This window comes from Schistocerca piceifrons, chromosome 4, assembly GCF_021461385.2.
Source record: "Schistocerca piceifrons isolate TAMUIC-IGC-003096 chromosome 4, iqSchPice1.1, whole genome shotgun sequence".
Classification (NCBI taxonomy): domain Eukaryota; kingdom Metazoa; phylum Arthropoda; class Insecta; order Orthoptera; family Acrididae; genus Schistocerca; species Schistocerca piceifrons.
The window spans coordinates 292,707,798-293,790,988 of NC_060141.1; the positions used below are offsets into that span (position 1 = coordinate 292,707,798).

At 39.3% G+C, this 1,083,191-nt stretch overlaps 4 protein-coding genes across 5 annotated transcripts; 1 reads left to right on the top strand and 3 right to left on the bottom strand.

The window, feature by feature from the left end:
- Nucleotides 1-59,498: 59,498 nt before the first annotated feature.
- Nucleotides 59,499-626,206, bottom strand: LOC124796280 (integrin alpha-PS5-like). The gene is made up of 23 exons (XM_047260397.1): nucleotides 625,999-626,206; nucleotides 582,609-582,727; nucleotides 535,149-535,261; nucleotides 504,454-504,577; nucleotides 455,097-455,194; nucleotides 416,646-416,694; nucleotides 396,791-396,931; nucleotides 381,284-381,369; nucleotides 350,746-350,952; nucleotides 313,318-313,420; nucleotides 295,888-296,067; nucleotides 260,062-260,235; nucleotides 236,652-236,791; nucleotides 209,965-210,064; nucleotides 199,635-199,785; nucleotides 187,635-187,851; nucleotides 181,404-181,582; nucleotides 181,217-181,280; nucleotides 166,705-166,821; nucleotides 108,754-109,063; nucleotides 87,119-87,203; nucleotides 74,680-74,812; nucleotides 59,499-61,525 (listed from the first exon to the last, which is right to left on the bottom strand). The coding sequence occupies exons 1-23, from the start codon at nucleotides 626,166-626,168 to the stop codon at nucleotides 61,439-61,441; spliced, it is 3,147 nt and encodes a 1,048-aa protein (XP_047116353.1). The 5' UTR covers nucleotides 626,169-626,206; the 3' UTR covers nucleotides 59,499-61,438.
- A 73,618-nt stretch (nucleotides 626,207-699,824) lies between these two features.
- LOC124794793 (DDB1- and CUL4-associated factor 5) lies at nucleotides 699,825-812,009 on the bottom strand. The gene is made up of 9 exons (XM_047258448.1): nucleotides 811,632-812,009; nucleotides 811,362-811,542; nucleotides 774,279-774,418; nucleotides 774,076-774,205; nucleotides 765,573-765,853; nucleotides 765,376-765,494; nucleotides 735,871-735,996; nucleotides 719,094-719,277; nucleotides 699,825-702,254 (listed from the first exon to the last, which is right to left on the bottom strand). The coding sequence occupies exons 1-9, from the start codon at nucleotides 811,825-811,827 to the stop codon at nucleotides 700,735-700,737; spliced, it is 2,877 nt and encodes a 958-aa protein (XP_047114404.1). The 5' UTR covers nucleotides 811,828-812,009; the 3' UTR covers nucleotides 699,825-700,734.
- Nucleotides 812,010-870,316: 58,307 nt separating this feature from the next.
- On the bottom strand, nucleotides 870,317-872,030 carry LOC124795058. The gene is given in 3 exon segments (XM_047258856.1): nucleotides 870,317-870,754; nucleotides 870,757-871,386; nucleotides 871,884-872,030. Coding segments are annotated over 3 exon segments (1,215 nt in total).
- Nucleotides 872,031-911,416: 39,386 nt separating this feature from the next.
- LOC124796254 (abscission/NoCut checkpoint regulator) lies at nucleotides 911,417-1,061,173 on the top strand. Of its 2 annotated transcripts, XM_047260357.1 has the most exons (9): nucleotides 911,417-911,520; nucleotides 911,720-911,802; nucleotides 968,201-968,376; nucleotides 990,127-990,367; nucleotides 990,442-990,624; nucleotides 1,006,007-1,006,110; nucleotides 1,036,632-1,036,722; nucleotides 1,046,547-1,046,624; nucleotides 1,060,746-1,061,173. In XM_047260357.1, the coding sequence occupies exons 2-9, from the start codon at nucleotides 911,755-911,757 to the stop codon at nucleotides 1,060,893-1,060,895; spliced, it is 1,071 nt and encodes a 356-aa protein (XP_047116313.1). In that variant the 5' UTR covers nucleotides 911,417-911,520; nucleotides 911,720-911,754; the 3' UTR covers nucleotides 1,060,896-1,061,173. The 2 variants fall into 2 exon arrangements, with proteins under 2 accessions (XP_047116313.1, XP_047116312.1); XM_047260356.1 differs by lacking the exon at nucleotides 911,417-911,520 and having other exon boundaries at nucleotides 911,604-911,802.
- The last annotated feature ends 22,018 nt before the right edge of the window (nucleotides 1,061,174-1,083,191 follow it).

Genomic DNA, 1,083,191 nt, shown 5'->3' on the forward strand with positions numbered 1-1,083,191 from the left:
GTTCTCACACCTGTTAGCATCTGCTTAGAATTGGAATTATTATGTTCTTCTTGAAGTCTGAGGTTATTTCGCCTGTTTCATACATCTTGCTCAACAGATGGAAGAGTTTAGTCATGGCTGGCTTTCCCAAGTCTATCAGTAATTCTAACGGAATGTTGTCTAGTCCTGAGGCCTTGTTTTAACTTAAGTATTTCACTGCTCTGTCGAATTCTTCACACAGTATCATATCTCCCATCTCATCTTCATCTGTGCCTTCTTCCATTTCCATAACATTGCACTCAAGTACATTGCCCTTCATAGATCCTCTATATATTCCTTCCAGCTTTCTGTTTTCTTTTCTTTGTTTATGATTGTTTTTCCCTCTGAGCTCTTGATATCATGCTGGTGGTTCTCTTTTCTGCAAAGGTCTCTCTAATTTTCCTGTAGGCAGCATCTATCTCACCCCTTGTGATGTATGCTTCTACGTCCTTACATTTGTCTTCTAGCCATTCGTGTCCACAGCTCGTGGTCTAGTGGCTAGCATTTATGCCTGTGGATCACAGGGTCCTGGGTTCGATTCCTCACTGGGTTGAGATTTTCTCTGCCTGGGGACTGGGTGTTAGTGTTGTCCTCATCATTTCATCATCATCGTCATCATTTGTCACAGTGGTTAGACTTGACTGTGTAAAAATTTAGACTGTGTTAACATTGGGACTTTGTATGGGTGCTAATGACCAAGCAGTTGAGTGCCTCACAAACCAAACATCATCATCTAGCCATTCCTGCTTAGCCATTTTGCACTTCCTATTGGTCTCATTTTTGAAACTTTTATATTCCTTTTCACCTGCTTCATTTACTGCATTTTTATATTTCCCCCTTTCATCAATTAATTTCAGTATCTCTTGCATTACCAAATGATTTCTAATTGCCTTCCTCTATTTACCTACTTGATACTCTATCGCCTTCATTATCTCACCTCTCTGAGCTAACCGTTCTTCTCCTACCATATTCCTTTCTTCTGTTGTTGTCAATCAGTCCCTAACACTCCCTATGAAATTCTCTGCAGCCTCTGGTTCTTTCAGTTTATGCAGGTCCCATCTCCTTAAATTCCTATCTTTTTGCATTTTCTTCAGTTTTAATCTTCAGTTCATAACCCATAAGTTGTGGTCAGGGTCCACATCTAACCCTGGAGATATCTTACAATTCAAAACCTGGTTCCTAAATCTCTGTCTTACCATTAGATAATCAATCTGAATCCTTCAAGTGTCTCCAGGTCTTATTAAGATTATAAAAACACACTTCAACATTAAATATTTATATAGTACACTTCATAAATTTAAATATTCTTCAATGGAGTGAAAGCAGTTATGCTCTAAATATGACTTCAAAGATTAATGTAGGTTAATTCTGGCAAAGAAGAAGACAGCAACCAGCCACTATTAATACTGTTATTTATTTATGTAAATAGTGTCATTACCAGTTTTGAACTGGCTAGTTCTTCATCAGACAGCTGTTCACGTGATTTTCAAGGTATACTTTACATGTAAATGTTTGTAAATCTGCAATCTTTGTAATAACTTCACATGTGGCAAATTCTTTTTGGTGTGTGTGTGTGTGTGTGTGTGTGTGTGTGTGTGTGTGGTGGTTTTCACAATATGGTTATGTACAAATTACATAAGTGCTGGATAAATTTTGGAATATTCGAAAAATACAATCCTACAACTTTGCAACAAAATTGCGCGGAATTTTCGATGGCAACAACACACCAAAAATACTGTGCCACAGTGGAAGAATAAAAATTAAAAACAGACAATAATGTGAAGTGTATCTAGGTTCAAATGGCTCTGAGCACTTTGAGACTTAACTTCTGAGGTCATCAGTCCCCTAGAACTTAGAACTACTTAAAACTAACTATCCAAGGACATCACACACATCCATGCCTGAGGCAGGATTCGAATCTGCAATCGTAGCGGTTGCGTGGTTCCAGACTGTAGCGCCTGGAACCGCTCGGCCACCCCGGCCAGCAAAGTGTATCTTGAAAATCATGTGAACAGCCCTCAGATGATGAACTAGCCAGTTCGTAACTGGTAAAGGCGCTATTTACCTAAATAAAAAGCAGTATTAATAGTGGCTGGTTGCTGTCTTCTCTGTAAGAATTAACTTACATTAATTGTACACAGCCATGGTCTCACCATGTGAGTTTTAGACACAATAGCATGACTTCAAAATTTTCCAACTCTTCTGACCTCAGTAACTACTAATATGTTTTCAGAAAGTTTTTGTAAATTTTAACTCCCAATTTGATGTACCATTGGTCACAGGGATGTGTTGATTTGGGTCATATATAAATTTTTGTTTTGTCTCGTAAATTGATCACAGACATCACAGTTTCCTCTTTTTTTATTTTTTTTTTATTTTTTTTTTTTTTTTTTTTTTTTTTTTTTTTTTTTTTTTTTTTTTTTTTTTTAAAATATCTGCTGTCCTTACCTCTTACATTTATTTTGAAGAATACAAGAGTTTCCATAATGTAGATATGTGTTAAAGTAGGAATGCCAGAAATCTCAGACAGAAGTTTATGTGAGTCTTTAGGTTTACATCTGAACATGATTCTAATGGCCCTGTCTTACAGTTTGAAAGTTCTGATAGCTGCTTTAGGGTTTTACCCAGAAAGTGAGTCTATATGTAAGGTGAGAATAAAATTAGGTATGATATGCTTGTTTGGTTAACTTCTGAAAGTTAATGATTTATTTCCACATGTTACATTACATATATATCAGATTGCCTAATAAATGAAGCATGGAATACTAAATTAAGTTGAAAATCAAAGAATAACACAGCCAATAGAATTGTACATGTCACAGAATATTTATGTGCTCTACCACTGTGCTTTTCATCATTGAGTAATGCTCTACATGTGTCTCTGCCACTGTTGACAATATCTGAGGTTGAATTGGACATGACATCCAGCACATGTTGTTACTTTTTCCTGGAAACCAGATATTTTATTATTAAATTTGGTGGTACCAGCTTTTTGGGGGGAACTGCACTTGGCATCATTTTCTTCATTACCGTACCTGTTAATTGTTGTATCTTGTCAGCATCCTGTTGGACATGCGTAATTTCAGGTACTGCCTCTTTATCTTTGGCAGTCACAGGGCTGGCTGTCTTCATTGCATATTGTATATTGTATAAGGCAGGTTTGAGTCTTCCAGTGGATACAGTGGTAGGCACATGTCTGATGTCTGTCTTAAAAGTGTTGTTGCCTCTACCAAGTGCTTTACAAGGTCTCCCATATGATGGGTGCAGTGGCTTGTGCAATGTGTCATTCCATGAGAATACATGGTTGCAGCCCCAGAGATCTTTGAATGTGAACAGCTGCCATCCAATTAGCTCATTTGGTGTCACTGGCTAGAGTTGTCAGATGTGATATCATAATTTGATGACAAACTCTGATGCATGAACTGCATCATGCATCATATTGTGCATGAACCATCCCAGTAGGCACAGTGTTTGTCCATACTCTAATTCAACTGCTGTAGCTTTCAAGATGCTCTTAAATGATTTATGGAGACCAAGAAGCACAATGGGTAATATCTACATACAATTTTGTGTAACATGACACCGAATGGCTGACTTGAGTTAGTAATATAGGCATTCTACTATTACATTTTTGTCACATGATAAGCAGTAGCATTAATGCGCTTAGTGCCCAACAAACTGGCCAATGCTTTGTATAGAGTAGCCTCAAATTGGCATCCTTGGTCTGTTGTAATGTGTTGTGGTACATCAAAGTGGGCGATCCAACCACAGAAAAAAGTTTGTGCTACCATCTCATCTGTAATGTCTTTCATAGGGAAAGCTTCATATCATCTCAAAAATCAGTCCATATCTTTGAGGCAGTAGCTGTAGCTTTCTGATACTGGAAGGGGCCCCACAATCTCTGTATGAACAGGTTCAAAGTGTTGACTTGGCAGCAGAAATGTGCCTAATGATGCCTTGACATACCAAGTGATCTTATTTTTTTGACACCCCATGCAGTTTCAACAAATGTCTTACAGTCTGCATCCATTTGTGGCCATACAAAACTCTGACTAATTTTGCTGTGCTCTGGACCCTAGGATGAACCAGGTTGTGCACTGATGCAAGTGCTTGTGATTGAAATTGGTGGGTATGAATGGTTGTACTTTCAAACCAGACAGGTCACAGTATAACACAATATTTTTTTCTGGTACAATCAGGAACTGTAACTTTAATCCCCTGGGTTATTAAATAATGTGCATAGCTCATCATCATGCCACTGGGATTGAGCTACAACCCTGTAATCAATTGCAGTGTTATAACTTCAATATGTGAGAGAGTATCTGCTGGCACATTTGACTTTCCTTGCACATAGTGTATGTGAGTCATTGATGGAGAGTAGTCAGTAATCATCACAGTTGCAGCATGGAAGTTGGATTGTCAGGTAAACTAACACTTCCATTCCTGTATCTACCGAATAGTGTATTTTTGTGGCACTTTCTGTGATGAAAAGGTGACGTCTGTTATTGCCAGGAGCAGGTGCTGCATATATGCAGTCTGTGTCATGTTCCCATTTACATGGTGGCTTACATTTCCAGGCACTGCTGCTGAACCTTTTATGGTATGAGCATGGCAGGTGATAAAATGCAGCTTCACGACAATTGACAATGTAGCCAGCAAAGAGCTGTACATCATTTGCAGTACAGAGAATTATGTAGTCATTTCAGCTAACTGTGGCTGCAGGGATGGAAGAGCCAGTGTGGGCATGTTATCTTGTTGTGAAACTAATGCTGACACACTCGCAGACAAATATGTTTCCACTAACCAGTCTTCTGTCTGTGCTAATGCATTCAAAACAACAACACAAACTATTAAAATTTCCTGTGTATTTGAAGGTAGGCATGACAACCAGATGTTTCATGGTACATCTTCACTGATGGTATTACTCACCAGCATCCTTAGATGATAAAGAAGCTATGATGGGGTGTCATCACCGAGATCTTCTGTTTGCAAAAGTTTTTCCAAATGCTTCACCTCTGACTGGGATAGACATGTCACTAAAGTGTTTTTAATAGATGAATATTATCCAGTGTTGAGAGCTGCAGTGAGGATGTCTTGCACTTCTGCAGCTACATCTTCATTTAGTGCTGCAACAACATAGCTATATTTGGTGTCATCTGACAACATCTGTGCTGACACAAACTGGCTTCCCAATTGTGCAGACCATAATACAGGGTTATGTTGCCAGAACAGTGGGGGTTTGATTGTAACTCTACTAATCCTGCTCCCTACTGCTGGTTCTACATTTATTATTAAGTCTGTCATTTCATGAATGAAAATAAACATGACACAGCTGGGGTGGAAGAAATGACCCTTCGTCCAGCAATGTGATATGACACGTTGGAGCCGGTTGTGATTGTACTGACATAATATCACATTGAGGTCACCAAAATAGCTGGTTTACTTCTGAGAATTCATGATTTATTTTCATATATCACACAAAATTAATAGTTGCTTGTGCAGATACATCAGATTCCCTAATACATAAGGCATGGAATATTAAACTAAGTTGAAAATCAAAGAATAAACCAATAAATAGAATTGGACGTGTCACAAAATACTTATGGACACTACCACTGTGCTTGTCGTCATGATGTGATGCTCTACACATTCATTACCATTTTCTCACTTCACTAGGATTTGAGTGAGAATAGAAAGCAGCATGTTTTGCTTAGTCTTGAATTAAGGTATTCAAACAATGGAAAATTCAGGATGGAATGTACAATATTATGAAAAGTAAAGTTGCTACTCACCATATAGTAGAGATGCTGAATCGCAGATAGGCACAGCAAAAATGTTGTCACAAATAAGCTTTCAGCCAACAAGGCCTTTGTCAAATATTGACTACAGACTCACACAAACACAGCTCACACACACATGGCTGCAGTCTCTGGCAGCTGACGCCACAATATGAGCTGCAGTAGTGTTGGCTTTGTGACAGTCTTTTTGTTGTGCCTATCGGCAACTCAGCATTTCCACTATATAGTGAGTGGAAAATTCCATTTTCATCATACTAAGGTGTTCAATATGTTTATTCCATTTCCAATGCTTTACAGCTGTAGTCCTAAGAATTTGGTTTCTGTATTGTTATCAAGTGGTTCATCATTGGTAGAGACAAATAAGTTGTACATATTCTTGTCTGGAGCATTGTGGTATTTTATTATTTATTACATGCTGATTTTTCTGTACCCAGCTGTTACTCTGTTTTGTGACAGTGTTGACCAAGTGCTACAATTATTCTTACTTTCTCCTTTTAATAGAGTTGTGGTGTCAGTTATAAATATGATACTGCATCCTCATCCATTGCATAAATCTTTCCTGTGACCCATTATCTGACATAAGTGATTTTGCTACACCCACATTGCAAAAATAATCAATTTCCAGTTTTTTTTCCTATGATTATTGCGTTGGCTTTCTGATTAAGATAGATTTTGACATATTTGGAAAATGTGTCAAAAATAGTTTACAACCTCTACTAGATGATTGAAGAAGATTCTAATAAACCCATAGGAATTAATTCCCTTGGCTCATTAGGAAGAGGTGAATGCATTAGACCTGTACATTCTGCACCAGCAATTTCTACTACTTCACATTTATCACATTGCCACTCACATTTTAACTTTTTACCACAATCTGTTAAATGTTACTCTTTCCTGAATTTTGACTACAATTTTCCTAGTATCATAGTGGTCTTAATTTTCAAGAAGGTAATAAACTAACTTGGCAGCATCTTGTTCTGGAAAGTATAACTTCCATTACTGTTTATCTAAAGTTTTTCTTCTGAATAATAATCCCTGATGTATTGTGTAGTATTGTTTACTTATAGTTCACCATCTGAATTGTAATATTATTTCACCAACCTCAAAGCTGGATCTTCATTTTCTTCCCTCCTTATTTGTTTGCAAATTGTCCTGATTAATTTTTTGTCTTCTATACCTTGTAAATAAAATAATCTAATATGGCTCTCATTATCCTCATTACTGTTATCAATCCTTCTTCTCATCAATGTCCTGGAATAAATGTCAGCTACAATATTTTATTTTCCTTGAATGTAACAAATTTCAAGCTCACACTGCTGGAGATACAAGGCCCATCTAGTCAGCCTGTGTTTCACCTACACTGGTGAATAAAACTCAGAGCTTTATGGTCTGTATATACTATAGTTTTTTGGGAGTGATATAATTGACAGACTGATATGTGACAAGTGGAGTGCATCTTTGACTTCTCAATGTCTTTGTTGCTTTCTGTTCTGTTTTGTTCATTAATGTGCTTGTCTGTCACTGGTATCTTGACTGATATGTAACACCCTGCACTACCTGTTGTTATTTCACAGCTGCTCCAGGGTTTTAGAAAGACAAGTTCTGGATGCTCAAGTCTGCCATTAACTAGAGTTCTGGTTGTAATTCTACACACACCTTTCTAAAACCTTTGAGGTATTCCTAAAGTGACAAAAAGATTGGACTTAAGTGTCTTAGTTGCTTGATAAATAGCTTCCTGCACATTCGTCAACTCCACTTTTGCATCTCAGATCCATCCCCTAGTGGCTGCAACAGTCTTTCCAATATTATCCTAGCATCCACTGCTTGCACTTGTGTCTGGACCACCTCTAAATCATGGTTTAGGGTGCTAGCTGATGCTCTGGCAAAATCCATCCGCTCTTAGTAAGCTGTCAAAGCAGGCATGTGTTGTTCAACATACCACTCTTTGAACTCACAATCTGTGTGGAATGCCCCTCCATAGTTGTCCTGTTCCCTTCTGCTAGTTTCCTTGTTTAGCTCATTTACATTGCTCACATCTGCTGTACCAAAAAAGGTCTTACATATTCTACCTCAAGCATCTGTCCATTGCCCTTTTTTGCCTTCATGACTCAGGCAACACTACTGTTATCATTTTCTGCATCAGCTCCTTCAGTTATGCATATGCTCAAGCAATGTTCTGTATTCTTTTGATACATCCCTAAGCATCCTGTTACTACTTGCTAGCCGGCCGCAGTGGTCTAGCAGTTCTAGGTGCTCAGTCCGGAACCGCGCGACTGCTACAGTCACAGGTTCGAATCCTGCCTCGGGCATGGATGTGTGTGATGTTCTTAGGTTAGTTAGGTTTAAGTAGTTCTAAGTTCTAGGGGACTGATGACCATAGATGTTAAGTCCCATAGTGCTCAGAGCCATTTGAACTACTTGCTAACTACTGAAAACCCATAAACATCTCCCCCAACGTCCTTATCTCATTCCACAGCTCCCATAAATTGAATAATAATCTTAATGGCTATCTGTGGCTAGATAATAACACATCCTGCTGCATGGAAAATGAGACTCCTCCATCCAGGTGATGATCTTGCAGCACCTGCCCTCCACCCCATGTCAAGAGGTACAGCACTGCCAAAACTTATATTCTTCTTTTCTCACCTTCTCCACACAGCAGGCAGGGATGGAGACAATTATCACCTCCACTCCCCTCAGAACCCTGTTTTCTCCAAACAGTATGTCTCATCACACTACAGATAATCCTTATCCTAACATACATATTAAAAATTATGTCAAAAACTTATACAACACACAAAAGAAAGTAACCATCATTGACCTAGTTGGCAAATGTAGATTCACATTCACAGATGTGGTTTCAATTACCTAGTGTGGGCCCTCGTGCTGTGTCACAAGCTTTTTCATCTCTTCTTTTGGGGATATATGGACTTGACAACATCACTCATGGGCCCATTTTGTATTGAGGTAATGTTCCCACATGCTTCACTGCTTTGTTTTACTTTTTTAATGCCTCCAAATCTCTCTCAGTGTTTTCGCAAATTATAATACTGACTCTCCACTCCTGCATCCTTTCTGCCTAATAGTGTGGAACAGTGGCAGTCTCTTCTTACCATTCACAACTTTGAATGGTAGCAACCCTTTCCTACTGTGTATTTTTGAATTATAAATGCTCAGCACAAAAAATAAATACATATTGCAATGTGAGAGATGGGTAATATCTTCCCAACCCTCTGCTGAAGATATTCTATCATTCCTTTTGCTTGAGGATGAAGTGGACTAGTTCTTAACCTCTTTATCTTCAACAATTAACATAATTCCTTCATCAGGCCTGACATGAATTTTGTCCCATGATTAGTTATTAGTTTCTGGTACTCAAAACTTAATACCCTTCTGTTCACCAATGCTTGTGTGACTGTGACTGCTTGCTGCTGTGCCATCAACACCATCCCAGTGTAACAAGAAAAATGATCTATGATGGTCGACACAAAACGATTTTCTGCTGGTATTTGGTTCAATGGTCCTGACACACTCACTCCAATAAAACTAAAAAGTTCTGTTGTCTCCCCCACAAATCTCTGCAATAACACTTGTTACTGACTCAAACCCACATGCTGTTACATTGCACATTATTCCTGACATAATGATCAACCCCATTTATCTGTCCTCTTCACCAGTACTTCTCAGTCGTCCTCCAGTTTGTCGCCCTGTCCTCCCCATTGCCCTAAAAGAGCTGATTATACAATGTCCCTCTGCACTTCTTCCTGAGTTTTGCTGGTACAGCCACTCATGGTCCTCACTTCATCTCCCTACACAATAATATGTCATACATGCTAAATTTCTGTTGCTTGTTATACTGTATACACTCCTTGTCCGTGCTTCATATAGTTTGCCACTCAACTAGGTCTTGGCTCAGTGCTTGTATCACTGCTGTTTTCCTGCTTAGAATCTCTGCATTTCCATGCTTCCTCCCTGGTTCATGGATTACTTAATATTCAAATTCACTGAGTTTTAATGCCCACCTTGTGAAACCACTACAGAGGTCCTTCAAACCTAGTAACCATTTCAAACTAACATGGTCTGTCACCACATCAAACTTTCTTCCATACAGGTACCAGTGAAATTATGTCATACTGTACTCCCAGGATAAGTATCTCTCTTTTAGTTGTGGAATAATATTTCTCTGCTCAATTCAGCTGTCTTTACGCAAGAGCAATAGCCCATTGACCTCCAGACTTAAAACACACCCAAGAGCATGGTCCAACATATGAAAATACAAATTGCTTCCAAAAGTCTGGAAACACCAACACTGGACTTGACATTCAAACCTATTTTAATCTGACAAATACTCTTTGACACTTTTCAGACCACACAAAGGTGATACTGTTCTTGAACATCTCAGTGAGTGGCCATGCTATATCCAGAAATCCTCTCATTAACTTTTTCTAGAGCAAAGTGACACTTCTACATACTTAGTGCTAAATGAGCTCCACATAATCTCTTCAGTACTTTCCTTAGTCATTGCCTATGCTCCTGTATATCTATCAAAACCACTATTATGTCATCCAGATATATCAGACACTGATGAAGTTTCAGCACTCTGTTCAGTAAATGCTGGGATGTTGCTAGTGCAATTTTCAAACCAAATGGCATCCTTCTATACTGATAATGTCCCCAAAGTGTAAAAAATGCAGTCTTCACTCTATCTTCTTGAGCCACTTGTAACTGATGGTACGTGCTTTTCAAACCCATTATTGAGAAGTACTGGCACTGTCCAAAATAATCAGTTTTTGTAATGTTCAGAATACAGTAGGATCTGTTGTATTCCCACTATTTAAATGGTTGCAGTTGCAACAGAATTGCAGAATTGATATTTCCTTGAACCCTCCATAGACTTCCTCAGTACACCACTCCTGCTGCCCTCCCCCCCCCCCCCCCCTCCCTCCCCTCACTATCAGCCAATTTCTGATTGGTGAACTCTTCCAGAATCAGTCATAGAGACAATGGTATTCTGTACCAGTGCTTTGTTCCCCATCAGAATCCTTTGTTGTATCGTGTTGTTGTGGTCTTCAGTACTGAGCCTGGTTTGATGCAGCTCTCCATGCTACTCTATCCTGTGCAAGCTTTTTCATCTCCCAGTACCTACTGCAACCTACATCCTTCTGAATCTGCTTAGTGTATTCATCTCTTGGTCTCCCTCTACTATTTTTACCCTCCACACTGCCCTCCAATACTAAATTGGTGATCCCTTGATGCCTCAGAGCATGTCCTACCAACCGATCCCTTCTTCTGGTCAAGTTGTGCCACAAACTTCTCTTCTCCCCAATCCTATTCAATACTTCCTCATTAGTTATGTGATCTACCCATCTAATCTTCAGCATTCTTCTGTAGCACCACATTTCGAAAGCTTCTATTCTCTTCTTGTCCAAACTATTTATCGTCCATGTTTCACTTCCATACATGGCTACACTCCATACAAATACTTTCAGAAAGGACTTCCTGACACTTAAATCTATACTCGATGTTAACAAATTTCTCTTCTTCAGAAACGCTTTCCTTGCCATTGCCAGTCTACATTTTATATCCTCCCTACTTCGACCATCATCAGTTATTTTGCTCCCCAAATAGCAAAACTCCTTTACTACTTTAAGTGTCTCATTTCCTAATCTAATTCCCTCAGCATCACCCGACTTAATTAGACTACATTCCATTATCCTTGTTTTGCTTTTGTTGATGTTCATCTTATGTCCTCCTTTCAAGACACTGTCCATGTCATTCAACTGCTCTTCCAAGTCCTTTGCTGTCTCTGACAGAATTACAATGTCATCGGTGAACCTCAAAGTTTTTATTTCTTCTCCATGAATTTTAATACCTACTCCAAATTTTTCTTTTGTTTCATTTACTGCTTGCTCAATATACAGATTGAACAACATCGGGGAGAGGCTACAACCCTGTCTTACTCCCTTCCCAACCACTGCTTCCCTTTCATGTCCCTCGACTCTTATAACTGCCATCTGGTTTCTGTACAAATTGTAAATAGCCTTTCGCTCCCTGTATTTTACCCCTGCCACCTTTAGAATTTGAAAGAGAGTATTCCAGTCAACATTGTCAAAAGCTTTCTCTAAGTCTACAAATGCTAGAAACGTAGGTTTTCCTTTCCTTAGTCTTTCTTCTAAGATTAGTCGTAAGGTGAGTATTGCCTCACGTGTTCCAGTGTTTCTACGGAATCCAAACTGATCTACCCCGAGGACGGCTTCTACTAGTTTTTCCATTCGTCTGTAAAGAATTCGTGTTAGTATTTTGCAGCTGTGACTTATTAAACTGATAGTTCGGTAATTTTCACATCTGTCAACACCTGCTTTCTTTGGGATTGGAATTATTATATTCTTCTTGAAGTCTGAGGGTATTTCGCCTGTTTGATACATCTTGCTCACCAGATGGTAGAGTTTTGTCAGGACTGGCTCTCCCAAGACCGTCAGTAGTTCCAATGGAATATTGTCTACTCCGGGGGCCTTGTTTCGACTCAGGTCTTTCAGTGCTCTGTCAAACTCTTCACGCAGTATCATATCTCCCATTTCATCTTCATCTACATCCTCTTCCATTTCCATAATATTGTCCTCAAGTACATCGCCCTTGTATAGACCCTCTATATACTCCTTCCACCTTTCTGCTTTCCCTTCTTTGCTTAGAACTGGGTTTCCATCTGAGCTCTTGATATTCATACAAGTTATTCTCTTTTCTCCAAAGGTCTCTTTAATTTTCCTATAGGCAGTATCTATCTTACTCCTACATCCTTACATTTGTCCTCTAGCCATCCATGCTTAGCCATTTTGCACTTCCTGTCGATCTCATTTTTGAGACGTTTGTATTCCTTTTTGCCTGCTTCATTTACTGCATTTTTATATTTTCTCCTTTCATCAATTAAATTCAATATTTCTTCTGTTACCCAAGGATTTCTACTAGCCCTCGTCTTTTTACCTACTTGATCCTCTGCTGCCTTCGCTACTTCATCCCTCAAAGCTACCCATTCTTCTTCTACTGTATTTCTTTCCCCCATTCCTGTCAGGTGTTCCCTTATGCTCTCCCTGAAACTCTGTACAACCTCTGGTTCTTTCATTTTATCCAGGTCCCATCTCCTTAAATTCCGACCTTTTTGCAGTTTCTTCAGTTTTAATCTACAGGTCATAACCAATAGATTGTGGTCAGAGTCCACATCTGCTGCTGGAAAGTCTCACAATTTAAAACCTGGTTCCTAATTCTCTGTCTTACCATTAAATAATCTATCTGATACCTTTTAGTATCTCCAGGGTTCTTCCATGTATACAACCTTCTTTCATGATTCTTAAACCAAGTGTAAGCTATGATTATGTTGTGCTCTGTGCAAAATTCTACCAGGCGGCTTCCTCTTTCATTTCTTAACCCCAACCCATATTCACCTACTATGTTCCCTTCTCTCCCTTTTCCTACACTCGAATTCCAGTCACCCATGACTATTAAATTTTTGTCTCCTTTCACTATCTGAATAATTTCTTTTATTTCATCATACATTTCTTCAATTTCTTCATCATCTGCAGAGATAGTTGGCATATAAACTTGTACTACTGCAGTAGGTGTGGGCTTCGTATCTATCTTGGCCACAATAATGCGTTCACTATGCTGTTTGTAGTAGCTTACCCGCATTCCTATTTTCCTATTCATTATTAAACCTACTCCTGCATTACCCCTATTTGATTTTGTGTTTATAACCCTGTAGTCACCTGACCAGAAGTCTTGTTCCTCCTGCCACCGAACTTCACTAATTCCCACTATATCTAACTTCAACCTATCCATTTCCCTTTTTAAATTTTCTAACCTACCTGCCCGATTAAGGGATCTGACATTCCACGCTCTGATCCATAGAACACCAGTTTTCTTTCTCCTGATAACGACATCCTCTTGAGTAGTCCCCACCCGAAGACCCAAATGGGGGACTATTTTACCTCTGGAATATTTTACCCAAGAGGACGCCATCATCATTTAATCATACAGTAAAGCTGCATGCTCTCGGGAAAAATTACGGCTGTAGTTTCCCCATGCTTTCAGCCGTTCGCAGTACCAGCACAGCAATCATGGGCATTGAATGTAACAGCTTTTGTCATTGAAAGAACAGATCTTTGAAATTCTGACAACAGTCTCTCTACCTGCAGCCTCATGGGGCACTTTAAATGCTAAATGCTTCAGATCTCATGAAGTGCAGCCCTAGCAGCATACTGGGTCATCTTTCAGCTCACACCTTACATGGGAATCTTCCTCATCTGTAATTTCCAACATTGCCACTAATGTTCCCTTACAACTTAACCTCCCAGCACCAAATTTTGCACACTGACTGTTATCAGCTTGCCTCTATCCCTTCCTTGTATGCATATGATACTCTGTCTCACTAAACAACTTGCTGAATCTAATACCTCATTATCTGTCAGTGGTTCCACAACACTTAACATACCAATCAGTAAGTCAGGCTCCAGGGTCACACATAGCAACTTCCTGGCCCCACTAGACACATATAACCATGTGAATTAAGCCTTGATATCATTGTTCACAATGTAACTAGATTTCCCTGCACAACAGATGCTTCTCACAGCGGATGAACATTGACAGCAGCTTTCCTTAGCCAGAATTTCTTCCTACTAAGCTCCACTATATATCATCTAAGGTCATACATGGTGCTGATGCAGAAAATCTAACCCTAGGATCATGCTGTGTCCCTTGCTTTCATGAAACACTAATTTGAGACACTGCTTGGACTTGGTTGGATGAAGAAAATCTCATTCTTACCAACCCCAGTGCTCACATATCAATATCAGCTGCCCCATACAAATTATAATGTAGTGGTTTCCATCTCATCTCACTCACTAAATTTCTAGAGGCTACTGATACATGAACCCCCATTTCCAACAGAAACTTACACCCTCTACCAACTATTACATCCACTACAGCTCATTACACATCTGCATTCATTTTCACTGCATTTACTTTTATGCAAATGCATTTTGGCAAGTCTGGAGTTCATTCTTGAGTTTTATGGGTGCTTATTACCACCCAGACACAAGTACCATTACCCTTATACCCCTGTTGCTGATCCATACTACCTCTATTATTATTCTGATTAAACAACTGGTAGTTCATACCATTGGCATAACTCCATGGTTAGCAGCATTGCCTCTGCACATATTCTGTAAACACACAATTAAAACATCTTACACTTGATGCAAACATATTTCTCTGAACCCTTACTCATGACAAAACATAAATTTCCACATACTCCAATGCCAACTTAACAGCTCCAAGAGGATCCTTAGGCACACCAGTGTGCACCTGATAGACATCTCCAGTGCTAAGCCATTCAGAAAAGCATCAAGCACCTATTGCTGGGGTTATTGATGTAACACCTTAGTCACCTCCTCATTATGTGTTTACTCATTTGTATGCAATTAAATTTGCTAATCCTATCTGCAAAATCCTCTGCCACTTCATTATATCCTTTTGTAACTATGCTCAACCGTTCACAGAAAAGATACCCACTGCTCTGCTGTCCATGTCTCCATTCTAATTGTTCCCTGAGTTGTCCAAAAGTCTCCACCTTGTGCAATGCCTTTGTGGGCCATAGAAATGATTTTGCCTCTCCTGACAGATGAAACAACTATTTATCTGGCCAGTCCTCTATGTTAGCCAATGACAAGAGATCCTCTACAAATGCCAACACTTCCTCAGATGATCCATCAGAAAAAAGGAGAAACCCATTTCATAACCACCGGATCTGCTTCTATATTCTGTGATTTCAATAATTATATCTCATCATTATTTACAAAGGTATTCTCTACTGTCAACTGAGCTAACTCATTAACCAATGACAGCATAGCTTGCTCAACAGTGACATCTTGTGCCCAAGACTTTGCCATTGCACCACCCTTATTGATTTTTACAAACCTAGTATTAATGATTCAATACTAACACAGATGAAACACACCATAGCTGCTCATAATACCACATTCACTACTTCTGTCTAATCATGAGCAACCTGGACACTCTACACTACCATACCATGTGGCCAAAATGATTACATGTAAAACAAAAAACTGCAGCTGTCCTGACACCATTTGTTGGGTGCAGTTGCACTTGATAGAATGTGTAATGGCGACAATGGGCTGGAAGGACCAGTGGAAACACTGCTGACCAAAAGGAAGGTGTTTTATCAACTTCAACTACACACTTGCCTCACTCTGTTCACTCTGACTGCTTCTGGCTTGTGGCTGGCTGCTTCCACCTAGTGAGGAGATACTCAAGTAAGCAGCCTGCAGTTCTGACGAGAGGCAGAAGGATGGCTGGCAGCCTCAGCAGGTGACAGCCATGGAGTCAGTGGCACTGTGCATTGTGCTGCAAAGGCATTCCACCAGGAAATGACCTCTACCTCAGCCCCACATGTGTTCACTGTGGTCCCAAATGTGTTCACTGTGGTGGTTTGTGGTAATGCTGTGCCTGGAATGGGACCCAGTGCCCTCCAGCAGGAACTGGACAGCAGCTGGCACTGAGACACCAAGTCTCACAATGAATTCAGTGCTGGGAGCAACTGATGCAGATAGCAGATCACAGGTGATATGGCACCAAGTCCCACAAGAAACTCAGTGATGGTGGCAATTGACCCAACCCAGACTCAAACCCATGTCTGTTACCAGTCATGCCCAGTCATCTCATCATCCAGCATGACCCTGGTATTGTGGTGGTGCTGTTGTACTCTGAAGAAGTATCTCTGCCTTAAAATTCAAACCTATTACACCAAAACATGGCACCTAGTCATGTAGCCCATAACAAGAGTCTTGCCTGGTTTGGTGACATCAGTCCACCTGCTGCAGCCATTACCACTGCACGAACAGTTTTCTTCTGAGTACAACTAACCCATCTTGCAATCCTTCTGCATACATTTTGTTCTGGTCCACATCTCACGACATTGCAGCTACCAGCCCTTGGCTGCTGCTGCAATACTTCACATCAGCTTTCTTACCACCTCTTATTCATTTAACTAAAAACTGAAGAGTGGCAGTACAGTTATCATTTCCTGAATTTTGGCTATAATTTCCCTAATACCGAAGTGGCTATAAGTTTCATGAAGACAGTAAATTAACTTATCAACATATTGTTCTGAACCTGTTCTGCACCTGTTTGCCTAAAGATTTTTTCTGGAATAATAACCCCTAATGTATTGGGTTGCTGATGGTCTAGTCACAGTGGTAACACTGGTTCCAATCAGATCACCAAAGTTAAGCACTGTTGGGCTAGGCTAGTGTTGGGACTGGTGACTGTTCAGATCTGTCAAGCTAACTCTGTTGGAAAGTAGGGTGCACTCTGCGCTTGTGAGGCCAATTGAGGAGCTACTTGATTGAAAAGCAGCAGCATCACTCGTGAAAGCTGACAACAACTGAGAGAGTGGTGTGCTGATCACATGCCCCTCCATAACCACATCCAGTCACACCCTAGGCAGACAATGACACAGTCATCGGTTGGTACAGTGGTCCTTTTGAGGCCTGTTTGGATGGAGAAAGAGAGATAAAGAGAGGGATGTATTGTGTAGTGCTGTTTTGTGTATCATATTGTGTATTGTGTATTCAACTGGGGTCCTAGAAATAATGGATAAGTTTCATCCTGCTGTAGCCCTCAGTGGTTCACAATTCCACAACGGGCCACAGCAATCCACCCATCCCACCACCGCCCCACACCGAACCCAGGGTTATTGTGCGGTTTGGCCCCCAGTGAATCCACCCCCCCCCCCCCCCCCCTCCTTGAGAATGTCTCATACTAGATGAGTGGAACCCCAAATGTTTGCGAGATGAGTGGAACCCCAAATGTTTGCGTGGTAGAATAAGTATGGTGTACCTGTACATGAAGACGGTGAGACAGTGTCTGCGCAGCAATCACCGACATAGTGTGACTGAGGTGGAATAAGGGGAACCAGCCTGCATTTGCTGAGGCAGATGGAAAACCACCTTAAAAACCACCCACAGGCTGGCCGGCACACTGGGTGTTGACACTAATCTGCTGGACTGATTTGTGCCAGGGACCGGCTCGCCTTCCTGCTCAGGAAGCAGCACTCAAGACTGCGTGGCTAGCCAGGTGGGCTGTAGTACTGTTTTACCTTTTGTTCACCATCTGAACTGAAAAACTGTTTCACCAACCTCAGACTTGGATCTTCAGTTTGTTCCCTCCTTATTTGTTTCCAAATTTCCCTAATTAATTTTTCATCTTTCATGCCTTGTAAATAAAATAGTATAATATGACTCTCATTACACTCATTATTGTTATCATTTATTCTTCCCACTGGCATCCTGGAAACATCAACTATAATTCTATCTTTTCCTTTAATGAAATGAATTTCAAGGGCAAATTGCTACAGATACAAGGTCCCTCTACTCAATCTAAGATGTTTTAGTCTGCACTGTATATACTATAGTTTTGTTTCAGCCTACACTGTATATATCGTAGTTTTGTGGCAGCACCAAATTGCCTAATTGATATGTGACAAGTGCAGTATGTCCTTCATTTCTCAGTGCCTTTATTATTTCCAGTTATGTTTTGTTTTTTAATGTTCTCATCCATTTATTTTTTGGCTGTGCATAATAAAATGGAAATTATCATACAGATAGTCTATGTAAGCATTTTATATGTAAATGATTGTAGCCCTACATAATTTGAAACACCACAGAAGAAATTGTGTTGTTGTGGGTAGGGTACTTGCAGTGATTTGCACAGATATGTGCAATCATAACTACCATACATAACACACAGCAAGGCATCGATGGCACCATCCAGGACATACAAAATGAGATTTAGGTGCTACAGTACCCATCTCTTGTACTTAATCCACTGGATACTATGCCACACACCAATCCAACTAAGAACATCATTGTAACAGCCATGACAGTTGTGCTATAGGATACAGTGATGCAACCACACAACAATACTTCACACAGACATACAGCAGTGTTAAGTGACATTAGTCCCAATGTGAACTTGTTCTGGCATCCTTCATCTACACTAGTACCACTTCTGAGAGCAACAAACTTTCCACGCATCAGCCCTTGCAGTCTTTCTGCACCATTTTTGCAAATAAGGGGCCAGTCACTTGCGCCTGATCAATGAGAAACGTGATTTGTAATAATGCAATTTTCATCCAACAGCATATCTTTGATTATTTTGAACAGTTTGCCTTGAGCAATAAATTACTTCTTTGGTGTTGGACATTATTTCACCTCCCTCTCCAGCACACCTACAACACTCTCAAGAAGGCATTGATCTCATGCTACACAAAACCAATGGATCAAAAACAAATCCTGTACCACAAGAGTCATAGCGACAAGACACTATCTGAACTCTGGAGACATTTCGATAGAATGATTGAAGCCAGTATCATTTCAAACACATTGCTACTACACATTTGGCAACAACAATTGCTGCCTCAAGTTCAGTTAAGCTTTACTCCTCATAAAGGACAACCATTATACAAGCTGCTCTAAGTTGCCAATAGAGGACACACCTTGCTCCACTCACATGCGAAGGTGGGCACCACAAAAGCTTCTCTCATTCAAGAAGATGTCCAAACTATTCCAGACCGGTCTGATGCATCTTTGCTATGCTGTGATGCTGAAATGTCTGCTTGTGTCTGTGTATGTGCGGATGGATATGTGTGTGTGTGCGAGTGTATACCGGTCCTTTTTTCCCCCTGAGGTAAGTCTTTCCGCTCCCGGGATTGGAATGACTCCTTACCCTCTCCCTTAAAACCCACATCCTATCGTCTTTCCCTCTCCTTCCCTCTTTCCTGATGAAGCAACCATTTGTTGCGAAAGCTTGAATTTTGTGTGTATGTTTGTGTCTGTTTGTGTGTCTATCGACCTGCCAGCACTTTTGTTTGCTAAGCTTCACACGTCCGTCCACATCAAACCCACCAACAAACAACAGTACCTCCATTACGACAGCTGCCACCCATTCCACATCAAACGGTCCCTTCCCTACAGCCTAGGTCTTCGGGGCAAACGAATCTGCTCCAGTCCGGAATCCCTGAAGCATTACACCAACAACCTGACAACAGCTTTCGCATCCCGCAACTACCCTCCTGACCTGGTACAGAAGCAAATAACCAGAGCCACTTCCTCATCCTCTCAAACCCAGAACCTCCCACAGAAGAACCACAAAAGTGCCCCACTTGTGACAGGATACTTTGCGGGACTGGACCAGATTCTGAATGTGGCTCTCCAGCAGGGATACGACTTCCTCAAATCCTGCCCTGAAATGAGATCCATCCTTCATGAAATCCTCCCCACTCCACCAAGAGTGTCTTACCGCTGTCCACCTAACCTTCGCAACCTCTTAGTTCATCCTTATGAAATCCCCAAACCAACTTCCCTACCCTCTGGCTCCTACCCTTGTAACCGCCCCCGGTGTAAAACCTGTTCCATGCACCCTCCCACCACCACCTACTCCAGTCCTGTAACCTGGAAGGTGTACACGATCAAAGGCAGAGCCACGTGTGAAAGCACCCACGTGATCTACCAACTGACCTGCCTACACTGTGATGCATTCTATGTGGGAATGACCAGCAACAAACTGTCCATTCGCATGAATGGACACAGGCAGACAGTGTTTGTTGGTAATGAGGATCACCCTGTGGCTAAACATGCCTTGGTACACGGCCAGCACATCTTGGCGCAGTGTTACACCGTTCGGGTTATCTGGATACTTCCCACTAACACCAACCTATCCGAGCTCCAGAGATAGGAACTTGCTCTTCAATATATCCTCTCTTCCCGTTATCCACCAGGCCTCAATCTCCACTAATATCAAGTTGCCGCCACTCGTACCTCACCTGTCATTCAACATCATCTTTGCCTCTGCACTTCTGCCTCAACTGACATCTCTGCCCAAACTCTTTGTCTTTAAATATGTCTGCTTGTGTCTGTATATGTGTGGATGGATATGTGTGTGTGTGCGAGTGTATACCCGTCCTTTTTTCCCCCTAAGGTAAGTCTTTTCCGTCCCGGGATTGGAATGACTCCTTACCCTCTCCCTTAAAACCCACATCCTTTCGTCTTTCCCTCTCCTTCCCTCTTTCCTGATGAGGCAACAGTTTGTTGCGAAAGCTTGAATTTTGTGTGTGTGTTTGTGTTCGTTTGTGTGTCTGTCGACCTGCCAGCACTTTCATTTGGTAAGTCACATCATCATTGTTGTTAGATATATTTTTCCTACGTGGAATGTTTCCCTATATATATATATATATATATATATATATATATATACACACACACACACTTCAGTTACTTCAGTCTAAGACACACTTACATAAAAGTCATAAATGTGGACTTTATGACTGACATCTGAATAAATTCTACTTAACTTAAAAATGGTAACTTAAGTTTCACTTCACCCAAAACCCTTCACCTTGGCTTTTTACAACTTAAAATTAAAAATTGCATTGTGTGATGATTTTAATGCATACTTTGACAAAGAGAGCAGCACTACAGAGAAAGAATCAATGAACTTAGCAGCTTGTATGGACTGTTGGCAACAAATCATCTACCTACCAGTGGTGATGCTTGCCTTTCCATCATGCTCACAAATCTAAGTACTTGGGACTATGAGATTACTGTAGTTGAACCAATAAGCTCAGACCACAGAGCACTGTTTATTGACCTTGATAAAAAAAAAGTGTTAAAAATCAACTATCTGTTTCCTGGCATTCTAATTATGTATTTAGAAAAAGAATCATTAATAAGGATACACAAATAGTTTTTCAAACAGCGCTATTTGCAATAGAGTGCCAGTTGGAGTTACAGGAAGTGGCAGCAAATAATGCATTTATAGAGTTCTTCCAGGCCATCAAAACCAATTTTGATTATTTCTGTCTATAGACAGTCAAAAACTATTCTGTGAGAATTGAAAAAATTGAAATGTGTTGCATTGCCATTACAAGGTCACTTCAAAGCAGCAACAAATTCCAACTCAAAGGAAATGTTTTGTAGCAAACATTTACAGACAAAAAGATTTTACAGAAAAGATGTAGAAGAATCAATTATAGGACCTATGTAAGGCAGGCTGGGATCTGATAAATGAACATATAAAGAAACCTACCTCTACCCTAAGCTCATGTAGGATACCTTAAATAATTGTTTTATTGACCTGAATATAGACCCTGCAGCTGCTGTAAGAAACAACAAATGATACACCACAATGAACTAGAAGAGAGTACAAAGATGAAACAATGATTATTGTAAAATCTTATAAGTCTTCTGATAATCAGGTTTTAATTGAGATGTCCACTAATATCCTCAAGAAAATTGTCTACAAAATTACTGACTCACTAACTATGGTAACTAATAAGTGTTTCTCTGTTGGTGTACTTCCAGACTTTGTGAAACTTACATGGACTGTGCCAATTTATAAAAAGGCAACCAAGGCATGATGGAAGTTTCAGACCAATTTCCCTAACTCCAATCTTTACTAAAGTCAGTGATTCTGCAATGTAAATGAAAACTCAGCTAACTTTGACATTAATGACCTCTATAATGAAAGTTCAAGGAGAGGTGTTCCACAATCAACACCAAAAACAAATGTACAGTTTGATGAATTCTTTCACAGTGAAAAAAACTGCTGTATGAAATTCATTACCTGCTGTTTATCAAATACATGTTGTAAGAAAAGTGTTCTCTTTAAGTATTATATGCTAATTTGTATCATATTACTGTATATAAATCTTAACTTGATAGCACTGATGCAGCCCATCCATTTATGACTGGTGAATGGCATAGCTACAGTAATAAAAGTAATGGTAATGTTTAGCAGTACATTTGTATGGGCAGGAATGTTGGATCTCCACAAGACTAGTACAGATTTGGACAATATTATGGAAAGGATATGTTGCTATTCACCATATACTGGAGATGTTGAGTCACAGACAACTGAACAAAAAGACTGCTAAACACATAAGCTTTTGACCAGAAGGTGCTCTTCTAAATTAGACAACATACACATACCCAGTCACACAAACACAGCTCACACTCCCATGACCACTGTCTCTGACTGTGAAAGACACACTGTGAGCAACAGTGCATGATGGGAGATGCAATCTGAAAGGTCGGGGTAATCAGAAGGCTGGGGCAGGGAGGGGGAAGGGATGGTAGGGTAAGGTGTGGGGAGGGTGAGGGGGGCGGGGGGGGGGGGGGGGGGTGACAAAGCGGGGCATAAAGCAATGAGGTAGAGAGAGGGTAAGGCAGCTAGGTGCAGCTAGGAGGTGAGTTGGGGAGGGGTTTGGGGCAGGGGTAAGGAGAGAAGTAAATAGACTGTGGTTGCATTGGTGGAATAGACAGCTGTGTAGTGCTGAAATGGGAACAGGGATGGGGGCTAGATGAGTAAGGACAAGGACTAATGAAAGACAAGACCAGGAGGGTTACGGGAATGTAGGATATATTGCAGGGAGAGTTTCCACCAGCACAATTCAGAGAAGCTGGTGTTGCTGGGAAAGATCCAGATGGGACAGGCTGTGCAGCAGGCACTGATATGAAGAATGCTGTGTTGGGCAGCATGCTCAGCAACCAAATGGTCCCACTATTTCTTGGTTGCAGTTTGTCAGTGGCCATACATGCAGGCAGACATGATTGTCATGTTCACATAGAATGCAGCACAGTGTTTACAGCTTACCTTGTAGATCAAATGGCTGCTTTCACCAGTAGCCCTAACTGTGATGGCATAAGTGATGCTTGTGACCAGACTGAAGTAGTTGGTGGTGGGAGGATGTATGGGACAAGTCTTTCACCTAGGTCTATTACAGGGATATGAGTCAGGAGGCAATGGCTTGGGAGCAGGGTTTGAGTAGGGATGGATGGGCATATTGTGAGGATACAGTGGATGGTGGAATATCACTGTGGGAGGTGTTGGAATGGTAATGGGTAGATCATTTCTCATTTCAGGGCATGGTGAGAGGTTCTCTAAGGGAAATGGTAGCCCGAACTAGATTCACAAATTTTGTAGAATTTTACATCAAATCTTCCACATTTGTATCTTTTGTACTGAAGGTATGAAAGTTGCCCCTGAAGTTTATTAAACTTTCATCTAGAGCAATGCCTTGGTAAGGAGAATGTAACTGAAAAAATTTTGAAGAACAATATTCAATGATTTGCCTTGTTTTTCACTTTATCACATTGATCCACTTTTTCATCATCTACATATTGCAAAAAAGTCTCTATCTGCTCAATATTTGCCGAAGAAAACTATTTCCAAGCAACTGTTTCTGCTTCGAAAGACTCTGATTCCACATTTTTGCACTTGTGTCATCAGAATAACTAATGCAAAATATGCCCCAATTTTATCCTGTGTAGTTACAAATCACATACAGTCATCTTTTAGTTTTTTGTCTTTATTGTCCAATTGTTTTTTCATGTAAGGCTTACTCTTGTCACAAATTAGTATGCACAATGTTCCAACATATTCCAAAATGATGTGTAATTCAGATTTGGCTAACATTTATATTGAATTGTGAATTGTGGTTTATTTGTCTCATAACATACAAAATCAAAACCATTTGATTCAGGTACGGGAGACACGTCAAAAGTTTGATAAAATTTACCATAAACATAAAAAGCTAATGTTTACATACATGATCAAAATAATAATACAATTTTGATTTATATACACAAAGGCAGAGATAATAATAATAATAAAACAATAAAAATAGTGTCTAAAAATCTAACACTAAATTATCTTAGCTGAAATAATAATGTCATCCTCTAAAAATTCTTTTATTGAATAGTAGCATTTCTCCCTCAGTATCTGATGTAGCCTTATTTTTAGGATCTCTGGCTTAACATTAAATACATTTTTCCCATTAATTTGTTATATATTGTCATCCTCATATTCAACAAATCTTCACAAACCCCGCCTTAAACATTGAAGGAAAAGGTAACAGGGTTATTATCAATTTTTTTCTAGTCCCATTCCCTGTGCTTAGTCTGCATCATAGTATGAAGATGTCTGATTGAGTTACATAATGTTTGTAGCCTTTCTCCAACATTTATTTTAGTGACTGGTGAATTAGTGTAATTGTGCATGTTTGAAATCTGACATATCAAATGTGTTTCTAGAATATTCTTTAGTCATACTTTGACTTATCCCCTTTCTCCAATGAAGCGTCAGATATTCAGTAATGATGTATTGAAACACATGTGTTTCCTTTAAGTATCACTGAAAAAGGCTAAATTACAACATCAGAAAGTAACAAGTGACAATCAAAATTTCATACTATTTTGTAGTTTATTAGAATCCCATTTCTTCTTTAATAAGAATATATAAGGTATGTCTAACATTTTTTGGATGACATGGGACGGTGTGGTACTGAGGTGCAAGACTCACACACCTCTCTCAGTTGTCTTATGTATTGTGTGCAGCTAATTCTCTTCTCTGGGTAATCAGCTATGTTGATCTCCCAAAAGCAGGTGGATTGGTAGAAACGTTCTCACTCTCCTGCACTCACACCTAAAATATAGGGTGCTCGAGATGGTTGAAGGCCGAGTGTTTCTAGAATTCACACTGATATTCTTGAGGCACTACATTCTGTGTATGAGCTAGAATCTGTATTGCTATTTTCCAGTAGAATGAAGAAAATCATACAATACAATAAAATGGAACATGAGATGAAGTATTTGTGTAAACCAGTAAACAGTTAAATACAGAGCAACCAAAAGTACTATAAGGTGATATAGCTTGACATTACAGAAAAATGACACACTTGCTTTAAGTAACCAGTAAAGGAGTATAGACCTGGGGTCTGCAGGGGGAGGAGGATGTCCAAGCCCCACCCCCACAGGGCCATGAAGGGAATTTTTTTAAGTGGGTTTAAAGTCTCTCATTAGTTGTAATTATTATGAAACTGAATTTTCTTTTTCAACACTTACAATGACTGTTAGGTTTCAAAGTTTGAGAGCAGCAAGAAGTGGAACAATGTCTTTAAGTTATTGACACTAAGTTGGGCTTCGACTCCCAACCTGCTATTTATACATGTTAGTGCACTTCATGTTGGCTGTCTTATGTTTACAACCACTGCCAACTTTGATGATTTAACAGGTGTAGCACTACAGTAGAATAAGAACTCATGTTGGATGTCAACTGAAAAATAAATAGCATAGTGAATGTGTTTGAAAATGAACACTCAGTGATATGCTTTGTATAAACTTCTTATTTTTGTGTGTAGTTTATATCATAGCTGGTGATTATATGTGCATCTGCTTGCCTAAAATTGCATGATTGTAAAATTCTGTATGAAACAGACAACATTCCTCCACTTAGGTCCTCTTCAACATGGCGACAAAGTTCTCCTTCCTTCTTCCTCCATATCTCACACTCCACTGCAGTTGAAGCTTAACTCAGTGTTGATTACTCATAGCTCTTACATTGCTTTCTATCAGTTTCTGTGGAGCAGAACTATTATGTACATAATCACTAAAATTAGATATAAAAGAAACATGGATTAAACAACATTGTAATTATCAAGAAATTGAAGGCTCTTAATGTTTTATTCTTTAGAGTGTGTCAGACTTTCATTCTCAGTGATGTAACAGTGATACACCTAATATATAATTGGACCTATTTCCAAAGGCATAACAACACCCGGTGGCTATGCCCTATGGTCAATAAGCAATCACTGAGTGTGTGTCTGTTTACTGTAGGATTAAATGATGAGCAGAGTGTGTGAAAGTTTAAAACATTTCATCACACTGATAGCAAGAAAGGAGTTCTAGTACATAGCATGACTGAGACTATGTTGTTTGTCTAGAACATGTAGTGTTTCAGGATGTTTGTGAACATGCCAATACACGATTGGAAAGCTGTTGACAAGAGATGCTCGTGAACAAATTGAATAAGAATAAATGTAGTGGGAAAGGGAAACAGTGTTTTCCATTCTTGTACACAGTGAACGTGGAGCAGTTGTGGAGCTGGTGAGAAGAGGACCAGTAAAAAAACAATGGTATTACAGTCACCGGTTGTCCGGGAGTCATTTGTGCCACGGTGCAGTAAGTGCCTAAATCCAAGAGACATGGAGTGAATGACACATCAACAATGGCGTAATGAACAATTGAAAAGCAGTAGTTGTTTATCTGGTTTGCTCTCTCGGGTCCAAAATTATGCATGTACGCACGTTTTTGAATGTACTCAAGAGAGTGGTATTACTGTTGTAATTGTTTGTTGTGTCATTAAAAGAACTACTGAAAATGTTGTGCAAAATATACCCCTGTTTGTGAGAAGTGTGGTTATTTATTTAGTAGCACAGTAAAGAGAACTTGCAGAAGCATTCCAGGAATCTTCACCACAGTTGGATCGACAGGGAGGTGGCATGGAAGGATCTGGGTCACCAAACACCTACTCTGAGAAGAGAGGATAAAGGTAATACTACTTTCATCTGGCCATGTATTAGGATCAGCAAAATATTGACCAGTTATATCAGCATGGGAGGTGACTTCCTGCTACTGCAGGTATAAGACCCACTGCAGACCCTACAAAATATACATCAGCAGGAGAAGAGGGAAAATAACACTACATGTGGCGACCCTAAAGGATAATGCAAATGGAGAATGCACCAGCAAGAAAGTGCAAAAAATTGATTTGAGTTAGAATTATGACTTCAAAGAATAGAAACAGAGAAGTTGTCCCTGGCAACTAGCGATCAACAACAGTGCCTTATAATGCATGTGACAAAAAATCAAAAATAATTCAGAGCTTCTTTTGAATGAATTGTTTGAAAAAGATTAGTAAACATCTAATGAATGGAAACTATAATTTATCATCACAAATCTGAAATGTAAAGAAAGAAGAAGACAGTGGCAGCAGAATGTGCACCCATATTACATTCAGTGAGTGCACGGAAATACACTCCTGGAAATGGTAAAAAGAACACATTGACACCGATGTGTCAGACCCACCATACTTGCTCCGGACACTGCGAGAGGGCTGTACAAGCAATGATCACACGCACGGCACAGCGCAAACACCAGGAACCGCGGTGTTGGCCGTCGAATGGCGCTAGCTGCGCAGCATTTGTGCACCGTCGCCGTCAGTGTCAGCCAGTTTGCCGTGGCATACGGAGCTCCATCGCAGTCTTTAACACTGGTAGCATGCCGCGACAGCGTGGACATGAACCGTATGTACAGTTGACGGACTTTGAGCGAGGGCGTATAGTGGGCATGCGGGAGGCCGGGTGGACGTACCGCTGAATTGCTCAACACGTGGGGCGTGAGGTCTCCACAGTACATCGATGTTGTCGCCAGTGGTCGGCGGAAGGTGCACGTGCCCGTCGACCTGGGACCGGACCGCAGCGACGCACGGATGCACGCCAAGACCGTAGGATCCTACGCAGTGCCGTAGGGGACCGCACCGCCACTTCCCAGCAAATTAGGGACACTGTTGCTCCTGGGGTATCGGCGAGGACCATTCACAACCGTCTCCATGAAGCTGGGCTACGGTCCCGCACACCGTTAAGCCGTCTTCCGCTCACGCCCCAACATCGTGCAGCCCGCCTCCAGTGGTGTCGCGACAGGCGTGAATGGAGGGACGAATGGAGACGTGTTGTCTTCAGCGATGAGAGTCGCTTCTGCCTTGGTGCCAATGATGGTCGTATGTGTGTTTGGCGCCGTGCAGGTGAGCGCCACAATCAGGACTGCATAGGACCGAGGCACACAGGGCCAACACCCGGCATCATGGTGTGGGGAGCGATCTCCTACACTGGCCGTACACCACTGGTGATCGTCGAGGGGACACTGAATAGTGCACGGTACATCCAAACCGTCATCGAACCCATCGTTCTACCATTCCTAGACCGGCAAGGGAACTTGCTGTTCCAACAGGACAATGCACGTCCGCATGTATCCCATGCCACCCAACGTGCTCTAGAAGGTGTAAGTCAACTACCCTGGCCAGCAAGATCTCCGGATCTGTCCCCCATTGGGCATGTTTGGGACTGGATGAAGCGTCGTCTCACGCGGTCTGCACGTCCAGCACGAACGCGGGTCCAGCTGAGGCGCCAGGTGGAAATGGCATGGCAAGCCGTTCCACAGGACTACATCCAGCATCTCTACAATCGTCTCCATGGGAGAATAGCAGCCTGCATTGCTGCGAAAGGTGGATATACACTGTACTAGTGCCGACATTGTGCATGCTCTGTTGCCTGTGTCTATGTGCCTGTGGTTCTGTCAGTGTGATCATGTGATGTATCTGACCCCAGGAATGTGTCAATAAAGTTTCCCCTTCCTGGGACAATGAATTCACGGTGTTCTTATTTCAATTTCCAGGAGTGTAGTTAGAAACTTAACAAAATCGTTTCGAAGGAATAACGCATACAGCGGATGTCGATCCAGTGGGAGTTATAAAAGCAGAACAATGAGCAGTTACATGAGTATGGGATGCTGTATTGTCCAGTCAGTGGTAGTGCGCAGCACGAGAACAGGCGTCGGCATCAACTTCAGCACCAGCTTCAGATATTCTACAACCACCATGCAGTTCACTGTTCTGCAGAAGGGTGAGCCATGAACATTTAAAAAACTAGAGACATTACTGTGAGTGCAGAGTTCAATATTAATATTGTCATTTGGTAATAAATAGTGTATGCTGATCACAAGAAAGATGGAAATGCAAAATGAAGACTTAAGATCGATACTAGAAGGTATAATTAAAGAACATTCAGAGAAGGATGAGGCAATACTGGAAGGTATAATTAAAGAAGAAGCAGAGGAGGATAAGGTGATACTGGAAGGTATGATTAAAGAATAAGCAGAGAACAATGGGGAAGGATGGAGAGTGGAACAAGTAGAATTAGTTAAGTCCATCAAGGAACAAGTTACTGAATCAATCGATGACATACTCAACCATAAAATACAATAGGTTAAAGCTAACTTAGAATCAAACTTTAATGGACAAATTATTGATCAGAACATTAAAATAATGGAAATAAATTCTAGAGTAAATGAATTAAGAGAATCAGTGCCAATAGAGGTGCAACAAGTAAATAAACAACTGCTAACAGCTCATTTACAGGAAAGTGTACACAGATTAACAACCCGACAGTGAATAGACTCTGCAGATAATGTGAATTCTTGATTCCAAGCGGTGCTAGCTAGTATTTCAGACACAAATAAGTCTATTACATCCATACATGGAAATGCTGTAAGAGGGACACCTGATGCTATAAAACGTTTGGGAAAACATTTACAGTTATTCATAGAAAAAGATGAAATAGAAATAATAACAAAATCACTTCTGGGGAAGGTACAATTAACAGTAAACAAGAACTTGATAGAATGTGGAAAGCAATAGAAGATAATAAAAAGAAATTAGAAAATACTAAACCTGAAACTATGACAGAATTAACTAAAGATGTAATAGAGGGTTTATCTATAGATAATGTGTTTAATTTAGCAAAGTAATTTCCGAAGTATAAACCAAATGGTGATACACACCAATTTATTTTTCACAAGCATTTTCCAGAACTTTACTTAAAAATTGCGATGACTTAAAGAAAATACATTTCACATTAGGATATTTAATGCCCCCCCCCCCCCCCCCCCCACAATCCCACCATGAACCATGCACCTTGACGTTGGTGGGGAGGCTTGTGTGCCTCAACGATACAGATAACCGTGCCGTAGGTGCAACCACAATGGAGGGGTATCTGTTGAGAGGTCAGACAAATGTGTGGTTCCTGAAGAGGGCGAGCAGCCTTTTCAGTAGTTGCAGGGGCAACAGTCTTGATGATTGACTGATCTGACCTTGTAACACTAACCAAAACGGCCTTGCTGTGCTGGTACTGTGAACGGTTGAAAGCAAGGGGAAACTACACCCGAGGGCATGCAGCTTTACAGTATGGTTAAATGATGATGGCGTCTTCTTGGGTAAAATATTCCAGAGGTAAAATAGTCCCCCATTCGGATCTCTTGGGGGGGACTACTCAGGAGGACCTTGTTATCAGGAGAAAGAAAACTGGCGTTCTATGGATCGGAACATGGCATGTCAGATCCCTTAATCGGGCAGGTAGGTTAGAAAATTTAAAAAGGGAAATGGATAGGTTAAAGTTAGATATAGTGGGAATTAGTGACGTTCGGTGGCAGGAGGAACAAGACATTTGGTCAGGCGAATACAGGGTTATAAATACAAAATCAAATAGGGATAATGCAGGAGTAGGTTTAAAAATGAATTTAAAAAAATAGGAGTGCAGGTAAGCTACTACAAACAGCATAGTGAATGCATTATTGTGGCCAAGATAGACATGAAGCCCACGCCTACCACAGTAGTACAAGTTTATATGCCAACTAGCTCTGCAGATGACGAAGAAATTGAAGAAATGTATGATGAAATAAAAGAAATTATTGAGATAGTGAAGGGAGATGAAAATTTAATAGTCATGGGTGACTGGAATTCAGTAGCAGGAAAAGGGAGAGAAGGAAACGTAGTAGGTGAATATGGATTGGAGGGAAGAAATGAAAGAGGAAGCCACCTGATAGAATTTTGCACAGAGCACAACTTAATCATAGATAACACTTGGCTCAAGAATCATAAAAGATGGTTGTATACATGGAAGAAGCCTGGAGATACTGACAGGTTCAGATAGATTATATAATGGTAAGACAGAGATTTATGACCAAGTTTTAAATTGCTGGACATTTCCAGGGGCAGATGTATACTCTGACCACAATCTATTGGTTATGAACTGTAGATTAAAACTGAAGAAACTGCAAAAAGGTGGCAATTTAAGGAGATGGGACTTGGATGAACTGACTAAACCAGAGGTTGTACAGAGTTTCAGGGAGAGCATAAGGCAACAATTGACAGGAATGGGGGAAAGAAATACAGTAGACGAAGAATGGGTAGCTTTGAGGGATGAAATAGTGAAGGCAGCAGAGGGAGGATCAAGTAGGTAAAAAGATGAGGGCTAGTGAAATCTGTGGGTAACAGAAGAAATATTGAATTTAATTGATGAGAGGAGAAAATATAAAAATGCAGTAATTGAAGCAGCCAAAAAAGGATGCAAACGTCTCAAAAATGAGATCGGCAGGAAGTGCAAAATGGCTAAGCAGGGATGGCTAAAGGACAAATGTAAGGATGTAGAGGCTTTTCTCACTAGGGGTAAGATAGATACTGCCTACAGGAAAATTAAAGAGACCTTTGGAGAAAAGAGAGCCACTTGTATGAATATCAAGAGCTCAGAGGGAAACCCAGTTCTAAGCAAAGAAGGGAAGGCAGAAAGGTGGAAGGAGTATATAGAGATTCTATACAAGGGCGATGTACTTGTGGACACTATTATGGAAATGGAAGAGGATGTAGATGAAGATGAAATTAGAGATACGATACTGCATGAAGAGTTTGACAGAGCACTAAAAGACCTGAGTCGAAACAAAGTGCTGGGAGTAGATGACATTCCATTAGAACTACTGACAGCCTTGGGAGAGCCAGTCCTGACAAACCTCCACCATCTGAGGAGCAAGATATATGAGACAGGCGAAATACCCTCAGACTTCAAGAAGAATATAATAATTCCAAACCCAAAGAAAGCAGGTGTTGACAGATGCAAAAATTACCAAACTATTAGTTTAATAAGACATGGCTGCAAAATACTAACGTGAATTCTTTACACATGAATGGAAAAAGTAGTAGAAGTCGACCTTGGGGAAGATCAGTTTGGATTCCATAGAAATATTGGAACATGTGATGCAATACTGACCCTACGGCTTATCTTACAAGCTAGACTTAGAGTAAGCTTTTGACAATGTTGGCTGGAATACTCTCTTTCAAATTCTGAAGGTGGCAGAGATAAAATACAGGGAGCAAAAGGCTATTTACAAGTTGTACAGAAACCAGATGGCAGTTATGATTCGAGGGACACGAAAGGGAAGCAGTGGTTGGGAAGGGAGTGAGACAGGGTTGTAGCCTCTCCCCGATATTATTCAATCTGTATATTGAGCAATCAGTAAAGGAAACAAAAGAAAAATTTGGAGCAGGTATTAAAATCCATGGAGAAGAAATAAAATTTTTGAGTTTCGCTGATGACATTGTAATTCTGTCAGAGACAGCAATGGACCTGGAAGAACAGTTGAACGGAATGGATAGTGTCTTGAAAGGAGGATATAAGCAAAATGAGGATAATGGAATGTAGTCAAATTAAGTGGGTGATGCTGAGGGAATTAGAGTAGGAAATGAGACACTTAAAATATTAAAGGAGTTTTGCTATTTGGGGAGCAAAATAACGCATGATGGTCAAAGTACAGAGGATATAAAATGTAGACTGGCAATGGCAAGGAAAGTGTTTCTGAAGAAGAGAAATTTGTTAACATGGAGTATAGATTTAAGTGTCAGGAAGTCGTTTCTGAAAGTATTTGTATGGAGTGTAACCATGCATGGATGTGAAACATGGATGAAAAAATAGTTTGTACAAGAAGAGAATAGAAGCTTTTGAAATGTGTTGCTACAGAAGAATGCTGAAGATTAGATGGGTAGATCACATAACTAATGAGGAGGTATTGAATATGATTGGGGAGAAGAGAAATTTGTGTCACAACTTGACTAGAAGAACGGATCGGTTGGTAGGACATGTTCTGAGGCATCAGCGGATCACCAATTTAGTATTGGAGGGCAGTGTGGAGGGTAAAAATCATAGAGGGAGACCAAGAGATGAATACACTAAGCAGATTCAGAAGAATGTACGTTGCAGTAGTTACTGGGAGATGTAGAAGCTTGCACAGGATAGAGTAGCAAGGAGAGCTGCATCAAACGACGGGTGTTATATGTACCAAATGAAAAAATGGGCTGCACCTCAAAGAAATTATTTAGTTATTAGTATGTCTGTGTATATATTTTGGTCATCAGAGAAATGAAGAATAACAATATACATTGTCGCAATGCAACTACAAAACATTTACCCGTACCTATTGACCACAAAGTGCACATGAACACAGAGGCATGTGACCTTAAATAAAACTGATCAATTCATATTGCTTCACATGCAAATATAAATGATAACATTTCTACATAATCATAATGAGGTAAGTATGAGGTAATGCAAAAACTTTTGCATTACGAACACAAAGCTACATGTAAACAATTATAGGCAACACAATGGTATATAGTATGAGTCATTAATACGTTTCGGTTCCATGAAAAAGGAGTTCTCTGATAAGTGATTTAAGAAAGTACGAATAGCATTTCCTTAGTAATCCATAAACCAGTAGAGTAACATTCCTTATTCCCTCCCCAATGCAGGAGGCTGTGCCAAAGCATAGTTTTTGTGTATTACTTTGCATCAATAATGTTTGAATTTCTGAATATGTTCAGACAGTTGACTGAATTCGTCTATCCCCTTGGTAATCTGGATAGTGCATATGCGGTAATATTCTGATAGCTTTTTATCTATATTATTTCAAAATTGAATTCCTGCAGGTACAAACACCATCTAGCTAGTCTTTGGTGTAACAGTTTACGTGTTAAGAGAAAAGATAATGAATGGTGATCACAATAGAGCTTAGTGTTTTTACCCCAAAGAAAATACTCAAATTTCCTAAATGCCCAAATTACTGCTAAACATTTCAGTTCTGATACGGAATATGATCTTTCTGCCTCTGATAAAGTTCTGCTGGCAAATCTGATGACTTTGGGTACTGTTTTTCTTTCTTCTTCTTGTATCTGGAACAAACATGCCCCCAGCCACTGAGATGAGGCATTCATGCTTAAACAGAAGTCCTTAGACATGTCAGGATGACTCAAAATATTTGCTGATATTAATGCATTTTTAGTTTTGGTAAAGTCCTCCTGGCATCTCTCATCCCATAGCCAAGTTTTATTCTTTCTCAACGGGTTAAGTAGGGCATCGCTATTCGTAAGCTGTTGTGGTATAAATTTTCAAAAAAAGGAGAGTAATCCTAGATATGCTTTCAATTGTTTTTTGTTCCTTGGGGGTGGGCAATTACGTATGGCATCTAGTTTCTTTGGTTCTGGTAATAAATCCTGTTCTGATTATGATATGTCCTAAAAATTTTACTTGTTCTTTGCCAACGCTAGATTTTTTAAGATTTGCTGTTCCTTGTACTCTGTAAATCTCTGAAATAGTTTTTCCATTATATTGATGTGTTCTGCCCAAGTTGATGTGGCTATTAACATATCGTCAACATAACTGGTAATTTTACTTGCGTAATGTAGAATCCTGATGTAAATATTTTTTTTCTATTTTTCCCTAGGTAAATATTAAACTCTCATAACTGATGTATGCATGACTGAAAAATAAAATGTGGATGCATTAAATGCATATATGGTAACATGATGTAATGGAAGGTAAATAAGTTATTTGTATTTATGTACAAAGGATTTTTTTAAGCTAACAAACAAACTATACTATACTAACCAGTAACTCTAATTGAACAAGGAATTTTGTAATGATTTAGCATTTAAGAATTTTCTACATTTGATATGAGTAATGGGTTGAATGTAAGCCTTAGATGTTAGCCATTGTAATATGCATTGATATGTCAAAATGTTTATGTGAATTTTAAGGGTATATAGAGCCATTAGTATTGGAGGGCGGCGTGGAGGATAAAAATCACAGAGAGAGACCAAGAGATGAATATACTAAACAGATTCAGGATGTTGGTTGCAGTAGGTACTGGGAGATGAAGAACCTAGCACAGGATAGAGTAGCATGGAGAGCTGCATCAAACCAGTCTCTGGACTGAAGACCACATCGAGCCCTATGTAAAAGATGAACTTGAAAAACTAACCAAAAAAAGGCAAAACCTCAAGGACTAAAAACAATTCTCACACCAAAGTGAACAACGAAATAGATGGTGATATCCAAACGCATGTGCAATAGTGCAACGAATAAATTGTGGTAACATCATGGTACGCAACGTCTGATACATTAATCAGCAAACTACAATTGTGCAAGCATCACTTACCTTGATGACAGGTATTGATGCGCAGTATCCACCCCACTGAAAATGTGGATATGGTGGAGAAGATCCTTCCTGGCCCATATCAAAGGTGAATTATCTGCCACAGCATTTGTTCTTGGAGAGCAAACGCACATGCACTGCACTCACAATGGAAGACCACGCCACAGCAAATTATTCAACGGATAATATGGCACTCAGTGTGAGAGTGACACTAAAGCAGGAGTGGAAGCACAAACGACTGTACACAATAGTACATGGAGCATTAATGGCTCTTGCACAGCCAACAAACGTATTTCATGCGCATGCACACAGAGACTGGCAATGTTGCCAAAAGGACAACTACCCACTTTCACAGCACTCTCATGTAAATACGTAGTGAATTATCATTCCATAGGTAAGCTTTGTATTTCCTGTAAGATAATGTGTAAGCAAGACAAGCTGGCATCTCCAACCCAATGAATAAAGAAAAATACACCGACAAATAAAGGTCATTGTACCCCTTTCAGCAAAAATTTAGATTTAAGCTGTACAGGTGTATACAAAACACTGTGAGCCTCCATTGCATGCCATCACACAGTGTGGGGGCAATTGTATAGGTACATAAAGGAAAAACCTCAACACGGTACGATAAACACTAGCGTGGCCACTGTAATTGTCGGCAAAGAACAAGCTGGCTGTGAGAGCCTGTCTCAGCTGTGCTCCTCCTTGGAAGAACCCAGTACAGGGTGACACTTCACTTAATATTGCAGTGTGGATGGTTTCAGTCAGCACACCTTTCTTCAGTTTGTAGGAATTGTGGTGTCAGTGCTGTTTACCTTTGTTATTTGTTCATGTTATGAAGGACATTCACAGATTCAATGGCTGTTTGCACAAAATGGTACAGTCTAGTGTTCTACACATCATAAGCCTTTAAAACTGAATGGGAATCGCAGCAGAAAGGGATGATAATTCTCAATATCTATTATGCAGCCAAATAATTGACAGGTACTGCAAATCTGTTATGAAATGACATTCAACACCATGCAAAAAGCATTCAAAGAATTAGCCGACAATAAAAGAGCAAAAAATTACAGCAGATGACAAATATGGTACACTGTTGTAGATGTCAAGAAGCAATCTGATCTTGATTTCCAGGCACTGAGGACATGAAGAAATTGGTGGTATGAACAATGAAATTTCTGAAGTCACACATTATTCCACTATCAGTTGTAACAGTTTTCAATAAAACTGAACGAAGAGAATGGAAACTTTATACACACAATCAAAAAAGTTCTGCATCACCCCAGTTCCTCCTGAGATAGATGTTGATTGTGGATATTGTATCACAGACGCAGTCCCTTTGACTGCTCAGAGATGTCACTAAACCTGCCCAAAGATGTAAATTACCATGCATGAGCAGCACCTGTTAGACAGAAGAGGTCTGACAGCTGATTGGTTCCAGTCATTCCACCAGAAAGGAGGTACATGGCTCAGGTTGCCTTAGTTCAACCAAGCCTAGACTGTCAACACTTCAGTTCAATCACATCTGCATTGTTACTTTGTGCCAGGAAGGGCTCTCAACAAGGGAAGTGTGCAGCTATCTCTGAGTGAACTGAAGTGATGTTGTTCGGACATCAAGGAGATACAGAGAGACAGGAACTTTCGCTGACATGCCTCACTCAGGCTGCCCAAGGGCTGCTACTGCAGTGAATGCACACTACCTATGGATTATGGGTTGCTGGAACCCTGACAGCAAAGCCACCATGTTGAATAATGCTTTTGGTGCAGCCACAGGATGTCATGTTACAGCTCAAACTGTGCACAATGGGCTGCATGATTCACAACTTAACTCTCAAAATACATGGCAAGGTCCAGCTTTGCAACCATGACATCATGGGCACAGTACAGATGGGCCCAGCAACATGCCGAATGGACTGCTCAGGATTGGCATCACATTCTCTTCACCGATGAGTGTCACATATGCTTTCATCCAGACAATCGTCGAAGATGTGTTTGGAGGCAACCCGGTCAGGCCAAATTCCTCAGACACACTGTCCAGTGAGTGCAGTAAGGTGGAGGTTTCCTGCTGTTTTGGTGTGGCATTATGTGGGGCCAACATACGCCACTGTTCATCTCAGAAGGCATAGTAATGGCTATACAATATGTGAATGCTACCCTCCGACCAATACTGCAAACATACTCGTGGCATATTGGCCAGGCATTCATCTTCATGGATGACAATTCACAATGCAGTCATACAAATCTTGTGAATAACTTCCTTCAGGATAATGAACATTGCTTGATTAGAGTGGCCAGAATGTTCTCCAGACATGAAGCCTATCGAACATGCCTGGGATATATTGAAAAGGGTTGTTTATGGACAACATGACCCACCAATCACTCTGAGAGATCTATGCCAAATTGCCACTGAGGAGTGGGACAATCTGGACAAACAGTGCCTTGATGAACTTGTGGATAGTATGCCACAACGAATACAGGCATGCATCAATGCAAGGCAACTTGCTACTGGGTATTAGAGGTACCAGTGTGTACAGATATCTGGGCCACAACCTATGAAGATCTCACTCTATGGTGGTACAACATGCAATGTGTGGTTTTCATGAGCAATAAAAAGGGCAGAAATTATGTTTATGTTGATCTCTATTCCAATTTTCTGTTACAGGTTCCAGAACTCTCGGAACCAAGGTGATGTAAAACTATTTTTTATGTATGTACATTATTGCAAAGTATATTAGTTAAGTAAAGGGGCATGCCTCAAATGAATTTTGATTTAAAACCTGTTATGTTGAACTTATAAGGAGAAACAAGAACATGAATGAATATCAGGACATATGGAATGGATTTCAAATGTTGGATTTTAAATGGATCTGACTGTGCACTCCCCACAGTACCACACTGCAAGGTGAGAAACAACTTATTTCTGATTTTATGGGGATTCACTGAAATCATATTATAGAAGGAATAAAGTCTGGCAAGTGCAGTTGAGTAATAATTCATTGTGGCTTTGAAAGATATGGAAGGATAGTTTTCAAAACATTGTTAGAAGACTACAACTTTTACATCTGCTTTCAAGCAATTTTCAAAACTGTTTGCCCCTTCAGTTGAAAGTTCTTCAGTGCATTTGCAGATGTAATTGATTATTAGGCAGTGTAGTTCCAATTTTAAAGACAAATCCTTTTATGTTAAAACTGTCCATGATATGAGATTGTGAAAATACTACAACATTTTCCTTTATGAAACTATATAAGTCATGATTAGGTGGCAACATGAGTACAAAAATCTGTGGAACTGTCTGTGTCTGTCCACATGCCATCCGTCTGTACCAGATAAAAATTATATTATGTCTTAAGCGCACCAAAAATAATGAAATGATACTGAAAATTTGTTTTGTTTGTGATCATTGTTATTGATGAATATGAAGTAGGAAATCAAATCACCTACAGTGTGACGACATTGCCATCTAAATATGGTGCATTCACAGGTTCCCCCTCCTCCTGTTCTTTTGGATATGTCCGAAAGAACAGATGCCATTGGTGATCTTGCAGCTCTCAAAGAATGAAATCCAGACCATTATCTGCTTACAGGTGCTGATAAATATCAATGGGGACAGTTGAAAATGTGTGCCCCCACCATGACTTGAACCCAGGGTCTCCTGCTTACATGGCAGACTCTCCACTTTTTTTAAAATTATCAACATGACTTGGTATTATCATGAAACTTCAGTAGACCCTAGTCAAACCATCATGTAATATAAACTGCAAATGGGAGAAAAAATTAATTAGATAACAACAACAGCAAAAGGAGAAAGGCAAAAAATTCGAGAACACAGCCGAAAAATCACCACCAAGCCATCATCATATGTAGAAACAATCTTTTATAGTTTTTTAATATTTTATTGTCAATCAAAGAGCAGATTGTACCCTAAATAGCAAACTAATAAAAATTCCAATATGATTTCAAGGATTGTATATGCTCATGTGTATGTATATTGCATTTATACAGATTTCACAATAGAACTGGAGTGATACTGAGTCAAAACACTTAAAAAAACAAGAAAGTAAACTGGGAAAGAACAAACTGAAGCGAATCATATGGGAAATATACATAACAAGGACAACACCTATCATCAAAGAAATGAAGTTAAATAACACCCTGCCGACGGAAAACATGATTCAAAATGTTGGCAAAGAGGTTTCAATATTGAGGCATTTGTAAGTATGTCCAGTAAGCCATGATCATGTACTGAATGAAGTTCATGTCATCTTCCCCCTCACCTTCTATGACATAATAAACAAATTGTCCCAGTAACCACATAACGGTATGGGTTTTTGACCATGGGAAGAAGAAAGAATCTGGTCACAATACAATGTCTGTAGCGTAAAATGTCGCAGAAGATTGAGTAAGGAAGGTCAATTACCTCCTAATCGAAGACCAAGATGCCGTATGACCTCCACAAATAAAACAAAGATGTATCGTATTTATAGATCTACAACAACTACATAAATCCATGTCGCTAAGCCCAATACAGATAAGTCAATCATTCACTGGAAACAAGTTATTTGATACCTTATACCAAGAGGATGCTATGCACATCGGCAATATTGGAAGACTGATATTGTATCAATCTGTTGCCCAGTTTGTTGCAGCGGTCCTCTTTCAACGAGTTTGGGCAAGGGACTGCTTTCCAATGTGTCTGTAGGAATTTCATGGTGAGGATGGGACTCCATAACATGTCAGCCCCTAAATAGCTCACCACAAGATAGAAGTCACAAATATGTTTTAACTTGTCATTTGTGCAACCAACATCTATAGGCGGTTCAGGACTAGTAGGATGGACACAGAGAAATAAACGAGATGTGTGAGTTTCTTGAGTTATCATCAAAACAGTTCATCACACATATAGAATCTGCATCTTCCTTCGTATGTCAGCCAGGCCCAACCCCCCCACAGGAACAAGGCTCCACGACCGCCTCATACCATTAAGAGAAAGATATGTTGTTTCCATAAGAAACAACCAGACAGTAGCTGTAGTTTCTTTGCCATCATCGAGGGAAGCATAAGTGTCCAGTATTCTGACTTTCTGGAGCAGAATAAGAGAATGTCTTTCAAGTTCTAATATCAGTCCCTGAATTTTTTCTGTAACAGACTTCCAGTTGAGCATCGCCACTTTGAGTTGACAACGATCAATGATGATACCGAGAGACGTATGCCGATTCACCACAGCAGCCCTTGGAACAACAGCATCATCAAAACCTTGCAAAGTGAGAAGCCTGCATTTACCTTCATTAAGTAGTGCACCTGAACTCTGACAATAATTATTGATTGTGGCCTGCAGTCGAGGTATCTCCACAGAATGGTGAAGTAGGAGCATCAAGTCATTCGCATATGCACGAACAGCTATAGTCCCTCCGAAAAGCATCCAACCTTTCATGTCTTATTATCAAAGTCTAGGATAGCAAGGGCACAAGGGACAGATGTTGCAGCAGCAACCAAAACCACATCACGACACTCGACTATAGGAGTAAGAATGGTATGACCAGGTATGCAGCTTTGATGTTTTGCATCAGTCATCTCCATTAGAGCTGACATCCTATTATTAACTGCCCTCACCACAGTCTTATGATCAAAGTTTAACAAAGTAATTGGGCAATAGCTATCAGGGGAAGCCGGTCCAGGGCATTCTGGGATTAAAACAATTTTTCCAACTTTGAACAAGGTCGGCACTGCTCTATCCTCTATCCTGTAACACTTCATTCAAAAGACACAAAGGTAGCACACAACAGTGGCCAAAAGCACGCATAAAATTCCTTGAGGAGCCCATCCAAACCCTGAGACTTTTGAGAAGGCGATCCCACAAAAGTTTGTAAACTTCCTCAGGCTGAAATGCAGCTAAGAACATTTCATTATGTTCAGGTGTAATTACTGTATCCAAGATTCTGACTAGTAGGTCATAAGACATTGCACTAAACTCACCGATGTCATAGATGCCTACAAAGTATTGGTGTAAGACATGCACTATATCAGCTTGCTCTGACATGATATGCACATTATTTTTCATCAGAGAATGAGTACAATCACATCGGCAATGGGTCTGATGCCGAAGCAAATGATACAAGAAAGTCAGTTCTTCCGTCACCAATGATTGTGGCTTGGATTGCATTTTCAATCCTTCCTCTTGTATTCTTTTCAAGCTCAACAATTTTGCCTTAACATTCACTAGTCACAGAGGGGCATGATCCGCAGCATCATAAAGTTCATGCAGGATGGAATAGTAATATTCTTAAGTTCTCTGAAACCTCATTCTTTGGCAGTGCAGAAAAGTATCAAAGTTTGCCTGAGCCTCAGTTTTGCCAACTGTGTCCACCACTCAAGGATGGAAGAGTACTTCCATGTGGACCATAGAGTATGCTCCCACATGGCTCACATCACATCATTGAGAGAGGGGTCAGCAAAGTGAGAAACGTTTAACATCAACAGAGTGCAAAACAATTTGACTGGTTGCTGTTCTAGATTGAAGGTTGTAGTCACAGCACAGTGATCTGTAAAGGAAGCTGGGATGACTTCAACATGAAGAATGCAGTTGTGCACGCAGTCTGATAAGTAAAACATATCTAACTGGCTACTAGAAGTTATAGTAAAGTGAACAAATTTAAGTAACGTTGGGTATTTACATACCCAGATGTATTGTGGGCATAATGAGCTGACCAATGCTTGTAATTCATGACAGAAATTAAAATTTGCTGATTGATCTGCAGGACATAACACGCAGTTAAAATCACCACCCAACAGAATACTCAGAGAACTCTTACGCAACAGATAAACAATATCCTCTTTATAAAAACGGAAATGATCCACTGCACGACCAGTGCCAAGGAACATATAAAAGAACCAAAGTAAGATTAAAAAGTTGACAACCTATGCCCCTGCCCGAATCCAACATTTCCACCTCAGAAATAGGAATGTCTTTGTGAAAGCCGTGTACCGCAAGTCTCTAGAGGAACGGAGGGTTCCAAATGATTGGAAAAGAGCACAGATAGTCCCAGTCTTCAAGAAGGGTCGTCGAGCAGATGCGCAAAACTATAGACCTATATCTCTTACGTTGATCTCTTGTAGAATTTTAGAACATGTTTTTTGCTCGCGTATCATGTCATTTCTGGGAAACCCAGAATCTACTATGTAGGAATCAACATGGATTCCGGAAACAGCGATCGTGTGAGACCCAACTCGCCTTATTTGTTCATGAGACCCAGAAAATATTAGATACAGGCTCCCAGGTAGATGCTATTTTTCTTGACTTCCGGAAGGCGTTCGATACAGTTCCGCACTGTCGCCTGATAAACAAAGTAAGAGCCTACGGAATATCAGACCAGCTGTGTGGCTGGATTGACGAGTTTTTAGCAAACAGAACACAGCATGTTGTTATAATGGAGAGACGTCTACAGACGTTAAAGTAACCTCTGGCGTGCCACAGGGGAGTGTTATGGGACCATTGCTTTTCACAATATATATAAATGACCTAGTAGATAGTGTCGGAAGTTCCATGCGGCTTTTCGCGGATGATGCTGTAGTATACAGAGAAGTTGCTGCATTAGAAAATTGTAGCGAAATACAGGAAGATCTGCAGCGGATAGGCACTTGGTGCAGGGAGTGGCAACTGACCCTTAACATAGACAAATGTAATGTATTGCGAATACATAGAAAGAAGGATCCTTTATTGTATGATTATATGATAGCGGAACAAACACTGGTAGCAGTTACTTCTGTAAAATATCTGGGAGTATGCGTACGGAACGATTTGAAGTGGAATGATCATATAAAACTAATTGTTGGTAAGGCGGGTACCAGGTTGAGATTCATTGGGAGAGTGCTTAGAAAATGTAGTCCATCAACAAAGGAGGTGGCTTACAAAACACTCGTTCGACCTATACTTGAGTATTGCTCATCAGTGTGGGATCCGTACCAGGTCGGGTTGACGGAGGAGATAGAGAAGATCCAAAGAAGAGCGGCGCGTTTCGTCACTGGGTTATTTGGTAACCGTGATAGCGTTACGGAGATGTTTAATAAACTCAAGTGGCAGACTCTGCAAGAGAGGCGCTCTGCATCGCGGTGTAGCTTGCTCGCCAGGTTTCGAGAGGGTGCGTTTCTGGATGAGGTATCGAATATATTGCTTCCCCCTACTTATACTTCCCGAGGAGATCACGAATGTAAAATTAGAGAGATTAGAGCGCGCACGGAGGCTTTCAGACAGTCGTTCCTCCCGCGAACCATACGCGACTGGAACAGGAAAGGGAGGTAATGACAGTGGCACGTAAAGTGCCCTCCGCCACACACCGTTGGGTGGCTTGCGGAGTATCAATGTAGATGTAGATGTAGATGTAAAGAATAAGGTGGTCCCTGAAGAATATTTGGGTGCTACATTAAAGATCACATGAAAACCAGGCAAGGAGAAATGCATAAATGTCACCTCTTGTAAGAAGACTATATCCACACTTGAATCATAAATGAACTGATGCAGCAAATCCAGTTTTGATTCAATGCATTTAATGTTTAAGGAAAGGAATGTGTAGGTTTGGGTCATTAATTACAGCTATATGTGGATATACAGAATATCTGAGCAGAATTAGGTAGACAGCTGAGAGCCAAGGTCCACTGTGGAATCCACAGAGGAATCAGACATCGGGTGGACCAGAAGCCCCATCATCACAACCTTTTTTCTTAGATTTCTTACATGACATCACACAGTCAGGTTGGAAACACTGTTTCTGTGGCTATGTGGCATAGTGGCCTCTGCAGACGGATGTGTGGGAGGTGTCAGAGGCACAGCTTCCTGCTCCTCAGAACTAGGGTCATGTAATGCAGTTCCAGTCACTAAGGTGAAAGAATTCTGCCAATGCAACAGGTTATACTGGATTGCTAATTTCATTCTCCTCAGGAGATGCTGAAGTCGGCAAATTCAGAAAACTGTTGGCGGCTGAAGACAAAGGAGCAGAAGGACACTGCTTCATCTCAGACTGTAATGGAAGACACAAAGATGAAGGGGAGGGGGAATTCACTCCCTCTCTGAAGGAGCCACTTTGCGAGCAGTTAGTAGGATACTAGAGATATCTTCTTCGCCACTCACCTTACCATGGACAGGAGGTATTGTAGCATTGAGGGAAGCAACAGACGCAATTGATGCAGAGGAAGTTGGTGCAGAAAGCACAACCAAATCCTCACTATTACCATCCTGAGTGTGATGTTGCTTGTCTGTCACTGTTACAGGTTCTATCTCAGGGGCAACAGGATTTGGAACCTGTCGTGGTGGAGGTAAAAGCGGAAATTCATTAATATGATTATCAGAATTCACTTTTTGTTCATTATGATCTGAATCAGAAGTAGGTCTGATGGTGGGAGTGGAAGGAACAAGATCAACAACCATCAATTTGTGATGCTGCACTTATGATGGCTTTACTACAAAAACCCTCCATGGACAAATAGACTGAGTGTGTCCACTTTCATTACCTAGGAAGCAGGTTCCCTCTTGACCAGTATACATGACATGGATGCGGTAACCACACACTTGTAAATGTGATGGAATATTGAGTTTGATATGCATTTCCCCGAAATGAATTCCACTGTAACACTGTAATCTGTGTTGAGTAGACCAGCATTCATGACGGATATTTTTCACATTACCATAAAGAGTCAATATGTCATTTAGAAAGTTGTCATCAACCTCTAGCAGGAGGTTGAAGACTTGAACATTGGTATATTTGATTTCAGCATCTGTGAGTGACACCATACTAACGGAATTAGCGTGATGCTTAAATGGGACTTGAAAACCATGTCGTGACAGTAATCATTCAATGTGAAGGAGATCCATAAATTTCATGTAATACACATACTCATCTGCATCAACATAAGCAGTGTGGACCTGATCAGAGTTCACATGAATTATATCAACAAGCCAATTGTGGATATCTAGAGACCCAGGCTGCATGTGTTGCATTGTTTTATTGAAAGTATAGCTCACAGTACCTTTTCGTGGAATACAAGTGGAAACCATTGTAGCCATAGCAGAGCGGCCAATGCCACTGCAAGAAGATGGACACAAACAGACAGTAAGGCAGAGCAGAGGTGCTACAACTCGCTTGGCAGCCAGAACAACACTAATGAGGAAAACTTCACACTCAAAGTGGAACTGCCATCAAGGACACAGAGGACAGTGTGACTGCAGGGATCTCTGGCACACTCCCCATGAAACCTACATTTCCATCTTACTATCCACACACTACATACATAGTGCCCCTGCCCACTCACAGGGAGCTTGTCAGAGATAAGTCCTCTGTGTCGTTGATGGCTCAGTCGGATAGAGCATTTGCCATGTAAGCAGATCATCCCAGGTTCAAATCCTGGTTGGGGCACATGTTTTCAACTGTCCCTGTTGATTTTTATTAAGGCCTGTAAGCAGCTAATGATCTGGATTTCACTGTAATTTTATTTTCACAATGCTATGAGCATTTCAAATGCTTCACCATTTTGCAACAACAATGTGTATCTTTAGTTGCATATGACTGAATAAGTTCCTGGATCAACATATTTATCTCCTGATATTCTATTTTCCATTCAACTTCCTTCTCTCTTTCGAGGATTCTATGCAATACTGCAAATTACAAAACTGCACAACTTCCTCCTTCCCTATACCATACAGTCTAGCAGATACTTTCTTACATATTTTATTTATTTATTTATTGAGTCCTTTGATTATATGTTGTACAGTGTACAGGATGATATTGCACTTATTACTAAGTGCAAAATGATACATATTTAAATAATCATTTTTCAACATGCTACCAATTTCAATAGTTGTAGTTCTTACAATGATACAATGTTAAAAATTACAGTAGCTTTAGTTCTTAACAGCTATTCTGGTCCAAGTATTCCTTTACTGAGTAGAAACAGTGGTACTGTAGATATTCTCTGACAGATCTTTCAAAAGCACTAATATTTTGTAAGCATTTTATACTATTTGCTAGTCTATTATAGAGTTTAATACCCAGATTGCATCTACCTTTCTGATACAAACTGGTATTGGCTGGGGGTACATGCAAGTTATATTTTATTCGAGTATTATAACCATGTATATCTTTGTTTTTTAAAGTATTATCATCATTTCCAATCATATACTTTTTTACATACATTAGTGTGTCAACAATAAACATACACGGTAGAGGTAGTATATTCAGTGCTTTAAATATTGGTTTGCAGGACTGTCGAGCACCACTCCCTGTCATAATCCTAATGGCTCATTTTTGTATCCTGAAAGTCCCTTGAGCTGCTGGGGAATTTCCCCAGAATATGAGTCCATACTTGAGATGGGCATTGAAGTATGCATAATAGGCACACAATATTGCCTGTTCATTAATGGATTGTTTGAGAACCCTAAGAAGATAACAGCCCATGCTCAGCTTGGCATTAATTTGTTCAATGTGTCATTTTAAGTCTCTTTGTATCCAGATGCCGAGAAATTTTGTAGCCTCATCATTTGCAAAAGGGTGTTGATTGATTTTTATTTCTGGATATATCAATGTGGTGTTTTGGTGGTTATGGAAATTTAAGGCTACTGTTTTCTTGTAAATTATTATCAACTGATTTTCTGCTGTCCAGTTACTTAGATGTTTTGTAACTGTGTTTACTTCTTCTTGTATATCTTCATTGTTTGCTGCTTTTACCAGTATTGTTGTGTCGTCAGCAAACAGTATTACTTTGTGGGAATCAAGAATTCAAGAATTTCAAGAATTTTATTCACCATAGATCATTTTACAATGATATTGGCTTCGTCATACAAGATGTTCTAGTACATACAGAATAACAAAATAAACTTCTGTCAATACATTATAAATACATTTGAAGCATGGCAGTGTACCAAATTACAAAGGATAGCTTTTAAAAGCTAACGCAACAAGCTATCTTATAATCTAATATAATAAGGTATTTTATTGTTTATAGTATAAACTTTGTAATTACACACGATTAACCACAGCATAAAATAATATGTTTAACTACAGACAACTTTTAAATGCTTATATTCTCCTCAGGCATCTCAAAGAATTCTTTAATGTCATAGAATGGATGATCTGACAGCCAGCTGTACCACTTAATTTTAAAAGAATTTGTATCCATAGACTGAACATGAATTGGCAGTTCATTGAACATTTTGAGTGGGTTAACTTTGTGGGAATTTCCTGTTCTCGCTAATCTGTGGCGCGGTATGTCTAAATTACCGTTCGCCATGGTGTTGTGTTCATGTATTTCCTTTCTGGCAATAAATTCTGAAATATTATTTTTAATATAGAGTACAGACACATAGATGTATAAATTTATAATTGTAAGTATTCTGAGTCTGGAGAAAAGAGGACGACAGTGCTCCCTATGACCTCTTTTGCATATTATACGTATGACTTTTTTTTTGTAATTTCAATACGTTTTTGATGTGAGGGGAGTGCCCCCATATAATAAGACCATATGAAATACGTGACTGGAATAGCCCAAAGTATGTCACCCTGAGGTACTCCAAGCTCACTACCTCCCTTAGTTTCAAGAGAAGATATGCCACCCGAGATATTTTTTCACATACATGATTGACATGTTCCTCCCAATATAGTTTTGAGTCAATGTGAATACCTAAGAGTTTTACTGACTTATTGCCTACTTCATTTGACGTTCCCATTAAAAAGTTGTTGTGTTTTGTCAGAGTTGCATAGGAGCTTATTGGCTGCAAACCAGTCCAGGGCCTTATCTAGTGTTTCTTTTGTTAGGTTATTCAGATCTGAAATGTTCTGATGTGTGGTAAGTAGTGTTGTATCATCAGCATAACACACAACAATATGTATATCCAAATCATTGATATGTAACAAGAAAAGTAGGGGTCCCATTACCAACCCTTGTGGTACCCCGTAAGTGATTGGGCTTTCTAATGATACATATTCTGTGATTATTCATGCTTTATCATCTATATGTCTGATGGATACTTTTTGTTTACGGTTACTGAGAAATGAACGAATCCAGTCATTTGCCAACCCCCTAATTCCATAGTGGTCTAGCTTCTTCAATAGGGTTTTGTGGTTTACCATATCAAAGGCTTTGGTTAGGTCCAAAAATATACCTGTTGTTTGTTGTTTTTCATCTATTATTTTTAATACAGTAGATATGCATTCATACATTGCTGTCTCCATTGATTTCTTGTTTCTAAAGCCATGTTGAGTATTAGATATCACACTATTTTTGCTTATAAACTTTAACAACTTACTACACATAATTTTTTCTATTACTTTTGAGAAACAGGATGTTAATGTAATGGGACGATAGTTTATTACTTCATCTTTGTCACCAGCTTTGAAAACAGGGATGACTTTTGACGTTTTTAGTTGATCTGGAAAGATGCCTGACTCTAGGGAACAGTTGCATAAGTGAGTAAGGGGGTCAATTATATTTTGTATACAGAGTTTTAGGATTCTTTTCGGTACACCATCAATTCCTGCTGAGTACGTTGTCTTTAGTTCTCTGACAGCCTTCAATATCTCCTCCCTGCTTACTTGGTCCACAAACATTGAAAATTTATTACTGTTGCACTTGTTTACCACTTGATGCTGAGTTGAACTAAAATTAGTTTTTATTAAATTTTCAGCTATCCCAGTGAAGTATTTGTTGAATATGTTTGCTGTTTCTCTAGGCTCTAAAATCTTTTTATTGTTGTGTATCAAGGCAATGTTCTCCTCAGTTCTCTTATTTTTGCCAGTTTCTTTTTTAATGATGTCCCACATAGCTTTCACTTTATTTGTAGAATTATTTATGTAGTAATCATTGTACATTCTTTTTGCCTGTTTAATGACCTTTTGTAAGATTTTAGTGTATGTTTTGTAGCAATTATGCATTTCCTCAGAGGCATTATTTTCTTTGCACATTATGTGGAGCTCCCTTTTTTTCTGGCAAGAAGTTCTGATTCCCTTAGTAATCCAACCCTTTCCTCTTGTCTTCTCTCTTATATTTACCATTTTTTGAGGGAAGGCTGTATCAAAATGCTTTACCACTTTTTCTAGAAAAATATTGAATTTCGAATTCAGATTTTGCTTTTCATAGACATCAGACCAGTCTTCAGTATGCAATAGTGATCTTCATAGACTTTATTTTATTTGCTGGAGATCTATGAGTTTCCTCAAGTGAAGATATTGTTGATTTTTGCAAGCAAACAAGTTCATTGTTTTTATTGTGTGCACAAAATTGTCATCATTTGCACTCTCAAAACATCATTGGGTTACACATCTGAAAATATTAAAACATACAGCTTAAGAGTAACTTAAATTTTTTTAATTAAACAAAATCACTGCTGTGATCACTCATGATTTGTGTTCAGTGTTAGGATGCAATCCATTCTTAAGGAGAGAGGGGTGGCAGAAATCATGAAAAAAATATCACAATTTTTTTATTGATTTATTTGAAAGTAAATATAATTGAGATTAATATCTCAAATTTTTTCTTTGAAATTCGAACTACAAACAGTATAAAAAAAACTAAAACTGTAAGCAGTGTAATGTGCCATGCTCACTTTTCGAGGTACACAGTGGAGGAAAAGTTTTCTTGCACAATTTTGCCTGTGAACCTGGAAAATATAGCTTTTCTTTTTTTAATTATACAACACAGCACTGTTGTATAGAAGGCTGTGGAACCATTTTATTGCAGGGTGGTATAGATGGCTATGGAGCTTTATAACCACTTTTGTGCTGTTTACTGGAATCTGATTGAAGCTGGATTTCTTGTGTCTTTCTTTGTGTAAGTTGAATATGTTGTTGTTGTTGTGGTCTTCAGTCCTGAGACTGGTTTGATGCAGCTCTCCATGCTACTCTATCCTGTGCAAGCTTTTTCATCTCCCAGTACCTACTGCAACCTACATCCTTCTGAATCTGCTTAGTGTATTCATCTCTTGGTCTCCCTCTACGATTTTTACCCTCCACGCTGCCCTCCAATACTAAATTGGTGATCCCTTGATGCCTCAGAACATGTCCTACCAACCGATCCCTTCTTCTGGTCAAGTTGTGCCACAAACTTCTCTTCTCCCCAATCCTATTCAATACTTCCTCATTAGTTATCTGATCTACCCATATAATCTTCAGCATTCTTCTGTAGCACCACATTTCGAAAGCTTCTATTCTCTTCTTGTCCAAACTATTTATTGTCCATGTTTCACTTCCATACGTGGCTACACTCCATACGAATACTTTCAGAAATGACTTCCTGACACTTAAATCAATACTGGATGTTAACAAATTTCTCTTCTTCAGAAACGCTTTCCTTGCCATTGCCAGTCTACATTTTATATCCTCTCTACTTCGACCATCATCAGTTATTTTGCTCCCCAAATAGCAAAACTCCTTTACTACTTTAAGTGCCTCATTTCCTAATCTAATTCCCTCAGCATCACCCGACTTAATGAGACTACATTCCATTATTCTTGTTTTGCTTTTGTTGATGTTCATCTTATATCCTCCTTTCAAGACACTGTCCATTCCATTCAACTGCTCTTCCAAGTCCTTTGCTGTCTCTGACAGAATTACAATGTCATCGGCGAACCTCAAAGTTTTTATTTCTTCTCCATGAATTTTAATACCTACTCCGAATTTTTCTTTTGTTTCCTTTACTGCTTGCTCAATATACAGATTGAACAACATCGGGGAGAGGCTACAACCCTGTCTTACTCCCTTCCCAACCACTGCTTCCCTTTCATGTCCCTCGACTCTTATAACTGCCATCTGGTTTCTGTACAAATTGTAAATAGCCTTTCGCTGCCTGTATTTTACCCCTGCCACCTTTAGAATTTGAAAGAGAGTATTCCAGTCAACATTGTCAAAAGCTTTCTCTAAGTCTACAAATGCTAGAAACGTAGGTTTGACTTTCCTTAATCTTTCTTCTAAGATAAGTTGTAAGGTCAGTATTGCCTCTCGTGTTCCAGTGTTTCTATGGAATCCAAACTGATCTTCCCCGAGGTTGGCTTCTACTAGTTTTTCCATTCGTCTGTAAAGAATTCGTGTTAGTATTTTGCAGCTGTGACTTATTAAGCTGATAGTTCGGCAATTTTCACATCTGTCAACGCCTGCTTTCTTTGGGATTGGAATTATTATATTCTTCTTGAAGTCTGAGGGTATTTCATCTGTTTCATACATCTTGCTCACCAGATGGTAGCGTTTTGTCAGGACTGGCTCTCCCAAGGCCGTCAGTAGTTCCAATGGAATGTTGTCTACTCCAGGGGCCTTGTTTCGACTCAGGTCTTTCAGTGCTCTGTCAAACTCTTCATGCATTATCGTATCTCCCATTTCATCTTCATCTATATCCTCTTCCATTTCCATAATATTGTTCTCAAGTGCATCGCCCTTGTATAGACCCTCTATATACTCCTTCCACCTTTCTGCTTTCCCTTCTTTGCTTAGAACTGGGTTTCCATCTGAGCTCTTGATGTTCATACATGTGGTTCTCTTATCTCCAAAGGTCTCTTTAATTTTCCTGTAGGCAGTATCTATCTTACCCCTAGTGAGATAAGCCACTTCATCCTTACATTTGTCCTCTAGACATCCCTGCTTAGCCATTTTGCACTTCCTGTCGATCTCATTTTTGAGACGTTTGTATTCCTTTTTGCCTGTTTCACTTACTGCATTTTTATATTTTCTCCTTTCATCAATTAAATTCAATATTTCTTCTGTTACCCAACGATTTCTACTAGCCCTCATCTTTTTACCTACTTGATCCTCTGCTGCCTTCACTACTTCATCCCTCAAAGCTACCCATTCTTCTTCTACTGTATTTATTTCCCCCATTCCTGTCAATTGCTCCCTTATGCTCTCCCTGAATCTCTGTACATCCTCTGGTTCTTTTAGTTTATCCAGGTCCCATCTCCTTAAATTCCGACCTTTTTGCAGTTTCTTCAGTTTTAATCTACAGGTCATAACCAATAGATTGTGGTCAGAGTCCACATCTGCCCCTGGAAATGTCTTACAATTTAAAACCTGGTTCCTAAATCTCTGTCTTACCATTATATAATCTATCTGATACCTTTTAGTATCTCCAGGGTTCTTCCATGTATACAACCTTCTTTCATGATTCTTAAACTAAGTGTTAGTTATGATTATGTTGTGCTCTGTGCAAAATTCTACCAGGCGGCTTCCTCTTTCATTTCTGTCCCCCAATCCATATTCACCTACTATGTTTCCTTCTCTCCCTCTTCCTACACTCGAATTCCAGTCACCCATGACTATTAAATTTTCGTCTCCCTTCACAATCTGAATAATTTCTTTTATTTCATCATACATTTCTTCAATTTCTTCGTCATCTGCAGAGCTAGTTGGCATATAAACTTGTACTACTGTAGTAGGTGTGGGATTCGTATCTATCTTGGCCACAATAATGTGTTCACTATGCTGTTTGTAGTAGCTTACCCGCATTCCTATTTTCCTATTCATTATTAAACCTACTCCTGCATTACCCCTATTTGATTTTGTGATTATAACCCTGTAGTCACCTGACCAGAAGTCTTGTTCCTCCTGCCACCGAACTTCACTAATTCCCACTATATCTAACTTCAACCTATCCATTTCCCTTTTTAAATTTTCTAACCTACCTGCCCGATTAAGGGATCTGACATTCCACGCTCCTATCTGTAGAACGCCAGTTTTCTTTCTCCTGATAACGACATCCTCTTGAGTAGTCCCCGCCCGGAGATCCGAATGGGGGAGTATTTTACCTCCGGAATATTTTACCCAAGAGGACGCCATCATCATGTAATCATACAGTAAAGCTGCATGCCCTCGGGAAAAATTACGACTGTAGTTTCCCCTTGCTTTCAGCCGTTCGCAGTACCAGCACAGCAAGGCCGTTTTGGTTATTGTTACAAGGCCAGATCAGTCAATCATCCAGACTGTTGCCCTTGCAACTACTGAAAAGGCTGCTGCCCCTCTTCAGGAACCACACTTTTGTCTGGCCTCTCAACAGATACCCCTCCGTTGTGGTTGCACCTACGGTACGGCTATCTGTATCGCTGAGGCACGCAAGCCTCCCCACCAATGGCAAGGTCCATGGTTCATGGGGGGAAGTTGAATACATTGATTGTTTTTTACAGTGCCTAGGCATTACTTGTTGACAAACACTACACCTTTACATGGTCTATTTTCTAATGAATGGTTCAAATTTCTGAGAAATTGGAGAAAGTGGAGAGGCTTACAGCCATAAAAATAACCATCCTCATGAGGATTCAATAGACATTAAACCAACTTTTTGAGGACTGCCTTCAACAAATTGCTAGAGAAATGTCTGTATGGTAAAATACAGAACCCAAATGAAAGTTTCAATGCTCTTATTTGGAAGAGATGTCCAAAGACTGTTTGTTTCCAATTTGGTAGTGAAGATTTCTGCATTTGAAGATGCAGCAGTGTTTAATTTCGGGAATGTGGCAAGACTTCACATCCTCAGCAACTTGGGCTTTACACCTGGAATCTTCACTGAGTAGATACTACAGATATCATGAAGGCGAAAATTTCAGTACAGAATATAAAAAGAATTGCTAGGTAAAGGAGAAGAGGAGCTACAAGACCTGCAGAGGATGATGAGGAAGAACTGGAATATGGATGTGGGCAGTTCTAGCTAAGGCACGATTAAAAAATTTTTAAAACACTTCATTCAATCTTTAAAATGATTTTTCTGCAACTTAAAGTTTTATCTTTAGGAACACATATTTCAGAAACTACTGGAAGGATTTTGATGAAATTTGGCATGGCAATTTTTTTTTTTAAATTGAAGTAATATTTAAGTGGAACAAAATTTTAATCTAGACATTGTAAACAGTTTTATGGTTAATAACAAATGGAAAATTTGTCTGTACAAAATGTCCAAATCCAAAAATCACAGAAAATACTAAAAATAATTTACCAAAATGTTACTGAACTTAATTGTACATTTATTAGTGTAGATTATTTAACCATAGAAAAAAATTGACAAATTTGCCTGGAAATAATGAAAAAAGTGTACCTTAAAATAATAATGTAACAAAACATTCAAAATTCTCTCACAATATTAAAATTTTATTAAAAATTCTGTAAAAGTGATTTGAGGCATATTGGATCCCTCTACAGAAGTGTGCAAAACTTCAGTGAAATTGAACAAAAAAGACAGAAGTATGGTTTTACAAGGATATCAGTGCTAGACTGCCACTGTTTCCACTTAACAATCGGCTTGCTACTTACCCACATGGTTCTCCCGTCTTACAGTTTCATACAGTTTTTCTAGCCCACATGATGTGTTGCTACCCCTTCAGCTTACTGATCATGATTGTGTTTTTGTGATAAGCACTTTCATTACATTTACAGTTAACAATAATCAAACACTCTTTTCCCAGTGAATCACCTGCTACATCTGGCCTTTCCCCCATTTTCTCAGAACTCAGCTCATTGGCTGTCATGTGCAAGCATTTAAGTTACTTCAGTGCCGAATGGAGACAAGTCTCTGATTCATCCCATTTCTGAAAAGACCAGGCTGACTACAGTAGTCTGGTATAATTCAAAGAAACATACTTGTCCCATTCCGTCATAGAAATGTGCATATAGGGTCAAATAAAACTATGGTACTCTTAACTCTTTTTCATGATTTTCTTGACTTCTCCCCTTTTTGCAATGACCAATTCAGTTAGTCGTAAGATCAGTCCAGTTTGACTTGTTTCACATTTGTTCTTGAATAATGTAGAAAAGTCTGGTGTTCTCTTCAGACAGACAAGCTTAGTCTTAAGTCTTTCAAATTTTGTGTGTGTAATGATTTAAGTTAGGTCTGTAACCTTTTAATATCTGTTAAATTTTGTGTGGCCAGCTAACAATTCCCAAAGATGCATGAAGTAGTACCACACAGAATGTTGCTTTTACTCCATGCCACATTTCTTTTGGTATATTGTATAATGGCTTTTACTTTTAATATGCCATAACTACCAACATAAGCCATTCCTAAAACATACTAATTTTGGTATACACACATTCCTTTTGTTAATTAAGGTTTGATTTGATTTTGATTCTACTATAAGTAAGATGTTTAGCTGCCACACATCCGTAGCGAGAAAAATTTTTTTGAACAGTGTTTTATACCATAAGGAGTAGGTACAGTGATCCAAATAACATACAAGGCTGAAATATAAATGTTTTGGTTATGTAAATCCTATCAAATCTGTTTGCTGATGTATGTGCTATGATGCCCAAGGTTGCACTGTCGGGATATAACATTATCCATCTATCTCTCATGTTTTACCATTCAGTTCCATCTATGATAATGCACTAACCTAAGTAAAAGATGACCCCTTTTTTCAAGAGGCTTCTTGAGAAAAAATTATTTTTAATATATTCTGACTAGTCAAAATTACAAACTGTTTTATTGACAGAATGTATCTGCTTAAAAAGTTAACATTATACCTACTCTTATGTTTATGCCATTTATTAGTTGTCTTCATTTTGATAAAACAAGGAGAAATAAAACAAACAAAAAATTGTTTTCTTTTCAACAGTTTTCACTTACTAACTCCGTAATGTGTGAAGTCACTATTTTTAATCATCACCATCATCATTAAAAACAACAACAACACAACAACAACCTAATGACACAGGTGTGAAATTTATATCTTCGTTCTCACAAATATTAGGCTGTATCTTCCAAATATGTTAAGATTTCTGAGGATGCAGCTACCATAGGACCTGAGAACACAGCTGCTTTTATCTGAATACATATCAGATTTTGCATCTATATTGACGTGAGAATGTTGCACTGTTATGAGAACGAGATTTTCACTCTGCAGTGGAGAGTGTGCCGATATGAAACTTCCTGGCAGATTAAAACTGTGTGCTGGACTGTTTCGTGGGCAAGTGCTCTAACAACTGAGCTACCCAAGCATGACTCATGCCCCATCCTCACAGCTTCACTTCTGCCAGTACCTTATCTCCTACCTTCCAAACTTTACAGAAACTCTCCTACGAACCTAGCAGATCTAGCCCTGTTATTTTCTTCCAAATATATTGTCTGCCTGCCACTCTCTCATTGGCTGCAAAGAACTGCTTGTAGCAGCTGACACATCTGCTTTCATTCCAGTCATATGTCACAGTGAGCATACACAACAGTGTAGCATGAAAGACATTAGTATGCCAGTGACCACTATGTACGACTTTTACCGTCTCCTGGAGAGATGAATACTGTTGTTTTATATTTGTCCCATTTTAAAGGCAGTTCAATCCTGAGTACAAATGGATTCAGGAAAGCTGCAATGTAAGCATGGTAGATGTTCTCAAAAAGCCAAAGTATGCAGTATACATTCCTATGTTTGGCTGCCATTCAGTATACCCCTCCCCACACCCAACCAGTTCATGCCCAAGTTGTTATTGATGTTCCCCCTCTAAACCTCCATAGTACTCTACTTGAGCAACAGTGAAACACAAACTGCAATATTTTCTAACAACAGCAACTAATACACAAGAGCACAATCACAATTCAGTCGGATTCTTGCACTTTTTCTCATTCTGTGATTTACTGACATCTATTAGTATTGTCTGCACAATGGGTTTTGATGCTGTAACTGATTCTCACAATGGTTAGTCAGTTTAATGTGAATGATTTTGTTTGTTAGTAATTTCACTTTGGATTTATTTTCCTTCTTGTTTCATCTGAATGTCACCATTTTGTTATAGAGCTGATTAAAAGTTGGCAATCTTTTACCTGGTATTCTAATATGTGAACAGTGGGCAAATTTCTCATTTGCAACCCACTTAATAAATAATTACACTCTCTCAAAATCAATAAAATATTGATCTGGGTTCAGAATCAAGTAATGTTTTTAGAAGGACAACATTTCTGCTTTTGAATGCAACCTTTATTTAAAAATTAGCATTAATGTTTGTTTACAGTATCCATACATGTTTGAGAAGTCTTATTGCAAACTTGTTCAAATATAACAACAGTCTGTAACATGATAGCTAGAATGTACTGCTATTTCCTCCTGTGTTTTATCAAATTCTACACAGAGCAATAGATTATTGTTGTTGTTAGTTAATTGTTTCCTGCATATCCCTTGCACTAGTGGTGCTTGAGCCATATGTCATGTGACTGTGTAAGCAACTTCGACACTGTATTGAGCACTTTGGCATACAGCGAAATCTTGAACCTGTTCAAACATGAATACCATTTGAACTTACAAATTCTTCGAAATAAATCCCTATGTGACCTCAGTATTTGGAGCTTCATCTGTAAATGAAAGATACCCCTATATAATCTATTAAACAACATAAAAATGTTACCTTCAGCAGCAATAGTTTAATCTGTGAATACAAGACAAACTTGTATTTTTTGAATGATGAATTAGGGAAAAAACCTCATATTATAATCGGGTAAATACAGTATCCAGAAATAATAATTTAAAATCAGTACAATATGCTGGTGCATTTTTAAGGTTAATGATGTTTTTAACAAGTCCTTTGTGGCCTCTGTCACATATACATTCACATTTTCATAACAATGGGATCATAATTTCACACTAGAAAAAGCTAATTACAATGAACTTTATTTAATAGATTTTAAAGATTCTTTAAAATTCTTTGTCTCTATTTTATCTATTGACAGTCTGAAGATGATGAACAGTTAATTGACACCATGTGATATGCTACTGTGATTGTGCTGTAATTCTAAAATTAATTTTAATAAGACCTTTTAAAGTCATAAATCATCTCTATTTATGCAAAAACATGTCCCTTCCATTACATCTGAAAACTACAATAAGAAATTGTCCCAGGGTGTCGGTGGGATAAATAATGCTTATATGGCATAATTTGTTAAGTCAACTACTTAGAATATACCATGATAGATTATAGCTAAATCATCTCCCTGAAGAGCTTGAATTGAATAGCACATGTCTGACTTCTATACACGTTTTAGAAACAAGAGTTACCTAGTAATCAGCATTTAGAGGGTTCTACATGATTGCTGATTGTTAATTCTCATGGTTATTACGTCAGTCACAATCATATCATTATTGTTACATACTGTCTTTTACAGGAGTAATACACTGCACTAGCTACTATTAACAAGATCACATAATGTGGCATTTAGACATTTAAAGTAAACACACTACACCTCCTAAACATGGGCATACAGGAACAATCAACAGCAACTGAATTGTAATACTAGGAAAGATTTTATTCTTAAATGAATCAACAATATAAAAGTATTTGTCAGTTTCATATATTCTTGAGCTATTAAGTAGTCCTTATTCGTTTTGTCACTGTGCTAGGGTAAGCATTCTGATCAAATGTTAGTTGGAAAAGAATCTTCAGGGATATGAACTCAGACAATTTACATTACCGATACAGCTATAGAAATATTTTCCATTTATGGAAGTAGGTTCCTTTCAAATTTATGTATCTCAGTTATTAGAGATTGTACATATTTAAATATATATATTTTTACTATTTGATATTTTATAACTCTGTGTTGATTATATATAATACAAATGTGCTACAAATTGTGTCATTTGAGATGAGATACTAAAATAAAATTTACTACATGTAGGTCAAATATAGACACTGTGTATCTCAATTATTTTATGGTATATATAGTTAGTTCCCCCCCCCCCCCCCCCTCCCCGGAACAATCACTTATCACCTAATGACCATGACAAACTTACAATCGTTTGTGACTTTTTTGTTTTTTCATCAGTTCACTGTATTCAACATACTGTTTCTCTGAAGATTTTCAATCAGTTTTCTCTTTCTGGTATTAGACATGGGAGGTTACAACAACATTTTCTACCTTCTTCAAGAACAAATCATTTGATAATATCCTGTTCAAAATTGCTTCAGGACTGACAGCTGTGAAGTAAGGAGAGAGATGAGGCTCACAAGTAAGACATGGTACACCTTCGGCCATCCCAAAAGACCTGTAGCCAGAACAACCACCAGCTGTTGCTAGACCTTAACTGCCCCATCATGACATTTTCCACTTGCACTTTGCTGCAGATTTAGGCAGATTGATATTCAGTGGTATTGTAAGTTGGGGTCTGAGATTTCATTTGTTTCAAATTCTTAATCTTGAAGAGTTATTATTTAATCAGTTATTACTGTTATTAGTTGTGTATTGAATGATGCTGAACAATATCAGAAGGAAATTCATCATATGTTATTTCATGAAAATGTTTTATGTCACTCTCTTGGCCAGAGGATTGGCATACCATGTCAGTTGAGAGGAATGGTTTATGTGTTACATGCCTACACTATCAACAACTGTTGTTGCTAATGTTCCCAAAAAATCTAGTGTGCTGACAATATGTCTACCATTTCAGTTCAGAGAGAGGAGATGACTGTCCCCAGCACCAATATGTCAAAATTAGTATCAAATTTTAAATAATGGAGCTTATTGATCTAATATCTCTCCAAAAACCATAGTTTCCCATACATGACATTCACATTCTGAGAAGTCATTAGGATGTCAATGTGTCACTGCCTTTTAGACCCAACAAAACTGACGCGGAACCAAATCAAATAGCAAAATTACATTTCCATAAACTTTGAACATTAATAAAAAAACCATTATCAAAAACTAAATCTGAATAAAGTTCTTCTGAGTAACAGTTGTAATCACACAATGAAAACCTATTAATTATTTGCCTTATAATTTTTGCAATAATGAGGTGGAGTATTTTGTTATCATTATTGTTCTTGTTTTTCAAACCATTAAGTTCCTTTGGCTTGACTGACAGGCATAACTTTTTTATTATGTTTCAGATAAGTAGAAGGTTGAGCAGAAAACAAAATAGCAGGTTCATTATAAACCAAGCAATCTGTTTCTTGCAATGAAACCAGAAAGGTGACCATTAAGTGAGTGCAGCATCATACATCATATGTCTCAAATTATTTCATGTTAGAGATCTCTGAAAGAGTACCAATTTCAAGCAAATGAAAATATAATGTATTTCATATGATTTCTTTTGAATGGTGTTTTCATCTAAAGTCAGTAACAAAAGGTTTTTTGCATATAAAAAATTCAGTAACATCATCAGGAAATAAATTTTCATAAACTTTCTGTATATCATCTTAAAAATTTGTTGCCACAAGAAAACTAAAATAGAAAGATAACACTGCTCTTGCAGAATACACTGATGCCAGTACAGTCTTTGTAAAGTGAATTGCTTATGAGTCTGAGCAAGTTTAATGAAATGCAAGCATACGTATGTTCCATGCAAGATGTAGCGACTCATTTCCACATCTCCATGTATTCATGCCAGACTGTTGATCCTTAAGTAATTTTGATCAGACTTTAGCTGCATTTACTCATATTTGTGGTTTAAATAACACAAAATGCTGATTTCTTTATAAAGAAATATTAAGCTGTGGATTTTGTTTCTGGGTATCTGTGACACACACTGAAAAATTTTAAACTGAGATTTGTACTGTCACAGTGAACAGAAAGATATACCAATAATTCCTTAAAATAATACAATGAACAGTGTATCTAAATATACAATTATTAAGTTTTGCTATTATAAAAACTTGTGGTACAGAAATGTCTTAGTTGCCCATAGATGTCCTTAAATACTTTCTATTCATTTGCAGTTTCACCTACTGCTTCCTTCTGCAGAGATCCTTGAAGCAGCAATTCCTTCTTTCTTCTTCTAAAGAATCCAGCCTGTAGAAAATATTCATTATATATTACAAACAAAATCATGTATAAGAAAAAAAAACAATGATATAACAGTCTGAGTTGGTCACAGCTGAAACAAATTTCATTATTACTTGGTATCTTTTCCAGTATAAATTATTATGTATCCTTGCACAGACAGAAAAAGAGACAGATAGTACACCTGCATGCAGTAAATTTTAAGGTAATATATGACAATGGACACATTGAACTGAAGTGGTAGGCATGGGAAAGGGATGGAGGTTGGTATGGGATCAGGAGTAGCATAGATTGATGCCAAGAGGACCACAGGATCACAGAGCATGTTGTAATACCATTTCCCATCCACCTGATTTGTAAGAACAAAAGTACAAGTTGTACACACTATTCTATGCAATTCTTATGTATGCACTTACCAACTACTCAGTGATGAAACTACACTCATGCTCATAAATTAAGGATAATTGCAGAATGTGGTGCCACACAACATGGCACTACACAGAACTGGTGCTAATAATGTAGGCACATAGGGAACACATACGACACAGATCTGTAAATTCATGGTATTGGTAATAAGTTGAGAAAACTGTCCCAAAACACATGTGCTACAAAACACCACTGTTTTCTGTGCATGTACCCCTACATCAATATGGGATATGATCACCATACACACAACAGATTGGCATACACTGGATCAGGTGGTCAAGCACCTGCTGGGGTATAGCCTCCCATTCTTGCACCAGTGCCTGTCGGAGCTCCTGAAGTGTCCTAGGGGTTTGAAGACATGCAGCGATACATCGACCGAGAGCATCCCAGTTGTGCTCGATGGGGTTTAGGTCTGTAGAACAGGCAGACCACTCCATTCGCCTCATATCTTCTGTTTCACGGTACTCCTACATGATGGCAGGTTGGTGGGGCTGTGCATTATCATCCATAAGGAGGAAGGTGGGAATCACTGCACCCCTGAAAAGGTGGACATACTGGTGCAAAATGACGTCCCGATACACCTGACCTGTTACAGTTCCTCTGTCAAAGACATGCAGTGGTGTCGTGCACCAATCATAATCCTACCCACCACCATCAAATCACAACCTCCAAATAGGATCCTTTCAAGTACATTAAGGGCTTGGTATCTGGTTCCTGGTTCATGCCAGATGAAAATCCGGCAAGAATCACTGTTCAGACTGTATCTGGACTCGTCCCTGAACATAACCTGGGACTACTGTTCCAATGACCATGTATTGTGTTCTTGACACCAGGCCTTACGGGCTCTCCTGTGACCAGGGGTCAGTGTAATGCACCTTGCAGGTCTCTGGGCAAACAAACCATGTCTGTTCAGTCATCTGTAGACTGTGTGTCTGGAGACAACTGTTCCAGTGGCTGCAGTAAGGTCCCAAGCAAGGCTACCTACAGTACTCCGTGGCAGTCTGTGGGCACTGATGGTGAGATATCAGTCTTCTTGTGGTGTTGTACGCCATGGACATCCCATACTGTAGTGTCTGGACATGTTTCCTGTCTGCTGGAATCATTGCCATAATCTTGAGATCACACATTGTGGCACACGGAGAGCCTGTGCTATGACCTGCTGTGTTTGACCAGCCTCCAGTCGCCCTAGTATTCTACCCCTCATAATGTCATCAATATGTGTTCTTTTCAACATACAGTCACCGTTAGCATGGCTGAAAACATCTGCACTCTTACTCACTGCACTGTACTCTGACATGCACCAACACATTTCTGCACATGTGGAATGCTGCCAGCGCCATCATGCGACGACCACAGGTCAAATGCACCGCATGGTCATACCCCAAGGTGATTTAAACCCACAAACCACCCACCAGAGGATTGTTTCACCATGTATCAGCATTAATCTTAATTTATGAGCATGAGTGTATAATATTTCTATTCCAACCAGGACTTTCTAACTTATCTTTGATGCTTTTCAGGAGACTAAAACTTTGGCCTAACTAGGAAATGATTTCACAATTCTGCTGTAGCATAATTTATTAAAAGTGTAGTACAAAAGCTAAAAAATAATGAATGAAATACCTTCTTTTCAGTCACAAAAATGTAGCAATATCATAGCTGTGACATCTGCTGCAAATAAATGAAATATCCTTGCATATATCTCTTTAAGCTTTTAACCCAACATTATTTATGATATGAAAACATGACTCGGCCAGATAGCCAAGTGCTTTACAACTGTGCTTCTAGGATTCAAGGAGGAGCACTGGCCTTCTATCAAATAAACCCAGTGGATTAGAAATGCCGAATGGTGTGCCAGCAAGCCTGGATGTGGTTTTTAGGTAGTTGTCCATATCCAATTAAATAAATACTGGGCTGGTGCCCATGTCCTGCCTCAGATATATGCTACACAAACACTTCAAAAATGTTCTAATACTTGAATGCGTTATTCACACCAAACACAGACAGACAGGGTACAGTGAAGGGGTTGGTGGCATTAGGAAGGACATCCGACCACCCATTGTCACAAACATTGCTTCAACCCATACAACAATGCCAACCCATAAACATGGGACAAAGCAAGGAGGAAGAAGAAGATAGTTTCATGATAATAATGTTATCTTCTTTCTGACTTAAATTCAATGAGCTTCTCCACTACTCATTTGAAAGGGTTGTAGCTACATATTTTGTGCCTAGAAGTATGTCTTGGAATCTGTCACACTTACTTTTATATGTACACAAGAGGATATACTCTAGAATATGTTGCATTATTGTCTTATAGACATTTTGATATGCAGATACATAGCACTTTCACGTAGTGCCCTCCCTCAACAACTCAAAATTTTGTGTTCACAGTCTTAATTGCACATCCATGCATCAAAGAATAACTTTGAGGTTAAATGGGTATCAATTTGACACTTTACAGCAAGACAGTTTATGAGTATGAGTAGTAGCCTGATGAAATGCCATACAACACAGATCAATCACTTCATGATTTCACTGCTATCATGGAATATAACAAAATGAAAATCTAACTTATAGTGATCGTCTGTGGTCAACAAAATGGTTAATGCCACTCATAAATTATGGGTTTCAGAGGCATAAAGAAAAATTGCAATAGAACTGCATGCAGTCAACTGTGAGGGCAGTGTTAACCAGACACAGCATAAACAGATACACGTGATCAGTTTGGTGTCCACATATTCATTACAAACCACAGTACAGACAGTGCAACACTGTGGTTTGTAAAGAAGGTAGACAAAATGACACCTGGATTGAACCTGGGTCCATAGGGTTAGATTCTCTTTACCAACTAATGCCCGATTTGATTGAAACCTGCTGATCAGAACAGGAGAGTGGTCAGATACTCATACAGATCTCAGGAATGCAGTCCAGTAGTCTTCACAGGGAGGTGAGTCAGTCATGTTTTAGACCCGTAACATTGGGTCTTGGATGCCTCCTATTGCAATAGAGAGTATGTGGATTTGAGGCTTGAGCCAGTTGTCCACCCCTACCACCAACGTTTTAGTGACAGATTCATCTTTCTAGATAATAAACAAACAATCCACATCCACCTGCTGAACATTTTCTTACATGGGACAGAAAAAAAAAAGAGTAGACTGGTCTGCAGACATAAACCAGATTGAGCTTGCTTGGAATCAGATGAAACTTTTAGTACATTGTCACAGGAACTCTCCTGTCACACTGAGTGCCCTGGGGGAGGGCTGCCATTGAAGAGTGGACAGGCTTAAGCATCAAAGATGTCAAAAATAACCCAAGCACATTACAACACAATGAGTGGGGCAACATAGTACTGGAGGCTACCCAGCAGCCAATTTTGATGTCATAGATTAGCATTTTTGAAGCAACTGATTTTATTTTAGTTATTGTTTTGTTTATATATCATAGTAAAGTTCTCCTTGAATATAGGCACACACATAGTCATGGAAATGCAGTTGGTGCATAGCTCTTTTCAAACAGTTTATATTATTTCTTGTACAAATTGCTAACTCATCATATTTGCTCTTATTTCAGTAGTAGGATAAATGGTGTTTGCTAGTGTAACTTATTGAGTTGTTTCTGTGTCAACTCAGTGTTCTGAGGAACACGTCACTTTGATATTCTTCATATCAGCTTTTAGTAGAATGTTAATTTCATAAAACTTAATACACAAGGATTGTGTAGTATACTGATAAATTCTTAGATTAGTTTCATTTTCCACTTAGTAGTTATTTTTAATATTTGCAACATCATATGTCTTTAGTTTGAATTTGGTCACCATCAGCATTGCTTTTCTTTTCTTCTTCCTTGTTCCTGCTCCCATGCCTGCCTATGGTTGTTTGTATTCCCTTGCTTTGTTCTGATAGAGCTGTCTTAAGGGTGAATATTTTGACAAAGTGCTGTTAAAACTCTCTTACTGCCTCTCTCATGAGCTTCTCCTTTGTTTTCTGCCTTGTACTTAAAAATAATTTCTGCCAAGCACAGAAAAGACTTCTCTTGTTTTACTGAACATATCTTCTCTGCCTTTATTGGTGGTGATGATCAAGCTATTGCAGTTACTATTGCTGCTGTCAATGTTTCAACTGTTACTGGTATCGGTGATGCAGTTGCAATTGATGGGGTTGTCTCTTGTGTCCTCACTAGTGCTCTTGGTTTAGTATATAATGTTGGAAATTCTACGTCTTCTTCCACAGATGATTCTGCAGAAATTCTTGTTTTATCACAAATGTCTGCTGTTATTGAACCAGCTCTGTCAACTCTTGGTGCTACCGTATTGCATTTCTTCTATTGCCGGTACTCTCTGCTAACTGCCTAATGCTTTTGGCTCAGAACAGGACAAAAACACCATATGTTCTTTCCCTTGCATTACTCTTAGACATGGCCCATCATCTGCTTTTGCTGGCACTGGTATGATTTAATTTGTTGCTCATGTTTCTTGTCTGCTTCCTGTTGTCAATTATGGTATTAACAGTTTTCCCATACAGAAAGTTTTGGACACTATTTCCTTCTCTGGATAGCTTTTGGAGGTTACACTAGGATTTGTTAGTTGTATGTTGATGCTGTCCTGCATAAATGTGTGTATAAACATATTTATTTATTTATTTATTTATTTATTTATTTATTTATTTATTTTTTGCTTCACTCATTTGTGTTGCAAATTGTGCTACAAACACAAGAAATTGGTAATAAGTGTCAAAAAGTTGAAGACTTACATTATTTTTGCACTGTCATAACCACCCGTAGTTAATTTCTATAAATGTCACTTGAATTTGCTGTTAATGATTTTAATTTAGGATTGTAACTTTTTCAAATTTCATTATCTTTTAATTTAAGCTGGCAGGGGGTCAGGCATAACAAATATAAACGTCTTTATAAAAGAGTTTTTGCTAATAATTTCAGTTATAATGTCTCCATTACTATGACCAGAAACAATAACTCACATGGCAGTCTCTACCCTGTTCGTATTTGGCAGTGCTTTACCTTTTGTTTGGGTAACTTGGTACATTATATTTAGTCCAGGGAAACTATTCTGAGTAGGGAGAAATCATGTTTAGAGTTGCTCAAGGCTCAATCTTAGATCTACTATTATTCCTCATATTTGTAAACAATTGTCTGTCTAGTGTAACACTCAGTGAGGAAATAATAAATGGTACATTATATTTAGTCCAGGGACACTATTCTGAGTAGGGAGAAATCATGTATAGAGTTGCTCAAGGCTCAATCTTAGATCTACTATTGTTCCTCATATTTGTAAACAATTGTCTGTCTAGTGTAACACTCAGTGAGGAAATAATAAATACAGTGGAAACTTCAAAAGTCTTAGATGTTGGCACTGATAAGAATTTAAACTGGAAAAAACACATTTTGGAACTCCTAAAACAACTTAGTTCAGCCACACTTAAAGTTATAATCATTGCAAGTCTTGGGGAGAGAAAAATCAGGAAACTGAGGTATTTTGCACATTATGAAATCTTCACGGGTTATCAGCTGAGTGGCATTGTCTTTTAGTTGCAACATTTTAATGGATTGCATATCCACCATCTTCATATTGTAGACACCTGTTTAAAGAGTTGGGCATTCAGATTACTCCTACACAGTATGTCTACTCCCTCACAAAGTTTGTTGCACATACTCCACTGCTTTGCAAAACGAACAATGATGTACATAATCACAATACCAGAAGCAAAAGTGACATTCATTACTCCTCGTTAAGACCATCTTTAACAATTACTCCTCATTAAGACCATCTTTAACACAAGAAGTGGTGCACAATGCTACAATAAATTTTTTTTATAAACTACCCAAGGATATAAAATGTCTGACATATGTTGTTGTTGTAGTCTTCAGTGGTGAGACTGGTTTGATGCAGCTCTCCATGCTACTCTATCCTGTGCAAGCTTCTTCATCTCCCAGCACCTACTACAACCTACATCCTTCTGAATCTGTTTAGTGTATTCATCTCTTGGTCTCCCTCTATGATTTTTACCCTCCACGCTGCCCTCCAATACTAAATTGGTGATCCCTTGATGCCTCAGAACATGTCCTACCAACCGATCCCCTCTTCTAGTCAAATTGTGCCACAAACTTCTCTTCTCCCAAATCCTATTCAGTACTTCCTCATTAGTTATATTATCTACCTATCTAATCTTCAGCATTCTTCTGTAGCAGCACATTTCAAAAGCTTCTATTCCCTTCTTGTCCAAACTATTTTTTCGTCCATGTTTCACGTCCATACATGGCTACACTCGATACAAATACTTTCAGAAACGACTTCCTGACATATAAATCTATACTCGATTTTAATAAATTTCTCTTCTTCAGAAATGCTTTCCTTGCCATTGCCAGTCTACATTTTATATCCTCTCTACTTCGACCATCATCAGTTATTTTCCTCCCCAAATAGCAAAACTCCTTTACTACTTTAAGTATCTCATTTTCTAATCTAATTCCCTCAGCATCACCCAACTTAATTCGACTACATTCCATTATCTTCTCTACTTCGACCATCATCAGTTATTTTGCTCCCCGAATAGCAAAACTCCTTTACTACTTTAAGTATCTCATTTCCTAATCTAATTCCCTCAGCATCACCTGACTTAAATCAACTACATTCCATTATCCTCATTTTGCTTTTGTTGATGTTCATGTTACATCCTCCTTTCAAGACACTGTCCATTCCATTCAACTGCTCTTTCAAGTCCTTTGCTGTCTCTGACAGAATTACAATGTCATCGGCGAACCTCAAAGCTTTTATATCTTCCCCATGGATTTTAATACCTAGTCCGAATTTTTCTTTTGTTTCCTTCACTGCTTGCTCAATATACAGATTCAATAACATTGGGGAGAGGCTACAAACTTGTCTCACTCCCTTCCCAACCACTGCTTCCCTTTCATGTCCATCAAGTCTTATAACTGCCATCTGGTTTCTGTACAAGTTGTAAATAGCCCTTCGCTCCCTGTATTTTACCCCTGACACCTTCAGAATTAGAAAGAGAGTATTCCAGTCAACATTGTCAAAAGCTTACTCTAATTCTACAAATGCTAGAAATGTATGTTTGCCTTTCCTTAATCTAGCTTCTCAGATAAGTTCCAATATTTCTACGGAATCCAAACTGATCCTCCCTGAAGTTGGCTTCTACCAGATTTTCCATTCGTCTGTAAAGAATTTGCGTTAGTATCTTGAACCCGTGACTTATTAAACAGATAGTTCGGCAATTTTCACATCTGTCAACACCTGCTTTCTTTGGGATTGGAATTATTATATTCTTCTTGAAGTCCGAGGGTATTTCGCCTGTCTCATACATCTTGCTCACCATATGGTAGAGTTGTGTCAGGATTGGCTCTCCCAAGGCCGTCAGTAGTTCTAATGGAATGTTGTCTACTCCTGGGGCCTTGTTTCGACTCTGGTCTTTCGGTGCTCTGTCAAACTCTTCACGCACTATCATTTCTCCCATTTCATCTTCATCTACATCCTCTTCCATTTCTATAATATTGTCCTCAAGTACATCACCCTTGTATAGTCCCTCTATATACTCCTTCCACCTTTCTGCTTTCCCTTCTTTGCTTAGAACTAGGTTTCCATCTGAGCTCTTGATATTCATACAAATGGTTCTCTTTTCTCCAAAGGTCTCTTTAATTTTCCTGTAGGCAGTATCTATCTTACCCCTAGTGAGACAAGCCTCTACATCCTTACATTTGTCCTCTAGCCATCCCTGCTTAGCCATTTTGCACTTCCTGCCGATCTCATTTTTGAGACGTTTGTATTCCTTTTTGCTTGCTTCATTTACTGCATTTTTATATTTTCTCCTTTCATAAATTAAATTCAATATATCTTCTGTTACCCAAGGATTTCTACTGCCCCTCATCTTTTTACCTACTTGATCCTCTGTTGCCTTCAGTACTTTTTCTCTCAAAGCTACCCATTCTTCTTCTACTGTATTTCTTTCCCCCATTGCTGTAAATTGTTCCCTTATGCTCTCCCTGAAACTCTGTACAACCTCTGATTCTTTCAGATTATCCAAGTCCCATCTCCTTAAATTGCCACCTTTTTGCAGTTTCTTCAGTTTTAATCTACAGTTCATAGCCAATAGATTGTGGTCAGAGTATACATCTGCCCCTGGAAATGTCTTACAATTTAAAACCTAGTTCCTAAATCTCTGTCTTACCATTATATAATCTATGTGAAACCTGTCAGGCTTCTTCCGTATGTACAACCTTCTTTTGTGATTCTTGAACCAAGTGCTAGCTATGATTAAGTTGTGCTCTGTGCAAAATTCTACCAAGTGGCTTCCTCTTTCATTTCTTAGCACCAATCCATATTCACCTACTACGTTTTCTTCTCTCCCTTTTCCTACTACCGAATTCCAGTCACCCATGACTGTTAAATTTTCGTCTCCCATCACTATCGCAATAATTTCTTTTATTTCCTCATACATTTCTTCAATTTCTTCGTCATATGCAGAGCTAGTTGGCATATAAACTTGTACTACTGTAGTAGGTGTGGGCTTCATGTCTATCTTGGCCACAATAAGGCGTTCACTATGCTGTTTGTAGTAGCTTACCCACACTCCTTTTTTTTTATTCATTATTAAACCGAGTCCTGCATTACCCCCATTTGATTTTGTATTTATAACCCTGTATTCGCCTGACCAAAAGTCTTGTTCCTCCTGCCACCGAACTTCACTAATTCCTACTATATCTAACTTTAACCTATCCATTTCGTTTTTTAAATTTTCTAACCTACCTGCTCGATTAAGGGAAATGACATTCCACGCTCCGATCAGTAGAACGTCAGTTTTCTTTTTCCTGATAACAACATCCTTCTGAGTAGTCCCCGCCCGGAGATCCGAATGGGGGACTATTTTACCTCTGGAATATTTTACCCAAGAGAATGCCATCATCATTTAACCATACAGTAAAGCTGCATGTCCTCAAAAAAAATTACGGCTGTAGTTTCCCCTTGCTTTCAGCCGTTCGCAGTTAGTGTTACAAGGCCAGATCAGTCAATCACTCAGACTGTTGCCCCTGCAACTACTGAAAAGGCTGCTGTCCCTCTTCAGGAACCACACATTTGTCTGGGCTCTCAACAGATATCCCTCCGTTGTGGTTGCACCTAAGGTACGGATATCTGTATCGCTGAGGTACGCAAGCCTCCCCACCAACGGCAAGGTTCTTGGGGGGGGGGGTCTGACATATAGCAAATTTTACTTTGTCTGACATATAGCAAAGTAAAATTTGAAAACAAACTAAAAAATTTCTCCTTGACAACTCTTTCTATTGTAATATGTAAAATGTGGTGGGCAGGTATTATTAACTCACATCTGTAGATTACTTTTTTTTTTTTAAAGTAGCTGTTTTATAGTTGTTACGTGTATGTAAAATGACTTGTTCCATTTCATTATGATTTACTATGCAAATGTCTATGGAACATGAAACTAACTAACTAGATTGTAGAAGTGTAATGCGGTTGACAGGATATACAGAATTTTTATTTTATTCTTTAATTACATGTTTCATTTTCAATGTATTATTACTAGCTGAGAATTCCAGCTTTGGTCAGGTCACAATATATGGCATGGGAGGAGGCATGAGTACCATTGCAGATATGAGATGCATACACACATATACCTGATCAAAGAAATTATGAATGCAATTATCTTGTTAGTAAGGTAGTTTGGTTGCGGCAAGTGGCAGTAGGTGTACGTGGTGGGCAAGACATGCTGCTGTCCCAGGCATCTCCAGACACATGTTCAGCCTGAAGTCTTGCTGACTGGAGTGTAAAACAATTACACTAATGGAGAATAAGTGAAATGTTTTTCCTAAGTCAGTGTAGTGTACTGTTCAGTCATTCATTTGTAAGTTATGAGTATTTTTATCTTTGAATCTATCTGATTTTTTCTTTGTGTCTCAGTTAGTCATTGGTAAATTGGGATTGACAAAAATGTGCTGAGAGATTAAAAACTGATCTATTTGATATAGCACATTGTTATTAAAGTCTGACTGGCAAAACCACACAAGCATCATATTATGTTGGACGAATGAAACAACAAACATATTTTTACATGTATGATTAAGTCTGTAAGTCACAGAGTACATAGCTTTTCCTAAGAGTGTTTATTGCTTCATATTTCATGGATTTTTGCTCACCACACTCATCCACTGCCACACAATATGACCAGCCTCCCACACAAACAGCGTGAGACCTAGGGCTATCTACCAGCAAAACCATGAGTTGGTCGAAGTGGGTGATCATGGAGAAAAGAGTGTCAGTACCTACACACAAGCTTTTTATATATAGATATAGATTAGCATCCCTTTCTTTCTTTATCTTTGTACTTAGCAAGATAGTGCAGTACTTACCATGTCTGACAACTCAGATTTCAGTTTTCTGTGGTTTCCCTAAAGTACTCAAGCAAATGTAATGCTTGTGCTGTATCTGTTATAAACTCGCTGTCATCAGGATAATAAGACCTAATCTTTATTGGTTTTATCTTTGTACATGGAATTTGCATTTACCTCACAGTGGCAGTCTATAGCAAAAATTAGGACTAGTGTTGATAGTGTTATCAATGTACAATACAGTTTTGGTCCTTAAAAGCATGCATTGCACATATTAATAATTATTCCAATTTAGTGATTTTTTATTACCATCATGTAAGCTCTTTTATAATGATTCCAGGATGTCATTCTTTATGTTGTCACTAACATGTTTCAGGTATAAGATCTCGTATATTAAAAGTGTGATGACCTTACTTATGCACTCACTCCTTTAGAGTTTTTAGCCAAAATGAGCATCACAGTTCACACGTACCAATATTTCCTGCTAACAATTAGCATTCTCACACTTTCAATTCTATTTAAAACAGGTAATGTCCTTTATTGCACATTTTCCACAATAATAAAAGTTTTCTATTACTACATCTTGCAAAAAATCACAACATGTAGTTGATATACTTGTAAACCACATATTTATTTTTCTGCTTTTGCCATAGCAGGATCATTTCAGGCACATTTTTTATCATGTTACTTTAGATATTCAAATTGTCAATTCTTTTCAAATACAGACACTTTTCATAGAGACATGTTAAGAGAGTACTTGTGATCTATTCTTGGCACCATATTAATAGTTTCCTTGTTAATTTGAACTTCAAATCCAATATTTAATTTAAAAACAAAAATTACAGCACCCGGGAAATGAGCATTAGGTGACATACGCAACAACATGTAACAGGTGTTCAATGTTGCGTGAAGCACAGAGTTTCACAAAAAATTAAAATCTGAGTCATTTATGAAGTATAATATAATATCTTCATCAGTGTATACTTTTTCTGCATCATCTCTTAAAATCTGTAAAAAGAGTTGTCCAGAAATTAGGTTCCTCATAGCAATAGTTGGGCTATTTTGTGACATAATCACCACCAGAATTGAGGCACTTGTCAAACTGTGAGATTAAATTTTGTATTACTGTGTTATAGAAGTTTGCTGCCTGGCAATGGAACCAGTGCTTCAGAGTTGTATTCATATCTTGGTTATTGTGAAAATGGTAACTGGAGGCAGACATTTCTTGGAGTGCAAGAATAGATGGAAATCACTGGGAACATGGTCACAACAGTACAGTGGATGATCACACAGCTCCCAATGAAACTCCTACCAAACAGCTGTTGTGCATTGAGCTGTATTTGGGCAAGCATTGTCATGGATCAGCACATGTTCACTGAACATACAACAGCTCTTGTTTTGAATAGCCCATCTTAGTTTCCGCAGTGTTTCACTGTAATGATCTGCTTTTACTGCTTCACCTCTTTGCAGGAAGTAAATCAGCAGAATGCCATTCCTGTCCCAGAATACAGTGCACATCACTTTCTGCCCCAACACAGTCCATCTGGACATTGTCTTCACCGGAGATCAACTATGAAGCTAATGCATTGACTGCTGATTGGTTTCTGGAGTAAAGTGAGCAACTAATATATCTTCACCCATGACAATCCTGGCAAGTAACTCATAGCTTACACCAGGGCACTGCTGCTGAAATGTCAATGCTTCTCAAAAGCAATCAATTTTGTCTTTGGGTGTCAGGGATTTAAGTATCTGCATGGTACACACTCTACTGTACAGCAGGTGCTTCATGGCAATTTCATGCAACAAGGATCACAATATCTGCAAGAAATGGCTGCTGAGCTCCATAGTCATTATGTGACAGTTCTCAATGCTGCTCTGCTGCACCAGTTCCATAAGGTACTCTTTGAAGAGGGATGGTCAACTACCATTCTTTTCAATGTGGACACTCTGACCATCTTTGGAAAATTACCTCCCCCAGTCATGCACCATCTGTTTTTCCATGATCTTCACCCTTACACCAGACACTGATAATGATTAATTTTAATTGATACTACATTTTGTGCATTAATAAAAGTTACTACAGTTCAAACTAGACAGCTGGTGGAAGAAAGACTGCCAGCTACCATTTTCAGCGACTGCCTAGACTAGTTTGGCAATCATGTGATTGGTACATCATAACTCTGTTGTGCATGTGCTACATTTCTAGCTAAATACATACAATGAAACAAGGGAAACTTAATTTCTGGATGACCCTCATACTATCATATTGAAATTGTACTTTATCAAAATATTATTGCAATATTCTTAACTGTTTTCTGTAATTCTAGGTAGTCCATAAAATTTAACAAAAGCTATATTACCTTTTTCATGCCAAATACTAACAAACACAGGAGTAGAATGCCCCCAATGATTGCAAGTATAATTATCCAGACTGCCACTGATTCATAGGGCTTATCTGCCACTATTACTGTGGATACTGATTTTCTGCCTGACCTGAAAATTTATGAATAACAGTGGACATTTTAACATTATACTCCAAACTATCTGTGTATGCAATATCTAAGTACACCAAAGTCCATGGAAATAAATCAAAAGCTGTACAAACCAAGATCTTACTACATTAAATGTATTAACAGTTGTGAATAATGACAACCATCAGCTGTAGAATGGAATGACAACAATGAAAATTTATGCCAGATTGGGACACAAACCCAGATTTCCCACTTATTGTGAATGGTGCTTTACCATTTGGCTATCCATGTATGACTCATGGACAAACCCAAACTTCCATACGTCATCAATCATGTGTCTATGACCTGTAGTCACCGTAGTACCTGTTCCTTTGGACATGCATGCAAGTCCAAAAGAACTTTGCATCATAATCAGAATAACACAGGCATTGCAGTATTGCAAGATCTCACTGTCTCAGAAGCACAATATTTTGGCAAACATACATGTTTTCATCATCAGATGCACTGATGTGATTTACTGACAAAATATTTTGCTTGTAGGATACAGAGATCTGGCTATACACTGTACAGTAATTTCTTGTTGTCTACATCTTAGGAAACTGAAGAGTCACATCTGTTAAACACATAATACTACAGAAAGCTGGAAAAATATTTGATATATTATCTATCTTTGAGGTTATAAATATATCAACATCAAAGACAAACAACATTTTATTTATATACACCAGTAACCTAATATACCACTGGCCAGTAAAACTATAACACAATGTAGGTAACATGCAACAAATGTCCAAGTGGCTACATATTTAGATATGCAAATGATCAGCATTTCAGTGCAACTGCACAGAGAATATAGAAGTAACACAATCTACATTCAGGATATAAGGAAAGAATATACAGAGGGCTTCTCATCAAAAACCACATTTCCAAAACAGAATCATCACAAAGGCTGAGTTGTACGTAAAGCAGGTGGCTGACCACAATTTACTGGTAGAATACTAGGGATATGTAATAAATCTACATAGGAGGGAGCTTACAAAACACTCAGGTGACCCATCCTAGAAATCACTCAGTTTTGTTGGATTCACACCAAATATTACTAAAAGGGAATTTTGAATAGATACAAAGAAGCTCAGCATGAATGGTCACAGGTTGGTTTGACCCTCAGAGAGTGTCACAAAGATGCTGAAAGAACTGAATTGTCAGGTGCTTGAAGATAGCTGAAAACTATTGCATAAAACCCTACTTACAAAGTTTCTAGAACCAACTTCAAGTGATGAATCATGGAACATATTGCAACCACATGTGTATCACTCCCACAGTGATTTTAAAGACAGTATTAGATTAATTACAGCACAAATTAGCATGTTTAAGCAATCATTCGTCCCACACTCCATACCCGAATGGGACGGGTGAAAGCCCTAGTGACTGGTACAATGAGAAGTACCTTCTGACATGCACTTCACTGTGGTTTGCAGAGTATAGATGTAGATTGGAAAAACACATCTGAATGTTATTTGTTTGTGGGAGGATTGCATAATGCTTCACATAAGGAAAAGAAATATCTACCAATACATATCAGAATTCAAGTTTTGCAGGATTGAGGCCAACAAGACTGCAGTTTATCAATCCAAAATATTGCTGCTCATCTTAGTCAGGATCCTGCAACTGTTATGTAAATGTATGATCATACACAACACCATGCAGGATCTCAATAGCCCCACATGAATAGCACCTGAAAGGGCAAACTCAGTGTTCTTTCAGCTGTGGAGGAATTACAGCCACATCATGCACAGAGAAACAGCAAATGAAGTTTTTTGCAGCAAGACAAGTATCCATGTGAAAAGTGAGATAACATCTTGAGTGCCATGAATTGTCAGCACACCAACCAGCATTGTGGCTTCCCCTGATATGAGGAGAGAGAATGGTGCACAGATATGTTGTCTTTTCAGATAAGTCCACGTCCTGTATACAACATCATGATCAACATATGTATGTGGAGGCTCTGAGGAGAATGAAAATTGTATGAACGTATTTGTCATTGTTGTATGTGCCCTGTACCAGGTGTAATGGTATGGGTTGCAACTGGGTCCACAAAATATCATCCCTAGTTCACACAAACATTAATTTAGGCATCAGCCATTACATTTATGATGGAATAATGGTGGCAGCTTTATCCTTTCTTTTGATTTCGGTGACATTATCTTCCAACAAGAAAATACAAGAGTGCATGTTGCACATGTTGTCCTGACTTGTCTCATCAAAGAGTATGTTTCACTGTTGCCTTGAAAGCATATTGGCCAGATCTCTCGCTCAATGAGAACACACTCTCCTGAGCTGCTGAAAGGTGGAATACCACCACTCGCCAGCTACTATAACTGATGAACCTTAGCATAAAACTGAAGCACTGTGGAATGACATATGTCTATTAGTCATCTAAGTCCAGTTTAACTTGATGACCAGCTCAGTCACAGCCTTTGTTGCTGCCAGAGACTGCAGCTCTGTGTACTAAATTTCACACTCCGTATGCCCCCAGATAACCTTCAATGTAAATAATGTAGTCTTTCTACTATACTGTATACTCACAATAAATAAAATTATCTTATTTACCATCCTTGCTAATACTGTAATTTTAATGGCCAACAGTGTATTACAATTACTTTCACATGCCTCAATTTATAAACTTCATGTTCAAGGTTCACTACATTTTTCAGAAGTACTCATACTGTCTTTGTAAACTAGATCTACATAATTATTACAGAACTCATAGAAGTTTTAAGAATTTCCTTGGGTAATTTTTACTCAGTTTCTTCCTAATAATTAACAATATCAGATTTTATCCAAGTTTTGATGTGTGATTTTGTGCATATCAAAATATTTGACATAAAATTTAATACCTTTTGATTGCACCAGCTTGAAATCTTAAGCTTTTTACACCACCAAGGGACCACAGACCTCAGTATATGACATATATTTCAATGTGAAAAATTTATCCATCCCTGAGGGGTCTTGACAGATAAACAATCAGTCAGAGAAAAAAATATCCTTGTGATATAATTATAAATAAACAATTTCTGATTTTTCCCCTTTACTTATACTGTGAAAGCTTGCTGCTTGCTAAATTTAATGATTCTAGGTTAACAGGAAGTAGTGGTACCCTACATGTTTTGAACAGTAAGTTTGCCAGTATCAAAATGTGTGACAATAATGGCCATATTTTTTGACTTCATTTACTTTAGAAGCTCGCATTTATTAGGCCACAAAGGAACCATGTATCTTAGTATGTGACATAAACTTCAATATGATCTATCCATCTGTACCCGAGAAAAAGGGGTCTTAACAGTCAAATGGACAGAGAGACAGCGAGATAAAAAAATTACATATTTTTAAAGTTTTAATTTATTTCATAAGAGATGGTTACAACTTAATAGCTTTTAGATTTCTTTTCCTTTGTGCTGTGAAAGCTTGCTTCTTGCCAAATCTCATGACTGTAGAACCAATGGGAAGTATTCTATGGATTTTCATGATTGAGCTTGCAAGTCTCAAAATATGTGATCTGAATAGCCATATCCTTTGACTGCATTGACTTAGAAGCTGAAGTGTTTTAGAATGACAAGGGGTCATAGACCTTAGTACGAGACATAAATTTCAGCTTGTTTTCTCTATCCATTCCTGAGAAAAAGGATTTTAACAGTCAGACAGAGAGTCACAAGGACAAAAGGGTTCCATTTTTAATGACTGAGGCACAGAATCACCAACAATAATAACAATAACAATAATCATCATCATCATCATCATTATTATTATTATTATTATTATTATTATAGCAATAATAAAGTAATGTTACTGTCATTCATCCATTACAATGGTAACAAACCATCACATGCTTAAGTTAGTGACTAACATTACAATTTTATATCACAATTAATGAATATTTTTATATTACCAAATGGTTGGACAAGTAACTGGGAATACAGGTTTATTCAGATAGATCTTGTACAGTTTATATTTGTTGCTCATAGGTTCACAATTGTTACTTGATTTTACCAGTTTCTAGTACAAGTGTAGGTGAATTTCATGTTGTACCAATGTACATTTTTCTGCATTTTGCTTAAGTAACTAGTTCTTTGTATAAATTAAACATTGTGTACAAGTAAGTTTTTTAGTGTCATTATTTATTGTTCACAAACAAAGGTTTACACAGTCTTTATTTAGAGAACCAGTAATTACCCTAATAGGTTACTTCTTCAGTATTAAGATCTTATCCACACAATTAGTTTCCACACAAAATAACACAATATAATATTATGCTTTGAAAAAAGAAATGCAGGATTTTCTAACAAACGTGTCACGTACAAACTCCATAAGTTGCCTGAACAAATAAATTATTCTAGATAACTTACCACTCAGACACTTTACATGTTGACCCTGAGATAATTTATCATAAATAAACTCCTGAAAAACTTATCGTAACTTGGATGTTCAAACAAATTTCCAGCTGGTCTTCATTTAATTCATTCCATGATATTTTGAATGGGCACCTACCACCCATTTCCATGTGAGCCATCAAATTTGATGGGAAAATTTTTAAATCCACATAATATGAATAACCTGAGGGAAGCTTAACTGTAAAATGTAAAATTTCTCAGACAGAAATGTTACTTTAATAAAATTATCTGGGCTGTTTCGTCATAGTTAGGTGAATTCCACATGAAAACCTAACATTTTCTCCCCATATGCAGAGGACATTTTTGAGGAGGATCACAGCTACTTCAAGTGTCCGATTCACATCCTGGCTTGCTGCTGACTGTACCTAGCCAGGGTGGAAATCAGACACTTAAAGAAGCTGTGACCACGCTTAAAGTTTCCTCTACAGATGGGGTGAATCATTGAGTTCTACTGTGAAATTCATCTGGTCACAGCACAATAGCCCAGAATATTTTATTAACTAGAAGCTTATTTTAACAGTAAAAATCATCTTCTGTGTTTTGTTTTTCTTCAGCAAGAATCCATTTGCTCTAAGACTATTAGATGCTTCAGAAATTGCGTTTTCAACAAAGTTTTAAGGCTACTGAGAACAGTACTACAGTGAAGACAAATCATGTCATTTGTATACGGTACAGTATTGGCTCTAATAAATGAGGTCAGATCATTAATCAACATTAGGAACAGGAAAGGGCTCAGCACAGATCCCTGTAGAACACCAACCTGAACTTGTTCCATACTGGACATTTATTTGCCAACATAGACAACTTGTTTATAGTTCTGTAGAAAAGATTGTTTAATATATGATGTGTGTTCAAAAAATACTAGAACATTCATAATTTTACACCAGTAGTGCGTTAGAGTGAAACGTGGTTGGCATACGTGCACAGGCCTGAGTTTAATGTGTAACTGCCAGAAGCTTCATCGTTGTATGACAGTTATTGTTCAGAGCTGTATTGAGTAGAACATCATGTTGCAGAGTTTGCCTATTTAGAGATGGCAGAGTTAGAGGAGTAATATGTCTGCATCAAATTTTGCATGAAACTCAAGAAAACCTTTACAGAGACACACCAAATGATGCAGGAAGCCTACGATAATGCTTTCTTAAGCCATACTCAATGTTATAAATAGTTCACATGGCTTAAAATGGCTGGATGGAAGTTAAAGAGAACGAGATTTTCCTTAAAAGAATCATAACTATTGATGAGGCATGGGTCCACGGTTATGACGTTGAGGTGAAGGTTCAATCTTCACAGTGAGTTGGTAAAAGTTCTCCAAGGCCATGAAAAGCTCATCTGATCAGGTCAAATGTCAAAACCATGCTGATAGTTTTCTTTGACTTTGTAGGATTAGTTCATCACGAATTCATGCCACAGGGTACTATCAGGATGTGTTGTCATGCCTGTGAGAAAATGTGAGAAGGAAACAGCCTGATATGTGGTGAGACAATTTACAGCTCTTGCATAATGATAATGCATCTGCAAATTCATCTGTGTTGGTACATGACTAGTGCGCAAAAAACAAAAACACTGTACTGCCTCTTCCTCTGTACCCAGCCAGACCCGGCACCTGCAGACTTTTTTTTATTTCGTAAGTTGAAAACTCTATTGAAAGGATGAAGATTTACATCAATAGATAAGATAATTGCTCAAACAGACCTAATGTAAACAAGTGACATCATACTTATCAGAAGCAGTTTAGTTTATACAAAGTATTACATAGTCTCCATCCCAAAGCCTTTGAAAGATTTTGCTGTTGGCAGATGCTGGTGTATGCATTGTGCTTTATTGTTGTTGTAAATGGCACATTTCCTTGGGAACTTAAATTTTATTTTGGTTTTTTCCCTCATTTATGATTTATTGTTGCAATATTATTTTGCAGTAGTTGGATACAGTAAAATTCTTTGTTAGAGAATCAGTTCTTACCAGTCAAAATTACAAAAATTTAAATGAAAACTAATGTAATGAAAAATTCCCGGGTAGCAATTCCCAAGTTTTTCCCAGTTTTCTCCTGGACAAAGAAATTTCCAGTTTTTCCCAGATTTCCCAGTTGTGCTGCGGCACATATACCCTGTCTTAGGCTTACAATGTGCCAAGTCCAGGGCCAGTGCTTCCAAATGTTCCATGGAGAAGTTGGCCACCAGAGGACTACGAGTACTACCCACAACAACGTCTTCTAGCTTGCCTTCCACATGAAGTAGCTTGTGGTGAGACTTGAGCTTTGTGATGTCTTGCAGGAAAATGGAACTGAGTGGTACTTTTGGAAACAAAGAAGCAACATCAAAGCTGACCAGGATGTCGTTTGGTGCAAGTTTTAGTTTCTTCAGTTTCTCAATGAAATGTCCTGAGTCCTTTATGCATGTTTCAGTCTTCCCCACTTGCGGCTGGAGCAGGGAGGCCAAGAGTTTTTGCCAGTTTGTACTTCAGTGAGCCAGGACCACTAACAGTTGGTCTTAGTGAAACATTATTCTTATGGATCTTTGGTAATCCATACAGCCAAGGTAGTAGGGCTTCTGTGCTATGCAGGTTCCTCTGTATGTTCACAGAAAGAGAAGATACCTTGATTAACAAATTCATATTCCATGAGAGACGCTGCGTCAGATCTGCAAGTAGTTTTCATTGCATCATCAGATCTAATAGGTCTCAGATCTTCTGCTCATGACCTTTGGTCTTCATTATGACAGTCACATTTCCATTATTGGCAGGCAGTACCAATATACTCTTATCAGTGTTAAGATTCTTAATAGCTTGTACCTCTTCTTTCTTCAGGTTGCAAGTTGGAGGTTTTGCTTGGTGCAGTATCCTGGCTGTTTCAGTGCAGTTTTCCTCTGCTCTTTCACAAGGAAGGGTCCAAATGGCTGCTTCAGTATTAGCAATGACGTCCTCCATAGGTGTAGTTCTCCAGGTGGTAGCAAAATTCCCTCTTTTTTGAGGGATTGAGTCTTCCTCTTCATCAGTTGCCATTCATTGAGATTGACCACTGTGCATGACATGTTGGGAATTGACTTGTCAGTCTGCTTTTGGTGTCTTGCAGACTTTTTCTTGTGTCACACAACGCAGCACTCAAGTTAGTTCTACGTGCTCCTGTGAATGATACTGTCAATCTTGTCCCAGTCATCTTGATGCATTCTGCTAATTGATTGATAGAACCTTCGTGAACAAATTTGTACAATGCTGAGACACTTGACAAGAATGGATGAGGAACTATTGGACATTTTCTGTCAACTAAACAGCAGACTGCATTGAGAAAACTGGGACAAGTTTGACAGCATCACTCACAGGAGCATGAAGAACTAACTCAATTGCTGCTCTGAATGACATAAGAAACAATTTGCAAGATGCTAAAAACAGACTGACAAGGTGATTCCTGACATGACACACACAGTAGTCAAGCTCACGGAATGACACTTGATTGAAGAGGAAAAGTCAGTTCTTCAAAAAGGAGGGAATTTCACTATCATCCTGAGAACTATACCTATGAGAGGACATCATTGCTAATACCAAAGTGGCCATTTGACTATTTCCTTATGAAAGAGCAGAGGAAACAAGCACTGAAATAGACAGGATATATGGTGGCAAGCAAAACCACCAGCTTGCAACCTGAAGAAAGAAGAGGTACAAGCTATGAAGAATCTTAATGCCAATGAGAGCATATTGGTACTGCTTGCCGATAAGGGAAATGTGACCGTCGTAATGAAGTTTGAAGAATATGAGCAGAAGATCCAGGGACATATTTGACCCCATGACATACTGAAAACTATATGCAGATCTGATGCAGTGTATCACATTGAAAACAAATCACTTAATAAAGGCATCTTCTCTGCCAGTGGACATAAAGAGCAAGACAGGAAACACAGAAGCCCTACCACCTCGGCTGTATGGATTACCAAAAGTCCATAAGAATAACATTCCACTAAGACCAACTGTTAGTGCTCCTGGCTCAACGATATTCAAAGTGGCAAAATGCTTGGCCTTTCTGCTCCAGTTGCAAGTGGGGAAGACTAACACATGCATAAAGGACTCTGGCCATGTCATTGAGAAGCTGAAGAAACTAAAACTTGCATCAAATGACATTCTGGTCAGCTTTGAGATTGTTTGTTTGTTTACAAAAGTACCACTGGAGCACACTGGTTCCATTTTCCTGCAAGACACCAAAAATCTCTTTCATGCTTGTCTTACCATGAGCTATTTTACATGGAATGGCAACCTCTATGAAAAGCTGGGAGGTGCCGCCATAGGTAGTCCTCTTAGTCCAGTGGTAACCAACCTCTTCACAGAACTCTTCAAAGCTCAGGCACTGGACTTGGCACCAAGCCTTAGGTGTGGTACAGATATGTTGATGGTATCTTTGTTGTGAGGAGCCATGGTGAGGAAAATCTCGGTGACTTACTAAGACACTTGAACGTCCTCCACCTGAACATAAAATTTACCATGTAAGTAGAAAAGAACAAAAAAATACTATTTCTAGGTGTGCTGGTCACAAGGTATGGTGAAAACTTGGGACACAGCATGTATCAAAAATTGACACACACAGGCTGATGCCTGCACAAATATTACATCACCACCTGCACCAGAAAATAGCTATGATTAGTAAGCTCTTAACATGAGCAAAATGAATTTGTGAGCTTCAGAAACTCAGAGACATGAAATACAGCACCTGGAAAGTGTTCTGGGGAGCAATGGGTACTCCATAAGTTATATCAGAGGTACAACATAATCAACACTTGGCAAAGTGACACCTCAGAAAAAGAAGTGAGGGTTCTGCCTTTCTGTCATACATTCCCAGAGTGACAGACAGAATCGCCCATATATTGCACAAACATGGCGTAAAGGTGGCTTACAAACCAACAAAGAAGATCAAAGAGTGTCTCAGATTGGCAAAGGATAAAAGGGACCCACTTTCAATGTTGGAAATATACCGCATACCATGCACAAGTGGAAAAGTTTTGTTGGAATGACTGGACAATCAGTCAACACCAGGATCACAGAACATAAGTGACATTGCAGGTTGGGGTGGATGGCAAAATTGGCCATGATATAGCAGAAGCTGTGTGAGACCAAAAAAGTAGTAAAATTCGCCAACATAAAAGTTCTGGCCGTAGAGAAGTGCTATCACACCCACTTGTTCAGAGAAGCTATTGAAATACACAAACAGGAGTACAACTTCAACAAGTAAGAAGAAAGCCTCAAGGTAAATGGATCCTGGCTTCCCATATGGTGAAGTCTTCCACTAATATGGCAACATCAGTGCTCAAATGATGTAAGGGAGTGGTAACTTTAAAGGAAATTGAATTTTCAGCAAACCATTGTTATTGCCAGAAGCTTGTCACTTGCATATTTTGAATCTACATTTTACAATGTACCACACAGAATATTTTAAGTGAAAAGGAAAATAATAGTGTATAGGAACTATACACATTTTTTGAAGGCTTACGTAGCAGCCACTTTTCCCTACCAAGGCCAATGTGGCCACAGCCACGCAACAGCATCCCATGTCTGTTGTTCTGATTCTCAAACTTGTTTTCTAGGCATCTTGATTCTCTAGTACCTGAAACAAAACCAAGTGACTGGAGCAGATCGATGTCAATCAGATTTTTGTTTTGGCCAAGCCTAACAGAACAGAGATAGTTTTAAATAACATAAATTAATTTATTGAAAATCATCACAAAGGGACAGAATGACAGGTGATAGCTTGGTGGATAAAAGGGTTTGCAAGTCAATCTGATCAGTAGTATTATGCATAATATATGGAAGTACCTAACTCTTATTGGGGTAAACACTTTGGGTTTTTTCCCAATCAACAGAACAAATCTCTGACAGAGCATGTTTGAAGATTCATCCTGAGAAACTGAAGGTAATTGCGTCCCTTCAAAAACGTCACCAGTCGAACATTTGTCATTGTAAAGCATGTGACACAAATTTCAATTATGAATTCAATTTCAAAGCATAGTTGGTGAAACTCATCCAAGCCTGCAAAGCTCTGATTTGGTGTTAATTATAATCTGCCACTGCACATAAAATATGAAATATAACACACTACTTTTTGAATTTGAAGGGTATAGTATGTCAGAGAGACTATTTTTCCATGCAGTTTTATATCTTCAAAATGGCTCTGAGCGCTATGGGACTTAACTTCTAAGGTCATCAGTCCCCTAGAACTTAGAACTACTTAAACCTAACTAACCTAAGGACATCCCACACATCCATGCCTGAGGCAGGATTCGAATCTGAGACCGTAGCGGTAGCGAGGTTCCAGACTGTAGTGCCTAGAACCGCTTGGCCACCCTGGCCGGCTTTTATATCTTCAACCTGTTTTATTCAACAGTCAACATTTTACTTCTATATCTTGTCTTTAGTCATGACCTAAATTTTTAGGATAGTGATGACTATCCAAACTACCTTCATAATGCAGAAATACAGAAGATAAAAATATGGCAGAAGTGCTCAATGCACAGTGCTACTTAAAAATGACAGAAATGTTGACTTCCTTTTGAATGTAATTTAAATATAAATATTGATAACTATCTTAAAAATAATACAAACAATGGAAAATCCAGGGTGAAATAATGACAATATTTTGAAAAGATAGTTGCTATTCACCATATAGCAAAGACGGTGAATGAGTTGCAGATAGGCACAACAAAAAGACTGTCAAGCAAAGCTTATAGTCAAACGGACCTTCATCAGAATTAGAACACACACACACACACACACACACGTGTGCGTGCATGCACTCACGCGCATTCGCAACCATTGGTTAGGTCCTTTTTGTAAAGTTTGCAGATTCCCATGTTCACAAAAAGAAAAGATACAGTCTGTACACATCATAATGATGTCTCACCTGACTGTCATGGTGCAAATAATATCCTCCCCCTTGATGGTGTATTACTTTTTCTTTAGGGTGAAACCACCTTGTCATGTGATCAACTCTGTAATTGTGACATCTACTGGTAGCACTAGGTACTTTGTGGCCTGGTGTCACAAGCTATGACCCCAGAAGACACAGGGGGTAACATCAAGTCACTTTTCCCACCCTGGCCACTTTACCCTACCAACCTCTACTAGATATTTTATCAAGTCCAGTAGAGTTTTATTCCTCAGGGTCTTAGTGATTCATTCAATTTTCTGGTCTAAATTAGGAGAAAGGTTTTCTCATAGTACCCTTCTACATAATAATTCCTTAAACAGAGTTGTCAAGTCATTTATGACCATATATATTTTGGAGCTAACATTAACAGCAGCAAATACTGTTGATCAATCCACAACTGTATTTTCTGTGTTATGTCTATTTATCATCCACATTATCTCTTATAGCAATTTACTTGTCTCAGTACAGTTAGTAGCTGTCCACCATGGGAGGCCCCATTCCACATACTTTAGACAGTTATGTCCTTGTATTTAATCTTATTTATAAATATCTTGTTTATTAAAGTGTTGGGACTGATTAATACTCTAAGTGGAGATTCTACCACTGAAACTAAATTGTAGGAGCATATACATTGTTCAAGACCTGCTGTGTTTCCACCCTCTTTTAAGACATTCATAATAAAATAACTCCTTGTTATGATTTCATTAGTTTTTATACACAGAAGTGACAAGAGCGACTCAATGCTTCTCAAAAAGACATTAATATATCCAAAAGATGCATGGTACCATGATGTTCAGAGCAGCACAGTGTAAAAGATGCCCCATCTTCTAGGTGTATTTCCATTAGGTCTATTTTATATATCACACCACTTATATTCTCATGAAATACCAATACCATGGGTATTTACCCTGTCTTACAATAAGAAAGTTATTCTCAATTAGAACTTTAATCTGACTTAGTAACTAGGTCTACTCACATCACTAGCATGTCCTTAGACAATGAAAGCTCAGCATTTGCAGTAGTGGAAAACAGTACTGTACTTTTAGTCCCCATCAGCGGCCCTGTAATTATAAAAATTTAAATTAATTTAAACAATATCTGATAATACTTGGATGTGATTTATTTTATGCTTTACAAGTACTCAAAGAGAAGAATGGCCACATTCAATAGAAAGAACATAATAAGTTTTAATGCAACAGAAAACCAGCAAATGTAACTTATTTTATTTATTCGATGACTAGTTTGAGGCAGGGACCCAGGCATAATAATTTTTAATACAACAGAAAATGTAACTTTTTTATTTGTTTGATGACTATTTTCAGGCCAGGGCCCATTTTCAGATCATCCAGAGAGTCAAAATTATATTTCCAAAAAAACAAAAACCATGCCAAAAATATGTGTGTATTACTAAGTGCAAGTGAGCAGTTACAGAACATACAGATAATTCTCTGTAACTGTATTGAAACAGTTCATTTGCACTTCATAATATGTAAATATTTTTGAAATGGTTTTTTTATTTTGAGGAATACCATTTTGACTATCTGGATGATTTGAAAATGGCTTCCAGCCTGAAAGTAGGCATCAAATAAATAAAAAGAAAAGTGAAATTTGCAACTTCCGCTGGTTTTCCATTGTGGTGGTTAACAGACATTTCTGAGCTGCACTTATTCCATCATGCTGGAAGTTCATAGTACTTTTTACTTTTTGTGGGTTGTGGAAGAAGAAAACATCTAGTATCACATTTAAGGTAAAAATCTCATGTTAATGGATTTATCCATTATTGCTGTTTAGTAGAACTATTTCACATTAAGCAATGAAAACACAAACCATAAAATTTCAACAACATTCTTAAGATTTCAGGAATCAACTAAAAGAAATTGTCTTTTCGATGACAGAATATGAAATATTGTAATTAAAATGAGGGATTTGGCTCAGATATGCTCTAGAATAGAAGAGAAACAAGAAGACTGAGAAGTAAAAACAATAAGTTGATGAAAATACAGACAGTTGTACAGAAGGCAATCGGCAGTGTTGTGATCAGTTACAACAAATACTTCTAACTTCATAAGAAGTGAAGTACACAGAAACTACCATGATAACCACTACGTGTGTCTAATATAAGATGTCTTACATATTGCTACAGACTTTAAAATCTTGAATTCTCATTCTAATTTTCACAACATCTTTTGTTGACATAGTCCCAGTAATTTGAAGTGTGGGATAGAGTTTGTGGTTATTCGTATGCTTGTGTTCAGTAACAGCAGATTTTATAGATTACTAAGCTTGCTGTGATTCCCATATTTGGTGCAGAGCTTGGAATCAGTTTCAATAGATTCTCCCATGTAATTACTATCACATTCATATGAAATATTACTAATGACGATGGCTCTGAAGTTATGACTACAAACCATCATTCTATGGAGCAACATAAAGTTGGAAAAATCTTAAACAGACATTGGATTAAAACTGTCTTTTGATTTCCTAAGAAAGTCAAAGAGATGTTGTGTCCCGTGAAGGGTAATAATGGTCTCTGAATCCTGATAATTTATAACATTCCATGTGAATGTAACATTTGGCAAAATCACATAATTAAGTAGTGTTATGTTGCACTTTCTATGTGCATGTGTTTACAAACACCCCACCATCAAATATTTCATGCTACACACAAGGGCACTGTGTTTTATACACAGGGTGAATCATCAAAAGCATGCACAGTAAATGTAGTGGAAGTGGAAAGTGCTTTTGATGTGTGGTTTTCAGATTATAATTAAAGATAAACTTTCAAAACGCTGTAGAACACCACTGGTCAGAATGACATCAAATTGCAATGGAATATTATCAGAGGAGGAGGAAAATATATGGCAGAAGAAAAAATAATGTGAAAATTGATCAATAGGTAGTGCTGTATGTGTCAGAATGCATAAATGAAATCACCTGTCATGCGCATGTCCCATTGAAGTTGGTAAAACTCACCAGGTGGAGGATCATGCTTTGCTAGTAAAGCTGTATTACAAGAATGACGACAGTGCACACATCACTCTGCAGAAGTTGCGGACACTAATGGGTTTGAAAAAAGGCATTGGTCTGATGACTGCCATGGGTCTGGGGGAAATAATTTGGAAATTTGAAAAGACAGGTTCTTTTGGTGTGCAGCATGGTAGAGGGATGTCAGTGGAAGCAGTGGCCACAGCAGTGTAGGAGGAGATGAGTGGTGGTATGCAAAGGTGTAGTGCTTGAAAAACTGTCAAAATATTGGAAATATCCATGACCATAGTGCATAAAATCCCACAAAACACTCTTCTTTGCTATCCATTCAATATTACTCATGTGAAAGAGTTGCTTCCTGTTGACCTGTGAGCAAGAGAGACCTTTGCTTTAGAATTTCTCGCTTCCTTGGAAGTGGACAATGATTGGCTGTGGAAGATTTTGTGGATAGACAAAGCCAACTTCTGTCTGACAGGATATGTCAATACACAGAATTGCTGAATATGGGCAACAGGAAATACACATGCAAATCAAACGGTACCACTTCAACCTGAAAATGTTGCTGTGTGGTGTGGGTTTAAGGCGCCATTTATCATAGGGCCATATTTTTTGAAGAGACAGGTGCTTCCAGTTCTATTATCTACACCATCACCGGTAAGTGCTCTGAGTATCTTTTCTAGAACCACATCATTCCTACTCTCCAGCAGCATGAACATGTGGACAGGATCATTTTTATGCAAGATGGCACACCTCTGCACATGCAAATCCACTTAAATAGCTGCTAAAATGCGATTTCAGAAATGCTAGGGTGATCAGCCACCATTTCCCTATAGCCTGGCCATCCCAATCACCCGATCTCAATCTGTGTGACTTCTGGCTGTGAGGCTATCTGAAAGGTGTTGTGTTCAGTGGTCCAATTGCAAACTTAACTGCATTGAAGGCACACATTGAGCAACACATTCTGAACATGACCCCGGAAACACTTCGATCAGTTGTGGAACACGCTGTTTCTGAGTTTCAACTTGTTACAGAAAACGGTGGACAGCATATTGAACATGTTTTACACCAGACACATGGAAATTAATAATCTGATTTGATTTTTATTCATGCTTTTTATGCAGTTTTTGGGTTTATGACACTTAAAAATGGTGTGATTGATGGTTTTTATGTGGCCTTTGGCCTCAGGATAATTAGAAACCAATGTGATTGATGCTTTTTTATGTGGTTTTGGGCCTCAGAACATTAAAAAACTGATTTTTTCCATCTCATGTGATATGACCTTGCCATGGTGGATGAGCTTATGTAACTCACAGTATCACACGTGTACACCCATGTACACTGAGTAGTAGTACAGTTTTTTCAACCTCTAACATGCACCTTAGGATGATTCATCTGCCTTTTGTAGTCAATATCTATTAAATTATGATGATTACAGTGCCATCTATTTCTACATTTAGTAATAATTTATTTTTCTTCTGGCATACATTTTTCACCTTCTCTGATAAGCAATTTGATGTCATTCTGACCAGTTGTGTTATTTCCATAGCAGTTTGAAAGTTTAATTATAATCACTGTATAGTTAGCAAAAAAACAGATTGTAACAATACTTAGAAAAGTCCCCCCCCCCCACCCCCCACCCAATATACACTATTTTAAATGGAACAATGCCTGTAGACATTCACAGACTAAAATTTCAGCCATGTTTGTTGCAGGATTCTAGTGCGAGTCATTTATGTGATGTCATATTTTGAAAAGTTTCCTAACTGACAATTGTTTGTGCCATTCAGCCTGCATAGTTGCTAGGTACAATAACATTATGTTTGCTTAGAGTGTGCTTGTTTGTTCCTTGACTTGATAGTCAGTTGTGTGTGGCAGTCCAAGCAGTAAGTTGTTAGTGGATGATGCAAGTTACCAATGCAGAAAAAGCTGCCTTGCTCATGGTGTTTGAATGGTGTAGTAAAAAGGCAGTTCATTCCTGTATAGTGTATGTGGCAAGATATCCCAACAGGTGTCAACCATCTCAGCAATTATTTATCAACCTCATCAATCAGTTATGTGAAAGTAGTAGGGTAACCGAGTCAATGTAACGAATGGAAACAAGTAATGACAGAAGAGGGGCAAATTAATGTTACCACTGCTGTTGCAATTGATCCACATGTTAGCTCCTGTGCAGTCACATAAGAAAGTGGCACAAGCCAGGCAAGTAGCTTACACATTCTCCATTGACATAAGCTCCATCCCTATCACATCTCTCCCCATCAAGAGCTTCAGGGAAATAATTGTGAGAATCATGTTAACTTCTGTATATGGGTATTAAGACAGAATACTCCAGATGTATCGTGTATCTTGTTTAGTGATGAAGTCACACATACCAATCACAGTCAAACAAACCAGCAAAACATGCACTATTGGTCTGCTGACAAACCCTGTAAGCTTTGTTGGGTGGAACATAAGAATCTATGGAGTGTAAATGTGTAATGTGGAGTAGTGGACCATCAGCTCATAGGCCTATTTTTCAAAGATGGAAAAATGTACACACCAAGTATTGCAGCCTTCTAACAGACCATCTTCCATGGATGCTAGAAGATGTTCCTCTGTAGACTAGAATGAAGCTGTGGCACCAAAGAGATAGCCATACAGCCCATAGTTCATGAAGTATCACAGTATGTCTTCAAAAATGATTCCCAAATCATTGGACTGGATGCAGACACATACCTTGGCCAGCCTGTGACCCAGATTTGATGCTTGTAGATGTTTTTCTGTGGTGAAAGCTGAAAGATGCTGTCTACAAGGACGTACTAACTACACCCAATGGAATGCAACGACATACTGCTGCAGTCTGCTAGGATATCTCCTCTGAAATGCTAGTACACATGCAGCAGTCATTCCCTACTAGACTGGACATGTGTATTGCCACTGCCAATGATCATTTCTGAACACAACTTGTGATGGTCAATTGTCTTGTTACTGATCAGAATCCACATAACTAGTGTATGCACTTGTGTTGTTCTTTAGTGGGTGCTACTAATGGTATTGTACAAGTGTCAGTGTGGCAACTTAAAATATAATGATATTTTGTAAAGGACTTGCTCTAGAATCCTGCAACAAACACCACTGACATTCTAATTTACTCTACATTTAGTCTGTCAGTGTTAACAGGCATTGTTCTAATTAAAAAGGTGTATCTCTGGCCAAAAATACACGTTCTAAGTATTATTATGGTCTAGAATGAGATTTTCATTCTGCAGCGGAGTGTGCGCTGATATCTGCCAGGAAGTTTCATTATTATGGTCTGTTTATTGGCTAACAATAGAAGCCCCTGACCGTCAATCCATTCTGTGAAAACCACACAACAACAGCTCTCCAATTCCAAAACATTTTCGGTGCAAGTGTTAGGTAAATCATCCTGTATATGTGTTTTTGTTTTGTTATTCTCTGATTATGCTTTTTATATTTTATATCTTCCATGCATGAAATCAGGAAGTGCATAGTTTTGAGATAACTTGATGTTTTTGTTACCTGCATGTTATGTCTTTTTGAAGTAAAAGCTTGATTGATTGAACAAGCCTTTTTATTTTTCGCTGTCTGCTATGGCTGCAGCTACTGTTAATTGCTGTGGGAGATTTTTTTAGTCTTGTTTCATCTATCAGTAAACACAAGTTCCAATAATCAAATCACAGTCTGCACAGCTTGCACTGACATAACAGTAGCTGCATGAGACAGTGTGCTAAATGCATTTCCCATTGTTGTACCAACCTCAGTGGCAAATGAAGTACAGTGGTATTTTATCTTGAAAATACATGGATTCTAGCCCATTCTTAAAACAACTGGGCTCAATAGTTAAAGAGGCAATGGCAGTTAGAAAGTGCATTATAATTTTCAATAAACATACGGGAAAAAAGAAATTGTGAATGACTTCACATTGCACACACCAAGTAATCTCTGGCCACAGTGGACACTGCTACATCAGTTACATCTGTTTGATTCTATTACCTCATTGATAGTCAGTTGTTTTACTGATGAAGACAATGGAGGATATTGTCAAAAGCCTGGATTTCTGTATGGAACTACTGTGACAAGAAACAAATCCATCATGAGAGACTTCATTGTTTCAGTGTTAAACCGTTATCATATTAAAACATGAAAAGTTACTGTTTATGTGGTGGGAGTAAGTTAAGGACTCAACTAACCTAATAGATGAGAAAGGTTTTATTTAATATAAGCTTAATACATGTTTGGCTAATGATGAAATACACATTTTTTGAGAACAACTTGTCCATGTGGCTTAAAATCACTTTTACAGCTGGTGTTAGACACATTACTGAGAACCACATATACATATGGAAATTGGAATATTATTAAACAAGAAACAAACAAAAATAGTGATGTGATGAAACTGGGCCCCAGAAAATAGCTTGGCCACAAGCCGTGACTCTTTCACATCACTGTCCAACAAATACAGTAGTTTATTCCTGACAATGGCAGGAGATTTTGCTACCAATAATAAACAACCAAGTACAGATACATTTAGTCGAAGAACTTATATGAAACCAAATATAGTAATTACTTCCTGACAACAGCAATAAACATCACAACCACTAATAAAGAAAATAAGTCACATTTAGTTTACTCGTGTAGTCAATGCATGCATGCTTTGGCAGTAGACATTAGCTCAAAAAAATACAACTTCTAACAATTTAACAAAATTCATCAAGTCACTAAAAAGCAATTATTATGATGGTGTTTCAAGTAGAATATTAAAATACTGAACTGACTTGACAGGATCACATGTAAGCTATTTTGTAATATATTCAATGACTCAGGACATATTCCCTGACAGGCAGAATAGGGCATTACAGTCGGCAACACCTATATGAGACAACAAGTGTCTGGCACAATTCTTATATTGGTTACTGCTGCTACAATGGTAGGTTATCAAGATTTAAGTGATTTGGAACATGGTGTTATTGTTGGCACATGAGCAATGGGACACAGCATCTCTGAGGTAGTGATGAAGTGGAGATTTTCAGGTGCATCTATATCATGAGTGTACTGTGAAATCAGGAATCAGATAAAACATCAAATCTCCAACACTACCGTTAGCAGAAAAGATCTTGCAAGAACAGGAGAATTGTTCAACATGACAGAAGTGCAACCTTTCTGCAAATTGCTGCAGATTTCAGTGCTGGGCAACCAACAAGTGTCAGCGTGCAAACCATAAAACAAAACATCATTGTTATGGGTTTTCAGAGCTGAAGGCCCACTCATGTACCCTTGATGACTGCAAGACACAAAGATTCATGCCTCACCTGCACCCGTCAACACTGACATTGGATTGTTGATGACTGGAAACATGTTTCCTGTCAGACAAGTCTTATTTTAAATTGTATCGAACAGATGGACATGTATGGGTATGGAGACACCCTCATGAATCCATGGACCCTGCATGTCAGCAGGAACTATTGAAGCTGAGAAGCTCTGTAATGGTGTGGGGCATACACAGTTTGAGTGATATGGGCCCCCTGATACATCTAGACATGACTCTGACAGGTGACGCATACGTAAGCATCCTGTCTGATCACCTGCATCCATTCATGTTCATTGTGCAATACGATGGGCTTGGGAAATTCCAGCAGGACAATGCCAGACCATACATTGTCCAGAGTTGCTCCAGGAACACTTTTCTGAGTTTAAACAGTCCCACTGGCCACCAAACTCCCCAGACATAAACATTATTGAGCATAGCTGGGCTACCTTGCAGTGTTCTGTTCAGTCAGAAGAGATCTCCACCCCCTTATACTCATGGATTTATGGAAAGCCCTGCAGGATTCACGGTGCCAGTTCACTCCAGCTGTACTTCAGACATTAGTCAAGTACATGCCATGTCATGTTGCGGCACTTCTGCAGGATCGCAGGGGCCCTACATGATATTAGGCAGGTTTACCAGTTTCCTTGGCTCTTCAGTGTAAATATGCTTTAGTAACACCCCAAAGTGAAGATAAACGAACTAACCCTAATTATAGATCTACTTCACTACTTCACTCCTTGCACTCATTTCAAGTTGTTGTTGTTTTTTTTTTTTTTTTTTTTTTAAATTAAATACTGATTAAATTCACTGAGCAGAACTTCCTATGTCCTCTTAGTTTGACTTTCATGATGGATTCTCCACAAAGAAAACAATACTAGTCCTCACAGGTGAAGTCCTGGCAGAGCTAAATAAAAAAAAATTATCCAATTAACATGTTTTGTGACTATGCGAAGATTCTGATTGTGTGGATCATAAAATTTACCTGGGAAGCAAATGTATTATGACAATAGTGATATCCCTCTTATGTGGTTGAAGTCACACTCATAATAGAAATTAGAGAATAGCTTTCACATATAGTGTTACATGCATGGCACAAACCTCAGAATGGGGTTCAACAATGATTGTTGTTGGGCCCTCCCTTGTTCATAACGTACATAAATGATCTTTCAATGACTTCAAGGAACAACTAAAAATTAAAGAATCTGCTGATGATACAAGCACACTAATAAACAGCAGCACTCAAAAATGTACCCAGACATGGCTCTTATGATAGGTAAACATAACTACAAATGTTTCACAAATAACAATTTAGCTTTTGATCTTACAAACTCTCATATTATGCTATTTCAAAAAAGCAAAAATGATCTGCACTCACCAAAAGTAGGCATTAATTGTCTTAAAGCAAATGAAACAACTAAGTAAATGTAAAATTTCTTGGAGTCCAGTATGCTACCAAGTTAAAATGTAATCACACAATGGAAAATACAGGATAGAATAATGGCAATACTATGGAAAAGATAGATTCCTACTCACACAGTGAGTTATAGGCAAGGGCAATGAAAAGAGTGCTGCATATTTGAGGTTTTGGACACAAGGCCTTCTTCTAAAGTAGAAAAAACACAAAAGAGTGCTGTATATTTGAGGCTTTGGACAAAAGGCCTTCTTCTAAAGTAGAAAAAACACAAAAGAGTGCTGTATATTTGAGGCTTTGGACAAAAGGCCTTCTTCTAAAGTAGAAAAAACACAAAAGTTCACACAGGCACAACTCACACATGCTTGGCCACTATCTCCGGCAGTTCGACCTCAGCAGCCAGAGACAGTGGTAATGTATCTGGGAGTTGTGCTTGTGTGAATGTGTGTGTGTGTTTCCACTTTAGAAAAAAGCCTTGTGGCTGAAAGCACAAATGTACAGCAGTCTTTTTGTTGTCTCTGTCTGTATCTCAACTTCTCCTTAGTCAGTAGCAATATATTCTTTCACTCTCATTAAAATGTAATCAGCATACAGATAAACTATGCTACAAACTCAGCTCAGCATGTTTTGCCCTTGGAAGCATATCATTCATTCTTTCATTTTTTCTCATATGTTCTGCAGATGTCATAATGAAGATGAGCCTTCAGACATTTAAAATGGCTTAAGTAACAAACACCACTGGTTACTTCTGAACTGCTGATTATCTCACTAGAAATTTACTGTTGCATATTCCAATAAAAAGTTCAACTATCCACATTTTTGGACGAACTACATTTTCATGAAAATTACCTACATTATGAGAAAGAGCACATTAAAAATAAAACTCTGAACAATAAATCCAAGCCAAACTCATCCTCATTAATATATCTTCTTTATTTACATATGTTACTTGTATGTTAATAATATTATGAAAAGAATATATAACTATTCATCAAATTTATCAAAGTGTAATGAGGGCATGGCACATCTGTTTCAAGAGTCAACATCAGGCACAAGTGATTCAGGGAAGGACAGATGTTTTTGGCCAATGATGCATGGTCTGGAATGCCATGTATCATTACCATTACCATTAGCCAGTAAGCAGATGCCCTTATTATAGAAGACTGGTGAATTACAGTGTCAGCAACTGCCCCAGAGGTCAGGCTGAGAGTCAGAATCACAATACACATGCAGTGCCATCAGAACCTTTGTGCCATTATTCCATGACTTCCCTCTTGTGCTCCTTCCACTATAAGGTAATACGCTACACCCATTTGCTCTTCTTCTTCTTCTCCTTCTTCTTCTTCTTCTTCTTCCTTTTTTTTAAGTCTCCTTTCTCTAAGCATTCTTACAGCAACCATATCTTATTATGTAGGCAGTGGCATTATGATCCCTCCAGAGGTTTTCATTTTACACCCTCTGGCTCATTTCTTTTTTAATGTAACTTATGCATACGTACTTCACAAGTCACCATGGTGAATGATGGAGGGTATCTTGTACCACTAGTAGTCATTTCCTTTCCAGTTCCACTAGCAAACAGAGTGAGGGAAAAATGGCTGCCTATATGCCTCTCTACAAGCACAAATTTCTCTTACTTAATCTTCATGGTCCTTATGCAAAATGTATATTATGCTAAAACAAATAAATCAGAACTGTGTGTGTCCTGTCCTTTCCTACAGTGCTGCTTCATTTTTTGTCACGTGAAATCCTGTGCTCCTAAGAGCTTCTGTTTCATGCTTTTACTCTATGAAGTTTTGCTGCTGTGTTATCATCTTTGTAGATATTAAAGGGAGAAGATCAATGTTAGTAAAATTTTTGTGTTCTTGCTATAAAAATAAATCCTAAGTTCACTACAACAGGTTATGGGCCCAGTTAGAAAGCTTCAGGTTGTGAGAATTATACTATTCTTTCACTAGACTATTTTTCCATTTACTACAACATTCACAAGACAGCAAGATTTGTGGAATAGCAGACACAACACTTCAGTTGAACGATAACAGAGATCTCACAAATATTCCCAAGTCATCAAGTGAAGATCAGTGAAAGACACAGAAATAGCATATTCAACTTTGACTACGGGAACATTCTCTTTATTCAATTAGAATGATACACACCAGTGTCTGTCATTAGCAGAAAGAGACAAACTGTCTGACCCCTATCAGTGCTGACAACGGGACAATGCTTGGGCAGCACATATCATTGGAATGTTGCAAAAGATGTGTGATGCAAAAGAGTTTTGGTACACTCTTACATCAATATATGAACGATCTCCTTGCATCAGCTGTATACTGTGTTCAACTGTTTCTTTGAAACATCAAAAGATGACATCACATCTATAACAAAACAAATATCACTACTCATGAACATTTTCCATGACTTATGCAGTGAACTGAATACAATTAATCCAAATGCAACTTTGCCTCTTTACTGCTTCAGCAATGAATATCAGTTTTACTGGTCAAACTGGTATCATATTACTGAATCTGAATATATTACAAAGCTTCTTATTGAGAATTTACATCTGAGTCAAAATTCCGTATGTACAGACACAGCTGGTGCTTTCTTTGCAAAATCAAAGTCAGATGAGCAACATCAAAAACAAAAGAAATTTGCAACAGAGTGTAATAAGTCCAAGAAGACAGAAAGAAATGGCATTTTACCATGTTTGAAAAGTTTCCAATTTCACAATTGTACAACCAGCTGGCAATAAAGTTATTTCTGCACAAGGGACTGACAGTGCTTATATTGAAAAATTCAGAAACAAAAGGTTGAAACCTGCTTTGCTTGAAAATGTCTGGTATGTTCTTGATGTCAGACAGCAAATTTTCTCTGTCTGTCCAGATGAACAATGTGGATATAATGTGACTTTCGATAACAAAGGTATTATCATTTGGGGACACAGTGAAATAGTCACAACAGGAAGACTAGTTGGTTCAATATACATTATGAACACACGAGTTTGTCATCAGGATTCAAAAATAATGATTAATTGAGCAACTTCAGAAGAACAACTACAATGTTGGCATGAGAGACTCAGTCATCAAGATACACATCATGTATGAGAGGTGCTCTGTTGCTTCGGTATATCACTTGAGTGCCCTGATACCACATCATTTTGTGATGGATGTGTTCTTGGCAAATCCCACCACAAACCATTTAGCCATCACATGGATTGTCTACAAACTGTTAGCTAGTTGATAAATGCAGATGTCAATGTACCAACGTCTACTTACTCAATAAATGGTTTTCATTACTACATGATAGTCAAAGATGATTATTCTCATTTCATTTTGATATATTTCACATGAAAATATCTTAATTGACTGACAAATGGAAAATATTTTTGAAGGAGTGTGACGCTGTTGATCATAAGGTAAAAGTGTTTCAGTCTGACAGTGGAGGACAGTTTAATTGTAACATGGTGGCTGCAGTGCTATGAGACTGTGGTATTGAGTTTTATCTTACATATCCAGACACTTCAGAGCAAAATGATGTTGCCTAGCAAGTAAATTGACTTACTGGCAAATTGACTTATAGTTAAATTAGCTCACTCAATGTTAACATCTAACAAGCTACCCCAACCATTTTGAGCTCATGAACATAACACAAACATTTCTTTAGTCAATCACGCTGGGCAGTCAAGTGCTGAAGGTAAAACACCTTTCGAATTGTGGACTGGCAACATTTTGACAGTTTCTGCTATCAACACATTTTTGGATCAAAATGCAATGTTTATCTGTCAAAGAAATTTCATTCTAAGTTCAATGACAAAGCTATATCTCGCCATTTCAGTTCCTACATGAATGATACTGATGGTTACAAGGTGTGGATTCCATCATCAAAATATCATGTGATGAAATCACACAGTGTAGATTTTTGACCAGAAAAGCTATGTAGAACTGGAAATTTGATTGAGTTGGAATTCAATTCCACATCTGAAGAAATAAAAGAGAAATATGAGTCTACAATTGATCAAATTGAGACTAGTCACCAAGAATACTCAAATGAGGGTTCAACTGGTCAACTGTAGAATGGGATACAACTCATTGGCTTTGACCAATGATATCATATTTTACTCATAGATATTAATTTCTTTATTTTTGAGCCATCAGTTATCTTCTGTGGTGAAGTGTCATAATGAAAAATACACTCCTGGAAATTGAAATAAGAACACCGTGAATTCATTGTCCCAGGAAGGGGAAACTTTATTGACACATTCCTGGGGTCAGATACATCACATGATCACACTGACAGAACCACAGGCACATAGACACAGGCAACAGAGCATGCACAATGTCGGCACTAGTACAGTGTATATCCACCTTTCGCAGCAATGCAGGCTGCTATTCTCCCATGGAGACGATCGTAGAGATGCTGGATGTAGTCCTGTGGAACGGCTTGCCATGCCATTTCCACCTGGCGCCTCAGTTGGACCAGCGTTCATGCTGGACGTGCAGACCGCGTGAGACGACGCTTCATCCAGTCCCAAACATGTTCAATGGGGGACAGATCCGGAGATCTTGCTGGCCAGGGTAGTTGACTTACACCTTCTAGAGCACGTTGGGTGGCACGGGATACATGCAGACGTGCATTGTCCTGTTGGAACAGCAAGTTCCCTTACCGGTCTAGGAATGGTAGAACGATGGGTTCGATGACGGTTTGGATGTACCGTGCACTACTCAGTGTCCCCTCGACGATCACCAGTGGTGTACGGCCAGTGTAGGAGATCGCTCCCCACACCATGATGCCGGGTGTTGGCCCTGTGTGCCTCGGTCCTATGCAGTCCTGATTGTGGCGCTCACCTGCATGGCGCCAAACGTGCATACGACCATCATTGGCACCAAGGCAGAAGCGACTCTCATCGCTGAAAACAACACGTCTCCATTCGTCCCTCCATTCACGCCTGTCGCGACACCACTGGAGGCGGGCTGCACGATGTTGGGGCGTGAGCGGAAGACGGCCTAACGGTGTGCGGGACCGTAGCCCAGCTTCATGGAGACGGTTGCGAATGGTCCTCACCGATACCCCAGGAGCAACAGTGTCCCTAATTTGCTGGGAAGTGGCGGTGCGGTCCCCTAAGGCACTGCGTAGGATCCTACGGTCTTGGCGTGCATCCGTGCGTCGCTGCGGTCCAGTCCCAGGTCGACGGACACGTGCACCTTCCGCCGACCACTGGCGACAACATCGATGTACTGTGGAGACCTCACGCCCCACGTGTTGAGCAATTCGGCGGTACGTCCACCCGGCCTCCCGCATGCCCACTATACGCCCTCGCTCAAAGTCCGTCAACTGCACATACGGTTCACGTCCACGCTGTCGCGGCATGGTACCAGTGTTAAAGACTGCGATGGAGCTCCGTATGCCATGGCAAACTGGCTGACACTGACGGCGGCGGTGCATAAATGCTGCGCAGCTAGCGCCATTCGACGGCCAACACCGCGGTTGCTGGTGTGTCCGCTGTGCCGTGCGTGTGATCATTGCTTGTACAGCCCTCTCGCAGTGTCCGGAGCAAGTATGGTGGGTCTGACACACCGGTGTCAATGTGTTCTTTTTTCCATTTCCAGGAGTGTAGAAATAAACGAATGTGTTATTAAGAGACAGAGATTGTGTGCACTTTTTATCATTTGTAATTTTAAATCCTTAGTGTACATGTTTTGAATTATAGCATTGTCTGATAGTGAGTCATTCCAATTGCTGTTTCCTCTGCAATGGATTCATATCTTGAACTACTTACATCAAATGAAGCTTGGAATACCAGTACTAGCAAAAGCAAAAAAAGCACTGTATGGTACATTGGCATTCTGTACCTCAGCTGAACAATGAAGGTGGAATCCTATTCTTCAGCTGACCTATATATATCAACTGAAGTACAGGATACAAATTTTATGTTTGTCACTTTTTTGCCTACACTGGTAGCAGTATCCTATTCCTCAGTTGCTTATATGGGTCAACTGAAGTGCAAGATACAAATTTTACATTTGTTGCTTTTTTCGCCTCCACCAGTACTAGTATCATATTCTCCAGGTGACTTATATAGGTCAATTGAAATACAGGACACAAATTTTACCTTTGTTGCTTTTTCTTCCCTTCAGTAGCACTAGTACCTTATTCTTCAGTTGACTTACATAGGACAACTGAAGTACAGGATACAAATTTTACATTTGTCGCTTTTCTTATATTCGCTAGTGTTAGTACCCTACTCATCAGTTGACCTACATAGGTTAACTGAAGGATGAGATACCAGCGATAGTGAAAGCAAAAAAAAAGTGACATGCATAACACTCTCATGGAGTACTTCAGTTGACATTATACAAATTTTACATATGTCAATTTTTTCTCCTTTGCTTGTACTAATATCAACTGAAGAATGGGATATGAAAAAGGGAACAAATGCTAAATTTGTATCATGTACTTCAGTTGATCTATATAGTTCACCTGAGGAATAGGACACTAGTAGTAGTGAAGGTGAAGAAAGTGACACACATAAAATTTGTGCACTGTACTTCAGGTAACCTGTGTAGGTGAACTGAAGAACAGGATAGTAGTACTGGCGAAGTAAAAATTATCACTATACCTTAATAGTATCCTGATCTTTAGTTGACCTACATAGTGAAAGATATGAATCAACTGCCGAGGAAACAGCAATTTGAACAGCTCTCTATCAGACAATGATGTAATTCAAAACATGTACACAACTGATTTAAAATTACCACAAGTGACAAAAAACATACACAATATCTGTCTCTTAATATCACATTCATTCATTTCCATTTACAATTATGAAGCTTTGCTGGAGAAGATAAGCAATTTACTATCTATGGTCCAAAAATAAACCAATTAATGTCTATAACTATAACTTGATATCACTGGCCAAAGCCAACAAGTAATATCCCATTCTTCAGTAGACCCCATTCAAAATATGAATTTAGAAGACATATGTACATGATCTGTTTTCTCTGTACTACAGTTGTTTGTTTTTCAACATTTACATCTACATCTACATCTACATTGATACTCCGCAAGCCACCCAACGGTGTGTGGCGGAGGGCACTTTACGTGCCACTGTCATTACCTCCCTTTCCTGTTCCAGTCGCGTATGGTTCGCGGGAAGAACGACTGTCTGAAAGGCTCTGTGCGCGCTCTAGTCTCTCTAATTTTACGTTCGTGATCTCCTCGGGAGGTATAAGTAGGGGGAAGCAATATATTCGATACCTCATCCAGAAACGCACCCTCTCGAAACCTGGCGAGCAAGTTATACCGCGATGCAGAGCGCCTCTCTTGCAGAGTCTGCCACTTGAGTTTATTAAACATCTCCGTAACGCTATCACGGTTACCAAATAACCCGGTAACGAAACGCGCCGCTTTTCTTTGGATCTTCTCTATCTCTTCCGTCAACCCGACCTGGTACGGATCCCACACTGATGAGCAATACTCAAGTATAGGTCGAACGAGTGTTTTGTAAGCCACCTCCTTTGTTGATGGACTACATTTTCTAAGCACTCTCCCAATGAATCTCAACCTGGTTTCCGCCTTACAAACAATTAATTTTATATGATCATTCCACTTCAAATCGTTCCGCACGCATACTCCCAGATATTTTACAGACGTAACTGCTACCAGTGTTTGTTCCGCTATCATATAATCATACAATAAAGGATCCTTCTTTCTATGTATTCGCAACACATTACATTTACCTATACTTCTAGATCTCTGCAATGTATCATCTGTGGTAACTTATGATGTATTTGGTCAAAGATAACGGGTTGTATCCCATTCTTCAGTATTCCCCAAATGAGTTACCAAATCAACATCCAGTTAATAAAACATGGGTGGCACCCATTCCATACCAAGAATTCCTTTCCGTCCAGCCTGGTCACCTGTGTTTGTCACATCTGCATTGACAAGCAGTCCCTCTCAGAATACACTGAGGGTCTCACTGAAGACTTCACTGACCATAATTATTCTCCCAATAAGTAATGCAACACATTTTTTTCTGAAAGCAGATTGGTTTTATTTAGCATTCCAATACACCAGTCTTTTGGATACAAAACTACATTTTTCAATATAATCTTCATTCAATGCATCCGCCTCACACCACCTTCCTGGGAGGGCCTATATACTCACATGGTACCACTTCACTGCTAAACGTTGGAGCAAATATGTATCATGCCACATCAATAACCTTCCTGTCATCCATGTACTGCTTCCCATGGAGTGCATCCTTCATTGGGCCAAACTGACAAGAGTTGGAAGGTCTGAGATCTGGGCTGTAAGATGGATGAGGAAGAACAATCCAATGAAGTTTATGAGCTCCTCCTGGGTGTCCATTGGGTACCCAGATTTGTGTGAGGCCTTGTGTCATCATGGAGAAGGAGAAGTTCATTTATATTTTTGTGGTGATGAACATGCTGATGTTCTTTCTTCAATTTCCTGAGGGTAGCACACCTGTGTGCCACCGGCCAGCATGTGGGAGATCAAACAGATTTGTGTGACATTATTCCAAAGATGACAGAAGCCTTGCCCAAAAATTCACCATGTTTTTGTTCACTGCCAGGTCTCATTAGACATTCTGCTAGTGCATGTGAGTAACTGGAATAATCTAGTTTTCTGCCCAAAAAAATAAAAAAAGTTCAAGAAAGCTCAATTACAGTTCTTGGCTTGGAATGCACCTCCATTACAGGTGCTATTTTGTAGGCTACATATTGGGATACTATCAATTAGAACTTCATGAAACTCTAGAGGGCTGAAAGGGGAAAATTTCGTGATGGCCCACAAGAAATTCCACTTTTTTTTTTTTTTTTTTTTCAAAAGAAATTTCCCAAGGAAAGATTAATTGTATCACTTATTGACTGCCCCTTATAGTTTGCCACTGGCTCATGTTTTCCAAGAACTTGAGTTGTCTTGTAGAACCTTTTCACATTCACAGAATATCATAAACATATTTGTTCCAATACACACCATGTTTTGCCAGTGGTTCACTCTTTTGATAATCAGTCTTCCACTTTTCTATCAATATTTCTACTAGAAAGGGGGATAAAGGTGAGTCCATTGCCAGACTACCTGCCTGCTTATAATTGCTTGATTTAAAGAAGAAATAATTTTGATTTAAACAACATTCCTCTGTGCTAACTATGCTCTGCTGTTCTTCTGGATTACTTTTGTGTAAATACAATGATTATAACATCTACATAACCTTTTACAGAAATGTTCGAGAACAAGTTACATACATCAAAAGTGACTTACATTACATTGTGGTTCTGGAGGAATGTGGATAGGGTGTAGACAACCTTGGTCCACATCAAAAAGATATCCTCAATGAATCTGAACCAGGTGCAGGTTTTGGGATTCTGGGAGGTTAGGGAGGAATCCTCTAGACAGACAATGAATAGGTTACATAGCATGGTGCCAAGTGGGTGCCCATTGACATGCTTCGGATTTGTATGTAGGTATGTCTTCAAACGAGAAATAATTTTGGTTGAGGATATTGTTGCTCATTGTGACCAGGAAGGAGGTTGTAGGTTTGGAATTTGTCACACATTGGTTAAGGTCATGGGCATTATGGATGTTACTGAGGAGGAAGGTAGCATCAATAATGATGAACAGAGTGTCTTGCAGTAAAGGAAATAGGAACTGTGTTGAGTTGGTGGAGGAAATGGTCATTATAGGAGGGCAGGCAATGGGTAATATGCTGAAGTTGTTGGTCCATGAGAGCAGAGTTTCTCTCAGGGGGAACACAGTAACCAGCAACTATGGCACATCCTCTGTGGTTTGTCTTGTTGATGTTAGGAATTGTGTGAAAGGTGGGAGTGTGGTGAGTGGTAGGAGTGAGGAGAGAGACAGATGGAGGGGACAGGTTCTGGAATGGGCTAAGCATATGAGGAGAGACTGGAGATCTTGTTTTATTTCTGCAATGGAGTAACTGTAGCAGGGTTTTTACGTGGATGAATCTGACATCTGGCAGAGTCCTTCAGCCAAATAATCCTCAGACACAAAACCACAGTTGCCGAGTCTCTGTCAGCAGGTAGGGTTATGGGGTTGGGATTAGTATTAGGTGGTGGATTGGGTTCTTCCCACATATGTAATGTTAGCTTCCATATTGAGGGATTTGGGGTACGATGATGGGACAAGGTTTGAGGTTAAGAAATTCTGGAATGTTCTAGGGGGCAATTTGGGGACAGTGGAGGTGGGTCACATCTGGGTGGTAGATGTAATTAGGCCTTTGAGGCAGGGTTTGTCAGCTAGGAGAGTAGGCGAAGGAAGTTTAGAGGCTGTTGTAGAGGTGGTGGGTAGTGGTGCACCTAAGCAGGATTGGAAGGTGAACAAGTTGGAGAGCTTTTTGAGTTGGCGCTGTGCATGCTGCTCTAGTTCCTGGAGGGCAAGACTGTATTGGTACAATCCTCTATCCAATTTTGATCCATCTCCACTGCCCCAAATCACCACCTATTAACATTCCAGAATTACTTAACCTCAAACCTTGCCTCAGCGTCATTCCCCCAGTCGCTTAACGTGGAAGTTAACCTTATATCAGCAGAAAGAACTACAAGTCACCACCTAAAAATTGACCGTGACTTGATAATCATACCTACCCACAAATGTTACACTACTGTCATTTTGAACTGCAGGGATTACCTGGCATTAGGGTTCCTCCAGCTGTCAGATTCATCCACCTACGAACACTGCCACAGTGACTCCATTCCAATAATATAACAGGCTCTCCAGTCTCTTCTCAAATCCCTAGGCCTATCCTAGAAGTTCCCACCTAAGTCTACCTCTCTCCTCACCCTTAACACTCCCCTCTCTACTGCCTTCTATGTACTTCATAAAGTCAATAAGCCAAGCCACCCAGGATTTCCCTGTGCCCTCACCAAGAGGATCTTTGTTCTTGTGGTCCAACACCTTCAGGCTATTACCCATAACCTACCATATAGTGTCAAAGACACCAACCATTTCCTCCAACAACTCTACATGGTTCCTATTTCTTTACCACAAGGCAGCCTGTTCATCATAACTAATGTCACTTCCCTTCACACTAACATCCCTAATTCCCGTGGCCTTGCCCTGACTGAACACTACCTATCCCATTGCCCAACTGATTCCAAACCTACTGCTTCCTTCCAGGTCACAATGTCCAACTGTATCTTCATTGACAGTTACTTCAACTTTGAAGGCATCACCTACAAACAAATCTGTGGTAGGGCAATAGGCATCCCCATAGCAACATCCAATGGCAACATATTCATTGGACGTCTAGAAGACTCTGTCGTAACCAGCCAGATTCCCACAGCCCTCAACTGATTAGATTCATTGGTGATATCTTTGTGATCTGGACTAAGGATGAGGACACCCTATCAACATTCCTCCAGAACATCAAAACCTCGCCCATTCACTTTCTTTGATCCTTCTCAACCCAACAAGTCACCTTCTTTGATGCTGACTTCCACCTCAAAGACGTTTCCATCAGTATATCCACCCACATCAAACTTACCAACCACCAGCACCCTCCAATTGGATAGCTTCCACTCATTCCATACCAGGAAGTCTCTTACAAGCAGCCTAGCCAACCATGACTGTCACATCTGTAGTGATGAGCTGTCCATCTCCAATAAACCAAGGGTCTCACTGAGACCAAAATTACCCTCCCAAATTTGTACCGAATCAGATCTCCCAAGCCTTGTCTCTCGATATTCCCACTGTGCAGCCACAAAGATCACTCACCTCATGACTCAGTGCCACCTGAGACTGCAGCAACTGAATCACATTCTGTGCCAGGATTTCTACTGCCTCTCATCATGCCCTGAAATGAGGAATATCCTACTCAATATCCTTACCATCACATCCACAGCGGTATTCCATCACCCACCACACCTATGCAATAACCTTGTCTACCTGTACTCCATCCTTGCTCCCAACCCCTTGCTTCATGGATCATACCCCTGTAATAGAACTAGATCCAAGACCTGTCCCCTACATCCTCCTACCAACCACCACCTGCCCCAGTCTGGTCACAAGCATCACCCATCCCATTGAAGGCAAGACTACCTGTGAAAGCAGTACTGTGATTTGCAAACAAAACTGCAACAACTGTGCTGTGCCCACACCAACCACCCAGGTTGCTTCACCCATGAAGCAGAGTTGTTCGCAGTCCAGCCTCAGACCCAGCAGTCGTGTGTGTGTGTGTGTGTGTGTGTGTGTGTGTGTGTGTGTGTGTGTGTGTGTGTGGTGTGTGTGTGTGTGTGTGTGTGTGTGTGTGTGTGTGTGTGTGTGTGCATGTGCGCATGTGCATGCACATACCACCTTTTTCATAATATTGCCACCATCACTACATGTAGATGCCTCTCATATTGGAGTCTGTGCGACCTACACTGATCTACACTTTCCTTTTAATCTTTGTCAACATATCTGTGTTTCCTCTCTGAGGAAGAAACTATTAGTTCCAGAAGCTATGTACTGTATCATTTCTACTTTTATATGTGTCTACTGGCTAAACATTTGACCACATTTATTAGCTACATATTTTACCTCCTGAAGTTATGCACTGGCCAGAAATTCTGCCTCGTATGTATTAATGGTCTCAGTTGTTCTTCTTTGGAGAGAATACATCTTATCCTGTGGCATTCTTTTCTCTTACACTGACTTCCATTACCTTCAGGACCTGTCTTTTGTTTAAGATTCACTGAGAAAATTCTTTCTTTGTATATAGTACTAATTTTAAGTGGCACAAATTTTTGCAATAGATTCATTTGAAATTCCTCATTCCACAATAATGTAATTTTTTGAAACATATCATTTTAGGAAGCATTGAGAGACAATATTTAACATAACATAAATCCATCTGAATGTGATTGAACAAAGAGAGATTACTACTTACTTAGTGATGATGCATTGAACACTAAGTCAACGGGAACATCAAAGTATGAATTTTGATTCCACATTTCAGATGCACTGCAGATTACTTTCTGACATCTGACATTTGAAGAAGAACAGTTTAAGAACAATGTCTTATTTTCAGAAGCTGTGTTCATATTTTTATTTAGTGTATGTTCCTCTTGAAGAGTAGTAGATTTCTTCACTCTGACCAATATTGTCTGATCACGTACTGGAACCATCTGTACTGTGTTCCTCATCACCTTTTCTTGATCTGGCTGCCTGCATGAAACTTCTTTGCCATTCTGATAAAACTGTAAGATTTAATAAAAGTTAATTGCCATTACAATTAAATTCAATCCATAATATACAAAAAACTTTCTAGGCAGAGATCATCCTCATTTTTAAAATGTTCATATCATCTTTTTTTGCCCACAATTATTAACTATAATAATTTTCTGAAAGTTAGTCTGATATAAGAAAATTAATATAAAAAACAAAAGTCAAAAATTAGTGTCAAAACCAAGTATGCACAACCTGACACAGAAGAGGGACATCTACTTACATACAGGTACAACTGAAACTTGGCTTACATACCTAGTAAGTAAAATGTACAGTTGTAGGTCTAGAATTTCAAATTTTTACAAATTTAGGAATCATGAATGATTGTATTTCAACTAAATGTTGGTGAAAACAAAGTGTGTATGTTGATTTACACCATTTATTACTTATTAAAGCTAGAAATACAATCTTGTATTATTTTGATCATAAAGAACAAATGTTGCAAGTTAGGATAAAAGCACTAAAGTCAATCTAAATTTATTTGGGGAGTACAACAGTGCATTAGCTGTTAAAGGTTAAGATTTGAGAAAGATTATAGACACACAGGTAATGAAGTTCCCTATTCATAAGACAAAAAATGTCAGAGTTATACCACACTCAGTACATGAAGGATAACAAAATAACATGGAAAGATGAAACCAATTGCTAGTACACCTCATTGTTGCCAAATGATACAATAGAATGGTGCTGCTGTGACAATGAAGGATGTGGACAGAAGGGGCTGTACAAAGTGATGAACAATTACTAGATTCTCTAATATGACCACAGCATACAATGAGCACTACTTCTGCATATGCCTCTAAAGTGCCAAATGGCTTTTTATACAATATGCTGTTGATGCTAAATAAATGTCATCATGTGGCATTTATTTATTTGGCTTGATACTGAAGCACGGGAGCAGGAGTGGACCTGTGAACATTAATGGTTCTTGCATTTACCGTGTGATGAACTTATGGTACTTATGTCACTGCACTGATTTCATTAGCCATAAACAAAAAAGCAAATAAGGATACAATGGTCATATATTAACATTAATGACTGCTTACATGAGGATGATATTCAAGTGACTACAATCAGGTAAGCTGCATTGCTGAGCAACATAATAGACAAATACTAAATATAATGCCGAGGGACACTTTTATATTCAATGTTGTAGTGGTTCTTGCCTGCTTGTCCCTTCGTTTGTTTGTTTGTTGTCTTTGGTGTCAATGTACTGGCTGAAAAAGTAGGTGGTGGATGTGCAACTACTGTCTACTGTAAATGATGTAGCCGACATATGCACAGTTGCGTTTCATAGTCTTTCACTTTCACTTTTCTCAACCCCCCATATACACATTTATATGGTCAGTGCATTGTTTAACTTTCGATAAGCCTCCTTAATAGGTTGCAGGCGAACATCAACATACTGCTACAATACTTTCCTGTTGAACATCTATGAGCAGTAAAACCTAACCATAAGGTTCACACACAGCCTAATTGTATAACACTTATTACACTGATAAGTTGATGCATTGTTGTTGTTCTAACCAACACAGTTTCCTCATCTAAAACTTGGCCATGGACTGACTGTCTTGTGACCAAAAATCCAGCCCTTATTACCAATCCTCACAACAACAGGTACTGAAACTAAACATAATTAAAAGTTAAATTTACAGAAATTACAATTTAAACTTAACTCATTAAATTAACTGAATACATTGAATAAATTGTGTCTTTTTAACAGTTTCTTCTACTGCAAGAGTTAGGCCAAATTATTTGTTTAAATCATGACATTAACATATATATTTACGAAAACAATACTTTTAAAAAAATTGTAAATTACTTTGGAATTAATTAAGGGCTGGCTTTGCTAACATGTTTTCGAATATAGCCAAACAGATACTTTAAGATTACTAGCATTTTGTCTTCCAAATGTTTATAATTAGTATAGAATTTATATTTGTTTATATGTCAACAATAGAATTTAAGTTACGAAACACTTACTGATTTTACCCTACAGCAAAAGATACCAACTAGAAATAGTTAAAATAAATTATAAAATTATAAAATCAATTACATACTTAAAACTAAGCACAAAATTAGATCTGGTGTTATATTCCCTAAAACTGAAGGCGAACCTTTCTCTTTTATGAAAATGCTGATTATACTCACTTCTGTTAAAGGTAATTAGTTAAAATTGAAAAAAATGAATTTTAAGGAGGAAGATGGAAAAACAATAGGGGTTGTAAAAAATACCCCAGCCTGCTTCATCACAACATGCTATCACAAATCCTGCATGAGGTGAATATTCATGTTGTTGTTCTTGTGGTCTTCAGTCCTGAGACTGGTTTGATGCAGCTCTCCATGCTACTCTATCCTGTGCAAGCTTCTTCATGTCCCAGTACCTACTGCAACCTACATCCTTCTTAGTGTATTGATCTCTTGGTCTCCCTCTACGATTTTTACCCTCCACGCTGCCCTCCAATGCTAAATTTGTGATCCCTTGATGCCTCAAAACATGTCCTACCAACCGATCCCTTCTTCTAGTCAAGTTGTGCCACAAACTTCTCTTCTCCCCAATCCTATTCAATACCTCCTCATTAGTTACGTGATATACCCACCTTATCTTCAGCATTCTTCTGTAGCACCACATTTCGAAAGCTTCTATTCTCTTCTTGTCCAAACTGGTTATCGTCCATATTTCACTTCCATACATGGCTACACTCCATACAAATACTTTCAGAAACGACTTCCTGACACTTAAATCTATACTCGATGTTAACAAATTTCTCTTCTTCAGAAACGCTTTCCTTGCCATTGCCAGTCTACATTTTATATCCTCTCTACTTCGACCATCATCAGTTATTTTACTCCCTAAATAGCAAAACTCCTTTACTACTTTAAGTGTCTCCTTTCCTAATCTAATCCCCTCAGCATCACCCGATTTAATTTGACTACATTCCATTATCCTCGTTTTGCTTTTGTTGATGTTCATCTTATATCCTCCTTTCAAGACACTGTCCATTCCATTCAACTGCTCTTCCAAGTCCTTTGCTGTCTCTGACAGAATTACAATGTCATCGGCGAACCTCAAAGTTTTTATTTCTTCTCCATGAATTTTAATACCTACTCCGAATTTTTCTTTTGTTTCCTTTATTGCTTGCTCAATATACAGATTGAACAACATCGGGGAGAGGCTACAGCCCTGTCTCACTCCTTTCCTAACCACTGCTTCCCTTTCATACCCCTTGACTCTTATAACTGCCATCTGGTTTCTGTACAAATTGTAAATAGCCTTTCGCTCCCTGTATTTCACCCCTGCCACCTTCAGAATTTGAAAGAGAGTATTCCAGTTAACGTCGTCAAAAGCTTTCTCTAAGTCTACAAATGCTAGAAACATAGGTTTGCCTTTTCTTAATCTTTCTTCCAAGATAAGTCGTAAGGTTTAGTATTGCCTCACGTGTTCCAACATTTCTACGGAATCCAAACTGATCTTCCACGAGGTCCGCTTCTACCAATTTTTCCATTCGTCTGTAAAGAATTCGCGTTAGTATTTTACAGCTGTGACTTATTAAACTGATAGTTTGGTAATTTTCACATCTGTCAACACCTGCTTTCTTTGGGATTGGAATCATTATATTCTTCTTGAAGTCTGTGGGTATTTCACCTGTTTCATACATCTTGCTCACCAGATGGTAGAGTTTTGTCATGACTGGCTCTCCCAAGGCCATCAGTAGTTCTAATGGAATGTTGTCTACTCCCGGGGCCTTGTTTCGACTCAGGTCTTTCAGTGCTCTGTCAAACTCTTCACGCATTATCTTATCTCCCATTTCATCTTCATCTATATCCTCTTCCATTTCCATAATATTGTCCTCAAGTACATCGCCCTTGTATAAACCCTCTATATACTCCTTCCACCTTTCTGCCTTCCCTTATTTGCTTAGAACTGGGTTGCCATTTGAGCTCTTGATATTCATACAAGTGGTTCTCTTCTCTCCAAAGGTCTCTTTAATTTTCCTGTAGGCAGTATCTATCTTACCCCTAGTGAGACAAGCCTCTACATCCTTACATTTGTCCTCTAGCCATCCCTGCTTAGCCATTTTGCACTTCCTGTCGATCTCATTTTTGAGACGTTTGTATTCCTTTTTGCCTGCTTCATTTACTGCATTTTTATATTTTCTCCTTTCATCAATTAAATTCAATATTTCTTCTGTTACCCAAGGATTTCTATTAGCCCTCGTCTTTTTACCTAGTTGATCCTCTGCTGCCTTCACTACTTCATCCCTCAGAGCTACCCATTCTTCTTCTACTGTATTTCTTTCCCCCATTCCTGTCAATTGTTCCCTTATGCTCCCCCTGAAACTCTCTACAACCTCTGGTTCTTTCAGTTTATCCAGGTCCCATCTCCTTAAATTCCCACCTTTTTGCAGTTTCTTCAGTTTCAATCTGCAGTTCATAACCAATAGATTGTGGTCAGAGTCCACATCTGCCCTTGGAAATGTCTTACAATTTAAAACCTGGTTCCTAAATCTCTGTCTTATCATTATATAATCTATCTGATACCTTTTAGTATCTCCAGGATTCTTCCAGGTATACAACCTTCTTTCATGATTCTTGAACCAAGTGTTAGCTATGATTAAGTTATGCTCTGTGCAAAATTCTACAAGGCGGCTTCCTCTTTCATTTCTTCCCCCCAATCCATATTCACCTACTATGTTTCCTTCTCTCCCTTTTCCCACTGACGAATTCCAGTCACCCATGACTATTAATTTTTCATCTCCCTTCACTACCTGAATAATTTCTTTTATCTCGTCATACATTTAATCAATTTCTTCATCATCTGCAGAGCTAGTTGGCATATAAACTTGTACTGCTGTAGTAGGCATGGGCTTTGTGTCTATCTTGGCCACAATAATGCGTTCACTATGCTGTTTGTAGTAGCTAACCCGCACTCCTATTTTTTTATTCATTATTAAACCTACTCCTGCATTACCCCTATTTGATTTTGTATTTATAACCCTGTAATCACCTGACCAAAAGTCTTGTTCCTCCTGCCACCAAACTTCACTAATTCCCACTATATCTAACTTTAACCTATCCATTTCTCTTTTTAAATTATCTAACCTACCTGCCCGATTAAGGGATCTGACATTCCACGCTCCGATCCGTAGAATGCCAGTTTTCTTTCTCCTGATAACGACGTCCTCTTGAGTAGTACCCGCCTGGAGATCCGAATGGGGGACTATTTTACCTCTGGAATATTTTACCCAAGAGGCCGCCATCATCATTTAATCATACAGTAAAGCTGCATGTCCTCGGGAAAAATTACGGCTGTAGTTTCCCCTTGCTTTCAGCCGTTCGCAGTACCAGCACAGCAAGGCCGTTTTGGTTAATGTTACAAGGCTAGATCAGTCAATCATCCAGACTGTTGCCCCTGCAACTACTGAAAAGGCTGCTGCCCCTCTTCAGGAACCACATGTTAGTCTGGTCTCTCAACAGATACCCCTCCGTTGTGGTTGCACCTACGGTACGGCCATCTGTATCGCTGAGGCACGCAAGCCTCCCCACCAACGGCAAGGTCCATGGTTCATGGGGGAGAGTGAATATTCATACCAAGTGTGACTACCAGGGAAACAGTGGGACACATGGTTTTTTGAGTGAATATTCATACCAACTCAAAAAACCATGTGTCCCACTGTTTCCCTGGCAGTCACACTTATTTGAAGTCCCACACATTAAGAAAGTTTAGAATATAATTTGTAAACAATTTGTTCATCACAGTCCTGCAGCAGTCATTGGCCATTCTTCATGAACTTACAAATCAAATGGCAGCACATTTCTGAGCAACACATACAACCACTATTTGATTCCATACCATGGTGTTTAGAGACTCAGATTGCAGCAGTTTGGACCTTTCGACTACAATGACCTCTAAATTTCACAGGTCATACATAGTTCTGTATTATACTCATTAAAGTAGCATATGATCCTACTGGTTCTATAGATGATGAAGAGATAGTAAAAATGTATGATGAAATAAAATAAATTATTTATGCCTTTATTCCATTTACAAAGCACAATCTTACACAAGCTGTGTAGGAGAACATAGACTGGGAGATTGGAATGGAAAGGGGAATCTGCATGAGAAAATTTTATACAATCTGTTGTTCATAGGATCTAAAATGCCTCCAACAAAATTCTGAAGGTTGTAGAGAGAACTGAATAAACAATGTTTTGAATTGGAAACTGATGTCTGGAAATGTACAGTTTATGTGCTACAGCTGTTTTAAAACATGTTTGCTAGGTAGGTACACAACAGGGTAGTCAAGGTGGGGGAGGAGGTATACTTACATCAGATCATTTGATACCATTTGTCATCCATCCTACTTCTCTGAGCGGCTTTGAGCCAAATTCACATGTCTGTGTGAGAGCAACATGGTTGACTACACACTTACAGAATACACCAACATGATCCTTCCATATGGTGAAGCTCAAGGTGATGGAAGAGCAGCTTATTGTCTTTATCAAGATCCTTATATCCACAATGTATCCTTATCCACAATTTCTGACTCCATTGCATACCCTATCTGCCACAATTAGACAATGGTTTCGAGAAAGGGGTACCTTCCACCATCCACAAATGTGACTGTGGTGAATGAGTTATAGTCATTGCAGGAAAGATTGCAGACACCAGGTGTGATACAGTGTGTGTTCCACAACATCATTTGCAGGTACAGGTCTGCACCAAACTTTATGGCTGCTACATCAGACCTTACTTGTAGTGGATCAGAATGGTAACCCCCCCTTGAAAACAACAAAAGCAGTTTAAGTTTAACTGTAAATGATTGTGTTTATGAAAAGTGATGAAGTTTCCTTTTTTTTTATTTCATTATTAATGAGTAAAATTGTAAGGGAAGTGATGTACTAGGTCCCACCTAATAAATTACCTGTAAATGTAGTCATGCTATAAAAATGTTTTGAAATGGTTAAAGCAGAGAAATGGTACATTTCCGCACATGTGTTCCAATTCAAAATAATATCTACTCAGTCCCTTCTACAAAACCTAGAAGTACATAAGGGGACTTTAGAGCGCTCGGTACAAAATTATGGTCTGTAACTCGAATAAGGATAAATAGAGAGTTTCATGGATTTCTGCATATTTTGTTCCTAATATGTCGCAACTCTTGAAAGAAACTCTTCAGTATGGCAAATAAATAAAAACTAAAATGTAACTAGGGAATGGGATTTTGTAGTTTAAAAAGGAAGAAAGGAAAAGTAGTAGAAGATGGGCTAGGGGGCACGAATGAAAGGGGAACCTGTGTGGTTAAATTTTATGGGGAACATAATTTAACCATTGCTGACACTTGGTTTAAGAACCCTTAAATGAGATCTGGAAACACCAGAAGAGTTAAGATGGATTATACTGGTGAGAAAGAACCAAATTTTAAAATGCTTAATAAGTCCAGGAATAGATCTTAACTTTGACCATGACTTATTATAAAATGGAAATTCCTAAGTGGTCATAGGGGTCTAGTGGGTAGAGCATTAGGCTCCGTCTCTGGAGGTCTTGGGTTCAGTCGCAGATAGGAGTGATGATTTTTCTCTGTTCCAGTAATTCCAAGTTGGTTCCAGGTTCACTCAGCCTGCTATCAAATGAGTACCGTGGGTCTTTCCCTGGGTAAAAGGCAGCTGGGATGCTGGGCCCACAACTCACCCACTCCCATACTGTGACAAAGAAAGGATACCTACAGTCAGGCCAGTAGTTCAGTCAAAGGCTTGTGCCAAAGACAAATTAAGCTGAACAATATACAGAAAGACAGTGAATTATGGAGATGTGATCTGGATAAGTAGAAACACCCACAGATTTTTAAATATTACAAAGGTAGGATTAGGCAGCAATGGATTTTGGCTGCAGTGGGTCACAATATTGGCTGGCATAGACTCTTGGAAAGTCCGATGTTAAAGTGAATGAAATATAGGTGTGAAAGGCGATCTGCAGCTTATGCAGAGAATAGACTGGACTTATAAGGGCTGAGGGACATGAAAAAGAGGCAGTCACTGAGAAGTAAATGAGTCAGGGTTGCAGCCTATCCTCTTCATTATTCCACTTGGGCAAATGGCAAATAGTAAACAACTCCAATGAGACATTTGGAAAATGACTTAAGTTCAGGTAAAAGAACTAATTGTGATAATGTTGAATGGAATGGAAAGTCTTGAAAAGAGGTTATAAATTAAAATTACCAAAAGTAAAACAAGGCAATGGAATATTTTTTGTGTAAAATGCCACATCATGTTGTAAACTACCACTGCATAAAAGAAATGTTTCACCCAATATGATCTTCATCTGAATCCACTGGTTTTCAAATGTTCAAATGTGTGTGAAATCTTATGGGACTTAACTGCTAAGGTCAGCAGTCCCTAAGCTTACACACTACTTAACATAAATTATCCTAAGGACAAACACACACACCCATGCCTGAGGGAGCACTCGAACCTCCGCCGGGACCAGCTGCACAGTACGTGACTGCAGCGCCTTAGACCACTCGGCCAATCCCGCGCTCCACTGATGTATTTTGTTGTCCAGCTGTTTTATTTCATTTCATCCTGACTTCTCCACTGAATATAATATTACATCACAATATTAAAGTTGTTGATATTACAGGTGATCTGTGGTCTAAGAAGTGGGAAACTTTACTTAATGGTTTCCTGCAGTGGAGAGAGTGGGGATCTGCTGTTGTGTACACGCTGTTGTCCGTAGTCTCTTACAGTATGTCTCATGACTGGTAGTTATTAGTGGATGGGGAATTGAATCTTGTTTTCATCATGCAGCACATTAGTCACATAATGGCAATTACTCACTGGTAAGGCTCATGTCTTAAGTCGTTGGTATTACCTGTTTGGCTCTGATTGCTGGCAACCAAGATGTTGAGAGCCAGTCCTCTCTGTTCATATTTTTAGGATATTTTAATACATCAATGTATTCTCTGATATTACATTTCACCAACACTGGGTGACTGGTAAAAATGCAGGTTTCAGGAAATTTTATTTTCTTGCCAAAGTCTCTCTGATCTTTGGCCACTGCAGATTTGTCAGGCTGCTCAAGTCAAACGCTGCAGTCATGCTCCTCAATGCATGTTGTTACTGTCTTCTCAGTATTGCAAGTGTAGACTCCCTTGCACTCAAAGCCAACCTTGCACAAGCCTGTAGTGTGATGATCACCTCTCTTGTCCTTGATGGAGCTTAATATCACATCTTGGGCCTTGTGAATGCTGCAGAAGACAGACTAGACACCAGCTTGGTGACAGTGTATACCAGTTCAGTCAGTGCTAGTCTTCACATAATGTAACCACTTGCTGGCTGTGTTTTGTCAATGCCCTGCTGTCTTGCATTATTTTATTCATTATCGTTGCTGCACAGGCAACTTTTGGGTTGTAGCAATTGAGCAAGAATGTTGTCTGCAGCCTTCTAAGCTCAGATAATATACTGTGAGCATTACTTACATTGATGAGCCAAAATATTATGACCACTGCCAAACATGAGGTTGTGTGCTGCCTGGTGGTACTGAGGATATCTGATGTGGTAAGAGAAGTATATGAGTGGAGATGAGATGTATGGGGAATCATTCTGATGATGATAACTGCACAAATGCACCTAACAAAATTGTCAATAATGATTACAGTGGATACAGGATCATTGAGACTTGACCACAAATCAATGGAATCATGTCACCTGCTGGGATGAATCTCACTTACTGTCAAACCAGGTCAATGGTAGTGTCCAGATATGCCATAATATAGGCAAATGGCTGTTTGAAACATGCAGTATGCCATGGGAATATGCCAGTGGGAGCAGTATTATGTTATGGGGGACATTCATCTGAGTTTCCATGGGACCTGTGGTAGTAACTGAAGCATCATGACAGCTGTGGACTATGTGAACATTATTAGGGACCACCTGTAACCCCTTATGCTTGATATCTTCACCAAAAGTGATGACATCTTCCAGTAGAATAAGTGTCCACATCACAAGCCCATCATTGTGGTGCATTGGTTTGAGGAGCATGATAGTGAACTCATGTTGAAGTCTTGGCCATCAAATTTGGCTTACCTGAATCTGATGAAACCAAAATAGGATGTTATTCGATACCAGCTCCGCGCCCACGAACTTAACTGCCCACAAATTACAGGAAGTGGGTGATCAGTGTGTAGGCACCTGGTGCCACAAATCTCTGGAAACCTATCAAGTACTTGTTGAATCCGGGGCATGAAGAATCACTGCTGAAATGCATTTTAGAGGCAGACCAACACACTTTTAATGTGTTCTGCCTCATCAGCATAGGTGCTTTGTGAATGGTGAGCAAACAGCTGACCGAATTCTTCTGCGATGGGTGGTGGTGGGACTCAACATGTAAATACCTGTCCATATATGTTGGCTTCCAAAACATTCAGTGCTGTAGTGTGCCATACATCTACATCTACATCTAAATCTACGTGATTACTCTGCTATTCACAATAAAGTGCTTGGCAGAGGGTTCATTGAACCACCTTCAAGCTGTCTCTATACCGTTCCACTCTCAAACAGCATACCGGAAAAAAGAGCACTTTAATTTTTCTGTGCAAGCCCTGATTTCTCTTATTTTATCATGATGATCATGGCATGTGGGTGCCGACAGAATGTTTTCACAATTGGAGGAGAAAACTGGTGATTGAAATTTCAAGAGATTTCATCACAACGAAAAACGCCTCTGTTTTAATGATTGCCACTCCAATTCACATATCATGTCTGTGACACTATCTCCCCTATTTCATGATAATACAAAATGAGCTGCCCTTCTTTGTACTTTTTCGATGTCATCCGTCAGTCCCATCTGATACGGATCTTACATCGCACAGCAATACTCCAGATTTAATGATTGCCACTCCAATTCACATATCATGTCTGTGACACTATCTCCCCTATTTCATGATAATACAAAATGAGCTGCCCTTCTTTGTACTTTTTCGATGTCATCCGTCAGTCCCATCTGATACGGATCTTACACCGCACAGCAATACTCCAGAATAGGGTGGACAAGTGTGGTGGAAGCAGTCTCTTTAGTAGACCTGTTGCACCTTCTAAGTCTTCTGCCAATGAATCGCAGTCTTTGGTTTGCTCTACCCACTACCCACAATATTATCTATGTGTTCATTCCAATTTAGGTTATTTGTAATTGTAATTTCTAAGTATTTAGCTGAATTTACAGGCTTCACATCTGTGTGACTTATTGCGTAATCACACCCCCATGAACCATGGACCTTGCGGTTGGTGGGGAGGCTTGCATGCCTCAGCGATACAGATGGCCGTACCATCGGTGCAACCACAATGGAGGGGTATCTGTTGAGAGGCCAGACAAACATGTAGTTCCTGAAGAGGGGCGGCAGCCTTTTCAGTAGTTGCAGGGGCAACAGTCTGGATGATTGACTGATCTGGCTTTGTAACACTAACCAAAATGGCCTTGCTGTGCTGGCACTGTGAACGGCTGAAAGCAAGGGGAAACTACAGCAGTAATTTTTCCCGAGGGCATGCATCTTTACTGTATGGTTAAATGATGATGGCGTCCTCTTGGGTAAAATATTCCGGAGGTAAAATAGTGCCCCATTCAGATCTCCGAGCGGAGACTACTCAGGTGGATGTCATTATCAGGAGAAAGAAAACTGGCATTCTGCAGATCAGAGCGTGGAATGTCAGATCCTTTATTCGGGCAGGTAGATTAGAAAACTTAACATGGGAAATGGAGAGGTCAAAGTTAGATATAGTGGGAATTAGTGAAGTTTGGTGGCAGGAGGAACAAGACTTTTGGTCAGGTGAATGCAGGGTCATAAATACAAAATCAAGTAGGGGTAATGCAGGAGTAGGTTTAATAATGAATAAAAAAATAGGAGTGTGGGTAAGCTACTACAAACAGCATAGTGAACGCATTATTGTGGCCAAGATAGACACGAAGCCCACACCTACTACAGTAGTACAAGTTTATATGCCAACTAGCTCTGCAGATGATGAAGAAATTGATGAAATGTATGATGAGATAAAAGAAATTATTCAGGTAGTGAAGCGAGATGAAAATTTAATAGTTATGGGTGACTGGAATTCGAGAGTAGGAAAAGGGAGAAAAGGAAACATAGTAGGTGAATAGAGATTGGAGGAAAGAAATGAAAGAGGAAGCCGTCTGGTAAAATTTTGCACAGAGCAAAACTTAATCATAGCTACCACTTGGTTCAAGAACTATAAAAGAAGGTTGTACACATGGAAGAATCCTGGAAATACTGGAAGGTACCAGATAGATTATATAATGGTAAGACAGAGATTTAGGAACCAGATTTTAAATTGTAATACATTTCCAGGGGCGTATGTGTACTCTGACCAGAATCTATTGGTTATGAACTGTAGATTAACACTGAAGAAACTGCAGAAAGATGGGAATTTAAGGAGATGGGACCTGGACAAACTGAAAGAACCAGAGGTTGTAGAGAGTTTCAGGGAGAGCATAAGCAAAACAATTGTCACAGATGGGGGAAAGAAATACAATAGAAGAAGAATGGGTAGCTCTGAGGGATGAAGTAGTGAAGGCAGCAGAGGATCAACTAGATAAAATGACGAGGGCTAATAGAAATCCTTGGGTGACAGAAGAAATATTGAATTTAACTGATGAAAGGAGAAGATATAAAAATGCAGTAAATGAAGCAAGCAAAAAGAATACAAACGTCTCAAAAATGAGATCGACAGGAAGTGCAAAATGGCTAAGCAGGGATGGCTAGAGGACAAATGTAAGGATGTAGAGGCCTATCTCACTAGGGGTAAGATAGATACTGCCTACAGGAAAATTAGAGAGACCTTTGGAGAAAAGAGAACCACTTGTATGGATATCAAGAGCTCAGATGGAAACCTAGTTCTAAGCAAAGAAGGGAAAGCAGAAAGGTGGAAGGAGTATATAGAGGGTCTATACAAGGGCAATGTACTTGAGGACAATATTCTGGAAATGGAAGAGAATGTAGATGAAGACGAAATGGGAGATACAATACTGTGTGAAGAGTTTGACAGAGCACTGAAAGACCTGAGTCGAAACAAGGCCCCGGGAGTAGACAACATTCCATTAGAACCACTGACGGCCTTGGGAGAGCCAGTCCTGACAAAACTCTACCATCTGGTGAGCAAGATGTATGAGACAGGCGAAATACCCACAGACTTCAAGAAGAATGTAATAATTCCAATCCCAAAGAAAACAGGTGTTGACAGATGTGAAAATTACCGAACTATCAGTTTAATAAGCCACAGCTGCAAAATACTAATGCGAATTCTTTACAGACAAATGGAAAAACTAGTAGAAGCCAACCTTGGGGAATATCAGTTTGGATTCCGTAGAAATATTGGAACACGTGAGGCAATACTGACCTTACGACTTATCTTAGAAGAAAGATTAAGGAAAGGCAAACATATGTTTCTAGCATTTGTAGACTTAGAGAAAGCTTTTGACAATGTTGACTGGAATACCCTCTTTCAAATTCTGAAGGTGGCAGCGGTAAAATACAGGGAGCGAAAGACTATTTACAATTTGTACAGGAAGCAGGTGGCAGTTATAAGAATCGAGGGACATGAAAGGGAAGCAGTGATTTGGAAGGGAGTGAGACAGGGTTGTAGCCTCTCCCTGATGTTATTCAATCTGTATCATTTCTGAAAGTGTTTGTATGGAGTGTAGCCATGTATGGAAGTGAAACGTGGACGATTAATAGTTTGGACAAGAAGAGAATACAAGTGAGACAGGGTTGTAGCCTCTCCTCGATGTTATTCAATCTGTATATTGAGCAAGCAGTAAAGGAAACAAAAGAAAAATTTGGAGTAGGTATTAAAATCCATGGAGAAGAAATAAAAACTTTGAGGTTTGCTGATGACATTGTAATTCTGTCAGAGACATCAAAGGACTTGGAAGAGCAGTTGAATGGAATGGACAGTGTGTTGAAAGGAGGATATAAGATGAACATCAACAAAAGCAAAACGAGGATAATGGAATGTAGTCGAATTAAGTCGGGTGCTGCTGAGGGAACTAGATTAGGAAATGGGACACTTAAAGTAGTAAAGGAGTTTTGCTATTTGAGGAGCAAAATAACTGATGATGGTCAAAGTAGAGAGGACATAAAATGTAGACTGGCAAAGGCAAGGAAAGCATTTCTGCAGGAGAGAAATTTGTTGACATCTAGTATAGATTTAAGTGTCAGGAAGACGTTTCTGAAAGTGTTTGTATGGAGTGTAGCCACGTATGGAAGTGAAACATGGACGATTAATAGTTTGGACAAGAAGAGAATACAAGCTTTCGAAATGTGGTGCTACAGAAGAATGCTGAAGATTAGATGGGTAGATCACATAACTAATGAGGAGGTATTGAATAGCATTGGGGAGAAGAGGAGTTTATGGCACAACTTGACAAGAAGAAGGGACTGGTTGGTAGGACATGTTCTGAGACATCAAGGGATCACAAATTTACCATTGGAGTGCAGCGTGGAGGGTAAAAATTGTAGAGGGGGACCAAGAGATGAATACACTAAGCAGATTCAGAAGGATGTAGTTTGCAGTAAGTACCAGGAGATGAAGAAGCTTGCACAGGACAGAGTAGCATACAGAGCTGCATCAGACCAGTCTCAGGACTGAAGACCACAACAATAACAACAACATCGCGTAATTGAAATTTAGCAGATTTATTTTAGTACACATGTGAATAACTTCACACTTTTCTTTATTCATGGTCAATTGCCACTTTTCGCACCATACAGATATCTTATCTAAATCATTTTGCAAGTTGTTTTGATCATCTGAAGACTTTACAAGATGGTAAATGACAGCATCATCTGCAAACAATCTAAGACGGCTACTCAGATTATCTTCTGTCATTAATATAGATCAGGAACAATAGAGGGCCTATAACACTACCTTGGAGAACGCTGGATATTACTTCTGTTTTACTCAATGACTTTCCTTCTATTACTATGAACTGTGACCTTTCTGACAGGAAATCACAAATCCAGTTGCACAACTGAGGTGATACTCCGTAGGCAAGCAGTTTGGTTAGAAGACGCTTGTGAGGAAGATTGTTGAAAGTCTTCTGGAAATCTAAAAATATGGAATCAATTTGATATCCCCTGTCGATAGCACTTATTAGTTCATGAGTATAAAGACCTAGTTGTGTTTCACAAGAATGATATTTTCTGAATCCGTGCTGACTATGTGTCAGCATATCATTTTCTTTGAGGTACTTGATAATGTTCGAATACAGTATATGTTCCAAAACCCTACTGCAAATCAATGTTAGTGATATACGCCTGTAATTCAGTGGATAACTCCTACTTCCCAATGTGCCATATACTTCCATGTCTAGAAATGGACCAGTCTCCTAATGTATACATTTTCAAATATTTGTGAGAACTGTGCAGCTCCCTCTTACCATGGGGCCACATAGCAAATTTGTCATCTATGTATTTGAGCCAGAAAGGTGGGCATAAAGAATGCAGACAATGAACCATTGCTTCAAAGGCCTCCATAATATGTTAGTTGCTAATGGAGATAGTGGAGAGCCCATTGCTTAGCCACCTATCTGTTCACAGTATTTTCACTGTGATTTTGTAAGTCAGTGTAGTGTGATCAAATTAAATCAAGGAATTACTTTACGGAATCAGACATTAAAAGTAGTTGATGAGTTTTGCTATCTGGACACCAAAAAACTGACGGTGACTGAAGTAAAGAGGATATGCAATGCACACTGGTAGCAGCAAGACAATGCTTCTGAGAAAGAAATTTTTTTTAAACTGAATATACTTTTTAAGTCCTTGGTGAATTTTGTTTTGTGGACATTAGACTGCTAACAGTTTTATAACTTAAATAACCTCAGTGAGCTGAAATGTTCATCTGAACTGTCCATACATGTCATTCTTGGTGCTACTATTGCCATAAACATTACTGTACATTTTAAAAAATGTTCAAATTCTAGGTGACATCTGAGAAAGGAGGAGAAGATACGTTTTATCCACAGATATAAAGAACAGGAAAAATCTTGTTCCCATACAGCTCTACTATCTGACGGTGACTGAAGCTACTTTCTATCTTTATTTATCATATTTTTATCTTTGAGATCTTTCCTTCAATGCAGATATATGTTCTGTCATGTGTTTATATTGAACCAATCTGTAGTTAGTGAAAGCCATCCTGTCATGTCTACCATAATGTTGTTAATTGAGGCTTTATGTCACAAACAGATAGCAGCATTTTAATAACTTTTATATTTATAATAGTAATATGATGTTTTCCAATATACAAATCCCTGCACATCTAATATATTATTTCTGAATTATCCTTCACACAAGACTATTTGCATGTTCATGGTAAAGTCTCATTATCAAATTGTAATCACGATGTTGCTCTAAAAATATTTCAGTGCTGAATAATTTTTCCTTTGTAAATACAAGACTGTGTTGCACTACACATCCCCAGAGGCGTGCAATTCATTCTCATAAGAAATGAATTTAGAGCAACATATTATTTATTTAAATGGCATTAACCCAAGACCTCACTAATAATGTTGAATTTCAAATCCACAAGTCTTAATAATATACTTAAATTTTACTCAGTTGGTGTCTAGGGTGCCGGTCCATGGGTTCATGGGTATCTTTGAGGTGCTCTATATGTTTTATAAATGAGAAACAAACACTTTGAATAATCTTTATTATTAACACACACATAACCCGCAACAGACTGATGCTCAACTGATTGATCATGTTGACTCAGCAAATCTTGTCAACATAGTCAAATCTATCCTCTGTGAGAAATAAAGAAAAGAAAAGAAAAATCTCTCACACAAGTGCCAGCCAACTATTGTCTGCACGTGCATGCACATTCGTTTGAACGAACAGTATGAATGTGTACTCTAGCTCAAAATATTATTTGTGCACAAGCTAACAAAATCATCATACTTGTTTATATGCCATGTAACAAATCAACACCTCTACTACTTAGTGTGCTGTTACTCATATTCCTTTAAGTCTTTACATTCCCCAAGGACTTTCCATTACCATATTGAGAAATATGGTTAGTGGACATTGAATGGTACAGCATCGAGGAGGTGATATAATTTTATGACAGGGTGTATACGTAGACAAGGCAAAATAACTCCAAGATTTTTCCCAGATTTCCTTGTTAAAAAATTCACTTTTTCTGTATTAAGTGACAGTATACTTCCCCCAGAATCAGAAAACTTATCAATCCTTTGAATGGTCACAGTTTTATACACCAGCGTAGAACCTTCCACCCCTTCAGGAAACCAACCCCACACAAAAATACATCTTTGAAAGATATTTGATTTGCAGCAACATGTGCACTGCATATTTTCATATTATGAATGTATATAACCAAATTCGACCAAACACAGAATGTTAGTTTCCAAAGCATTGAAATCAAGATCATGATGCACATTTATAAACCAATCATAGCTCATGTCATGTGATTTCACCAGCCAATGGTAGCAGATATTCATTGCGTTTTTTTAAACGGATCTCCCAATATCACTTGTGGGTGGTCATATAAACACTTCAAAATCATTTCTGGAAATCCGCTTCTGGTTGCCAGTTTTTCAATTCTGCAGTCTATTTTTGCTCCCATGTAAATGCAGCCTGTATTGAAATGTGCTTGGGATATCAGGTTTCATCTTGTTTTTAAAATTTTCTGCTAATATTGTTGGAGTGGTTTTTTGTACAGTGAAGGATAAGTAGATATATTAGACTGATGCTGTTTATACCTCATCTAATTAAATAGAAATATCTATTGTACTGACTAAATCATAAACTGTATCTGCTGTTTTCCAGGTATCGTAGTTAACTGGGCTATCAAATCTACATAAGACAGCAAAAAACAGATGTGTCACATGTAAATGTAGTGATTCAGAGCATAGGACAAGTGATGTAGTCAGCCTATAGTAACATCAATGTTAAGTAGGAAAAGTAAATGGTATAAATTAATGTACATACTGTAGCTACATGAAAAGCTAAGCGAAAATAATTGTCTGTTATGCGTGTTTTACACTTTGATGCATCGCACAAATCTGCCAGTAAAATTTTAAGTAGTTATGTAAATGTCTGGTCTTCTGGGCTTAAAATTCTTCTAAGTGGCTGGCCCTCAAAGTGTTAAGTTTTAAATGAGAATCAAATGCTCTGAGATTTAAGAAATTCAAAGCTCATTTGGAAATATAACATAAATCATATTGTGTGAAATGATATGTACTTTGAAAGTGATGCTCTTCAAACCACCAATCACAATATTTTCCCGTGACCTATTAGAATTCGTTTCAGCAGTTGTCAGAAAGCGACAGAAAAGGCATTACTGTGCTTGCACAGTTACGATGATGTAGGTAGTCCATATGTTTGTATGTATATAGCGTTAAGAGTCCTTACATAACATCATAAATGAAACAAAACATTATAGGATACTCCAAGAGCACCGGAATTTCATAAACAATAATAAAATGCATAATTTGACTTATATTGTACATTCGTATGTTGAGATTCAAAAGACGTATGCCCCAAGCCGATATTAAACATTTCATTGTGGTTTTCAGGATTCCAAATTTCTTGGAGTACCAGTAACCTATTATTTCATGTTTAGTTCTTTATTATGGCATGATGCCAAAAGTCCACAAAAATAACTTTAGTGTTCTGTAGGGCAATTAATGTCCAGCTGCCAAAAACCTGGAAATAAAATAAAATCAGAAAACTGAAACTAATACCATATTTTAGCCTTCCATAATTATGTGAATGTATGTTAATTCACTTTATAGCTCCTGGCCACAAAAATCCATTTTGTTTTCATTTGACTTGAGAGCTGTAAACACAGTTCATGTGGAGACTACCCCTCATCCCACTACAACTCAGACTGCTCTGCGTATGTGTGAATCTGGCAGCTTGGGCGCACAAGAAAAATGTTTCCGGGTAGCATCTGGCTGCTTGTTGCTACTGCTGGTGCAGATTCTGTCTAGTTACCTTGGATACAGCTAATAGCCGCACTGCAAGTAGCCAGAAGTGGGAGACAGTACTGCTCATACATGGCTCAACGGTGCATGTGCATAAGCCCACTGGCAACCATTCAAACAAACCTAATGAAACCACTGTGACATCATGTCCATCGGAAGCAGTTTGTTGTTATAAAGTATTGCATAGTCTTCATTCTAAGGCCTTTGACTCATTCTGCTGTCACAGACGCTTGTGTGTGCACTGTGTTCTGTTGCTGTAAATGGTGCATTTCCTTTGCAACTTAAGTTTTATTTATTTTTTTCCTTGTTCAAATTTTATTGATTTAGCATTATATTGCAGTAGTGGGCTAATGTAAAATTCTTTTTTAGAGTATCAGTTCTTACCAATCAAAACTGCAAAAATTTAACTGAAAACTAAAACAACGAAAAATTCCCAGAATTGTAAAAAATTCCTGTGTTTTTCCTGGTTTTCTCCCAGATGAAAATATTCCCAGGTTTTTCCCAGATTTACCAGTTGTTCTAATGGTTCAAATGGCTCTGAGTACTATGGGACTAAACATCTGTGGTCATCAGTCCCCTAAAACTTAGAACTATTTAAACCTAACTAATCTAAGGACATCACACACATCCATGCCTGAGGCAGGATTCGAACCTGCAACTGTAGCAGTCACATGGTTCCAGACTGAAGTGCCTAGAACTGCATGGCCACACCGGCCGGCTTACTAGTTGTCCTGGAGCATATACACTAAGTATGATTGAACTGTAGCTTTAAAATCTGAGCTGTAAATGACTTGGAATAGATGAAATAGAAGATATCTGTATCTTCTACCCCATTTTCCAAGTAAAACTTTTATCTTTGATGAGCAAGATAGAGTTCTCACTTTGCACTCAGGCTCTATGGTTCCCATTTATGAGATAATTTTGAAGTTCCCAGTCCTCCAAGCAAGAAGAAGAAGAAGACTGGTCATAGAAACTGTGTTAGATATGTAAATCCACGATTGTGGCTGGTGCACCTAATGCCAAGTTAGGTGAAGTTAAAAAAGGAAAACAAAATAATCATTACACATTAAGGTCATTTACTCCCATTATTGGTGAAGGTGTGTATTTCTTCCCCTCATCCTTAAGGCAACTGGGTACAAACGAGACACACTGTTTGAGTGAAACAGTGAAGACTGGCCTAGGAAGTACTTTGGTTTTGCCTCAAATGGGAGTGGCAATAACAAGTGAGTCTAGGTGAAACTCTATGGCAGCCTGACAGAGTAAAGAATTTCAGTGCTCAGAAAGAGAAATCTCAGATTCATGAATATGTAATGAAGCCAATTTATCATCAAAACATGGAGTGCAGTAAATTAAAATTATCCAGAATGTCAAGGAACAGCCAACAACAACAACTTTTTAATGTTCACATTGTAGTGGAAACTTCTGACACCAAATGTAACAGCAACACCAAATGTAGCAGGAAGAGGTAGAAGGCACCGTATTAAAACTCATCTGAGCTTTCCACGAGATTTAATGTTTCCAACTACAGTGCCGCATACCTCTCGAGCTGCGTCACTGGGTCCTGCAATGCTAAAGACACTTCACTGTCTGCGAAATGGTTTGGCTGCCTCAGCGACATGTGCAGTGCCCTATTGTGTGTACAGCCGCAATGTCAGGATGGACTGACAGTCGGCTCAGCGGACTTCGCCCCTGCTGCCTCAGCGCTGCTTGCTGGGAGTGGCAGTAGGTCCGCTGCACACATCTTCACCATCTTGGGTCAGATTGCAGATGACAACAAGTGCCCATGAGCTGGAAGCTGAATCTGCAACCCTCACTCTGGATGTCTCCAGTGTGTGTTGGGAGCCAAGACGACTGCCCACGGTAGCAAGCTGCAGAGTGCCCTGTCGCTGGTTGGCTATGGACCCTGCGTCAGCCTCAGAGGGTCGAGCCAGTGACCTGCCAGAGATTGGAACACTGGTACTCCATCTGATGCCTTGTGGTGTGACATGCCTGCAATCTAGGAGAGCTGCCACACTTGAATGCATTGTTAGAAAACCAGCACCTATTGTGCACGGCTGTGTGCCTCCGTTTTGCTAAGATGCTGCTCTGAGTCACGTACACCTAGGTAGGCCAGTGGGCTCCTCTGGCAGTAACTTGCGCCATGCAAATCACTGTGTGTACTCTTTTTAGTGGGTCTAAGGCCCCGTGGTCTCCATTCTACTTCACAACCACTGGTAGTGTAATTTACTGTCAACAGGCCTGTTCCTGGCTGTATTTTGTGCGCTCTGAAATATTGCATCAAAAGTGTCTTTTCCTATCCCAAACAGTAGTGCCGCTACATTATCCCCCCCCCCCCCCCCCCTTTGGAAAGACCCAGTCCCTGGGTCAACCTTTAACTAACTCTTAACTTGTTTGGGTTCGCACCTATGATATATTTCCTTACTTGTAGAAAACTTAAATGTGGTCCAGGGCCCCTTAAAACATGACATGAAACAAAACATAAAAATTCCTTACTGGACGACCACTGCTCGATCAACCCCTTACCTAATCATCTCATGCTCTCAGCATCCAATCCACTGCGACTTTGACTACCCTTGGTTCCCTCTTGGAATTGGCTCTCTGTCCGATCAGAATGAAAGCAACACATATCAAAGTTAAGGCTGCGATGACATTTGGCACAGAGGTGCTCAAAATGATCGTTATTTGCCGTTGCCTTTCCCTATCCTGAGCGACATGCTGCACTAAATATTCGGCTGATATGCTACCGTCTTGCTCTAAAATGAACTAGTTTATGAATCTCAACAGACCTGGCTCCAGATTTTGATTTAATAAAGTCAGATTCTGCCTTGGCAAAAACTCTAAAGTTGTTAGATATTCGGCTGATATGCTACCGTCTTGCTCTAAAATGAACTAGTTTATGAATCTCAACAGACCTGGCTCCAGATTTTGATTTAATAAAGTCAGATTCTGCCTTGGCAAAAACTCTAAAGTTGTTTCTGGCCAGTACAGCTGTGGCTGCATAACATTCAATTGTGTGACTCCTGAAATTGATGCTGGCAGGTGGAAGGTATGACCTATTATGTTACATGCAGTTCCATCGATTAAGATTCCACTCCCCTCCAGGTCTATATTTTTTGCTTCTGCAAATACTCCCTGCTCAAAACAACTTGCTACTACTACCAAATTCTCGCAGGTGGTGAAGATCCAATGCATGCCGACCAATTGCAAGCTGAATTTTGGCTCCACGATGTCCCTTGGACAGTCTAATTCTTCCCTTCTGGCTAAAATAACTGCATCGTCCACATGTCCAGATTGGTGCTTATCACTCTGGCTGGACATACCATAACTTTCCTTCTATGACACCTTCGTAATTCCTCCCTTGTCATCTCAGCGTACTGGCCGTTAACTGTGGAGATCAGCAATACCTCCTCAGTTTTTACTTCTACCAACTTGCTCAATGCTCCCCTTTTCAGTGACCTGAGGACAGGGATCACCATCACCCTTCCTCCCTCTTCAAAAAGACTGCTGTCCTTAGCGGGCTCACAATACTCGAAAACACACAACATATGAAAACACAATGCCAAATCAATCTATCCAAACCCAATGATACATAAAAGAAAACAAAAAAAACTACAAATACTTTGTACTCTATCTTCCTGGCTTTCTATGTGCTTAGCACTTCTCTTCACTCTCTCTTAATCTTTCCTTCCTGTGACACACCTGGAATCAAATCCAGGCATCACTTAAATGGCCATAACCACCCATTGTGTACTATCATTGTTCTAGTGGACAGCTGATGCTTAATGTTAATGGGGGATGTAGTTTCAACTACTTGGTATGGCCCTTGATACCTCGTGAGGAACTTCTACATTTCCCCTTTTTGTATATAGGGGCTGGACATCATTACCATTGCCCCACTCTATACTGCGGTAAACTTCCTTCCCACTTCACTGCATCCACCTGCATTTCCAAAGCCTTCATATTCACCATTTGTACCCATTTCCAAACATCCCAAATTGTTTTCACAAATTGACATACAGATTCAGGTCCTTCCTTTCTGTAGCTTCACTAAATCAAATGGTGATGGCATTTTTCGCCTGTACACTACCTTATATGGAGACAAACCGGTATTGGTATGGACTTCTGCATTGTATGCATGTACAATATGTTTCAAATACTTATCCCACTGATGGTGATAAGAATCCACATAAAAACTCAGCATCTTCCCAATTGTTCTGTGCACTCATTCTGTCCTTCCGTTGGCCTGTGGATGCAACATGCTAATCCTCAACTTCTTTACATTCAACAATTTACACAGTTCCTTCATTAAATCCAACATGAAGTTGGTTCCTAGGTCAGTAATTAATATCTCCAGTGCACCAAACTTCAAAATCCAGTTGTTTACTAACGCTTGCATGACCATTGCTGCTTGTTGATTTGGCATAGCCACCATCTCCACATACCTCAAAAAATGGTCTATTATTGGCAGAACAAATCTGTTCCCCAATGGTATTCACCTGAAAGTTCCTAAGACATTGATCCACAACAAAGAAACTGGACATGTCACTTCCGGTAACCATTGTCACTGTATCTGTATCCGACTCAAATCTGCTCTCTGCCCACATGGTACACAATTCTTGACATACTAATGCACATCTCCTTTCCTACCTCTCCTCCAATACCTCTCCGCCATTCTCCTATTGGTCACTCTACACCCTTTGACTTCTACCTTTACCAGCTTTCTACTTAGTGCATCCGCATTACTGTGCTTTTTCCCAGGCTTGTGCACCACCTCGTAGTCGAATTCACTAAGCCTCACAGCCCATCTAGCAAGTCTTGTGTACGGATCCTTCAACCACAACAACCACTTCAACACAGCATGATCTGTCACTACCAGAAATCTTCTCCCATATAAATAACATTTAAAATATATGATTCCATAGATTATGCTAATTACCTCCCTCTCTGTTGTTGAGTAATTCCTCTCTGCTGCATTCAACTGCTTAGATGCATAGGCTGCAGGATGTTCTTTCCCATCAATTTCCTAACTAAGAACACACAATAATGCTTGATTGAATGCATTGCATGCTAGTATAAACTCCTTTTCAAAATCTGGAAATCCAAGAACCTGACTTGATGTGAACACTTCTTTCAGTTTTTCAAACGCTTTCTGACACTCTTCTGTCCACTCAAATTTCACACACTTCCATAACAATCATGTCAATGGCTGTGCTAAATCTGCAAAACCCTTCACAAACTTTCGACAGAAATTGCAAATTCTGATGAATGACTGCACTTCCTTAACGGTTTTCTGTTCCCAAACATCCCTCACAGCCTGTACCAACCTCGTATTGGTTTGCACTCCATCCTTAACGATAGTATGACCCAAATATTTTACTTCTTCTAATGCAAAATGACACTTCTCCAGGCTCAATGTAAAACAAGCTGCTCTCAACCTCATAAAAACTTCCCTTAATCCCTGTCTATGTTGCTCCATATTACTTGAAAAAACTATAATGTCATCCAAATAGACAAGTCACTGCTGTGGTTTCAAACCCCTCAAGGCACTGTCTACCAACCTCTGAAACATTGCTGGAGCATTTTTCAAACTGGATGGCATTCTGATGTACTGGTAATGGCCTCCAGGAGTAGAGAAAGCAGTTTTTGGACAGTCCTCTGGAGCCAACTCTAACTGATGATAACCACTTGTCAGATCCATCATAGAAAAGTACTGAACTGTCCTAAGTGATCCAGTGTCTCCAATATGTTTGGAATGGGGTATGCGTCCATTACTGTCTTATTATTGTGGTATTGGTAATCACAACAGAACCTGTTTTTCTTAGTTCCATTCATAGATTTTTTAGGCACAATGACAATGCCTGCTCCCCAGCAATTGTGAGTATTACTATGCTCTTTAATACCATCCGCAAGCTGCTGATCAATGAAATCCTCCACAATCAGCAGCAAATACCTCAGTATTCTGTATGGTTTATGGTAAACAGGTGCTTCATTCCCTGTTGGTATCCTATGCTGAACTAGTGGAGTTGCTGGAAAAGGGCCTCACGGAAAATAACAAATCCTTAAATTCCTCCAACAATTCTTCCATATGCTCTTTTTCTCCTCCTTTCAAATGCTTAATTTTGTCTTGCAATGCAGTTCTATTGGCATTTGGTGGTTGATCACTTCGCCTACCTCTCAAACACCAGTCTTTGTCATCTGGTACATCCAAATGCGCTACTAAAACTCCTTTTCTCAAAATCACATCTACAGCGCTAAAATTATCCATGTTCAAGGGACCTAATAGCCTGTCATTCCCCTCCTGTATGCGTACAATACTATGTTTCACAAAACAACCCAATGGAGCCACAACTTCACTATCCTGCAATGGTTCAATAACACATACAGTGCCCACAGGCAGATTCAACTCCACTCTTACCCAAAGCAACTTTCTGGTGTCACCAGACACACACTCACACAATTTAAGCCTTAATGCTAACGTGCATGGTTCAATTGGTTTGTTCATTACATTGAATGCCCCTTGTGACAGCTCTGCATTGACAACAGTTTCCCCTAGCTGAAATAACATTCCACCAAGTTCCGAAGTTCGTTGTCCAAGGTCAATTTTGGCATGATGTTGATGCAAGAAATCAACTCCTAGAATCATGTCATAACCCTCGCTTACCCTTGGTACAACCTCCATGCATGCATCAAATCAGACTTTTCCTATGCAAAAGTCAACTGTCACTTCCCCCAAAGGTGTGACCTTCTTATCTCCCACTCCACGCAACCTATAACGTGGTGGGTCTCACTTCCTTCATCCCATTAAACTCTTAGTAGCTACTTCCACTTGCACCCCTGTGTCAAACAAAATCTTAAATGTGTTAGTCCCTATGGATCCTATGACTGAACATTCCTCCTCTCCATACGTATTTGTAGCATTGAAATTAAACAAGAGCTCCCTTAGGTAGGTCTTTGGCCCCTTCTGCCGTTTAATGACTGTTCACCTCTACTAACTCCACTTCTCCATCCTCCACGATGCTGATTTCCACCCCTTCCTCTATTCCTCAGTGACTGGGTACATTGCCTCTGCACATCTCCTGTACAACCATGCTTATAACATTTTACACCCACTGTAGACACTGTCTGTCATGTACCCCCATTGCCACATCTATTTCCCCACACTGGATTGCAAGCTGAATGGCTGAATACAAATCTTTCGGTGTCCCTTCAAGCACTTTCTGCAACATATGCACTGGTAATCCCCTCAAAAATACATCAAGTGCCCTTTGCTCAGCCTCCTGCAACAGAACACTATTTGCTTCATTGCTCTGACCCAAATTGTAAGTGTACTCGTTAATTTCTCTTATTCTGTTCACAAATTTCTCCATCATCACCCCCTGCTTCTTCGTCATCATACTCAACTTCTCCCTAAAGTACCGAGTGCTATTCTGTTTCTCGTACCTTTGTAAAAGCCCCTTCTTCAACTGCTTAAACTGTCCTGCCTTCCTTAAGGCCTCAGAACACCTTACATATGTCTTCACTTCACCCGTTAATCTAATCTTGGCTACATGTAACAACTGTTCATGAGACCAACCATTCACCACCGCTGAAGTTTCCAAGTCCCCCACAAATGAACGCACATCCTTGACAGAAAATGGAATAATCAAACTCGCAGCAGCAGGATCAATCTCCTGCTGCGGCATCCTAGGCAACAACAACTGATTTGATGCAGTTTCTAGATGTTAATTCACTCCTCAACTGCATATTGTCCGCTGTCAACTGTGCTACCTTTTCCAACAAATTCTGTACCACTTCTGGTTCCGACACACCTTACATTCCTGACTTTGGAATTGTGTTGCTTTCATTTTCAATTAGTCCTGAAACAAAACATTTAAGTACAAGAACAACCTGACTTCCTACAGCTCTGTATCATCACACTCAGTATCATCATAAACCAATACAAAAGTAATCAGATGCCACAAAATAAATAAATAAATAAATCTTACTGCCCCAAATACACTAACACTTACTCTTACAACAAAAAAAAATACTATGTCTACGCAAAACATCTACAATGGCCTGCCATGAGCCATACTCAAAAACACAAAAAATTAAAAAAAAGTCTAACAATCAAAAGAAGACTAGTCAAAAGTCACCACATCTTGTGAATGTAATGCAGACAGTGGGCTCAAACATCGTACTGTACAGATGATGTCCACTATTCTGACACCAAATGTAGTGAGAAATTATGACACTGAATGTAACAGCAACACCAAATGTAGTGGGAAGAGGTAGCAGGTACTGTATTAAAACTTGTCCCAGCTTTCCAAGAGATTTATTGTTTCTAACTACAGTGCTGCATACCCCTTGGGCTTTGTCACCGGGCCCCGCAATGTTGAGAACACCACTTCACTGTCTGTAAAACAGCTTGGCGTGGAATGGCTGCCTCAGTGCCCCATGCAGCACCCTGTTGTGTGTACGACTGTGACGTCAGGATGCACCAACAGGCGACTCAGTGGTCTTTGCCCCTGCCACTTCAGCGCCGCTTGCTGGGAGCTGCAGGTGGCCCACTGCACTCTTCTTCTCCATCATGGTTCAGATAGCAGGCGACAACAAGTGCCCGTGATCCGGCAGCTGAATCTGAAACCCTTGCCCTCGATGTCTCCGGTGCATATTGGGAGCCAAAATGACTGCCTGCGGTAGCGAGCCATGGAGTGGCCCATCACTGGCTGACTACGGACCCTGTGTCGGCTTCAGACGGTCAAACCAGTGACCCGCCAGAGACTGGAACACTGTGTGTAGCTGGTGGTATGGCATGCCCTGCTGTTCAGGAGAGCTGCCACACTTGAATGCCTTGTTAGAAAATCAGCACCTATTTATAAGCTGTTGTGCGCCTGTGTTTTGCTAATGCACCACTCTAAGTCATGTACTCATAACACCAAGGTAGGGCAGTGGGCCCCTTCTGCCTGTAACTTGCGCCATGCAAACCACTGCATTTACTCTTTTCAGTGCGTCTATGGCCCTTTGGCCCCATTCTACTTCACAACCGCTGGTAGCGTAATTTACTGTCAACAGGCCCGTGCCTGTCTGTAACTTGTGCACTCCAAAATATTGCACCAAAACTGACTTTTCCTATCCCACACGGCAGTGCCGCTACAACATTAACTTTGAAATTTGCTTTTGTCATTTTGAGAACAACTTATGGAAACTGTATTGTGAACCTCAGAAAGAGTAAGAACTTATGGTCACAGAATAAAAGGAAATCTGTATTTATGGGGCATATGTATATCTAACATGCAGGATACCCATTCTAATTTAGTAAAGTAAAGTTGTCCACATGAACTGATGGCATGTTTGTCCAAAAAAGACAAAAGAACCTGTTAACAAGAATGAATGAATGAGGTTGTGGATTTGCAGCTAAGAGAACACAATATCGATACATACAGGAGAAGTTTCAGTTTGGTATATGAACTGAGAATATGAAGCATAAGAATTAGAGTCCAGTGTGAAATGGATCAGAGACCAATTTTAGCAGAATTTAGAAAAGAATTGTACAGTTATTGTGAATGTGACTTCTTAAATGTTTGCTAATGTGACATAGATGTGTATTTAGGACTACACTGAAAGTCATAGTCACAGTCAATAGCAGACACTGTTTCTCCATAGGATTACAATGTCAGTTGAAGATTACCAGGTAGCAGCAGGTTTAACTGAAATAATGTGCTTTAGGTGCCACTATTCTAGAGGAACAATAATTCTGTAGAAATTTATTAAAAGTACATCATTTTATGGAAACCTTATGATGACTTGTACTAGGCTGAAACTACTTCTGTAAAACAAATCATTCAGCAAGTGGGGCTGCTGTTTAGTTATTATATATTTCTACAGTTGCAACATGCATTTTCAATTTACAATTACCATGGATAAGTTGTCTTCTAGAAGTAAGCCTAAAATAAAATGAATTAGTTCATTCTTAGGTTACTTCTTGTCTGTTTTACTATACATGCAACATAGATTTATCCCATGTCTTCTATTTCAAATGTTTTCCTCTAGTAAAATGGTAAAAGTATGTTGTAGAAAGAGGTGTGGCATGTAGACAACCTCCAAGACAATGTACCCCAGGCAACAGATGCCAAGGCAGGACTATGAAAAGTCTACACCACTGGCAGCCATACTACATGGCTATTTAAGACAACAGCACAAGAATACTAACTGCAACAATGGCTCTTCTGAAACCCTGAACGAAGTGTCCATATTTTACAGATAAACATAGAAGGACTATCAAAAGACAAGTGTGAGTACATGAGCAAACTAGCCATTGATCATAACACTGGCATGACAGCTCTCCAAGAATCCCATCTGAATGAAGATAATGTAACAAAGGGTAAGGTTGCAGGAAACAAAATGATAGGATACCTACCATCATCGTACGTAGCTCTATCATATATGCAAAAAGAGCCTCCATGATATTAAAGGAGTGTGTAAGGATGAGCCAGATAGTTGGGGATTTTACTTTATTTTTACGTGCTTTCAAAAGTTACTTGATTCGCTTGTTATGGTCAAGCCTTACCCGGCTGTGTCGGCTGCCTGTGATTTTTCCATCTTGTGGTCTGGCAACAGGAAGTAAGCAAGCATCTCGATCACGCACATCCCTCATGTGCTGAGGAAGTAACGCTGTCTATGTGACGCTGACCAGTTCACGCTCTGGAAATTTTCATGCTGCCCCTGCAGGTTCCTCGGCTTCTGACCAATCAGGACAGAGGAAGCCATGTGGCCATTTTGGATGTATGCGGCTGCCCACCACTGGGCGTCTCTGTCTTGATCGCGCACCCTGTAGCAGTGAACATCTCCTGCCCTTCCCGCTGGTGCTGCAGCACTGCGGACTTTGTCTTTCCAGACACTGCTTTCCTTAACTATGTGAACTACGGTTCGCCCCTGACTACGCCCTGGCTCACTCTCGCCTCCCTAGGCTTGACTATGTGACCCTTTAGAAGGCAAAAGTGGCCAACAAAAGACTATTACTTAAAATCTTCCTAATGGCTCTTTCACACCCACTGCCTTCCAGTCCGGCTTTCCTACAAGTGAGTTGCCAAGAGATCAGTGGCACTGAAGTAATTACAGTGGGGCTGAGGGGTTTAACTGTTGTTTAAGTGTACAAACCACTTAAAGTCCAGTGGCCCATTCCAGTCTTATCCTTTGTACATCAGCCATGTATATACTTAGGTGATTTGAACAGCCATCACACAACCTGGGAGTATAAAAACAGTGATGATAATGGAGAGAAGTAGAGTACTGGGCAGGAGCAAAAAAACTCTGTCTTAGTTATGATGCCACAGAAATAAAAGCCTTTCACTCTGCTAGATGGCATACTGATAACAATCCTCACCTGCGCTTTCTCTCCATGGATGAAAACATATTCCCTTTGAGTCATACTACAAGAAAAGTCCTAAAAAGCTTCCCAAAGAGTCAGCACTATCCTACAACAATCAGTAGATTGTTTGAGACATGTATCATAAATTCCATTAACAAGGCAAGATGGAATTTCGGGAATGCTACCTGGGATCAGTACACTCAGGAGGTAGACAGCAATGTACATCGGATAGCCCCAAAAGTAGAAAACTATCAGAGATTTATAGGAGTCATCACTGGTGCATCCAAATACAATATACAATGAGTGCTCTGGAAACATTACATCCCTTGCTGGGATGACACAACAGAACAGATGTATGCAGAATACCAACAGACTGAAAGCCCTGATACTGCTAAAGAAATACTAGAACAGTGAAATGAAGAAAGAAAGTGGCAATGGATGGACTTGACTTCCAGCCATTCAAGCAGAAAGGCATGGATGTTATTAAGGAAACTCGGCACTGCAGCCAATGTTTGCAGTCGGCAACACCATAGGAACTAGCATTACACATCAAATCAAGAGCCGAGAAGGTCAACCAAAGAACAACCAAAGAAAAAATAAAAATACTGTCACAAATATAGTTTTTGGCCAGTAAGGCCTTCATCAAAATTGAAGAGGGATACACACATACACACTCATGCAAACTCAACACACACACACATGACTGCAATCTCAGGCAAATGAGACCACACTGAGAGGAGCAGCACCAGTGCATGTTGGGAGTGGCAACTGTACAGGTGGTGGAAAGTGACATGCTGTTGGGGAGCACGCTGGGATGACCTGGAAAGAGGGTAGTGTAGTTATGTGCAGTTGGGAGGTATAATGGATCATATTATTGTTTTTTTTTTCCTTCATTCTTTTCTTTCTATACATGCACAAAGCCAAACGTAAATTAACAAGTAGCTTTGTGGTAGAGACAATATTTGATACAAAAAAAAAGAGAAGTGATATGCTCTTCAATTGATTAATTTCTGTACCTTCACTTGTTTGTTTCTATAACTGGCAGCAGGCAAATGTATGACTAGCTCCGATATGCCAGTATTGTTTAAAAATATGTATTCCAACTGTATATTAGAAAGTGTTAAAAAAGTTACTAGGAAGGCAAGTTTATTCATGTATATATTTGTGTCAATCACACCTATCTGTTCATAATTTCACCCACGCCAAGAATGCTGCATCAGGAGGTAAAAAAATGGACAAGAAAAATTTGTGTGAGCAGCAGAGGGGCGATCCTGTATCAGCATTATCATAATCAGCACTACGCAAGAATGGAAGTAATATCAAGCAGTACATAACTAAAAAATCTGAATATTGCTCTTAAATATATTGACATTGAAGATCTGTTGATATTAGTACCAGTTAAAGTTCACCAGGATATGTGTACAAATGTATAAATTATCTTCCAATTTCTTTCAATTATTCTTTCCAATCATTTTTTAATTATTAAAGCAGCAATTATTAATCAGTTTCTATTATTTTGTCTCACCACTCATATTCAGAGGTTAGAAGAAGTCCAGCGAAGAGGTGGATAGGGTGGGGTGGGGGGTGGGGGGTGGGGGGGGGGGAGGGGGGGTTAGTGGAAAAGAGAGAAGTAAAAAGACTGAGTGCAGTGGTGGAATGAGAGGTGTGTAGTGCTGGAATGTGAATAGAGACAGCAGCAAGTTAAAGATATCACTTTGCAAAAAAGGACTAAAGGAAAGAAGCTACAGATAGAATGAATGGCATTGTGCCTCAACTTTGGGGAGGTGATCAACATATGCTCACATTAGGCCACCGGAGCAAATACACGGCTGGGCCATTTCAGGATGTGGCAAGGGTAGGAGAAGGAAGTGTCCAACAGAGCACAGAGATATTGTTAGGACTATTGGTCATCAGGGCAACAATGTCCTGCTGTTGTCTGTTGGCACAACAGCCTGTTGAGCCAGTAACATCTGGATACTTACACATGATTAATTTGCCTGTGTCAGTGATTACAGGAGAAATATAGGGGACATGGAGACATGACAGTATGACTCACATAGCACAGGTGTTGACAGATTTTGAGTGGAGGGGGGCTTGGCCGCTGAATGTTGTCGTGTTTTGCCGGAGCCAGAGCACTGCTGTCACATTAGTTTGTCGAAATGTTGAGAAAAGCAGGTTTAAGTCACTCAGTGAACACAGTTTCCTGCATGTTACCTTTGGGATGGAAAAGGTTTTTGTTCCTTTTGATATTACTTCATACACATATGGAGGAGAAAGAGATGCACATACAGTCTCATCATGCAGCCAAATATGTATTAAGGTTCTCAAACAATATTGACCTTGCTGCTGTAGCTTATGTGATCAAACTTCCTATATGAGCAAGTCAAGTTTTTGTAAAAAACTTGTGTGGTTACAGGATGGCTATGATGTAGTGTGTAAAGTCTCTAGGAACAAATAGCTGTTTCCCAAATAACACCTGCCTTAGCTAGCAAGACAAATAATCTTTTATGGCTGTTCATAGACTCAGCAGAAGAATATGTTGAAATAAAAAAAATACAACACCAAGAAGGAGTTGTGCAACATAAATAAAAGTTGTTAGGCACTTTCTACATCTTAAAGATTATGTCTATTCCAGTTTTGTACAAATCATGTCACATAGGAGTGGCACTGCTAGTACCACTATGAGGATGCAAATCAGGTTCCTTTTAATACATATACTAATGGTGTTAAGCATTAGTTATCATTGAGATTGTTTGTGGTGAGTTAATGGCAGTCAAGATTACCTTTGAGGCAATGAAGATGCCATTATCAGCATCTCACTGAGTTTGAACAAGGTCATGTATTATTGCAATAAGAAGCTGGATGTTCCTTCTGAAATATTGGAGTAAGGCTTGGCAAGAATGCTGTACATGATTGCTGCCACTAGTTGTCATAGGAATGTATTGTCACAAGGAGATGGAGCTCCAGATGGCCACATGGCACTACTGAGAGGGAAGAGCATTGTGTTCAGCATATGGCACTGGCACATCATACTGCATCTGCAGCTGCAGTATGGACAGCAGCTGACATCAGAGTGACACCAATGAGCTATTACAAATTGTTTGGTTCAAGAACAACTCCAAGCCAGATGCCCTGTACCATGCATTCCACTGATGCCAAACCACAGCTATTTATGACTTCCAGTGCAGCCAAGCAATAGCTCATTGGAGGGCAGGTTGAAAGTCTGTTGTGTTTTCTGATGAAAGCTGGTTCCGTTGCAGTGCCAGTGATGACTGTGTGTTGGTTAGAAGGAAGCCAGTTGAAGGGTGGTGTCTCAAAGAGGAATTCTGTGGCAAGAATAACAGGCACCCACAAGTGCCTTGACAATGGATTCATATATGGCATCTGGAAGTGGTAAAATGATCACTGATAGTAAGTAAGTAATGGTGACAGTACTGTATCTCTGTCATTAATATGACCTGTTGGAATATCTGAGCACCACTGCTGTAGCATTAGAGCATTGTATACTACTAATGTTTGTAGTCTTTCTAAAATTCCCACTAGGAAAATAGCATGGCACTGCACATTTTCTAGCTTTGTGCCCAAACTTTTTGTGGAATCAAGAGGAAGTAGTCTTCTTTTGTGCAGCATTTGCAATGCTGTTACAGTTCAGTTTATTATGTACCCAAAATTTACTGGCAGGTGCAGACCTGCATGAGAACTCTGGTGAACTGGTGTTGACAGCATGGGTGATTCATGGGTGGAAACCACAGCTCTCAGCATGTGCATTGCTGGACTGCACCCAGAAAATGAGGAAACTTCGCTACAAAAATAATGAGGTGAAAGAAAGTTTTTTAAATGTTTTTGTTTAGGCAAAGAATAATGTTTAATCAATGTATGTCTCACAAGAGCATATGACTGGTCGTGCAACATATCCTCAATGTTTTTTATGTGACCATTATATTGTGCCAATACAATCACAAATTTGTTGAAGTCACTATGCACTTGGTGTTTGTGAAAAATTGCTTCCAATTGAGGAAACCACTATTTACAGCTTGTTGACCAAAATGGTGAGTATTTCATATTGCCAGTGTCTGACAAAGAAGAGATGTTTTGCTAATCTCAATCAGAGTGAGAATCAGGTCTCATATTTGTGATTGGAATTGCAGTGGCTAGAGTAGAGAGCAAAGGGTTGTTGGACTTTGATGCAGTAGAAGCTGACTTTGGAGCTGTACCCATTGTCTATGATGACAAAAATGCAAAATCCATTCATTAATATTCTGTGGTGTAATAGTTACAAAGTCACTAATGTAGGATTTATTTTGTGGTGTTACCCTAACTGTGAATGAGGGAATGGCATACAATAACAGATAACCAAAATTTTTTCAGAAAATACAATTTTGAAAGAGGCACTGTTAACATACGCATACAACAAACACAAATTGCAAAAGACACCAGCAAGGAAAAGATATCACTTTGCATCCCACTTCAAAATGCACTTCGATCAGTCAATCTCATGGGCACCAAAACACAAGAAAAAATGTAGTATAGTTCTTTAATATGTACTGTAACTAACATGCTCAGACTAATTATATAACCTGGTCTGAGCAATAATCTGTATGGTTTTCACCTGTGTAATGACTATGTCTTATGAAAAAATAATGGAGAAACTTGAAATTAAAATATTTAAGTGTCTCAGTGTATTAGTCATATAATATCACCAAGTTAAAATATCTAAAAAACACGGGGATACTGATTCCTTTGTTTTTACCGTCTGTAATTATATGAAGGGTTTGACATTAATTGTTTCAAAATTTTCTACATTTTTCTTTTCTTTGAAATAAACCTTTCACACTAACTTTCTTTGCAAGATTACTTTTTACACATTAAAACCATCCATAATATGGTTTCACCTAGACAAACCATGACATGAAGCTCATGAAAGAAACAGCAAAGCTTTCTTTTACCCATGTTAATGACTGAGATAGAGGCACCCATTGCATTATTTTCTCGATGGAGCTATGCTACATTTTGCCACCAGGAAGATTAAACCACCTACTGGGATTTCTTCTGGGTGGGTGGACATTCAATAGCAGGAAATGTCCTTTTACTTTGAATTTTCTTGTGAAACCAACAAAAAGTTAACATTACTTAATTTAGTTCATTGACAAGTGTTCACTGAATGTAAAAATAAATTACCAACCCATCTGTCCAATATACTCTGGGCACCTAATTTTATAAACTCCTGATTTCAAATATAAATGATTAGTGGGTTCCTCATTATATGGGGGAGCATACTGAATCAAGCTACCCCAAGAATAAACAATTTGGATATTAGTCTCTTTAAATAATTTTACCAAATTATAAGAATGTGGCGTCAATAGGTCACATTGACTACACAAATTACAATCTTTGGAACATTAACTGTCTGATGAGCCGTGGTGTTTAATTTAGTCTGCCTTTATACTTCGTGCAGTGTTCATGTGTATCAGTCTTTATGGTAAAATATATGTGTATATAGAAAACTTGGGAACTCTTTTTTACATATATTATGATCTGTATCCAGAATCCCATATTGGTGACCCCACACAAAAAAAAGTTCTACGTCTTCTGCAACTTCTGTGCCATTGGTATAGAATAAACTGGTTTCAACTCTGATGCCTTGGTTTCGTCACTGAACATTCTTTACGAAGATTTGGAGGCCCAGTTCTTATGACCAGGCCAACACATCCCTCCGCCATTGGTTATTTTGCAGCTAAAGGACAATGATCTACGATCTTCGATGAGGATAACCTCTACTTTAGCAACCCCACAATGACAAAGTGTTATGCAGTTACCTCGAACAATGGACTCAGGCTTTGTTTCACTGGATTACACACAACAACAACTGAAAAGTGAAGTGGACGATCTACTAAATAGTGTGATGATCAATCACTCGTACGAAGTTAAAAGGGTCTAAAATTCGCACACATGATTTGATCCTCTGCGCACCACAACATTGGTTACAGTAGTGCTGTGTGCAATGCCACCATCTGTGCAAAACACACACGCAGTCAACTATTACCAAGTTAAGCCAGCCTCGCCTTCCTCACAAATCAGTAACAGACATTTTTATGCATCCAGTTCACCAGAACAAACCACTGGATTGGCGGCCCAGTTTTGCGACCACGTGGGTACAACTGCACCCAACATAGCCTCTTCACCATTGTACTCGACAGTGCAACCACCAACAGGTTTCACCAGAGTTTTATGGTCCTAGGTGTGAAGGGTGCATGGCCAGTCATCATCATCATCATCATCATCATCATCATTTAAGACTGATTATGCCTTTCAGCGTTCAGTCTGGAGCAAACTCTTGTTGTTGCCTCACCCATGGGTGGCCTCAATTCTGACAATACAACCACTCGCTCCTTCCACAGTACTGTCTGTGTCTGCTGTGCCGGCCTTCCACGTCATTTCTGAGTTGGACAATGTCAGTGCTATTCCTGCAATTTCTGGTCCAGCTTACGGGCCTTCATTAAGCACCACTTGCCCATTCATTCCCATGGTACCGACCGTGCCTGCTGCATCGTCTTTTTGGGCATCTTCAGAGAAATTACAACCAGCTGTTGTTCCAAAGTGTGTGGTAGTAACATTTCTGCTCTGGTGATATCGGATCCCAGCACGAACTCTTGTGGAGCAGGACTGCAGGCCTTCCAAGACACGCTGAAGTCACCTTCATCTCCACCTCCAGTTCGCGAGTGTTCCACCCTCATGGGCAAGATTGTGACCTGTGTCACTAACCTACTTTCAGAATACGAGTCAGTGGTGCACCTCCACCAGGAGAACGATGGGTTGAAATAACGCATTGCTCACACTTACAACGAGCTCACTGCAGCCCACACCTTGCTGTTGAAACTTCAATCTAAAGTTCCTTCACCGGATCGAACTTCATTGCCAAGCATCAATTTGAACACTCATTGGGTTAGTTTAAAAACATTTATAGCATGTGATGATTTGCGTTCAGTGACCTGTGCACCGCCCAAGCACCCACTACACACAGTGCCTTGTGTTTCAAACAGTGTCTCTAATAACAGTCGCTTGTGCAGCATGACCATGCCCAGTATGCAGGCAGCTGCCCCACTTGTTGATAAACATTCCCCCTATCCCGTGTGCCAGCCAAGCAACTTAGCAGCCATCGCTGTCCCTCGAGCGACACCAGCACCTCTCTCCCCTGCGCCATTTACCCAAGGCAAAGTTAACAACAGACAGTCACTGCACACCCCACTCTGCTCTGTGCTGCACACACAGCCAACCTCTACAAACAAGCGCACACTGTGCTTGTGTAATAGACATGTTACTTTCATGCTGCCTTTTCCCACTTGTACTTAGAGCTACGCCTCATCGCGCCCCAACCATCCAAAAACTCCACGTCAGAACATTACTCAGCCTCGTGTGCAGTTCTCAGTCTCTTCCATCACTGGCAGAATGACACACAAGATAATTACTGCTGCTGACCCACCTTATAGACACAAGGCTAGATGCCTCAACCCCTTTAAGTTGCGCGTGGCCCAGCAGCAAATTAACGAATTTCTGGAGGCAGGCATCCTACAGCAATCAGACAGCAACTTGTCCTCACCAATGCAGCTCGTCACTGAACACAATGGTTCTTTTTGAATGTGTGGTGATTACAGATGTTTAAATGCTCGCACTGTCATGGACAATTACCCTGTGTGAAACATAAACGATATCACTTGTATGTTATCGGGTGCCACAACCTTCAGTGTGATTGACCTCAAACGTGCTTATCTCCAGATTCCCATAGTGCCAGAAGACATTCCAAAGACTGTGATCATCATGCCACTTGGTTTGCTCCAATACAACTTCATGCCATTTAGTTTGAAGAATGCAGCACAAATATGGCAACGTTTCATTGACTCAATCTTATGACAACTCGGGTTCTGCTTTGCATACCTGGATGACATACTCATTTTCTGTAAATCGTCTGAAGACCACAAAGATAATTTATCCCAGGTCCTCCAGACTTTGGCATCCAACGGTGTCGAGGTCAAAAAAGAAAAATTCCAATTGCGTCACTCTTCTATGACATTTCTGGGCTACACTGTCTCCCAAATCTTGCGTGCAGGCTATCACATCACTGCCACCCCTAGCTACATACAAAGAACTCAGACGTTTCCTAAGTGCTATAAATTACTACCGCCATCATCTGTCTTCTGCTGCCGCAGTGCAGGACCCGCTGATGGACTCACTCTCTGACAAACAAACTTTGGGCATTAAACCAATCCGTTGGACTGAACCCATGCCAGAGGCTTTCAGGCCTCTTAAAACAGCTTTAGCTCATGCAGTCATACTCGTCCACCCTGATCTGTCTGCCGATTTGTTCATCACTACGGGCACCAGCGACATCACGGTTGGGGCAGTATTACAACAGAGCTAAGGCAACACAGTTTCACCACTTCATTTCTTCTGCAAAAACCTGTCTACAGCACAGAAGAAATATTCCGCTTCTGATAGAGAGCTTCTGGCAGTGTGCGAGGCCGTCAAACATTTCTGCACTGACATGCAAGGCCATCCTTTCTTCATTCTTACTGATCACAAACTGCTGACGGACACCTTCTGCAACCTGCCAGAGGACACTTCCACCTGGTCTCTCAATTTACTACAGATGTACACCACATCAAAGGCACAGAGAACATCCCCACTGATTCCCTCTCGCTGATCAATGCCATTTCAAGGATCGTCGATTTATGCTCTACAGGCTTCATACGAGGGTCTGCTCATGGACTCACAGTCTTTGCTCATGTTTACCAAGGCCAAGTTCCCTGTCATTTTGGATGAAGTGTGGTGCAACTCTGCTACGGGCATTCTGCAGCCTTTGCTCCCACCCATGCTGTGCCGACAGGTTTTCGACACCTTGCATAATCTCGCCCACCCCGGTGTCCGAGCCACCACTCGCCTCATCACAGAGCATTTTGTGTGGAAAGATGTGAAATGGGACTGTCAAACATGGGCATGCAGCTGCATTTCCAGTCAATGAAACAAAATAGGACATCACACATCTCCGCCACTTGGCAAGTTTGACATCCCTAAGGGATGTTTTCGTCATTTACATATTGACCTTATCAGTCCCCTCCCTCTATCGGAGGGCCACAGGTACATTCTGTTCACAATAGACCAAATATCTTGTTGGGTGGAAGCCGTCCCCTTACCCAACATCACAGCTGAAACTGTGACCAGATTCGTTTCTTCTTGAATCACTAGGTTCGGCTGCCCGTCCACCATCACAACTGACCAGGTTCAACAGTTTGAATCTGCACTTTTTACAATTCTCTGTAATCTTTGCAGTATTAAAAAGATCCATATGACAGCCTACCACCCACAAAGCAACAGGTTGGTGGAACAATGGAACCGCACCCTTAAAACTGCACTCAGGTGCTAAGACTGTCTCTGGTCCAAGACACTTCCTTGGGAGTTGCTGCACCTATGTTCTACATTTAAAACAGATTTACATGGGGTTATTTCCGAATTTGTTTTCAGCGGAAACCCGGTTTTACCTGCAGAACTAATTCTCCCTCAAGATCCCGGGTATCCCCCTCCTTACTAGACTTTATCGGAAGGATGTGTGCGCACTTTAGAAACACCTGGCTACACCCACCTGTCAGCCATTCTCCACCTGACACTTACTGCTGACCACACTCAGGACTTGCTCACAAGTCATGCTCATGGACGACTCTATCAGACAACCCTTACAACCCCCTTACCTCAGCCCCTTCGAAGTACTCCGGAGGGGTGAGACAATGTTCGACATTATGATAAAAGATTGCCCACAAACCATTTCTCTACACAGGCTCAAGCTGGCCTTTGTAGACTCCAACACCCCTCTGATGTCCCAGTCAGACTGCCCGAGCACATGTTCTTTTTACGAACCCGCTAATGAGTCCGTTCAACCTACGGTTGGGTTTCCTCCATCCAATGAGTCACTACCACAGTTCACCGGTTCCTCAGCCATGTCATCATCATCCAATTCACAGGTTTTGAAGACATTTCAGGTACTAGAGACATGGATGCCCCATCCTTCATTTTGCACTGCAACGTATCACCTGACCGCATCAACAACATGTTGATTATGATGTTAGATAATTGTGTGTTTGTACTGCTCATCTACAGCACAGACCTGACCCTCACCGGGGAACTCAACCACAAGATAGTGCACAGGTTGTCCCTCCCACAAGAGTGCAACCCGTATTGTGTTCAAGCTTCCATTTCTTCGGACAGCTCAGTACACATTCAGGGAAGGCACACTCACACGCCACCTCCTCTCCCATACTGCTACTCCTGAATTGGCTGATGCATCATTCCCCCCCGCTGGTTTTTGGATTACGAGTAGGACCGACAGAGATGGATCTACCTGTCATGTTCCTGCTGCCCTGCACCCATCACACTGATGCTGATACCCACATTCCCCCCCCCCCCCCCCCCCCCCTCAGGGCTCATAGGCCATACTCTGTACTGCGGGGTGAGGGGGGCGGGCTGTGTGGTGTTGATAGGTCGCATTGACTGCACAAATTACAATCTTTGGAACATTAACTGCTCTGATGAGATTTTTCAATTCTCTCCTAATATTACTGTCAGAAAGGGGGGCTCACATTCTTAAAACAGCAGCTTTAAAATAACTAAGCTTTTAGTGCCTCAAATGATTGGAGGAGGAATGTATAACAGACACACTGTTCAGAGTTCATGATTTTATGCATGAAAGTTTTGGATGTACGTGATTAAACTCTTCAGTGAGGAGGTTTATATCTCCTTCAATACCCTTGAAAAAAATGAAAATATCATCAACACAACTTTTATATAGGATGATCTGCTTGCTAATAGGGAACCCCTGTTTGAAAAACTCAGATTCTATGTGATGCACAAAGACTTCAGCTAGGAAGCTGGAAAGGCAACACACCATAGCCAAACCATCCTCACTTGTAAATAGCATAGTTAGCTGAAAAGTAATTGTGGGAGATAAGCACATCTAAGAGAGTAATAATCTCATTAATTTCTTCCATTAGAAGCAACATCTGTAGTTTCCCTTAAGGATACATTCGCATGCAGGTTTTTGATATCAAGAGAAACGAGATGGCAACCTTCTGGAAAATCCTGAGCATGCAAACATGCAACCAACTCCTTATGATTATGTATTGAGTAATCTCCTTCCAAAATTATGTTAATGATTAAAACTTGAAGAAGAAATCTCGAGGCATAACAAGCAAAGCTTCCAATAATAATGACAATTAATCTTGCTTAGTTACCTTCTTTATGAGCTTTTATCTGTGTGTGTAGTGTAGGGGTCCTAGGATTCATTCACACCTGCTGTGGGATATGTCCATATGTCCATCCATTTTGGTAAATAGCAGCCTATCCTTACCTACATTGTTTTTCTATTTCAAGAGCTACATGGCAGCAGCTTTCAACATTGGGTTGAATACTGTCAGTGGGTTCTCCTGTAACACTATAATTTTGTCGAGAAAAAATTTATTACTGCTGAGGCCATGTTCATAAGTAATGGGAAAGTAAATTTGAGAAATGTTTGCTATTGGTCAAAAGGAAACCCACATCACATTTCTCAAGTATTCCACAAATGATAGTGGAATGTGAATATGTGGAGTGCCATAACTGAATAGCACATGAGTGGCTCATTTTTTATTCATGGAACAGTGAATGGGGAATGGCACACACATTTTTTGATTAATATTTTACTCTTACCATTAGAAAATCTGCCATTGAGTTTTATCTGCCCACATCCTCACTACAAGGTGGGTCTCCCTCATCAGGAGGTCTAAGTGACCTACCTTTCCTTTTCAACATACCATCCCCTCCACTTTCCCCAGTCTGTAGCTCTTTCCTCTTTGAAATAGTTTCCATGTTATCCTTATATAAAAGTCATAAACTGGATGACATATACTTTCCTGATGAAAGTACAAGTCATATTAATGTCACAGAAACATTGTTGACAAACATATTATTCCTATAATTTACCAAAGATTACTTGAAACAAGCAAAATGATGTGAATACCAAAACATCTCTACATTACAAAAAAAAGGGTCAGTGACTAAATCACTTAAGTGTATCAGTAATGTAGGAAAAGATAGACTGCTACACCATAAAGGTGACACGTTAAGTTGCAGACAGGCACAATTAAAAGGCATTTAGACAAAGCTTTTGGCTACAGCCTTCATCATAAAAGAGGACATACACCATTCATTCACACAAGCAAGCGCACCTCATGCACATGACCGCCAACTCTGGTCATGGAGATATACGTGATGGTGGTGGTACTGGTGGTGGTGGTGGTGGCGGTAGTGGTGGTGATGGTGGGAGTGGCAACAACTGGCTAGTACCTGATCACTTGCTTGTGTGAATGAATGGTGTGTATTTCTCTTTTTCAGCCAAAGGCTGTAGCCTACGGCTTTCTGTAAGTGTCTCTTAACTGTGGCTGTCTGCGACTTTATGTATGATCTTTATGGTAAGTAACAATCTATCTTTTCCTAGAAATAAATTTTAACTCTGTGGCATAGTGTGCACTGATATGAAACTCCCTGGTACATTAAACGTGCTGGACCAAGACTTGAACTCTTGAGTATCTACATTTTTGGTACTCCTACCTAGCATTTCTGTAATTCACTTAAGAGTATGCCAGTCAGAAATATTATAGAGACACCTCAGGGCAAATTGTTATTTGGTAGAGCTCATGGAGCCAAAATAATAAAAAAAAATGTTTGTAATGAAGATATGAAATTTTTCGAATGTAACATGTTGTAATAATTTGTAAGTAAATTATGGAGAGCAAAGTGGTAAATATAATGAGAGGAAGATGTATATAGTCTGATTTCTGATTTTCAATGTGAGAATGAGAAACCAATTCCTTGGATTTGCTAGTTCCTTGCACATTCTGGGAACTGAGAAGTATATATGTCAACGTGAACTACACGATTGCATGTAGAATTATTGGGTCATTTCTCCATAACATTTTGCTAAATAAGAATTTATGCCATCTTCAGGTAACTCCTGATGACTGCTCCACTGGTCATGTTGTCTTACTGTATACATTGGTCATAATCCGATCCATCACTCTGCTCCCACCATGGTAGGTGGTGGTGGTGGTGGTGGTGGTGGTGGTGGTGGTGGTGGTGAGGACTGGCTGCTACTTGTGGTCTTCAGTACACACAAGATCCATCTCAGTGAACTGTGATAAACCTTACAAGAACAACTGATGATGCAGCAAAGTTTGGGTTTGGGAAAGGACTAAACTTTGCCCTGACCCCAGCATTATTTCCAACTGTGTATATCAGAAGCAGTGTGGAATGAGCCACCTATGCTCTGACAATCAATGAAGCCAAAGAAATATGCCATATAATTTGCAGCATGCTCACCAGGGCCACACCACCACAGAGCAACATTTCAAAGTTGCGAAGAGTTACTTTCTACAAGTTGCATGATGATCTAGATTAATTTGGTCATCCTGCCTGCTGACAACATGAAAACTAGGGTGTTGATCCTGCACTCAGAATACAAACAGAAAATTTTTGGCCTTTCCAGTGATGCAGATTCCAGGAAAATAGAAGGAGATCTGACAAGTCACCTCCAGAAAAAAAACATAAAACTTCTTCACAGTACCCTCCATGCATAAACTGTCAAGAAACTTCAATGATGAGCTGCTGCATACCCACAGCTGTGGGGGCTACTGAATGTTCACGAAGAGTGCATCATTCTGCAGCTCACTGTCAAAAATTTAGGAGTAGCAGCACAGGGGCTTGCCCAAAAACTGACTGCTTTCTGACTCCATCTGTGGAGAAATGTCAGCATCACTTCTGTAATTCCATCCATTTTCTACAGCATGTACAAGATCTTCACCTCAGTGACAATGAAATGTTGGTAAGTTTTGATGTAGTGTCTTCCTTCAGCAGGGTACCACTAAAGGACTCCATGGAACTGATTCAAGACATTCAAGATTAACCTAATGAGAGTTTTCATTTTTATGCACACTGCAACTTACCTCAACTTCATTGGAAATTATTGTGAACAGAGAGACAGTATTACCATGGCATGCCCTCTGTCACTGGTTAAGGTGATTTTGTTTAATAGATTGTGATGTGAAGGCTCTGGAGTAAGCCCAATTAGAACCAATCTGTTTCTATCACTATTTGGAAAACACATTTCTCACTTTACTACATGGACAGGAAACCTTAGGTGAATTGCTCCATCACTTCAATTCAATTCACTACAACATACAGCATACCACGGAGTTGGAATTGGATGGCATCTTACAGTTTCTTGGCAATCCAGTGAAATAGAAACCAGATGGTAAGCTCTTACATAGTGTGTACAGAGAGTCTACACACACTGATATGTATCAACATGCCTCCAATAGTCACCACAACTCCCAGTGTGAAGGTGTTTTAAGCATACTTGCATCCTGTTTGTCAGTAACAGCTCAAGAAAAGTCAACAGAATCTTGGTGTGACACGATTTCATATGTGTATGTCACTCACCTTTTAAAAACATAACACTACCAGGATAAGTAAAGAGTGCTAGAAATAACTTATCATAAGTTGTGCTGGCCTGAATTCCCATGTGTGCTTCTTGCTGAAGTGTGGCACTGGGAGCAGCATAACTGTCGTGCCATCTAGTTGCAACTGTGGCTTAACAGGCATACGTGGGGCACCCTTCTGCATTGAGCCTTCAGGCTGGAGGTAACAAGAAGTAGCCTCACTCTCCATGCAGGACGCTGCTCACCATAACCATTTCAGAACAGTTACTTGGTCAATGTCGGTGATAATGGCAGTTACCATCAAACATTAACATTATTTTGTGTATTAGTTGGGGCCAATACTGGAGAAAGCTTTCACACACGACTTCCATGTTCACGGGCATTGCTACATGGTTTGGCTGATGTTTTCATGTGACTGCTATGGTGGGTTATTGTATTTGAATAGGGACTATCTTTGTGTAAGCCACAGTGAATGAATTGCAGTTGCCTGAGGTTTATCAGGAGTGACCCATTTTGAAGAATAAGAAATGTGTTGAGATATATTATACAGACAAATAATGATTTGTGTCACTGTTTGAACTAGTTGACAGACTTGAATAAGATCATGTTATTCACTGTTTGAGTATATTGCACTATACCATTCAGTCAAAATATTTTATGGTTAAAAGGGGCATATTCTCCAAGATTGCTGATGTTGCTTCTGGGCTTGATGATCAAATCATTAAATTACACCTGACCATTAATTTGAATTCAGAGATTAATGCTGTTTTGTTATAGTTGTGTGAGAAGTCATTTGTATTATGTTTTATTGTATCTGAGTGGGAAGCCATTTGTGATGATTTCATATAATTGTGTGTAAGCTCATCTGTAAGTAACATTTACTGGGGATCTTTACTATCCAAACTCTTGTACTGAAGAAAGTGTTAGTAGGGTTTTAGTATTATTTTCAAAGAAATGTTTGTTGAATGTGATAAATGTGTTTTCAAAACAATGTATCACACTCATTTCAATCTACCCCTTCCACTCACTGAATATGTTATAAATTAGTAGCAAAGAGAGTGACATTGGTGTGAGACCAACAATATTTTTCTTTGGGAAAAAATTGAAAATGTTTATTTGTGTGTATTTGTTGTGTACATTTTAGCAAATATTACTTGCTGTAATTCTGCTTCAGCATGGCTAACAGGGAGGTTTTCAGGATGGTGGAACTCAGGATGAATTAAGTAATGATTTAAAGATTTGTATTGCTGATATGATGGGCAGTGCAGCTGAGTTAGCATGCCATCTATGGGAAGTTGTTGATCATGTGATGGCCCTCTGGAGTTGATGGAAGCTCAGATGAGTGATTTTATGTCACGCATTAAAACTACATTAACAGAGTTATGATCAACAGTTACTTTCTTTGAGGTTAGTAAACCATCTATCTCACAAGTTAGCAGAACTGAATACCATGTTATGCATTGTGTCCAGAAAGCACAGATTTTGTGTAGCATAATACCATCCAATTCCATCTGCAATGCATTGTGCAAATAGTTGAATGAATTGGTGATATGAACCCAGGGGATGTTATTCCAGTTGGAAGAGGTTATTACAAGGAAGTTGTCTCAGCCAAGGGGATACAAACCCTTCATGGATCCCCTTTTTGAGCAATGTCTAATTTGTTCCTTAAGTAATCTAACTCGTTAGAGAGATGAAACTTCCTGGCAGAATAAAACTGTGTGCTGGACCAAGACCTAAACTTGGGACCTTTGCCTTTTGCTGGCAAGTGCTCTACCAACTGAGCTGCTCAAGCACGACTCACACCCTAACCTCACAGCTTTAATTCCACCAGTACCTCGTCTCCTACCTTCCTAAGTTCACAGAAGCTCTCCTGTGAAATTTGCAGAATTAACACTCCTGGAAGAAAGGATATTGTGGAGACATGGCTTTGACACAGCCTGAGGGATGTTTCAATAATGTTGCTTTCTTCCAGGAGTGCTAGTTCTGCAAGTTTTGCAGGAGCGCTTCTTGAAGTTTGGAAGGTAGGAGATGAGGTACTCATAGAATTAAAGCTGTGAGGACAGGGCATGAGTTGTGCTTGGGTGGCTCAGTCGGTAGAGCACTTAACCACGAAAGGCAAAGGTCCTGAGTTTGATTCTCAGTCTGGCACACAGTTTTAATCTGCCAGGAAGTTCCATACCAGTGCGCACTCCACTGCAGAGTAAAATTTTCATTCAGAAATCATTAGAGACATTAGAGAGATTATTTCAGGCAGCTGGGGTATTATCATTAGATTCTATTGATGAGTTACTGATGGCATTAAGATTTTTATTGTAATTGTAAGGTACAGGGGAATGTCTTGGATTAAGTAATGAACATTCTTTTTAGTTGCTGAGCCCTATGGTAAGTGGGGGACTGGATTGGGCATCGATAGATGGTACGTGGTGCAGACTGTCATCCACTGTATTTTACAACTTAATTTGTCATAACTATTGTGCCCAACATGAGCTTGTCAGAAAAGGCTATCTAGAAGTACAACATTATAATGAACCATTAGTGAAGTACATCAAAAGGATAAAAGATGGTGCTAGAAGTTTGTGTTTGAATTATTGCAAAAGGGAAATAGTTGAAAATATTTTGGAGAGAATGCATCAGTTGATTGCTCTAAAGCATGGTTTTATGAGTGGCAGCAGAACTTCCACCAGTTAGGAGAGTTGTTGAACTGTGTGCAAGCTGCGGCAAGGGATGGCAAATATTTCTCACAGCCAGCAGCTGGTGTTGTCTGCAGTGAGGTGCTTTAAGGGTAAAGAAACTGGGCATATTGCTGGGGATCCCAAGGAGGGGCTTTTGCAGAAGAATATGGCAATACCCAGAGCTGACTTCCCATTGTGTATAAGCCTATAAATGAGGAGCTGGTTTGTGCTTTCCCTGATACCAGTAACTCGCCTCTCTCATCAAGCAGAAATGGGTGTTTGTTTAATGCATTGGGGGCATTGCAAATTGTCAGAATTGTCAAGCAGAATTGTGTCCTATCAACTAGCCAATTCTGTGCAAAGGCATCTATTAGGGACAATTATGATAAAGATTTGGATTGATGATTTTATGTGGAAATTTCCCACTAACTTGTCCTGTAATCTATCTGTGCCAGTTATTTTGGAGTTCAGACTTTATTTGCAGAGCTAGATTAGTTCCCCAGTGGAGGCATGGAAGGTTCTCCTTTGAGTTTGTTCATCCAAAGTTTTTTAAATTTTGTAAGCAGGTGCTGAATTGGGGGGGGGGGGGGGGGGGGGAGGGGCTGGAAGTATGTAGTTAACTCAGTGGGTACTGATATATTACCATGTATGATATCAGCCATGTGTCATCCAAAGAGAGGGGGAAGTTTTTACGTCGAGTGAAGAGTTTAGTGATGTACACAGAGATAGGTTAGGGGAGGTTCAAGAAGCTGAGTATAAAACTGATTTGACAGATAATATCCTCCATAAGGCATCCAACATGTAGGTTCTCACCACCTCGAATGAAAGTACTGCAGATAACTACTGATGAAATGCTCTGTGAGGGAGTTATTAGGCCATCTAAATGCCTGTACTCCTCCACTATACTTGTCTGGGAAGTGAAGGAGTAGGGATGCATCTCATTCAGATTAATGGGTGATTCATAAAAAGGTAGTCTTCCAATTTATATTCTTTTCTAATTTGGGTTCACGGTTTTTGTGGTTCCGAAGGATGAAGGTCTTTATGACATTTGACTTAATCCAGGCCTATTACAAAATTCCACTTGCAATAGTAATCTTCTTCATAAATTTGTGACTAATTCTTCCAACTAGCAGCACCATAAAAATGGTCTTCAAAAGAAAGAAAAATATTGAATGGGGTCCATCACAACAAACATCAGGTCTTAAAGAAAGTTTTAACCACTGCCCCTGCATTGGCTATGGCTGATTTATGTAAGCTATTTATTGTCCAGACAGATGCCTCCATGTCCTGAGTCACAGCTATCCCTTTGAAGGAAGAAGCATCTGGAAGACAGCTGCAGCTTTTGCTTCATGTAGCCCTTCCCCATTCAAACCAAAGTACTGTGCATATGAGCTGGACACCATGGCAGTCTTGTTCACTTTGGTAAAATTTAATTGTATCTGGAACACCAAACCTTTTCTTTTTAGAAACTGATAGTCAGCTCTCTGCTGGGTGTTTGCAAGGCCAAGGGGGGGGGGGGGGGGGGGGTCATACAAACCACCAGGTGCACAGTACACATTTCAGCATATTGTCAGATGTATCCATGGCTTGGAAAATATTATGGTGAATGGCCTGAGCCAATGCTTAATCAAGGCTCAGAGGAACAACTAAGGGATGAAGAAACCACAAGGGAAGTCATACCAGAGTCATCAGTTAACCAGAGTTGTGCCATTCTCAGTAGATTCCCACTTCTCTTTAAGGACACTATCAGATAGGAAGATGGAGACCCTGAGCTAAATAGCATTAAGGGCAGGAGAAGGAAAGGAGAAATCATCATGACCTTCTCTTTGAAGGGAAATGCATTTTATTTCACTCATCAAAGGAACCAAGATAAGAATATTATGCTACCAGAGGACCTGGTTTCTTTAGTGATCCAAGTATTATCATAAAACCTCAGTTGTGTGCCATTTGGGAATGTTCAAAACAAGTGTCATAATTGGAGAAAATTTTAACGGGAAAGGCATGGATAAACAGGTCATGAGCTGGTGCTAGGGTGCAAAACCTGAGGGATCAGCAAACCTGCAGTCAACACATGAAACCTTTCTGTCATCTGATGCAGCTGTTGCACTGATGTAAAACTTACATGTTGATTATGTGGGGTTGCTCCTGTGGTCCAGAGAGGGCAACTGGTTTATTTTCATTTTCGTAGATATATTCATGGACTACTGCTTGTTGTTGCCACTTCTAATATTACTGCCAAAGTTGGATAACACCATGCCCATTAAATCTGCTACATTTCATATTTTATGCTTTGAAGTAGGGGTCGCTCATAGTACAATCATGCCCTATTATCCAGACCCTTCCCTTGCAGAGTGCACAATTCATAAACTGATGGCAGCCCTGATTGCCTCCCACTTTAGTGATCATATCTGGTGTGATGGCTTCTTGTCATTGCTAGGTTACACCTTCAATAGGGCTATGCATGAGGCCCACAAGGCCATACAAGTAAGCTTGATGTTTGCATTTAAACCTAACTTGCCACATGCCTACTTGTGGTCACTTAATGATTGTTTCCAGAGAGTGTTGATGCTCCCCAGATCTGCACTTATTGGAAGTGTGCTCATAACAGCTTCAGGGTAGCTCATGAGAAAATTGAAAAACATTACAGTGGTGGAAGGCAGCTGATCTCCCTGACACTAAGTGATTGGATTTGGGTTAAAAACTTTGGTACAACAAGTCCCAGGACACATAAAATTATGGGGACTCTTTTGCCCAGGTTTGTGGGACCTGACTGAATTTTGCTTTTCGTTACTGTTGGTGACCTTGCTGGTCAAAAACAGAACAGAAAAATATTTGGAATGTACAGATCTCAAATTAAACCTTATTTGAAAGAAAAACCATGTAAATAAGAATATACCCTTAGGACATGTAATCTATTGATAAAAATAGATGGTTGTGATTTCTGATCTTTGTAGCAACTGGGTGAGCTCAATTTACCTTGTGTATTTTGATCATATGTTGTTTCCTTTTCTTTTGATAATGATGTCTTATCATTACAAGAGTAATGGAGTTGTTTTCTCTATACTTTATATTGTGAATGATGTTGAGTGGAGAATTTCTGGCTAATGTGTAAGTGCCCCCTCCCTCCACCCCATGTGCTTGAGTTTGGCAGGAGAGGATGTGTCAGACAAAAGTCATCATGAGTGGCACTGCCTTGACTACCCACACGAGCCTATCACTGCAATGCACAGCTGTGAGTAGCACAACTGTGGCACCACTTCGTTGCAGCTGTGGCTTACCAAACACATCAGTGGAGCATCCTTTTGCATTAAGCCTTTGACCTGGAAGTACAAAGATGTCACCTAGCTCTCCATGCAGGAAGTTGCTCATCATACCATTGCAGTGTGGTTACTTTGTCTGCATTGGTTGTTGAGCCCCATACTGGAGAAAGTTGGCATGCTGGACTTCCAGTTTAGCGGGCACTGCTGTTGATGTTTTGTATGGCTGCTGTGGTGGGTTACTGCATGTTATGGGCTGATGGAATCCTTATAAGTTAAGCCACAACAACTGGGTTGCAGTTGCCTGTGGTTTATTGGGAGTGACCCACTGTGAAGAATAGCAGCAGTGTTAATTTGTATTATACAGACAAGTAATGATTTGTGTTGTTATATGAACTAGTTGATGGACAAGCATAAGATTGGGCTGTATGTTTTTTGAATATATTGCAGTATAATGTTCACTCAGAGTATAAGGTACAAAAAAGGCATATATTTGAATGCAATGCTGTGTCAAAACTTCAAAGCAATCGTTGTAGAACTTTTGGAGATTTAAGATTTAGAACAGATTAATACTTACATTCTTATTTATATACATGGTGTGCTAAAATGTAATGCCTCCAAATTTTAAGTCACCCCAGTGATGAACACATTTCCCCCAAGGAGAGACCAGTTTGTTGATACAATCACTGTAGAATGTTTGAGTTTGTTTGATGGAGCCACAATCTCAACTAACCTTGCACTACTTCATCACGAACAAAGTGAACTCCTCCAAGGTGTCCTTTAAGTTTTGGAAACAGATGAAAATTGAATGGGGCAAAGAGGGGACTGTGTGGATAACAGTTGATGTCAGTAAACCCAAGGTGTTGGATTGTTCCTGATGCAACAGTGCTCATGTGTGGTCTGGTATTGTCATGCTGAAGAAGAAGGTACGTCATGTGTGAATGAACTCTTTTAATTGAAAACTCGACTACAGCAAGCTGTTTCTCATGCACCTACATAATTATGTTACACAGTGCCATGTTACATGCTACAATTCAGAGCCTTCTAGTGCAGAGGGCTACAAATATGTAGACATAAAGAATAATGATTTAGAATGTGAATAATGTTTTATTAATGAGCTTTAAGAGTTTTCATAGAGAAAATTTGGAGGCATTGCTTTTCAGCATGCCCTCATAGAATTTCCATTGCAGACTTTGCCTCTATGCATGGTTAATTCCAACCTTTGCTATTATGCTTTTGTAGATATGATTTTTACACTTCATTAATTACTTAAGTCATCAGTTAAGGTTGTTGGCATAATTTATCATATTTTTCAATGTGGCAATGGTACACACGAGTCAGGAAACCCTAACGTGAACACATAAAATTATTCCACAAACTTTTCTAAATTCCTAAACTACCACATTTTTCACAAACCAAGTTTTTATCCATATTTATAGTCCATCCAGAAAAGAAAAATCTAACCTACTCATACTTCAAATGATTGTGTAGTTTCTAAAATAACAATTTATTCATACACCAGTCTTTAAATAGTTGGAAGTCACTCAAAATGATTAGTCTCAGCCCAGTCCCAGTCAAGCTAACAAACATGTAACTCCTTTGTCAAGCTCTGCTCCCAGTATTTGCTCATGCAACAGCTCTGCACAATTTATTTGTGAAAATATGGATTATAATTCACAAAAACTCATGAATGTCACAGTCTAAGAACTTTCAAGTGGTTTCTCTAATTCAAGTTAATGAATATTTTGAATGCACGGTGTTGTTGTTTGTAGGAGGCTGGGACTATCACTGACATTAGAATGAGCACTTGTGAGGGTAGTGACTTCCATCAACAACTGAAGTATTGCAGTATACTTTCATCTCACGGATTGCTACAAGACACTATGGTTGGTTGATTGAACAGGGGGGAGGGGGGGACCAAACTGGCACACAACGGTATGTGAATTGTGACGTTTAGTGTAAATATGAAATGCATCCTGCACCACACTTAATGTCTTTGTCTTAGTGACTTGTTAGAGCTACAACTGATTCTTGCACAGGGTTTCTAAAAAATTATCTTTCAGGAACTTTATAATTTATTCAGTGAATTATGCCACTGGACTCTCATTTTCTCTTGAGTCCCAACCTGATGTATGTGATATTAATTTATCAATCTCTCTCTCTCTCTCTCTCTCTCTCTCTCTCTCTCTCTCTTTCTATTTCTTTTAACATAATCCACCACTCTCTATGCTGGTTGACTAGCCAGAAGGATAGGTCAAAAAACTGGCAATATGGGCACTGGTGCTTCAGGAGTACAATGTCGAAGTCGTATATGAAAGTGGATGCGAACATAAGGATGTCAACTACCTTTCCTTTAATGTAACATAGCATTGTGGACAGATCATCAAACATCACTGCATTACAAAACATTGCTTCTAAACAGAAGAAAGTTTCAACATTGCTGAAAATCATAGAAGCTAGGAAGAAGAATTCCAATTAAAAATGGGTAAACATTATCTAAGAGGACCTATAAATCAGTAGTGCAGAAATGGTTGCTCCTTATGCTAGCTGATCTATGGCCAGCTATCCTGAAGCATTTCCATTAAACTCCAACATGTCATCAGTTGGAATTCATGAAGACTCTAGACATAATGAGACACAGGTATCACTGGTCAGGTTTCCACCAATCCATTAAACACCATGTGAGCCTCTTTAAGGAATGCCAAGAATGGAAGCACATGTCGTAATTACCTCTAGGGTGACTGGTATTCATTGTGTTTGCAGAAACACCATTCCATTAAAATGGCATTGCCCTTCAAAGAAGTTTCTGAAGTTGACAAATGGGAATTGAGTCTGCACTGACTACTTCACACACTCCACTGCCACCAAGACTGTGCCAGTCACCAAGCTCTGAAAATTCCCAGGTTACTTGTAGGAGACATCATTCAGAAGGACAGAGAATTATATGTGATGATCTCTGATAGTGGAAAAGTTTCCAGTCTAGTGGCAGAGAAAATTGCACATTGTGGCATTGCCCACAGGATGACAGGGCCTACCACCCACACTTTAATATGTTGGGAGATACACTCTTGATGTATAATAGTAATAATAATAATAATAATAAAATTTTTATTGTCATTCAGCTGATTACAGCAATAGACAAAGTCAAGAGCACATATTTCTACATAAACTACAATATTGATGTAAATTAGTTTACATAAAATAGGTGCACATTAGAATGCAGTATTTTCATCTTCAAAAAAATCATCAGTGGTGTAAAACAGACTGTTCACTAGTAGCTTGCATAATTTAACTTTAAAAATATTTACAGGCAGTTCTTTAAAGTCAGCACTTAGTCTATTAAACATCCTTAGTCCACGAACTAGGTAGGAGTTCTGCAATTTTGATAATCTATGATATGACATGTCTACAGATGTTCTGTTTCTAGTATTGTGGCTATGAATATCACTTCTCAACACAAAGTTAGAGACATTGTTTCTAATGTACAATAAAACATTGCAGATGAATAAGTTTAATACTGTAAGACACTGCACTTTAATAAACAGAGGTTTACAATGTACTGTTTTATCAGAATCTGTTATTATTCTTATTACTTTCTTCTGTAAAAGTAAAATGTCATTTACATGACAGCAACTACCCCACAGTAAGATTCCATAAGAAATGATACTTTGGGAGAAGGCAAAATATGCTGATCTCACATAGTAATTGGGAACATGTCTTTTTAAATTTCTAATTAGATAAATAACTCTTGAACGCCTAACCAATATATTTTTAATGTGTGGTTCCCATGTCAGTTTACTGTCAATAGTAACCCCTAAAAATTTGACTGTTTCTAGTTCTTGGTCATTAGGAATCTCTTTGAGGCTAAAGTAAAGTGTCTGGGTTTTGTTTTCATTTAGTAAGAAGCCGTAAGCTTTGAACCATAATGAGGACTGAGCAAGGGTATTTTCGGTCAGTGCTTTCAGTGTACCTAGATCAGAGATTTTATGTATAAAAGTTGTGTCATCAGCATACAATATTGTGTGAGAATTTATGAACAAGGGCAGGTCATTAATCATTAGTATAAACAGTAAAGGTCCAGGCACTGACCCTTGAGGCCATCCGTACCTAACATTAACCAAATTTGATTTCTCCCTACCAATGCACACAACTTGTTGATGGTTCTCTAGAAAATACCTGAACATATTTATACTGTTGTCATCAAAATCATAGTAAACTAGCTTATTCAGCATAGTGTCATGCTCTACACAGTCAAAGGCTCTGCTCAGGTCAGAAAATGTAGCCTGGGCACAGTCCCTAGCCTCGAACATATCTAGTACTAATTTTACGAGGGAGTCCATTGCACCGTTGTGGATTTACCTTTCCTAAATCCAAACTGTTTATCACTAATTGTGTTTAGTTTACCCAAGTAGACACTAACTTGCTCAAACATAACTGGTTCTAATTTTTTTGAAAAAACTGGGGTTATGGATATAGGTCTGTAACTAGCGGGACAGTTCTTTTCCCCTTTTTTATATATGGGCACAGCTCTAGAAATTTTTAGTATGTCGGGGAAGTTACTTTCAACTAGGCATTTGTTAATACAAAAAGCTAAGGGATAAATCACACAATCAATAACATCTTTCAACAAATTACATAATCAACACTAACTGAAGGTTTGAAATTTTTCACTATTTTTAGTATATTATTTGGTCTCACTTCTGTGAAAGTGAAGGTGCTTGGGGGAAACTTTTCAAAGCAGCTGTCGATAATACTAAGTGCATTTTCAGGGGGTTTGTTTATTGAGCTACTGATTTCTTCAATGGACTGAATGCAATATTTATTAAATTCAGCTGGGGTAATGGCTATTTCCTCTTTGTGTTTGGTGTGAGCAATGGAGTTTATTACACTCCAGGCCTTTTTGCATTTATTGTTAGATTTTTCAATGTTTATTATGTTATGCAGTTTTTTTGCTTCATTTATTGCCCTCCTATACTTGTATTTGGCTTTAGCATACAGTTATTTATACAGCTCTGATTTACTGGTTTTGTACAGACTAGAATACAGCATAACAGCATTTTTCAGTGTAGTGATGACGAAAAAAGAGACTAGGATACAACACTGCCTGCCATGATATTTGCATATGACACGGTGAAGCAAGACCCTACAGACTTCACACAGTTCTTTCTGCTCCAAAACTGCAAGGTCGAAATGATAATGGATACATTTTTCTTGTCTGAACTGGGTGATACTGAAGATGCCTACCATTCATCAGTACTCAGGAGGCAAGAAAGCTGGCTTGCATATGGACCCTTGTTGCCCAGGAGAAGGAATGAGACTGTTACAATGCTAAACATTGCCCTGAGAGATACAGACTCGGAGACTATTTTTACATTTACAGATTTTTACATCTGTGCTGAAAGTGGGACAATCAGATAAGTTACTAAAGTGATAGTTTGAGCTATATCATACCATTCATTGCTTGCTGGACATCACATACAAAGTTGAGGGTTATGACTCTTTATTAAATGGATAAAGGTGCAGAGAGGTCATCCATGTCAACCATATGGAACCCTACTGCAGATCAGTGATGGAGGCTTTACAGAACTGAAGACACTCTCATTGATCTTGAACCTTTGATAGGTGGGGCCACCTTCAGTGCTCATCATAGTGATGAGGGTGTGACAATATGATCAAAATGTGAGGTTTCATCAGTGCTGCCATGCAGAGGACCATTGACAAGTTCCAGAGGTAGAGTGATGTTATGATCTCCAATGAGAAATTATGATACAGCAGACTGATATTCCTACACCAGAGGGGGCTATGGCACACACTGTGCTGCATGCCTTGTGGAGTAGTAGTTAGCACTGCTGGCTGACATGCTACATGTTGCCAGTTCACATCTCACCACTGACAATTATTTGTTATTTTGTATTTATCATTTCCCTAAATCACTTGTGGCACATGCCGGGCATGGCTGACTTCCTTCCCTAATCTGAGAGACCGATGACTTCGCTGTTTGGTCTCTTCCCCCAAATCAAACCCTAAGCCCCATTTATCATTTCTTGAATGTTCTTGGAAATTCTTATGTTTTTAATGTTTGTATATTATGGAATATTCTGTTTGTACAAATACTCTTCATTCAGGAGTTGACTTATGTTCTGTCTGTACATTCCTTTTTGTAATAAACATCCTGTCAGTGCTAAGTTTTTATTACAATGATGATTGTGGTTGTTCTGGTTACAACACGAAAATTCTGAATGGCAGAGCAATTTTGTATTAGGATGAATAGTAGGCTCTCAGACTGCAAAAGGGCCTTTACCATGCTGCTTTGTTCAGAGGATGTGCAGAATGATTTGCCATCATTATACTGTTACGTCAAAGCTCTAATTGCTGGGTATCAGGGGAATTCAGTTGCTACTAGTTTCATTTATAGAGATGCTTATGTTAATGCCAAAACTAAAATAAAGTCTATATGAGAAAAAGAACAGACTATGTAATAAAATATATTTGCTGGGGCCATTGTTAACAAATGTAATATATCCTGTGAACGCAAATGAGACAAAAATTGTACTAGGTCTATAATGACATTGTGCAAATCCCTATTATGTGTGATATTTTTCCTTTTTGTTAAGGTTGAAACCATGGCACTACCATAGCTGTAATCTTTGTCAAAAATTAAAGTTATATTCTTCTCACAACTGGCTAGTTTTCACTTTAGAACCCATTGTCAAGTACTTAAACTGCAACTGGAGTTAACCATGGAATAAATTTCATTAGTCATTCCTTAAATTACCAAGATCAAAATGAAAAATTCTTACTTGAACTGGTTGGATTCTAAGAAATTCAACACTTTTCCCATTATCTGCTATGTAATGTGTTGGTACATCAATTGTAAAATGTACTTGCTTCACAGGTGTTGGGCCTTCTTTTACTGCCTGAAAGGAAAGGGGAAGAAACCATTTTAGCAGCTGGATACAGAATAAGTTATGTGATACAGATATTACACCAACATTCACATAGAATGCAACACAACAAATCAGAAGTATGATTTGCTTTTACACTGAAATTAAATGACACATTAAACATGGCAGGTCAGAATCCAGGCATCTGTTGTGCTGGGAGAGAGTGCAAATGTCTGCATCAACATCTACATCCATACTCTGCAAACCACTTGTAGTTACATTGCAGAGGATACGTCCTACATTACCAGGTTTCTTTATGTGCATATGTGCACCTGTATGTGCCTATTAACTGTTCAATGCTTCTTCTAAATAGTATATGGTTTTTCTTTCTCACTCATCACAATTTAATGAGGAGCTCACAAAATAACTGATGCACTGAGTTGTCAATGGTCACATAAATAAAACTGAAAACATTGCTAGGTTTCTGATGAATTCACTATAGCTATATAGTAGCCCACACACAAAACTACGTGGCTACATGATCAGTTGCGACAATACAACTGTGCTGATGTATGTGCATTTGTATGTGTACTATATAGCTTTGCAGAACAATTTGCCTGTGCCTCAGCTTTTCAGTAAGTAGCTACTTTTACTTCCTAAATTATTTGCGAATTTTTGTTCAATTAAATTTATACTAAATATTTTTTTTCATATGTATTTCTTTTATTAAAATTATTATTTCAAACTTTTGATTACTGGTGTCTGTTACTTAAGTAGTTATTATTTATTGCATAAATTAAAAAAAAAAACTCATTCTAATAATTAAGAAAAATTCAAAACTTACTTAATGAATTCCCCTTCTTTATTTCAGTCACAGTTTGTAAGATTAAGGGGCAAATAGTCAGGAGTAAGGGATTGGATAGTGATGGACAAGGATACTGCGCAAGTTGCATTGGTCATACGATATGACTGTGGGAGGGGCAGAGAGGATATTTCATATTTCAGGGCACAGGGACCCCACAGATGCCTCATTATGGCTGGTTGCTGCTCCACCACAGGGAGACTCTCTACGCTTGTGCACCAAAATCTTTAGCCTTTTACACCTTATATACTATTCTATATAAAATAAACTAACCATTTCACATGGTGAATAAAATCTTCTGCACTAGCTATTAAAATAATTTTATTAAAAAGTATCTACTGGTTTTGCATCAATAGAGATGTATCTTCAGGTGGCACTACAAAGTGATTGCTTAAGACCAAGTCCCATTGGTCATCATCAAGATAGAAATAGATAGCCTACCAAGAGTGACAATCCATTATTACCACAGCAGCGTGCTGGAGACAGCATAGAAGTGTGTTATAACATTCTGATGACATAAAGTGTGAGTGTTGGTGTGGGTTATACTGATTTATTTCCCCAAACCACATTCCACTTCTTTACGAGGTGACTTACCTGGAATTTTGCAGCACCTCTTCTTTATGGGTTAGTCAGCTGCTGGAAAATCTCTTGACTTCTTCTCCATTGAATAACGCTAGGTACAGGAACTTTCAACCCTCTTTCTACTTATAAAATGAGTAGACATCCAAACTTTCCTTTTCACCAGTTAATGATGTATTTGACTTCCATGCACAATATAATTCACACTTTCAACATAGTCTGTCACCGGTAGCTGAGTGGTCAGTGTGACAGAATGTAATCCTAAGGGCCCGGGTTCGATTCCCAGCTGGGTCGGAGATTTTCTCCGCTCAGGAACTGAGTGTTCTGTTGTCCTAATCATCATCATTTCATCCCCATCAACATGCAAGTCACTGAAATGGCATCAAATCTAAAGACTTGAACCCGGCGAATGGTCTACCCGACGGGAGACCCTAGTCACACGACATTTACGTTTTTCTTTCAACATATACGTGTAATTTCCTGTAAGTACCTCATCTCGTCGAACATTAGAAACAAAATTGTTTCACATTCGAAAGAAAGTCTGCTTAGACACCATGACTTTCAGGAAAAGAGTTTGCAAATATTTCTTGTCTCCAACAAGGCTGAGTTAAAAGTCTACTAGAGTACTTTTTCAACAGCTCTTGTTTCATATAACAACAGTCAGTGACACTATAAGCATAGAGCGGCATGGAAACTCCATGGTTCTTCACTACACACTCACTAACACATCTATGGACTGGCTGACAGGTTCCTGTCGGTGCCATTCAACTGGCATGTCTACTTTTTTCTCGCGACCGATTTTAAACATGCACACACAAACATGGGACACGCAGTAGGTAGGATTTTACCATCCCACAATCATATATAAAATTTCATGTGTTTGAGACATTAGAAGGCTGAGTGGTTCTAGAATTTACACAGAAATTCTCGAATCACTACAGTTTATGGTGTCAGCATAAACTTTACTCAGGAGATGATATTATGAGCCACATATGCAGAGTTATCATTATTCTGACTCACTGGTACAGTTTATGCTGGCACCATACACACTTCTATGCTCTCTACAGTATGGTGCTCTATGGTTTCAATCGGTCTGATCATGAACTATAACTTTTAGTGGGCTGTCTGTTTCTATCTTGACAATGAATGATGGGAGCATCTCTGTTGCTGTGAAACTGGTATTGACTTTTTAATAAAAAGTGTTTTAATCCCCCCTCCCAGACACTGATTTTTTCTAGCATGAGGTTACTTGTATCACAAATTTTCAAAAGCAGTCGAGGTGATCAGAACACTGTTTGTCTAATCCCTGTGAGTTACAACACTTTCATTAGGCCATTTTTAGGCCAAATTTTTCCAAAAGACAGAGCTGCTAAATAACAATAGGGACAAGGGTTATGAAAGAAAGGATAACAATCATAATAATTTTCAACTTTTTCATAAAATCATAATAATCTTGTTAAATATGAAAAATGAGCATCACATCAATAATATCAATTAAGTACTTTGGGAAGTGTTCAAGCAGATGTGCTATGCATAAAACAACACCACTAACTTGGTAATTCCACAAACAACATATCACATTTCTGAGCAGTCAAGAAGTCAGTAAATGTCCTCTGAAAGACTTGAGTATATAGTGGAAATATGCATTTATAAAAGTGGAAATGGGCAACTGATCTCTAATTATATACCCATCTCTTTCTTTCTGGTGTTCTCAGAATGATTTTGAAAAGATAGTCTACAACAGAATATTAAACCATATTTCTGAGGAAACCCTATTAGCAACACCTCAGTTTGGCTTCCATAAAAGCTCTTCTCCTGAGAAGGTAATATATGCTGTCTGAAACTCATTCTACTAGAACTAAACAAGAAAAAATATCCTGCATTCATTTTTTTGTGTTATCCTCGTGGTCTTTGACCATGTCAATCAAAAATTTCTGCTAGGAAAACTAAAATAGTGTGACCTAAAATATAATCCTCTTGTAACGGTGTAGACATGTCTTAACAAGTGTAAAGGGAAGGTCATATTTTCAAGTAATACAACTGGAGTAAATTAAATTAAGAGCAGGAAAACCTTAAATACTGTGTGCCACATGGTTCGGTGTTTGGTCTGCTCCTGCTCATGGTGTACATAAACAAATTACTTATACCACTGATGGACTCTAGAACTGTAATATTTTGTTATGAATCAAATACACTGCCAGACGAAAAAAAAATTGAAGCACCCAGAAGACACTATTGTATGTCAATGTACTTTGTGCATGTCCACATATTTGGCAGGTATGTAAATGAGCAGATTTGCAATTCTCTGTGACAGGTAGAATGACCACCACAGTGCATTAACATTGCTCATTTTTTGTGTTGTTAGCATGTTGGTCAGAATATATGTAAGGGGTGTGAAGAGTGTCAGATATCGCCAGATCACTGTAAAAGACATGGAAATTTGCTTACTCATGTGAGACATTATTATCAGCACCTGACAGACTTTGAAATGGGCTTGGCCTCTTTGTGTTCTTCCATTTGACCAACTAGTCAAATCATGCAGTATCCAGATTTATGGACCATTAAGATGTACAGTGCCACAATATTGAACTGCGTAGAAACCTGAGGAAAGGCATATCCATCTTCAAAGTTCAGGTCAACCACATCTAACCACTACTGGGAAGCTTGCCACATTGTGCACCAAGCACATCATAACTGCTTCACATCTGCAACTCCCATTTAAGAACAAGTAAACAAGTGAACAACATTCTGTGTCACTCTGCACCACTGGTCAGAACCCTGCAGCAGCCAGACTAGGGAATGATCAACCCACTTCTACTGGCTGTTGTTAACACAACACAGACAGCTACATTTGGAGTGGAGCGAGGACCAGAAAGCATGGACATTGATAAATGGTGTCACACTGTGTTGATTGATGAATTTTGGTTCTACACTACCTCATATGATCATCACTGGTGAGAATAGTGGCAACCTAGGGAGACGTTTCATTCTTCCATTGTGTTAGAGAGGCACAGTGAATCCCAGATCATGATGAGGGGAACCCTCAGATATGACTTCAAGCCATGGCTGGTGGTGACTGAGGGAACTAATGGCCCAACAATAGGTCATGGACATCCTAGATTAGATTAGATTAGTTTTTCATTCCATAGATCCGTGCTGAGGAGATCCTCGTGGATGTGGAACATGTCAATTTTTTTTTAAGCTGAAATAACAATACTAATAGTATGAATATATACAATACATCAGTTGTTTCTATTAAAGAATCCGTCAGTGGAGTAGAAGGAGTTGGCCACTAGTAAGTCTTTCAGGCTCCTTTTAAACTGATCTTTATTTGTAACTAAATTTTTTATGTTTACTGTCAAATTATTGAATATGAGTGTTCCTGAGTAGTGGACCCCTTTTTGAACTAAAGTAAGTGCTTTTAAGTCCTTGTGCAGATCATTTTTGTTCCTGGTATTGTATGTATGAACTGAGTTGTTTGTTGGAAAAAGAGATATATTATTTAGGACAAATTTCATTAATGAGTAAATATACTGAGAGGCAGTAGTTAGTATACCCAGTTCTTTGAAGAGGTTTCTACAGGACGTCCGTGAATTTACTCCACAAATAATACGTATTACACACTTTTGGACTCTGAAAACTTTTGTTTGACTTGAAGAGTTACCCCAAAATATTATACCATATGACATTATAGAATGAAAGTAGGCAAAGTATGCAAGCTTTTTCATTTTTATGTCGCCTATGTCTGCTAACACTCGAATTGCAAATACAGATTTGTTAAGGCGTTTCTGCAGTTCTGTGGTGTGCTCTTCCCAACTGAATTTATTATCAAGTTGTAATCCCAGGAATTTAAGACTGTCAACCTCGTCTATCTGCTCTTCTTCGTATTTTATGCATATGCTGGGTGGAAACCTCTTACAGGTTCTGAACTGCATATAGTGAGTCTTTTCGAAGTTTAATGTCAGTGAGTTGGCTTTAAACCATTTATTAATATCCATGAAAATATCATTAGCAGATCTTTCTAGAACTACACTTGACATACTATTTATTGCAATACTTGTGTCATCTGCAAACAAAACGAACTCTGCTTCTGACAGTGTAACTGATGAGAGATCATTAATGTACACAAGAAAAAGCAATGGCCCTAAGATGGATCCTTGCGGGACACCACATGTAATTTCTTCCCATTCTGATGATGACTGATGACTTAATTCACTAGTCCCTTGCACTGACACCCTTTGTTTCCTGTTAGTGAGGTATGACTTGAACCATTTTGCAGCACTGCCCGTGACACCATAGAATTCTAATTTACTTAAAAGGAAGTTGTGGTTCACACAATCAAATGCCTTTGACAAATCATGGAAAATACCTGCTGTTTGTAATTTGTTATTTAATGAATTAAGTACATTTTCACTGTAGGTGTAAATAGCCTTCTCGATATCAGAACCCTTCAGAAATCCAAACTGTGTTCTTGATAATATGTTATTTGTGGTCAGATGGTTGAGCAGCTGCCTGTACATTACTTTTTCTAAAATTTTTGAGAATGCTGGCAAAAGTGAAATCGGTCTGTAGTTTGATGGTATCTCTTTATTCCCTTTCTTGAATAGAGGCTTAACATCTGCATATTTTAGCCAGTCAGGAAATGTCCCAGTTATAATTGACTGGTTACACAAGTGACTTAGAATTGTACTAAACTCACAAGAACATGCCTTAATTAACTTTGTTGATATTTCATCGTACCCACTAGAATGCTTTGTTTTTAAAGATTTTATTATGGAAGTTATTTCTTTTGGTGAAGTGAGTGATATATTCATGTACTTGAAGCTATTTGTGAAGGCTAGTTTCAGATATTCAAGGGCATTATTTACTGATCCTGAAAGTCCCATTCTATCAGTAATGGATATAAAGTACTTGTTAAATAGATTTGCCACACTGTGCCCATCAGTTACTAATGTGTCATCTACCCTTAGTGCTATTTGCTCCTGTCCCTTTCTGGTTCTACCAGTCTGCTCTTTCACTATATCCCATATTGTTTTTATTTTGTTCCCTGACATTGCTATCCTCTTCTCTTAGTGCATTTGTTTAGACGTCTGAATCACTTTTTTTAATGTTTTACAGTATTCCTTGTATTTAGCTAAATCATCAGCATCGGAGCTATTCTTGGTCGACAGATACATTTTCCTTTTTGTCTTACAGGAAATCTTTATTCCTTGTGTAATCCATGGTTTTATTATAGACTTCTGTTTAATTTGAGTAACTTTTAGAGGAAAACAGTTTTCAAACATGGTACTGACATTGTTCATGAATGTGTTATATTTTTCATTCATGTCATGAGCACTATAAACACCTTTCCAGTTCATATCTTTGAGCAGTTTTCTAAAACACTCAATTTTTGGTTGACTGACAACTCTCCTGTACTCAGATTTAGCAGTCTTGATAATCTGCTTAGAATTTACATCTAAAACAAGGAGCTGCATGTCATGATCTGATAGTCCATTTATAACAGGTTTTATGATATGATTTTGTTCCTTTGATTTGTCTATAAAAATGTTATCAATGGCTGTCCTTGAGGAGTTAGTGATCCTAGTTGGAAAGTTTACAGTGTGAGTTAGAGTGAAAGACAACATTACTAACTGCAGTGAATGTTTACTGGAAGATTGTATTAGAAAATCTGTATTAAAGTCACCAGCAATCAAAATTTCTTTGTTTCTTCCTGTTAAATAACCCAAAAGAGCTTCTAGATGATCTAAGAATAGATTATAAGTTCCTGCAGGTGCTCGGTAAATAGTTATTATTATATAGGATCTGTTATGGAACTCTACTTCTGTTGCACATGCTTCTAGATGCTGCTCTAAACAGAATTTATTAATGTCAATGTTCTTGAATTTATGGCAGTTTTTGATAAATGTGGCAACTCCTCCTCCATCCATATCTACTCTGCAGAAATAGGAAGCTAGCTTAAATCCTGAAATGTCTAACACATCTATATCAGTGGTCACTTGATGCTCAGAGAGGCAGATTATGTCAATTTGGTTAGATGAATTCATTTCATCGATACAAATGAGTGGTTCATCAACTTTATTTCTAAGTCCCGGAATGTTCTGTTGTAATAAAGATAACTGATACTGCATACTAATGGGATTGTAACTGCTTTGGCGAAGATGAACTGGCAGTTGCTGATTACTTTCTGTTAAACACTGTTTAAATGGAGGCTGTATGATAAAATCTGACTCCAGTTCATCTGTTTTCTCAAACTGAGTGTGTCTGCCAATCTCTCTTAAGACTCGTTTTCTTTCCCCCTTCCCTATCCTAAAAAAGGCATCCCTCTGACACCTGTGACCACTGGTATTTTACCACTTGTGCCAGTGTCCCCTCTTAAGTTTTCTGCAATCAACCCAGACAGTTTTCCCTTCCCTTTCCAATTGAGGTGAAGGCCATGCCTAGTGTAGTCCCACCTATCGATAGCATCTACAGGAATCAAACCAATATGGGACCCTATATCCGTCCTAAGCAGCCACTCCAATTCCAAGTTCACCCTCCCTACGGAAGAGTTCAAATGAGGCCGATTATAGCGTCTTAACACAGACACAAATCTCACACTCGTATGCTTCGTTGCTGATGCTATCTTCACCAGGTCACTCTCTATGGAATCTAATCTAATCTAATCTAATCCTGTGTCAACCTGTGCCACTTTCCAACAGGACAATGCTCATCTACACGTGGTGTGTGTCTGTATGAACTGTCTGCTTGATAGATACACCCATTGCCAGCAAAATCCCCAGATCTGCCACTCATAGAAGGTGTGTGGCACCAGCTCAGATGTCGACTCTCTTCCAATGCTTATGACATCATTCCCGACAACATCAGTGCATTCATCCATGCCAGTGGGGAAGGAACATCATATGAGGAGGGTTGGCTGTAATAGGGCTGACACTGATAGAACTGATACCAATGAGGAAAGAGTAGACATCTGATGGTGTCAAGGATAAGGGCTGAAATGAAGTGATGATACTGCCACTGTGGAACTCTGTGAACATGGAACTGAATGCTGTATGGTACAACAACATTGCAAACAACCTGAATGAAGGTGGTGCAGCTAGCCACACACAAAAATTATGGAGGATCTGTCTAAATACTGCTCATTAACATGCTCACTCAAATACTGGATGGGAGACTGTTGGGCAGGAGCCCACAACAAAGTCCACACATGCGTCAACTAGAGGTGATGGTCACTACAACCAAAATGCATATCCAATTATTCCCCCTATAACTCATAGTCTATGTCCTCCAAGTGAGTGTCCACAACAGAATGGAAAGCACAAAGAAACAATTACCACACTTGCACTTGCAAGTGAATTGCACTGTGCTGTGGATTGAATATGCTGTAGACTATGACCTCCAACCCCAAGTGTTGATGGTACAAGGCTAAGTCCTCACTCTGGCCATCAAACACCCAAAATTTCACTGCTGAAATCAGAGAAGCATGCTGAGACATGCTTTTGCAGACAAAAACTGCATGAGCTGCTTTATGCCCTGCAGCAATTTCTGTTGATCCTGTGACTAAACGATGTGAGACAAAGACAACTCTGCTGAAGGTACACATATGGTATCATAAAAGGACATTCAAACCATAGTTGGAAATACACTGCCAGTTCTGTGACTTGAACTGCCGCAGAAATATGAAAAAGGCACTAAACATCCACTGAAAACAAGACAGACCAACAGCAACAATGAAAAGAATTCCATTTGCAACCATGTGTGAGGGAAGACAGCAAATGTGACTCACAGATACTGTTGGAAGCTTCACAGAATGCAACTAGCACTGCTGAGTACAGGGTGTGACAACCCCAAAAACAGGAAAATGCTGCCCCTTTGGAACAAACTGACACACAAATGAAACTCTATTTACTTGAAAACTTCTCAATCAGTGAGAAAAACAGTACATTACTCCGGCAAACAAACCAACATACAGCAAGAACCCTAAACCACACATTAAAATACTCTCACTTCAAATGTCCTCTATGGCAGACAAGGAATGAAAAAAAAACTACAACATACTTTAACACACATGGACACAGACTGACACCCACTTTTCTATCCTGCACTCTGCATTAAAAGATGACCCTCAAGTTGCAATACAAAACACTTTACTAGCTGTGGTAATGACAATGACATTTGTCCTAAAAACAACAACTGAAACATTGTTTTTGATCACTTGAAATAACAAACACCACATCTGCAGGATGCTTCATCCCATATGGCTGTAGGGAAGCATCCACGAAGCACCATGTCGCATGGAGTGGTCTACGTGTGCTGGTGATCAGAAGCAGAGTGGAGCATCCTGGCTCATCTTGGCAAGTTCCATTTGATGGACTATGAAGACTGGTGCCTCCTATCTTGGATCTGTAAGAGCAACTGAATTGCACTTTACTGGAACTGGAACCTGAACTGCAACTGGCCTGCTGAAGGCTGTACCTGGCATTATGTATCCAGCTCACAGAAGTAAATTTACATCCACATGATGAGCAGGTGCTGTTTGTTCTTTGATAGCAGCACTGCTGATTTCATGGTGCACATGCTGCTTGAAAGCATAGCTGGTGCCCCCTAGTGGGGCCTGTAACAAACGGTGTATAAATGCACTGTTTGTATATAGCATGGTGCCATGACCTGTGATGCCTGTCTTCACAATCACCGAAGGAGAGAAACTTGAGGGGCAATGGATAGGCAACCCCCTGACGAAATAGACACTGGACTGGCAGTGTAAATATGCAGTCTATGGCTAATATATAACACAAATGATGAAAGGTGCTGTTTGTTCTTTGATAGCAGCACTGCTGATTTCATGGTGCACATGCTGCTTGGAAGCATAGCTGGTGCCCCCTAGTGGGGCCTGTAACAAACGGTGTATAAATGCACTGTTTGTATATAGCATGGTGCCATGACCTGTGATGCCTGTCTTCACAATCACCGAAGGAGAGAAACTTGAGGGGCAATGGATAGGCAACCCCCTGATGAAATAGACACTGGACTGGCAGTGTAAATATGCAGTCTTTGGCTAATATATAACACAAATGATGAAAGGAAGAAAGTTTATTGCTTACTACATTTTCACTGTTTGTGCAATAACACTACTGAATCAATCATGACAATTTATTTTATAACTTCTTTACTGATAACTTTATTTGTAACACATTTTTCATACAGTATCCATATATACCATTGAATGTGCCTGCAAAATTATATCACTGTACGAGACATAGTTCAAGAGATATGTCATAAACACTGAGAATCATCAAAACATTACCCAAGGTATACTCATCCAGTGTTTGATAATTAGAGATTTAGTGACTGCCAGCAAATTTTAAACATAATGTCAAATCTTTTCTAAATTATTTCTCCTTATATGCTTAATGCTACATATTTAACATGTTACCTTATTTGTAAAGTAATCTGAAGTTTGAAGCTGTTCTATGCATGGGAGTTTGATTCTTTAAAAAATTAGCGATGTACTGGTTCAATCATTATGTGTCAAAAATACAGCCTGAAAAGGAACCTTGAGAGACATGAAAGATAGCAAGACAACATTAATTGTGACTAGCAACTGCTAGACACTGAGTCTTTACACTGCATTAACCAAAAATGATTACCATACAGTTATGTCCCATGCCTTCATACATATCTTAAAATGAATGTACAAAACTTTTCAGGAAGTATACTACACTCGTGTCTATAATTAAAGCAACAAACTGCTATTTCCTTGTGTTGTATCTAATTCATGGTATAATCATACCAAATATCAACAGACGTCCATAAAACTGTGTTCTGGATGGACAATAGCATTCCAGTCAATGGACAACCATGATGTCAGGACACCTATCAAACAGGGTAGTGTTTGCTGAGTAGTTCCACATCCACAATTGCTGTGTATACAGTCATGGATGGTGCATTATGGCAAGCAGAAGATGCCTACCAGACTCTCTATGGTGGAAGGCATTAGAAGAATGGGAGCAGGACAATCACAAACTGATGTGACCTGAAGGCTTCATGTGAATCATTCTGTTGTTTCTCAGATGTGGCAACAATTTATAAGAGACTGAAGCAGTATCCTTAAGACCAAGGCAGGGTCAACCACATGTGACATTAAACTGAGAGGATCATTATTTGGCCATAAGGGCAAGACAGTACCACCTTAGTACTGCAAGGCAACTGAGATCTGGCCTAGCAGCATCCACTATACATGTTGTATTGAGACAAACAGTGCAGAGAAGCCTACAGCACAGTAGCCTTTACTGTCAGAGACCTTCTCAATGAGTACTTTTGATGGACCTTCACAGAAGGGAACATCTAGAGTGAAGTCATCAACATGCCACCTGGACAATTGAACAATCAGTCAATGTTTTTTCACACATGAGTCCTGATTTGGTGTGCAGAGTAATTTTTGATGCATTCACATCTGGAGGCAATGTAGAACATGACTTCATAATCCAAACATTGTGGACAAAGATCAATATAGATAAGGATCCATAATTCCGTGTGCTGGGATTACATTGATCACTCAAACACCTCTTCATGAAACTGCATGGGTAAATCGGTGAAGTTCAACTGCTGCCACATATCGCAATGAGATCTTGGGACATCATGTACAGTTGTTGCAAGTTGGTGTGGGCCCAGACTTGATATAGCAATAAATGATTGAAACTGAGCTTAAGAAATTGAAGATATTTGGAAAGACCTTTGCAAAATGTTGTTTATTTACTTTACATAATGTTCATTAGCTGGTAGCTCATTTTTGGTTGATAAATACTTTATCAATTAAATGACATTAAGACTGGAAAAAATGTATATACGTGTAAATGTGGATGGGTGTTCCACATCTCCTAAACCACTGTATTCATTCCAACCAAACTTGGTACACCTACTGCATACTGTCTGAAAAAAGATCACTATGGGGGTAAGAACCACCTAGTTCCTATAGGAGTGGTGGTAGGGATGAAAAAGTTTGGTAATGCCTGACATTTAGGCTGTCTTCACAACTGTCGTGTTGTGCAGTTAACATTGGAATGCCTTGCAGGGGATGTAAGTGAGCAGAGAGAAGGATGCAGGTGTGGATAATGAGAGGGGAAGAATGTGATGGACAGAGAAAATTGAAGGTATAGGTGAACAGAGATAGTAGATACGATTAGATGGACAGAGAGATCGGGAAGAGGAGATGAACAGAGAGAGGGGAAGAAGAGATGGACAAGAAGAGGGGGAGGAGGAGATAGACAGAAATAGGAAGTGGAGCAGATGGTCAGAGAAAGAGGGAGGAGAAGATGGACAGAGAGAGAGCAGGAGGAAATTGAAAGAGAGATTGTTACAGAGAAGGGCAGGAGGGGATGGGCAGAGACAGGGGAAAGGATTGAGAAGTGTTGGAGGCAAGTGGAAGAGCGAATGGGGTTCTGGGCAGGTGGAAAAGGAAGAGGAGGCATGGGGACATGGAGAGAGATAAGTGGGAGGTGGAGATGAAAGAGGCAGGCAGAGAAGGAGTTGGATAGAGAGAGAGGAGGAGTGGATAGAGAGAAGGGGAGGAGGAGGTGGACAAAGGGAGAGGGAAGGAGAAGATGGGCAGCAAGAGAAGGAATGAGTAGGTGCAATGAGAGAGGGGGGAGTAGGAGACTGAAAGAGATATGTGGAAAGAAGGAGATAAATGAGACAAGGAGGAAATGGGCAGAGAGAGGAGGAGGAGCAAATGTGTGCAGTATATTCGCCATACTTAAATGTGGACAAAGTCATGGGTAATAAGCTAAATAGTAAATAAAATGTCTTGGTCATTCCACAGTGTCATTTCAGGCTACAATACATGTTAGTGGAAAATATGGGCATACAATGGGAAACTTCTAATCACCTTTCACATATTAGAGCACAATAACTTCATCGATATGGAAGGATGTTGACTTACTTACTCAGAAAGGCAAATAGGAACACACAAAGAATGTAAGACTGGTAGGGGTATCATCATGGCCCTGATGTCAACCAAAAGGGTGTATGTGACATGTGTGCACTGATTGTAATGTGTGCAGTGAGGGAAATGTATGCTTTAACTCATCATGAGGTATGAACAAATAGTGTAACATACATATTACACCATGTGCCAGAGGATTACATGGTAGCTGTTCAGTACTGCATGTTCCTCTGGGCCTCATTCCCCTTGTGTAATTACTTTTTTATGTAGAGAAGCAACAGTCCCTACACAACACCTTGTGGGGATCCATATATTCTGGTTTCTGATTCTAATCTTAGTTTTATTTTGTTGCTGAATTAATCAATATGACAGTGTTTTCTGTGGGAAAAAGAAGCCCCTAACAATGCAAGAAAGATTTCAAAAATGCCAAAACGTTTTAGTGTCCCCAGCAGAATTGTATTGTCACAGAATGAACAATTTTTACATAGCTACAAAATATGCCCACAGCTTAATCTGCCATCTGTAGCTAATATATGGCTTCTGCATGTTGTACAATCAATGAAAGCACACTAATGTAAAGCATGGAAAACACACAAACACACGCATCCACTTGAATCAAATTAAGATATCATACATTTTTTATAACATTAGTCAGTTTGGTAAATTAATATATGCATTCTCTACTTTTGACAACTTTATTTAGCATTAGATTCACCAAAACTAAAAGAAAATTAGATAAAACTATATATTTCTAGAGTTTAACATTGCAAGTTTTGGATAGAAAGTAAGGGGTTGCTGACACACTCATTAGTCCTTATCACACAATTACCCTTTAATCAGAGAAATAAAAGAAAAGTAGAAAGAAAACACCAAAAAAAGATAGGTAATGTGTAAACAGACTTATAACAAAATTTAGAAAAAATAACTTACTTTAGAATATAACAGATTTAATTTAAGGAAACTAGTTTTAATAATTAAATTTAACAATATGTTTGTGTTTATGTTAATATTATGTATGCATAGGCTTAATAATTTACAAGATTTACCTTATATAAATGTCGCACATGTTGATCTGAATCTTTCAGCAAAAGATAATCTGGTTTTGATAAGCTGAAATGTAGAGCAAAATAAATTGTAATTCTCCAAAGTTGGCAAGCTAATTATATATAAGATTTGTATGCAATTATTCTCATAGAATAATGACAACTTTGGTTCTCACCAAGAAACGCTTACCCTGAGATCTTTATATTTGCTTCTCTTTCCAATTGTACCACAGTTGAGCACTGTGTTGTATTGTTTATGTCATTACTTGTTGTATTTACAATGACTGAAAATGTCAGCAGTGTAGCATTTTCATTTATGAAGGCATATTTCGTTACACTCATTACATCAAATTCCACAGTAAGATTTTTCTGTAGCAACAAACAATAGCAAGTTACACTTAAAGAAATGTGAGCAATAATATCATTATTTTACAGTAATTGTACCTAACACCACTTTAAAAAGTAACTTAGTTATTCAAAGGACCACCATACATTCAGTACTTATTGCTCAATAATGAGTATTGTGTATTAATCCTGTCCATTTGAAACTAGTATCAAAGGTATGGTGTCTGTATAAGGGTAGTATTATGCAATATAAATCAGTTCCTGCAGAGATCAGAAGAAATTCAATTCACTCTGAACAAATTTCTACAAAGAACTAAAGGAAATTAAAGGACAAAAGATCAGGAAATGTTGTGAAAGATATATATATGAATGCAACATGTGGTACTTTGAATAACTGAAGCTTCTGATTGATCAGAAAAAGCCAGATACCACACAGTCAACATAACCAGAGGAAACTGATAACCATAGTTGCATAGCAATAAGCAGAAATGTTTATTTTACTAGTAATACTTCTTGGAACTGTCAAATAAGACCAGATGATCTGTCCGGTGAGCACATGCGTATATGTTTCTGCAACAGTTGCCACAGTATGCACATAATTACACATAACCTTCCAATCAGAATACTTGTTTTATTTTATTTGCAACAATGGTTATAGTAGAGAAATACACAGAAAACAGCACATGTAGAAAATAAATTATGCAGTTCTCCTTTTGTATTTGCAATAAGTTGTTGTTTAGGTTGTGATTTAGGAATCTGTGTTGCAACAAAAAAGCTCTTGATGCACTAAAATACTTACAGAAAAATATCAGGCATGTTTCACCCATTCTGCATAATTCTTGCAGAGCATATCTTGTTTTAAGAAACACGACTTTAGCCTACATGCTAACTTGAAGCCTGAACTTACAGATGTTAGTCCCAAAGGCATTGCACTACTTGTTGTGTTTGTTGTGTACACTTCTAATAGTGAGTCAAAGCTACAAATTAACACTATTTCTTTTCTGTAACCACCAAACATCACAGAGGCTCACTTACAGTGTCACTAGGAGAAAAGCCAAATAGTAATGAGTTTGTCCTAGAGATGGTAGTGAGTATGTTACTAAAAGGAGAAATTTTTGCTCTTTGTATAACAACTGTATTCAGTTGGAAAATAAATCCCTATACATACCATTTACAAAGAGCACATAACTTATTCTATCTGAGAATGCTGCAGAGGCAAGCAAAATATTTTGATTCACTTCTACTTTCTCTCCATACTGTAACTGGGCTTGAATCACAGCCCAACACGTAATAGTTGGTGCAAAATTTAAATATCGCCACAGAGTTTCATAAAGCAAAATACTCAGATCATCTGTTTGTTATTTGAATTCACTAAAAATTAAGACACAGTTAATTAGAATAATTAATCTCAAAACCACTATTCTTATGAGATCACCAACCAACTATACATCCAACAGAATGTCCACTATCATACTGCGACGAGAAGCAGGGATGACCAATGACTGGCAGAGCACAGCTGAGTGCAACATGTTGAAGTTCACTGGTTGCTTTACAACACATACCACCTGCCTTATCCTTTCCAGTAACACCTCCATACATGGGAATTGTTTTCTTGGACTCAGCCTTTGTCAGCCCTATCCCTACATCAAATTCCACCTTGTCCCAATCCTTCCCACTTCACCTTATCAACGTACACTAACAGTTCCCCCTTGGCACTCTCCCTCTTCCTCTGATCTGTCACCCTCTCCAGTGAGTTCTCTACTTCATGGTGTGCCACTAGCAATTCCCTATACTTACACCATGGAGAGCTCATCAGTGCCACATTCTTATTCTTTCCCTTGCTGCCTCTCACTCCCAGCCATCAGCCACCATTTTCTCCAAGCCTCCCTCTCCCAGCCTCCATTTCCTCTTATTGTTACTCTTCACTCCCAGACGACTTGCAGTACTCACACAACGTGATTAGTTGAAACATTGTAGCAGTGTGTGTGTTTTATATTAGTTTATTGTGATAAAGTATCTTGTCCTAAAGCTCCACAACAGTTTCAGTCTTGTTTCTGTCCCTTTAAACTGATTAGTGCCTCAGCTATACTGTGAATGATTACTTTTACTTCTGCAATTATTTATATGCTAACCAGGATTTTTCGTTGACATATTTATTACCCCGTCAATCATTTATTGCTTCTGTTATGAGGTAAAGTGTTGTGTTTTGTTAATTCCTCTGTTCATATGCCACTTTGCTTTTTCTTGCACTGTACAAGGCATATCTAGTTGCTCAGTTTTCTAAAACATGATGTAGAAACCAGTACCTGTCACAACTCAAACATACTCCCCATCAGTGACACTGATTACCATTTTTCCCATTAATATCCCTACATAGATGCTATTTCCATTGTTAAGCACTTCATCAGTAAACAATTACTAATACAAAATCCATATTTTGTACATAAAATTTTCATTCTCCTAAATATTCCCTTTGTCATTGAGGAGATGATACACAGAGAGACCAGGAAAATATTCACAAGCACTAGAACTGTTCTGTTTTGTGGCTATGTTTGTAAAAGTTATTTGTATTAAGTCATCCCAAAAAGACAGCAGTATATGGTATTACTCAAATAAGTGTTTATGGATTTCCAGCATGCTGGGATACTGAATAGTCAACAACATATCATATTATTTCAATAGGACAAACAGCCAAAGTTCCAAAATAGCTCTTTTTATTACTTGATGATCACTATTTTCCAGGTGTTATTCATAACATCCATCCAATCAGAATAAATATTACTCCATATAGCAATCAATCATAACAATCCTTATGCAAAGGAGTAAAATGCAAGTGATCATGAAAGCAGATCCAACCCAGTATTCCTTGGTTTACTTCCATCCTTCCTATTTAAATTTCCCTCAGTATAGTTATGAAAATAATTGCCACATATTTCACACATATATTTTTCCTTCTCTCTTCCAATCCTACCATGTAATTACACTTAGCAAGTAGTTTCTGTCAACATGAATGTCACTACAGTTATAATAACTCATACATTCCAGCTTAACTATTCTCCACAATACTGATACATCTCATATAGTTTTGTGATGTCTAAATTTGATGTATCTCATTGCAAACAACAAAACAGTGTATTTGATTTGCAAAATGTGATTTGTGTGAGACTTTGAAATCAAGAATGTGATTCCCTTAATTTATTATACACTGATGACCCCAAACATTATGACCTCTGACCAACTCAAGGTTGTATGCTGCCTGGTGGTGCTGAGGGCACATGATGCAGTAAGAGGAGTATATGAGGGGAGCAGTGACACTTGGGGAATCATTCTAGTGACAATAAGTGGCATAAATGGAGAATCCATTGACTTAAGTGACTTTAACAAAAGTACAAACAGTGAAGCTGGTCACCTATTCACATGCTACTGTTGTGAGCATCCATGGAAAGTGACTGAAGAATGCTGAAACCATGAGTAGGAGACAAGAAGCTGGACATCAATACCTCATCACAGAACATTTGGACCACAGGCTTGTCCACTCTCCAAAGCAGATGTAGCAGATCTGATGACAGAGGACACTACTGGCACAGGTACAAATGTGATGGAACATGCCGTTCAGCACACAGTGTTGAACAAGGAGTTCCATAGTAGAGGACACCTAATTGTTTCCACGTTAACCCAACAACATTGTCAATTATGATTACATTGGGCATGGAATCATCAAGAATTGACTGTGGATCAATGGAATTGTGTTGGCTGGTTGGATTAATACCATTGACCAGGTCAATGGTCATGCCACCACACAAGTGAATGGCTGCTCGAAACAAGCAGCACACCATAGATGCAGGCAAATGGGAGCAGTATTATGTTATGGGGGACATTCATCTAGGCTTCTGTGGAACTAGCGGTAGTATCCAAAGCACCATGACACCTGTGGACTATGTAAATATTATTAGGGACCATCTGTAAACTCCTTATGCTTGATGTCTTCCCCAACAGTGATGGCATCTCGCAGCAGGATAGCTATCCATGTCATAAGGCCAGAATCCTGCCATAGTGGTTTGAGGAGTATGCTAGTTAACTCATATTGAAACACTCAACTCGGATGCTATTGGGCACCAGCTCTGCACTCACAAACCAACTGCCCATAAATTACAGAATGTGCATGACATGTGCAAAGGCATCCAGTGCCACAAATCTCTGGAAACTTACAAAGTACTTATTGAATCCATGGCATGCAGAATCACTGTTGAATTGCATTCCAGAGGTGGATCAATATGCTTTTAAGCAGGTAGTCATAATATTTTGGTTCACCAGTGTATGAATTAAAGTGCTTTCCTCCTCAGATTCTTTACAGTTTCCGAGTGAGGTGGCACAGTGGCTATCACACTGAACTCGCATTCAGGAGGACGATGGTTCAATCCTGTTTCCGGCCATCCTGATTCAGGTTTTCCACGATTTTTGTAAATCACTACAGGATAGTTCCTTTGAAAGGGCATGGCCGACTTCCCTCCCCGTCCGTCCCTAATCTGATGACTTCGCTGTGTGCTCTCCTCCCCCAAATAATCCAGTACTTTCCAGTTCCCATAAAATCTGTTTCTTCAACTTAATATATATTTGTTTCATTTTAGGGGGATCTTATGAAATCATAAACATTTTTGGCTGTCAGATAACTCATGCTCATCTGTCAACCTCTACACTTCTCTTAGCGAGCTAGTAGCATTTTGCTGTCAGTTATAGCAATGGAAGATGGACCTACCATTTGTTGCTTTGCTTGCAGAACAGGTAGGTTTTGGGATGGAGAGAAATTACAGTAATACATTTATACAATGCAGGCTTTTATGTCTGGTATTTGTGCTTTTTGTGATATTTGTTTTGTGATAATTAGACTGTCATTTGAGGCATAATCTCTGCTTACTATTTACTGTTTCAGTGCTGGAGACATCATCATGGGCCATAAAAACTCAGAAAAGTGTTACAATCTCAAACCAGCTCAGTAGTCTGAAGTGCTACTACATATTCAGGCAATAGCTGGTTTATGATTTCATCAGTCTGCTGCCTAAGATCACTGCGTCATACTGACCTATATTGTAGAGCTTTATTCAGTACTAAGGTCTATCACTTGTCTAGTTTCAATCCTTCTTCTTTTTGATCAAATTGATTTTATGTTTCTGATTTTATGTGGTCTCTCCATATATCCTAACATAGTAGTGATATGATCGATGCAAGTATCTTCTGGCCAACAGGAATAAATTGGCAATTCCTGAAAATGCATAGAAAACAGGGAATCACCAAAGTTGTTTCTCTTATACCATGATTTTATCAAGCCCAAATCATTACTATACTCAGATGTACAGTGGAGCCATAGAAATTCAGAAACACAAAAACATCTTCAACAGAAAATAAGAGGAACTGAAATTAAACAAGTAGTGGGCATTAGTACTAAACAAAGCACCATAAAACAGTTCAACAAGACAGTGTACTGATGACATAACAAACAGCCTGTTGCCTTGATACATATAGAGTGTTCAGCTTGTTGAACTTGGATATTGTAATAGCTTTCCAAGTTGTTATGGCCTCTGATGATATATCTGTTATTTGGAACACAAAATCTTAGGCCATGAAATGGCCTTGTATGACATCCAAATGTCCATAAAAGAAATATCACCAGAAAAGGAATGTGGTGTTATACCAGAAGATTTATTTGTGCATTCTTGTTACATGAAACAAAACTTCAACTTTTAAGTAACGTGGCAACTAAGGTGAAACACTAAATTACAACAAGGCAAAGATCTTGTCCTGAAGAAAGGATTCTACTTTGCAGTCACCAGTATAATCACTTATGTAATAATGTACCATGAGACACATTTCCTACAACAACTTATATTTGAAACTTCTGAAAGAGTGGAGCAGTATCCTAATATGTCCATACTATGCCACCATTTCTTTCACACTGAGATTGTAAAGCCAGAGTAAAAGATATGGAACCAATGACTTTGTCTGAGTCCAACTAAAATAAAAATATTAATAGTGGTTTCAGTTGTTTCTTAATAACCACATAATACAAAAAAATACTTACTGCCACTATGGTATCATTATATACATTTCCAATATCACACACAATTTCTAGATCTATTGTTTGTTTACATAGTTTTGGTATTTTTGCTGGTTCAATTAATGCTTCACTTTCAACTGTCAAAGTAACTGAATAAGCTGGCTCACAACCATTGTGAAGCATCACTTCCAATGATATTAGACCTTCTGAACCAACAATATAAACATTGTTTCCACCAAATCTGAAACAGATACAATTACAATGCCACAAACATATCCCTTTTGTTAATTTCTTGCCTCCTCTGAGTATACATTTTCTTTTAATGTTTAAATAGGTAGACTCTGGAAACCAGCAGGACACTGAGTATAAATTAATCAATGACAAACAATCTTTAAGAATGAATTTAAAATCATGAGCATTAGTTTAAAACATGCATTCATCCATTCACTAATCATTCTTCAAGGATTTTATCATGAATTTTCAGGGGTATGTAACTAGTCCAAATATACATTAGCGAGGAGACACAATTGTTAGAAACTGTATTCATTATTAACTGCTATTTGTAATTATTTCCTCCTCTCTACGTAATTCTGTAGCTCTCAATTCATTCGAGCAATCAATCATTCATGATAGGAAACACAGTCATAGCTCAGTCACTAAAAATGATTCAGAAATTTTACTTGTTAGAATGAAATCAGGCGATGATTCTTCTTCTCTGCAGGCTCGTACTTTGTGGCAGTCTGCTAATCTGTACAAATAAAATGCCTCATAATTTTGGGAGCGTTGTATAATCAGTCGGGAAACCTCAGATCAAGCGGATATTTGGCTTTGATGAAGTTTAACCTTCCGAAGAAGTAATGGAGCTCTTGGATTATTAAATGCAGGTTCGTATCCAGTCTTTCGGAAGTTCCCTACTGATTAACAACCACGCAATATATCGATGAATATCATTAATTCTTAATTGTCAAATACACACCTTTCGTATAAAGGAGCAATATATATATAATAGAGGGAAACATTCCACGTGGGAAAAATATATCTAAAAACAAAGATGAAGTGACTTACCGAATGAAAGCGCTGGCAGGTCGATAGACACACAAACAAACACAAACATACACACAAAATTCTAGCTTTCGCAACAAACGGTAGCTTCATCAGGAAAGAGGAAAGGAGAGGGAAAGACGAAAGGAAGTGGGTTTTAAGGGAGAGGGTAAGGAGTCATTTCAATCCCGGGAGCGGAAAGACTTACCTTAGGGGGAAAAATGGACGGGTATACACTCGCACACACACACATATCCATCCACACATATACAGACACAAGCAGACATATTTAAAGACAAAGAGTTTGGGCAGAAATGTCAGTTGAGGCGGAAGTGCAGAGGCAAAGATGATGTTGAATGACAGGTGAGGTATGAGTGGCGGCAACTTGAAATTAGTGGAGATTGAGGCCTGGTGGGTAACAGGAAGAGAGGATATATTGAAGAGCAAGGTCCCATCTCCGGAGTTAAGATAAGTTGGTGTTGGTGGGAAGTATCCAGGTAACCCAGACGGTGTAACACTGTGCCAAGATGTGCTGGCCGTGCACCAAGGCATGTTTAGCCACAGGTTGATCCTCATTACCAACAAACACTGTCTGCCTGTGTCCATTCATGCGAATGGACAGTTTGTTGCTGGTCATTCTCAAATAGAATGCATCACAGTGTAGGCAGGTCAGTTGGTAAATCACGTGGGTGCTTTCACGTGTGGCTCTGCCTTTGATCATGTACACCTTCCGGGTTACAGGACTGGAGTAGGTGGTGCTGGGAGGGTGCATGGGACAGGTTTAACACTGGGGGTGGTTACAAGGATAGGAGCCAGAGGGTAGGGAAGGTGGTTTGGGGATTTCATAGGGATGAACTAACAGGTTACGAAGGTTAGGTGGACAGCGGAAAGACACTCTTGGTGGAGTGGGGAGGATTTCATGAAGGATGGATCTCATTTCAGGGCAGGATTTGAGGAAGTCGTATCCCTGCTGGAGAGCCACATTCAGAGTCTGGTCCAGTCCCGGAAAGTATCCTGTCACAAGTGGGGCACTTTTGTGGTTCTTCTGTGGGGGATTCTAGGTTTGAGGGATGAGGAAGTGGCTCTGGTTATTTGCTTCTGTACCAGGTCAGGAGGGTAGTTGCGGGATGCGAAAGCTGTTGTCAGGTTGTTGGTGTAATGGTTCAGGGATTCCGGACTGGAGCAGATTCGTTTGCCACGAAGACCTAGGCTGTAGGGAAGGGACCGTTTGATATGGAGTGGGTGGCAGCTGTCATAATGGAGGTACTGTTGCTTGTTGGTACTGTTGCCTGTCCAATGGCCAGCTTCACACGTCCATCCACATCAAACTCACCAATAATTGGAATGAATTGGAGGTGTTGACCAAAAGTAACAATGCCATATCTCCCCAATATCCTTTCCTCCAGGAGTGCTAGTTCCACAAGTTGCACAGGAGAACTTCTAAGAATTGTGGAATGCAGGAGATGAGTTACTGGCAGAAGTAACTCTCTGAGGGTGGATCATGAGCCAAGCTTGGGTATCTCTGTGATAAAGCACTTGCCTGCAAAAGGCAAACATCCCACATTCAAGACCTAGTCTATCACAAAGTTTTAATATGCCAGGAATACTCAAACCAGCACACACTCTGCTGCAGAGTGAAAATTTTATATGGTAACTAAGACTTTCCATAACAGCACAGTAAATGATGACAGACTCTAATTTTATTTATTTATCAGTTTCTGGAGACAATGCTAGCCAAAACTACTTGGCTATTGAATATGTCAGGACATAGTTTACAAGAAGGTGATTAGAAAATTTATATATAAAAAAGAAACAATGTGAGAGATGTGCAACAAGCAAACCTTTCAACTTGGATTTGAATATTTGGGGTTTTCATTTAGTTTTTCAGTTGAGCTGGAAGCATACTGAAAAAGAAACTTGAAGAATAGTATGCATGTCTCTGTATATTGCCAAACAAAGTGTTATCCAATTGCTTATCGTTTTTCCATCTAGTGTCCACTGAATTAATTTTATAGTCTGTTCTGAATTCGCCAATACTGTCAAATATATGCACCAGATGACAGAGGTATATGACACCTGAATGATGACCTACACATATAAGTGAAATGACACCACAGATCAGTCTGGCCATCCTTTTCTGGCATAAGATTATTCTTGGTAAGTACATAAGAGTTACTCCAAAATGTAGCACTAATTGAGACAACAGAGTGCCCTAAATCAAAACAAACAAGTCTCCACATTTCAGTGTCTCTAGTCGAAGAGAACAGCATTCAGTTTCTGGACAAGACCTTGAATGCAAGGAAACTTTTCATCATCCACTAGCCATTACTTCACTAACCTTGACCACCATGTGACAGTAAAATTTTACTTTTACAAGAGGCACAGGTCAAAAACAGTATGCATTGCATTTTGGTGCACATAAATATTAATCTGTTCTCTGCAAGCCACATGCTAGTTTTACCAACTAATACCTTATTAGCAACAGTACTTATATTATATTCCAAGTCTTCCATAATAACACTTGTGTCATCTGCAAAGAGAAATACTTTTGAGTTATATAGTTATATGCCCTGTTTTGTGCCAGATCATGAATATACATCAAGAAAAGCAACAGCTCAAAAACAGAACCATGTGCCCCCCCCCCCGCCACCCCCCACCCCTCCCCCCCACAAACACACACACATATATCTTACCCCAGTCAGATTCAAACCTCTTCCCTATTTGCTGGCACTGGAGAACAACCTTCTGCTTAATGTTTCAATTATACAAAAATATTGCATGGTCTGCATAATCAAATGCTTTTATTAAATAAAAATAAAATCCTGCTGCCTTCAGTCCACCGTTTGGCCCTGCTAGTGTCTCATACACAAAAGAGTCAACTGCATTATTTGCAGATACTGCTTTGCTGAAGTCAAACTGCAAGTCACAAAAAATTATGTTTACTGAGATGTGTCACCATTTTACTATTCATCACTTTCTCAGAAACTTAAGAATCAGCTGTTAGCAAAATCACTGACCAGTAACTGTAGATATTATCTCTTGTTCTCTTTTCATAAAGCAGTTTCATTAATGATCATTTTAATCTACTAGCAAACTAAATACATCTACAAAATATGTGACTGAGTACAACATTAACTGCTGCAAGAGACAACTGTTGAGAGGGAGGAAGTAGAGATAGTTCTGTGTCAGCAGGCACATTCCCAGTTCACTACTTGCCTGTTTCCTTTGGAAGGATGGTGGTGAGTGTTGTCACCAGTATGGACAATGAAAGAAGATCCAGAATTTAGTTATTTATTTCCATGAGTTATGATGTGTCTTGACTCTTTGTTGACATCAGCTGTTGATGCCTTTCAGTCCATTGCTCATTGCTCATGGCCACCAGCTGCTGTGGCAGTTTGCTGCCCATGATGGCACTGGTGCTGGCTCAATTGGGAGGTGCTCTACCCCATCCCACTGTCCAGCATATCTGTTGATACATGATGATGGTTGCTGTGTTGCCCTGTAGTATGACAATCTTGGCCTGCCATTCAGGTAGGCCCTGGTTGGTCTGTCAGAGAGCCAGGAATACTGACGTCCTGACCAGGGGCGATATGAAAGACTCCCGTGTCCCACCATCTGTGACAGCGGCAGGCTGTGATGGTGAGCTCTGCAACTGGTGATTAGGGTGAAGTATCCTTCTATCCCAGAAACAACTATCATTTCTCAGCAACTTGCAACAAATCTACAACGGACTTGTGCCTGTTGTCACTTTACTGTTGTCAGGGAATGTATGTTATGTGTGCTGTTGATCCATGTTTGACTGACTGACTGCCTTACAAGCTAAAACTCTGAGGTATTTATGGAGCAAAGTAGTGGCTAATGTTAACCTAACATCACTTGCCATGGCTGCGTTGGTTGCCACAGAGAAGGTATCAACTGTTCTCACTCTCTAACATGCCTGCTTATTGACTTTGTTATAATATAGGACTGGTGTGTAAAAGCTCTTGGTATGTGTCATTGCATCTTCAGGAGATTTTTAATTTTTCTCTCAACATTTTTTGTTCTGACATACGTACTATGGTTCACAGGGTCCTCATCATCTCAGACCATGAAAGTTTGGTGGTTGAGTTAGTCCAGCTTGAAGTGTCCTTTTCTCAGAATGGTCATTGTGAAAGACAGGCCAGGCATGTGTTGTGTTATCAACCAATTCCTTTTAGTTTTGGCATGTCATATATCCTAATGGCTGGAAGTGTGTGCCAGAATCCCCATGTTGTCATATTCCTTAGCAGAACTGACACCAGTACAATGGGATGCTGATAATGTCAGCATTAAGCACACATAAGCTCCAAAACCACACACACACACCACATGCAAACCCAAATAATACTCTATGGATCCTAAAAGGGCCTTAATTTTATATTATGTTCAGAAAATGCATTTCACATTATAGTTCATTACAGTATGACCAATCCTGTTGGAAGTGATTTAGGGAAAAGTAAAATTACCTGAATAACTAGATTCAAGGACTGTGGAGTCCGGTTAGCTACATAGTAAGTAGCACTATCATTGTAAACCCACATGACCAGCAGTAACGTACTGTAAGCAGGATTAAGTGTTTAAAGATGTAGGTAGCTATTTTCTTTGAAAATTACTAATGTAATTAAGAAATATTAAGCTACCAATAAGATAAAGCTTCTAAGATTTGCTTAACTTTTGTTCATGCATGCTTTAACTTGCTCCACATCACTGAAGGTTTTCCTCCTTGGATGAATGAAAGTACAATAAAGATGTGTATTTCAGTCATTCATTCATACATTCATTGTGTTTCTTAGAAACCAGCAAGAACTACATTAACAAGGGATAAGCAAATTATAGAAACCTGACCTTTATGCTGCATTAACAATAAACTATGATTAAACAGCTTAACAACATTATACCAGCTAAAGGAACCCCACATTTGTGGCTGTCATTGACTGTGTGGATCACCTGATAATAAGGAATTGGTTACAAAGGTTAATAGAACCTTTAACAATATTGTGTAACATCTCATTGCAGTCATAAACTCTTCCAAAAGTGCTAAACAAAAAAATCATATACACTAGCCAAAAGCATATGCAGTCAAAAACAAGGAAAGGGAGATCATGTATGAAATTACGGGCTGATTACTTTGATCTCCAGTTTGTCAAAGGTCTTAGATTGTGTTATACATTATTTGTTAATAGCATTAATCATAAAGAATGATGTACCATCACTATATTATTACTCCAGAAGCAACAAAGTAACAGAAGCTATATATATGATTGTATTTACAATGTTCTAAAACTTATGAAAGATGAAAAGAATGTAATAGGAATATTCCTAGCTTCACAGTAGTGTTTGACATGGTTGATCCCACTGTTCTCCTATAACATAAGGGAATTATCAAATGAATGGATTTGGACATTTCTAAAGCAGTCATAGATGGAATGTAAGCATAAGATTTACATATAGTTTCACTAGGTTAGTCTCTGAGTGCTTATCAAATGATTCATCAGTTCTCTGCCATGTTACACAATGTTCTGTACTGTACTGTAAAAGTATCTGAAAGACAAGTGAGGACATATCTATATGGCATGACAATATTTTGATAACATTTGACAATAATTTACACTTCAATCCGCAACTTAAAAATTAAACGCAGATACATAATAAGTTGTATAATTGTATACAAAAAGTTAAACAATGGAAAATCCAAGATGGAATGTAACAATATGAGAGAAGGAAAGTTGCTACTCACATATAGTGTAAATACTGAGTTGCGATAGACACAATAAAAAGATTCACACAATCATAACTTTCGGTCATTAAGGCCTTTGTCGGCAGTAGACACACATACACTCACGCACACACACACTCATGCAAGTGCAACTTGCACACACATCTGCAGTCTCAGAGAGCAGTGTAGTTTCAGCTGTCTGGTCCTTCACACAAGGGGTAGGTGCTAAGTTCTTCATCTGTTGTATCAGTTTCACTGGAATCCATTCAAATTACATTTGCCATGTCAGTTTCCAAATCACTGTTTTCACCATGTGCTGTATATTCATCTTCACACTTCACAGCAATAAACATTGATTATTATATTTTCTATTGCTTTCCACTAGCCCATCTATGTATCTATATTTGTTTTCAATTCCTTTTACATGTTTGCAAACTTTTCATCAATCATGATGGGTAATATTAGATAAAAATCTATGGTTATTTTTTTAGGAATAAACATTTTTTTCTTCACTCATTATAACACAGTTTTTAAAAACTCATTTCTTGTTAAGCTAAGTTCAAAACTAATATTGTTTTGAATGAGACAATCAGTTTTATATTTTAACTGCAATAGTGGGGGCTTTACTTGTGTGTTAGGATGTTAGGAATCAGCTTCACTTCTAATGTTATTGATATTATCCTGTTCACATCATTGTGATAATCTTATGATTTAGATTTTGAATTCCATTGCTCCTTAGTGTGGACAATAGCTCTTTGACCTGTTCTGTCATTATTCGTTAAACTTGGAATTTATTCATGTTGCCAGCACTTTTTTACGGTATAATGTGGGTGCATCCACATTCTTTTCATGAATACCCTGGTTTATTTGGCTGATTTCATTGTTTCTGATTGCTCTCAAGTATTCTGCATGCTTTGCAACAATGTTGAAATGTTCTGTTAGGGTGGTTCTCTTACATTTAAATCTTTTGACAAGATATCCCATCTCTTTCAAAATTTTCTGAAATGTTTCACCTCATTTTTTTGAAAATATAAATAAGCATCTTTCTCAACACTAGGAGTTCATCCTTCTGCTCACAATGCTTCTTTGGATACGGTAAGTGCTTTAGTGCTTTATCAAAGTCACTTAGGGAAACTACTTTCCTGGAATGCCTTAATTTTTTAGGACTTTAAATTTTTTCCTTGGTTTTCCTTACAGTTTTTCAAAATGTGTGTTACTATTCTTTCTGACTTTCCTACAATTTCTTTCATTTCTGTAGAGGTAACATTACCCTATTCTGCTTTTTCTCTCCCCACTTCCATGACATCTTCTTCAGTTTTCCACTCTCATGGATATTCAAGATTATGGATGACTTGCCTGAACTACTGAAAATATTTCATGAGGACATTCAGGGTTACTTATCAGAATATGCACAATTGCCCTGAATGCAGTGACATTGTGATGGGTTTGCCTTACATTGTAACGGGTTTCCCTTAGTCACTACCATACTTGTTTACTGTAATGTCACAGCATGTTTCTGATAAGGACCACAGGAGGAGAAGTGCTATAATACTGTGACCGGGTGGTACTACACAAGATCCAATGGACAGGTGGCTAGTAAATAAATAGTAAATTAGAGGGAATACTATTTTCAAAGAAATCACTACTCTTTTAGTTATACTAAACAGCTGCTGTTTATCTTCTGTTATTGGCTTGATGTTTACTTTATTACAGTGGTATTTTTAAATAAAAATAGTTAGCTACATTTGTAACAGAAAAGGATGGTCTATAATGGACTATTATTGGCAATGAGGCTTTACAATGTATACTGTTACTTGTTATGCAGATTAAAGGAATTTTCGTTCTTGAATATAGGTTAACAGATAATTTGTGGAAGTAATGGTCAATAAGCTGTCTTTTTAACTTTCTTTTGAATTTACTTTGAGTCTTGATATCACTTTTTTGTCAGGTGGGAGCTTTTTGCATCCATTTGCACAAGAGTATGTAGCTCTACTCTGAACCTTAGATTAAGAGGCATAGTCTATATGAGGTTCAGTTTTATGTCTTATATCATGACTATGTAAATCATATTGTAGCTGAAACTTGATTTGTATTATAAGCAACAAAGTTCTTTAATATCAAATGAAGTGGAAGTGAATGAAACAACTCCATGATCCTCAAGTGACCTCTGCAGGGTGTGTGATTACCTACTTCACATAATGTTCTTAGTGCTCACTTCTGCTACTCAAGTACATTATTTACTTCAGGTACATTATCTTATAAGGATAAATTGTAACTACTAATTAAATATAATAAGAACAGAGTAGCAGCACAGCACAAATGAAAAGCTGACAGACTGCTGAGCCTTTGAACAATTCTTTCTTCAGAAAGCTGATTGAAAAACCCACTGTTCTCATCTGGCTCCACAGACTGACTGGTCTGATTGAAAAACCCACTGTTCTCATCTGGCTCTATAAACTGACTGGGGTGAGTATCTTGATGAAAAATAGTGGAACAGAAAAACCTGAATGACCAGATGGCAGTTCGAAACATGTTTCAATCATAGCTTTTGGTTGGTTGCACACAGATTATGACAATGCCTCATTTTTAATATCTGTAACCAATTCATTGCCAAAAATCTTTTTTCACATAGTTCAGAAAGGAAAGGATATAGTGAACTGCAGGTCTTCCTGAAGTTACAAACCAACATTACCTAGAGCATGTCAGCAAGAAACTAATATCCTGCACCTCTTTCTCCTACATACAGCCAACACTCCTCACACACTAGCTGATCATACAAAAGGGAGTGCATCGTTCATCATATAATTCTATCCAGGACTGGAGTAACTAAACAACATTCTCCAGTTCTTGTCATGCCCTGAAATGAGGACTATTTGCCCACATTTCCCACTGTGTTATTCTGCCATGCACCCAATCTATGTCATCACAACATGAGGTGGTGCAGTAAAAGACAATGGTCTTTCATATGGGAGGGTAATATTAAAACAAATGAGCCCTCAATCACAATTTTTAGTCTTATTAACCAGGTTTCAACACTTCTAAGAGTGACTTCATCAGAATTTGAATGTTTAAAGTGGCCTATAACATAATTACAAATTTATGGGAAAAGAAATTTTTTATATAAAATTGTAAGTACTGTCTAACAACACAAGACAGAGACAGTACTTACATGTCATGTATAAAATAAATGACAGGCCAGAAGGGTTTTAATCACAAAATTTCTTAAAAAGAATGCATGAAGGTAAGCCACTATGGGCTGCTCATACCTTTACAGCCACAGGTTACAAAGGACTCCATGGGGAATATGGGAGAGTGGTGGCTGATCTCTCCATCCAGCCATCCAGATTTAGAATTGCTGTTATTTCCACAGGTTACTTAAGGAAAATGCCACTATTATTCCTTTGAAAAGGACACACTGATTTTTTCCCTCCATTCCAATGAGTTAAGTGTAAAATACATTGATGTGCTAACTTGTTCATAGTTTCATCCTTAAGAAAGTGAAGACTAGATGAAAATTGTGGAAAAATTATTTATTATATATTCATGGAGGCACATCATAGGTACAATACCCTACAAGTATGTGAACAACAACTATATTATGTAAATATGGAAGGAAAATCCTTGATGGAATCTAAATAATGTAAGCACTGATAGTAGTAGCTCACCAAGTCGTTAAAACACGGAATCATATACAAGGTGTATAATAATTAATGGCATAAACACATTCAGTTGAATGTACATGATACTAGAAACAAAAAGGTTTCAATAAACATAGGTTCAAAAATACATAATTTAAGAGCTATGAGCAATTTTTCATCTTCGATACTGTGAAACAAATCTCTTTTACTGCAAGTTTTTCGATTTCCACTTTTTGGGAACTGGTAGTATGGACCAAAACAAGAAAAAAAGTCCAGTAAACATGTGCTGCAAAATGCATTTCTTAAGAACAGTGAGCACTTGTTCATCTTTCCTACTTTAAAACACAACTCTTCTAATGATCAAGTGCTCATAACTCTTAAGGTATGCATTTTAGAGCACATGTTTGCTGGACATTTTTTTCTTATTTTGGTCCATACTACCACTTCCAAAAATATGGAAAGCAAAGAACTTGCAGTAGAAGAGATTTGTTTCACAGTATCGAAGATGAGAAATTGCTCGTAGCTATTGAGATATGCACTTTTGACCCAATGTTTACTGAGACATTTCTCCTTCTAGTATCATGTAATTTCAACTGTGTGCATTTAAGCTACTAATTATGATATCCCCTGTATAGGCACAAAAATGCAGCTGAGGAATTTGCTAGGTTTTAGATCAATCCTTCTTTCAGAGCTACAGACACCCATATACACATATATACACATGATAGTCAACACTGACCTGGATGACTACATTGTGCTAGCACTGCAGCTCAGATGGTGTGAGAGCCTCAGTAGAGTAGCCAAACTATGTCCAAGAGCAGATTTGACTGGCCAATGGCTGAACACAATGTGCTGAATTTCAATGAGTGATTCACAACCTGTGCCATCCAGATCCTTCCCCACAGCACTAGAGTCTCTGAATTGCATTGATGGGGCTTGTTCTTATAACACATTCTTCAAGCCCACCCTCTTTTCCATGGCCTCCATATTCTTCTGTTATACCTCCCTCTTCCAGTGTTCTCTTTTCCTCTCACAATTCCCTCCTCCACATCATTGTGTGTTAAGCACATCTCCTCCTGCCAACATCCAGAGTGAGATTTCCTGTGCCACACTTCTGCACCATGCAGCTGCTGCCTCTCTCTCCCAGTCACCAGCCTCCCCTCTTCAACACTCCATTCCATACCCACTTTCTTTCATTGCTCACTTGCTCCATTCTGCACACCCCTAACCCCAACTGAAACGCAGTGCCTGCACAATGTAGTCAAATGGTTCATTGTAACTGTTCAGATGTAAGTGTCTGTACGGTTTCTCTACAGCTCTGAAGCAGAAATTGCCTGAAAGACAGCAAAGTTCTCAGTCCAGTTGATGTACATATCGATGACTCAGTTCCTGAACTAATTGAAGAGTTGCTAACATTAATTCTTAAGCTATTTAAGAACATACCTACATATAAATTGTTATAAATTCATTGTTAATTGAAAGAAAAGTAACTGCAACAACTTTTGCAACTGACATCATTCCAAGGTTCATGACCATTGCAAGTTACTGGAACAGGGACTTCACTTGAATGTAATTTATTGTTTATCAGCATTAACAGAAGACTTGTGTTACCTGGGATTCTTAACAGAGCATGCCATCTCTAAGCATGCATCACACTTTTCATCTTTTCCACAGGCATTAACAAACTTAACTATTTTTGTATCTTTCAGCTGAGACTGAGAATCATCCACCACTGTACAGTTCTTGCAGAAAGCATCTTTCCCTTTGAAAACAAAATTAAAATTAGGTTTTTCACTAAATCATAACATTTAAGAATGATTGTAGTTCATTTAATCACAGTTTTACTAATTTGAGTATGGTTTCTCTCTTCCACAACTTACAACAGTTTCATTTAAGAATAACACAGGACTATCAAATAACGGTCATGTGAAAATAAAGGAATTTATGACTGAAGCAGTATTTTCAACCTCTGCTATAATGCTCGGTTGCAGATGTTCTGCTGATAGTATTGCTTGTATTAAATAATAATTGCAGCAAGTGATATTTTAGGGACCAATGAAGAATTGGTGTTGGTGGACGACATAGAGTAGTATAGAATGTAGATATGTCAGAAGTCCCTACATGTAGGATTACATAAAACAGTATTACTTTCTCAAGCATATTTAAATTTCTATACGTACTTTGTATTCTAGTTTCATTAAGCCATAATTTGTGAATTACCATTACAGGATGTTACTCTGGCTTAATAAGACAATTGCATCATAGTACATTTAAAATCAGAATAGCATAATGATAATGGAAATTTCTGGATGGAAGAATATGCAAAATCAGGGAAAGGCAACCATACCTTTAGCAGACCAATGCATGACACACAGAAACACATAACAGAAAACACTATTAACGCTAATTTGATTTTTTGTTCTTTTTTCTGGTAAAAGCATACACACATGCATGTAAGCACGCATGCACACACACACACACACACACACACACACACACATGCATTCTTGCATGCAAGGGAAGACTGATTGTTAATGAGTATAGTCACCTAGGTAGATGGAGGTGTGGAAGGAGTAGGGAAGGATGCATGAGGCAAGGAGGGGTAGAGGGATAGTGTGAGGTAGATCTTTTGACAGATGACTCACTGGCTTCACAAGATAAAAGGAGTTCATAGGATAGAGAGCATCAGAGATAACTAAAGAGAGGGGAGTAAAGGAAAGAAAAATGGAGGTGAAGAGGGAGATGGGGAGGAAAAAGAGAAAGAGAGATGAGTCCAAAAGGGGGGGAAGAGGGGAGAAAGGGAAGAATGCCCACACTGAGTGAGGTGGCACAGTGGTTGCATTCTGGGCTTGCATTCAGGAGATGATGGTTCAAACTTTGGTCTTACCACCATGATTTAGATTTTTTCTGATTACTTTACATCATTTCAGACAAATGCCAGGATGGTTCCTTTGAAAAAGCTTAGCCAATTTCTTTCAAAAGCCTTCCAAAATCTGACCTTGGGCTCCATCTCTAATTACCTTTTGAAATGGGACATCAAACACTAATCTCGTCCTCTTCCAAAGAATGCCCACATAGGGAGCAGGAAGAGTTATGGAAGAAGGCAGTACATGATCTGGACAGAGAAGGATTGATATGGACCAAAAGAGAAGGAAAAGGTAAGGTCAGGCAGTAGGGAAAATATCAGCAGAAGTTTAGGCTATGGAAATTGTGATAGGGCAAGATATGCTGGAGAGACAGTTCCTACCTGCATAGTTCAGAGAAACTTGTGGTGGAAGGGAGTATCCAAATGGCATTTGTAGTGAAGCAGCTGTTGAAGTCATTTATGTTGTGGTGCGCAGCTCATTCAGCAATTGGATAGTCAGGTTTGCAATTTGCCACAGTGTGTCATTGGCCATTCAAATGCATAGGCAGCTGATTGCTTGTCATTCCCACATAGAATGCTTTGCAGACAGAGACATATGTCTCCCTGTGTCTGTATGTGTGAGGATGGATATGTGTGTGTGTGCGCGAGTGTATACCTGTCTTTTCTTTTCCTCTAAGGTAAGTCTTTCTGCTCCTGGGATTGGAATGACTCCTTACCCTCTCCCTTAAAACTCACATCCTTTCGTCATTCCCTCTCCTTTCCTCTTTCCCGTGAAGCAACCTTGGGTTGCAAAAGCTTGAAATTTGTGTGTGTGTTTGTGTGTTTTTTACTGTGTCTATCTACCAGCGCTTTCCCGTTTGGTAAGTGACAGCATCTTTTTATATATATATATATATATATATATATATATATATATATATATATATATATATATATATATATATATATATATATATATATATATATATATCCTCCCCCCATGAACCATGGACCTTGCCGTTGGTGGGGAGGCTTGCGTGCCTCAGCGATACAGTTAGCCGCACCGTAGGTACAACCACAACGGAGGGGTATCTGTTGAGAGGCCAGACTAACATGTGGTTCCTGAAGAGGGGCAGCAGCCTTTTCAGAAGTTGCAAGGGAAACAGTCTGGATGATTGACTGATCTGGCCTTGTAACAATAACCAAACCGGCTTTGCTGTGCTGGTACTGCGAACGGCTCAAAGCAAGGGGAAACTACGGCCGTAATTTTTCCCGAGGGCATGCAGCTTTACTGTATGATTAAATGATGATGACGTCCTCTTGGGTAAAATATTCCGGAGGTAAAATAGTCCCCCATTCGGATCTCCGGGCGGGGACTACTCAAGAGGATGTCGTTATCAGGAGAAAGAAAACTGGCGTTCTACGGATCGGAGCGTGGAATGTCAGATCCCTTAATCGGGCAGGTAGGTTAGAAAATTTAAAAAGGGAAATGGATAGGTTAAAGTTAGATATAGTGGGAATTAGTGAAGTTCGGTGGCAGGAGGAACAAGACTTCTGGTCAGGTGACTACAGGGTTATAAACACAAAGTCCAATAGGGCTAATGCAGGAGTAGGTTTAATAATGAATAGGAAAATAGGAATGCGGGTAAGCTACTACAAACAGCATAGTGAACGCATTATTGTGGCCAAGATAGATACGAAGCCCACACCTACTACAGTAGTACAAGTTTATATGCCAACTAGCTCTGCAGATGACGAAGAAATGTATGATGAAATAAAAGAATTTATTCAGATAGTGAAGGGAGACGAAAATTTAATAGTCATGGGTGACTGGAATTCGAGTGTAGGAAAAGGGAGTGAAGGAAACGTAGTAGGTGAATATGGATTGGGGCTAAGAAATGAAAGAGGAAGCCGCCTGATAGAATTTTGCACAGAGCACAACTTAATCATAGCTAACACTTGGTTTAAGAATCATGATAGAAGGTTGTATACATGGAAGAACCCTGGAGATACTAAAAGGTATCAGATAGATTATATAATGGTAAGACAGAGATTTAGGAACCAGGTTTTAAACTGTAAGACGTTTCCAGGGGCAGATGTGGACTCTGACCACAATCTACTGGTTATGACCTGTAGATTAAAACTGAAGAAACTGCAAAAAGGTGGGAATTTAAGGAGATGGGACCTGGATAAACTGAAAGAACCAGAGGTTGTACAGAGTTTCAGGGAGAGCATAAGGGAACAATTGATAGGAATGGGGGAAAGAAATACAGTAGAAGAAGAATGGGTAGCTCTGAGGGATGAAGTAGTGAAGGCAGCAGACGATCAAGTAGGTAAAAAGAAGAGGGTTAGTAGAAATCCTTGTGTAACAGAAGAAATATTGAATTTAATTGATGAAAGGAGAAAATATAAAAATGCAGTAAATGAAGCAGGCAAAAAGGAATACAAACGTCTCAAAAATGAGATCGACAGGAAGTGCAAAATGGCTAAGCAGGGATGTCTAGAGGACAAATGTAAGGATGAAGTGGCTTATCTCACTAGGGGTAAGATAGATACTGCCTACAGGAAAATTAAAGAGACCTTTGGAGATAAGAGAACCACATGTATGAACATCAAGAGCTCAGATGGAAACCCAGTTCTAAGCAAAGAAGGGAAAGCAGAAAGGTGGAAGGAGTATATAGAGGGTCTATACAAGGGCGATGCTCTTGAGAACAATATTATGGAAATGGAAGAGGATGTAGATGAAGATGAAATGGGAGATACGATACTGCGTGAAGAGTTTGACAGAGCACTGAAGGACCTGAGTCGAAACAAGGCCCCCGGAGTAGACAACATTCCATTGGAACTACTGACGGCCTTGGGAGTGCCAGTCCTGACAAAACTCTACCATCTGGTGAACAAGATGTATGAAACAGGCGAAATACCCTCAGACTTCAAGAAGAATATAATAATTCCAATCCCAAAGAAAGCAGGTGTTGACAGATGTGAAAATTACCGAACTATCAGTTTAATAAGCCACAGCTGCAAAGTACTAACACGAATTCTTTACAGACGAATGGAAAAACTAGTAGAAGCCGACCTCGGGGAAGATCAGTTTGGATTCCGTAGAAATACGGGAACACGTGAGGCAATACTGACCTTACGACTTATCTTAAAAGAAAGATTAAGGAAAGGCAAACCTACGTTTCTAGCATTTGTAGACTTAGAGAAAGCTTTTGACAATGTTGACTGGCATACTCTCTTTCAAATTCTAAAGGTGGCAGGGGTAAAATACAGGGAGCGAAAGGCTATTTACAACTTGTACAGAAACCAGATGGCAGTTATAAGAGTTGAGGGACATGAAAGGGAAGCAGTGGTTGGGAAGGGAGTAAGACAGGGTTGTAGCCTCTCCCCGATGTTATTCAATCTCTATATTGAGCAAGCAGTAAAGGAAACAAAAGAAAAATTTGGAGTAGGTATTAAAATCCATGGAGAAGAAATAAAAACTTTGAGGTTCGCCGATGACATTGTAATTCTGGCAGAGACAGCAAAGGACTTGGAAGAGCAGTTGAACGGAATGGATGGTGTCTTGAAGGGAGGATATAAGATGAACATCAACAAAAGCAAAACGAGGATAATGGAATGTAGTCGAGTTAAGTCGGGTGATGCTGAGGGTATTAGATTAGGAAATGAGACACTTAAAGTAGTAAAGGAGTTTTGCTATTTGGGGAGCAAAATAACTGATGATGGACAAAGTAGAGAGGATATAAAATGTAGACTGGCAAAGGCAAGGAAAGCGTTTCTGAAGAAGAGAAATTTGTTAACATCGAGCATAGATTTAAGTGTCAGGAAGTCGTTTCTGAAAGTATTTGTATGGAGTGTAGCCATGTATGGAAGTGAAACATGGACGGTAAATAGTTTGGACAAGAAGAGAATAGAAGCTTTTGAAATGTGGTGCTACAGAAGAATGCTGAAGATTAGATGGGTAAATCACATAACTAATGAGGAAGTATTGAATAGGATTGGGGAGAAGAGAAGTTTGTGGCACAACTTGACCAGAAGAAGGGATCGGTTGGTAGGACATGTTCTGAGGCATCAAGGGATCACCAATTTAGTATTGGAGTGCAAAGTGGAGGGTAAAAATCATAGGGGGAGACCAAGAGATGAATACACTAAGCAGATTCAGAAGGATGTAGGTTGCAGTAGGTACTGGGAGATGAAGAAGCTTGCACAGGATAGAGTAGCATGGAGAGCTGCATCAAACCAGTCTCAGGACTGAAGACCACAACAACATATATATATATATATATATATATATATATATATATATATATATATATATATAAAAAATAGAGGGAAACATTCCACGTAGGAAAAACACATCTAAAAACAAAGATGTAGCGACCCACCAAACGAAAGTGCTGGCAGGTCGACAGACACACAAACAAACACAAACATACACACAAAATTCAAGCTTTCGCAACAAACTGTTGCCTCATCAGGAAAGAGGGAAGGAGAGGGAAAGACGAAAGGATGTGGGTTTTCACATCCTTTCGTCTTTCCCTCTCCTTCCCTCTTTCCTGATGAGGCAACAGTTTGTTGCGAAAGCTTGAATTTGGGTTTTCACATCCTTTCGTCTTTCCCTCTCCTTCTCTCTTTCCTGATGAGGCAACAGTTTGTTGCGAAAGCTTGAATTTTGTGTGTATGTTTGTGTTTGTTTGTGTGTCTTCCCCCGCATGGAATTTTTCCAGAGAGAGAGAGAGGGAAACATTCCACGTGGGAAAAATATATCTAAAAACAAAGATGATGTAATTTACCAAACGAAAGCGTTGGTATGTTGATAGACACACAAACAAACACAAACATACACACAAATTCAAGCTTTTGCAACCCACGGTTGCTTCATCAGGATAGAGGGAAGGAGAGAGAAAGACGAAAGGATGGGGGTTTTAAGGAAGAGGGTAAGAAGTCATTCCAATCCCGGGAGCGGAAAGACTTACCTTAGGGGGAAAAAAGGACAGGTATACACTCGCACACACACACATATCCATCCACACATATACAGACACAAGCAGACATTTGTAAAGGCAAAGAGTTTGGGTGGAGATGTCAGTCGAGGCAGAAGTACAGAGGCAAAGATGTTGTTGAATGACAGGTGAAGTATGAGCGGCGGCAACTTGAAATTAGCGGAGGTTGAGGCCTGGTGGGTAACAGGATTGGATTGGATTGTATTGTTTGGGGGAGGAGACCAGACAGCGAGGTCATCGGTCTCATCGTATTAGGGAGGGACAGGGAAGGAAGGCGGCTGTGCCCTTTCAAAGGAACCATCCCATCATTTGCCTGGAGCGATTTAGGGAAATCACGGAAAACCTAAATCAGGAAGGCCGGACTCGGGATTGAACTGTCATCCTCCCGAATGCAAGTCCAGTGTGCTAGCCACTGCACCACCTCGCTCGGTGGTGGGTAACGGGAAGAGAGGATATACTGAAGGGCAAGTTCCCATCTCTGGAGTTCTGACAGGTTGGTGTTAGTGGGAAGTATCCAGAAGGGCAAGTTCCCATCTCCGGAGTTCTGACAAAGATGCTGTGACTTACCAAATAGGAAAGCGCTGGTAGATAGACACAATAAAAAACACACAAGCACACTTTTTTGAAACTCTTTGCCTTTACAAATGTCTGCTTGTGTCTGTGTATGTGCAGATGGATATGTGTGTGTGTGCAAGTGTATACCTGTACTATTTTTTCCCTAAGGTAAGTCTTTCCGCTCCCGGGATTGGAATGACTCCTTAAGGTATAGATGCTGATCCAAGGGGAAAAGGAAAGTATCGTGACAGAAGTCACATGTTTTGTAGGAATTATTCTGGAAAGTTTGAATTCTATATTTCATTAAGCATTATTATGTTTTCTGAGTGTCAATAGGAACACTTTTATTTTGCCCAAGTTCCTCCAGACTACAGACTACTGCAATTAATGAGGGCATTATGTAGAGGTAGTACAGAGAATTAGACTAAAGGTTGCAATATTCAAGGGTCCATGACACTTGGAATTTACGATTGGAAAAGGAGCATAAAATAAAAATTTTGGTACTGTCGATTTTTAGATATTGAAAGAGCTAACTCCAACATGGATTGAAAGGTTCAAGTTTTATAATTGTAGTAGAATGGAGAAAAGGAATGACCACGCAATAAGAACAAGAGTATTTACAATTATTAATAGCAAGAGATATATTGTTGAGAAATGAAGTGTTGTCCTATGTGATATTAATGTACATGGTAATTATGTATAAAATATCACGTGTTTGATCTAAAGAGGGGGGTATGTTGTGATTTGAGGATTTCCACATAAATTCTGGAACCACTCAACCTTCTGCCACCTCAAACATGTGATGTTTTAAAGATAAGCATGAGAGAGAGAGCCTATTTACTGCACAACACATGTCTGTGTGTGCAGGATTGACATTGGTCCTGGGAGGACAAGAACTGCATCAGATGAGCGATGCCGACAACTGTTTGCCCCTTGCACCATAGAACCTGTATAGAAGGTGCAAGGAGTAACTACGTAGTATTCCTTGGTGGTTACACAATTGTAATTGTTACAGACAATTGAAACATGATTTACCTAGAGGCTCTTACTTAATCTTGGTGTTAGTCTTGCTGGAAGCAAGACCTGTTATTGAATTTCTGGTGGTTATTAAACCCACCACATTGTAATTATAGTTAATAGTATCTGATGGTTATCAGTGTAGTTGACTTACAAGAGGTTGTATGCTTATTTGAAACTTGTGGAAATGAAAATATACCTGAACTGAACTGAAAGTATGAGGGTACCAAGTTATTTCTAGTGAGAGAGAGAGAGAGAGGGCATTTTTTTAGTTCCTCTAACCTTGATTATTTCTTCAGAGAAGATGTTGTGGAGAATGACAGAGCCACATATCCATAGAAGAGGATCAGCTAAGTGTTTCACATGAGCCAACTGTAGTAAGACAAGTGTGAAGTTTGCAATCCAGTTTTGCACCACTTCTCTTGTCACCGAAACCGTTAGACTGCCTTTTATTGGGTAGGAGATGCCTGTACCTGGACTCCGACGGGAGGTGGTGGGTGCATGTACAGGACAGCTCTTGTGCAACTGAATCAACTGCAATGGAATGACCCATGGGATGCAGGACTGGAGTAGGGATGGACAAGGATATTCTGTTTGTGGTGGGTGATGGGACACTATTTTGGGTGACACATGTAGAATTGTGGCTAGCACATTCCTCATCTCAGTGCATAATGACAGGTAGTCGAAGCTGGCCTTTCAAGGGCCAGGGTGATTCTGGGTGATCAGAACAGTGCTGGTCAGTGGCTGGTAAACACGTTTACTGGTATCAGGGGAGGAGATGGCACAAGATATCTGTTTATGGATGAGTTCAATATGATATTGCCAGTCAAAAAAGGCTCTGATATTTAGGCAATCCCCACTTTCCACTTCAAATGCAGCATCCATGGGTGGTGAGGCTGTAAGCAAGAGCTTTTGACACAGAATGGGTGATGACTGTCAAAGTGGAGATGCTGCTGATGGTGTACTTGATATGAGCCGATATATTTACAGAGCTATCTGAGAGGTGAAGATCAACATCTAGGAAGGTGGCACTTGAACTGAGAAGGACCAGGTGAAGCAGATTTGAGAGTAGGTGTTGAGGTAATGGGAGAAAGAACAAAGGTTTGCTGTGAGAAAATGCCTCAATGAATCAGAACCAGACAAAAATAGTAAGTGTTCTTCCAGAGGTCCACAAATAGGTTGGCATAGGACAGTTCCATGCAGGTACCACAGCTATGTTTACAGATTTGGCCTTCAAAGGAGAATTTGGAAGGGTGACTTTGGGTTCTATATCAGGAATATGTTGGGAAAGGTAGTCTTCCATGGTAGCAAGGTCATTGGTATGGAGGATGTTAGCATATATAGATGTCACATCCAGAGTGACTAACAAGGAGTCTAATGGTAACACGACTGGAACTGTGGGAAGGTGGTGAAGGAAGTGAGTGGTGTCTTGAATGTAGGATGGCAGGTTATGTTCAACAGTTTGGAGGTATTGGTCACAAAAAAATTGGAGCATTGTACCCAGCAAAATGGGATGACCAGTGGGGAGATCTGTGGGATTGGATTTGTAGAGTTTGGGGAGAAGGTAAAAGGCAGAAGGTGGGGAAGTTTCTGGGTTGAGGAAAGAGATGGATTCTGGTATCAGATTGACAGATGGACCTAAATCCTTGAGGAGCTGCTGAGATCCTGTTGGACTTTAGGGATGGGATCATGGTTGTAGGATTTGTATGCAAAGGTGTTAGAAAGTTGGCAGAGACCTACAGTAACATCGCCACTATGATTCATTACCAGTGTCATTACCAGTGTCATAGAGTCTTTGTCTCCAGGAAGGATTATAAAGTCTGGATTGACTTTCTGGTTTGGATGGGTGTGTGGTCCACTCTTCCTCTCCCCCTCCCCCACCCCCTTGTGGGCATTCTCGGCCCCCTCCCGGATGTCTCTCTCTCTCTCCCTCTCTCTCTCTCTCTCTCTCTCACTCTCTCTCTCTCACTCTCTCTCTCTCTCTCTCTCTCTCTCTCTCTCTCTCTCTCTCTCTCTCTCTCTCTCTCTCTCTCTCTCTTCCATCATTTCCCCTTTTTTTCTCCCCTCCCCGGCTCCATCTTCACCTTTCTAATCTTTCCTCCCCTCCCCTCCACCAACCCCTCTCTCTTCCTCATTCTATCCTCTGAACTTCAACCTTGTGCAGCTGCTGAGTCATCTGTTAAAAGACCTCTCACCCTCTGTCCCACTATCCCCCCTTGCCTCACACATCCATATCCCCTCCACATCTTTATCTGCCCAGGTACTACTCTTAGTAACTGATAATCAATAATCAGTCTCACTGAACTTTGGGAGTGCACATTTGCGAATTTGTTTGGTTGTTTGTGTGAATGTATGTACTTTTACCAGAAAAAGGATGAGAGCTCAAAAACTAATCTGAGTCCTGTTTTGTTCTTTTTTTATTTTTTTAATGTTCTCACAATTTAGGTATAAACTCACAATTGATCTAACCACAGGTAGTTCTGCAGATTGTCTGCAGTGAAAGAACTACTACGCTTACCTTCTCGTTTATCCTTTCGTATCACGATAGTGTTTCCAGTTTTATTTTCCATTTCAATTAATAAATTGAGTTCAATATCTTTTAGGGTATCTGGATCCTCCTATGACAATGACAAACAATGGTTAACTGTAAGATTATAACAAATTATACAATTAACTGACAATCTTTTGGATATCAGAGCAGAGTTCTACTGAAATGTTAAGTCTCAAGCAACAAACACAAATGACCAATATAAAATGATCTCTAACAAATATTACAGTTTATAGGGTAGAAAGACTATAACACTTGTAACTACTTGGAATGGGGGTGGTTAACCAATTAAACTTTTACATATGACAACTAGATGGGTTGAGATATGCAGCTGCTGTGCTGTGCCATTAATTCTGACATGATTTGCACACTTACACACACCCAAACACACACACACACACACACACACACACACACACAAAACACACACACTTAGTCCTACATGAGGCAATATCATTGTACGCATGAATTAGTTAATTTTTAAACATTATTTCCTTTTTTAATTAATATGACATTCTGGTTCCTTTTGTTAAAGATCTGTCAATGAATAAACAACTGAATAAAAAGCTAACAAACATTAGCTTTATCACTTTAGTCAAAGTAGCATTCAACTCCTCCACCACTGTAACTATATGGTAATTGTAATGGCAGCATACTTTATATTAAATAAACCATTCATTTTCCATGAAATTGGGGTGATCTTTAGAGCTTGGTTTATTCATTCTTTCGGCAGGGAAAAGGTAAGGAGATTAGGATTTTTATCTAATGACTAGTAATGTCACCCTAGATGGAACTTAAGCTTGGATAGCACAAGGATGAAGAAAGAAATCAATCATGCTGTTTTCAAGTGAACTACACTGATGATCAAATTGATTTCTTCAAGAAACCCAACAAAAATTTAGGTCTGTAGACAGGTATTTGAACCTATTTCTCCAAACCAGCACTTTACCCAATGCACCAATTTGATTGACCTAGTCAATGAGAAATTGTGTAAATGGTATGGTGAGAATGGCAATATGGTGAAAAGATGGAAGAGTAGAGAGGATTACTTAAAGTAAAGGAACATGCGTGAAATGCTCATTTGGCAGTTAAAGAGAAGTGTATGAAATGGTCATGAAATGGTCAAGTGCACAAAAATATACAACAGTAGAAAAGAGAAGGAGAGAGAAAGGCATGGAACATGATCCGCATGAAACAAAAATGAAATAAATGTGGTGGAGGAAGTGGACCTACCAACATCATAACGACAATAAAAAACTATGTTGTTGTTGTTGTGGTCTTCAGTCCTGAGACTGGTTTGATGCAGCTCTCCATGCTACTCTATCCTGTGCAAGCTTTTTCATCTCCCAGTACCTACTGCAACCTACATCCTTCTGAATCTGCTTAGTGTATAAACTATATCACAGCAATAATGATAGAAAGAAAGTATGACAAAATCTTCAAAAAAATACAAATAAGTTAAGAAAAGAAATGAAGACACTTACAGGTGAGTAGGAAAGGTAGAGTGGGAGGAAGGGTATCAAGTTATTAATGAAAATGGAATGGATGAGAACAGAAGAAATTGAAATGTTACATCAATGGTAAATATTCAAGCAAGGTACACTGAATGAGCTAGTTGATGACAACAGAGACAGGTTGGGTGGCAGGACTACGAGTATCTCTCTCTCTCTCTCTCTCTCTCTCTCTCTCTCTCTCTCTCTCTCTCTCTCTCTCTCTCCATTCTCCCACTTTTTAACTCACTTTTTTCCTCTATGTATTTATCATTTACTACTATTTTGTATTATTTGTTAGGTTTAAACTTCTCATTAATGGAGTGGTTGTGTAGATATGACTGTAGAAATTGTTGACAACAAAGATTCAAATTTCTTGGAATTGAATGCAACAATAAGGGTCCCATGAAGTAGTAAATAAATGGAATATGTGATATCTCAAGTCTAACTAGTATGAGTGGTAAAAGGTATTTTTTCCAGTGATCAATCAATTTGATTAATTTTTTGTACACAATATTTCATTGACTGATGTAGTCATCTTCAATAGGTTTTCAAAGCAATGCTTAGAGACCTGCTTGCCACTTCAAGCACTCCAATCAGACTGTATACTTTACTGGTTACATTCCACTATTTAAACTCGTTTTGGACACCTGGCACTCATTATTCCATAAGATGTACATTTGTTTTACAGTACATGTGCTTTTGCCGCATATATCTCTTCATTAAGTTTCACTCTGGTTGATGTTATAACCAGAGAAAATTTATGTTTAAGAGTGCCAAATGCTAACATTTCCAGATTGAAATTTTCGTCACTGTTGAATTTCCTGACAAACCTATTGCAATAGACTCATCTATTATGCTGTCCCAGAAGCTTTGAGTCTTTGCCATTACACAGTGTTTCAAATAGATTTATCCATTGTCACAAGACTATATCTTCTTTATGAATTATGCTAGAAACTTGGAGCGAATTTTAAGTTACACATCAAAACTAAAAGTTAACCTGAGCACCAATGTGGAGAAAAATCTTGTCACAAAATTTTAACCATAGATAACAGATAAGATGCCAGTAGGAACCAAAATTACCAATGATTTGTAAGTCAACAACACATAATTTTTAAACTAAAGAAACTTGGTACCACATGCTCCAATTGGCTGTGGGACTGCCCTGTTATTGGATGCTCTGGACAATGCATGACAGGGAATGGGGAATGCTTTGCATGCCAGAGATTGCAATGTATCCAAGGCAGCCCGCACGCTTGGTGGTAGGGCACTAGTCTTCCACTCTGCGGGCCTGGGGGTGAATCTGCCAGGATCCCAACACAAACCCTTCAACAGCTGTTAGTTCAAGTACAGAAAGTCTTTTACAAATTGTGTCAGCCCGGAAAAGGGCCTTTTTTGTAGTTAGGACTTGGTTTACCTAAAGCAGGTGCTCTAACTGGTGAACCTCTGTCACTACACAAGCTTGGTACTGTCAAACTGTGTTTTTCTGAACTCTTTCACAGTTCCTGACACTGCCCTGATGTGATTGGCAGCATGTTGTATGCAATCCATTAATTCCTCTTCGTTTGTACATGGTTTATGTCTGGGTGGGTGAACTAGAACCTTGAAGAGTCCCCAGAGGAAAAAGTATGGTGGCGTGTGGTCTGGTGATAGCAGGGAGCATGTCCTCTGAGCACCTCTGCCAATTACCCAGCTGCCAAAGAGTTCATTTAAATATCTGTGCAGAGCACAATTGTCATGTGCAGGCACCCCATCATGCTGCAACCACATGCATAGCCATATGTCCAGGGGAACATCTTTCAGCAGGCTTGGTAGAGTTTCTTGCAAAAAGTGAAGGTAATTTGCCCCAATAAGTCATGGAGGTAGACGGACCAGCCCTATCAGATGGTCATCCACAATGCCTGCCCAAATGATAAGCAAAAATAATTCCTGGTGTCGGTGGATGTACACGATGTGAGGATTTCTCCTTGACCAGTAATGAATGTTTTGAGTATTGTAGTTGGTAAACAACACAATGTGAGGGAAGACAGGATCTCATGCAACACATCACAGAAACCACTGACAAAACGCTAGCCTGTGTTCATAATCCGCCACAGGATTTAGGTCTTTGACAGTGTGGAAACTAAATGGATGCTGGAATGAGATTTCCACTTTGCACTGGAGTGTGCACTGATATGAAACTTCCTGGTAGATTAAAACTTTGTGCAAAACCGAGACTCAAACTCAAGACTTTTGCATTTTGCGGACAAGTGCTCTGCCATCTGAGCTACCCAAGCATGACTTGCGCCCCGTCCTCACAGCTTTACTTCCACCAGTACCTTGTCTCCTACTTTCCAAACGTCACAGAAGCTCTCCTGCAAACCTTGAAGAACTAGCACTCCTGGAAGAAAGGATACTGTGGAGACTTGGCTTAGCCACAGCCTGGGGGATGTTTCCAGAATGAGATTTTCACCCTGCAGCAGAGTTTGCACTGATATCCTTTCTTCCAGGAGTGCTAGTTCTGCAAGGTTCGCAGGAGAGCTTCTGTGAAGTTTGAAAAGTAGGAGACGATGTACTGGCAGAAGTAAAGCTTTGAGGATGGGGCATGAGTTGTGCTTGGGTAGCTCAGATTATAGAGCACTTACCCATGAAAGGCAGAGGTCCCGAGTTCAAGTCTCGGTGTAGCACACTGTTTTAATCTGCCAGGAAGATTAAATGGGTGCTGGCTGTCATCCCTCAAAACCTCCCAGACTAAGCCATGAGTGATCCCCATGTCATGTCCAACCACTGGAGTATTTGTCATAGGTGCTTGCTCAAGTGTTTGAGAACAGTCTCTTCAAATGCAGCATCCCATCATGTTTGAGGTATTCCAGCATCACTATGATATCCCGCTAATGAGCCTGTTTCACCAAGTCACCAGTGAACTGCTGTAAACATTTGTGGGTGTGGGTGGTGTCTTGCTGGGTACCGTTCCTCATACAACCATCAAGCTTCATGTGCATTACCACTGGCTAGTCCATATACAAAAAACCGTATCTCACTGTTCTTGAAATGAATACCGTGCCACCATGCTTACTGTATGACTAAATTGTAGGAGATGTGTGTGTGATCCAAAGTGGAGCTTAAGTGTGAATACCTCTGATGTGAGGTGGAGACAAACAGCAAGACAGCATCACGCTGGGGCAGTGATGGGGCAAGGGACATCTGTATGTGTGAACTGACAACATAGCACTGCCCATCAACAAAGGAATGGCAACAGGGCTATCCAACAGCCAATCAAAGCATTGTCAACCTACACAACATTAGTAATTTTGATTCCTACTGGCATCAGCTTTCCAGGGTTAAAATTTTGTGACACAATTTTCTCTCTCTCTCTCTCTCTCTCTCTCTCTCTCTCTCTCTCTCTCTCTCTCTGTGTGTGTGTGTGTGTGTGTGTGTGTGTGTGTGTGTGTGTGTGTGTTTTTGTGTGTGTGTGTGGGTGGTTGGGTGGGTGGGTGGGTGGGTGGGTGTGGGTGTGTGGGTGTATATATGTGTGTGTGTGTGTGTGTGTGTGTGTGTGTGTGTGTGTGTGTGTGTGTGTGTAATATGAAAAGAATAGTTTGCTATTCACCATGTAGAGGAGGCACTGAACTGCAGACAGGAGTAATGAAAAAGAATGCTAGAAATTTTTCAACTTTTGAAAAATGTCCTTCTTCAGAAACAGAAAACACTCACACATTACACAACAGTGAAACACACAAAGACACACACTCAGTCCTCCAAAAGCCTGTCCCACATAACAGCTCTTTCCACAGACCTTAACTTTTGCTCCACTTACAAATTCAAATGCACTGTGTTTTTTAAAGAAATTCCCTCCTTATCCCAGACCTTACATTGGAAACACTCTTTTACTGCTAACCCCAGTACTCAGACTTTATACTAAACCAGTACTGAATTCTGAATGACTCAGTTTACTCCTCCATCCAATCATGATCCAGCCCCTCTGCCCTCCAAATCACCATCTATTAACTATTTCCTAACCTTAAAACTTTCCTCACCATGATTCCCCAAATTCCTCAACAGGGAAACCAACCTCACATCCACAGAAAGAACCACATCCCACCATCTAAAGACTGATCCCAGCTTTATAATTCTACCTGCCAAAAAAGGCTCCACCACAGTAGTTGTGGACCACATGCATTAACTGGCAGAAGGACTCTGTCAGCTGTCAGATATCTCCACCTACAAGTCCTACCATAGTGACTCCATTCCAGAAATCCAGCATGATATCCAGTCCCTCTAAAAATCATTAAGTCCATCCCAGAACCTCTCCCATGCGTCTCTCTCTCTCTCTCTCTCCTCATTACACCCAGTCCCACAGTCCTACCTTCTACATGCTTCCTCAAGTTCGTAAACCCTACCATCCAGGACACCCCTTATGGCTGTTTATTGTGTTCTCACAGAGAGAATTCCTGTCCTGCTGCCTTTTTCCCACAACCCACCCTCCTATATGAAAGGCATAAATCATTTCCTTCACCGACTCTCCACCGTTACTGTTCCCTTACCATCTGGCACTCTGCTCAGCTCTGTTGATGCCATCTCCCTCTATACCAACATCCTTCGTTCTCATGACTCTAACAATAATGAACACCAACTCTACCAACATCCTCCAGACTACAAAACCAATACCTCATTCTTCACACTTTAGCAACTATATCCCGACACACAACTACTTCTCTGCTGGGGGAAAGGTATATTAACAAACGTGCAGCATAGCCATATGCATCCACATGGTGCACTCCTATGCCAATCTTTTTATGGGCTGACTAAAGGAAAATCTTCCTAGACTCTCAAAGCCCCAATTCAAACCCTGTGTTTGGTTTAGGATCATACATGCCATCTTTGTGATCTGGTCTCAGGGCAAAGACTGCCTATTCTCATTCCTCCATAAACTCAACACCTTCTCTCTCGTCTGCCTCACTTCAACCTCCTGAAACCAATGTTCCACCTTCCTGGACATTGACTCCAACTCTTTCATGGCTCCTTTCATACTTCTGCCCATATTAAACCCACTAGCCACCAACAGTACCTGCATTTTGACAGCTGTCATGCCTTCCACACCAAAGTATGCATTTTGACAGCTGTCATGCCTTCCACACCAAAGTATGCATTTTGACAGCTGTCATGCCTTCCACACCCAGTATGCTGAAGTTCTCATGAGGGCCTTCACAGACAGGCACTAGCCCCCAAACCTAGTCCACAATCAGATTTGTTGTGCCATATCCTTGTTGTTGTTGTTGTGGTCTTCAGTCCTGAGACTGGTTTGATGCAGCTCTCCATGCTACTCTATCCTGTGCAAGCTTCTTCATCTCCCACCACCTACTGCAACCTACATCCTTCTGAATCTGCTTAGTGTATTCATCTCTTGGTCTCCCTCTACGATTTTTACCCTCCACGCTGCCCTCCAATGCTAAACTTGTGATCCCCTGATGCCTCAAAACATGTCTTACCAACCGATCCCTTCTTCTAGTCAAGTTGTGCCACAAACTTCTCTTCTCCCCAATCCTATTCAATACCTCCTCATTAGTTACGTGATCTACCCACCTTACCTTCAGCATTCTTCTGTAGCACCACATTTCGAAAGCTTGTATTCTCTTCTTGTCCAAACTGGTTATCGTCCATGTTTCACTTCCATACATGGCTACACTCCATACAAATACTTTCAGAAACGACTTCCTGACACTTAAATCTATACTCGATGTTAACAAATTTCTCTTCTTCAGAAACGCTTTCCTTGCCATTGCCAGTCTACATTTTATATCCTCTCTACTTCAACCATCGTCAGTTATTTTACTCCCTAAATAGCAAAACTCCTTTACTACTTTAAGTGTCTCATTTCCTAATCTAATCCCCTCAGGATCACCCGATTTAATTTTACTACATTCCATTATCCTCGTTTTGCTTTTGTTGATGTTCATCTTATATCCTCCTTTCAAGACACTGTACATTCCGTTCAACTGCTCTTCGAAGTCCTTTGCTGTCTCTGACAGAATTACAATGTCATCAGCGAACCTCAAAGTTTTTACTTCTTCTCCATGAATTTTAATACCTACTCTGAATTTTTCTTTTGTTTCCTTTACTACTTGCTCAATATAGAGATTGAATAACATCGGGGAGAGGCTACAACCCTGTCTCACTCCTTTCCCAACCACTGCTTCCCTTTCATGCCCCTCGACTCTTATAACTGCCATCTGGTTTCTGTACAAATTGTAAATAGCCTTTTGCTCCCAGTATTTTACCCCTGCCACCTTCAGAATTTGAAAGAGATTATTCCAGTTAACGTTGTCAAAAGCTTTCTCTAAGTCTAGAAATGCCAGAAACGTAGGTTTGCCTTTTCTTAATCTTTCTTCTAAGATAAGTTGTAAGGTTAGTATTGCCTCACATGTTCCAACATTTCTACGGAATCCAAACTGATCTTCCCCGAGGTCCACTTCTACCAGTTTTTCCATTCGTCTGTAAAGAATTCGCGTTAGTATTTTGCAGCTGTTACTTATTAAACTGATAGTTCGGTAATTTTCACATCTGTCAACACCTGCTTTCTTTGGGATTGGAATTATTATATTCTTCTTGAAGTCTGAGGGTATTTCACCTGTCTCATACATCTTGCTCACCAGATGGTAGAGTTTTGTCATGACTGGTTCTCCCAAGGCCATCAGTAGTTCTAATGGAACGTTGTCTACTCCCGGGGCCTTGTTTCGACTCAGGTCTTTCAGTGCTCTGTCAAACTCTTCACGCAGTATCTTATCTCCCATTTCATCTTCATCTACATCCTCTTCCATTTCCATAATATTGTCCTCAAGTACATAGCCCTTGTATAAACCCTCTATATACTCCTTCCACCTTTCTGCCTTCCCTTCTTTGCTTAGAACTGGGTTGCCATCTGAGCTCTTGATATTCGTACAAGTGGTTCTCTTATCTCCAAAGGTCTCTTTAATTTTCCTGTAGGCAGTATCTATCTTACCCCTAGTGAGACAAGCCTCTACATCCTCACATTTGTCCTCTAGCCACCCCTGCTTAGCCATTTTGCACTTCCTGTTGATCTCATTTTTGGGACGTTTGTATTCCTTTTTGCCTGCTTCATTTACTGCATTTTTATATTTTCTCCTTTCATCAATTAAATTCAATATGTCTTCTGTTACCCAAGGATTTCTATTAGCCCTCGTCTTTTTACCTAATTGAACCTCTGCTGCCTTCACTACTTCATCCCTCAGAGCTACCCATTCTTCTTCTACTGTATTTCTTTCCCCCATTCCTGTCAATTGTTCCCTTATGCTCTCCCTGAAACTCTCTACAACCTCTGGTTTTTTCAGTTTATCCAGGTCCCATATCCATAAATTTCCACCTTTTTGCAGTTTCTTCAGTTTCAATCTGCAGTTCATAACCAATAGATTGTGGTCAGAATCCACATCTGCCCCTGGAAATGTCTTACAATTTAAAACCTGGTTCCTAAATCTCTGTCTTACCATTATATAATCTATCTGATACCTTTTAGTATCTCCAGGATTCTTCCAGGTATACAACTTTCTTTTATGATTCTTGAACCAAGTGTTAGCTATGATTAAGTTATGCTCTGTGCAAAATTCTACAAGGCGGCTTCCTCTTTCATTTCTTCCCCCCAATCCATATTCACCTACTATGTTTCCTTCTCTCTCTTTTCCTACTGACGAATTCCAGTCACCCATGACTATTAAATTTTCGTCTCCCTTCACTACCTGAATAATTTCTTTTATCTCGTCATACATTTCATCAATTTCTTCATCATCTGCAGAGCTAGTTGGCATATAAACTTGTACTACTGTAGTAGGCATGGGCTTTGTGTCTATCTTGACCACAATAATGCGTTCACTATGCTGTTTGTAGTAGCTAACCCACACTCCTATTTTTTTATTCATTATTAAACCTACTCCTGCATTACCCCTATTTGATTTTGTATTTATAACCCTGTAATCACCTGACCAAAAGTCTTGTTCCTCCTGCCACCGAACTTCACTAATTCCCACTATATCTAACTTTAACCTATCCATTTCCCTTTTTAAATTTTCTAACCTACCTGCCCGATTAAGGGATCTGACATTCCACGCTCCGATCCATAGAACGCCAGTTTTCTTTCTCCTTATAACGACGTCCTTTTGAGTAGTCCCCGCCCAGAGATCTGAATGGGGGACTATTTTACCTCCAGAATATTTTACCCAAGAGGACGCCATCATCATTTAATCATACAGTAAAGCTGCATGTCCTCGGGAAAATTTACGGCTGTAGTTTCCCCTTGCTTTCAGCCGTTCGCAGTACCAGCACAGCAAGGCCATTTTGGCAAGGCCATATCCTTACAAGCCCTAACCCTCTGACCACACTCAAGATTCAATTATAAAGGAGCGCACCCCTCATCACCCAAAATCACCCTCGACTTGAGCAACTGAATCTTCACCAATCGTTGTTTATCTCTCATCATACCTTGAAACGAGTGACGTTCTACCAAAGAGCCTTCCCACCCCTTCTAAAGTGGTATTCTGTTGCCCACCAAACATAAACGTCCTTGTCCGTCCCCATGCCACTCCCACTCCCAGTTCCTTGTCATTCAGCTCAATCCCTGGGGCAGACCCAGGTGTAAGACCTACCCAATCCACCCATCCAGCACTTGTCACTGTATTCAAGTCAAAGGCTTATCCTACCCCATCAGAGGCAGAGCCACCTGTGAGAGCAGCCATGTTGCATTTCAAAAACACTGTTGCAATCACTGCATAGCTTTTTATGTTGGTGTGACAAGCAAAGAGCTGTCTGAATGGCCACCATCAAACTGCAGTCAAAAATAAAGTTGACTTCTCAGTAACACAATATGAAGGTGAGCACAACATGCTGTTTCACAACCAAGTCATCTGTTTCCTTACTGCCATCACCAGTTGAACTAGGCAGATGAGAGTAATCCTTGCAACACAAATTTTACTCTCATAACATATCTGTCACCATCTCTAGTAACCTCCTGTCCTCAAACCCTCCATGTCACCTTCACTTTGTGCTTCTCCCACCCAGCTCTGACCCTTGCATCACATGCTTAGCCCATACACCTGCCACCCCTCCCTCCCACATTTCTTGCCAGAAAAATGGCTTCCTCCCTCTGAGCTGCTATCTACCCACCCCCAACCACTCTTCCTGATGCCAACCTCTCTCTCTTCTACCCAACTGACCCCCCCCCCCCCCCCCAACTCCCACTCCATCCAGTCCACCTGCCAAACTGCAATCACAGCACTGTGCATCCAGCTGGTACTATGTATTGTAGGGGCATAGGTGTGTGTGTGTGGGTGGGTGGGTGGGTGGCTGCGCAACTGCGCATTAGCATGCACATGCATGTCTCCTGGCTAAATAAAGGATTGATTCAGAAAGCTGTCTAGTTTCCTTTCCCTAGCTCAAGAAAGGGTTGATTCTGAAAGCAGTCAATTTTTTTTCCTCTTTTCCGTGTGTTTGTTGATGACTCAATGCTACCCCTATTTGCACAGTGGTTTCTTTTATTCTTGCAGTGTTTTTTTAAAAAGATAACATTACTACAGACCTAAATCAGATAATTTTTTCACTGGTCATTTTCAGTTAAGATACCTGTATCATTTTGTAAAGAAGTATGTATGAATAACAAACTAACTACCTAAATTTAAAACCATTTCTCAACTACTACCACAGACATGCTTGTAGATAACGAAACACTAGATGAGTTTCTGAGGCTGTTACTTTGGTCTTGCATTTTCTGTCTTCAACTTTTTGTTAAACATCAGGAGGAGTGACTACAACAAAATAATGTAGCTTCTCAAGAGGAGATGGTCATAGACTACCTGCTGAGAGCGATGATGTAACATTGCACGGTGACAGCTTGGCTGATCTGAGTGGAAATGAGAATTTGGAAAGGGGTAGCACTTCCAAAACTTGTAGTGAACAAAGAAGTAAGTGTAGCTATGGAACTGTTGCTTCGCAGGAAAATTACTCTCTGAGTTATGTCACTTGTTAGAATTTTTATAAGGAAAAGAAATAAAATACCTACTATGTAGCTGAGTATTATGGCCACACATACAGTGATTTGTCATTTTCAACTGCAAGTCAGCAGTGAGTAATTCCAATGAAATGGTGATTGTCTATAGGTATAATGCTCCTGCATGTGGGACTCTGAAGAAGATGTTTCATTGTGTTCACACAAATCTGGAAGACACAACAAGAAGTGTGATGGAGAGTCTCTCATGAATAAACCATGTACTGAAAGAAGCAAAGAGCTGCTGTGGTGAATAATATAACTGTGCACATGGTGATTCATCACTTCTTTCTGTAAGAAAATTTATGACAAAATGGATATCGTGCACTGCTGAGGACAGTCCTCCAGCGAATGAGCCTGTGGAGAAGTGGAAAAGATTGTTCCAGTGTGGTCACACATATCTAGAAGACACACAAAGATGTTGCAGATGGTCTCTGATGGTGGAACTAATCAAGAGACATCTCAATACTTTAACTAATGACAATAATGTTGCTTAAATTTAGCTGAATGCCAATTATGAATGATTACTCAGTTAAACTAACTGATAAGGATACAGGTGTTTCAAAAATCATCTGAAATATCAAAAAACATATCTGTACCCTTACACTGGCTGCTCTTGTAATTAAGTAATCATGGGAATCTGTAGCTAACTTATTCAAATTCAAGAGAATAATTAGTGTATCGACAATATGATTTCAACAACTGGATCTCTGTTTGGAGAAATTCATATGAAATTTTAACATAAAATGAGTGTAACCCATCACAGGTATTAATAAATTTAAATATTGATATAAACTCAAGTCTCACATAGAGAGAACTTAAAAACTTTTGTTTCAGTATGGGGTTAAACATCAACATACCACACCATATTACTCTAACCCCTCCTTTGCAGAAAGAGTCAATAAAAATTTCTGGGTGGCTCTCATTTCCTGTTATCACCAGAAACAAACAGGATGGGAAGAGACATTAAATTGGCTCACTTATGCTTTCAACACGGCTTTCGAAAATAATGCCTGCCACCGGAGATGAATCACTGTGATTTTCTTCTGTGTTATCTATGGTTGGAGCTTTTGCTAGTTGGTGGTGCAGAATGTGGCATGGCTTGTATTGCCCATCTGAATACTCCTGCACATTTGACATTAGCTTATGTGCCTAATTTATGGGGGATTGATGATCTGTCGCCCTCGAAAATTTCTCCTGCTATCATCTGGAACAATGGCAGAAAGCATAAAACAACATAAGAGTGGCACTTCTTACAAGTGAGCACCATTGTAATAATGAAAGGCAACCTTGTAATTTCCAGCCTGGCGACAAGGTGTTCCTCAAGAATTTGACTGCAATTAGTATGGCTTGCACAAAGATTTCTAAGAAATTGTTGCTCCACTGTAGAGGACACTTTGTTATTCAGTGTTTCCATACTCCAGTTATGGTACAACTGCAGGATAACAAGAGAGTCGTATGATGGGTAAGCAGCTGAAGTTAATTTTCATTCCTTCCCTTTGGGGGTACACAGAAGTTTTGTGGGTGGGGGAGGAAGAGAGAGAGATTATGCTACTCAGTCATCATTCCAGCAGTTTGAATTTACACATTGTAATGTTCCCTGGAAAACTCACACTATTAATAAACAAAAATTTAATTGGACCATATACGCCGCTCTGAGCAATTTGTATATACTGTAATTATTTAGCAAAAAATATTATTGAATTTTGTGTAAAAGACATTTGTTATTATTGTAATATTTTTTGTAGTAACATTCTCTCTGTATTTAGGATGGTAATATTTCTATATTCATAATGTAATTGCGAAATGTGTCAATATCTGCGATAACAGAGATGTGAAATTCAGCCAGAGGAAAATAATGTTGTGAGATTACAAAGAAATGTTAATAGTCAGCAGTAGTATAAAAGCACCATGTACTACATATTCTTTGGTCATCCTCCATTAGAGCTGAAAGCGATAGGAAACTGTGACGAAGCGTTTTATGCATGGGTAGACTTCTTTTGTCTGTATCGAGATTTAGCCACCATTAGAGCAGAAATTACAAACTAGTGTAAGTTGAATTATTGTTGTGGTATAAATACATCATAATTTATCAAAAGTGTGTATTATTAATGTAAATTAGCTTGCCCATGTCATCTATAATATTTCTTTAAAGAATTTTCAGCATTTTTAGCGGTGTTGCTGGGCTGCGCCGCGACCGATCGATTTGCAGCGGCGGCACATTTAAAAAATTGTTCCGCTAAGAAAAATTAGCCAAACCCGTAAATCGGGAACAGATAAAAAATTAGCAGTGAATTAAGAAAATGTTCTTCTTTTGCAGCGATCCTGAGACTGACGGATTTTAAAAATAGTTACACATTTGTGCATTCATAGGCGGATAGTTAATGTTGAAATTAACAATTTTGGTTCTTTCAAATAACTTAAATGTATAGAGATGTGTGTTTCATCAGTGATAATTAAACGTTGGCTTGGCAATATTTAACCATTTTCTGCTAATAGAGACAGTCTTGTGTTCCATAGCTAACGCCGGGAAAAAAATTCAGTAAATAATATAAAAAAAAACCACTGCATTTAGAAAATGTGTGCCAAGGCCGAATTATGTAAAGGATTTAATTCTCAACTAAATATTCTTAATCAGTTAATATGAGTTCACGTAATTTTAAATGTACTTAGTTCCGTGTAAATGAATTTTTTTATTACCACACGTAAATGAGAGGTTCTACAACAAAGTACGTTCGTACGTACAGAAAGAAAGAAAGGCAAATTAACTAAAAGCAAAAAATTTAAAAAAGGTAACTGATTATTTACTTTTATTCTTTAATGAAATTCCATTTAAATTGGCAAATTTCATTACATTGGCGCCCAACGTGGGGCTCGAATATGTAGTGGCCACAAAATACCCATGAGAAAACTAGGGAATTATTGTAGTCAAACTTTGTTGGAGAACAACTAATAATTTTTTCCATGTATTGTGTGTATTGCCTAACCAATATTGTGTGGTAATACCTGTATATGATTTTTTGCATGAGAACAGTATATACCCAGAGGCAAGCTGAAGAAGAGAGCTCATTATATCGAAAAATTAATTACCTACCACAATACCAGGGGGCAGCTGCACCCAAGATAGATCACCAAAAGGTAAAGCTACAGTGTAGTTGTCCTGTGGGTAGTAAAGTAGCCTCAGTGCAGTGTCCTCGGATCATTAGTGGTGTGCTTGTTGTTAGTGCTTTTTTTTAAAAAATAACAGGACATTTGAATAGTTAGTCATTGTAGTATATAATAAGTGTGTTTCAACAAATGACCATTTCTTGTGTGATTATGTCAGTGAGACCTGAGAGTTAGGATATTTAGTTCAGATTTTGCTTCTTTTGTTGACTATGGTCAGATTGCGTAGTCAGAAAGATATCAACATGGATAATGAACAACAGTTAGCAAGTAGTGATACCGAGTTAGAAAGTGGGGCACAAAGTAATGTTAGTGGCATAGTTCAGGAAGTACAATGTGAGAATCTGGGGGCAGAAGGGCAAGAAATGTTGCCACTGCCAGCCAGTGATGCAGTTGATAGTAGAAATACTGTGCCACCCACAAGCACTAGACACGTACCAGAGAGTGGTGAGGTGTCAGAAGTGCAATCATTAAGAGTTATGTTCGAGCGCATGCTCAATTTCCAAGCTACGTTTATGCATGAACAAGCAGAGCGTGATCGATGCCAGCATGAGAGAGATTTGCAGTTAATGCAATCTTTGGAAGCTATGCAAAATGAGATTGTTAGTATGAAACAAAACTATGAAACCATACCCAAAGCGGTGCAAGAACTGAGCGATAGAGTAGATAACATCCAAGTGGCTAACGCCAGTATCGTGGGTGAAATCAGTGTACTGGCTAACAGAATCGAACAATTAGAAATTGACACAACTCAAGTAATTGATCAGAAAATGTCCGAACAAGTGCACAAAATTCAAAACGAATTTATAAAAGAAATAGACGAGAAGGTGCACGCCGCGATTGAAGCCAAAGACGTGGGCTCCAATGCGGAAATGCAGGACCTAAAAAAGGCTGTACACACTGACATTCCGCTGTGGCAGCGGAATGTCAACCGTCGTCTTGCCGAGCTAGAAATCAGCTTACTGCACGGCGACGCGCAGGCGTGTGTCATGCCAGCCAGGTCCAACAATGATAGGCATATAAATACAACAGTAAAAAATTGCGACTGCAAGACAGAACAGGCAACCAATGTTAGTGAAACAAATAAATGTCATTCCAAAATAGTGATTGAAGAAAGCCTGATTAGAAACCGACAGTTTCAGATCTTTACAACGGAGAAGAAATCTGTTCACCCTGTAGTGTTTATCAAGGGATTTAGAAACATTTTGCCTAGCGTTTGGAGTCATACACAGAAAATACAGTTCGTTATGTCTTACATACAAGGAGATGCTGCATTATGGGCAACCAAAGCAGCTGACAGTTGCAACACATATGAGCAATTTGAAAAGGCATTCTTGGCCAAATATTGGTCAACATGTATTCAGGAGAGATTACGGAAAGAGGTATATAATCCAGAGCCGTATTCTCCACGATTAGGCAATTTGCGAAAATATTTTGAGAAGTACATTAATAAGACCCGTTACTGGGACGAGCAGATTTCATCCCGGGATTTGATCAGACTTTTGAAATCACACTTGCCGATACACGTAAAGGAAAAACTTATACACGTGCCGGAGAACGACATAGAACATTTCTTGTCTGTTCTGGACTCAATTGACCTGATTCAGGAGGATGTTAAGGCAGCCTCTGAACAGGCTAGAAGTAACGGAAACGGTTACAGAAATGGTCGAAATAACACGCCTCCACCAAATAATGGAAACGGCGGAGGTAACAATAGGAGACAAGATTATGTACAAAATGGGAATAGAGGTAGAGGCCGGAACGGCAATAGTCCGCCGGTGAATAATGACCGGAAAAGGAGGTCAGATGACCGATATGAAACAGGCCCACCAAGCAATAGTAGATGGAAAAATGCCAGGGGGCTGTGGAACACTAATACCTATAATGATGCAAACCGAACTTGGCCACAGAACCAGAGGCCCAGTCCGGACCGGCAAAACAGTGAAAGATATGACAATAACCGACCGCCACCACAAAATGCGCCAATTGCGCAACCGTGGCGGCCGATGCAACACAACTTACACATAGTGGAGGTCAGTGACACAGAGCAGCCACACCCATCCACCAGCAATAATCCAACAAACTATATTCAGCCGAGATACGCTCTCCATCGTCGGCTGAGGTTTGGAGTAAGAGCAGCCCGACACAGAACAAAACATCGGGAATCTGTATCCTCAGGTATAATGACGGGGTACAGATGGGACATGAATTAATAACTGAACCATCCACGTGCATAAAGGAGCACAAAGACAAAGTACAAGCGATAATAGAGATCAAAATTAACAATATTGATGTGCAAGCAATCGTAGATACAGGTGCTACTGTCAGTGTCATGAGTATGGACTTATTCAGAGTACTGCGGAAAGAAAAGCGTATGCTGACTTTTCCTGTGAATAATTGCAAAGTCACTGGAGCCATAAGTGCACAGTGACAAATAATTAAACTCCAAGTGTGGGTAGAGATGTACGTAGGGGAAGAAGCCATAGCGTGCTCATTCCTGGTAGTAAAGGGTTTAAAGGTAGCCTGCATTTTGGGGGTAGATTTTTTGAGAGAAAGGGACGCAGTAATCGACCTTTCTCGGGGAAAATTAAGTTTGATGAACGTGGGTAGGAGGATACAATTGTCCATGCTCAGATCTGAAGAGGTAACTGTGCCTAATTGTAATGCTATTAACATAAAATGTAGGAATCAGTGGATACTACATTTAGACAGTCATTGTCTAGGACAAAATCTCTATTATCCAGACATACAAAGTGATCAATTAAAAGCAAATGTGGACGCACTTGTGAACAAAGTATCACAGTCCGAAAATTTGAACTCAATGCAACAGCAGGATTTGGTACAGTTATTATCTAATTATGCAGATGTATTTTCAGAACGACCAGGAATTGTTAAGGGGTATCAATACAATATCGAGGTGAAGCCTCACAAAACCTACTGTCAAGCCTCATACTCGATTCCTTGGTCCAAGAAGGAAATAGTAGCTAAAGAAATTAGAAAACTGATCGAGTGGGGAATAATAGAACCGTCTTTGTCCCCTTATAGTAGTCCTTTGGTGGTGGTAGCAAAAGCAGACGGAAAGGTACGGTTAGTATTAGATGCAAGAGACATAAACGAAATTATTGTACCTGTCAGGACTCATCCGGAAAACTTAGATGAGCAAATTCAAAAATTCCATGGAGTGCAATATTTGACAACTGTTGATATGAAAAGTTCATTCTGGCAAATCCTGCTCACACCCGAATCGAGGAAATATACTGCATTTATATTTGGGGGAAGGAGCTGCCAATTTAGGGTACTACCTTTTGGCTTAAATATAAGTGCAGGAGTTTTCATAACAGCCCTCGACGCGGTTTTAGGTCCGGATTTGCTGCAAAGGGTAACAGTGTATGTAGACGATCTGGTGATTGCTACTGCCACCTGGGAGGAGCACGTTGAACTACTGGGTAGAGTCTTAGAAAGGTTTAAGCAAGCGGGAGTAGCAGCGAATCTTGAGAAATCCAAATTTGGACGTAATCAGATTAAATTTCTATGTCACATAATAACACCACAAGGCATCAAACCTGACAGCAAAAAACTTGATGCAATTCATGGGTATCCTAGCCTGAGAACTAAGAGACAACTCAAAGCGTTTATAGGTCTTGCATCTTTTTTTAGACGGTTTGTTCCAAACCAATTAATGAATAACGAGTCTTTATTGAGCCTGTTGCGTAAAAATGCACACTGGGTGTGGACAGAAGAATGTCAACGCGCATTTGACGCTATCAAAAATGCCTTGGTGAATGCAAACATACTGCGACACCCAGACATGACAAAAGATTTTTGCATAGCGACAGATTCGTGTTCATACGGTCTGGGTGCTTGTTTATTTCAGTGGGACAGGAGCAACGACCCCACAACAATCAATTTAATCGGATTTGGCAGCCGTACACTAAACAGCTGTGAGAGAGCATATTCCGCTACCGAATTAAAGGCTCTTGCAGTGGTTTGGGCGGTAAAGAAATTCAATTATTACATCTATGGCAAAGAAATCAAAGTATTCAGTGACCACCAGGCTCTGAGCTATTTAATGTCTTGCAAATTATACCATACCAGCTTGCTAAGATGGAGGTTAGCATTGCAGGAATATAAAAAATTAAGATTATGTACCTAAAAGGACAAGATAATGTTGTAGCTGACGCCTTGTCGAGGCTCCCACTAGGGCAATCCTCAGTGTCAAAGATTTTGGAACAATCGGAGGAATATCGAATACTCTTAGTACAAGATAAGGTACATAGGAGGGACATTTTACATACGTGTAAGAATATGTCTATATTGCAGGAAACTGATCCGATTTGGCGAGATATCATTAGCAAAATTAAAGAAGGAACCAATCTTAAAAGTGTTCAGAATTTCAAAATAGTAGATAATATTCTGTATTATAAAACATGTGTGTCAAATGACCATGGAGTCATGTGTATACCGCAACAGGCTATCCCAGCTGTAGTGTGGCACACGCATTTAGCATGGGGTCACGCTGGGATAGGCAAAACAATAAGGATTTTATCCAGATTCTGTTACTTTAAGGGAATAAGCCAGCAGACTCGCACCATTATCAGGACTTGTCCTCTGTGCCAAAAAGCTAAGTTTCAAAATAAGTCCACAAGGTTTGAACTGCATCCTATAGTGCCTCATTGGCCACTTCAGTTAGTATCTATAGACATAGCAGGACCCTACCCTCGAGCCAGGGGTGGATTAAAGTACATTTTAGCGGTATATGACCTTTTCTCTAAATACTTAAAAACATACTGCCTTAAATCAGCCACCGCTTGTGGAATAGTTAAATGGTTAGGGAAGGAATATTTTACACAGGTGGGTAAGCCTGAAGCGATAATATCGGATAATGCTTCCTATTTTACAGGTCATACCTGGAAGAACTATTTACATGAACAAGATATAAAGCACATACTAATATCCCGTTTTCACCCACAAGCAAGTTTAGTAGAGAGAACATTTGGAGAGTTAAATAAATTTTTCAGGTTATACATTGCATGTAAGCACACAAGATGGCCAGATCTGATACCTAAGTGTTTGGAAATTCACAACGCAACCCCGCATGCTTCTATGGGGTATCCACCAAACGAGATTATAATAAATAATAATAGAGTTCTGAATGAGTGGCTGGCACTTTTGCCTAAGGTCCCAGTCATTCCTGAGCCTAAGGAAGAGAAGATAAGAAAAGCAGGGTGCAACCTCACCAGGTGCGCTCAAAAAAGGAAAGAAAAATATAATCGACATGTGACGAATAATCAAAAATTTAGTGTTGGGGACTTGGTGCTCTTACGCAATAATCCTAAGTCCTCGGCATCCTTGAAACAGAATAGCAAGTGGCAATTAGTGTACAATGGACCTTTTAGAATAGTAAGTGTGCCACATGAATGTAGCTATCTCTTAGCAGATCCCCACTCAGGGAGAGTACGGGGACTGTATCCGCGTAAGGATGTAAAAATATCCCTACAGTAAATGACTAAATGTCCTATGTGTTATGTGTAAAAAAGATACACCATTCTTTTGAAAATGAATGAACATTAATGATGTGTGATCTTAGAGATAATGTATTAGTGTAGAAGTATTTAGTTATAAGAATATGATTGACTTTCTCTTTTGTTTATGAATATTTGTGTTATGTCTTCTTTTAATTAGTGTTAGCTTAAACATGCTCTAAATGTCTGCACAGATAATCTGATTAGTGCAACTATTTATAGTGTTAAATTGTCACAGAGATCAGTGAGGAGGAGCATTTTAGTAATGATTAGTTTGTGTACTGCATAATTTTCTATATGTGTGTCAAGCTTGAAATATTTCTTGGTACAATCTTTTCTATTATATATGTATGTATGGATATATGTGTAGCTGTCAGATTGACAGATTCGAACCCAGAATAATATCAGTAATATGAGACCCTGAGAACTTTATTTTCAAACCAGTGTTATCAAAGAGAATAATGCACCCAGTAGTGACCCGAGGGCACCATGGGAGACAAACTTATTGCAAATTTAAGTAACGCAAAGTTACGCACAGAGAAGCTTCAATTGAAGCATGTGCAGATTCAATCAGTAAAAAAGAGCTAGCCTGATACAGTCCAAGTCAATTTTAGCCTACAGAGACTACACTGTAGTTACGTAGGACCTTGCAAGTAAAGTGAGACATAATTTCAAAGGAGTTATTGAACAATATGCCTGAATCCAGCTGGAATGCACAAATAAAATCTACTCGAACAAATATAGATGATTTTTGGGCAAACTAATACGAAATTTTAATATTTGTTACCATGTACGCAAATATCACACACCTTGGTAAAGAGCGAGCAAAAAAGTTACGAATGTGCTGTTTAAAAAAAAATTGCACAACGGACATTGTAAATGAAAAAACTTAAACAAAAGTGCAGTATTGTGTGGCAGAGACAGACAGTGACTGTTAAACCTGCAGCAATACATCACGAAGTTGTTTTGAACAAACAATAAGAAACTGTATCATCGCCGTGTGTGCAAGTGAACAAGGAACTAGCACGACACGAACAGTGAGCCGATAACGGACGGTGGACCAAGTTAGTGTCAAACTATAACTCTCTGTGTGTCAAGGGACACTAGGAAAGCACATTGACTACAGAGATACATTTTGTCCTAAGGTGAAAACTTGCGTGTGACTAATGACAAGTCATGACATGGTGAAAAAATATTGTGTGCCCATAAAACGTGTTACTGTGACAACGAAACATTGTGCAAACCAGACTAGTGAAGGCCTACTGAATAATAACTGCCAATAACTGTGTGCGTTCTTTCCCACAGTAGGAAAAATGCCCATAAGGATAGTACACTGTTTGTGAACTTGTTGCATGTTTGCTGGAGCACTGCAAGAAGTCACACGGGCGAGCTGATATACAACGCGCATCCGGCTAACTCAGCCATGCAACGGCTGCAGCAGCCCATAGCAGACCAGACAGCCACACGCCTCTCTGCGCCGTAACTGTCAACACCGGGGGCGGTGACCTACACGGAGCCGACGCGCCGCGCCGAGCACCGCTCAAAAATTACTCCGCACCGCTCACCAACTACAGCATTATTGACATTTTCCAAAATATTTACACGAACTGCATAACATGTCAATGACTCCATTTTTGATAAACATTGAACATTTATTATGTATACCTGTGAACTGATAAGAGAAAATGAACACTAACAAGTGTAGGAGATGGATTTGTAACACGTAGGTAGTGGGAACATTATAAAAAGTGATGCTGTGCTAAATGATTTCAAAAAACTAAGTGATATATCCTAGGACAAGTGACCTTGCAGTATATCGTTGAACTGTATGTGACTGTGATATTATGTAACCGTTGATGACAAACTGTTAAATCAATTCAAAAGAATGACTGTTAAAGAGACAAGATTAATCATGAACCAACTGGGATGGCTGGGCTCCGGCACAGTTTTGCCCAGGTTTCCTGTCTGCCTTCGCCCAAATGGAGGAGCCATGAACATATATAACAAATATATAACCCTGGGACTAATTAAAAGAGCCATTCCATGAAAAAATACAGAATTGTAAAGAACATTACTGGCACCATTGTGTCAAAGTATAGAAACTCTTTGCCAAATGCTGCCAGGGGGCAATGTAATGTTCCCTGGCAAACTCACACTATTAATAAACTAAAATTTAATTGTACCATATACGCCGCTCTGAGCAATTTGTATATACTGTAATTATTTAGCAAAAAATATTATTGAATTTTGTGTAAAAGACATTTGTTATTATTGTAATATTTTTTGTAGTAATATTCTCTCTGTATTTAGGATGGTAATATTTCTATATTCATAATGTAATTGCGAAATGTGTCAATATCTGCGATAACAGAGATGTGAAATTCAGCCAGAGGAAAATAAAGTAGTATAAAAGCACCGTGTACTACGTATTCTTCGGGTCATCCTCCTTTAGAGCTGAAAGCGATAGGAAGCTGTGATGAAGCGTTTTATGAATGGGTAGACTTCTTTTGTCTGTATCGAGATTTAGCCGCCATTAGAGCAGAAATTACAAACTAGTGTAAGTTGAATTATTGTTGTGGTATAAATACATCATAATTTATCAAAAGTGTGTATTATTAATGTAAATTAGCTTGCCCATGTCATCTATAATATTTCTTTAAAGAATTTTCAGCATTTTTAGCGGTGTTGCTGGGCTGTGCCGCGACCAATCGATTTGCAGCGGCGGCACATTTAAAAAATTGTTCCACTAAGAAAAATTAACCAAACCCGTAAATCGGGAACAGATAAAAAATTAGCAGTGAATTAAGAAAATGTTCTTCTTTTGCAGCAATCCTGAGACTGACGGATTTTAAAAATAGTTACACATTTGTGCATTCATAGGCGGATAGTTAATGTTGAAATTTAACAATTTTGGTTCTTTCAAATAACTTAAATGTATAGCGATGTGTGTTTTATCAGTGATAATTAAATGTCGACTTGGCAATACTTAACCATTTTCTGCTAATAGAGACAGTCTTGTGTTCCATAGCTAACGCCGGGAAAAAAATTCAGTAAATAATATAAAAAAAAAAAAAAAAACATTGCATTTAGAAAATGTGTGCCAAGGCCGAATTATGTAAAGGATTTAATTCTCAACTAAATATTCTTAATCAGTTAATATGAGTTCACGTAATTTTAAATGTACTTAGTTCCGTGTAAATGAATTTTTTTATTACCACACGTAAATGAGAGGTTCTACAACAAAGTTCGTTCGTACGTACAGAAAGAAAGAAAGGCAAATTAACTAAAAGCAAAAAATTTAAAAAAGGTAACTGATTATTTACTTTTATTCTTTAATGAAATTCCATTTAAATTGGCAAATTTCATTAAAACATCCATCCACCTGACAGCAAACTTGGGTGGCGCTGGCCTGCAAATCACCTCTGCATTGTCGTCAGAGTGTCCTCCCTGAGAAATGAGGAGTGCCTGGGGTAAGCAAATAGTGGAAGTTGGCTCTGTGAATTACTTATCATAAGATCTCCTGTTTGTGAGCCACTTACGTGGTGTATTGTAGTATGGCACCAGAGCATGGAGTGTCAAATATAAGTTTTTCTTTTGGGTACACAGTACCAGCTGGCAGTAGTGAACTGTAGATTCCATGTAGTTCTTTTAATTATCCATCTAAAGGATTTTTTTTATTATGCCTGCGGTGCTGATAATGCAAAAGCGGACATTATGCGTTGAAAGAAGATTTTTTTTATATATAATTTTGTGGTGCACTGATGTTTTATAATGTTTTTCTGTGAGAGTTTTTTATGTTGCTGTAGCCATCAGTCAGATTTGCCCAAGTGTGCCCTCTAGGATGATAGTGGGTGATGCATGCAGATGCATTTGCATTGTGATCCATTACTGAACCCTTTAGTTTCACTGTGTATCCATGTGCTCACTTTTGATGTAGAATCGGGCTCAGTAGTGCAAGATGGTCTGATTGTATTACCAACAGCCAACATCTGGAACTGCTTAAACTGCTGAACAGTCAGCACTCCAGATCAAATAGCACTGGGTGCTACACATTTTGTGCAGCATCTATCAAAGCAGAACAAGGTTAGTGTTGTTTGAGTCTGATAAAAATTGGTCTCATGAAGTGTGGCCCTTTTAGTTGTTCCATCATGTCATGTCACTTTTTGTGACTGGTCTGGTTTGCCAAAGTTACAGAAAGTTGTGGTTTGTCCATGTATGCCAGTATGGACTGGCAGTGTTACTTTACATCCTTATATGAGAACATGTGTTGTCTGGGCAAAAGGTGATCCAATTTTGCTAAATAATTGAAGTGTTAGCATCTGGCCCCACATGGGCGATGCAGTGGAAGTATTCTGTGTAATCACACTATTGGATAAGGTGTTATACGCTTTAAGAATTATAGTGATGAAATATTAAGGTTGTGATAGTGGTACCCCATAAGATTCTAAGTATGTGTGTGGATATATATATATATATATATATATATATATATATATATATATATATATATATATATAAAAAATTAAAATCACTGGTGCTTCAAATGGACCCCTCTTTAATCTTAGTGGTGGTGTACCATGGTAATTTAAGTTAGTGCATCAACCTTTTTTTTTTTTTTTTTTTTTTTTTAAAAAGTTTGAAGTAGTTGAGGTCAAGTGTGTGTGTGTGTGTGTGTGTGTGTGTGTGTGTGTGTGTGTGTGTGGGTGGGTGGGTGGGTGGGTGGGTGGGTGTGTATCATATCTGTTGTATTTGGTTTATGTGTACTGTGAGTGATTCTTGCCCATGGGACCAAAGTAATTCAACTCTGATTTTATTTCTGCTACATTTTATTAACTGATGTTTTATGGAGTACAGCTTTTATTAATGATTGGATATACTTTAAAGACATAATTTCAATCAGTCTGTCAGGATATATGTTTCAAAATTTTTGTTGAGACCTTAAAGGAAATGAAACTGTTTTAATTATTTGAATCCAATTTTAACTATCTGCAGTACATTTATAGGCTGCGTGTATCACTGTTGGGTTAACTACTGTTCACTGTGGTTAAAGGCTCTGGGAACATTGTAAGTGGGCAATTACCTTATACCTGTGTTAGTTCCTGGCTGAGATCAGTACTTATGACTGGAAAAAACGTGATGTCTGGCATGGACTACTGACCCAATGGTCCTGCAACCATGAGGCCAGCAGCCCTGTAGCCTGCCAGGAGTACTAGCTTCATCTAAGGAATGTTTTTGTTAATAAATGGTATTCAGCTCAGTTTCATCAGTTATTTACCCCAGTCCCCCACTCCCACCATACAAAATCCTGCACAAAGTTACAGGTGTTTTACAAAACCACTGAAATACAGGTGGAAACATTGAGAATGTGCCAGGACATGGAAGTTTTCAAGCAAATGATCACATTCAATGAATGCTGGGTTCATCATTGTGACTCAGGAAAAGCATCCTGTATGAAAAACCTCACACTTATGTATTGTGATGTAATATTGCTCATTTTTTGCATTTAAGATTACGAAATCTTACCACTTCCATTTTACTCACCACATCAAGTATCTAGCAAAACATTTCTTCCTGAAACCTGAAAAAATTACTATGTGGACATAATTTGTCATTGACGATGAGGTAGTTGACATAGAAAACTTTATCTGTAGACAAGCTGAGGTCTCCCACATCCAATGTTCATGAGCAGTTAGAAATCACAGGAGAAAATGTATAAACTTGTACAGATCTTATGTAAATAATGACTAATAAATCTGCAAAAAGTCAGAAGTCTACCTTTTATTATTTTATTCCTAGAGCAATGAACTCTATAAATGCAGCTCAGAGCAGAAATAATTCACTAGGAAAGTCCATATTCCACCAGACAGTGTATCTACTGGAATCTGTGCCTTTTTCTGTTACAGCAATTTTAACTGTGTTTCAGGACAATTGGTACTGATATCTATTTTACTCAGCTTTGCAATGATACAATCATTAATTATCTTTACTGTGGATGAAGGAACATTTGAAAATATGAGTGACCAATATCACTTTTCTTGCTATTTCAGTTATTGTCTGAAAACAATTTTTGATGCCACAAGCAGGATAAGATATAACTAAGAATTCTAGCAATAAGATTTTATAACATTAATTATGGTAGACTTAATGTACTGTCCTCCCAGCAACCAAGCAAACTCAGATTAATATCTGCTTATCAGTTGAAATAGGTACTGTTTCTTAAGAAGCTTCTCGTAACATATCATGGTAAGACATTCTTTAAGGCCAGGCAGAGAGTGAGTGAGTGAGTGAGTGAGAGAGAGAGAGAGAGAGCGAGAGAGAGAGAGAGAGAGAGAAATTTTTATTAACTGAATAGTTGAAAATGAATTAGATGAATTCAAGCTTTATTGTTAACATTTTTATGATATTACATTTTATAGCTATACCACATTGCATAAGAATAGCTGTGATTTTTACCTTGATAAATATGTCAATGTATGTGTTTTTTGATGAATGTCCTGCAAATTGTAGCTTCTGATTAAATTCATGACTGCTCATTTGCTTATCTACAAATGCTTGATCATATTTTGTATCCACTTTCAGCTTCAAGTTGACTGCTGTATAAAACCACATACAATGATAAGATTTTTGAAATTCAATCTGTAGAGGTATTAATTAAATGCCTTGCAAAATTATATAAGACACTTATGAAATTTACCTGATATTATTTTGATGTGCTTAAAATTAACATCTTAATATGTAGCATTATCTTTACATTTAACATGTGAAATATATCATTAACATTTCAGACACACATTTTACATCATTCTTTCTGTGACTGAAGGTCCAAATGTGAAAGAACTTTGAATTCAATGAATTCCCAATAACTTCTCTGTACAGCCATAAGAACACTAAAAAATGTATTATAAAGCATTCAGCTCCACGGCTTTTCCAGGAGGTAGTGAGTATCTGCATTATTCCAATCTGTCACTTTATTTGTAATTTATGTTTATTCAAGAAACATGTCATAGGTAACATGTTCAACTTTTAAAGAATATAAGAAGAATTTAAAGAACATAAAAAGGCAGAACAATTTCTTCTTATATGCTGCCAGAAGTAAAATAATTTTTTGCAGGGCTGAAAGAAACTCAGAAGGCTACAGTCATTAAATATATCAAGCTTTAGGAAACCAGTATCAGAAGCTAACTACAAATAATTTAGGGAAACTAGAAGAGAAAACATAATGGCACAATATGTACTTGTAAGAAGAAATGTGGGTGAAACCTAGGATAATTTTCACAGAGAGATTCTGACTAAAGCTATTGTTCAAAATTTAAGGCCAATTAACTGCTGTGAGGCCCCTATGTAAGGTCAATTCACAGCTGTGGGGTTATCATTTATTTTACTATTTATTTTATAACATCAACCAATTTTGTATTTACAGTTTCATCCTTCTTTTTTTTCTATTTGGTTTGACTGATGATTTGTGTCATGTCAAATTTCCTAATAAGAATACAGCTGTATTCACTTTTGAAATTGGTAACCAAGGTACCTTTATGACAATTTGATAATCACAAAACAAATGTGCCAGTTGTATTTATACTGAAATAATTCATTGCAAACAACATCATCTACACTATGTATATTGAGTTCATGTTCAAATCACATACAATGCACAGCTATATAATAACTAAATTTTGGGCATTACTGAAGTAGAAGCAGCTCCACTGCAGCTATATGTTAGGCACATAGGCATGCAAGCATGAAGGAGCTGATAGGTACTTTAATGAGTAATCTTATTTGTACACTGCAAGACAGGTGGACTGTGCAATTTTGGTGACATTGTGGAAAGGACGTGTAATTATAAGCTGGCCTGCAAACTATTCCACATCATGGAGATCTGCAGTATTGTTATCAACATGCCCAGGATCCTCCTCACTCTAGGTGACATAGTGCTAGCTCAAGTTCACACTGCTGAAAGGGGTAAACAGTGTCAGAGAAGCAGGACATGGACTTCAAACATGAGCCTCCAGAGGGCATATCCAGGGATGTTGTAGAACTCTGACACTGTAACTCAAGGCAAAATAAAATACATTGTATCTTGCAGCTGAGTTTTTGTATACACCCTTGGTCAGCACCACCTCCTCCACAACCTGCCACTCCACCACCCCTACACCACTCCTACACCACAGTCACCCCCACTCACTCTGGATTGCAATAGAGTGGTGTCAGAAGTACCTGAGGACATTGTCTGGTGTTTGATGCCAGCACAGTTGACATCCACACAGCACAGCTTCATGACCATAGCATGCACTTTCATCAAACAGTGGTGTGTGTGAGTGGAATAGTGGTTTTTGTGGTTGTTATCTCTGTTTTACATACATAAGGCACAGATTCTAACTGTGTGATTGGGAATTATGTTTGTGCAGCCACAGAAACCAGCCAATCCTTTGCAATTCTGTGGTAATACAAATGAGTATGATTTATGACCCGTGAAGTGAGGTCAGTGTAACTTTCCAGGGCATTCTCCCAGATATTTACTTAACCACTGATTGCAATTGACAATACAAAATCATGGTAACTTGAGAAGTGTTCAATATCATGTATTAGTGACACCACTATTATAAGAGTACAAACAGACAACTCCATCAAGCAGATGTAACTAATTGTTCACACAAAATTTAATGGCATTTTGTTGTCACTTAATGTGAGCACATTGAAACAAGAATGCTGTCTTATTTATTTACAAACAAACTATTATTTCTATTTACTGTAAATGATCTGAGTCTTAATGAATGATCACATGATTTATTTTATTTAAATACTGTTGAAATGTATTAGTTTAGTGTGGAAAGTGGTGTAGTTGAGTCACATCACAACTGTAGATGTTAAGAATGAAGTATTTTCATTGGGGACAGCTTTCAGCCAATCTAGAAGCAGGTATGGCGGAACAACACTGGAGTCAAGAGAAGACAGACGTTTGCAGAGGTGTACTCAAGAGAATGATTCAGGTCTCATTTATGTTTGTCCTTGTAAAAGGCAGACCTGACTATCATACAGTGTGTTTTTCGGTCAAACAGGTGGTAGATTCTGGGTGGTGAATGGCCACTACAAGACTTTAAGTTTTGAGACACTTTTATGTTCATTCTGGAAAAAAGCAGATCTGTATATGGCAATGTGCATGATTCAGTCATATAAGTGATTGATTCTTGGCAATGAATGGCCACTATGATATTCTTTCTCTGACTGCAATACAGAACTGTGAATTGACAGGTTATGAACTTCTACTTGTTATCTCACATTTGTTAATTTGTAACCATCATGTTGAAATTTAAATTGTTTTGAACTTCTGAATATTTCATGTATTGTGGCCACAAAATGGACTTAGTTTTCCTGCATCTTGGCTGACTGTTTAGCTTGGGGATTCTGCTGCCATTCTTATAATGCTTGCAGTGCAACTTTATTGCATTTGATTATGCTATTTTCTGTCTGCACCATAGCTGGATATAAAAGCACCACTTTCCCTTTATCTGAGTTTTACTTTCTTGAATAAACATTATTCAAGATATTATTCTATATCAATTGTAGATGTTTATTAGGGCCCTTTTATTAATGATTCATCTATCTTTTATCTTGTATGTTTTTTTTATTTCATTAATTCACAACTCTAGCCAATGCATAGGCTATTGGACTGCAGTATCACATCTTCAGGTTATTGTTTACTGTGAGGTAGCTGCTAGGAATGAAAGGAGATATGCACAGCTTGGCCTACGACATTATCAAACTATTCTTTTCAAACAGAGCCATGCATATCCCAATTACCTAAACTATGAGTAACATCTGGTATATTTGCAATTGGTTAGCTCATGTGGGATGCTGTTTAGAGAGTAACTGCAAAGCAGAAAACCATTAGGTAACAGTGGATTTTCATGAAGTATGCCTCAATTTTCCTCCCCACTTTCCTCTAATTCATAAGTCTGCCCATCCAAAAAAGACAGTCAACAGCCATCTTCCCAGGGAAGGGCATGATCAAACCAGCTGTGGGTGGATCTAATTAAGGAGTAAGTTGCTCATCTAATTCCAATTCTTCCCCCCCCCCCCCCCCCCAGCTGCAAGAACATTACCCAGGTCTGCATTATCTGCTTTCAGATATGCCATTTTATTAACCTATGCTTGAACTGCCTCCCCATTAGTGAAACCCTGTGCTTGAGACACTGCCATTGCACATCCTCAATCTCCATGTGGAGTCTTTGGGTTCAGTAAAGATATTTTTTCTGGTGGAAATGCAGCATTTTAAGCAATGGACAGACATGGCTCAAGTAAGTTATGGTTACTGCGTAATCTTAGGGTTAGACTTTCTGATAATGCTGCATGCCAAAATTGGTATTTAGCAACATGCAACTAAACTTTGAGGGACTACAGTCCAGCTAGGGGAGACAGTCAGCAGTTAAATATGGATGCCAGGTGCATCAATCTTAATGGGTGAACCACTCGAACTCCAGTCAACAAAACTAAGGATTAATTTGGTTTCTGCTGTGCTGCAAGGTACCAGGAAGTTGGTCTGGGTAAATGTATGAGCAGAATGGCCTGTTAATGCATTGTGTGCAGTAGAACCACTGGCAGAAAGTAAAGTATTAACACACATCATGTTGCTTTGTAAGCAGAAGAATAGTATATGTGTGGAAGGAACTGTATGGCAAATTAGTAGCCATTAATTTAGAAAAATTTGCTGCTGATGGAGTACAGCTCACCAAAGGATAATGTGGAGGTCCAAGATGATGCAGGTAAGAACTTGGAGAGTCTGCAGCAGGGTAGTACATAAACTGACACTGCATTGTTTAGGAAGTTGGAGCATCTTAGAGATACAAACAGATTGGAGATGGAGAAATTATAGTCTAAAGATGAGAATTTTTTTTCCTTGAGGACCTTTGCTAGCAATACCTATAACACAACATCATATTCCTACAGGAACTGATTTCTGGTGTATCACAGAACTTACTGTATACTGAGATGTTTGCAACCAGCACTAGAAGAATTCATTTATCAACAGCTAACAGATGCGATAATAGAGGGAAGTAGGGTGTCAGAGGAAAGTACTAGTACATGGAGTGCACCTATGGTAGTTGTGCCAAAAAGTCTCCAGATGAAATCAAAAGATATGGATTCTGTTGTGACTACAGAATCTTCACAACAAAACCATAAACAATCCATATCCAATCGAAAACATTATAGAAATTACCTTGTATCTGAGGAATGGGTGCCACCAAATAGAGAATACCTGGAGGACCATCCAAAAGCAGCGTTCTTTGTCTCCTGTGGTGATTTTCAGTATCATAGGATGCTGGTTTTGGTTAAAATATGCTTCATCAATGTTTCACCACTTGCTGGGTGCAGTATTGAGGGGACTGAAATCTCACCTCACCAGTACATGGTATACTTAGATGATACAACAATTTCTGTGAAGGATACTGCAGAGCATACACAACATTTGAAAGAGGTTTTCAGAAGTTTACAACCAGTGAATTTAACATTAACAATGGAAAATTTTCTCTTTTCATTGAAAGAAGTTACATGTTCAGGGAATTTTAGGTCAAGATGGATCCAAGGTTGTTATAGGCAGTATGGAAATTTCCAGTTCCTTGTAATGTACCAAGGAGTTATGGTCTTTTTCTGGGTTACAGAATTATTAAAGAAAATTCATAAAAAAGGTTTATAGATTTAACAGCATCAATTACAAAACTGTCAAAAGGGGACTAGAGCTAAGGAATGTCATGTTGCATCTGAGAAGTTACAAGGAGAATTAACATCTACTTGAGTAATAGCTTTCAGGACTACTAGAAAGTTTATCTTGTCAACCACACTTTTAATGAAGCTATTGGGCATGTTCTCAGTCAGTTAGTAAACAGAGAGGAGCATCCAGTAGCATATGTCTATAGGCAGTTGAACAGTACACGGAGCTACCTCACAACAGAAAAAGAGATGTTTAGTGTGACATATGGAATCACCAATTCCCTTGTTATTTGTATGCAAAAAAGTTTAAAGTGGTAACTGACCATACAGCTCTAGGGATTTTCGAGGAATATGGACCCTTCTAGTAAGCTGACTAAATGAGCATCTGATGTTAGGTGAGTTCAAGTATGAATTCATACACTTGTCTGGTAAGAAACATACATATGTGGACAGTTCAAGCCAGAATGTAGCATTAATTCAGACACTCGGTCATGACCTATCACAATGGCTAGTAGCACAATGGGCTGACATGGAGTGTAAACAGTATTTGTTTCAGCCATTATTCCCTGCTGGAACAGGTTGTAAAACAATGAGGATGGAGCAGCGGGTAGTAGTGTCAGTGAAATTAAAAGATGAAGCGCTGAAATAAGCTCATGATTACATATTGTCAGACGATGGGGGTTGTAGGAAAATGAATAGACAAGTAGCAGAAGATGTGGATACCATGGGTGCAGTAGGTAGATGTGAGCCATAAGTTAATACCACTGCAGAAGTTACCAGGAGCAATGGAACTCTTTAAAATTATTGAGCTAGATGTCTTTGGACCATTCAACAGGACTCATGCTGGAAATCAAGTTGTGTTATCTATTATGGATAAGTTTTTTGGATATATGGAAATGACTGCAATCCCAAACCAACAGGCTGCAATGGTAGCGCAAGCACTGGACAACAGCTGGGTGCTCAAATTTGGAGTGCAGAAACTCTGATCAGTGATCAGGGGACAAATCTAATGCCAGAGCTGTTAAAGCAGCTGTTTAATTTGTTAAAGGTTAGGAAGTTAAGGATAAGGACACTGCACCATCATGCTCGTTGTAGTATGGAGTGAGTACACTGAATAGCAGGGAGGATGTTGACTAACCATATGAATGTACATCATAATGATTGGGACACATATTTATCCTTCTTTGCAGGCATGCATAATTAAAAAGTCCATTCTCTGACAGGATTATCACCACATGAATTGGTTTATGGGAGTCACATGCTGACATTTGGTAAAATAAAGCCGAGGATTGGCAAGGACAGACACTCTGTCAAGCATTTTGCCAAAACAGTGCGGGAAATTTGGAAGCATATTAAGGGAGCAACCACTGGGCAGATTACCACAATATAAAATCAGTCAGTGGGTAATGTTATCCAAAAGGTAAGAACAGGCCATATCAGATAGTGAATATCAAGCTTCAGTTACTGACTATTACAATTATTGTTCACGGTGCAAGTCTAAAGTTATTTCAGGGTCCTTCAGATGACCTGATGTGAGTGCAATCATCCTCTGAGGGTAAAGCTGTGGGTAGTAGGAAGAAGAGTAAGCACAGAAACCTTATATGACCTGTATAGGAGATTCTGTATGGATTAAGACCAAGGAAGTAGGACAGAGTAGTTTTTATTAGTCTTGGAATGTACATATTATTTAGAAGCATAAGCAATAAGCATATCAGTTGAGGATGAGGATGGGAGGAAGAATTTTTGTCCATGTTGTATGTAGTGCTCTACTTCTATGTTCATTTGTGTGTAAGTTAGGTATTTTTCTACATGACAGCAAACCTTTCAAAGGAAGAAGGGGAGTGATGGGAGTTCCTTGTTTCTGAGTTGCTGGAGTTTGAAGTAAAGATGGGGGGATGTCCTTACCTACGTAATTTTACACCTCTTCACCAGGTGTGGAGTAGGTGTGCTTTGGATGCTACCATTGGAAACTGGAGTACGTTCCACATGGCAAGGGAATGTAGTACCCACAAGCCATCACTGGCCACTGATGCCAATGCTGAACACAGGGGAAATTTGTAATGAGGTGAGGCATGTGGAAGATGTGTTTATGGAATTATGGAGGGATATGGAAGGAAAAGATAAGCTGAAGGAAACAAGAAATGGGTATGGTAAGACGTACCAGTCATATGAGTACTGTAAGGACAAATGCAGCAGCTAGTGAGAATAGAGCACACAAGGTATGGCAACAAAAGCAAAGTTGATAGATGCAGAGGGTAGGTTATTAAAAACAGTTTTTGGGACTGTGGATGGAATAAGGCGACCTTGGTTTGGCACACTACACACTTAATCAGTTTGAAATAAGGGATATTGAACAACACTTGGGTATTATGAAGGTTAACAGTGGAGGTAATGCACCTAGTATGGATGACAGTAAATAGCATAATCCAGGACCTGGAAGCTACTCATGCTCAGAAGGATATTTTGGATAAGACAATGGTGGTTGGAATATTGTGGCAATCTTTAGCTGATAACGCTTGGTACTGCAAATTAGTGGAATAATTATTAATGGGCTGGACTTCGACATAACAGGGCAGGTCTTTTGTCTGTCAGCTTCTATTACAGGTGAAACCGAGCTGAATGTTATGCAGCTATAGTTGTGCTGCCCAGTGGAGCCACTACTGATCCTTCTAGTGAGAAATGAGACCTATCTGAACAAAACATTGAAGCCTAATATAATCCTATCTTTAAACAGGCTAATAGACATGCAACAGGGATGTGTTTGACTGGAGCAAATTTTAGTAGGAAAAGTAGCACATAATCAAGACCGATAGCATCACAATCACAGGTACAATTTCAGTGTCGACTGTTTTGCATAGCTTTCATCTACCTTAGGTAGAGGGCTGCTCCTCTATGTGATCCTCTATTACATCAGATACCAAGGGATTGATTATCCATTCATACATCAGAAGGTACCAGTGGTGCAAGAAGCTTGATACTGTAACAAGAGAGTTGTATTGGTAGTATATAACTAATTGTGATTTGAAAGACAAGGAATTTTGAATGGTATTGAAATAAGCATTGTTGCTTAAAGTAAAAGATTCTGTAAGTTCACAATGAGGGGCTATTCATGCAAACAGTTATTTAATGTTTTGGAGGATTAAAGGTTAAGAGGTAGTTCAAATAGGAATGGAGGTTTTAAGTAGTAGCATAAGGGTGGATGAATGTGTTGATGGGTTGAGAATGTACATGCCCCACCTGGGAAGCTCTGCTGCTTAATGTAATAGGAAAATTGTAAATCAACTACATTTTAATTTTGTGTGTGAAGTCTTCTGTTGCAGATTGGCCATAGATACAGACCAAGGGTCAGGGTATTCCCAAACAGGGGAGGTATGTAATTCTGTTACTACATTTTGAAGGTTACTGATTTAAAACAGCTTCATTGCAGCCATGTGCGAAGCATGCAGCATGCACAGCAGTGCTCATATATAATTTCACTGCGAAGACTATTTGTACACTGCAAGGTGGTAAGGCTAGATTGCACAATTGTGATGACATCACAGAAAGGATGTACAACTAGAAGCTGGCCTGTGAAATATTTCCACACCATTGAGACATAGGGGTGCAGATCTGAATGAATCTGGAAGTAATGTATTGCTACAAAATGTGTGCTTTTAACCACTGCAAATACTCTGTAGTTCTAGCACAGTGATGCTGAGTCTCGCAGCACCCTTCACAACATCAGGTCCACATAAATTTCCATCATACTATTTGACAGCCAGCAGTTTCCAATGGTCAGTCAACTCCATCAGACCAGCTCATGGAACTAAGTGGACTTAGAACTACAAAATGGATGAACTGACTGTCAGGCTCCATGGCAACACCAAAATTCTGCCTTGAAGGGAAGCATTTCGAGCCAGGGTGACATAGTCACCATCCTTCTACACCAGTGCAAGCTTCAACCCAAGAGCAATGCACTTCTAGGAGAATTCAGTGGATATATACGTTGATAGCACTGCTCACTCTGGACCACATAGTGCTAACTCAGGCACACATTGCTGAGTGGAGTAAACAATGTCACTAAAGCAGGATGTGGATGTCAAATAGCCGTCCTGCCACTTCCACCTTCTCCACAACCTGCCACTGTCACCCCTGTGTCATTGTGGCCCCACTCACCCCATCTCACTATAGCACTATAACAAATGAGCCTAACCAGACCACAAGTGTGATACTCAAAACAGCCAGTGCAAAAGCCACCACTGTTTTTGTAGAACTGCCCAATGCTACTGTTTCGGTAACTTGAAAACCAATTTATTCACACACACATTTAGCATCTGATCAGCTTAAGTATATGATGAAGTACTTGAAGATTTGCAGTAAGACAAAATGTTTTTGTATCAACTAAATTACTGACATATTAAACTAAAGTAGCATCCTTTACAGTAAGACCACACATAGTGATGATGAACAAAGAGTAAACTGACGTACATCTCTCAGAACTAGAAATTTTATCTTAAAGCGTGCTGAAACTAAATGCAAGCATGCAAAAGCTTCCCAACAGTATAGTTGTATTGGGGCTATCCTCAGTTATGAAGAGGCTGCAGAGGTCTATGATATACTAGCACCACCACTCTCTAAGGACAAATATAATGTGACCAAAAGAGTATTGATTAGTCAATTAATCCAGTTATGGATTAAAGAATTATGAAAATGACTACGAACATAACAACTCTTTGACTGTACCATTGCAAATTACTCATACAGCTCTACATATTATTTGGAAATATTGTAAATGCAGTATTGGCTGGTGCTCATTCTCTTTGAAAGAGCTCAGATAAGATGTCAATGTCAATAATTTATAACTGAATTATTCTTAACTGTTTTCTGTGCAACCATAATTTATGTTATACTGTTCAAAACACCAGAAAAATAGTAAACATGGTATTTGTACAATTATAAATATAATCCACAATATACTGTAGCCAACAATAAAGCATATGAAGAGATAAACTCGCCAATTTGTGAATGTGCATCTACGTCTACACCTACATATATAGTACAGTGCATAGAGGAGTGTACCCTGTACCAATATTAGTCATTCCCTTTCCTGTTGCACTCGCAAATAGAACAAGGGAAAAACAATTGTCTCCATATGAGCCCTAATTCCTCTGATCTTATCTTCTTGGTCCTTATGCACAATGTAACAGGTGTAGAAGTATGAAACTGGAATTTGTTTCCAATAATTACACATCTGTTCTTCCATGTCTGTTCTTTGAAACTGATAAACAATATTTTACTAAAAATAATCTCCATTGATATTTATACATTTCTCTCCCCTTTCCAGGGGAAAAAAAGGGCCAGTCAGCAAGCCATCTTCATACATTTTCATATGAACTGAAATGTTGTTCAGCAAGAGTGTGTCCCAGTGAGTGTGTCCCAATGACTTGGAGGTTTCCCTGACCCATTTTGCTGTGTGCAATGTGGTGTTACCGTCAAGCAATATGTCTTTGTATTGCTTTATCCCATATTCTGGTCATTTTTCACATAATGTTCAATTTAAATCAATCATGCTGTTGGAAGTGATTTGTGTTAATGGTTTCAACAGGTTTGTAGCAGCTCATAATAGATGACACCCTCGGATCCCACCAAATACAGAGCATTGTCTTCTTTCCAAAGTGGTTTGGTCTTCTCAATGGTTTGCCTGGATTCACCCATGATTTATGACACTTAGAATTCTCAAAATATGTCTATTTTTCATCACCTATCACTATTTGATGGAGAAACAACTTTCTTTTGTACCTGGCAAGCAGCATTTCACATGTGGTCTTTCAATTTGCTTGCTGTCTTTCATTCACTTCACACAGAGCCCATTTTCACACTTTCTGAACTTTTCCCATAGATTTCAACCAAACAGAAAAGGCTTTCTGCATCACATTCAATTGTTCCATGAGTTCCTGATGAGTTTGTGTATTATCCTCATCCAATAAGGCCTGTAGTTCACTGTCTTCAAACATTTTTGGTGTTTTCCCATGCTCGTCATCTTTCACATCAAAACCACCACTTTTGAATTTTTTAAGCAACTCAAAACACTTTGTTTTCCCAAGAGCATGTTTGCCAATAGCTTTCACAAGCATTCAATATGATTCTGCTGCTATGCACAAAATTTGACATGTTTATTGGTTTGAAGCAGATACTGATGTATAGAACTTGGGTTACTGTATGTTAACATTTGTCATCAGCCATTACAGGAAGCAGATGATGCTGCAGATGTGGTCTCACAGGCCCTACACTGATGGCTGGCACCATCTATAGGGAAATTTTGGTTTCATACTTCTACACCTGATATGTTGGCAGCAGTAGAATCACTTGGCAGTGAGCTTCAAATGCCGGTTATCTAAATTTTTCTCAATAGAAATTCATATTCCCTCCAAGTACTCCCATTTGAGTTCCTGAAGCATCTCTGTAACACTTATGTGTTGTTCGAACATACTGGTAACAAATCTAGCAGCCCAACCCTGAATTGCTTTGATGTCTTCCTTCAAACTGACCTGATACAGATCCCAAATACTACGGCAGTACTCAAGAACAGATCACAACAGCATCCTATATACAGTCTCCTTTACAGGTGAACCACTCTTTCTCAAAATTCTCTGAATAAACTGAAGTGGACCATTCACCTTCCCTACCAAAGTTCTCATGTGCTCGTTCCATTTCATATTACTTTGCAACATTACATTGAGATATTTAAATGACTTGACTGTTTCGAGCAGTAATGCTGTAACTGAATGTTACAGGTTTGTTCTTACTACTCATCCACATTAACTTAACGTTTTTTCCACATTTAGAGCTAGCTGTCATTAATCACACCAACTACAAATTTTGTCTATGTCTTCTCATATCTTTCTACAGTCACTCAACTTTGACACCTTACCATACACCACAGCATCATCAGGAAACAACTGCAGATTGCTGCCCGACCCTCTCTGCCAAATCATTTATGTACATAGAGCACAATAGTGATCTTATCACGCTTGCCTGGGGCAGTCCTGTTGACACTCTTGTCTCTGATGAACATTCATTATCAAGGATGACATACTGGGTTCTATTACTTAAGAAGTCTTTGAGCCATTCATATACCTGCGAACATATTCCATTTGTTCATACCTTCATTAATACCCTGCAATGGAGCGCCTTGTCAAATACTTCCTGGAAATCTAGAAATATGGAATCAGCCTGTTGCCCTTCATACACAGTTCACAGTATATCACGTGCAAAAAGGACAAACTCAGTTTTGCATGAGCAATGCTCTCTATAAGTACGCTAATTCATCAACATAAGCTTCTCAATCTCAAAATCATTTATTATATTCAAACTGAGAATATTTTCAAGGATTCTGAAGCAAACTGAAGTTATGGATATTGATCTGTAATTTTTGTGTTTGCTCTGTTAACCTTCTTATATTCTGGAGTCACCCGTGCTTTTTTCCAGTTGCTTGAGACTTTGTAGTGGGTGAGACTTTCACTGGGATTCTATCCAGACCTGGTGATTTATTAGCTTTCAAATCTTTCAGTTCTTTCTCTACACCAAGGATGCTCATTACATGTTCTTTGTGTGTGTGTGTGTGTGTAGGGGGTGGGGGTGGGGGGTCATGTGTGTAAAATGGCTTGATGTTCAGCTAACTAATTTCATACACACAAGGAAGTACATGTCATGCTCACATCACTGCCAACTCCATCATCTCGGGTTGGAATGCTGGACTTGGCAGTCATGTGTGCATGAGATGCGCTTGCATGTACGAATAGTGTATATCTCTGTTTTACTGATGAAGGCTGTGGCCAAAAGCTTTATGTAAGTGACTTTTAATCGTGTCTATCTCCAACATAAAGTGCCTTCTGAATGGTAAGTACCAATCTGCATTTTCCTACATCGTCGATATTTGATTACCTCGAAAATTGTGTAGATGTGCGGACAGATGTCCTAGGAGAGGACAGACACAGCGTGGTCCACTGAGCTGCAGGGAAAGAGAGGTATGTCTGAGCTGGTTTGCCCACTGGGCCCACCCAAGGTGGCCCTGTGCTATGCTATGGCGAGGGGTGAGGTAGTTACATCAGTGTGATTGCAGTTTTTGGTGCCAGGGGTGTACAGGATGTAGTGGCCACCTGACGCTGGCCCTTAGAATTCAATGAGTAGAGTGGCTAAAGGAAACAGGTTCATCATTGTGGAAGGATGCTCTGAATGGAGGAGTGAGAGAGGGGTATCAGCAAGACTTGGTTTGGCTACTGGAAGCTCAGAGAAACATCATGTGTCTGTGCAACAAAGCTGTTAAAACTGGGCCTGATTACTTTTGGTCTCTCTCATTCATACTACACCAAAATCCAGTCATACTCAAGCTGTTTGATATAACACTGAAAAAATTCACAGAATAAAATTACATCACCAAATTTTTGGCCCTTAAGAATGAACTACCACTCTGTAAATAACTATGTTATAAGTGATATGGGTATGACTTAAACATCTCAGGTGAAGCACTGGCTTTTGATAAAGTTTAAAACTGCATATATTAATTCTTTCATTCTTCTGATCTAGTTACTGATATTTTCTCTTTTCTTTGAATTTGGTAGTTCTGTGTTGACTTGTAGTTGGCAAGTTCCATTTTCCTAACAAATAAGTCACAAAGTCCAGACATAATTCCAGTTTGGTTTCACAAAGAGTAATCTATGGCATTGGCCCCTTACTTAGCTTTCATTTATTACAAATCTCTTGCCCTCTGCACAATCCCAAGCGACTGGAAAAAGGCCCATGTGACTCCTGTATGTAAGAAGGGTAAAGAATGGACCCACAAAATTATTACAGACCAGTACCCTTAACATCAGTTTGCTGCAGAATTACGGAACATATTCTGAGTCTGAATATCATGAACATCTTAGAGACCTAAAAGCTTATGTCGTTGAATCAGCACAGTTTTGAAAAGCATCACACATGTGGAACTGAGCTTGCCCTTTTCTCATTTTATATACTGTGAACTATGGAAAAAGGGCAACAGGCAGATTTCATATTTATAGATTTTTGGAAAGCATCTGACATTGTACACTAATGATTGTTAACAAAGGTATGAGCATATGGAATATGTTCACAGATATGTGAGTGGCTCAAAAGAGTTCTTAAATAATAGAACACAGTATGTAGCATTTGACGATGATTGTTCATCAGTGACAAGGGCACCACCAACAGTGTCCTCGAGAAGTGTGATAGGGCCACATTTATTTTCTACATACATAAATGATTTGGTGATGAGGGTGGTCATCAATTTGTTGTTGCTTGCTGATGATGCTGTGGTATACAGGAAGGTGTTGAAGGTGAGTGATTGTAGGATGATACAAGATGACTTATACCAAATTTCTAGTTGGTGTGATAAATGGCAGCTGGCCCTAAGCATAGGAAAACATAAGTTGATTCACATGAGTAGGAAAACCAAACCCATAATGTTTGGATACAGCATTAGTAGTGTCCAACTAGACAAAATCACACTGATTAAATAACTATATTGGAGATGCTGAGTCACAGATAGGCACAACAAAAAGACTCTCACAATTATAGCTTTCAGCCATTAACGCCTTCGTCAACAATAGACACACATAAGCGTGCATGCGTGTGCCCACACACACGCACACACACACACACACACACACACACACACACATACAGTCACACACAAAAATGCAACTCACACACACAACTATAGTCTCAGGCAACTGAAACCACACTGCTACATTACATTCTCGGTTTTCCACTGTTTGATTAAATAACTAGGTGTAATTTAGCAAAGTGCTGTGGAATGGAATAAGTGTTTGAGTACTGTGGTAGGGAAGGTGAATGGTCAACTTCAGTTTACTGGGGGAATTTCAGGAAAGTGTAGTTCATTTGTAAAGGAGGCTACGTATAGGATGCCCGTGTAATCTATTTTTGAATACTGCTTAAGTATTTGGGATATCAACTAGGTTGGATTAAAGGAAGACATTAAAGCAATTCAGAAGCAGGCTGCTAGATTTTATTTTAGGTAAGTTCAAACAACATGCAAGTGTTACAGAGATGCTTCGAGGACTCAATTGGGAGTCCATGGAGGAAAAGTGACATTGTTTTTAGGAACAATATAGAGAAAATTTAGAGAAATAGCATTTGAAGCTGACTGCAGAACAAGACAGATTATGTTGGTGTACTACTATCTTTTTAAATCTTACTGCTAATATTCTGTTGGTTTGTTGTCCTGAGACAGACAAAGCAGCAGGAATACATTCCAAAATGGTGTCTAACACTGAGGTGCAAAGTTGCATGGTGTGTTGACATGTGCTGAATAGTATTCTTTAAGTGTAGCTTTGTCATGGCTAAATAGAAATCATCAAAAACTGGTCTGTGCCACCAGTGGATTGGTGAAGGCTCCAGTCTCACAACTGACAGCTGAGTAATTTTTTGCTAAGTCTGTAAAAATAAGTAAAGTATTTTTATGATTCATTTTACATACCAGTCTTCTTGCTATTGTTTAAAATTAGTCTACTGACATGCATATGTGATACAATAATTGAAGTTGACATTTTACACGATCACATTCTTGTTTTTTAGTTTCTGTCTGCTTCTTCATGATTGTATGTTTTAACTTTATGTATTCCATGATAAAAAGTCACATTTTCTTCAACATATACATTCCACAGATCATATTGTGAGTATCACTAGGGAAAAGAACAAACAACAAATTCAGCCAGTAATTTCCTGTATGATGAGTAGTGTACTGGACAGCTTGACTCTTGACCTGCGCGAAGTTTTAGTGTCAGCTAATGTGCCATAGACTGCACTAAATAATCCTACTTTCAAGGGCTTCCTGGAAAGTATAAGCGAATGCAACTTACCAGATGAGTCAATACTTTGCAAAAATCACTTGAAACGGGTGTATGAAAAGGCTGTTGCTGATGTTGAAAGAGCACTGGTGACAACTATAAATGGCTTTCAATTGACAAGACTACTGAAAATTGTGGTAGATTTATAGTGAATGTTGCTGTGGGAAAATTTGATTACATTACACCAAGAAAAACCCACCTACTCCAGTGTAAAGAATTGAAGAAGGCGAAATACAATACTGCAGTGCACAATGTCAGGGATGCCCTATGCATGTTACAGCTAGAAGATGATACTGATGAAATGTTTTACAGTTAGTGACAGACAGTGCTGCCTATATTTCTTAAAAGTGGCAGTAACACTGAAAGAATTTTCTGTGCCAGTATGACTCCTTGCATTTGTGTTGCCGCAGATCTACACCATGTGGCATAGGAAGTCAGAAAGAATTTTCCTGAGGTTAGGTAAACCTGCATTCGGTCCTTTAAGGAAATAACTATAAACATTCTCTTCCCACCTAAACCCACACTTAGACATTGGTGTACTCAGTTCTTAGCAGCTTTATGTTATGCCAAACACTACCAAAAAGTCAGAGAGGTATTAGACAAAGTTCACTCTTGTGAATCAGATTTTTTTGAAAAAGCCAAGACAGCCCTTAAGAGTAATAATAATGTTGCATCCTTGGCATTTTTAAGAGCTCACTGCCAAAATCTACCTGATACAATTCAATGCCTACCCGTCTGCATCTCTACCGCTGGAAGATGTTGTAGAGATAATCTCTGAGATGCAGATTTGTCTGGAGGAAAAACCTACTTCAGTGGGTACAGCATACATCATTAAATTAAGGAATATTCTTCTGAGGAATCCTGGATATTAAGATAGCAAGAAAGTGCTCACAATTATTCAAGATGAGAGTTTGAATATGAATTGTATTGGGGGACCACTAGCAATTGCATCAATGAAACATTCATTACTGGCCTCTTGTACTGTAGAGAAACATTTCTCAACATACAAAAATATACTGAATCACAATCAAAAAAGTTTCAAAGTATGAAACAGAAATGTGATTAACTGTGTACACTGCAATATAAAAATGTAATATAAAATTTCTCATTAATTGTACTGTTAGGCCACAGATTGTGGTGACACATATGTACACATCTCAAGTGTGTGGTTTTATGTGAGCAACACATCACAATAATTTTTCATAACAGAACTTTTCATTAAAATACTACAAAAAATAAAATAAGTGTAGCAAGGTTAATATCTCAATTGTTTATGCATCTTCCAAGTGTCAATATAAGGAATAAATAATTGTTTATTTTTCACAAAGAAGTAAAATAGCTGTGTCATAGTCATACTAAAATTTTTTTGGCAAAAGACTCCAAAAATTGCTAAAATAATTTGTTTGAACCTAAAAGGGTTATTTCAAAAAAAAATAAAGAACCAAAAAGAAGTCATTTTATAAAAACCCAAAACATTTGGACCCTGGTTATCACAAAGTGTGTGCAAGATAGGTAACACTGATACTTATAAGTCACCAAAAGAATCATCAAATGGAAATTTGTTAGGACCTGCTGAACCAACACAAAGCTGATTGTGATAATTTTCTGGACACCGTCATCATCAGAGATGAGATATGATTCAGAATCCAGATAATTGCTGTGGAGTGTTGAATTGAGAACTCTCCAACAAAGAATAAGTTCAAGGTACAGTAATTTGCAGACAAAGTGATCTGCAATGTCTTCTGGGAGAAGCAGAGACTGTTTCTGTTGAATGTACTGAAGCCTACTGCTCCTCCTACTCCTCCTTCTTCCTGAAACATTTATGCTTATGTAAGTCAATCTCAAAGTGTCTTCAAACCTTCTCTTTTCTCCTGCAGCCTATTGTTCATCATTTACTCCCATTTTAGTCCTTTCCAATTCACATCATCCTTCAGATGGTATTTCTATCATTTCTGTGGTCTATCAATTAGTCTTCTTCCAGATTCTCTCCATTCTAGAGCTCCTGTTGGTAGCCTTTCTTTTCACATTCTTTTCATTTGGCCAAACCATTTCAACCTATTTCTCTCCATAGTTTCTTTTAGGGGATTGATATCAAGCATGTTTTGTATGATTCCATTTCTTATTTCATCCCTTCTCATCTCACTCAGATGATGTTTCACTGTGCAAACCCAGCATGCTACAAGACAACACTGACTATGCTGAAGCTGACGTTTCCAGAGACAGATAACAGGAAAGACAAACTTCTGCCTGCAATGTGATGATGGCAGCTCAAAATGTTGTTGACCATGGAACTCATTGAGAATTTGCTTGGACTGTCATAAGACATCCACCAAACATTCCTGATTTAGCACCTTCAGACTTTCATCTCCTTGAAGCTATGAAAAATGGACTATACAGCCAACATTTTCTAGACTCAGATGCCATTGTCCAAGTTATAAGATAGTGACCAGTAGCAGGTTTTTAAGACTGAAGCATTCAGACTTTTGTTCATTGCTGTCAAAACTGAATAATGAATGGTGCTGACTAAATTGAAAATGGAAGTATGTAGCTGATGTCTTGCTCATTTTAATTGTGCTATTGTGCTTTCTGTACCTGTTGCAGTTTCCATGAACTCAGATGGGAGAGATTAGTTTCAGAATGACCCTTGCACTAAAAGCAGCTGATTTAGAAAGCAAATTGTAGCCTTGTAGATGAGACACTATGGTACAGAAATCAACAGCAGTGGCAATGTTCAAACACCAGAGAGTGATGAACACCCAGCTGAAACAGTTATTTTGATGGCAAGTAAACTTTTCACGAAGCCTCATCAATGCAGGCCACATGTGAAAAGAAAAACTACATCCTGAATCAGTAGTGGGGACACCTAATACCAAATACAACACTCACTGACTCTTCATTACAAATAGCAGGTGTTTCCTTTTTCAACAAAGGTTGTGACCAAAACCTGATCTACATCTAAATCCATACCCCGCAAGCTACCTGACGGTGTGTGGCGGAGGGTACCTTGAGTACCTCTATCAGTTCTCCCTTCTGTTCCAGTCTCGTATTGTCCGTGGAAAGAAAGATTGTTGGTATGCCTCTGTGTGGGCTCTAATCTCTCTGATTTTATCCTCACAGACTCTTCACGAGATATACGTAAGAGGGAGCAATATACTGCTTGACTCCTTGGTGAAGTTATTTTCTAGAAACTTCACCAAAAGCCCGTACCGAGCTACTGAGCATCTCTCCTGCAGAGCCTTCCACTGGAGTTTATCTATCATCTCCGTAACGCTTTCACGATTACTAAATGATCCTGTAACAAAACATGCTGCTCTACGTTGGATCTTCTCTATCTCTTCTATCAACCCTATCTGGTACGGATCCCACATTGCTGAGCAGTATTCATGCAGTGGGTAAACAAGTGTACTGTAACCTACTTCCCTTGGTTTCAGATTGCATTGCCTTAGGATTCTTCCAATGAATCTCAGTCTGGCATCTGCTTAACCGACAATCAACTGTATGTGATCATTCCATTTTAAATCACTCCTAATGCCTACTCCCAGATAATTTATGGAAGTAACTGCTTCCAGTTGCTGACCTGCTATATTGTAGCTACATTATAAGGGATCTTTATTTCTATGTATTCACAGCACATTACATTTGTCTACATTGAGATTCAATTGCCATTCCCTGCACCATGTGTCAATTCGCTGATGTGTACGTGTCTTTTTGTTATGCCTATTTCCAACTTAATGCATCATCTTTACAGTCAGTAGCAATCTATCTTTTCCTTATATTGCTGATATTCCAACATTATGTTTACATTGTTTGATTCTGGACAATCGTAAAGGGATCACATGTTGATTCCATATTTCTAGGTTTTTAGAAAGTTATTGATACTGATCCTCACAAGTGGCATCTAATCATACTGTGTGCCTACAGAGTACATCTCAGCTGTGAGAATGGATTCACAATTTTCTGTTAGAAGGGGCATAGTTATTAGTGACAGGGAGTGATCTACTGAAACAAAAGTTACATCTGTCGTTTTGCAAGGAAGTATTATAGGTCCTCTACTATTCCTAATCTATGTAAATGATTTAAGACACACTTTGACTAGCTTTTCTAAATTGCTTACAGGTGATACAGTCATTTACCATCTAGTCAAGTCATCAGATGGTCAAAATGAATTACAAAATTATTTCAGACAAGGTAACTGCATGGTGCAAAAAGTCACAATTGACTCTGAACGAATACTAAAAAAAGGTTCCATTAAATTTTGATTCACAATGAGTCACAAATATTTAAAGGTTCCCAGTTCAACTAAATACATATGGATTATAATTACAGACAACTTACATTGGAACAATTACATAACAAAATGTTGTCGGTAAATTGAACCAAAGACTGTGTTTTATTGGTAGTTTATGTGTGCTCATTCAACCATGCAAGGCATGGGAAGCTTATCAGTAAAGACTGATGCAAGACATCAAAAAAGTTCAGAGGAAGACAGCTTGCTTTCTGTTATCATGAAAGAGGGAAGAGAGTGTCTTGGATATGATAGATAAGTTTTTTTTTATAACATCGCAATCATAGTTACACAACATGTTTTGTAGGGAAGAGCTTCTGTATTTTAATACCACTTTAAACAACAATAATTTTAAAAATAATCTGCCTTGGTAAAATTCTATTTCATATTTCTATCCTCAAATCAAACACAATAATTTGATATACAAAAAATAACAATAAGTTAAATTATTCTTTGGATTTTCATAGTGAAATTTTTATTTATATGTTCTTAGCTCTTCCATTCCCAGTCAACCAGTTCAATCATGAATAACATACAAACAGAAATGGCATCTACTAAGGATCTTATTTTATTTTGACACACTTAATCTTCCATGTAATTTGTCATCAACGTAAGTTGTAACTACATTAAAAGTCAAATTCAAAGCACTCCCATACTTAGGCAATGAATATAGGAGAGCAGATGGAGGAATACTGCGGGACCACTCTTGGCAAAGCCTTATTGGACATAGTTTGCCATTGTCTTCCTCTGACTTGTTATGAAGTGTTATTACATGTGTATCTGTGTAGTGTGGATGACTGTGACAAGTGCTTGTACAATGTAGTGTAGGGTCTCACTTCATGACACACTGCAGAGAAGTTTTGGATTGAATCCAGGACATTGGCACAGTAACTGATAATCGGTAACTTTATGCCACTACTTCTCTTGGACTTACCAGCCAAATTCTGGCAGTGAAAATTTGTCATCACCAGGATGCAAACTAGCTTACCTCTGAGTTAAGTGAATAACTGACTTTGGCTAAAATAGTCAGGTTTGCAGTTATGTAAATTATCATTATCTAACTTAAAAGCATCTTGTAATTATTATGTATAGCTTGGTTAATACCATAACAATAACATCAAAAGTCACTATTACATAATAAAGTGCACCAGTTGAAGTTACGCAGAGTACTAGAGACTATCATCAGTGTGTGAGATGTGTGTCTGAAGTGTGTCACTTCTGATGTACTGTGTTATCATGTTTTGTGTTTTTGATTCCTTGTAGTTCTTATACTATTTATATTACTTTCGTTTTCCTGTACCTATTTTGCTCAGATTCCAAACATCTTACACTATTTTATGCTATCACACATTTTTCGTAAGCTGATAAATTCCGCAGAAGCATCTTGATTTTTAAGTCTTCCTTCCATTCTCAAGGGTAACATCAGAACTTCTTCTATTTAAATTTACTTTTGCTGCTATTATAATGATACAAACTGTTATGACTTGAATTTAAGCTCCAAACTCACACTCAGATAGTGAACCTTCCTAGTAGGTTAAAACAGTATGCTGACCCAGAAACTCCTGCAGTGCTCTTACATACTGGGATAGCCACAATTAACTCACAGCTTGCCCTCATAGCATTACTTCTGCCAAAATCTCATTTCCCACCTTCCAAACTTCATAGTACTTCTTCAGCATACCTTGCTGGACTATCATTCCTGAATGAAATATATTGTAGTGAAATGGTTTAACTGCATACAAAGAGATTATTTTTCAGAATGAATCTTTCACTCTAAAGCTTCTTAGCAGTTTAAAACTGTATCCCAGACTAGAAGTCAAATCCAGAACCTTGCCTTTTCTGGGCAATTCTTTCACCGACAAGTTATCCAGGGATGGCTCACAGATCTCCTTCACAGTTTTACTTAAACCAGTACCTCTTTTCTACTTACAAAACTTCACAGAAATGCTTCTGCATAACTTGCTAGACTAATACTCCTCATTCACAGAGTGTTTCTTGAAGTTTGTTGTTTAATAAATCTCTTTTCAGCCTTTAATACACCTATCTCTGATAGATTTGTTTTTGGAGAGGGTCTGCCTTGAGCAAAACACTATTTCTTACATTTCTTTTTATTACCCAGACTTGTTTTACCAACTAACAGCACCATAGTGGCTTTTCTGTTCCTGGATTTTATGTAATTCTGTGTAGTTGCTTTGTTTCACTGTTTGTCATCTGCAACCACATAGAACTTAAATGTAGAACAGAAGATAAAATAAAACCCACTGATGATGCTGTAACTTCAGTGAAACATGTCTGGGGAATAAAAAGAAAAATAGGAAACTGTGTTTTGCTCATGACAGATCCCCTCCGAAAACAAATCTATTTGCAAGCAAACACGGGACAAAAGAGCTTCAACCTCAAAATAGTTATCTTTGATTTGGCTACTTTTGTTTTGTTATATTTTCCACAAATGCCAGATTATTACTGTCAATCTGAAGTTGAGTGAGCTTTTCAATTTTAATTTTTTTACAAAAGACAAGGTCTGTCCCATTTTATATGATCAATGGTTAATAAAGTTTCTTTACAAAACATGCAACTGATGTAGTTAATTCTGATCAGGCATTATGTGATAATGCTGATGCAAATTTAATTTTTCATGTTACCTCTCAGTCAAAAAGCATTAATCTCAATGAACATATGCCAGTATGATTGTTTCAAGCAAAGAATTGTCCATAGCTCAAGTGGTTTTGGGAATGATTACAAAATCACAGGGACTAATCAATAAGCTGTTAAGTAGTCTTGCAACAAAAGGAACGACATTAGGGTTTAGACAAGGGAAGACATACAAATAATCTTATTGTTTAAGGTCATCATGAAGTTGATTAATTTTATTTTCTTTGTGGGGAGGGGGAAGGGAGAAGAGGTGCTCATTACAAATATATATTGTCATTCATCTAAGAATTTAGAGACATTAAAAGACAAAACAGGTATGACAATACAGGAAAGGAAGAGCTAAAATACTTACAAAATATGTGAGCATCTTCACAACCAGTGCATTTTATAGCTGGATGCACAACAAATGTCTTTGTTGTCCTTTGAATCAGATATGTAGTTGAGAAAATTTCAGCCTTGAGTATTACCACAGGTGATGCTCTCAGTATTACTGCATGTCCAGATAAATATGACCCAACTGCCACATCTGTAAATCAATGAGACAGTCATCTTTCAATGTGTGGCTTTGTTATCTGTTTACTTTATGTTGGCAATGTTTATGATATAGATATTGTTAAATATTAAAACTCTGAATGAAAGAAATTAGCTAATTTAATTGCTTCTTCTTTCCTGTAAAGTTGTTTTTATTTGTAAAATTGAAATTTTGACACATTGTTTTTGCAGGAATCTGTGTATTTCCTTTAATATTATTTTGTGTTCTCACTGTTTTGTGGAACTATGCAAGTTAAAGCCAGATTGAACTGACACCTTCAAAAATAACAAAGTCATATTCTTTCAAGTTGTCCCACTGTAATGAGTGCTAACAATAGATAGCAATAGAAACAAAAGAGTAATTTATACAAAAACAGTGAAGTAAGATAAGAATTCAATGTTTCATTGACAATAGGGACATACGAGACAGAAAATAAGCTTGGACTGAACACTGACAGGGAGGGATATTTGTCATGCCCTCCCAAAGGAACCATCCCAGCATTTGCTTTAAGGGATCTATGGAAATCACAGAAAAACTAAATCTGGATAGCCTGGTGGAGATTTCAGCCACTGTCCTACTAAAGACAGGTCCAGTGTCTTACCTCTGCACCACGATGCTTGTTGCAATTTTGTCATTATCCACACACTTGCATCTTCTGATTGTACAACAAGTAATGGTTTAAGGCAGCTTAGTTAATACCAGCTTCTGTTGCAGCACTGCTGCAACACCAGAGGAGATCATGGAGTTCAGCTTATGAGCTCATAACTAGAAGTGACTTTATTTTGATTTATCTGTGAACTTTGCAGTTTATTTCTCAAATTTCTTCCATGTTTATGTATTTATTACACACAGTCTGGCATTTTAATAACTGTTAATAATATCAGACCTTAAAATTATAACAATCATATTTTTGTCATTGATTACAAAATCATGTTAATGAATATTATTTATGATGTCAATGCTATGAATGTGACAGCACATTCTGCATCTATATGTCCATCAATACCATGCATGTCAGTACTGTTATCTTTTGTTCCTTTCCTGTTTCACTCCATAAGAAGTCTTGAGTTCTCTGATTTTCTTATTCCTAGGAATTTTACTGAAGTTACAGTTTCTACTGATTTTTTTGGCCAGTAGTATAACTGAACAGGAGTGGATCTATTCACCTATTTATACACAATATGGTACATTTGTTTATGTTCAGGGTTACCTGCCAGCCCCTACACCAAACATTGATCATATGACAGTCATCCTGAATATCATTACAGTTATGGCATGTAGATAACAGTACTATCTGCAAATAGCCACAAAGAGCCTCTGATTTTATCCACTGGATCATGAATATCAACTGTAAACAGTAATGATGCACCATTAAGAACATGTTGAGTTACATCTGCAATGTCTGCAATGAAGTACTGAACCCAGTTAAAGATCTGGCCTGACACTTCGTAAGCTCATATTTTGTTCACTAAACAAAAATTTGGAACTGTATGTTTCTGTGCCAGTATGATCACTGAATGACTGAATAGGGGATTTCAATCCAATTACTGAATTTATAGGAGCAGTCAAATGAAAACAGATCACCTGCTACAAAAGAACCATGGAATGATTGCATTAAAAAGTAATCACTACAAGCATTATGTCATTTATCTCACTGGAAAATGATACAATTAATCCCTTTTTCATAGATTGTGGAAAGTTGATAACAGATCTGCAACTGCACTCACTCTTGCACTACTGGGTCTGACTGAAACTGGCATCCATGATTGTGTTTCTTCAAGTTGCCACAGACATGCAAATGTCACAGTGAAAGGTTTGGGCTGTACAGAGGATGCTCCAGTGTCTCCCAACCATATTGCTGAAGCATATTTTAATCCAATTGGCAGTGTAGGAGCAGATACTATTATGGAACAGGATGTTTCCATCCAATGTCCTGGGCATTTTGATTTTGTGGCACTTCGCAATTTCCATAAAGTGTCTTCACAGTGCTGTGCACTGATTGTGGTTCCCCACTCAAAGAACTCTATGACCAGAAGGGGCCTGCAGTTGAAGGAGAAGGTGATCATGACCTTAATGGAATTTGTATGAAAAGTTATAAATTTCTTTGGTGGGGTGGATGTGGGATGTTCCCACAGCTAGCTTTACCATTTGCCCTTGGACTGTCAGCCTGCTGTTGGAGGGACTCATCCTGTTGCATGACAATACTCGTCCTCATACTGCCAATCACATGAATGTTACATTTGAGCAATTTTGTTGGGAAACTGCAGCATCCACTGTACAGCCTGAATCTTTCACAGTGTGATTCTCACATTTTGGTGACCCAAAGAAAGACATATGTGGATGTCAGTTTCAGTTGGGTTAGGAAGTGCAAGAGTGGATGCTGCTGCAAGTCCATCAGTGGCTGACCATGTTCTATGAAATGGGAATTGATTGTCTCACCTCCCAGTGTGATAAATATCTTAATGTGTATGGTGATTACTTTTGAATGGACCATTCCATCATACACAAGAACAAAACTTTTTGGAGTTTTTACTCAGATTGCATGATAAAATTTTAATATCAAATTCATTGAATGATTTTTGCACTGTCTCTTCACACTTATTTTGGCTTCATTCAGCTTTCATCTGCTTACTAGGCTTTCACTTCATTTAAATCAGAGATGAAACACACTTCACTTTCACAGAAACTTTCTAACGTGGTTACTGATCTACTTTACCATCTCTCACACCCTTATACTGCAGATACTTATCTAAGTCTTACTATACATTTCTTTCAAGTTTTATCCATTTCTGCTTCACATCTAATCTTCAGACATAAATATTTGATATTATTACTCTGGATTTTTTCTCCTGTCACTCTTGATAACCAAAAGTACTTGCCTACATTTTTTAACATACTTAGCAGTATCCATAGTTACTGATGCTATCACAGCTTTATGATTACTGTTTCCCTCATAAATGATAGCTGATTTGAAAAGTTCAAAGACATTGCACTCATGCATCAGTTCTTCAACTACCTTTTCAGACAAAACATTCAGAACAATCTCAGATGAATCCCTGTTTCTGGAAGTATTTTTAATTGCATGACTCCCCCAGTCTTTTGCTGGCAAGTTTAAGTCTCCACATATTAAAATAGCATGATACAAATTCCAAGTTGTCATTGAAGTGATCTACCACAACAATTCCTAATGCAGATGGCCTGTGTAAGCACCCAATTACCATGTCTGGCCTCCTTTTGTTGCTTAACTTCATCCAAATTATTTGGTGTTCAGAGCCTGTAATAAGCACACTTGATACTATGAAGTGCTTAATGACAGTAAGTATGATGCCAACACTGGTGTCTAACCTAGCTTTGTGCTGTACATTCCAATCTAATATAAGATTTTACTGATGTTCAGTTTTGGTTTCAGCAAACTTTATGTTCCTAATATTATGTGGGCATTATTACCCTTCATAAGTAAGACTAATTCCAGGACCGTGTCACGAATACTACTGCAATTTACTAATAGCACATTAATATTTTCTCTTTTCAATCTAAAAGACTGAAAGTACTCCTTCGAGAGTCTCATGGCTGATCTGACTTCAGTTTCAGAGGTACTTCATCACTAACTCTAAGGAAAGGATCCTCCAACCTAATATTGCACTCATGCATGCATACAAGCATGAGTGCAATTTCTGATCTAGCTGCTGTTTCCCAAGGGTCTCCCTTACTGGTCTAACATTTGATTTCCCAATGCCCAACAGCCTGACTATGATTGTCTGAATTTAGCAGGTAAATTGGCCAGTGGCCCAATAGACCAGGCTTCCAGTGCTGGCTCAGATATATAAGCAACACAGGGCAGGAATTAGCACCTGTTGCTAAGGCTTAAGGGGGCAATCAGTACAGTCAGTTCACAATTTTGCCTACTGCCCAGACAGACATGAATCCACCACTCACCATCCTGGTAGCTGAGTTGTCAGCGCGATGTAATGTCATACCTAATGGCCCGGGTTTGGTTCCCGGCTGGGCCGGGGATTTTCTCCACTCAGGTACTGGGTGTTGTGTTGTCCTTATCATCATCATTTCATCCCCATTGACACACAAGTCACCAAAGCAACATCGACTCAAAATACTTGCAGCAGGCATCCGGTCTGCCTGATGGGAGGCCCTAGCCACATGGCATTTCCATTTACCCTCCCGTGAGGACAAACTGTATGGATGATGTGCATAGAAATATGCAGTGACATTGGGGTTGCCAGAGATTTTAACAGCATCAAGGGTGGTACAGATTTTTCTGATGGTGCAACCACATCCCTGCAGTTCAGGCAGCTGCCTGAAGCCTGTGGATCATACCTAATGCAGCTTGTAGCAGTTTCCAAACAACAGCCAAGTTATCATGAGTCTGCATACAATGAGCACAGTCCCCATCAGTTTCATTCTATGTAAAAACTACATCAATTCACAAAAAATACATCAATCAATCAGTCACAGGCTGATGCAGACTGCAATGATCACAGAATTCACACAGGTAAAGTGACACAAGTACTTATAATGATAGGAAACTACAATGCAGATTAGCAACTGAAAAATATGCAGGGACTTAAATAGGACTGCCAAACAGAAATAAACAGTAACTTTTTACTCATATTTATAAGCACAAAAGAATACTATTAAATTAAACAAAGCATACAAATGTGGGCTGCTGGTGCTGAGCTTGGTCTGCTCTATAACTGGAGCTCGTCCAACATAAGTTGACACAAAATAAACAAAATTATTACAGAATAGCAAGAAAGGCTCATTATTTCATAAAAAAAGAATCAGACAGTCACTCTGCTATGCACTAAATTTTCACTTCTTAAATGCTCAGAGACAGGGACCTACTCAGAACAAAATTTTCAAACTTTTGCAGCACTTGCTTGTTATTAGATACAATTGATAGCATACCAGTGCTAAACACAAGAGTTGTCCTCTTGTTAGAAAATAAATAAAAATATAGTAAAATGTGGGATTCTGTTGTGACAATATCACAGGATGTGTCAGAAATATATGGAAGGACATAAAAACAAAACAAAATGATTTAATATCACAGTAAACAGTAACTTTGGTTCTACTATAGAAAATTAATTTTGAGAGATAAATAAATAAGCAAAATAATAAGAATTACAGAAAATAAATATTGCAAACTATGTGTTTACAATAAAGAATAGTCACAATTACAAATGTAGATTTGGGAATATATTTGCAGTTAACAATACAAGATATGCTAAACACTGTAGATCAGGACCTCTTCTATCATGTAAAATGATCCTTATAATAGGAACTGCCTTGAAGCTCTTTTAAACAAGAGCTCATCTTCTACCAAACACTTAGTTCTTGAAGGGAGGGCATTAAAAATCTTGCAGCTAGTGAAATGGACTCCTTTCTGTACCTGTTCATAGTGGAAAGCTAGCTGTGGCTTATGAGACACTGTCCTACTCTGGGTGTAAAGAATACCCCTTCTCCTTCCTTTTAGTTGGTCTCTATTCCTGTTTATTACTCTGTAGTGCCTCAAGAATTTTGGTGTAAGTTCTAGACACACTCGGCTTTCCACCATCTCAAACATCTGATATTTTAAGTACGGGAATGAGAGAGTGGAGATGTGTCCACCTCACCAACAGTTTCTGTGTATGCAAGATGGACATGAATCAGGAGAATACTGCAATAGTAACAGTTGATTGGCGCAGATGAGTGTTTGCAGCATGCACCATAGAAGCTGTATGTCCAGTACAAGGAGTAAGCATGCTCTATTCCTTGATGGTGTAATGACTGTACTGTTGTGCACAAATGAATTATATATTGAACAAAAGACACTTACATTTGACTTTCTGGTGTTGGACTTGTGAGAAGCAAGAACTGGCTTTAAAGTGGTTATTAAACCACATATATTGTAATTGTATCTGTTAGTATTTAATGGACCAAGATGGGGTTGACTCATGAGAGTTGAACACTTGTGTGAAACTTGTGAAGTTGTTTTATTGTGGGGATGAAAATATAATGAGTTGAACCTTGAGAAGAAGATCAGCTACACACAATACATGAGTAAACTGTGAGAGATGTGTGAGCCTTGCACCTCAGTACCACACTGTCTCCCATCATCCAAAAACCGATTGAACGTGGTGACCTAAGTGACAGGACCCGAAGAAAGTGGGAATTTAAAAACAGAAATGGAAAGAAGATATTAGGCATTGCCATAGCAACCAAGCCTAACAACATACAAGAATTGCTTCCAATAATCGTATTGAGTCAAATAAACAAATGAGAGAAAGTTGCAAGTGCAACGTTGTAGAAGATGTGAGAAAGTAATAGCGGAGAAAACTGGAGAGAAGACCTCAACTTTTCGACTAGGAAGATCAGGTGTGGAGAATAAGCAGTCTTCACACACATATATCGTGCCAACACTGACACAGTAACCAGCCACCAATGGCGACTGCACCAGCTGCTGCTCACCGGTGCTGACTCCGCGTCCACTAGCCGACGACAATGCTGAAACCAATGTGTGCCATCATCACCACCACTGCTGTGCACCAGTGCTAATTACACATCTGCACACCAATGCAGCTAGAACTCTACACTGTGTGAGTGAAAACCAATAATTATTTGATAAAAGTTGAGGGGACGGAGGAATGATAAACTATTATTATAGTTATTGTACTCAGTGGTCAATTTTCTTTGGATGATTACTGGGTCTAAGATTAATAGAAATATGTATCAAGAACAACAACTAGCAGAACCAATCACAGTGATTAGAATGACCAGGAAAAAGTCAGACTTGTCTGAATTAGTGAATTTAATTAAAGCCCAGAATGAAACTCTAAGGAGAGAAATAGATTTAGTACATTCTGGATTAGATGATAAGTTAGATGACCAGAGAGCAGAGTCAAACGCTCAAAATGCTTCATCGAAAAATGAACTGAGTGTGAATTTAAGCCTTAAGTTAGATTCAGTGAATACCCTATTAAATAGTAAATTAGATGCTCAGAGTGAAATTTTAGGTAATCAAAGTGAAACCTTGAATAGTCAAGTAGCAAATATATTTTTATTAAAGACTGAATTTGACTCTTTAAAGAAAAAAGTAGAAAATCTGAAGTTAGATTTAAAGAGTGAACTCATTAGTTCTTTGAATACTCATGTTAATCAACTATTTACTGAATTTAACCAGAAACAGGATGTGCAACTTCAAGATTTAACTAAAAAATTAGAGTTTGACATTGAAGATAAATGTAATAAAGTAGCATCTGAATTTAGTGGAAAATTAAAATTTGTGAAAATGTATGTAATGGTAAATTTAATTCTGTAAGACAGGAAATGAATATCTTGAAAGAGAGCACAGATCAATCTATGGAATTAATATTGATTATGCAATCAAAAATTTCAGGTGTTAGTATACGAGCTGTTACTAAACAAGATGTCATTTCATGAGTAAATAATGTAGAAAAAAATTTCAAAGAAAAAATAGTCAACTTTGACACTGTAAATGTAAGTAGTCTGGTGGAACCTTTTGAGCTAATTATAGATCGAGAAATTTCTGAGAGTATAATCTCTGGAAATGTTGTGACTGTTGCTTTTTCCAAACCTAATGATACTAACAAGGTTATAGATGACTTGGGAGAGGAATTCAAACTTGTCTATGACAAGGTAGAAAACAGAATAACTTTACCTGATGTTGTGTTATGTAGTAAAGTGGTAATTGTTTTGTTGTGGGGTGGCTTTCTCACAAAATTTAACAAGAAGTATTGGTCTACAGTTGCTCAAGTAAAGTTAATATCAGATCCGTGGGATCCGGACAGAGTCACATCTGTCCCCCAGGGACGTTAACACTCTGTGTTAATGGGCGGAGTGACGACCGCCAGCTCCCAAGTTGTTTTAGGTGTTCCTTCCGAAATTACTTTTCCTGCACTGAATTCCCTTCATATCTCAAACTATACTAGGATCCTTAGACTATCCTATGGCCCTATTGCTTCACTATCCTTGTCTTTACTTGAATGACATGCAATGGCTGCTGCAAATCACTAATATCAAGGCCATACTGCTTCTTGTAGTAATAGCAATAAGTGATCGTATCACTATTCGTTTTCTCAAAGGTGTTATGTATGCTTCTGGTCCACATTATGTAATCAACTGAATAAATTGTGTTGTTATATTGAGTCAGGACTGACGAATCTATTAGTGGTTTCATAATATGCTCTCTAAAAGCAATTGGATTCCAATTTGATATATCCACAGTTACATCCATAACAATTAGTGCTCAATGTAGATGTAAATCAACTGCATGCTCTGCTATAGTTGGTGATGATCTTAAATCCCGCGATCAACATAGAGTTAGAAGAAGTTTTTGAGTATTTAAGTACCCTTGCGCTCCGCTCTAGTTGGCATTAAATCCTGACATCAGTGTAGTGTTAGAAGAAGTCCTTGTGTATTTAAGTCACCCATCTGCTCTCCTCTAGTCAGTGAGGATCTTGAAACCCAATATCAGAGTATAGTTAGGTCTTAGTTTTGTCTAAGCAATTCTTTGAGAGTTACGAGGAAATATTAGATTAATCTCTCTCTCTCTTCTCAGGGATCACAGGCCCTGTAGACCATGTGCTGCATCAACTATCTGCTTCAATATTAGATTAATAGAAGATTTAAATTTGTATGAAACATTACATAACACATAATTTCTTACCCTTTGTAAGTGGACAGTATAATATGATGGTACTATTGAGACATAGTGATGTCGAGGCAACATGAACTGAATAGAGGATTTTATATGTGTATAAAAGTATAATATAAACTGAATTACTAAACAACTGATTGTAGTATATTATTTTCTAATTTTATAGAATATTTTATACCTTTTATGTAATGTGGTGTAAATGGGGAGGGTTTGTATCACTTTTGGAAGGGGTGGGTGGTGTAAGTACAAGCAGGACTAACGCCAATCACACACCCCACTTTTCAGACAAACCTCGCAGACATGTGTGACTGGTTCTTCACCATTTGCCGTTCCATAGGTGTTGCTATGATTTTTCTTTGGGAGCTTCAAATGTGAAGGTGAGAATGTCCATTCTGTAGGAGATGTTTAACATCATACCTCCTCCGGCTTCTCACTCAAGTACCGGCAAAGTAGGGATCCTGGGGAAGGGGGGTGGGAAGGGTTTTTCTGTCTTTGGGACTATCTTCTTTCTCTTCTTTGATCTTAGCAACCAGTTCTACTTTTTACTTTCTTACTTCTCATCTGAATACCAGTCTATTTTTCCCTCTTTCCATAGGTATATACTTCTATTGCTGAAGTCCTTCTTGTTTTCCATGGTTTACAATATCCTTCAACTTATGTTGTATAAGTAGATCGAAGAATCAGGATACACAAACACACATCTACATATACACAAAGATATACTTAAGCACAGACAGAAGAATTACAAATTAGGAACCTGAATGATGTCAGAACCACCAAGGGATGTAGGGGAATAAAGATATATGTACATCTGAGTCAATACACATATCAAATTGTTGATATGTGACAGTTCTACATCATTAATTTTTGTCGCTCTCCAATATATATTTACATGTGCTGTGCTAGTCTTTGAGAAAAGGCATAGTATCTACTGGGAATTGGTAAATACAGGTAGACATAGCATCTACTATGTGTGTACATGATATCTGTTTATACGGTAAAAGTGAGGTGTGAAAGAGGACTCTAGGATATTAGATGAAGTATTAGAAACTGGAACAGAAGTGTAAAGTAGATTTGAAAATTTACCAGAGAATATTTAAGAACAGTATTCATAAAGATGTATGCTAGGGCAATGAACCAGGAGGTCTACTCTAGAAGGATATGGAGGGCTCACTCGACATTTATTGGATGAGAAAAAGGGTGGATAGGCAGAACTGTGAAAGGCTGACCTATACTGTGCAGTCAGGGGCACCAAGAAGGGGATTGACCTGTACCACAGGAGGATAGGAATAAGAAAGGAGCATACCTACCAAAACAAAACAAGAAAGGGTACTCCTAGGATCAACCTATGTAAGATATAGGTACCGTTCCTATAGGGAAAAAGGGCAGTATTGTGACAGAAGTCACACATTTAAAGGGTTGAATCTGGTAAGTTTGAATTCTATGCATCAATAGCCTTATTACGTTTTAGATTCACAAGTGTCAGAAGAAGAGAAGACTTTTATTCTACCCACAGTTCCTCCAGATTAGAATAAGTAATGAATAACTACATACTCAGGAAAAGTAGTACAGGAAGTAAGAACAAAGCAGTAGAGTATTCATGAGTTATGTACACCTGGAATTTACAATTGGAAGAGGAATAGGAAAGAAAAATTTGGTACTCATTTATTTTTGGAAATTGAAAACAGCTAACTCCAAAATGGATTGAAAGGTTCACGCTTTATAATTGTGGTAAAATATGCGTGGTACTGTTAAAAGATAAAGAATTATCTTGTGTGAGATTATTGTACATAATGAATATGTATAAAATATCATGTGTTCGAGCTAAGGGCAGGGATATGTAGTGCCTCAAGAATTTCAGTGTAAGTTCTAGAGACACTCACCTTTCCACTGTCTTGAACACCCGATATTTTAAGTACGAGAATGAGAGAGTGGAGATGTGTCTACCTCACCAACAGTTTCTGTGTGTGCAGGATAGACACGTATCGGCAGAATACTGCAGCAGTGACGGTCGATCAGTGCAGACAACCTGTTTGCAGCGCTCACCATAGAACCTATATGTCCAGTACAAGGGGCAAGCACACTCTATTCATTGATGGTATAATGACTGTATTGTTGTGAACAAATGAATTATATATTGAACAAAAGACACTTACATTTGACTTTCTGGTGTTGGACTTGCGAGAAGCAAGAACTGGCTTTATAGTGGTTATTAAACCACACATATTGTAATTGTATCTGTTAGTATCTAATGGACCAAGATGGGGCTGAATCACGAGAGTTGAATGCTTGTGTGAAAATTGTGAAGTTGTTATATTGTGGAGATGAAAATATAACAGAACTGAACAAAAGTATCCTGAGAGTACAGAATCATTTCAAGAGTAGAAAAGAAGTCTATTTTGAAATTCCTTTAACCAGCGATAGTCTTCAAAGAAGGAGCATTTGTGAAGATCGACACAGCCATCTGACCTGCACACAATACGTGAGCCAACTGCGAGAGATGTGTGAGTCTTGCACCCCAGTACCACACTGTCTCCTGTCATCTGAAAACCATTAGAACTTGCAACAATGCCCTGATCCATACTTTAGGAGTAAAGAACCACTTTACACTATTTATTATATGTTTTATTAATTCATGCATGCACTGGCGTTAACAGAAAGATTGTACCATCAATTGCTTCTAAATTGTTAGGGATGTCCTAAATATCTGAATCACTCTCTCAGTAGGGTTATTTTCAGTACTAGCTAAAAGGCAAAGAGGGATCTGATCAAATGGGAAATTTCCTGCTAGGGTACTGACGCCACCCAGTTACTGCCCACACTGATATTTACACCTTATGTGTGGTCAATTAGGAAGTTGTTTCCAGCTGTGGAAAACAGTGAAAGATTTTACAGTGGGAGGGAGGGGGCGGGGGGGGTTGATCAAAAGGCCTTCCTGATTTGTCTGAGAAACAGGTTTCACATACTGTCTGTGGCTGAGACAGATGCATTTGGCCTCTTTCAAAAGAACCGTTTCAGTCTACACCATCCAGGCATTCACAAAGGGTCAGATTGCTAGTAGTTGGGAGCTCCAGTGTTAGGTGTGTAATGGGGCACCTTAGGGATATGGCAGCCAGGAGGGGAAGAAGTGCAGTGTGCCTACTGAGGGTGATTGTGAACCTTTAGCACAGAGCCTCAGATGGTTCTCTTCAGAAAGGATAGTTGGTTGACTGTTTGTTGCTATTGAAGTAGTTTATCTTGTAGCAAAATTGAAGTTGTTAGTACTGAGGGAATATGGTATAGTTGTAGGTAAACAACTAGAATTTTCTCATATAAAGATTTATTCACACTTAGCGTCTACACAGATACAAGTCCGGAGGCTAACTGCCGTTAGTGTCCAACATGCTCTCCAAAGCTCTCTCCTCAAAGATAGCACACTTACGCACAGAACAAATATCGATTTTTATGGCGCTCTACGCCACATAGCCCCCCCCCCCCCCCCCCCCCCCCGCGCAGTATGGAGTACGTCCCTGTGAATGGGGGGGGGGGGGGTGAGAAGTTAGGAAGGTAACACACAGTTCTTCTGCGTCAGGCGGAAGCGGTCGACTGTTAGGAGACTGGGGGGTGAAGCCCGGTACGTCGACGGTGAAGTCAGCAAGCGACGCCGGCGGCTGAAGACGACGTCCCGTCCTGGAGTGAAGGTGTAGCACTTTCTCAGCCAGCAGGCGGAGAATCACCTTGCCAGAAGGCCTAACAAAGGCACGCAAATTGCCACACACAGCACTTCTGCTCAATTTAAAGCGGCGCACCACATGAGATTCTGCACTTCCTCCCTCAATATTGTCACACGCGAGTACCACACACACTGTATCGCCATCTACGACAACAGATAATTTATGTATGTCATCAGGGTGCACATGTGTTGTGAATTCTTTGATGGCACCTGTACGAGCAATGGTAGGGAGGCAGGGAGGTGTGGGAAAGCCATGGCAGGGGGAAGCATCTGCTAAGAGGGGGGTGGCAGGTGCACTAGACTGTGCAGGAGACAACCTCGGGCAATCAGCTGACAGACGAGGGAGCGTGACCGAAGGCAACGAGGAGCCAGCGTGGGTTGAACAGTGTGACAAAGAGCTGTCACACGAAGATGGTAGCACAATGGTAGAATCCGAGTGGTTGGCAGTTCGACTGTGAGGGCTGTGATGAGTGAAGCGGCGAAAAGATTGGCCACTCGAATTAGATGAACACGGAGAAGGAGCAGTGCTCGGCAGAGAAACACGCTGTGGAAAATCAATACCCAAATGCATGGTGTGGGAAGATGGATGGCCACTTGAAGCAGGAGTGGGAGAAATAGGGGCAGAATCAGGGAGGTTCACCTGAGGCTCAATGAAAGCTGGTTTCACTCAGTTGAGTGAGACCGTGGTTACAGAGTCTTTTATGAGGAGATCCATGTTATTCTCAGAGCGTTTTACGACCTTGTAAGGACCTGTGTAGGGTGACTGAAGTGGGGCTTTGACTGAGTCGTCTCTGAGAAACATGTACTCACAAGAGTCTAGCGTGTGCGGTACGTACACGCGCGGAGGTGTATGAGCAGCCGGAGGTGGTGGCTGAATTTTGCTGCAGTGCAAGCGCACCCGCTCGAGAAGTGAAGGGAGTTCAGAGGGCCGTGGAAGTGGGGTCAGAGTGACTAATTCTCCAGGCAAAACCAGAGGTTGGCCATATACAAACTCGGCTACGGACCCCTTGAGGTCTTCCTTGAAAGTTGCACGAAGGCCAAGAAGCACGAAGGGCAGTGCCTCTGTCCATAGTGAGTCATGGCAATGCAGGGCAGACTTCAGGGTGTGATGCCATCGCTCGACAAGCCCATTGCTTTGAGGGTGGTATGCAGAAGTATGAATTTTGACAATACCACACATTTTACATAAGTCAGAGAAAACTGAAGACTCGAATTGTCGCCCCTGGTCAGTGGTGAGGCAAACAGGTGAGCCAAATCTAGAGATCCACGAATCTAAGAATGCTCGACTTACTGTCTCAGAGGTAATGTTCGGAATAGGCACAGCCTCAGCCCACCGAGTCATCCTGTCAATAGCTGTAAACAAGTAACGGAAACCCTCGGAGGGGGGCAAAGGGCCTACGAGGTCGACATGAACATGGTGAAACCGGCCTGGAGGTTGGGCAAAACAGCCAAGGGGTGGAGAAGTGTGCCTGGAAACTTTGTTCTGTTGACACACCATGCATGCCCTTGCCCAAGACTGACAGTCACAGTGCATGTTTCTCCAGACAAACCGTCCAGCTACCAGATGGGTGGAGGCTTTGACACCGGGGTGTGCTAATGTGTGTAGTTTGTCAAAGACCTGGCATTGAAGGGGCTTAGGAATGAATGGCCGCAACGTACCAGTCGATTCATCACACCACACTAAGTCAGATATGCCAGGGAAAGTAGAGCGTACAGGTTGGAGAGAGGAGCTGTGATCTGAAATTAACTGCATGGTATCAGGGTCTGCCGATTGCAACCGAGGTAGGTCCGTTAAGTCAATTAAGGTTGTGACAGCACCAACACACGAGAGAAAATCAGCGACCACATTGTCCGCTCCTCGGATGTAGCGAATGTCATTTGTAAATTGCAAGATGTAATCGATGTGATGAAAACGTCATGTGGGCGGATCAGCCACACTATTTTTTATGGCAGGAACCAACGGCTTGTGATCAGTGAGCACATAGAAATCTCGTCTCTCAACATCAGTTCGGAAGTGTCTTATGGCCTCGTAAACTGCAAGTAGTTCTCTGTCGAATGCTGAGTATTTCTTCTGCACTTTGTTTAGCTTTTTTGAGAAGAACTGCAGGGGGGGGTCGTAACATCATTGTATGTCTGACTCAGTACTGCGCCGATAGCATTGTCACTAGCGTCAGTAGTGATAAACACTGTGGCGTCCGCCCGTGGGTGAGCAATAGTGACAGCAGAGGCCAACAGCTGTTTGAGTTCATTAAATGCCTTGTCCATGTCTGGTGTCCATGGTACCTGGCGGGTGCCAGAAGTTTGTGGGCCAGCGAGAGCATCTGTGAGAGGACCCTGCACCGCAGAAGTGGCTGGCAAATGTTTCCGGTAATAATTAACTGTTCTGATGAACCTGCGTAATTCCCTGTAGGTCTGAGGGCGTAGCATCTCGAGAACAGGCTCGATCTTGTTCTGTGATGGTGTCAGACCGTCCGATGACACAACATAACTTAGGAATGTGACGGATGGCTGGTGCAATTGAGTTCAATACCAGCGGCTGCTAAAATATCTGTCATGACTTGAACACGCTCCTCACTCTGTTATAAAGTAGAAGCAAAAACCAATATGTCATCCATATATACGAAACAAAAGTCTAGATGGGATAAAGTTTGATTGATGAAATGTTGCCACATTTGAGGTGCATTTTTCAACCCAAACGGCATAAATTTGTATTGGAACAGCCCGAAGGGAGTGGTTATGGCAGTCTTTTCAATGTCCTCTGGAGCCATAGGAATCTGATGAAATGTATGCTTACAGTCCAAAACAGAGAAGTGCTTTGCACCTGTGAGCACATGATTGAAGTCTGCGATGTGTGGGACCGGATATTTATCAATGATGGTGCGGGCACTTAACGCCTATAGTCTCCAACCATACGCCAAGTACCGTCTTTCTTTTGGTCAAACAGGATAGGACTAGCCCAGCAACCAGAAGAAGGTTCAATTATTCCCTTTTGTAACAGATCGTCAAATTGTTCTTTTGCAATTTTCATAAATTCCAGCTTGAGGCGACGTGGACGTTGCGATATGGGCGGCCCATCGGTTAGACGTAACCGATGAACTGTGCCATTAGTGACTACTACAATACGTGGCGCGGCACGATAGTCAGATGTCCGTGAAGCAGAGCAGGCAGTGGCGGATGGGCCAAGCTGTGGCGCTGAGGGCACGGAAGTACAAGTGTGCCACCCGCTCGTAGGCTGCGTAAAGGCCGCACACGTGTTAACATGGGCGAGGTTGGTACACTGGTTCTTGGTAGCGGGCCATGCCGCTACGAGCACTGTAGGCATGAGTGGGCATGGCCGGACAGCAGATGGCCATAGTTCATTGCCACAAGCTTGGCAAGTTAATTTTCCATTCGGAACGCAAGGAGCATGAGCACTCGGGCATACCCTATCATTACAAAAGGGGGTGCTGACACAGTTTACAGAGTTCACAACATTGTCGTTAACGTGCGCGGGCACGGGAACACCAGACTGGCACGGACTGACCTTGTCTGTAGCCGCCGAGTCATCTGCTTGTAGTGCCGCGAGGCGTTGTTGTGTGGAGGCCAACTCGTGGTGTATGTCGCGGTGATGCCGCAGCATTTCCATACGTTCCATCCGCAACTTAGAAGACCTGGCGCACTCCACTAGCCACTTGTTTCTCCAAGATTGCAGCTCCAAGGATAGGTTTACACACTTCTTAGCACAGCACACATGTTTGGTGTTAGCCGAACTGTCACTCGGCGAAGCGAAAGGAATATGTTTGTTAAGGGAGGGGTAAAACAAAGTATTTTGCACAAAATCTAGTGACAACTGATAGTGCTTGAGGAAATCAATTCTGAGAATAGGTTCTTCAATTGTTGACACTAGAAACGCCCACTCCAGCTTGCACTCGGGCAAAAGTTTCACTGTATACAAAGTGGAACCCGAACACTGTAGGGTAGGCAAGTTCACTGCACGAAGTACTGTTTTGTGTGGTTGCACTTTATTGGTTGCTAGGCGAACCGGCAGCAAAGAGACGTCTGCGCCAGTGTCTACCAGAAAACATACACCTGATCGTAAATCGTGAACATAGACTCGACCACACTTACTGTTATTGTCCGAAACGGAGTGCAACGTGGGATGGTGCCCGTTGTTTACATCGCAGGAGGTGGCACCGTAGCCTACCTGCGGTTGGAGTTTGGGTAAGAACATGGTGACTGGCATTTGTGAGCTTGCTCCCCGAATCTTGCGTGGAAGAAACAGTAAGGTTGGGTGGGCCAGTGCCCTTGTGGGTAGTTGCTAAGTGACGGAGTATGTGCCCCAGAGTCTTCCACAGAGGCCGATGCACTGTCGTTGCGAGGAGTTGAAGGTGCAGGCAGGGCGGCTAGTTTAAAAAACTTGTTATCAGCAGCACCAGACAAGGGCGTGGCGTCAGAAAGCGTCTTAGTGCAGTCACATCCAGAATGCAGTGCACGGAGTTCACGTTGCCTGGCGGAGTATGCTCTGTCGGCGGCGCGTAAACGTTCATTTACTGGCCTATCTTCATACGCAGAGATTGCAGTCTGGACAGGCAAAGGCAGCTTTTCAGTCCAGATTTCTGTGAGCGTGTCATCAGGCATAACTTGCTCATTGACGAGAAGACGGATGCACCGCCACAGCTGGGACGGAGACCTGTCACCGAGACGCTCTTCGTAGATGAGCTGTCGCACATTTTCTCTCCTGGTTTTAGAGACGCGCTCCAGTATCGTTTGTTTCGCCACAGCATACTTCCCTGCTAGGGGGGGGTGCTTTGACCAGATCATAAATTAAATCGACGTGGTCGTGAAGATGGTTCATGAGCGTGCGTCGTCGTCCAAAGCACAGACATTGAATGTTTGCTCTACCAGGTTAAACCAGAACTCCGGGTGAGCGGGTTTGAAGTCTGGTAATTTCGGCAGATTCAGCACTGCAGTCACTGCGGAGGTGCGCCTGTTACTTCGGACGGAAGTAGAGCATGCAGAAGATTGCGAGTCTGGATTATTGGCGTCCCATAATGCGGGAATCGCGAAATTCACTTGACACCGGGGGGGCGGCTGAGAAGCAACAGACGCTCGAACGGTGTGAGGATCGTAGTCAAAATGTGCATTCTCATTGATGTGGTAGCTTGGAGAGAAGCCACAAGTGCTTAAGTACGCCGGTGAATGTCCGTTATGCACACAGTATTCACTCGACCGTGAGTGGTGGGGCTGGTTGTAGATGTCAGAGTAATTACTATCCAGCACAGAATTGTTGACCTGATTAGAAGCAACACAAGGATCCCACACACGTCCACTAGGATGCACACTCGGTGTGATATTTGCTGTTTGGCAAGCATTGAACACCTGTTGACTGCCCGGCGCGGAAGGATACACACGTGGCGGGAACTGATTCGAGTTTGAATTTACTACTGGATTTTCCAAAGTAGCAAAACCTCGCTCGACGCCACGAACTGTATTGAATTGTGTATTCGACACAGGAGTAGAAATGTTCCGACCAACACTCTGTGGAGAACACGTGGGAAGGTCCAGGCTAACAAAGCCAGAGTCCACGACCGTTGGCGGTTGGAAGAAACTGGCGGCACTCGATGAATTCCACTGCATGTTCTGGCTGAAAGGTTGCGAAGATTCTTGTGGCATGTCCACTACAATGGCAGGAGTGCTGGAGAGATGTTGCTGGAATCCGGGCGGTGGCGAATGCTGAAAGGCCATTGTCTGGAGCTGAACAAAGGCCCTCGTGATCGCGGAGAAACCCGACGCGGTAGGCACGTAAATAACCTTCAGGCGGTAACTTGGACACGTATTACACAAAAACGGGGTCACCAGTGAGGGAATATGGTATAGTTGTAGGTAAACAACTAGAATTCTCTCATATACAGATTTATTCACCCTTAGCGTCTACACAGTTACAAGTCCGGAGGCTAACTGCCGTTAGCATCCAACATGCTCTCCAAAGCCCTCTCCTCAAAGATAGCACACTTACGCACAGAACAAATATCGATTTTTATGGCGCTCTACACCACAGTACCTTTGATGTAATACATGCAGAGGTTATAGTTGCCAACCAGAATAAATTAAAAATTGGTTCTTCTAGTGCCCCCTCCCCCCCTCCCCCCACTCCCCCCCACACATGACACAGTTGCTGAAGGTTCAAAGAAAACCTGAGTCTCATTTTAAAAAGGTACCCCACTCATAAAATTTTACTTGATGGTGACTTCAATATACCCTTGATATGTTGGCAAAAATACCTGTTTAAAGAAGTAAAACATCACCTGAAATGGTAGATGACAATAAAATTCCGCAGTACTTGATCACCTCTCAATTCAATCAAACCACTACTTAATTTAGATTACAGAAGTCACTCAAAAGTTCTTTACCCACTAAAGTTCTTGAGTTTCATGGTTGTTGGTTCATGTACTTTCACTTACAAAATGTGCTTAATTGCGGCTTGAGCCAACACCAGGACTGTTCTCAGAACAGATATTACTCATCAGCTTTCAAACCACAAACTATGAACTACCAACTACTTACAGACAGGTGCAAGAATAATTTGTTATTTCATAAATTATGTTATGCTATGAAAATATGCTAGGCTTGATTCTACTGTTTCTGATTAACTACAAGAACTAACATGATTATGAATCACAGAAAATGTTGTAGGTCAGAAATTTAGAAAAATAAATGGCCACTACTATCCTTAAGCAATGTGGCTCCACTTTATTACATGAATGAGTGCCATATTGCAAATTATAGTAAATTACATGAAATTATTAATTAGTGAGTTAATTTGTGCAGTGTGTCATCTCTAACAGAAAATTTAAGGTAGCAAAAATAAGTATTGAAAGTTCAGAATCTAACAGTGGTCATGATGAAACCTGTGATGGAAAGTGGCAGTGACTCTGAACTTGAAGTTTAATTATTTCACAAGATAATTAGCTTTAGGTAACTTAAAAAATTTTACAGGGAAGCTAGAATGCTTAGCTTTCTGTTGGCAGGTGTCCTTGTATGGAATTAGGGTGATTAGCTCACAAAGTTTTTCGCATTTTAAACTAGAATGATAACTTAAATTGAGATGTAATTTTAAATTAAATATTTTATTGTCATGATAATGGAGGCAATGGAAGGAACTTGAGATTTTTAAGTAAGTGTTACATAAAAGTAGATAAATGTATGAAAAATAAGACAAAAAATAGGAAAAAAATTGGTTATTAGTGGAAGTAGAAAGATGTGTCAGAGGAGAAGAATCCACTTCGTATGTCTGATCCTCTTAGAGTGTTTGCAGATGATGCTGTTATTTTACCATATTTTAAGTAATCAGAAAATCAGAACCAATTGTAAAATGATTTAGACAAGATATTTGTATGATGTGAAAACAAAAAAAGGAGGTCATCCTCATGAGTAGTAAAAGGAATCCATTAAATTTTGGTTACATGATAATTCCCACAAATGTAAAGGCTGTCAATTTAACTAAATACATGAGAATTACAATTACCAATAACTTAAATTGGAAAAATCACACAAGAAATGCCATGGTGAAGGTGAGCCAAAGACTTCATGATCTTTTAAATGTGTGTCCAACAGTACTAAACAGTTTTCATTCCGTAGGTGACCAGCAAATTTGTCTCATAATTTCATATTACTGTCCCTGGTCATATTATTAGATGCACCTTCTTTTTTCACAGTTCATTTGTTTCTGGGGTTTGGTTTCGCAAAGCAGTTTGTCTACCATTGTTTAATAGGTTGAATATTGTTAAAGAGCTAATGTTGAATCAGTGAGTACATTTGTTGTGTGGCATCATTACTGTGAGAGCTAAGTGTTGATGAACAATTGTCAGTTACAGTTTTGAGAACAGCAAGAGCTGATGTGTTGGCAGTGTGAGTGCATTATTAATGTTTAGTATTGTTGGGTATTTACCATTTGTGGTCTCTAATGACAAAGTTTGCTGAGGACTAAGTGATTTTAGAGACAATATGATATGAAAATAATGGGCAAAGTAAATGATTTGACACCCTGAAAGAATGTAGAGGTAAGTAATGATTGGCACCAATATGTATTTAAGTTGGGAGATTTCTCAAGGAATGAGCATATCAGAATCATCCTTAAGGAGTGTAAAGAAGAAAATTTATTTTGAGAAGGAATTACAGATGTGGCAGAAGATTATTGTTTTCACCAAAGTCTGAGCACTCCTAGAAAAAGATCTGCCATGGGAACCAGTTTGCTTGTACAAGGGAAATTAAAATGAAACTGAATCACAGTAGTGTTATAGCATCTGCATGAGCTGTAAGATGCAAACTTCCGCCAATGAACTTCAAGGCTCATAGATCTGCCTGAAAGCCAAAATTAACTATTGTGATGATTTCATAATACCTTATGTGGGCAAAGGGGCACAACCATTGATCTTTGTACTTCTGGAAATTGGTTAGTATCATGACAGTATTTCCCTTCACACAGTAGTAATAAACAAATTTTCTGAGTTCAAGGCAACTTCTACAGCAAATCTTCTGGACTGAGACTACATTTGAAATTTTCGTAAATAAATTTCAGTTGGTATGAAGACACCCAAGTGAAAAGTTCCATAGCAACTGTATTTCCCAGACTGTGAACCATCCAACCAAAGTTATGAAATGGCCTATCATAAGTGACAAAGACACTGAACATCTTTACTTGTTTGAGGGAAATGGTTCCCTAAAGGAAAGTCATTTTTGTTTATGCAGGATGGAGCTCCAGGTCACACAACCAAGGACACCTCACTCACACATAACCACTACCTCTGGCCACTCCAGCCAGAATGCAGCTCTGTCAAATGGAAGCAGCAATACAGAATGGGGTGTGATAGGGGGAGGGATAGCAGGATACACATGGAGAGAGAGAAGTCAGTGCTGCCTGGTGGATCATGCAGGGTCTAGATGGTGGTAGGACAGGTCTACCAGGCACAGCATTGGGAGGCTGTGGGAGAGGGATGAGGCAAAGGGACAGAAAATGAGAGCAGCAGAGAAAGGGAAAAGACTGGTGGTTGGGTGCTTTGGCAGAGAGTGGTGCACAATGAGGGTGAGGGGACATTAATTGGGAAGTGGTGATAGGACAAATGGGGTTGAATGCTGTTAAGGGGAGTTGGAATGCCGGAAAATGGAAAAAATTCACATTTTCAGTTTTTAACCTTATAACTTAATTTGAAATTTTCTGCTTAAAATGGTGCAAAATTTGTTAAGAAATTCCAATTGGAAGTATTTTTATTTAATTTTTCAAAATTACATGTGCGCCCAGCAAAGTTACCCATCTTGTGATTTGTACACATTTAAATCTTCGCATTTCCGAAAACATTACATATAGAAGGCTGTGGATTTCACTCTTCAGTTGTAGAATCTTTGATCCTTCCATAGGTACCATTGTTTTTACGACTAGCTGTGTTTATTGTTCAGTTTTTGATCTGTGAGTGTTTGTTTTGAGCCTCGAGTTTAGTTTGTCGCTCATTTGGAGTTTGTTATCTGTCTTGTTTTGACTTTCAGTGGTGAGTGCGTAGTTTCTACGATGCCTAGGAGTGCATCATTATTTAAAAAGCGAAAGTTTCGCGGTAATAGATTTACAAATAACGTTTGTTCAAGTGATTCTGCTTCAGCACCTGTTGATGCTGGTGAAAGTTCTGACGTTTGTACAGCTGAGATGTGTGAAGGAGACACGCCCACCAGTGCATCAAAAAAGAAGTTATCAAACTGTGCAAGTGAAATTACAGATGAAGCTTCTAATGAACAATATGTTTTAGTCGACTTTCCTGTTTTTACTGAGTTTATGAAGAAATGTTTGTGTTGTAATCTTTGTGGAGGTTCTTTTGATATGAACATAACAAAATCTATAGGACTTTCCTGCAAAATTGCTATAGTTTGTGCCAGTTGTGAAAATGAGACCTGTTTTTGGAGCTCTAAAACATGCAGTAGCAATTTGTTTGAGAGTAATATCAGGCTAATGTATGCAATGAGAGCAATTGGTAAAGGACATACTGCTGCTCAAACATTTTGTGCCATAATGAATCTTCCACCTCCACCTGCTAAAATTGACAATTACACTGAAGTGATAGGAGATGCTGTTCAGTCTGTAGCAGATTTATCAATGAAAGCTGCTGCCAGTGAAGCAAAATATATAAATGAAGGAAACCCAGATATCCCTGTTGCTTTTGATGGAACCTGGCAGAAAAGGGGTCACACATCCAAAAATGCTGTTGCTACTGTTACTAGTGTGGACAGCGGTAAAGTTTTGGACTATGAAGTGCTCACTAAACATTGTTACCATTGTGCATCTGGTAAGATAGAAGCAGCTCACATATGTAGCAAGAATTATGAAGGTACGAGTGGAGGCATGGAGGCTGCCGCTGCTGTGAAAATGTTTAGCAGATCAGAAAAAGAACGGGGAGTATTTTACACAAAATTCCTTGGAGATGGGGACTCCAAGGCATACAAAAGTGTTACAGAATCCATGCCATATGTCAATAAGACAATAACTAAACTAGAATGTGTCGGTCATGTTCAGAAACGAATGGGCACTCGTCTAAGGAAACTGAAACAGAATCTGAAGGACAAAATTTTGTCAGATGGTAAAACCATTAGAGGTCGCCTGTCAGATAAAATTATAAATGAATTACAACAATACTATGGTATGGCAATAAGAAATAATGCAAATAATTTGCAGGAAATGAGACAAGCTGTATGGGCCACATATTTACATCGATCATCAACTGATGATAATCCTCAACATTTTGCTTGTCCAGATGGTCCTCAGTCATGGTGCAATTATAGAAAATCTCAAGCTACTGGGGATCCTTATCACCATAAAAATTATATTCCATTGGCTGTTATGGAAGTAATTAAACCAATATATAGAGACTTGGGGCATCCTGATCTTCTGCGAAAATGTCTTCATGGTTGTACCCAGAATCAAAACGAGTCGTTCAACAACCTCATTTGGACTCGTGTACCTAAGAATGTATTTGTTGGGATAAAAACATTGAAATGGGGAGTCAGTGATGCTGTTATTTCATTCAATGATGGTCATATGGGTAGGCTAAAGGTCATGGCAAGGCTCGGCATTGCTCCTGGTATCAACACCATCAGAGGTCTTCAGCTTCTGGACAGCGTGCGAGTAAGGAAGGCTCAGTATGCAGCTGAATTTAATACAAAAAAAGCAAGGGCAGCAAGGAGAAGAAAGCTTCTAGGTGAAGAAGAAGAACTAGAAGATGACCCTGATTACTCTGCTGGACACTTTTGATAATAGAATAAAAGGTATTTGTGAATTTTCATAATAAATTACTTTAATCGCATTTTCTGGCATTTGACATTTTTAGTGTTACATGTACCTTTATCTCATAAACCACTCAACCAACAACATTCAAATTTTCAGAAATGCTGCAAAACAGTTCAAAGAGGCCACTGAACTAGAATCATGACAAGAACTGGCTTATTCTCTGAACTAGGGAAGTTTATGTTATACTTTTTCCAATAAAAAATGGCTTAATGGTAAAAAATTCATAAATACTATACCAACAAAAAGAAAACATTGGTTCTAGTTCAGTGGGCTCACAATATATGCTGAAAACCTCTGCCAGAATTTCAAAGTTCTGAAGATAATAGTTCCAAAGAAAAAGGTACACAAAGTTAGCAAATTTAACATTGGCGAGATAGGGCATTCCAACTCCCCTTAAGATGGAGGGTGTTGGAACAGTAGGTTACTGTAGGTAGGCTGGGATGATTTCAGGAATGGTGACTGTGTTGTAACGATAAATTTTACATGCACAATTCAGAAAAACTGATGGCAGAGGGGAAGACCCAGATGACCCAGGATGTGGAGCAGCCACTGAAATAAAGCATGTTATGTTCAGCTGCATGTTACGCAACAGGGTGGTCCACTTTGATTTTGGCTAGTGGTGGCTTGGCTTGGTGGTGACCAATGGACAGCTGGTTGACAGCTGGTTGGTAGACACACCAATATGAAAAGCTGTGCAATGACCGCAGCACAGGTGATATATGATGTCTGCATTCATAGGTGGCCCAGCCTCTGATCAAGAAAGATAAGCCTGTGACAGGAATCGAATAGGAAGTGCTGGGTGAGTGCACTGGACAGGTCTTGCACTTGCACTTGTGACAGTAATATATTCTTACCACACAACTCATATTCTGTGATTAATAGTGAGAGCAGGTGAAACGCCACATGGACCTCTCAGAGAAATGAAAACAACAAATAAATGGGTGTGAACTATGTTACAACAAGGGAATTCAAGAGTCAAAACTTCCAAAACAGAACACAAGACGCATAACATGTGGTACCTGTGTAGACCAAACAGGAGTTACATAACATCTGGAGGTCCCTTTGTTACAAATTGCTGTTGCAAATGGACATTACATCATGACACATACACAAATCTGTATATAGTGAACAGACACACCAATTACCAGATGGGCATTTGTAATTTTGTGAAAAAAATATGGGTTAGGAGTGAGATTTGAATCCAAATCTTCACCTTTGCAGTCTAATGCCATGACCACACAACCATGACACAATAGTCATTAACACTGATCGAGATTACACAAGAAAGCCCAGCAGTCATGGCAGAACCAACGTTTGAAATGTCAGAAACAGTATCGCTGTCAACAACAAGAGAAATGGCAGTATCAAGTACATTAGCAGCAGCACCAATAGCAACAACAAGGAACTCATCACAGCCTTATTACGTACAGGTGCAGGAAATCCATCCTTCTCAAGGATGATGGGAATCAATATGACAGAACAAAACATAAATAAAAATGTAACCAATTCTCAACCTAGTCACCTGCAGATTTTAATCTGAAATATTCAGTGCCTTAGAAAGAAATCACTAAAACTTGAGGTAGCAATGGATGGTACAAACATTGACTTCATGTGCATCATGGAGCATTGGTGCAGAAGTTTTGAACTAAGTAGCATTAATATTCATCCATATAAGTTGGCAAGTCAGTATTGTAGAAAAAATGCCAAAAATGGAGGTGTATATATACTTACTAAATCAAGTACCAGTAGAAAAGAATGTGTGAAGCTGAATCATTGGGTGTGGAAAATCGTTTTGAAGCAGCAGATAAATAGTTGCATAAAATACAGGGAAAAGTCATAGTCACAGTAATATACAGACTACTCACTGGGGATACAGACATACTTTAATCAATTACAAACACTGCTTAACATTCTTTTTACTGAAAGAGCCACTTTAGTTGCCTGTAGGGATTTCAACATATATCTTATGAACGAAAGTAGGCTAAAAAATCAATTTCTAATCTGTTATGTAAGTTCAATCTGTTCTCACACATACACAAACCCATATGGATAATATATAATACAAACAGTCTTATAGATAATATATTTTCAAATGTACAACCCACAGATGTAGAAGTACAAATACTGATATGCGGTTATCAGACCATAATGCTCTTGTCCTAAAAATTCCTTCAATGCCACTGCAAGAAAAAAAAGTGTACTTCATCTACAAAAGAACTCCCTTTCAAAAAGGCAACTAACATGCATCAGCACATTGAGAAAAAACAAACACGAGATCCCACAAGAACTTTTACCTCTTCAATTGTTTTTCATAATGATATGATGCTAGTTTCGTACATGCCAAAACAAAACAAGGTAGTTATATTACTTTCAACTATGCATGATCTTGGAACCATTGATGAAGTTACAGGTAAACCAGAGATAGTTTTGGATTAAAATATAACAAAGGGAGGAGCCGACACAGTCGATCAACTGAGTGATGCATATTCTGTCGCATGGATGACAAGAAGATGGCCATTTGTTGTATTCTATGCTCTAACAAACATAGCAGGAATCAATTCCCAAGTAATTTTTTATGCAAATAAGACAAATCCAAAAATGAAGAGAAGAATTGTCTTGAAAGATTTAGCACTGTCTTTTATGAAGCCTCAACTAGTGGAAAGAGCTAACATTCATTCACTTCCTGCCAGCATTGCAACTTTCCTTGTGAAATACAAAGAGCAAAGTGTTGAAAAGAACTGAAGAGTCTACCACTGAGAAAAGAGTTTGATGTGTGACATGTGGATGAGCAAGAAACACATCCACTACAATAAGGTGTAACTCATGCCATAGCTTTGCTTGCAAAGGACATATAAAAACAGTGCATACATGTGAGAAGTGTAAAGCATTTCCCAAAAATATGCAAGACAATCAACTGTTTTTAAATGGAAGGAACTTTGTGATAACTGATACTTCTTATAAAGTCTTTGTCCTTTTATATTGCAATGAAAGCGTGTTTTTGTTTAGTATGTGCTTAAAAAAGTGCTGGAAGAGAATGATACGACAGTTGTGGCAATAGAATGATATGAAAGTTTCTTATTTGTTTAATCACATAGTAAATTAGCAATGTAATATAAGTTTCTTGTATTATTATTTAAATAAACTAAACTTAAACTGTGATTTAGTTCATACATTTTTCCCTTGACAGGATAATAACAGCTTTTGACTATATGTGTACAAAGTGTGACATGTGCCCCCCCCCCCCCCCCCCAATGTTACAAAAATCGGAGCGACTGCTCAAGGGTTAACTGAATGTCTGCAATCTCTCTTCTTGCTACCAAGTCAGTTATCACTTGTTTATAGCATTCCCACAGTTCCAGTTTCCCTAGCAAGAGAATCATTACTTTGTCAATACTTGCAACCTAATGTACACAAGACTCTACTCCTCACCTCTCACATACACAGACAGACCCATCAAAACCCTTCCCATAACAAAGCTGCCATTAATGATTACATTTTCTAGTGCCTCACACTCATTGAACCCATCAACTTTTTATATGTTTGGTGGTCAACAACTTTCTGATCCATAACTAATTCCCCATTGGAGGCCTGATCTATGTACAAATACACTACAGTCAATGGTTCTCTCATGGCCCATTTTTATGCCAAATACTTAATGGGACACCTAAATGGTTTATTTCCATTCATCACACACCTTAAATGAGCTAGTCTGCTTTCGATTCAGGGCAAATGTCTTCATATGTGAACCAAAGACAAGAACAGCATCTGTTTCTTCCACCAAACTCTCAACACATACTACTATAGCCACTTAAATTTGGCTTACTCAGGTCAGGCTCCATAAAAATCTGTATCCATATCAAACACATAACTTATAAACAGTGCTTTATATTTAAACTTGTCAACAACTCCACTCCAAAATCTGTTTATATTAAACATTTTTGTATTAGATCTGCAATGGGTAACACAAGCTGCTCAGTATACTACAAAACTTCATCAGGATCTTTAAAGCTGAGAGAGTCCATGACAATTTTCGAATGAAATTTCTTCATGATGCCAACAAATCCATTTCTGTTGTGAACCAGCCATCAATGAGTACTCTCCTTTTCACACAATGATTCTCAAGCCATGAAAACCTCAATGACATATTTTCTCTCAGGCTTTGTCTACCTCATGTAATGTACAAAGATGAGAGATATCCTGTCAAAACCTCTACCCTCATCCCCAAAGTGGTACGCCCTCACACGTCAACCCATGTTTTATCATAACCTGTCTCAACATAATTACTTCTCCCTATCTTATATTCCAGTGACTGTTCCCCCAATGAAGATCCATGTGCTAGACCTCTCTCATACAGTAAGCTACTACCTCCTACTGCAAATAGTAACCACTATTTCCTATCCAGTCAGAGACAGATCTCTGTGTGGAGGCAGCCATATGATATACTAAGAGCTCAGCACTTACTGTGCAGTGTTCTACGTGGACATGACAACTAACCAGCTGTCTACTTACTCAAATGGCTGCTGCCAAACTGTGCCTAACCATTAACTCAGTAACATGGATGATGAACATGAAGCATCACAACATCAGTGACTACAATATTAACAAAATTTCATAAAATGTGTGTTCTGCATCCCTCTACAAGCACATGCTACCTTGAAATGTACAGAGGAGAACTGTCCAGCATTGGCTCTGTTCACATAAAACCTTTTTTACAGACTTTCAGCAGCCTACAATAGTTTTCCAGTAGAGTTCCATTCTTTTATCTCCTTCCCATTCCCTTGCTGTCACCCTTTCCTCTACTATCATTTTCAAACTTCTTCCTCTTCTGTCATGACACTGTAATTTCCTGCTACAAGTGCTCCTTCTCACTCTTTCCCTCATGATCTAATTTCTCAGTTTAGTGAGTGTGTCCAGAATTGAAAGTCATTTGGTCACTGTTGCTAAGATTACTTTCTCCTCATTTCTTGACTCTCAGTACATTTATATTCTCTCCTTGCTCCACCGCATATCCCATGTCCCTATATTTTAATCCCTACCATAATACCTATCTGATTGGACAAAACTGTTCATAGACAGTGACACCAAAGTCACAAAAGTGGGTGAGAGTATCTAGTAAATGCTGCTGCTACTGTCCTCAGGATGCCACATTCAACAGTAAAAATCAAACAATGGAAAATCCAGGATGGACTGTAACCATATAATGAATAGGAAAGTTGCTACTCACCATATAATGGAGATGATGAGTCGCAGACGGACACAACAAAAAGACTGTCACAATATATGCTTTTGGCCGACAAGGCCTTTGTTGAAAACAGACAGCAGACACACACGCACACACACACACACACACACACACACACACACACACACACACACACACATACACACGACTCAAGGCTCTGGCATATGAGGCCACACTCAGTCACACAGTCAATAGTTATGTATTCCTCTATATCCTGGGGTCTATTCTAGTGACATGAGGAGTGCAGCTGACACCACCAGCAAGAGAGATTAAGTCTGTCCTAGCACTAATCATAATGAGTATGCTTGTGTTAATAGTATAACACGTCCCACAGCAATCACTATATGAAACCAACTTACCTGTTTTTGGGATACTCATTTGAATAACTCTGTAACTATGATTCTGTGCTCATTATTGATGTTTTGGCTATAACATGGATTTCATTTTGCAGCTTTTGGAACTGTCTTGAGTAGGCAAGCTTTCAGACTTTTAGGTACAATTTGATATTTGACATTTGGGTTGCTATGTTCTGATCTTTTTACATCATAGTGTTTTTCCCACAGTGTTTCTCCTAAGCCATACATCCCTCTCCTAACCCACATGTTCCTCTCCCCCATAACCATTCACCACCACTCTCTCTGATGCTACACCTCATTTAACACAACTGTTTAGGAAATTAAACATGATGATTGGCAGACAATTAGAAAGCTTCCAACAGCAAGGGTGAGAGGAAATTGTTTTAGAAATCTGCAGATTTGGCACAGACACACTGTTAGCTTTCCCTGTCACTGCTCAGTCTTCTGAAATTTGAAATGTCTAATTTTAGGACTATCAATCACACATCCCAACTCATCCTCATTCCAATTCTCTCCCACTCCTCTTTTGTACTCTGAAGGTATGAACACTTCCAACAACTTGTTGCATCACAAGCCAGTGTGCCAGAATGTGACACAATATAAAGTAGCAGAGCAAAATCTCAAATGCCCAATAGAAAACATTATTTTTATCTCTAAGTCACCCATACATAGTGCATCTTCTTAATAAAAGCCACTTATAGAGTTAGGAAGTGGGACTGTGCCGATGCAACAAGTAATATTGGTGCACTTGACACACACACACACACACACACACACACACACACACACACACACACACACACATACAGCTGTACTCCCTGCAATACAATGTCAGTATTTAACTGATGTACACTGGCACTACATGAGAGTATCGTAAATCATGGTTGAACTTCCATTAGTATATAATGAAATTTTGTATACTGACAAGAATATTCTTTAATAAATATGTAGTTATCAGTGACAGCATCTCTTATTCCAGAAGAACAGCAGTTGATAAGAGCTCAATATTTTCTTCATCATTATGTGGTTTCTTTAATTTTTATGTGAACAGTGCACCTAATCATTCAACCTTGATTCAATTCATTGGTGGAAATAAGAACAGATTTCTGTAAAAATATAACTCATACACACACAATACATTGGTTTTCTGCATACTTTTTCATTGTTTTAGCCAATTTGAGAAAAGAAATAAGCCAACTGAGACCCAGTGTGAGCAATTTTTCCAATATTGACAGTAACGTGGATCACTGTCAGTTCCAGTAAATACTGTATGTTAATTCCTAAATAATCTCAAAAAAATTTTGTTACACCAGATAATTATGGAAATGGCTGAGAGGAGGGAGAGTGGGAGAAACAGAGAGAAAAATGGGAGAGGAGGGCGAGAAGCAGGTGTGAGGCTGCAATAAGATGAGACACGCATGCAGGCACTCGAGAAAATGCACATGTGGGCCTCTCCATATGACCCATTAAAGGCTGTTTGGAACACCAAGCTAGGAGGAATGCCAAGGCACCTAAATATAAAATTTAAGAAGAAGAACCCACAGTTTTACTACAACAGTCACAGTGAAACTTCAGTCTGATATTAAACTTTCATTTACAGATTATTTAAAGTATCTGACATGCTCAGTAGAAAAATCACATATAAAGCCTGATGAATTGAAAATAAGGTAGTATTTTCTCAACAGTGAGTAAGTTAATTTGATATACAAGAAAGGTAAGCTCCAATATGAGTACATACCTGACAAATCAATTTTGTTAGAGGAGCAGTTGCCACCATTTGAAATATTCAAACGATTGCTGTCAGGCAATACTCCTATCAAGAATAGGATTATCAGAGAGCATGCGGTGTGTGGTGGTTATTTGATTACAAGACCCTATGAAGCTACCCCGATTTATATTTGAGGCACTGAGAACCACAAGGGCCTAAAGCCCAAACACAAAGTTTTAAGAAAAATAGATGTTCTTGAAAATAAAATTTGTAGACAAATCACCAGTCTCATAGATCTGGACTGTTTTTGGCCAAGTCTCAACACACCATATTTCATATGAAACAACAAGGTACCCTCCGTATATTATGAAATATTAATTAAAATTTAGGACTATATTTATTATTAATGTAAATTAAGAAAATTTGCATATGCAGGCTAGTGACAACAGTGTTTCTGACAGTTGTAAAGTTTGTAATTAATGTGAAACTAGACTCACAAAATAAAGAGCAGACACCAAATGCACCACATGCACAATTATGACCTATTCCAACACTTTCTGGTACTCACTATCATCATTTTTATGTGGACTGAGCTTCTGATAAAACTGCTGATGTACCCATGACTATGGGGTAATACTACTATATACATGATGTAGAGGTTAAATTATTTTGGCATGGCTAGAAAACAACTGAGCAGTGCTTTGTGCTTAGGTTCAAAAATGGTTCAAATGGCTCTGAGCACTATGGGACTTAACTTCTAAGGTCATCAGTCTCCTAGAACATAGAACTACTTAAACCTAACTAACCTAAGGACATCACACACATCCATGCCCGAGCCAGGATTCGAACCTGCAACCGTAGCGGTCACGCGGTTCCAGACTGTAGTGCCATTAACCGCTTGGCCACACTGGCCGGCTTTGTGCTTAGGGCTCATATGAAAATGAATACAAAAGAAATCGGTGAGGCAGCTTTTCTTGAACATTCATATAAAAAATATGGGCCTACAGATATAGATAAAACTGGTTCATAATAAGATCAACAGATGTAAGGAGCATGCAAGCATACATGCTACAAACTCAAAAGTGATGGCAGTGTGCTTTAGGCCCTTATGGTTCTCAATGCTTCATTTGAAAACTGATGCCTTGCTACTGCCCCCATGTGTTTGAAAACTTCTGTTCACTCTACATACCGGATTCAGCTCTTTATGTCACTCCACCTGATTTAGCGTGGGATGCTTTATTGAAAGCCACTTATATAAAATTTCAGCCCATTGCTAACACAGAACTGTTACAATTTGTTGAGCATGGTATCAGAGACACTGTTTTTTAATGTTCACATAGGTGGGCAGTTGAAAACAACCAATTCATGGCAATTTATGTTAACAATATTTATGACTATTATGTTACATATCTCATCATTAATAAATAATTTCTACTGATGGGCAATGATGCATACACCCTCCCCCCTCCCCTCCCTTTTCAAGTGCCACTGTTGTCATGTAATGCACTAAACACATTTTTGAATTTTTATGAAGTTGATTCTGTATTAATGTTAATATGTATTGCTAAAAACTGCTCTCACTGAGTCTCCACTGACTTATTTCCTTTCTCTAATTGACTCAAACAGTGATAATCTTTTTGTAGAAAAGCAGATGTGGTGAACATATGTATTGGGTTTTTTCAGTGACCTGTTCTTTTTTCTGCCAATGTAATGAATTAAGGTAGAAGGGTTAGTGGCCATGCTGACATAAAAAATAATTGAACCAAGTGGTTTACATGAAAATGTCAAGCTCATAGTAACTGCAGTTATTCTGCCATGAAAAAAGCTTTCAACAGTGATTCCAGATCAATGTGATTATGTATCAGCTACATGTGTAATGTTGCTTTTTCTTTTAATTTAAGCATGGGTATTTACTCATTTGAAATGCAGGATCACACAACGATATTGTGAATGTGATCTTGGACTTCTTTTCTTGCAATGCCTCTATACTGACGTCATGAGATCAACAGTGGAATTGTACCTCAAAACTCCACAGCCTTCCTACTATTTTCTTTGTTCTACTATGACCCAGCTATCTCCCACATTTAGGTTTTCTCAATTTGCCAACTGCTAATAAGTTATTTCTGGCATGGTTACTTCACAAATCATGGCCTATGAAGTAGTCACAGGCCTTTTTACCTATGAGGAGTGATCCATATTGATTGACACTTTATTCATTCCCATCATTCATTGTATGCCATCTGATGCACCATTACAGTCATAAGTATGTGGTACTTTATCCTCTCACTGGTTACAAGACAATCATTATAAGCACACAGTGCAGCCCATTTTCCCAACTGCTTCATTTCAAGAGCAAATATCTTGGAGTGTAATCATCAAGGACGGCACTGGATGATGAAGTTTCTGTTGAAGGAGGGTGTAAACAGTTCAGATATTCACAGGTGATTGGCAGCACTAAGTGGAGAATATGCAGCACCACAAAAAATTCTGTGCAGTTGGGCATAAGGCTAGAAAATTGGCCACATATCAAAGGAGAAAGAACCAGTGCTGGTAGAAAAGAGACTGTGGTAATATCAGGCCGCATCTCAAGAGTGGAAATCATATCTATGCGAATAAATGCATCAGGTCCACGGAACTATTGACGGTCACATGACTTAACTGAAGCACTCTGCACCTCACAATGAACAAACATCTTAAGCTTGGAAAGGTGTCCACTACATGGGTGCCCAAATCACTGAATGCAGCACAAACACAACAGCACAAGGACATGTGCAGTGATCTCCTTCAAAACCACCATAAGGATCCAGAAAGTTTTGTGTCCAGAGTTGTGACAAGACTTGGGTCCAGTGCCATGAGACACAGACTGAAGCACAATCAATGTAGTGGCCACATACAGGCCATTCCCTGCTGAAAATGTTCTGTACGGCATGTTCTGTGGGAAAACACATAATGATAGTCTTTTGGAAGGATGGAATCCTCCTGATTGACTGGCTGGAACCAGGAACCATTATTAACAGCACAGTGATGTGAAGGCTCTTTGGAGGTTGTGCCATGGAATTCAAAAGAAATGCCCAGGAAAATGGGCAGAACAAATGTTCTTGCAACATGACAACACTCATCCCCAAAAACTAGTCAGATGACCAAGGCTTCCATTACCGACATGGTGCTCCAGGTACAGCCACATACACCATATTCTCCTGACTTGGACCCTTACCACCTATTCAGGGCTATGAAAAACCCCTGAGCAGACATCATTTCATATATGTCCACAGGTGTGAGCAGCTGTACTGTGATACACGTGAAAGACTCCGAAAAAAGGTATTCGAGGAGGGCCTACCAAGTGTGTGCAGCTCAATGGAGACTATGCTCAGAAAGTGCATGTGCCTGTTAAAGCATAGAGGTTATTACAGATAAACAATATTAGAGAAGGGAAGTTGATACTCGCCATATAGTGAAGATGCTGAGTCACAATAGGAACAACAACAACAAAATTCACACAATTATAGCTTTCAGCCGTTAATGCCTTTGTCAAAAGGCCCAAACCTATAATTGTGTGAATCTTTTTGTTGTACCTATTGTGACTCAGTATCTCTGCTATATGGTGAGTAGCAACTTTCCTTCTCTAATATTGTTACATTCCATCCTGGATCTTCCATTGTTTGATTATTACAGAGAGAGAGATAATAAACTTCAGCCCTTGACCACCATATTCATGGAATAAGTGAACATAACTTTATTTGATAATTTCTCCAATGTATTTGCAACTACTTTCACATGTCAAGAAGCAAAGTGGTTTTAATGTTAAACACGCAGGAGAAAAATGCCTTGCATGGTGAAGAAAGCTTTTGGAATTGGACTTTTGGATACAACATGCCTCTTGTTACACCGATCAAAAACTGATTAATACATGTATAGAGAATAATTTTAAATTACTTTTGACAGTTAGTTATTTGTCTTTGATGAAGGTTGTGAAGGTGATTAGTGAAAGCTTGGGACAGTACATAAGTTGCTGTAGCAAGAGAGCTGAGAACATTTTATCCATTCATGCCTGATGTCTTCACAGTTCGCTGTATGTATTTGCTCACACTATTTCTGACTGTTAATACAGAGCAATGTTTCATGCTGAGTCACAACACAGACAGAGAGAAATACCATATGTGTGATAACATAATTGCATTGGAAAGTTCATTCTCTCCTCTTATAACTGACAGAGTAAATTGTTATGAATGAATATATTGTGTTGAGGTTCAGGAAATTCCTTTGTAATTATCATATAATTCAGTGGGATAGAACTAAACTAAACTCCTGCTGAACAGGTCATGAAGGCCCAACAGTACCAACTGGCCACTGTGTCATCCTCAGGCCATAGGTGTCACTGGATGCGGATATGGAGGAGCATGTAGTCATCACACTGCTCTCCCAGCCATATGTCAGTTTCCGAGACAAAATTCAGTGAGATGCTCAGTAATTATTCAGTAATTAGGGTTTTCCCACCTTGGGTCAACTTCTGTAAAATTTCATGACCAACAAAACACATCATAATATAATGTATTAAAATAATCTGCGCCACACATTACAACATCATAGTGTTTGCTGAGGCTAATGCAGGAATTTTACTAACAAATACATTCCAGGTATGTAAGTTTTACCTTTAATACCATTACTGTCTATGTCTGCTGCATTTGAAAGACTAATGCCAAAACCTCGAAGATGTGGATAAATAAGGGCAGCAGTAATTTTTTGTGACAGTTTCAGACCTTCATAACCTCCATTATAGATGTATACTGCACCACGTCCATTGTCTTCATATGGAGCACCAACAGCTACATCTGAAACAATACTCACTGTAAATCCTAGGCATCTTGTGTTGTGTATAAATAAACAACATGCAGGAAAAATCTAGGTTAAACTTTGTTAAACTATCAGATTCATTTGCGTTACATCACATTCATAAAATAAGTTGTATGTTAATGATATTATATTTTAGATACAAGAAAAAGAGTGGAAAAGTCAGACTTATTTTACACTATGATAATATCCATATAAAATAGTTAATTTTATACACACAGTTCCCACTCATTTAAACAAATGTTTTTATTTCACTGTAACTCTTACATCAGGGACACATTGTGAGAGAGCACAGCTATTTAAAAGAATCATATAAAAAAAATTCAGGTTCAACAATGAAGTTCCAAAATGTAAACAATAACAGAAAGATATAAAAGACAAATCTATTTTTTAAATGTAATTGATTTTACAAATATTAATAGTGAGTAAGGAAATAAGTCAATAGACTGCCATGGACTGTCAGTGGGAAATTATCTATGCTGGTATCTACACATACATCTACATTTACATCAATACTGTGCATATCACTGTGAATTGGATGGCAGAAAGTACCTCACTGTATCACAATTTGGGACATCTTCCCACTCCATTTCCATATGGAGTGCAGGTCGATAGTCTACTTAAATGCCTCTGTGAATGCTATGACTAATGAGATTTGATTTGATTTATTTCTTAATTTCCATGAAATTTATTTGCATTTTGAGAATTTTGTAATTCTGAATGTAGACTCATGGAAGAGCAGATGACACGATGTTTGACTTAGTGCTGGGAGATGTTAAAGAGGTTTTCTAAGAAACAATAACAGTACACAGATAACATCATGACAGGTGACAAGACTTGGCTGTAGTATTATGATGCACTGACTAAGACTCAAAACAAAGTTTGGGTCTTTGAAGGTGACATAGTGCCTGCCCAAAGTCAACCAGTCTTTTAAGAACCTGCAACCAAAGTAAAGAAAGGACACTTGGTTCCTCCATCACGACAATGCTCCAGCTCACCACACCAAACTATGCACCAACATTTGAGGGGTAAGGACTGAAATTCCTTGACCACCCTTCTTACAATCCAGACTTTGCTCCTTGTGACTTTTCACTGTTCCTGCATGTGAAAATGAAGTTGAAAGGAGTGTAGTTTTCAAGTGATGAAGACCTCCTGAAGGCTTGGGCCAACGAGTGTGCCTTACTTCCTACAGAAACTTGGGAGAACTGGTTTAGGAATTGGTTTTGAAAGATGTAGAGGTGTATTCAGTGTGGCAGAAATTACATCAAAAAACTTAAATAAATAAAGCTGTATTACAAAACTTTCCAAGTACCCCTTGTAAAATTGCGAATGACTGATGTGTTGTCCAAAGGATACTACTCTTTCCACTTTTTAACGTGTGATGCTTTATATTTAAAAACATCTAAAGCAAGTTACCAATATTTGCATTTGAAACTTATCAATATCTGACTAATTATATAATCATCCTTTATCAGACAATACTGAACTACAGGTAACTGCATCATCTGTAAAATGTCTGATTTTACCACTAATATTGTTTGCAATATACAATGCGAACAGCGAGAGTCCCAATATAGTTACCTATGACATGCATGAAGTTACTTCTACATCTGTTGATGAATCTCCATTCAAGATAACATGCCGTGTCCTAGCCTCCAACAAATTCTCAATCCAGTCACAAATACCGTATAATACTCCATGTGATCATGCTTTTGGTAATGAGCTTATGTGAAATGCTGAGTCAAATGCCTTTCAGAAGTCAAGGAACACAGCAAATACCTGACTGATGTGATTCCCTGTTTGTATCAAAACATGTGGTGTGTGATAGAAATCTTCTCAGTGACAAATCTAAAGTGTTCAGTGAGAACAATTTACGTGTGCAACAATAAGAATGCAGTGGGAATGCATTTACATCTGTTGGACGAATATTATGAAAACTGACCCTCAAAACCAACGTTTCATGGCAATTAATCTATAAAAAAACACACCACATGTCATAAAGAAAGTGTGTAAACTGTCTGAGGATGAATCACAATGATTCAAAACTGGTAACGGTATCCTTTGAATAAAGGAACTGAATGTAAATTTGTGGCTGGTTGCTGTCCTAACATCATCAACATTTGTCTTCAAACAACAGCCATGGTCTCCATCATGTCATCATATGACAAAATTACATTCTGCTACTGTCCTCTTGACAGCCAAATGTCTATCATTCAGCCTCTTCCCTTCTATAGGCTTATCCTTTTTTTTAATCATAGTCTCTCTTTACAAGCTTCTTTACAGTAACTGTATACCATGGAGAATCCCCCCAACATGGAGAATCCTTCCCACCATAAGCAGTTTTTCTAATTACAAATCTATCCCGTGGTTTGTCAGCTACTCTTTTAAACTTGAGCCATATCTCCTCTACATTTTCAAGTTATAAAGGGAAGGTAAACATTTAAGGCATGATGTAATCTTGAAGTCTGAGAGGTGGCCGTACGGTGTGGCCAGCACGGGTGATAGCAATAGGGGTAGGAGGATTCAGGAAAGGCGAAAGAGAAAGGGGGGGGGGGGGGTTACTCTTATAAATAAAACATTATTGGAGTCTACATAGGCTGAAATGTCATTTTGTAAAGTACCAGGAGCCACAATGAAGCACTGTAATAGCTTAATGTCTTTCTGGTCAGATGGCATAGAATTGTTTTGAATTTCAAATAAAAAAAGAAAAGTGTCTACAAGTTGTATTTTTATAGAGTCCACATCATAGTCACTCAAGTTCACTTGAAACACTAGTTCATTACTGCTGGCACTCGGAGGCGTGAAGTATAAAAGAGGGGGGCCTTGACTTGCAGAGAGTGTTTGATTAGCTTGTGGAGAAGGGCGAGGACAGGCCTCTGAAGTTTTCTGCAAAACAAATTCATTATTGTGTATGTCGGTGTAGTTAAGGATCCATGCTGGTTTCAAGCGCTCAATGGACACAACAGATGGTTTGTTCTTAAAGAGGATCGTATAAGCATTTTCAGAGCGTGACAGGACCCGGTATGAACCAGTGTAGGGTGGAGTAAGGGGTGGACGCACGGTGTCTTATCTAAGCATCACGTAGTTACAAGAACTGAGGTGTGGGTGAATGAAAACCAGAGGGGTAGCATGCGATCGAGGTTGCGAAATCGTAACTTGGTGATATACTGTCGAACCTATCGTACCAACTCGGGAAGTTGATCCTCGGGAAGTAGAGGAGGATCACCAAGAAAATCCGCCGGAAGTGTGAGGTTTTCTCCGTATACCATCTCAGCAACTGACGCTTTAAGGTCTTCTTTGAAAACCGTCCTCAAACCTAAAAGCACCCAGGGGAGTGCCTCAGTCCAAGAGGAAGAATGACACATGAGAGCAACCTTCAGGGTACGGTGCCATCATTCTATTAGGCCGTTAGATTGCAGGTGATAGGCTGTAGTTCTGGATTTGTTGATACCACACAGTTGACAGAGGCAAATAAACAGATTAGATTCAAACTGTCTCCCCTGGTCTGTGGTAAGTGAAGTAGGGCAACCAAAACGAGAAAGCCAATGGTGGACAAAAGCGTTAGCTACAGTGTTGGCCGTAATGTCTGCGATAGGGATAGCCTTGGCCCAAAGTGTGGTACGATCTATCATGGTCAGTAAGTAACGCAAGTTGTTAGATACCGGTAATGGACCGACGATGTCTAAATGGACATGACGGAATTTACCTGAGGGCACAGTAAATTTGCCTAATGGGGGCTTAGTATGTTTGTGTATTTTGGCTCTCTGGCAAGGTATGCATGCTCTTGCCCACTGATTACAATCTCTTTTTACATTAGGCCAAATGTATCTCTCTGTATGAGGTGCGTAGTCACGTGAATGCTCGGGTGAGCAAGATTGTGGATTGTGTCGAAAACATCTTTCCTAAGAACTTTAGGGACTATAGGACAAGGATGACCTGTTTCAATGTCACAATACAAAGAGCAATCATCATTAGGGAAGGGAAGTAGAGCAATTTGTAAGGAAGTATCAGAGTCAGAGAGAAGGTGCTGTATCTCTGGGTCAGACAGCTGGAGCTCGTGTAAGCGGTGAGGATCAATAGCTGTCTTTAGGGAGGACAGGCGTGACAGGTAAGTCTGCTGCAACATTGTCATTACCCCTGATATATTGAAAGTCTGAAACATATTGTAATACCAAATCCATATGACGAAACCTTCTGAGTAGTACATCTAATGCTGGTTTGCGGAGAGCCTCGACAAGGGGCTTGTGAACTGTGTAAACTGTCACAAGTCGGGCTTCAATATCTGTACGAAAGTACTTTATGGCCTCATAAATGGCGTAAATTTCATGATCAAATGTGGACCACTTTCTTTGCGCTTCAGTGAGCTTTTTTGAAAAGAAACGGAGGGGTGTAGTACCTGTTGGTAGGGTCTGTTGCAAAACTGCACCAATGGCATTATCGCCAGCGTCTGTGGTTATAGTCAGGGAGGCGCCAGGGTGAGGGTGAGACAGGGTAATAGCGTTCACCAAGGCATACTTAAGCGAGTTGTAAGCTCACTGCATGGTCTGATCCCATTCTATGTGTCTGTCACCTGTGGTATTCTTTCCCTTTAAGGCCTCAGTGAGAGGGGCTTGAAGAGATGCCGCATGTGGAATGTGGAGTCTAAAACAATTTACCATTCCAAGGTATCTACGTAACTCTTTATAGGTTTGAGGGAGGGGAAGGTCAAGTATTTGTTGTACTCTATCTGAGGTGGGATGAATGCCCTCAGTATTGACCAAATGTCCCAGGAAAATAACCTCTGGCTTCTCCAGTGGGGATTTGTCATGATTAATCTCAACTCCGTGTCAAGCCAATCTATCAAAAACCTGTTGAAGGTGTTGTTTGTGTTCCTCAGCAGTTGTGGAGAAAATAATAATGTTGTCTAGGTAGGCATAGCAAAAATTAAGGCCACATAGAATGATGTCAATGAATCTTTGCCAGGTCCGGGCGGCATTCTTCAATCCATAAGACATAAACAAATATTCATATAGTCCAAATGGGGTGATGATAGCAGTTTTGAGGATATCTTCTGGGTGCATCGGAATCTGATGATATAACTTTTTGCAGTATAACACAGAGAAAAAATTGGCACCGAACATGGATTGTGAAAAATCATGGAGATGTGGAACAGGGTAGTTATCAAGTATTGTTCTGGCGTTCAAACGCCTATAGTCTCCACAGAGTCGAAATGAATTGACCTTTTTGGGAATGACATGTATTGGGGAATACCACGCACTGTCCAAGGGGTGGACTATACCCAAGCGTAAAAGTGCATTAATACGTTCTTTGGCAGCGGTAATTTTTTTGCATTGAGGCGTCGGGGGCGAGATCGGAGAGGTGGTACCTCAGTTGTGATAAGCCTGTGACAGATGCCCATAGTAATGGCCTTGATTTTGTGAATAGGTGTGTCCAAAATACGTGGAGGGATGCAGGAAGGAGAAATGTTATCGTCGGTACGTGGTAAGTATGAAAGGGAACTAACCTAAAATAAGTTATCATTGAACGGTAGTTCAGTGAAAGCTGCAGTGTTGTCCGCGGAGCTGCGCTGTGCGACAGCTGGTGGGGTTCCATTGACTATGGTGTTACTGCATGAAGGAACCATTGTGCGCGCATGTGTGGCGTCGCCTGAAACAGCTGTCGCCTCTGTGTTTTGATGAAAGGCAGACGGTGAAGTGCAGGGTGGGGGTTTGCTGGGCGGGTTGCCATCTTCGCTGTCCGGGTCGTGGCAGGCGCTGCTGTGGCTGCGTATAAACAGCAGTGCAGTATGCAGGTCCTATGTAGTTTTGTGCATGTTATTACTTTTAATCTTGATCTCCTCTCTAAACCCGCACAATTCATCAGTCAGGACATCACAACGTTGAAGTAGCTTTGCATTGTCTTCGGACAGTTGGTCAATTTCAAGGCATTGTGTAACTAAGTTCACTACAGCAGCTTTGACCTCCTTAGATAGAATAGAAACTGTCTCTTTGTCTTGTTGACAGGACATATTCGAGCTGCATTCTGTCAGCGTGGATGGGGAAAATCTCACCAATAATTTTTGTTCAAAATCCACTGAGCAGAGGGCAGGTGTAATTAAGCCCAAAGGAAAGTTATGAGCAGTTAAGAAGTCCAATCCTAATACTGGCACATTGATTTCTTCTACCGAAAATGTCCATTCATAATTATGTGTATCATCGAGGTAAATGCGAAGTTGCGTTACACCATAAACCTTTAATGAGGAATTGTTGGCTGCTCTGATTTGGTGAGGCGAATGCATGATTGTAGAAGTGACCATTGAACGTGGAATGATGATCACATCAGCACCAGTGTCCACTAAAAACCATTTCTGAGAAGCTATATCCTGGATATACAAACGTCCGGGAGAATAATTCGGAAGTACTAGCCTGTGATCTGTTAGATGACTTGACATCACAGTGGGGACCGGTGCGCCTATAGCGGCCCACCATGTGTGTTTGGGTGCATTGCACAGGGTGAGCAGCAATTCCTGGCTGTATTACCATAAACAGAGTGATACCAGCAGAGAGGATAAACTTGCTGATCCTGTGTTGTTACCGGGTGAAGGACGTCACTTGAAGTTGTGGTATGGGACGGTGAAGGACGGCGTGGAATCTGGTGATCAGCCAGTGTATTCTGTTTGTTGGTTTGGAAAGATCGGCCTCTGCCATGGGGGGGAGGCATAATATCGAGACAGGCACACATAGACAACTTTCTTCTGTTGATTATCTTACATGCAGTGTCGGCCAGCAATAATTTCACCTGTAGAGGTTCCTGATCGTGTGATAGGAGCTGCTGTTGGATAGCTTGCGGCAGCTTTGCAGCCCAGAAAGAAAGTAAAGCTTCATCTGGCATAGTTTTACTATCAAACACTGCTCTGATACGTTGCCACAGTTGTGAAGGAGTTGAGTCTTTGAGATGTACATCTTGCAGTATGTATAACACAGATCTGTTGTCTTGCCAGTGCGTAACGATTTGCGGGGGCCGCTGACAGCATTAAGTCCTGTACCCACTCAGCGTGGTCCTCTAGGGCATTAATAAGTGCAATAAATTTAGCACTGTCTGAATCAATGTTTAAGGTGGTGAATATAGTCTCTGCCAAAATAAACCATGTATGCGGGTTGTCCGTCGTGAACCATGGTAATTTAGAAATTTTCTCACTCTTGTGTTGTGGATGTAACAGATTTGATAACGCAGCAGATGGAAGTGGCAGAGTGTTTATGAAGCTGTCACTCGCAGCGTTCACAGTGGCTGGTTTAAACACGGCTGGCACGGGAGGCGCGGCAGGCGCAGCCGGGGCTGTGGAAACAATCGGGGCACAACGACTGTCCAACCAGTAATTGTTGTCACTGAAATTTGTACCCATCTGTTTTTGTAGTGAGTCTTGTAGTGGGTGGGGAGAGAATGTGTCCAAAACCGATTTATCAGCAATATATGGGGAGCTCCAAGTGACCTGTGGGCTCGAAAAGTCTGTGAGGTTCATAGTGTTGGGGCACTGTTGCACACTACATGTCACAGGAGGTTGTACATATGACGCACTGTGAGTCACAAATTTAGGCACAGCACTCATGATTGGTTTGTTATAGATGAACATAGAAAAAGATTTCATAGCAGGTGACATCACTGACGGTGTTGAAAAACTCCACAACAGCATTGTTGATGACGGAGAGAACTCCACGGCGTTGTACTTATCTTCCAATTTTATCCCAGTTGTTGGTGGCGTTGTGTGTAGGAAACCATGGGAAGGCAGTGTAGAGGCACCATTAGTATCATGTTGTAGTCCAAAAGGAGCAGAAGGTGATCGATGTGGAGATGTCGAAGTAAACGGCCACATTGTCGAATCGGACATATGTTGCATGTCGGAGGTCACCAGTATGGCGAGTGTTATACTTACAACACAGAAACCACCATTTACTTTCACTATGTAATATTTTTACTGGCACAAGATAAATCAAAACACAAAGAAGTAGTTCTCGACAATCACGGTAACAGTCATGACTAATGTCTCACACCAACTAGTCAACAACCAAAGTAAGTAAAATGAAGTACAAAAAAGCAAAGATATTAATATTTTCTGGCAGTTCTGCCACAGGTTAATGTACACACAAGATAAGCCTTTCCAAATGTGAACTGCTGGTACATTAATAACCAGTGTAGCCACCAGAATGTTGAATGCAAGCATGCAAATGCACAAGCATTGTGCTGCACAGGTGCTAGATGTCAGTCAGTGGGATGGAGTTCCATGGCTGTTGCACTTGGTCAATCAATACAGAGGCAGAAAATGCTGGTTGTGGATGACACTGGAGTTGTTGTCCATTGATAATCCATAAGCCCTCAACTAGAGACAGATCTGGTGGTTGAGCAGGCCAAGGCAACATGTTGACATTTTGTAGGGCATGCGTGGTTACAATAGCAGTATGTGGACAAGTGTTATCCTACTGGAAAACACCCACTGGAATGCTGCTGATGAATGGCAGCACAACAGGTCGAACCACCAGATTGATGTACAAATTAGCAGTCAAGATGTGTGGGATAACCATGAGAGTTCTCCTACTGTCATACAAAATCACACCCCACTCCAGGTATAGGACTAGTGTGTCTAGCACACAGGCAGATTGACCGCAGGCCCTCAACTGGCTTTCTTCTAACCAACACACGGCCATCACTGGCACAGAGGCAGAACCAGGTTCCAGTAAAAAACACAACATACTTCTGCCCTGCCCTTCAATGAGCTGTTGCCTGACTCCACTGCACTCGCAAATGATGGTGGTTTGGGTTCAGCGAAATGCCCACTACAGGGCACCTAGCTTGAGCTCTCCTTGAAGCAACCAATTTGTAACAGTTTGTTTTGTCACTGTGCTGCCAACAGCTGCTCAAATTGCTGTTGCAGATGCAGCACAATGTGCCAGAGCCATACGGAGAACATGATGGTCTTCCCTGTTAGCAGAGCCACATAGCCAGTCTTCTTGTGACCATACATTTACATGACCAGCACTGCCAGCACTGTCATGTGGTCATCTGGAGCCCAGTCTTCTTGCAATCAAATGTTCCTGTGATCACCACTTCCAGCAATCATCTACAGGGCCTACATTCCTGCCAAGTCTTTTGGCAACTTAACAGAAGGACCATTCATCTTCTCATCATCCTATTACATGACTTTGTTCAGACTCAGTGAGGTGCTGATAATGGTGTCTTTGTTGCCTTACACAATTTCTTGGCTAACATCAACTTACCACATCCTGTCTCATGCTCATAATTGTTACAGTGTGTATTTAAAGCAAATCTGATTCACATCCTTATACTCATAGTGGTGCTACTAGTGCCACTCCTATGCAAGTGGCATGAAATCTAAATAGACATCATCTTTCAGATGTAGAAACATGCCTATCAACTGTCACACAACTCTTTACTGGTTTTGTCCCCCCCCCCCCCCCCCCCCTCCCCGCAGTGTATTTCCAGCATGAGTGAGGTTCTGAACTACCTGTCCAAGGTAGTTCTTGGAGAATGCATTTAGTAATGTTTTGCAATATGTCTTGTTGTGGGTGAGTCTGAATCCAGTTGTACAAGGGTTGTACCAAAAGTAAGGTTCCCAATGAGCTACAGCCTCGAGGGAAGGTGCTAGGGTAAATCCAACAACAGTGCCGTATGCACTGGTTCTCCCACCCTCGAGCCTGCCCATCCACAGTTCGCTAAGTTGCTCAGTGTTGGCTTGGCAGCCATCAAAGATGGAAGTGTTGATCACTGCCCCCCCAAGTGTGAGGTTCATGCAGTAATCCGGTTTCTCCACGCAAGAAAGTTACCGCCCTTGGAGATTCATTGGCAACTGACTAAGGTTTATGGTGAAGAGTGCATGGCCATTCAGCACATTTGCCAATGGTGCAGGGCTTTTGCTGAGTGTCAGAAAGAAGTTCACAATGAAGAATGGACTGGAAGACCACCAGTTTCAGATGCGATTGCCCAGAAGATCAACAGTGAGCTGCTCAAAGATCAGAAGCTCACTGTCCGTGAACTTGTTGAACACATTCCTGAAGCTTCTCAAGGTACAATTGAAAGAACTTTTACAGAAACATTGGGTTATTGCAGTTTTGGTGACTCTTTTGGGATTATAAGGGGATACTCTCATTGATTTCATGCAACCTGGGATGACTATAACCTTAGACAGATATTGTGAAACATTGACCAAACTGGCACTGCTAAGAGTATCTTACGACTTCCACATCACTAGCAATTGGTTATACACAATGCTGGTGACTACTTTGAAGGTCAGTACAACTTTGAAACATGGATTTATTTTGTACGAGGTGTAAATAAATAGTTGCCACTATTAAAGTTCGAACTCTTATATTTGTTTTTGTTTCATGTAAAGCAGAAGTTGTTTACATTGCATGGTGTTCTGCGGACTTAAAGAGAGCCTAAATTTGTTACTGCTTATGAATCCATGTGTGAACAGCTTGATTTAAATTCTACTTTATTATTGTTTGCATTCATTTCTTGTACTTTCTCACATTTAATGGAGAAATCCATGATAGCTTTTAGCAGAATTGGTATGCAACTTTATTACATCTTGTGACAGAATGAGTATGTAATTCCACTTTGAATGGTATTGCTTCTTGCCACTGAGTGTCACATATTTCACTGTGGTTTGCAGTGTATGGATGTAGATGTAGATGTAGGTGAGTATGCTTTGTACTCTTAGTGACAAGAATGCTCTTCCTTGCAAATACCAGAAATGCACCAGCATTAATACTAATGTGTTCAAACATTATTAACCAGGACTTCAAACAATACATTTTAGCAGAAATCATGTACTAAAAAACACTATTTGCAGCGAAAATTTCTGAGATCACCTTTAAATACGAGACATTATGAAAAATGGATGTGAACAATAATAACATAGAATATGAGCAATATAATTAAAACAAATTTAAATTGAGCAGTTAACACTTTATTACTGCATACAAAAGCAGTAATAAACAGCCATGAGTCCACAGATTACTATGCAATGAAACAAACTCCTACTTCATATGAAACTAAAACAAATATGGAATGATTTACTTCACCCAATATTAAGGATGTGAGAAAAAATTTAATAGTATGCAGTGCAAATGTTATATTTACAACGCAGTTCAAAGAGGGCAATACACACATTAACGTCATAATCAGGAACAGACTGTGACAAAGTCAGCTTATGAGTTGGGTTGTCATGTCAGATGATTTATTTGGTTGTCACATGTGCCAAATTATTTTCACCTGATAATGTCCACATGGTCAAAATTGCAATATGGGATTTACAAATAAATAATTATACAGTCAGAAGGCACCCACAATGTTATTTACAAAATATTTCATGTTGTGAACCTCAGGAGGTCAGGAGTTAAGATTATATTTTGATGAGATTTCTTGAATGTATTACTTTGCAAAGTAATAAAAACTTCACTACTAAACCACCAGGCCCATCTATAAACTTTAAATTAAAAATATTACCACCTAATACTCTTATTTTGCAAAGCAACAACACAAATTTATATGCCATATTTTCCTGTATTGGAACTTCATGTCCGACCACTAGGAGTACTGCTGTCATTTTCTGTTTCCATATCATAACATGGGCCTCATTTGTATTATAATATGGTCTTCTGTGGCCGGCTGCAGCCACAAATAGGTAGACTTTAATACCAAATGACTGTCACAAGTGAGTGTGAACAATGTTTAGGAGTGACAGGAAGGTGTGTGGTGCAGTTTTACATTACGGGACGACCGTGGATGTTGAATAAAAGTGTTGTGTTGAGAATATTAATTCTATTTGTGGTGTGCACATGGTTTTTTTTTTTTTTTTAGATTAGGTTCCTCCCCAAGGGAAAGAAGCCATTAGCCTGAAAAATTACCAGTTCATGACACCGATGTGGATGCACCAACCATAAAAATTGTTAGTTCTTCTGGACTGGTCATTCCAAAGGATTTAAATATGCTAAATCTCATGTTAGTAAATTGACAAAGTGTCTATTGCAAGATCCCTGAGTTACTCTCCAAAATAAAGAGTAGTAATGCCAATATTGTAATAGGTACCAAAAGCTGGTTGAAATCAGACATAAATAGTAGTGAAATTTTCAACTCAGATTGGACAATTTTTAGAAGGATAGGACTGTTGCTATGGGAGGTGGTGTGTTCTTTGCAGTTAAAAGCTGTTTAAATGCAGTTGAGATCAGTACTGGGTCAGACTGTGAAATAGTCTGCATAAAGTTGTCAATCAGACAAGCAGTGATCATTGTATTAGGATGTTTTTATAGACCACCAGCATCCACAACAAGCATTGCAGAACATTTCAGGGAAAGTCTTGAGTACATAGGAAATAAATATCCAAATTATCCATTAGTTATAGGTGGAGACTTTAATCTGGCATCCACTGACTGGGAAAATTGCACATTTATCACAGGGGGCAGAAGCAAAATCTTGTGTGAAGTTATTATAGGAGTGCTATCAACATACAACCTTGAGCAATTGGTTAGAAAACCAACTCAAGATGGGAACATATTAGATATCTTGGTCATAAACAGACCTGATGTTTTGGAGGAAGTTAATCTAGAAGAAGATATTAGTGACCATAATGTCATTGTGGCTCTGTGGAAGTTGCAAAAAAAAACAAAGAAACAGCATAGAGTTTTGTTGTTTGGGAAAGCAAATAAAAGTGTTATTAATGCATATTTTCATAGTCAGCTCCAAGCATTCACCGTGGGACTCAAAGATATTGAGCATCTTTGGTCGGAATTTAAAGGTATTGTCCACCACATGCTAGAGAAGTACGTGCCTAGCAAAAATATAGGGGAGGGAAAGGATACACCTTGGTTCAACAAACATATTAGGAAGTTGCTGAGAAAGCAGAGCATTTTGCACAGTCACTTTAAATGTAGTTGCATCCCCACTGACAAACAGAAATTATGCAAAATGAAAGCAGATGTCAAAAGGTCAATGAGAGATTCTTCTAACAAATTTGAAAGTAATATTTTGTCTGCAGATTCTAAAAATAATGTAACGGATGATGATAAAAAGAAGGCTGAAATTCTAAATTTAGCTTTCAAAAACTCATTTACAGTAGAGGACTGCAGCACCATTCCCCCTTTCAACTGTTGAACAAACATAAGGATGGCTGACATAGTGTTTAAAGTATTTGTGATTGTAAAACAGTTAACATCCTTAGACGCCAGGAAGGACTCTGGCCCAGAAAGTATCCCAGTAAGATTTTATGTTGACTATGCTACAAATATAGCACCATTCTTATCCATCATCTATCAGAGATCACTGTAACAGTGGAAAGTTCCAAAGGACTGGAAGAAGGCCCAGGTCATAGAAATCTATAAAAAGGGGAGAAAATTGGATGCACATAATTACCGGCCAATTTCACTGACATCAATTTGTTGTAGAATCGTGGAACATATTTTGTGTTCAGACATAATGACCTTTCTAGACTCTGAGAAGCTCATCTGCAGAAACCAACATGGTTTAAGGAAACAGTGGTCAGTCAAGACACAGCTGGCCCTCTTTGTGCACGATATACAACAGGCTCTGGATACTGGCTCCCAGGTTGATGCCATATTCCTCGACTTTCAAAAGGCATTTAACTCAATTCCGCGCAGTTGCTTGCTCCAAAAAATGCAAATTTATGGTTATTCAAGGACATATGCGGTTGGATAGAAGGTTTTCTAACAGACAGAGAGCAGTATGTTGTCCTGAATGGGGAGACTTCAACAGAAACAAGTGTAACATCAGGTGTGCCCCAGGGCAGCGTAATAGGTCTGCTGCTTTTTATGATTTACATAAATGATCTGGTTGATGGTAATGGTATTGACAGTGGCATTAGACTGTTTGCCAATGATGCTGTAGTCCACAGGAAAGTAGTATCACACAAAAGTTGTGAACAAATCAATGAGGATTTGCAGAAAATAAATGCATGGTGTAATGACTAGCAGTTATCTCTCAATATTAGTAAGTGTAACCTACTGCGTATAACAAAGTGAAAATCCACATTAATGCACGAGTACAAAATAAATGCCCAGTCTCTAGAAGTGGTAACATCCATCAAGTATCTGAGTGTGACTATTCAAAATGGTCTCAAATACAACAATCCGATTACACAAGTAATGGGTAAGGTGAACTCTAGATTGTGGTTTATTGGTAGAATCCTGAAGTGATGCAGTCCTTCAACAAATAAAATTACTTTCAATACTTTAGTTTGTCCAGGCTTATTGTTCGTCTGTATGGGACCCTTACCAGCTGGGTCTGATTCAAGAGACTGAGAAGGTCCAAAGAAGAGTGGAAAGATTTGTGATTGGTACATTTAGCCATCATGAGAGCGTTACAAATCTCCTAGAAAGTTTGAAGTGGGACACACTTGTAGGCAGACAATGCACTAAATGGAAGGGGCTGCTCACTAAATTCCATAATATGATCATTGCCGAGAATGTAGAGCATATATTATTAACACCAACTTTCAAATTTTGCAATCATCGGCATTCAAAGATAAGGGAAATTAGAGCTTGTACTGAGGTGTTCAGACAGTCGTTTTTCCCTTGCGTGATCCGCGATTGGAACAGAGGGGGAAATATGACTATGGTGCGAATTGTGCCCTCTGCCACACACCGCTTGGTAGCTAGCAGAGTATATACGTAGATGAAACTTTTCTCTGGACAAAACCAGGTAAATGTCATTGGGGCCTGAACCTAGTGAGTGTATCAGTGTGTGTGTGTGTGTGTGTGTGTGCGTGTGCGTGTGTGTGTGTGTGTGTGTGTGTGTGTGTGTGTGTGTGTGTGTGTGCATGTGTGTGTGCATGCATGTGCATGCTGTTGAACATAGATACTGTACTGAGGTGTTAGTTTAAACCATTTAACTTACAAAATAGTGAACAGTTTTTTTGTGGAGACAAAGACCTTTGCTTCCACCAAACATTGAAAACCACACAGCATTGACTGTACTACTTCACTCTATATATAAATTATATTTATTGTCTTTAGTCTAGCATTACTTGTTTTTACAAATTGTCTGGATTAGAGGAAATTAAAAAAATTCAGTCCCATATTATCTTATAATAAAGAGAGGATGACAGAAGCAATTGATCAGGCAACTATCTAGTCCTCTTTGGTATTACTGTGGCCTGCAACATCATTTCATTGTCGTCAGTGGTGTGGTCCACTTAACGACACAGCATACTGCAGCACATTTACTGAGCCAACAAACTTACAACAAAGCTCCTGGATCCGGTACATGGGGGCCAAGCTGCTCACCTGGTTCCACACTTATTGGCTGACCACTGATTGGGAAATATAGAGCCTCATCTATCAGAGCAGATGCACAGAGCAGCAGGTGGCCCCACATCAGGCTTTTTCGTCACAGTCAGCATTCACCAAACCATTGCAACAAGTGCACCTTGACTATTTCCAGATACCATCCACTGTTAACTGTCAAACAACCATTGCAGAATACACAATAATTGTGTCATCAAGGATTTACACCATCGAGGAACTACCACAGATGTTAGAGACCAACAACAGTCCAAAGGTTCAGGCATAGCTTTTTGAGAATTTTTGTGATAAGAATGGAGTGAAAGACATATACTCATCTGCTTTCCATCACCAACCAAATGGAGGGGCAGAGAGGTTCATTTTGACATTCAAACAGCAGATGAAAAAATAAGTCCAAGATGCTTCTGTGAAGATGCCCTGGCATTTTTTTTTTTTTTTTTTTTTAAGAAAGACTTCATACAGGGAATCAGCATTTGCTGAAAACAGCCTATTAGAGATGGTACATGAACGTCAACCCTGTTCTCTCCTGCATTTACTGCTGTCCACATCCAGCTCCACAGTCCCTCCTCCCTCTCCAACATTCCCAACTGGGATGCGTGTGTGAGCCTAGGGGTTCAATCACCATTTTCCCATCCTTCAGTAATAGAAGAGCTGGAGGCGAATGAAGAGCTCACCCACTCTTCTCCATCATTAGCTTTTCCAGGTTACTGTAGCAACAGGAGGAGAGTCCAGGCTTGTATCCAGCTTCTGCACCATGAGGCACATCACCACTTCAGATCATATTACCAGCCAGGGACTTCACTGGAGAGTGCACCAGAGGGGTAGCTGCCACTCTGGAGCCCTGACATCATTACAACATTGTCTCTGGTTTCCATTGCTGACCATATGGCATAGCCATCGACAGTCAGCACATTTCCAGCTTTACATTTGGATTCCCACCCTGGGGAGGGGAGGGGTGTGGTAAACCTACAGTTACCATTACCTTTCAGATCAGTGTGTTGTGCCAGTTGCACCAGCAACTCCACATGCCAACAAACCACACAAGTTACTTCATGTGACAAGCTAAGGTTTGTTAGCTGTGGATGTGGGGATCGACACCTGAGGCTCCACCATTAGCCCCTAGCATGAGTTCACAACACCAGTTGTGCATGTTGATTCAAATCTAGCTTTGCCAAAGCCAGTGACGTCTATGCTTGCCTATATTTAGCCAAACATGAGCTTTCCAGATATAATGTATTTGTGCTGTTAACTGTTAGCTATCATACAACACTGAAGATTTGGAAAACAGACTTTGCATCACCTCTGGGTATAGTTTCATGTGATTGTACATTGTGCTGTCATGCTGTATGAAATAAAGTTTCAAAATCCAGTGTTTGTTTGTGTTATGTGTCACAACAGCTTGGCCATCACACCATTGTTTGCAGCAATTAGCTCCAGTGTTACTCATTCTATATATAAAATGGCAGATGAAAATAAACAGAGGATACTTTGCAATTGGTCATGACTGATCTCAGAAAATAGGATTATGACTTCCTTTCCAAATGTTAAAGTAGTTCATTACTCCTACTACTGTTTTACTGAGATGAAGAGACAACAAACTGCATAACATAGGTTTCCTTTGTCTATATGCAAGCTTATTCCCTCTCCTTCACTGGCAATGGACTTGTCAGTTAAAGCCAAGAATAATCTGGCTATTAAGATCACCCTCTATACTTCACTTGTAAGGCTAATGTCTTAAAATATTAAGGACATGAAACTAAGATAAAAATATGCAATAATTCATAAGTAACAGTTCTTAAAATTAATGTAATGTAACTTACCTAAAATGAATGACTTAATGAGATTAATAATTTAGTTATTTTATTGAGCCTACATTGTTTAGGATTTTTAAAAGAAAATCGCTAAGAAACTAGACTGACTCACCATCACATTCATCTCGATTCAGTTGACCTAGAGATGTAACTGCTAAACCAAACTGACCTCCAGATTTCTGACCATCAATTTTCTGATACAGCTTCATAGACTTCTGTAAAAATGAACATTAAGTACTGGACAGTGTATTAATTAATCAGATATATATGGAACAATCACAGAATACGGCAATTAAAATATCACCTAGAATGTGAAGCCGTATCCCTGCAGTTAATAAACCTAAAATGGTTAAAGTATGTTTTATGTGTGAAAAATATGAGCAGTGAGATGCAAAGAATGAAAAAATGATAAGTATAATGTAATTTGCTTTTACACGCTTTCCCTGAAGATTAAATCAGCAGTGAAAAACACAGAACTGAGTACCTACAAGGTCCAGTCACATTAATGTGACTAACTGCCAAAACCCTGAAAAACTACCTTTTGTGGTGCAAACATGCAGGCAGAGATTGACTGATGTCCTGGAGGGTAATGGCAAGTTTGTGAAGCCATGCCAATTCCAGAGTTGTGGCCAGCTGCTTTAGACTTCTCAGATGTGGATCCATGACACAAACAGCCTGATATAGGTCATGCCACAGAGTCTCCATTGGGTTTAAATTCCGGGGGTCTGATGGCTAGGGGAGAATGGTAAACTCATCCTGTTGCTCTTTTAACCACACATATACACTTGACATTTCAAAGATTCTGATTGAGATAAACTCATGCTGCAGTTTTCTTCTTCAGCATGCCATTGTAGAAATGTGTACAGAATCAACTAAGTGAAAAATCCATACAAAACGTACCTTTATTTATATATAAAGACAGCTTAGTAAGTTTCCTTTATGCAAGACCATGTATACAAGATTGTGTGCCAATTTAAAGTACTAGATTCAGATATTTCACTATTTGCGTAATTTTGGCATGTTTGTATTGTGATATATTCTGAAATTTTGAACATTCACAAATGCCACAACAATCTTGTACTGTTATTGTTAATTCTAGGCTTGAAATGTAATTGTGTTCTTTTAAAATTTTTGAGAATGATAGGTCTATACTCATTCAAAACAATCATTCCCTAGTTTCATTGTGGAATTACATGAGAAATACGTTATTTTCAGTGTTTTGTATACTTACAAAACTATATTTTTGTAACTTACCAGTATGAGTGTTTTGGATATGAAATTTATTTTGTAGCAAATCAGTGTTTGTGGTTCACAGTACTGCCAAAGAATACATTACTCCTGAGCTCTATTATATATCAACACAAACAAGCATGTATTTTTGAGAATTTTCAGAAGCTATCATTGTCTTTTGCATAATCTGGAGGATCTGCCAGGAATTGACGCATGGTACAGGGAATTGCAATTGTATCTCAATGTAGACAAGTGTAATGTGCTGTGAATACATAGAAAGAAAGATTCTTCATCATTTAGCTACAATATAGCAGGTCAGCAACTGGAAGCAGTTGATTCCATAAATTATCTGGAAGTAGGCATTAGGAGTGATTTAAAATGGAATGATCATATATAGTTGATTGTCGGTCAGACTGAGATTCATTGGAAGAATCCTAAGGAAATGCAGTCTGAAAACAAAGGAAGTAGGTTAAAGTACACATGTTCACCCACTACTTGAATATTGCTCACTGGTGTGCGTTCCATGCCAGATGGGGTTGATAGAAGAGATAGAGAAGATCCAATGGAGAGCAGTGCACTTCATTACAGGATCATTTAGTAATCACGAAAGCATTAAAGAGATGATAGATAAACTCCAGTGGAAGACTCTGCAAGAGAGACTCTCAGTAGCTCAGTATGGGCTTTTGTTGAAGTTTTGAGAACATACTTTCATGGAGGACTCAAGCAGTATATTGCTCCCTCCTACATATATCTTGCAAAGAGACCATGAGGATAAAATCAGAGAGATTAGAGCCCAGACAGAGGCATACTGTCAGTCCTTCTTTCCATGAACAATGTAATAGAAGGGAGAACCGATAGAGGTACTCAAGGTACCCTCCACCACACACCATCAGGTGGCTTGCGGAGTATAGATGTAGATGTAGATCTATGAACAATCTGTGGCAAATTAGCATTTGTAATTTAGTTACTGTGGATCAGGGAGGGCTCAAGGTGCTGTACCGATCCCCCTGTCTTTCACTGAAACTAAAACTGGCCCAGTGGAACTCACTTCACCTGTTGTGGAGAAACCTGTTTTGTTCAGTGTCAGGAGGAGGCAAATGCAAAAGGGTAGGAGTTTATTAATCAGTCAGCAGTTCAAATGTACAGCGAATGATTGTAGCTCTTATGGAAATGTCAGCAAGGGACAGGAAAGGACAGCAGGTGCATTCAGTGTGTATGCCTGGGGGCCTAATTCAACACACTGAAGAGGCTATGCCAGTGGCCATTGATGGAACAGGGTGCAACCAACTGCAGACTGTGCTACATGTTGGAACAAATGATGCCTGCTGTCCTGGCTCTGAGGTCATTCTTGGATCATTCCAGCGACTGGTAGAGAAGGCTGAGAAAACCAGCCTAGCACATGGAGTTTCAACATAGTTCACAATTTGCAGAATTGCCCCAGAACTGATCATGGCCCTTTGGTTCTAAGTTGAATGGAAGGGCTGAGCCAGAGACTACAAAAGTTCTGTAACAAGCTAGGCTGTGACTTCCTGGATTTGTGCCTTAGGGTTGAGAACTACAGGGTATAGCTAAATGGGTCAGGTGAGCACTACACATCAGGGGCTGGTACTCAGGTAACTGACTGTGTTTGATGTGGACACAAGAGATTTTTCCATCAGGTGGCACTCCATCCAACTCAGATAACAATAGCTTTAAGAAATTCAGAAGTATCAGTGTAAGTTTGAACGAAATTCCTCCCACAGGTGAGAGTATTAAAATCCTGATGGTAAACTGCTGAGACATTTGCAACAAAGTGCTAGAGATTAAGTGCTTGGGTTAAGCAGTGAGTCTCACATAATACTAGGTACAGAAAGCTGGTTGAAAGGAATTAGAGGTGGTGTGTTTTCCATAATATATGAGAAACTCAAATCCACTAAGGTACAAACTGAAATTGCATATGAGACTGTTTGGGCAAGACTCAGTATCAAGGGTGGGCTTGATATGATAATTGGATCCTTCTATCACCCATCAGACTCATCTCCTGATCTAACTGAAAACTTTAGAGGAAACCTCTGTTCACTTGTATATAAGTTCCTCAACCATACTGTAACCACTGGTGTAGGCTTTGATCATCCAACAACTAACTGGAAAATTGCAGCTTTGTTAGTGGTGGGCATGATAAGACATCCTGTGAAACTTTTCTAAATGCCTTCTCTGAAAACTATATAGAACAGAGAGTTAGAAACTCCACTCATGATAGAATTATATTAGATTGAATGGCAGCAAATAAACCTGCCCTCTTTGAGAATGTACACACTGAAACTGATATCAGTGAATATGACACAGTTGTGGCAACAATGATTACCAAAGTACAAAAGACAACTAAAACAAGCAGAAAGATTCATATGTTCAGTAATCTAGATAAAAATCAGTAGTGTCATATCTCAATGACAAACTTCAAACTTTCAGCACAGGGCAGGAGCATCTAGAGGAACTACAGATCAGATTTAAAAGAGTAGTTGACCATGCACTGGATGGATATGTACCCAGCAGAGCAGTTCATAATGGGAGGAAACCTCCACTGTATACAGTACTATAAAGAAACTTATACAGAAACAGAGAGTATTGCATAATAGGTGTAAAACAAAGTATGTGGCTACAGATAGAGAGGCATTGAATAAAATGCATCTGGCTGTTAAGAGATCAATGCTTGATGCCTTCAGTGACTACTGTAACAGAATACTGTCATGTTATCTTCCACAGAACCCAAAGAAATTCTGGTCATATAGAAAGGTGTTAGTGGCACCAAGGTTAGTGTCCAGTCCGTAGTGATGAGACAGGAACAGAAATCAAGGGTAGTAAAGAAGTTGAAATGCTCCACTCAGTTTCCAAATGTTAATTTGCCAAGGAAAACACAGAAGAATTGTCCCAATTTAATTCTCATACCAGTGAAAAGGTGAACTGAAGAAATATTAGTGTCAGTGGTGTTGAAAACTGCAGAAATCATAACAATTGAACAAAGCTCCAGAGTCCAATGGGATTCCTACCAGATTTTGTACTGAATTTGCAGATGAGTTAGCTCCTCTTCTAACTATAATCTATCGTAGACTCCTCAAAAAAGACTGTCTTCAGTTTTTGGAAAAAGGCACAAGCCATACCCATCTATAAGAAGGGTGGTAGAAGTGATCCTCTAAACTACCATCCAATATCCTTGACAATGATTTGTTGTAGAATCTTAGGACATATTCTGAATTTGGACATAATGAGGTAACTTGAACAGAATGACTTCCTCAATTTATTTATTTATTTTTATTTGTTTATTTATTTATCCATCCATAGACAGTCAGGACTGTATGGATGTTGCCAACATAAGTATACAGGGTGTTACAGAAAGGTACAGCCAAACTTTCAGGAAACATTCCTCACACACAAATAAAGAAAAGATGTTATGTGGACATGTGTCCAGAAACGCTTAATTTCCATGTTAGAGCTCATTTTAGTTTCGTCAGTATGTACTGTACTTCCTCGATTCACCACCAGTTGGCCCAATTGAAGGAAGGTAAAGTTGACTTCGGTGCTTGTGTTGACATGCGACTCATTGCTCTACAGTACTAGCATCAAGCACCTCAGTACGTAGCATAAACAGGTTAGTGTTCATCACGAACGTGGTTTTGCAGTCAGTGCAATGTTTACAAATGCGGAGTTTGCAATGTTTACAAATGCGGAGTTGGCAGATGCCCATTTGATGTCTGGATTAGCACGGGGCAATAGCCGTGGTGCGGCACATTTGTATGGAGACAGACTTCCAGAACGAATGTGTCCCAACAGGAAGACGTTCGAAGCAATTGATCGGTGTCTTAGGGAGCACACAACATTCCAGCCTATGACTCGCGACTGGGGAAGACCTAGAATGATGAGGACACCTGCAATGGATGAGGCAATTCTTCATGTTGTTGACGATAACCCTAATGTCAGCGTCAAAGAAGTTGCTGCTGTACAAGGTAACGTTGACCAAGTCACTGTATGGAGAGTGCTACGGGAGAACCAGTTGTTTCCATACCATGTACAGTGTGTGCAGGCACTATCAGCAGCTGATTGGCCTCCACGGGTACACTTCTGTGAATGGTTCATCCAACAATGTGTCATTCCTCATTTCAGTGCAAATGTTCTCTTTAAGGATGAGGCTTCATTCCAACGTGATCAAATTGTAAATTTTCACAATCAGCATGTGTGGGCTGATGAGAATCTGCAATTGTGCAATCACGTCATCAACACAGATTTTCTGTGAACGTTTGGGCAGGCATTGTTGGTGATGTCTTGATTGAGCCCCATGTTCTTCCATGTAAACTCAATGGAGCACACTATCATGATTTCATATGGGATACTCTACCTGTGCTGCTAGAACATGTGCCTTTACAAGTATGACACAACATGTGGTTTATGCACGATGGAACTCCTGCACATTTCAGTCGAAGTGTTCGTACGCTTCTCAACAACAGATTCGGTGACCGATGGATTGGTAGAAGCGGGCCAATTCCTTGGCCTCCATGCTCTCCTGACCTCAACCCTCTTGACTTTCATTTATGGGGGCATTTGAAAGCTCTTGTCTATGCAACCCCGGTACCAAATGTAGAGACTCTTCGTGCTTGTATTGTGGACAGCTGTGATACAATATGCCATTCTCCAGAGCTGCATCAGTGCATCAGGGATTCCATGCAACAGAGGGTGGATGCATGTATCCTTGCTAATGGAGGACATTTTGAACATTTCCTGTAACAAAGTGTTTGAAGTCACGCTGGTACGTTCTGTTGCTTTGTGTTTCCATTCCATGATTAATGTGATTTGAAGAGAAGTAATAAAATGAGCTCTAACATGGGAAGTAAGCGTTTCCGGACACATGTCTACATAACATATTTTCTTTCTTTGTGTTTGAGGAATGTTCCCTGAAAGTTTGGCCATACCTTTTTGTAACACCCTGTATACAATAGGTACACAAATTTATAATTATCACAATCGGAATTCAGGAATATTGTAGCATAAATATACATTGTCAAACCACTTAATAACACAGTTGATAATTTTTACATGTGTCTATGTATTTACATCATTCCAAGTAATCCTTGAGAGTTTAAAAACTCTCTTCCAAGAGATAATTTTTTTAGAGATTTCCTGAATTTATCTATTTCGCTTATGTCGTTGTTCTCTTGTGGAAGATTGTTGTACAATTTAATTCCATTATATAACATGCTACTTTCAGTTTTTGATTTGTTTCTCCTATAGAGTTATAAGAGTTGTCTCTGTCTGGTTTCATGTACATGTATGGAACTGTTTATCAGGAATTGGTCAATGTGCTTTTTATGTATATTACTGTCTGCAAAATGTATTCACATGGAACTGTCAATATATGCAAAGGTTTTAATAACTATTGGCAATGGGATCTATTGCTACTTTTCATTATGATTTGTATAGCCCTTTTTTGCAACTTAAATATTGCTTATCTGTTCTGCTCTGTTGATCCCCATAAGGATATGGCGTAAGTAATTATAGAGTGGACATACACAAAATGTGCAGTTCTAGTACACGAGCTACTACACACTGAATTTTATTATCCTAAGTGCACAGCATGCTGAAGCTATTCGCTTTCCAAGTAATGCAGTGTGCTCAGTCCAATTTAATTGAGAGTCAACAAGCATGCCTGAAAATGTTGTTTGATTAAGATGTTACTGTTCTGTCATCAGCAAACAGTACTGTTTCACCATGTTTGACACTTTGTGGAAAATTTTTGATGTACATTAAAAAGAGGATTGGGCCCTGCACACTTCTTTGGGGGCTCCCATATTGATGTATTCTGGGTTTGGAAGGTATGAAAAGGTATGATTGGAGTTAGTTTTAATGATCTCCACCTGTTGGACCCTGTTTTGCAGGTATGAATGAAACTACATGTTTGTTACTCCTCTTACTCCTAATGCAGTTAGTTCATTTAGCAAAATTGGGTGGTGTACTTTGTCAAATGCTTTGGTCAAATCAAGGAAGATCCCTGTTGTGTGGTCTCCTTTGTCTATTGCTTTGAGGATAATATTTGAGAAATGAGCTAAAGCTGATTTGTGCTTTTGCCAGCCCGTAAACCAAATTGCTCTTTACTCAGAAGATTGAACTTTGTTAAGTACCCCATGAGCCTGTTTTTCATTATGGTCTCTATGATTTTTGAAAAGGATGACAGTAATGAGATTAGTCTGTAATTTTCTGTGATTTTTAGGTCACCTTTCTTATATATAGGTAGGATTTTTGCATGCTTTAATAATGTCTGGGAAGCAACCTGTGGAGAAGGATTCATTGATGATGTGCACTACAGGGTCTTTAATGTTGTCTATGCAGTCCTTCAGTAAGCACACAGGTACTTCATCTTTGCCTGCAGAATTTTTACATTTTAGGTTACTCACAACATTGCATACTTCTTCTGCTGTGGTTGTTCGCTGCATCATTGTGTGTGGTATTTTGTTCAGCATTTGTAAATGCTTTGTTTTGCTGAACTTTTGTTGTAATTTGGTTGCTATGTTGCTGAAATACTGATTGGCAAAGTTTGCTAGGTTTTTGGGGTCATTTATTTTGGTATCACTGTGTTGAAACTGTATGTTTACTGGCTTTAATTTTGTTCTATTAGTCTTATGTTTGGTGATTTTACATGGTGCTTTCATTTTATTATTACCTTTTTCTATAAATTTGTCATTTTGGTACCTTTTACCACTGACAATACTTTTCTGTAGATCTTTCTGTATGTATGATAATAGTTATGAAATGCTGAATTAATACAGTAGTTTTTCATTGAGCTGAGGTGCTTGAGGGTTTCAGAGGATTTCCTTATCCAATTGGTTACCCAGTTGTTATTGTTACATGTTTTAATTATTCTTAGAAATTTAGGAAACACTTCTTCAAATCTGAATTTAAATGCCAACCAGTATGGATTTCAAAATCATTGATCATGTGAAACCCAACTTGCAATTTTCTCACATGATGTACTGAAAATGTTGGATCAAACAATCAGGTAGATGCTGTATTTCTTCATTTTCAAAAACTATTTGACTCACTACCACACCTATGCCTGTTGTCAGATATATGATCATATGGGGTATCAAGCGAAGTTTGTGACGGAGAGTCATAGTCAGATATAGAAGTAACTTCATGTGTGCCCCAGGGAAGTATGCTGCGACACTTGCTGTTCATTACTGACCTTGCATAAAATATTAATAATGAAATCAGGCTTTTGCAGATGATGCAGTTATCTATAATGCAGTACTATCTAAAAGAAGCTGGATAAATATGTGTTGTGATACTGGTATGCAAGTTCCAGACTTTGTTGGTGATGAAAAACAATCAGCAAGGGCGCATGAAGCAGTCCCCAGCTGAGCAGGCCAATACACAGCAACATTCACTGGAGACACTGCTGGTTGCCCTTGGTTCATTTGGGTGGTCAGTTGCTCAGCAGTTGAACATCTATTGTCCCACACACATCTCCACAGACATCATTCACCTATGTCATCTAAAACTCAAGTTCTATCACAGTTGAGCCAACACTGGTTTTGGATAGCACAATTTTGCCATGAATTATATACTTTAAGCACAATAGTCTGTAAACATTTTGGAAATGCTTCCACCCTTGACCCAAAAGCTGATGATGATGTCCTTTTGAACATCAGATAAATCACTCTGGTACCACATTACAATAATGCCTACACAGCTTCCCACATCCCACTAACATACTTTATATACCTACCACTGCTACTGCTACCCCCTACTGTATGTGAGCAGTTACTTCACACTGATGTCAAACATAGGTGGTGGTCACATTAATGTGACTGGACTGTATAGTTCTACGGCATAAAATTTATAGTACAACTAAGAAAGTTTCAGAAGCCTAGTCAAATACAGTAAAACTCCATATTGCTGAAACCCAACTTTAATAAATTTCAGAATTTAACACAAATTTCCTTAGGTCCAAATGCAACTGTCACAAGAACAATGTTCTTTAACTTTGTTTTTAATTAACTCTACTTTAGAGGAAAGCAAGGAAAAAGTATGAGGCAGTTTTTAAGCTAAAGCCCATTTAATGTGTGTTAATAATAGCTCATGTAAAGGTTTCAGCTACAATAAATTCATCAAGAATCATGCCTCCCATATGGCTATGTGATTCAGTTTTGAGTACTGTATCAATATAAATTAATTGCTTTGTATTTTGTATCAAGAGAGTTGAGTGTTGCATAGTATGGTGAGTGATATATGTGTGAACATAATTTTACATAGAGAAGGTAATAATGGGAGCAGGCATGGCAATAGCACACATTGTCAATGGGTGGACTAAGTATCCAGTACACAGGAATCTGTGCCTTTCCAGGCGTTTTAGAAGCTATGTGACAAATGCAAACCTTTTGTTCCATGATACATGCTATGAATAGCAGGAATAGCAGGAATTTCCTCTGGCCGTCTACAGTGTGTGGCATTGAAATATTGAATGATGTCACAAAGCAGTGGTTTTGAGTAGTTAAACCTACAGTTTGATTAATGTTTCTTTTAATTTTGTACTAAATCAAGAAATGAGGAAAAGGAACTTAGTAGGTTGACTACACTTAAACCAGTACTGTCAAATCATTAGTTGGCAATTGATGCAGTTACACATATGTAGCCTCTTGGAGACAAAAGTACACCCACAGTGTGAGGTGCTAATTCTTAGTCTCAAAGGCAATATGGACTCAATGGTGAGCTCCCATCATGGACAGACATGTGAGCAGTACCTCATAAAGTGCTAAACTGTCTGAACACAGTACTGGGTATTCAGAAATTATTGTAAGTAGTAGTAGAAATTAGATCCATGTATATGTATGCGTTCATGTTCTCCCTCATCTTGCTTAGCTTTGGCACACACTCATAACCTATTGCCTGCATATGATATCAGATTTCCAAATATGTTAGTATTTCCAGAAAAATATAGGCGAGCTCTAGCTTCTAGTGAAAAGATTATGAGTATGTTCAGCTTTGTTGAGAGAATAGAAAGTCCTGTGTGGCAGTTTCAGAGTTTCAGGTTTTTGTTCCATTTCAAGACTGAATTAATTTATGAGGCTACATTCTTTGTTTGTCTTTCGATTGCTTTCTCGATGATTTTCTGAGTACTAGGCTTACATTACATCACAACCATGGTTGGCAGCTACCTTGTAAAGAGGCTTTGTGGAGATGGATGCTCGAGACCAACATTTTGCATGTGATCTTGCAACATGGATGGTGTCAGTCACTGTTCTTACCAAATCTATGAAACACTTACTGAGAGGATCTTAGTTGACAATCTTAGTTACAACATTTCAGCAAAAAACCACCTCATTTCTTCACTAAGGTTTTGCAGAATTGCTTGTAAGGTCATTACAGCCTGTGTTAGAAAGATCAGAGCACCAGGTCCATCCTTTGGTGGCAAAGCTATGATACATGCTGCATTGTTGATGTTAAGGTGCTAAGAAAATTTCTACAATTCCACATCCTGCCTTCACTGACAGAGAAAGTACCAAGGTAACTTCACATCCAAGGTATTGGACCCTGGCAACAAACATTCGGGTTTAGTAATATTGTCATGCAGAATCTGCAATCAAGTTCAAATATGGTATAACACTTATAACCAGAAGCATGTCTACTATGGACACTAATGTACAGCAAGTACAGAACAAACTTCCCCCAACAGAGTGTGCAGCTATTCATACAAACACTGAATATTCCAGAATGCTCATGTTTATACAAACATCAAATATTCCAGAATATTCAAACATCACAACAATAATACACATCAAGAACCTCCTACAAATGATAAATAATGAATATAAGTAATTTCTAATGCATAGATTTGACTGGAAACCTGTAGCATAACCGCCTTCATGTGGACGTCTGACAAGCAACTAAGACTGTGATATGGCCCAAAGTAGTGCTTCAGTAACTTTTTTGATGGTCCTACGTATCACATGAGTAAAAAAACCTACACCATTTCTTCTGGGTTGAATTTCACTGGCTGGTGCTTGGTGCTATAGCACTATTGGTTTTTCCCCTGGATGTCCAGAGTCCATATGTGAGATAGTTGGCTTGCTTATTTGGTCCTGGTGATAAGTTGTTTCACAGTCATCCTGAGTCTCTCCCATTGAAATGGGAAGACCATATCCTGCAGTGTCCTGCTTCGCTCTGTTGCTTTCAAATGTCATGACGGACTGTACTGTATGCCAATGTCTCTGCTCAAAATCAAATTACATTGTGAGTGTATGTACAAGTGTCTTATGAAAGCCTTCTGTGAGGTCATTCATCTGTGGATGGTGGGCAGTTACCATCCTGTGGGTGATGTCACAAAGTGAAATTACCTCTGAAACTAGTCTTGACAGAAAACATTCCCACTATGAGAGACCATGACAAAGGGTGCTCAGTGCTTCACATGCAATTATTTTTGCAATTTACAGAGCTGTGGTAGTAAGCACCTCTCCAGGGACAGGATAGTATGTAGGGTGGTCAGTGTAGACTGTTATCCATCAGTTGTTGTTTGTTGATTTTGGAAAATTCTCCTTGAGGTTAATTCCAATTGGGAATGGTGCCTCAGCAATTGGGGTTGGTACCACATGCCCCAGAGGTAACTGCAGCATGTGCATTCGTCATTGCATCCAGTAAAGTGGCTCACAGAGTGTTTAATTGATCAGTAGAGTTCTAGGCAGTGACACCTACATCTGATTAAGTCTAGACTCAATGAATCCCAGGTGACCAGATGATGGAGCATCATTGAAATACTTGACGATTGCTGGCCTCAGGTGATCTACATCCACATGCATACTCTGGCATCCATCACATGGTGCCTGGAAGAGAGTATCTTGTACCACTACCAGTCATTGCCTTTCCTATTCCATTCACAAATAAAGTGAGAGAATAATGATGTCTAACAGCCTCTGTACAAATCCTAATTTCTTGCATTTTATCATCAGGTTCCTTATGCAAAGAGTACAATGATGGCAGTAGAATCATTCTGCAGTCAGTCTCAAATGCTGGTTCTCTAAGTTTGTGCAATAGTGCCTTGCATAAATAACATTGTGTTTTATCCAAGGCTTCCCATTTGATTTCACAAACCATCTCTGTAATACTTGCATGCTCATCGAACCTACTGGTAACAAATCTATCAGCATGCCTCTGAATTGCTTTGATGTTTTTGTTGTGGCCAACGCAACTCAGTTTGCCTTATCATAAGTCAGCTGGATCACAGATTTGGAGCTAAGGTACAAGACAAGTTTCTGTTGTGCAAGAATAATGGCCAATGCAACTAAGTTCACCCTTATCGTAAGTTAGCTGGGCCACAGATTCAGAACTGAGGTACAAGACGTCATTACCACACCATCCAATATGTACTTATACACTAATCTCAAGACAGAATTAACATGAAGTTTGGCTGCTTCCCAGGAAGATTGCATTAGGCGAGTGATCATAAAGGAAGACATCAGTGATAGGAAATCAGTGCATTAGGCAATTGCTAACAAAGGAAGAGATCAGTAATAAGAAGCCATTACAGTACCTGCATCATCTGTGCAGTAAAGTTGACACAGATATGGCACTGGATGACTTGCTCTGCACAAAAAAATGCTCAAATGTGTGTGAAATCTTATGGGACTTAAGCTTACACACTACTTAATTTAAATTATCCTAAGGACAAACACACACACCCATGCCCGAGGGAGGACTTGAACCTCCGCTGGAACCAGCCGCACAGTCCATAACTGCAGCACCCTAGACCGCTCGGCTAATCCCATATGGCTGCTCTGCACATTATGGAGTAGTTAATTACTAACACCAGTTCAAGGTGTTTGTTGCCTCACAGACAGACCTGTCACTGGACACTGTTGCAAAGCTAGCTGATCACATTCAAGATGCAATCACATTTACACAGGTCAGTGCAGTCCATGGTGCTGAAGAAGGGTGCAACCACTGCGTCAACAGTAGCTTGGGCAGACCATGACTTGCTCATGTTTTGCATCCAGGCTGGTACACTGTTATTGCCCAATGACACGGGAAACAGTAGAGGATGAACCTGACAATGTTCAAGTGGTAGGTCTGCCAGTTGTGCCACAATTCAGTTGAGTGACACACAGATACGTTGTTTCCACCGCCAGTTTGGTAGTCAGGCAAAGAAGTGTTCACCACCTCATTCATTCTCAAATGTCACCAGCAGTTGGTAGTACATTCAACTGAGAGCCAAACATCATCCAAGAGCCTGTTTGTAACTGATTGAGGTTCTGTCATAAAATTCCTGGTAGATACTCGCTTGAACCAGAGTACACAGCATATAACATCTATGCACCATTGTCAGACACCAACAGCTTTTTTTCTGATGGCTGCTAACAACCCTTCAATTGCAACATGTGGCACTCGACAGTCAGAGCTGAACCTAGGACTGTGCCACTCATACATGTGGTATTGCAACATCATGGATGTCACACAGGCCACCATCAGAGCAGACCTCCTTGTGCCCTACCAGCTACTACCTGACATGGCAAATGCCCACTTTGTGAACAGCATCAATGGCCTTGCTATCTCTGGCTTCAAATGCAGTGTTGCAGTCAACAGTGCCAAGTTGATGCAGGCTTCCAGTGGTGAATACACTGTGTTGCACAGTGACTACCCAAATTTGACCACATAATCAGCCCCTGAGGTGGATACTATGATACAGTGCACCATATGAAAACAACAAATGGGCCCTTCTTTGGCGTGCAGGCCTAGAATGTAGGGCTCCAGACTGATTAGCAATTGTGAAGGCATTTGATCTGATGTTATGAGTAGGCCTAATACAGCCAACAAAAAGCCTGTGGTCAGTGGAATCCCACCTGTTGCCAAAGAAAGGTGGAGTCTGGCACCCAAGTGGCAACAATCATGTGCTTAACTCTCAAACAGTTCCAAATAGGTACCCTGTACCACTGTTATGGGACTTTAATCAGCTGTGGGCTCCCTTTCTCTGACTGAGAAGGTAGAAGCAATGCTACAGCTATCTGGGCCAACTACAGTCAAGGAATTATTACATTTCTTGGGTATGCATAATTTCTACAGTTGACATCTTCCCCAGGCAACAGAGTTACAGGAAACTTTGACAGCAGCATTGTGGGGTCCTAATGTTAACAGCAAATCTCATGTGCATTGGACAGATAATATGTGCTCTGTGTTCAAGGCTTCACAAAAGGGCATGGCTGATACAGTGCTTTTAGCCCACCTGAAGCTTGATTCACTGCTAGCTATTGTCATGGATGCAAACCAGACAGTCACTGATGCTGCCAACAGTCGGTTCACAACACCAGGTAGCCACTGGAATATTATTCACACAAACAGTTGCCTTCACAAAGGAAATGAAGTACATATTATGGTGAGCTCATGGCTGTGTACTACACAGTTAGATATTTTCGCCCACGAGTTGAAGTATGAGTCTTTACAATCTATACGGACCACAAGTGCTTAACATTTTCATTCAGGTAGTACAGTGGCAACAACTCACACAGACAATTTATTCATCTCAAGGTTGTGGCCCAGTGCACAACAGATATCAGTCACATATCTGGAATTAACAGTGTAATTACTGACTGTCTGTCATAGGTTACCAGTGTCTCGATTCCAATAGAATTTTTTCACACTTGCACGAGTGTTTCATGAAGACAAGAAACTCAGTATGTCAATGACCCAGTATCAGGCACTGAAGTTGCAGCTCATGGACATCCAGGGGAAGATACATACATGTCTGTACCGTAAAGCCTGGCATGGTTGACCTCATCCTTTTCTGCTGCCAGCAATCAGAAGGGAGGCTTTCAACATAATTCATGAGTTGTGCCATCCAGGTTGTGACCAACCTTCCATGTGGCATCACAGCGCTGCTTGTGAATGGACTGCATAAAAACTGCCATAACTGGGCCAGATCCCATCTCAAGTGGCAGAGATGCAATATTTCTCTCAACATGTACATGCCCCAATTGGTGATTTCCAAGATATCACCACACATTTTTTTGCTCTTGTGCATTTGGATGTGGTTAGCTCCACTTTCCCATCAGGCAGACAGAAGTATTTGTTAACCATGATTGATCATATTACTCACTGGCCTAAAGAAATACCTATGGACAATATCACAACTTCGACATTAGCTTCCACTTTCACACAGACATGATTGGTGAGATCTGGGTGTTCACCACATATCAGTATTGACGGTGGATCCGAGTTTGAGTCAGATCTGTTCACCCAGTTGGCCAAGTTTTTTCAATACACCCATCACAAGACTATGAACTACTACCAGGCCAACAATGGGACAATTGAGCAACTGGCACCATTGTATGAAGGCAGCATTAATGTGCCTTGATGAAGCTTGGATGTTGGCACTTTCCGTGGTACTACTCGGCTTACGGACAACCTTCAAGTTGGAAATGAATGGATCAGCAGCAGAATTAGTTTACAGCAAAATATTGCATATGCCTGGTGATTCTGTTAACATAGAAACAATCGAGATGACCATGCAAGACCACCTACACATTTTGCGTCATTTAAAACAGCACATGTCCAAAATCCAGCCATTGGAGGTTTTATGATATGGTACACCTCACTCTTTTATGCACAAAGACCTTGAGCATTATAAACATGTGACACTCTGTGCACAGGGTGTTAAAGCTCCACTTCAAGCCCCATATTCTGGACTATACCAGATTCTCCAGGGACATGCATGAACAATAGGGAGTCTAGTGAATGGCTAGACAACATCAGCCTCACTTAGCAACTAAAGCAGTACATATTTACCCTGAGACACCATTGCCAGTGGCCCAGCATAGATGATGACAAGCCTCCCTTTGGGAATCCAAGACACGTTTTCTGCCTCATATAGTGCACAGTGTGTATATGCGGATAAAGAAAAAATGGTTCAAATGGCTCTGTGCACTATGGGACTTAACATCTGAGGTCATCAGTCCCCTAGAACTTAGAAATACTTAAACCTAACTAACCTAAGGACATTACACACGTCCATGCCCGAGGCAGGATTCGAAGCTGGGACCATAGTGGTCACGCAGTTCCAGACTGAAGCGCCTAGAACCATTCAGCCACACCGGCCGGCTGGATAAAGAAAATCTTCCCAATTTTTTTTCCACGTTTCCTAGTTAAAAATACACGTTTTAGTGAGTGAAAATACATTTTTACCAGTGAAAATACCTTTTCTCCTTGTTATAAAACTAAGTGCAGCAACATATACACACCATATTTTCTTATTATAAAAGTATAAATACGTATTCCACCAAATTCATCACGTTAGTTTCCAAAGCACTGAAATCAAGATCATGATGTGCTTTTGTCAGTCAATCACAGCTCACATCACATAGTATAGCTACAAAAAAGCTAAGTTTTCACATATAATACTGGTCCTGTGTGTTACACTTTAATGTACACTGCTGTCCAAAATTAAAGTAACAGACAGAAACATAGCAAAGTTGCTTTTATTCTGCTGCAAAACAGTACAAATAGGTGATAGTAAAGTAGAAACAATGTTAAGAATACAGAGCACATACAACTACGACATGCATAATGATGGACAAAAATGTTATTTGCTTTTTCCATCTTAATAGATTTATACACACATTCCTAAAACAGGTTAATATGTTCAGTATGGGATGTGACATCCTCTGGAAGCAGTACAGGTTTGATAATGATGGAGCATGCTGTAAATGATGTTATTAATCTCATGCTGAGGCAACAATGTTCGTTTTTCCTGCAGAGCTGCTCGCAAGCCTTGGAGAGCAATTGGTGGATGCTGACATGATGTGTCCCATATCCCTAGTGTGTCCCATACTCGCTTTATGGGTTTGAAACTGGGAGAGTGAGCAAGCCACATCATGCATGCAATTTCGTCTGTTTCTAACAAAATATCAACCACTTGTGCTCTATGAGGTCAAGCATTATCGTCCATCAGTACAAAGTCTGGGCCCACAGCACCTCACAACAACCCCACATGAAAACCTAAGATCTCATCATGATACCTGAAAGAAGTTAAACCTTGCCAATTCAACTGTACAAATTCATGAAGAGGCATTCAAGTGGTCAATGTAATCCCTGCTCACACCATTAGGGATCCTCCTCGATATTGGTCTCTTTCCACATTTGGTCCTGAAAATGTGTCCTAAATTCTCTCCAGATGCGAACCCATCGAAAATCACTCTCCAGACCAAACCAAGACTCATCTGTGAAAAACCATTGGCCCACTGTTTGACCACCCAGGTAGCATGTTGATGCTTCCATTCTAGACAATCCCTTCTGTGAAGACACATGAACAGTATACATACATCAGGTCTCTGGAAAAAAATGGTTTTGTTTTGCTTTATGGTGCAAAAAACAACTAGGGTCATATGTGCCCAAGTCAAAACTATAGAGCACAAAGACAGAGAGGAGTTAAAAACTGACTGTAGGTCAGTCCCAATTGATATAATAGAAAACAGTTAAAAACAGGTAGGTGGAAAAAGAGCTAAAAAGGCACCATACAGAAATGGAGATCCAAAACTAAAAATTAAATGATCTTCACCATATTGCATTGGCGGATAAGAAGTTAAAAGCGGTTGACAGCCCATGTGTCATTTGCTAAAATGGCCAGTAACTCAGATGACAAACCAAAGTGGGAACATAAACGGTTAAAAAATGGGAATTCCATCAGGAAGTGGCAGACAGTTAAAACTTGGGCACAATGTGACAAAATGGTGAGGTAGCACCACTCATCAAATGACCAAGGGTCAAAAGGCAGTGCACAATATGCAGCCTAGTTAACATGATCTCCTCCTTGTGGGAGGGCCAAGACGAGGTCATCCAAACTGCTGGGGGAGGCTTAATATGCCAGAGCTTATTCCTGTGAAGGGAGGACCGTTGGCAATGCCAAAAGGACACCACCTCTAGACGGCAACACAGAGATCATCAGAGGGAATATAGGAACTCATGGGCTGAGGTACAAAGACTACAGCCTTGGCAGCAGAGTCAGTAGCCTCATTTCCTGGTGGACCAATATGACCAGGAACCCACAGAAAAATCACACTGGCTCCACCAAGAGTGAGCAAGTGACAGTTTTCCTGGATCCGCTGCACTAAGGGATGGGCGGTGTATAGCGCACATAGACTTTGAAGGGCACTGAGTGAGTCTGAGCAGAGCACACAATTCAAAAGGCTGTGTTGCCAGATGTACCCTGTGGCCTGACACAGGGCAAAGAGCTAGGCTGTAAATACCGAGTAGTGTGTCGGAAGCCCATATCGAAAGACCAGATGCCAGTTGCTGTGCAGTACTAAGGCAGTCCCATCGTGCCCTTACAGCCAAATTTCAGTTCTCTCTTTCTGATGTCACATGTGGTCAGCCCTGCTCTGGTCTTTGGGATGTAATTCCAATCTCTATGACCTGTTGCCACACCAAAAAAAAACAGCAGAATGATCCACATTTAGTGATTGTCCTGCTTCCACTCTTCCTATGTCCCTCCATCATATAGACTCTGTTAGGTATCTTCACTGTGCCATACAGCACTGACTATGACTTTGTACTCAGTGATTGTGGATTTGGACTACCTGGGAAACATTACTCCATCTGACAGGTGCCCTGATGTCATCATTGCCAAGGTTTTTCATTGACCGGAATACCATCTTCCATGCAGAACTCAACTGTATCTGTTTGAAGTTTCCATGATTATATCGTGAGTTAGACACAGGACAGGGAAATAGTGGTTTGTTGCTTTAATTTTGGACACCAGTGTATATCAGACACAAATGTGGCAGTAAAATTTTAAATAATGACATAAATTAGATGCAGATGCAGGTGTAAATGTCTTCTGGGTCTGAAAGTTAAATTTTGAATGAGAGTCAAATGCTTTGTGATTTAAGAAATCCATTGCACTTTCTCAATGTGACATAATTCATCTTGTGTGAATAGAAATTTAATTTTAAAGTACGCCTTCTCAAACCTCAATTTGCAATATTTCCCTGTGACCTGTTAGATGTTTGTCTCAACAGCTGCCAGAGAGCACCAGAAAGCAAGCATTGCTGCATATGCTCAGCTACAATGACATTGGTATTTGCTCTGCTCACAAGCATTTTGTCATATTTCAGCTTGGAATTTTGGGTGCAATGGGGAATCACATGACCATACACAGCACTGCACCAAATTGTTCAGGTGGGAATATGGAGTTATTGCAAATAGGGCTATCGTTTTATCATATGGAGTCCAGATAACAAATACAAACTAAGAAAACAGTCCTTAGCGTAATATTCATTCTAAAACTACACTCTACAACTCAAAGTACCCTAATATTTGGCTCTGTGGTGACTTTAACAAGGATTTTCATTATCTGTAGCCCACAATATTATCATGTAGCATTTGCAAGCAGACTTACATCCACACAGAACTGCAAGAAGCTAGTAAAAAGGAATGCAAATTTATTTCAAAAATTAGAAACAGTAATCTGTATAAGGCTAGAATTAAGGACAAAAAGGTTTTCATGACTTTTTCAAATGGTACAAAAAATTAACAAGGTTATCTGTGAAACCAAAGAACACTGTAGCTGGTGGTTTACGTTCTACTCCATGAGTAAATACAAAGCCAAGTGGGGAGTTACAATGATAACACATAATGATCTTCAAGTCTATAATTTAGAAAAGAATGGTGTTCTGTCAATTTATGATGTAAACAACACAAAGTAAGAAATAATGTCAAGCCTAGAGGAGGTACCAGACAAGTGTTGAAACATGTCTTGTGATCAAAAAACATCGTGTTTTACTGAAGACAGATTTGTAAAATTCTGCTAAATTTGTCAGTATATTTGAAACAAAACATTTTATTCAATAGTACTGACCAAATTTGGCTGCTTAGTCATCTTCAAGTGAACATTTACATATGTATATTTCATTAAGAGATCATACATTATATCACAAAAGAAACAAGTCATTGGAGAATACTCCAAGGGGTACACTGTGTGTTCAAATACACTTGTATTCTGCCCAGCATTAAAGTCTGATATTAGATCCACTGTAGTTCGACACCTGTCCTATTTTACCAGTCTGTCCAGCCTTGTCCTATTTTACCAGTCTGCCCAGCCTATGACATCTGAAATCTGTAGTGAGGGCTGGCCGTCAAACCCCACAACGTCTGGACATGGTTTCACCTTGGTTTTGCTACATGTCGAAGACATTCACCACAGCATTACTCAAACACTCAACAAGTCATGCAGTTTCAGAAATGCTCGTTCTGAGCTTCTAGTCCTCTATAAGGTATCGGTATCCTTTACAAATTGATGCATTTGCACAGGTGACCGGGGTCCAGTATACTGTAATATTAGATCAACATTGTCTGTACTGCCACCTCATATCATTCTGTCCTGAAGATGGTACAGCCAAAAACAGTAACCAGAAATTACAAAAAAAGTTACCTTGGGCTATGTTGAGATTAGTATTTCACTACTAGGCTCTGAAGTTAGTGTAGAATAAAATTTTATTGTCAGGTTTTATTAAAGACACTAAAGATCTTGATATTATGTGCCTAAAGACTCCAGTTGCCATTGCCGATATTGAAGTGCATGACCCAGCTCTGCCCAGTCTTCTTGAGCTGTAGAGGGAGGTTTTAGCAGTCAGGGAACAGGATGACTGCCCAAAAATTTCAGCAGACAGTGGAGTCCCTGTTATGATGTAATTCCACCATCATCAAGGCATAAGTAGGTGCTACAAGCTACTGAGCTGTTGTTATTGTTGTTGTTGTTGTTCTTGTGCTCTTCAGTTAGCAGACTGCCTGGATGTAGCTCTCCAGGTTAGTCTGTCCTATGCAAGGCCCTTCTTATCTGCATAACTACTGTAATCTACACTGATTTGAACCTGCTTACTGTATTAAAGCCTTGGTCACCCTCCACAATTTAGATCCCCACACTTCCTTGATGTCTAAGGATACATCTTCACAATCAATCCCTTCTTATCATAAAGCTTTCCCATACATTTCTTCTTTCCTCTACTCAATTCAATGTCTCCTTATTTGTTATTCTACCTGGCCACCTAGTCTTCAGGTTTCTTCTATAGAACCACATTTCAAAAGCTTCTGTGCTCTTCTTGTCTGAACTGCTTATTATCCATGTTTCACATACTTAAATTGATATTGAATCTTAACATATTCCTGTTCTTCATAAGTGCTTTTCTTGCTATTACCACTCTGCATTTTTATGCAGCCTACTTCAGCTATCCATCAACATTATTTCACAAGTGATTTTCTTACTATTACCACTCTGCATTTTTATGCAGCCTACTTGAGCTATCCATCAACATTATTTTGCTCCCCAAATAAATCTACTACTTTCAGTGTCTCATTTTCTCATGTAATTCCTACAGCATCACCTGACTTAACTCAGTTATATTCCATTATGATTTCTTACTTTTACTGATTGTGATCATATAACATCTTTTCAAGACACTATGCATGTCATTCAATTGATCTTCCATGTCCTTAGCTGTCTCTGACAGAGTTACTATGTCACTGCCAAACCTCAAAGTTTTTGTTTCTTTTTTCTGAAGTTTAATTCCCTCTACAAGTCTTTCCTTGGTAAGAATCTTAAGAAATGTTTGCTCTTCTCCAATCACTCCTTTCACCCTCTCTCCCTCTCCCTCCCTCCCTCTCTCTCTCTCTCTCTCTCTCTCTCTCTCTCTCTCTCTCTCTCTCTCTCCCCCCCCCTTTCTCTCACTCTCTCTTTCTCCCTGATTCCATGTTTTCATCCCTATCTCCGAATCTCAGCCAAAATGTTATTTATGTATATTTTTACCATTGTTACACAGTGTGTAAAAAAAATGTATGGCACAAATTGCAGGACACATACCCTACATGTAGACAAAAAAATTATGTTATATTAACGTGGATCTTGAAATGCCTTGTTTCCATGTAACAATTCATTTTCTCCAACTCATTAATCATGGGAAACACACAAACACTGAAAGCACCAGTGTAACACATGCAACTCTTTCTCACAAATGTTCAATATGCCCTCTGTGGGCATTCATACAAGCATCAATCCATCATCATAGTGAATCTTGGATGCTCTGATGTATCCCAGGAGTATTGCCTGTGGTTTCACCGCTTACCATAATAAGGGCATGAAGACTCTGAACATCTTGTACTGGGGTTACATACACAAAATTTTTCAAATGCTCCCAAAAAATGCAAGTCCAGTTGGTTTAGTTTCAGAGAGTGTGGATGTCAGACATTTCGTACATCTCTACCTACCCATCTGTCACTGAATCTGTTATTTAGGAGCTAACCATGAACCATGGACCTTGCCATTGGTGGGGAGGCTTGTGTGCGTCAGCAATACAGATGGCCGTACCGTAGGTGCAACCACAATGGAGGGGTATCTGTTGAGAGGCCAGACAAACGTGTGGTTCCTGAAGAGGGGCAGCAGCCTTTTCAGTAGTTGCAGGGGCAACAGTCTGGATGATTGACTGATCTGGCCTTGTAACATTAATCAAAACGGCCTTGCTGTGCTGGTACTGCGAACGGCTGACAGGAAGGGGAAACTACAGGCGTAATTTTTCCCGAGGGCATGCAGCTTTACTGTATGATTAAATGATGATGGCGTCCTCTTGGGTAAAATATTATAGAGGTAAAATTGACCCCCATTCGGATCTCCGGGTGGGGAATACTCAAGAGGACGTCGTTATCAGGAGAAAGAAAACAGGCGTTCTATGGATCGGAGTGTGGAATGTCGGATCCCTTAATCGGGCAGGTAGGTTAGAAAATTTAAAAAGAGAAATGGATAGGTTAAAGTTAGATATAATGGGAATTAGTGAAGTTTGGTGGCAGGAGGAACAAGACTTTAGGTCAGGTGAATACGGGGTTATAAATACAAAATCAAATAGGGGTAATGCAGGAGTAGGTTTAATAATGAATAAAAAATAGGAGTGTGGGTAAGCTACTACAAACAGCATAGTGAATGCATTATTGTGGCCAAGATAGACACAAAGCTCATGCCTACTACAGTAGTACAAGTTTATATGCCAACTAGCTCTGCAGATGATGAAGAAATTGATGAAATGTATGATGAGATAAAAGAAATTATTCAGGTAGAGAAGGGAGACGAAAATTTAATAGTCATCGGTGACTGGAATTTGAGAGTAGGAAAAGGGAGAGAAGGAAACATAGTGGGTGAATATGGATTGGGGGGAAGAAATGAAAGAGGAAGCCGTCTGGCAGAATTTTGCACAGAGCATAACTTAATCATAGCTAACACTTGGTTCAAGAATCATAAAAGAAGGCTGTATACATGGAAGAATCCTGGAGATACTAAAAGGTATCAGATAGATTATATAATGGTAAGACAGAGATTTAGGAACCAGGTTTTAAATTGTAAGACATTTCCAGGGGCAGATGTGGACTCTGACCACAATCTATTGGTTATGAGCTGTAGATTAAAACTGAAGAAACTACAAAAAGGTGCTAATTTAAGGAGATGGGACCTGGATAAACTGACTAAACCAGAGGTTGTACAGAGTTTCAGGGAGAGCATAAGGGAACAATTGACAGGAATGGGGGAAAGAAATACAGTAGACGAAGAATGGGTAGCTCTGAGGGATGAAGTAGTGAAGGCAGCAGACGATCAAGTAGGTAAAAAGACGAGGACTAATAGAAATCCTTGGGTAACAGAAGACATATTGAATTTAATTGATGAAAGGAGAAAATATAAAAATGCGGTAAATGAAGCAGGCAAAAAGGAATACAAAAGTCCCAAAAATGAGATCGACAGGAAGTGCAAAATGGCTAAGCAGGGATGGCTAGAGGACAAATGTAAGGACGTAGAGGCTTATCTCACTGGGGGTAAGATAGGTATTGCCTACATGAAAATTAAAGAGAGCTTTGGAGATAAGAGAGCTACTTGTATGAACATCAAGCGCTCAGATGGAAACGCAGTTCTAAGCAAAGAAGGGAAGGCAGGAAGGTGGAAGGAGTATATAGAGGGTTTATACAAGGGTGATGTACTTGAGCATAATATTATGGAAATGGAAGAGGATGTAGATGAAGACAAAATGGGAGATAAGATACTGCATGAAGAGTTTGACAGAACACTGAAAGACCTGAGTCGAAACAAGGCCCCGGGAGTAGACAACATTCCATTAGAACTACTAACGGCCTTGGGAGAGCCAGTCATGACAAAACTCTACCATCTGGTGAGCAAGATGTATGAGACAGGCGAAATACTCTCAGACTTCAAGAAGAACATAATAATTCCTATCCCAAAGAAAGCAGGTGTTGACAGATGTGAACATTACCCAACTATCAGTTTAATAAGTCACAGCTGCAAAATACTAACGCAAATTCTTGACAGACGAATGGAAAAACTGGTGGAAGGTGACCTCAGGGAAGATCAATTTGGATTCTGTAGAAATGTTGGAACACATGAGGCAATACTGACTTTACGACTTATCTTAGAAGAAAGATTAAGGAAAGGCAAACCTACGTTTCTAGCATTTGTAGACTTAGAGAAAGCTTTTGACAATGTTGACTGGAATACTCTCTATCAAATTCTAAAGGTGGCAGGGGTAAAATAATGGGAGTAAAAGGCTATTTACAATTTGTACAGAAACCAGATGGCAGTTATAAGAGTCGAGGGGCATGAAAGGGGGGCACTGGTTGGGAAGGGAGTGAGACAGGGTTGTAGCCTCTCCCCGATGTTATTCAGTCTGTATATTGAGCAAGCAGTAAAGGAAACAAAAGAAAAATTCAGAGTAGGTATTGAAATTCATGGAGAAGAAATAAAAACTTTGAGGTTCGCTGATGACATTGTAATTCTGTCAGAGACAGCAAAGGTCTTGGAAGAGCAGTTGAACGGAATGGATAGTGTCTTGAAAGGAGGGTATAAGATGAACATCAACAAAAGCAAAATGAGAATAATGGAATGTAGTCAAATTAAATCGAGTGATGCTGAGGGAATTGGGTTAGGAAATGAGACACTTAAAGTAGTAAAGGAGTTTTGCTGTTTAGGGAGTAAAATAACTGATGATGTTCGAAGTAGAGAGGATATAAAATGTAGACTGGCAATGGCAAGGAAGGTGTTTCTGAAGAAGAGAAATTTGTTAACATCGAGTATAGATTTAAGTGTCAGGAAGTCGTTTCTGAAAGTATTTGTATGGAGTGTAGCTATGTATGGAAGTGAAACATGGACGATAAGTAGTTTGGACAAGAAGTGAATAGAAGCTTTGGAAATGTGGTGCTACAGAAGAATGCTGAAGATTAGATGGGTAGATCACATAACTAATGAGGAGGTATTGAATAGAATTGGGGAGAAGAGGAGTTTGTGTCACAACTTGACAAAAAGAAGGGACCGGTTGGTAGGACATGTTTTGAGGCATCAAGGGATCACAAATTTAGCATTGGCGGGCAGCGTGGAGGGTAAAAATCGTAGAGGGAGACCAAGAGATGAATACACTGAGCAGATTCAGAAGGATGTAGGTTGCAGTAGGTACTGGGAGATGAAGAAGCTTGCACAGGATGGAGTAGCATGGAGAGCTGCATCAAACCAGTCTCAGGACTGAAGACCACAACAACAACAACAACAACAGATATTAACACTAAAATGAGGAGATCCCCATCATGCTTGAAGTACTGTACATGTTTTGTCCCAAGCTAAATGCAAATCTGCTAACAGATCAGGTAGAACATTTTCTACAAAGTAGTGATAACTTTGTCCATTGAGCTGGGTGAAAGGAAGTGAGGCCATACCAAGCAGTCATGAACAATACTGGACCAAACATTGAGAGAAAACTTCTTTGATGACTTGCTTCAACAGTTGTGTGAGAATTGACATGTACCCATACATAACAATTGTGAAAATTTACCACCTGTCTTGCTGAAACAATGCATCAGCTCTGAACTGCACCATTAAAGTGCTGCCAATCTTTACAGTCTACAGTGTGTGGTTTGTGCAGTGCAAAGTATACACATGAGTAGTGTTTATAATTGTTGCAACTGTATCATGCCATATTTGAACACAATAAGTCTTTAAAATGTGCTATCACAAAACCTTTGTTCTATTTACATGTGACATCTCTGTCATAGCATATCCACTGCATGAAAAGTATGTTTTCAGCTCATCACAAAGTGCTTCAACCCTACTTGCACTCCCATCACTGAAGGGTCACTCCCCCTTTCCACAAATCCACTAGGTGAGCTCATTTTATGTGTGTTAGTGTTGTGTGATGGCTTCACTGGTTACTGGGCGATTTAACAAGATGCCAGCCAATAAGAGTTCACTAGCCAGAAAGGGCTAGAAATGTTTCGTCAACTATGACTGAACAAATTCTTCAAGACTCAGTGTTTGAATTCAAAAGGATAAAGATTGATATTGTTGCTGAATACAGTACTACACAAATACATGCAAAAATGATGAGACTTAGTTATAAGTGGCACAAGAAAAGATGGTAGCTGGACCCCTTTATCAAATATTGACTCGGTCCAGAATACTTCGTGTCAACTGTCTTGTTTTTCTATTACTGCTGCAGACTAGCAGTAGTTGTATCATAATTGCAGTGTGAAACTAAATGAGCAGTCCCCTGCTGACATGCAGGGTCTGTGGATTCATGAGGCTGTCTTTACACCTGTACACGTCCATCCACTTGATACAATTGGAAATGAGACTCGTCTGACCAGGCAACATGTTTCTAGTTATCAACAATACAACATCAGAGTTGACAGGCCCAGGCGAGGTGTAAACCTTTGTGTTATGAAGTCATCAAGGATATGTGAGTGGATTTTCGGCTTTGAAAGATCGTATCATTCATGTTTTGTGAAACACTGGCACTTGTTGATGGTCCAGCTCTGAAATCTGCAGCAATTTGCAGAAGGGTTGCACTTCTCTCATGTTGAACAATTCTCTTCAGTTCTCATTGGTCCTGATCTTTTATGATGTTTTCTGGTCACAGTGATGACAGAGATTTGACATTTTACTGGATTCCTAATATTCACGATACACTCGTGAAATGGTCATACAAGAAAATCTGATGGTGCTGGTAGTAATTTCCTACGGAAGCAAACTGCTGAGATCATCAGTCCCTAGGCTTACACACTACTTAATATAATTTAAACTAACTTATGCTAAGGACAACACACACACCCATGCCTGATGGAGGACTAGGACTCGAACCTCCGACGGGGGAGCCATGCGAACTATGGCAATGCACCTCATACCATGCGGCTACCCCATGCAGTGAGAGAATCACCACTTCACCACTACTTCAGAGATGCTGTATCCCATCGCTCAGGCACTGACTGTAACACCACATTCAAACTCTCTTAACCCTTGATAACCTGCCATTATAGTAGCACGAACCAATGTATCAACTGCACCAGACACTTGTTGTCTTATATAGGCATTGTTGACTGCAGTGCCATATTCTGCCTGTTTACATATCCCTGTATTTGAATGCATTTGCCTATACCAGTTTCTTTGGCACTTCAGTGTATTTTACTTCCCCATTTTCACCTTTAGATATGTGATTGGTTTCTAAACAAAAACCTCCCCAAAATCATATTCTGAATTTGCAGTTTTGTTTCTCCACTAGAAAGCGGCACAAGTTAGCCCAAAATCATAACATAACACACACACACATATGTCATATCAACAGGTGTACATCCACCTGACAATAGAGGTTTCAACTTTCAAAACACATTTTGTATATTCATAAAACAGACAACAGTAAACTTTTTGTTTCATTCAAAGACTAGATATATCAGTGAAATTATACAATCAAGTCTTTTGGTTTTCATTCTGTATCTAGTGTTCATTAATTATGAAAGCGAATTCTAAACTGTGAAAGTGTGAAGTGTTACATATTGTACTAACAAGTAACTTATTGAGCTGAAGATACAAAGATGAACAGTTCTATACGAGACATGAGAGAATAACAAATCCAACATGGAACACAGTGCAATTTCAATGTAACAGATGTCAAGTTTTACCACAACAGGTATATTAGACTGTGTTGTGTTTCCCATACTTGATAAGTGCTCAATAACATGCTCAGAATAGGCTTGAACAATTTCATTAACTCAAAATAACAGAATGGAAAGAATCAGTTGCTATAGATAACTTGTCAGTATACAGCAAACAGAGAACAGTGTAAGCATAAAGTAAATGAGCTGCAACTCCAAGAAATATGTAATAAACATTAACAAAGTGCTCCAAGCTGCGAACACAAACTTGGTGGTTGACACCATTCAGATGTCGCTGCACAGTCTTTCACCTTGCACCACAACTGCATCTTTGGATGGCATGAGTGGAATTAACACCCATGGTCACAGCAGTTGAAGTGTGTAGTGGTCACTACAGGAGCCACCTTGGTGAAAGCAGAGTACAGAACATCTCTGAACCAGGCCAGCAAGTGGACATGTCATCCAGAGGAGATGGTGCACGTAGGTCCTGCATCAACTTGTTGTGGCAGCAGGGTTTGAACTCAGGGTGTCACATCTTCCTGGCATGCAGCTATTGACCACAAGGTGGGTGACACCTCCTTGAAAATCTATGTGGGCTTCACTCTGCTAAGAAACTTGGTGGCCTGTTTTCCACTCACTATAATGACACAGTAAGGCCCAGTACAGAGTGGTTGTAACTTCATGCAGTCAATATATAACATGACATGTAAACAGATGTTAAGTTCATTGTACACAAAAGTTGTTGGACAACTGTACCTGGAGGCATTTGTAGGTTTGATGTGATTTACATGTTACTGTAACTTGCAAAGAAATTCCAGTTGGTCATCTGTTTCTGACAGGAGGGTTGCATCAGCTGACTCCCCTGGTAGGTGCAAAGTCTCACCATAAACCAATTCCACTGCCAAGGGCTCAATATCTGGTTTATACATGGCTTGTAGGCACAGCAGGACTATGGGCAGTGCAAATGTTCATGATGTCCCATGGCACACTAGTGCAGCCTTCAGTCCCAATGCCAATGTTCCAGCATAGCGTTGTTGGGCAGATTGGTTGTCTTGTGATGGACGTTGCCACAGAACTTTACCAATTTCATGAACAAGTCAGAATCAAATTTTTGGCCTCTGTCAATAGTGATATTGAGTGGACAGCCGCACTTCACCTGCCAGGTCAGTGTGAAAGCAGTAGCTAGTCTTTTTGCAGAGATGTCATCCGTACATATTGCCTCAGCCATTGTGAAAATATAACTTTCGCCATCTGATGGAGGAAGTGGTTCCACCATGTTGGGGTAAACATGGGCATAGTGTAAGAAGGTCTGGGAACTCTCCTGTTGGGGAATGAATGTGGCAAGTGATTTTGCAATGTTAGCAATGCTGACAAGTTCTCGTCTGCTTGCAGCAGTCTATTTCTACCCCTTGCCTCACAAACTGCTGTACTTGAATGACGACTGGATTCCATGATGACTAAGATTATGTAAGGCCTCAAACATCAACCTACAAAATGCAACAGGGACAGAAGGGCATGATCTGCCATATGACACAATATAACACAATTTCATGTTCTCACCAGGCATTTCGACTAGCTGTAACTTAAGTGCCACACTGTCATCATGCAATATTGTGTGCAGCTTGGTATCTCCTTGCCGTGCCTTGGCAAGTGCCATCATGGTCACAGGCTGTGAGACACTGGTCATTCTAGAGAGACAGTCCATAATTACATTAGTGATGCCCGATATGTGGTCAATGTCCATACTAAATTGGCTAATGAATTCCAGTTGGCTGTACTCCCACAGTGATAAAGTGTTGCTGTGTTCCTTGAAAAGATACATTAAGGGCTTGTGGTCAGTGTACATAATGAACTCTCTCATTTCAACCTGTGTCAAAAGTACTTACTTGCTTGATATATGGTTAAAAGTTCCTGATTGTATGTGCTCCATTTTTGCTGGGAAGGCAATAGCTCATTCACAAAATAAGCTGGTGGCTCGCACACATTATACATCCATTGTTGTAGGGCTGTATCAATGTCTAATTGACTATCATCCACCACTAATGCCAGTGGATCTTTGAGTTCAGGGTGCACCAGCACTGCTGCTCATGCTAGGCTCTTTTTGATCACTTCAAGAGCCACATTCATCTCTTTAGTCCACTACACAGGAAAATTGCTCTTAACCTTGGGACTATTCAGTGCTGTGGTCAACAGTGCCTGTTGTTCTGCAGTGTATGGTAAATGTCAGTGGTAAAAATGGGCATTCCTGAGTATTTATATAGCACTTTTATTGTAGACAGCTTAGACAGCTGCAATATGGCTTCAATCTTCTAGTGAATGCTAATCAGCCTCCTGAAGATAATTGATGACTCAGATTGACATGTTGTCCAAACAAACATTTCACTAACACACATTTTTCTATTTTCAACACCATGCCCTACTTCTTAAAACACTCTAAAACCTCTCTCATGTGCCAGTGATATTGACCCTTGGATGATAAATACACTAACACATCATCAAAACAGGCAAAACAAAATGTCAGTCGGCACAAGACAGTAATGAACCATTGCCATGTCCTCTGTTGCCACAGGGATCTGTTTATACACCTTCGTACAATCTGTAACAATGAGTATAGCAGCTAAATGAAGTGCATGATTATAATCACTTAATAGTGGCACTGGATAGCAATCAGAAATGGTTCATGAGTTGAGCGCTCTGTAATCAGCACATGCATCCCAGGCTCCTTACTTTTTGTGTACTAAAAGTAGCCTGGATGTCCAAGGGGTACTCCAAGCTTGGATGATGCCTTCTCGCAAAATCATTTTGAATTATGCTTTAGCAATGGTGAGTCAATCTTCTTGGCTGGCAAGACACAGGAGCTTGGTCTGTGATTTTATGTGATAGATCGTTTCTCAAAAACTTGCTGTGGTGTACCTGGAGGATTTGTTAAGGTTGGGAACTCATTCACAAGTGGGAGGTACTCCTTGTCTGCAACTTGTATGACCTTCATGTCATATGTCCTGGCATCATGATAGTACCCAGTGGCCGTTACTCTGGCCATTAGGTGCACATTTGCTACATACAGCTGAAGCTGGTAGTGAGCAAGGAAATTAACACCTACAATCACTTTGGCCACATCAGCTACACTAAAATCCCATGTGAACTGATGTTGGAGTCCCAAATTCAGCTCTTCACACTGTGTGTCATATGTCACAATATCTAATTATTTGTGGTGGACAAGCTAAATCCAATAGGCAGTCTGCAACAGCACAGTGACACTCTGGGCAGGAGACTAAGGTAGGACCCTGTGTCTGTTAAATACTTCTGGCCTGACAGACTGTCAGTAATGAATACAGTAATTAATAGGTGCTGGGATGTAGGTGGGCAGTCTGTGTTGCCTACAACTGTCTGCTATTTGCATTTGGGTAGGCGCAGGGGCTAGTGGACTTTTTAACCTGCTCTCTAAATCTTACGTGGTAAGAGAAACTTGACAGGGAGCTGTCTGAGACAGACTGAATTGAGGAACAGCTCCTAAATCACTTGCAAGTACATCCTCCTTAGTGCCTAGTACCTTATGGTGATATCAGTGTGCTGATATATGTACTCAATGCATAAACTTTGGTGGACTGAAAATCGTAATCTGTGTACGTCATGGGAAGGATCATGACATGCCACTGCCAGATATTGTCACAGAACTGATCTCTTGGTTCAGAGAGATAGCTTCTTGGATATAGTCACCCAGTTCTGTAACAGCATCCAGAGACATCTCTGTCTGTGACACAATAATCACCTTTACCTGTGGCAGAAGGCAGCTACTCGATAGGGTGTGCAGGAGATTGTCAGGCACTGCTCTGATGTTCACCTTAATGTGGAGGTGCTGCAGGTACTGGGACAGTTTTCTGTCACCTGTGTCTTCCTGGATCAGCATCTATCTGATCTGGTCTTCCTGTGATGCTGCAGTTCTATGAATGAGTTCAGTCTTTAATTTTTCATAGGCGTTCTCTGCCCGTGGAGCCATGAGTATATCCTGAACTTTAGAAGTATAGTGCTGATTAAGCTGACTCACTATCCATGCAAGTTTAGTTGCATCAGCTGTAATTCTGGCATATCAATAACTGTCCTTGGCCTGTGTAAACCAGAGAACTTGATTATGTGGCCAAAATGGTGGAAGGCACTGAAGGCAATTCCTTTCTGTAATTAACAACATTGTGGATCAGACTTTTCAGTGCTGATCATGTCAGGGACACCACTGATGGGAATATCAGATCATGTAGCACTATCCATACTTATCAAGTACTCAGTTACACACTGAAAATACGCTGAATAGTTTTATTAACTCAAAATAACAGATCTGCCTACATACAGCAGACAAAGCAACCAAGTTACAACTCCAGAGAGTAAGTAATAAATAATAACACAGTGCTCCAAGTGGCAAACACAAATGTGGCAGTTGACACCATTCGTTTGTCACCACACAGTCAATCAACTTGCGCCACAACTGCATCTCTGGATGGCATGAACAGAGCTAATGCATATGACCAAAGCAGTCAAAGTGTGTAGCTGTTGCTAGAAGCACATGACCTAAGCTGTCATCAAATCAATGCATTTCAACATTATGTAAAGCTCTACCAGTGTTACATGTATGTAACAGAATTCCTCACACAATACACATTAATCACCAGTACTTCTGCACTGCAGTTTCTCATTTCAGAATGTTGTAAGTAAGTATAATTATACTGACAGGATAGGCTAATGGGGTATGGAAATGCCATGTGGCTAGGGCCTCCCATCAGGCAGACCGTTCATCTGGTGCAAATCTTTTGAGTTGACGCCACTTCGGCAACTTTCATGTCAATGGGGAGTGTGACAAAACAGTTTCAAGATGGCATCTCCATGGTACACAGTCACTGTAAAGAAACTTCTAAAAGAAACAGTGAATACATCACAATAGACATAAAACACAGGATAGTCTATAAAGAGAGAGAAGCAAAATGAAACACATTGTGCAGACGAAAGAATAATGCACAATGACTACTGTAGAAAAGACATCTCATACAATTCAAAGAAATTCCACTATACGTAAAGGCTATCAGTGGAAGAAAGTTAGTGTCCAGACTATCATGAAACAGGAACTGGAATTCAGAGTAGCAAAGAAAAAATTGAAATACTGAACACTTGTTTCAAATATTTCTTTCCATAAGAAGATATCAGTTTAATTCTTGCATTTGGCAAAGATAAATGCTATAGTTATTTGTGTCAGTGGCATTGAGAAACAGCTCATACTGATAGAATGGAACAAAATCCCATTGGCCCAATGGAATCCTTATTAGATGTTATATGGAATTTATTGCTGAGTTAGCCATTTGTATAGTTATAATATGTTGTAAATCCGTAGCTGGAAGAAAAAGTTCTGTCCACACCTATCTGCATGAAGTGTAGTGGTGGTGGTTCACAAAACTGTCATTCATATACATAAAATAGAATGGCCTTGTCAACCAGCATGCATTTCAAAAACAATGGTTGTGTGAAACCAATCTCACACTTTTCACATAACATTCTGAAAGGCATTGATCAAGTTAGGTATATCAGGGTGTATATGTGGACAAGAAAAAAAAATCCTGGATTTTTGCTGGATATCCCATTTAAAAAATATACTTTTTCTTGGGCTAAAATACACTTTTTACATGCTAATGGACAGTAGGTTTTCCATAGATTTTTCCTTTGGAATTGTAAAACTCCTTTGAATGGTTAACATTTTATACACTAGTGTAAAACTTCCAGAAGAAAAAAAAATATGGGGGAGAGAAGTTTTGGAAAGACTTTTGATGAAAAAAAGGAGTGAAGTTTTGGAAAGACCTTTGATGTGCAGCAACATATTCGCTGCATATTTTTGTATTATTAAAGTATACATTTGAACTGCACCAAACACATTAGTTTCTGGAGTGTTGAAATTGAGATTGTGATGTCCTTTTTATAGGCCAGTCATATCTCATGCCACATGATCTCACCAGCCAATGACAGCAGATATTCAGAGCATAGGACATGTGTTATAGTCAGCCAATAGCAAGATCACTGTTATGTAGCATGAACACACAAAGAGGAAAAGTTAATGGTTTACACTAATATACATAGTATAGCTACGAGAAAGGCTAAGCTTTCACATATAATATTGGTCTCGAAGATTAATAAGCTACAAGAGAAGCTAAGCTTTCACATGTAATATTGATCTATTTTGCATGTGTTATACTTTAAGATACATCACACAAATGTGCCAGTAAATTTAAACTAATTTAAAATATAGCTACAAGAAAAGCTAAGTTTTCACATATAACATTGGTCTCGAAGATTAATAAGCTACAAGAGAAGCTAAGCTTTCACATGTAATATTGATCTATTTTGTGTGTGTTATACTTTAAGATACATCACACAAATGTGCCAGTAAATTTAAAATAATGATATAAATGTCTGGTCTTCCGGGCTTGAAATTCTTCTAAGTGGCTTGTCCTCATAGTGTTCAGTTTTAAACACACTGTGATTCAAGAAATTCATCCCATTTTCACACATGTAACATTATTCATTTTGCATAAAAAGAAATTTACTTTGAAACTAATGCTTTTCAAACCACCATTCACAATACTATCCCGAGACTGTTAGAAATAGATTCCATTTAGCAGTTGCCAAAGAACGCCAGGAAACAGGCATTATTGGGTGTGTGCAGCTGCAGTGGTCTAGGAAGCCTGCATGTTTGTACTGTATATATGTATAAAGCACTAAGAGAGCTTACATTATGCCATAAGAGAAACAGGACACCATAGGATACACCAAAAATCAGAATTTTGTAAACCATAATTTTGCTTGAAGTGCACTTTGGTTTTTCCCAGATTTACAATGCAGTAGATTCCATCTGATATTAAGCTTTTCAGTGTGGTTTTTGGGATGTAAATTTTCTTGGAGTACCAGTACTGTACTATCTCATATTTGATTCTTTACTATGACATAATGCCATACATGGCAAAAGATGAAAATGTGCACTTGAAATTCAGTGAACAGTTGGAACTAGCCAATACTGCAGAATGAAACACTTTGTTTCAAATAAATTGATTGCCTTATCAGAAAGATTAATAAATCCAAATTTCTTTAGCAAACTGACAAAAATAACTTCATTGTTCTGCAAGGTGATTAATGCTTGACTGCTAATAATTTGGAAATGAAATAAAATCAGAAAACTGAAACTAATAATGTATATTTGCCCTCCATAATCACATGAATGTATTACAATTCACTTTATAACTCCTAGCTGCAGAAAACCGATTTGTTTTAATTTGAAGTGGGAGCTGTAAACAAAGAGAAAACAGTGAAATCACTTAACGCAAACAGGGGTCAGTTGGAGACTACCCCCTCCCCACTACAACTCAGAGAACTCTGCACATGTGCAAATCTGGCAGGTAGGGCACACAAGAAAAATTTTTCTCGTTAGTATCTGGCTGCTTGCTGCTACTGCTGATATAGCTAACAGCCACACTCCAAGTACTAGGAAGTGGGAGAAGGTACTGCTCATATGCGAGTCAACTGCACATGCGCATGAGCCCACTGGCAACTGGTTAAATGAACCTAATGTAAATAGTTGTGAGGTCATACTCATAAAAAGCAGTTTATTGTGACTAAGTATTACATAGCCTTCACCCTAAGGCCTTTGGTGTATTTTTGCTGTTTGCAGATGCTTGTGCGTGCACTGTGTTTTGTTGTAAACGGCGTATTTTCTTTGCCACTAAATTTTTTTTTTTCCTCTCATTTTTATTTTATTGCTACAGTATCATTCTCTAGTAGCAGAATACAGTAACATTCTTTGCTAGAGACTCAGTTCTTACCAGCTGAAATTACAAAAATGTAACTGAAAGCTAAAACAATGAAAAATTCTCAGAATCCTGAAAAATTCCCTGGTTTTTCCCCATTTTCTCCTGGGTGAAAAAATTGCCAGGTTTTTCCTGGATTTCCCAGTTGTCCCAAGTTGTATACACCCTGTATATGCAGAATTTCCTAAATTCTGGAAAGAGTTTGGTTCAATTTCACTCTAACAATCATAAAAAATAATATGATCATGAGGGATATGAAGTGAATTTGTGATTGGTTGAGGATAGCTTTGTAGGGAGAGTGCAGGATGTTATTTGGATGAGAATCATCAGAAAAAACAGATGTGACTTCAGGCATTCCACAGTGAAGTACACTGAGACCCTCACTGTTCACGTTCAGTGTTAATGACCTAGTAAACAATTTTAACAGAAACTTCAGATTTTATGCAGATGATGTAGTTGTGTACAATGCAGTTCTATCTATACTCAAATATCCAGTCACAGTTTGATAAACTTTCAAGGTTGTACAAAGGTTGCCAACTGAAATAGTTAGAAATGTAAAATAGTGCACACTACAAAATGTCAAAATGTAGTACACTATATCTACAATATCTGTGGGCAATATTTGGAATCAGTCAAGTACCAGGATGTAAAAATTTGGGGAATATGAAGTGGGCTGATGATACAATCTCAGTTGTGGGTAAAGTAGGTGGGAGGCTTTATTTTATTGGTAGGATACTGGGAAAATGCTATCAGTCTATATAGGAGGGTAACAGGGTACACTAAATGTGTACATAAAAGAGCAACACAGGTTTGTTTGAAGCATGGGAAAGTATGACAGGAAAGGTGAAAAACATGAATTGGTTAACGCTTGAAGGCAGATTTCAAATGCCCTATAAAAGCCTACTTACAAAGTTTCAAAAATAGGTATTCAGTGAAAAATCTAGGCATATCAACACCTCACAATAGATTAATCCTGTAGGTGCCATGAAGACAAGACATGTGCAAAGTGGTACTTACACTGTCATTCTTCCAGTCCTCCATAAGCAAATGAAATCAGAATGAACTCAAAATATTAAGCGGAAAGAAAAGTACTCTCTGCCATGCACTTCATGGCAGTTTGCAGACTGCTCATATCATGCTAGAATGATCAGGCCTCAGAGTAAATTATCCTGCATTGCTATTTGATGTTTAATTCTCTCCATATATGGAGTCTCGAGTATTCTTCATTCACATTTCGTAGTGAGCCCATGAATAAAATTATTATCTATTATAAATGTGGTGTAACCCATTTGCCAAAAATATTTTCTCTGTCTGTGTGTGTGTATGTGTGTGTGTGTGTGTGTGTGTGTGTGTGTGTGTGTGTGTGAATATTGTTCTCTAAGATTTTAAAATAAGTGAGAGCAGGGATGGAAGACTTTGGGCCCAATGGTTCTCAAACCAGGCAAGTAGTACAAAATTTATTTTAAAATATTTAAAAAATCTGTAAAGTGTGACCAACAAACCTATAGAAAAAGACTTACCATACCGTTACTTCTTGTAAACACGTATATGCGGCCTTCATCCTTATTGACAGAGAAGAATGGAGCTCCAACTATCAGTTCATCAAGGCCATCACCATTTACATCACAGACAGTGATGCTTGCTCCAAAATATTCAGTTACTGTTTCTCCTCTTAATGTATCAATAATTTGCTGTTGACTAGATGAGAGGGACTTGAATATGATAACCTGCAACATTAATGTGCTTGTATCAATTTTAAATAAGACATAGTGTTATTATAGTGTAATAAAAGAAGAATGGAACCTCAGAAGCTTATGACCTTAAGAAATCATCCAAAGGAATTAGTGAAATTCATAACTTTAAACCACAGTTGGCCATGGTACACAGAACATCACATGTGCACAATGTGCTACATGTGTTCAGTCCAGTGTTCAGCCTATCTTGACACTTCTTAACATGTCTCAGCTGCATTACATCTGTCTAGGCTTTCCTCAGTCCTTCTCAGAACTACTTCATATGGCACAACATTTCATTTAGCAGTGCAATGCATCATCTTTTCTTCCATTATTTGGTGCAGAATGCTTATGTTGGCATGACTTTTTCAGTTAGGCAGACTGATGTTTATGCCTTCCTATTTGCTCATGGCCAATGGCTATTACAATGGGACATACACTCAAAAAGAAGTGATCTAGCAACCTATCATCACAAGCCTTTAAAAATAAATGGTAATCACAGTTCTTTTTCAAAGAGAAGGTTGAGAATTTGCAGTGTCTTTTATTTAGTCACATAAAAACATGGCAGCAATCGATCAGTGCAGTAACACTTTGATATTCACAAAAAAAAGCATGTGCGCAACACTTCATAATGTAAGGAATGTGAAAAACGTGTTCAGAAGGGCATCATTTGTGTGAAATGTAAGTTCTGATGGCATGAAAGATGCACAAAAGTTAATTTAAAATTTATTAACGATGATTTTTTGTGGTTGTGTCATGACTGTGAATGTGACGAAAAGTTGGAACTGATGAAATCTGTGAACTTGAAAAACAAAACCATAAAGCAATTAAACAGTGATATAGAATCTCTCAAAACAAAATTGCATTATTAAAAGAAGAAAATGTGAAACTTTCTAGTGAAAATTAAACATACTCTGAAGTCATTACATTTAGGCCTACAAGTGAAATAAACAAAGAAAATGAGAAACTCTATAGTGAAAAATGATCATATACTTAACCCTATAAACAAAATATTAGTCATTCTCAGAAGATGACACAAAACACAAGAAATAATCCTACAAATGCTGAAAAACAAAAAAAAAAGACTCAAAGTGTGTGAAACCAAAAAACATATATAAATGTACAAATGAAAGAAACATAAAGAGAACCACTAATTATGAAGAGAAACAGTGCGTCCAAAACAAATTCCTGTTACTTGGCAGTTCTCTTATGAAAAACATAGAAGTCCCAGAATGTAAAATTGATGTTCGACCTGGGATTAGGCTACATCAGATGACTAAAAACCTGAAAAACATTTTGAGCACTAAACAAAATGCAAAGGAAGGTGAAACCACGCCTGGCAACGAAATATATAAAGGTGTTTTTGTGTATTTGAGGATGAATTCTCTTGGCAGCTGCAGTGAAAGCTGATTAATGAAACAAGAATCATAATCAGAATGGCCAAAAATACCTATCCCAGATCCAAGATAGAGATAAATGGAATTTTACACAGAAAATCACTGAGTGATAGCTACATAGACAGGATAAAAACTGGGTGTGAAATCAGTGTGATACTTTAGGGACAGTATTTTTAGATCTTAGTAAGTCTGTCAGCAATAAGTGTCTAGGACAAGATGAACTTCATCTTACTTGCAGCAAACTGTTGGCAGATGTGTGTGCTTTTGTAAAAATGAGAGAAACTGATTTTTAGTAATGGGGGTGATAATTTCAATAAGACTATAAAAATATGAGATGTGTTTCTGCCAGTAAAACAAATCATCCATTGGTACTAGAAAAAATGAAAAACAGAACTCAGAAAGCAAAGCAAAGGTAAGTGGTCAACCAAGTAATCCAGAAAAAATGGTTCATAATTTTATGCTGTCCCATCAGAATGTTTGGTCTCTGTGCAATAAATTAATAGAATTGGAAATAATGCTTTCACATGAATTAAACGATGCTTCTGTGCTATGTCTTAATGAGCATTGGTTAAGAGAGGATATATAACAAACAGTGAATATAACAAACTAAGAATTGGCAGCCTACAATTGTAGAAAGCAATTTCAGTGTGGTGGAAACTGCATCTTCATCAGAAAAGGAATAGCTTGCGAAAATACAGGGCAACTAAAGACACTAAATAGGGAAAAGGATTTTGAAATATCATCCATAGAACTACCATCACAAAAAAACAACTGCAGTATGCCCGTACAGATCTGCTGGTAGAGACACAAAAACTTTCATCAGCTCATGGAAAAAATATTAATTCTAACTGTAAAAAATAAACAAACACTCCTCATATCCAATGATTTCAATATAGGCCTTAGCAAATGCCATAAAATAAGAACAAAACATTGCATCCCTTAGTTTTTTATGACTTGAAATTCACAATACATTCCACAACATGAGAAACTTGCTCTACAAAATCCACCATAGACAAAATAATAATTAACTCTAATCAATGCCATTACAAAGCATATATAATAAAGACTGGACTTGGAGACCACTATGGACAAACCATAAGCTTCAGTATTGGGGAATGTGATATGTCCAACAAACTGACAAAGAACATATGAGACCAGATTTTACAATGATCAGAATACTGAAATATTTAGAAATCATTTAAGAAAAGAATCATGGGAGCAAATTTATGGTGCTCGAAATATATCTGACAGATTTAATATCTTTGTGGATACGATTAAATATCATTTTGATGTAGTATTTCCAATTAAAATTAGGATGTCAAAACACACTCACACAAACAAAGGATCACTACAGGTATCAGAGAATCATCTGAAGAGAAGTGATTCCTCTAAGGATTCACACAAGACCAAAATTTGAAAGATATTTTAAAAACTATAAAATAATTCACAAGAAAGTAATAAAAAGTGGTGGAAAATAACAGATTCATAAGAAATGTATCCAATAAAATGAAAGATGTTTGGAATATTGTAAAGAAAGGAACAGGAAGTAATAAAACAAAAACTAATTATATACAGTTGAATGAAAGTTTGCACACTATCTGCAAACCAAAGGAGGTATCATAGACATTTAACAGTTATTTTGTAAATTTAGCAGAAACACTTATTGAGCAAAAGGTCATCCATAAACATACCTAAAAATAACATCAAAAATTGAACAGGTAGAAAACACAATATTTCTCAACCAACTAACACACAAGAATCACAGCAAGAAATCAAGCTTCTAAAATCAAAACGTTCATCAGCAATAGATAACATACCAGCTTTTGTTGTATAAAAATGTGTAGACTTAGTTTCTGAACCACTGACATATCTTGTAAACCTGTCCTTCTCAACTGGCAGCTTTCCAGCATGTTCAAAAATTACTAAAGTTAAACCACTACACAAAAAAGGAAGGCAGGAAGAGGGGTCAAACAATGGACCATTTTCTCCACTGTTTGTGTTTTCTAAAAGACTGTCAAGTTTCTAAATAAATGTAATATATTAATGGCATCTCTACATGGTTTTAGGAGAAATCACTCTACTGAAACAGCAATGTTTTCTTTTCTGTATGAAACTCTACAGCCCCTAGATAGGCAGGAACATACCTCAAGTATATACCTAGACTTCTCAGAAGTGTTTGATACCATCAATCATGATAAATTACTAGGTAAGATTCAGAACTGGAGTATTAGGTGAGCAGCACATACCTGGAGTAAATTGTACCTCCATGAAAGAAAACAGCTCATAGAGATAACACATGAAGTAAGTGTGACAGTCAAAACTCATCAGTCAGATTTATTAGCGGACAAACATGAAGTTCCCCAATGTTACATGTTGAGTCCAATTCTGTTCTTTCTATATGTAAATGATTTACACATAAACAGTAAAACAGTAAGCTATATCAATTTGCAGATGACACCAGCATCTTGTTTACAGGAAATAGTGAAGGAAACTTTGGAAATGACATTAAGTAATTTGATTCAAACAGTTTGATTATAAATCTGGAAAAATTGTTGCAATGAAAATTTTCACCACCCAGAATAGGACACCAGCTAATCCTCACCAGCTACTCCTGTAGAAATAAGTGGACTTTTTGTCCACATTGAAAAAAGAGAGTACAAAATTTCTCAGTATATGGATTTAAAAAACGTGTAATTGGATACACACATAGACTATGTGAACAAAAAACTGAGCAAAGCATGTTTTGTAATGAGAGTAATAAGAAATTGTATATCGCATGATAACCTCAGGACCATTTATTTTTCCTGTGTTCATTCAATATTGAAATATGATTTAGTGCTTTTGGGAAATTGCAGAGCTAGTCAGAAATCATTTAGATTGTAGACCAAGATTATTAGATTAATGGAAGGGTTAGATCAAAGATCATCATGCAAGTCACTAATTAGAAAAAATAAAATACTACCATTTTCTTGCATTTATATACTTGAAAATGTAATTATTATAAAAGAAAAACAAAACCGTGGCAGTCCAAGCATCACCGATAATGAATCTGTGCATAGTAGTAGTAGTAGTAGTAGTAGTAGTAGTAGTAGTTTATTCATCCAGAGACAATTTACAGTGCATGGATTTCGTCAAAAAATACACAGTATATATATATACACATATATAGGGTGAACAATACTATACAAAATACAGATGTGCATAGTAGACTACATAACATCAGACCACATTGAAATAGCATGTACAACTTTGATTATTTACATTGATGTATGAGAAAGACTTTTTACATGGAACACACAGTTGATATTTAGATATAACGCATACAATTCTAGCACTTTTGTACATATTATTTATTTAGATCATAGCAACAGTCAGATAAAAATTACTATTGGCACAGAGTACATAAATATAATTGTTTAGTATGAAGCTATTCCAGGTATTCTTTTGCACTATAATAGCAGTTGGTCATTAAAAATTTGAATGCTGCTTCTTTAAATGAAGACAATTTTTTTATTTCTTTTATCTTTACCGGTAGTTTGTTATACAATCTGCTTCCTTGTATGTTTGTTTGTTTCTGTGCCAAAGCCTTTGTAACTCTTTTTATATGAATGTCATTGCACTTTCTTGTGTTGTAAGTATGTAGATCCGAGTTGGATTGGAAATTGTTAATATTTCGTTTTACATTAATTATGCTTTTCTGTATATAGAGGCATGGTAGGGGTAGAATATTCAGCTGTTTAAATAATTGCTTTGAAGGAGTAAGCCTTGAACTGTTTGTAATTATTCTAACAGATCGTTTTTGTAGAGTGAAGATGGTTTTGAGATTTTTCTTACTATGACCCCAGAAGATGAGGCCATAGGTAATAGCAGAATGTATATAAGCAAAGTAAACAGCTCTGCTTCATTCCCTACTACATACAAAGCTAATAACGCGTAAAGCAAAGCAAGCAGAGGTTAACTTATGCGAGAGATACAGGATATGGGATTTCCAGTCTAAATTTTCATCTATATGTACACCTAAGAATTTTGTGGTAGCAACTCTCACAATTTCTTTATTTTGTATTCTGAGATCTAGATCAGAGTGTATCTTTGCTTTCCTGTAATGGATATAATTAGTTTTAGAGATATTTATGGTTAATTTGTTCACTTCAAACCAATTTTGCAAATATTCTATAACTCTGGTTGCAGATGTTGGCAATACCCGGTTTAAGTCAGTTACTACAATGTTTGTGTCATCCACAAACAGGGTTATATAAGTACCATTTACTGGAATCTTGATATCATTTATGTAAAGAAGAAATAGGAGTGGTCCTAGAACACACCCCTGCCACCACACAAGAGAAATGAATGATGTACACGTACAACAGACAAACACAGCGCTATTACTGAAAGGCATAGTCCTACCTGGCATCAAATTGTACAGTGCACTACCCAAATCCACAAAAATAATAGTAGACTTGAACAAGTTCATATCAACTGTGAAGCATTACTTGGGTGATCACTGCTTCTGTACCCAGTAAGAGAATACCTAGAAAAACAAAACTACCTCCCCAATTAAGAACATTTTTATAGAACAAGTGGAGAAAGAAAATATTGTATAATTTTATCATTTGTTAAAATTGTGTCAGAAGAAAAAAAAAATCAAGGAATATATGTTGCAATTAATGTATGGTCTAATATCTTTTGTACACTGTACTGTCCCAGATTCACAGGACCAAGAAATAAATAATCGCTAACCACCACAGATTTGCCATAGAACATGCTCATAAAATTTAAAGATTTTGTTGGTGATGAAACAGCTAAAAATTACAATGATCAACAGACAATTTGTACAGGACACATTGTTTTGTTAATCAAAGAGAAGTTACAGACTTGAAGCACATAATGGAATTGGTGGTATGAATGATAAATTTTTTGAAATTGCATTGGTTACTACACTGTTACTTTCAACACTTTATGATAGAATTGAATGAATAGTGAGGAAATGTTATTGAAGAGAATTTCTAGAATCATTTTTTTATTTAAGACCTGCTATTGTTGAATTTAAAATGGAAAAAGGAAAGCAAGAAGCAAAATTAGAAGATCTTTAACTGATTGCAGACCTTGCAGTTTCAGTGAGCTTTACTGCACACATGAATGTCCCCAATATGTTGTTGAAAGGTGATAGCAACTTGTTTCTGATTTAAAGGGAAAAATGGAAGCAATGAAAAAGAAAACTGGAAGCTCCTGGTGTTAAAGAAATTGTAAATACTGAATAATTAATTCAGGCTTTGTGAAAACTTGCAGAACAGTTTTTTGAAAAATTTCCATATATTTTTGAGTTCTTTTCAAGACCATTGCTCTTTCTATTGAGAGTACCCCTGTGCATTTTCACATCGAACTGATTGACCTGCAATGTAATCACTGCTTAAAAGACAAATTCTTTGCCATTAAAACTTCCATAAATTCAACAAAGTTTTCCTGGGAGGAGTTTCCATGTCTCCATAATGATGCTCCAATAGGGATATCAATATTTTGGTCAACATACATGTGTCAACCCCCCCCCCCCCCCCCAATGAACCATGGACCTTGCCGTTGGTGGGGAGGCTTGCGTGCCTCAGCGATACAGATAGCCGTACCGTAGGTGCAACCACAACGGAGGGGTATCTGTTGAGAGGCCAGACAAACGTGTGGTTCCTGAAGAGGGGCAGCAGCCTTTTCAGTAGTTGCAAGGGCAACAGTCTGGATGATTGACTGATCTGGCCTTGTAACAGTAACCAAAACGGCCTTGCTGTGCTGGTACTGCGAACGGCTGAAAGCAAGGGGAAACTACAGCCGTAATTTTTCCCGAGGGCATGCAGCTTTACTGTATGATTACATGATGATGGCGTCCTCTTGGGTAAAATATTCCGGAGGTAAAATAGTCCCCCATTCGGATCTCCGGGCGGGGACTACTCAAGAGGATGTTGTTATCAGCAGAAAGAAAACTGGCATTCTACGGATCGGAGCGTGGAATGTCAGATCCCTTAATCGGGCAGGTAGGTTAGAAAATTTAAAAAGGGAAATGGATAGGTTGAAGTTAGATATAGTGGGAATTAGTGAAGTTCGGTGGCAGGAGGAACAAGACTTCTGGTCAGGTGACTACAGGGTTATAAACACAAAATCAAATAGGGGTAATGCAGGAGTAGATTTAATAATGAATAGGAAAATAGGAATGCGGGTAAGCTACTACAAACAGCATAGTGAACGCATTATTGTGGCCAAGATAGATACGAAGCCCACACCTACTACAGTAGTACAAGTTTATATGCCAACTAGCTCTGCAGATGACAAAGAAATTGAAGAAATGTATGATGAAATAAAAGAAATTATTCAAATTGTGAAGGGAGACGAAAATTTAATAGTCATGGGTGACTGGAATTCGAGTGTAGGAAAAGGGAGAGAAGGAAACATAGTAGGTGAATATGGATTGGGGGACAGAAATGAAAGAGGAAGCCGCCTGGTAGAATTTTGCACAGAGCACAACATAATCATAACTAACACTTGGTTTAAGAATCATGAAAGAAGGTTGTATACATGGAAGAACCCTGGAGATACTAAAAGGTATCAGATAGATTATATAATGGTAAGACAGAGATTTAGGAACCAGGTTCTAAATTGTAAGACATTTCCAGGGGCAGATGTGGACTCTGACCACAATCTATTGGTTATGACCTGTAGATTAAAACTGAAGAAACTGCAAAAAGGTGGGAATTTAAGGAGATGGGACCTGGATAAACTAAAAGAACCAGAGGTTGTACAGAGATTCAGGGAGAGCATAAGGGAGCAATTGACAGGAATGAGGGAAATAAATACAGTAGAAGAAGAAGGGGTAGCTTTGAGGGATGAAGTAGTGAAGGCAGCAGAGGATCAAGTAGGTAAAACGACGAGGGCTCGTAGAAATCCTTGGGTAACAGAAGAAATATTGAATTTAATTGATGAAAGGAGAAAATATAAAAATGCAGTAAGTGAAACAGGCAAAAAGGAATACAAACGTCTCAAAAATGAGATCGACAGGAAGTGCAAAATGGCTAAGCAGGGATGGCTAGAGGACAAATGTAAGGATGTAGAGGCCTATCTCACTAGGGGTAAGATAGATACCGCCTACAGGAAAATTAAAGAGACCTTTGGAGATAAGAGAACGACTTGTATGAATATCAAGAGCTCAGATGGAAACCCAGTTCTAAGCAAAGAAGGGAAAGCAGAAAGGTGGAAGGAGTATATAGAGGGTCTATACAAGGGCGATGTACTTGAGGACAATATTATGAAAATGGAAGAGGATGTAGATGAACATGAAATGGGAGATACGATACTGCGTGAAGAGTTTGACAGAGCACTGAAAGACCTGAGTCGAAACAAGGCCCCCGGAGTAGACAATATTCCATTGGAACTACTGACGGCCGTGGGAGAGCCAGTCCTGACAAAACTCTACCATCTGGTGAGCAAGATGTATGAAACAGGCGAAATACCCTCAGACTTCAAGAAGAATATAATAATTCCAATCCCAAAGAAAGCAGGTGTTGACAGATGTGAAAATTACCGAACTATCAGCTTAATAAGTCACAGCTGCAAAATACTAACACAAATTCTTTACAGACAAATGGAAAAACTAGTAGAAGCCAACCTCGGGGAAGATCAGTTTGGATTCCGTAGAAACACTGGAACACGTGAGGCAATACTGACCTTACGACTTATCTTAGAAGAAAGATTAAGGAAAGGCAAACCTACGTTTCTAGCATTTGTAGACTTAGAGAAAGCTTTTGACAATGTTGACTGGAATACTCTCTTTCAAATTCTAAAGGTGGCAGCGGTAAAATACAAGGAGCGAAAGGCTATTTACAATTTGTACAGAAACCAGATGGCAGTTATAAGAGTCGAGGGACATGAAAGGGAAGCAGTGGTTGGGAAGGGAGTAAGACAGGGTTGTAGCCTGTCCCCGATGTTGTTCAATCTGTATATTGAGCAAGCAGTAAAGGAAACAAAAGAAAAATTCGGAGTAGGTATTAAAATTCATGGAGAAGAAATAAAAACTTTGAGGTTCGCCGAAGACATTGTAATTCTGTCAGAGACAGCAAAGGACTTGGAAGAACAGTTGAATGGAATGGACAGTGTCTTGAAAGGAGGATATAAGATGAACATCAACAAAAGCAAAACAAGGATAATGGAATGTAGTCTAATTAAGTCGGGTGATGCTGAGGGAATTAGATTAGGAAATGAGGCACTTAAAGTAGTAAAGGAGTTTTGCTATTTGGGGAGCAAAATAACTGATGATGGTCGAAGTAGAGAGGATATAAAATGTAGTCTGGCAATGGCAAGGAAAGCGTTTCTGAAGAAGAGAAATTTATTAACATCCAGTATTGATTTAAGTGTCAGGAAGTCATTTCTGAAAGTATTCGTATGGAGTGTAGCCATGTATGGAAGTGAAACATGGACGATAAATAGTTTAGACAAGAAGAGAATAGAAGCTTTCAAAATGTGGTGCTACAGAAGAATGCTGAAGATTAGATGGGTAGATCACATAACTAATGAGGAAGTATTGAATAGGATTGGGGAGAAGAGAAGTTTGTGGCACAACTTGACCAGAAGAAGGGATCGGTTGGTAGGACATGTTCTGAGGCATCAAGGGATCACAAATTTAGTATTGGAGGGCAGCGTGGAGGGTAAAAATCGTAGGGGGAGACCAAGAGATGAATACACTAAGCAGATTCAGAAGGATGTAGGTTGCAGTAGGTACTGGGAGATGAAAAAGCTTGCACAGGATAGAGTAGCATGGAGAGCTGCATCAAACCAGTCTCAGGACAGAAGACCACAACAACAACAACAACATGTGTCAAATGTTTTTTTGATAATTAAACTAAAGAAGTCTCAATTAAATATCAACCTGAGTGACAAAAATATACAAAACCGTCTGTGTCAGACTGTGTGTCCACAACTGTATCACAAAAAATTTACTGTCTCTTCAGTGAACGAAAATACAATTAAATAATAGTAAAAAAAAAGCAACATTTATCTATAGAGGACTGGTGCATAGAGCTCAGAAACACATAACAGAAAAACAGCTAACACTAGCTTTTGAACTCTTACCCTTTTTCTAATAGGAGTACACACACAAATACACACACAGACACACACACAAAACTACACAGACAACAAAACATCCACACTCACTGTAGATCACTGCTACCATGAAGGTGTACATTTGGGTGTGTATGGTTATGTGTATGTGTTTGCACTCCTACAAAAAGAGCAAGATAGTGTTAAATGTTTTCTTTTGTGTTTTTCTGTGTTCCATGCACCAATCATCTATAGATAAGTGGTCACCTTTCATTTTTTAATGTATATTTCCATCTATAAATTTCCATCATTCTTATATAGCAAAAATTTGTTTGTTTGTGATCTTTGTTGTTGAGAACTCTATCCACTACAATGTCAGTAGAGTAGTTCTAAATAGTAAAAATTTGATTCTAATTATATCTGACAAAAAAATATTTATTCTACCCCTATCTGCATGCTATAGAGATTATTTTTACTTATCTTTCCATGTTGAAGCTTAAACATTTTAAAAATTTTACAGGGAACAATGTGGCAGACATAGTATCACTGCCATAACCTAATTGCAAACTTGACTTTACTTTCTTTTTATTTTTGTAGGTGTATTCTCCTGCACCAACAGTCAGTAATAATATAACATCGCAATTCACAATAAGCTGTACAGAGCTTCAGATTTTCAAATTTCCTAATATTTCATAATATGAAATCAAGCTCCATGCAAACTATCCGATGTTCCTTGTGCTACTGTATTACTATCTAATGTGACATGACCACTGTTTTCCCACTTTACTGCACAGTCCACGTGGCATCATCACTTGTGTTTTTCTGTGCCCCATGCACCAACTGTCTATAGATAAGTGGTCATCTTTCATTTTTTTCATGTATATTTCCATCTACAAATTTTCATCATTCTTATATAGCAAAAATTTGTTTGTTTGTGTTCTATGTTGTTGTCAATAGAGTAGTTCTAAATAGTAAAAATTTGCTTCTAATTATATCTGCAATGCAGTCAGATGAGAGAGATACCCATAGATGTGAGGGTTCCACAAGCACGCAGAGTTTTTGACTGTCCCTGCTTTAAACAAAACTGAAAAAATGGTTCAAATGACTCTGAGCTCTATGGGACTTAACCTCTGAGGTCATCAGTCCCCTAGAACTTAGTACTACTTAAACCTAACTAACCTAAGGACATCACACACATCCATGCCCGAGGCAGGATTCAAACCTGCGACCATAGTGGTAGCGCGATTCCAGACTATAGCGCCTATGACCACTCAGCCACACTGGCCGGCCAAAACAGAAATAATGAATGACCTACAGAGAATAAATTGAAGGGTATATATGTCATTAGTTTACCTGTGCAGTTTTACTTGAGCTGTAACCTAATAATGTTGTGAATGGAGACTTTATGATTATTAGGAAACATTTCACGTTGTTGTTTGAAATTGAGAAAACTAAATATCTCAAAAACAACAAACTGTATTAAAAAATGTTTGAGATGAAAAATTGATATAAGTAAAGGGGCCATCTGTCTATTCTACATACTGTTACTGGTCATCTCCTAACCATCTCTCCCACATTGGTAGGGTCTACTTTGTGTTCTCAAAGGAAAATTTTATTGTTGGCTTCTACACCAAAAAGTCATGTGGTTTATTCAAACTATTGTTTCCCAATAATGGTACATGATGCTGTAATCAACAAATATCAAGTGTGTCTATTTCTGCAGTCAAGGCATGATGCATTTTATTCTACATTTCATTTACTATGTAAATGCAAACTTTATGTTCTAATGGCTGGTACGTCTGCCCCCGGGTAGCTGAGTGGTCAGTGTGACGGAATGTCATACCTAATGGCCCGGGTTTGATTCCCGGCTGGGTCGGAGATTTTCCCCACTCAGGTACTGGGTGTTGTGTTGTCCTTATCATCATCATTTCATCCCCATCAACATGCAAGTCCTTGAAGTGGCATCAACTCAAAAGACTTGCACCAGGCGACTGACTGATCCACCCGACGGGAGGCCCTAGCCACACAGCATTTCCATTTCCAATGGCTGGTACTGATGATCAAACATTACTTGAGTGATGTAAATATAACTGTACAGTACAAATAATATGGATAGAGATTGACATTTCTGTCAAATAAGCTACATGTATATTAATGTAGTTTTCCCTAACTATCAGAATGCTTGATTTCAGTGGCCAACTTTGAACTCTACAATCAAGGTGGCTGATATCATTGTGTATTTCCTTCAAACTTCTGTAACTCTCACACTGACCACTATGCCAACAGGCAGAATAGAAACTGCAACCAATGTAATAAGGTAAAACGTCCATGAAGTGATACTGAAAAGTGCACCTCCTATGGATTCTCACCAAAGTCAAGCAACCCAATGGTGGCAGGCAAGGGGACTTCTCCAATATCAAGCATCTCAATGGTGAGATGCAAGGGAACTCACCAAAATTGAGCACCCCAATGATGAGAAGTAAGTGGACTTACCAGTATCAAGCATCCTGATGGGAACAGAAAGACAATTCCACAATTCCACCCACATTGTTGTTCCCAGATCACACTAAATGTAGCTTCTAACAAGCCATGAAATGACTAATCATTTTGTACTGACTGTACAATCAAATTTGCAACACTAAACTAAACATCAAACATAAATATCAACCATTAGAACGCAAAGGTATATATTTACATCATAAATGAAATGTAGAATCAGACTCATCAGTACTTAATAGCAAAAACAGGCACACTTGATATTAGATGATTGCAGCACCATCTACCATGAATGGAAAACAATGGTCCTAGTAAAAGTCAGCTTTTTGTGACAAAGAATCCAAATATCTAGGGTGGTTCCCACTTGAAAATACAATTACCCCACCCATGCAGATTCTTTGGTTAGCAGATTGGAAGCTGTAGCACAGACAGATGTCCCTTTAAAAATCAAACATGGTACTCCAACTTGTCATATCAAAAATATAAGGAAAAGAATGGATTGCTACTCACAATGCAGATGACACATTGAGTTGGAGATAGGCACAAAGAAAATAAGTACACGCGCAGATTTGGGGAATTCTTGTAAATTTCGTGCAGCTATGGGTGGAAGGAAGTAGTTAAGGGACTGACTATCACATTATGGCTGGCACGGACAATGCTGATATTTAGCAAATGATTGTGTGAGGCAGGTTTATGGCCAACCATCCGCTAAAACAACTACCCAACCTCTATTGCATGGATGAGTCACAGGTGTGGCAGGGTGGACCGCACCTTGGAGCTGCACCGGAACTAGGAGTGAGACAGCTGCTAGCCTTTGCTCTCTGGGTGAAATTGTCTGGTGGACTGCAAGCTACCATCCACAGGGGAAGGGCCAGGGTGTGAACTTGCAGCCTCCTGATCACTGACCAAGCTGCCCAGTGCAGATGGCTGGAGCTGCTATGGCTCACTGCAGTGACTGTGGTTGGTGTTTTCCTTTGGTGCTCTACATGGTAGTCATGAGCAGTGCTTGAGGGAGCAGCCAGCCGAGTCCAGGGCTACCAGCACAGCCAACACACAGTGCTACTTAGCCATGGCATGAGAAGGAGAGTTATGTCAGCAAGGCTGGGTGGCTGGTCACTGGTGCAGTAGATTTCATCACTGATGTTGGTGCTGAGCCAAGCATCCACACCACATGGCGCCACCACCAGGATCAGTGGAAGGCCTGACATGAACCTTCGATGCAGTAAAGTCAATGACCACACTTGTTGGTGTTTCTCTGCACACTTCAGCATGAGTCACTCCTCTCTCTTTCTCAGACCATACCTCTCAGTCATTCTGACATATTAGAACTTCTGATTTCAAGAGGTTGTAACAGTTTGGCATGAGCAAGCAGTTGTTTTGCTTTCCAACACAATACATTATGTCAGGAAGTGTTCGTACATGTCGAACACCATGTTTGGAGAGGTTTTGGTGCGTGATGAGTGAGGCAGTGGCACTTGATGTAGGTTTGGTGGTATCACCTATGCACAGTGTGATGTGGTGAGTTTTCTTTATATTATTTTTGATGTTTGCTCTCATTGTCATTGTTTGTTGTTGAGCTAGGGCACACAATGTTTAGAATTACTTTTGTGAAGCCACAGGAACATGTGGACTTATCTTCGTTTAGAGGCAATGGTGGAAATGATAATTTAGTGCCATTGAGGTGTCCTGGGCAAAAGTTGCCGTGTGTGACCTGTTTCTTCAGTATGTAAGACTACTGGTCACCTGTGTAATAGCTGTACTGAGTGTAGATGGATGATGATTTGCTGAAGGAATTAATTTGTGATTACATTTTTTGTGTAGGGTTAAATGGGAGTTTGTTTTTTGGCGGTTGAATTATGGTGGAAGTAGAGTAAGCAAAATGGTGGTAACAAGTGCTTGCTGCTTTACCTCAGTAAGTGCAAGCATTAACAGAGTAGTCTGAGGGCCTGACACAGAGAAATTTTGAACAATCACAAGTTAGAGCCTCATTAGGACAGTCATGATCAGTCACAATCAGAATCATGGGGAAATAAGTCTGGACTGAGACTGTCATCTGTTCTGTACAACCTGGCAGTGATCATAGTGAATAACCCGTTCTTAGGCAAGGCAATGCAGGAAGCGACAATTTCCATTAAGGATGTTAGTGATTCTGCATATGCACATGGGTGGTCAGATGATTTAACCCTGCATGTTGCTAATATGCGTCTGATGGGGGATTCCAAAGCATAAGTTGTCTACTGTGAGACATTCAGTATAGCACATATATTCCACAAGTGGGCAGCTGGATTGTGTCAGCAGTACCAAAAGCAGAACTGTGTGATATTTTTTCAGGAGACATTATCTATTTTGTCAATGCAGTACAACAAGTCTGTGGAAGCATTCTCGGACAGAATCCATAAGCTAAATGCATTGACATACACTATGTGATCAAAAATATCTGGACATCTGGTTGAAAATGTCTTACACATTTGTGGCACCCTCCATAAGTAATGCTGGAATTCGATAACGTTTTTTGCCCACCCATAGCCTTGATGACAGCTTCCACTCTCGCAGACATACATTCAAACAGGTGCTGAAACATTTCTTGGAGAATGGCAGCCCATTCTTCATGGAATGCTGCACTGACAAGAGGTATTGATGTTGGTCAATGAGGCCTGGCATGAAGTCAGTGTTCCAAAACATCCCAAAAGTGTTCTATAGGATTCAGGTCAGGACTCTGTGCGGGGCAATCCACTACAGGGATGTTATTGCTGTGTAGCCACTCTGCCCCAGGCCGTGCATTATGAACAGGTGCTCAAACATGTTGAAAGATGCAGTTGCCATCCCCAAATTGCTCTGCAACAGTAGGATGCAAGAAGGTGCTTAAAACATCAATGTAGGCCTGTGCTGTGATAGTGCCACACAAAACAACAAGGGGTGCAAGCCCCTGCATGAAAAACATGAGCACACCATAACACCTCCGTCTTACAGACGCAGTTCAAAATTATCCAATACCATACACAACTAAGAAGGTACAGTCATTCATTGGCCTCTGTAGTTATTATAGATGGTTTGTGAAGGACTCTGTGAAAATAGCTGGATATGGACCTCAAACAAGCTACTGAAGAAGGGGACACATTTCTACTGATTGCAGGAATCTCAGAAGGCATTTGAAAAATTAAAATACTAGTTTCAAATCCAGTATTGTTTTCTCTGGATTTCAAGAAAGAAGTTATCCTTTCACATGATGCTTCAAATGAAGCAGTCAGTTGTGTTTTTGGACAGATGGTATAAGGTCAGGTCTGGTAGCTTATGCTTAAACAATATGGATCATAACTATTCAATAATGAGAAAGAAATGTTGGCAGTCATATAAGCTGTTATGTATTGTCAATGTTATATGTATGCTAGGAAGTTTAAGGTCATGACAGACCATGCCTCATTGAAGTGGTTGCTTTGGTTTAAAAAGATTCATCTATGAGATTAACTCAGTGGGAACTTAAGCTTAGTTAATTTGAATATGAGGTAAACCATAAGGGAGGGAGATCAAACGCAAATGCAGATTTGTTAAGCCACGGGGTAGTGATATTAAGTACACTATGGACAAACATTGAAGAATGGCAGTGGGTACAGGCAAGGGAAAGGAGTACAAGGCATTTAAGTCACAGGCACATTTCATTATGCCCCGGGTTTGTTGTGTAGAAAGACAAGGTGCAGACTACATGTTGTGGCTCCAGAGGGTTTTTGGAAGGAAGTTTTGCAGCAACCTCATGACTATTTGTTGTCCCAGTATGGTGGGCGACGTGCGACGAACAGACATGTAGCAAAGCAGTTTTGGTAAAGGGACAGGAAGCATGATATGGAGCAGTATGTTAAGCACTGTGTGTCATGCACACAGAGGGCTGACACTATGTGTCAGAAAGTGCCATTGAAAAGTTTCCAGAGGCGTCCAGTCCATTTTCTGTGTCATGGTTGGATATCCGGGGCATTTAATAAAACACCTGCTGTAACTGGGTATGTTCTCTTGGTCACCGATCATTTTTCTCTATTTTTGGTAATGGTACTGATGCTGAACTAATGGGAAAGTACTGTAGCACAGGTGTTAGTAAACAATTGGACATTAACGTGCCTGATACGATAATTACAGGCCAGGGTACAAACTTTGTCTCAGATTTAATGAAATGCCTTGTGTTGCATACAGGGAAGTTATGAATGAGTCCATTTCATTCACAGAACAATGGCAATAAAGAATGTGTGTGCAAGAAAACTGTAAAAATGTTGAGTCATTACATAGGTTCCAGGCATGATGATTGAGACACCTAATTATCTTATGTACAGTGTGTTTATAATTCAAAGATTCATACTGCAACAGGTTTATTACCATTTGAAGTGGTGTACAGCAGGAAAATATCATCTCCCTTTTATGTTCTGATTCCTAAATTAGGACCAGATGTTGAGTCAATGAGGAAGTTTGCTAGAAGAAATAGGGAAGTTGGAAGGAAAGCACAAAAGGAAAAGGGTCATTCCACGTCAAGGGACCAATATTAAAAAATTTCCCCACTCAGCCATCTCCAAACCTAATGAAATTTGGTGTGAAGTTTCCATATGCTCTTTGATGGTTATATACCAAATCTCAGTCCATTATCTTCAGTGGTTGAATTTTTAGGGGCTTTAAAGGGAGGCTACTCATCTTCGCATCACATATGAAGGTGCAAATGTGCCAAGTTTGCTACACATTTTTAAAAGTTCTAGCAAACATTTGGTCATTTGCTTTACTAGACATAGACAACTTTTTGTGCTGAATTGTAGCATGACAAAAATTAGGGATTTTGCTACACCTAAATATAGATACAAGCCTCTAAAGTGGCCAAAAATTTCGTCATGCTATTCTGAGAGCCAAGGTTTGACCAACCACTGCTGCTTCTCATATGAACCAATATGCACAGCACAGGATGCAGATATGTTGTGAAGAACCCATATGTTGCAGCTACAACAGTACCTAGTGACCTGTGTGTATGGGCCAAAGTGGGCTGAGGAAAGCTGACATCATAATTATTAAAGAGTACTACATCTGTCATGTGTCTTTGGGCCCCACCACCTTGGGGAAACACATCAGAGGCGTAGAGCAAAGGCTGATAAAAAAGCGAGCCCAGAGGCTCAAATAGGTGAGTCCTGTCATCATTCTGTCCATGTCTAGAACCAGAGAGAATGACAACTGTTTAAGATGCAGGCCAGCCACGATGACCTTCTGGTGATGGATATTGGTGGCCAACCATCCCACTGAAACTACTACCAACCTCTGCTGCACAGTCACCCTTTAGCTGTGGTGGGGCAGGACATAGCTTGGAGATGCACCAGCACAAGGAACAAAAGGGCTGCTAGCTTCCACTCTCTGGGTGACGTCATCCAGCGGACTGCAAGTTGCCAACCTCAGGGGTGTGGCTAGAGCATGAACTCTTAGCCTTCAGGGTGGACAGCTGACTGCAGTTACTGACCAAGCTGCCCTGGGAAGATGGCCGGAGCTGCTAAGACTCACTACAATGATGGCAGTTGGCTCTTTTCATCTGGCATTCAACATGGGTTCCACGAGCTGCACTTGAGGGAGCAGCCAGCCATGTTCTGGGCTACAAGCACAGCCAACACACACGGCGGCCACTTAGCTATGGCGTGAGTAGGAGCACTATGTCTGCAACACTGAGCAGCCAGACACCAACACAGCAGATTCTGGCATTGGCATTGGTGCTGAGCCCAAGCATGGATGCCACAACATCCCTGGGATCAGCATAAAGCCTTGCCAGTTTTTCTCTGCATGCTTTCACATGAGTCACCCCTCTCTCTGGGCTGTTCTGACGTATTACAACCCCTGAGCTCAAGCGGTCATAACTGTATTAACTGACCTTATCTGGCCAGTCTAAGAATGCTGCATACAGTGCCACTCAATGCCTGTATGTTAGTGACAGCTTAGAACAAATAGCCATATTTCTGTCTAGTTCACCCAGCCACCCTTTAAAGTTTGGATTGTCTATGTTTTATTTTTGGGCATTTGCCTGTATGTCCCTTGATGACATTTTCAACTTCTCTTTATGTTTCTGGCCATTCTTTAGTATAGGCATTAGCTTTTACTCATTGTCATATTCTACACAGATGAAACACATTTCAATTTTGCTCCAAAAACGTCACATTATCATGTCATTTTCAACCACAGGGATTACTTGGCAGTTGGATCTCGCCAGCTGTCAGACTCATCCACCTATAAACCCTGCCAAAGTGACCCATTCCAGAAATCCAACAGGATCTTCAGTCTCTCCTCAAATCCTTAGGCCCATCCCAGAACCTCTCCCCTGAGTCTGTTTCTCTCCTCACCCCTACCACTCCCCATATTCCTAACTTCTACATGTTACCTAAAGTCCATAAACCCCACAAACCAGGATGCTTTGTTGTGACTGCTTATTCTCCCAGACTGCAATTTATAGTTGATGCAAACTTACTAGATGATACTTCTAGTACGTCTTATTCTTCTATCATTTATGTATTTTCATACTTTGATGTGAGGCTGTCTTGTGTTACAGAATGCTGCAAAGAGTGTAAACATTATAAATAAATATATCTGCCTCTCTCAGAACGAGTCCAACTCCCACAAAAAGGATAAAGCTGAGCAATTTTACGTACACTCCTGGAAATTGAAATAAGAACACCGTGAATTCATTGTCCCAGGAAGGGGAAACTTTATTGACACATTCCTGGGGTCAGATACATCACATGATCACACTGACAGAACCACAGGCACATAGACACAGGCAACAGAGCATGCACAATGTCGGCACTAGTACAGTGTATATCCACCTTTCGCAACAATGCAGGCTGCTATTCTCCCATGGAGACGATCGTAGAGATGCTGGATGTAGTCCTGTGGAACGGCTTGCAATGCCATTTCCACCTGGCGCCTCAGTTGGACCAGCGTTCGTGCTGGACGTGCAGACCGCGTGAGACGATGCTTCATCCAGTCCCAAACATGCTCAATGGGGGACAGATCCGGAGATCTTGCTGGCCAGGGTAGTTGACTTACACCTTCTAGAGCACGTTGGGTGGCACGGGATACATGCGGACGTGCATTGTCCTGTTGGAACAGCAAGTTCCCTTGCCGGTCTAGGAATGGTAGAACGATGGGTTCGATGACGGTTTGGATGTACCGTGCACTATTCAGTGTCCCCTCGACGATCACCAGTGGTGTACGGCCAGTGTAGGAGATCACTCCCCACACCATGATGCCGGGTGTTGGCCCTGTGTGCCTCGGTCGTATGCAGTCCTGATTGTGGCGCTCACCTGCACGGCGCCAAACACGCATACGACCATCATTGGCACCAAGGCAGAAGCGACTCTCATCGCTGAAGACGACACGTCTCCATTCGTCCCTCCATTCACGCCTGTCGCGACACCACTGGAGGCAGGCTGCACGATGTTGGGGCGTGAGCGGAAGACGGCCTAACGGTGTGCGGGACCATAGCCCAGCTTCATGGAGACGGTTGCGAATGGTCCTCGCCGATACCCCAGGAGCAACAGTGTCCCTAATTTGCTGGGAAGTGGCGGCGCGGTCCCCTACGGCACTGCGTAGGATCCTACGGTCTTGGCGTGCATCCGTGCGTCGCTGCGGTCCGGTCCCAGGTCGATGGGCACGTGCACCTTCCGCCGACCACTGGCGACAACATCGATGTACTATGGAGACCTCACGCCCCACGTGTTGAGCAATTCGGCGGTACGTCCACCCGGCCTCCTGCATGCCCGCTATACGCCCTCGCTCAAAGTCCATCAACTGCACATACGGTTCACGTCCACGCTGTCGCGGCATGCTACCAGTGTTAAAGACTGCGATGGAGCTCTGTATGCCACGGCAAACTGGCTGACACTGACGGCGGCGGTGCACAAATGCTGCGCAGCTAGCGCCATTCGACGGCCAACACCGCGGTTCCTGGTGTGTCCGCTGTGCCGTGCGTGTGATCATTGCTTGTACAGCCTTCTCGCAGTGTCCGGAGCAAGTATGGTGGGTCTGACACACCGGTGTCAATGTGTTCTTTTTTCCATTTCCAGGAGTGTATATTAACAGTATTCTGCACCCAGTTCATAGAGAGAAGTGATACAGCACTACCTGAGGCATGACCACCAATTCTAATTTATAGCAGCCAAAGATTGTTTTGCCTTGCACACATCACCTTACCAGGATCAACAATTTAGTTAGAACTTACAATTTTGAGATCTCTTTATTCCTCATGACACATCAAATTATAACATCATATTGTACTACAAACATTTGACACATGCATTAGTTTACAAAAAGATATAACAAACTTTGGATTCATCTGCACACTATCCACAAATCCCACAACAAAACTGACAACTAACACACAATCACACATTCCTAAGAATACGTGAAATCATTAAAAGAAACACTTTTTCTCGTTGCTATTCCTTATCCTCTGTTCCATTTTTTTCACCTTGTAATGAAAGAAGAAGCAGGACAGTTTGACAAAATGAACTGTTTTATACCACTTTTGGATTGAAGTTTTAGATAGCATTGGTGGTTTGACAGCAACAACAATTGTGGAATGAATTATCCACTCTGCAGCCAAGTAGCTGCCCATATGAAATTTCCTGGCAAATTAAAACTGGGTGCTGGCCGAAGAGTCAAAGTCAGGACTTTAGCATTTCCTGAGCAAGTGCTCTACTGACTGAGCTACCTAAGCAACAACTCACTAACCACCCTCATAGCTTTACTTCCACCAATACCTCACTTCCTACATTCCAACCATCATAGAAGTTCTCCTGCAAAACTTGTAGGACCAGCACTCCTGCAAGAAAGGATGTTGTGGAGGTATGGCTTAGTCACAGGTTGGGAGTGTTAGAAGAATGAATTTTTCAATCTGCAGCTGAGTGTGCACCGATATGAAACTTCCTGGCCAATTAAAACTGGGTGCTGGACTGAGGCTCAAACTCATGACCTTTGTCTTTGACAGGAAAGTGCTGTACTGACAGCTACCCAAGCATAACTCACAACCCACCCTCATAGTTCCCTTCCACCAGCATCTCATCCCCCACATTCCAAACTTCACAGTTTTCCTGCAAAACTCGCAGGACTAGCACTTCTCCAAGAAAAGCTATTGTGGAAACATGGCTTGGCCACAGCCTGGTGAATGTTTACAGAATGAATTTTTCACTTTTCAGCAGAGTGTGCACTAATATGAAACTAACTCATAGATTAAAACTATGTGCCAAACTGAGACTCAAACGCATGCCCTGTGCCATTCACAGATAAGTGCTCTACAACTTTTGGTCTGCCACACAGATTTGATATGCCAGAAGTTTTGACAATAATTCTGTTTACTGTTGGTGATTAATTATAACATTCCTGTCAGTCCAGATAAATAAATGTAATATTCCACACATTTAGTCATCTTATTAATTTCACTTTAAAACAGAAAAGAGTAAATAGGAACATAATTTCAAAATTAAATGCTTGTAAAAGCACTGTAATTTTTCAGTATTTAACTTACTCAAGTAACAGTAAACATCACTAAAACTTGAAAAATTATGAAATTTTATCTGACTTGTTCCAGACTACAATTTAATATTCATTATTTAAACAGTTATTTTTTATTATGAAAATGTAATTAGGTTTGCAAAAATATTTTTATTTAATGGAAAAACATGCAACAACAAAAACAAAAACAACAATAAAAATAGGCATCATTTTCTGGACCCCTCTATTTATAAATCATAATTATTTAACATATCTATTGTCACTAATTTAGTTCTTTGATTTTTCCACTCATGAAAACATAATTTTGTCTAAATTTATAACAATATGAAACTAATGCAAGTAACATTATCAACATGACTCTAAAGGAATCCAGAATGATCTGACAGGCTATAAATATTGCAAAAATGTGCCAAGTGGAAAGTAGATGTTTGTTGGCTGTTAAACACACAACAAATATATGCCACTTGTCTTTGTGTCAAAAGTTTGCCTTGTACTGGCTGTACTACAGTGTGGCCATTCAGGGTTGTTTAGTGTATAATTGTGAATCCTTTTATAATGAGACCCACTGTTATACTGAAAAATATGATTTTGTTTCAAATGACTTTTATTTTGAGCAAATCTGCACCTGAAAATCAACCAATGCATGATGGAAAGTAAATGAAAACTAAAGCCCGTCATAACATCTACATTCGTAGAATTTCAGTGCCCATTACCCCTAGAAAACATGGCCTTTTTCTGCAGAGATTGTCTGTAAGAAATGAGTATACAATCTATTCAAAATTAAATTTTGACCACTCTTGCTACCCATGTTACCAATGTTCCCAATCCACAGATGGGCTACATCTGACATAACAATTTTTTGCTGTGGCATCAATGCTGGACAATGTCAAACATGTTTCCAGTAGTGTGCTTTCCATCTGCCCCTTTGTTGGAATTCACTAGGTGCATGGCACCACTTAATACAAAGATCTGATCACTGAAAGCATATTATATTCACTAGTTTCTAGTATCACAAGTATCAGAATGGTTGATAGAAAATGTGTAAGTGATTATGAAATTGTCAGGTGGCTTCTTGAAGACACTGAGCATGAAGGACAATTTAGTGATGCAGTGATTGGTAAGAAATGTCCACTACATGGAGTAATGAAAGTTCTAGTGGATCAGAAAGTACTAATGGAGTGGAAAGACAAAGAGATGCAACCTGTAGCAAATACGTGGGAAGTTTATCATGATGGTGATGGTGATATAAAGTTTCCTTTTTCTGTCTTGATCATACAAGGGGTGGAAAAAATTATTCTTATGCCTGACTGAAATTGCTCCAGTGAATATTTATTTTCTTTGCTCAGTAGAAAAAAAAAATGTGAATAACCACTGCAGACCCACCTTTCCAACAGAATGAAATCCAATCAGACAATTAGTCAGCCAGTATAGGAATACAAATTCAAAGAAAAGAGGAAGGTCATCATTGTCTGAGACAAGTGGCGACCAAATGGGAAGACGCTTTTTATAATACAAAATGAAAAAAAATCAACACAGGGTAACATGATTTGCATCATTAGAAAGAGGAGAAACAATTTTCTATTGCAAAACATGCAAGAGGAAGGATGGACTTTACCAGGATAATGTTTTATTAAGTACCATACAGAAAAAAATTATAAACAGCTTTAAAAAACACTAATGTAGTTTCAAAAATTAGTATAAAAGAAAATAAATTTGTCAAGTGTAATACTACTGATTTTTATTTTTTAAAGCAGTAGTATAATAACACATAATCTCTTACATACTTAACTATACAAAATAAATAAGAATAGGGGAGAATACAGTCACTTTAGAAATTGAATTGGAAAGGGTTAAGATTCTATTAAATATTTACATTCAATGGTGCATTATATTGTGGACTTACTTGAAAAGTTGATGAAGGTAATGCTTAATTGGGATGGGACTGGTTTCAACCTTCCTATAAATACCATGGCTATATAAAAGGCATCCTAATACTGCTGTTCACTATCAGACGATTCTTTCATTCGCGGATTCCCTTGCAAGTGTACACAAGATGTTCAACTCCACTCCAATCACGTGATTATTTAAAATTTCTGAATCTTTGGATTTTATGTCATTCTTTACCTTGCTTAATTTTGCTGCTGATACTACCCTTGCTTACTTCACTATTTTTTTTTATCAGATCATTCAAAGAAATTTTTTATAGCAACAATGTCATCTGCTTTTTATTCACTGCAACCTGTCTTCTTTCACATTTTACAGTTCATTTAACATGATATGACTATATGGTTCATCGCAATTACACATATCTGCTGTTGCAGCATCAGTTTCAAGCAAACACACCTATTGTCTGCTTTTTGTTGTGTGCTCAGATAGTCCCAATCTGATTCATATATTTAATTTTAATTATGTAATTTCATACCATTCGTAGTGATTTGGAACAAAATTACTATCTTCTTGCTAAACTTGGAATTATCGCTGTACACTCTATTCTATTTACTCAGCCTTGGTGTTGGCCTTTCTGGCTCCGCAGTATCGGAGAATACATTAATTAATGTGATGAGACCAGGATCAAGAAATGATAAAATAACTTATCATGATCAATGTTCTGAGTGGAAAATAATCAAAAACAATGTTCCCAGATTCAAATGCCACTTTTACAACTTACACTTTCTTACATGAGTGAGCCACTCTCTCAATTGTTCACTACATTAATTCTTAATTAATTATTGTTCAAGAGAAAATCATTTACAATTCAAATGAACTCCTATTGATGTAGCCCCATGTGCAAGCTTTAACCCTGTGGTACAATGCAACTTGTTGATTCATTTCAATGTGATGGCAGTGTGTCAATTCTCAACAACACACTGGATTGCAAGCCCACCCAGGCACATCAATAAGCATGTTATAATTATGAAAATTACAAGGGCAGGTGAGAATGCATTCAAGAAAGTTTTGAAAATATTAAAATGGAAATCCACTACCTATCAAGCCAAAGAAGGTCAAATCTCTGGCAGCATAGTCAGGCTAAGATATAGCAGTCTTGCAAGGTTCAAAGTCAAGGCAGTTAACTACTACTTCACAGGTAGTCTGTCTCCAACCTTAAATACATCTAGGAGGGTGTTCTGTGTCTCATATATCTCACTAAACACTCATTTAGATTGCTTCAGTGTGCACAGATGCACATTTTAGGAAATAGTAAGTAGAGCAAGAATCGTAAACAATTTCAACTGAGAAGTGTTTGTAAGGATGGGTAAGCATACTGAGATATCAAAGGCAGAGAAGAATGATTTCAGGGCTGAAGTGGATGTCCTGTTTTGTATTACAAGACTAAACATCACTTGACAGTAAGAAGAATGAACAATTCAGTTTCTGCAGAAGGTAAACCTTAAAGTGTAATCACACAGCATATTACTTGAACTGAAGTATCTTGAAAGGAAAAATAAGTGGAGAAGTTCTTCTGTTAATACAAAGAAAGATCCTGTGTCAGTGGATTCATTAATGAGCTGGGCATAATCCATATCACTTCAGGCAGGGGGGGTTACCTTCTGAGTCTTGGATGTTATTGAATTTAGCATACGCTAAAATTCAGGAGTAAGTAAGAAACACGTATTTTTCTGTTTTCTCCAAAAAAATTCCTGCCCCAAGAGACAGGCCTCCAAAGATGACATGCAAACACCATTTTGAAGATACCAATTTCAGAAAAAGTTTTAAAATGCTGTATCTCTGTAACAGCTCTAGATATTTTGTTACAGTATTTTTTATTTAAAAGATAATTGCTTTATGATTACAATGGTATCCTCCATTTGGACATATCTGTTAAAGTTCTTTTACTGTCATTTTTTTAAAAAAATTTATAATTTAAGGGATTTTTTTTCCTTCTCCAGAAATGCCAATCCAGAGAAGTTAAGATTTTTTCTGTTAATTAGTACCATGTAGGACTATATTCTCTGTTAAGGAGAGCTTCCACTTTTGAGCTGGACAGGTTTTAAAAAATCAATTTTTTATCTTCCAAGGGTAATGTGTGTCTTCACTGAAGTTTTTTCTTACTAATTTCCTTGTTACAATGTTTATTTCTATTGTCTTTGTTCCAGTTATTTCTTTTCACTTTCTTTGTTGCAGTTATTTCTTTTCTCTTTCATTGTTGCAGATATTTCTTATACTTTGTTGTACTTTCTTGTCATGGTTGTTCATTGCTGGTTTCTGTATTGTAGTTGTTAAGTGCTAATTTGTTTACTGAAGAGGCTTTTAAGAAATCTGAGACCATCAAGTGAGCTCTGTGTTTTCCTGAGGAATTTTCCAATTGACACAGTCGAAAGGACTGTTTGAAATGTCTTCTGACTGGGGCCGCAGGAGAGTGAAGTGTGCTGACTATTTGCATATCCATAAAAGAGTGATATATAAGCAAAATAAAAAAAAACAGACTTTGTACAGGTTGGGAATAAGTGTTCTCATTTGATGACTCTGTTTCAAAGTGAAGATGTGACTTTTTGTGTTCTAAATGTTTTGACAGAATAACACCAACGATAGTATCTGAACAAGATGAAGCCTCCCATGGTGCAGATGATGCAGATTTTGCATCAATAAAGGAAGAATTAAATGCCCTGAATCAGTCAACTACAAAGGCAGGTGTTAGTCCAGTTAAGAAACCATGGTCAGTGAAGTCAGGTCATAAGCTCTATGCATCAAGAAAGTATAGAGAAATTACTAAAGCTATGGATGAATACACTACAGCAAAACTGATCACACTCTTCTAATTAGAAATTCCACCTTCAGAAAAAAATGAACCAAAGCAGTCTTGCACCTCTTGTCAGGAATTTTTCACAGTTATCAATTCAGATATTGAATATTGTGCATCCTATAGTGAAAAGGTGCAAGTTTTAACGATTATTTCAGAGACATTTTCACAAAAAACAATTTTGAAACATGTTCCATCAGTATCAAATCAAGAAATGTGAGGTCTGTAAAAGAAATCTTTGGAAGATCACATCCCTATTGTGGGCATGCTGTAGAAGCAGCTCATGTTTAGATAGTGCAGTCATTTTATCGGGAATATAAGTGGAACTGATCTCGACAGGGTGCCAACAAAAAAGACACTATAACTGTAGCAGTTGAAGGTCAAAAAGTTGTGAAAGTGAAGAAGTACATGACTTGCAGTATTAAAGAAGCTTTTTCAATTTATAAAAGCAACTATGCATCTTCACATATTGGAAGATCAAAATTTTATGCACTATGACCTAAGTGTGTAGGTACACACCCACCAAGAGATGTCTGTTTACTTATATACTGCACAAATTTTGAACTTTGTGTGGTAACTTTGGAGAACTCACTGGATCAAATGACATATGTCACCATGGTTGGTGGTTTGAAGTCATTAGTACACTGTGATGTAAAGTGAGAGACTTGTTTGTTTCAAGAATGTGGTGACTTCCCTGGAAAGGAAGGACTGTCTTTACAGACACTTGGCCTGGAAAATGTAGCAGATAACTCAGCAGAAATTACATATGCAACATGAGAGGAAAATAAACAAATTAAGAAAACTTTGCCTTTGACAGTTTCATTGATGAACTTGGTAAATGGTCAGGGAAAGCAGTAACACACCAGCATCGCAGAAGTGAAAGTGTGTGTACGGGCTGAAGAACTATATTTAGTGCATCACTGCAATTTTACTGAGAACTGGTCTGTAACTCTCCCACAAGAAGTACAAGCATATCATTGGAATAATGACCAGGTGTCAATTTTTCAGGGGTGACATATTTTCGAAACAAGACTACAAGTGTTGCAGTTGTAAGTGATGACGCAGGACATGACTCAGCACATGCTTTGCTAGCAATGTGCAAAATTCTTCAACTAGAAACAGGGGCAGAGAAGATCATCATTATTTCTGATGGTGCTCCAAGTCATTTTACAAATCGTTACCAGCTGTTTGAATTGACTAAGTTGCTTGTGCCAACTGACTGAGTATACAGTGCTACTGGTCACGGGAAGGGGCCTTGTGATGATGTAGGTCTGCTGAAGGACCATACTACAAAACATAATCTTTCCAGACCAAATACATCTGCAATTCAGAATGCTGAGGATTTTATGAGAGTTATGAAATCTTACACATCCACAGCCCTCATTCTTTTGTCCAAAGAGGAAATCAAAGAATTCCTTGAGCATAAAAAAGAAGAATGGTCCAAAAAAACTACTCCTGTGAAAAGGATTCAGAGGACACATTTCTGGACCCAAAGTGATGGGCAAACTCATATTGCATGTACTTTACAGAGCAAGAAACAAGAAATCTCGTTCGTTCAGCCAACACCTCAGAAACAGCAGGATAACATACAGATTCGCAACCTGAGAAGGGGTATGTTTGTGGTGTGTGTATATGGCTGTGACTCATGGATTTCAGAGATTATAGACACCAGTTATGAGTTAAACAAAATTGTAGTGAACTTTTTGCTACCAAATGGACCAGCTACTGAATATAGGTTTCCAGCTGAAGGACACCAACAATGCCATCAGTGCTCACTTCTATTCACAATGTTTTGAAGATTGTAAGTTTTCCAGTTTCAATTGGTTCAATAGAAAGGCATTACTCTATACCAAAGGAAGATACTGAAGCAATGGAATACAGTTTTAGTTCATTGACTGTCTAATTTCATGGCAAAAGAGAGTGCACAGAAGTTGTATAAATTGAAACCTTTAAGTCTTTGGACCTTTCACATACATTTTAGAACCATTTAAAATGCTTGAAAAATGAGTCTCTTACTTGTCTTTCAAAACTAAAATTATGTTAAATAAGGCTAGGTTCTGATTTTTATGAGCCTGTTATATGATAATGTGTGAATAAAATAGGTTTTATGTACAGAAAAAATTTCAAATTGTTTATAAAACCTGTTCAACCTAAAAGTGGAAGCTACTAATCAACAGAAAAAAATCAAAATTTTATGGATCGGCATTAAAAAAAAAAAAAAAAAAAAAAAAAAAAAAAAAAAAAAAAAAAAAAAAAAAAAATTATAAAACAGTTCAGAACACTTTAATAAAAGAACTTCGACAGATAAGTCCAAATGGAGGGTTTCTTTGTAATCATTGAGCAACCATTTTCCAAATAAAAAAAAACTTAGTAAAATATCTAAAACTGTTCCAGATGTATAGCATTTTAAAATTTGTTCCAAAATTCTCATCTTCAAAATAGTATGCACACTGTCATCTTTGGAGGGCTGTATCTCACAGCAGAAATTTTTTTGGAGAAAACAAAAAGTACATGTTCTTTACTTAGCCCTTCATTTTAACACATGCTAAATTCAATAGCATCCAAAACTACGGAGGTAAAATTTTTTTCCTAGCCATCTTGAATTCATATGAACTGTGCAGTTGGTAAAGAGAGGACAATGTTTTGATGTTAGAAATGGACACTGCCATAGAATGTGTCTGATAGGCTGTAGTGAGGAGGAGAGGCAAGTAATTATTAGTGCTATTGACAAAATCCAATTACTTGTATTATCACCTCACAGATGTTGTATCTAGAATGAGAGTTGGTGAGTGACCACATTTAGCATGAAGAGAATTTCTTCCATGACTAAATTAAAAAAAAAGAAACTATGGCTGTATAAACAGAAGAATGTTCCAAAGTCAACTGCAGGTGGCACTGATTTTCATTAAAACCCACTCATAAATCAAACAGAAACCATTGTATAAAATGCTCTAAATGTTAGATTAGGCTGTATACTGTAATCATGTGCATTCCTTGAAAGTATGACACTCAATCACAAATTATTCGTTCTCAAAACTTTCATTGTGGCCTTTATAAACTTGATAAATTATTAATTGAATTAAGAGTATATGCCAGAAATGAAATTTCTTACAGCACCCTTGAGGTAAGATCTTGGAGCACTTGACACGAACAGAAGTTCTGGACCATCAAAGAATTTTCCAGAAGAGACACTGTATCCTGTGGGGAAAAGACAGGTATTAAAAATTTAAAAACAAATTTACTGATATAAAAGATTTCATAGTCCATAATATACTTAAATTTTTCCAAATGAGATTATGTTACCTCAGGAAAAAAACAGTATTTAAATAAGATAAGAGTGAAAGCTTATTTTATGTAAAATAAACAATAAAATATTAAACATGCTGAAAAATTGAAAGCTTGGTAATATTAGTGTAGCTAAAGATACACCACAGATACAGAAAACAATCAATTATTGATGAAATTATTTAATTGGTTTGATAAAATATCTACTCACCAAGTGGCAGCAGAACACACACAAAAAGACTGCTGCGATTGGCAAGCTTTCAGAGTGAGTGGCTCCTTCTTCTAGCAGAAGCAGTTGAAGGGGAAGGAAGAAGGGTGAAAGAAAAGGACTGAAGAGATCTAGGAAAAGGAGTAGATTTTGGGAACGTCACCCACAACTGTGGGTCATGAGAGACTTACCACACAGGATGAGAAGGGAAGACTGATTGTTAGGGACTGCATTGCATGAGATTTGAAAACTTGAGAGTTCAAAAGCAGAAGACAGGATGATATGCAAGACAGAGATTGCTACTAAAGCACCGTGCACAAGTTAATAAGAGTGAGTAAACTAAGTGCATTGTACATAACAGGGGAAGGGTTGGTGAAAAATAGATGGGAAAGACAATCAAAGATGTAGAAAACTAAAATGGACTGAAGCAAAGATTAGTTACAGTGAAAAAAGCTGAGATGAAAGAAATTAATGTAAATTAAGACCAGGTGGGTGTCGAGAACCAAGGACATGTTGTAATGCTAGCATGTCCTTGGTTCTCGACACCCTTCTGGCCTTAATTTACATTAATTTGTTATTTCTCAGCTTTTCTTCACTGTAACTATTCTTCACTTCCATTCATTTTGGTTTTCTACATATTTCATTGCCTTTCCTGTCTATTTTTCACCGCCTCCTCCCACATCCGTTACCTACAATGCACATAGCTTATGCATTCTTATTAACACATGCACAATGTTTTAGTAGTTATCTCTGTCTTGCATATCACCCTGTCTTCCACGTTTAAACTCTCGAGTTTTCAAATCTTGTCCGATGCTGTCCCCAACAATCAGTCTTTCCTTCGCATCCCAAATGGTAAGTCTCCCATGACCTGCAGTTCTGGGTGACTTTTCCAAAATCTACCTCTTTTCCTAGACCTCTCCAGTGCTTTTCCTTCACCCTTCTTCCTTCCCCTTCAACCTGAAGAATGAGCCACTGACTCCAAAACCTTTCCAATCACAACAGTCTTTTATGTGTATGTTCTGATGCTGCTCAGTGAGTTAATTTTCTTATCTATCCAATTAAATAATACTCACAGATAAAAAGACCAACAAACAGTTTCGGATGTTACACTTAGCTTACAACTGCTATTTTCTCCACTCTAATTTTCCACGCAAATCAAAATCTGGCTGTCTAAACTGAATAATTTACCATGCAAAAGACTAAAGTCAGAATTTAATAATTGGATATCAAGAGCTACCTCATGCGGACAATGGCTGAGGAGAAGTTCAGCAGGCCTAAGCTGAGAAGTTTTTATGATACTATCTGGAGTACACCATGATTCATTGCTTGGTCCATTGCCTTTCTCACTATATATCAATAATATTTCAACCAACCTTCACTCTTATAACTACCACTTAAATGCTGACAATATCCAGTTGTATCCTGTTACTTTCCACAAGGGATAAATGACTCATGGAAAGAACAGAATCCTTGTATCAAGAGAAGATGAAAAGGAACTGAATCCCTCTCAGTTTAAATCAGTGTTTACCTGCTTTCATCAGATTCTCATTTGTACAAGGAGAGTCAGCTGGTCTGTCATCTTCCCAATTTTATATTTTTATGTTGTTTGTCACACAATTACCCATACTCAGTGGGTTTTAATGTCTATCTAAGAGTATACACTGAAATCAGCACATCACATATGCACAGATCAGTTTATTACTTCAAAAACTACTCATCACTATTTCAGATGAAAGATTTCTCCTTCACACATGAGTGTAGCCATCATGAAAGTAATAACACTCTTATAGCCAGTCACAGTTTTGGAAATTTGTGGTAAGGTCTTATAGGATCAAACTGCTGAGGTCATCAGTCCCTAGGCTTACACACTACTCAATCTAACTTAAACTAACTTATGCTAAGGACAGCACACACACCCCCATGCCTGACAGAGGACCCAAACCTCCAACAGGGGAAGCTGCGCGGGCCATGACAAGGCACCTCAGACTGTGCGGCCCCACAATTATGTCTTCCCCATTAGTGCTTCCCTATTTTAATCCTCGAATCTGTTTTGTAAGTAGAAATAGTCAGTTAAACATGTTTCATTAATCTTTAATAACAAAGTTTGATCACTGAGCCATAGCTCATTATTAATGCAACAAAGAGAATTCCAAAATGGGTTGCACTCAATTGAATGAGAAATTAAATATGACTACTTACCACATAAATTCTGTGTTGAGTTGTATCTACACAAATTAAACTTATTTTCTTCATGCACACAAGCAGAGAGCAAGAGAGATGGGAGGGGGGGGGGGGGGGGGGATGCACAAGGGGAGAGGGGAGAGAAAGACTCTGTTGAGTTGTTGTCTGGGTCACATCAGATACAGCAAATATAGAAGAGGCAGTGGGAAGAGGGTTGATTGAAGGTTAAGAAGAGGGAGGGACAGCAGAAAAATACAGGGCAGAGACAGTTCACCTAACTGCAGGCTGAGGTTCCATCCCTGAACTACAACCCCTACTTTGATGTGTCACTGTCATGGACAGAGTGGCCTCAAACACAAGTAGAAGAGGTAAGAGAGGGTTTTTGGGGAGGGTAGGGGACTCTAACTAAAGAGTACAGTCTGTTAAGTTTTAAGCTGGCTGATCAGTTCTCTAGTCCTGAATTAGTAAAAGTCTGTAGACACTGGGAGCCTTGAACTGGTAGTAATCTGTTTTTGGCTGCAGCCATTGTTACCTAGCTGACAGTACTGTATGAAGTAGTCTTTGTTGACTGCTTCACTCTATTTTGTACTGTTTTCCTTCCTGGTGATAAGTATACATAACTGTTGCTGTTGGGATCTTTATTCCGTATGTAAATACATAAGATGATTTACATTTTAATTAAGAGAAACATTTAAGAGTTATTTACCTCATATATGACATTTGCTTTTGTGTAAGTAGTAGTAGTAGTAGTAGTAGTAGTAAGTTGTTAACAAAAAACCACTTTCTAAGCATAAATTTTGAATTGCGACCTAGATTTCAGGAAAATACTGCAATAAAGTAATGTGAGCAAGTAACAATTAAAACACATCCTAATGGTCCACTATCAATTGTTGTAACTTAGGTAGTCTAGAAGATAATTATCTTCCATTAGTCATTTTCACTTTACTATAGTATAATTATGATCAGTAACATGATTTCACAATTTCATCAAGCCACTTGAGATGATTATCGTAGCCATGATAATGAGACTTAGGTTTTAGCAATTATGATTACTAATTAACAAAGGGTAGCTAAAGGAAGAAGGAAGTTTTACATGTTCAGTAATCTAGATAAAGAAGCAGTTGTGTCATATGTCAAAGAGAAACTCAAAACATTTATCTATGGGTAGGAGTATGTAGTGAAACTGTGACTCAGGTTTAAAAGAGTAGTTGTTCAGTCACTGGATAAATATGTACCTAGTAGAACAGTTCATGACAAGAAATACCATTCATTGCACATGGTCATTGTAAAGAAACTTCTAAGGAAACAGTTACTACTGCATAATAGGTGTAAAATAAAGCATAGGACTATAGGCAGAGAGATGCTGCACAAAATGCACGTAAAACTGCTTTCTCCATTAAAATGCATGGACCATGTACAAAGGATGTCACAGCAGGATTATTTGTAGTATCCATTACTTGAAATTTGAGGATTCATTGGTCGATAAACAACAGAAGCACTGTGATACAACTAGACTTGTCAATTTTATTAATACTTTTGTCACACAATTATGTATCATGTGCCACTAAACAAGTGCTTAAGAATAAGGCAACTTGCCTAGGTATATTGACAAGGAATATGGTACAAACTGTGACTAACAATAAACCAAAAGTGTGACAGTCCAGGACAACAGTCAACAAAAGTCCACACAAGAGATGATGCTAGCATGCAGTGTTATTTGCCAAATGTGCATTCATGAATTCTTGACACAGCAAATTACTTCCTATATTGTTGATACAAATAAATATGCTCTCCTGTACTATATCACATTATGAGATTAAGCTACATATCTTTCAACTACCCACAGCAGAAAACTCATTTTTAAAAAGTTTTTGTGAAAAAATGTTTTAAAAAATAGAAAATCAAAAAATTATATTAGATTACAAAATAGTCACTTACATATATGATGATTATTAATGAATATTGTTAAATTGTTCTCAAAATCTTAGGAAAGATTACTATTCATACCTACTCTTAAAGCATAATATAGTATTTAAAGTATATAATACAAAATCATAATTCAATAAATAAATTCTGTAAATAAATAAGGATATTAAGAATTACTTTCTCTGTATGCATTTTACCTGATATAGACCAAGTTTCTGAAATAGTCAAATGTATGCTAAGTACATTAACTAAAGTTTTTGCGTGACCAAATTGCCTTTATTTATATGCAAACACACTCATGCAGTTCAATATTTATACTCCCATTTATAAGCAGTGAGCATCGTTAAATATTAAAAATCTTACTTCCACATTATACAAATATCCTAACAAAACACACTATTTTTTTTAAATATTATCCCCAGATTACACATAGTATCAATATCTATTTACTATACTCAGTACAGCATGCAAATTGAGAAAGCATTTCTTCACAATACCATATTCTTTCGGTGTTTAAATATGTAAACCACCACTAGAAAAATGCTCCTATCAGAGCACAAAAATTATATTTCTCTTTAGAAGACATTGTCAGAAAAGTGGAGAACAAGCTGCCTCAATCCTCTTTTTCTCTTCCTCACCAAAAATTTTAGCATGAAAACATATCCACACTCTTTTAGGGCAGAACATTCTAAATCCTTTAGCCCAAACTCTCTCTGTAGCTAGGTCATCACACTTGGCATCTCTTTCACTGTCACTGTCTCTCTCTCTCTCTCTCTCTCTCTCTCTCTCTCTCTCTCTCTCTCTCTCTCTCTTGCCCCCACCTGCTTCTATCTACATTTGTCTCCGCTTACTGCCAGTAGATCATGAATATGACACTTCGTAATGATGTGTCAGCTTTTTTTTTTTTTTTTTTTTTTTTCTTTTTTTTTGATACTTTGCTTATAAATCTTGTTTCACCTAAAACGAGGTTCTTTTCAGGCTTGTTAAAACCCTTCTTACCCCAGTTTTTGTCATTGCAGCACCACTTTTCTCATATTTGTATAGGTGTGAAGGGTTCATTACACACACAAAGGTGTTATGTTGGTGAAAAAAATTACTGAGTAAAAACAAAGTTTGGTGACCTCAGAATCCTTGTAGTGACCCTATAACCTTGACCATGTGTTCACAACATCCATTAAAACTACATTTATGCCTCAGATTGGATACTGCATCCATAAATATGGTAACTTCAAGCCTCTGCATCTCAGTAACAGATAATTTAGCAAAACAAGTCTCAAAGTTCCCTGAGAATGTCATCTTAAAAATCAAATGGTAAAGATTTCAAGGATTTTTTATGAATAGAAATTATAGAAGTGGCCATCCTCACAAATGGTACTATTTGTGCCCAAAGATGATGATGTTTTGGAGGTATCTTAATAATGGCAACAGATTTTCAATAATGAGAAAATGGCATTTCTAGACAAATGTCTACAAAATGTACATCTCAGATTTAAACCATTTGCTATGATTATTTATTTAGACTATTGTGGCTTAATGTGTAATACTGACTAAAAACTGATTTTTGTGGTATTCTGCATCAGTACAGTAACTTTAAACATCTGGATCTCAATAATGGATAATTATACTGAAAAAAGTTTCAAAGTTCCCTAAGAACTTCAGCTTAAGAACATATGTTAAAAATTATGATGATCTGCCATGAAGAGAAATTATAGAAGTGGCCATCCCCACAAATGGATATTTGTACTCTAAAATATTGATTTTTCAGGGTTTTTACAGGAACCACCCACGAACAAATGGTGCTTTTATAAGCCACCTAAGGTCCCCTGTACATCACACTTCATGCAAAAGAACCAACCAACTCGCTCAATTTGTGTGGGCTGGAGCAATTGTGTAATGTAAATTTTGGACCTTGAACTACGGGACAGCTACAGTATGCCCATTCTTTTGATAGGTCGACAAATGGTTGCCAGGACAAGGCCTATTCAATCCACTTGACCCCTTTTCTCTGCGATGAACAGAACGTGGGTTATGACCCTCTGAAAAATTGCATTTTTGTATGCAGATTTTTGGAACATACTGGTACACCCCATGAACCATAGACCTCGCCGTTGGTGGGGAGGCTTTTCGTGCCTCAGCGATACAGATAGCCGTACCATAGGTGCAACCACAACAGAGGGGTATCTGTTGAGAGGCCAGACAAACGTATGGTTCCAGAAGAGGGGCAGCAGCCTTTTCAGTAGTTGCAGGGGCAACAGTCTGGATGATTGACTGATCTGGCCTTGTAACACTAACCAAAATGGCCTTGCTGCGCTGGTACTGCAAACGGCTGAAAGCAAGGGGAAACTACGGCTGTAATTTTTCCCGAGGGCATGCAGCTTTACTGTATGGATAAATGATGATGGCATCTTCTTGGGTAAAATATTCCGGAGGTAAAATAGTCCCCCATTTGGATATCCGGGCGGGGACTACTCAGGAGGACGTCATTATCAGGAGAAAGAAAACTGGCGTTCTACGGATCGGAGCGTGGAATGTCACATTCCTTAATCGGTCAGGTAGGTTAGAAAATTTAAAAAGGGAAATGGATAGGTTAAAGTTTGATATAGTAGGAATTAGTGAAGTTCAGTGGCAGGAGGATCAAGACTTTTGGTTAGGTGAATACAGGGTTATAAATACAAAATCAAATAGGGGTAATGCAGGAATAGGTTTAATAATGAACAAAACAATAGGAGTGCGGGTAAGCTACTACAAACAGCACAGCGAACGCATTGTTGTGGCAAAGATAGACATGAAGCCCATGCCTACAACAGTAGTACAAGTCTATATGCCAACTAGCTCTGCAGATGATGAAGAAATTGAAGAAATGTATGATGAAATAAAAGAAATTATTCAGATAGTGAAGGGAGACGAAAATTTAATAGTACTGGGTGACTGGAATTCGGTAGTAGGAAAAGGGAGAGAAGGAAACGTAGTAGGTGAATATGGATTGGGGGTAAGAAATGAAAGAGGAAGCCACCTGGTGGAATTTTGCACAGAGCACAACTTAATCATAGCTAACACTTGGTTCAAGAATCATAAAAGAAGGTTGTATACATGGAAGAACCCTGGAGATACTAAAAGGTATCAGATAGATTATATAATGGTAAGACAGAGATTTAGGAATCAGGTTTTAAATTGTAAGACATTTCCAGGGGCAGATGTGGACTCTGACCACAATCTATTGGTTATGAACTGTAGATTAAGGAGATGGGACCCGGATAAACTGACTAAACCAGAGGTTGTACAGAGTTTCAGGGAGAGCATAAGGGAACAATTGACAGGAATGGGGAAAGAAATACAGTAGAAGAAGAATGGGTAGCACTGAGGGATGAAGTAGTGAAGGAAGCAGAGGACCAAGTAGGTAAAAAGACGAGGGCTAGGCTAGTAGAAATCCTTGGGTAACAGAAGAAATATTGAATTTAATTGATGAAAGGAGAAAATATAAAAATGCAGTAAATGAAGCAGGCAAAATGGAATACAAACGTCTCAAAAATGAGATTGACAGGAAGTGCAAAATGGCTAAGCAGGGATGGCTAAATGACAAATGTAAGGATGTAGAGGCACATATCACTAGGGGTAAGATAGATACTGCCTACAGAAAAATTAAAGAGACCTTTGGAGAAAAGAGAACCACTTCTATGAATATCAAGAGCTCAGATGGAAACCCAGTTCTAAGCAAAGAAGGGAAGGCAGAAAGGTGGAAGGAGTACATAGAGGGTCTATACAAGGGCGACGTTCTTGAGGACAATATTATAGAAATGGAAGAGAATGTAGATGAAGATGAAATAGGAGATGTGATACTGCATGAAGAGTTTGACAGAGCACTGAAAGACCTAGGTCAAAACAAGGCCTGGGGAGTAGACAACATTCCATTAGAACTACTGCCAACCTTGGGAGAGCCAGGCTTATCAAAACTCTACCATCTGGTGAGCAAGATGTATGAGACAGGCAAAATACCCTCAGACTTCAAGAAGAATATAATAATTCCAGTCTCAAAGAAAGCAGGTGTTGACAGATGTGAAAATTACCAAACTATCAGTTTAATAAGCCACTGCTGCAAAATACTAACGCGAATTCTTTACAGTTGAGTGGAAAAACTGGTCGAAGCCGACCTCAGATAAGATCAGTTTGGATTCCTTACGAATGTTGGAATACATGAGGCAATATTGACCCTATGACTTAACTTAGAAAATAGATTAAGGAAATGCAAACCTACATTTCTAGCATTTGTAGACTTCGAGAAAGCTTTTGACAATCTTGTCTCAAATGCTCTCTTTCAAATTCTGAAGGTGGCAGGGGTAAAATACAGGATGCGAAAGGCTATTTACAATTTGTACAGACACCAGATGGCAGTTATAAGAGTCGAGGGGCATGAAAGGGAAGCAGTGGTTGGGAAGGGAGTGAGACAGGGTTGTAGCCTCTCCCCGATGTTGTTCAATCTGTATATTGAGCAAGCAGTAGAGGAAACAAAAGAAAAATTTGGAGTAGGTATTAAAATCCATGGAGAAGAAATAAAAACTTTGAGGTTCGCTGATGACATTGTAATTCTGTCAGAGACAGCAAAGGACTTGGAAGAGCAGTTGAACAGAATGGACAGTGTCTTGAAAGGAGGATATAAGATGAACATCAACAAAAGCAAAATGAGGATAATGGAATGTAGTCAAATTAAGTCAGGTGATGCTGAGGGAATTAGATTAGGAAATGAGACACTTAAAGTAGTAAAGGAGTTTTGCTATTTGGGGAGCAAAATAACTGATGATGGTCGAAGTAGAGAGGATATAAAATGTCGACTGGCAAAGGTAAGGAAAGCATTTCTGAAGAAGAGAACTTTGTTAACATCGAGTATAGATTTAAGTGTCAGGATGTCGTTTCTGAAAGTATTTGTATGGAGTGTAACTATGTATGGAAGTGAAACATGGACGATAAATAGTTTGGACAAGAAGAGAATAGAAGCTTTTGAAATGTGGTGCTACAGAAGAATGCTGAAGATTAGATGGCTAGATCGCATAACTAATGAGGAGGTACTGAATAGGATTGGGGAGAAGAGGAGTTTGTGGCACAACTTGACTAGAAGAAGGGATTGGTTGGTAGGACATGTTCTGAGGCATCAAAGGATCACCAATTTAGTATTGGAGGGCAGTGTGGAGGGTAAAAATCGTAGAGGGAGACCAAGAGATGAATACACTAAGCAGATTCAGAGGGATGTAGGCTGCAGTACATACTGGGAGATGAAGAAGCTTGCACAGGATATATTAGCGTGGAGAGCTGCATCAAACTAGTCTCAGGCCTGAAGACCACAACAACAACAACAACAATTGGTACTGAGCACGCTGGTACAGTCACACATGGACCAATAGCCTCCAAAAGTTAATCACTTTCAAGCTATCATTCAAACTTTAGAAAATTGAGAAAATATATTCCATCTACTTTCAATCTGTATCATGAATAAATAATAAACATCTGTACTGTTCACAACACTAGCACTTAATATTCACCACGCGACCTCTACAAATGTATATATTACAAGAAAACTATAGCAAATCAAAAAGGATACAATAAGTAACCAATAATTAATTAAATGGCACAACTTACAAACTATTAAAATGAAAAATGGAGTATATTTAAAGAGAAACATATATTACATATGTATGTGGATTTGTTTCTATTCTTTTCAATACGCTGATATTCTTACAATTTGAGCACTTCATTTGAAAAGAGAAAAAAGAAAAAAAATAGGATAAATAAAATTTCTACTCTACTTTTTATTCTTTCTAGTAGGTCTGTAATCACCATCATGCTGAAGAGGCTTTCGGCATTCAGATGTATAGGGCACTGTGGCTCATCTGGCCTTGCTTTGTACAATACTTTCTTTTCCTTTGACACTAGTGGAGCTTTCTCACCCACCATAATGATAATGGTCGTGAAGAACATAGCATTTGCAAATTACAACTGGAGCTCAGCCCCAAATTCTGATGAGGCTTGAATAAAATCAGTCCTCATGTGTCAGGATGTCTGCCATAGATGCCCTAAAGCTCATATTCACATGAATACAAAAACAAATACACTGACCCTAAATTAATATTCATCACTGTTCAATACTTATCAAGCACTTTCCAGTAATGGCAGTACTTCTATTATGGATAAATGCTCCTTCCATGTCACTCTCCACACAAGATTACCTTGATTGTGACCTTTCTTAATTCTTTTTCTCTTACTACTTGATTTAATGCATGCACAAATGCCAACAGTGACGAATTTAATGTAAGTGCTGTCACTTCAAATTGGTATCACCAGTCATTAAAGAAAAAAGCCATGTATTTACAACAGATATGATAAAATTCCAGATGCCAATAGCTGCTTGTTATATCCAGACTATGTAAGTATAAGGGACATTCAAAAAGAAACAAGTCATAGGTATTATAACAGAAACCAGTACGTGTATGTTAGAAGTATCAACCAGGGCTGTTGAGACACTTGTTCCACTGTGGCACAAGGCGGTGAATGGTTGTCTCATAAAATTCCCGGGGCTGCAATGTTAACCAGTTCCATATGTACAGCTGGACGTCATCATCCAAGGTGAATCGTTTGCACCTCAGTGCATTTTTAAGGGGACCAAACATGGCGTAATCTTCTGATTCCCTTCCTGCAGCATGGGACAACAGAGAATGCCCAGTGTTACTCGCAGACCTTGACCACCCTTCACCAAGCGATTAAATCAAAACAACCAGGCAAGCTCACCTATGGGGTCATTCTGCTCCAGGACAATGCAAAGCATCATACAGCCAACATAGTCGTGACACTCCTGCATAAATTCAAATGGGAGGTTCTCGGTGACCCTCCATACAGTCTGGACCTCTCTCCCATGATTATGCCATTTTTGGTCCCCTTAAAAAGGCTCTGAGGGGCAAACAATTCCCCTCTGATGATGACGTCCAGCTGTATGTGCAGAATTGGTTAGCATTGCAGCTTCGGGAATTTTATGAAACTGCCATTCACCATCTTATGTCACAGTGGGACAAGTGTCTCATCAGCCAGGGTCAATACTTCTAACATAAAAGTACTGGTTTCTGTAATTAAGCCTCCAGCTCATTTCTTTTTGAACACCCCTTATATTATACATGTTTGCAATGCAGTCGTTCCTCAAAAATGTCTGACTGACCTGACTGTGGCACAATTATTTCATATAATGTTTGTGTATCAATCACAAGCCATACATCATCATCCTTTTATTGACACTAAATATAATGGTTTACAGGAACCACAATCTGATCTTTCACTTATGTATTCTTTCAGCATTCTTTGAAGTTTTACTTCTGCTGCTATTCTCTTCATTGTACTGTGTATGGCTCTGTATCAAACCATTTGTGTTCTATAACTTGGAATATGCATACACATCTGGACTTCTTACTGATTTTCTTGGAGAATACAGACTGATTTCTCTTCAATACATTCAATAATTTGGAGTGTGGTACCTAAGGAAACTGAGCATGTTGTTTCACCTTCTGCTCAATTAGATCAAGTGTATTTACTTTGTTAGTGACTTTACACTCATCCTGATTACCTTCTTTCCTTCCCTCACCTCACTTTCATTAACTTCAACTGTGTATCTGTGGCAATCTCTTCAGCTTTTAACAAAAAACCCCTTGAAATTACAATTTTATTTTTCTTTGCCATCCTTGACAAATAGATTACGTTTAGTAAAATCTAGCGGCATATTTCTCCATGAGAAAGTCCACTCCATGACCATAACAGAAGCATAAACCTTGGGCAATTAATATGTTTCAAAGCCCGTCTCTTATTAATGCTTGGCCCTTTATTAGTTTACTGTGATTCCCTACAGCACTAATAGTGTTGATTCAATGAACCAGTAAAATTGGAATATCTTCTTTAGCTGATTGTACAATGATGAGCCAAAACATCATGACCACCTGCTTATACAAGCAGCTTATTTGTCTGTCTTTGGAATGATACATCACTGATTCATCACAGATCAGACAGTTTCTTTGTAGGTTTGTGGAGGTATATGGCAGTAGATGTATATGCGCAAGTCATGTAACTCAAGTAAGTAATGGGCCACTGATTTGCCTCTGCAGTGATGATGCCCAATAGAAACCCAGATGGTTTCCATCGGATTCAACTCAGGCAAATGTGGTGGCCAACACATCAAAGTAATTCAACTATGATGCTTGTCAAAGCACTGTAGCATGATTCTAGCTTTGAGACATGAATAGCTATTTGGCTGAGAGATGACATTGATGTCAGAGAAGACATCAGTCAGGTGGTCCACAGGTGGCATGTTGTCTTTGATTACTACCACAGGTCCCATGCAAGCACGATAGAATGTCTACCATAGCATAATACTGCTCCCACCAGCTTGTGTCCATGGCATGGTGTTGTGGCCACAAACATGATTCATCTGCCCATGTGACGCATTTCTATTGATCCACAGTCCAACCCCACAGGTCCCGTCTCCACTGCAATAACAACTGATGATGTGATTAGGTCAACACAGTAACACGTAGGAGCCATCTGCTGCAAAACACAATGTTCACCAATATGTGTGTTCAGAAACACATGAGCATGTACCAACATCATGCTCTTTCATCAGAGGTGCCACAGACCACCACCTATTCTACTTCACCATGCAGACAATCTTCCAAATCCCAAGTTCCGTGAAGCCTAGTGGTAGTTTCACTGCCCTTCTACCACTTTTCTGTAGATGCTCATGACCATAGCACATGGACATTCAACCAGCTTTGCCATTTTTGAAATACCTGTTCACAGGCTATGGGTAATAACAATCTGCCCTTTGTCAATGTCACTTATCTCAGTGGATTTCCCCATTTGCAACCTGTATTTTCACTACAATGATTTCCCAGCTATCTCGTCTCTGCTTACATAATTTCCTCACCACATCACATTCCTGCAACACCACCAGGGGCATCCAACCGTGTGGTGAACAGTGGTCATAATGTTTTGGGTGCCCAGTGTATTGTATGGCTGTGAAACCACTGAACTCATTGCCAGAAACTGTTAAAATACCTACCTTTATGCCATATATCTCAGTTCTGGACCAGGCACCAACACTTCACTATGTATAACTTTGTTTTGTCTAATATATCAGTCTTATGTCCTTTAGTTTTCAGATTTTATAGTCATAATTGGTACTGTTCCTTCCCAAACAGATAAACAAGTATTGGGCCTGGTCCAACAGACATTTTATATGCCAAAATGGAAAAAATACTACTACTGTTGCCATTGAAATTTTTAAGCATTTGAAAATAAGTATCTGGTATCTGTTGTACTTTGAATGCATACCCTTTAACATCCTAGTTGCAAAACTGGAATTTTATAGGATACACAACCCATCTTCAGTTGTATTCAATGTCTTACTGAAGCAACAGGAGTCAGTTTGTATCATATTCTTAGTTGAAAGAAACTTAGATTGGAGTGCCACAGGGTTTGGTCCTTAGTCCATTCCTGTTCACAACTGCAATAAATGATGGATCTTACTATGTAGGTCCCAATTCAATACTGTCTTATGCAAATGGCAACACATTGCTCAACACATGGCATGGCATAATAGAATTGGATCTGGTACCACAGGAAAAATTATAACTGGCAATTAATTGGTTTTCTTCTAATGAACTCCTTTGTAATACAGAACACATGAACTAATTCTGTGGTTAACCAAAGATGTAGAAAGAAAATCAGTTAAACTGTCACGCTTTCATATTCATCCCATATTAAACCAGGAGCAACATATTATCCACATCTGTAAGAGTAAGAGAACAGCAAGAGTGTGTTATCTCATGTGGAAACCGGCAGATGCAGTCACTAATGAGTATCTGAAAGTGGCATATTTTGGCCTTTTTCAGTTGAACATTTCCTACTGTGTACTGATACAGCAACATCTGTAATGTCAGTGAAATTCTGAATTTTTAAAAAAAAAAAGTAAACAGAGTAATGAACAAAGTAAATGCTAAGTAACACTACTGACAGCTCTTTGTAAAGCTCAAGATACTCTCTGCTGTAAACCTACACAGCCCTACAGCATTTCTTTATGTGGAAAGTAATATAAATGAATTCAACACCTGTGAGGATATACACTATACAGCAATAAGGACTGGACTTTGATATACATGACAGAGCCTGACACAGATTGCAAATTCACATAAAATAACATACTCCAAACCCTTTAATAAACTTTCAACATTGCTCATTCCTTGTACTACAATATTTTCAAAACTAAGTTCTGTGTGTGATTACTCAAAAATCCATTTTACAAGACAGTGAAATTGTTTGAAATAAATATAGTCAACATTTTCTTTAAGAATATTTATAAAAGAAGTGGAATTAAGTTGTGAGAACCTCCCTGTAAAAATTGATATTAATTTTGTATTTAATCTCTAAAGCTATTCTGCAGTAAGTAGTGGATGGTGAATAAAGAACTGAATTGAACTGATGAAAAATTAAATGTATCAGAAGGTATGTTTTCAAATTTTTATAAAAACTCAACTAAATCAAGTACTTGTAGCAAAATCAGACTTGTAGAATAGAAGAGTCTATGAACATTTACAACAATGATGATTCAAACTATACTTATGTGATTGAAAAGGAAAAATATAGATAAATTTCAAGAAAGATAAAGCGAGGGAAGACAAACAGAGATTTAATATATACAGGAATATTAAATAAATAAAGACGTGAAACATTACAATATATTTTTAAATGGGAAACAATCTCAGTGAGGTCAATACATTCAGTATATATCATAAATAACACATCATTATGCTCTTCTGCAAAATGTTTTATCCAGTGTGAATGAATTAGTGGTAAAATATTTACGCAAGTACTCTACTCTGGTTGTACCTTCATATCAAACTATTTTTACATACCTCTTATTCAGAATCACACATAACATTTGGATATTTCACTTATATAACACTATGCTTTCCTAATTAAAATATTGTTTTGATTTACCAATGTAAGGGAATGTTTGGTCTCCTTTAAGTAGAGTATTTCTCTTGATGGTATTGCAATTACTAAATGAATTCGGTTCAGCTGCCCGCTTTTGTCTTCCAAAGCTAAAGTCACTTCCATCTTCACAGATTACATTAGTTCCTGTAATTAAAACATTAAAAAAATCCTTACTCATCTGCTTCTGAAATCTTGTACAAGTTTCTTAAAGCTATTGTCAAAAATTAAATTAAGCTAAATGTGGACTGTAGAACTGATAAAATAAGAACTAGGATAAATTAAATGCAAAATCAATTTCAAACAACAATCAGAAGTCTGGCTTTTAAAGCTTTTAAGTATTTTATTTCTAAAGAGGCAGAGAAACAAATAAGACAGCAAAAACAAATGGGATGAAATACACATATTGGATACAGGGAAAGTCACTCCATATCTAGAGTGGCAACAGAAGATGCTGCAATTTAGCAAAAATATCAATAATGCAACATCCAAAATCTAAATCCCATGATAGTAGGAAATTCTTGCAGTGGTCTACAACACATTCTGGAATTCATTAAATATTCTGTATCTGTGGTATTGCCCAAAGATCGTGGTGCCATAAAAAAGTTGTCATCTTGCATCAGTACCACAGAAGTTAACACTGTGTTGCTGCATTCAACAATGAAATGTGCAGAGGATGGCTCAGCCCAGTTGTTGATCTCTGATCAGCTAGAAAACACCATCTACTTAGGATACATGTCTCAGATTGAACTCTCAGTCCAAACATTGTAAACTTTCTACTTCAAGAGAACAGTGTAGCAAATGTGTGCATCAGGTGATGCCTTAATATTCAAAGAAAGATGCAAATATTTGCCGAAATCCTATAGTAAGTTAAATAAATCTTATTTTGTTCTTGTAATAAAGTGAACTGATATTTCATTTCTTGTAGTTTCACTCCATGATCTCCCAGAGCAATCATAGACCCCACGGCTATACCAGAAATCAGGTCACAACTAGTGACAATGAGAAATGGAGCCTAAGTTGATCATCTTTTTAAGTCCGTTCCCCTACCACTTGGTTCTGTTTGCATATTGCACACAATGTTTTGAACACTGCTTTTTCTCTAATTTCGTTCTTTTGTATTCATGTGTCCTATGCCATGTTTCACAATGTCTGAGCTACCATAAGAAATATCTCTAATGACTTTGTGCAGTTTAAGGTGCAACAGACTGAATGTCTGTTGCTCAGTGTCAGCCAGTTGGCATCATTACTGAGTAAACAAGCAGCTTTACCACTGGTAGCTGCAACAAAATTTCACCCAAACTATAGCAAGATAGAAAACTGGTCAGACTATGAGGCACAAGTGGAGGCCAATTTTGCTGCTTACCACAATAGGTATGGAGTGCAATGCTTACTTTTTGTCAGCCATGGGAGTTGACATTTACTGCCTGTATGTACAGTTGTGCATGGGCACTACTCCTAAATCAGTCAAGTGTGATGACATCTTTAAACTGCTTGACAAACATCTGGATAGTTAGGTCCATGTCGCAACAGCAAGCTTTAAATTATTTCATCTTAAGCAGCACCGAAGACAAACACTGAAACAATGGATAGCTGATGAGAATTCTTCCAGGTTGTAAGATCGTGGTCCATGGAACTTTTCTATCCCTGACGTTTCACCAAAAGCTATGTTGGACATATTTGGAGGTGCTCCTGGTTGTGTTGAGTCTTGCTGACTGATAAGTCGGACTTCAAAGAATGGCCCAAATACTGTGGAAATTGGGAGTGGTCTGGATTTCAAGTGACATCAGAGAGAAATGTTGCCTGGGATAAAATATAACTATCGACCATAGTATCTCAAAAATAAAAACTTCTCATCGATCTGTAGCGCCACTGACCATATATAACTGTCGACCATAGTATCTCAAAAATAAAAACTTCTCATCGATCTGTAGCGCCACTGACCATATATCATATATCCCAGGCAACATTTCTCTCTGATGTCACTTGAAATCCAGACCACTCCCAATTTCCACAGTATTTGGGCCATTCTTTGAAGTCCGACTTATCAGTCAGCAAGACTCAACACAAGACTCTTTCTTAGTGGTAGAATCCTGTAACATGATATGGGATAAAATATAACTATCGACCATAGTATCTCAAAAATAAAAACTTCTCATCGATCTGTAGCGCCACTGACCATATATCACTGAGTTTCATAGCTTCTTCTTTTCTGTTAAAATTGTCCACATGTTTAAATATTTTGATGGCTTCTCTATATAGCCATATAGTTCGTGATATTACATAAAACTTCAGTTTCCGAAAATTTCACTACATGATCAACTAACTGAAGAGCATGTTCCACCATGGCTGACTTGTCTGTTTTCCCTAGTAACCAAAGACTTTTATGTTCCTTCAACTGTGTATTCCCACTTCTCTTTGTAGTTCCAATGTAGACCCTAGCACGTTCACACAGAATCTTTTATACACCACTTTCAGATAGAGGTGGATGTTTATCCTTAACAGAACAAAGTGCTTGACCTATTTTCTTAGTTGGTCTGAAAATTGGTCAAACGTTATGTTTCCATAAAATCTTGTGAATTTGATCCATTACTTTTTTGATGAAGGGGAGGAGAAATCAAGTTCTTCCATCACTGTGTTGTATCGTTGTCTTTAGGCCTCCTGTTATTCAGTCACAAAACTCTATTTATTTCCTTATTAGAGTACCCATTATTCCCAAAAGCCTGCTTTAGATGTTTACAACCACATATTGGGTGAACTGATTCTTATGTAAAAGACTCGTGTCATTTCACTGAGAAACTGAAGGGACTAACTTTGGCTACTGAGGATATTCTTGTTAGTTTTGAAATAGTGTCTTTATTTACAATGATTCTGCTTAACGAAGTTATGGCTTACATAGTGGATGTTTTCCCAGCAGATTTGACTCCTCCTTTCACACACTGTCTCACCTCTAGTTAGTTCCAGTGAGAGGATGCATTTTATGAGCAGGTTGATGGTGTGGCCATGGGTAACCCATGGAGTCCTATGATCACCAATTTTTACATGGAAAAATTCAAACAATTATCTCTGGAAAAAGCAAATAAGAAACGATGTCGATGGTATCAATCTGTGGATGATAGATTTGTGGTTTGGTCACATGGCAAAAAAGCTTTAGAGGAATTCTTTTGTTATTTAAATAGTATAAATCCTAAAATCCAGTTTACCATGGAAATGGAGAAAGACAATGCAATTTCCTTCTTGGATGTCTTAGATATGAGACAGACTGATGGCAGCTTGAAACATAAAGTCTTTTGGAAGATTACACATACCAACGGATACTTACATAAGGATTCCAGTCATCATCCACAACAGAACAGAGGTGTAATTAAAATTCTAGTGGACAGAGCTAAAAGAATTTGTGTGCCGGAATACCTGGATGCCAAGATAAACATGCTCTTCAGTCAGGTGATCATGTAGTGAAATTTTTGTAAACTGAATTTTTTTGTACTATGACAAACTATTATCTGCAGTTATATAGAGAAGCCATCAAAATTTATAAACATGGGGATAATTTTAAAAGAAAAGAAGAAGCTATGAAACTCAGTGATATGTGGACAGTGGCGCTACATAATCAACGAGAAGATTTTATCTTTGACGTACTATGATCAATAGTTATATTTTATCCTTGACAAGGTTTATCTCTGCTATCACATGAAATCCAGACCACACCCACTTTCCATGGTATTTAGGCCATTCTTCAAAGTCTGACTTGTCAGTCAGCAAGACTCACCACAACCAAGAGCATGTCAGAAGACATCCAACATAGCTCTGGGTGAAATATCAGGGATAGAAAAGTTCCATGGACTATGGCCATACAACCCTGAAGAATTCTCAGCAGCTGAAACATCCAGTGGTGAAAGCCTTCATTGTATGAATGGATAGCTGAACTGAGAGGGTTCACAAGGCACTGTTAGTTTAACTGTTGTGCTATCCATTACAGAGATATCATATTACAGGATTCTACCACTAAGAATGTTTCAGATGCATTCATTCATGCAACAATTCTAAAGCTGCCAGAACCTGATTTAGAAACAGTTCTGTCTATTGTGGAATCTTGAACTATTCTGGACAACATGGGTTGATTTTAAGGTTCTGCGTATTTCTGTTGTTCAAAGTGCACAAGATATTCAATCTAAAGCACATGATAGTGTTAAAGTGAATAATACAGGGCTCAGACAAACAGCATACGTGTAAAAATTTTCTATCTCTTGGTATGTAATGTGTGCTACAAAATTCTATGAGGAAGTCTTGTCCACAGTGCTTTTTGAATCATGACCGGAAAGCTTGCCCTCATCATGATGCAACATGCTACTGATGCAGACAGCAAGATCACATTCAGTGTGTTTACATGACACACCAGACTCAGCAACCAACCACTGCCAAGCAACAGCACGTAAGTTTTTGGTGAAGCCATGCACAATGATGCATGCCAAAACCTACATTTCAGTATCACTGAAATCTTCCAGGCAGGTGAACAAATATTTTGCCCCTAATGAGTGGAACAAAAACACTTTATTTACAGTTGGATGCTGGTGCTTCTGTTTCCCAAATTAATAAGGACACATATGACAGGTTCAGTAGCCCACTGCTACAGTAGCATGTTCCATTTTGTGTGCGCAATTATAGAAACAGTGCAAACATTTTTGGGTTAGATTTATTTCATTTGTTCAACCTATGCACACAGGACATTGTGTTACAAATCAGCATTTCAGTGCCTTACAATAATGTTTCTGATTTGTACAATAAACACAAGGAACTGTCTGAATGAGGTTTGGGATGGGCTAAAGAATTTGAAGCGCATGTTACAGTGAAAGACAATATGCTGCTGTGATTTTTTTGTGCTCGGCCTGTCCCAAATGCAACACATGAGCAAGTGGCTCAGGAACTGGACAGATGGAAAGACAGTGTGGTTAGCCAATCTGTTTCTGCAAACCACTGGGCATCAGGTTTTGTAATTCTAAAGAAGCCTTGAGGTGGTTTAGGTCAGTGTGTTGATTTTAAAGCCACAGTAAACCCACAAGCTGTTGTGGATTCTTTTCCTCTTCCACATCTGTAGGAATTGATAAAGAAACTGGCACAGGGCAGATACTTTTCAAAGTTTGCTGGGCGAGCAGCTCGTGCAAAACTTTGTGGTAAACACTCACCTATGATTGTTCCAGATTAAAAAACTACCAACTAGAAGTACTTCAGCTCCTGAAATTTTCAATGGTTTCTGGAACAGTTAAGAGCAAAGGTCCCTCCTTGTACAAGTTATTTGGATAATATTACAGTCACAGTTTATGTGCCTGCTGAACATTTAGCAAACTTAGACTGTTTGTTACAAGTTCTTTCCGGAGCTGGCCAAAAGTGCAATAAAGAATAGTGCTTCTTCTTGCAACAACTACTGGAATATTTTGATCATCATTAATTAATGCACAAGCAATTCAACCTACCATATTGAACTTGGCTGGTATGACAGAGCTCCGAGCTCTGCTGTTGCCCCATAACATTAAGGGGCTCCAATCAGTTATGAGTAAGTTTACATATTATGTCAAAGTTATCTATAATTGTGTGCAAATTGCTGAAAGCAGTTCAACAGATATATGTTCCTTTTATGTGGCCCACAGATTCTCAAATGCATTTCAGCAATGAAAGGACATTTTGCTAAATCATCAATATTTGATTCATTTTGTTCCAACCAAGCATGTCATATTAGCTGTAGATGCAATTTCTTGTGGGATCAGAGCCATGTTCTACCATAAAATTGGTTCTTCTGATAGAACTATTGCTTTTGCCTTGGAAACTCTCAAAAAAGTACAGTGTAACTACAGTCAACTTGAAAAAGAGGCACTCACCATTATCTATAGTGTTCCAAAGTTCCACCGATACTTCTAAGGTTGGAAGTTCTACTTCCTGACAGAGCATCAACCTTTGACAGCCTTGTTCAAACCTGGAAAGCCTGTCCCCCTTGGATGGCACAAAAATTGCAATGTTGGGCACTGATATTGTCTAATTATCAGTATGAACTGTTGTACAGGCACACTATCCAACAATCACATGCTGACTTGTTGTCTTGGTTACCAGTCAGTACCAACATAGCATTTGATTCATCTGAGGAGTCATGTTTTCAGACTGATACAAAGGATTTTGAATGTTTCCAAAAATTTCTTCTCAATTTTCAGCATCTTGCCATTGCAACTGCTTACGAAGCTGCTTTGCAGGTTGTTTTGCAATATATGCACCATGGGTAGCCATGTGGTTTAAAAGAAGTTCCCTACTCAAGGGCATGTTGGTACTTTTTGCATCATCACACACTCCCTTCATTGAGAAGTTTTGTCTTTATTCAACTAAGGTAAATGGGGAAGCAACTCACTAGATGTCATTGTATTTGGCAGGCAATGGATGCTCAGATTGAGTAAATAACATCTCACTGCAAAGTTGCACAGAACATCAATCAGTTCCGCCACAACATTTTTCTGAGTGTCCACATTCGGACCATGGGAATGCATTGATATTGATTTTGAGGGCATGTTCTGGAATGCGATATGGTTGTTAGTGGTTGACAGTTATAATAAGTTTACTTTTGTTATACCCATTACATACATCACTACTGCACCCATGACATCCACCATTACTGCAAGTACAGTAACAGCTTTGTCTTCAATTTTTTTGTCCTGAAGGTCTTCCAGAGGTCATTGTCTTGGACAATGGACCACAATTCACATCAGCAGATATCCAACAGTTTTGTGCATTAATGGCATACACCATGTAATCACAGCATCTTTTCATCCAAAGTCTAGTGGTGAAGCTGAATGGTTCATACAAATGTTTAAAAGTCAGATGGAAGACTGCTCCTTGTCACGTGATAGGAAGTCATTGGCAGAATTGTTACAACACCATTGCCTTCATGGAAACGATTCATTTGGCCATGTCAGACAAACTTCTGGCCTCAAGACAAAGGCCTTCTAGAAATAAACAGTGTTGGGAGTTCAGAGTAATTACAAAAACCATCAGACATTCTTTTTACATCATCCCAGGTTCTGCCAGGCTGCAGGGGCACCACCAAAACCAACTGTGGTGCACTTCTGACTATATCAGTGATTCTGCTGCAGTGTGTTTGTCCACAGATCCAGCCAGCACATTGATGGGGTCCACAACAGCAGTTGTTTCTGTCTTTCCATCAGTCATGGCAAACACCATCCACTGTGGGGCCCAAGGAGGTCAACACCCCACCACGGACACCATTGCTGCTCACATCCCTAAAGCCAGTGCCCATCCACCTGCCATATCTGATGTCCATTGTGCAGTGCCCTCAGAACATCATCACAGCACTCCAGAAGATCCCTTTGCAGTTCAGTTAACCTTGGCATCTGCATCTCCAGATGCTGGTATGCATTCTCCAACTGGTTTTTTGGTCAGTGTCCCCAGTCATTCTCAAGGGTGAATATCAGCATACAGTCAAGGATGTGCCATCAGCTGTCATTACCCACCTGCCTCCTCATTTGCATCCACATTCTGTTCCTCTCTTCCCTCCCTCCTGCAGTCATCATGTGCATCCACCCCACATGAAGATGGTGCAGAGGGTTAGAAGGGAGAGGAATGTTGTATCACCAAAAGATCGAGGTGTTGTAACAAAGTTGCACCTTACATCAATACCACAGAAATTAATGATGTCTTGCTGCATTCTGCAATAATGAATTGGAGGTGCTGGTGAAACCATGTCCTCCCTTCCAGCACCACCACACGGAGGCTGATATACAACCAAGCAGAAGAAAGCTCAAGCATTGCTTGACCTCCAGTCAAGCAGACAACATCATATAGTTAGGACACAAGTGTTACTCATATCTTAGATTCAACTGTAAATCTGAACATTGTGAACTTAGTACTTCAGGAGAAGAGTTTAGTAAATGTATGCATCAAGTGATGTTTTATTATTTAAAGACAGCTGCAAAAATTTGGCTCATTCTTGTGGCAAAAGATTGCACAAATCTATGTAAGTCTTTTTACAGTTCTTGTAATAAAGTGAACAAATATCTCGAATGTTGTAGTTCCATTCCACCATTCCAGAGCACTCAAAGAACTCACAAATATAATGGATGATTGTAGTTTTGTAAGGTCATGGCAGTTTTGATCATCCAATTTTTACTTACATGAGAAGATAAGAAAATAAAAAGTACATTCAGAGTGAACACTTTTACATTAAAAAGGAATATTATTTGTAACACAACTAAGTTATAGTTATGATTAACAACAATACAGAAGAACCACAATCCATATCAGAAGACACTACATAAATAGTTACTCAGTACCTCGATAAAAGTAGTACTTCACAGTATACACATACATGCTGAACTAAGAAATTCATAAGAACAAGTGAAGCAACAAATTGCTTAAAAGTCAGGTACTTACAAATGTTTGAAATTTCACAACATATCATGATCTACATGAGTATTGATACAATCAATGCAATATTATGCAGAAACGATGATAACAGTAAAATATTAGAAAGTAGAATTTCAAACTGGCAGATGTCTCTGACAGACACAGTCTCACACAAAGGACAATTCAGAAGCTGACCTTCAGATGTAAATAAACATGTGAATTGCACTTGCCAATTGCCCAATGCCTGGCCCTCATGTTCAGCAGGCATGACACATCTTGATATTTCTTGTGGAGTCTTATCAATGATATTGTGTTTGTACTATACTTATTGGGTTCTCTAGCAGAGCACAGAGCAAATAGCTATGCCACAACTCAACAAGTTACTTTCAATATTCTGCAACCAATTTGGCAAGAAATCTACTTAGGATGGGACGTGTGTCACATAAACAATAGAACTCTAATTCTAGTATAATTATTGGGTGTACAACTGGGTCACATCATAATAACTCTATGACATTTTGGCAAAATGAATCATTACAGTCTTCAGGTGGTTCTTGATGACTGTTGCACCATTCCTGTTGGCATCCTATATATGTTGGCCATTATCCCCTTCATCGCTCCAGTCCTGTCACTATCAGTGCAGCCACAATGATGGTGATGGGGGGAATGGTGCCTGGCTCTGAAGCCTGGTCTCCAGCATCTGCACTATCAATGTCATGTGTGAACCCCACTGTGCAGGAATGCTTTCCTTTTCCTAGACTCAGTGCAGGTTTCCATGCATGACTCGGTTGTAGTAATTAATTAGACTATCTTGAACATGCTAATGAGGAAGATTGTATAAGTGTTTCGATATTCAGAATGAATTTAATTTTGGTATTTTTCTAATCCATAGAATGGCCATAATCATCTGCAATGGCCAGCAACTGAAGCAGTTGTCACCTTCTGGTGACTGATGCAATCCTGAGTCCAGCCTAATGCAGTCTATGAAGTCTTAGCATTTTGCCATTTCTCTCTGTTAGCTCCCACTGCCCACAAAGAAATGTCACAGAAAATGTAAAGGAGTTTAACTAGTGTATTGTTTTTGAGAACTAATACAAATTGTTGCATAAAAATGTTTGTGGGTTATTATTCTGGGGCCATAGTAGTCTAGTGGAAGAGCACTCAAGTCTGGCCCCGGGTTCAATCCCAGGCAGAGGCTGGGATTTTTCCTCCATCCTTTCCCTCTGGTATTGCCACAGCTCCACTTAGCTTGCTGCTAAATTGAGTACTGGGGATCTTTCCTGACGGCACAGGGTGGCCAGGGTGAGGGACCAACCACACAAACAACAGAACTCTAATTCATCCTAGTATAATTCTTGGGTGTACAACTGGGTCACATCATAATTACTCTACGATATTTTGACAAAATGAATCATTGCAATCTTCAGGTGGTTCCTGATGACTGTTGCTCCATTCCTGTTGGCATCCTCCTAGTTCGGCAGTTGATAGAAGGTCTGCACTCTTCCTGCAGGCAGGCTGATAGTGCAGTCAAGTGCTTGCACAGATTTTACCTTTAATTTTCTGGGATTTATTTAATAAATACCAACTTCTGAACAAAAAACAATTTGGTTGCAAGTGCAAAAACAGTTTGGATTTGAATTAAATAGCTGTAGAATAATTCACAAAAATAGCTTTAGAAGTTCTGGATAGACGAGACCTTCTGATATGAATTTCTCTAGACTATGTTAAAGCATTTGACACAGTTAATTAAGAAACACTTAATTGCAAACTTGATGTGCTGGAAATAAGTGGGACTGTCTTAGTCAGTAAAAAGAGTGCAATGGATGTGTGGGGGATCATCCAAATTTCAAGGAACTCAAAATACACAATGCAACATTTTTGATTTCCTAAGTATGTGAACAAATGAGTTCTTCAGGGGAGTCTATTGATCCAAATACTGTTTCTCACTTACATTAATGATTCAAGCAATGGAAAATACAGGATGGAATAATGACAATATCACAGAAAGAATAGTTTGCTCCTCACCATATACAGGAGACACTGAGTTGCAGACAGGCACAACAAAAGAACTGCTACACATTTGAGTTTTTGGCCAAGAGGCCGTCTTCTAAAGTAAAAAGCACATTCACACTGATAAGAGCAAAAATCTCTCTCTCTCTCTCTCTCTCTCTCTCTCTCTCTCACCCACACACACACACACACACACACACACACACACACACACACATAGACACACACATGACCACATGTGCCTGTCTACAACTCAATGTATCCACTAAATGTTCAGTAGCAGTCTATCTTTTCTGTTACATTAATGGTTTCTTTATTTAGGAATTCTCCATAGACAAATTCAGGAGTTATTTTGCATTATGAACAAAACATGATGTTCCACACTAGACTGAACTAGGTGAAACAGTGTTATTTACCAATGACAGCAACACAATAATTTTGGGGTTGACAGTGTAACTCACAAGGCACTTCTGTATCTCCACGTACTATGGAGATTGGTATGACTAGGTTGTGTAGTATGTGGTATCAGCAGGTAATAAAAACACACATTATTAAGTCAGGAATGAAAGCTGAAAATGATAAAAGCATCAATTCAGACTTCTGATCACATTTGATACATCTAATAATTTGTACTACCAGTACTTCAAACCATAAATTTTCTAATTGTGTCTATAAGAATTTGATTTAAATTTACTGAAGTGTAAGGAACTTGTTTGTCATAACATGTACGATTAATCAAAATATCTTCACTGGTGTTTATGCTGGCATTTACAGGAAAGTGTTGCTGCTAGTCAGTCAGTTACAAGACAATAGTCAGTAAAAAAAAATTGGTCATGAAGTATTAAAAAATAATCTAATTGTACAGGAATAGTGACAACATCACAACTAAAGATTTGACAATGAAATGTTTTAATGATCACATGGAAAGAAGTGACAGAATGTGTAAAATTAATGGAAATGTATTAATAATCTGTCCAGTGTATGCAACAGAAATGTCCTTAACTATGTAGATGACACACAACAGTTGTCAATTCAGCACCCAAAGAAAATGATATGGACCTGGTTTGTTCTGGTGTCTTACTTGACATGAAGAATTACTTCCACAATAATTGTTTAAGTATGAACCTAAGAAAAACAACTTTCAGATACTCCACCCAGATAGAGTACAATGGAATGTTGTGCCTGATGATCATACAGAAATAAAACAGGATGATACAACTGCCTTTCTTGGTGTAAGGTAGGCATCTCTCTTTTACAGCATCACTTTAATCTTTTACACCAAAAATAAACAAAATCAAGTTACATAATGAGTACAAAATCACAAGTTCCGAGTTTTGAGCAAATGAGTATGATCTACTATGCTTTGGTGTATCGGTACCCCAAACATGAAACTCAAGTCCGGCAGGTGTGTTTCTGCCAAGCAAATAAACAGGCTATCCACCTTTCAAAAAGTGGGCGTAATGATTCTGTGCAAGCTTAGTTATAATGGGTCTTACAAAGGAATGTTCAAAAGTAAAAAATTACTGAAACTCTCATCAATATGTGGTTATAAAACTGTTCAATTAATTTTGAAGTTCAAACAGTGCAATAACCTGAAAAAGAGATGTACATACTTATAGTACTAGGAGAGACTGTGATTATCATCAGTAAAAACTTAACACAAAAAGTGCAGAAACGATTAGATAGTATATGATAATATAATTTCATACTAAACTTCAAAAGAATTTAAAAAAACTCAAATGTAGGCTGCTTGGAAATGGCTCTTAAGGGGTATTTTACCACTAAATGAGTTATAGTAATGGACCTTGCCGTTGGTGGGGAGGCTTGCGTGCCTCAGAGATACAGATGGCCGTACCGTAGGTGCAACCACAACGGAGGGGTATCTGTTGAGAGGCCAGACAAACGTGTGGTTCCTGAAGAGGGGCAGCAGTCTTTTCAGTAGTTGCAGGGGCAACAGTCTGGATGATTGACTGATCTGGCCTTGTAACACTAACCAAAACGGCCTTGCTGTGCTGGTACTGCGAATGGCTGGAAGGAAGGGGAAACTACAGCCGTAATTTTTCCCGAGGGCATGCAGCTTTACTGTATGATTAAATGATGATGGCATCCTCTTGGGTAAAATATTCTGGAGGTAAAATAGTCCCCCATTCGGATCTCCGGGCGGGGACTACTCAAGAGGACGTCGTTATCAGGAGAAAGAAAACTGGCCTTCTAGGGATCGGAGCGTGGAATGTCAGATCCCCTAGTCGGGCAGGTAGGTTAGAAAATTTAAAAAGGGAAATGCATAGGTTCGAGTTAGATATAGTGGGAATTAGTGAAGTTTGGTGGCAGGAGGAACAAGACTTTTGGTCAGGTGAATACAGGGTTATAAATACAAAATCAAATAGGGGTAATCCAGGAGTAGGTTTAATAATGAATAAAAAAATAGGAGTGCGGGTAAGCTACTACAAACAGCATAGTGAACGCATTATTGTGGACACGATAGACACGAGGCCCATGCCTACTACAGTACTACAAGTTTATATGCCAACTCGCTCTGCAGATGATGAAGAAATTGATGAAATGTATGAGAGATAAAAGAAATTATTCAGGTTGTGAAGGTAGACGAAAATTTAATAGTCATGGGTAACTGGAATACAAGAGTAGGAAAAGGAAGAGAAGGAAACATAGTAGTTGACTATGGATTGAGAGTAAGAAATAAAAGAGGAAGCCGTCTGGTAGAATTTTGCACAGAACATAACTTAATCATAGCTAACACTTGGTTCAAGAATCATGAAAGAAGGTTATATACATGGAAGAATACTGGAGATACTAGAAGGTATCAGATAGATTATATAATGGTAAGACAGAGATTCAGGGCCCAGATTTTAAATTGTAAGACGTTTCCAGGAGCAGATGTGGACTCTGACCACAATCTATTGGTTATGAACTGTAGATAAAACTGAAGAAACTGCAAAATGGTAGGAATTTAAGGAGATGGGACCTGGATAAACTGGCTAAACCAGAGGTTGTACAGAGTTTCAGGGAGAGCATAAGGGAACAATTGACAGGAATGGGGAAAGAAATACAGTAGAAGAAGAATGGGTAGCACTGAGGGATGAAGTAGTGAAGGCAGCAGAGGACCAAGTAGGTAAAAAGACGAGGGCTAGTAGAAATCCTTGGATAACAGAAGAAATATTGAATTTAATTGATGAAAGGAGAAAACATAAAAATGCAGTAAATGAAGCAGGCAAAATGGAATACAAACGTCTCAAAAATGAGATTGACAGGAAGTGCAAAATGGCTAAGCAGGGATGGATAAATGACAAATGTAAGGATGTAGAGGCACATATCACTAGGGGTAAGATAGATACTGCCTACAGGAAAATTAAAGAGACCTTTGGAGAAAAAAGAACCACTTGCATGAATATCAAGAGCTCAGATGGAAACCCAGTTCTAAGCAAAGAATGGAAAGCAGAAAGGTGGAAGGAGTATATAGAGGGTCTATACAAGGGCAATGTTCTTGAGGACAATATTATAGAAATGGAAGAGAATGTAGATGAAGATGAAATAGGAGATGTGATACTGCATGAAGAGTTTGACAGAGCACTGAAAGACCTAGGTCGAAACAAGGCCCGGGGAGTAGACAACATTCCATTAGAACTACTGCCAACCTTGGGAGAGCCAGGCTTATCAAAACTCTACCATCTGGTGAGCAAGATGTATGAGACAAGCAAAATACCCTCAGACTTCAAGAAGAATAGAATAATTCCAATCTCAAAGAAAGCAGGTGTTGACAGATGTGAAATTTACCAAACTATCAGTTTAATAAGCCACTGCTGCAAAATACTAACGCGAATTCTTTACAGTTGAGTGGAAAAAACTGGTCGAAGCCGACCTCAGATAAGATCAGTTTGGATTCCTTAGAAATGTTGGAATACATGCGGCAATATTGACCCTATGACTCAACTTAGAAAATAGATTAAGGAAAGGCAAACCTACATTTCTAGCATTTGTAGACTTAAAGAAAGCTTTTGACAATCTTGACTCAAATGCTCTCTTTCAAATTCTGAAGGTGGCAGGGGTAACATACAGGGAGCGAAAGGCTATTTACAATTTGTACAGACACCAGATGGCAGTTATAAGAGTTGAGGGGCATGAAAGGGAAGCAGTGGTTGGGAAGGGAGTGAGACAGGGTTGTAGCCTCTCCCCGATGTTATTCAATCTGTATATTGAGCAAGCAGTAAAGGAAACAAAAGAAAAATTTGGAGTAGGTATTAAAATCCATGGAGAAGAAATAAAAACTTTGAGGTTCGCCAATGACATTGTAATTCTATCAGAGACAGCAAAGGACTTGGAAGAGCTGTTGAATGGAATGGACAGTGCCTTGAAAGGAGGATATAAGATGAACATCAACAAAATCAAAACAAGGATCATGGAATGTAGTCGAATTAAGTCAGGTGATGCTGAGGGAATTAGATTAGGAAATGAGACACTTAAAGTAGTGAAGGAGTTTTGCTATTTGGGGAGCAAAATAACTGATGATGGTCGAAGTAGAGAGGATATAAAATGCAGACTGGCAATGGCAAGGAAAGCGTTTGTGAAGAAGAGAAATTTTTTAACATCGAGTATAGATTTAAGTGTCAGGAAGTCATTTCTGAAAATATTTGTATGGAGTGTAGCCTTGTATGGAAGTGAAACATGGACGATAAATAGTTTGGACAAGAAGAGAATAGAAGCTTTTGAAATGTGGTGCTACGGAAGATTATATAGGTAGATCACATATCTAATGAGAATGTATTGAATAGAATTGGGGAGAAGAGGAGTTTGTGGCACAACTTGAGAAGCGGAAGGGACCGGTTGGTAGGATATGTTCTGAGGCATCAGGGAATCACAAATTTAGCATTGGAGGGCAGCGTGAAGGGTAAAAATCGTAGGAGACCAAGAGATGAATACACTGAGCAGATTCAGAAGGATGTAGGTTGCAGTAAGTACTGGGAGATGAAGAAGCTTGCACAGGATAGGGTAGCATGGAGAGCTGCGTCAAGCCAGTCTCGAGACTGAAGACCACAACAACCACAACAAGGAAGTCGTTTAGAGTGGTATAATATTTTATTTTGTCCCAAAATTATTTATAAGTTCCAGTAATCAAGATACATAGAGTTTTTCTTATTGTCTGTAATTAACCCACAAAGTTATGACATAAAATGTAAAATATACCAACAGTCCAAAACAAATCCTGTATCTGTGAATAGATAATATGTAATTAAACTCTGAAGAAATAATATTCCGGTTATTTGCCATTTAACCCTTTGAGACCTGGCGTCCAATACACTGGACACTGACTTTTATACACATTTTATAACAGTAAACGATTTCATGCACCATTGAAACCCAGTTGCCTGTTTACTGGACATCTCTAGCATTAAGTTCCATATATCTTGGTGCCCTCTATTGCTGGAACTATGTACTACATCGAAAAACAATCAAGATGGCAGACCCGTTGCGAAATGCTCCAGGTAAGTCATATTTACGTGTTAAATACTGCAGTATATACGTTTTCTGGTGCTCAAAAAAATATACTGGGTAAGAGTCTTCTGTAGAGATTGCGTTTAACGTAAGAGATGTGGGATTATGAACATAATTGAGCTATTATGGCACTAAATTACGTTGTCGAAAATTCTGGACATCAGGATTCGGCTGTAATATTTTTTTCCTAATAAGCTGCAGTGAAAGCATTGATATAGTGGTTGTTTTCAACCAACTGCTGTCTTATAACGTTCTTCCAGTTAATGTTGCATTTCTCTTTGGATTCATAGCATAATATATTAGCTAATAAATTATTTTATCTGTGGTATCCAGTAATTAGCTTTTATGTTATGTCGTTTTCATCTGTTTGCTAAAACTCAGTTTTTGCTTGTAGATCACAGGAAGGTATACAACACAACAAATCCAAATCACATCAAGAAGATCCTAGACCTCTTAGCAGCAGGAGATGTTTCTGATATCAATATCGATGACGAAGATCATCTTGAAAATATTCCAGGCGCTGTTTCCACAACTCCAAGGATAGGAAGTGAGAAAATGACAGCGAACTATGATTTTTTGGTGACAATTTGAATTCACAGAAGATGCAGTGGAGGTAGCATCAGTTCATAATGATGTAGAAGGCGACGAAGAGCCTCATGAGCTATCTGTACTGGCAGAGACTGTATGTAATAGTGAACCAGAATATGACTATCTCACTAGCAAAGAAGAAAAAAGTATAGACGTCACCCTTGGTCACCTCCTCCTATTCATTTTGAAAATCAGTGCTATATTGATCAAGAAATTGAAGAAGAATCTGTCTGTTACTTTATTAAATACGTAACAGTACAAGAATGGGAAATGTTTTCGAGAAACACAAATATATAAGTATTACAGTCTGGTTATACAAATTTCAAACCAACTAACCCAGATGAAATAAAAGCACTCATTGGCCTGCATATGGTGATAGGAAACTTGAAATTTCCTCAAGTGAGACTTTACTGGGACAAGTTTGTTGGAATAGGTTTATTCTTTGATTCTATGACTAGACATAGGTTTTTCCAGTTGCAAAATGCTCTGCATTTTGTCAACAATTTGGAACGCCCTGAAAAATCAAATGACAAATTGTATAAAGTTCGACCTTTGTACAAATCCATTAGAAGAAGGTGTGTAGAAGTCTACATTGAAGAATCTTTATGTATTGATGAACAGATGGTTCCATTCAAAGATCAACTTTCAATCAAGCAGTATGTGAAAAGCAAGCCGTGTCCTTGGGGAATTAAAATATTTGTTTTGGCTGGAAGATCTGGTGTTGCTAATGACTTTCTAATACATCAGTGTAGTGCGACTGAGCATGCTGAATGGAATAAGAAACTATTCAGTTCAGGTGCATCTGTTGTTCTCCATTTGTGTGACAGAATAAAAAGTGAAGGACACAAACTATATTTTGATAATTACTTCTCTTCTTATCATCTTATTCAAGTACTAAAACACAGAAAAATTTTTGCTGCTGGAACAGTTCGTGTAAACAGATTTTTTTCTCCTACGTTGATAAATGACAAAGATATCAGAAAGAAGGAGAGACGATTTTCTGACCAGGTTGTCAGTAGAGACAACATAGTCCTGACAAAGTGACTTGATAACAGAACTGTGGTATTGGGTTCACATTTTGTTGGAATAGGTAAAGATGACACTGTTGGATGTTGGGACAAAACCTCAAGATCATACATAAAAATCAGGCATCCTGAAGTTGTTAAATTGTACAATGAATCAATGGGTGGTGTAGACTTTTTGATCAGCTGATTGTACTGTACAGAATCTTTATTACATCCAGAAAATGGACTCTAAGAATGCTGATGTGTGCTGTTGATTTTGCTTTGGTCAACAGCTGGTTAGAATATCGAAAACACTGTTCAGTGAAAAAAATTCAAGACAGTAAAGTACTCGACTTATTGCATTTTCGAATGAGTGTAGCTGAAAGCCTTGTGAGAGCAGGGACAAACACAAAGAGAAGAAGAGGTAGGCCAGGCAGTGAAGAAGCTGGAAAAGAGGCTGAACAGAAAAGATCCAGAGCAGAGAGACGACCAGAATCAAATGTACAATATGATGGTATTAACCATCTCCCAGTGGTAGATCAATGCAAAGATGGAGGTACATGGAAAAACACACCATGTCAAGGGAAATCAGAAATAATCTGTTCAAAATGCGAATTCACCTTTGCCTAAAAAAAGATGCAAATTGCTTTGTGCCCTTTCATACAAAGTGAATGTAAAGAAAACTGTCTTCTGTAAGTGTTCAACTTATTTCTGTTCTGTAAATCATAATACCAGTAGTTAAAATTAATGATATAACATATAGATTCCTGTATTTTGTAAAAAATTCCACTCTTGAAAAGATTTTGCACAATAAAATTGCTGTATAATTTGTAACTACTGACTTCTTATTTCACATTACCAACACCTCCGAGACCCAATGTCCAATTTATTGGACAACATTTTATTTTTAAATCAAGTATGACATATTGAAATTTTGCTCAAATATACAATAAATAGGTCCATATGGACACGATAAAGGGGGAAAAAAATTTCTATTTTTAAAATAATTCAGGACTGGAGGGGTTAAACATTTAAGTGAACAGTAGGCCTACCTCACGTTAACAACCTATCTGCGTGATGCAGAATTGCAAACTACCATAGTTAATTCCAAAATATTTAAAAATTAACCATTTTGAAGTGAACTTTATTAACAATATCAGCTATTGGTCAACAATTAGCAGTAACAGTTTTATTTATAACTATTTCAGAGACTAATTTCAATTAAGTCATTAACTTTTGAAATTAACAAAAAGAATTAACATATTTTGTTAATTTCGAAACATTTTGTACATGAAGAATTTCGTTTTCTCATCCAAAGATATGACTGATAGTGACATTTTTTCTCCTTTTCCTTCATGATTCTTTATTTCCATAATCTGCAAGTATTCTGTAAGCTGAAACTAAATCCAGATAAGATAACTTGCAAGGGAATTCTGTGTCCTGTGCATGGGGGGAATTTATTATTTTAAACATTCATAGAAGACAGAGTAAGCCCCACACTACATCAAGTTATAGCACATCACAAACTGTTTCAAGAAAAAGCTGTTAAGGCACTTAGCACAATCTACAACTGATTAAGAAATAACTAAGCAACTCCTTAAAATAAAAAAGATCAGTAATATGAAGTGCTATATAGATGATAAACCTATATAATGAGGCAAAAAGTATGTAATGAAGCAACAGACTGAAGTAGTTGTTCAGGAATAGAATTTTACCCTTAATGAGTTCAAATGTTAGATGCAAAATATAAGACCAAATGTCAAATTTATTAATGACACAATTAAGTTTTTGAGGTTGAATATCAGATCTGTAACAGCAACTGACCATCTGCTTGTTGAAAAGAATGCAAACAGTGTATTTAGTTAGTATGTAAGAGATTTAACAAACACAATGGAAAATAAAATTGTGTGTACAGGAAAGTTGCAATGCTAAGAAACTGCAGTAAAATGCAAGAAGAGCTGCTAAGAATCTACAGGACACTTCACATATGCAATGGTCAGCAAAGTATCATGTGGAATGGCATAACAGCTGAGGAAGGGGTGTAGCTCTCTCATTTGCATATTTCACAATCAGTTCTATTGAGGAAATGATGCTATAATGTCAAAAATCGCTTTTTATTTACATATGACAAGCTATAATGGCTTAAAAAACTGAATGCATTGTAGATCAGATTATTGAAAGGAAATGTTGAAACTGTTCAACTAAACAAATCACATTAACAAAGAATAGCACACAAAAAATGGAAAAATTCTACCTGATAGCTAGGGGATTAAAATACTGTTAATATTCTTTAAATTATTTAAAGCTACTACTCACTGTTAAATAAGGTCAATGTCTTTCTTAATACTTGCCTTCCCATGAGTATGCACCAGGTGCACCAATCAGCAACTTTGAGCCATTCTGCAATTTGAAAAGATAATGAAAATGAATTCTTAAATAAAGTAAGTAGACAGGAACATCTATTTGTTTTTGACATAATCTCTTTTTATGAGATTTGTTTTTGACATAATGTCTTTTCATGATACAATCATCACCAGTTTTGGTTCACATTGGTCATGAGTGGGATTTGGAGAGGATCATGACCACCTTCACAAAGAAAATTCAAGCAAAAGCATTTTTAACAGTTTCCAAATTTTACAGTTAACTAAGGTAACATGAAAACTAAATTGTTTTGAATGTGACTAGGCATTACAGAAATTGCAAGCTAGGCACATATTCACAGGTTGACTGTATCTGCTGTCAAAAACAAATCTGGTGTGATTCACAAGTCCACAAATAGGAACAACAAATCATGGGAAGTTAGTACAGAAAAAAAGGTCTGAAACATACATCATCCTCAGTATTTACATGCCTGCATAGCTATACTCTGCAGAAATATGTTCACAACAGTAGTACTTACAAAATGTCAATAATGATGCAATTTCATATTGTGGAAGTTGTAAGAGAATCTCACTATTAAGGTTCTTAAATCAATTGCATGATGTATGTTCTTCCAAATTTTTGAAAGAATATCTTTCAAATACTGTATTTTTAGAATTACAGTTTCTTGGTCCTTGTAATAAAGCAATGTACTGAACACTGGATTAAGCAAATTAGAATAACAATTAATACATTTTGTTGCTATTATCATTCAAATCATAGGCATCTTTTGTACACTAAAAGTGAGCATGATTGCAATTTCACATTTAGTTGTCCAGTAGTATTTGCTGTTGATTTATGTGAACCATTTGATTTTGGGATAAAATTATGTAAACATTGATTAATGTTAATATTAAGAGAGAGGATTACTGATGAGAGGAGAAGAATAAGATGTACTTGTAGATTTAAGTTTAAAATGTATGTTACAAACAAAGATAAAATTAAATATTTTTGTAGAATAAAGAAGAAGAAATTGAAAAGAAGATTTGAAGGGGAAGGCAGGTGGCCTTGGACTTATACTAAGTAAATAAGAAAGGTGGGTCAATAGGGGCATCCTGAGAAGGGTATCATTATGGACTTGTTGATGCTACTGGCATGACATGTTTAAAATGAAATGCCAAAAGCTTATACTAGCCAGAGACTGGCAGCAACTTCCGAATTATAAAGAAAAGTAACATACTGAAGTTACCAATTTTATTTGGAGGGAACTGTTTTTGAATAGATTTGTTAATCAGTTGAACTTGCATTGTTTTATGTAAGGTGGCTATAGAATACTTATTTATGAACACCCCACTTAAACACATGTGCATTAATTATGCATTCACTATGAGAACTGTTTCTTAGTGTTTCCCTTATCTTCCACAGAATCATGGCATACTGTACCACAATCTTTTTATTCAATATGGCAAAAGAACTGATAAACACAGGTATCATCATTTTATTGTGAATTGCAGTATGATTTCTTTTTTAGAAGTTAGCAATGAATTGTTGATGAGGGAAAGAATAGGCAAGGTAGTTGACTAAAAGCATAATTTATTACATGCTAATATTAATATTAAAATTAACAATAATTATGTGTCTTTGTACTTGCATAAATAACAGTATGGAAGACTAATATTATTTTGTAAGAAGTAACTTAATGGCATGGAGTGGTAGTTAAAATAATATACATCCAATATATATATTTTAGAATTGCTAGCTAAAGTGGTCTAGATGGGAACTTAGTAAATGGACACAAGGTCAAACCAGGTGAGTAATAACAGTAAAAATGTCCAATGTAAAAAAAGAGTATAGAAGGAGGCATGAATTTTACACAGGATGTTGTGCCGCAACATATATAGCGAGAAATGAAGTAGGATAGGTGTACCAAGGAAGGAGAACTTTCACCTGTAGATATGGGAAAAATACTGATTATAGGGAAAGAATCTCTGTGAAGGAAGGCAAAAAAGTGTGAAATAGAAAAAGCATGCCTGAGGAAAGAGTTGTATGATGTTGGTGAAATAGAGGAAATATATGTACATCTGAGGAAATAATAGTGTAACATAATTTCAGTAAGAACTAAATAGTAATATTTTTGGCACTTACTCCAGATTTGTGCAACAAAAACAATATATGTCTAAAAGACAAAGGTGTTAAGAGATAAAAGTCATAGGAAGCTTTAAGGTTTCTAAATACTCAAATGTAATTCCATCCATATGGTTATTAAGACAAAATGTTAAACTATTATGGAAGGATAAGGCAATACGAATATTTTGTTTTCTCATCAAAAGCACGTTTTTAAAAAAAAAGTCTTCCTGTAGTTATGCTATGAAAGAACATTGTAAAAACTATACTGTAGGATTATTAGGAGTCAAAAATCATAATAATAAAGCAGTAGTAGGTGAAAAGAGTACAGGCACATTAAAACAATTATGCTGTGCTAGACATTAATGCTCAAATACTTATCATGTTAAGATAATGTTTTGTGTAAATGTAAAGGCACTTTCCTTCAATTAGAATTGAGCCACCACTGTATTGTTAATCATGACAAAACATCCAGAAGAGCAAAATTAGAATCATGTTACACTAACCACACAAAAATGTCAATTAATTTTATAACACATTAGTAATTACTGAGATTTATTAAAATATTTTATGGATAATATAATAGGATAGCAAAATGGCAGAAAGTTGACACAAGAATTAAGAAAAATAGCTTTAGTCACCATGAGATCATTCATCTAACGGTAAGTGAATGGAATCTGGTGTTACACACCACTCCAGCAATGTGATGTATGTCCTTACCACACACAGTTCATAGATAGAGACTCGAGATCATTCATCTAAAAAGACCCAGGATCATTCATCTAACAGTAAGTGAATGGAATTTGGCATTGCACACCACTCCAGCATAGTGATATGTATCCTTATCAGATGCAGCTTGTAGTTACAGGATTTGTGGTGGAACTGCTCAGACTGTATTTTAAAATTCATTTCTCAATACATTAAGAATTTAAATTATCAGATGCATTTTCAATATTTCCAGGTGAATAATGACAGTCAAGGTTTTAAAATTGCTGATATTGAGTGATGTTTTTCGAACAGGTAGTAGTTAGTCTTAGTGCCTTGAAGTGCCAATTAGCTCTATGTAGTAGAGCCTTAGGGTTGTTCCTCCTATGCAGTACAGCTCTTACAGGCCTCTTGAAGGCCCAACTCACAGAGCCTAAGGGTGTCATAACAACTTCCACATGATTTTCACATTCCATTGGTGACATCAGAAGGAAATTAACAGAGTGGCTGGAACTACCCCATTGAATTCCTGTCTATGTATATCTATATTATTCTTTCATGTGTCATTAATTGACATTTAGTATTAATATTTTGATAGTGTCTGAGGTAGTGTTTTGTTTCTGACATTGCAAAATCTACCCATAATAGGTCTCATTACAGAGCACCAGAATACAGCAGCATCGTCTCCAGCTTATGTGAGTTTCATGAATGAATAGAGGAAATACAATGCAAAAAATGTCCAGCTATTATCATAAACCAGTTTCTTTTATGAGTGCACAGTGTTTGAATTCTAGTAAGTTATATTTTCTTGCAAATAACTGCAGCATATCAAGGATATGAAAACAGCACAACAATAATTGAGTGTGGTATTTATTAGGCAAGAGTTTGGAATGTGACCTTGAAGTATCTAAATTTTAATGAAATGGTCATAGAGCATTTTGCAGTCCGCAAGGGGAGATGAGCTGATTTCATCTACAAACAAGTGAATAAAGGTAAGCAAAATGTGCATTAATAAGTGATAAGAAACACATAAATGCCTATTTGGCCTACTTTCAATTGCTTAAAAATGGATGGTAGCATGTTTTTATGCAACATCAGATTTTCCAGTAAATTAGTACAACAACTTGTACTAACATGGCGTATTTTAGCGAGATCTTTAAAGCAAATTATCATTTAAACTACATATATTTTCATAGTACATAAGCTCTACAAGGGTTGGAACTTAAATGGTGGTAACTATTTATTCACAACTGAAACAAAAGAGTTACATTTTTGCACCTGTTACTGTCCTTCAAAGCAGTCACCAGCATTGTGTAGAACCCATTGCCAGTGATGTGGAAGGTGTAGTATACCGTTAGCAGAGCCTGTTCTGTTGATGGTGCAAATGGAGCAGTCTACCACTTGTCGAATCTCTGGAACAGTGCAGAAGCGAATGCCACGAAGTGGTCCCTTCATCTTCACAATCAAATCAAAGTCACAAGGACTTAAGTCAGTGGAGTATGGTGGATGGTACAGTACTTCCCAGTCTCACTTACCGAACAGAGCAGCCACAGCTTGTGCACCTGCACATTATCATGCAAAATGATGGGTGGGTTGCGCAGAAAGTGTTGCCGCTTCTTTCACAAAGATGGTCACAGGTGATGCACCAAAAATGAACAATAATACTGTGCACTGATGGTCTGCCATGGAGGAATGTAATGTGTTAGGATAACACCATTACAGTCATACATGAGAATCACCATAACTTTCACCATACTGGGGCTCTGACACATTTTCGACTATTGCGGCAACCCATAATGATGCCATTTGTTGGATTGGCACTTCAGTTTTGGCTTGTGCAATATGGACCATGTCTCATCCAGTGTTGTGATACGTTCTAAGAAAGCCTCTTCTTCACACTCATAATGCTCCAAGTGCATCTGAGCAGTATCGTAACACACCCATTTCTGCATTTCCGTCAAGTCATGCGGAACCCATCATGGTGCAATTTTTCGCAAGCCAAGGCATTCCATCATGATGCAAAGCACAGTCGTATGCGCTAATCCACTTTCATGTGCAAGCTCATGAATCATATGGCGTCGATCACTGTCCACTAATGTGGCAACAGCATGCATTTTTCTTCAGAGACGCTAAGACGACCTGCCTAATGCATGTCTGCCACTGTTTGGTGACCTTTGTTGAAGGCTTTTACCCAATGTGCCACTGATCTGTATGTTAATCCCGATTCCTCACATGCCTCTTGAAGACTTTGATGTGACCTTCATGCTGTTTGACCTCTGGCACATTCAATCTTGATCTATCTCTGTTGGTCTTCTTTCAAAAACATAGTGACACCTGTTATGTTAGACTGCTCACTCACAAGTGACTGTGTTTCCCTTGATTGTATGCATGCTGGTGACATGGGATGGGTGAGTCCATTTGCTCGGAGGTAAGGTAGATATGTCAACAACGTGTGCTATCAATGACAATAGCAGATTCCACTGCATAGTGTCTCTACAGCAGTGTTGCCACTATTTAAGTTCCAACCAATGTGTAAATACAAAAACCAACACATTTGGTATGCTAACTATGCAAACAAGGCAACATGGCAGCTACTCAGTTTGCTTTCCCCAGTCAATCGCAGCATAAGACCCATAACAAGAGTTTCATCTCACAAACTTGTAAATACAGCAGACTGAAACACATAAAATGTTGAACATATCAAGTTTAGATCTGAAAACATGAAAATCATTAAGCATGCAGCCAAGCAAACAGACACTGCATTAAACATGTTTCTCCACAATCCTTCTTTCAGTAGGACCTGTTGTGTTTAAGTATCGGGAAGCGTGATGTCAGATAATTAGTTCTTATCACGAAGATAACTTTTGGTGTTATTTAATAGTTGATTATGGTATGGAAAGGAGATATAGTATGAAAATATTTGGCTTCCCCTGGTATCCTGGTTGTGATGACAGACTGATCTGTAGCATAGCTTGAGTTGTAGATTACTTTGGATTGATGAATGTTGCCTCCACAATGGAATCTATGAGTCACTTCTTACTGACAAATAATACTTGCAAATGAAAACCAAAAATCAAGTTATCATGTAAGAAGGTATAAATACTGTGCCAGGGTGTATACCTGGACAAGGAAAAAAAATTCCCGGATTTTTCCCACTTAAAAATACACTTTCTCCCGGGTGACATTATATTTTCCCTTATCAACCTTTGTATGGTTATGGTTTTATGCACAGGCGCATAATTTCCCGGCACTTTAGAAAACAAAACTGAGGGAAAAAGACACATCTTGCAAATATATTTGATGTGCAGCAACATGTACGCTGTGAATTTTTGTATTATGAAAGTATACATTGGAATTCCACCAAACACCATATGTTACTTTCCGAATCACTGAAATCGAGATTTCGATGTGCTTTTGTAGGCCGTTCATAGCTCATGTCACGTGATCTCTCCAGCCGATGAATGCGGATATTCAGAGCATAGGACATGTAATGTAGTCAGCCAACAGCAACATCACTGTTAAGTAGCACAAACACACAAACAGGGAAAGTTAATAGTTTAAATTAATATACATAGTGTTGCTACAAGAAAAGAAAAGCTTTCTCATATAATATTGTTCTCAAGCTGCAGGAGAAGCTAAGCTTTCACATATACTGTTGATCTTTTTTGCGCATGTTACACTTTAAGATATATCACACAAATGTGCCAGTAAAATTTTTAATTATGACATAAATGTCTGATCATCAGGGTTCAAAATTCTTCTAAATGGCTCATCATCAAAGAGTTGATTTTTAAATGAGAGTCAAATGCTCTGTGATTTAATAAATTCATGGTACATTCTTGCACATAGTTCAACTTATGTAAAAGGTTATTTACTTTGAAAGTAATGCTTTTCAAACCACTATTCACAATATTTCCCTGTGACCTGTTAGATATAGGTTCGTTTCAGCAGTTGCCAGAAAGTGCAGATAACAGGTGACACTGCGCTTGGGTAGCTATCTTGACGTAGGAAGCCCATATGTATGTACGTGTAAAACACTGATAGGTCATACATTATGTTATAAAAGAAACAAGGCATCAGAGGATACTGCAAGAGCATCAGAATTTCGTGAACCATATTAAAATGTGCACATTTAGAGTGCATACTTAAAGTGCACATTCGTATGTCCAGATTCCCAATGAAGTAGACCTCGACCTGATATTAAGCTTTTCAGTGTGGTATTCAGGATGTAAATTTTCTTGGAGCACCAGTACTGTATAAAATCATGTTTGGCTCTTTATTATGGCATAATGCAATACGTGCTAGAAAATGAAAATATGCACTCAAAATGCAGCGAACAGTTGAAACTAGCCAATACTGTGGTATTAAACATTTTGTTTCAAATACATTGACTACCTCTGCGGAAAAGGTTAACAAAAGTCAAATTTCTTTAGCAAACAGACATTCATTGTTCCGCAAGACAATTAATGCTTGACTGTCAGAAAGGGAAATAAAATAAAATCTGAAACTAATGACATATTTTAGCCTTCTGTAATTATGTGAATGTGTTTTAATTCACTTGATAGGTCCCGGCCACATATATCTGTTTTGTTTTCATCTGACGTGACAGTAAACGAAGGGGAAACAGCAAAATCACTAAACATAAACACGGGTCATGTGGAGACTACCCACTGTAACTCAGACTGCTCTGCGCATCAGCCCTGGATCTACATTTGCGAACTGGGTCAATACTTAAAAAAAATTGAATTTTCAAAATATGTTCATCTTGTAGCGCACATCTTTCTGTAAGGTCTGAAACACAAAACATATGTATTCAAGGAAATGTAAGACATATTCTTTGGTCTTAAGTATGCCAAAGTGAGGTGTCACGCCTCTTCATGAAACATTTTTCTACCGCACATCCAAACTATATTGAGGAGAGTGGAAATTGAAATGTCCTGTGGTGCCTCTCCTGCTCCCAGTCGGCCAGTTTACAGCTTGCCCCTCTTAGAAAAAAATCTCACAATTAATAGCGGATGGGATCATTTGTAATTGAGAGAATAAGAACTCTTCAGAAAATCTGAACTCTTTATTGCCTATTAGTTAATAACTTGCTGTTTTGAGTGACATAAAATTAAATATAGGATGTATAAAACCAATACTGACAAGAGATAAGCAAGAAATTACACATTTCTTCAAACCTTAGCTCCTAGCATTTATTTCTCTCTCTAATCTTGCTATTATCTAATACTGAAAAAGCTGTTAATACAAATAATACGCAAGACTGGTGTGGTTTCTCAAACTGATTACATCTATTTTGTCACTGTCAGCTAGAGAAAATAAAATAGGCCTTTCTAATATGGCAGCAATTTTGTAACACACCAAATAAACGAGAATGTTTTGGCACAAATGGCCATTTTTATAACACGACAGAATATGATCCGTGAAGTACCAATATCAAATGCCTATTAGGCCTACTACAAGCAAAAAGCTTTATGTTAGGAAATTGTTGCACATTTCATTTTTACACACCAGCTTCTCAAGCATGAGATTGAAAAGTAGTATTACGGAATTTTTACATAAATTTGAAATCATCTTATTCTTCCATAATTCATGTGATGTCCCTGTTTCTTCTCCTTCCTCGTTGTAATATTCTTGTCATCACCAATTTCATAGCTATTGCTGCCATTGTCAAAATTTGTTTGCCGATTAACTTCACTAACCCTATCAGAATCACAGGTTTAGTTATCCCGCGATTATTTTCCGGTTAGGCGTTATTACGTGTTCAAACAACATGTTTTCCGCATTACTTCCAGAATAGAACTTACGCGGCTGCTAGCTGGGGACTGTGCAACTGGTCCTTACTAGTGTAGTGATCTGGCCAAAAATTTTCTGTCAAAATTTCATTTTCTTGGATACACCGAGAAGATAATACGTAATCTTTCTCACCTGTTATTCATGTTAGTCATTTATTTCCATTCTGGTTGTCTGAATCTATGGATTTCGCTACTAATTATAACAATGCTCATCATTTGCAAACCCAATCAATCACATATCAGACAGTGATTGGCATTCATCCATTCAGCTTTACTCCCTCATCTCGTATTGCCCCGCTCCCTTTTGTTGCGGAAAGTTTATTTCTAGATGCAACGAGGATTCTCCTGACAGAGACAGCACATACACTACACATGCATTCAAAAGTCAACTTATTATTCATTCAGAAATCAACTTAAAATGTGTTCAAAAATGTTCAAAAACCAACAGGGAAGCGTTTCAAAATCGTATGAATAATCGATAGACAAATGTGCTTTGTGAGACAAGCTTTTTTCCTCAAGAATATGAATTTGGCGCCCCCTTTTCCTGGTAGCATCTAGCTGCTTGCTGCAACTGCTTGCACAGCCAACAGCCACATTCCTGTAGCCAGAAGCGAGAGAATCTACTACTCAAACATGACTCACCTGCACATGCGCATGAGCCCGAGCGCAACTGCTAAAACAAATCGAATGTAAACAGTTGCGACTTCACGCTCATTGGAGGCAATTTGTTGTTAGGAAGCACTGCATAGTCTTCCTAAAGCTTGTGACACATTTTCAATTGGCAGACGCTCGCATGAGCACTGTGTGTCATTGGTGCATATGGCGCATTTTCTTTGCAATTTAAGGTATTTTCATTTTTTTCTCTCATTTATGTTTTATTGTTGAAGTATTATTCTGCAGTAGCGGGATACAGTAATATACTTTGTTAGAGTATCGGTTCTTACCAGTCAAAATTACAAAAATTTAACTGATAACTCGAACAATGCAAAATTCCCGGAATTCTAAAAATATCCCGGGTTTTTCCCGGTTTTCTCCCAGATGAAAAAATTCCCGGGTTTTTCCCGGATCTCTCTGTTGTCCCAGGTCATATACACCCTGTGTGCAGAATTGTTATTTTATATTGCACTTGGAGAATTATGACAAATGATGCCACATGTTTCCAAGACAGGGCTGTGATCACAATAATGTTGCACACACACAAATGTAGCAGCCTATTTTATTAATGAAATGTCACATTCATTCCTTCTGTGAAGTTCTACATAGAAGTTTCATGCTGAAACTTATGATTTGATAGAAGTTTGATTCATGTGATGTCTCATGTTTGTGGGCAGAGCATTGTTAGGTGCTCCAGGAGAAAACATGTTTTGTTGGTGCTGCACATTTTTGTGATTTTGCAGAAATAAACTGATGCTGAAGTGTTCATCTTTGGTGTGTCGATTTAAAGTTTTCACAGAGACAACTAAATAAAAAATCCATGCAATTCACATGTTTATTGATAGGTAAAAGCACATTTCAGAATTTTTTGTTGCGTGACACCATGTGTACCAGATTCATGTACTAATTTGAAATTAGATTCATATAATGACTTTTCATATTGCTACTACATAAGCTTTTGCTGATTTTATCAATATGTATCTGTATTGTGAAATTTCAAACGTTTGCGCATGCCATGATAAACTCATAGTGTTATCATCAATTGTTGGCTTAAACTTATTTGTAATCTTTCAAAATTTTTGAGAACAGTAGGCCTCTCCTCATTCAAAACAATCATCCTCTATTTTTACGGTATAATAAAGGGAGAAATAGGCTATTTCTGAGAATATTCAGACTCTTACAAAATGACATTTCTGACAATTTTCATGAGTTTCAAGTCTGCTGGATAACTCATTTCGTAGAAACTCAGCATTTGTGACCCACAATTACTGCCAAAGAATTTCATTATATATCAACATAATTAAACATATATTTTCGAGAATTTTCAGGAGTTACCATTGCCCTGTACATATTTTGTAGTAAATTAGTGCTTGTGATGTAATTACCATAGCAGATGATGTAGCTAACATATTGTGTGTTATCTACTTTTCCTTTTCAAGAAGAGTAAATATTATTTACATTCATCATAAATTAGTTCAATTTTTGAGTTTGTTAGCAACTATAATTAACCTCAAGTCCTTCTAGGAAACTATTAATTTTTAACAGGTTTTTCTGCTGCCTAACAGAAATGAAGCAGGCAAAAAGGAATACAAACGTCTCAAAAATGAGATTGACAGGAAGTGCAAAATGGCTAAGCAGGGATGGCTAAATGACAAATGTAAGGATGTAGAGGCTTATCTCACTAGGGGTAAGATAGATACTGCCTACAGGAAAATTAAAGAAACCTTTGGAGAAAAAAGAACCACTTGCATGAATATCAAGAGCTCAGGTGGAAACCCAGTTCTAAGCAAAGAAGGGAAAGCAGAAAGATGGAAGGAGTATATAGAGGGTCTATACAAGGGCGATGTTCTTGAGGACAATATTATAGAAATGGAAGAGAATGTAGATGAAGATGAAATAGGAGATATGATACTGCATGAAGAGTTTGACAGAGCACTGAAAGGCCTAGGTCAAAACAAGGCCCGGGGAGTAGACAACATTCCATTAGAACTACTGCCAACCTTGGGAGAGCCAGGCTCATCAAAACTCTACCATCTGGTGAGCAAGACGTATGAGACAGGCAAAATACCCTCAGACTTCAAGAAGAATATAATAATTCCAACTCCAAAGAAAGCAGGTGTGGACAGATGTGAAAATTACTGAACTATCAGTTTAATAAGTCACAGCTGCAAAATACTAACACGAATTCTTTACAGACGAATGGAAAAGCTGGTAGAAGCCGACCTCGGGGAAGAACAGTTTGGATTCCGTAGAAATATGTGAACACGAGAGGCAATACTGACCCTACAACTTATTTTAGAAGCTATGTTTCTAGCATTTGAAGACTTAGAGAAAGCTTTTGACAATGTTGACTGAAATACTCTCTTTCAAATTCTGAAGGTGGCAGGGGTAAAATGCAGGGGGCAAAAGGCTATTTAAAATTTGTACAGAAACCAAATGGCAGTTATAAGAGTTGAGGGGCATGAAATGGAAGCAGTGGTTGGGAAGGGAGTGAGACAGGGTTGTAGCCTCTCCCTGAAGTTATTCAATCTGTATATTGAGCAAGCAGTAAAGGAAACAAAAGAAAAATTTGGAGTAGCTATTAAAATCCATGGAGAAGAAATAAAAACTTCGAGGTGTGCCGATGACGTTGTAATTCTGTCAGAGACAACAAAGAACTTAGAAGAGCAGTTGAACGGAATGGACAGTGTCTTGAAAGGAGGGTATAAGATGAACGTCAACAAAATCAAAACGAGGATAATGGAATGTAGTCGAATTAAGTTGGGTGATGCTGAGGGAATTAGATTAGGAAATGAGACACTTAAAGTAGTGAAGGAGTTTTGCTATTTGGGGAGCAAAATAACTGATGATGGTCGAAGTAGAGAGGACATAAAATGTAGACTGGCAATGGCAAGGAAAGCGTTTCTGAAGAAGAGAAATTTGTTAACATCGAGTATAGATTTAAGTGTTAGGAAGTCGTTTCTGTAAGTATTTGTATGGAGTGTAGCCATGTATGGAAGTGAATTCGAGTAGAGATTTAAGTGTTAGGAAGTCGTTTCTGTAAGTATTTGTATGGAGTGTAGCCATGTATGGAAGTGAAACATGGATGATAAATAGTTTGGACAAGAAGAGAATAGAAGCTTTCGAAATGTGGTGCTACAGAAGAATTCTGAAGATTAGATGGGTAGATCACATAACTAATGATGAAGTATTGAATAGAATTGGGGAGAAGAGGAGTTTGTGGCACAGCTTAACAAGAAGAAGGGACCGGTTAGTAGGACATGTTCTGAGGCATCAAGGGATCACAAATTTAGCATTGGAGGGCAGTGTGGAGGGTACAAATGGTAGAGGGAGACCAAGAGATGAATACACTGAGCAGATTCAGAACGATGTAGGTTGCAGTAAGTACTGGGAGATGAAGAAGCTTGCACAGGATAGAGTAGCATGGAGAGCTGCATCAAACCAGTCTCAGGACTGAAGACCACAAAAACAACAACAACAGAAATCTCATTTCCTTCAATTATTATAAGGAATAAGTAATTTTTTAGCTTAATGTGTTTAAAAGATAGTCAGTAGGCTTAGTTTACAGTTATTTAATCAGGACACAGAGCTTCAACAAAGCTCACAATTTGCAGTATTATCCCCAGAACTGATCATGGCACCCTGCTTCTGAGTCTAGTGCAAGGACTGAGTCAGAGATTTCAAAAGTTCTGTGAGAAGTCAGGCTTTGACTTCCTGGACTTGAACCATATAATCGAGAATTGTAGGGGACCCCCCCAAGTGGGTCAGGTATGCATTGCACATCAGAGGCTGCTAACCATGTGGCTGACTGGATGTGGAGTGCACACATGGATTTTACAGATTAGGAAATTCTCCATCAAGTCCAGACAATGCCAGCTGCAAGAGATCCAAAAGTGTAAGTGTAACATCCACAAGAATGCTCACAAATGTAAGAGGATTAAAATCCTTGTGGTTAACTACCAAAGCATTTACAACAAGCTCACGTAATAGTAAGTATAGAAAGATGGCTAAAACCTGGATTGATAACAGTAAGAATTTTTGGGAAAATTTAAGAGTATATTCAAAGGATAAGCTAATGGGAAATGTAGGTGGTGTATTTGCTGCAGCAGGCAAGACACTCAGATTTAATGAAGTATAAAATAAGCTGCATGTGAGATTGTTTGGGCAACACTCAGCTTCAGGGATGGGCATAAAATTGTAATTTCATTCTGCTGTGAACCACAAGACTCACCTCTTGACGCAACCAAAAGCTTTAGAGAAAACCCCAATCCCCTTAGATTTAAGTTCCCCAATCATACTGTTACCTTTAATCATTCAGCTGCCAATTGAGAAAATTACACTTTTGTTAGTTTTGGGCATGGCAAGACATCCTGTGAAACATTACTCAATGCATTCTCATAGAACTATTTAGAACACGTAGTTCAGAACCCACTCATGATGGAAATATATTGGATCTAATAGCAACAAGTAGACCTGATAACTTTCAGAACGTCCACGTCAAAACTGGTATCAGGGACCATGAAACAGCTGTGGCAACAATAATTACCAAGGTACGAAGGACAACTAAAATGAGTAGAAAAATATATCTGTTCAATATACAAGATAAAAAGACAGTAGTGACATGTCTTAATGAGGAACTTGAAATTTGCAGCATAGGTCAGGAAAATGTAGAGGAACTATGCCTCAAATTTCAAAGAATAATTGATCATGCACTGAGGAGTTATGTATCCTGTAGAAGGGTTTGTATGGAAGGGATCAACCATAGCATACAGTCACTGAAAAGAAATTTCTAGAGAACCTGCTCATAATGGGCATACCACAGTCTAACATAACAGTCATGACACTTAGCCTCGATTTTGTTGCCTTCAGTGCCAGCAGTGCTCCAAATGGCCAGTAGGTTGAACTGTGAGTTCGGCACGATCGTGAAAGCAAATAGTGATTGTTTATTTTGATTTATACAATGGTTTTTACCATCAGGAGCGTTTGTAGCACAATAAATTGCAGCAGCAATAGGAAGAAGACACCACAGCTGTCTTTTTTAGGTTTCCTAAGGATCCTGAGAGGTATATAGCATCATGTTACTAAACTGTATCATCAGGATTCATTTGCAAATGTATGTGTATAAATCATGAATGTTTCATTTTAGGAGCAAAAAAATGGCTAGTTAATAGCAGACGAGAAGACCTTATGAAGAAAGACCCGGTTTACCTGTATAATAATATTAGGTTTTGTTCACTACATTTCGAACAAAACCAGGTCATGAACGCAGACAATAATGAACTCGTGTGGAATGCAGTATCCCCACTGTTTGACATTCCTAATAAGCCACCTCAACTGATGATAAAGAAGAAACTGTCACAAAGATTCGACAGTCAATCTAAAGCTGTAAAACTGTCCTATGACACAGAAGCAGCTAGTTCAACTCTCCATTTATTAGTGCCAGATTCGTGAGAATCATCAACACAAGACCTGCTTTGATGATGAAGTGGTTAGATTAAGTGGAGCTGTTCATGTCTTACAAAAGCGTGTGAAGTGTCAGAATGTTCAGATCGCTAGACTTCGAGCGAAACTATTATGGGACAAGGAAAGTGCTACAGACAGATTGTTTGAAAATTATTCAACTATTTGGTTTTTCGTGAAATGTAATGTAATCAGCTCATTTTGTTTTCAGCATATTTCTCCCACTATTTGTCAGTTGCTTGTCCCACTTAGAATAATATAAAGATGAAGGTCGTGGAAACAAGTGACAATGACAAACACAGTAGGCCTACATAATGATAAACGAGCTGTCCATCACTTTTGCGTGTAGAGGTACATGTCTGTGCTTCTTACATGTGAATCTGTGTGTTTATATTCTTTTTATATCAATGTGGTAAGCTGCAATTCTGTCCAATGTCACAAGTGTTTCTTCACGAATGTGTTGTAGCTTGCCACTCTATTCATGGTTTTTGTCCATACTTGCACTTATTTTAGAATCAATTTTAGAAATATATATGCCTTGTATGAACATAAAGAGCTCAGATGGAAACCCAGTTCTAAGCAAAGAAGGGAAAGCAGAAAGGTGGAAGGAGTATATAGAGGGTCTATACAAGGGCGATGTACTTGAGGACAATATTATGGAAATGGAAGAGGATGTAGATGAAGATAAAATGGGAGATATGATACTGCGTGAAGAGTTTGACAGAGCACTGAAAGACCTGAGTTGAAACAAGGCCCCCGGAGTAGACAACATTCCATTGGAACTACTGACGGCCTTGGGAGAGCCAGTTCTGACAAAACTCTACCATCTGGTGAGCAAGATGTATGAAACAGGCGAAATACCCTCAGACTTCAAGAAGAATATAATAATTCCAATCCCAAAGAAAGCAGGTGTTGACAGATGTGAGAATTACCGAACAATCAGTTTTAATAAGCCACAGCTGCAAAATACTAACACGAATTCTTTACAGACAAATGGAAAAACTAGTAGAAGCCGACCTCGGGGAAGATCAGTTTGGATTCCGTAGAAATACTGGAACACGTGAGGCAATACTGACCTTACGACTTATCTTAGAAGAAAGACTAAGGAAAGGGAAACCTACGTTTCTAGCATTTGTTGACTTAGAGAAAGCTTTTGACAATGTTGACTGGAATACTCTCTTTCAAATTCTAAAGGTGGCTGGGGTAAAATACAGGGAGCGAAAGGCTATTTACAATTTGTACAGAAACCAGATGGCAGTTATAAGAGTCGAGGGACATGAAAGGGAAGCAGTGGTTGGGAAGGGAGTAAGACAGGGTTGTAGCCTCTCCCCAATGTTATTCAATCTGTATATTGAGCAAGCAGTAAAGGAAACAAAAGAAAAATTTGGAGTAGGTATTACAATCCATGGAGAAGAAATAAAAACTTTGAGGTTCGCCGATGACATTGTAATTCTATCAGAGACAGCAAAGGACTTGGAAGAGCAGTTGAACGGAATGGATGGTGTCTTGAAGGAAGGATATAAGATGAACATCAACAAAAGCAAAACAAGGATAATGGAATGTAGTCGAATTAAGTCGGGTGATGTTGAAGGTATTAGATTAGGAAATGAGACACTTAAAGTAGTAAAGGAGTTTTGCTATTTGGGGAGCAAAATAACTGATGATGGTCGAAGTAGAGAGGATATAAAATGTAGACTGGCAATGGCAAGGAAAGCGTTTCTGAAGAAGAGAAATTTGTTAACATCGAGTATAGATTTAAGTGTCAGGAAGTCATTTCTGAAAGTATTTGTATGGAGTGTAGCCATGTATGGAAGTGAAACATGGACGGTAAATAGTTTGGACAAGAAGAGAATAGAAGCTTTCAAAATGTGGTGCTACAGAAGAATGCTGAAGATTAGATGGGTAGATCACATAACTAATGAGGAGGTACTGAATAGGATTGGGGAGAAGAGGAGTTTGTGGCACAACTTGACCAGAAGAAGGGATCGGTTGGTAGGACATGTTCTGAGGCATCAAGGGATCACCAATTTAGTATTGGAGGGCAGCGTGGAGGGTAAAAATCGTAGGGGGAGACCAAGAGATGAATACACTAAGCAGATTCAGAAGGATGTAGGTTGCAGTAGGTACTGGGAGATGAAGAAGCTTGCACAGGATAGAGTAGCATGGAGAGCTGCATCAAACCAGTCTCAGGACTGAAGACCACAACAACAACAACAACAACATATGCCTTCTGATACTACATAAACTCTTGGAGGCAAGAAACTAACTCGAATAATTTGGAAATTACGTAGGAAATGGATGCAAACAAACATTATGCTTACAACGCATCTGACGTTCACCTTACCTGCCACTCTGAGCGCTAGTGTCGCTCCATCTGTCAAACGGCAACAACTTTTACAGCAGTGAGTGTCGTGACTGTTATGTTAGACTGTGGGGCATACACCAAAGTACAGCACTACAGATAGAGACGTGCTGAATGAAAAGCATTTGGTTGTCAAGAGAGCAGTGTATGAAGCCTTCAGCAAGTACCATAGCAGAATATTGTGAAATGATCTCTCACAAAACCAAAAAAAAATATTATGATGATATATAAAGGCTGTTACTGGCAGAAAGGTTAGCATACAGTCACCCATGGATGACGCTGGAACTGAAATTGAGGGTGCTCAAGCAAAAGCAGAGATGCTTTATTCCATTTTCAAATGTTCATTTACAAAGAAAAACCATAAGTGAAACAGGTCTCAGTGTCAGTGTCACTGAGAAACAGTTGAAATAACTAAAACTTAACAAAGCTCCAGGACACTATGGAATTCCTGTCAGATTCTATATTGAATATGCAACTGAGTTAGCCCCTCTGAACTATAGTCTACCATAGATTCCATAAAGAAAAACCCATGTCCAAAAGTCGGAAGACAGCAGAAGTTACACCAGCTTATAAGAAGGATAGTACAAGTGATCCGCAAAACTGATGTCCAATATCCTTGACACTGGTTTGTTGTAGAATGTTACAACACATTCAGATTTCAAACACAGTGAGATATCCTGAACAGAATAACCTCCACCATGCCAACCAGCGTGAATTCTGAAAACATTCATCAAGTGATATCCAACTCACACTTTTCTCACATGGAATCCTGAAAGCTTTGGATCAAGGTAGTCAGTTAGGTGCAGTATTTCTTTATTTCTAAAAAGTATTTGACTCAAATCATATCTATGTTTATTCTTACTGTCAAACGTACAATCAAATGGGTACCAAATGAAATTTGTGACTGGCTTGAGAGTAACACAGTGTGTTATCTTGGTTGGACAGGAATCATCAGATGTAGAGCTAACTTTGACTGTTCCCCAGGGAAGACTGTTGGGACCCTTGCTGTTCTTATTGTATTTTAGCGAGCTTGCAGACAAAATTAACAGTAACTTTAGACTTTTTACGGATGATACAGTTATCTATAATGAAATACTGTCTGAAAGAAGCTGCATAAATATTCAGAATCCGAATATGTGCAAAGATTGGCAATGTGTTTTAAATACACAGAAATTTAAAATTTTGTGTTTCAAAAAATGAACTAACATAGTATCCTATGACTCTAACATCACTGAGTCACAGTTGGAACAGGCAAACTCCTACAAATACCTGGTTGTAATGCTTTGTAAGGATATGAAATGTAATGATCAAATAGGCTCACTTGTGGGTAAGGCAGGTGGCAGACTTTGGTTTCTTGATAGAGTACTGGAAAAATACAGTCAGTCTACAAAGAAGATTGCTTACAAATCACTCATGTGACCCATTCTAATGTACTGCTCAAATGTGTGGGACATGTACCAAATAGGTCTAATAGGGAATGTTTAAACACATACAGAGAAAGGCAGCAGAAATGATTACAGGTTTGTTTGACCTGTGGTAAAGTGTTATAGATGCTGAAGAAACTGATCCGGCAGACTCTTGAATATAGGTGCAAACTATCCCAAGAAAGCCTACTCACAAAATTTGAGGAACCAACTTCAAATGATGACTCTAGGAATATACTGCAATCCCCTATGTACTGCTCACATTGTGATTGTGAGGAAAAGATTAGATTAAGTACAACTTCTACAGAGGCATTTAAACAATCATTCTTCATATGCTTCACATGCAAATGACATGAGAATAAACAATAATAAATGGTATAATGGGATGTATCCTTTGCCAAGCAATTCACAGTGGTTTTCAGAGTATATATATATATATATATATATATATATATATATATATATATAATAGAGGGAAACATTCCACGTGGGAAAAATATATCTAAAAAGAAAGATGATGAAACTTACCAAACAAAAGCGCTGGCAGGTCGATAGACACACAAACAAACACAAACATACACACAAAATTCTAGCTTCGCAACCAATGGTTGCCTCGTCAGGAAAGAGGGAAGGAGAAGGAAAAACAAAATATGTCTGCTTGTGTCTGTATGTGTGGATGGATATGTGCGTGTGTGCGAGTGTATACCTGTCCTTTTTTCCCCCTAAGGTAAGTCTTTCCGCTCCCGGGATTGGAATGACTCCTTACCCTCTCCCTTAAAACCCACTTCCTTTCGTCTTCCCCTCTCCTTCCCTCTTTCCTGATGAGGCAACAGTTTGTTGCGAAAGCTTGAATTTTGTGTGTGTGTTTGTGTTTGTTTGTGTGTCTATCGACCTGCCAGCGCTTTTGTTCGGTAAGTCACCTCATCTTTGTTTTTTTTATATATATATATATATATATATATATATATATATATATATATATATATATATATATATATATATAATAGAGGGAAACATTCCACGTAGGAAAAATATATCTAAAAACAAAGATGAGGTGACTTACCGAACGAAAGCGCTGGCAGGTCGATAGACACACAAACAAACATAAACATACACACAAAATTCGAGCTTTCGCAACAAACTGTTGCCTCATCAGGAAAGAGGGAAGGAGAGGGGAAGACGAAAGGAAGTAGGTTTTAAGGGAGAGGGTAAGGAGTCATTCCAATCCCGGGAGCGGAAAGACTTACCTTAGGGGGAAAAAAGGACAGGTATACACTCGCACACATGCACATATCCATCCACACATACAGACACATATATATATATCATACACATGTTAGGTCCTTGTGTATTATTTAAACAGAACTTAGTTTAGTATTAATGAATTTCCTTATAGTAATAACAGTGCAAAGTTGTGATTAAATCAATCATAGCCTTACCCAAGGCCACAGTCAAGCAACTAAAATGTAATGAAGAAACAACATTAAATATTTGTTAAATAAATTATGTCCAACAAAATGGAACAGCACTGCCATCCCCCAAAATAAACAGTGAATCCACAACTGGTTGTGTAAGTGTTTGGTAAACAATCTCCTTGGTAAACTCATTGTATTTTTATCAGTATCCCCACACTGAGTCAAATTCCATCAATTGCTTTAGTTACAACTGAACCTATGTGTTTATATCTTGACACACTGCCACAAATTGTTACACCCAGGTATTTGTATGAGTTATCTGATTTCTGGTTGTGACTGGTTGATACAGTAGTTATACCATATTAAGTTTTTGAATTTTGTGAAGTGCACAGTAAACTACCACCTGACGGGATTTAGCCATTAAAGTCTCCACGAAGAATGAGCATCCAAGTTTGGTCTACATAGCATCATTTGTGTTCAGCTGCCTGATTAAATTTAAATCATTTCCTGTTGGCACCTCTTAAATCCTTAGTGCAACTAACGTAAGTTTTTTCTTATCCAATACAGTATCACAGCATTCAAAGGGCTGTTTAACGAAATAGTCATTAAGCTGTGGGCCTTGGAACATAGCTCCAAATTTTGTAAACAGAACCACATCACCTTCCTTTTATTATTTATGAAAGTATGATATTAGTTATTCCCTATCTGATCTCAGTGAATTTCAAATGTTGCTCTGCAATACAAAAATTGCTGACATTTTTTGCCATTTGATTTCCCTGTATTATAAACAGAAGTTTTACTTTCTTATCAAAGAGTTTTGTTATAATTCCATGAAAAATTGTAAATGGGTGTTCTTTCATATTTCTAATATAATTACTGCTGCAGTATTCACTTTGTTAGTGGCTACATTTACTGTAAGTATAATTTCTCATTAATTCATTCTGCAGACAACAACAAGAAGCACATTCACGGATGTGGAACACATCCAAATTTACATTAATAAAAGTCAAACAACTCTTAAAAACTCAATCTGTATACCGTACTAACAATAAAATTACATTATATGGCTTAATACTATTTCTGGTTCAAGAAAAGTTGCCCTAAAAGGCTTATGTGGAATTGCTCAAAATAACTGGACTGAACTGACATTCCAAGTTGGGTGGACTGAACTGGATGCTTAAAGTAGTTAGCAATGCTGAATAGTGTCTCCACAGAAGCAGTCACACAAAAGTGGAGGATATCTTCAGCAATGTCTATCATATTCTCTTTGTCTTAAAAATAACCATAGTTCAAATGATACTTATATAACTATAATACAAGAAACAAACAGTCTTTTCATTTAAAATTTGCCTCCTTGCCTAGGTGTCATAATTTGATCTCATATGCTTCAATAAGCTCACACACTCACAAGACATACTGGTGTAACAATAAATTAGGAATTAGCTGCTGGTAAAAGTTTCAGGTTACATGGTCACATTCCATAAAACTTTTTTGTTCCAGACATTTCAACCAGAGATGTATTGGACATCATCAGAGATAATCCTGGTTCTGCTAAGTGTTGCCAATTGACAGGCCAAACATCAGAGAGTGACATAAATATTTACATCCACATCTTTACTCTGCAAATTACTAGTTATTTCCAATTGCAGTAGTTATTATGGTTATTTCTTGTTCCACTCACACATGTGGCATGGAAATAATGATTGCTTCAGTGCCTCTGTGAAATCTTCTCTTCGCAATTCCTGTGGGAGTTATACATAGGGGATTGCAGTATATTCTTAGATTCATCACTTAAAGTTGCTTCTAGAAACTTTCTAAATAGGCTTTCACAGAATAGTTTGTGTCTATCTTCAAACATCTGTCACTTCAGTTCATTGCATGTATTCAAATCTCATTTTATGTGTACCTAGCACAGGCCCCATGTTAGTTGTATCTAGCACAGGTCAAACACACACTTGAGCAATATTCTATAATGGGCCACATGAATTGTTTGTAGGCAAATTCCTTTGCAGACTGATAGCATTTCCCTATTAATTTACTAATGAAACATTCTGCCACCTACTTACATATGACTGAGTCCAAATGATCATTCCATTTCATACCTGTAGAAACTGTTACACCCAGGTATTTGTATGAGTTTGTGGGGGCAGTGAGAGAAAACCTGCTCAAATCTGGAAACAAGCCTTGGATTACTAAAGGCATCAAAATCTCTTGTAAAACAAGAAGAGAACTATATGAGGCAGCTAGGAGTTCAAATGATAACAGTAGGATTACACACTATGAAATCTACAGTAAAGTTCTGAATAAGACCATTCAGGCAGCAAAGAACACGTGCTTGAAGGCAGGAATTAACAACTCAAGCAATAAAGTAAAAACTATCTGGAAATTTGTAAAGAAGGAAATGGGGAACAATGGAGTTTGTAGTGAAAATATCCAAATCAGATGTGAGGGTAATGTTATTAGCAATCCAAAAACAGTTGCAGACACATTCAACAACAATTTTTTAATAGTAACAGAAAAAATAGGTTTACAAAGGTCTATGAAGCAAGCCATCAATCTTTTGAATGCTAGAGTACCTGGTTCAGTACAACACATAAAGAGAAAAACAGTCACTGTTCAAGAAACTGAAAGAGTTATTAAATCCCTGAAAACTAAAAACTCTGATGGAATTGACAACATTTCTAACAAATTATTAAAATACTGCACCAGCCATGTAAGTAAAGTCCTTTGGCACATTTTTGATGCATCACTTAAGAAAGGAATAGTTCCTGAGTGGCTTAAGTACACAGTTGTAAAACCGCTATATAAGAAGGGGGATAAGATGGATACTGTTACTATAGGCCAATATCGCTACTGACAATGACAATCTTTTCAAAGGTTTTAGAGAAACCAATTCATGCAAGGATAGTTAAGCAAAAGTCAGTCTGGATTTCAGACAGGTTTGTCAACAGAAGATGCAATATTTGCATTTACTGGAAAACTCTTGGAATCTATCAATAAAAAACTTAAAGTGATTGGCATATTTTGTGACCTAACAAAAGCATTTTATTGTGTAAATCACCAAATTCTTTTACAAAAAGCTGCACATCTCAGTATAGGTGGTGCAGCAGGGAAATGGCTTGACTCACATCTGTCAAACAGGAAACAAAAAGTTGTAGTAGATAGTCAAGATGGTGTCCCATTATCTTCAGAATGGGGTACCATCACATGTGTAGTGGCACAGGGCTCAGCTCTGAGCCTCAAACTTTTTATTATATTTATAAATTATCACCCTCTCTGTACGGAATACTGTAGATTCACCATTTTCGCTGATGACACTACACTACTTATTGACAATTCAGCACATAAACTTGAGGTAACAGCAAATAAGGTTTTAAATGAAATGGTGAACTGGTTTAACATTAATGGTCTTTCTTTAAATTACTGTAAAACAAACTACATTCAGTTCCACACAACATCCAAAGATGAGGAAAAAGTCGTAAAAATAGGTGAGCAGACAATAACCAGGGTAGATTCATCAAAATACCTAGGCTTGCATATTGATAGCAAACTGAATTGGTCAAACCGCATCCTGGATCTATGCAAAAGACTAAGTTCAGCAACATATGCATTGTGCATTGTTTCTTCCTACAGAAATATGGAAACCATGAAGTCAGCGTATTATGGTTACTTTCATGCAATTATGGCATTTGGACTTATATTTTGTGGAAATCAGCCACTGGCTGAAAAAGTAGTGTGTACCAAAAAAAAGCCATAAGGATCATGTGTGGAGTCCATCCTAGAGCCACATGCAGGAACCTATTTAAGAAGCTTGAAATACTTACATCCACTGTGCAATACACAAGGGCTATCCACAAAGTACATTACATTTTGGAATTAAAAATAAATAAAGTATTGGAAAATTCTTTTATTATATACAGATGAAAGGCACACTTAAATACTACTTTGCTACATAGTTGCCATTTAAATTAAGGCACTTATCATAGCAATGGACGAGCTTGGAAATTCCTTCATTGTAAAATTCGGCCTCCTGCGCCTTCAACCACGTGGTTACCTCTTCTTGAAGCTGTGCGTCGTCATCAAAAGGCTGCATAGCCAACCACTTCTTCATTGCTGGGAATAAGTGGAAGTCGCTCGGTGCCAGGTTGGGACTGTACAGCGGATGAGGAAACAACTCCCACTTAAAAGATTCGAGAACTTCACAAGTGGCATTTGCCTTGTGGGCCCAGGCGTTGTCGTGAATCAGCAAGATCTTTGAGTCCAACTTTCCCCTGTGCTTGTTTTGTATTGCTCTTCTGAGGTTGTGCAGAGTTTGGCAATACCTTTGAGAGTTTATTGTAACGCCTCTTTCCAGGAAATCCACAAAAATCACACCTTTTCTGTCGCAAAAGACAGTCGCCATCAACTTCCTTGCTGACATTGTCTGCATGCATTTCTTGGGTTTTTGGGGGGAATTTGTGTGCCCCCACTGCATTGACTGCAATTTTGTCTCGCAGTTCACCAGTTCATCACCAGTAATGATGCGATCGAGTAATGAGTCGCCATCTTTCTTGTAAGTGTCCAAAAACATTAATGCTGCAGCCATTCGCTGATTTTTGTGAATCTCTGTCAAGATTTTTGGTATCCATCTTGCACAAAACTTGTGGTAACCAAGCTTTTCGGTAATGATTTCATGCAACAAACTTTGTGAAATTTATGGTAAACTCATAGAGAGTTCTGTTATTGTGAAATTACGGTTTTCACGGACCGCGGCATCAACTTTTTCGACAAGTTCGGCAGTCACTATGCTGGGTCTTCCACTTCGCTCTTCATCGTGAACATTAGTTTGGCCATTTTTAAATTTTATGACCCATTGACGCACTCCACCTTCAGTGATTATGTTGTCCCCATACACTTCACAAGGCTGCCAATAGATTTCTATCGGTGTACAGATTTTTACAGTCAGAAACCTTATTACAGCACGCACTTCACACTTTGCGGCATTTTAAATTAACACTGACATTTCAAACTGTCACAGTAACTCAACAGAGTACAGCACGGTGCTCTCACTAGCACAGCAGGATGCCAACTGAGTGGCGGAATGCCATGACACCAAGATGGCCACGCTAGCCCCGCCCCTAACAGACACAAACAAAAACGTAATGTAATTTGTGGATAGCCCTTGTATATTCTCTTTGATGTGCTTCATAAGGAAAGAAAAATCCATCTTTAAGCTGAATAGTGCATATCACAATCACAATACTAGAAGGAAACTTGATATCCACTATGAACAGCCAAATCTAAGTATGGTGCAGAAAGGAGTCCATTTCAGTGGCTGTAAGATTTTTAATGCCCTCGCTTCAAGAATTAAGTGTTTGGTAGATGATGATCTCTTGTTTAAACAAACCTTAAGGCAGTTCCTATTGCAAGGATCATTTTATACAATAGACGAGTTCCTGAACTACAGTGTTTAAGCATTTCTTGTATTGTAAATTGCAAATGTATGCCCAAATTTGTATTTGTAATACCAAATATTTTTATTGTAAACATATATTTTGCAATATTTATTTCTGTGTAACACTTACTATTTTACAATCTTTATCTATCTCTAAAATGTATTTTTTGTAGTGGGACCTAAGTTATTGTTTACTGTTTTTGTTTTGTTATCTCTATCTATCTCTAAAACGTATTTTTTGTAGTGGGACCTAAATTACTGTTTACTGTTTTTGTTTTGTTTTATGTATTACCATAAATTCTGGCCAAAAGCTTGTAAAATTGACATGTTCCATATCCTGTGATAGTGTCACAACATGGATCACCGGAACAAGAGATAAATAAATAAATTAACTAATTAATTAAATAAAATTAATAATGTGGCCATCACCACAGCTCTACCAACTCCACAGTACAATGTACCTGGCATTAATGCATGTGAAATGTACCAACAGTGCAATTATTATGTGTAACACTGACCTGTGATAAAACATGAGTCTACCTCAAACGCGTGTGGAATGTTACCAATCAACATAGTGCCACAACGATGCCAGACAACAGACGACTTTCAACTGGACTTCATACGAGATTCTACAGTGAATACACAATAGGGTGCACCAAATCAAGAGGTGGAACTTAGTTCAAACAGTGAACTGTTCCTAAAATCAATGATGAGACCCATACAACTTTATGGTACTGAATACTCGCCCACCCCACAGATTCCTACACAAACAGTTGGACACTCCAACATGCTGGGTGCCCCATTTATTTTTGTGCTATGACCTCAACAAACTCTCTCATGATTGTAGGTTGATTCTAGGTTGGCTGGCCATAGACATGTGACATGACAGCCTCATTTACCTCACAAAGTCAAACCATAACCAAAACTACCTCCATTCAGACCTAACAGCCAGCCCTATGGTTTGCCACCACAGAATGCATATTTACTTCATTAAGAATATTTTAAATGACACATAATTTGTCACCCTAATATGTCAGCTTGCTGAACACACCAAATTACTCAGTGACATCATCATAGCACTGCCTTCCCACAACAACAGCTGAATCTGCACTGCCACAGTTGTTTTCTCAGACACTTAAACAACAGTTAAAACAAACCAATTATGACAAGCATTTGGACAATAAAATGCCATCCTGGTTTTGGCTATGACCTCCTATCTACTATGAACATTAACCTCATGCTGGGTATCACCCTTTGAACACTCTGAATCATTAAACTTCCAACACAACTACATTTAGCCATGATATTACATGAAGCTGAATAACTGGAAAAATGGTTAGCTCTTGTAGACTTATTTACAATGCTACAACATAGGCATCATATAAATTACAAAGGCATAGCACCATTGCAGTGCACTATCAACTCACTGCCTGTCTGCTCTCCACCTTGGGCTGCCCCAAGATCCAGACAAGAATGGCTGACAGTGATGTCACCACACTGAATCCAGTCACAGACCAGCAAGCAGTGCAGAGCACTAGGTTCATTCTAGGTTGGCCAGCCACACACATGGCCAATACTACATCAACTGCTGTTGCAGCTTGAAGGTCACAACACTGCTGGACCATGCCCAATTCAGCAAAACTGAATGCAACTGCCACCCTCCCTGTGGGTTCCCAAACTTCAGATGCAGGCCACTATCAGTGCACCAGACTGCATAGAGACCAGCAGCCACCAGCCACTATGGGTGACTCAAACACACACGTCCCTGACTGCACACCTGGGAGGCACACTTTACACCTTCGACATCAATTCAAGAAAGCACTTGTCTCTAGCATGCCAGAGGTGAAGTGGGTCCACAACTTTATTTTTGATGAAAGAAATGGATGAAATACTGTTGTAAGATGCATTAAGATCTCTCTTTTATTTATTGGCTGTGACTACTTTCGAGCTTCCATTCATTCTCAAACTATTCGTCTTCATGAGTGAGTCAGTCACTTTCAAAGATGAATTGTTTGAGAATGGACACAGCTCAAAACTAGTCACTATCAATAAATAAAGAACAGAAATGGTACCATGCAAAAGCAACATAGAAGATTTTACTGCCTGTGCCTTTGAATAGTCTTGGATCACAAGATTCAGCAAGCCAGATACATTTAGCATGGACTGAGGTCAACAGTTTGAATCAGCAGTCTTCACCTCCCTGTGCAAACTCTGTGGCATCAAGCTTAACTGCACCACAGTGTATCAACCTCAGAGTGATGGATTTGTCAAGCAGTGGTACCATACCCTCAAAGTATCCAATATGTGACACTGCAGATCACGGACTGTAGCACTACCTTCAGTACCACTCAGGGTCAGAAAAACCTTCAGTGAAGACCTGCAGGTATCCGTTACTGAAATACTGTACAGCAAATCACTAATTCTCTCCAACTTCATCCTACCCACTCAAGGCCATGAACATACAGATCTGCCTGCCTTAGTCCAGTAAATGAAGAGACACATCTGTCTTATCCATGTACCACCTCCTGCTCCCCACTCAACACACAAAGTCCTCAAACATAAAGTGCTAAAAAATTGTGAACATTCCATCCTAAAGGACAACATGGTCCAACCAGCACTACAGTCCCATACTCAGATCCCTTCAAAGCCTTTAGAAGAGATAGCCATGTGTTCAACATTCTGATTAATGACAAACCAAAAACCATCTTGATTGATCACTTGGAACCAGTTCAGGTCCTCAATGAGAATATCAACCATGGTGACACAAACAATGATGATGACTATCACTCCCTACCCAGTACACAGTGGTCACACACATATACGCACTCCAGATCATTTAAACCATGATGCATCACATGCTACCCCTCCAGCACTCTGCACAGTGAAGGTGGGGTCCTGTGAGGATGTGGATACCAATATGTATTGTTTGTGAGTGAAAGGAGGTTTATCTTTCAATGCAGCAAAGATTTCAGTGTGTTCTGTGTCATAACTCAATATGGATGTGTTATAGGATGTGGATACCAATATGTATTGTTTGTGAGTGAAAGGAGGTTTATCTTTTGATGGAGCAAAGATTTCAGTGTGTTCTGTGTCATAACTCAATATGGATGTGTTATACTTCGTAAATAAATATTTCACGCAACTAATCATGTCGACCACATTATTGAGATGTTCATTTTGATTTAACAGGAAATATTCCTTCAACTTTATTGACTCCAACAGTGAGTCACTGATATTGCAATCATAGCACACTATGGTTTTTCATCTCATGAAGAGAAAAATGTTACATTTCCAACCATTTAAAACAACTTACCAATATTTCCACTGCACTGAAATCTTAGCTCTGGCTCAATATTTGTGCAGCATTTTTCAGAGAGTGCTTTTATAGATAACTGGACCATTTGCAACAAGTCTGAGTCACTATTAGTATTGTCTGTAAGGTCATTAATATACAACATGAACAGCAAAGTTCTCAAGACATTTCCCTGATGTTTACCAGACATTACTTCTAGATCTGTCAGTGACTCTTCTTCAAAGATAAAGTGGCATGACCTGTTCACCAATAAATTCTCAATCCAGGAATAAATTTCACTGCATGTGCCATATGTTCATATTTTTGCTCTGTGTCTACCTGACTGGCTTGATCCATGGCTTTTAGGATGTTATGAGACACTCTAAAGTATGGGTTGGGTTTGACATGATCAGCGTTTCCAAAACCCTTGCCGGTGAGCATATTGAAGGTTATTCTGTTCTATACACTTTATTACATTTAAGCTCAGAATATGTTCTAAGATTCTACACCAAATGTGTGTCAAAGGTATTGGATGGCAGACTTGTGGAACACTTCAGCTGCCCTCTTGTAGATGGATGCGTCCTGCACTTTCTTCCAACCACTGGGTACAGTTTTTTGCTCATGGTATGTTTCATATACCAGGTGATCAAAAAGTCAGTATAAATTTGAAAACTGAATAAATCACAGAATAATGTAGATAGAGAGGTACAAATTGACACACATGCTTGAAATGACATGGGGTTTTATTAGAAGCTTGCTTCACAAAAATGATCGACACTGTCTGCTCTGAAATATTGTGAAGGGTTTTCTGTAAATTTTCAATGCATGTTCTTTGATATGTGCAACTGTGTGAAGAGCTGACGAGTCCTCAGTATGGAATGAGATTTTCACTCTGCAGCGGAATGTGCGTTGATATGAAACTTCCTGGCAGATTAAAACTGTGTGCCGGACTGAGACTCAAACTCGGGACCTTGCCTTTCACGGGCAAGTGCTCTACCAACTGAGCTACCCAAGCTCAGTTGGTAGAGCACTTGCCCACGAAAGGTAAGGTCCCGAGTTCGAGTCTCAGTCTGGCACACAGTATTAATCTGCCAGGAAGTTTCAGTCCTCAGTATAGTTCAGGGTTGCACTACATAAAGGAATTGAGTAATTGGTGAGAGAAGAGTTGCACATGGATGTGAGTCACTGAAATTTTTCTGTACACCAACTTAGAAGTATCCATATTACTCAAAGAGAGATGATTATGTCATCATTACTAAGTACAGGAACAATGTATGTCATCAAAGATCAGAATGACAAAATGTAAATATGGTAATAGGTAACTGCATGAGCATTCAAGTAAGGTCCCGACTACTTTCATGTGACGCTGGTGATACTTGTAGTAAATAGAAAAAATATTTGGCTAATACAAGAAACAAGAATTTTCTGAATGTAACTATCTTAATAAGATAAGATGCTTGGAAATGGTGACAATTTTGTTGCAGCAGAAACTACAGTCACTTTAGTATAGTGGTTATGATACCAGGCTGTTGCATGAAAGGTTGTGAGTTCAAAAATAACCTAAATTGTAAAATTTTAATTTCTATATTCAGTTTGAGTACGTTCTAAAAGTATCTACAAATGTCAAGAATCATAGTACTGTAATGTTCTATAACTGTATACATACCGTATGTGTTCTGGCCAGAGGCGGTTCACTCAGCACTCTTGTATGTTCATGTGCTGAATAAACCTTTGTTAAGTGTAGTTAGTGTTCATCATTCATCTAGTTACACCTTCTTCTACTTGATAATATATTTATTGACACAATAAATTCCTCCATCATAGCTGACATTAGTTTTTATTCTGGGCTATTTCATATCTTTATAAAGCAGAGAGGTTAGTGCTGGGGCTTGATCCAGATGGATTGGATTGTGGAGCAGCCACTAAAATTGAGCATGTTGTGCTCAGCAGTGTGTTCTGCCACTGGGTGGTGGGTGGTCAACTCTGCTTTTACCCACAGTTTGACAATGAACATTCATTCAGGTGGGTCATGCACACATAAAAGTAAGATACTCTTAAAGAATTAAGGAACACACTGACACAGCCATTAGCAATTTGATTGTAGATCTAAGAATCAGGTGTGATATAGCTGTAAATCATTGTAGATGAAAATTTGACTCTTTCTCAAACATATTCCTACAGTGCTTTGAGCTTTGCTTTCTACTAAATCATGTTACAGTAAAAGCAAGCATAAGGAATGGATAAATTCTAAAATTAAAGTATATTGTACTGGGAAGAGATTACTCTATATAACTCATGAGGAAAATTGTTGAGTTGAAACTCCATTACCAACACGATTGTAAAATCCTCTAATTTGTTATCAAAAAAGAGAGTCACAACCACTCTGCTCAAAACAGCAACCCAAATAAAACTGAGGTTCCAAAAACTATCTCTGGCAGAAAAGAAGGCACTTTCAAATCACTGGCCATCAAATTTAATTATTGCTTTTCCACAGTGGCATATACGTTGCACCTACTAATGAACAACCAAATACAGGTGAACTATATGTACTTGCACAGACAATGCCAACACCACAAGCAGGCATTTGCTTAAAAAATGCAGCTCCTAAGGAGATTACAAAATTTGTAAGATCATTATGACTGTGTTTCTGGTATAATATTAAATATTTTGTGCTGACCTGATAGGACTACACATAAGTTATTTTTTGTAATCGATCAATGACTGAGGACATATTTCCTGACAGACCTAAATATGCTGCAGTAACACACATCTACAAAGCTGGGGATAAGCTAACCATTTCTAACTGTGGATCTATTTCACTCCTTACTTTATATCCAAATCTGTCTGAGAATCTGTCTGTATGATAAAATACTGGCATGTCTGACTAAGCAGAACTTGTTAAGTGCTTCTTAGTTTCATTTTATCAAAAAAATCTCACGTGGCACAGCTCCACAATACATCTCGAGTAAAGTCCTGGCATAATTAAGGAAAATTATCCTGCCAGTATACTTTGCAAGCTTATCAGAGTCTTTCATTGTGCAGGTCACACTGTTCTGCTTGATAAATTAAATTATAGCATTACTGGTGAAGCATGTAAGGAATCTTACCTTCATCACAGAAATCAGACAGTTGTATTGAGATGCTGTGTCACAGGCATGGAACTAACTGCAGACTGTATGAATAGAAAATGTAGAAAACAACATGTATTGGTACTGGGCCCCCTCCTGTTCATAACATACATACAGGGATTGTCCAGATAGTAAAGTGTCACCTATTTTATTTCAATTTTTTAAAAATTTATTGTTCAGAAAGGTTCAACAACTCAAAATACTTTGAAGTATGATCCTTCTGCATCAGTATATTTTTACCAGCAATATTTTCAAGCATCATAATTTTCTCGAGCTTCTCAATCAAGACATTCTTCGGTGAAGCCATCAAAGTAGTTTCCACATTATCCACTGACTCGGTGCATTCCTCTGGGATCCCTTTTTAGCCAAGGGAACCACAAATATTCCACCGGAGCCAGATGGCTATGGTACTGTTGTCACACTGATAAAGGTCAGGTAGCCCGTGACAACAAAGGTTGTGTGAGCTGGCACGTTTTTGTGGTGCTGTTTCCACAAATCGCAGATCTCCTGTCAGACATAGGCTACTATGTAATTCAGTCTCTGGAGCACTGCCTCGTAAAATTGAGCATGTTGAATATTTCCAACATCAAGCAAACACTCATTTAAGTGTCTGAATTCAATAACTGGTGCACACAAGTCACATAGCCATCCATTGACAATGTTGATGGGTGTCCTGCGCAGGCCTTGCTGGTGATCTCCTCCTAAACTTCTTTACAAACATCTTGTGCCACCTGTTTGACTGTGGTCTGGAAAGGCTTCTTCAAGCATTCCAAATGTTTCTAGTGGTGTCTTGTTGAGCTGCATGCAAAACTTATCGCAAAGGTCTGCTGTAAAGATTTCTCCATCATAAATTCAATGTAGAGATTCATGGAAGAATTTGTCCTAACCCTCCAAGAGCGTGGAGGCAATTAAGCATCCTACCACTGGATAGGTCCTACCCTACCCAATCAGTCCAGCCACTCTGTGAAGTATAGTCTTGTCACAAAAAATTATGATGCATTCCTTTCTGGACATACCCTGTATATGACTTTAAAAATTCTTGCAAAAACCATGATGTTTGCTGACAAAACATGAACACCATTCAAGGGCTCACAATTAACTTATGTGATGATACCTGAACACATCAGCAAGTGGTTTACATATGAGAGTTTAAGCCTTAATCTCACAAAGACTCACATCAAATTATTTCACGCAAATTATAATGACCTGTTAGCACCAGAAGTAGGCACCAACAGACATCCACTAGATGAAACACACTGTATAAAATTCCTTTTGGTCCAATCAGACAAGTTGGAACAATGATGGCAACATACTGATAAACTAATGAAGAAACTTATTTCAGTGTGTGCATCTCTCACTGTACTGATCTACGTGCTGGATTATTTTGAATATTTTGCCTCTTTTTCGTCTTTTGAAACTATCTGGAGTACTACACTTGTGGCAAATAAAGTATTTATTCAACACAAGCAAACAATAAGAATACTGATCCATTACAACTAAGGCTTCAAGCTTCATAAATTCTATTCCTTCTTGTAATGTTTTTGCCTTATACCTTTTGTCAGCTCCATAGTAAGCAGAAAGACAGCTGGTATGGCTTTTGCTCCAACCTGAATGGTGTCGTCACCCCTTCCATAACAAAAAATTACTCCCACATGGCCCTGCTACCTATAGAAAGGATATCTGTGGTGATGAGAATTCCCTTGCCCATTATGCTGACGGTCTCATTAACGCCTTCACAAACAGGCACTAACATTCTCTGCAGCGATGAGAATTCTCTTACCCACTATGCTGAAGGTCTCTCTAAGGTCTTTGCAGACAGGCACTAACCTCCAGACCTATTCCACAAACAGATTTCCCATACCATATTCTCACTCACCACTAATCCTTCTCCATCCAAAATAACTAGCTGCAAAGGTGCATCATCCATGTTACCCTAGATTGGAGCAACTGAATCATATCTCTCACCCTTCACCAGGGAGTTGATTCTCTAGCGTCATGTCCAGAAATGTAGTAGTAGTTGTAGTAGTAGTAGTAGTAATAGTAGTAGTAGCTTTATTGATCTGTGAATCTCTTTTTACAAGGATATAGGACATGTCAAAGAATTTACAAGTATAGACCAATTTAAAATAAACTAATTTGTGTACACATTTATTTACAGGCTTCTAGTTAGACATAATCATTAGATTTACTCCTGGCATACAATACTTTTTTTTACAAATAACTTATTAAATAAAGTAATGCCACACCGTTCACTCATATCTCACTATCAGTCACTGCACACACTATACACACATTGTTTCATAACACTTCACTCATTACACACACACACACACACACACACACACACACACACACACACACTGATGATCTCTGTGCCACTTTCTGTACTGCAACTTCCCATTTGCTATCCTGAAAAACTGAGTTAGCAGCGCTCCATAATGAGTGAGATGTTGAGCTCAGAAAGAGGAAGAGGGTCATCCCTTCCTAGTATCCTTCCAACCCTCCCCAAAGCAGTATTCTGTCACCTAGTAAACCTACACAACATCCTAGTCAATCACTGTCCCACTCCCACTCCCAACCCCTTGCCATAAGGGTGCTATCACTATAGAAGACCCAGGAACAAGACTTGTCCAATCCACCCATTCAGCACATCCTACTCCAATCATGTCACAGTCTTATCCTATCCCATGAGAGGAAGGGCCACCTGTGAAAGCAGCCGTGTCATAAATCATCTATGTTGCAATGACTGCACAGCATTTCATGACCACCAGCTTGGTGTCCACCAGAATGAATATCCACAACTAAACTGTGGTCAAGAAGAAAGTCGATCATCCAGTGGTGTAACTCACATTGAACACAATGTGCTAGAGCTCAAGGACTGCTTTTCAACCCATGCCATGTGTATTCTTCCCTCCAACATCAGCTTTTCTGAGCTGTGTGTGTGTGTGTGTGTGTGTGTGTGTGTGTGTGTGTGTGTGTGTGTGTGTGTGTGCGTGTGTTGTGTGTGAGAGTGTATTTACACTCTAGCTTGTCAAAGAATTTGTTCCAAAAGCTAGTAAATTTTTATTCTCTTTTGTATGTGCCTCTTGATGACATAACACTTCTGCTATTCAGTAAGTGGCCTCCTTTACTTCAAAATATTTACATTTAAAGAACTTTTTACGTATGAATATTATAATTCCAGATTTTCAATACTGTGGTCAGGGTGTATATGCAGACAAGGAAAAAAAATTCCCGGATTTTTCCCAGATTTCCTGGTTAAAAATACACTTTCCCCCAGGTGAAAGTACACTCTTTCGGTGTTAAGTGACAGTATACTTTTCCTAGGAACTGTAAAGCTTATCAATCCTTTGATTAGTTGTGGTTTTACACACAGGTGTAGAATTTCCTGGCACTTTAGAAAACAAAATGCAGGGGGAAAAAAGACACTTTTTGGAATGGTCTTTGATGTGCAGCAACATGTATGCTGTATGTTTTTGTATTACAAAAGTATAAATTTGAATTCCACCAAACACTACAGGTTGCTTTTTGAAGCATTGTAATTGAGATTGTGATGTGCTTTTGGAAGCCTGTCATAGTTCATGTCACATCATCTCGCCAGCCAATGACGGTGGATATTCACGGCATAGGACATGTGGTGTAGTCACCCAATTGCAATATCACTGTTAAGTAGTGCAAACACACAAATAGGAAAAGTTAATTGTTTAAATTAATTTACGTAGTGTTGCTACAAATAATAATAATAATAATAATATGGTCTCAAAGTCCCAAAGATTAATAAGCTAGAAGAGAAGCTAAGCTGTTACATATAATGTTGATCTTTTTTGTACAAGTTACATTTTAAGATATATGTGGGTCTCGCAGGAAGCGTGCAAGGGATAAGTCACTGCAGTCATGCTATCCTCTGTGCCCTTGGTGGCTCAGATGGATAGAGCATCTGCCATGTAAGCAGGAGATCTCGAGTTCCAGTCCTGGTTGGGGCACACATTTTCAGTTGTCCCCATTGAGATATATAAACACCTGTTGGCAGCTGAGGGTTTCGATAAACTATCATTTCTTTCTAGAGAAGTTGCATGGTCATCACTGGTATCTGTTCTTTCAGAACAGTTACTGTCTTCATATAAGATACATTACACACATGTGCCAGTAAAATTATTAATAATGACACAAATGTCTGATTTTCTGGGCTTGAAATTCGTCTGAATCATCATCCTCAAAGAGTTGATTATTAAATGAGAGTCAAATGTTCTGTGATTTAAGAAATTCATTGTACATTCTCGTACATAGTTCATCTTGCATAAAAGGAAATTTACTTTCAAAGTAACACTTTTCAAACAACCATTTGCAATATTTTCCCATGACCTGCTACAAATAGATCTGTTTCAGCAGTTGCCATAGAGCACCAAGTAACAGGAGTCACCACACTTGGGCAGCTATGATGATGCAGGAAGCCCATATGTTCGTACCTGTAAAAGATCTAACATTATGTCACAAAAGAAACATGACATCAGATGTTACTCCAAGAGCATCAGAATTTTGTGAACCATACTAAAATGCATAATTTGGCTTAAAGTGCACTTTTGTATGTCCATATTTGGATGTAAATATTCTTGGAGTACCAGTACTGTATTATCTCATGTTTGGCTCTTTGTTATGGCATAATATCATACATGTTAGAAGTTGAAAACATGCACTCGAAAAGCAGCAAACAGTTGACACTAGCAAATAGTGGGGAATTAAATTCATTCGTTTCAAATAAATAGACTGCCACAGGGGAACAGATTAATAAAAGCCAAATTTCTTTAGCAAACCAACAAAACTAACTTTCTGAAACTAATAACATATTTCAGCCTTCTGTAATTATGTGAATATGTTTTAATTCACCTGATATCTCCCTTCCACAGTAATCCATTTTGTATTCATTTGACGTGAGAGCAATAAACGCAGAGGAAACAGAAAAATCACTATACGTAAACACGGGGCACATGCAGACTACCCACCTTCCCACTACAACTCAGACTGCTCTGCAACATCAGACCCAGACCAATGATATTTTCGAACCAGTGCAATATTAGATCTAGATAGTGCCCCCACCCCCACCCCCAAACCCTCCTACAAACATTTGAGGTAGAAAGCCAAATTTTTTTTTAAAAAAATCGCCTTTTCAAAAATATGTTCATTTTGTAGTTCATATCTTTCTGAACAGTCTGGTACATAAAACATATGTGTTCAAGGAAATGTAAGACATGTTACTTGGTCTTAAGTGTGCCAAAGTGCTGTGCCATGCCCCTTCACACAGCATTCTTCTATCGCACATCACTTTATTTCACTCTGTGGAATTCAAACATGTAATATTTTGTAATGGATGCCATCAAACTATCTTCAGGACAGTGGAAATTAAAACATCCTGTGGTGTTCTCCTGCTCCCAGTCAGTCAGTTTGACATCCTGCCCCTCTTTAAAAAAACTCGCAATGAGATTATTTGTAACTGGGAGAACAAGTATTCTTCAGAAAATTTGCACTCTTTATTGCCTATTAACCAATAACTTCTGTTTTCTGTGTCATAAAATTTAATGTAGAATACATAAAACCAAGTAAATCAAACAATCAAAAATCCAGGCTGGAATGTAACAATAACAGAGAAGGAAAGTGGCTACTCACCATATAGTGGAGATGCTGAGTCGCGATATGCACAATAAAAGATTCACACACTCATAGCTTTCAGCCATTAAGCTTTTGTCAGCAGCAGACACACACACACACACACACACACACACACACACACACACACACACACACACACACACACACAAACACAACTTGGACACACATCTGCAGTCTCAGAGAGCTGAAACTACACTGTGAGCAGCAGCACCAGTGCATGATGGCAGTAAGGAGGAGGCTGGGGTGGGGAGGGGGAGGGATCGTATGGTGGGAGTGGTGGACAGTGAAGTGTTGCAGTTTAGATGGGGGGGTAGGAGAGAAGGTGCGGAGCGGGGTGGGGGCAAGTAGCAGAAAGGAGAAAAATAATAATAAAAAGAATTTTAAGGAATGAGTGTGGCAGTGAAATGACGGCTGTGTAGTGCTGGAATGGGAACAGGGAGGGGTCTGGATGGGCGAGGACAGTGACTAATGAAGGTTGAGGCCAGGAGGGTTTCGGGAACATAGGCAACAGGGTGGTCCACTTGTTTTTTGGCCACAGTTTGTCCGTGGCCATTCATGTGGACAGACAGCTTGTTAGTTGTCATGCCTACATAGAATACAGCACAGTGGTTGCAGCTTAGCTTGTAAATCACATTACTGGTAGCCCTGCCTTTGATGGGATAGGTGATGTTAGTGACTGGACTGGAGTAAGTGGTGGTAGGAGGGTGTGTGGGACAGGTCTAGCATCTAGGTCTATTACAGGGTTACAGGGATATGAGCCAAGTGGTAAGGGATTGGGAGCAGGGGTTGTGTAAGGATGGATGAGTATATTGTGTAGGTTCGGTGGACGGCGGAATACCACAGTAGGAGGAGTGGGAAATTCCCGGGTATTTCCCAGATCTCCTGGTTGTCCCAGGTTGTATACACCCGGGTGGTAATATTTCAAGTGGTGTATCTTAAAAGTATAGTACTGTTTGGTAAAATTTAGTTTAAATAAATTACAAGTACCTGTTTATCGGTGATTCGAGCTAAGTGGACTGATGAACCAGCCTGACCCATACCAAATTGATATTGCTTCACACCTTGTTTTTCAACCAAATAAGGACCTGGAGTAGAAACAAAGAACTGAATGAGAAAAGATTTTGAATTTTGTACAAAACTACTTACCATACAGACACAAGTTTAGGCTCTTTTTATCGAAAATTCTGGTCTCTTGATAAGGGGGGGGGGGGGGGGGGCCTGCATTAATGGTTTTATTACATTTGTACAATCCTGTCATACCTCTGTCTTGGAAATTATGACACTGTGTTATATTGTTGTACTGTCTCATACTCATGTAGGTAAACTTCAACATTGAATGGAAGAACATAATACAGCAACTTCGGGATTTTGAATGAAAATCAGTTATAATGAGACAAACATAATTTTTAATTGACACTTGTCATAGAGCCATATATTGTTTATAGCTACGGCAATGAACACCAATAAACAAACATAAGAGAGAAAATAAACGTAGATGCATTTTATAAAATAAATAAGTTTTCAAAACCAAGCATAGCAAATCATTGTCAGGTGCATGACAGAGAATACTTTCCACTGTAACACTAGGACTTCTTTCTATTCAGTTCCAGTATGGAGCATGGCAAGCCTGTTGCTTAAATGTTGTTGGATATGCCATGCTTAGTCTAATGTTGTCTTTGCATTTCCTGTGGGAGCAAAACATAGGGGATTGTAGTATATTTCTAAATTCCTCATTTAATGCTGGGTCTTCAAACTCTGGGTAGGCTTTGGTGGAATAGTCAACATCTGTGTTCAAGCATCTGCCAGTTCATGTTTTTCAGCACTTCTGTGATACTCTCCCAGGAATCAAACAAACATCACCCATGCTGACTTCTATTTACTGAAGTAAAGACAGCTGATAGCGTTACATATTTGTTTGGTAGAAAGTAGGAAGTACTACATAAAAATAGCATCTGACCATTCATGCTGTTTGCATTTTTGCTAATATAAGTATTAACATTGTGAGTAGATTGCATTAGTTGTAACTGGTTGTTAGTGTAATTTGTAGAAGTAAACTGAAACTGCTGGTTTTGCTAGTTAATGATAGATAAGAAAATTATGATCACTTTGGATGTGGTCCCCTTCTTTAGAAAAAACAATACCACACACCCACCACTACCACCACACTATGGTGTTTCTATGGGTAGTCTATAAGTGACTTTCATGGCAAGCGTATATGGTTACTACTTTGATGCAAACACATTAGAGTCTGCCAAGTTTAAAGCAGCATATTCCTACTGATACATGGACTATATATTTGTGGTGTGGTAACATGGAATGAAAAAAACTGAAGAGTTCCTGGAGTTTTTGAATTCAATCCACCCTAATAAAATTCAGGAAGAAATTTAAAAAAGAGGGTCAGGTAATTTTCCTCAATGTATTAATTTTCCTCAATATATTAGTTAAGAGAAGAACAAGCAGATCCTTGGGTCATCCCTACATCAATCCATCACAATATGGTACAAAGATATTTTGTATAAAAGGCTGTTCCATAGAGTTTGAACTTGGTCAGACAAGGAGAGACTCACTGAAGTGTTACAACATTTAGAAATAGTGTTCCGAAGGAGTGAGTACTCAGATTAACAAACTGAGCAGGTACTGTAGTCAATTCCAAAACCTGAGGAAGACACTGAGAATGAGAGAAAAAGAGAAGCCAAAAATTTCTTTGTCTGCCTTACACTATCTATGTTATATCAGCAAACTTCAACGGAATCATGCCAACTAGAATGTTTCTCACTGCCAACAAAGATAACAGGTTCCCTTTGTAGTACAAAGGCAATCTAGATCTGCAAAATCAGTGTGTGTATTGCATTCCATGCAAATGTGAGATGTCATGCCTAGTGCAAATTACTGGAATAGTTGAGGAGCAGTGCAACAAACATCAGTGACTGACCCTACTACATTAACCAAACAAATCATGTGTCACCAAGCACAACCTCAAATACAATCATGAAAAGAAACACAAGGAGACCAACATAGTGGTTCAAATGTTTAGTTTCTGTGGCAGCAAAATCAAAGAGTCTGTTGAAATGATGATGTTACAAAACCTAACAAAGGTGACACATCTTTGAATTTCAATAAGGCTTGGGTCTGGCACTCAATTTCTTAAGATCTCACTGGCCAATCATCCACCAGAACTAGAAAATGCTGAGAAAATGAGTGTTTTCTGGAATAATGACGAGTACTCTGCAAAACAATCAGTAGCATATTATGTGGCAGGCTCTAGGGGGTTGATTCTGGCTACAAATAGTGGTGCAGCACCAACTACACTTCACAGTGTGGTTGGAGTCCAATCAAAGAGTACGCATAACAACATAGCTCACGACACCTGAGTAAGTCAGTGAAATATTGTACACAAAACTTAATCAATAAATCAGCTGTACACCTGAAAGCCCACCACTAATAGGTGGTATTTAACATACAAAAGGGCATTATGAATGATAACAAATTTGTCTTAAACATGGAAGAGCATCACAGAAATGCTGATAACCTTGAGTTGACAGACACATGAAAATAGACACTGGCAATCCTGTGAAAGCCCACATTCAAAGTGTCAAGGGCCAGTATTACATGAGCCCAAGAATATACTACAAGATCCTACATATTGTCACATCGTAACCACACACAAGTCAAATCTGAGGGCAGGTATGTCAATGAAATACAACACTTAGCATGGAAAGCACATTTACTATGAACACCAACATACAACCAGAACAGAACTGAACTCCTGGGTGGAGAGTGCTGTTATTTACAAAAACATGAAATATTTCAGGATAAACAAAAATTACAAACATGTGATATTTCAAAATCTTTCCGGAAATGATATATACTAAATATGAAATAAGAGAAGTGAACTGGTTACCAGCACCACACCAGCCAGTAATGCTAACCACTATGCCCACTGCATGCATTACATCTTGTAGCATTGCCCCCTCTCAGAGAGAAACAGCAAGCTACAGTTTCAGAAGTTCTCACTAAATCTTATCAATAGTTCTCTATATAGCAGTTCAGGCAGATCCTCAAGTTCTGGTTGAGCTGTCACATCTTCTATGCTATGGCGGGCATCAAAGGTAGCCCTTCACATTGAAGCTTTGTGATTATTAACTGGATCTTCTTCAGTTTTCTTTATCTCCCATCATTGATCTATGCCTCAGGACTGTAGTAGGACTTCATATGGAGGACATGGATGATGTCATCACACTTTTCCCTTCTTGGTGAATGGCTTTAATCATTAGCTACTTAGTGACATCCAACAAGTGATATAGGATATGATATGATCAAAAGTAGTTCTTTAGTAATTTTTCAACAGTCCCACTTTCTTCACAGGCAAAAAAATCCACACCCTGTCTCCCACACTGTATCTCACTGGCTGGAGATTGGCATTATAATACTCTTGGTCTTTCTAATGGGCATATGGGGTCCATGTATCCATTTTTGTTTTGGTCTTACAATCTGGGAGCAGAAGGAATAGCATGAAGCCTGTAGCATCTTGCTTCGCTGTGTTACATATGAATGTCACAATGACAGTATTGTATCCCAATCTCTCTGTTTGACATTAAAGTATATTGACAGTACATGTACGGTGTCTGTGAGGTCATTTGTCTGTGGGCAATAGGCAGTTGTCAGCCTGGGGGTTACACAATGTGGAATTTCTTCTGAAACTAGTCTTTACTAGGAAGTTCCCATAATCATATATCATCACATGGGGTGCTCCATGCTTCAAAATTATGTATTCCACAAGGAACCTTACAATTCTCAGAGATTCAGCAGTAGTCACAGCTTTGGTGACAGCATTGTGGGTGAGTAGTCAATGCAAACTTTTATACATCAACACATATTTGTTGATTTCAGAAATCTCTCCAAGAGGTCACTTCCAGTTCTGTGGAATGGCACTGCTTCAGATGGGATTGGTACCAGAGGCAGTGTCAATAATTGTGCGACCTGCTTTCCTCATTGGCAGTCCTTACAGTGGCTCACATAAGTGTCTAATGTATCAGAACCGACCTGGTCAGTAATACTTGTATGTGAATCTGTCTAGACTCTTCACAAATCCCAGTGACCAGATGTTGGAGCATTGTGAAAATACTGCTGTATGACTGGCCATAGCTGAGCTGGGATAAAGAGCAACAATTTCTGTCCCAATGGACCATTGTTCTTCTTATAAAATATTCTGTTCCTTAACTCTTTGATTGGTTCCTTCTTCTTTAAGACTTCTCTGGTTTTTATCATTGCTGGTTCTTCCCTCTGCTCAGCAGCAATGTAGCAATGGACAATATTTCATCTATGATGCCATGTTCCATCAAAGGAGTCACTGAAGGTCTGGTGACATCCTTGTGTTTGTGTCCACTTTCCTATATCACTGTGAAGTCATACTCCTGAAGCTTTAGAGCACATCATGCCAGTCAACAAGATGGCTCATTTGGGCTAATCTGCTAGCATAGAGAATGGTGATCTGTCACAGTGCTGAATGGTTTGTCAAATAAATAGTCGTAACTTGTTAGGGCCTGTACAAATGCAAGACATGCTTTCTCAATTGTCGAATAACTGAACTCACACTTGTAGAGAACTCTTGAAGAATAAGCTATCACCTTTCCAGCACCTTGCTGAATTTTTAATATAACTGCACCCATTCGACTACCACTAGTGCCAGTGTGAAGTTCTGTCCCGGCATTCTCGACACAGATACTGTTGAAGATGTTAGCACCTCTTTAAGGAAAAGAATAAATGTTTGTGTATATTATTCCAGGAAAATATGGAGTCTTCCTGCTATTGTTCTTAAAAGGGAACTGCCTTGATGAAGAAGTTCTTCATGAATCATGGGTAGTATGTCCACATTCCTAGAAAACTTCTCACATCACGAATGTGCTGAGGAGTTGGAAAATCCTGAAGATCATGTTTTCCTTTTAAGGTGTTCAAGTAGGTTGTTTGTCATAGGTTTGAAGGTGGCTAGAACATTACACAGTTCAACAGCACAACTTTAAACTCATAAAGTGGCAATCAGTAATTATGACAGCAGTCTTTCCTCCTGTCAGCCTCTTCATCCTCACTTTGCCAATAACCTCCCTGCACATTTACAGTCATGAAAAACCTTGCTCCTTTCAAGCAGTCATGGGTTTCATTCATGTTCAGCAGAGAATAAATATCTTTCTTTGTAATTATGCCCCGTCATCAGTAGCTAATGCAGAAATGCCATGTGAAAGTGTTCTTCTTCATAAGGACTGCCACAGAGGACCAAGGACTCTCTCAAGGTTCAAAGTCATCTTCCAACATATTCTCCACTTCCTCCTGGATTAACCATTGTTCAGCTGCAATACTCCATATTTCGGGTAGATGATCCCCAGTGTTGATAAGGTGTTTTAGCATGGGCCACTTGTTCTGCCTACTCTCCATTATGGATTTGAAAGAATACAAAAGTTGATGCAGAATGGCTATCACTCCATGCCATTGTTCCTCTGTCAGACTCCTTCACCAATAACACTAACCTGTCCTTCCTGGACTTGTTTGGCTTCCCCACCAAACATACCTTCAGGGATGAGTTGGGGCTCCTCATGACAATTAGTGATCAAAACTACTCCGTGTCTACCTATTACGCTTCTGATTTTCACTTGTTTGCAAATTTCTTTTGTGAACCTGAATAGTTATCTGCAATCCACAATAGCTTTACTGGTTAACTGAGCATCTTGATTGAGGACTGGAACTTGTTTAACTGATGATAGCCAGGCAACAACATCTTTAACAACAAACAATCGTGCAGAGTAATCTTTGGCATGTTGTAGTGCTTTGAGAATTTCCGCATAAATTCTACAACCACTTGGCCTTCCTCCATCTAGAACCCACTATATTTTAAATAGAAGTGTGAGAGAGACGAATCCAGCCTACTGCACATTACATGTTTTTGTGTGCAAGTCTAAAAACTGTCTCGAGCAAAATGTGGATGTGGCAGCTGAACGGCAGCTGATAAGTACCTGCTGCATGATCCATAGAGTTTCAGTGTATGTGTAGAGAAGAGCCTGTGCTATTCTTTGCTGGTTTAGTGACTGTGATGATTGTTAAGGACAAATGAAGAAATGACATCAGACTTTTAAGTAATTCAGGTGTTCGACTTGCTAGAAGCAAGATATGTTCATAAATTTCGAGTGTTTCTTAAACCAACTTGCTTATGAATGTTAATTTAATGCATTTCTGAACCTAGAAATATGAGAGAAATACACGAAGATGGAGATATTTACATGAGAAATGTGAGAATGTTATTCTGCATAATCCAATACACCATTAATTGATGAAAAAATAAAGTTTGTATATTTACTCCACATGTTCTATCGTCAAAAAACATTAGAGTGTGGTGACCAGTGAAAAGGACTCGAAAAAATGGGAATTTTGAGAAGAAATCGAAGAAGAAGATATAATGTGTTACCATAGCAACCAGATATAACAAGACAAGAGAACTGTTTTGTGTAATTGGATTAAGTCCAAAAATCAAATGGAAAAAATTGTGGATGCAACAAAAGGGAAGATGTAAGGAAGTAATAACTTTAAAAGAACAGGAAGAAGACCTCAATGTATTAGCCTAAGAAGAGACATGATGAGAATAATTCAATTAAGAAGATCCAGTGGGGAGGGTATACAGCTCTCACACACATCGCGGTGTCGCCGACGCAGAAACAACATCCAAAGCCTCCGGTACCAGTTGCAGTTCACCAGTGTTGAACCGCTTCCACAGTTGCCTGCTGATGCCAATGTCAACACCAATGTCTGATGCCGCTGGCTTGCTGTTCACCAGTGCTGACTCGCCATCACTTCCGCTTACCTACGTTGCGAGAATTCTACACCGAGTGAGTGCAAAATAGAACATTAGTACGTTAGGAAAAAGTGATACAAACAGTAGAGTGACTTTTATTGGTGCAGCTATTATATTTAAAATTTTTTTGAAATGATTACTGGGTCTAAAGCTATTAAGAATATGGATAACTTAAGACAAATGGAAGAAACTCAAGAACCAGTTATGGCTATAAGAGTCAGTAGAGAAATGCCAGACTGGACTGAGTTAGCAAATTTAATTAAACCACAAAGTGCAGGTTCAGATACTGAAATTGCAACTTTAAGTGAAAAACTAGATGCCCAGAGTGCAGCTTCAACTGCTCAAAATGCTACTTTAAGAAAGGAACTAAATGAAACCTTAAGTAAAGAACAAGGCTCAGTAAATTCTCAATTAAATTTGTTAAATACCGAAGTAGAATCGCAAAGCAAAGAATTTGGTAGTCTACGCAAAGGCATGGGGGGCTTTAAAGACTGAATTTGACAATTTAAATAATAAAGTAGAGGATTTGAAATTAGGATTAAAGAATGAAGCAACTAACTCTTTAAACCTCCATGTAAATCAACTGTTCACTGACTTTAGTCAGAAACAGAACGATCATATCCAGGATTTGATAAAAAGGTAAAATTTGATATTGAAGATAAATGTAATAATTTGAAAACATGTGTAATGTTAAGTTTGATGCTGTAAAACAGAGACTGCATACTTTAAAAGGGAGCATTGATAAGAATAGCAAATTAATACCAATAATCCAATCACAAATTACAGGTGTTAATACATGAATAGAAAAATGTAGAAAGAAGTTTGATTCAAAAATGGCTCTGAGCACTATGGGACTTAACTGCTAAGGTCATCAGTCCCCTAGAATTTAGAACTACTTAAACCTAACTAACCTAAGGACATCACACACATCCATGCCCGAGGCAGGATTCGCGGTCACGCGGTTCCAGACTGTAGCACCTAGAACTGCTCGGCCACCCCGGCCGGCGTATAAAGAAGTTTCCGAGAGAGAATAGCTAACTCTGATATAGTAAAAATAAGTAGTTTGGAGGAACAATTTGAAGGGATTATAGATAAAAAAAGTCACTGAAAGAATGACATCTGGGAACATTTCGATGATTGCTTCTTCCAAACTTAATGAGCCAGCAAGGTTATAGACAATATGTTGAAAGAAGTCAAACATGTCTAGGACAGAGTAGAATGTAGAATAACTTCACCTAATGTGGTATTGACTACTGAAGGGGTGACTGTTTTGCAGTGGGGCAACTTTCAAACAAAATTTAACGGGAAGTACTGACCTGCACTTGCTCAAGTGAAGTTAATGTCACATCCATGGTATCAAGGTGGAGTCATCTAATCCCCCAAGGATGTTAACTCTCTGTGTTAATGGGCAGAGTGGTGACTGTTGGTCCCTGAGTTGTTTTTGGTGTTCCTTCTGTAATAAAATTTTCCTGCACCCGGTTCCATTCAAATCTTAAACTGTTCCGTAATCTGTTCCTAAAATTAAACTATCCTATAATGTTAGTACTTAGAAAACTAGATAAGACTACAAGATAAAGACTGGCTTAAGAGAATCACAGACAAACAGTGAGCTCTAGATGAAATAAACAGAATACAAATATTATGTCTGTGTAAAATATAATATAATGTGACAAACTGAACAACTGTTATACTGTAGTGTATAATTTTCTATTTTGTGTAGAATGTTTTATACCTTTCACAAGATGTGATGTAGACAGGAGGGTTTGTATCAATTTTGAAAGGGGTGGGTAGTGTAGATAAAAGCATGATTTACACCAACAGATAATCATGACTAATACAAAACACACAACACACCTTACAAATGACCCTCACAAACAAATGTGCCTGATTCTTCACCATTTGCCATTTTCATAGGGTTGCTAAGATTTTCTTTGGGGACCTCAAGGGTGAAGATGGGATTGTCCATTCTGTACCAGTGAGGTAGGGATCCTGGGGAACGGGGGGTGGGAAGGGTTTCCTGTCTTTGGGGCCGTCTTCTTTCTCTTCTTTGATCTTAGCAATCATTTCTATTATTTTTTTTCCTTTCTTACTTCTCTATTCAGGACCTAACTATTTTTTCCCTCTTTCCATATTCATAAACTTCTATTGTAGAAGTCCTTCCCAGTCTCTGTGGTTTCCAATAATGTACAACTTATTTTCACATAAGAAGGCTGAAGAATCAGAACACACAAACACACTTACACACACACACACACACACACACACACACACACACACACACACAAAAATACAAATACACAAACAATGAAGTCACAGATTAGAATGATGTAAGAACCACCATGGGTTGTAGGGGAGAAGATACATGTACATCTAAAAAGATGCACACATTGTTTTTTATTATGATGGTTCTACATCGTCTATTTACATGAAAAGCCATCTCATTATATATATATATATATATATATATATATATATATATATATATATATATACCCAAACTCTTTGCCTCTGTATATGTCTGCTTGTGTCTGTATATGTGGGGATGGATATGTGTGTGTGTGTGTGCGAGTGTATACCCGTCCTTTTTTCCCCCTAAGGTAAGTTTTTCCGCTCCCGGGATTGGAATGACTCCTTACCCTCTCCCTTAAAACCCAAATCCTTTCGTCTTTCCCTCTCCTTCCCTCTTTCCTGACAAGGCAACCGTTGGTTGCGAAAGCTAGAATTTTGTGTGTATGTTTGTGTTTGTTTGTGTGTCTATCGACGTGCCAGTGTTTTGTTTGGTAAGTCACATCATCTTTGTTTTATATATATATATATATATATATATATATATATATATATATATATATATATATATATATAAACACAAAGATGAGGTGACTTACTGAACGAAAGCGCTGGCAGGTCGATAGACACACAAACAAACACAAACATACACACAAAATTCAAGCTTTCGCAACAAACTGTTGCTCATCTCCCTTAAAACCCACTTCCTTTCGTCTTCCCCTCTCCTTCCCTCTTTCCTGATGAGGCAACAGTTTGTTGCGAAAGCTTGAATTTTGTGTGTATGTTTGTGTTTGTTTGTGTGTCTATCGACCTGCAAGCGCTTTCGTTCGGTAAGTCACCTCATCTTTGTTTTTATATATAATTTTTCCCACGTGGAATGTTTCCCTCTATTATATATATATATATATATATATATATATATATATATATATATATATATATATATATATTTCTTTTTTTTCCCCTCATTACCTTAGCCAGCTTCATCCTGACCCACAACTTCTTCACTTTTGGAGGCCAGACATACCAACAATTAAAGGGAACAGCCATGGGTGCCAGGATGGCCCCTTCGTACGCCAACCTATTCATGGGTCGCTTAGAGGAAGCCTTCTTGGTTACCCAGGCCTGCCAACCCAAAGTTTGGTACAGATTTATTGATGACATCTTCATGATCTGGACTCACAGTGAAGAAGAACTCCAGAATTTCCTCTCCAACCTCAACTCCTTTGGTTCCATGAGATTCACCTGCTCCTACTCCAAATCCCATGCCACTTTCCTTGATGTTGACCTCCACCTGTCCAATGGCCAGCTTCACACGTCTGTCCACATCAAACCCACCAACAAGCAACAGTACCTCCATTACGACAGCTGCCACCCATTCCACATCAAACGGTCCCTTCCCTACAGCCTAGGTCTTCGTGGCAAATGAATCTGCTCCATTCCGGAATCCCTGAAGCATTACACCAACAACCTGACAACAGCTTTCGCATCCCGCAACTACCCTCCCGACCTGGTACAGAAGCAAATAACCAGAGCCGCTTCCTCATCCTCTCAAACCCAGAACCTCCCACAGAAGAACCACAAAAGTGCCCCACTTGTGACAGGATACTTTCCGGGACTGGATCAGATTCTGAATGTGGCTCTCCAGCAGGGATACGACTTCCTCAAATCTTGCCCTGAAATGAGATCCATCCTTCATGAAATCCTCCCACTCCACCAAGAGTGTCTTTCCGCCGTCCACCTAACCTTCATAACCTCTTAGTTCATCCCTATGAAATCCCCAAACCACCTTCCCTACCCTCTGGCTCCTACCCTTGTAACCGCCCCCAGTGTAAAACCTGTCCCATGCACCCTCCCACCACCACCTACTCCAGTCCTGTAACCCGGAAGGTGTACACGATCAAAGGCAGAGCCACATGTGAAAGCACCCACGTGATCTACCAACTGACCTGCCTACACTGTGACGCATTCTATGTGGGAATGACCAGCAACAAACTGTCCATTCACATGAATGGACACAGGCAGACAGTGTTTGTTGGTAATGAGGATCACCCTGTGGCTAAACATGCCTTGGTGCACGGCCAGCACATCTTGGCACAGTGTTACACCGTCCGGGTTATCTGGATACTTCCCACTAACACCAACCTATCCGAACTCCAGAGATGGGAACTTGCTCTTCAATATATCCTCTCTTCCTGTTATCCACCAGGCCTCAATCTCCGCTAATTTAAAGTTGCCACCACTCATACCTCACCTGTCATTCAACAACATCTTTGCCTCTGCACTTCTGCCTCGACTGACATCTCTGCCCAAACTCTTTGTCTTTAAATATGTCTGCTTGTGTCTGTATATGTGTGGATGGATATGTGTGTGTGTGTGTGTGTGTGTGTGTGTGTGTGTGTGTGTGTGTGCGAGTGTATACCCCTCCTTCTTTCCCCCTAAGGTAAGTCTTTCCGCTCCCGGGATTGAGATGACTCCTTACCCTCTCCCTTAAAACCCACATCCTTTCGTCTTCCCCTCTCCTTCCCTCTTTCCTGATGAGGCAACAGTTTGTTGCGAAAGCTTGAATTTCGTGTGTATGTTTGTGTTTGTTTGTGTGTCTGTCGACCTGCCAGCACTTTCATTTGGTAAGTCACATCATCTTTGTTTTTAGATATATTTTTCTTACGTGGAATGTTTCCCTCTATTATAACTATATATATATATATATATATATATATATATATATATATATATATATATATATATATATATATATATATATATATATCACCTTAGCCAGCTTCATCCTGACCCACAACTTCTTCACTTTTGAAGGCCAGACATACCAACAATTAAAGGGAACAGCCATGGGTACCAGGATGGCCCCCTCGTACGCCAACCTATTCATGGGTCGCTTAGAGGAAGCCTTCTTGGTTACCCAAGTCTGCCAACCCAAAGTTTGGTACAGATTTATTGATGACATCTTCATGGTCTGGACTCACAGTGAAGAAGAACTCCAGAATTTCCTCTCCAACCTCAACTCCTTTGGTTCCATCAGTTTCACCTGGTCCTACTCCAAATCCCATGCCACTTTCCTTGACGTTGACCTCCACCTGTCCAATGGCCAACTTCACACGTCTGTCCACATCAAACCCACCAACAAGCAACAGTACCTCCATTATGACAGCTGCCACCCATTCCACATCAAACGGTCCCTTCCCTACAGCCTAGGTCTTCGTGGCAAATGAATCTGCTCCAGTCCGGAATCCCCGCACCCCTACCTTCTACCTTCTTCCTAAAATCCACAAACCCAATCATCCCGGCCGCCCCATTGTAGCTGGTTACCAAGCCCCCACAGAACGTATCTCTGCCTACGTAGATCAACACCTTCAACCCATTACATGCAGTCTCCCATCCTTCATCAAGGACACCAACCACTTCCTTGAACGCCTGGAATCCTTACCCAATCTGTTACCCCCGGAAACCATCCTTGTAACCATTGATGCCACGTCCTTATACACAAATATTCCGCACGTCCAGGGCCTCGCTGCGATGGAGCATTTCCTTTCACGCCGATCACCTGCCACCCTACCTAAAACCTCTTTCCTCATCACCTTAGCCAGCTTCATCCTGACCCACAACTTCTTCACTTTTGAAGGCCAGACATACCAACAATTAAAGGGAACAGCCATGGGTACCAGGATGGCCCCCTCGTATGCCAACCTATTCATGGGTCGCTTAGAGGAAGCCTTCTTGGTTACCCAAGTCTGCCAACCCAAAGTTTGGTACAGATTTATTGATGACATCTTCATGATCTGGACTCACAGTGAAGAAGAACTCCAGAATTTCCTCTCCAACCTCAACTCCTTTGGTTCCATCAGTTTCACCTGGTCCTACTCCAAATCCCATGCCACTTTCCTTGACGTTGACCTCCACCTGTCCAATGGCCAACTTCACACGTCTGTCCACATCAAACCCACCAACAAGCAACAGTACCTCCATTATGACAGCTGCCACCCATTCCACATCAAACGGTCCCTTCCCTACAGCCTAGGTCTTCGTGGCAAACGAATCTGCTCCAGTCCGGAATTCTCCTGGTTTCCCACCTCCGGAAAGGCAACTCACTCACCCTTCACAACCTTTCCAGCAAACCTCAACCTCCTCTCATTGCACACAAACCCAGTCTCTCCCATCTACTCAATCTCCCACTTCCAGCTCCACTCCCTCCAAAACCTCAAAATTCCGATCAACACAATCTGGAACCACAACACCCTAATTCAGTAGTTAACCTTTCCTCCAAACCTCTCTCCCAATCCGAAAGCTCTGTCCTATCCAAAGGCCTCACCTTCAGCCCCACTCCCAGATTCAACCAAACAGCCCTCGTCAAAGATTTACTGTCCTACACTCGTACTCTCTGCTGGAAGTATCACTTTGCCACGAAGAAAAATGATCCTAATCCTACTCCTAATGATCCGACTCCTCAAGACACCATCCAAATTGAACCCTGCCTGGAACAGTTCCGTCCTCCGTCACAGCGGGACCCACCTCCTCTTCCTCAAAATCACCCTCTCCAAACCTTCCAGGAATATCTGACTTCCAGCCTTGCATCTCAATCCTTCTTAAAAAACCTTAATCCTACACCCAACATCACCACTGCTGAAGCCCAGGCTATCCGTGATCTGAAGGCTGACCGATCCATCATCATTCTTCCGGCAGACAAGGGTTCCACGACCGTGGTACTTGATCGTCGGGAGTATGTGGCTGAGGGACTGCGTCAGCTTTCAGACAACACCACATACAAAGTTTTCCAAGGTAACCCCATTCCCGATGTCCAGGCGGAGCTTCAAGGAATCCTCAGAACCTTAGGCCCCCTGCAAAACCTTTCACCTGACTCCATCAACCTCCTGACCCCACCGACACCCCGCACCCCTACCTTCTACCTTCTTCCTAAAATCCACAAACCCAATCATCCCGGCCGCCCCATTGTAGCTGGTTACCAAGCCCCCACAGAACGTATCTCTGCCTACGTAGATCAACACCTTCAACCCATTACATGCAGTCTCCCATCCTTCATCAAGGACACCAACCACTTCCTTGAACGCCTGGAATCCTTACCCAATCTGTTACCCCCGGAAACCATCCTTGTAACCATTGATGCCACGTCCTTATACACAAATATTCCGCACGTCCAGGGCCTCGCTGCGATGGAGCATTTCCTTTCATGCCGATCACCTGCCACCCTACCTAAAACCTCTTTCCTCATCACCTTAGCCAGCTTCATCCTGACCCACAACTTCTTCACTTTTGAAGGCCAGACATACCAACAATTAAAGGGAACAGCCATGGGTACCAGGATGGCCCCCTCGTACGCCAACCTATTCATGGGTCGCTTAGAGGAAGCCTTCTTGGTTACCCAAGTCTGCCAACCCAAAGTTTGGTACAGATTTATTGATGACATCTTCATGATCTGGACTCACAGTGAAGAAGAACTCCAGAATTTCCTCTCCAACCTCAACTCCTTTGGTTCCATCAGTTTCACCTGGTCCTACTCCAAATCCCATGCCACTTTCCTTGACGTTGACCTCCACCTGTCCAATGGCCAACTTCACACGTCTGTCCACATCAAACCCACCAACAAGCAACAGTACCTCCATTATGACAGCTGCCACCCATTCCACATCAAACGGTCCCTTCCCTACAGCCTAGGTCTTCGTGGCAAACGAATCTGCTCCAGTCCGGAATCCCTGAATCATTACACCAACAACCTGAAAACAGCTTTCGCATCCCGCAACTACCCTCCCGACCTGGTACAGAAGCAAATAACCAGAGCCACTTCCTCGTCCCCTCAAACCCAGAATCCCCCACAGAAGAACCACAAAAGTGCCCCACTTGTGACAGGATACTTTCCGGGACTGGACCAGACTCTGAATGTGGCTCTCCAGCAGGGATACGACTTCCTCAAATCCTGCCCTGAAATGAGATCCATCCTTCATGAAATCCTCCCCACTCCGCCAAGAGTGTCTTTCCGCCGTCCACCTAACCTTCGTAACCTGTTAGTTCATCCCTATGAAATCCCCAAACCACCTTCCCTACCCTCTGGCTCCTATCCTTGTAACCGCCCCTGATGCAAAACCTGTCCCATGCACCCTCCCACCACTACCTACTCCAGTCCTGTAACCCGGAAGGTGTACACGATCAAAGGCAGAGCCACGTGTGAAAGCACCCACGTGATTTACCAACTGACCTGTCTACACTGTGACGCATTCTATGTGGGAATGACCAGCAACAAACTGTCCATTCGCATGAATGGACACAGGCAGACAGTGTTTGTTGGTAATGAGGATCACCCTGTGGCTAAACATGCCTTGGTGCACGGCCAGCACATCTTGGCACAGTGTTACACCGTCCGGGTTATCTGGATACTTCCCACCAACACCAACCTATCCGAACTCCGGAGATGGGAACTTGCCCTTCAGTATATCCTCTCTTCTCGTCATCCGCCAGGCCTCAATCTCCACTAATTTCAAGTTGCCGCCACTCATACCTCACCTGTCTTTCAACAACTTCTTTGCCTCTACACTTCTGCCTCGACTGACATCTCTGCCCAAACTCTTTGTCTTTAAATATGTCTGCTTGTGTCTGTATGTGTGGATGGATATGTGTGTGTGTGCGAGTGTATACCTGTCCTTTTTTCCCCCTAAGGTAAGTCTTTCCGCTCCCGGGATTGGAATGACTCCTTACCCTCTCCTTTAAAACCCACTTCCTTTCGTCTTCCCCTCTCCTTCCCTCTTTCCTGATGAGGCAACAATTTGTTGCGAAAGCTTGAATTTTGTGTGTATGTTTGTGTTTGTTTGTGGTCTATCGACCTGCCAGCGTTTTTGTTCGGTAAGTCACCTCATCTTTGTATTTTTTTATATATATATATATATATATATATATATATTCCATTTTACTTCATTATCCACAAGAATACCTAAGAATCTAGCAGATTTTACTTCTTCCAGGCTTGTTCCATCAACCTCTAAATCCATGTCTACAGCCTTTTCCTTGTTTTTAAACACTGCATACATAGTCTTTTTTTAGATTTATAATTAGTTCATTTTCCAACAGCCATTGAGCTGTGACATTTACAGATATGTATGCTCTTCTCTCATGCTGTTCCATATTTTGGTCACTATTTAGTATTGTCATGTCATCAGCACACAATATTTTCTTTTCTTCCTCCTCAACACCTATATCATTAACAAACACATTAAATAACAATGGCTCCATTACCAAACCCTGCGGCACTCCATATTTGATGGATTTGGTTTCTGATTGGTACGAGTTTCCTAATGATACATGCTGCTTGTGGTTGCACAAGTATGATTTTATCCATTCATCTGGTTGCCCCCGAATGCCATAGTTCCTTAGGTTTTGTACCAGCATTTCATGGTCAGTGGTGTCAAATGCCTTTGAAAGATCCAGAGACATTGCAGAGATAACCTTTTCTCATCTAAGGACTCTAAAATGTATTCTGTTAGACTGGCAATCGCTGATTCTGTAGATTTACCCTTTCTGAAGCCATATTGTGAGGGTATGAGAATGTTATGTTTGTCCAAATAGTTAACTAATCTGGTATACATAAGCATTTCTAGGATTTTTGAGAAACCTGATATCAGTGAAACTGGTCTGTAGTTGTTGGGATCATCCTTATACCTCTCTTGTACACTGGCACTACCTTCGTTATCTTCAGTTTTTCTGGAAAAACTCCATCTATGAAAGAACAGTTTGCTATGTTCAGCAGTGGTGTTATTATCTCCTCGCATACCAGCTTTATTACATGAATTGTTATTTCATCATCACCAGCTGATTTCCTGGACTTTAGTTTCTGTATAGTTTTCCACAATTCATCTTCCGTGACTGGTCTTAAGAACATAGTACTGCATGATCTTTTTGGTACCTTAATACCCTTCTGTTTTTGGCTATTTCTTTCCAATTTTAAGTTTTCTACTACACTGATATAGTTATTATTCAGTATGTTTGCTATTTCCGTACCATCTGTGACCACTGTGTTGTCTATTTTAACTGACCTAATACCTTCTTCTTTGTTTGACCCATCTTTTCCCTTTCTTTCAGCGTTGATTGCATTCCAAGCTGCCTTTGCCTTGTTTTTTGAGTTCGCTATAGTGGTGTCAATTGCTCTTGCTTTGTCTTCTCTTATTGTCTTTCTATACTTTTTTTTATCATTTTATAGTTTTCAGCTTTGCCCATCCGTCTCACATCCTGAAGCTTCCTTCGCTGTTCTAGTATTTCACTGTTAATTCACTGTGTTTGATCTTGCTGCCTTTCTTGACTCTTTACTTTGGGAAATGCTACATTAGAATGGTACTTAATTGTTGAAACAAATGCATCATATTTTTCATTTACACTCTGGGCCTGTAGGGTTTCATTCCAGGTTTTCTTACTTAACATTGTTCTAAATATGTTGATATTTTGTTCACTGATGATCCTAATTTCTTTGGTTGTTTGTTTTGGTTCTGATACGGTGTCATTACTTCTGCAAAAGCTGATTAGTTGTCCATGATGACCAGATATTTCTGTCAGAACTTCATGTGACTTATAGTTACACATATTAGTAATTATGTTGTCAATAACTGTCTCACTTTGTGAAGTCACTCTTGTTGGTGCACTTATTGTCACTTTCATGTTACGCTGTATTAACAGTTCTTCAAAATCCTGTCTTATTTTTGTGTCTTTTCCCATGTCAATGTTGAAGTCTACACATATAATAAGATTTCTCTTCATATTCATTCTCAATAAACTAGCAATTTTTTTAGAAAGATGCTAATATTGCCACATGGTGACCTGTACACACAAAACACTCTAAAAGCCTCTGCCACTATACCAGTAACTTCAAAGTCTTTTTCTCTAGCTATGGGAAATGTAGCAGCTTCACTGTTTACATTCTTTGATAGAGTACCTGTTTTAATGTATATACAAACGCCACCACCCTTATATTTAGATCTGCAGAAGTAACTAGCTAGTTTGTAGTCCTTTATTGCAGCATTATGTATTTTACTTTCAGTTAGTCCATGTTCATTTATGCATAATATGTCTGGTCTTACTTCACTCAGGAGTACTTCTGCTTCTAATTTTTTGTTACCAAAGTATTGAATATTTTGATGAAGTACTTTTATGTAATTTTTCTTTTGTTGTTTTACATGTTGTGAGCTGTATTCTGGCGCAAATTCTTTAGTATCGTCTTTTTTTGTATTTTTCTTTTCCAGCTGGAGTGTATGATTTTTCACCCTCTTCAGGCCATATTAGTTTCCCTTGCATCTAATGATTTTGCAGACATCTGCAAACATTCTGCTGAACGTTACAGACCCCAGTCTATTTAAATGCAAGCCATCCTTCGCTAGTGAGTTTTCACATATGAATTTGTTTGGGTCTATAAAAATTGCCCCAAGACGATCACATTGTTCTTTAAGAGCACAGTTTATTTTGGCGATATATTTTTCACTCACCGACCTTCTGTTTATGATTCCGCTAAGTATCACGCGAGATCCTGCATACATATTTCTTACAGAACGAATCATGTTTCTTGTTTCGTTTGCCTTTTCTTCCTCACTGCTGCTCCTTAACGAATTCGTTCCAACATGTATAAACACCCCTTTATAGTTATGTCTGGTTTCAGAATCAGGTTCTGTATTATCTTGACTTGCATTTACCATATTTTTAAAATGTTTACTGAGTTGATGCGTTCTACTTCCAGGTCGTACGTCGATTTTGCAATTGGGGACAGCGATATTCTTCAACAGCGAATCGCCAATTATTAAAAAGTCATTTTCCCTTTGTTGCTTATCTGACGCCTTGTTTTTCTTTTTGTTGTATGTCACCACCTTCCATTTATATTCATCTGCCGGTTTTTGGCTTACTGAGTTCACCGAGACATCAACGGGAACACTTGAAATGTTGTTTTTAAAGTCCGACCAGTCACTCGTGTTTTCGGGATCTTCTTGCTTTTCTGTTTGATGGCTTTTACACACACAGGACTTCTTTTCTTGTATTAATGTATCGTTTCCTTTCTTGATGGTCGAAAGTTTGGTTTTTAATGCCTCAATGTCACTTCGTAGTAACTTTATAATTTCGTTTTTTGTATCAACTGCACTTACAAGATCGGCCATTTCGTCATGTAAACAACCGTGACATGTCCACGAAAAATCATCGCTGATGAACTTTAGATTTACTTTCGCGCACTTTTTGTGTAACCAGAAGTTGCATTTGATACACAGAATACCCTTTATCACATGCTTTTTACATTATCTACACGAAGAACTGTCCATTTGTTGCCTTTTTAGCAAGAGAGAAGCATCACTACACTTTCCTATCACCCACACCATAAAGGAAACCACAGCAGAAAATTTTTTAATAATGTATGTATTGTAAAATTAATGTGTGGACCCCCTTATGATTCTACATATATGTAACTATTTTACAGGCTTATGTGGCAGAATTTTTCAGTGGACAGTGGGTAGAAATCAAGTCAATGTTCATCTCTTAGACCATGCACTCCCACATGTCCAATTCCTATAGGTGTCTGTTAAACTGTATGCTACTTCAGCAGCAAAATTTTTGAGAATTTTTCAAGAATGGCTAACAGTATTTTGGCTGTTTGAAGTGATTCCATTTTCTCTGTATCTCATTTAATCCAAACTGAGGCCCATAAAACATTTTACTTCCTCCAACCAGAAGATAATTCTTGGGTTCTTGAAGGCAAGGAATGCCATTCTTAGCTAATTATTCACTAACAAGATATTGCAGTTAATGTACAGTCTGACAGGTAACTAAAGGTTAAAGTTTTACTGGGAAATTCGAAAGAGAAATAAATAATTTTTTCTTTAAAAAGATATGAGTGCCTGATGTGCAGCTGATATACTGTTGCCTTGAAATCCATTTGTTTTCTGAATATATTAACCATGCAAACAATTTGCTGCTTGTTTTCTTGTTCCCAATAAGTGACAACTTTTACACTGCCTAACTGTGAGCCATGATAATATAGATGTGTTGCATGTATCCACCACAGGAGACAAATAACAGCCTAGCAGCAAAGTAAAGTTGTCACTGTAACAAATTATTTTTTGTATTTTCTATGTAACATATTATTACTGACTGACATAAAATGCTAACTATTTACAAAAAAGAAATAGAAATTTAAAAGCAGAAGTGTGAAATAAAAATTATTTTATAACCTTTTACCCCATTTATTCCTAAATTGAATAATAAATGTTGTATGTTATGCTTTTAATTTTTAAGAAAATACTCTAAAATTCTAATTTTTTTTTGCTAGTTCTCTACAACTTCCCCCTGTAGGGGCCACACCACAAGTTCATCCTACAGATCTATATATAGTAAATGCAGATATAACAAATACATATTAATTCATTCACTCATACATGAAGTTCTACAAGGGAGAGCCTTCAAGAATGTGGAATTACTTCTAGACAAACAATATTAAATGGTTAAACTGTTCTCACAACAAGAGGCAGTGGTGAGTGGCTCGATATTATCAGCTATTACACTCAATTCTTTATCAAACACATGCAGCACACAAACATTCACACATGCATAATGCACACACACACATGGCCATTATCATCTCTGGGCACAACTATGACTGTACTGCTGTGAGCAGTGATCTTGAGTAGTATGGTAATAGGTATACAGAAGACGTATGGGTTGGTGAGATGGAGGCATGCAGGATGCTAGTGCTGCCTGTGGAAGTGTGCAGGGACAGGACAGTGGGTTTCTTGGTGCAGCATCGGAAGACTGTGTGGGAGGTGAGGAGACATTGGGGTAAAGAGGTGAGGACAGAAGTAGAAGAAGAAGAAGAAGAAGGAGAAGAGAGTGAGAAAGGTACTGGCAGGTCCTCTGGTGGAATAGAACAAATGTGTATGGCTGAAGTGAGAGCAGGGCAGACAGTAGAGGCAGGTGGAGGACAGGGACTAGCCAAACATTTAGTTCAAGGAGGTTATGGAAACAAAGATTATCTTGAAGAGATCCCCCCTGCACAGTTCAGAAAAGCAGGTGTTTTCCATAAGATTCCAGATGGCATAGGCTGTAAAGCAGTCACTGAAGTCCAGTACATCATGATGTATGGCATGCTAGGTGGCCCAGTTGTCTCTCAGCCACAGTTCGTCAGTGACTGTTCTGGCATACAGGTAGCTTGTCAGTGGCCATGCCTACACAGAAGTCTGAACAATGGTTCCAGCTGAGTTAGTGGTTCATTTTGCTGCTTTCACAAATGGCCCTGTCATTGGTGTGGTAGAGCATACCTGTGACAGCAATGGAGTAGGTGGTAGTGGCAAAATGTATGAGTCAGGTCTTGTACCTTGGTCTATTGCAGAAATAGAGTCATGGGGTAAGGGATTAACAGCAGGGAGGAATGGGGATGGACAATAACAATGTGCAGGTTGGGTGGGCAACGGAATATCACTGTGGTATTTTCCTAGCAACCTACCCTATGCAATATCCCTGTCAAGCCCTATTCCACCCCTGCTCATAACACCTTTTCCCATGTCCCACACACTTGCAAAGACACAGATGCAAGACCAGTCCAGTATACAGGAATTGGACAAAAATACAGAAAAACTAAAAACACCACACACTACCATGTCCAGTATGGTGAAGGAAACCAATGGCATTCAAACAAAACAGCTTCTATTTGTCTCAGAATTGATAAATAGTGGTTCTGTACTGTTTTCAAGTGAATCTTATACCATTCTTCTCGCAAAATAGGACTTGTTCAGCCAACAGTGATGGAGATGAATAGTGGTCACATCTCACCAAAGTAGACCACAAAGACTTAATAATATTGAGATCTGGTGTGTACAGTGGCCAAGGGACATGTGACAATTCATCCCTGTGCTCACAATACCAGTCCTGGACATTACAGCTGTGTCAACAGGGCCGCAGTCATCTTGGAACATGCTGTCACCATTTGGGAATAAACAATGTACAATGGGATGGACTTTATCAAACAAATTGGTTACATAACCTGTGTCAGCAACATGACCTTGCAGGGTAACCATAAGGGCCACTGAATCCCCAACATGTTTCATTCTTGGGATGTAAGCTCTGCCAGAAGCAAGAAACAATGTGAAACAAGACTCATCCATCCAAATGTCTTTCTTCCACTGATCTACTGTCCAGGTTTCATTGCCTTGGTTCTACCTTTCCCTGTTACATGCATTTGCTTCACTGATGAGTGGTATTGGAATTCTAGTTCATCCTGCAATTCCCTGCTTATGGAGTTCACTTAATGTCATTTTGGTGCTGACAGTGTTCACAAGTGTGACATTCAGTTTGGCACTGACTCCTACAGATGTTGTCCTCTTATTTTTCCATCACAATCCTTTTCAGTGGCCACCTGTCATGATTGTTCAGCATATGGTTTCATCTGTGTTGTGAGTTAGCTGACAATAAAATCTTCAATATGTACCTCTTGAAACACCAAACACTTTAGCTCCTTGTTTCTGGCAGCACCCACCATATGAGCATCAACAATTTGCCTACATTTGAATTCATTGAGTTCTGACATAATGTACTCAAAACTATACAGAATACTGTTCTGATCATGACTGATCCTAGCAACGTATTGAGGACATTGTGCAGTTGCTGTTCATGGTCAAATAAAACAGCACAGTTCAGGCTTGGTTAGCATCTGCCAGTCAATGGTTTGGTTCTGAGCACTATGGGACTTAACATCTATGGTCATCAGTCCCCTGCCAGTCAATGACTCCTTTGTATGGGGAGCAGCAATCTATTCATGTCATATTGTTGACATACTGTAAGACCAGTGAAAAAAGCTGTCCAGCTACTGTTTTTATCTACTAACTAAATCTAAGCATTTTTATATGGCACAATATCAGTTTTCTTATGTGCAGGCAAAGTTAAATCCTTTTTTTAATACTAACATTTTTTGCTAAGTTGAAACTACACCCTTAAGTCAAAATATACTGACAAATTATGGCAGAAATGGCTAATAAAATTCACCTTTACTTTTTTTGAAAATCTAGATATTTTCTGTTTCCCACACAATTTTTACTTGTAGTCAGCTATACAATTTCCCACCAAAATATCAAACTCTATACTAAAGCTTAGATATAAGTATATAGTCAACAGAGAAATTATTTTTAGTTCTAAAATTGTTGCAAATTGCACGATTTATCAATAAATTCACTCTAATTACTGAACAATATAGGATAACAAATATAGTGATTACAGAATAGATTCCACTCAATGGGACTGAGAATCATTAATGATCTCAGGAGGAAGGTTTGTAAGAACAGATTACAAGAGGTGACTTGGGATGAAATTTGTAGTGAACCAAATGCTGATATAAAATTTACTCTATTCCATGCTAAACTCTATCATTTTTCGAAGATATTTTCTGATAAACTAAAAAGAAAGAATACATTTAAAAAAAGGAAACACTGAAGGGATTGAATTACATCTTGAATGAAAAGGGGAAATATATTTGTTAGCTAGAGCAAGTAACAATCCCATAGTAGCTGCATACTATGAATTTACTAAGAAAAGTTACTAAATACAAAAAAACATACACGTTATGTAAGAAATCAGTAATTCTGAGAATAGACTTAAATCTATATGAAATGCAGTAAAAGAAGAGACAGTAGAGTACGGCACAGAACATGATACCATTACTTCTGATTTAAATGGAAATGCCATAAATTATAACTGATTGGACGGAAATATGTATAATTGCCTTTTCTTATGTGTAGAAGAAAAAATATGGATAAGCATTTTATGGGAAAAGTCAAGGCATTATTATGAATAAGCAACTTTCATAAAATTCAATGATTTGGACCCACTTCTCCATTTGAAATTAAGAAAATACACATTCTCTCACAAATAAAAGCTCATCTGGTTTTGGTGTTTCTAACATTGTAGTAAAGAATTGTTCCCATACAATAAGTACTGTCTTTCCTAAAATTTGAATCCATCATTACCTATGGCACTTTTGTGGAGAGACTGAAATACGCTATTGATAAACCCCTCAGTAAGAAAGTTGAAGGGACATATGTAAGAACTACCACTATCCTTAGTAAATCATAGTTTAGATTTCAGAAGAGGTACTACACTAAGATAGAATCTACATGTTTACCCACATTATACAAGCTTTAAAAAGCAAACAGCACTGAATTTTCCGTGATCTAGGACTGTGTGAATTACAATATTGTCTTAAGTAAACTGAACTGTTATGGAACTGATGGTATAATCAACCAATGGGTAACATCATACCCAACCAAAAGAGTATAGAAAGTTGTAGTCAATAATTCAGCCCATGTAAGCAGGGAAGATTCATCTGAGTGGAAAGTAATCACTTATAGAATTCTACAAGGCTGACTATTAAATACGCTGTTGTTCCTTTTAAGTATAAAATTTACAGCATTCAAATTCAAACAGAGGAATGCAAAGGAGCAACTTTTATTATGTCTTAATACAAAGCAAAGTGCGTTAAATGGCAGACACACAACAGACAAAATGAAAGCGGGCTTAGCCTGAGAAACATCATTTTCTGTGCATGGTCTGATGTGACATCATCTATTCCAGCACTACAAGTGCTATGTTGCCCACAGCACTTGGTCAGAACTTTTCTTTGAAATTATGTGAAGGATATTGTGCAAGCATAGAGTATGAGAGGCTTTTAAAAATCTATTGTCATGATTACACCTTGTGCAGGTGGTCTAAAGCATAGAACAGTAATTTGTGTACCCAGGTTCCATTCCTGGTGATACTAACATTTTCTTCCTTCTCTGTTTTATTTCTCACAATGTCAAACTATTAATTATAAAATTTAAAAATAATGGTTTAGCCATGTATACGAGTAAATTTGGTAAGAAAGTGTTTTCTGTAGATCTGCTAAACAGGCTCTTTTCCAGTAGATGCTTGTATGAGAAAATGAGATTTAAAGAGTTAGATAGATGTACTTCAAATGTAAATCTAATGGCAAAGGGGCACTGGATGAGGCTCATCGATTTGGCTTACATAACACTGTAAATTTTGAAATACTTGCAAAATATTTTGATTAGCTTCCAACTTGTCCAGAAGCAGTCCATAAGCTTGAATACTCAAACATCCATGACACTCTCAAAGAAGATTTAACCCAATAAACAAAGAACTAAAGAAGTTAATAAAACCTTGTAAAGCTAGTGGAGAAGACTGGTACAGCAGAACTTTTGAAATGGTCTTCACCAAAAATATAAAATTAGCTAAAATTAATCTTTGAAAAGACACTGAAAACAGAAAAACTCTCTGGAGAGTGGAGGTGATCTTGATACATCCACCACGTAAGACATACATACAATATAAACAAAATGTTAACAACAACAGAGGAATTTCTTTGCGACCAACTGCACACAACATATTTTCCAAGATTGAACTAAACAGAGTAGAAACAGTACTGTAGAGTAATTTAGGTGAATACGAAGGTGGTTTTAGGAATAGCAGTTCTTGTTCTGAACAATATTTAATCTAAAGTCAATCATTTGCACAAATTACTGAATTCAAAAGGTCAGTATTTTTCTTTGAAACTGCATGTAGCATATTGTTCAAGCATACTGTATGATGAATTTTTAAGTTATAATTGTAATGACTTCAGTGTTGGTGAGCCGTCTAAAGCCTAGCTGATGATTTGTGGACCTGACTTCAATTTCCGCTGATACTGACATCCTCCTGCCCCTCACAATATTGAACAATTAAATATAAAATTTAAATATTCTTCTACAGTCCAGTTAATATAAATAAAATTAATATATTCAGTTTAGCTACAATTACTACCATTGTAAGCTGAAAGGTTATAGATCACCACATTGCAGCACACTGGTATTACTTTCCACAAGCTGCCACAACCATCAACATCTTAGGAGGGGAGATCTTAAAAGCAAAAATTACGTTTCAGTTTCAACACTACCAGTATCTGAGCACCTTAAAATCTACTTCTGACAAAATTCAGGCTTTTATGCAACATCACAAATGTATCTTTGCTCAGTCATTTGTTAAAAAGTCCGTGCCCTATTTTTCACTTGGAACATACTCAATAATGATTGCTCCCTTCTCATACCTTTCTCTTATGAAATGATACTGGATATCAATGTGTTTTGATCTATTATGAAAGTCAAAATTTTTTATGGGTCTCATTGCACTCTGGTATCCATATCGAGTTTTGCTGCTGGATTGCATTGATGTCTGAAATCATTTAGGAGATTTCTCAGCCATATCACATATTTTACACCCATGCTGACTGCCACATATTCTGCTCCTGTGATGGTCAAGGTCACCAGTGTTTCACACTGAGAAGACCACCTCCTCATTTCTATATCTGCTGACTAATTTGAGTCACTATACCCAAACAATGTTATCTCATCTTCACTTTTTCTGTAACATATATCAAAGTCTTTCATGCCTTCCACATATTTGATGTCTTGGAAATAATTCTCATCACAATTAAGTATAATAAGCTGGCCTGTAGACTACAATAGTTCAAGCTCGATTAACTATGACAAATTCTTAAATTGTTTCTTAGAGGTATTTAATGAATCATTTCCTCGTAGATATAAGCAAAAGAAGGTTAATGGTAAACTCAAATGGATTACAACAGGAATAAAGATCTCTAGTGCCAGAAAGAGAGAGCTCCACAATGAGTTAAAATCAAACAGAAATCCAGATTTTGTCATTTATGTCAAACAGTATAAAGCTGTATTTAGGAAAGTTGTAGCGGCAGCTAAAAAAATGGCAAATAATAAATTCATACGAGAACACAGAAATAAGACAAAAGCAGTGTGGTCAGTTGTTCAGTCTGAACTAGGAGCCAAAGTAAAAATTCATGAGATTTTGAAAATTAGACATAAAAATGAAATTATAGTAAACCCTGTTCAGATGTCAAGTTGTTTCAATGAATTCTTCCTAAACGTAGTAAGATCGGATGTGGATATGACATTCTATCAGGGCATCACAAATTTGGAAAACAGCCAGAACACATCTTTTAAACAATTTGAAAAAATAACCCAAAGGGATGTGGAAAAGGAAATATTGTCTCTAAAAAACAAAACCTCACATGGGTGGGATGAAATAACAACATCTGTAATCAAGTATGTGTATGATATTATTTCCCAACCACTGTCAACTATTATAAATCAATCTTATGAACAGGGATGCTTTCCAGAGGTATTGAAATATGGTGAGATCAAACCTCTATTCAAGAAAGGATCGACAGAAGATATGGGGAATTACCGCCCTATCTCTCTCTTGCCGGTCTTCTCTAAAGTGTTTGAAAAGATTGCAGCAAAACAAATTAATAACTTTCTTACTGTAAATGATATAATTTTTAAAAACCAGTTCGGATTCCAAGAGGGTAAAAGCACTGCGAATGCTATAAATGAGTTTATCCAAAAAATATGCTCCACGTTAGATAAAGGTAGAAAGGTCACAGGTATTTTCTGTGATCTGACTAAAGCTTTTGATTCAGTGAACCATGCATTACTCCTCCACAAATTACAGATGTATGGAATCAGAGACACTGCTTTAAAATGGTTTAGCTCTTACCTGTCAGGTAGGAAACAAAGAGTAATTTTAACTTCAAATGGAACCAATTATTCATCAGACTGGAAAACAGTTCCCCAAGGAGTCCCACAAGGTTCGATATTGGGTCCCTATCTGTTTCTTTTTTACGTAAATGACCTACCACTTGCTATTGATGTTCATTCAGTCTTATTTGCTGATGATACATCAGTTCTAATTGAAAATGAGGTATCTGAAAATATTCCAGAAAAAGCCAAAAACACTTTAGAAAAACTTGAATCTTGGTTCTATCAAAATGGACTAAAACTAAATGTAACTAAAACCAAAATGATGCAATTTGAAGCTAAATCAGTAGAAAGGAGTGAAATAAAGATAACTTGCAATGATCAGGATATCACAGAAGCAAACCACGTGAAGTTCTTAGGCCTAAATCTTGACAAAAATTTAAATTGGAAGGTACACATAGATTACTTAGCAAATCAACTGAACAACTTAGCATTTGCAATGTGTATTTTGTCAGGTGCCACAAACATAGATACCAGAAAGATAGTTTATCACTGCTACTTTGAGTCAGTTATTCGTTATGGCATAATCTTCTGGGGAAATTCAGCAAATGTCACTAGGCTCCTAGTATTACAAAAGAAAGTAATTAGAAACATGTGTGTTGCAAAAAAACGGGAATCCTGTCGACCACTGTTAAAAAATTTAAAAGTACTATCTATCCCCTCACTTTACATATATGAGATGGTGGTGTTCCTATATAGAAATCAACATACACTAGACAATTTCCGTTTTGACCACAACTACAGCACTCGCCACAGAGATAACTTCAAACTTCCAACAACATCGTTTAAAACTTTATGCCCAAATGCCAGAGTATATGGGGTTAAAAATTTTCAATAAAATAAAAGGCAGTAATATATTTAAAATGGAGATTGGTTCACTGAAAAGATTGCTCTTTACTCTTCTGGTGGAAAAGTGTTATTATTCTGTCGATGAATTCATTGAGGACAGCTTCACAATCTGAACACAGGGATTGTAATACATTTATTATTTTATGTACATGTGTAGCTGTAACTTAGAAATGTAAAATATAATGTAAACTTTTGTAGTTCTCTTAAAAAAGTGAAAAAAAGTTTCTTTTGTAAACCTTGACATGTCTCCTGTACATCAAATCAAATTATTTGAAAATTGTATGTAATGAGATGAATAAACCACATAACATAACATAACATGTATCTGCTCACCGAATTCACTGTACAAGCCACATCTGACCAATAGCAGTTGCAAGAAATAACAGTGTCCCAACAACTTACCTGAATGAAAATTTCATTATAACTCATGCATTTTCATCCATTGAGAACAATTTCACTCTTTCATTCACCAAAATTAATACAGGATTTGAATTTTCCAAGTAAAAACCTTTCATGATTCATGTCACAGATACTGTTTGGTACACAAGCAATGTTTTTTTTTTTCTCTTATTTGCTCTGTTTCCATTCTGCAAGGGACAAATATTTTCTCCATTTCTTCTACAATGACCTTGAGGGATTATTTGCTCTTCCAATGAACAGACTATCGTCTACATACAAAGCTAAGAAGACCAGATCTTTTTCCAACTTTCCCAATGAAGTAAATTTACCTGTGCACTCACTTTGAAATTGTTCTTCTCCAAGAATTTACGAAGTTTTTGGTCCTCAACAATGGGAAGTTGGCTTTAAATCATACATTAACTTTTTAAGCATGGATATATATTTGTTCTCATCCAGTATTACACCTTGCAGCACCAGCCTATAAATTTTCCAGCCAAACCCGTAAGAAAAGTGTGTAGTGAGTCATATATTATGGTGAGAAAGTTTTATTGTAGTCCAGTCCTAAGCACTGAGTAAAACCTTGAGCAAAAGTTGAGTTTCATATCATGGGCCATTTTTGGTTTTCAATGTTCTGAGTTTGAAAACCTACTCTGAATCTGTCTTTGTGTCTCTTTTGGCACAATGACCAAAGATTCATTCATTTGATCTGCTCTGAGCTGCTCTTCAATTGCTCACTTCCATTTTTCTTTGTCTGGACCCAAGATTGTCTCTTCGAAAGTCTACAGCTCATGGAATCTAAATAGTTCCCAACACATCTGGCTTGGGGGTTGAATCTAGCTCCTGTTACATAATGTAAATAACTGCTACTAATGTTTAAGTGGTTGTTATGAATCTCAATTTCCCTCTCCTTGTACTTCTTTTTCCTCGTCAGCTGGTGGTTCAGCATTGTGTTCTCCATGTTTGCCTTCAGATTCTTCAATGTTGGAGTCCAAAGTAGACATGTACATCTACATCTACATGATTACTTTGCTATTCACAATAAAGTGCCTGAGATAATCAAGTTGTGAGTGATTTCCATTATATTGAGAAGAAACAAATTTGTACCCAGTAAGTCACACTTAGTGTGTCAGTTTCATCAGTTAATTCACAGTAACAGACTTAACATTTGAGAAACTACAGTTTATATAAAACATTTCCATTTAAATAAAACCCACTTTATCACACTGAAGACCTCAATAAATAAAAGAAGTACTTTTCTTCCTACTATTTTGAAAATATGCCCACTTTTCCTGTAGTTTAGTAGTTCCCGGATGCCACAGGAAAATGCAGAGGATGATCCTTGGCATCTCTCCAAAAGAATATCGAACACCTCGATACACATGATGTCAGCAACAATAAACATAGCATAACAAGCTATGAAGACCAAACAGAAAAAGGGCGGCCATGTGGTGAGGCTGCAAGATGACAGATGAACAGCATGAGCTACCACATGGGACCTACATCAGCAAGAGACTCTGAGAAAGGCCAAGGTGCAGATGGTTGGACTTTTTCAGAAAATAAGCGGGAAGACAGTGGACCAGCATAGCCAGAAACAGAAAAGAGTGGAAAGAACTAGAACTACGACTAAGTGATCAAATGTAATTCAGTGTGTAGTGTGCATTAAGTGTGGTACCCTCCTACTTGTAGGAGGCCTTTGCCATCATTCATTCATTAGTAAGGATGAATGTGGTTCCAGATTTTTTTCAAATCTGGAGATTGTCTTTCAGTGTTCCTTCTCCTCCAGTGAATTCAAGAAGTTTGGAGTACATGGTAACAGCACTGTTTCAAATTATTATGAGCTATAATTCATTCTGATGATCAAGCAATCATTTGGTTGGCCATTCCTGAAGACTGCACATGGGATTGTGTTTTCACAGAAAATGTGGTGTGAACAAGTAGGCTGTCATTCCTGCAGAAAACAGCTGGTGCCGGTGAAGTATAAGTGAACATTTAACTCCAGTGACACATATCATCTTTACACTCAAGATTCAAAATGTATAGTTTCTCTTAAATTATTTCAGATTGTTCTAATTTGTGCTGCATTCAGTTTTTCCATAGGTTGCCTACACATTTTTGGCCCTGTGATGAGACTATATAGTTATTGTACGAAAGCAAGAACCTTCCACTACAGCATCCAGTTTTGGTCATAATGTGGTACTCTTCCTGCCATATGTATATGTTGGCACCAACTGTATTTTGTGGGAACAACTTATAAACCCTGATGATGAGGAGAAAAGGAACATATAAAGCCCTGTCAATGAGGACAAAACAGAAAAAAACTGTGAATGAAAATGAAACTTTTCTGACAACTAAATCATTATGGTTTGATTGGGGCAGTGCACAAATGGTTTAATTCATACTTAACTAGAAGAATGCAGAAAGTTGAAATAAGTGGTTCATGTAATGTTAAAACAACAGCTGATTCCTCAAACTGGGGGCTATCAAGTACGGGGTCCCACAGGGTTCGGTCTTAGGTTCTTTACTGTTCTTGATATACATTAATGACTTACCATTCCACATTGATGAAGATGCAAAGTTGGTTCTTTTTGCTGATGATGCAAGTATAGTAATAACAACCAAGATCTAAGTGATGTAATTGTAAATGATGTTTTTCACAAAATTATTAAGTGGTTCTCAGCAAACGGACTCTCTTTAAATTTTTATAAAACACAGTATATACAGTTCCATACAGTAAATGGCACAACTCCAGTAATAAATATAGACTTTGAACAGAAGTCTGTAGCTAAGGTAGAATTTTCAAAATTTTTAGGTGTGTCCACTGATGAGAGGTTAAACTGGAAGCAACACATGGATGGTCTGCTGAAACGTCTGAGTTCAGCTATGTATGCTATTAGGGTTATTGCAAATTTTGGTGATAAGAATCTCAGTAAATTAGCTTCCTATGCCTACTTTCATTCACTGCTTTCGTATGACATCATATTCTGGGGTAATTCATCATTGAGTAGAAAAGTATTCATTGCTCAAAAACGTGTAATCAGAATAATTGCTGGAGCCCACCCACGGTCATCCCGCAGACATCTATTTAAGGAACTAGGGATCCTCACAGTAACTTCACAGTATATATATTCACTTATGAAATTTGTTGTTAATAATCCAACCCAGTTCAAAAGTAATAGCAGTGTGCATAGCTATAACACCAGGAGAAAGGATGATCTTCACTATGCAGGGTTAAATCTGACTTTGGCACAGAAAGGGGTAAATTATGCTGCCACAAAAGTCTTTGGTCATCTACCAAACAGCATCAAAAGCCTGACAGATAGCCAACTAACAGTTAAAAATAAATTAAAAGAATTTCTAGATGACAACTCCTTCAACTCATTGGCTGAATTTTTAGATATAAATTAAGAGGGGAAAAAAAGGCTTAAACATTAGTGTCATGCAATATTTTGTGTAATGTAATATCTTGTACAGACATCTTTTATTAACTTGACACATTCCACATCATTATGAAGTGTCGTATTCATGATCTATGGAACAAGTATTAATCTAATCTAATCTATAGTATGACATCTGACTATACTGTTTTGGCTGCTGCTACACACATCTAAAAGTCTTACATCACCCCAGTTCCCAGAACTCCTGAAGATAGACGCTGACTGTGGATATTGTATCACAGACACAGTATCATTGACTGTTCAGAGATTGCACTAAACCCTCCCAAAGATGTAAACAACCATGCATGACCAGTGTCTATTAGATGGAGGGGGTCTGACAGCCGATCAGATCCAGTCATTCCACCAGGAAGGAGGTACATGGCTCATGCAGTCTGTAGTTCAATCATGCCTAGACAGTCAATACTGTGGTCCACATTGTTACTTTGTGCCGGGAAAGGCTGTCAACAAGGGAAGTGTCCAGGCATCTCGGAGTGAACCAAAGCGATGTTGTTTGGACATGGAGGAGATACAGAGAGACAGGAACTGTCGATGATATGCCTCACTCAGGCCACCCAAGGGCTACTGCTGCAGTGGATGACCACTACCTACAGATTATAGCCCAGAGGAGCCCTAGCATGCAACGCCACCATGTTGAATAATGCTTTTTGTGCAGCCACAGGACGTTGTGTTATGACTCAAACTGTGTGCAATAAGCTGCATGCTGTGCAACTTCACTCTTGATGTCCATGGCGAGGTCCATCTTTGCAACCATGCAGTGCAGTAAAGATCTGCCCAACAACATGCCAAATGGACCGCTCAGGATTGGCATCACGTTCTCTCCACCAATGAGTCTTACATATGCCTTCAATCAGACAATCGTCGGAGATGTGTTAAGAGGCAACCCAGTCAGGCTGAATGCCTTAGACACAGTGTCCAGTGAATGCAGCAAAGTGGAAGCTCCCTGCTGTTTTGGGGTGGCATTATGTTGGACTGACATATGCCGCTGGTGGTCGTGGAAGGCGCCATATTAGCTGTACGATATGTGAATGACATCCTCCAACCAGTAGTGCAACCAAATTGGCAGCGCATTGGTGAAGCATTCATCTTCATGGACAATAATTTGCACCCCCATCATGCACATCTTGTGAATGGCTTCCTTCAGCATAAAAACATCGCTCAACTAGACTGGCCAGCATGTTCTACAGGCATGAAACCTTTCGAACATGCCTGGGATAGATTGAAAAGGGCTGTTTATGGATGATGTGACTCACCATCCACCCTGAGGGATCTAAGCCAAATTACCATTGAAGAGTGGGTTAATCTGAATCAACAGTGCCTTGATTAACTTGTGGATAGTGTGCCACAACAAATACAGGCATGCAGCAATGAAAGAAGACATGCTACTGGGTATTAGAGGTACCGGTGTGTAGAGCAATCTGGACCACCATCTCTGAAGGTCACACTGTATAGTGGTACAACATGCAATGTGTGGTTTTCATTAGCAACAAAAAGGGCAGAAATGAAGTTTATGTTGATCTCTATTCCAACTTTCTGTGCAGTTTCCTGAACTCTCGGAACCGAGATGATGAAAAACTTTTTTTGATGTGTGAATATTGTCCAAAATTTTATTTTTAAAAAGTGGATTATCCAGGCATACTGCAGCCAATGCTAGTATTGCTACAAAAACTTTCTACAATTCAAGAAAGTTTGGTGGCTTGGTTTTTAAAATTAGAAGCAGAGAAGAACAATCATCCAGGAAATTTCAAGATGCTGTCACCATTATTATTGGCTTTTGAGCAGAACATAGAATCCTAGCCAAGCTATTAATCAAGTTTGGAGCAACATTTCATCACTCACAAATTATCAGTTGATACTGAACTAAAAACTTTTCTTCTTCCTAATATTGGCACAGAAACTTTTAAATTGGTTCAAAATCTATGATCTGAAGTAGATGCAGAAACGAAACCATATTCAAAGATTAAGGATAAGCTAGAAATTTATTTTAAAGCACAAGTGCATGTACCAGCAACCAGTCATAAATTTTTCTGGTGTTTTATAAACATCCAGTCAAGTTTACAAAGAATGGATAGCATAACCACAGGAGTTCACTAGAGACTTCAAATTTCTCTCCAAGAATCAGAAGTGTGAAAACCCTTAAGCTGAGTCTCTCATTGGTGACATGTTCATTATTCACTTGCCCAATAACGAATTAAAGAAAGACCTTCTTAATTTCATTAACCCATCATTGCAGCAATGTTTGCCTTTAATATGGTTGCCTGAACAGAAACTTGTCTCAGCTGACACTCTCCAGTTCAAAGATACTAGTGCATATGCAGTGCATCAACAGGTTGCACAGCAGGGTCTTAGTGGACATAAATAGGCAACAGCAGCTCATAAACTGACCCCACAAAGGAGAATTATGTTCTTATGCATAATGTTGTATTAATTACATGTATAAAGACTGTTCTTCAGAAAATCGCAAAAAGATAGGTCATAAACCTGAGGTCTGCAACACAAAGCAAATTCTGCACGGTAACAAGACATTAAGGCACTCGAAAGTGATTTATAATAAAAATAATGCAAGTGATATTCAGAAAAAACATAAGCAGATCAATAAAATTTCACAAGCAAAGAATAAAATGAATGCTGTCTCCTCAACTAATGACAAGGATTTATCTGTCACGCTGACTAAATAAAATAACACTGAAATTTGAAACTGACAATGGTTACTCCATACCCCTAAGTAATTTTTAGTTGACCCAAAAAGTGTGATCACCAAAACTAACTTAATTTCAAAGTATGCCAACCAACAAATACCTGGTAAAGGCCAGTTCATAATAGAGGTTGCATATAAGCAGTTTACAAAGCAATCCAGAATTATAGTAGCGAAATCACACAAAACAGCAAATTTACTGGATCTTGATTTATTCAATAAACTAGGCTTCACAGTCCATGAAGGAGTGAATCAGATTAACACTGTTGTCGCAATGAAAACCTTCAAAAATGTGATACCAGTTTTCTGAATTAACACCTATAGCACTAAAGCCTACAAATGTCAAAGCCTACAAATGTCAGATTATATGAAACCTAATGCTGTGCCAGGATCCTAATGCTGTGCCAACATTCTGTAAAGAACAGACTATTTCATTTGCATTAAAGGACAAAGTGAAACAATAAATAGATATCAAACTGAATTGCACTGTAGAACCTGTGGGGATCGGAATATTATGTACGGTAATATCGAACCCAACATTAAGTATACACTTGTTTATAATGAATTAACTTTATTTTGATCATGTCAGTACAAACACATCTGCTCAAATACAGAGTTCAGAACACACTGAGAGCAACAGTTTTCAAAGAAGTTCATTCTCAAAGATGAGGCGGTCGACTATTGCAGTCAATAACCACCACAGAGCCCCCCGCCGGTAGTGCAGAGCATAGTAAGGATGATGAGAGGCATGTGTGCTCCTGGCCAGCTGATGGCACAGCTGCGCATGACCAATTGTGTCGTGGCAGGCGCTAGTGCAAGGTGCGATCGGACCATTTCTCGATGTCTTGGTAGCTGCGCCCAGCAGTGGGAAGGAGGCGCGGAAGGCGTCCACAGTTTGACCGTGCCATGCTGCTGATGGCATGGTGGAAGCAGAAGGTGGTAGCGTGTCAGTGGGGAGAACATTGTCATGCCGAGTCTGTGCGGCGCAGCAGGGTTTTGATCCGATCAAAGGCATGGAGTACGTCGAAGATGCGATGCGATGTATTGCCAAATTATTTGCCAGCTAGCACCGCGGTGAGTGCAACGTGTCTGGTAACAGTTTGTTATTGGCCATATAACATAAAGGAGCAAGCATGCTGTGGCTTAACAGGTTGCGTAAGAGATGCCAGATGAGCAACACTCACAGTAATGAAGGAGTTATAGAGGTGCTTGATGTCACAGCAGGGGAGAAAACAGCAAGCTCCACATGACTGACCTTGGTGGCGGATGACTTTGGTGTAGATGGAAGTATCACCTCAGAGCCTGTGAACGGTGAGTGTGTTACATTGGTAGATGGTAGGATGTTCCAAGTGGAGTTGACAGTGTCGATGTTTTGATGTGCAAAACAGCCGTGATCGAAAGTTGGGGGGAGGGGCCGTGAGCCCTGTGCATAAGGCATGGCGACGGCGAGAGGTGGTGGAAGGTGGACGTGGCTGGCAAAACCATGGTCGGAGGAGGAAGGCGGTGAGACATAATGTGAATGTGAATGGGTCAAATTGGTGGATGAACTGCTGGTCCTTGGCGGAGAGGTGACACAGTTCGATGGAATTGGAGCTGTGTGTGTTCTGTCACTGTCCTGCAATCGAGTCGTAAGGCTGCAAACTGCTTGCGCGAAACTGTTGCACCGTCGTGTGTCAGAGCGGGTAGATGCTCACTCATTGAAGCAGAAATGGCAGATGTGTTGGTCGTACATTGCAAAGGTAGTGAAGAGGGCGGCAGAGCAAGTGGTACTGGAATGTAGCTGGTTATGCCGTGGCACAGAAACGAAGTGTCTGGAACTACCAAGGAAAGGTGGCAGCCATGTAAATAAGTTGCTTATATCACATTAGTAATGTGGAATTTCCACTTGAGGTGGTGTGATGATGACAGTTGTGACATCTTGGACGTAGATCCATGTAGCGTGATCGTCAGGGTATTAGTTGTAGCTGGTAGTAACGGCAAAGGATCGTCAGCAGTCGGAGGCGGAACAATGACAGAAGCATCTTGTTGCATGTCGTAGTTGGTCGGTGTCAGCTGCAGCATGTGTAACTGATCTTGTACCAACAAGTTGTATGTTGCAATTTGCTCATGTAGGTGTCGCAGTTGTTCAGGCAAAAATGTATCTCGTTGCATGTCGTGCTCGACCAGTGTCGGCTGCAGCATGTGTAACTGATCTTGTACCAACAAGTTGTATATCGCAATTTGCTCACGTAGCTGTTGCAGTTGTTCAGGCAAAAATGTATGTCGTGAAGCAGTCCACTGTGTCACTGAATAAGATGGGGTCTAAATCAGAATCTGTCTCTATCAAAGGGTAACCTGGCGTACAAGACAAAGTCGACGGCACAGTATTGACATAACAGTTCAAGTAGAAGAGATTGTGTGTGCGATCACAAATGTGAAACTCAGTACTCAGCAGAGTGGAGTGAGAACACGTTCACTGCTCTATGAAGCATTGATACAGCTGAAATCGTATTCTGGGGTGGGTGAACAAGTTGCGGGCGCGATACAGTAGTGAACGGCCTGGCGGTAAGCATGCATAGTGTCGGAGAGTTGTTTACAAGATGCGGGTGCGGTAGCCATGGTGGGCTCATATGTCATGCAGCTGTTTGTTTTGACTAGGTCGAAGTCAGTGAGCCAGCAGGCGGCAGCCTTGACATCGCTGTCGGTAGCGGTCGAGCAGAGTTGGTGTGGCTCGGGTGCTGCGTAGAGGGAGGCGTGGCAAGTTCAGTGTTGCACTGAGAAACAGGCGGCATTGTCATCTGTGTAATTGGTGCATTGTTCTTGATTGGTAGAATGTCCTTGATGAAATTGTTCCTGAAAATTCGACCAGGCATGCGATTTAGCCATAGTTCGGAGTTCGTGCAAACTGGGATTTGCAACATAGTCCCCGTTTGTTGCAGTCCATTGTTTGGCATGATTGACGGTATCAAAGCACCGCACAAAGTTAATGCATTACACAAAAGCAAGTCCAAATTAATTGGCGGAGGAGCACTGCACTGTCCGGAAGTGAAATTACTGACATGTTGAGCGGGTTTCGACAGACGACGTGTACACCTCACTCGCATTGTCGATGTGTGAGGAGGTGACAAAAGTTACCAAAAAGCACGATTCACACAAGAGTCAGGAATTTACACACTATTTACATTTCCTGTGCACTGCATCCAGATACGGTGTGATGCAAAGTTGATGGACGTAGAAATTCGACAAAGGGTTGCTGCATTGTTCGTCCATGGCGATGTTCCAGTACACATTCCTGGCATTGTAAGTGGCGTTTGTGAGTGTAGGGGCCACCAGTGTGGGGATCAGGATATTACGTACAGTAATATTGAACACAACATTAAGTATTCACTCATTTACAATGAATTAACTTTATTTTGATCATGTCGGTACAAACACATCTGCTTGAATACAGAGTTCAGAACATACTGAGATCAACAGTTTTCAAAGAAGTTCGTTCTCAAAGATGAGAAGGTTGACTCTTGCAGCCGATAACTGTCACAAACCAATTACCAGTAGCCATTTGGCACCACCAATTGTTGTGGTACAAAAACTAATGGTTTATTCAGTGTTTTTGGAGATTTTAATGTGACATTTAATACAAAATCTATAACTAATCCATATCCAGTTCCAAAACTGGAAGGATTAATGTCTAAATTATCAAACAGCGTATATTCTGCAAAAAATCAAAATCCAGGGTGTGGCACCAGCAGTCTATGCAGACAAAGGTTTTTTAGTCAACAGGGAGGATTGTAAGACTGGTAGTTAAGGTAATCAAGAGAGAGTCTGTAGAAACATTTTCAGAAGATATAAAATGTTAACCTTTTGTTCTCCATACATCATGCAAGCAATCATATTTGTGAATCTAAATCCAAAACATAATGTTATGAACACTAGTGTGCATAACTGCAACAAATGGAGAGGGGTAAAATTTGACAGAATTACGAGTAATGACAAGGTTCCAGGCCAGTCTACATACAAAGGGAGAATTTTTTAGAATAGATCACCATATGATTTTAAGACAGCTAATTTAAATACTTTCAAGAATAAACTAAAGCATTTATTAGTCAGGAATGCTTGTATTCCACAGCAGATTTCATACTGTAATGTCAACTTGTGAAACTGTTAGTATTAAGGCCATCAGCTTGTCTTTGTAATACAAAATAGAAGCCTCACTTCTACATCAATTTATGTATTTTTCCTTTACCAATAAGAGAAGTACAATTGTTTTTGTAATAGAAAATAGATTATTATTGATCTTCACTTCCACATCAATGTATACATTTGTCCTTTACTGATAAGAGAAGTACAATAAATAACAATAAATACAACCATACACCTCATTGGATATATAAATTAAGACAACGACAATGGCCAAAGACTGAAGAGATAGTTGTTTGGACAGGAAATAAATAAATAAACTAATCATGAATGGAACAATGCAACTTGTGAACATTCTTCAGTCTGTCAATGTGCCTCAAAGGCTAACTTCAACATCAGGCCACACACATGCTCTCACTTTATGGCAGAAGGGTCTTCTGTATACGAAATTGCCAACTGAATTGGCCTACACCATAGCATCAACATTTAAATGTTCAACTGCTATTGTGTGACACAAGACACTGGAGATCAGCATCATAACATTTTTCTGTGGTCAATGTCACCAGCTGGTGACTACTACATTACAATTTGTGACTTGTAAGTACTTTGAAGAAAAAGCATGCTCTGTTTTTTGATGCAGTTGGAAGCACTGTGTTGAGTCAAACAGTATGCAACAATCTTGACACACTCAATGTAGTCTCTATATGGCCATTATGAAGATGAAGGATTATTTTTTGGGGTAATTCATCAAGCCAAGCTAAAGTTTTCCGGGCACAAAAACGTGCAGTAAGAATTATATGTGGTGTGAACTCAAGAACATCCTGCAGAAGCCTGTTTAGGGAACTAGGGATACTAACTACAGCTTCCCAATATATTTATTCCTTAATGAAATTTGTCATTAAAAATATATCACTTTTTCAAACCAACAGCTCAATTCATGGAATCAATACTAGAAATAAGAATAATCTTCACAAGAATTTAAAGTCACTTAGTCTTGTACAAAAAGGTGTGCATTATTCAGGAACACACATTTTCAATAACTTGCCAGCAGCCATAAAAAGCTTAACAACCAATGAAATTCAGTTTAAGAGAAGCCTAAAGGATTTATTGGTGGCCAACTCCTTCTACTCCATTGATGAATTTCTTAGTAAAACCAACTGATTTGTATATAAGTACAACATAACTTCTGCACAATTTCAGTGCAGTGATGTGTTCATTGAAAATTTGTGTGTGTGTGTAAGTATAATCTGACTTCTGCACCATTTCAGTGCAGTAATGTGTTCATTGTAAATAAGTATTACAGTAGTTGTATTACATGTTTATTACCTTATAAATAAATAAAAAACGTTTTTTATTTTAAATTCAGTGCATTAGTATTTGTAAAATGACTCTTAGTGTTCATTAAAAATGACGATCATTCCACTTGGGACCTGTGGAATGGTACATTAGCTTATTTGTTTTAGTTGTAAATATTTGTCATGTATTGTTGTTTTTCTGACATGTTCCACATCCAGGAGGACCTCCTCACTACGGATCAATTGGAATGAAAGTAAATCTAATCTAATCTAAAACAGTACAAAGCCATCAGCCCCATGATAAGCTTAGAAGTATGTGGAGTCAACCAGAAATTAATATACATCTCAGAAATGCAAACCCATATATTAGCAGGGAGGTGGATCAGTCATAAATTAGGCTCATACCATGTGCATATGTTGCACACCTCTCATAGCAATGAATGGTAATTTGAGGGCCTTGCAGTAACAAGACTTCTGATCACCTCTGCAATCAATATTTCAGCAATGGGTTCAACTTTCAAGATGATAATGCACAAGCACTCTGTATCCATGTTACTAACACTTTCCTCCAGGAGGTGGAATCAAATGAATGAAATGGTTTGTGATATCTGCTGACATGAACAGGAGTGAGCATGCTTGGTATCAGTTGACACTTGCAGCACATCATTGCACCTTGTATGACCTTAAATCTGTCATTGAGGGGCAGGACAGACATAAGCAGCACGTTTCAACAGTGTAGTAGGCAGCTTGCCAAGAATGTTACAAGCATGGACGCCAAAAATAACAGTTATGCATAATCCTATCCATATATTTTCATATGACACCCATAAAACCATGCATCCATTTTACTCAATACCACAGCAAAACTTATTACTGAAAGTATGATCATGTGGGGTATGAAAACAAAACCAAAATTTGTGACTGTTTTGTGGGTTTCTTGGTAGGAACAACACAGTGTAGTTATCATGGATGGAGAGTCATCAACAGAAATGAAAGTAATTTCAGTTGTGAGCAGAGAGATTTATTGGAACCCATACTTTTCACACTGTATATTATTGACCTGGTAGTCAATACTATTAGTAACCCCAATCTTGCATGAGATGGTGTAGTTGTCTATAATGAAGTACTGTCTGGAAAGAGTTGCAAAAATACCCATTCAGATCTTTAGAATATTTCAAAGTGATGCAGATATTAGCAACATGCTTTAAATGTTCAGAAATGTAAAACTGCACTTTTCACAAAATGCTAACACTCATGTAAACCATCCTACAGTATTGCTAAAGTGTCTGAAACCCATACCAAATTGCAGTAACAGAAGATATTGAATATATACATATGAAGAAGGCTAGCAGAGATCATCACAGGTTTGTGATTCTTTGGCTTCTCCCAGTGAATTTGTTGAAGGAACTGTCCACTGTTGTACTGCTGGTTCATAGTGTCCAACAGGCACAATATTTTGGTGACCAGGTATTGTCATTGTCAGATTAACTGAGCTGCTGAAGGCATGTGCCATCTTATATCTCCTATCCCCATGAGCCATTCCATTTGCAGTCTGCACCTATCACCAGATATCATTGTCAGCATCTGCAATAGGATAGCATTTATGTAGTTGCTCTGTCTGCCCTGGTTGCCAGAACATTTTTTTTGCTAAGAGTCTTCTTAACTAAACTCAGTGCTGGTTCCCAAGCCTTGTTCAGATTATAGACACAATTTAAGTTGATGAGATCATCCCTGGTGTGAATTTCTATGGCTTCCCTAAAAACTCTGTCCCAATATTTGGAAATCTGAGCCAAGATCATGGTTTATTAGAACTCCATCATGTGATTCTCAGACAGTGCAGAATCCTGTCAGCACCACCACCACAACCACTACCACTACCACTACTACCACCACCACCTCCGGCCACAGAAACAGCAGCAGCAACAATAGCAGCAGCAACTGAACCAACAACAACAGTAGCAGCAACAACGGAACCATCAACAACAGTTGCAGCAACACAACACTGCCTAAGGAGGAGTCAAAGACAAGGTACATCTACATCATTAAATAAGGATTTTTTATGGCTTCAGACAAAGAAAAGGAAAAGATTGTGACAAATCAGCAAGAAAATTTGCAGATAAGTCACAACTACTATGGAAAAAGCAGCACATTACCAGGTAATGGCAAAAGAAAAAATACTTGCAAAACAGTCAGGAAAATGTGTCAGAATCTTCAATGCCTCAGAAAGAAAGTACTAGATCTAGAAGTAGCTTTAAATAATCTTGCTGATGTCTCTTGTATTTGTTTATCTGAACACTGGTGCAAGGCTAGTGAATTAAGTCTCATAAATATAAGCAAGTTTAATTTAGCATCACATTATTGCCGAAGTGTTTTTAAAAATGGTGGGGTATGCATTTACTCTAGAGTAGGACTGCAGTTCAAAGTGATAACAGAATTGGACCATCTAAATATAGAAAAACATTTTGAATCATGTGCCATAGAGTTAAAAACTGAGGAGAAGAGTGAAAAACTAGTTGTCATTACAATACATAGATCTCCACTGGGTGACAAAAACATATTCTTCAAAAAAATAGAAGCAGCATTAAACACTTTTTATAGTAATGAAGTGAAATTATTTTTATGTGGAGATTTTAATATTAACCTGTTAATTGAAAGTGATGAAAAAAGACAGCTTTTGAGTATACTCAGCAGCTTCCACATGAAACCACTCTTTACAGATGCCACCAGAATAACAGAACTGTCATCTTCTCTTTTAGATAATATTTCCACAAATATGGAGAATGGAATCACTGAGCCACTAAACGTAAACTTAGGTCTTTCGGATCACAATACACTATTAACATACATAAATTACTCTATCCCCAAGGCAGTAAAATATAAGTGGGGATACAAAAGGCACTTCTATACAGAAAAAGTGAATACTTTCATCCAGTTGTTAGCTAATGAAACCTGGGAAGATGTCTTTGCACAAACAACAACTGAGGAATCTTTCAATGCTTTTTCTAGTACATTCATGCCCCTATTTGAGATGTTTTTCCCAAAAAAGCTCACAAAGATCAATGTCATGCCTAGGAACACAAGCCAGTGGATAACACCTGCTATTAGAGTATCTAGTCAAACATTAAAACATATCAGTCAACTCAAAAAATATAACAAAGATGAACACTTCACAGATTATGTTAAGACATACAAGAAAATTTACAGGAAGGTGATCAAAAAAGCCAAGACAATGCACAATGACAGTGTAATTGCTGGGTCAGCAAACAAATCAAAAGCTATATGGAATGTAGTAAAAAAAGAAATAGGCCCAAACAAAAATATTAGAAATCCAGATGACTTTGTTTTAAAAGATGATCAAGGTGTGCTAGTCAGAAATCTTACTTTAGCAAATTACATTAATGACTACTTCATAAATAGTCCAATCAATCTGAGTAAAAATTGTTCTAAGATTAGTAGAGCATCAATCCCAGAAGAACAAAGTGTTAATTCATTATTGCTACCTCCCACGAACAAATTGGAAGTTAATCGAATAATAAAAACAATGAAGAATATAATGTCCTCAGGGATTGACGAGATACCTTGCTCAGTCATGATGAGATGTGCTAGTGTCATATCAGACCCACTCTCACACATCATAAACATATCATTTTCAGAAGTTGTCTTTCCACAATGATTAAAAATTGCAAAAGTAAAACCATTGTATAAAAAGGGCAATATACATGAAGTGGGAAACTATAGACCAATAGCTTTATTATTGGTATTTTCAAAAGTAATAGAGACAGTCATGAAAAACAGAATTACAAATTATCTCGAGAAATTCAATCTATTGTCTGTAAACCAACATGGCTTTCGCAAAGGAGTGAGTACAGAGTCAGCTATCACCCAATTCATTGAAAATATTGTAACAGGGCTATATAAGAACAACAGTACAATAGGAATAAATTTGGACCTCTCAAAGGCATTTGATACTGTCCAACATGATATCCTGCTGGACAAATTAGAGCATGTCGGTATACGAGGAGTAGCTAAAAAGTGGTTTCAGTCATATCTCCATAATAGGAAACAGGTAGTAGAACTTGCAACAACAAACAGTAAAAACCAAAGTATTGTTTTCAGATCGGATATTCAGACTGTGCCAATTGAGGTACTGCAGGGGAGTGTCCTAGGACCTCTCCTATTTCTTCTTTACATAAATGATACCAAGATTCCAGTAAATGGTACTCATATAACCCTGTTTGCAGATGACACAAACATTGTAGTAACTGACATAAACTGGGTGTTGCCAACATCTGCAACCAGAGTTATAGAATATTTGCAAAATTGGTTTGAAGTGAACAAATTATCGATAAATATCTCTAAAACTAATTATATCCATTACAGGAAAGCAAAGTCACACTCTGATCTAGATCTCAGAATACAAAATAAAGAAATTGTGAGAGTTGCTACCACAAAATTCTTAGGTGTACATATAGATGAAAATTTAGACTGGAAATCCCATATCCTGTATCTCTCGCATAAGTTAAGCTCTGCTTGTTTTGCTTTACGTGTTATTAGCTTTGTATGTAGTAGGGAATGTAACAGAGCTGTTTACTTTGCTTATATACATTCTGCTATTACCTATGGCCTTACCTTCTGGGGTCATAGTAAGAAAAATCTCAAAACCATCTTCACTCTACAAAAACGAGCTGTTAGAATAATTACCAACAGTTCAAGGCTAACTCCTTCAAAGCAATTATTTAAACAGCTGAATATTCTACCCCTGCCATGCCTCTATATACAGAAAAGTGTAATATTAACAATTTCCAATCCAACTCGGATCTACATACTTACAACACAAGAAAGTGCAATGACATTCATATAAAAAGAGTTAACAAGGCTTTGGCGCAGAAACAAACAAACATACAAGGAAGCAGATTGTATAACAAACTACCGGTAAAGATAAAAGAAATAAAAAAATTGTCTTCATTTAAAGAAGCAGTATTCAAATTTTTGATGACCAACTGCTATTATAGTGTAAAAGAATACCTGGAATAGCTTCATACTAAACAATTATATTTATGTACTCTGTGACAATAGTAATTTTTATCTGACTGTTGCTATGATCTAAATAAATAATATGTACAAAAGTGCTAGAATTGTATGTGTTATATCTAAATATCAACTGTGTATTCCATGTAAACAGTCTTTCTCATACATCAATGTAAATAATCAAAGTTGTACATGCTATTCCAATGTGGTCTGATGTTATGTAGTCTACTATGCACATCTGTATTTTGTATAGTATTGTTCACCCTATATGTGTTTATATATATACTATGTATTTTTTTACGAAATCCATGCAATGTACATTGTCTCTGGATGAATAAACTACTACTACTACTGCTACTACTACTACTGCTGACATGTTGGGATATGTCAGTCGAAAAGGTCTCTGGTATTCTCAGCAACAATCTTCAATAGTGTGCACTGTCTATCCAATAGAAGTCTTTCAACATTGACATGGAATCTGGTTTATGTCAGGCTTCAGCAAACTAAGATCATCTCTGACGCTTCCCAAAAATGCTCATGTTTTACTGGTCATGTAAAGCAGTTTTTACACAGTTCTTCTTCAAAATGTGTCCAATTTTTCGCAATAGTGAACCCATATATGGTATAAAGGCAGTGGCTGACTCTTCCTCTGTGACTTCTTCCTTTTCCACAGGTTTTACTGTTGTGACTGGATGGAGAGTGCACCTAATCTGCCATTCTGGGTACTAATTGTGAGGTGTTAAAGCCCATGGGGTAGTCTCTCTGCATCTGAGATGGGTCATGCCCTGTGCACTAGAGTTTTTAGTACCCCATTCCTCTGCAAAGTGTGGTGGTGGCTGTATGTATGCAAACGCAGGTCAATGTGCATTTTCTTCCAATACTCACTGTTGTCCAGGGCGTCTTCAGCTCTTCTCTTGACCATGACATCCAGGAACGTTAAATTTCCTTCTGTTCTTCTGTTTTGGTCCCCTTAGTGAATTTGATGTTGGTATATAAGAAGTTCAAATGTGTACGAAAGTCAAAGAGTGTGTCCCTTCCAAGCAGCCGGATGACAAACTTGTCATACATGTAGTAGAAAAAACAAGTGGGTTTCCATCTGGATGATGGCAGGGCTTCCTCCTCAAAGTACCCCCTACACAAACGTGTGACCAAAGACAAGAGTATGTTGCCCATTGTGACTTCTTCTGTTGTTCAAAGTATTCTCTGAAAAACACAAAATATATGGACAACAGGACATGCCTGAAAAGGGTGGTGGTCTTCTCATCAAATTTCTGACCAATAAGCTCGAGTGAGTCCCAGAGAGTCACCCTAGTGACTAATAAAATGATGTCAAAATGCACCAGGCTATCTGAGTCTTTCACACTGAAGTTGTTGAGGCATTTTGCAAAATACTCAGAATTGCAGATGTGATTAAGACATTTAGCCACATATAACCTTGGTATCGCTGTAAGGTATATTGCCTGCAAATATGTAGGAACCAAATATTGCTGAAAATGGGGCACAATGACACACCATTTTTTTCTCTAAGACTTGGTGGTATAGGTTCTTGAGGAAATAGTTTCTTGGCAACCCCCTATAGTAAATCTGCCTCAGTCTTATTCTCCACCTTCTTTGTGGAATCAGTGTCGATCTTACTTCAGGGGTCATCATCTAACAGGCTCTGCATCTTTTCAATGTAGTCTTTGTGGGAAAAAACAACAGCAGTGCTGCCTTTGGCAGCAGTTAAAACAACAATCTCAGGGCACTATCTCAGGTCCTGAAGAGCTGCCCTCTCTCTGCTGATAATGTTCGACATAATAGGGTTGGTTCTTGTCAAAGCACAGCACGTTTCATGGTGTACTTCTTCTGCTGCTTCAGGTAGTGCCTGGACAACAATCTGTTCAACTGTGCTGACTGTGTCTGTGACTGGGTGAATTTATGGGCTGGAGCAAAGTTAAGTCCCTTTTCCAGAGCTGAAATTACTTTGCCACTCAGCTCCATGTCCGTCAGATTGATGACCATCTTGTATGAAGCCTCCAGTGTCAGAGAGATGTGAGAATTTTGATGTTTGGCAACCTGTGGCCTCCCTATGGGTGAAATTGGGTGCCACCCAGGTAACACCCTCAATACTGTCTCTGGTCCAGGAATTAAAAGGACAGGCTGGTTGTAAATTTAGTCTAAATAGTTACTGGGAGCTGTATTCAAGGCTTCAGCATACCAATGCAAGGCTGTCCTACTTGGTAATGCTCCTGGCTTCTGTAGAATCAATGTGATGTGGAACCTAAGCAAACGTTTGCACAATGTCTCTCCAGAAATGCAAGAGCACTTAGCAAATGGAATTTTAGTGGTGTTGCTTGTTGAATTTCTTCATGTTGCAATACATCTCCTCCCCATGAAGGTGTATGATGTGATTCTTCAGTTTCTCCTGGTGTATTTGTTGATTGAACAGACCATGAGTGTACTGCCAGTTCACAGTGTCCAACAGGCACAATATTTCAGTGACCAGACATGTCGCCATCATAAGGTGTGCTGACAATCTGAGCTCCTGAGTGAATGGCTTTGTCATATGTTTGTTTAACTCACATACGAGAGGAAAAAAGTGTTGAAAATATGAACTGACAGACAATTAAAGATGGCTGTCACCTATCCTGCAAAAGACTACTTATTCTGTTTCAGGAGACAGCATTAAGTGAGGCATCTACAAATACAGAGTGTAAATTTTAAGTGGACAAACCAGAATAACTCAAAAAACAAGCTTCACACAAAAAAATCTGTAGAATCCAAATTTGATTATTTTCGAGAGGGTAATTAAGTGAAGGTCGTCAGTCACTACAGTGTCCTTGGTGAGGAATAATGCCTGAAATTTGGTATTTGTGGCACACTCTTGACAATGTGGCTCTTGGAGTATTGAATTCCTTAACAATTTCCAAAATGGAATGTCATTCATTTCTAGCTCCAACTACCATTCCAACCTTCAACATCTGCTAACTCCTGTCATGCAGCCATAATCATGCTGGACAACTTTTCACGTGAATCACCTGAATACAAATGACAGCTCTGCCAATGCACTGCCCTTTTAAACCTTGTGTACATGATACTACCACCATATGTATAGCTGAATATCACTGTCCCCTGACTTTTGTCACTTCAGTGTATACCTTAATAGCAAGTATAATACGTGATGAAAAGTGAACTGTGCAGTCTATGGTCATAATTTGAAGGGAAAAAAAGAAAATAGAAAAAAATACTTTAATATTTTCTTTCACAAAATATTTCCTATACTTAACAAAAATTGTGAAATAGTAAAATGCAGGCCAGTTTAATATAAAAAATATATAACTGTTATTAGCATAGTGCTGTATCTGAGTACTTGTCATCTTTCAGTGGGGTAATGGCCAACTTCATGTGGAAATAAATGTGCAATCCTTCTGTGAAAAAGGATGGTACCATTGCTTTCCACTACATATCTTTCTTTTAGACAATATCTGCCTGGTCTTCTCTCTCAAAACTCTCATAACATTGTCTTTATCAGTGGTTTACATTCTTCCAAATGAATGATATATATGGAATTTTTTGCTTTTAAGGCTTACTGTGTACTTCTCTGCCTTTTACTTTTATAGGGAGGGAAACATTTGCATTTACCTTCAAGTTTGGCATTCACCAAATAAATCTAAGCATTTCATTTATGTTGGTCCATTATTAGCAATCTTACACTCATTTTTCTTATGCAGATTCACAGTATAAAGAATGAGATAGATCTTTGAATAAATACTCACGTTTAAGTGGCAAAAGTTTAGAAGCTGACTCATACGGGGACTCCATCCAGTAGCATACCCCAGGCATAAACAATTGTTTGTTAGCCTTGAGAAATGATTGATCTTTCCACCTGTGACCGCATACCTATTAATGAAAATCCATGAGATTCTTCCAATTTGAACACTTGTTAATATGAAACATGGATAAATAAATTCTTATACACTGGGATTTGCAAAATTTCATCTGCATGGAGTAAGAACAGATCTTTGCACCAAATGGCCAATTTTTCCATCTGTAACTGCACAACTATTAATGAAAATCCACTAAATTATTACAACTGGAATGCTTGTTAAGATGAAACAAGAATAAATAAATTCTTATGCACTGGGATTTGCAAAATTGTAGTTGCAGGGAGTAAAATTGTCATTCAAACCACTATGAGCATCAGTGCCAAATGATGTAGATTGTCACCTCATCCTGGAAATATGGCATTAATTTCACATACCTTATAATTGTAGCACAACAAACATAAAGTAAGTATTTTTATCCAAGATTGGTGACATTTTACGGAAGCTCGAAATTTGGCACGGACTTCAACGGGAGATGTTTGTAATAGTTTCCACACTTAAACTCTGTCTCAAAGTGTGGTGGAAAATCAAAATAAGTTCTGGGTATATGTAAAGTACATCAGTAGCAATAAACAATCAATACCTTCACTTTTTGATAACAAAGATCTTAGCAATGACAGCAACACTAAAGCAGAGTTAATAAGCAAAGTTATCTGAAATTATTTCACCTAAGAATATCAGTAAACATTCCAGGATACAAATCAAGATCAGCTGCCAACAAGAGCAGCTTAGGAGCAGATGCCCTCAGTAAAACAGAACATCTTAAGTCACTTAATAAAGGCAAGTCTTCCAGACTGTATACCAATTAAGTTCCTTTCACAGAATGGTGATGTAATAGTTCCATATTTAAAAATCATATACAACTGATCACTTGACAAAAATTCCATATCTAAGGACTGGAAAGTTACATAGGTCATATCAATGAACTAAACTAATCTAAACTCCATCCAAACGGGCCTTCAAAGGTCCAACGGTACCAACCAGCCACCGTGTCATCCTCAGCCCACAGGCATCACTGGATACAGATATGGATGGTCACGTGATCAGCACACCACTATCCCAGTTTACGAGACTGGAGCCGTTACTTTTCAATCGAGTAGCTTCTTAGTTCGTGTCACAAGGGCTAAGTGTGCCTCACTTGACAACAGTGCTCGGCAGACTGGATGGTCACCCATCTGAATGCTGGCCCAGCCTGATAGCACTTAACTTCAGTGATCTGATGGGAACCGCTGTTAGCACCCGTGGCAAGGCAGGTCGCACCAATACCCAAGAAAGAAAACAGAAGCAATCTGTTGAATTACGGTCACATATCACTGACATAAATTTGAAGGAAGATTTTGGAATACATGCTATATTCAAATATGATGAAACACCTCAAAGAAAGTTATCTATTCGCACATGGATAGCATAGACTAGGAAATTATTAGTCTTGTGAAACACACCTGCCCCTTTATTCACACAAAGTAATAAATACGAATATAATAGAGGGAAACATTCCACGTGGGAAAAATATATTTAAAAACAAAGATGATGTGACTTACCATACACAAGCGCTGGCAGGTCGATAGAAACACAAACAAACACATACATACACACAAAATTCTAGCTTTCGCAACCAATGGTTGCTTCGTCAGGAGAGAGGGAAGGAGAGGGAAAGACGAAAGGATGTGGGTTTTAAAGGTGAGGGTAAGGAGTCATTCCAATCCCAGGAGTGGAAAGACTTACCTTAGGGGGAAAAAGGGCGGGTATACACTCGCACACACACACATATCCATCCACACATATACAGACACAAGCACACATATTAAAAGGCCAATATGTCTGCTTGTGTCTGTATATGTGTGGTTGGATATGTGTGTGTGTGCGAGTGTATACCCGTCCTTTTTTCCCCCTAAGGTAAGTCTTTCCGCTCCCAGGACTGGAATGACTCCTTACCCTCACCTTTAAAACCCACATCCTTTCGTTTTTCCCTCTCCTACCCCCCTCTCCTGACGAAGCAACCGTTGGTTGCGAAAGCTAGAATTTTGTGTGTATGTATGTGTTTGTTTGTGTTTCTATCGACCTGCCAGCGCTTTTGTATGGTAAGTGACATCATCTTTATTTTTAAATATATAAAGTAATAAATACTATTGACAGGGGATTTCAAGTTGATTTCATATTTCTAGATTTACACAAGGCTTTTGATACCATTGCTCACAAGTGACTCCCAATCAAACCATTAGTTTATGGAGTATCATCTGAGTTGTGTGAGTGGATTTCACAGTTAAGGTCACAGTTACTAGTAATAGACAGGAAGCCACTGAGTGAAACTGAAGTGATATCTGAGATATCCCAAGAGAGCATTACAGAGCCCCTGTTGTTTTTAATCTATATGTAAATGGTTTAGGATATGATATGAGCAGCCGTCTTAGATTGTTTGCAGATGATATTTTCATTTAACACTCACTGACTGCAATATCAATACAAATTCCAAAATCATTCTGACATGATAACTGCACCATTATCTTAGAAAATAGTTTAAGGAAAGGCAAACCTACGTTTCTAGCACTTGTAGACTTAGAGAAAGCTTTTGACAATGTTGACTGGAATACTCTCTTTCAAATTCTGAAGGTGGCGAGGGTAATATACAGGGAGCAAAAGGCTATTTACAATTTGTACAGGAACCAGATGGCAGTTATAAGAGTTGAGGGACATGAAAGGGAAGCAGTGGTTGGGAAAGGGAGTGAGACAGGGTTGTAGCCTATCCCCGATGTTATTGAATCTGTATATTGAGCAAACAGTAAAGGAAACAAAAGAAAAAATTGGAGTAGGAATTAAAATCCATGGAGAAGAAATAAAAACTTTGAGGTTTGCCGATGACATTGTAAGTCTGTCAAAGACAGCAAAGGACTTGGAAGAGCAGCTGAACGGAATTGACAGTGCCTTGAAAGGAAGATATAAGATGAACATCAACAGGAGCAAAATGAGGATATTGGAATGTAGTCGAATTAAATCAGGTAATGCTGTGGGAATTAGATGAGGAAATGAGAGGCTTAGAGTAGTAAATGAGTTTTGCTATTTGGAGAGCAAAATAACGGATGGTGGTTGAAGCAGAGAGGATATAAAATGTAGACTGGCAATGGCAAGGAAAGCGTTTCTGAAGAAGAGAACTTTGTTAACATCGAGTATAGATTTAATTGTCAAGAAGTCATTTCTGAAAGTATCTGTGTGGAGTGTGGCCATGTGTAGAAGTGAAACATGGATGATAAATAGTTTGGACAAGAAGAGAATAGAAGCTTTTGAAATGTGGTGCTACAGAAGAATGCTGAAGATTAGATGGGTAGATCACATAACTAATGAGGAGGTATTGAATAGAATTGGAGAGAAGAGAAATTTGTGGCACAACTTGACTAGAAGAAGGGATCGGTTGGTAGGGCATATTCTGAGGCATCAAGTGATCACCAATTTAGTATTGGAGGGCAGCTTGGAGGGTAAAAATTGTAGAGGGAGACCAAGAGATGAATACACTAAACAGATTCAGAAGGATGTAGGTTGCAGTAGGTACTGGGAGATGAAGAAGCTTGCACAGGATAGAGTAGCATGGAGAGCAACATCAAACCAGTCTCTGCACTGAAGACCACAACAACAACAACAACAACAGCATCATGTGAAAAGTAGCTATTAACCTTGAACAATAAAAAGTGTGAAGTCCTCCGCATGATTATTAAAAACAATTCTGTTAAATTTTGGTCGCACAATAAATTATACAAATCGAAACATTGTTGATTCAATTTGATACCTAGAGATTACAATTACTTAAGTTGGAACTTCCACATACAAAATGTTGTGGGAAGCAAACAAAAGATTATGTTTTCCTGGCAGCAAACTTATAAAATGCAACAAATCTACTAAATAGACTGACTACAGTACAGTTTCCCATTCTCTTCTTTAGTATTGTTGTGTGGTACAGAATCCTTAACAGATGATAGGATTGACAGAAGGCATTATAGTGAGAATGACCATAGTAACAAAACACGAGAAAACAGAACCCACACAGTAAGGTTTAATTATTCAGTTTTCCCACATGCTATACAAGATTAAAATGCTTGAGAAATATTCTGAAAGTGGTTCTGTGAATCCTCTGCTGAGCACTTGGATGTGAAATGCAAAGTAGTGATATTGATGTAGATATAGATCCACCCTTCCATCAAAGATTTTTGCCATATCTCTAATCTTACAAATATCATTTAATGTAACTTATTCAACTAAAGACATAAACTCTGTAAATGAGCTGTGTTCATGCTATGAGCTTTATTTGTAAAGGTGTGCCTCGATCACATAAACTGTCCAACTCACAACTACCAGTTTTAGCTATTGCCATCTTCAGCTCTGATACAAATAGAAAAACAGTGCTGTAACCAACTAAGTTCAATTTGCTGCAGCAAAATCTATAACAAGCCTAGTAACACGTAAGAAAATATCAACATGATTAAAAGCCACGCATACCAGTCATATATACCATAAAAATATTCTGATGTAAGTATCAATATCAAAATATGTATCTAGGTACACAGTAAGTGCTTCTGATGGCCTGGATCTGTGCAGTACTTATACTAATAACTGAGGCCGCTAGAGGTAGGGAATATGAGTAACCAACACCATAAATCTGTCATTAAAATGCAATATGCATAGTAATTAATTAAAATTATTTCATATGGGAAAATGAGTGTCTCACAATAAAACATGAAGTGAGAAACAATATGTGGAATTAAATCACTGCTTTAAATCCACATTAAACATGTAAAGAGACATTATACAAAGCTAGTAACTAGGCAGAATTAATAACATGTAATTGTATGAAAAGCAAGAATAAAAAGTTTAGAAGTAGCAACTCCACATCTATAAATCAAAACTTTTCAGTATGGCAAAAGAGTTAAACATAACTATAGTGTAAGATAATAAACAAGATTGTGACTATTAATTAAAATCTCAGTGGTCAATAACATAATCAGAGTGGAATCTCAGTGTGCCACCTGCAGCTTGTCTGTAAGAGGTTTTTGCTTTCCTATAGCAGAGCTTAAGGAAGAATGCCCAGTCTCCTCGCCACTGGTGGCCAGTGCACACAACCATATGCCATGCTGCTGCAGTGCTCAACACTCACCATAGTAGTATGTTTCTGAATACATCAAAATAAGCATTCAAATTAAACTCATTCAGTTCACTCAGCACACAGCAACAGGGAAGTATTCACTTTTGTGACATTTATGAGTTCCTAAGCAGGAGCGAATTTTATTATATCATCTGTGTGCTTTAATAGTTTAGTTTCTTCAGTTTCTGCATGTAAATTTAATATCTAATAACCAAAGTTCTCACATTTTCGTTTGCATCAGAAAGTAAACTGATTTTGTGACATATTACAAGTTCCTAACCAAGGGGGAATTATTTTGTTTCACCTGAGTGCTTTGGTACTTATGTTTTTGAATATCTGCATATTATTAGATGATACAGTTCATGTGTTTTCTTCAGGGACTACAGTAGAGTTGCGCAGCACATGACAATAGTCCATTTATCTGCATAGTTTAGTTTTCCACGGTCTTTAGTATGGACAGGGACTGTGATTGTTGTGTGCAGATGTGAGCCAAGTTGGTGACACTTTGCTCTCAGCTTCAGGCTGTGATGGCTTTGGTTACACAGCCTGAGGCTGTAGTAGATGGGCACCACTATTGTGGGCTGGCCGTGGGGATCCAACAGACGTCCAGCACGTCCGAGTCCTCCAATCGGTCCTCACCGTTCACCAGCCCAATTACTGCTCACACTGGGGCTGACCTTTCACCTGTGTTTGAGCATGAGGTCATCCCGGGGCAAAGCAGGAGGTGAAAGAGTTCCCAGGTGGCTGCATGTAAGGCCTCCCCGGTTTGTCTGACACACAGGTTCCAGGTGCTGTCTGTGGCTGACACTGTTGCTGAGCCAGATGCTGTTGCCTGTCCTGTTTCGGAGGAAACCACTCAGCCTGCAAGATCTATGCAATCACAGAGGTGTTATGGGGCCCCTTAGGGACTTGGCTGACAAGAAAGGTAAGAAAACCAATGTGCACTCCATGTGCACACCGGGTGGAGTCATTCCAGATGTGGAAAGGATCCTCCTGGATGCCATGAAGAGCACAGGGTGCAGCCAACTGCAGGTGGTTGCTGACGTCAGTGCCAGTGATGTGTGTCAGTTTGGATCAGAAGAGACTCTCTCTGGTTTCGAGTGGCTAACAGAAGTGATAAAGGATGCCAGTCTTGCTTGCAAGATGAAAGCAGAGCTGACCATTTGCAGCATAGTCAACAGGACCAATTGCAGACTTCTGGTACAGAGCTGAGTGGAGGGTCTGAATCAGAAGCTCAGACAGTTGTGCAACCGTGTAGGCTGCAGATTCCTCGACTTGCGCCAAAGAGTGGTTGGGTTTCAGGTCAGGTGTCCACAATACGCAGGAGGCAGCTACATGGGTAGCAGGGGCTGTGTGGCATGGATTGGGTGGTTTTTTAGGTTAGAGGGTCTTGGGAAAACACAAGAAGGGCTTCAGTCACAATGGGTGCAGGCTGAACACAGGAAGAACGTAGATACAGAAACCATCAGTATAACAGTTGTAAATTGTCGTAGCTGTGTTGGGAAAGTTCCAGAGCTCCAAGCACTAATAGAAAGCACTGATGCTCAACTCTTTATGGGCATTGAAAACTGCTAGAGCCAGATATAAGCTCATCCACAAGTTTTGTGAAGAACTTAATGGTGTTCCGAAAGGATAGGCTAACATGGTTGGCCGTGGCATGTTAGTTGCTGTTAGAAGTAGTTTAACTTGTTGCGAAATAGAAGTAGATACTTCCTGTGAGTTAGTACAGGCAGAGGTCATTTTTGGCAATCAGAATAAAATAATAATTGTATCCTTTTACCGACCTCTCAATTCAGATGATACAGTTGCTGAAAGGTGCAAAGAAAACTTGAGTTTTATTTCAAACACCTACCCAACTCATGCAATAATAGTTGGTGATGACTTTAATTTACCCTCAATATGTTGGTGAAAATACTTATTTAATTCCAGAGGTATGCATAAAATATCATCCCAAATTGTGTTAAACACATTCTCTGAAAATTATTTCGAGCAGTTAGTTCATGAGCCCACACAAATAGCAAACGGTTGTGAAAATGCACTTGACCTCCTAGCAACAAATAATCCTGAGTTAATAACAAGCATCAAAACCACTTCAGGTATTAGTGAACACAGGGTTGTCATAGTGAGATTGAATATTGTAATCGCCAAATCCTCAAAAAATAAGCAAAAACTATACCTATTCAAAAAAGTAAATAAAAATTCACTTGACACCTTCCTGAGAGACAATCTCCACTCATTCCAAATTAATAATATAAGTGTAGACCAGATGAGGCTTAAATTCAAAGAAATAGAAACAGCAGCAATTGAGATCCTCCTTGCTGATCCTCCTTGGCACGCAAAACAGGTTAGAACACTGTTTCAGAAACAACGAAACAGACATGCCAAATTTAAACAGATGCAAAATCTTTTACAGAAGCTTGAAATTTAGCTTGGACTTCAATGCGAATGCTTATATCAGTTTCCACAATGAGACTTTGTCTTGAAACCTGGCAGAAAATCCAAAGAGATTCTGGTCGTATGTGAAGTATGTTAGTGGCAAAAAACAATCAATGCCTTCTCCGCGTGATAAAAATGGAGATACTATAGAAGACAGTGCTGCCACACCAGAGTTACTAAAAACATCCTTCCAAAATGCCTTCACAAAAGAATACAAAGTAAATATTCCAGAATTCGAATCAAGAACAGCTACCATCATGAGTAACATAGAAGCAACTTAAATCACTTAATAAAAGCAAGTCTCCTGGTCCAGAATGTATACCAATTGGGTTCCTTTCGGAGTATGCTGATGCATTAGCTCCATACTTAACAATCATAAACAACTGTTCACTCGATGAAAGATCCGTACCCAAAGACTGGAAAGTAGCACAGGTCACACTAATGCTCAAGAAAGGTAGTAAGAGCATTCCACTAAATTACAGGCCCATATTGTTAACATTGATATGCAGCAAGATTTTGAAACATATATTGTGTTTGAACATTATGAATTACCTCAAAGAAAACAGTCTATTGACACACAGTCAACATGGCTTTAGAAAACAATATTCCTGTGAAACACAACTAGCTCTTTATTCACATGAAGTGTTAAGTGCTATTGACAAGGGATTTCAGATCGACTCTGTATTTCTGGATTTCCAGATGGCTTTTGACACTGTACCACACAAGCAGCTCGTAGTGAAATTGCATGCTTACGGAATATCATCTCAGTTATGTGACTGGATTTGTGACTTACTGTCATAGATGGAAAGTCATTGAGTAAAACAAGAGTGATTTATGGTGTTCCCCAAGGTAGTGTCATAGGCCCTTTGCTGTTACCTATCTATATAAACGATTTGGAAGACAATTTGAGCAGCTGTCTTTGGTTGTTTTCAGATGACGCTGTCATTTATTGACTAATAAAGTCATCAGAAGATCAAAACAAACTGTAAATGATTTAGAAAAAATATCTGAATTGAGCGAAAAGTGGCAGTTGACCCAAAATAAAAAAGTGTGAGGTCATCCACATGAGTACTAAAAGGAACTTGGTAAACTTCAGTTACATGATAAATCAGTCTAATCTAAAAGCCGTAAATTCATCTAAATACCTAGGTATTACAATTATGAACAACTTAAATTGGAAGGAACACATAGAAAATGTTGTGGGGGAGACTAACCAAAGACTGCGTTTTATTGGCAGGACACTTAGAAAATGTAACAGACCTACTAAGGAGACTGCCTAAACTATGATTGTCTGTCCTTTTTTAGAATACTACTGTGCAATGGGGGATCCTTAACAGATAGTGACCGAGCAAGGTGGCGCTGTGGTTAGCACTCTGGACTTGCATTTGGAAGGATGACTGTTCAATCCCGTGTCCGGCCTGATTTAGGTTTTCCGTGATTTCCCTAAATCGCTCCAGTCAAATGCCAGGATGGTTCCTTTGAAAGGACATGGCCGATTTCCTTCCCCATTCTTCCCTAATCCTATGAGACTGACAACCTCGCTGTTTGGTCTCTTCCCCCAAACAACCAACCAACCAACCAACAGATAGGACTGATGGAGAATGTCAAAAAGTTCAAAGAAAGGCAGCATGTTTTGTATTATTGCGAAATATAGGAGAGAGTGTCACAGAAATGATACAGGATTTGGGCTGGACATCATTAAAAGAAAGGCATTTTTCATTGCAATGGAATCTTCTCACTAAATTCCAGTCACCAACTTTCTCCTCTAAATGACACCAATCTACATAGGGAGGAAGGATCATCACAATAAAATAATGGAAATCAGAGCTCGTACAAAAATATATATGTTCATTCTTTAGAGAATTATGAAGGTGTTTTGATGAACCCTCTGCCAGGCATTTAAATGTGATTTGCAGAGTATCCATGTAAATGTAGATGTAGAGTCTTGTTTGCATTTTCTGTGTGTATAAATTTCCATTTCCGCCAGTAGGCTCAATAATTGTCCTTTTGTGCCTTATGCAACACTTCCATATTATCTTCTATATTTCTTGCCACTTGTTTTTCTTCATCCAAGCATGTACCAAATATGCTCTTATTTTGGGTATAGGTCTGCACTCTAAAACGAGTCTTGAAATTCCTTCCCATATGGTCAATATAAGAACTCCTTACAACCTTGGCAGTTGATCTGGTAGACACCTGATTCTAAATACGAGGGCCGTTCAGAAAGTAACCTCCGGTTGATTTAAAAAAATACACCAAGTTAAATAAAAATATTTTAATATATACATCTTACAACTACATCTTTGCACTATTTTTCTACATAGTCTCCATAGCGATTGAGGCACTTATCGTATCTCTTCACAAGCTTTGAAATTCCTTCTGCATAAAAATCACCCGCTTGTGCCTGGAGCCAGCCTGTGACCGCATCTTTGAGCTCTTCGTCGTCATCAAATCGCTGTGACCCGAGCCATTTCTTCAAATGCATGAAGAGGTGATAATCACTTGGCGCCAGGTCTGGGCTGTAAGGTGGATGGTTCATAACGTCCCACTTGAAGGACTCAAGAAGGGTCGTTGTTCTGCGAGCAGAGTGAGGACGGGCGTTATCGTGCAAAAAAACGATACCGGAAGTCAGCATACCACGGCGTTTGTTCTGTATAGCCCGTCGTAACTTTTATATTGTTTCACAGTACACGTCTTGATTAATGGTCATACCACGTTCCATGAATTCAACCAACAACACCCCTTTGGCATCCCAAAACACCGTTGCCATCAGTTTTCTGGCAGAAAAATCTTGCGAGGCTTTTCTTGGTTTGGTAGGCGAATTTGAATGTGCCCACATCTTTGATTGTTCTTTTGTCTCAGGGTTCACGTACTTAATCCAGGTTTCGTCACCGGTCACGATTCTGTTTAACAATGGTTCTCCTTCGTCCTCATAACGTGACAGAAAGTCTAATGCAGAGGCCATTCTTTGAGTTTTGTGGTGGTCGGTAAGAATTTTGGGCACCCATCGTGCACAGAACTTACGGTAACACAATCTTGCTGTCACTATCTCGTACAAGAGAGTCTTAGAAATCTGTGGAAAACCAATAGACAACTCCGACATTGAGAAACGTCGATTTTCACGAACTTTTGCATCAACTGTCTGAACGAGTTCGTCAGTCACCAATGATGGTCTACCACTCCTCTCTTCATCATGAACGTTTTCTCGTCCACTTTTAAATAAACGTACCCATTCACGGACAACTCCTTCACTCATAACTCTTGGTCCGTACACGGCACAAAGCTCACGATGAATAGCTGCTGCAGAATATCCTTTGGCTGTAAAAAACCTTATGACATCACGCACTTCACATTTGGCGGGGTTTTGTATTGCAGCACACATTTCAAACTGCCACAAAAACTAAACTAGCGCAGGTACGACGTTCACTCGACCACGGCTTGATGCCAACTGACCTGTTGAGTGCGTGAACGCACAGACGGCGTCGCTACTCCCCCCACAACCCGCACTGTGACCAATCGGAGGTTACTTTCTGAACCGCCCTCGTATTTATTGCTGTTGTTGCCAACTTTGTGGCAGAGACTAGAATCAACTGCACCTTTTATTTGAAATCCAATTTTTATTTTTGTTTTTCTGAAGGCTTGTGCAATTCTATTGGAAAATGCAGCATTGTATGACACAGAAAGGAACTTCTTGCCCTCTGCATCTACTTTCACCTCCTTGACTCACAATTTTTTACTTACAAATATTCATTGCATCATGGTCCTTATACTCCTTTGCCCAGACTGCTTCTTTAATCACATTTAATTCTTCCACTTACATGTCAATAGATAGTTCAAATGTATGTAAAAATATAAATTAGTGCCAGATCACTCACAAGCATGATCTATCAACATAATGTTTTTCATCTTACTACAAATACTTGAACCAACTGCGCCAATCTCAACTTTCATCAGACTATATGATGATATCAGACATGTTTTATGTGTTCTGAATCTCATCACAAAATGTTACAAACCTAACAAATAATTCCATATCAGTATCTGCTGTGGTTTCATAAACATGTGGTTTTATATATTGTTATAACAACTATATAAGAAGATTCAGGTCAGACTATTTAGTGGGCTCTGAAGTCTCTCCCTATTCACTGAGTAGAAAATTCAGCAGTAAGATGCTTTAGAACACTGACATTGAAGAGAGGCCATGGTAGTCCAGTCAGTTGAATGCTAGACTCAAGTCATAGATCGTTCTGTCCTCCCTCTCCTAGTATCATGGCAAATGAAATGCTACACTCCGCCTGGAGTCAGACTACAGGTTTAGCGTTACATATTTTATCTAGTTTTTTACCTGTGTCAGAGATAACACCAACAAGCCTGTTCTCAAACTACACTCCTGGTTTCAATATGGGATTGTGGGTCTGACTTGATGCAAAAATTTCTTGTTTATTTAATTCACCACATTGGTTAAGGCAAAATAGAGCCATTATCCATGGGTTATTTTATTGCAAAACACAGAATTATCATTGTTGCAAAACACTACAAAAAAATATTATATTTGTCCTGTATGGTTCTAGCTATACATTAAAATAATTTTATAGTATCTTTCTACAATAAATTATTGCATAATTTCTATGTTTGTTACCAAGTTTTTTCATCATATGGGATGTCAGCTGCAGAGGTGTGAAAATCACAGAAATGGCATAACTTTTCACTTTGGCAGTAATTGAAATATTATGCCATCTTACTGTTGATGTTTGTCAAAGAAATTTTGAAAGCTGCAGTGGGAAGATTTCTGTTCCTTACATAAGTTTGCTATTCATAAATTCCTGCATGTTTATCCTCTATACTGGGATTGACAGGAGTTGCACATTAGTTGGCATATTCTTGCACTGCTGAATTTGTCTGAAGTTCTGCTGTGTGACTTAGTCTTTTTTGTGCTGTGTTGTTTGTTCTGTATGCCACTGGTATCCCTTGCTTCTTCATAATATTTCTAATTCTGTGAACTACAAGTAGACACCCCCAATTCTGTAAAGAAGCAAACTCCTATGTATAAAACAACTTCAAGTTTCTAACTACTTTACAAATTAGTTATTGTCTTAAATATTTAACATAAAACTTGGAAACAAGAAACAGTTTAGAAAGAGTTGAAACTATGGTCAAAGTTTATTGGAAGTCACTGTATAGCTCTCATTATCAAACGTTGATTGAGTGTATTCTAGGTAATTTACTCTCCATTTAAAGAAAATGCTAGTTTCTCATGCATTTTAATGTTTATGACTTCATACATCCTGAACCTTGTGTCATACAATGATACAAACTTGCAGGTAGTTCCAGTACTGTTATGTGAGTAATGTCTGCAAAATTTGTTGCAAATATATTTGTTTATAAAGAAGAAATAAATTAAACATCTTGCCTGATGTGGCAGTTTTACTGTGTGAACAGTGAAAATGTAGAAAGTAATAAACTTTTCTCTCTTCAGGCTGAGGGCGATGTTCTTAAAGGTTCAAAATTGTGTGTTAAGTTTGTTACAAATCAATAACTGCTCTCATTCTCAAATACTGGATAAAAGTAGTATAGGGATCTGTGCATGGTGAGTTACAATGGCTCTTTCACATCTTAAACTCTTAATGGGTAGATTATCTCACTATTTATATGATATAGTGAAAATCAAATTTTTGTTGCCTCTGGAATCTCCTACATAGGCAGTCTGCAATTGGGTAACGTTTCTGTGCCCAGGATAGTCAGTTAGTAATATATATTTTATTATTATAGCTTAGTGTGTACCATGCTTTCCTTTTTTCAGTTGTGGTATTGCCTCCTTCATTATCTACATGTTGTACCTCTGTTTTCAGACTCTTTAGTTGGTCACTTCCATTACCTTTCATTTCTACCTTGTTGTTGGACTTCTTTAAACTATCTAATATGTAGCCATTTTGAACAGCAAGGTGTCTGATTATTTCTAGTTTTTGTATGTAGTTTTGGACTTTGAGAAGTGTTTTGTTTAACATCTTGTGCATGTGTATGAAACTGTCACATTTATGTATTGTTGTGGAGTTGGATATGTTATGTATAACAGACCTGATGGATGTAGGTTTACTGTAGATGGGAAATTCATGTTATTGGTTACTTCTCATTATTAATTTCTTGTTTTCTTCAGTTTCCATTGTGAAGTGCATCTGTTACTGTGTTGATGTTATTGTGTAACTCCTACATCTACTTTGAGTTTCATCTGTAGATGACTGTGTCAGCCATGTTTCAGTATTATTTGTACCCTCTGTGTTTAACAAGGTTGGTGAATGGTATGTTCTCTGTATGATCCAAGAAAATATTGGTTAAATTTCCACTGAAGGGGAACCCCTTTTGTTGCAAATAGAAGTTGTTGACCAAAGTAAAGTAATTTTGATCTGTGATTGGCTTTAGGATGAATGTGATTTCATTTATTTGTGTCTTTGGGACTCTCTTGCTTTGCAGTTGTTGTTTATTATGCTTATACTTCTCCTGTGGATATATGTAATGTCACAGTATACTAGTGTTACGAATGTTACTATTAACACTGTCTGCCAGGTCACTGACATACAACATGAATAAAAAAAAGGCTCCAACATACTTCGCTGGTGCAAGTGTGCATTTATTTATAGTTCTTCAATGACTCTCCATCCAAGACAATATGGTGCATTGTCCCTCCCAAGAACCCTCAAAACTAGTCCAAATTTTGTTTGCTACCCATGTAACTGAACTTTGGTTAATAAAAATTGGTGAAGCACTGAGTCAAGTACTTTTTGAAAGTACAGAAATATCACATTCATCTGATTTCCTTGATCTGTGGTTTTCAAAATGTCACAAGAGAAAAGTGTATGTTGTGTTTCAGTTGATCAGTGTTTCAGAATCATTGCTTATTGGCACAGAAGAGATAATTCTATTCAAAATACCTTATTACGTTTGAGTTCAGAAAATGTTCTAGAATTTTACAACAGAGGGATATCAATGAGACATTAGTTTTGTGTATCACTTCTGCTACATTTCTTGAAGAGCAGTATGACTGGTGGTTTCTTCCAATCACTGGGCATAGCAAATCCTTTATAAAATCAGATAATGCTGCCATCATGCCTTAGAGACTTGTTTAACTCTATTGATTGTAGTTGTTTCTCAATGGCACTTACATTATTACCTATATTCATAATTTTTGCAGTCATGGTTGACGTAAACTAGGACAGTACTTATGTATCTGTCTTAGTAAAGGGAACATTTGAAAATTCAGTGCAGCATTCCTGCTTTGTTTTGCTTAGTTTCCATTCCTGTGCTATCCATGAGAGTCTTGACACTAATTTGGTGCCACTGACACCATTTCCACATGACCAGAATTTCTTAGGGTTGTGTGAGAGAGCTTTCAACTAGATTCTGCCATTGTAGTCATTGAAGGTTTCACAAACTGCCCTCTTGACAGTCAAATGTGTTTCATTCTGCCTCTCTCTGATCTACAGCATTATGCTTTGTTTTACCTCAGTCACACAGAAACTGCTGTTTCTTCTGATATAACTTTACAGTGACGATATATCTTGGAGGGACCTATCCTTCATGAACTGTTCCACTAGGTACAATTATTGGCAGTGTATGGTCAACTATTCTTTCAGACTTAAGCTACATTTTTTCTGTGTGCTCCTCCACAGAGGTAAATGTTTTGAGTTCCTCTTTTAGATGTGACATGATAGCCTCTTTATCTACTTTATTGAATATGCAAAACTTCCAACTAGTTTTAGCTGCCATTTGCACTTTATGGCATAGCTTAAGCTGCAAGTAGCTCATCACAACTAGCTGAATAAAATGCAGGTCAACTGCAGCCAAAATGCTGCAGCTGAATGATACAACAATGCTAACACAAGCTCTCATCAGGCCCCCAGAAACCAACAATACTGTATTGTATTGTCAGTGGCTGAAGTAGTGTTATACAGTGTAGCACAAAGTGACATTTCCACTGTTGAGTATCTGGCAAGAATATTACTCCTATTAACAATGCACTGACACATGAGGCAGTATAAATACTCCTGGCTCTGTTGGCAGAATCATTTTGGATCCTGTATTTCCCTGGTGCAGGCTTCTGGCCAGTTACCAGTCAAATGTACAGCTAGATCTTACCAGCTCTAAAGGGAAGTGTTGTCTCTAGTTGCAGCCATTGGTCTTCAAGCCTGGGAAGAGGCCTCTCAGTGGTTGCTATTATCTGATGCAATAACTGGTCTTACTTATTGGTATACAGAGCCACCGGTCAGTAAATAAAATACAACTCCATCACAATGATGGTGCTGTATTGAAGAAACTGTCCCACACACAGCACTGGAGTCAGAAGTGTCTCTACTGCAATGCTGGTGTCGGAAGAGCCAGAACGTCATAAAGTGACCTTGACATGTTGAGTGAAAACAAACTGTCTGTCATGCAGCAGGATTGGGCACAAGTGTCCAATTTTCCAAATAGTAAACTTTGGGACTTAAGGGCTATTTTGAAAGTCCAATTTGTAAAAAGAGATTTAGTCAGTGTTGAATGCCATCATGGCAAATCAGAACAATGGGTCCTCCTTGACTGACCATGGAGATTACCACATCCCAGGCTCTGCAGATGCTTCAGCTCTTACCAAATCCTATGTCACTTGGCAGGGATCACCTACAAAGTTAAGGATAGTGATCCCATATCGACAATATGAAAGTGTAGACATATCATCAATGTTCTTTGCATGAAGCCCTGTCATAATCCTGAGATATAGCTTAACAATAGGGGCTTTTGATACAAAGAAAATGAATGTCTATGCAACAGTCATGATGCCCCAAAGAATGTAGCTCCATTTGAAAAAGACCTGACAACATAATCAGAATGCAAAGATCCACTAGTACTGCTGTGGAAGGGCCACTGACTAAACTGGAACTTAGAAAGCTGTAGTTGACACAGAACAAGAAAGTTGGTGATCTGTCAGGAGAGGTAGTAATTGCTTATTTATTGAACATTTAAATTTGCTACAATATTTGGTATATGTATAAATAATAACCCTTTGATTAAGCAGGCAATTCAACTCCATCTGTATTTACATGTGTGCTCAGTAGTGTGAAGTGTTAGTTCTTGTTGACGCTCTGCCCTTGTAACTAATACATATTTCTAGCTCTGACATGGCAGAGTTTGCTGGGCAGATGCCAGGTGTCTCAGATGTCAGCATCACCTTAGTTTCAATAAGCTACATCTACATCTACATTTATACTCCACAAGCCACCCAATGGTGTGTGGCAGAGGGCACTTTACGTGCCACTGTCATTACCTCCCTTTCCTGTTCCAGTCGCGAATGGTTCATGGGAAGAACGACTGTCTGAAAGCCTCCATGCGTGCTCTAATCTCTCTAATTTTACATTCGTCATCTCCTCGGGAGGTATAAGTAGGGGGAAGCAATATATTCGATACCTCATCCAGAAACGCACCCTCTCGAAACCTGGCAAGCAAGCTACACCGTGATGCAGAACGCCTCTCTTGCAGAGTCTGCCACTTGAGTTTGTTAAACATCTCCGTAACGCTATCATGGTTACCAAATAACCCTGTGACGAAACGGGCCGCTCTTCTTTGGATCTTCTCTATCTCCTCCGTCAACCCGATCTGGTACAGATCCCACACTGATGAGCAATACTCAAGTATAGGTAGAACGAGTGTTTTGTAAGCCACCTCCTTTGTTGATGGACTACATTTTCTAAGGATTCTCCCAATGAATCTCAACCTGGTACCCGCCTTACCAACAATTAATTTTATATGATCATTCCACTTCAAATCGTTCTGCACGCATACTCCCAGATATTTTACAGAAGTAACTGCTACCAGTGTTTGTTCTGCTATCATATAATCATACAATAAAGGATCCTTCTTTCCATGTATTCGCGATACATTACATTTGTCTATGTTAAGGGTCAGTTGCCACTCCCTGCACCAAGTGCCTATCCGCTGCAGATCTTCTTGCATTTCGCTACAATTTTCTAATGCTGCAACTTCTCTGTATACTACAGCATCATCCGCGAAAAGCCGCATGGAACTTCCGACACTATCTACTAGGTCATTTATATATATTGTGAAAAGCAATGGCCCCATAACACTCTCCTGTGGCACGCCAGAGGTTACTTTAACGTCTGTAGACGTCTCTCCATTGAGAACGACATACTGTGTTCTGTTTGCTAAAACCTCTTCAATCCAGCCACACAGCTGGTCTGATATTCCGTAGGCTCTTACTTTGTTTATCAGGCGACAGTGCGGAACTGTATCGAACGCCTTCCGGAAGTCAAGAAAAATAGCATCCACCTGGGAGCCTGTATCTAATATTTTCTGGGTCTCATGAACAAATAAAGCGAGTTGGGTCTCACACGATCGCTGTTTTACGACATGATACTCGAGCAAAAAACATGTTCTAAAATTCTACAACAGATCGACATCAGAGATATAGGTCTATAGTTTTGCGCATCTGCTCAATGACCCTTCTTGAAGACTGGGACTACCTGTGCTCTTTTCCAATCATTTGGAACCTTCCGTTCCTCTAGAGACTTGCGGTACACGGCTGTTAGAAGGGGGGCAAGTTCTTTCGCGTACTCTGTGTAGAATTGAATTGGTATCCCATCAGGTCCAGTGGACTTTCCTCTGTTGAGTGATTCCAGTTGCTTTTCTATTCCTTGGACACTTATTTTGATGTCAGCCATTTTTTCATTTGTGCGAGGATTTAGAGAAGGAACTGCAGTGCGGTCTTCCTCTGTGAAGCAGCTTTGGAAAAAGGTGTTTAGTATTTCAGCTTTACACGTGTCATTCTCTGTTTCAATGCCATAATCATCCCAGAGTGTCTGGATATGCTGTTTCGAGCCACTTACTGATTTAATGTAAGACCAGAACTTCCTAGGATTTTCTGTCAAGTTGGTACATAGAATTTTACTTTCGAATTCACTGAACGCTTCACGCATAGCCCTCCTTATGCTAACTTTGACATCGTTTAGCTTCTGTTTGTCTGAGAGGTTTTGGCTGCGTTTAAACTTGGAGTGAAGCTCTCTTTGCTTTCGCAGTAGTTTCCTAACTTTGTTGTTGAACCACGGTGGGTTTTTCCCATCCCTCACAGTTTTACTCGGCACGTACCTGTCTAAAACTACATGGGTAGTATGAAATCACACTTAAGTGCATCACAGAGAGTTCATCAAACCACCTTCACAATAACTCTCTGTCATTCCTTTCTCAAACACAACACAGAAAAACAAACACCTTTATCTTTCCAAGCAAGCTCTCATTTCTCTTGTTTTATTATGGTGATCATTTCACTTTATGTAGGTTGGCATCAACAAAATATTTTCCCATTTGGAGGAGGAAGGTGGTGACTCAAATTTCATGAGAAGATCCTGACACAACAAAAAAATCCATAACATGATGCAACAAGAAAGTCCATAACACTATCTCCTGTATTTCTCGATAATACAAAATGTACTGCCCTTCTTTGAACTTTCTCAATGCATTCTGTTAATATTATCCATTAAGTATCTGACACCACAGAGCAGTACTCCAAAAGCAGACAGACAAGCATAGTGTAGGCAGTTTCATTTTCTAAGTGTACTGTCAAAAAAAACATAGTCTTTGGTTCACTTTTCTCACAACATTTTCTATGTGTTCTTTTCAATTTAAATTGTTCATAATTGTAATTCCTAGGTATTTAGTTGAATTTACAGTGTTTATATTTGACTGATTTAATATGTAATCAAAGTTTAACGGATTTCCTTTAGCACTCAAGCAGATCACCTCACACTTTTCATTATTGAGTGTCAATTGCCTATTTTCCAACAATATTGATATCTTTTCTAAATCATTTGGCAGTTTGTTTTGATCTTCTGATGGGTTTACTAGATGATGAATGACAGCATCATCTGCTAACAACCTAAGATGGCTGCTCAGTTTGTCCTATAGATAAGGAACAACGTAGAGTCTGTAACACTACCTTGGGGAACAACAGAAATAACTTCTGTTTTACACTATGACTTTCCATCAATTACTATAGACTGTTGTAACCTTTCTGGCAGTAAATCTTGACTCCAGTCACATAACTGAGATGACATTCCATTTGCACACTATTTGATTACTAGGTGCTAGTGAGGTACAGTGTCAAAAGCCTTCTCAAAATCTAGAAATATGAAATCAATTTGAAATTCTTTGTCAACAGTACTCAACACTTTGTGTAAGTAAAGAGCTAGTTGTATTTCTCAACAATAATGTTTTCTAAAATGGTATGGTTCAAATGGCTCTAAGCACTATGGGACTTAACATCTGAGGTCATCAGCCCCCTATACTTAGAACTAATTAGACCTAACTAGCCTAAGGACATCACACACATCCATGGCCGAGGCAGGATTTGAACCTGCGACCATAGCAGCTGTGTGGTTCCGGACTGAAGTGCCTAGAACCGTTCAGCCACAGCGGCCGGCTAAACAGTATGACTTATGTCAATGGACCTTTCTCTTCTTGGTAATTCATAATATTCAAACAAAAAATATGCTCCAAAATTCTGCTGCAAATCAATGTTAATGATATCAGCCTATAATTTAGTGGATTATTCCTATTACCTTTTTCGAATACTGGTATGGCCTGTGCAACTTGCCAGCATTTCATACAGACCTTTCATTGAGCAAGCAGTTGTATATAATTGTTAAGTATGGACCTATTGTACCAGCATACTCTGAAAGGAACCTAACTGGTGTACAGTCTGGACCAGAAGGCTTGCTTTTAGTCCCTCATTTAAGTTGTTTCACTACTCTGAGGATATCTACTTCTAAGTTACTCTTGTTGGTACCTGTTATTGATTCAAATTCTAGAATATTTACCTCATCTTCTTTGGTAGAGGAATCTTGGAAGCCCGTGTTTAGTAACTTTGTTTTAGCAGCATTGTCATCAATACTATTTCCATTGCTATTGAGCAGAGGAGGCATTGATTGTATCTTGCTGCTGGCAACTTCACACACAACCAAAATCTCTGAATTTTCTGCCCAGTTACAAGACAAATCTTTGTTGTGGAGACTATTATAAACATCTCGCATTGAAGACTGCACTAAATTTTAAGCTACTGTAAAATATCATGAATCTTGAGGGTTTTACATTCATTTGCATGCTTTTCTCATTGTTTTTGCAACAGTGTTCTGACCAGTTCTGTTTACCATGGGAGACCAGCTCCATCATTTGTTAATTTATTTGGTATATATCTCTCAATTGCTGTTGATACTATTTCTTTGAATTCAAGCCACATCTGGTCTACACTTACATTGTTAACTGAAGGTGTTGAGATTGCCTCTCAGTAAAGGTGTCAAGTAGAGTTGTGCATGACTGAGTAAGCAAGCACAAAATATAAGACGGAGTGAGACCCTAACTGGATAGGCTGCCTGCACTAGTTCTAGTGACCAAGCACAGAAGCCATGACAGAATACATAGCACATAACTTCAAACACATTACACATGTCATCATTTTTGCAGTAAGACGTAAGATTGAAACCAGTGTTTACACACTGGAGAAATGGGAAGATCTAAAAAACCAAGTATGGAGTACATTTCTGTTGATTTTAGATGAAAACAGTGCATCTATTGGATATGTATCATGCATAAACTGCTCCGCATTATTGTGTTGCCAGTCGGGAACCACTCATTTAAAGAAACACAGTTGCAAGAAACCTCACAAAGATATAGCTCCTTCAGGGATACTGGCAGTAATAAAAAATAGTATCACAGCAAAGTGTTTTGCAATGTGTGTTAAAGATATGAGACCTTTTAATGCCGTTTCCGGTGAAAGTTTCAGAGAACTAGGCCAAGAATTAATACATCTAGGTGCGCATTTATGGAGAAGTTAACATGGCAGATATCATGCTACATTCCACTACTATAAGCAGACATGTCAAAGAACAAGCTGATGCAATATGAAACAGCATAATTTTGTTACTGTGGAAGTTATTAATAAAACATGTGCTGCAACAGTTGATATGTGGACGATTCACATAATCAGGTGCACTATGATGCTTACAACACATTACATTAACACAGATTGGTCTCTTCTGAACAATGTTTTATTTATAACAAAATTCCCGGATGTTAAGAAGACAGGAGTAAATATTATGAAAGAAATTGAAGAGAGGATGGCTGATTGGGACATTTCGCTGGACATGTTGCACAGTTTTGTTTTTGTCTCCGACCAGGGTTCCAATGAAATAAAGGCTTTGGAAAATCACGAAAGGTTGAGCACTTAGCCATACTTTCAATGAAGATAACCTCTTGTTAAATCATGCCCTGAACATCGCATCAACAATAAATATGGTAAAATGCATTGTAAGGTACATTAAGAAAATTGGCCTCTGCTCGTCTTTGAAATCATCGTTGAAACAAGAGGTCTGCACATGCACAGCTTGTACACTATGTTGGAATACTTACATACCCAGTATAATTAAGTTGTTGCTTTGCAGATGGAAAAGGACTCTGCTTACAGATTGCAAGGATATAATAATGAGCTTGCAGGAAAAATTGCACATTTTCTGAGACTATTTAAAGAGGCCACAGATGAATTGGAAGGCAAAAAAGAACTGACAATCCAGTTAGTCCTTCTTTGGTTTCACAAACTGCAACAAATTTGCAGTGTCAATGACACTGACTGTCAGGTGAGTAATTACTGCAGTTAAAAGCACTGTTTCATGATGAAATGCGATAGATTTATAATTCACTAGTGTAATTGATGTGCACTAACACATATGTATTTTTAACAGGAGGTACAAAGGATTAAAAATTGAGCCTTGACTTTCATTTGTGAGACAATTGTGATCACTTCCAGACATAAAATTACTACGTTTCTTTGACCATCTTTCCATGATCTTAATATGCTTGAAATAAATGAAAAGCAGGAAATTCTTAGCAATGTGCAACAAATGTGTGCTACTTATGCAGGTACAACATGCAAACATTAACATAATCATTTCTGCATAGTTAGTGGATAGTAGATTATAGAGAAATGGGAATGTTATAATTCATACAATATTTCATTACTGTAAAACACCTCATTTTTACGGGAACATTTCGATGATTTCAACATCAGTTTTGTGTTACTTGTCTCTTTTGTTTATTATCATAGATCCTTCAAGTACTGTGTCATCACCACCCAGAAAGAGAGATCACTTCAAGGGATGGAGGAACAGCAGGTCATCTGCATCAGATGAAGTAGATCTCTACATTTTAATGCATCCCAAAGATGATGATGACATCTTAAAGTAGTGGAGGAGACATGAAACAGATCTGCCAGGCCTGGCTGCAGTTGCAAGAAGTATTTTATGTATCCCAGCAACAAGCGCACCTAGTGAAAGATGCTTTAGTAAAGCCAGCATGTTACTAACAAACCACCACAGCCAATTAAATCTGGAACACGTTAGTGATTTACTGCTGATAGACAATAACTATAATTTTGTTTCTGTTGCAGACAAGTGAAAAGTACGAAAAGTTACATCTGTAAATGTTTAATGTTCTTTGTATGCTTTCTTTATGAAGATGCTTGTCTTATATATTACAGGGACAGCACTTACTTAATGTTTGCTATTAATGACAGGAAAAATATATCTTCTCGTTTGGCAATGAGACATCTTCTATCTGCTTCTTTATTGAAATATCATTTCACTTTCCAAGTGCTTTATGAATTTAGCTGTGTCATGTACCCATTCTTGGAAATGTTACTTTTGCATTGCATTAAAAGAGAGGGAGACACGGATAAATACATTAGAGAGAGAGAGAGAGAGAGAGAGAGAGAGAGAGACAGAGACAGAGATGCATTGGATTTGTACAGTACAGTGCAGCGAGCCGAGGTGAGATGTCAGCTGTGACCAGTCATGCTCGGTAGCCCGCATGTCCGGAATCCGGACAACTGACATGGGGCAAGTATATGACCAAGCCAAGTCGTGTAGGACTGGACACAAGCAGCTCTGTCCCCACATCAACAGGCAAGCTGTGACTGGTTTAACATTGAGCGTTGCAGTAATCTAGTGTCAAGCAAATTTTTATCGGCTTTTTCTCAATATTTTTTTATTAATTTTTGGAAGAATTGGGTGTTACTGTATTAATCTCACTGTGATAACCCTGTGTTCACTAGTTCCTATATTTGTTTACCTCAGGATTATTTGTTACAACAAGTTTAAGTGTGTTTTTACACAATTTACCATTCAACTGGACTCATGAACTATTGCTCAAAGTAATTTTCAGAGAATGCATTTAGCACAATTTCAGATGATGTTTTAGGCATACCTCTGGATTCAGATATGTATTTATGTCAACATTTTGAGGGAAAATTGAAGTCACCATCAACTATAATTATATGCTTGAAATTAAACTTAAGTTTTCTTTGAATCTTTCAGTAATTATATCATCTGAGTTGAGAGGTCAGCAAAAGGGTACAAAGTTGTCACGCTTACATGCAGGATCTCGAGTACAAGGACTATATTACTCCTATAGCTGACAATATCAAATTACAGTGAAACCTCTATTTTACATTTTCATGTGGTCCAAACTTAAAAAATGCAAAACTGAGAAAAATGCCAAATAGAGGGAAATGTTACAACCCAAAAAATATGAGCAAAAACACATCTAATTGGCATACACAATTAAAAACTGCAATCCTCTCCAATACTTTGTATAAAATCTGTCTGAGTTGTTGTTGTTGTGGTGGTCTTCAGTCCTGAGACTGGTTTGATGCAGCTCTCCATGCTACTCTATCCTGTGCAAGCTTCTTCATCTCCCAGTACCTACCGCAACCTACATCCTTCTGAATCTGCTTAGTGTATTCATCTCTTGGTCTCCCTCTACGATTTTTACCCTCCACACTGCCCTCCAATACTAAGTTGATGATCCCTTGATGCCTCAGAACATGTCCTACCAACCGATCCCTTCTTCTGGTCAAGTTGTGCCACAAACTTCACTTCTCCCCAATGTGATCTACCCATCTAATCTTCAGCACTCTTCTGTAGCACCACATTTCAAAAGCTTCTATTCTCTTCTTGTCCAAACTATTTATTGTCCATGTTTCACTTCCATACATGGCTACACACCATACAAATATTTTCAGAAATGACTTCCTGATACTGAAATCTATACTCAATGTTAACAAATTTCTCTTCTTCAGAAACACTTTCCTTGCCATTGCCAGTCTACGTTTTATATCCTCTCTACTTTGACCATCATCAGTTATTTTGCTCTCCAAATAGCAAAACTCCTTTACTACTTTAAGTGTCTCATTTCCTAATCTAGTTCCCTCAGCATCACCTGACTTAATTCGACTACATTCCATTATCCTCATTTTGCTTTTGTTGATGTTCATCTTATACCCTCCTTTCAAGACACTATCCATTCCGTTCAACTGCTCTTCCAAGTCCTTTGCTGTCTCTGACAGAATTACAATGTCATCGGCGAACCTCAGCGTTTTTATTTCTTCTCCATGGATTTTAATACCTACTCCAAACTTTTCTTTTGTTTCCTTTACTGCTTGCTCAATATACAGATTCAATAACATCGGGGAGAGGCTACAACCCTATCTCACTCCCTTCTCAACCACTGCTTCCCTTTCATGTCCCTCTACTCTTATAACTGCCGTCTGATTTCTGTACAAATTGTAAATAGCCTTTCACTCCCTGTATTTTACCCCTGCCACCTTTAGAATTTGAAAGAGAGTATTCCAGTCAACATTGTCAAAAGCTTTCTCTAAGTCTACAAATGCTAGAAACATAGGTTTTTTTCACATCTGTCAACACCTGCTTTCTTTGGGATTGGAATTATTATATTCTTCTTTAAGTCTGAGGGTATTTCGCCTGTTTCATACCTGTCTGAGTAAAGGTAATTAAATATACAATACAATATGTAAACAAAAATTTGCGGTAATGAATTTCATCAGTTCTTAAAAAAAATCACAGATGTGTAACAGCAAGTAAAAACTTATCAAGAAATTGAAATTGGTATCTGGGTACAAGATACTTGATCTATTTTCTGATACACTACAACAACAAATTATAAATACAAATCACTCGTTTTTGAGATATCATCCTTTGTGTTTACCCATGAAAAAGCAAAAATTGATTAACATGTTGAATTAAACCAACAACATAACAGCCATTAAGTGGTTAAACCATAAACATAAATGTGGACATCTGCTTAGTTACAACTTTGTCACTAATGCTGTTGTTGTTTTTAAAAAAAGCAAAAATTGATTAACATGTTGAATTAAACCAAAAACATCACAGCTATTAAGTGGTTAAACCATAAGTACAAATGTGGACATCTGCATAATGACAACTTTGTCATCACTGCTGTTGTTGTTTAATGATTTTCTTATAAGCTGCAGTTCATATTCTCATCACCCTTAAAGTGTTATCTTTGTCTTGATGAGAGAAACAGAGACTCAAAAAAATGAGTTTACTTCCCCAGTTGACATCACAAGCTTATTAGAAGTTAGCAATGTGAATTTCTGTACACTGTGTAAAATTTAAATTAGAAAGAAATCTCATGTGCTACAGTTGGTTCATGTCCTATATCACTGCTGCCAATCTTTACAATCTACAGTGTGTGATGTGTGTGGTGCAAAGTATATATGTGAGTAGTGTATGTAGTTGTTACAACTGTATTGTGTCAGATTTGAATATGAAAGTCTTTAAAATGAGCTGTCGCAAAACCATGGTTCTATTTCTGTGTGAAATCTCTGTCATACCACATTTGCACAAAAAGTATATTTTCAGGACTTCACAAAATGCTTTCACCCCCACCTGTGCACTAGCACTCCACACATCCAATAGTTGAGCACATTTTATTTTTTTTTAGTGTTATGTGGTGACTGCCTTGGCTAATGGATGACTTAACAAGTCGCCAGCCAATAAGAGTTCACCAGAATTATGGTTTGAATTTAAAAGGTTGATGACTGATATTGTTGCTAAATACAGTACATCATGAGTGGCACAAGAAATGGTGATAGCTCAGCCCCTTTGTGACATATTGGCTTGGTCCAGAACACTTTGCATTTACTGTCTAGTTTTTCCATTACCACTGTAACCTAGCAGTATTTGTACCATAATCACAAGGTGAAGCTAATGTTAGAAGTTGTGTTGACAACATCTATCATGGATTTTGTCAGCATTTCTTCTCTCACATCTCCCCTCCCTAGAATGGCCTAAAATATTCCCTTAACTTTATCACCACTGATGATGCAAACCATCCATCTTTTGTGTCATTTATAACTCGTTCAGTCACATCAACTATCTATAGGAAGAAAACAGGACAAAGTCAAGCAAGACATTGGGTAAGAACTTAGAATCAAAGTAAGCCTTACTAGGAAGAAATGTAAAATCAGGGAGTTTTAAGCACTGATCTTATTGGCTTTTCGAAGGGTTACAAATTTATGGTGTAGAATCACAAAAAATGTAAAATCGGAGGACTTAAAATCAAATTTCCACAGTATGAATTGTTAAAAAAGGCACTGATGTGTCAGATTCACCTCAGACAACTAGTAGTGGTTTTAGAAGGCACTGGCTGTCATTCAACAAAATGGCTAAAGGGGTTTTCACACCTAATGAAAGACTTGGCAGAAGATATCTATGAGCATTTGTTTTAAAGTCTGTCACCATAAGAGATAACTTCATCAATTGGTGCCCCTAAGTAAGACAAAGAACCAGGAAAGACCCCACTAAAAGACTTTCGATAGATTTCTGAAAATCTTAACCGAAGAGAGTAAGGAAAACCATGTATATCTACCACCACAAACAAAGTATATAGTATGAGCAGAAATATGAAGGTTTATGATGCCTGTTAATACAAAAACCAGATGGCCAGAAGTAGCAGTTCTAAGTGTCGAATACACCCAGAAGGATGTAGCATCATTAATTCAACATGATGTTTGTTCGTTACTGGGCCAGTCTCTACAAGGCAGACCTGTGATCTGGAATGCAACTGGAAACCACAGTCATATGCCTCAACTATCACACAGCATCCAACATAACTGATCCTACACAATATCCTCATCCATCCCTACTCTACACAACCCTGCTCCCAACCCTTACCTCATGGCTCATAGCACTGTAATAGACATATATGCAAGACCTGTCCCATACGTCCTCCCACCACCACCTACTACAGTCTGGTCACAAGCATCGGATTTCCCATTAATGGCAGGGCTACCTGTGAAACAAGTCATGTGAACTACAAGCTAAGCTGCAACAACTGTGCTTCATTCAAGGTGGGCATGTCAGTCAACAAGCTCTCTGTCTGCAAGAATGGCCACCAACAAACTGTGACCAAGAACAGCTGCACCACCCAGCTGTTAAGCACTCTGCCCATCAGAATGTTCGTGATTTTAAGACTGCTTCGCAGCCTGTGTTGTCTGGAAACTTTCTACCAACACCAGCTTTTCTGAATTTCATAGGTGGGAGTTCTCCCTGCAATTTGTGCTATGTTTCCATAATCCTCCTGGTCTCAACCTTCATTAGGCACTGTCCTTCACCCACCTATCCCTTCCCTGTTCCCACTCCACAGCCTTCTATTCCACAACTACACCCACAGCCTTTCTACCTCTCTCCTTTTCTGCCCCTCTGTCTAACCTCCTGACTGCAACTAGCTGTCCTTCCCTCTCTCCACCTCATCCCTGTATGCTCCCACAAACATCACATTGCCATCCCCCACCTACACCCTTCTCTCCCTGCCCCAGCTACCTCCTTACCCCACCACCCAATTTGCTTCACCCATTTAGTGCAGTTGCTCACAGTCTGATCTCAGAGGGCAGAGACAGTGTCATTTGTGTGAGAGCTGCATTTGTGTGAATGTGAGTGTGTATGTTGTGTAATTCAAGACAAGATCTTTTGGCCAAATGCATACTTGTTTAGCAGTCTTTTTGTTGTGCCTGTCCAAGACTCAACATCTCCGTTATATGGTGAGTATCAGTATATCCTTTTCATAACATTTACATGGAAAATAAAATAACTAAATAAAGACAATATGGGATATAGTGAAGCAGACTGGTAGAACTAGAAATGAAGATGAGCAAATACCATTAAGAGTAAATGGTACATCAGTGACAGATGTGTGCAATTTTGTATAACTTTTCAAAAGGCATTTCAAAACTGTTAATGAAAATATGTCATTGTCAGGTTCAGTAGATGCTGCTGCAGTATATCTAAGAACAGTCATTACAAATAACTTCAATTGCTTGAATATGATACTCACTACACCAGTGAAAGTAACGTCCACAATGATAAAATATAAAAAAAGTTAACTAAAGATTGTGCTTCTGAGTTTAGTAACATATTAAGTTACTTGTGTAACCAGTCATCCATCTGGGGAACATTTCCTGAATAGCTGAAATATGCTTTGTATAAGAAATGAGGTAATGAAATACTTTCAGTTTCTGTTGAATATCATTTTTAGTAGTATTCTCAAAAATTTCAGAAAATGTGTTATACAATAAGGCTTTTAACCATCTGACAGCAAATAACATATTACACACACAGCAAGAACACTTGATTCCTTATACAATGAATTACAGGGTACTGGTATATCTCTTGATCTGTCAAAGGCTTTTGACTGTGTAAATCACAATATCTTTTTAGATAAATTAGAATATTACAGTGTAACAGGAGAAGTTGCAGAATCGTTCAAATTGCATTTCTTATTACCTTTTAAATGAAAATATTATTAAGATTTTTTTTACCTATTTCACATCTATGAGAACCATTTCACTTGGTACCTGTGGAAGGTAAATTAGCGCCTCTTTTTTCTTTGTAAATATTTAGTGTGCATTCTTGTTTTCTGGCATGATTTACATCCTGGACAATACCTTCACTTTGTATCTATTGGGAAAAAAATATAAATCTAATCTAATCAGTACCAGTACATGCAAGTGTGAATTAAGATGCACACATTCTCATGTGTATTTCTGGAAGGCTTCCTATTCGCATTTTGACAAATATACCCCTGCTGTGGCAAAGGACACTCAAACACATTTCTGGGAGGTGGCATAACTCAGGAGTGAGCAAAATTTTACATGAAACAATGGAAACTCCAGGTAGGAATATCAACACTATAGGAAAAGACAGAGTACTACTTTCTGTAAAGAAGACACATTAAATTGCAGACAGGCACAATTAAAAGAGACAAGAGCAAAGCAATTAATGGAAATATATGAATTCACCACCACCTCAAAAAAGGTGAAGATGGCATCATGGTGATGGCAGTTCTCTCCTTTTTTTTGGGGGGGGGGATTGCCAAAATGTGATGTTAACAGATCTTAAGGGATAAATCATCAAAGGGACATATTACAGGAATCTCTTAATGATGTTATGGGAGGTTGTCAACATGAAGAGTCACAGGAGGTTGTCCAAGAAGGTGGCTTTTGCACCATGACAACACCCCAACTCATTTTGGACAGGACACAGTCACAAATATTTAGCATATTTAAATTTGATTATTCTATGCATGGGGTACAATTCTGATTACATTCTCTATCAAAGACTGAGACATTGCTGAAGCTTGTAGAAATGTTTACTTCTCATTTTAGTTTGTCAATACAGATTAGGACAGATGTGGACTGTTTCTGACTGCTTGGAGATCTGTAAGATATAAAAGTAAAAATTTCTTTCCTTGTTTTCATCTCTATTGCAGTTGCCTCAGAGAATGTTTTTGGGCAAGCCATTAGATGCTATCCTCTTTCTCATTATTAATGTATCTAGTTGTTTCACCTCCTTTAACTACAATCTGCTGACTGAAAGCAAAAATGTTTTAATTGCTGAATTTGCTGTCTTTTAAAATACCTCATGTGTGTGTGTGTGTGTGTGTGTGTGTGTGTGTGTGTGTGTGTGTGACACTATTAAACTGTTATAAAAATACAGAATACACCTTTACATGTGTATATGTATGCATAGCTTTCACAAATCATACGGAGATATAACACTTAAGGCATTTGAAAATAATGAAAGTTGTTATAATAATTAAAACAATCATAAGAGCTTACCACAGTCTTGCCTACATGCTGTCCTTGTTCTATATCCATTGAAACACCTATCCATGCTTTATCTTTATGATCCCATGGTAGTTTCTCACCCACAAAATCAGGTTCTTCATTTCCTGAAAAATATGTTTGGAGTTAGAAAAATATGGCAATCCCACCATAAACTACAGCTTTGATATAGAATATTGTACTTTTTCATTCTGATATCAAACATTTAAGAATTAGAACAAATATATAAACAGAGATAATAAAGAAAATTATTTCATGGCTGATGGTCAAATGCAGAAAAAAAACACTGAACATTAAGTTTCAATTTAAGATTTCTATCGAATGAAGTAACATGTAAAGGTAAAGGGTCATGACAGTTATAAACATAGAGATTTATGGATCATTCAAGACAAAAAATCAGAAAATATTTGTATTAAATAAATTAGGTGCTGGTCAAAAAACAGATTGGGAAACATAAAGTAGTTGATAAGGGCTCACAACAGCTGGTAATCTTACAGACAAACCATCTTAGGCAATCCTACAGCACATGGTTTTATGGTTATGAGTTTATGCATTTGCGTGTCTGTGAGATTTTGTGTGAGAGATTGGTAGCTGGATAACCAGTGACACATCTGTGATATATATATAAGTCAGCTTGAGGTGAGTTGATGCCTCTGCCCTTTTTTGGAAAATACTTTAAGATGATAAATCTTTAGTCCAGTCACAAAATTTGTTTCATGCTCCATACTATTGTACCATTGTTAACAAACGTTAATGTGATTTGGATTCATATGCCTTTCAGAAATCAGCTTGCCTCGATCCATGGTTACTGGATGTCATATGAGAAAATTACAAGCTAGGTTTCGCACAACCGATGTTCACAAAATCCATGTGCGGTGACATTCAGCAGGCCATTTTATTTAAGATACTTCATAATATTCGATGTCAAAATAACTTCTAATATTCTATAACACATGAATATCAATGATACTGTGTGGTAGTTTTGTGGATAAGTTTTGCTGTTCTTCCTGTATGTGGGTGTGATCTGTGCTTTCTTCTGAGCACTGTGTGATTAAGTAAGCTGGGATATTTTTACTTCCCCTCTTGTTTTGCCATATGCCTCCTTAAATTCATTTTTTTCACTTCTGACTAATTAACATTAACATACATGCGAATAATCTGCATTTTCATAAAAGAGTAAGTTTGGCCCTCAGTTTTAAAGAATATAACACCAGATCTAATTTTTTGCTTAGTTTTATGTATGTAATTGATTTTCTGATTTATTTCAACTATTCCTAGTTAGTATCTTTTGTTATATGGTAAAATCAGTAGTTGTTTTGTAACTTAAATTCTGTTGTTGATGTATAAACAAATATAAATTCTGTACTAGTTATAAACATATGGAGGAACAACTAACAGTATTCTTAAAGTATCTATTTAGCTCTACTTGAAAACATGTTAGCAAAGCCAGCCCTTAATTAATTCCAAAGTAATTAACAGCTTTGTCAAAAGTATTGTTTGCATAACAATATCTGTTAATTTCATCATTTAAACAAATAATTCGGACTAACCCTTGAAGTAGAAGAAACTGTAAAAAAGAACCAAATTTTTTATGTATGCAGTTAATTTTATGAGTTAAGTTTTAATTGTAATTTCTGTAAAGTAAACATCAAACAATGTGTAATTTGAGCACCTATTATGACAAGGATATATAAGGGCCCAATTTATGGTCCTGAGACAGTCAGTTGACAGCTGAGTTTCAGATGAGAAACCTGTGCTGTTTAGAACAACAACAATGCTTCAACTTAACTCTGAAACAAGTTTTACACAATTAGGCCATGTGTTAAAACAAAGACAGTGTCTTCTCCATACATACCTTTCTATTCTTCAAGAACTGTGAACTTTGTGGTTAGGTTTTTACTGCTCTTAGATGTACAATAGTAAACTATTGTAGCAGTATGTGGAGGTTTGCCTGCAAACTATTAATGAGGCTTATGGAAAGTTTAAACAATAGTGCACTAGCCATACATAACTGTAGTATTGGGGGTTTGTGAACAGTGAAAGTAATCTATTGTGAAACGCAACTGTGCACCTGTCAGCTACACCATTTAAAGTAGTCAGTGTTGTACTTCCACAACCCATTTTTCAACCAGTTCAACCAGTGTAGTAATGCAGTACGTCAACACATCTCACGAAGAAATAAATAACTGAAGGCAAACTCTCACAACCAGGAAAGTACTTCGTTTGAGGGGCCTATGGAATATTATGTTTAAGAGAGAGGATTTCATCTGGCAATGGGATCTTGTTTCATTTTAATAATTTCAGCTATTTCTCAACATCACTGGTACTAATATCTGTATTATTCATTGCCACAGTGTGCAAGAATTAAATTGGGGCAGTTCTTTTGTGGAGACATTTGGAAATAGAGTTCTACTTTTGCTTTGCTACTCTCAGTTTCATTTCCTGTGCCTTCCATTAGTGTCTGGACACTAACATATGACCAGAATTTCTTTGCATTTTGTGTGAGATCTTCTAACAAGATTGTGCTGTGATAGTTGAAGACTTCACTCTCTGCTGTCTGCATAGCCAAATTCCTTTCATTTATCACTGTTATATCTACATCCCTCCACTTTTTTTTATGCTTACTGTGCAATAGTCACTGTTTTTTAAGAAGTTTCTTTACAGAAACTGTGTACTGTGAAGCATCTCTCCCATCATGAACTGTTTTAGTTTAGTTTAGTTATATCATGTTCCATAGATCATTTTCACAATTATTTTATCGATATGATGTGGAACAAGTCAGATTATAACATATATATACACACATGAATAGTGTTAATATTAATATTACTGAAATTTTTAGTTCTACACATGGAACTACAAGTCTATATCCAGTTATCAGCTGTTCACATATATGCAATGCATTCAGTCACAAATGCAACACATCACTATCAAATGCAATATTTTCAGACAGACTGAAATACGCTACTGACAGATTCTTTTCCAAAAAAGGGAAGGTAAGGCAGATATAAAAATTACTGGCCACTCACAGTACTTACCATCTTTTTGAAAGTATTGAAAAAAAATTATATATGCAAGCACCATGACACACCTCTCTCAAAATAACATACTAGTCAGGCTCAGTTAGGACTTATAAAATGTCTCCTGAGAGAACATGCTATGTTACAAGTCACAAATTGGATTACAAAAAATTTAAATCACAAAATTTACCAAATGATATTTTCTGTGTTTCATCAAAAGCATCTGTGGCAGCATAACATCTCTGACTCGATAAAAGGAAGCTCACTGCCCCAGAAGGCATGGTGATTTAGTATGCTCTGTATGCTTGGAATGATTACACAAGTTATGTATTCTGGGCTCAGCAATAAACAGTGTGGCAATTGTACCTCTATGCTGTGTCACTATTCTGCTTTCACCACTCCAGGACCCCATTTTTCATAGTGGTGACCCCAGATTTCAATGCCACACTGCAATTTTGCTGTTAAATCAAAAATCTGCCACCTCGGTTACACCATGGAGAATGTAGTCATTACAAACAGTATAACCTTATTGTTTCTTCAACAATGTCAACAACCTTCAACAAGTGCTCATGAATTCCATGAACATTCTGTGTGCAGAATTGCTAAATGTCTGCCAAGGCTTGGGTGATACTACAGTGCTGAATGACATAGGAACAATGCATTCACTGTTCACCACATCTTCAGACCAAGCTTGCATCACCACTGATGTCAAGCAGCAAATTGTGTCATGATGAGTGTCAAATTTACTGAGTGACTTCACAATAAATATTCCAGATTTGAGAATGAGTGAATCTATTCATGGCATTTCAGACTAAAGTGTTCCAGAGAATAACATTAAACAGTGGCCACCCACCTCTGTAACAAACATTACTCAGTGCTTTCGGCATTCGCACAGGACAACTTCCGATGTTCCAGTGCTGGTGATTATGCGCATTATGACACTTGCTTTAATGACCTGACTTCTACAGAGGCCTTCCACAGTGCTGTTACGGTTGAACAACCATGACCCACCCCATACCACTCCATCTCTGTTTCATCATCGATCTGGCAGCGAACTGCAGGGTCAAGGTTTGCATCAACTTTCAGTACCTGTGTATTCTGATTTTCCAAATCAAGTTCCAATCGACATGACTAAATGCAAGTTCCGCAAGATAGACTATGATGTCACTCATATCCTAGCTACACCAGCTGTGCAAGGCATCACACCAGAGTCACTTTTGGTCCAGCACCACACTTCGCATTTGCATCACCAGCATACAGCATCAGATCTAACTATGAAATCTGAGAAAGTGTTTTTCATTACCTCACCTTGGCAAGGTCAGATAGCTGCCTCCCAGCTTAAGTGACATCACAACTGAGATCAGCTGCATCACAAACAGCTGCACATCCACATGATTCCATGAGACAATGCATGTGCCTTTTCTTTGAACAGCCAGCTGAGTTCTACATCCATTACCACATAATGCTGATGCCACCCACACCGCAACATGAGTTGCAATGGCAAGGGTGCATTACAATCAAACCACTAATGGCCATCAGTCCAAAACTACCATTGTTCTGCACGGATTCTCCAGCAACATGGTTTGACCTCAGTGAATGTTTGATGTCAGCCAGTTGGTATCAGTGGAGCCAACGAGAAGTTCACCACTCTTCTTAACCACCTCGGAGACAGTGCGAACTTTATTACTGACTTGCTTTTGGGTGTTACAACTTCTTACAGACATGAAATTTCCAATACACTACTGCTACAATGACTAACACACATCCCTCAACAGCAGCTACGTGTCGTCAGCAAGGAAACTACTTTGGGCAACTGCATGCCATCTTAGCTCTGCCACTGCCTGTGGGTTCTAACTGATGCAATTGCTACTGCCTGATAGCAAACTAAGGACACTTTGGCTCCTCAAATTGCCAGAGAACATCTAGACAGTGATGCTAGTGCATGAGGAGGCACCTCTGCTCTGGAGTTTAAACTTTGAATCCCTGATAGAATGGAGGCACTGTCGCAACATCGCACTTAATCAATAATCAACAGAACTATGCTGCAGTTGACACCCAGCACACCTGCACCAAAACCAATTTTGCACGACTTCAGCTGAGCTGACCCGAGATTTCATGCAGCCATGAACTGCCTGACGATGGTCAAACTGACCTAAATCACGCTGTGCCTCCTGCTCTACTACCCGAGTGCCTTTCACAGCTCTGGCATGCAGCAGTCATCTAATGCAACAGCTGAGGTTGTAGCCCCCTCCCTCCCCTCCAGTTGACCACTGCCATGACTCTGACTATGACATGTCTTCCATCACATTCACCTCCACACATCACTTCCGACAGACAACAGCCCCTCCTCATGTGCTCTGCACTAAGGGGAAAGAAGGGGGGGGGGGGGGGTCTCCTGTGGTGGCATAACATCTCTGATTGGAGAAAAGGAAGATTTCTGCCCTTGTAGTGATTATGCGAGTTAAGCATGTTGTGATCATAAACAGGGCAGAAATCGTATTCCTGTGGTGTGTCACTATTCTGCTATCACACCTCTGGTACACCATTTCCCGTACATTAGATTGTGCAGTTCACAGTTTTCTCCTAGAGAAACTCAAATGTTATTGTACCACATGCCTTGCTTGTATTTGCTGTGATTTCACAAATTTTACATGCAAAGAGGATGGCAAAGGACAGAATTCCAAAGAAAGTAATGAACAGTGTGATCCCTTTAGTTAGGTGAAAAGGGAGACCTAGAAGAAAATGAATTTATGACATAATGGTGGATCTCAACAGTATGTGAGTCCAGGGGTGGAAAAGAGCAGCAAACAACTGAAAAATGTGAAGGAAAATTGTTGAAAATTGTTGAAGAAGCCAACACTCGCCAAGGGCTGTAACACTACGAAAGAAGGAGGTATCTTGCTTGTAAATGGTTTTCATCCTGGCTGATTAAAAGGATGGAGAGTGTTGCATTAAGAAACTCATGGAATAACATGATAAAACAGCATCTTGAAAATTAGAAATAATCACTATATGTGTACTATAGGGTTGTTGGATGTTGGATGTTGGTCCAGTTCTAGACTTGTTACACATAAATGATTTTCCATCATGTATTCAAGAAGCAGAAATAATTTTTCTCTGCTTACAATGCTCTTTGCTTATAATGAAGCCTAATTGAGAACCTTCAGTACTTGAAAATTAATTACTGGTACTATGAAAATGTAATGCCGCTGAATTTAGATAAAATAAAACATAAAACACATGCAATTAGATACATCACAAGCTTTAAACACACCATTAGAAATAATTCTTCAGGGCAAATCAATAAATGACACAGATATTCTAAATTTTTAAGTGTTCATACTGATAAGAACCTTAGCTGTGAATAAAAGCTGCAAATATTCAACCTTTAAGGTCCATAACTTTTGTGTTATGGATAATGCTAGTTTTTGGAAATGAAATTGCAAAAATTCATATTTTTATTCACTGGTGTCTTACGGTATCATATGTTGGGATAACTTGTTGTTTAAGAAAAATGTGCTTGTTGCACAGAAGTATGTAACAATGATAGTATATGACATCCACCCTAGAACATGTTATAGACAGCTCTTTAAACAGCTGGTCACACTGATAAAAGCCTCATAGTACATTTACTCCAGTAACTTACGATCTAAAATTAAGCTGTGGTGCATCTATACTCTGCTGCCTAGATCATTTAAGACGCAAAAAAGACATTGAACCACTATACAAAAGGTTGAGTTAATACTGTTATGTATTAGTAATACTTAAGAATGAAGTCTCATTTTTGGCAGGAGGGGGCAGAGAGTCACATTCATAAGTGATATCATGGAACTGAGAATGACTTTGGAGACACTGAATGTGTGGTCCCACAGAGTTCGAAGCTTGGTGTGCTCCTTTCATGGTCTATATAAATGATTTGCCTAGAACAACTGATGTCTCCTTAGGTGAATGGTGTTCATTGGTGGTACGGGCGTGCTACAAAATAGCCAGGCATGTCCATATTGAATACAACCAGGGGTGTAATAGAGTAGGCTCACCATCTGTTCATAGAAAATATGATAGTCCTTGATCTAGCAAGGACTCATACTGTGCAATTCTGACCAAGTGGGGGTGACTTGCAGAGGTAAGAAATTGGGATCAGTGGTTGTTGTATTGGGCTCCATGTCTGAAGGTCTTGAGTTGTTATGTTCCCATAGGATTTCAAATTTTTGTGAATACTGGGAATTATTCTACTTGTCTTCAGTTACTAAGTTGTCCATGAATACAGCAGTCTTGGACTTCTTGACCCACTTGAATGAGTTATCCTGGAAAGTAATGGCAAAGACCAACTTCCTCTTTTCTTGAATATGTAAATGTTCCAACACTTCTCATATACAGGTGCCATGTATTCTTCAAGACTATTACATTAATCTTTGTATAACAAATATTGCACTCTGCACGTCACAGCAGAGAATATACTAACAAGCTCAGAATTCAAAAGGAGACTGGACGGTTCCATATTACACATCAGAATATTGATTAACTCATTTGTTTTACAGAAATGAAATGATCGTATGGCACTGATGGCTACAAGCTCCCACCTGGAAAAGTTCATGTGTCAAGTTACAAGTATTTTCAGTTGAAGCCACAATTGGTGACTTATGCCAGTGATCATGAAATGATGAAGAGGACAACACAACACCCAGTCCCAGAGTGGAGAAAATATCTGCCCCAGATGGGAATCGAACCCATGGCTGCTGTGTGGCAGGCATATGCACTGACCACTCAGCTAAGAGGACAGACTGTTTTACAGAGAATATAGTAATTGTTCTGTTATCTTCTTTTATAACTGGAATGATATCCTACTCCAATGTGGGGCCAGCCAGTCATGGAGCTTACACACTGTGTCCGCACAGTTACTTCCTCTCACAAAGTTGTAGTAATCACTGTCCTATATTGAAGACATGGGTACTCCCTTGGGCTGGTTTTCCACAAGGAAATATACAATAAATCTGCAAAGTAGCTGTACTCTTCCATATAACAATTTGTTTTAGCATTCTTTCTTTCTTTCTTTCTTTTCTTATATCCAACCTTAATGTATACTACTTTTGTTTTACCTGTAATCTGTGTACAACAGTGCTTTATCTCCCACAACATTTGCCACAGTAAGCAATATGGAAATGGAAATGCTGTGTGGCTAGGGCCTCCCATCTAGTAGACTGTTCACCTGGTGCAAGTCTTTCGAGTTGGTGTCACTTCGGCAACTTGTGTATTGATGGGGATGAAATGATGATGATAAGGACAACACAACACCCAGTCCCTCAGCGGAGAAAATCTCTGACCCAGCGGGGAATTGAACCCAGGCCGTTAGGGATGACATTCTGTCAAGCTGACCACTCAGCTACCAGGGGCAGACAGCAAGCAATTATAGTACAGTTGTAATAATTTTTTTTCAAGACATATTTATAATTTCTTTTTCTAACCAACATGTAGCTTTTATGGTAAGATAGCAGATGTGACTGCCTTAACCTTCAATAATTGTTTTACCATTTGGTTTCCATAACCATACAAGTTGGAACAACATTCTGAGCACTTAGGAATCTTAAACTTTCTTACTGTATGTATATTGTGATTCTTTTGTCTGTTAAACAGTAATTCCTTTAACCACACAAACTTAGACACCGTTTTTCATCTTCAGACATTTCCTATTTAGTGTCCACTTGCTTAGCTGTGTGATAACATATTTGCCTACCATTAAGTGGGTCCGAGTTTGAGTCCTGGCCAGGTCGGAGATTTTCTCTACTTGTGGACAGGGTGTTGTGTTATCCTCAACATCATTGATGTGCAAGTAGCCAAATGTGGCATCACCTGAATTAAGACTTGCGACCCGGCAGCCGCACTTTCCCAGATGGGACATCCTGCCCATCAAAGCAACATGATCATTACATTTTTTTCCTATTTAATTATACTCATCAATCTCCTAGAGTTTAGTTAAGTTTCTTTCTACATTACATTCAAATACGAGGGTTATTCCAAAAGTAAGGTCCGATTGATTGCCAAATTGAAACCACAGTGAACATCAGAAATGTTTTATTTGTAACAATTAGCTACACCTTTCAGCTACTTCTCTACGTAGTCGCCGTTCTGACTTAGACTTTTGTCATAGCGTTGTACCAACTTTTCAATAGCCTCATCATAGAAGGCAGCTGCCAGTGCTTTCCGCCAATTCTCCACGCTGGCCTACACCTCGTTGTCTGTGTCAAAATGTTGTCTTCAAAGACAGCGGTTCATGTGACCAGAGATGAAACTCAGGGGGAGACAATTGCGGACTGTATTGTGGGTAATCTCACATTTCCATTTGAAAACGATGCAGGAGCATCTTCATTGCCCCTGCAGAATGCGGCTGAGAATTGTCGTGAAGACGAAACAGCACGACAGTTATGTAATGTTGGCTGCATAGCTTCAGGCGAAATTTCTCACCAGGCCCTCGTACTTGGCGGCAGACACTATTTTCTAGACATCTTTACGCACTCACTGCGAGCTCAGAAATGAGAAGAGCGACGTGATGCTAACTGGGGTTATACTAGAGACACTACCCAACATATCTGTGCAAAGCTTTATCGGATTTTCATAGTCGTTTCCATTTCGCGACCGATCGGACCTTACTTTTGGAATAACCCTCGTATGTCTCAAAATATTAAGTATATAAACACACCTAGTTGCATGGTTTTATTTTATCTCTACCTTTCAAGTACCCATTTAGAGCACCTTTGTCAGCAATCATTATAACCAATTGCTGTTATTGATGTCGTTTTCAACCCAAAGATTGGTTTGATGAAGCTCTCCACACTACTCTATTCTGTGGAAACCTCTTCTCCAAATAACTACTGTGACCTAAATCCATTTGAAAGTGCTTACTATATTCATCTCTCGGCCTCCCTCTAGAATTTTTACCTCAACACGTCCCTTAAATACTGAACTGGTAATGCCTTGATATCTCAGAACAGGTCCTATCAACTGGTCTCTTCTTTCACTCAAGTTATGCTACTTTTTTCCACTACTTACTCATTAATCACATTTCAAACCTATTATTTTCTTGCCAAAACTGTTTATCATCCATGTTTCACGTGTGTACAAGGCTATACTCCAGAAAAATGCCTTCAGAAAAGATTTTCTAATACATAAATTTGTATTTGATGTTAACAAATTTGTCTTCATCAAAAATGCTCTTCTTGTCACTGCCAGTTAACATTTTATATCCTATCAAGCTCCACCCAGACAGCAAAAGTCTTTTCATATCCTAATTCATTCAGCATCACCTGATTTAATTTAACTACATTTCAGTACCTTTGTTCTACTTTTGTTTATAATCATCATATACCTTCCTTTCAAGACACTCTCCATTCTGGTCAATTGCTCCTCCAAGTGGTTTGCTGTCTCTGAGCAAATTACAATGTCACTGGCAAGTCTCAAAGTTTTTATTTCTTCTCCCTCAACTTTAATCCCTTCTTCAAATTTTTCTTTGGTTTCTCTTACCACTTGCTCAATGCACAGACTGAAAAACATTGGGGAATGGCTACAACTCTGTCTAACTCCCTTCTCAACCACTGCTTCCCTTTCACATCAACATTTTTCAACCATTATTTATTAAACTGATGGTTCAGTTACATTCACACATGTTGGCACCTGTCTTATTTGGAACCAGCATTATTACATTCTTCTGGAAATCTGATGGTATATTGCCTGTCTCATAGATCTTATACAACAGATGGAATAGTTAATAGTTCTGTTCTGACTGCATCTCCCAGTGATATCAGTAGTGCAGAGGAAATGATATCTTCTCCAGGGCTTTGCTTTGACTTAGGTCTTTCATAGCTCAGTCCAATTCTTCTCACAGTATCTTGTCTCCCATTTTCACATGTATTGCCCCTCTATATTTTCTTTTTATCTTTCAGCTTTCCCTTCTATCCTTAGCACTGGTTTTCCATTCAGCACCTGATATTCACAATGGTGCTTATCTTTTCTCCAAAGGTCTGTAAGTGGTTTCCATCTTTCCATGGTTATACATACTTCTATTGACCTTCATTTGTCCTCTAGCCATTCCTGCTTTATTATTTCACACTTTCCATCAGTGTCATCTTTCAGACATCTGTATTTTCTATTTCCTGATTAATTAGTTGCATTTTTGTATTTCCTCCTTCTGTACATTACATTATCTCCTGTGAGTCCAAGTATTTATAGAAGGTCTTGTCTTTTCACCTAGTTGATTCTCTGCTGCCTTCACTACCTTATATCTCAAAGGTCATTCAACTGCATTCTTTTTGTCAGAGTTCAACTCTTTAGCTGGGTGGAAACATGCTCGCCTCCCATGTGAGTGGGCCCGGGTTCGATTCCTGGCCAGGTTGGAGATTTTCTCCACTCTGGGACTGTGTGTTGTGTTGTCCTCCTCCTCATTTCATCCTCATCACCAGTGTGCAAGTTGGTCAATAGTGGTGTCGACTGAAATAAGACTTGCACTTGGTGGGTGGCCAAACTTTCCCAGATGGGGCTTCCCCGCCAGCGATGCCATATGCTCATGTCATACACCCCCCCCCCCCCCCCGAGTCATTCAATCACTGCATAAACCTACCTTTGAAACTATCAACAACCTCTGGTTCTTTGAACTTATCTAGGTTCCATTTCCTTAATTTCCTATATTTCTGCAACTTCTTCAGTTTTAATCTATTGTTCATAAACAAGAAATTATGGTCAGAGTCCACATCTGCTACTGGATATTTGATTCTGATTAAAATCTGGTTTTCAAATCTCTGCCCTACCATTACATAAACAATCTGAATCTTCCAGGGTCTCCAAATATGTTCTACAGTTACAGTCTTCTTCCGTGATTCTGAAAGCAAGTGTCATTGATGACTAAAGTATGACTTGTACAAAATTCTACCAGGTGGCTTACTCTTTCACTCATTTCCCCTAATCCATATTTGCCTACTACTTTCCCTTCTCTTCTTTTTTTCTATTAGTATACATGTAGGGTTCAGCACCTAGCAAAACAAGTAGGTATGTACTGCAGGCTGCCACACCTCCTGACTGCTGGAAGCAGCACTGTGGAGGATGTGCATAAACAGTGCTGGTGGTTAGTGTTTAACGTCCCGTCAACAACGAGGTCATTAGAGACGGAGCGCAAGCTCGGGTTAGGGAAGGATTGGGAAGGAAATTGGCCGTGCCCTTTCAACGGAACCATCCTGGCATTTGCCTGAAATGATTTAGGGAAATCACGGAAAACCTAAATCAGGATGGCCGGAGACGGGATTGAACCGTCGTCCTCCCGAATGCGAGTCCACTGTGCTAACCACTGCGCCACCTCGCTCGGTGTGTGCATAAACAGTATGACAATAATAGAATCACACTGTATTGTTGTCAACTGCATCTCCCAAAGCTGCCATGGTAATATGCAGAGCCAGTTTTGTCGGTACCAGTGTGAGAGTTACTGCAATCAGTGCTGCCTTCTTGGGCACCAATGCTCTCTCCCCAGATGATGTGACCACTGATTGTCACAGCAGTATTCTTCCACTGACAGGCTATAAAGGATGCTGCCTGGCTGGTCAGAAACCAGTTTTGTATGGGGAGCTACAGGCTAAGCACTGACCAGATCCTTCCAGTCTCTCAGTTGGAGCTCTGTTTGTCTCAGAGCAGTAATTTGCTACAAGCAGTATCTGAGCTTTCCCTCCAAAACACGTCCAAATTCTCCACACCATCCACAAATACCTTCACTCTGAGCTGCATTCAAGTCTTCAGTCTGTGTTTCATATGAGTTTCTCCACACTGGGCCTGACTCTGGCCGCAACTGTGACTCATCAGTGTGCAATTCACTATCGTCTCTGAAATATGCTGATATGCTGGCTCTGTCAATGGTGTGGCCAATGAGACCCATCTCTCTGCATTGCCAGCTACTAGCTTCTTCCTCACCAAGAACTGTCTCCTAGACTGTTCATGAGCCCCCCCCTCTCCCTTCCCCCCCCCCCCTCTTTCTCTCTCTCTCTCTCTCTCTCTACAGATATGGCCACAATGACAGTGCCCTATTAATGACTCTTCCATTACAAGGCCGCTGACTATCAATGGATTGGAACCACGTAGAGCATATTTACATCCAGATGACTGTTTCATTGTATTCAGTTTGAGTGTAAACAAAGTCCATGTACTCTTGCTAATTGGTGCATGTTAAATGGTGTGCCTCTCTTGGCCATGACACAAAACACTAATATTGAATTCCAGTCCTCCATCACAAGCAAATTTCCCCTCCTTTTACTAATCAAATTTTTTTTTTTTTTCTCATCATACATTCTTTCAACTTCTTCATTATCTGTGTAGCTAGTTGGCATATAAACTTGCACTACTGTGCTGGGAGTAGGAGTCACGTCCATTGGCCACTGATAATGTGTTTATTATGCTATTAATTGTAGCTTCCCTGCATTCCTATTTTATTATTCATTATGAATCCTTTTCCCGTGTTACCTCTATTTAATTTTGTGTTTACAAACCTGTACTCATTTGATCAGAAGTCCTGTTCATCCTGCCACTGAACTCCACCATTTACCACTATATCTAACTTCAACCTATACATTTTCCTTTTTAAATTTTCTAACCTACATATCCATTTAAGTGTGCTAACATTCCACACTCCAATCCATACAATGCCAGTTTTGTTTTCCTTATGATGAAATACTCCTGATGGTCTCTCTCTGGATATCTGAATGGGGGAGTATTTTACCTCCAGAATATTTTCCCAAGAAGATACAATCACCATTTAACCATACAGGAGAGCTGCATATCCTTAGAAGAAGTAATACCTGTAGTTCCCCCTTCCTTTCATCCACTCACATTATCAGCACAGCAAGGTCATGTTGGCCATATCAATCTATTACCCAGTTGCCCTGGCAACTACTGAAAAGGCTGCTGCTCCTCTTTAGGAACCATATTTTTGTCTGGACTCTCCTCAAAACCCTTCCATTCTGATTGCACCTGTGGTTCAGTTACCTATATTGGTTATGCATGCCAGTCACCCCACCTTGACTAAGTCAGTGGTTCATCAGGGCATAGCTGACTTATGAGTATTCCATCCCTATACACCCCACCCCACCTCCCATAATAGCCCCTGCTCTCAACCCCTTACCTCATGTCTCATATCCCTGTAATAGTCCTAGATGCAAGAGCTGTCCCATACATCCTCCCATCACCACCTGCTCCAGTCCAATCACAAGCATCACCTATCCCATCAAAGGCAGGGATACTTGTGAAACTCAAGCTAAGCTGTAATCACTGTGCAGCACTTTTACACATCATGACAACCAACAAGCTATCTGTCCTTATGAATGGCAACCGACAAAGTATGATCAAGGAATAGCTGGGCAACCCAGTTGCTAAGCACACTACCCAGCACAATATTCTTCATTTCAATTACTGGTTCACAGACTATGCCACCTGAATCCTTCCCATAAACACCATCTTTTCTGAATTCACTGCAACTTATCCCACATTGCCATAACCCTCCTGGCTTCAACCTTCATTAGACATTGGCCTTTATCCACTTATCCCCTTCCCTGTTCCTTTTCCAGGACAAAACAGCCCTCTTTTCTGCCAAGTCTTCTTACTTCTCTCATTTTCCACACCCACCCTGCCCTCTGTCTAACCTCCTGGCGGCACCTAGCTTCCATACCCTTTCCCACCTAATCCTTTTATGCTCCCACCAACAGAACTTTACCATCTCCCAACCCTAACCTGCTATCACCCACATCCCCACTGCAGCTTCTTTTGGACCCCCAGCAATCCAACTGCTTCTCACTTCGTGTGCTGCTACTTACAGTTTGGTCTCAACAACTAGAGACTGTGGTCATGTGTGTGTGTGTGTGTGTGTGTGTGTGTGTGTGTGTGTGTGTGTGTGTGTGTTTTGTCTAATTTTGATGAAGGCCATTGTGACTGAAGCTTACTTGTTTGACAGTATTTTTCTTGTGCCAACAGCAACTCAGCATCTCTGCTGTATGGTGAGCAGCAGTCTATCCTTTTCATAATGTTGACTTACAACCATTTTATTTTAGTAACCATTCATTAATATGAAATTAAATAATGTAAAACTTATATTAAGTTGCCAAAATGTTGTTAATTTTGTTGCTATGAAGCCCAATAGTTATCTTTTAAATAGCACTGATCTTTGCTCACCATAAATCATATTCCCAGACAAGTGCCTCACCTAAACTTCCCTCACCAAATAGTGCACACCCTATGTACTAGAGTTTTAAGCACCCCATTCCTCTGAGGTGGGTGGTGGTAGCTGTCTGCGTGCAAATACATATCAGTGTGCGTTGTCTTCCAATACACCCCATGACCTAGGGTGCCGTCAGCCCTTCTCTTGACCAAGACGTCGAGGAAAGGTAATTTACCCTCCTGTCACTAGAATTGATTAGTCAGAAGTTTGACAAGAAGACCACTGCACTTTTTAGGCATGTCTTGACTCCCACGTATTTTCTTCTTAATGGAGAATACTACGAACAAATGGAGGGAGTCGCCATGGGTAGCCCACTCTCACCAGTGGTAGCGAATTTGTACATGGATAACTTCGAGGAGGAAGCCTTGTCATCATCTGATTGGAAACCTACTTGCTTTTTCTGTTACGTGGACGACACGTTCGTCATCTGGCCACATGGTATGGATAAACTCCTTGACATCCTTACACATCTAAACTCCATACACCCCAACATCAAATTCACTAGGGGGCTGAAATGGAGAGTAAATTACCTTTCCTTGACGTCTTTGTCAAGAGAAGGGCTGACGGCACCCTAGGTCATGGGGTGTATCGGAAGACAATGCACACTGATCTGTATTTGCATGCAGACAGCTGCCACCACCCTTCACAGAGGAATGGGGTACTTAAAACTCTAGTACATAGGGTGCCCACTATCTCTGACGCAGAGAGTCTACCCCTAGAATTGGAACATCTGAGAACTGTATTTCGAAAAAATGGGTACTCAGAGTGGCAGATTCAATGTGCTCTCTGCCCAACCACTGCAGTACAACCTGTAGAGATGGATGACATCACGAGGGAGGAGGTAGGCACTGCGTTTATTCCATATACAGGCGCACTCTCGGGGAAAATCGCCCGCATTTTGAAGAAACACTTGTTCGGAACTGTGTTTTGTCCTCCGAATAAAACTCGTGCACTGGTAGGGAGCGCCAAAGATGACCTCAGTTTGAGGAAGGCCGGCGTGTACCAGATTCCGTGTCAGTGTGGCAAGTCGTATATTGGTCAGACAATGTGTACCATCTAGGATCGATGCCATGAACACCAGAGGCACACTCGACTGATGTATCCGAGCAAGTCGGCGGTTGCTGAACAGTGTTTGTCGGAAAATCACACTACGGAGTATGAACACACGAGGATTCTGGTACAGATGTCGAGATACTGGGACAGCGTTGTTAGAGAGGCCAATGACGACCTCATAAACCGTGACTGTGGCTATAATCTTAGCAAGGCTTGGGAACCAGCGATTGGGTTAATGAAGAGTAAATCGAGCAAACGTATAATTATGATGACCACGGCGGACAGAGCCATCACACCGACGACATCTCAGACACTGTCGCAATCTGTTCCACTGCGCGATCGTGACGCGGGGTGTGGGGCGCGGGGTGCGGATGGCGGAGGGAGTGTGCTGCGGGCGGAGGGTATTTAAATTGGCCACCGCCGTGACAGAACCCAGTTGCCCCTGAGCAGCCATAGCGAATGGATCTCTGTACCAGCACGATCACAGGAGTTCAGTCCGTCAGTTCACCTGATGATCGCGACATGTATGACCGCCGAAATATTGTGCCCGTTGGACACTGTAGACCAGCAGTACACCTGTGGATATTTTGATTATCAAATACGCCGGGAGAAACTCAAGAATCATGTCATACACCTTTACGGGGAGGAGATGTACCGCAGCATGAAGAAATTTGAAAAGTTGCGCCACCGTAGACGTCGTTTGCTAAGTACTCTTGCCTTTCTAAAGAGATGTCATTCCGACAATGTTGTTCCAAATTTTGCTAAGGTTATGCATCACATCGATTCTGCAGCAGCTAAGAGAATCAAGAAATGAGCCAGCCTCACATTGGTACATGGGAGAGTGCAATTCACCTGCCGGAGCCTTGAGTTTATCTCACAGGAATTACTCAAACTACATTAGCAACTGTCTAGTAATTTCACTTCTTTTTCCTGGGATTGGATTGATGGTGTCACCTGGGTTGCAGCTGATTCCGCCCATAAGAAGGCAACGGGACATCAAACAGCTAAGTTCTCACGTCTCCTTGACAAACCATCTCTGCAGGTTCCGGGCAAGACTGTCATCAGTTTGAGTGGCTTGGTTTTGAGTGATGATGCGGTCTCGGTTTTGCAGAAAGGTGTCAACTTTTCTCCCTCCCCCAAGTTCACTCCAGTCGCAGAAATTGTTAGTGCTGTTGAACAGGTTGCAGCTCGACTTCCGCCTGAATCAGCCAAGGAAATATGTCGTGAAACTTGTCATGCGTTGACGAAATCCAAGACGATGAAGTCAAATATCACCAGTAAAGAGAGGGAGGCCATTGGTGATCTGAGGGAGCGCTCTGAAATTGTTGTCTTACCGGCTGACAAAGGCAATGCTACAGTTGTTGTCTCCCATAAGGACTACACTGATAAGATGCAGAGCCTGCTAAATGATGATTCCTACCGGAAGATAAGCGTTGACCCTACAAAGAAGGTGGAGAACAAGATGAGGTCGCTTCTCAAGGGCGCAGATTTACCGGAGGGTGATGCTAAGAAATTTTTACCCCAGGGTCCGGTACCACCTAGACTATATGGACTCATGAAGGTTCACAAAGAGGGGGTACCATTATGCCCCATTGTCAGCAACATCAGGGCACCTACATATTTGTTGGCTAAATACCTGACGGGAATATTGAGTCCTCATGTGGGTAAATGGCCTCATCACATCCATAATTCTGTGGATTTTGTTAAACGCCTTGATAGCTTCAGGTTGGATGAGTCATATATCATGGTGAGTTTTGACATCATTTCCTTGTTTACGAGGGTACCCCTGCGAGAGTCACTACAATTGATTAGTCAGAAGTTTGACAAGAAGACCACTAAACTTTTTAGGCATGTCTTGACTCCCACGTATTTTCTTCTTAATGGAGAATACTACGAACAAACGGAGTGAATCGCCATGGGTAGCCCACTCTCACTGGTGGTAGCGAATTTGTACATGGAGAACTTCAAGGAGGAAGCCCTGTCATCATCTGATTGGAAACCTACTTGCTTTTTCTGTTACATGGACGACATGTTCGTCATCTGGCCACATGGTATGGATAAACTCCTTTACTTCCTTACACATCTAAACTCCATACACCCCAACATCAAATTCACTATGGAGACTGAAACGGAGGGTAAATTACCTTTCCTTGATGTCTTTGTCAAGAGAAGGGCTGACGGCACCCTAGGTCATGGGGTGTATCGGAAGACAATGCACACTGATCTGTATTTGCATGCAGACAGCTGCCACCACCCTTCACAGAGGAATGGGGTACTTAAAACTCTAGTACATAGGGCACGCACTATCTCTGATGCAAGAGAGTCTACCCCAGGAATTGGAACATCTGAGAACTGTATTTCGAAAAAATGGGTACTCAGAGTGGCAGATTCAATGTACTCTCCACCAAATCACTACAGCACAACCTGTGGAGGTGGATGACATCACGAGGGAGGAGGTAGGCACTGCGTTTATTCCATATACAGGCACACTCTTGGGGCAAATCGTGTGCATTTTGAAGAAACACCAGGTCAGAACTGTGTTTCATCCTCCGAATAAAACTCATGCGCTGGTGGGGAGCACCAAAGATGACCTCAGTTTGAGGAAGGCCAGCATATATCAGATTCCGTGTCAATGTGGCAAGTTGTATATTGATCAGACGAAGCGTACTGTTGACACCAGAGGCCCACTTGACTGATGTATCCGAGCAAGTCGGCAGTCGCTGAACATTGTTTGTCGGAAAATCACACTATGGAGTACGAAGACATGAGGAGTCCAGTACAGACGTCGAGATACTGGGACAGCGTTGTTAGAGAGGCCATCAAAATTTATGACGACCTCATAAACTGTGACTGTGGCTATAAACTTATCAAGGCTTGGGAACCAGCGATTGGGTCAATCAAGAGTAAATCGAGCAAACGTATAGCTGTGACGACCACGGTGGACAGAGCCATCACACCGACGACATCTCAGACGCCATTGCAATCTGTTCCACCGTGCGACCGTGGCGCGGGCTGTGGGGCGCGGATGGCGGAGGGAGTGCGCTGCGGGTGGAGGGTATTTAAATCGGCCGCCGCCACGACCGAACCGAGTTGCCCCTGAGCAGCCATAGCGTACAGATCTCCGTATCGGCACGTTCACAGGAACTCAGTCCATCAGTTCACCTGATGATGGCGACATGTATGATTGCCGAAATATTGTGCCTGTTGGACACTGTAAACCGACAGTACACCCGTGGATATTTTGATTATCAAATACGCTGGGAGAAACTCAAGAATCACAGAAGAGGTTGTATTTGGTCATGTGCCACTGTGGTTAAAGTATACTGTGCAAGGCAATATGGCCCCATCCAAAACTGGCACCAAGGCAACTGTGTGCACCACAGACCATAGGTGACAAGGGTGAATGATGGCTGTGGAGATGTGTACAGGAAATAGAAATGCAGATGTTGAGTAACTGACCATCCAGATGAATCAAGGAGCTACCAACAGTGTCTCTTCAATGACTGTTCAGTGAACATCGCTGCTTATGGGACTTCGCAAGGGGTGCCTGTGTCATGCACCAATACTGACTGCAGTTCATCGGTGACAATGGCTAAAATTTTCATGCCAGTATTGTGATTGGACCTCCACTAAGTGGTGACAGGTGGCCTTTCCAGATGAATCATGTTGTGTGCTCCATAAGCAATAAATATCAGAGAGTCAGCACTGTACAACAATCGTTAGAAGGGTCCAGGCCTGAGGTGGGAGTGCTATGGTCTAGGGAATGATTTCACAGTATTCCCTGGGTGATCTCATCATTCTGGAAGGCACAATGGATAAACACAAGTATGTAGAGATTCTTGGAGATCTTGTCAACTCTTACATGCAGTTTGTTTTTCCTCAGAATGATGGCACCAATCAGCAGAGCAATGCAAAAGGTCACACAGCTCACAATGTACATGTGTGGTTTGAAAAGAATCAGACAGTGTTTTCCATACTCCCCTGAAAACCAAACTCCCCAGATTTAAACAAAATCAAGAATCTGTGGGACCACCTCAACTGGGCTTTTTGCACTATGGATCCTCAATCAAGAAACCTAGCACAGCAGGCCATCGCATTGGAGTCAGAATGGCTCCACTCCCATCGGTTCCTTCCAGAACCTTATTGACTCTCTCACTGCATAGTTCACAGCAGTCTGCACTGCAAAAGGTGATTATTCAGGCTTTTGAAAAGTGGCTACACTAATGTGACTGGACCTTGTAAAACAAAACAGAAAAGTAATCGAACATTTGATTGATGTAGTTATATTCTTCAATAATCAGGAACTTCTGCTTTTGGGTTAAGCAGAAAATGAACATTTTGCAAATAGTGGAAACTATATTGAATTAGTTTTGATCCTTAGCAAATGTGATGAAATGTTGGGCCAGCAAATACAGATGGTGACAGGGTTCTCTGGACTATCCAGTCACATTCAAAATGACCTAATAGAATCTGCAACTACAGTTCTACTGGAAAAAATTAAGAAAGAGATAAGTAATGCACCCTTCAGTGCAGTTATTGTGGATGAAACAACTAATGTGTCAAAGCAATATCAACTCTCTACTGTACTGTGGTATGTGTCTGTTAGTCATGAAGTTCAAGAAAGAGTTCTTGGTTTCAGTGACGCAAATCTAGACCATAGCGCAACTGCTCTAGAAAATCATGTTTGTCTTACATTGGAAAAGTATGAATGAGGTTCAAAACTAGTATCACAATGCTATAATCGTACCGTCGCATTAGCTGGAGCATTGAATGGCCTTCAGAAGAGAGTAAAGGACAAATGTCCTGAAATAATTTACACATGTTTTGCTCATAAGTTAAAACTAGTGTTTTCTTTGTCTGTATCCTCTATAAAGAAATGCAAAATATTTTTATGAGACTAAGTAGTTTTGCAACATTTTTCCCTAAATCCATGAAGAGAACTGCTACACTGGAAAGGGCATTAAAAAATATTTTCATAAGTGTGCCCCACATGCTGTAACTATAATGGAAGGCTAGTTGACATGATATAAAAAAAAACATATTTCCAATCTTTTAAAACTGTTTGACGGTATTTTTAACAATCCTGATGAATGGGACAGTCATACACACCACAGCGCTTGAGGTTTCAGTAGTATTTGCAAGTGTTCATTAGAATTTTGTTGTGATCTTCAAGTCAGAATAGTCTGTGAACCCCGAACTTGTTAAATATTCTTCTTATCTGTAGAATAACTTAATTTTTGCTAAAAACCAGGACTTGATAACTCCAATCTTTTTAAGCCTTTTATTGGTCCTCTCAATACAATACATATTAGATGATAAGTATCTTGTTCCAGGAGAACTTCTGGGTAAGTACTAAAAAGTGTTTTTTTTTCTAATATAAGTATATACACATTATTGATATAAACTTTGGGTCATTGAGGTTCCTTGACAGCATGACTGGCACTGAAGACTCTTTGCTGCCTTTGACTACTTTGCATGTCATCTCTCCAAGTACATCTTCAACTTTCTTGAAATGCAGAGACATCAGGCAGAATAACTCATGCCAATAATATAAGGGATGTTCAAAAAGAAACGAGCTGGAGGTATAATTACAGAAACGAGTACCTTATGTTAGAAGAATTGTTGAACCTGGCTGTTGAGACACTTGTCCCACTGTGATGCAAGGTGGTGAATAGCTGTCTCATAAAATTCCCAGGGCTGCGAAGCTAACCAGTTCCACACGTACAGCTGGACGTTGTCATCCGAGGTGAATTGTTTGCTCCTCAGAGCCTTCTTAAGGGGACCAAAAATGACATAATCACAGGGAGAGAGGTCCAGACTATATGGAGGATGGCTGAGAACCTCCCATTTGAAATTTTGCAGGAGTGCTGCAACTGTGTTGGCCATATAAGGCTTTGCATTGTCAATGAGCAGAATGATCCCCTGGGTGAGATTGCCTTATCATTTTGATTTGATGGCTTGGTGAAGGTTTGTGAGTAATGCTGGGCATTCATTGTTGTCCTGTGCAGCAGGAAGTGAATCAGAAGTGAGGGGAAAACGATTCACCTCAGATGATGACATCCAGCAGTATGTGCGGGACTGGTTAACATCGCAGCACCAGGAGTTTTATGAGACAGCCCTTCACCATCTTGTGTCACAGTGAGACAAGTGTCTCAACAGCCAGGGTCAATACTTCTAACATACAGGTATTGGTTTCTGTAATTATGCCTCCGGCTTGGTTCTTTTTAAATAGCTGTTATAAAATACACAAAATAAGACTTGTCTCCTAATATATCTTCTTACATCATAATTAGATCTTTATATTCTGAACGATTATTCTGAATAACAAAAAGACATATAGTTCAACTAATAAAGCTTGTTCATTTATATTCAGAATTAGTATGAGATTTCACTACCATTCAACAAAATTATTTATTTCCCAACTTTGACTACAAAATATCTGAAACATCTCATACCCTCACAATTTCTTCAAGAATTTGAGTTTCAGTTCTTACTTCAAATATCTGGTTAAGTATTTGAGATCACTGATATTCTTCCTGACATTATTAAAATTGAAATCCTGGGTGTAAACTTTTGTATGGCTAAGATAACAGAAACTACATTGTACTTTCACCAGAAAAGAGATGGGTTTAATAATAGTTTGATTCAGTTATGAAATATATGAGGGATCCAAGAAAAGACATTGTCATCAATAACATGACCCAAGAACTTGCAACTGACATCTTTACTATGAAATTTACAATGTTGTGAATCAGCAAAAAGAGGTAAATCAGCAGACTGAGGTTCAGTTTGAAGGGCTCGAAAAACTCAAGTTTTTTTTCAATTATTATAGGCTGCAGAGCAAAATAAAAAATTTCCTTAACGAGCTTTTCATTCATTAAAACATAGCTATGGACAACATTTTGAATTTGGTGATCTCAGAAGCAAACTCACTTGGCATATTCAATGGAGGAATACCTTTCTATGGGACTGCACCAAATTCTTCCATACCTGAGGAGTTCTGGTTTGTCATCCTCTGCGTTCATGAACTTTTCTATTGGCATATAATCAAAGAATTCAACAGGAAGGAAAGAAATGAATTATCATTCAAGTAAAACAAAGACAACGAAGCAAAGAACTAATTTTCATACATTATACACTCCTGGAAATTGAAATAAGAACACCGTGAATTCATTGTCCCAGGAAGGGGAAACTTTATTGACACATTCCTGGGGTCAGATACATCACATGATCACACTGACAGAACCACAGGCACATAGACACAGGCAACAGACCATGCACAATGTCGGCACTAGTACAGTGTATATCCACCTTTCGCAGCAATGCAGGCTGCTATTCTCCCATGAAGACGATCATAGAGATGCTGGATGTAGTCCTGTGGAATGGCTTGCCATGCCATTTCCACCTGGCGCCTCAGTTGGACCAGCGTTCGTGCTGGACGTGCAGACCGTGTGAGACGACGCTTCATCCAGTCCCAAACATGCTCAATAGCGGACAGATCCGGAGATCTTGCTGGCCAGGGTCATTGACTTACACCTTCTAGAGCACGTTGGGTGGCACGGGATACATGCGGACGTGCATTGTCCTGTTGGAACAGCAAGTTCCCTTGCCGGTCTAGGAATGGTAGAACGATGGGTTCGATGACGGTTTGGATGTACCGTGCACTATTCAGTGTCCCCTCGACGATCACCAGTGGTGTACGGCCAGTGTAGGAGATCGCTCCCCACACCATGATGCCGGGTGTTGGCCCTGTGTGCCTTGGTCGTATGCAGTCCTGATTGTGGCGCTCACCTGCACGGCGCCAAACACGCATACGACCATCATTGGCACCAAGGCAGAAGCGACTCTCATCACTGAAGACGACACGTCTCCATTCATCCCTCCATTCACGCCTGTCACGACACCACTGGAGGCGGGCTGCACGATGTTGGGGCGTGAGCGGAAGACGGCCTAACGGTGTGCGGGACCGTAGCCCAGCTTCATCGAGACGGTTGCGAATGGTCCTCGCCGATACCCCAGGAGCAACAGTGTCCCTAATTTGCTGGGAAGTGGCGGTGCGGTCCCCTACGGCACTGCGTAGAATCCTACGGTCTTGGCGTGCATCCGTGCGTCGCTGCGGTCCGGTCCCAGGTCGACGGGCACGTGCACCTTCCGCCGACCACTGGCGACAACATCGATGTACTGTGGAGACCTCACGCCCCACGTGTTGAGCAATTCGGCGGTACGTCCACCCGGCCTCCCGCATGCCCACTATACACCCTCGCTCAAAGTCCGTCAACTGCACATACGGTTCACGTCCACGCTGTCGCGGCATGCTACCAGTGTTAAAGACTGCGATGGAGCTCCGTATGCCACGGCAAACTGGCTGACACTGACGGCGGCGGTGCACAAATGCTGCGCAGCTAGCGCCATTCGACGGCCAACACCGCGGTTCCTGGTGTGTCTGCTGTGCCGTGCGTGTGATCATTGCTTGTACAGCCCTCTCGCAGTGTCCGGAGCAAGTATGGTGGGTCTGACACACCGGTGTCAATGTTTTCTTTTTTCCATTTCCAGGAGTGTATTTTAGAAAGTTCATATGGAACAGTCTGTATTTTCCGCTGGCATACTATTTCAGCTCTGCCTCTCAGCTATTTGATAGCACATGTACAGTACCTTATAATTCAGTATTAAAGCAGTGCAAACAGTTTAACAAGTAATTTGCTTCAAAATTCTCTTAGAATAGACTGTCCTTTATAACTTCATCCCTTTGTTCAAATGTCACCACACACCACTTATTGTGTTGCTTAAACATTCCTCTTATAAGAGGAAAAGTATCCACAAAATCTCAATAGAAATCTCTAGGTCACTACTTAACAAAAATGTATCCCATTTTTAAATTTATGCAAGAAGAAAATGTAATTAAAGTACTTATTGTACAGAAACTGAAACATGAAGAAATGCAGCAATCAGTTCAGTTCCTTGTAGGTGTCACAGTCTACAAAATTTACAAAGTATGTGAATCTCCTCAGAACCTGACACATAACTGTAACCACATCATGTCAGTGGCATCAGGGAGTGTATCCCAATACTCAATGTGGATAGTCCTATTGATGCACCATCTCTTTTTGCTTAATATAGGTCCAAAGCCTTCTACTTTCTACCTCCAATTTTCTTTTACCCCTCTTCTTTATTCTCCAAAAATATTTAAATTCATCTTTGTAGCATGCAGTTTAAACCTAGAAGTGCAACAGACTGTTGCTCTTTTCTTTTTCATCAGTTCTTCTGCTTATTGTTAAAATATTAAGCTGTAATTTCAAAATTCTAAACAGAAATCACACACTTCAAATAAACTGGCATCAAATACTATTGAACAACAAAAGCTATTGCACTTATTTCTAAATTGCCCACAAAAAGCATCTGTATATTTGTCTCACAATTTCAGCTCTATCTGTGTACTGATTTTAAATAACTTCTTCCATATTGTTTGTTGATAGACAATATACACTCACGTTCAGAAAAAAAAGAACACCTTGAACGATTGAACGACTAGGGATAGGCTATTGACATGCACAGGACATGAGCATTAGTATGTTCTGCAGAAATGATTAGCATTAGAACCATGTTGACCTTCAGGTTCAAGTTCAAAATCTTTACTGCAGCAGGACATGACTTACTGGTAAAGTGTGCCTGCGGCTCTCACTGTCAATATAAACTGAAGGTAATGGATCAGTATCACTTCAGCAGGGATGCAGGATGCCTCGTGGACACATGCACAAACTGTACTGTCAAATTATGGAACCTGAAAGAGGGTGCATTATTGGCATGAGAGAATGTGATGCATCCATCCACAATATTATAGCTCATATGGATGAAGTGTTTCAGCAGTGCAACGGATATGTGCAGAATGGTTCATGGAAGGCCATAGAACATGACAAGATGAGTCAGGTCACACCACCCAGACCAATCCCTGACAAGAGTGATACCTCATGAGAATGGCATTGCAGGACAGATTTGCATTCTCCTTGGCTCTGGCACAACAGTGGAACAGTGGAACACATTGTACACTATCAGGGGTGACAGTCCATTGGCATTTATTATGGCATGGGTTACATGCTCATCGTTCACCTCTCTGCCTACCTTTGGCGAATGTGCAGAAACATGCTAGATGGCAATGGTGTATGGAAAGATATCACTGAGGAAAGGAATGGCATCAGATTGTGTTTTCAGATGAATCCAGGTTCTGTTCGTTTAAAAATTATGGCCACATTTGGATTTGACACAGACAAGAGGAGCAGCATCACAGTGACTGCATTTGCACATGACATGCAGCACCAACTCAAGGCATTATGGTGTGGGGTGCTATTGAGTACAACCACAAATCACAGTTGGTGCATGTCCAAGGCACTGTGACCAGTGTGACCTATGTGAGTGACATCCTGCAACCCATAACCTTACTCTTTTGCACAACACCCCAGATGCAATTTCTCAGTAGACAATGCATGATCACACGTTTCTGCATGAATACATGCCTTCTTGATGTTACAGGATGCCCTGGCCCACCAGATCATCATACTTGCAGCCAATCAAAAAAATATGGGATATGGTGAAATGGTGGGTGCAGTGCTGCAACCCAATGCCAACCATCACAGATGGAACTTTGGAAGCAGGTGAATGCAGCATGGATGGTTATACCACAGAATACCATTCGCACTTTAAATGCATCAAAGCTGTCATGCATGGGACAAGTTATCAGGGTCCACTTGCCGGACTTTGTACATACCAGGCAACAGGATACATGCTGGACAAAGGTGGATGAAATGCTAATCCTTTCTGCAGAACATACTGATGAGCACATACGGTGAATATAAGCATCTGATCTTTAATTGATTAAGATGTTCTAATTTTTTTTCGGAAAATGAGTGTATGGTGAAAGAGATATATTAACAGTTGACTCTCAAAGTGTTACAGTAATTTTTAGGCAAGAGCAATTACTGCAAAAAATTAATTCCCACTCAATATCATTTTAGGTTGTCATCCTTTAAATCTCCTAAAAATGGTATCAGATTGGAATGGTCTTAAGGGGAGTTGGAATGCCCTATCCTGACAATGATAAATTTAGGGACTTGTCTTCCCTGTATTTCAGGAACCACTGTAGCCATTGACATGAAACTTTTACATGACATTAAACTGCATCTTCTGAGTCTACAGAACTACAATAATTGAATTTCAGTCACTACTTTTGGAAATACAATTTTTTAATTACTTGGTTAAAATTTTGTGTTCTTTCTTTGTATGTTATCCTATATAATTTTAATTATACTTAACATTATGTTCTTCTTTTTGTTCAGTAGACTCAGGATATGTATGTTATTACTCCCTGAAAGTATGAATACTCTACTTGAAGTGGTTTCTGGGATTTATGGAAAAATGCAACAGAAAATGTAAATTTTCAGGAACGGCTTCTGAAGTTTCAAAAGACTGTAACTCACTTAATATATGCTTAAATTTTTTTTATTTTTAGTCACTAAGAAGCACCCTGCACCATACTGTGTATCATCCAATTGATTTTTTTCCAAGTTTTTTCTTCTTTTTTTCTGTCTGGACTCTTTAGTGGCCAACTGTGCTGCATACTTTGCTTTATCAATGCGAACCCTGTTCATCCATTCAAGTTCTCTGATGTAGTTTGCTCATATGCTGTAGCAATTTCACCTTACCAACGTTGTCATCATTAAAAGCAATAACAGCATCACTGACCCCCCACTTTAGTGTCTACATTCCATCAATAACATTTTTTGGTAAGCGAGTCCGTATAAGATTACTGAATGACTCATTGGGATTTTGAGTCTGACCATGCAGACACTTCTTCAGTAATTCAGGATTTGCCAGGTCTCTGTAAATAGGTTTTATGATATCCATGACCGATGTTGGGACAGAATGTTTATGGCTGTATGAACTATTTGAGTTCTGGGCATTGTGGTAATTGCACTATGAATCAGGTCCAGGAGGGCAAAGTTGGTGTACTGCTTTTTCATCAGTCGACTGTCTGTGGAAGAAGGTAGCCCATGCTGCCTGCTTCATTTTCAACAAATCCTCAGTATTATTTCTAATGGCCATCTCATAATACTGCTGCACTTCATCAATCATTTTGTGTGTCAGCCTGCCTCTTACGGTTTTACCATCAGAAAGTTTCTTGCCTCCCAAACTTTGTTTCATCATCCTCAACCTGGTGCACATTCTCTTCTGGACATGACCAACACATTCAAGTTTTGTGATAATCTGCTCACCATGAGGCTGAGTGGCTATTACACTGTTTATGCTTTTATGTCTTCATCACCTAAGAACTTAGTGTAACACACTCCCCTTTCATTCACAGATCGACTAAAAATTTCAATAGTTGCAGAAGCCTCCACACCACCACTTGTTCCTTCATAATTTGTCACAGATATGCCAATCTTCATTCTCTGATTTACACTTATGAGAATGTTAGGATAAAATCTGGAAATCCATTACCTTCCCAGTATCCACACTGGTCACCATAGCAACAGAATTCTTAGCACTGTAGACGTACTTCTACCAAGTGTCATCAAAAGCTACTGGTATGACAGTCATACCATCATATATTTCAACAGCTTCATTTGAAACACACTTCATTGACTCACATGCAACAGATTCCACAGCAGCTCCAATAAATGCTGCATACTTGTTGATTTTACAAGGTGGGTGTGGCATATTCATCACAGCACACATTGTTTCTGCTGAAGTGTGTCCTTCACCAGTAACTGTCAATCCATAAAACCACCTAACATTTACTACAAAATAATTATCTTTACACTCATCAGAATTTCAAACTGGAACAATTAATGATAAGTTTCCTGGCTAATCCATTTGATACCTTACTGTCTTCATGTAAACTAACTGGCCCTCCACATATTTTTACAACACACGCATTTACCTAACACCCCTGTTAGGATGTGTAAATCTATTAGATTATAACCTAACCTACCATTTACATCATTTTTGTTTTGAGAAAACTGTTTATCACAATGTTTTATTTTAATCTTTGAAGCACTAATGGGTGTTTCTCTATATACTGATGGGTTTCCCTGTATTTCATTGTCTGTAACTTCACACGCCATATGTTAAACACAATGTTTCCCTCTATTCGAAAATCTATTACCATCAAACACATATTTCTTAAAAACACTACATTTTGACATCATACTTTATTTTTTGAGAGATTTACCAATCTAGTCACCACTTTTTCTTGAAAAAATGTTAGCACTTTGACATACAACGAGTATTTGTACTATGAAACGATACAGTACTGTTTTTGACAGTGCTACCAATACAAACACATAATTTAACCTTTATAACACAGCAATCCACAGCCTTCCATATAAAAAATTACCAATATTATTAATCTTGAAGTAATGCAACTACAAATTTGAACATTTTCTACCAGTGCAGATTATATTTTAAAAAAATAAAATAAAATACTTCCCATGTGAGTTCCAACTCCCTTAACACTGACAAAAGGCATTTCTAATGCAAGGCATTGGGGCAGGTCTTCACACAAAAATAATGATGGCTCAGAGCAGCTGATAGTAAGTGCACAAAAACATTAATGGTCTTCTTCTTCTTCTTTTCTTCTTTTCCTTCAACGTTTGTCCCACATGCTTGTGGGTCCACTACATGGATCCATTGTCTCCATTTCACTCTATCACGGGCTGCATCTGGATTGATGTTCACGCATTTAAGGTCTTTGTGAACCATATCAGCACAACATTGCTTAGGTCATCCTTTGGGCCTTCTACTGACAACTTCAAGTGTGTAACCTGCCTTGGCAATAGAGTCATCACCAGCCCGTAAAACATGCCCAAACCATCAAAGACGACTCTCACCCATCTTGTCTTGTATCAGTGCAACACCAAACTGTTTCCTAATGCTGTCATTGGAAACACGATCTAACTCAGTAATGCCCACTGTCCACATTAGCATCTTGATTTCCATTACACTCAGGCAGCATTCTGTCTAAACTGGAGTCAACCAGCACTCATAACCATACAAGGTGACTGGTCGATGACAGTGCAATAAATTTTTGATTTTAAATTATCTTTTATTCTGTGGTCACAAGTAACTCCAGTTGTTGCTCGCCACTTCATCCATGCTGCCTGAGTTCTGGTGTTGACCTCTTTGGTGAGTCAGCCATCAACAGTGATCACCGAACCAAGGTACTTAAACCTACTCATACGAGTCAGATCTGCACCATTAATCATGATCATTCCCATTTCATGTCTGTCTGATGTCATGTATTCAGTTTTCTTCAAATTGAGGTGCAAACTGTGTTGGGCCAACTGGTAACTCCATTTTTGAGTTTGGCTCTGCAGACCAGGCTTGTTTTCTGCTGCCAGAATCACATCATCAGCAGGTTATGTAGCAAGAGTAAGTTGATAGAGGAGCAGGAGCGTAAGATCTGTGCCCTTCAGGTGCAGTTGAAAAACGCACAGGAGGAGCTAGATAGGATGAGGAGGGAGAAGGGGGTTGGGGAATGGGAGCTGGCTGTTGGCAAGAGATCTGCTAGGAGAAGGAGATTTTCAGATAGTTTTACTATTGGTGTTTGTAATAGATATGACCAACTGTCAGAGTCTAGTGGAGAGGAATCTCTAGTAGCTGTAGATGTAGGAAGTATGCAGCAGACCTCAGCAGTTACGGTGGCTAGGACAGTTGCAAAGTCTAAGAGAAAGAAGAAGGTTCTGCTGTTAGGTAGTTCTCATGGTAGAGGTGTAGGCCAGCAGTTGCAGGAAGTTTTGGGGAGTGAGTACCAGGTCACCAGCATTGTGAAGCCTAATGCAGGATTGGCTCAGGTGACTTTTAACATAGGGGGGTTATGTAGGGATTTTACTAAAGAGGATCAGGTAGTGATTGTGGGTGGGGCTGGTAATAGTATTGATAGGGATGGGAAGTATGACATAGATGGTGACCTGGAAAAGATAGCCACTCAGACTGGCAACACGAATGTGCATTTCGTGGAACTGTTTCAGCGTCACGATCGGCCTCATCTTAATATAGCCGTCAGGCGTAATAACATGAGACTTGGGGGTGCGCTGATGACAGAAGGCATGAGTCACATTTCAGTGGTGTCGGTGGAGTCTATCAGTAGGACGGGTTTCACTAGACATGGCCTGCACCTCAACAGGTATGGGAAGGGGAGGTTGGCAAAACTTATAGGTGACAGCATAGGTGGGGGTGGTGGGATCACTCATGGGAAAATTCCGGTAGTTGTGGGTGTTAGAGCTGTACCTTTTTTAGATTGAAGTCAGCTGATAGGTATTCCTGCTTAAGGGAAGTCTCTCTAACAAAGAAACCACTTTCTACAAAGCTTGGGTATCCGATTAATGAGGGAATTAGTATATTTCATCAAAATATACAAGGTATTCGAGATAAAGTTAGTGAACTGCTTATAGATGTTGACTCTGAAATTATTGGTATATCTGAACACTTCTTAAATAAGGAGATAATTCAGAGGCTTCCTTTACCAGGATACAGGTTGGCTGGCAGCTTTTCTAGGAGCTCTTTGCGGTATGGGGGAGTAGCCATGTATGTGAGAAACGGTATCCCATTTGAGTCAATTGATGTTTCAAAGTACTGCACTGAAAAGGTGTTTGAATGTTGTGCAGGTGTGGTTAAATTTAGTGGAGCTAAACTTCTTACTGTTGTTATTTATAGATCCCCAGACTCCGATTTCACAACATTTTTGCTAAAGCTAGAGGAGGTTCTTGGTTCACTTTATAGGAAATACAAAAAGTTAGTTATATGTGGTGACTTCAATATTAATTGTATAAGTGATTGTGCAAGGAAAAGGATGCTGGTAGACCTCCTTAATTCATATAATCTTATGCAAACCGTATTCTTTCCAACGAGAGTGCAAGGGAACAGTAGAACAACCATAGACAATATTTTTGTTCATTCGTCATTATTAGAAGGGCATTCTGTTAGCAAAAAGGTGAATGGCCTTTCAGATCATGATGCACAAATTTTAAGTCTAAAAGATTTTTGTGCTTCAACACATGTTAAATATAGTTACCAACTTTTTAGGAAAGCTGATCCAGTTGCTGTACAGACTTTTGTAAACCTTATCAAGGAACAAGATTGGCAAGATGTTTATAGTGCTGATACAGTAGACGATAAATATAATGCTTTCCTCAAGACTTTTCTCGTGCTCTTTGAAAGTTGCTTTCCGTTAGAACGTTTAAAACAGGGTACTAGCACAAACAGGCAGCCTGGGTGGCTGACTAAAGGGATAAGAATATCTTGTAGAACAAAGTGGCAATTATATCAAAACGTTAGAAACAGTCAAAATCTAAATGCAGCAGCCCATTACAAACAGTATTGTAAGGTGCTTAAAAAAGTTATTAGGAAGGCAAAAAGTATGTGGTATGCAGATAGAATAGCTAAGTCTCAGGATAAAATTAAAACCATATGGTCAGTCGTAAAGGAAGTGGCTGGTCTGCAGAGACAGGTCGAGGATATAGAATCAGTGCGTAGTGGGGATGTCCGTGTTGCTGATAAGTCGCATATATGTACAGTACTTAATAATCACTTTCTGAATATAGCAGGTGAACTAAATAGAAACCTAGTCCCAACAGGGAATCATATAGCGCTCTTAGAAAAAAGTGTTCCGAGACTGTTACCTGAAATGCTCCTCCATGATACTGACAAGAGGGAGATTGAGTTAATAATTAAATCACTAAAGACCAAGAACTCTCATGGATATGACGGGGTATCTAGCAGAATACTGAAGTATTGTTCCACGTATATTAGCTCAGTACTTAGCCATATCTGTAACTTTTCCTTTAGCAGTGGTCGGTTTCCTGACCGATTAAAGTACTCGGTAGTGAAGCCACTTTATAAAAAGGGAGACAGGGATAATGTTGACAATTATAGACCTATTTCTATGCCATCGGTGTTTGCTAAAGTTATCGAGAGGCTTGTATATACAAGGTTACTGCAGCATTTAAATTCACATAATTTGCTGTCAAATGTACAGTTTGGTTTTAGAAATGGCTTAACAACTGAAAATGCTATATTCTCTTTTCTCTGTGAGGTTTTGGACGGATTAAATAAAAGGTTGAGAACGTTAGGTGTTTTCTTTGATTTAACGAAGGCTTTTGACTGTGTTGACCACAAAATATTACTGCAGAAGTTGGAACATTATGGAGTAAGGGGAGTAGCTTACAATTGGTTCGCCTCCTACTTTAAGAACAGAAAGCAGAAGGTAATCCTCCGCAATATTGAGAGTGGTAATGATGTTCAGTCCCAATGGGGCACTGTTAAATGGGGCGTTCTCCAAGGGTCGGTGCTGGGGCCACTGCTGTTCCTTATTTATGTAAATGATATGCCTTCTAGTATTACAGGTGATTCAAAAATATTTCTGTTTGCTGATGACACCACCTTGGTAGTGAAGGATCTTGTGTGTAATATTGAAACATTATCAAATAATGTAGTTCATGAAGTAAGTTCGTGGCTTGTGGAAAATAATTTGATGCTAAATCACAGTAAGACTCAGTTTTTACAGTTTCTAACCCACAATTCAACAAGAACTGACATTTTAATCAGACAGAATGGGCATGTTATAAGCGAGACGGAACAGTTCAAGTTCCTAGGCGTACGGATAGATAGTAAGCTGTTGTGGAAAGCCCATGTTCAGGATCTTGTTCAGAAACTAAATGCCGCTTTATTTACCATTAGAACAATATCTGAAATAAGTGACATTTCAACACGAAAAGTAGTATACTTCGCATATTTTCATACGCTTATGTCATATGGTATTATTTTTTGGGGTAATTCTTCTGATTCAAAAAGGGTATTTTTGGCTCAAAAACGGGCTGTTCGAGCTATGTATGGTGTAAGTTCGAAAACCTCTTGTCGACCCCTATTCAATAGTCTGGGAATTTTGACATTGCCCTCACAGTATGTATTTTCTTTAATGTCGTTTGTTGTTAGCAATATTAGCTTATTCCCAAGAGTTAGCAGCTTTCACTCAGTTAATACTAGGCAGAAATCAAATCTGCATGTGGAATGCACTTCCTTGACTCTTGTGCAGAAAGGAGTGCAGTATTCTGCTGCATCCATTTTCAATAAGCTACCACAAGAACTCAAAAATCTTAGCAGTAGCCCAAACACTTTTAAGTCTAAACTGAAGAGTTTCCTCATGGCTCACTCCTTCTATTCTGTCGAGGAGCTCCTGGAAGAGATAAAAAATTAAGCAAATTCCAGTGTTACATTCTTGATTTTCTTTATTTAAACTAACGACTTGTTTCATTTTATGTGTTTCTACAATCATGTTATAATTTCATGTATTGACTCGTTCCATGACCATGGAGACTTCTCCTAAATGTGGTCCCACGGAACAATAAATAAATAAATAAATAAAGTAGGGTCCATGATAATGGCCAGTGCAGGTCAGCTGTCACATTGTCCATTACGAGATTGAACAGAAGTAGAGATAATGCAGAACCTTGATGGACACCAACTGTAATGGGGGAAGTCCTTGGATAGTCCTGAGGTTGTAGGAACATAACTTCTTGGCTGTGCCTAAAGTAACTACACCCAGTTAATAAGCTGCTCTGGCACATAATGTTGTAAGTGCTAGCCAGATGAGACTGTGTGGCACCCAAGCAAATACCTTTTTGAGATCCAGAAATGCTAGATGCAGCGGCTTGGCTTTCTCATGATGTTTCTCAACTAAGAGTCTTGCAGCATGAATCGCACCAATGGTGTCACAGTTCTTCACAAATCCAGCTTGGTTCCTGGAAATCTGGGTGATTTCATGAATCCTTTGGTCCAGAACATGCTCAAAGATTTTCATGGCTCAGCAGAGAAGTCAAATTGGATGGTAATTGGTGCAGTCAGTGGGATTTCCCTTCTTAAAGATAGACATGGTGGTGTTCTGTTGCCAATCAGTTGGTGTGTGTCTCTCATCAATGATCCTGTGGAATAATCCCGTTAATCATTTGGTTGCATACCAATGATGGGAGCACCAAAACACTGCTCAAAGGTCAGCTGGGCTGTTAGCTTTCCCAAGCTTCATTTTCCTCGCAGCAGTCTTGACCTCTTTGACTGCAACTTCTTTTGAGGGCCCTTCAACAGTGTGGCTGGTGGGTATTGGTGGATGGGGAATTCTTATGTTGAGATCTTCTTGAAGTAGCTGCACCATCATTCTCTGGCCTTCTTCCAGTCAACTAGCAGCAACTCATAATTGGCTCTGTAGAACCGATGAACATCTTCTGAATTGCAATGTCTTGCTTTAGTGAGTAGATATAAGTCCCGCTATCCCTCACGTGTGTCAAGTTTTGTGTATAAATCAGTGTAATGTGAGGATTTGGTTGCTGCTGTGACCTGTTTTGCATCTCTTTGGGCTGTTCTGTTTGCTTTGGTGTTTTATCAACAAGAAACTCATGATATAATCATTTCTTTGTGTGTACCATGTATTTGATTGTGTCATTACAAAGCCACATATCTCTATTGATCCTCCGTCATCCTGGTTTTGTTGTCCCAAGAATTGCTTGTGTAGTTTCGTGAGCAGACTCTTTCAGTTTCTGCCAGCTTTCTTCAACTGTGGTAACTGATGGTGAAGTAATTCAGGCTATGATGTCAGCTTCCTTATCCTTGAATTTCCACCATTTCATTCTCGCAGGTCCTGTGCAATCTACATGCTTGTTTGTTGGCAACTCGATTCATATCTTGCAGATCAGTGGACAGTGTTGTGTCGTAACTATTTCATAGGGGATGGCCTTTTCATCAAGCACATCTTTGACATCACAGCATCTCAAAAGGATATAGTTGATCTGCATGGCATTAGTGCCACTGTAATATGTGATTAGATATGAGTTACATTTTTTGAGCTACGTATTCACAATCAGGTTATGAGCTTCTGAGAAATCAAAGATACACTGACCATTGCCATTCTTTTCTCCTAATCCATGCCTGCCATGAGCAGTATGTTCTTCCTTTCTGCACCCTATGTGTCCATTCAGATCACCAGTGATGATGATGTAATCTTCTGAGGGTACTTTAGCAGTCTTTGCATCAAGTATCCTCCAAAAGGCATCTTTAATAGAAGTTGCTTGGTCAGTTTATGGAGTGTAGGCACTGAAAAAGTGGATTTTTCTGTCATCTGAGGTGTACACAATCTTCATCAGGCAATCATCATATCTTTGCACTTCAGGTATATGACTGTCGAACTTGGATGATACTATAATGCCAACACCAGTAACTGTTCTGCGTGTGCCCTTATACATCAGCTTGTAACTGCATCCAATATCATACGATTTGCTTCCACTCCACCATGTTTGTGGAACTGCACAGATGTCTATGCATTGGGTTTCAAGGGCCTTGGATAGCTCATTGTACCATCCAGTCATGGTGCCAACATTGAGTGTTGCAAGATGGGATGTGAGGGTTAGCGTGTTTAACCGTCGCTGCCCATGCGACAGTAACCCTTGCATATTTCTCACACTGACCAAGCCATGCCAACATGCATCACCTGCAGGGAATACCATAGCTCTTGTCCCAGATCCAGAAGACATTTTCATAAACATGTGACAGAATTTTTACAGTCAGCTCATCACATAGCCTGTCAACAACACCGCTCCTGACATGGAGAACAGACACCTGTTGCAGGCACTCCTATCATGGAGTAGCACCCAAGCTGAAGTTGGATCTTCCACCTTCTTCACTGTTGGGTCTCCACACCTCATCCACCATTGAAGCTGTTGACTAACTTCAAGAGAAATGGAGAGAGCTCCGACAATCGAAGAATGAGCTATCGGAAGGACAAGGGCAAGGGCCATGAAAGGCAGAAAGAGGAAAATGAAAGACTCCTTAGGCCTCGCATGCCCTAATACTGCTGGGGTTGGAAATGAGCAAGAGTTGTCTGAGGGTGGTTGACAGGAAAGATAACAGGAGGGACCTGGCACAAGTAAATGGAAGCAATACCAGGCACAGCTTGAGGCCCCGTGCTCGCCACACACATCACGCAAGATGTGTGCCCCTGAGGTTATAAAAACATTAATGGTGTTATAAATAAATTGTTTTCCAAACCATTAAATCAGTTATGGCACTGAAAAAATCAAATTGTTCTTCAATGGCACTAAATTTCTTTGAGTAAGACACCATAATGTCTCTCATCACCTACATGCTCCATTGGCTCTTCTGTCATAAAAAAAGGTGCACTATAGTAATTCCCATTACTCATTTAATTATTGGAGTACAGGTACACATTCCAATGTAAGTGCATTACCAGGCTTTCCAAAGGGCCCACCTACCAATTTTGATGCTAATGAAGCAATTTGATTTCACTTGGTAGAAAATTTGCAATAGTTTGTCGATGACTTTCCTTTCATATCCAGAGAAGTGGTGTCTGCCACTATCATGGACCAAGTCCCATGACACAACATCCTCTAAATTGTGTATCTTCTCTACGTTCCTTTTATATTGCTGTGTCTTACATCAGTGCACTGAATGTCACCTTACTGATGCCTCCTGATTTGGTAGACTCCATGGTGATCATCCAAAAGGCCCTCCACCTCATGGTGTTTTAGTTGCTTCATCAGTGGCTCACATTGGGGCATGGCTTGGATGAATAACTTACATGTATAGGCTGAGTATTGGTGCAGAAGTTGAAAATAAAGTAAATGCAAGTGCAGCTTCTGCACTGAACCGATTGTCTACATCATGCCACAATTATTAAATTAGAGAACATATTAGTAATTTCGATAAGGGAAACAAGTCACAAACTGTCCTAGAAATGGGAATACAAGGACATCCAGGTGCTGAAAATGTAAAGAAGAAAAATAACTTGTCAGTTGGCATACAAATTGAAATGCAAGGTCCATCTAAAACACTCTCCTATGTTGAAGTTGCGATTTCACCTACAGGATTAACATCATCTGCAGAGGAAAAAGATGTGATGCCTACAGGAAAAATGAAAATCCCACTGCAACAAATGGGAAGAAATCTTCATCAAGCAATGCAAATAAAAGGTAGTTGGACAGAAGAAATGCTGAGCTTCCTTCACATCTCAACAATTTTTTATGTGCGGCCTGAAGGAAAAGAAGAGACAACAGCAGGTAGTATCGAGTGTCTCCTCCCTCCTGTCTCAAGGCAAACTCCTGTGGATTCTCAGTCGGGTAAAAACAGCACAAATAGAATATAAAAGCAGGAGGAAGGCATCTCTTTCTTTCATCAAAACATAAGAGGCCTGTTAAGCAAAACAGATCAACTACTTATTAAAATTAATGAAAAGGATTGTATAAATAATGCTAAGATTTTGTGCTTAACTGAGCACCAAGTTACTGATAAATGTGCCTTGTCACCTATAGTAAGTTATAGTTTAGTAACACACTACTGCAGGGAAAGTAAAGACAAAGGTGGAGTAGCAATTTGTGTTAAGGATAGTGTAGCATACAAGGCTACAGATATTAAGAAATATTGTGTGAAACAACAATTTGAGGCATGTGCAACTGAAATAATAACTAATTTCTACACAATAATAGTGCTGGCTGTCTACAGGGCACCTTCAGGTGACAAAAATACTTTTCTACATAAAATGGAACACCAGCTGTCAGGGTTACATGCAAAACCAAAGGATATTGTAGTTTTAGCTGATTTCAGTATAAACTTTTTGACAGAAAATAAGACTAAAATTGACTTTGAGATTGTGATGATCTTGTATAACCTGATATCAGTAACAAACTTTCCAACAAGAATTACATCTAAGTCCCAAACTATGATGGATAATGTTTTTCTAGATGTACGTAGACATCAGAATTATTCTGTCAGGCAGGTTATAAGTGGGCTTTCAGATCATGATGGACAAATTCTCACTCTTTATGATGTTAATCTGTTTAAAAAACAATTTCATCAACGGAAGTTCATAAGATTAATGAAAAAAGATACTAAATTTAACTGTTTTATAAATGTATTATGTGCTCTTTTCGAAGAAACATTTCCTATGAAATGGGTCAGAAACAGTGCTTCCAATTCTATAAGCAAGCCTTGGCTTATATAAAGGTATAAAACAGTCACGTACAACGAAAAGGGAAACTTATGCTGTAATAAGATAATAAGATTACTAAGATGTAGAAAAATGGGAACACTATAGATTATACTGCAAAGTTTTAAAGAAACTAATACAGAGATCAAAAGCCCTTTGTTATGAGAAGAAAATAGATAATTCTGATATTTTTAAAAAAAACATTTGGAGCTTTGGAAAAAAAAAAAAAAAAAAAAAAAAAAAAAAAAAAAAAAAAAAAGCGGAGAAGATGTAAATAAAATCAGATATGAAGGAACCCTAGTAGATAACACAAAATGTATAGCTGAGATTTTTAATAAGCACTTCCTATCAGTAACTCAACAGATTGGTTGCAAGCCCAATGTTGATGAAGCCATAACTCTTTGTCAAGCTGTTGATAATATTTCTAATAATTTATTGAAAAACTCTTGTGTGTGGATAAGGGACATTCTTGTCATATTTTCAATGGTTCCCTTCAAAAAGGTGTTGTTCCCGTAGACTTAATTAAGCCATTGTGAAGCCCCTATACAAAAAAGGTTATAAAACTGAATTAACTAACTATTGACCTATCTCTTTGCTGCTAGCTCTCTCTAAAATTCTAGAAAAGCTAACACATGTAAGGATTACTGATCATTTCATGAAGAACAAAGTTCTCAGCAACAGCCAATTTGGCTTTCAAAAGGGCTGCTCAACAAACTTGCAAATGAAGTCCTAGGAACCCTTAATGAGAAAATTGTTGTCTTCTGTGGTTTGTCTAAAGTGTTTGACTCCATTGATCACCAGATTCTCTTGCAAAAAGTAAAATTAGCAGGAATAAGTGGTATTGCAGGTAACTGGTTACAGCCATATCTCCAAGACAGAAAACAAAAAGTTGACTAGTATAGCTCACGTAGAGTATGTGATGTTTCTTCACATTCTGAAAGAAGTTACATTATATGTGGAGTGTCTCAGGGCTCAGTTCTTGGGCCACTATTATTCTTGCTTTTATAAATGATCTAGCATCATGTACAAGCCTGTCATATAAATTTACTTTATTTTCTGACGATCCCACAATTTTTGTGAGCAGTAGAACAGATAGTAATCTTGAGGAATCCATTAACCATGGATGTGGTTAATTGGTTCAAGGAGAATGGTGTCTCACTAAATTCCAGTAAGACAAGTTTTATTTAGTTATGTACAAAAACAGAAGATGATAGAGATTTAAGTGTGACATGTGGTAATCAGCCAATAGAAAGAATGGAACAACAAAATTTCTTGGAGTGCACAGTGACAAGAAAATGAACTGATCTCTGAATATAATAGATCTCTGTAAGAGACTTAGCTCTGCTATGTATGCTTTACAGGTTGTCACAACATTTGTTGAACCTAAAACTGCAAAAGTGGCATACTATGGCTATTTTCATTCACTCACTGAATAGGGCATTATTTTTTGGAGCACCCAGCCATAGGCAAGGAAAGTGATCATTGCTCAGAATCGAGCTTTAACAGTTATATGTGGATTGTGCTCAAGAGACTCATGTAGAAATAGCTTGGGAAAACTTAAAATATATGCAACTACATGCCAATATTTTTTTTCTCTCATGTGTTTTGTCTGTAAAAATATGGAGATGTTTCTACCAAACAGTAATTATCATGAGAAGTAACACACTGAGAAAGATTGACATCTACAGTGTGAATAGAAATCAGAGCTTGGTGCAAAACAGTGTTCACTACACTAGAACAAAATTCTTTAGTGCTCTTCCTCCTGAAATAAAGACAGAGATTCATAACAAGCATAAGTTTAAGAAAGCATTAAAATATTTCTGCTAGGAAAAGCTTTTTATAGTCTAAATGAATTTTTAAGTAAAGAAATTGTAAGATTTTAATATTATATAATACAAGATGACATAATGCCACTAAGAATGTTATTTAACTTGAGCTCTGAATCTGTTTGTGCTCTGTATCTGTTTTCCTGTAGTGTTTGAACAATTCTAAGAAAATATGTACCTTCTTTTTTCTGTACTGCTACTCAAAGAAATTACTGTATAAATGTTTATGTAATTGTGTACTCAAATGTTTGTATATGCTGTAAGACTATCATAATGTATTTGTAAAAAAACTGACTCATTCCATGTCCTTGTGAACCCAACACAGTTGGACCTATAGAACATGAAATAAAATAAAATAAAATCTAATCCAATCTGAGCTGCTGGGAAGTCCAAACACTCCAGCAGTACTCAAAAATGGGTCACACTAGTTTTCTATAGACAGTTTCCTTTATAGTAGAGATACACATCCCTAAAATTTTTGCAATAAACTTAAGCTGACCATTCACCTTCCCCACTACCATCCTTATGTGCTTGTTCCATTTCATCTTGATTTGCAAAATTGTGATTAAATATTTAATCGATGTGACTGTGTCAAGCAGCACACTACTAATGCTGTATTCAAATATTACAGGATTGTTTTTCCTACTCATCAGTAGTAACTTACATGTGGAGCACCATGTCAAATGCTTTCCAGACATCTAGGAATATGGAATTTGCCTCTTTCCCTTCATCCATGGTTCACAGGATATCATTTGAAAAAAGAGCAAGCTGCTTTCTAAATCCAGGCTGATTTGTGGACAGAAGTTTTTCATCTAAAGGAAAGTTATCATATTCAAACTCAGAATATATTCAATGATTCTGCCGCAGACTGATGTTAAGAATATTGGTCAGTAATTCTGCAAGACCATCCTTTTACCTTCCTTATAAGCTGGAATCATCTGTGTCTGCTTCCATCTGCTTGGTACTTTGTGCTGGGCAAGAGAATCATGATACATGCAAGCTAAGTAAGAGGCCAGTGCTGTAGAGTGCTTTCTTTAAAGGTAAATTGTGATTCCATCTGGACCTGCTGACTTTCAGTTGCTTCTCTGAACCAGGGATGCCTATTATTATGTCCTGCATATGGGAGTGTATGCAACAAGCATTTGTTTACAAATGTCTGCTTGTGTCTGTGTATGTGTGGATGGATATGTGTGTGTGTGCGAGTGTATACCTGTCCTTTTTTCCCCCTAAGGTAAGTCTTTCCGCTCCCGGGATTGGAATGACTCCTTACCCTCTCCCTTAAAACCCATATCCTTTTGTCTTTCCTTCTCCTTCCCTCTTTCCTGACGAGGCAACCATTGGTTGCGAAAGCTAGAATTTTGTGTGTATGTTTGTGTTTGTTTGTGTGTCTATCGACCTGCCAGCGCTTTTGTTTGGTACGTTTCATCATCTTTCTTTTTAGATATATTTTTCCCACGTGGAATGTTTCCCTCTATTATATTCATATATATATATATATATATATATATATATATATATATATATATATATATAAAAAATTGCGAACTTTGCTTACTTTCATTCTATTATGTCACACAGGATCATGTTCATCAAACCGAGCAAAAGTTTTTAGCATGAAAAAGTGTCTAATAAGATTCATTTGTGGAGTAAAATCAAGAACATCATGTAGATACCTGTTCAAGGCACTTTGTATTCTAACCACTGCCTCTCAGTGTATTTATTCCTTAATGAAATCTGTTGCAAGTAATATATCACTGTTTCCAACCTATAGCTCAATACACAATATCAATACTAGGAATAAGAACAATCTACGTAAAGGCCTAAAATCACTTATCTTGGTCCAAAAAGGGGTCCAATATTAAGGAACACACATTTTCAATAAATTGCCAGCAAATATTAAAAACTTTGTTTCAGATAAAACACGGTCTAAACAGAGTTTGAAAGACTTTTTGAGAGGCAACTCCTTCTACTCTATAGATAAATATCTTAACAAAGACTGTTAGGCCAGCTTAAGTAAAAATGTCTGTTAGATTTCAGTTTTGACAGCACTTTGTCACAACAGTGAAGATTATGATAAATTTATTAATAGTGCATAACTATATTTCATTCCGACATTTTGTATGTTATACTTTCTGACATGTTCCACACCCTCAAGAATCATCTTATTTTTTGGGTCTATGGAGCTAAAACTGAATGTAATCTAATATAAACTGTTTACTATGATGACATCATGATTACTAACCCTGTCTCTCCACTGATAAGATCAGGTCAGTTTGTAGCTACAAGGTCTAAAACATATCCATTGCATGTGGGTTGTCATACAAGCTGCTGAATGCATTTTTTGGGAAACATGTTCAAAATTACTTCCATTGACTGTCTGCCCATACCGCCTGAAATAAATCCATAGATGCCCCAGTCTATGCTTGGTAGATTAAAGTCATCTCCAACTAATAATGCATGATGTTGGTACTTCTGTGCTAATGAGTGTAGTCTTTTTTAATAACTCTTCAACTGATATGGTGGAATTGAGTGACTGGTAAAAACAAGTGATAATTAACTTTAGTTAATCTAGGCCTGTTATCACCTCCATATAACTTCACAGTTACATTCAGTTTCAACCTCTATAGATACAATATTTTTGTCAACAGCAATGAACACTGCCCCTCATATGACATCTAATACACATTCTATGCCTAATGAAATATTTTGGAGCTTTATACTTATGGTTCCAGCCAGCTCTCAATTTCAAGAGCAATTTGAGTGCACAACTTCCCTAGAGAATGGTAAATTCACCAACTTTGTTACAAATACTTCAACAATTTACTGTTAAAATTTTGGCAGTCAAAGTATCTGTACTTTTTACATGGTCTGATTCTGCTCTCTGCATGCTCATTGATGAGTTTTCATCACAGGACCTCAGATTACTGCCTAATGTGAAACACTTCAATGCGCAGTCCACAGTTACTCTGCTACCTGAGTTGCAGCTTCCTATGCATAGTGCACTCCTCTCCTATCAAGCAGAGTTCTACAATTCTACACCCCACAAAGGAGGCAGTTATTCTGCTACCTGAGTTGCAGCTTCCTATGCATAGTGCACATCTCACCTATCAAGCAGAGTATTACCATTCTCCGCCACACAAAGGAGGGTCAGTAATCTGCAGACAAGACCATCACAGAATTGATGGAGCATTTGATTGAGACTCTCCATTCAGCTCCAAACCAAAGGACCTGATCAACTCTGGGTACAATGCAGCAAATTATGATTTCTTCTTGTACCCTGTAAGTGACACCAGCAGTCTTCACCACATTCCCCAGTGCCAGTATGAACTGAGGATGGCCTCAGAACCCAAGCAAGAGGCACTGTTGTTGCCAACATGAGTAACATCTTGCACACATCTGCAATTTGGACCCCCAGTAGCCACAGCAGGGCTTTTTCCACATCCCTGATGGGGCCCCTGGCAGACACACAGAGTGCAAATTGAACTTCTTTATCAGCCATGGACACTATTTCCCTAAAGGGCTCCATAATGAGCCTAATATTGAAGTTATCAATAACTAGCAAATCTCTGTCTCCATGTGCATGCCTGGACCCTGCTGAAGGAGCAGCCATTTCTCCAATCTCAGTGTGAATGGGTGAGGCCAGACAGGCAGCCCCCAGAGTGACACTTCATCACAAGCAACACAAACATTTAAAAATCTGCCACTCACTCTGCAGTGAGGACAGTTCCCTCACATTGGGTAAACTGAAAGTTGCCTGCAGCAGAGCCTGTTGGTAAAATAACTGACATCTGAGGTGTACCATGTCATGCACCAGATTCTCCACCACTGCTACACCTCAAGGCAGCATCCAACAGACATCCGACTGTAGCAAATGTGCCTTCAGCTGTCCTTGAAATGCAGTCGGCTCACCCTGCATCCAAACACAGCACACACACATATGCTACTGATCCTAGTATTAATAATTTAAGAATCAAACTATAAAAGCACACAGAAAAGTTAAATATGTAACTTGTTACTCTCCTGGTATATCACAGTGGTGAGTGGTGAAGCTGGCATGTCAGTCTGGGCACAGGTATTTGGACTTAGGAATGGTCACTTATCACTAAGCACATCAGAAGTTGTCTGTGAAATTCTGGTGTACCACATGAGGTCATGACCATCAGAGGATTATTCTACACTGTGTGCAGCACCATATCTGAAGTACGGGCAGTCCACATTCCATACCATCCCATTCTCAGTCATGCTACTCAGCAGTTTAACCTGTACCTTTGAAACCACTGCCCCTTCTGTCATCTCTGAACAAAGCCTTGGTAGCATGAGCACTCCCCCCCCCCCGGCTTTGATGTTCATTATAGGAGACCATCAACAGCTGGCAACACTATCTTTGGTGGCACCTGTCACAAGCCTCTGGCAGGAGCACAGAAGCCTCTGGCAGGGCTCTCTTCATTTTGTCCTCCCTTGTCAGTAGTCTACATTACATCCCAGCCATTTCCATCCCTAAGGGTTGGTTAAAGTGGAAAGGGATTTAGTATCCTCCACCAGACAGTGTTATTGAGTACACAACTATTCATTTGCTGCCAAGGATGCTTGTCACAAGTGCCACTCTCATCACATCTTATTGGCAACAGCTATGGCCAAAATATATGAATAAAGGAGCCCAATCCTTAATTTATAGCTAGTGCTTTGTTAAATCTGAAAGTTATCGGTACCTTCTCAATATGCTAGTTATTCTGTAGCTGCTATGGACTTATATTCTCTTGGAGTGCACTTCAGTTATTTACTCTGAATTTGGTGTTTTACAACGTCCAATAGTTCTTTAGCCTTTTGCAACTATGCCACTCTAGATTTAATATTGTTTGTATCTTTATAAGCAGCCCTTGAACTTTTACAATGCTATTGTGATGAACTAATTTCAGTGCAAGAACAGCAATTGTGGTAAAATTATTGTCTTTATACAGATCAGTCTTAAACTGTCAGTGCCTCACACAACAGCCATGTCCTCTCCCTTCATACAAATTAATAGCTTTGATTTGATGCTGGATATTACTAACTACCTGTACAAAAAAGTGCTTTCTAGTTGTTAAAACTGTCTTTTTTGTCTTTCTGTAGTGTAGCTCATATTTAATATATATATATATATATATATATATATATATATATATATATATATATATATATATATATATAATGGAAGGAAACATTCCACGTGGGAAAAATTATATATAAAACCAAAGATGAGGTGACTTACCGAACAAACGCGCTGGCAGGTCGATAGACACACAAACAAACACAAACATACACACAAAATTCAAGCTTTCGCAACAAACTGTTGCCTCATCAGGAAAGAGGGAAGGAGAGGGGAAGATGAAAGGAAGTGGGTTTTAAGGGAGAGGGTAAGGAGTCATTCCAATCCCGGGAGCGGAAAGACTTACCTTAGGGGGAAAAAAGGACAGGTATACACTCGCACACACGCACATATCCATCCACACATACAGACACAAGCAGACATGTCTGCTTGTGTCTGTATGTGTGGATGGATATGTGCGTGTGTGCGAGTGTATACCTGTCCTTTTTTCCCCCTAAGGTAAGTCTTTCCGCTCCCGGGATTGGAATGACTCCTTACCCTCTCCCTTAAAACCCACTTCCTTTCATCTTCCCCTCTCCTTCCCTCTTTCCTGATGAGGCAACAGTTTGTTGCGAAAGCTTGAATTTTGTGTGTATGTTTGTGTGTCTATCGACCTGCCAGCGCGTTTGTTCGGTAAGTCACCTCATCTTTGGTTTTTTTTATATATATATATATATATATATATATATATATATATATATATATATATATATATATATATATATATATATTTTCTTTTTTTTTTTTTATTTTTTTTTTTTTTTTTTTTTTTTTTTTTGCGTGGGGGGGGGGGCGGGGGAGGAGGGTCTGTGCAATTGTGATTTGTCAAATATTATTGTGAAATATTATTCAATGACAAATCCTCCTCCTACTACTGCTACTACTACTATTACTGATGTGAGTAGCTATGTCCCCCAATCTACATGAATTCCACTGAAGCATGAAAAAATTTAGCCAAGTTATATGGAATTACCTACACTTTTCTAATACATTTGTTCATAATGAAAAATGTCTTTTCATGCTGTCAATTTGTTAGTGCATAATTTGCAGTTTTTTTCAGAATTAACAAATTTCTTAGTGTAGTCCATCATTCATTCTAATTTATGTTAATTTTAGCATTCACCATACACATCTCAAAATTTATGATGACAGAATCTTACCGACACTATCAAGAAGCACTGTTGTACAACTTCCAGCAATGGCACACCGAACAGTTACTCCAGGTTCAGTCACATTGACATAGTGACTAAAATTGGCACGAGGAGCACCAATAAGAATCCTACAGACAAAATATAGTGGTTATAATAACAAAAGCTGGTACTCTATTTGTAATCAATAATACATGTTGTAAGAGCATCAGGAAACATGCCCAAAAACAATTTTCACATTTAAATACTTGGCAAGCTAAAACTTAAAAATTCTAATTTAAATCAAGACAATTAGAGTACACAAATTTGAGTTAATAATTTTGTATGTCAAGTACAAAGTGAGTAATCATAGTTCAAAAATATAAACCATCAATATTGACACCACAAAAAATCAGTACCGCATGGGATTTACACAGAACTTTTAACTACAAATGGTTTTGGTTATAAATGGAAATCAAACAATGGAAAGTCCAGGATGGGATAACTGAAATATGAAAAGAATGGAATGCTACTCACCACATAGAGGAGGTACTGAGATGCAGACAGGCAGAATGAAAAGAATACTACAAGTATACAAGCTTTTGGATAAAGTCTTTCCTCAGAAGTAGAACTATCACACATTCACACACAACTTCCACACACATGGCTATTGTCTCAAGCCACTAAGGCCTGACTGACTCCATCTCACATGGATGGATGGTGGAGCTGAGGGTGAGGCATGGAATGGTGAGGGAGAGGGATAGCAAGGTAGAGGTTGGGGAAGATGCTAGTGCTGCCTGTAGCAGCATACAGAGATGTGATGGGTTTGGGATAGGGCTGACGGTGCAAGTGGGAAGTGGGGCAGGGGGTGGAGGCAGAAAGTAAATGGAGAGACAAAAATTTGAGTAGAGGAAAGAACTTGCAGGTGCATTGGCAGGACAGAAGGTGTCTGTGAACTGTAGTGAGAGCAGGGAGTGGGATAAGCAAGTGGCAGATAGGGACTAATGAAGGTTGAGACCCAGAAAGTTATGGGAACAAAGGATACATTTTAAGGACAATTGCCCCCTGCAAAATTCAGAAAAGCTGGTGTTGGTGGGACGAATCCAGATGGCACAGGCTGTGAAGCTGTAATTAAAATGTTGAAAGTCATGTTTAGCAACTTGGTGGTTAGCTGTCTCTTGGCCACAATTTGGTGGTGGATGTTCACACAGACAGACAGCTCGTTAGCACGAGGGTTGAGTGAAAAGTAATGCCTCCACCTTCATAACTCTTCAACAGTTGGCAGCATTGGTATGTGTCAAGTACAGGCTTGTTCCATAACCTCTTCTCTACAGCTCCAGTTGGCGGGAAGCCTTAACATTGAACAGTTGTGTTGTTACGGTGTAAAGCATGGGACCCTGCGCAGACAGTCAGTCAATGCAATCTAAGCAATGTGCAGTCATTGAATTCTTGACATCAGAAGGTGTCTTGACAAAGGAGATTCATCAGAGAATGAAATCAGTTTATGGTGGCTGTGTTGATGTGAGTACTGTGCATCATGGGGTGAGTAAGTTTAAAGATGTTGAGGTGGGAACATCTGACCTGCATGACAAACAAAGAGTTGGACAGCATATCACAGCAACCACTGAGTTTCAGAAGCAAAATGTTGACAGATTGATTCAGAATGATCGTTGTATCACTCAGAGTGGAATTGCAAGCACAATCAGAATTTCACAAGAATATGTGGGTCACATTATTGCTTTGCTTGGCTATCGGAAGATCTGTGCATGATGGGTACCCCAGATGCTGATTCCTGAAATGAAAGTGCACAGGCTTGAAATTTGCCAGGAACTCCCTTTGCATTATGAGAATGAAAGTGACACCTTTCTCCATTCAACTGTGACAGGAGACAAAATGTGGGTACAACATTGTGACCCAGAGACAAAACGTCAGTCTATGGAATACTGACACAAAGACTTGCTCCAGAAAAAGAAATTCAATATGCAGCCCTCAGCTGGAAAAATCATGGACACAGTGTTCTGGGATGCAGATGGTGTTATCCATGTTGATTTCCTTGATCATGGAACAACAAAAAATTCGAAGCATTACATCACAACACTGCGAACTCTAAAACAAGAGCTAACAAGGGTCCGCAAGGAAAAGGGAAATGTTTTCCTACAGCATGTCAATGCCAAACCACACACTTCATGTGCCACCATAGCAGAACTTCAGAGACTGAATCTCACCACCATAAGGCATCCTCCATAAAGTGCAGATTTAGCACCGTCTGACTTCCATCTGCTCCTAATAATGAAAGACAATCTGAAGGGACATCATTATGCTTCTGATAAAGAGGTTGAGAGAACTGTGAGGCTATGGTTGTGGAAACGGAGTGTCAACTTCTTCCATGACGGCTTCAGAAAACTTGTTCATCATTGGCAGAAATGTATCCAATTGGCTGGTGATTATGTGGAAAAGGAATATTGGTAATTGAAAATCACATTATTATTATTTCTGTATTTGATTTATTAAAATATTCCCATCCAAACCCAATTAATGAAGGTGGAGGCATTACTTTTCATTCAACCCTCATAGTCATTCTCATACAGAATGTGTGTGGTTGCAACTAAGCTTATAAATCAAAAGGCAGTTTCACAGGTGGCCTTCCCTTATATGGGGTTGGAGATGCCAGTGGCAGGACTGGAGTAGGCAGTAATGGGAGGATGCATTGGACAGGTCTTACATCTGGATCTACTGCAGACACATGAGGTAAGACCTTCAGAGCAGGAATGGAGTAGGGACTGAAAAGGATATCGTGTTAGGTTGGATGGGTGATGAAATACCACTGTGGGAGGAGTGGGGAGGATAATAGATTGGATATTTCTCATTTCAGGGCAAGATGAGAGATAGTCAATACTCTACTGGAGAATGTAATTCAGTTATGCCAGTAGTTGGCAGTACTGAGTCATGAGAGCAGTACTCCTTTGTGGCAAGACTGTGGGCATATGGTAGCTGACTGATGAGAAAAGGCAGGGTTCAATATGGAACATGGGATACAGGAATTTTTTGATTGCAGAGCAGGAGAATTTTATGGATGGAGAGGAGGTAGTGCAAGGAGATTTGAGCCTAACTGATATAAATTTGGAGGTCTAGGTTAGTGAGGGATATGGAATGACAGAATTAGAAACAATAGGGGTTGATTCCATGTGAAACTGATCCTCAGACTATTTTTAAATTGTATTTTAACTAAATTTATGTCATAGTTTTCTGAATCTACAAAAGTTTAATTTTAGTGTCCTGAAACTGTTAGCAAAGTTGCAAAATTATTTGAGGAAGTACAGTTAAATGAAATTGACACATTTGTGGATTCAAATGGAGGACATTTTTTATATTACAGGCTATTTAAATTTAAGTTGCAGCCATAGTTGTTGTTTCAATTGTTAAGTTTCAAGAGCAGAATGTTATCTTTCAGGCGAACTTCAGGGTTTAAAGAAAGGTAAGGTATTAAGTATGCAGCTATTCATTTAGTGTCCCACCCATGACAACAAATATAGAAAAAAACTTTACTCCATAACTCAGTAACTACAGAAATTCTGTTGATTTTAGCTTAAGAGTGAGAAAACCCAAGAAACACATCTAGTGACCCATAAAGCAGTGCTTAACATATAAATGACCATGTTTAAATGTTAAAGTAATTTATGTCTCTGCTGTCACAGGTTTTTGCATTGTTGTTGGATTGTAAACCATTTAACACTTCTTGTCATTTTTAAATTATGTTCATTGTTATAATAATTGCCTTAATGTCTTAACTATTATTGGCTTATTATTTGTTCGGGAAATGGGAAAAACAATGTCACCAAAGTAAAAAAGAAAAAATCATGGTGCTTTAGAAGTACCCGAAACATTCAGAAGAATGCAGCACTTGTCAGAAGTGTTGGTAGCTTCATGAAGAATCAGCATCTACTGGCACTGTCATTCCAAAACAGTTGACCTTCCAGTTATTAGCATTGCACTGGTATGATGTGAATGATCAACTGCATAATTTGTACCAAACAGACAGAGAGAACGGAAAAAGACCTAGTGAAAGTGTTTTGAAATTGCTATCAACCATATACTGAAGAGCCATAGAAACTGGTACACCTGCCTAATAGTGTATAGGGCCTCTGCAAGCATGCAGAAGTGAAGCAACATGACATTCCATGGACTTGACTAATGTCTGAAGTAGTGCTGGAGGGAACTGACACCATGAATCCTACAGGACTGTCCATAAATCTCTAAGAGTATGACAGGGTGGAGATCTCTTCTGAACAGCACATTGCATTCTTGTCTGGGGAATCTGGTGGCAAGCTAAAGTGTTTAAACTGATAAGAGTGTCCCTGATGCCACTCTGTAGCAATTCTGGATGTGTGTGGTATCACATTGTCCAGCTGGAATTCCCCAAGCCAGTCGGAATGCACAATGTATGTGAATGGATGCAGGTGATCAGACAGAATGCTTACATACATGTCACCTATCAGAGTTGTATCTAGACATATCAGGGGTCCCATATCACTCCAACTGCACATGCCCCACACCATATCAAAGCCTCCACCAGCTTGAACAGTCTTTTGCTGACATGCAGGGTCCATGGATTCATGAAGTTGTCTCCATACCCGTGCACAACTATCCGCTCAATACAATTTGGAACATGGTTCTTCTGAACAGGTAACATGTTTCCAGTCATCAACAGTCCAATGTTGGTGTTGAAAGACCAAGGTGAGGCATAAAGCTTTGTGTCGTGCAGTCATCAAAGGTACATGAGTGGGCCTACATCTCTGAAAGCCCATATTGATGATGTTTCATTGAGTGGTTCATACGTATCACTTGTTGATGGCCCAGAATTGAAATCTGCTGCAACGTGTGGAAGGGTTGCACTCCTGTCACATAGAATGATTCTCTTCCGTCATTGTAGGTCCAGTTCTTGTAGGAACTTTTTCTGGCCACAGCAACATCAGAGATTTGATGTTTTACCAGATTCCTGATATTCACGGTACATTTGTGAAATGGTCATATGGGCAAATCCCCACTTCAACACTACCTCAGAGATGCTGTGTCCCACTGCTCATGCAATGACTATAACACCATGTTCAGACTCACTTAAATCTTGACAGCCTGCCAGTGTAGCATCAGTAACCAATCTAACAACTGCACCAGACATTTGTCTTATAGAAGCTTTGCCAACCACAGCACCATATTCTCACTGTTAACGTATCTCTATATTTGAATACACACGATTATATCAGTTTCTTTGGTGCTTCAGTGCAGAGTAACAGTTGTGCATCTTTGTAACATTTCAACCTATCCTCCTCAGGCTAGACTGACAGCTACAATATAACAGCAGAAGTGTGTGTGTGTGTGTGTGTGTGTGTGTGTGTGTGTGTGTGTGTGTGTGTGTGTGCACGTGAGTGTGTGGGGAGGGGGGGGGGGGGTTAAGAGTTTGAGAGTTAGAGAGAGAGAGAGAGAGAGAGAGAGAGAGAGAGAAACAGAGAGAAACAGACAGACAGACGGACAGAGAGAATGAAAGAGAGAGAGAGAGTCAATTCTGAAAGATTTGTTCTAAGAAAATTCTTAAGCCCAAAGCCAAACACTAATCACTACTTCCAGCCAACTTTCCTCTTCTAATCACATGAAAAATATGAATTGTGCCCTTCTTTCACCATCATTATCTATATTCTATGAATAAATGATTATCCATGAACATACAAAACATTTTTCTTGAAGTCATGATATAAGTGGCCACTATGTAAAGCAACTGAATAAACTCTTCTTAGTTTTCAAACTGTATTATTTCAAATATCCTAGAAAAATGTTGATTATTCACTCAATACATGAATAAAATCTCTATGCAGGGTCACATAAAGTCTGAGAACAATTTCAGTTGTTTACTGCACAAGAACCAAACATTGAACAGATGGATGTTTAGAACTAAGTACGGTAAGAAGCCACCAACAAGGAAGGCCATTTACCACTAGCACAACAAATTCGTTACAACAGGTTGCTTGTGCCCAGTAAAGAGAAGCAGATGTCCCAGTGTGAGTGAAGTGAATGTGGAGCGCATATGAGAGACTTTCATAAGGAGTCCAAAGAAATAGGTGTTTCGTGCATCCCTTGGACTCAAAATGGTTCCAATAACAGTGTGGAAAGTCCTGCGACAGAAGGTGTCTATGGAACCATTCAAATTGGAGCTAGTGCAGAAGCAGAACTCAATGATGATGACAAAGACAAACATTTTGAGTTTTGTTCATAGTTGTGACAATTGAATGAGGATGGTTATGGCATTGTTGATATCTTAATTTTTAGTGGCAAAGCCACTTTTCACACTAATGGGAAAGTGAACAGGCATAATTGTTGAATCTGGGGTACAAAGCATCCACACAAATACAATGAATTTGAACATGATTCCCTTTTCTGTGCCTTGTCACATCAAAAAATGTATGGGCCATTCTTTTTTGCTGTGAACACTGTCACTGGATATTCCTACTTGGATATGTTGCAGCAATGGCTGATGTCTCAAATGCAATCGGACTCTCCGTTCATCTTTCAGCAGGATGGGCTCCACCCCATTTTCATCATGAAATTTGTGGGTAGATGAATACAGAACTCCCACATTGATGGATTGGCCATGCTACAGAAGGGGACAATTGTTTCATGAAATGGTCTCCCCCATCACCAGTTCTCACTCCGTGTGGCTTTTTTCTGTGGGGACACATTAAAGATCTGTTGTATGTACCGCCTCTATCACGTGACATAGCAGAGCCCTGGGAGAGAATAATGGAATCCACTGCCACAGTTGATGATACCATGCTGGGACAGGTATGGCAAGAATATGTTTACTGTATTGACATCTGCCGGGTCACTCATGGTTCGTATATCGAATGTTCGTAAAAAAACTTTCAGAATTTCTCTTACAAATGCAATATGTATGACATCTGTACAATGTTTAGTTCTTGTATTCCTGGACTTTATGTACACCTTGTACTACAGGTGCAAGGGGGAGTGAGAAAAAGTGTGGGAGGGAAATGGGGGGGGGGGGGGGGGGGCAGAGGCAGCAAGGGCCCCTCTTGCTTGTATTCCTGGACTTTATGTACACCCTGTACTACAGGTGCCAGGGGGAGTGAGAAAAAGTGTGGGAGGGAAAGGGGTGGGGGGGCAGAGGCAGCAAGTGCCCCTCTTGCAGACGCCAATGTTTACAACAAATTGCTGAATCATGTTCATGAGAATAACCTTTTAACAACAGCTCTGTCTGGCTTCCATAAAGGCCTCTCCTCTGAAAAGGCAACAGAGAATCTTCTTCCTAGACAGTAAAGTTGAACTGGACAATAAAAAACACCATGATGGCATTTACTGATAGTGCATGTTTTATTCAGAAGGTTAGATGAAAACAGTAATATAGGGTGAACAACCAGTGGCTGTATTCAAAGTAACTGTTTTGCTCCTGACAAACATACATAAATTAATCTAGAAGTAATTACCATAATTATCAGTACAAGTAGATTAGCACTAGTCAGAAATTGCTGTTAGTATACTCTACAGAAGTAGGCAGAAATATTATCTTCTGTCTGCTATAGCCGGCCAGTGTGGCTGAGCCGAGCGGTTCTAGGCGCTTCAGTCTGCAGCCATGCAACCGCTACGGTAGCAGGTTCAAATCCTGCCTCAAGCATGGATGTGTTCTTAGGTTGGTTAGGTTTAAGTAGCTCTAAGTTCTGGGGGACTGATGACCTCAGATGTTAAGTCCCATAGTGCTCTGAGCCATCTGTCTGCTACAGAATACCTTGACTTGTCCAAGTTTCCTGAAGGCTCTCCTTGAAAATGGGGCTTATGGAACTTTGTTAATGACTGAGTATGCAGTATTCTCAGGATAGTTTCCTGTAGATAACATTGGTCCTCATATATGCTACTGACTCTATTATCAAGCCAGTCTATTTAGTTAAAATTATAGAGCAGCCAGAGGCCACACACATCTTTTTTTATTTTTACATGTTTCACTCAACCAATGTGATCATCTTCAAAAACTACGTAACTAAGGGCTACACGTTATGGTTATCAGGTTGTGTATTTTATGTGTGGCACTGTACAAAGCCCAATATCTGTAACGTGTGACTCCCAGCTATATGTAATTTCTGAAGATGCTCACACTGGCCAAGTGAAACATGTAAAAATAAAGAAAAAGTTATATGTAACTTGTAGTTGTTGTACAATTTTAATTACTAACATTCACTGTTACCCTGCAGACAGTTGTTTGCACTCACTAAAATGGGATATTTAGATTTACAAATTTCAGTTTGAAACACAGCACTTGTGAAACAATGTGCATTAATCTTTCAACAAATTATGATAAATTATACTTGAGTTTCAGTGGAGACTACACTCTGAAGCAGAATGTCGAAAAAGGATAAATTACGATGAAGAACTCTTTTACCGCACAAGAATAATTTTAATGGCATGATTTTCAGTTTGCAGTCATCCACCTGGTTATCAATTATGTTTCCCAAAATTACTGCAGGCCATAACATGCAATGTGAGCTGTAAAGAAAAGGAGGAAAAGGTTATCATACACCAAGAAAGTTTATATTACATTACATTACATTGCTTTAGTTTTATTCCATCTAGCCCAAGGAGTGCCATACAGTTGTAACATCACATACTGTCCCCACAGATGTGAGTGTACAGTGGTACATAACCATTCCATGTGACTAGGGTTTGTTATTACAGTTACTCTTTCACATGAGTGATATAGAGAATTTCATGCCTCTCTTAACAGTTAATTTTTTGTTCAGCCTTCCACACTTGCAAGCTATCCTGCATATATGTGTTTTATGTGGAAATAAATATTCAGTTCTAACAGATACCACATATTTGGTGAACCCAGCAATAACACAACAACACAACTGCATCGGCATCAGTGTTCTGCACCGCATCATAACGTGAATGTTCCTTACTTCTGTGTCAGCCATGCTGTGCTCATTCTTACACAAAAATGGACAATCTGCCTGTCACCACAGAGCCAGCTACAAGCAGCACAGTTAACAGGGTCACAATTAAACCCCACTGTTCTGGCAAGATACCCTGGTGTTGTGGTTACTGCAGCTTGAAAGCCAGTTCATCCTTGCACAGATATCAGCAGAGGAAACAAAGTATAGCTATGTAGTCACAGCATTAACAGAAGACTTAGCTGCTAAGGTACAAGATATCCTTGCTGCACCACCAAACGCCAAATGGTATGCATCAATTAAGAACGCACTAGTGATGCACCTATCACAATCAGAAGCAAAGTGACTAGACAAGCTTTTATGGACTGAGCAGTTTGGTGATCGAACACCATGACAACATTTACACCATTTGCACACACTGGCAAGGAATGCAGTCAGCAATGATGTGCTGTGCATTATTTGGTTGTCATGATTACCCTCTGACATTCAAAAAGTCCTGACAGTGTGAATGGGGAATTTAAATGCTCTAGTGTAAACAGCGGACAGGATCCTTTAGATGTATCCCACAGCAAACATGTCAACACTGACGCCACTGCAAGAGAATATGTCTGCAGTGACACTAGCAGCATTCCAGTTGCAATTAACAGAGCTTACCATGCAAGTAACAGCATTACAAACAACACAAACACATCATCAACCGTGCCTCCAGTCGTCAAGAAGTCGTAGCCCCTCGCCATTGGCACAAAATTTGTGTTGGTACCACAAGAAATTCTACAATGAAGTGCAGAAGTGTACACCACCATGCAAGTGGAAACATGAGGTGGAAAACATAACAGCAACAACTACTCATACCGGTAATGCATGTTGACTTTTTGTCACAGACCACAACATGGTAGTACAATACCTACTGGACACAGGGGCAGAACTTTCCGTGTACCTGGTAACTCGTGTACCATGCGGAGCTGCAATGATTCTTGTCTGTCTATATCTACATCTACATCATACTCTGGAAGCTATCTAATGGTGTGTGGTGGAGGGTACTTTTGGTACCACTATCTGATCCCTCCAACCCTGTTCCAATCACGAATAGAGCATGGGAAGAATGATTGTCAGTAAGCCTCTGTATTGGCTGTAATTACTCGAATTTTCTCCTCATGCGAGATGTATGTGGGGGGAAGTAATATTTTGTTTGACTCCTCCTGAAAAATGCTGTCCCAAATTTTCAATAGTAAATCTCTCCATGATGCACAACATCTCTCTTGTAATGTCTGCAAGTGGAGTTTGTTCAGCATCTCCATAACACTCTCTCATCAGCTAAATGGTCCTGTGATGAAATGCACTGCTCTTTTTTGGATCTACTCTATCTCCTCTACCATCCCTACCTGATAGGGATCCCAGATAGATGAACAATACTCAAGAATTGGGCCAACAAGTGCCTTACAAGCCACTGCCTTCATGGATGAGTTACATTTCCTTAAGATTCTTCTGATGAATCTGAGTCTTGTGTCTGCTTTTCTCACTATCTGTTTTATATGGTCATTCCCCATAAGGTCGCTCTGGATAGCGATACCTAGATATTTTACAGCAGACGCTGTCTCCAGCTGTTTGTCATCAATAGTATAGGTGTACAGTAGTGGATTTCTTTTCCTGTGTATGCACAATATGTTACATTTATTTACATTCAGGGTCAACTGCCAGAGTCTGCACAATTCATCAATTCTCCGCAGGTCATTCTTCAAATTCTTGTCTGTTTGCCACTAACAGCTCTAAGCTTAAAACATACAGTCAGGCCACATTGTTGCTTAACCTTGGACTATGCCGTACATTTGAGTGGCACTTCACAATAGCAGATATATTGAGCCTGTCATAGGAGTTAATTTTTTATCCTTTTATGATCTGATACCTGTCCTCCGATGCAAGCAACTCATTGATTCCACTACAAACCTGCGTACTCCAGGGAAGGTGTGTTGCATCACTTCAATGATGGTACATACGGTAGCATTAGATACACCATGCGAATGATTACTAAAAGAATTTCTCAAAATCATGCAGCAGTCACCTACTCTCCTGCCAGTTAAATGCACAACAGTACATCACATTTTGACCATGCCAGGCCCACCATCTCAAGCTAGGCCTAGATGTCTGATGCCAGAGAAGTTGCAAGGGGTGAAGCAGGAATTCCACAGCACGCTGTCAATGGTCATTTGCAGAGTTTCAGGTAGCAGTTGGGAAGCCCCAATCCATGTGGTACCAAAGAAGAAGAATGGATGGCATCCATGTGGTGATTATGACAGCTCAAAGTGAGGACCATCCTGGATCAGTACCCAGTGCCACGAACAGAAGACTTCTCTTCCAGTGTTCATGGTAGGACTATATTTTCAACTACTGATCTAGTCTGGACATATTATCAGATCCCCATTGCCATAGAGAATATCTCAAAGACAGAGGTGGCAACACCTTTCAGTCTATTCAAGTTCACTAGGGTGCCTTTTGGTCTGTGCAATGCAGCACAGAGGTTTCAACATTGCGCAGATGAGATCACTAGGGACTTAAGATTTCTGTTACGTTTACATGGATGATATTTTGGTGATGTCAACATTTGCATCATATATCTCAGATATTTAATTGTTTATGCACACAGGGCTTAGTAATTAATCCTTCAAAGTGTAGTTTTGGAGTGAGGGAAATGGAATTTTTGGGTTACATGGAAGATGCCCATGGTATTCAACCACTGCAAGACAAAGTGGAATCCATAAACAAGTATCCTCACCCCATTACAATCAGAAAGCTACACCGGTTTTTAGAGGACATAAATTTTTACCAAGGATTTATATACAATTAAGTGTCAATAATGGCTTCCCTGAATGAATTTCTTAAGAGCACTTCAAAGCCAAACAACAAAATACATTGGACAAACAAAGCATATTATGCTTTTCAAGCCATAAAAACAGCAATTGCAGAGGCTGAACAATTAGCACACGCCGTGGCACAGGCTCCACTAGCAGTTATGGTTGGTGTCTTGTCTACAGCTGTTGGTGCTGTACTGCAACAACAGGTTGAACATTGTTGGCAGCCCATAGCATTCTTCAGTCAGATGTTGTTACCTTCACAGCAACATTGGGCAACCTATGACCATGAACTGTATGCAGCTTAAGCAGCAGTCAAGAAATTCAGGCATTTACTAGAGAGCTGACAGTTCACTGTTTATACAGATCACAAGCCGCTAATGCACACCTTTGCTTGTAATACCAGAGAAAGCATTGCTGAGGCAACTACACCATATAGATCACATTATCCCATTCACCACCTGCATTGTTTACATACAAGGGAAGCTGAACATACCAGCAGATGCCCTATCTCATGTAGAGGCTGTGAACACGACAGCAGACACATGCTCACGCGTTGAAGCTGTAATGGCTACTTTCGATTCTGATGCCCTCGCACAGGCCCAGCAACAAGATAATTAGTTACAACATTTGTTAAAACAACCAGGACGACTGAAGTTACAACATGTCACAATGCCTGAAGCAAATGTAGAACAGTATTGTGACCTATCAGGAGTGAAAACATGTCCATTTGTGCCGCAACTCTTTTGAGCATAAGCAACTGCATCAGTACACAATCAGGCACATCCAGTAGTTCAAGCCACTATTAGATTGGTCAAACAAAGTTTTGCCTGGCCTGGAATGCATGCTGACTGCAAAAGATTTGTCAGCAATGGATTGCGTGTCAGAGTAACAAGATTACACAGCATGTCAGAGTACCATTAGGCAGATTTCTGCCGCCTAATCAGTGTTTTGAACATGTGCACGTCAATATCTTAAGGCCCCTTCACAGTCTCAGAAGGCTATAATTATTGTCTTACAGTTGTGGATCAATATACCAAATGGCCTGAAACATCCCCCAATGAAGAATATCATAGCCAAAGCCATGGCGCAGACATTTTTTTGCAGTTACATTGCCCGATTCAGCGTATCATTGCAGATTACCACAGACCAGGGATAATAATTCGAAGCCTACCTTTTCACAGCATTAGCTACTTTATTAGGCATGAAGTGTATACGCATCACAGCCTATCATCCTGCATCAAATGGTATAATTGAACAGCTGAACCAACTGAAAACAGCTCTGCAATGTTACATAATGCAGAATCAAATGGAGGCACTACCTATTGTACTCCTCGGACTACGGGTGTCATTCAGAAGTGATCTAAAAGCTAGGACAGCAGAGCTAATGTACAAGCAAATGCTACATCTGCCAGGAGAATTCTTGCACAGCACGACAGATGAAACAGTCCATGTATCAGACTTTGCTGCTAGATTACAAGAGCACACATGTCAGCTTAGACCAACAGCACCCAGAAATCAGGCTGGGAGACACTCGTTTGTGTTCACAGATCTTGAGAACTCAATGGACCATAGCTGCTGATTAGCAGAGGTGGCCACACACTCCAGATGAGAGTAAATGGTATGCCTAACACTGTTGCACTAGACTAACTCAGGCCCTCATTTTTCAGTGCATTGGACACAGCAAGGACTGCAGGAGGTGATTGAGAAGATACAAATGTAACACCAGAAAATGTCCCAGTACCCCACAGCCACCACAAGACACGATGGATGCCAGGCACCTCAGAGAAGAAAATGTCACCGGAGACTGGCTGGAACCACTGGCTCCAGTGGCACAATGCCAGGTTTCAAGAAAGCAGTGGTAACATGTGCAGGGCAAAATGTGAAATTTAATCTCCTATATGATTAGCACTAGGAGGGCAGTCATGTAGCATCGCATTCTGTCCCTGCAAACACGAGTGTACAGTGGTGTATAAACATTCCATGTGACTAGTGTTTGTCATTATAGTTACTCTTTGATGTGAGTGATATAGATGATTTCATGCCTCTCTTAACAGTTAATTGTTCAGCCTTCCACGCTAGCAAGTTATCCTGTATAGATGTGTTTTATGTGGAAATAAATGTTCAGTTCTACCAGATACCACACAGTCAAAAGATATAACAATATGATAATTTATTGTGTTATAGTGAAGAGCAATAAAGCCAAGACACTACATCATACTGTAAACGCAAGGGAACCACAGCACAAAACACATGGCTGGTTTTCAAATTCCATGATTAACTGCATCAACCATGTGAGCACTTTAAATGCATTAAGTTTGGTAAATATTTGTGTTCTGGTCAATCTCAATGAATCTAATTATCTAACACACCGGATCCACTGTTAAATGTTAATGTGGTTACAAAGGTGCTCATGAGCCATACGGGAGTCCATATCTATATTCATACTCTGTAAAACACTTTGAAGTACATGATCAAAGGAACTTATCATTGTACCAGTTATTAGAGCTTCTTCTCAATCCATTTGCTTATGGGTCACAGGAAAAATTGTATTAAGACCAACTGCAGTTATAAAATGATTTAGAGCACTACCTAGTGCCAGTTTTTATTGATTGATGATGTCATTTATATTACAATGTGATAACAGTGATCCATGGTTACACCATCTGGCATTAATGATTTTATATTTCATCTAACATGATGATGTGAATAACTTTATGAACATGATGATGGTCAGTCGACCGAAAATAATTGCATAAATAAAGGATTTTGTCAGCAGCTGAAGGCAGTAACATAACATTTTCCATATATCTATGAGATGCAGGGTACCACATCCTCAAAATACTTTGCTAGTTTTTCCTGTGAATTGTGGTCCACCCTGTTTATATAATGAAATATTTGTATTGCAATGTTTATAGTTAAATTAATTTCATTCAAATAATTTTGTCCGGCATCATTTCACTGATGGGAATGTCAATGAGTAAAAGCAATGAAGGCAACTAATATCAGTGTCAGAGGCAGGGAGGGGGAGGGGGGGTCAGGAGGGAGGGGCAGTGGTATCCAGCATCAAATGATTCATCACTCACTTGCATGAAGAAATGTTCTCAAATTGGCACTGTGCATAAGTGCTTCACATACCTTATCAGTACCATGCCATTTTTCTTACAATATCTGGCCTCTTGCCAACTCCAGTACATGTCATATTATGAAATAGAAAGGGCACAGTGCCTTTGCAAATTCATTAATTTACAATCACAAGTTTACATAAATTATATGTCATTCACCTTTCAACAGCACATAGTCTGCAACAGTTCACTAGCCACACCGCAACACACTGTACCTGACATTGTTAACTACGAAGTTGCCAAGCAAGATCTGAGTAATGTACCGGTACCACAAATTTGAAAATACACCTGCACGTACTCCAAAAATCCTACAATGAAATGTCCAACTGCACTTTACAGTTGGATCCAGAAACAGTTACTCATTCATGTACAGCCAAAGTTAATGATTGATGGTTCATTATTGTGTAAGTTCAGACTATTTTTGTGATCTATCACAGCAATAAAGTTTATAATTACCAGCATCATACTGTCAGTCATCTCATTTATACACAAGAAGCACAGGTCAGTTTTGTACCATTACTGATGTTTTTCACTGGTAGCCACAAGTATGTTGGTAATACTTCGTATTAACGAGCAGATAACGTAAACAAAAAAATTTTCCACTTATTAGCAGACACTGTACCTGTCCATAAAAATAGTTTCATCCAGTTCTTCACAGTATTCAAACTGCATTACAATAGAGCATTAGTAAAAATGTGACCACTTTCCACATAACATGAATTACTTTATGATACGACTCTGTTCCACCACTTGCTGAGTGACTTGTGTCCATACTGGTGACAATGTCCAGCTCTGATGACAATGACTCACATCAATTACCAGAGGTACATTCTACTTAAATGTTCAAATCTGCATAAGACATGTGTAACTGGCTCCACACATGTCACATTGAAAATCTATTCCATCTTGTAATGGAAAGCCTACTCAGAGTTACTCCTAAAACATTCTTGAATGAGTTTATGTTCAACAGCATTCCATAAAAGTTTTAGGAGACTTTATATTAGATTTTTTTCCCTGAACTGGATTACACAAACCAGTTTCCCAGTACTGCTTCTGGGTGGTCATGTAAAGACTTCAAAATCAGTTCTGGAACCCCACTTTTAGTTGCTGGTTTTCCAATTCCCCAATCAATTTTCGTTACCATGCAAATGCACTGGTTTTGAAACTTACTTTGGTTGTCAAGTTGCATCTTGTTTTCACAATATTCAGTTAATATGGACTTACTGTGCAGTGAAGGAGAAGTAGAAATATTAGACTGAGCCTGAAGCTGTCTACCTGTAATATTTCAGTGATGAGAAATAATGATTGTGTTGACTGAATCAGAAGCTGGATCAGCTGTTTTCCAGATGCCATATTTAATTGGGCTAGCAAATCCACTTCAGGTTTTGACATGTAGAAACAACAGTGAAATGTGGTGCCTGAAATCCATTTTTCATCTTTCAGAAGATGGATCACATGTACATATAACGAATGTAATTGTAGATCCAACTGTGAATCAAACACCAAGTGTTTAGTTTTGTAGCCTGGAACTTGGCTCACAGAGCCATGTAGACATGTTCCTGTACACACCATTAACAATTTATTTATCAAATAGAAACTGCATTGAGCCAAGCAAACAATACATTAATGACGGCAGTTTACGCAGGTTGAGACAAGAATGTGGATTGCACTGTTACCGGTAGCAATCAACAGTTGCGGTATGCACATGCACTTGCTTTGCGCCTGATGAAAACTTGTATTCCACAAATTATGCCTCAATTCTGCTTGTGTAGAATTTGTCAGTCATCACCACCATCAGCCATGAGAGCTCACAACAAATCAAATACAAATTCACTAAATAACTCACTACAATCGCTTCTAATGCTTGCATTACACACATCATTCACAGCAGAGTGTTCAGAACACTACTGAAGGCTCATTGGCTGTCGGAGAACATGTGACTTAAAGGTGTGCAGAATAATCCTAAACCTGACAGCCATCATTCATGACTCCAACTATAGTTATTGAAGAAAAGAGTTACTGAAGTAAAGAATTAAAATACGATGGGATTATGTATAATTCATTTTTACTGGTAAGTTGGAAAACAAATTCATCTGAATGATCTACTTATTTGAATGATTATACAGATAGAAATTTATTTTAATAATGCCCGTCTCTGGTTACCACCATATCCTGCACTTCCTTACTCTTTGCAGCCATTACAGTTAATATTATCAACCATAACAAATTGTGTTAGTTCATTTGCTTGATTTATTCATGAGAGCCTATGGTGAAGCTTGATTGAAATTTTTTATTAATTATAAACAAAGTAGACTATTGTAATCAGTTATGCTCATCTGTTTAATTTGTTCTGTCCAAAACATGTCTCAACATTCCTGCAATTTTAGCTTGAGCTAGAATGCGAGCATTATTTCATCAGCTTTCATTCATGCAAATTTAGACTTTGACAGGTAAATCAATGACCTTCAATAACATTCCACATTGATTATATCTTTATGTTTCAGTATACATAATCATGCTCAGTCGCTGTGGTTATACTTGATGAATCTCAGGTATACAGAATTCACTATTTCCATAGAAAACATGGAAAATTGACAGCTAAAAAGAAATTCTAATCCTAAATGTATTCCAATGCTTCCTGGACCCATTAGTGATGATACATTGTAAAGAAGCTGTATAGCATCCTCGTTTCCTAGCTGTGTGGCAGGACCATGCACCTGTTGCCAGCATGATACTGAGTGAAACTGCTTGATACTGAGTGTAGGAACTGTAACCTCATGCTTCAGCATGTGCACGTGGAGTGAGTGATGGGTAGCAAGTGCCACTCATGCAGTTTTGTCATGCTGATGCACTGCACTAATAGAAGAGTGAGGAAAGGTAGATCACAAGACTGTGGTCATGCATGTTTCTCCTTCTCTCCCCACTTTCCAACCCCCACCCCTCCTCCCTCCATCCAGCCAGACACAAACTCGAAACACATTTAATATTTGTTCTTAACCCATGCGGGTAATGGTAGCATGGGCTAGTACTTATGAATACCATAAACAACAAATGCTGCAGATACATATACATAAACTTTATTAGCCAACATAAATACCTGCATCTGCCTTGGACCAAGATTCAGAACACACCACAGTCTCTCTTCAAAATCCCTCCAGTGGTGGAAGGTCTCTGGAGACTGCATCACAATCGATATTCCCACAGAGTCACCTGCCAAGAATGCAGAGCGCTGCAGGTTGTTGTGTCAATGTGTGCAGCTGGCACAGGAGGGGCTGACTGGCCGTGTTGTGGCTGGCATACAGACGGAACTGCCCAGCTCATTTCTTGTGGTGCTGCATATAGCATATGTTGTTGTTCTGGCATGGTGCCAAATGCAAAAGTGGGTGAGGTGAAGGCACAGGTGCACTTGACCAGCCATGTCATGGCTGTTGCATGAGTGAACACTCAGGTTGGCCCAAGGCAGGAGAGGGAGATTGTTGTGGCTTGCCACAAAGCAAGATAACAAATGTCTGCAGCCCACATTGTAGTACCTGATATGTGCCAGGGCATGGTGGCTCAGGGCTGCCAAAACTTCATCATCCCTCACCACAGTGAATTCACACATAGAAAGCTCTTTGTATATGAAGGTCTTGCGGGTTGTATGGGCAGCAAGAGTAGCAAGTGCTTCTTCTGAATGTGTTGATGGGCATGCTGTATGAGTGCCAGTAAGTCATGTTGATGGCCATCAGTAACAGGTTGTGCAAAGTCAGTTGGTATGTCTAGCAGTTCCCCATACACTGCTTCTTCTTTATATGCGGAGAAGATCCAGAGAACCCAGAGCTGTGCTTCAGTTCACAAATCAATGTGACACATTAGGACTTCCCTCATTGTCCTATGCTACCTCTCTATAAGGCTATATTACTGTCCATGTGTGGGTAATCCCAAAGAGCAAGTTCAGGAGGTTGAATAGACCCAACTTGATCTATTGGCCCTGATCATTGGAGACCAGCTCAGACTTTCCAAAATGAGCTATCCAGGTTTCCATCAAGGCACATGAAACTATTTTGCCAGTGATGTCACGTATGGGAGTTGCTCCAATCCAACGACACATTCTATTGATGACTGAAAGTAGGTGACACAATCCCTCAGCATCTGTGAGTGGTTTAATGGTGTCCAAGTGGACATGATGGAATCTAGTCTTAGGAATTAGGAAGTATCAGAGTTGTGGTTGGTATGGCAGTTAATTTTTGAAAGCTGATATGCAAGGCAACTCATTGCCCAATGACAGCAGACATGCCTAATGCTTGGCCACACAAACCTGTCCGTCACTAATTGTATCAACACTTTGATGCCCAAATGGCAATGATTGCATAATCTGAGAAACTTTTATTGGCACATGGTGAGTGGAACTACTGGCCATGGTCTTTCTTGAGGAACATCACAGAGCAGTGTTGTGTAAGTGGAGGGCAGAGTACAACATTCAATCGGCAGATTTGTAGCTATATCATTGAGAGGATCCTTGATGACTGAGTCTTTTGCTTGACTGGCTGCCATAAGCACATAATCATACTGCAAGAATATGGCACAGATTCAGCACAGATAAATGGTGATGATGTTTTGTGCACTATTAATATATTGCACATGAGTAGTATACTGTGTGATGAGGTCTAAGCTTCCATACTGCTGAGGGCTGGTACCTTGGGAGATACTTCAAATGGCATCAACCAGTGGCTTGTGGTCAGTGTAAGTAGTCACCTGATGTCCTTTGATATCTTCTCAAAAATGTGCAAGGCAAATATGGTGTGTTGAGTCAGCTAAAGTGCCTATTTCAGCCTGTTGGAAGCTTTGGGAACTCACTTGGTTTTCAACATTTTCAAGCTGTCTGTCCAAAGGTGGTTTGAAACCAGTAGAATGGCAGTCACGAAGAGGTCGCTTTGGTAGGTATGTCCTTGTTCCACGGCAGGGGTGGAGTTGTCTTCCTGCAGTGTGTTGGAACCAGATGGTGAAGTGTAACATCAGCCACAGATTGAGTTGAGCTGGCTTGACTGGCAGTGGTTTGCACTGAAGATGATAATGCCTTGTGCCACCTGATGTGTCATCACCCTGGTTGTTTATTAATCAACAGACACATGTGTAATCATCACTAGTTGTAGTTCGGTTGGTACTTTAACCATTCATAATGTCCATAGTACCTTGTCTGGCACATGGGCACAGTCAACAATTGGACAGAGACATCAACAGTTGTGTGATTGTGTGTTGTCATGTAGCTGTTAATTATACATAGCCTCCTATACTTGATGTTAAAATGTAGGTGAGAGGCATTATAGGAGTGTGAACTACACTGTGTTGTACTCATTTGTTTGAGGCAGTGACAGTATGACATCACTGATGGTTTCCATTTGACCCACTAGATACCAGAGTAATCTAAAATATCTAGTCTAATCAATGAGGACTCCTGTTGTAAAAATATTGTCAGTCATTATGAACCACAAGTTGGGATTGGTGAAATTGAAAGGTGGTAATTTGAGATGAATACTAAGTCTTGAACATGATGCAAAGGCTGATTTTTCAGCAATGTCTTTTGAAACAGGCTAGGTGGCCGCTAATTGTCTGTGAAGCCTGGTTTGTTGTGGCAAAATGGTAAATGACTGGACATTTGAATTTCATGACACAAAAGATGTAGGACACATGCAGCTTGTGTCATGTGTATGTTGCACTTGGTTTCAAGCAAGAACATTGCCCACGAAGGCACTAATCTCCATATCTAAAAGTAAGTCTGTAGTGTGAAGCAACATTGCCATGTTTGTGACATGTGAATAGATATTGAAAGGTAGTATTCAAATGTTTGTGTTGCACATGGATGCAGATAATGCAAAAACATTCCTACACATACTCTGTGATCATTGAACACTAGTAACACTGTTAATAGTGGAGTTGTACTCATGTTTGTATTGCACATGGGTGCAGATAATGCAAAAACATTCCTACAAATACTCCATAATCATTTTACACTAGTAACACTGTTAATAGTGGAGTTGTACTCATGGTGTGAGAATGGATTTGTAAGGGGCAGACATTGTTGATATACTAAAGGTTTGATGATGTCAATAGAAATGATCCTGGAGTCATCAGCATACTTGGTTTTCAATATTGTCTGTGTAGACTGAGAACATTTAAAATCTTGTACTGCAATCCTTCCATCACTGCAATCCAGAAGTAGTGCACTGGTCACAGTGTTGCATTGGTACCACATTGTCATGATGAAAAAAGGTTAAAATTCTAAGAATGGTGTGTTTTATGACTGACACAAGGTCACCAATTAGGGTAAATTGTAGTACAGGATCATATTTACGAGTACCATAAATAACAAATGCAGCAGATATATTTATGTAAGCTTTATTACCCAACATAAATACATGCAACTGCCTTGGACCAAGACTCACATTCCCCTACTCTCCCTCTCTGCACAGTCCAAAGAGTTTTATCTTCTCATGGCAGAGGGTCTCTGGAGGCTGTGTCAATATTGATACTCCCACACCCACATAATTTAACAATAAACATTAATATTATACTATCAGAACATCATTTTTAGTATTCTGAGATCTTTACCTCCCCTGCAACACAGATATTATTAGTTCTGGGGAAAAATGAATGGGGCTTTTATAGTAGGACTTTTGTACTGTGAAATATTTTCACTAGGAGTGCTGTTTTTTGAGTTATTCAAGAACAACAACCCCTCCCCCCCCCCACCACCCCCCACCCCTCACCCCCCCACCCCCCACACCCCCACCCCCCACCCCCACCTGCTGACCACGCTCTCACTCCACAGGTAATGATTTTTAGTATGTTGTTCAAGGCACTCTCTCCTCTGTCTTCTTTTATCAATCTTGCTAGGACAGTTAGGGTGTTTGCATGCTGCATGCAGATGCAGGAGGAGCTGGCTGCAGCTGAGAACAGCTGAATGTTGCAGCTGAGTGTTTCACCCCTCATAGACCATACCCTGCATTCACACCTGCTCATATGACAAAAGAGGCAAAAAGACTGTCAGTAAATTAGTTGCTGAGCAAGTTAGATGAAATTCTCCACAGAACAGTGTAAATAAGTACACTGCCATGGAATGATACAACCCACCAAATCAGAATCTGTCACAAAAACAGCCACTACAGGTAAACCTGGGGAACTTGTAAAGCCTGTTGAATAGTTTGGTAGCCCTAAATCGTCCTCTATAGTCCAGCAGGAGAAACTCAGATTTAATGTCACCCATCAGAATTTCAATAATCTGAAAAACATACACAATGATCTGGATAATATTGCATGTCTTGATGAACCTGACATTTTCGTCATATCTGAACATTGGTACACTGAAGACCTAATTAGCATGAGTCAACTACTCTCCATGAAATTCTGTTCTCACTTTAGTAGGAAAAACAAGTCTGTGGGTGGGTAGCAGTCTTAACTGTTAAAGCAAGTAATTTCAGTGTTATTGACATAAGTGCATTTTGCATAGAAGAAATCACAGAATTTACTGCAATAAATTTAAATTGGGTTGGAGAAAATATAGCAGTTATCAGTATGTATAGGTCACCTGTGGCATGTATGGATACATTTTTCAAAAATTTGTCTGTCTTCCTGATATAAATACACAGTACATTTCCTGGCTTAAGTGGCCATGTAAATACTATAATAATAGGGGATATAAAAATAGACTTATTAATCAATAATGCCAACACCAAAAAGCTACACCTCATACTTGATGAATTCAGTCTGACCCCACTTATCCATGAGCCAACTAGAGAGATTGGCAACAGCAAAAAAGTCTGGTTAATATAATAACAAACAAGACCCATCTTTCCCACAGTACATCTATTGTCAAACTAGCCATCTCTGATCACCATGCAGTACAGCTTCAATTGGAGGTAAATGAAATGCCCTCTGTCACTAAAAGGAAACTATATATAAACAAAAGAATTATGTGTAATAATAAGAGCAATAAACTGAATTGCATTTTAGCACACATACGTGGATTGAGAATGATAGCTTTTCCTATGATAGCTTTGATGCTGACTTCTACTACTGTTATGATGCCACATGCCCAGTTGTAGCCACAAAAGTTAAACTCACTAAAAATATAAACAAAAAAGTATCTGGATAAATAATGATGTCATTGAAGCAAGGGGAAAATTAAAATTATTCAGTAGTGGAAAGCTAAATAATAGACAAAATCTCAAGCTAAAGGAAGCCTCCCAAAACTTCTCAATAATATTGTAAAGATTTATTAACATAGACCAGGAGCAACTATGCTACAAACAAGCTTCAGACTTCACACAGTGTTACTACTGGTGTCTGGGGAGTGATAAACAGTTTTAGAACAGGCAGAGAAAAATTCTGTATGAACTTTAATATTGATCACAATGGGATGGTAGTAAAATATCAACATTAAATTGCTAATATACCAAATGAATATTTTTTCAGTAGGGGAAGCTATCAATGACAAACATAAATCACAAACAAAATAACCTGCAGTATAATTTTAAAGGCAGTCCACCTGAGCATAGCATATATCTAGCCACCATACATTGCAAAGAAATAATTAACATCATTAGCTCTCTAAAATCTTCCAGTTCTGCGGGGCATGATGATCTCAATATTAATGTATTAAAAGTGTGTAGGCAAAATGTCTCTCTACCACTGTCTGTAGCAGTCAATGACGAAATAGAATCAGGTACCTTTGCAGACAGACTAAAATTACTCACCTACCACCAATCTTTAAAAAAGTAGACAAACTCAGAATTCAAAACTACAGACCAATCTCAGTACTTACTGTCTTTTCCAAAACAGTTGAAAAAGTCATATACAGGAGAATTATAAACTTTCTCCAGATGCACAACCCAATGTTTGAAAATCAAAATAGATTCTTATAATGTATACCAACTATCACAACAGCTACTCAGTTGATTGAAGAGATAATAAGTGGCATTGAGAACGAGCAACATGTTCCAGGTATATACCTTGACCTCAAGAAAGCTTTTGACTATGTGAAAGCCACAGTCATATTATAAAAGCTATGGAATATTGACATCAGAAACACTGCTAATGACCTAATAAAATCTTACATGGGTAAGTGAAAACAGTTTGTACTGCTTAAAACTGAAAGTGGTGTTCGAAAATCTAAAATCACTAATATAAAATTAGCAAGTTCTGCAAAGACACTGTTGTCCTAAAGGCTGCATACAATGCTCTATTTTCCTTTCACCTGAACTACAGAATAGAAATTTGGGGAGCAGCAACCGAAGCAAATCTAAATAAGCTATTGCTACTTCAAAAAAAGGCTATAAGAATCATCTGTGAAGCAAAATATAAGGAATTATGCCATAGCTTGTTTCCAAATACTGGTGTACTAACTGTAGTAAACATGTTCATTCTAAAAGCCATATTATTTGTTAAAAGACTGCAGCCCAACATTTGTTCTGATTTATATCAGTACAATACCAGAAATTAAAAAAAAATTTACATCAGCAGCCACAGAACAGCCTTCGATGAAAAGGGTCCACAATGTGCTGGTTTCAAATTAGCCAATGCACGCCCAGTAAAGTTCTGATACTACCCACAATGAAGATTAATTTCAGGTAAAGAAAGTCCTTTTACAAAATCCATTTTCACGTTAGAAGAATACCATGCTTACATGCTGAATAAGAAGTGCTTTGAAAAAATATATAAATAGTATTAAGCACACCATTTTATTTGTAATTTAATCATTTTTTTAATCAATGATGTATTCAGAAGAATGTATTATTGTGCTATGTATCAACAATTGTAATAGTTGATGGCACATTGAAACCTGTGCGACATTGTACTATTTGTGGCATCCTGTGTGAATGCTAGCTCAAGATGCCACTACAGCAAGCTAAAAGCTGTGGGCCATATTAGATGTGTGTGTGAACCTGTCACTTCAGTTTGCTTCAGAATCATTGAACAAATTCTCAAATCAAATATATTAAACTTTCTTGAGCCTGAGAAGCTTATGTCCACAAATCGGCATATTTTTAGAAAGAATCATTCATGGGAAACTCGTGTGAAACTCAGCTTGCCCTATTCCCACATGATACACTGTGAACTATGGATGAAGGGCAACAGGCAGATTCCATATTTCTACATTTCCAGAAAGCATTTGAAGTGGTGGGCCATTGCAGGCTGTTAATGAAGGTAGGAGCATATGAAATAAGTTCACAGATGGCTTGAAGACTTGTTAAGTAATAGAACCCAATATATTGTCCTCAACAGCAAGTGTTCATCAGAAACAAGGGTATCATCAGGAGTGCCCCAGGGAAGTGTGGTGGGACCATTGTTGTTCTCCATATACATAAATGATTTGGTGGACAGGATGGGCAGCAATCTGTGGTTGTTTGCTGATGACGCTATGATGTGTGATAAGGTGTTGAAGTTGAGTGTCTATAGGAGGATACAAGATGACTTAGGCAAAATTTATAGTTGGTGTAATGAATGGCAGTTAGCACTAAATGTGAAAAAATGTAAGTTAATGTGGATGAGTAGGAAGAACAAACCTTTAAAGTTCAGACACAGTATTACCAGTGTCCTGCTTGACACTGTCAAGTCCTTTAAACATCTGAGTGTGACATTGCAGAGCAATATGAAATGGAATAAGCATGTGAAAGCTGTAGTAGGGAAAGAAAATGGTTGACTTTGGTTTATTGGAAGAATTTTAGGAAAGAGTGGTTCACCTGAAAAGATCACATATAGGATGCTAGTGTGACCTATTCTTGAGTACTGATTGACTGTTTGGGATCTGTACCAGATAAGATTGAAGTAAGACACTGAAGCAATTCAGGGGTGGGCTGCTAGATATTTTACCACTAGGTTTAAGCAGCATGTAAATATTATGGAGATGCTTTGGGAACTCAAATGGGAATCCCTGGGGCATAGGCAGCATGCTTTTCAAGTAACACTATTAAGAAAATTTAGAGGACAGCATTTGAAGCTGACTGCCACATGACTCTACTGCTGCCAACACACATTATGCATAAAGACCATAAAGATAAGCTCTAGCAATTAGGGGTAATATGAAGGCATATAAATAGACATTTTTCCCTCACTCTGTTTGCAAGTGGAACCAGAAAGGAAATGACTAGTAGTGGTAGGCAGGGTACCCTCCGCCATGCACTGCACGGTGACTTGAGGAGTATCTATGTAAATGTAGATGTAGATGAACTGTATGAATGATCTGTCCACTGTAATTCTTTCCACAGTGACAGAGTGACAAGGAGTTTTATAAACTACAGGTTTCCCCAACCCCAAATCATCTTTAATAGATCCAAGAAGGGAAAATGGATGCCAGAAAAAGAATGCAACTGAAGTTGATATTGCTGCTATGTTGGAAGAGCAGTGCCCTGGTAAGTGATGGAAAAATGGTGGAGTGAGCTACTTGACATGAGGGTAAAATTTTTGTAATATAAGGAGGAGAAAGGTGCAAAAGCATAGATGACAGAATAAAAGAAACAGATGAGGGTTCAGAGGAGCTAGATCTCCAGTTGGCATCAGAAGCTGATTCAAAAGAAAATGATCAGGAAGAAATATTACTTGGTGGGGGTACAGACAGTATAATAGTTACAATATCAGCACAAGCAGTGAAAATGGATGAGAAAGACAAGATGATGAAATTATAACATTTTGTATAACGAGGGAGGAATTAGTCCACACCATAAATCATGAAGATGAGGAGGAAAAACATGAGTTGTCTGAAAATTACAGTTTTGGTGAGAATAACATGATGGGAAATGAAGAGCCAAGAGAAAAAAGCAACCAGATGAAAAGTTAATCCAAGAGGAAAAGAAAAATTGAGACACTCAATCAAGAAAATCAGTGAGATGAAAATGTCCCTAGCGCAGAACAAAGTTGACAAAAATCAGAATGAAGCTTTAGAAAAATATTTACTTGGAGATTTCATTATGGAGGAGAAGCTGAATGTGTGTCAACCCACAACTAGCAAAAAGTGTATGGCAAGCCAGAACATGTGTTAGTCGACTTAGGTAGCAAAATGTTGGCTATTTCAAAATATATGTGTGGGAACTCCATGCCACATAACATTGCTGACAGGTGATTCTACTTTACAATGCATGATCTTTGACTGGGTCACATGCTAAGACATTGTGTTCTATTTTTCCATGTAGAACAGACAAGTTTGTTTTACCATGTACAGTTTGTTGTAAATAAAGCACATTTCTGAACTGTATTATGATGTATCTTAGCTATACCACTCCTGCACCATGCAGATCTACATTTGTGAGCTCTGATGACCACAAATCATGGTAAATATGTGCCAAAATTGATGCTATGCAACAACAATGCCACCATCATCTAGCAATTGTGCATCACAATTTGCAATGTTTGCCCATGAGTGCAATGATGTGGCATACAGTGGTTCACAGCCAGCTCTCCAGTGATGTGCTTTAATTAAAAGGACAGTGACATTTGGCAGTGCAGGAATCTGACAATGCAAGATGATGGTGTCCTACCATAGACTTGTTGTTTGACGGTACCCATAAGCATCTCCCTTGAATAATGATCCTATCATCCCGTGTGAATGAAATTTTGACCTTTTGCTCAGACATCCACTCATGCAGACAGACAGTTTCCTCATGTTCCCAATTGCACTGCATATGCAACATTCAACTGCACTGCTGTGGGACATTCTTCCATGACAATGGCCTCAATTGACCACCAAAATCACTTGCTTGTAACTTGGAACCAAAACTAAAATTCAGCCATTTCATTTGTACTAGCCATCCATATGGTTCACAATTGCTTTCTCACCACTTACAACATCATAAGTTATACTACTAAATATGTCACACTCTTCAGCAACCTGGATGAAGATGCAGATGTAATTAGTGGTATCACCTTGCCACAACCAAGGGAAAATAAATACTTGACAACAAAATCAAAACATCTGCAATGCCTCTCCAGGAAGCCAGAAGAGCAATTATTACAAGTAATCTATGATGAACAGATAGCAAACAGAACATCATCACAACTATGGTGTCAACTACAAACAGCAGTCAACCTTTAGTTAATGCCAAATCAAACATAGTGAAGACTGTGGGTATCAAAACTCCCATCTCAAGTGCAGGTCATTATGATTACCAATGAATGGGAACTGCCAGCCCATAAACTCAAATTAGCAGATAGTATATTTACGCACTCCTCATGGCCAATGAGTCAATTCAACAACTCAAGGACAATGCTAATTACCTACATGTACCACCAGCCACAAGCAGACTCAATCCATAACCCACGAAAATACTTCTTTCCAATACCTCGACTACATCACACAATTCTCGGTAGACATGCATAACATAAAGGATGTGTATAACATCACTGCTGATTATTTATCATGCATTAATGCTGTCTACACATAATCAATTATGATAAGTTTGCAGTAGCTCGACAGCCAAATAAACATTTTCAACACCTACTCAATGACACAATCATGAAGCTCAAGTCTGGAAACAACTCCTACCAGGAACAATAAGACAGATCTTGTGTGACATCTCACAAAATCAAACTTGTTCCCGAGTACCAAGGCAATTTCAGAAACTCATTTTTGACCAAATGCACAACTTAGTGCATCCTGACATCTGACAAATTACAAAACTTGTTACTGACTATTTTGTTTGGCCATATATCAAGAGACACTGCAGTGAATGTACATGTAAGTGTATGCCTTCTTAGAAAACAAAGAGAGATGACAAGCACAACCAGCACCCAGACTATTTACAATACCAAAAGGGTGTCTCACCTTGTCCACACTGACTTGGTGAAAATCCTTCCCGAAACTGATGGTTATTGGTATATACTATCAATCACTGACCGCATCACAAGAAAGATAGAAGCTATCCCCCTACATGCATGACATGTCAGTTGAGTCAACAGCAACAGCTTTCATTGACTCCTGGATTGCTCACTTTTGATGCCCTCTGTCCATTACCCCTGACCAGGATTGACAATTCAGGTCTGCTCTATTTTCTGCACTGTGCTCTCTTTGTGGGACCTACTATTACCATACTACCACATATCACCCATTAAGTAATGGTAGGTGGAACAGTGTCACTGTACAGTAAAGGCTGCTCTACTGTGCCATGGAGGGTACTGGACAGAAGCACTGCCATTGGTGCTTCTCAGTATACACACTACACACATGAAAGAACTCATCCCTTGCCAAACTTTTATATTATGAATCAGTCACTCTCCCCACCAGTTTCATGATTTAAGTACCACCCATAGATACCACTGGACTTATCACACTTGTTGCAAGGGTTAAAGAACATATTTCTCACCTGAAAAGTCCACTCTCACAGCCCCATGATGCCCATAAAATTTTTGTCCATAAAGTGCTTGCAATTGCACCCACATCATGTTCCACAATGATACCACCTGCTCCACTTTACATTCTCCCTATATGGGCCCCACACAAGGTTTTAAAACACAGGATCCATACCACTGATACACTTCTCAATGGCAAATCCACCACAGTGTCAGTAAACAGCTTGAAACTAAAATGGAGTCTTCAGGATGATCCATCCACCACTAGCACATTGACTCTGCCAATCTCCACGACAAAGTGACCATGCATACCATGCCTGTTGCTGATTTCATAATGAATCTTGACACCAAAAATTTTCAAACCTATAACCTGAGCGTCAAAATTATGGACAATTTCCTCATCATTGAAGAGAAACACCCTGAATGTGACACCGAGATGGGTTTCATCAGCCACCACTTCAAATGTTCTTACGTACTGCCTAATGATATTAACAAAGCAGCTATCTCATATCATGGCTACCTTCCAATGGCTTTCTCACCATTACCATCCCTTGAACTTTACTATCCACCATGGCAACAATGATGGAGAAAGAGGACAAACTATGCTAACCCAACCTCAAAGGCACACCTTCACTGCTGGATGCCCCACACCAATCCCATTACAGTGACACATTCACTGACAAATGATTCTACTTTACAGGAGATGATTTTTGATTGAGCCATGTGCTAAAACAGTAGAACAGATGTGTTTCTCTTACTGTGTGTAGTTCATTGTAAATAAAGTATGTTTCTGTACTAGATCATGTCATATCTCAGTTATACCACTCCTACACTATTCAGATATATGTACGTATAAAGTTTTAAAAGACCACCAAAAGCTAGGAGGTGTGCTGGTGACTAATATCTAGGTCACAGGACTGACAGGCAAATTAAGTAAGTCCACTAGCAAACAAGTATTTCTAGAGTTCATTGTAGGAGAAATGAGATTGAAACAATATGTTTTAATAGTTTGTGGTCTTAGGGTGAACATTATTTTAGGAATGGATTGACTGTTAAAAATACAAAGTACAAATTAATTGTTATATCTGCTGTTTACAAATGAAAGGGCGGAAGGAGCAGCTGTGGTAGATTTTAAAGAAATGATAATGAGTAATGGAGTGGAAAAAGGAGTGCTATCACTGAAATTTTTCCATAAATTATGGAAATGTACAAACTGGAAGGTCACCATGGAAGGAGGAAAACTTGGCTGAGGATGAGAGAGAAGGAGAGTTACAAAAAATAATCAGTAAGTGATTTACATCAATAACTGAAGCCCAAAAACAAGACCAACTGAATGTTGTCAGGAGAAATATAGAAGTATTTTCCACCCAACCTGGACAAGTAATGAAATACAAGTACAAGCTCAGTGCTGAACTGCACAATTATTTCAGTTAAAAGCCTTTCCCTGTTACTATTGCTAAGAGGAAGACTATAGATAAAGATTTAGACAGAATGGAGAAATGGGGTGTAATATATCTACACCCACATCCACATACATATTCCACAAGCCACTGTACAGTGCATGGAGGAAGGTACCCCATACCACGACTAGTCATTTCCTTTCCTGTTCCATTCACAGCTAGACTGAAGGAAAAATGACTGTCTGTATGCCTTCATATGAACCTTACTTTATTGTATGTCATCTTCATGGTCTTACACACAATGTATGTTGACAGCAGTAGAATTGTTCTGCAGCCAGCTGTAGATGCAAGTTCTCTAAATTTCCTCAGTACTGTTCATCATGAAGAACATCACCTTCCTTCTATGGATTCTCATTTGAGTTCCAGAGCATCTCCTTAATACTTGTATGTTGTTCAAACACCCCAGTAACAAATCTAGCAGGCTGCCTCTGAATGACTTGAATATCTTCCATTAATCTGACTCGATACAGATCCCAAACACTTGAGCAGTATGGTACCCATAAATAGGTCAAACTAACATCCTATAAGCAGTTTTCTTTACAGATGAACAACACTTTCCTAAAATTCTACTAATAAACCAAAGTTGGCCATTCACATTCCATATTATCATCTACAGCAGTACGTTGCAGAATTCAAGGATAAATTTAGTCCAGCTGGACATGTCCTGTCCTGCCAACCTTGTGGGATAGCAGTAAAGACTGTACAGCAGTATAAACTGGAGGCCAAAATCATATTGCTCAGTTTCATGCCAGATGCAAAAACAATTTCCAATCAGTGATGGAATTCTAGGTTCTTTTCCATGACCTGACACATTTTCAGTTTATTGTGAAGATTTATGTAGGGCACTTGTGTCGGCCAGCATATTTCTAAATTCAACAAATCCAGTGGTAAGGTACCTTCTCTACAAATATTCAAATCTTGACATTCCTGAAGATCCAGTCTTGAGAAAAATATCTTCCAATGTGTCACCAACAAATGCTACAACAAATTCATTCTGCATGTGAAACTCAGAAAATCTGGGTTATGTTAGATGAAACTACAGACCCAACTGGAAGAAAAATTGGGATTGTCATTTTCAAGGTATTAAAAAAGGAGAGAGTGATTTAGAAGAAAGATTTTCTGCTAAGAAAACAAGAAATGACTATTCCTAACCATATGATGACTATGAGTGTATTTGATGAAGCAATGCAAATTTTGCAGGTAGGTAGTGTGAAATTTGACAACACTTCATTGAAAAATAACAGATACTGCAGTATTCATGAAGAAGGCAGAGGCAGGTCTTGTTGTTAGTTATCCTAAAATGATCCATGTTACATGCATTGTGCATGGATTACACAGATGATATGAAGAAATTGGAGCAGTATATCCTAATGTGGATAAATTGATTTGTGATAGGAAAAGGGTGTTCATTAAGTACCAAGAAGAATTTGCAAATTCAATACTAAACTGCCCGATGTACCAATGCCATCAATCCCATTAAAAATGCAGTGGGAAACTTGGATCATTGCAGTTCAGTATTATGCAGAAAATTTTGATGTTTTTACCTCAGTAGTTAATGTACTGAACAAAAATTAAGGAACTTCAATTAAAATCCTTCAGGAAATATTAAGTGACATAGTGTTAAGAAAATGATGCAGCATTTATCTCTCTTTTGAAAGTAAATGTGACCTTTATTTGAATGAGGCCTGTTAAACTGTGTTTCAAACATTAAAAGAGTAACTGTTGATAGATAAGTTGCTGCTTCACCCTATTTTGGGCTTACCATTTTGTATGGGAGCAGACAGCAGTGGATTTGGGCCTGCAATGGACCTCTTCCAATTGGTGAAGGTGGAAGGAAGAGGGATACAGAGAGCTATTGCCTTTTGAAGTCAAATACTTCGTAAATATGGGAGGGAGAGAGGCATTAGCTGTAGTGTGGTGTTTTCAAAACTTTTCTGAACTTGGGGTAGGAAACTATAGTTTTTGCTGATCATAATGCATTGATCTCTTCAAAAGATTGTCAGTTATTGCTTAGCCAGTTGACCAGGGGACCTCTGATACTGCAACGATTTAAGGTAACAGTGACGTAGATTCATGGGAAACAAAATCAAGTACCAGAAGTTCTATCAATTTTACCATTGGAACTGGAAGAAAGATGAAGGGTGTCTGAAAATGTTTTGTAGTAAAGATGTGGTGGGGCAAAAAAAGATAGGAGAAGTTTATAAAAACCTCAGACAAACAAAATGAAGACAAGGCATGGAAATTCATAAAAACTGAACTGGGTTAGAAAAAGAAGGTGAAAATTATATAAAATGAATTCTGTAGCTTTGTTCCAGTGAAGGTCTGAAGAATTTGAACATTGGGTAGTATTCTGGCCTAAAAAGTACATTGAAAAGTTAGTAAATGTAGTATATTTAAGCTACAAATATGTTTGGCTGAAAAAATATGTAGACAAATTATGAGAGTGTGTGTACTTTGATAACATAAAAAACTTTGTCCATGAGTACTTAAAAATGTGTGATACATGCCAGCACATCAAAGTTAGCAAGGTGACAAAGTTGTTGTCTATGCAAAGTACAAATTTAAATGACATATTGGAAATTCTAGTAGGGGAACTATATAGAGCCTTACCCAGATCCAGGGATGGGTATTGTTACACCTTTGTGGTATTGTAAATGTTTTCCATGTTCATGAAGCTGTTTCCTCTAAAGATTCAATAAATTGGAGAAGGAATATTTCTGTAAGTACAGGAAACCAAAGAGGGTTTTCTCTGATAATGGACCACAATTTACTTCAAGAGTCTGGAAAGAGGGAATGGAATGAAATAAGTTAGAAGCAGTATATGTATCTCCACACCCCCCCTGCTTCTAATCCTGTGAAACTGTGTATGAGGGTAACTTGGTGTTTATGTAGGACTTTCTGTACTTGTAAACATGGAGCTTGGGAAAATTTTGTGACAGAAATGGAAGATGTATTGCAGAATGTAGTACATGGCAGCATTAATTTCATAATTTGAGAAATTATGACAAGAGTTAGAAATTCTAAGTAAATAGAAGAGGTAGTGTCTTTCCTCCCAGAAAGCAGTTGTGTATAGAAGGGAAGATAAAATTAGCAAAGACAAACATCAATAAAAAGATAAGGAATGAAAAAAGTGAAATGATAGGCATGTTAATAGGGTTACCTTCAAAATAGTAGACTGAAATGTGGTATGGACACATCAAGAATCTAGAGAGATCTGTTTGGAAATATCAAGACTCTTTTAACATATATCAAATGCCATAACAGATCACAAGAATTACATAACCAAACATTTTTTAGTTTACCCAGAGTCCAAAAAAGTATTTGGAAATTGGTATGAGGTGGAACTGAAACAGTGTAATGTAAAAGTCAAGAGGAAGGTCAAACGAAGAAGAGATGGGCAGAGTAGCCACTATGCCATCAATGCCAGCAGCACTGTGGGTAGTGTAAATAATGGATACCAACATTGGTCCAGAGAAAGAAGCAACTTGTAAGCGTACTGTCATATCGCTGGCTCAGTTGTGGAGTATCTTTGTGGGCAGCCACGTCTGTAGAGCGTCGAGCGCGGGACACGGAACTGTTATGCTGTGTTCTAGGTAGCTCTGCATGTAAGAAGCATTGTTAGAATGGAAGTTGAAGTGTTGCTACAAGTGTTATTGCAGTAAAGTGATAAAATATGTAAAGTGATTCAGAGGAAAGTGCATTAAGAAGCAATTTAAAAATGAGCAATGTTGCTGATAAAGTATTTGTGTACCCTCTCGTTGCGAGTCGTACTGTACAGTATCAATCATCCACGACATTTTCGGTCTCCCAGAATGATCTGATGTGAATTAGCAAAAATTAGTTACCATAAAAGAGTGTAAACAAGTGCCAGTGTCTTGTAGCAAATGTGAGGATGTGCGTTCGATCATCGTGTTTCCGCATTATCAATGATCAGCTGTGCCATGACAGTTACGCGCACGCTCGTACAAGTGAGAACTGAGAACTGAAAAATTAACTTTACAAACAGTGTTATATCATTACTAGTGTCAAGGAGCACAATTACCAGACATCAGTATGAGTAACAAGCATAATAACTTCCGTTCGATCATTCGGCTTCCGCATCATCAACAATCACCCGCGTTGTGTCGGTTACGCGTACGCTCATCTGAGTGATATTGTGGACAGATAATCATCAAGATTGTTAATTGGAATAAACATTTATGAATCAGAATGTAAACAGTGCAATCTGTGATTTCCTTTTATTGTCTCAGAATATAGTTGTTCAGACCAGACGTAGAACAGTGTTGTGTTCTGACAATGAGTGGCTCCCCTGACTCGCTTGCACGATTAGATAGATAATTTCAGGCAAGCCAGCAGCAGTGTGGAGCAGAACAGTATGACCACAGTGGCAGGTACGTGGAGTGGACAGGGCGCACTGTCACAAAATGAGAAGCCAGTTACAGTCACACCCTACCCATTTGTACTCCCGCCTGTGTTACAAACTGTTCATACACATGGAAAGAAATGTCTTCTTTAAATATCCATAGCAGACTTAGGTTAATCAGAATATCAAGTAGACATTGAATCTTAATGCTGTTGTGGCAGTCCAGCCACTGACGGCTGGGCTACTGAACAACCACTTTTCTCCTAAGTGAGGTTCTTAATCACTAATCCGGGAGAGATTATTGATGTTTCATATTATAGTACATTCTTGGGAAACACCAAAGAACTGATTCATACATTTGTAGAATTTAAGGTGTATGATTTGACTTAGTTGTAACTGTTAATGAAAACAGATATAGCAAACAGCATGAGAGGCTACAGTTAAGTGAAGGAGTATGTTACACTTAAACAGTAAGGAAGTAATTTTCCCATTTTGAAGACCATAAATATGTAGAAAGTGACAGTGACAGTGGAAGTAATTACCTATCAAGAAGAATGTAATAATACCAATATGTAGGTGGATAGTAATTGGTAATCATAGAAACCTGAGGAATGGGAAGTGATGTACATTAACTGTGTTATGAGCCACTCCATATTAAGAGGAGAAAGTTCTTTATATTTTATGAATTTAGTAATGGTTGGGTCTAATTAATTCCCAGTAGCCTTTTTTGGGTTTAATTAATGCAAACTTTTCCTTTCACTTTTTTGGTCCAATTAATACCCTATCATTTTTTCTGGGATTAATTAATACTCAGTTTTCACTTGTAAGGGCCTAATCAATGTTGTATCACTTTTTTCTGAATTTAATTAGCGCTCAGTCACTTTTTATACCTATGGTTTTCAATGATTTATGTATAGCTATGGCATCCCCCCAAGACCCATGGACCTTGCCGTTGGTGGGCAGGCTTGCATGCCTCAGCGATACAGATAGCCATACCGTAGGTACAACCACAATGGAGGGGTATCTGTTCAGAGGCCAAACAAACGTGTGGTTCCTGAAGAGGGGCAGCAGTCTTTTCAGTAGTTGCAGGGGCAACAGTCTGAATGATTGACTGATCTGGCCTTGTAACACTAACCAAACCAGCCTTGCTGTGCTGGTACTGCGAATGGCTGAAAGCAAGGGAAAACTACAGCCGTAATTTTTCCCGAGGGCATGCAGCTTTACTGTATGGTTAAATGATGATGGCATCCTCTTGCATAAAATATTCCGAAGGTAAAATAGTCCCCATTAGGATCTCCGGAGGAGGACGTTGTTATCAGGAGAAATAAAACGCATTCTACGGATCGGAGCTTGGAATGTCAGATCCCTTAATCGAGCAGGTAGGTTAGAAAATTTAAAAAGGGAAATGGATAGGTTAAAGTCAGATATAGTAGGAATTAGTGAAGTTCACTGGCAGGAGGAACAAGACTTTTGGTCAGGCGAATACAGGGTTATAAATACAAAATCAAATAGTGGTAATGCAGGAGTAGGTTTAATAATGAATAAAAAAATAGGAGTGTGGGTAAGCTACTAGAAACAGCATAGCGAACACATTATTGTGGCCAAGATAGACATGAAGCCCACACCTACTACAGTAGTACAAGTTTATATGCCAACTAGCTCTGCAGATGATGAAGAAATTGAAGAAATGTATGATGAAATAAAAGAAATTATTCAGATAGTGAAGGGAGACGAAAATTTAATAGTCATGGGTGACTGGAATTCGGTAGTAGGAAAAGGGGGAGAAACGTAGTAGGGGACTATGGATTGGGGCTAAGGAATGAAAGAGGAAGCCGCCTGACAGAATTTTGCACAGAGCACAACTTGATCATAGCTAACACTTGGTTCAAGAATCATAAACGAAGGTTGTATACATGGAAGAACCCTGGAGAAACCGACAGGTTTCAGATAGATTATATAATGGTAAGACAGAGATTTAGGAACCAGGTTTTAAATTGTAAGACATTTCCAGGGGCAGATGTGGACTCTGACCATAATCTATTGGTTATGAACTGTAGATTAAAACTGAAGAAACTGCAAAAAGGTGGGAATTTAAGGAGATGGGACCTGGATAAACTGACTAAACCAGAGGTTGTAGAGAGTTTCAGGGAGAGCATAAAGGAACAATTGACAGGAAATGGGGAAAGAAATACAGAAGAAGAAGAATGGGTAGCTTTGAGAGATGAAGTAGTGAAGGCAGCAGAGGATCAAGTAGGTAAAAAGACGAGGGCTAGCAACCCAGTTCTAAGCAAAGAAGGGAAGGCAGAAAGGTGGAAGGAGTATATAGAGGGTTTATACAAGGGCGATGTACGTGAGGACAATATTATGGAAATGGAAGAGGATGTAGATGAAGACAAAATGGGAGATAAAATACTGCGTGAAGAGTTTGACAGAGCACTGAAAGACCTGAGTCGAAACAAGGCCCCGGGAGTAGACAACATTCCATTAGAACTACTGATGGCCTTGGGAGAGCCAGTCCTGACAAAACTCTACCATCTGGTGAGTAAGATGTATGAGACAGGCAAAATTCCCTCAGACTTCAAGAAGAATATAAAAATTCCAATCCCAAAGAAAGCAGGTGTTGACAGATGTGAAAATTACTGAACTATCAGTTTAATAAGTCACAGCTGCAAAATACTAATGTGAATTCTTTACAGATGAATGGAAAAACTGGTAGAAGCTGACATCGGGGAAGATCAGTTTGGATTCCATAGAAATGTTGGAACACGTGAGGCAATACTGACCCTGCGACTTATCTTAGAAGAAAGATTAAGGAAAGGCAAACCTATGTTTCTAGCATTTGTAGACTTAGAGAAATCTTTTGACAATGTTGACTGGAATACTCTCTTTCAAATTCTGAAGGTGGCAGGGGTAAAATAAAGGGAGCAAAAGGCTATTTACAATTTGTACAGAAACCAGATGGCAGTTATAAGAGTCGAGGGACATGAAAGGGAAGCAGTGGTTGGGAAGGGAGTGAGACAGGGTTGTAGCCTCTCCCCGATGCTATTCAATCTGTACATTGAGCAAGCAGTAAAGGAAACAAAAGAAAAGTTTGGAGTAGGTATTAAAATCCATGGAGAAGAAATAAAAACTAAACGGCAGAGGACTTGGAAGAGTAGTTGAATGGAATGGACAGTGTCTTGATAGGAGGGTATAAGATGAACATCAACAAAAGCAAAACAAGGATAATGGAATGTAGTTGAATCAAGTTGGGTGATGCTGAGGGAATTAGATTAGGAAATGAGACACTTAAAGTAGTAAAGGAGTTTTGCTATCTGGGGAGCAAAATAACTGATGATTGTCGAAGTAGAGAGGATATAAAATGTAGACATGTAGACTGGCAATGGCAAGGAAAGCATTTCTGAAGAAGAGAAATTTGTTAGCATCAAGTATTGATTTAAGTGTTAGGAAGTCGTTTCTGAAAGTATTTGTATGGAGTGTAGCCATGTATGGAAGTGAAACGTGGACGATAAATAGTTTAGACAAGAAGAGAATATAAGCTTTTGAAATGTGGTGCTGCAGAAGAATGCTGAAGATTAGATGGGTAGATGACATAACTAATGACCAAGAGATGAATACACTAAACAGATTCAGAAGGATGTAGGTTGTGGTAGGTACTGGGAGATGAAGAAGCTTGCACAGGATAGAGTAGCATGGAGAGCTGCATCAAACCAGTCTCAGGACTGAAGACCACAACAACAACAACAACATTGTCAGCATACTTATGTTCACAACCATTGCTTGATAAAGAGTAGAACATACTTCAATTTTATTCTGTATAAATTATAACATCATCAAAAGTGTTCAAGTTTGTTGGTGTTATAGAGCTTAAATAAATTTCAATTGACATACTTCTCAAATTTTCAGAAAGTCATGTCTCCATGTACTGATTATAAACAATTATTATTATTATATTAAATATTTTAGGTATATCATTGCTATTCTTATTGAAATCCTAGACTTTTATGACACACTAAAAGTGATAGTTATGGCTCCCAATGAAAAATCAGGTTAATTTTTTTTATAAAATTTGCATCTTGACAAAGACTGCTTCAATTTTTTTTATAAAATTTGCTTCCTGACAAAGACTACTGCTATTGAAATTTTATGTAGCACCTCTAATTACTTGAGTACTTTAAATCACTCATCTGTGGGAATCTTTTAAACCACTACAAGATAGTTTCTCAGTCCACCCATAGCTGTAGAATCTTGTCAGTTTTCTTGCAACTAGGATATCAAAGTGATTTTTCCTATGAAGATGCATCTGGAAAGAAGACATTCCCAAATGTAAAGATAACATAGGGAACACTAGTGCCTTTATCAAAGCTGACACAGTTAAATTATCTAATGTAATGTCACCCATTTCTTGTTTGCCTTCTACAATGGACAAAACTGTATTAATGCCAGTGTCAAGTCCTGTGAACAGTTGGGAAGTCAGGCAGTTTGCACCAGTTTCCATTCTTATTAGTGAAGAATTACATGACTTAACATCAGCTGTACTTTCATTCATAATTATGATATACAAATGGCTTCTGAATTCCATGAGTAATGGATGGTCTTAGGCTCTGCCAAATGTTCTTACCTAGGAATAGAAATTTTCAAGACAGCCATGATTGTACCTAGAGGTCAATGCATAATTTAAATTGCAATGAGTTTCAGATCATAAAAGCAACCTAGCAATGACTGTATTGAGATAAGTAGTTGTCTTTGGAAACAAAGTAAAGTTTTATTTTTTCATAGGATGAGATGGAACTATGAAGCACTTCCTCCAGTGTGTTCTTACAAAGCCTAAAGCACTTGAAATAGGTTGTTTGCCAACAGATTCCCTCCAATCCATAATATCAAAATTATCATTAACCAACTTGTAGCATTCCACTGAGTCTTTTTATTCAGGCATTGCACACGAAATTACGTCTCTTAATTTTGGAATAGAGCTGCTAGGCAAGGTGAACATGCTATAAATCTCTTCTGGAGACTGCTGAACAGTGAGCATTAAGATTAAGACACAATTTGTTCTCACTATCTTTCCTCAATAACTGCTCAATTACTCTGTTTATTTATTGCTTTTTTTACCACATTGTAAAACCATAATCCAAAATGGTATTTGTGAAAAATTTCATCTTATGTTTTATATAAGCAAATACCCAAATATGGCAAGGAAAGATTGGGCAGAATAAATAATTTAGATGTAAAGACTCTAACTCACTGAACAGAAGAAGCACTGAATTTCACTAGCTTTTAGAAGGATCTGTTTCTGAGCTACAGCATACACACACACGTACACACACACACACACACACACACACACACACACACACACACACACACACACACACACACACACACACACACACAAATTGTGTTTGTGTACTCTTGTTCAAAAAAGGGTTTGTCTGAAAAGTAGGAAAGTTTTCATTCTTTTCTGTGTACCTGTCAACAACTCTGTACACAAATATCATCATTTGGGGCCTAGTATCCACACAAACCACATGCTATAACCACGTCTCTTGCTTCTTACATATCTGACTTGTCTATATTGATCTCATCAAAGCTTCATACAAACAGCTACTCTGCTTCACTTAAAGTTTATGCCTGCTTGCTCATTGGGTGCAACACATTACTAAATATTCCAGGTACTATCTGTAATTTCATACAGCAGAAAGAATTAGACACCCATATTTTTAAAAGTTAAAAAACCCAGTTATAGTATGCCCATTAGGTCCCTTGCATACAATAAATGTAACTTTTCCTAGACACAGAGTGTGAAAGTAAGGCTTTGCTTTTATCTTTTGATTTCCACAGGGTGTTTAATGAGACATTTAATTTGTGCATCTATAAAGATTTTTTTGTACAATCTGTTGCACCTAAGCCTTTAGCTTAGTGCTATGGTGAAGCTAAAGGCTTTGGCATTGCATCCTTTTACTGCCTTAAGGCATGAGCTAACAATTTGCTTCTTGTTCTGAGAAAGTTGAGTATTTTTCTAATTTCGTCCTCAATATGACCTTTACAGTTTCTGTATTTTGATCCACTGCTCTCTTCTTTAGTGACAGTGAAATTAGTGTGCTAAATGCACATTTATGTGTTTTGTGGGGTTTTCTTCTACCACTTATTTGTGATACCTGTGGATAGAAAATGGAATGACTGCAAAAGTGGTATTAATAAGGTGCAAATTAGGCACTGCAGTGGCTTTAAGGTCGTCTTTGATGGAAGTTTCAATAACTGGGTCTGAAGATCCAATAAATAGTAATCCTCGCTAAAATGAACATTATAGATAACAGCAGTTTTAATGCTAATGCTATCACTTCTTCGACAAAGCTGAGTTCACTGAGGATGTATCACTGAATTTTTGAAAAACTTAAGATAGGTAATACTATTACCTACAGGTTTCTAATTAGTTTTCACATACAGCCACAACACAGTTCAGCATTTTTAATGTCAAGCAGAATGAATAAACTTGACAAAATATAAAAAAGAGCAATAACACAACACAACACAAAACTTACTTCCTTCAACATGCTTGAAGTGAGCAGAGTGATGTAACACACAGAACTGACAAGGGAAGACCACGACGCTGGAATCATAGATTTACTTCAAACTTTGTGCATCTTTAGTAAGTCATTAAAACAACATAATGTGTAAGTAGTAAGGTACACTAATCTGACACTTCTGATAAATTTGCAAGAGAGGTTTTTAAGCATCTATTATGTAACTGATGCAACTGTGCATTGACAACAGATGTTAGAATTCATTGTGGTCAAGAGGTTAACATTCGAGCTACGTAAGAGGAATGTGTTTGAGGTGAAGGTTCGACTCCTGCTCAGACTTACATTTTAATTTGTATGTTTTCATCACTGGCCATATTATTTAATTTATATGACATTTGAGAGGTACTATAATTTTAAAAACCCACACGTATTTGCATGAAGTGTTAGCGAACTTCACATTATTTGATTACTTACAATTTTTAATTAAATTTAATTATTACAACAAACATATTTATATTTCCTGAAGATGTATGTCTATCGAGATTTGCTAAATTCCTTACACTTGCAATCTGATAAGGTACCTGAACTACTTTGCGTCTCGACATTTCGGGCTGCAGACACAGAGGCAGGCCTCATTTGGCAATCACCCTGCATAGCAGTGAGATGTTGCTAATGTAGCAAGAAATAATAGTGTATGTGCAAGTTTTTTGAATATCACTGAATTTACACTTGTATTACAAAACTGAAGGTTTGAACAGGAGTCGGACCACTGCCTCATACACATTCAACTTATGTAGCTGGGACGCTAACCACTTGACCACCATGAGCTCTTAACATCCACCACCTGCACACAGGTACAACAGTTACATAATAGAAGTGTAAAACTTCTCTTGTGATTTTCTTGTAAATTCCAGGGTAGTGCACCTTAGTACTTTCACATTATGTTGATTTAATGGCCTACTGAAGGTTTACAAAGTTTGTAGTGAATCCGTGATCCCAACATCAAAGTCTCCCATAGTGAGGTTTGTGCATGCTCTTCCTACTTTTAACAATAAACTCTTAAATTACTATAGTTTCCATTTTTCCCACAAATTATCTCAATATACAGAATTCTACTCTGAATATACCTGTCAGTAACATACTTTAAGTTCTATGGGCCATGGCTTCATACTTAGACATACAGTATACATCCTCCAAAAGTTTCAGTATGCATAAAAAAATATTAATATGTAATATATGATACTGGGTGTTGAACACATGGATTGCACAATAGACAATGGCATGAACCGCAGAAACACTGTGAATTTTCTGTAATTTATCAGCCAGTCATGATTAGCTCCCTGAAAGGGAATGTCAGACTCTCCAGAAATACACTATTGTTAACAATGTCAAATTCCTTTTTCTGTGAAACATTGTCTAGATCCTATGTCCCACCTGAGAGGAAAAGATGTGAATTTATATTGGATTCATAGCTTATGCTGCTCCATGAAATGTGTTTTGGAGAAAAACAGTGTGAATTAATTAATTTATGATCTGTTTGATGTTTCCTTTTTTCACAGTGCAGGTGTGTTTTTTGCTTTCAATAGACCTCAGCAGGTTTCTCTGTTAACATCTCATGTTTCTCTCTGTTAACACATGTCATCTGTGAATACTGATTGTAGTCACTAATATTGTACAATATACCCTAAAAAGTTCAAAATTTTAGGAACGAAGTATTCCAATGAATTGTTGTTTCTGGCTTTCTTTTATGCATATACACTCCTTCTATTTCATTGCAGTATATGTAATATTATTTTAAATGATATATTTATGCATTTATAATAATAGTTTTTTATACTAACCAGGGTGGAGATCCAGAATCCAGAACAATACTGTACCCAAAGTAGCTGCTTCTTCCAGATCCTTTGCTCAGAAAGTCTTCATATACAATTGGATTTAATGTATCCAAATTAAAGCAAAATACATTCACAAATGCTGTAGACAAAATGGCGAAAACTGCTAGATACATCATGTTCTCTGTTACATAAAATGTCACACAACATTCACTTTAGTCACACATTAATGAGTGGGTAACATGAATGAAGTTGCCTGCAGGAAGACTGTGGTTAGCTGAAGAAACCACATTCATCATCTTTTCTTTCCACTAGTGAAGTAACTTCCTGTCTTCTGAGACTTCCTGTGTGAGCACTTCCCTTGAAGTTCTCACAGTGCATTTACACATATTTCCATAGAAATATCGTACTCATACTAGACTGTTTAAAATTTGAGTGATATCTTTCAAATTTATTATTATCTAACAAGCCTAATAAGCTAACCAATGTTTTCAGCTGTGAGCTTGAGTCATTATGTTAAAATTTAAAGCTTTATTTATGTACAACACAACACATTTTATTTTTAATCCCTTTAAATGTTACAGTGAATTTTTCTATTCAGTACAGACATGTATGTAATGAAAAATATAAAACAATTGCCACTCCAACAAGTTTAAAAGTAAGTATGGGACTGCATACCTCTTATAGTCTTAGAAAATGGAAAGATGGTTCTTTTCATCTGCAGAGACAAGTCAGATACAGCATATGCAACAGATGTTTACCTATTTCTTTATATGAATCTCACTTCCTTTACTGTCTGTGTAGCTATTACAGATACATTACTTTTGCTCTAATTTTACATTTGTTTAACTCACTGACGCTCATCTTCGTTATCAACTTTATTCTCCATCTTTCCTGCATCTTCAGCAGTATTTCGATCACTACCATTTTTACTATTTCTTATTATGGAAACTTATAGTTCTACCTTTTTGTTTCCACTTACACTGCATTTATCTTTTGCTGACAGTTGCAGTAATCCTACTGCACTTCATAAGTTCTCTGGAATATATGAGTTATTTCAACAACATTAATACCCTTTTGCCTTCTACTTTGTGTAAGAAGCAACATTAACATCCTTTGTAAATTCTGCTCATTTATGCAGTGGTGATAGCTTTGGTTTATCTTTTCCTATCCCCCCCCCACACACACACACACACACACACCACACACTCACACACACACACCCTCACTGAACCTTGAAGAACGAATCTGAGTTCTTCCAGCATGTAATTCAACATTTAATTCTTACAGTGTCTGGTTATCTTCCTATACTTTTGCATACTTTCTGCCATTCCCATTTATTCACATAATGCATATGAAAATGATACTACAATGTACAAAACACAGTAAGGCAATTCAGCCAGTTAATACAAATAGTGCATTTTTACAATATGAAATTAGTTTTCTCTGTCAAATGTTAGAAGCTGTGTGCCAAAAAAATTCACTTTCTAGTTTTTATTATCTGTTTCTCCATGCCACTATAGCGCTGTTGGGCATTGTTATTATTATGTTTAATTCCAACCAATACCTTATGTATAAGTATGTATAACAGCCATATTATTGATAGATGAAATCAAAAGTTGTAATGGCACCAGGAAACTCTGTGTAATACCTTTTTATTTTCTTGTGATATGAATTTATATGAACGTTTTCAATAAATGACAAATGCAAGGAGGATATTCATTTTTTTAACAACTTTTGTTTCGAATCTCGCTTGAGAGTACTTGTGTTTTAGATCTCACATAAGAAGGACATATAATTTTTACTCTTATGTCAACAATGACTGTTGTAAATGATATGTGTGATAAAAATGCAAAAGGAAAAATATGTATTATGAGTTATAAAAGATCCAAGATTTTTTTTAAATTTCTATGTAGGACTTAAACCTTCAATTGTAAGAAGACAAAGTTATTTCTCCCATCTGGGAAAATATCTGCTAATCATCAAGATTTAATGGATGGACTGTATGACCGGCAACCACAGGACCATTAGAGGTAACTTAATAATGATGTCTATTAAATATATATGTTTGTAATAGCCAGAATAATTGACTTTTTGTTAAGCACCAAGTTGCTGCAAAATACGGTTTGTGTGACTTTGATAAGTTAAATTGTATTTTTCTTACATTGTGAGGAAGACTGTTCATAGCAGCAAATTTAGTTTCAACAAGAATTCATGCTTTAATTCCAGTACTGCAAGCATTAATTATCTCTCATTATGTAAATTTCATACCGATTCATACACTTTGTGTTAGCTTTTGGGCTGCCTACCAGCACAGTTATTTTAAAATTGACCAATATCGAACTCAACTGGTGACCAATTTTCCAGGACCAAGTCATAGCTAAACATGAACAGATTTTTTCTAGTGAATGTTAAACATACAATCGAAAAAAAAACTTGTCATTATTGTCTAAAAGAAAAACTAATTTTTGTCAATTTTCTTATTGCATGAATACAAGTGTAACAAAAGCCATTTGATATGAAAATGTGCATAATATAAAAAACAAGAAGCAGAGAATTAAACAGACCAATTTATCGCCAATGGGAGATGTAAGTGAGTTGCTTGATTACACAAAGAAGGTAGAGAATTTAACCAATAGCTTGTGTGATTATGCTTAGTAGCACCTCTCTTGTCGTATTTAGCTTTCTTTCCTGTTTCCTTATCAATTCCCTAGCAGAAAATTTATTAATCAAAAGGAATCTAAAATCATGCCTAACTTCGACTCTTCAGTGTAGTATAAATTATTATGAAAATTTCAATCATTTGTGTCATAATACTTTTTGACAAATTAACAAGAATTTATAGAAACAAGATTTCATAGGAAATCGCAGATTTCAGGTGTAAAATTTATTTGCATAAAAATATTTCTACTGACTTTTGTAAAATTTTTTGGTAATTGCTAGCATGACAAAAATGGCTGAGCAAAAATTGTCTATTGTTGATTGTAATACAGAAGCTGCAATCGGCCAAGATGGCGGTGCATTGTACAAACAAATAAATGAAAACGAAATGCCGACCACGCAGCTAGCAGAAAGTCAACATGTATCAGAGAGAGATGGGTAGCATTCCTCTCATGCTAAGTGAGGAGAGACCTACGTCATTGTTACGGAGGCACGTGTCTTCATGAGTTTCACGAGTTGTCCTATCGACTGTTGTTAACAAACGACAGCACAGATACACAGACAAACTAAGACGTTACCATGATGACTATCAATGAGACCATTTCACAGTATCTCCCAAAGCGATAAATCGCTGCAAAATGAAACAGAGGAACGTGAAACAGCAGTGTATTTTGACAACATAGGACGGACACCGATTATCAGTAATCTGAATATTAAAATGCAAAGTACATGTTATAACAGTGATAATAGTACCACAAATGTGCTGTTCCAACAATTACTGACAAATATGAACACGAAATTCCAGGATATGAGGAAATTCAATACAGTTACACAACAGCTTAGTAACCTGTAGAAAGCTTAGAATTATAGTCTGAATGTGCCAAAAGAGAAAGAACTCAGATAAGGAAAAATTTGTATGATATAACCAAAAGAGCAGAAGCAAATACCTTAGATTAAAGTAGTACATAAGCACAGAAGATAGTATCTGAATGTAAAGCATATGTTGACCCCATAGAAGAGGCCGTGAAGAAAAGGGAAATCAAATCATCAAATGAAGTAGGTCAGGTTGCTAATATTCAACACTAACTGTGCCCAAGACAGATGCACGTAATAGTTATACACATCTTGTCACAAGCCTGATAGCGAGCACAAGTGAAGATTGTACAATTCATAATTTACCTCCAGCAGCACCTACAACACATGCACAACCGTCACACAATACTCCGCACAGTTGTGATAACACACCAAAGTCAGATAATGCCGCATGTTTAACAACCATCTTTGCTGATGAAGGGTTGCTTAGACACAGGCAGTTTCCCATGTATTCAACAGATGGAAAGTGGATGAACCCGATAGTTTTTATCAGTGCATTCCGCAATGTATTTCTTCATAAATGGACAGAGGCTCAAAAGATAAGATTTGCTGTTGGTTACACCCAAGGTGATGTTCTTTTGTGGGCCACTGACATGGCAGAACATTGTCACAGTTACGAGCAATTTGAATGTGCTTTCTTAGACATGTACTGGTCGGAAGCCATTCAAGAAAAGTTAGGATGTTAAGTCTTTAACACAGCTCCAACTCATAGTAAGCATGGAAGATTGCAGGGTTATTTCAAAAAGTATTTGAATAAAAACAGATATCACAGGTGGACGTAATGAAGATATTAAAGAGTCGGCTTCCACCACACATTAGGGAAAGATTAGTAACTATAGCAGAACATGGCATTGAGTACTTTTTGTCAGTTTTGGATTCCACTGCCCTGATTTATAAGGAGGCACTATGGCAACAAAAAGCAGCAGATAAACAAACACCTCAACCCATCTTTGGAAACCAATCTGTAAATAATAATGTTAGTACCCAACATACATGGAAACCGTATCTGACACAGTACATACAGAAAGGGAGTGGATATGTCAATGGGACAAACAAAAGATTCAAGTGAGGTTATCAGAACAAGAACAATTACAATGGACAATCCAGTACAAGGCTATTCGCTGCCCGTAAATAGTAACAGCCAGCCGTTGCACTGGCACGCTGTCTGCAACAATCAAATACCGCATGCTGTGCCACAGCCAACCTTTGGACAACATAATAGCGTGAACTATAATTTCATGCAAAAATGGGTCACGCGCAGCCAATGACATGAATTGGCATAACACAACACACACTGTACAGCTCACTAAAATTACTCCAGTCATCGAGGTCAATGCTCCTGCACGAGCAGAAAACTCCAATGGGTCACAGTGAGGCTCCACACTCATAAGCAGGTAGGGAGATATGACGAACAATGTGACATGATAGATGATTTATACCGACATGAGGAGGATGTTCAAGAAAACTTGTATGAAGAGTAGGTACAGGTAGTTACAAAGATAAAGATATTTAACATGGAAGTACACTTAGTTTTAGACACAGGTACAATGACTAACTTAATGTCAACTGAATTTTTCCAAGAGTTAAAGAAAAGAGGTAAAATTCCCACATTCCCAGTGCAGAATTGTAGAATACAGATGGCCACCGAAAAGAAATCAAAAGCAGTGAAATTACAAGCACTTATTCCATTGAAAATTTCCTCACCATTGACAAATTAATAGTAAATTGTTTGATTGAGATGGACACCTGTAGGACTTATAAGACGCAAATTGATATAGAAAGTGGTAAGTGCTACTTCACTGTAAACGAGCACGTATTTGCTGTTTATTTAATAAAAACCTCAGACAAGAAGGTCAAGCAGAAGTAGGAGTCTGATGTAACAGTTCAGTCTGTATTTCCTATTGTAATGTTTGGAAACACTCACTATAATGAACAAGTGCTAGAATCTGATGTAAACTATGAAATGGTAGAACAAAAGGTGAGTGAGCCCAGCACCTTAAATGAACAGAAGCAACAGGAACTTACAGGTCTGTTATTAAGTATGCACATGTATTTAGAAAACAACCCAGAGTTATTAAGGATTATCGGTACAAAATGGATTTATTATGCCTCATCATATTCCATTCCTTGGGCGAAAAGAGAGGCAGTGTGAGAAGAAGTAAATCGAATGATTAAATGGGGAACCTTTCAACCTTCCTTTTCACCTTATTGTAGCCCCATATTGCCCTTGTAAGTAAACCAGGCAGGTCAGTAATATTGGTTCTGGATGCTCGAGGTATTAATAAGATCCTAGTACCAGTTTGAATCAGATATTAATAAGATCCTAGTACCAGTTTGAATCAGACCTGACAATCTGGACCAACAACTGTTGAAGTTCCATAATACATGGTATTTTACCGTATTGGACCTCTGAAGGTCCTACTGGCAAATCCAACTCCATCCAGAAGGTAGAAAGTACACAGCTTTTGTATGTGGTGTTAGAAACTTTGAATACTGCATCCTGCCATTTGGTCTGAATATAAGTGCAGGTGTTTTCATTGCAGCATTAGATAAAGTATTAGGACCAGAGCTATTTCGCAAGGTTATGGTCTATGCTGATAACTTGTTAATCACAACGCCCACTTGGTCAGAACACATTCAGCTGATTGAGAAAGTTTTACAGCGTTTTTCAGAATATAGGGTGACAGCCAATTTCAAACAGTCTGACTTTGGCGGGGGAGAAGGTAAAATTTCTTGGTCACATTATCTCCGAACAAGGTATCCTCTCTGATACATAGAAACTTGATACCATATGCAATTGTCCTGCACCGACGAACAAGAAATAAGCTTATTTAGGATTAGCATCATTCTTCCATAAGTTCATACCCAAACAACTGATGAACAGTGACACCCTGTTTAATTTATTACACAAAAAAAACCATGGCTATGGGATGACAAGTGCCAAGAGGATTTCAATAATGTTAACGAGGCAAATATACTTAGTCACCTGGATCAGGAGAAAGACTTCTGTCTGTCCACAGACACCTTCTCGCAGGGTCTGAGGGCATGTCTGTTCCAGATGAGAGAGGAAGACGTTAAGATATTGCCAAAGGTAATTAGATTTGCTACCCGCACATTAATTGATGCAGAAAGATCATCCTCTGCATCAGAATTAAAGTTTGGCAGAATTAGAAAGTCTGGGCATTCAGATAATTTGAGTACTTTTATGGGGTAAGAGTACAAAAGTATATCTTGATCACCAATTCCTTTCATTATTGTTGACATGCAGATGACTGCACAGGAGATTGGCAAGGTGGTGTCAATATTTGCAAGAATTCAACTTTGAAATTATTTATACCAACGGCAATCAGAACATCATTGCTGATGCTCTATCAAGGTTGCCTCAAGGTCTAGATGAATTTAGTGAAGTTTTGGTACAGGATTCTGAAATAAGAACTCTTCTTATGCAAAGTAAAATACCGCAATCTGACTACAGTAAGTTTTGTAAAGAAATGAAAACCATGCAACAACAGAACCTAAGATGGATCAAAGTCAGACAAAAACTAACACAGGAAGGCAACAAACAGGTAAAATTGTGGTACAGGGAATATAAGGGTGTTTTATTTCTTCGCAAGCATCCCGACTCACAACAATGGTGCATTTGTCTTTCTGAGAAGTACATTGAGGAATTCATAGTGTACATCCATGAAGTGTGGGGACACTACAGGGTAACTACATGTACTGATGAGATAGGTAAACATTGCTACTTCCCAATTTTGTGACGACGAGTACGTCAGGTACTACAAAAATGTATAGTGTGTCAGAAGGCAAAACATTCTAACTCTTCCAAACATATTGAGCTTCACCCAATTTTAACTTAGAGCCCTCTAGATTTAGTGTCTCTAGATGTAGCGGGCCCCTATCCAAGATGCAAGGGTGGAGTAAGATACATAGTAGCATTATATGATGTTTTTACAAAGCATATTGTGATGTACACTGTACATAGCACAACAGTGACCTCCATCAGGAAAACGATCAAAGAAGATTACATGAGGAGAATAGGAAAGCCACAATTTATACTTAATGATAATACCTCATATATTATAGGATAGAAATGGAAGCAATTTGTGACATCACAGGATGTAAAACAAATCTTAGTATCAAGATTCCACACCGAAGCATCACCTGTAGAAAGAGTATTCAAGGAATTTAATCAGTTCATAAGGATATACACACCGCACACACACATGAAATGGGTAGAATATGTCACACCGTTCATGCCAGGTCATTAACAAACTTACAAATTCTTCCACTGGTTTCACAAAAATGAATTAATGTTTTATGCTAGACAAAAGGACAAATGGGAGTCACCACTACCAAAAATACAAGCAGTGGAAAAGACCTTGGAGAAAAAATTAAACAAGCAGTAATCACACTGGAAAACAGGGCTGAATATAGGAAAAAAATCTCTGATTGGAAGCTGAAGGGTTTTACACAATTTACTGAGGGCCAACAAGTTCTGTTATGAACACATCCTAGGTCAACAAAAATAGGGAAGTTAAACAAGAAGTGGCAATTACTTAAATCAGAACTGTATATAATTTCCAAAGTCTCATATTCCAGAGCTTATCAACTGATTTATGAGAGGACTGGTTGAGACAAAGGTCTCTATCCCCACAAGGACTTAAAGGCATTTGTGAAATAAACATTGCTGACATAAGTATTTTAACTGAAAATGACTGTACATAATAGTAATTTAATTTCTGTTTTCTTTTGAATACTAGTGTTAAGGAAACATGTTTGGATATAAGAGACTTTTACTTGTATTTTGATAGTAGCAGCTAAGTGAAATTGAGAGGGCTATTATAATAAAGCAGTGATTTGCTTGACATGAAGAGTGGCGAAGCAGAGCATAACTTGTGATGTATGCTGTGGTGTAATTATAATGTTGAGGCAAAAGCAACAACTCACACGAATGCACATGTAAACACAGCCACAGGAGATTTAATTATTAGACAGCTGACATGATAAAAGACTGACAGTTAATGCAATTAAATGCAACTTGCCCACACACATATTTATAGGAACAGTATACATATAGGAAGAAAGAAGGAATAACTATAAATTTAAGGTTGACTACATCTATGTTGAACTAATGAAATGTACAAGAGACTACGAGTAATATCTACATAAAATGATAATGCTAACCTACTATATACAGGTATGCACAGATGTTTACAGAAACTGAACTACAGGACATATAACAAATAATTAAGGATATGTGTGATGACAGCTGAGATGACAGCAGGATACGGAGGTAGGAGCACAAGTATCTCACACTTTATGGAATTTTGTAGATACTTTTCTTTGCAGGGTATAGGTAAGTGAAGCTGGTGATGTACTGGGTGGAACAGGCAAATAAAACGGTTGCATACTGACATAAAAGAATGACTGAATCAATGTCCACTGAGCTACTACACATTTAGTTTTAAGTTTTTCTTTTCAGCAACCTGTGGAATGACACGGTGTGAAAGAAGAGATGATAAGCTTTGAGAGTGGCATGGTACCATACAAGTAACAGGCTACACCTCAAGCAAATAAAATTTAGTTGTAACAATTGGCGTGAATGAATGATTCAAAGTATCAGCAGTAGCAGTGCGGTAAGTGACAAGTGATATAGGTTTGATGCTACCGAACAAATAAAGGGCCATCTACACACAGGGTACAGGCCGACCTACTCACAGGGTACAGTCTGCTTCAGAAATTCACAACACCCATTTTTCTCTTTATAATATGTATATATGGATATGAAGGTATTCATCAAAAACAGGATTATTCCTACACATCGAATGACAACAACATTTATGGCAATTAAACACATTTCATGAGTATTTATGTTACCCGTCGTCTGAAGTAAACAATGTCTATTTCAGGTAGTAGGAACATAACAAGAGTCTATCATGAGAACAATGCTGATTGAGAGTCTCCTTGTAATACGATATAGCCAGCTGGAGTGGCCGAGTGGTTCTAGGTGCTTCAGTCTGGAACTGCATGACTGCTACGCTCGCAGGTTTGAATCCTGCCTCAGACATGGATGTGTGTGATGTCCTTAGGTTAGTTAGGTTTAAGTAGTTCTAAGTTCTAGCGGACTGATGACCTCAGATGTTGAGTCCCATAGTGCACAGAGCCATTTGAGCCATTTTTGTAACACGATAAATGAGTTCTACATCCGTTCCATTGTAATCCGATGGGTCTGTACTCAAATAGATTCCTTCCTTCATTGCTTGAGGCAATGCTAAACGTAGTTACACAAGCAGCGCATAGTGTATTCAAAGTAAATGAAGAGCTTCCCATCTGCCCCATAAATAAAAAATAAGCTCCCATGAATAATGTGAAAGAAATTATGTATAATATTTCTTATCCAAAGTTTTGTGGTACACAAACATAGGGATGTATATATATATACATAAGAATGATCGATGTAACAGAGGTTACACATATTTATTCCATAATGTGAATGTAAATAAGCCTATTATTTACAAACTAAACTTGTTCGGCTGTTTATGAAGTAAGTGTGATAGCAATGTCAGCAATGATATGTAATATATGAATGAATTAAAATTCTGACTCTGTAAATAAAGGTTTTTTGAAGAGTAACAGCACCCCCATGAACCATGGACCTTGCCATTGGTGGGGAGGCTTGTGTGCCTCAACGACACAGATAGCCATACCGTAAGTGCAACCACAACGGAGGGGTATCTGTTGAGAGGCCAGACAAACATGTGGTTCCTGAAGAGGAGCAGCAGCCTTTTCAGTAGTTGCTGGGGCAACAGTCTGGACGATTGACTGATCTGGCCTTGTAACACTAACCAAAACGGCCTTGCTGTGCTGATACTGCAAACCGCTGAAAGCAAGGGGAAACTACAGCCATAATTTTTCCCGAGGGCATGCAGCTTTACTGTATGATTAAATGATGATGGCGTCCTCTTCGGTAAAATATTCCGGAGGTAAAATAGTCCCCCATTCGGATCTCAGGAGGACATCATTATCAGGAGAAAGAAAATGCGTTCTACGGATCGGAGCTTGGAATGTCAGATCCCTTAATCATGTAGGTAGGTTAGAAAATTTAAAAAGGGAAATGAATAGATTACAGTTAGATATAGTGGGAATTAGTGAAGTTCGGTGGCAGGGGGAACAAGACTTTTGGTCAGGTGAATACAGGGTTATAAATACAAAATCAAATAGCGGTAATGCAGGAGTAGGTTTAATAATGAATAAAAAAATAGGAGTGTGGGTAAGCTACTAGAAACAGCATAGCGAACACATTATTGTGGCCAAGATAGACATGAAGCCCATGCCTACTACAGTAGTACAAGTTTATATGCCAACTAGCTCTGCAGATGACGAAGAAATTGAAGAAATGTATGATGAAATAAAAGAAATTATTCAGATGGTGAAGGGAGACGAAAATTTAATAGTCATAGGTGACTGGAATTCGGTAGTAGGAAAAGGGAGAGAAACGTAGTAGGGGAATATGGATTGGGGCTAAGGAATGAAAGAGGAAGCCGCCTGACAGAATTTTGCACAGAGCACAACTTAATCATAGCTAACACTTGTTTCAAGAATCATAAACAAAGGTTGTATACGTGGAAGAACCCTGGAGAAACTGACAGGTTTCAGATAGATTATATAATAGTAAGACAGAGATTTAGGAACCAGGTTTTAAATTGTAAGACATTTCCAGGGGCAGATGTGGACTCTGACCACAATCTATTGGTTGTGAACTGTAGATTAAAACTGAAGAAACTGCAAAAAGGTGGGATTTTAAGGAGATGGGACCTGGATAAACTGAAAGAACCAGAGGTTGTACAGAGTTTCAGGGAGAGCATAAGGGAACAATTGACAGGAATGGGGGAAAGAAGTACAGAAGAAGAAGAATGGGTAGCTTTGAGAGATGAAGTAGTGAAGGCAGCAGAGGATCAAGTAGGTAAAAAGACGAGGGCTAGTAGAAATCCTTGGGTAACAGAAGAAATATTGAATTTAATCGATGAAAGGAGAAAATATAAAAATGCAGTAAATGAAGCAGGCAAAAAGGAATACAAACGTCTCAAAAATGAGATCAACAGGAAGTGCAAATTGGCTAAGCAGGGATGGCTAGAGGACAAATGTAAGTATGTAGCAGTGCATATCACTAGGGGTAAGATAGATACTGACTACAGGAAAATTAAAGAGACCTTTGGAGAAAAGAGAACCACTTGTATGAATATCAAGAGCTCAGACGGAAACCCAGTTCTAAGCAAAGAAGGGAAGGCAGAAAGGTGGAAGGAGTATATAGAGTATCTATAAAAGGGCAATGTACTTGAGGACAATATTATGGAAATGGAAGAGGATGTAGATGAAGATGAAATGGGAGATATGATACTGCATGAAGAGCTTGACAGAGCACTGAAAGACCTGGGCCGAAACAAGGCCCCGGGAGTAGACAACATTCCATTAGAACTACTGACAGCCTTGGGAGAGTCAGTCCTGACAAAACTCTACCATCTGGTGAGCAAGATGTATGAGACAGGCGAAATTCCTTCAGACTTCAAGAAAAATATAATAATTCCAATCCCAAAGAAAGCAGGTGCTGACAGATGTGAAAATTACTGAACTATCAGTTTAATAAGTCACAGCTGCAAAATACTAACGCGAATTCTTTACAGACGAATGGAAAACTGGCAGAAGCCGACCTTGGGGAAGATCAGTTTGGATTCTGTAGAAATGTTGGAACACGTGAGGCAATACTGACCCTACGACTTATCTTAGAAGAAAGATTAAGGAAAGGCAAACCTATGTTTCTAGATTTGTAGACTTAGAGAAATCTTTTGACAATGTTGACTGGAATACTCTCTTTCAAATTCTGAAGGTGGCAGGGGTAAAATACAGGGAGCAAAAGGCTATTTACAATTTGTACAGAAACCAGATGGCAGTTATAAGAGTAGAGGGACATGAAAAGGAAGCAGTTGTTGGGAAGGGAGTGAGACAGGGTTGTAGCCTCTCCCCGATGCTATTCAATCTGTACATTGAGCAAGCAGTAAAGGAAACAAAAGAAAAGTTTGGAGTAGGTATTAAAATCCATGGAGAAGAAATAAAAACTTTGAGGTTCACCGATGACATTGTAATTCTGTCAGAAACGGCAAAGGACTTGGAAGAGCAGTTGAATGGAATGCAAAGTGACTTGAAAGGAGGGTATAAGATGAACATCAACAAAAGCAAAACAAGGATAATGGAATGTGGTTGAATTAAGTTGGCTGATGCTGAGGGAATTAGATTAGGAAATGAGACACTTAAAGTAGTAAAGAAGTTTTACTATCTGGGGAGCAAAATAACTGATGATTGTCGAAGTAGAGAGGATATAAAATGTAGACTGGCAATGGCAAGGAAAGCATTTCTGAAGAAGAGAAATTTGTTAGCACAAGTATTGATTTAAGTGTTAGGAAGTCGTTTCTGAAAGTATTTGTATGGAGTGCAGCCATGTATGGAAGTGAAACGTGGACGATAAATAGTTTAGACAAGAAGAGAATAGAAGCTTTTGAAATGTGGTGCTACAGAAGAATGCTGAAGATTAGATGGGTAGATCACATAACTAATGAGGAGGTATTAAATAGAACTGGGGAGAAGAGGAGTTTGTGGCACTACTTGACTAGAAGAAGGGATTGGTTGGTAGGACATGTTCTGAGGCATCTAGGGATCACCAATTTAGTACTGGAGGGCAGCGTGGGGGGTAAAAATCATAGAGGGAGACCAAGAGATGAGTACATTAAGCAGATTCAGAAGGATGTAGGCTGTAGTAGGTACTGGGAGATGAAGAAGCTTGCACAGGATAGAGTAGCATGGAGAGCTGCATCAAACCAGTCTCAGGACTGAGGACCACAACAACAACAACAACAGCATAAGAAATCAGACACTTATATACAAAATAAGTGATTAATAGAGTTGGATGGCAATTTGGCAAGGAACCTGTGTAAAAGTGATTTTTTTTTTTTTTTCCAAAAGTGAAGTACGCTGATGCTTAGTATGCATTTGCAAACCTACAAAAATTTTTACTAAACTACACTCAACTCTGGTCAAATGAAGAAGTGCTTTATAAGGAACTTAGCATATCATCAGGGGCTGATTGATGGATTTCCTCTCCACTGAATGAGCACATTACAATGGCTAAACAATGGTCCCAGGCCATAAAATTGTAGTCTTCTGTCATATTATCAAAATTACACCAAGCGTGCACATTGTTTCCAAGAAATGAACAAATTGTTTGTGGAGGAATGCATGGTGCAACACATGATGACTTCACTGTTTCACTCTGAGTGAAATGGACATGCATGAGTTAGAAGTATTCAGTGAGGACAAAACAGTTTTTAAATCCCAGTGTGTGGCCACAAACTACTTGACATGTGCATGGGCACAATAATGAACGAGACTGGACTAAACCAAGCGTTGTTGAATACACACACTATTTGTACCCCTTTTTTATAACTTGTTAAGTCTATCTAAAAGACTGAGAAATAAAGGGCATTAAGGCCCCTCACTGGTAATAGATGACAACCAATTAATCATGTGATACTACCTAACATTGTTGGTGTACTGTTGGGGGCAACTGTGTAATACTTTTTTTATTTTTCTCGCAATATCAATTTATATAAATGTTTTCTTTTCCTCATTGGTAATAAGAAATTGATACATCGCCAGAGAAGATGGCAAACACAGGCTTTTAAAATAATTTTTTTAGCAAACGAGAAATGCCAGGAGAATATTCAATTTTTAACAAATTTTGCTTCAAATCCCACTTGAGAATATTTATGTTTCAGATCTCACACAAGAAGGACATATAATATTTACTCTTGTGTCAACAATGACTGCTGTAAATGCTATGTATGATAAAAATGCAAATGGAAAAAATATATTATGCATTATAAAATACACAAGGTTTTTTTCATTTCTAGAGATGACTTTAACCTGCAATTGTAAGATGAGGCAGTAATTTCTCCCATCTGGCAAAATGTCTGCAAATCATCAAGGTTTAGTGGATGGACTGTATGACCGGCAACCACAGAACATTAGAGGTAACGTCAGCGTAACTTAATAGTGACTTCTATTACATATAAAATGGGAAAGCGCTGGTAGATAGGCACAATAAAAAACACACAAACACACACACAAAATTTCAAGCTTTCGCAACCAACGGTTGCTTCCTCTGGAAAGAGGGACGGAGAGGGAAAGATGATGTGGGTTTTAAGGGAGAGGCTAAGGAGTCATTTCAATCCCGGGAGTGGAAAGACTTACCTTAGGGGGAAAAAAGGACAGGTATACACTCGCACACACACACATATCCATCCGCACATATACAGACACAAGCAGACATTTGTAAAGGCAAAGAGTTTGGGCAGAGATGTCAGTCGAGGCGGAAGTAAAGAGGCAAAAATGTTGTTGAAAGACAGGTGAGGTATGAGCGGCGGCAACTTGAAATTAGTGGAGGTTGAGGCCTGGCGGATAACGAGAAGAGAGGATATACTGAAGGGCCAGTTCCCATCTCCGGAGTTCTGGCAGTTTGGTTTTAGTGGCAAGTATCCAGATAACCCAGACGGTGTAACACTGTGCCAAGATGTGCTCGCCATGCACCAAGGCATGTTTAGCCAGAGGGTGATCCTCATTACCAACAAACACTGTCTGCCTGTGTCCATTCATGTGAATGGACAGTTTGTTGCTGGTCATTCCCACATAGAAAGCTTCACAGTGTAGGCAGGTCAGTTGGTAAATCACGTGGGTGCTTTCACACGTGGCTCTGCCTTTGATCGTGTACACCTTCCGGGTTACAGGACTCGAGTAGGTGGTGGTGGGAGGGTGCACTGGACAGGTTTTACAGCAGGGGCAGTTACAAGGGTAGGAGGCAGAGGGTAAGGAAGGTGGTTTGGGGATTTCATAGGGATGAACTAAGAGGTTATGAAGGTTAGGTGGACGGCGGAAAGACACTCTTGGTGGAGTGGGGAGGATTTCATGAAGGATGGATCTCATCTCAGGGCAGGATTTGAGGAAGCCATATCCCTGCTGGAGAGCCACATTCAGAGTCTGATCCAGTCCCGGAAAGTATCATGTCACAAGTGGGGCACTTTTGTGGTTCTTCTGTGGGAGGTTCTGGGTTTGAGGGGATGAGGAAGTGGCTCTGGTTATTTGCTTCTGTACCAGGTTGGCAGGGTAGTTGCGGTATGTGAAAGCTGTTTTCATGTTGTTGGTGTAATGGTTCAGGGATTCCGTACTGGAGCAGATTCGTTTGCCACGAAGACCTAGGCTGTAGGGAAGGGACCTTTTGATGTGAAATGGGTGGCAGCTGTCATAATGGAGGTACTGTTGCTTGTTGGTTGGTTGGTTGTTGTGGGGAAGGAGACCAGACAGCGTGGTCATCGGTCTCATCGGAATAGGGAAGGATGGGGAAGGAAGTCGGCCATGCCCTTTCAGAGGAACCATCTCGGAATTTGCCTGGAGTGATTTAGGGAAATCACGGAAAACCTAAATCAGGATGGCCGGACGCGGGATTGAACCGTCGTCCTCCCGAATGCGAGTCCAGTGTCTAACCACTGCGCCACCTCGCTCGGTGTTGCTTGTTGGTGGGTTTGATGTGGACGGACGTGTGAAGCTGGCCATTGGACAGATGGAGGTCATTCAAGTTGCCGCCGCTCATACCTCACCTGTCTTTCAACAACATCTTCACCTCTTTACTTCCGCCTCGACTGACATCTCTGCCCAAACCGTTTGTTGTTTGTTTGTGTGTCTATCGACCTGCCAGCACTTTCGTTTGGTAAGTCGTATCATCTTTGTTTTTAGATATATTTTTCCCACGGGGAATGTTTCCCTATATATATTTTCTTGTTATTACACGTGTGTGTGTGTGTGTGTGTGTGTGTGTGTGTGTGTGTAATAACCAGAATAATTAACTTTTTGTTCGGCACCAAGTTGTTACAAAATACGGTTTGTATTTATTCTGTATGTTACATTGTATTTTTGTTACATTGCGAGGAAGACTGTTCATAGCAGCAAATTTACTTTCAACAAAAATTCATGATTTAAGTCCAGTACTGCAAGTATTAATTATCTCTTGTTACATAAATTTCATGTCAATCCATAAGCTTTGTGTTAGCTGTTGGGCTGCCTCCCAGCATGGTTATTCCAAATCGACCAACAGGAGGTAACACAACTAATTGTGAAGCTTTCTTCAGCACCTACAAACAGAGGCAAGGAGAATAAAGAGAAATAACACTTAGGAAGCCAAATGGAATGAAAGTCACTTTTATGAACTAAACACTCATGTAACACTTATTAAATTTTAAGCTGCTATTCATATTCTGAAGGCAGGGGCAGCTTTGCAGCTTTACCCCTGACCCCCCCCCCCCCCCCCCCCCACTTTCTGCCAATGGAGTATCATATTACACAGGATAAAATGACTTCAGAAATCAGCGAATATATTACTCCAACAGATTGAATAGTTATTTTGTAATTATGTAGCAATATAGGTTGCAAAATATTTCAAACACATTTTAACAAAAGAATAAGAGCAGCAAGCATCTTACTATCTAAACCAATAAATGTCATTTAACCTAAAATGGGCATCTTATTATTTATTAATACACATCTTTTACCCTGAACTCCAAAACAGTTACCAAAAACTACTCAAGCAACACCAAATTTTACCAATTCGTTGGTGGCGGACCCCAACTCTCCTTTTCTTAGGCGATATCCCATTCCACCAAAACCCCCCTTCCCCTCCTCCTCCCCCCCTCCCCCAATTAGCTCACCCCTAGACTGACTTCTAGAATCGCCACTGTCTGAAGGGTGTTGCCTACAGAGATCCATGTAGAGGACTCTTTAAGGAGCTGAAAGTTTTGATCCTCCCTTGTTTATTCATCTATGAATGTTTGTTTCCTCAAGTCAAATCAAGAATTCTCTTCTCTAAACAGTGAAGTACACAACTATCAAACAAGAAACATGCTTGATTTCCATATAAACCTACATTCAAAAGCCCTGTACCAAAATAGTGTGGTGTTTCTACCTAAAGTAACGTTCAATGCCTTACCAAAAGAAATAAAAAACATACTAAACTTACATATATCTAAAAAGAATTAAAGAGGCTACTATTAGGTCAAAGTTTCTGTAATGCTGATGAATTTCTTTACTATCGAAACAGATAGTATTCATATTTTGATTTGTATAAACCTTTGTTTTTTCAACTTGCATGGAAAAGGAAGGCAATGTATGTAAAGTGTAACTATGAAAATGTTAAAGTGTAATTAAGAAAACAGTATTTCCCTTAATGGATTTTTCTATATAAAACTTTTCTTGCAGGCCAAAAGAAGACAAAATATGTAAAGTGTAACTAAGAAAATGTTATTTCCCTTCATTGTTAAAAATATAAATCATGCTGTCTCTCTCTCTCTCTCTCTCTCTCTCTCTCTCTCTCTCTCTCTCTGTGTGTGTGTCTCTCCCCCTTTCCATATGACAATTCCTGTATCATGTACATGATAAAACGGATGATAATAAATTGAAATGAAGTTAATTGAATTGAATTACATAAGATGATTCCAGGATTATCTTGTACTGCACTGCAAAGCAGGGCTTGTAGTAAAAACAGTATTCTTTTTAGTATTTCACCCATCTTCAGCAACTGTAGTCATGTATAATGAAATAATAAGCAACCAGTTGCAGAAATGAAATTTAATTTATTGACTAGTTTAAGGCACTTAGTAACCTCCTGCAGAAAGTTATGCCTGATTGCTTGATTGATTTATTTATTTATTTATTCATTCATAGAACAGTATACACTGAAGGGATGTCATCAAATGTTTGTACAATATTTCGTATAAAATAAATATGTCTCTTTACAGTATATACAGCTCCTATACTTAGTTCTACTTTTCTAATCATGTCAAGTTAAATTTGTTACACTGTACAATGTTCATGAACATTAGTCTACAGTTATTTTAAATATTTATCTGCAGTGTAATAGCTATTGTCTAGTAAATATTTTTTAGCCTTTGACTAAAGGTGTGGGGATCATTTACATCTTTTATTTCTGTTGGTAATCTGTTGCACAGTTTAATACCATGTTATAATACACTATTTTGAGTTTTTGACTTGTTTCTTCTGTTTAGATACAAACAGTGTCAGATATCACATTATTTGTGAGTGTCTATAATAACGTGCATACAGCACAATGCCATGACGCTAATAAATATATGCAGGAGCAATAATAATAATAATAATTTTGTTGTCATTCAGCTGATTACAGCAATAGACAAAGTCAAGAGCATATATTTCTACATAAACTAATATATTGATGTGAATTGGTTTACATAAAATAGGTACATGTTAGAATACAGTATTTTCATTTTCAAAAAATTCATCTGTGGTGTAAAACAGATTGTTCACTAGTAGCTTGTATAATTTAGCTTTAAAAATATTTACAGGCAGTTCTTTAAAGTCAGCAATTAGTCTATTAAACATCTTTAGTCCAAGAACTAGGTAGGAGTTCTGCGATTTTGATAATCTATGATATGGCACATCTACAGATGTTCTGTTTATAGTATTATGGCTATGAATATCACTTCTCAACACAAAATTAGAGACATTGTTTCTAATGTACAATAAAACATTGTAGATGAATAAGTTTACACTGTAAGACACTGCAATTTAATAAACAGAGGTTTACAATGTTCTGTTTTATTAGAATCCATTATTATTCTTATTACTTTCTTCTGTAAAAGTAAAATGTCATTTACAAGACAGCTACTACCCCACTGTAAGATTCTATAAGAGATGATGCTTTGGAAGAAGGCAAAATATGCTGATCTCACATAGTCATTGGGAACATGTCTTTTTAAATTTCTAATTAGATAAATAACTCTTGAAAGCCAAACCAATTTATTTTTAATGTGTTGTTCCCATGTCAATTTATTGTCAATAGTAACACCTAAAAATTTAACAGTTTCTAATTCTTGGTAGTTAGGAATCTCTTTGAGGCTACAGTAAAGTGTCTGGGTTTTGTTTTCATTTAGTAAGAAGCCATTAGCTTTGAACCATAGTGACGATTGAGCAAGGGTATTTTTGTCAGTGTTTTCAGTGTACCTAGATCAGAGCTTTTATGTAGGAAAGTTGTGTCATCAGGATACAATATTGTGTGAGAATTTATGAATAAGGGCAGGTCATTAACCATTAGTATAAACAGTAAAGGTCGAAGCACTGACCCTTGAGGCACTCCATACCTAACATTAACCAAATCTGATTTCTCCCTACCAATGCACACAACTTGTTGACAGTTCTCTAGAAAAGACCTGGACATATTTATACTGTTGTCATCAAAACCATAGTAAACTAGCTTATTAAGAACAGTGTCATGCTTTACTCAGTCAAAGGCTCTGCTTAGGTCACAAAATGTAGCCTGGGCATTGTCCCTAGACTCGAACACATCTAGGACAAATTTTACGAGGGAGCCCATTGAATCCATTGTGGATTTACCTTTCCTAAATCCAAACTGTTTATCACTAATTATATTTAGTTTACCCAAGCAGACACTAACTTGCTCATACATAATTGTTTCTAAAATTTTTGAAAAAACTGGGGTTATGGATATAGGTCTGTAACTAGTGGGACAGTTGTTTTCCCCTTTTTTATACCAGGTGATCAAACAGCCAGTATAAATTTGAAAACTGAATAAATCACGGAATAATGGAGATAGAGAGGTACAAATTGACACACATGCTTGGAATGACATGGGGTTTTATTAGAACCAAAAAAATACAAACGTTCAAAAAATGTCCGACAGATGGCACTTCATCTGATCAGAACAACAATAATTAGCATAACAAAGTAAGACAAAGCAAAGATATGTCCACCATCATTCCTCAACAACAGCTGTAGTCAAGGAACAATGTTGTGAACAGCACTGTAAGGCATGTCCAGAGTTATGGTGAGGCATTGTCATCGGATGTTTTCTTTCAGCATCCCTAGAGATGATGGTCGATCATGATACACTTGCTACTTCAGGCAACCCCAAAGCCAATAATCGCACGGACTGAGGTCTGGGGACCTGGGAGGCCAAGCATGATGAAAGTGGCGGCTGAGAACACGATCATCACCAAACGATGCGCGCAAGAGATCTTTCACACATCTAGCAATATGGGGTGGAGCGTCATCCTGCACAAACATAGTACATTCCAGCAGGTGTTTATCAGCCAGTCTGGGGATGATGCAATTCTGTAACATATCGGCATACCTCTCACCCGTCACGGAAGCAGCTACAAAACCAGAATCACACATTTCCTCGAAGAAAAAAGGCCTGATAACGGTAGATGTGGTAAATCCAACCCATACCATGACTTTCTTGTCATGCAATGGAGTTTCCACTACAGTTCTAGGATTTTCAGTAGGCCAAATTCTGCAGTTCGGAGCATTGACAGACCCTCGGAGCGTGAAATGAGCTTAGACGGTCCACAACACATTACTCAACCAATCGTCATCTTCCGCCATCTTTTGAAACGCCCACACCACAAATGCCCTTCGCTTCACTAAATCGTCAGGTAACAATTCATGATGCCAATGGATTTTGTACGGATAGCATCGAAGGGCACGCCTAAGTGCCAACCAAACAGTAGTGTATGGAAGGCCGGTGCGACGTGCGACTGCATGAGTGCTGACTTCCCCATGCATAGATGAACCCACTACAGTCTCCATTTCTTCCTGAACTGTCTCAGCAGCATTACGCCTTGTGCTCGGTCGGCCACTACGCAGTCTATCCTCGAAACAACCCGTGGCTTCTAACTTCGAAATCATTCTCGCCACAGCTGCATTTGTCAACGGACCTTTACCCATTCGAATCCCCTTCCTATGGTGATAGGATCATAATGCTGAACTAGCACATTCCCCATTTTGATAATACAGCTTCACTAAAAGTGCCTTTTCAGGTAACGTCAACATGCTGTGACTGCTGGCTCATCTGATTCTCTCTCTCATTACAGCTCCTTTTATACACAATTGTCATGCACAGTCACTGACATTTTGCTGTCCAGCGCTATCTGTCAGACATTTTGTGACCTTTTTCTTTTTTTTAAAAATAATAATAATAATAAAACGCCATGTCATTCCAAGCATGTGTGTCAATTTTTATCTCTCTATCTACATTATTTTGTGGTTTATTAAATTTTATTAAGTCTTCAAATTTATACTGACTTTTTTATCATCCGGTATATGGGCACAACTCTAGAAATTTTTAGTATGTTGGGGAACTTACTTTCAACTAGGCATTTGTTAACACAAAAACATAAAGGATAAATCACACAATCAATAACATCTTTCAGCAAATTACATGACATATCATAGTAATCAACACTAACTAAAGGTTTGAAATTGTTCACTATTTTTAGGATATTATTTGGGCTTACTTCTGTGAAATTGAAGGTGCTTGGGGGAAGCTTTTCAAAGCAGCTGTCCATACTACTAAGTGCATTTTCAGGGGTTTTGTTTATTAAACCACTAATTTCTTCAATGAACTGAATGCAATATTTATTAAATTCTTCTGAGGTAATGGTGATTTCCTCTTTGTGTTTAGTGTGTGCGTTGGAGTTTGTTACACTCCAGGCCTTTTTGCATTTATTGTTAGATTTTTCAGTGTTTACTATGTTATACAGTTTCTTTTCTTCATTTATTGGCTTCCTATACTTTTTTTTAACTTTAGCATACAGTTCTTCATACAGTTCTGAATTACTGGTTCTGTACAGACTAGAATACAGCATAACAGTATTTTTCAGTTGCCCTAACTGTGGAGTATACCATTCCTTCATTTTCCTTTTCTTGTAATTACTACTAATATTCACTGCAAATTTTTTCAGAGGGGTGTTATTTTCAAATATATTTAAAAATACAGAGAAAAACTTGGTGAAAACAATATCAGCTGAACATTGAAGCCTAATAAAATGTGTGTCCCAACTGAAATAAGTGGGGTATATCTAAACCTATCCATCCTTTCTCTGCTCACTGGTCTAGTAATCACAATTTTAGACTCTGGTTTGGTGCAGTCTGAAGTTACATTATTAAGAGTAAGATATACTGCATCATGACCTGAGAAAGGGAAACTAATTACAACAGTGGACATACAAGTTCTCTTAATATTTGTAAGTATATTGTCTAGACAGGATGAGCCTCTGGTAGGTTCGCAGTTAACATAGTACATGTTAAATTTGTCAAAGCACATTTTTAAGCTCTGTCACAGTTTTTCTGTCCAGCAGGACATCAAAACTTGAATTGATATCCCCTCCAATGACAATATTGTATTTTTTCCAGTTTGGTATACATATGTACATTAAGAGTTCCTCAAGTTTCTCCAGAAGGATGTGGGGGTCACCACTAGGTGGCCTGTATGCTACTATTACCATTACCTTAAGGCTCTCAATTACTAGACCTGATATTTTAAAATGCATTTCATCACAAAGGGAACTGAGATGTATCCCGCCACAGTTTGGTGCAAGAGGTGTTTTTGCATATATTGCTACCCCACCATGTAAGTGCTGTTTTCTGCAACAGCAACTAAGTAGTATGTAATCATCCAATACTTTGTACCCAAGCTCATCCTCTTTACACCAATGTTCACTTAAACATAGAATATCTACCATGTTTTCATTTGAAAATTCATTGACTATTAAGTTTTTATCTGCCATACCCTGAATATTGAGGTAGAATATTTTAAAATTTTCTTTAGGAATTTCTTTTTTTGCATATTCACTTAGTTGGTTTGACCTAATGTTACCATATGAAAGTTGACCAGGTTGTGTCCCTATGTTACTAAAACACTCAGCCTGGTCTATGCGTACAAGTTTTTTGACATCTCAGTTGAAACATAATCCAAACACATTACTGGTCTTTTTTCCTTCTCTAGCTTATCCAATACTATTTTGAGAATTGTGTCGCTTAATAATATAGTACTGTTTTACTTACTGCTACCACTTATATTTGTGCTGCATGCTTTTATTATTGACACTCCCAAATAATGCAATAGGCACAACCTTCAGAATGGCATGAAGTGCACAAAACTGGTCAAGAAATTAAATTTTGTTATGCAACTGGTTGATTAGTATTTCATTATAGTATTCTTTTTAAAATAGGGAGAACATGCTGGATTGTTTTAAGGTGGTAGCTGAAATAAAAGCACTATTACAAATTTTAAACAGGAGGACAGTGGACAGTGGAATACCACAGTGGGAGGGGTAGAAAGGATAGTAGGCCGTCTCACTGAAGCCTTCACTGACCGTAATTATCCTCCCTACCTTGTACAGAAACAAATCTCCCGTGCCTTATTTTTCCGGTCCCCCACAACCTCCCAAAGCCCCACTGTCCCACCACAGAGGAGCATTCCCCTCATAACTTAGTACCACCCAGGACTGGAACAACTGAATTACATTCTCCACCAGGGTTTTGATTATCTTTCGTCGTGCCCTAAAATGAGAAATGTCCTGTCCGCTATCCTTCCCACTCCTCACACAGTGGTATTCTGCCATCCACCGAACCTACACAATATACTCATCCATCCTTACACAACCCCTGCTCCTAATCCCTTACCTCATGGCTCATACCCCTGTAATAGTCCTAGATGCAAGACCTATCCCATACATCCTCTCACCACCACCTACTCCAGTCCGGTCACTAACATCACCTATCCTATCAAAAGCAGGGCTACCTGTGAAACCAGTCATGCGGTCTACAAGCTAAGCTGCAACCACTGTGCTGCATTCTATGTAGGCATGACAACCTACAAGCTGTCTGTCTGCATGAATGGCCACTGACGAACTGTGGACAAGAAACAAGTAGACCACCCTGTTGCTGAACATGCTGCCAAACATGATATCCTTCATTTCAATGACTGCTTCACAGCCTGTGCTATATGGATCCTTCCCACCAACACCAGCTTTTCTGAACTGCACAGGTAGGAACCTTCCCTGCAGTATATCCTATGTTCCCATAACCCTCCTGGCCTCAACCTTTGTTAGTCGCTGTCCTCACCCATACAGCCCCTTCCCTGCTCCCATTCCAGCACTACACAGCCATCATTCCACCACCACACCCAGCCTTTTTTCTCTTTTCTTATTTCTCTCTATGTTACTCCTTTTCTGCTACCTACCCAGTTGCCACTCCCATCATACACTGATGCTGCTGTTCACAGTGTGTTTTCAGTTGCCTGAGACTGCAGCCATGTGTGTGTGTGTGTGTGTGTGTGTGTGTGTGTGTGTGTGTGTGTGTGTGTGTGTGTATGTGTGGGCGCGCGCATGTATATTGTTGACAAAGGCCATTGGCCTAAAGCTTTAAGTGTGAAAATCTTGTTGTGCGTATCTGCGACTCAGCATCTCCGCTATTTGGTGAATAGCAACCTTCCTTCTCATAATATTGTTACATTCAATCCTAGGTTTTCCCTTGTTTGACAAAACTAATTATAGACATTAAACAAACTCATAATGCGTCCAGCTGGTAAGGACTGTTTTGGCAGATGCTGATGCACAAATAAACTTTTGATGATGTAATTTGAGAACTCCATAATTTAAACATTAACATTAATAAAATTATATTGAAAAGTGGAGCTTACAAATATTCAAGTAAAATGTTAGTATTTGCAGAAGGGCAGAAAATATTTGACATAAGCAGACTTCTGATAAAGAGTTGATTTTCCGTGGAAAATTTTACATATCATGATCTGCAACCAATTACTTCCAGATGACTTTAAATTACTTTTTAATCATATAACTATTTAAATTGCTAAATTTTCACAAGATCTCATTTAGGAGTTGTACATCTTAGTTTAGATTGTTCCTTATTTTTTATTTATAAGCTATACTATTACAAAGAACTCATCATTGTGTCATTTTCCTATAGCTTTCAAAATATTAATTTTACATGAAAGAAGTCACTTCACAACAGTGAAATAATACACTTTTAATTGTGACTGCATATACAAACTTGCACAATATTAAATAATGAATGACAAAATGTGGACTGTAGTTATAAAATATCAAATACATATGGCATTGTGTTGCGTATTACATTAAACATGGTGTATTCAACATGATGTGCTCCTCAGTCTGTTACACAGGATTAAAGCTTAAATTATCTCACACAAAAGACAACTGAGGAGAAGCTGCAGAGAACGTTAAACAACCCCTTTTCATTGTACCTAAGAATTATGTAAATTTTAGGATATTACTAAACACCAGGAGACTTTATTAGTTTATTGAAACAGACACTGAGTGACTTGAAAATATGCATGAGATTTTGCAGTAGTTTACAAGAGCCATGTTTACACTAGTCTTGATTCTAACTGGTGGGTATTGGCAAGTTACTTTAGCAGAAGAAAGCAGAAAATACAGAGCATTTTTATTCAATGGAAACTGTTACCAATAACCCATTTGGATTAAATATATCAGTATCATTATTTTTCAAAACTTTGGAAGCAGTGACGAGAAAGGAATTAAAGTGTAAGATTACTACTTATGTGGATGATACGTTAGTAGCTACTAATATGTGAGAGGAACATATCAGATTCTGTGTGAACTCCTTTCAAGTCTTAATAAAAGGACCAATGACTTTCAGATTATCAAAAACTGAATTTTTTAAAGCAGAAGTAAAATTTATAGTGTGTAGAACATAGGTGGTCAAATCAGACCTGATCATGAGAAAATAAGAGCAATTAAAGAGTTCCCAAAACCATATTGTCGAAAACCGTTAAGTCATTGATGAGACTTTGTGAATTTGATATGGAATTTGTATATGAACAAATGTTAAATAACTACATCTACATCTACATCCATACTCCGCAAGTCACTTGACAGTGTGTGGCGGAGGGTACCTTGAGTACCTCTATCGGTTCTCCCTTCTATTCCAGTCTCGTATTGTTTGTGGAAAGAAGGATTGTCGGTATGCTTCTGTGTGGGCTCTAATCTCTCTGATTTTATCCTCATGGTCTCTTCACGAGATATACATAGGAGGGAGCAATATACTGCTTGACTCCTCGGTGAAGGTATGTTCTCGAAACTTCAGCAAAAGCCCGTACCGAGCTACTGGGCATCTCTCCTACAAAGTTTTCCACTGGAGTTTATCTGTCATCTCTGTAACGCTTTCGCGATTACTAAATGATCCTGTAATGAAGCACGATGTTCTCTGTTGGATCTTCTCTATCTCTTCTATCAACCCTATCTGGTACAGATCCCACACTGCTGAGTAGTATTCAAGCAGTGGGCGAACAAGCGTACTGTAACCTACTTCCTTTGTTTTCAGATTGCATTTCCTTAGGATTCTTCCAATGAATCTCAGTGTGGCATCTGCTTTACCGATGATCAACTTTACATGATCATTCCATTTTAAATCACTCCTAATGCGTACTCCCAGATAATTTATGGAATTAACTGCTTCCAGTTGCTGACCTGCTATATTGTAGCTAAATGATAAGGGATCTTTCTTTCTATGTATTCACAGCACATTACACTTGTCTACATTGAGATTCAATTGCTATTCCCTGCACCATGCGTCAATTCACTGCAGATCCTCCTGCATTTCAGTACAATTTTCCATTGTTACAACCTCTCGATATACCACAGCATCATCCGCAAATAGCCTCAATGAACTTCTAATGTCATACACAAGGTCATTTATGTATATTGTGAATAGCAAACGGTCCTACAACACTTCCCTGCGGCACACCTGAAATCACTCTTACTTCGGAAGACTTCTCTCCATTGAGAATGACATGCTGCATTCTGTTATCTAGGAACTCTTCAATCCAATCACACAATTGGTCTGATAGTCCATATGCTCTTACTTTGTTCATTAAACGACTGTGGGGAACTGTACCGAACGCCTTGCGGAAGTCAAGAAACATGGCATCTACCTGGGAACCCGTGTCTATGGCCCTCTGAGTCTCGTGGACAATTAGCCCGTTCTGGGTTTCACATGATCGTCTTTTTTGAAACCCATGCTGATTCCTGCAGAGTAGATTTCTAGTCTCCAAAAAAGTCATTATACTCGAACATAATATGTGTTCCAAAATTCTACAACTGATCGACATTAGAGATATAGGTCTATAGTTCTGCACATCTGTTCGACATCCCTTCTTGAAAACGGGGATGACCTATGCCCTTTTACAATCCCTTGGAACGCTACACTCTTCCAGAGATCTGCGGTACACTGCTGCAAGAAGGGCGGCAAGTTCCTTTGCCTACTCTGTGTAAAATCGAACTGGTATCCCATCAGGTCCAGCGGCGTTTCCTCTTTTGAGCGATTTTAATTGTTTCTCTATCCCTCTGTCATCTATTTCGATATCTACCATTTTGTCATCTGAGCGACAATCTAGAGAAGGAACTACAGTGCAGTCTTCCTCTGTGAAACAGATTTGGAAAAAGACATTTTGTATTTCAGCCTTTAGTCTGTCATCCTGTGTTTCAGTACCATTTTGGTCACAGAGTGTCTGGACATTTTGTTTTGATCCATTCTGACATAAGACCAAAATTTCTTAGGATTTTCAGCCAAGTCAGTACATAGAACTTTACCTTCAAACTCATTGAACACCTCTCGCATAGCCCTCCTCACACTACATTTCGCTTCACATAATTTTTGTTTGTCTGCAAGGCTTTGGCTATGTTTATGTTTGCTGTGAAGTTCTCTTTGCTTCCACAGCAGTTTTCTAACTCGGTTGTTGTACCACATTGGCTCTTTTCCATCTCTTACGATCTTGCTCAGCACATACTCATCTAAAGCATATTGTATGATGGTTTTGAACTTTGTCCACTGATCCTCAACACTATCTGTACTTGAGATAAAACTTTTGTGTTGAGCCGTAAGGTACTCTGAAATCTGCTTTTTGTCACTTTTGCTAAACAGAAAAATCTTTCTACCTTTTTTAATATTTCTATTTACGGCTGAAATCATCGATGCGGTAACCGCTTTATGATCGCTGATTCCCTGTTTGGCGTTAACTGTTTCAAATAGTTTGGGTCTGTTTGTCACCAGAAGGTCTAATATGTTATTGCCATGAGTCGGTCCTCTGTTTAACTGCTCAAGGTAGTTTTCAGATAAAGCACTTAAAAAAAATTTCACTAAAATTTGCATGCACTCTTAAAGAAGTACGTTTCAGGGAAATGAACAAATTCATGTCAAAAGTCTTTTAGTAGATTGAAACAATCATTTGATGGAAATAGAATGTTATTTCATTCAGATATTAATGAACCTCCAACTATCCACAGACATTAGTTTATGTGTAATTGCATCAGAGCTTTCTCAGCTGATTAAAGCAGGTAAGGGGTACAGGGCTTAAAATCATCATATTAAAAACTTGAACACCACTTTATATACAAACTCTGTATTTATTACGAACACTGTACACAATACACCATCACATGCCAAGTGCCAGAATAAGGCTATAGAATAAACCACAATGGCAGCACAAGTTTGAAATGTCAAATATTTTCTGGTCCAAAGCTAGCACATTGTGTCAACACTCAATTTTGGAGATCAATGATGACCACAGAGCCTCCCCCCCCCCCCCCCCTCTCATCCTCTTCACCAGTGCAGATCATAGGGAGAGGTGGTGATATAGGTTGGCATGGTGCTCGGCCTGTGGTCATGTCTAAAGAAGTCCCCATGCGGAAAGAAGTCCCATGGGCATAGATTCTGTCAATGGCAAAGTTGCGTTGCCACTTTGATGGAAGGAGCTGGCGGCTAAACCAGAAAACCAGGATAGGTTGGCTCGGCAATGAGGGATCATGGCATGTCATGAATGGCACTTGAATAGAGAGGTGGCCATTGCTGTCAATTGAGATGGTGATGGCTGTCTCCCCTGAATCTGGGGGGGATTGCAAGCCCACTGAGGAGCATGACATGGGTGATTGAATTGTTTGTTTGTGCATGGAGGGTCATGCAGGATGAGCAATGTGCTGTCGCAAAGCTGCAGAGAGAGATCCTTGATGAAAAAGGATGACATGTTAATATGGAAGATGGCAATGCAGATTTCACATCACATACAACCTTCAAGCTGGGTGGAGCACAAGAAGCACTAGCATCACACACATTGTCACACGCACTATCAGAGTTGGAAGGAGAGGTCAGCTCATTTGGAGGACTGGGAATCAGGGGTTGCATGGAAGCAGCATCATGGGAGAGGGGGGAGGGGGGAGTCATCCTCTGAATCTGCATCTTTATCAAGTTGCCAAGCTGGTTTGAGACACAAGCCAGACACTGCTTGTCTTTTACCATGGAGCAGAATGTTAGAGGTCTGCAGTGAGTGGCATAAAACTTTATGTGGGCCTGACTAGGGGACATGGGGGGATGCAGTGCTTGTTGCACCATGTCCTTATGCAACATTGCATAGTCATAAATGTGTAGGTCTTTGTGCACAGAGACGTGAGGGCCCATGTGTGCCCTTGGCAGTGGGAAGCATACCTGCATAGTGAAGTCTCAGACATGTTCTACTAACATCAGAAGTTTGGACTGCGAGGGACATTTGGACTCCTTGACAAATTGTGCTGGAAGGTTCCTCATACAATAAGTCATCTAGGGAGCTTTTTAAATGCTCTTTGTAGTCCATAGAGATGCCATGTAGGAACAGGAGAGAGCCTCTGACCAAGATGTGTCATGGCACATATGCACAGCTTTTAAAGTGTGGTGCCAGTGCTTGACCAACCTGTTGTTCTGCAGTTGGTAGGCTGTTGTTCAATATTTGTTTGCAATGCACAGATCACACAACTTGAAGAAAGGAACAGCCTCAAATTGTCATCCCTGGTCCACCATGACCAAAGACAGGCATCTGAACTGTGCTATCAAGGAGGCAATAAAAGCCCGTGTGACAGAGTCAGCTGTTATATCTGACTGTACAAAATCATGACGTGTAGTCAGTGACAATGTTGTCCATGACCCTGCCCATGTGTTGGAATTATCTGGGAGGAAGGTCAGCTATGGGGCTGTACATTGCATTGGCCAGCAGTTTGTGGTTCATAAATAAAGTCACTGACCCACCCTCAGAGCCCTTTCAGAAATGTTGAACTGCTTTCTAAATAGCAAGAAGTTCTTGGTCAAAAGTGGGCCATTTATGCTTGGAGGAAGCCAACTTTTGCAAGAAGAAACGATGTGGTTGCATGGAACCCTTGACCTGCTCAAGAAGCACAGCACCGATGGCTGTGTCACTCATATCTGCTGTGATCTGAGATCTGAGCAAATTAAACATTTTGGACCGAGAGTACAAGCATGGATCCTAGAGCTAATGAATAACTGTATTATAAGAATGCAAATTCCCAAACTGTGGAGAAAAGCTCGGGTTGTTGCGTTACTAAAACCAGGGAAAGACCCAGCTGAAGCTAAAAATTTTCGGACTGTCTCACCGCTTTGTCATCTATTTAAAGTGCTGGAGCAAATGATCCTCAAATGCATAGCTGATTATGTGGACAAAGTCCTCATTAACGAACAAGCTGGATTTCGACCAGGAAAATCATGCTGTGGCCAAATCCTTAATCTCACACAGTACATCCAAGATGGCTATCAGAGAGGAGAAATAACTGGGGTCACATTCCTGGATCTCAGTGCCACATATGACACAGTTAACCATAAGCTGCTTAACCAGAAAGTGTATAATGTCACTAAGGACTGCACCCTTTCTATGTTCATGCAATGCATGCTACAGAACGGACACTACTATGTAGCCTTACAATCTGAAAACAGCCAATGGAGGACACAGAAAAATGTACTTGCACAGGTTAGTGTCTTGGCTCCAAATTATTTAACATCTATATGAATGACCTTCCCATCAGCCACCAGACATGAATGTTCATTTATGCCGATGATGGCAGTGTCCACACAGGATAAAACCTTTGAACAAGTGGAGGAGAATCTCACAGGAGCCTTAACAGAACTTGCTACCTATTACGAAGGCAATAATCTCAAACCAAACCCTAGTAAATCTCAAGTATCCACCTTCCATCTTAGGAACAAACAAGCCAAATGGAAACTCCGAGTCATGTGGCAAGGGGAAGAGCTGAAGCATACAAACAGCCCAAAATACCTGGGAGTAACATTGGACAGAGCACTTACTTTTAAGCAGCACTGTCACAACACTTAAAAAAAGGTCTGTGCCAGGAACAACATACTGCGGAAGCTAACAGGTTCATCGTGGGGAGCTCAACCACATGTTTTGTGCACCACGGGTCTGGCGCTGGGTATCTCAGCAACGTAATACGTGGCACCAGTTTGGAGGAACTCTGCTCACACTAAGCAAGTTGACGTCGCCATAAATGAAACTGTATGTATTGCCACAGGATGCCTCAAACCAACTCCCAAAGACAAAATTTATCCCATTATAGGCATAGCACCACCCACTATCTGCAGACAAGTAGCCACTGAGATTGAGATATCAAAACAAAAGAATGATCCTCGACACCCAATGCATATGCACCAAAAACAACGTGTCCAGCTGAGATCCTGCAGGAGTTTCATTGAAACTACTGAAGAGCTCGCCACCAAGCCCATTGCAAGGTGGCTATCTTTTGGGAAGAAATGGTGCCACATTCCACATATTTTAAAAGTCAATGACAAAGCAACCTATGTTGCTAATTACTGGGAAGGGAAGATATATTTGGTGCATCCGGATACGGAAGAAGAAGAATGAAAATAATATCACTCATAATAACATTTCATATTTTAACAGTAACGTTTCTTACATATGTTTATATACATATCTTTCCTTTCAATAACAATTCTCTGTCCCCTCTTGAACAATCTTTCACTTATTGTTTCTCTACTCTTTTCTTATTTTACTTTGATATTAAGACATGAGCATTTACTCATTGTTTTAGTCACCTTTACTAATATTTAGGAATTGTGAGGACTCTTTTTCTTTTCTTTATTTCCTTTTTTTATTTTTTAATATTTTTTTTTTCAATCTTAAACTTCAGGTGTTTATGACACATGAGTAATCTATTTTCTATTCCTATCTTTTGTACTACCTTTTTCCTAGTATGTACAATTTTCATTATTTGTAGCTTGGACGAAATGAAAGTGTTCTTTTGACACTAATTTCTTTCCACGAAACGTAATAATGCTAGTCATTAATAGAATGCACACTTCCCAGAATAATCCCTATAAAGTTTGTGACTTTTGTCATGATACTCTCCCCTTCTCCTAAGATCGGCACCTATCTCCTGCTTGTGGGTTGACCTTATGAGAGCACTTCCTCTTTCCGTTCTGGTAGGTACTCCCCTTACTAAACATCCCTATTTTTTTAGGCCACAGATCATCCTACCTCCAAATAGGTACACCTGCCCTTTATACTTAGTGAATGCCGGGTATGGCCCCCTTATCCTATCTGAGTAGGCCTCACGGTTCATTACCCTTGTATACATTTCTATGTATAGCATAATTAAGTACCTTCTTGTAAAGATAACTTCACATTCATTCTTTAATATAAGTAGAGGAGGACTCCCTAGAGTCCTCCTCTACTTATCAACTTCTATATTTTCAGTAGATACTATGTCTACATATACTATTTACGTCTCACTATCCTTCAATTCATCAGAGTACTTGTTACACTGACATTTCTTAGTTATCAATATGACCAATTCCTCTCCTACTTTCATTTTCTTTCTTTGCTCATGCCTTTTTCTTATTTAGCCATTACTCATTACTACTTTATAGTTGCATAGCATTTTCGTTCCATAAACTTACATGCCTTTGTGTCTCTTTACACATGAATTCATTGTGCCTATTCTAATCTCTATTGAAAACTGTCACTGTTCTTTGTTTATGTGCACCTCTTCTTATGTACATTTGATGCAGAACGGTCATAGCTTCCTATATATAGGTGCATATTTCCGTATGCACACAGATTTTCCCCTACAACACCAGGCGGTTCTCACATCATGAAAGACTTTGTCTTATGTAATTTAATGTTTGTGTAGAAGTGTATATTTGTGTATATGTGGATGTGTGTTCATGTAGTCTGATTATTAGGCCTTCTGATCTAAAGATAAGATTCAGTTTTCTACTAAACACGGAAACAAGAAAGGACTTCAGCAATAGAAGTTTGTGAATATGAAAAGAGGGGAAAAATAAACAGTTCCTCAAATAAGAATTAAAAAAGGAAAAATAGATGTGGATGCTATGATTGAAGAAGAAAAAGAAGATAGCCCCAAAGACAGGAAACCCTTCCAACGCCCCGCCCCTTTCCTAGGATCCCTAACGCTCAGGTACTTGAGTGAGACATCAGAGGATGTCTGGTATTAAACCGTCCCCTACGGAATGGACTTGTCCCACTTTCGCCCTTTGAGGTCCCAGAAGGAAATCCTAGCAACCCTATTGAAATGGCAAATGATGAAAATCAGGCACACTTGTTTGTGAGGGTTGTTTGCAAGGTGTGAAGTGTGTTTTGTGTTAGTCATGATTTATCTGTTCTTGTAAATCATACTTTTAGCTACAATACCCACCCGTTTCAAAATTTGTACAAACCCTCTCATCTCTATCACATCTCATAAAAGGTATAAAATACTCTAGACAAAATTGACAGTCTATACACTATGGTATAACAGTTGTTCAGCTAGTCACATCATATTATATGGTCCACAAATATAATACACCATTCAGTTTATTTTGTCTAGATATCACTTTTCTCTGTGATTCTCTAAAGTTGTTCTCTATTTTACAGTCATATCTAGTTTTCTAAGCAACAAGATTACAGAACAGTTCTAGATTTTAAAGGAATTTGGTGCAGGAAAACTATTTTGGAAAAAATACTGAAAACAACTCGGGATCCAACGGTCGTTACTCCATCCGTTAACTCAGAATGTTAATGTCCCTGGGGGACAGATGACAGAATAGTTTAAGATTTTAAAAGAATTTAGTGCAGGAAACTATTTTGGAAGAAATACCAAAAACAACTCTAGATCAGTCGTTACTCTGCCCCTTCACTCAGAATGTTAGCGTCCCTGGGGGATATACAGGGTGACCACAAAGTCTTGCCCTGATCATAAAAATTTATTACAGAATAACCGTTTGACATAATAAGTAACATTTGATGCCATTAAATAAACCTCAATGTGTGCTCCCTTCGTAGCTTGGAGAATGTCAAGGCGGTATTCTAGTTCCCGCCAGGTGTTTCGTAACATGCGCTCTGTCCCAGTACCATCAGCAGCTTGTATCCTAGCCTTCAGTTCGTCAACATCAGAAATTGGTGTGAGGAAGACTCTGTCCTTGATATATAGCCCCAGAAAAAAAAGTCAAGGAGTATGGCGTCTGGAGAGGGGAGTAATGTCCGGATCGGTGGATTGGAGGGAATGGTCCAACACCCTGGTCACACCGCTCTCCAAACATTACGCCCCTTGACCTTTTTTTTTTTTCTGGGGCTATATCAAGGACAGATTCTTCATCACACCAGTTGCTGTTGTCGATGAACTGAAGGCTAGGATACAAGCTGCTGTGGGTGCTATGACAGAACATATGTTACGGAACACCTGGCAGGAATTGGAATACCACCTCGACATTCTCCGAGCTACCAATGGAGCACACATTGAGTTTACTAACATAAGTGGTCTTAAAAAAAACTAGTTACACTAACTTATGAAATGGCATCAAATGTAACTTATTATGTCAAATGGTTATTCTGTCATAAATTTTTATAATCAGTGCAAGACTTTGTGCTCACCCTGTACAATTTTACATCATTTACATTGTATTTCCCCTTCTCTAATCCAGTTGTGGGATCTACTAAAAAAAACATCTTAGGATGGAGCGCCGTTTGTACCCAGTATGGTCCCTCAAACTTTTGGAAAAACTTATGAGTCTCTTTCTTCAGAGCCGAGCTGTGAAGATGAAGTTTTATAAGAACCAGGTCATCCACTTGGTAGTGAGGTTCCACAGCCTGTTCATTATGTTTACTAACTCCTTGTAGCGCCTTTTCAATTAAATTCTTAGAAACTATTTCCTGATTTACTTTGTAATTGACACTAGTTGTTCAGGCCAATTAAAACACTTAATTAGAGGTTCTCCTATAGAAGATTTGCCTGTAACTTCTAAAGGTGTCAACCCAGCCAATAAATGGCATAATTCATTTAGGATAAGTTCAAAGTCCTTAATTTTCATTGCCCATGAAGTATGTTTTTTGTGGCAGTAAGTACTATATAACTTTACAATTTCCTTTATTACTCATTCACACAGAAAGTATTGTTATAAACAGTGTATAACTGTCTGTCTTTCTATTTATGAAATAAGTAGACATACAGACTTTACTTTTCATCAATTAATGGTGTATTTGCCATCCACACACAATAAAACTCTCACTTTCCACATAAATATGTAACTTCCTGTAAGTCTCTCATACAGCTGAACATCAGAAACAAATTGAGTTACAGTTAAAAGAAAGTTGGCTTAGATACCATAACTTTTCTTAACATGAATCAGAAAATAAATCTTGCCTATAGCAAGGTTACATCAAGAGTTTCCAAGAGTTCTTTTCCAACTGTCCTTGTTTTAATAACAATAGTCAGTGACACAATAAGCACAAAGCTGCATATAAACTCCATGGTCCTTCCTTACACACTCATGAAAATGTCTATGGATTGCCCGACAGGTACTTGTCGGTGCCGTTCGTCTGCCACATCTACTTTCTTCCCACAACTGATTTCAAGCCTGCACACACAGACATGTGATGCACAGTAGATAGGATTCTACCATCCCACACTCATATCCAGAATATCGTGTGTTTGAGGCAGTAGAAGGCTGAGTGGTTCTAGAATTTACACAGAAATTCTCGAATCACTACGCTATTACAAGAAAGGATCAGAAAATTTGATGGCAGTTTTGAATAGTTTTGAATAGAGGAAGAAGGAAACAGAAGCACATGAATATTAAGGATGAATTCTTTGAAGGGAGTGAAATATGAAAAGGAAACAGCACTGATTTACAAACAATTATGAGGATTCCAAAATGAGGATGAATTCTTAAGCATAGTGGTGATAAGCTCCCGTAGGACCAAACTGCTGAGATCATTGGTCCCTAGGCTTACACACTACTTAATATAACTTAAACTATCTAATGCTTAAAATAACACGCACACCCATACCCAAGGGAGGCCTCGAACCTCCGACATGGAACTGCGCGTACCATGGCAAGATACTTCATACCATGTGGTTCCTTAAGCATGTTTAAGTCTTATTTAGGAAAGCTGGGTTATGATAAATAGAAAATTTCAACAAAGTGCAACACTAAATCTTGTTTAGAAGAAGACAAGAGAATTCACAGAATTGGAAAATTTGTAGATATTTTGGTGGTTTATAAATATGGGCAAATAGGACCCAGGAAATGTTTGGATGATTTAAATAAAACAGTAATTATGAGAAAAATGGCCATGAAAGTAAATGCAAGAATGTAGTCCTGCAATAAATGCTGAATGGAGAAAGTGGTAGGTCTAATGTTGAATACTTTACCACAAGATGTTTTGAAGTTGGCATTTGTGGACCGTGTAATTTCCCCTCCCTCCTTTGTTGTTGTTACTGACCATTATGGATAAGTCTTTTATAAGATTGGAGAGGGGTAAGGTTTACAACTTTTTACTTATCTTTTCTCATGCAGTTGGCTGCAGTTCTTCAAGTCTACAGGTCTGATTCTTGAAGCTGAAATTTCTATATTTTAGGTTCTCAAGGTCCAATTCGTCTAAATAAATTTGAAGAATGTATGTGCAGACGTTCTGTTTTTTTTTATGTTTATTTGTGTCTCATTTTACTATATCACATTGTCTTTTGAATTTTCACATTAACAAAGCTGAAATTAGATTGTTCGTCCAAAATACAAAAATACGTTGGATCACATCAAAGGCATGCTTACTACTAACTCACTCTGCGGTGATAACAATATTCCAAAGGGTTTATAATTTTTCTTGTCATGAATTTCTATTAGATTGTTATTTCATAAATGAATCTAGAGATAAATGTGCAGTATTGTGTAATTAATGATAGAAATTTTAAGTGTGCCAAATATTTTGTAATTTCAAATATTTCTAAAAAAGAAAGTAATTTTAATTGTTCATCCAGAGCTAGTACATATTGATTGTAACAATAAAAACAAAGTAATTCCTTTTCATAAATTTTAGCTTGAAATATGACATATTTTATATAAAATTATATGAAATTTTTTAGAAAAACTGCTGAGATAATACTGATCTGCCCAAAATTCAAAAAATATTTCTGGTATCAACGATTTCTGTTGAGGAAGAGTAATGCTAGCAGGGGATATCCCTTTACAACTGCTAGAAAGAGTAATTGGAAATCTGTGTTAGTTATAATGAATGTATTTTCAAAATATATGACATTATATGGTTTAAAGAGAGGTACTGCTAAAGAAGTTTATGGGAAACAGTTATTTTCGTATGTTGGAAGGCCTGGAGCATTTCTTTCTGACAGTTGTGTTTAATGTACTGAAAGGGTTTGGAAACAAGGCACAAACACCATGCAGTTGAAGTACAATACATTTTGGTTTACCATCCAGCTACTAACTGTTTTGAAAGGTGTTTGGAAGAGATTGGACATCATTACAGGACATACACTAATGGAAGAAAAAGTTGCAACACTAAAAAATAATTAACGTACTTAAATGAAATTTCAGGAATGCTTTTTCTGGGTAACATATCAGAGTGATTAATACTGCAAGATCACAGGTTAATGTAGGTATGAGGTAAGCCATTGCAAATGTGAAATGTAACCCCACAATTGTTGAACACAAGCATGCAAATGTGTATGCATTGTGTTGTACAGGTGCCAGATGTCGGCTGGTGGGATGGAGTTCTATGCCTGATGCATTTTGTTGGTTAATACAATGATGCTTAATGCTGTTGGTGGAGTTGTTGTCCAATGATGTTCCAATTGTGCTCAGTTGAAGACAGATCTGGTGATTGAACAGGCCAAGGTAACATGTCGACACTCTACAGGGCATGTTGAATTACAACAGTGGTATGTGGGCAATCATTTTCCTGGAATGCTGTTCATGAATGACAGCAAAACAGGTTGAATCACCAGATAGACATACAAACTTTCAGTCACAGTGCATGGGAATGAGAATGCCAGGTTATTTTGGGAGGAGTAGGCGTTCGCATCTTACAGTTTTTAAAGCAATAGACAACATTTCTATTACTACCAATAATTACATAGGCGCCCAAGTCATCTTGCATGGGCCATCGGTGTTTTGCAGTGCAGTTTTAAACTTCACTCTCGCTAACAAGGATATGAATGAACACGGTAATGGCTGGGTCACCATTGCTCTAGTACATGGACCAAAAGTCAAAAAAGTAAAAGAGCTAGATAATTTCAATTCACGTGATGAGAGTGTCACATGAAACCACACCCCAGACCATAACTCCAGGTATAGGTCCAGAATATCTAGCACACAAAAAGGTTGGTCACAGGCCCTCAACTGGCCTGCTTCTGACCAGCACATGGCCATCACTGACACCAAGGTAGAACCAGTTTTCATCAAGAAACCCAACAAACGTCCACTCTGCCCTCCAATGAGCTCTCGCTTGACACCACTAAAGTTACAAATGGCAGGGGTTTGAAATCAGTGGAATGGATGCTACAGGGTGTCTGGCTCAGAGTTGTCCTTGAAGCAATCAATATGTGATAGTTCTTGTGTCACTGCGGTGCCAGCTGCCACTCAGATTGCTGTTGCAGATGCAGGATGATGTGCCAGAGCCATATTCGAAACACGACGGTCTTCCCTCTCAATGAAGTGTTTCAGGTTGGCGTGGGCTGCATGGTGGTTTGTTATACTTCACCTCATACAGACAACACTTATTTAAGTTGTCATCTGAACACTCTTTTTATATACAATGAATGTTTGGTCACTGTTAATTGTTAAAAATGTTCCAGCTAGTCTGTGTCCTGAATCCATGTGCCTTCTTCCTCCAACTTGTCTGACTTTGCCTCCTTATAGGCTGCACATAAAACTGCTGAAAATTAACTTCTCATTCTCATCCACTCCATCACATAAATAAGAAGTGAGATTCAATTCATCTTATTTTATTATCTTCAAAATTACAACTCAATACATGATAAATGACGACAGCTACCAACTTTATTATCTTTGACATTTCATGTTCTTAGATTTCATGGAGCTCTTTCTTCCATAATTCTCACTCCTTGAACCTCCTATCTCCACCTCAGCAGGTGGACTGCTATCCATTTCCATAGAGTTACTGGATTGTTAGCTCAGATACCAGCACCTATCATTTAGAACACATACCAACAGTAGGGTGCTAACAACTTATCAACTACTCTCAGTCACAAACATCTTTTCTCTGACATATATATTTAGTGACATGATACCTCTTATTCAAGGAATGGGATGTATCACTACATACCCCTCCACTAAGAGAAAAGATATTGTGACCACACATTCAACTTAAATTATTATACAAGTGTTACATAACCAGACACAATAGTTCCACTATCACTTTCAGTTTTTCTTCACATTTATAATTGCAGTACATATTTCTTTGCATTTGGTCTTACCATTAACACAAATTTCATTGTACCTTACCATAAAAACCTCTTTCTTCTTTGGAGAAGGTAAATATTATCTATAACTCTAGGATCAAACATTAGAGCACTCTGAGATTACATTGTGACCTCAGAAACTGATAAATGACATAACTTTAATAGTTTTATTTAATCATTCAGAAGGAAATGCTCCATTACCCAAGGTCTCTATGCTTGTGCAAATAATAATACTTGTAAACATTTCTCAACACTGCCCATTGTAATGGAACCTATTAAAGGCTTTATTATAACAAAGTATGCGATACCCTCCTAATTCAACCAGTTTAACTAGCAATTATGATAATAGTAAAGTAATTGTGTATGTTAGCAATGATTGCATAACATGCCTACATAGACTTTCAACCCATTAAAATATAATTAATAACTGACCCACACAAAAGTGAACATCACTTGAACACTGATACAACTGATGTCATCATGTAAAAACACTATATTCATCTGAAATAATTAATATGAAATACGAATAATATTGTTCAACTTACTTATTTTGGATCTCCTTAAATAAAAATTACCCAGGGAAACTTATTTATGCACTGGGACTGTTTTCACTCACTATTCACATAAACACATCTATTTTAAAAGAGAACCACTGCAATTTTTAATAATTTACGTTATTTACTTATGTATGCAAATGAGAGAAGTCAATAGATGTACCTTTGAAAAAAGGCCTTTTTGCAACAAAGAATTGTTCTGGCAAGTTGACAAATCTGTCTGTCATTTTAATGACCTGTTAAATTATGTCACTCGACATAAATTAATAACTTTTTTGCACAAATTACGATAACAGATGGATGCCTGACTTATAAACCACATCTCTTCTTAGTAGTTCTTTGATGAGGTTATAAATACAATCAGCAAGAAGCCTTGTCAGCTCAGTCTTGATAGAACTTTTGTAAAGTGTGTATGTTTTTGTCTTATGTGGAAAACCAATGCAAAGATGTTGTAAAAGAAGTGTAACTCTGTCCTGTGACAACATCTTTGGGTGGTCAGCAGAGTTAAGATGGCTACCATGCCAATAAATAGTTGAAGTTCACTTATGCTGTCATTCATTATTTATCAACAAGCACATCAACAACACGGGACCTCATCTTTTTACCCCTTGACGAATACATATAGAGCCAACATTAACATCAAGATACAGCTGTGAACCCGCCAGCAGCAGCAGCAACTGCTACAATACAATTTAATGGCGCCAACCCAATTCTCTACATCAAGTGCTAACAAGCTTTGTATATTGGACTGATATAGTGCGAATATAGGAATATCAATGATTGGGTGACCATTATACCTTCCAGGGATTAATTACTCTTTCCTCTAATATTGTACCATAGCTAATGTGATGTTCCAATTGTGCTCAGTTGAAGACAGATCTGGTGATTGAACAGGCCAAGGTAACATGTCGACACTCTACAGGGCATGTTGAATTACAACAGTGGTATGGTTCCCATAAAGTGGTTGGGGTCCTCCCTTGCTTGGATCCAACCAAACCTGGTAAAGTTCCGTTCTTCGGGGGCAACTTACCCATAAACTCCGACGAAGTGGCTGGGGTCCTCCATTCCTTGGGTCCAACCAAATCTGGTATAAGTTCCCTTATGTGGGATAACTTCCCATGAACTCCCACAAAGTGCATCACATAGCTTCTTTATTATTATTTTGAGTACTCCAGTACTTCTCCCTTTCATTTTTCTTCTCCCTATCTCTATATCCCCCACCAGACTCCTGATTTTCTCCAGGCAGTTCTCCTGCCTGATTGTTTTTCCTATTGCTACTCTCCTCCAAGACCCTTTTCCTTCTATATGTTAGCTTGTCAACCTTATCTTTGAGTCATCCTGACACCTGGCCACTTTATGCCTCCCCTCAATAAAGTGACAGGACTAACATAAAAAAATTATTTTGGCTCCTATAATGTTTCCCACATCTTCTTGAGATCATGTGCATTATTTCCTTAAGTGATAGGCCTGTAGTTAGATGTGCCTGTGGCACTTCATTGATCATTTGAAACTCTGGAATCAGTTGAGCCCAATCCTTATCTTGCTTTGAACAATAGGTTGTACAAAGTTGAACAATTCATGAGGGTTACTTAGTGCATGGTTTTTTGAAATAGCAACACATTTAATGTTTTCCCATCCTAAAAATACTTTAAAGGTTTGACTGGTAAACTGTGGTCCATTGTCTTCCAGTATCCTATGAGGTTTTCCTGCATCATTGAAATGTTCCTTCAAATGGTATTACGTATACTTTGTCTCTACAAATACAAGCTAAAAGTTGTATGGAGAAATCAAGGATTACTCTGTATCTCCTCAACCAATCCACCCCCAATAGCAGTTGCAGATTCACATTAGGTACTGCTAAACAGGTCTGCATAAACATAAAATTATTCAATGCTATTGGTAATCATACTTCTTGTTTAATCTGTCTAGCTTTAATTCTTATAATGCCTACTGCATATACACTAGTTACTGGAAGAAGCAGATAAACTATTTTCAGTCTTAAAAAATCAAATAATGATTCTGATACAATGGAAACTTCATTTCCCAAACCTATATGAACATTTACTTCACAATGGTTTATCATAGCTACACCTATCAGTTTTGGTCATTTCAGTTCATTTCTGTTCACTCATCTTCTGCTAATAGCCAATTTTTTAATGGTGTGGTTTTGCTAAAAGCTATAAATTTTTTCCTATGTGAACGTATATTCAATTTTATACATCCTAGATCGTAACCCTTTGACCAGGATGTCAATAATTTTCCATCCCAAATTTTTAGGTTGACATAAGGGATTGTACAATCATAGCCCCTTCCTTTTTGTCATTATTATTAAATGTTTGTGTGTCCGAATTTCTTAAGTCACATTGCTGTTGTTTTCAATTTTCTCCTGGATATTTGATGACTTGGCAATAATTTACTTCTCATTTCTTTTGAAACTTTTGGTTAAACTTGCAATTCATGGCCTGTACTTTTCTGATCTATACTATTCTTTTCATTGTTCATGTATTTAGATTTTTTACAAATGGTAACAACTTGTTTACAGTAGCCTAATCCCAGTACAAAATTTCTTCATGTACATAATAAGGGTAGTGGTCTCCCTAATACTTTAGCTAAATGGACTTCGGCCAGTGGTTGGTCTAAATATTTAGATCATATTACCTGTTACTCAATATACTTTCTAAAACTTCCCCAGAACTATTTTAGTGCTTTGGATCGAGTAATTCTAAAGTTAATTTTTCTTGTATCATCTAAATTTCCTTTGTAAATCCTTCCACGAAATAAACTCTTCCAAGAGAGCATTCCTCCACTCAGCAGCATCCCCTACTAGAGAACTTAATGCCAAATCTATTTTCCAAAAATATTCCCATTTTTGAGGGAAAGATCTCGCAAAAACTTGCAAGAAGTATAAATATAATAGAGGGAAACATTCCACGTGGGAAAAATATATCTGCCAGCGCTTTTGTTTGGTAGATGCAAGAAGTATAAGGTGTACAACTTTTCTTCTGCCGTTTTTCCCCAACATTTGAGGGTTTAATGAAACAAATTGGTTACACATGTATAATTCAAAGTATTTTTCATCACTGGCCACTACTTTTTCCCATCTTTCGGGCAGTTTACGAAACCCGTATCAAAAAAATTGCTCACCTTTTGAAGCGATCCACGAATCAATCCAATTTGTGACTTCTTCATGAGATCGGAAGTGTTGGTCAGCCAGGCCATGCGCCATTGATCTAAACAGGTGATAGTCAGAGGGAGCAATGTCTGCAGGTGGGGTAGGACATCCCATTTTAACATTTCCAAGTACGTTTTGACCTCTTTTGCAACGTGGGGTTGAGCATTGTCATGCTGCAAAATCACTTTATCATACCTCTTGCTGTATTGTGGCCATTGGTCTTCTAATACTCTGCTCAGATGCATTAATTGCTTTTGATAACAAGCACCTGTGATTGTTTCACTTGGTTTTAACACCTCATCGTACACAATGCTGAGCTGATCCCACCAAATGCAGAGCATGATCTTGAAGCCATGAATATTCAGTTTGTATGTCGATGTGGAAGCATGGCCAGGATAGCCTCATGATTTTTTCATTTAGGGTTATCGTATTGAGCCCATTTTTTGTCCCCGCTCACAATCCGATGCAGAAATCGCTTCCGTTTTTGCCTCTGAAGCAACAGTTCACAAACACACAAATGCCGTTCAACGTCTCTTGGTTTCAGCTCACACAGAAACCAAGTTCCTTCTTTCTGAATCATGCCCATAGCCTTGAGACATTTTGAAATGGCTTGCTGTGTCACTTTCACTAATTGTGCCTATGCTTCTTGAGTTTGATGCAAGTCTTCACTCAGCAATGTCTCCAATTCTGCTTCTTCAAAAACATTCTCTCTCCCACCACTATGTCAGTCTACAATGTTAAAATCACCATTCTTGAAGTGCTGAAACCACTTACAACATGTTATTTCACTAATATCGTCATTACCATACGTAGCTGAGGGAATTCGATGAGACTCAGCTGCTGTTTTCTTCATATTGAAACAAAACAGTAACACCTCCCACAAATGACAAGAATTAGGCTTGTAAACTGACATTTTCAATCAAGAACAACACTATGAAGCAAACACAAATTGACTAATGTTTGAATGTTGACGAAGGTCCAAGCTAATTGCCTGACGTCTTTGATCTGTTTTTTTCGACCGCTACTTACCTTTGTCGCCACCTGTCGGCAAATGGCAGAGGCAAAGGTTTTCATCTTGTATGTTGGGAGTAGATATCCATCATGTTTAAAATTTGGGAAATAACTGTATAGTTTCTTGCAGCTGCCTAATTATAGTTCTTCTAATAAAGTATTTGTATCAAAAGATTTCCCTCTACACTGACTTTCTGTGATTTCTTGCCTCATTCTTGCTAACTCATCCCTGTTGTTGTTGTTGTTGTTGTTGTTGTGGTCTTCAGTCCAGAGATTGGTTTGCTGCAGCTCTCCATGCTACTCTATCCTGTGCAAGCTTCTGCATCTCCCAGTACCTACTGCAGCCTACATCCTTCTGAATCTGCTTAGCGTATTCATCTCTTGGCCTCCCTCTACGATTTTTACACTCCATGCAGCCCTCCAATACTAAATTGGTGATCCCTTGATGTCTCAGAACATGTCCTACCAACTGATCCCTTCTTCTAGTCAAGTTGTGCCATAAATTTCTATTCTCCCTCCTCATTAGTTATGTGATCTACCCATCTAATCTTCAGCATTCTTCTGTAGCACCACATTTCAAAAGCTTCTATTCTCTTCTTGTACAAACTATTTATTGTCCACGTCTCACTTCCATACATGGCTACACTCCATACAAATACTTTCAGAAACGACTTCCTGACATTTAAATCTATACCCAATGTTAACAAATTTCTCTTCTTCAGAAGTGCTTTCCTTGCCATTGCCAGTCTACATTTTATATCCTCTCCACTTCAATCATCATCAGTTATTTTGCTCCCCAAATAGCAAAACTCCTTTACTACTTTAAATGTCTCATTTCCTAACCTAATTCCCTAAGCATCGCCCGACTTAATTCGACTACATTCCACTATCCTCGTTTTGCTTTTGGACTCATCCCTAAATTGTTTAAATTCATTATTTTGATGAGTTACTTCATCTCCAGAAAGCTGTACGTGTTCATGCACCCTCTTGAATTTTTTTTTATATTTTAGGGCCTGTAATTTTCCTCCAAACATGTGAAAATATCACTTGAAGAAACAGAATTCTCACCCCTTTGGTCTAAAAGTTCAATACAATTATTTGCATCTGATATCTGAGCATTTACAAAATTACACTCCCTTCTGAAAATTCTTGCAGGCTACATACATCAATATGAATTTTCCTCATATGTTCTTGAATTTCATTATGTACAAGGCCACATTGTTGAAGCATTTCAGTAAGAATTTTGTTTTTAAAAAATTAATTTATAATCTAGTTTATTTGCTAAATGTTCCTCCAAATACTCAAGTTTCTTATCTAAATGAGCAAATCTGTCATTATTACTGTTAACTACTTCCTCCTTGAATGTATTTTATTATTATGGTCTTTAAATTGGTTTTGTATCTTCTTATTATTTTCCTCATTAAGAGTTTGTATTTGCTTGGTATATTCATCAAATTTTTCCAAAATTATTTCTAAATTCATTTCTCCTGACATCACCATCTTTCTTGTGAAGACAGCCGTAAACATATATTTTATTGCTTATTTCAACATGCTTATTGTCCATATTGATGTTCTTAATTTGAAAATTAATTGTTTTCTACTCTTGTCTTATCATATCACTCACAAAACATACAACTTTTTAAATTGATCCCAAGCACAGCTCACCATTAACTACATATAGTGTGCTGCTGATGGATTGCTCTTCAACTGCTAGTTGCTCATTCCTGCATGCTGCATGTGGTCTGCAGTCTATGAACAAATGTGTGCCATTGATGAACTGTATGTAGGCTGCAATGTGTCAGTGAATGCATGTGCACTGCAGTCTTTTGACAACTGCTTGTAGATTGTGACCTGTTGTTGGATGAATACTGGTTCATTTCTCCCCAACAGAGTTGAAGTGAAGGTGAAGCACACCTGATTTTCATCCTGACACAGGCTCTAATAAAGTCACTCTTATGCAACTGGCATGGAATTTTAATAGACATCATTCAGATGTAGAAACACATTTACTAATGTTCATTTATTTCACAAAATTCCTTATTGCTGTTGTAATTTTTTTTCCTGTCAGTGTATTTTTGTACTAAGCACAATTCCTGGGATAAATATTTGGTAGAATTGGAAGATATCAAACAATATAGTCCATGAGAGCACTGGATTAGTGGTGTTGGAAGTAATGAAGAGAGACTAAGTGCCAAATTGGTTAACCAAGATAGTTCATTTTCCACCTACATATGGATTCATTGTGGATTAAATGAAGATCAAATGAGAAAAACATTCATAAATAGGCAGGAGCAAGAAAGAAATTTTAAACTGAATATTTTGTTCCTGTTAAGACAAAGGAAAAGTCTGGGGAAATTGATTGAGAAATAACAATTTTTCTTTCTTTCTCTCTCTCTCTCTCTTAGATTTTCAAGGGCCCCATCTTGTGTCAGAGAAACCCAGTGTGAATTCCTATTGTCTGGTCTTCTTCTTCTTCTTCGCAGATGGATCACTTAGGACCACGTGTAATCAACATTTGTTGGCCTTCCTTTTCGCCCAGTATTCCTTCATAAACAACGAATGGGCTAGCTTTCATTGCGTAGACCATGTATGTTGGTTAGTTTTTCTCTCTTCTTCCTCAAAACCCCGTGTGTTTGTGATTTTTCTGATTTCATTTCTATCATGTAGATTTGGAGACTCAGGTCTTTTACCATCTGTTTGTACCAGTTTGGTCTTGTAGTTTTGTTCTTTAAAAATGTATGGATTTTGTGCGTTAACCTGTTTGAGTCCATTCTTTCTAAGTGCCCCATGAATTGGATTCTTCTCATGAGCATTGTGTCTGTTATTTTGGAGATATTTTTATATATTTCTGCATTGGGTTTTGGTCTATTCAAAGTCTAAAAAGAATTTTGCCAAAAGGTGTCCAGGAGATCTGAAACTGGACAAGAATCCTATAAACATTATTTTAAATGTAATATCATATTATTTTTCATCTTTTTCCAATTAGGTATCCTTTTCTCTATTATCAGTACAATTTAAGGTTTTGGGGATAATGTCTCATTAAATGAGTAAATTCATGTAACATGAAAGTTATAATAGAAGGAAACATTCCACGTGGGAAAAATTATATATAAAAACAAAGATGAGGTGACTTACCGAACAAAAGCGCTGGCAGGTCGATAGACACACAAACATACACACAAAATTCAAACTTTCGCAACAAACTGTTGCCTCATCAGGAAAGAGGGAAGGAGAGGGGAAGACGAAAGGAAGTGGGTTTTAAGGGAGAGGGTAAGGAGTCATTCCAATCCCGGGAGCGGAAAGACTTACCTTAGGGGGGAAAAAGGACAGGTATACACTCGCACACACGCACATATCCATCCACACATACAGACATGTCTGCTTGTGTCTGTATGTGTGGATGGATACGTGCGTGTGTGTGAGTGTATACCTGTCCTTTTTCCCCCCCTAAGGTAAGTCTTTCCGCTCCCGGGATTGGAATGACTCCTTACCCTCTCCCTTAAAACCCACTTCCTTTCATCTTCCCCTCTCCTTCCCTCTTTCCTGATGAGGCAACAGTTTGTTGCGAAAGCTTGAATTTTGTGTGTATGTTTGTGTTTGTTTGTGTGTCTATCGACCTGCCAGCGCTTTCGTTCGGTAAGTCACCTCATCTTTGTTTTTATATATAAAACATGAAAGTTATGAATTTGCTAGTGAGCTTATGTACTCAGGAAAATATTTTTCTCAATAATTTCATATTTCTTCTGCAGCCAAATATCAACTTCATTGTTATGTATCTTTTAAGCACAGTTTCATTATGTATGATATTTTTTAGATGAAATTTCAAATATGATAAGGATACTGTTGTACACTTTCAGTGATGGCTAACTAATATTTTATTGTTCTACATTGTAATTGAGGAATGACTATTTTGAAGTTTACTGAGTGTGTTCTGACAGTGTATCTGTGAGAGAAGGTAATTATGAATATGGCTGTATAATACAGAGTACATAATACCCTTGTCCTGAAACCTCCTGTTGCCAATATAATGCCTCCAAGGTCTTTAGGTACAAAACATACATAATAAAGTCACAGTCCATTCATAGCTAAATAAGGTCTCTGTGAAACAACAACAAGGAGTATCTGCCTGCCTGCCAGTATTTTTTTTTTTTTTTTTTTTTTTTTTTAAGTCTTCTGATTGTTTTGATGTGGCCTGCCATGAATTCCTCTCTTATCCCAGCTTCTTCAGTTCAGTGTCTCAACACATGTCTCATCATCCTGTCTCTTCATCTTGTCAGTGGTCTCCATATAGGGACTGATGACCTTAGCAGTTAAGTCCTGAACGATTTCACATGCATTTGTTTGGTCTCCATACATTCTTTTCATTGCCGAGTCTGTGGAGTTTTCTTATGTTGGAAGTCCATATAATTTTCTACATCTATCTATAGCACCACATCTCAAATGCTTTGGCTGTCTTCTTTTTCAGCTATTCTGCAGCCTATAATTCATTACCACAAATTGCTGTATTCCAACTACAAATTCTCAGAAACTTTTTCCTCAGATTCAGGCCAATGTTTTGATACTAGTAGACTTTTCTTGACAAGGAACGCTCTCTTCACCTGTGCTAGACCTTTTTAAATCATCCTTGCTTCATCTGTCATGTGTTATTTTTCTTCCAAGTACTTTAATTCTATCATTTCTCTTACATCATGGTTCTTAGTTTTTATGGTAAGTTTCTCACTAATTTCATTTCTGTAACTCCTCATTTTCATATTCCTTCAGTTTACTCTCAATCCATCAGTGCTCAGTGAATCGTACATCTCATTCAGTATGTCCTGTATCATTTTCATTCAGGATAGCAGTGTCATTAGCGAATCTTATCAATGATATCCTATCACTCTGAATTTTAATCCCTGAATCTTTCTTTTATTTTCATCATTGCTTCTTTGATACAGAGATGGAACAATAGGGTAGAAAGACTGTATCCCTTTCTAGTATACTTGTTAATGTGGCAATTTCATTATTAGTCTTCTATTCTTATTGTTTCTTCATGGTGCTTATACATGTCACACATTATTCATCTTTCCCTACAGCTCGCACCTATTTTTCTTATAATTTCAAACATCTTGTATCATTTCACATTGTTGAACACTTTTTCTAGGTTGACAAATCCTATGAACATGTCTTGGTTTTTCCTAAATCTTGCTTCCATTATCAAATGCAACATCAGAAATGCCACTTTGGTGCCTCTACCTATCTGAAACCCAACATCTGAAAGATCCTGAGATTTATTTTCCATTATTCTGTAATTTATTGGTGCAAGTAACTCAAAAGCATGAACTGTTAAGCTGGTTATGCAATAGTTCTTGCACTTATCTGTCTTTCCTCTCTTTGAGGTCACGTTTACAAAAGTCTGATGCTAAGTTTCCAGTCTCATAGATTCTACACATCAACTTGAAACATCATTTGGTTGCCACTTCCCTCAATGATTTTAGAAATTCCAAAGGAATGTTCTCTAACCCTTCTGTCCTAATGTTTATAAGTCCTCCAAAGTTCTGTTGAATCCTGACTCTAATATTGAGTCCCCTATGTCTTCCATACTGAGCCCCATTTCTTCTTCTATCACAAGTGGGGAATAGGTCTTACAGTCATTGTATTAATAACCTGAACACTAATTTATACAAAATTTGGTATCTATTATGAACATTGTGTACAATACAACATTACATGCCAAGTGCTGGAAGAAGACTCAGGAGCAAACCACAACGGCATCTCAATTTAGAAAAGTCAAAGAATTTGGTTAGTTCAAAGGTAGCATGTAGCGTCGACACTCAATTCTGGTGGTCAATGACCACCCCATAGCCCACTCCCCTAGTGCAGAGCATGAGAAGAGGTCGTGATGTAGGGTGGCATGGTCCTCCAACTGTGGTCACGTCTAAAGATGTCCCCAAGGGGTTAATGATGAAGTCGCGTTGCCACATCAGTTGGCGGAGCAGGTGACTGAACTGGGAAATTGGGATTTGGTGGCTTGGCACTGCAGGGGTGTGGTACCCTATGAGTGAAATACAAATAGAGAGGTGGCTGTCTCCTCTGCATCTGGAAGGATCACAACCACATGGAGGAGCATGACCTGGGTGATCGAATCATGTAGTGTGCATGGAGGGGTGTGCAGAATAGCAGTGTACATTTGCATAGCTGCAGAGAGGTGCCCAATCAGAAAGGATGACACATCAACATGGAAGACAGCAATACAGGTGTTTCTGGGCTGTGTTGGCTGGTCAGTGGAATCAGTGGGGTAGGAGGGAGGTGAGGGGAATCCTTCACACACAGCATGACACACAACCTCTAAGCTCAGTAGAGGACACAAAGCATAACATTACACACATTGTCCACAGCTCAAGGTCTAGTGGCTGGCATTCCTGCCTCTGGAGTAGGGGTCTTGGGTTAGATTCCCGGCCTTTTTCCGCCCAGGGACTGGGTGTTTGCATTGTCCTCATCATCTCATCATCATTTGAGACATGGTGAGACTGGAAAGGGAAAGATTGGGAACTTGTATAGGCACTTATGACGATGATGTTGAGTGCCCTGCAAACCAAAATCATCATCATCATTATTACACACATTGTCACATGCACTATCAGAGCAGGAAGGAGAGCTCAACTCATTAGGAGCACTAGGAGTGGGGGGGGTCGCACGGAAGAGGGATCTTGGGTGGGGGGGGGGAGGGGGAGTGGGGGAGTTGTCATTTGAATTTGTATCTTTCTCAAGTGACCAAGTCTGAGATGCAAGATGCACACTGTTTGTCTTTTACCATGGAGCAGAATGCTAACGGTCTGCCGCGAGCAGCGTAATACTTTAAGTGGGCCCAAGTAGGGCAGGTGCAGTGCAGATTGCACCATATCATCATGCAATATCATGTAGTCACAAACGTGTAGATCTTTGTGCATGAAGACGTTTAACACCACCTGTTCCCTTGTGGCAGGGGGCATAAATGCAAGGCGAAGTGTTGAACGCATTCTACTAAAGTCAGAAGTTTGGGCTGCACGGAAGTGTTGGAGTTTTTGACGGATTGGGCCACAAGGATGACAGGTTCCCAGTACAATAAGTTAGCTAAGGAGGCTTGTAAATCCTCTTTGTAGACTGTACAGACAACAAGCAGGGCCCAGGGGAGAGCCTCAATTCCAGCAGGACAATGCAAAATGCCACATGTCCAGAAATGATACAGAGTGGCTCCAGGAACACTCCTCTGTGCTTAAACACTTACACTGGCCACCAGACTCCCCAGACATGAACATTATTGAGCGTACCTGGGATGCCTTGCAACATGCTTTTCAGGAGAGACCTCCACCCCCTTGTACTCTTACGGCTTTATGGACAGCCCTGCAGGATTCATGGTGTCAATTCCCTCCAACACTACTTCAGACATTAGTTGAGTCCATGCCATGTCATGTTGCAGCACTTGCAGCAGCCCTATATGATATTAGGCAGGTGTACCAGTTTCTTTGGCTCTTCAGTGTAATAACTGAGTTTTGCACATCAGTATCCTGGTGCAGCCCATTCATATATTTAAATAAGAAAAACATATTTTTGTAGAAGACATTTAATCTTGTATCTATGTATCCAATGTAAAGAAACATTTCTGTACTGTGTACAACTTCTTTGAAATGACAGCATGAATGTAATGTGCAGTGAAGAGGACACACATCAGGCAACAGTATGCAGATCTTTTACAACTTTTCCATTCCTGTAAGCACAATTCACTGACAGAAATTCCCATTTTTACCCTCTAAAGAGTCTTTTCTAAATTGATAATTTTTATCATTAGCAAAAGATACAAAATAACCTACAATGCCCTTGATCTGCAACTGTGAAAAGACATCTGTACTCTTCACCAACACCAGCCATTGGCATTTATTGCACCGCATCAGATGGGTTACATGAGGTCTTATCTTCAGTCAAATAAATCCAAACTGGATATGTCCTGGATGTATAAATGACTTCAATGTTAGGATGAAGGCAGTAGATTTATGCAGCTCACCAGTCTGTCTCTTCACTATGTTTCTAATTTTCATTGTGCCTTCCATTTCCCACTAATTTTGCAATATAGCAATATCCATACCCATGATAAGTCTACAGCTTATCATATTCTTAATGAAGTTCAGTAAATTCTGTTTCTGCCTGCTTTGGCATGTTGTTGTTGTTGTCTTCAGTCCTGAGACTGGTTTGATGCAGCTCTCCATGCTACTCTATCCTGTGCAAGGTTCTTCATCTCCCAGTACCTACTGCAGCCTACATCCTTCTGAATCTGCTTAGTGTATTCATCTCTTGGTCTCCCTCTTTGATTTTTACCCTCCACACTGCCCTCCAATACTAAATTGGTGATCCCTCGATGTCTCAGAACATGTCCTACCAACCGATCCCTTCTTCTAGTCAAGTTGTGCCACAAGCTCCTCTTCTCCCCAATTCTATTCAGTACCTCCTCATTAATTATGTGATCTACCCATCTAATCTTCAGCATTCTTCTGTAGCACCACATGTCAAAAGCTTCTATTCTCTTCTTGTCTAAACTATTTATTGTCCACGTTTCACTTCCATACATGGCTACACTCCATACAAATACTTTCAGAAACGACTTCCTTACATTTAGATCTATACTCGATGTTAACAAATTTTTCTTCTTCAGAAATGCTTTCCTTGCCATTGCCAGTCTACATTTTATATCCACTCTACTTTGACCATCATCAGTTATTTTGCTCCCCAAATAGCAAAACTCCTTTACTACTTTAAGTGTCTCATTTCCTAATCTAATTCCCTCAGCATCACCCGACTTAATTCGACTACATTCCATTATCCTCATTTTGCTTTTGTTGATGTTCATCTTATACCCTCCTTTCAAGACACTGTCCATTCTGGTCAACTGCTCTTCCAAGTCTTTTGCTGTCTCTGACAGAATTACAATGTCATCAGCGAGCCTCAAAGTTTTTATTTCTTCTCCACGGATTTTAATACCTACTCCAAACTTTTCTTTTGTTTCCTTTACTGCTTGCTCAATGTACAGATTGAATAACATTGGGGATAGGCTACAACCCTGTCTCACTCCCTTCCCAACCACTGCTTCCCTTTCATGTCCCTCGACTCTTATAACTGCCATCTGGTTTCTGTACAAATTGTAAATAGCCTTTCGCTTCTTGTATTTTACCCCTGCCACCTTCTGAATTTGAAAGAGAGTATTCCAATCAACATTGTCAAAAGCTTTCGCTAAGTCTACAAATGCTAGAAACATAGGTTTGCCTTTCCTTAGTCTTTCTTCTAAGATAAGTCGTAGGGTCAGTATTGCCTCACGTATTCCAACATTTCTACGGAATCCAAACTGATCTTCCCTGAGGTTGGCTTCTATCAGTTTTTCCATTCGTCTGTAAAGAATTCGCATTAGTATTTTGCAGCTGTGACTTATTAAACGGATAGTTTGGTGATTTTCACATCTGTCAACACCTGCTTTCTTTGGGATTGGAATTATTATATTCTTCTTGAAGTCTGAGGGTATTTCGCCTGTCTCATACATCGTGCTCACCAGATGGTAGAGTTTTGTCATGACTGGCTCTCCCGAGGCCATCAGTAGTTCTAATGGAATGTTGTCTACTCCCAGTGCCTTGTTTTGACTCAGGTCTTTCAGTGCTCTGTCAAACTCTTCATGCAGTATCTTATCTCCCATTTCGTCTTCATCTACATCCTCTTCCATTTCCATAATATTGTCCTCAAGTTCATCGCCCTTGTATAAACCCTCTATATACTCCTTCCACCTTTCTGCCTTCCCTTCTTTGCTTAGAACTGGGTTGCCATCTGAGCTCTTGATATTCATACAAGTGGTTCTCTTCTCTCCAAAGGTCTCTTTAATTTTCCTGTAGGCAGTATCTACCTTACCCCTAGTGAGATAAGCCTCTACATCCTTACATTTGTCCTCTAGCCATCCCTGCTTAGCCATTTTGCACTTCCTGTCGATATCATTTTTGAGACGTTTGTATTCCTTTTTGCCTGCTTCATTTACTGCATTTTTATATTTTCTCCTTTCATCAATTAAATTCAATATTTCTTCTGTTACCCAAGGATTTCTATTAGCCCTCGTCTTTTTACCTACTTGATCGTCTGCTGCCTTCACTACTTCATCCCTCAGAGCTAGCCATTCTTCTTCTACTGTATTTCTTTCCCCCATTCCTGTCAATTGTTCCCTTATGCTCTCCCTGAAACTCTCTACAACCTCTGGTTCTTTCAGTTTATCCAGGTCCCATCTCCTTAAATTCCCACCTTTTTGCAGTTTCTTCAGTTTCAATCTGCAGTTCATAACCAATAGATTGTGGTCAGAATCCACATCTGCCCCTGGAAATGTCTTACATTTTAAAACCTGGTTCCTAAATCTCTGTCTTATCATTATATAATCTATCTGATACCTTTTAGTATCTCCAGGATTCTTCCACGTATACAACCTTCTTTTATGATTCTTGAACCAAGTGTTAGCTATGATTAAGTTATGCTCTGTGCAAAATTCTACAAGGCAGCTTCCTCTCTCATTCCTTCCCCCCAATCCATATTCACCTATTATGTTTCCTTCTCTCCCTTTTCCTACTGACGAATTCCAGTCACCCATGACTATTAAATTTTCGTCTCCCTTCACTACCTGAATAATTTCTTTTATCTCGTCATACATTTCATCTATTTCTTCATCATCTGCAGAGCTAGTTGGCATATACTACTGTACTACTGTAGTAGGCATGGGCTTTGTGTCTATCTTGGCCACAATAATGCGTTCACTATGCTGTTTGTAGTAGCTAACCCACACTCGTATTTTTTTATTCATTATTAAACCTACTCCTGCATTACCCCTATTTGATTTTGTATTTATAACCCTGTAATCACCTGACCAAAAGTCTTGTTCCTCCTGCCACCGAACTTCACTAATTCCCACTACATCTAACTTTAACCTATCCATTTCCCTTTTTAAATTTTCTAACCTGCCTGCCCGATTAAGGGATCTGACATTCCACGCTCCGATCCATAGAATGCCAGTTTTCTTTCTCCTGATAATGACGTTCTCTTGAGTAGTCCCCGCCCGGAGATCCGAATGGGGGACTATTTTACCTCCGGAATATTTTACCCAAGAGGACGCCATCATCATTTAATCATACAGTAAAGCTGCATGTCCTCGGGAAAAATTATGGCTGTAGTTTCCCCTTGCTTTCAGCCGTTCGCAGTACCAGCACAGCAAGGCCGTTTTGGTTAATGTTACAAGGCCAGATCAGTCAATCATCCAGACTGTTGCCCCTGCAACTACTGAAAAGGCTGCTGCCCCTCTTCAGGAACCACATGTTTGTCTGGCCTCTCAACAGATACCCCTCCGTTGTGGTTGCACCTACGGTACGGCCATCTGTATCGCTGAGGCACGCAAGCCTCCCCACCAACGGCAAGGTCCATGGTTCATGGGGGGTAAGGGTCATGAGAATGGTAAAAGTGTCAGACATTCAAAAGGCGAGACAAGTCCACACCAATGTAAAAGTCACACTGACCATCTTCTTTTACTCCAATCGTGTGCTCCATCACTAGTACCCCCAACCCCCCCCCCCCCCCCCACCCGAAGAGGTACTAATGTCAGTAAGGGGTACTACCGAGAGGTGCTGCGTTACCTCCATGAAGCACTGAGATGCAGATCACTGGACTTGTGGGCAGTTGGCACCTTCACCAAGATAACACATCTGCTCATCGTTCCCATTGATGCAGAGTTTCTTGGCCAAACACAACATGGCTGTAGTTTCTCAATCTCCCTGTTCCCTTGACATAGCGCCAAGTTGATTTCTGACTTTCCCCTAAACTGAAAAATACTTTGAAAGTGTCAGATTTCAGATCAGGAAATACATAGTGCAGAATTCGACAGAGCATTAGCACACCATGACAAAAGAGGCTTTCCATCAGTGGTAGCAGCATCAAGTGGTGTGTAGATGGTGAAGGGGACTACTTTGAAGGTGACTAGTGTCAAACAATTGTATCTGAATAAAGATTGACTTTATAAATAAAACTGAGATGATTTTTGAACAGCCTCATATCATGAGCCCACTTTTTATTGCAATGGCAGTGGGTTTTTTTTTTTTTTTTTTTTTTTTTTTTTTTTAACTGCATATTTCATTATACTGTCTCCAAATAGGCTATGATTTTATTCTCTCTATACTCTACTCTTTTTGCCACAATAGTCATGACTTACTTTGAGATTTCTGGTTCGTTTCATCCATAGAATTTTCTCTGTGCCATCAATAACATACAATGTTCTGCCATCTCACTTTTTATGGGTGTAAATAGTGCTACTCTTCTTTCTTGACCAACCCCACCACCTCTCATTCCTACTTACATATTATTATGTGAAACACATCACAGTACAAAACTTTCAGACTATGGCACAATTCTGCTCTTGTTAGTATGAGGTTTAGAGTACATAAAAATCAATGTCTTGATCACATGCTACTCTATTAAACTTGAGAACTGGTTTTGCAGTCATCATCAGATCTAAAACTGAGAAAACATAAATAAAAATATATCAATAAATTACATTGTTTGCAGATGATGAGAGTTTGACGTCACAAGTGCTCAATGCCAGGGTTATCAGCACCCTATTCTTGAAAATGCTGCTGAAATTTACAATACTGCAAAGTCATCAGATGATCAAAATAAATTGCAAAATGATTTAGACAAGATATCTGTATGGTGTAAAAAGTGTCATATAGACTCTACATAATGAAAAGTGTGAAGTCATCCACATGATTACTAAAAGAGATTTATGAAATTTCAATTACACAATAAATCACACAGATCTAAAGCCTGAAATCAAATAATCAAAAATCCAGAATGGAATGTAACAATATTAGAGAAGAAAAGTTGCTACTCACCATATAGTGGAGATGCTGAGATATGATAGGCACAACAAAAAGATTCACACAATTATAGTTTTCAGCCATTAAGACCTTTGTCAGCAATAGACATACACATCCACACACACAAACACTCACACAAACACAACTTGTACACACATCTGCAGTTTAAGACAGCTGAAACCACACTGCAAGCAGCAGCACAAGTGCATGATGGGAGCGGTGGCTGGGTGGGGATAAGGAGGAGGCTGGGGTGGGGAGGGGGAGGGATAGTATGGTGGGGGTGGCGGACAGTGAAATGCTACAGCTTAGATGGGGGGGCAGGATAGAAGGTGGAAGGTGAAGACAGATTGAGGGGGGGCGGGGGGGGGGGGGGGGGGGGTTAGTAGCAGAAAGGAGAGAAATAAAAAGACTGGGTATGGCAGTGAAATGATGGCTGTGTACTGCTGTAATGGGAACAGGGAGAGGGGCTGGATGGGTGAGGACAGTGACTAACGAAGGTTGAGGCCAGGAGGGTTACGGGAACATAGGATTTATTGCAGGGAAAGTTCCCACGTGCGCAATTCAGAAAAGCTGGTGTTGGTGGGAAGAATCCATATGGCACAGGCTGTGAGGCAGTCATTGAGATGAGGGATATCATGTTTGGCAACATGTTCAGTGACAGGGTGGTCCAATTGGTTTTTTGGCCACAGTTTTTTGGTGGCCATTCATGTGAACAGACAGCTTGTTGGTTGTCATGCCTACATAGAATGCAGCACAGTGGTTTCACAGGTAGCCCTGCCTTTGATGGGATAGGTGATGTTAGTGACAGGGCTGGAGTAAGTAGTGGTAGGAGGATGTATGAGACAGGTCTTGCATCTAGGTCTATTACAGGGGTATAAGCCATGAGGTAAAGGTTTGGGAGCAGGAGTTGTGTCAGGATGGACAAGTATATTGTGTAGTTTTGGTAGATGGTGGAATATCACTGTAGGAGGGGTGGGAAGGATATAGGCAGGACATTTCTCATTAAAGGGCCCGATGAGAGTTAATTGAAACCCTGGCACAGAATGTAATTGGTTGCTCCAGTCCTGGATGGTACTAAGTTACTAGGGGAATGCTCCTCTGTGGCCGGACTGTGGGACTTTGGGAGTTGGTGGGAGACTGGAAAGATAAGGCATGGGAGATATTTTTGTACAAGGCTGGGAGGATAATTATGGTCAGTGAAGGCTTCAGTGACACCCTCGGTATGTTTTGAGAGGAACTGCTTGTCACTGCAGATGCGACGACCATGGGTGGCTAGGCTGTACGGCGGGGACTTCTTGGTATGGAATGGGCAGCAGCTCTCAAAGTGGAGGTATTGCTGGTGGTTAGTAGGTTTGATATTGACAGAGGTTCTGATGTAGCCATCTCTGAGGTGGAGGTCAACATCTAGGAAGGTGGCTTGTTGGGTTGAGTACGACCAGGTGAAGCAAATGGGGGAGAAGTTATTGAGGTTCTGGAGGAATGTGAATACAGTGTCCTCGCCTTCAATCCAGATAGCAAAGATGTCATCAATGAATCTGAACCAGGTGAGGGGCTCAGGATTCTGGGTTTTTAGGAAGGATTCCTCTAGATGGCCCATGAATAGATTGGCATACGATGATGCCATGCGGATGCCCATAGCCATACACTGAATTTTTTTGTAGGTAATGCCTTCAAAGGAGAAGTAATTGTGGGTGAGGATATAGTTGGTCATGGTGGCTAGGGAGGGGGTTGTTTGTTTGGAATCCATAAAGCATCTGGAAAGTTAGTGTTCGATAGCAGTAAGGCCATCAGCATTAGGAATGTTAGTGGACAGGGAGGCGGCATCAATAGTGACGAGCAGGGCACTGTGTGGTAAAGGGACAGGAACTGTGGAGAGTTGGTGGAGGAAATGGTTGGTATCTTTTATACATGAGGATAGGTTCTGGGTAATAGGTTGGAGGTGTTGGTCTGCGAGAACAGAGATTGCCTCAGTGCAGTGGAGGCACAGTAACCGGCCACAATGGGGCGTCTTGGGTGGTTGGGTTTATGGACTTTAGGAAGCATGTGGTAGATGGGAGTGTGGGGAGTGGTAGGGGTAAGTAAAGAGATGGACTCCGGGTAGAGGTTCTGGCATGGGCTTAAGGATTTGAGTAGTGACTGGAAATCCTGCTGGATTACTGGAATGGGGTCACTGTGGCAAGGTTTGTAGGTGGAAGCATCTGACAGCTGACGAGTCCTTCTGCCACGTAATCCTTGTGGTTCAAAATAATGCAGGTAGGATTATAAAGTCGGGATCAGATTTTAGATAGTGGACTGCAGTTCTTTCTGTGGATGTAAGGTTAGTTTGCTTGTTGATGGATTTGGGAAATGATGGTGAGGCAAGTTTCAAGGTTAAGAAATTCTGGAAAGTTAACAGGGGGTGGTTTGGAGACAGTGGGGGTGGATCACAGTTGGATAGAGGAGTGAACTGAGTTAGGCAAGATTCAGTATTGGGCTTTGGTTGAGTCTGATTGGTCAGGTTGGTGGTGAAAAAGTGTATCCACTGTAGGGACCCCAAGAGAAGGAGAGAAGGTCTTTAACTAGTCCTGCATGATTGAATTTGGGAGTGGGGCAAAAGGTGAGGCCTTTGGAAAGGATTGATATTTTTGTGAGACTAGGGCTTCTGTAGGAAAGGCTTATGACTGTGTTGCGGGTCTGTTTAAATTCTAAGTTCTGTGTGGTGGTGGGAAGAAGTTTTGGGGGAGGGGGAGGGGGGAAGTAGGGAGTATTAGCTCTGTGAGACAGGGTTTGTCAGCTATGAGGGGACATGGGGGAGGTTTGGAGGTTGTTGTAGAGGTGGTGGACAGTGGTGCTCCGAGACAGGAATAGGAAGTGAGCAGGATGGAGAGCTTTTTGAGGTGGGATTGTGCATGTTGCTCAAGTTCCTGCAGGACAAGAGTTTCAATGTGTGTTATGGGTTCCAGGAATTGGGGATTACATAGCAGGAGAATTTTTCAGATGGAAAGAAGATACTGCAAGGAGCATTGGGGCTTGGTTGATATGGTTGTAAACTCAACTAAGTACTTAGGGACCACAATTACAAGTAACTAAAACTGCAATGATCACATAAATAACATTGTGGGGAAAGCAAATGAAAGACTGCAATTTACTGGCAGAACACACAGAAATGTGACAAATCTGCAAAGAGGCTGCTTACACTACACTTGTCCACCATCTTCTAGAGTATTGCTAGGCATCATGGGATCTGTATGAGACAGGATTGATGGAGGACACTGTAACAGTTCAAAGAAGGGTAGCTTTTTTGTATTATCACAAAATAAGAGGGAATTTGGGGGGCTATCATTAAAACGACAGCATTTTTCACTGTGGGAGTACCTTTTTATGAAATTTCAGTCACCAACTTTCTCTTTAGAGTGTGAAAATATTTTGCTAGAGCCCACCTAGGGAGAAATGATTATTATAATAAAATGAGAGAAATCAGAGCTTGCACGGAAAAATTTAAGCATTCACTTTTCCCGTGTGCTGTTCAAGGGTGGAATGATTGAGAATTAGTTTAGAGGTGGTTTGGTGAGCCCTCTGCCGGGCACTTAATTGTGAACTGCAGATTAATCATGTAAATGTAGGTGAAAATAATAGAATGGACTTACTAAATATGCAAATAAAGTGAACAAATTACCTAATGACAAGTAGATGTGTAGTCAATACATAAAAGAAGCAGAAAAAGACGAAAAAGAAGAAGAGAATAAATAAGAAGAATAAGAGCAGGAAATGCATATTTAACACACTGACTGTCATGAGGTCACAGCAGAGTTTCACGGCTGACATTGCTTGCCTGCTAGTGGCCAGTTGCTTCAGTTAGAAACTCATGAGCCTCAGACAGAGGTGGGTGTAGAGAGGGCACAACAAACATACAGTAGAAAATTGAATAAGAATGTAGGGAAGTCAGCAAAGGGAAAGAAAGTTTTGTTGTTAGGTAGTTCACATGCCAGAGGTGTTGGCCAACTTTTGCAGGACCAGTTAGGATCAGAGTACCAGGTCACAATTTTTTTTAATCCTACTGCTGGTCTGGGTCAGGAGACAGTGGATTTAGGTTCACTCTGTAAAGATTTTACCAAGGAAGACACTGTGGTTATTGTGGGTGGGCCAGGCAATAGTATTGATAGGGATCCTGGGTACAATATAGAGTGTGACCTGCCAAAGATTAAAACAGCAACGAGACATACGAGTGTTGAGTTTGTGTCTTTTCTGAGATGCCATGACCAACCTCATTTAAACTCTGCTGTCGGGAGAGTTAATTTGGTGTTGGAACAGCTACTTGGGTCGGGTGCGGGGTCACATATTGGTTTGGTTCCTGTCGATTCCCTCAGTCAGTTGGACTGTACTAGACATGGCCTACACCTCAACAGGAAAGGGAATGGTAAACTGGCTGGGCTAATAGCAGGAAATGTAAGGGGGGGTAGGCACTGCCATGAGTGGTAATATACCAGTGGTCATAGGTGTTGGAGCAGCACCTTTTTTAGGATAGGTAGGACAGAATGCAGTCAAGTTCTGAGAGAAGCAAAGATTGAAACAAACCTTCAGTTTTAGAAAGAAATCAAACAGCATAATCATGTCACATTAGATCATTGAACACAGCTATTGGTTAAAAATTTACAGCAATCAGCAGAAATTTTATTTCCACCCGATTTCATCTTGGTAAATGTGAAATGCTAACTATCTTTAGTGCATCAAAATATTCAAGGGCTTAGAAGTAAAATTAATGAACTACTTATGTGTATTGATGAATTAGAATCATTGAACCCAGTTGATATAATCTGCCTCTCTGAACATCATGTGACCACTGGTATAGATATGTTAAACCTTACAGAATCTGCAAAGCCTCTTACTTCTGTAGACAAGATATGGAGAAAGAAGGAGTTGCCACATTTGTTAAAAACAGTTTTAAATTTAAGAATATTGACATTAATAAATTTTGCTTAGAGCAGCACTTATAAGCATGTGCAACAGAGATAGAATTCTATAATAGGTCCTTTATAATAGTAGCCATATACAGAGCACCTTCAGGAAATTTCAAACTGTTTATAAATGGTCTTGAAGATTTATTATCTCATCTAAAATTAAAAAACAAAGAACTAGTGGTTGCTGGTGATTTTAATAAAGATGTCCTGAAAAACACTGTCAGTGAACAGTTACATAAATCAGTTACATTGTCATTCAATTTAATCTCTACTGTAAATTTCCCAACTAGCGCATACAAATGTTCTAAGACTGTCATTGATAATTTTTTATAGACAGTTCTAGGCAACTAAGCCACATTACAAAACCAGTAGTAAATGGGCTATCTGACCATGACGTGCAACACCTAACATTAATGGATGGATGTTTACAGCATCCAAGACACAAATGGAAAATACAAAACATTCATTAATAAAGTTAGCACCTTATTTGAAAATTGTTTTCCCCTGGAGGTAACTCAAATTAAGCAGAAGTCTAATAAGAAACCATGGATCACACAAGGGATAAAGATATCATGTGAGACAAAAAGGAAACTCTATCTGACATTTAGGGACACTTTTGATACTAGCATTATAGCTCATTACAAAAATTACTGCAAAATATTGAAGAAGGTTATCCAGAAATCTAAACACCTGCATTATGAGAAGAAGATAAATACATACAGCAATAAAATAAAAACAATATGGGAAATAGTTAAGTCAGAGACAGGTAGGACCAGAAATGAGGAGGAACAAATAACTCTAAAAATAAATGAAACCATGGTAACAAATGCATATTGTGTTGCAAACCATTTAAACAAGTATTTTTTCTCTGTTACTGATAGCATGGGTTTGTCAGGTTCAGTAAATAATGCAATGGAATATCTGAGACCAATGCACACAAGCAATCTCAATAAAATGGAATTGACACTTACTTCACCCAAAGAAATAGAATCCATCATAAAGTCATTGAAATCAAACCATTCTAGTGGTTATGATAACATATCAACAAAGTTAATAAAAGAGTGTTCATATGAGCTTAGACATGTATTAAGTTATTTGTGTAGTCAGTCACTTATCACAGGAATATTTCCGGACTGGCTTAAATATGCTGAAGTTATACCTCTCCACAAGAAATGGGACAAAGAAATGCCATCAAATTACCAACTGATCTCACTTTTTCCAGCTGTTTCAAAAATCTTTGAAAAGGTTATGTTCAAGCATCTACTTAAGCACCTTAGTGAAAATAACCTACTGTCAATGTCACAGTTTGGGTTTCTTAAGGGTTCTGATATTGAAAAGGCTATTTACACTTACAGTGAAAATGTTCTTAATTCATTATACAACAAATTAGAGGCAACTGGCATATTCTGTGACCTGTCAAAGGCTTTCGACTGTGTGAATCACAGCATTCTTTTAAGTAACTTAAAATATTATGGCATCACTGGTAGTGCTGCAAAGTGGTTTCAGTCATATCTTACTAATAGAAAACAAAGGGTATCATTACATAACATTTCAGCAGTAGGAAATCAGACATCATCTGACTGGGAAGAAATTACATGTGGTGTTCCCCAAGGTTCCATACTAGGTCCACTACTTTTTCTTGTGTACATCAATGATCTGTCATCTGTTACATTACCAGATGCAAAGTTTGTCTTATTTGCACATGATACAAACATTGCAATAACTAGTATATCAAATATAAATTTAGAAAGGGCAGCTAATCAAATTTTTACTGACATTAATAAGTGGTTCATAGCCAATTCACTGTCATTAATCTTTGAAAAGACCCATGATATGCAGTTCAGAACTTCCAAGAGATTTCCTTCTAGTGTGTGTATAAAATATAACGACATGGAAACAGGAGACGTTGAAAGTGTAAAATTCTTGGGATTACAACTTGATAATAAATTCAGTTGAGAGCAACATAGTAATGAACTACTAAAGTGCTTAAACAAGTCTGTGTTTGCAATGCGAATGATAAGAGACATAGGAGATATAAATATTTAAAAAAAAACTGGCATTTTTTGCTTATTTTCACTCCATTATGTCATATGGTAGCATATTTTGGGATAAGTCCACAACTGAGAAAAAATTTTTAAGAGTACAGAAGTGTATAATAAGAGTAATGTGTTGTGTAAATTGAAGGACATCCTGTCAAAACCTAGTCAAAGAATTGGACATACTAACCACAGCTTCTCAGTACATTTATTCCTTAATGAAGTTTGTTGTAAATAATACATCTCTTTTTCCATCTAACTGCTTAGTACACAGTATCAACACTAGGAATAAGGACAATATACGTGAGATTTAAAATCACTTACTCTTGCCCAGGAAGGAGTCCAGTATTCAGCAACACATATTTTCAATAAGTTACCAGAAACCATTAAGAGTTTAGTTTCAGACAAGGCACAATTTAAACATAATTTAAAAGAATTTTTGGTGGCCAACTCCTCCTATTCCATCCATTAATTTCTCAACAAGTGCAGTAGACCATTTTAATGAAAATTTATTATACTTCGGTTTTTGACAATACTTGGTTGTAACAACCAAGTAACTACCTACTGTGTGAATGATAGATGTATGGAAAGCAGATGTAAGTCTTAAGTCTGTTTAATTTTAAATCTTGTACATAATTTGACTGTTCGTAACTGAGGATCATTGAAATGAATAATTTGCTTTAATTTTTGACAATACTTGGTTGTAATAGCCAAGTAACTAGCTACTGTGTGAATGATGGATTTAATGAAAGCAGATGTAAGTATTAAACCTGTAAATATTAGAAGTTTAATTTTAATTCATGTATATAATTTTGCTGTTTATTGACTGAGGATCTTTAAAATTAATGAAACCCAAGTTTTTCTAATTACATTTTTGTAATGTGTTTATCTGACATGTTCCACACCCAGGAGGATCCCCTCTTTTGTGGGTCTATGGAATGAATGAATAATTAATCTAATCTAAAATAGGCTCCACTTTGTTTAGTGCAGTATATCTTCAGATGGTGTCTTTGTAATACAATCACAATCACATTTGGCTTGATGATGAAAAACATACATGGATGAATATGGCCCGTAAATGCGATCTTGGGTTGTCACTGTTTTATCAGTTTAGGCTTGGTCACACTTCTGAGTCCTTACAGATCTACTTGCAGTTCTTTGCAGTTCTTGACTTAGTTGATGCCGGTGTACAGGAAACTGGGTACAACACATTGTTCAATGTTCTCTAGATGCCAATAAAGGTTTTCACAGCCCCACTGTCCAATAACAGGGGCTACAAAAGGCAGCTGCCCGAGATACTTGTAGATTTCTGAAATTTGTGAGGAGATCTGTAGCATTGAAACAATTGAAGAAAGTTGTCATATTCTGTGAAAATTGCGATACATGCCTGTGAGCTCCATGTTATTCACAATGCAGTTACTGTTATGCACCTGCACGTCAGTTATACTTGTCTACTCAATAAATTGTATAATGTGTCTGAAACCATTTCTTTCCATTTATAGTTTACCTATTGTTTGCAACTAGTTTTTGTTTCTAATTCTCATTGTGAAATAACTGATGCAGCAACTGGTGTCCTCATGGCGGGCGGAGTTTAACTGTTACACGGGGATGCGACATATCTGTAGGAATCATAGATTCTTTAAAATAATTTTGACCTGCAGAGACATGTATAAATAAGGATGAAGTGAAATAATTTAATGTGATTTCAATTTTTTGTTAATGTGAACTGGTCTGGTCTGCTCTGGTCTGGTCTGGCCAGACAGTGTGGTAACCATCAGCCAGGTAGCATCAGATGCGAGAGACTGCTATATCCATTGGTGGCCTTGTGGCAGTCCAAGTGTTAAACACAAAATAAAAGTTACACCACCACTGGACACATCATGAATGGCATCCAGTCAGAGTCAAGAGTTCTACATCAAGACAATGAGGTGCTCTACTCAACACTTAGAAGAGACTGAACTCTGTGCTAACCACAAAAATCTGTAGACACTTGTTATGATAGAGTACATCTAGATGTTGTCTAGCCACCAGATAGCTCATTGTAATTGCTTCAGTCTGTATTGTGGGAACTGTGCTTCATGCCAATAATACCCTCATGATCCACCGATGTCATCACAAGCTGATGGACTGTCTGTAATGCCACCTGGTCAGCTGCTGGTGCTGTCTATGATTAGTCGGAGGTTGTCTGACTGGTGTCATCATCTGGACAGTTTTGCATACTTCTGCATTCAGAGGTGCTGCATTTTCATTCAATATTTATATCACTATTTACTTTCTTACATTTTTATTAAAGCCATCTTACATTTACATTTCATGCATATTTTAAATTTTCATTGCATTCAATATAATGTCCTATATTGTATGTCACCACATACAAAATTGTGTGGCAGCTGCTATGTGATGAACTACCCGCCATGTTACGTATCATTGTGCAGAGTGGTGTGTAAACCTGTTTGCCTTTCTGATGAGTGACACAACAATATGATATGGTAGAATATTATATAGGAGTTCATATATTTATTGCTTATTTTTCAAGGGGCAAGTTATATAAAGGAACAACATGTTTATCCTATGGGAAACAGCAATTGCAGTACCTCTGCAAGAAGATGTACCTCCAGGAGTGTTTTTGCACCCTCCATGTATTGTTGGCACAGGTTTGAGTGACCCATCAGCTCTGGAGTCAAACAATGCTGAGGTTGATTGGAAAAACAAATGAAGACTGTAATTGTATTATTCTAACCCTGGAATGTCAAGCTGATATTTCCTTAGATATTATGAGTTGTAAAGCTGGTCTAATGTTCCTGTGGAAATAATTCTTTGTCATGAAAAGTTAATTTCATTGTACTTCAAGAACATTTGTCACATGGATCTGAGAAGCATTGTATTTATTTACGCAAATGCATATAGTACTAAATTCTTGATTTCCAGCATGTGCTGCAGACTCAGAAGACAAAGTCCACCTTTTTTAAGTATCATTCTATTAAGATATCGACAGGTAACTGAACATTTTTAAAAATCAGTACTGGGATCTAATTTCAACTTTGAGTTAATAACCAATAGAAGGTAATGTTATAAGCTTTTCATATGATACCTTTATGATGCAACTGTATAAATACAGCCTTTAGGCACGTTTTAAATTGTTTTTATGTTTTTAACTTTTATATATATTATGTATAACATACTCCTATCACTCGTGAAATGAGGTGATTTATAGTGCCGTTCCATTCTACATCTTTTAATACATTGTGTCCCAGAAGGAGTGGTTAATATTTAGGAATATGGTATGATCAATTGAAGTAAAAAAAGTGCAGTAAAACATGGGGTCTAAAACATATACCTTGAGAGCTATCTGCTTTAGTGTCTTCAGGACTGCATGGAGCTCTTTAGTAAATACACTGTATTCAGCGAGAAGGCGTATCATGAAGACACAGTTGTGGAACACTATTCAACAGCCAAGCTCCTTCTGGAGTTCATTGAGTTACACAGCTGTAAAATTGGGAAGCCTATCTAAAATGTTAAACATCAGAGACTGAAACTTATGAGTGGGAGTGCCATCTTTCTTGTAATGCGTCAAGTATAAATTAATTCTGGGCCTCTATAGGAGCCACAATGGTCATCTGTTCCAACCTTGATTTAAAATTTTAAAATCAGCCATACCTACCTCTAACAGGCAGTCCTATGTGCAGATCCTGTAGGAAATCCTTACTCATCAATTACCAAAAAGCCTTACCACTGGTGGCAGAGCAAGGGGGTATAGTGTGCAGGTGTGTATGGCACAGACAGTGTTTCATTGGCCTGTCAAGTCATGAGGATTCATCACCTGATGTGAAGTGGCAGCTCACTAGCCTCTGTGCAAGGTCTCTAGATGGGATTGGTTCTAAAGGCCACAGTAGACACCTAAATTCATTCATGGTGCACCATGTCCAACATTTTTAAATAAGACAGTGATGCAGACCCATGCACCATGCACCCACAATCAAGTTGTAATTGTGTGAAGGCTCCATAAAGTAGACAAATTTGGCATGTAAGAGTCAAATGTGAAGCCCAGAAACCTCACCTTGTCTTTAAAATTAAGAACAGTGTCCCTCATCCTCAACTCAGGACTGAAAGTGAGTGGTAAAAGAGAGGGAGGAGAGAGAACAGGGAGGGAGGCAGGGGGAGGATGGGGGAGGGGGGGGGGCAGAGAGAGAGAGAGAGAGAGAGAGAGAGAGAGAGAGAGAGAGAGAGTGAGTGTGTGTGTGTGTGTGTGTGTGTGTGTGCTTTCGCATTCCGCAACTATCCTCCTGACCTGGTACAGAAGCAAATAACCAGAGCCACTTCCTCATCCTCTCAAACCCAGAACCTCCCACAGAAGAAACACTAAAGTGCCCCACTTGTGACAGGATACTTTCCGGGACTGGATCAGACTCTGAATGTGGCTCTCCAGCAGGGATACGACTTCCTCAAATCCTGCCCTGAAATGAGATCCATCCTTCATGAAATCCTCCCCACTCCACCAAGAGTGTCTTTCCGCCATCCACCTAACCTTCGTAACCTCTTAGTTCATCCCTATGAAATCCCCAAACCACCTTACCTACCCTCTGGCTCCTACCCTTGTAACCGCCCCCGGTGTAAAACCTGTCCCATGCACCCTCCCACCACCACCTACTCCAGTCCTGTAACCCGGAAGGTGTACACGATCAAAGGCAGAGCTATGTGTGAAAGCACCCACGTGATTTACCAACTGACCTGCCTACACTGTGACGCATTCTATGTGGGAATGACCAGCAACAAACTGTCCATTCGCATGAATAGACACAGGCAGACAGTGTTTGTTGGTAATGAGGATCACCCTGTGGCTAAACATGCCTTGTTGCACGGCCAGCACATCTTGGCACAGTGTTACACCATCCGGGTACTTCCCACTAACACCAACCTATCCGAACTCCGGAGATGGGAACTTGCTCTTCAATATATCCTCTCTTCCTGTTATCCACCAGGCCTCAATCTCCGCTAATTTCAAGTTGCCGCCACTCATACCTCACCTGTCATTCAACATCTTTGCCTCTGCACTTCCGCCTTGACTGACATCTCTGCCCAAACTCTTTGCCTCTGTATATGTCTGCTTGTGTCTGTATATGTGTGGATGGTTATATGTGTGTGTGTGTGTGTGTGTGTGTGTGTGTGTGTGTGTGTATACCCGTCCTTTTTCCCCCTAAGGTAAGTCTTTCCACTCCCGGGATTGGAATGACTCCTTACCCTCTCCCTTAAAACCCAAATCCTTTCGTCTTTCCCTCTCCTTCCCTCTTTCCTGACGAAGCAACCGTTGGTTGCGAAAGCTAGAATTTTGTGTGTATGTTTGTGTTTGTTTGTGTGTCTATCGACGTGCCAGCGCTTTCGTTTGGTAAGTCACATCATCTTTGTTTATATATATAACAAGTGATGATGTCACAGGAAAGCCTACTGTATAGCTGGTTCCAGGATGGTCAGGTTATCAAAGGTGCAGCATTATTTCCTGAACCCACAGTGAAATTAACTAAGGAGCTGCTTGGATTTTAAGATCCAGACAAAGTGACAGTTGACCATCCACACCAAGGTTTCAGAACAGTTAGTGAGGACCTTCTAGGTTTCAAAAGTGGAATTAAAATTGCCTCTAGCCCCAAGTCAGGAAAGTGTCCTGATGTCCAAATGCAGTTAAAAGTGCAAGGAGGATTTCTTTGCTCCACCTTGTGAGGTGCCGTCACTTACTATAATGGGCATGGTGACATGTCAAGAGTCACAGATAATGCAGAGTATAGCTCCCAAATGAAAAAGGGGCAGTTCTATTCTTCATCATTAGTGGAACTGAAATCCTAACTGCGCCTCTCAGCAACCACTCTATAGTGTTAGAAAGCTGATAACTAGGAAAAAAATAGGCTGCCATTGTCTGGGTAACGTCTTGTGGATTAGTCTGGAAACTTCCATTCCCCATTACAGTGGCCACAAGATACCCCCCTCATGTCCCATATGACTGTACTTTTAGTGTTCTGGTTGATGATGCTCAGGTGCTATTGCCAAAACTCTTTTACTGTGTCAAATAATTGACAACATTTTGCCCTTGCTACCCAAAATACTGCAAGATTCTCTTCAGTTGGCCAGCACTTCAACATACCCATGGCTGTGCACTGGCATTCGAAGTTACAGGCTGCCTTCTCAGCTGACCTGAAGACTGCTTCAGTTATGTGTGGAATAATTTTTATAATACAATCGACTCATTCTTGGACACTGTCATCGTGTCCAAACACAGAAATTTGGCTGTAAACTGCCCAGTCTACCCAAGGTGTGCACCCATAATGGTGGTTTTCTTTTGGACACCACTCTGCCTAGCAGGTGAATCCAGCTTGGAAAGTGACACTTGAGTGCAGCTCATTGACCACTTCCCATGGAGCAGCATGTGCAAGGGTCAGGGTGTGTACCAAGAGATTGATATCAGCAAAAAATTCTGTTGCAGTGCTGCAGCATGCACTTGGTGGCATTTTCAATGAAAGGCTCTACATCGTTCTACCCCTGGGGTATGTTGTTTTAGACCCCCAAAGCACTTTGTGTGCATCAGAATCAACAAAAGAAGTAGTGTTGGGGGAGCTAGTGAGTAGTTCATTGAGAACCCCTTCGTCAAGTGCCTCATGTGGGAACAGGTAGAGTGAACATATTGTCAACCTATGATACCCTAGGCAGGCAGAGGACAGGGACAAGCAAAGGCTGTGACTAGGAAGGTTACAGGAACAAACAATATGTTGCAGGGAGAGTTCTCATCTGTTCTGTTAAGAAAAGCTGGTGTCGCTGGGAAGAATACAGGTTACACTGTCTGTGAAGCAGTCACTGAAGTTCATCACATTGTGTTGCGCAGCAAATTCAGCACCTTGTCAGTACAGCTGTCTCTTAGCTATGGGAACAGACAACTTGTTAGTTGTCACATCCATGAAGAATACAGCAAAATGATTGTAATTAATTTGGTGGGTCAAAAGGCTGCTTTCACAGGTGGTCCTGCCTTTGCTGGGTATGAATTGCCTGTGATTGGATTGGAATAGGTGGCAGTGGTATGATTCATTGGACAGGATTGCACCTGGGTCTATTGCAGGTATGTGAGCCATGGGGCAAGGGGCTGGGAGTAGGGGTGGAGTAGCAATGGGCAAGGATATTGCGTAGGTTCAGTGCGCAGTGGAATAACACTGTGGAATGGATGGGGAGGATAGTAAAGAGGATATTTCTCATCTCAGGGCACAAAAAGAGGTAGTCAAAATTCTGTATGAGAATGTGAAACTGTTTCTGGACAAGTTCGAGAGGGCAGTTTCATTCTGTGGAGGCCTCAGTGAGATGCTGGGCATATTTGGAGAGGGTTTGTTTTTCACTAAGATTTGATGACCCCATATGACTAGGCCACATGAGAGGGACTTCTTGTTGTGCAATATGTGGCAGCTGTTGAAGCAGAGGTATTGTTGGTGGTTGATAGGTTTGATGTGGACGAGTCACTGATGTGGCCATTCTTGATGTGGAGGTCAACAGTGAAGAAGATCACTTGTTGGGCTGAATATGAAGTGAATGGGGAGAAGGTGTTGCAAATGTGGATTGTGAATAAGGCGTCCTCGTCCTCGATCCAAAACATGAATATGTCATCAATGAATCTGAATCATACATGTACTTTCCATTATCTGCACCTGGTATTCTGCTAGTGCCACTAGTGCAGTCATTGTAACTTTATCTTTCAGTATGCACTCCCTATTGTTTTTCTAGGTATTGGCTACATGCTAATATATTGCTGCTGCAATCGTTTGGTCAGTTGTTCACTTTATTCACACATTTAATAAAACCATTTTCTTGTTGTAAATTTATGATGCCTGAAAAGCTAAAGCCGGAATAAATTTTAATAAAGTAGCATACGATGAAGACATTGAATTTTATAATCTAATCCATTCCAAATGTCACAGGTCCCCAATGCAGGACAAAAGGCCTCATTTTGCAAGTATCATATTTACTGTAACCCAAAAGAAACTTTTTTTTCAACAGTTTCGAAATTTATTCAAGACACTCAGTTCCCTCTCCTCTGCTTTGCAGTGCTGTATGTCTACCTATTTTGCACCACTTCACTTTTAATACTAAATTAATTTTAAAAGGTACATCCCATATCTTCTAATTTTCCAGATCTTGATGGTGTTTGTTCTTTCTTCCTTAAAAATATTATAAATACTGCACGGCAGCTCTACTGAAATTCATATCATCTTTCATTTTATAAATAATACCAACAAAGAAACTGGAGAACTGTGGAGAGACAGGAAGTGTTGGTGTGTGTGTGTGTGTGTGTGTGTGTGTGTGTGTGTGTGGGAGGGGGGGGGGAGGGGAGGGGGGGAATAGGTCAAGGGGCTGGCACAAGCAGAATGTAGGAGTATGCAAGACTGCAAGAAAGGAGATTGGGGGTAGGTTGCAGGGAGTGCAATAGCAAATACCGGGTAGAAGAAAACCAGCAAAAGGTAGGAAGGAATGTTGTTCAATTTCACGTCTGGTGCCCGAATGTTCATGGGACAATTTGCAGTAAAGACACTAGTGGTAGCAAAAGCTAGAAAAGTTTTCCCTCTCTTTTGTGTGCGCCTATTGATGACTCAACACTTCTGCTACTTGGTGAGTGATCTCCTTTACTCCTAAATCATTACAAATATAATCTGTCATTTCTTTCAATGGGAGCAATGAAGAATAAAAAATGCTCACACTTCTTCCTAAAAAATTACTATTACTGGAATGATAACTGATCACTCTTCTTTACTACCCATGCACTAGACTAATACATAAACTAGAACAAAGATGTATTTTCAGTTGTCATCCAACAATGCCACATTGAAGGTGTGGTATACACTTGTGATTTCAAGTTTCAGAAATTTGATTCTTACTTCAAGTTGCTCTGCCCACACACCATAAGGCATATGTAGATACACAATAATGAGGCACTATCTCTCTTCAAATTTGTTTTCATTCTAATATACCAGCTGCAATTGAAATAATTATTTCCTTCTGTCTTCAGAGACCACATAAATTTTTTATTAATCACTCATGAAGTGGTTTAATACACTTGAATATTCATTTGAAGGAACACTTATCTAAAGCAAATCATCGGAACTACCAAATGGCAAAATAAGGTTTATTACAAAATACATAAAAATGAAATCAGCATAAAATATGGTATGTAATTGTCTCTATCATATTTTGTGTGGATACAACTTACAAGCTGACACTTAACATTATGTATCAGTAAAATTTAATTACAGAAAACTTTGCAAAGTTTACAGAAAAAGAAGAAGCTTCATATTTTTATGGAAGTATAAGTTTCAACATATATCTCTTTACAATATATGATCAGTCCTTCACCATACTGACTAGATTTACATTTAATGCTACCCACAAAAAGTGACATTGTTTGAACATCTGAAAGAACACGGACTTTACAGACAACTTATGTAATTAAAAAATACTTCTTCAGTAACTTTATGTCACTAACAGACTCTCAAAAATGAAAAATAACACACAATAAATCATAAATTAGAGCATGTTAAATAAAATGTACTCAGAATTTTAGTATTTTATCTTTCAATTACAGGAGGAAGATCAATTCGCTCTAATATGCTAAACTGCAATGATAATCCAACACTAAAAAATGTACTAAAACAAAACAAAAGAACAATGGAATTAGTTCATATGATCAAAATGTTGTAACACATGCTAGACTACTTAACACTGGTTATAAAACCATTTGTGAGGTATTCCTGAAATTACACCACTCAAGCCACTCAATATGGAATAATATTTCAATGGTTTATGAAGACTTTTCTACAACAGTAATTCTCACGTCGTTTCACCAATAAATGTAATCAATCAAAATATTTTAGGCACCAGTGGCTGACTATCAACTCCAAACTGAGGGTGGCAGCAAAATTTGACATCTGATACAGCACAAAAATTGTTGAGTACTTTCTTGTGTAATGCTGGCAGCCCTCTTAATAGCCTACACAAAAAATAATGTAAATTATGATGATATGAGCTCACAGATCCTTTAAGGAGACTCAGAATCATCATGACGACTTCTGAAATTTCTTCTAATTCTATCTTTGTTCTTTATTCTAAACTTCTTAAAAACTGTCCAATCTGCACCCCTGCTCCCAGTGCTATGAGAAGCTTCTTGCACATGGACACTATCTCTACTGCTACAGCTAGGTTGACAAACTGTATCTTGAATAGATGTTGCACTTCCAGTACTTGTACATTCTTTCACAATTATTCCACTATCTGGTGTTTCATATTCTTCCACGGATTGATTATTTTGCTTTCCATTTGGTGTTGAATAAACTGATGCATTTTCTGATGCAAGGTGACTCACTACAGAACTTTCAGGACAATTTTTGTTCAAATGTACATTGGAAACATCTGATTTTGAGCAATTAACATCAGAAGCTTCAAAACATCTACCATATGGAACTGACACTGAGATTAAGGCCCCATTGTTTTTTGAAATAGGAACTTTCTGCTTTGCAATCAAACCAGACTCTGAAACACAAGAGACAGAATTCTCTTTTTGTTCATCTTCAAAGTTTGAGTCAAATGTACTGTCCTTGCTGCGATTAGTGAGATTCCCTGTACTTTCTTGTTCCAACCCTTCTTCATTCTTTGAACATTCTGACTTACATTCATAACTCCTCATTACTGGATCAAAATTATTTGTCTCTGCATCACCACTAGAACTAGTTTCCAAAATATCAAAATTTATTTTTCTTCTCTTCTCACCATGCAGTTTTCTCCTTTTCCTATAGAATTTTCTAATACGGTTACTGCTAATGTCTGAAAATTGTACATTGCTAGTGCTAGCTTCAGTAGGTACCACAGTGACTGTTTTCTTTGAGGTAGAATCACAATTCTGATTTTCCAAAGCAGAAGACTTTTTGGTACGCTTTACAGTTTTTGTCCACACTTTGCGTCTTGTTTCATATGGTTGCCATGTTTCCTCGTACTCGTCATCACCACCATCATCATTATCATTATCATTATTATTTTCACATTTATCATCGTCATCATCATCGTCATCATCGTCATCATCATTATTATTGTTGTTGCTGTTGTTGTTGTTATCATCTGAAGAGTCACTATATGCTATCATATACTTTAACCTATGTTTTCTAATATCACAGTTATTTTTCAGTTCTCTTTTACTCTTAGCTTTAGAAACAGATATTTTGCACTTTGTATTATGAAACAAACTACCATTTTTTCTTGAGTCAATGCCTTTCGAGTATTTTTTTCTGTATTTTTCATCATTTTCTGTTGTACGCAGCCTTTTGGTTGCAACACTTGCCTCACTGTCACTAGTATCACTGACAAAACCACCTGGCGGCTTATGAAAAGTGTTCATGAACCGTCCATGATGTCTGCCATTTTTCTTCAGCCTTAAAGTTTCTTCTGAATTCTGAGATTTTGCATGTCGCATCAACTGAGATCGTTTCCTGGCTATCAGCTGTGATATCCTGTTTTGGGCTTCCTGTGGTTCACTTTCATTATGCTCCATATTATTGACTGGTGATACTGAAAAATAAAAAATAAAAAATTAACGAATGGCAGTGAACAATGTTGAATTATCAAACATAATCAAGCACTGACACCACAAAATCAGAAAGATGTTTTTAAGTACTATTACCACGTTCTTTAAGACTAGTAAAAAGAGAAAGCTAAAAGATTTTATGATCTGTTACTCACTAGTCAAAAATCAAATACTAGATGGTCAGTTTTCAAGGTAACCTGCATAAAAACAATACTTATGGTGTAGCAAATCCGATATAACTGGCATTACAATACTCCACCATCAATATTGCTTCAAAATTCTAAATTAACATCCAAGTATTTTTATGTGGTAATAATGAACATTGGTGGCCTCTGTCTTACAGAAAAATTCAGAATACATTAAATCTTCATGTTCACAACTTCAGAAGTATATATTTACTACATACATAGTGTGGAATACATCATTACCATCTTTATTGTGACGTAGCTTGATAACAACCTACAAGGTGAAACCAGTTAATTGCTAAATAAAGAAAGTAAGTGTTTGTTACATAATAAAAGAACAGCCTACACAGGAAAAATAATTTCTTTCCAGCAAAAAGAGGGGCATTATTCAAATTTCTCTCTCTTCCTTCACAACTCTGAAAGGGAAAATGGAAGTTATGTTCAACATCCTGTTGATATCATTAGAGAGAATATAACCTTGGACTGGACAAGTAAACTGACTGGACATTACGTACATATGTATGCCACAGCACAATGAACTTCTGTTTGTAATTTAACGGCAGTTCCCTAGCCTTGACAAGACTGAGTATGAGAGTCACTCTGAAGGCAACTATTGGCTACATGTCATAAGGGTTCGCTGGTTATCACTAGCTCCAACATTAAGCACATTATGGAGACCTTTAGGAAGATAGTGTTCAGGGCTGGAAAGAAAGCTGATGTGAACTCAGTATGTCTGCTGGGGGACTTTATCTGAGATGTGGAGGCAACTTTGCCTGTGTCTATCAAGCATGTAGGGTGAAGTCACCTGCAAGTAGTGGGTCACACTGGCGCCAACAATTCCTGTCGCATTGGTTCTGAGGCTGTCCTTAGTTCACACAAGTGACTGGCGGATGTAGTGAAGATTGCTGGCCTCGCACACAGGGTGCAAGCAGAGCTTGTAATTTGCAGCATTGTTCCCAGAGTTGTCTGGAGTAGTATGGTTTGAAGCCAAGTGGAGGGTTCAACAAAAGGCTTTATTGACTCCGAACAGTCCTGGCTATGGATTTCTAAACTTGCATTATTGAGTGCAGATTTGTTGGAGCTCCCTTGACAGGTCAGGGGTACACTACACAAAGGAAGCAGCTACATGGGTAGCAGAGTACTTGTGGAATGCACATGGGTTTTATTTTTAGTCTGGGCAGTAGTTTCAGGTACTCTGGTGAACAGTCACCAGTCATTATGCAGAAAGGGAAGTCAGACAGTGTTCAGAGTGAAGACACTTTGACTATCAAAATTTTATCAGTAAATTGTTAAAGTATTCATGCTGAAGTTCTCCAAATTCACTGCCCTCCAGGAAAGATGTAAAGCTTGAATTATTCTTGGGACTGTGAACAGGCTGATATACTGAAATTTCTGAGATATTTAGCGAGTTATGGAACATATGTTGGAAATATAGATTAGAATGCCATATGAGGGGAGGTCCATTGCAGTTGACAAAAATATTTTGTCTATTGAGGTCAAAGTAGATGGTGACAGTGAAGTTATCTGGTCGCATATAACAAATCTGCTTAAAATGATGTTAACTGTTGGATGTTCTTACTGGCCACCAGATTCTGCTGTGACAACTCGAAGAATCATTCAAAGAAAGTTTATAGTCAACAGTGTGTAAATACACAAATTATGAAACAGTAGTAGGAGGTGCCTTTACCTATCAAGTATGGCTGCGACATCTAGGACATTTATGGATTCCCTGCAGAGGCACAGAGGGGGAGGAGAGGGGGGGGGGGTGTTACAGACAGCAGACAGTCTTGCTAAGTACTTTTAAACACATGTTCTGAAAACTGTCTAGAGAAGCTAGTTTAACAGCCCACACACAATAGAAATCTTTTAGACCTTGTAGCTACAAACAGGCCAGGCCTTATTGACAGCATCAGTACGGAGATAGGGATTAGTGATCACAATGTCATTATAGCAACTACAGTTACGGAAGAGAATAAACCAGTCAAGAAGGTTAGGAGAGTGTTTCTGCTAGAAAGACCAAACAAACAGTTGTTAGCATCTAAGTTATGTAGTGAACTGGCATCACTTAATTCTGGTGAGACGGGCGTGTATGGTATAATGTTGACCTTTTACATCAACTCATGAAGCAAGCTTTAAAAAGTCAATTGCTGCTTTGTGTATGAACACACTAAATCAAAAGGTATTAGCAAAACACGATATATGCATTCTTACAGTTACAGAAAAGTCTGACAAATGCAATAAAATTACTTTCTGGTGGCTTGGATCTCTCTCCACAGCAAGCAGTTAGCAACAATGGAATATACTGGTTGTTTTATGTGATGTTACTCATTACTGAACAATATTTACTGGCAGGAATAGTGTTGCAACAAGCCTTCATTGTCGTCGGAACACCTGCAAATTACTTTCGGACAAGTAGTTACTCGATGCTCACATGTTCATCTACAAAAAATTATTGCAAGCAGAAGCAGAATGGATGATGATTCTTATGATTCTGAGAACAGAATACAGGTCGAAGTACGTTCTGATGGGGGAAAATCCAAATTCAAGAACAGCTTACATCGACCTGAAATGCAAAGCAAAAAGTATAAAAAGGAACCTATGATTAAATGCAATCATGGACTTGAGGTTTTGCCTTGAAAAGCTAAAGGAATGAAAGAATACAAAGTTGCTGAGCTCTACTATGAAAATATTTCCTACTATGAAGACATACTTCCATCATTGCATAATATCATTAAATAAAATGGATCAAGATAAGTTTTTGTTAAAATTTCTTAATATTTCTTCACCTTAGTGCAGAGTGGTGGACACCGTGAATGCAAGCACGAAGAAAACAGTGATAATGAAGAATATCGTTAGAAAAAGGAACGGTGAAGTGGTGCATGTTTGTGCTGCCTCTTTTCAAGGAGTATCTGGCATGTTAACGGATATGTTATCTTACCTAGCACACAGGTTCAATAAAGAAGGGATGCTACTAAAAGAGAGGAAAGGAGAGGAGGTGACACAACAGTAAAGGATCATAAGGAGGTAACTACTGCCATTTGGAATGATATATAAATGCAGAGAGAGCCACTATGAAAGGACAAAGTCTACAAGAGGTTATTTGCCTTCACATAACACAGTCAATAAAATGTTCAAGAGATTCTGTGAAAAAGGAAAAAAATAGGACTAAAACAATGGTACTTATCAAAATGCAAGCATATATTTTACAAACGTTTAAATTTATCATTCAGGACTCCTCATACCGATACCTGTTCCTCTTGTAAAGTTGGTTTAATGGAAATAAAAGTCATGCAAAACAATTTTATGGTATAATTACGTAAGATAATCTTAAGTCATAAGATTTGCTTTGATGTGCAGCAAAACCAGCCTATTCCAAAACTATCACTCAGTGATGTGTTCTAAGATAGACAAGTATGGTTATACAATCAAGTTCATCATAATCACACTTAGGAGCCAAAAACAGAAAGCACCAATTTTTACACCTGGTTGGAGACAGAATCTTCAAGGGGATGCAATCAAGTTTCTTTGGCTTTGCTGGACTTACTTCCTGACTTAGACAAAAATCCACCAATACTATACATCTATTTTCAGATTCTTGTAGCAGCAAAAAAGGTTGTATGATGGCATTTTTAAAAAGGAGTACAAAATTCAATAATATTTGTTACTTCTTCCCTATTCATGGCCGTAGCTACATGCCTCCAGACCGAGTGTTTGGTAGACTTGAGATGTCTTCCAGAAAAAAAGAAAGCATCATGTCTCGTAAAGAATATTATGATATTTTAGAAGAGTATGGTGCTCTCAGAGTTCAAAAGACAGACTGGACTGTTGAAAATCTAAAACATAGTGCACAGGAAGTACTAAAATCCAAGTTACCATTCAAAATGAATAGACTGTGTGTCATCTCATATAAGAAAGGAAAAAGAAAATTGTTAATGTGTCACTGAGTGATACATTCTCTGGAGATTCAGTAAGAGTTGACAACCTGAGATGAAAGAAATCATGCCATTCAACATTACTAACACCCATCCGTTTACCAAAACAAAATATGGCAAGCATAGAAAAGAAGAAAGACACGTTTGCCTTGCTAAAGTATTTTGAAATTCCAGATGATGCAAAGGAGTTTTACAAAGATGTCCTAGACGAATAATGTATAGATGTAAAATGAAAACTTGACAACAAAAATGTGACTGTAATATGTAATACTTTTTGTGTAATTCATTTCATACTTCAAGTAGTGTTGATAATAATGATGCAAGCTGAACAATTATATTAAAATAGTTATCACTGCCATTAATGTATTATGCCTCTGTATTCCTGTTATTATTGCCTGTATTTTCAATAGTCAAAAACATGCAAAAATTTGTATTTTACAACAATGCAGGCATCTAATAAACACAACAACACATAAAAAATAGTTCTGTAAAAAATACATGAGATTAAAGAAGGAAACATAACTGATATCAGCAGTAATTAGAATCTTTTATTGACTTTTGAAGAAAACTGGAAGAATCACATCAAAATATACTGTTATAAAAATTAGATTTTAATATATTTCATTAGAACACTTTATTAATGTCATCGAGATCTAGTAGTTGTGTAAAAATACAAATGCTCGGACATATCTAACTAGGTGAAAACAGAAAAACTCATTTTCTGAAAAACTGTAACTGTTGCACTTATAAAATTTTGAAAAAACATTCTGCAATAATCAGCAAAGTTTAAACATATTGTAACTCATGATCTGCAGAAGTATGTGACTAATAATTGGATTTAGGACAGAAAGGATCCACAATGGTTTAACAACAGAATTCACAAAATTCTGAGGAACAAAAGGTTGTTGCAATCTCAGTTCAAAAGTGTGCATGCAAAATGCGACAGGCAAAAGATAGTAGAGACTCGTGCATCTGTGAGAACGTCTATGCCTGAAGCATACATCTACCACTGTCATACCTTAAGAAAAGACCTGGCTGAGAACCAAAAAACCTCTGGTCATATGTAAAATCACTAAACATGTCTAAAAGCTTCCATCCAGTCATTCACTGACCAACCTAGTATGGCAACTGAAGATAGCAAAATGAGAACTGAAGTTCTAAATTTTGCACTTAAGAAATCAATCAAGTACAAGCATGATATACATACCGTCGTTTGAACATTGAACAGACTCCTGTATGGATGACACAATAATAAGCATCCCTAGCATTAAGAAACAACTCAAAGCATTGAATACAAATAAGTTGCCAGGTCAAGGTGAAACCCCAATTCTGTTTCACAAAGAGTACTCTATAGCATTCACCCCTTAATTAGCTTGGATTTATTGCCAATTTCTCACCCAGTGCAAAGTTCCAAGCAACTGGAAAAAAGTGCAGGTGACTCCCATATACAAGAAATGTAAAAGAACAGACTCACAGAGTTACAGACAAAAATCCCTAACATCAGTTTGCTGCAGAATCCTTGAACATATTCTCATTTTGAATATAATAAATTTTCTTGAGACTGAGAAGCTTATGTCCATGAATCAGCATGGTTTTAGACAGCATCACTCGCGCAAAACTCAATTTGCACTTTCCTCACATGACATACTGCGAACTGAGGATAAAGGGCAATAGGCAGATCCCATATTTCTAGATTTCTGGAAAGCATCCAACACGGTACCCCATTGCAGTCTGTTAACGAAGGTATGAGCATAAGCAATAAGTTCACTGATATGCGAGTGGCTCGAAGACATCTTAAATAATAGAACCCAGTATGTTGTCCTCAATGGCAAGTGTTCATCAGAGACAAGGGTATCGTCAGGAGTGCCGTGTGAGAGTGTCACAGAACCGTTGTTATTCTCTATATACATAAATGATTTGCTGGACAGGATGGGCAGCAATCTGCATTTCTTTGCTCATGATGCTGTGTTGTACAGTAAGGTGTGGTTGAGTGACTGCAGAAAGATACAAGATGACTTGACAAAATTTCTTGTGTTGTCGACCTGGCTGCTTCTGTTCATCTGCAATAATTGTTTTCACTAGTGCTGTCCATCTACTACCTGATTTGATGAAAATATTGCAAAAACTCGAGAGCTTGTGCTCACAGACCTTTTAAGAAGATTGCACAACTGTGTTCATAAAAAGAACTGATTTGTGGTGACAGCAGACTGGTTCTTTCACCAAGACAACACACCTACACATACAGCCATCTCTGTTAGACAGTTTTTGACTAAGAATGGCATAGTTCCACTGCCCCACAACCTTATTCGCCTAACCTGGCTCTGTGAAACTTTTTCTTATATCCATGAATGAAACTGGACATGAAAGGTCACCAATCTGCCAACACTGGAAGAAAAAAAAAAAAAAAAAGGGTGGAGGTGACATCCATTTCTAGAGATGACTACATAAAAAGGTTCATACAGTGGAAATACTGGTGGGACAAATGTATTAGTTGTAATGGAGAGTATTTTGAAGGGAGAAGGTTGTTTTGTAAACAATTTGAAAATACACAGCTTTTAAAAAATAATTCCTTGCTTTTTCTTTGGTTACACCTCATTAAGCTCAGGCAACCAATCTTAAAACATTCAACCAAAATTATGAAATTAAATGTTACAATAAATTTTGATGCTTTTTCTAACTTATCACTGACTCTCCTCATTATGTCAATGTACACTTTTGTTCTCTCTCTCTCTCTCTCTCTCTCTCTCTCTCTCTCTCTCTCTCTCTCTATCTATCTCATATTGTGTGCAGTCTCTACATTTATTAATTCTCTACAATTAACAGCTTCCTTACTAAAATACAAGGCATTTTTCAATTCATTTACGCAGAATAAACATCTAAGGTTTTAAACTTACAGATTGTCACCTTATGTGATGTGTGTTTCCCAATAAGAAATCTTCGGTTTGTCGTATTAAGTACTCAGAAAACCAAACTGGTAACCTGGCCACGACAGCAGCATCAGTGTGTTCCCGAGAATCATGGAGGGGTGGTAGCAGTAATGTACACTTCACTATTATTCCAAGTGGAGCACTGTGGTACACCACACATCGTCCAAGCACCACTGAATGCAGTGCCCATTATAACAAGAGCAGAAATAAAACATGCATATTTCTCACATGGCTCACCTACTCATCACACTTTGCTGACAGTATCCATGAAACTACATTACCCTATGATGCTATTATCTACCACTGGCGTGACTCTTTACATGCTGTCTGCCGCTTCAATTACAGATGATAATGCCAACTCTTTGTTTGAATCCATGCCAACTCATTCCATTACATAGTCAGTTTCCTTGTCCATCGCACTATTTGTCAATCAGTAGTTGTCACACGTTTTTGGTGTAATGCACATCCTTTCAAGACTTCTAATGACACAATATAAAAGCTAATGTCACAGCTACAAAACCAAAATGACCACATGGTGTACAGGTTAGAGTTCTTGGTTAGCATCACTGAGATCGTAGGTACCGTGTCTGATGAACACTTTAAAGTTTTAAGATTCCTCTAGTCTTCTCAACATTATCCTAGGTACAAGATTTTAATGTGTGTATACATGGTGGTTGCTTCATCTTTGAGTCTCATACAGATTCCCATAGTGATAGACATCCCTGGGGTTGTGAAGCAGCTGAATGGGTTGAAGATAAATAAATCGCCAGGTCCTGATGGGATTCCAATTCGGTTTTACAGAGAATACTCTACTGCATTGGCTCCTTAGATAGCTTGCATTTATCGCAAATCTCTTGCCCAATGTAAAGTCCCAAGCGACTGGAAAAAAGCACAGGTGACGCCTGTGTAGAAGAAGGTTAGAAGGACGGATCCTCAAAATTACAGACCAATATCCTTAACATCGGTTTGTTGCAGGATTCTTGAACATATTCTCAGTTCGAATACAATGAATTTCCTTGAGACAGAAAAGTTGCTGTCCATGCATCAGCACGGCTTTAGAAAGCATCGCTCCTGCGAAACGCAACTCGCCCTTTTTTCACATTATATCTTGTGAACCATGGATGAAGGTTATCAGACGGATGCCATATTCCTTGACTTCCGGAAAGCGTTTGACTCTGTGCCCCACTGCAGACTCCTAACTAAGGTACGAGCATATGGGATTGGTTCCCAAGTATGTGAGTGGCTCGAAGACTTCTTAAGTAATAGAACCCAGTATGTTGTCCTCGATGGTGAGTGTTCATCGGAGGTGAGGGTATCATCTGGAATGCCCCAGGGAAGCGTGGTAGGTCTGCTGTTGTTTTCTATCTACATAAATGACCTTTTGGATAGGGTGGATAGCAATGTGCGGCTGTTTGCTGATGATTCTGTGGTGTACGGGAAGGTGTTGTCGTTGAGTGACTGTAGGAGGATACAAGATGACTTGGACAGGATTTGTGATTGGTGTAAAGAATGGCAGCTAACTCTAAATATAGATAAATGTAAATTAATGCAGATGAATAGGAAAAAGAATCATGTAATGTTTGAATACTCCATCAGTAGTGTAGCGCTTGACACAGTCACTTCGATTAAATATTTGGGTGTAACATTGCAGAGCGATATGAAGTGGGACAAGCATGTAATGGCAGTTGTGGGGAAGGCGGATAGTCATCTTCAGTTCATTCATAGAATTTTGGGAAGATGTGGTTCATCTGTAAGGGAGACCGCTTATAAAACACTAATACAACCTATTCTTGAATACTGCTCGAGCGTTTGGGAATCCTATCAGGTCGGATTGAAGGAGGACATAGAAGCAATTCAGAGGCGAGTTGCTAGATTTGTTACTGGTAGGTTTGATCATCACGCGAGTGTTACGGAAATGCTTCAGGAACTCGGGTGGGAGTTTCTAGAGGAAAGGAGACGTTCTTTTCGTGAATCGCTACTGAGGAAATTTAGAGAACCACATTTGAGACTGACTGCAGCACAATTTTACTGCCGCCCACTTACATTTCGCGGAAAGACCACAAAGATAAGATAAGAGAAATTAGGGCTCGTACAGAGGCATATAAGCAGTCATTTTTCCTTCGTTCTGTTTGGGAGTGGAACAGGGAGAGAAGATGCTAGTTGTGGTACGAGGTACCCTCCGCCATGCACCGTGGTGGATTGCAGAGTATGTATGTAGATGTAGATGTAGATCTTTTGTTTCCCAATTAAGACACCGAAGCAGCACTACATGAAAAGGCTTGCAGCAGGCAAGTTGACACTTGTTTGAGACAACAGAAGTATCAGTCTTTATTGTTTCAGGTTAGAGTCAGCCATTATTGTTTCAGGTTACAGGTTTCAGGCTACCTGGTATATTGCAACTACGGGTCTTATTCTTTGCCAGATTCTAGACCAGTTTTATAGGATTTGGGTCTAGATAGTATGGTGGCAATACCTAGGGAACAATTTTCCTGCAAAATTTTGTCAGTGGAATTGAAGAGCAGGAGGCTGATGCTCCTCGTTTAATGCCAAAAGTCTGGCTTTCCTTGTCTCTACTTATTTTTAATTTTTTTCTATCCATTTCTGCATGATAGTCATTGAGGAGAAGTTACTACGAAACAAAATTCTACATTCACAAAAATTAAACATTGTCTTGAATCATTGCTTGACAACATTTAATCAGTGTGCAGTGTGTATGAGAAGTAAATAAACTATAGGCCACTTTCAATTTGATACTTCATTTTTTGTACAAATGTGTGTTCTGTTTTCTACTATACCTGCCAGCACATGTTAGTGATAATGGAGCAGAGGCACTACAGTTATACTTAGTCATGCACCACTGAGATGCAGCCACAGAGTCTCATGGTCTGACCCACTGAGTGTCACAGGGTAAGCGGGCACCCACAGCTCAGACTAGTATCATATACTGCAGGCGCTCAGTTCTGTCATGCCTAGTTGCTATTCGGTGTTCAACCATGCTTTAGGTTTAAACATTCTGACTTACATTATTGGTGTTTGTCCAGTGCTCTGCTCACAACAATACTGGTTTTGTTCACAGATCATGAGTGTGTATCAGGTGTAGATTCTTTACTTCTTATCCCATCATTTTATGGTGTTGTCTTCATCTTCGGTTCCTGTGTTATGGACCCCAAATTTATGGAACTGTGGCTGCAACAGCTGTCATTCCAACAGCAACAGTTTGCAGCTCAGCAGAAACAGTAGTCTGCTCTCCCGTAGCCCATGTCCCAGCAACAACAGCACCCATGTCAGTCAGAGGTGGCACATGTACTACCATTGACATTTGCTTCCTTTGATGAGATTTCTGAGAGCTGGGACATCTATCTCCAACATTCTGACCTGCTTTATTGTGCATTCAATATTTCCAGTAAGCAGAAATGTGACTCCTCTTTATCTTCTAGCAATCATTTGTACAAAGTAGTGCAGAAATTGCAGGCACCCTTGGAACCTAGTGAACTGTCTAAGTTATCTTTGTGCTCTGTGAACTGAATACTATGCTCAGCAGATGTGCCATGTTGCTGCTAGGTTTCAGTTTGATCAATGTCATAAACAAAGTGGACAATCATATGCCACTTGGGCCAATTTGCAGCATTTCATACACAATTGCCGTTTTCTGTGCCAGAACTGTGGACAATTGCCGTTTTCTGTGCCAGAACTGTGGAGTTTCATTTGTGGAATTGTTGATTCAGGATGTGATTTGTGCCTGGCCCTGACAGGGAGGTCAGTGCTAAAGTTTTGGTCAAGTATGATCCTAGTCTTGGTGAAATGGTTGAAATTTCTAAATCCTTCAAGGTAGCTTTGGAAGCTCAGCATGCTTTTACTAATGGCATTCACATTTGCCCAATAATACCAGCAACAGACGCAAATCAGGACAGTATTTCAGTGGTTTTGGCTTAAGTTGTGAGATGGTATAGAGGTCCAATTGCCTTCACATTCAGCAACTCAACTACTTCCAAATTGAGAAAGAGTGTTAAAAAGTTTTGTGAATATTTGTAAAGCAGCAAATTTCACCCACTGAGTGCCCACAACCCATTGGTTTCCTCATTTGGGCATTGATTTGAGCTCTTACGTATGACAGAACAGCATCTGCAGTGCTGGGCATTGTTTTCAAATGGGTATCATAATGACGTCCATCTTCACCCCATCACCCAATATGCTAACGCAGATGCCCTGTCCCATCTCCCTCCTGGCCCCACTGAGGAACTCAACTGCCATGAAACTGTTTGTTTTGCATTAGATTAACAGCAGCAAATAGCTTTGGACAAATACCCACTGGCACACGAGGTCACTGCAAAGTCATCCCACAACCCCAACATGTAAAAAGTTTTGTCAGCAGTCCAAAAGGGTTACCCGGAGATTGGGTCCTGCCAAGCTGACCCGGTTCTTCAAAAATATTTCACACTACATCACCAGCTCAATACCTCTTGGTGTGTCTAGACGTTGCTCATGGAAAACTCTGACTGATGGGTTGTCAATCTGGCTCCATTCTGGTCCTGCATTGTCCAGCTCTTTCATCCATCCCATAAGGGGATAAGGCACATGAAGGCATTGGCCCGGCAGCACATCTACTTTCCCAGCATCAAGCTTACAATGAACACACATGCTGCTTCTGCAATGCCTGCTCCTCCAATTAGGAGTCCGCAGTCTAAAGTTTTTTGTCGTGGCTCTGCCTTGACCACCCATGGGAGAGGGTTCACTTCAATTTTGCTGGTTCATTTCAGGGATCTATGTGGCTGTTGGTTATGGATGCCCTTTCAAATTTCTCACATGTCCACTACCATCCTTGGCACCTTTCATGCCCTTGACAGGATTTTCACCATTGAGAGCACAACTTGCACCATAGTATCTGACAATGGGCCTCAATTTGTGTCAACTCAGTTTGAAACTTTCTGTTGCCTAAACAGTGTCAACCATCAAACCACCATGCCTTTTCATCCTGCCTCCAACAAGGAGGCTGAACAGCTGAATCTGTATATTCGAAATACAGATTCAGAAGGCCTTACAAACATCACCGACTGAGGAAGCATTGCACAACTGCCTTGTGAGATATTGGTCCATCCCCAACAATGATGTTACTCCAGCCAAACTTCTGTATGGCCACAGGCATCACACCCTGTTAGATCTCCTGCATCCCATGCTCTGTTTCCCTCCTACATACAAAGTGCTGGTGCCTGGACTTCATGTTTGGCCAGCATCTAGGGTGGGCCATTGGCATTGTCACCAGCCACAGAAGTCATCAGTTGTTCAACATGGAAGATGGGGGACTTCGTCTGCTTGCCATTGCAACCAGCTCTGGCCACCACCACAGTTTCAATCAGCGCCCCTGTACTTAACTCCTCCTCCACCCTGCAGAACAGACACAAGGGTCGCCTGAAACCAGGCCTCTTGTCCTCTCCCACATATCCTGTGCCATGGTCAACCTCCATCCTGATACCCCTGCTCAGAGACATGTGATGGGATCACAATTTGGGAACATAAGGTGATGGAATGCTCCTTCCACCCAAACTGCACCTTGCCCCCATGGCACTGGATCACTCTCAAGCAGCAGATGCACTCTTGCCTCCTCCGCTACCACAGCCCTCAAATGAGCTTCCTGTTGGGGTTGACACCATGCCGATGGTCCTCAATCCACTGGCAGCAGGCGATATCCCTCCCGTCACCCACCTCCACCATCACAGAAACCATCAGGGTAACTTTTGATCATACATAGCAATTTCAGGGAGGAGGGATTTAATATACCCACCAGAGGACATTAGCAATAATGGAGCAGTGCCACTACAGTTAAATTTAGTCAAACGCCACCAGGGGTGTGCCTACAGTCACATGATGTGACTCACTAATGGCCATGGGGTAAGTGATCCACCACCAATCAATCTAGTATCTTATGCCTCGTGTTTAGTTGCATGATGCCTAGTTGCTATTCAACACTGGAAAATCCAGTATAGAATGTAATAATATTATGAACAGAATAGTTGTTACAATATAGGACAGAGATGGTGAGTCACAGATAGGCAAACATAAAGATTGTCAGAAAATGAGCTTTCAGGCAACAAGGCCTTTGTTGGAGATAGAAGAAGAAGAAGAAGAAGAAGAAGAAGAAGAAGAAAAAGAAAAACACACACACACACACACACACACACACACACACACACACACACACACACACAGGGGTGTGGGATAGTAAAGTGCAGCTTGTGGGAGCATACAGGGATGAGGTGGAGAGAGGGTAGGGCAGCTAGTTGCAGTCAGGAGGTTAGAAGGAAGGAGGAGAGGGGGGGGGGGGGGGGTAGCAGAAAAAGGGAGAGGTAAAAAGACTGTGTGTGCATTGGTGGAATAGGAATAGAATACAGTGTAGTGGTGGAATGAGAACAGGGAATGGGCTATAGGGTAAGGAGAGAGATTAACAAAGGTTGAGGCCAGAAGGGTTATGGGAACACAGGATATATTACAGAGAGAGTTCCCACCCGTGCAATTCAGAAAAGCTGATGTTGGTGGGAAGGATCCTGGCACAGACTGTGGAAAGCAGCCACTGAAATGAAGAACATTGTGTGGAGGGGGTGCTCGGCAACAGGTCCAGCTATTTCTTGGCCACAGTTTGCCAGTAGCCATTCATGTAGATGCAGCTTGTTAGGTGCCATGCCCATGAAGAATGCAGCATGGTAGTTGCAGCTTAGTTTGTAGACTGGTTTCACAGGTAGCCCTGCCTTTGATGAAACAGGTGATGCTTGAGACTGGACTGGAATGGGTGGTGACAGAAGGATGTATGGGACACGTCTTTTTGTTGGGCCTGTCTGTGACTCAGCATTTCCATTATATGTTGAGGAGCAACTATCCTTTTCATAATACTGCTAGTTGCTATTCAGGCCTGCTTTTTTAGACTTGGGCATTCTGGCTTAGGTTTTGGTGTTTGTTCAATGCTCCACTCATGTTCAAGGATCACGAGTGTGCTTTGGTGCAGATTCTTTATCTTTCCATATAGAGTGACTCATTTATTCAGGCACCTACATCTACATCTACATCTATGTGATTACTCTGCTATTCACAATAAAGTGTCTGGCAGAGCGTTCAATGAACCACCTTCAAGCTGTCTCTCTACCGTTTCACTCTTGAACGGCACACGGGGAAAACGAGCATAAAAATTTTTCTGTGAGAGCCCTGATTCCTCCTATTTTATCATGATGATCATTTCTCCCTATGTAGGTGGGTGCCAACAGAATGTTTTCACAATCGGAGGAGAAAACTGGTGATTGAAATTTCATGAGAAGATCTGTCACAATGAAAAACATCTTTGTTTTAATGATTGCCACTCCATTTCTTTTAGTACTCATCTGAATAACTTCACACTTTTCTTTCTTCAGGGTCAGTGGTCACTTTTCGCACCATACAGAACCTTATCTAAATTATTTTGCAAGTCATTTTGAACATATAATGACTTTAGAAGGCGGTAAATAACAGCATCATCTGCAAACAATCTAAGACAGCAACTCAGATAGTCTCCTATGCCATTAATATTATTTTGTGCAATTCTGCAATAAAGGTGCAACTACAATGGAGGGATAGCTATTGAAAGGTCAGACAAATGTGTGGTTGCTGAAGAGGGGCAGCAGCCTTTTCAGCAGTTGTAGGGGCAACGGTCTGGATGATTGGCTGATCTGGCATTGTAACATCAACCAAAACGGACTTGCTGTGCTGGTACTGCAAACGGCTGAAAGCAAGGGGAAACTACAGCCATAGTTTTTCCTGAGGGCATGCAGCTTTACTGTATGGTTAAATGATGATGGCGTCCCCTTGGGTAAAATATTCCGGAGGTAAAATAGTCCCCCATTTGAATATCTGGGCGGGGACTACTCAGGACGACGTCATTATCAATAGAAAGAACACTGGCATTCTACGGATCAAAGCATGGAATGTCAGATCCCTTAATTGGGCAGGTAGGTTAGCAAATTTAAAAAGGGAAATGGATAGATTAAAGTTAGATACAGTGGTAATTAGTGAAGTTTGGTGGCAGTCTTACAGGATACACCATCAGATCTAATTTTGTGCTTACTTTTATGTATGTAATTAATTTCCTGATTTATTTTGACTATTCCTTTCATTATAGAGTAATGGTTTTGTAACTTAAAATTCTATTGTTGACCTATAAATAAATATAAATTCTGTACTAATTATAAACACTTGGAGGAACAACTACTGTAATATATTCTTAAATGATGTATTTGGTTCTATTCGAAAACATGTTAGTAAAGCCAGCCCTTAATTAATTCCAAAGTAATTGACAGTTTTGTCAAAAGTATTGTTTGCATAATGATATTTGTTAATTTCATGATTTAAACAAATAATTTGGCCTAACTCTTGTAGTAGGAGAAACTGTTAAAAAGAAGGTAGATTTTGATGTATTCAGTTAATTTGATGAGTGACATTTTAATAGCAATTTCTGTAAATCAAACATCAAAAAGTATAGTTTCAGTGACTATTATTGTGAGGATACATAAGGGCCCAATTTTTGATCCCAAGACAAGTCAGTCCACAGACGAGTTCCAGATGAGAAATCTGTGTTGGTTAGAACAACAATGCAACAACTTAACTGTGAAATAAGTGTAACACAATTAGGCCATGTATTAAAACAATGACAGTGTCTGTTCCATACATACATGATTATTCTGAAAGAACTGTAAACTATGTGGTTATGCTTTTTAATGCTCACAAATATTCAACAGTAAACTATTGCAGCAGTATGTGGATGTTTGCCTGCAACCCATTAATGAGACTTATCGAAAGTTAAACAATAGTCCAATGGCCATATTAACCATGTGTATTGGGGGCTTGTGAACAGTGAAAGTAAAGAACTGTGAAACACAAATGTGCACCTGTCAGCTACATCATTTAAAGTAGTCAGTGTAGATTTTCCACCCCCCATTTTTCAGCCAGTGTAGCGACTCAGTATGTCGACACTGAGGACAATCAACAAAGAAATAAAGCAGGCAAACATCACATTCTCTGAACAGGTAACTACAAGTCCTGTATGGTTTTCAGGGGAATCTTATACCATTCTTCCTGCAAAATAGTGGGAAACTTCAGGTACAGATGATGGAGGTGGATAGCAATCATGCACCCTTCTCTCGAAAGTAGATTACAAAGGCTCAGTAATATTGAGATTTGGTGACTATAGTGAACAGGGGAGATTTACCAATTAATCCTCTTGCCTTCAAAACCAGTCCTGGATGATGCGAGCTGTGACCAGGGTCCCTGTTATCATGGAGCACAGCATCATCATGGGGGAATAAACATTGTACAATGAAATGGATCTAACTAGCCAAAATGGCCACATAGTTCTTGATGGTAATGCAGCTTTGCAGAGTAACAATGGGCCCTATGGAAATACCATGTTATCGCTGCCCAAACCATCACTGAATCCCTGCATGTTTAAATCTTGGAATGTGAACAGGGCCAGAAGTCGGAAACTGAGTGAAACAAGATTTATCCACCCAAATGACTTTCTTCCCTTGCTCCAAAGCCACCCTACAAAAGCTCAGCAAAATGTGGTACTCCTGTTCTCTCAGATTCCAAGTGAAACAAATGTCCCCCTCTCTGCTTCTGAGGTAAGTATTACTCAGTAACATGACGCATAATTTCATTTCAAACTTTTTTTCCTTTCTTGACTGGTTACATAAGCCTTTTACTTGGCAACAAACACAAAATATATACAGTGGTGAATATAATTTCATAAGAAACTTATTTCATACCTGTAAATGCAGATTCAGAATCAGACTGAGAGGATGCAACTGCATAGGCAGTAGTAGAGACATCAGAACTGTGAATGTCATCAGAGATCCATCCTTCAATTTCACGTTGCACAAGTGAGTCAAAGAATGCCATCATCCGTGGATCTTCTTTTGTTGACTGATGACTGTAGTCGTGAGTCATAAACTGCATGTAAATGAATACAAGTTCTCGGATAAATACTGAACAACAACAACAACTACTACTACTACTAGTATTAAATAGTGTATCTTACTCTACATGATGATTTAAAATTCAAATGTGTGAATAAAACAAGAGTAAAGCACAATGCTCCCCATAATTATGTATTACACCACTGATTCCTACTTAGTAGCCTATGGTATCAAAATAATAATACTCAGTGCACAAAAATAACACAAATTTCTGATTTCCACAAATGCATTAATGAATTTAAAAAGTGTCAATTCCACATTCGAGTTTTAAACAGAACATTTGTGCCAACATACCAAGTCCACAGAATGAAAAATATGACAGAACCTCACAGACTCTGACTGACTCCCATACATAAAACAAAGGTAGTTTTATCAAAACCATTCAAATGTGTAAAGTCAATAACTGTCCCTATTACCTCACTGCACCGGCTCCACTACTGCATAGCATCTCACTGTCTATACTCTGAAAACACTGTCAAGTCTGTGTGGCAGAGTACAACTTTCATTTCATCACATACTAATGTTTTTTGCTATGTGGCAGAATGACAGCTTATACGCCGCTGTTGGAGGTGCAATTATGACTATTACTACTTCAGTCTCTACGAAAGAAACAGATACAGTGGAAATAATATTAGTTCATTTTGCACTGAAGATCACATTGGAACTTACAAGGTGTTTGCAGAAATTCTCTTACATTCTCCTACAAGTCAAACAAGTCTAATGCAATGTAGCCCGTTTTTGTTGGTGTCACATGAGGTTCCTTATATCGAACCTGATATTGATTCCACCCACTGAAGAATTATTCCAGTATAGGTTGAACAAATAATTTCTAAGAAAACTCTAAAGATAACACATAGCTTGCTTATGATGCAAAACCTTCTCTCCACAAATATTAGAGAGATACATTCCATATTCCCAAAAACTGCTACTTCCAACATCTGCATGATATTACTGACTCAGTGGGGCTTATTAACAGTTAGGTGCCGGCTTACTCAAATCTTGTCCTGATCCAAATGGATAAGAGAAAAATGTTTAATGGCTAATAATTTCACATAGATTACTGCATCATCTATGACTCCAAGACTGCAACTATCCACTCATTCATTAATACCAAGTGAATAGGGACAACTCAACCAAACTTCCCTTGATCAGATGAAATATCACTACTGTGATTGTGTATGACCCCTTCTCCAGGACATGAGACATGATCTGCTTGTCAAACCATCTTCAGTCCCATCACAAGAGTCAGTTTCTCTGCTTTTCTAAGCATTTTCTGAAGCAGATGTCCATGCAATACAGAACTGGAAGGCTTGAGGGACCAAATGTACTGTGCTTGAGGGATCAAACATCCTGTGTTCCCACATGACTGCCAGTCCGCACAGGTATCTGATTAACTATATCCATCTCCTAACAATAATTTGAGTAGCAAATCTTTTGGGTTTCACATGACTGGCATTTTCAGAAACAACATGGGTTGCAGATAGGTTACTAGTTTTCAACTCAGTAATATCTTAGAATTATTCTACAAAAACAAATAAAACACATCAGCTTTCTGTGGGAAATTTTCCTTCTTCTTCTTCTTCTTCTTCTTCCAGCCTTCTTTTAAAAATAAGTGCGACATGTCCTCTTGTTAATTACTCTACTGTACATTGCTGTTAAAATTACTGTAAACATACAAGCAAATACATGGGCATCATCACACTATAAGGTGTAGTTGAATTTAAGCAATTTTAGTTACTTTTCAATACTGGTCTAGCTGATATTGTATCATTCATCTTTGCAATTGCACTGCAATTAAACAGCTTTTATATCCTCTGTTTTTTTAACAAAGAAAGCTTCCACTTTATTTTAGGCATAAGTTCACGGCATTTTATAAGAATAAACAGAGCTACAATACAAAGGCTGATTTTGACCCAATTTTCTTGTATTTGTCTAACAAATGATGGCAGGAAACTCTGAATTGCCACCTTGCACCCAGTGGCAGATTTGGCCTGTATGAACACAGTGTTGTCACATGACATTTTACTTCTGAACACTTGTTCATTTCAATACACTCAGGAATTGTGGAACACCTGTCTGGTAAACACACTTTACCACTAGCCCAATTTATTTTGCTGCTGTTACACCCATGAGTTCCTAGCAACCATATGAGCCTTGGTTTTCTGTGCCAATCAACGTCTGAGTGAAGTTTGGCTAATGCTGATTTCCTGTGTTTCTGCAGGAGTGTGTAGTGTTCATGCTTCAATACACATGTGCTTACTGGTCACCATTCCCTCAAAATAAATGTCATCACACTCATATCTTACATTATACATGTCTGCAGTGTGGAAACGTCTACGGAATTACTTGTGAACCCCAAAAGATTGCAATCTTGGTGCCACTATGAAAGTTTATTATTTCTGAGATACAGCATTTTGCTTTTCTTACATATTTTGTCGTCAATGCATCTCATAAATTTTGGCAGGAAATGTGGCAGGAGCTCATTTTGCCCACAACTGAGGTTATCAACGTCAATTACCATGTGAGCTTACACTATCAGTCCACATAGGCATCCGAATGATTGTTTTGATTTCCAGAAGACTTAATGTACTAGATTGCCTCTTGTGGTTCTAAACACTTAGACATTCAGAAAAAGAATTGTGCCATTATTTTCTGTCTCCAGCAGGTGTACATTTTATATGTCAACTGTTGGGGTACCAAAGAAACTTGCCACTTCCTCATAGGCCCAAATGATGAATGGGTCACCCACATATTTAATAAAAAAAATGATAGCAGCAGTGTGGAATTTAATGCTGATTGTTACAAGGCCTCCATGAACATATCAGTTTTTCCTTTCACAAGCTCATCTGTTGTTACAGGTGAAAATAGAGAATGGAGGAACCACCGTCATTCCATCTACATGTTCATGCAATATCTGACCTGCTAATTACACACAGTTTGTATTGGGACACCCTCCTCTAGCTTTACTTTTCCCCAAGAGTAGTAGTTGATACCAGTAATATTTTTCAAATTTTGGACAGGTCAATACTATCTCAGCTGGTTTTTTTTCTGAAAAATTTCATATAATTTTATACACAATACATTATATTTCAAGCCAAAATTTATGACTACAAATTATTATTTTGGATGTTATAACTGATAGATACTAGTTCTGAACGCACAGTTAGAATTATTTTTTTTTAGAAACACTTGAAATTATGAATTATTTGGCACACTTAAAATTTCTATTAATAATTGCACAATCTAGTACTGTTTATTATGTTTATTTCTGAATTCATTTATGAAATAATATTTGAAACTAATATAAATTCAGTTGTCAAGAAATACTGTAAACCGTTTGGAATATTGTTATTACAGAAGAGTGAAGCATGCCTCAGATGTGATTGGATGTATTTTTGTATTTTGGGTGAACAATATAATTTTGGCTTTGTTAACATGAAAATTTCAAAAGATTGTGAGCTATACTAAAATGCGACAAAATAAATTAATGTAAAAACAAAAATTCTGCAACAAAAATCTTCAAAATTATTTAGATGAATTCAACCATGAGGGCCTAAAATGTGAGAATTTCAGCTTCAAGAATCAAATGCCTAGACAAGAAGAAATGGATCCAATTCTACAAGAAAAAATAAATTAAAAAGTTTATTCTAATCTTACTCCTCTGACTTTTCAGAAAAGACTTTACTTATTGCGTTAGGAAGGAGGGGGGAAATTACAAGTAGAGGCTCATCGGGGACTAACTGAGTAATAACGAAGTTTTGTCTGTTGCAGGAAGTGCTTTATCTTGTTAATTTTTGAAACTTATGCACAAACAAATTTTTGATCACATGGAGCAAAAATCTGAAGGCTGCCCAACAAAGCAAATCATGACAACAGTGACAATGTACTACCAATAATGACGGACCAAATGGCTCTGAGCACTACGGGACTTAACTTCTGAGGTCATCAGTCCCCTAGAACTTAGAACTACTTAAACCTAACTAACCTAAGGACATCACACACATCCATGCCCAAGGCAGGAATTGAACCTGCGACCGTAGCGGACACGTGGTTCCAGACTGTAGCGCCTAGAACCGGTCGGCCACCCCAGCAGGCAATGACGGACCAGTTCGAAAGAAAGTGATGAGGAATTTACAACTACATCCAAGGACATCAAAAAGGAAAGATACATAAAAACTATTTGTGAACTTAATTTGTTTGAGGACTCATGTTGTTGTTGTTGTTGTTGTTGTTCTTGTTGTTGTCATGGTCTTCAGTCCTGAGACTGGTTTGATGCAGCTCTCCAGACTACTCTATCCAATACAAGCTTCTTCATCTCCCAGTACCTACTGCAACTTACATCCTTCTGAATCTGCTTGGTGTATTCATCTCTTGGTCTCCCTCTACAATTTTTACCCTCCACGCTGCCCTTCAATACTAAATTGGTGATCCCTTGATGCCTCAGGACATGTCCTACCAACCAATCCCTTCTTCTAGTCAAGTTGTGCCACAAACTCCTATTCTCCCCAATACTATCCAATATCTCCTCATTAGTTATGTGATCTACCCATCTAATCTTCAGCATTCTTCTGTAGCACCACATTTTGAAAGCTTCTATTCTCATCTTGTCCAAACTATTTATTGTGCATGTTTCACTTCCATACATGGCTACACTCCATGCAAATACTTTCAGAAACGACTTCCTGACGTTTAAATCTATACTCGATGTTAACAAATTTCTCTTCTTCAGAAATGCTTTCCTTGCCATTGCAAGTCTACATTTTATATCCTCTCTACTTCGACCATCATCAGTTATTTTGCTCCCCAAATAGTAAAACTCCTTTACTACTTTAAGTGTCTCATTTCCTAATCTAATTCCCTCAGCATCACCCGACTTAATTCGACTACACTCCATCATCCTGGTTTTGCTTTTGTTGATGTTCATCTTATATCCTCCTTTCAAGACACTGTCCATTCCGTTCAGCTGCTCTTCCAGGTCCTTTGCTGTCTCTGACATAATTACAATGTCATCGATGAACCTCAAAGTTTTTATTTCTTCTCCATGGATTTTAATACCTACTCCAGATTTTTCTTACTGCTTTCTCAATATACAGATTGAATAACATCGGGGAGAGGATACAACCCTGTCTCACTCCCTTCCCAATCACTGCTTCTCTTTCATGCCCCTCGACTCATAATCTGGTTCTGCACAAATTGTAAATACTCTTTTGCTCCCTGTATTTTACCACTGCCACCTTCAGAATTTGAAAGAGAGTATTCCAGTCAACATTGTCAAAAGCTCTCTCTAAGTCTACAAATGCTAGAAACGTAGGTTCACCTTTCCTTAATCTATCTTCTAAGATAAGCCGTAGGGTCAGTATTGCCTCACGTGATCCAATATTTCTACGGAATCCTAACTGATCTTTCCCGAGGTCGGTTTCTACTAGTTTTTCCATTCGTCTGTAAAGAATTCAGGTTATTATTTTGCAGCCGTGACTCATTAAACTGATAGTTTGGTAATTTTCACATCTGTCAACACCTGCTTTCTTTGGGATTGGAATTATTATATTTTTCTTGAAGTCTGAGGGTATTTCACCTGTCTCATACATCTTGCTCACCAGATTGTAGAGTATTGTCAGGACTGGCTCTCCCAAGGCTGTCAGTAGTTCTAATGGAATGTTGTCTACTCCCGGGGCCTTGTTTCAACTTCGGACTTTCAGTGCTCTGTCAAACTCTTCACGCAGTATCAAATCTCCCATTTCCTCTTCATCTACATTCTCTTCCATTTCCATAATATTGTCCTCAAGTACACCGCCCTTGTGTAGACCCTCTATATACTCCTACCACCTTTCTGCTTTGCCTTCTTTGCTTAGAACTGGGTTTCCATCTGTGCTCTTGATATTCATCAAGCAGTTCACTTTTCTCCAAAGGTCTCTTTAATTTTCCTGTAGGCAGTATCTATCTTACCCCTAGTGAGATAAGCCTCTACATCCTTAAATTTGTCCTCTAGCCATCCCTGCTAAGCCATTTTGCACCTCCTGTCAATCTCATTTTTGAGACGTTTGTATTCCTTTTTGCCTGCTTCTTTTACTGCATTTTTATATTTTCTCCTTTCATCAATTAAACTCAATATTTCTTCTGTTACCCAAGGATTTCTAATAGCCCTCATCTTTTTACCTACTTGATCTTCTGCTGCCTTCACTACTTCATCCCTCAGAGCTACCCATTCATCTTCTACTGTATTTCTTTCCCCCATTCCTGTCAATTGTTCCCTTATGCTCTCCCTGAAACTCTGTACAACCTCTGGTTTAGTCAGTTTATCCAGGTCCCATCTCCTTAAATTCCCACCTTTTTGCAGTTTCTTCAGTTTTAATCTACAGGTCATAACCAATAGATTGTGGTCAGAGTCCACATCTGCCCCTGGAAATGTCTTACAATTTAAAACCTGGTTCCTAAATCTCTGTCTTTGCATTATATAATCTATATGATACCTTCTAGTATCTCCAGGCTTCTTCCATGTATAAAACCTTCTTTCATGATTCTTGAACCAAGTGTTAGCTATGATTAAGTTTTGCACTGTGCAAAATTCTACCAGGTAGCTTCCTTTTTCATTTCTTCCCCCCAATCCATATTCACCTACTACATTTTCCTTCTCTCCCTTTTCCTACTATCGAATTCCAGTCACCCATTACTATTAAATTTTCGTCTCCCTTCACTATCTGAATAATTTCTTTTATCTCATCATACATTTCATCAATTTCTTTGTCATCTGCAGAGCTAGTTGGCATGTAAACTTGTAACAAAATGAATAGGGACAAAAGCAAAAGTGAGGTACAAATGAAAGCTGCAGGATCCAGTCAGGGCATGTTTGAGCCACAACATAATAGTTGAACAGAAGGCCGTAGCAGATAAATCTCATCACAACATCACCATTTTAAACCAAAAAAATTTAAAATCAGAAAACAATATGAATACTAATGTAACAGTTTTAGTTCAAAAAATTTCAGCAGTTCAGGAAATATGCATTCACAAATATCTGTGTGCAAACAATGGTACTGCGTGATTCAACATGCATAATTTACAGCCAGTGGATTTTCTGCACCGCTGCATATATAGTTGTGTGTCAGGCATGAATGACAATCAAAAAATTAAATCTGTTAAAAGATTTCTTGAAGGCGAAACTCTGTCATGAGTAAATTTAAATTTCAGTCAATGGGAAAAATATCAGAGTTTCAAAAAAAATTTTTAAATACATTTTGGTAGGAAGCCGAATGGGGAAGAATCAAAAGTGAATTTTTGAATGGTCCTAATTATAAGAACAGGGGTAACACTTTGAAGGAGTTTTGTAAAAACTAACTTAAAAAAATTAGCATATCTTGACAAACCATTTGATGAAATGATCTTGATTGATGCACTTAAAAGGAGATTACCAGAAAGATTGCAGCTGCATTTAGTACACGGACCTGATGATTATCTTGAACAATTTTTATGGTATGTTGACAGGCTGCTTAGGGCAGTAGAAAGAAGTATGTACTGTAATACCATATTTACTCGAATCTAAGCCGCACTTTTTTTCCGGTTTTTGTAATCCAAAAAACCGCCTGTGGCTTAGAATCGAGTGCAAAGTAAGTGGAAGTTCTGAAAAATGTTGGTAGGTGTCGCCACAACTAACTTCTGCCATCAAATACATGTAGCACAACACAGGTATGCTTTGCAAGCACAAAGATAAATACTGGCACCAAAACCTCTGCGTCAGTAAATAAATTAAAAGAAAAGGTAGAAGAATGTAAACATTATGCCATGTATTCTTTCGTTTTTGCTGCTATCTCATTTAAATCCTGTCTGTCTAATAAACTACGAAAATAGAGTGAGACAACAGCAAACGCGGAAGAATATACATATCATGTCATGTTGATATTCATATTATTCTTATGCTAAATAGTGATACAGTCAGAAATAAAGCACGGCAACTGAATAGATTTTTAAATATAAGATGACTCTAATTTCTTTGCAGAATGTAATGTACTAAAGAGGCATCTGCAAAGATTTTCAAACAGAGAAAAATTTTTGCTAAACTCTTGTTCAGAACATCTATCACACGCAGTCTATTATTTGGTTCTTGTTGATCATTATCAAAGAAAGCAGCAGTGTAAGTAACAACAAATAGCAGTCTCTTGCCATTGTTTTGCTTATGAGACAATGCCTGTCTTTTTTTTATTGTAAGCCGCAGTAGCACGCACAAAAGCAAGCCATGCCGCGAGCGGCGACTAGTCGTGAACACTCATTATCAGAGTGTGACAAACAATGCATGACGCAGTACAGTAATGCATTTTCAGCTTAGAGTGACGTAAACCCCTATAACAAAGAGAACAGCACTTATCAGATCAAAGCAAAATAAGCAATCGATTCAAACCAGATGAAGCACGCGAAAAAGGAAGGGTACCCGTATAAATATGGACGGAGCGCCTGACACAGCAATGGCTACTTGCTAAAGCTTAACTGTCAAGCTTACGACTCAAACCAAACTACTGTAGCTGTATCTTCTTCAAGTCGACCTCAATTGTGTTTCACGTTACAATGGACCAACTTTGTTTCGATTTGGAGGGGCGGTCTAAAACTTTTCTCTCACCTTGAATTTCGAGTCTCAAATTTCAGGAGCGGCTTTGATTCAGGAAAATCTTTTTTTCCTTGATTTCAAGCCTCATTTTGCAGGTGCAGCTTAGATTCCAGTGTGGCTTAGATTTGAGTAAATACAGTAATCGGAATGACAGAAATCACACAGGAGTAACCACAGAAACAGAGATAATGGTAACTTCTGTAAGAATCAAAGTGTCAGTAGAGAGAGAAATACAGAACACCAGTAGGGCAGAATAAATGGGGATAACCATGGGCACTTTAATAGAAGAAATGATCATAGAAGTAAATACTCGGGAAATGGCAGTTCGCCTCAACGAAGGTCCACATTTTTGGGGAAGGAAACATAACAAGCAAAGGCCCAAGTTACACTTGCAATTAGACAATAACAACAGTGTTAATGATGTCACATGTATCTGAAACTGAACAGAAGGAATATCAGATTTCTCATTCATGTTTTGATCAAACGTTTTGGGATACTGTGTATAATTATGGCAATGTAAGTGCTAATCACAAACAGAATGTGAGAGTGGTGAGAATTTTGATGTAGCCATGTACTAATGATTTCTTCTCTTGCAAAGAAAACAGTGTTATTGATGTATGTAAATCAGGTGACGACTGTATTGGATCTGAACTAGGTGGTATTTTTGATGTAGATGTGAATGAGAGCTTTGAAGTAAGTGAGACTGGTAAGTCTGAGACTGGTGGCTTAACGTAAATGAATGTAGGAGAAGTAAGTGACTTTGATGGAGATGACACTTGTATTGTCAGTGACACCATTGTTGAAATCATTTTGGAGGAATATGATGATGAATATTGGTTTTCTGTGGAGTTTAAGAATGATGAAGTTTCAGAGTTATTTGTGAATGATGTTGACATTACAGGTAAGATAAGTGACGTATGTGAAGTAAGTGAGGGTCATGGAATACCAGTCCAGTTAAAACAGTTTTTCATTAATGTCATGCAGGGTAATGATCGAAACAGTAAATATGAGATATCTGTGAGCCTGGAGAACGAAGGTGAAAACTTTTTAAAGTTTTTTTGGGACCAGATTGATAACAACATAGATAAACGTGCATCCTGTGGTAAGTTAGCTGTGGTTAGTCAGAATTTGTAACCCAATTGGCAGAATGAAGTGAAAGAGGATCTAAGCAGGAAATATGATTTTAACAGTAATGTGTTTTGTGTTACTTCTGTGACATGTGCTGTTAGTTGTGCCATGGAATCTATTCATTGTGTTCAATCTTTACCGGACAACATGAGTAATTTCAATAGTTGCAGGGGCAACAGTCTGGATGATTGACTGATCTGGCCTTGTAACATTAACCAAAACGGCCTTGCTGTGCTGGTACTGCGAACGTCTGAAAGCAAGGGGAAACTACAGCCGTAATTTTTCCCGAGGACATGCAGCTTTACTGTATGATTAAATGATGATAGCGTCCTCTTGGGTAAAATATTCCAAAGGTAAAATAGTCCCCCATTCAGATCTCCGGGCAGGGACTACTCAAGAGGACGTCGTTATCAGGAGAAAAAACTGGCGTTCTACGGATCGGAGCGTGGAATGTCAGATCCCTTAATCGGGCAGGTAGGTTAGATAATTTAAAAAGGGAAATGGATAGGTTAAAGTTAGATATAGTGGGAGTTAGTGAAGTTCGGTGGCAGGAGGAACAAGGCTTTTGGTCAGGTGATTACAAGGTTATAAATACAAAATCAAATAGGGGTAATGCAGGAGTACGTTTAATAATGAATAAAAAAAAAGGAGTGCGGGTTAGCTACCACAAACAGTATAGTGAACGCATTATTGTGGCCAAGATAGATACAAAGCCCATGCCTACTACAGTAGTACAAGTTTATATGCCAACTAGCTCTGCAGATGATGAAGAAATAGATGAAATGTATGACGAGATAAAAGAAATTATTCAGGTAGTGAAGGGAGATGAAAATTTAATAGTCATGTGTGACTGGAATTCGTCGGTAGGAAAGGGGAGAGAAGGAAACATAGTAGGTGAATATGGATTGGGGGGAAGAAATGAAAGAGGAAGCCGCCTTGTAGAATTTTGCACAGAGCATGACTTAATCATAGCTAACACTTGGTTCAAGAATCATAAAAGAAGGTTGTATACCTGGAAGAATCCTGGAGATATTAAAAGGTATCAGATAGATTATATAATGGTAAGACAGAGATTTAGGAACCACGTTTTAAATTGTAAGACATTTCCAGGGGCAGATGTGGATTCTGACCACAATCTATTGGTTATGGACTGCAGATTGAAACTGAAGAAACTGCAAAAAGGTGGGAATTTAAGGAGATGGGACCTAGATAAACTGAAAGAACCAGAGGTTGTAGAGAGTTTCAGGGAGAACATAAGAGAACAATTGACAGGAATGGGGGAAAGAAATACAGTAGAAGAAGAATGGGTAGCTCTGAGGGATGAAGTAGTGAAGGCAGCAGACGATCAAGTAGGTAAAAAGACGAGGGCAAATAGAAATCCTTGGGTAACAGAAGAAATATTGAATTTAATTGATGAAAGGAGAAAATATAAAAATGCAGTAAATGAAGCAGGCAAAAAGGAATACAAACGTCTCAAAAATGAGATTGACAGGAAGTGCAAAATGGCTAAGCAGGGATGGCTAGAGGACAAATGTAAGGATGTAGAGGCTTGTCTCACTAGGGGTAAGATAGATACTGCCTACAGGAAAATTAAAGAGACCTTTGGAGAAAAGAGAACCACTTGTATGAATATCAAGAACTCAGATGGCAACCCAGTTCTAAGCAAAGAAGGGAAAGCAGAAAGGTGGAAGGAGTATATAGAGGGTTTATACAAGGGCGATGTACTTGAGGACAATATTATGGAAATGGAAGAGGATGTAGATGAAGACGAAATGGGAGATAAGATACTGCGTGAAGAGTTTGACAGAGCACTGAAAGACCTGAGTCGAAACAAGGCCCCGGGAGTAGACAACATTCCATTAGAACTACTGACGGCCTTGGGAGAGCCAGTCATGACAAAACTCTACCATCTGGTGAGCAAGATGTATGAGACAGGCGAAATACCCTCAGACTTCAAGAAGAATATAATAATTCCAATCCCAAAGAAAGCAGGTGTTGACAGATGTGAAAATTACCGAACTATCAGTATAATAAGTCACAGCTGCAAAATACTAACGCGAATTCTTTACAGACGAATGGAAAAACTGGTAGAAGTGGACCTCGGGGAAGATCAGTTTGGATTCCATAGAAATGTTGGAACATGTGAGGCAATACTAACCTTACGACTTATCTTAAAAGAAAGATTAAGAAAAGGCAAACCGACGTTTCTAGCATTTGTAGATTTAGAGAAAACTTTTGACAATGTTAACTGGAATACTCTCTTTCAAATTCTGAAGGTGGCAGGGGTAAAATACAGGGAGCGAAAGGCTATTTACAATTTGTACAGAAACCAGATGGCAGTTATAAGAGTCGAGGGGCATGAAAGGGAAGCAGTGGTTGGGAAGGAAGTGAGACAGGGTTATAGCCTCTCCCCAATGTTATTCAATCTGTATATTGAGCAAGCAGTAAAGGAAACAAAAGAAAAATTCGGAGTAGGTATTAAAATTCATGGAGAAGAAGTAAAAACTTTGAGGTTCGCCGATGACATTGTAATTCTGTCAGAGACAGCAAAGGACTTGAAAGAGCAGTTGAACGGAATGGACGGTGTCTTGAAAAGAGGATATAAGATGAACATCAACAAAAGCAAAACAAGGATAATGGAATGTAGTCAAATTAAATCGGGTGATGCTGAGGGAATTAGATTAGGAAATGAGACACTTAAAGTAGTAAAGGAGTTTTGCTATTTAGGGAGTAAAATAACTGAAGATGGTCGAAGTAGAGAGGATATAAAATGTAGACTGGCAATGGCAAGGAAATCGTTTCTCGTTTCTGAAGAAGAGAAATTTATTAACGTCGAGTATAGATTTAAGTGTCAGGAAGTCGTTTCTGAAAGTATTTGTATGGAGTGTAGCCATGTATGGAAGTGAAACATGGACGATAACTAGTTTGGACAAGAAGAGAATAGAAGCTTTCGAAATTTGGTGCTACAGAAGAATGCTGAAGATAAGGTGGGTAGATCACGTAACTAATGAGGAGGTATTGAATAGGATTGGGGAGAAGAGAAGTTTGTGGCACAACTTGACCAGAAGAAGGGATCGGTTGGTAGGACATGTTTTGAGGCATCAAGGGATCACAAATTTAGCACTGGAGGGCAGCGTGGAGGGTAAAAATCGTAGAGGGAGACCAAGAGATGAATACACTAAGCAGATTCAGAAGGATGTAGGTTGCAGTAGGTACTGGGAGATGAAGAGGCTTGCACAGGATAGAGCAGCATGGAGAGCTGCATCAAACCAGTCTCAGGACTGAAGACCACAACAACAACAACAATGCCATGTGACTAAATGGGTAGATCCTTTTACAATTTTCAAATGGGACAATGCCATTAAATATCCAGTAATAAATTTCTTTATCTTAGAACACCATTAGTGTTTAATATTATTATTATTCCTGTGTACTCTGCAGAGAATAAGTAAATTTAATTGTCCAGAATGAGATTTACACTCTGCAGAAGTGTGTGCAGTAATATGAAACTTCCCAGCAGATTAAAACTGTGTGCCAGACCGAGACCGAAACTCGGACCCTATGCCTTTTGTGGGCAAGTGCTCTACCAGCAGCGCTAGTTCTGCAAAGTTCACAGGTGAGCTTCTGTGAAGTTTGGAAAGTAGGAGATGAGGTGCTGGCAGATGTGAAGCTGTGAGGACGGGGCACGAGTCATGCATGGGTAGCTCAGATGGTAGAGCACTTGCCCGTGAAAGGCAAAGGTCTGGCACGCAGTTTTCATCTGGCAGGAATTTTCAAATTTAACTGTCATGAACTCTTTTGAGTGTAGTGGTAAATTGAGTGAAGTCTCATTTTATTCACTTGTACTGTAAATATTAGGAATAGCACCTTAAAGTTTCATCTGTGAAGACATTTTAATCCATTCTGAAGTGAACCATGTATACTTATTTTTTCAATATAGATAGGCAAAACATATGCCGTTGGGTGTGAGGGAGGTACTGAACAGCATACTTAGTACACAAAACAGTTAGCAGTCACACATTTCAATGAATTTTCTTAACTCAACACTCAGAATGTAATTTTTTTTTTATCAATTGTAAATGAATCTTCCAGGTTTCTATGTACATAAGTTAGTTTGTATGAACAATTGGCAAATAGTGTGGGAGACATTTGCCTTTGTGATCATAAATTATGGAACTGTAGAACAAGATGTAATTTCTGATTTCACACACCGATTTTGGTGCTCATGCTATGCAAACTCATGTTTAACTCTGTTTTAGGTATCCCTGGTCATCGCGACTCTCTCTCTCTCTCTCTCTCTCTCTCTCTCTCAGTGTGTGTGTGTGTGTGTGTGTGTGTGTGTGTGTGTGTGTGTGAGCGCGTGCGCGCAACTATTGGTTGATGCTAGATGTTTCCTATAATTATTCTTTACATATTATTGAAATTACTGAGAAATGATTATGAACTTTATTCATTTTGTTGTGTCGAAACATTTCTGCTGGTGTGTACCCAGGGTGGTTTGGATTCATGGGTAAGTCCCCACATCATAAGCATAGGCCCTAATATTTTTTCATTGTTTTCTCCTTTCATGAGTCAACATATTCTTACTCACATGTGGCTGATTGATTTTGTGCAATGCTCCCACTTGTGATTGAGTATGTTCTTCTGGTATGTACCCATTGTCATGAGTTTTTCCAGTCAGCTCACTTGTCGTACACTTAGACTCTGAATTTTTATTTTCTCTTTTTTGATGATCTTGAAGGAGTGACTTTACAATTTCAACTTGCAATTTGTAGTTCTAATAATTTACATTGTCTCTGCACTTATTTCTATAGTTCAGTGTTGTAAATTGTAGTTTTGACTTTGTATCATCTGTCTTGTGACAGAATGTTCCACAGATCTGAAAATCTGTATGCCCTGTCCTCATATACATACAGATTATGACTTGTACATTAGATTATTTTCCTTGTGTTTTCTGTAATATGTTATGTATCAGATACTTCTATACATCTGTATTCTATCTTTTGGCATCATTTTGTATGCCATTTGGCAAACCTTACAGGAGGTCACAAATTATTGAAAACACATTGTTCTATATTATGTGAGGGGGATATTGTAACATGACATCCTCCACCAGCATTACTTTTTCTCAACAGCAGTTGTCAAAACCAGTAATATTTTTTGTATTTTGACAAGCCAGCTTTTTTTTTCCGAAAATTTCATATAATTTTATACACAATACGTTATTTTCAAGCTAAAATTTTTTAATGGGGATTATTATTTTGAATGTTATAATTGATAAATACTAGTTCTGAATGAATATATGAATTATTTGGCACATTTAAAATTTATATTATTAATAATGCAATCTAGTACTGTTTATTATGTTTATTTCTGGATTCATTTATGAAATAATAATCAAAATTAATAGAAATCCATTTGTCAAGAAAAACTGTAAACCCTTTGTAATACTGTTTTTATCGCAGAGTGAAGAGTAGTAAGCACACCTCGGATGTGATCGAACGTATTTTTGTATTTTGGGCAAACAATGTAATTTTTGCTTTGTTAATGTGAAAATTTCAAAAGACTGTGTGATATACTAAAATGTGACAAAATAAATTAATGTAAAAATAAAAATTCTCCGATGACAATCTTCAAAATTATTTAGATCAATTCAATCATGAGAACCTAATAAGCTAATATGTGAGAATTCCAGCTTCACGAATCGGACCACTAGACAAGAAGAACCGGAGTCAACTCTACAAGAAAAGATAAAAACTGATGTAAATATCTGGTGGTATTCATTCCATGAAGATGTTTATAGTCTCTTCAAGTGACACATTCTTGAATAGTAGACATTTACTGGAGCACAAACAGCAATTGATCAGTTAGTTACTTTTCAACATATTCAAAACTGTAATTCAGAGTTGTCATACCATGAGATCAAATTATGTATTTCAGTTTCATAAAAAATTGACTGCCTTTGATTGGAGACAGTGGTCAACGAGAGCCCTTGGCAACTTTTTGTCAGTGGAAAAATGTTAACGAAGAAATTTCTTTAGATGGAAGCAAAAAGAAAAATGAGATAAATAAGTCAGGACTGTAGCATCGGTTACCAAATATCTCCCAGCACAACACCAACAGAAATATGCTCTGTGCTGAGTCATGTGTGATTGAACACTGTCATGAATCAGCACAATACCTGCACCACGAATCTTGTGCGCATCATTATGACTCATTTATGAGTGATCAGGATCAAAATTTGTGCAGTAAATGGCTATGGAGTTCTGTAACCATAGTGATGGTTCTCCGTAATGCGCTGCTTCACAGAGAAGCAGCAAGGAAGATTAGGGTTTAACATCCAATCGACAATGGCCATTGGTTTAGCCATTAGAACACTAGACTGCAGCCCTGGACATTCCAGGTTGAGTCCTGGACAGGTGATTTTTTCTAGTTCCAGTTCCTCCACAATGGCCCCAGGTCCACCCACCCTGCTAACAAATTAATAACAGGGCTTTTTCCTGGAGGTAAAAGGCGCTGGAGCAATTGGCTCACCACTATCCCTTTTCTAGTGCCACAGCAAAGAAAGGCTGCACTCTTCCTGCAGTCAGGCCAACAGCCCAGACACCAGCTTGCCCTGAGGTCATTCAATATGGGACACACTAATATGCCACGAATGGGGTATTACACTCCAGACAATGCAGTGGCCTTCCATTCCTTCCCAATATGATATATCTGGAGCTTCCACTCATGTTGTGCTTAACTATTAGAAGAAGATTGAAGTGCAAGATTTAAAATGTGTAGCTGTGCATATCATTTTTATAAGAAAATTTCCCAGACACAATGACAGACTATTGTACTCACCTGCCCAGTCCTCAGAACCAAATTGATATACTCTTCATGAGTAAAAACTTTTCGTTGTTTGCCTCCTGCCTGACAGCCTTCAACAAGACTTCCTACAGAATCTGGCAAAGGATATGGGCTCCAGAACTGAAGCAAACAGAAAAAAAGCACAGTGTTTAATTGTAGCAGAACTGAATTTTATTTACTGAAATTTGTAACCGCCATAACACGGGTAAACTCAAATAATATTCACTAACTTAACAAATATTTTTAGTGTCCTCAAATATTTTGATGATAGATGATAAATACAAGGAACTAGTGTCGATAAACAATCGTATCAAATGTCCTATACAATAAAAATATACACTAAACACAGTGCTGACATTCATGACTGAGAAATGATAAGTGGTTACACATTTCATAAAAGAATTTCAAATGAGGTTAAAAGCCAGTTATCAATTTCATTTTTACCATTATTGTCACCATTGCTCATATAAATTTTAACATTTCATAAGATACTTCTCCTAAAAAGTGTGACAAAAACTGAAACAAGTAACTCCTGTTTTAATACTTTTTCGTACAGTACAAGAAAATCTTAAGTAAATTAATACTATACTTTTGGGTCAATATAGCATTGTGGTTCTACTGAAAAAAAAAAATAAATAAATAAAAAAAAATTCTTCAACATTTTCAATGCCTGAAAGGCAAATCGTCATGGTGTTTTTATCAGTCAGCACTGGCAAAAGAAACTGAGCCTGGATCTTATGATTATAATAGAAAAACACAAATAAATCAACTTTGTTTAAGTAAGATATTGCCTCTTTATACTCACTTGACCGATGAATCACTGCTAACAAGATCTGATCAATGTTTAACACAAACTGCTCATGAGGGTTTACATAGCATTATATGGAATAGGTGCAAAGAGAGTAAAAGCAGTGGCTTCTAAGAGTGTTTGTGAATGGAATCTTGGCTCTCACAGAGTTATTTCAGAAATAATGACAAAATTAGGACTCAAATATGCATATCGCACAGCACAAACAACAGGACAAAAGGTCAAAATAATATTGAGCAAGCTGAAGTGCAAAATTCTACAAAATACAAAGAAGTTTGTCGAAAACTGACTTTGCCAAACATCAAAGAGAAAGAGCTAGACTTAAACATGATGATCTAAGATGTGGCAGGTGTCATTTTGATGTTTCTGGGTATTATTCACACCTATACAGTGTGCATGTGATGTAATATATAAACCGAAAACAAAGAATAAAATTTTCATACATATCTAGTCATCTTTTATTTATTTTTCCTACTTACTGTGATAAACATAATATAATGTCACAGTACTTCTATTTTACACTAAATTCTTGTCATATAGTCTTAGAAAACAGAATTTTTGTAATTTATCTACACTTTTTGTATGTATATAAGTGTTAAAAAGATCACTGTACTTATAATTTCTTCAGAAAAAAAATCAAAATAGCCTAAATGGAAAAGTGCTATTCATCTGTCAATTTTAAAAACCTTTGGCTAAAAACATTTTGGTGACTACATTCTGCGATAACCAACAACTCCACATATGGATTTGAAAAAAATATTTATTTTTTCAAAAATCTAAAATTCAGAAGTGATGAAAAAATTTTGTTTAGCAAATAGGATTTAGCCACTTAATTCAGCTTGCCAAGATATGTTATTACACAAATTTTCATTCTTTTGCATTTTTTTATGACTGGGTTGAAATTTCACTGGTACCTCCCTTAACATTGATTTTGAGAGTGTGGTTTAGGTTCAGAAATGAGTGTGTGGGTATATCAGTGTTGGTTACATTAGGTGCATTTCTAACTAAGGTGGTATGCGATACGATACACAGTGCAACTCGCCTTATGACACATAAGTTACCCGCATTGACAGAACATGTAGAAAAGCAGTTAAAGTGACTTAACTGATTTAGGATGGCAATGATACAATGCCAACATGTATCTTTAACACACCACCCAGTGCAGCAGGAAGTGCTGGTTGCTGCATACAACTGTGTCATAAGAAATAAAGATGTGTCTCAAGAAAAATTGTTTTATCTAACTGAATCAAGGCTACACATGTTCTCTCCACTTAGTTTCTCAGTAAAGCTTTTACTTCTCGCATAGAAAATAAAAACAACAGTTTTTAGATTTGCATGCGTTCTCTGCTCTACAGTCTCTCATAAAATTCTAAGTTATTTTTATGCATCACCTATAGGTAAACCACCAGACATATTTTGAAGAGTTTTCAGTAACGAACAGTGCATTTTAGGTCACACATTCCTGCATACAAAATATAGCTAACATATCAAAATTGTTTTCAACATTGCAAGGAGACCCATACCTCTTTTTGTTCTTGAAAAAAATACATGAGATATTTTGGAGGTTGTCCACGACAAAGCTGGCCACATGCAAAGCTGTTGCTGCCTGCAGTAGCCTGTTACATGGAGTGAAGAGCAGCCTCAATTTATTTTTTTCATACACTGCTAATACAAACTGAGGCTGGAAATGAAAAACTTACTGAAATGAAAAGACAGCGGGAGTCATCAGGTGATGATGCTGTCTGGTTGTTTCTTCAGTCTATGCTCCTTAATTTGAGACTTTTGTGACACATGGGTGAAAGATCTAAAAGCTACATTCCTATTACTTCTGAATGAGCAGCTGAATAAAGAGAAGAAGAACATGTTGGGATTTTCCTAGTCATTATGGGCTGCTTCCATCTCTTCAAACACAGAGTTCGTCACCCATTACTACACCATCAATGGTGACTGATCTCCCTTCGAAACCAGCAACATTTCTGCTAAATACTCTTCAAGCTGAACTGTATACTACTTTACAAACTGACACACTTTCCCTAACTTACCTTACTGAAATGAGTAGTTTCATGGGAGGAGAAACAGTAAGCCACAATTTGTGTCCTACTTTGTCAGAGAAGCTGATACTAGCTGCTCCAAAATGTGGGAACCATCTAGCCTCTTTCTGTATAATCTGGGAAATTTGTGTGTTTTGTGAGAGCTCACAAGAAACCACCCAAGCCCAAGTTTGTTTGATATTTATACACAGTACTTCCTTTGCTCTTTCTGTGTTTTTTTTTTTTTTTTTAGCTTTAAATAATGGTAAGTCACAATAATGTCCTCTTCGGTTACTACATTTCCACTTTCAAAAGAATCAAAGACAGAAGTCATGGTGGAATTGTGAGACACACCAAAATATAGCAATTTCTTTTGTACATAACAAGCTGGCAACCTAATAGTTTTACAAGAAATCAGAGAATTACAAATTTGTATCCACTGCAGCCATACTTGAGGAGAAAATCATTTGCTAACAGGGGCAGCGGCCACATAATACAAAAGCCTGAATTTACATCACTTTCAATGCCTATGAGCATGTGTTCCCATGGCTCCTTCTGAAATATTTATTATTCTTTGGCAAGTGAATTAAAGTAACATGTATCATTATTTTGAATGAAATTTGTTTTGTTGTGAGAAAGTTATCACAGTATGTGCCTACAAACTTTGAGGATGCACATTTGATCCTCAGAGCACATTGCATGTTTTTAATTAACTTCTCTTTTGTTTTCTCCTCACTAAATATATTAACCTTTTTTAGAGAACAGTTGCTACAGCCCTCCCCCCCCCCCCCCCTATCTCTCTCTCTCTCTCTCTCTCTCTCTCTCTCTCTCTCTCTCTATCTATCTATCTATCTATCTCACACACACACACATTCTCTCTCTCTCCCCCTCTCTCTGCACTCTGCACTCCCCAACTCCCACCCCCCATCCCCTGCCAATCCTCCTTTTCTCTACTTACAATATTTCGTTTTTGCAAATCATTGCTTTGTCCTTAATCAATTATCACTCCCAGGAAACCCCATCATACACATGATATTAACTGAATGGAAAAGTGCCTTTGTAAGCATAAAGCAATTTGGTTTTCATCATGTATTGGGTGGCAAATTGTGCATGCAGGAAAATGGCTTCATTCGGTGTACTTGGCAGAGAGGATTTCTCTGCTTACCCTACTTCTGAAGATGAACATAAAACGTAGTGTACATTGATAAAATTATTTAATTGGATAGATAAAATATCTACTCACCAGGTAGATGCAGAACACACAAACGAAAGACTATTGTGATTGGTAAACTCTCGGAGCTAGTGGCTCCCTCTTCAGGCAAAAGGGTTGAAGGGAAAGGAATAAGGGCGAAGGAAAAGGACTGGAGAGGTCTAGGAAAAGGGGTAGATTTCGGGAAATTCACCCAGAACTGTGGTTTAGGGGAGACTTACAGTAGAGAAGGAAAGACTGAGTGTTGGGGATTGCAATGGATGAGATTTGGAAACCTGAGAGCTTAAAGGAGGAAGACAGAGTCATATGTAAGGCAGAGATTACTACTAAAACATCTCCACGAGTTAATAAGAGTGAGAAGCTAAGTGCATTGTGCGTAACAGAGGTGGGAGGGGGCAATGAAAAACAGACTAGAAGGCAATGAAAGATGTAGAAAACTAAAATGGAGTGAAGCAAAGAGTAGTTACAGAGAAGAAAAGCTGAGATGGAAGAAATTAACTTAAATTAATGCCATGTGGGTGGTGAGAACCAAGGACATGCAGTGCTAGTTCCCACCTGGGAAGTTCTGAGAAACTGGTGTCTGGGTGAATAATCCAGATGACACATTTGGTGAAACAGGCGCCGAGGTCACGAATGTCATGTTGTAGAGCATGCTCTGCAATTTTGCCCACCACACCTAGAATAGCTTTCCGTCGACCTCCCAATCTATGCAATATTCTTGTCATACCCTATCCTTCTTCTGCACCCATCTGCCTACCCTATCGCTCCTACCCATGTGACCACTGCTGCTGCAAGACTTGCCCTATGCACCCTCCTACCACCACCTATAATAGCCCTGTAACTGGCAAAACATATACTATCAAAGGGAGAGCCACCTGCGAAACAACACGTCATATACCAGTGATTATGTTAACACTGTTTAGCCTTCTAGATCAGCATGACTACCACCAAATTATCAGTTAGGATGAATGGGCATACACAGAGGGTATATACTGGCAACTTGTAGTCTTGCATATTACCTTGTCTTCCACCTTTAAGCTCTCAGGTTTTCAAATCTCTTCCAATGCAGTCCCCAACAATCAGTCTTTCCTTCTCATCAAGTACGGTAAGTCTCCCCTGACCCATGGTCCTGGATGACCTTCCGGAAATCTCCCTTTCCAGTCCTTTTACTTCACCTGTCTTCCTTCCCCTTCAGCCCTCCTGCCTGAAGACGGAGCCACTGGCTCCAAAAGCTTCCCAATCACAAAAGTCTTGTGTGGGTGTTCTGCCGCCGCTTGGTGAGTAGATGTTTTTTTTCTATCCAATTAAATAATAGTGTACATTGTACATTGAGGATAAAATATATCTCAATGTTTGCAGTCTTGTAGGCTGATCGTTTCTCTCCCCTCCCCCCCCCCCCCCTCCCCCAATACAAAATAAAATTAATTTTATTGAAAATACCAATACCTACATTTACTGACCAACTTTATTCGCTTCCCAAGGATTAAAAACCATTGCAAGAGATGCCATTCAAAGACACATATGCAAGTAAGTTATTGGTGACGTAAACAAATGCTACAATGGATCAAAGTCACCAATCTAGGAAACTATTATGTAGTGCGACTGTAATGTGCAAATAAAATTTCCTTATTTTCTAGTGTTTTAACAATTACACATTGTCTGAAACAGACCTTGAATCACAGATTTTTTTTTAAAATCTGGAGCATTGTGATAAAAAACATTTTTACAGGAATAACTTTTGGGTGGCACCTGACTAATGTGTTACAGCTGTCAAAATTGTTGGGTCACACGATTTGTTCTCTCTATTTGGCCATGTAGACTCAACTCTTTGTTGAGGGAAGATAATTGTGTTACACTTGAAAAATATATGACACATATAACTGAGAAGAGCTATATTTATTTATGAAAACTGCTACTGTGCTAAAGATTTATCTTCCAGCAGAGACTGGAAGAAGTACACAAGACAAGGTGAACAGTACACTTCAAGAGACTAAGCGATATGAGGTGAATATTACATTCTGGTGTCCTGGTGGCAGGATTCAGGAAGATTTCTGTTAGAAGAGAATTAAATTGATGAAATAATGATAAAAATGCTCATAAATGAATTTAATTTTGAAGAATTGTGAATTTTGAGCAAAGCTATATCGAAAACTAGTGTGTTTGTTATTGACAACTGAGTAACCAACAGATCATCTAGAAGAGGTGCTCAGCTAAATACACACACTAAAAATTGGCTATTAGAAGGGAATATATTGCCCAGAAACAGCAGTTATAGTTACCAAAAAATATACATTGTAAAAGAATATTAAGTCCATGAGTCAGATGATTGGTGGCCAACTAGCATTAATGATGACGACTGTTTTCAACTGGCACCCAGCAACTACACAGCATCTAGTGGTACCAACAGCAGTTGCACAACTGTCTATGTCCACATGGCCTCGACAAGTTGCAATGATGAAAGTCACTCAAAATCACAATGTGGAGTTCTGATCAACAAGGTTTGGTAAGCTGTGTTTAGAAAATAGACTAATTTTTTTTTTTTTTTTTTTTTTTTCATTTTTTGTTCGGTGGCATTCTGTATCCAGTGAAGTTGGAGTTAATTTGATTTCTTTTTGGTAGAAGTAGAATTTTTCAAAAGTCAAGGTGCTAAATGAAATGAAAAGCTAGATACCAGTAGTGCTGACAAAGCTGAATTAAAGTCAACACATAAGTTCCAGCCAAAGGTAGAATACTACATATGTTGAGATTTACTCCAATGTTATATTAAAGGAGAAATGTACTCAAGTTGTTGCAGAGCATAATGAAGGAAGAAACTATTGAATATTAAAGAAAGTGTTAGAGTTTCTATGCTTAAAACAATGAGATAAAAGAATCACAGTACACAATCTGTAAGGAATTCTTAGAATACTATGTATTCAAAATGTAGCTCCATCTATATGACTACTGAGACAAAGTAGTTATATTATTATAGAAGGTTACAGCAGCCAGTAACCGTCATGTTATCAAAAAGTGGCCTATTTTAAAATAATTGCGTCTGATAATTGGGTTCTGAAAAGAACACCACTAAAACTAAGCTGCAGTTGCTCGGAGATGAAAATGTTATGGAGATAAAATGATGGTAAACATAGTGTACAGACAAAATAAAAGAAGTATATGACTAGGTGTTGAATGTAGATGTAAAGGAAACCACTCAGCAATAGCAGATGCCTGGAGTTGCTGACAGCAAAAAAAAAGAGAGAGAGAGAGAGTTAAAACTTTGCTAGCTTTTTGATGAAATACTTCAGTGGGCTGGAGCATAGATGCATGGGCTGCACACACATTCTCCCTCCCCTCTACCCCTTACCTTGTTGAGATCAGTTTGGCGAACTGGAGTGAAGGGGTTGTGCCAGGAGAGATGTGTGGGGGAACAAAGTGACAGGAAGGAGGAGGGGTTAGTGATAGGTATCTGGTGACTCAGTGGGAGGCAGTACATGTGCACATTAAACACACAGGAGGGAGAGGCAGCAGATGCATGAGCTATGAATGTGACAAGGGCACCAGAGCCACTGTCATTCTGCCACGACATTCCTTACTGTGGGAATGTAGGAATAACTTACATTAAGAACGTGTTGTGTGTATATACAGAAGCACTATCCTTAATGACAAATGAAATATCCAGAATGAGATTTTCACTCTGCAGTGGAGTGTGCGCTGATATGAAACTTCCTGGCAGATTAAAACAGTGTGCCGGACCGAGACTCGAACTCAGTCCCGAGTTCAAGTCTCGGTCCGGCACACAGTTTTAATCTGCCAGGAAGTTTCAAATTAAATACCACAGCCACTGTACACCTGCATTACAAAAAATAGCAAGATAACTGGACTAAGGAGGTGCCAAAAATCTTATTACAATAGTCTTAAAATGAAAATGTATAAGGTAGCAATAGATAAGAGATTTTTATAATGGTACTGACTGCACTTGTGAAAGTAATTACTTGTTCACAGCACTGGACGTGGGACTGACGTATGATAAACGGATCTAAGAAGGGGAATATGTGGTGTTTCAGATAGCCCGGAAAGAGAGATGTGTAACCTCACATTCACCTTTCCTAGCTTAACAAATGATACCACCGAACGATAAAATAATATAACAACTTATTTTACAGAAAAACATAACTACTGTGTGAGTTTATTATTTATTTTTCATGTGGTGAGTCACATCAAAGGATGATGTAAGTCTTCAAGGTGAACCGGTGATCGCGATAACTTCGTAAAAGGAAGAGCCTGTACATACGCCATGTAACTCCCAGGTGTGAGTAGCACATCAGTACTGGAAAAAATGTCCCCAGCCATACAATGCTGGGATCAATCATGAGAAAAAAGAGGCTTGTATTATAATACAGGGTTTTTACAAATGAATATCAGGGCTTTAATGCTTTATAATATTTATTACATTAAACTCCCAGTTATAAATGATATGTCAAATGGAAGAGCAAGTCAAACAGTTTTATCAAGAACCTTATAAATGTTCAATGTGAGCACCATTTGTCACACAGCACACATCAAGTCTATAGCAGAGTTCTTCCCAAACGTTGATAAGTGTGTCTTCAGTGATTGTAGGAACAGCTGCTTCAATCGGGTTTCTTGATTCAGGCAGGTCTGCTGGTAGCGGGGGCACATACACATGATCCTCGATGAAGCCCCAAAAGAAAAAATCGCATGGCATTAGGTCGGGTGAACGTGGAGGCCATGCAAGGCAAGCCCTGTCATTGGGTCCCCTGCGGCCTATCCAGCACTTGGCTATAGGCTTGATGTATGCCGTGTGACAAATGGTGCTCACATTGAACATTTATAAGGTTCTTGAAAAAACTGTTTGAGTTGCTCTGTCATCTGACATATCATTTATTACTGTAAGTTTAATGTAATTAATATTATAAAGCGTTAAAACCCCGATATTCATTTATAAACACACTGTATTATTTGAAATCACCAAGTTGAGATTCACATACAGATTAACAGTTACTATTTCATTTGTGGTGCACTCACAGAATAAATTGTTTGTCATGAGAAGATAATTGTATTACACTCAAAGAACATGTGGCACGTATATCTGAGAAGAGTCATATTTATTTATGAAAATGGATATTGTGCTAAAAATTTATCTTCAATCAAAGAATTATGGATCTTAAGATGAAACCATCAATTGACACTCATAGTCGAGAATAAAGGTAAGCTAAATAGGTTTTAGCATTCATGGTTCACTACTAAATCCAAACTTTAAGAAAATAAACAATACAGGAACATTATCACATACAGTTTGATGTTATTGGTCATGTTACTCTACTAAATATACTGAAGAAAAGAGAATTTGAGGCGTTCCAAATGAATGGATAAATCCATATCTCACAAACAAGAAACAAAGACCGCCCATTGGAAACATCACAGAAAGAGAACATATTCATCAGAAATATGTATATACACCACACGGTGCCCTGCTCTTCACTATTGATGCCACCTCCCTGTGCACTAACATTCCTAATGCCGATGGCCTTACCACTATTGAACACTACCTTTTCCAATGCCCAACGTATTCCAAACCAACAACCTCCTTCCTAGTCACCATGACCAACTACATCCTCACCCACAATTACTTATTCTTTAAATGTATTACCTACAAACAAATAGGGGGTACGGCTATGGGTACCCACATGGCACCATCAAACAACTTCTCCTCCATTTGCCTCACCAGGTCATACTCAACCCAACAAGCCACCTTCCTAGATGTTAACCTCCACCTCAAAGATGGCTACATCAGTACTTCTGTCAATTGTTGTTGATGTTTTTGTGGTCTTCAGTCCTGAGACTGGTTGGATGCAGCTCTCCATGCTACCCTATCCTGTGCAAGTTTCTTCATCTCCCAGTACCTACTGCAACCTACATCCTTCTGGATCTGCTTAGTGTATTCATCTCTTGGTCTCCCTCTATGATTTTTACCCTCCACGCTGCCCTCCAATGCTAAATTTGTGATCCCTTGATGCCTCAGAACATGTCCTACCAACTGGTCTCTTCTTCTCATCAAGTTGTGCCACAAACTCCTATTCTCCCCAATTATATTCAATACCTCCTCATTAGTTATGTCATCTACCCATATAATCTTCAGCATTCTTCTGTAGCACCACATTTCGAAAGCTTCTATTCTCTTCTTGTCTAAACTATTTATCGTCCATGTTTCACTTCCATGCATGGCTACACTCCATGCAAATACTTTCAGAAACGACTTCCTGACACTTAAATCTATACTCGATGTCAACAAATTTCTCTTCTTCAGAAACGCTTTCCTTGCCATTGCCAGTCTACATTTTATATCCTCTCTACTTCGACCATCATCAGTTATTTTGCTCCCCAAATAGTAAAACTCCTTTACTACTTTAAGTGTCTCATTTCCTAATCTCATTCCTTTAGCATCACCTGACTTAATTCGACTACATTCCATTATCCTCGTTTTGCTTTTGTTGATGTTCATCTTATATCCTCCTTTCAAGACACTGTCCATTCTTTCCAAGTGCTCTTCCAAGTCCTTTGCTGTCTCTGACAGAATTACAATGTCATCCGCGGACCTCAAAGTTTTTATTTCTTCTCCATGGATTTTAATACCTACTCCGAATTTTTCTTTTGTTCAATATACAGATTGAATAACATTGGGGAGAGGCTACAACCCTATCTCACTCCCTTCCCTACCACTGCTTCCCTTTCATGCCCCTCGACTCTTATAACTGCCATCTGGTTTCTGTACAAATTGTAAATAGCCTTTCGTTCCCTGTATTTTACCCCTGCCACCTTTAGAATTTGAAAGAGAGTGTTCCAGTCAACATTGTCAAAAGCTTTCTTTAAGTCTACAAATGCTAGAAACGTAGGTTTGCCTTTCCTTAATCTTTCTTCTAAGATAAGTCGTAAGGTCAGTATTGCCTCAAGTTTCCAATATTTCTACTGAATCCAAACTGATCTTCCCCGATGTCAGCTTCTACCAGTTTTTCCATTCATCTGTAAAGAATTGGTGTTAGTATTATGCAGCTGTGACTTATTAAACTGATAGTTTGGTAATTTTCACATCTGCCAACACCTGCTTTCTTTGGGTTTGGAATTATTATATTATTCTTGAAGTCTGAAGGTACTTCGCCTGTCTCATCCATCTTGCTCACCAGATGGTAGTGTTTTGTCAGGACTGGCTCTCCCAAGGCCGTCAGTAGTTCTAATGGAATGTTGTCTACTCCCGGGGCCTTGTTTCGACTCAGGTCTTTCAGTGCTCTGTCAAACTCTTCACACAGTGTCTTATCTCCCATTTCCTCTTCATCTACATTCTCTTCCATTTCTATAATATTGTCCTCAAGTACATCGCCCTTATATAGACCCTCTATATACTCCTTCCATCTTTCTGCTTTCCCTTCTTTGGTTAGAACTGGGTTTCCATCTGAGCTCTTAATATTCATACAAGTGGTTCTCCAAAGGTCTCTCTTAATTTTCCTGTAGGCAGTATCTATCTAACCCCTAGTGAAATAAGCCTCTACATCCTTACATTTGTCCTCTAGCCATCCCTGCTTAGCCATTTCGCACATCCTGTCAATCTCATTTTTGAGACATTTGTACTCCTTTTTGCCTGCTTCATTTACTGCATTTTTATATTTTCTCCTTTCATCAATTAAATTCAATATTTCTTCTGTTACCCAAGGATTTCTAGTAGCCCTCGTCTTTTTACCTACTTGATCCTCTGCTGCCTTTACTACTTCATCCCTCAGAGCTATCCATTCTTCTTCTACTGTATTTCTTTCCCCCACTCTTGTCAATTGTTCCCTTATGCTCTCCCTGAAACTCTCTACAACCTCTGGTTCTTTCAGTTTATCCAGGTCCCATCTCCTTAAAATTCCCACCTTTTTGTAGTTTCTTCAGTTTCAATCTGCAGTTCATAACCAATAGATTGTGGTCAGAGTCCACATCTGCCCCTGGAAATGTCTTACAATTTAAAACCTAGTTCCTAAATCTCTGTCCTACCATTATATAATCTATCTGATACCTTTTAGTATCTCTGGGATTCTTCCATGTATACAGCCTTCTTTTATGATTCTTGAACCGAGTGTTAGCTATGATTAAGTTATGCTCTGTGCAAAATTCTACCAGACGGCTTCCTCTTTCATTTATTACCCCCAGTCCATATTCACCTACTATGTTTCCTTCTCTCCCTTTTCCTACCGACGAATTCCAGTCACCCATGACTATTAAATTTTCATCTCCCTTCACTATCTGAATAATTTCTTTTATCTCATCATACATTTCAGCAATTTCTTCATCATCTGCAGAGCTAGTTGGCATATAAACTTGTACTACTGTAGTAGGCATGGGCTTCGTGTCTATCTTGGCCACAATAATGTGTTCACTATGCTGTTTGTAGTAGCTTACCCGCACACCTATTTTTTTATTCATTATTAAACCTACTCCTGCATTACCCCTATTTGATTTTGTATTAAAACCCTGTATTCACCTGACCAAAAGTCTTGTTCCTCCTGCCACCGAACTTCATTAATTCCCACTATATCTAACTTTAACCTATCCATTTCCCTTTTTAAATTTTCTAACATACCTGCCCGATTAAGGGATCTGACATTCCACGCTCCGATCCGTAGAATGCCAGTTTTCTTTCTCCTTATAACAACGTCCTCTTGAGTAGTCCCCGCCCGGAGATCCGAATGGGGGACTATTTTACCTCTGGAATATTTTACCCAAGAGGACGCCATCATCATTTAACCATACAGTAAAGCTGCATGCCCTCAGGAAAAATTACGGCTGTAGTTTCCCCTTGCTTTCAGCCGTTCGCAGTACCAGCACAGCAAGGCCGTTTTGGTTATTGTTACAAGGTCTGATCAGTCAATCATCCAGACTGTTGCCCCTGCAACTACTGAAAAGGCTGCTGCCTCTCTTCAAGAACCACACGTTTGTCTGGCCCCTCAACAGATACCCCTCCGTTGTGGTTGCACCTACGGTATGGCCATCTGTATCACTGAGGCATGTAAGCCTCCCCACCAACGGCAAGGTCCATGGTTCATGGGGGGAGGGGGGGGGGGGGGGACTTCTGTCAATATCAAACCTATTAACCACCAACAATACCTCCACTTCGACAGCTGTCATCCGTTCCATACCAAGAAGTCCCTTCCATACAGCCTAGCCACCCGTGGTCATCGCATCTGCAGTGACAAGCAGTCCCTCTCGAAATGTATCGAGGGTTTGACTGAGGCCTTCACTGACCATAATTATCCTCCCAACCTTGTACAAAAACATATCTCCCATGCCTTATCTTTCCAGTCTCCCACCACCTCCGTAAGTCCCACTGGCCGGCCACAGAGGAACATTTTCCTCATAACTCAGTACCACTCAGGACTGGAGCAACTGAATACATTCTCCAACAGGGTTTCGATTACTTCTTGTCATGCCCTGAAATGAGAAATGTCCTGCCCACTATCCTCCCCACCCCTCCCACAGTGGTATTCCGTCATCCACCAAACTTACACAATATACTCGTCCCTCCTAACACAACCCCTGCTCCCAATCCCTTACCTCATGGCTCATACCCCTGTAATAGACCTAGATGCAAGATCTGTCACATATATCCTCCACCGCCACCTACTCCATTTGCATTACTAACATCACCTATCCCACCAAAGGCTGGGCTACCAATCATGTGGTCTACAAGCTAAGCTGCAACCACTGTGCTGCACTCTATGTAGGCATGACAACAAACAAGCTGTCTGCCCACATGAATGGCCACCGACAAACTGCAACCAAGAAACAAGTGGACCACCCTGTTGCTTAACATGCTGCCAAACATGATAAGCTTCATTTCAATGACTCTTCACAGCCTGCGCCATATGGATCCTTCCCACCAACACCAGCTTTTCTGAATTGCGCAGGTGGGAACTTTCCCTGCACTAACATCCTACATTTCCTTAACCCTCCTGGCCTCGAACTGATAGTTGCTGTCCTCACCCATCCAGCCCCTTCCTTGTTCCCATTCCAGTACTACACAGCCGTCATTCCACCACCACACCCAGTCCCTTTATTTCTCTCATTTTAAGCTACTTCTCCCCGTCCCCCTCCCCACCTCTCCCCTGCCCACCATCTGACCTGTAGCATTTCATTGAGAGCCACCCCTATCATAATATCCTTCCGCCTCCCTGCCCCAGCCTCCTCCTTACCCCCATCCAGTCGCCACTCCCATCAGGCGCTGGTGCTGCTACTCACAGTGTCGTTTCAGTTGCCTGAGACTGCAGTTGTGTGTGTGTGAGTTGCACGTGAGTGTGCTTGTGTTTGTGTGTGTGTGTGTGTGTGTGTGGGGGGGGGGGGGGGGGGGGGGGGTGCGCGCGTGTGTGTGTGCGCGTGTGTGCCAATAGGCCCCTGGCTGAAAGATTTAATTGTGGGAGTCATTTTGATGTGCCTATCTGCAACTCAGCATCTCTGCTATATGGTGAGTAGCAACTTTCCTTCTCATAATATTGCTACATTCCATCCTGGATTTTCCATTGTTTGATATTTGTTAACAGTAAACTTTAGTTTTGTTGATAAACAAAGTTTTTACACTTGAGAAAGAGATTACATTTAAAACTCAACAGATTTCATAGACCTGATTAAAGATATTCATATTCCAGTGAATGGTAGATTATTCTCTCTAGATGCCACAAACATGTAAATGAACATCCTTATAGCTTAAACTACAAACCACTATACAAAGTGAACTTACCCTAGTTGAATAAAATGGCTCAAATAAAAATTTGTGTATAAGTGATGTTACTGAGTTAGTCCAATCTCAGAGCTATTTTACCTCCAATGGCCACTTATACAAACAACAAGAAGTCCTAACCATGGGGAACTGCCTATAAGGAGCTCTCACAAATACATTTATAGATCTTACTGAATGTAAAATTTTTGAACTTTGCAATGATCATATACTATTTTCATCAGGTATAAGGGGACAATCAAATGACAATGAGACAGATGGAAGAAAATAAGTAGACTGTTTATTATTTCAAAAGTAATCACCATAACTGAAATATATTTATCCCACTGTGGTACAAGACAGTCAGTGCCTTCATGTAAAAAGTTTGCAGTTTCCTATAGAATGACGATTATATCCAGTTGTGTACCTCTTCATCCAAAGCAAATCGACAGTCACATATGTCTTTCCTCAGAGCTCCAAAAGTATGGAATTCACATGGGGAGAGATCGGGAGGGTACGAAGGATGTGTAAGGGCTTCCCATGGAAACCTGTCCATCAACATTCCTCTGTGTTTGGACCCGACACAGGGCCTCAATTTTTGCAAAGTGTCCATGTACCATTGTGCATTAATTGTGATACCATGTTTCAGAAAGTTAATGAGCAGTGGGACCTTACAGTCAAAGAAAAAGGTCATCATGACTTTCCCAGAGTTGGCATGCACAGCTTTGGATTTTTCTGGTAGGATTTAATCCATGTGATTCCACTGCCACCTCTGACACGATCTAGCTGAAAATAATGATACCATGTTTCATCTCTCATGACAATATAGGACAGGAAACAATATTCCTCATCATGATACCATTCCACATGCTGCAGGGACATCAATTTTCTGTTCAACTTCTGCTCTTCCATCTGGCTATGGAGAACTCACTACACACAAATTTTCTGGATCTTCAGAAGCTCTGTCATGATGGCATGAGTTATACCATGACTGATGCCCAACATGAGCTGAATGTCTTCCATCATTTGCCATAGGTCATTTCTGAGGGCAGCATCCACCACAACAATGATAGACAAATCAGTGACATGATGAGCCCAGTGACATGATGAGCTTGTCCTGACCAACTGCATCTTTCAGTGGCACTGACATTCTCGAAACTGTTTATTCCACACAGATACAGAAAACACATGACATACTATGTTTGTCATACACAGCACACATTTGGGCAAGAATTTCACTTCCTGGCACTCCTTCCATAGTCAAAAACTGTACTGCACCTCATTGTTCCTCTTTCATCGCCTCCAGAGTGAAGTCATTCACACACACAATTCATGACCTAAATCGAGCACCTCTAACACACAAATGACCCAGCAGCGAGTGTTCGCACCATTCCTTCTTCATTCCCAATACAGAACACTTCTGTACACACACCTAACTGCATAACAAATGTTGGCACCATGCTCATTAAGGTGATTTCATCTCACATCAAACAGGTCACATCAACTCATAGTCATGAATTTTTCTGAAAAAACCTCTATATCATAAGTGTTAAGAAATAAAGTATTTTCATTTCATCTTAATTTTTGTATGGCCCTTTGAGAAATGTATATTCTGTAAATAACTCTTAAACAGTAGATAACAAATATGTATATATACCTAATAAACCAAAAGTACTGGAGACCTGACAGATGTTTCACACTAAAGCTTCCTCTTGTGTGTTGAAATTTATTAACTTAAATTTAAGACAAAAATACGAAATTTAATTTTTTTTTAAGTCACAGAATTGCTATCTTTTCTGTCATATTACCAGATACTACTGATTTAATTATAAAAAGTATCTTCCCTGCTCCAGCTATCTGTATTATGTACATATTTATTTTTAAAAATGTAAAAAAACGCATGAGTTTTTACAAATTATTTACTTGAAATCCTCCATTCAAAAACTTTTGAGTATTACACAAAGTATTACTTGATTAATACATTAATAGTAAGTACAAACACAGTGGGCAATATTTTTCCGTGCAAAGTGTAAAAAATTTTTCACTGAATTTCTAGTATAAAATATGCCTGTTGGCAACACTTTTTCCAGAGCTCTTCAGTTTATAACAAATGAGTGGGAACTTGCATATAAACCATGCTGCATTGAGTGTGTTTGATTTGAACTTTTTGTTAGATACAATGTCAGTGAGGAAATACAGTAGTAAACTAGTGAGGGTTGTGGACTATGAAAAAATGGCACAAGAAGGTGGTGTTTAAGAAAAGTGATAAGCACTTCACAGTTGTTGGAAATCTGTCGAAGGTACTGCAGAAATATCTTGGTTCTCAAGTAACAGTATTAGCATCACATCCATTGTGCAGGAATTGCTACACTCACTACAAGAAGAAATTTAGTGACAACCTACCTGAACGATCACCATCACCCAAATGTGAAACTGAAGAAGACAGTGCAGTCATTCCTGGGTGTGAAGTTGTTAATTCATTGAATGTTAGCATTTCTGCCATAGCCCCAGTAGATCCCCCTTAAACATCTAGGAAAGGTAAGAAGCACAAGAAGAAAACAGTATGTAAAAAGAAAAGTGGAAGAAATTGAAACACGTTTTACACAAGCAACATCTTCAAAAACTTTGTGAAGTGTATAATGTAGATGCACTTGGTGCAGAAACTGAAGACAGTGATATGTGCACGAAATGTGACGTGTGGTTTCAAAACCCATGTACTGCTATCTCAGCAGCCACCTGCACTGCGAAGGTACAGTTACTGACACTGATACCAGGTAGCTACTCTAACCAACACACACAGAAATACATACTCACTTCCTCACATTATTTGATTTCAAAAATCTCATAAAATAAAGAGTGAGAAAGATATTTGGGCTTGCCCAGATTCTTACTGTGGGCATCCGTTGCAAGACAAAACACTTACTGTTGCTCTGGAATATTACCTAAGTGATAACAAAGATTGCAGCAGGCAAAGTTCTAACCAGACTGACATTATCTCTGTTAATGAAAATGATGAAAAAGCTAAAAAGGTAAAATGATATATGACAAGATCAATAAGAGAAGCGTATCTCCTAATGAAAATGGAGGACCCGAATTTAAAAATTGGTGTCTCAAAATTTTACTCCTAATGACAAAAGGAGTAAAATGCCAGCCAGTCAAGGAAGTATGCACATGTATTGCAGAAATCTGATACTTTTTTGTTTCACCATAAGCAGTGTCACAGGAAAGAAGTACACAGAGATGGACTTGATGCTTTTGTTGTACATGTCAACAGCTGCAAGATAAATTATATTTTAACTAAAGTTCAGCCTTGATCAAGACTGAACTTTAGTTAAAATATAATACTCTATTGATCACTGTTTCCAAAAATGTTTACCAAAATTGTGCAAGATGAATGTTGGTTGCAGGAGTGTGCAATGTGTCCTGGTGCTGAAGTGATAACTGTTGAAGCATTACAGCTTCAGGATACCAACAATGAAGTAACCTATGCATTGTGGGAGGGAGGAGAGTTGGTGAAGAAGAGAGCAGAGCCGGAGAAGTTTGTTACAGAGGTTAGGCATTGGGTCATGAAAGAAATAGCTCAGCATAAGTAAAATCAGCCACATCCCAGAATACTGACACATTAGTTACTCATTTCAACTTTGCTGATAACTGGTCTCTTTCTTTGCAGAATGAAATTCAAATTTACCAATGGCACACATCACAGGTATCAATATTCACACGTGTTGCTCACTTCCGTGGATCATCATACTGTTTTGCTACTGTCAGTTATGATCTTGCTCATGACAGTACTCATGCATGCTACACTGTCAGCATGATTACTGATGACATAGCATCTAGAGACTATGCATTTTCTAAATGTGTCTCTGTGACTGGTGGTGCAGCATCTCATTTTAAAAAGCTTTCAGCTTTATGAGCTTGGTCAGCAATGCGGTGAAGGAATTAAGACAAAAAATGGATATTTTCAGCAACAGGTCATGGAAAAAGTGCATGTGGTGGGGTGGGAAGTCTCTGTAAACATATTGCGACAAGATTTAATCTCCAGCACGAAGCTGTTGACGCTGTAAGAGATGCTACTGAATTTGTACATATCATATCAACATTGGTAACAAACATGAAACTTTTAATTCTAAATTAAAGTACATTAAGAGAGTTCTGTTTAAAAAAGAAAGAAGAGTGGTCTACTATGAAGCCTGATGTAGGAATTCAATCAGGTCACTACTGAGTTGCATCCTGGAGTGGCACCTACATTGCAAGAACAGTTCTCCAAGAAATGCAGCCTGTTAATATGTGTGAAATGCAGAGACCACAGTATACATTAGAAGACTTTGTAGTGAGCCACTCCATTTCTTCTGTGTATGACAATCAGTGGTGGGTGGGACATAATTGTGTCTCATGAGCTGAAAGACACCTCATGATCCTGCTAATGCTTTCAAATGGCCATCATCAAAAGATCAGTGTGCAGTTCCCACTTCTCAAGTACTGCATTTGTTGGATCGTCCTTGTCCATGAGCAAATTCATCTCAGCTATACAAGTTCAATGAGAAGCAGACGAAAAAAACAAATGAACTCTTTTCAACAGTGCAGTGTTGATTATTGAATTGTACTCAATTTTAATTCATGGAAAGTCATGAAGTAAAATCATGACAGAAGACAATAATAATTTGTGAATAATATCATAAAAAGAAAACTGAGTATAAATGTTCCATATCTCATTTCTATTATAAAATGCTTTCGAACAAAATTATGAATTGCTTTCCCACTCACTTATAATGTTATAAAGTAATTATTTTGGTTTAGAAATACCAGTTTTGCATGGCAGTTACTTAAAATCAGCAATTAATTTAAATATTTAAGTGTCCATGATTTTTTGACCTTGAGAGTAGAGCTAGGTCTACCTAAAATATTTCTCACATTTTGTACAGACAAGTACTGCCCACTCTGATTGTACATTCTGAGCCATGGCGAGCTGGTGCCAGTGTTATTTTGTTCATGTATCGTTGAGATCGATTGTGGTTGAGCTAAGCTATCTTTGCTTTTTGCATGCCTTATCTTCCAGGTTGGGCAGGTGAAGGGATTGGGTTGTTAGCCTTTGACGGGTAACCATTGAGATCTCATGACATTCGCTGGGAGACGAGTGTCAACAGTTGCCGAACGAGCATGATGAGCGTTATGTTCTGGTGGGAAATTGGTCAGAGGTTTTGGCAACATGGGCAGTTTGGAGATATAAGTTCTGTGACTTCACTGGGAACAAAATTTCAAGTGAAATGGTGAAGCTGTTGGACCCCCTCCTTTGTTTGTGTACGTGATATGAAAGTTATTGGAATGTCTTTGTGATTCGCACAAGGACCTTGGATTGTGCCAGCACCTTGGCAGGAAGTGAAATGTTAAGGTCTAGGCCCGGCAGTGTTTAAGAACCTGGCCACTACCGGGAATTGTTCACATACCCCCTTCCAAAGTTTAGGATTTATCTTCCTTCTGCCAAGGCGGTTTAAGTTGGTAGATATATAAATATATACTGTAAGTAACCTGTTCTTATACAAACCTGTTTCCTTAAATATTAGCGACTGGCAACTGGCTAAACTTTAATTTGCATAGCATCTGCTGAGTTCCTTGTGCAGCTCTTTCTAATAGTCTTTTATTAACACGTCTGAGCATGTGAACATTGATTGTTAAAGATCAGTGTTTCTGCTGTAGTTTTTTGTGTAAGTGGTTCTATCATGTTATGTAATTTGATCTTAGCTTGGCACTAGTGTTGAAGTGTCATTAAGTCACCCTTTATTGGTAACTGTTTTCATTATATGCATTTTGAGGGAAATTCTATATGGGAGTTCGAATTTCTGAAGTTTGTCATTAATTCTGCTTTCTTAATAAGGGAAAATAAAGTGAGGGGTATTAGTGCCCAGCAACGTTAAGCTTGTAATTGACCTTTTAACAAGTGCTTCTTTAACAGATTGAAATAGTAAGTTTGTAAGGGTATTTTAGTGAAGAATGTTAAGAGTGGACATCTTAATGTAATAACTGGTTTTAAAGAGTTTGATGAAGTGGCTATGTGAAGTAATTGATAACTGCTATGCTTAAGGTTTCTGTAAATGCCTGGCACATTAAGTTTTTTATAACTTTCTCTTAAGGGACTGTTTATTTGAGTACTGAGTACACCGGGTTTCTAACTGTGTTTGCAAAGCTTTACCTAGTGGCTCGTCGACAATTTGTAATTCTCAAATTCCTTAAAAGGCGTAATGTCAATAAACTGTCTTAATTATAAATTGTGACTACCAACCATGATTACATCCCGCTTCCTCTATTATGGTATCTAAGATATGGTGAGTAAGTGTGGTATGAAAAGGGATCCACATACCACTTGGTAGCAGAGACATAAGAGGGGGTGGGGGGGGGGGGGGGGCTTTTCCTATCCTCTCCTATGGTTGGTAGACATTGCTTAGTAAGTTGTAAAATTTTCATTATTGTGTTTTGAAACTTGTCTCCTGTTTCACAAAGTTAACAAACATGAGTCTCCGAGCTTGCCCTGGCATAACTTGTTTATGGAAAGAGCAGTTGATGTATGAGCTCTGCATGCACGAGCTGCCAGTAGATGGAAATGTGTCTGATTTGGTGGCCAGGCTTCGTGCAGCAGTCAACACTCCCATTGCCCTACCGACAGACATCGTTAGCGAGGTAGGTGACTTGTTGTCGAATATCGAATGTCGAATATCGAAACAGCTTTAAGTGATGTAGGTCAGACAATTCAATTTCTGATGTCCACTCAGCACCACATAAAAAATTTGTCGCGTGCAGGCGAATTTAGCCCATTACTGTGTTTATCAGATATCGCTTCAATCAGTCTAAAAGATACAATGGGTACTCTCTGTCATAAGTTCCTTGGTGTTGCCGGAGGTTAGCAGTCATGCGCAGTAGCACTTGCTTTAAGCAGGGGAGGTTTAAGTACTAATTCTGAACCTGAAACTGTGAGTGAGGTCACACACGTTAAGTGTAACGAAGAATATTTGAGTTTATTTTCCAAGTTACCTAATCCAATTATGAATGTCTTGAAAGATATGTCTGTCTTGTATATTGAAAATTTGAGCCAGATTCAATACTTCCTGTGGTTGTTAGTTTGTCTCCAGATTCACGCTGATGCACTGCACGTTCCACAGTCTGTCGTATTAGCATTAGTATATCCGATGGCTAAGGGTGTGCTTAGTAGCATGATAGCCTTAGCGCAGTTTTTTGAGAGGGTTTGCATGGCCATAGTGGGGTTGGATATGCATGTGTCTGACCTTGACTGTATTGAACATATGTTGGAAGGCATGCAGATACAGGATCGCACCAGGTTGAACCTCGTACAGCGCCTTTGCTGTATGGAACAGTTTCAACATTTGGTTGATTCTATTCATGCTATTTCTTGGGTGGATGAACAGTGGTTCACCGCACAAGGGAGAGTAATATCTGAGGCACCAATGTGTAGTAACTCTACACCAGTTCTAATTCATTAGTTCGGCGCTGCTATCGTTGCCATGCTAGAGGATGGGAAAAAGGGGGTAAGTTTACTAACTGGCCAGTGAACTGTAAGGCCATTCAGGCAACGCATGTTCCGGCACTCCCTTTTGTCTGTGCTAGGGTAGGAAGGAACCAGTGTGTGCATTGCTGGATTTGGGTAGTTCCATATCCTTAGTTGATTACGACTGGTACATAAAATATAGACATTTGTGCAGGTTTTCGTCTCCGCAGTCTCTGACTCAGAGATGTCGGGTCACCGATGGCAGAGAGTTACCTCTAGTAGGGGAGGTGCGAGGGTGGTTGCACGTCGATAAATTCTCATGGCCTCATAGATTTTTTGTAGCTAAGAATTTGAGGGTCCCTTTGTTGCTCAGGTGCGATTTCATCCAGCATGAGGGTTTGGTATTCGATTATGCTGGGAGTGTCTTTTATTTTAAGTTTTTGCCTCACCACCATCTCTCTTTGTGTTTGTGCCAGCAGTCTTGTGCAGGGAATGTGAGCTATGTGTGCAATGTGCAGGTTGGCACGGGTAGTCTTACAGCACATCAAGTGCAGGCTCTCAACCAGATCTTGGAGCGCTATCCTGAGGTCTTATCGGATAAGTTGGGGAAGACAGAAATTCTTAAGTATCTCACCCAATTAACTGATAGTGTGCCCGTCTGTCAGGCCCCTTATAGGCTGTCTCCACTCAAGATGAAGATTTTGAGAGCCAAAATTGATAAGATGCTACAAGAGAGGGTGATTAGACCATCAACTTCGCCCTATGCTTCGCCTGCATTTCTAGTGCCCAAAGACCAGGGTAGTGATTTTCGTAGGATGGTCGATTACCGGAGGCTTAACAAAAAGGCGGTGTTGGAGTCAGCTCCCTTGCCCGATTTGCACAATTGCTTTACCTGGTTTGCAGGTGCTAATGTGTTCACCATCTTAGATCTCAATCAGGCATATTACCAGATACTCCTTGCCGAGTCATCCAAGCCTATGACAGTGTTTTGCAGGTTGGAATTTATTTGAGTTCACCAGGGTCCCTTTTGGGTTGGCCACTGGTGCGGCTGTGTTGTCCCGTTTGTTGGATGTGGTCTTAGGGGACTTGAAGTTCATCTGTCTCTACAACTATTTAGATGATGTAGTTATCTACAGTCCCACCTTTGAGGAACACCTTGTTCAGGAGCAGGTTTTCCTAAGGTTGCGTTCGGCTGGCCTCACCGTCAAACCATCTAAGATCACCTTGTGTAAACAACAGATTGCTTTCTTAGGCCAGCTGGTATCTGCAAAAGGCGCAAGCATTGACCAGGATAGAACTAAGGCCTTACGGGGTTTTCCCCCTCCCCAGAATAAGAAAGATGTCGCTCACTTCATTGGCATTGCAAATTTCTTCCATACATTCATTGCCAATTTCACCCATCTTGCAGCCCCCCTTAATGATCTTCAGAAGAAGAATAGCGATTTCGTATGGGGAGAAAATCAGCAGCGAGTCTTCGTACAGATTAAAACTGCAATTACTAATCCCCCGTTGATAGCTGTGCCGGACTTTAATAGTACGTTTGTGATACACACTGGCACCTGTCATACTGGGGCAGTTTTACTTCAAGAACATGAAGGGGAGAGGCGACCTCTAGCTTATGCCTCACAGCGACTGACCACTCCTGAATCCAACTATTCTGTATATGAATTAGAGGCTCTGGCCGTTGTTTTTGACTTGGAAAAGTTTTGTTTCTACTTGGAACATAAAGAATTTGTATTAAGAGACAGACACTAACAACCAAGCATTAAGTTGGGTCTTGGCTAGGTCAAGGAAGACTGGCCGAATTGCACGTTGGGCAGTCCGTATATCTGCTTTTCATTTTCAAGTCAGACATATTAAAGGCTCAGATAATGCAATTGCCAATGGTCTGAGTCATATGATTACACCCGACTCCCAGGAAGGTCAGAAGCAAGGCAAACAGGACATTAGTGTTGGGGCGATTTTGTCCGACTTTCCTAACCTGTTTGGTGGGCTTAAGGAGAAGCAGATGCAGGACCCATGTTGTGGTCCGATTCGAGATAGGGTCATGGCTGGGGTTTCGGTGCTGGGTTATTGCCTCCAACAAGTGGTACTGTGTAAGCAGGGTAGTGACGATCAAGGGTGTGGTTGCCAATTGAGTTAGTACCGATGGTCTTCCAGTATTATCACGATTCTTGGCAGCCATTTGGGGCTGTATAAGACCTTGACCAGGATCCACGAACATTTTGTGTGGCCCTCTCTTTATCGCTACATTAGGCAACGACTGGTTGGGCAGTGTGATCTCTGCAAAAGGGTGAACCCTGATTCCGGGGTCTCTCATGGGCTTCTACACTCACAGAGGGAGCAGTATCTCCTCAAAGTTTTTATCGACTATGTTGGACCGTTGCCCCGGACAAAGAAAAGCAACCGTTACATCTTGGTTGTCATGGATGCTTTCTCCAGGTTTACATAGCTGCTTCCTACTTGAGGGTCACTGCAATTGTGGAAGGTCACATCCTGGTTCGGACCACCGAAATCATTGGTAAGCGACAATTCACCTGTCTTTCTGACTCGTGTGTTTAAGGCCTTCTGTTTCCATCATGGTATTAGACATATTACCACCACGCCTTATTATCCTAAGGCGTCATTTGCCGAAACAGGTAATCAGAATTTGAAAACAGCCCTAACCATCTACCATGCCCGGTCACCTGGTACATGGGATGTCACCTTGCCCTGGCTCAATCAGTTGTTTAATATCGCCAAACACGAGGCAACTGACATGACACTGGCTCTGTTAATGTTTGCCTATACCATTAATTCTCCATTATCAAACTTGTGGAGTATAAATGACCTCTTACCAACGGCCATTACCCCTCAGAGCTTCTGTGAGAATTGGCAAAGGGCCAGACAGTGTGCATGTATTAATCATGTATCACAGTATTGTGAACAAAGTTTATTGAAAATAAATTCAGATCTCTATCACTTTTGGTTTCTTTATTACAATTTTTCAATTTTCCCTTTTGTTGCTACATTTTCACTAATACTCCCATTTAGAGAGGTCTGTAGTGAGTTAATAAATCATCAAAAATGGCTCAAATGACTCTGAGCACTATGGGACTTAACATCTGAGGTCATCAGTCCCCTAGAACTTAGAACTACTTAAACCTAACAAACCTAAGGACATCACTCACATCCATGCCCGAGGCAGGATTCGAACCTGCGACTGCAGTGGTCACGCAGTTCCAGACTGAAGCGCCTAGAATCGCTCGGCCACACCGGCCGCAATAAATCATCAGAAAATCAAAATATTGTAGTTTTGGAGAGGTATCATGTGAAACTTAAAATGTATTCAGCAAACTCTGAAATTGTAATGTGACACTTCCATTCTTGACCTGTATGATTTGAGATGAAATCACCCAATAGTAAGTTTGTACCACTTTCATTTGACTGTGCTTTATAGAAATACAGATAAGGTCACATTAGAAAGGAATGAACAAAAACAAATGGTTATTGTTTTTCCAGAGTAGGGTCACATTGCATGTAAGTCATTTGTTTTGAGAGACTAGGCTGTGTATTGGCTTCAGGACCATTTATACGCAATGTACATAAGAGTCACACATGTAACATGTCCGGAGTATATAAAATAATAAGTTGTGACTATTATAAGTTTTATGTTCGATAAACTGGGAGGAACTTTGAAACAAGGTTAGTCCAACTGAATCCAATCCCTCAGCATTTTGTGCTCATTTAAGAGAGTGCAAGAATTCCATTAACACCACCATTAAAAACCATCACCACTCTTTGCAAGGAAGACAAAGGTAGGTTATTTAATAACCTAGAAGAAATAGATATATTCACTCTTATGACAAAATACCCAGATAAAGTCCTTAACAAAGAGACAAAGATAAGAAATAAGATGTATATACCAAACATTAACAATGTTTTAACCAAATAAGTTCAGATTAGAATTTTCTCCATTTCCCTGCATGTAACATTAACTAAACTTAGACAAGATATATTAGAGCATGGGCGGGCAAACGTTGCACGCGGCTCATGAGCGCACAGCACTGCACGTGCGCTGCTCACATGCAATCGTCGATCGGGGCAGTGGCAACAACCGGCAGGTTGCGGCAGTGTAATACCAGGCTAAGCTGCGGAAAATGCAGAGTGAATGAAGGAAACGGAGAAGTGGAGATTTGCTATCTTTTAAAAAGGAAAGGGAGAATAATTTCTACTTTGTGCAAAAACGTGAAAATGCGAAATGTTTAATATGTGGTAGTATTCTCGTTGGTCAGCAGAAGTTAAGTATTGAACGCCTTTTATAATAAATTTCACAAGGATGGGTACAATTTATTGTCGGATTCTCAATGGAAGGGGAAATTGACTGAGCTTAAGAAGAGTTATCTGACGATACTAGATGAACCTGACGTAAGTTGCTGTTGTGACAGACAGATCTGCGACTTTGTTTCGTCATGTATCTCATCTAACTGATTTAACATTTTATGGAGCACTGTTTTCAATTTTTCAGGACAACAACAATGATAGCCCAGCGGTACGTGCAAGTTCTAAGATTGCGCTTAATATAGCGAGAGCTGGAAAACCAATCGCTGAAAGTGAATTTACAAAGGAGTGCATCAATAACACTGCTGATTTACTTTGCCCACTGAATGCAAATCGGTTTCGAGCTATCACTCTTTCTCGGGGGAGTGTAAATCGTCGTCTAAGTGCCATGGCAGGTGATGTTTACTGTCAATTAAGGAATGCAGGGCAGGAGTTTATTGCACTTTCCATTGCACTTCATGAGTCCACAGATATTTCAGACACCGCACTATTAGTGAGTTATGACCGCGGCGCGGACACTGCTCTGCACATAACAGAGGATTTTTTAGATATGATATCTTTAAAAAGCACGACCACTGGTGCGGACATCCTAAAAGCCATTGAAGAAGCTGTCGATTCAGCTGGCTTAAACTGGGAACGTTTGTTGTCAGTGACAACAGATGGAGCACCTGCAATGAAAAGGGAACAAATGGGATTTGTTGGATTACTAAGAAAAAAGCTACAGTGTACAGAAGAATCATTGTACAGCATCCACTGCATTTTGCACCAATATGTACTCTGTGCAAAAGCAGCAAAACTGGGGGATGTCATGCAAGTGGTTATTTGGGCAGTTAATTATTTGAGATCCCAAAGGCTTACACACAGACAGTTTCACACATATTTAGCTGAAATTGGGGAACAATACTGTGACATACCATCCCACAGTGAAGTCCGCTGGCTTAGCTGCGGTAATGTACTCAAAAGATTTTTTGAGCTGAGAATACCAATAAATCAGTTTTTAAAGGACAAAGGAAGATATTATCCTAAGTTAAAAGATCCAGAGTGGGTTGCCGACCTTGCATTTTTAGTGGACATTCTGAACACAAGTTTGCAAGGAGAAAATCAGCTAATTTGTGAAATGGCTGAAAAGGTGCTAGCTTTCACTAGCGAGCTGGAACTGTGGGGATGACAGCTCTCATCAGGGATCGCAGTGCATTTCCCTACTCTGTCTACTGTGCGAGAACAGAATTGCAAAGAATATGTTTCCGTACTTAGTGCAATAAAAGAGGAATTTCTCAAGTGATTTGGGGATATATTATATTTATCCCAAGCTTTTGAGTGGTTTTCGAGACCATTTGCTGTTTCTGTAGATGATATTCATCCCAATTTGCAAATGGAATTAATAGATTTATAGTGTAATTCTCGCCCGAGAGACAAGTTCCTTTCGCAAGACGTGTAACAGACTTTTATCACGACTTTCCACAGCAAGACTTTCCTCTTCTCCATTGTGAAGCCGCAAAGATAATGTCAATGTTTGGCTAGACATACGTTTGTGAGAGATTTTTTTCTGCTATGAAAATTAATGAGTCTCAGTTAAGAGCAAACATCGGTGATGAAAATGTTTGCGTTTGTCTGTATGTAGAAATTTTGTTCCGGACATTAAACGTATTGTAAACTCCACCTGTGATAATTAAATAAAACGTATTGTAGGTAATAGGTGCTCTTTCAAACTATGATTTCTTTTGAGCACTCCTACTAACCTTATTCCTTCAATCAATAAAGCAAGCTAGTACACAAAACGCATTACAGAGGAAAGAGCGGAGAGACGGTATGGTGGGGAGAGAAGAGAAGCGGGTGGCCAGCTTGCCCCTGTGTGCACGCATAACACCTGTTACCCGCACACGTGCAAGTGCACTGCACACGTGCAGGATTCCTGTGTTAGAGCATCCTTAGATCCAGGTCCAACTTGATAATCTCGGTGTATAGTAGACACAAATTTTATTACGTTACATCCAGTAAGTTGTTCAGAACAGTTTACATCAATTTTCTCATTCTACCTTTATATAACAGCTCTCTACATGCAATATTCACTATATACCAGATGCGTATGCCACAGTTTTATTTAGATACGATTTCACAAAGGCAGATTTCGAAAAGCATCTGTAATGTAAGACCCTCTTCCCTGATCGTCAATTCCATGTTTTCATCCCGTACCAATGTTCAACATGACCGACCATGAAATGGGACTGTTTAGCATCTGACAGTTATAATATGTACACATGACAACCTATGAACCAAAGAGGTATGACAGATATGGACCCGACTGATCACACTGACATTGTTATAATCAAGATTTTAAATGTCCACGGTGTTCTACGTTTTCTATATCCACATCAATTTTAACCTCAAAGATTTTATTCTTCACACACACATCATTTGATACACGTACACATAAGAACCTTATATTTCTGCTGTAATTTGTACAACACGTTCTTATGTTATAGGCATCATTATGTACACATTTGTTTGTTTTTGCTCTGTATCACAAGCAACTCATGATAATCTATACACCCGAATAGTGGTACAGCAAACCCTGTTTGCACACAGCAAGGTGTCTTTTAACATAAATGTAAGGATGTTACACCAATTGAACAAATATCGTTAAATGATTTAAAATTACCTATCCAGGTTTAGTGATAAACAAACAGTTAACTTAATGTAGCTTAAAAATAGTATAAATCTAACTGACTCCCTGTTCTGTCACAAAATGCCAATCAGAGCGTGAAAGCCATTTTATTAATTTCATGCAATAAGAATAGAACACGGTTACCTTTAATCTGATTTCACTTATTATGAATCAGTTTCTCCTACCACTACAAGAATTCCTAACCTGTTTAACCTGACATTGTAGATTCTTACCTTTATTAGTTTCTCAACACCCGAAGAAGCTATTATACAGTTTGTGGGATGAAAACGTACTTGATTTACAATTGATCTGTGTCCGTGGAGAATCATATGTGCAGTATCAACCCACTGATCTGAAAGTAGGTACGAAAGTATTAGAAGGCTAATCTAAACGAAAATACAGTAAGGACAAAATAAGTATTTCACAATACCTTCCTCAGCTGTTGATGGAATTTTCCACATATACAAATTAAAATCATCAGAACCTGACAGAACATATTGATCATCATCTCCTGCAAAACTACAGCTCTTCATAGTGCATGAATTATAATAGCCAGGATGATCAAACTGGCATATGTGAACCGAAGAATGCACTGAATACAATACTGGAGGTAATCTGCGTCTCAGAGCCAATATCTGTGTACCAGCCTGATTGAAACGAACACTCATACAACTCTGTGATGGATTATTTCCACCAAACCGCATCAGAATCCTAAAAAGAAACAAAATAACAAATTAAGCATGCATGCAAGATAAATTAAACTGCACTGAACTTGTTCATAACATAAAAATGTTTTCCAGGACATAATGCTTCATCCATTCAGCACATTCACTACACTTTTAAGATGGGCAGCAAACCTTTCCCTACTATACATACAAGTTCTAATGGAGACAGCACGCAGCATCCCCTTTGGCTCTGACAATAGCAACTATAGGTCATGACATGAACCACATGACACTCCAAATTGAGATTCATCTTGATCTAAAAGCTACTACTCAACTGCCAAACATGTGTCATGTAGATTGGCTGGACCTGCATCCAAGATATACACTTTTCATTTGCAGTGTTCAAGATGTGCTCAACAGGACTAAGGCCAGGTAACCTGTAAGGATACACAAGAATGTGATGTCAGCTGAATGTTCCTCATACTTTTCTGATAAAATTTGATTGTGACGAGGCGGTGAATCATCTTGATGAAGATACAAAATGCCAATGAGGTGCTGGAGGTGAACAACAGGTCACACAACATCAGACAGTATGTCCCTGTATTGTTTGTTGGTGAGTTAACAAAAAGGATACAGTGCCTGACATGGTTTTTAACATACTTGTACACTGCCACTGGCATGCCCCAATGCACTGCACAACCTTTTGCAAAGCTTCCTGTGCCCAATGCGACCCTGCCAATCTCGAGTCAACGTTAGCCTTTGATACCCCCCCGTTGGTTTTGAGCCATGATGTGATAAGTGACAACATTCGTTAATGAGTTGAAATTCCTAATCGTTCTGAGGTTGAACATTATGTTTAGCTGCCCTATATATCAAAATGAAATGAAAGTTGGTAGGTGTGTTTCTATATCTGGAAGATAATCTCTACACAAATGTCACAACAGTTGCATAAGAGTGACACTAGTACCACCACTATGAGGATGCAAAACAGGTTTGCTTTAAATACAAACTGTAAGGGCCGTTAGCATCAGTTACCTTTGAGACTGGGCATGGTGCATAGATATTAATCAAGAAGGGTTACTTACGAGAAGGCGTGGCATGTGGTGGTCTCCAGCATTGAAAGCAGATTCTGCCTGTGCGCAAGGGATGGTCGTTTGTGTGTACGGCACAGACCTGATGAGAGCTTTCTCATAAAGTGCTTTCATCCAAGATACACTGGTCCCACTGTAAGACTTATGGCCTGGGGTGAGATAAGCTACAATTCTCATTCAACTTTGGTTTTTCTGAAGGGGTTGCTAATCAGCACTCGGTACATGCAGAATGTTGTCAGACCCATTCTTTTGTCATTCTAGCAATAGGAAGGTGACATGTTGTTCCAACAAGATAATGCTAGTGAAACTCAACCCGTTCTAAAAGACTTGCAGCAACTTCCCTGGCCAGCACAATCTCCAAACTTGTCCCCAATCGAGCAAGTGTGTGATAAGATGAGATGAGAAGTGACTCATGCATCTCGCCAACCAATAATTATTACAGAAGAATAGGTCAAGCAGTAATGGCATAGTGTATTCCAGGACAGTGATTGTTATCTGTATGATCAAATGGATGCCAGAGTCATTGCCTGCACTGTCACATGTGGAGGCTATAAATGATAGTGTCAGCATGAGTTAATACCTGGTTCCTCAGAACTGGTTGTGCTATTGATCTGTAAATATAATAATTACATGTACTCCACACACACTGTTGCAAAAATAAATCTGGAGTAAACTGGAAACCTCTTAAAAGTGTGGAGATGGACTGAGACATGTGGGGGGAAAGGATGTACTGAGTGAAATGTGGGAGCAGGAGATGGACAGAGGGATTGAGGAAATTGGTGACAAAAAGAGAGAGGGTGGAGGGTGAGATGGATGTATAGAGGGGGAGGAGTATATTGGAGGGAGGGGTATAGCAGGGAATGGACAGGGAGAGTGGGCAGGACAGGATGCACAGAAAAAAAGAGGATAAGAAGGGAAGGGAGAGACACATGGGGACAAGAGGAGATGGACATAGGGAGAGGGGTGGGAGGCAACTGACAGGGGGTAGGGGTATTGGATGGACAATGAGGGAGGGGGGGATGGGTGGACAGTGGACAGGAAGAGAAGTGAGGAGGATAATGACAGAGGGAGGGGAAAGAAGAAACTGTCAAAGAGATTTGGTGGAGGAGATTGACAAAGGGATAGGGTAGGAGAAGACGATGAGACAAAGAGAGGAAGGAGTAGATGACAAGGGAGAGAGAGCATCGGCAGAAAGATATGGAAACAGAGAGGGAGAACAGTAAATTTGAGAAATGTGTTGAAAACGTACACAAGTGAAATCACAGGAAAGAGGCTATATATAATCTCCAGGTTCTCTTCCTAAGCCCTTGGGTCCATTTCAGCAAAATTTGGCACACAAACAGAAAACTTTATGAGTATCAGCACTTTCAGCTTTATAACATCCTGGCTCCAATAGGAGTGGAGATTCAACAAAAAGCATTTTTTAACACCTGGCACACAGGCTACCTAGCATGACAGGCATGTTGTATGGAAATACAGAGACCACCAGAAAAATGTACATACACTTTATGGGACAAAAGTATCACTTATGTGTTTATTTTACATTTAATAACTGATCACACATGTTGTACAACCTTCAGTTAAGCACATGGTTTCAAAATGTTCATCATTCGCAGCTGTACACATAACAGATTCAATTGGTTCAAATGGCTCTGTGCACTATGGGACTTAACATCTGAGGTCATCAGTCCACTAGAACTTAGAACTACTTAAACCTAACTAGTATAAGGACATCACACACATCCACGTCTGAGGCAGGATTCGAACCTGCGACCGCAGCGGTCGTGCGGTTCCAGACTGAAGCACCTAGAACTGCTCAGCCACACCGTCGTAACAGAACGACAAGTGGTCGCCGCAACTACATTGGTCAATGTTACAGTGGAGATCGCTGCACATGTCGTTGTAATCTACTGGCGAAGTTCCTCTAGCGTGTGTGGTTTACATCACTAGATGTTATCTTTCACAGTTTTGCACAAGTAAAGGTCCATAAGTGTTAGATCTGGCAACTATGGAGGGAACTCAATGGGCCCTCTTCGTCCAATCCAATGTCCCGGAAAATCATCATTCAGGAAAGCTCGTACAGCTAGGTGGTGATGTGGTGTCACCCCGTCCTGTTGGTAGAAGACCTCTTCATCAGCTCCATAAAGCACACATATACCTAGCAAAATTGATGGGCGTAACATTTCCAGAGACAGTAGCATCAAAGAAAAAGGGTCCTACTAAGCCCCCTAGACGATAGTCCACACCACACATGGACCCATGGTAGATTGACTGTTCTATCCACATACACATGCAGATTTTCTGGTGCCCAGTACACACTGTTATGCCGATTCACAGTTCCATTACTCCACACTACCTTCGTTACAAATTGTTCATCATCAGTTACCATTTGCTGATACCATTCACAAAATTGCATTCGGTGATCAGAAGCATTGTCATTAATTGCGTGCAGTAATCATGGAATTTAAACTTTTCACTTTGCAGCTTTCAGAATTCTTCGTAACTTGTACTGCTAACCCCCACTTCACGTGTACATTGTGTAGCAGGCTTCTGTGGAGAATTAATCAACATTTCCAACTCAAGAACCGACGAAGCATGACTTGCAGCTGTACACTGTCTTCCTGGTCTTCTTTTGTGAATATCACAAATCGTTCCATGCAATTCAAACTTGTCAATGATGCACTTAATTGTTAAGCGGGTTGGCAGTTCTGTTTCAAACTCCCACCTACACAGACATTACACTTCAATGGCATTATCAAACTTGAAAAACCACTTCACAACACATTTTCTTTGCTTGAATGTCAAGTGTGCTCCATTCGTCTTGTTTTCTCAATAGCGAGATGAAAGAACTAACGTCTGTTGAGCCAAAGACCATACTACCACACACTCTTAACTCGAATCGAACAACAATATCGATATCTCGAAAGAGCCGGACAAAGAGTGTATACATTTTTCTGGTGGACTCTGTAGTATCAGCCTGGCTTATTGACTTGTCTGGGGCAAGACAATGTATTCTACTGCCCGAGGGTAGGCTGATCCACATGACAGGCATGATGTGTTGGAATAGCACTGGCCACTTTATCAACCTGTTTTATATGGCAGCTTTTATATTAGGGGCAAAAATGGTTTTCAAGTGCCCGGCATGCAGGCTGCTCTGCATGACTAGTTTGATTCGAGAATAGTACCAGCCAGCATTATTGACCTGATTTGCAGGGGCAACATGTGCAGGTGGATATAGCTGGGGAAGGTTATGATGGATAGAAAGGATAAGAACAGAGGGGCATGATGGGGGAGGATGATGTGGACAGAGAGAGTCAGGGAGGATATGGATGTCAGAGATGGGAGGATAATGATGTAGACAGGTAACAGAGGTGGAGAGATGGTATGGACAAAGGGTTAGGGGGAGGATGAAATGGACAGTGAGAGTGGAGAGGAGGAGATGGACAGACTGGGGAGAAGACCTGTCACGCAGATAGGAGGGAGGGGGAGGGAGGGAGGGGGGGGGGAGAGAGAGAGAGAGAGAGAGAGAGAGAGAGAGAGAGAGAGAGAGGGGGGGGGGGCGACGGAGGGGGAAGGGGCGGGGGGAGGGAGGGAGGGAGGGAGGGGGTAGGGAGGGAGGGAGGGGGTAGGGAGGGAGGGAGACGGAGAGGGAGAGGAGGAGGAGGAGGAGGAGGAGGAGGACACAGAGAGGGAGGTGGAATTAATAGACGGAGCAACAGGGGAGGAAAAGTTGGACACACAGAGTGCAGAGGAGGAGATGTATACAATACACGTGTCGAATGAATACGTGGATGAAGCTATGGGGAAAAGGCAAGTATATAAATAACATTCCCTTTTGAAATTACATTTCTGCTCAGTGTTCTAATTTCTTTGAGAAATTGAGTCTCAGTTTGTGTGTTATAGTTCAGTAATGCTGTAATCTCCTGTTTTATTTCTTTATTTTATTTCCCCATTACAATATGTTACTGGTTCCTGATTTCCTGCTGTAATTTTCACAAAATGGATCCTTCATTAACATTTAATAGTCATATGTTGCATCAAGAGATGGAAGATACGAGTTTATGATTAAATTTATACATGAGTTGTGTATAAAGAGAGAATACTATATGGTCCAGTCACATTAAAATGTCCACTGCATATGCTCGACGTCAATATGTAATAACCAGCCTTAGATGGCAAGTGGAAGCACTGGCAGTGGAAAGGTATATAAAGGTATAAACGAGTGCAGTAGTTTAAACCCAGAAACAGTGATTTGCCTGATGTACAAAATGACATGATCACTGGCTTCAGGCCCAGGATGTAAGCATTTCTGAAATGACACCATGCCAGTATACCATGCATGGAAAAATTGTGCTATCCAAAGCCAGCACCAAGCAAACTGTGGTGCACCATGGGCTGTAGATGACAGGGATGAATGACAGTTGTGGTGAAGTGCACAGACGAACAGATGTACAACTCTTGAGCAACTGACCGGCCAGATGAAACTAGAGGCTACCAACAGTGTCTCAACAGTAATTCAGCACACACTGCTGTGTATGGGCCTCTGCAGCAGGCGTCTGGTTCATGCAACCATACTGACTGCTGTTAATCCCCGAATCTGCATGTCAATACTGCAACTGGATGCCCACTGGGTGGCAACAGCTGGCCTTTACACCTGAATCACATTTTATGCTCCATCAGACAAATGGTTGTTGTCATGTATGGCAGAAACATACTGACTGCTGTTAATCCCCGAATCTGCATGTCAATACTGCAACTGGATGCCCACTGCGTGGCAACAGCTGGCCTTTACACCTGAATCACATTTTATGCTCCATCAGACAAATGGTTGTTGTCATGTATGGCAGAAACATATGAAAGCAAACACCCTACTACAATCATCAGAAAGATCCAGCCCAGATTGGTAAGTATGTCAAATCAAACACCTTTCAGCCATCTAATTTCCAACCTGTTATTTTATTTGGCTACCAGATTCGGCAATTTACTACACCATTTCCAGTATGCTGTGTAGTACAGACAACAATGGTAACTGTATGAAATAAGTAAAAAAAAAGGGGGTTGGTGCAAGTCTTATATAAGTAGTAATATGTAATAACATAAAAATAACAAAGAGTGCAGGAAGTTACATAAAGTTACAGATAAATTAAGTAACAAAATAAGAGAACAGTCGCACACAGTATTAACTTAAACTAGGGAGCAAAGCATGTAGGTCATAAATTAAGAAAAATAACATACTAAATGGAGGTCAATATTGTATGTTATGCATAGATATTCATGGTATGAAGCTAACGCAACGCCCATGAAACAACTGGAGTAAAAGAATGTAATCAAATACTGATGAGTACAGACTATATTATTTTACTCTAGTTGTTTTACTCTAGTTGCATTAGCATTATACCATGATTACCTATGCATAACATGCAATATTGACCTCCATTTAATAGGTTCTTTCTTACAATTATATGATGCATACATTTTGCTCCCTAGTTTAAGTTAATACAGTGAGCAACCATTCTATTATTTTATTCCTCAATTTATCTGTAACTTTATGTAACTTCCTGAACTGTCTGGTATTGTTATGTTGTTATGTGTTACCATCGTATAAAAGATTTACATCACCTCCTTTTTGTTATCTGTATAGTACTGTTACCATTGTAGTCTGTACACAGGGGCCTGAAGATGGCATAGTAAATCGCCAAAACTTGTAGCCAAATAAAATAACAGTTTGGAAATTAGACAGCAGAAAGCTGTTTGATTGACATTCTGTACTGAACAGCTGAGTCCCACAACCATCTCTGAAAAGATGGACATACAGAGAGGAGGAAGTGTTATGGTCTGGAGAATGTTTTCATGGCATTTACTAGGTGATCTCATCATTCTGGAAGGCAGAATGGATAAAACACAGGTATGCAACTATCCTTGGGGACCATGTCTACCACTACATGCAGTTCGTTTTGCTTCAGCATGTTGCCTCTACCAGCAGGAAAATGCAACACATCACACAACTCTCAAAGTACCTTCATAGTTGAAGAGCACCAAGATGAGTTATACTACTCTCCAGGCCACCAGACTCCCCAAATTTAATCCCAAACAAAAATCCATGGACCACCTCATTCAAGCTGTTCATGCCATGGATCATGAACTGAGAAACCTAATACAGCTGGCCATGGCACTGGAATCAGTATGACTTCGCATCCCTGTCGGTACCTTCAGAAACATCACTGACACTCTTCCTGCACATCTTGCAATGGACTGCACTGCAAAAGGTGGTTATTCAGGCTACTGACAGGTGGTCACCTTAATGTGACTGAACAGTTTGGATGCCATATATAAATATGTGGTGTTAATATGAGTTTGATGAAGGTTTCATCTGAGTGTTCATCCGACAGCAGTATGTCTGTATGTGGAGGTGTAGTTGTGACAACTGCAACTGTCAATCAGGAGCTGTACATGAATTAAGAGTGTGAGTTCCCACCCCCTCTTCCTCCTCCTCCTCCTCTCTCTCTCTCTCTCTCTCTCTCTCTCTCTCTCTCTCCCCCTCTCTCTCTCTCTCTCTCTCTCTCTCTCTCTCTCAAAGATAGGGGACATATAGGGGTCATGGAGCGGTAGTGGAATCTGATGAAACATGTTTCGGTTAGGAAAAGGCTTGGAGAGGACATGAAGTTGTGGGTGTAGGCAGCTGCTTGTTTGGTTGGAGATTCTACAGTTAATGTATTTCTGGCGGTTGAAAATTGTATTAAGTGAGTTTTGGTTTCATTTCTAGAAGAATATGTTGCAGAAGGTTCTACAAAAAGATCAGATGGGTTCACAAAGGCTCCTGAGGTCAGCAAGCGTATCAGAGGTAACAGCGATCAAGCAACTGAAATTTTAACATTTCAGTGCCCAACTTCATCTTTCCCTATGTAACTCGGCAACTGATTGTTTCCAAAGCAGAATCAAATTTCAACTGTCCATAGTCTCAATTTCTCAAGATTTACTTGACATAGTGAGCAAGTTCAGTTTTGCTGAGAATTCTCAATTATGCAAACCATCAATCTGATTATGGATACTTACAGTAGCATGGTGTGAATGTCTTGATTTGACACTGGTATCTACCAGCAAGGTTGCCTCAAAAATAAAGTTTATAATTAACTTAACAAAAATCACAAACTGTAGAAAAAGTCAAAGTCTCACTTACTGACAGGGCTTCCTTACATCCCAAAGACCAACACCTTCTTTTGAATTTGCTGTTGTCAATATGCGTGGCTCCACAGGATTAAACATGACAGCATGAAAAGCAGAATTGTAACGAGCAAGACAAAATGGTTCTGAAATGAAAATGTGAGAATCAGCTAGAGTTAGTTCACGTCAATATATGAGTTACTTCCAATTGTTCCATACCTGTGCCTGGTGCCTCACGTATGTCGTAGATGAGGACCCTCCCATCATCACAAGCACTGGCAAATACATAATCATTTAGAGGATCGATAGACAGTCCATACACTGGTTGTTCATGCAGGAAAAAATCCAGCGGGTCACCACTAAAATGATACAAAAGAAAAACCACATGAAATGGATCAAAATCACCATATTAAGGCACTAATGAGTCAATGTAAAATTCAAGTGTTTCATTCACTCAAAACACTTTGCAATCATTATACAAAACATACTCTTTTCTTTTCCGTTCAGTCATTTGCACAGCTAAAAAGCACACTCATACAATGTTTCTTAATACTGCAGCTAAAAAAAAAGTGCTCATTATCAATATACTGAAAAGTCTGATTATAACTTTATTTAACGTTAAGCGGGAGCACTGCTTTTCATAACATGAATGGGTGCACGGCTTTCTTTGGAATAGCAGCCTTTATGTCACCAAGGTAAACATATATGAGCGAACTCAAACTTTAATCTTAGTTTAACTAGACAATGATAAAATAAACTTACATAATATGAGCTAAGACTCTGTTTAATTAAAGAGTAATGAAATAAACTTCCGTTATACCATTCTGTTGCCACAGACAGATGCTACCTGTCGCTAATGACATTAAACAACGCAGCTGCATCAGATCCCAGCCAACTACTTACCTAATTTCCACTTATCTCATAGAGAATTGCCTTATTGCGAGATTGTGCAGCTAGCTTATAATCTGGATCATTTTCTCGCATGGACTGTAAATTTTTTTCTTAGCTAACTTGCTGTTTATTTAATGTTAGTGCTGCTCACTTGGATGTATGACAATACAATTTATCACTGTGCTAGCTGAAGTAATAAGGAAGGAATTGGTACGGGGCCGCAATTGTGAACCAACAATGGAATAGAGCAAAACAACATTATTTTTTACTGGCGCATTTTATGGAGTGTTGTAATGATACAACTTATGGTGACTGTGACAATAAAACTTCTATGTAAGCAGCTACTGCTGCTTACGAGAAGATATTACTTGAAGTTAAATTTCACATTACTGTGGAGAGCTGTCAAAAGATTGATCTTCTGTAACAAAGTATCAACTATTGTTTTTGAAACAAAAGTTCATACAGGCAGTAGATCTCTCTCTCTCTTTCTCTCTCTCTCACACACACACACACACACACACACACACACACACACACTGTATAAAATCACACTATTCCATTTGCTTGTTGTTTTCTCATTATTAATAGAAATTTCATCATGTGCTCTCCATGGCTGTAGGGCACAAGTAGGGATACTTTTACCAGTAATATGCAGTCTTCAGTTGTTATATTTTTTCTCCTGATTTCCAAGCAAGGCATTTAGGGCTACAATTCCATTTTCAAGGATTACATTAACTTTTTGACATTAAGTCTTCAGTTTATCACCTAGCAGCAAATGATCAACACTGATGTTAGTTTCACAAATAAAACATCTCAATAAATTATTATTATTTGTGGAGGTATGTTCCATCTGTACAACTAATTGGAGGCCTTCAAATAGTTGCACAATCGGAACATACCTCCATGAATTTTAAAGCAGCTAAGGAAAAATGATGAAAATTATTATTATCTGTTACCTTCACTGGGTAGTAAAATGTTTATTTTTTGCACTGATGAAAAACTTACATTTCAAATTATTTAAACTGTTTAGGGCTGTACTACAATATTCACATTAAATCGTCAATTTAATTTGTTATTCGAAGATTATTAAAGTAGTAAATATTATTTGAACTTTTATAGATCATTAACTTAACAATGAACACCAAACATCGAAGTTCCTACCAGCAGACAGTCACTTGGCATGAGACGAATGTACGGTGACTATCAACATATAACAATACAGCCTTAGGACAACTCATTCCACAGGCTATTGACAATTATTCTCAAGTTGGAATCAACATGGCCACAACATATTTTACAAGAGTAATGACTGCAGCAAACTTTATCATTAAAAATTTGATTAGTTGTGGCACTTAACTCATGATCTCTGTTATTTATGCAAATTAAGTCAGGCTATCACACAGGAATTATAAAGGAAATGAGGAATTAAAAGTAGCAGACAAGTTTTTCTATTTAAACTGCAATATAACTGATGATGACCAAAGTATACACACTATAAAATGCAGACACACTATAGCATGGAAAACATCTCTAAAGAAGAAGGAATTTATTAACATCTAATACAAATTTAAGTGCTAGGACATCTTTCCTAGGTGCATTTGTCTGGAGTGTAGCCTTATACAGCAGTGAAACATGGACATAAGCAGTTTGGACAAGAGAACAGCAGCTTTTGAAATGTGGTGCTACAGAAGATTATAAGGGTAGATCAAATACCTAATGAGGATTTACTGAATCTAACTGGAGGAAAAAGAAATTTAGGGCACAACTTGACTAAAGGACAGGAACAGTTCATAGGTTGTGCCCTGACACAAAGGAATAGGCAGTTCAGTAATAGATGGAGGTGTCATCAGTAAAAATTGTAGAGGGTGACTTAAATATAAATGCTAAGCAGGTTCAAATGGATGTAGCTTGAATGAGAGAGCTCAGATAGGATAGACAAGAAAACTGACAGCAGAAGCAGGCAGACTTAAAACAAACCAAATACCACAAAGTTTTCAGGAATGCCCACAAAAACCAGATGGTACATCACTGATCAAAAATCTAATAATCTACAAGGAGTGTCGCAGAAAATTGCCAAAAATGAAGAAAATCCTTACTTGTAAGGTGATCTAAATCTAAATAGTGTTATACTTTTTTAAGATAAAAAAAATTGTCTGTAACAAGTTGTCTGTACAGGAGATGTGCTGTATAGCTGCTTCCAACAGGGTCTTGTTGCCAACAGGAAAATGATCTCATGATCCCACAATGAAAGCAACAAATGAGATACATTACCCAATAATTACCTGAGCACATCCTAAGCTTGTCTGACAAAGAAGAACCTACTGTGCATATATTAAAAAGATGTTAAAATGTCCTGCCTGGCAGATTCCATTATTCACTTAAACTCCTTTCCCTTTTCTTAAATTTTTTTTCAACTAACTCTGTGGGTAGAAATGTGCCTCTGACACAACATTCAGTTCTGCACTCCTCCTGTGATCAATGTCTATTGGACCCATGTAACTCCACCTCTGTTTCTATCCATCTGACCAAACTCACATTTGCCAAGAAAGAATAAATATATTACTCAAAATAGTATTTTATATCACGGAACAAAATGTACAGTAAACTGTCAGAGGAGATTGATAAAGGCAGGCAGTCAAAATGTACCTTTTAAGCAATATCTGTTATACAGTGAAGGATTATTCAGGTAATACTGGGTATGGTTTGGTAAAAAGTGTAATACAAATACATAATAATAATAAAACATCTGTCATTTCACACCACACTTTTACACAATGAGATCTTTTTTTCTTTCATTAAAAGCTTACTTCAGAGCTCTATAATGGATAATACTAACATCTGATGTTTTTTCTGTGGTCACCATATCACTTAATATGGAAGTATGCTGACTCGATTTTCCAGGCATGCTAACGGGAAGTTACAGAACATAAAATGGAAACCGAACCTCATCGTGTGGGCTTGATGTCAAGTATTTGTAATTTTACAGTACGAAATAATATTTATACAGTGTGTATAGTGATTGGTACTGAAAAATGAATGAGCACCATAGCTCACTCTTTTTACATTTTTTAACTTCTTCAAACAACAGCCTTGCACACCACAGATAAATGAATGAGGTTAAGTTGTTTTATTAAACAACTTGGCCACATATTCAGGAGAATGAAAGTTCTAATCTTTAATCTGTCATCCTGATTTGCATTTTCCATGGTTTCCTTAAATTATTTCAGACAAATGGTCCCAACTATAAGGCAATGGCCAACTGTCCTATCCTTATCAAAGTTGATTTGTATGTAAATGCCTGTATTCTGTATAGTATCCTTGTAAAAGTGATCCAAAGATAAATACTACTGCTACTACTATTACTACTACTACCAGCTCCCCACTTTAAAAGCTTTTTTTTTTTTTTTTTTAAGGGCGCGCAACTACTAAGGTCATTAGTGCCCAGTCACAAACACTAGTGAACTAATAGCGTAGAAAAACACAAGAGGGCAACACCACAAAGTACTTACAAAGACGCAGATAAACAAAATAAGAGAGTTAGATCTCTTTGGACAAGTCTGTCAATGTAATAAAACTAAGGACACGAGCAGCTGCTCAAACGTCATCAGCTAAAAGTTCCTGTAAGGTAGATGGCAGACACAGGACAACACGAGAGTGAATAAAATGGGGACAGGACAATAAAACATGGCGCACCGTAAATGGATGACCACAGAGGCACTGCGGGGCGGGGCCACTGGACAACAGGTAGCAGTGGCTAAATCGGCAACGCCCAATCCGCAACCTGGCCAAAATGACCTCCTCATGTCGGAAAGGGCTTGAGGAGGTCGTCGAAGCCGTCAGGATTGGTTTGATGGCCCTAAGCTTATTTTCATGGAGAGAGGAGCAAGCCTCATGCCACAATGAGGAAAAATGCTGACAAAGAACCCCACTAACATCAGTTGATAGGACACAAAAGGAAGCTGTCCGAGGCAGGAGGACAGCAGCTTTGGCCACAGCATCAGCAGCTTCGTTCCCAGGCACACCAATGTGGCCAGGAATCCACAAAAAAAGGACACGAGCGCCAGTATCAGCTAGCAACTGAATGGACCGTTGAATTCGTTGCACGAGAGGGTGGTCCGAATATGGGTCATGGAGACTCTGAATGGCACTCAAAGAATCAGAGCAGATGGCATAGTGAGAATGACGATGGTGGCGGATATACTGAACAGCCTGATAGAGAGCAAAAAGCTCAGCTGTAAAGCTTGAACACTGGTCAAGGAGCCGGTATTGAAAGGTATCACCCTCAATGACAAAGGCACGAGCCTCGAGCGGTATATCGAATCCGCGGTCCTCTCCTTTGGGAGCGAGCTGAATGCAAGCTGATCACGAACCTAAGCCTGGAGCCAAGATGGTGTCGGACTCTCACCCATTCGAAAAGTCATAGGGATGGTAAAATCAAGTTGCTGCAGCAGGTGACAAAAGTGAACTCCAGGAGGGAACACGGCAGAGACATACAGCCCATATTGGCGGTCGAGAGAGTCGTCAGAGAAGGAGAAATATGACGGGTGGTCGGGCACTGACATCAGTTGGCAGGTGTACTGACAAAGCAACATATCACGCTGGTAGTTTAGCGGTAAGTCAGCAGCTTCGGCATACAGACTCTCAACAGGGCTGGTGTAGAATGCTCCAGTCGCCAGACATAGCCCCTGATGGTGGATAGAGTTTAGACAGCGTAAGATGGACAGCCGGGCAGAAGAGTAGACAAAGCTCCCATAATCCAGCTTTCATTGGACAATGGACTGATATAAGCGAAGCAGGACCATTCGATCTGCTCTCCATGACGTACCACTGAGAACACGGAGGACATTTAGGGAAGGAGTACAACGAGCAGCCAAGTAAGACACATGTGGACACCAGCAAAGTTTACTGTCAAATGTAAGACCTAAAAATTTTGTTGTCTCCACGAATGGGAGAGCAACAGGACCGACATGTAAGGATGGTGGAAGAAACTGTTTGTAATGCCGGAAGTTCATACAGACCATTTTCTCACCAGAAAAACGTAAACTGTAAGTGACACTCCAGGAATATAGACAGACTAGACAACGCTGAAGACAGCGCTCCAGGAGACATTCTCTGAGTGCCGCAGTAGATCGTAAAGTCGTCCACGAAAAGGGAGCCTGAAACGTCAGCTGGAAGGCAATCCATTATTGGATTGATAGCTATGGCAAAAAGGGCCATGCTCAAAACGGAGCCCTGGGGCACCCCATTCTCCTGGCGAAAGGCATTTGACAAAACAGAACCCACACGTACCCTGAACATTCAATCCATTAAAAATGCATTAATATAAAGGGGGAGGCGACCGCGAAGGCCCCGAGTGTGCATGGTATGGAGAATGCCCGCCCTCCAACAGGTGTCATAAGCCTTCTCCACATCGAAGAACACAGCCACCGTCTGGCGCTTACGCAAAAAGTTGTTCATGATGAAGGTCGACAAGGTAATTAGGTGGTCAACAGCAGAGCGGGGCCTACGAAAGCCACATTGGACATTGGTAAGGAGGCATCGAGGTTCAAGGAGCCAAACCAATCGAGAATGTACCATGCGCTCCATCACCTTGCAGACACAGCTGGTAAAGGAGATGGGGCAATAACTGGAAGGAAGGTGTTTGTCCTTTTCTGGTTTGGGTATGGGAACAACAATTGCTTCATGCCAGCGTGTGGGAACATGACCTTCAGTCCAGATGCAATTATAGGCATGAAGAAGAAAGCCTTGACGTGCACAAGAAAGGTTCTTCAGCATCTGAATACGGATACCATCGGGCCCCGGAGCAGAGGATCGAGACCAGGCAAGTGCACTTTCGAGTTCCTGCACGGTGAAAGTGGCATTGTAACTTTCACGATTCAAAGACTGGAAAGAAGGTGGCCGTGCCGCCTCTGCTTGTTTTTAGGGGAGGAAGGCAGGGTGGTAATGGGCAGAGCTTGAAACCTGCACGAAAAAGTGGTCGAAGGCATTTGAGACATCCTCAGGATCCACAAGGACTTCATTCGCTACAGTCAGGCCAGAAGTCGGGGAGTGGACCCTGGTGCTAGATAGCCAGTGCAGGCCACTCCAGACAACCGAGGGAGGAGTAAAACTGTTGAATGAGCAGGTGAAAGCCACCCAGCAAGCCTTTTTGCTTTCTTTGATAACACAACGACACTGTGCACAGAGTCGTTTGTAATTGATACAGTTCGCCATCGTAGGGTGGCATTGGAAGGTGCGTAAAGCACGTCACCGAGCATGAATAGCATCGCTGCATGCTGTAGTCCACCAGGGGACTGGGACTCGACGTGGAGAAGAGGTAGTACGAGGGAGAGCAACAGTGAGAATAACGTCCATGAGGTATGTGACCTGACTATCGCAACTGGAGAAGTTTTGATCATGGAAGGTCGCCAGGGAGGTGAAACGGCCCCAGTCGACTTTGGAGATGTTCCAGCTAGTGGAACGTGGAGAAGGGGGTGTGATGCAGGAGATGGATTACACAGGAGAAATGGTTGCTCGAGTATGTGTCAGACAGAGCATACCACTCGAACCGATGTGCAAGTTGGGTAGTGGATATTGAGAGGTCCAAGTGGGAATAGGTACGCGTTGCGTCCAAAAGGAAGGTAGGTGCGCCAGTATTTAAGCAGACTAGATTGAGTTGGTTGAAAAGGTCTGGGCAGGATGCTGGAGAGCCCCAAATGGGATGGTGGGCATTAAAGTCTCCAATTAACAAAAATGGTGTAGGAAGATGAGCAATCAGTTGTATCATGTCTGCCTTAGTAAAGGCAGACGATGATGGAGTGTAAACAGTACAAATGGAAAATGTGAAAGTGGGGAGAGTAATTCGGACAGCCACTGCCTGCAGATCTGTGTGCAATGTGATTAGATCATAGTAGACAGCATCCCGAACCAGCAACATGAGCCGGAATGCCTGCCACAGGGGGTAGGTCAAAATGTATGGAGGTATAGTGTGCCAGGTCAATACGATCACATGGGCGTAACTTAGTTTCTTGGAGACCTACAACAAGTGGGCAGTGCATTTGAAGGAGCAATTTTAGTTCCTCTCGTTTGGACTGAATGCCACGAATATTCCATTGAAGAAGTGCCATTTTGAAAAAGAAAAGGAAAAGAAGAAACAAGAAAGGGTCACCTCGACAGCCGCTGAGGGCCTGGCTTCAAGGGAGCAATGCTGCTGCAATCAATAGGTGGTGAGTCATGGTCCATCAACTCAACAGTTGCGTTTGCCACCTTCCTGAGCTGGTCAGGAGGGGCAGCTTCCTCCGCCGGTGAAAGGCCACATGATCGGCTACCAGCAGTGCGGCCTGGCGAAACTGAAGATGGCCGGGGACAGCAATCGCTGGGTGGCGCAGGGAAGAAACGCACCTCGGCGGAGATATAGAACTCTTTTTTTCTAGGAGCCTTCTTTGAAGAATAATGTTTTGTCGAAAGAACAGGTGATGGCTGTGAAGTTTGTGGATGCAAGAAATCACCATGTGTCGGTTCTTTTTTGAAGGTCCGAGCATCTGATTTAGAGGGCCTCATCTTAGCAGTAGCAGATGATGATGTTTGAGCCTTAGGGTTGGTGGGAGGAAGAGGAGACGTTGATGGGGCGACCTTAGCACTGGCCGATCTGACGACCGAACCGCTTAATGTTAGATCGCATGTCTGTGTAGTTACCTACCTCATAGGCCAAGGAGAGGCGAGAACAGTACTGTATTGACCTGCCGGAAGCACAGTGGGCTTTCTGCTACCCCATCACCGGCTACGCATGCGAATGCATGGGTCGTCCTTCAGACACGCACAGGGAGGAAAGAAGAGAGGAGAGAGGAGAGAGGAGAGAGAGAGAGAGAGAGAGAGAGAGAGAGAGAGAGAGAGGGATAGAAGAAAGAATCTCAAACCCCGAAGTGGAGAATAAGACATGGAAAAGAAGAGAAGGAGAATAGGGCAAGGAGAATGAGGCAGAGATAGAAGTAAGGGCATGGAAGCAAGGAAAAGAGTGAACGTAGGGAAAGACCAATAGAGGAAGAAAGCATGAGGATGGAAAAAAACAAAGGAAACAGGATCCTGGCGTTTTCAAATGTCTGTCTCAGAACAAAGGCTCGATACATTACTCCCAAGAAGAGGAAGTGTGAATGGGAGGTAATAGGAGTGTGGGGGGGGGGGGGTTGGATTGAGGGGAGGGGAGCGGGGGATGGGGAGAGGGGGTGGGGGTTGGGGGATGGGGAAGGGGGGTAGGGCAGCCCGGAAAGGAAGAAGAACTGCACTAACTCGGGGCCCCGTGCTCCCCACGCACATATCCACAAAAGAGTTGTGGACCCCCTGGGGGGCACTATAGAAGCATTTACTGTCTATAGATCCTTTCACACTGCATTCTCAGCATTTTACATCCCACTGTCCCACAATCTTGCTAACCATTACCCACATGAAAGTAATCACTTCCTCAACATTCATCTATGCAACATGCAACTATCTCTGCTTGTACTCAAGTGAGCTTTCTCTGACACAATATTCCTATCCTCTTCTCTTGCCATCTACCATGCTAACTGGATCTACGGAACAAGAAATAAATAAATAAAATAAATAAATAAATAAACATGTCTCATCCCTAACTATTACTCTGCCATTTCCATTTCCTGTTCTACATATCAACAGTAGCTATCTGCAAAATTCCTGCAATTCATGCAAAAAACAGTGTCAGAACTATGCAGTTGTCACTTCAGAAGACTAGGAAGAAGAACACAAGTTCATAAGTTGAGTTATTTCATTCAAGTAGTCCTTAATTTACTGTATCTCTCCACTAACCAATACCCACACTAACAAGGAGAACAAGGCAAGTGCAATAACCCAATTTCCAGAACCTTCACTCAGTGGAAGAGGGGTCAAAATAAGTGAACACTTGTCTCGGCTTATCCATAGACACTAGACAGTTTCTGAAAAATGATGGTCAAAGGTTTCAAGGTATTTTTTAATTGCTGTAGGTGCCTTTTATTGCATGATGTCCTCAGATGAAATGATAGCACAGTGGTTAGCATTCTTAATTTTGTGCCCTGTGTTCAAAAGCTGATTGTTACTTTTATTTTTGTTTTCATTTATATACCGATGTCTGTACAAGATTACTAAATGGCCGTTTCCCAGTGTTTATTGATATATAGTTGTTATTCATCTACTAATTGCATGTAAGATGAATGAACTAAAGGAAAGAATGATAAAATTATTTAAAAATTTGACAGCTTGATTCATAATCAGTTGCAAGCGACAGTTTTTGCTGAAGTTATCATTTATGCTTGGTCTACTGTGAAATTATTGCCAACACACAAAATCTTCAGCAATGTTAAAGACATTTCTTTCCCAAGTGAGATTCATACAAGGAAATGTTACTGCTGCAAATCTCTCGCCAGGCACTGTTTGTGGTATTTGGAATATTTGAGTCTCCTAGGTTGATATCATCCAAGGGAATGCACCAAATCCCCTGAAGAATAAATGTATGTATAAGAGATAAAAATTGATATGAGATTGAAAAATCAGAATGTGAGAGTTTAAAAAGATTGTAACCCCTCCACACACACACACACACACACACACACACACACACACACACACGTATATTACATAATAAATGTGTGACATTTATTGTGAAATCTAGTTGTAATTTTACAATTAATATAACACCCTTATATCCATTAATCTGATAAGAAAAATTTGCATAGTAACCTTCTGTGGACACAGGTAGATAAATGAAAAGAATATAAATAATTGTGTTTCAAACACTGCATCACAGCTTCATAACTGTGACACTAACCACTGAACAACCATTTCTTCTGAGAATATCGTGATGTAAAAGGCACATAAAGTACTTCAAAAATACCTTCAAAACTTTGACCATCATGTTTTCAGAAACAGTCAAGTATCTACAGATAAGCTGACACATGTGTTTGCCGATTCTGACTCCTCTTCCACTGAGCAAAGTTCCTGGGAAATTGGATGATGGCACTTGCCATGTTCTCCTCTAAGTGAATAGTGGTCAATGCAGCTGTTTTAAACATGAAAAACATTCATTTGGCATTTTCACAGCTTCATTTATTGAATCAATTTTTGGTATAATAATACTTGTAAGCATCCCTTATGAATGAACTGCCTCTTGGCTTCTGTCTCAGGTTCTTTGGCTGACAATTCTTTGATGAATTTTTGACATTTCACCAGGATGAGTGGCTGACAAGCTTCACCCTCCATTGCTGGTGGTAGATAATGCCAGTCACACATGCTGGGAAAATACCAGAAAAATTATCAAATAAACATCAGATGCGTAAAGACATGCAGACTGAAAAAGACACCCATAGAGCAACTAGAGCTCTAGGAAGAGGTGTAAATCGAAAATGACTTTTTCCTAAACAGAAATTTAGAACATCTGCTATTTTTCATGTATCAATATATGGTTACAAATGGTTTCAACTGATAACAAAATAGCCCCAAGCTGTTACACTTCCCAGTCTATAATGACTATCAATTTGAATTTCTCCTCCTCTCAAATTTTTAAAATATATTTGCGAACATCTAAACTAGCATTTTTTTAACATTATTATAGGCAAATCTTAATTTATTGCAACTGAATTTTTCAAGACTGGCTCATTTATAGAGACCTCCTGGGTTGGCCCCTCAGTGCGCTCTGGTGAGCCGCCAAAGAAATAGTATTATTTAAGTGACCGCAATTGACTGCTCAACCTATTCTGTAACCTGCATTACTTGCCCAGTCAATCAGTTCAGTGCTACATACAACATGTACTTTATTGTATCTTGTGTAGTGTTCTATACAGTACTGTGTTCCAGAAATCACGTTTGTTCTTGCTATGACACAGACATCCACAAAGCATATTTAATATGTGCTTAAACTGTAATTATTCTATGGGATCATCATCTGTCTGAATGAATATAGGAAAACTCCCAAAGTGCTCAGTGAAACAGCAGTCTAAATATGAACAATATAATTAAAGGACTTCTAACAACAACATACAGAATAAAACCAAAAATATCAAATCTGCTAATACCTTCATAACGTTATGAATTCTTCTCGGGTTATCAGCAGAGTAGTGGTGTCATCTTGTCACAATATTTCGACGAGTTTCATACCCACCATCTTCTGGCAAAGTGTCGGAGTGCTGTGTTCTGCATATCTATATGGCTGCTTGGCTGTCGTCTGCTTCTGCAGGCCGGCCGATCGTGTTCCTCTGGAAGGGGGTACCATGTCGGTGGTGGTGGTGGGGGATGCGGCGTAGTCCGGCATCGAGACCCAGTGGCTATCCAATCTGTCTGCGGATGCCGCTGCCTTCAGATTGCAGTGTTCCTGACATATTTTGTCAATTGCGGGATTCCATGCTGCACTGAGCTAAAAACAGCTATCCCTGTTTACTAAATTGTTGTACAGACATATCTCCACTGCCTCTTTGAAGATTGAATCCCAGAAACAGTTGGCACTGCACAGCTTCTTCGTTTTTTCAAATTCGATGGTGTGGCCCCACGACAAGGAAAAACTACAGGAGTTCCTACGCCATCTCAGTGGCATACATGACAGCATCAAATTCACCATGGAGTTAGAAGAGAATGGCTGCCTTCCCTTCTTGGATGTTTTGATCAAGAAAAATCCGGACAGTACGTTGGGACACTCGGTCTACAGGAAGAAGACGCACACGGACTTATATCTCAATGCTCGGAGCTGCCACCATCCAGCACAATGTAACTTTGTACTAAACACCTTGGTACAAAGAGCCAGGTCAATCTGTGACAGCAAGAGTTTGCCGCGTGAGTTAGCACATCTGCGGGAAACCTAATGAAAGAACGGCTACACCGAGACACAAACAAGATGCGCCTGGCATGCAGACTAGAGGCAAGATGAGACACCAGAAGAAGACAAAGCAAAATGTGTGGCGTTTCTGCCATTTGCTGGACTGTCGACAACCAAGATCACAAGAATATTAAAGAAGCATGAAATAACGACATTCTTTCACGCACTGCAAAAAGTCCCTTGCATGCAGACAAGAGGCCGGACGAGAAACCAGAAGAAGACAAAGCAAAACGTGTGGCATTTCTGCCACTTGCTGGACCGCCGACAACCAAGATCACAAGAATATTAAAGAAGCATGAAATAACGACCATCTTTCGCTCAACCAAAGACCAGCTGGAGTTGCACACACTGGGCATTTACAGTATTGAGTGCAAATGTGGGATAGACACAGGCAGACACAACGATGTATCTCCCAGCGCTGCACTGAACACATCAGGAACATATGACTAGAACAGACAAACAAGTCCGCGATAGCAGAACATAGCATTATCGAGGGTCGCACCTTCAAATTCAAAAAAACAAAGAAGCTGTGCAGCGCCAACGGTTTCTGGGATTCGACCTTCAAAGAGGCAGTGGAGATACGTCTGCACAACAATTTAGTAAACAGGGATAGCGGTTTTCAGCTCAGTGCAGTGTGGAATCCTGCAATTGACAAAATACATCAGGAACGCGCCGATCTGAAGAAAGTGGCATCCGAAGACAGATTGGATAGCCACCGGGTCTCAATGCCGGAGCGCACTGCGGTGCCCCACCACCACCGATGCGGTACGCCCTTCTGGAGGAACGTGATTGACCAGCCTACAGAAGCAGATGACAGCCAAGCAGTCATAAAGATATGCAGGACACATCATCCCGACATTTTGCCAGAAGATGATGGTTACAAAACTCGTTGAAACGTTGCGACAAGACGATGCCACCACTCGGCTGATAACCCAAGAAGATTTAATCATTGGAATATGCCAAGAAATACTGCAACCGCATATATTTTCATAAGCACTGACAAACAATAATATACATCTAAATTCACACAGTAAAAACCACTGTGGAAGGCACGACAGAGGATACTTCCCATTGTGCAAGTTGTAAGACCTGCTTTCCATGTCATTCACATATGGAGCATGAGAAGAATGACTGTGTGAGTGTGTCTGTGCATATTGTAATGTCTTATCTTTTCTTCGTGATCCCTACAGGAGCAACATCCAGGGGTTGTATATTCCTAGATTCGTCACTTACAGTTGGTTCTATAAACTTTCCAAGTAAGTTTTCACAGGATAATTGGTCTCTACCTTCAAGTGTTTACCAGTTAAGTTCTTTAAAATTCTGTGTGCCGCTCTCCCACGGATTAAATGAATTTGTGACCATTCGTGCTGCCCTTCTTTGTATACATTCAATATTCCACGTTAGTCCTATTTAGCATGGATCCCATACACGTTAACTACAGTCTAGGATGAAATGCACATGTGTTTCATAAGCTCTCTTTTTAGACTGACTGCATTTACCTGGTATTCCACCAATGAACTGAAGTCTGCCACCAGATTTGCATACAACTAAGTCTTTGTGGTCATTTTATTTCATACTCCTACAACTTATTATACCCAAGTATTTGTATGAATTGACCAATTCCATGTGACTTACTGATATTGTAGTCATAGCATACTACATTTTCTTTTCGTTTTGTGATGTGTACAGTGTCTGTTTCTGAAAATTTATAGCAAGTTGTCAATCTTTACATCACTCTGAAATCTTATAAAAACCTGAATGAACATTTATGCAGTTCCTTTTAGACAGAATTTCTCTACTGATAAATGCATCACCTATGAAATGTCTGAGGTTACAATTAATAATATACCCAAGTATTTGTATGAATTGACCAATTCCATGTGACTTACTGATATTGTAGTCATAGCATACTACATTTTCTTTTCGTTTTGTGATGTGTACAGTGTCTGTTTCTGAAAATTTATAGCAAGTTGTCAATCTTTACATCACTTTGAAATCTTATAAAAACCTGAATGAACATTTATGCAGTTCCTTTTAGACAGAATTTCTCTACTGATAAATGCATCACCTATGAAATGTCTGAGGTTACAATTAATAATATCCATTTGTTGCTTTCTCTCTACCAAAAAATTCTCAATTCTCTCACAAATTGTGGTACATTGTCAAATGCCCTTAGAAAGTCGAGAAATCCTGCATCTACCTGACTGCCTTGTTTCATGGCTTTCACTAAGTCACATGAGAAAATTTTTAGTTGTGTTTCACATGACTGACATTTTTGGAATCCATGCTGGTTAGAGGTCATTATATTTGATATACCTCATTATGTTTGAGCTCAGAATACGTTTTAAGATTCTACAACAAAAGGATATCAAGGATATTGGATGGTAGTTATCTGTATCATTTCTGCTACCCTTAATGTAGATGTGTGTGACCTGTGGTTTGTTCTGACTACTGGGCATGATTTTTTGGTCAAGGGATATACAGCAGGTTATAATTAAGAAGGGCTAACTCAGCTACAAATTCAGTATAGAATCTGATAGGGATCCCATTGTGCCCTGGACCTCCTTTGAGTTTTAATAATTTCAGATGTTTCTCAGTACCTCTCATATGAATAGCTATTTAACTCATCATTTAATGGTATGGAGTTAAATTGAGGCAATACTATTGTACTTCCTTCCGTACAGGAAAATTTGAAAACAGAGTTCAGCATCTCTGTTTTTTCTTGCTAACCCCAATTTCAGTTCCTGTCTTATTCAGGCGTGTCTGGATACTAACTCTACTATCACTAACAGCTATTACATATTGCCACAAGCTGTGTAGCATGCAATGTGGTGCAGCAGTTAGTGTTACTGGGTTGTGTGCTGTGAATCACCAGTTCAAACCCAACCACAAGCAGTTATTTGTCATTAGTATTTATCAGTTCTGGAAGGTTATAAAAGTTTATGTTGTTTGTGTATATTTTGGAAAATTCAAAGTTTGTGTAAATAGCTGCACTCTCAATCCAAGAGTTCAGTTCTGCTCAATTTTGACTGTACTTTGGTGTTCACAATAAACGGGCTTTTAGTGCTAAGCATTGTACTTCACTGACAACCCTGGTTTTGGATTCAGACTTGGTTCTGGCTACAATAAGACATTGTTTGGTGGAGTTACTTGGTACTTCAAAACACATTCATCATCATGGTCCCAATTACACAACATAAAATCCGCCACCTGCATGGACAGGAACCCCAATACAAGCAGTACATCATTCCTGCAGTTCATATATTCAGGATATCAATGGATTACAAAAAATCAGTAAGTCAACTGCAATCAAGATTCTGGCCAGGGCACAACCAAATGGCTGAAACGATCTACATCTACATCTATACTCTGCAAACCACTGTGAGGTGCATGGCAGAAGGTACATCTAATTGTACCAGCTATTTGGGTTTCTTCCTGTTCCATTCACCTATGGAGCACAGCAAGAATGATTGTTTGAAGACCTCTGTGCAAGCAGTATTTATTCTAATCTCATCCTTACGATCCCTACATGAGCAGTACATAGGGGACTGTAGTATATTCCTGGAGTCATTATTTAAAACTGGTTCCTGAAACTTTGTTAACAGATTTTCTCAGGATAGTTTGCATCTATCTTCAAGAGACTGCCAGTTCAGTTCCTTCAGTATCTCTGTGACACTCTCCCATGGATCAAATGAACCTGTGACCATTTGTGCTGCCCTCCTCTGTATATGTTCAGTATCTCCTATGAGCCCTATTTGTTACAGGTCCCACACATTTGAGCAACATTCTGGAACCGGATGCACGAGTGATTTGTACGAACTTCCCCAGTATTCTACCAATAAATCAGAGTCTACTATCTGCTTTACCCATAAATGAGCTTATGTGATCACTCCATTTCACATCACTATAAAATGTTACACCCAGGTATTTGTATGAGCTGGCCGATTCAGCGGCAAGTCCACTCCGCGGAAGAAAATTTGAAGAACAGGGCCCAAAAGCATGGAAAATGACAGTCTTGCAAACAGAATGTTTTAGCACTATGCTACATTATGAATCTGAATATGACAAAAGTTGACCAAATCTAACACTTGATGAACTCTGATCTTCCATAGTCTGTGACTGAACCAGGAGGAGTTGACCCTGCCATCTTGGATAAACATTGCAACTGTCAAATGACAACCACACAACCTTACCAACCCAGGTACAGTTAACTCCTCCACAAAGAATAACACCTTGCAGAACATACATTTATGGACAGAAGACAACACATTAGTATACTTACACTGCAGACTCCCCGGAGATGATGTAAGCTAATGTAGAGAAACAGAATGTGTTTTTTATGGCTACTATATCACTAGACATCAACCATCATGGCAATCCTATTCACATAGGTGACCTATGGGACAAAGCCCATCACCATCATCTGGTCGATGTCAATTCCCAACACATTATAGTCCACGTCACCATAAATAGGTACCAGCAAATCACTTAGTTACTGAATTCAGGAAAAAGTAAAATGACCACCTATGTAAGTGAGGCCACCACAAGTGAAAATTCTCCCTAGATGATTCCACAGAATGACAACTGCCTACTTCATACAGAAAAAGGCCTCAAAGAATTCTTTAATATGGCACTGGTTGGTAGGCTCTCATTGAACATCGATATCGAATGGAGAGATTGGGATACAAAACTGCCCGTTACAACATTCGCATACAACACAGTGAAGCAATATACCATGGGCATCACACCATTCTTTCTAATCCAAAATCAAAGGGCCGAAATGGCAAAGTAAACACTGTCTCATTCAACTGATGCTACTCAGGACGACTATGTGAAACACTCCATCAACATGACTGGAGAAGCAAGACAGTTGGGTTGCATATGAAACATAGGCACTCAGGAAAAAGACCAACCACTGACCAGTGCAATATAGCCTGGGAGACTTGGTATTGATTTTTCTTGCCTGTGTAGAAATTGGGACTATTGGAAAAGTTACTAATGTGCTACTTCAGGCCATATCATATCCTCCACCACTTGTTGGACATCACAAACACCCTTTATCAAGAAGATAGGATGACTAAGAATCAACACCCTTTCAAACAGTGTAAAATAGTTTACAGCCATTCACATAGATTCTATCCATATGTGTTTCTTTAATTAATATTATTAGTCATTCATATCTGTATTCCAGGCAGTTTTAACACATCCCCTTGGTCACAACTGTTCACTGTGATTCAAAAGGCACATTTTGAAAGGGTCTGTATAACTTTGTGACAGATGCTGTAGTTGAATCCTGTGACGTAGGAGGTAGATAGTGAGGAAAATCACCTGCCCGCTCTTCAGTTTGCAAACCTATGAAGGAGAGAATTGCAAGACCACAATCTGGTGACCTACCTTCCCTCACTCTTCTACCATCCATCCCCACCCCATCTACCCTGTTACACCCCCAGAACACAATTTATCTCTTAATATCGCTCTACTGCATTTAGATGTGATACACATATTTAATATTTGTTATTAACCCACTTCATTTAACGGTACACAGATATTTTGTACCATTAAAAAAATATTTTTCATAATTTGCAATTTTTCCATCCCCTACAATAGGGAAACTGTTGTTGTGGTCTTCAGTCCTGAGACTGGTTTGATGCAGCTCTCCATGCTACTCTATCCTGTGCAAGCTTCTTCATCTCCCAGTACCTACTGATACCTACATCCTTCTGAATCTGATTAGTGTATTCATCTCTTGGTCTCCCTCTACAATTTTTACCCTCCACGCTGCCCTCCAATACTAAATTGGTGATCCCTTGATGCCTCAGAACATGTCCTACCAACCGATCCCTTCTTCTGGTCAAGTTGTGCCACAAACTTCTCTTCTACCCAATCCTATACAATACTTCCTCATTAGATATGTGATCTACCCATCTAATCTTCAGCATTCTTCTGTAGCACCACATTTCGAAAGATTCTATTCTCTTCTTGTCCAAACTATTTATCGTCCATGTTTCACTTCCTGACACTTAAATCTATACTCGATGTTAACAAATTTCTCTTCTTCAGAAATACTTTCCTTGCCATTGCCAGTCTACATTTTATATCCTCTCTACTTCGGCCATCATCAGTTATTTTGCTCCCCAAATAGCAAAACTCCTTTACTACTTTAAGTGTCTCATTTCCTAATCTAATTCCCTCAGCATCACCCGACTTAATTAGACTACATTCCATTATCCTTGTTTTGCTTTTGTTGATGTTCATCTTATATCCTCCTTTCAAGACACTGTCCATTCCATTCAACTGCTCTTCCAAGTCCTTTGCCGTCTCTGACAGAATTACAATGTCATCGCCGAACCTCAAATTTTTATTTCTTCTCCATGAATTTTAATACCTACTCCGAATTTTTCTTTTGTTTCCTTTACTGCTTGCTCAATATACAGATTGAACAACATCGGGGAGAGGCTACAACCCTGTCTTACTCCCTTCCCAACCACTGCTTCCCTTTCATGTCCCTCGACTCTTATAACTGCCATCTGGTTTCTGTACAAATTGTAAATAGCCTTTCGCTCCCTGTATTTTACCCCTGCCACCTTTAGAATTTGAAAGAGAGTATTCCAGTCAACATTGCCAAAAGCTTTCTCTAAGTCTACAAATGCTAGAAACGTAGGTTTGCCTTTTCATAATCTTTCTTCTAAGATAAGTCTTAAGGTTAGTATTGCCTCACGTGTTCCAACATTTCTACGGAATCCAAACTGATCTTCCCCGAGGTTGGCTTCTACTAGTTTTTCCATTCGTCTGTAAAGAATTCGTGTTAGTATTTTGCAGCTGTGACTTATTAAACTGATAGTCCAGTAATTTTCACATCTGTCAACACGTGCTTTCTTTGGGATTGGAATTATTATATTCTTCTTGAAGTCTGAGGGTATTTCGCCTGTTTCATACATCTTGCTCACCAGATGGCAGAGTTTTGTCAGGACTAGCTCTCCCAAGGCCGTCAGTAGTTCCAATGGAATGTTGTCTACTCCAGGGGCCTTGTTTCGACTCAGGTCTTTCAGTGCTCTGTCAAACTCTTCACGCAGTATCATATCTCCCATTTCATCTTCATCTACATCCTCTTCCATTTCCATAATATTGTCCTCAAGTACATCGCCCTTGTATAGACCCTCTATATACTCCTTCCACCTTTCTACTTTCCCTTCTTTGCTTAGAACTGGGTTTCCATCTGAGCTCTTGATATTCATACAAGTCGTTCTCTTATCTCCAAAGGTCTCTTTAATTTTCCTGTAGGCAGTATCTATCTTACCCCTAGTGAGACAAGCCTCTACATCCTTACATTTGTCCTCTAGCCATCCCTGCTTAGCCATTTTGCACTTCCTGTCGATCTCATTTTTGAGACGTTTGTATTCCTTTTTGCCTGCTTCATTTACTGCATTTTTATATTTTCTCCTTTCATCAATTAAATTCAATATTTCTTCTGTTACCCAAGGATTTCTACTAGCCCTCGTCTTTTTACCTACTTGATCGTCTGCTGCCTTCGCTACTTCATCCCTCAAAGCTACCCATTCTTCTTCTACTGTATTTCTTTCCCCCATTCCTGTCAATTGTTCCCTTATGCTCTCCCTGAAACTCTGTACAACCTCTGGTTTAGTCAGTTTATCCAGGTCCCATCTCCTTAAATTCCCACCTTTTTGCAGTTTCTTCAGTTTTAATCTACAGGTCATAACCAATAGATTGTGGTCAGAGTCCACATCTGCCCCTGGAAATGTCTTACAATTTAAAACCTGGTTCCTAAATCTCTGTCTTACCATTATATAATCTATCCGATACCTTTTAGTATCTCCAGGGTTCTTCCATGTATACTACCTTCTTTCATGATTCTTAAACCGAGTGTTAGCTATGATTATGTCGTGCTCTGTGCCAAATTCTACCAGGCAGCTTCCTCTTTCATTTCTTAGCCCCAATCCATATTCACCTACTATGTTTCCTTCTCTCCCTTTTCCTACACTCGAATTCCAGTCACCCGTGACTATTAAATTTTCGTCTCCCTTCACAATCTGAATAATTTCTTTTACTTCATCATACATTTGTTCAATTAGTTTGTCATCTGCAGAGCTAGTTGGCATATAAACTTTTACTACTGTAGTAGGTGTGGGCTTCGTGTCTATCTTGGCCACAATAATGCATTCACTATGCTGTTTGTAGTAGCTTACCCGCATTCCTATTTTCCTATTCATTATTAAACCTACTCCTGCATTACCCCTATTTGATTTTGTGTTTATAACCCTGTAGTCACCTGACCAGAAGTCTTGTTCCTCCTGCCACCGAACTTCACTGATTCCCACTATATCTAACTTCAACCTATCCATTTCCCTTTTTAAATTTTCTAACCTCCCTGCCCGATTAAGGGATCTTACATTCCACGCCCCGATCCGTAGAATGCCAGTTTTCTTTCTCCTGATAACGACATCCCCTTGAGTAGTCCTCACCCGGAGATCCGAATGAGGGACTATTTTACCTCCGGAATATTTTACCCAAGAGGACGCCATCATCATTTAATCACACAGTAAAGCTACATGCCCTCGGGAAAAATTACGGCTGTAGTTTCCCCTTGCTTTCAGCCGTTGTATTGTGCATAAAGATGGAAGAAGTCGAATTTGTGCAACATATTTCAGAAGGAATCAAATCCAAAGATAGATCAAGACTTTCCCCCCCCCCCCTTTTTTAATAAATGTAAGACAATGATGAAAATACAAACATTATACACAGAAAAATTAAAAGTTTTAGATGGACAGGCAAGTTTCAAGTACCTGAGATAATTCTCTTAGAGCACTAGGAAGACGGCTGAATCAGGCTAAGTTAAAAGGGAAGAGAGGTTGTAAAGAAGAGAATAGGGCATGTGATTGTCCGGCTAAGATGCAAGGAGGTGGACAAGAGTTCTGACTGTGAAAATGGGGTAAGAACAGCAATAACGTGTTATCAGTCAGACAGTGTAATAAAACTGAAGTGGGTAAGAATAATAGATTGTGATTTGTATGTGTTCAGGTCAATGAGGAACCGGTTTGCGCATTGCTTTACCCTGGGAGCTCCATTTTGATAATGGGTGCACAATAGTATAATGTGAATGTAGGGGTGTGTAAGCTGCCATAGTTATGTAATGTCAGAGTAAGATGTTGTACAGATTGCCTCCTAAAATGAAGGAATTAAAAAAGACAGTACAAGAGTTAATAGAACAAGGAGTAATTTTGCCATCTAAATCACCCTATGCTTCACCCATGTTTATGGTTTCGAAATTTGGGTGTGAATGGGGGAGGAGAGTGTCTTGAGCAATAACTGATTACAGACAATCAAGTACATACGTAATATTACAGTCAGTATCACTTCCTGATTTGCATGCCAGTTTTGTTTAGTTTAGATTTAAACCAAGTACATTACCAGATAACATTGACTGAAGATTCCAAAGCAGCCACAGTGTTTTGTTTAGATTGGAACCTATATGAGTTTCAAAGGGTGCCATTCTAGTTGGCAACAGGAGCAGCTGTTGTTTTCACAATTGCTGGATTCTGTATTTCGTAATTTAAAGGTTGGTTGATTTGGAGGAAGGGACCAAACAGCAAGGTCATGGTCCCAGTGGATTAGGGAAGGATGGGGAAGGACATCAGCCGTGCTCTTTGAAAGGAATCATCCCGGCATTTGCCTGCAGCGATTTAGGGAAGTCAAGGAAAGCCTAAATCAGGATGGCCTGACACAGGTTTGAACCATTGTCCTCCTGCATACAAGTCCAGTGTGCTGACCAATGTGCTACCTCGCTTGATGATGATTTAAAATTTAAATTAATGCATCATTATTTGTATGATGTTATCATTTATAGCACTTTGTTAAAAGAACATGGGCCATGTAAGTCAGATATTACAGTGTTAAGCAGGTCTTGCTATGACATCACAAAAGTTAGTTTAGCTAATTCCTGAGTTTAGTTCTTGGATCTTAATAGAAAAAGGGGTTCGGGTTGATCAAAAAAGAATGTATGCTATCAATAAGTTTCCTCCACTGAAAACTGTTAAACATATAGCTAAGTTTATTAGGATCATCAGTTTCTTCACAAAGTTCATTCCTAACTTTGCACAGTTAGCAACACCTCTTCATCAATTGAGGAGAAAGAGCAGCAATTTTGATGGATGGATTTGCAACAAGCTGCTTTTGAAGGATTGAAAAATGTGTAGTTGAACGGTCCGGTTTGGCTGTGCATGGCTTTGAAAAACAGTTTATATGTCAAGCAGACGCATCCATGACCAGGATGGCAGCCATCCATTTGCTGGAAGGGAAGGGTAAATGTAGGCCAATACATCTACATCTATACTCTGCAAACCATCGTGAGGTGCATGGCAGAGGGTGTGTTCCATTGTACCAGTTACCAGAGTTTCTTCCTGTTCCATTCATGTATGGAGCGCAGGAAAAATGATTGTTTGCCTTTGTATGTTCAGTAATTATGCTAATCTTATTTTCATGATCCCTATGTGAGCGGTTCAAAGGGCTTGTAGTATTCTCCATTTGAGGCCGGTTCTTGAAACTTTTTAATAGACTTCCTCAGGATCTTCAATAGTCTTCCAGTTTAGTTCCTTCAGTATCTCTGACTCTCTCCCACAGATTAAACAAACCTGTGAACATTCGTGCAGCTCTTCTCTGTTTACATTCAATATCCCTTGTTAGTGCTGTATGGTATGGGTCCCCCACACTTGAGCAATGTTCTAGAACCAGTCACACAAGAGATTTGTTAGCAATTTCTTTTTTTAGATTGATTGCACTTCGCCAGTATTCTGCCAATAAACTGAAGTCTACCACCTACTTTATCCACAACTGAACCTATGTGATCATTCTATTTCATATCCCTACAAAGTGTGACACCCACGTATTTGTATGAATTGGCAGACTCAAACAGTGACTAATTGATATAATACTCATAGGATATGCTTCCAGGGCATTGTTGGAATTAGAAATTCATTATTATGTACATAAATTACAAACACTGATGGTATTATTCGCTATAGAAAAGTTCAATTTCCATCTGGAGCACTAATGTTTTATGTTGGAAACTGACATGCAGGCACTGAGTTGGGTGTTAGCTCAGCCATATAAAACCAGAAGAGTTGCTTGGTGAACAGTATGTTAGTCTGCTTTCAAATTTGAGGTCAAAGACATACGGGGAATGGAAAATGTTACTTCTCATAAGCTGAGTCATTTGCTCCTGGAAGTATTCAATGAAAATCAAGAAAAAGAGAGTACAGGAAAGTACAGGAAGCTGAAGAAGAACTAAGGGTGAATAATATATTGGTGAATTTACCAGAACTCTTTAAGGACCTGGGTTCACACCATTATACAGATACTGAATTAAATTCTATTAAGAAAAACTATAAAATAAAGGTTATATTGTGTTACTGAACAAAGAATGATAGACGACAGAAAGAAGAACTGCATAAAGAATTATTGGCACTGGTGTCTAAGCACTATCACATGTCTGCCATAGGTGGGCATTTAGGCATATTAAAGACCAGGATGAAAATCAGAGAGTATTTTACATGGAAAAGAATGAAAGTGGATATCCAGAGGTTATTGGAGCAATGACAAGTGTGTAAACTGAGTAAAACAAGTAACCATAAACCACATGGTTGGTTAGCTCCAAATAGGGAACAATCTCCTATGGATAGACTGTCTACAAGATGCGACAATAAAGTAATGAGACTGATGTGAAAAAAATGTTGCTTACTGTTTTAGTCAAGTTTAGTAGTTCCCTTCTGATTGCACACACTTTTTCCAGCACTTCTGCCATTGATAGTAATATTTCTAGAACTCATCTTCTGTAACATCCTCCAAGACCCTTGTCACTGATTTTTGGACATCTTGTGTTGTTTGAAAATGGTGTCCCTTGACAGCCGTTTTGACTCTTGGAAATAGAAGAAAGCCACACAGAGTGATATCTGGTGAATAAGGTGGCTGTGGTAGTACTGAAATTTGCTTTGAGGTTAAAAATTGCTGTACTGGCAGAGCAGTATGGAATGGCGCATTATTGTGATGCAGAATCCAATTATCAGCAATGTTGGCACGGACACAAAGAACTCTTTTACGAAGTCTTTCTAAAATTTTTTTGTAGCAATACTGGTTAACTGTTTGTCCAGGAGGCACTCAGTCTTTATGAACAATTCCCTTGGAATCAAAGAAGCACACATGCATGCCTTTCACTTTTGACTGTGATATGCAAGCTTTTTTTGGTCAAGGTGATCCCTTTGAGCACCACTGCGAACTTTGGCGTTTTGTCTCTGGATCATGCTGCAAAAACCAACTTTCATCACCAGTGATAACACGGCTCAACAATTCTGGATTGATTTCCATTTGCTCTAACAGATCAGCTGCCACATTTTTCCGTGTTTCTCTGTTGTGGTGTGAGATATTTAGGGACCATTTTTGCACAAATCTTTCTCATACCAAGATCTTCAGTTATTATTAGACGAACCGTTTCTCAATTGATGTTGAGTTCTTCTGCAATCATTTTCATTGGTAATCTTCAATCAGATCATACAAGTTCACGCACCCTGGCCAAGTTGACATCCATCCACGAGGATTATGGTCGTCCACTGCGGTCTTCATCTTCAACATTCGTTCTGCCTTCACTAAACTTTTATGCCAATGAAAAACTTGAGCTCTTGACATAACCTCCTCTCCAAAAGCCTTCTGAAGCTTACCATCAGTTTTCGTTGTGTTTTCACCCAATTTAACGCAAAAAGAAATGGCATACCATTGTGCAATATTATACAGTTACATTTCCGCGACAAGAGACACAAACGTGTTAACTTATTACAGTACACATCTTTCAAAGAAAATCAGTATCATTATTTTATTTTCACACCTTGTATATACTATTTGGATTCTCTTCCTACATCAAAGGATGAAAATAAGTATTTTTTGTGATAGTAAAAGGGTTTTCATGATTTCTCTAGATAATTCCTACACAGAGGATGATGGCAGATATTAGTCTAATGGCCTTCATTTTTGCAAGCTTCGGGTGCCCAAAACTCGGGTAGGTGATGACATAACTGCATTTGTTTCATATCAATTTAAAATATTTTGTTCTATTCATGCCGTTAGCCACACAACAAGCACACATCACAGACAAAACCGGTGTAAACTGATTAATTAATCTGCAAATTTGATATGGTAGGAAAGATGAGCCATTTCACATTACCAATTACTCTAAGTTGTAATTGAGCTGTCATTCAGCTGCTATCAAAGACATGAGCTATGTGGCACATATATACAATCACTGGAAAGAACAAGAGGAGGAGGACAGGGAGAGACAGAGATGGATAGTCAGTAAGAAGTGAAGCTCTGGAAGTAACTGTGGTCACCGACAATGAGCATGCTGCTTCGAGATTACCAGTTCCTCTTTGTTCAAAGACAGAGGGCAGGGCTTGGACTCTGCCACTATAGGTAAGGCAGCAGGTATTGTGATGGGAGCTTCATCCATTGGTCGTAGTGCCACAGGCCTAGATTACAGTGCATGGATTTGGAAAGTCATTCACTATGAATACTGAACAAGTTGCATAAGCAAATGGTACATTAACCTTGGGAATCTTCAAAAGGCGTTGAGAAGATTTAAAACAAGGTATCACACAAGCAGGACATGTTATGGTCAAGAACATAACTGAATTGTATTACAGACATGTATCTGTACAAGTGTAACATATCTGCCAAAGAATTAATGTGTTCGGTCTAGTAATACTCAAAATTGATAGTAAGACGAGCTGCTCTGAACCTTGGGTCTTTTTCACTAATCTGCTTTGTTAATGTAGAGACCACAGAGACAGAATACTAGAACTGTCAGGTTCCTGACTGGTCTAAAAGGGAGGGTAGACTGGATATTAAAAAGTCTGCTTAATTTTTTTATTGTATAGGTTAAGGCCAAAGGCAGAATTTATATGGATATGAAAATTGTCATAGGGCTTAAGCCTGTTAATAACAAGAGTCCTTGCTGCGAATTCTACAGTATAATAACAGAAAATCTTTTTTTTTACGCTCTACTGTTTAAAGATAATTTAAATTTGTGTTTTTTAAAAAGACTGGATAAATATGTTTAATACCTTTTTAATTATGAAAAAGTTTTCATGTTTCTGAAGGTTGCTAGTTTAATGTTATCACATCTGTGCACAAACAACTTGAAGTCAGCTTTAGTAATTACTCACGCAGTCTGCATGGCCAAATGTTAGTTCACTTTGTAAGATATCAAATTAAATTCATTAAAACTTATAAGCACTAACAGTGGTGTGGTGTAGCAGGGTGTAACTATTCAGCAATGTTGTATATATGTCAGGATGCTGTCAAGGAAAGTGTTTGAAAATATTTCTTTGACAACCAGTAACCACCAAGTACATTTTGGTTTTCCAAAATCCGTCCCTGTTCCCAACTCATTGGAGAAGGATCAGAGTGAACAAAAGGAGAAATGTCATGGCTGGACAGCTGGTTCCATAATTTTAGATCTCTGTCCATTGCCACCAGTCAACCCTCCTCATATCCAGATGTGGCACTGTACACCATGACTGGAAGATTAGCAGCATGAATGGTCACAGGCTCATTTGCCTCATGGGAGAGTGTCACGGAGATGCTGATGAAACCAAACTGGCAGACACTTGAAGACAGAAGCAAACTATCCCTTGACAGCCTCCTTTCAGTCTTAAAATCAGTTTTAAGTGAATAATATGGATAGATACAACAGTCCCTAGGTATCACTTCCACAGGGATCGCAAAGACAAGATTAGTCTAATTACAGACCACGTAGATGCATTTAAGCAATCACTCTTCCCACATTACACACATAAATGGATCAGGAAGAAAGCCTAATAACTCGCACAATGGGGTGTACTCTCTTCCGTGCACATCACAGTGGTTTGCATTGTATATATGAAGATATAAAAATCATATAATGTGTTTTTCTAGGTTTGTTGCCTGCAGCACCTGCTTGCTTGTTTCCTCAGATTACTATGCATACCAGTATCCACAAGAATGATACATAATCTCTTTGTAGTTGAACTGAAAAAAAGTCTTTTACATTGGCAGCCACATTTCTTTTTATAGTGTTAGTATGACACACCAGGAATCTCATTGCACCAGTATACAACCTGTAGTACAGAGATTCAGTGACTACTTAAAAAGAAAAAACAGTGCAACCAGAATTTAACTTCCTCCGGCTAGCATTTCAGCCTACAGAATTAACATTTTGCTAGGTGAATCTAAAACATGCAGTTCAGAATTTTAAATCTCCACAATAAAATACGATATTAAGATGGAATTTCTGTGATTATACTCCAATGAAAATTATATTGTGACTAACAGATTGCCATGTTGGGGGTAGTATTGCAGTGGGCACCCATCCACAATTCACAAGGTGCTGCATTTACTTACAAAACTGGCAACACAGTGAGCATGTGGAATTCGACAAAGAACTAAAATTGGCTGGCAGCTGGACCCTATCACTCAACACATTGAAATTTCATTCACTAAGTAATTTTCAAAGATTCATCTGTCATCAAAACAAAATCCAATAAACTAATTCAAGACCCTCATATGAATAGGTATTATGGACAGTGATATTATCAATGACTTCAAATGTATTTAGAACTAGGAAATATCAGAACATACAGACAAAAGACAGGTATTTCCACCAGGAACATAAAATTACTGTAGCATGAGCAACATAAAAACGCTATCATGGTGCATTCACTGGCTTTGGCAATTTAAAGCCAAACTGCCACATTACAACATAACAATCACAACCCTTGTGCTATGCTACTGATCAGTCTACAAAAAGAAGCAAAAACCAAATTATCAACTAACAATCCGGCCTAGGCCTCGGGCTATCCTACACTTTAATCTGTCACCACAACTTCCATTTAAAATATTCAATTTTACATATAGAACTAACTTCAGGTGTGCCCCCAGGGAAGTATGTTGGGGCCCGTTGCTGTTCATGCCGTGTATTAATGACCTTGCAGACAATATTAACAGTAAAATCAGGCTTTTTTTTCTGATGATAAAATTATAGATAATGAAGTACTATACAAACGAAGTAGCACAAATATACAGTCAAATCTTGATAAGATTTCAAAGTGGTGCAAAGATTGGCAACTTGGTTTAAATGTTCAGAATGTAAAATTTTGCACTTCATAAAATGAAAAAAACATAGTATCCTATTACTATAATGTCAGTGAGTCAATGTTGGAATTGGCTAACCCAAACAAATACCTGAGTGTGACACTTTGAAGAGATATGAAACGGAATGACCACATAGGTTGAGTCGTGGGTAAAGCAGATGGCAGACTTTGGTTTATTGGTAAAATATTGGGAAGTGTAATCAGTTTACAAGAACATTGCTTACAAATCACTCGTGGGGCCGGTTCCAGAGTATTGCTCAAGTGTGTGGGACCCATACCAGACAGGAATAACAGGGGGTATTGAATGTATACAGAGAAGGGCAACACGAATGGTCACAGGTATGTTTAATCCATGGGAGAGAGTCACAGAGACACTGAAGGAACTGAACTGCAAGACTCTATTAACAAAGTTTCAAGAACCAGCTTTAAATGAGTAATACATTAAAACCTCCTACATATCATATACAAAGGGGTTATGGGAATAGATTAGATCTGATTCAGTTTTCATTCCATAGACCTAAAAAATTAGATGATTCTCATAGGCGTGGAACATGTCAGAAAGTATAACATAAAAACATAAAACATTTGAATATAATACTTACTACCCTGCTCATTCGTCAGGAGAATGTCGAAATAGGCGAATAAAATGTGGTAAACTAGAACAGCTAATATTTACATAATTAACACACTGTCAGCATGAAACATGGTTATGCACTATTAATAAATTTATCATACACAAAATACCTAATCTTGGCTGTTGTGACCAAGTGCCGTCAAAACTGAAATCTGACATGTTTACTTAAGCTGGCTTACAGTCTCTGTTAAGATATTCATCTATAGAGTACAAGGAGTTGCCTATCAAAAAGTCTTTCAAACTCTGTTTAAACTGTGCTTCATCTGAAACCAAGTTTTTAACGGTTGCTGGCAATTTATTGAAAATGTGTGTTCCTAAATATTGGACATCTTTTTGGACCAAGGTTAGTGATTTTAGGTTTTTATGTAGATTGTTCTTATTCCTAGTATTGATACTATGTATTGCGCTATTGGTTGGAAACAGAGGTATATTACTTGCAACAAGTTTCATTAATCTACTGAGAAACATTGGTTAGACTACAAAGTTCCTTGAACAGGTTTCTACATGATGTTCTTGAATTTACACCACAAATGATTCTTATCACACGCTTTTGCACCTAAAAACTTTTGCTTGGTTTGATGAGTTGCCCCAAAATATGATCTCCTATGACATTACAGAATGAAAGTAAGCAAAATATGCAAGTTTTTTATATCTATATCTCCTACATCTGGCATCATTCTTGTTGCAAATACAGACTTGTTTAGGTGCTTAAGCAATTCTGTGGTATGCCCTTCCCAACTGAATTTATTAGCGAGTTGTAATCCCAGAAATTTAACACTGTCAACCTCTTCAGTCTCCATGTCTTCATACGTTATACACATGCTGGAAGGAAATCTTTTACAGGTTCTGAACTGCATATAGCGGGTCTTCTCAAAGTTTGGTAAGAGTGAGTTAGTTAGCTTTACACCACTTATTAATGTCAGTTAAAATTTGATTAGAAGCTATTTCTAAATCTGTCATTGACTTGTTACTTATTGCAATGTTTGTATCATCTGCAAACAAAACAAACTTAGCATCTGGCAATGTAAGAGATGAGAGGTCATTAATGTACACAAGAAAAAGCAATGGACCCAAGATGGAACCCAGAGAAACACCACATGTAATTAATTCCCAGTCAGACAAAGACTGACTGCTTACTGCACAGATATTGCGCAATGACACACTTTGCTTCCTGTTAGATAAGACTCAAACCATTTCACAGCATTGCCAGTGACATCACAATATTCCAATTTACTTGAGAGAATGATTTTGACAGGTCACAGAAAATGCCAGTAGCCTCTAATGTATTATCTAATGAACTAAGTACATTGTCACTGTAAGTGTAAATAGCTTTCTCTATATCGGAACCCTTCAGAAATCCAATCTGTGACTTGGACAATATATTATTTTCAGTCACATGCTTAAGGAGATGCTTGAACACAATCTTTTCAAATATTTCTCAGAAAGCCAGCAAAAGTGAAATTGGTCAATAGTTTGATGGTATCTCTTTATCCCCCTTCTTGTAAAGAGGCTTAACTTCAGCATATTTTAGCCAGTCTGGAAATGTTCTGCTGAAAAGAGATTGATTACACAGATAACTTAAGACAGAACTCAACTCGCATGAGCACTCTTTGCTTAACTTCATTGATATGTTATCATACCCACAGGAATACTTAGATTTTAAGCATTTTATGGGAGACATGAATGTCACTGCCACATTACTGAAGTTGTTTTTAAAGATTGGACTCAGATACTACATTGCACTGTTCACCGAACCAGACAACCCCAAGCTGTCAGTAACAGAAATGAAGTACTTGTCTAAGAGCTTCGCAACATTACATGTACTTGTTATCAAAGTCTCATTTATTTTTAAAGCTATCTGTTCCTCTTCCTTTTTGGCCCCACCTGTCTGTCTTCACTATATCCCATACAATTTTTATTTTGTTGCCTGATGTAATTATCCTTTTCTCATAATAAAGCTGCTTCGATTTCTGGATTACTTGCTTCAATATTTTCCTGTATTCTTTGTAATGTATTACAATTCTAACATCAGAGCTGTTCCTAGATAGTAGATATAGTATCCTTTTTTTCCCACATTGTATCTTTATTCCTTGTATAATCCACAGTTTATTTTTTGACTATTGTATGGCTTGAGTTACCTTTAGGAAAAAAACAATTTTCAAAAGTGGAGGAAACTTTATTAATGAATGCTTTGTATTTTGCATCTCAGTCAGAAGTATTGTAAACATCAATCAAATTCATGACAGAGAAATTTCCTGAATTTCTCAAGTTTTTACTTATTTATTACCCTCCTGTACTCACATTTAATAGATTTTTTATCCTGGCAAGTTTCAACATTTAACATAAGATGCTGCGTATCGTGAGCAGATAGTCCATTTTCTATTGGTTTTGTGATATGTCTATTTTCCCCTAGATTTGTCTACAAAGATATTATCAATAGCAGTCTCAGAGCATTTACATATCCTAGTAGCAAAGTACACAGTAGGAACTACATTGAATGATAGTGTTACTGACTGCAATAATTGTTCACTGACACAGCTTTTCAATAAATCAACATTAAAATCACCATCAGCCACTATTTCCTTGTTTCTTACCATGAGATGGGACAGCACAGCTTCCAGATTTTTTATGAAGAGGTTAAACTTTCCTGAGGGTGATCAGTATATACCTACTATTATAAAAGTCTTATTATGAAATACTACTACTGTTGCACAAGCTTCTAACTGCTGCTCTAAACAAAATTTATTAATATCAATATTCTTGAAATCAAAATAGTTTCTGACAAATGTGACAAGTCCTCCTTTCTCCATATTTTCTCTACGGAAGTAAGAAGCTAACTTGAATCCTGTAACATTTAACGTATCTATACCAGTGGTCACATGACGTTCAGAGGGGCAGATTGTATCAAATGGTTTGCTCACCTCTTAATTCTTCAACACAAATAAGCTACTCATTAAGCTTAAACCTTAGTCCTCAGATATTCTGATGCAATAACGATAACTGATTTTGTGCACTGGCTGAATTACAGCTGGATGAACCTAATTTTCCTGCCAATTTTTGAGTGTCTCTAGTTCCAATCACAGGCTGTCTGCAAGAATTGTGTACTGTTTGATCAATGTGAGTGTCATTTTCAGACTGTCTCTGAACATCCTTTGTTCCTGCCCTCTCTACCCTAAAAAAAAAGTTGATCTGTCACCTGTAACCACTGGTACTTTAGCAATTGTGACTGTGCCCCCCCCCCCCCCCCTTAAGTTATTTGCTATTTGCCCAGACAGTTTTATGATTAGAATAATTACCACATGTAGAGAGACATTCAAATGATCATTCTTCCCACACTCCACACGTGAATGGAACAGGAAAACTGGTACAATGGGATGTACCCTATGCCATGCGCCTCATGGTAATCTGCAGAGTATATATGTAGATGTACACTATGTGATCAAAAGTATCCGGACACCTGGCTGAAAATGACTTACAAGTTCATGGAGCTCTTTGTCAGCAATGCTGTAATTCAATACATTGTTGGCCCACCCTTAGCCTTGATGACAGCTTCCACTCTTGTAGGCAAACGTTCAATCAGGTGCTGCAAAATTTCTTGGGGAATGGCAGTCCATTCTTCACAGAGAGCTGCACTGAGGAGAGGTATCGATGTTGGTCGGTGAGGCCTGGCACGAAGTCGCCATTCCAAAACATCCCGAAGACATTCTATAGAATTCAGGTCAGGACTCTGTGCAGGCCAGTCCATTTCAGGGATGTTACTGTCATGTAGCCTCTCCGCCACAGGCTGAGTATTATGAACATGTGCTTGATCGTGTTGAAAGATGCAATCGCCATCCCCGAATTGCTCTTCAACAGTGGGAACAAGAAGGTGCTTAAAACATCAATGTAGGCCTATGCTGTGATAGTGCCATGCAAAGCAAAAATGGGTGCAAGCCCCCTCCATGAAAAACAGGACCACACCACCAATTCCAAATTTTACTGTCGGCACTACTCACACTGGCAGATGACGTTCACCAGGAAATCGCCATACCCACACCCTGCCATTGGATCGCCACATTGTGTACCATGATTCGTTACTCCACACAATGTTTTTCCACTGTTTAGTCATCTAATGTTTAAGCTCTTTACACCAAGCAAGGCATTGTTTGGCATTTACCAGCGTGATGGGTGGCTTATGAGCATCCACTCGACTATGAAATACAATTTTTCTCACCTTCCATCTAACTGTCATAATACTTGCAGTAGATCCTGATGCAGTTTGGAATTCCTGTGTGATGGTATGGACAGATGTGTGCCTATTACACATTATGACCCTCTTCAACTGTCAGTGGTCCCTGTCAGTCAACAGATGAGGCCGGCCTGTACGCTTTTGTGCTGTACGTGTCCCTTAACGTTTCAACTTCACTATCACATCGGAAACTCGTAGTCACACTGGAAACAGTGGATCTAGAGATGTTTAGGAGCACAGAAATCTCACATACAGAAGTATGACACAAGTGACAAACAATCACCTGACCACGCTCGAAGTCTGCAAGTTCCGCAGAGCACCCCATTCTGCTCTCTCACAAAGTCTAATGACTACTGAGGTCACTGATATGGAGTACCTGGCAGTAGGTGGCAGCACAATGCACCTAATATGAAAAACATATGTTTTGGGGGATGTCCGGATACTTTTGATCACAGTGTAGAAAACATCGAAGTCATCTATGCAATATATGATGACCGACTTCAAAGACTGTTCCATTGACTTGCATCATTCACTAGATCTGAATTTTTTGGACTCTACTTTATATTAGAATGGTAAACGACTGAGTGACAGTGAAGATGTGGATGGCTGTGATGCACGGAATCAGGAGGCATAATGTTACCACAAAACAAACTTGGAATATCAATGTCAACAATAAGTTGCGCACAGGAAGACTTTCATATGGTTCAGATCAGGTAACTGTGGCATCTTTTACAAGTTGGTTGTCACCAATTATTGCCTATCAACAATTACGAGGTGGTAGCATGTTTCCCTAAATATCCCCCAGAATATTTTAGTTTGGGTCATTCCATTGAAAATCCTCCAATTTTAGAAAAATGTGGGTTGCATCATGGTTATAGATTTCAATGAAATTTAGTACAGTTAACATCTGCACTAAATTAAGTACATATCTCAGGTATTGAAATGTGAGCTAGGCACTCCCAAAGTTACAATTTTGGCCATTTTTTAAAAAAAAAACGTGCCACCCTGTGTGATCACCTAGCTCCTGTACCGCCAAAAGGTTGGTCTCATTTGAACGGTAACACCTCACCCTTTTAGGAGAAAGAAAGGATGTGTTGCAATGGTTCATGGTCCGGAAGTAATACACAACCAAACAGCTACACAAGTTATCCCATTTTTGCAAGTTTCCAATATTCTTTATCTCATGTGTGAATTATAGTACTGAAACAATATTTGGTGTGTATAGAGAGGTGATACAGCTGAATTCATAACACAAATTTGGCTATGTGGCTTGCATGCACACACTGACTTTTGGATTTTGAAAAAATCCAAAATTGTCTAAAATCACTATGTGGGACCTCCCCAAATGCAACACATACAAGGTCACAGCATGCTGCACATTGCTTCACTATGTAGCTTGAATCTAAGTCTAATTACCCTCCAAAATATCTTTGTGTTAATCCAATGCATAACTTTTTTATTGTACTCTTTAACAGTGTGTATGTGTTGATAAGGACAGTATTGTAAGTGCCACAGAATTTGACACCAGAGACCCATTATTCCGCAACATATTCAACCTGAATTAGTAGAAATGATATGTTTCACACTCTGAACACATCAATCATTATCTAAATACAAAGTTACATAGGAAGCACATGCGTCGAAGATCAGTGCCTTTCCTCACTTGGTCTGCTGAAAGTTGTTAAACTGGAGTATTTCAATTTCAGTTGCCCTGCCCAGCACTTACTGTCTGCCTGTTATAATGTTTGGCACAATATTTGGTTTTAGAATGTCCCCTAGTTTCACCCAGCTGACATATTTTGTTAAAAAGTAAGCTTTAGCTGGTCCAGGTGGATACAAATACTTCACCAAAAGATCTTGGTTCTTTTCAGAACAGTCCATAACAAAGGCAAGGTACCAATTAGAATCATACACACAAATAACGTAAGAAGACAGCCTGATATCCTGAAACGATACTACTTGGTATTGTGCTGAAGACGGTTGTGCCTCTGCTTTGTGTGAGAGGTAATCCATATCATATCTCATGGAGTATGTAGTTCAATACATCTTAACATCCTTTCCATCAGATATAAAATGGTGGTACTGTCTTGAGTTGGAATTGTCCTGCACTGATCAAATCTTTCATTCAGTAGCACTGCACTGTTATTTTCCATGTCTTCTGAGGACACACAAAAGAACTGAATACCCTTTATCTCTTGCAAAGCAAATTCAAAAAGTGCTTGTGCAGTGATGATTGGGTGATGGAGTTCTTCAAACTCCTCCTGGCAGCCAGACTTTGGACTGTCCCCCCAACTCCATCACAGGCACTCTTCCCGTGGTTAGTGGCAAAGAAATGCCACTCAGCATAAATTCTGAAGTCCTCAGAATGCAATGTCAGATTTTTAAAATTTTTCCAGTTTTTATATTGAGATGATGCTCCCTCTGAAATGTAGTGAATTTTTCCTAAGTGTGGCATTGCATCTTTTATACGGGGAATAATGGTTTTCTGATATTAATGTACTGCAGCTATTGAGCAAATGAGATAGTGACTTTATGCACATTTTCTTTACAATTTATGATGCTGACCCTGATTTTGGTAGAAAAACTACAAAAGGATGCACTGTGGCCTGGGATTGCTGCCAGTGAAATTCTTGTGCTGCACCTTGTACAATAAATGAGTAATTCTCAGAAAAATTTCCAATCACAATACACTCTGTTGGGTCAAGTATTTCTTTCAGTGCAGCTAGATAATGTGATTGCTTACCATCCACCAACGTAGTAATGATGCCAGTAGGAGCTGTCTGATCAAATCAAATCAAGTCTCATCCACAGGACGTACAGCATTCCATACCACAATATTTGCACTCGGCACTCATTTCAAAGTCACAAATATGGACTGATGATTACTAACTGGGATGGAACTTATGACCGACAAAAGAAGCTATTTTACGTAAAACATACATAAAAATCTTTCCATAAATCTCATCTAGCAATACTCTACAGCAAAATGAGCATAAGGTAATAAACTTATTTTACTATTGAGGTTCCATAAAAATGCAGAAAAATTGTGAATTTTTAAACTTATTTACAGTCTCTGGGTACAGAGTTCTCTTACACTGGCATACGTCAAAGGTATGAGCAATCACAGCATATGTTAAATAAGTCATTTCTATTTTGCGTCATCCTTTATATTTACTATAAAGCTAGACATCTCATGGTCCTTGACATAATGCAAATTTTTATCTCTGTAATGGCAAATAACCCACTTAACAGACCTCTTTTACAAATCAGAATTAGTATCAACAACAAGGACAGGTTGTTTTACAACATTTAGGACAACTGAATACATGGATACTTTCCAACTTTTTTCAGTTCTGTCTTCATTGCTGTACAGCACTCTAATTTCATAATACCTTAGGCAGCAACAATAAAATACAATGGTCTTTTATTCCTACGCTGTTAATCATTTTATAAGTAAAACAAAAAGAAAGACTTGGGAGAAAAAAACTGTTTCATGTAGGCGTCTGTAAAATGCTCATTTTAGACTTACGTTGTAGCATCATGGACTATGACTTGATCATCATTGCCAGCAGAAAATACTCTGCTGGTTGTGCTGTCAAATGCCAGGCAAAATATGTTACTTATATGATTAGCGCGCATTACAGATGGGGTTCCGATGCTGTGGAGAGCATGTTCAACATTCCAAATTAAAACTCGACGATCATCTCCTCCTGTAACGTAAATTATATTTTATTCTTATGTTCCAAAACTATGCACAGAAGGGTATTCAAACAATACATCCATTTTTTTTTTTCCTCACCGGACACTAAAAACTTTCCACTGTTGGAAAACTCTATGGCATTCACACAGCCGTAATGGGCAAGTAGATCTTTCCTGTAAAGGTTTGTGGCTTTATTGAGACGCTCTCTTAATAGCCGCCTTTTTACATTTATCCGTTCGTCGTACTGCCTGTTCAAAACATAACGTAATGGACATGAAGGCGATGGTCTGGCCATAGTAGTTAAACGTAGATCCTGCCACAGAATTAAATCTATAAAGGCGATTTTCTCAATTGCATTACGTCAGTTGGACTAGCACTTGCTTGCGAAAGTTCTTATGGCATTTCACATGCACCCCTACCCCATACATTGAAAGAAAAGCTAACCACCCTTCTGCACAGAACAGCTGTCAGTTTGTGAACTCTATGCTATCATCTTTGTTGACACTTCAGGCAAAGATACGGATTGTACGGGCGTGAATTATTAAACCGCGAAGTTCCTGTAAAATTGAATATTCAGTTCGCAAACGTTTGTATGAGATATCTTCCGATACAGAATCGCTCCCCTTAATTTGGTAAGTGTTCTACTTATTGAATGTGATAAATTAGCTAAATCACCGCATCCGATTTTGACCTGAGAGATACTAAATTACAAATTACTCGCAATAGACTCGGACATAATTGATCTCTAAAGGCTTCTTTGCAGCAGTAGCTTTCTAAAGAAAATCTTGTTGCCCTATCAATATGAGATTTTAACCAATCTCCAGTTATCAATATACAATTAGTTAACTTATGGGGTAACGATTTTAATACAAGCCAAAATCTCATTCTGGTCCAAATCATTACTGGCTTAAGGCCACATATTTCTTTCAATGGCGAATAGAAATAAGGAGTCAAAAATAATAGATAGTACTGCATAAATGGTAAATTAAAATAAATGTTGATCCTATTCTAGTTCACTTCCAGCTCATCCTTCAGCAAGCATGAAGCAAGTCATTGAGTGAAATTTTTGTCTGCCGACTATATGATTAGAACAAAACCTAATTAGAATGTGTATTTTTGTTTACTTGGATTTTTGTCAAGAAGCCAAAGCATTTTACTGATCGAATTTGCAACGAAGTTTACATAGTCGTTTACCAGCAAGTGTTCTAGGTGTATTAACAAATATGGACACTTTCAGAATGTTTCTACAATATACTATTCCTGTGACACGTTAACAGGGTCACTCAAACTTATTTTTGTGGTTAGTACTTGATTTTGATTCGTGGCTATGTCAGACAATAAGAACCGTACAAGACGAAACAGTATGAGTATTAAAGTTTACAAAAGTCTATATTATCTTTGTACCATTGTTCTTTGTTAGTTAAATATCCGTTCTACGTTTAACTCGTAGTTTATACATGTTTTCAGTTAATGTGTATTAATTGTGAAAATAAAATGTACAGTGCATTCACATCCAGCGTACATCCTTTTATTGAAAAAGGAATCATAAATTTCCAACAATGGAAACCTCGAGCTTCACGATTATCTTCTACTAGTGTCTAGTACAAACTATTCGCAATATGACCTCCAGCAACTCCGCTCCTGCAAAAGAAGAACCTCAAACTAAACAGCAAGATTCTACTACAGCAGCTGCGGCAACTGCAAGAAACGGCAATCACATGCGCAACAGGAACGTAAAGATTTCACCTGAAGTAGTCTGCTCAAATACAGATTTATTCCACCCATGTATTAATTACAACATGCATACTGTTGTAGGACTAGTTACATTAATGAATAAGAAGCGAGGAGTAATTACGGAAAAAGTAGCGTCGAGGAATACAGAAAGGAAAGTAGACACAGAGGGTATTTATGTACTTTGCCTCACTGTGTCTGCATCTTCACACAAGTAACATGTAATAAAAAAAGGAATAAATAAATTATTAAATATTACTAAATATTATTGACTATGTGTTTGAAGACACATTTTTGTAGGATATAATTCGATTGCGTTATTAAAAAATGTTCTTTGCTTATTTGTATCTTTTGGCCATCGGACTTCACTTACATTTTAATTGTAGCTGCAGGTGGCGGACTCCGAGAAAACCGGCGCTTGTCGTAATCAAGAAAAATCTCCTTATATGTTGTTATCTTCACTGCAATAATTAAAAAAATACTTGATACTGTTGTTCAATATAATATAGAGGTCACAATACTTCATATCTAAAATCGCACATCTTCATCGTCCTTCTACATACAAGAGAGTAAAAACAAAACAAAAAACTGTACAAAAATTGAATGTTTTTTCTTTCATTTGTATGCACCTTACCACACATTCATAGTTAACGCCTTTACCAACTCTTTGGCCGCTTGGTGTTTCATTTTTCTTTCTTTCTTTTTTTTTTTTTAATAAATCTTAACTTTACAGCATCCTGGGGGTCTTTCATCATGTACTTACACAACTGCCCCCACGCTGTATGCTGACATGGTACGGATACGTACAGTGTAATTTTTTATTTGTTTACATTTGCCGATAGGGGTCGATGCCTTTTATTGTTGGCTTCCTTTTTTTATTTAATGGAATGGATGTCAACTTCTCCTATTTAGGTTAGAATTCTTTAAGGAATTAAAAGATTATATACATCATATGGCAGTTCATTACATATTTGAATTTAGTGCGCTAACAATAATGTTCAGTTTGCTTCATTCTCGCTGCCGTGTTTCACGCTGGCGCACTGAATGATTTGGTGGCTAAGAGCTAAACGATAACGGTCAATATGCTAGAAGCTACCGTCGCACGTGCTTGCATTCGCTTTCTTATTGTTGATTTCACATTAAGTATCGCACTTTCACCTGAGTGTCACATATCGAAGAATTTCTGTGGCGTTTATCTTCATTCTGGGTGCTTATTGTTCAGAATCCGATGCTGTGGTGGAAGATCTCTATTTTGACTGCCATGGGATCATTATGACCCATCATATTCGCATTTTCAGAGTAGAGAACCCTGACCAACAGCGTCCGTTGATGAGGTAAGTACCGGCTCAGACAACTATAGTTCACTTGTTTCACTTGTCAAAGTGTCAAGTGTTGTGAGCCACGATACTCAGAAGTTATTTGGTTGTTCACGCATTTTCATGTCACCACACTTGACCGTCCACTTGTTGAAAGACACACATAGCCGTCCAAAACACTGTGTAAATTGCTTGTCTTTAGAGTTCATTTCTTCATACAGAGTTTAGTTTCCAACGAAAATTAGTACAAGTATTGACTTACAGCAATATACATAACATGACAACTTGTAGCTGTGGCTGACATTCCATCCATCGCTTATATTATGAACATAAATTTCTTAAGTTTTAAAACATCATAAAATTTTCATTGATTGGGTTCTGTTACTTTGGTTTGTTTGTTAGTTTCAACTTCTCTTCCTTCACATCACATGTACAAATTAATTAAATATCACATTATTATGACATAACACAAGCATACAATACATTTATGTTTCATTTTATAGATAGGCTTTTATCACTTATGAGAGTTCATTTTTCCTTAGGTAGAAGATGGAGAAAAACGTTGGAAATAGGTCTAAAACATTGCGCATTGCTCGCCTAATTACACTTTACACCGCCTCCTTGTTTGGGAGGGAAGAAGGGAAATACTTATCTACTGGTTCAAGGCTTTATGAGGAAATGTTGCTCGTACAATGATGGACTAGTTGCCAAGAAACTTTTGTTTCATTAAAATAAAGTGTACTGACTAATCACCCATGTAGTATCATGTTGTTTCTTAATGTGTTCTTGCTTTTTACTTCAATTCACGTGTAGCTGAGTGTGAAACATGATGTTTTAATCATCATAGACTTTATTTCTCAAATACCTTGAAATGTTATTATTCAAGCTTTCATGTGACATGATAAAAATAAAATAGTTTTTGTAAAATCTCAAGCTTAAATGTCTATGCATACTCGGCAGCAAATAGGTACTGATAATTGTCACGGAGATACAATGTGTTGATGCATATTTCATTTTTCATTTGCCTTATGACCTTTGTATAAATATCCTTATAACTAAATTGTTTACTCAATGTGCGGACCATTTCTTCATTTGGTACCTGCTATTCTCAACATAATTCTCTTCTTCTTTCACTGGTCGCTGAAAGTAAAAACTTAAAACTAATTGCATTAAGTAGCTCAGTGGCCACTGACATATTTGGTCATTGTATACGTTCACAGATATTTCCATACTTTGTGTAAATTCATAGACATTCGTTTATTCTATTACCCATAATGATCATTTACTCTGCAAAGAACATTATTTGACATTTCTCACGGTATTTTGTTGATAGTCCTTAGCTTACACGTCTTTTATAGTTTTTCATAATGCTTCCTTTTGGTTGAAAATATATTGTACACAGCTTAGTATTTAATTAAATCTCTGTGTGCATATATCAATAGGTTCCTTAGTCCTCAGATAGTAGATGTATTTGCGTAGTATTTCCGTTTACTTTGTGCTTAGGTTAGATACATGTTGCATTCCTATTTTGGTTGCACCTTCTGCCAATCTCTGTGTGCATATATCAATAGGTTCCTTAGTCCTCAGATAGTAGATGTATTTGCGTAGTATTTCCGTTTACTTTGTGCTTAGGTTAGATACATGTTGCATTCCTATTTTGGTTGCACCTTCTGCCAGTCTTTCGCGCATGCACACAGGTCAGTGTCTCCTCTCCTGCTACTGATGTATGCGCATGTTGTTGAGTGTACGACAGCTGAGCCATTAGCTAATTTCGTTTATACTTTCGCTTCGCATGAAGTGGTGTGTTACTTCTCACTGCTGTTAATTTTTATGTCTACTTGCACAAATCAAAAGAATTACTTATGCCTATACACACTACTTTAGAAGCTGTTCGTCCAGTCTGGCCTTATGCATACTGGTACTATGATCTTATTAATACCTCTAGCACCGAGTCCTAATCTTACAGAACGATCGGGTTTGCTTACTGGTAATATTGGACTACAATAGGATGAAAATGAAGGTTGTATCTCTTCCCTTGCTGCTTCTCGTTTTGCCTGTGGAATAGGATACGACATTACACAACGTGTTTCATGTAGATAGAATTCAAATTTATATTCATAGTCTTTGATTACCCCTGACTACTTACTGAAAACATTGGCATAATTAAATAACAAGTGAGGACGTTCTTGCTGTTGCATCTTATTTAGTACCTGTGATTATCTTAGTTTCTGCTCTACCATGTCATAACTAACCTCAGTGTCTGCTTCTTGGTCAGTATCTAATTTGTTTGTGAAATATACAGCTGGAAAGGAATATTTTACCACTACATTTGACTCTGTTTGTTTTGTTACCTGCATCAGGTGTTCTGACTAAATCATTAGAAAAGTTCTGATCCTTCGCAAAAAAGTTGCATTTACCATTACCTATGTCAATCTGCGTTTTGTATGTTCTAAACGTGTCAATGACCATAAGACAATTATAAGAAAGTTGCACTTCACTGTAAAATGTTCAATTTGTAATGGAATAAGTTCCTGATGTTTAACCAATTTAGTCTTACTGCCTATAGCAGTTTGCACCTTGCAATTTTGGACAGGAAATGTTGGGAAACTGCCCCTCTTCTTTCATTCACAAAAAAATGCATTTGGCTTTAGGTTAGTAGTTGAGCCTGTATCTAAAATTAATTGTATGTCAATGTTAAATATTTTCACCTTAATGATTGTATTTGTTCTTCTTTGACTTTATTTACTGTATCTAACTCATACTGATACAAATCATACTTGATGTAACCTTGTTTGCCAAACATTATAAAACATGTTTGTTGTTCTGCCTTGCCCCCACTTCCTGAGAGGTCAATAGCCTGGGGTTTAACTATGATCAGCTGGTGTTTTGCTAAGGCATAGTGTGACTTAATTCGTTACCTGGAGAAATTTCAGTTAGTTGCACAGTGTGGGTACTTCACCAATTTGTGTCATTATATAACATTCTTAGGGGTTGTTTTACTCATCGTAGCTAGTAATCTGTGACTGCATAAGTCCTGAAACAGTAACTGTAAAAAAAATAACTACAAGGTTATTTTCTAAAATAATTAATCCTGTTTTTTGTTTCCTCTGAATATTTATTGTATTCTCAAATTAATTAAAAAACATCTTGACAAATCTGAAATAAATTGTAACATACCTACAATAATGAATTAATTATGCACACCCAGCTACATGCCCTCTGTCCAAAATCACCAAAGTACTGACTCCCTATGCCAATATGGTTGCCCATATATATATATATATATATATATATATATATATATATATATATATATATATATATATATATATATATGCTCAGTACAGTCAGTACACAATGATATTAGTAGATGTCTGTTATTTCATTCGAGAATAAACTCTCAAATAAGAAATTACAATAATACATTTATATTTTTTATTAATTACTAGAGACTCCATTCGTGGGAATTATTCCCTTCATTTACAGAGCTTCTAAACTTTGAACTGAAATAGATTAGACAGTTATTTTTTCAGTTATAAGTTTTTCTAGGTGAGTTACATGTTTTCTTTACATGTGCATCGTGAATTAGATTGGGAAATGTTCGTTTTAAATAGGTTTTAACGGGCTGTTACGTCTCAACACCCAAAAAGGATTTGTGCAACTGAAAGTTGAACAAAACCTTTTCTGACAGATCTACGTAACAGTCCTCATTTTACAATAAACTGGAGGAACAAGCATTTTACTTCTGGAATTAGATAAATGCTATGTTTGATTAAAAATGTAAATTAATTATGAAGCAGTATGCAAAAATTATTACTCAATAATGCAAGAAAAGAATAAGTTATTTCTTAACTGTATGAGCTAACATGCAACTTAGAGTTTCATACTAGTACAACATTCCTAAGTGTAAATGTACTAATCTTTGTACTTCACACAAATGTAAATAGTCTTGATGTTTACAGTTCGCAGACTGCTCCTCTGTGAATCTAGAAGTATGAGTACACAGACTGCTTTGTTGATAGTCTTGAAGTTTGGAGTACACAGACTGCTGTTTGGGATGAAATGTCCGACCAATGACCAATCTTACTGTTTTTCATTTGTCAAGACACTTCCAATGCCACTTTCACACCTTTATAATCATTCAAACATGATACGTAAGAGCGCAGTGACATAATATATAATATTGGTCGTGTTTTATAAATAATTGAAACAGCACCGACAACTATGTGATTGGACCTTATACACAAGTACATGTTCAGCACTTGGGTGTGAATACACAATAAATGAATCATAAATAATTGGTACATCATAACAATTATTTGGTTTAACATTATACATTGGTAATTGGTTCATAAGTGACACATACATCATGACAGTTATATGGTTGAGCATTATATACACTCCTGGAAATGGAAAAAAGAACACATTGACACCGGTGTGTCAGACCCACCATACTTGCTCCGGACACTGCGAGAGGGCTGTACAAGCAATGATCACACGCACGGCACAGCGGACACACCAGGAACCGCGGTGTTGGCCGTCGAATGGCGCTAGCTGTGCAGCATTTGTGCACCGCCGCCGTCAGTGTCAGCCAGTTTGCCGTGACATACGGAGCACCATCGCAGTCTTTAACACTGGTAGCATGCCGCGATAGCGTAGACGTGAACCGTATGTGCAGTTGACGGACTTTGAGCGAGGGCGTATAGTGGGCATGCGGGAGGCCGGGTGGACGTACCGCTGAATTGCTCAACACGTGGGGCGTGAGGTCTCCACAGTACATCGATGTTGTCGCCAGTGGTTGGCGAAGGTGCACGTGCCCGTCGACCTGGGACCGGACCGCAGCGACGCACGGATGCACGCCAAGACCGTAGGATCCTACGCAGTGCCGTAGGGGACCGCACCGCCACTTCCCAGCAAATTAGGGACACTGTTGCTCCTGGGGTATCGGCGAGGACCATTCGCAACCGTCTCCATGAAGCTGGGCTACGGTCCCGCACACCGTTAGGCCGTCTTCCGCTCACGCCCCAACATCGTGCAGCCCACCTCCAGTGGTGTCGCGACAGGCGTGAATGGAGGGACGAATGGAGACGTGTCGTCTTCAGCGATGAGAGTCGCTTCTGCCTTGGTGCCAATGATGGTCGTATGCGTGTGTGGCGCCGTGCAGGTGAGCGCCACAATCAGGACTGCATACGACCGAGGCACACAGGGCCAACACCCGGCATCATGGTGTGGGGAGCGATCTCCTACACTGGCCGTACACCACTGGTGATCGTCGAGGGGACACTGAATAGTGCACGGTACATCCAAACCGTCATCGAACCCATCGTTCTACCATTCCTAGACCGGCAAGGGAACTTGCTGTTCCAACAGGACAATGCACGTCCGCATGTATCCCGTGCCACCCAACGTGCTCTAGAAGGTGTAAGTCAACTACCCTGGCCAGCAAGATCTCCGGATCTGTCCCCCATTGAGCATGTTTGGGACTGGACGAAGCGTCGTCTCCCGCGGTCTGCACGTCCAGCACGAACACTGGTCCAACTGAGGCGCCAGGTGGAAATGGCATGGCAAGCCGTTCCACAGGACTACATCCAACATCTCTACAATCGTCTCCATGGGAGAATAGCAGCCTGCATTGCTGCGAAAGGTGAATATACACTGTACTAGTGCCGACATTGTGCATGCTCTGTTGCCTGTGTCTATGTGCCTGTGGTTCTGTCAGTCTGGTCATGTGATGCATCTGACCCCAGGAATGTGTCAATAAAGTTTCCCCTTCCTGGGACAATGAATTCACGGTGTTCTTATTTCAATTTCCAGGAGTGTATATATATATATATATATATATATATATATATATATATATATATATATATATATATATATATATATATATATAAGTAAAATCAGTATCTTCAACAGTGCAGAAATACTAGCTTGTTTCCCGGATTTTCCTATAAAATAGGCTTTAGTCAACAATGACAAGTGTTGACAGGGTAAATGAGATGAGTCTCAGCAATAGAGACATACACTTGTGAACAGGGACAAGAATAACTTCGTACTCAAATGAAAAGTAATAAATGAAATAGAAGATTCGGATGCTAGTATATAGCAAAGTAAATATACAAGTAATTATTTACCATTTGGGTAACAACATACAACAAAATTAGACATAAATAAATAATATAGTATGAAAGAGTATGGTTGCATCTAATAATGCAGAAATGTTAGCTTGAATCCTGGTTCCTCCTATAAAACTGGCTTTAGTCATTTAATAGACTGACAAGGTAAATTAGAAAAGTCTCAGCAATAGAGACATATGCATGTGAACAGAGACAAGAATAACTTGGTACTCAAATGTGAAGTAATAAATGAAAAAGTAGATTCAGATGCTAGTATATAGCAAAGTAAATACATAAGTAATTATTTACCATTTGGGCCACAACTTACAACAAAATCAGACAAAATAAATAATATAGTATGATAGAGAATGGTTATATCTAATAACACAGAAATGCTAGCTTGTTCTCCAGATCCTCCTATAAAATAGGTTTTAGTTGCTTAATAAAACAGACACGGTAAATAAGAAGGGTCTCAGCAATAGAGACATATGCATGTGGACAGAGGAAAGAATAGCTTGGCACTCTCATAAGAAGTAAGAAAGGAAATAGAAGGTTTGGAGTGTTGGAGTTGAAGAAGAAAAGACGACAGACCTCAAAGACAGGAAACCTCACAGTTCCAGTAGTTTACTGTAGCACAGGAGGGAGAAGAGTGTTCAGCATTCCCTGCGGAACAGACTTGCCACAGCTTCCCCTTCCCAGTCCCTGAAAATTAACCCCAAGACTCCCTATTGATTGATCAACAAAGGGCGAACAAATAGCATTTTGCTGGACACAGTAAATGACAAATAAAATGCTGTATTGGTTAACCAAGTAATAAATGCTTGATCCAACAGCTGATTTATAAGCAGTCCCTCTAGTATCTGGGGTTGATCAAATATAATGAATTACATAAACATATAATATTGAAACCTGCGACATATCTGAGACATATACATGAAAATTACTGTACCTACAGAATTACTGTATCTGTTGCTGCTCAAACATAAATTATTATATAAATATAGCAATATAGAAATAATGTAGCCAAATGAATCAAATACAGCATATCTCACATCAAAAAAATTAAAAAAAGTCAACTGCCTCACTGGGTGGATCATCCAAGTGTTACAATGTTCACATTAAGTTAAGCACTTTCATATACATCAATAAATTTGATAGACATCACAGAATCAAGTGTAACAATGACAACAGAAATTTTTTGTTATTTTCTCAAAATTAAACAAGAGGCAGGTCTGAGATATAAAATTAAAGTTTTACATTAAGTTCAAGGACATATTTCATGTGTTTATAGTGTTACAAAATTTTATATAAGGCAAAGACAAAAGATATTTAATTTGTTTTTCAAATGGTAGTACTTATAAGTAAACAGTTGTAAGTATAGTGATAGAATCAATTATGGTTATGATATTGGTGTTAATAATTTCTGGGGTATGCTGTATGCCACAAGAAAGTAGTTTATCACAAATACTATAAATAATTACAGAGAATTAAGTTGCATGTGACAGCGCATCATAGTATATGTCAGTACATCAGTAGTTCTAATTTTTTGTGTATAAGTTGTAGATTAATTATAGTACATGCATTTCTTTTGAAAAGAAAATAGCATTGATAGTAAGTGATTGCTGACAACAGTATATCATTGTATTAAATATAGACAGAAAATATTACAAGCAGCAGTGCATATGAATAAACACTCAAAGTTTGAAATTACATTGAAAATAGGTGATTATAAAGGAATATATTGCATGTAACAGTATATGATTGTATTGAGTCTAGGCAGACCAGATTAAACAGTTGACTATAGTATGCATTGTATCATGTATAGGTAGTTGTCAAGCAGTTTACAAGAAACAGTAATTGTTAGCCTTTCAGACAACAATTTTCATGGAAAAACTGTCAGTTTTAAACTGTTGAAATGTACATAGACATAACGACTGTACCACTTGTAGGACCAAACGTCATCCCTTTAGAAGTCAAACTCCGGCTTCAGAACAACTGAGCCGACATGAATGTTTCAGGCCAGGAAACCACAAGGACGGATAAAAGGATTTGCCCACAATAACTGTCAAAGGCACCTTGTTCTCATAGCTTGAATGTCGTCATCCCAAATTTTTCAGCATCTTCTTGTAGCGACTGAGAGCCACCATAGCCACATGTCACTGTAGAATCAGATTTACATTGGCAAATTAAGTACCAGCAGGTTACTTCCAGGATGTATACTGCTCAACAACTAGTTGACAGATTTCTCGTTAGTCATCACCACATCGAACATGATGTAGCAACATCATATGAGACAGTAATTAAAATTAGGCACAGATGAGGTAAATTCCAACATAGGTTAAGGGAAAGGGTAAATTACTAGTGGTTAAACGCCACTGTAGAATCAGATTTACATTGGCAAATTAAGAACCAGCAGGTTACTTCCAGGACACATACTGCTCAGCAACTAGTTGACAGATTTCTCGTTAGTCAACACCACATTGGACATGATGTAACAACATCAGATCAGACAGTAATTAAAATTGGGCACCGATGAGGTAAATTTCAACATAGGTTAAGGCAAAGGGTAAATTACTAGTGGTTAAATGTGAATGGGTTAATACTAGAAGTAAAATGGTTATTTCAGCCACTCTAATGGTATGATAAATATATATATATATATTTCCTCATCAGGTAGATATTATTGAATCAACTAGACTTCAATTGAAAGCAGATGTCTGCAAGAACCATAACTAGACCATGAATACAAATCTTCAATTTCTAACTTTTTTTTCTACTCATTACACATGAATCATTAGTGGTCATCAGAGTATTTTCAATAAGACATTGGAGAAAATTTTCATTAATAATCAGATAATAAGCTAACATTTGTATGTATTGAAAAGCATGGACTTGCTGTAACATACAGCAGTACTGAACAGTTCAGATTTGTGTAGACATTGTGACAAAGAACACCTCATATCTATACTGAGGAGTAAGCATGACTTGTACAGATACCAGACATGTTGTAAACATCATCCATATCTCATATTATTAAGATGGCAAAAGAACAATTAAATAAGACTACCAATGGTTTGGTCATTGAAGTGGTAGAAATTACATGAAAATAAAACTATGTGAATCTTAAATCCTGGGAATCAGTACACTTCTATCCCAATAACTATCTCCAACATAAAATTCCATTTTCTTTATGCTCCACAGACGAATTACAGAAGAAGTACCAACATAATAAATTTCTTTCTGATAAATATTCCTTTGCACTTACATATTGGATCAAAAACATGTTAAGGACAAGATCATGACAAAGTATTTTCATTCTTGGTAGTAAATCAATGTCTATCCAGTGACTTTCAAATAATAGGTATAGTACAGGTGAAACCAAATGAGAACACATATATAAGGCTGCAAACAGTCTCACCTAATTGTAATCACATCTCAGTTGTAAAGTAATAGTACATTGCTATTGCAGCACAGATATTTTAAGTAATCTTCATACCAACTTTAAACATTTTCTCAGCTTTTCACAAACTCATCAGCACATTGAGATTATAACTTTGACAGCATAGTGAGAATAACTGTATAGACATAAGTAAATATTACACCAACTCTCCTCAAAATTCATACTCTGATTGTATTATTGAACCACACATTATTACATCTGCCCAAAGTTTGTACTCAAATGCAGATAACCAGAAAAAAACAGCTTGCCCAGTATAAAATACGTGCACCAGTTCCTTTTGGCATCCAGTCTCTTAACTACTTGACCGAATCAGAAAGTGGAAGAGGGTGGGTTTGTACAGATAAGTAAGAGAGTATGTCACTTGAAAAGGAAAGAGTCACACCAGCTCAGAGCCTTGGGTTCGACACCCCCAAATTGCAAAAAGAGCTTGCAATGCCAGAGGAAAATTTCGTTAGAATGATTTGAGACTGTCATCATTTGAAATAGCATCTGTTCTTACTGTCCTCACACAATTATTATGCTTGTAACTACATGTTTCATCAGAATTTATAGCTTTGACAGAATCACACACCATCTGTCAGATATTTAATATCCATACCACACAGTCAGTCACACCATCTGCTTTTTCATTGAAGGTTACATGTAACAAATCCTATTCCTTCACATAGAATGACCATATACTGAATTACTATGTTCATATTTTACTGGTACACAGTAACAAATCACTACACGATGAATCTTAATAAGAAAAATGGATATCATTCATTTTTGAAAATACTGGCTTCTAAAAAAATTGAAATTGGTGTTGTTTTGTTCTTCCACACTCTTTAGTCAAGTGCCTGGTCAAGATATAGACTTGCGTTTTACAAATTGCACACTGTATACTGTAGGACAGTAGAGGGATCCTAACTGCTCTTACTAAATAGATAGGATAGTAAAAAGATAAGTGATTTCAGAAAAGGACAGTAGAGGGATCCTAACTGCTCTTACTAAATAGATAGGATAGTAAAAAGATAAGTGATTTCAGAAAATAACCATGGAGCCACTGGCTGGGGCAAGGCACCATATGCCAGATGGTGTATCTAAGAAAGTACCACAGATCCCCTACCTGTTAAATTTCAGCACAAACTACTGAAAAATGTTTCTGAGTGGATGTACACTCCCAGGTTTTGCCTTGACTATTCAATGTACTGTATAATTTCTCAACTTACTTCAATTCCTCAAATCACTATTTAATTGATAATTTTGATGGAGATAAGAATTTAAAAAATGTTCAAGTATTCAGTGATAACAAAAATTAAAATACATTTCCTCTTATTGGTTATTTCACTTTCACTGCGATATAAATGGCGGTGAAAAAAGATTCACGAAAATCAAGTTCCGCGAAAAACGTAAAAACGAATGAGTCTTTATGTATTAAGTGCAAAAAAATATCGTGGTTCGACCAGGTAAGTGTTACTTCTGCGAAGTTAAAACAAAAAACGCAAACGAAATCATTATATGATCAAAATCTAGTGAAAAAACCGTGGGAAATGCAAATTCAGTGACATCGATATGTAAATATTGCTATGATTTTCGTCTCATTTTAACTGCAAAAAACAGTGAAATCAGTGAACTTGAAAGGTCTGTGGCCTTATTGGAGAAACAGCTGCAACATCTTGGTTGTAAAACTCAACAAACAGAGCATCGTCTAAACCTGGAAGAAATATCAGCTACCAGTGATATAAAAAAAGAAAGAACGACTATGGAAACCAGCACAAAACTTGGAAATAATAAAGTAAGTGCATCAAACAGTTATAATGACAAACGTGATTCTACAAACAATGTCATCCAGAAACTTATGAGTCCAGGTAATAATTACAAACAACAACAGCCGTGCACTGCAAAATTTTCGCGCGTCTCTCATCCTAAACAAAGAAATGTGGTTAAAAAATCAGTCGACTGGCCTCAAGTGTGCAAAAAAGAACAAAATAGTGTTAATTTTTGCTGATAATCATAGACGTCAGATAGCAGAAAAGGTAGCAGATACACAAACTAATGCAAGTGTCCAAGCCTTTGTCAAACCAGGAGCAGGAACTGCAGAAGTGACAAAAACAGTGGAAAAATCGTGTGAAAACCATAACCCAAAAGACTGTGTCGTAATTTGTGCAGGTGCAAATAATGTTGCCAGAGATAAAGGTAGTGAACTCATCACTGTTCTTGAAAGTGTGCTACCCAAATTAGGCAACACAAATGTAGCTGTTGTGAATCAACCACACAGATACGTCCTACCTCCTTGGTCATGTGTTAATAAATTAATAGAAAGAGTAAACAAAGAGATAGATGCTGTATGCAAAAAGTTTCTATATGTGAACTTAATAACTGTAAGCACATTAGACAGGTCCATGCACACCAGCCATCGCCTTTATTTAAATCACATAGGGAAAGAACTTTTGATTGAAGAAATCTGTAGTCTAGCAAGTTTGAATCACAATAGGTATAATATAGAAGCAGTCCAAAGTACTTTGGACAAATGGGTCATAAAGAAAGATGCGATAACTTATAAAAATGCGAAAGACATTTTTTAGAGAAGTAGGCTGTATTACAAAAAAATGTGATGCAGAATTAAATTGCAAATACACACATCAGAATGTACAGTCATTAACAAACAAAGTTGATGAAATAAATATATTCCTCAACAGTGAATGGAAATTTGTTTCAGTTTTATGTTTTTGTGAGCATTGGCTACAAAATGATTATTTTCAGTAATTAAAAATAATTCATTTTAACCTTGCAAACTGCTTTTGTAGAATGGAATTAAAGTATGGGGGAATTTGTATATATGTAAGAGAAAATGTAGATTATAAGAGTATAGCATCTGTTTGCAAACTTGGTTGTGAAAGAGACTTTGAAATCTCAGTTGTTGAGTTAATGTCTGAAAAAACTATTGTTTTATGTGTGTATAGATCTCCTGTTCGCAAACATAAGTGTTTTTATCAAAAAATTGGAACTTGCTTTAGGCAAACTTAAGACAACTGGGAAAACAGTGGTACTGTGTGGTAATTTTAATATTGACTTTCTGAGCCATAGCCATCACAGGGAAATGTTTTTAAATATTATGAAAGCCTACAATCTTTGTCTGACTGTTAGCTCCCCAACACATGTAACAAAAACTATTGTCACTCTCCTTGATCAGTTATGGACAAGTGTACATCAGAAAACTTTAATACTGGCTATAGTGACCATCTTTCACAATTACTGATCACACCTGTAAATCACATTTCGAGCAGTATAGAAAATGTTATCCATAAAAGAATTTATAGTACGAAAAATATTGAATACTTCCAGTACTTAATCAGTGAACAATCTTGGAGACAAGTATATGATACCTCTAGTACCAACGAAAAGAAGGAAAATGTTTTGAACATTTTCAAACATAACTTTGACAAAGGCTTTCCACAAAGGAAAGCGATTTCCAAAAACAGATAGATTCAAAAACTGGATTCGTCAGGCATTAGAGTATCTTGTAAAAGGAAGCAAGAACTTTTTCTGCAGTCAAAAACTCACAGCAATCCAGAATTTATTAATTATTTCAAAAAATTCAAGTTAATTTTGAAACGGGTCATGAAAGAGGCAAAAATGTAGGAAAATGACAAATATATTATGAAGTCATCCAATAAAACTAAGTCCATGTGGAAAGCTGTGCAGGATCTTATGGGGAAGAAGATAACTCACAAAAATATTGTGATATCACATGATGGCAAGAATGTCACTGGCCCTAGGGCAGTTGCAAACAGTTTCAGTTCTTATTATGATACTGTTGCTGGAAAATTAGTGAAGGAAAAATTTGGAAATACACCTAATAAACATGTGAAGAGCTTTCATCTATAGAAATAAATAATATATCTATGTTCCTCAGTCCAGTAAGCCAAACAGAGCTCCTCAATACCATTAATTCACTGAAGAGTAAGTATTCAACTGGTATTGATGACATTCCAGATTATATTATAAAAATAACAGCAAGACAAATACTTTCGCCTTTATTGGACATATGCAATTCATCCTTATCATGCAGTGTTTTCCCTCAGCAACTGAAAAGGGCAAAAGTAATACCCCTATATAAAATAGGTGATCATCAATATAGGGTAACTATAGGCCTGTGTCAGGGTTTTCGAAAATTATTGAAAAAGTGTTCCTTTCAAAACTAAAAAACTAATTACATTCTTCGAGAAGAATAATATTATTTCTGAATGTCAACATGGCTTTAGAACACAGTGATCAATTGAAACAGCCACTTTCAATCAAACCATGTCTTAAATGCAGAGGACAACCACAGAAATATCTCAGGCTTATTCTTGGACCTAACAAAAGATTTTGATGTGACTGATCATTCTATACGCCTGAGGAAGCTTGAATGGTTTGGTGTAAGAGGTGTGCCCAATCAGTGGATTGAATCATATTTGGAACATCACTCTCAGGTAACTGATATTAAGTACACGGAAAGAAATGAACTCCAGGTACACCTTTCAGAACCATGTGGACTAAACCAAGGTGTTCCACAGGGCTCCAATTTTGGTCCCTTTCTTTTTCTGGTCGACATTAATGATTTCCCATCACATGTTAGGGATTCTGTTTCAGTACTATTTTTAGATGACACCAGTCTATTGATTGAAGGGAATAAAGAAGAGAATCTTACTGCATCTGCAAAAAGATATTACAAAAAGATTTTCTGAATGTTTTAACAGGAACATTAGTGCAGGCGTAATTATATCAGTCTTGGACAAGATCTTAGGACCTGAATTGCTCAGTAAAGTTACCATTTATGTTGGCGATATGTTAATAGCCACATCAACTTGGGCAGAACACATCAGTATAATGGAATAAGTATTTCAGAGATTTACAAAGTACAGAGTAACAGCAAATCTAAAGAAATCTGACTTTCGCAAAGAACGAGTGAAATTTTTAGGACATATCATATCAGAACAGGGTATATTACTAGACCAAAAGAAACTAGATGCCATACGTAATTGCCCAACCCCAAGGAACAGAAAACAATTGAAAGTATATCTAGGACTAACTTCTTTTTTCCGAAAATTTATACCACAGCAGCTTATGAATAGCGATGGCCTACTTAACCTGTTGAGAAAGAATAAGCCTTAGTTATTGGATGAGAGATGCCAGAAGGACTTTACCAAAATTAAAAATGCATTAATATCAGAAAACATTTTGAGTCATCCTGACATGTCAAAGACTTCTGTTTTAAGAACAGACACCTTGTCTCAGGGGCTGGGGGCATATTTATTACAGATACAAGAGGGAGAGGGAAAAACCATACCCAAAGTCATCAGCTTTGCCAGCAGAACTTTATCAGAGGCAGAAAGATCATATTCCGTATCTGGACTGGAAAGTTTAGCAGTAATTTGGGCGTTTAAGAAATTTAAGTATTTTCATTGGGGTAAAAACACTAAAGTATATTGTGATCGCCAATCATTATCTTTTCTTTCAACATGTAAACTGCTACACCAAAGACTAGCAAGGTGGTGTTTGTACCTGCAAGAATTCAATTTCATTGCGGTTTGTTTCATACACAGACATAGAAGCAGTCGAGATCACTGAATTGCTGGAGAAACTTGGGACTGGTCCTTGACAGTGCACTTGAATGAGGTCTTAAGTGATGAGCTATGTAGTAAGACTTCTCTGCAATGGTACCAGTGTAGAAACAGTTAGGGCTGTATACTTTGCCCATGTACGTTCAATACTGAAGTACGGTATAATTTTCTGGGGAAATGTACACCAGGCCATAAAAGTTTCAGGAAACAAAAGGCAATTATAAGAATAATGAAATGAGTGAGCAGCAGAAAACCATGCAAACCTTTCTTTAAAGATCTAACGATCCTACCCCTTCCCTGCATTTATATACTGGAAGTAGTCATGCATGTCAAAAAAAGCATACCGAGAAAAGAAAACCTTTTTCCTCAAAACAAAATTATCCATGATTACAGTACCAGGTCAGACAGTGACATACATGTTAATCATTGTAACATAACATTATGCCAACAAGGTGTATACCATGCTGGAACAAAACTTTACAACAGATTACCATGAAATATAAAATCTCTTCCTGAACTATAAAGCTTAAAAAAGTCTGTGACAGCCTACCTTCTGAAAAACTGCTACTATTCAATCTCACAGTATCTTATGCAAGGAAAAATGTAATATGTATCTTTAATTGTAGAAATAAGTTATAAATATACAGTATTTCAGAAATTTGTAATTATTAACTGTATAGACCCAATTTGTCATAAAAATTTAAATCATATATGTTTGACATTTGAAAAACCAATAGCTAAAAAAGGTTTTCTGTACAATATCCTGTGTACAATATATGTACTGAAAAAGAGATTTATATAGACAAGTAAATAATTAAATAAAAATATTGAGTTTGTGAAAGTATACAGTATGACCTTGATTTTGTAAAGTAAGATGCATAACAAATAAATTTCCAATGGTATGTCAAATATCAAAGAACAAATATTATGATGCTAAAGGGGTGATTAAGGTTGTCTGTACAATATCAGCTGTGTCACTTTCCTCCAAATAACAACAAATTCAAATGGTCCTACATAAATATCAACCAACCCCCAATCCATGCCAGGTAAAAGCATACACAAATGTTCAAATATACTCTTTTCAACCCCCACTCTATGAATAGACAAAATATAGGAAAAATATGCAAATATTCACACACAAAAGAAATATGAACAAAATCTACAAAAATATTTTACATTACTAGCTTCAATGTGATAAGTTATCCGAGTTCTCACTTGTCGGTGTTTGCATTTGCAAAAATGCAGTGGACATTAATTGAGCTTTTTATGAGTTGTAATTTTCTTTCAATTAGAGTTTCTGTAATTATTGGGTCAGAATATTCATAATGTGTCTTAACAAGGTGTACAGCATGGGTTTCTCTGTGTGGCATGGAGTATACATTCTTCAACACAAGCTTACTATTTGCTGGTTGTACATTCAGTTTTGTGGTACTTTCATTAACTAGGCAATTGTTTTTGTAAGACTCTCTCAAATCTGTCTGCAAGCTACTGATTTCAACACACAGACTCCCTTCCGTCACCACTTGTACACATTCACTAATTGAGTTACTGTTACATACCTGTTCCAAATTACCAACACAACTTTCCTTTACTAAATGCACATTTTGACAAATTGGATTTATGGTTTAAAACTTTTGGCCTCTATGGTTACATCTGTCACCATAGACACTAACTATTTTCACCACTTTATCACAATAACTACCTTTTATTACAGAATCTACACATTTACTAATCATATTAATCCCAGGAGACTGTTCCACATTTTTCATAGCAATTTTATCATCTGAGTGCACACTTTAACAAACTTCACTTAAGACCTTACACTTTTGATCACCATATTAATCCCAGGAGACTGTTCCACATTTTTCATAGCAATTTTATCATCTGAGTGCACACTTTAACAAACTTCACTTAAGACCTTACACTTTTGATCACCATATGGACATTTACTACTATAGTCATTGACTACACTTGGTACTCTCTCACTAATTAGATCTTCCTTTCCATTTTCACAAACACATTCAGACACAACATAACTGACATCAAATTGTAACATTAATCTATTAGGCACTGCTCTACTGGTTTCTAACTCATTACTTGAACATTCACCAGAAATTCCAGAATCATTCAGCATCAAATCATCAACTTTATCTTCTACATATACCATCCCATCTAATTCTGTAGGTAACATACCATCAACATCATTATCCTTATCATCTGAAGCATTCTCATTAGAAACATTATCATCACATTTAATATTATTTTCAACACCAGACTCATTTCTCTCTTCACATACTTCAACAACCTCGACACTGTGACTACTCTGTTCTACCACATCCTCGTTTTTGTGTTTATTATTTACTGTAATTTCATCTGGAATTACTCTGTCATTCTCACTTCCATTGCCTAGTACATGAACATCGGCTTCCACACATACAGCACCAGTGTCAGCATTTTCACTCATTTCACAGTCACTCAACAATCTCACTATGCCATACTCATCAGATCTGTTCTCATCACTATCAACAGCTACTACTGCATTACTACTGTTAAAGAAATTTGTCAGAGTGTTTCCTTCTAATTCAAATCCATATTTTTTTTACTTTTTTGTTCATCTTTGTTTTCGGATAAAAATTTTCCCATAATTCCCTATCAAACTTCATTCTACTCACTTCAGGTTGTATTCTGAGTACAAAATTTTGGTATGTTCTATTTGTTCTCCCTCTTCGGCTTCTGAGATTACTGCAATGTGCCTGATTCTAATTCCTACGTCTATTTGCCCTATTTTGCCAGGCTCCGAAAGAGGCAGTTCTTAGTTTACTGGACCATTTCTTCTGTTTTCAAAATTGTTACTATTGTTTCCCTGATTTTGCCCCCACTGCCTATTTCTTGGTTCGAAATTCCTATTCTCAGGTCTCTGCCTATCATTCCTCTCCCCATTTCCTCTGTCATCATTTCTAAATCTGCTATTGAAATGATCATTGAAAGCTCAGTTATTGTTATTCCTGCTATTATCAGGTCTGTCATTATATCTGTAAGTTCTCTCCCATACTAAATCCATTTTATCTATATATCTAAAGAATTGTTCAATTGTGTCATCAGGTCCATAGACAAGACTCCACTGAACCCTATTCGGTAACCTACATTTCAGAGCGTGAATTTGGATCATTTGAAAGTTCTTAACTGTTGTTTGAAATTTGGTCTATTCAAAAATTCTGACTTAATTCTAGCTTGTTTAGTTTCTGACCAGAATTTGTTCATGAAACCTCATTCAATCTCATTAAACGACATTTCAGTTTTGATTGCTTGGTTCACCCATCTTTTAAAAAAAATTAATTTTCAAATTATCGCTCATTTTATCAGTCACATTGTCTTTAATCTGGAACATGAAATCAACTGGACATATATTGCCCTCCCCTGAAAATGTTTTTATGGTTACATTACCCCACAATGGACTGTAACTACAGAAAGATTTCACAGCAACGGAATCTTCGATTTCTTGAAATTTAGATTTGAAGTTCGAAATTTTACCTAAACAAGTGCCTACATCTTCTTTTAACTCCACAAAATTATCATTTGTAATTTTAGTGAAATTTTGTATATTTTGATCTCTTTCTGTGATTTTTTTTTTACAAAATCTTTGTTGAGTATTTTCAATTGTAACACTTCTACAGTAGCAACTTTTTCGAAATTTTCCAAAAAATCTTGCTTCACTTCGAATTTTTGGTTTTCCTATTTTAAGGTAACAATTTCCCCTTCTATAGCCGACACGTTTCTGGAATTTTCGTTTACTTTATTCCCAACACCTCTCTAAATTGTCTTTTGTCTCACAAATTTGGGTTCCATGGTTGTCTAATTTTTTATCAATAGAATCAAGAAAAATTTTCTGTTCTTCAATTGATGTTTTTTGCTCTTCCATTAACTGCACTAACCTATCTAAGGCAGATACATTTGATTCAAATCCACAAAACGGTGTACATACACTACTGTGGTCACTATCCCCTTCGATTTCACTGTCCCGATTAGCAACATTATTAGCAGCAATATCTACGCTGTTTTCCAAGTTTCCATTCACCTCCCCGTTATCATCAGCTTGCCTATTGCTGTTAACTCTCTATTATCCTCCATAATGCCAAAGCAGACGAAAAACAGTTTCCAAAAGTAAAATTTCAAATAAGTTTTGTACTTACAATTGGTTCTCCAAGTTGCATTCTCACATAAGTATACTTTGTAGTATTACTCACATTCTTCTTTGTCCTGTTCTCGTAAAAATGGAATATTATTTCAACAAGCAGATTAACTCTCAAACAAAATACAAGATTAGTTTACAGATTTACACTGTATCCCAACTCCATACACCAATTATAACATTCTTAGAGGTTGTTTTACTTATCGTAGGTGGTAGTCTGTCGCTGCATAAGTCCTGAAACAGTAACTGTAAAAAAATAACTACAAAGTTATTTTTAAATAATTAATCCTGTTTTTTGTTTCCACTGAATACTTATTGTATTCTCAAATTAATCAAAAAACATCTTGACAAATCTGAAATAAGTTGTAACATACTTACAATAATGAATTAATTATGCACAACCAGCTACATGCTCTCTGTCCAAAATCACACAAAGTACTGACTCCCTATGCCAATATGGCTATCCATGTATAATTAACAATTAAATTTTATACAAAAAAACTGAAAATACATATATAAACGTATGCCTGCTCAGCCTGCTCAGTACAGTCAGTACACTATGATATTAGTAGATGTCTGTTATTTCATTCGAGAATAAACTCTCAAATAAGAAATTATAAAAATATATTTATATTTTTTATTAATTACTAGAGACTCCCTTTGTGGGAATTATTCTCTTCATTTACAGAGCTTCTACACTTTGAACTGAGATGGATTAAACAGTTATTTTTTCAGTTATAAGTTTTTCCAGGTGAGTTACGTATTTTGTTTACATGTGCGATCGTGAATTACACTGGGAAATGTTTGTTTTAAATAGGTCTTAATGGGCTGTTACGTTTCAATTAGCTGTTGTGCAGTTATTTTTGGTGCCCAAAGGTCGGCTGCGGTACTACATAAGGCATGGTATTGTTGCCGTGCATCAGCGACTGCTGCGGCTGACTGTTTCTATTCATCTTCAGCTTAGGGCCTTGTGATGGTGAATTGTAATTCACTCATGCGGTGAAATTACCCCTGTTGTTTGGGAAATTTCTTTTAAATCTTTTGTTTTTTCCATTTCCATTAGCGTACTCATTAGCTGTAGGTATGTAATTTTGCTGTTGTGTGTACCATCCCTGCTGTGTGTTTAGATCAGTTTTACTGACTCATTTACATAACTACACAGGCGTTCAAAAAGTTTTCCACAGTCGTCTCTAATTTTTTATTATTTGCAGGAGGAGAATGAAATTTTTTGTGAACATACTTGGAACATTTAGCTATACATTGAGCCTACTCAATGTAGCTTCCATCAGCTGTGACACATCTGGCCCAACATTCTTTCTGTGATGTAAATGCACTTTGGTAAAATGCTGGGGATTGAATTTTACTCTATCGCTTGACACAGGAAATAAGGTCCTTACTATCAAATGTTTTTCCTTGCAGGTGGGCCTTCAGGCGACCAAAGAAGTAAAAATCAAATGGAACCAAGTCTGGACTGTAGGGAGGACGAGGAACAATTTTCTGACCCATTTTCCTGATTTTTTCCTGCGTCATAAGGGCAGTATGGGGTTGGCAGTGTCATGGTGTAGTCTGATGAGATGACCCCGAAGCTGTGGTCTGTGGGTCTTGATGGCACATCACAGCATGTCCAATGACAAATGGTCCCAGTTAATTGTAGCTGGCCGTGGTGACCGAGCGGTTCTAGGTGCTTGAGTCTGGAACCATGCGACGACTGCGGCCGCAGGTTCGAATCCTGCCTCGGGCATGGATGTGTGTGAAGTCCTTAGGTTAGTTAGGTTTAAGTAGTTCTAAGTTCTAGCGGACTGATGACCTCAGCTGTTAAATCCCATAAAGCTCAGAGCCATTTGAACCAGTTAATTGTGGAGCCAAGTTCCAAAAAGCCAATGAAAATGACGGCACACTGATCCCAGAAGATGGAGGCCATCACCTTTCGGCCTCCTGTTCGTGAAGGTACTGGTTTCATCTTCCAAGGGGAACCCGGATGACGCCACTCCATGGATTGCGTTTTGCTCTCAAGTTCGGACAAAAACAACCATGTTTCATCCTGGGTAATGACGCTGTGAGAACACTGTTTCCATTCTTCAGGAAGGTCTTCATGAGACACTCCTACACATTCTTCCTAATCGTTTTTCCATTTCTCTTGTCAATAATCTAGGCTCCCAACATCCACAGATTTTTCTGTACCATAGTGACTGTACCAGTGATACCACACTATTCAGTGACAAACTAGTCATTTCACCAAGCTGTCATGACATCACACATCTGTCATCTTGGATGATTTGATCAATGGTCTCCTTATTCACATAACTCACTGCCGTCGATGGTCTGCCGGCCGCATTCCTCTGCGACCACTGCTGGCTACTACTGCGATCCTTTCTGTCCACCCCATAATCAGGGAGCAACTTTCTGTGAATCGATGTGGCAGAGGAATCGCCTATCTTGAAGAGGAACTCCATCACAGACCGTTGTCGCAACCTGACATCTACTTCACTGTCCATTATGGCTCACCTGTAAATAAAGGAAAATGCTTTTATGTACCAACTTATAGCTAAATGTTCTAAGTATGTTCACCAAAATTTCATTCTCCTCCTGCAAAAAATGAAAATATTAAAGATGACTGTGCAAAACGTTTTGAACGTCCTTTGTATGTTGTTGTTGTGCATGATTTTCTGTTGCTCTATTGGGTACACGTATTTCCTCATAGAATCAAGCACCGAGAAAAAGTATTCAGTGTCGTACTCTGGCGTTGTGACTAATTTTTCTCTAATGTGCGATGGTACACGACTTTTCAACATTTTTAACACGTCCACCTGTGATTTTGGGTGCGTCCAGTAGAGTGTCTTGTTCAGGTTTCTTTTTCCATTGAATGGTGCAGGGTTGAAAACCTCGCATCTGAGTCTTTCTTGCACTGCCTCAGACCAGTATTTGTTGAGGAACGCTCGTTCAATTTGGAAATAAGTGCTGCAACATTCGACCTCTTCAGTTGCCCATAAAGGCATATCACCTTGTGTATATCCCACGACAAATCTGATTTTCTGTGCTTCCTTCCAGTTGTGTGGAAATACATGACGAAAACACTAATAAATTCTACGGGATTCATTCTTTTACCTTCAGTAGTGAATATAAGAAACTGTCGAGCTCTCATCAAGCCTTCGTCTGTAAAAATAGTTGATAGACACGTGGCATTTTCGGTTATATTTCGGTATTTATTGTAGTTACTTCTAATTCCAGCCGGTAAATGTTCAGGTATTGGAGTTGTGGGTATGTTTACATTTTGCACTCTACAACTGTCACTGGTATCTGCTGCGACACTCGTGACAATTTGTGGATAAATACGAACTGGTTGTGGTTTGTTCACTGTAGCCTGTGTATTATTTACATCCGTATTTCGAGATCCAGTAACATTTTCTTCTAAAAGATTGCGGATCCTACTTTACGTAGCTTATAGATTAATGTTTACATCTGTGTACAACTTACAATCTGTAACTAAGTTCTCTGCAATGGCATTACCCTTATCTAATGTACCTGCTTCAGCTTGACTAATGATATCACTCAAATTTTCATTGATCTTCTCTCTCTCCTTCTTAGCACAAGCTGAGTCAACCTCTAATGTTGCTACCCTTAAAGTAAGCTCTTCTACAGCCAGTGGTACACCTTCATAGTCTTTATTTAGTTTGTTAACGACAGTTCAAATGGCTCTGAGCACTTTGGGACTTAACATCTGAGGTCATCAGTCTAACGACAGTGGTTACCATTTTTACTGTCGAATACAATTGGTTTTGTGTGGCTTCAATGTTTGTGTTTAAGTCTGTGATTTTCTTTATCTGTTGTTCTACTAAATCATTATGGTTGTTAAAAAATCTACCTTCTGTTTTAATTCTGTAATGTTACTGTTAACCTCCGAAAGCACTTCATGCTTTACCTGTGCTTTCATATCACACAGTTTTTCGTCGATTTCAGAGCGAAAATTTTTGGCTAAGTCATCGAATTTCTTGAGACCGTGTCTTGCAAACCATTGAATACTTGTTTTTGTTCTTGTTTCATTACATTTAGATCTTATGTGATGGTGTTCAGATTTTGTGTCAAATTATCAATTTTGGTGTTCATATCTTGCTTCATATAATTGAAATTGGTGTTCGCATTGTGTTTCACATCATCAAATTTCAACTGAAACACTGCTGTAAGATTGGAAAACTGCAATAATTTGTCCAATACACAAGAAAGGAAACCGAATGGAATGTGGAAATTACAGAGGAATCGATTTGCTGAATATAACATACAAAATCCTCTCAATGATCATTCTGGAAAATCTTAAACCTTATGCAGAAAACATTATTCAAGATTACAAGGCTGGATTTCGAACAAACCGTTCCACAACTTATAATTTGTTTCTTATACGACAGATCTTTGAGAAATACTGGGAATTTAATAAAATCATCCACTGTCTCTTCATTGAATTCCAGCATCCACAGAAGTAGCCTCCACAAAACATTACAAGAATTTAGTATACCCAGTAAAATCATTAGGATGCTACAACTGTGCATGGATGGCTCCGAGGCAGCAGTGAAGTTCAGAGGACCTATGTCCCACACCGTTCTAATTAAAACAGGCTTACGACAGGGAAATGCTCTTTCATGTGTCCTCTTCAACCCTGCATTAGAGAAAGTGGTTTGGGAGAGTGATTTACATATATACAATGGTCTCCGATTCGAACACAGTGAAGTAAAACTCCTGGCTTAAGCAGATGATATAGTGTTGCTGAGTGAAATTGAAGAAGAACTGAAAGACATGTACAGATCTCACAGGCACAGTGCCAGCAAAATGGGGCTTTTGATTAACCAAGAGAAAACCGAATATATGGAAATAGGTCGAGTCATAAACCCAAAATCCTTACTTTGAAATTTATCAGTATTCTAAATTCAGAAAAGTTTTTCAGTTTAAATACCTTGAATCACGTTTCAACAGTAAAAATGTCATAAAAAGGGATATAAATGAAAGAATAGCCTAAGGGTCAAGATTTCTGCACTCACAAAGCAACTCACTCAAAATTAAATCTTTGTCAATCACCACAAAGATTAAGATATACAACACTATCATCAGTTCCATAGTATTGTACGGTTCAGAAAGTTGGACGCTTACAAAGTATGAAAAACTGAATGTTTTTGAAAGAAAAGTAATGAGAAAAATCTGGGGACCTGTGTTGCAGAATGGTGTTTGGAGAATTCAAAGAACAATGAAATTTATCAGTTAATAAAGCAACCCACTATCATCCAGAAATCAAAAAGTAGGGGACTGCAATGGGCTAGACATGTGGCTAGAATGAAAAACAACAGAATCACCAAGAAAACATTTGAAGGAACTCTCCAGGCAACAAGACCACTGGGCCGACCCCGTACAAGGTCGAAAGATGACATAGAGAAGGACATTGCAGAATTAGGAATTTCCACAGGGTGGAGAGAGGCTGTGAGAGATAGAAGGCAGTGGAAGCAGATCATTGATGCAGCATGTAGTCTACAGGGCCTGTGGTCGCTGAGAAAAGAGAGAGAGAGAGAGAGAGAGAGAGAGAGAGAGAGAGAGAGAGAGAGAGAGAGAGAGAGCTCATCAAATTTCAAGTTTATGTTAGATAATAACTGCCACAGTATTGCTTCAGCTGTACCACTGTGGTTGCTGTCAGTTGTACCCTCCAAGTTCATGTTTGTGTTGTGACCAAGTGGTGTTTGTAACATGTAGTCAAAATTCACACCGGATTCGCTCTCCAGTGTTTCATTCATGAGCGGTAGGTCGCTCTGGGAGATGCATGACATTGTCTCGTCAATTGTAAACATGGTGTCACCAACGCCGTTTTGCTGCAAAGCGTCACTACCACTTGTCACTCATCTCTGATCTACTTAAATTTTCTGCAGTAGGCATGAGTGGCGCCTGAACTTCAATTGTTCGATCTCGCAATTCCACACCATCTTGGCTGATTGCGTTTTCGCTATTGTTATCAACAATGGGCATATATTTTTCAGCCATTTTGTATGAATATGTAAAAAATAAAATTCTCACAAAAATGTTCAAAATTCCATATGCTAACCATTACACTTGACAAATGAAATTCACATGATGTCAAAGCCTTTTCTACATCTATTATGATGCGTAAACTATTGTGTCACAATTCTTTTTGTTTTACTAATATATATCATACTGAAAAATTTCTGTAAATTTTTCGTAAATAAAATTCAAGGAAGGGAATAAAGAGGAAAAGATTTCTATCTACATCAAAAGAGGTGCTACCAAGTGTAACCATACAAGAAGCTTGCGTAGCCGTCCTATCTTTGCCCCGCCGAACAAAACAGCTTACTATGGAAAATTTTACGTGACCTGGGTCCAGTTCTTATTATTTCAAAAATGTTCTCCTCAGTGTTTGGATTTTTGTAATACTTGCTCCCCGTCATCATTTATGCAAACAGAAAATACAGGTAATTACTTTTTATGGTTCATAACAATGTCATAGACATTTCTCACTATAACAATAGTTAACCAACTCTACTCACAACTGGTGCCCTGAAGTCCTGGCACACAGGTCGACAGTTGTAATTAAAAAGAAGGAATGAATAAATTATTAAATATTACTAAATATAATTGACTACGCATATGAAGACCCACTTTTGTAGGCTATAATACGATTGTGTTATTAAAAAATGTTCTGTGCCAAAAGGCCATCGGACTTCACTTATATTTTAATTGTAGCTGCAGGCGGCAGACTCCGAGAACACCAGCGCTTGTCGTAATCAAGAAAATCTCCTTATATGTTGTTCTCTTCACTGCAATAAATAAAAAAATACTTGATACTGTTGTTCAGTATAATATTATTCATTCACACATATGATACATAAAGGTCGCAACATTTCATATCTGAAATCGCACATCTTCAGCGTTGTTCTACATGCGAGAGAGTGTAAGAGTAAAAACAAAATGTATGTACCTTATCGCACATTCATAATTAGCATCTTTGCCAACTCCTTGGTCGCTCGGTGTTTCATTTTTTGTTTTATTTTTTTAATAAACCTTAATTTTACAGCATTCTGTGGGCCTTTCAACATGTACCTACAAAAACATGAGTAACTACATGATTCCCCCTGGGTAATGTTAATGACAGTTCATGTTGAATTCAACATGACGCCCAGGACGTTTTGTCACAGCACACTTGGATCGAACGACGTCTGGTTGAGAGTTGGGTAAGCTTGGTGTTGTCCCCCGTGCAGTAATATCCAGTATCTGTTGTGGCGTGTCAGCAAGGCAGCGCACAGAAGGGACTTCATTTGCAGCATCTCCATTTTTCGTAACTGGTGGTAGTGGCTTCTTAGTGGCTTCTTGCACATTAAGAAATGCAGGCTTGATCCAATTAACGGCAATTGTAGTCAACACACCATGAATGTCAACTCCCTGGGGACGATGAGCCAAAGCTGGCGTATATGCGCTTTCAATTTAACAGCAAAATCCAATTACGCTACGTTGTCATCTGTCCCATTATCCATGAATTCTGCTGCAGTCGTAATGTTTCACCATTGGCTTGTTTGGCTGCCATGGCTACAAAATTATTCTTTAAAGACGTTCACGGCCTGTCTCAGTCCCGTTATTTGCATCATGACACCGTAGAGCTGACTGGAGCTGCCAATGTAGGCATTCTACCATTCCATTCACCGCAGGGTGACAGGTCATGGTGCATATGAATTTAATACTTAGTAACGTTGCCAGTACCTTGAAAAGATATGCTTCAAACTGAGGTCCTTGGTCAGTAGTGATGTGTAAAGCTACACCAAATCGAACGATCCACCCACATAAGAATATCTGCACTACCATCCCGCCCTTGTCTATCAATGGGAATGCTTCCAGCCACCTGGTCAATTGGTCCACTACTGCGAGGCAGAAGCTGTAGCCTTCAGTAGTGGCGAGAGGTACTACAATACCGATGTACACGTCTTCAAAACGTTGGTTAGGGGTTACAAACGCGCCCAATGTTGCCTTGATATGTCATGAGATTTTATTCTTTTGACATACCATTCAGCTCTTGACAAATGCTTTGCAGTCTGAATGCAGTTCATGCCATATAAAACTTTACTTGAGTAAGTTAATGGTGCATCTAACTCCAGGATATTTATTTATTTATTTCATTCGTGTTCTGTAGACCAATTAGCGATAAATCGCTTGGGTGTGGAACATGTCATTTACATAGATTTGAGACATTTGTTTATAATAAGGGGTTGTACAATGAATAACATATTACATACAAAAAAATGTTTACAAGAATTGTTTTTTGTAAAAGTTACAAGTTACATTGAACAGACTTCAATAGATCAAAATCAATTCACATATTCTCATACATAAATTCATCCAGTGAGTAAATGGTTTTACTTAGAAGATATTGTTTAAGTTGATCTTTAAAAGTAGGTGGATAAGTAACTGGTGTTTTTATTGCCTGAGGGAGAGCATTAAATATTTCTATGCAAGAGTAGTGTACTCCTTTTTGTACTATACTTAGATTCTTTTGTTCACGATGTAGATCCTTTTTTACCCTAGTGCCATAGTTATGATGCATACTGTTCATTTCGAAAAGGGAATGGTTTTTACACAACAAACACATGAGAGAGAAACTGTACTGAGATACTGTTGTGAGTATTCTAGGCTCTTGGAAGAGTTTCCTGCAGGAATGTCTGTAATTGACACCACACAGAATCCTAATGACTCTTTTCTGGGCTATGAGGATTTTGTTTTCCTTTGGCTGGTTTCCCCAGAATATAATTCCTTAGGCCATCAGTGCCGTAAATTGCTAAACTTAATTTTTTATATAGGTAAGGAATGTGTAAGGACCAGTTTAGATTGTTATTAACAAATAGACCCAGGAACTTTGTTGACTCCACTCTTGCTAAATTCCCATCATTGTATTTAACATTAATCTCACCTACGCTATTTTGACTTGTATGGAATTAAATCAATTGAGTTTTTTCAAAATTTAGTGATAATCCATTAGAGGTAAACCAGTTAAAGGTCTCCTGCAAAATTGCATTTACAGTGATCTCAATATTAGTATTTGTTGAATTGTCTACCAGAATCGTCGTGTCATCGGCAAACAAAGTAAATTTTACCTTAGCCCTTGTACACATTGGGGCCGGCCGAAGTGGCCGAGCGGTTCTGGGTGCTACAGTCTGTAACTGCGAGACTGCTATGGTCGCAGGTTCGAATCCTGCCTCAGGCATGGATGTGGGTGTTGTCCTTAGGTTAGTTAGGTTTAAGTAGTTCTAAGTTCTAAGGGGCTGATGACCTCAGAAGTTAAGTCCCATAGTGCTCAGAGCCATTTTTTGTACACATTGGAAGGTCATTTATGAAAATAAGGTAAAGTACAGGACCCAGAATAGAGCCCTGTGGGACTCCACAGTTTACTGTGCCCCAAGAAGAGGACACTGGTTCCCCATTAGGGTCGTTTACCATGACTTTCTGTTTCCGGTCCTTTAAATAGGGGGCAAGTCACATCCCTTCTCCAGTTAATCCATAAAATTCTGCCTTTCTCAGAAAATCTCATGGTTCATGCATATGCCAGACTGTGTGCAGCTGCTATCGTCTGCATTAGAAATTATTGTGTACAAACGGTCGCGGTCTTGTTCTGGAAGTATCACAGTTCAGACCGGCGTTATTTTTAGGTGTGGTTAGCGAGAGTAGTTTCAGTCCTGATTGTTGCGTAGTTACTCGTCATGCTTCTGTGCCTGCATAAGTGCATCAAAATCGATAGCTGTAACCATATTTTCGATCTGCACTGTTGTATGCCCTGGTACATTCAAGGTTTCATCATGGTATAGTGCATCTTTGGACACATTGAGGTTGCCTTGCAGATGAACAAAACGAGTTGAAAATTGCCCAAAGTAGTCTATAACCTCACCTGTCTTGGAGATGCATTGTTCGGTTTCATCTTAGATATCTATGTCAAAGGCTTGTTGTCTGTATAAATACTAAATTGTCAACCTTCCAACTAATGTTTGAATTTTTGACGGCAACATATGCAACATATAATTCACAGCCATAAGTTGCTCACTGTTTTTGGGAGGGTAACAGCTCGTGGCTGTTAAATGCGGTGGTTGCCTAAAATGATTTGCTGACTGTTGCAGTTTTGCTCCAATATCGGTAGCGTCAAGCATTAATGCAAGTGTATCTTGCACCATAGGATGTGCCAAGTGCGTAGTGTTTTATATTGCCCTTCCTGTGGCCTGGAAAGCAGAGTCTGTTTCACTCGTCCACTGTTATCTGTCACTACGTTTTGGTGCTCGCTTAAGAAGTTCATTTAATGGAGCTGTGGCCAGATCATGATTGGAATTGAAGCGATTGTAAAAAATTACGATTGCCAGAAACCGATGAAGCTCTCTAATTGTGACTGGATGTGGGTATGCGATTATGTCTTGTCTTGAGGAGGTCATTTGCCATTTGCAGTGTATCCCAGGAAATGAAATTCTGTTGCGCAAAAAATACATTTTCAAGGTTTTTTTTTTTTTTTTTTTTTTTAACTCGACTGTGCATCTGTAATCTGTCGAATAACAAAGTTAAATGCTGTAAATGTTCCTCCTCAGACATCGACATTATGATAACATCATCTATGTAGACATAACAGAAATCAAAGTCTCGTGTGACCTCATCCATGAAACGCTGGAACTTCGTATTAAAGAGACCTAACGGCATTTTAATGAACTTAAACAGTCCCAAAGGTGTAGTGACAGCTGTTTTAGGAACATCCTCCATGGCTACAGGTATCTGCTAACATGCACGCACTAAGTCAACTGTGGAAAAGATTGTCTTACCATGCACATTGGCAGTGCAATCCTCTACATGCACCACAGGATATCGGCAAGGAATGGTCCTCATATTTAACTGGATACGAAACATTGTTTTTCTTTGTAACAATGTGCAATGGGGCTGCCCACCTGCCACTTGAAGTGTGACATATGCCTTGTGCAAATATACTGCAAAAATCTTGCTTGAAAATTTTTAACTTTTTAGGTGCCAGGCGTCTAGGACAGGCACAGAGTGGTGAGAAGGTGCTGCACTGTCATATGCTTAAGTGGCAGTAGTGTAGGTGACTGCCTTATAATTTCAGCCCAATGTATTGTGTATCCTCAGCAATTACACACATTGTCATGGGGGCTGTGTGGTTAACCTTTCCTTGACCAATTAGACTTGTCATTCCATAGTTTAAATGCTGCTGTTGTTGGTCAGGAACCAATTCATAAAGACAGGAAATCTGTACCCAAGATTGGCTAAGAGATGTTGGCCACTGTGAACTGCCATTCTAATGTTCGATAGACACCAAGGCTGAGTATTAATGTAACTTGTCCATAGGTCTCAATCTTCGAGTCATTGGCAGTGTGTATGTAACAAACATCACAGTTGTGACATGGTAATTTAGTTGTTGTACACACCCATACTTTAGCTTCTGTGTCCATTAAATATTGCGTCCTTGTGCTGTGATCTGTAATGAATAATCAGAGCACATTACTAGTGGAGATAGCTGTAGCTGCCAGAGATTCTGTACCGCGTTTCCATTTACATGGTGGTGTGCTTTTTTGGGGGTCCTTAACAATTTTGTGATAACAGCAGGTGTTTGGCGCTACAGGCGAATGGTTACAACTTCTCGATGAACATTGTTGCGGCCGTTGTTTGGTAGGTGCCATTTGCAATTTGGCAACCTGTGTAGGTAGTTCTACTAACTGAAACTCCAATGATACTAAATTCGGAGCAGCTGTGTAATCCTGTTGCAACATCAGTGTTGCAACGCTCGTTGAGGGATACAGTTCTGTGAGTTCTTCAGTCTGTAGAAGTTTCTCAAGGCATTTTGCTGCTGACTGAGACAGATGCATAACCAGGGCATACTTTGTACCAGCATATCATTTTACTTCTGACAGTGTTATGAGGATACCTTGCACGTCGGCCGCCAAATCTACCGTTAGTGTTAAAACGAACTGGCTCTCTTGCTGCACAAATCCCAGTGCTGGACTGTGTTGCCAGAAGAGCGGTGTTTTTTTCGTGACCCTTCCAATCATTCTGCTATTCTGGTCTGGCTCGGTAATAGCTGTTGAAGTTTCATTTGCATTAGAAAGTTTACCCAATGTGGCTGGCGTGGAAGGAAAACGCATGTGTGTTCTGATACGACTTGAACTCCGAAGCTGACATTGTATCACTAACGTATTTGCATCACGTCGGGGTTCACCAAATATGTGGTAGTCTGCCCAGACACAATTTTATTTCTAATATCTATTAATTACAAGGTGCATGCTATTTGTAGCGCTAGTTAAATTCGTGAATGAAAAACAAGGAATGATAAGAACAAGGTAACATCAAAGAATACATAACAGAGAAGTAGACACAGACTATGTACGTAATTTGCATAACTGTGTCTGCACATTCACACAAATAGCATGAGCCACTATACACCCTTCTGGACGATAAATGCTCAATTGTGGTAAACACAAGTGGAAGCCATCTTCTGTTTCCACCGCTTTTTGTCAGGCATGGAACAATTCACCATACTTATTGCACAATTGGACTTAATTGTTAGTGAGCAACTAGTGGACGTGTTCCATCATCAGTCTTCCACAGTTGTGAAGAAAAAATGTTGAATGTTTTGTGCTGCTGGCAGGATCATCGCTGCATAAGATCATTGACAGTGAAGCAAGTGACGGTGGTACTCTTTCCCAATTGTTCTGTTCACTGCGCACTCTGGCTCAACAGGACCTACTGTCAGAACAATCTCCCAAACTGTTTTGGCTCCATCGTTTAACTCAGCATGCTCGGGCTGTTTTATGAACCTTTGCAGACCAGCCTACCAACGAGCTCACACGCAAAGCTGATACTATTGCTATTGCTTATACAGACGTTAATGTGGGTGCAATGACATCAGAGGTTATGGCGGGCACCCCCAAACCATGCACAGCTGTAAAAGTTACTTCAGGTGTCCCTGCATCATGCATTAATATGCTGCTGTCTCATAGTTCGATACTAGAGCTATCTATGAGCAACTTAGTCAATGAATTAGGTCTCCTCAACATTAGATTGCAGTAGCAGGAAGAGGCAGCATATGTCCCTAGGCACAAACATCAAGGCCGCAAGTGTTGTTGGTTTCACCGATGTTTCGGAAAGACTGCAAGAAGATATTGAAAAGCATGTGCCTACCAAAACTCCAAAGGTGAGTGCCAGTATGTGGACGCTCTCATCTCCACAGCTGAAGCATCTGCAACCAACACGAATGACAGAGTTTCTGCAGTGACAGGCACCGCTAGACTTTTTGTGGAAGACAGACTAACCGGTGACATTTTCCAATTGATAACAGGTCAGGGATAAAGGTGTACCCAAAATCACAAACTGGGACCCTTCTGCTAAACCAGTATCTTTCTCACAGTGGCCAACAATTTGTCAATTGTTACTTTGGAAGGATAGATTTCACTCTATTTGGATGATAACTTCCGCCCTACTTGGACCTTCATTGCGGTCGATATTAGTGGAGCTGTCTTGGGTGCTGATTTCTTACATTATTTCCCGATAATAAGTTGGAATCACACACTCTTCTGTTTGCTCTATCATGCGAAGTCGCATATTGTGTGATGTTGGCAGGTCACATCACATGAAGCTTCCTGCATTGATTGCGTCTCCTCTATCAAGATGGCGGCGGTAGATGTAGCAATGTCGCACTGGTGATGTCACCAGATGATGCTACAGGTTCCCCCCTTGTTGCCCCCCTCCCCTTCTCTCCTCCCCCTCCCCTTCTCTTACCTCCAGTGGGAAATGTCATAGCCGCCTCATCGGACCCCACACTGGTCAGATATCCCCATAGGATCTAGTGCAAGTGTGTGGTCGAACTCATCACGTCCGATTCCAAGTCGCAGACAACAGTTATGAGGTTGGTGGTCAGCCAGTCGTAGGATTTTGTACCATTTCTTAACGATTCCAAGCTATCACTGAACTTTAAGCGATTCCACACATAGGACCATATGACGAAAACAGAGTTGCTCTGAGAACTGTGGGTACATCTTGAAACCACCGACGACAGTTTATTTTGCATCTAACTCACTTTCTTACACTTTTAACATCACAAAGGTAACCAAATGTATCGTCACTATCTATCTTTTTTATGGCATGTTGTATGTCATGTATTGCGAATTTTGGTGTGTGCTGTGAATGTGATTCTGATTTGTTATGCATGTAGGGTGTGGCATGTGATGTTTACAATGACGAAAGTAGGAAGTGATTTCCGGACCATCCGTACCGGAAGTGCTTCCTGTGAATAATAGCACCTCATCCCAAACGTGTTAGAGTCTGCAGAACGGTGGTGTGTGCTTGGGAAACATCCCTTTCCTAATCACCGAGTCGCTAAACAAAAATGTTCTCAATGTGAACATGGAACACCTGCACCAGAAATTCTTAGTGGTATCATAACCATTTGATGAAGAAAAGCCCTTGCAATCTGTATCGCTGAGGTCTTCAAACACTTCACTATTTAGCACAAATATTAACACAAAAAATGAATGCAATAAAAGTAAAGCCTTGTTGCAGTACCATTTCAGTAGCAACACGGTATATTCAGACATTATGCCACATCCCCACCTCGCAAAAGCGAGAATATAACGCTATCGTAAACTTCAGCTGAGCAAAAACAGCCAGAATTTTCGTCTTTCACGTTACCTCACCACATGTAAAAAATATGCTTTCTGCAAGACGAGACATATGAAAAGTGTAAACCTTGCGAATCACCCCATTCCAAGCGCTGGTTCTAATTAGCTACATTTACATAGGTACTCTGCAAGTCACACTTAAGTGCGTGGCAGAGGATTCATCGAACCATCTTTAAAATAATTCCTTATTATTCCACTCTCGAATAGCGCGCGGATATAATGAACACCTACATCTTTCCATCCGAGCTCTGATTTCTCTTACTTTATTATGACGATCATTTCTTCCTAGGTACGTAGACGTCAATAAAATATTCCTGCATTCTGAGGAGAAAGTTGGTGATTGAAATTTCGTGAGAAGATCCCTCCGCAACTAATGACGGCATTGTATTAATGGTATCCATCCCAAATCCTGTATCATGTTCGTGACACTCTCTCCCATATTCGCGATAATACAGTTCTCGATATATTCCGTTAATCCTATCTGGGAAGGATCCCAGCAGCAGCAGTACTCCAAAAGAGGGCGGGCAAGCGTAGTGTAGACAGTCTCTTTAGTAGACCTATTACATTTTCTAAGTGTTCCGCCAATAAAACGCAGTCTTTGGTTAGCCTTAGGGTCATTTGCCAATTTTCGCACAAAAAAAACTATCTTTGCTAAATTGTTTTTCAATTTCTTTTGATCTACTGATGTCTTTACTAGTTGATAAACAACAGTGTCATCCGCAAACAACCTACGACGGCTTCTCAGATTGTCTTCCAAATAGTTTATATAGATAGGGAAAACACTTTCTTGGGGAACGCCAGAAATCACTTCTGTTTTACTTAGTGACTTTCCATCAATTGCTACGAACTGTGACCTCGTTGACAGGAAATCATGAATCTAATCACATAACTGAGACGATATTCCATAAGCACGCAATTTCATTACAAGCCACTTGTGTGGTTCACTGTCAAAAGCCTTCTGGAAATCCAGAAATACGGAATCATTTTGAAATTCCTTTTCGATAGCACTTAACACTCCGCGTAAGTAAAGAGCGAGCTGTGTTTCACAAGAATGATGTTTTCTATTTTCGTGGTGACTGTGTGTCAATAGACCGTCTTCTTCGAGGTAATTCATAATTTTCGAATACAATATATGTTCCAAAATTCTGCTGCATATCGAGGCTAATGATATGAGGATGTAATTTAATGGATTACTCCTACTACCGTTCTTGAATATTGGTGTGAGCTGTGCAACTTTCCAATCTTTGGGTACAGATCTTTCGTCGAGCGAACGGTTGTATATTATTGTTAAGTATGGAGCTATTGCATCAGCATACTCTGAAAGGAATCTAATTGGTATTCAGTGTTGACCAGAAGAAAATTAATGGTCAATAAAGCAGATGCCAGACTGAGATTCATTGGAAGAATCCTAAGCCGGCCGGGGTGGCCGAGCAGTTCTAGGCGCTACAGTCTGGAACCGCGTGACCGCCATTTGAACCATTTTTTTGAAGAATCCTAAGGAAATGCAGTCTGAAAACAAAGGAAGTGGGTTGCAGTACACTTGTTCGCCCACTGCTTGAATACTGCTCACTGGTATGGGATCCGTGCCAGATAGAGTTGATAGGAGAGGTAGAGAAGATCCAACGGAGAGCAGCGCGCTTCGTTACAGGATCATTTAGTACTCGCGAAAGCGTTACGAAGATGATAGATAAACTCCAGTGGAAGACTCTGCAAGAGAGACGCTCAGAAGCTCAGTAAGGGCTTTCGTTGAAGTTTCGATCTTGAAGATTTTGCGTCTGTTTAAATTGGGCATGTTTCTTCCGTTGTTTCTGCAACAGTGTTCTGACCCGTTTTGTGTGCCAAAGAGCTCCGTCGTTTGTTAATTTATCTGGTATAAATCTCTCAAGTCCTGCCGATATTATTTGTTTGAATTAAAGCCACATCTTTTATGAGGGTCACTCCAAAATAAATGCGCACTATTTTTGTAAAAATACTGTTTTCATTCTGCATGTGTGAAAGTTTTACAGTGTGTAGATACATCCTTCCTGCTTGTTTTCAAACTTAGTTCAACCAGTTCCCGTGAGTGAAGCCGTCACAACATGTCTTCAAAATGGCTGCTACATTTGACGTTCGTCAGAAGCAACGTGCTGTCATAGAATTCCTGTGCTGTGAAAACGAGACAATGGGAAACATCCAGAAGAGGTTGAAAAAGGTGTATGGAGATGCTGCTGTAGATCGCAGTACAGTTAGTCGGTGAGCAAGCAGGTTACGTGGTGAAAGAGGGCACAGCAATATTGAGGACTGTCCTCGCAGCGGCAGGCCTCGTACTGCAGACACTACAGAGAATGTGCAGAGAGTTAACGATTTCGTGACTGCTGGCAGACGCATCACAGTGAAAGAACTGTCACGCTACGTTGGGACAGGGGAAGGAAGTGTTTGCAGAATACTGAAAGTGTTGGCTTTAAAAAATGTTTGTGCCAGGTGGGTTCCCAGGATGTTGACAGTGACTCACAAAGAAACAAGAAAAAGGTATGCAGCGAACTTTTGAAACAGTACGAGAATGGTGGAGATGAATTTCTTGGAAGAATTGTGACAGGTGATGAAACATGGTTTGAAGATGATGACTCCCTTGTGCACGCTGCCATACTGTGGCTCCAATAGGATAGTCCAGAACTTTACCGTGCCGATATGACGTAAGGCAGTTGAGAGGGATAGAAATTATGTGGAGAAATGAAAATATTATTCCTAAAGGAAGTATCTACACACTGTAAAACTTTCAAACATGTAGAATAAAAGATGGATTAAAAAAAAATAGTGTGCATTTCTTTTGGAGTGACCCTCATACATTGTTAATTTGAGGGGAGTGGACATTGTCTCTCAGGAAGGCGTGAAGTGAATTTTTATCTTCTTTTTCGAATATGTATATTTTTCGTTTATTTTTGGAAGATTTAGAGGTTACAACCCTGTGTTCATTAACCCGTGTATCCTTTTAGATGCTCTTTATTAACTCAGGATTATTTGTTGGTAAGAGGTCAACTATGTTTTCACAACCGTTTACTATTTCCGTGGGCTCATGAACCAACTGCTCGAAATAATTTTCAGTTAATGCGCTTAACACAATTTCGGATGATGTTTTTGCATGCCTCCAGAATTAAACGGGTATTTTCGCCAACATATCGATGGTAAATTAAAGTCACCACCAACTATAACTGCATGAATTGGATATGTGTTTGAAATCAAATTCAAATTTTCTTTGAATCTTTCAGCAACTGTATCATCTGAATTGGGAAGTCAGTAAAAGGATCCAATTATTATTTTATTCCGGTTGCCAACAATGACCTCTGCCCATACTAACTCACAGAAACTATCTACTTAATTTCGCAACAAGATAAACTACTTCTAACAGCAACAAACACGCCACTGCGAGCTGTGTTTAGCCAATCCTTTCAGAACACTGTTAGCTTCTTCGCAGAAATTTAGGCTGAACTTATCTCCAGCTTGAGTCAGCTTTCAGTGCCTATAACAATTTGATCAACCGTGCTTTCTATTTGTGCTTGCAGCTCTGGTACTTTCCCAACACAGCTATGAGACACCTAAGAAACTGCCCAGACCACTCCACACAGCCCTTGCTATCCATGTCGCAGAACGGTCTGAGTCTCTGATTCAGAGTGCCCACTCAGCACTTTACCAGAGGTCCGCAATTGGTCCTGTTGACTATGCTGCAAATGCTCAGCTCTGCTTTCATCTAGCAAGCAAGACTAGCAGACTTTACCATTTCTGTTAGTCATTCCAAACCAGAGAAAATTTCTTCCGATCCAAAATGACACACAACGTGAGCCACCACCTGGAGTTGGCTGCACCCCATGCTCTTCATGGCATGCAGTAGAAGCCCTTCCACATCTGGAATGACTCCACCTGGTATACACACGGAATACACATTGGCTTTCTTCCCCTTCTTGATAGCCATGGCCCTAACTGGTCCCATAACGCGCCTAATGTAGGAGATCCCAACTATTAATAATCAAACCTTCTGTGATTGCCTGGATTTTGCAGGTTTCCTCTGAAACATCTGCCTCCGTAGTGTAGCGGTAGCATCACTGCCTACCACCCAGGGGGCCTGGGTTCGATTCCCAGCAGGGGACTGGGTGTTGTGTGTCCTTCATCATCATTTCATCATCATTACCAATGTGGTGTCATCTAAAAAGGACTTGCAATACAGCCGTCGAACTCCCCCGAATGGGGCGTCCCAGCCAACAACGCCATATGATCATTTCCATATTTCCTCTGAAACAGGACAGGTGATGGCATCTGGCTGAGCAACAGTGTCAGCCACAGACAGCACCTGGAACCTGTTTGTCAGACTAACTACAGAGGACTTACGGGTGTCCTTCGCCACCTGCAAAGCCCCAGGGCGACCGCCCACTCGAACACTGGTGGAGGGTCAACCTCAGTGCTAGCAGTAACTGTGTAAGGTGGCAGAATAGATGAAGCTCAATTTCGCACCTTACATAAGAGTTTTATACATCATAATGGGAAGGTGAATATGACACCTAACTTACTTTGGTGGTAATGACCAGATTTGCCTATAAGTATGTAATGCAAAATGGATGACACTCAATCGATGGTATTAACTCACCACTCCTATATAGTTCATTTCAGTGAGCAGAAGGTGAAACAAGCAGCAAGAGGAAACGTTTTATATGGAAGCCGGCGTGGGAAGACACAGAAACCGTACCCTGGGAGGCACCACAGAAAGCTCTTAAGGAGGGCATCCCGCACGGGAGTCAGCAACCGGACAGGTGACGCATACTGCAGAGCGAGTAACGGGCCACCAGAAGTAGGACAGAAAGAAGCTTTACAAAACTGCATTTCGGAATTCCAAATGGATACGAACAATACCAGTAACGCAGTTGATCGCGTGAACAGCGAATGGTACACATGTGTACGGGGACGAAGCGTCCGATTCGCGGAAACGAACTAGAAAAGAGTAAAGTGCCGAGATTTCGACGCAGTTCAATGGTAGGGACCTTGCGACTGGTACAGAGAGTTTCCACAAAATAAGAGGAACGCTCCTACTGGTAGAAAAAAGCCATGATGTGGAGAACGAAAGAACCCGGGTGGGGAGAGAGTTGGGCTACGAGAAAGACGAGAGTGAAATTTTCGTGGATTCTTCTCTGAACTGGCGTCAAGTGCAGAATGGAGCCCATAACGCTCTGTACGACGCAGTGGAGACATTTGGGTGAACACTGCGTTCACTGCAGCTGACATTCAGCCAGATATTAGCTGCAGCATCGTTGAGCTCCCACTGTGGAGAAACGAACCAGCCAGTTAGTTAATTGTCCTTGTGAGGACTAAGAGGGCATTTTAATATGTATGTTGTTCCAGCCATGTGTTTGCATATCGCCATATTCCAAGACTAGGGATAAGTGCATGTTTTCTGGCATCACGAGAAACATAGGGAGAATTTCTGCTGAAAAAAATCAGCAAAAGCTTATATAGATTTTATAAGAATTTCAGTGGGAGAGAGCAGCCATGCAGATGACAGCTCATTGCAGCTAAGATAAGTACCATGCGCAGAGGTGTAAACTTGCTAGTTCACCAGCTTGTGTCCACTGTAAACTCTAGGGACCTTGGGTAATCTTTTGCTCAACTTGTCACAAAACTAACCATCGTCGATAGACTTGATCATCATCCTAAATAGTACCAAACTTTGAACCAGAGTAGGATGATTTATATTAGTACTGGCCAACATCATGGTGTAGTCATAAGAATAATTTTGTAAAGAAACTTCTAGTTAAAATTTACCATTGTTGTGTTTAGGATTATTTCACTTTCTGAGGACGAGATGCGTTCGTTGACAACTCTCATAACATTGTCACATTGTAAACTGTGTAAATGCGTGTATTTCTGTGATAAGTTCATAACATTAAACTATAGTTATTTACAGCTTACACAAATGTTGTTGATCCGAAACAAACCTTACAACTGTGCTGGCCACCAGTGAGGACAGATCAGAGGACTCGGACGTGCTGGACGTCTGCTGTTGGATCTGCACGGCTGGCCCACACAGTGCTGCTCATCCACAGCAGTTTGAAGCTGTGTAACAAAAGCCATCACAGCCTGGTGCTGAGAGCGAAGTGTCACAAACTCAGCTCGCATCCACATACAACAATCACAGTCCCTATCCATACTAAAGACTGTGGAAAACTAAAGTACCCAGATAATGGACTTTGGCATGTGCTGCGGAACTCTTCTGTAGATGCTGACGAAAACACAGGAATTGTGTCTAATAAATTAGATTAATTTGCAAAGATTCAAAAACTTAACTACCAAAGCCCTCAGATAAGAGTAAATAATTCTCCCCTCATTAGGAACTTGCAATATGTCACAAAATTGGTTTACTTTCCCACGCAAATGAAAACTCGAGAACTGTGGCTATTAGATATTAAATTAACACGCAGAAACTCAAGAAACTAAACTATCAAAGCACACAGATGAAATTACAGAATTCGCTCCTGATTAGGTACTCATAAAATTACAAAATTCGTTACTTTCCTGTCACTGCGTCTGTCTCGGCCAGCTGCTGCTGCCTGACTGTCAATGTATGTGTCAGTTTGCAGCATCCAATCTAATGGACAGTAGAAATACATTCTGAGTAAAGGCCATAAATCCCAAGGGCTAACCATGATCTTCATTTGGATCTTCCAACAGCCAATTATTTTTTCAGTTGAACGAAACATCTGGCTGAAACTACTTTCTGACGCCATGTCTGCTATGTGACTGTTTTTCATTCACTCTCCAGGCTTGTGTGGTTTCACTTAAGACAATTGAATAATGTATATGTCTATTTGATTTAATGCAGCCTTTGTGTGGAAGTGTTTTCACTTAAACACATGTTCATCCTTTCAAGGTAGCTGTTATATCAGCTATGCCTATACTTGCCAACTTTATCAGAGACAGATAACATAGCTTATTTCAAGGAGAGGTAAGTGAGAAGCATATTTATAGTAAAGAGTTATTACCAAATATTATGTATTATTTACTTATATTCGAACACTTAGTACTTTTGGCACTAAAAATAATTTTTTTATTTGTTTGAAAAATTGAACGATTTTAGTTAGATTGTAAATTTATGTGTAAATAAATGTACAGTAACTTTTTTAATTTAAATTTATTGAAATTCTAACTCTCACTTTAGCCATTTTACACTCAACACCAATAATTCTCTTTCATAAAATGCTGATGTGACGTGAACAAAAAGCATAAAAGGTACAATTTTTTAAATTGTTTGGTGGCTGTATCAGTTACTTTCTAAGTTCATAACACCTTTTGTCAAAAGCAATTTTTTGTGATAAGTGCTTGCCATCATACATTAATTTTCTTTGAACTGCTTTAATTAATATAGTATCAAATTACAAATCACTCTTGCAAATACTGTAGATCACACTAAATTTATCTTGAAGATTACTTTTCTTCCAGCCATGAAACTTTTGTATCCTACTCGTATTTATGTGTAAGAAATAGTTAAGGCTTCTTTGTTTCTATTTCTTATTGACATATCAGAATCAACTGGAACACAAAAATTTGAGTGGTACAACCTAAGTTTATCTTTAAAGGTGCTTTTATTTGCTTTGAAACGTGCCTGCAACTTAGGTTCATTATGTGGGTATGATTTTTGTATTATATGAGTGAGTGTATTTTGTAACTGAGATGGAAATGGTTAACCTTCCCAGTGTTCATCTCGATGAATGCAGAGTAAATAATCAAATCTAGATGGCTCTCACCTCTCCAAGTGCGGGACAGAGAGCAGATATTCCTCCTCCCCAGTGCGTCTACACTTTTAAAACAATGGCTCAAAATTATTCATCAGAATTAGTATAAAACTTCATGCACTCTTGTTATAAGAAATTGTTGGTGTACTTGCTCAGTGTCACTATGAGCACAAATTTATTTCAGTTAATTATCTTAGGCCATTGGATTTTATGTATTTTTGGCACATTTCATAAAACACAAAAAATGTAGATAATAATTAATTTTTGTTGATTGTGTAAAATATTATTTAAATACATTTCAATTACAACAGAAGTATTAAAATTTTAACCATAACATACTTGCCATACTACAGATTGTTTATTTAACAATGTACTTCCGATTAGCATTTTAAATACCATCTTGTTCATATTCTCTAATTTTAACCAGCCCATCCTCTCTGCGAAGACTTGTTGGACATTCGAAGAAAATTGCTCCAAAGGGCTCAAAGTGCCTGGAATGCACAAATACTTTATGGCAGCATACCCACAAAGATGGCATGGAATCATGGTACTTGTCCAAAAAAAATATGTGAATCAGGTTTCTCCTCTATGTGTAGAACCTTTTTGGGCAAGTAGAGGTGCATATCATCTTGCACATGTCTCCCTGATTCTGACTCATTTTTGCTTTTTCGTTACATGAAACAGATGCAGATCTGCTTCTTCCTCCAAATCTGTATTTCATCTTCTTCTACTTGAGCCAGCGTACCATCTACAACACTGGTGCCATTGTATGGAGTTTCGATAATCTCCACTATGAGGCCACTCGCAACATTATCGCCGTCATCAGCTTGTCTGAAACAACACTTTTGAATCTACGGTACAAAACAGTCACTTTGGAACAGATGCCTTTCGTGACTCCTTCACAACGAATTATGTGTTTTGAAATGCCCTCCACCTGACGTTTTCTGAAAGCTATGCCTGTCTTTGTATTTGGGCTAGGCACTGCACCGTAAGAAGCATACGGTTCTCCTTTATCCAAGGGGCACTATGACCTTCTACAGTACAGCTATGTCTACAATGTTGCCTGATTGGCAGATATAATCAGTGTCATTAGAACATAGTTCTGGTCAGGTTCATGCATGGGGCAACTCTAAGTGCGCCAATGCGGCCGCATTACTTTACAAAGCCGTCACATGTACTGAACTAGAGAGTGGAAAGCCGCATCACAGTGAGTTGTCTTCGCCTGTCCACAGATTGTATACGAGTGTCACGAATAGCTCTGCAGAGGTCTGCACATGTCTATTTCCTGTGCGATGCCCCACAAGCCAGCGCCCTTGAATGGGCTTAGAATATGGGATTAGTAAATTAGTTTCTTTAAGTCTTCATATCTAAAAGGTCATTACTGAACTTGTGTGCATTACGCTGGTACTCTTCATGAATGTTAAAACTGTGTTTTCTTTACCTGTAAAAAATGTGGCCATTTTGATTCGGTTCTGTCACTTACTTAGCTGTATAGCCACCTTGTTAAACTGAGACTAAAATGTTGCATGCAGTACAGCACAGGACAACTATACAGTCACAGAAAGTTAACATGGTGATGGTCTCCTGTTTCAGACTTAAATTGCTTTTATTCAAAAGACTGTGGCAGCCTACCAGTTTCGCAAAGGCTACAGTATTTATTTTAAAAAGTCCAACGATTTTGCGACATTCCAGTCTCAAGGAGCTTAGTTTTTCTGACTCATGGTGGCTAAACGCATCTGCCACTACTAAACTGAGCAATACAACTAAAATGAACAACATTCGTTTTCCTTTCTACCTCCACGATAATTCTGGCAATGTCAGTGACATGAGGAAACACTTTCTCATTTAATCCCCTTTGAGAAACAAGTTTTAAAAATCGTGACAAAGCTGTAGGAAGTGCGCCAAAGAGCAGTTTGTGCAATGGCCAGGATAGCAAAATGAAGTTTGCACTGCTCAATAAGGTTTGACATCACTTTCAAAAACCCTTGTGTATTTATGTTGGTCCACATGTCCACAGTCAGTGCAACGTATTTGGTTTCAACCAAATTATTGCCAATAGCTTCCTTTAATTTCAGACAATGATCACTTAACATTTTCTTTCTAAAGGTGCTCCTGAAATGTAAAAAAGACCACAATTCTAATGAAATTTGTGTTATCAACCAAAAAAAAAAATGAAATGATCATATGGCATTGTTGGCCGAGGGCCCCATGCGAGGAAGTTCGGCCGCCGTATTGCAAGTCCTTTTTAGTTGACGAAACTTCAGCGACTTGCGAGTCAATGATGATTAAATGATAATGAAGAACACACAACACCCAGTCATCACGAGGCAGAGAAAATCCCTGACCGCGCCGGGAATCGAACCCGGGATCCTATGCGCAGGAAGAGAGAACGCTACCGCAAGACCCCGAGCTGCGGACTATCAACCAAAGAACTTCCTTGTCTCAGTCACAGTATCAACAAGCAGGTTGTCATCGCTTTAAATTTACCATTAGAGAGTTCATTTGCCTTCACGATACCAAAACCCATCACCTGCCTCTCTATTTGTGTCATTGCTAGTGGGACTGCAGCACTTGGCATATTCGAGGATTAGTTCACTACAGTCCATTCAGTTATAAAGCTTCTTAGCAAATCAGGATGCATATTGGACATACCTGCTGAATCTGTGATCGTCACAGTGCCAAATGAGGAAGAGGCAAACACCTCGAGGTCAGAGAAGGTAGATCAACTGCGGGTTGGGTGAAAGACAGTCCATTGTAGCTTCTGACGAATTAGCTACAGACACAATATTTAATAACTAGTGGTGCTTCCTTTTCAAGTGGTCCCTTAGAATACTGTGTGAAAAACGGAAATTTATTTTGTTTTTTATGATCATGCAGACCACATCATCTCTGTTAGTTTTTGTGTAAAAAGCCTGTGCAAATGGATGATTCGGCATTTCGGTGCACACACGAAGTTCAGTTCCAACGTGCTAAACATGGACGAAAAACTGGAATCAAAAAATTCTTATTGGTACAAACAAAAAGCGAATATTGGAGGGATAATAATGAACGACAAGCTATAAAAGCATGCAGTGAAAACAATTATTTAACAAAAACAAAATGATCATTTGATTTAGCTCAGATTTGAATGAATCAAGGGTCAAGCGAATTCACTTGTTGCACCAGTATTCCAGAAATTAGGTTAGAGACTGCTTAAACTGCTGGCTAGAGCTGAAATATAGCTAGAGAAATGCCAGGCTATGCGGAACACACTGGGTGCCAACTCTGTAGGGATGACAAAACTTGCTAGGTTTTGTGGCAAAAGTTGTAAAAATATTGTTTTTTCGTGATTTCCTTCCTAACAATTATGAGATCTGGTGGGCAACTCCAGAGTTTATGGACTGGGTCCGACACAGTTGCTTGCATTTTACCATTAAAATAGTCTGTAAACAAAAACTATGTTTACACAGTACTTGAAACAGTTATGCAAATGATCTTACTCTGATATATGTTTTTGCACATGGGACATTGTTAACACAGCTTGTCCGCCAGTCAGCCACTAAACTGGCTTTACGATTTAGCTGCATTGTGAAGGTTTTCATGCTGTTCTTATTTTGTAGTAAGTAGAGATTTATTCCCCCATTAACTATGGACCTTGCTGCTAGTGGCTGAAACTCAATAGTAGGCATAGGAAGAGAAGGAAAAATAGAGGCGAATATGGAGTGGGTGGAAGGAATGAAAGAGGAACCCACCTGGCAAAATTTTGCACAGAGCATAATTTAATCATAGCTAACACTTGGTTCAAGAATCATAAAAGAAGGTTGTATACCTGGAAGAATCCTGGAGATACTAAAAGGTATCGGATAGATTATATAATGGTAAGACAGAGATTTAGGAACCAGGTTTTAAATTGTAAGACATTTCCAGGGGCAGATGTGGATTCTGACCACAATCTATTGGTTGTGAACTGCAGATTGAAACTGAAGAAACTGCAAAAAGGTGGGAATCTAAGGAGATGGGACCTGGATAAACTGAAAGAACCAGAGGTTGCAGAGAGATTCAGGGAGAGCATAAGGGAACAATTGACAGGAATGGGGGAAAGAAATACAGTAGAAGAAGAATGGGTAGCTATGAGAGATGAAGTAGTGAAGGCAGCAGACGATCAAGTGGGTAAAAAGGCGAGGGCTAATAGAAATCCTTGGGTAACAGAAGAAATATTGAATTTAATTGATGAAAGGAGAAAATATAAAAATGCAGTAAATGAAGCAGGCAAAAAGGAATACAAACGTCTCAAAAATGAGATCGACAGGAAGTGCAAAATGGCTAAGCAGGGATGGCTAGAGGACAAATGTAAGGATGTAGAGGCTTGTCTCACTAGGGGTAAGATAGATACTGCCTACAGGAAAATTAAAGAGACCTTTGGAGATAAGAGAACCACTTGTATCAATATCAAGAGCTCAAATGGCAACCCAGTTCTAAGCAAAGAAGGAAAGGCAGAAAGGTGGAAGGAGTATATAGAGGTTTTATACAAGGGCGATGTACTTGAGGACAATATTATGGAAATGGAAGAGGATGTAGATGAAGACGAAATGGGAGATAAGATACTGTGTGAAGAGTTTGACAGAGCACTGAAAGACCTGAGTCGAAACAAGGCCCCAGGAGTAGACAACATTCCATTAGAACTACTGATGGCCTTGGGAGAACCAGTCCTGACGAAACTCTACCATCTGGTGAGCAAGATGTATGAGACAGGCGAAATACCCTCAGATTTCAAGAAGAATATAATAATTCCAATCCCAAAGAAAGCATGTGTTGACAGATGTGAAAATTACCGAACTATCAGTATAATAAGTCACAGCTGCAAAATACTAACGCGAATTCTTTACAGACGAATGGAAAAACTGGTAGAAGCGGACCTCGAGGAAGATCAGTTTGGATTCCGTAGAAATGTTGGAACACGTGAGGCAATACTAACCTTACGACCTATCTTAGAAGAAAGATTAAGGAAAGACAAACCTACGTTTCTAGCATTTGTAGACTTAGAGAAAGCTTTTGACAATGTTAACTGGAATACTCTATTTCAAATTCTGAAGGTGACAGGTATAAAATACAGGGAGCGAAAGGCTATTTACAATTTGTACAGAAATCAGATTGCAGTTATAAGAGTCGAGGGGCATGAAAGGGAAGCAGTGGTTGGGAAAGGGGTGAGACAGGGTTGTAGCCTCTCCCCGATGTTATTCAATCTGTATATTGAGCAAGCAGTAAAAGAAACAAAAGAAAAATTCGGAGTAGGTATTAAAATTCATGGAGAAGAAGAAAAACTGTGAGGTTCGCCGATGACATTGTAATTCTGTCAGACACAGCAAAGGACTTGGAAGAGTAGTTGACCGGAATGGACAGTGTCTTGAAAGGAGGATATAAGATGAACATCAACAAAAGCAAAACGAGGATAATGGAATGTAGTCAAATTAAATCAGGTGATGCTGAGGGAATTAGATTAGGAAATGAGACACTTAAAGTAGTAAAGGAGTTTTGCTATTTAGGGAGTAAAATAACCAATGATGGTCGAAGTAGAGAGGATATAAAATGTAGACTGGCAATGGCAAGGAAATCGTTTCTGAAGAAGAGAAATTTGTTAACATCGAGTATAGATTTAAGTGTCAGGAAGTCGTTTCTGAAAGTATTTGTATGGAGTGCAGCCATGTATGGAAGTGAAACATGGACGATAACTAGTTTGGGCAAGAAGAGAATAGAAGCTTTCGAAATGTGGTGCTACAGAAGAATGCTGAAGATAAAGTGGGTAGATCACGTAACTAATGAGGAGGTATTGAATAGGATTGGGGAGAAAAGAAGTTTGTGGCACAACTTGACTAGAAGAAGGGATCAGTTGGTAGGACATGTTTTGAGGCATCGAGGGATCACAAATTTAGCATTGGAGGACAGCATGGAGGGTCAAAATCGTAGAGGGAGACCGAGAGATGAATACACTAAGCAGATTCAGAAGGATGTAGGTTGCAGTAGGTACTGGGAGATGAAGAAGCTTGCATAGGATAGAGTAGCATGGAGAGCTGCATCAAACCAGTCTCAGGACTGAAGACCACAACAACAACAACAACATATGTGGAAGGGACCAGGAGACACCAGAAGGTTTCAAATTGCGTGTATAATGATAAAACAAAGACTTAGGACTCAGATTTTAAATTGTAAGTCATTTCCTGGGGCAGATGTGGTCATGAATTGTAGATTAAGACTGAAGAAATTGAAAAAAAGGTAATAAATTAAGGAGATGGGAACTAGATCAGTTGAAAGAAGTAGAGGTAGTTGGAATACCAGTGGGAGCATTAGACAATGGTTGACTAGTACAGGGGAAACTAATACAGTAGAAGACGAATAGGTAGCTTTAAGAGATGAAATGGTGAAGACAGCAGAGGATCAAATAGATAAAAACACAAGATCTAGTAGAAATCCTGGAATAAGAAAGGAAATATTGAATTTAACTGATAAAAGGAGAAAATTGAAAAATGCAGCAAATGAAGCAAGTGAAAGAAAAAATAAACATTTAAAAATGAGATAGTCAGTAAGTGCAAAGTGGCTAAGCAGGAATGGCTAGAGTGCAACTCTAAGTATTTAGAAGCATATTTCACCAGGGGACAGGTAGATATCACCTAAGAAAATTAAAGAGGCCTTTGGGGATAAGAGAAGGGGCTATATGAATATCAAGAGCTCACATACGAAACCAGCACTAATAAAAAAATGGAACACTGAAAGGTGGAAGGAGTAGAGGGTCTATATGAGGGAGATAACCTAGAAGGCAGTATTATAGAAAGGTAAGTGAATGTAGATGAAGATGATTTGGTAGATACGATACTGTGAGAAAAATTTGATAGAGCTCTCTAAGATTTAAATAGAAATAAAGTCCTGGGAGTAGACAATATTCTCTCAGAACTACGATAGCCTTTGGAGAGCCAGCCATGACTTAACTATTCCATGTGGTGTGCAAGACATGTGAGAAAGGCGAAATACCCTCATAATTTAAGAAGAATGTAGTAACTACAGCTGGAAAGAAAGCAGTTGCTGACAGATGTGAAAATTACTGAAACATCACAGTTGCCAAATAATAACATGAATTCTGTACAGAAGAATGGAAAAACTGGTAGAAGATGACTTCAGGAAAGATTCATTTGGATTAAAGGTAAATGCAGGAACATGCGAGGCAACACTGACACTGTGACTTATTTTAGAAGATATGTTAAGAAAAGGCTAACCTACACTTATAGCATTTGTAGACCCAGAGTAAGCTTTTGACAGTGTTGACTGGAACACACTATTCGAAATTCTGAAGATAGCAGGGGTAAAATGCAAGAAGCAAACGGCTATTTACAACTTGTACAGCAACCAGATGGCAACAATAAGAGTCTAGTGGCATGAAAGGGTAGCAGTGGTTGAGAAGGGAATGATAAGGTCCCCGATGTTATACAAACCGTACATTGAACAAGCAGTAAAGGAAACAAAAGAAAAAGGTGGAGTAGGAATCACAGTTCAGAGAGCAGAAATAAAAACTTTTAGGTTTGCTAATGACACCGTATTTCTGTCAGAGACAGCATAGGGTTTGGAAGAGCAGTTGAACAGAATGGACATTGTCTTGAAAGGAGGATATATGTGTAGTCGAATTAAATCAGGTGAATCTAATGATTAGGAAACGAGACACTTAAATTAGCAAATGAGTTTTGCTGTTTAGGCAACAAAATAATATATGTTGGCTGATGTAGAGAGGATGTAAAATGGCAATGGAAAGAAAAGCATTTCTGAAGGCGAGAAATTTGTTGCCGGTAACATCGAAAAAGATTTCAGTGTCAGGAAGTCTTTTCTGAATGTATTGGCATGGAGTGTAGCCATGAATGGAAGTGAAACATGGATGATGAACAATTCAGACAAAAAGAGAATAGAAACTTTCCAGATGGGGCGCTACAGAATAATTTTATAGATTAGATGGGTAGATCACATAACTAATAAGGATGTACTGAATAGAATTGGGGAGACAAGAAAAATTGAGGCACGACTTGATCAAAAGACATCAAGGGATCAGCAATTTAGTATTTGAGGGAAGTGTGGGAGGGCTGAAATCGTAGGATACCAAGAGATGAGTACAGTAAGCAGATTCAGAAGGATGTAGTTGCAGAAGTTATTCGGAGATGAAGAGCCTCACACACAGGACAGATTAGTGTGGAGAACAGCATCAAACCAGTCTTAGGACTGAAGACCACAACAGAGATTTATTAGTGAAGCTACTATGATCACGAAAAAATTGAGGTTGTGAGTGGAGGAGATATTCAGTGTAGATTTTCTTGCATTCAAAAAAGTATTTTTCCAAAAAATGTGTTGCTGAATGTACATACCGCTGCATGTATATTGAATTGTGGTTTCTTCAAGATCAGTTCCTCTAGTTGATCGTATGTATAATAAAGAAAAGGTCGTTATGTTTGTTAAACTATTTAAGTGTAGTAGCACTTACTTTGGTGATGACGCTGTTTCCAGAACAGTTTTAATTTTCTTTAATTATCTAATGGAGATACATCAAAATGACCTGGAGAATTTTTGTCTGCCCATTCTGAAATTTCCTACTGCAATGTAATTTCTTTATTGCCTAGATGTTTCGAGTGATGTAGTTGGAGTTGTTGTTAAGTCAGGTTCACACATATACAACAAATGTGTCGCCACAGCTAGTGGCATTCTGCAGTTGCATTTGTGAATGCCCAGTTTACATGCCCAGTTTACATGCACAAGGATATTACCATAAAACTGGTTGCTTAAGCCACTGGGGTAAAGTTAGGTTCAAACATACGTCTGATGTGGCGCCACAGCTTGCAGCCTTCCGTAGTGGCATCATGAGCGACCATTCACACAGGACGCCACAAATTCTCCATTGTTGCACAGCTTTCAGTATGGCGTCAATTGAAATCAAATGAGCAGATATGAATGCTTTAGTGCAGGTTATGGCTTTGTAGAGCTGTGACAAGAGTTAAATACGAGAAAGACGAAACCCAAACGTTGGATCCGAAAATAGATTTTGTACAGGGTTAAATCAGGACCCATAAACACCTTTATAATAGAAATAACATTCGGAGCCGAAAATGCTGTCTACAGTTGCAAACTAACCAACTGCTGGCATATAAATATCATCTGCAGATGCGCCACTATTCCAATTGTAAAATCTTGCTGTATTCGTTGATGCAGGAAGTTCGAGTAACTAATATTTAGTTTAACAGCTGTAAACCACACTCTAGGGTTATTTGCTGCATATAATACACAATATATAAAAAAGCAGAATCACGAAGTTTATAAGTCTCTCTTATTTGGTCACATATATCTTCTTCTTCTTCTTCTTTTGTTACTGCCTTTATCCTGCATTGTGCGCAGGGTTGGCAGAGGTTAAGTACGGATTTGGCATGGTTAATTTTTAAGGGGTGGCCGGATGCCCTTCCTGCCGCCACCCTATACCCCCGTTAACGAAGTAGTGTACCTGAGCTGTCTGCATCTAATGTAAATCGTGAAAGAGTGTGCATGTGTTTCAAATGTCTGCGAGTCGTGTAACTGAGGTGGGACATGGGGACCGGCCCGGTATTCACCTAGTAGGATGTGGAAAACCGCCTAAAAACCACATCCTGGCTGGTCAGCACACCGGCCATCGTCGTTAATCCGCCGGGCTGATTCGATCCGGGGCCGGCGCGCCTACCCGAGTTCAGGAAGCAGCGTGTTAATAGCTCTTGGCTACCCTAGCAGATAATTTGGTCACATATATGAAGTTTATTTATTTACTTATCAAAATATCTTTTAAGATTGTGGGATACGTCGTTGGTTTGCAAATATTGACCACAAACACACACACACACAAACACACACACACAATGCTGCTGCAGGAAGTCAAACATTGGTTGCTGCTCTTGTAGTTCCAGAAGTTGCGAAAGTGTACCTGCCGACCACTACTATCACATTTGTCCGAAATAAAGTAAAAACACACTGAAATCGAATGGAGTACAGCTGCAAGAACTCCACGATAACTGCGACAAAACGCTCTTGTTTCGAAATACAGCCACCAGGGAGCAGTGGTGGTAGGAAAGAGAGCAACAAAGTACAACCAAAGTCCAACACAGCAGTCGCGACATCAGTACCGTAAAGTTGTTAACCGTTTGACATCTGGAACGACATTGGTGCTCCAAGTGGCGAGAAAGAGGAACGTCAGATGCGTCCTAAACTTAATGTTTGTTTTTCAAACCTTTCCTTCATGATTTATTTGAATTATTTTTTTGCCTTCAAGAGATTGTGTAATATCAGAAGACCTACACGTTTCTAAAGATGATTCTAAAATAAGCGCAAGTAGGGATAAAAATCATGAATTCAGTCTCAAGCTATAACACATTTGCGAACAAACACTTGGGACGTTGGCTAGAACTGCAGCTTACCATGTTGTTCTCAAAAGAATGTAAACACGTAGATTCACATGTAAGAAGCACAGAAATGTTCCTCTATGGTCAAAAGGGATCGACGCCCCATTTGTCGTTCAGTAGGTCTACTTTATATTATACTAAGTGGGACAAGCTACTGCCAAATAGTGGGAGAATTATGCTGTGCATGGAATCCTCAAGTCCTCAAACACAATAACACTGTCAGAAGTACTGTCAAATGTTAAATTTGCCATGAGAGACATTTCATCCAATGACATATACACTAGTTTATCAGAGAAATACTGTACATTCTGCTTTAAAAGGTAGGATATATTGTCACTTATCCCACATTTTATTTGTATGCCTTTCACATACCTCTGTAATGTACTCACTGATGGAAGCATAAAACATATTGGCAAAACCTGTATGCCTGAGTACTGTAATACAATAAATTTAGAACAATGAGCTTATTTTCGTCTTTCCATCTTGCAGGACGTTTCTCCTTCAGTGGCATACTAATCTGGCTTAACAGGAAATCGAGGGCATCATGTTTTTAAACATCGGGATCCTGTAGTCTTCAAAATTTTTGCCCTTCTTCACTTGATCCTTCTGATACAGTTTCTGTCCCCGTCTGTACTTAAAAACATAGGCACTTCTTTTGCACATTGTCTGCACATTGACACGCTTTTGCAAATCATGAACAACTGCACTTAATCTAACCACTTCATCGTCCAAGCAGGTCCGTGTTGACGATTCAGGCACTGATACATGGATAGTTGAACTGGCTGCTTCTGTACCATAATACTGTTTTACAGCTTTAGACGAATTGTGGAACCTTTGTGGCAGTTTCCTCTTCTTCATCACTTGAAGTGGCTTATTTGAGATGCCAAACAGTGTGAGTACTGCATTCCACAAGAGTTTATCATTGTCTGCATTCATGAAATGTTTTCATAAGAATGCATAGTTTTGTAGCGACATATACCGATAAAATTTTCTAGGGCTTCCAGCAGCGCCCAGTGGTTTAAAACCCACGGGCTTTCGGCCGAGTTCTCCTCGACCATTGTCAAGTGGTGACTGTCGAATGATTGCTGCTGCCATCCTTATATAGTCGAGCTGTCTTCAGTGACATCACTGATGCTCGCTCCAGCGCCATACATGGTAATGTTTTCATTGCCCATATGCAGCACCATCTTCAACTTGTATAGGTACATAAGGGAAAGCCCCGACACGCTACGGTAAAAGACAAGTGATGTAAACTTTTTTCAATTTTTTTGACAATTATTAGAGAGACTCTGTAGCTTGTTCACGTGGCAAGAAGACGTATTTCTTGTGATACAGTGTGTTATCTGAATAATAATTTTATGAAAATATGAAGTCTCTGAGTTCGTCTTTGTGCAAAACCACGGAAGTTTTCTTTTCTTCCTCGCATTTTACGAATGTTATGTCACTTCAGCTGCCTTCATCAGAAGAGGAAGTCCGATTAAGAATCAATATTGTACACAATGTCAGGGATGAGAACTAATTATGGCGGAGGAGAACCATTTAACCAACTTGTGTAAATCTCAACAGCAAAGCGAATACAGGAATTGATGTAAGTTAAAAGTGAAAGACAAAGTGCGACAAAAATCAATTTGTTTAAGTAATTATTTCATATTTTTTAATATAAATTTGCACAACTTGAGACCTGGTGACATGACATTGAGAAGCCATGAAATCAGTTGTGTAAATTATTCAAAATTATTTATGCCATAGTGTGAACATTTTTTGCATGTACTAATTATTTTCAAATTTTCATGTGCAACATCACGACTGGGAGCAAAATAACCAGAACCAGAAATTATTGTTGATAAAGTAACCAATTCAGAAGGGAATCAAAAGTGAAACCGGAATTTACGGAAAATTTTGGAAAATGCTGTTTGTTTTATCGCAGCAAAGGTAGGACCACTACGCAACCGCTTGCTTAGCTATGTTTGGTAGCATCTCCTGCGTAGTAAGTAGACATCCTTTTCCGTAATTTCCCTTCCTAAATGTAGTGTAGTGAATTTTTCAGAAATTTTACGTAACGATTAGCGAAAAAAAAGGTTTGAAGGTTTTGTTTCATAACATTTCGTGCATCACAAAAGTAGCCAATTAACAACTGAGGACACTTAAATTGTATGTTTAAATTTACAAAAATAATATATTTCAATTTTCTGTTTTGCAAAATTTTTAATTTAACATTCAATCAAAATGGCAAAAAGTCAGTTTCCATTATTGTTGACAATGGCAAAAACCAAATGAGCCAGGATGGTGTACAATTGCAAGACAGAACATCTGAAATACTAGCGCCATGTCTTCCACACTTAGACGTATTAAGTAGTTCAGAGATGAACGTAACCGAAGTGACAAGTGCTAGTGAGCTTTGACAGCGCTCTAACTTTGATGATACGTTGATGACAATAGATGAAATTACATTACGTATCTCAGCGAGCAACAGGAAAGCATAGAAAGTGCACATAACATGATTTTTGACAACACTTTACCATCACCCATCATACGAAATCCAAATGTTGATTTACAAAGTACAATTGTTAACAATCAAAGTACATCATATGGCAACCAAAATAGCGCACTTGCCGCGATACTTCAAAATCTTGATATCTTGAGCATCGAAATAAGAAATACAAACACCAAGTTGCGTGCAGACATAAAAAATAGAAACACCAATTTGCGAACAGACATAAATACAAAATTTGACAGTTTGTCACAAAACCTTACCATAGTCACACACAGGGCCGGCCTTAGCCATCCAGGTGCCCCGGGCGAGTCATCCAGTTGGCGCCCTTTATTGTATAAATAGCCAACCTGGCAGCGCTTTGCAACACAGTATTTGACTGTTTTCTAGAAATCGTCTTAAGTGGTTAATGGCGTCATCTTATGATCATAACATGGTTTTTTCCATCGTAAATTTGAGTATTTTATTTTTTTAAATGGAAATGAAATCCAAATAATCTGAAAGCCCGCTAAGACGCTCCATGTGAGTCTTGTGTAGCCTGTGACGTCAGTCCAGCATGCTGCTGTCGCTGCCATAACAGTCAGTATAGCAGTGATATATTGTTTGGGCATTCACGTTTTGGGAAATTGTCTAAAAATATTGCGTAGTACTGCACTGCACATCTACAACAACTCCAGGAAATTGTTTTTGCGCGTTCCAAACAAAGAAAAGATGCATAAAATGTGGTTGAAACAGGCTCGTATATCCCAAATATTTCTTTTCTTTTCTGAAGCACCCCTGTACTAAAGCGAACAAAACAAAACAAAAATTATTCAAATTGGTCAAGCCATTTCTTTGTTTTGGTGAGACTAACACACAACAATTGATTTTTATATATAGGAGGTAATATGTATAACGAAAAAAACACTAATTTTGAATTGGGTACCATATTTTTATTGAATTTAATATAACTGTACGCCATAAACCTATATTTTCTGTCAGTCATCTGAACACAAAACATATTACGCCTAATGAAAAACAATTATAAACGACTAAAATTTTACTTTTCTCGCTTTTCTGTCGGCAAAGTCTCTGATCAGATTAGCAAAGTCCAGGTTTTCTGCAACTTCATTTTCAATGGACAATGAGGCCAAACTGGTTAGTCTTGTTTGAGACATTGTAGACCGCAAGTACGTTTTTATCAACTTCAGTTTGGAAAAACTGCGTTCGCCGCTTGCGACAGTCACTGGTATTGTTAGCAAAATACGTAACGTTATCCAGATGTTGGGATATAACTCTTGAAGATTATGCTTTTTTATGAAGTTTAAGGCTTCAATAGGCGTTGCCTGGCTGTCTTCGAGATAGTGTTGCAGGCCTAAAATTTCGTCGCACAGCAAATTTCCATCAATATCTGACTTCATGTTGACAGTTAACTTTTCTTGTAATTTAGAACAGCATTGTATTAGTTCTTCTTTATTTTGATTTTTTTTTTAATGTCAAACAAGAAACTCCACGTCGCAGAAAATTCTTGCATCTGTTCAAATCTTTCTTTCATGGATATGTGCACGGTGTCCAACAGTGCATTGAAAAACTCTACTTTAAACTTCTTTTTTGGGTCAGTTATTTGATCATCAACAGCCTCTTCACCCGGCCTGTGTTTAATACGTCTTAATCGCATTTGTGGTTTAAATAATGGCTGCGTATCAAGATCCGAAGCCAATTCAGTTGCTGTTACAATAGCTTGTTCGAAACCTGTTTGTCTATATGTTTCCAAATAAGAGCAACATTTGTCAAGGATTCCCATAAACTCGACAAAGTTGATTGTGGGTGACTGACTTGCTTTACTCACAACGTTAATTTGAAACAGAACATCATACCATGTCACGAGAGAAACAATGAAGCTGAAGTCTTTTAATTCTCCTCCTAGTGTTGTCGCTTCGTGTGACACCGCAGCATCGCTTTGTTCAGTAGCATCGGCCAAGGAAACCAAAGCGTCATGCATTTCGCATAATTGATAACGAACCGCTTTGACGCTATCAATTCGAGCTTCCCAGCGTGTGTCACTTACATTTTTCAGGGTGTATATCTTCAAATGGTCGGTCAAAATTTTCCATCTATTTACCGATCCAGCAAATAGATTAAACATTTTTTGTAACATTCCGAACAGTGTCACGGATTTTACTGATGATTTTGCCGCATTACACAATACCAAATTATAAGTATGGCATCCACATGGCACAAAAAAAGCTAGTGGATTTAACTTCTTAATTCTGTTCTGGACGCCTTTATTTTTCCCCTTCATGTTCGCGCTGTTATCGTAGCCCTGTCCTCTGCAGTCATTAATGTTAAGGTCAAGATCACTCAATGTTTTTAAAATGCTTTCTGTGAGGCCTTCACCGCTTGTATCATCTATTTGCAGATGAAATGTTCTTTTACACTTACGCCATCCTCTGTTACGTCGGCGCATCTTAAAGTTATCGAAAGTTGTTCTTTGTGGCTTATATCTGGAGTACAGTCAGCTATGATTGCATAATACTTTGAGCCCTTTATGCGGGATACGATTGTAGACATAACGTGTGATGCCATGAGTTCTATTAATTCATTTTGTATATTTTTGCCGCAATAATGGTCAGCCAAATCACCATTCAATGCCAGTCTGACGTGCTCTTCCATGATTGGATCAAACTTTGCCAATAACTGTACAAGACCTAAGAATTTTCCATTATTTGGGGTAAATAATTTATCTGATAACCCTCTGAATGCCATATTATTTTCAGCCAAATACAAAGTAATGTGCATCAATCTTTGAAGCACATTGCTCCATCGTAAACTTTCTTTAGAAATTAGCTTTTGTTCTTCCTTGTCAATAGTTAATCCAGCTTTAAACCTGATTTCAGCTTCAGTCCATTGAGTAAATGCTTTTTTGTGGTTAGGACTATTTTCATGCAGTTTCAGAGCTTCACTTAAATGTTTCCAATTTCTGAAACCCACAATGGTAGTCAAATTAGTAGTTGACTTTAAATCAAACAGTCGACAACAAAAGCAAAAGACACTGTCGTTTGATACAGAATAAACTAGCCACCATCGTCTGATAGTTTCTTCGTTTGATAGTTTTCTTGTGTAATGAGTTGAAGAGAAATGACGCCCATTTTCATCTTTTGGAAAGTTATTTAGACATACTTGTGAGGGTCCACATATTATAATGCGATCTATATCTCTAGCATTAAGTACTTTTGGCCACATACCTACATCAGAAACATTGTATTCTTCTATTGCAAGAACGTTGATACTTTCATCGACCACAGATGTCATGTGTTGATTTTGACTTGGAGAAATATCAGAGGATTCATGCAAAGATGTACTGCGCTGGTCAATTTGATCACCTTCAATAGGTGATTGTAAATTTTTGTGTATAACTGTTCACAGTCTGAAGAAATATTTGCTGATACATGGACTTTTGATTCAATATCTGAAGTATTTGCCTTAGAATTTCCTTTAAGGTACTTATAAATATTCATGTGCTTTTTAGTTTCTTCAAGAACTTTTTCTTTTTCAGCTTTTCTTTTCCGATTTTCTGAACCAGAAAGCTTTTTTTTAATCATTTCCTTCTCTTCTGGCATGATTTAATAATTTGACAAATTATTGCTTGGACACTGCTCTATTTCGCGACCACAATATTCGATCTATAACAAATAAAGAAATTCACCTATCAGTAGACGTAACTAGAAAAAAACCTGAACTGAAAGATAAAAATGTTTTTCGCACCTACCAGAAAATTAAAATGTTGACACAGTCACGACACTCGTTTCACTCACAATTATTCAGCCACGAAAACATGACCGCTGTCTCCGACTCTTACTGACAATTACTGACATGCGGGTGCAAATCGTAGCGCTGCCAACATATGCAGTCTAACAAACATTGTGTGGCGCTGTATTATTTCAGTAAGTTAGGGGAGAATTCTCTATGAATGCAGTGCACGCATTGCATGGTCTATTAATTAATGTACATGAGTCATTAAGTCACAAATATTCGATATAAATACATTCGTATTAATTAAATCATAATGTAATGTATATTTCACAGTCTGTATTTTCTTTTATTTGGAGCGACCGGTAGTTTCTGTTTTAAACGAGAGATGGTGCGGCTGCATGGGCTCTTCCTTGTTGCGGCTCTTGAAACAAATAAGAGAGGCGCTTTGGTAGAGCCCATGCTAGCCCGCGTCAAACATGGATGGTTGCAGACAATACGAAGATTGCATTCAGCATGATTTCTCTTCTGCTACCCCGAATTCATCGCGCATTCGTGAGATTAGCGACGTATGTTGAATGAGAGTGAATAATATTTTAGTTTCGCGAAATGGGTGATTGTAAATTGTAATTTTTTTTTTTACATGCGTTTAGTACGTGGCGCCCCTTGGGCCCCGGCGCCCTGGGCGACCGCCCGAGTCACCCCACCCTAAAGCCGGCGCTGGTCACACAAGACATAAACAACATAAAACAAGAGCAAAAACAAATTTAAAAGATTTTCAGGATACATTAACACAACAGATCAGTGATTTGACAAAGAATTTTCGCGAGGAAATGAATGTAAAATCTAGACACATGGAAAAAAAGCTAAAGCAAGATGTACTTTCCAAAGTAAACAATGACATTACGGAAATAAATCAGAAATTAGACACTCTTTAACGAGCAGAATGATGCAGTAGAGCAGCAAATAAAAGCACTTAAAGACACACACACACACAAACCTGGAAGCTACTCAAGCACAGTTAACTTCCACAGTAAAGAACATCTCTACCGCAGTGAACAAACTGCACAAGGATTACGAAAATATACGTATAGCTACTGATGAACTCACTTTAAAAGTAGCATCACTTGAAATCGAATCAGTCTGTGCCAAAAAGGAAAGAGACAAAATTAGTGAAAATTTATCTGATGTAATATCATAAGCTGAAGCAGGTACTGTGGACAAAACCAGTAACGCAGCGGAAAAGGGTGAAGGAATGTAGATTAACCAATGATGTAGTTGAAAAAGTTATTCAGCCAAAGGAAAATAACATTACTGACAAAGTGAACACCAATTTGCAAGCTACAGAGCACAGGATACGCAACTACTTAACTGAAAATGATACTTGTTGTACACATAAACAAAGTGTCAGCCACAGCAAACCAAAGTAACGTATGCACACAGGTCATTGCAAACCCTACAAACAATGCCAGTAGTAATGACAGAATGCAGAGTGCAAGTTTACAGGGCATAACACCAGAATCAGTACTTACGAGAAATGTAAATAATTATGACAGCTATGTAAACACAGCACAAAGCGCAAACAGCTTGTCCACTATATTTCCTGAGGAAGGTCTATTAAGACACCGTCAATTCCTAACATTTACGAGGAAGGTAAGAAGATGAACCTTGTTGTATTTATTAGTGCTTTTCGACAAGTGTTTCCTATAAATTGGACGGAAGCGCAAAAGATCAGGTTTGTTGTTGGGTACTCGCAGGGCGATGTACTTTTGTGGGCGACCGAGGTAGCTGAGCCTTGTGCCACATATTTCCAATTTGAACGAGCATTTGTTGACAAATAACTGGTCAGAAGCCATACGGGAGATACTTAGGCGAGAGTTTTTTAATCCCGTCCCTTTTAATAGCAAATAGGGTAGCTTGCGAGGGTATTTTGAGAAGTATCTCACTAAAACACGTTATTTGACGATTTCTGTTTCTCATGTTGATGTCTTAAAAATTTTAAAAAGTCGTTTGCCATCACACATTCGTGAAAAATTAATTACTACAGCCGAACACGACACAGAATATTTTCTATCCATTTTGGATTCAATCGATCTAATATATGAGGAGAAAGTAATAACAAATAGAGCGTCAGACAGCCAAACACCACAACAACATAACTCAAATGGTCAATAAAAAAGGTAAACGTGAACATACAAGGCTGGTACGCGCAACTGCAAGGATACATTAACTGTGGTAATGGGTACGGGAAAGGAAATAGCGGGAACAAGAGATTTAAACAAAACTTTCCATATAACAGGAACGATTACCATCCACAAGCTAATTTCAATCCCTCCTCTCAAAACTATGCACCGCGTGTAAATAAAAACAGTCAGCCATACCAAAGTCCTGCGCGAGGCAGCAACAATACCTTGCCGCACACCGTACCGCAGGCAACTTTTGCCCACCAAAATCACAATACGGCAACATTCCACAACAGCCATATGAACACACGAGAAAGTATGGAGCGAACTGTAAATGATACACGCTGGGGAAACAATCACACAGTTCAACCGACAGAAATTGTCCTGCGTACGGAAGTAGATCAGACTGCACTGCAGGAAAACCTGAGTCGGTCCCAGTTGAGCCCCATACTATAGACCTTATAAGCGATGGGGTCAAATCAAATTTTCAAACATGTTTCGTACGATTCGATGACTGTCTGAACACGATTCAGAAATCCGAACGTTATTGATGCAAAGTAATACACAAAAATCAGACTACAAAGAGTTTTGTAAACAGATGGAAATAATACAGCACCAAGACAATAGGTGGTAAAAGATAATACAAAATCTCAATCAGAATACACAACGATAAGGTAAGTAAATGGTATCAGTTATAAACCATTGGCGTGTATGCCTTGCAGAGGAATACATCGACGAATTTATCAAACACACGCACGAAGTATGGGGACACTACTGAGTAACAAAATATACAGACAAGATTTCCCAATTTTGTTACTTTCCTAATTTACGGCGACGTGTTTCGCAAATATTAAAAAAGTGTGCTATTTACCAAAGAACAAAACCATCCAACATGTCAAAGTTTACAGAACTACACCCCATACTAACCACAGCTCTGCTGGAAATGGCTTCTCTGGATATCACAGGGCCATATCGTAGAGCAAAAGGTGGTGTCAAATACATATAGCTCTTTATGAATACAGCCAGTAGCATCATAAGGAGAATTGAAGATGATTATTTACGAAGAGTAGGGAAACCCATAGCAAAGTTAACAGCCAATGCAGTCTGTTTCGTAGGAAGAATATGGAAACAATTCATGAATACACAAGGCATTAGACACATATTGGTAAGTTTTATCGACCCAGAACCAAATCCTGTGGAGAGGGTGTTTAAAGAATTCAATAGATTTATAAGGACATACGCTCATAATAAGCATTCACGATGGATTGAATACGTGACTCCATTTAACCAAATAGCAAACCATCTTCCCCACTCTTCCGCAGGTTTCACTCCTAATGAACTTATGTTTAAGACAAAGCAAACTGACGGATGGGAATCACCCATACCAAAATTACCTACTAAAGATTTCACTTTACATGATAAAATCGAACGAGCAGTAATTATGCTGGAGAATAGAGCAGAATACAGAAAGAGAATATACAACAAAAAGTTCAAAAGAGTTACAAACTTTTTGAAGGGCAACGAGTCCTCTTGAGAACACATCCCAAATCAACAAAGATCGGTAAGCTGAACTCAGGGCAATATATTATTGCAAAAATACATTATCCTGGAACTTATAGGTTGGTATATGAAAGAACAGGGAAAGACATAGGTCTCCAGCCTCACAAAGACTTAAAGGCTTTTCACGAGTAGTGACACAGTATCACAGCAGTTTTTTTGTCATAAAATATAAGTAATGTTATAGTTTTTATTATTATTATAATGATTGTTCCCCTTTAGGAGAGCAATTGAACTGGAATTCATAATTCTATCTTCGGGCGTTTTTCTTCTTTGCTTCACAAAACTCTTCATCCCCTCAGAATGTTTCTTCTTCCGTTCTTCTGTTAATTTATTTTACCAGGTGAGCGTGATGTTTTTTCCTCAAATATCACATTTGCAATCTCATTATGGCACTTAGTGTGGTCTTCGAGATTTTTATGTAGATCTGCTGCAGATCCCTCTGGACCCCTCTCAGCTATTCTATGCCGCATTTACTCTTTGTTATAATATTGAAAAGTTTCCTTGCTGTGTTTGGGATCTTCCATCCTGTAGAGATGTGTATAAAATAGTATTATAAGTAAATGTCATAGTTTTATAAGTAAAAATTTTTATTATGTGTATTTTTAAATGAAATGTGTATAAACTCAAGTAATTTTATTGCTTTGTAAGCAAAGACAAACATTTGACTAGAAGGATGTGTAAAAACACAGCTTCAAGCGAAGCGAAATGCAAATTGGAGCAGCGTACGGCTCAGCTGTATGTGCTGAACAATGCATGGTTACGTCAGTACTAGGGAAGAGACATTGACCTTGCGCAAGCGCAACAGGCTAACTCGCAGCACAACCAAATAGAAAGGCGAAGCTACACAAGTATCAAGCCCAATTTCAAAATAAATAATAACACGTAACAACTATATTTGCTATCAGGGAACGAAAGAATGTAATATTTCATTTATATCAACATGGGAAGTTGCGTCAATACTAAGATACATACATTGTAACTAGAAATAAAGGAAATCATTAGTACGCAACATACAGGACGTGTTAGCTAACAAAAATATAAGATACCATAGGAGATGTCACAGTAACTTCCTTTGCAGTAAATGAATAAAAGGAATACAAATGCAAGTAAATAAATATAAACAAATAAGAATGAAATATGAAAAACGTCTGCGAACGAATGTGATGAACGAGTATATGAGTGGCCTATGATCTACGAAACACAATTAGTTTTCAAGTTAGTAATAAGTTTTTTACATTGTAGCCACCAGTGCATCGACACGGCGCAGAAGAAGAGATTTACGATGGGCGTTACAGGTACCAAATGAAAAAACGGGCAGCACCTCAAAGAAATGATTTAGTTATTAGTATGTCTATGTGTATATTTTGGTCATCACACAATTGAAGAATAAGAATACACATCATCGCAGCGCAACTACAAAACATTTACCCATACCTACTGACTACAAAATGCACACAAACACAGAGACATGTGTCCTCAAATAAAACTAATCAATTCATATCGCGTCACATGCTAATATAAACGACGACATTTCCACATAATCGTAAAGAGGTAAGCATGAGGTAATACAAACAGTTTTGCATTATGAACACAAAGCCACACATAAACAATTATAAGCAACACAATGGTATATAGTACATGAATCGTTAATATGTTTTGTTTCCATGAAAAAGGAATTCCCTGATAAATGATTTAAGAAAGGACGAATAGCATTTTCTTGGTAATCCATAAACCAGTAGAACAGTATTCCTTATTCCCTCCCCAACGCAGGAGGCGGCGCCAAAGCCTAGTTAAGCCAGCGTCGCTTAATATAGAATCAATTTGTTTAATTAGTTATATTTTTTATATATTGAGATAGTAACTGTTCTCGAAAGAACAGATACCATTGATGACAGTGCAGCTTCTCTAGAATAAATGATTAATTGAAAGCCTCAGCTGCTGACAGGTGTTGTTGGCATACCTTGATGAGGACAGCTGAAAATGTGTGCCCCAACCAGGACTCGAACCCGGGATCTCCTGCTTACATGACAGATGCTCTATCCATCTGAGCCATCGAGGACACAGATGAATAGCGCGACTACAGGGACTTCCCACATTCCCAACTGTCCACAATCAACATACGTAATGTTCCTAATAGATACTTAGCCCATCTAGTAGTTACTCACGCCAACTTCAGTTGATGATTCCCGTAAGAGTTTGGGCAACCTGTGCGCACTGGCACAGATGAAGGTCAATGGCCGGGTAGCAATTTAACTTTATATGAAGACAGTAACTGTTCTCGAAAGAACAGATACCATTGATCACCGTGCAGCTTCTCTAGAATAAACGATAATTAATTGAAACCCTCAGCTGCAGACAGGTGTTGTTGACATACCTTGATGGGGACAGCTGAAAATATGTGTCCCCACTGGGACTCGAACCCAGGTTTTTTTATATACTCCTGGCGTTCTGAGTCCAACATCATCTTTCACAGGCCACATTAGCTGTCGAATTTTAGCCGGTGCCCTAAATACCATATCAATTTTGTACTTGTATAGAAGCTGGCTACTCTTTCCTGTTACTGAGCTGCAGCGCAGCAAGAAGGCAAGCTTCTTCGTGCCCTTCTGGGAGGTCTTCTGCTTATGTTTCTTTGGCAAGATGGCTTGCGACATCTGGTGGTTATTGTAGCCGTTTTCTTTGAGGACTTTCCATATGTGGCACAGTTTCTTCACAAACCCACCACACAGACCGATATCTGCAGGCTACCAGCTATCACCACCCTTCGCTGAAAATTTCTCTTCTGAGGATATTGGTACATCGAGCAGAAGCCGTTTCAGATGCTGGAAGCCTTCCAAAGAAACTGAGCCACTTACAGAAAGTCTTCAAAGAAAACGGCTACAAAACCCACAGACTTCGCAAGCCATCTTGCCAAAGAAACATAAGCAGAAGACCTCCAAGAAGGGCACAAAGAAGCTTGCCTACTTGCCACTCTGTGGCTCAATAACAGGAAAGATTAGCGGTTTCCAAACAGGCATAAAATCGATACGTTTTTTTTGGCACTGGCTAAAATTCGACAACTAATGAGGCCTGTGAAAGACGGTATTGGTCTGAGAACGCCAGAAGTATACAAAATACGGTGTGGATATGGACATTTCTGTATCAGACTGACTGCACGTGCCATTGAACAGCGCCATGTGGAACACGAGAGGTGTTTTCGGCTACAGTATCCTGATAAATCAGTGGTGGCGGAACGTGCTTTAGAAAACGGACACCATATGGCATTTGCAGAGACATCTGTTATTATGCAGACTACTAGTTTTTGGGACAGTATTATAAAAGATGCGATCGAGTTAAAAATTTCTGGCAACACCCTCAATGAAGACGGCGCCTTGCGGCTAAGCACAGCTTGGAACCTGGCCATAGAAAAGTTGAAGCAGGGACGGTAAGCGCGCAATAAAAACAATACCCATGTATGGCGCTGGAGCGAGCACCAGTGATGTCGCTGAAGACATACTGGCTACACAAGAATGGCAGTAGCAACCATTTGACAGTCACCACTTGACAATGCCCGAGGAGAACATGGTCAAAAGCTTGTGGATTTCAATCACAGGACGCGGCTGGAAGCCCGATAAAATTGTGTCATGAACTGGTTTTGTTCGATGTGTAGCGAACAGAAATTAACATTACTATAAAGGTAAACAGCGTCTTTTTTCATAAGATCTTCTCGTCTGCTATTCACTTGCTATTTACTGCTCCAAAAACGCAAGATTAATCATTAATACACATGTAGTTTGTAAGCGAAATCTGATGATATAATTTAGTGACATGATGGTACATATCTCTCACAATCCTTAGGAAAGCAAAAAAACCATTTGGTGTCTTCTTCTTGTTGTTACTGAAAATTATTGCCCTACAGACGCTCCCGTTTGTAGAAACCATTGTACAAACCAAACTAAACAACTACTATTCGCTTGGAGCGCTGCTGGAGCAGTAGGGAACAAAATTGAGGCAAAATGTAGCTACTGTTACGTTAGACTGTGGTACAATCAAGCTGAACATTTTGTGGCGTGCCAAAATTTGCGTCCCTTAAGTTGCGCCTCTGAAATCTGGGAGTTCACACATGCAACTGCACTGCAACTGCGATATGCCATTAGCTCTGGCGACACTTTTGTTCCGTGTGTGAATCTGGCTTAGAAAAAGAAAGGCATTTTGCAAGATAAACGTTGAATGCTGATATTGGGGCGAAATCGCTATCCACACCACGTCGTCCCAGCTCTAACGAAGCGACCAGTGAAAAATCCGAACTGGAAGACAAATCGGAAAGTGATATGTTTCACCCACCTGCAAATAACACAGTTGATTTTTGTTTAGAATCTATACTCTAATAACTCTATTGCACTACTGCTTCTTTGAAAATTTGCCTACTTATGTGTGAAAAACGTTTCCTTTGAAAATTGCATTTATTTGCAATGATTGTACTTATTTGTGAAAATTGTGTTTAGTGTTTCTTTTCGTATGGCTGTTTTAAGTAGTGAAATCAGATAAACTACAGGGTGGCGCACGAAATGTGTTACCAATTGTTTCTTTCACAATTTACGACGCACATTAGATATCCCGCTGAGATCTCTACAACAGTACCAGCAGAGCTTGGAAAAACAAATGAGTTACGAAATGACGTGTAATTCACGATACTGCGACTAGGAGACTAGTAAGCGGCAATGGCTGACAATGGAAGACTGACGACACAGCAACGATCGGCAATTGTGTTACTTTTTCATGAAACGAAAAGCCTTTTGTGACTCAGAGGCGTTTTCGACAACAGTTTAACACACGACAAGTCCCTTGCAATGAGACCATCCACAGGTTGTACCATAAATTTGTACAGGAAGGAACAGTATTGGAATCGAAGCGACCTCGGCCTAAGCCTGTTTGTTCGCCAGAGAATATTGAAGTGGTACGAGTTGTTGTACAGACAAGTCACGGGAAATCGTGTAGAAAGGCAGCAGTGCAACTGGGAATATCCAAACGCTCCGTTCAAGGCATTCTTAAAAGTGACCTCCATATTTACCCATACCAGATGACCTGTGCACAGAAGCTCACTGAAGAACACCTGCAGCAGAGACTACTGTTTGCTCAGTGGGCGGAGGATAGGGAAGAAACTCTCAACAACGTTTGGTTTTCAGACAACGCGCATTTTCATTTAGACAGTGTGGTTAACAAACAAAATGTATGCTTTTGGGCCACTGAAAACCCACAAGTGCTTCATGAACGACAACATTATGCTCCGAGGATTAAAGCGTGGGTAGCAATTTCCAGTCACAGACTTATTGGACCCTTTTTCTTTGAGAAACTGTGAACAGCGAGCGTTATTTGAGCATGCTTCGCAATAGCTTCATTCCACAGCTTCTTGCTGCAGCCTCGCCCTTCAACACGCAGTGGTTCATGCAAGATGGAGCAAGGCCACATACCGCAAACACTGTGTTGAAGTTTTTACGCGAACATTTCGACATGCGGATCATTTCACTCAGGTTTCCAGGTCGCTTCAATGACGGACAATGTTGGCCCCCCAATAGTCTAGACCTCAATCCATGTGACTTTTTTCTTTGGGGTACCTAAGGGAAAGGATTTTCCCTAAACGTCCACGTGATTTAATGGAGCTCAGAAGACTTATTCTTCAAGCTTTCAGTGAAATTACGGAAGACATGTGCCGTAGGGTAATCGCTAACTTCAGTGTTCGTTTGAATGAAGTTAGGAAACGAAATGGTGGGCATATTGAGCATGCCCTGAGTTAGAACAAATCTCCACGGACGGCTCTTCATTGTAGTATATGTTCCTTTGAGATTGTATTGACAATATAGTTTATATTAAAAAAAAACAAAATGGTAACACATTTCATGTGCCACCCTTTATGTGTGTATGAAATGAGATGTGAAGCTTCTAGAATAGTTTCAACCACGAATGTTGAATGTCAGTTCAGTGGTACAAACAAGCCCAGTACCATGAATGCCAACAGACAGGTACCAAATAAACTATCTGAAGTGCAATTATTTACATAGTGGAAACGCATATATGGAAAATTGGTATTTTTCTTAGTAATAGAAAGGGTGTACACACACTGCATATTGTAAATTGATACATTTTTTGTACCAGACATTTTTACATTTTGATTGACATGTTTCATTAAAAAGTTATTCTGTTACGAAATTCAGGCTTTAGTGACGTAAACCGTACCTCCTGAAGTCCCTCAAACTAGGCCCCTTATTTTTTCATGTTTAAACTCTTCCTGTATTAGTGCAAACTCTTATTCCCTTTGAATTCTCTTGTTGATTGCGAGAGGGTAATAGGGAGGGTTGATGAAAGAAAGTGGAATCTGTCTAAAATGACTAAAGCTATTGATGTAGTTCAAAATCAGGTTAGCTGGAAGAAGGCCAGTGAACTCTTATGAGTGTGTCAGGCATGAAGTACAGTACACATGAGGAAGCAGCAAAAACAAAATGAGACAGACCTACACTTTTAGGTAAAGATCTTGAAGAAGAGATGGTTTAGTGTCATCTTGTTATGGAAGCTTCTTTCTTCGTGCTTACTAGCAATATCTTGTGAAGAATGGCTATACAACTGTCAGAAAGTTCAATGCCCTTTCAAAGACGAAAGTGCTAGGAAATTGGGAGGTATTAAACGACACAAAACCAAACTGTGAAAAATAAATCTCTTAGGAACATCCTATGGCAGGGCTCTTGAGTTCAGCAAACAAAACACACAAGAATTCCACAACTTTCTGGAAGATGTTATATTATACCTACTCTGAAAATAGATTATGATTTCTCCGATTTAATACTATATTCTAATTTAGTTAAGTGTTATTCTGATTATTTGTGCATGGCATCCGATTTTGGCAGCTATTTTTGGAACTCGCTAAGCATATATTCTATAAAAGTATTTTTGATAATAACTTTTATTTTATTTCCTATTACTAAACTGTAAATGGTCCAAATATTATAAAGTAAATATTATACGCTTTTAAAACACAATTTAACTATTTTCCATTTTTTAAAAATAAAAGTCGAAATGGAGCCTCTTTTAGGCACTTTGCAAATATCATTGCTGCTTGTTCACTTTTAGCAGTTTAAGCTGTATTCCCAATTTGCTGCTTAGCCACACCCAAGCAAATCGGGAGATAGTCGGAAAACAACATAAAATATTTGTAACAATTATGAATACAAATATCATTGCTAGTCTCAGAATCCATCACAAATGTGAAGATGTGACCTTAGACACAGTAATATGATACTTCGAAGTACACGTCTAAATGGAACATTGGATACGAAGGAATAAAGTTATGGTTCATGTTTAGATCTCTTGATAACCTTTTTCGTCAGTGTGTGTTATTTGATTTTAATGATAAGACATTCCTATCAAGAGTAACATGTTTGTGATAAATTTTCAATACATCACAAACAACTTTAGCAAGAAAACGATATAAACCTGCACTTTTCAATTGGCCTTCCAGTTCTGACGTTTCGCCAGCCATGTGGTTAGAGATGGCATGACATACAGGAGATATTGCAAAACCCTGTGTTGTGTCCATTCTGGCAATACTGGGATCCTGTTATTACAATTTAAAAGCTTTTGTTGGTGCTATTGAGTATGTAATATTCCACAGTTTATCTCAATACCTTCAAATACAGTTTGATATTTGAAGGTAGTTTAGATAATTATTTTTGTTCCAGATCAATTTTAGTACAACTTTATACCCTTCAGAAATTTACTTGCTGTAATGGTGTTTACTTATGAAGTTTAATATCATCACTTTCCAACATAACCTCAAATATTCTTGAACGACAGACATACATTACTAGTCTGGCAAAGACATAGCTTTTACCAACGCCACCTGGGAATAAGGCCGCATCTGTAGTCTTGTGACAGGGTGTGTGGCCAGCCAATGTCATCAGCCATTGCCTCAGCTAGTGCTAAAACCTAATACCATTTTCGCCACTTTGTAGCTGAGAATCCAACATGTTAATGCAATTTTATGGGCAGAGAAAAACAATTTTGCAGACAATTAAAGAAATAAGACACAGCTGCATGGTACATCAGTTTGTTAGTTGTCAAGTGCTACACACGAAAATTATTTCCTATAAACAGCAATTGAGAAAATTTTAAAGAAGGGCTATTTCTCGAAGCTTTTTGCCCTGTAGCCTCCTACATATACAAACGCTTAACATTATTTCGGTGTTTAGGAGTAAAAGTCATTTACTGTATGGACTGCTAGGTAGTAGCCATGGGCGAGGTGTAGGCCCTCAGTTACAGTGAAGTTTGGGGCAGTGTACCAGGCTACCAGTATCTTCAAGACAAATGCAGGGCTGACATGATAAAGGACTTAGGGTCTTTACGTAAGGACTTTAGAAAAGAGGACCATGCAGTGACAGTGTGTGGGGCGGGAAAGAGTTTGGACAGGGATGGGGCATATGACATAGGTGGTGACCTGGACAAGATAGCATCCCTGCCGGCCACGGGAACTGTCGGCAGATAGGGTTTCATTAGGCATTGTCTACACCTACACCGGACTGGGAAGGGAAGATTGGTACAGCTGATTCATAAAAGTATAGGAGGTGTATCTCAGGCCACATATGGTCAAATACCTGTTGTCATAGGTAGGGAAAGTAGGTCTTTGTAGGATAAATCCAGACAACAGGTTCCCCTGCCTAAAGATTATCTCCAGCATTTCAAAAAATACTGAAACAATCACTCAGAAGACAGATTTTAACACTTCAAATATCAAACACATCAGATGTCACAAGGAAAACAAACCATTGGAAAGAGTAACATGGGGCATTTCACAGACTTGACAATCCTCCATAAAAATATGCAATCTATAAAAAGTTGATCTCCAATCTTTGGATTGCACAGTAGTTTGTGTTACTGAGCACTGGTGTAGAGACACAGAAATATAACATGTAGTATTATAATTGCATGAAAGGACAAGCTCTTACTGCAGAACTACTTCAAGGGGTGGAGGATCATGCATTTATATCAGGAAAGGAACACAGTTCAAATCAAGACATGGCCTCAGTACAGTAAGTGAAGACAAACACTTTGAAATATCAGCTATTAAATTAACAGGACTTGATATCACCAAGAAAATAATCATTTTGAGTGTGTATAGATCTCCCAGTGGTAGTGTGGACACTTTTTTCAATGAAGTAACAGAAGTTCTAGATAAAGTGGTAGTGTTTTGAGAATTTCTGCGTAAATTCTAGAACCACTAAGGCTTCTACCATCTTGGACACACAATATTTTAGATATGAGTGTGAGAGAGCACCTACTGTGCATCACATGTCTGTGTGTGCAGGTTTAAATTCAGTCATAGGAAGAATGTAGACATGGCAGTCGAATGGCACCGACAAGAACCTGTCGGGCAGTCCATGGATGTTTAGTGAGTGTGTATGAGAGAACAATGGAGTATTTATGTAACTCTGTGATAATCTTGTCAGTGGCTATTTTTAATGAAAAAAGAACTCTTAAAAAACTCTTACTCCAGCCTTGCTAGAAGCAAGACGTATTTCATGAATCCTGTGATATGACTCTTTTGTGAATGTAATTAGATTTGTTTCTGACATGAGGCGATACGAGTGACTTACAAGAAGTCAAACGCTTATGTGAGAAGGGAGAAGTTTGTTCTGTATGAAGTTTAAATACATCGTTAGCTAATGCAAAGTAACCTTCGAGTATCTACTTACTTCACAAGTAGAGGGAGAATTTTAAATATTCCTAGCATCACTCTTTGGAGAAGTTTAAAGAGATTCCAGAAGCCAGCGAAGAAGATCGGCTGCAGACAACAAGTAAGTCATCTTGTAAAAGGAGTGAAAGTTAGTATATCTTCTTCACACTTAAATCGTCATCCAAAGCGTTAGAAAGTCACAAGTACAAAGGTCAACATAATTCTGTGTGTGGACATTAACATCAACACTAACATCATAAATGAAACCAGCAGCACCCTCACAAATATCCTTCAAAGTTTTGGCATGTCCCTATTCTCAATAGTGCAACAAGGGTTACTACAAAGACTACATAAGTAATTGACCATGTGGTCACAAATATGGTCAGGGAAAACTGCGATTTAGCCGCTAAAGATCTTGAACTATCAGACCAACTCTGTCAAATAACAACAGTAAAATCAGGCATCAAATCATTCCCTAAACTACATGCCTACAAAGACATGTATCAGAAATCAAAATAAAAGATTTTTCAAAAGAACTAGCAAAAAAGCTGGGATGAAGTGTATAAATGAAACTAACTTGCATATGAAATTCTCTAAATTCTCCACATTATTTAACCTGAACTTTGAAAAAGTATTTCCAAAAGTATGCCTGTCTGTATCAATTCTCACAAAAACGGATGGATGACAGCAGGTATTAAGAAGTCCTCTCAAACACTTAAATACCTCAGTTCCATGAAAAAGGGTCGCAATAATCCAGAATTTTTAAGGTGCTGACTGCTGCAAAAAGGTCATTTAATGACAAAATAATATATAATGCAGAGAATAAAAGAAAAGCTGTCTGGGATGTTATAAAAAGGAAATGGGGAGAGGCAAACAAATGCGGAATAACGTACTACTAAGGGAGGGGGATAGTTACTACATGATCCACAACACTTAGCAAACTATGTAAACGAGCATTTTTCAACTATTGCAGACAAAATTTCCCCAAACCAAATATAACTCGTGTAAATAATGTTGCACTATATACAATAATGTTACTTCCAACCACAGAGAATGAAGTCAATAAAACTGTTCAAAAACTAAACAATAAAAAGTCAGTAGGTTTAGATGAGGTATCAAAGTGTGTGCTGAAACAATGCATGGGGATTATACAAGGACCCTTAACAAATATAATAAATGAATCCATCAAATAGGGGCATTTCCAGAGCAGTTAAAACAGGCAAGAGTTGCACCTTTGCTTAAGAAAGTTAATGCAGAGGACATAGAAAATTACCGGCCCATTTCCCTGCTGTCGCCATTCTCAAAAATAATAAAAGCAATTATGAAAGACAGATTAATGAAGTTGTTGTTGTTGTGGTCTTCAGTCCTAAGACTGGTTTGATGCAGCTCTTCATGCTACTCTATCCTGTGCAAACTTCTTCACCTCCCAGTACTGTACTTACTGCAAACTACATTCTTCTGAATCTGCTTAGTGTGTTCATCTCTTGGTCTCCCATTACGATTTTTACCCTCCATGCTGCCCTCCAATGCTAAATTTGTGATCCATTGATGTCTCAGAATATGTCCTACCAACTGATCAGTTCTTCTTGTCAAGTTGTGGCACAAACTCCTCTTCTCCGCAATTCTGTTCAGTACCTCCTCATTAGTTACGTGATCTACCCATCTAATCTTCAGCATTCTTCCATAGCACCACATTTCGAAAGCTTGTATTCTCTTCTTGTCCAAACTATTTATCGTCCATGTTTCACTTCCATACATGGCTACACTCCATACAAATACATTCAGAAAGGACTTCCTGACATTCAAATCTATACTCAGAGTTAACAAATTTGTGTTCTTCAGAAACGCTTTCCTTGCCATTGCCAGTCTACATTTTATATCCTCTCTACTTTGACCATCATCAGTTATTTTGCTCCCTAAATAGCAAAACTCCTTTACTACTTTAAGTGTCTCATTTCCTAATCTAATTCCCTCAGCATCACCTGACTTAATTCGACTACATTCCATTATCCTCATTTTGCTTTTGTTGATGTTCATCAAGACACTGTACATTCCGTTCAACTGCTCTTCCAGGTCCTTTGCTGTCTCTGACAGAATTACAATGTCATCGGCGAACCTCTCCATGGATTTTAATACCTACTTAGAATTTTTCTTTTGTTTCCTTTACTGCTTGCTCAATATACAGATTGAATAACATCAGGGAGAGGCTAAAACCCTGTCTCACTCCCTTCCCAACCACTGCTTCCCTTTCGTGTCCCTCGACTCTTATAAATGGCATCTGGTTTCTGTACAAATTGTAAATAGCCTTTCGCTACCTGTATTTTACCCCTGCCACCTTTAGAATTTGAAAGAGAGTATTCCAGTCTACAAATGCTAGAAACGTAGGTTTGCCTTTCCTTAATCTATTTTCTAAGATAAGTCGTAGGGTGAGTATTGCCTCACGTGTTACAACATTTCTACGGAATTCACACTGATCTTCCCCGAGGTCAGCTTCCACCAGCTTTTCCATTCGTCTGTAAAGAATTCGTGTTAGTATTTTGCAGCTGTGACTTATTAAACTGATAGTTTGGTAATTTTCACATTTGTCAACACCTGCTTTCTTTGGGATTGGAATTGTTATATTCTTCTTGAGGTCTGAGGGTATTTCGCCTGTCTCATACATCTTGCTCACCAGATGGTAGAGTTTTGTCAGGACTGGCTCTCCCAAGGCCGTCAGTAGTTCCAATGGAATGTTGTCTACTCCCGGGGCTTTGTTTCGACTCAGGTCTTTCAGTGCTCTGTCAAACTCTTCATGCAGTATCGTATCTCTCATTTCATCTTCATCTACATCCTCTTCCATTTCCATAATATTGTCCTCAAGTACATCGCTCTTGTATAGACCCTCTATATACTCCTTCCAACTTTCTGGTTTCCCTTCTTTGCTTAGAACTGGGTTTCCATCTGAGCTCTTGATATTGATACAAGTGGTTCTCTTCTCTCCAAAGGTCTCTTTAATTTACCTGTAGGCAGTATCTATCTTAACCCTAGTGAGATAAGCCTCTACATCCTTACATTTATCCTCTAGCCATCCCTGCTTAGCCATTTTGCATTTCCTGTCGATCTCATTTTTGAGACGTTACTATTCCTTTTTGCCTGCTTTATTTACTGCATTTTTATATTTTCTCCTTTCATCAATTAAATTCAATATTTCTTCTGTTGTCCAAAGATTTCTATTACCCTCGTCATCTTACCTATTTGATACTCTGCTGCCTTCACTACTTCATCCCTCAGAGCTACCCATTCTTCGTCTACTGTATTTTTTCCCCCATTCCTGTCAATTGTTCCCTTATGCTCTTCCTGAAACTCTATTCAACCTCTGATTTAATCAGTATATCCAGGTCCCATCTCCTTAAATTCCCACCTTTTTGCAGTTACTTCAGTTTTAACCTACAGTTCATAACCAATAGATTGTGGTCAGAGTCCACATCTGCCCTTGGAAATGTCTTACAATTTAAAACCTGGTTCCTAAATCTCTGTCTTACCATTATATAATCTATCTGATACCTTCTAGTATCTCCAGGACTCTTCCATGTATACAACATTCATTTATGAGTCTTCAATTAAGTGTTAGCTATGATTATGTCGTGCTCTCTGCAAAATTCTACCAAACAGTTTCCTCTTTCATTTCTTACTCCCAATACATATTCACCTACTATGTTTCCTTCTCTCCCTTTTCCTACTCTCGAATTCCAGTCACCCATGACTATTAAATTTTCGTCTCCCTTCACTACCTGAATCATTTCTTTTATCTCATCATACATTTCATCAATTTCATCATCATCTACAGAGCTAGTTGGGATATAAACTAGTGCTACTGTAGTAGGCATGAGCTTCGTGTCTATCTTGGCCACAATAATGCGTTCACTATGCTGTTTGTAGTAGCTTACCTGCACTCCTATTTTTTTATTCATTATTAAACCTACTCCTGTATTACCCCTATTTGATTTTGTATTTATAACCCTGTATTCACCTGACCAAAAGTCTTGTTCCTCCTGCCACCGAACTTCACTAATTCCCACTATATCAAACTTTAACCTATCCATTTCCCTTTTTAAATTTTCTAACCTACCTGCCCAAGTACGGGATCTGACATTCCATGCTCCGATCCATAGAATGCCAGTTTTCTTTCTCCTGATAACAACGTCCTCTTGAATAGTTCCTGCCCGGAGATCCAAGTGGGGGACTATTTTACCTCCGGAATATGTTACCCAAGAGGCCTCCATCATCATTTAACCATACAGTAAAGCTGCATGCCCTCGGAAAAGTTAGGGCTGTAGTTTCCCCTTGCTTTCAGCCGTTCGCATTACCAGCACAGCAAGGCCGTTATGGTAAGTGTTAAAAGGCCAGATCAGTCAATCATCCAGACTGTTGCCCCTGCAACTACCGAAAAGGCTGCTGCCCCTCTTCAGGAACCACATGTTTGTCTGGCCTCTCAACGGATACCCCTCCATTGTGGTTGCACCTACGGTATGGCCATTTGTATCACTGAGGCACACAAGCCTCCCTGCCAACGGCAAGGTCCATGGTTGGGATTAATGAAGTAACTGAATAAATATAATATTTTAAGCGAATCACAGTTTGGTGTCCAAAGTGGCAAAAATACTGATTCAGGCATAGCAGAATCATAGAAGTTGTACTTGACGTTCTTGATAAAGATGAGTATGTCACAGGCATTTTTTGGATCTTTTTAAGGCCTTTAATGCAGTCGACCACAAAATTATATTACATAAATTAGAAGCATTAGGAATGAGAGGGGTAGCCAATGACTGGTTTCGATCATACATAGCAGATAGGGTACAAAGAGTAGAGATAACACATACTTCAATTAGATCTAAATATTTAGTAAAACCCCTATCAGAACCAAAATACATTAATATAGGAGTTCCATGAGGTAGCATATTAGGATCAATACTATTCCTGAAATACATCAGTGACTTTCCCAGTATGTTACTTATGATGAAAAAACTCTCTTCACTGATAACAGCAATATTATAGTCACTGAGAAAACAAGAGAATTCCTTGCAGAGAAAGCAAATGAAACTCTCAAGGAAGTTTATGATTGGTCAATAAGCAATAAAGTGACATTGAACATAAAGAAAAGTAATGCCATGAATTTCATTTTGAGGAGAAAAAATGACAATGTTAAATTAACTGTAGATGGCACCTCTATAGACTGTGAAACAAATTCAAAATTTCTAAGAATTAATATTGATTCTCAGTTGAAGTGGTGTGAACACACATAGGTACTTGCAAACAGAATGTCATCAGCATGTTATGCCCTTAGAATCCTATCATCAGTGTGTAACATGCAGGGTATTTTAGTTACATATTATTCATATGTACACTCAATTCTTAGCTATGGTTTTTATTTGGGTGGGGGACAAATGCACAAAATATGAACACAGTTTCAGAAAAGAGCCATAAGAATAATAACCAGAAATACTAGTCGAACTCATTGTTAAAGATCTGTTCAGAACACTGGGGATTTTAGCTGCTCCATGTGAATAAATTTCCCAATCAGTTGTACACATCAAAAATAACATTGGTAATAGCTATACAAACAGCATTGTCCATGACCACGAAGCAACAGCTAAACTCAACTTACATTTTCCAAGAAAAAATGAACATAAAACTCAAAACAGCATTTTCTACCAAGGAATAAAACTATACAATAAATTACGAAAAGAGATTAAGGAAATTGCAAAAATACACTTATTTAAAAACGTAGTTAAAAAGTACCTGTTATGCAATACACTTTATACATTCAAAGATAACTTATATAAAGCAGAGTAGGTAAAAACTGTTATACAAATAAATAACAATAATGATTATAAAACATTCAACACTCCACATAACACTTTCACACTATGTTTTTTTCCTTCTATTTTTCATTTTCTAGAAATACTTAACCCCAATCTATGCATAGCACAATACTGACACCTCTTCCTCTTTCTGAGCTCAACATCTCACTCGTTATAGAGATGCTGTAGATAAAATGGCCCAGAGATCACCAGTATGTGTATACTCTGTGTGTAGTTAAACAATGTGTGTATAGTGTGTGCAGGGACTGATAGTGAGATATGAATGAAAGGTGTAAATCTAATGTTTGTCTCTAATTAGGAGTCTGTAAATGAATGTGTATACGAATGACCTTATTTTAAATTGGTCTAAACTTGTAAATACTTTGACATGTCCTATATCCTTGTAAAAAGAGAGCTACTGATGAATAAAGCTGCTACTACTACTACTTCTACTATTACTACTACTACTTATTAGTTGTCAAATGCTAGAAACGAAACCTATTTTCAATAAAGTCGAAACTATTTGAGGTAAGACGACTCCCAATCTATTAAAGAAGGGGTTATATTTTTAAGTTTTTTTACACTGTAGCCTACTTCATGTACAAACAACTGAGGTTATTACAATGTTTATCAGTAAAACTCTTTTACTGTATAAAAAACTTATGTAAAAACAATGAATAAGTATTAACCCTTGGATTTTACTAATGATATGAATCAAACTCATTTTAATTTTTTTCAAATAATTTTTATGCAGAAAGCATAGGTTTTTATTGAAAACATGATTATACATAAATTTTAGATTTTAATTCAGTTTTCATTCACGTACAAGATTACATCTTAAACTATTTTACAATTAGTGACACTTTTGTTCAGAGCATCATTCACTTCCTCTGTGTAATTGTTCAGTAGCATATTGATTGAGAAGTAGACAATATGCTTAAGCAGAAACATTATACTATGGTTGTTTATACAATGGTGGCCTGCAAATAAATCATTAGGCATGTTGTGTAGGCTCTGATGCAGCAAAATTTTCCTTTGATTAGTTTGTTGCAGTAATAGATTTTCTTTTTCTGTAATTATATGTCTTATGGCAACATAAGTGTAAGCTACACATCAAACAACATCAGGAGAAGGATGAGACAAGCCACCAGTGTCAGCTGCAGACATAAGACTGTTATTCCTCTTTAAATTACTTTCTGTTACCGCACTCACATTTACTTTTTTAATATAATTATTTGAAGAGTAACCAGTGATGTAACGAAGCAGAGGCCTCATATTTTCATGTAAAATTTCAATATCATGATCATCCACTTCGACATTTAAATCCTAAGGGTAGTTACAAATTTGTTCATCCACTGTAATTGTAATCAAAATGTTTCCACTATCAGCTGATTTCAAAACTTATGAAATATAGCTCTGAATTCTCAATTTACTTTCTACTTCAAATATCTGACGAAATAATACATAGTAGTTGCCACCAAACATCTCTCAATATTTTCCTAATCCATCCTCTAAATTATCCAGGCAGAAAGTAGCTCCTCCCCTTTTAAGCCAATAGTAAGAAAAATCAATCTTGGCCTCAGTTATGTGCTTAAGGGCATAATTTGTCTCTCTGCTCAGTCCACAAAATGGCATTTTCTGAGATCACTTGCTTAATAATTTTGAAAAGTCTTGCATAAAACTGAAAATATGGGCAGAATTTTCTGTAATTGGCTCCTGGTACCTGTTCTTCAACTCTGATCTTTCAGTAACGTTTTTAAGTTAAATACAGCCCACAATTCGTATATAAGTTCAATAAATGTAACTGTATCTTTTCAGTGCTCAATATTTTCCTTGGGAGCAATGGCTGTAGATGTACTAAAAATCTGGAGAAGAGTTTAACATTCAGCCTCTCTAGTCAGGTAGGACCCAAAGATTTCAAAGTCAGTGTGTTACTAAATTTGAATAGGTTTTCTTCTTCAAACATCTGCAGTGTCTTCAGATACTTTACAGCTTCAGTGCCATAAGATATTTCAGATTTAAATTATGGGAAATGTATAACTGGCTCACTTCGATTCAGCCAGTTGTTAGATATACATTTTACAGTATGTAGTATGGACACTGTCAAAAAATAAGTACAACTGATAACTACTACTGACCTCAAACTAGGGTGTCAACCTTAATATTCATCTCAAGAGGACAGCTGAAATACGACATGGCCTTTCTCTTAATTGTTCTGTTATCAAAAACAACACCAATGACTTCATATGCTACTTTCTCCAAGTTAATTATGAGCTTTCTCGAAAATTCAAACAAAGACTTAGCATCAGTGGCTTTTATTAGCGGAATGTAAGTCACATCTTGATACTGTGTTTGCAGGCTATGAATCATGAAAACATGTGCAGTAGATGCACATTCAGTACCAGCATGTGCTAGGCCTACAATATTTCCACCCTTGTAATCTAGCGAGCCTTTAAATGTATTTCATCAATGAGAAGCAGTACCAGTCTTTCGTCTGTGTTGAGCATTTCTGTTTTCTAGTCAAATAAACAAGAAAATGTATTGGATCTTGCTCTGTTATGACACTTGTGGAAAAATTATTACACAGGCGAGAGAATGTAACAGGACTTGGTGAAGTTTACACACCCGTACCATGTAGAAATTTGTGTGAGTGCGAAGATATTAAATAAAGCAGTGAACACAAGATTGTTGTTTCACACGGGTATCTCGCTCTTGTTTTCGTAATATTCAACGTGCTAACTTGCTTTGTTCAAAATGGTTGAAATGGCTCTGAGGACTATGAGACTTAACTTCTGAGGTAATCAGTCGCCTAGAACTTAGAACTAATTAAACCTAACTAAACTAAGGACATCATACACATCCCTGCCCGAGGCAGGATGCGAACCTGCGACCGTAGCGGTCGCTCGGCTCCAGACTGTAGGGCCTAGAACCGCACAGCCACTCCGGCCGGCTAACTTGCTTTGTGCTTTCTGTCTTACGTGGTAGCTGGAGTCAAATGTTTTGCAGTAATGCATTAACAACACAGATGATTTCTTCAATATTACAACCATTTGCACAGTTAAACTTCATATGTGTTATTTTCAAGTATTGAACTTAAGCTATTTAAATCGTCAGCCGTAGCTGGAAGATTGTTCTACCCACTTGCTCCACCTGCACATCAGCAATTTTCATATAAAGAACTATGTCATTACCAATGATTACATGACACAAAATTTTTGGGGTATGGCATATCTTTCACAAGCAAGAGCTGAATAGTATTTTCAGTATTCTGAAGTAGCCACTGACTACGCATTTCACATTTGTTTATCATTCCTTTCAGCTCATGTGACACACTTTTTAAACACTCAGCCTGAAGATTAATACTTTCACTTTGAGCACTTTTAAGGTTCGAGTTCTCCAAATGTATCCTATGATCTTCAGGATGTTTCCTCCTACATCTTAGTGTAGGTAGGTATTTGGCACAGCCAGGCATCTGAGTGGGAACTGCATATGGAGCATTATGCTATATGATGAAAGCTACCTACAATGAATGATTAATTGAAATATTGTTATAGTGTACAAAAGTAAATATTTCCGAAAGCATATTGTGGATGGGGCTCCATTTAAGCTTGCAATAACGAATCTAATGTAGCTTTCAAGCAGTTTATATCATGTGGCTGAAAATCTTGTTCACACACCTGTAAGAAAAGGGAGGTAGAAGTAAAAATCGTATTCTCAACATGAATTTGAGTGACCGGTAGACTTTTTGGTAGTTTACAATACGTTTTTCAGCATGCCACACAAGACAGTATGTTCTTTAGTTATATGTTTAGAGATGAATGAAGAACAAATTTATGGCATACTTACTACATACTGTTTCGTTGGCATAAAATTTTCTCTAAGTACCAAGCATGTCAACTTCTCATGTCATATTTTGTCAGTTGGGCAACTGTATACACTAACTTTAGGTCCTGATTGCTGATTGCCTTTGCAGGCAGGAACATATGACTTCCTTGTCATTACACATACAATTAACAGAACGATCAGCACTCGAAACGGTCTACACCGTTAACACATGCTACAAGAGTGGCCGCCAGGTGTGACTTCACAGCAGCTTCAAACTTTTAGTGTTCCTGCCCTATTCCCAGGTGGCGTTGCTTTTACTGAAGAATGATGTTTGGTGAGGCAAGATGGCAGCGTCAGGAAGTTTGAGTGTGGTACTAACCAAGATTTTCTGAGACGAAATGATGTACGTTTTATGAGATGGGTTGAATTTCTGTAGCTGAGCAAATATTTGCGTACTACTCGAGTTTGATGCATACGATGTAGACTTGTGTTATGACAAGAGCACCAAGTTACGTTTAAAGCAGACTATAGGTATTGTTAAGAACACTCAAATCAATAAAGACACTTGTTATCAACGATACATATTACGTTCTACTTAAAGCAGCACTTTCATAACGATTGTACTACTCAAAGAAAAGTTGATGTTGACCAAAACTGGTTAAAAGCATGGCATTAAGCTACGCCTCTTAATACTAGACTATTAAACACCCTAAAATATACACAAACTATTTAAACATTGCCAGTGTTTCGGATACGACAAACTGTAAAGTAATTATTTAGGCTCATATACAGTAGAAAAGCAACCATATGTAAGATGTTTCTAGTTATTCTTGCATTGATACATGCTCCTCTCTTTGTAATATCCGCCTGCAGTACGAAAATTTACCGCCATATATTGACCATTATGTTAAAACTGTAATGGTAACTTAGTTATATTAGTCTATTCCCATTTTAAGAGTATTTAATCATTAAATAAACAGCTGTTTACACGTCCTTCGCACTCGCCTCCTAATTGCTATTATATGCTGCTGTATGTCTGTGGCTTGAATTTCTTTGCTACTTCACAACATATTTTTCCAGAACATTTATTTTTTGTGTCGAAAAGCTGCCTGTGAAAGAGTGGCTTTTGTTACCACATGCTATACAGCACAAAGCTTAAAAGAAATAATTGGCGTATTTTCACTTCTTTTAGGAAACAATAGAGCCCAAAAGTACAGTATCAAAGGCCTGTAGGAGCACGAAAGTATACAGATTACACGGAAAATGGATTAAAAATAGCTGTAGACGTGGTGAAGAACAGTCGCTCATTAACGTAGGCTTCTGAAAAGCATGGAATTTCAAGGTTTGCACTTACTGCAGTAGTGAAAAGATGAACAAACAAAGAAGGTAGGCCTTTTGTGTTCTCCAGTGAAAAACAAGAGCAATTGGCTGGATGTGTGTGGGTGGTTGGAGATTGGGGATTCCCACTGACTGTCTTTGATATTAGGCTGGCTGTCGGGGCCTGTCTTGTCTGAACTGGAAAGAGCGAACCACGATTTAAAGAGAAAGTTCCAGGCATTCATTTTAGTGAAGGATACATGAAGAGACACAATAGTGCCCTTACTGATCGGTGGTGCCACAATATTAAGAGAAGTAGGGCAGCTGTGAGCAAAGAAACTGTAAACAACTATGTTGACGAACTCACAGTCTCTCCTAAACGTTGACCTATGTATGATAGTGAATTAAGATGAAATAAACATGACAGATGACCCACGTCGAAAAAAAAAGTTGTACGAAAATGCACACTCCATTCTGAACGGAAATGTGTATCACAACTGGCTAGAAAATGGTCCAAATGGTGCTGTCTGCGACAGATATAAGAATGTATAGTTAACCTTAAAAACATTTCAAGACCGGTTCAGCAAGATAGCAATGCCATATTTTGGAAAGTTCGACAAGAATGCTGCTAAAGTTCTGGTAGGGGTTAACCTGGCAAGCGATGTATCATCACATATAATTGAAAAATGCAAGAAAAACGACATCAGGTTTTTGTTGTTACCCCAGAATAGTGCACACTTTACCCAACCACTAATGTAGCTTTTTTTGGGCCATTAAAGCCAAAGTGACGTGAAATTTTTAATGCATGGAAAAATAAAAAATCGTGGCACTGTGCCTCAAGACAAGTTCGCTCGCCTTCTGAAGAAATGTACCAAGGACTTAGATGATGAAACCATCAAGAACAACTTGAAGATGGGTTTTAAAACAGCAGATATTATGCCTCTGGACTGGAAGCAAGTTCTGAAGAGGCTTATGGGTGGTAAATTGGAAGAAGAAGAAAATTTGGATTCTAGCAATAACTGGCTTCAGTCATTTGAAAATTTTCTTGAAGAGAGCAGGAAAAAAAGAGACCCACCCTGTAAGAACACGAAAGAAAAGGAAACTGAATATTCCAGCTAGAAGAGGCACTGAAGGACCATAACCTCTGGGAGAACAAGGCTGCAGCTTCGAGCCTGACGCAAGTGCTTCAAGAAAGAGAATGAAACATACCAGTATTCCAGATTCAAGTTATAGTGAGTTCTCACTGCAAGATTCAGGTCAGTTCTAATTGTAAATTATTCTTCAGGTGATGACTTTAATATCGTAACTGAATCAGAGGAAACACCTGTTTTGCCAAGGGAAACAAAAATACATACATAAAAAGAAGTTTTGCATCACCTCGGTTCCGAGAGTTCCAGAACTTGTGCAGAAAATTGGAACAGAGACCGATATAAACATCATTTCCACCCTTTTAATTGCTCATGAAAGCCACATTGCATGTTGTACCACCATACAGCGAGACTTTCAGAAGCGCTGGTCCAGATTTCTGTACGCACTGGTAACTCTAATACCCAGTAGCACGTCATCAAGCACTGATGCATGCCTGTATTTGTCGTGGCATACCATCCACAAGTTCATCAAGGCATTGTGGGTTCAGATTGTCCCACTCCTCAACGGCGATTCGGCGTAGTTCCATAAACAGCCCTTTTCAATCTATCCTAGGAATGTTCAACAGGGTTCGTGTCTGGAGAAGATGCTGGCCACTCTAGTCGAGCGATGTCGATATCCTGAAGGAAGTCATTCACAAGATGTGCACAATGGGGGCATGAATTGTCGTCCATGAAGACGAATGCCTCGCCAATGTGCTGCCGATATGGTTGCACTATCAGTCGGAGGACAGCATTCACGTCTCATACAGCTGTTAAGTCGCCTTACATGACCAGCAAAAGTGTTATGTCGTTATCATGCCACCACAAAACATGAGGGAACCTCCACCTTGTTGCATTCACTGGACAGCATGTGTAAGGCATTCAGCCTGAGTGGGTTCCATCCAAACACGTCTCTGACGATTGTCTGGTTGAAGGCATAAGCGACACTCATTGGTGAAGAGAATATGTTGCCAATCCTGAGCGGTCCATTCGGCAAGTTGTTGGTCCCATCTGTATCTCACTGCATGGTGTCATGGTTGCAAAGATGGACCTCGCCATGGACGTCGGGAGTGAAGTTGTGCATCATGCAGCCTATTGCGCACAGTTTGAGTCATAACACGATGTCCTGTGGCTTCACGAAAAGAATTATTCAACATGATGGCGTTACTGTCAGGGTTCCTCCGAGCCATAATCTGCAGGTAACGGTCATCCACTGCAGTAATCTTTGGGCGGCCGCAGCGTGGCATGTCATCGACAGTTCTTGTCTCTCTGTATCTCCTCCATGTCCTAACGACATAGTTTTGGTTCACTCCAAGACACCTGGACACTTCCCTTGTTCAGAGCTCTTCCAGGCACAAAGCAACAATGTGGACGCGATCGAACCGCGGTATTGACCATCTAGGAATGGTTGTTGAACTACGGACAACACGAGCTATGTTCCTCCAAATGTGTGAATTCCTAAGGGACCAAACTCCTTAGGTCACTGGTCCCTAGACTTACACACTACTTAAACTAACTTATGCTAGGAACAACATATACACCCATGCCCAAAGGTGGACTCCAACTTCCTGCAGGAGGCCGTGTACCTCCTTCCTGGTGGAATGACTGGAACAGATCGGCTGTTGGACACCCTCCGTCTAATAGGCGCTGCTCATGCATAGTTGTTTACATCTTTGGGTGGGTTTAGTGACATCTCTAAACAGTCAAAGGGACTGTGTCTGGGATACAATATCTGCAGTCAACGTCCATATTCAGGAGTTCTGGGAACCAGGCTGATGCAAAACTTCTTTTGATATGTGTACAAATATAAGTTTTGAAACATGATGTTTGTGTTATTGTCTCACTCATCTTTGACTAAATGGCAAAACGGAAAGTCTCAGAAATGTTCAATTCTAATATAAAAAAAATAAACCAGAGGTAAGAAGTATAAGGGTGAATTTTTTTCTGAAAATCTCCACATCATCGGCAAATGATTGTGTGTTCCCAACTGTAGATGATGAGATGAATGGCCACATCTCAAATATTGTCAGTGTTGTAGGGGAAGCTATACAGTCTGATTTGCACTTTAAGAGTGAACTGCCAACATTGTAATGAAAATGTAGAGCTTCCTGTCTAATAAACTTGATGTGTAAACTATAAAACTGTAATTGTTTTCAATCTTTTTATCATAATACGTGTTTCAAGCAATTGATATGTCTAATTTACTACGGTATATCGAAAGCTATGCAACTATACAGAAGTTGTGGCATCCACTGGGAACTGTAGCTCATGGTGCTACTACAGAAAGCCACAAGCTGTGGCATTGTATTAGTTATGTGTCTTAATGGGGCTATAGTATTTATTATTATTTCATGTTGAACTGAACTGAACTGAATAAAAAAATTGACAATAATTTCAGGGTGTTCTTGTAGTGCCAGAAGCTGCGACAGTGTACTTGTCGGTCACTGCCCTGTTTTTTTTTCAGTAAGAAGATAAAAACATTCTGAAATCAAGCTAACTATAGCAGCAATAATTTAGTTAGCTAGTTAGTTAGTTACTTTCATGTTCCATAGATCATTTTGCATGATAAATCATCATGCTGTGGAACGAATCACCTTACATTCATATTGTAAATTAATTTTACATCACCATATAATTTTTTCCCCCGACATGAAAACAAGTTATACAGATTGAGCTAGCGATTCCTACCCACTACCTTTTACACATTACAAACAGAAATTCTTCTACGGAATAGAAGGAGTTGTCAAGGAGAAACTTTTTCAATTTATTTTCAAGTTTTACCTTGCTGTCTGTTAGACATTTTATATGGGTAAGTGGTCAAAAATTTTTGTTGCAGCTTTGTGCACACCTTTCTGTGCTAAGGATAACCTTAATGTTGAGTAATCAATGTCTTTTTTTCTTCTTCTATTATAATTTAATCAATGTCATTTTTTTCTTCTTCTATTATAATTATGTACCTTATTATTCCTTTTGAACTGTAATGGAATATCTACAACAAATTTTGTGAGGGAATAAATATACTGTGAAACAGTAGTCAGAAAGTCCAACTTCTTAAACAGATGTCTATAAGATGATCGCGGATGAGCACCACACATTATCCTTATGCACGTTTTTGGGCAATAAAGACCTTCTATCTTAAAGATGAGTTACCCAGAACATTATTCCGTATGATATTACTGAATGAAAATATGCACAACATGTCAACTTACTGATTTCTCTCTCCCCAAAATTTGCTATGATTCTAAGTGCAAATGTGGCTTAACTAAGTTGTTTTAGGAGTTCCAATTCATTATATATGACGGTAGTATTTGTTCCCGAAAGAACAGTTACCATGGATGACCATGCAGCTTTGCTAGAAATGAAATGATAATTCAGTAGACACCCTAGCTGCAAACAGGCGTTGATGTACTTCATTCGGGACATGTTGAAAATGTGTGCCCCGACCGGGACTCGAACTCGGGATCTCCTGCTTACATGGCAGACACTCTATCCATCTGAGCCACCGCGGGCAGAGAGGATAGTGCGTCTGCAGGGACTTATCCCTTGCATGCTCCCTGTGAGATCCACATTCCCAACATGTCCACACCACTACATTCGTAGTGCGCCTAATAGATGTTTGTCCATCATACTCATTACTCGTGGCAGATTAATCTACCAAGTCCCGTACGAGTTCAGGCATAGCGTGTGCGTTTGCACAAGAAGGTGAATGGCAGGGAAGCCATGTTTTAACTATATATGACGGTAGTATCTGTTCCCGAAAGAACAGTTACCGTGGATGACCATGCAGCTTTGCTAGAAATGAAATGATAGTTAGACACCCTAGCTGCAAACAGGCGTTGATGTACTTCATTGGGGACATGTTGAAAATGTGTGCCCAGACTGGGGCTCGAACCCGGGATCTCCTGCTAGGGTGTCTATTTAATTATCATTTCATTTCTAGCAAAGCTGCATGGTCATCCACGGTAACTGTTCTTTCGGGAACAGATACTACCGTCATATATAGTTAAAACATGGCTTCCCGGCCATTCACCTTGATAATGAGGTTTGTAAAATTTGCGTGAAGAAAGACGAACATGACTGGACATGCCGAAAGTGCTTCATAAGTGCCGCGGAAAACAAAATAACGAACACTTCAAAGACAAAAGAAAAAATAATAAGCGTGTTAACAGACGATTTAGTGTCAATCAAAACAAAATATCAAGAACTTCTGAGCAAATATCAAGACCTGGAAACTAAATATAAAGCAGTGGATCGGAATTATAGCCTAACTCAAGACAACGCCGTTTTTAATAGTCATTCCGCGCAGAAAATGTGTCGTGTGCCGAAAAAAAAACAAACAAGCAAGAACTACATGTAAGTACAACCCCAATGATACCATTATCAAACAAATTCTCAGCACTAGTAGCGGATTGTGGTAACACGACAGACATAAACGAACCAGAAAGTAATCACAAAACTCCCGCTAAAGAACCAAAAAAGAACTTGCCAACCTTAAGATGCAACAAAGGTCTCCTTCTGTATGCTGGCAGTCATGGAAAAGATATATCCAAACGTTTTCGCGAAAGTATGCCTTCAAAGCATTCAGTTTTCGCGAAAACCGAGCCTGGTGCAATGTTAAATGCAGTGGTGGAGAATATTACAACAGAAACAAGTCAATTGAACAAAGACCCTCACGTTGTGATTGTTGGCGGCGGCAACGACGTATACAAAAACGAAAGCAAGGCAGCTCTGCGATGCTTCCGTAACATATTAGCAAAGCTATATCAAACGAACATTGTCATCAAAAACGTGCCAGTGCGACTTGATTTACCACTGTGGTCGTGTGTAAACAAAGAGATTCGACTCTACAGTTCCGGGCTAAAGAAACTGTGTGATAAATTTAGCCATGTACATTTGATAGACTTAAGTAAGATGAGTAGTGATGAACACACAAAACAGGATTCACTTAAACAGGAAAGGGAAGGCTAAGCTAGTTTCCCACATAAGCAAACTGTGCGAGAAAGACAGTGTGGAGAAAGCTCCAATTGCTCTGGGCTACAACCACGAGACTTTTTTAGAATAAAGGACCATAATAATAGTTTTCAGGGATGTATTTCGGATATGACTGAGTCCCGTTTACGCAAAGAAAAGCCAGGCTGTGAAATAAGTGATCAGTCATTGCAGGACAGTTCTAAAAAACCAGTGTATGCAAAATGTCGTAAAAAGTGTAACTAAAACAATTTTGATTCTTGCAAGATGGTAAATAAACAAGAAGGGATAACGCCCTTTAAAATTAATGCACTTAAATGTGCAATATCTCAGAAACAAACTAGACATTCTACAAATATTCATAGAGGAACAATAGCCACATGTACTAGTAATGACGGAACATGGGCTAAAATGCAGTGAAATAATGTATTATAGATTAGAAGGTTACATACTAGCAAATAGTTGTTGTAGGCAAAACCATAAAGGTGGTGGTGTGACAGTTTATGATAAAAGGATATAGAGGCTAAATAAATTTCCTTTCTTGTGCACCACACCAAAGAAGGATCAATTGAAATGACAGGTATTGTACTCCACAGCAATAATCTTAAGATACCAAAGCATAAAGTGATTGGAGTATATAGGCTACCAAATGCTGATGTAATGCTGTTTATGGATAAACTTAGTAGTGTTGTTGGTCAGGCCAGTTCTAATGACCTTACTATATCAGATGACTTTAATATAGATGCAAACTCAAATAGTGTAGTAAACTTGAAACTCAATGATGTACTGACCTCATACAGTCTTGTAAATATAGTGGACTCTGACACCAGAGTGACCGACACATGTTCCACTAGAATAGATTATGCTATAATGACCAAAGATGTTACAGTTCAGGTAAATTACAGAAACTTAAATTTTCTTTATTCTGACCACTCCAGTCAGGTGATAGAATACAAAAATTCAGTTGTCCCTAAAATAACAAAAATAGTGCTACAGAAATGAGTGCTGAATACCTCAAATATTAATGCTCCTAAAGACAAACTAGCGAATGAGAAGTGGGATTCTGTATACCAGGTAAAAAGGTTGGATGAGAAATGGAATGAATTCTACTCAACCCTACTGCATTATTATGAATATAGTTTCCAGTCAGAGAAATCCAGAAGGTAGTTAAACACTGTAAAAATGGAAGTAATCCTATACTAAAACTCCCAACAAATCTGATTAGGCTCAGGCAGCAAGTATGTGATCTAAACCAACTTCATAAAGCTACTATTATGCAGGTTTTCAAGGAAAAATACAATAGGCCCAACCAACCTTTTAAAACTCAAATTGTTAATCTAAGGAAGCAGATTAACAACAAAACAATAGAACATTCTGACAACATAAGCAAAGCATCTTGGAAGCTGATTAACAAATACTGTAAAGGTCCTAATAAGATGAATATGGAACCACTCAACATAAGACTTGATGGTAACATAAAAAACCCAGATACCACATGTAATATTTTTAATAACTACTACATTTCTGGTGAACAATCAACCCATATTATAGATTCACAGGTAGAGACCCGATGCCATCTCATCTGGTGTACCGAATTTGAATTTGTGGAAGTGAATGAGCAGGTTCGCAGGGCAATATACACTCCTGGATATGGAAAAAAGAACACATTGACACCGGTGTGTCAGACCCACCATACTTGCTCCGGACACTGCGAGAGGGCTGTACAAGCAATGATCACACGCACGGCACAGTGGACACACCAGGAACCGCAGTGTTGGCCGTCGAATGGCGCTAGCTGCGCAGCATTTGTGCACCGCCGCCGTCAGTGTCAGCCAGTTTGCCGTGGCATACGGAGCTCCATCGCAGTCTTTAACACTGGTAGCATGCCGCGACAGTGTGGACGTGAACCGTATGTGCAGTTGACGGACTTTGAGCGAGGGCGTATAATGGGCATGCGGGAGGCCGGGTGGACGTACCGCCGAATTGCTCAACACGTGGGGCGTGAGGTCTCCACAGTACATCGATGTTGTCGCCAGTGGTCGGCGGAAGGTGCACGTCCCCGTCGACCTGGGACCGGACCGCAGCGACTCACGGATGCACGCCAAGACCGTAGGATCCTACGCAGTGCCGTAGGGGACCGCACCGCCACTTCCCAGCAAATTAGGGACACTGTTGCTCCTGGGGTATCGGCGAGGACCATTCGGAACCGTCTCCATGAAGCTGGGCTACGGTCCCGCACACCGTTAGGCCGTCTTCCGCTCACGCCCCAACATCGTGCAGCCCGCCTCCAGTGGTGTCGCGACAGGTGTGAATGGAGGGACGAATGGAGACGTGTCATCTTCAGCGATGAGAGTCGCTTCTGCCTTGGTGCCAATGATGGTCGTATGCGTGTTTGGCGCCGTGCAGGTGAGCGCCACAATCAGGACTGCATACGACCGAGGCACACAGGGCCAACACCCGGCATCATGGTGTGGGGAGCGATCTCCTACACTGGCCGTACACCACTGGTGATCGTCGAGGGGACACTGAATAGTGCACGGTACATCCAAACCGTCATCGAACCCATCGTTCTACCATTCCTAGACCGGCAAGGGAACTTGCTGTTCCAACAGGACAATGCACGTCCGCATGTATCCCGTGCCATCCAACGTGCTCTAGAAGGTGTAAGTCAACTACCCTGGCCAGCAAGATCTCCGGATCTGTCCCCCATTGAGCATGTTTGGGACTGGATGAAGCGTCGTCTCACGCGGTCTGCACGTCCAGCACGAACGCTGGTCCAACTGAGGCGCCAGGTGGAAATGGCATGGCAAGCCGTTCCACAGGACTACATCCAGCATCTCTACGATCGTCTCCATGGGAGAATAGCAGCCTGCATCGCTGCGAAAGGTGGATATACACTGTACTAGTGCCGACATTGTGCATGCTCTGTTGCCTGTGTCTATGTGCCTGTGGTTCTGTCAGTGTGATCATGTGATGTATCTGACCCCTGGAATGTGTCAATAAAGTTTCCCCTTCCTGGGACAATGAATTCACGGTGTTCTTATTTCAATTTCCAGGAGTGTACATGCTAAAGAAAAAATTTTCATCTGGATGGGATGGCGTATCCAGTGCTATTACTAAAGCATTCTTAAAAGAAATCTCTAAACCTCTTACTCACCTGATTAGTTGCAGCAATAGAGAAAACATGTATCCAAAGGTTCTAAAAATGAATGTAGTGAAATCAGTGTATAAAAAGGGAAGTAAGGAAGATGTCTGCAAGTATAGACCAATATCATTAATTCCCACTAGTAGTAAGATATTCGAAAGCATTATCCTTTCTCAGGTAATTGCCTTTTTCACAAAACATAAACTGCTTGTAGATTCGCAGCATGGCTTCAGAAAAGAGCTAAGTACAACTACAGCAGTTACACATTTTATCCATGAAGTTTACTGTTTGTTGGACCAGACGATGCAGACTGCAAGTGTAATTTTGGACCTGACAAGAGCATTTGATACGGTATACCATAGGGCACTTCTTAAAAAGCTAAAATCTTATAGTATTGGGGATCATGCCATGATTCTTCTAACCAGATACGTGCTGAATCGTAAGCAAAGCACTAAATTGTCAAACAAACTAGGTAATAAAATCATTAACTCTCAGTCCACCAGTGAACCTGTATTACGAGGTGTACCACAGGGCTCAATTCTTCGACCATTTCTCTTCCTTATATATATTAACAACACTGCACAACTTATTAATTCCCATATCGTAAGCTATGCAGATGACACCTCAATCTTATTCTATGGTAGAGAATCTAATGAGTTAGTCTCTCTTGCTACTAGTGGTGTAACAGAGGTAACAAAATACTTCAAAGATCAGGGACTCAAGGTGAATGTCATCAAATCTCAACTACTGACATTTAAAACAGGCAGTTCTCACCACAACAACGTGAATAATGTGTGTAATATCTCTGCAACAGAAAATGGTAACTGTAAATTCCTGGGTGTGTATGTTGATGAAAATTTGCGGTGGACATACCACATTAATTTCGTATGCGGAAAAGTCAGTAGTGCTATATATCTCACCTCGCAAAGATAGTTCCTAGCCAAACACTGAAATTACTGTATTATGGAACACTTTACCCCTTTCTCAATTACGGAATTGAACTATGGATCTATGCAGCTGATGTACATTTAAAAATAATACTACTACTACAGAAAAGAGCAATAAGACATATACACAGGATGGGACATAGAGCTTCATGTCGTGAAGTGTTCGTGCAGCACAAATATCTGACAATATATTCTCTGTACGTCTTCAAAATAGTTTTATTTTTTATAAGTCGACCAACAGAAGCTATCTAGGGCAGTGATGTACATGATCACAACACTAGAACAAAGTGTAACTATTTCCATAGCAGAACAACGTTAAAAGTTACTGATAGAAGTCCATATATCAGGGGTTTGATTTGGTATAACAAGCTACCAAATGCTCTAAGAATGTAAATGAGAAATGTTTTTAAAACAAAATTAAATTCTTTTCTAATAGAAAAATGTTTATATTCTTTCAACGAATTTTAAAATAGTGACTGTAACATTAGGCATTAGCATATCAGTTGTAATGTGATAAGTGTAAAAAATAGACATAAGAAGCAACATCTGCAGAATATAGTGTATTTTATAAGTGTAAACATAACCATGGTATTAAGTCTGACGTTTGCAAAAGCCATCGTTACGATGGCACCACGCAAAGAAAATGTAAACAAAAAAATAAAAAAAAAATATTTTTTTCCAATTTAAATTCTCATCAATATGGACACCTAAGAATTTTGAAGTTTCCATCCTATGTATTGTTTCATAACCATGTGTTACACTTATCACTAGTGCAGTACCTCTCTTCTATGGTTGGTTGTGCAGAACTGAATATGGCGTATGTCTGTGAAATTCAGGGTGAGACCATTCACAGAAAACTAGTCAATGATACTTTTGAAAACTTTGTTCACCATTTCTGTACTGAGACGATTACAGTACTGGTGTCATCTGCAAAAAGAACTAATTCTGCTTGTACATTAGACGGTTGATCATTTACATATATGAGAAACAGTAATGGACCTAAGATTGAGCCATGGGGAACCCCATATGTTATTTCTCACCAGTCAGAGTTCTTTCCCTGGACTCTGTTGGTTGAATCACTACTAAGTACAACTTTCTGCATTCTTTTGGTTAGATATGAAAAGATCCATTGGTTGGCTATACCATCAATCACATAAAACTTCAATTTATCTAGGAGTATATTGGGATTCACACATTCAAACGCCTGGATAGGTCACGGAAAATACCTACCGGCGCTATTTCCTTATTTAATGATTGTAATATCTGGTGTGTTAGCATGTAAATGGCATTCTCAGTAGAGCAATCCTTCTGAAACCCAAACTGTGATTTGCTGAGGATATTATTGTTGCCATGTGAAATAATATTCTAGAATACATCACCTACTCAAAATTTTGGAAACTGATGTCAGCAGTGAAGTAGATCAGTAGTTACTGATGTCTCTCTTATCACCTTTCTTAATGAGGTGTGTAATAGCGGCTTATTTTACCCTCTGGAAAAATGCCTTGAGTTAGTGGTGAATTACATATTTCGGATAGTACTGGAATCATTATACGGTAACAAATCTTTATACTCTTTTGGAAACACCACCAAAGGGAAAAGAACTTTTATTCTTGAGAGAATGTATGACCCTCTTAATCAGAAGTAGAGGTTGGTGGTACATTCATATGAAGTAATTTTATGAGAGTTACTTCTTCAATATACTGTTGTGATCTTTCTCTTGAACTGTTGGTGCCTATGCTTTCTATTGTGTTTAAGAAGTGATTGTTAAATACATTTGCTACGTGTGACTTGTCATTTACAACTTTCTGTTAAAGGCAGTAGTAATGTTATCCTCTTCTGTGGTTGATTGTCCTGTCTCACTATAGTCCATGTTGCCTTAATTGTGTTGTCAGATGTACTGATTTCTGACATTATGTGCATGTTTCTTGATTTTTTAATAACCTTTCTTAGTAATTGTGAGTAGTTTTTTCAGTGCGCAACTACTACAGGTTCTCTACTTGTTCTTGCCAAAAGATACATTTCCCTTTCCTTTTCACAAGATACTTAATCCCCTTAGTGATCCATGGTTTTTTACATGGCTGTTTAATGTCCCTTCTGATTAGCTTATGCAGAAAGATATTTTCAAATACTGATATGAATTTATCATGGACCAGATTAAATTTTATATTGACATTTGGTTCTTTATAAATTTCATCCCAGGTTGTTTCTTGTAAACTATTCTTAAAAACGTTTGGCCTGTTGTCATTAATGATGCTAACTGACTTCCATTGAGGTGTATCCACCATGTAAGGCAGTACCGGTACGTCATTTATCCTGACTAACTGTGCATCATGGTCAGAGAGAGCAGTTGTTACTGTGTAAACAATTATTTTCTTCCTTTGTGCCTTATGAAAGAAAACATTATCAATTAGGGACCTACTGTCTCCATCCACTCATGTTGGAAAGTTAACTACTGAGAGTAAATTGTAGGATCCAAATAAAGTTTCCAAATCATTTTTCCTATCAGAATCCTTTAGAAAATCTGCAGACTTTTAACTGCTTGCTGATGTCTGACAGCCAGCACAGTAAGGAATCCAGGTTCCTCAGAAATAATTCAAATTTCCCAATGGGGATCTATATACTGTTACAATTGAAAGAGAACAGTTTGTCAGAATTAATTCACAATGTGCTGACGACTAAAATATCTACTTTTGTCATTGCTTTTGAACTTGTGTTCTGTCTTAATATATATGCAACAACTCCTCCTTTTCCCACATTACTTCTGCATGAGTAAGATGCTGGACTGTAATCTTTTATATGTAACTTATCTAGCCCTGTGGTTATGTGGTGCTCAGACAGGCACACGGTGTGTCTCTTTTCCTCTAAATTTTGCACGTAGGCAAGAAGCTGTTCTACCTTATTGCTCAGTTCTCTAATATTTTGGTGGAATAAGCCAACCTTACTTTTCTGTGCATTCTTGTGGGGTTCTTCTGATACACTGACTTATTTCAAAACAGGGTGCCTGAAACTTGATTCTAACCTAAAAAAGGTACCCCTCTAACACAAGTAATCACAGGGATCTTGCATTTTGTGATGGTGGCCCCTCATACATTTCCTGCAAGACGTTCAGTCAACCTATCATTCTCTCTCCTATTCAGATGCAGGCCATGTCTAGTATAACCCCCACCTCCCAATTGTAGCAACGGGCACTGCACTCATATGAGAATTCATTTAAGTCAGCAGTAACCCGCTCAATTCAGAGTTAACACGGCTCACAGCAGTATTAACCCAGGACTGGTAATGCACTGCAGGACTCCATAAACTCACAATTGTGTGTGTAGTTGCTACTCCTATTTTATGTAGGTCACCCCTAATTCTGTAATTACAGTTCTTGGCCAGGCCATTTCCTGCTCCACCTACAAGATCCTCTTTGCCAAAACCTTTGCACAATTTTCCTACTTCCTCTGTCACCTGGTTAAGGCTAGCACTTGACTTCATAATACTTGTGATCTGGTACCCTCCTGCTAACTTTTTCTGCACTATCTGGCCTACACCCCTCCCATGGCTACTACCTAGCAGCAAGAGTTTTTTCTTCCTACTCTCTTTTGGTATCGACCTACAATGAGTTTCTTGGATAGTAGTCTGCTGCACATTACTGGAACCTACGGCTGTATGATACTCTTCCCCTCCTACGATGACTATGGCAGAATACTGGTGTCGAAATACAGAACCTAGCTGAGAGTAATTATGTGCACAGATAACTGTGCAAATAAGTCTTTGCGTATAGATTGGGATTACTGCCTCGTGTTTTGCATCAGTACATATTCTGTCATACGCGATAAACCAACCAACCGACCAACAGAGAGACAAGCGTCCTTCGAGCTATCTTTTCGCTGTGTACAAACCGACTAACCGAGGGTACATGTTTAAGACACTTAGAGTTGCAGCATTGTCGTGCTTGTAATTGCTTTTCATTTGTTTTGGACTGTCAATTTTGTCAGAGATAATGACTAATAAATTGCATAATCGGCGAGTGTTTGTGTGTACAGCTCGTAGAAGCGGAATTTACAGTTCATTTAGGACAGATTGGTTGAAATCTTATATTGTTTGGTTTCAGATGTAAATTTCACGACCTTCTAAATATCCGACACGATGTCATGTCGCGGCTGTGCTTCTAACTTCGGCTTCTTCAGGAAAGAGGTATATTATACTCAGTGTTGTTTGACAGCTCAGTGCGAAAGATGTTTCCACTTTAAACCACACCGTTATACTTGTTAACGGAAATTATCACACTCAATTTGCGACCGTCGCTGAAATTATATAAGCCACGAAATTCTTCGAGACTGTCAGAATCCACTTGATTCTAATTAATTAACCGTTCATTAGTGGTTTGATGGTTGTTGTCTCCTACAGTAGATGGCTGCAAGAGATATTTGTTGCTGGACTTAAGAGCGAAAAGCGAAGATTTTTAGAGAGTTCAGGTTCACTCCCTTGTATCTTAAACAGACAGTCTCATTGATTTTCTGACGTAAATGTATATTTATTTAGTAGTATCTGAAAACTACAATAGGAACATAATTAGCCGATACATTATTTTGTTCCGAAATACATTTGTGAACATTGTTGAATATTAACTTCATTTTTGCACATAATTATAAACTACTCACCTACCTCTAGAGCTCCAGTTGCTTTCTCATTTTTCTTTTCCTGTATTACACTTTTGTGTAATTGCAATGAAGTTACTGTCATCTGTTGACTTATTTTCCTTTTGCGTAAAAATATAGCTTATTTGCTGGTATGCTGAATACATTTTCTGCCACTGTATCCAGTGTTTCATCAGTGAGCTCTGTTTTTGTACATATTTAGACTTCTGTCACTTTCCCTATGCGGTACATTTAGTTCAGAATCGGTGTCACATTGGAAACATATTCTGTTAGGTTTAACTTAATATACATTAGCATGTAAAGGAGTGAATTATTGTATACAACAATAGACGATAATAAAATTCTGATGATGTATTCTTTATTGTCATACAACTGAAGCATATGTGTTTATTCTTGTAATACTTAATACATCCCCTATTAAGGTGAGAGTTTGTGACCATGAGCCATAGAACAATTGAGTATTAGTTGACTACCTAATAGTAAGTTTAGATTTGTAGTTTTCCATGTAATTGTTATACTGGTATGTATCATTTATCAGGAACAATTTGGGTATTGTTGGGAAGAGCTATGAGATTATTTTCCATTTTGAAACAATGAATAGTACTATTGAAAGGTTAATCAGCTCAGCTTAGGTCATTGTATTCATTACTGATGGTGTCATGTGGAGGCCAAGTGATTCTTCTGTTGCTGCTTTAACACAGTGGTATGTGGACATTCAAGCCCAAATGTCCAGGAATGTTGATGGGTGCTATCATGCTGTTGCAGCATAATGCCTGCCCACATGTTGCCAGGATTGTTTCAGCAGTGCTACAGAAGTTTCGCTGGAAAGCCCCTTCACACTCATTGTACGTCCCCGATTTCTTCCAATTCTGTTTCTACAAATTTGGAGTTGTGAAGCAAGACATTCATGGCCTTCGATTTGCATTAGGTGAAGAACTGCATGACTGTTTAGTCATGGTTTCATAGGTAGGCACAACCATTTTTCTATGGAAGCATTGGTCATCTTGTCTCACTGCAGTAAATGTATTAACAGTTATGGCGGTTATTTTTGAAATAATAAACATTGTTCTTACTTTTTTCCAACTGTCTTATTTTCATTTGACTTCTCCCTTATAATTTTTGTAATCAGCAAGAGAGAGGATATTTTTAATATCAGTGAGATCACTACTTCAGTTACAACTGCAGAAAATAGAATTACATTAAACAAATGAAAGAAATGCACAGTACAAACTTCTGAGAGGATTGAATAACTTCAAACACAAGTAAGAAATTAAGAAAAGTATTCAGCTCGTGGGAAGGAGTGTCTGAAGGGCTTATTGAAGGCCACTCTTAAGTACTGTTTACCTTTCCAAAAGACTGCTCTGTAACAAAAGACTGGCTGAGAAGGTGAAACAACCTGTGATATTTGTGATGTCTTTGTGAAGCTCATTATGTGTAGCATTATTCCCTGAAATTACTGTGGACCTCTGGTTTTGTGCTGAGTGGAAGGTGTACTGAAGTAACCCATGACAATCTATGCTAAAACTTTCTAGACTTGCCTTACAAGTTTTAGCTGTAATGCCTTCCTGAATGCATAGGTGGTACATTATGTACTAGAGGTGGCTACCAGAGCTGCTGACTGTAAAATGCATATACTTTTTTGTTTGTCCTTTTTGTAATATTTATGGACAGTATGAAGCATGCAGCTGCCATTGTTCCAATGGTACCCCTGTACTTAATCTTGAACAACAAAATTGAGATTTTCACTGAAATCCATTAAAATTAACACTGATCCTTCATCAAGTGTTTCCTTCTTCATCTTCAGATAATCAGATTGTGATACAGAAATGAAAGAGAGTGGTGATTCAAACACTTAGTCCTTCTATCAGTTGATACCCATTGACTGTACTGAACTATCTCATCAGGATCATAGTCTTCTATTTAATTTTCTAAGTGGGTTTGAAGCAATGAACTGGTGGGGCATTTTTCACACAGACGAAGCATACAGGCTCAGTTATTTATATCACATGTCATTATTTTAATTAGATCTTGGTATGTTTCTTTAATAGAAATGGAATTTAGAAGCAATTTAACATTTTGGTGGTACATGCACACACATATGGTGTGTGTTCCTGACTTTCTGTCAAGACCAAGTAGGCAGCTTAAGAGTAAGGAACTGAATTTTTTCGCAATTATTTGCATATTCAATTTTCTGTTTGATTTTGTCCATGAGTTCATCATGATGTTTTGCCTTTTCTTCCAGTTCTGTTAAATCACTGTTAGGAATAGTGCTTGCATCAGCAGCCAACTCAACTTGGTATGTATGTGAAATTGTAGTTCTCAGAGCTCCAGCTGCTGATTCCAATTTTTGTTTGGCTGCTGCAAACCAGCTATGTCGAGCAACTGAATGCAGCTTTGCAGGATACTCCTGATCTAGTTGAGCTAGTATTGAGCACAGATTTTTCAGGAGTCTGCACCTTCACATTACTGTCATTTATTTTCAAATTCCGAAGGTGGCAGGGGTAAAATACAGGGAGCGAGAGGCTATTTACAATTTGTACAGAAACCAGATGGCAGTTATAAGAGTTGAGGGACACGAAAGGGAAGCAGTGATTGGGAAGGGAGTGAGACTGGGTTGTAGCCTCTCCCCGATGTTATTCAATCTGTATATTGAGCAAGCAGTAAAAGAAACAAAAGAAAAGTTCGGAGTAGGTATTAAAATCCATGGAGAAGAAAGAAAAACTTTGAGGTTTTTGCTGATGACATTGTAATTCTGTCAGAGACAGCAAAGGACTTGAAAGAGCAGTTGAACGAAATGGATAGTGTCTTGAAAGGAGGATATAAGATGAACATCAACAAAAGCAAAACGAGGATAATAGAATGTAGTGGAGTTAACGGGTGATGCTGAGGGAATTAGATTAGGAAATGAGATACTTAAAGTAGTAAAGGAGTTTTGCTATTTGGAGAGCAAAATAACTAATGATGGTCAAAGTAGAGAGGATATAAAATGTAGACTGGCAATGGCAAGGAAAGCGTTTCTGAAAAGAGAAATTTGTTAAAATCGAGTATAGAGTTAAGTGTCAGGAAGTAGTTTCTGAAAGTATTTGTATGGAGTGTAGCCATGTATGGAAGTTAAACTTGGACTATAAATAGTTTGGACAAGAAGAGAATAGAAGCTTTCCGAAATGTGATGCTACAGAAGAATGCTGAAGATTAGATGGGTAGATCACTTAACTAATGAGGAAGTATTGAATAGGATTGGGGAGAAGAGAAGTTTGTGGCACAACGTGACTAGAAGAAGGGTTCGGTTGGTAGGACATGTTCTGAGGCATCAAGGGATCACCAATTTAGTATTGGAGGGCAGCGTGGAGGGTAAAAATCGTAGAGGGAGACCAAGAGGTGAATACACTAAGCAGATTCAGAAGGATGTAGGTTGCAGTAGTTACTGGGAGATGAAGAAGCTTGCACAGGATAGGGTAGCCTGGAGAGCTGCATCAAACCAGTTTCAGGACTGAAGACCACAACAACAACATACAGTTTGGTGATGAGTCGTCACTTGCTTGTTTTTCATTAATATGTTTGAGACAGGTTAGGCACATTTTTTCCCCAGAAATAACGCTAAAGCCTCTCATTTTGAAGGTCTTTGCCTTTTCTAAACTAATTTCACAGTCCAGATGAAACAGATTGTTTATGGTGCTTGAAGGGATCACAGCAAATTTTCTTATGTAGAGAGAATCTGCGCAGGTACTTAGTGTTTGTGTTTAACACACACACACACACACATGAAACACTTAAATTACAGTATGAATGGCTGTTGCTTCGTCATAATAAAAGTTCTAGTTCTTCATTGGTCAGTTCATTCACACAAGTCAGGGCATTATCACATATCTCGCAGATGCTGTCCAAGGAAAAAAAAAACACTGCCTGCTTGTACTTTCCATACTGCGTCAGTCATAAAACCAATATTTGTCATAAATAATTCAAAAGATGGTGGTGTAACCTAAAAAGTAATTAAATAATGAAAAATCATTGTCGCATTGTTTCATTACAAAAGTATTTCACATTATTATTGTAACATTAGGGGACTTACTTTTGTTTTGAAATGAATATTTAAAAGCTGTAACAATTGAATTTTTAACCAATAATTGACTCTGGGTACAACTCAGTACAAGAGCTCAGAACTGCATGCTCAGTGAACACAACTGAAAACGAAGGAACTGGATGATGCAATATGTGTCGCGGCAATAAAACAATCTTCTCAGATATGATTTGTTCCTAGGGAAATCCAGTGTAGCCAACTTCAGCAATTTAGTGGTGACATGTTAGTCATGAATTAGTAACCAATATTTCTTTTACAATGACATTGGTTTTCACACTTCCCATTATTTCCCAGTGCAGCCAACTTCAGCAATTTAGTGGTGACATGGTAGTCATGAATTAGTAACCAGTATTTATTTTACAATGACATTGGTTTTCACACTTCCCATTATTTCTACAAACTGATTCCTTTTGTGTGACATAATAGAATATTTATAATAATATTATAAATTTTTCAAAGGTATTTATGAGGGGGCAATACCTTAAGAAAATTATAAAGTCCATGCATGGATTTTGTTTAAAAGAAATTGTTTACAATTTTTTGTGAGATGTAAATGATGGATATTCACTACAAGAAGCATGACTATAAAAATATAAACCTTCCTCTTTAACTAAAAATTTTTTTAAAAAATTCAAGCTTCCACTGCAAAAACTGTAGGAACTAATGCATTTTTAAATTATATAGGAGCTCGTCTATGAAAGCCTGAATTCCTGAATCTATACAACTTCTTTTTATCATAAATTAAAAAGTAATTGACCTGCAACATTTGCATTTCAGAAATGTGAATATATCTAGGTAAACTTCAACTACCCAAAATTTCAAGGATTTGCGTGACAATTGGTGTCATTTCCTAAAATTTCTGTATGATTTGATGTGGAATGACCTGGTCAGTATGTTGTGTTCCACATGGAATTCCTCTCCTGTGCCAAACAAAAATATCACTTGCACTCAGTGGCCTCAATTATTTGTCACATGTGCTCCAACATGGGTCTTCTTCTACAGTTTGTAATGCTTGCAGTCCCTTCTAATACCATGGAAATTATTCCTCGATGTCTTAACATGTGTCATGTCACTTGATCCATCTCAGTGTTTTCCATTTCTTTCTTTATTCAATAATTCTGTGGAGAACTTCATTCATTATCTTACCAGTGCACCAAATTTCCAGCCTCCTTCTATAACACCACCTCTGAAATGCTTTGATTCTCACCTTTCTAAGTTTTCCCATTGTCCGCAATTTGTCTTCATACATTGCTGTGCTCCAGAAGTACATTCTAAGAAATCAGTTCCACAAATTAAGACCAATATTTGATACTGATTGACTCCTTTGGGTTAGGTGTGTCCTCTTTGCCTTTGCTAGACTGCTCTTAATATCCTCCATAGTACCTCTGCCATATATTATTTTGCTTCCTAGGTAGCAGAATTTCTTCACATTGTCTGCTTCATGGTAGTCAGTATTGATAAGTTTTTTGCTAATCTCATTTCTGGTACTACTCGTTATTTCCATCTTCATTCAGTTTGCTCTCAGTCTCTATTTTGTGCTCAGTATACGGTTCATTCCATTCAATATATCCTGTAATTCTTCTTCAATTCTGCTGAGGACAGCAATTCCATCAGCAAATCTTATCATTGATATTATTTCACCCTGAATTTTAGTACCACTCCTTAACATATTGTTTCTATATATATATAAAGATGAGGTGACTTACCGAACGAAAGCGCTGGCAGGTCGATAGACACACAAACAAACACAAACATACACACAAAATTCAAGCTTTTGCAACAAACTGTTGCCTCATCAGGAAAGAGGGAAGGAGAGGGGAAGACGAAAGGAAGTGGGTTTTAAGGGAGAGGGTAAGGAGTCATTCCAATCCCGGGAGCGGAAAGACTTACCTTAGGGGGAAAAAAGAACAGGTATACACTCACACACATGCACATATCCATCCACACATACAGACACAAGCAGACATATTTAAAGACATATTTAAAGACTTTAAATATGTCTGCTTGTGTCTGTATGTGTGGATGGATATGTGCATGTGTGCGAGTGTATACCTGTCCTTTTTTCCCCCTAAGGTAAGTCTTTCCGCTCCCGGGATTGGAATGACTCCTTACCCTCTCCCTTAAAACCCACTTCCTTTCGTCTTCCCCTCTCCTTCCCTCTTTCCTGATGAGGCAACAGTTTGTTGCGAAAGCTTGAATTTTGTGTGTATGTTTGTGTTTGTTTGTGTGTCTATCGACCTGCCAGCGCTTTCGTTCGGTAAGTCACCTCATCTTTGTTTTTATATATAATTTTTCCCACGTGGAATGTTTCCTTCTATTATATATATATATATATATATATATATATATATATATATATATATATATATATATATATATATATATATATATATATATATATATATGAACCATGTGTTAGATTTGCTATGAAGAAGTGGATGTTACTACAAGATTTTAAGACAACACAGTTATGTCAGTTCAGGTGAAGGAAATGAGAGGACAGGTCTCATATATATATACATATATATTAGGTACGGGCTTTTCTGAATGTACCACCTCCTTTTGGCTCCTCAGGGCTAAATCGGCAGGAAGAGACCTGTCCTCTCATTTCCTTCACCTGAACTGACATAACTGTGTTGTCTTAAAATCTTGTTGTAACATCCACTTCTTCATAGCAAATCTAACACATGGTTCATAGCTGTTTCACCACCTGAATCTCTGATGGGTGACATCCTGGGTCCATTTGATTCAGGTTGTTGGCAGTCGTACAGTCTTCGGAGATGTGGCAATCTGTTAATGTTTCTTCACAGACACACCATAGGGGATCTTGTATGCTAGAAATTCTTGAGTTATTTTGTTATGCCCAATTCTGAGATGGTGTATGGCAATACCTGCCCTTCTTCAGCTTAATAGCAATGTCTCCCAGATCTTGGTGGTGTGTTGGACGGTACATAGTTTACTGGATCTTGCCATTATCTTCCCATGTCCTCTGATTGTTGTAGGATGTGGCATTGAGTATGTCAGCACTTGGAATATCTAGTTTGAGTGTTTCCATCCCCGTTCCATTCTTGGCTAGTCTGTCAGTCAGCTGATTAGATGAGATTGATAAATTGTAACAATGATTATCCAGAGTGTGGCATTCCCCCAAATCAAACCAATTCCAGCAACAATAATTCAGGTATACATGGCAACAACACAAGCAAGAAATGGGCAGGGGTGTGGGGAGAAAGAGCTGGTAGTAGCGAAAATGCTGTCCAGAAAGGAGGTACTGGAGATAACCAGAGGGAGCACACTATTTGTATCTCTGCTACTTGCTGGTTAATCAGATCTACTGCAACATCATGATTATCCAATGCAATTGCAACAGCTAATTCTGACACCTCGCTGAATTTAAACACCTAATAGCACCATGTCCAACAGTTGGTATAGCCTTGCAGGAAACCTGATTCCCAGGAGAGTACTCTCTGATTTTCAGATATTAAAAAGCTTATTATAAAACTGAGCTAGTACTGGGAGGACATTGAGTGAGATTTTAATGTTGGTCATAAGACCAATTGCATTGACTAGATAACACTCAATATTTCATTGGAACTAGAAGTCATACAGATGTAGACACACACAGATTTTGTTTCTTAATATGTGTGTATTCCCGTGGGGGGATGTCATACTCTGGATAATCACTGTTACGATTTCAGAATGAAATTTTCACTCTGCAACGGAGTGTGCACTGATATGAAACTCCTGGAAGATTAAAACTGTGTGCCGGACCGAGACTTGAAGTGGGATCTGTGCCTTTCGCGGGCAAGTGCTCTACCATCTGAGATACCCAAGCACAACTCACGACCCATCCTCACAGCTTTAATTCCACCTAGTCTCCTACCCTCTAAACTTCACAGAAGCTCTCCTGCGAACATTTCAGAACTAGCACTCTGGGAAGAAAGGATATTGCAGAGACGTGGCATTGCCACAGCCTGAGGGATGCTTCCAGAATGAAATTTTCACTTTGCAGCAGAGTGTATGCAAGCTGTGGCTTCCCTCTACAATGTTTATGTACCCGGCTTCCCCATCCCCCGCCCCTCCCCCGCGCCACCCCCTCCCCCTAACCTTTCAGCCTCACAATTGGACTGCAGGTCAAAGGGTGGGGTGAAAATGTGTAAATCCCACAGGTGTTGCAGGAGGCAAACTCCTGTGACACAAACTGAGGGCCGTTATCAGAGACCAGCATTGCCGGAAGCCCTTCAATGGAAAATTTTTTTGACAGGCTTGCTGCTATGACAAGAGACTGAAGTTGATGGGCAGTGAACAACATATGGAAACCGAGAGTGCATCAATTACTATTAGCCAGGAAGGAAAGGACTGTCGAAACCGATGTGGAGAAGGTCCCAGACCTCCGAAGATTACAGCCATGGAGACAACTTTGGCTGTTGGCTGCAGGGCTGCTTGCTGCGTTGCACATTGATAACATGCCATAACCAGTTGAATGGTGTCGATGTCCAAACCAGGCCAAAAAAAATGGCAGGCTAACGCTTTGGTGCTTGAACCTCCCTCCCCCCTGCCTTCAGTGATCAGCGTGCAGCAATTGCAGGACCTCTGAATGGATAGCTGGGGAACCACTACTTGAGAAGCTGTATAGTCTGTATCAATGAGTATAAGACCATCAATGACAGAGAAATGATGCCAAAGCACAAAGTAGTTAGAGAGAGTTTTGGATGCCCGCAATGTAAGTGCCACAGGCTAGCCAAGTTGTATGCAGTGTATCACTGTCCTTAATATCGGATTTATAGCACTAGCCTTCATAACCTGAGCACTAGTGATTGGAAAACCATTACCAGTTTGTTGAGTGCATTCATAAATGTGGAAATGTAGTAACTCCTCCTGATCAGAAACTGGGTCTGGACTGGCCAGAAGACGGGAGAGTGCGGCAGCGTCTGCATGTTTAGCCATGGGGCAGAAGTGAGTCTGTGAGTGAGTTGTGTTGAGAGAGGAACAGCAGCAGCCGACGTTGAAAGCAATGTGCTGCTTGGTCTGGCAACACCGCTGAAGGGTTAAACAGTGAAATTAATTGCTTGTGATCCATGACGAGATGGAATTTCACACTATTTAGGAAAACATGAAACTTCCTTAAGGCATAAACAGTGGCGAGGGCTTCTTTCTCTATTTGTGAATATCTAGCCTGAGCCAAATTAACCATCTTCGACGCATGTGCATTAGGCTGCTTGGAGCCATCATAATATTTATGAGGTAACACCACCCTATCCCACACTGGGACACACCTGTTGCTAACACTAAATGGTGATCCTGTTGGTAGGTTATGAAGCAAGTTGCAGATAGTAGCATAGACTTCAGTGTGGAAAACACTATTTCACACACCTGCGACTGATGGAAAGGTGCCCCTTGTGCAGCAAGGCATGTAACGGTTGTACAACCGAAGCCACCCTGAGCAAAAACTGATGATAATAAGCAATCTTTTATCTTTTTTTTTCTTAAAAAAAAAAGAAAAAAAAGGGGGCAACTAGAGTTCCTTGACTGATGTAGGATGCGGAAGAGCAACAATGGCAGAGACATTTGATACCAGCAGTAGAGACCTTGAACCCATGATAAACTATAGGTGACTGACAGAAGCAGCAGTTTTCCAAATTACATTTTAACCTGGCAGCCTGTGGCACCAGAAAGAGTGTACATAAGTTGTTGAGGTGTTTAGGAGTTGAGCAGCCGGAGACCGCAATATCATCAAGATAGTTGGCACAGCCAGGCACAGACCTCGTGAGTTGTTCAAGAAACCGTTGAAAGATTGCTGGGGTGTTATCTATGCCAAATGGTAATCACAAGTGTTGCCAAGCTGAAAGGAGTGTTAATGACAAAGAGCTGTTCAGTCAGAATCAACAGGAAGCTGCAAATGTGCATCAGAGAGGCCAATCTTGGGAAAAATACTGACCACCAGCGAGCTTAGCAAAAAGTTTGTCAGGACGTGGCAAGGGTTACATGTCAATGACAGACTGAGCATTGACAGAAATGCTGCAAAGACATAACTGCCCCAATGGCTTCTTGACAATGACTAAGGGGGTAGCCCATTCGTTGGATGCGATCAGTTGGATGACTCTGGAGGACGTGAGGCAGTCGAAATCCGCCTTGATTTGGTCAGGGAGCACCATTGGCTCTGGGCGAGCCTGAAAGAAATGGAATCTGGCCGAAGGTTTCGTGTTGATGTTGACTTTGAAATTATTGGCACAACCAAAGCCCGTGGAAAACAGGGCAAAAAATTCAGAGCATAAAGATTTGAGTAGTGTATAAGGCACCTGATCAGAGGTGAGATTAACTTCTTCAGAAAGAGCAAACTTGGAAAGGTTAAAGGCGTCTAAATGAGACAAATTTTCAGTGCGTGCATTGTTCACCACCAGAAAAGTCAGCAGATGAACCACAGATTTGTATGGGACTGGGGCCAACAAACTACCTAATATCGGAATGCTTTGTTTATTGTTGGTGACTAGAGTATGTAACACTGGCACTAAAGGGGGAGAGCCCAAGTCCATTTACGTTTGCAAGTTGAGCAATGACAGCAGCACCAGTCTCGACTTGCATGTTCAAAACCTTCTGATAAACATTAACATCAATAAAAAGCTTATTGGGTGCAATGGAGATTGCCGATACACGAGTGACAGACGCAATAGGGTGCTGGAATTTTGTGTTAAGAACAGGAGCAATGTGGCCTGTTTTGTTGCATTGGCAGCAAGCGGTCCACTGCTTAGGACAATCCCGCCTATCATGAGTGACAGAATATGATTGACAAGAGGGAAGCATGGTGCACTTGCATTTGCTGTGTTGCTGCTGCGGTCGTTGCTGCCACAGTGAGTTGGCACGGTCACTGTGATGTTTTGCTCGCGTGTGGACCCCTGTCCCATATCGTCTCTTTGTGAACTGTCCAACAAACAGTGGAGGGGAAGCAGGTTGAACTTCTTTAACCTCACACCATGATTCAGACCTCAAAACCTCAAATGATTGTGCAGTAGTCAGAACTCTGGAGAGGGAGGGCTATTCACATTGACGACCCACTCACTAACCTTGTGATTGAAGGGCCAACCGAATTATTGCATCAAGAACCATATGGTAGGCATACAACTCCTTATTTACGTCAGTAACAAAGTGAAGCTGATGGCATATACTATGAAGCTCAACTTCCCAAGTCTTATAGGAATTTTCTGGTTTCTTGCAGCAATGTTAGAACTCCAATCGAGTGACAATGGCATGCATTGTTTACAGTAGTATTTTGAAAGAAGACCACATATTATCAAAAGAGGGTTGATACATGTGAGGTGGTAACCATGACAAAAAGAAAGCACGGCATAAGATAACATCAGCCCATCCAAGCAAATGGAAATGCTGCTGCAACCATTTTTTTGTAGGGTTCCCATTCTTCAACAGACTCATTGTAAGCCAGAAATTGGGGGGGGGGGGGGGGGGTTAGCGAAAACAGGCAAAATAGGAGGTGCAAGGGGTGACACAGCAGACAACATAGATTGAGACTCTCATTTGGTCAGCCTGATTTTGGTTTTCCATGGATTGCTTAAAGCCCTTTGGTAAGGACATGACTCATTTTCACTCACTTCCTTCTCCAACCCAAGCATTTTGTCTGTGTCTAATGACCTTGACATCAGCAGGATGTTAAACCATAATCTTCCTTCTACCTAGACAATGAGTTTGTTTTATGCAGTGGGTTGACCATCAAATTTGAAAAAAAATATATATATATATTAAAAAAAATCACTTGCTACAAGTCAAGATTAGGCCAATTCCAAGGAACAGTAGGACAACGCAGAACAAAATTGTAAGACCAGGCCTAGAATACGTAAAGATAAACAAAGACAAAATTATTGAAGAAATTAATCAGAATACAACAGAGAATTGGACAGACCAGGCGAAGACAATTCAGAAGGCAATGTGTTGGGGTCAGCTCCTCCCAGGAAATGCAAACATAGATGGTGGAATGCAGTTTGTGCTCAGGCAATTGAATGAAAAGTTGGAAGGCATGGAAGCAGTTTAGCAGCAACAAGACAACAGAAACATGGCAGGATTTCCACAAAATCCAAAAACAATCCTCAAAAGATATTAGAGCAGTGAAAAGGGGATATGAGAAAAACAGACTAAATGAAAAATAATATGAGAAATTTCTACAGAATATTCAGGGAAAATATAAAGTGTTATCAGCCTCCAAATATCTGCTTCAGAAGAACAAATGGATCTCCAGAAAAAAACACTAAAGAAAATGGCAATATTCTTAAGGATACTTTGATAAACTCCTCATCTGTGAGAAGCCCAAAGAAAAACTACACGTCATGAAAACACTGCCAAACCCAGACTTGAAGTTGCCTACAAACACACAGGTAGAGGAAGTTATAAAACAACTAAAGAGCAACAGAGCCCCAAGGGAAGATGGTATTGTCGCCGAGATCTGGAAACTCACAGACCAAAATATTACTAAGAAAATTCATAAAATTCTCTTGGAAATGTGGAGTATAGAGAATATTTCATGGGAATGGAAATGCACACTGATTCACTCACTCCACAAAAAGGGAGACACGACAGACCCTAATAATTACAAAAGGATCTCATTATTACTGGTCACTTACAAAATTCTGTCCAAGGTGTTACTGAACAGACTGGAACCACAAGGGGATACAAAGATAGGTGAATGCCAGGCAGGGTTCAGAAAGGGAAGATCTTGTATTGAACAAATTTGGGACCTGTGAATGCTCTTGAAGGACAGACAGGTGAACAACACTGTAGCTACATTTATGGACTTTAAAAAGGCTTATGGCTCCATTGGCAGGCAGACTCTTTTTGACACACTAGAAGTACATAAAATAGACAGCAAAAGTACGGCACTGATAGAACAGACGCTCACAGACACCACATCCAAAATAAAATTTATGGGAGAACTCTCAGAGCCATTTGAGATACATACAGGTGTCAGACAAGCAGATGGTCTCTCACCAGTTCTATTCAACATAGTCGTGGACAAAATTATGAAGCAGTGGGAAGAAAATGAAAAAGGAATTCAGTTAGGAAGAACAAGTGCAAACAAGACAATTGTAAAATGCCTAGCATTTCCAGATGACTTGGCAATGCAGAGAAGCAGCACAAGAAGCCCTAGAATATTTACGTGAAGTCTCTGCTGAAACAGGGTTACAGACATAATACGAGAAAATACAATATACGGAAAAAAAAATAACAGTAATATACAAGTCATGCACACAAAATACGGATTGGTTAACAGAGTGGAAAAATTAAAGTCTCTTGGAGAATACATACAAATAGGAGGATCAAACAAGGCATTCAATAAAGAACGAACAGAAAAATTTTAGAAAGTGTACAAACTCACATGAATGCATTGTAATAAAAGAAGCATCTCAAGACAGGCAAAAATCAAGCACTACAATACAGTTGTACTACCAGAAGCCCTCTATGCGTCAGAAGCGATCATGATCGGGGCATCAGGCATCACGAAGACAGGAAAGATAGAACTTAAAATCCGTAGAATAATTTTCTGAGCATTGTGTAAAGATGGTTTGTAGATAAAAGAGACCAACCAAAGAACTATACGAACATACAGACAGATAGAGAGAATGTTTTTAGTAGTACAACAGAGAATAGGACAATTAGTTCTCAGTCATGTTACAAAGGCTGTAATGAGACTCATGCTAAGGATGACTGAGAAGAAAATTGAGGAAGATCCTGGGGAAGACCACTTCAGGTTCAGAAACTGTAAAGAAGCAACAGGTGCTATAGGTTGTCTGAGGATGATTGGAGAAAGAATGATATATATGAACAAGGGTATGTATGTTTGTTTCATTGATTGGGAGAAGGCTTTCAATGGAACCAGCTGGAGTATACTGCAGACAATGTTGAAAGATTGTGGTGCAGTCTGGAAAGTTCAAGTTTTGTGAAGGAGATATACACAAAATGAAAAGTAACAAAGTAGGGAATGAGGAGGTATAAAAGATAAGCATTGGAAGGGATAGAAGGCAGGAATGCTCATTGTCAGCAAAGCTGTTCAGCAAACATGAAGAAGAACTATTAGATAAGGCCATAGAGAAAGCAAGAAGCATTATAATTGGAGGAGAAAGGATAAAGACTATAAAGTACACAGATGATCAAGCAGTACTGATGGAATCAGTAGAGGAGCTACAGCACATGTTGAAAAGTATTGCAAGAAAGGGCAAGGAATATAAATATAGGAAAGGCAAAAGGGATGATAATAAGCAAGAAGGGCACTCCAATGTATATTTTCTTAGATGGGAGAAAGATAGAACAAATGAGATCTTTTCTGTACCTGGGAAGTTCAAGGACGTGGAATGAAGGCTATAAGCTGAAATATCAAGGATATCTAAGGGAAAGAGAGCATTTGAAAATGTGGTTACTAACGTGTAGAATAATTCCAGTGGAGCTGACCAAAAGATTTGCTAAATGTTTTGTCTGTAGTGTAGTGTTACACAGCTGAGAACTGTGGACAGTTAAAAAGAAACAAGAGATTTAGTTAGAAAGTTTTGGAATGTAGCCATGGAAAAGTATGCATAACTTGAAGCAGACAGACTGACTTAAGAATGGAGTAATGAAGAAAATACGGGAAGAAAGATTATTATTGAAACTGATTAGAAAGAGGAAAAGGTCATTGCTTGGACATATGCTGCTTAGGAATTGTCTGCAACAAAAAACTACTGGGGGTAAAGTGGTAGGAATGAGGGAGGGATAGAAAGAGAATTTGAAAGATTGATGGTGTTGGAAGAGGATGAACGTTCAAACAGATGAAGGAAGACACTCGGAACAGGTCACCGTATGAGCCTCCAGTTGAAACCTGTCATAAGACATAAGAAGAGAAGAAACAGACAAAAGTCAATCTTCTCATGAACCTCTGATCTTCCAGAGTTATTTTGGATTATGCCACTGGGGGGAAAAGTGATTTGTACATGATTGAGGCCTAGTTAATTTTACACACATGGTTTAAGACCCACCAATTCTTGACCACAGTGACATTTAAATATGTAGGGGAGAATCAATTGGAAATACCAATTACTGTAATCAATCACTTTTATTCTTCTTCCCACTATTTGGGATGGAATAACAATAATATGAAATTGCTACTCACCACTTAGAGGAGATGTTTAGCAGCAGAATGGCACCTTGAAAAAAGACTTGTAGATACTATCGGCTTATCACCTATCAAAGTCCTTTGTCAGATGTAGACTAAAACCCACATGCATAACTCACGTAGAATACAGCACAGTGATTGCAGCGAAGTTGGTAGATCACGTGTCTGAGGTCACCATTGGCTATACCTTTGATAGATCAGTAGATGCCTGTGACAGGGTTGCAGTATGTGATAGTGGAAAGATGGGACATGTCTTGCTTCTAGATCTAGTGCAGGTATATGAGCTATGTCGCTGGTTGTTGGAAGCAAGGATGAAATAGGGACAGACAAGGATATTGCTTAGTTTCTGTGTGCAGCAAAATATTACTGTGGATGGTGGCATTAGCAATAATGAGTTATGAGAGGGTTGCTTCTTTGTGGCCTGTCAGTGAGTATGTGGGGGTGGTAGGTGATTGAGAAGACAAGAAACTTGGTATCTATTCCTGGACAAGATGAGGAGGGTAATTTTGATGTGTGGAAGCATGAGGGAGACTCTCGCCATATTTGGCTCGAATCTGTGGAAGGGATTTCTTGGTGGGGAATGAATGGTGACTGTCAAAGTGAAGGTGTTTTTGGTGGTTGTATGTGGACAGAGGTACATTGAGGAGGAGGTCAACACAGAGGAGGGTGGCTTGTCAGACTGAGGACCAGTGGAGAAAATGGGAGAGAAGGTGTTCATGTGTTCTGGAGGAGTGTAGATTTGTTCCTCTCACCTACATTTCAGGTCATGAAGATACCATCAATGAATGAATCTGAACCAAGCGAGGGCTTGTGAGATTCTAGGTGGATAGGAAGGATTCCTTTAGATGGCCCACAAATGTGTTGCCATAGGATGGTGGCACGTGGATACCCATAGCAGTATCATGGATATCTTTGTCGGTGTTGTTCGAAGGAGAATTAAGATGAGGATACAGTTGCTCATGGTGACCAGGAAGGAGGTTGTAGAGTTGGAGTCATTTGACCATTGGGAAAGGTAGTGCCCAGTACAGCAAAGCCATGGTCAGTGAGGTCATCAGTGAAGGAGGTGGCGGCATTGATGGTGACAAGCAAGGTGCTGGGTGGCAAAGGAACAAGAACTGTGGAGTCAGTAGAGGAAACAATTACTGTCTTTTATATAATTGGGTAGGTTACAGGCAATAGCCTGAAAGTGTTGGTACGCAGGTGCAGAGATTTTGTAAGTGGAGTCATTGTAACCAGCCACAGTTGGGCATCCTGGGTGGTTGCGTTTATGTGCATCAGGAAGCTTGTGGAAGATAGGAGTGCAAGGTCTGGTGGGTCTAAGGAGGGTGATGGACTCAGGGGAGAGGTTTGGGGACGGACCAAAGGATTTGAAGAGGAATTGGAGATACTGCTGGATTTCTGGAATGAGGTCACTGTGGCATAGCTTGAAGGTGAGCATGTCTCTCAGCTTGTGGAGCCCCTGTACAAGGATTGCCATCACTACCCACCACTGCTAAGATTGCTGCTCACTGCAGTCACAACAGGGCCGTAGTACTTGGAGAGTTGAGCATTTATAAAACCAAGTATGCCAGCCAAACATAACTTGCATTTTTTACCAGATTAAAAGAACAACAGGACTTGGGTAATTAAAAATCTGTCTTATCCAACGATCTCAAAACTTGTAACCATTTGGTCTCTGATATCAGTAAAAACCTTAAGATTGTCCACCTACAACATAAAGGATGTGTGTATGACCTTCTAGAAGAAATAGAAATCCTACACAATCTTAATTGTAATCCTGCCTTTCTGTTAAATGAGTAAACAGTGCTCAGATGTAGGTCTATTCTAAGTAATTATGAGTTCCTGGAGCACCACGATGATCACCCATATCTGTGACTTACAAGTTTCCATAACATCGGGTATTGTTTGAGTAGCTATGGCAATTGTAGCTCTGTTCATTTCATATCTTTTATTTTAACTTAACACCTCACATTTGTGTGTAAACTCTAATGTACAGGAATTTAAGTTTGTCATGCACTTTATACAAGCACTTTTTTTTGTTTATTCTGTATTTGTATCTAATCTTGGTGAGGGTGATACCTATTTCATTCTTGACGACTTTTTTTGTACACTAAATTCTATTTCTCGTTGATAGAGGTATTATATGTTCATTGACAACTAAGCTGGCTTCTCTTTTTGCCACACTCTACCAGATATATATCTTTTTGGCCACACAAGCAACACAGTGTGTTAACATATTGTGTATATCCTCCTCTTCCTTACCCTGTGTTTCTGCCTGATACGTCTTGTTAATTTTGCATTAAACTTTTGTATATTTGTCCACTTTTATTACTTAAATTATTAAACTTTTAACAGGTATAATTTTTCTGATATATATTAACATTTTATTCATGGTAGTTTTCCTTGGCTCCATCTCCCCTTTATTTTGTGGTTGTTATGTGCCTGTAAGTGGCACATGAAAGTACATAATACGGGCAAGGGCACATAAGCATCGGTACAGCCTGCCTCAAGAAGAGCAAGGAACTAAATGGCACAGTCTAATGGCTTACCAGCTGTGTGTAGCACCAGCTGCAACCGTCCTCAGAACTAAATACATGAGAAGATAACTGGGGGAGGGGGGATGCAGGAAACAAATGCTGTGGTTGAAAATGGGCATGGTGACCTTGAGTTTCATGAACTGGGTATTGGCCAATGCCGCCAGACTACTTCTACCATAAACTGTGGGTGTGCTTCAGGGACCACTGTTGGACGCGACTATGGAATGTAGTGTGTTTCAGAGAATGGAGCCCCTGACTTCACCCTCTGGACCACAAGGAGTGTTAAACAACTTCGTAATAGAGCACTAGTAGTTGAAACTTCCATTCCACACCAGGTAACAAAGCTTCTGGGATGCAAGATCTTAGGTGATTACCCTATTGTGATGAATTGTGTAACCCACTTAACTTTTGTAAATGGGTGTTTACCTGCTCTGATATAATGGAGAAATTATGCGAATAATGGAAAAAAGCAGGTGTCATGGAAGTGCAGAACTGTAAAGAGAGCCAATGGCACATGCCAGAAAAAAACTGCAATATTTATTCTAACCTTCAACACTCGGGAATTATGTGAACATATGCTTGCTGGTGTGACCGTTTTTTCCTAACCCAATGTGATGCATTAAAAGTCAAAGATTTGGTCATACCGCTATGGCGTGTAATTTTTGGGAATCAGCGTGTGGAAATTGTGGAGCCCCAGCTCACGAATGAGGCGACTGGTGTACACTTCATCCAAAATCTATAAACTACACGTATTTTTTTTTTTTTTTGTGTGTGTGTGTGTGTGTGTGTGTGTGTGTGTGTGTGTGTGTGTGTGTGTGTTTCTATTTAATTGATTTTTTAAAAAGACAGAAATTCAGTTTTTCCAGTGTTCCCCCTTCTGAAATGTAACAATTTTTTACATGTTTCACAAATGACACACATTGCACAGAAAAAAAAAAAAGTCGAAGATGGAGAAAGGAGATGATATAATGTTTCATGTAGGAAACTGAAAAGGGGACAAACAAGCAGACCTCTGTTCCTATCAAAGATGTGTAATAGCAAACAGAATAGTTTCTTCAGACCTAAAATTTGTCTTTAAACAGGATAAATTAAAAAGTTTATTATATGAAGATCTTGGGGAAAGATAACGACATGCCACAAAATGTAAATTTGTTCTGGAGAGTACATTGTAAGTTGTGATTGCCTCTCTTGGTATATGTAAAAAATGTGGATTGTCACTGTCTAGCTCCAAGCAATTCATAAATATAGTTCAGATATGTCACTCACCAGAACCTAATCACTGCAGGCAAAGAGCCACAGCTTACACATCAGTGCAGTAATTACACCCAATTAGGCATATTATAAGCCAGCTGTCAGTCAGTTTTATAATAAAACCATAAACCACTTAGCAGCACTGTTGTCTGTAACGTGTCTCGTTGCCTATTTGTTTTACTCATAAATAAGAACCATTTTGCTTTCACCAATTTAGAAGAGACTTGACTTAAAATATAAGTACTTCCAGTCACTGGATTACTTTCCACCTGACATAAAATTTTGGAGGATGGAACATTACAAGAGTCATTTTCAGACCAGTGAAAGGACGAAGATGCCTGACGTGCATGCATAAATCTCGCTGTTGCATCACTTTCCTCATCATTCACTTTCAAAACAAAACCTAGATACCAAAAGGAATCATACACACAAACAACATACCAATTAGCATGCACATGAACTTCACACATTAATGGCTCACTTAGAGAGAAATCAACAATGCACTGAAGCTGACATCACAGCTTAAGCATTTGGCTCCAATGTGAGTCACTGAAAATGATGAGAATTGATGTGTGGCTTTAGTTCCAGAAACAGTTCTTGCAGATGAAAACATACAGAAAGACAACTACGAACTTCAGCTAGCTCCTGGTCTGAAATAAAGAAAACTTACACTTGTTTCAGGTTTCCTTGACAAAATTGAAAAACGTGAGCAGCACTAATTATTTGTCCATGAAAGAGTCTTTGCAGACATGCATTTGTAACAAGACTTTTCAAAGTGCCACCAATTCAGTCACAGGGTGATTTATCGTGGCTAGTTACAAAAAAAATGATCAGGTGCATTTCATTTTGAAGTCATGTTCATGATTATGTATCTTCAAAAAATTCTTGCAGTTTTTGTACTGTGCAGCACAACCATCTTGAAACAGTCAGTATCACATATAGGCAGTTCAAGTTCTTGTTTCAAGAACTGCAATAGAGTCTTCTGCATTTGATGAACCGTGGCTACAGCATGCTCTACCTCCTCAAAAATAATGCAGAGGCTTTTAGATTGCAGACTCTGGTCTTTCTTATTGTACACACAAACTGTGTGAAGAGTGGAACTGCCATTATTCCTGTGATAACCTAGCTGAAATTTTACTGACATGCATTTACATTAAAACAGATCCTTCTTGAAGATTTTATTTTCTCATTTTCAAATAATTACACTGAGATTTTGTGATGAAGGAATGAGGTGCAAGTTTCTCTATCTTCAGTACCATAAATTCACAAATTTCTGATACTGTGTTTACTTAGAGGACCAAATTTGTCCTTCCTGTAGAAACCACTGGCTATATTAAACTCATTCACCCAGGCTCAAAATCTTATATCTGAATATGATTTTGCAGGTATTCCTGAAGTAGGGATGTAGGAAGACATTTGTCACAGAGATGAAGCATACAGATTCTGTGACCAATGTTGCAAGTTATTACTCCCATTAGATCATGGTAGTTTTTTTAAAAAAGATTAATGGTATGTAGTAGCAACTGAACATTTTGATGAGTGGTGCGCTTACATACAGAATGATTACCAGGTGTGCCTGCTAGTACACACTGTTTCAGCCAAAGATGAGCAAACATAGAAAAGCCTACTTTGTTTTCAGGAAATTTCTGTTTGTATACAGAGTACAATTCAGTTAAGTTACTTAAAATCATTTCTTGCTGTTCATATACAATTTTCCTTCTTTCTTTCCTGGTATTACTCTAGAGTTTTCTTCAACCAAATAGAAATTTTGTTCTCTGTCGACTGTTTTCTGTGGTAATATCTTTCCCCTTCTATGTTCTGGCAGTGATAAAATTCCCTTTTGTTTCAAAAGGGTATGTGACTGACATACCAGATATTCAGAGATTTGAAACATTTCACATACTTTTTGTTGAACCCTAGACTCTGGCACAAGATTCAAAAGTTGATTTTTTCTGGATTATTGGAATGTTTAATTTTCTCTTTAGTTTGTTCCAGTAATTTATCAAAATGAATTGTTTTCTGTTCACGTTCATAGTTTTCATACTCCTATTTCTCTCTCTCAGTTCAACATTGTATACATGTGAAAGCTTGTTATGTAATGTCTCCATTGCAGATTACAGTTTACATTTGGCTATTGCAGGCCTCCTGTGATGAGAAATAGAATGCAATTTAGCTGGAGACAGTGCCAAATTGGTTAAAATTGTCTCTTTTCTTTCTTAGTTTCTTCCCTTGCCATAATGTCACTTTACGCAAACCAGAAGACCCTGTTTTTTGTGACACCTGAAAGGGCCAACATGTAGTGACCACAGCCATCATCTGGTGTATGTTGTGTTAGTGCACGAGTGTCAACCCGAGTGCAAGTGTCAATTTTTGTGTGTGCACCGAGCAGTTCTGTGCTTTCCGCTAGGGGCATTATGTTTTGTTCTTGCAGTGTGCTGAGCTTTTATTCCTTGTTTTGTTACTTTTTTTATGTTGCTAATTCTGTGTTTTTTACCTTTAGTCTCATATGGATTCCTTCGTATGGTGTACCTACTGACGCAGCTGAACAACGAGCTCAGTACGCACGTATATGATCTGTTCTTACATTCCTAGTCTTGTTGTGGACTCCGTATTTAGCATTCTACAATCAAGTAAAGTTCAATTTTTGTGTTGAAGATATTCTGACGTAGGTGTTATTCTTGTAGTTGGCATAGCAGATTCTCAAGGCCTGTAGCCACATGACCCAGCCTTGTAGTTCGCTCAGTTAGAGGCAGATTTTTTCTATTCTGATGTGACTGCAGATGCTTTTAAATTTGCAATGCAATCAGAGATGTTGCTAGATGCTGTGACAGAATTAGTCTGGATGCCTGTGCCCCTTACTGTAAAACTGTGCAATGCTTGAGTACAACCATCATGGTATTGTGTGCAAGTTACAGGGCATTAGCGGCAACACTCGATTGGCTGATGCAGCAGATTTGCCAGCTGGTAGCATTTTGCAACATCGATGGAGATTGCAGCCGAAAAGGGATAGAAGGCACTTTCGCAGCAGGGCTGTATCTGGCTCACCTGCGATGACACCTGATGCACAGAAGGACATCAGCTGGTACTGTGGGTGTTTTAAGGAATGTGCACAATGCTGCACCAAACTGTGTGCATGCAAAAACTCCAGTGGCAATCGACCATAGGCACTTCATCAGCGATTGACGCACTGGCCGTAAGTACCTGATAGACACAAGCTCTGATTTTTGCATCTACCCACTCATGCTGCCAAATTGGTGCCAAGTGCACACGACATTATACCTGGTGGCCACCAGTACCTCGCCTACCTCCCCATGTGGCCTGCACAGACCAGAGCTGGATTTCAGCCTCTGCCACACCTTCCCTTGAAATTTCTCTGGGGCAGATGTAGGTGAACCAGTTATAGCCCTCAGGAGCTCAGCTTTCATTTGCTGAGAACAGGCTTGATGACCCCAGGGCTCCTAAGCTGGGGACTGGTAAGTGCTACCGGTCTACTATTACCATAAGCTCTGGGCATGCTTCAACGACCACTGTATGGCACGGCTGTGGAATGTTGTGTGTTACAGGGAATGGGTATCTTTCCTTGACCACCCAGATTGCAAGGATGGTAAAAACCTATAAAAAAAAAAAAAACCTTCAATCTCAAGGTGTGCTGCGTGCTGATGAGATGCATGGCTGTTGAGTTAGAACAGTCGTTAGCAGGCAAACTCTGGGGAACCTGCCACACCTCAGTTGTGTAAGGCTTATTGAGGCACGCTTGGTGGACCCTTGTTTCCCTAGCTCCTCATGGGTCCAAGATGGAACCCTCGAAATCTTCTCCTCCCAGTGTGAAGGATGTACTGCCTGGGAGTCTTCACACCCAATCCTCCAAACGAATGAGGGAGGCTAGCCCTCCTGGTAATCTGCACCAGTTGAATTATAGTAGCAGGGCTCGAGGAGCTATAAATCAAAATGTGTTTTTGGTCATTAAGAGGAAGGAGGGGGCATTTAAAGAATTGTCCATCTTCTATATCCATAATGGCTTGGAAGGACTTGCTGGAAGCCTGAATTCGATTAAGCAGCTGCAGAATGCTTTCCTACTGGTTGAGACTAACAGGGCAAAGCAAGTGGAGCTACTTACAAAGACCAAAAAATTGGGTAAATATGATGTAACTGTTGAACTGCAACTACCTTAACCTCTAGCAAGGGTGTGGTTATATGCCCTGACATTATGGATATTGACATGGCTGAACTTAAACAGGAATGGGCTTTATGGGGGATAGTGGATGTAGAGCAAAGGATGCGTAGGAGTAATGGAGAAATTGAGAAGACTGCCACCTTCATTGTGACCTTTAATTCTCCAACATTGCCTGACCACATCATGGCAGGTTTTCTATGACTTAGGATTAGGTCTTACGCACCTAATCCTATGCGGTGCTACAAATGCCAGTGTTTTGGTCACACAATGTTGAGTTGTGGGGTGAAGCGACCTGTGGGAAATGTGGAAAGGCAGCCCATGTGGCTGGGATTGATTGTCCATCTCCAGCAGTCTGCATTAACTGCTCCTGGAGCTACCCAGTCAGGAGCTGAGACTGCCCTGTTTTTTCAGTGGAACGAAGAATTCAGGAACTAAAAGTCATCTAGCGAATCCCATATGCTGAAGCCAAAAAGAAATATAACATGACGAAACCACCCATCTTTACCACTTGTTATGCTTCCATGGTGCAGAAACCTGTTCCTAAGGTTGATGCCTCGATGCAGACGTCATCCAATGTACAATCATCCACAACCACAACCACCACCAGCACCTGTACTTGCAAGTGTACATGCCAAGACAAAACTAGTAAGGATAAACAATCCAAGCAGCCGCCACAGGAAAGATCACAACTATTCCGTAGTGAATGTGCAGGAGGTACATGACCAGCAAGCTGCCTCTCAGCACCCCCTTTGCCCCTTGTCCTTGAAGGGACAGAGTGCAGGGAAAAGTTCATGACGTTTGGGTCAAAAGCTGTCGCAAACGCAGTCAGACATCATTCTTTCACGTCTGACTGATGAGGAGGACATCATGGTGTTAGATGCCTTGGATCCAGGCAGCCTCTCCACTCCTCCGCACTCTACAAGTGCTTCACCTCCATTGTGCAAAGAAAGGGGTAAATTAAAACCACATCAATGAAATGGTTTCCATCCTACAGCGGAACTCGCAGGGGTTCAGGATGCATGTGGAGGAACTCAATCTCTTATCTTGGAGTAGATCACTGCATCTGTGTGTCTCCAGGAGGTGCATTTCCACCAATCATACATCCCTGAGCTACAAGGCCATGTACTCCAAAAAAGGATGACCTGAGTGAAGAGAGAGCTAGAGGAGGCGTAGGTATTTTCATCTGTACTGACTACCAATCCTCACCTCTCTCACTTAAGACGACTTTACAAGCAGTTGCTCTACCAATGTGCATGAGTCATCCGTTGACAGTATGTTCCTTTTACTTGCCCCCACATGATGAACTTGATGAAGAGGCCCTAACCGGCCTTATTATACAGCTCCCCTGCCCCTTCATCCTCTGTGGTGATTGTAATGCACACAGTGTGATTTGGGGCTCTGCAACTACCTGCCCGAGGGGTAGAGTAATTGAGAGACTTCTCGTGTCATCATGTGCATACTTGCTAAATGTAGGACACGGCACTCACTTCTGCACAGCAACTGGGTTGTTCTCTGCCATTGATCTCTTGCTTTGCTTACCAGCTCTTGCTCACACTGCTTAATGTGAAGTGGTCAATGACTTGCATGGAAGTGATCACTTCCTGATGTGGATTCACCTGCCAGATGGGGTGGAACGCAAAAGGAAACCTCTGTGATGGGTGCTTGGTAGAGCTGACTGGACTCTTTATAGCCAGTTGGTCCAATTCGAACATTGTGTAAATGTCAAGGCATGGATGGATCATATTACCAAAATGATCTACCACGCTGCTGCAGCATATATTTCACGGTCCGTGGGACAACAGAAGAGGCAGTCTGTCCCATGATGGAGTGCTGAATGCCACTCTGCAATCAAGACCAGGCATGTGGCTCTGTGTAGGTTCAAGTGTCAGCCAACTGCAGAGAATCTTGCAGTCTTTCAGGTGGTGAGGGCGAAGTGTCGCCAAATTATTCGAGATAGCAAGAAGACGTCGTGGCAACAGTTCCTGAACACCATTAATCCTTCTGCCAAAAGTTGCATTGTGTGTGAGACCATCAGGACAATTTCTGGGAGAGGAGGCAGGTGCCCCATAGCTGCTGTAATGGGGAAAAGCACCCTCCAAACCAATCCGCAAAACATTGCCCATACTATGGTGGCGTATTTTGCCATAGTCACTGCAGAAACCAGTCAGGATCCAGATTTCCAGTGCCATAGTGTTTGCTGAGAGGTGTAGTTTGGACTTCTGGTCCACCTCTGATGAAAGTTTGGAAGGTGGGAGACGAGATACTGGCAGAAGTAAAGCTGTGAGTACCGGGAGTGAGTCGTGCTTCGGTAGCTCAGATGGTAGAGCACTTGCCCGCGAAAGGCAAAGGTCCCGAGTTCGAGTCTCGGTCGGGCACACAGTTTTAATCTGCCAGGAAGTTTCGTTTTAAAGCATTCTTGTTTGTTTATTTAATTTTTTATTCACCATAAAGTAATAAAAAATTCACTTCTCAAAATATTGTAAGTATAGTTCTTTCTTACTGTTGGGTTTGTGGCTAATTTGCACCTATTTTTTGAACGTCTGAATGTTTTATTTTCTAAACACAAAGTTCAGTGAAAAGATCATCTATCGAAATAGTAAAACAATGTTTTTATTTCTACATAGTATTTAAACTGTTTCACATTACTTAATACCGTATGTCAATCTTCAGTATCTGCAAAGTTGCACTGGATCACAAGGTGCATTTTCAGGTTTTCCGTTGTCAAAGATCTATGGTTGTTGCTGAGGATAGTTTTGTACCTGGAAAAGCTCCTCTTCCCATCACAAGATGTCACTGGAGCGTATTTGAAGGCAGCCAGGTCACTGGAGTTCAGCTTTGTTTCAGTATCTTCAAATGTTGCCGCATTCCCTGAAAGACTGTCACTAATTTTGCACAGTGTAGAATATCCAGGATTCCGTTGGAGAACACTTTGCAATTTTGTTTTCACTTTGTCAGCCACATGACTATGAGCTCGACCCAACTCACTCTGCACATGTTGTGCAATACTCAGGGCCTCACATAGCTGAGGGCCAACAGCTTCCAGTTGTTTGATGGCTGTTGATATCACTGAAAAATTGGCGTTGATGTATGCCAAGTTTCGAGACAATGTGTCTGTAAAAACTTCTTTCACAATTTTGATAGCACTTGATTCATTGCTATCAAGCTCACAGAAGATTATTTTTATTTGGGTGTAGTTGGTGCAGTAATACTCAGCAGCATTAAGGCAAGAACCCCATTGAATAAGAACAGGTTTAAGTGGGAGGGGCATTGAAGGTGCATGTTCCTTGAATTTCTGCACCCGTAGCGGAGCCTTCACATAGATTTTCTTGCCATAGGAAATTAATTTCTCCATGTCAGGTTAATTTGATCACATCTCTTCGGCAACTCTGTGCAACGCAAGTGGCGTACACCATACTGGGGTAGAGAATCTAAAGCCTTTTGGCTGCTTTAGCCATATATGAAGCACCATCTGTTACAAGCAGCAAAATGTTGTCTCTTTTCACACCATCTGGCCGCAGTCGCTTCTGAGAGTTGTCAAACAAAATAGCAATCGTCAAATTGTTTACCGTACTTACTCGAATCTAAGCCGCACTTTTTTTCCGGTTTTCGTAATCCAAAAAACCACCTGCGGCTTAGAATCGAGTGCAAAGCGCAAGTTCTGAAAAATGTTGGTAGGTGCTGCCACAACTAACTTCTGTCGTCGAATATATGTAGCGCTTCGCAGGTACAGAGATAAATACTGGCACCAAAACCTCTGCGTCAGTAAATAAATTTAAAAAAAAAAGTGGAAGACGAGCTTTTTTTCTCCACCCTGAGTTTCGACCACTGCATTTTCATACACTATCCAACGAAGTAAATACAAATTCCGTATTGTTCATCTTCGAATGTAGCAGCATTTCAATGTACTACGAAAATCCGTCTGGCAAGACTGTTTGGGATATTTGTCAATATGGCCAACTCTGCGTTCTGAATTTTTTGCTACCTGTGAGGAGAGATGGTTGCTAATAGGAACTTTTATGAATTGTGAATCATATGCAGTATTCTCTTCACCATAATAACAATACGAATATAAACATTTTGCCATGTATTCTTTCGTGTTTGCTGCTATCTCATTTAAATCCTGTCTGCCTAATAAACTATGAAACTAGAGTGAGATAACAACAAACGCGGAAGAATATACATATCATGTCATGTTTATATTCGTATTATTCTTATGCCGAATAGTGATACAGTCAGAAATGAAGCACAGCAATTGATTAGATTTTTAAATCTAAGATGACTTTAATTTCTGTGCAGAATGCAATGTACTAAAGAGGCGTCTGCAAAGATTTTCAAACGGAGAAGAATTTTCGCTAAACTTTCGTTCAACCAGACGAAGCATGTGAAAAAGGAAGGGTACCCGTATAAATACGGACGGAGCGCCTGACGCATAGCAACGGCTACCCGGTAAAGCTTAACTGCTAAGCTTACGACTTGAACCAAACTACTATAGCTGTATCGTCATTCATTTGACCTAAATTGTGTCTCATATTACAATGGACCAACTTTGTTTTGATTTGGAGGTGCGGCCTCTCTCCCCTTGAATTTCGAGTCTCGGGTTTCAGGTGTGGCTTAGACTCGGGAAAATTTTTTTTCCTTGATTTCGAGTCTCATTTTTCAGGTGCGGCTTAGATTCGAGTGCGCTTAAATTCGAGTAAATACGGTACTCTATTGAGAGCTTCACACGTTAGTAGGAACATATCTCCAGGGCCATCAGCTTTTAGAAGGCCAACAACAACATTTGCAACATATCGCCCACTAATATCCGTAGTTTCATCTATCGACAGCCAGATCTTTTGCTCAGCAATAGTAATTCGTATTTTGTTGAGCACATCATTGTAGCATACGGATAAATAGTTCTTTCTAAGTGTAGATTCATCTGGAACTGGATGTGTTGTGTACTTCTCCAAGAACCGTCTGAAGCGTGGATTCTTCAGCTTTTCCAATGGGATGTTGCAGGACACCATCATCTCACACAAATCCTTGCAGAATAATTGCACGGTTGACGATTGACCTGTCTGTTCAAGTAACAGTGTTTGCCTGCTGTTATTTTCAGCACTTCGATTCACTCAGCTGCTGTGTTTAGCGGTATTACAGTGTGTTGCACATTAAAGCACTTTTCTGCACTAACTTTAACTTCACACAGTTTACAAAATAATATTTTCCCATCAGTACCAAAAACTTCTCTCCAAATTCTCGAACATATCCTCGCAACTTCACGCTGTCAGAGAACTTTTCTTTAGGCATGTTGAACAAGGCAAAAGCTGTATTCAAACTTGTTACTGGGAACACCTGTGTGACTGCGATGATTATTACGGCAGAAGCCACCTTTGTTGGCTCTGAGAGTGTATTGTCGACTCTGCGCGACAATGTTTTATGTTCATGAAACGACTGTTGTGGTACACCGATTTTCTCCTACAGTTCTGAGAAATAAAACTGTGCACTGATTTATCTGTTTATCTTTCATAATAGCACGTTAAATATTGTCTCGTGAGCAACATATTCATTTTCTTATTTGTTTGTCCCGTAAGATACGAGAAAAACAGTATATGCATTTTTGGCAAAAGTTGATGGAAATATGACCTATTGTATTAAAATTAGCCGCAATATGACCTATTACTAAAATTTGTTGAAATATGACTCTATACGCACAATCAAAATACATTTTTTGACACTAAAATGCCTAGATTTGTGTATAAATTGCTCTAAAATTCACCCTATAGTTAAGAAAAAAATGTGACTTGTCATTAAAATCCAAGCCCTAGTAATGAGTCAGTGACGTCCTGTCTGATCTTTTCGAGCTGCAGAATGGTGTCCCTCAAGGTAGCATTTTAAGTGTGACTGTCTTTGCGATGACTATTAATAGCTTTATGTCAATACTGAAAAGTCCTGTCCAGTGTTCCTTGTTTGTGGATGACTTCTCTGTGTATTGCTCTTCTTCAAGCCTCACAATGGCAACATGTCAGTTGCAACTAACTCTTTGAAGTTTGGATGAATGGGCGCTAAAGAGTGGTTTTAAGTTTTCCACTGAGAAGTCTGTATGTGTTCTTTTTAACCATTCTTATTCCATTTTAAATTTTCCTGAGTTGAGAATGAGGGACGTTGTCCTTACTTCCTTATTTGACTCTAAGCTTACATGGTTACCACATCTTAAGGACCTGAAAAAACGGTCACTTTACGTATTTTAAAACGTCTTAGCCACTGTACATGGGGAGCAGACAGGAATTGTCTGCCCCAGTTTTACAGAGCATTTCTTCAATCTCAGCTTGATTACGGGTGCATGGTGTATGGGTGTGCGAGACCCTCTTATTTAAAGATGTTGGACACGGTGTACCGTGAAAGGATTGGTTGGCCACTGGGGCTTTCAGAACAAGCCCCATACCAAGCCTCTGCGCAAAGGCAGTTGAACCGCCACTTCACATCAGGCGACGGCTACTTATGGTGTGCCAGGCATATAAAATACTGTCTACACCGCACACACCCACCTACCATACTATTGCTCGGCCTCCACTGGAAAGGCTTTTTTGTAACTGGCAACAGACAATGAGGCCGTATGGGATTTGCACACAGGATTGCCTTCTTGAGATGGATGTGACCGGTCTTCATGTTTTACTTCGCAGTGGGAGCAGATTTCCACTTTAGCTTCTCCAGAGGCCCAGACTTATGTTAGACTTCGTGAATTTTAAGAAAAATAGTACATCATATTTTACATTTCAGTCTCTGTTTTTTAACATTTTAGATATGCATTGCGGTTACACAGTTGTGTACACTGATGGCTGCAAACAAGGGAATTCCCTTGGCTGCTCTGTCGCATTCCCCGACCATGTCACCAGGATTCGCCTTCCTGATGAGTATACCATTTTCTCAGCAGAGCTCCATTTCATCCTGAAGTCACTGGACCAGATACCTGGTATTCGGGGCAAACGGTTTCTTATTTTCTCTGATTCCCTTAGCGCCTTACAGTCATTGCAGAGCCTGTACCCAGCTGAGGAGTTGGTCCGGCTGATATATGACCAGCTGTACTTGCTCCAACGGCAGGGTAAGCAGGTGTCATTCTGCTGGGTGCCAGGTCATGTACGGATATGGGGAAATGGTCTGGCTGATCGGGCTGCCAAGGAGGCCAGGAGGACAGGATGTGACACAGTGTCCTGTTCCCTCGCAGGCTGTCATTTCTGCACTACACACGAAGTGCATGCAGCTGTGGGATGAGGAGCAGCTGACAGTGACGGCCAATAAGCTGTGATGTGTGTTGTTAATGCACGAGTGTCAACCTGAGTGCAAGTGTCAATTTTCGCATGTGCACCAAGTAGTTCCATGTGTTCAGCTAGGACGCTGTGTGTTGTTCTCATGATGTGCAGAGCTTTTATTCCTTGGTTTTTTTTTTTTTTTTTTTTACTTTGTGTATGTTGGTTATTCTTTGTTTTTTACCTCAAGTCTTGTATGGCTTCCTACGTACAATGTACCAAGTAATGCAGGCAAATGATGGGCTCACTAAGCACAACTGATGTGGTCTTGCGTTCATAGTCTCACAAGTCCGATACTTAGCATTCATTGTCATGGGCTCTCTCTTTAGCTTTCTACGATCAAATAAAGTTCTGTTTTTATGTTGAAGATATTCTGGTGTATGTGTTTTTCGGCAGCTGGCATGGTAGAGTCTCAGAGCCTGATTCTCATACACAGTGGCCAAAAGCACATAACTTTGTTGTGAGAGTTGTAATAAATATATTCATTTGTGTTTAGAACATAAGTACATTTGATCTAATGGGAAAGGTACAGCACAACAGCGCCATAATAGTAACTCCTGCTCTTCTTCAGTTACCTCTGAAATTGTTGTCAGGGAACCATTACGTTCATCTGCACCTCTGAGAACATTCCCTACTAGAGCAGCCTTCCATTACTTAACCTAGAAAAGATGGGAATATTATAGTCTTAATTTAGTAAAATAATATACCAGTAACTTTTTCAGTCTGTCGATGAAGCTATGAAGGATGTAAAGTTATGTATACTTACAGTGTTGCTCCAATCTGTCCATAAACTCAATAACATATAGGGATATCATGAGCATTCACGACTTTTACATGTGAAAGAATGCTTATAAAGACAGAGGAATGTTGCCAACCCAATGAGAATAAATGGCACGCAAAAACAATGTAAATTTAAAACAATAAAAAATTCCCTAAACTTCATAACTGGGGTGCATTTTTGTTATTATTGTTATTGATATCTACTGTTGGTAGATATTTTCTTCCAATTAAACATTTTCAAAATAAGAAAATATTTCCAATATTTTCAGAATATAGAAAGCATTATGTATATCACTGTGAATATATTTTGTTTGTGTTTGTGTGTGTGTGTGTGTGTGTGTGTGTGTGTGTGTGTGTGTGTGTGAGTGAGCTTTCTTAACTCATGATTATTTATTTATCGTGCCAAAAGTGCAGAAATATAAAAAAAAACCTTAACTCATGATAACAAGATGTAAATAAGCTGGTGTAAACTGATAGCAACCACAAAAATTAGGAATCATTGTCTTTCAGAATATACTTTGCAGAGGAACTTGTAGGGGAAATTTTTAAGTAAAACTGGAAAGTTTTGACAGTTAAATATTTTTTAAGTCAGCAGTTAATAACATTATGTAAAAACCAGAATAAGTAATATCAGGAGGTGAATGAAATATTGATTTCATTATGTTACCCATAAATGGTTTACTGCAGTCAACTGTTTTTTATCAAGGCATTTTCAGTATTGCCTTTTATTTCTCCAAAACAGCTGTGTTTTCCTGTGGTATCTACGTTGGTTACTAATGATCCTGTAAAAAATCAAAGGGAGGGAAATTTTAGAAAAATATATTAATTTGCAGGCAATGATTTTGTGTCATTTTTGTAAAAACAAGCAATAATGTAGACACTTGCATATAGTTTTTGGCCCTTCATCAGTAAAGAGTTACACACACACACACACACACACACACACACACAAAAGAAAGCAAGCAAGCAAGCACACCACTTGCACACACAACTGCCAACTCCAGCACCGGAATGCAACATTACACAGGATGCAAGCAGCACTCTGGAGGGGGTTGGGGAAGGGGAAGGGTGCACAGGTGGGGAGAGAGACTAATGCTGTCTGTTGGAGTGTGCAGGGACCAGACTGCCAATAAACGCAGTGTCAGGATGTTGTGGGGCAGGGAGGTGGGGAAAAAAGGAACAAAAAAAGGAGACTAGTGTGGAAAGATGGGTGGATCCTTTGGCAGAGGGCTGCAAATAAACAGGATGGGAGACAGCAACGGGGAGGAGATAATAGGACAGAGGGAGTGGAAGCTGTTGGGTGGAGGTTGTGGGAACAGTATGTTATTATAGGTTGAGGCTGAGATAGTTACGGGATCAGAGAGTGGAAAATGTGTTGTAAGGATAACTCCCATCTGCGCAGTTCAGAAAAGCTGATGGTGGAGGGAAGGATCAAGATGGCTTGGGTAGTGAAGCATATTGTGCCCCAAGGTGGTCTACTTTGCTCTTTGCCACAGTTTGGCGGTGGCCCTTATCCTGGTTGACAGCTGGTTGGTAGTCATACGAATATAAAAAGCTATGCAGTGATTGCAACAGAACTGGTAAATGACGTGGCTGGCTTCACAGGTGGCCTGGCCCCTGATGGGGTAGGATAAACCTGTGACCGGATTGGAGTAGGAAATATTGGCTGGATGGATTGGGCAAGTTTTGCAGCTGGGTCTTCCACAGGGATGTGGCTCTTGTGGCAAGGGGTTGGGCTTGGGAGTGGCATAGGGATGGACTAGGATGTTGTGGAGATTGGGTGGGCGATGGAACACCACTTTAGGAATGGTGGGAAGTATCTCGGTATTTCAGGGCACGATGATAGGTAATCAAAGCCCTGGTGAAGGATGTGGTTCAGTTGTTCCAGTCCACGGTAGTACTGGGTAACAAAGGTGACACCCCTTTGTGACTGGTTTTTGGGGTGATGGGAGGTTTGAGGTTGGGAGGGGAAATGGTACAGGAAATCTGTTTGCAGAGTTAAGTCTGGGGTATGGTGCCTGTCTGTGAAAGCCTTGGTGAGACCCTCAGCATACTGAGCAAGGGAGTTTTTGTCACTGCAGATACGCTGTCCCTGGGTAGCCAGGCTACATGGTAAGGATCTTTTGGTGTGAAAGGAATGACAGCTATCAAAATGCAGCTTCTGTTGGTGGTTTGTGGGTTTAATGTCCACAGACATGCAGATGGAGCCCTCAGAGAGGAGGAGGTCAACATCTATAAAGGTGGAAAGCTGGGTTGAGGAGGGCCACATGAAGTGGATGGGAAAGAAATTGTTGAGGTTGTGAAGGAATGGAGATAGGGTGTTTTGGCTCCGGGTCCAGATCATGAAGAAATCATCAGTGAACGTAAACCAGACAAGGAGTTTGGTATGTTGGGAGGCTGGGAGGGCCTTCTCTAGATGGCCCATGAAACGGTTGGCATAAGAAGGTGCCATGAGGGTTCCCATGGCTGTGCCATGTATTTGTTTATGTATCTTCCCTTCAAATGAGAAGAAGTTGTGGGTTAGGATAAAGTTAGTAAAGTTTACGAGAAATGAGGTAGTGGGTTTGGAATCTGAAGGATGTTGGGAAAGGTAGTGTTAATAGCAGTAAGACCATGGGCATGAGGGATGTTGGGTATAGGGAGGTGGCGTCAACAGTGGCGAGTAGGGATCCATAAGCTAAAGAGGTGGGGATGGTGGAGAATTGGTGAAGGAAGTGGTTGGTGTGTTTGACATGAGAGGCTAGATTATGAGCAGTGGTTGGGGGTGTTGGTCAATAAGTGCCAAAATTCTTTCAGTGGGGACACAATAACCAGCCTCAATGGTTTGTGTATTTTGGGGAGCATGTAGAAGGTGGGTGTGCAGGGTGTCATAGGTGTGAAGAGGGAAATGGATTCAGGGGAGATGTTCTGGGAAGCACCTAAAGCCTTAAGCAGGGCTCACTCTAGCAAAGTTTATAGTTGGAGGAGTCAGACAGTTGACGGAGGCCTTCTGCTAGGTAGTCACCGCGATTCATAAAAACAGTGGTGGAACCTTTGTCTACAGGTAGGATGGGTCAGGATTTGTTTTGAGGATGTATATGGCTGTTCTTTCTTCTACTGAAAAGTTGATGTTCTGAGGAAGGGAGCTGGAGAGGGATGGTGAGGCTAAGTTGGAGGTAAGGAATTCCTGGAAGGTAACCAGAAGGTAGTTAAGTTTCAGAGTGGGAGAATCTTGGCTGGTGGTACAAACTGGAGTACGCAAGGTTCAGTGTTGGAATTAGAGTGGTTTGGGCTGAAACTTCTGTGTAGCTGAGGATGTTAGTGGAAAGGTTAACAACAGTGTTATGGGAGTGTTTTGGCTCTGGATTTGGTGGAGGGTTGGTAGGGAGTTTTGGGGGATGTGGCAAGTTGAAAAGGTCAGCTAGGTAGGGTTTAGCTGCTGTGAGGGATGGACGAGGAGGACCACTGCGGCTACAATAGGGGCTGGATAGTGGTGCCCTGAGGTGGCAGTAGGATGTCAGCAGGTTGAATAATTTATGGAGGTGGTGTCTGGAATGCTCCTCCAGGTGCTGGAGAGCAAGGGATTCAATTTGAGAGATGTGATATACGGAGTAGGCACTGCAGGGTAGTGGTATCTTGTGGAGGGAGCAGAGATGGTTCTGGGATGCTTGTGCCATGAGATGTGTTTTTTGCAGTACCAGGTTTGTGAGAGCCAGGGATTGGCAGCATGCTGGCCGGTGTGGCCAAGTGGTTCTAGGCAATTCAGTCTGGAACTGCACGACTGCTACGGCCGCAGGTTCGAATCCTTCCTCGGGCATTGATGTGTGTGATGTCCTTAGGTTAGTTAGGTTTAAATAGTTCTAAGTTCTAGGGGACTGATGATCTCAGATGTTACATCCCATAGTGCTTAGAGCCATTTGAACCATTGGCAGAACCTGAAATGGTGTAGGTCATTGTGAAAGGAGGTGTTTGCTCCTGAGGAAGGAATCTTTACAGCTAGGCCAAAAGCTATATATGAATGTCTTTTAAGTGTACCTGTCTGCAACTTGACATATCTTCTTTATGGTGAGTAGCAATCTATCTTTCCCCACATTGTTGATACTCCTACCTGGAGTTTCCATTGTTTTTAAAAACAAGCAGTGTTAGACAAAAGAAATGAATGTGTGTAAAACTCATTGTCAAAAGTATGATCATATGAGATATCAAGTGAAATTTGTGACTGGATTGAGGACTTTTTGGTAGGGAGAACACAACATGTTGTCTTGGATGGAGTCTCATTGTTAGATGTAGAAGTAACTTCAGGTGTGCTCCAGGGAAGAGTGTTGTGACCGTTGCTGTTCATGTTGTATATCACTGACCTTACAGACTATATTAATAGTAAAATCATGCTTTTTACAGATTATGCAGTTATCTATAATGAAGTACTATCTGAAAGAAGCTGCAGAAATATTCAGTCAGATTTTGATAAGATTTCGAAGTGATGCAGAGATTGGGAACTTGCTTTAAAAGTTCAGAAATTTAAAATCTTGCAATTCACAAAACGGAAAAAAAATGTAGTCACCTATGGCTATAATATTGGTGAGTCATTGTGAGTCGGCCAACTCATACATATACCTTGGTGTAACACTTTGTAGGGATATGAAATGGAATGATCACATAGATTCAGTCGTGGGTAAAGCAGGTGGTAGACTTCAGTTTATTGGTGGAATACTGGGGAAGTGCAATCAATCTGTTAAGGGATTGCTTACAAGTCACTCCTGGGACCACTTCTGGAACATTGCTCAAGTGTGTGACCCATAACAAATAGTACTAACAGGGGATATTGAATGTTTACAGAGAAGGGCAGCATGAATGGTCACAGGTTTGTTTAATCTCTGAGAGAGTGTGATAGTTGTACTGAAGGAACTGAACTGGAAGACTCATGAAGATGGACATAAACTATCCCGAGAAAGTCTATTAACAAAGTTTCAAGAACCACATTAAATGATTACTCTAAGAATACACTACAACCCCACACGTATCATGGACATAGGAATTGTGAGGATAAGATTAGAATAATTCCTGCACGCACAGAGGCATTAAAACAATCATTGTTACTGTGATCCATCTTTCTGCTCTCCATACATGGATGGAACAAGAACCCCAAATATTTGGTACAGTGGGATTACCCTCTGCCATGCACTTCATGGTGGTTTTCAGAGTATAGATGTAGAAGGATGTGGCTTTCAAAGACCACACTACCCTCTTTCATTTAAAAAAAAAAATCAATATCCTACTGCAAAGATTGTAGGAGCTATAACATTATGTTCTCAGTGACAGCTAAAGCTTTCTAAATTATGCTTACCAAAGCCCCTAATTTATTATGACTATAGCATTGTAATCATTTAACCAAATCCAATAAAATTTTGGAATTTGTCACAGAGGTTCCTGAACTTTCATCACACACAATTTGAGAGGATTTTGTAGGGGTAAGGATTTATTTTCTTGAATTTGTGGATGATGTGACATGTAATGACCCTTGCTATTATGAAAAGAAAAGAGGGTTTAATTAGTTGTTTGGAAAATGCCCTTACATGTATTTTTGTAAAATGTTTTAGAGCTTGTTGCCAGAAAATATCTAAGCATCAGAATTTGGTCAAAGTCAGAGAGTTTATTATGTACAGATGACTGCAGAGTTGTGGCTTGCGGTAAAGATAACATCTGCGGCACAGCTGGCCACTGTAAGACTCCAGCGACAGCTGCAAAAAGAAACCAACTGTTGTTAAAAGGGAGAATTGGCGTGCTGCATTCGTTCATTATAAATGGTACTTCGTTTGTCCCTTGATAAATTCACTTAGTCGTCATCGGTTAGTAGCTGACTAACATCAGTCTGAATTGGGGTTAGATTCAGGATTGTTTGAGTCAAATGTTGCAATCTTATAGGAGAATTCTGTGACATTGTTATCGACTTGTTTGAAAGATATTTAAGCTGATCTGTGATAATTTTGATGTCACTTTGTGGGGCAAAAAGTGTCAAGTGATTGATTTGTTTGGGAACTTAATTTTGTCTGAGGTGGCATTAGTGGCTATGGTATATTGCAGTTTAGGATTGGTTTCTTATCATCAGTGGTTTATGCTAAAACAGTTACTGAATGAAGTGTAGCTTGAAAACCACTTGTTTGTTGGGGATCTGCACCTCGATTAGATTGGAAATTTTCCACTTTGCAATGGGAGATAAGTGACATTATCAAGTGAAGTCGTTATTTAAATTTGAAGGTGGAGAAAGCATGCATTAAGGAAATAGTGCCTCTGTGTTGTTGTATTAGTGGATTTGAACATGAAAGCAAGCACTTAGGAAATGGTGACTCTGTGATATTGTGTTTGGGATTATTTTGTGAATTCAGTGTGAGCGTAAATGTATTTTTGTTAAGGTTTGGAAATATCTATGTAGATATGTGGACTGTGTTATCTTTGAAATTAGAGGAATGGGCATTCTATGGTTGTATGTGATATAGTGAGACCCAATGTACGAGGGTAATCCCAAAAGTAAGGTCTCCTATTTTTTTATAAGTAAATAGACCTTTTTATTGCTACAACAGTTTACATCAGTTTACAGCTTGAACATTTAGCTATTTTTCAACGTAATCACCATTTCTGTCAATGCATTTTTGTAGACGCTGTGGCAGTTTTAGTATGCCCATGTCATACCAGCTCGCCACCATGCTGTTCAGGAAGTTATGAATCTCTTCTTTCGCCTCACTGTCGGAGCTGAATCATTGCTTTGGGAAACCTCAGGAACCAACATGCAGAGATCATCCAGGGTGATCCGGCAATCTTCACACTGTCTCGTCAGAAATTAACGGTCTCTCTCTCCTTTGTCCATGTGAATTTCGGTTGGACCAGCTGCAAACTCTTTACACCACTTATGGACATGTTTGACATCCATGCACTACTCACCATACACTTCCATCAACTGGCGATGGATTTCAATCGGCGCAGTGCCCTTTGCGTACAAAAACTGAATAACTGCACACAATTCGCTCTTGGCAGTAACATCCAGCAGGAGCTCCATTCTCAACGGCTGCCAAGCCAACATTGAGCGCCTCAGCATGGTGTGCACATTTTTACACACAGTGCATGAAGCACTCTTCGTAATAGAGTGACCAACTGCCACACAAACTGAGTTCTGTACTTATAAAAAAAAATAGGAGACCTTACTTTTGGTATTACCCTCATAAGTTAGTAGGAGATTTGCCACACAGTCTTGAATTTAGTAGCTTTACTTATAAAAGCATGAATGACAAAGCAAGAACCGTTGTTATTGAGGACAAGCTAATTCTCTCTCCTATTGTGTGAGTTCTGCGTTTTTTAAAATAATTTCAGTAGTAGTGGGTTCGCAGAAAATCAACACTTGAAGTGGGATTAATTTTATGTCTGTTCTAAAATCCAAGCAGTTTAAAAGTGGTGGTGACACCCAGGTTTTTTGTTTAAATTTCTGTTTTGTTTAATTTTTTTCCGCTTGGAGGGGTTTGTTTGACTGGCCAGCACTCATAAAACCAAAGTTGACTTGTACCAGCAAATGAAAGAAAACGGGCAACAGAGCAGTTTCAGTTTTAAAAATAAAAATAGTGTTCCGAGTCTCATTTGCCCAACATTTAATGTCCAATGATATTTTAAAAGTGATTTCAATTTTATAGCATGCGAACAGTTTGCAAGTATTGTAAAGTAAAGTGGTAAACAGAAGTCAAAGATTAGATAAAGAAAAGCCTGCAATATTATAAAAAGTAAAGATAGAAGGGTGGTTTGAAAAGTTCTCAGAATCACCATGAGAGGTTAGCACTAGCACAATGAGTTGTTCACGTGATGTTCATTGAACTGTTGCCTGTAAACATGTGCCATGTCAGTGCTTTCGTAAGAGAGTTGTGGCGGTGACGTGGCTCTGTTGTTGTTCCTGCACAGTGATTTGCAAAGATGGAAAAAATCGAGATACGAGCAGTGATTAAGTACTTCGTAAAGAAAAGTAGGAAAGCAGATTTCCAGAATACACTGGCGGACTTCGCTCCTTCGTATTCAGCTGTTGCCAAGTGGACAGATGAATTTAAATTTGGTCGGGAGAGCTTAGATGAAGATCCACGTAGTGCTCGGCCAAGATGTGTCACTACTCCAGAAATCATTGCAAAAGTGCGCAAAATGGTCATGGAGGATTGCCAGTTGAAAGTGTGTGAAATTGCTCACGTTTGCCAGATGTCATCTGAAAGGATATATCACATTTTTACTGAAAAATTAGAAATGGAAAAAAATTATCTGCAAGATGGGTGCTGCGACTCTTGACGCTGGATCAAAAACGCATGAGAATGGACATATTGGAACAATGTTTGGCCTGTTTTAGGAGAAACAAACAAGATTTTTTTCACCGGTTTTAGACCACAGATGAAACTTGGGTGTACTAGTATACCCCAGAGACAAAACAACAGTCAAAGCAGTAGAAACTTGCTGATTCTCTGCCAACAAAGAAAGCAAAGACAATTGCTTCGGTAGGAAAGGTGTTGGCATCAGTGTTCTGGGATGTGAAGGGGATTCTGTTTGTGGATTATCTACCCACTGGGCAAACAATTACTGGAGAATACTATGCTAACCTCCTGGACAAATTGCAACAAAAGATCCTTGAAAAAATGGCAGGTTTAGCAAGGAGGAAAGTCATCTTCCATTAAGACAATGCACACCTGCAAACGTGCAGTCACCATGGCAAAATTACACAAACTGAGGTATGAATTGTTGCCACACCTACCTTATTCACCTGATATGGCTCTGTCAGACTTCAGTCTCTTCCCAAAACTGAAAATTTTTCTTGGTGGACAAAGATTCACTTCAAACGAAGAATTGATAGCCAGAGTTGACAACTATTTTGCAGGCCTGGAGGAAACTCATTTTTCAGATGGGATCAAATCACTGTAACATTGTTGGACCAAGTGCATTAATCTACAAGGAGACTACATTGAGAAATAAAAAATGTTTCAGTGTTGCAAGTACTTTTTTTCTATTCCATTCTGAAACGTTTCAAACCACTTTCGTATTAATTCCCAAAGAAACAGGAATGTTATTTCAGATTTGTTAATTTTCAAGGAGAGAGTATTTCATGTCTCAAGTTAAAAAGGAGAGAAGATGGTTCATTCTAGAAAGGAAAGGAACTTAATTCATGTTTGAAAGTGTGAGAATTTTAAAAGACCTAATACATTGATATTAAAGTTACGCAACAATATTGTTGTAGTGTGGTTGTTACATAAATAAGTTATCTCTGATTAATAATGTCAGTTAAACAAGAGAGTAAAATATATTTCTGAAAGTGAGACATAAAAGAAATATAATTTAAAAATGTAGACAAGTACACTGCCATTAACTGATTCTATGTAATTTGGTTGTGGTTTTGAATTGGAAAGATATTTGTACAGTATTACATTCCACATGGGAAAAATATATTTAAAAACAAAGATGATGTGGCTTACCATACGAAAGCGCTGGCAGGTCGATAGAAACACAGACACATACATACACACAAAAGGTAAGTCTTTCCGCTCCTGGGATTGGAATGACTCCTTACCCTCTCCCTTAAAACCCACTTCCTTTCGTCTTTCCCTCTCCTTCCCTCTTTCCTGATGAGGCAACAGTATGTTGCGAAAGCTTGAATTTGTGTGTATGTATGTGTCTGTTTGTGTTTCTATCGACCTGCCAGCGCTTTCGTATGGTAAGTCACATCATCTTTGTTTTTTTAATATATATATTGTATAGTAAAGTTACACAATGGAAATTTTTATTCTGTTGCTGTGAGTGGTGAGGAGGTCGAGTATCTGATTTTCTGTCCACTGTATACTCTACTGCTTAGAAGTTTCCACTGAAACTGAGATCATTTTGGGTGTTGTTATTTGTATGAACCTTGTAGATTTTTTGATAGTCAGATGCATTATCATCATATTCCGGTAGTTACCACTAGCCTCTCAAACCACAAATTGTGTCTGTGGCACTTCCGTAGTCCACAACATCTTTGTAGTGGTATGTAGTCTGTTTTGTACCGAGAGAATTTGAACATCCATGTAAAAGTGTATGCATTATGACATGGGCAGCGGATATTCCCAATACAGAAGTTTACACTTGCTGGTTATCTTAGGCATAGTCTTACCTGTCAAGTCAAGGCAAGTAATTCCACAATAGAGCTAACATAGCAGATTCTTGTGTTGTGCTTCTTGAGTACAACTGAGCAGACCTAAGTTGCTGATTTCTGTTGCCATGTTGCTCACCCCGTTACGTGTCACTGTGCTTCTGTAGTGTTCTAATTGTTTCATTATTTTTATGAGGGTGGTTTTGTCTGTTGGGTGGTGCAGTACAAGCACCATTCCCGTCTGTTCACTGGACTGCACTGTCTTCCAATGATAATACAAGACTCTTGACCGACTGACGTATCAAGAGACCAGGAAGAAATGTGATTCTTTGTATGCTGCACGTATGACGATGATATATGCTACAGCTACAAAGTCATCCTCTCTAGCAGCAGTATCCTTGCTCTTTGTGCCTTCTTTGTTGGCCTGTCTGGGCTGCTCAACTACACTTGCTCTGATGGTGGTTGGGGCGTCTGCACCTATTGCTTCCCCAACACACACTTTGGGAGGATTGACTTCCCACTCATTGTGGCAATTATCCCCAAACCACAGCTAGAGAAGCATCATCCTCCTCCAGCATCTATCTCTCTCCAAGAAGGGGTCCCTTGGGATGCTCCCCTACCAGGTTTCTGCCGATTTGCAGCTGGATACCAGCGAGCAGTTGAAGGAGCCACAGGCTGCTGGTTGTAGGACTTAGTGTTCCTCCTCTCTCCCTGAAACTAGAATGGACAGGCCCTTGCGGACATCAAAACCACCCATGGAGAAGAGGGACAAAAAGAAGACCTCAAAGATAGAAGTTGTTGTGGTGCTCCTCTTGCCACCAGACCCCACACGTTCTGCCACTGTATCTACGGTAAGTTCCTGATGGATCGTGTCGAACAAGTCCCCCCCCCCCCCCCCCCCCCTCCCCACACACAATCTGATTCGGAACCAAAATGTATTGCTGCTTTATCCTCGCAGCTGGTGACAGCAGGTGACTCTGGAGCATGACCTGCTGCCTTGGTCCTTTTACGTCCCCACTGGATACCAATAGTGTGAATCTCCAGTAGAATTGTAGTGGTTTCTTCCACCAAGTGGCTGAGCTTCAATGCCTTTTATGCATTTACTCTGTTTTCTGAATTGGCCTCCAGAAAACTTAGTTCCCAGCAATGCAGACTTCCACCCTCCATGGCTACTGGAGCTATTTTGAGAATCAAGCTGACTATAAAAGAGTGTAGGGTAATGTTTGTATGTATATTCTGAACTCCGTCTATGCCAAACATAATGCCACTCGATACATCTTTGGAGGCTGTGGCTGTTCATGTGAGGATACCTCTGGATTTTGCTATCTGTAGTGTGTATCTCCCTTCTAATGGTGAAATGTCCCAAAATGTATTGCCTGCACTGATTTCTCAGCTCCCCTCCATCCCCCCCCCCCTCCCCCCCACCGCACCCTTCCTCATTTTGGGTGACTTCAATGCCCACAACTCTTTGTTGGGTGGAACTACAACCACTGGCCATGGTAAAGCTGTTGATACTTTGTTCACAGAGCTCAATCTGTCTCTTGAATACAGGTGCCCTCACAAACTTGCACCTTAGCTGGCCACTGATCTTTCCATTTGCAGCCTTGGTCTTCTCCCCTCCATTCATTGCAGAATCCATGATGAACTGTATGACAGTGATCACTTCCCGATCATTCTGTCCGTCCCTCAGCATCACTCATTTGCGCATCCACTCGTATTGTGAGCTCTCAAAGTGCTGACTGAGATATCTTCTACTCTGCCATTGTCCTTAGCACCTCGCCACATGGAGATGTGAATGCAGTCCTCTACAGCACAACCACAACCATTCTGTTGGTCAGTGCCTTAGTGATCCCCTATTCCGTGAGATTCCCCATTAGAAAACATTACCTTGGTGGACCTCTGAAATTGCTGTGGCCATTACATACAAACAAGCTTTCAAACCCCATAAGTGAGATTCATCGATAGAGCAGGTCGCCACCTTTAAATGGCTCTGTGCCCACATAATAAAACAGCAGAAACAAGAATGCTGTGAATAATATGTTGCTGCCATTGGACTGCATACCCCTAAGCCTCAAAATCTGGGAATTATCATTCTGCATTTCATGTCCTCAAACAGTGGGTGGAGTGAATTCATTTACTACACACCACGTGGAACCATACAATGCTTCATTTGGTGAGTGGGAATTCCTGTGCCTTAGGCCTGTGCCTGTTGTGGCTCCAGGGCCATACCACATTTGTAATCAAATGATCAGACACATATCAGTGCATTGCCAACGTCATGTCTTAGCCATTTTCTTCTGCTCTGGAGTGAGGGTGAGCTCCCATCTCAGTGGTGTTAAAGCATGATCATCCCAGTCCTGAAACTTTGTGAACACCCCCTTCAGATGAATGCCTATTGCAATGGCGACCCAGCAGCTGTATTGATACCTTGTGTCCCAGGGCCTTTTGGGTCTGTCCCAGTGCATTTTTCACCATGGCCATTCTGCCATCAACAATTTGATCTTCCTGAAGTCTGCTTTCCAGATGGCTTTTGCCCACTGACACTATCTTATCACTGTCTTCTTTGACTTGCAAATGTCTTATGACACCACATGGCATCATCCCATCCTTGTTATCCTACTTGAATGGGTCCCTGGGATCCACTCCTGATGTGTGTCTTGAACTTCTTATCACACCACATTTTCTGAGTTCAAATTAGTGCTTCTCGCATAACCTCCCCCCCCCCCCCCCTTCCCCCCCACACACACATATCACATCACATCACAATTCTCCCCATATACAAGCAGTGGTTCAGAAGGGAGTGAGACTAGGTTGTAGCCTACCTCGGCGTTATTCGATCTGTACATTGAGCAAGTGTTAAAGGAAACCAAAGAAAAATTTGGAGGAGGAGTTACAATTTAGGGAGGCAAAAAAGAGAGAGAGAGAGAGAGAGAGAGAGAGAGAGAGAGAGAGAGAGAGAGAGAAAAGAGGTTGAGGTTTGCTGATGACAGTGTAATTCTGTCAGAGACAGCAAAGGACTCGGAAGAGCATTTGAACAGAATGGACCATGTTTTGAAAGGAGTGTATAAGATGGACATCATCAAAAGCAAAATGAGGATAATGGAATGTAATTGAATTAAATCAGGTGATGCCGAGGGAATTACATTAGGAAATTAGACAGCAAAAGGAAGAGATGAGTTTTGCTGTTTGGGCAATAAAATAAAAGATGAAGGCCAAAGTAGAGACGACAGGAAAAGTAGACTGGCTAGTCAGACAAGTAAAGTGTCTCTGAAGAAGAGAAATTACAGAAGTGAAATATGGACAATGAATAGTTCAGACAAGAGTAGAAAAGAAGCTTTCGAAATTTGGCACTACAGAATAATGGTGTAGATTAGATGGGTAGATCACATAACTAATGAGGAAGTACTGAACAGAATTGGGGAGAAAAGAGATATGTGGCATAACTTTACTAAAAGAAGGGATTGATTGACAGGATACATTCTGATACATCAAGAAATCACTAGTTTAATGTTTGAGGAAGTGTGGATGGCAAAAATTGTAGATGGAGGCCAAGAGACTAATACAGCAAGCAGGTTTAAATAGATTTAGGTTGCAACAGTTATCTGGAGAAGAAGAGGCTTGCACTTGATATAGAGTAGTTGGAGAGCTGCTTCAAACCAGTCTTCAGACTGAAGACAGCAAAAACATGTCAAATACTGAATCAGATAGGAATTTAAATCAGGAGATGTGAAAATTTGATGTAGACAGAATTTCATGCCTGGAGAAAGAGGAAATTCCCCCTGCTATAGTACATTGCCCAGGGAAGAGTGAGATTTTTCTTGCATCAGTGAAAATTACTGTTGGTTTTAGAGCACTTTAAGCTGGACATTTTCTGTATGAATAGCTAGTGGTTGTGTTTTCAGTCAACAGCCCTTGTAAAAGACGAAACCCGGAGCACTGGAGAGATGAGAATGATACGCAGTCTCCCTTAACACAGTCATCATCTGAGGTAAAATGTCCAGAAATCAATACTTACAGTTCAGGCATCACTCTGTCCCAGTTTCTCAATAAGTTAGATCTCCAGAATGAGATTTTCACTCTGCAGTGGAGTGTGCGCTGATATGAAACTTCCTGGCAGATTAAAACTGTGTGCCTGACCGAGACTCGAACTCGGGACCTTTGCCTTTCGTGGGCAAGTGCTCTACCATCTGAGCTACCGAAGCACGACTCACGCCCGGTACTCACAGCTTTAGTTCTGCCAGTACCTTGTCTCCTACCTTCCAAACTTTACAGAAGCTCTCCTGCGAACCTTGCAGAACTAGCACTCCTGAAAAAAAAGGATACTGCGGAGACATGGCTTAGCCACAGCCTGGGGGATATTTCCAGAATGAGATTTTCACTCTGCAGCGGAGTGTGCGCTGATATTAAACTTCCTGGCAGATTAAAACTGTGTGCCCAACTGAGACTCGAACTCGGGACCTTTGCCTTTCGTGGGCAAGTGCCCGTGAAAGGCAAAGGTCCCGAGTTCGAGTCTCGGTCGGACACACAGTTTGAATCTGCCAGGAAGTTTCAAGTTAGATCTTTCTGAATCTTCAGTTAACAGTCAAGAACTAAGAAAGTCATGTTAGTGATATTTTTCAAAATGTCTGTCGGTAATTTTTGTGGTCTTCACCCAAGATTTGGGTCAGAAATTTCACATGTGGTTATGAGTGAAGTTTTCTACATTGTCTTTATAAAAGAATAAACTCTGTACTAAATTTTGATTTTTACTCCAGCAGGATACTATGGATTTGTACTGAAATTCTGTCTCGAAACATTTCTGTTTGTCTGATCTACTTTGATAGTATGATATTTAAGGCTCTGTGAGTAGCCTTTGCCCGATGCCATATTGACATGAACATCTCCCTCTTTCCATCTTAATGTGTTACAGCAGAAAATGTAGGTCATTGCTTAGCATTAGTTACATTGTTTCTCATGTCTGCTTTTCCAGCAGTATCACATTATATACATTACTGGCCATTAAAATTGCTACAGCACAGAAATGATGTGCTACAGATGCGAAATTTAACCAACAGGAAGATGCTGTGATATGCAAATGATTAGCTTTTCAGAGCATTCAAACAGGGTTGGCGCCGGTGGCGACACCTACAACGTGCTGACATGAGGAAAGTTTCCAACCGATTTCTACACACAAACAGCAGTTGACCGGCATTGCCTGGTGAAACGTTGTTTTGATGCCTTGTGTAAGAAGGTGAAGTGCGTACAATCACGTTTCTGACTTTCATAAAGGTCGGATTGTAGCCTATTGCGATTGCAGTTTTTTGTATCGCGACATTGCTGCTCGCGTTGGTCGAGATCCAATGACTGTTTACAGAATATGGAATCGATGGGTCCAGGAGGGTAATACGGAACGCCTTGCTGGATCCCAATGGCCTCGTATCACCAGCAGTCGAGATGACATGCATCTTATCTGCATGGCTGTAACGGATCATGCAGCCACGTCTTGATCCGTGAGTCAACAGATGGGGACGTTCGCAAGACAACAACCATCTGCACGAACAATTCGACGATGTTTGCAGCAGCATGGACTATCAGCTTGGAGACCATGGCTGCAGTTACTCTTGACGCTGCATCACGGACAGGAGCACCCGCGATGGTGTACTCAACTACTAACCTGGGTGCACGAATGGCAAAACGTCATTTTTTCGGATGAATCCAGGTTATGTTTACAGCATCATGATGGTCGCATCCGTGTTTGGCGACATCGCGGTGAACGCACATTGGAAGCGTGTATTCGTCATCGCCATACTGGCGTATCACCCAGCGTGATGGTATGGGGTGCCATTGGTTACACGTCTCGGTCACGTTTTGTTTGCATTGACGGCCCTTTGAACAGTGGATGTTACATTTCAGATGTGTTACGACCCGTGGCTCTACCCTTTATTCGATCCCTGCGAAACCCTACATTTCAGCAGGATAATGCACGACTGCATGTTGCAGGTCCTGTATGGGCCTTTCTGGATACAGAAAATGTTCGACTGCTGCCCTGGCCAGCACATTCTCCAAGTCTCTCACCAACTGAAAACATCTGGTCAATGGTGGCTGAGCAACTGGCTCGTCATGATGCGCCAGTCACTACTCTTGATGACCTGTGGTATCGTGTTGAAGCTGCATGGGCAGCTCTACCTGCACACGCCATCCAAGCTCTGTTTGACTCAATGCCCAGGCGTATAAAGGCCGTTATTATGACCAGAGGTGGTTGTTCTAGGTACTGATTTCTCAGGATCTATGCACCCAAATTGCGTGAAAATGTAATCACATGTCAGTTCTAGTATAATATATTTGTCCAATGAATACCTGTTTATCATATGCATTTCTTCTTGGTGTAGCAATTTTAATGGCCAGTAGTGTAACTAATATATTTCACTGACTGACTGTTTCCATGACACTATAGTCCTCTGAGGTCCTTGGCCTTCTCAATTACAGATTTCCAATCGTCTCGGTCTTCAGCACACCTGCGCCACCTCCTCACTCCCACTGCTCTCAGGTTGGCTTCCACATCTTCCAGGCAACTCACATGCGGCCGTCCTCTCCTTCTTCTACCATCCGGGTGTCCCATCATCATCTTCTTCAGGAGCCTTTATTCTGTCATATGCTGGACATGTCCTAACCATCTTAGCCTTCCCACTTCGATTGAAGTTACCAAATCAGGTTCTTTGTACAGAGCCCTTATTTCTTCATTAGTCCTAATTTGCCATATCTCACCTTCTTTTACAGGACCAAAAATCTTCCTCAGCACTTTCCTTTCTCATATACTTAGTTTCTTCTCCAAAGCCTCTGTCAGTACTCATGCCTTGCTGCTGGTTGATCACTGTTTTGTAGTGTCAGCTTTAGTTTCCTACATATGTTCTTATTTTTGAGCATGATATATAGTGCTTGATGTGATCTGTCGGCAGTTTTAATCTGATTTGTTATATCTGCCTCCACTTTGTTTTGTGATGTTATTACTGAACCAAGATAAATAAAGCTATCTACTCTTTCAAAGTTGTACCCTTCTAACTCTAGATAATCTGTGTTCCTTTTATCTATCTCTCTCAGTTACCATATACTTAGATTTTGCCTCACTGATTTCTAAACCAAGGTTCTTGGAAGCGGCTTCAAACTCTTTGAAGGCTGATGTGAGCATCTCTGTACTTCTAGCCCTTATTACTACAGCATCTGCATAGGCTAAGATTTGCAGAAGTCTATTGTAAATATTGTCTCCTGGGTTTTTGGTTCTTGATCTTGCTGCATTCTCTAATACTAGGTTGAATAGTACTGGGGATAGTGGGTCTCCCTGTCTCAGTCCTACTTCCGTTGGGAATGATCTCGACAGACAACACTGAACTTTAACCTGGCTTTTGCTGTTCTCCAGGGTCATCTTAGTTAATTTTATTAGCTTCTTAGGAAATTTGAATGTCTGCATTGTTTCCCATAGTGCTGATCTTTAAACTCTGTCATAGGCCTGTTTAAAGTCTATAAAGAGATGTTCTAATCTTACATTATATTCATAAGTCTTCTCCAGCATCATACATACTGTAAAGATATGGTCATCTGTAGACCTCCCAGCTCTAAAACCTAATACATGCAGCTGTCAGTGCACTTGCAACGCAGCCAGTGTTTCAGAGCCAGTAGCCCCTATTCGAATGGCAGACAAAGGTACAGTGGCGAACTTGGGCCAGCCCCTGACGCCTCCAACAGCTGAGGATGTTCTGAAGCCCAGTACAGCCATTACCACTCCCACATCAGCTCCCCCAAAGCCCACCAAACCGCAGAAAGCTCCCATACAACAGCAACCGCGGGTCAAATCCCGTAATAAACCATCTGACCATGCAGATGTGGTTTTCCGTGAGGCTTCCTCTGACTCTTCCCCAGAGTTGATGGAATCCGATGTATGTGTGGGGAAATCATCTCGCCCCACACCTGCCCCTCCACCTGCTGCAGTCTCCCCGCCCCGTCGGAGAGACAGGATGAAGGTGCTACCCCCATCATAGATGGCTCCCATACTTCAGTGGAACTTGCAAGGGTTCAGGATGCATGTGGAGGAACTTGTCTACTCTCTCAGGGTAGACCACTGTGTCTCTGTCTCCAGGAGACGTATTTCTATCCATCATACTCCCCTGAGATACGAGGCTACACACTCCGCAAAAAGGACGACCTGCATGGAGAGAGAGCTAGAGTAGGCGTAGGTATTTTCATCAGGATGGACTACTACTCCTCGCCTCTCTCACTTATGACGACTTTACAGGCCGTCGCTGTGTCCGTGCACGGGCGTCATCCATGGACTGTCTGTTCACTTTACTTGCCCCCACATGATGCTCTTGATGAAGCGGCCCTCACCGACCTTCTTACACAGCTCCCCCAGCCATTCATTATTTGTGGTGATTTTAATGCCCACAATGTGCTTTGGGGTTCTGCAATTACCTGCCCCAGGGGTAGAGCGATTGAGAGGCTTCTCCTGTCATCCTGTGCCTACTTGCTCAATGGAGAACAGAGTACTCATTTCTGCACAGCGACTGGGTCGTTCTCTGCCATTGATCTCTCGCTTTGCTCTCCAGCTCTTGCCGCCAGTGCTCACTGGGAAGTGGTTGCTGACTTGCACGGCAGTGATCATTTCCCAATCTGGATTCACCTGCCAGATGGCGTGGGGCCCAAAAGGAGACCACCACGATGGGTGCTCAGTGGAGCTGACTGGACACTTTATAGCCAGTTGGCCCAATTCGAACACTGTGCGAATGTTGAGGTGTGGGTGGATTATATTACCAAAACGGCCCACCACGCCGCTGCAGCATCCATTCCACAGTCCACAGGCCACCAGAAGAGGCCACCTGTGCCTTGGTGGAGTGCCGAATGCCGCTCTGCAATCAGGACCAGGCGTGCGGCTCTGCGTCGGTTCAAGTGTCGGCTGACTGCTGAGAATCTTGTAGCCTTTTGGGTGGCGAGGTCAAGATGTCGCTGCATTATTCGTGAGAGCAAGAAGAGGTCGTGGCAAACGTTCCTGAACACCATTAATCGTTCCACCAAAAGTTCCATTGTGTGGGAGACCATCAGGAGAATTTCTGGCAGAGGAGGGAGGTGCCCCATAGCTGCTGTAATGACTAACGGCACTCTCCACACGGATCCGCGAGACATTGCCCAGACAATGGCAGCGTATTTTGCCACAGTTACTGCAACAACCAGTCAGGATCCAGGTTTCCAGCGCCATAGAGCGGTTGCTGAGAGATGTAGTCTGAACTTCCAGTCCACCTCTCATGAAGTTTACAACTGCCCATTCTCTATGTGGGAGCTTGATTCTGCATTGTCTGGAGCTCATGACACATCCCCTGGTCACGACAGGATCCATTACAGTACGCTATGGCACCTCACAATGCGCAACAGAGAACTACTCCTCGCACTTTTTAATGACATTTGGGCGTCGGGTCACTTTCCTGACGCGTGGCGTGAGGCAGTTTTAATCCCTTTTTTAAAACCTGGGAAAGACCGCACGAGCCCAAGTAGCTACCGTAGTATTGCCCTCACTAGTTGCATAGGGAAGACCTTGGAGCGGATGGTCAACCGCCGCCTTGTCTGGATGTTAGAATCCCGGCAACTCCTTAGTCGCTTTCGGTGTGGGTTCAGGAGGTTTCGTTCCACCTTCGATAACCTTGCCCTCCTGGAGGCGGCTATACCACAAGCTTTCCTCCACCGTCATCACCTTCTAGGTGTATTTTTCGACATCGAGAAGGCCTACAATACCACTTGGAGGCGTCTCATCCTGGAGCAGCTTCACGAATGGGGTTTTCGTGGTTGTCTTCCTCTTTTTATTCAGTCTTTCCTCTCGCCACGATATTTTAGATAATGAATTGGTGACATCCTGTCTGATCGCTTTGAGCAGGAGAATGGTGTCCCTCAGGGTAGCGTTTTAAGTGTGACTCTCTTTGCCATCGCTATTAATAGCATTACGTCCATAGTGAAAAGTCCTGTCCAGTGTTCTTTGTTTGTGGATGATTTCTCTTTGTTCTGCTCTTCTTCAAGCCTTGCAACGACAACTCGTCAGTTGCAACTTACGATTAGGCATTTGGATGACTGGGCACGGAAGAGTGGTTTTAAGTTTTCCACCGAGAAGTCTGTATGTGTTCTTTTTAACCGTTCTCGTTCGATTTTAACCTTTCCTGAGTTGCGGTTGAGGGACACTATTCTTACTTTTAAAGACACGGTGAGATTTCTGGGGCTCATTTTTGACTCGAGGCTCACGTTGTTACCTCATCTTAAAGACCTGAAACAGCGGCCACTTCAGGCTTTAAGTATTTTAAAATGTCTTAGCCACAGTACATGAGGAGCTGACAGGACTTGTCTGCTCCAGTTTTACAGGGCGTTTGTGCGATCTCGACTCGATTATGGGTGCACAGTGTATGGGTCTGCGAGGCCTTCTTACTTAAAGATTTTGGACGTTGTCCACCATGAAGGGCTTCGGTTGGCCACTGGGGCATTCCGAACTAGCCCCATACCAAGCCTCTGTGCAGAGGCAGGTGAACCGCCAGTTCATATGCGGCGACGGCTACTTACGGTACGCCAGGCGTATAAAACTTTGTCCACACCATACACACCTGCATACCATACCGTTGCTCAGCCTCCTCTGGCACGGTTATTTCATAACCGGCAACGTGCGACGCAGCCCTATGGGATTCGCACACATGATTGTCTCGGTGCGATGTCTATGGCTGGTCTTCGTGTTTTACGTCGCGGTTGGAGCAGATCTCCACCTTGGCTCCTCCGGAGACCCAAACTTATTTTAGATTTGACTAATTTTATGGAAGATAGCACACCAGATTTTACGTTCCAATCTCTGTTTTTAACATTTTAGATGTGCATCACGGTTTCAATGTCGTTTATACTGATGGCTCCAAACAGGAGACTTTCCTTGGCTGTTCTGTGGTGTTCCCTGATCATGTTACCCGGATTCGCCTCCCTGCTGAATATACCGTTTTCGCAGTGGAGCTCCACGCAATCCTGAAGGCACTGGAGCAGATGCATCGTGTTCGGGGCGATCGATTTCTTCTCTGCTCCAATTCTCTTAGTGCCTTACAATCACTGCAGAACCTATACCCGACTGAGGAGATGGTCCAGCTGATACATGACCAACTGTACTTGCTCCAACAGCGGGGTAAAGAGGTATCCTTCTGCTGGGTGCCTGGTCATGTCGGCATATGGGGCAATGAACAGGCTGATCGGGCTGCCAAGGAGGCCTGCAGAGAGCAGGATGTGGTCCAGTGTCCTATCCCCTTGCAGTCAGTCATCGCTGCACTCCACAGGAAGTGCATGGAGTTGTGGGAGGATGAATGGCTGGCGGTGACGGCCAATAAACTGCGGTCGGTCAAGTCAACCACTCGGCCGTGGCGTTCCTCCTGCCGGTTGCTCAGGCGGGAAGAGGTGGCCCTCACACGTCTTCGGATCGGCCACTGTCCTCTAACGCTTAGCTATTTATTACGGCGGGAAGATCCTCCATTTTGTGATGCTTGTGGTGTGCACATCTCTGTCCGGCACATTTTAACAGACTGCATTTTATACCGTGATGCAAGGGCAGAAGCACAAGTTGTTGGGGATCTGCCTCGTGTTTTAGCTAACGATGAGACGTGTGTGTCTAGGGTTTTTAAATTTTGTGATGTGTCTGGACTCTGGCCTAAACTTTTAGGCTGGAGGTTTTAGTGTGTTGCAGAGTGGCTGACTCCTCCCTTTTTTCCTTGCGGTCAGCCAGCCACTTCCATCTGCTACATTGTTTTAGCTCCCTCTACCATTTTCTTCCTGTGTTGTCCATGTTTTACTGCTGACGCCCTGCTTCATCCCACGCTTCGGTGTGGGTGAGCACATATTTTTCAATGATTGTTCCGCGTGTTTTATGTTCCGTTTTATGTCAATGTTCTGAGTTTTTTTTTCTTGACACCCGTCTCCCTATGATACTGAACGGGCGCTGAAGACCTTGCTGTCGTGCGCCCACAAACCCCTCTACTACTACTACTACTACTACTACTACTACTACTACTCCCAGCTCTAAAACCTGCCTGGTACTTGCCTAGAATCCATTCTGCTCTTCTACTTACTCTCCTTGTTATTGCTGTAGAAAGGATTTTGTAGACGATACTAAGCAGAGATATTCCTCAATAGTTCTTACATTGCTTGTGTGATCCTTTCGTATGTATAGGCAGATGGTTGCTAATGTCCAGTCCTCTGTTATTTTCTCTGTTTCCCAGGCCATTGTATTTATTTTATGTATCCTCCATACTAATATTTCGCCTCTGTGTTTTATCATTTCTGCCATTACCAGGTCGTGTCCAGGAGCTTTCTTATTACCAAGTTACTTTATAATGACTCTTTTCTCTTCTATTGATGGTGGTTCTATGTCCACTGCATCATCATCTCCAGCCACCTCCTGTTCTTCTACAGTTTCTTCTCTAGGCCCTCCATTTTGTTCTTCACTTACGATGTGTCTGTCTGACAGTAACACTTCAAAATGTTGTGCCCATGTTTCTATTATTTTTTCCTTTCCAACTATCGAACTGCCTGTCTCATATTTCAGCATGTTCATCCTTGGCTAATATCCTCTCTTTATTTGCCCCACCCCATAAAAGAATTTCCTCCCCTGCTTTTTTTCAAAGTTCTTCTATATTTCATCCATCCTTTCCCTTTCCTCTACTCTCTTCTTAATTCATGCTAAATTATTAGCTACCCTTCTCTTCTCTTTAAACATAGCCACTTTATGTCATGTAGGTCTCTGTAACAAACTTTATAGAGCTTGATTTGTATTATTTAGCGCCTTTGACATCGCTTCATCAAACCATTCATGGGTTTTTTCTGTTTCTCCAGGTACCTCTTGAGCTGTTGTATTTAAAGCTATCTTAGTTTCCTCCCATAGTACGTTGATATCCTTTCCCTCCATCCTGCTGATCTTTTGCAACTTCTTTTGCACTTTGTTCCTACACTCTTCCTTTTTCTTCTGATCTTTGAGCGTCTCCGCATTGTAGACCTTTCTTTTCTCCGGCCCAGCCCTTCTGGCTTTAACTGCAATCCTTTCTAAGGTTTTGATTCTTGCCAATATACGGTCTGAGTCAATATCCGCTCCTTGGCGGCTAATCACATCCAGAATATCTGAGGCATGCCATCCATCTATCAGTACATGATCTATTTGATTTCTCGACAACCCATCAGGTGATATCTAAGTCTCCTTATGAATGTCTTTGTGTGTGAAACACGTGCTTTTAATTACTAGTCCGTTGCTAAAAGCAAATTCGATGTTTCCAACCATTGTTATGTGATTCCAGGTGTTTGCTATGAAGACCTGCCACTGGTTGGTTCTCTTTCTCTTTACCCACTTTAGCATTACAATCCCCCAGTATAATTTTGACATCGTACTTTGGCAGCTTATCATATACTTGCTCCAATTTCTCATAAAGTTCTTCTTTCTCTTCTTCAGCTGCATCTTCCATTGGAGAATGCACACTAATTAGCGACAATTTGGAGAATTTTTCCTTCAGCCTCAATCGACATAATCAGGGGTTTATTGTTTCATATCCATCATGGCATGACTGACGGCGGGTTTCTTTACCATAAAGCCTGTTCCCAATATATTTTCATCTTCCCTGCTATTGATCAAGGTATAGTGCTGGAGATCAACCACCTCTGTTTGTTTCCATCTTATCTCTTGCAATGCTGCAACATAAATTTGGTACCTCCTCGAGCTTCCTACTGGCTGCTCCTGAAGGATACTTCTTACATTCCATGTCCTGATATACCAAAATTGTTGCCATTTGACATGCCTTGGTTGTCATAAGTTTGAGACTAGTTCAGTTCTCTCTGTGAATTGGTTGCTGAACAACGAGTTGTTTTCCGATATGGGGTTGTTAGCCCCATGATCAACCCACAACCTGGAGGACCTGGATTTGTATCGGGTTTACTTGCTTAGGGAGACTGGCTTCACCATGCCTCTAGAGCCCTCCCTGCCATATGTTGTAGGGAATTGAAAAAGACAAGCAAAAAGGATAGTCTTAGGATAGGATAGGATAGGACAGGAAACAGGCTTGATAGGTCACTGTGGGACACACTTTGTCTGGCTCCTCCCTTTTGGCCTGTCCTGCATGGGTGACCCTGCTGGTAGCTTCGCTACCACTGGCATAGTCCTCTGGATGCAGAGCACACAAACCTCCTCGCCCACACGGACAGTGCTACGTTAAGGCGGTGTCCCCTGAGGAAACTAATATGTTTGCTGATGCTATTAATCCTCCTTTAGTCACATGGACTAAAAGTGTAGCCTGCACGAACAATAATGAATGCCATCCCACTCTACACAGAGACAGACATGTTTCAGACCTAGTAGCTTCCTTTTGGGGGATGAGGTTTAAGCCAGTGTAGGTCTGACCTTCAGTAAGTTAACTTGTGGCCTCTGAAAATAAAATCACTACAACTGTAGTCTGCACATCTAACCTTGTCCCTGCTTGGGGTGTGCCTGATGGAGGATTAATAATCTCCATACTTTGTGAGGAAGGGAGTGGAAATCGTACATTTCAGTGTGAATGGTTTTTGTTCTAGGTTGGTTGTCCAAACTGTGGCTTCTCGTATTGTGCAAAGTGCCTCAAATATAAGGTCATTGTACCTAAGCTTGGCACATCACATCATCTTGTTTGCCAGGACTGTTACAAGAAGCTTGAAAATCAACACATTGGCTCATCTGAACCAGTGTTGCCACCCTCACAAGCAGTTATAAAGTAAGTTATGAGTTTTATTATGATTTTTGGCTGGTACATTTTTTTCACACTTTTTATTACTGTACATTTCTTAAATGTTTACAGCTTGCATTTTGTCTGGCTGTACACTTACCTTTGGAAGAGTGGTGCCAACAAAAATGATAAACATGACTCATCTGGTGGTAGTACAATATGATATGCCTCAGAATGGCAAGTATTTGATGGGATTACTATGGGCTATCAAAATATAATTCTTAATTAGATACTGGAAAATTCTAGGTGAAGTGTAAACAGTGGGAGTTGTAAAGATGACCACTCACTTTATAGTTTACATGCTGGCCAATATATAGGCACATAAATTAGAGTGAATTTATATCTAAACTTCACATTAGTGAACATACGACTGATTGTGAGGAAATTCTACAATCTTACGTGCCTGATGACTCCTTTGTGTAATCTCCAGATTAACTTTCCTGCAGCTGAATACCTACCCACAGAAATACCACAAGGCTCCATAGGAAACAGAATTTAATCTGGAGGGGGGAAATCTAATGATGTGCTAAATAAAGCAGCAGAAATGTCTCGAAAAAGTCGTCTCATTGTGATCCAGGAGTTTGGATTGAGATATAAGGAGCTATTGACAACATATGGTGGCCCTCCCTTTGTTTGAAATTCAGGGATTGCAGTGTTTGTGTGGCAGTTATCACATTGCAGAATATTGTTAATATGATACTTATTATTTTGTATGTTCTAGACTCTAACTTTTTGAAAGGCACATCCTGGACTTATTTTCCGTCTGTATTTGTATTGTTGTTGAGAGACTATACTGCAGTTTTAACTATTTTGGAATAACATGAGAAGTCAATTTGTACAATAAACCATGTACTGACAACACACACACACACACACACACACACACACACACACACACACACACACACACACACACCATCAAATCAAGCTCTTTGGTGGGTTCATGTGTGGCTGTCATGGGACTTTAGCTTAGCAGCATCTTTTCTATTCTCATCCCCCCCCCCCCCCCCATCCCCTCCCCTTGGGGAACATATCTGAGGTGTGTTTCAGAATGTGTTCCACATTTTCAGTGGCTGACATCAAAACAGACTGTTGTTGGTTCCTTTTTTCTTTCTTTATTCACCTTCTTCTATCCTTCCTCCACTTCGGCATTTGAGTCTTCATTTTCTTCTTTCTTCCTGTGTGTTCCTGAAGGCCCAACCACGAGTCTGATATGTAATAAGTGACTGGGTAAAGCATAATTCCCAGCCCCAAGTCAACAGGTGAGCTTTGCATGTGCTCCCTGGTGCAGGCTAGGCCCAGGGAGGGGTGATTGCTTAAGTTGCTACCTTCCCAAATTGCCAATTGGTCCCTGTGTCAGGTGTTTGGGAGGTGTGACCTGAAGTGTGAACCATCATCTAAGGCACATAAGCCCCCCTCTGAGAGGGGGCCCCAGTTGGAAAGAGCACGCCGTCGGAGATGCTGACAATCATGGGGAATTTTCTTGCAATGAGCCAGTCATCATCTTCGCAGTCAATGTTTACCAAACGCCAACATAATGGAGCTCCTGACTGAAAGACCCTCCCAGCAGCACAATGGTTTCTTGTGATCACAATTACCGAAGATGGTCAGTCGTTTGCAACGGAAAATCCATTTCTTATTCAGAAAGGTGTTGATGCATTTAGTGGCCTTGTGAAATCATGCTCTCGTTTATGCAGTGGGGCTTTGCTGTTGGAGACTACTTCTGATTCCCAAGCACAACTGCTTGCACTTTGCTTCTCCACAGCTATTCTGTTCTTGTTGAGGCCCATAGGACTCTGAATTCTTCCTGTGGTGTTATTTACACAAGGCCATTTATGATCTGACTGAGGCAGAATCCTAATATACTTCTCTGATCAGGGTGTCATTTCATTACATTGTATCATGAAAAAGGTAGATGCATCCTTAGTGCCCCAAACTGCCGCCTGCTTCACATCTCCTGTGCAGCAAGCTACGTAAATTTAAGTATTAACTGTGGTTTTCTTACATGTCACTCCTTTTTCCGCGTGTTTTTGCTTTTAGGAAGCTTTAATTTTCGAGTACTAGTGATAGTGTTCCATAGATTTTGTGTTTGTTTTGAATACAGTCCAGAGACAGTGCTTATTTTCATTGTTTCCAACAAGAAGTGTCTAGTAACCACAGTTTAATCAGCCATCAGCCTCCTTTAGTGAATTAGCAGTCTAGTTAAAAGTTGATTACTTAACTCTCTGCAGTAAATTATTGATTTCTTAGGATGGATAGGATGTGTGACTGCTGTGTACGGACGCAGGAGGAGCTGGCCACTGTTCGTGATCTACCGAATGTGCTGATGGCCACGGTCAGCTGTTTTCAGGCTGCTGCCTCTGAGTGTAGCGGCAGTGGGGAGTCTGGTACATCACATACTACACCCCAGGTGTTACATGATTCACCCATGGTCCCTGCTGTCGAGACATCTTCGCAGGTACAGGGCGTGGTTGGGCCACCCTCTCCCCAATGGGAGTGATGGGTTCAACGGTATTCACGTCGTATGAGGTGGAGGGTCAATTTGGAGGCTGGCTGTGTGGCATCACCTGCTCTGCCTGTGAGTGGACATGTGGTCGCTCCTTCAGCAAGGTCCGAGCAGGCACACGGGGGAGGGGTTTATTAGTGATTGGGAGCACCAGTGTTAGGCAGGTGATTTCCCTCAGGGAAATAGCGGAAAGGTCAGGGAAGAAAGCCAGTGTTCACTCTGTCTGCTTGCCAGGGGGTCTCATCTGAGATGTGGAGTGATAGAGAGCACTGGGTGCACCCGAATGCAAATTGTTGCTCATATCGGCATCAATGACTCCTGCCGTCTGGGTTCAGAGGTCATCCTCAGTTCATACAGGCAGCTGGCGGAGTTGGTAAAGGTGGAAAGCCTCGCTCGTGGGGTGGAATCTGAGCTAATTATTTGTAGTGTTGTTCCCAGAACCGATCACAGTCCTCTGGTTTGGAGCCGAGTGGAAGGCTTAAACCAGAGGCTCAGACGATTCTACGGAGATCAGGGGTGCAAATTTCTCTACCTCCGCTATCAGGTGGAGAAATGTAGGGTCCCCCTGAATAGGTCAGGCGTGCACTACACACAGGAAGTGGCTACGGGGGTAGCGGAGTACATGTGGAGTGCACATGTGGGTTTTTTAGGTTAGAGAATTCCCTCCCTAGGCCCGACAAGATGCCTCCTGAGACGCAACAAGGTAGCAGCAGGCAAAATGCAACAGGGAATGACAATATTAATGTGGTAATAGTAAACTGTGGGAGTGTCTATAGAAATGTTCCAGAACTGCTCTCATTAATAAATAGTCTCAATGCCCACATAGTACTAGAGACGGAAAGTTGGCTGAAACCAGATGTAAACAATAATAAAATTCTGAACTCAGATTGGAATGTATACCACAGAGACAGCCTGGACAGTGAAGGGACAGATGTGTTTATAGCGATAAAATGTGCAATAGTATCGAAGGAAATTGATTGAGATTCGAAGTGTGAAATAATTTGGGTGAAGGTCACAGTTAAAGCAGGCTCAAACATGGTGATTGGATATCACTATAGGCTCCCTGTCTCAGCAGCTGTTGTGGGAGAACACTTGAAGGAAAGTTCGGGAAATATTTTGAGTAGATTCCCCGACCATTTTGGGTGGAGATTTTAATTTACCAGATATAGATTGGGAGACTCAAACGTTTATAACGGGTGGCAGGGACAAAGAATCCAGTGAAATTTTTTTAAGTGCATTATCTGAAAACTACCTTGAGCAGAACTGACTCGTGGTGATAACAATTTAGACCTTCTGGTGACAAACAGACCGGAACTATTTGAAACAGTTAACGCAGAACAGAGAATCGGCGATCATAAAGCAGTTACAGCATCAGTGATTTCAGCCATAAATAGAAATATTAAAAAAGGTAGGAAGATTTTTCTGTTTAGCAAAAGTGACAAAAAGCAGATTTCAGAGTACTTGGCAGCTCAACACAAAAGTTTTATCTCAAGTACAGATAGTGTTGAGGATCAGCGGACAAAGTTCAGAACCATCATACAATATGCATGAGGGATAGAAAAACAATCAGAATCACTCAAAAGAGGAGAGGCTGCTGGACCTGATCGGATACCAGTTCGATTTTACCCTGAGTACGTGAAGGAACTTGCCCCCTTTTTGCAGCATGTACTGTAGGTCTCTAGAAGAGTGTAGTGCTCCAAAAAAATTGGAGAAGGCACAGGTCATCCCAGTTTTCAAGAAGGGATGTCGAACAGATGTGCAGAACTGATCTCTAACGTCGATCAGTTGTAGAATTTTGGAATACGTATTATGTTCGAGTATAATGACTTTTCTGGAGACTGGAAATCTGCTCTATAGGAATCAGCATGGGTTTCGAAAAAGACGATTGTGTGAAACCCAGCTTGCGCTATTTGTCCACGAGACTCGGAGGGCCATAGACATGGGTTCCCAGGTAGATTCTGTGTTTCTTGACTTCCGCAAGGCGTTTGATACAGTTCCCCACAGTCATTTAATGAACAAAGTAGGAGCGTATGGACTATTAGACCAATTGTGTGATTGCATTGAAGAGTTCCTAGATAACAGAACGCAGCATGTCATTCCCAATAGAGAGAAGTCTTCCGAAGTAAGAGTGATTTCAGGTGTGCCGCAGGGGAGTGTCGTAGGACCGTTGCTATTCACAATATATATAAATTACCTTGTGGATGACATCGGAAGTTCATTGAGGCTTTTTGCAGATGATGCTGTAGTGTATCGAGAGGTTGTAGCAATGAACAATTGTACTGAAATGCAGGAGGATCTGCAACGAATTGGCGCATGGTGCAGGGAATGGCAACTGAATCTCAATGTAGACAATGAAATGTGCTACGAATACATAGAAAGAAAGATCGTTTATCATTTAGCTGCAATATAGCAGGTCAGCAACTGGAAGCAGTTAATTCCATAAATTATCTGGGAGTAGGCATTAGGAGTATTTTAAAATGGAATGACCATATAAAATTAATTGTTGGTAAAGCAGATGCCAGACTGAGATTCATTGAAAGAATCCTAAGGAAATGCTGTCCTAAAACAAAGGAAGTAGGTTACAGTATGCTTGTTCGCCCACTGCTTGAATACTGCCTACCAGTGTGGGATCCGTACCAGATAGAGTTGATAGAAGAGATAGAGAAGATCCAACGGAGAGCAGCTCGTTTCATTGCAGGATCATTTAGTAATTGCGAAAGCGTTAGAGAGATGATAGATAAACTCCAGTGGAAGACTCTGCAGGAGAGACGCTCAGTAGCTCGGTACGGGCTTTTGTTGAAGTTTCGAGAACATACCTTCACCGAGGAGTCAAGCAGTATATTGCTCCCTCCTATGTATATCTCGCGAAGAGACCATGAGGATAAAATCAAAGAGATTAGAGCCCACACAGAGGCATACCGACAATCTTTCTTTCCACGAACAATACGAGACTGGAATAGAAGGGAGAACCTATAGAGAACCGATAGAGATACTCAAGGTACCCCCCCGCCACAAACCGTCAAGTGGCTTGTGGAGTATGGATGTAAATGTAGACGTTTCGATAGAGTGGTGCTTCCGTCCAAGATCAAAACAGGCTATGAAGTTATCACAGTCATCATTTCAACCACAATCAAATGTCCTGTCGACACCCGGCCAAATGTGTAACCTGTGGTGGGGATTCTCAGAAGGTCGATTTCCGCCTCCTTCTCCCCACTGTGTCAACTGCAATGGTGACCATGCTGCCTGCTCTCGGGATTATCCTCTGTATCTCGATGAGTGGGCTGTCCAGGAGATCCGGGTAAAGGAAAAAGTGCCTTACTCAATCACTCGCAAGTTATTGGCTAGTTGCAAAATCTACAGTCTGCCACTTACAGTATGGTTCTTGCTACATCATGCTCCATGAATCACATGGCCACGCAGACATGTGAACTCAAATTCAGCACTGCAGTTGTGAAATCTCCAGTGTCATGGTAGCATCACCTTCTTCTCGTCCAGTTATGCAACAAGCCACCAGTCTTTCAACTCATGGGGTGAAGTCACCTGCTACACGACCGGCAGGCTGGAAAGGACAGAAGGAATACTCCTGCAAAGACTTCCTACATCCCTTCGGCCAGAAAATATCTGAGTCTTCCTCTGTCAACCAGAAAGGCTCTAACAAATCAAACAAAGGCAAATGTTCTCCTCCTTCACCGACTCGAAGATCCTCTTTGACGGTGTCACTACGTGATATCCTCATGCAGCTGGCCTCTATGTTGCTGCAGCTGACCTCTGTGTTGCCAGTGCACACTGACAACCGTTTTTCTGCCCTTGACTCCGCAGATCGACAGGGGGAATGCCGACGCCTGTGTAGACTACATGAAGCGGGATCCTCCAGCCTCTGCACCCTGCAGCCGCCAATGTGACAATCCTTCATTTTTTCCCACCTCCCTTTCCTTGTTATGACTCTCCTTTAATGGAACATTCATGGCCATTGATTTACAGCTGCTCTTATAATGCCAGTGTGTGCTTCTTCTCTGCCTCTAGGAAACAAAATTGCATCCTCACGACTGCTTTGAGCTCTCACATTTCTTCCTGGTCCATTTGACCTTCTCGCTGAGGACTACATTCCTTCTTATGGTGGAGTCACGCTGCTCATATGGGATGCTGTTCATAGTCCTCCTTCACTACCTGCCTTCAAGCTGTTGCAGTTTGCCTTCTCCTTCCTCACTTGATCTTTTCCCATCCGTCATTTGATGTCACCAGGGCAGACTTCCTTCAGTTTATTGGGCAGCTACCTCAACCCTTTCTGCTGCTTGGTGACTTTAATGCACACCGTCCCCTTTCGGGTTCTCCCAGAACCTGTCTGAGAGGTGCCCTCTTGGTTGACCTTCTCAATCAACTTAACCTCCGCTGCCTTAATGAAGGAGCACCCACATTCCTTTCAGACTCCACACACTCACCTGTTCCCATTTGGACCTGTTCTTCTGCACTGCCCAGCTTGCCTTTCATCATGAGTGGTCTGTTCTCTCTGACACATACTCAAGCAACCATTTCCCAAGTGCTCTCCGTTTGCTGACTCCTACCCAACCCCCATGCACACCTAAATGGCAGCTTACTAAGGCTGACTGGAGGCTTTACTCCTCCCTGGTGACCTTCAACGAACAATACTTCCCCAGTTGTGATGACCAGGTAGGATATCTTACAAACGTTATCCTTACGACCACAGAACATTCCATTTCTCGCACTTCCTCTTTACTATGCCACGTCCCGGGCCCTTGGTGGACTGAGGCATGCTGCGGTGCAATTTGTGAATGGAGACGTGCTGTCCACATTTCTAACCATCATGCTACAATGGCAAACTGCATACATTATAAACAGTTGAGTGTATAGTGTTGTCGGGTTCTTTGGGATAGCAAAAAAGCTAGCTGGATTTCATTCACTAGTTCTTTCAACAGCTCAACTCCCTCTTCTGATGTGTGGGCCAACCTCCAACGGCTCTCTGGGACCAAGATCCATTCCTCAATTTCCGGCTTGACAGTAGCAGACGTCATAGTGGACCCTATTGCAATCTCCAACACCTTGGGTTACCATTTTGCAGAGTTTTTGAGCTCCTCCCACTACCACCCTGCCTTCCTCCATCGGAAATGAGCAGAGGAGACTTGGGTGATACCCTTCTCTTCTCAGAATCATGAGTGCTACAATGCCACCATCACTATGAGGGAGCTATATCATGCTCTCACTTCAGCCCAATCCTCCACCCCAGGGCCAGACAATGTTCACATTCATATGTTGCAGCACCTTTCTCTGGTGGGCAAGTACTTTCTGCTTCATATTTACAACCGCATCTGGACAGAGGTCACGTTTCCCAGATGCTGGTGTGAAGCCACTGTCATACCCATACCTAAGTTCGATAAGGACAGACACCTTCCTTCCAACTACCGCCCTATTTCTCTCACTTCAGCAGATAGGCATGCTGCTTATCTGCTTTGTGTGGCCACCCATCCTATGCCGCCTCCTTTGTTGATGACTGCTTTGATCATCTTTGATCATCAGTATGGGCTGTGTCCCTCTTCTCTGTTACCTTCTGGAGTTCACTTTCAGCTCTTGCTCCGGCATCTTAACTTCATGCTACCTGCCACTTTACCGATGGTTGTGAACTCTCCACCATCTAGGCTTCATGAGGTGGCCCGTGTTCATTTTGGCCTTCATTCGCTTCCTGAGGACTCTACTCCAGCCTCGCTCTATCGTCTTAATTTCACAAGCTTCAAACGCAACTTCGCGTTAGTACCTTTGTGTACATTGATGGCTCTCGGACTGACTGTGGTGTCAGGTGTGCCTTCATCATTGGCACCAACGTTATCTGGTATCGGCTTATGGAACACTGCTTATTACTTACAGCAGAGCTCTTCGCCCGGTATCAGGCTACACAGTACATCTGGCAACACAGGCTTTTCAATTGCGTTGTCTGCTCTGACTCTCTCAGTGCCATTCAAAAGTTGTGTGTGCTGTACACCATCCATCCCTTAGAGCTACGGGTCCGGGAAAGCTTTCACTTAATCAGTCTTGATGGAGCCACTGTGATGTTTATGTGGGCCTCACAGGAAGCGAGGCCACTCATGCTGCCGCCAGGGCTGTAGTCCTCGTACCTCAGCCTGCTAGTTCTTACGTTCCCTCCAATGATCTCTGTGTTACCGTCTGTCAACAGGTTGTGTCACTTTGGCATTACCGCTGGTCCTCCCTTCATGGGAACAAGCTGTGGCTTATTAATCCTCTCAAAGTGTGCTTGGACGACCTCCTCTCGACCCTCTCACCATGAGATCATTGTAGCTAGGTTGTGTATTGGACACTGTCTTTTTAACCATCACCATGTGTTAAGTGGAGCTTCCATTCCACTTTGTGCTCATTGCACTCAATGTTTGATGGTCTGCCATTTCCTGATGGAATGCCCTTTTTTCAACCACTTGTGTTCTTGTTTGTGTTTGCTGTCTGAGTTATCGGCCATTTTAGTGAACTAGGCGCGTGCTACTCTATCCTGTGCAAGCTTCTTCATCTCCCAGTACTTACTGCACCTACATCCTTATGAATCTGCTTAGTGTATTCATCTCTTGGTCTCCCTCCACACTGCTCTCCAATGCTAAATTTGTGATCCCTTGATGTTTCAGAACATGTCCTACCAACCGGTCCCTTCTTCTTGTCAAGTTCTCATTAGTTATGTGATCTACCCATCTAATCTTCAGAATCCTTCTGTAGCTTCCATTCTCTTCTTGTCCGAACTATTTATCGTCCATATATGGCTACATTCCATACAAATACTTTCAGAAATGACTTCCTGACACTTAAATCTATGCTTGATGTTAACAAATTTCTCTTCTTCAGAAATGCTTTCCTTGCCATTGCCAGTCTACATTTTATATCCTCTCTACTTCAACCATCATCAGTTATATTGCTCCCCAAATAGCAAAACTCCTTTACTACTTTAAGTGTCACATTTCCTAATCAAATTCCCTCAGCATCACCCGACTTAATTCGACTACATTACATTATCCTCGTTTTGCTTTTGTTGATGTTCATCTTATACCCTCCTTTCAAGACACTGTCCATTCCATTCAACTGCTCTTCCAAATCCTTTGCTGTCTCTGTTAGAATTACAATGTCATCGGCGAACCTCAAGTTTTTATTTCTTCTCCATGAATTTTAATACCTACTCTGAAATTTTCTTTTGTTTCCTTTACTGCTTGCTAAATATACAGATTTAATAACATCGGGGAGAGGCTACAACCCAGTCTCACTCCCTTTCCAACCACTGCTTTCTTTTCATACCCCTCGACTCTTATAACTGCCCTCTGGTTTCTGTACAAATTGTAAATAGCCTTTCGCTCCCTGTATTTTACCCCTTCCACCTTTAGAATTTGAAAGTGAGTATTCCAGTCAACGTTGTCAACATTGTCAAAAACTTTCTCTAAGTCTACAAATGCTAGAAATGTAGGTTTGCCTTTCCTTAATCTATTTTCTAAGATAAGTTGTAGGGTCAATATTGCCTCACGTGTTCCAACATTTCTACGGAATCCAAACTGATCTTCCCCGAGGTCAGCTTCTACCAGTTTTTCCATTCGTCTGTAAAGAATTTGCGTTAGTATTTTGCACCTGTGACCTATTAAACTGATAGTTTGGTAATTTTCACATCTGCCAACACCTGCTTTCTTTGGGATTGGAATTATTATATTTTTCTTGAAGTCTGAGGGAATTTCGCCTGTATCATACATCTTGCTCACCAGATGGTAGAGTTTTGTCAGGACTGGTTCTCCCAAGGCTGTCAGTAGTTCTAATGGAGTGTTGTCTACTCCCGGGGCCTTGTTTCGACTCACATCTCTCAGTGCTCTGTCAAACTCTTCACGCAGTATCATATCTCCCATTTCATCTTCATCTACATCCTATTCCATTTCCATAATATTGTCCTCAAGTACATCACCGTTGTATAGACCCCCTATATACTCCTTCCACCTTTCTGCTTTCCCTTCTTTGCTTAGAAGTGGGTTTACATCTGAGCTCATGATATTCATACAAGTTGTTCTCTTTTCTCCAAAGGTCTCTTTAATTTTCCTGTAGGCAGTATCTATCTTACCCCTAGTGAGATAAGCCTCTACATCCTTACATTTGTCCTCTAGCCATCCCTGCTTAGCAATTTTGGACTTCTTGTCGATCTCATTTTTGAGACGCTTGTATTCCTTTTTGCCTACTTCATTTATTGCATTTTTATATTTTCTCCTTTCATCACTTAAATTCAATATTTCTTCTGTTACCCAAGGATTTCTAGTAGCCCTCGTCTTTTTACCTACTTGATCCTCTGCTGCCTTCACTACTTCATCCCTCAAAGCTACCCATTCTTCTTCTACTGTATTTCTTTACCCCATTCATGTCAATTGTTCCCTTATGCTCTCCCTGAAACTCTGTACAACCTCTGGTTTAGTCAGTTTATCCAGGTCCCGCCTCCTTAAATTCCCACCTTTTTGCAGTTTCTTCAGTTTTAATCTACAGTTCACAACCAGTAGATTGTGGTCAGAGTCCACATCTGCCCCTGGAAATGTCTTACAATTTAAAACCTGCTTCCTAAATCTCTGTCTTACCATTATATAATCTATCTGATAACTTCCAGCATCTCCAGTATTCTTCCATGTATACAACCTTCTTTTATGATTCTTGAACCAAGTGTTGGCCATGATTAAGTTATGCTCTGTGCAAAATTCTGCCAGACGGCTTCCTCTTTCATTTCTCACCCACAATCCATATTCACCTACTACGTTTCCTTCTCTTCCTTTTACTACTCTCGAATTCCAGTCACTCATGACTATTAAATTTTCGTCTCTCTTCACTACCTGAATAATTTCTTTTATCTCATCATACATTTCATCAATTTCATCATCATCTGCAGAGCTAGTTGGCATATAAACTTGTACTACTGTAGTAGGCATGGGCTTCATATCTATCTTGGCCACAATAATGCATTCACTATGCTGTTTGTAGTAGCTTACCTGCACTCCTATTTTTTTTTATTCATTATTAAACCTACTCCTGCATTACCCCTATTTGATTTTGTATTTATAACCCTGTATTCACCTGACCAAAAGTCTTGTTCCTCCTGCCACCGAACTTCACTAATCCTCACTATATCTAACTTGAACCTATCCATTTCCCTTTTTAAATTTTCTAATCTACCTGCCCAGTTTAGGGATCTGACATTCCACGCTCCGATCCGTAGAACGCCAGTTTTCTTTCTCCTGATAACGACGTCCTCTTGAGTAGTCCCTGCCCGGAGATCTGAATGGGGGACTCTTTTACCTTTGGAATATTTTACCCAAGAGGACGCCATCATCATTTAATCATACAGTAAAGCTGCATGCCCTCGGGAAAAATTACGGCTGTAGTTTCCCTTTGCTTTCAGCCGTTCACAGTACGAGCATCAGTCAATCATCGAGACTGTTGCCCCTGCAACTACTGAAAAGGCTGCTGCCCCTCTTCAGGAACCACACGTTTGTCTGGCCTCTCAACAGATACTCGTCCATTGTGGTTGCACCTACGGTAAGGCCATCTGTATTGCTGAGGCACGCAGGCCTCCCCACCAACGGCAAGGTCCATGGTTCAAGGGGGGGGTCTCCCTCTCTAATACATTGTCTCTTACTAATATCATTGGTTGGGGGCACCCTAATAATGGAAGCATCTAACAGCTTTGAAGCATTTATCAGAGATCTTCAGCTCCTGTGGTGATCTTCTAGCTTCAGAATTGGTCATAACCTTATATTTTGTCTTTGTTTCATTTACACGAAGTCCAATTCTTGTTCCTTCTGCTTGCATTTGTCCATATATTTCTTTAAGTGATTGTACATCCCTTGTCATGATAGCAATATTATCTGCATATGCACATATCTGGCCGGACTTCATCATTACTGTTCCTCTTTTATCTACTTTTTGTATGATACTATGCAGTGCTAAATTAAACAGGACTGCAGAGAGGCCATCATCCTGTTTCACTCTATCCTTAAACTCAAACTGCTTGGTAATTCTATTAGTGACTTTTGCTTTTGTATTGTTCATTGTTAGTTCGATTAACCTTCTCAGTGTATCAAAGATGCCCAATTCTTTCAGCCCTTTATAGAATGCTAGTCTATTAATACTATCAAAAGGTTGTTTAAAATCAATGAACAGGAAGTGGAGATCTATATCATATTCATAAAATTTTTCAATTATTTGTCTAATAACAAAAAACTGGTCAGATGTACCTCTGTTTGGTCGGAATCCACATTGGTATTCTCAGAGTATCTTTTGGCGCACCTCTTTATTCTTTCATTCAGCACTCCAGAGAAAATCTTATATACTGTATTCAGTAGGGTTATGCCTCTGGTTTTCACAATTGAACTTTTCTACATTCTTATATATTGGGCATGTTTTTCTAGTATTCCACTCCTCTGGCATGTTTTCATTTACCCATATGTTCTTTAAGGTTTAAATATTTCGCGTCTTAGAGTTTGCCCCACTGATTTTATTAGCTCTGACATGATCCCATCTTCACCATGTGCATGGTTATTTTTTAGTTTATTTACCACTGTTTCCACTTCCAGCATTGTTGGGTTTTGTGCCTCATCCCTTTCAATTTCTCTTGCCTCTGTGTTCTCTTCCTGTTCCTGTGTACGTCTTGGGGCCTGATCTGAGTTTTTTTGAGTATAGGCCTATCTTCAAAGTATTATGCCCACCTCTGCAATATTTCTTGTTCATCTCTTATCATCTCGCTGTTTCTATTTCTGCATGCATTTCTTTTTGGGGTGAAAACTTTTTCTCATCTTTCCCACGGCGTGATAGAATTTCTTTGTTTCATTTTGTTCTTTTAATTCTTGTATCTCTTTAAACTTTGATTTCAGCCATTCCTTTTTCTTGCATATTTTTTGGCATTGAATCTTAATTCTTTGTACACCTCCACGTTTCTTCTTGTTTCTCTCTGTATCATACTCAGTCTTCTGCGTTTTTATGTTTTATTATTAGCCTGCGTTCATCATCAAACCACTCATTTCTTGCATTTCTTCTCATCTCGACTATGTCTTCTGCTGCCTCGTTCACTGCTTTTTGCATCTTAGTCCATCTCTCTTGAATTCCCATTGTTTCCTTGCTGGGAGTCAGTGCTTCTCTAACTTTAGCTTGGTATGCTTTCACAACTTCTGGGTCATTCAGTTTTTCTGTGTTCCAGTTTGTATTTTTCTCCATTCCAGGTTTAAGTATTACAGATAGTTTCTCTCTCATTACAGCTTTTACAGCGTAGTGGTTGGAGTTACAGTTAGGGCCCCTGCACCTCCTCACATCAATAATTAATGTGGCATGTCATGCCTTTACTAACACATTGTCTATTTGAGTGACTACTCCACTTACATTTGTTCTCCACGTTCTGAGATGTATTTTTTTATGTGGGAAACATGGACTCCTGATGATTAGATTATTTCTAGCAGCAAACTGAGATAACATTTCTCCATTATCGTTACTTTCTTCATGTAAATTGTATTTCCCAGATACTTTTCCATGTTTGATTCGCCCAACTTTTGCATTAAAATCTCCCATAACTAAGAACAGATCATACTTTTGTACTTTAGTGCATGCCCTTTCTAGATCTTCATAAAACTTACCCTTTTGTTTCTTCTTCTACTTCCTCTGTTGGTGCGTATGCTGTTATTGTTATATTTCTGAATTTCCCTTTCAAACTCTGTCTGCTAAGTCTTTCATTTATGGGTTCAAATTCCAAAACACTTTTACCAACCTCCTTTGTTCTTATGAATCCTGTTCTGACTTGTCCTGTACTTCTGTCTGGTCCACTATACAGCAGAAAATACTGGGGCAAATCTACCTGTCCTTGTCCTTTCCATCTTATTTCTTGTACTGCTACAATGTTGTACTTGAACTTCATGATCTCATCAGCTAGTTCTTTCATTTTTCCAGGTTTCAACACTGTTCATACATTCCATGTTACTATTGCCAAATCTTTTGTCCTTTTTCTTTGCCGAAGTCATGTTTCTTGTGTCTCATCCGTCATCCAAGGCTCTTATTGAGGTTCTGTAGTATGTCATTTTTACAATGTGGGGTAATCGGCCCCACGTCTAACCGGAGGACCTGGATTTCTGTAGGGTTTACTCCCCTTGGGAGATTGGCTTCCCTTTGCCTACAAAGTGCCCCCACCCCCTGCCCTTTGTTGCGAGACACACTTCATCTGGCTTCTCAGTTGAGACCTGTACGGCTTGGGTGACCCTGCAAATTCTGTGAATGTAGGTTTTCATATCCGCAGTTTTATAAGTCTTAGGGTCTGTACTGCCTCACATATTCCTATATTTCTCTGGGACAGTACCACCAGCATAGCTCTCGACTTCATCAAAGCAAGCAAATCCTCCCACCGGGCACTGAAGGTGCCTACGATAAGGCAGTGTCCCCTGAGAGAGTTTACATCCAAATAACATTGGAGATAATGTACAACCCTGTCTACCTCTCTTCTCAGTAACTGTCTTGCTTTAATTTCTTTCAACACTATTAAATGTAGTATGGTTTCTGTACCTTTCTCTCATTGTGTTTTATTCCTGCTACTTCCATAATTTTAAAGAGTGTATTCTATTCAATATTGTCAAATGATGTTTTGAAATCTGCAAATTCTGTGAATGTAGGTTTTCATAGCCGCAGTTTTATAAGTCTTAGGGTCTGTACTGCCTCACATATTCCTATATTTCTCTGGGACAAAAACTGATTTTCCCCAATTTTTGTTTCTATGAGTCTCTCCATTCTATTGTAAATAATTTGTGTTAGTATTTTGACTAATTTACACGTCTAGCCCCTCTTGCAGATCTGACACTAGTTGCTTGCAGGACTCACACTATCATGCATGCTCACGGAGTGCGCCTGGTATGTATCATGTGTCACATGATGAGAAGATACATTTTGGGGGGGGGGGGGGGGGGGTAGGAGTTAACATCTCTCATGTTCAGAGTAATGAGTACTGTGTCTGTCTGTCTTGGTGGAATCCATTAACCAAATACTGAGAATGATGTGTAGAATGACTCCAGGAATGAGCTATACTGCTGGGCCATTTCTGTTTTAACGTCTAGCACCAGTTCCCCTGAACCCCAGAGATAAAAATTTGCTCTTCAGCACATGCACTGTGTCTTCCACACAACTTGACTCTACATATTAGTGTAACCTTCTCTTCCTCCATTAGTGTTTTTTAGAACATTTATTTTATTTATTATTTGTATATTCTTTTGCCTTTAATAGTATTTTTTCCATTTTTATTTGTGTTGTTCTTTCTGTTACTTGTTTATCTACTATCATCTTTACTGTCAGTCTATCTTTAACTTTTATTATCCTTGTACAGCGATCACAGTGCCTACCAAAGTACTACTGTCTGTTGCTATTGCTTTCTATTTCTCCTGTCAAGGATAATCTGCAGCATGGGGCCCTTCCTTCCACTTCTCCAAGAAGGAATCCACAGTGCTATGTTGTCTCCACATTGGTCATACCAGGTTAACTCTCAGATTTCTTTTGTGTAATGTGTAGGGCCCGGATTTTAATTACCTAAAAAACAGTGAAATTTGCAAGCATTTATGACCTAAAACTTACATAAATATCACCTTAAAAAATAAAATATGACTTAATAGAAGTTTATTTAAAGCATTCTTGTTTGTTTATTTGATTTTTTATTCACCATAAAGTAATAAAAAATTCACTTCTCAAAATATTGTAAGTATAATTCTTTCTTACTGTAGGGTTTGTGGCTAATTTGCACCTATTTTTTGAACGTCTGAATGTTTTATTTTCTAAACACAAAGTTCAGTGAAAAGATCACTATCGAAACAGTAAAACAACGTTTTTATATCTACATAGTATTTAAAGCATTTCACATTATTTAATACCGTATGTCAGTCTTCAGTATCTGCAAAGTTGCACTGGATCACAAGGTGCATTTTCAGGTTTTCCATTGTCAAAGATCTATGGTTGTTGCTGAGGATAGTTTTGTACCTGGAAAAGCTCCTCTTCACTTCACAAGATGTCACTGGAGCGTATTTGAAGGCAGCCAAGTCACTGGAGTTCAGCTTTGTTTCAGTATCTTCAAATGTTGCAGCATTCCCTGAAAGACTACACAGTGTAGAATATCCAGGATTTTGTTAGAGAACACTTTGCAATTTTGTTTTCACTTTGTCAGCCACATGACTATGAGCTCGACCCAACTCACTCTGCACATGTTGTGCAATACTCAGGGCCTCACATAGCTGAGTGCCAACAGCTTCCAGTTGTTTGATGGCTGTTGATATCACTGAAAAATTGGCGTTGATGTATGCCAAGTTTCGAGACAATGTGTCTGTAGAAACTTCTTTCACAATTTTGATAGCACTTGATTCATCGCTATCAAGCTCACAGAAGATTATTTTTATTTGGGTGTAGTTGGTGCAGTAATACTCAGCAGCATTAAGGCAAGAACCCCATTGTATAAGAACAGGTTTACGTGGGAGGGGCATTGAAGGTGCTTGTTCCTTGAATTTCTGCACCTGTAGCGGAGCCTTCACATAGATTTTCTTGCTGCAGGAAATTAATTTGTCCATGTCAGGGTAATTTGATCGCATCTCTTCAGCAACTCTGTGCAACGCAAGTGGCATACACCATACTGGGGTAGAGAATCTGAAACTTTTTGGCTGCTTTAGCCATATATGAAGCACCATCTGTTACAAGCAGCAAAACGTTGTCTCTTTTCACACCATCCGGCCACAGTAGCTTCAGAGAGTTGTCAAACAAAATAACAGTCGTCGAATTATTTACTCTATCGAGAGGTTCACATGTTAGTAGGAACATATCTCCAGGGCCATCAGCTTTTAGAACACCAACAACAACATTTGCAATATATCGCCCACTAATATCCATAGTTTCATCTATCGACAGCCAGATCTTTTGCTCAGCAATAGTAATTCATATTTTGTTAAGCACATCATTGTAGCATACGGATAAATAGTTATTTCTCAGTGTAGATTCATCTGGAACTGGATGTGTTGTGTACTTCTCCAAGAACCCTCTGAAGTGTGGATTCTTCAGCTTTTACAATGGTATGTTGCAGGACACCATCACCTCACACAAATCCTTGCAGAATGATTGCACAGTTGACGTGTGACCTGTCTGTTCAAATAACAGTGTTTGCTTGCTGTTATTTTCAGCTGCTGTGTTTAGCAGTATTACAATGTTGTTGCACATTAAAGTGCTTTTCTGCACTAACTTTAACTTCACACAGTTTACAAAATAATATTTTCCCATCAGTACTAAAGAACTTCTCTCCAAATTCTCGAACATACCCTCACAATTTCACACTGTCGGAGCACTTTTCCTTAGGCATGTTGAACAAGGCAAAAGCTGTTTTCAAACTGGTTACTGGGAACACCTGTGCGACTGCGATGATTATTACGGCAGAAGCCGCCTTTGTTGGCTCTGAGAGCGTATTGTTGACTCTGCGCAACAATGTTTTATGTTCGCGAAACAACTTTTGTGGTATACCGATTTTCTGCTACAGTCCTGGGAAATAAAGCTATGTACTAATTTATCTGTTTATCTTTCATAATAGCACGTTAAATATTGTCTCGTGAGCAACATATTCATTTTCTTATTCGTGTGTCCTTTAAGATACGAGAAAAAAGGTATATGCATTTTTGACAAAAGTTGATGGAAATATGACCTATTATATTGAAAGTTAGCCGCATTATGACCTATTACTAAAATTTGTTGAAATATGACTCTATATGCACAATCAAAATACATTTTTTGACACTAAAATGCCTAGATATGTGTATAAATTGTTCTAAAATTCACCCTATAGTTCAGAAAAAAATATGACTTGTCATTAAAATCTGGGCCCTAGTAGTGCGCCGCTCTGAAATTGTTATTGTGGAGCCTTACAGACAGTAGCGCATATCTTGGTGGAATGCCTCTAGTCTTGGTGGAAGATTTGTGGATGGTTGAACTGGTTCTCAGTTTTCTTCATGAAAGCAGGTTTTATACTCAGTTATAAGGTTTTAACCTCTCTGTTCCTGTCTTGGAGGTAGGTTGAGGATGGGGCTTCTCCCACTTTATATTAGGCCTGGGGCATACCTGACCCTGCTTCTTTGACGAGGCTACTCTTTCATCTCTCTTTTACTCTGTTTCAATCGCTTTTAGGTTCAGTTTTCCCCCTTTCTGTTGCACCCAATTTTTTGTCCTGGGTGTCACACTTTGTTGTATAGTGGGCACTCTTAAGTAATTATTCGGGGATGGGACGCTTCCTGTCCCATGCAGAGCTGTGGGGATGCCCACTTGCTGATTTCCGTATCTCTTTCAATTGGTTTTTAGTATTGACAGTATAAAAAATGACTGTCACATTTTTAATCTTCTCACTTTTACTGTTATGAATTTCACGATCAGATCAGAAAATGCCCTTGGTGGATGTCTCTACTTCTGGATGCACCCCTCTTGGATTAAGGGACTGATGACCTTGTTGTTTGTTCCCTTATCCCCACTATTCAGCTAATAAACCTCTACTTCTTGTTTGCCTACCTTTTTGTTCATACATCTTGTGTCCCTCTAGACCAAGGTTCTGAGTGCTCAGACTAACTGTTTCTTGGAATTCTCTTTTGAGCTCTCTTGGAACTGTTTATTTGCCCTTTCCATTTATATCTGTGACTTTTCATGCCACCTTATTACATAGGTGTCGTCATTTAAATACTATCCTCTGAAACTAATACTTCTTACTTAAGTGAACCCATTTCTCCCAAAATCCTTCCACATCAGTTGTACTACCATATTACCATTTATCAGGAAGGATTCAGTTTAATGCATTCTGGAGCTCAGAGTCCCCTAAAACTTGATTCACTTTTAGTTTATTGAGAGCTCAGTACACCATTATTTCTTTGTTGTCTGAGTCAACTGTAATCTTCCTCTCCTCCATTTTTAACTACGCCATATGCCCTTGAAAGTTCTGTTTTGAATTAAAATCCACAACTACTATGTTTCATTTATTAAATTCACCCCTAGCCTTTCATGTTTCCTTCTCAAACATAAAGATTTTTAGTAAAGTTTCTTTTGTTGTCTTTTTATCTGTGGTTATACCCTCACTCTTTTAATTGATCCTTTAATTTTTAAGACTTTCCAATATTATGACTAAGCTGTCCTATGCTGTGGTATCAGGCATTATCAGATAAATCATGTACTGGATAAACAATTGATGTTTATATTAATAAGTTAAAGAAAAATCATTAAAACATTTAGACTTAGCACAAGTTGTGTGGTCTCTCACATAAATTGTAATTCACACTTCTGTATTGGTCATGTAGTATTGCCTTGGGTTTTGTTCAGTGTCTGTCGTCATTGCCATTTCAACCGATTGTCCAGAATTGAATCCACAATGTTCACTGTACAAAATCACTTCCCCCCATGTAATGATGACAACTTAATCTATTAATAGGAAAACTGCAAAGTTACAATTTCAGGCTGCTGTACTGGGTTTGGTATCATTCACAGATAATTATCATAAAATTAATCATTTCTCAAATTATTCTCTACAGTTTTGACTCGTCCTAACAGATGTGAGTATTGGAACATAATACATGTTTAGGAGCCATTCAGTTTTAGTCCCCAACCAACCAAAATGTATAAAGATGTGGCTCCTTCTACTGAGCTAAAAGGAATGATTGTTGAAGGAAAAAAGGAAGTTCAGATTTTGTAAGAGAAGTTTATCATTTCTATGTAGATTCAGAAAAAAAGATGGATTCAAGAATCTACTAGAGCCTGGTACCACCTAATATGAAAGACTCATTGCTGAATCATGTTGAGGCTCTAGGGGTTACCAAATTTATTTATAATTTGAAAAAGCCTTGCTGAAATAGAAGCAAAGAAATACCAGTTTTTTCCCTTCATCACATTAAAGATTCTTTATAAATATGTTGCTGGTAGCATTTTGATATGATTGGTAATCATTTCAGTGAAGAATAAAACACTTAGAAATAAGACATGTTCGATATGCCTGCTACCATTGGAGATGACGTGACACAAACAAATTGTGAAATTCTGCATGACCCGCTGAAGTGTCGAAACATCGATGCTGTCCATGACTTTCTGAATGGCTGTTTTCAGCTCAGCAATGGTTCTGGGGTTATTGATGTACACTGTCTCTCTAAAAAATGTGTTCCGATCCAGAGAATATGGTAGCCAGTCAAGGATCATGCCAGTGGCCTCTGTGTACCCTAGATCCAGAATTCGGTCCCAAAAGTGCTCCTTCAGGACATCAAACACTCATCTGCTTTGATGAGGTTGAGCTGTGTCTTGCATGAACCACATCTTGTCGAAATCAGGGTCGCTTTGGCTAATGGGGATGAAATCATCTTCCAAAACCTTCATGTACTATTCAGTGGTCACCGTGCCTTCAAGGAATATCGCACTGATAATCCTGTGACTGGACATTGCACACCACGTGGTCACCAGTTGAGGATGAAGAGACTTCTCAATCGTGAAATGTGGATTCTCAGTCCCCCAAATGTGCCAGTTTTGCTTATTGACGAACCCATCCAAATGAAAGTGGACTTTGTTGCTAAAACAAACCAGCATGCCCTGCTGCCAACCTTGTGGTATGGACATCTGAAAGCAAACAATTCAGAAGTTATGACGATTTTATTGCATATAGTTCAATAATTTTCACCCTGTACACATACATTGTTTTCTTGTGTATTCACACCTATGACTCATTGCTCATGGTGCTGATATGGAAGACTTTAATATTCTTCCCTGTATATCAGCTATAGCAGTGTGACAGTTTGTGCTGCCTATTTTGTAACAGAAAATAGAACTTGATGTTAGCTTACCTATAACAGCCATTTGCTAGACAGATGAAATACCAGCTTCAAAAACAAGCATTCTGGCCTTACTGACACTCTCACACAGTAAGGGTATTTAGTTGGAGAACATTTCACCCTATGTCCATCACCTGAAAGAACAATTCACTATGTTTGGGTTCCCCCTCTTGTGTGAAATCTTTTCTCTGATTTATCTGAAGCACTTGTTTAATATTTAAATTTTGGTGAGTTTCTCCATTACTAAATTAAACTGCAGTTGAGAGAAAACAGAGAGCTGCAGTACTTAAACAAACTGTATATTATTTCTTTGCAGTCTTAATTGGCTTGTAGTTACATAATAATTACAGCCCCATGGACATTATTGTTGATATTTTGCAGGAGCTTAGAATCTTTGGAGAATCCTGCTAAACCACCTATCATTGTGTATGTACAAGATCAACGTTTGAAGAATCTAAAGCATGGAATGACCAGTGTAGATCGTGAAATTTTAAATCGGCTAGAAAAACTAAGGGAAGAAAGGAAGCAACAACCTGCACCAAATGAAGAAGAAATAGCAAGGAGGTTGGCGACCTTAAAAGGACAGGATCCAGATTACATGCAAGCCATCTCAAGAAAGCAGGTTGTGCTTATACTTAATGTGACAGAGTGAAATTACAACACTTAGATTTCCATATATTAATAATCTTTTTATAGGTTTATATGATTCCCGATACACGGACAGATACTGAGAAGACACATGATTTAGTTAAACAATTTATGGAAGAAGATGCACTAGCAGCTAAATTAGAAAAGCCAGAAGATGAAATAACTAGAAGACTTGCCCTTTTACGTGGCAAACAGGATAATTCTCAAAAGCAGCAAGAGAAGACACTTGAGGTAAGTTAATCTCCTCATATAATAATAAATGGGTAATTGTGTCACTGTTGATTTCTACTTCTTATGATATTACATTACTCATCAGACTATGTGGCATTGCTGAGTGCTGCCCAGAAATAAAAGTATTTGTTTGATGGCCATTTTTAGCCAGTCTCCTCTGTGTGATGTTATATTTATAGCTGTTCAGCATCTCAGATTTTTTTAATTTTCCATAGACTTTACTCTTTAACATTGTACAACACTGAAACAATGTAAACTGTAGAAACTTTTATATACTTTCGGATTAATGGAGATCACTCACTGAAAAGCAGAAGTGTGGGGTTGTTGACGAAAGGCACACACAAAAGAAAGAAAACTTGTTAGCTTTTCGAGTTATCCTTTGACATGCACACACACACACACACACACACACACACACACACACACACACACACACAATGCCCCTACGTGGTGCTGGCTGGACTACTGACAGTGTCAGTACTGCATTTTGGTAGGTGGAGTGGTTGTAGTGGGGGTAGCATAAAGAGCGGTGGGTTGATAGAGAGTGATGTGGGAGGTGAGGAGAGGGAGTAATGGTCAGTGGGTAGCAGCTCGGAAAGAGGCAGCAGGGTTGAAGCAAGTTATTCAATGAAGCAAAAGTTCCTAGGCAACTAGTCCATCATTTAACGAGTAACATTTCCTCATAAATCCTTGAAACAGCAGCTGAGTATTTCCTGTCTTCCCTCCCAAACAAGGAGGTGGCACCAAGTGTAGTTAGGCCAGCAATGCGTGATGTTTTAGTCCTATTTCCAGTGCTTTTCTCCCTTTTCTACCTAAGGAAGAAATGAGTGATAAAAGCCTCTAATGTATTTTGACAACTAATAGTGTGTAAGGTGGATTGCTCTCTTCCCACTTCTCTTATACGAGTTGACTTACTTGGTGTACACAGCCGATCTTCTTCTCTGGATAGCCGGCTTCTGGAATCTCTATAAACTACCTCTCCGAAGAATGATGCTAGTTACAGGAACCTTAAAGACTCTCTCTCTACTTGCGAAATAATTAGGTACTCGAAGAATACTTTTCAACAACTATAGCTATATTTGAGCTTCATAAAGAACAAAATTCACACTTCACACATAACATTAGACTTCTTGTGAAGTCACTCATATCGTCTCTCATTAGAAATAGATTTAAGTACATTTAGCAAAGAGTTGGCTTAACAACCATGTCTCCACTTCAAACATATCGTAAAATATGTGTTGCCTCCAGCAAGTCCAAGATAAGAGTTTTTTCACAATTCAGAATCCCAGTTGTTCTTTTGTCACTAACAGTAGTCACAATTACAAACAGCACAGAATAACACAGAAGTCCCTTGGTTCTTCCTTGTGCTTTCACTGCGACTTCCGTGAATCACCTGACAAGTACTTGTCGGTGCCGTTCAACCCCCGCATTGGCCTTTTGCTCGCGACTGATTTCACACCTGCACACACATACAGGTGACGCACAGTAGATAGGGTTCCTTTCTCCCACTCACATCTAAAATATCATGTGTTCGAGATGGTGGAAGGCCAAGTGGTTCTAGAATTCATGCGGAAATTCTCGAAACACTACATATCCTTCCCCCTCAGATCAGACGGGCAATATTTTATAGATAATCATTATGTACACAACATCACTCACAACAACATTTCATATCATAACAATATACTTTTCTCATACATGTTTCTACATACCGCTTTCACTTCAACAACAATCTTTTTTTTTCTCTCTCTAGACCAATCTTCAGGTGAGCATTCCTTTATTCTGTTGTTATTTCACCTTGACATCAAGACCTGAACTATTTTCGTGTTTTTAATCATCTTTTATAGTATTTAAGAATTGTGAGGACTCTTTCCTTATTTCCAGCTGTAAACTGCAGGTGTTCATGACACTTGAGTAATCTACTTTCTGTTCTCCCCTTTTGTACTACCTTTTCTAAGTATGTACTCATTCATTATCTGTTGTAGTTTGGAGGAACTTGCTTGCGTTCTCTTTCATTACTCATGTCTCCTTTTTATGTACACTCAGTGTAGAATCATCATAGTTTTTTTATATGATTCTACATCTGTAATTTTAATGTTTGTGTTTAAATGTCTTCTTGTGTGTTCATGTAGTCTGATTCCTCGGCCTTCTTATCGAAAGGTAAGATGTAGGTTATTAGAAACCACGGAAAGTAGGAAGGACTTCTGTGATAGAAGTATGTGAATATGGAAAGATGGAAAAAATAGATAGGTCCTCAAATGAGAGGTAAGAAAGGAAATAAATAGAAATGGTTGCTAAGATTGAAGAAGAGAAAGAAGATAGCCCTAAAGACAGGAAACCCTTCCCACCTCCCTTCCCCAGATTCCCTACCTCGCAGGTACTTGAGTGAGACGCTGGCAGACACAATACCTCGCGCCTGCGCATATACTGTATGATAGTTACTTGTTGGGACAAGACGCAAACTTAGCTCCTGACCTTGAATTTACTAGTAAAGTGGAATAAAAGGTATAGCTGAGGAAAAGGACGTATATGTTATCCTGTGCAGAATGTACCTAGAACAACTGTCTTAACATTTATGAAGTATTCATTGGTCATGATATGAGGACGACATCATTTGCTTAGAAGGTATGGCCTGTCTAGGAAGATTTTGTGCTTAAGCACAAAGTTTAATCACCTAAAAAGAACTTAGGAGTGGGAAGGGTACTATAAAGCCAACATCGTCATTATTATGAATAGGTGTAGAAATTTTTAAGACGTAATTGTTAAGCACTTGCTTAGCTATGGTTACAACGCATGAACAGCCTATTGACTTAGCGCACAAATGGTAATGATTGAACTTATGAACAAGTCTTATCTAATCTGTAACATCCGGCAATGCAGTCTATATAAAATAGATGGTCATTACTCAAGATTAGTATATTTGACCTGAAATGGTCTAGAATCAAGTCAAAAACTATTGCACGTGCCTGATATAGTTGTTCGAGCCAGTACTTACCTCATTGATGGATGCTGTTGATCAGGGTTCTCTCTGCTGAAAATGTGAGTACGATAGGTAATAATTACACCCAGGCCGTAAGAATGGAGATCTTCTGCCACAGCGTCAGAATTTGAACAACAAACACACACCCACTGCACCCAGAATGAAGACAAATGACATGGCAATTCTTCATATGTGGCACTCAGGTGAAAGTGTGACACTCAAGTGTTAAATCAACACTAAGAAACCTAGTGTACCTGTGTGCAACAGTAGCTTCTAGCATGTTGACTGTTAGTGTCTAGCTCTTAGCTGCCATATCGGCCAGTGCACCAGTGCAAAACCTGGCAGTGAGAATGAAGCAAACTGAACATTATTGTTAGTGCGCTAAATTCAAATATGTAATGTACTATCATATTATGTATATACTCTTTTAATTTCTTGTACAAGTTTAACATATACAGGATAAGCTGACATATCCATTCTGTTAAATAAAAAAGAAGCCAGAATGCAGATTTTCACTCTGCAGCGGAGTATGCGTTGATATGAAACTTCCTGGCAGATTAAACTGTGTGCCGGACCGAGACTCGAACTTGGGACCTTTGCCTTTCGCGGGCAAGTGCTCTACCATCTGAGCTACCCAAGCACGACTCACGCCCCGTCCTCACAGCTTTACTTCTGCCAGTACCTCGTCTCCTACTTTCCAAACTTTGCAGAAGCTCTCCTGTGAACCTTGCAGAACTGGCATGCCTGTATGAGACTACAGTCTACCGTGGCACCTTACAACTGCATCTGGACATTGTGTGGAATTACCAGCCTGTTCCTTGGACTGGAACTTCTACACTGGGACAACTGCCCAGAGTTTTTGCAGCTCACAAGCACCTTCATTACTATTAACCAAAGCGCTGTTGTCTCTCTCTACAATCAGCGTTATGTCTTCTGTTTCCTGCCTTGGAGTGCTATCATTTGCTTCCAACAGCCTCAGGCTTAACAGTGAATTAGTAAATAAGTTATCAGGACACATCATCATCTTGTATTGATAAAGCAGCATTTAATCAAAAGTAATGCTCATTAAAACTGTTATGCTGTAGTGGTCGTTAAATTGAATATTTGTCAGATTAAGAAAAAGTTACAAGTGGATGAAAAGCACATTCCTTCAACTAAAATTGAGCCAAGATTAACGATACTGTGTTAATTATGGTGAAATGATCAGAAGTGGAAAATGAGAAGTACATTGTTATGCTTACAGAATAAGAGCTATTAACTTTATATTACATCAGTAATTAGATAGATTTAGCAGAAGTAGTTTTTGATAGTATAAAAAGATTGCAATGGTAGAAGCTTGACCTGTGAATTAAGAGAAATAGCTGTATTTACAACAAAATCATTCATCTAAGTGGGGCAATATGTGATGTTACACACCACTTTGCAGGAGTGATGTGTATCTATAAATCAATGTAGAGAAGAGTGCAAATATTGTTGGGCTCTGTTATTTTACTTGCATTGAAGAATCATGCTGAGGGATGGTGTGAATCTTCAACATTTGATGGTGAATGCACTAACTTCACAAGAGGAAGTGGCTGCGCTGACTCGAATATAAAAATGCTTTCTGAGCAAGATTGTTTCAAACTCCACCATCATTAGTTCCTGTGGGACCAACATACAAAGACGTGTTTAAGTTAATGTGGTTAGTAATTTCTTCTCAGTGAGGGGTAAAACAAAAATGCGCTCTGCCAAGTGCTGCATGGTGGATTGCAGAGTATCGTTGTAAATGTAGGGATAGAAAAGGTGAAGTATCATGTAATAAGTTGTCTCATATAATGGCTGCTATGAATGCCCCCACTGCAATACAATGTATTATATATGTAATCAGCATGCTGCTTTTGAGTCATCAACAAGATTGGGTAAGGGAAATTCGAGGTGGATACTGGTCAATCTGCATGCATAATCAATGGTGAAACATATAAACGTGTCAACTCATTGTCTTTGGAGGTGAGAATACAACATATCATAAAATACATTAACCAGTCTATTGCTTTAAATGGCCAAATCACACAACTGATGTAAGCTACAAACAAGTTTGTAGATCAGTAACATTTTTGATAATTCCTTCATGTCATACATTGAACTTTTTGCATTGGATGCCTTTACATTCCTTGGTTTTCTGACTCTTCATTCAATGAATGTCTTTTTTACCAACAGTCAAATTAGTTACTGGGACTCATTGTATAAAGATTATTCCAGTATATTTGGTCCTGACCTGTGGGAGACACAAAGTTTTCAAGATTTATACTACATTGATGCCTAATGTTAGACCTTTTTTTCCTGTGCTGTGTCTGTATTCTTTTTAAGTAAGTAAGTAATCAAAAGGCAAATGTGATAGCTTATGGGAATTGAATACAGAAATGACAATAACGGCATCTAACCGGTTGTGCTAACTACAGAGCTTATCAGAACAATGTAAAATAGTAGTGATTTTAAGTCATATATCAATGTATTTTCTTAACTTTGATGTTTACCTGAAACCTACTATGAAAGAGCTACAGGCAAAGTATAAGAGTGAAGAAGGGAGGGAGTGGAAGTAGTTCTATTCTAAAATTGTTGGTACATGCCTACAATTGCCTTTCAGAGGAAAAATCAAAGTGTTTCACGGTATTAAATATGCAATTTGGAGTTGTGAATGGTGCCACAAAATTCCAGAGATACTTGAAACAGCTGCTGCAGGGGGACCTGCCACAGGCTGAAAATTACAAATTATTTCCACATCATAATAACGACAGGGGCTACCCAAGATCAACACCTTGCAGATATATGAAACCTCATTGATAAACTTTTATAATGGTTTAAAATGCAGCTATCTTTTCAATGCAGTCTCCAATACCTTGAAGCAAAGATGGTCTTCAACCCATGTCAGTCCTTAATAAAGCAATGACAATCTCCCTGCACCTAAAAATTTGAAAGAGCTATAGTTATTCATCTGTAAAACAAACTATTATGACAAATTCATTCAGAAGACTATACAGATTTTGTACAACCTGAGAAAGGGGCCTAAATTCCTCTGGTCTGAGGCTAGTCAGGCATATTTTCTAAAACTGGAAAAGTATTTGAAAATTGTGCTGGCCACATTTATACCAGGAAAGGCTTAGGACTACTTGCAGATGCCTAGAGCATGGGACAGGTTTTGTGCTGTTACTTACGAACCCTGCTGGCACTAAGTAATCTGTTGTCTACATGTCCAAAACATTATCAATGGCACAGGTGAATTACACCCTGTATAAAAAAGTTCCATGTTTTCCTACATGGGACCAAATGTACCTTGCTACGAACCACAAGTTAAAAATTTTATTTTTTGACCCCTGGGTAAACTTGCCCAGTAAAATGGTGCAATATCTGCACTGATGGACCCTTTTATTAAACATTTAAATCTACTACTGGCTTACTGCTCAACATGCGAACACCAGCACTTTATCAGGCTTAACGAGTTCTTATTATGGCTTCAGGAGGCACTTTATCTTAAGTTAAATGAAAAAGTCTATGACCAGCTGGATGAATTTCTAACTGCCCGGGAAGTTGCAAAATAAATGGGTCAGGGGTCATATTTACACAGAGTGTAGTGGTTGGCTGAAGCACCTGCCAAAATCTATGGATACTGCAGAATGCACATACTTTTGGGGTACTTGTGCTAGCACTAAATACTCAGAGTACCAGATGATGTCCTGACTGAACTCCAGCCAGCCTCTCATCCTCACTTTAGGGGGCGTCTAAAATGAAGGTGTTGAGGTTGGTATCAGATGTGTGGTTCAGATCTGCCAACTATGTACAGAAAACTAGTCAGTTCCAAGTTAGAAATTTGCACCCTGGCCCACTCCTGATCATCTGTGAAAGTGGCAATATGTCGATTTTGTATGCCTGTTTGAGGGGCTATGTTTTAACTTGTTGTGGACACTTTCTCAAATTGTCTACACATTGGCTAGATCTTGAATGTCATCAATGGATAATGTTGCTGTAATCAGGAGATTGGCAACTATATTCGCCACTGAGAGAGCACAACACACTTTAGTATTAAATAATGGACTGCAATTTGCATTTGCTTTGTCAAAGGGACAGGGAATGTATCTGACCACCGCTTCTTTTTGTGCAGCATCCAGTGACTATGCAACTCTCATGCACTCGTTCATGGCATCATTGTGTAATATGACCCATGGTTTCCTTCACTTATGTATTTCACTATGCTCGTAATTATTTTATTTGTGATCATACTATTTTACAAAATAATGTTTTTATGTCTTCCTTTGTGTGCTGTGTGTTCTTTAGTGGGTACAGGAGCAAGGAACAGATGCTGTTCATGGACAGAGAATCCAGATATTAATTTACTCTACATCTAATATTAAATAGAAAAATAATACATAACTTGCCTGTGTTTTCAGCATCAGTTGCTAAAAGTAGAAGTAGATTTGAATATGTTACCTGAGACTGCAAGTGTGTGTGTGTGTGTGTGTGTGTGTGTGTGTGTGTGTGTGTGTGTGTGTGTGTGTGTGTGGACGCGCGTGCACGCACATGTCTGTTGTTGACAAAAGCCTTAACGGCTGGAAGCTGCAATTGTGAGAGTTGTTGTGCCTATCTGTGACTCAGCATCTCCACTATGTGGTGAGTAGCAACTTTTCTTCTCATAATATTGTTAGATTTGAATATAGGTATGTATACAGATACAAAAAATTTATAAATTCATCACTGTTCAGTACAATGTTTATTCAGATGATGTCGAGCCCTGGCCGCCATGGAAGTCTTTAAATGTTATTCAACTGGCAAGTACGCAAAATGGGCTCAGTGTATGAAAGTTTGAACTGAAGTACTCCTGCCACTGGAGCTCCAGAGGGGGGATGCTTGCATCTCATTGACAGTGGCATAATCACTTGTGGCAGTGCCCTTGTGCCGTGGTGGTGGCTGTAGGAAATACGGCAGTGTAACTGGTGGTGTGCTTAATGCGTATTTGAAGGTGCGGGCGACTGGATCACAGCCGATATACACCCCTCCCTGCCCAGCTTTGAAGTACGGGGGGAAGGCTTGTGCTGTGGATAGTGACGAGGGTGGTTGCTTGGCGAGGGAGGGGAGACAGAGCAAACAAACCTGTGTCTCGACATTGTGCCTTGCAAATGCCAGTGAAACTGCCGCCAAACCAGGTGCAGGACACATCCAACGGCACAGGTAGGAGTACAGAGGGTGCCCTTGAACTAGCTGACGGTGACTGCATTGATGTCCATGAGAGAGGCAACCTGCAGCATTGGTAACATTAGGGTCGAAGATGGGCAGGTGGAGACTTACTTCAGCGAGATGGCCGCAGGTAGTGGCATCCACTCGGTAAGCCGTGTAGGAAGCTGCATTGTGACATCATGCAGTGAAGAAATTGAAACAGATTGGTCCTCAGCAGGGTCACTGAATTCACAGGGCCACAGCTGATATTGGTGGCACTGATGCATGCTTCCACTGCTGCAATTAGTATACTGGTTTCAGGATACTAATGGGCTCTGTCAGCCGATCTGAGAACAACACTTGAGTCCCATAAATGTGCGTTGTTGTACACTTGATATTTAACTCTGACGTTTGGGTGAAACTTTGTGGTGAAGTCAATTGGAGCAGAGCAGTGAGGATGAAGCAGATGCAGCAAAGTCCAGTGGCGTTGCCCTTGCCAAATGCTCTGCTAATGAAATTTCAGGAGCAGGCAAAGTATGATATGAACTCAGAAACGTCAGTAAGGCATCTTCACAGGAATGTGAAGCTCATAGTTTTGACATCTGTATCTTGAACATATGAACGAAACATTTGGTCTCGCCATTAGACTGTGGCAAGAATGGTGATGTCCCGATATGCTGTATTCCATTGTGTTTGCAAAATTGTGTAAATTTCTTTGAAGAAAAATGAGGTCCATTGTTGGAAACAGTTGTTTGTGGAAAGTCTTAGAGAAAATACGGAAGTGAGGGCCTTGATAGTGCTGGCAGCATTCACCAAATGCACTGAGATAACAAAAAGGTATTTGCTGTAGGCATCAAAGATAGTCATTCAGTGTGTTTGCCTAAAGGGGCCAGCAAAGTCTATATGCTCACTATATGAAGTATCAGAATATGGCCAGGAGAAAAATTCATGACAGGGAGCGTCCTGATTGTCAGCGTAAGGATGACATTGTGCCTTACGTGATCTATTTGCTTACCTAAAGCAAGCTATGTACCAGGTTGGTGCAGTAGTTACTTAGTATGAACTATCCCCCCAATTACTCTGTGCAGAAGGCTTAACACCTGCTGTTGGAATGAAGTGGGGAATAACTCTCTTGTTCATTTGTTAGATGTGTGAATCAGAATCACGTTATTCAGAAGAGATAAACTATTGCACATTTTCTTGTATGGCTAATCTGAAGGAATCGAGCACATCCATGCTGAAAATATTTGGACTCTTGTGTGAATGAACTATGGTGCAAGGTACTTCTTTAGTCATGTTCTTGTATTTTGCAGGTAAGTGGCATGTTCCAAGCACTGAAATGCTGTTGCCATTAAAGGCGGTGAGATGCAGACTTTTTTCATATGTATCAACGCTAAGCAATGTGACAGAAGCTCCAGTATCTAGTTGAAAAGGCACTGACAGGTTACAAATTTGTAATGTAATCCACAGTTTGTGGTGTGTTTTGCGAATACAGTTGTCCATTCCATGTTGTGAAAAACTGTTTCCACCTGTGCACTAGAGTGCTTTCGTGAACGTTGAGATTGGGAGAGCCTTTTTGAAGTGTGTGTGGTATTTGCATTAAATATGTATGTGTGCATTTTCTTCATTTTGAGCAGGGGGTGCAGAATCTGAACATGAAATGACATTGACTTCCATTCATTTCTACTTTGCATTATTCTCGTGTGAAATGGCGGCTTTCCAGCCTTTTGCAGGCAGACCAGTTTTATATGTCCTGTACTAGGACTTGCCTGAAGAAACAGTTCTTCCAGTCATAGGTGACATAGCATTTCACAAAGATTTCAGTTTTTGTGGAGCTGGGGCAGTGTAATTAGTATTCTGCTGGCACTGCAAAGGCCATATGTAGTATGTCCAGCCTTGTTTACGTGGAGCTGACTTAGGAGTGCAGAGGCTGGAGCTGTGGGTGGGGTTGTTTGTCTCGAGTGAAGCGATAACTGGTAGACAGAATTCTTGCTCAGCTAAATCTTGAACTTCGTGTTCGTCGATGACTTCTAGCATTTCACAAGTGCTAGGGTTGTGATGCTTTGGAATTTCGTCCTTCAGTCTCTGACCCATAGATTCTGAATAATAGCATTACATATCATTTCATGCTGGTAAGTTGCACCACAGACACAACAGAATTTACAATCTCTAGTCATGCCCTCGATCTATGCAATCCATTCTTTATAGGACTGATTACTATAACATTGCATTTGGAAAAATTTGTACCGAGCAGCAGCAATGTGCATTTGACTCTCAAAAAATTCATCTAAACTTGCAATTATGACCTCCTAGGACTGGGTTTGGGACTCACTGAGGGGAAACAGTTTCACTAGGAGGCGGTAAGTATACACTCCTACATATGGCAGCAGGAGAGCGGAAGAAAACCAATGTGCACTCCGTGTGCATACCGGGGGGAGTCATTACAGATGTGGAAAGGGTCCTTCCAGATGCCATGAAGGGTACAGGGTGCACCCATCTGCAGGTGGTCAGTCATGTCGGCACCAATGATGTGTGTCGCTATGGATCGGAGGAAATCCTCTCTGGCTTCCGGCAGCTATCTGATTTGGTGAAGACTGCTAGTCTCGCTAGCTGGATGAAAGCAGAGCTCACCATCTGCAGCATCGTCGACAGGACTGACTGTGGACCTTTGGTACAGAGCTGAGTGGAGGGTCTGAATCAGAGGCTGAGACGGTTCTGCGACCATGCAGGCTGCAGATTCCTCGACTTGCGCCATAGGGTGGTGGGGTTTCGGGTTCCACTGGATAGGTCAGGAGTCCACTACACGCAGCAAGTGGTTACACAGGTAGCAGGGGTTGTGTGGCGTGGACTGGGCGGTTTTTTAGGTTAGATGGCCTCGGGCAAGTACAGAAAGGGCAGCAGCCTCAAAGGGTGCGGGGCAAAGTCAGGACATGCGGGGGCCAAGCCGCAATCGGTATTGTAATTGTAAACTGTCGAAGCTGCATTGGTAAAGTTCCGGAACTCCAAGCACTGATAGAAAGCACCGAAGCTGAAATCGTTATAGGTACAGAAAGTTGGCTGAAGCCAGAGATAAATTCTGCCGAAATTTTTACAAAGGCACAGGCGGTGTTTAGAAAGGATAGATTGCATGCAACTGGTGGTGGCTTGTTTGTCGCTGTTAGTAGTAGTTTATCCTGTAGTGAAGTAGAAGTGGATAGTTCCTGTGAATTATTATGGGTGGAGGTTACACTCAACAACCGAGCTAGGTTAAAAGTTGGCTCCTTTTGCCGACCTCCCGACTCAGCAGCATTAGTGGCAGAACAACTGAGAGAAAATTTGGAATACATTTCACATAAATTTTCTCAGCATGTTATAGTCTGAGGTGGAGATTTCAATTTACCAGATATAGACTGGGACACTCAGATGTTTAGGACGGGTGGTAGGGACGTAGCATCGAGTGACGTTATACTGAGTGCACTATCCGAAAATTACCTCGAGCAATTAAACAGAGAACCGACTCGTGGAGATAACATCTTGGACCTACTGATAACAAACAGACCCAAACTTTTCGACTCTGTAAGTGCAGAACAGGGAATCAGTGATCATAAGGCCGTTGCAGCATCCCTGAATATGGAAGTTAAAAGGAATATAAAAAAAGGGAGGAAGGTTTATCTGTTTAGCAAGAGTAATAGAAGGCAGATTTCAGACTACCAAACAGATCAAAAGGAAAATTTCTGTTCCGACACTGACAATGTTGAGTGTTTATGGAAAAAGTTCAAGGCAATCATAAAATGCATTTTAGACAGGTACGTGCCAAGTATAACTGTGAGGGATGGGAAAAACCCACCGTGGTTCAACAACAAACTACTGCAAAAGCATAGAGAGCTTCACTCCAAGTGTAAACACAGCCAAAACCTCTCAGACAAACAGATGCTAAACGATGTCAAAGTTAGCGTAAGGAGGGCTATGCGTGGAGCGTTCAGTGAATTCGGAAGTAAAATTCTATGTACTGACTTGACAGATAATCCTAGGAAGTTCTGGTCTTACGTTAAATCAGTAAGTGGCCCGAAACAGCATATCCACACACTCGGGGATGATGATGGCATTGAAACAGAGGATGACACGCGTAAAGCTGAAATACTAAACACCTTTTTCCAGAACTGTTTCACAGAGGAAGACTGCACTGCAGTTCCTTCTCTAAATCCTCGCACAAACGAAAAAATGGCTGACATCGAAATAAGTGTCCAAGGAATAGAAAAGCAACTGGAATCACTCAACAGAGGAAAGTCCACTGGACCTGACAGGATACCAATTTGATTCTACACAGAGTACGTGAAAGAACTTGCCTCCCTTCTAACAGCTGTGTACCGCAAGTCTCTAGAGGAACGGAGGTTCCAAATGATTGGAAAAGAGCACAGGTAGTCCCAGTCTTCAAGAAGGGTCATCGAGCAGATGCGCAAAACTATAGACCTATATCTCTGATGTCGATCTGTTGTAGAATTTTAGAACATGTTTTTTGCTCGCGTATCATGTCGTTTTTGGAAACCCAGAATCTGCTCTGTAGGAATCAACATGGATTCCGGAAACAGCGATCGTGTGAGACCCAACTCGCTTTATTTGTTCATGAGACCCAGAAAATATTAGATACAGGCTCCCAGGTAGATGCTATTTTCCTTGACTTCCGGAAGGCGTTCGATACAGTTCCGCACTGTCGCCTGATAAACAAAGTAAGAGCCTACGGAATATCAGACCAGCTGTATGGCTGGATTGAAGAGTTTTTAGCAAAGAGAACACAGCATGTTGTTCTCAATGGAGAGACGTCTAGAGATGTTAAAGTAACATCTGGCGTGCCACAGGGGAGTGTTATGGGACCATTGCTTTTCACAATATATATAAATGACCTAGTAGATAGTGTCGGAAGTTCCATGCGGCTTCTCGTGGATGATGCTGTAGCATACAGAGAAGTTGCAGCATTAAAAAATTGTAGTGAAATGCAGGAAGATCTGCAGCGGATAGGCACTTGGTGCAGGGAGTGGCAACTGACCCTTAACATAGACAAATGTAGTGTATTGGGAATACATAGAAAGAAGGATCCTTTATTGTATGATTATATGATAGCGGAACAAAAACTGGTAGCAGTTACTTCTGTAAAATATCTGGGAGTATGCGTGCGGAACGATTTGAAGTGGAATGATCATATAAAATTAATTGTTGGTAAGGCGGGTACCAGGTTGAGATTCATTGGGGGAGTCCTTAGAAAATGTAGTCCATCAACAAAGGAGGTGGCTTACAAAACACTTGTTCGGCCTATACTTGAGTATTGCTCATCAGTGTGGGATCCGTACCAGATCAGGTTGACGGAGGAGATAGAGAAGATCCAAAGAAGATTGACGCATTTCGTCACAGAGTTATTTGGTAACTGTGATAGCATTACGGAGATGTTTAGCAAACTCAAGTGGCAGACTCTGCAAGACAGGCACTCTGCATCGCGGTGTAGCTTGCTCGCCAGGTTTCGAGAGGGTGCGTTTCTGGATGAGGTATCGAATATATTGCTTCCCCCTACTTGTACCTCCCGAGGAGATGACGAATGTAAAATTAGAGAGATTCGAGCGCGCACGGAGGCTTTCAGACAGTCGTTCTTCCCGGGAACCATGCGCGACTGGAACAGAAAATGGAGGTAATGACAGCGGCACGTTAACTGCCCTCCGCCACACACTGTTGGGTGGCTTGCGGAGTATAAATGTAGATGGGGTGGGGGAAACGCACAATGTGATTCACCTGTGATTTAGTAGGCATTGGAACATTTATGCAGCTGTATTATATATTCTTTCCATGTTTCCTTCATCTCAATGAACTGTTTTAAGGGTGAAGGCGGTAGCTGAATTCCTTCTTTAGCTTATGGCACCTTTCGCTACTGCGCTGCTTGCGCTTGTATGAGACAAGAAACTGCTGACAGCAGTTCTGATATTTGTTGACTCTGAAACTGAACAAGAGATGTTAGAAGCTACTCAGCACTGAGATGTTGCTGTGTGGTTCTTTAGTGGATACAAGAGGAGGAACAGATGCTGTTCATGAACAGAGAATTCAGATATATATTTATTCTACAGCTAATATTATGTAGCAAAAATAATACACAACTTTGTTGCTGTATTTGCAGGGTCAGTTGCTAACAGTAGATTTGATGCAGAAATATATACAGATACAAAAAATTTATAAATCTGTCACTCTTCAATACAGTGTCTAATCGGAAGATGTTGAGCCACGGCCACTATGAAAGTCTGTTAATGTTATTCAACTGGCAAACACAGAAAATGGGCTCAGTGTATGAATATTCAAACTTAAGTATACACACTGCTGGAGCTTCGGAGGGTTGGATGCTTACATCTCATTGGTAGAGGAATAATTGTTCATAGCAGTGACCTTGTGCCATGGTGGCAGCTGTATAACTAATGGCTTGTGTATTTGAAGGTGCGGCTGACTGTGTTGAACCTGATACTTCTAATGTAACCCACAAGAACAAATAAAAGCTGTTCATTTATTCTTTCTTATGTGCTTCCTTCTCTTTCTGTTTCCTATCCTTATCATAAAAAATGTGTAGTTGTTTCTATACTGCCTGTTTTTCCCATCCCAAATTGAAGTTAGATATTTTCTTCCTCTGCAAGTTCTCCCTCAACTGGAAAACAATCACTTTTCTTAATGAATCTGATTTTCTGTGCTTGTCACGTATGACGGTACCTACTGGCCAAACATAGAATTTTGTAAACTACAAAGTCTTATAAGAATCTGCTTGAATATTGTGTACACAATGAGTTCCACCAAGGAACAAGTGGAAGGCAATTACTTGTATAAAAATTCATATTAGTAAGTATGCTGAAATCCCTGGGAATTGTTTTAATTGTTTATGACACGAGCTGCAAAATTACTGGATAGAATTTGTAATGAACCTGACCATTTGTACTCATGAAAAGTTGTATCGTGTACTACGACAGCAACATGTTGATATGTAGTGATAGGTTTTTGGCTATTGAAAAGAGACGTCTGTACAGAAATGCATAGTGGTGGTGATTCAGAATGAGGTGCTGTGATCAGGAAACCACAAAATATGCAATTTATTTTCTTTTGATTTCTGTACAAGCAAGAAATCATGACACACAAGATCTGTTGTGTTGTATTGTAGGATGTCAGTTTATAATTCAGCAAATGATATCCAAATTCTGAAACAGTTATTTATTTTGACAGGGTGGAATAGACACTGCAGTGTCTGTGGATAATCCTGATGCGTTACTTGCGAAGCTTACAAGTGAAATGTCTGATGCTGGAGAGGCTAAGGATTTGTCAGAAAGGTAATTATACTATGTTTTGTTTTCATAATGTGTTAATCGTTGCAGAGTCAATTGCAAACTATGGTGGTACTATTCGTTTCTGTTCCAAGGAGTTTGTGAATGGACTGTCTATCAGTATTTTTATCTGAGTTAATTAACAGCTAATTAAATGGTAATGCATGCATATACTTTTTTTCCCTCCAGTTCACTTCTTGTGACTCACCACTTTTTGTACCCATTGTTTGCTGTAGTACAGTGTCAATGCTAGTGTGTCTGTCGGATTGAAAAAAGGGTGTTCTTGATTTGGGTGTTATACTCCAGAGCTCTCGAATGTGGGAGTTTCAGTGACTTGTTTGTCTTCTTCTCCACATTCTCTACTGTTCAGTTCCTGAAATTTTTTTGGATTCGTAGTGATTTTTTTTTGTTATTCATTTTTGCCTTTTTTTGTTCATTGTTGGAGAAGACGTTTGAATCTCGAGACACTCACTTCAGTTCTGTCATGTTAAAGGCCTGTGTTTCAGTTTTCAGATACAGCATATCAAAATTTGTGATACATAAGCCTTAGAACTCCCATAGAGTTTGTAGTGACTGCTTGAACTTCATGTCTTTGAACATCAGTAGCCACTGCTAGCAGCAGAACACCATGGTAGCTAACCTAAGTTTATGTGCTAATTATGCTGGAAGATAAACTATCTTTGTTGTGTGGATGAGTACACAGTACTTCTGACACATGCAGGTGAACATACTCATTTGCAGTTGGATTGAGGTCCAGGGTTAGCCCATATAAAATTAACCACAGGTTTGATACTCTTAGAGTCAGATATTTATTACTTTTTGGATTTGTAGACAGAACAGAACAAACTTTCAAAAAGAGTTTGAAAAGTAAGAAGTCAGAAAAAGCTATGAAGAAGAAAGTTTTGTTGTTAGGTAGTTCACATGGTAGAGGTGTTGGCCAACTGTTGCAGGATGTGAACTAGGGTCAGGTTACCAGGTCATCCGATTTTTTAAACCTGGTGCAAGTCTGGGTCAGGTGATAGAGGATGTAGGTTCACTGTGCAAAGACTTCACAAAGCAAGACACTGTGGTAATAGTGGGTGGGGTGGGCAACAGAATATATAGGAACCCTAGTTGTTCAATTGAGAGTGACCTGGTAAAGATAGCTTCAGCAGTGAGACGTACTGGTGCTGGGCTTGTGTCTGTTCTGAGGCGCCATGACCAGCCTCTTTTAAACTCTTCTGTTAGAAGAGTTAATTTATGTGGAACGACTGCTTGGATCAGATACGGGGTCTCATATCAGTGTGGTTCCTGTTGAGTCTATCAGCAGGTGGGACTATACTAGGCGTGGCCTTCAATTCAGCAGGAAAGGGAACGAAAAACTTCATGGGCTAATAGCAAATGCCTTTTGGGGGGGGGGGGGGGGGCTTTCACAAGTGGTAACGTACCAGTGGTTACACATGACAGATCAGCAGTTTTTTAGGGTAGGGAGGGCAGAAACAAAAGATGTTCACAGACAGGCTGAAAATGACACTCACATTGATCAAGCCGTACACAATTCTTGCAGACAGCTTCTGATTGAAACTAGAGATACTCAGAAATTGGCAGGAAAATTAGGTCAGCTGCTGACAGAAACATTCACCTTGCTCGTCAGACTGCGCGGTTTACCAAAAAGAATGTAAGATTATGGAGTATAAGACCTTGGACAGGCTCACTTACTCAGAGGCCAAACCCAAGTATGACCGACTTCACCCTGTGCGCATTTCATCGACGTTTGCTGCAGCAGCTATGATGTCGCCATCCCTGGCGATGAGCCCCCAAGCTCTACCACTTTTTGTGGGCCCTCCAGCCCGGCCATCTATTCCTGCCCCCCAGGTAGTTGGGGGAACACCCTCTTCCGTTGCTCCCCTGTTATCAACATTGGGAGTAACAACCCCTCCTTCTTTGAGGACTTCAGTCCCCAACTCTGAGCCGGAGAAGTGCCCGCCTCCTCCGGCTCCCCTCACGCAGAAGGGATCTCTTGGTGCCCTCCCTTCCATGGTTACTGCCCCTCCAGATGTCAACCTGTGGCTGAAAATGCCACCACCTGAGGGCCGTAGGGCTTCCAGGTCTTCCTCGGTCCATGAGACTGGGTCAGAAAAGCCCACCCAGCCTGATAAACCGAAAGACAAATGGGACCCTACCGAAAAGAAGAAAAAGCAAAAGGAGAAGTACATAGAGACAGAAAAGGAGTTCACCACAGCACCTGAAGATGATGTGGAGCATCTAGTGTCCACTCAGGAGCTAGATGTTGCTCGACCCGCAGCTCCTATGGAAGTTGATCAAGCTACTTTGCAATCGGCGGCGGCGAGCGCTTCTAAGGTGTAACCTACCCCCCCCCCCCCCTCCGCCCCCCCCCCCCCCCCCCCCCAGGTTCTCTCATGTCTTCACAGTCGGATACCATTATTCTTCAATGGAATTGCCTTGGTTTTTTCCACCACCTTGCTGAGTTGAAACAGCTTTTGTGCCGCTTGCCTACCACTTGTCTGGCCCTACAGGAAACCTCGTTTTCTGTTCGGCAGACCCCCTCCCTCTGTGGCTACTGGGGTTACTATAAGAAATGCGTAGAATACAACAGGGTGTCTGGCGATGTTTGTGTTTATGTTCTTGCCACTGTTCCTAGTGCCCCAGTGCCACTTCACACGGCTCTTGAGGCTGTGACTGTTCGAATCCAGGCAGGAATGGAGCTTACCATCTGTTCGCTCTACTTTCTCCTGGATGAGGTTGTCCCTCTTGCTGAGCTAGCTGCATTGTTCGCCCAGCTCCCCCCGCCATTCCTCCTTTTAGGGGACTTTAATGCCCACCACCCTTTATGGGGTGGGGCCCAGATCTCAGGCCAGGGTAGGACCATTGAGGCTCTCTTGGCAGAGCAGGACATTTGCCTCCTTAACACTGGTGCTCCCACATATTTTAGCTTGACTCATGGCACATACTTGGCCATTGACCTCTCTCTTAGTAGCCCTGGTCTTATTCCATACCTCAGTTAGAGGGTTCACGACGACCTCTGTGGTAGCGACCACTTTCCTATCCTGGTTTCTCTTCTTCAATCCCAACCTCCTGACCAGCTGCCACAATGGTCTCTTCATGGAGCTGATTGGGCAACCTACACCTTACCTACTATGGCCATTGCTCCGCTTCCTGGTGACATTGATTTGGCAGTGGTCGAGGTCACTATGGCCATTGTTTCTGCTGCTGAGGCAACTGTCCCCTGCTCTTCAAGTACCCTAAGGCGTAAGTCAGTCCCTTGGTGGACACCAGAGATTGCAGAAGCTATACGGGACCACCGGCGAGCCCTGCAACGACACCGGCGTCATCCTTCCCTAGAGAATTTGGTTGCCTTTAAACAGCTGCGGGCCCGGGCTCGGCGGTTAATCCAGCGGAGCAAACAGGACTGCTGGGAGCGATATGTTGCCACCATAGTTTCTTGCACCTCCCCATGTCAGGTGTGGTCGCGGGTTCGGCGCATTTTTGGTTTTCGCCCTCATGCGTCTGTCCCTTGCCTTTCTCTTCGGGGTACACTTTGTACTGACCCAATCGCCTTCGCTGAACATCTGGCAGAGTACTTTGCTCATATTTCCGTGATAGTAGGCTACAGCGCAGAATTCCGCACCATTAAAGAGCAGGCTGACCGTATGCAGTTGTCGTTTCGCACGCACCGTTGGTAACGATACAAACACCCCATTTAGTGAATGGGAGTTCCAAAGTGCCCTTACAGCTTGCCTCGATACCTCTCCAGATCCAGACCAAATTCACAACCAGTTTCTTTGCCATCTCTCGGTGCACTGTCAGGGTGAATTACTCGCCCTGTTTAACCGCATCTGGACGGAGGGCGTTTTCCCAACTCGTTGACAGGATAACATTACCATCCCGGTGCTGAAACCTGGTGCAGATCCTCTGGTGGTTGATAGCTATCGCCCTATCAGCTTTACCAACATTATGTGCAAACTCCTGGAATGGATGGTGAGTTGGCAGCTCATGTGGATCTTCGAAGCTCAGGGCCTCCTAGCCCAGCAACAGGGGGGCTTCCGTCAGGACCGCTCAGTGATTGACAATTTAGTCTCGCTAGAGTCGGCTATTCGTACAGCTTTTACTCAGCGAGAGCATCTAGTTGCTGTTTTCTTTGATCTTCGGAAGGCGTACGATACCACATGGCACCATCATATCCTTGCTACGCTGCACGAATGGGGCTTACGGGGTCCACTTCCGGTTTTTCTACGGAATTTTCTCTCCAATCGCTCCTTTTGGGTTAGTGTTGGCACTTATTTTAGCTCTGCTCTTATTCAGGAGAATGGTGTCCCGCAGGGCTCGGTTCTTAGTGTTCCCCTCTGTTTGGTGGCGATTAATGGTCTTACAGCTGCGGTGGGCTCATCAGTCTGTTCCTCTCTATATGCCGATGACTTTTGTCTTTATTACAGTTCCCCAAGCATCAGTGTCGCTGAACGGTGGCTGCAGGGAGCTATCCGTAAGGCACATTTTTGGGCATCCAACCATGGTTTTCAGTTCTCAGCCTCCAAGACCCCACCTCCATCCAGAGCTCAACCTGGCCAATGAACTCCTTCGTATTGAGGAGACGCATCGCTTCCTTGGCATGCTGTTTGATGCTCAGCTCACTTGGACACCTCATCTTCGTGAGCTTAAACAACGGTGCTGGCGGCACCTCAACATTCTTTGCTGCCTCAGCCACACCATTTGTTGGGGCTGCACGAGCAACCCTCCTATAGCTCTATAAGGCCTTAGTCCTGTCCCGTCTCGACTACGGGAGTGTGGTGTACGACTCAGCAGCGCCTTGAACATTGCAGATCCTCGACCCGATTCTCCATTGTGGCGTCAGACTGGCCACAGGTGCCTTCCGCACTAGTCCGGTGACTAGCCTTCTTGTAGAAACTGGAATCCCTCCCCTGCAATTCCACCAACAACAGTTGCTTGCGTCGTACATCGCCTGCATCCATGCCTCGCCCGACCACCCAAACCGCAGGCACCTTGTCCCATCTTGTGCACTCCCCTCCCCACGACGGCGGCCTAGGTCAGGTCTCCCGATCGCGGTCCGCGTTCATTCCCTTCTCTCGTCACTAGAGTCCTTTCCCCTTCCTCCATCCTTCTGGCCCTCTTCTTCTACCCCTCCTTGGTCCCTCCCTCGCTTGCAGCTTTGCTTGGATGTGTCCTGTGACTCCAAGTCCTCCGTTCCACCTGCCAGTCTTCGTTAACAATTCCTGGCTCTTCTTGCCTCGTTTCGCGATGCAGGTGTAGTGTACACTGATGGTTCTTTGGTCGGTGGACGCACTGGGTTTGCTTTCATCCATGGCGATTACGTTGAGCAGCATTCCCTGCCTTATGGGAGCAGTGTTTTCACTGTGGAGCTGGTTGCTTTTTATCGTGCACTCACTCACCTTTCCTCCTGCCCTGGGGAGTCATTTGTCATATGCAGTGACTCCCTGAGTGGATTGCAAGCACTCGACCAGTGTTTCTCTAGGGACCCTTTGGTGCACGTTATTCAAGATGCTGTTTGTGCTCTCGCTGAGTGTGGTCGTTCAGCGACGTTTGTGTGGACCCCGGGCCACATCGGCATTCCAGGAAACGAGTGTGTTGATCGGTTGGCCAAGCAGGCCACCACTTTGCCACCCCTGGAGCTTGGTCTTGTGTAAAGAGACCTCCGGTCAGCCCTACATCGCAAGGTCCATGATGTCTGGAGCTCTGAATGGTCTGTCTTGAACACGCCAAATAAGCTCCGCATGGTCAAGTCGTCCACGGCCGTGTGGAACTCATCCTTGAGGGGCATGAGTAGGGACTCAGTTGTTCTCTGCCGTCTCCGAATTGGACATACGCGGTTGACCCACAGCTATCTCCTTCATCGTAAGAACCCGCCCAAGTGTCGCTGTGATGCAGGGCTGACAGTGGTCCATCTTCCGATGGACTGTCCCCTTTTACCCCCCTTGCGGCAGTCCTTTAATTTACCAGCTTCACTTCCTTTAATTCTCGGTGACGATGCCTCTGTAGCTGACTCAGTTTTACGTTTTATCCGTGCAGCTGGGTTTTATCACTCACTCTAGTGTGGGTGCTCTCGCATGATTTCTCAGGCTACACCCACTCCAGCGACTTTAATTGTGACGTGGATACCAAAATAGTGTCTTTTATGGTAACAAGTTGTGTTGGCACCTCTATCAATGTTTTCCAGCTGGAGGTTCTTCGTTTGTAGTTCAGTGGTTGACCTTTTACTTGATCCATCAACCACTGTAGTCTGTTTTACTCTTGTCAACTATTTGCTCTGCTCCTTTTAAGTGTCCTCTATTTTGTGTTATTGCGATGTTCATTTTAGCTCTATACCCCTTGGTGTTCCCTCCCTCTGGGTGCAGAGGTTCTGCTTTTACTGTATAGGCCTTTTATCAGTATGTCTGTTTTTAACTGGGGACTGATGACCCCCATCAAACCCCAAAACAAATCAACCAACCAACCAATAAGTTCTTTATAATAGTAGGTATATACAGACCACCTTCAGGAAAGTTTAACCCCTTCATTAATATCTAGAAGCTCTGCTGCCCCATTTCATGGTAAAAAAAAAAAAAAAAAAAAAAAAAAAAAGGGTAGTGGTTGCTGGTGATTTTAATGTGATTTATTGAAAGGCTGTGTAGTGAACAATTATTGCAGTTAGTAACACTATCGTTCAATTTAGTTCCTACTGTGAACTTTGCTACTAGGATACGTAAATGCTCTGAGACTGCTGTTGATAATATCTTTGTAGTCAAATCTAGGGAAGAAAGTCATATCACAAAACCAATAGAAAATGGGGCTATCTGATCGTGATATGCAGCATCTTATGTTAAATGTTGAAACTTGTCAGGATTAAAAAAAAAAATCTATTAAATCAGAATACAGGAGGATAATAAATAAGTCAAAAATTGAGAAATTCAGGAAATTGCTCAAAGACATGAACTGGATAGATGTTTACAATACTTCTGACTCAGATGGAAAATACAAAGCATTCATTAATGAAGCTACCTCCACTTTTGAAAACTGTTTTCACTGAAAGTACCTCAAATCGTACAGAAGTCAAAAAATAAACCGTGGCTTACACAAGGAATAAAGATAGCATGCAGGACAAAAAGGAGACTGTATCTACTATCTAGGAACAGCTCTGATGTTAGAATTGTTATGCAGTACAAAGAATACAGCAGAATATTGAAGCAAGTAATCCAGAAATTGAAGCAGCTTTATTATGTAGTTCTAAAAATAAATGAGACTTTGGTAACAAGTACGTGTAGTGTTGCAAACCTCTTAAACAAGTACTTCATTTCTGTTACTGACAGCTTGGGGTTATCAGGTTCGGTGAACAGTGCAATGGAGTATCTGAGACCAGTCTTCAGAAATAACTTCAGTAAAATGGAAATGACATTCACACCTCCCAAAGAAGTAGCACCCATCATAAAATCCTTAAAATCTAAATATTCCAGTGGGTACATATCAACAAAGTTAATCAAAGAGTGCTCATGTGAATTGAGTTCTGTCTTAAGTTATTTGTGTAATCAATCTCTTATCAGCAGAACGTTTCCGGGCTGGCTAAAATATGCTGAAGTTAAGCCTCTTTACAAGAAAGAGATACCATCAAACTATCAACCAATTTCACTTTTGCCAGCTTTCTTAAAAATATTTAAAATATTGTGTTGAAGCATCTCCTTAAGCATCTGACTGCAAATAATATATTGTCCAAGTCACAGATTGGATTTCTGAAGGGTTCTGATATAGAGAAAGCTATTTACACTTACAGTGAGAATGTACTTAATTCATTAGATAATAAATTAGAGGCTACTGGCATTTTCATGTCAATAGCCTTTGACTGTATGAATCACAGCATTCTCTTAAGTAAATTGGAATGTTATGGTGTCACCGGCAATGCTGTGAAATGGTTTGAGTCGTATCTATCTAACAGAAAACAAAGGGTGTCATTGCAAAATACCTGTGCAGTACACAGTCTGTCTTCATCTGACAGGGAATTAATTGCATGTGGTGTTCCTCAAGGTTCCATCTTGGATCCATTGCTTTTTCTTGTGCACGTTAATGACCTCTCATCTGTTACATTGCCAGAAGCTAAGTTTGTTTCGTTTGCAGATGATACAAACATTGCAATAAGTAGCAAGTCAAGTACAGATTTAGAAATAGCTGCTAATCAAATTTTCACTGACATTAATGAATGGTATAAAGCTAATTCAGTGTCATTGAACTTTGAGAAGATCCACTATATGCTGTTCAGAACCTGTAAGAGATTTCCTTCCAGCTTGTGTATAACATATGAAAACATGCAGGTCGAAGAGGTTGACAGTGTTAAATTTCTGGGATTACAACTCGATAATAAATTCAGTTTGTGTGTCTATCGACCTGCCAGCGCTTTCGTTTGGTAAGTCACATCATCTTTGTTTTTAGAAATATTTTTCCCACTTGGAATGTTTCCCTCTTACCAAACGAAAGTGCTGGCAGGTCGATAGACACACAAACATACACACAAAATTCAAGCTTTTGCAACCAACGGTTGCTTCATCAGGAAAGAGGGAAGGAGAGGGAAAGACGAAAGGATGTGGGTTTTAAGGGAGAGAGTAAGGAGTCATTCCAATCCCGGGAGCGGAAAGACTTACGTTAGGGGGAAAAAAGGACAGGAATACACACACATACACACACACGCATACACACATCCATCCGCACATACACAGACACAAGCAGACATACGAGGGGGCCATCCTGGTACCCATGGCTGTTCCCTTTAATTGTTTGTATGTCTGGCCTTCAAAAGTGAAGAAGTTGTGGGTCAGGATGAAGCTGGCTAAGGTAATGAGGAAAGAGGTTTTAGGTAGGGTCGCAGGTGATCGGCATGAAAGGAAGTGCTCCATCGCAGCGAGGCCCTGGATGTGCGGAATATTTGTGTATAAGGAAGTGGCATCAATGGTTACAAGGATGGTTTCCGGGGGTAACAGATTGGGTAAGGATTCCAGGCATTCGAGAAAGTGGTTGGTGTCTTTGATGAAGGATGGGAGACTGCGTGTAATGAGTTTTAAGGTGTTGATCTACATAGGCAGGGATACGTTATATATATAGGTTTGCTGGCTGTTCAGAGCATCCTCCTACAGGCCAACCGCAAATTAGAACAGCATGCCACCCTCCACCTCAAAAAAACTATCCAATCTCCTGGTTTCCCACCTCCGGAAAGGCAACTCACTCACCCTTCACAATCTTTCCAGCAAACCTCAACCTCCTCTCATTGCACACAGACCCAATCTCTCCCATCTACTCAATCTCCCACTTCCAGCTCCACTCCCTCCAAAACCTCAAAATTCCAATCAACACAATCTGGAACCACAACACTCTAATTCAGTAGTTAACCTTTCCTCCAAACCTCTCTCCCAATCCGAAACTTCTGTCCTATCCAAAGGCCTCACCTTCAGCCCCACTCCCAGATTCAACCAAACAGCCCTCGTCAAAGATTTACTGTCCTACACTCGTACTCTCTGCTGGAAATATCACTTTGCCACGAAGAAAAATGATCCTAATCCTACTCCTAATGATCCAACTCCCCAAGACACTATCCAAATTGTTCCCTTCCTGGAACAGTTCCGTCCTCCGTCACAGCGGGACCCACCTCCTCTTCCTCAAAATCACCCTCTCCAAACCTTCCAGGAATTTCTGATTTCCAGCCTTGCCTCTCAATCCTTCTTAAAAAACCTTAATCTTACTCCCAACATCACCACTGCTGAAGCCCAAGCTATCCGTGATCTGAAGGCTGACCATTCCATCGTCATTCTTCTGGCGGACAAGGGTTCCACGACCGTGGTACTTGATCGTCGGGAGTATGTGACTGAGGGACTGCGTCAGCTTTCAGACAACACCACATACAAAGTTTGCCAAGGTAATCCCATTCCTGATGTCCAGGCGGAGCTTCAAGGAATCCTCAGAACCTTAGGCCCCCTACAAAACCTTTCACCTGACTCCATCAACCTCCTGACCCCACAGACACCCCGCACCCTTACCTTCTTCCTAAAATTCACAAACCAAATCATCCCAGCTGTCCCATTGTAGCTGGTTACCAAGCCCCCACAGAACATATTTCTGCCTACGTAGATCAACACTTTCAACCCATTACATGCAGTCTCCCATCCTTCATCAAAGACACCAACCACTTTCTCGAACGCCTGGAATCCTTACCCAGTCTGTTACCCCAGAAACCATCCTTGTAACCATTGATGCCACTTCTTTATACACAAATATTCCGCACGTCCAGGGCCTCGCACTTCCTTTCACGCCGATCACCTGCCGCCCTACCTAAATCCTGTTTCCTCATTACCTTAGCCAGCTTCATCTTGACCCACAACTTCTTCACTTTTGAAGGCCAGACATACCAACAATTAAAGGGAACAGCCATGGGTACCAGGATGGCCCCCTCGTACGCCAACCTATTCATGGGTTGCTTAGAGGAAGCCTTCTTGGTTACCCAGGCTTGCCAACCCAAAGTTTGGTACAGATTTATTGATGACATCTTCATGATCTGGACTCACAGTGAAGAAGAACTCCAGAATTTCCTCTCCAACCTCAACTCCTTTAGTTCCATCAGATTCACCTGGCCCTACTCCAGATCCCATGCCACTTTCCTAGACGTTGACCTCCATCTGTCCAATGGCCAGCTTCACACGTCCGTCTACATCAAACCCACCAACAAGCAACAGTACCTCCATTATGACAGCTACCACCCATTCCACATCAAACGGTCCCATCCCTCAACCATTACACCAACAACCTGAAAACAACTTTCGCATCCCGCAACTACCCTCCCGACCTGGTACAGAAGCAAATAACCAGAGCCACTTCCTCATCCCCTCAAACCCAGAACCTCCCACAGAAGAACCACAAAAGTGCCCCACTTGTGACAGGATACTTTCTGGGACTGGATCAGACTCTGAATGTGGCTCTCCAGGAGGGATACGACTTCCTCAAATCCTGCCCTGAAATGAGATCCATCCTTCATGAAATCCTCCCCACTCCACCAAGAGTGTCTTTCCGCCGTCCACCTAACCTTCGTAACCTCTTAGTTCATCCCTATGAAATCCCCAAACCACCCTCCCTACCCTCTGGCTCCTACCCTTGTAACCGCCCCCGGTGTAAAACCTGTCCCATGCGCCCTCCCACCACCACCACCGTCTCCAGTCCTTTAACCCGGAAGGTGTACACGATCAAAGGCAGAGCCACGTGTGAAAGCACCCACGTGATTTACTAACTAACCTGCCTACACTGTGAAGTTTTCTATGTGGGAATGACCAGCAACAAACTGTCTATTCGCATGAATGGACACAGGCAGACAGTGTTTGTTGGTAATGAGGATCACCCTGTGGCTAAACATGCTTTGGTGCACGGCCAGCACATCTTGGCACAGTGTTACACCGTCCGGGTTACCGGATACTTTCCACTAACACCAACCTGTCAGAACTCCGGAGATGGGAACTTGCCCTTCAGTATATCCTCTCTTCTCGTTATCCGCCAGGCCTCAACCTCCGCTAATTTCAAGTTGCCGCCGCTCATACCTCACCTGTCTTTCAACAACATCTTTGCCTCTTTACTTCCGCCTCGACTGACATCTCTGCCCAAACTCTTTGCCTTTACAAATGTCTGCTTGTGTCTGTGTATGTGCGGATGGATATGTGTGTGTGTGCGAGTGTATACCCGTCCTTTTTTCCACCTAAGGTAGGTCTTTCCGCTCCCGGGATTGGAATGACTCCTTACCCTCTCCCTTAAAACCCACATCCTTTCGCCTTTCCCTCTCCTTCCCTCTTTCCTGACGAAGCAACCGTTGGTTACAAAAGCTAGAATTTTGTGTGTATGTTTGTTTGTGTGTCTATTGACCTGCCAGCGCTTTTGTTTGATAAGTATTATATATATATAAACAAAATTCAAGCTTTCGCAACAAACTGTTGCCTCATCAGGAAAGAGGGAAGGAGAGGGGAAGACGAAAGGAAGTGGGTTTTAAGGGAGAGGGTAAGGAGTCACTCCAATCCCGGGAGCGGAAAGACTTACCTTAGAGGGAAAAAAGGACGGGTATACACACACGCACATATCCATCCACACATACAGACACAAGCAGACATATTTAAAGACCTTTATTTTTCAACACGTCCTTTTTTACATCTTCAAATTTTATCAGAGGTAAAATGGAATATGTAAGAATCATACATATATTTCTGAGAAAAAAATAAAAAGTGTGTTTTTGAGGTTTTTTAAAACCCAGAATTGTGTTTTTTGCAAGACTGATTTAATATCACAGTAGTGTTGTAGTGAATGTCATGTCGAAGAATAGTTAAAGAGCTTTAAAATGACACCAGAGTCAACTACAGTACTTGTGCATTTATATTCAAGTTTACTCATCCAATTGTTCAAAAAATCGAATGGTTTTCCATATTTTGAGATGCAGAAGTCAAAACACTGTCTAGGTCAAATGCTGTTAGAGTTTCCAGTATTTGTTGACTGTATAGGAACTGTCAGATATTGAAAAATCAGGGAAACCTGGAACATTACGTTCCAAAAAATAATGAAAGTTGGCTGATTTGATATGGACTGGTCCTCTAATAAGCAGGATAGTTTTTGTTCACTCCTGCAATACATCTGTGTATCTTCCAGCCAATTTTAAGCACATTAAGAGTCATTCCTAAGTTTTATTTCACTGTTAAGGTATTTCAGTCAAGTCAGTCACATAGTTTATTGAAATGATTCTGTGCTGCAACTTTTGATGACAATGGCTGGTAACACCTTCCAGTTATTGACTTGAGTGCGAAACCACTCTTTCCTCAACAGTTTCATAGTTGGAAGCAATTACACTTTTTTTTTTTAAACTAATTTTATGCTATGATGGGTTCTTAATGATTCCGCAGTCCATCTCTAATAACGTTGTTGCTGATGAAATGTTATCTCTTAATCCTCCTTTTTCCTGCTTGAAGTAACATTGTTACTTGCAGCAATCTGTCTTTTCAGTACAACTCCAACACTAATTTGAAGATTTCCTTATTGCTTGCTTTGAGCGTTGACCAGTTCACAATACCCAGTGCCATACGATTTCTTTAGGATAAGATTCAAAGAATTGTTCCAAAGGATGAAGAGCAATTTTGAGTACAGTGGAAATTAGCATGAAAATAAAAATAAATTGAGGTTGTTGCAAAACTTCTTTTACTGCCTGTGTAAAGAGAATTAGACTTTCAGTTAGAACATCTCACAGATGATTTCCCTGTCGATTTGTGGATGTCAAGTTGCATTAGCTAAATAGTAGTGACATATTCTTCTTCTTCTTGCTGCTGCTGCATTTTCATATAAGGCTTTTTGAAGTGATTGCTCCTTCAGTGTTTTTACAAACTGTTAGTCAAGTTCTTCCCTGCATTTACATTTTATTAACATTTTCTATGTAGTATTTATCTATTTTTATTGTAAGGACATAGGTGAGTGTTCTTTTTTTCCCTTCTGAATCCAAACTGTGATGTATTAAGTGTATAAAATAATAATAATAATAATAATAATAATAATAATAATAATAATATAGTGAAATACTATTCTTTAATCCATTACCAGTTTTGCAAGATGAGGTGAAAAATGAAAAAGTTAGCATTTTTTTGTGTTTCACCTGCTGCCACTTTTACCAAAGTATTTAATAATGGCATATTTTAATCTTTTTGTAAAAATCTTTAAGTGCAATTGCAACAGAGCAAGATGAGACTATCCTTCTCGTTATTATACCACTCTTGACAACAATATTTTTTCTCCTCTGAACTCTTTTTGTTTAATATAAATAAAGATGTATAAATTAAATAATGAGACTCCGCACGTCCTACCACACAGCTAGATGGGGTATGTTGGTATTGAAATGCAGTTGACTTTGAACCTGTAAGAGCAGCCACCATTTGTTTTGTCTTGCCTGCTTTAGTTTGCTTTTGAGCCTTGGTTGAAGAGGATGTCTCTCTGTAGTAGTGCCGCGACCATAGTGAACTTGAAAATCTAGCAGCGCATTAGCCTCAAATTCCTTGTGAGATTAAAACAGTTGCTAATGGAATGTTTTCATGTATTAATGGATGCATTTGGTGATAATGCTATGTCATGTGTTAATTTGTGAAAGGCGCAGATGGTTTTCAGAAGGTCAGAATGAGGTGAAAATGATGAACATACTAGGTGAGTTCAAGAACTGAAGCAAAACTTCAGAAAATTAATGAAATTGTGTGGAACTAGTGTTGTCTGAGCATTGCAATGATCACAGACATGGTGAACATGATTAAGAGATGGTAAAGAAAATTATCATGGTGAGTTAAACATGACAAATGTTTATGCAAAACTGGTTCCAAAACACTTCTCTCAGGCATAAGAACAACACACTCTGATGTCATGGAATGGCTCAAATAAGAACCGCACTTGCTCACACATGTCAGCATGTGATCAAATGTGGATCTTTCATTATGACCCATAAACAAAACATCATTGGGTTCACTAAGAATGGAAAAAGCATGAATGAGCATGTCAAAACTGAAGGCAGTGCTGCCTTTTTTTCTGATAGCAGGGATGTTATCACTACTGAATGTGTGCCTCAGGGTCAAACTGTTAATCAGAAATACTACAGAGAAGTCCTGATCAAGATGAGTGAAACAGTAAGGAAGAAAAGCCTCGATTTGTGGAAGTATAACATATGAATTCTGCTTCAGAATAAAGTGCCAGCCCATAATGTTGTATCTGGGAAACAGATTTTAGTGCACAAGCATATTCCATTGCTGGAACACACTCTGTATTCACTATATCTGGCTCCTTGTGACTTTTGTCTGTTCCCAAAAGTGAAGAGTGTATGCATGGGAACACATTTTTCATCTGTTGAAGAGTTAAAAGCAAAAACAGCAGAGTTGTTGTAGAGGGTGACAATGGAAGGCACACATGCAGCTGTGTGCAGGTATGGCAGGGGCATAAGTTGATGGGAATAAAAGTTGTAACTATGTTTGCAGTAAATCACGTTTCTGACCTCAGTCTTGATTTACCTGTACAGTAGTTAGTTGAAATATCCAAATTCTTATTCAAGCAGGGATTCGTGAAACTTAATTATTCTTTGTTATTGTTCAGTTACTGATGACAGTAATATCTGGAAATACTGTCATGTCGTAACTAGAATCAAATACAAATCTGAAAGCAAGGTTGTCAAAGAAACACAACACTTAGCACTAAAGCATACTTATTATGAACATCAGCATGCAGCCAGAAGAGAAGTGACTTTGTAAACAGACTGTGCAGCTGTTTGTATAAACATCGAATATCACAGAATGCTGGTGTATGTACAAACATGATATATCAAGAACCTTCCTGAAATAATAAATATTAAACAACAAATAATTGCTGGTGTTTTGGTTTGAATTGGCAGCCCACAGCATCCTGGCACTGATGATAAACATCACACTATGCAGCACCACAGCTTGCAGTATTGCTCCCTCTCCTGGGGAAACTAACCTGCTTTAGAAGTTCTTGTTGCAGGCCGACTAAAAGATGTTAGATCTAGATGTCGTCAATGGTCCTCTGTAGGGCAGCACTGGTAAATCCCTACTATTATGAGCATTGAAAGTAGCCACTCCTGTCAAAAGCTTCATGACGGTTGAGTGGGTCTTCAGTTTCCTTTGCATCATCTATTTGCACCTCTGGATCATGCTATGGACTTGCACTAATGCTGTGTATTAAATAAAATCTGAGATGAGCATTAGCACTGAAGACAGAGGGCAATGCAAGGCTCTGTTTAGAATTGTGGATCAATGTAATGCAAATTTTTAAATAAAAGTGATGATGACAATGATGAAAAAGAGTTATATTCTGTGGAATGACTTGTTTTATATGATAATTTATTCATTAAATCAAAGCAATGAAATAATTAATGTGATGGTCCTACAGTAATTCACTTCAACATGAAAATAAATTAACAACAATCTTAAAATGCAGTAAAGTTTGCTTGAATGTGTAAGTAAAATGGTAGCAGCTTCCACAAATACTATTTAAACAACACCGATATGCGAAAAGTGAAGTCCCACTTCCTTAAACTAGACATCATATGTTCACCAGCTCGTAAATACATAATTTCTACAACAGTGATCAACATATTAAAACTCGTGAAGTCAGATACAAGGGTGCGCTGATTGCCTCCGAATTTTTTACATGAAAACTGGAAGTTTTTTGAATAAAATAAACTTATTAACATTCTCCAGCTTTATTCCGCATGTCAGCATATTTGCAGCCCTCTGCTGCTAGAGAGGTCTGAATTGTACCACGTGACATGACGGTGTGTAACTAAACAATGTCGGTACATGGGAAACAGCATGCTGTAATTGGCATTTGAATCTGAAGAGTTCAGCCACATATGGAGCATCGTCTTCTTCAGCACGACAATACTGGATAACATACGAGTGTTGCAAACTCTGCAACAATCTGACACCTTGGGTTTACTGTCATCATTTATCCTTCATACGGTCCCAACTTGGCCCTATCCAGTTTTCATTTTCAACTTACAGAACAACAAAAAGGGCTTGCTTCACTATAATAGTAATGAAGCATGCGAGCAGAGGCGAGATGGTGAGTCCGTCAACAAAATCAAACATTCTACAGTGACAGCATCAACAAACTGGTGTCTCATTGAGAGTATTTTTGTTTGTTACTGAGCAGGAAGGCTACACTCTTAAGAACCTCTTAACGTTAGCTGATATTTTTGAATTTGTTTTAGTTAGTAGATACATATTATTACAAAATATGGCTGAGAACCAAAGTGCTGCACAGATACTTGATACAGGCCGTGATTTGATGATCACTACTGTACTAGCTAGGCGATACTCATAGTAGTTGTGAAGGAACTCGGTGGATCCTTAAGAGTTTGTGGGGATTTCAGAAGTACAAATAATACAATAAAATAAAGCACAAATACCTCATACTATGTTTGGATGAACTTTTAACTAAATTAGTACTCATAAAATAATTTTCTAAAATCAAATTCACAGACGCTGATATACAATGTATCTTGGAAGAGGCATCACAGAGAATTGATGTAATGAATACACATCTGGGTTATAGTGGTACAGTAGGCTATGGTTTAAAATATCAAGTGCACCATAACTATTTGAAAAGATTTTGGAACAGAAAAATAACATATATTGCAGTACACGAACTATCTCAATGACAGGTGCATCATCAATCATTTGCAGAATGCAAACCACTTAGAACTCTTAAGACTAAGTTATGCTGTTCACTGTGACTTGTAGCATTCTTACTGGGAAAACAGTTAATTTCTACATGAGATAAGTATAATGCTATCACCCAAAAATGTAGTTACTAGCGAGAACCATGTAGCAAACACATACAGAATGCTAATTTAGGCTCAGGTTAAATACTCCCAAATTGAAAAAAAGACACCTGCCACCACAAGTACAAAATCAAACAATCCAAGGTGGATTAACAGTTACTGGCAAGATGTGTGGCTTATGAGCAGCTGATTGACCATGAAATCCAAGATTTCTCACCTCCCAGCTAACTATCGTAGTACTTGCATTGGATCCTGATGCAGTCAGGAATTCCTGTGCGATGCTCTGGATATATGTCTGCTTCTTACATATTACAACTCCCTTCAACTGTTGGCGATCTCTGTCAATCAACAGATGAGGTCAGCCTGTACGCTTTTGTGCTGTACATGTCTCTTCATGTTGAAAGGATACCTTGCTACACATCACATAGAGGTGGTGTTGCACTGCAGAAAACCATAATGGAAAAGAATACTAGAAATATTTCACCTTTCAGACTAAGTCTTTCCTCTGAAATAGAACTTTCACACATCAAAACACACACACACACACACACACACACACTTGCCTACTGACTCTGGGCATTAAGACCCAACTTTTGTCTTACATAAACAGCAATCTCCAGGGATGGGTGGTATGGTTAAGGAGATGACATATGGTGGGGAGTGGGTGGGATATTGTGATTAAAATGCCCAACGGCCGTGTGCTGTGTATGCTGCTCGGTATCTTGGGCAACATCTTCCAAGTGTCCAGACCGTTCGCCGGATAGTTACGTTATTTAAGGAAACAGGAAGTATTCAGCCACATATGAAACGTCAACCACGACCTGTAACAAATGATGATGCCCAAGTAGGTGTTTTAGCTGCTGTCGCGGCTAATCAGCACATCAGTAGCAGACAAATTGTGCGAGAATCGGGAATCTCAAAAACGTCGGTGTTGAGAATGCTACATCAACATTGATTGCACCCGTACCATATTTCTGTGCACCAGGAATTGCATGGCGATGACTTTGAACGTCGTGTACGGTTCTGCCACTGGGCACAAGAGAAATTACGCATTCTATTTAGCGACGAAGCATCATTCGCCAACAGTGGTAACGTAAACTGACATAATATACACTATTGGGCAACGGAAAATCCACAGTGGCTGCGACAAGTGGAACATCAGTGACCTTGGTTGATTAATGTATGGTGCGGCATTATGGGAGGAAAGATAATTGGCCCCCATTTTATCAGTGACAATCTAAATGGTGCAATGTATGCTGATTTCCTATGTAATGTTCTACCAATGTTACTACAAGATGTTTCACTGCATGACAGAATGGCGATGTACTTCCAAAATGATGGATGTCCGGCACATAGATAGTGTGTGGTTGAAGTGGTATTGAATAGCGTATTTCATGACACGTGGATTGGTTGTTGAAGCACCATGGCCCACACGTTCACCATACCTGACGTCCCCGGATTTCTTTCTGTGGGGAAAGTTCAAGGATATTAGCTATCGTGATCTACCGACAACACCTGACAACATATGTCAGCGCATTGTCAATGCATGTGCAAACATTATGGAAGGCGAACTACTCGCTGTTGAGAGGAATGTCGTTACACATATTGCCAAATACATTGAGGTTGATGGACATCATTTTGAGCATTTATTGCATTAATGTGGTATTTACAGGTAATCACGCTGTAACAGCATGTGTTCTCAGAGATGATAAGTTCACAAAGGTACATGTATCACATTGGAACAACCAAAATAAAATGTTCAAACGTACCTATATTCTGTATTTTAATTTAAAAAGCCTACCTGTTACCAACTGTTCGTCTAAAATTATGAGCCATATGTTTGTGACTATTACAGCACCATCTATCACAAAGCGAAAATAGTGGTCCAACTAAAACATTCATATTTCTTTAGGTACAACACGAATATGTAATAAAAAATGGGGGTTCCTGTTTAAAAAAATGCAGTTGATAGCCGTTTGACCTATGGCAGCGCCATCTAGTGGGCCAACCATAGCGCCATCTGGTTTCCCCCTTCAAGCTAGACAAGTTTCGTCCTTTGTAGTTTTTTCGTTTGACGCTTATTTCGTGAGATATTTGGCCCGGTCACGATCAGTGGACCACTCTGTATTTCCCAATCAAAGTCCTGGTGGAGAATGTTATTCAGCTGCTCTAGTCCTTGGTATTACTGAACTAAGAGCTCCTTTGTGTCCAAATCTGGCGAGAAAAGGCATAGACCTTTTTCTGGATGAGGTTGGGAGGGTAGTTTTGCTCTGTGAAGGGGTCAGTGAGACCCTTGGCATATTTGAAGAGTGACTGTAAGTCACTACAGATAAGTGAAAGTATTGCTGATGGTTGATAAGTTTGACATGGATGGAGGTACTGATGTAGCCATCTTTGAAGTGGGGTCCACATCGAGGAAGGTGGCTTGTTGTGCTGTGGGGATCATGTGAAGCAAGTACGGGAGAAGGTGTAGAGGTTCTGGAGGAATGTGGATGGGGTATCATCATTAGTGAACCTGAACCATTTGAGGGGTGTGGGTTTCTGTGTGGTTAAGGGGGATTCCTCTTAGATAGCCCATGAATAGGTTGCATAGTGTGGTCCCTCATGGTTGTCCATTGCTGTACCACAGGTTTGTTTGTAGGTGATTTCTTCAAAGGTGAGGTAATTATGGGTGAGGATATAGTTGGTCATGGTAACCAGGAAGGAGGTTGTAAGGTGTTGGGAAAGATAGTATTCAGTACTGATAAGACCCACAGACATTGAAAATGGGTAGGTGGTATCATCAGTGATAAGCAAGGTGGTGAGGGGAATGGTAGGGGTGAGGAGAGAGGTAGACTCAGAGGGGAGGTTGTGGGGTGTGCCTAAAAATTTGAAGGGGGAGACAGAAGATCTTGCTGAATTTCTGGAATGGGGTCACTGTGACAGGGCTTGTAGGGGGATGTATCTGACAATTGGTGGAGTTCTCCCACCAGACAATCCCTACAGTTCATGACCACAGTGGTGGAGGTTTGTGGCAGGTAGTATTGTGAGATTGGGATCAGTTTTTAGGTAGTGTGTTGCAATTCTTTCTGCAGATGAGAGGTTGATTTCCATGTTGAGGGGTTTGAGGAATGACAGTGAGGCAAGGTTTTATTAGGAAATTCTGGAAAGGTAACGGGGTGATTTTGGGAGGGGGGGGGGGCAGTGGGGGAGAAGCACGGTTTGTATGGAATAGTAAACTGAGTGAAGAAGGTTTCAATATTGGTTGTGGATTGTATTTGATTGGTAGGGTTAGTGGCAGAAGAGTGTTTCTGCTGTAGGGACTGGAAGATGGAGAGGTGGTCTTGAACAAGCCCAACATGATTGGATTAGGGAGTGAAACAAAAGGTAAGACTTTTTTTAAAAAGTCTGATACTTCCATAGGACCAAAGTTTTCATTCACTCAGGGGTCATCTAGAGGAATCGCTGGTAACCAACAGAATCCCAAACCCCTCACCTGGTTCACATCCACGATGACATCTTCAAGTTCTGGACCGAGGGACACCTGTCTATGTTCCTCAAGAACCTCAGCACCTTCTCCCCCAGTCACTTCACCTATCTCAGTGCAGACCTCCAGTCAAGGATGGCTACATCAGTACCTCAATCCACAACAAGCCTACCAATCACCAACAATACCTCCATTTTGAAAGCTGAAATTCTTTTCACACCAAGAAGTCCCTTCCATACAGCGCAGCCACCCATGGTCATTGCATTGATAGTGAAAACAATCGCTCTCCAAATATGCCAAGGGTCTCACTGAGCACTACACAGACTAACATTACCCTCCCAAAATTGCCAAGAAACAGATCTCCTGTGTCTTGTCCCACTAGGCATCTACCATCCCACACATTGCACAATTTGACCACAAAGGAGTACTCCCATTGCGATTCAGTACCATCCATGAATGGAGCAACTGTATCACATTGTCTGTCAGGGTTTCGACTATCTCTCATCTTGCCCTGCAATGAGAAATATCCTCCTTGCTATCATCCCCTCTTCTCCCACAGTAGTATTAAGCCGCCCACCCAATCCATGCGGTATCCTTGTCCACCCCTGTTCTACCTATGCTGAAAAACCCTTACCTCATATCCCTACAATAGACATGGATGCAAGACTGTCCCATACATCCTCCCACTACCACCTGTGAAAGCAGCCATATGATCTAGAAACGTAGCTGCAGTCACTGTGCCACGTTCTAAGTGGGCATGACTACTAACAAGCTGTGTTTTCTTATGAATGCCTACTGCCAAACTGCCTCCAAGAGACAGCTGGGCCATCCAGTTACCATTCATGTCGCCTAATAAGATGTGCTCCACCTTAATTACTGCTTCACAGCCTGTGCCATTTGGATTATTTCCATAAGACTAGCTTTTCTGAACTGAACAGGTGGGACCTCTCCATAAACATGTCCTTCATTCCTGTTTGTATGTTGTGCTGTTGGGGGATATAGACTTTCATACTATGACTTTGACAGTAATAGTGACCAACATTGAAGCTTCTGTGCCGTCCGGTCAGGATCTTGTTTCGATGGATGAAACAGTGCAGTTGAAGGCCTCAAAACACACACACCAGCTAAGAGCACTATCCAATTCCCATCACCTTCCTGCTGGCTCCCACAGGCAACACAAGTATCTTTCTATCACTTCCTTCTCCCCCTCCCTGCTGCATACCCCAATTTGGATTGAGGAGGGAGGTGTGCTAAGTTAGTTCATGCAGTAGTGCAAAGCTATTGTGCCAGGGTGGCGTAGTGGTTAGTGCATCTGCCTAGTGTGCTTGATAGGGAATGTTCAGCAGAGACAGGGTGACCATCAGGAATGCTGCAGGGAAGTGTGCTAGGACTGCGATTATTTTCTCTATGCATAAATGATTTGGCAGAGAGGGTGGGCAGCAGTCTGTGGTTGTTTGCTGATGATGCTGTGGTGTATGGGAAAATGCTGAAGTTGAGTGACTGTAGGAGGATACAAGGTGACTTAGACAAAATTTTGAATTGGTGCAATGAATGGCAGCTGGCTGTAAATGTAGAAAAACGTAAGTTAATATGGATGAGTAGGAAAAACAGACTCATAATGCTCGGATGCAGCATTTGTAGTGTCCTGCTCGACACAGTCACGTCGTTTAAATATTTGGGCGTAATATTGCAAAGCGATATGAAATGGAATGAGTATGTGGAGGTTGTGATAGGGAAGATGAATGTCTGACTTTGGTTTATTGGGAGGATTTTAGGAAAAATGTGGTTCATTTGTAAAGGTGACTGCATGTAGGATGCTAGTGCGACACATTCTTGAGTACTGCTCGAGTGTTTGGAATCCACACCAGGTCGGATTATAGGAAGACATCAAAGCAGTTCAGAGGTGGGTTGCTAGATTTGTTACCTGTAGGATTGAACAATACGCAAGTCTTATGGAGATGGTATGGGAACTCAAATGGGAATCTGTGGAGGGAAGGTGATGTTCTTTTTGAGGAACACTAGTGAGAAAATTTAGAGAACTGCCAGCTGATTGCAGAATGATCCTACAGTCGCCAGCATACATTTTTCTTAAGGACCATGAAGATAAGGAACAAGCAATTAGCATTTATATGGAGACATGTAGGCAGTCGTTTCCCTCTCTCTGTTTGCGAGTGGTACAGGAAATGAAATGACTAGTGGTGGTATAGGGTCCCCTCTGCCATGCATCATAGAGTGGCGTGTAGAATGTGGATGTAGATGTAGATATAGACTAGGTTAGAATTTCGGTTTTTGTACAAATTTTCATTTGTTGCTTCAGTCTGCGTATACCGTATTTACTCGTTCTGCAAAATGTTGATAGGTGCCGCCACAACTAACTTCTGCCGTCGAATATAAGTAGCGCTACACAGGCATGCTTTGTAGGCACAAAGATAAATACTGGCGCCAAAACCTCTGCGTCAGTAAATAAATTTAAAAAAAAAAAGGGTGGAAGACGAGCTTTTGTCTCTGCCCTGAGTTTTGACCACTGCATTTTCATACATTATCCAACGAAGTAATTACAAATTCCGTATTGTTCATCTTCAAATGTAGCAGCATTTCAATGTACTACGAAAATCCGACTGACAAGACTGTTTGGGATGTTTGTCAATATGGCCAACTCTACGTTCTGAATTTTTTCCTACCTGTGAGAAGAGATGGTTGCTAATAGGAACTTTTATGAATTGTGAATCGTATGCAGTATTCTCTTCACCATAAGAATAATATGAATATAAACATTTTGCCATGTATTGTTTCGTGTTTGCTGCTATCTCATTTAATTCCTGTCTGCCTAATAAACTATGAAACTAGAGTGAGATAACAGCAAACGCGGAAGAATATACATATCATGTCATGTTTATATTCATATTATTCTTATGCCTAATAGTGAAACAGTCAGAAATGAAGCACGGCAATTGACTAGATTTTTAAATCTAAGCTGACTCTAATTTCTGTGCAGAATGTAATGTACTAAACAGGCGCCTGCAAAGATTTTCAAATGGAGAAAAATTTTCGCTAAACTCTGGTTCAGAACATCTTCTATCATACGCTATCTATTATTTGGTTCTTGTTGATCATTATCAAAGAAAGCACCAGTGTAAGTAACAACAAATGGCAGTCTCTTGCCATCATTTCACTAATGAGACGATTCCTCTCTTATTTTTTATTAAATTGTAAGCAGCGGTAGCGCGTACAAAAGCAAGCCGTGCTGCGAGCAGCGGCAGGTCGTAAACACTCATTATCGTCATGCGACAAACAATGCACGACACAGTACAGTAATGCGTTTTCAGCTTAGTGTGACGTAAACACCTATACCAAAGAGAACGATACTTATCAGATCAAAGGAAAATAAGCAAACAATTCAAACCAGACGAAGCATGTGAAAAAGGAAGGGTACCCGTATAAATACGGACGGAGCGCCTGACGCATAGCAATGGCTACCTGGTAAAGCTTAACTGCTATGCTTACGACTCGAACCAAACTACTGTAGCTGTATCGTCATTCATTCGACCTAAATTGTGTCTCATATTACAATGGACCAACTTTGTTTTGATTTGGAGGTGCGGCCTAAAACTTTTCTCTCCCCTCGAATTTTGAGTCTCAAATTTAGGTGCGGCTTAGATTCGGGAAAATTTTTTTTCCTTGATTTCGAGTCTCATTTTTCAGGTGTGGCTTAGATTCGAGTGCGGCTTAGATTCGAGTAAATACGGTATACATCATATGTGTCCCTTAAAAGGAAACACGCTCTCTTTTCATTCGCAGACAAAATAAGAGTCCTTGAGCAATTAGACAAATGCATGAGTGGTAAGCAGTTAGCCGAGATGTTTAGCATGGGAACATTAGCAATTCCAGATGTGAAAAAAAAGCCCTCAATTTTAAACATGGTCTGTTCTTGAGAATGAAAATGGGAGTTCACTGAGAAAAGCAATGAGAACAGTAGAAAATAAAGAACTTGAAGAGGGCTTATTCAAGTGGTTCTTGCGGTAGCCAGCATTGGGCTGATTGTTTGCGAAAAATTTTTAGCTGAGAAAATCAACAGTTTGTCTTCATTTAAAGTGAGGAATGGTTGGCTACAGAATTTCAAAGCAAGGCAAGGTATTGGTGAGTTGGATGTAAGTGGTGAAAAACAATTAGTGGGCCCAAAGAAAGCAGAAAATTTTATTGAAAAATTCAAAACTGAAGCAGAATCTTATGACCCTGAAATTTTATACAATGCAGATGAGACAGGTCTTATTGCCTGAAACAATTTTAGTTTATAAAAGGGAAACTGTTGCTCCTGTCCATAGGGTTAGTAGAGACCATGTTACTATGCTGAACTGTGTTAACTGTTTGGTAAACCCCAAAATTCCCCCTTCTGTTGATAGGAAAAAAAAAAAAAAAAAAACAGTGCTTTCAAAAATGTTAAACTTTCCATCCATTACAACAGTCAACCAAAGGCTTGGATGACTGATGCTTTGTTTGTGAACGATACAATTCAATTTTCGTACCTTAAGTAAAAAAATACCAACAGGCCACAAGGAAATAGGGCAGCAAGGTGATATTAATTCTGGACAATGCACCCACCCAACCCACAAAAACCTTTCTTGACTGAAAAGATTGATGTTTCAAACCACTCTTCTTGCCACCAAACAAAATGAGTTTGTTGCAGCCAGTGTACTTATCAGTTATCAAAACTATGAACTGACATTACAGAAGACAGCAATTGAGGAAAATTTTGTTAGAAGATAGAAATGAAGAAGGCATGTGGCTCATCACCAAAAATTGGATTTAAAAGACTGCTCGTACATGATAGCAGAGAAGCATGGAATTTGGTGAAGGCAACATCATAAAAAAGAACTTGGACCAAATTGAAAGGCATTTCAACCAAAGATGAGGTACAAAAAAATAAGGTGAAAAGGAGTGTGAAAAGGAACAGGAAGAGGGAAGTGGCAGAGGACATAACAAAGATATTTTTGAAAATTACTGGACATGCTATTGCAGTACAGTAAATATAGGTTAATGGCATGATTTTGATTCTTTGGACCCTGGATTCCAGATGCTGAGTGATGATGAAATCATTCAAAGTATGAGAGAAGAAATTGATGGCCAGGAGGGTGACACTAACTGAAACAAATGCAGGACTGTCAGTGGTGAGGGATTTGTGCATCTTGACACTGCGCTAAATGGATGGAGCCACAGCCAGAGTGTGACCATATACTGATGCTCACTATCAAACAGATGTGAGACTTGGATGGACAAAAATGAATGATGACTGCATTTTGCAGTGAACAACACAAAAATTACAAAGATGAACATTAATCTTTAACTCTTATAACTATCAGATACATTAAAGATCAGCTGTTAAATATGGGAGGGTGACATCAAGTAACTAGATATAGAGTTTGCCAAATCACCAAAGTTTACAATCATTAATTAATAAAATGGCACCGGCAGGTATTTTGTGTGACCTATCTAAGGCATTTGAATGTGTGAATCACAGTATTCTCCTAGATGAAATGAAGTTTTATGGGATTGATGGTATAACCAAACAATGGATAATGTCGTATCTAACCAAAAGAATGTTGAAAGCTGTACGTATTAATTCAACTAATATAGTCTGGGGGGCATAATTCTAACTGGGGAGCAATCATGTATGGGGTTCCACAAAGCTATCTCTTAGATCCACTATTGTTCCTCATATATGTAAATGATCTTCCATCTAATATACAACAAGTAGAATTAGTTCTTTTTGCAGATGACTCTAGTTCTGTAGTCAGTCCAAGAACACATGTACAGAAGCAGAAGTAATGGCAAACAGAGTGCTCAAAAGTACCATTCACTGGTTTCCTGTGAATGGTCTTGTTCTCATTTTTAAAACCATGCAACATATTCAGTTCTGCACATCTAGGGGTACTACACCAGTGATAAGTGTAACACATGGTGAATAAATAATAAATAGTGTGGAAATTTCAAAATTTTTAGGCGCCCATATTTATAAGAATTTAAATTGGAAACAGCATGTTTTGGAATGCCTAAAACGACTTAGTTCAGCCACATTTCCACTTAGAATCGATGCAAATCTTGATGAGAGACAAATCAGTAAGCTTGCATATTTTCATTCACTAATGTCACATGGAATAATGTTCTGGGGTAAATAATATGTGCTGTTCACCCGTGATCATCTTATAGACATCTGTTTCAGGATTAAGGATTTGGGCATTCTGACTACTGCTTAAGAGTATATTTATTCTCTTGTGAAGTTTGTTGTAAATGAAAGGAACAATGGTGTGCTTAATGACAATACCAGAAGGAAATAAAATGACATTCATAACTCCACATTGTGGTTGTCTTCAGCATAAAAAAGGGGGCACAATGCAGCAACAAAAATTTCTGATGACTTACCCACTGATATAAAATGTCTGACAGACTGCAAAGTAAAATTTGAAAACAAACTGCGAAAGTCTTTCTTTGACAACTCTTTCTACTGCATAGAATAATTTCTGTTGCTATATGTTTCAAGCTCGATAAAAATCCTAGTACAACGGTTGTTGGTTACCTTATGGCCCAAATTCTTGCCAAATTTTTGAACATGACACATCTTAAAATTACATTTTGTATTACATCATAAAGGGGTGACCCACATCGAACATCAGTAAACCTGAAATACAGCCTCTTTTCACTTGGTACTGTGTCTGTGATGCGGGCAGCTGGTCATACTCAGTTATTCAGCACCATTCGGTATGAATGAAGAATAAGCGTTATGACTTTTTTCCGATGAAGTTTTATCTGTTAACATTTTTGCCATGTGTTCTTGTGCCCATTTTGGGCACATATGGAGCACAGATTCTCATTCTATCTCAACCAGTATACTCTGTGCCTATGTCAACTGTTGTTAGTAAAATGGAAATTGCTTGTATTGCATATGGAGTGTGCTTCAATTTTGAGCTACTGCTATGTGTATATTATGATTGAAAGATAAACTGCACGGTGGATAACAGTCATCTGTTGTTAATGTGTTTCCATTGTATGAAGACTTACTCCTTTTTTTTCTTTCTTGTGAAACAATGCGAGACTTCGGTACATCTTTTTAATTTGTAGGCATCATGATAGTGGAGCATAGGTACAGAAGATTTACATTGCTTACATTTGGAGTGATACTATTTGTTTATCAACTTATGTTTGAAAGTGCTTCTCGTTTGACAAAAGTGCTTCTTATTTGGCAAAAGCAGTAATATTCTGTCTTTGCATTTAATCTTCTGAACTCGTGTTAGCTTGCATTTGTTTATCATGTCACTTTTATGTTGAGAGAATCTGTCCTACCTTAACCATTGTCAAAAAAATATATAACAGTATTCTTGTTTTTCCAGGTTCTCACTTTAATTGATATGATGACTTGACATTGACTGGCATATGATAATATTGGGATTCTTTGTACTGTGATTCTCGTGTTATTCATCACTCTTTTGATGATGTTGGGATTTTATTGATTTTTTCATTTTTGAAGATAACAGTTTTGATAATACAATTCCTTTATGTGAGGCACTCTTTTGTTATTTTACAGTGCACAGGATAGATTGATGTTCTGTGGGTTGTCATGCCAGTTGCAGTTCACTTCTTCTGAATGCTCGTTTTCTGTATTTATTGAGAGACCCAGAAAATTCATTGTCTTTTTGGTGTCATGTTCTGTGATGTACATTTGCATGCCATTTGTTGAAGAATAAACACAGCTTACTTTGTTTTTCCTGTCATTTTTTAAATAATGAATACTTTAAAAAGACACAAAAACTGACTGTGTAAACATTTCAGATGACAAAATTGAAAACTGTAGTTGGATTTAAGATAGACTTTACATTTGGAAGACCTCAAATCCATGCTGTTGAACTCATATAAATTAATTTCAATATTATTAAAATTATTATGCACACATCTATAATCCTTCCGTGTTCTCTCACTGCTAGAACAGCCAATGTCAACTTGATGTAACAGTAGAATGCACTTGTTTATATGACTTTGACTTGCCATTATTTATACTTTGACTTCACCTTGTTCTTGTTTAATCTCTCAATAATATTATAATAATAATGGTGGTGAAGACTGAAAACATGTTTTTATTGAGCGGAAGCTGTACTGCAATAGCTAGTATACATTTTTCAGTAAACAATGTGGTTTCAAAATTTTCAATTTTTTACAAGGTAATTATGCCATCCCTGAGATTATATTAATTAATTAGTTCATTTCAGTTCCACTAGGTTTGGGACATTTAGTTTGAAAATCATTTGTTGTTTCAAAGGTGTTGATTTTTCTGGCTATTGTTTCTATGAACCCACTTGTGAAACTGTCACTGCTGACATGTCTGTATCTGAAAGTGAACCAACTAATTTAACAAAGGAAAGGAATTCCACCCTATGTCAAATGCAAAACATTTGCACAACATATCTGCAACTGAAACTGCAAGTCTTGTGGTCCATTGCTTTCATACATTGAGTATGAATATTTCCCAACAGAAAGTTCAGAGTCTTCTGATTTTGTGATTTTAGCTTGAAACAATAAACAATGTAAGAGAAAACAATGTGGTACTGAAACTAATGGCAGTGCTGGGATACGTTACCAGCTGATGGAACAAAATTTTAAAAGGAAGAAGTGCACAAGAAATCAAATGTGTGACCCAGCAGAAACGGGCTCGTAATATTTGAGAAACAGCCAGGATACTAATGAAGTGATACAGCAGCCAGATATATGACTGAAAAAACCATGTCAAGGTCAAAGAAAATGCTGTGGGAGATTTAATGAACAAGAACTGGAAATATTTTTTATGGAGTCTATAATTATCGAGTGAGGCACAAAGTCAGCAAATAGCATGCTCCATACAGCAATACCTGAAGAAAAGTGTTTACTTAAGAGAAGGGAATATACCAGGTAACAACAGATGCCATTTTTCAAGAAAAAAATTTATTACAGAAACCTAGTTTGGAAACAGTCAAACTGTGTCAGATAATATAGCTCAACACACTAGCTTTTACCTCAACATAGTGACTACTGTGCGGCCACTGGCGGCCTCAGCAGAGCCTCACGTCTGACGCTGTGTGGCTGTTGCCTGCCACAGCTAAGCCTCACACCCAGCACCATGTACTTGGCTTGGCCGGGCGGTGAAACCTGTTTGAGTCATTTTTAAAAGAGATGTGTGTAGTAATTGTAGCAGATTTTCTCATGAAGACAGTAGAGGAAGATATGGAAAATAAAAACATATACCAAAAGAAGCAGTACGAAGAATTAAGAATCACACGTCATGTTTCATGCTTACTGTAATCACATACAGAAAAGAAATACTTAAAATTCTGACTGACCTATATCTAAGAACCTATTACCAGGCCATCCAGGAGAGCGTGTAGAGTACCTACCAGGTGAAAGTGATGTTAAATAACATTAAAGTATGAAAACTGCAATTTATTTGAGTTTTAAAGAGTTGTTTTATCTTTCCCTACTACAGACTAATTCACACAGTGACAATTCCAAATGTAGAGTGACTTGACTCCAATATTATTTCACTTTGTATAAATGTATCAAGATAAGAGTGAAATGTAGAAACATATTTTCTCTTAAAATATTTTAAACAAATAAATCTTACAGACATTAATAAACTATACTTTTAGCTATAGGTTTAATTTTATTTATGCAAAGATGGAATATGTGCCTTTTATCCATTAATGTTTTCAGGATGAAGAAATTAAGTGTTAAAAAGAAGATGTCCATCGATGGAAGTAGTTCTAATGATGAAGAAGAAATTACTGAAGAAGTTATTAAAAGGGTATGTGATGCAAAGTTCTGTTGTTTTAGTTTCTTTCTGCCGCTTCGTTTCTTGTTACATAAGTGCCTGCCAAGCCTTGGCAAACACTTCAGACAGGGGCAATTTCTACCTTCTGCAATCCAGAAAAGCTAATTTTGGGGAAGGGATGGGGTAGGGGGATGAAACACAGATGGCAAGAATTGTGGAGCAGCTGCTAATTTCAGCTGTATTATTGTCTTTCCATTTCTCTTTGCTTCACTTCCGACTAGATTGATATTGAGCTTTCACTACCTTTTTCAGATTTTTCGAGCTTCTGTATAATGTACAGATATCTGATATTCCATGCTCTGGCTCAAAGAACCCTATTATTTAGCTGGTTATAAACTTTTTCTTTTAAGGGGAGATGACCATGTGAAAAGGATTCAAACTCCAGCGAAACATTTATATCCTAAGAGTCGAAGCATGGAATGTCAGAAGTAAGTTAGAAAATGTGAAAATGGAAATAAAAGAGTCACTCTAGATGCAAGAGGAGAAATGAAGTGAAGTGGAAAAACATGGTAAAATGAATGTAGAGTAATAACAACAACAGTAGCAGAAAATAGTAAAATGGGATTAGGATTCATTATGAATAGGTGTGCTGACCAAAGCGAAACCACACAAGATAATTAAGATTCCCAGGCAGTAGTGTACAGCCAACATTTCTATTACAATGCTGAGTGTACAATAAAATAATTAATGTCTGTTAACAAACCTGAAAGATTCCCAAAGTAAACAGATCCTGAATAAGTTCTACAAGGATATTTGAAAATCGCTGTTCAAAAATTTCACAAAATATGATTGATTAACACTAATAGTCAAAGTCCTGCAAGGTGTAAATCAATGACGGTAACTACTGAATTTTCACTCAGATTCTAAGTTCAACCAGGCTGTATAGTGGCCCTGAAAAACAAAGTCCAAGGAGGCAGTGGTCAGAAGAGAATGATAGTTTTCGTGACAACTGCTTGGCTGCTAATGGTGCTTCTATGTTGATTATCTGGTACTGGAGCTTCAGTTGGAACTAGCTCCTCTGGGGCCAGTTACTTGCTTCATGCCCTGGCAGACACGTGGTCGGTATAAGCAGAAATAGTTGTGCAATTTTAGCACTGCCACCAGTGACACAGGTGCCAGAGTGGGATGCTGCTGCCTCAAGGTTTTGTAAGCTAGCATGTGTATTTGGGCCAATGTGTTTGTTTACACGTCGTGTACACCAGACCATGATGAGATGCTGGCAGTGGACCTGTAGCCAAGCAATGCAGTAGTATCAGCCAAGTAGTTATAGACACAGGATATAGCAACAGAGAGGTGGTGCAAAGAGTGAGTTGCTGGAAACAATGCAGTGATAGAATTATTCACATCAGAATTGACAGAAAATCAACACCAACAACAATGATCTAGGCAAACATGCCAACACCAGATGAGGGAGAGGTGGGGAGAGGGAGAGAGAGAGAGAGAGAGAGAGAGAGAGAGAGAGAGAGAGAGAGCTGACACTGAACTCATAGCCATAATTTTAAGGGAGTTGAAAATGTAATAATCATTGAAGATTGGAACACTACTGTAGGGGAAGGGACAGAAGACAAAGATGTGGGAGAATACAGGCTTGATAGTAGTAATGAGAGATGTAAAAAACTGTTTCAGGACTGCAGTGAATTTGATTGTAGTAGGACATACACTGTTCAAGAATCACTAGAGGAGGCGAAGGTAAACCTGGAAAAGGCCTAGAGACACACAAAGATATCAGCTGCGTTACATAATGGTGTGGCAGACATTTCCAAAATATGATATTGGATTGTAAACCATAGCTGTGGGTGAAGAAGTGGACCAAAATTTAATGATGATGAAGACTAGGCTGAAGTTTAACAAAATAACTGAGAAGAATTGTGTTGTTGTGATGTGGGACATTGAAGTATTGAAGAAAGGTGATGTGCATATAAAGTTACATGAGGCAGCAGAATCTGTGATAATGAATGCTACAGCAAGCAGGTCGTTTGAAGGGAAAGGGACGTATTTAAGAAAGGCAGTCACTGTAATTGGACTGACAGATATAGGTACAAGGAATGTCTCTGCAAAGGAACCATGGTTAACAGAACGAAAACTTCATTTGATCAATGAAAGAAGGAAATAAAATAAGTTCAGGAATAGGAAGGAATACTGCAATAAAAAAACACTTTAAAATCAAATCAGTATGACATGCAGGCAAGCTGAAGTGAAATGACTGCAAGAAAAATGTGAGGAAATTGAAAGGAAAACAGTTATCAGAGGGACATTGGAAAAACAAAAATAATATTAAGAGTGCAAAAGAAATGCCAGTGTTAAATGCGGAAGAGAGACCAAATAGGTAGTAAGAGTATGTTGGTGGCCTGTATCAGGGGAGAAACTGTCAGATAAGTGATGATTGAACTAGTGGGTGCCTCCGTTTGGAAGAAATCATGGATCTGTTATTAGCATCAGATTTTGACAGAGCTTTGAAAGACTTGCTAACAAACAAAGCAGAAGGGATTGATAAAGTCCTTTGGAAGTTCTAAAATCATTCAGGGAAGAGCCAGCAAATAATTACTAAAGTTATAGTGTCTATGAGACTGGACACACACACAGTTGGACTTTTAGTTCATCATAATCTATAAAATCCTGAAGATACCTGAGGCAGATAAATGCAAGAATTATTGTGCCATCAGCTTGACAGCTCATGCACCCAAGTTGCTGTCAAGAATTATATTCAGAAGATTAGTAAAGGAAACTGAGAATTTGCGCGATGACAATCAGTTTGTCTTTAGGAATGTGTTATTCATTCCCAGTCTGAAGAAGGTTAGTTGAATGCACACATGAATCTGTAAGTCTATATGGTAGACGGCTACCTGTTTGAATTTTTGAACACATTTTATACTCACATATTATGGCATTTCTGGAGACTGAACATATTCTCTGTGGGAATCATCATGGGTTCTGCAAGCATAAATGTGGTGCCCTTGTTATAGGATTTCCAATATTTCACAATTTAAAAATTATTTCCATTTTTTCCCCATGATTGTTGGCCACTTTGTGCAAAGAAAGTATTTACACGTTTTTGAGTGAGTAGAATAATACATAGAATGTTGAAAGACGTTAGTAAATGACTTCATTTCTCTTAACATTATGTGTGAGAACATGCATGTGCACTCCACTGTAGATTACACTTGCTGGATTTTACTTTTTAGGCTTTCCATGTTTTTCTGTCTTGTGAAATCAAAATGTATGGTGAAAAAATAGTTGCACAAAAAGATAGAATATATGGAAAAAGTTTTTATGAGATAAATATTATTAAGGGTACAGCTATTAAAAGAATGTGGTACACTAACTACAATGGTAACTCTCTAGAAGAAAAATATGTTTGAGGAAACTGTGGGTAACAATTTTTAATGACATTTGTGTTAAAAATAAATTTGTTTTATTTAGTAAGTACTTAAATGTCACCACTGAGTTGGAAAAGAGAAAAGGCTTGCAATGTTAAAGACGTTTCATGATTTATCTAGCAAAAACAAACAGCCGCCCCACCCCCACTTTACCCTAACTCTCAGGTAGAGGAAAAAATATAGTGCAGTCAGCTACCGAGGTTTTTAACAGTGTCAGAACTGAAATATTTATATGACAAGTCCCCAATTATCTTCCATAATATTAAAAACACTCCATACCCCCCAGTTCTAGGCCCCCCCCAAAAACTACCGTATGGGTACCCTTGCCTACTATGGACTAATTTGTGTCATTAAAATCTTTTACGCATACTTACTTGCTTTTGAATTGAAAATATTTCATGTTACTTAGGCAACTATCTTCTCCATTTCAAAATATAAGTAAATGTTCAGTATTATTGTGATTAATTTCTTAAAATCATGTTTGAACAGTTCTCAAAAATTTTTTGTTTGGTCATATTGCTTAATGTTGAAAAAATTACAAGTGATATATTGCACATTGTACATATGTTGTTGGATTCTGTAATCGAAAAAAGAAATTACTGGATACTATCATAAAACAAATGAAAAAGGAAATGATGAAATTTATAAATTGGTCAGCCTAAAACTTTTTTTTTCAAAAAATGCAAACATTGGGACTTACAAGGGGAGGCCACGACACTTGGAACGCGGATTTACTGCAAACTATGTACACTCATAGTACTCCATTAGGACAACAAAATGATCATTGGTCATACAGGATCGAGTGTATTTTAATAGCATCTTCACGAGAAGCAATTTCTCGTTCTCTTTCGATTAAATATGAACAATTTTGAAGACACGGACAAGCATACATTTTCAGTATCACTTTAGGGGTTTGGTCGTTTAACAGTCGGTAGTTACGAATATTATATTATTTGTGATAATAATAATTTTAGGATGCCCAATAACATTGTAAATTTAATACAAGTTCATCCGATTACACGTATCTTTCCCATTACATCAATTGTAATATAAATAGTAAAGAAAATGACTGTGTTAGAAATAAAAACTAAAAATAAAAAAAACTGACGAGTGGAACTCGATCCAGCTACACAGCGATTATGGGGCTTGAACGCTAACCACTCGGCTGCCAGCACTTCATGGTAAAAATGGCCACGCACAGGTGTGTGTGTGTGTGTGTGTGTGTGTGTGTGTGTGTGTGTGTGTGTGTGTCTATATATGATGACCGAAATTATCTTGAGATTTTCTCAATAATGCTTGAGAAGTATGGCGCTACTGCTTACACATTTTGTTGTCCTCGTGGAGTACTAAGAGTGTACAAAGTTTGCAGTAAATCCACATTCCAAACGTCGTGGCCTCCCCTTGTTAGTTCCATTCACCAATCACCAATTCAATTTAAACGGAGCATCCACATAATACTAATCACGTGTTAGGCAGCTGCCAGACTGAAATTCATTGGAAAAGTTCACAGCAAGCGTAGTCTGCCCATGAAGGAGGTAGCTTACCAAAACCTCATTTCGCTAATAGCTGAATACTGCCGAATCCATACCTGGTAGGGTTGATAGAATAAATAGGTGCAAAGAACAACAGCATCTTTCATCACAGGCTCATTTAGTAAGCACAAAAGTGTCAAGGGGATTCTGAACCAGCTCCAGTGGCAGGTACTACAAGAGAGGCATTAATTTTATCTTGGAACAAACAGTATACATGCAATAATGTTTTATAACTATGCTATTTCTGCATGTTTTAGTTCTAAAGACTCCACTGATGATAGTGATATTCAATGCTGAAACTAGTTTGAGGAATAAATAAATATCAAAAGTGTTGTGCATCAAGGTGGACCCACAATTCCCATATTGTTTTTTAAGAGATGCATTGTGCATTATGATGTGGTTTACTGTTCAAATTCTGAGAGCATATATTCCTAGAAGAATGAATCAGAATTTGCTTCCTCCTAGAAATACCTTGTAAGAAGACCATGGAGGTAAAATTACAGCTCACATCGAAGCTTCCCAATGATCACTCTTCCCTCAGACTGTAACAGGAAAGGAGGAAAGTAACAGTAAAACACCCAAAGGACCTTCTGTTACACACTATAACGTGGCTTGAGAAGTGTAGATGTAAGAAAAGTACAGACAGTACTGAGCTTCATAATAAAGGCTACACTTAAGAAAAATCAAAATATCTTCATAAGATTTGTCATCCAATATAAAGTACTTGATGATGACGGAAAGATGGGGATTGTATAACATGCATGAGAAACAACTCGGCGGGGGGGAATAAGACTGGAAGACTAAGCGCCATGTGCACGAAATAAAAAGGGCTTTGGACAGGGATCCAATCTTTATGTCCTACTGCTCAACTTGTGCACTAAAAAAATAATTACAGAAAGGAAAGAAAGGTTCATTAGTGGGATTAAAATTCAGGTTCAAAGGATGTTAACAATAAGATTCACTGATGACATTGGCGTCTTCATTGATAGTGAAAATGAGTTACATGACCTGGTAATGGAAATGTCGTGTGGCTAGGGCCTCCCGTTGGGTAGACCATTCGCCTGGAGCAGGTCTTTCGATTTGACGCCACTTCAGCGACCTGCGCACGATGGGGATGAAATGGTGATGATTAGGACAACACAACACTTAGTCCCTGAGCGGAGAAGATCTCCGACCCAGCCGGGAATCGAACCCGGGCCCTTAGGATTGACACTCTGTCACGCTGACCACTCAGCTACCGGGGCGGACACATGACCTGGTGAGTGGAATAAATAGTCTAATGACCACACGATATGGACTGAGAGCAAAGCAAAGAAAGAAAAAAGTAAAGAGAAGTAGCGGAAATGAGATCAGCAAAAAGCTTAACATCGAAACTCGGGCCACATTGTAAAAAAAGTGAAGAATTTCAGCTGTCTGGGAAGCAAAGTAATCATGACACATGAAGCAAGGAAGATCTAATAAGCGGATGAGCACAGGAAAAGGGAATGTCCCTCATTAAAAGAATTATTAGTATCAAACAAAGGCCCTAATTTGAAGAAGAAATATCTAAGAAAGTATATCTGGAGTGCAGCAATGTAGCGAAGGGCTCCACTTCAAAATCTCTTCCTTCCCAGTACCATTGGAAAACTGGAAAAGAAGAGATTTTGAAGTGGAGCAGGATGTTAGGATGTTTGTTAAGAAATAAGGGAATAATTTATGTGGTAGTACAAAGGAAGACGGAGGCTAGAATATATTCAACAAATAAATGAGTGGTATTCTGAGATGAATAGGTTGACAAAGGAAAGCAAGTATTGATGAATCACATCAAATAAGTCAAGACACTAATGGCACAAAAATGTATATGATGTGGGGCAGTCTCTGCAACTGGATGGCCTTGATGGGCACAGTTTGGGGATGGCCACTCTTATGATAAAATTATTTGTCTGCGGCCATAGCCACATGGATATCGTTATAGTAGTGTTTGCAGCAAACCAAACATGTATTAAAGATAATTTCAGATATTTTGTGTCCTAATTCATCTCGTATGTTATGATTGACCTTGTACAATTGAATTTTCTCAATGTTCATTGTTACTCTATTCGTGCAGGATCTTCTTAATCCCTAGACTGTTAATAATTATTGGACAATAATGCAATTGGCTACAAATACTGTTCAAATGCTTTATTTCAGAGCCATAACCTATTTCAGGCTATAATGCTCATATTTAGATAGCTAACGTTTCTGGTTACTTTGATGTTTAAGTCACCAGCATTTCCGCCGCTCCTGCTCTACACAAGACTATCCGAATACTTAGCACCATTTTAGAAGTTGTTCTGATAGTAAAAATGTGCTAATGTGCCTGATTTATTTAAAAGTATAAAGCAAAACAGTTGTATTCATTTACTTATGTCCCAGTGGAGGGTGCTGTCTTGCTGTGGTCCTTATGGTTTTTCGGGACAGTGTATGTATAAGCTGTTGCAGTGCAAACCGCACACATATTCTAAATGAATCTTTGTGGCACACAAACTCTTCATAACATTCTTCATATGAATTTAAGCTTCACACATGTGCTTTAATTACCATGTTCTTCTTTACAATGCAAAGAGCGTCCACTAAGCAAAGCTATCATTCATTTTCTATTGGGCAAAGATCAAAACTGAACAAAGGAAATGTGTTGGAGGGGCAACATTTCACCAATAGAAAAATGCTTATACTTTAAGAATGAACTTATTATTAAATGATCATAGGACAAAGTGTTTAATGAGATTTTTTCCCCAAAACTAGCTGCAGAAATTTTAATGAAACACTGTAATGGCATCAAATTGCATACTGTGTATGCACTGGTGTTTGGCATACTACTTCCGCACCTGCGATAATCTTGGCAACTAGATCCGTGCGAGTATAGACCAGAGTCTTATAATTTAGGCTCTTTACATGTGCTCAAAAGTAGTAGTCCATTAATGTCATGTTTGGTGCTGAGCTGGCCATGGAACAGGAGACCCCCAACCAATCCATTCTCTTCAGTGTACTCTATTTGAATGTGGTTTCAACATTGAGAGCAAAGTGTGCTGGCTCCCTGTTATGTTGAAACCACTTGAGCTGATGAATTCTCTGTGCCGCATCTTCTAGGAACTGTGGAAGGAATCTTTTGAACATGACACCATTTAGTGTATTAGCAAGTAGATAAGGTCCAATCATAAAATAGTTGACAGTACTCAGCCCATACATTCATGGCAAACTCTGTTGATAGGAATGACAGACTGGTATATGCGGATTTTTGTCATCTCATACATGGTGATATCCTGCTGTGGAACATGCCCTCTCATGTAAAAATGGTTCGTTTGTAAAGAAAATTAAAGCTGTAAAATTAGGATTTACCCCCCTGCAGGAACCAATGTGCAAATGCCATTCGAAATAAGTAGTTCGCTGACTGCAATAACTGCACATTCTGTTGGTGATAGGGGTGCAATTATTTGTTCATGTAAGACTTTTAAAACCATAGATAAACTTCTATTCGGATGTCATGCAGTATGCTGACTACTAAAGGCAGGAGTATTACTAATTGTGTGTAAGACATATTCTTCCATATCAGATGTTATAGCATATATTATACAGCAAGTATCTTTCATTCTGACATGGAAGATGCAAGTTTCTTGCAGGTACCTATGTGCAGATGCGAAAGTACCGTGACGTGGCGGCCATTGGTGTGGGAACTGCCCAGCACAGCATAATGGTGCAGATGTTCCACTGCATACTAGGTGCATATTGGCCAACTCTTCATCAGTAAACATATCCATAGCACTGCTGTGTATCACTGTTAATGCACAACTAACACAGCTGGAAAGCCAAAACCTAGACAAAATCGAACAGTACTGAACATAAACTTCAGGGCAAGCTGAGAGGGCATTACTGTTGTCATAAGCAGATACTGCGAATGAATGAAAACAAGACACACAGTGCATACTGTCAACATTTGCACTGTTGTGCATCATTTTTGATGTGATACAGGTACAAAGCTAATTAGGGCAAGGAAAAAAGAAATGCAAGATTAATATAACTATATATACAAGTTATAATGATAGCATGTTTTAGGAAATGATAAAATTAAAAATATTTAAAACTCTGTGCCGGACCGAGACTCGAACTCGGGACCTTTGCCTTTCGCGGGCAAGTGCTCTACCAACTGAGCTACCCAAGCTTGGTCCAGAGTTCGAGTCTCGGTCCGGCACACAGTTTTAATCTGCCAGAAAGTTTCATATCAGCGCACACTCTGCTGCAGAGTGAAGATTTCATTCTTAAAAATATTTGTTATTCAGTTACTCTGAGTTTCTGTTAGTGTGTTGGATTTGGTCTCTGTTCCTACTCTTCTACAATAGTTGTTAGAATGTTATGTAGTGCAGGTGGTTTTCTATTTAAGTGAGGATAGTCTTATTCATATTTCTGACTGTTGGAGGTCCATGTTGTGTTTAATTTGTGTGAACATCCCAGGAAAGTAATGTGGAAATAATCATTGTAATCAGAACATCAGCTGTCTGAAGATGGGTGTGATAGCCCAAAACCAGTTATGGCATTAAAATAAAGCATGTGTTATTCACAGTGCTCATGGTTGCAGAGTTGGGTGTATAGTGACATGCCTACCCAATTTCTCTAGTGCCAAGAAAATGGTTTTCGTGGAATAAACAATAACCAATTACATAAATGCATTCACCTGGATCTTCAATGTGCTGTGGAATAGTTACAGTAAGTTAGAATATTTTGAGATTTTCATAACAACCTGTGAAAAGCTGAAATGCATTAGTATCCATTTTATGTCCTGTGTTCTTTAAAGGTTAACAAATTTTGGTGAGAGAAAAATGTTAATGAACTCCAAAGTGTGAGACTGAAATGAGTTTCTGTGTTCTTTATACAGGCAGTGGATGAAGTGTCTCTGCCATCAGTGGAATCATCAGAAACAGGGACTCAGAACATGCAGTTTGCAGATGATATGGTTTGTATTCAAGCAAACATAAAAGCTATATGAATGAAATATTTGTAGAATATCTACGACTCAATGTGGTGATGTATAACAGATGAATCTGGCATTTACATTGGCACATAGTTCAAGAATATTGTTTTCTACTGTGTGTTTTCTGTGTGGAGTTATAGAGTTGTCTGAATGTGAAGTTGTTCAGTTGCAAAATGGCTTTGAGTGGAATACTGTCTTTGATTTAGAGGCAATTAGAAGTTTCATAAACAATGCCATACACTAAGATTCTGAATTTAGTCATATTTCAGATGATTGTAGGGATATTACTTTATATGTTTACAAGACTGGCCATTATTCAAATGATGCAAGCAACAAAGAAAGTGCAAAAAGTGGTGGTTGTTAGGGTATGGAAATGGACTAAAAGTTAAAACAATGTTATAGTATTCCTTTTGAAGAATTTAGTCATGTTTCATCAACATTAGCCAAAGGTATAAATCAAAGATATTTATGAATTGTATACATTGTTACACTATAAGATACCTTTGTTCTGTAGAATTGCTAGAGGTAGATGCATACGCTCTGATAACCCGGCAGAAAATATGAAAGTGACAGGAAATTATAGAAGAGTTCCATTCTTGGCTACAGAGAATCAAAAGGTTATAGCAAAAATGTCACATGGGAATGACTGCCGGGCTGTCACAGGAAATAAATACCTCCTGACAGGTAGATTGACAGTGAAATTTTTGAAACTTTTTTTAAAATGCTGATATCTAAATATAACTGGTATCTCCCTTTCTGGACCTGGACTTTGATTTGCAACTATGTATGATAGTTTATATTTGTTTAAGATGATTCTGGCTTGTTCATTGATACTGATATGAGCTCTCATTACTTGCAGTCATGACAATATGTCTTGAATGCATTTTCAGCCATTAACTTAGCATCAATCTTGATTTCAACACAATATGTGGTTTATGGCAGTGACCTGCTTGATTAGTGTTGGGCCATGACGACAAGTAACTCAAAACCTTGCATGGTGTTAATGCATCATAGATGCAAAGTTTATTTACTTGTGGTAGCAACAGATGATGCCACAGCATAAGCAACAGCAAATTCAGGGATAGTTAAAGATTTTACAGAAACAGCAGAGCGATTTGCTGAAATAAATAGCAGAGTGAACCTATATTCTGTCAGCAGTATCAATACCACTAGTAATTATACCAGCATTTCCAGTAAATTTTGGGCATTTGACGCTTCGATGGCATATATATCCAACAGTTTCTGCTAATGTACAAGATGAGTAACAGTTACGATGCTCACTTTCAATTTGCTTTCTTAAGAGTGTATATGAAATGCCTCACAATTTATGATCATTCATAAAACCTAATATCATGGAGTTTGATATCATGTGTATTTGTTGTCCACTCATATCAAAGACAGTCATATGTTGATTGCAAGAAAAAGTTTCAACCAGTGCTAGAAGTAAGTGAACCACTTTTGCAAATCCATGTTGGCCACCTGCAGGGTCATAGTGACAGTGCAGTTTTCTGTGCTAGGTCTTATGTTAAATCTTTAATTTGGGATATGGTAGTACATCTTGGTCCTGATACATTTCAGTCACTTGAAATTTTATCAGTATCACAACTTGTATTTGTGCCAAAAGTGTATTAAATATGACATTTTCTAAAGTCAGTTACATTAGATAGTTTGAAAAATTTATTCATGAATAAATTATTCACAGATAAAGGGATAAGTACTCTTTGTGGATACAAATACTTATTTATTATTTGTAACCCAATGAATAACATAGAATACCACTGCAGTTTCTCTTTTTATTTCTAAAACACTAACTGTGTTGTTTATAAACAATGTAAGGAGCATTGTGGCTCAGTGCATTGTGGAACAGTATGTCTTCATAGCTAAGTAGGTAAGTTCCAGCGTACACAACTGAAGGCATATGAAGCTTAAGGTTTCGGGTTCAAACACCCTTGGTGCCAAATCTTTTTTTCTGCCGTGTATCACTTCTTTCACCTCTAACAATGGAAAAAAGACAAGTTAAGTTAAACCGTGTTACAGAGTACATATTAAACAATAGGCCTCCTGTAACTAAGTTTATACAAAGGTCAGAGGAAGGCAAGAGCATACCACCTCCAATAAACCAACGAATTGCAGTGTTCCAACCTTAGAGTTGAACAAAGTTGTACAGTATAACAAATATAACATAAAAATACTTCATCGACAAATAGCCTTAGAAGTTACACTACCGAAGCAGCCCAGTTCAACTGACTCTGCACCTACCAGTACTTTGTCCACTCACTCCCCCTAGCAACATGCAGAAGTACTCTGCATAACTAGGCAAAGATGAGAAAATCAGCCAGTGGAGACTCAGATTTTCAATACATTCCTCAATTTTACCAAGATTGCTAACACTATTTAATACAGGTGTCTCATTAATTCGCTTGTGTTCTTACTGCTAGAAAATTAGCGAACAAATAACTTCCATAATATGAATTTGAACCTCAGTACCCCAGCAGACCGAGCGAGGTGGCGCAGTGGTTAGCACACAGGACTCGCATTCGGGAGGACGACGGTTCAATCCCGTCTCCGGCCATCCTGATTTAGGTTTTCCGTGATTTCCCTAAAATCGTTTCAGGCAAATGCCGGGATGGTTCCTTTGAAAGGGCACGGCCGATTTCCTTCCCAATCCTTCCCTAACCCGAGCTTGCGCTCCGTCTCTAATGACCTCGTTGTCGACGGGACGTTAAACACTAACCACCACCACCACCACCACCCCAGCAGAAATAATATCCATCTAAAAATCTTTAAAATCAAAAACATTTAGTGGGTATGATGAAATATCAACAAAGTTAATGAAAGAATGTGATTCTGAGTTAAGTAACATTAAGCTATCTGTGTAACCAGTCATTTATCATTGGAATATTTCCTGAATGGTTGAAATATGCTGAAGTTAAGCCACTGTTTAAGAAGGGAGATAAAGAAATAGCATCAAATTTCCATCCAATTTCGCTTTTGCGAGCATTTTAGAAAAAGTAATGTACAATCGGCTTTATAACCCTCTTATCTCAAATAACATACTGTCAAAGTCACAGTTCGGATTTCTAAAGGGTTCTGATATTGAGAAGGCTATCTACACTTACAGTGAAAATGTGCTTAATTCATTAGACAAAAAATTGCAGGCAACTGGTATATTTTGTGATCTGTCAAAGGCATTTGACTGTGTAAATCACAACATCCTTTTAAGTAAATTGGAATATTATAGTGTAACAGGAAATGCTGCAAATCTTATATCTCTGGCAGGAAACAAAGGGTGTTATTAGGAAAGAGACATATATCAGGCATCATCCAACTGGGAACTAATTACATGTGGGGTCCCACAAGGTTCCATTTTAGGGCCCTTACTTTTTCTTGTGTATATCAATGACCTTTCATCAGTAACATTACCAGAAGCCAAGTTCGTTTTGTTTGCCTCCTTTTGTCTAAAATCTGTTTATGGTCTTGTGTAATAACTAAAGTGAGTAATCCCATGCACAATTAAGTATTAAAATATGTATGCATTTGTGCACTATCAAATGACCAGACATGCATCCTTGTATAATACGAACTTATGCTCTATCTCTAATGACTGCATTGCCAACAGGATGTCAAACTCAAAACTTCTTTCCTTCAAATTCTTCATTATACTCATAACTGTAATTGTTATCATCTTTTACACTATCATTATTACTTTCCAAAGCTCTTCGTCAAAATTACAGTCTATTCTCCAAGTATTTCCTCCGTTATCTGGCCTCCTATTATCCTTTAATCTATTACTCGCTTCCCACGATCAAATTGTCTGTTTCTATTTCTGTCTCTTTCATTTCAGTTAAAATCCCTTCAAACACCCCCCCCCCACCCCCCCATAATTACTAGCACTTGTTCTTCCATAATTTCCCTCATTGTGGTTTTGATTCCACCTCACATACAGATACTAATATTCTCAGATTTTTTTTCACATTTCTTTGTTGCTACCTCTTACCTCTCTATAGTTTGGCCCATTTAAAAATCACTTTTTATTCTTACCCGTCTGACTCAGACCAAAATTTTCTAAAATTCACAGCAAGTTCTGCACATGCATTTTGATTTGCTTATAATAGTGCTTCCCCATTCAAAAACTTGCTTGCAAACTTATTCTTAAATGTTTCAATAGTTCCAGGAATTTTTGCCCACATGCTCATAAATTAAGGATAATTGCAGAATGTGGTACCACACAATGTGGCACTAGACAAAACTGGCTCTAGTAGCATAGGCACATAGGGAACACACATGACACAGATCTGTAAGTCCACAGTATTGGTGATAAGTTGAGAAAACTGTCCCGAAACACATGTGCTACAAAATGCCACTGTTGCCTGCACATGAACCCCGACATCAATATGGGATATGATCACCATGCACGCAGGCCACACAATGGGTTGGCATACACTGGATCAGGTGGTCGAGCAGCTACTGGGGTATAGACTCCCATTCTTGTATCAGTGCCCGTCAGAGCTCCTGAAGTGTCCTAGGGGTTTGAAGACGTGCAGCGATACATCGACTGAGAGCATCCCAGATGTGCTGTATGGGGTTTAGGTCTGGAGAACAGGCAGGCTACTCCATTTGCCTGATATCTTCTGTTTCAAGGCATTCCTCCATGATGGCAGCTCGGTGGGGCAGTGCGTTATCATCCATCAGGAGGAAGGTGGGACCCACTGCAACCTTGAAAAGGTGGACATACTGGTGCAAAATGGCGTCCTGATACACCTGACCTGTTACAGTTCCTCTGTCAAAGACATGCAGGGGTGTACATGCACCAATCATAATTCCACCCCACACCATCAAACCACGACCTCCATACATATCCCTTTCAAGGACATTAAGGGGTTGGTATCTGGTTCCTGGCTCACGCCAGATGAAAACCCGGCGAGAATTGCTGTTCAGACTGTACCTGGACTCGTCCGTGAACATAACCTGGGCAGACTGTTCCAATGACCATGTACTGTGTTCTTGACACCAGGCTTTACGGGCTGATCAGGGGTCCACCTTGCAGGTCTCCGGGCGAATAAACCATGTCTGTTCAGTCATCTGCAGACTGTGTGTCCAGAGAGAGCTGTTCCAATGGCTGCGGCAAGGTTCTGAGCAAGGCTACCTGCTACTCTGTAGCCGTTTGTGGGCATTGATGTTGAGATATCAGTCTTCTTGTGGTGTTGCACACTGTGGACGTCCCGTAATGTAGCGCCTGGACAAGTTCCCTGTGTGCTGGAATCGTTGCCGTAATTGTGAGATCACACTTTGTGACATACGTCGGGCCCGTGCTACTACCTGCTGTGTTCGACCAGCCTCCAGTTGCTGTAGTATTCTACCCCTCATAACGTCATCAATATGTGTTCTTTGAGTCATTTTCAACACACAGTCACCATTAGCATGTCTGAAAACATCTGCACACTTACTCGCTGCAACTGCAGATGTTCATCCCGTTCCTGTTGCAGACACCATGCTGCTGGTTCTTGTCCCGTAAATGGGGGCTGAGAGCCATTTCTTGCAAGGGAGTACTTCAGGTGGACCTGGGGCCTGATTCCTGAGTGCAAATCTTCAGTATTAGCAAGTGCTTTTTGGTGATTGAGATGACGAGCTGGAAACCACCAGAATCTGGGGGTTGACGGCTGCCTCGTGACGTACTTAACAGCCACCACCTAATGCTTTGCTGCAGTGGCAATACTGTGAGTCGAGTACATGTCTGCCTTCTGCTGGCCTGGCTGTGGCGTGGCACTTTGGAAGACAGTCCTACAGTCCTGTATTACTGCCTAATAAATATAAACTATGTCCACAACACTGCCTCCCACATGGGTGTCTCCTGACGAATTTAGGAGTCTGGGACTGGACTCCTATAAAATGCCTGTAGTTCCTCTGCATGCATTAGATGGCTGCAGAAAGTCCACAATACCCACACTGTGACTGTCAGTTGGCTGGATCTGCTGATGAGAGATGATGTACCCAAGTATTCAATGGAGGCCTGGAAGAACTCTGACTTCTGTATGTTGCAGTTAAGACTTGCATCCCACAGTAGTAGCATCGGAAATGACAGTGTTGTGGAGGTAATTTATACAACATGGAGTCTGTTGAGTAAGCTGTTCCAAGTAATGTTGACAAACAGCATGTGTACTTGCCATGTTAAAAACCAAGTGTTTTTGTTAGCAGAGGCCAACCCTCATGTTCAAGACAAAAAGTTGGTGTCAGTTGTCATCAAGTTGTAGCTGGAGATAGGCTTCCAACTAAGGGCATCCATATCTCCAGCAAGGTGGAGCCATGGCCTCCCATAGCTTTCAAAAGGAAAAAGTACAATGTAGTCAGGTGTTTTCTTTGAAGAAAATGGTTTAAAAGTCAGTATTACAAAAGTTTTTAATAAATCAGAAAGGGAACTTATTTCTGGCTACTTAAAAGTTGCCATTCGTCTTCCAAAATATTAAAAATACTCCATAGCTCCAGGGTTAGCCTCCTCCCCCCTACAAACCATCATGCGGGCACACTTGCTTCAAACAAACTGAGTTTAGGTGTGGAATGGGTTACATATCAACTGCAGACAGGGTATTCACTGTCATCTTGAAGTCACCCTCAAAGACAGAATTTGCCTGTTGGTTTCTTCATAATCACTGGAGATGTAGTCCATTGACTGGATGAAATGGGTTCTACCATGCCAAGGACTGTCCATCTGTCTTATTCTTGCTTAACTTAACCGTAAAGTGTAAATGGAGCAGGTTGATCATGGAAAAAACGGGGCACAGTTTAGGCTTTACTTTCAATGCGCCTGATGTAGTCCATGGTATTGCCTAAGCCTGGAAAAAAAAAACGGGGACAAATGGTCTTTAGCCAAACAGATTTTTTGTAAAGGCACTGTCTACAACCAAAGATGCCACTGGTGCTTTGTATGTCATTACCGCAGTAAACTGGTTGTAGCAAACAAGATTGTGCAGAGTAGCCGACAGTGGGGGTGAACAAAAGGTGCAAGTAAATATTGGAATTCAGTAATGAGGTTGTTGCACTTGTATCCATCTGAAGGCACATGGGAGTCCCATTAAGACACACATCCATCAAAAGTTGATTTGAGACAGTAACAATGTCATCACACACAGAATTAACAAAGTTAATGTCCATAGGTTGAGATGCGATTGGCAATGACAAAGTGGACTGAGTTAGGCAGACAGTTGCGATATGACCTTTCTTATGATAAAGATAGCTTATTATCCAATACTTTGGACAAGCCAGGCAGTCATGTTTAACAAAACAAGGAGGGCAGGGACTTCTGGAAAATTTTCCACCGTGGCCATGTTTGTGGAAACAGGGTGGCCTAGTCTGCTGTACCGTCAAGACCTCTGCTTCTGAGTATGTGCTAGAACGTGACTGTCTGTTGATGTCTGAATTGTGCACGTGTATGTTAGCCCGTGAATCTAAAGTGATGGTCAGTGGCTCGAGAAACTTGAAAATCTTGAGTACTTCTGCTAAAGATAGATCCTCGAATTGCAATGCTCGCCAATGATCTTCCTTATTGAGGGCTGCCCATATAATGGCGTCTCACCTCATAGTATCTGCATAAGATTCCAGAGATTTAACAGTAACAAAATGCCACTTATGACTTAACCTGTGCAGTCCCACCACCCAGGTACAACTGGATTGGTGAGATTGCTTTCTGCACTAATGAAACTCCATTCTCATGGAAATCACATGCATATTGTTGCAGTAATAACAATTGAGCAAACAGCACATTTCATCAAAAGATAAAGGTGCAGAATCCTGAAGGAGAGCTAACTTCCCTAGGAAGCAGTACATTTGTGGGAAAATCTACAGCAGGAAAAGAGCTTTAATAGAACCAGAATCTCTCATCGTGAAGACTGCAGAGTGTTGCCAAAGTGTTTTTCATGAGAGTCCGTCTTCAGCAGCGGTGGCATCATTGGCGGGGAATGGCAAAGGGTAGGCCAGTAAGGCCTGAGGCTTATTATTATAGGCCCATGAACATCTTGTCCAGCATGACAGCATGCTCCCACAAAATTCAGAACATCAGTAAACAGGCAATCACATAATGCATAAACCACCACACCCCCACATACTTAGCAAGGTTGGTTCCAAGAAAACAATGCAAGATCTATGAGCAGCATGTAATGATCAGTCTCACACAACATTACAAAATACGGAAGAGTGTTCTCAGCTCTGGGATTAAATAGCCAAATCATGGTTGTCTCTGCATGGTGGCAGAGGGCAGTGGCTGTGCATGCTACATAAGAGGTGCAGCAGCCTGTAGCGTATGAGGGTGCTGTCTCCTTAGCTTTGCTGGCATCGACAGATCCAAAGACAAGCACCTCACGTCCTTTTGACTTCTGACAGATGGCAATTGCTGTGGTAACAGCGGTGCTGTGGTAGCAGCGGGTTACCACATAGGGTGTAATTCCTTCTTTTAGACAAACTGGTTGGCATAGGAGATAATTTTATGGTGGGCTGCATCAAAGCAGTCAGAAGACTGATAACAAAAAAAACTTTTATTAGAAGTGTAGTCACCAAAATATTAGCACACTGTAATATAAAAGTATGAAGAGCAGCCCTTATTTAATGAGTATTATGAAAAACATTGTAAAAATGTAACACTGCATTATTTAAAACAATTAGTGAACTAATACCAGCCTAAGTAATAATTTTAATATAACATGAAAACAGAATCAAAAATTCTTCTTTAGTGCATAATATATTCTCATTATAAAGCACATAGGCCTAATGTATTCGCATTATAAGCCCATGACATGAATATTTTTTATATTCTTGGAGTCATTTAAAAAAAAATACATTTCCTGTTGTAGTGAAGAAGAAGCAATACAGATTAAAACATGATAGATAATATAGATTAAGGTCTCATCTAGGTGAAGCATAACATGAAAAGGAAAGTTGGTACTCCCCATATAGCGGAGATCCTGACTCTCAGATAGGCACAAATAAAGCTTTCGGCCAGGAAGGCATTCATCAAAAACACACACACACACACACACACACACACACACACACACACACAACTGCAGTCTCAGGCAACTGAAGCCACACTGCTAGCAGCAGCACTGGTGCATGATGGGAATGGTGACTGGGTGAGTGTAATGAGGAGGCTGGGATGAGGAGGGATAGTAGTGTAGGGGGTGGCACACAGTGAAGTGCTGCTGGGGAGCACAGTGAAGTGCTGCTGGGGAGCACAAAGGGATGAAGTGGAGAGAGGGTAGGGCAGCTATGTGCAGTTGGGAGGTTACATGGAGGGTAGGGGAGAGGTGGGGAAGAGAGGGGGGTTAGTGGAAAAGGAGAGTAGTAAAAGGACTGGGTGTGATGGTGGAATCAGGGCTGTGTAGTGCTAGAATGGGCTGGATAGATGAGGACAATGACTAATGAAGGTTGAGGCCAGGAGGGTACAGGAATGTAGGATATATTGCAGGCAAAGTTCCCACTTGCGCAATTCAGAAAAGCTGGTGTTGGTAGGAAGGATCCGTATGGCACAGGCTGTGAAGCAGTCATTGAAATGAAGGATGTCATGTTTGGCAGCATGCTCAGCAATAGCAGACAACTTGTTGGTTCTCATGCCCACATAGAATGCAGCACAGTGTTTGCATCTTAGATCACATGACTGGTTTCATAGGTAGCCCTGCCTTTGATGGGATAGGTGATGTTTGTGACTGGACTAGAGTAGGTGGTGTTGGGAGCATGTATGGGACAGATCTTGCATCTAGATCTATTACAGGGGTAAGAGCCATGAGGTAAGTGTTTTGAGAGCAGGGGTTGTGTTGTGGGAGTGTTGGGAAGGATAGTGGGCAGGACATTTATCATTTCATGGCACAATGAGAGATAGTCAAAACCACAGTGGAAAATGTAATTAAGTTTCTCCAGTCCTGGGTAGTACAGAGTTACAATGGGAATACCTCACTCCTCTGTGGCCGGACAGTGAGACTTTGGCAGGTGTTGGGAGACTGGAAAGATAAGGCACAGGAGATTTGCTTTTGAACAAGTTTGGGAGGATAATCACGGTCTGCGAAGGCTTCAGTGAGACGCTTGGCATATTTTGAGAGGGTCCACTCGTCATTGCAGGTGTGACAACCATGGATAACTAGGCTGTATGGAACGGGTGGCAGCTGTCAAAGTGGGGGTATTGCTGGTGGTTAGTAGGTCTGATACGGACAGAGGTACTGATGTAATCATGTTTGAGGTGGTGGTTAACATCTGTGAAGGTGGCTTGCTGGGTTGAATAGGACCAGGTGAAGCAAATGTTAGAGAAGTTGTTGATGTTCTGGACGAATGTGGGTAAGGTATCCTAACCCTTGATTCAGCTCGCAAAGATGTCATCAGTGAATGTGAACCAGGTAGGGGGTGGGGGGTTAGGATTCTGGCTATTTAGGAAGGGCTCCTCTAGAAGGCCCATGAATAGGTTGGCATAGGATGGTACCATGCAGCTGCCCAATGCCATACCTTGGATTTGTTTGTAGGTAATGCCTTCAAAGGAGAAGTAATTGTGAGTGAGGGTATAGTTGGTCATGGTGACTAGGGAGGAGGGTTGTTGGTTTGGAATCCATTTGGCATTGGGAAAGGTAGTGCTCAAAGGTGGTAAGGCCATGGGCATTAGGGATATTAAGTGTAACGGTAGGTGGCATCAACAGTCATGAGCAAGGCACCATACGATAAAGGAACAGGAACTGTGGAGAGTCAGTGGAGGAAATGGTTGGTATCTTTTATGTAGGAGGGTAGGTTCCAGGTAATAAATTGAAGGTCTTGGTCTATGAGAGCAGAGTGTCTCTCAGTGGAGGCACAGTAACTGGCCACAATGGGACATCCTGGGTGGTTGGGTTTATGGACTTTAGGAAGCATGTAGAAGGTAGGAGTGCGGGGAGTGGTAGGGATGAGCAAAGAGATGGAGTCTGGGGAGAGGTTCTGGGATGGTCGTAAGGAGTGACTGGAGTAGGGTCCCTGTGGCAAGGTTACAGGTGTATCTGACAGCTGATGGAGTCCTGCTAGGTAATCCTTGTGGTTCAAAACACAATGGTGTAGCCTTGTTGTTTTGAACCTTAGAGAACTTAAAGTGTATCTCATCATTCCTTAGTACTTCGTGTCCCACTTCTTTACGTGTTGATTCTTCGTGACTAATGTCTTAAACTTTAGCCTATTCTTCATCACTATTACATTGTTATCTGAGTCTATGTCTGCTCCTGGGTATACCTTACAATACAGTATTTGATTTCAGAATCTCTGTCTGACCATGATGTAATCTAACTGAAATCTTCCTGTATCACATGGCCTTTTGTAAGTATACCTCCTCCTCTTGTGATTCTTGAACAGATTATTTGCTATTACTAGCTAAGATTTATTACAGAGCTCAGTCATTTCCTCTCTCATTCCTTGTGCCAGGCCCATATTCTCCAGTAACCTTTTCTTCTACTCCTTCCCCTAAAACTGCTTCCCAGTCCCCTTGACCATTAGATTTTGATCTTCCTTTAGGTACTGTATTACCCTTTCAGTATCCTCATATATTTCAGTGTGAAATGTAAAACAGAATAGTACACAGTGTTACCGCATTGCCATATAAATGCAATGTGTTCAGAATTTTCCCCTCCTTGCACTCGGGCTGTTGGCATGGTGGTGGGGGAAATGTGAAGTAAGGCTGAGTACTTTGGCATTTGTGCCTGGGCACGACTCTTGAGCTGAAATTTTGGCTGCTCCTGCTTCAGGTGCTAAATCAATTGTTCATTAAGTATTCCACTGGGCTAATTTTTCTCAGATTAAAGCCCTCTACAACTTCTAGCAGGTGAAATGTACACCCTTTTGGAACATTGCGGAGAACTGCATTCTGTTTTCTCTGTCATCCAGTTGATGTCCAGTATTGGACAAATATTTGGTCAGTTTGGACCCATTTTGTAGTCGTAAGTGTTCCTTAAGACTCAAATTATATGATCTATCAGTTTGGCCTACATAATAATGGTCACACTAGTTACAGACAATCCTATATACCTCTGACCCTGAAAAATTTGTTTTTCTTTTTTATGTCATGTATAATTCTCAACCTTAAACTGTTGTTTACATGGAAGCCACTCCTGATACGGGACTTTCTGAACCATTTTTCAATTTGCTGTTACATTTTTTGATGAAATGTTATGGGTACAGTTCAAACCTTAACTCTGCTTTTGCTACTATCCATTGACTAAGACTATATTTTTCATTTCTCTTTTTGTTTCTTTCTTTTTCTTTTTAACTTCTTTCTATTACAAGGGCACATTACAACTTTTGCGGAGTACCCATTAGCTACCGCTGCTTGTTGTAAGGTATCAGTTCATTTTGTATGTCTTCGTCTTCAGAAGGTAAATAAAGCACCTGACAAATAATAGATGTGAAGAAGTCCCCCTTGTATCTTGACACATGGCTTGAATTTGCATTAATAACTGTGCCAGTGGGCTTCCAATATAAATCACAAATTTGTGCTTCTTCCTGACCCTATGATAAAGTAAGCGAAATAATTAAAAGAACCTCCCTCTTCCAATTCGGTAATAAATTCCATTACGAGTACTTATTACCTATAAATAGTGACAATGCTTCGATATCTGTATTATTACTCTGTCAGGAATAGAAAACCATCCATGTAACATTTGTAATACATCTTCTTCTTGAACACATGGAAATTTCTAAAATATCTACATTCCAAACCATCTACAAAAATATCAGCCATCTTTCCAAAAGACAGTTCCCTATACACAAGCCAGGCCTCTCTCTATATGTGACTGGAATCTCACATGCGCACATGGTAAGAAAGAGGTGTTCACCTACACATTTGGCTGTACTTACATGTGTGACAAGCACATGCACTTGGTGACTAAAAACAAGATGCACAGGTGTAAAAGCAGCTTAAGGTAACAAAAATCTCTAGCATGTATCTTTAAATCTATTATTTACTATAGTTTTAAGTGAGGAGTGGGGGTAATGTGACAAATGTATTGCCTCTAGCACTCAGTGACTTTTATTGTTGAGGCAGAAAGTCATGAGTAACATGCATCAGCGGGATGCCAGTTTGAGTTACCTAGAACATCAGTTGCTCTGCAGCTCATAAACCAGATATGGATCTTTCAACACCCCTAGATCATGTGTTTCCTAACTAATATGCAAAGCTAAATGAAATAAGAGGGGAAAAACTGAGATGCTGAAGATTTAGAGTGACAAGGAACAGTAGAATGAGTGACAAGTAGAAGAAAAGAAGAGGAATTTGGGATCAAGGCTGATTGAGAGTGAAGCGGAATAGATTATCAGTTATTCAAGCATGTCGAACAACTACTATCATTTGATTTCTTAAAATTGAGTATCACCAATCAAGAGGTCATAATAATGAAAAATCTGTAAAACATGGTTTATGAGGCGCAGTAGTAATTTCGACACCACTCTCATCAGTGTTCAAATTACATATAGACTAATTAAACTGATTTAAGTTTTCTGTGTTTTTGTTAAATTCCTTGGTTATAAATTGGAGATTATTTCACCAAGGCCATGGCGTAGACACTTATCTGTATTAATATTGGCATTATAAAATAGAGGAAAGGCAACCACTCACCTATAGCTGACTGACATGTGTCACACAGAAACAACCAGTGGAAAACTATTTATACTAGCTTTCCTCTTTTTTTATTGGAAATACACATTCACATACACAACTAGAGCCCAGGGTTCTGTTGTGTATTTCTATGTGCCACATAACAGTCAACTATGTGAGCAGTTGCCTTTCCTTTATTCTATGTATTATTCCATCCGAGGATTTCTGCTGTTGTTTGACATTGATGTTAAGTAAAATTTCTCCCCTCCCCCTCCGGGCCTCCTCTAAGAACAGGGAGCATTTGACAAGAATGAAAATGATTTTATCATAAGTTCACAAATTAGCATTACACCTATGAAAACTGACTATATTAAGCTTCAATATTTCCTATAATTTATATATTATAGTGGAAATTAAAAATAAAATGAACCTCTAATTTCCAGGAATTTGTGACAGGCATTCAAAATTTTGCATTACTCTGGTCAGATGCTAAGTAATTAAATATAACACTTTTGATTTGCTTTCAGGATACAGAATTACCTTGGTGCATTATTTGTAATGAAGATGCAACAAAGAGATGTCATGGCTGTAATGGTGATCTCTACTGTGATAGATGTTATGCAGAAGGCCATGATGTCTGGGACATGAAAGAGCACAAGACAAGTCCATTCAAGTGATCCATTTGTGTTACATATTACACTGCTGCAATCTGATTTTTTTGTTGCAGATATTATGTGTGCACCCATGTCATTTGCTTAAAAGAAGTAATTTAGCTTTTCCAATTGATATGAATGAAAAGTTAGTCACTAACATTATATTAGCCTTATGGATAATAGCATGTTATATTATGTATGCTGTGCCTTAAGTAACTTTTGAGTCCTGTTGTTATCAAATGTTACTAAATGATTGAACCACTCTGCTGACCAATTTAAAAAATGAAAGCATTTGTTAATTATTTTCTGGGAAAACTTATTATTCATGTTTTCCTCTCACTCAAAACCTGGAAAATACGAGCAAGTTTGGTAAACATCAAAAGCTCGGGAACATTCATGTGATTTTTGCACGAGGATCTCCACATGAAATGAATGATACCAAACTAAAAGAAACTTTAAGAACATATGAGGAGGAGGACTGAATGAGATGGTGTAAGTGAAATAACAAATGAAGAAATATTTGTAAACATGGGGTAGGAAAGGAGTACAGGTCACTCAGATACCAGGATGAGAAGGGGCCACCTATGAGGACTACAGGATGCAAAAGTGAAGGGTGAAGCATTGGAGAATGTAGGAGGTCAAGGAACTACATAAGATGATTCAGAGTTTACAAATGTACCGGCTTTGATCTCCTACTCTGTCTGACATCTTCCCTCATCCAAACAATAGGTGTGTCCCTGTCAACTAGGGGTCTGAGTGACCTTCCTTTCCTTTCTAGTGTTCCACAACCTATCCCTCCTTTCTCCCCGAGGGAGGAAGTATTCTCTCTGTATGCTAGGATAGTTTTCTGAGCACTTACATGTGACTGTTGACAATACGTAGAATGTTGCTGTTGCCTGTGGGCCTGACAATCAAAAGGAAGATACTTACTTACTCCATACCTGTTTAAGAATTAGGATGCCTGGATTGCTCAGCCCTAATACTAAAAATGTGAAGCTCTGACATAGACATTACTTTGTACGCAATTTACGTCATAAGGAGTTTTAATGGATGGTGAGGTAGTTCTACAGCAGGGCCTGGGACCTGGAATGGTTCAGTAGGCCCCTGCCATCAGTCTGACGCATGTGTGATGGACTGTGTCTAATGGTGTAATATAGTCACATGGACACATAAGATTATGTAGATCATAGTGATGTGGCAGCCAGATATTCTTCTGATCAAATACGAAGCTCAAGAATTTCAATGAAATTTTAAAGCCCTTAATGGTGCCAATCATCTGGTAAGTAAAAGAATGACATGAATTATTAAAATATACACAAACCATCTTTTTTGTAGAGAATTTAAAACCAGTTGTATTAGCCCTATACTCCAGTCACTGCAGGGCCAACTATTTTTGACAAGTTGTGGTTGTGAGACTGGAGGAAGAACAGACTACAGAAAAAGTCGCCCAAAGATAACATGACTGGACTCTGTATTGTGGAAGAGAAAATATTTATTGCTTTAATAAATAGGGCATTACTTAGTACTCTGTAGAAGGAAGGATTACAGCAATATGGGGAGATGCCCACAAGATCCCCATTCATGTAGTTGACAGACAATGTTATGTCTTCTGATGCACCATCACATTTACAGCAAAACATTTACCTGTAACAGTGCAATTAATTACATTAGCACATAAGGTTACAGCAGGTAGAGTATGTAGGAGTTATTGGAGAGTTTCATACAGTATATGGACTTCATTTAAATGTGTCTTGGAAAGCCGTTACTTGCCAATAAAATATGTATGCTAATTTCGAGAAACAATGTGGAAAACAGGATGAATGGCAAACAAACAGAGATTACGAAGTGTTTTAGTTGAGATCCATACAAAAATGTCATCAGTCAGATGTGCAAATAACTGTGGGTTAAACTGAAAAGGAAAGATGTGAATGAAGCACAACTTTAACAAGTTCCGGACGTTAACTCACAAACTGATAGCAATGAGGGAGCAGAAGCCACTCACAACAAAGACACTGAAATTATCTTTTAGGATAAGAGCTGTATTAGAAACACTGTTAGATAAAGAGCTAGTTTTAAAAGATTTTGTTGTATTACACCATAATGTGAATTCACTCACGAATAAAATTATCTTGTTGGAAGTGCTACACAAATTGACATAAACAAAGGAAAGTCCAGTGTTGAATAACAACAGTATCGTGTAATTACTGTACAGCATTCTATGTGAGCGTGCCAAATAAACAACTGTTGATTCACACGAATGGTCACAGTTAAACTGTGTCAACGCGCAAACTTGACAATCCAGTTGGCGAACAGCTGAACACCACAACCCAAATGACTTCAACAGCTGCTTTACTTAGTGAGGCATTTGGAAATTCCGTTCCAGCACTAGTTTCAGTCAGCTATGCAGGTGGGAATTTTCTCTTCAGCGTACCTGTGCTTTTGCAGTCTCCCTGGTTAAAATGCTGGTAACCTGTTTCCCACTGCCTCACCTTACCTTTTCCCTTTCCTCAGCCACGCCTCTCCTTCCCCATTCTGATCAAGTACCTGGCTTCTCCCACCACTCCGCTCCCCCATCCCTTCCAAGCAAGCATTCTCTCCCTCTCACTTCCTTTTGCCCCCCCCCCCCCCCCCACCTTCCACCATTTCCCATGCCTCTCCCTTCCTGTCTTCCCTTCCTTTCCCCTCATCTCCACCTTCCTCTCCTTTGCTCTTACACGCCCTATCCCCCGAACTCCTTTCATTGTGTTGTGCAGCTTTGAGTCATCTGTGAAAAGACCTGTCTCACGCTGTCCTAATATTACTACTTCCTTGTCTCGTGCACACTTCCCTTACCCCTCCCCATGTACATCTGCCGAGGAAACTGCTATTGATAATCAATAGCAGTCTCGCTGTAGCAGAAGCAGAACTCTCACAGACTGACAAAGAACTCCCACACCCATGATGCCTGTCTCTGGGCGCAAAGACCTGAACACGACTACATCTGATGTGACCAGTAATCTGATGGGGAGGGAGGAGCATGCACTGTGGAGGGGTGGGGGAAGATGCTGCTGTTTCCTGTAAGAGTGTTCTGGGATGTTGTGGGGACAGGATAGGGCAGCTAGTTGCAGTAACTAGTGGCTGTGCTTGGGGGAGGGGGTGAGGAAAGAACCTGTACATGCATTGGTGGGGCAGAAGGCACGTCTGTACTGTAGTGCGAGTAGGGAACATAATATGCAGGTGGAGGACAGGGACTAGTGAGGGTTGAGGCCAGGTGGGTTATGGGAACAAAGGATATGTTGTAAGTAGGCCCACCTGCACAATTCTGAATAGTGTAGCAACATACCAGAAAATGCTGCAAAATGGTTCAAAATTGTACCTATCTGACAGGAAATAACTGGTATAAATATGAAAGAGTAATGTATTAAGCTATCAGGCATCATCCAACTGGGAACAAACCTCTTGTACCCCACAAGGTTATACACTATGTGAACAAAAGTATCCGGACACCCCCAAAAACATATGTTTTTCATAGTAGGTGCATTGTGCTGCCACCTACTGCCAGGTACTCCATAGCAGTGACCTCAGTAGTCAGTACACATTGTGTGAGAGCAAAATGGGGCTGTTGGAGAGCAGAATGGGGCTGTGAGAGAGCAGAATGGGGCTGTGAGAGAGCAGAATGGGGCTGTGAGAGAGCAGAATGGGGCTGTGAGAGAGCAGAATGGGGCACTTCATGGAACTCATGGACTTCGAACGTGGTCAGATGATTGGGAGTCACTTGGAAATATCCCTAGGTCCTCTGTTTGTGATGTGATAGGGAAGTGGAAATGTGAAGGGACACATACAGCACAAAAGCGTACGGCCATCCTCGTCTGTTGACTAACAGAGACTGCCGACAGTTGAAGAGGGTCGTAATGTGTAATAGGCAGACATCTACTCAGATCATCACACAGGAATTCCAAACTGCATCAGGATCCATTGCAAGTACTATGACAGTTAGGTGGGAGATGAGAACACTGGGAGTTCATGGTCGAGCAGCTACTCATAAGCCATACATCATGCCGGTAAATGCCAAATGATGTCTCGCTGCTTGGTGTAAGGAGCGTACACATTGCATGATTGAACAGAGGAAAAATGTTGTGTGGAGTGATGAATCATGGTATGTAATGTGGCGATCTGATGGCAAGGTGTTGGTATGGCGAATGCCCGGTAAACGTCATCTGCCGGCATGTGAAGCGCCAACAGTAAAATTCGGAGGCAGTGGTGTTATGGTGTGGTTGTGTTTCTCACGGTGGGGGGCTTGCACCCCTTATTGTTTTGCTTGGCACTATCACAGCACAGGCCTACATTGATGTTTTTAGCACCTTCTTGCTTCCCGCTGTTGAAGAGCAATTCGGGGACGGTAATTGCATCTTTCAACAAGATCAAGCACCTGTTTGTAATGCATGGCCTGTGGCGGAGTGGTTACATGACAATAACATCCCTGTGATGGACTGGCCTGCACAGTGACCTGACCTGAATCCTATAGAACACCTTTGGGATGTTTTGGAATGCCGACTTCGTACCAGGCCTCACCGACCGATATCGATACCTCTCCTCAGTGCAGCACTTTGTGAAGAATGAGCTGCCATTCCCCAAGAAACCTTGCAGCACCTGATTGAACATATGCCTGCGAGTGGAAGCTGTCATCAAGGCTAAGGGTGGGCCAACACCATACTGAATTCCAGCATTACCAATGAAGGGCGCCACAAACTTGTAATTCATTTTCAGCCAGGTGTCCGGATACTTTTGATCACATAGTGTATCTTGGGGCCCTTACTATTTCTTGTTTGTATTAATGACCTTTCATTAGTACCATTTCTGGATGCGAAGTTTGTTTCGTTCACAGGCGAAACGAACATTGCATTGAAAAGCAAATCAAGCTTAGCTTTACAAAGCACGGTTAATGAAATTTTTGTGGACATTATTAAATAAATAGTTCCAAGCCAAGTCTTTGTCATTAAAGTTCCAAATCTCTTTTCCAAACTAACAGCTCAGTTCATGAAATCAAAACTAGAAATAAAAATAATTTTCACAAATAATTAGAACCAAGTATATTTTATTAATAATATAAAGTAATGTGAATATTACATGAAAGCTGACTTCTGCATATATTCAGTACAGTAACACAATCAAAACAAAGAACTGTAGTAAACTCATTATCTCTTTGATACTGTCTGGATACAACAGGCTATGAATCGTCGTGTGCATGTCAGTCTATTGTACATATACATATGAAAATTTGCTACAGATTTTTTGACTTCTTCCACATTCATGAGCAACATTCACTTGGGATCTGTGGAAGGCACAAACATTAGCAAAATCCTTTTCTTTGTAAAAATTTATTGTGCATTCTTATCTTTTGACTTTTTCTACTTTCTTCAGAATCTCCTCACTATGAGACCATTGAGTGAAAAATACATCAAATATAATCTAATGTTGACTTGTTGGAAATCTGTATGAATATTTAGTTACCTCTCAATAGATTTCAGTTAGTGATTCTGCACTAGCTTCGCAGACCAATGGAAGCAGAGACAACAGAGTACCACATCAAGTTGCCTGAAAATTAAAGACCGTATGCAAAGCAGTTTCAAGTACAGGAACCATGCAAAAAATGTCGTATTTCATAAGTTGCCAAGATTAACTTAACGTTTTAGTCAGCAGATAAAATTTTAGATACAGAATTTCTGTGAATTTGACAAAGTGTGGGAAGGGGCAAAATTGTTTTGATACAACAAGTCCAACTATTTGATTGAAAGCAGCTGTCTGTATCTAAGATCTAGAGGAGGTGGCGCATGATCATTCATTCCAATGCTTTCCTATATGTTTGATGAGGACAATCCCGATAATACCTATTTGAGAATGAAAAATCTTCTTGAGCTATTTCCCATGTAGTCGTCAGGAGTAAAACCACTAACTGCTCGGGTTGGCACGGTTTTCCGCTTATATAGCCATGATTGCAGCCTGTCACCAATCAGAGAGGGATGAAACGACGTGTGTGCGAAAGGCACGTTGGGCAGCTCCTTCCCACCGTGGGACTGAGTGACATCAGGTTGCACAATGGGTTGGTGCCACACTTGAAACGGCTGCTCCCACCTCCATACATGCATCAAGCATCCATTGTTGCTTCCTTTCGAAGTCGGAAACCCGCCCCCATGCCCTATTATGTGTGTGCCAGGGATAGGGCATGGGGGCGGGCTTTGGATATCGAAAGAACATGCCCTACCCCTGGTATAAGCATAGTAGGGTGTGTGGGCGGGCTTTGAATGTCGGAAGGAAATAACAATGGATGTTGGCACTTGTAGTGAGGTGGGAGCAGCAGTTTCAAGTGTGGCATCAGCCTCTTGCGCCACCTGTTGTCACTCAGTCCCGTGGTGGGCAGGAGCAGCCCGATAAACCTTTCGCGGATGCATTGTTTTGCCCCCCTCTGATTGGTGCGAGAGGCTGCAATTGTTGTTATATAAGAGGAAAACTACCAGCACTGGCAGTCAGTCGTTTTACTCCTGATGACAATGGCGGAGACAGCCATCAAAAGCTGGAAAATTTTATTTGAACTGACACGGCTTGAAAACCAAGATGATTTTATTCAGACATGCTGCTGCAAGAAACTCCGAGGACACATACTTGAGGATGCTCAGTCTGTAACGTCCCACCAGTTAGTGAGTAGTTAAAAATGGTTTAAATACCTGTGAATATCTTGCCTTCAGTATCACTCGATGACCGCATACATGAGCTAAAATATGCTTGTTCAATAAATACAGGATACCACAATGGATTTCACTACAATGATGTTGGCCACAACTGAAGTAAAGTAAGTACATAGATTTATTCACTTCAAAAGCTGTATCTTATGAGCTCGTGGTCAATCTTCAGTGTAATAAACCTCGTTGTTACTACTACAGCTAACCGATAGTAGCACATGCTACACTGGCGATTTTAAATAGTACAGATGCAGTAATTCAATAGAAATGCATGTGTGAGGTCCATTGCATTGTTGAACACTAATACTCAACAAAGTACGAATGTAAAGTCACATATCATTCTGCCTTTTGCGATATTAAATCAAAATGTTTAACACTCCGAAATAATCAGTCACTGCACTGTTCTAATATGCTGTTTTAGACAATGTCCAACATATGAGTTGCTCTATTGTAAATCCAGACCTGAATCATGCACCAAGAATATCTCAACTGTATGCACAAATTTATCCTCTAGTGGGTCCAACATTCATCTGTCCTAACAATACTCGAGGCAGAGTATTTATACACTTCCTACAATGTACTACTTTTTCCTATTATCAAAAAAGTAATTGAATTTAATTATAGCTGGAGATATAAGAGAATTGATCTAGTAATACATAATGCAGGGGTGGTAACCATAAGCCTGGAATGTTACAAGTCCTCCCTAGGTTTCTAGAGAAGGATTAAAAGCTTACTTCCAGGTGTTGGGCAAATGTCCTAGCAACCAGATAAAATTAAAATGGGCAGGGAGGACTTCTTTACTTTATCCTGTGAGGTGCCACAACACGCTGCAATGTATTCTATCATACTCAGGTGATGTATGTTGAGACAGAGTGTGTACAAACTCCAGTTCTGACATGGTGAAATGGCAGCTGTATATTTTATCATTAGTGGAAATTAAGTCAAAAAAACAGATATCTCTCAGTGATCACACTGTGATGCCTGGAAGCTGGATTATAACAGACAGTGGCAGTAACTCTGACAAAGTGTTCTACCATTGTTTGTACTCTGTCTTGTAGGTTTGCAGGAGACTTTTATTTCACATTACAGCAGCAGCTGGGAACCTCCCATCTCAACCCTCCTGGGAGTCTTGCTCACATATATGCACTCTAAATGGACGGTGTTTATAGTGTTCAAGAACTGCTACTGCAATCACTTCTTGCTTTTTCTAATAACTCAAAGATGTTGCCCTCATTATCCAACAGGTTGTGTGTTGGATCTTGCCCACTTGTCTCATATAGAGGGTGGCTAAGGGACACTGTGTTCTCAGAATTCTATACAGCAATTCAAGCTTATAACATTAGTAGTTTTATTTCTATAAAGCTGATTTGACAATAATTAACTTGAATGTAAAAAATGTTGTCACAAATAATGGGCAACACGCAATATAATTCAGAGTCCTTGGTTATATGCAACAGTCCTGCAAGTTGACACACAATTTGTGATCACTACTAACGGATATCGTAGCACTCTTTGCAAGGCCATGCTAATACTCCACTAATGTCCGGCCGGGGCTGGCAGCGGCAGTACTTATATTCATTTCTTGCGGTCTGTGGTGCGGTACTGATCAGCACACCATTGGCTTACGTCGTTTCACCACCTTCTCTGGTCTTGCGTTCTTCGTCTTCGTTCCAGTGCTCGTGGTTACGCCAGAACATTATGAGTCCTCTAAAGCTGGCTGGCTCTTGAACACAGGCAGAGAGCTGTCCACTCACATGAGACTGTGGAGTGGATGCTTAAGTAGCAGAGACAATTGTCTTTGTTATATAATTAATCAATTCCTGGATGCTGCAATTGTATTTGAATGCACCAACTTGGCTGTACAGCATCCAGCTTGCCTTACTGAGCACCCATTGTGGCACCTTTGATTTAGGCATTGCTGGGAGGTGAATCACAGCTGGAAAATGTTCACTACTGCAAGTCATTATCATTGACTTCCCATTGGGCCACATGTGCAAGAGCTTGAGAGTAACTTAGGATCATTACCAATGAATGACGTTGTACAATGTTTGTACATGGTGAACCATAACTCTACCAACAAACTTTCAGATGTAGGTTAGGAACATTTGATTATTCATTCATTTTGTTACTGCAGTTACCTTTGTTTCTGTGAAAATTACCTTCACAACAGTGAAAAAGCCTGTAATATGCAATACCAAAAAGCACAACACAAAACCCAGAGTAATGTAACAACCCTTAGATGTTAAGGGACTCTGATGAGGATGGCATCGCTGTGGGACCAGTTTGGTATTGCGTCGTCACGCTTCTCTTTCACTGCACTCACAAGGAGAGACCACGACGTTGGGATCACAGATTTACTTCAGACTTTGTGTACCTTTAGTAGGCCATTAAAACAGCATGGTGCAAGTAGTAAGATGCACGACTGTGGCAATTTCGAGAAAATTGTAAGAGAAGCTTTACACGTTTGCTATGTAGCTAATCTATTTGTGTAGATGTGCTGGAAGTTGGAGTTCATGGTGGTCAAGTGGTTAGCGTTTGAGCTATGTAAGACAATATATTTTATTCATCACTGGTCATGTTATTTAATTTATCTGAAGGTAACATAATTAAAAAAAACCACACACATATTTGCATGAAGTTTTAGCGAATTTCATGTTATTTGACTACGTACTATTTTTAATTAAATTTAATTATTAGAACAAACATATTTATAACTATCAGCAAATGAAATAAGAAATGCGTAGCGTTTTCCTGGAAATGTATGCGTGTTGATATATGCAAAATCCCTCATACAGGATATCTGGTAAGGTACCCGAAACTGCTTTGTACCTCACCGCTTCCAGCTGAAGAAGCAGAGGCGAGCTCCATTTGGCAATTAACCTGCGTAGCGGTGAGGACATTGCTAATGTAGCAAGAACATATAGTGTAAGTGCAAATTTTTGAATATTACAAGAGTTTAACTTGTACTACAAAAAAGGTTTGAGCATGAGTTGAACTGTTGCCTCATCATGTTCGTCTTATGAAGCTCAAACGCTAACCGCTTGACCACCATGAATTCTCATGATCCCAACGTTGTGGCCTCCCCTTCTCAGTAAACCCATGCACATCAGTCAACTCTTTGTAAGTAAACGTGTCCATACTGCAGTCTATCACTGTTAATGTACAACTAACGACAAAACCAAGCAGTACTGAATGCAAGCTTAAAGGCAAACAGTAGATTTTATCAATACCAATCACTAAGAGCGAATGGAAATGAGACACACAGCACACACCATTGACATTTGCACTTTTATGCCCAAATTTTAGTGCAATGAGGATGGTTAGCGATCATAAATGGGAACTGGATGGGCATCTTACACAGCCTTGAAAAAATTCAAACAGAGTCCTAGAATTCAAAACATTCTACTCTTTTATTGATATAAAAGTCAGTATTTTCTTCCCTTATTAAAACAGGAACAAAAACTTATCTTCCGTTTTGCTTTCTCATTTTGTTGCAATACGACTTTCAAGGTTGACAAAATATAGCTGACCCTGATGTCAATGGCAGGGTATGTGGCAAGAACTGGACATTGTAAATAGCTGCACTGCATGTCTGTCTCACAACCACACACCTAATATGTGCCATTATTTTGATATAAACACAAATATTATAAATAATGTTTACAAAGTGTAAGCTAATGAAATATACATCTTCATTCTGTTCTGCTTAGTCAGGTTAGAGGCTATGTTGGTATCACTGAATGTTACATAAACTTCAGTTGTTGGTACACAGTGTGATTTGTTTTCGTTCTGATTTATGATCAAGATGGAGGATGTGTGGAATATATAAAAATCAACAAAAATTTCACACATTCAATGTGTAATGCACATTCTGAGTACAAGGAATATTTGGTTAAATTGCATTGAGATAGAGGAAAGAAAATGAAAGAGGAATCTCTTGAAAACTCCAAAGGGAGGTCAAATCAAAGAATTTGTTATTAACAACCAAACCCAATTCAAAAGTAATAGCAGTGTGCATAACTACAATACTAGGAGAAAGGATGATCTTCACTATTCAAGATTAAATCTAACTTTGGCACAGAAAGGGGTGAATTATACTGGCACTAAAGTCTTTGGTCACTTACCAAATAGTATCAAAAGTCTGACAGATAACCAACAAGTATTTAAGAAGAAATTAAAAGAATTTCTGAATGACAACTCCTTCTACTCCATAGAGGAATTTTTAGATATAAATTAAGAAAAAAAAAAACAAAAAAATATTTAAAAAAATTAAAAAAATAAAATAAAATAAAAACACAAAAAAATAAAAAAGTTGTTATATTAACTTAAGTATGTTGTTAAATTAACTTAATTATGTCATGTATTGGAAAATTTGACTCGTTCCACATCATTACGAAATATCGTATTCATGATCCATGGAACTAATATTAATCTAATCTAATCTGTAAATACAGGAAATGAGATGTTTAGCTGATGCTGCTGAAACAGAATAATCAATCTCAAAGTTATGGAAAAACAAATTACTAATAGTGTTTTTAAAATCTTACAGGTGTGTGTTGATCTTCCGCCATTTGGTGAGTGAGTACAGTGCATTGTTCTTCTCTTTATTATTTTCAAGTTTGACAAATGATAGTGACAGTCAGAGAAGACACTTTAACTTTAGGAAATATGAATGTTTAAGAACACATTTAAATTGTAAGTAGACTGTAAGGCAGTATCATTTACATACTGTAAGATAAATAAGAGACCTGGAAAAAGTAAAATTGAACCTTTAAAACCTGGAAAAAGCCTTGAATTTTAATCTGTGACTCTTGCTAGCCATCCTGGCAAAACAGATACAGAGGTAACTGGGCAAGAAGCCACACGAAATGGAGTAACTCTGTAATGAGGCACTGGAGACCATGGGTCCCATGTACCAAAATACTAGTAAGATACCCTTGAACAACCTCTGAAAGTTTGTAGGTGGCGTTCTCGTTCACCTGAAACGTTCCCTGTTCCATATAAATGTATATAGTGACGTTATGAAACTATCAGTGGTTCTATCCCTGAGTAAGGTAGTTTCTGAGCCTCACAGTATATTATTTACATTAAAATCCCTCACATAGGAGGAATGGTCATGGGAGGTGTATAACATACTTAGTGAGAGCCTCTTGTGTTAGGACCTAATTGCTTCTAAACCGCTGATAAGGGAAAGTGAGATATGGTGTGCACGGTTTTACAAAAATAACTACTATCTTCAGTTCTCTTCATGCTAAGGTAATCCTTTTTGTGGAGTCTGTAATCCCACAGACAGGTGCATAAGAAAATTTAGTGCTCCTGCACAGTTCTGGTATCTGACGGCACTATACATAGCCATCAGAGTGACGTATGTAATGGAGGTGTGTTCCAAACAGAAAGCTGTCATTGAGTTTCCTTTGGCAGAAAACCAGAGCATCACAGATATTCATAGGCATCTGCAGAATGTCTACGGTGACCTGGCAATGAACAAAAACATGGTGAGTCATTGGGCGAGTTGTCCGTCATCATCATAACAAGGTCTCGTAGGTCCAATTTTCCACATGCCAGACGGTTGCAACTCCTGCAATGTATGTTCATTGTTACAAAACTGCAAACGAACTTCTTCTCCATGCTAATGCAAGGCCTCACAGAAAACATCATTGGATTGTTCTTCCTCATCCACCCCAAAGCCCAGATCTCGCATACACCTGTTTGGCCTAAAGGATGCACTCAGTGGGAAGCAGTGCATGGATGATGGGGAGGGAGGTTATTGACGCAGCGTGAAACTGGCTCCAGTGACGACCAGCAGAGAGGTACCATGCAGCCATACAGGCCCTTCCAGTAAGGTGGCATAAGCCTGTCACATTGAACAGAGATTATGTTGAAAATTAGGGTTTTGAAGCCCAAAGAGTGCAGAATAATATACTGTATTGGAATCATGAATAAAACCAACCTGTCTTCAGAAAAAAATATGTTCTATTACTTACTGAACACACCTCATTTATTTATATACCATATATATAAAAGAAAAATGCAGCCTAAGCTTGTATGAATGAAGCTTGTTTGAATGTTTATTATGGTATCATGAAAAAAAGTAACAAAAACTCCACACATGTACAATGTGCTGCATACATGTGGTCCATGGTTTGGCCTTTCTTGCCACTATTTGGCAAGTCTCACTTGTATTAGGTACAGCTTGGTTATGCTCAGGTCTTCTTGGGACTACTCAGTACAGAGTGACATTTCATTTATCAGTGTGATGTGACTGTTTCTTACATCATTTTTCAGTTGACACAACTTTCTTCAGTTTGGCAGAAACATAATGGTAGTACTGTTTATACCTTGCTATTTGCTTGTGATATAAAGGAAGTTCAGAAGTATGTCGCTGTTCATGTAACACTCAAAAACAGGCAATGTAGTTACCTATCATCGGAATCACAGTTCTTTTCCGAAGAGAGTTCTCAACATCTGTTATGCAGTCACATAATCACCAGGCATTGCAGATTTGCTGTAGAAATACACCATGCACAAACAATTTAAAAATTTAGTTGGTGATGAAAGAGGAAAAAAACTGCAATGATCAAGAAAGAACAGTACATTTTCTGAAGTTGAATGGTTTTTACAGTGCAGGTTCAACAGTTTTTGATGGAACTGAAAAAAGAATATGGAGACATTGTCAGGGTGTATACATGGACAAGGAAAAAAAATTCCCGGATTTTCCCCAGATCTCCTAGTTAAAAACGCACTCCCCCCCCAGCCCACGTGAAAATACACTTCTTCCAAGGTGAAAATGCTTTTTCCAGGATAAGCGACAGTGTACTTTCCCTCAGAGCTGTAAAAATATAAATCTTTTGAGTGGTAAAGCTTTTGTATACCAGCATTTTAGAAAATGGAACATGGAAAAGGGGGGTGGAGGGGATGTGTTTTGGAAAGATCTATGATGTGTAGCAACATATGCGCTGCATATTTTCATATTACGATACACAGCATGTTTCCGTACAATGAAAGTGTAAATTTGAATTCTATGAAACACAGTATGTTAGTTTTCCGAAGCACTGAAACGGAGATTGCAATGCGCTTTTGTAAGCCAATCATAGCTCACGTCACGTGTTCTCGCCAGCCAGTGACAGTTGATATTAAGAGCATACAACACGCAATGTATAGTCAGCCAACAGCAACATCATTGTTAGGTAGTGTGAACACACAAACAGGAAAAGTTAATGGTTTAAATTAATGTATGAGGGTAGTTTGAAAATTTTCAGAACAGAATAGAAAAGAAGTACTTACATTACTGAAACTTTTTTATTTTTCAATGTAGTCTCCTTGTAGATTAATGCACATGGTCCAATGATGTTCCAGTGCACTGATCCCATCCCAAAAATGAGTTTCCTCCAGCCTGCAAAATAGTTGTAAACTCCGGCTATCAGTTCTTCGTTTGAACTGAATCTTCGTCCACCAAGAAAAATTTTCAGTTTTGGGAAGAGATCGAAGTTTGACGGAGCCATGTCAGGTGAGTAAGGTTGGTGTGGCAACAATTTATACTTTAGTTCGTGTAATTTTGCCATGGCAATGGCACATGTTTTCAATCCAGTGTCAAGAGTCGCAGCACCCATTTGCAGATAATTTTTTCATTTCTAATTCTTCAGTTAAAATGTGATGCACCCTTTCAGATGACATCATGTGAGCAATTTCATGCACTTACAATCGGCAATCCTCCATGACCAATTTGTGCATTTTTGCAATGATTACTGGAGTAGTGACACATCTTGGCCGACCACCGCACGGATCATCATCCAAGTTCTCCCGACCAAAATTAAATTCAATTGTCCACTTGGTGACAGTTGAATATGAAGGAGATGAGCCCCCACTGTATTCTGGTAATCGGCATGAATGTCCTTTCCTTTCATACCTTTCTTTATGAAGTGCTTAATCACTACCGAATCTATATTTTCCATCTTCGAAAAACACTACATGGCAACAACAACAAAGCCATGTCACTGCCACAGCTCTCTTCCAAGAGCACTCAAGTGGCACATTTTTACAAGCAACAGTCCAATGAATATCACGTGAACAATTCGTTGCGTTAGTGCTGACCTCTTGTGGTGATTCCGAGAACTTTTCAAACCACCCTTGTACGTAGTGCAGCAACAAGAAAAGCTAAGCTTTCACATATAATGAAGATTAACAAGCTACAAGAAAAGCTGGGATTTCACATATAATATTGGTCTTTTTAGCGTGTGTTACACTTTAAGGTGCATCACACAAATGTGCCAGTAAATTTTTAAACAGTGACAATGTCTGGTCTTCTGGGCTTGACATCATTATAAGCAGCTGGTACTCAAAGTGCTAGTTCTAAATGACAGCCAAATGCTCTGTGATTTAAGAAATTAGTTGCACATTCTCACACGTAACATAATTCATCTTGAGTAAAAGGAAATTTCCTTTGAAAATAGAGCTTTTCAAAAAACAATTTGCAATATTTTTCCACCACCTCTTACACATGGGTTCATTTCAGCATCTGCCAGAGAGCGCCAGAAAAACAGGCGTTACTGTGTGTCGGCAGCTACGATGACACAGGAAGCTCATATGTTCGTACATATGTAGCATTAATAGATATTACATGATGTCATAAAAGAAATAGTACATCAGAGCTTAGGAATTTCGTAAACAATACTGAAATGCAAAATTTGGCTTAAAGGACACATTCATATGTACAGATTTACAAGGAAGTAGGCCCCAACCCTGATATCTAGCTTTCCAGTGTGCTTTTTGGGAAGCAAATTGTCTTAGTGTACCAATACTGTCTGTCTCATATTTGGTTCTTTATTATGTGCCAGCAGATGAAAATGTGCACTTGAACTTCAGTGAACAGTTGAAACTAGCCAATAGAGTGGAATGAAACACTTTGTTTCTTATAAATTGACTGCAACTGTGGAAAAGATTAATAAAAACCACAGTTATTTAGCAAACCGACAAAAATGTCATTGTTGCTGATTGCCAACAACACAGAAATAAAATAAAATCAGAAAACTGAAACTAGTATCATATTTTAGCATTCTGTAATTATTTGAATGTATTTTAATTCACTTGATAGCTCCCGGCCACAGAAATCCATTTTGTTTTCATTTGATGTGTGAACTGTGAACGAAGGGGAAGCAGCAAAATCACGAAACGCAAGCCACACTTCAAGTAGTCAGAAGTGAATGGTGTTGCTCATGCACAACTCAATTGTGCAAGCGCCCGCTGGCAGCTGTTGAAAACAAACTTAATGTAAACAGTTATGATGTCATGCTCATCGGAAGCAGTTTGCTGTTAATGAAGTATTCCATGGTCTTTGTCCTACAGCCTCTGACACGTTTTGATTTTGGCAGGTGCTTGTGTGTGCACTGTTTTGTTGTTGTAAGTGGTGCATTTCCTTTGCAACTTAAGTTTTATTTTGGTTTTATTCTCTCGTTTGTATTTTATTGATGCAGCAAAATATAGGGGTTCCGCAAGAAAGCATATTAGGACAAATACTGTTCCTGATATACATCAATGACTTTCCCAGTAGTGTTACTCATGGTGAAAAAATCCTCTTCACTGATGACAGCAATATTATAGTCACTGAGAAAACAAGGGAACTCCTTGCCGAGAAACCAAATGAAACTCTCAAGGAAGTTTATGATTGGTCAATAAGCACTAAAGTGACATTGATGATGTTGTTGTTGTGGTCTTCAGTCCTGAGACTGATTTGATGCAGCTCTCCATGTTACTATATCCTGTGTAAGCTTCTTCATCTCCCAGTACCTACTGCAACCTACATCCTTCTGAATCTGCTTAGTGTATTGACCTCTTGGTCTCCCTCTACAATTTTTACCTTCCGCACTGCACTCCAATACTAAATTGGTGATCCCTTGATGCCTCAGAACATATCCTACTAACTGATCTCTTCTTCTAGTCAAGTTGTGCCACAAATTTCTTTTCTCCCCAATTCTATTCAACACCTCCTCATTAGTTATGTGATCTAAATACCTAATCTTCAGCATTCTTCTGTAGCACCACATTTCAAAAGCTTCTATTCTCTTCCTGTCCAAACTATTTATCGTCCATGTTTCACTTCCATACATGGCTACACTCCATACAAATACTTTCAGAAACGACTTCTTGGCACTTAAACCTATACTCGATGTTAACAAATTTCTCTTCTTCAGAAACGCTTTCCTTGCCATTGCCAGTCTACATTTTATATCCTCCCTCCTTCGACCATCATCAGTTATTTTGCTCCCCAAATAGCAAAACTCATCTACTACTTTAAGTGTCTCATTTCCTAATCTAATTCCCTCGGCATCATCCGACTTAATTCGACTACATTCCATTATCCTTGTTTTGCTTTTGTTGATGTTCATCTTATATCCTCCTTTCAAGACACTGTCAATTCCGTTCAACTGCTCTTTCAGGTCCTTTGCTGTCTGACAGAATTACAATGTCATCGGCGAGCCTCAAAGTTTTTATTTCTTCTCCATGGATTTTAATTCCTACTCCGAATTTTTCTTTTGTTTTCTTTACTGCTTGCTCAATATACAGATTGAATAACATCGGGGATAGGCTACAAACCTGTCTCACTCCCTTCCCAACCACTGCTTCCGTTTCATGCCCCTCGACTCTTATAACTGCCATCTGGTTTCTGTACAAATTGTAAATAGCCTTTCGCTCCCTGTATTTTACCCCTGCCACCTTCAGAATTTGAAAGAGAGTATTCCAGTCAACATTGTCAAAGGCTTTCTCTAAGTCTACAAATGCTAGAAATGTAGGTTTGCCTTTCCTTAATCTAGCTTCTAAGATAAGTCATAGGGTCAGTATTGCCTCACGTGTTCCAACATTTCTACGGAAGCCAAACTGATCTTCCTTGAGGTCAGCTTCTAGCAGTTCTTCCATTCGTCTGTAAAGAATTCGTGTTAGTATTTTGCAGCTGTGACTTATTAAACTGATAGTTTGGTAATTTTCACATTTGTCAACAACTGCTTTCTTTGGGATTGGCATTATTATATTCTTCTTGAAGTCTGAGTGTATTTTGCATGTCTCATATATCTTGCTCACTAGATGGTAGAGCTTTGTTAGGCCTGGCTTTCCCAAGGCTGTCAGTAGTTCTAATGGAATGTTGTCTACTCCCGGGGCCTTGTTTCGACTTAGGTCTTTCACTGCTCTGTCAAACGCTTCACACAGTATTATATCTCTCATTTCATCTTCATCTACATCCTTTTCCATTTCTATAATAATGTCCTCAAGAACATCGCCCTTGTATAGACCCTCTATATACTCCTTCCACCTTTCTGCTTTCCCTTCTTTGCTTAGAACTGGGTTTCCATCTGAGCTCTTGATATTCATAGAAGTGGTTCTCTTTTCTCCAAAGGCCACTTTAATTTTCCTGTAGGCAGTATCTATCTTACGCCTAGTGATATGCGCCTCTACATCCTTACATTTGTCCTCTAGCCATCCCTGCTTAGCCATTTTGCACTTCCTGTCGATCTCCTTTTTGAGACCTTTGTATTCCTTTCTGCCTGCTTCATTTACTGCATTTTTATATTTTCTCCTTTCATCAATTAAATTCAATATCTCTTCTGTTACCCAAGGATTTCTACTAGCCCTCGTCTTTTTACCTACTTGATCCTCTGCTGCCTTCACTACTTCATCCCTCAGAGCTACCCATCCTTCTTCTACTGTACTTCTTTCCCCAATGCTGTCAATTGTTCCCTTATGCTCTCCCTGAAACTCTGTACAACCTCTGGTTCTTTCAGTTTATCCAGGTCCCATCTCCTCAAATTCCCACCTTTTTGCAGTTTCTTCAGTTTTAATCTACAGTTCATAACCAATAGATTATGGTCAGAGTCCACAGCTGCCCCTGGAAATGTCTTACATTTTAAAACCTGGTTCCTGAATCTGTCTTACCATTATATAATCTATCTGAGACCTTCCAGTATCTCCAGGCTTCTTCCATGTATACAACCTCCTTTTATGATTCTGGAACCAAGTGTTAGCTATGATTAAGTTATGCTCTGTGCAATATTCTACCAGGCGGCTTCCTCTTTCATTCCTTAATCCCATTCCATATTTACGTTCTACATTTCCTTCTCTCCCTTTTCCTACTATCGAGTTCCAGTCACCCAAGACAATAAAATTTTCGTCCCCCTTCACTATCTGAATAATTTCTTTTATCTCATCATACATTTCATCAATCTCTTCGTCATCTGCGGAGCTGGTTGGCATATAAACTTGTACTACTGTGGTAGGCATGGGCTCCGTATCTATCTTGGCCACAATAATGCATTCACTATGCTGTTTTGTTGTAGCTTACCCGCATTCTTATTTTCCTTCTCATTATTGAACCTACTCTTGCATTACCGCTCTTTGATTTTGTGTTTATAACCGTGTAGTCACACGACCAGAAGTCTTGTTCCTCCTGCCACCGAACTTCACTAATTCCCACTATATCTAACTTTAACCTATCCATTCCCCTTTTTAAATTTTCTAACCTACCAGCCCAATTAAGGGATCTGACATTCCATGCTCCGATCCATAGAATACCAGTTTTCTTTCTCCTGATAACAATGGCCTCCTGAGTAGTCCCCGACTGGAGATCCGAATAGGGGACTATTTTACCTCCGGAACATTTTACCCCAAGAGCACTCCATCATCATTTAACCACACAGTAAAGCTGCATACCCTCGGGAAATATTAGGGCTGTAGTTTCCCCTTGCTTTCAGCTGTTCGCAGTACCAGCACAGCAAGGCCGTTTTGCAACTACTGAAAAGGCTGCTGCCCCTCTTCAGGAACCACATATTTGTCTGGCCTCTCAACAGATACCCCTCCGTTGTGGTTGCACCTACGGTACGGCTATCTGTATCGCTGAGGCGCGCAAGCCTCCCCACCAACGGCAAGGTCCATATGAATATTGATTCTCAGTTGAAGTGGTGTGAACACACAAAGGTACTTGCAAACAGAATGTCATCAGCATGTTATGCCCTTAGAATCCTATCATCAGTGTGTAACATGCAGTGTCTTTTAGTTACATATTATTCAAATTTTTTTTTTTTTTTTTTTTTTTTTTTTTTTTTTTTTTTTTTTTTTTTTTTTTTTTTGGGGGGGGGGGGGGGGGGGTGCTAATGCACAAAATATGAACACAGTTTTCAAACTCCAGAAAAGAGCCATAAGAATAATAACCAAAAATACTAGTCGAGCTCATTGTACAGATCTGTTCAGAACACTGGAGGTTTTAACTGCTCCATGTGAATACATTTACCAGTGGGTTGTACACATCAAAAATAACATTCGTAATTACTGCACAAACAGCTCTGTCCATGACCATGCAACAAGAGATAGACTCAACTTACATTTACCAAGAAAAAATAAACATAAAACTCAAAACAGGATTTTCTATCAAGGAATAAAACTGTACAATAAATTACCAAAAGAGATTAAAGAAATTGCAAAAATACACTTATTTAAAAACGCAGCTAAAAAGTACCTGTTATGCAATACATTTTATACACTGAAGGATTACTTAGCTAAAACAGAGTAGGGGTTTGATAAAAAAATGTTATACAAATAAATAATAATAATAATGATTATAAAATATCCAACATTCCACTAACACCTTCACTTTATGTTTTTTTTCCTTCTTTATTCATTTCTAGAAATACTTACCCGCAAGCTATGCACAGCACAATACTAACACCTCTTCCTCTTTCTGAGCTCAACATCTCAGTCATTATGGAGGGATGCTGACTCAGTTTTTCAGGATAGCAAATGGGCAGTTGCGGTACAGAAAATGGCCCAGAGATCACCAGTGTGTGTGTGTGTGTGTGTGTGTGTGTGTGTGTGTGTGTGTGTGTGTGTATAGTGTGTGCAGTGACTGATAGTGAGATATGAGTAAACCATGTGGCATTACATTATTTAATAAGTTATTTGTAAAAAAGTATTGTATACCAGGAGTAAATCTAATGATTGTCTCTAACTAGAAGTCTGTAAATATATATGTATACGAATTAGCTTCTTTTAAATTGATATACATTTGTGAATACTTTGACATGTCCTATACCCTTGTAAAAAGAAATCTACGGATGAATAAAGCTGCTGCTTGTAGTGGTTAATAAAAAAGATAAGAAAAATAAGAGAGAAGAAAAGAGGTTGAAAATGTGGAAGAAATCGTGAATAAAAAAAGGGGTTTTAAAATCGTAAATGACCGTGAAAAAAAATGGGAAAGAATGAAAAGCAAATCGGACTTCGTATTACAGAAAAGCTGTTGTTGGGGTGGTCCTTGTGGCGTTTTTGAGCAAAAGTTAAACCAATTTCCACTACAAAAAGTATTGAAAAAGAACAGAGAATAACAAAATGTAACTGACAGGGGGAAATGACGTAGATAAGAGTTCATCCTTTACCAGGTAAACTTGTCTTCTTTCGTGCGGCGTCCAGGTCTTCAAAAATCTCTTTCATTTCTGCGTGAAAAGTCTGTTCCAAAATCTTGCAATCATCCAGGAATCACTAATTCATACCAATTAAAATCATCTTGATACTGTATGCAATTTAATTTACTTTGCTACTTCCATCCTCCGAATTTCTTAACAACTTCCACAATATGTCTACACATTAAAATCAGATCAAGACTAGCTAAAAAGTTTTTTTTTTTTTTAACGTCTTCATCAGATCACGTCTGCCTCAAGCTTCGGCTATCAAGAGACAAAAAAGAAACGAATAGAAAACAAAAAAAGAGTTACAATTTTAGTAGTTTCTCTGCCATCGAGTGCTCATACCGCTGCGACGGGATATTTTTTTTTCTGAGGGAACGAGTGTAGCGCGGCGAAATTCGAAGTCCCGCTACATGCTGCTGCTGCTGCTACTACTACTGCTACTACTAGTTGTGTAGTATTCTACAGTAGTGGGATACAGTAAAATTCTTTGTTAGACTATCAGTTCTTACCAGTCAAAATTACAAAAATTTAACTGAAACTAAAACAATGAAAAATTCTTGGAATTCTAAAAAAATTCCAGCGTTATTGCCGGTTTTTTCCTGGATAAAAAAATTCCTGGATTTACCATTTGTCCAGGAGCAAATATAACCTGGTTATATATTATTGTGAAGTATGTTGGTCAAGTCAAAGGGCTTACTTTGAACCATTTTTCGATTTAAGACCCTGTACTGCAGAATTTATAAAGGCAAAAAGGGAGCAGGAATCAAAATTAGAAGATCCAGAATGGATTGCAGAATAGAATTAGAAAGACTGTGGGTGCATTGGTGGAACAGATGGCTGGAATGGGAACAGGGAAGGGGATAGGTAGGGTGAAAGAAAGTGACTAATAAAGTTTGAGGCCATAAGGGTTACAGAAATGTAGGATGTATTGCAGGGAGAATTCCCACCTGTTCAATTCAGAAAAGCTGGTGTTGGTAGGAAGCATCCAGATGGCATAAGCTGTGAAGCAGTCACTGAAATGAAGAATGTTGTGTTGGACAGCATGCTCAGCAACTGGATGGTCCAGCTGTTTCTTGGCCAGTTTGTCGGTGACCACTCATGCGGACAGATAGCTTGTTGGTTGTCATGCCACATAGAATGCAGCACAGTGGTTGTGGCTTAGC

What these genes read in the sequence shown, in the direction of transcription:
- LOC124794793 (XM_047258448.1), bottom strand. Translation starts at nt 811,827, where the DNA reads ATGGCCAGACCATCGCCTTCATGTCCATTACGTTATGTTTTGAACAGG. An exon ending in ATAGTCCATGATGCTACAAC is followed by an intron (nt 774,419 to 811,361) that starts GTAAGTCTAAAA and finishes GTATCATTTTAG; the next exon opens with TGGTGACCCGCTGGATTTTT. An exon ending in TCCATCAACAGCTGAGGAAG is followed by an intron (nt 765,495 to 765,572) that starts GTATTGTGAAAT and finishes ACCTACTTTCAG; the next exon opens with ATCAGTGGGTTGATACTGCA.
- LOC124796280 (XM_047260397.1), bottom strand. Translation starts at nt 626,168, where the DNA reads ATGATGTATCTAGCAGTTTTCGCCATTTTGTCTACAGCATTTGTGAAT. An exon ending in GAATCGAGATGAATGTGATG is followed by an intron (nt 296,068 to 313,317) that starts GTGAGTCAGTCT and finishes GTATTGTTTCAG; the next exon opens with ATGTAGCTGTTGGTGCTCCA. An exon ending in AGACAGTAATGGTATTAAAG is followed by an intron (nt 260,236 to 295,887) that starts GTAAAACTTACA and finishes ATTGATTTACAG; the next exon opens with ATGTGGCAGTTGGGTCATAT.
- LOC124796254 (XM_047260357.1), top strand. Translation starts at nt 911,755, where the DNA reads ATGTCATGTCGCGGCTGTGCTTCTAACTTCGGCTTCTTCAGGAAAGAG. An exon ending in TCGGCTTCTTCAGGAAAGAG is followed by an intron (nt 911,803 to 968,200) that starts GTATATTATACT and finishes TTTTTGTTCTAG; the next exon opens with GTTGGTTGTCCAAACTGTGG. An exon ending in TGCAGTTTGCAGATGATATG is followed by an intron (nt 1,046,625 to 1,060,745) that starts GTTTGTATTCAA and finishes ATTTGCTTTCAG; the next exon opens with GATACAGAATTACCTTGGTG.